The sequence below is a fragment of the Pogoniulus pusillus genome, chromosome 4, assembly GCF_015220805.1.
Source record: "Pogoniulus pusillus isolate bPogPus1 chromosome 4, bPogPus1.pri, whole genome shotgun sequence".
Taxonomy (NCBI): domain Eukaryota; kingdom Metazoa; phylum Chordata; class Aves; order Piciformes; family Lybiidae; genus Pogoniulus; species Pogoniulus pusillus.
Window position 1 is genome coordinate 45,671,570 of NC_087267.1, and position 827,147 is coordinate 46,498,716.

An 827,147-nucleotide genomic window follows, 5' to 3' on the forward strand; every position below is an offset into this window, starting at 1 on the left:
CCTTCTTTTCAGCCCCCACCATTCTGTGATTCTGTGAATTATAGAAATTCATAATGGGAAGACAATATTACCCACATGTAAGCCAACTTCTATTCTCAGTTTTATGTGCCATGGAAATATCTTTCCCATTTGAAGAGCCTCCTGAGAACATTTTGGAGTGTCTAGCCTGTGGTCTCCCTCCTAAGTGGTTCCAGTTTATGTCAACAACCTACTACTGTTTTGAGCTCACAGAATCACTTTTCTAGCCAAGCACGAGGTGTCTCTGGTACAGAAGATGGAAAAATGCTGGTGTTCAGACTTTGCAGGAGATCAGTCTATGGGAGCATTAGAGAGAATTCTAATTCTATCTGAAAAGAAAGGGGAAAAAAAGAGAAGAAAGAGTGATTTTAGTATGTGATTTAGTTGTGGCAATTAACCAGGCAGGAATTATAAAATATGGAGTTAATTTTATTTCCAGAAAGCCCCACCCACAACTTTGGGTTAAATTTGGGTTTTAATTCAGTTGGGAAAATCTTCACGAGGATGCTTATGTACAATTCATTCATTTAGGAGAATCAGAAAAAATGGGTAAGTTTAGCCACAAAATGACTTTGCCTCACTTACAAATAGGCAGCCTGGAGCCCTGGGGAAAGTCTGTGCTACTCACTGCAGTGGAGTAGAAATTTCAAGATAGTCCTGGGCTCCTTTGTGGCAGTGTTGGAACTGCTCAGCCATTGAGAGGCTTCTAGATCTTCTCAGGATGCTGGGAAAGAGGCAGTGTCTGACTTGATTCTGGTTCCTCTTGGCATGGAGGTTTGCAGAAGTGCAGGCAGGATCTCTTGCAGATGTACAGAGAGCACCATATCGGTGGCACTTCTTGCCATGTTATGAGGAACTTAAATGCCTTCTCCTGGGAAACTTGAAGTCCAAAATATCAGGTCTAAGCTGGTCTGAAGCACAAGGCAGAGCAGAACGTGACATTCAAGAGCAGTGAGGCAGAGGCAGCTCCATCAGGCAGAAGCAGCTCAACTGCTTGCAACTTAGCTCAATTTGTACTATTTGCCTGAGTGCAGAGGCTCCTTTGGCCACAGAGATTCACCAATCAAAATGGCATTTGCAAAACTGACCATATTAGGTGACCCCAGGGCTTGCTCACCCTTATTTGGACAAGTACCTAAACACCTCTGTGTACCTGTTTATCACTTTGGGACAGGACGTAATGGCCCAAGCCTTTGTTCGTCCCCCCCTCGTCCCTCCCATCCTTGCTTCGCGCAACAGCAGAAGAGTGGGGCAAGCCAGAACATCTTATAGGCCTATTAGCCTTCCAGGACAGTATGCAATACCATTCTGGATGCCAATGGCATCAGACACATCTTTCAGTTTCCCTAGCCTACGTATGAGGCAAGAATTGCCTTTACAAATCTGGAATATATGAATACGTGTTGTTTTGTCTCCCACCCTCTAGTCTCTTCACTTGTTCTGTCCAATGATGCCCCAGTCTTCTGCTGGGACTTGTTAACACTGACAACATACTAACAATAACCATGGTATTTGGGAACATTTCTCTTTTCTTTTTCTTCCTTGTAAGTCCTTCATCTGCTTAACTTAAGGAAAGACAGCCTATTTGTGCTGAAGTGCAACCAAAGCCTTCCGCTCCCCTTAGCAAGAAATGTGTCCCAAAGTGTTTACCGAATGATCACAACAGATTATTGCAACCTGTGTCAACTGACACATTTAATTTCTCCTACTCCATGCAAGCATCATGTTGGTTACATCCACAGAACTGCTCACACATCTTGAATATCTTTTCAACCAATTTTTATTTGTGTGTAAAGTGTCTATCAGCCAACATTTCAGCAGTATCTGCATTCCTTGGGGCTTAAGATATTGCTGAAGCATTGGCTGGCAGCCACTTTACTAGCAAATAAAAATTGCTTGAAAATATATCAAAGATATATAAGCCATTCTCCTGAGGTGGGTGATGTGATGTTTATGCCTGGTTTTATCGATGTTAAACTCACTTCAATGAAGGGACACTATTGTGAATTCCGCACCCTGATGACTGTATCTTTTGAAGGGAATAAATGGACTCTGCATCTATCTGTTTTGATAGGGTGTGAGCACCACAAATCTGAGCGTGTTGAGTTGTTTTCTGCACCAGCTATGCTTTTAGGGGATCAGATTTTGTTTATTTGGTTAATGACTGTCGAGGATAGGGTTGGGCCAGCCTCTTAGATGGACTTTGTGAATCATAGAATCATAGAATCAACCAGGTTGGAAGAGACCTCCAACATCATCCAGTCCAACCTAGCACCCAGCCCTAGCCAGTCAACCAGACCATGGCACCAAGTACCTCATCCAGTCTTGTCTTGAAGACCTCCAGGGATGGTGCCTCCACCACCTCCCCAGGCAGCTCATTCCAATGCCAATCACTCTCTCTGCCAACAACTTCCTCCTAACATCCAGCCTAGACCTCCCCTGGCACAACTTGAGACTCTGTCCCCTTGTTCTATTGCTGGTTGCCTGGGAGAGGAGCCCAACCCCCACCTGGCTACAATGTCCCTTCAGGTAGTTGTAGACATCAATGAGGCCACCCCTGAGTTTCCTCTTCTCTAGGCTAAACAACCCCAGCTCCCTCAGTCTCTCCTCATAGGGTTTGTGTTCCAGGCCCCTTACCAGCTTTGTTGCACTTCTGCCTTTCCAAAGTGATAACAAAGGGAATAAAGGAGAGATACTGATGAGTTGAGAAAGCAAGCCAGCATTTGTGAAAATAATATCAGTAAAATTAAATAGATGCAAGTAGATATAAATCAGTATTCAGCTCAGCTACCCTGATGTCATTGACATCACTATCACCACCAATGCTAGGGACAGAATTAGTTCTGCTCTAGCTCAAACCATGACAGTGATGTAACTCTTGTGGAAAAAAAATGGTTTGGATCATTCTGCTGTGTCTGTAAGGTTCACTCACTCTAGAAGGAGTAAGACTGAGGTACCTTAGAATTTATGCTTCCCCTATAATAGCTGGAAATGAAAGACTGTGCTGCAGGCCAGAGCTATCTGTATGTCAGAAGCTTTTCTTTGTGGATGGTCTCTTTGAAAGCTCTTTCAAGGACATTGCTAGATGACAAGGAAAGAAAAAAAAAAAAAAAAGAGTACTCAATATTAATGTTTGAAAAGGCTTCAACAAATTTGAAACCTAAAAATCATTCATTAACAATCAGCAGGCAAACTACTATCTAGTTCATAACTCTCACTAGCAAACTGTGAAGAGAAAAATCTGTTGTTCTGTGTATAGGCCCACATAATTTATGTGTTGACATAGGTAATGCACTTTCTTGAGGTGCTGGAGCGTGTCTAGAGAAGGGCAGCAAGGCTGGTGAAGGACCTGGAACACAAACCCTATGAGGAGAGGCTGAGGGAGCTGGGGTTGTTTAGCCTGGAGAAGAGGAGGCTCAGGGCAGAGCTCATTGCTGTCTACAACTACCTCAAGGGAGGCTGTAGCCAGGTGGGGTTGGGCTCTTCTGCCAGGCAACCAGCAACAGAACAAGGGGACATAATCTCAAGTTGTGCCGGGGGAATTATAGGCTGGATGTTAGGAGAAAGTTGTTGGCAGAGAGAGTGATTTGCATTGGAGTGAGCTGCCCAGGGAGGTGATGGAGTTGCAGTGCCTGGAGGTGTTGAAGCAAAGCCTGGCTGAGGCACTTAGTGCCATGGTCTAGTTGACTGGCTAGAGCTGGGTGCTAGGTTGGACTGGATGATGTTGGAGGTCTCTTCCAACCTGGTTGATTCTATGATTCTAACCCTCTGTAACTCTCCAAGAGGAGACTGGAGCCAAGTTGGGATTGTTATTTTCTTTCAAGTAGCAAGTGATAGTGCAAGAGGAAGCAGCCTCAGGTTGCACCAGGGGAGGTTTATCATAGAATCATATGTTATGTTGAACATTAGAAACAATTTCTTCCCTGAAATGGTTTTCAAGCACTGGAACACGCTGCCAAAGGAAGTAGTGGAGTCACTGTCTCTGGAGATGTGGTGTTGAGGGATGTGGTTTAGCAGTGACCTGGCTTTGCTCAGTTAACTCTTCAAAGATAGGGATGATTTACTGACATGTCCAAGGTCATTCAGTGCCAAAGCAGTGGGACATGACATTCTCTATCAGCGGATACCATAGAGTACATCTCTACTAAGGGAAAAGATAATGCAAGAGCAGAATAACAAATAAAAATGTAGCAATCAATACAAACCTATTAACAGCTTCTGATTCTGGTTTGATCTGAACCTATTTCTGACTTGTGTAAGCAGAAAATCCATCTCAAACTGGTAAACTTCAGGTATTTCATTGTGTATCTGTAAAACAAGCAATATCTTATTCAACTGAAAACATTCACTTCTTGTACTTTTCCACATACCCCTCTTCTTCCTGGCCAGATTATAAATGCTTGGTCCTTGTTTAAAAACCAAAGTTGTCCAGTCTTGTTTGTCCTTGACTGGACATTATTCCTCTGTGGTAGAAATATTTTTTTGTACCACCTACTTAATACTGAAATTATTCAGTAATAGCCAAAGTGTGGTGAAGGACACCACTGCCCGACATGCACAAACAAATAAATCCTAATGAGCCCTGGAACAGGTTACTATTACATTTCTTGACTCCAAGCTTCAAAAATGCCATGGAAACACTTGATAGGTGAGGTGACATATAAAGGCTCATTGCACATCTGCTGTGAGGTTTTATTCTGTGGAGGATCATCTTATTCAGTCATGGTCACGGTGAGCATGTTGTACTGTATGACTTTCCCTGGTTATCCCTCGATGATCATCTAATCCATAGAAATGTTCAGCATGGAAGGATTTTGATAGTACCTAGGTTCCTGCTTATCAGCAATGATCGTTATAGCAAAGTCTGCAAGCTCTCAAAATCTGGAAATGGCCCTTTACTGTTGGAGGCAGCAGTGCCTTTGGCCAGGAGATGACATTTAATTATTAAGTAATGTATAGAATCAAAGAATTCTTTAGGTTGGAAAAGACCTTCACAACTGAGTTCAACAGTTAACCCTACTCTGCCAAGTCCACCTCTAAGCCATATCCCCAAGCACCACATTTACATGTTTTTTAAATGCCTACAGTGATGATGACTCAAACACCATTCTGGGCAGCCTGTTCCAGTGTTTCTTCTCTCCTACTCCAGTCGCAGCGCATCCTCACCTGTGTCTTCTCCAGGTGCCAAAGATCCTGATGTTACATCCACAACAATGTGGAGTGCATCCACACAGAGACAGCCTGACACAGCCTGGATTCACTTGTGATGTCTAACTGATGGCACAAGGAGGTGGTCAGGTCTTCATTACATTCCTGGTGTTCCTCAGTACTAGGTCCTAGTCCTCTTAGCATCTTCCTTAGTAACCCAGATGAAGGGATGGAGTGGCCCCTGAGTGAGTTTGCTGGCATTACAAAACTGGGAGGAGTGGCTGGCACCCTGCCACACTGTGTTGCCATTCAGTGAGGCCTAGACAGGCTGGAGAGTTGTGGAAGAGGAACTTCATGAAGTTCAACAAGGCCAAATGTAGTGTCCTACAGATGAGGAGGAATAACCCCCTGCACCAGTATAGCTGAGGGATTGGCCTGCTGGAAAGCTGCTCTGTGGAGAATGATCTGGAAGTGCTGATGGACAATATGTTCAAAGTGACCCAGCAATGTGTCCTTGTGACCAAGAAGGACAATGGTGTCCTGGGGTGCAATAACAAGATTGAGGCCAGCAGGTTGAAGGAGGTGCTCCTCCCCCTCTACTCTGCCCTAGTGAGGCCACAACTGGAGTACTGTGTCCAGTTATAGCCTCTTCAATTCAAGAGAGACAGGGAACTACTGGAGAGAGTCCAGTAGAGGGATATGAAAGTGCAGAGGGGCCTGGAGTATCTCTGTGAGGAGGAAAGGCTGAGAGACTTGGGGCTGTTGACCCTAGAGAAGAGCAGCTTGAGAGGGGATCTGATCAATGCTCAGCAAGAGCTAAAGGGTGGGAGACAAGAAGACGGGACCAGGCTTTTTTCAGTGTGCCCAGTGATAGGACAAGAATCAGTGGGCACAAACTAGAACACATGAAAAGATGCCTTTCCTGTGGGGGTGCTGGAGCCCTGGAACTGTCTGCCCAGAAATTTTGTGAAGTCTTTCTCTGGAGAATTTACAAAGCTGCTTGGACATGTTCCTAGACAGCCTGCTGTGGGTGACCCTACTTTAGCAGGGGTGTTGGACTAGATGATCCCCAGATGTCCCTTTCAACCCCTACTGTGTCAAATTCTGCTTGTCCTAATGCTCTTGGCACAAATTTCAGTAGCTGTTTTAACTCAGGGCAAATTAAACTAAGCTATCAAAGTCCTCCAAATGAACTTTGCAAACATCTTTGAAGGACTGGTATATAAAGGGCGAAAAAAATATTCCTTTTCAATCCCAATTCACCTCCTGCAGAGTCTGAAGGTTCATGACTCAGCTCAGAATCAATGCTTCAATCATTGCTTCAATTTTCAGAGTCAGTGTTCTGTTCTCCTTAGTTCAAAACAAAAGTCTGGATTTTACCACATATTCAGCAGCATCTTATCAGGAACAGCTACCAGCTGACATCACATGGAGAGTCACATCTGTGTGGTTTGGTTTCCTAAGTCATCAAGATTAACAGCCTTACCAATGAATAATGATGACTAAATCTCCTATTTCAATGGAAAAAAAACCCAAACCCAAACATCAGTAATAGTCTTTATTACTCTCACTATTGGCTATTCAGAGGGATCTAGACAAGCTGGCTGCATGGATCCTGTATTTCATAGAATCATAGAATGTCAGGGGCTGGAAGGGACCTTGAAAGATCATCTGGACCTCAAAAGATCATCTGGTCACCAACCCCAAAAGTCACAAAACCAAGCTGATCACAAAACCCCAGGAATGCTCCAGGCTTGGGACAGAGTCACTAGAAACTGCCTGATGAAAAAGAAACTGGAGCTATTGTAGAGCAGCTGGCTGGAGGTGAGCCACTGTATGCCCAGGTGCCCAAGAAGGCCAACAGCAATACTGGAGCCAGCAGGACCAGGGCAGTGATTGTCCCTCTGTACCCAGCACTGGGGAGACTGCACCTCAAATACTGGGTTCAGTTTTGGGCCCATTTTCAGTCTAACCTTCTTCTCCTGTACTCACGGCTGGTGATGTAGTACCTTGAATACTGGGTTCTCTTTTGGGTCCTGCTTTCCAAGAGAGACGCTGAGGTGCTGGAGTATGCCCAGAGAAGGGCAGTGGAGCTGGCAAAGGGTCTAGAGCACAAGTCTTGTGAGGAGCAGCTGGGGGACTGGCGTTGTTTAGCCTGGAGAAGAGGAGACCCAGGGGAGATGTTTTTACTCTCTGCAATTACCTGAAAGGAGATTATAGAGAGACGCAGGTTGCCTCAGGTTCGAGAGGATTTTTAGGTTGGACATTAGGAACAATTTCTTCCCTGAAAGGGTTGTCAAGCTCTGGAACAAGCTGCCCAGGGCAGTGGTTAAATTGTCATCTCTGGAGATGTTTAAAAGACATGCAGGCGTGGTGCTGAAGGACATTGTGTAGCTGCAGACTTGTTAGTGCTGTGTTAATGTTTGGACTAGATGATCTTAAAGGTCTTTTTGAGCTTTACCTATTCTCTGATTCTACTCTGTGATTCTACTCTGCAATACACATTGGTTCCCGACTACATAATCACTCTAGAGACCCCTGTGCTTTCCAAGGAAAACAGCCTGTTTTCCACACACTGCAGCACAAACCTCAGGAAGCTGCAGCAAATCTTATTAAGCTTATGTGTGTCATGGAGTTCAGAACCCTGGAATTTACCTGTGGACCTCAACGTGTCATATATTAATGTTATGTTCTATTAATATGTGATTATTTATGTTGATATACTTTTATATGACTGATGCAGACTGATGAGTAGCAGGTGAGCTGCAGAATTTGTAGCCAGCCTGACTGTCATCTCCAAGGCCAGATTTGATTCATGGTCTCATTTCCTGGTTTTCCTCCCAGTGCTCAGAGCCCTTTCTCCCCCACCTCCTTCTCTATGGTCCATTTATTAAATGTAAAGTTAGAAAGACAATTAGAACTTAGTCAGGTCTGTAATGTCAGAATACTAAATCTTTGGAACAATAAAAGATTCTTTCCCAAACCTATCTTATCCAGGGTGTCTCTTCAGCTGAGACATTCCACCTTCTTTAGTGATTACAGTAATAGAATTGTTGCAGTTGGGAAAGACTTCTAAGTTTTTTGAGTCACAGAATCACAGAGTCTGACCATCATTGGAAGGTAGCACCTTGATCAATTTCCAGCAGTGATTGTGTGGCTGCAGCTGGAATTCCCAAGTGCTGCAATTCCAGCACAGAGACACAGCAGAAATATTTCTGTGGCATTTTGTGTGTGCTGATGTATGAAGCTGAAAAGTTCGATAGGGACAAATGTAGAGTCCTGTATCTGGGCAGGAATAACATCAGGCACCAGTGCAGACTTCTCTCACTCTCTAGAACACCACAGGGGTACTACTAAAGGGAACCTAACACCCTGATGGGGGGAAAAAATCAGTTTGTGATCTGTAGGACTGATCAGTTTGTGATCTGTAGGACTGATTATTTGTTATGGGGTAACATCTGCAGTCCAACTGGGTGTGTGGTAGAGGGAGCTGAACTCACACTTGGACAGCGCAGTTGTTAGTCTGTGGTTTGATTTTGGGCTGCAATCTGGGTTCCTGAGGGTTTTGGGCTGCAATCTGAGTCCTGAGGGTTTCTATACCTAAGTTATGTTCTCAGTATTTATAGGCTTTGGAAATATCTTTTGCAGTTGAACAACATCTGAGAACATTTGTAAGTGTGGTGTATCTTGTGCACATGGCTCTTTTCAAATGATTGCAAGGCACACACAGCAAAGCCTGCATTTTTTCTCCAAAGTGCTTCATCCAGTCAATGACAACACTCTACTACTGCTTTTAGCTCACAGAATTACTCTTCCAGCCAAGCATGAGGCGTTTCTGGTACAGAAGACAGAGGAATGCTGGCATTCAGACTTTGCAGAAGATCACGTTATGAGTCCATTAGAGAAGTCACACCGTAACTGGCTGAAGGTGTGTTTCTGTTGCACACCAGGCACATGTGCGCGGCTGGTTCACATCTCCCTCTAGGGGCCGGACCTCTGATCCTGAGCTCAAATTAACCTCCTTTTAGGCACCCAAAAGCTTAACCGCCTTTAGAAATGGCTCATCATTTACACAAACATCCAAAGCATCTGTATGGCTAAAGGAGACATCTCAGTTATGTGCCTAAAATTACGTGGTCTAACAGTCTTTCAGTACTAACATAGTCAAGTAAGTGTCTATGCTGAAGAAGTCCAGCTCAATCCCTCCTGACAGCTCTTACAGCAACACTCTCAGCCAGCCTGCATTCATGATGGCAACTATGAAGAAAAGCCTAATCACCTGGCCGTGGTTATGACAGGCTCAGGTTGCTGTTACACCAAAATTCATCTTATGGAATAGCAGAACACACCTCGTGAGCAGAGCTGTGAATAGATTGTTAGCCCAGATAGCATTGCTATGGTCCAGTAGTCCAAGCTAATTAGCATTTGTAAAGTATCATCCATAATGCAATTTAAATTTTGTGTGAAAAAGGCTTCCTAGACTCTACTCCTCCCTGTTGTGATGCTTGCACTGCCAGTGTCCCTCTGCATCCCAGTGGGTCACAGGATCTTAGAATCATACGATTGCTTTGGTTTGAAAAGAGATCTAAGCTTGTCATAGAATCATAGAATCAAGCAGGTTGGAAGAGACCTCCAAGGTAATCCAGTCCAACCTAGCACCCAGCCCTAGCCAATCAACTACACCATGGCACTAAGTGCCTCAGCCAGGCTTTTCTTGAACACCTCAGGGACAGCAACTCCACCACCTCCCTGGGCAGCCCATTCCAATGCCAATCACTCTCTCTGCCAACAACTTCCTCCTCACATCCAGCCTAGACCTCCCCTGGCACAACTTGAGTCTGTGTCCCCTTCTTCTGTTGCTGCTTGCCTGGGAGAAGAGACCAACCCCACCTGGCTACAGCTTCCCTTTGGGTAGTGACCTGATACCACCATGACCATTACATGTGCCAAATTTAAGTGCCACATCTATAAATTTTTTAGCACCCCCAGCATAAAAACTTCAGTGCCTCTCTGGGCAGCCTGATCTAATGCTTGACCATTCTGTCAGGTTAAGACATTTTTTCCAAAATCCAAACTAAGCCTCTCCTGGCACAATTTGAGATCAGTTCCTTTTGTCGTAACAGTTGTGACTTGTATGAAGAGACTAACACCCACCTCACTCCAACCTCCTTTTAGGGAGTTGTAGAGAGCAATGAGGTCTCCCATGAGCCTTCTCCAGACTAAACCCCAATTCCCTCAGCCACTCTTCATAAAACCTGCTCTTCAGAGCCCTTGTAGCCCTTCTTGGAATGTGGGCCCCAAAACTGAACCCAATATTTAAGGTGCAGCCTCCCAGTGCCAAGTACAGGGGCACAATCACTTCCCTGCTCCTGCTCACCACACCGTTCCTGATCCAGGCCAGGATGCTGTTGACGTTCTTGGCCACCTGTGAATATTGCTGATGCATCTTCATCTAGTTGTCAGCCAGCACCCCCAGCAGTCTCCTTCAGCCACAGTAAGGGAAAAGGTGAAAAGTCAGCTCCATCTGGAGGTCATCCCTGTCCGGAGTGTGATGTTCATGGTGCGGTCTCTTTCTCATTCTTGGATTCCCCAAGGGTATCTTCGTCTCTGAGCTTGCCACCACCTGCTCCCTTCACCCTGGTCCCTAGGACCAGTGGCAGAGCTGCCCAGCATCTGGTCCTCCCACACAAAGTGCAGATGTTTGCTGGACAGTGCCTGCTTAGGACACCATGTGAAGTGTACCCAGTGCTGAGCTCAGGCAGGTCAGGCATGAGGTTTTTGTCTACAGAACCCTTGTGATCACAGGAACACCTAGCTCAGGGCACAGCAAGCCCAGAAATGTCCTGAGTCCCTCTGGTGTCTGGTCAGCACAGTGCCCATTCTCTTCGGACGCTGATGGCAAAATTCACCTTTACCAGGCTGTAGTAAAAATGTGACAAGGTCACAGGATGAAAAAATAGACTGAGAAAACTCCTTGGAAGAAACAAATGTGTTTGGATGTACAGATCTGTCTTCAGACCTGGCACAGCACAGGGCAGAGCCTCCCCTTGCTTCAATTTATAAAAGCCCATGAGAAACAGAGTAGAAATTCAGTTTTGTCTGGTTTTAACATATCAAGACACTTCTGGTAACACAGAACAAAGAAGAAATCTTTTCATTTCCACTTTGTGGGTTTTTTTTTCCCCAAAACTTGTCTCTTTCATGTGCAGAAAGGTCTAACGGACATAGAAAGTTATTTACTTAGTAGAGGTTTACAACCAAGTGTCCTGGATGCCAGAAAGAGATCCCTAAATTCAGGTGATCATCCAAGACAGGGGATTGGCTGTCAGAGGTGGTCTTCTGTGCTGGACTTTGTTGCAGTTGCCTCCATAAATACAGGAACGGTAGGGACTGCAGCACATAGCTGGGCTCCAGCTGCTTCGGCACAAAAGCAAAAGGATTTAGTATTTAACATCAATGTCAGCAGAAATGTTTCATGACCTTCAACAGGCCTCTGCCCCCTGTGGAGTTATTCATCAGAAAACTTGGCTGGGCTGTAGCATCATCTTGGACACATTCAAGTGCCTCCTGCAGAGAGCATCAAGGACTCAGGGACTTAGCATTGATAGTCTCTCTGGCCTCGCTCCACTGGTGCCTGAGTCACAAGGGCTGGGAGCTGCATTTTCAGAAGCAGGGTTTTGATCATTATCTATCTTTTTTGCTCTGTCTGAGAACAGAGAGATTTGAAGTAATGTCAGTTAATATTCACTTCTTCAACTGCATCATTAGAAACTTCCCTCCCTTCCATCAACTTCCCTCCTTCCTTCCATCAACTTCCCTCCTTCCTTCCATTATTTTTTTGGTTTGGAGCTGAAACATTACAATTGCTTTTTTGGAAAACTATTAGCTGATATTTCTGTTTATTTCTTGTACTTTCTCAGGATCTAGGAAGACCAATCATGATCTGCACAATGGTCACAGTGGACAAGTGGGAAACACTTTGATTGTGATAAGCTTCACAGAAACATGCAGGAGTCTAGACTTGGAGGAATAGGTGGTCTGTGGAGACTTGGAAACTGCTTCTTTTGACAGCTATAAGGCTACAAGCCAAGTGACATGTAATTGTTTTTGTTTAGCTGAGGAGCTCAGTCATGGCCTCAGACACAAGTGAGGAAGAGGAGAGAGGAAAAATTAGAATAGAATCAAAACAGACACTTTCTTCTTTACTGCACCTTCTATTAAATCATAGGATCTTGGAATGGTTTGGGGTGGGAGGGATCTTAATGTGATGAGATCTTAGAAAAGAGCAGGATCCATGAAGACCTTATAGTGGTCATCCAGTATCTGAAGGGCACCTACAAGAATGGGATGGAGGGCTCTATTTAGAAGGGCTTGTAGGGATAGGATGAAGGACAGTGGTGTTAGACTATAACAGGGTAGATTTAGATGAGACATTAGGAAGAAGCTCTTTACTAGGAGAATAGTGAGACACTGGAATGGGTTGTTCAAAGAAGTTGTGGGTGCCTCCTCCCTGAGAGTGCTCAAAGTTAGGCTGGATGAAGCTTTGAGTAGCTGGTCCAGGGTAAAGTGTCCCTGCCCACGGCAGGGGTGCTGGAACTAGATGATCTCTAAGGTCCCTTCCAACTCAAGTCATTCTATGATTGTATCATCATCTATTTCCAACCTCCTGCTACAGCGAGACACCTTCCCATAGACAAGGTCACTCAAAGCCCCATCCAACCTAGCCTTGAACACTTCCAGGGAGGGGGTATCCACAAACTCTTTAGTCAACCTGTTCCCAGTTCCTCACCATCCTTGTAGTGAAGCATTTCTTCCTAATACCCATTACCAAATGCACTTTCAGTATGAAACGGTTCTTCCTCATCCTGTCACCAGACTCCCTGATGAAGAGCCTCTCCAGCTTTCCTGTAGGCTCCCTTTAAGCCCCAGAAGGCTGCTATTCCTGGAAAGACCTATCAAAATCATAGTTCTTTAATTGAAATTTGCCTGTATTACTTTTATCTCATTCTAATAGCGTTAAACAAGACATAGTGGGTGGGAATCAATGAGGGGAAGTCTTCTATTTGCCATCCAGGGTGTTCCATTTGCACTGTTTGCTTTTCCAGCAGTAAATTTTCAGAGAGGCTATCAGCCAAGTTACTAAAGTGCCATAATAATTAAACAGTTCAGGAGAAGAGCAGCTAATTTAAGGAGGTGAATTTACCTCTGAATAGAGCATGAGTGACACCAGTAATAGCATTCTGCCCCCAAAATGTAGAAGTATTCTAGAGGTAGATGCAGTGCAGATAAGAGCCCAGGAAATTATTCTATGGTTCAAATAAAGCTTGACAGTGAGTCAGAGAGTTCAGTGTTTCTTGTCCTGACAAAAAGATGACTGATGAGTTATTTGATGATAGTGCTTAAGCATTTTCACAAAGAGAAAATATTGGCCTTTTTCAATCTAAGAAGGTTGGACTCTATGATCTTAAAGGTCTTTTCCAACCAAAACAATTCTATGACTATGATAAAAAGGTGTCACAGAGGATGGATGTTAAAAGAAGAGAAATTCAATTTGCAAAACAAATCAGCCAGGAATTGGGACAAACCCAAAGGAACAGGTAAATTCTTTGTCTCCTGCTAGGTTCCAGTGTAGGGTCTCCTTTAGGCAGGCAGAAGTTGTTGGTAAGTGAATGAAACGTGATGGCAGAAGGTCAAAGTAGATTCCTTAACTCCTATAGGTGACAAAGATGGGAGGGAGTGTTGATCAGCTGTAGGCAAGGAGGGCTCTGCTGAGAGATCTGGATGGGATGGATCAATGGGCTGAGGGCCACCTGTATGGCATTCCACAAGGCCAAGGGCCAGGTCCTGCGCAACTGTTAACAAAACCTCAGTGCAGTGCTGCAGACTTGGGGAAGTGTGGCTGGAAAGCTGCTTAGCAGAGACAGATCTGAGAGTAATGGGCAACAGCTGACTGACTATGAGCTAACAGTGTTCCTAGGTGGCTAAGAAGGCCAGCAGCATCCTGGCCTGGATAAGGAATAGTTCAGCCAGCAGGACCAGGGCAGTGATCTTGCCCCCTGTACTCAGCACAAATGAGGCTAAACCTTGAGTACTGTATTCAGTTTTTGGCCCCTCACTCCAAGAAGACACTGAGGTGCTAGAGCATGCCCAGTGCTGAGCAATGAAGCTGGTGAAAGGTCTGGAGAAGAAGTCTTATGAAAAGCAGCTGAGTGAACTGGGGTTGTTCACTCTGAAGAAGAGGAGACTGAGGGGAGACCTCATCACTCTCTACAACTACCTGAAAGGAGGCTGGAGTGAGGTGGGGGTCAGCCTCTTCTCCAAGCTAATGAAGTGATAGGGCAAGAGGAAATAGACATAAGTTGCACCAAGGGAAATTTAGATTGGATTTTAGGGAAACAAAATTTCTTCATCCAAAGGGCCACCACTATAACAGGCTGCCCAGGAAGGTGATGGAGTCACCATCACTGGAGGTGTTTAAAAGACCTTTGGTTGAGGGGTAACACTTGTGTACAGGAATAATGTTGTTGGACTCAATGATCTTAAGCTCTCTTCCAAGCAGACAATTCTATGATTCTGTGTTAAAAAAAAAATGTAGGTTCCTAGAACTTCATAATTGTCAGCTAATCTGCATGTCATGGCTACATGAAAGATCAATACAAGGAATAGGCTCTTGTACTGCTTTGAAAAGTCAGATATCTACTCCAGTGTGCTTGGAGACTTGCTGGGGAAACAAGAGGGTGTAATTAGAGGAGTTGTACTATCCTCAGAGCCAGGCTGTGCTGAAACTGTGATTTCTAGAAATGCAAGCTGGCTGAGCCACACATGCCTCAAAGCAACCTGTCACACCAATTCCTGTCAAGTGTTATTCCTTCCACTGGAGGTCAGAGCATTCAGCCTGAGCGGCTGCCACTATCCCTGATCCACTGCTGAGTTTGACTGAAGCCAACAGAGAGGGAGCCATGGTCACACACTGGCTCTTCCATCATGATCTTAAAGGAGGAAAAGAGCATTAAAAAAGATTATGGCCCAGTCTTGAAAGGAATTACTTGCATTTGCTGGTTATGCCATGTCCTACATCAACAGATCTAGTCACATGCTCAGAGTAAAGTATGTCACAGAATCACTGTGGTTGGAAAAGACTTTTAAGATCATTGAGTCCAACCATTTTCTAACTCTACCAGGACCACTATTACCCTATATCATAGAATCATAGAATCAACCAGGTTGGAAGAGACCTCCAAGATCATCCAGTCCAACCTAGCACCCAGCCCTAACCAATCAACTAGACCATAGCACTAAGTGCCTCATCCAGTCTTTTCTTGAAGACCCCCAGGGACGGTGCCTCCACTCATATCCTTGAGTATCATATCTCAACCACTCTTAAATACATCCACGGATGGAGGCAACCACTTCCCTGAGCAGCCTGTTCCAGTTTTTGATAACCCTTTATGCACAGAAGATGTAACTTGATGCTGGTGTAACTTGATACCGTTTCCTCTTGTCCTATCAGTTTTAACTTGTGAATAGGGACCGACACCCACCTCTCTACAGCCTTTTGTCAGGGAGTGGTAAGGAGCCAGAAGGTCTTCCATCAGCCTCCTTTTCTCCAGACTAAACAACCCCAGGTTCTCAGCCACTCCTTATAAGACCTTTCACTAGATTTGTTGCCCCTCTCGGGACCCTCTCCAGCACCTCAATGTTTCTCATATTGCAGAACCTAAAAATGTAAAGATCTTCTTAATTAGATTCTTGTTAGAATAGAATAAACCAAGTCAATATTTCTGTGCCTGAAAAGCCAGTGAATGAAAGTCATTCGCATCCTGGGCTACATCAAGAGACACAGCAGCAGCAGGTTGAAGGAGGTGATTCTTCTGCTCTGCTGTGCTCTGATGAGACCTTATCTTCAGTACTGAGCCCAGCTATGGGGTCTCCAGCATAAGAAAGACTTGAAGCTGTTGGAGTGAGTCCAAAGGAGACCATGATGATCAGAGAGATGGACTTCCTCTGCTGTGAGGATAGAATGAGAGAGTTGATGTTGTTCAGGCTGGAGAAGAGAAGGCTCCAGGGAGACATTCTTATGGCCTTTCAGTACTTAAAGAGGACCTACAGGAAAAATGAGGATGGTCTCTTTGTCATTGAGCATAGTGATGAGAGGTAACAGTTTGAAACTGAAAGAGGGTACATTTAGAACAAATATTAGGAAGAATTCTTCACTGTGAGGGTGGTGAGACACTGGAACAGGTTGACCAGAGAAGTTGTGGATGCCCACTCCCTGGAAGTGTTCAAAGCCAGGTTGGATGGTGTTAGTGAGGGTTACTGCACAGACTCCACACAATTCGGTGTGAGTCCACCATAGACCTTTATTGTTTGTTCTGACTCCATTTATATAATCTAGAGCACAGACCACACACCTACACATTAGCATCATCCAGGCAAGTACAACCCAATCTTTTACATACATCATGCTTTGTTTTTCTCATTAACCAGGTGTCCCACTATCTTTCCTCCCCCTTGGCAGGCGTCCTGAAGCTGTGGGAATCAAGGTCAAATGCTCACAGATTGCCCATTATTATTCCCTCTCACATTACAATCCCACAGGATGGTGCTTTGAGCAACCTGATCTAGTAGAAGATGTCCCTACCTATGGCAAGGGCATTGGGACAGGCTGATCTTTAGCATCCTTTCCAACCCAAACCATTTTATGATTCCGTAGCAGCTGTTGTGGCCATGTACTGGGGAAGGCTTCATGATATGGGCAGTGAAGCTGGTGAAGGGTCTTGAGAATAAGTCTAATGAGGAGGGACTGAGTGAGATGATGTAGTTTAGTCTGAAGAACAGAAAACTGAGGGGAGACCTCCTTGCTCTCTAGAGCTCCCTGAAATAAGGTTGTAGAGAAATGGATGTTAGTCTATTCTCACAAGTCACAGCTGACAGAACAAGAGGAAATGGCATCAAGTTACACCAAGGGAGTTGGTTGGGTTGGGCTGGAACAGGCACTCAGGGAATCACAGGATCATAGGATATTAGGGGTTGGAAGGGACCCAAGGAGATCATCAAGTCCAATAGTTCAGTTGTCATCCCTGGGTATATTTAAAAGTCATGTAGATACAGTGCTCAAGGATGTGGTGTAGTAGTGTCCCTGGTTACATTACATAATAGCTGAACTTAATAATCTTAAAGGTCTTTTCCAACCATAGTGATTCTGTGATACTATGTTCCTACAGATATTTGATCCCCCTTGGGGAATGCTTTTATTTCTGGTGTACCATGCATCCTTCTGGTCTCAAGTTGATGGGGTGAGGTCTCCAGCTTCTCCTGAGAGTCATTCTGTTAAACTTGTTTTCCTTCCTGGAAGACAGTATGCAGTCATCTGCTTGCATGTGCAGTAGAGACTGTAGTAGAGTTGTTTAGTATTTGCCAGAATGGACAAGAATGGTTGAGTCCTTTGTGAAACAGCAGATTGATTAATTATACATGACCCAAGCAGATTATTTACTCAGTGAGAGACTAACACAGGCTCTTTTGTCTTGTTTTGAGCCTTGCTTGCTAATCTGTTTGATTTGGCAGTTTGTAAATAACTGGTTAATAAAATCTGGGAATATTAAACCTGAGTGGTGAGTAAAGGGCAGCCAATGCTCACATAAAAGGGCAGTGCAAGAGTAAGGTTTGGATCTTTCTTTTTTTGTTGTTGTTGTTTAATCAATTGAAATGAGGAATAGGCAACAAAGCAGGGAGAGAGAAACAAAGATACCACCAAAGTGTGGGGTGTGTTTTGAAAAAGCTTTCATTTACCTGGAGAAATACATCCATAACATCTACTTAGCTTACAATTCCTTTTGTTCATTGTGTGCAAAGACATTTGAAAAGTAAATCTCTGTTATCTCTATCTTACAGACAGGAAAACTGAGGCCCAGAGCAGGAGGGTGCCTTGCTCAGGATTGCACAACGTGCTCATGGCAGAGCTGGGGCACTCAGCGTCTACACTGTTAGGAGATGCACTCTGTGGAGCATCACAGAGTCATAGACCTTTAAGATCACCAAGTCCAGCCATTATCTAACTCTGCTAGTCTGGTGCTAAACCACATCCCTCAGCACCACTTCTCTGCATCATTTAAACACTTCTGAGAATGGGGATTCAACTACACCCTTGCAGAGCCTGTTTCAGTGTTGAGAAGCTTTTCAGTGAAGAAGTTTCTACTGATATACAACCGAAACCTCCTTTGGTGCAAAATGAGGCCATTTCCTCTTCTTCTATCTTGTTGCTAGGGAGAAGAGACCAGCCCCCATCAGGCTCCAATCTCCTTCCAGGTAACTGTAGAAAGCACCTTTAAATAGTCCAATGCACACCTTCATCCTGTCCTGACTCCATGCTTTTGTTTCAGGTTCCGTTGTGTGCTCCACTAGGTTTCCTACCCTAAAGAAGACCACAACTAGAGGCCCATAACAGAGTTTACTTGCCTTACAGTGAAGACATGGCAAGGGCTTACATCTCCTGGCTCTTAAGCCTGTGTTCCACAGTTAGAACATTGCCTTTTGTCGTGGTTTTGCTGGGACAGAATCCTAGGCCAGCCATCAGCTGCAGGCCATTAGCAGTTTTAGGGCAGGCAGAACAGCTGATTTGAGTTGGCTTACAGGTGTTTCCCAGATCATGAGCATCACACTAAGTATATGAAAGGAAGTTTGTGAGGAGGAGAGGAGTCTTTTGCTTGGGCTCTGGTGGACTGCTTTATCATTTAGTGTGACTGCCATTCATATACTGGGTGAAGTATAACTTGGTATTGTCAGTGGTTTCATTAAATCTGTTTGTATTTTACCCCATGAATCTTCTTTCCTGATCCCTCTTACCTGCTGTGGAGGGGCCACTGGGCTACAAACTAACTGCTGTTGTTTAGCCCTGCATACTAGCTAATCTTAGACATCCTCTTTCCACTCTAAGTGGAGATCATAGAATCATAGAATGTCAGAGGCTGGAAGGGACCTTGAAAGATCATCTGGTCCAGCCCCCTACCAGAGCAGGATCACCTAGAGCAGATCACACTGGAATGCATCCAGACAGTTCTTGAGTATCTCCAGAGAGGGAGAATCTACAACCTCCCTGGGCAGCCTGTTCCAGTGCTCTGTCACCCTCACAGGGAAAAAAAACTCTCCCTCAGGGTCACATGGAACCTCTTATGCCTCAGCTTCCACCCATTGCCCTTTGTTCTGTCACTGGGCATCACCAAGAAGAGGCTGGCTCCAGCCTCCTGGCACTCATCCCTTACATATTTATAAACATGAATCAGGTCACTTCTTAGTCCTCTCCTCTCCAAGCTAACAAGCCCCAGCTCCCTCAGGCTCTCCTCATAAGGAAGATGTTCAACTTCCTCAATCATTTTTTGTGGCTCTGGGGTTGAAATGAAGCAGCACAGCCTGTGGTGGTTCCTCTGTCCATTCACTTCTTTTCTAGCAAAAACAAGTGCAAAGTTTTTGTTCAACATAGTTGCATAAAAGAAGAATGTTATGTAGTTGAGCTCTCAGAAGTTCAGAGGTGTTGGCAAGCCCACAGATCATTTGCTGTGCATATGCATGATGGTAGAATGTTAATTACATGGTCCTGTAGAGTTGTGTTCTGCAGGACACCTACTTTCTGTACAGGGGATAATGGTGTTCAGTTAATGAGCAGCTATGTGATGGCTTGTTTTCACATTGTGGGGCCTTGTGTGGCCCCATGCTTTATGTTCTCTGCACTATTCAAGCCCAGCTCTCAAGGCAGTGATTAATGCTCTCAAGGACTTCTCCATGGCAACAATCAATCTGGCATTCCTTAATTTTCAAGTGCTTTACTTTGTGACATTAACAGTGCTTTCTGTTAAAAAAAGAATGTCTCTTGTGTCCTACAATTTAATGCAAGGGTTTAGTTATGTCTGGAAATGTTACATTTATGTATCTCCTTTGATTCGGTGAGGCTGCACCTTGAACAATGTGTTCGGTTTTGGGCCCCTGACTCCAAGAAGAACATTGAGATGCTGGAGCATGTCCAGAGAAGGGCAACAAAGCTGGTGGAGGGTCTGAAGAACAGGTGCTGTGGAGAGCAGTTGAGGAAACGGCAGTTGTTTAGTCTGGAGAAGAGAAGGCTGAGAGGAGACCTCACTGTTCTCTATAACTAGATGAAAGAAGGTTGTAGTGAGATGGGAGTGGGTCTCTTCTCTCTGGTATCAAGTGAGGGAAAGAGAGGAAATGGCCTCAAGTTGCACTAGGAGAGGTTTAGGTTGAACATTAGGAAAAGTTTCTTTCCTGGAAGAGTGGTCAGGCATTGGAATGGATTGCTCAGGGAGGTGGTGGAGTAGCTGTCCTTAGAGGTGTTCAAAACACATGTAGATGTGGTACTGAGGTGCATGGTTTAGTGGCCATGGTGGTGTTGTATCAACAGCTGGCCTCAATGATCCTAGTGATCTTTTTCCAACCAAAACAATGCCATGAATCTATGATTTCAAAGCTTCTTGCTCTAGTAGTAGCATGATGCTTCTCACTCAATGTGCCTGTCATGATTTGGAATGTTTTTATCCTATATTTACCTTTAGGTTTAGTAAATAAATGAGTATACATTAAAGAGATGCAGTAGCTAACAAGAGTATTGGCTGCTTCTTCTGCAGTGTCAAAGAGACACCAGGAGGTCCATACAGAAGCGAATGGGAACAGTAAGCAGCAATTTTCTTTCCAACCATGAAGTCTGTGCCCAGCAGTGTGCCCTCAGCAAGAGTCCTGGAGATATTCCACAGCCAACCAGTATGTAAATTTGGTTCCTGTTTTCACTGCTTTGAGGTAACCATCAACAGATGGTGTTTTGAAACACTCATAATTTTGTCTAATAGAGTTATTGTTGCCAACTGTCCTCCAAGTAGTGATTAAATATATTATTATTGTTATTACTAATAAATAATACCTAATACTGATACAAACACTCCAAACCCTGTGGTCCTTAGTCCTAGGCAACTCCCACACCCTTCAATACTTTGTACTCGTATCTTTGGATGACAGTGTGTTTTACTGCACTGATCCAAGTCCTCCTTTCTGATCTGCATTACCAATCCCTATTTGTTTTTTATACACATCCTACTGGCATACTCCAGATGAGCTCTCACCAGTGGGAATTCCATATGGCCATTGGAAACAGAACTTGCTCCTGCAGGACTCGGCCATAGAAACTTTAATCAAAACTTCCATTTAATACCCAGGGCAGCCAAAATCCCTGGCTGCCTTCATGCACTCATATCCAGATGGTCCCTTCAAATTCCAAAGATTCCAAGTGCTCATTGGAAAGTAAAAGAGAAATCCTAGTGTTTATGACTATTGAGATGAACTTCTGGACATGGTTGGACAGCATGGCAACGATTTCTACCTGAGACAATGTGCAAAGTATAGATCAAATCACTCACAACAACAGAAGTTCTTTATACCATTGACTGTTTGGAAACAGTACAGAGTACACTAGGAAAGCAGCAGAAGGTGGGAGAGAATCCAACTTAAGGCAGATACCCAAAAAAGGAAGAAGGATAACCCTGGAAGTCACTATTCCATAAAAGCAATGCTTGCAGTTGGTGAAATTATGGGGAAGGATACTGCAAGAAATAACTGGGAGGAGTGGCTGTCGTGTCATCAGGCTGTGCTGCCATTCAGAGAGAGCTGGATGGGCTGGGAAATTGGGCAGAGGGGAACCTCATGAAGTTCAACAAAGGCAAATGTAGGGTCCAGCACCTGGGGAGGGATAACCCCCTGCACCAGTACAGGTAAGGGCTTGGAAAGCACCTCTGCAGAGAAGGACTTGGGAGTGCTGGTGGAGAACAAGTTGCCCTCATGTCCAGGTTGGCCAATGGTCTCCTGAGCTGCACTAAGAAGAGTGTGGCCAGGAGGTGGGGAGAGGTTCTCCTCTCCCCCTACTCTGACCTAGAGAGACTTCATCTGAAGTTTTTTGTCCAGTTCTGGGCTTTCCAGTTCAAAAGGGGCAAGGAACTGCTGGAGAGAGTCCAGTGGAGACTACAAAGATGCTGAGGAGACTGGAGCATCTCTCTTATGGGGAGAGACTGAGAGATGTGGGGCTATTTGGCTTGGAGAAGAGCAGCCTGATAAATACTGGTAAGCAGTGATAATGTCCTCTAAAGAGTGGGAGGAAGAGAATAGAGTCAGATTCTTCTCAGTGGTGCCTCATGACAGAACAAGGAGTATTGAGTAAAAACTGGAACACAGCAGTTTCCACGTAAAGGCAAAACTCCTTTGCTTTGAGAGTGCTGGAGCACTGGACCAGGTTGTCCAGAGAGGTTGTGGAGTCCCCTTCTCAGGTGACTTTCAAGACCTGCCTGCACATGTTACTGTGCAAGCTGATCTAAGTGACCATGGAGAGAATAAGGGAACAGATAAATCAAGTGGAGACACATGAGACCAGATTGAGAGGTGCAATACAAGTGTACAATGAAGCAAATCCAATTTCAAGACTAAGTTTTACAGTATTCCAAGTGGAGAGATTGAGTTAAAGAAAGGTGCAAACAAACCACAAGTCTGTGAAGTTCATCACAGGTTGTGAAGCTCCACACAAGCCACAAGTTCCTCTCTCAATGAAAGCAGTGTAATTTTAACTCTGTCATAGGATTACAGAATGGCTTGAGTGGGAAGGCACCTTTAAAGACCACAGAATCATAGAATCATAGAATCAACCAGGTTGGAAGAGACCCCCAAGATCATCCAATCCAACCTAGCACCCAGCCCTATCCAATCAACCAGACCATGGCACTAAGTGCCTCATCCAGGCTTTTCTTCAACACCTCCAGGGACGGCGACTCCACCACCTCCCTGGGCAGCCCATTCCAATGCCAATCACTCTCTCTGCCAACAACTTCCTCCTAAGGGATCATCTAGTTCCAAGCCCCATTCCATGGGCAGGGACACCCTACACTGGACCAGGTTGTTCCAGGTTGGCCTTGAGCATATGTCTCATTTTTAGACAACTGCTGTAGTCCTTGCTATTAAATTCCTGGAGCACTTGTAGTGACCAGGTGGGATGTGCTGCCATTTCCTTTAGTGGTGCTTCTACTTCTATTCAGGCTTTGATCACATAGACCTTTTCCACTGGCAGTTTTGCCAGAGAAAGGATTGATGATTGAAAAACTTGGCCCAAAACTTCAGAGCTGAAGTGGCAGTAAACATTAGTCACTGTAGCAAACTAATTTGTTTTCCATATGGCATTTTCAATGGAGTGTGGAAGATGCACAACTGAAATAATAATTACAAATGAGGAATACTTTAAAAAAAAAAGAAGTGTTTTTCTCCCCATGCATCACTTAAAAGGATTTCTAATTAAGTCAGCACTTGATTATAATGGAAATGACATTGGCAGCCAAATTATAGTTTGTTGGGTTTTTGTTCCCAGGGAAAGATTGTTCCCAAGGGCAGTAAAATTCCTTCATCTATTCAGCCTGGGGTGCTACTGAGCTGGAAGAGGGGTGAAAGTGGTGTTTCATTCCCTTTGGAAAGTCAGGCACAGATCATTTTCTTACTGACATTGGTTACCTGTAGTAGAAAACTTTGCTCAGCAAGTTAAGGGACTGATAGAATCATAGAATGAGTCAGGGTTGGAAGGGACCACAAGGAGCAGCCAGTTCCAAACACCATGCCATGCCCAGGGACAACCTACCCTAGAGCAGGCTGCACACAGCCTCATCCAGCCTGGCCTTAAACACCTCCAGCCATGGGGCCTCAACCACCTCCCTGGGCAATCCATTCCAGCCTCTCACCACTCTCCTGCTCAACAACTTCCTCCTCACCTCCAGGCTGAATCTCCCCACCTCCAGCTTCGCTCCATTCTCCCCACTCCTGGCACGCCCTGATAGCCTAAAAAGTCCTTCCTCAGCTTTTTTGAAGCCCCCTTCAGATTCTGGAAGGCCACAAGAAGGTTTCACCTTAACAGCTCCAACTCTTTCAGTCTGTCCTCATAGGAGAGGTGCTCCAGCCCTCTGAGCATCCTTGTGGCCCTTCTCTGGACACACTCCAGCATCTCCACATACCTCCTGTAATAGGGGCTCTAGAACTGGACGCAGTACTCCAGGTGAGGTCTCACCAGAGTGGAGAAGAGGGAGAGAATCCCCTCCCTGGCCCTGCTGGCCACACTTCTCCTGATGCAGCCCAGGCTCTGCTTGGCTTTCTGGGCTGCAAGTGCACACTGCTGAAACCTGTTGAGCTTCTCATCCACCAGCATCCATAAGTGCCTCTCCTCAGGGCTGCTCTCCAGCCACTCACTGCCCAGCCTGGATTTGTGCTTGGATTGCCTCGACCCAGCTGCAGGACCTTGCATTTGGTCTTGTTGAACCTCCTGAGCTTGGCTTGTGCCCACCTCTCCAGCCCGTCCAGGTCCCATGCTATTACTGATTAAGTCAAGTCAAAAGACAGATGCTTTAATGTACCCTTGATTCTGTACCTGGCTAAACTCAAAGCCAATTTTGACCTGGAAATTGTGCTCCAAAGCAGAATGCAAGAAAATAGCTTTGTGAGAACTCATCTCTGAGAAAACAAAACCCAAGAATATCTTTTTCTCCTTCCAAGCTATTGTTAGGGGAAGAAACATATGGTTTGGGTTCAACTAGTTGATCTTTAAAGGTCCTTTCCAACTCACAACATTCTCTTATGCTTTAAATATAAAAAAAAAAGCACTAATTTCTCAGTCCAGTTAATATTTGGACCATCTAATATTAAAAAATCCTAATTAAGCTTTTTTAACTCTTATCTACAATCCAATTTTTATATTAAAAAACCCCAGACTTCCTAGACTCTGCCCCTTGTCTCTGGTGTGGTGCTTATGCTGTCAGTGTCTCTGCATCCCAAGGGTTGACAGGTTTAGTCTCCTCCAGCCACAACCAGGGAGAAGGTTACAAGTTACCATCACCCAGAGATCTTCCCTGGCAGAATAGGGATACCCATGATGAGTTTTCTTCCTCCTCAATCTTTGGACCTCTTGGAGGTATTTTTATCCCCCTTCGCCTCACTGTCTGCTCAGCAGCCCCAGTAGCAGAGCTGCCCAGCACCAAACCCTGGCATGGAGTGCTGGTGTTTGCTGGGTAGTGACTTACTGAGGCACAATGTGAAATGCCTCCAGTGGTGAGCTTAGGCAGGCCAGCTATAAAGCCATATGAGATAACAGGGACACCCAGCTCAGGGCATGGTGCTCACAGAATTGTAGAATCATAGAATGTCGGGGGCTGGAAGGGACATCCGAAGATCATCTGGTCCAGCCCTCCTGCCAGAGCAGGATCACCTACAGCAGATCACACTGGTACACATCCAGATGTTTCTTGAATATGTCCACAGAGGGAGACTCCACAACCTCCCTGGGCAGCCTGTTCCAGTGCTCTGTCACCCTCACAGGGAAAAAATTCTTCCTCAGGGTCACATGGAATCTCCTATGCCTCAACTTCCACCCAGTACCCCTTGTCCTGTCACTGGGCATCACTGAAAATAGGCTGGGTCCAACCTTCTGCCACTCACCCCTTACATATATATAAACATGGGTGAGGGCATTCCTTAGTCTCCTCCTCTCCAAGCTAACAAGCCCCAGCTCCCTCAGGCTCTCCTCATAAGGAAGATGTTCAACTTCCTTAATCACTTTTGTGGCTCTGTGCTGGACTCTCTCAAGCAGCTCCCTGTCCTTCTTGAGCTGGGGGGCCCATACCTGGACACACTACTCTAGATGAGGCCTCACCAGGGCAGAATAGAGGGGCAAGAGAACCTCCCTCGACCTACTAACCACAGCCCTTCTAATACACCCCAGAACGGCATTGGCCTTTCTTGCCACAAAAGCACACTGCTGGCTCATGGCCATCCTGCCATCCACTAGGACCCCCAAGTCCCTTTCCCCTTCTCTGCTCTCCAGCAATCTCCAACCTATACTGATCCATGAGATTGTTCTTTCCCAGGTGTATGACTCTACTCTTGCCCCTCTTGACCTTCATTCAATTTCTCCCTGCCCAACTCTCAGCCTAAGTCTCTCTGAATAGCAGCACAACTCTGTGGTGTGGCAGCCACTCCACCCAGCTTGGTGTCCTCAGCAAACTTGCTGACAGTGCACTCCCTGCCCTCATCCAGGTCATTCATGAATACACTGGATAATACTGGTCCCAGTACTGACCCCTGAGGAGCTCCACTAGTTACAGGCCTCCAGGTAGACTCTGTCCCATTGACCACAACTCTCTGACTTCTTTCCTTTAACCAGTTCCCAATCCACCTCTCTTCTCCATCACCCAGACCACACTTCCTCTGTTTAGCTATGAGGATGCTGTGGGAGATAGTGCCAAATGCTTTATTCTGAGATATCCAAGATCTTGCATGCTGGGTGAGCACAAAGCCCATGGCCTTCCATTAGCATTGATCAAAATCATACATAGCAGGTTACAATTTCAGGTCAGGATCTGGAGCAGTGAGAAGTTTGGGTCTGGAGAGGAAGTTTTAACAGGACAAAATGTAAAATCTGAGGAAGATCTAAGATGTGGCTGAAGTCCCAGTTGACTTCTCAGTCCAATCTTGTCAGGGTTTTTTTGTGCAGAGAGTTATGCAGAGATTTTCTCTATGTAAGTGGGGAGAAATATAAGACAAGCTTCTTCAGACACACATATATACCATGGTATTTGACAACTTGTACTCAAACATTCAATTCTATCTCCCAAAGCAGTCTGAGGACCATCCTCCTTCCTGATTTTCACCACCAGTGTATCCCAGGGACCTTGCAGAAATGCTGCATCCACAAAGAACCAACCTTGTAGAAAGATTTAGCTTCCCTGACTGTGTTTTGGTTGGCAGGACAAATGCTGATTGTGCTTTTCTTTCTTCCACGCATTTTGGATTGTGTCTATTCAGATCTTCATGCAAATGTGGATTGCAGTTCTTATCTTTTAATGGTTGTCTTGCATATGCATAGAGAAGCCAGGGCAGAGCCCTGCTCTGAATGCAGAACATCCTGATGGTAGCAGAATGTGGCTGAATTAATTAAATGACCCTTACTGAAAGACAGTTAGGACCTGAAGCACCAGCTCCTGGGAAGGAAATGTCCACTTCCATTACGTTTGCCATCCAGGGATGTCAAATTACTTTAAGGGCAAGATTTTCCAAGAAAGCCTGCAGAGAAGAGAATTCTTCTTTCCCTCACTCAAGTCCTTTTGAGAAGTTCTCAAATCAAAAATAGGCCACAGGCCACATTTACTACAATTGAATATGAAGGAATGTTTTCTTGTTGCATATGTGTCCACTCAGTAGGAGGTATCACTGGAGGAGGGGGTCAAAGCTCTCCAAGATTTCCTGATTTTGTGTATATATTTGATCCTCTGCCTGGGTAGGATCAATTCACAGTACCTGTAGGCATTGATTAACATGCAGAGACCCAAGAAGGACACCAAGGAGGTATGATACTGCCTCACCCTTGAAATGCTCTTTCACTCTGTTGCAGCTGAATATAAAGGGCTACTTGGAGGTGCTGGTTTAGGATATGAACAGACACATCAGACCCAGACCCATAGCTGATCTCCCACAAGTTCAGCTCTGAAGCAGTGATTCACATGTGAATTGCTGAGAGCCACCAAGTCTGTTACTTAGGTCTCAGAGCAAGGGCTAGTCCATAGCTTTTCATGATGATCTGTTCTTAGGATGCAGGTGAAAATAGCCTTTAGTCACAGCTGGTTTGCTAAAGAGCACCACAAAGTAGTTGCTTTTGATGATTCACATAATAGGTCTAATCTGATTTCAAAGGTTTAGGTATTCCTAGAATCACAGAATGTTTGGGATTGCAAGGAACCACTGAGGATCATCTAATGCCACTCCCCTGCTAAAGCAGGGTCACCCAAAACAACTCACACAGGATCACATCCAGGTGGGTTTTGAATTACTCCAGAGAAGACTCAACTTCTCTGGGCAGCCTGTCCCAGTGCTCCACCGCCTTCAAAGTGAAGGTTCTCATGTTTAAATGGAATTTCCTGTGTTCAAGGATGAGACAATTAGCTCACATCAGAATACACAGAGCAGAAAAATCCTTGCCCTCAGGACCTCAGCAATAAAAAAGCATAATAACATTAATTCACATGTCACAATCCTCAAAACACACAAAAAAACCTCCCATCAGATTTAAATATGCCATGAGGGGATTCATTTCTATCACTGTTCAGTTTTGGGCTTCTCATTCCAAAGAAGACATTGAGGAGCTGGAGAGTGTGCAAAGAAGGGCAACAAAGCTGGTGAAAGGTCTAAAGCACAGGTCTTGTGAGGAGTAGCTGAGGGAGCTGGAGTTGTAAAGTCTGGGGAAGGGAGTCTGAGAGGGGACCCTCTGACTCTCTACAGCTACCTGAAAGGAAGTTGGAGTTTTTTTTTCTCCTTACACAGTAGGATGAGATAAGTGTTGTCAAGTTGTGCCTGGAAGGTTTAGGTTGGACATTAGGAACAATTTATTTACTGAAAGAGTTGTCAAGTCCTAGAAAGGCTGCCAAGGTCAGTGGTGGAGTCCCTGTCCCAGGACTTGTTCAAAAAACATGTAGCCATGGCACTTCTGGATGTGGCTTAGCAGTGAGCATGCAGTGCTGTAATAAAATTGGGCTTGATGACTTTAGATATCTCTTCCAACCCAAATAATTCTATGATTCTATGACTCTGCAGTTGAAGTCCTTAAGGAACTTTGTCAATCCTGTTAAAACTCTCTACATCCTGGAATGTTAATTAATTGAAATAATCCAGACAGCATTAGGGAAGTAGAGAGGTCATGGCATTTGAAGTGGTTCCTCTCAGCTGCTAAAGACTCTGCCAAAACTCTGCTTTGGGCTTGAAATTCTTCTCAATGTTTGAAGACTGGACTTAGTGCCATGGTCTAGTTGATTGGACAGGGCTGGGTGCTAGGTTGGACTGGATGAGCTTGGAGATCTCTTCCAACCTGCTATGATTCTATGGTTCTATAAGACAACTTCAAATGAGGAGCAATGTGCTGGAGTTGGAGAAAGATGCCATCACATGATTTTGAGGTGCACCTGGAAGGACCCACCAATGAAACATTTGTCACATTCAAGCCAACCAAGCAACTCTTTAACTGTTTGCCTCAACAGCTCTCAATAACAATGAAGCATGTGAAGGGAAAGAGTTTCCATCACATAAGGAACTGCAGGGAGGGGGTGGATTTGAGCTGGAGATTATTTGAGCTGGAATCCAGCCAGGTCACTAGGGTTAGCCTCCTTGCTGTCACAAAATGCTGTGGGATCTTTAATGGACGTAAGCGTTGAGGAGCTTGTCTTTCACATCTCATCTGATGGCAGGAGAGCAGGGAATTAGTTTACTCCCTTGAACACTGGGCTGCTGCACCACAAGTGTCACAAAAGATATTTCTGCACAGGCAGATGTCTGCTGCCAGTGGGAAGCTGAGAAATGCCAGTTTTAATTAAAAGCTTTATTTTCAAATACAATCCAGAGATTATAAGCACTAAGAAGGACTTCTCCACTGGGAGGCTTCAATGTGCGGCCCTGAGCAAAACACCAGTAATTGAAAGACAAGGTCTAATTCCCCTTCTCCCAGCTGGGTCTAACCACGAGGCAGGGACATCAATCCAGCCCTTGAAGGAGGGCTGGCAGCATCTCAGATTTGTCATTGCCTGTGTTGTCAGAGGGAAGGAAGCCAAAGCAAGGTTTTTAGATCTTCCTATCCCTTTTCTCTGAAGTTTGCTTATGAAGCAAAGGTAAAAGAGAGGTGCAAAGCTGTTAGAGGAGAAGGCTGGTAGGTACCTTTCTGACACATCTCGGTTGCCTGCTCAGACTTCCACTATAAAATTGCATTTTCACATCATTTGGGTGCTATCTCAAGTGCTTGCACCAACTTTGAAGTACTCCAGGATGGTTGTGGGTAACAAGAAGGCTTCTCTGGATCCAGATTGCTATGGCAGCCTCACCCATTTTCTACCTCAGGTGAGGGCATAGCTGGAAAAGGGATAACACCAGAGATGAGTGTTCTATGCTGGCTTAGATGGGTAGTCTCCAGGGCTTTTATTGGCCACTTCTAAAGAATCCACTGCTTTTAAACCAAAAAATCAGCTCATATCAAGAGCTCCATCCCTTCTACAAGTCAGCCCTCTGTCTTGAGAGACTTTTTGTGGTGCCTGCACATCAGCTTCTCCTTTCTTGATGGATCAAAATCGTAAAATAATAGAATTATTTTGGTTGGAAAAGACCTTTAAGGTCATTGAGTACAACCACTCTCTAATTCTACCAAGTGTGGTGCTAAACCATGTCCATCAGTGCCACATCTCTGCGTCTTTTAAACACCTTCAAGGATAGGGATTCAGCCACTTCCCTGGGGAGCCTGTTCCAGTGTTTGAGAACCCTTTCAGTGAAGAATTCTCTTCTAATATCTAATTTAAACCTCCCTTGGTGCAGCTTGAGGCCATTTCCTCTTGTCCTATCACTTGTTACTAGGGAAGAGACTGGCACCCACTTTACTCAACCTCCTTTCATTTATGCTCACAGTTAATGAAAGGAAGAATAACGACAATACAGTCAATTACTTCTGTTTCAGACATAATGTCATTCCTACTGTCACTTATGATGGCAGAATCATAGAATGGGTTGGTTTGGAAGGAACTTTTAAAGCCCATCTAGCCCAACCCACCTGCAGTCAGCAGGGACATCTTCAACTAGATCAGGTTGTTCACAGTCCAGTCCAACCTGACCTGGAGTGTTTCTGGGGATGGGGCTTCTACTACCTCTCTGGGCAACCTAGGCCAATGTTTCACCATCCTCACAGGGTATAAATATCCTCCTCATAACCTCGTGTCCAGGTCAGGTTTACCAGCAACAACTAAGTTTTCTTTGCAGTTTAATATCATCTCAGGCAACACCTGCTCAGACATCAATACATTTTGATTACCACTATCTGACTCCCCATTTTCATGCCTCGAGTCAGAGCAAAGTGATGCTCACATTTGGTGTGTCCACCAAGTAAATGTGGAGCTTTTCCTGTTCTTTTGACTACAACCATTGTGTCTTAGACAATCCTGCAGTCTTGTAGTTCCCTGTCTCTCTTGAACTGGAGAGCTCAGAACTGGACACAATACTGCAGATGTGATCTCAGTGGGGCAGTGTAGAGGGAGAGGAGATGATCTATGATGATGATGACTTAGAGCCATAGTCTAGATGACTGGATAGAGCTGGGTGCTAGGTTGGACTAGATGGTCTTGGAGGTCTCTTCCAACCTGGTTGATTCTATGGTTCTATGTGCTGGGGGAGGTCTAGGCTGGATGTTAGGAGGAAGTTCTTCACAGAGAGAGTGATTTTCCATTGGAATGGACTGCCCAGGGAAGTGGTGGAGTCGCCATCCCTGGAGGTGGTCAAGCAAAGCCTGGATGAGGCACTTAGTGCCATGGTCCAGTTGATTGGACAGGGCTGGGCGCTAAGTTGGAGTGGATGAGCTTGGAGGTCTCTTCCAACCTGGTTGATTCTATGATTCCATGTTCTTTTAAGATGCTTTATTTTGGCCAAAACAGCAGGGACATCAGGAGTTAAAAGCAGGAACTGCAGGACTTTTGTCAGACTTCGGGATCCTTAGATGAGGCTGTAAGAGGGTTGAATACCAACGGATTTCTGGGTATACACCTCCCCAGGTTGTGCTGCAGCCCAAAGGATGCATAGAATCCTTTTCCCTAAGACCTCTTTCATAATCTGTAATGATGTGAATTTGGGAAAAACTAAATCTGGGCAGATCTGCAGGACTTACCCCAATCTATCAACATGTAATCTACTTTTTTCCCTGTTGTCTCCTCCTTGCCTCTCTGAAGCCCCTCTGCTGTTGCACTCCATCCGGTTGTGTACATACATTTAAATGTAATAAGATAGATTACAAGAATTGATTTTCCCCAGGGTCAGGTCGATAAGACTGTTGTAAGCAGAGACTACACAATGGTTCTGAGAGAGAGCTGGCTGGAGGAGATTAATTAATGATATGCAATATAAAAACATCCAAACAACCCCAGCTCTTCTCAGCTCACCTGAGCTATTAGCCGAATCTCTGGTGGCATCGAACAGCTCACTTCCAACTCAACAATACACAAATTTCTCTTGCAGTAGTCACAGCAGTGCCAGAGCTTTTGAAGATCCAAAGGTTGCTTTGCCCTTACTCTTTCAAGGAGAAATCACAGTGTGAAGTAAATAAACTTTTGAACAGCACAGCACTGACCTACCTAATCTTTATTGCAATCTAACAGGGAAAATAAAGAACCTGCTGTAAATTCTTGCCCCCTTTTTATTTCCTAGACATATTCAGCTTTTGGAAACAACAGGGGAAAAAAGTACTACAGAAAATTTAAAATGCTGCTTTCTGAAAGTAGTGGGGAAATAGACTGGATCGTCTGTATGGACTAATATGTTTTTATTGAGGTGGTCTGATGGTTAAAAGTGGGTTAGGAGATGTTGAGTCCTGTGGTCCCTTCCTAGCAATAGGAGACAGAGGATTACAGCTGGAGTCTGTAGGAGGGAGAAGAGAAAGGTGGGGCACAGGTTGGATATTAGGAAGCAATTCTTTATTGAAAGAGTGGTCACAGGCTCTCAGGATGTCAGGGGTTGGAAGGGACTTAAAGAGATCATCAAGTCCAAACCCCCTGCCAGAGCAGGACAATACAATCTAGCTCAGGTGACAGAGGAAGGCATCCAGACTGGCCTTGAAAGTCTCCAGAGAAGGAGACTCCACAGCCTCTCTGAGGAGCCTGTTCAGTGCTCTGGGACCCTTATCATAAAGAAGTTCCCCCTTGTGTTAACGTGGAACCTCCTGTGCTGCAGCTTACACCCATTGTTCCTTGTCCTGTCCCAGGGAGCAGTGAGCAGAGTCTGTCCCCTCCCCTTCCTGACCCCCCAGCCCTCAGAAATGTATAAGCATTTATTAAATCCCCTCTCAGTCTTCTCCTCTCCAAACTAAAAAGCCCCAGGTCCTTCAGCCTCTCCTCATCAGGAAGAGTCCCCTAATCATCCTTGCAGCCCTCTGCTGGACCCTTTCCAGTAGATCCCTGCCCCTCTTCAACTGGGGAGCCCAGAAACTGAACACAGTATTCAAGATGAGGTCTGACCTGACAGAGTATAGGGGGAGGAGAACCTCCCTCGATCTGCTGGATACACTCTTCTCAATACAGCACTCCAATGCTCTAATCATGGAATTTCACACTGGCTGTGATTCCAGAAGCTCATTCACCAAACAGTAAGATTTTCCTACCATGTTTCTTGACCTTTTCATTACCATTATTTATGGGGCAGTAATGTGCAGCATCTTTTAACCTCCAAAATGAGCCCTGTTGGGTTGATGGTTGGTATTTTCAGGGAACTTTTCTTCTGCTTCGAGTTTATTAGCACTGAATGTAACACTGTCAACATCTGACATTTGCAGACTGTGCTCAAGCTCTTGGAATCCCAGAACATTTTGCAAATGAATGAGCCAGATGCTCAGCTGTTGGAAGTTTTCATACCTTTACTAATATCATCAGAGACATCCTAATTTGCACCATGTGGCAAAATATCTTTCAGTACAAAAAAAATCATCCATAGGAAACAAACTTTTGGACACTTAGCTGTGATTTTGCACAGTCTCCAGGAGAGCTGGAGATGCCCAGACTGTAGAATCATAGATATCAGTCAGGGTTGGAAGGGGCCACAAGGATCATCAAGTCCCAAACTCCCTGCCTCAGCAGGGACACCCTACCCTAGATGAGGCTGGCCAGAACTTGCTTGTTTCTTCCAATATTGGCATTTTGCCTAATGAATCTATCACTGTTCCTTCTCCCTTGACCTCCTTAGACAGTCACAGCAGCTCAACACACCTTAGATGTATCTCTGAAACTTGTCTGTGGAAGGTTTATGCTCTAAGAATGGAAGATGCTATGGGATCAAAGTGATGTCCATGCTTGGTTACTGGTTCAAACCAAGAAATAAATCATAGAATCAACCAGGTTGGAAGAGACCTCCAAGATCAGCCAGTCCAACCTATCCCCCAGCCCTATCCAGTCAACTACACCATGGCACCGAGTGCCTCATCCAGTCTCCTTTCAACACCCCCAGGGACTGTGACTCCACCACCTCCCTGGGCCATTCCAATGCTCATTCTAATGCCAATCACTCTCTCTGTGAAGAACTTCCTCCTAACATCCAACCTATATTTCCCCTGGCACAACTTGAGACTGTGTCCCCTTGTTCTTTTGCTGAGTGCCTGGCAGAAGAGCCCAACCTCACCTGGCTACAGCCTCCCTTCAGGGACTTGTAGATGGCAATGAGGTCAGCCCTGAGCCTCCTCTTCTGCAGGCTGCACACCCCCAGCTCCCTCAGCCTCTCCTCACAGGGCTGTGCTCTAGGCCCCTCACCAGCTTTGGTGCCCTTCTCTGGACACCTTCCAGCACCTCAACATCTCTCTTGAATTGAGGAGCCCAGAACTGGACACAGCACTCAAGCCGTGGCCTGACCAGTTCTGAGTACAGGGCAGAAGAATCTCCATTGTCCTACTGGCCACACTCTTCCTGATGCAGGCCAGGATGCCTTTGGCTCTCCTACCCACCTGGGCACACTGCTGGCTCATGTTCAGCTCCTCTCTACCAGTACCCCCAGGTCCCTTTCTTCCTGGTTGCTCTCAGCCACTCTGTCCCCAGTCTGTAGTGCTGCTTGGGATTGCTGTAGCCAAAGTGTAGAACCCTGCACTTGGCCTTGTTCAGTCTCATCCCATTGGCCTCTGCCCACCCATCCAGCCTGGCCAGATCCCTCTGCAGGGCTCTCCTACCCTCCAGCAGCTCCACAGCTGCTCCTAGCTTGGTGTCATCTGCAAACTTACTGATGCTGGACTCAACCCCCTGGTCCAGATCATCAGTAAAGATATTGAACAGGACTGGGCCCAGCTCTAAGCAGAACTATTCTCACATTCTGGGACTTGTTGGATATGAAGCTGAAGTGTAGCCTGCTGTCCTGAGATCATGAGGAGGCTCTTAGGTGACCTTCTTGTGGCCTTCCAGTATCTAAAGGGGGCCTACAAAAAAGCTGAGGAAGGACTTTTTAGGCTATCAGGGCGTGCCAGGAGTGGGGGGAATGGAGCGAAGCTGGAGGGGGGGAAATTCAGATTGGAGGTGAGGAGGAAATTGTTGAGCATGAGAGTGGTGAGAGGCCGGAATGGGTTGCCCAGGGAGGTGGTTGAGGCCCCATGGCTGGAGGTATCACAGTATCACAGTATCACAGTATCATCAGGGTTGGAAGAGACCTCACAGATCATCAAGTCCAACCCTGACTTGTTTAAGGCCAGGCTGGATGAGGCTGTGGCCAGGCTGATCTAGGGTAGGGTGTTTGGAACTGGCTGCTCCTTGTGGTCCCTTCCTACCCTGACTGATTCTATGATTCTATGTAATTCATAAAACATCTGAATCTTGTTTCCAACCCTATACAATACAGTTTCAGAGAGGGGTTAAGCAGTCAGGTCATCTTCACCTTTGGAAAGATTGTTGGCTTCTCTGGGGTGGGGTCTGCCATTACATTTATTGCCTGGGGAAAGCAACACCCCCTCCATATCTAGGAAAAAATACAGGAGAAGGACTTCTGAGGTCCCTACTGTCCATCTGCTTCATGAATCCTGTCTGTGGTAGGGCTCCCACTTCCAAATTCTTCATTTCCACTCTTTCTTCTAGACAAAAGTTAAGCCACCTGTAAACTGTGATCAGGTCACCATCTTGTGACACTTCATTATACACTGAAGTGCTTAACTTTGCACACAGACACATCTCCATTTGGACTGACCATGCTTACAGTGTGTGTGCCTTCTTTGTGATGTTGTCCTGGCTTGAGCTAGAGCAGAACTGACTCTGGTCAGTGATTTCCCCCCTCAATTCAGGCTCCTCTCCTGAACTGCACTTGCAGTTCAGGGCAGGTTTGCACAGGCAGTGGCTGCTTCTAGCAGTGACAGTGCTGATGTGGAGAGTCACTGCCAAGGGCTGGGCTGCAGAAAGGCTCTTGCTTAGACTTGCTTCTGTACAGACCAAGGGCACTGCTACATCTTGTGTCCCAAGTTAGCGTACAGTAATTAGGAGATGGCATCTGTGGGAAGGAGTGGATAAGACAGGAGACCCTAAACTGATCAGTGAGGGATTCCATACCATGGATGTCATCTTCAGGATCAAGATGAGGGATCATCAGTGTCAAGCCTCTGCTTCAATGCTTGGTGTCCAAGGAGGACTCTGCTCTGCCTTCAATCCCAATCTACATGTTCCTGAATGCAGCTCCTGAATTTGATTCCCATCTGTCACCAAGTACACTCTGGGACTTCCCCAGTGCTTGCCCCAGCATCAGCAATGATGGTGATGTTGTTGTCATCAAGGTTTGGGTTTGATATTGGTTTGCATCTATTTGTATCTATTTAATTTACTGTTCTTATTTTCACTGAAGCTGGTTTAGTTTCTCTCCCAACCCAACAGTCTCACAGTATCACAGTATCACCAAGGTTGGAAGAGACCTCACAGATCATCAAGTCCAACCCTTTACCACAGAGCTCAAGGCCAGACCATGGCACCAAGTGCCACGTCCAATCCTGCCTTGAACAGCTCCAGGGACGGCGACTCCACCACCTCCCCGGGCAGCCCATTCCAGTGTCCAGTGACTCTCTCAGTGAAGAACTTTCTCCTCACCTCCAGCCTAAATCTCCCCTGGCGCAGCCTGAGGCTGTGTCCTCTTGTTCTGGTGCTGGCCACTTGAGAGAAGAGGGCAACCTCCTCCTGGCCACAACCACCCCTCAGGTAGTTGTAGACAGCAATAAGGTCTCCCCTGAGCCTCCTCTTCTCCAGGCTAACCAATCCCAGCTCCCTCAGCCTCTCCTCGTAGGGCTGTGCTCAAGGCCTCTCCCCAGCCTCGTCGCCCTTCTCTGGACACGCTCAAGCATCTCAATGTCCCTCCTAAACTGGGGGGCCCAGAACTGAACACAGTACTCAAAGTGTGGTCTAAGCAGTGCAGAGTACAGGGGCAGAATGACCTCCCTGCTCCTGCTGACCACACCATTCCTGATGCAAGTCTTTGGTTTCAAAAACCTTGGTAGGTTAATATTAAAGCTGACAAACAGTTGGAATAATGAAGTCCTCCTGCGAATCTGGACCAATTCTTTTTTTTGTCTGAGTCACTAAACATGCTTTGTAAAAGAGGTGTTAGAGTATACAGCTGTACAGCCTTGTTCACCTAAGGCAAAAACATGAAGCAAAATTTCTCTTCTTTTTTTCCAAAATCCTGTATCAGTTACAACAACATATGACAGTGGCTTGGCTAATCCAGTCAACTCATGGTGAAGTATCACAGTCTCTCTCCCTCATTCCCTTTCTGTCCCCTTTGGAAAGGCTGAGGAATTCATAGAGAGCCTCTATCACTCATTTAGTGGCCAGCCTAGGCCTAACCCTTGACACAAGCTATCTTCATCTCTCCACATTCAACCAGACAACCTCATTTTATCTAATTCATTATACCACTCTTATTCTGGGGATCTTAACTGCTTGGCTGCTACTGAGAGTTAAAGCTATGCCCATGTATGGTGCACCTGCTGTTTTGCTGATTGTCTCAAGCATGTCCATGCAGAGTACACCTGCTGTGCTGGCCTAATGACAACAGGATTCCACTGACACTTCTGATCCACTCCAGCTGTTCTTGGCATGCCTCCAAGAACATGACAACTCTGATGGGTAGATGTGTTAGAAAAGTTGGACCACAAGAAGGGCAGAGACACAGAGTAAAATGATTGTAAGGCAGATTGTCCGGGTTGCATCGTTCTTACTGAAATCACTCACTTGTGGAAGAAGCAGATACAGTTCTGGGAACAACATGGCCCAGGTAGAATTAAGTATGAAACACCTCCTACACTCTGAGATAACTGACTGGATCTGGCTTGAGTGCATGTAGGAGCTGCTGCTGCTTTCTGCCAGAAGACACTGGAAATGATTATTATTTGTCACTCTCCTCATCATAAACCAAGTTGCTGAGCTTGAAGAGAAATCTACCTTGCCCAAAATAGATGCACTGGGGACACTTACAGTGAAATCAGACATCTATTATAGCTCTTTTTTTGGCTGAGAATATCAGGCAGAAACAGAAAATTAAGTGCATCATAACCTACTCTTTATCCTTGGACCTCCCCAGAAGTTATGAAGCACTTCAGCGTGTCTAGAAGGTCTGGGCGATATGGGCCATGTGGATCATGATGCTTATGAGTGATTAGTCACTCAGCATAGGTTGAGTATCTCAATATACTTTGTTCCAGGATTAGCATCAGTGCTGCAATAGCAGATTTTAGGGATTGATGAAGGGAAGATAGAGGGTGGCATATTGATTTAGGAAAGGTGGAAAGGTAATTTAGCTGTCAGGACAAATAAGGGAGGGGTGGATTTTTTTTTGCAGCATAAAGTAGAATAGGGGAGAAAAAGGTAGTCAAACATGATCTTCAGTTTAATCAGCCAGAACCAAAGAAGAAGAATGGTGTGTTGGTTAACAGAGGCAATAAAACAAGTTTAGAGGAAAGTGAGTCCTCTGGGAAGCCTGGTCTGGATTCTACACTTCTGAAGTGCCCTAGGGGAAATTTAGATAAAGTTGTAAACAACTGCAAAGGAATGAAAGGTGAGAGTGGATGATGGAATAAACATGGCCCTGACTATGAAATGAGGTCTAACAAGTCTTATGAGGAGCAGCTGAGGGAACTGGGATTGTTTAATCTGGAGAAGAGAAGGCTGAGGGGAGACCTCACTGCTCTCTAAAAGTCCCAGGAAGGAGGTTGGAGTGAAGTGGAAATTGATCTCTACTCCCTAATATCAGGTGGTAGGACAAGAGGAGATGGCCTGAAATAGTGCCAGGGGATGTTTAGATTGTATAGTATGGAGAATTTCCTTCCTGACATGTGTTCAGGCATTGGAACAGGCTACCCAGGAAGGTGGTGGAGTCACTGTCCCTGGAGGTGTTCAGGAAATGTGGACATGGCACTTTGGGGCACGGTTTAATGGCCATGGTGGTAGTCTCAAGTTGTGCCAGGGTAGGTATAGGCTGGATATTAGGAAGAAGTTCTTCACAGAGAGAGTGATTTCCCATTGGAATGGGCTGCCCAGGGAGGTGGTGGAGTCACTGCCCCTAGAGGTGTTCAAGAAAAGCCTGGATGAGGCATTCAGTGCCATGGTCTGGTTGATTGGTTAGGGCTGGGTGCTAGGTTGGACTGGATGATCTTGGAGGTCTCTTCCAACCTGGTTGATTCTATGATTCTATGATGATTCTATGGTTGGAGTCAATGAACTTGGAGCTATGATCTTTTCCAACCAAAACAATTCCATGGGTCTGTGAAGTCTGCCAAGTAAGCAACCTCATCTGTGGTCCCCAGATGAAATAATAAGCAAACTGAGACCTCAGACAGATGGTAGAAGATGTAAGTCAGAAGAGAGAACAATCGGTTGCTGTAGAGGACAGTTTCAAACCTGCCTTAGATAAAAAACCTCAAGTTGATGAGCAAAAAAACCCTGGAGCAGGATTCCAAAACATAGGAAAAAGTGGGAGGAAGAAAGGAATATCTGTGAGGAGAGAAATACTCATAAAGCACACAAAGAGATGGCATTCACACCAAGTCATAGAAATCAAGAGAGAACAAGAACTGAAAGGAGGATGAAAATGAAGCAAAGTTTTGGTCACTCAGGTAGGAATCATCCAAAGTGGTTTCCATAGAGACAGAGAATACTGAGTAAGTGGGGATGCAAAAAAAGTGAATGCAGGAGAGGCACATAGATAAAAGGATGTGGAGAGAGAAGGGAAATGTAGGTAAATCTAGGAGAGTGGGTTTTGTGGTGGCAAGAGTGATTTGGAAATGGAATTGAGGTAGCCAAGGGAGAAGGAAATGTTTATGGAGCAAACTAGAGAGATCCATGGAAATTGAAGTTAATTTTAAGATTTGAAAATGAGGTTGCTTCAAAAAGAGCAGATCCCATTTGCACACACTCTGTTTGGAAAATTAGGAGAAGCCACATTGACACACAGGTGAGATTTCAGACCAAAGTGATCTCAGCTTTATTCACACCCATGCTCCCTTCTGCACTTAGCTGATCATGGCAATGCCATCTTACTGGCAGCTATGGGTCTTTCTGAGTCACTCCAGACTTAGACCAGAGCTCAGACTTCATTCAGAGAGCCCAAATTATCATGCAGTGTGCCCCGACAGAAGAAATTATCTGTCCTCTTCTAAGTACATCCAAAAGGTGGTGGTGTGATTGCCAGGGCAAAGCAACATCACCAGGGCCTTTAGAAACCAGGTATGGATTTAATGTGCAGTGGAGGGCAGAGCTAACTGAGGGCTTCTTGGCCAGCAGTCATAGAATCACAGACTAGTCTGGTTTGGGAGGGACCTTAAAGATCACTAGTTCTAACCCCCCTGCAATGGGCAGGGACACTACCTACTAGACTTGCTCAGGACCCCTCCCAACCTGGCTTTGAATACTTCCAGGATCGAAGCCTCCAATTCTCTGGGCGTCCTGCACCGGTGCCTCTCCACCCTCATGGGGATGAATTTCTTCCTAATGTCTAATCTCAATCAAGCTTTTTCCGCTTTGAAGTCATCATCCCTTGTCCTGTTTCTACATGAATGATCAAGGTGCTTTGGTCAAGGTGCTTTGGTCAAGGTGCTTTCCAGAGACTGGGAGAGCCCAGCTGAGTGACTGTCAGCTCTTTTCCCTAGCAACTCACAGGAACAGATGGCCCAAGATGTAAGCCCAGACCACACAACTGCTCCACATGGACAATGGCAAGGTCTCTTCCCTCCCCAGACAGGATTTTCCTTAACAGACCAGCTAATATGAACAATAGTAATTTCACCTTGTCCCTTCCACTATCACACTAGTAGTAGCTTGCAGATAGAGAAATGCTACTTGATGGCTTTCAGGTGGAGCAGTCTGGGCTGGGAAATAGCCAGGATGGAGATGCAAAAGGAAGAGCCTGACACCCAGAAATCCAGTTATACAGTCCATGATTAAAACCCAAGTGCCAGCAATCAGCAGCAGGAACATGCAGCATAGCCAGGCAGCGAAGCTGCTAAAGGGTCCAGAGAACAAATCTTGTGAGGAGTAGCTGAGAGAACTAGAGTTGTTCATCCTGGAGAAAAGGAAACTGAGGGGAGACCTCCTCGCTCACTACAAATCCATGAAGGTTGAGCAAGGTGGGGCAAGGTGAGAGTTGGTCTCTTCTCCATACTAAGAAGTGATAGGACAAGAGGAAATGATCTCAAGTTGCACCAGGGAGGTTTAGATTGGGTATAAGAAGAAAATTATTTACTGAAAGGGTTCTCAAACTCTGCTCCCCAGGGAGGTGGCTGAATCCCCATCCTGGAGGTGTTTAAAAGCCATTGGGATGTTGTGCTGAGGGACATGGTTTAGCACCAGACTTGGTAGCATTAGAGAACAGTTGGACTCAATGACCTTAAAGGTCTTTTCCAATCGAAATGATTCTGTGATTCGACAAGCAAAGCAAAGTGCTAAATTGCTCTGATTTAGCTGAAATCACAAGTATATCTGACTAAAAAATACATGATTATAACTGCTCCTCTGTGTGTCTTTCCATGCTCACCGGCAAAAAGTATGGCAGATCATAAACCACAGCAACATCCCCCAAGCCCAGAGAGTTTAATGAAGAATTAAGGAGATTGGAAGTGCGTAGCTGAAATAATAGGGAGGAAATTGAATTATTCCACCCATATTAAATGCAGATATTCTTGAGCATATCTGCCAAAATGACTTTGCTAACCCAGGGTGTGAAATACAGTCTGTTTTCACATGGGTGCATTAAACAATGACGCCAGCTACAGTACAACAGCTTTGAGGAGAATGGGAAGGCATTGGGATGAAAAAGAGCTCCCGGCGTATGCTTCCATCAGCTCCAAATTGTCTCGCAGCTGTTTCGAGCTCCATTAGATGAAAGACTGGGTAATTTATAGAAGTCATTTTTAACAAGTTGATTGTTGGTATATATCTGCTGGATTGATTGGCTGGGGAGGCAGATCTTAATTTTTGTAATAGTAATAACATCCTTTGCAGATTACTGCTCAATTCAGCCCTGATGCTAACGGTGCTAGCCAGCGACTACCCGATTATATTATGCTATTATTTCTTAATTACCAGCCTAATTGCAGAGAAGAGAAGAGCCCAGGATGTGTGAGATCAACTGGGCTGGACAAGAAATCACAGAAGCTAGAGGTCTGCCTCTTTCTCCTTTGATATGCTGACAGCTGTGGCTGAGATCAGGGGGATTTAAAGACTCGAGCTTGTGCTCTGTTTTCTTTTTTTCAAGTTTGCTAATCCTGTGTAGGCTATAAAGATAATTCCCTCTGAAGTCAATGGGAGGTTGGTTCCAGGTGGGAATGGCTTTGGTAATGCATCTGGGTTTGCCTTTAAATGATCACAGAACTGCAGAACTGGTAGAGATTGGAAGGGACCTCTGGAGATCATTCAGTCCAATCCCCCTGCTGAAGTAGAGTCACCCACAGCAGGTTGCACAGGATGGCAATATCCAAATCAGTTTAGAATCTCTCCGGAGATCCACAACCTTCCTGGGCAACCTTAGAGGAAAAAAGGTCTTCCTTGTGTTGAGATCATAGAATCAGCCAAGTTTGAAAAGACCTCCAAGCTCATCCAGTCCAACCTAGCACCCAGCCCTGTCCAATCAACCAGACCATGGCACTAAGTGCCTCATCCAGGCTTTTCTTGAACATCTCCAGAGATGGTGACTCCACCACCTCCCTGGGCAGCCCATTCCAATGCCAATCACTCTCTCTGTGAAGAATACTGTGTTCAGCTTTGGACTCCCCCATTGAAGAGGGACAGAAATCTGCTGGAGACAGTCCAGTGGAGGGCTAAGGGAGTGATTAGGGGACTGGAGGTCATGGCTTATGAGGAGAGGCTGAGGGATCTGGGGCTTTTTACTCTGGAAAAGAGAAGACTTAGAGGGGATTTGAAAAGTGTTTATAAATATCTGAGTGCTGGTCAGGAGCAGGGGAACAGGCTCTGCTCACTTGCTTCCTGTGATAGGACAAGGAGCAATGGGTGTAAGTTGCAGCACAGGAGGTTCTGCCTCAACACAAGGGGAAACTTCCTTATTGTAAGGGTCCCAGAGCACTGGAACAGGCTGCCCAGGAAGGTTGTGGAGTCTCCTTCTCTGGAGACTTTCAAGGCCTGTCTGGGTGTGTTCCTCTGTGCTCTGTGTTAGATAGTATTGTCCTGCTCTGGGAGAGGGGTTGGACTTGATGATCTCCTTGGGTCCCTTCCAACCCCTAACATCCTGTGAACTTCCTCCTAACATCCAGCCTAGACCTCCTATGCCACAACTTGAGACTGTGTCCCCTTGTTCTCTTGCTGCTTGCCTGGCAGAAGAGACCAACCCCCACCTGCTACAGCCTCTCTTCAGGTAGTTGTACACAGCAGTGTGATCACCCCTGAGCCTCCTTATCTCCAGGAGATGGAACCTCCTGAGTTCTACTTTGTGTCCATTGCCCTATGTCCCATCATTGGACACCATGGAAAAGAGTCTGGTCGCATCCTCTTGCCCCTCACCCTTTACCTCTTGCTGAGTATTGAGCTCGCCTCTCAGGCTGCTCTTCTCCATGCTTGAGAGCCCCAAGTCTCTCAGCCTCTCCTCCTAATAGAGATGCTCCAGGCTCCTCATCATCTTTGTAATCTCCATAAGATCTTCAGACTAAGAAATCTTTGCAAAAATACTTCTTTACCTCACATTTTAATTTGTTGACTCTCAGTTTTATTCCCCTGATCTCATGTATTGGGACACAACTGTAAGTCTCTTTCTGCTCTCCATGGGCTTTTTGGTTTCCTGCATATTCCTGTCATCATTAAAGACATTTTAAGTCTGAGGTAAAGTCATCTGCATTTTCAGTCTCTTAAGAGGACACGTCACTCAGTAGAACAAATGAAAAGCTCAAGGCTTCACCAAATACCAAGCTAAATTCCTGTGGTTCTTGTTCTTCAAACTCCAGTCCTTTGTAGCTGAAATTGTTCCCACAGGTGCTAGTTTCAAAAGCCAAATCTCAAGGACTGTATTCATAGAATTGTTTTGGTTGGAAAAGACCTCTAAGATGATCAAATCCAACTTTCAACCTACCACCACCTTGGCCATTGAACCATGTCCTGAAGTGCCATGTCCATAGATTTCTTGAACACCTCCAGGGATGGTGACTACCACTTCCCTGGGCAGCCTCTTCCGATGCCTGACCACTCTTTCAGCCAATAAGATTTTCCTGATCTCAAACATAAACCTTCCCTGGTACATTTTCAGACAATTTCCTTTTGTTCTGTCACCTGACACCAGGGAGTAGAGGCTGAACCCCACCTCTCTCCAACCTCCTGTCAGGGAATTGTAGAGAGCAATGCCATCTGCCCTCAGCCTCCTCCTCTCCAGACTAAGCAACCACTCAAGTGTCACCAGGGGATGTTTAGGTTGGACATGAAGAAAATGTTCTTCCCTGAAAGAGTTGTCAAGCCCTTTCAGGGGAGAAAGGCAGGAAGAGGCTGCCCAGAGCAGGGCAGTGTCCTCTTACTCAGGACTTAAAAGCCGTGTGGATGTGGTGCTGAGGGGCATGGTTTAGTCGTGACCTGGCAGTGCTGGGTTAATGGTTGGACTTAATGATCTTAAAGGTTTCTTCCAAGCAAAATGATTCTATGATTGTATGAAAACAGAGCTTACTCATTCTCCTCTTGCTCCAAGGAGTGAGTTAATAATAGCTGTATGGCACTTAAGAATACTAGTCATATTACTAGCCCTTTACACAGTATGAGTCGTTTACCTTTGCTGCTCTTTCTGGAGAAGCTTTATCTGTCCCTTTTCGTGTCACACCCAAGTTTCTCCCACTCAGACAGCTGGTGACACCATTCATTTGTGTCATACACTCTGCATTCTCTTTCATCTTTTCCTCAAGGGGTGACCGTTATGTGTTGGGAAGGAGATTTTATAGAGGTTATAGATTGTCTGGGAATACTTGGGAGCAGGAACAGAGGCTTAGGCTGGGGTTTTTATAAGCATGTATTCTGTATGCATTAAAAAGAATCATGTCCACCTTACTTAAATGCCACCAAGCCCAGCAGGCTTACAGTGACATCAATGGCTTCAATGCATTCATGGGCAAGCTCTCCTGGAGTCTATCGGCGCAGATCAAAACAGCTTCCATTCATCTGGTAATCCATGGCTTGTAAGTGATACTGAAATCCAATTTATTAAAAACACATTTGTTTTTCAAGCACACCACCTTCCTGATTAATTTCCAGCACTGTGGGTTATTTAATGCTGTAGGTTTCATTGTCATCTTTGATTTTCCACCCAGCGCTTGATTGATGGAAGCTATTGTGAGGCTGTTCTTGGAGCGCATTGTTCTTGTCAAATAACAATGTGCATCTCATTGATGAAAAGTCAGTGTGCCTTTTATAGATGGCAAAATCATCATGCAAGCTTTGGGACCATGTGCTGAGCATATGCACAAATGACTGGAGGAGTGGGAAATGATGCCAGGAAAGTTTCATATCGTGGAGGAGTCACCATGCCAGTTGAACAGCTACGTTCAGCTGGTGGAACATACCCCAGCAAGTCATGGCTCAGATGGTGATCACTGTTAGATGCTCTTTTTAGGTTCATGCTACTGTTAAACATTACAAAATCAAGTGTCTCGTAGCCAGAGTGCAAATCAATTTGAAATTAAATTAGTCTCTTGTTTGGAGGGCACTTGGGATTTGTTTGGGCTTTGGCAGCTGCCCCCAGCAATAGCTTTGGAAATCGCAGGTGGGAGAGGGGAAAAGAAGAATCTGCCTGGTCTTCTGGGGTGTTGTGAGGGGAGGCTGAGATCTGGGGCTGTTTAGCCTGAAGAAGAGCAGTCTGAGAGGGGATCTTCTCAATGCTAATCAATACCTAAAGGGCAGGTATCAAGATGATGGGGCCAGGTTCATTTCAGTACCCAGCAACACAAACTGAAGTCCAGGAAGTTTCATCTCAACATGAGACCACTTTATTTGCTTTGAGAGTCATAGAATCATAGAATCAATGAGGTTGGAAGCGACCTCCAAGATCATCCACTCCAACCTAACACCCAGCCCTAGAACATGGAATTAAGTGCCCCATCCAGGCTTTTCTTGAACACCTCCAGGGATGGTGACACGTCCAGGTGCTCCACCACCTCCCTGGGCAGCCCATTCCAATGCCAATCACTCTCTCTGCCAACAACTTCCTCCTAACATCCAGCCTAGACCTCCCCTGGCACAACCTGAGACTGTGTCCCCTTGTTCTATTGCTGATTGCCTGGGAGAAGAGACCACCCCTCACCTGGCTACAATCTCCCTTCAGGTGGTTGTAGAGAGCAATGAGGTCACCCCTGAGCCTCCTCTTCTCCAGGCTAAACAACCCCAGCTCCCTCAGCCTCTCCTCATAGGGTTTGTGTCCCAGGCCTTTCACCAGCTTTGTTGCCCTTCTCTGGATACCTTCCAGCACCTCAACATCTCTCTGGAATTGAGGGGCCCAGAACTGGGCACAGTACTCAAGGTGTGGCCTGACCAGTGTTGAAGGTGTAGAGCTCTAGAGGAGCTGCCCAGAGGGGTTGTGGAATCACCTTCTCTGGACAGATTCCAACCTACTTGTACATTGAGATCCTGAGCAGTCTACGGTGGATGACTCTGCATCCTGATTTAGCTGGAGCAGAATTCCAGGCCAGCCATGCTAATGGGCCATTAGCAGTTTCAGATCTGCTGGGACAGCTGACTGAAGTTGGCCCACAGGTGTATCCCAGACCACGAGCATCACACTCAGTATAAAAGAGGAAGTTTGCTGTGAAAAAGGAAGCTTGTTATAAGAATATCCTGGTTGGCTCCTTCTCACCCTGCTCTTTGTCTCCTCTTGAGAACTGCTTTCCTGAATCTCATGGCTGCTGAAACTTTGCTGGGCTGGGTATAACTTTTTCAATCAATCATAGAATCAACCAGGTTGGAAGAGACCTCCAACCTCACCCAGTCCAACCTAGCACCCAGCCCTATCCAGTCAACTAGACCATGGCACTAAGTGCCCCATCCAATCTTTATATATTGAAAACTCCATAATTCCATGGTCACTGTACCCCAGACAGCCTCTGGCCACCACATCTCCCACCAGCCCCTCTCTATTCATGAACAGCAGGTCAAGCAGGGCTGCACCCCTGCTAGGCTCATGTAACAGATGAGATAAGATGTTGTCCTCCATACAGTGTAGGAACCTTCTAGACTGCCTCTTCTCTGCAGTATTAAAGTCCTAGCAGATGTCTGGCAGGTTAAAGTTGCCCACAAGAACATATATACTTTGTGTTGATACTTGATATTTATTTGGCTCTTTCATTAAATCTATTTTCAGCTTTTTCCTGATTCCCCTTCTCTGCTGGGGAGGGGTGATTGTGTGTCAGAGCAACTGCTACAGCTTAGCCACAGATACAGGACAAATGGAGACATCCTACATTAGGAGGGGAGTTGGACTAGATGATCCTCAGAGTTCCCCTCTAATGTCCACCATTCTGTGTTCATCTATAAGATTGCACCTCATCCAAAACATCATCATGTACCTTTTGGAGAGACAAACTCCCCTCTATGTGCTTTCTCCTCTGATCTGAGGTGTTTCAAGTGAAGGGAGTGCAAATTGCAGCTTACAGGAGCGATGAGACCTTCGAGAGTGAAAACCAAAGCTGACAGTGTCTCTGTGCTCTGTCAGCGTAACCTCGCAGCCACATGGGCTGTGACACTGATTTAACTCATCAGGCTGCAGATATAGAGGTCAGACAAGTTAGAAGTTGAGCTATAGTCAGAGGAGCTACAGACCCCACCTGGACTACTGTGTCCAGTTCTAGTGCCCCCATCACAAGAAGGAGGTGGAATTATTGAAATGGGTCCAGAAGAGGCTGTGAGGATGATCAGAGGGTTGAAGCAACTCCCATATGGGGGCAGGCTGTGAGAGTTAGGGCTGTTCAGCCTGGAGAAGAAAAGGCTTCAGAGAGAAAACTATCTGGAGGGAGGCTGTAGCCAGGTGGGGATTGGGCTCTTCTCCCAGGCAACCACAAGGGGACACAGTCTCAAATTGTGCTCGGGGAGGTCTAGGCTGATGTTAGGAGGAAGTTGTTGGCAGAGAGAGTGATTGGCATTGGAATGGGCTGCCCAGGGAGGTGGTGGAGTCGCCGTCTCTGGAGGTGTTGAAGACAAGCCTGGATGAGGCACTTAGTGCCATGGTGTAGTTGGTTGGATAGGGCTGGGTGCTAGGTTGGAGTGGATGATCTTGGAGGTCTCTTCCAACCTGGTTGATTCTATGATTCTTAGAGCAGCCTTCCAGCACCTGAAGGGGCTCACAAGAAAGCTATGGAGGGAATTTATACAAGGGCATGTAGTGATAGGAGAAGGGGCAATGAACTGAAGCTGGAAGAGGGAAGATTTAGACTGGAGCTTAGGAAGAAATTCTTTGCAGTGAAGGTGGTGAGACACTGAAACAGGCTGCCCAGGGAGATTGTGGATGCTCCCTCCCTGGAGGTGTTCAAGGATGAGTCCTTGAGCAACCTGATCTACTAGAAGGTGTCTCTGACCTTGGCAAGGGGGTTAGAAATAGATGATATTGAAGGTCTTTTCAACCCAAACCATTCTATCATCTTTAGGGTCATTTCTAAGTCAAACCATGCTATGATTTTATGACAGCATGATCTTCCATCTAAATGCTCACTCTTCTGCCACAGAATGATCACTTCATAGGGAGTTCTTAGAGTTAGGTTTAGTTTCCATGAGTTGGTCTGTCTTTGCTTGCCTTTTGGAAGTTTCTATGTTCTGATCACCATGATGAAAGTTTCTGGGCTGACCAAGCTGTCCAGAGAAAGGACAATCTGTTACTTCCACTGCTGTCAGCAAGGGGTTGCATGTGTTTTTGGAGCTGACAATCAGTGTTCTCTTCCCTGCTCTTTGGGTATGTGAGGGATTTACTGCATCCATTTGTCAAACATGGGTTTGTTAGGAGGATGTCTAAGCTGGAAAAAGAAAAATGGCTGAAACAACTTTCCCATGGAAGAAAATGGCTTTGCTCTCATCACTTGCCACTCAGCATCCTTGACTTGGTGCACAGCTCCTGTGTGCAGATCCTTACTTTTCTCCCTCTCTGCTCTCCTCTCCTAAGACCTCGTGTTAAGTTCTGCATCCTATTCTGGTGCCTCCAGCATAAGAGGGACATTGAACTGTTAGAACAGGTCTATAGGAGGTCACAAAAATGATTAGAGGGGTTCTCTCCTAGAAGGGGACTCCCCTAGGATGATTGGAGGGTCATTTTCTCTCCTAGGAGAACAGCATGAGAGAGTTCAGCCTGGAGAAGAGAAGGCTCCAGGGAGACTTTAGAGCAGCCTTCCGGTACCTGAAGGGGGCTACAGGAAAGCCAGGGAGGGACTTTTTACAAGGGATTGCAGTGATAAAATGAGGGGGAATGGATTGAAGCTGGAAAAGGGTAAATTTAGACTGGAGATACGGAAAAAATTCTTTCCAGTGAGGGTGAGACACTGGAACAGGTTGTCCCAGAGGCTGTGGATGTTCCCCTCCCCAAGGTGTTCAAGGCCAGGCTGGATGAAGCCTTGAGCAGCTAGGTGTAGTGAAAGGTGTCCCTGTCCATGGCAGGGGGGGGGGGGGGGTTGGAACTAGATCATCTTCAAGGTCCTCCCCAACCCAAACCATTCCATGATTCTGGATCATCCATTTCTCCAAAGCTGCTTTAAGCTTTGACATGAAGTTGTATAAATCTCCTCAAGTCTGTGATTTTCCTGGTGCTGGTGGAGGAAGAACAGTAATTACCTGAAATTGTCTCTGCTCCACTGAGGCACACTATTTGCCTACAGCACAGCTGAGTTTCCACTATGAAAGTGATTCCAGCAGGCTTCTTCCTTTCCTCTTTACCCACACTCCTTAAAAAAATCCCCCTCATACCCCTCAGTGTAACCCCCCCAAACTTTTAGGTTAATCAAGATATAAATTGCACTCCTGGGAGAGGAGAATTTGTGTGTCTCCAAAAAAATCCACCCCTTGCTACCATGGCTTCAACAGGCATGCAGTGAATGTGGGCCCAGCAGATTGTCTTCTTTTAAACCAGGACACAGCAATGCATCAAACATGCAAATGTGGTCTGGTGCTGCAACTCCCCCCAAGGATATTATCCCAAGGGAGCCAAGCAGCTGCCTGACAGAGCCTTTGATAGCTTCAGCACAGAGAATCTATTATTCATACACACACTGAACCAAAGATTAATTGAGCTTCAGAGCTCTGCAATAGTATTCCAGTACCATCCTAAACAAGAGAGGAATTACCAGCTGCAGTCATAGGGTGTGATTGGGGTTAGGTTTGGAGATAAGCAAAGTGTGAAGCCTACAAGGTGTCACTTCCTACTGGATGACCACCTTTCTGAGAAGCTGTTTGTAGCATAGAATCCTTTTGGTTGGAAAAGACCTTTAAGGTCATCAAGTCTAATCATTCTCTAATTGCAGCTAGTCTAGTGCTACACCTTGTCCCTCTCTTTGAAATGCCTCCAGAGATGTGGATTCAGCCATGTCCCTAGGGAGCCTGTTCCAGTGTCTGAGAACCCTTTCCATGCAGAATTTTCTTCTCATAGCATCACTCATTGCTGTGGACATGCTGACTCTGCTTCCTTCCTTAACCCTCCAATGGAGTGAGATGGAGAATGGCCTCTCCTTACAGTTGTAGAACCACAAAATCCTTTTGTCTGTGAGAGATGCCTAAGATCATTAAGTGCAATCATTACTCCAGCACTGCTGAGTCACCACTTGTGCCCAGTACAGGATGATAATTGCTGCCTTGGTCCTGATGGCCACACTATTGCTCATCTGAGACAGGATACCAATGGTCTTCTTGGACACCTGCACACACACTGCCTCATCTCTGGTCAACTGTTGACCAGCACCTCCAGGTTCATTTCTGCCTGGCAGTTCCCAGTGGCTCTGCCACACACTTGGTGTGTTCATGGCGATGCAGGTCCTGACACTTTCCCTTTTTGAAGATCATTTCACTGACCTCAGATCACTGATCCAACCTGTTCAGATCTCTCTGTAGACCCTCCTGACCCTCCACCAAATCAACACTCCCATCCAATTTGGTGTCATCTGAAAACTTCCTAAAAAAACTACTGTTTGGGGTCCTCTAGCCTTGAATTCTTCCTAGACAGTACAGGTGAGGCTGGCAGCTTTCTGTAAAAGCTTTTTTGACTTTCCAGTGCATCCCTTTTAATTCATCAATAAAAAACCTATTTATTTGATCATCTGAATTTCCCTGGAATCCTGATTTCCCCAGAGCATCTTGCTGAGAGTGCAAAACTAAAGGAAAGGCAAGGTGGGGAAATAAGAAAAAGCAAGGAGAAGGATCTAGTTCTCTTTAATGAGTTCATTTTCAGGGGTTCAACTCACAGATTTGCTATTAATGTTAAATTAGCTGGGTAAATTAGCTAATTATCTAAAATGTGTACACTACTCTCCATGTGGGACAACTGGCAAAGAAGGGCTACTCATCTGAACTGGTAAAGAAAGTAGTTTTTAGACCAAACAGATTAGAAATAGTGAAAACATGCAAGTCATTTGGAGGGTGGTCTCTGTCCAGTATCCTGATGGATGAACAGGAGCAAGCAGTGTGCCCAGGTGGCCAAGAGAGCCAATGGCATCCTGGGCTGGATCAGGAGCAGTGTGGCCAGTAGGATGAGGGAGGTTATTCTGCCCCTGTACTTAGCACTGCTCAGGCCACACCTTGAGTGCTGTGTCCAGTTCTGGGCTCCTCAATTCAAGAGAGATGTTGAGGTGCTGGAAGGTGTCCAGAGAAGGGCGAGGAAGCTGGTGAGGGGCCTGGAGCACAGCCCAGTGAGGAGAGGCTGAGGGAGCTGGGGGTGTGCAGCCTGCAGCAGAGGAGGCTCAGGGCAGAGCTCATTGCCATCTACAAGTCCCTGAAGGGAGGCTGTAGCCAAGTGGGGTTGGTCTCTTCTGCCATGCAACCATCAACAGAAGAAGAGGACACAGTCTCAAGTTGTGGCAGGGCAGGTCTAGGCTGGATGTGAGGAGGAAGTTGTTGTCAGAGAGAGTGATTGGCATTGGAATGGGCTGCCCAGGGAGGTGGTGGAGTCGACATCCCTGGAGATGTTGAAGCAAAGCCTGGCTGAGGCACTTAGTGCCATGGTCTGGTTGACTGGCTAGGGCTGGGTGCTGGGTTGGAGTGGATGATCTTGGAGGTCTCTTCCAACCTGGTTGGTTCTATGATTCTGTAAACCTCCCCTGGGGCAGCTTGAGGCCATTTCCTCTTGTCCTGTCACTTGTTACCTGGGAGAAGAGACTGACTCCCACCTCACTACAACCTCTTTTCAGGGAATTGTAGAGAGCAAGTTGATGTAATTCTTGGAGTTAACGGGCTGGTGAGAATGACACTGTATCCCTCTGTGTCTTTTGCATTCAGGCATGATACAGAACTTTCTTTGCATGACATTTGTTGACATTTCAGCATAAATTTACACTTTTCCAAGCCTGCAAAAGCCAGGAAATCTCATTACAAACCGATACTGATACACCGTCGTGCCACCTTGCTCAAGGATGCAAATTCACTTTCCCCTTCTTGCTGTACCCTGTTGAGCAAACATATGTCATGGCCTTTGAAGATGAAACTGGCAGGTGTCTAATTGACTTGAATAAATTTCCAGCATATACCAGAATGAGTCAATAGAAGGTCTTGGAATCTCCCCACAAATTCTAATCAACGCTAATGAGATGAACAAGTGAATGCAGAAATTAGTTATGTGATGCAGAAAACACTGGGAAGCTCTGTGTCTAGAACTACAGATCATTAATTCAAATACAGTTTTCTCTTCTTGGAGCTCCAGAGAGCTTTACTGACTGTGTGGCAGGGAAGGGATTGAAGCAGAACCATTTCTGCAGTAGTCCAGGTGGACCTCATTCCAGCAAAGAGCACTGAACATTTCTCACTCAAGGGAACAGTGCTAGTTAGGAACAAGGTAGTGGGGATAGATCTGTCTTGAAATGGAGTTCCATCAATTATCTGAAAGGTGGGTGTCAAAAAGAAGGTGCCAGTCCCTTTTCAGTGATGCCCTGTGCTAGCAGATGGGGCATTGGATACAAAGTAGAACACAGGAAGTTCCACCACAACAAGAGGTAAAGTTTATTTCCTGTAAGGGTGATGGAGCTCTGGAACAGGCTGCCCAGGGGGGTGGTAGATTCTCCTCCTCTGGGTGTGTTCCTGTGTGACCTGTTCAGGTGACTCTGCTTTGGCTGAAAGGTTGGACTTGATCCTCAGAGGTCCCTCCTAAACCCTACCATTCATTGATCTGAGCCAGAAAGCCCATAAATCCTGCAGGAGAGAAGTCCTTTGCTAATAATGAGCTGTTTGCACTTGAAGGAGAGCCAAAACCAACCATTACCAGCCATCTGGACAAAGAGATTGAGTGCACTCTCAGTAAGTTTGCAGATGACATTGTGTTGGGAGGGAATGTTGGTTTGCTTGAGGATAGGGACTCTCTACAGAGGGATGTGGCCAGGCTACACTGATGGTCTGAGGTCAGCGGGATAAGCTTCAACAGCAAGTACCAGGGCCTGCACTTGGGTCACAGTAACCCCATGAATGATCCAGGCTTGGGGAAGAGTGTTTGGAAAGAGGAATCCATCCTAAGGAGCTGAGAGAGCTGGCAGATGGGCATGCCAAGCCACTCTCCATCATTTATCAACAGTCCTGGCTCACTGGAGAGGTCGCCAGAGACTGGAAGGTGCAAATGTGATGCCCATCCACAGCCCTGAGAGGAGAGGCTGAGGGAGCTGAGAGTTGTTTAGCCTGGAGAACAGGAGGCTCAGGGTGACCTCATTACTGTCTACAACTACCTGAAGGGAGGCTGTAGCCAGGTGCAGTTGGGCTCTTCTACCAGGCACCCAGCAACAGAAGAAGGGGACACAGTCTCAAATTGTGGCAAGGGAGGTCTAGGCTGGATGTTAGGAGGAAGTTGTTGTCAGAGAGAGTGATTGGCATTGGAATGGGCTGCTCAGGGAGGTGGTGGAGTCACCATCCCTGGAGGTGTTGAAGCCACACCTGGCTGAGGCACTTAGTGCCATGGTCTGGTTGATTGGCCAGGGCTGGGTGCTAGGTTGGAGAGGATGATCTTGGAGGTCTCTTCCAACCTGGGTGATTTTATGATTCTGTGATTCTATGATAAAGCTGCCCTGTGCAAAAGGACTTGGGGGCATTGGTTGACAGCTGGCTGAAGTTGAGCCAGCATTTGCTCAGTTGTCCATGAAGGCAAATAGTATCCTGGCCTGGATCAGGAATAGTGTGGTCAGCAGTAGTAGAGAAGTGGTTGTTCCCCTGTTAGGAGCACTGGTGAGGCCATATCTTGGCTTAGTCAAAGACTTGTTAGAGTAGGATTAATAGTTGGGCTTGCTGGTTTTGAAGGTCTTTTCCAATCCAAATGATTCTGAGATGAAATGTCCTTTGAGCTTGCTGGGAAAGTTTGCATCCACTTTTGAGCACAACACCTATGAGCTGCCACGTGCATTGGACACAGCTTTGGGAAGTTAAACTCTTCACACATTCCAAAGCAGGAAATAAAATTGGGTGACTTAGAGAAATCTGCTGGGCTTGAAGAGGGAGCTGGGAGAAGGCACAGCACACCAGGGTGTGTGTTTTCTGTGTCCTGCATTACTGCTGCATTAGATGTGTCAATCCAGCACTGTAATTCCCGATGCAGAGACACAACGCATTCAGACTTAGCAAAGCCCATTCCATTTACAAAGGCTCAGGAGAGATGTCCCAGCAAGACAGTGATGTAATAACTACAAGAAAATGTATTTTCACCAAGATAGGCCCTTAGCTACCCTGGATGCACCAGGGGATCTCTCTGCAGAAAGCCTCAGTTATTACTTTCTTAAAATCCTTATTACATTTCCAGCTCTATAAAACCAGGGTAATTACTGCCTGCAATTACCTCTTGGCGCCAGCTAAATTAATGTCCTTTACACCCATGGCTTTTTTGAACTGTTGGAGAGAAAAGATGATCTGGGTCAACTCTAGAAATGGCCTTTTCAGTGTCTTGTTAGCTGAAAAGTAGGGACTTGTCTTTGTGGGGAAGGGTCAGCATCTGATTGCTCCGAGAAGGTGTAATGGGTAGATTGGCAGGGACCTGACTTTTGATGTCAGGGTCCAAAATGTAGCCACACACAGTGGATCTGCCAGATGAAGTGGTTGGTGCTTTCTCTCTTTCCTGTGCTCTAAACCCCTGGGATCTAGGCTAGAGAGATGGCACTAAGTGGGAGGATCAATGGTTGTCTACACAGGCTTTAATAATTAAAGTTATTGAGCCATTATGTCTTGGATCAACAAACAGGGCTAACAGGTCAGTCTCCCTGGCCTTGCAGATTGATTCTTCTTCTACAGACAATATTAGGGTCAGAGGGCTTGACTGACCTGCTCTCCCAGGTCTTGGTATAAACAACCACTGACTGTGACCATCTGGCCATGACTTGGTTCAGACCATTCATTATTCTCAGCAGGAAAGCAGTTTTCTTCTCTAGCAGAAGGGAGTGGTGTGTCAGAGCTGAGCTATCATCTCCAAGTAGCAGGACCCTGAGCTATGGAATAGGACAGCATATAGGTTTTGCGTCTGGTAGAGTTGTCCAATACCTCAAGATCTGATACCTCGTTCTACTCTTGAATTCTGTCTTCTGGCCCAAGTAACTTTGGTTCTTCTGTGCTGTGAATAGCTGGGGAAATCACAGGATCACAGGATTGCAGGATATTAGGGGTTGGATGGGACCCAAGCAGGTCATCAAGTCCAACCCCCCTGCCAGAGCAGGACCACACAATCTAGCACAGATCACAGAAGAACACATCCAGACAGGCCTGGAAAGTCTCCACAGTGTTCACTGCTCACCTTAAGAGCAAGGACATCAATGTAGATTCCACAACTTGACATTTCATCCTTCACTGAGATCTATTTTATTATCCTTCTTAATTATGTTACATAAATCTCTACTCTACCAAGATGAAATTGTGGCCCCTGCCCTGATGAGTTTATAATTTAAATAGATGAGAAACATGAGTTTGAGAACAAAAAGAATTTAACACAGAAATCAGCACAGCACAATGATTTGTAGATTTAAGTTGTGTTAGGATGATTGTAAGGCTACCTATCTGCTGTCTACAACTACCTGAAGGGAGGCTGTAGCCAGGTGGGGTTGGTCTCTTCTGCCAGGCAAGCAGCAACAGAACAAGGGGACACAGTCTCAAGCTGTGCCAGGGAAGGTCTAGGCTGGATGTGAGGAGGAAGTTGCTGGCAGAGTGATTGGCATTGGAATGGGCTGCCCAGGGAGGTGGTGGAGTCACTGTCCCTGGAGGTGTTGAAGCAAAGCCTGGCTGAGGCACTTAGTGCCATGGTCTGGTTGATTGGACGGGGCTGGATGATAGGTTGGATTGGATGATGTTGGAGGCCTCTTCCAGCTTGGTTGATTCTGTGATTCTATCAAAGGTATTTAGTGGAGAGGATTTGTGAAATGCAGTGATGAACAGAGGACATGCTGGAAAAGGCAGGATATGGACTGTGAGGTAGTAGTGAAGAGGTAATACAAGACAGCAAAAGAAGCAGCTGAATGGTCAGCAACACTTAATAGGCATCTTCTGCACTTGTTGTGACAGGTATCTATTGGTTTCTGGCAGGTACCTATTAGTTGTGGTGACCTAATTTCTCACCAGATCCCTGGAGCTGGGTACCTTTGAAATGTTTTCCTTCTGCAAACCCACAAAGATCCTAGGGAAAATGATGCTGCTTTGTAAGGCTTGCCTTTCCTGATGGGAGGTTGCTAAACTAACACCAGTCACACCAAGGTCTTCTTTAAAGTAGAGATGAGACATTTTTAATGACTTTTATTGCCTCACATTTCATTTTTCAGATGTACAGGCAATTGCACCTCACTTTCTTGCTGAGCATTTCAAATTACCTCACCAGATTTTAAACAGGAGGTGCAAAATCTCTGCTGCATCGTTTGGAAATTGCATGGAATTATTTTGCTTGGATTTAAAGATCGTTGAGTCCAACTGTTAAACTGGCACTACCAAGTCCACCATTAAACTATGTCCCCCAGTGCCACATCTACAGGGCTTTTCAGTATGGGGGCTCCACAACTGCTGTGGGGAGCCTGTTCTAGGTTTTGACGGCTCTCTTGAGGAAGAAATTGTTCTCCATGCCCAACCTAGACCTCCTCCCCTACTGCAACTAGAGGCTGTTTCCTCTTGTCCTGTTGCTTGTTCCTTGAGAGAAGAGACTGATTTCCATCTGGCTCCAATCTCCTTTCAGGGATCTGTAGAGGGTGAGAAGATCTCCTCTCAGTCTCCTTTGCTCCTAAGCTATCCCAGTTCCTTCAACTGCTCTTCACAAGGCTTATTCATCAGACCATTTACCAACTCAGTTCTCCTTCTCTGAACCCACTCCAGCACCTCAATGTCCTGCTTGGAGTAAGGGGCCCAAAATTGAACCCAGTATTCAAGGTGCAGCCTCACTAGTGCTGAGTTCAGGGTTAAAATTCATTTTGTAGTCCTGCTGGCCATACAATTGCTGAGCCAGGCCACAGTGCTGTTGGCCTTCTTGGCCACCTGGGCACACAGTGGCTCATCTTCAGCCAGCTGTCAACCAACAGCCCCAGGTCTTTTTCTGTCAGGTGGCCTTCCAGGCACTCTGGCCAAAGCCTGGCATGTTGCACAGGGTTCTTCTGTCCCAAGTGACCCTTGATTGTTGAACTTCAGCCCATTGATGCAGCCTGTCCAGATTTCTCTGCATCATAGTGAACTGGAAATTAATAATCCATTATTAATATTAATGTCAATATGAATTTTAATATGAATATTTTAAAATGGGAAAATTCCCTGAGATTCTTTGGATTTTTGGTTGACAGGAAGTAGTTGCACAGAATTATCACAGAATCAGTCAGGGTTGGAAGGGAGCACAAGGAGCAGCCAGTTCCAACCCCCCTGCCATGCCCAGGGACACCCTACCCTAGAGCAGCCTGCACACAGCCTCAGCCAGCCTGGCCTCAAACACCTCCAGCCATGGGGCCTCAACCACCTCCCTGGGCAACCCATTCCAGCCTCTCACCATTCTCATGCTCAGCAACTTCCTCCTCACCTCCAGCCTGCAGCTTTGCTCCATTCCCCTCATCCTGTCACTCCCTGATAGCTAAAAAAGTCCCTCCCCAGCTCTTTTGTAGGCCCCCTTCAGATCCTGGAAGGCCACAAGAAGGTCACCTGGGAGCCTCCTCTTCTCCAGCCTTCACAGCCCCAACTCTTTCAGTCTGTGCTCACAGCAGAGCTGCTGCAGCCTCTGAGCATCCTCCTGGCCCTGCTCTGGACACGCTTCAGCATCTCCACATCCCTCTTGTCATAGGGACTTGTCTTGGTTCTAATTTAAATTCCCAGGGACTCAAAGATAGTTGATAGAACCAATAACAATTTCTAGAATGCCCTTTGCTCTTCCCCCTTCTTTTCCAAAAGAAAAAATAATTAGATGGAGACAGAGGAAAGGCGAAGCAGACCCAAATAAATCACCTCACTGTGATTTGGAAGTTAAGAGAAGAAAATAAAAGTTTAACAATGAATACAAGGTATATGAGGTAGGGAAGTTACAAAGGTATAAGGAAGGAAAAACAAGATACAAAATGTGTAAATACAACCAGATTTTGATGGTAATGGCTTTGTCTGCCATCACCTCCCTTTACCTGCTGGCCACACTTCTCCTGATGCAGTCCAGGCTCTGCTTGGCTTTCTGGGCTGCAAGTGCACACTGCTGGCTCATGTTGAGCTCCTCATCCACCAGCACCCCCAAGTACAGTTAAATTAAACAATTTAAACAACCAGAACTTGAAGAACAGTCACACAAAACCAGGGAAAATTCTAACTATGCTTATAGAGTCTTGGGATTAACTCCAGCATATGTACTCACGACACTTTTTGATCCCTGAGCAAGTCTTCTGTACCAAAGATGCTCTCAAACTCACAGTAATGATCCCAAGGTAAAATACAATATATTCAAGGCTGAGGGAAGAAGAGATGCTGCTGCTAAGCTACTAGGGCAAGCTGCATACACATGGCCACCTTGATTCCCAGTGGATGAGCCACAAATGAGGAAAGGCAGGAAGGCTCCATGCAGAAAGGCAGAAAAGGTGAAGTTTCTAAATCAACCTCCTTTAAATCCTTTGTTATGAAAATCAAACTGGCCAAGAGGCAGTAGCACATTGCTCTGGCCAATGAATTCAAAGCTTTGTGCCTTGTTTAACCATGCAGGCACATTGAGGGGCAGCACAAGACACCTGACATGTGGTGCTAAGACCCTAGTCCTTAAGGCTTTGCTCATTTGACTCAACTTCCCGGACTTGCAGCAGGAGGAGGAGAGCAAGGGCTGAACCAGCCTAGCAGGATTTATGCCCTAGCAGGACACACAGATCCCTCAGTGTCACAACAGTGTCTCTAGGAGCTTTTTGGCTGCAGTGACAGGTGTAAGTTCCTGCAATGTCATAGTGCCATAAATCATAGGATGTTAGGGATTGGAAGGGACCCAAAGAGATCATCCAGTCCAACCCCCCTGCCAGAGCAGGACAATCCTATCTAACACAGAGCACAGAGCAACACATCCAGACAGGCCTTGAAAGACTCCAGAGAAAGAGACTCCACAGCCTCTCTGGGAAGCCTATTCCAGTGCTCTGTCACCCTTACAGTCAAGAAGTTCCCATCAAGATTTGTCTCCAAGAGACCCATCTTGTGTTTCAAAGGCTGCCTGGACCCCACTTCATAAGGTTATTACGATGAACTGGCTGTACCCCACTGACATCTCTTTTGACTGCAAGGCGATTGATTAAATGGTACAAAAATGTGGTCCTGGGCACCTTCCATCCTAATGTGTCTGTCTCAAACCCTGCACTAGCAGTGGTGGAGCTGTGGGGTTCATCTGCAAGTGTCTGTCTTGCTGATTTTGTCCTTCTTGCTGACAATAACAGAAAAAATTAAAGCCATCAATCTTCAGCTTTCTTCAGTGCCCACATAACGCTGCGGTACAATAAAGTTGATTTAAGTCTGTTCCTGTGGATTTGGTTCTTCAGTTGGTTCTTTATCACAGTGCCTGCAGCTCTCTGAATATCCTCGCTCTCTGATTCCCCACAAACACTTCAAGACATCAAATGTTTGGGAGTTTCCATCATTTGCAATCTGCCAGATTGGTTACTGTCAGTTTCCAGTCTGAACTTTGAGGCTACTTGATGGCTCTGTCCAGAGATTTTAGATCTGTCTATCCTGAGAGTCAGGCCAGTGACCACTTCTTCAGGGCTTATCTTGCTTTTCCACCTGGAGTAATTCTGAGGTGGTGAGTGGTAATGTTTCTGGGAGAGGGTGAAGTCCATCTTTGTCCATCATGTAAGCTGTGGTGCTGAGTTTAGGCACATCACACAGTTTTAGACCAGGGCATGGGGAGGGATTGCAAGAGCAGTCAGATGGTGACATCAAAGCAGTTGTCTGGAACAAGAAATACTCAAACTCATAGCAACAACACCTGGCAGATACAACACTGTTAGTGCTGTGCAGTTTGGAAGCATGCTGCTGCTCTCCTACACTGGAGAAATCCCAGACATATCCAGATGTGATCCTGGGCAAACTGTGTGACCCTGCTTTAGCAGAGGTGGTGAACTAGATGATCTTCAGAGGTCCTTCCTATCCCCACCATGCTGGAAGTCTTTGGTTCTGTGACTTTTGTTCAATTCTTCTTCAGGCAGATTGGTAAAGTCTGATAAAGCCTCATAACAAATGATCTTGGAGGTCCCTTCCAGCCTGGTTGATTGTATGATTCTTTTGCAAGAAGTGGGGGCCTAGGACCCGATTCTTTGACCGTGGACCCATTTCAGCATAGTGCAACTGGTGTCAGGAGTGCCAGGCTCTGTAAGGAGAGGTAATATATGTTATTGAACTGACTGCTATATGCCAATTGAGTTATACTGGCTTTATCCAAGTAAAATTTCTCCTACAATCCTAGATGGAAACTGTGGCCTTCACTCTGTTCCCACTTACACTGATGCAAGTTAAAGGCAATCTCATTATAAGGAGTATAAATGTGTTAGAGATGAGGCAATTACACCTGTGAGATATTGGTGCAAGCTGAACCCTTTTCTCTGACATTTCTCCTAATGTTTGAAATAAAATAATAAAGTCAAATATGGTATTTTTGAAATGTTAAACCTGTGGCTGAGAGACCCATGTGTACAGCAGCACCGAGCTCTGCTACATCTGTTAGGTTTAGGAATGCACAGGTAAAGTTCAGAAGATAAATGTTCTGGAAGAGTTAAGGATGTTGTCTGTCTGGATTAGCCTGTCACTAGTGGTGTTCCCCAAGGATCAGTGCTGGGCACAGTCCTGTTCAACATCTGTATTGGTGAGCTGGACGAGGGGATTGAGTCCAGCATCAGTAAGTTTGCAGGTGACACCAAGCTAGGAGCAGACATGGAGCTGTTGGAAGGTAGGAGAGCCCTGCAGAGGGATCTGGCCAGGCTGGATGGGTGGGCAGAGGCCAATGGGATGAGATTTAACAAGGCCAAGTGCAGGGTTCTGCACTTTGGTCACAACAACCCCAAGCAGCGCTACAGGCTGGGGACACAGTGGCTGGAGAGCAGCCAGGAAGAAAGGGACCTGGGAGTACTGGTAGAGAGTAGCTGAACATGAGCCAGCAGTGTGCGCAGGTGGGCAGCAGAGCCAATGGCATCCTGGGCTGGCTCAGGAGCAGTGTGGCCAGGAGGACAAGGGAGGTTCTTCTGCCCCTGTACTCATCACTGGTCAGGCCACACCTTGAGTGCTGTGTCCAGTTTTGTGCCCCTCAGTTCAACTGAGATGTTGAGGTATTAGAATGTGTCCAGAGAAGGGTGATGAAGCTGGTGAGGGGCCTGGAACACAAACCCTGTGAGGAGAGGCTGAGGGAGCTGGGGGTGTGCAGCCTGCAGAAGACGGGGGGGACATCTCATTGCTGTCTACAACTACCTGAAGGGAGGCTGTAGCCGGGTGGGGTTGGTGTCTTCTGCCAGACGACCAACAACAGAACAAGGGGACACAGTCTCAAGTTGTGCCAGGGGAGGTCTAGGCTGGATGTTAGGAGGAAGTTGTTGGCAGAGAGAGTGATTGGCATTGGAATGGGCTGCCCAGGGAGGTGGTGGAGTCACTGTCCCTGGAGGTGTTGAAGCAAAGCCTGGATAAGGCACTTAGTGCCATGGTCTATTTGCTTGGCCAGGGCTGGGTGCTAGGTTGGCCTGGATGATCTTAGAGGTCTCTTCCAACCTGCTTGATTCTATGATTCTATGCCTTCTCTAAGGCCTTTGACACACTCCCCCCCACCCTGCCCCCAGCATCCTTCTCTCTAAATTAGATTGATATGGATTTGATGCATGGGCTGTTCAGTGGGTAACAAATTGTTTGGATTGGTCACATCTAGAGGGTAGTGGTCAACAGTTCAATGCTCAGATGGACAAGACTGACAAGTGGCATCCCTCAGAGGTCCATAATGGGATTAATGCTGTTCAATATCTATCATCCTGGACTTAGTGGGATCAAGTACATCCTCAGCAAGTTTGCAGATGACACCAAGCTGAGTGTTGTGGCTGACACAGCTGAAGTATGGGATGCCATCCAGAGGGACCTAGACAAGTTTGAGAACTGGCTCTGTGTGAACCTCATGAGGCTCAGTAAAATCAAGTGCATGATCCTGCTGCTGGGATGGAGCAATCCTCAGTATCAACACCTATGGAGGATGAAGGAATGGAGAGCAGCATTGCAGAGAAGGACTTAGGGGTTCTGGTGGCTGAAAAGCTGGGCATGAACTGGTAATGTGCACTCACAGCCCAGAGTTGACCTCTTCTGGGCTGATTCCCAACAGTGTGGGCAGTCTGCTGTGCTCTGCACTGCTGCATCCAGCTCTGCACTCCTCAGCACAGCACAGACATGGACCTTTTGGAGCAGATCCAAAGGAGGCCATGATCAGAGGGCTCGAAGCCCTCTGCTGTGAGGACAGGCTGAGAGAATTGGGGTTGTTCAGCCCAGAACAGTAAATGCTGTTCTCAGTGTGAAAATGAAAAGTAAACTTCTGTCCCCTGATTTTTCAGTTCTTCATTTTTCAGGGTGAGATCCTCTCTTCCTAGCTGTGTCTAGACAAAATGCTGTTCTTAGTGTGAAAATGAAAAGTAAATTTCTGTCCCTTGATTTCCATTTCATCATTTTTAGGGTGAGATCCTTTCTTCCTAGCTGTGTCTGGAGAAAATGCTGTTCTTAGTGTGAAAATGAAAAGTAAACTTCTGTCCCCTGATTTTTCAGTTCATCATTTTTCAGGGTGAGATCCTCTCTTCCTAGCTGTGTCTAGACAAAATGCTGTACTTAGTGTGAAAATGAAAAGTAAATTTCTGTCCCCTGATTTTTCAGTTCATCATTTTTCAGGGTGAGATCCTTTCTTCCTAGCTGTGTCTGGAGAAAATGCTGTTCTTAGTGTGAAAATGAAAAGTAAATTTCTGTCCCCTGATTTTTCAGTTCATGATTTTTCAGGGTGAGATCCTCTCTTCCTAGCTGCGTCTAGACAAAATGCTGTTCTTGTAGCCCTTCATCCTCATTGTATCATATATTATTAATTAAGAAAGACCTCATTGTTCATGTGCTGCATCAGCCTGCACTACACTGAGGGTTTTTTTGTCTTTCATTTAAGAAAATACAAAGAAAATACAAATTCACACTTACAGCTTTGCCTGGATTGGAAGTGAAAGGAAATGGCTTATAAATGAAACAAGGCAGTGGTTTAGCAATTAGAGCTCAGGCTTGAAAGTCAGCAAGGTTACAGTTCTGGGGGTGATTTGCTGTGGTTTGTCCTGATGAAGTTCCCCCTAAACGAGGTGATTATTGTAGCTGTCAGGAATGAAAAGGTAGGACACATTGATTTCATCCCCGCTGCAATCTTCAGGATGCGCCGGTACACAGCAGTCGATATGAATTGCCAATTAACAAAAACACCCTATTGGCAAGCTGGCAGTTGGAGGAAAAAACCTCCCTCCAGCCAGTCCATAGAACTCCTGCCATTAAAATCACCGTCCTCCAGCAAAGGCATTAGCAAACCTGCCCAAAAAACCAAACAAAGATGTGCTTTTTTGGCGTAGCTGAATGGCAAATCGTAGAGCTTGAGAGCCTGTCTGCTCTGCTGCTATACAGGAAAACACTCTGAGTGCACACCCTGTCAAAATCACTTTACTGGGGAGTAATTATTCTGTTCTGTATAATATATTGGTTATTGAGGGTTAAATTATCTTTTATTTCAGAATTAAAGTGCCTGTGCTCTTACTCTGCTAATGATAATAGATACAGCCATTGATTATAACCGATTCTCCCACCAAGCTACTGCAGAAACCTTCCCCTTATAAATAAGCCCTAGGACTACCAGGCTTCAATTATCTTATATTTCATACACAGTTCATGTAAATGGATACTTACCTACAGTTTCCAGCAATTTCCATGCAATTAAATTCACTAAGGTGCAGCTTTAGGCTGAAGAAGCCACCCCAGAGTTGCATCTCTGACATGATGGAGCGAAGCTAGTTTAGAAAACACCCTGCAGCTATTAGATACTTGCACTTGCTGTGGAATTGCTACCTCTGCAATAACAAACCTGGGTCCTGCGTGGTGCTTTTAATGCAAGCACTCTAAGGGCTTGACTGGAGAGGTTTTGTTATCCCTCAGCTGCAAATGAGGAAAGCAAGGCAGCTGTTGTGAAGTGATTTGTTTGACTTCGCCTAGGAAGCTGGTGGAAAAGAACCTTTTGTTTCCTAACCCCAAACAGGGTGTCGTGAACCATTTCTAAAGAAAACAATCCTGTGGCAAGAGAGGGAGTGCACTGATAGTGAAAAACAGACTATGGCAAAGTAGGTTGGCCTTCAGTAAGCGTTTGTTGTCAGACATCTGCCACTTCCCAGGCAGTAAGTGAAGTAACTGTGATTTGTCATCTCCAGCTGCGCAAAAACACAATTCAAATGCAAAAGGCTGGAGAAGAGAAGGCTCAATGCAGACCTTCTTGGGGCCTTTTGGTATTTAAACAAGGCATGTAAGAGATGAGCTCAGACTTTCCAGCAGAGTCTTGCAACAGGACAAGAGATGATGGTTTGAAACTCAAAGAGGGGTAAAACAGTAGTAAAACACTATCCCGGGGTTGCCCACAGAGATGCTAAGTTCCCCGTCCCTGAAGATGTTATAGGTGAGCTTGTTTTGGGCTCTGAGCAACCTGATCTCCTTCCAGGAGTCCTTGCTCTCTGCAGAGAGGATGGACCTTTAGAAGTCTCTTCCAATCCAACTCATCTCAGCCTATGATTCTGTGAAAATACCAGTGAGTAAATTGTGGAAAGAGTTTGCAGGTAAAACTGTTCCATTAAAGTGTGAGAGTAGTCCCCTGGTGCCACACAAGTTATATGGGAAGAGGAGTTCTTGAAGTGGGTGCCCTTCCCACCCAAACCTATGGGCTGCCCAGGGAGGTGGTGGAGTCACCGTCCCTGGGGGTGTTGAAGCCAAGCCTGGCTGAGGCACTTAGTGCCATGGTCTGGTTGATTGGATAGGGCTGGGTGCTAGGTTGGGCTGGATGAGCTTGGAGCTCTCCTCTGGCATGCTTGATTCTATGACCTGTAGGTGAAGCCCAAATCCTTTCCCACCCAAACCATTCTGCTTTTCTCTGACTTCTGCACACAGCACCCTTTCCAGCTCTGTGCTGTCTGGTCTGTAATTTCTCTAGGTCAGCTGCAAGCAGCTGTCGAAGGAGGGAGCGTGTTTCTGCCGGCGGCTCTCGGGCAGCTGCAAGCAGCTGTCGAAGGAGGGAGCGTGTTTCTGCCGGCGGCTCTCGGCAGCTCCGAGCCGCCTGCATTAGAACTACCGCTCCCAGACCGCGCCGCGGCGCCGCCACGGGCAGCACGGCGTCCAGCCGCAGCGCCCCGCCCCCTCCCCGCTATTGGCTCACAGACCCTCACCGCCCCGCCCTCTCTCTTCTGATTGGCTGCGGCGCGCCGGCTGCGGGGGGTGCAAGATGGCGGCGGGCGAGGCTGCGGGTCGCTATCGGAGCACCATGGGCAGGAGCAAGGACCCCTCGGGGCTGCTCATCTCTGTGATCAGGTAGGGGCGGCGCGGCCCTGCCCCGCTCCGCAGCCTCCCGGCCCCGCTCCGCAGCCTCCCGGCCCCGCTCCGCAGCCTCCCGGCCCCGCTCCGCAGCCTCCCGGCCCCGCTCCGCAGCCTCCCGGCCCCGCTCCGCAGCCTCCCGGCCTGCGCGCAGGGCCTCTCCTGGGCGCTGCCTGCACAGCTGGGCTTTGCAGGGACGTTTCCGGACCGGGCCTCCAGAGGTTCGGGTTCTGCCGGGACCCTGGCGGGGAGGCTCAGGTGCTGGAGCAGGTCTTCTCAGGGCTGTGCTACCCTCCTCAGGCCCTGTCTGTTTCACTCGCTTTTGTTCCACTTAGAGCGCTTTAGCCCAGGATCACAGGGCTGAGGCCGTCACTGAGCACTCAGTGCCGTGTGAGGAGGGTCGAGAACCATCTCTCTCCTGCTGCAGAGTCCGTAGCTGATCCCCAGCCAGCGAAGCAGCGCAGGGTAGAAGGCTGGTGAGAAAGCTGTAGGACTGGGACATCCCCTGTGCAGGTTCCAACCTGTCTGAGAATGTGGTAGAAGGAAAAGGGCAGCTTCTCAGCTTCCTGTGTGGGATGGAAAGCAAGCAGTGGGGTCCAGTCGTGCTTAGACGATTGATTTTGGTCAGCCCTTGTTCCCAAACTGCTCATCTGCTCGAGGGTGATTCTTGGATATGCTTGGAGACAAGCAAGGGCAGCCTCAACTCCCTTCACTGGTTTCCCTCTGTGCTGCTTTCTGGTGCTTTTAAGTTACTTTTATGCTGCTTATAACCAGGTGATTTTCCACACTGAAGCTTTTAAGTGTTGGCTTTATGCACATCCGCTAAAGGGAGTGGGGGCAGCAAGCAGACAGAGCAGTGTAATATTGTGAGCTGTAATGAACTTTCAGACTCTTCTTTCAGCTGAATTCTGTGCCAGAAATTAGTCATTCTGTGACTCTGGCAAGGTTACTCTAACAATAGTTCTGTATCTAAGGCGAGTTGGGGTTTTTAAGATCCATGTTGTGAGTTTAAGATCCTCTGTGAAGGATAATGTTGAGGCCAAAGTTCTCTTCTGCTTCATAACTCTGCAAACTCATCTTTTAGATCTTGGCAAAACTTGAGCTAGGTGGTGGTTGTGAAAAGAGAGCTGCTTCACAGAACTGCTCAGCCTTTGCTAGGTCCTGGCTGCCTTCTTGGAGTTAGGTGGTAATAAGTAATAAAGAATCACAGTGAACAATGAATGAGAGGTGATGCTTACTGCAGACTCTGGGGCCTCATTTTTCCAGTTCAAGTCTGTGGGGTTCATTAGTTGTATAAGGAAAAGTGTTTTAAACACAGGCTCTCATCAGACCCCACCTGGAGTACTGTGTGCAGTTCTGGAGCCCCCAACACAAGAAGGACATGGAGTGGGAGTGAGTCTAGAGGAGGGCAGCAGAGGTGATCAGAGGGCTGGAGCAGCTCTGCTATGAGGACAGGCTACTAGAGTTGGGGCTCTGCAGCCTGGAGAAGAGAAGGCTTGGAGGAGACCTTTACAGTGTCTGAAGGGGACTTACAGGAAGGCTGGGGAAGGACTATTGACAAGGTCTTGTAATGACAGGACAAGGGAGAATGGGTTTAAACTGGCAGAGGGGAGATGCAAAGTAGATGTCAGGAAAGGGTTCTTTGCAGTGAGGGTGGCGAGACACTGGCACAGGTTGCCCAGGGAGGTTGTGGCTACTCCCTCCCTGGAGGTGTTCAAGGCCAGGTTGAATGAGGCCTTGAGCAACCTGTTCTGGTGGGAGGTGTCCCTGCCTACGACAGGGGTTTGGAACTGGATGAGCTTTAAGGTCCCGTCCAACCTAAACCACTCTATGATTTTAGGTTGGAGTTGCATGTATATATGTATGGAGATGGGGAAAGGCAGACACTGGTATGACCTCATGTAAATGTGATGTGATAGTGGTCTAATTAAGTAGCCTTTTGTTCTGTGTATATCAAATGTTGAAAAGGTGAGAGGATGGGAAGCGAGTCCCCAAGTACATGACTATTAAAATGGGTGACTTTCATGCCAGCTTCTTTTCCAGGCTCATGGGTGCAATTGTTGATGAGTTCACATAGACTGTTTGAAAAATGAAGAAATGACTCTCTATGGAAACCTAAAAGAAATGCAAACTTCTCACCTGGATGTTGAGGTTTTTCCTAGGCACTTCTGTTTGGGATAAGGCTCAATAGTGTGAATTCACAGTGTGTTGTGTTAAGTGTTTCTTTATCAACCTCAGATTTGAGTAAGTTTGAGAGGCAAACATGGCAACTTGTAGTCAGAGAAACTAAATTTAGCAATTAGTAGAGAATGGAAAAATAAGTACTATAAGGGCATCTATTCCTGCAACATTTCCTTGTTGTCATGTGGTTTCTTTTGTTTTTCTGTGTTTTGTGTTTCTTGTAGTTTCCAAGAGGTATTTTAAGGCTCTCCTTTTGGGTCTCTCTTTGAGTAAGTCTGGAATTTGGCCACAACAACCCCAAGCAGCACTACAGACTGGGGACAGAGTGGCTGGAGAGCAGCCAGGAAGAAAGGCACCTGGGGCTACTGGTAGATAGTAGTTGAAGATGACCCAGCAGTGTGCCCAGGTGGCCAAGAGAGCCAATGGCATCCTGGCCTGGCTCAGGAGCAGTGTGGCCAGTAGGACAAGGGAGGTTATTCTGCCCCTGTACTCAGCAGTGGTCAGACCACAACTTGAGTACTGTGTCCAGTTCTGGGCTCCTCCATTGCAGAGAGATGTTGAGGTGCTGGAAGGTGTTCAGGGAAGGGCAAGGAAGCTGGTGGAGGCCTGGAGCAGAGCCCTGTGAGGAGAGGCTGAGGGAGCTGGGGGTGTGCAGCCTGCTGAAGAGGAGGCTCAGGGCTGACCTCATTGCTGTCTACAACTCCCTGCGGGGAGGCTGTAGCCAGATGGGGTTGGGCTCTTCTGCCAGGCAAGCAGCAACAGAACAAGGGGACACAGTCTGGAGTTGTGGCAGGGTAGGTCTAGGCTGGATGTCAGGAGGAAGTTGTTGTCAGAGAGAGTGGTTGGCATTGGAATGGGCTGCCCAGGGAGGTGGTGGAGTCTCTGTGGCTGGAGGTGTTGAAGCCAAGCCTGGCTGGGGCACTTAGTGCCATGGTCTAGATGACTGGCCAGGGCTGGGTGCTAGGTTGGACTGGCTGAGCTTGGAGATCTCTTCCAACCTAGTTGACTCTATGATTCTGTGTTTTAGCTCCTTGTGTGCTCAGAAATTACCCTTGCAAACAGCTGAAGAGCTGGGTGGGTTAAATGTATCTTCCTGGCAATTTTACCCAGCTTCAGAAAAAAAAAGTCTTGAAATGTTAACAGTGAGCTCTTAGTTTGAAATGTAGCTAAGTTTTCTTTCCTTGATAGTTTTATTTCCAAAACATTTATGTGTGGAGTCTTTTAGCAATCCTTGTGGTTTTGCACTCACATTTCCCTGGTTATTTATTTCTCTCTTGTTACTGCATGAAAGGCTCATAAAAGGAAATGGAGTATGAAAAGTAGCAAAACTTTGGCTGTGTTCTTCTGCTGTAAACAAAACCAACGGAGCTTCCTCAAGTGTTGTGGTGTTGTACTTGGTTCTGTCTTTCAAACAGAAACCTTGTTTAGGCCTGCAAAGTCTGTTTGCTGTGATTGTCTATGAAATGCTTTGAAATCTGAGAGACCTTTTGTAAATACAAATTGTTTTCTTAATGGAAGGATAGTTTCTGTTATTTACTCAAGCTCAATAGTTTGCTTTTGCAAGACACCTAATTAATTTACTTTTTGTCAGTGTTAGACTTGAAGTTTTCTGGGCAGTGTGCCTTGGTGGCCAGGAAGGCCATCTGCATCCTGGTGTGGATCAGAGAGGCTGGCCAGCAGGTCTAGGACAGGGATCCTCCCTCTGTAGTCAGCTCTGGTGAGGTCACACCTCAAATGCTGTGTTCAGTTTTGGGCCCTCTACTCCAAGAAGAACACTGAGGTGCTGGAATGTGTCCAGAGAATGGCAGCAAAGCTGCTGAGGCATCTAGAACACAAGTCTTGTGATGAGCAGCCAAGGAAATGGATTGTTCAGCCTGGAAAAAAGGAGGCTGTGGGGATACCTCTCTCTACAGCTGCTTGAAAGGTGGTTGTAATGGGATGGGTCAGTTCCTCCTCCTTTGAAGGAAGAGTGATAGGACATGAGTGGGCTCTGGTCTAAAATCAGGATGCTGCTGCATCAGGAAGTTAAGTATATGCCTGTCATTGTATCAGTGTAGGTTTCTATCACTGCTCATTGTGATCTTGGTATAGCTTGGAAATTTTGAGTCATCCTTAGTCTTCAGCAGCTCTGAATGCAGAAGACTGAGAGGTAGGAAGACCTAGCAGGAAACACCATTCTGCTCCTGGTCTCTTTTCTCTTGCTGAAGTGTCACTTTTTCCTGTTGTGCTGGAGAACACATTTGTTCTTTGGGAGTTGCTTCCTGTAGGAGAGTTCCTGTACTGATGGAATCGACCTTGCTTTGCTGATTGTTTCTGAGAACAGATAATGAAGGCAGCCCCAAGTATGGACTGATTTGGAAGATGTTGTTTCCTAGGTGGGAAATTATGTGCTGCTCAGTAGAGCACTAAACTGAAGATAAAATGCTGATGTTTGAGCTGACCCAGGATCTGTTGGGTGATGATAACCTTGCTAAGTTTTTGTGGCCCGAAGAGGTGAGTTCTGGCTGCCAACACATGGGGTGCTGATGTCTGTAAGATTGTGGATTCTGGATGTGATTATTTGAGTGTTACCCACCCCCCCAGACTTTGAAAATCACCCAGACTAGACTCAGCTGGCTCTGGAAATTGAATGAAGCTTGTATTTACAGCTAGCACAAAATACAAGCAGATATTTACAGTATATACAGTTATAGACAGAAATAGACAAGGTAAATGGTAATACAGAAACACAACAGCCCTCCCAGAAACCTGAGTCCCCAGGAGGGGCTCCCAACTGCCCTTCCACCTTCCCCCTACCCCTCTCTACATTACCTCAGTCCCAAGGAAGAATGGAGGTTTGGCCAGGGGGTTAGGAAGCAAAGTGGATTAGTGAGAGAAACAGAGGTTGAGATCAGAGAGAGAGATGCAGCTCGGAGCTCCCCAGCCGGAGGAGTGCCTTACCTATGTTTGGATTCTTCTTGCATCTCTCAGCAAGCCTCTGAGTGAAGTAGACATAACCTTTATTTTCCTTTCACAGCCTGTAATCTAGTTCTCATCAAAACATTCTAGCTAGCTTCAAACTAGCACACTGGAATAGGATATTGGATGTCAGAACTCCACAGCTTCTGTTCCATGCTTCTGCTGGGCAGTTGAAAGCTCAGGACTTGCACTCACACTTCAGCACATGCATGCTTTCAAAGTGTCTTGAATCATTCATGTTGGAGAGGGAACCTGCAGGTTTTTTAAGAGGTACTTTGTAAGGACAAAATATTGCCAGTGAAGACCAAGAGCTTTTGTTACAGAAGTCCAGTGCTGGTTACATGAGCTTTGGCAGTTCTTTTTGAAAGAATCAGAGTGGTTTGGGTTGGAAGGGATCTTAAAAGTCATTCAGTTGAACCTCCCTGACATGGGCAGGGATGCCCTCTACTAGAATAGGTGCTCGAAGCCTCATCTAACCTGCTTTGAACACTAGCACAACTTGTACAGCCTGTTCTGGTGCCTCACGTGGTGAAGCATGTCTTTCTGATGTCTAATCTAAATCAGGCTTCTTCCAGCTTGAAGCCTCCACCTCTCATCCTGTCACTCCAGCTAAAAAGTCCCTCTCCAGCTTTCCTGTAGGTCCCCTTCAAAATATTGGCAGGGAAGTGCAGAGAATGGAGAAAATTTTGCTCATCTGTTGGAGGACAAGTTGGGTGTGATGGTTTGTGTGTTCCCTGCCCCACCACACTTTAGAAATCGCCCAGACTAGACTCAGCCTACTCTGGAAATATGAATGAAGCTTGTATTTACAGCTGGCACAATATACAAGCAGATATTTATGGTGTATACAGTTATAGACAGAAATAGACAAGGGAAAAGGTAATAGAGAAACACAACAGCCCTTCCAGAAACCTGAGTCCCCAGGAGGGGCTCTCAACCTCCCTTTAACCTTCCCCCTACCCCTCTCAACCTTACCCCAGACCAAGGGAGAATGAGGTTCAGCCAGGGGAGTTAGGAAGCCAAGTGGATTAGAGAAGAAATGGAGGCTGAGGTTAGAAGATGCAGCTCATCCAGCAGCCCAAGTGAGAGACTCCCTTATCTATGTTGTACTTCTACTCTTATACATCTCAGCAAGCCTATGAGTGAAGCAGACATCACCACTGTTTTCCTTTCACAGCCTGTAATCTGGTTCTTCTCACCAAAACATTCTACTTAGCTTCCAACTAGCACATTGGGGGCGTATTTTTTTTGGTGTCCTTCAGAGGACAGACACATGTATGTATATTGATTTTTCTTAACCTTTTGTTTTGTTGGGAGCTGGCTGAAGCAGCTTTTGTGCTCTGGAACAAGCAGCCTGGCATTTAGCAAATATCTTTTTATTGTTGTTGTTGTTATACTTTTTATTTAAGCAATGGTGTCAGATTTTTAATTGGTGAATGTGTCTGCCTTTTATTTAGTGTGAGGTGTTTTGCTTTCCAATTAAAGGTTGCTGTTTTTCTTAAAACTGGCCTTTAATAGCTGCTTTAATTGGGAGAAAACAAACTTCAGCAGTGACTCTGGAAGACCTCCTTGAAATCTGTGCAGAGCTTTCCCACAGGCAGGCTCATACGACAGATGTCAAGGAGAAGAAGAGAGGCAAGATGTAGTACACTTCTTACTTTCATCTCTGCAGAACCTGAAATTACAGGCATTAAAAAAACCCCTCTTGACCATATATTATTTTTTTTCATAGGTGAAATTCTTTTTAATGCCTTTTTTTTTTGGGGGGGGGGGAGGGCATTATTTTCATTACATTTGCAGTGAACTTTGTTAAATGGATTCTTACTAATGACCTGGCATTTGCTCTTCTCTTTCTGTCTGAAGCAATAGAACTGAAATTCTAGTTTGTGATGTGGAGTGAGAAAGACAGATGTATTGCTGTTGGCCTCGTTATTACACGTGGGAAATAGCTGCTACAAGGGATAAAGCAGAGTTATTCTGATCTGTGTGTACTGTAATGGTCTCTTCAAAACTGTTTTTATGGCTTAGTGGTGTTTTGCAACGTTATAAAGGTAGTTGTTCTTCTATAAGCAGCTCAGCAATTCATTGGGAATGAATTATACATGGCAGAGTGTGGTTTTAAAAGATAAAGTCTCCTGAAATGATTTTAGAATCATAGAATGGTTTGGATTGGATGGGACCTTAAAGATCATTTAGTTCCAATGCTTGCTGTGGGCAGGGACAGTTCCTGCTAGACCAGGTTGCTCAAAGCACCCATACAGCCTGGACTTCAACACTTGCAGGGAGAGGGCATTCACTACTGCTCTGGGCCTCAGTGCCTCCACCTTCACAGTAAATAACTTGTTCCTCATAGAATCAACTAGGTGGGAAGAGACCTCCAATTTCATCCAGTCCAACCTTAGCACCCAGCCCTAGCCAAGCAACTAGATCATGGCGCCAAGTGCCTCAGCCAGGCTTTTCTTGAACACCTCCAGGGACAGTGACTCCACCACCTCCCTGGGCAGCCCATTCCAATGCCAATCACTCTCTCTGCCAACAACTTCCTCCTAACATCCAACCTATATTTCCCCTGGCACAACTTGAGACTGTGTCCCCTTGTTCTGTTGCTGCTTGCCTGGCAGAAGAGCCCAACCCCACCTGGCTACAGCCTCCCTTCAGGGAGTTGTAGACAGCAATGAGGTCTGCCCTGAGCCTCCTCTGCTGCAGGCTGCACCCCCCCAGCTCCCTCAGCCTCTCCTCACAGGGCTGTGCTCCAGGCCCCTCACCAGATTCATTGCCCTTCTCTGAACACCTTCCAGCACCTCAACATCTCTCTTGAATTGAGGAGCCCAGAACTGGACACAGCACTCAAGGTGTGGCCTGAGCAGTGCTGAGTACAGGGGCAGAATAGGTTCCCTTATCCTACTGGCCACACTGCTCCTGATCCAGGCCAGGATCTGATTAAAGGTTGATTAACTGTTGGTTAATTTAAACAAAGAAAGAATTTCCTGAGGATAGTCATTTAGGTGGCTGTAGGCTGCTCAACATCTTTACTGTTGCCATCGTACTGAACTGTGAGTTCTCAGCAATAAAAGATCATTAACTTCTGTTGAATTGCCCTAACCAACTGTGTAAGGGATGTGAAGGATTAATGAAATGTAAGGAGAGGAAGAAGATGTTTTGTAAGGCTCTGTTTGCTTTGTATGTTTAACAGCATTCTGAACAGACTGGGTTCTGCATTTTCTTACAGTCAAGGAGAGAGTTATTTCTTTGTTTGTACAGTGGAGATGTGCTCCTCTGGAGGCTGAGTCCTCTCCTTGGTGAGTGTATTCTCCTTGGTGAGGATGGAATTTGCTGGACTAATGATTTATTTATTTATTTTTAGAGGAAAGAGCCTTTAAAATTTAATAGTTTAGAATGATTCCTCTCTTTCCTGTGTCTATTGATTTGTCTGCTGCAATGTTGGAGCACCTTCTTTGTAGCACCTCGTCTCTATGAAGGGAGTGTTTGTCTCTTGAATGTTCTAATTTCCAGTGGCAGTGGCCAATGGGCTTAGATGTAACAAGGCCAAGTGCAGGGTTCTACACTTAGGCCAAAACCGCCCGAAGTAGCACTACAGGCTGGGGACAGAGTGACTGAGAGCAGCCAGGCAGAGAGGGATCTGGGGGTGCTGGGAGAGAGGAGTTGAAGACACTGAAGGCAACAGTGCCCAGGTGGGCAGCAGAGCCAATGGCATCCTGGGCTGGCTCAGGAGCAGTGTGGCCAGTAGGATAAGGGAAGCTATTCTGCCCCTGTACTCAGCACTGCTCAGGCCACACCTTGAGTGCTGTGTCCAGTTCTCGGCTCCTCCATTCAAGAGAGATGTTGAGGTGCTGGAAGGTGTTTGGAGAAGGGCAAGGAAGCTGGGCCTGGAGCTCAGCCCTGTGAGGAGAGGCTGAGGGAGCTGGGGGTGTGCAGCCTGCAGCAGAGGAGGCTCAGGGCAGACCTCATTGCTGTCTACAACTACTTGAAGGGAGGCTGTAGCCAGGTGGGGTTGTGCTCTTCTGTCAGACAAGCAGCAACAGAACAAGGAGACACAGTCTGGAGTTGTGGCAGGGCAGGTCTAGGCTGGATATTGTTAGGAAGTTGTTGTCAGAGAGAGTGATTGGCATTGGAATGGGCTGCCCAGGGAGGTGGTGGCGTCTCTGTGCCTGGAGGTGTTGAAGCCAAGCCTGGCTGGGGCACTTAGTGCCATGGTCTGGTTGACTGGCTAGGGCTGGGTGCTAGGTTGGACTGGATGAGCTTGGAGGTCTCTTCCATCCTGCTTGATTGTATCATTCCCCAGATTCAAAATTTCATATGAGCCATCAACTAACCTATGAAAGCAATGAGAAAGCATTCAACATGCTGCTCCCCAGTTAGGTTTTTAAATACCTGCTGGCTCATGTGTATTTCTTTTTCCTCCTGGCCTTGTTTCCTACAGAAGCATCTTTTTACAATGGTTTCAGTGAGACTCCACAGAGGTTTCAAAATGTGTATTATCACTTTAGATACTTTGAGGTTAAACAGTGCTGGAAGCTGTAGATCACCCCATTTGGGACTTGTCTTGAAGACATCACTTTTCAATTATAAAAGTCAAATAAGTCCTTTCAGTTTTATGAACCTCTGGAACTGTGAAGAGCAGTGTAGGCATTTTCCTCAAGTGCAGTCATTCTTGTCCCAGGGGCCTCCACAAAAGCATCTCCTTGTGCTCTGCTGAAATGTAGCTGCTTGTAAGGTCTCACAGGATGGGATGGCAAGTCAGAAGGATCAATATTTGCTGAACTGCTCTAGACAGGCTTTTTTTTCCTGTACAGGATTTTTTAACACACATACAAAGAAAGATTAGGGTAAGAAACAAAGATACAAACCCCAAACATGCACAGATGAACAAACACACTGAAAAACCAAACAAATAAACAAAACCCCATACCCAACCACACACAAAAGACGAAGAAACTCCCCACAAAACCCAACAAACCAATCAGCCAACCAAAAAACCCCACCAAATCTGGTCCTTTCTGAAAACCAGGCTTGCATTGGTTGCATTTCCTTCTCTCTGTATTTCATTCTGTTTAACTCAGAGGCTTCTAGAAAAGTAAGGTCCCTCCAGGAAACATATTCAAAAAGGCTGTTTGGTCTTGGGTATTGCTTCACTTTCCCAGGATGAAGCCCAGTCCTTGAAATGGTCAGGATCAACTTATTGTGTAAGGTTCTCTTTCTCTGGACACCTTTTAGGGAAGGTAGCAATATGCTCTTCTGGCCATAGCCTGATGTATGTACTTGGAGTATTGTGTCCAATTCTTGGCTCCTAAGGTCCATAAAGACAGGAAATAGCTGGAGGGAGCCAAGCTGGTCAGGCCACATCTTGAGTACTGTGTCCAGTTCTGGGCCCCTCAATTCAAGAGACATGTTGAGGTGCTAGAAGGTGTCCAGAGAAGGGCAACAAAGCTGGTGAAGGGCCTGGAACACAAACCCTATGAGGAGAGGCTGAGGGAGCTGGGGGTGTGCAGCCTGCCGCAGAGGAGGCTCAGGGCAGACCTCATTGCTACCTACAACTACCTGAAGGGAGGCTGTAGCCAGGTGGGGTTGGTCTCTTCTGCCAGGCAACCAGCAACAGAAGAAGGGGACACAGTCTGAAGATGTGGCAGGGGAGGTCTAGGCTGGATGTTAGGAGGAAGTTGTTGTCAGAGACAGTGATTGGCACTGGAATGGGCTGCCCAGGGAGGTGGTGGAGTCTCTGTGCCTGGAGGTGTTCAGGAAAAGACTAGATGAGGCACTCAGTGCCATGGTCTAGATGACTGTCTAGGGCTGGGTGCTAGGTTGGCCTGGATGATCTTGGAGGTCTCTTCCAACCTGCTTGATTCTATGATGAAACAGAGAGCCACAAGGACAACCTAGGGACTCAAGCATTTCAAGTAGCAGCAGAGAGACCTGGGGTTCTTTAGCCTGGAAAAGAGAGGACTCAGTGCTCTTCTCAGTGCATATAAATATCTGGAGCCACATGCACTTGGCAGTTGTCAACAGTGGTGTGTCCCAGGGATTATTGCTGGGCCCAGTCCTGTTTAATATCTTCATGGATGATCTGGATGAGGGGGTTGAGTCCACCATCAGTAAGTTTGCAGATGACAGCTAGCTGGGAGCATGTGTTGATCTGTTCTGAGGGCAGGAGAGCTCTGCAGAGGGAGCTGGCCAGGCTGCATCACAGCCTGGGCACAGTCCAACACCATGAGTTTTAACAAGTCCAAGTGCTGGGTCTGCACTTTGGCCACAACAGTCCCATGCAGCGCTACAGGCTGGAGACAGAGAGGGACCTGGCTGACAGCTGACTGAACATGAGCCTGCAGTGTGCCTACAGGGCCCAGAAGGCCAATGGCATCCTGGCCTGCATCAGGAGCAGTGTGGTCAGTAGGACAAGGGAGGTTCTTCTGACCCTGTGCTCAGCACTGCTCAGGCCACACCTTGAGTGCTGTGTCCAGTTCTGGGCCCCTCGATTCAAGAGAGATGTTGCAGTACTGGAAGGTGTCCACAGGAGGGCGACAAAGCTGTGAGGGGCCTGGAGCAGAGCCCTGTGAGGAGAGGCTGAGGGAGCTGGGGGGGTGCAGCCTGCAGCAGAGGAGGCTCAGGGCAGAGCCTGAAGCGAGGCTGTAGCCAGGTGGGGTTGGTCTCTTTTTCCAGGCACCCAGTGGCAGAACAAGGGGACACAATCTCTTCTGGTCAGAGATAGGACAAGAGGCAACAGGGAGAAAATAGAGCACAGGAGGTTTTACTTGAACTTAAGGAAAAACTTGCTTTACTTGGAGTGTTAATGGAGCACTGGAGCAGGATGCCCAGAGATGTTGTGGAATCTCCTACTCTGGAGAATCTCCATCTGCCGTGGGTGACCCTGCTTTAGCAGGTGGAGGTTGGACTAGATAATTTCCAGAGGTCCCTTCCAACTGCCCCCAAGCTGGGATTCTGTGAAAAGATAGCAACAATTAAATACATTTTATCCTACGGTGTTTATTCTTGCAGAGCATCTTCAGTTTATCTGTGAAGTCAACAGTTGATCCTCCTAACAACTGTCATTTCAAAGTCATGGCTGCATCTGCTGTGATAACTTAGAACTTCATGATGTCTGAGTAACTGCTTGGTTATGGCTGCTTCTGTTGGACAGCTGGGATGTGGACAGCTGCTCTCTCTCATCTTGGTTATTTTGTTCTCTTTGCATCCAGACCTCTTATCCTTTATTCACCTGTTACTGTTTCTCATCTGTTAGATTTCCTCCCACAAGGAGCCCCTGCTGTTGGTCTGAGTGGTGTCTCTTGATGGGGTAGCTCTATGGTTGCCCTTTATATGTTTGTGCACTACGTCTAGTAACGATAACAAGGATTTAAACCACAGTAAGAAAGTAAACACTGTAGTGGGGGCATGACCATGGTCATCACCAAGAGATGCCTTATGAAAAGTAACAGGATTCTAATAGGTTTCTTTTTCCTCTGCTTTGTTTCTTTCCTTTTTAATGCTGAAGTCTCCTTGGCACATTGCAGAGGTTTCCTGCAGGGAGGAGATAGGTCTTTCTAGACATCCACAGTGCTCTGCTTAAATGATTATTTGTTGCTTCTAGCAACTGCTTTCTTCATTTAACTCCACAAATCCTTTGCTGGACAAAAAATTGTCTGTGTTTGCTAAGGCCCTGCTTTGATTTTATTTTCCCTGTGCTTTGCAGAAGCTTGTTTTATTCTGCTTTGTGTTTGGTGGAGTGAAATGGAAACTAAATAAACAAGCTAACTCCTTTTCTTCAATCTTTCCACCCTGAAGGGGAGTTTTAGTGCTGCATTATTTATCTTACTGCCTCAAGTGAAACAAGTATGTATATGATAAGGTTGTAAAAACATATTCAGGAGTGCTTTTATAGTACTGATATGTTGGACCTCCAGTTCTCACAGACACAGAGATGGCAATGAGTTGGAAGAGACCATCAAAGGTCATCTTGTCCAACCAACACTACAGTGAATGGGAAGACCTCCAACTAGGTCAGGCTGCCTGGGGCCACATCAGGTTTGATCTTGAACATATCCAGGGGTGGGTCCTCAAACACAATCTTGAGCAACCTATTCTAGCATTTCACCACTCTCATTGTGAAGAACTGCTTCCTAATGTCCAACCTAAGTCTACCCTGATCCAGTTTCAAACCACTGTCCCTTGGTCTATCACTATCAAACTAGCACACACCACAAGTCCTTCTAAGCAGTCCCTCCCCAGCCTTCCTGTTGGTTCCTTTCAGATCCTGAAATGACACTATACCATCTCTTCTCCAGGCTGATCACCTTGTCTTAGAATCATAGAATCAACCAGCTTGGAAGAGACCTCCAAGATCATCCAGCCCAACCTAGCACCCAGCCCTGGCCATCCAACCAGACCATGGCACTAAGTGCCTCAGACAGGCTTGTCTTGAACACCTCCAGGGAAGGCAACTCCCTGGACAGCCCATTCCAGTGCCAATCACTCTCTCTGCCAACAACTTCCTCTTAACATCCAGCCTAGACCTCCCCTGGCACAGCTTGGGACTGTGTCCCCTTCTTCTGTCGCTGCTTGCCTGGCAGAAGAGCCCAACCCCACCTGGCTGCAGCCTCCCTGCAGGTTTTTGTAGACAGCAATGTGATGCAGAAAATGGCAGACAGGTGGCAGGGAGTTTGCTGTGGATTTCTGCTCAACTTGGAGCTTTGTTTGATCCCCCCCCAGTGATTCAGCACTGGGTTCAATTGCGCTCCACTAAAATGTTGATTTTCCTGATCTGATGAGAAACATTTAAATTTGATCTGCTTACCTTTTTTTTGGTTTTGTTGGTGTTTCCTACTGTCTTTAATTAGTGTTTTCATTTGAATAAGTGGTGCTGAGTGATGGCAGATGAATTGCAAGCTCAAAGAAACCTGATCTAGAAGTAAATGAAGATTCTTCCTGGACTTCCAGGCTGCACCTGTGCATCGTGTAATACTCTGCTTTCAACCATGAATATTTGCCTGTGTCTGGTATTGTGGGCTGGAGACAGAGGAGCTCTACAGGGATATGGAATCACTGAGCAGTAGGAATTGGAAGGGACCTCTGGGGATCTTTAGTCCAAGCCCCCTGATGAAGCGTGCTCACCCACAGCAGGATGTCCCAGGACTGTGTCCAGCTGGACTTGGCAACTGTTTAGAGGAGACTCCACAACCTCTTTGGGCAGCCTGCTTCAGGATTCCGACACCCTCACAGGAAAGAGGTGTTTATTTATGTTTAGGTGAAACCTTCTGCCTGCCAGTTTGTGCACACTGCCCCTTGTTCTGTTGCTGGGCACCTCTGGAAAGAGTCTGTCCCCATCCTCTTGACAGTCCTGGGCTCCTCAATTCGAGAGAGATGTTGAAGTACTGGAATGTGTCCAGAGAAGGGCAATGAAGCTGGTGAGGGGCCTGAAGCACAGCCCTGTGAGGAGAGGCTGAGGGAGCTGGGGGTGTGCAGCCCACAGAAGTGGAGGCTCAGAGCTGACCTCATTGCTGTCTACAACTACTTGAAGGGAGGTTATGGCCAGGTGGGGTTGGGCTCTGCTGCCAGGCAAGCAGCAACAAAAGAAGGGGACAGAGTCTCAGGTTGTGCCAGGGGAAGTCCAGGCTGGTTGTTAGGAGGAAGTTGTTGGCAGAGAGAGTGATTTGCATTGGAATGGGCTGCCCAGGGAGGTGGTGGAGTCACCATCCCTGGAGGTGTGGAAGCAAAGCCTGGCTGAGGCACTTAGTGCCATGGTCTGGTTGATTGGCTAGGGCTCGGTGCTAGGTTGGCCTGGATGATCTTGGAGGTCTCTTTCAACCTGGTTGCTTCTATGATCTAGGACAATTGACCTTTCAGTATTAATCAGCATTGAGAAGATGCCCACCAAGGTGGAACAGCAGTGGTCAAAAGCAGCAGGGTCTTGCATGCTCCTCTCCTGTCAGAGCTTTCTAATGTGCTGCAGGCAGTGATTGATGATTAATTTTCTAAGCCCATGTTTGCATTTTCTATCCAGTATCTCTTCTTTCAATTCTGTTTAATAAAAAACTCTACAGAAGCACAATGCCCCCATACTGTTACTGCAGTGTTCTCCCTGTGAAACCAAACCTCCAGTCAAGAAATGGATAATTAAGACTCCATTTACTATCTGTAGCATAGCAGTAATCATACTTAACAGGGCTGGCCTGAAGGTAGGTAAAACAGGCAGGCAGCTATCTACCCAGCCTAGCTGGAGGCATCAGAAAAAAAGCACGTTTGTTGCAATGAAACATTTATTGTTCATTAAAGTTAACAGTTTTCTTTTAAAATTGACACTTAATCTGATTTTCTTGGCATTTTATTGGGCAGGTAGGATGATAACAGGGAGCTGACTGAAGAAATTGCTGATCTTCCCCGGGAAACCAGACTGAAGCCCTTGATGAGATAAAGTGTGTGGGCAAATATGAGACTTCTCCATGTAAACAGAAATGTTTGGAGTCTCAAATCTAATTCCTGCTGGAACTGTAATTTTGTGATTGGTGCCAGTAAATGGGTAGCTTTTAAAGGTTGTTGCTAACTACTTTTTGCCACAAGAGGGAAAATGAATGAAGAGTTTGGTAGAAGAAACACTCTAATAAAGGCAAAGCAGTGACAAAGTACGGCTGGATGAAGCATGAGTGATGTGGATCACACTGTGAATTGAGATTCAGAAGACTCTGCTTGTATAGTGCAAGGGCATTAAACATGTTTGTAGAACAAACCAGGTTTGAACTCTGCATGTTTGGAGCTGAAATTCGTGTATTTCTTTCTGACTTTTTTTCTGTTACTGTCCCTTGTGGAAGGAAGGAGGGGAAAACAGAGTTGCTTTTCTGGTGCTTCAGACAGAGTTACACTGGTAGGACAGGATGTGGTGTAACAATCTCCACTGTCGAGCAGCCTGTTGCTGGCTTTGCAGGAGCTTTTCCCAACAGTGAGCATTAAACAGTGTGGCCAGGAAGTCAAGAGTGTGGCCAGTAGGATGAGGGAGGTTCTTCTGCCCCTGTACTCACCACTGCTCAGGCCACACCTTGAGTGCTGTGTCCAGTTCTGGGCCCCTCAATTCAAGAGAGATGTTGAGGTGCTGAAAGGTGTCCTCAGGAGGGCAACAAGGCTGGGGAGGGGCCTGGAGCACAGCCCTGTGAAGAGAGGCTGAGGGAGCTGGGGGTGTGCAGCCTGGAGAAGAGGAGGCTCAGGGCAGAGCTCATTGCTGTCTACAACTACCTGAAGGGAGGTTTTAGCCATGTGGGGTTGGTCTCTTCTGCCAGGCAAGCAGCAACAGAACAAGGGGACACAGTCTGAAGTTGTGGCAGGGGAGGTCTAGGCTGGATGTTAGGAGGAAGTTGTTGGCAGAGAGAGTGATTGGCATTGGAATGGGCTGCCCAGGGAGGTGGTGGAGTCTCTGTGCCTGGAAGTGTTGAAGCAAAGCCTGGCTGGGGCACTTAGTGCCATGGTCTGGTTGATTGGACAGGGCTGGGTGCTAGGTTGGACTGGATGAGCCTGGAGGTCTCTTCCAACCTGCTTGTTTCTATGATTCAAGGGAGGTTCTCTTCCCCCCTCTGCCTTAGTGAGGACACATCTGGAGTATTATGTCTAGTTTGGGGCTCCCCAGTTGAAAAGAGACAGGGAACTGCAGGAGAGAGTCGGCAGAGGCTACAAAGATGCTGAGGGGATTGAAGCTGAGAGACTTGGTGCTGCTTAGCCTGGAGAAGAGCGGCCTAAGAGAGGATCCTCTCTATGCTGGTCAATATCTGAAAGCTTGTTGTCAAGAGAATGGAGCTATATTCTTTTCAGTAGTGCCCACTGACAGGGCAAGGGACAGTGGCCACAAACCAAAACAGAGGAAGTTCCACCTAAATATAAGGAGAACCTTAACTTGCTGTGTAGGTGGTGGAGCCCTCTAGAAGGTGGCCCAGAGAGGTTGCAGAGTCTCCTTCTCTGGAGAGATTCCAAACTCACATGGACGTTGTGGCCCTGAACAACCTCCTCTGGGTGACTCTGCTTTAGCAGAGGGGTTAGACTGAATGATCTCCAGATGTCCCTTGTAATCCCCACCATGCTGGGATTGTGGTAATGTCACAGGAGGTCCCAGGGTAAGAAGAACATTTCTTTGTATCTGCCCTTGTGGCTGGTCTCAGTTTGCTCTGAGGTGGTTGATAGAGGGACTGAGTGAAGAACCTGTTGTGCATTTCATTGACGTCACAGCTGACTTTGGAGTGGTTTATTGGAGCATTTAAGCTGTGCCCATTTGTGGGAGCATGAGTGTTACACAGAATAAAGATTAATCAGTCTGCTCTGTGCTTTCTGTGGTGCTGGGAGCCATGATATTAAATCTCCTTCTGGGGCTGGAGTGTGTTTGAAGCTCAAAAATAGCACACTAGGAGGGGAAGTGAATTGCTTCTTAGTTTTGCAGCTGGACATCTCTCTGGAGCACTTCTCTACTCTTGTAGTTATCTCTTGTGCTGCATGATATGTGGTACAGTGCTGCTTTTGAATAGCTTAGTAAACATTGTGTCCTTTTGCTTCGTGGCAGTGAAGGAAATATATTAGCTGATGAAGAAATTATGGCTTGTTTTCCATCCTTTCACATCTACCTGGGTTTTCTTCTGTTGTTTCAATGCTGGAGTGTTTGTGTTTTTATACTTGCTGCTCAGATGAATGCATCACACCGTAGGAGTAAATGTACAGAGATGATGAGATGGTGTAGTAATTCTGCAGTTCAGGCACCTGCATGTCTTGGCTAGGTCTATGAAAAACATTAGTTTGGCAAAACACAAGAAGTAGCCAAGGTTACATCCATAGTGTGAGAGGAACTTGTTATATAGTGTGTGGGGAGTCTGCTGGTCTTAGTTTTTCCTAACGATGGATTAAATGATCCTTAGAGACAGTTTCTTCTATCTCAGCCTAATGTGTTGCATTTTCATGGTCATTAAGCTTGGAAAAGACCTCCAAGATCAAGACTAACCTTTAACCCAGCACTGCCAGGTCACCTCTAGACCATGTCCCCTGGCACAACCCTGCCTACATGGCTTTTAAAGACCCTCCAGGGATGGGCACTCCACCACTGCCCCAGGCAGCCTGTACCAGGGTTTTACAACTCTTCTAGAGAGCAAATTATTCCTTGTGTCCAGCCTAAACATTCCCTGGTGTGACTTGAGGGTGTTTTCTCTCATCCCGTCATTTAGTACCTGAGAGAAGAAACTGCCCCCCCACCTGTCTCCAGCCTTCTTTTGGGTACCTGTAGAGAGCAAGAAGGTCTCCCCTCAACCTGTTCTCCAAGCTAAGCATTCTTAGTTCCCTCAGCTTCTCCTCACAAGACCTGTTCTCCAAACCCTTCACCAGCTTTGTTACCCTTCTCTGGGCAGGCTCCAGCACCTCGATGTCCTTGGAGTGGAGGCCCCAAAACTGCAGCCAGTGTCTGTGGTGTGGCATCACCAGTGCCAGAGTACAGGAGGACAATCTCTGCCTAGTCCTGCTGGCCGCAGCATCGCTCATCCAAGGCAGGATGCTGTTGGCCCTCTCGGCCATGTGGGTTACATGCTGGCTTGTCTTCAGGTGCTGTGTGCATGTCTCAGAGCTTCTTTGTGTTTTACTGAGAGGAGCTTTTCATTTTGCTGCTCAGAGGAAAATGGTGAGACTGAGGCCTGGGAGGAAAGGCAAGTTTTGATTACTTGACTGAGTTTTCCAGCTGCTTCTAAATCCAGTGTTGGGCATTTATAGGTGTGCATCCATAAGTCAGGAATCTTTTCTCCCAGTGTTTTGATTTGCTCTGGGTTTTTTGATGGCTGCAGTCTGAACTGGATATGGTATAGTGGTTGCCCTTGTAGAGTTAGGTGTTTGGACTTGATCATCTTGAAGGCCTTTTCCAACCGTTGTGGTTCTGTGATTATGGCTGCTTTAAAGCAACAGGTGAGAGTAGGTTCAAACATGGTTTTGGTCCTAGTTGGGTCAGTGTAGCCAGGTGGGGTTGGTCCTTCTGCCAGGCAACCAGCAATAGAACAAGGGGACACAGTCTCAAGTTGTGCTAGGGGAGGTCTAGGCTGGATATTAGGAAGAAGTTGTTGGCAGGGAGAGTGATTGGCATTGGAATGGGCTGCCCAGGGAGGTGGTGGAGTCACTGTGGCTGGAGGTGTTGAATCCAAGCTTGGATGAGACACTTAGTGCCATGGTCTAGATGCCTGGAAAGGGCTGGGTGCTAGGTTGGACTGGGTGATCTTGGAGGTCTCTTCCAACCTGGTTGATTCTGTGAGTCTATGATTTTATGATATGTACTCAAAATGAAAAAGCAAAGATAAAATTTCCCATATTTTAGTTTGTTTCTTATGTTTTAGACACACTTTGGAAGAGACCTGAGCTGTTCCTTTAGTGTGTGCTTTTGAAGCTGTGAAGTTTGTTCATCTTTCTAGAAAGCTCGAGCCTCTTGCAACAGTGGTAGAGAACAGTTGCATTTCATCAGTGTGAGTACATTTCTTCTGTATTTACCTTTGGAAACCACATATTCCTGTCTTCATGAGCTGTGTATCAAGGGGTTTCAGGTGTCCTGTGGAATGACAGTGCTTCATGACTGCTGTAGAAGTCCTTGTGCTAGTTACTTGAGCTGGATACTAGAAAGTGGAGATGAAAAGTGCTGTGATCTGCAGATCAAATGGATAGTCCCAGTGGACTATTTTTATTGAACTGATTATGCTGTGAATTCAGTGACCTCAGGGGAAGGTTTGTTTTTGTGGTGTGGTTTTTTTTTTCTGATGCATTGGGTTGGGTTGTGTTTGTGTGTGAAATGTGCTGTTGTCTTGGTATGAGCCAGAACAGAACTAACTCTGGTCAGTGATTGGACTTCTCAGCTCAGGCTCTCCTCAGGAGCTGCACTTGCTGAAGCTCAGGGCAGGTTTGCACAGACAGTGGCTGCTTCTGGCAGTGACAGTGCTGATGGTGCAGCTGCCAAGGGCTGGGCTGCAGAAAGGCTCTTGCTTAGACTTGCTACTGTGCACACCAAGGGCACTGCTACATCTTGTGTCCCATGTTGGCATGTGTAAAGTCAGAGATGGCACCTGCAGGGAGGAGTGGATAGGACAGGTGACCCTAAGCTGACCAGCAGGTGATCCCATCACATGATGCCACCTTCAGTCAAAAGCTGAGAGATCACCAGGGTCAAGCCTCTTCTGCAGTGGCTGCTCTTTGAGGAGGACTCTGTCCATTCTCCCTCTGATCTTGATACACGAGTTTCTTAATGCAGTTCTGAAGTCCAAATGCTGAATCTGGTTCCTGTCTACTGCTGTGTCCATTCTGGGACTTCCCCAGTCCCTGCCCCCAGCATCAGTAGTGATGTCATTGCCATCCGGAGGCTGGGTTCAATATTGGTTTGTATCTGTTTGTACCTAAGTGCCTCAGCCAGGTTTTGCTTGAATGCCTCCAGGGACGGTGACTCCACCACCTCCCTGGGCAGCCCATTCCAATGTCAATCACTCTCTCTTGCTCCTAACTTCCTCCTAACATCCAGCCTAGACCTCCCCTGCCACAACTTCAGACTGTGTCCCCTTGTTCTGTTGCTGCTTGCTTGGCAGAAGAGATCAACCCCACCTGGCTGCAACCTCCCTTCAAGTAGTTGTAGACAGCAATGAGCTCTGCCCTGAGCCTCCTCTTCTGCAGGCTGCACACCCCCAGCTCCCTCAGCCTCTCCTCACAGGGCTGTGCTCCAGGCCCCTCACCAGCTACCTTGCCCTTCTCTGGACACCTTCCAGCACCTCAACACCTCTCTTGAATTGAGGAGCCCAGAACTGGACACAGCACTCAAGGTATTACTCCCTTTCTGTTCTCTTTGGGAAGACACAGGGGGTCCTAGAGAGCCCCTGTTTAGGGGCCAGCCCAGCTCCTAGACACAGAGCTGTGCACCCCACAATAAAATGATTTAAGGGTTGTGTCTAATCATCTTCTGCTTCATCCTATCTTCCACATGTGGCAGTGACTCCAGTGAATGAAGTGCTTTGCATTTGTGTAATGTGTATTTTTAACTATGTAAAATCACAAGTCAATGAGATTTGACTCAATGAATTAGTTTTACTGTAGCATAAAAATGTCTCTTAACATCCACTCGGAATTATTCTAATCCTATTGAGCTCTTGCTAATGAGACAGACAGATGCAGCCATCCAGCTGCCAAGCACAAATGACAGGTGTCTTACAGGGGAGGTAGATTCTCATTTAGAGAAATAAAGGTGAAGAAAAAAACAAACCCAAACCTGCTGAGGGAACCTACCTGAGATCCCCACTGAGTTCATAACCCGCATGTGGTTGGTATCTGAATTGACATTCCTTCTATGCGTCCTTTGTTTTGAATGCTTTTGGTGGAGCCCTCAAAGCTAATGTATATTTATCACTCTTTTATAATCCTCTCCTGTTTTGTAATTCCCCCTTCAAAGTTCTTCAGCAAAGTTCCCTTCCCAAACAGTTTTGATCCTTTCTAGTTGGCAAACAGCGTGTTGACTTTGCTCCTTCCTCGCCACACATTTTAATAGCGCTGAACCGAGCAAAGATGCCCTTGGCTTACTTTTCTGCAGCGTTAGCAGGAACATGTCTAATCTCAGGAATATTAAGTATTCCTTGCTTAGCTGAGTTTTGGTGCAGAGTGAGAAAGGACTCCTGCATCAAGGGGCTTAGGTAGGAAATTCAGTTGTTCAAGGTAATGTGTCAGATTCCGAGTGGCATCACTCCTTTTTGCAGTTCCAGATGCTGTTAGACTTCAAACGTTGCTGTTTTGAAGTAAGAAAATGGATGGTAATGAAGTAGTGGATTATAGAGAAGGTGGTGAGTTAGGGTTGGTTTAAGCTGGTGAGGACTTATCTGGACTAATGGGGACAGGAGAACATGAGGACAAGGGTCTTAGTGGTGGTCATAAGCAGTTGTATATATTCGTCTTGCATTCTCGGTGACATCGCACAATTGCTTCTGACATTTTGGCTTGGAACAATTTGTATCTTGCTGATTGCATCTGGTAAAGATTTGCTTTTGTCTGGCTGCTCTTTGGTTCTTTAGTGCCAGAAGATTGTGTTGCCCAGGGGTCAGGACTGGGTCCAATCTTATTCAACATCTTCATCATTACCTGGGTGAAGGGAGAGAGTGGCACCTCAGTGAGTCTGATGATGCCAAACTGGGAGGAGTGGCTGCCATCCCATCAGGCTGTGCTGGGATTCAGTGAAACTTGGACAGCCTGGAGAGTTGGACAGAGGGAAACATGGTCAGGTTCAACAAGGGCAGGTCCTGCAGCTGGAGAGGCATGATCCCCTGCACCAGTACAGGTAAGGGGGTTGACCTGCTGGAAAACAGCTCTGTGGAGGACTCAAGAGTGCTAGTGTCAGCAGCTTCGCCATGACCCAGCAATGTGTCCTCAAGGCAAAGAAGGCCCATGGTCTCCTGGGGTGTATGAAGAAGAGTGTGGCCAGCAGGCTGGGGGAGGTTGTCCTCCCCCTCTACCCTAGTGAGACGACATCCAGAGTGTTGTGTCTACTTCTGGGTTCCCCATTATCAGGGAGATGGGGAACTTCTGCACAGAGCCCGGCAAAGGACAAGGGGCAATGGACACAAATTGGAACTCAGGAGGTTGCATCTGAACTTAAGCAAATTATTTCCTGTGAGGGTGCTGGAGCAGGCTGCCCAAAGAGGTTGTAGAGTCTCCTTCTCTGAAGAGATTCCAAACTTACCTGGCCATTGTGGTCCTGGGCAACCTGCTCTGGGTGACCCTGCTTTAGCAGGGAGATTGGACCAGATGATCTACTTAGGCCCCTTACCATACTGAGATTTGGTGTGGTGATTGTGGGTTGAGAGCCCATCCCTGGAGGTGTTGAAGCAAAGCCTGGCTGAGGCACTTAGTGCCGTGGTCTGGTTGACTGGCCAGGGCTGGCTGCTAGGTTGGACTGGATGATGTTGGAGGTCTCTTCCAACCTGGTTGATTCTATGATTTTATGGGGTCTTGGGAGCCGAGACTGTTTAAGAAGGGGTGTGGTGCTCAGCCAGGTGGGCTGCTTTCTGTTTAAGAAGGGGTGTGGTGCTCAGCCAGGTGGGCTGCTTTCTGTTTAAGAAGGTGTATGGTGCTCAGCCAGGTGGGCTGCTTTTTCCCCTCCACCGAAGCATCTTGATTCTGCTGAAGGTGGCAGCAAATGTCTATTATACCGAAGCAAAGAGCCAAGTCACAACCAAAATTGATGCTTCTAGTTAGACGTGGTCTTTATTTCAGTAGGAATAAGTCTGTGGTATCTCTCAGAGACTTCTGATTTGCAGCTCCTCTAGTTGTGTCCTGCTTTTGACGTGGTTGTGACCTCTCTCTCAGGCTTCATAAACATCTCTGTTTTCCCTGTGCAAATGTCAAGTGTTTTTAGCAATAAGTATTTTTCCCACAAGAGAGCAAGTTTAAACTGAATTGCAAGGGCAAAAACAACCAGGCAGTACAATTTCTATGTGCTTAAAAACTACAGCTGGGTCTCAAAGTTACCAGGAAGCCTAAGCTGGGCAGGAAGTTTCTGAAGCATTGGAAGTGTGTGATCTTCTCTGACGTTCATGATGCAGCCTTGGGGAAGGGACCTTGGAGCTGTCGTAGCAAACTGCTGCCATTGCAGATGGATTCAAGTGAGCGCTTCAACAGCTTTGGCAAACTGAAGAGTTCTGAAACTGAGTTTTGCTTAATTAGAACTAAACTTTTCTAGTATGTGACACAGGCTGGTTTGGTTCTACTTCTACCTTGTCTGCAGCAATCCATGCTTCTCCTGCAATCTATAATGCAGGTTGGGGAAAATCAATGTTTTCTTCAACTACTGAGACAAGCAATACCATTCAGCTTCAAACTCAAAGGTGTCAATTCCTAAGGACACACCTTTGTGGCTGGTATAACTGTGCTGAAGTGCATTACTCTAGCAAAAACAATGTTTGTTACAAAGCAAGCAGGTTCTTCTTTGAGAGCTCTTAACAGGGGAATATTTACTGCCAAATGTGTTTCTGTAGATGCTTTCTACTCGTCTACTACTGCAGCATGAGCCCATACTTCACTGTATCAAGTGTTGTGTGCTCAGTCAGGTTTGGAAAGGACCACAAGGATTAGCCAGTTCCAACCCCTCTGCCATGGGCAGGGACACCCTACCCTAGATCAGGCTGGCCACAGCCTCAGCCAGCCTGGCTTTAAACCCCTCCAGCCATGAGGCCTCAACTGCCCATTTCAGGCTCTAAACACTTTCATGCTGAACAACTTTTTTCTCATGTCCACTCTGAATCTCCCCACCTCCAGCTTTGCTCCATCCCCCCTAGTCCTGTCACTCTCTGATAGCCTAAATAGTCCCTCCCCAGCTTTTTTGTAGGCCCCCTTCAGATCCTGGCAGGCCACAAGAAGGTGACCTGGAAGCCTTCTCTTCTCCAGACCAAACAGCCCCATCTCCTTCAGTCTGTGCTCACAGCAGAGCTGCTGCAGCCCTCTGAGCATCCTCGTGGCCCTGCTCTGGACATGCTCCAGCATCTCCACATCTCTCTTGTCATAGAGGCTGCAGTACTGGATGTAATACTGTTGTGCTCACTGGATGCTTACCTTGGTGTGCTAGTGCAGCTTCATACATAGTCTGAAGTGTTGTACAGAGTCACAAAATGGTGTGGGCTGGAAGCAACCTCTGAAGACAGCTAGTTCAATCCCTCTGCTAAAGCAGGGTCATCCAGAGTTGGTTGCTCAGGATTGTGTCCAGACAAGTTTGTACTTTCTCTGGAGGAGGAGGCTTCACAACCTCTCAGTGCAGCCTGCTTCAGGGCTCCAACATCCTCACAGTAGATTTTTTTTCCCCTCATGTTCAGATGAAAGCTCCTATGATCCAGTTAGTATCCTCTGCCACTTATCCTGCCACTGGGCACCACTGAGAAGTGCTCAGCCTCGTTCTTGTGACCTCCACCCTTGCTAGATTTATATGTATTGAGAAGATTCCCTCAGGCTGCCCTTCTCCAGGTTAAACAGCCCCAGGTCTCTCAGCTTTCCCTTGTGAGAGAGATGCTTCACTGCTCACTGTCTTCGCAGCACTCTATTGGACTCTGCTCAGCGGTTCCCTGTCTCTTGAACTGGAAAGCCCAGAAGTGGACCCAGTACTACATATGTGGTGGTCTTCTTAGGGCAGAGTAGAGTGGGGAAAGAACCTCCCTCAACCTGCTGGCCATTCTCTTGTTAATGCAGCCTCCTGGCTTTCTTGGCCATGAGGGCACTCTTCTGGCTCATGGTTGACTTGCTGTCCACCAGCACTCCACAGAGCTGGTGGACAGCTGAGGTCAATCCCTCACCTGTACTGGGGCAGGGTGAGACGCTACAGCTCCCTTAGCAACTTGAGGTTCCCCTCTACCCAACTCTGCAGCTTGTCCAGGAGTCACCAGATGGCAGCATGGCCTGGTGGTGTGTTAGCCATTCCCCCTCAGTTTGGTACCATCAGCAAACTCACTGAGATTCCACTCTGCCCCTTCAGTGAGGTCACTGATGAAGATGAACAAGACTTTATCTCACGTCTGCCATCAGCATTGAATTTCAGCAGTACTTCCATGGAGTCACAGCTCATTTGTGGAACCAGTGCTGTGTGTTCCCTGGGTGAGAAAGAGAAACTGGGCCACGGGGACACACATCTGCCTGCTCACCCTGTTTCACTGAAGTGCTGTTAGGTACATGACGAGTCTGTAGTTGCTACAAGCTGTGTGTAGATCACGCTCTAGTGCCAAAATGCAGACTGTAATGTGGGGATGCTGCAAGCATGATGTCACAGGTCTGTGGTAAAGGCTATAACCCTGATATCTTAATTTCAGGCTTATTTTCTCACCACTGAACTTCAGCTTGTCCTTTCCAAGTCTTCTTTTCATGATAATTAAGCACGTTGCATAGAGTGCAGATTAAGAACTGGCTGTCCAGAGGGGCTGTGGAGTCTTTACTGGAGACATTCAGAACCTGCCTGGACAGGTACCTGTGTGACCTACTGTGGCATGGGGATTGGACTAGATGGTCTTTTGAGGTCTCTTCCAACCTCTAGCATTCTGTGATTTCATTGAAAGCATGATTTAACACAGCTAAGAAGGTCTGGAAGTAGAATATGAATGTAAAAACTTGAGCAAGCATTCCTGTTTGAGCAGCTGCCATGAAGCATGCACCTTGAAATGCTACAGATTGTGTATTGGAGGAAGCTGCACTGTCAGTGCAGTGAGGAGTGGGGTCCTCATCTTGGCAAGATGCACCTCATGCTCTGTAAAATGTGCAGCTCTTGGTATTTGGGACTGGCGACAAGGGTATGAGGTGCCCATGCAAGAGTGATTTGCCCAGGGAGGTGGTGGAGTCACTGTCCCTGGAGGTGTTCAAGGAAAGACTGGATGAGGCACTTAGTGCCATGGTCTAGTTGATTGGATAGGGCTGGGTGCTAGGTTGGACTGGATGAGCTTGGAGGTCTCTTCCAGCCTGGTTGATTCTATGATGTGTATGATAAGGATCTCTTCTCTGCATTTCCATGTGTTAGCTGTTGCCCTTTTGTCACTGCCATCTGAAAGCAAACAGGAGTGTTAAAACTGCATCAGTTGTGTAGTTTGACTTATTTGGGGATTTTGCAGGATGCATTTTGACTAATTCTGCAGTCCTCCTTGGTAGCTGAGTGGGACAAGTGTGCATGTGCTCCTGTCCTCCTCTCATATTCCATATGGCAGTACAGATTTGCTTGCTCACTTGAGTTTTCTTAGCTGCTCTTTCTAGGATCATGATCCCTTGTCAAATGGCTTTTCTGTTGTTGTGTTTAAAGATGGAGTCCTTGAGTAGGTGGTGCAGCCTGTTTCTCTTTGAAAGGAAGAAAGAGTGGTGAACTGGAAATTGTGGGCATGTCTGTTGGCTTTAAGAGCAAGGGAACATTGCTTGGAAGTTATGGACATGTCTTTGTCAGCTTTGAGAGGCAAGGAGCATTTCTTGTTTCAGCTAAGTTCTTTCTTTGTAGTATTTCAATAAGAGCTTTTTGCTCCTGCTACTGTCCTAATGGTATTGAAGCACTTGGAAGAGTCTATCAAATAGTGTAACTGCTTAGCCTGGAGAAGAGGTGGCTCAGGGGAGAGAATCTCTCTCTCCACACCTGCCTGAAAGGAGGCTGGAGTGAGGTAGTAGTCAGTTTGTTCTCCCAAACAGGAAGTCACAGGATGGGGAAATGGCCTCAAGTTTAACCAAGGGAGGTTTAAGTTGAATATTAAGAACAATTTCTGCCCCAAAAGTGCTGGCAAGCTCTGGAACAGGCTGTCTGGAGCAATGGTAAAGTCACCATTCCTGAAAATGTTTGAAATACATGTAGCTGTGGTGCTGAGGGACATGGTTTAGTGATGGACTTGCAGTGTTAGGTTAATGGTTGGACTCAGTGGTCTTGAAGGTCTTTTCCAGTGATTATGTGATTCAGTGATTGTATAGGATCACAGGATGTTAGGGCTTGGAAGGGACCCAAAGACATCATCAAGTCCAACCCCCCTGCCAGAGCAGGACGATACTGTCTAACACAGATCACAGAGGAACACATCCAGACAGGCCTGGAAAGGCTCCACAGAAGGAGACTCCACAACCTTCCTGGGCAGCCTGTGCCAGTGCTCTATGACCCTTATAGGAAAGAAGTTCCCCCTTGTGTTGAGGCAGAACCTCTTTTGCTGCAACTTACACCCATTGCTCCTTGTCCTATCCCAGGCAGCAGTGAGCAGAGCCTGTCCCCCCCTCCTGGCAGCCTTCAGATACTTGTAAACATTGATCAAATCCTCTCTAAGTCTTCTCTTTTCCAGACTAAGCAGCCCCAGGTCCCTCAGCCTCTGCTCATAAGCCATGCTCTCCTGCCCCTAATCGTCCTCGTAGCTCTCTGCTGGATCCTCTCCAGCAGATCCCTGTCCCTCTTAAACTGGGGAGCCCAAAACTGAACACAGTATTCAAGGTGAGGTCTTTAGTTCTGGAGACAAATATTTGGAGGATGGTTAAAGTACTGGAACATCTGTCTTGTGAAGGAAGGCTGAAAGACCTGGGGCTGTTTACTCTGGAAGAGACAACCCAGAGATAATCTTACCAGTATTTATGAGTATCTGAACGCTGGGTGTCAGGATGACAATGATGGTCTCTTTTCAGCTGTGCCCAGTGACAGGACAAGGAACACTGGGTACAAGCTGGAATGTAGGAGGTTTGACCTCAGCATGCTTAGTGACTCCTTTACAGTAAGGGTGACAGAGCACTGAAACAGGCTTTTTAGAGAGGCTGTGTGGTCTCCTCCTTGGGAGGCTTTTGAAACCTGCTTGAACATGAACCTGTGTGACCTGCCCTAGGTGATCTGCTTTGGCAGGGTGGTCAGACTTGACAATCACTGGAGGTTCCTTTCAACCCCTACCAGTTTATGAGTCTATGACACCAGGAAGCTTCTCTCTTCTGAGCCAGTTTCATTACATTTCAACAGCTTTGTTGTAGTCTCAAACATAGATTTTAAGAGCCCCCCAATCTAAAAACCTTGCCAGATGGTGTTACTCAGAAGTTACAATAAGTTGGGGTGTGGTGGAAGTAAGAGCCTGTGACTCTATTTTCTGTGGTGCCATACATTTGAGATCTAATGGACTTGTGGAAGGCATAGATAAGCTTTTGATGGATTTCTCTACATGCTTGTAACATCCCTAGTGTACTTTCAATAGGTAAGTAGTAGTAAGTGTAACTCTTCTAACAAATATATGCACTGCTCCGAGTCCAAAGCAGAATTCCTTCTTTATGGTTTCCTCTAAGTAGTAAATCAAGATATATTTTATATGTTACACCATATCCATATGAATGACTCTCTGGGAATGTGATAACTAACAGATAACTTTCCCTGTCCATAAATCCAGTAAAAAGGCTCTGAAGCATCTGAAAATTGGGGTAGTAATAAACCACAGAATTTATGGTTTTATTTTCTTCAAGTACATTGTTCTCCACTGAACATCAGAGAAACTTAGAATCGTAGAATCAGTCAGGGTTGGAAGGGACCACAGGGATCACCTAGTTCCAACCTGCCTGCCATGCCCAGGGACACCCTACCCTAGAACAGCCTGGCCAGAGTCTCAGCCAGCCTGGCCTGAAACCCCTCCAACCATGGGGCCTCAACCACCTTCCTGAGCAACTCATTCCAGCTTCTTCACAGAGACAGTGATTTGCCATTGGAATGGGCTGCCCAGGGAGGTGGTGGAGTCACCGTGCCTGGGGGTGTTCAAGAAAAGCCTGGCTGAGGCACTTAGCGCCATGGTCTGGTTGATTGGCCAGGGCTGGGTGCTAGGTTGGACTGGCTGAGCTTGGAGGTCTCTTCCAACCTGGTTAATTCTATGATTCTATGACATGTTGCCCAGGGAGGTCATGGGTGCCTGGAGATGTTCAAGGCCGGGTGGGATGAGGCCTTGAGCAATCTGGCCTAGTGGAAGGTGTCCCTGCTTGTGGCAGGGGGCTTGGAGCTAGGTGCCCTTTAAGGTCCCTCCCACCTCAAACCGTTGTATCCTCTCTGAATTTCAGAAGAATGATGTTATTAATCTTTTCATCCTTAGAACCTTATCTACCAGTGATGATGTGGAAGATCGAGAGACCGAGAAGGGACGCCTGGAGGAGGCTTATGAGAAGTGTGACCGGGACTTGGACGAGCTGATCGTGCAGCACTACACCGAGCTCACCACGGCCATCCGCACCTACCAGAGCATCACCGAGCGCATCACCAACTCGCGCAACAAGATCAAACAGGTCAGCCCCCGGCCTCGCCTCGCCTCCTGCTCGCACCCGCTCCATCTGGGCTGCCCGGGGAGGTGGGGGAGTCGCTGTCCAGAAAAAGCCTGGATGAGGCACTTAGTGCTGTGGTCTGGTTGGTTGGGCAGGGCTGGGTCACAGGTTGGGCTTGGGTCGGTACAATCTCAGGCACAGATCCAGGCTGGGTGGCGAATGGCTGAGAGCAGCCCTGAGGAAAAGGACCTGGGGGTCTGGGTAGATGGAAAGCTCAATGTGAGCCGACAGCGTGAGTGCAGCCCAGACACAACCCTGTGCTGGGTGCAGCAAGAGAAGTGTGGGCACAAGGCAAGGGAGGGGATTCTGCCCCTTGGCTCTGCTCTCCTCACACCCCATCTGGAGTACTGTGTACAGTTCTGGAGCCTCCAACACCAGAGCGACATGGAACTGCTGGAGCCAGTCCATTGGAGGGCCATGAAGATGCTCAGAGGGCTGCAGCAGCTCTGCTGTGAGGACAGGCTACAAGAGTTTGGGCTCTGAAGTCTGGAGAAGAGAAGGCTTTGAGGAGACCTTAGAGTGGCCTTTCAGTATCTGAAGGGGGCCTACAGGAGTGCTAGGGAGGGACTACTGACAAGGTCTTGTAATGACAGGACAAGGGGGAATGGATTTAAACTCACAGAGGGGAGATTGAAACTGGATGTTAGGAGGAAGTTCTTTCCAGTGAGGGTGGTGAGACACTGGCACAGGTTGCCCAGGGAGGCTGTGGCTGCTCCCTCCCTGAAGGTGTTGAAAGGCAGGTTGGATGAGGCCTTGAGCAACCTGCTCTAGGTTGAGGTGTCCCTGCCTATGGCAGGGGGTTAGAGCTGGATGATCCTTGAGGTCCCTTCCAACCTAGACCATTCTGTGATCATGGAGGTCTCTTCCAGCCTGGTTGGTTCTATGAGAGCCTGTGCTCTGGATACTGATCTGTGGAACTCCTAGAGCCATGGAATTGTTTTGGTTAAAAAACCCTGTAAGATCAAGGCTAACCATTCTCTAACTGTGCCAAGTCTGGTGCTAAGCTATGTCCCTCAGCACCAGATCTCTGGTTTTGAAACACTTTTGAAGATGGGGCTTCAACCTTCTCCCTGCAGAGCCTGTTCCAGTGTTAAGGAACTATTTCTGTGAAGAAGTTTCTGCTGATGTCTAACTTAAACCTGCTATGGTGCCACTTGAGGCTACTTCTTCTCATCCTATTGCTTGTTACAGATGAGAAGTGATGAAGCTGCACCTGGCTCCAGCCTCCTTTCAGGTAGTTGTAGAGAGGGACAAGGTCTCCCCTCAGCCTCCTTCTCTTCAGGCTGAACAGTCCCAGTCCCCTCAATTGCTCTTCTCAAAACTTGTTCTCCAGACCCCTCCTTCACCAGCTGCTTTGCCCTTTATCTGGACTGGCTGTAACTTCTGGAACACAAACCCTATGAGGAGAGGCTGAGGGAGCTGGGGGTGTTTAGCCTGGAGAAGAGGAGGCTCGGGGGTGACCTCATTTCTGTCTACAACCACCTGAAGGGAGGCTGTAGCCAGGTGGGGTTGAGCTCTGCTGCCAGGCAAGCAGCAACAGAACAAGGGGACACAGTCTCAAGTTGTGCCAGGGCAGGTCTAGGCTGGATGTTAGGAGGAAGTTGCTGTCAGAGAGAGTGATTGGCATTGGAATGGGCTGCCCAGGGAGGTGGTGGAGGCACTGTCCCTGGAGGTGTTCAGGAAAAGCCTGAATGAGACACTTAGTGCCATGGTCTGGGTGATTATATAGGGCTGGGTGCTAGGTTGGCCTGGATGATCTTGGAGGTCTTTTCCAACCTGGTTGATTCTATGATTCTCAATGTCTTTCTTGTAGCAAGAGCCCCAGAAGTGAGGCCACACCTTAAGTATTGGGTTCAACCATGCCCAGTACTGAGGGACAAGCATTTCCTTGGTCCTGCTGGTTGTGGTGGTGCTGATACAGGCCAGGGTGCTTCTGGCCTTCTTGGCATTGGGACACATTTGCTACCTTCAGTTGCTGTTGGCCAACACCCTATGTTCCTAGTGTCCAACCTAAACCTATTCTGATGCAACTTGAGGCTTTTTGCTTTTGCCCTATCGCTTGTTACTGGGGAGAAAAGACCCACCCCTACCTTGCTACAACCCCTTTTTCAGGTAGCTGTACAGAGCAAGAGGGTCTTCCAGAGCCTTCTCTTCTCCAGACACCAATGGGAAACAACCCCAGTTCCCTCAGCCACTTGTAATTCTTTCCTGTGCTCTGTCTTTATTTCTACTGTCTTAAAACCAGACTTGGCTGAGTTAGATAATGATTGGAGTAGATGATCTTAAAGGTCTTTTTCAAGCAAAACAATTATGTGATTCTATTTTGGCAGTGCAATGATCTAAACTCCCACTTAAGCCTTTTATTTCTCTCTTCTTTTTTCCAACTACTTCTCCTCAGCTGAACTAAAAAACTAATTGGCCAAATGCTATTACCCATCAGCTCTGAACTGGGCTGGATTTTTCCTGTTGCTGTGTGTCATTACTAGGAGCAGACCATCTTGTCCTAAGAATGGTCTCAGGCCGTGTCTAGCTGGCAACATGTTTTCCACAGGAGCTCTGTTGGAGAACAGAAGTAATTAAAAAGCAAACCAAGAGGTGGATGTGAAAACACAGAGCTTCACAGTGCCCCTCTGTTCATGTATTGTCTGGGCACGTTGCTATCAGGTTTTTGAAGTCTCAGGGCTGCTAAACTAACACCTTTTCATCTAATCTGTTAATGTTTTGATATGTTGGCCTGCAACCACTTCCTGAATAGTCTTGGGTGAATCATCAGCTTGCTTTTCACTCAGAGAACACAAAATTTGGTGCTATTTCCAAACTCGTTTGTGATGTGTGAATGTGCATGAACTCTGTGCCCCCGTAGCATTCTGTATTTGGAGTGCTCACACTTGAGGAGTGTGTCAGTAAATAACTCTGACACTCTTTGTTGTGGACTTGTTCCATCTGCTCTCTCTTCCTCTAGCAATAGATCAGTTCATTGCTCTCCTGTCCTATCTTTCATTTCTGGTGTAGTTTACTCTACCTAAACTTTACAAGCTAAGGACCACGTTTTTTTCCTCCCCCTTTTTTTCTTTTTCCTGGCTCTGTGGAGATCTCATCTCAAACCCTTTCACAGTGGTGCTTTAGGAGCAGAAGGCTTTTACCCTTCTAGAGCTGTGTACTGACCCTGCTGGCTTTTAAAATTCATTTAGCATTTTCAGAGAAAATGAGACCATTCTGATGCTTTCCAAGGGTAAGAGTTCATGCTAGGATTTATGTACAAAGCTCAGCACTTTGAAAGCAGAGATCAATTGCACTAAATTTGAAGTAAACTGTAGCCAGTGGCTGATTCTCACACAATGCACTGAGATTTGCAGAGGTCAAACCAAACATAAAGGGATAAGACCTTTTGGGCCCACGTAGAAGAATGACTGTAAGGGTGAAAGACCTTTTGATATTTAAGTTTTCTTATTAGTTTTGGTCAATATGTATTGAAGCAGCTTTGACCTAATCTCATGGGAGGCCCCAGATCTGGTTTGTCATCAATCTGAATTACACCTACTGACTTGCTTTTGATGTTCTCCTCTTGTAGAAGGTGGATGAAGGTGCAGGAGTTGACTTGCATTAGGAATGGTGGAAGTGATAGCCCAGATCCCTCAATGTATCTGCCTTTGGTACTCAGTTCTTGTAAGAATTCCTGATGGGAAAGGCTTGGTTTTTGAATGTAGTTTCAGAAGTGTTACCACTGTAACACTGAATTAAGAAGTAGAAACAATTGGGTCTACCAAAGGGAGATTCCTTGTTAAATACTTGCTGTTCACTCCTTCCCCTGCTCCCAGATGTAGACGTAGTTGATCTTCTTTCTTGCAAGGACAGGACTAGGAATGTCTTGTGAGATTCTTTATGGCCCCATGATCGTTTTGCTGACCTAATTTGGCTCTCTGTACCAGCAGGCTACTGATGATGATGTGCTGGGTCAGTGAAAAGTTTTCAATTGAGGTGTTGCACAGGGATTAAGTCTGAAATGAAGTCTGCATACAGTTTAGTTTGCCTCTGCTTTTCCAGCAAGTTAGGACTTTTCCTGGATCAGCTTTTCTCTTGGCTGTGTTACTCATTTCAGAAGGACATTTCAGAGTGCAGTACTCTGTACTCAGTACTGTACTGAAATCTTTGTCTCCTCTGGCTCTGGCTGGAGGCTGTTTCCTGTTACCTTGGTCTGTGTTTTGGTCCACCTGTGTTTTGCATGTGTCTCTTGAAACTGGCTTTAGGTGAGCATGGTAGGAGAATGTGCAAATGAAGTGGGATTTCTGGAGTGCTTTGAAGGCTCATTATTTAAAAGTAAATTGAAATGCCTACTTTTGAGAGTCTCTTTTCATGTGTAATTCAGTGAGAGTTCAGCCTGAGAAAAGGTTGAACCCAAAGTATCCATAACTTAGCACAAAAACAAGAGTGGTGTGAAAGCAATGTGTGAAGCTGTGCTGCTAATCGCTTCTGCATTTTAATAGGTATTATTGATTTGCATGAGGAAAGGGAGGTTACACTGACCTGTGCTAAGTGTACTGGGGGAACCTGAAAGCAGCCAGCACAGGCTCTGTGTTTGAGCAGAAAGAATCGGGGAGTGGTGGGGGTTGGTAGAAACCTCTGGGTAGCATCTAGTCCAGTCTCCCCTGCTAAAGCAGCATCAGCCACAGCAATTTGCACAGCATTGTGTCCAGGTAGATTTGGGTAGAATCATAGAATCAGCCAGGTTGAAAGAGACCTCCAAGCTCAGCCAGTCCAAGCTAGCACCCAGCCCTAAACAATCAATCAGACCATGGCACTAAGTGCCTCATCCAGGCTTTGCTTCAACACCTCCAGGGACGGTGCCTCCACCACCTCCCTGGGCAGCCCATTTCAATGTCAATCACTCTCTCTGTGAAGAACTTCCTCCTAACATCCAGCACCTAATCCAATCTCCCCTGCTAAGGAGGATCAGTCAGAGCAAGTTGCACAGTGTCATGTCCAGGTGGATTTGGGTAGTATTTAGTCCAGTTGCCCCTGTTAAGCAGGCTCAGCCAGAGCAAGTTGCACAGCATTGTGCCCAGGTGGATTTGGGTAGTCTGTCTCCCCTGTTAAGGAGGATCAGCCAGAGCAAGTTGCACAGCATCATGTCCAGGTGGATTTGGGTAGCATCTAGTCCAATCTCCCCTGTTAAGGTGGATCAGCCAGAGCAAGTTGCACAGCATCATATCCAGGTGGATTTGGGTAGCGTCTAGTCCAGTCTCCCCTGTTAAGGAGGATCAGCCAGAGCAAGTTGCACAGCATTGTGTCCAGGTGGATTTGGGCAGCATCTAGTCCAATCTCCCCTGTTAAGGTGGATCAGCCAGAGCAAGTTGCACAGCATTGTGTCCAGGTGGATTTGGGTAGCATCTAGTCCAATCTCCCCTGTTAAGGTGGATCAGCCAGAGCAAGTTGCACAGCATCATGTCCAGGTGGATTTGGGTAGCATCTAGTCCAATCTCCCCTGTTAAGGTGGATCAGCCAGAGCAAGTTGCACAGCATTGTGTCCAGGTGGATTTGGGCAGCATCTAGTCCAATCTCCCCTGTTACGGAGGATCAGCCAGAGCAAGTTGCACAGTGTCGTGTCCAGGTGGATTTGGAATTTCTCCAGAGGAGAACTTCTCTGGGCAGCCTGTTCAGTACTCCAGCACCCTCCCAGGAAATAACTTTCTTCTCACATTCAGGTGGAACCTCTTGTGCTTTTATTTCTGCCTGTCACCCCTTGTCCTGTCAAGGCACCACTGAAAAGAGTCTGGCCCTAAGAACAACAAAGATCTGTAGAGGCCTTTGCACTTTCAGAGGATGGCAGAGAATCATAGTATCAACCAAGATGGAAGACACCTCCAAGCTCATCCAGTCCAACCCAGCCCTATCCAACCAACTAGACCATGGCACTAAGTGCCTCATTCAGGCTTTTCTTGAGCACCTCCAGGGATGGTGATTCCATTACCTCCTTGGGCAGCCCATTCCAATGACATGAGAGACATACAATCATAAAATGGTTTGATTGGAAAGGACCTTAAAAGTTGTTTAGTCAAACACCCTTGCAGTGAGCAGGGATGTCTTCACCTAGAGCAGGTTGCTCAAAGCCCCAAACAACCTGCCTTGGAATGGTTCCAGGGATGGAGCATATACCACCTCTTTGGACAAACCTTAAAACAAACTGAATGGCAAACACCAAGAAGTTTATCTGTGATGTAATGGCCTTGGTAAATAGTGGAAATGCTCAGCTGAACTGTATCTTAACTATTTATTCTGATGAAACTCTCTCTTAACAAAGAAAATAGCTATTACTTGAAGCATTAGGAAAATGCACTTAAGTAGTTGTGTTTCAAGACACAAATGCCAAACTTGAAGAAAGGAGGAGATGTGCCAAAAGATGTAATGGGCAGATGGAAAATGTTTACAGTGGAAAAATTACTAGTGGCTTATTTGCTTTCACTGAAAATTGGATTCTTGCTGTATGCCAAAATGCTGACTTGATTTTTTTTTTTTGTTTGATAATGTGCAAATAAGTTTTTGGTCATGGTTGATGGGATCCTGATGGGTTCAGTCTATGATACTGCAGTTAAATTTTCAATAGTGGGTCAAAACTTGTACTAAAGAAACCCATTTTAGCTGTGAAAACAGTTCTGGTTTGTAAGTATTGTGTGTTTCCTTTCAGACAGAGGAATAAACAGATGAAGTTGGAAGGGACCTTAAAGATCATCTGGTTGCAGGTTCCCTGCCATTAGCAGGGACACCCCAAGCTGGACCAGGTTGCTCAAAGCCTCATCTAGCTTGGTCTTAAACATCTCTGAGGATGAGGTCATTTTTTCCCTCTACTCAACAATGGTCAGGCCACACCTGGAGTACTGTGTCCAGTTCTGGCCTCCTCAATTCAAGAGTGATGTTAAGATACAGGAACATGTCCAAAGAAGGGCAGCAAGGCTGGGGAGGGGCCTGGAGCACAGCCTTGTGAGGAAAGGCTGAGGGAGCTGGAGGTGTGCAGCCTGCAGCAGAGGAGGCTCAGGGCTGACCTCATTGCTCTCTACAACTGCTGGAAGGGAGGCTGTAGCCAGGTGGGGTTGGTCTCTTCTGCCAGGCAAGCAGCAGCAGAAGAAGGCGACACAGTCTCAAGTTGTGGCAGGGGAGGTCTGGGCTGGATGTTAGGAGGAAGTTGTTGTCAGAGAGAGTGATTGGCATTGGAATGGGCTGCCCAGGGAGGTGGTGGAGTCACTGTCCCTGGACTTGTTGAGGCAAAGCCTGACTGAGGCACTTAGTGCCATGGTCTGGTTGCTTGGCCAGGGCTGGGTGCTAGATTGAACTGGCTGAGCTTGGAGGTCTCTTGCAGCCTGCTTGATTCTGTGATTGTATGAACTTCCTTGGGCAACCTGTTCCAATGTCTCACCACCCTCATAGTGAAGAACTTCTTCCTAATGTCCAATCTAAATCTATTTTTGGGAACACAGACTTGGTTACAGTCTTGTGATCATTTCAGAGTTCCTAATAAAGGGAATGTGGGAAAGAGCTGATTGGTGCTAGAGGAGCCAGTTTCAGGGACAGATGCATTGATCTTTTGACATGTTACTTGTAGGTGAAAGAGAATCTGTTGTCGTGCAAGATGCTGCTGCACTGCAAGCGGGATGAGCTGCGCAAGCTGTGGATTGAAGGCATTGAGCACAAGCATGTGCTGAACTTGCTGGATGAGATAGAGAACATCAAGCAAGTGCCTCAGAAGCTGGAGCAGTGCATGGCCAGCAAGCACTACCTCAATGCGACAGACATGCTGGTAAGATGTGCTGCTTTGTGCTGGGACAGTTTCCACCTGGAACGCGTTGGTCACCTCTCTGATAAGCTACAGGCAGACATCAGATCTCTCTTCTGTTACTGGCTTTTTTCTCCTGTTCAGCATTGTCTTCTGTTAGGTGTTCTCCTGTAGTGAGATTTCCATTTGGGTTTGCTCTGAACATTCCTGGCATGAATCTTAGAATCAGCCAGGTTGGAAGAGACCTCCAAGATCATCCAGTCCAACCTATCCCCCAGCCCTGTGCTATAGTAGGGTGATCTTCTCCCATCCTGCTGAGTTAGTCTTTCAGGACTGTCTTTACTGTTTGTGTCCTCATCCTGATGATGACTGTAACCATCTGCTTCTTTACCCATATGATTTCCTTCTCTTTTTTTGTCATCTGGTGCTTTAATTTCCCAGACACCTGCTTGCATCATCTCCTTTCTGTCAATCAGTTATTTCAAACCTTTTTGTTATGGAAGACACCATCCTGTTTGTCTCCTCTCTCATCTCCCAGAATGCACTCACGACTTTGGTCAAAACTCAGAGAGGAAATTGTTTTTCATACTTTAGGTGTTTTTATGTCTCATTGTCTTCCTCTAGGTCTTTCAGTGGGACACCAGAGTGGTGAGAGCCTGAAATGGGTTGTCTAGGGAAGCAGTTGAGACCCTGTCCCTGGAGATGTTTAAGGCCAGGCTGGAAGAGGCTGTGGCCAGGCTGACCTAGGGTAGGGTGTCCCTACCCATGGCAGGGGGGTTGGAACTAGATGATCCTTGTGGTCCCTTCCAACCCTGACTGGTTCTATGACTCTATATCCTTTCTACTTAGTTTCAGCTCGTTTTTCATCTCTCTTTCTCCATCTGTTCAAGTGTGTTTCCTCTTTAGTTCCATCTCTTTTAGAAGTGTACCTTTCAATTCCGTTCTGGTGCTGAAGGTAAGTTTCTCAGGCCTCTCTAATGGTCTTATTTCTCTTGTTTCTAAGCTTGAAAAGCACACCTCCTCACTGGCTCCACTCCTCTCTTTCTTGGAATGATCTTCTACCAGTAATTAAAATCTCCACAAGGGAAGTGATCCTTCCCCTCTATTCTGTCTGGACATGTGGAGTGCTGAGCCCAGTTCTGGGCTCTCCAGTACAAGAGGCAGTTACTTAGTGGATTGAATCCAGCAAAGGATCAGAAATAAGCTTAAAGAACAGAGCTATCTGATGGGAAGAGAGAGAGCTGTGACTGCATGGCTTGGAGAAGAGAAACTGCAGGGAGAGCTTGTTCATGGCTATGAATATTTGATGTGAGGGTGCAACAGATTTTTTTTTGCAGTTGTGACCAGTGTCAGGAAAAAAAGGCAATGGGCACAGACTGGAATGTTGGGAATGTAAGGAAACACTTCACTGTAAGGATGGTGGAACAATGGACCAGGTTGCCTAGAGAGATTGTGGAGTTTCCAGCTGTGGAAAATTTTCAAACCCAGACAGAATGGGATTGGCAGGTGGCTCCAGATGACCACAGTTGACTCGAGGGCTGCATCAGATGTTCTATAGTGGTCGTTTTCAGCCTTATGAGGGATGTGATTCAAAGGGAAAGGCTTTTTCCCATGCTTGGGGCAGAATAGCTGGGAATCTGCCTGGTGGAGAAAGACCTTGGAGTGTTGGTTGACAACTAGGTGGCTAAGGAGGCCTACAGCATTCTGACTTGGGTCAGCAGTAGCCTGGCCAGCAGGGCTAGAGAAGGGACTGTCCTCTTGTACTGTGTGCTGGTGAGGCTGCACCTGGAATGCTGAGTGCAGTTTTGGGCCTCTCATGGCAAGAACATCATTGAGGTGCTGGAGTGTGTCCAGCAAAGGGCAATGAAGCTGTTGAAGGGTCTGTAGCACAAGTCTTGTAAGGAGCAGCTGAGGGACCTGGGGTTGAGTTGGAGAAAAGGAGGATGAATGGAGATCACATTGCTCTCTACAACTTGAGAGAAGGTTGGAGTGAGGGTGGGGGTTGGTCTCTTCTTCCAAGTAGTAAATGATAAGATGAGAGAAAACAAATTCAAGTTGTGATAAGGAAGGTTTAAGCTGGACATTAGGAAGACTTTTTTCCCTTGAAAGAATTGTCAAGCCCTGGAACAGGCTGCTCGGGCAAGTGGTTTGTTCACCATCTCTGAAGGGATTGAAAAGCTGTGTAGATGTGGTGCTGAGGGACATGGTTTAGTGGTGACTTTTTGGTGCTGGGGTTTTTTGGTATTTCAAAGAATCATAGAATCAAGCAGGTTGGAAGAGACCTCCAAGATCATCCAGTCCAACCTAGCACCCAGCCCTAGCCAGTCAACCAGACCATGGCACTAAGTGCCTCATCCAGGCTTTGCTCCAACACCTCCAAGGACAGTGACTCCACCTCCCTGGGCAGCCCATTCCAATGTCAATCACTCTCTCTGCCAACAACTTCCTCCTAACATCCAGCCTAGACCTCCCCCAGCACAACTTGAGACTGTGTCCCCTTGTTCTGTTGCTGGTTGCCTGGCAGAAGAGCCCAACCCCACCTGGCTACAGCCTCCTTTCAGGTAGTTGTACCCAACAATGAGGTCACCCCTGAGCCTCCTCTTCTCCAGGCTAAACAACCATGCTGGCTTCTATTCTTTGGCTTTTTCTTTCTCTCTCACACTTGAGTATCTTTTTTTCTGAGAAATCAAATGATAATAGTATAAAAAAGAGCTGTTAAGGGTGGGGTTTTTTTATATCAAGGAATGCAGAGAAACCTCAAGTGAAAATTGAACCCAGTATTTCAGCCCTTCATTGACACTTGCAGTTCTCATTTGAAGACAAGTCTACCTGTAATAAAGAAATAAAAACCTGCCTGCTTTTTCATAGAGAAAAATCGCTGCAGGCTCTTTGGCTTTTGCCATCTTCTGTTATCACTGCCACTGGAAGGCTCTGATGTGGAAATCACTCACTGGCTGCGGGATAATTTCTTTCTCCTTTTATAGGTTATGAATATTATGTAAAATAATCACTAAGTGCTCGGGATCCAGAGTCTATAGATCTCTCTCTGTCCTTTTCTTTCATTCCTCAAGGTAAACAGCTGCTCGTGGCTTACAAAAAGGCCAAAATGATCTGACAAGGAGCTCGCATCCCTCAGATTGAAACTGGAGCACTGATTAATATTGTTGCCTGGAGCCTTGTGATAGGTACAGTCGAAATTAGCCCTTCGCAGTCGTCACGTTAGGTTGATGCAAGCACTCTAATGGCATCATTTCTGGTTGCTGCATCACACTCCTGCAGCCTGCTCTTTGTATTCTGCTCACATTAATTGAAGTAATTTTGCCACTGAAGCGTGTTTCAAACCTCTGCATTTAAATTGAAATTTTAATTCCCTTATTGTTTGGAAAAGACAGCGGAAGATGGCTTGTTACAGGTTTCATTATCACTCAAAACTCTCCAGCTGCTGGTTCTAATGTGCAATGACTGAGTAATGCTGGGAAGAATTGTTAATAAAAGAATGGCAGCTTCTCCCTGTAGTACCAATACAATGCAGAGGTAGTTTGTGACAGCTTACATTTGTAAGAAGGAACAAATTTGAAGTGGCAGGTGTTTTTGTTTCTGGGTTTGCATCTGTCTGGAGGAGCACAAATGAGCGCCAAATGCCCTGTATGCATAGAATCATAGGGTCAGCTAGGTTGGAAGAGACCTCCAAGATCATCCAGTCCAATCTAGCACCCAACCCTGTCCAGTCAACTAGACCATGGCACTAAGTGTCTCACCAGGCTTTGCTTGAACAAGTCCAAGGACGGCGACTCCATCACCTCCCTGGGCAGCCCATTCCAATGCCAATCACTCTCTCTGCCAACAACTTCCTCCTAACATCCAGCCTAGACCTGCCCTGGCACAACTTGAGACTGTGTCCCCTTGTTCTGCTGCTGCTTGCATGGCAGAAGAGACCAACCCCACCTGGCTGCAGCCTCCCTTCAGGGAGTTGTGGACAACAATGAGCTCTGCCCTGAGCCTCCTCTTCTGCAGGCTGCACACCCCCAGCTCCCTCAGCATCTCTTCACAGGACTGTGCTCCAGGCATCTCATCAGCTTCGTTGCCCTTCTCTGGACACCTTCCAGTGTCATATTTGGTGTTCATATTTATGTTGATATTTGTGTTCATATTTGGTGTTGCTCCAGCATCCTGATAATACCCACTCTGGGGAGCAGAGCTCATAGGATTGGGTTTGTTGTTTACTGAATTCCAGCATGGCAGCCATCAGGAGGGGACCTCTGGAGATGATCTGGTCAAACATCCCTGATAATGCAGCATCACTCAGGTTGTCCAGAACCACAGTGTCTAGGCAGGTTTAAAATTTCTCCAGAGGAGACTCCACAAGCTCTCTGAGCAGCCTGCTCCAGTGCTCTGGCACCCTCACAGGAAAGAAGTTTCTCCTTATATTCAAAGGGAATGTAATTCTGCTCAGTAACTGCCCCTTAATACAGGTTATGTTAGAAGAACCTAGTTCCAACCTGCTTGCAACTGTTAAACTTTGGAGAAACGAGGAGGGTCTGCAACATAGAATCACAGAATCAACCAGGTTGGAAGAGACCTCCAAGATCATCCAGTCCAACCTAGCACCCAGCCCTAGCCAGTCAACTAGACCAGATACAGAACAGATAGAACCTGTGTTTGAGATTGGATTTCTGTATATGCTTTTTAAAGAATGAGTTAATTTCTCTATGAAGAATCTTTTTTTTTCCCCACACACTTCTTTGGTAAAAGTAATGTTCACTTTTATAGAATCATAGACTTGTCAGGGTTGGAAGGGATCTCAAGGATCAGGTTGCTCAGAGCCACATCCAGCCTGGCCTTAAAGGTCTCCAGGGATGGGCTTCCTCCACCTCCCTGGGCAATGTGTTCCAGTGTCTCATAACCCTCATGGCAAAGAACTTCTTCCTAATATCCAACCTGAATCTATACACTGCTGGTTTGCTCCATTCCCTGCAGTCCTATCACTGCCTGACATCCTCAAAAGTCCCTCACCAGCCTTCCTCTAGGGCCCCATATGTGGCATTTCAGTGCTTGTGCACCTAAAACAAAGGGGCTGAGGGAAGACTTTTCAGTCTCTGCAACCACCTACTAAGAGGTTGCACCAGAGTGGGTGCTGGTTTCTTCCCAATTAACAATTGACTGAAAAGGAGCAAATGGCCTCAAGTTGTGCCAGGGCAGGTTTAGGTTGACTATTAGAAAAGATTTCTGCAAGAGGTATGTCATAGAATCAACCAGATTGGAAGAGACCTCGAAGATCATCCAGTCCAACCTGTCCCCCAGCCCTATCCAGTCAACTAGACCATGGCACCAAGTGCCTCATCCAGTCTTCTCTTGAGGGGTTGCCCAGGGGATTAAAAAAACATATAGATGTGATGCTGAGGGATATGGCTTAGTGGTGGACTTGGTAATGCTGGGTTGATGGTTGGACTGGATGTCTTCAAGGTATTTCCCAATCTGAATGATGCTAAGATCAGGTGCTCAGAAGAAAACTCTGATGTAGAAGGAGATTCTTAAGTAAAGGCAATGGGAGGTCTCCAAAAGGAAGAGCAGCAGAGCAGGTAACAGTCAGGTTGGAGCTCAGGGTACACTTTGCATTTGGCCTGGCAGTGTGAACTTGGTGGATGGAAGGCAGGAATCAAAATCCCTCTAAAACTGATACTCACAGATGGCATCAGGTTGGAAGTAACTGTCAAAGCTCAACTTGTGTAGCTTGCCTTACATGTGTTACACAACAATATCACCAAGCCAGAACCTGAAGCAGAGGGGACACAGCAGGGTGGACAGCAGTGAGCAAGGAAAGAATATTTCTTGCTTGGAGGAAGCAGTTCCATGTGTGGTTTCCACCAGCTTTGGGCTAGTTATTGAGGGTCAGTACACTCTGCCTAGCAGTGCCTTAATTAACAGTGTAGAGGTCTGTGGTGTTGATCTGATTGTTCTGCCTCTGCTGTTGACCCAGGAGTTACCCATGGGGAGAAATTAGTCTTTCCCATTTGTTTAAATAATCTAGGAGATGAAATGCTACAAACAGCTGAAGGAGGAAATGTTGTTGAATCAAGTGATTAAAAGTCATATCATAATATGGTGAAATGAAAATTGCTTAGGCTCCTTTCTTTGTGTTTCCAGGTTTTTATCTATCTAACTTTGCAGTCCCAGTGAACTAATCCCACTTTGTCCAAGTTTATGGAGTTCTTAAGAACATCTTATGGTCTAGTTGATTGTTTAGGGCTGGACTGGATGATCTTGGAGGTCTCTTCCAACCTGGTTGATTCTATGATCTTTGAATTCCAGTAGCCCATGAAACTCTGTTTAACCCCAACAACTCAGCCCCACAGAGCCACTCAATCCCTCTCTCTTAATGAGGTAGAGGAGTGGCAGTGTAAATATGAGAACTCACGCGTTGCAGTGAATAAAATCACATAAGCAACCAAGTTGGAAGAGACCTCCAAGATCATTCAGTCCAAACTATCCATCCAGACCAACCAAGATCATCCAGTCCAGCCCTGTCCAGTCAACTAAACCATGGCACTAAAGCTGGTGAGGGGCCTGGAACACAGCCGTATGAGGAGAGGCTGAGGGAGCTGGGGGTGTGCAGCCTGCAGCAGAGGAGGCTCAGGGCAGAGCTCATTGCTGTCTGCAACTCCCTGAAGGGAGGCTGTAGCCAGGTGGGGTTGGTTTCTTCTCCAGGCAACCACCAGCAGAAGAAGGGGACACAGTCTGGAGTTGTGTTGGGGGAGGCCTAGGCTGGATGTTAGGAGGAAGTTGTTGTCAGAGAGAGTGATTGGCATTGGAATGGGCTGCCCAGGAAGGTGGTGGAGTCTCTGTCCCTGGAGGTGTTCAGGAAAAGCCTGGCTGAGGCACTTAGTGCCATGATCTGGTTGACTGGCTAGGGCTGGCTGCTAGGTTGGACTGGATGAGCTTGGAGGTCTCTTCTAACCTGCTTGACTCTATGATTCTAACACAGTCCAAACCAGTAGAACTTACTCTGCCCTTGATGTCTTCTTGGAGGAGTAGAGAACTCATCTTCTGGTGTGGGAATGAAATTACAGAAATACATCCATAGGTCAGGAGTGGGAATAAATTCTGCTTCCAGTGGAATTTTCTTTTTTTTAGGAGTGCAGCAAGAGGGAAGAATGGAGAGGAGGAATTATGGACCCCTCTGAAAAGTCTTAAGCTAGGAACTCCTGTGTATGTGTTTTAGTCATGGGCACATTACTCTATTTTAACCTACATGTCCTTGTTCTAATAAATACCAAGTTAATTCTCAAGATATCAGTCAGGAAATACTCCTGCTTTTCTTTCTTCTTAAATACTTAGGACTTCAGTTTCCTTATGTCATGGAAAGAATAATGTCTCCTGCTCTGCTTTCTAAGAGAATGCTTTGCTTTGCTCAGAGCTGACCACTTCCTTATAGCAAATTTTTTCTTCCAGCCAGTTCTCTCAATTTCTACAGTAGAAACTCTAAATGCTGATCTAGTTAATGAACTGTTCTTGGTGTGGCATCCATCTGCACAGGAGAGGAGACTGGCTTACACGTAAATTAGGTCATTTTCAATCGTGCTGATGCAGCATGGTTACAGCATAATGAATTTCCCACCAGCATCCTTACGATGCATTTAATGTGCTTTTGCTCAGGTCTGTGGACTGTAAGTTTCATGGGGAGTGGCTGAGGGAATGAGTGTTGTTTAGCCTGGGAAAAGAGAGGCTGAAGGTGCTGGAGAAACGCTCCTTTGGGCTGCACCCAAAGAGTGGCTGTCAGTGGGTCCATGTCCAAGTGGAGGCCAGTGACAAGTGTAGTCCCTCAGGGATCAGTCCTGGGACCAGTCTTGTTCAGCATCTTTGTGGGTGCCATGGACAGAGGCACTGAGTGCAGCCTCAGCAAGTTTGCTTATGACACCAAGCTGTGTGGTGCAGCTGACAGGCTGGAGGGCAGGGATGCCCTCCAGTGGGACCTGGACAAGCTGCAGAGGTGGGCACAAGACAACCTCAGGGGGTTCAACAAGACCGAGGGCAGGGTCCTGCAACTGGGTCGGTGCAATCCTGAGTACAAATCCAGGCTGGGCAGTGAGTGGCTGAAGAGCAGCCCTGAGGAGAGAGACTTGGAGATGCTGCTGGATGAGAAGCTCAGCAGGAGCCAGCAGTGTGCACTTGCAGAGAGCCAGCCAGAGCCTGGGCTGCAGCAGGAGAAGTGTGGCCAACAGAGCAAGGCAGGTGATTCTCTCCCTCTATTCCACTCTGGTGAGACCCCATCTGGAGTACTGCATCCAGTTCTGGAGTCCCCATTACAAGAGGGATGTGGAGATGCTGGAATGTGTCCAGAGAAGGGCCACTGGGTTGATCAGAGAGCAGTCTGTCCTGCTATGAGGACAGACTGAAAGTGTTGGGGCTCTTGAGTCTGCAGAAGAGGAGGCTCCCAGGGGACCTTCTTGTGGCCCTCCAGGATCTGCAGGGGGCCTGCAAAAACGCTGGGAAAGGAATTTTTAGGCAATCAGAGAGTGCCAGGACTGGGGGGAATGGAGTGAAGCTGGAGGTGGGGAGTTTGAGAGTGGTTGTGAGGAGGAAGTTGTTCAGCATGAGAGTGGTGAGAGCCTGGAACGGGATGCCCAAGGAGGTGGTTGAGGCCCCATGGCTGGAGTTGTTTCAGGCCAGGCTGGCTGAGGCTCTGGCCAGGCTGATCTTGGGTAGGGTGTCCCTGGGCATGGCAGTAGGGTTGGAACTGGATGATCCTTGTGGTCCCTTCCAACCCTGACTGTTTCTATGATTCTGTATACACTTGTGCATATTTGACCTCTTCTTGCTCCTTCCATAGTGAACATGTCTTAGTGTTTAACAGTGTCCCTTGCCTTTCTGAGCACTTCATGTTAATTCTCCAGAGAGGCATTTGGAGTGATTGATGTCTTCCTAGAAAACACTGGATGTTTGTAGCCCTGGTATGGCTTAGACTTTTAATTTTTGTTAGTTGAAAGTAGTTGCTACCTGTGTCTTTTGTGGCCAGCAGGACAAGGGAGGTTATTCTGCCCCTGTGCTCAGCACTGCTCAGGTCACACCTGGAGTGCTGTGTCCAGTTCTGGGCTCCTCCATTGCAGAGAGATGTTGAGGTGCTGAAAGGTGTCCACAGAAGGGCAAGGAAGCTGATGAGGGGCCTGGAGCACAGCCCTGTGAGGAGAGGCTAAGGGAGCTGGGGGTGTGCAGCCTGCAGAAGAGGAGGCTCAGGGCAGAGCTCATTGCTGCCTGCAGCTGCCTGCAGGGAGGCTGTAGCCAGGTGGGGTTGGGCTCTGCTGCCATGCAAGCAGCAAAAGAAGAAGGGGACACAGTCTGGAGTTGTGCCAGGGGAGGTCTAGGCTGGATGTTAGGAGGAAGTTGTTGGGAGAGAGAGTGATTGGCATTGGAATGGGCTGCCCAGGGAGGTGGTGGAGTCTCTGTGGCTGGAGGTGTTGAAGCCAAGCCTGGCTGAGGCACTTAGTGCCATGGTCTGGTTGATTGTGATAGGTTGGACTGGATGATCTTGGACAGTTCTTCCACAGAATCAACGAGTTCATAGATTAAACCAGGTTGGAAGAGACCTCCAAGCTCATCCAGTCCAAACTATCACCCAGCCTTGTCCAATCAACTAGACCATGGCACTAAGTGCCTTCCAACCTGTTGGATTCTGTGATGAAGAGCAGGCTTCACAGAACTGGGTAATCCCAGGATAGGTGGAGTCAGAAAGGAGCTCTGGAGACCATCTAGTCCAAACTCCTGCTAAAGTAGGTTCACTTACAACAGATTGCCCAGAATCACTGTGTACAGATGGGTTTGGAATCTCTCCAGAGGAGATTGCACAACCTCTCTGGACAGCCTGCTCCGGGGCTCTGTCACCCTCACAGGCTCACAGGATGTTAGGGGTTGGAAGGGACCCAAGGAGATTGAGTCCAACCCTCCTGCCAGAGCAGGGCCACACAATGTAGCACAGATCACAGAGGAACACATCCAGACAGGCCTTGAAAGGCTCCAGAGAAGAAGACTCCACAACCTCTCTGGGGAGCCTGTGCCAGTGCTCTGGGACCCTTACGGTAAAGAAGTTCCCCCTTGTGTTGAGGCAGAACCTCCTGTGCTGCAACTTACACCCATTGCTGCTTGTCCTATCCCAGGGGGTAGTGAGCAGAGCCTGTCCCCCCAGCTCCTGCCTGCCCTCAGATACTTAGAGACATTTATTAAATCCCCTCTAAATCTTCTCTTGTCCAGACTAAAAAACCCCAGGTCCCTCAGCCTCTCCTCATCAGGCAGTGCCCTCCTGTCTCCTAATCATCCCTGTAGCCCTCCACTGGACCCTCTCATGTCCTCTCTGCTGGGCCCTCACAGGAAGGTTTTTCCTCATGCTAAGGTGGAATCTCCTGGATTCCAGTTTGTGTATGTGTCCCCTTGTCCTCTCACTGGTCATCACTGCAAAGAGTCTGGCCCCATGGCCCTGTTGTCTTTTCACTTGTCCTTTAACTCTTGCTGAGCTCAGAGAAATTCCCCCCTCAGTCTGCTCTTGTCCAGGCTAAACATCTCCAGGTCTCCCATCCTCCCTGGGAGACTTTTTACTTTGTAAGCAGTCTGGAATAATGAAATCAGAATTGCAGCGTAGTTCTGGGGATGCCTTTTATTTACTGCCTGCCTTTCAAGTGGAACAATGAAAATCAATAAAAACAGCCTTTCATTTAGTTTCTGCCTTTGTTATTACAGAGCTGGGATTCAGGTGCTGCTGAGGAACAGTTTTATATCGTGGAATTAATGGCATAAGTGAAAACAAGAGACTTTGTGTTGCTTTGGGATTCTGCAGGAATGCTTTTATTACAGAATTTAAATGTTGGCCTTCCTTGAAAGTTTCTTTCTTCCAAATTACAGCAGTAGTAATATTTTCCCAGTACTTTTTTTTTTTGCCTTGGAGTCTCTCCCCAGCCCACATTGTGTCTTGTCATCGTTGACCTTATTGATTAAGAAGCAGCTTTTTAGAAGAGGAAATTGAGAAGCTGACATCTCCAGGGTTGTATCTCATTTCAGAGTACCCACTGAGGTGTGGAAGTGTTTATGCTTAAAGGAACTGGCTTGTATTAGGTTTTCATGATTGGCAAGCCTCCTGATGTCTGTTAGCTGTGTGGTTGAGGTGTGGGAGAGGAGGGAAGCAGCCTTGTTTGTGTTAAGTTGATGGATGTATAGAATGCATTCCAGTGATTTACACATCAGCATGGCAATCATGAGCTTTCTTCTGTCTTTCTTTTCCATTTTAAATACTCAACCTTTGCTCAGATGTTAGCATTTTCTAGTGTTAGTTGTCTGCCTTCAAGGAGCCTAGTAAAGCTTAAATTATTTTTCATTGGTACCTAGTGACAGGACAAGGAGCAGCTGGCACAAACTGGAACCCAGAAGGTTCCATTTAAACAAAAAGGGAAACTTTCTTGTGAGGGTGACAGAGCTGCCCAGAGAGGCTGTGGAGTCTCCTGCTCTGGAAAGATTCCAAGCCTGCATGTGATGCTGTGCAACCTGCTCTGGGTGAGACTACTTTAGGGGATTGAAGTGGATGATTTCCAAAGACCCCTTCCAATCCCTACCATGCTAAGCTTCTATGATAAATCATAGTAGAGTACCTTTAAGTTCCTTATGAGAAGCACCAGTGCCACATATCGTTAGTACATGAGAATCATAGAATCAACCAGGATGGAAGAGACCTCCAAGCTTAGCCAGTCCAACCTAGCACCCAGCCCTAAACAATCAACCAGACCATGGCACTAAGTGCCCCAGCCTGGCTTTGCTTCAACACCTCCAGGGACAGCAACTCCACCACCTCCCTGGGCAGCCCATTCCAATGCCAATCACTCTGCCAACAACTTCCTCCTAACATTCAGCCTAGACCTCCCCTGCCACAACTCCAGACTGTGTTCCCATCTTCTGTTGGTGGTTGCCTGGAGAAGAAACCAACCCCACCTGGCTACAACATCCCTTTAGGCAGTTGTAGACAGCAATGAGCTCTGCCCTGAGCCTCCTCTTCTGCAGGCTGCACCCCCCCAGCTCCCTCAGCCTCTCCTCACAGGGCTGTGTTCCAGGCCCCTCACCAGCTTCATTGCCCTTCTCTGGACACCTTCCAGCACCTCAACATCTCTCTGCAATGGAGGAGCCCAGAACTGGACACAGCACTCAAGGTGTGTTCTGAGCAGTGCTGAGTACAGGGGCAGAATAACCTCCCTTGTCCTACTGGCCACACTGCTCCTGAGCCAGCCCAGGATGCCATTGGCTCTGCTGCCCACCTGGGCACACTGCTGGCTCATATTCAGCTACTATATACCAGTACTCCCAGGTCCCTTTCTGCCTGGCTGCTCTCAGCACTCTGTCCCCAGCCTGTAGTGCTGCTTGGGGTTGTTGTGGCCAAAGTGTAGAACCCTGCACTCAGCCTTGTTAAATCTCATCCCATCCATTATTTACCGCTTTTCTGCATCTTTATTTTCTTTTTTCTCCTCTAAATTTTATTTAATCTTAAAGGTCTTTTCCAACCTTAATGATGCTGTGGTTCTGTTTGCAGAGTTTTAATCTGTTTTTGAATAAACTTACTAGACTGGGTTTAAAAACATGACTAGGTGAAGCATTTCTTTCCCTTTGAAACATCTTCCATTTTTCCTCTCACTGCACTTATCAATAACTTTATCTCCTCCTTTTTATCCTGTAATTTCTATTATCTGAGGCAGTCTGGTGCATTAAAATGTTAGTGCCTGTTACTGCTTCATTTGCATTGACACATGCTTGACCCCAGCCCCTCCGCTCTTAGTTAATGCACCAACAAGCATTGATATCTCTCTGGGGTATTATCCCAGGGCTGTTAGCTCTACTAATAACAACCATTCATTAAGCTGATGAAAGTTTATTAAATAAGAAAACATGCTGTAATGAAGGTGGAGTAGAGGTGTCAGGCATCTTTTGATGGTGCAAATGAGCCACAGCTACGCAAGAAGATGCTGTCCCTAACGACAAGGAGAGGGAGCTGTAATGTTCTCATCTGTGCTGGTGGGAATGGGCATTTCTGTACACAGAACAGAATCCTTCCTGCTTGTGCTGTAGATGCAGTGGTGAGATGTTCTTTAAGGCAGTTAATTGCTCCTGTCGTTTAAGGGTGCATCTTTTCTTGGCAGTGCTCTTTCAGCACCTGTAAGTTTGGTGTCTTAGTCTCTCTTTGTGTTCTTTTTTAGGTCATTGCCAAGAGTTAGGCCTGGGCTGGCCACTAAAGGAGTGACTGAGGCTATGAACTCTTCTTGTTTTCCAAAGGGGGAGAGAAAGGGAAATTACAGAATGAGACTAATGGGTTGGGAAGGAAACAAATTCTTGAATGAAAATAATCAAATAAATTATAAAATGAAATAGATACAAACCTGTATCAATCCCAACCTCTGATGGCAGTGATCACAGAATTGTGGAATTCCAGGTTGGAAGCAACTCCCAGGGGCCATCTGGCCCAACTTTTCTAGGTGATAGTGTAATCTAAACGAGATAGCCCAGCACCCTGTGAAACTGATCCTTAAAACTGACCAGTGCAGGGGAGTCCATTACTAATCTAAACAAGATAGCCCAGCACCCTGTGAAACTGATCCTTAAAACTGACCAGTGCAGGGGAGTCCACTGCTAATCTAAATGAGATAGCCCAGCACCCTGTGAAACTGATCCTTAAAACTGACCAGTGCAGGGGAGTCCACTGCTAATCTAAACAAGATAGCCCAGCACCCTGTGAAACTGATCCTTAAAACTGACCAGTGCAGGGGAGTCCATTACTAATCTAAACAAGATAGCCCAGCACCCTGTGAAACTGATCCTTAAAACTAACCAATGCAGGGGAGTCCACTACTAATCTAAACAAGATAGCCCAGCACCCTGTGAAACTGATCCTTAAAACTAACCAATGCAGGGGAGTCCACTACTAATCTAAACGAGATAGCCCAGCACCCTGTGAAACTGATCCTCAAGGCTGACCAATGCAGGGGAGTCCACTGCTAATCTAAACGAGATAGCCCAGCACCCTGTGAAACTGATCCTTAAGGCTGACCAATGCAGGGGAGTCCACTACTAATCTAAACAAGATAGCCCAGCACCCTGTGAAACTGATCCTTAAGGCTGTGAAACTGATCCTTAACTACTTCCCTTGGAAAGTTATTGCAATGTCTAACTGTTCTCATGGTGAAAAATTTTCTTCTGGAATCTCCCCAGGAGTGAATTGTACCCATCACCCTTTGTCTCTTCCAGGTGACTCTGTGTAAAAAGGGAGTCTCCATCTTCCCAGTAGCCACTCTTTGTGTACTGGTAGATGGTAATAAGATTGCTCCTAAGCTGCCTTCTCTCAAAGTCGGACAAATGCAGTTCTTTCAGCCTTTCTTCACATGGCAGGTCTTCCAGTCCTTGGATAAGTCTGTCACTGCTGATGCTGGTGCTGGAGGAGTCCCAGACTGGACTTAGCATCAAATGAGAACTAGATGTAGGATCTGTGTTTGGGACCGAAGACAGAACAAAGCTCGCTGCATACAGCAGCCATTGTAGGAGAGGCTTAACTCCCTTGGCTTTATTCTGTATCCATGGAATGGGATGTCCTGATGTTCAGCTTGGAGTCACCTGTCCTGTCCACTTCTCCCCCTCTCTTATTTACTGCACCCTTGCGTGGGGCACAAGATATAGCAGTGCCCTTGGTCTGTACAGGAGCAAGCCTAAGCAAGAGCCTTTCTGCAGCCCAGCCCTTGGCAGCGACTCTCCCACTCACCACTGTCACTGCTAGAAGCAGCCACTGTGTGCAGACCTGACCTGATCTTCAGCAAGAGTAGCTCTGGAGAAGAGCCCAAGCTGAGAAGGCAGATCACTGACCAGAGTTAGTTCTGCTCTAGCTCAAACCAGGACACTCATGAACCTAGAGGTATTACCCACCTTCAGGCTACTATTTTGTTTGTTATGTATCCCTTTGCTAATTATTATGGCTAAGGTATATTATGGACTGTGTTCTGCTGGACTTGATCATTTTTCATGCTGTCTGCAACTAACTGAAGGGAGGTTGTAGCCAGATACAGGTTGGTCTCTTCTCCCATATAACCAGCAATAGAACAAGGGGACACAGTCTCAAGTTGTGCCAGAGGACATCTAGGCTAGATGTTAGGAGGAAGTTGTTGTCAGAGAGAGTGATTGGCATTGGAATGGGCTGCCCAGGGAGGTGGTGGAGTCACCATCCCTGGCAGTGTTCATGCAAAGCCTGGATGAGGCACTTAGTGTCATGATCTGGTTGACTGGATAGAGCTGGGTCATAGGTTGGACTGGCTGATCTTGGAGGTCTCTTCCAACCTGATTGATTCTCTGATTTTAATCACTTGATCTTTGAAGGCAGGAAACTTTTTTTTCTTGTAATCACTGTGGGTTTTTTTTTCCCCATGCATTCTTTTTCTGCACAAGGCTGTGTGTTGTGCAGATATAATTCTGTCCATAGTGAAATACTGGAGCAAACACCAAGAGAGAATGTTGAAGATGGATTGGGTTATAAGATGGCATAAAATAATAGAGATAAATCTCAGTCTGTTTTTAAAGGCAGTGAATGGTGGGTGAGGAGATAAAATAAATTTAGTTTTTAGTAAAGCATTTGAATCATTCAGGGTGAATTTAACACAGTTGTTTTCTACTGAAGTAAACTGATTTATGGCTGGTGAAGTTGGTATAGTGCTACCAAGTAACTTTCCATAGAAGAAACGTGGCCATGTAGAGCTATGAACAGCTCATAAATGAAGATGCATGGATGGAGCCTGTTTGAGGAGGCAGTGATTGGCTTACACAGTTTAATATTATAAATTTAGGAGTTCTGTAGTAGAAAGAAGTTAATAAATAGGTGAGGAGCTAGATGTGAGGAATAAAAGGTTCTTTTAACAGAGGTATGGCACTCAAAATAGGAAATAATTGAAATGTCTTCTTGAAGATAGCAAAAGGATTGATTTGGGAAACTAGGTTTTCTTGAGAAGGAAATCCTCTTTGGGTTCTTGTTTGTTTATTATTATTATTTCAGTTCAGTAGGACCTCATCATGAGCGATAGAGCAGTGGAATAGGCTGCCCAGGAAAGCTGACAGGTCTCCTTCTTTGGACACTTTCTGTGCTGGTTTGAAGCTAGCTAGAATGTTTTGGTGAGGAGAACTAGATTACAGGCTATGAAAGGAAAAGAAGGCTGATGTCTACTTCACTCATAGGCTTGCTGAGATGTCTACTTCCCTCGTAGGCTGGCTGCAACACAAGGCCAAATACGGTGTCTGTGATAGACCGAGAGGCACCAAGGCTTTTGTCTGCTTTCCGTGCTGTGATGGTTTGGGTGTTCCCCACTCCCCACACCCCACTTTGGAAATCATCCAGACTGGACTCAGCCAGCTCTGGAAATTGAATGAAGCTTATTATTTACAGCTTAGCAGAATACACAAGCAGATAGTTATAGTATATATAGCCATAGACAGAAACAGACAAGGTAAAAGGTAATACAGAGACACAGCAGCCCTCACAGAAACCTGAGTCCCCAGGAGGGGCTCCCAACTGCCCCTTCACCTTCTCCCACCCCCTCTCAACCTTACCCCAGTCCCAAGGAAGAATGGAGGTTTGGCCAGGAGGTTAGGAAGCAAAGTGGCTTAATCAGAGAGACAGCAGAGAGGCTAGAGAGAGAAAAACAATGCAGCTCCTAGCTCCCCAGCAGAAGTGAGTTATCTATGTTTGGATTCTTGTTCTTGTATCTCTCAGCAAGCCTTTGAGTGAAGCAGACATCATTCTGTTTTCCTTTTCACAGCCTGTAACCTACTTCTTCTCACCAAAACATCCTAGCTAGCTTCAAACTAGCAGATGTGCTTCTTCCATGCAGGAAGGAGGAGGCAGGGAGGCAAGGTGGGTATTCAGGCAGGTGTTTAGGGCATGTGGTGGATATGTATTCAGGGTATAATTTGGACCTTCCACCACCGTGTCAAAGTCCAGGTGAGCAGCTAAATAATCTTTTCTCTTGGTGATTTTTATCCACCATGTTCCTTGAGCACTGCTTTTGGTTTCAGCACTTCATTACTAGAAAGACATGGATGAATTGCGATGAGTGCAGGAAGAAGGAGGATGATTGATGTGTGACAGGATTAAAGCAAATTCCAAAGAACTAAATTTATGTGTCTGGAGTAAAGGACAGCAAGTGAGGAACATAATCTAATAAATATGCTACAGTTTGTAGAGGAAAAGAGTAATGTTTGGTCACTGCCATTTAAAACCTAAGGAGATTAAAAGATGTTTCACTTTGGAGTGAATATGGTGTTCCCCAGGGGTCAGTGTTGGGCCCAGTCCTGTTCAATGTCTTTGTTGATGATCTGGACGAGGGAATTGAGTCCTGCATCAGTAAGTTTGCAGGTGACACCAAGCTAGGAGCAGCTGTGGAGCTGTTGGAGGGTAGGAGAGCCCTGCAGAGGGTCCTGGACAGGCTGCATGGGTGGGCAGAGGCCAAGGGGATGAGATTGAACAAGGCCAAGTGCAGGGTTCTGCACTTTGGCCACAACAACTCCAAGCAGCACTACAGGCTGGGGACAGAGTGGCTGAGAGCAGCCAGGCAGAGAGGGAGCTGGGGGTGCTGGTGGATAGTAGGCTGAAAATGAGGCAGCAGTGTGCTCAGGTGGCCAAGAGAGCCAATGACATCCTGGGCTGGCTCAGGAGCAGTGTGGCCAGTAGGACAAGGGAGATTATTCTTCCCCTGTACTCAGCACTGCTCAGAACACACCTTGAGTGCTGTGTTCAGTTCTGGGCTCCTCCATTGCAGAGAGATGTTGAGGTGCTGGAAGGTGTCCAGAGAAGGGCAGCAAGGCTGGGGAGGGGCCTGGAGCAGAGCCCTGTGAGGAGAGGCTGAGGGAGCTGGGGGTGTGCAGCCTGCAGAAGAGGAGGCACAGAGCAGAGCTCATTGCTATCTACAACTCCCTGAAGGGAGGCTGTGTTCAGGTGGGGTTGGGCTCTGCTGCCAGGCAAGCAGCAACAGAAGAAGGGGACACAGTCTCAAGCTGTGCCAGGGGAGGTCTAGGCTGGGTGTTAGGAGGAAGTTGCTGGCAGAGAGAGTGATTGGCGTTGGAATGGGCTGCCCAGGGAGGTGGTGGAGTCGTTGTCCCTGGAGGTGTTCAGAAAAAGCCTGGCTGAGGCACTTAGTGCCATGGTCTAGATGAGTGGCCAGGGCTGGGTGCTAGGTTGGACTGGCTGAGCTTGGAGGTCTCATCCAACCTGGTTGATTCTATGATTCTAAGTCTGTAACGTGTTTGCTTTGAGTGTTTTCAGAAAGCAGAAGCAGTAGTTTTGTCAGCAAGAGATATAAAATTAACTTTAGTAAAATCTAATTAAAGCAGCACTGTAGTGGTAGCAGCTTCTGTCACTGGCCTCCTCCATACTTGGATTTAATAACAGCAGATTTCTTTGCAGGAAAGAAAAAAGAAAGGTGAGACTAGATGAGATGTGGTCTCAGGAGTGCTGAGTGCTGGAGGATGATCCCTGCTCTCACTCTGCTGGCCAAATAAGATGTGGTCTCAGCACTACTGAGTACAGGAGGACAATTCCTGCCCTAGTTCTGCTGGCCACATTATTTCTATTCATCATTTGTTGTTCAGTTTATGGTGTGGAGGGCTTTGAACAGAAACCATCACCAGGAAGCTTTCTGCCTTTTTGCCTGGTGCAAAGTACCAGCAGCTGTGGTTTGAGTACCTTCCCATTTCTTCAGCAAACCTTTCAGCTTAGTCTCTCCTTTTACACAAGTCAGGTGCAAATTGAATTCAGGAACTGCTTGTTTAGGTCTGACTACACACACTGCAGCCACTTCTTTGAGTCATTTTCCTTTCTTGTACCTTTTGAAAGCAAGTTTCTTGTAAAAGCAGTGGATCAATTCTCCTCCTTTTAAATGTCAGCATTGTCTTTATTCATCTAGCAAGGCAGCTGAAACCTTCTAGGCTGCTGCTATTTGTTTGTTCTTTATTCAGAAGGTTCAGCTGTTTCCCTTTTGTTTGTGTATGATTTGACTTCTTTTTTTCCCCCTTCAAATTTGTGACCTACCATATTGTTTTCTTTTAACCTTTCTCAGTTGTTTGTTCATGTTTTCATATCTGCTGTCTGAACTCAGAATAGGCTGCTATCCCAGCCACAAAGCATTTAGGTTTCTGGTTTCAACAACTATTATTCTTTGGGTTTGCCCTGGAAAAAAAAAAGCACCTAGTTGAGGGCTTTCATTTTATCTCTGCTCATAGACTTCCACAAGTGTAGAGGTCTAGGATTAAAACCATAATTCCACATATAGTTTTTTCCCTTCCCACTCTTACTTTACAATGCTTGTTGGGGAACTAAAAGACTATTGAAAAACCTTTTAAGGCACTGTGTGCATTTAACTGCAAGCAGGCTGGAAAAGCTTGGACAAAGCCAGGAAACAAAGAAGAGTTTTTAACAAGTGTCTCACTAATGCTTAGGTTCTAGTTGTAAAATGCTGAATTAAAACCTTCCAAATTGGGTGCTTTGATAGGCAAATGTTTAGCTACATTTTCTCTTTAAGGCAATTAAGCCCTGCTATAAACTGCCTCTGCCCTTTAAACAAGCTGCATAATGGCTCTGGTGCCACAGTTGTTTTGTGTAAACTTGCAGTTTTTAGCTCACATGAAGCAGAATTTGCTTTTCAGGCTTATTTAGTTGGTCCTTACCAACCTGAAGGGTCACTACTTATTACTGTAGGGTAAGTACAATAATGAGATACAGATAAGTAGATTTTAACAGCAGAAATAACTATGAGATTTAGTCACATTCTGTGGAAATCCAGGCCAACATTTTAACTGTTTCACTAAATACATTTATTTTGTGTTTAGGTCTGGCTTTCAGTGGGAGAGACAAACTTCTAAGTGGTGATGGGGATTACCTGCTGTAGTGGTTTGGGTGTTCCCTGCTCCCCCACACTTTGGAAATCACCCAGACTAGACTCAGCAGCTCTGGGAACTGAATGAAGTTTATATTTACAGCTAGCACAATATACAAGCAGATATTTACAGTCTATATACAGTTATAGACAGAAATAGACAAGGGAAAAGGTAATACAGAAACATAACAGCCCTCCCAGAAACCTGAGTCCCCAGGAGGGGCTCCCAACTGCCCTTCCACCTTCTCTGACCCCTCAACCTTACCCCAGATGTTGCCTTGTGCCTCAAGGAAGAATGAAGGGTCAGCCATGGGGTTAGGAAGCAGGTGGATTAATGAGAGAGACAGAGGGTGAGGTTAGAGAGAAATGCAGCTCAAAGCCCAGGCAGTGCCCAAAGTGCTGAATGCCTTATCTATGTTTATACTCTTGTTCTTACATATCTCAGCAAGCCTATGAGTGAAGTAAGCATCACCATTGTTTCTCTTTCACAGGCTGTGATCTAGCTCTTCTTACCAAAACATTCTAGCTAGCTGCAAACTAGCACACCTGCTGTTTCTTTTGGTACTGCTCATGGTAAATCTGCTCTTTAAGGAGGAACAGAATCATAGAGTCAGTCAGGACTGGAAGGGACCAATTTCTTTCAGGAAAGACATTTTTCCTCGTGTTCAACCTAAACCTTCCATGGCACAATTTTAGACCATACCAGACAGGCCATCAAAAAAACACCAAAGCCCAAATAACCCCTCCTGAAAAGCCCCACCTAAAAAATCCTCCCAGCTTTCTGCAGAGGAGGAAAGTTCAGTGGATAACAGTGTGAAATGCTGGGGGGGGGGGGAGTGAGGTAGGGGATGTTAAGTGCAATAAATGAGTGTTCCATTTTTTTCTCCAAAGATATTTGACAGCTCTCTGTTGCTCATGATTTAATTTAGGGAAGAACTAACTCTTTAGGAACTGGGAGCAAATGATGCATGTGGAAAGCTTTAGTTTTTCATTGCTTGTTTCTTTTAGTTAATGCTTTTCCTGGATGCCTTAGAACCTTTTTAATGTCATTTTCCTGCTTGCTTTTCAGTTCTTCCCCTAGTTGCGTTTTCGTCTCTCAGCTTCTCGGTTTGACAAATGTTGTTCCTGATCTTGTTCTTGCTTTGGTGAAATTGCTGACAGCTCTCAGGGCAGTGATGAATGTCTGCAAATCATCTGAAGTGACTGGGAGGGGTTCGAGTGCCTTTGGAACTGGGAAATGTGGGGTACATCTCTACCTGCCAAGGGAGAAGATAAAAATTAACACTTAATGCTTCTGCCAAGGGTTTCTAAACGCTCTGCATGCCTGCTGAGCCCTCTCTATTTGCATGCACTTTGGCATACCAGCTTTTGGAGGGGTCTGCTTCACCTGTGTTGTAGTTTTATGATGTTATGGCCAAACACCTTGTAATGTGCCCTGCATGAGCTAGCCATGTGCCACTGTAACCAAGAAGGCCAGTGGTCTCCTTGGGTGCATTAAGAGTGCAACCAAGAGCTTGAGGGAGGTTCTTCTGCCCATCTACTCTGACCTAGCGAGGACACATTTGGGCTAATCTGTCTGCTGCTGGGCTACTCAGTTCAAGAGAAACAGAGGACTCCTGGAAGGAGTCCAGCAGAAGCTCCAAAGTTCCTTAGAGGCCTGGGGCATCTCTGTGAGGAGGAAAGGCTGAGAGCCCTGGGTCTGTTGAGCCTGCGGAAGAGCAGCCTGAGAAGGGATCTTCTGAACGCTAAGCTAAAGGATAGGGAACAAGAGGATGGTGACAGACTCTTTTCAGTGGTGCCCAGTCACAGGACAAAGGGGCAATGAGTATGAACTGGAACACAGGAAGTTACACCTAGTTGTAAGCAAAACTTTTCCTCCAGTAAGGGTGCTGGAGCAAGCTCCCTAGAGAGGTTGTGAAGTCTCTTTCTTTGGTGAGATTCCAAACCCACCTGCATATGGTCCTGGGCAACCTGCTGTGTGTGATCCTGCTTTAGCAGGGAAACTCCATTACATGATCTCCAGAGGTCCCTTCCATCCCACTTTATGGTGAGGTTCTGTGACTTCTGTAGCTGTCCACAATAAATGCTGGGAAGAAAAAGGATGGATCAGGTGATAGCAACCCCATGAGAGGTGTTGAATTTACAGCATTGGTGAGCTTAGGAGCCTGTTGAGTCCTCTGTGATTAATACTGTGACAGAAAACCTTTCTTAGGACTGAGCTGTGATCTGAAGACTGGGAGCAAGTGCACACTCATCATCCATGCAGAGATGAGAATTTCATAGAGATTTCTGGGCAACATTTTTCAGGAGGAAGGAAACAAATTTGGCTTCCTCTTAGAGACTGCTCTTAATATAAAAAGCTTGACTGCCCTAAAGCTGCTGCAGGGTCACTCTTGACTTAGAAGCAAGCAAACCTTCCTATGAGGACAGACTGAAAAAGTTGGAGGTGTTCAGTCTAGAGAAGAGGAGGCTCCCAGGTGACCTTCTTGTGGCCTTCCAGTATCTGAAAGCTGGGGAAGAACTTTTCAGGATATCAGGGAGTGACAGGACTGGGGGGAATGGAGTGAAGCTGGAGATGGGTAGGTTCAGGCTGGGCATGAGGAGGAAGTTGTTGAGCATGAGAGTGGTGACAGCCTGAAATGGGTTGCCCATTTCAAGTAAAGCCTGGCTGAGGCACTTAGTGCCATGGTCTGGTTGACTGGATAGGGCTGGGTGCTAGGTTGGACTGGCTGAGGTTGGAGGTCTCTTCCAACCTGCTTCATTCTATGATTCCATGACGTAGCTGAACAAGCTTAGGAGGCCTCTAGCCTACAGAGTGATGTCATGACATCACTTTAGGCAACAAAGCTTAAGCCATTTCCTCCCCATTTACAGAACTGGGAATAATGTTTTGTTGATTCTGTTATGAGAAGAACAAAGACAATCAGACATCATTGTTGGTGTCTTTTCCTATCACTTCTCTACTTGATAATCCTCTTATTTTGTGATAAACTCTGCTTTGGTTCTTATTGAATGAGCTGTGTTTTAACAAGCTTATTTTATGCATAGGCTCAAAATATTGGAAGACTGCTCATTAAATTGGAGTTGTTCAGATTTTGGACCCTTTTTATCTATAGAATATTCTTTTAGGAATAGAAATAAATGCTGCTTGAATATTTCCTGCTTTAAAAACCTGGATACATGGGATACTCATGGTGTTTCCAGAATTCCAGCATGGTGGAGGTGGGAGAGGAACTTTGGAGACCATTTAGTCCAACCTCCCTTGCTAAATTAAGGTCACCCAGAGCAGGTTGCCAAGGAGTATAATGTTCAGGTCAGTTAGGAATATCTCTGAAGGAAGAGTCTACACAACCTTTCTGGACAGCCTAGTCCAGTGGTCCAGCTCTTTCCTGAGAGATGAATGAATTGACCAGTAGAAGTTGTCAGGGTTCTGCACTTCGGCCACGACAACCCCAAGCAGTGCTACAGGCTGGGGACTGAGTGGCTGGAAAGCAGCCAGGAGGAAAGAGACCTGGGGGTACTGATAGATAGTAAGCTGAAGATGAGGCAGCAGTGGCCCAGGTGGCCAAGAGAGCCAATGGCATCCTGGCCTGCATCAGGAACAATGTGGCCAGCAGGACAAGGGAGGTTATTCTGCCCCTGTACTCAGCAGTGGTCAGGCCACCCCTTGAGTGCTGTGTCCAGTTCTGGGCTCCTCCATTGCAGAGAGATGTTGAGGTGCTGGAAGGTGTCCAGAGAAGGGCAACAAAACTGGTGAGGGGCCTGGAACACAAAGCCTATGAGGAGAGGCTGAGGGAGATGGGGATGTGCAGCCTGGAGAAGAGGAGGCTCAGGGGTGACCTCCTTGCTGTCTACAACTACCTGAAGGGACATTGTAGCCAGGTGAGGGTTGGTCTCTCCTCCCAGACAACCAGCAATAGAACAAGGGGACACAGTCTGAAGTTGTGTTAGGGGAGGTCTAGGCTGGATGTTAGGATGAAGTTGTTCTCAGAGAGAGTGATTGGCATTGGAATGGGCTGCCCAGGGAGGTGGTGGAGTCACCATCCTTGGAGGTCTTCAAGAGAAGACTGGCTGAGGCACTTAGTGCTGTGGTCTAGTAGACTGGCTAGGGCTGGGTGCTAGGTTGGACTGGATGATCTTGGAGGTGTCTTCCAACCGCGTTGATTCTATGATTCTACGTGCTCTCTTTTCAGGTGTCAGCAGTGGACTCCTTGGAGGGTCCCCTTCTTCAGGTGGAGGGACTGAGTGATCTGCGCCTGGAGCTGCACAGTAAGAAGATGAACATGCACCTGGTGCTGATAGATGAGCTGCACCGGCACCTTTACATCAAGTCAACAAACAGAGTGGGACAGCGCAACAAGGAGAAAGGGAGAATGAGGTGGGTTTGCTGCAATACTGAGGGTAGCAGCTCTGGAAGAGCAGAGCACAACATTCTCCCTTTTGACTTGCTTTTCACTTGCATTCTCTTGCTTGTGAGTTACACTTCAGCCTTTCATTTTTGGGAAGCAAATTTCTTGTGCTTCTGGCCGTGGGAAGCAAAATCCTACTGAAGGTGTTGATGCATCATAGAATCAGTCAGGGTTGGAAGGGAGCACAAGGAGCAGCCAGCTCAAATCCCCCTGCCATGGGTAGGGACACTCTGTCCTAGATCAGGCTGCACACAGCCTCAGCCAGCCTGGCCTCAAACACCTCCAGCCATGGGGCCTCAACCACCTCCCTGGGCAACCCATTCCAGCCTCTCACCACTCTCCTGCTCAACAACTTCCTCCTCACCTCCACTCTCACTCTCCCCACCTCCACCTTTGCTCCATTCCTCCCAGTCCTGGCACTCCCTGACAGCCTCAAAAGTCCCTCCCCAGATTTTTTGTGGCCCCCTTCAGATCCTGGAAGGCCGCAAGAAGGTCACCTGGGAGCCTCCACTTCTGCAGCCTGCACAGCCCCAACTCTTTCAGTCTGTGCTCACAGCAGAGCTGCTGCAGCCCTCTGAGCATCCTCCTGGCCCTGCTCTGGACATGCTCCAGCATCTCCACATCCTTCTTTTAATGGGGGCTCCAGAACTGGATGCAATCCTCCAGGTGGGGTCTCAGCAGAATAGAGGGGGAGAATCATCTCCCATGCCCTGCTGGCCACACTTCTGCTGCTGCAGCCCAGGCTCTGCTTGGCTTTCTGGGCTACAAGTGCACACTGCTGGCTCCTGTTGAGCTTCGCACCCAGCAGCACCCCCAAGTCCCTTTCCTCAGGGCTGCTCTTCAGCCACTCACTGCCCAGCCTGGAGTTGTGCTTGGCATTGCCTCGACCCCGCTGCAGGACCTTGCACTTGCTCTTGTTGAATCTCCTGAGGTTGGCTTGTGCCCACCTCTGCAGCCCATTGGGGTCCCTCTGGCTGTCATCCCTGCCCTCCAGCCTGTCTGCTGCACCACACAGCTTGGTGTTGTCATCAAACTTGCTTGGAGCCTGTGAACAGACTGTTCTTGGTCTTTCACTATTGCTTAGTGATTCTGTTGGGTTTTTGCTGCTTCCCACAGAATTCTGATGAGGTCAGTTCCTTTTAGCATTCTTTTCCTTCTCTGCATATACCTTTCCTACAAATGTCAGGATCATGAGGCTCAGGTCAGGCAAAAAGAAGAACACAGGAAGAATTGCTCATTTTTTTCTTGTGAGTATGCAAGATTTAAAAGGCTTCCAGCTAACCCAAAGGTTACTAGCCAGAGGCTGCAATGTTGAAGTGCCTGAGCAGTGTCTTGGCTGTATTCTGTTTCGAAGGTATTTGAAGTACTCAAAACTTCTTACTTTGTGCCTCTGATCAGGGGAAATTCAGCTGCAGTAGAGGTGCCTAATTTTATGAATTCTAAAATTTGAGGGCAGCTCTGTTGACTTACTGAGAAGGAAGGGAAAAAGATAGTGGCTAGAAAAGACAGAGACAGTATTGGAAGATAACTTGAGTAGGAGAGCTAATAAATGGGTGGGGGGGAAAAGGGGGCTGTGATAAAGATGCAGAGAAAAGATAAACTGGCATTTTATTATGAGACAAATAAAAACTGTTTACCAGAAGTAAGAGGAGAGATAGTAAGTTGCATTAAATGAATTCATGAAATAGAGTTGATTGGAATTTAAAGTCCTAGGAAGGAGGGTTGCTAGCAAGCCCTCAGTCCATTCCTTACTCCTTAATAAGAAGCAGACTCAAAGCTTTGGGGTACCCAAACTCTGCAGGAGCTCACTAACTCCTCTTATGTGTGGCTGCTACAGGCTCCCTTTGTATTCTTGATTTCTGTCTTGTTCCATAGTCCCTGTTCAGCACTATTGGCATGTGATGATGTGACTTGGGGGACAAACTCAAATGCAGGACATGAGCCAGCAACGGGCACTTGCAGCCCAGAAAGCAAATTGCATCCTGGGCTGCACCAAAAGAATCTTGGCCAGCAGATGGATAGAGGTGATTCTGCCACTCTGCTCTGGTGAGACCTCACCTGGAGTACTGTGTCCAGCTCTGGGACACCCAATACCAGGGAGACAGGGACCTGCTGGAAGGGGTACAGAGGAGGGCCACAAAGGTGATCAGAGGGCTGGAGCACAGGGACAGGCTGAAAGAATTGGGACTGTTCAGCCTAGATAAGAGAAGACTCAAGTGAGACCTTACAGTGACATTTTGTGATGGTTTGGGTATTGCCTGCTCCCCTGCTGTTAGGAAGTCATCCAGCCTAGACTCAGCCCAACTGGAAATTAAGGCATGAAGCTCTATTTACAGCTGAGCACAACATACAGGCAGATGCACACAAATATGTACAAAAATATGCAAGTTAAAAAGTAATGCAGAAACACAACAGCCCTCCCAGAAACCAGAGTCCCCAGGAGGGGCTCCCAACCACTCTTCCACCTCCTTTCCACCCCTCTACCTTATGCCAGATTTTGCCTTACATTCAAGGTGAGTTTGGAAGATTGGCCAGGGGTAAAATTAGCCAGGAACCCTGCCCACAACTATATACAAATTAGTTAAATTTGGGTTCTAATTTGGTTGGGCAAATCTTCCCAAGGATGCTTAGGGACAATTTGTTCATTTAGGAGAATCAGAAAATTGGCAGTGTTTAGCCACAAAATGGCTTTGCCTCACTTACAAACAGGTAGTCTGGAGCCCTAGGGAAAGGCTCTGCTACTCACTGCAGTGGAGTAGGAATTTCAAGATAGTCCCGGGCTCCTTTGTGGCAGTGTTGGAACTTCTACATCTCCCCAGGGTGCTGGGAAAGAGGCAGAGGATCTCTGACCTGATCCTGATTCCTCTTGGCATAGAGGTTTGCAGAGGTGCAGGCAGCATCTCTTGCAGATTTGCAGAGAGCACCCTGTCAGTGGCACTTCTTTTGCCACATCATGAAGCACTTAATGCCTTCTCCTGGGCAACTTGAGGCACTTAAGTTCCCAGGCAGTTCAAGCACAAAACATCAGGGCTAAGCTGGTCTGAAGCATGAGGTAGAGCAGAACACATTGTCCAAAAGCAGTGAGGCACAGGCATCCAGGCAGAAGCAGTTCAACTGCTTGCAACTTTTAGCTCCATTTATATTATTTGCCCAAGTGCAGAGGCTCCTTTGGCCACAGAGACTCACCAGTCAGAGTGGCATTTGCAAACTGACCATAAGAGGTGACCCCAGTGCTTGCTCACCCTTATTTGGGCAAGGCACCAACAAGTACCTAAACACCTGTGGGTAGCTGTTTAGCACTTTGGGAGAGGACATAATAGCCCAAGCCTTTGTTTTCCTCCTGCCCTTGCTTCCCTCATCAGTAGAAGAGTGGGGCAAGCCAGGTCTTCTGTTAGCCTTACAGGACACCAACTTGTATTTGTCCTTGGGTTTATGCTTCAAGTTTCGAAAACCTCTTGTAACAAAACTGTTTTGTACATCTGTCTTGGACCTAAGAATATAAGAAATAAATGGATTGTTGTGAATGCTGAGTGTAAATTACAAACTGACTTCATTCTTTCCCCTCACACAGTTCACTTGTGAAGGATGCCTCTCCTGTACCTCTTATGGATGTTACTAACTTGTCCACACCTCGGAAGTTCCTTGAGACTTCTCAGTTCAGTACTCCTGGAAGCTCCAGCAGTGAGTATTTGAGTCACATGCATTCCTCATGGAATTTGTTTGTACATCTTCTTCAGCTTTTGCAGGAATAGCAGGGGGTGTATCATCTCCTCTTCAGAGATGGCTGCTGCTGGGAGGTCTTGAAACCAAGACTGGAAGTGATTTGTACGATGCCATGCAATGAATCATGTGTCCAAAGGCAGAACTTGGCCATATATGAAGGTTTTTTTTGGCAAATGATTTCTCCTCTCTCCTTCCTCTTTTTCTATGGGGAGAAAAACTTAGTTTTCTCTGCCTGTTTGGATCTTGATCATGTTTTTGATGTCTTGGGTAGCTGTAGTCAGTTGAGTTTGCATGGAGGTCTCCACTATGTTGTTTAGTGTAGGCAGACAAGTATGTGTAGATGTTGCAGAAGGGTTTTTTGTTGTGCTGGAACCAAAAGATGACAGATTTTTATGGTGAGAATTCTGTGACTTGGACTGAAGGTCTAAGGACAGGAGTATCCTGATGGTGGTCTTTGTATACTTCTCACTACAACAAAGACTGCTTAAAAGATGCTGTTCCGTAGGTGTGGGAGGCTTTGAGAGTGCTGCACAGATGGGGAGTTAATCCTTGTATTGTTTCAGTAGATTAATAAGTGGAATTGTCCTTGTTTAACAAAGGAATAAAATGAATAATGCACAAGTGACCTACATGGAGGACAGGGAGGTGATTTGAGACAGCCAGCCTGGCTTGATCAAGGACAAGTTCTGCCTGACCAGCTTCCTGGCCTTCCAATATCTTAAGGGGGCCTACAAAAAGGCTGGGGAGGGACCTTCTAGGCTATCAGGGAGTGCCAGGACTAGGGGGAATGGAGCAAAGCTGGAGATGGGTAGGTTGAGGCTGGAGGTGAGGAGGAAGTTGTTGAGCAGGAGAGTGGTGAGAGGCTGGAATGGGTTGCCCAGGGAGGTGGTTGAGGCTCCATCCCTGGAGGTGTTCAAGGCCAGGCTGGCTGAGGCTGTGTGCAGCCTGCTCTAGGGTAGGGTGTCCCTGTCCATGGCAGGGAGTTTCGACCTAGATGATCCTCATGGTCTTTTCCAACCCTGCCTGATTCTATGATTCTGTAGCAAAGTGAATACATCAGTGGGCAAGGGAATCACAGAATATATCTGATTGGAAGAGGCCTCGAAGATTATCAGTCCAACTTTCGACCAAGTGCTGATAAGTCAACACTAATCCATGTCCCTAACCACCAGGTGACAGTTATGGATCTTGTCCACCTGGACTTCTCTAAGGCCTTTGACATGGTCTCCTGCACCATCCTTCTCACTAAATAGGAGAGAGGGATTTGATGGGTGGATAACAAATTGGTTGGGTAGTGGTGTCCAGAGGTTGATGTTCAACCCCTTGATTTCTAGATGGAGATGGGTGACAGTTGGTGTCCCCAGGGGTCACTGTGTCCAGCTGATTCTTAAAAGTCTTGAAAATGTTGGAGACTCCACTGCTTTCCTGAGGAGATTATTCCAATGGCTGATTGTTCTTGTGAGCAGTTTTTTCTCTTGTCTGCATTTGAGTTCTCTCCAGGAGTAACTTGAACTCATCACCTCTTGCCTCTTCCATAGGTCTCCTTGGAAAAAAGTTAGCTCAGCTCCAGAAACTCAGTGTAGGTCTGTTGAGAACCTGTCTTAAATCTGTCTTTTCTACAGATTCATTTTCACTCTCCATGCCCAAGGCAGCAGAAAATCTTCTCCCTGGCTCTTTGTTCTGCTCTGTATCATTCAGCAGAGTGCTTGGACAAGTGTTCCTCAGACTGGGAAAGGTGCAGATTAGAACATAAAACATTTGATCAGCCCAAAGCGTGCATATGGTTTTGCTTCAAGTGCACAATGTACCTAGCTGTATTTTACCCACCTGGTTTTGTTTATAAGTGGCCTTTTCCAGGACTGCAGAGCTACCAGAGACTCTAAAACTTATGTGTGTGCATCACAAAAGCTGTTTCTGCCTTTAGTCATTTAAGTTCTTCAGCTTCTCATTGATGAACAAGTGGCTGTGCATATTAATGCCTGTCATTATAAACCACTGACTCATTCCATCCATCTCAGCGGAGATGCCAACATTGGAAGTCCTTTCTGCTTTCACTTCCCAAAGGAGATGTTACCTTGTCCTGTAGAATCTTTATAAGGAAATTAAAGCTGTTCCTGCTCCACATAAAATAAACAAAACCTTTGCTAACGTTCACCTGAGGATTGGAGATGCAGAGATTCACCACTAACATTTCCCCTTCATGCCAGTTCAGAGAAACAAATTAACTTGTAAATCATATTTCTCTGCTTGAACCTTCTGTACTCTGAAGAGTGTTTATGAAGGTTTCTGCATTGCCAGGCTCTTCCTGGAACTATAAAATGTGCTCGCCCAGTAGATGACAAACCCAAGAGTGCACTTCCCTGAAACATTCCCGACAATGCTGTGTAGAAATCTGACAGAGATGAGCTGAGGTGGTGACAATTGGTGGTGTTGTTGATAGCATCTGTGAATTTTATGCTGAACAGAGCATACACTTCTCAGCTCCAAGAGAAATATGTACCTCCTAGATCCGAGCAGGGTGGTGGCTTCTCAGGTCAACTCCAGTTTCTGCTCCTGGCTTTATTTCCCCCCCCCCCCCCCAACAATACAAGAGAAGGGGAAACAAAGCTGGTGAGAGGCCTGGAGCACAAACCCTATGAGGAGAGGCTGAGGGAGCTGGGGATGTGCAGTCTGGAGAAGAGGAGGCTCAGGGCAGAGCTCATTGCTGTCTACAACTACCTGATGGGAGGCTGTATCTGGATGGGGTTGGGCTCTTCTCCCAGGCAAGCAGCAACAGAACAAGGGGACACAGTCTGGAGTTGTGGCAGGGGAGGTCTAGGCTGGATGTCAGGAGGAAGTTGTTGGCAGAGAGAGTGATTGGCATTGGAATGGGCTGCCCAGGGAGGTGGTGGAGTCGCTGTGGCTAGAGGTGTTGAAGCAAAGCCTGGCTGAGGCTCTTAGTGCCATAGTTTAGTTGATTGTTTAGGGCTGGGTGCTAGGTTGGTCTGGATGATCCTGGAGATCTCTTCCAATCTGGTTGGTTCTATGATTCTGTGATTCCAAGTACTTGTGTGTAGGTGAAAACATTTTGAGAACGTCGAGCTTGGCTCTGCAAAATACCTGCAAGAACCAGAACTTGAGGATTTATGTTTTGAAGTGGTTCTTAAAAATGCCCTTGTGACATGATTTTTGTCACAGAATCAAAGAGTGACAGGGATTGAAAGCAACTTTTGGAGGTCATCAAGTCCACCCCCTCTACTAAAGCAGGGACAGCCTCAGCAGTTGCCCAGGATTACAATGGCCAGGTGAGTTTGAAAGGTCTTCAGAGAGGGAGGCTCCACAACTGTTCTGAGGCTCTGGCACCCTCACAGGAAAGAGCTGCTTTCTCAAGTTGAAGTGAAACTCCTTGTGTTGCAGTTTGTGCCCATTGTCCCTTGTCCTGTCACTGGGCACCATTCAGGAGAGTCTAGCCCCATCTTTCCCCCCCCTTGCCCTTTAGTTATTGCTGAGCATTGAGATTATTCCTTGTCTGCTCTCCTCCAGGCGAAGCAGCCCCAGGTCTGAGCCTTCCATTGTGAGAGAGATGATCCAGTCCCTTCACCATCTTTGTAGCTGTGGTGGTTTGGGTGTTACCCACCCTGCCACACTTTGGAAATCACCCAGACTAGACTCAGCCAGCTCTGGGAATTGAATGAAGCTTATATTTACAGCTAGCACAACACACAAGCAGAGATTTACAGTCTATATACAGCTATAGACAGAAATAGACAAGAGAAAAGGTAATCCAGAAACACAACAGCCCTCCCAGAAACCTGAGTCCCCAGGAAGGGCTCCCAACTGCCCTTCCACCTTCTCCCACCCCTCTCAACCTTACCCCAGACATTGCCTTGTGCCCCAAGGAAGGATGGAGGCTTGACCAGGGGGGTTAGGAAGCAGGTGGATTAATGAGAGAGACAGAGGGTGAGGTTAGAGAGAAATGCAGCTCAAAGCCCAGGCAGTGCCCAAAGTGCTGAATGCCTTATCCATGTTTATACTCTTGTTTTTATATATCTCAGCAAGCCTATGAGTGAAGTAAACATCACTGTTGTTACCCTTTCACAGGCTGTGATCTCGCTCTTCTTACCAAAATATTCTAGCTAGCTTCAGACTAGCACAGTAGCCTCCACTGGACTCCCTTCAGTAGAAATTCTCTCTTAAACTGGGCCCAGAACTGGACTCCAGCCTTGACTTCACTAGGGCAGAGTAGAGGGGAAGAAGAAACACCCTCCATCTGCTGGCCATGCTCTTCTTAAGGCATCACAGACCCTTGGCCTTCTTGGCCATGAGCACACATTGCTGGCTCGTGCTGTAATTTTTGTCCACTACATCTGCCAGTTACTTCTCCACAGAGCTGCTTTCCAGCAGGTACTCACCTGTACTGGTACAGGGAGTTACTATTCCCCAGGTGCAGGACTCTGCACTTGGCCTTGTTGAACTTGTGATGTTCCTCTGTGCCCAAGTCCTCTGCCTGCCCAGGTCTCACGGAATGGCAGCACAGCCTGGTGGGGTGTCAGCCACTCCTCCCAGGTTTGTTCCATTAGCAACTTGCCAGAGGTGCTTTCACTTCCACAGAACAAACATGCTGAGCTAATACAGAACAGATTATTTTTGTCCTACTCACCTCACCTGAGGATCTGACACCAGAGGGATGATTTTTTTCCTCTAGCATTTATACTGAAATATAAATGATCTCCTGACTGAAGCAGAGTTTTCCTGGCTTTGCATTTGCACAAATCCAACTGAAGACTTTATCAGAAGCTGGTGAGAATCCAGCAACGAGCCTGATTCTCTCACTGTCATTGAAGTGCTGCACAAAAAGCAGAACTTGTTATTAGAGTACATTTTTATGCCTGGAAAGAAGAATTCTGCTCTTGCAGCTTAAGAATTGTGTTTGCAGCTCCAGAACAAAGTAACTTTTTTGTATGTCTGTTTTTGCAGGACCATGATTTCTGTCACTATTCCTCACTAATACTTGGTGCTCTGATTTGATGCTAAACCTTTATGTGTGTGTTTGGGGAAGGAAAGGGAAAATAGACTCTGGGCTTCCCTGAAGGCTATGCTGGATGAGGCTTTAGAATCACAGGAGCAGGTTGGAAGAGACCTCCAAGATAATCCAGTCCACACTGCTTTGAGCAGTGTGGTCTAGTGGGAGGTTTCCCTGCTCATGGTGGGGAATTTGAACTAGATGATCTTTAAGGTCCCTTCCAACCCAAACCACTCTAGGATTCTGTGTTTTTCTGTGGGTCTCAGATCTGATTCTCTCTCTTTTTCTGCATGGTTTCAGTGAAAGGCAGCAGAGTACCATGGACTCTTTGGAGACTTGTTTCTCCTGCTTGTGTGTGTTAATATCGAATCATAGAATCAACCAGATTGGAAGAGATCTCCAGGATCATCCAGTCCAACCTAGCACCCAGCCCTAAACAATCAACTAAACTATGGCACTAAGTGCCTCATCCAGGCACAGAGACTCCACCTCCAGCCACAGAGACTCCACCACCTCCCTGGGCAGCCCATTCTAGTGTCAATCACTCTCTCTGCCAACAACTTCCTCCTAACATCCAGCCTACACCTCCTCTGGCACAACTTGAGACTGTGTCCCCTTGTTCTGTTGCTGCTTGCCTGGCAGAAGAGACCAACCCCACCTGGCTACAGCCTGCCTTGAGGTAGTTGTAGACAGCAATGAGGTCACCCCTGAGCCTCCTCTTCTCCAGGCTAAACAGTGCCTTTGGGTCTTCTCAGGGTGAAATGTTGTTGCAGTGGATTTGAAAGAGTGCCCATGACAACTGCAAATGCCTCTATTTTCAAAAGACTGATGTCAAATTAAAATGCCTCTGTTTTCTAAAGACTGACTTCCTTAAAACTCTAGATGGAACTGTCTGAACACTTTTAGAGACAGTTTGCCTTAAGGCTTTGAGGTTATTGATCTCTCAGACCCATTTTCTTCTGGCCTGGGTGGTGACACAGAGCAAAATCATGACTAAAATCTTTGAAAGACCCATTTTTAAATTAACTATCCATTTGTTGCTTACTCTCAGGGGTCAGAACAAGGATTCAGCACTAGGAATTAGCAAGTGATGTTTCTTCAAATCTTAAATTATGGCTTTGGGGCACTATGCATGTGCATCCTTTCCTCTGGAAGGATTGAAGGCAGAAAGGGTATGTTCAGAAAGGACATAAATCACAGGGAATAGTACATTAAATTTTATTAGTTGCCCTTAAAAGCACAAAGCTAATGAAATCTTCTGTAATGAGTAGCAGCAAAATTTGACCATTCCTGGGAATGAAAAACAAGACCCAAGAGTCTTTTCTTGAGCAGCTTTGCTTAAACGAGTTCTCAGCCTTGGCTTTTGTGGGCATCAGAGCAGAGCTGTTACAAATGCCTCTTGCAACAGGTTTCTTTCTTACTAAAGAGCAGAAGTGTACAAATGAGAGTGCCATGGATTGGAGCAGATCATCTTAGAGTCATAGAGTCAACCAGGTTGGAAGAGACTTCAAAGATGATCCAGGCCAACCTAGCACCCAGCCCTATCCAGTCAACCAGACCATGTCACTAAGTGCCTCATCCAGGCTTGGCTTCAACACCTCCAGGGATGGACACTCCACCACCTCCCTGGGCAGCCCATTCCAATGCCTGGAGGCAACAACTCCTCCTAACATCCAGACTAGACCTCCTCTGGCACAACTTGAGACTGTATCCCCTTGTTCTGTTGCTGCCTGTCTGGCTGAAGAGACCAACCCTACCTGGCTGCAACTGCCCTTCAGGTAGTTGTAGACAGCAATGAGGTCTGCCCTGAGCCTCCTCTGCTGCAGGCTGCACACCCCCAGCTCCCTCAGCCTCTCCTCACAGGGCTGTGCTCCAGGCCCCTCCCCAGCTTTGTTGCCCTTCTCTGGACATATTCCAGTATCTCAACATCTCTCTTGAATTGAGGAGCCCAGAACTGGACACAACACTCAAGGTGTGGCCTGACCAGGGCAGAATAACCTCTCTTGTCTTACTGGCCACACTGCTCCTGATGCAGGCCAGGATGCCATTGGCTCTCTTGGCCACCTGGGCACTGCTGCCTCATGTTCAGCTACTATGTACCAGTACCCCCAGGTTCCTTTCTGCCTGGCTGCTCTCAGCCACTCTGTCCCCAGCCTGGGGGTTGTTGTGGCCAAAGTTCAGAACCCTGCACTTGGCCTTGTTCAGTCTCATCCCACTGGCCTCTGCCCACCCATCCAGCCTGGCAAGTTCCCCCTGCAGGGCTCTCCTTCCTTCCAACAGCTCCACACCTGCTCCTAGCTTGGTGTCATCTGCAAACTGACTGATGCTGGTGGAAAAAATTTACTTCTTGGTATTGCTGAAGAAATTATGGAGTTCATTAGCATTTTCTACCTGTCTTATTTTAATATAGTGAAGCTGCTTTTAATTAAAATAGGATTCCTCTTTTTTTCTCTCCTTTTTTGTGATAAATCACAAAGGCAAAGAGGTTAATCTAATCAACTCTGCATACCAGACCCACAATTTAGAATCATTTGTAACAGTAATAGTTGCAAGCATCCATAGGATAATTTGGTTTTTCATGGCTTCTTCAGAAAGCAAATGCTTGTGGTGTGACTGATGAGCTCAACCCTTTAAAGGGACACCTATCAGGTAGAAGCAGTTGAGTGGTACAATCCAGGACTGTGTGTGACCATCTTGATACAAATGAATAGCAAAGTCATTGGTATTGCTGGGTTAAGAGTAACTGCAGATGGCTTCAATGCTGAGAGCTGATATGGTAGGGACTTTATCCTTCCTCCCTTGAGCACTACCTGCAGAATAGCAGGTGGGATCACAGTTTGAAAGGTGAATGCTTTTACAAGTCCCTGTCTGCTTTGATGTCTTTTTCCACAAGGTAGAAGACAGGAGGGGCTGATTCCTGGGCCATTTGTGGTCAAACAACCCCTTGATGACATTAAATGGCAGAAGAGATTGTTTGAAGTGGGGAAGACATAGGAAAAGAAGAACATCATCAGATGCCCAGGGTTGGAGTCTTGTCAGATCTTAGACATAAATGGGCCCCCAAAGCTACCCAGGATACCTGTTTAATAGGCAGAATGTGTAAGAAACATGGTCCCTACTGTTCTATCAAAAGACCACATCTAAGAAAGCTTCCATACCGGTGTGTTGCAACTAGATATTGAACCATTCACTCTGCTGTTGTTTGTAAGAGATGTAAATCGATGTCCTGATGATTTGAGGGGGTTCCAAATTGGTTTGCTCTTTTGAAAATGGAAGAGTGTTCATCTTCGTGTTCCTGGCAGAGTTCTCAGCAAGATTGCTGCCTTTAGTTGCCTTAAATGCTGTCCTCGCATTTGGATACAGCAGCATTTCCTCCCACTTGGGTTTTCATTGTCTGGTATTAAGCATAATTTACAGCCTGCTTACAAAGGGGCTGCAGCCTAATGACAGGGACCTCTCCTCTAAAAGGTCACTTAGGCAGCAAAAAATCTTTGCATTCAACCCAGAGGAACAAGATATTTGGAGGGGGGGGGGCGGTTTAAAACCAGTAAGTTAAAACCTTTTCTTGCTGTGGCATTTCCAGTGCTGTCTTTTCCACAGCCCCTGTTGCAGAGAGCTGGTGTTCTGTGGTTGTGCCTGGCATGCTGATGGGCTCAGAGGATAACAAGTAGCATTAACAAAGGAGGGAGGAGGTTTGTATGGTACACGGAGTGCTCTGCAGCCTCCTGGGTTGAAAGGTGTGTGAGGGATGAGAATAGCTGTTAACTTCTAAGTGGTGTTATTGCCTGTATGTGTTTGGAGCAGCTCTTGTACTAGTCCTGGTTGTGGTTTTTTTGGGGGGGGTTATTTTATTTGATGTAGTTCCAGATGTTTCTAAGTGTGTCCTGGTTTGAGCCAGAGCAGGACTAACTCAGCTCAGTGATTTGACTTCTCAGCTCAGGCTCTTCTCAGCAGCTGCACTTGCTGAAGTTCAGGGCGTGTTTGCACACAGTGGCTGCTTCTAGCAGTGACAGTGCTGATGGGAGAGTCACTGCCAAGGGCTGGGCTGCAGAAAGGCTCTTGCGTCAACTTGGCTCCTGTGCTTACCAACGATACTGCTACATTTGGTCTCCCATGTTGGGGTGCAGTAAGTCAGAGGTAGCACTGTTGGGTGGACAGACACCTCCTGAGTGGACAGGACAGATGACCCTAACCTGATCAAGAAGGTATTCCATCCCATGGATGTCATCTACAGGGTAGAGCTGAGGGATCATCAGGGTCAGGCCTCTTCTGCAGTAGCCACTGTCCAAGTATGACTCTATTCTGCCTTTGACCTCTATCCCTGTATTCCTGTATTTAGCCACTGAATCTGGTTCCCATCTGCTGCTGAGTAGAGTCTGGGACTTCCTAGTACTTGTGCCTGCCCTCAGTGGTGATGGTGTCATCACCACCATCAGGGCTTGGGTTTGCTGTTGGTTTGCATCTGTTTGTTTCTATTAAATTTATTATTGTTATTTTCACTAAAGCTGATTTAGTTCTTCTCCCAACCCACCAGTCTCTCACACTTACTCCCTTTCTTTTCCCCCTGGGAAGGCAGAGGGGCTCCTAGAGAGCCTCTGTCACTTGCACAGTGGCCAGTCTAGCCCTAACCCTTGGCAAAGTGGAATTATCGAATGAGTCAGGATTGGAAAGCACCAAAAGGATCATCTATTTCCAACTCCCCTGCCATGGACAGGGACACTCTACCCTAGATCAGGCTGGCCACAGCCTCATCCAGCCTGGCCAAGGTGTTTGGTTAAGTTAACCTCACAACTTGTCCAAATGTCATGTTTAAGCAGACTTTAATTGGGAAAAATAAGTATGAGAGGTAGGGGGAAAAAATGATATTGGTTACCTAAAACCTGATGTCATTTCCATGATGATGTGTGGTGACCATGGTCCCTGGTCACCAGTAACCAGGCAACGTTGCTGCTGCTGTAGGCAGGTTGAAATGCAAGAGTGTGTGTGGGTTTGGTTGGAGGTAGAGGTGCTGAGTCTGGGATTACACTGAGGGTAAGGAACAGTCTCTGCTGTGGAGGTTGGTGTAAGCTGAGATGGAAACGAGCGGTACCTGTTTATCGTGATGCTGGTGACAAAGTGGCACCATATGGGTTCCTCAGGATACTGTTTTCCTGATCTTGTGCTAAGTTAGTGGTGCTGATGCTCTTCTGTTCAGAGTGTCAGAGCTTTAGACAGCTACAGGGCTGCCTGCTAGTTGTGACATGCCATTTGTCATTTCTGCCATGTCATTTAAATCCTTCTGCTGGATCTTTTGACATGTATTTCAGGTTCTTGGCTAAGTTTTGATTTCAGAGAAAAATCTGTTCAGAAGTTGAAAGCACAGGAGTCATCTGTCATCCAACAGCCCTTATCAGAGTTCAGAACCAGTAAGATGAAGCAGATTCCTATGCCAGGCTATGGTATGGTGGATGGCACAGGTTCAGCTGTATCCGTTGGAGCCGTGTGTCCCTGTGCTGCTGCTCCGGCTGTTTCAAAGCCCTGTGACTGTAGTTCTTCCAAGCTGTTTTAGTTGAGTTGGCCTTAAAGACACACATATTTCCCATAAGTGTTTGAATCTATTTATTAAATGTTTCACCCAGTCTTGAGCAGAGACATGCTTTTGTTGTTGCTGGCTGTTATCTGCAAATTAAGAAGTGTTGCTTAATGAACATACTGAAATCCAGCATCCTACCTCTCGCTTTTCCTTTCCCTGTCGCTTAGCAACCAACTTGCTCCCTGTGCAATCCATTACTATCCACAATAAATCTCTAATTCTTCTCACTTTTCCTTTCTGGAAGCCTTGCTAGAAGATTTGAGTAACTTCATCAACCCCTTGACAGACATAATAAAGCAGAAAAGGATAACATCAAACAATATTCACTTTGACAGCATAAACTTTGCTGAATTCATCACAAGTCTGTTAAAGTTGAGACTCTTTGTAATAAAAATGGCTCTCTTGTAAAGAAGAAAGCAGGGAAAAACCTCTGGGTTAGAAATTTAGGGTTTTAAACTCCCTGAAACACAGTCAAGGGAGTTAGAGTGATATAATACTGTTGTGAGCGAAGACAGACTGGGACTGTGTCCAGTTCTGGGGCCCTCGATTCAAGAGATTAGAGATGTTGAGGTGCTGGAAGGTGTCCGGAGAAGGGCAGCAAGGCTGGTGAGGGGCCTGGAGCACAGCCCTGTGAGGAGAGGCTGAAGGAGGTGGGGGTGTGCAGCCTGCAGAAGAGGAGGCTCAGGGGTGACCTCCTTGCTGTCTACAACTACCTGAAGGGAGGCTGTGTCCAGGTGGGGTTGGTCTCTTCTGCCAGGCAAGCAGCAACAGAGCAAGGGGACACAGTCTCCAGTTGTGGCAGGGCAGGTCGAGGCTGGATGTTAGGAGGAAGTTGTGGGCAGAAGAGAGTGATTGGCATTGGAATGGGCTGCCCAGGGAGGTGGTGGAGTCACTGTGGCTGGAGGTGTTTAAGCAAAGCCTGGCTGAGGCACTTAGTGCCATGGTCTGGTTGATTGGACAGGTCTGGGTGCTAGGTTGGACTGAATGATCTTGCAGGTCTCCTCCATCCTGGTTGATTCTATGATTCTGTGAAATGCCTCCTCATTTATAATTCTTGATAGTACCTTATATGATCTATTGAGGGATCTGGCCAGGCTGCATCAACAAGTATAGGCCAGTGGGATGAGATTCAACAAGGTCAAGTGCCAGGTCCCACACTCAGGTCACAGCATCACCACAAATGATCTAGGCTTGGGGCAGAGTGACTGGAAAGCTGCACAGTAGAGAAAGACCTGGGGATGTTGGTTGACAGACAGCATTAAATGAGCCAGCATGTGCCCTAGTGGCCAAGAAGGCCACCAGCATCCTGGCTGAGGTCAGCAATAGTGTTGCCAGCAGGACCAGGGCACTACACCTTCAATCCTGGGTTAGTTTTGTCTCCCTTGCTCTAAAAAGGACTTTGAGGTGCTGGAGTGTGTCCAGAGAATGACAATGAAGATGATGAAGGGTCTAGAGAGTGAATCTTGTGAGGAGCAGCTGAGGCAAATGAGGCTGTTTAACTGGAGAAGCAGAGGCTGAAGGGAGACCACCCTGCTTGCTACAGCTCCCTGAAAGGAGGTTACAGCCAGAATCTTCTGGGTGTTCCTCTTTTCCTTGTTTGTTCTTTGGTTGCTCGTTTCCATCTTTCTGCTTTAGTTGCTCAAAGTGGTGACAGTTCCATGAAGACAGAAGTTTAGGCTTTTTCTACATGGTACTAAGGGTTGGGTTTAGTAATTTTAATCTTGAATTCTGCTTTTTACAATCTCTTGCAGTGCGAGAAACAAGCCTGCTGGAAATGAAGGAAGATACAGAGCTGGATCCAGAGGAGAACAGCAATGTCTTCATGGGCATACTCATCAAAGGGCTGGCCAAGCTGAAAAAGATCCCTGAGACTGTAAAAGCCATCCAGGATCGCCTGGAACAGGAGCTCAAGCAGATTGTTAAGAGGTCCACAACCCAGGTGGCAGACAATGGGTACCAGAGAGGAGAGAATCTTTCCCAGGAAAATCAACCTAGGTAAGGATATTTCAACTGCCAAATCTCAATTGCTGCATAAAGAAGTCTGGAAAAGGATGTTGTTGATGAGAATTGTAGAGTAGTTTGGGCTAGGAGGGATCTTAAAAACCATCTAGATCAAATCCCCACCTGCCATGTGCAGAGATATCCTCCACTAGACCAGGCTGCTCAAGGCCTCATCCAACCTAGCCTTGAACACCTCTAGGGAGGGAGCATCCACAGCCTCCCTGGGCAATCTATGCCAGTGTTTTACCACCCTCACTGTAAAGAATTTCTTTATAATCTCCAGTCTAAATCTCCCCTCTTCCAGCTTCAGTCCTTTCCCTCTTGTCCTTTCACTACAAGCCCTTTAAAAGGTCCTCCCCAGCTTTCTTGTAGTCCACTTCAGGTACTGGAAGATCACTATACAGTCTCCTCAGAGCTTTCTCTTCTCCAGCCTGAACAACCCCAGTTGTTGCAGCTTATCCCCAGAGGGGAAATGTTCCACTCCAGTGATCATCTTTGTGGTCTGCTGGACCCATCCCTGCAGTTCCATGTCCTTCTTGTGCTGAGGACAGCAGAACTGGAGGCAATGCTCCAGCTGGCATCTCAGAAGAGCAGAGTACAGGGGGAGAGCCACCTCACTTTGTCCTGCTGGTCACTTGACCAGCACTTGGCAGTGCTGAATGTGTTAGTTGCAATTTGAAGGCACAACAATGGTTCTGCATTAGCAGAGGTCTTAAGTGCTGAAATAGTCAGAAAGACTTTGTCTTGGGGCAAGGCCAATGTGCCCTGAGCACCCAAAAGCCTTGGGAATATCAGAGGTGAACCTGGTGCTTGGGGGACAGAGTTTAGTGTTGACTGTTCAGTACTGGATCCAAGGTTGGACTGGATGATCTCCAAGACCTGTTCCAGGGGGATGTGTTCTGTGATTCTGTGTTGGGAAAGGGAAGGCTTTATTGCTCTTCAATCAAAGATGTGGGAAAAGGAGATGGCTCCTTCTGTGCTTTGTGCTAGAAGAGGGTCTTTTGGTTAAACAGACGTTTAAAATGCAGATGGGAAGGTGGAGAGACCCTAGAACCAGCATTATTGAACTGGGAGGAGGTGCATTATGTTAACTACTTGTTTTTTCTCTTTTCTTTTCACTTCCCCTTTCTTTTTGAGCAGCTTTACAACAGATTGAATTGTAATGCTGTCTCAGATGGCTGCTGTGTGTGCTGTAAAGAGCACTTGGTGCCAAAACGACTACTTTCTTCTCCTGTTGCACTGATTCATGGCTTTACTCTGCTCCTGATGCCAAAGGAATTTTTAAGTTCCTACTTAATATGACTTGAAAGGGGAAAATTCCAGTTCAGTTATTGATTTCAAGTGTAGCAGAGTCCAATTAAGCTGCTGCAGGTGCAGAGATTTGAAATCCTGTATGGAACTAATTATGTCAGTAAATAAATGGCCAAGTTTCTAATTGGTTTGCAGCCCCATTTGTGTTGATAACACAGAACTGAGTTTCTGCTGTTCTTCAACAGAACATTGGAAGATGAATCTCCAGAAGTCCAATTTTTGTGGTTTCCAAAGCTCACTTTTGGGACCAGTCTTATTTAATATCTTTATCAGTGGTCTGCACAAGGAGATTGAGTGCACCCTTCTCAGTAAATCTGCAGATGACACTAAATTGAGTGGGAATGTTTACCTGTTAAGGGTAGGAAGGCTCTACAGAGGGACCTGGTAAGGCTGGATCAATGGGCTGGGGTCAGTGGAATGAGATTTAACAAGGCCAAGTGCTGTGCATATGCATACTTGTTCTGTAAACCAGTCTTGAGAGATGGTGTGACTACCTGGCTGTTCACTGAAGTGAGGAAGTTGGAGCAGATCATATCTTAAAATCATAGAACCATTAGGATTGCAAGAAAGACCTCCAAAGTTTAGTCCAACTATTCATAGAATCATAGAATCAAGCAGGTTGGAAGAGACCTCCAAGCTCATCCAGTCCAACCTAGCACCCAGCCCTGCCCAACCAACCAGACCATGGCACTAAGTTTCTAATCCAGTCTTTTCTTGAACACCTCCAGGGATGGTGACTCCACCACCTCCCTGGGCAGCTCATTCCAATGCCAATCACTCTCTCTGTGAAGAACTCCCTCAGCCTGTACTTCCCCCGGCACAACTCCAGACTGTCTCCCCTTGTTCTGTTGCTGCTTGCCTGGGAGAAAAGATTGACTCCACCTGGCTACAGCCTCCCTTCAGGTAGTTGTAGACAGCAATGAGGTCAGCCCTGAGCCTTCTCTTCTCCAGTGTAAATAACCCCAGCTCCCTCAGCCTCTCCTCACAGGGCTGTGCTCCAGGCCCCTCAACAGCTTCCTTGCCCTTCTGGACACCTTCCAGCACCTCAACATCTCTCTTGAATTGAGGGCCCAGAACTGGACACAGCACTCAAGGTGTGGCCTGGCCAGTGCTGAGTACAAGGGCAGAATAACCTCCCTTCTCCTACTAGCCACACTGTTCCTGATGCAGGCCAGGATGCCATTGGCTCTGCTGCCCACCTGAGCACACTGCTGCCTCATCTTCAGCTACTATCTACCAGCACCCCCAGGTCCCTTTCTGCCTGGCTGCTCTCCAGCCACTCTGTCCCCAGTTTCAAGAAAACTCTTTTAAGACTTCACATTTGAGTATAATGCAGCACCCAAAACTGCCTGACTACTCATAAGACTGTCAGCAACAAAGCTTGTGTCACCTCAGGACTGAGTTCAGCTTACAACTAGTCACTCTTGGGTACATCTTAGTCTCTGTCTCTGAGCTCAATGCCTGGAGTCAGCTACTGTGCCTTAAAGTTCTCTCTTCTGGCAAATAATATGTCTCTTCTTGAGTCTAACCTAGCTGCTGCTGAAGTGAGGTTTAAGAGAACTTGCTTTTCAGGTCTAGGAAGGTTCTCTAGAGGTTTTAGATACCCATGTTTGAAGCAGATTTGTGGAAAAGAACTTCAACCTAAGAATTGTTACTGTCCTAACCTTGACTACAGGCACATCACAGTATGCCTGTTGCCTTTAGGAGAGGTTCAGGCCACATGTTAGGAATGTAAGAGCAATGAAACATTGACATTTTCAGCCCAGGGCATTGGTGGAGTCATTTGTCTGTAGAGGTGTTTAAGCAGTGTTTGGACCTGGCACTCAGGAATATGCTTTAGCATTGACCCTTCAGTGCTGGGCCTAAGGCTGGACTAGATGATCTTTGAGGTCACTTCCAAGTGGATGCTTTCTGTGGTTCGTGTTTAGAAATGTGATCCTAGGCAGCCTGATCTGAGTAACCCTGCTTTAGCAGCAGGGGGGGATTGAAAGAGATGATCGCCTAGAGGTCGCTGCCAACCCGCTGTGGAGGACAAAGCATCCTAGAGGAGATTGTGTTGTGTTAGCTTGGGGTACTGCTCCTTGTGAATCTCTTCTGAATTATGCAAGGCTGACTTTATAGTGGCATTAATCTGGACATGTGCCTACTTAAGAGCCATATGTATGGGACAAAATTTTGTTAGGGATGCATTGAAGCTCTGATCCAGGAGGAGATGTTGTATTGACAATTTATCTGCTAAATCCTATTGATTGGATTCAATGCACATTTCCTTACATGTTCATGATACACTTCTGGCTTTTTACCTCATCTTGAGGCTTTAAAATAAACACAGACATTATTATATCCATACTAACACCGAGCAGGCAAAGAACATTACTGCTGCTGAAATGCATGAGTTGGCATTAGTGACCTCATTCAGGTGTCAGCAGTCACTCCACATCGCTTCATTCTCCATTATTGCCAGGACAATTGGAGATGCTTCCAGGTGCCTGTTGCTGTGTCTCAACAGATTTCCCTTATTTCTTGGGGAAGAGGTTAGAAGATCTCTTTGACAAATTGCCTGAGCCAGTCTCCTGTCATTCTCACTGTGTGTTCTCCTTTGAACATTCAGTGCTGCAGCCTCATTTGCATAAAATCTAGGCCATATTGTTTTATGCTGCTCTGTCTTGTTGGCTGACTGACACAGACTCAGTTCATGGCTCTTTTGGGTCCCCTTGTTTCAAAAATGACCTGACAGATTCAGGTTTGTAGAGGGAAGAAGGCTAAGATGAAAAGTGCTGGCTAATTTGAGAACAGGGAGAATCATAGAATCAGCCAGGCTGGAAGAGACCTCCAAGATCATCCAGGCCAACCTAGCACCCAGCCCTAGCCAATCAACCACACCATGGCACTAAGTGCCTCAGCCAGGCTTGGCTTCAACACCTCTAGACACAGTGACCACCACCTCCCTGGACAGCCCATTCCAATGTCAATCACTCTCTCTGCCAACAACTTCCTCCTGACATCCAGCCTAGACCTCCCCTGGCACAAGAATCATAGAATTGTTTTGGTTGGAAGAGACCTCCAAGATTGAGTTCAACCTAATGGCACTTTGGTCCATTAAACCATGTCCCAAAGTGCAATGCCCATATACATCTTGAGCATCTCCAGAGATGGTGACTTCACCACCTCCTTGGGCAGCCTGTTCCAATGTCTGACCACTCTTTCCAAAAAGAAATCTTTCCTAATATGGAATCCAAACCTCCCCTGGCACAATTTCAGGCCATTTCTTCTCCCTCATATAAAGTGACAGGATGAGAAGAGACCAATCCCCACTTCACTACAATCTCCTTTTATGTGGTTGTGGAAACTTACTATGTGTCAGGAATGTTTATCTGCTTGAGAGAGGCTCTACAAAGGGATTGCCTAGGGCATGCCATACAAGAAGGCATCCAGGCAGAGTTTGAAAGTCTCCAGAGAAGGAGATTCCACAACCTTTCTGGGCAGTCTGCTCTAGGGTTCTGTCACCTTTCTAGTGAAGTTTCTCACATTGTGGTGGAACTTCTGTGTTCCTTTTTGTGTCTGTTGCTCCTTGTCCTATCACAGGACACCACTGAAAAGAGACTGCTCCCTTCTTCTTGGCCCCTCAATTCCAGAGAGATATTGAGGTATTGGAACATGTCCAGAGAAGGATGATGAAGATGGTGAGGAGCCTGGTGAACTGCCTTATGAGGAGAGGCTGAGGGAGCTGGGGGTGTGCAGCCTGCAGCAGAGGAGGCTCAGGGCAGAGCTCATTGCTGCCTGCAGCTGCCTGCAGGGAGGCTGTAGCCAGGTGGGGTTGGGCTCTGCTGCCAGGCAACCAGCAACAGAACAAGGGGACACAGTCTGGAGTTGTGCTAGGGGAGGTCTAGGCTGGATGTTAGGAGGAAGTTGTTGGCAGAGAGAGTGATTGGCATTGGAATGGGCTGCCCAGGGAGGTGGTGGAGTCTCTGTGGCTGGAGGTGTTGAAGCCAAGCCTGGCTGAGGCACTTAGTGCCATGGTCTGGTTGATTGCCCAGGGCTGGGTGCTAGGTTGGACTGGATGAGTTTGGAGGTCTCTTCCAACCTGCTTGATTCTATGATTCTATATATGATGCTGTGAGGCAGCCCTGGGGCCGGCAGGGCAGCAGGGCAAGCCCCGGTGTGGGCACTCGCTGCTGGGTGGTTGCTGGGTCGTTGGCTGCGTTCAGGCCCGAGCAGGCAGGGTCGGGCCGCCGGTGGCGGGCAGGGTCGGGCCGCCGGTCGCAGGCAGGGTCGGGCAGTCGCAGGCAGGGTCGGGCTGCCGGTGGCGGGCAGGGTCGGGCCGCCGGTGGCCGGCAGGGTCGGGCTGCCGGTCGCGGGCAGGTCCCTGCTTCGGCGCGATGCAAAGCGGTGGCACAGAGGCGGGAAGGCAAACGGGTAGCGAGCAAACCACATCAGCAGCAGCAGCATCAGCCAAGCCGTTTGCAGGGGTTTGAGCCTTTCAGCCAGCGCCTCTGACCAACAGCAACAGGTAAAACCAGCCCTGGAACCAGTCCTGCTGCTCCGACAGAGGCCGATGCACAGGCCTGGGATCGCGGCCTGTGTTTGTCACAAACCAAAGCCAGCTGCCAGACAAGGCCACACGTGGGGTCCGTGAGGGGCTGAGAGGCACCAGAGCTCTTGTCTGCTTTCCCGTCTCTCCCAGCCGGGAAGAAGAAGCAGGAAGGGGGGGCAAGGTGGGTATTTGGGCAGCTGGAATCATAGAATGGTCATAAAATGGTCTGGGTTGGAAGTGATCCCTAAAGGTCATCTAGTCCAAGCCCCTCTGCAGTCAGCAGGGACATCCTCTTCTGTCAGGCTGGCCAGAGCCCTGACAAGCCTCACCTCGAATATCTCCAGGGGTGAGCCTTCACCCACCTCCCTGCTCAGCCCGTCCCAGTGTTTGCAGCAGAGGATGTTTCTAGCAGTAGAGGCATAACGACCTCTAAACCATCCCTATTGTGTTCTAGGCATGATTTGGACCTTCCACCACAGCCTCAATGCGGCTTAGGGTTCTTTTTTGACCAGACCATTAGCACTTTGATTGGAGATAACAGGGGGTGTGAAATGCCTATTGCATTTCTTCCTCTTCTGCCCATTCTCGCACCTCCTCTGCGGGAGAAGTGTGTGCCATTAGCGCTGCCCATGGCATCAGGAGGAGGTAAGGAATAGCTCTCCTAAGGCACTTCACCTGCTTGCTTTCTGGCACTGAGTTGCTGTAAGCAAGCTAGGGCCTGCTCTTACTCCTGTGAAGATGTATCACTGCCCTGCAGAAGCTTTAAGCAGCCAGATGTCATAAATAAAAGGCATAAACTCAACGTTCCTGCAAAGTCAGGCTTTTAATAGAGATACAGGAATCAAGCAGTGCACAGGCCTGGGTGTGCAGGGAGGCTCTGCTCTGCCCTAACGCACAGCCTTGGCTTTGAATCTTCTCAGTTTATATCCTGTTCTATTACATACTCATTACTAATTCCAAGGAAAGGTTGGATTTTCCTTGCCACTTCCAAGAATGGGAGGTGTTCAAAGAATGGGAGGTATCTCTTTTCCACATGGCCCCTCTGGTGGTCTTCAGTAACGAAGTAAGGGGTCTTCCTCAAGCGACCAGGGTTCTGCACTTTGGCCACAACAACCCCAAGCAAAGGAAAGTGCTTCTTGGCCCGTGCCCTAAATTTTGATGGAACCATTGTCCTGTTTGGAGTCTCCTGTGTCTTCTGGTCTTATTTTCCTAGTTTGAATTAACTCATCTACTGCCAGTTCCAGCTTGTCACTAGCTCATTGTCTTTGGCTTGAGCCTCAACTCATCCCATTTTAAATGGTGTTTTCTGGCTGTGTTGAGTAATCATACAATCATTCAACACTTGGGGTTGGAAGGGATTTTTAAAGGTCATATTGTCCAAATCCCCTGAATGTAGCTGCTCACCTGCAGTTCTTCAAACTGTGGGTCTATTTACTTCTCAATTCAGGACTTCCTATTAAAGCCATTGAGTGGCACCAACATGGTGTAGGATGAATCATTGAATGGTTTAGGTTGGAAGTGACATACAAAAATCATCCAGTTCTAACCCCCTGCCATAGGCAGGGACACCTCCCACTAGAACAGGTTGCTCAAGGCCTCATCCAACTTAGCCTTGAATGCCTTCAGGGAGGGAACATCCACAACCTCCCCAGGCAACCTGTGCCAGTGTCTCACCACCCTCACTGGAAAGAACTTCTTCATAGAATCATAGAAGCAGTCAGGGTTGGAAGAGACCACAAGGATCATCTAGTTCCAATCCCCCTGCCATGGGCAGGGACACCCTACCCTAGAGCAGGCTGCACACAGCCTCAGCCAGCCTGGCCTCAAACACCTCCAGCCATGGGGCCTCAACCACCTCCCTGGGCAACCCATTCCAGCCTCTCACCACTCTCATGCTCAACAGCTTCCTCCTCACCTTCACTCTCACTCTCCCCACCTCCACCTTTGCTCCATTCCCCCCAGTCCTGGCACTCCCTGACAGCTTCAGAAGTCCCTCCCCAGCTTTTTTGTAGGCCCCCTTCAGATCCTGGAAGGCCACAAGAAGGTCACCTGGGAGCCTCCTCTGCTCCAGCCTGCACAGCCTCAACTCTTTCAGTCTGTGCTCACAGCAGAGCTGCTGCAGCCAGTGTAGGGGCTGACTTAGATGGCTTATAAAATTGTAGAGTTGTTTCAGTTGAAAAAGACCTTTAAGATCATCAAGTTCAATTGTTCTCTAATTCTACCAAGTCTGGTGCTAAATCATGTCCCTCAGCACCACATCTCTGCATCTCACAAATGCCTTCAGGGTTGGGGACTCAACCATCTCCTTGGGGAGCCTGTTCCAACATTTGTGCAATTCCTCCAGGGAGAGCAGCTTCTTTTTGGACTGTTTGTAGCAAATTTCACTTCAGTCTAGACAGGTTGTCCTTGGTGTATTCCTTCAGCTTAACTGCTTGGAGGAGTCAGAGTGCTCTTGTTAATACTTCACAGTATCACAGTATTATTAGAATTGGAAGAGACCTCACAGATCATCAAGTCCAACCCTTTACCAGTACCTAAAGGACAAGTGTCAGGAAAATGGAGTTGTTGTCTTCTCAGTGGTGCCCAGTGACAGCACAAGGAGCAATGGACTCAAACTGGGATGCAGGAGATTCCACCTGAACATAAAGAAAAAATTCTCCACTTGGAAGGTTGCAGAGCTGTGGAACAGATTGCCCAGAGAGGTTAGGTAGTCTCCTCTGGAGGCATTAAAAACCCACATGGGCTTATTCCTGTGTGATTTACTCTGGGTGACCCTGCCATAGTGGAGTGCTTGGACTGGATAATCTTCAGAGATCCCATCCAACTCCTGCCATCCTGTGACTCTGTGAAGATCCTTTTTCACAGTATCTCTGCTCTGTCTCTTTAAATGCATTTGAACTGAATACCAAAGGTGTCTCTGATCTGTCAGAGCCAGTTTGAGATAAATTGCAATGAGCACCATGCTCTGCAAGCCCCATTCTGCTGTAATAGGAGCCAGTGATTGATATGTTTTTAATTCTTGTGTTGAGGTTTTGATTGCTGCCTCATTTTCTGAGTTGCATTTCCATGCTTTTTCTTTTCATAAAAATGAATTCAGTGAGGGAAATTCAGCTGTGTGCTTCATTCAGTACCTGGGAAATGCCAGACCTGTCAGCCTGACCTCAGTGCCAGGCAAAGGCATGGAACAGATCATCTTGAGTGCCATCACAAAACACCTACAGGGTGGCCAAGGGATCAGGCCCGGCCAGCATGGGTTGAGGAAGGACAGGTCCTGCCTGACCAACCTGATCTTCTTTTGTGATCAGGTTCCCTGCCTGGTGAGTGGGGCAGGCTGTGGATGGAGTCTACCTGGACTGCAGCAAGCTTTTGACACTGTCTGCCACAACAAGCTCCTGGCACAGCTGGCAGCTCCTGGCTTGGACAGATTCACTCTGTGCTGGAGGGCTGGGCCCAGAGAGTGGTGGTGAATGGTGCCACATGCAGTTGGCAGCTGGCACTAGTGGTGTTCCCTAAGGATCAGTACAGGGCCCAGTCCTGTTCAATATCTTTATTGATGATCTGAAGTGGGGGGTTGAGTCCAGCATCAGTAAGTTTGCAGATGATACCAAGCTAGGAGCAGCTGTGGATCTGTTGGAGGGTAGGAGAGCCCTGCAGAGTTTGTTCTTCAGAGATGTCTCAGTGGGGAGATGATGGACATAGTCTGCCATGATCCAAGAGAGCTCTCTCTTACCATCATTATTTATAGGGCCCAAGATAATTGACTTTTGAGTATTTGCCCAGCTTGGGCCACATCTAATGTTCAGACATTCTGGCTCTGATGTGCTGCAGTGATTGTATGCCTGTGGTGTCTTCTGGAAACTGAGTGGATGTCATCTTGATGGTTCACAGGTTACTGCTGGAACTCCTGGAGCTTCTCTTTGACAAGTTCAACGCCGTGGCTGCTGCGCACGCTGTTGTGCTTGGACACCTCCAGCAAACAGTGGCCTCTCCTTGCAGCCAGTATGATGGTGATATCAAGCTCTATGACATGGTTGACGTGTGGGTGAAGATCCAAGATGTCCTGCAGGTAAGAATCCTTCAGATGGGCACATCATCAGCTTGAACATGTTTTCATAACCATACCTATTGCACTCAGGAGACAGCTGTGCTGGAATCTGGCTTGATTTGGGAAGTGGTCACAATTCTAACAGATGTTAAACTCCACAGAGCTTCAATGTCAGCAACAAAAATGTTTTTTTGGATTAATCTGTACTGTGTATGGAAAGGTTGATTCCTTCTGCCTACCAAGTGATTCATCAGAAGCTTTCAAACAGTGGCATTTCTGTTCAGTGTTACCATGTCATGCCTGTCTCAAGAAGTGCCACAGCTCTCATCACTTGTCTTTTCCTGTCATTAAGGCTTGGTTACAGTCAGCTCAGACACTTGCTGCCAGCATATTTCCAGGGAACTGTTATTTGATTTTTATTCTTAACTGGGGAGTATTAAAGCTGCACTTAGCTTAGGCTTTATTCTAGTACCCAGCCTATCACCTTGCTATCTGAGAGTCTCACAAGTAGCAGAGCAATCTCCTATCACATATCTTTTTCCTCATTCTTGCTGTGCACTTTGCACATGCTCACTAAGATTTTTTTTTGTATCTATCTTTGTGGGTGGCATGGACAGAGGCACTGAGTGCACCCTCAGCAAGTTTGCAGACCACACCAGGCTGTGTGGTGCAGCAGACAGGCTGCAGGGCAGGGATGCCATCCAGAGGGACCTGGACAAGCTGCAGAGGTGGGCACAAGCCAACCTCCGGAGGTTCAACAAGACCAAGTGAAAGGTCCTGCAGCTGGGTCGAGGCAATATCAAGCACAAATCCAGGCTGGGCAGTGAGTGGCTGAAGAGCAGCCCTGAGGAGAGGCACTTGGGGGTGCTGCTGGATGAGAAGCTCAACAGGAGCCAGCAGTGTGCACTTGCAGCCCAGAAAGCCAAGCAGAGCCTGGGCTGCAGCAGCAGAAGTGTGGCCAGCAGTGCCAGGGAGGTGATTCCCCTCCTCTATTCTGCTCTGCTGAGACCCCAGCTGGAGTCCTGCATCCAGCTCTGGAGCCCCTGGGCCAAGAGGGCTGTGGAGATGCTGGAGAGTGTCCAGAGCAGGGCCAGGAGGATGCTCAGAGGCTGCAGCAGCTCTGCTGTGAGCACAGCCTGAAAGAGTTGGGGCTGTGCAGGCTGCAGCAGAGGAGGCTCCCAGGCGACCTTCTTGTGGATGTCCAGGATCTGCAGGGGGCCTCCAAAAAAGCTGTGGAGGGACTTTTGAGGTTGCCAGGGAGTGCCAGGACTGGGGGGAATGGAGCAAAGCTGGAAATGGGTAGGTTCAGAGTGGAGGTGAGGAGGAAGTTGTTGAGCAGGAGAGTGGTGAGAGGCTGGAATGGGTTGCCCAGGGAGGTGGTTGAAGCCCCATGGCTGGAGGTGTTTGAGGCCAGGCTGGCTGAGGCTGTGTGCAGCCTGCTCTAGGGTAGGGTGTCCCTGCCCATGGCAGGGAGGTTGGAAGTAGATAGTCTTTGTGCTCCCTTCCAACCATGCTGGGTTCTATGCTTCTGTTTATCATGGAATTGCCTTTATAGTACACAGATGTAGACTTCAGCCAATACTTGATTAAGCAGGTTAAAGAAGTGAGCCTGTCTTTATTTACATGAGGTGGCAGGATTTATGGTGGTCATTCTACCTCTGACCTGTTCATGAAAAAGGCTCTCTGCCTTCTCTTAACAGTTTTTCACTGTAGAACACAGGTTTACTTAGCTGTTGGTCTGAAGTCTTTGAGAGACAGCAGATGCACACGGTTACTTTGCTTACACAAATGCAGCTGTCTCTCTGCATGGTGTGACTTGAGATGCTGCTTGGGCATGGTAAATGTAAGGCACAGAGTTTTGATCTCCTCCATTGTCTCCTTACCCATGTATTTGTCTTTCTGGAAAAGTTAGTGTTTTTGTTAAAAGGTCTTGGTCAGTTTTCCTCACAATGTGAATTTTCACCTCCCTTCGGTATGGTTCTTGCAGAAGTTTGATTTGGAAAGTCATGGAGCTGAAGCTGTCTGACCATCACCTCCTTACATGAGGAGCAGCCTTGGCATGGTGTACCCCCAACCACTTTAGTGTCATCATGAGCTCTAAGAAAGTTTTAAGAGCTTTGAGTTCTGCAACTTCTGCTCCAGGAGGACAAAGCCTTGAGAGTGAGGTTCCTCCAGGATCTGAATGCCAGTGAAACAGAGTAACAAGGCTGGTAATTCCTCCTTATCAGAGGGTTTGTGAAGGGTTCCCTATGGGTGGAAGTGAGTTGTACTGGCTATTCCAGAACAACAGTGATGGTGAAACTTGTGTGAAGAATCAGAGTTGGAAGAGACCTTTAAAGGTCATCTAGTCCAACCCCTTTGCACTCAGCAGGGACTTACTCAACCAGAGCAGACTGCTCAGAGCCTCACACAACCCAGCCTCTAATGTTACCAGGAATGGAGCATCTACCACCTCTCTAGGCCAGTGTTTCACCACTCTCAGTATAAAACACAGAATCATAGAATCAACCAGGTTGGAAGAGAACTCCAAGCTCATCCAGTCCAACCTAGCACCCAGCCCTAGCCAGTCAACTAGACCATGGCACCGAGTGCCTCATCCAGTCTTTGATTTTACTCTTCCATTTTCATTTTACTCTTCCATTTACTCTTAAGTCCATCTCCATTAGTTTCAAACCATCAGCCCTTGTCCTGTCTCCATCTTATAAGCCTCCTTTAAGTGGTGCAGAGCTCATGGAGGTGTGCATACAGAAAGAGGGAAGGTTGTTTTGTGTCAGAGAACAACGTTTGCCCAAGCCTCTCTGGAATGTGTTCCAAGAAAAAGACAACAACCCACTTGTAGGAGTTTCTTTGCTGTTGGCCTGACAGCACAGGTGTCAGGGGGAGTCACAAAAGCTTCCAAAAGAGCTTTTACAATGCATAAAAGCAGCACTTTGAGATCCATAATCTCTTGCTGGTTTAGAGTAAGCGACGAGCGTTGACTGACGTAGGAAGAAGATGATCTTCCGTTTCTTTGTTCAAAATCTTGTGGGCTTTCTGTGCATCAGTTTCATTGGAGTGGATTAAATTTTAGCCTTTCTTTTTTTCACCTCTTTGGTGTGAGAAAAGCTTTCATCCCAGATTAAATTATTTCTGTCTTATTTTATTTTTCTGAGTAAGGATAATTTCCGGAGAGGAGATCTTTCATTTGTGACAGCAGGAGCAGAAAACTCAGTTTTAGAAGTATTCATTGAAATGTTCCTGCTGCTGGGGGAGGATGAAAACGTGGAGGAGCTGGGTTCATGGTAGGGTGCATGAAGGAAACGATGCAATGCCTTCAGATCACGATGAATGAAGTTTATTCATCGCACTGGAACGACATTGCATGGCTCTGCAGTTCACGTGGACAAGCTTTTCACATGTACATTGTGCAGCTCTGCATGTGAAATACATTACAGCAAGATTATCTCTTTATACTCCTGTACAAAAGTAACAATGTGTGCTTGTGGTGGGCTGGAAATTGTCCCTTGTGGGAAATGGGAGTTGTTTTCAGCAGCTTGTTTTTGTAGTCTTGGAGTCTTGAATGCTCTCTGCTAACTGCACCACAGGCTGTGGTGTGGGTTTAGATGGAGAGGGGACTGTCTTGACCAGTGTTTAGATACTGAGCATGCACATGAGATACTTTTGACCTCTGAGATTGGAAGAATAATATGGAAGAGGAAGACAGATCAACCATTTAGAGTTGAGCACCAGAGTGCTAGAAAACAAACAAGCAAATCAACAAAATGAATTTGTCAAAATGTTCAAGCAGCCTTGTTTAGGAAAACACAGTTTGAAACTATTTACTTGTACTGGGGCCAGCTTGGCCTCTGGTTGCCTTACCAACAGCAGAGATCTGCAAGTTGTTTAAATTTTCACTTGGCATTTTGTGCATGGAGCTAATTTAGCTCTTCAGTGTAGGAGTGGGTGAAATATCCTCCTGAACAGCATAATTAGTGTAGGACCAAGTAGTTGGCTGGAGAGACCTGTGAGCTGTGTTGCAGCAGCAATTAGGAACATACTGACACGAGAGTGGTGAGAGCCTGGAATGGGTTGCCCAAGGAGGTGGTTGAGGCCTTGTCCCTGGAGGCCAGGCTGGATGGGGCTCTGGCCAGGCTGCTCTAGGGTAGGGTGTCCCTGGCCGTGGCAGGGAGGTTGGAACTAGATGATCCTTGTGGTCCCTTCCAACCCTGACTGATTCTGTGATTCTGTGAAGTTGCTTCAGGACAATGCAGTAAAGGAATTCTGAGGTTTTGGGTTACAAATCAGTGTATGTGCTGTGGTGTTCCTTCTCAGTGTGAAAGGCACATGCTAGGGAAGAGGGCAAAAGATTTCAGGCTCAGCATAGCCTTTGTGTTGAGCTTTTCAGTCTAGGCCAAATCTCCTTAGCCCAGATAAGGGCTTTTTGTGCCATGTATTCACAGAGGGAAAGGATTTGGAAGTGGCACTGGGAGGTCATCTAAGTCCAATCCTCCTGCTAAAGCAGAGTCTCGCAGAGCAGTTGCCCAGGATTGTGATGCCCAGGTGGATTTGGAATCTGTCCAGGGAAGGAGGCTCCGCAGCCTCTGTGGGCAGCTGGCTCCAGGGCTCCAGTACCCTCATGGCAGAGAAGGTTTTCCTCCTGTTCAGAGGGAACCTCCTGTGTTTCAGATTGTGTGTGTTCCCCCTTGTCCTATCACTGGGCACCACTGAAAAGAGTCTGGCCCCGTCCTCTTGCCCTGCACCCTTTAGCTCTTGCTGAGCACTGAGAATCTCCCCTCTGCCTACACCTCTGCAGGCTAAACATCCTCGAGTCTGACAGCCTTTCCTCCTCACAGAGATGCTCCAGTCCCCTCAGAATCTTTGTGGCCTTCTTTGGACTCTTTCCAGGAGTTCCCTGTCTCTTGACACGAGAGCTCTGTCCTGTTGTATTAGTATTTGGGACTGACAGCTGGCAGACATGCTGTAGCAGTCACTCATGGTTGCTGTGATGGTTCTTCCTTGCTGTTATCTACAGCACAGAACCTTTAACAGTTTATTTACCTTTTTGGTACCATGATGACAAGAGGCATCTCTTCCTGCTAATACCAAGGATCATTCAGCTTCTTCAGAGATGTCATCTTCCTAGTGACAAGATGATCATCCTGCCAGCTTATTTTGTCTCAGAAGTACTGAAAACGTTTCCACGTGAGCTCAGTACCCTGTTACCAGCTTTGCCTGGTGCTATTTGCCTCCAGGGGAGAGATCTCCTTTTCTAGCACTGATATTTATAGTTGATATATCTCAGGGTTTAGTTGAGTGGTCCATATCTACTTTCTTGCTTTTACATAAGAGAGGGAGAAATCACATCTCTACTCTGAGACATGCATCATGTCTTTAGCAAGTTGTCTGGTGGTCTGTCTACCGAGAAGACACTGACAAGTACTACTTTCCTTTTTTGAGATCTTCTGTATAGTGCCTGGGTGTTTTCTACAAATGGTGGGATTTAGCAGCCTAAACATTGCTGGAACATCCTAAGTAAACTGGAACAAGAGAAAATGAAGCCTCCTATGTGCCTTGTCTGGAGAAGAGGAGGCTGAAGGGAGACTGCGTTGCTCTCTACAGCTCCCTGAAAGGAGGTTGGGGTGAGGTGAGGATTGGTCACTTCTCCCAGAGACAGAGCAGGAGGAATAGTCTGAAATGAGGGTGCTTGAGTAAATTTGCAGGTGACAACAAATGGGAGCAGAGTGTTCATCTGCTTGAGAGTAGGCAGGCTCTGCAAAGGGTCTTGGATGAGGTCAATACTGTGGGCTTCAGCAGGGCCAAGAGCCTGGTTCTGTACCTGGCTAACACCAACCCCATCCAACTCTAAAGGGAGGAGAAGCTGGAAAGTTGCCCTGCAAAAAAAGGACCTGGGGACACTGGTTGACCACTACCTGAACATGAGCCAGCAGCATACTCAGGTGGTGGTTAAGATGACTACCAGCATCCTGCTTTGGATCAGGAATAGCATGGTCAGCAGGAGTAGAGACGCCACAACCTCTCTGGGGAGCCTGTTCCAGTGCTCTCTGACCCTTTCATCTTGGATGAGAGTTGTTGGAGGTAACATGCCCAAAACACTGGTTTCAATGTCAGAGCAATAGGTGCAATTGCTGTTGTGCCAGGGAAGTTCACCAGGTTACTTCAAACCTCAAGTACTGTTATTTTTCAGATTCTCTTTACAAAAATGTAGCAGTTTCCTGATGGTCTTTAGAATAATGTCCTTGGCAATCTTTCTGCTGCTTTTAAAATGGTCTTAAGTGCCTAGAACTGATGCTGTTGGACTCCTGTCTGCTTTGTCTCATTATTGCCCATCTCACATTTAGCTTAGAGGATGATGGTCGTGGAAATGATTTGTCTGCAGCTGTCAAACTGCAGCACCCAACACTGATTAGTCTTGGGTGCATGAAGGAAGGAGATAGATCCTTCATCTCTCCAGTATCTGGCATCCTGTGATCTGGATACCTAACATGGGGATTTAGATAATTTTGAGTAGGTCAGTTTTTGCCCTGCTTTCTTATTTGAAGTGAAATCAGATCATACATGAAGCAATGAAGGAGGATGTGGATGTGCTGGAGTGTGTCCAGAGAAGGGCCATGAGGATGATCAGAGGCTGAAGCAGCTCTGCTCTGAGAACAGACTGAAGGAGTTGGGCCTGTTCAGTCTGGAGAGGGGAGGCTCCCAGGTGACCTTCTTGTGGCCTTCCAGCATCTGAAGGGGGCCTACAAAAAAGCTGGGGAGGGATTTTAGAGGCTGTCAGGGAGTGCCAGGCCTGGGGGCAATGGAGCAAAGCTGCAGGTGGGGAGAGTGAGGCTGGAGGTGAGGAGGAAGTTGTTGAGCAGGAGAGTGGTGAGAGGCTGGCATGGGTTGCCCAGGGAGGTGGTTGAGGCCCCATGGCTGGAGGTGTTTGAGGCCAGGCTGGCTGAGGCTGTGTGCAGCCTGCTCTAGGGTAGGGTGTCCCTGGGCATGGCAGGGGGCTTGGAACTGGCTGCTCCTTGTGGTCCCTTCCAACCTTAACTGATACTATGATCCAGCACAGTGTTATGTGACTTTTTCTGCAGATATGGACTAATAAGAGCATAGGAATTCCAGTGTAAGTTGGCAGTTCAGGTAGAGCTGTCATCTTTCTGAACCTAGGATTATTATGCAGGAAGGTGTTCCTTTCAGTTTTGGCCTTCCCAAGAAGGTCTGTCAAGCTCCACCTCCTCTCTCTGTTAAAATGCTGTAGAGATTTGCTCCAGCTTAGTAGTAAATCAAGTCCCCAGCCTTGGTTTTGAAATGAAGTTATTTGGTACTACCAAGGGCTAGGAGTGAGCCAGCCACTAGATGAGTGATAGAACTTCTCTGTGAAGCCCTCTGCATTCCCAAAGGGAAGAGAAAGGGAGTAGAGGTGAGAGACTGATGGGTTGGGGAAGGAACTAAACCAGCTTCAGTGAAAATAACAATAAAATGAAATAGATACAAGCCAGACCAAACCCAACCCCTGATGGTGATGGTGTCACCATCACTACGGATGCTGGGGGAAGGCACAGGGGAAGTCCCAGATGGGCCACAGCAGCCCATGAAAACTGGGACTCAGAATCTGGATTTCCATAACTGGCTTCCAGAACACATTAACTGGGATCAAAGGCAACAACAGAGTCCTCCTTGAACACTTGCTATTGCTGAAGAGGCTTCACCCTGGTGATTCCTCAGCTTTATACCAATTATGATGTACATGGGATGGAATCCCTTGTTGGGCACTTTAGGGTCACCCATCCTGTCTGCTCCTCCCCATAGGTGCCATCACTAACTTACTGCATCCCAGCATGAGGCACAGGATGTAGCAGTGCCCTTGGTGTGCACAGGAGCATGTCTAAGCAAGAGCCTTGGCAGTGACTCTCCCCATCAGCAGTGTCACTGCTAGAAGCAATCACTGTCTGTGCAAACCTGTCCTGAGGAGAGCCTGAACCGAGAAGTGAAATTGCTGCCCAGAGTTAGTTCTGCCCTAGCTCAAACCAGGACAGATACTTTCCTTAAGCTCTTGAGAAAGTGCACTTGGAACTGAGGATGTTTGAAATCCCCTTGCCAAAGGTGAAAAAGTGTGTCATCAAGTGCAAGGAGTTGTCATGACGTCAAGATGTCCTGTGCAGCTAGAAGGGCAAAGAGAGAGCTGGCAGGGCCACAGTGTCCTTTAAAAATCAAAGACTATGAGGTAGAAGTGCACAAAATCGATCTGTTCTCTCTTTAACTGGATGGTTCTGGCTGAAGTGACGTGTTTCAAACTAACTGAATTGCTTTGGTAACAGGGACCTGGAAGAGTTCCAGAGCTGAGCTGGCCAGGAACATGAATCATTGTTTTTTTTCTCAGGAGTGGTGCTTGTGAAGTGAGCTGTGCTGCATTAGTGTGGTGACACAGCAGAAGTTTGTGAGCACACTACTGCCTTAACAGCTTTTCAGAGTCATTTTTATCTGGGAGCTGTGGATCCAGTGCATTTCATAAACACTGACTGATGTTTCCTCTAAAGTTCAAGGAGATAAAGCTTTGCATGAAAATGAATTGTCTGAACAATAGACACTTTCTTGCGAGGTTTATTGCAGAAGAGGTCGCCAAGCTCACGGGTGGAGAGATTTTAAGAGAGATTAGATCATTTAATGAAATGTTTGCAGGTCCATGAGGAAGGGGAAAAAACTCATCATGCTCTTCTATCCACGCTGTAGAATGTCAGCCTGCTTTGGATTGGAAGAGTTCACAATTCTCTCTTAATACTTTAGCAGTTACGAAGTTCCAGTTTCAAGGAGTTTGTGGAGTTTATGGCTAAGCATTTAAGTAGCTATAACTACAGTGTCTGAAGGGGACCTATGGGAAGGCTGGGGAAGGACTGTGTAGAAGGGCTGTAGGATGAGGGGCAGTGGTTTGAAATGGGAGCAGGGGAGATGGAGGATGAATGGTAGAAGGAAGTGCAATGAAAGCGACAAAATATTGGAATGGGTTGCTGAGGGATATGGTTGAGGCCACATCCATGGAGATACTCAAGATCATAGAATCAGCCAGGTTGGAAGAGACCTCCAAGCTCATCCAGCCCAACCTAGCACCCAGCCCTGTGCAGTCAACCAGACCATGGCACTAAGTGCCTCAGCCAGGCTTGTCTTGAACACCTCCAGAGACGGTGACTCCACCACCTCCCTGGGCAGCCCATTCCAATGCCAGTCACCCTCTCAGACTTGATGTGGGCCTGAGCAGCCTGATCTAGTTGGTATCCCTGCTCATTATAGGGGGTTTGGACAAGACCACCTTTGAAGGTCCATTCCAACCTGGTCCAATCTGTGAATCTGTAGCAGATACTAACTGTCTTCTGATGGAAGAAGGTGGTGCACAAATTCATGTAAAGAGCCTTACAAGGAACTTATCTAGAGAAAGAGACTTCACAAACTCTCTGGGCAGCCTGGTCCAGTGTTCTGGCACCCTCAAAGTCAATATTTTTTTTCCTAATGTTTAGGTAGAGGGTTTCAGTCTGTGTCTGTTACCATCTGTGCTTTTGCTGGGCACCACTGAGAAGAGTCTGATTCCATCTTCTTGATACCTGCTCCTGAGATATTGACCACCATTAATAAGGTCCACTTTCAGTCTTCTCCAGGCTAAAAAAGCCATAGGTTTCTCAGCCTTTTCTTGCTTTGTAGTCTCCTTTTGGACTCTTTCCAGTAGTTCCCTGTCTCTCTTGAATTAGGGAGCCCAGAACTGGACCCAGTACTCCAGATGTGGCCTCACTAGGGCTGCATAGAGGGGAAGGATAATGAACTTCGCTTGACCTGCTGACTACAGTCTTCTTGGCCTTCTTGGAAGCCTTTGTTTCACAAGCTGAAAGTTTGCTGAGAAAGCTTTAGAAGCAGGTGAAGTAGCTGTCACACCTGAAGCAGAGTCTGGGTTTCAAATTGCCATCAAGAATGTGGATGTACTAAAGAAGGACAGCAAAATGTCCAGCTTGTGAACTGCTTGTTAGCCTTCATCTCTTTGGAGCTGTTTTTAATGGGATTGAAGAATCACAAAATCAAAGAATTGTTGCAGTTGGGAAAAGACCTCTAAGGTCAAAGAAAGACTGCCATGTGGCAGTCAAACCATATCCCAAAGTGCCACACACACATATTTCTTGAATGCCTTCAGGGATGGTGACACCACCACCTCCCTGGACAGCCTGTTCCAATGCCTGACCACTCTTTACACAAAGAGTAGCCTGCCTAATAGCCAACCTAAACCTTCTCTGGCACAATTTCAGGCCATTTCTTTTTGTGGTATCACCTGGTACTAGGGAGAGAGGACCAGCCTCCAGCTCACTCCAACCTCTCTTCAGAGAGCTGTACAGAGCAGTGAGATCCACACTTAGCCTTCTTTTCTCCAAACTAAACAATCCAAATTTGCTCAGCTGCTCCTCACAAGATGTATTCTATAAACCCTTCACCAGCTTTGGATGATGTAGAAGAAATGAAAACTTGCCTGTGGGCCTGTGCAGCATCTTTCATTGGAACCATTTCCCTAGCTGCTGGGATGTTTTTATTAGGTCTGGTTTGCTGGGTGTTTAGTTGGGGTTTTTTGGGTTCCTATCAGCGTCCATTGCACTTTATTTCTGCTGTCAGGTAGAATTAGGAGACACTACAAGTAGTTCATCAGCATTTGTAGGCATGTTTGATAGGCCTATAAAACTATACAACCATTTCTTTTTGTACTAACACCTGGTACTAGGGAGAGAGGACCAACCTCCAGCTCACTCCAACCTCTCTTCAGAGAGCTGTACAGAGCAGTGAGATCCACACTTAGCCTTCTTTGCTCCAAACTAAACAATCCAAATTTGCTCAGCTGCTCCTCACAAGATGTATTCTGTAAACCCTTCACCAGCTTTGGATGATGTAGAAGAAATGAAAACTTGCCTGTGGGCCTGTGCAGCATCTTTCATTGAAACCATTTCCCTAGCTGCTGGGATGTTTTTATTGGGTCTGGTTTGCTGGGTGTTTAGTTGGGGTTTTTTGGGTTCCTACCAGCGTCCATTGCACTTAATTTCTGCTGTCAGGTAGAATTAGGAGACACTACAAGTAGTTCATCAATATTTGTAGGCATGTTTGATAGGACCATAAAACCACGTCTCTGTTGATGTGCTGAGCTTATTCACACTCAGTCCCCATGTGACCAGCTTTAAAGGCAGCGAGTTGTACTCTTAGTAGCATCATAAAACCCCAGCGAGCGGGAAAAGGCCAAGCGCTCATCATGTCCTCGCTGCAAGACATCTCATCTGACAGCAGTGCAGGAGGGATTCATGCAGGCAAATTCCTGCTAATGTTCCAGAGGAGCTGATAGCCCAGGGAAACGTTTGGAAACTCTTTAGCTTAAAAGCCTTTTGCCTTCAGTGCTGTGTGCTTGTTGTGTTTACTGTGTTGTGACATCTACAGGGCTCGAATGGAAAGGCTTTTATTTCCAGCTCCTTGTGTTTCGTTTCTGATGTTAAATCTCAGCTTTGGGTTTGGGGGGGGTTGGTTTATTCCCAGTAATTATTTCTGAGAAAGCTGAGGGGGGAATCTTCTCAGTGCTTATCAACTTAAAGGGAGGGTGTCAGGAGGATGAGGCCAGCCTTTTTTTTTCGGTGGTGTCTGGTGACAGGACAAGAGGTAATAGGCACAAACTTGAACATAGAATCATAGAATCAAGCAGTTTGGAAGAGACCTCCAAGATCATCCAGGCCAACCTAGCACCCAGCCCTATCCAGTCATCTAGACCATGGCACTAAATGCCTCATCCAGTCTTTTCTTGAACACCTCCAGGGACAGTGACTCCACCACCTCCTTGGGCAGCCCAGTGTAAACATGAGAGGGAACTTCTTTCCTTTGTGAGTGGTAGAGTGCTGAAAGAGGCTGCCCAAAGAGGCGGTGGAGTTTTCATCTCTGGAGTTATTCATAGAATCATAGAGTCAACCAGGTAGGAAGAGACCTCCAAGATCATCCAGTCCATCCTATCCCCCAGCCCTATCCTATGCAGCTTGCTCTAGGTGAACCTGCCCTGGCAGGTGGATCAGCCTAGATGATCTTCAGAAGTCCCTTTCAGCCCCTACCGTTCTGTCACATAGGGAACACTGGAAATGCTCTAACAAAATTCCTTTCTAAAATCTCTTTGCATTATCTCATTGTCATTTGGGTTTTGCTAATGAACAGGTGTTTGCAGGTGAGCCCCTAGCCATGAACTCTGGAGGCTGAGGCCACGGGCTCAGCCTTCACACACAGGATATTAGGGTTTGGAAGGGACCCAAGGAGATCATCGAGTCCAAGACCCCTGCCAGAGCAGGACCACACAATCTAGCACAGGTCACAGAGGGGCGCATCAGACAGAAGCTGTCAAAGCTGTCTGCTATGTTCAGAAGGCACTGCAAGGAGGTTCATTTCTTCTTTTCTTTCTCTTTTCTTCTGCAATCCATGCTGCTTCTTCTCCATTCACACCCATGCATCCCTGTACCCTTCTCTCCCCATATTTCTTCCTCCTTTCTCTTTCTTCATCAACACCACACTTTCAGAAGAGCAAGGTGCAGCATTTCTGCAGGTACATATGTGAGCACCTAGTGCTGCAGAGTGGACAGCAGCAGCTCCTCGTCACTTGTTAAAGCAAAAACAAGTCTGTGCACATACTGAAGGGGAAACTGTTGCTGCTGCAGCTCTGGACATGTAGGCACCACGTTGAGATGTGTTGTGTAGCACTAGTAGTATACATAAAACATTTTAGGAACATCTACTTCACAGCATGCTTCTCATCATCAAAGTGACTTAGTCATCTGATCTCACCAGGATGAAGGCATTCTGTATTTTGCACATGAGGGAGTTGATGTTTGAGTGAGTGAAACAAATGGGAAAGTTTGGAAGCATTCCTATTACTTCTAAGTGTGCCTGAATTGGTACTATAGCAGGAGGGATGAGGGACTATGTTGTGTGAGGCTGTTGCTGGTTTTAGTAAGAGGTTCTAAGATTTAATTCTATTAAAACTTGACACTGTGGATGCTCTGCCCCCCTGAGAATCAGGACATGAATATGCAGCCCAAAAGTGTAGGTGACTGTTGTGCTGATGATCTGTGGTGTTTTGTTTTGTACATTTTATGGCTGTGCTGCCTTTTGAAGTGGGTTTGTTCAGGAAGTCTGCAAATAGCTGTCAGTCCTTATTAATGACATTGGATTTACATGTGCAGAAGTGTTTCAGTGGATGATGCAAACTGTGGTTGTAGGTAATCACAGAATCCCAGCATGGTGGGCATTGGAGGGCCCCTCTGGAGATCATCCAGCTCAGCCTCCCTGCTAAAGCAGGGTCACTCAGAGGTGGTTGCACAGGGTGATGGTGTCCAGGTGAGTTTGAAATCTCTCTGGAGAAGGTGTGGTGGTAGGCTTGATGGGTCAAACATGGGCTCATCCATGCCCAGACATGTTCCCCTGCCCCCCTACTTCTGTGCTGGGGAGAGGCAACCGTGGGAAGGGCAAAAGCCCTGGCTTCACCTAATATGGTGAGGCCTGGCCAAGTGCCATTCTGATTGGCTAATCTATGTCCAATCCCCCCTAGTCATGGGCTGGATATTGATAAAAGGGATAAACAGGAAGCACAGGGTACTGCTGCTGCCTCATTTTGCATCCTGAATTTGCCTGGAGAGCTTAGCAGGAACAGGCTCCAAATGCCTGCATGTGATCAGCCTGCATGGCTCCCAGCATGACATTGTGCTGAGACTGCACAGGGCAAGACATCCTGCCTGCACCTGAAACTCTTCCTGCTAAGACTACAAGTCCTGGAGATACACAGATCATCCAGAGGAGCCAGGAGGCAAGGTCAGAGATTGTCTGCCTCCTTTCCTCAGAAGCCTGGGAAGAACCAAGTTTCAGCAGCCAACAAGACACAGTTCCATGCACTTTGGGTACTGTCTGAGTCATAATTTTGTGAGTGAATACTTAAACTTCCCCTCAATTTATAATATTTCTGTTTGCCACTGTAAGAAATAAGTGCTCAGGTTTTGCCTGCTCCCTGCATGCATCAATTTCCAACCTATGCATTTTTTGAACCTGTGAATAAGTTTCTGGTGAGTTTTAATGTTAATAAACATTTGTCATTGCGATTAACAATCATCACCTGGATAGCAAAATTAATACAGGTTACTAATTTTGCATAATCCCTCACAGAAGGAGACTCCACAACCTTTCTGGGAAGCCTTCTTCAGTACCCTCAGAAGAAAGAATGCTCATGCTTAGGTGGAACTTGTTGTGTTCCAGTTTGTGCACCTTGCACCTTCGCCTCTCATTGGGCAGCACTCAAAAGAGTCTAATCCCATTCCCTTCCCCCCTTACCCTTGAGATGTTGATAAGCACTGGTGAAATCCTCTCTGAGTCACAACATCTGTAAGATTTCTTCTCAGTTTGCCCCTCTCCAGGCTAAACAGGCCCAGGTCTGTCAGCTTTTCCTCCTCATAGAGATGCTCCAGGCCTCTTAGCATCTTTGTTGCCTCCACTGGACTCTCTCCAGTAGTTGTTTGTCTCTCTTGAACCGAGTAGCCTAGAACTGAACACAGTACTGCAGATGGAGCCTCACTAGGGCAGAATACAGGGGGAAAAGAGTCCTCAACCTACTGTCTGCACTCATCTTTATGTATCCCAGGAGACCATTGTCTGTCTTGGCCATGTGAGTATATTGGCTTCTGGTGAGCTTCTTGTCTACCAGGGCTTCAGAGTCCTTCTGCACAAAGGTTCTTTTCAGCAGCTTATTTGTAGCTTTTCCCTTCTTTCCTTAATTTGTGTTCTTCTTGTCTTGAAGTGCCAAACTTCAAAGGCATGGCACATCTCATGCTTGTTTCATATCTAGATTTGTTCTGCTGTGATCATCCACCTGAGCTTCCAGGCTTGGCAAGAGTTCAATTCTGTGTTGCAAAATCAATTTGCCATATTTATGATTGATCAGTCAATGATCAAAGTTGACAAGACTTGAACATTAAAGCTTCTTGTTTCATGCCACAAATAGCAGCAATGTTTGCCATCCATAAGGCTGCTGGTGGACTGTAGACAAGCCCTTTTTTATCCCCTCTCTTGCTCCCCTGGTCTTTGGATACAACAAAGCTGGTGAGGGGCCTGGAACACAAACCCTATGAGGAGAGGCTGAGGGAGCTGAGGGTATGTGCAGCCTGGAGAAGAAGAGGCTCAAGGGTGACCTCCTTGCTGTCTACAACTACCTGAAGGGAGGCTGTAGCCAGGTGGGGTTGCTCTCTTCTGCCAGGCAAGCAGAAACAGAAGAAGGGGACACAGTCTCAAGTTGTGCCAGGGGAGGTCTAGGCTGGATGTTAGGAGGAAGTTGTTGGCAGAGAGAGTGATTGGCATTGGAATGGGCTGCCCAGGGAGGTGGTGGAGTCTCTGTCTCTGGAGGTGTTGAAGCCAAGCCTGGCTGAGGCACTTAGTGCCATGGTCTGGTTGATTGGCCAGGGCTGGGTGCTGGGTTGGACTGGCTGATGTTGGAGGTCTCTTCCAACCTGCTTGATTCTGACTTGTCATCAGCCCTATGTATAGCTTTAGATGTCTCAGCGCTGAAGAGCCATTTAAGATCTCCATCTATCCAAATTCAGAATATCTGTGCAAAAGTAATAGCAGAATTTATCCTAGAATCAAGATATTAATTGTTGCTGGAAAAGACAGTAACTGTGTCCATGCTGGGAACCATGGAAACCCATTTTCACCTGAGAAAAGGGGGAGATGTGGGAATTAATTAATTAAATGTGGCCTGTATGCAGTCATTCTACTTTTAGAATGTAATTAAATACCTTGGAAAGCTCTTTGGGGTCCTCATTTACTAGGAAAGTCCTAAGAAACGTGTGATTGTTGGTGTACTCTGGGTGAAGCTGTGAGCTGGAAACTGATTAAAATAAGAATAAAACACATTGCACAGTTAATACATTCTTTCCAGTAATAAAAGCTGGACTCCCTCTGCTTTACATTTGCTTAGGAAAAAAAAATCAAAACCAAACACAAAACCTCCCCACATAACCAAAGTCACATCAAAGAGCAGCAGTAGGAAAAGAGAAATACACATGTGCAGGGCCCAGTCCTGTTCAATATCTTTATTGATGAACTGGACGAGGGCATTGAGTCCAGCATCAGTAAGTTTGCAGATGACACCAAGCTAGGAGCAGGTGTGGATCTGTTGGAAGGTAGGAGAGCCCTGCAGAGGGTCCTGGACAGGCTGGATGGGTGGGCAGAGGCCAATGGGATGAGATTTAACAAGGCCAAGTGCAGGGTTCTGCACTTTGGCCACAACAACCCCAAGCAGCACTACAGGCTGGGGACTGAGTGGCTGGAAAGCAGCCAGGAGGAAAGGGACCTGGGGGTACTGATAGATAGTAAGCTGAAGATGAGCCAGCAGTGTGCCCAGGTGGCCAAGAGAGCCAATGGCATCCTGGCCTGCATCAGGAGCAGTGTGGCCAGCAGGACAAGGGAGATTATTCTGCCCCTGTACTCAGCACTGCTCAGGCCACAGCTTGAGTGCTGTGTCCAGTTCTGGGCTCCTCAATTCAAGAGAGATGTTGAGGTGCTGGAACATGTCCAGAGAAGGGCAATGAAGCTGGTGAGGGGCCTGGAGCAGAGCCCTGTGAGGAGAGGCTGAGGGAGCTGGGGGTGTGCAGCCTGGAGAAGAGGAGGCTCAGGGCAGAGCTCATTGCTGTCTACAACTCCCTGAAGGGAGGCTGTAGCCAGGTGGGGGTTGGGCTCTTCTCCCAGGCAACCAGCAATAGAAGAAGGGGACACAGTCTCAAGTTGTGCTGGGGAAAGTATAGGCTGGATGTCAGGAGGAAGTTGTTGTCAGAGAGAGTGATTGGCATTGGAATGGGCTGCCCAGGGAGGTGGTGGAGTCACCATCCCTGGAGGTGTTGAAGCAAAGCCTGGATGAGGCACTTAGTGCCATGGTCTGGTTGACTGGACAGGGCTGGGTGCTAGGTTGGACTGGCTGAGCTTGGAGGGCTCTTCCAACCTGGTTGATTCTGATTCTATGTGCTTAGCATAGGTGCTCTGCTTTTGAATGACATGGTTGTGCTGCTTTTATCTGTTGGGGTGTTGCCTTTTATTTGAAGCATTACAATGTGATGTAATGTCACTGATCACTTGTTAGCTTGGGTTTTGTGGGTGAAGTGATGTTTCCCAAAAACCTTGCTGGTGGTACCTGTTATTCCCAGAGTAGCAGTGGCTAAAGGGCTACAGAAGTGTCTCAAACTCTGTGCTCAACTCAGGCAGGGCTTGTTTTTCTGTATTGCTTATTGAGCCACCTGATGATTTTTTTTTGTGATGGATGAGGTTTTCCAAACAAGCCAAAAGCATTTAGGATCCAACTCCCTTAGCAATCCAGTGGGAATCAGGCAACTAATTACTTTAGATTCTCCTGAAAATCCCAGATCTAATTTTGCATTATAATAACATGATTTTAGAGGGGGGCAAACCTCCAAGAAAAATAACACTTTGTGTAACTCTTTTATGTCTCTTAATAGACAGGGGAGCTGATGGCTGAGCCTCTTGTGTTGAACCTCTTTTGGAAGAGGCTTGGAACAGGAGGCCATATGGAGGGGGGGAGGACAAGTGGCTGGTTCTGTCTTTTTTGAGGGCTGACCTACGGCCTTGTGCAATACCCAAGATAAAAGCATGACCAGGACTCTTGTCTGCCACTTGGTAGATTCATTGCAGTTGCAGAAAGGTTAATCATGTCATTAATTTTCTTTCCTAGGTTTTAAACAGTTGGAAGTTGCTGCATATGACAATGAGAGCAATCTAAATCAGTTACACCTCTCAGCCTAGATAAATCACGAGTGGTCCCTTAAGCATAATATTGAAAACCTTTCTCTTTGTACTCACAAAGGACAAAGAAATAAACCAGTGGATTCAGACATGATTAGCTAGGGCACAATAGAAGGATGATCTCACTTTATTGCAATGATTTGGTGCTCTCTTCCCCTGCTGTTTAATCAGCATGTCACATGCCTAGTGCCCTGTTAAAAACCCCTGCATTTCCTGGCCAGGTTACCTGCCAAAGTGATGAACAATGCTGCCTTTCAAGTGTTCTTTCACTCTAACCTCTCTTGATACTTTGCCTTAATTCATGGTGGTGTCTTCTCTTTAGAGCCCATCTTGGTCCTAATGTGGAAAAATTAAGGTATTACCAAAGGTCTTTGGATGTGGTGACTGGTGGAGAGTGTGCTGAAAACTTCCCAATCTCTTGGTAGAAATGATGCTAACATCTCCTTTTAGTATGACTTTCAGAGCCTTGTATTGGATTAGAGATGAAGTTAGTGATGCCCTTCAGTTTAAGCATAGTGTCAGACATGAAGATCAGCTATTCCAATTCCTGCAGTGGAAGGCAACATCTGTGTTTGTATTGATATGTTCTTCCAACCCAAACTGGTCTGTGATTCTTAAAATTGTCTGGCTTGTAGCTCATAGAGGCTGAAAAGCTGCCCAGTGCAAAAGGACCTGGGATTATTGGTTGACACTACCCTAAATATGAGCCAGCAGTGTGCTTACATGTCCAGAAGGCCACCACGATCCTGGCTTGGGTCAGCAACAGTGTTGGTCAGCAGGAGTAGAACAGGAATTCTCTCCCTGTGCTGGGCACTGATCATAGAATCATGGAATCAACCAGATTGGAAGAGACCTCCAAGCTCAGCGAGTCCAACCTAGCACCCAGCCCTGGCCAATCAACCAGACCATGGCACTAAGTGCCTCAGCCAGGCTTGGCTGCAACACCTCCAGGGACAGTGACTCCACCACCTCCTTGGGCAGCCCATTCCAATGCCAATCACTCTCTCTGACAACAACTTCCTCCTAACATCCAGCCTAGATTTGCCCTGCCACAGCTTGAGACTGTGTCCCCTTCTTCTGTTGCTGCTTGCCTGGCAGAAGAGACCAAACCCCACCTGGCTACAGCCTCCCTTCAGCTAGTTGTAGACAGCAATGAGCTCTGCCCTGAGCCTTCTCTCCTCCAGGCTGCACCCCCCCAGCTCCCTCAGCCTCTCCTCACAGAGCTGTACTCCAGGCCTCTCCCCAGCTTCATTGCCCTTCTCTGGACACCTTCCAGCACCTCAACATCTCTCTTGAATCAAGGACCCTAGATCTGGACACAGCACTCAAGGTATGGCCTGACCAGTGCTGAGTACAGGGGAAGAAGAACCTCCCTTGTCCTGATGGCCACACTGCTCCTGAGCCAGCCCAGGATGCCATTTGCTCTCCTGGCCACCTGGGCACTGCTGGCTCATGTTCAGCTATTATGTACCAGTACCCCCAGGGCTCCTTCTGCCTGGCTGCTTTCAGCCACTCTGTCCCCAGCCTGTAGTGCTGCTTGGGGTTGTTGTGGCCCAAGTGCAGAACCCTGCACTTGGCCTTGTTCAGTCTCGTCCCACTGGCCTCTGCTCACCCATCCAGCCTGGCAAGGTCCTTCTGCAGGGCTCTCCTACCCTCCAACAGATGAACACCTGCTCCTAGCTTGGTGTCATCTGCAAACTTACTGATGCTGGACCCAAACCACCAGTGCAGTTCATCATTAAAGATATTGAACAGGTCTGGGCCCAGCACTGATCCCTGGGGGACACTGCTAGTGACTGGTGCTGGTGGTTGGACTTGGTGATCTTTTCCAACTGAAATAATTCCATGATTTTATGATATGTGAAAATTTATATGGCAACTTAGGAATTAGTTCTTTCCTTAATGACAAATTGTGTGATTACATTCTCTGAGGCTGCAGTTTGTATAAAGCAGGTTAGAATTTGGTGTTTGTATTCCCAAATTCCACTTTCCCCTCTTAGCAACCATTCTTTCGTCAGAATGTTCCTTGTATTAATGTTCTTTGGGGGCTGAGTTTGAGAAATATACTGTTATTTGTGTTTTCTATCTCCAGTTGTGCCTACATTCTCTTTTATTTCTTAGGTGCTGCATTTTCTGAGAACTAGAGAGATGTTAATCTCAACTTTAAGACTGAGCAGGCATAAGTCCATTCTGTAGTCAAACACCAGTAGGAGCAAAATGATTTCCTCCTCCTTACAGTCCACCTAAACATTTATTGACATTCCTTGCAAAGTCATTTGAACCAAAATCTAAACATCAAATAACCCAAGTGAAGATGAGAATGAGATTATGGGACTTATCTCCAAGGTCACAGAAGTCTGTTCTGCCCTTTGAGTAGTTCTTATGCTAATGTCGAGTGGATCGTTCATTGTGCTGTAAGTGGTTTCTTCTCCCAGGTAGTAAGTGATAGGACCAAAGGAAATGGATCCTGAGTTGCACCAAGGGATGTTTAGGTTGGACACGAGGAACAACTTTTTCCCTGCAAGCGTTGTGAAGCTGTGGAACAGGCAGTGGTGGAGTCCCTATCCTTGGATGTATTTGCAATCTGTGTAGATGTGGTGGTGAGGGACATGGTTTAGTGGTGACCTGGCAGTGCTGGGTTAACAGCTGGATTTGGTGATCATAAAAGTCTCTTCCAGCCTAAACAATTCTATGATTGTGGGGTGCTACAGATTCCCACCAGTTCAGCCTCTTGTGGTAGCAAGAAGTTTTCTGTTAGTGTTGTTTTAAGGCCAAGGGTTCAAGCTGAAGGTTTTGTTAAACATTCTCTTCTGTGGCATTTAGTCTTGCTGTGGGCAATGCAATTAGCAATTCCCTTAAAGATCAACTGAAAGGCTCATGTAGTAAGTGATGGTACAGAAACAGTCTCCTCCACATGGCCTGTGTAAGATTGTGTGATCTGTTATAGAATCAGGCTATGAGAGCTGGGGATGCTCATCCTGGAGAAGAGAAGGCTCCAGTGAGACCTTATAGCGGCCTTCCAGTACCTACAAGAAAGCTGGAGATAGACCTTTTGCAAAGACTCTAGAGATAGAGTGAGAGGAAATTTATTGAAGCTGGAAGAGAGGAGATTTAGACTGGAGATTAGGAAGAAATTCTTTACAGTGAGGGTAGTGAGACACTGGAACAGGCAGCCCAGTGAGCTTGTGGATGTTCCCTCCCTGGAGGTCATATCATAATCATAGAATCAACCAGGCTGGAAGAGCCAAGCTCATCCAGTCCAACCTAGCACCCAGCCCCAGCCAGTCAACCAGACCATGCCACTAAATGCCTCATCCAGTCTTTTCTTGAACATCTCCAGTGACAGTGACCCCAAAATCAAACAACCCCCCCCAAAAAAAGCCCTACCGTAAACCCACAAAAAAAGAAAACCACCAGTAGTTTTAAGAGTAAAGATCCATGAAATGGATTCTATGACACAAGTTACCTTGCAGGACAGACATTCCAGAGCTAGCTTGAGGTGGGCAGTTTTGGGTAGTTGTCTCCTTACTCAGTGTAGCCCTGGACTACAACTACCTGAAGGAAGATTGTAACCAGGTGGGGTTGGTCTCTTCTGCCAGGCAAGCAGCAACAGAACAAGGGTACACAGACTCAAGCTGTGGCAGAGGAGGTCTAGGCTGGATGTTAGGAGGAAGTTGTTTACAGAGAGAGTGATTGGCATTGGAATGGGCTGCCCAGGGAGGTGGTGGAGTCGCTGTGCCTGGAGGTGTTGAAGCCAAGCCTGGCTGAGGCACTTAGTGCCATGGTCTGGTTGCTTGGCCAGGGCTGGGTGCTAGGTTGGACTGGGTGATCCTGGAGGTCTCATCCAGCCTGGTTGATTCTGTGATCCTATGATTCTATATCAATACTTAAATAACTCCTGTGTCTGCAATCTCATTTGCTGCACAGGCATAATTAAGAGCTTGGAGTAGGCTACTAAAGCTGTGTACAGCCTTGTGCCTGTTTAACAAGGGAAGAACAAGGGAGTGGGTGGTATTTAAGTGGGTTCTTTTTGTGCTTTTACTCTCAGATGAACCTCTCCAGAGCTCAGAAGTTCAGTCAGGTATATATGGTAGTGGCTGCAATTCCTCCAGCTCAATGCAGAGCTAATTTAGTAGCAGTATGGTCATAATCCAAATTCTGTGATGCCCTCTCTGGTGGAATGGGAATAGAGAAGCAAAGTTTTGTGGAAAAAAGAAAAGATGTAAAAATTTAGCTACCTCATAGACAAAAGACCTTTTTGAAGAGCTCCTCTACTTCTCAGCTCTCCAATTCCTCTCTGTGTTGAACAGGGTTCTTTTCACACCTCCAGCTTCCCTGTCACTGTATGTCCAAGCATTCCACCTGCCGAAAATGCCTTTATCTTTTTACTGTAACTAAGATACTGGGAAGGTGAAACTTGAAGATGTGGAGAGAGTTTAAAATACCTTTATGAGAACCTGAATCTTTTTGTGCTCATGTCATCATCTGCTTGGAAAGGCTCTACACTGTATTAAAGGAACTGCAGCAAGCTAGTGAAAATGCTCATGTTGTACTGACAATGCTTGCAGAGGTTGTTGCTCCTTTGGAGCTTCAGAATGCCAGATTCATTGGGTTTTGGGGTGCTCTGTCTGTGTGCTTTTAGGGAAGAAATAAAAAGCACCAAATTGCAAACTGGAGAAGAGTAGATTTAGATTGGATGTTAGGAACAAGTTCTTTCCCATGAGGGTAGTGTGACAGTGGAACAGGTTGCCCAGGGAGTAGCTGAGGTTGCATCCCTGGAGATATTCGAGGGGAGGCTAAACAGGGCTCTAGCAACCTGAGCTGGTTGAGGATGCTTTTGCTTACTGCAGAGGAGATTGGACTAGATGACCTTTGGAGATCTCATCCAACCCAGACTATTCTATCATTCTATGTCTAGTGCATCCAAGGAAAAGATTGATTGTTCTGGGGCAAGTGGCAACTTTCTTAGATGCGCTTGGCTCTAATTCAGTTCATAGTTGTCCTTTTCTGCCTTACTGCAGAGTCTCATGGTTGTGTTAAAATAATAGTCCCAGCACCTCAGTAAGATCCTGATGATGTTGGCATTTATGCACCTGCTTAATTTGGTTTTGCAAGTAAGGCCAGCACGGCTGCCTGGGAGACTTCACTTAAATTATCTGCTGGCTTAGCAGAATGAAGCTGATTTGGTACTTAATGAATCTGAAATGATTTTCACGAAGTATTTGCTGAACCTCAGCTTCTTTTTGCAATCTTGAAAGTGGCTCATTAATTGATGGGAGACTGACCATCCCATTGGACAAAAGAAGCTGGGTCCAAATTACAGTTTCTTCTGAACAGAGCTGACTTTCTCATTTTGATCATCAGTAGAGCGGCCCCAGGTTAGTTACATTTGTTTTTAAGGAGCCTTTTGGTTTAAGAATACATGTATATAGAATGCATATATATAGCATGGAATGGAAGAGAATCATAGAATCAAGCAAGTTGGAAGAGGCCTCCAAAATTATCCAGTCCAACCTAGCACCCAGCCTTGGCCAAGCAACCAGACCATGGCACTAAGTGCCTCATCCAGTCTTATTTTGAACACCTCCAGGGACAGCAACTCCACCACCTCCCTGGGCAGCCCATTCCAATGCCATTCACTCTCTCTGCCAACAACTTCCTCCTGACATCCAGCCTAGACCTCCCCTGGCACAACTTGAGACTGTGTCCCCTTCTTCTGTTGCTGCTTGCCTGGCAGAAGAGACCAACCCCCACTTCACTATATATATAAAAATGGACTTTTTAGCCTATCATGGAGTGACAGGACTGGGGGGAATGGAGCAATGGTGGAGGTGGGCAGATTCAAAGTGGAGGTGAGGAGGAAGTTGTTGAGAAGGAGAGTGGTGAGAGGCTGGAATGGGTTCCCAGGGAGGTGGTTGAAGCCCCATGGCTGGAGGCGTTTCAGGCCAGGCTGGCTGAGGCTGTGTGCAGCCTGATCTAGGGTAGGGTGTCCCTGCCCATGGCAGGGGGGTTAGAATTGGATGATCCTTGTGCTCCCTTCCAACCCTGACTGATTCTGCGATTCTATATATTTATATTTTTTTCATATATAGGGATTTTTTCCTCACTTGCTTCATTCTATCTCTGGGAAACCTGGTCTAATTGAGGAAGTCCCTGCTGACTGCAGGGGGGTTGGACTAGATGACCTTTGGAGGTCCCTTCCAGCCCAGCTTATTTTGTGATTCTATGATTATTTAGACAGAGCATTTGTCTTCTTTTGAGGATTTGTTCCTGTAATACCTGTTCAGATCTTTATCCTTCTGTGGTGTGGTTGATGAAACCAGTTGCTCTGTTATTCTTGAGTGTCTGATGGGTGCAGAAGGTATTCAGTAGCTTGCTGCTTTTTTAGCTAAACTGTTTTCTTCATTCCTCAAAATCTTCCCCGAATTTACTGGTTTGGTCCTTCTTTCTGTGTTGTTTCCTGGAACACTTAGCATTGATTTTCCATGTTGGGAATGATTTCCTCTTCTGAGCACAGTTTTGTAGAGTTGAATGTAATTTGGTCAGAGAAGGTTTTGTGCTTCGTAAAATCTAGAGAGTTATTCAAAATCATAGAAACATAGAATCAACCAGGTTGGAAGAGACCTCCAACATCAGCCAGTCCAACCTAGCACCCAGCCCTCTCCAGTCAACTAGACCATGGCACTAAGTGCCTCAGCCAGGCTTGGCTTCAACACCTCCAGGGACAGTGACTCCACCACCTCCCTGGGCAGCCCATTCCAATGCCAATCACTCTCTCTCCCAAAAACTTCCTCCTAACATCCAACCTAGACCTGCCCTGGCACAACTTGAGACTGTGTCCCCTTGTTCTGTTGCTGCTTGCCTGGCAGCAGAGCCCAACCCCACCTGGCTACAGCCTCCCCTCAGGTAGTTGCAGACAGCAATGAGCTCTGCCCTGAGCCTCCTCTTCTTCAGGCTGCACACCCCCAGCTCCCTCAGCCTCTCCTCACAGGGCTCTGCTCCAGGCCCCTCATTAGCTTTGTCACCCTTCTCTGGACACCTTCCAGCACCTCAACATCTCTCTTGAATTGAGGGGCCCAGAACTGGACACAGCACTCAAGCTGTGGTCTGAGCAGTGCTGAGTACAGGGGCAGAATAACCTTCCTTGTCCTACTGGCCACACTACTCCTGATGCAGGCCAGGATGCCATTGGCTCTCTTGGCCACCTGGGCACACTGCTGCCTCATCTTCAGTCTACTATCTACCAGTACCCCCAGGTCCCTTTCTTCCTGGCTGCTCTTTTCTGTAACCCAGTTTGAAGATGCTTAATGTTCTTCTTTGTTGAGTTGTCAATTTATTATGGTCACTTTGTGCACTCCTTTCTTTTCAGCGCATCATGAAAAGCTGATGTGCTTTTTGTTTAGAAAATAGATTATGAGTGAAATGCAATATTCCATTTTAGGGTTGCTCTGGATGCCATTTGTTGAAAGCAGAACTGCAAAACAATCTGTTTGGTTATTGTCTGATTACTAAAAAGCTTTTTTAGGGGAAGTACTTGAAAGGGGAAAGGAGCATTTTAAGGTGGAGGAAGATTTATTTGCACATACTGACCCACAGGTTCGGAGTTGCAGAGAAGTGGTTAATCCACATGCCATAATCTATCAGATTTTGAATGTCTTCTTGTTAAACATTTTGTTCCTAGGGTAGAACTAATAGTTAAGGAATTATCTGTTCCTATCCAGTGTTTAGGCTGATGGAGCAGCAGCTGGGGACAGGCTGCAAGGACGCTGCTGGATTTTTACTTGCCTGAGATTTGCATGTGTGGGGATATCAGTGTTGTCAGTGAGGTCTTGATCTACAATGTGCTGAGTGCTTTGGCCCTAATCCAGAAAAGCAATTAGATGTGTGGTGTGATTGGGACCCTTCACATGTTTTAAGTGTGTGTGTGTGTGTGCTTAAGTGCTTTGCTGGCTCATGGCCAGGCTGCCCAGCACCTTGCAGGATGAAGACACTTTTTGTCATCAGCTAAGGTAGAACCTGTTTCAGAAGGTAATTGAAACTGATTTCCATATCTTTACTGGGAGGTAGCCCAGCCTGAATCTCCAAGGTTCAGAGTAGCTCGAGGGAGTTTTGTGTGTTTATTGAATCTCTCTGTCACTTCTGGACGATGAGGATAATGAATAAAGTTGTCATTTATATTCTGCTATTTGTCAGCTTGCAAATGGGGTGATCTGTGGGTAACAGTTCATTATCTGTTTAACAAAATCTGTCATGTTGGGGATTAAAAATGTCATTCCTCCAAAAGTGAAGGGGTTGGGTGTACTAATAGAGCCAGGCACCTGTGTCAGTGCTATATTGTTCCCATATGTGAATGGATAACAACATTTTCTCCCATGCCTTAGGCTCTCCCCGTATTAGTATGCAGCGAAAATGGGGAATTGATTTCTAAGACATGGGGCATCTAATTGCTCCAACAATTTGAGCATTTGATGTTCATGCATTATCCTCATCAAGAGCTAGGCTGTCTGCACAGACACACTGAGGAAGCTCCCAGGAAATTGAATTCCCATCCTGCTGAGAGATGCCAAGGAACCGCAGCCCTGCCTGAAACCTGTCTAGGCAAGAGAAGGAAAAGGCAGAGAAGCATCCAAGTTTACTTACAGCAAATGCTCAAATTGAAGAATATAATGAAAAAAAGTAAGCAAGTTTGGGCTTTTTGTGCTTTGTTATGTGGGTTTGGGTTCATTTATTTTTTTATCTCCCCTTCAAAACAGCCTGAGCCTCCAAACTAGTATAGAAGCATAAAATCATAGAATCAACCAGGTTGGAAGAGACCTCCAAGATCATCCAGGCCAACCTAGCACCCAGCCCTATCCAATCAGCTAGACCATGGCACTACGTGCCTCAGCCAGGCTTTTCTTTTCTACCCACCTCCCTGGGCAGCCCATTCCAATGCCAATCACTCTCTCTGTAAACAACTTCCTCCTAACATCCAGCCAGAACCTCCCCCAGCACAACTTGAGACTGTGTCCCCTTGTTCTGTTGCTGCTTGCCTGGCAGAAGAGCCCAACCCCACCTGGCTACAGCCTCCCCTCAGGTAGTTGTAGACAGCAGTGAGCTCACCCCTGAGCCTCCTCTTCTCCAGGCTAAACAGCCCCAGCTCCCTCAGCCTCTCTTCATAAGCAGGCTCTCTTCTTCTGAAGAGCCTCAGTAGGCTCTTCCTTTGAAGGTGAGATTTTTTTTTGAGCCCAAAAGTTTTTTCAGCTGCTGTGACGTTCATGCTTAAGGTCCTTCACAAGTACTCAGCTCATAAAGCTGACTTGGAGCATGATTTTGAGTTGAGATAATTTGATTGAAATGGAACATTTTGCAGAAAACTTGCTACAGAATAAGAGTATCAATTAAAGAAGGCATGAGACATCCTCATACTAAAAATCTAAGACAAGACTACTGAGTGACACAGCAAATTAAGGGCACAGAGTGAAGGGTGGGTTTGCCTCTTTTTTGTTATATAGAGAGCAAGTGCTTTTTGCTTTGTTGTTTTTCTTAAAGAGGTAAAAATAATGAATGATCATAGAATCAGCCAGGTTGGAAGAGACCTCCAAGCTCAGCCAGTCCAACCTAGCACCCAGCCCTGTCCAGTCAACCAGACCATGGCACTAAGTGCCTCAGACAGGCTTTGCTTAAACACCTCCAGGGATGGTGATTCCACCACCTCCCTGGGCAGCCCATTCCAATGCCAATCACTCTCTCTGACAACAACTTCCTCCTAATATCCAGTGTAAACCTCCCCTGGAACAGCTTGAGACTGTGTCCCCTTCTTCCATTGCTGCTTGCCTGGCAGAAGATACTAACCTCACCTGGCTACAGCCTCCATTCAGGTAGTTGTAGACAGCAGTGAGACAGTAATGAGCCCTTTCAGCAAGCACAACATAAAAATGTGGTCTTAAAGATAGTAGGGCAGTGGCAGAGAAACCTGAATTTACCATTTTCTGTCTTTGCAAATGAAAATGCCTGAAATACATCGTGGCTCGTCAGTCAGAGGTGGATGAATGGGAGATTCTGCAGATGCATCTAGCTGTCATGATAATTCAGAAGGGGCTATTTTCTTCTCCATATGAAAATTGGGCGGTGATAGATGTCAAATATTTGCCTTTGGTGGTAGAGTAAATATTTGCTATCTAACTGTCTCCATCAGCGAACAAATCGCTTGCAAACAACAACATACTGCAAGGAGGAGGCTGCCTGAAATTACATGAAAATTAAAGATGGAGCAAAGGGATGAAAAAATAGATACCAACCAAAACTAAAAAGCTAGTGAAATAAAAATCAGGAGGTTGGATTCCCTTGCGATGGAGAAAAGCACATGACAGAGTGTGTTATGCAAAGGTGGGGAAATGACAAATGTCAGTGGAAATCTGCAAAGCTGTTTGCAGACTCTGCCTGGAAAACAGACTTTTTGTAGGAGGTGGAGGAACATGCCTTTATTTAAAGAGGGTGTTTTTTTTTTTTTTTGTCTAGGGAGATAAAAATTCAGAGTAGAGAGGATCACATACAGGGACAAAAATACTGTGCTGTAAAAACTGGAGGATGTTAGAAGCTTTGGTTAGTTTAGGAGTGGAAATGGGGAGTAGTTTTAGTTAAAAAAACAGACTGGTGTTTGTTAACAAGAATGTGATGGCTGCCATGCACCATTCCTGGTGTTTAAGCTTGTTAGTGGAAGAGTCAGAACCTGCTGGTAGAGACCTTACCTTTGCCTACACCATTCCTGGTGTTTAAGCTTGTTAGTGGAAGTGTCAGAACCTGCTGGTAGAGACCTTACCTTTGCCTACACCATTCCTGCTGTTTAAGCTCGGTAAGTGGTAGAGTCAGAACCTGCTGGTAGAGACCTTACCTTTGCCTACACCATTCCTGGTGTTTAAGCTTGATTAGTGGAAGTGTCAGAACCTGCTGGTAGAGACCTTACCTTTGCCTACACCATTCCTGGTGTTTAAGCTCGGTAAGTGGAAGTGTCAGAACCTGCTGGTAGAGACCTTACCTTTGCCTACACCATTGCTGGTGTTTAAGCTCAGTAAGTGGAGGAGTCAGAACGTGCTGGTAGAGACCCTACCTTTGCCTACACCATTGCTGGTGTTTAAGCTCAGTAAGTGGAGGAGTCAGAACCTGCTGGTAGAGACCTTACCTTTGCCTACACCATTGCTGGTGTTTAAGCTTGGTTAGTGGAGGAGTCAGAACCTGCTGGTAGAGACCTTACCTTTGCCTACACCATTGCTGGTGTTTAAGCTTGGTTAGTGGAGGAGTCAGAACCTGCTGGTAGAGACCTTACCTTTGCCTACACCATTGCTGGTGTTTAAGCTCAGTAAGTGGAGGAGTCAGAACGTGCTGGTAGAGACCCTACCTTTGCCTACACCATTGCTGGTGTTTAAGCTCAGTAAGTGGAGGAGTCAGAACCTGCTGGTAGAGACCTTACCTTTGCCTACACCATTGCTGGTGTTTAAGCTTGGTTAGTGGAGGAGTCAGAACCTGCTGGTAGAGACCTTACCTTTGCCTACACCATTCCTGGTGTTTAAGCTCAGTAAGTGGAGGAGTCAGAACGTGCTGGTAGAGACCCTACCTTTGCCTACACCATTGCTGGTGTTTAAGCTCAGTAAGTGGAGGAGTCAGAACCTGCTGGTAGAGACCTTACCTTTGCCTACACCATTGCTGGTGTTTAAGCTTGGTTAGTGGAGGAGTCAGAACCTGCTGGTGGAGACCTTATCCTTGCCTGGTGCTTACAGAATTTGGAAACCCACCTGGATGCTTTCATGTGACCTGCCCTAGGTGACACTGCTGTAGCAGGGAAGTTGGACTGTGAATCTCTGGAGATCCCTTCCATCTAGTTAATTTGACAGGGTTGGATGATAGGTTAGGCTGGATGATCCTGGAGACCTCTTCCAACCTATCTGATTCTATTCTATTCTGTGCTGTTCTATCTCCTAACATTATGTTTTGTCAGAAGATTTGTTTTTTAGGCAGGCAGACAGAAGTAGGAAGTCATTGAGATGCCATGAAATAGGAGCAGTGTACAGGGTTAACCATCCAGGGGGAGTGACATAGAACCTGACCCTAGGTGGTCTTGACCCCCTCCCCAGGGGTGGGTTTGAACACCACCAGGTGATTCATGGTTAGCCCATTCCCCCTTCCTGTCTAAAGGTCTATAAAAGCAGGGGGGGGGTCTTCCTGTTCTCTGTGCTCCCTGCTTACCAGCATCACCATCCTCTTCCTCTTTGTTGTACCACATGGCCATCACCCACGAGGCAGACAAAGCCATTACCATCAAAATCTGGTTGTAGTTACACATTTTGTATTTGTTTTCCCTTCCCTATACCTTTGTAACTTCCCTACCTCAGATAGCTTTTGAATTTATTGTTAAACTTTTCTTTTCAACTTCCAAATCGAGTGAGATTTATTTATTTGGGAGTGCTTACCTTCCTCTCTCTCTCCATCTAATTTTCTTTCTTTTGGAAAGAAGGGGGGAAGAGGGAAAGGCACTCTATAAATTGTTAATTGGTTCTATCATAGAATCATAGAATCAACCAGGTTGGAAGAGACCTCCAAGCTCATCCAGTCCAACCTATCCCCCAGCCCCACCCAGTCAACTAGACCATGGCACTAAGTGCCTCATCCAGGCTTTGCTTGAACCTCTGGGAATTGAAATTAGAACCAAGACAAGCAGCCTCTCCTTAAAGCCTCCAGCTGAGGACTGGACCACTTATTTGTTTAAAAGAGAAATGTATAATTTGTAAGAGTTCACTCAGTGCTTTCTCAAGGGACAAAGACCTTTCCAACAAGCCCATGTAGCCAGTGGTGGAAATGCAGGTTTTTCTGTTGTGTTGGTTGTTCTTTAGTTGATTGATTAACTGACCAGGAGACCACGAAGTAACAATCAGTGAAAAATTATCATAATGGAAATAAAGATTTGGGGGTTGGACTAGATGACCTTTAAAGGTCCCTTCCAACCCAAACCATGCTGTGATGCTGTTTTTCTGGTGACCCCTGTGGTGTTTATCAGACTTATTAGTGGCCTTCAAAACGCTCTGTGAAAGGAGGCACCGAATTTGGACACTTGCCACAAGCTCTTTTGAGTTCTTTGGGATAAAGAGGGACTGATGAATCTGTTAGATATTTAAATAACTTAGCAAGTGTGTTGTGAGGGGGGAAATAAAACTCTTTGAGCTGCCTTGATTCTAAATTAGCCAAGGGAGCTTAGTGGCTGTTTATTCTTCATCTGCAAACTGTGGTCTGCCCTAGGAAGATGCCAGGGTGGGTAAGGGATGGATATCAAATTAAACCTGATCTTGCCTTTATGGAAACATTTGCTGCAGACCTCAACTGCAGTTGTCTGCCCTGAGTTGTCTGTACTCATCCTGGAGGATATTACAGGATAAGAAGGGATTAGGTGGTGTCATGGATGATCATAGTGTGCTTCCAAACTGCCATCTGAAGATGGGTAGGAAAAGTTGGACTTCCTTCCCTTAGAGAATAAATAAAGAGAACATGATCAACCAGACCATGGCACTAAGTGCCTCAGCCAGGCTTGGCTTCAACACCTCCAGCCACAGAGACTCCACCACCTCCCTGGGCAGCCCATTCCAATGCCAATCACTCTCTCTGACAACAACTTCCTCCTAACATCCAGCGTAGACCTCCCCTGGCACAGCTTGAGGCTGTGTCCCCTTCTTCTGTTGCTGCTTGCCTGGCAGCAGAGCCCAACCCCGACCTGGCTACAACCTCCCTTCAGGTAGCTGCAGACAGCAATGAGGTCAGCCCTGAGCCTCCTCTTCTCCAGGCTAAACAGCCCCATGTCTCTCAGCCAACACCTTTAACACCACTTGATAGTCCCTAACTGAGTAAAGACAGGTTGATGTGTGAGGAGAGTATTCTCCTATTCTCTTCTGCAATTTCCCTTCAGGAAGGTCAATGCTGTAAGCTGTGCCTATCCAGAAACAATGAAGACAAAGTCTGAACTGCAGGAAACACACTGAGAATCGGGGCAGCAGTTTAGCTGTGTTGTCATTTTTAGCCTGATTGTCTCTGTGACAGCTTCACTGGGTTTTGTTCTCCAAAACCTTGACAATTCAGGTTTGACTGGCAGATTAAAAGGTAGCTTTGGGCATTTCTCCAGGTTGGTGTAGATGTGTGACCTGCTTAGTGCTGTTTGGGAGTGAAAGACTGGAGGATAATAAACATATAGAAACCTACAGAGTGATACTGTAGGTGACCTCGCTGTGGGAGATGCTTCAGCCAGAGCTTCTGTTTTGAGATATACATCAGATGAATCAACTGTGAGAGCCAATGCCACAGCAAAGCAGGCTTCTCATGTGCCATCTGCAGCTGAAAAAGAGATGAATTGTTGTATTGTCAGAGAGGTGGAAGAATTGGCTGTGCTGGTAGCAAGGCGCAATGTGAGGAGCCTCATACACATCCCAGGTGAAACGTGTAGCAATTATGGGTTAACTTTTTTCTCTGCAATTCAGTAGACTCAATGGGGATTATGTTTTACATGGAGGTGTGCAGTGCTTCCAAAATTCACTGATGTATTCCTTCCCTATGTGCATGTAGTTCTTCTTCCATTTGCCCTTTTTGTTATGCACTGACTACAGGCTCACCAGAATTGTTCTCTTTGATATCTTTCGTCAATGATCTGGGCAAGTGGATTTGGGGGGTTTTGCAGACAGCACTGAGCTGGGTTGATCTGCTTGAAGGTTGGGAGCCTCTGCAAGGGAATCTGGACAGGCTGGGCTGCTGGGCTGAGGCAAATGAGATGAGGTTCAACAAGGCCAAGACTTTTGTCACAACAGTGCCAAGAATGCTTCGAGCCTGGGGCAGAGGGGCTGGAAACTGCCTGGCAGAAAAGGAAGTGGGGGTGTTGGTTGAGAGCAGCTAGAGATGAGCCAGCATGTGCCCAGGTGGCAAAGAAAACTAACAGCATGCTGGCTTGTGTCATCAATAGCATGGCCAGCAGGAGCAGGGCAGGGATTCTCCCTCTGTACTTGTGCTGGTGAGACCTTGCCTAGAATACTGGGTTCAGCTGCAGGTCTTTATCACCTAAAAAAGACATTGAAGTTCTGGAGTATGTCCAGAGAAGGGCAACAAACCTGGAGGAGGGTCTGGAGCACAAGTTTTGTGAGGAGCAGCTGAGGGACCTAGAATCATAGAATCAGTCAGGGTTGGAAGGGACCACAAGGATATCTAGTTCCAACCCCTTTGCCATGGGCAGGGACACCCTACCCTAGATCAGCCTGGCCACAGTCCCATCCAGCCTGGTCTTAAGCACTTCTGGGGATGGGGCCTCAACCAGGTCCCTGAGCAACCCATTCCAGGCTCTCACCACTCTCATGTTCAACAACTTCCTCCTCACCTCCACTCTGACTCTCCCCACCTCCAGCTTTGCTCCATTCCCCCTAGTCCTGGCAGTCCCTGATATCCTGAAACGTCATTCCCTTGCTGCTCCCTAATAACCACAGCATAAGCACTGCCTTCATCCAAGGCAAACAACATCTTTCAAAAAGACATCAGGCCACAAAAAGCAAAATCCAGACAGAGTCTTTAAAAAAAATCAGGCAGGGAAGCAGAGGGAGATGGTAGGGATTTCTTCAGTAGTTGTTTTAACTCTGACTTATGAAAAAAAAAGAAAGGTAAACCCCAATAAAGTAAGTAATATATAAAATGAGAGGAAGAAGCATGTTGCTATATGTCAAGAGTAAGCTGTCAACTGATTTAATATCCTCCTGAGAGCCCATGGCAGGGCTTGGGGAGGGGTAGACTACAGTGGGTGTTGTGTATTTCTGCAGTAGTAAGTATATAGTAAGTCTATTAGTGTTTTATGTGTGTTTTCTCATAACTGACTTTGGGAACTGTTTATCTACAGATAAAACTCTAATGAGATGGGGTAAACAGCAGGCTGGAGAGAGAGAAGTTATGCAGGATTTGCTATTATGGGATTTATCAAATGGCTCTTCTGAGTGCTCTTGTTTGGGGCTTGGTGTTCTTTGATATTTTTGTTAATGTCTTGGATGATACAGCAGAGAATCATACAAAATGCAAATGCTCTTCTGGAAGGTGTGGTAGGAAGTGTGTTGGAGAACATGATTAGGAATTGGAAGATCTTAATGAACTAAATATAGAAGGAGAGAGATGCATTTGGCTCTTTATGCATGTGAAGAGTTGACTACATCTCATCTGTGGCCAAGTTGGTCTCATCATCTTTGTCATTTGTGGTGTGGGATTACAAATGGGATGTGAATCAAAATGTCACCAGAATAAAGTCCACTGTTGCCCTGCTGAGTATCAGAGGTGCATGACCTCACTACAAGCAAAGGCATTTGAGTTGTTGGAGCATATCCAGAGGAGGGAAACAAAGCTGGTGAAGGATAGGGCAGGGTGCTAGGTTGGACTGGATGATCTTGGAGGTCTCTTCCAACCTGGTTGATTCTATGATTCTATGATTCTATGAAGTCTTGTAAGGAGTGACTGAGGGAACTGGGGTTGTCTAGTCTGGAGAAGGTTGATGGAGGGTGATGAATTCATTGCTCTCAACAGCTACCTGAAAGGAGATTGGAGTGAGGTGGAGGTTTGTCTCTTCTCCCTAGTATCAGGTGATAGAATGAGAGGAAATGGCCTCAAATTGTGCCAGGGAGGTTTAGATGGGGATATTAGGAAAATATTCCTCACTGCAAGAGTGAGGCATTGGAACAGGCTGCCCAGGGAGCTAGTAGAGTCACCATCCCTGGAGATGATCAAGAAGTGTGTGGACATGGTACTTAAGGACATGGTTTAATGATCATGGTGGCTGTAGGTTGATGGTTGGACTCAATCTTAGAGGTTTTTTCCAACTGGAATGATTTTATGATTCTCTGACCTGTAGGATGCCACAGAATAATCCTGTTCTAGTCACCACTGAAAAAAATTCAAGTGTGGTCCTGTGTCCTCTCGGACTGCGGTCTCAAGGAATAAACCGAAGAATAGGAAGGCAATTCAAAGGAGAACAACCAGCATGATCTGAGACTTAGAAAAAAAAATGACATGAGCTGAAAAGGAACAATCCATTTACTTCAAGATGAAAAGACTAAGGAGTGGAGGGAGGCCTTTGCTTTCAAATCCTCCAGGAGAGTTGAAAAGAGGGGTGGAATCACGTGTTCTCCGGGATATGATCGCGTAGGAAGTGCTGAGCTTAAAGGCTGGCAAGGGAGACTTGAACACTTCTTGTTTCTCTGTCTAACCTAATGGCCAGTGTGTGTAAGCAGGGAATGATTGAGGGATGTGATACTGATGTTGTGTAGCATCCTTAAAAACTTCCAACCATCTGTCAGGCCCGACAAGATAACTGGTTCTTTGGGGCGTGGGGATGAAGTAGGGGATCTCTGGAGGTCTCTTCCAATTTTCTGTGATTCCAGGAAAATCACTGGGATTATAGTCCTGCCATGCACGATGATGGATGAAATGCTGGAGAGGCATGGGTTATCAAAGCTTTGAAACTTGGCCTCTTTGATTTAGTTGTAAATACTGCTTTGCAAGTTAAGATTTCCATCAAGAAGACTTAGCAATTAAACGTGGAATTAACGCAAGGGGGAGGGTCTGTGTTGCATTTAACTTCACACATTCTGATTTAAGTGCCAGAATTAAAATCAGCAACTCCCTGTGTGGTCCCCTTATTTGTAACAATTTGAGTGACATTAAAACTGGATTAGTAATGAGCTTGTGGTTGAAGGACCAGTATTAAAATCAAGGGAATCTGAAGGCTGGGGGGGGAATGGTTTCCTTGCAGAACCTTGGTTGGCAGGGTTGAATGGTGTATGTGTTTGTACGGATGTGCACATGTTTTCTTCCTCTTAAAAGCTTTCTCCTCATTTCAGACCTGTACCAGAATCTCACTGCCTTGATGTATAAATTATTTACACTTGGGCTGTGATGCATTTAAACTTTTTGAAAATCAAGGTATATATTAGTGTTCCATTTATGACTGATAGGATCGGGGGAAAAGCAGCAGACTAATGGGAGGGAATGAGGAAGCACTTGGGAGCTGCTGGCTCGTGCTTGACAGTGATTTGTGTGTCTGTAGGTTTTAAAGTGCAGTGTGTTTAAAATGTGCCTGTTGCCTTTTCTTTGTTTGGCTGAAGCTTACTATCACCTACACCATCTTACCTCAGGATGGATTTCATTTGGGGAGGGATGCAGAGATACAGGCTGGGGTCAGAGTGGCTGGAGAGCAGCCAGACAGAGAGGGATCTGGGGGTGCTGATTGATACCTGCCTGAACATGAGCCAGCAGTGTGCCCAGGTGGCCAAGAGAGCCAGTGGCATCCTGGCCTGCATCAGGAATGGTGTGGCCAGCAGGAGCAGGGAGGTCATTCTGCCCCTGTACTCTGCACTAGTTAGACCACACCTTGAGTACTGTGTTCAGTTCCGGGCCCCCCAGTTTAGGAGGGACATTGAGATGCTTGAGCATGTCCAGAGAAGGGCAACGAGGCTGGGGAGAGGCTTTGAGCACAGCCCTACGAGGAGAGGCTGAGGGAGATGGGATTGGTTAGCCTGGAGAAGAGGAGGCTCAGGGGAGACCTTATTGCTGTTTACAACTACCTGAGGGGTGGTTGTGGCCAGGAGGAGGTTGCTCTCTTCTCTCAGGTGGCCAGCACCAGAACAAGAGGACACAGCCTCAGGCTGTGCCAGGGGAGATTTAGGCTGGAGGTGAGGAGAAAGTTCTTCACTGAGAGAGTCATTGGACACTGGAATGGGCTGCCCGGGGAGGTGGTGGAGTCGCCGTCCCTGGAGCTGTTCAAGGCAGGACTGGACGTGGCACTTGGTGCCATGGTCTGGCCTTGAGCTCTGTGGTAAAGGGTTGGACTTGATGATCTATGAGGTCTCTTCCAACCTTGGTGATACTGTGATACTGTGACATCTGTAATCCTGGATAATTTTGCCCATGTTACAGATGCATCTGTCCTCATTGCCACTTTTATTTGCATGTCAGTAACATTTAGAGACTCCAGCAAAGATCAGACTCTTCATATACTTCATACTGAAGACATATTCAGCCAGAATTCTCTGTTAAATGTTACTTGAGACAAAGAATGTGACTTGAAGTGCACAAATAATAAAATTGTTTCAGTTAGAGAAGACCTTTAAGAGCATCAAGTCCAAACATTATCTAACTTTACCAAGTCTGGTGCTAAACCACATCCCTCAGCACCACATCTCTGCATCTTTGAAACTCCTCTATGGAGGGAGATTCAACCTGGGAAGCCAGTTCTACTGTCTGAGAACACTTTCAGTGAAGCAATTTCCTCTAATGTCCAACCTAAGCCTTTGCTGATGCAACTTGAAGCTGCAGACTGGTACCTAAACTGAAAACAGAATCATAGAATCAACCAGGTTGGAAGAGACCTCCAAGATCATCCAGTCCAACCTATCACCCATCCCTGTCCAATCAACTAGACCATGGCACTAAGTGCCTCATCCAATTTTGAACACCTGTACTCTGAGTCTCTTAGAATCCTGGTCCAGTAGCTTTGTTCCATCCTGTGTGGTTTCTCCTAAGTTGCAAATGCAAGTGACAGATCCCCATGCCACATTATTAGGTGTTGAAGCAAAGCCTGGATGAGGCACTTAGTGCCATGGTCTAGTTGACTGGATAGGGATGGATGATAGGTTGGACTGGATGATTTTGGATGTCTCTTCTACCCTGGTTGATTCTATAATTCCATGATCCATCTAAGCAACCTAACTTTCCCATCACCCTCCTCTCTTTTTTATCAGCTTCTGGACTGGATTTTGAAGTATTTTAATAGCCTTATATATGTGGGGAAATGCTCTTCACTAGAAGCTGTGCATGCTGGAAGGGGGATGGAGAACTCTTTAAGTAGCCATTTCTTTTCTCCTCCATTGGAGATAGGTTGGTGTCACACACCAGTAATGCTCATTGCTGCCAACATTATTAGGTAGCAGAAGACAGTAAATTTACAGACTCCCTTGTGAGTCGTGAATACCTTAAAAAACCCTCACACATAATTATCTGAAATGAAGACAAATGAAGGCAGGTTTTGTCTATTTGTGCCTTCTTTTTGGCTGGAAATGGGCCAGTACTTTATTGTTTTGAAGTTGTATGTGTATATGTTAAACGTCCCATGGCTGGGCACAGACTTATATATGATGGCATTACTGAGTCAGGTTTGCATGTCCAGCTGCAGTTGTGTGCTGTCATGGATGGACTTTGCAGATTACAGCAGAAATGGCTTTAAAATGAATGCCCAGAAGCTTGACATGCTGAGTAGTCCCTTCATCATCTGACTTCAGTCTGACAAGTCCTCTGAGGTATTTTTGTTGTGGTACAGGGGGTGCAGAAAGGTTGTTTTAATTATTACAGCAGCGTGAAGTGTGCCTATGCAGCATTCTGAGTAAATAAATACGCTTCTAATCACTGAAATTTAGGAACAGGGGAGGGAATGGTGTGGTGGGGAGTTTGGATGAATCTCAGAGAGAATCTGCCGTGGCAGCAGCAGCTTTTCTTCTGAGCAAGCCAGCACTTAAATGGTAGCAGGGTTGGCAGAGCGCTGGGATTTCTGTTGCAGCCATCTGCTTTCTCCTGGCTCCACCCAGTGGCATTGCCCTGCCAGGTTCACACTCAGTCCAAGGATTTCTGCTGGGCTTTTCTGTCAGTGCAGGATTTAGTGGTGGTTTTTCTAAGGGTGAAGGTGTTACACAAATGCACTTGGCCTTTTTGCTCCTCTCCTGGACAGTGTCACCGTTGTTTGGACTCTTCTGTTCCAGCCCCTCTCTTTGCTGTTTAAACCCACGCACCAATTAAATGGCTATTTGGAGAGACTGCAGCTAGAGCTGGGACCTGAATTAAAACCTCCAGCCCTCTGGATTGCATTGCTTGCTCACCTGCTGTATTGCACTGCTTTTCATTCAGTTTTAAAAACAAACAAACCAATTTGGCTAGGGCTGGGCGCTAGGTTGGACTGGATGAGCTTGGAGGGCCCTTCCAACCTGGTTGATTCTGTGAAATCCCCACCTCTGTTGGGCAGTGTGACCAAAGACTGTTATCATTAAAGCCTGACTGTATGATAATAGCCTCAGTGGAAAGGACCAGGCTCTACTGGAGAAAACATGGATAAATTCCCCTACAGCATCTCAAGGAGTGAAAGGGGACTTGTTGCTGGAAGGTAGTGAAAGGCTGGATGAAGATGTTATGGTGCTGCTCAGGAGAGGCTCCTGTCTGAGCAGCTTTCTCTCTATGTTGTTTGCTTTAGATACTATAAAAAATACAAAGTGGATTTTTCTTCCCCCCTCCCCCCCCCTTCTTCTCAAGCTCTTAGCTTTAAAAATGTTGCTGTTGCATTTACACTTCCCTTTTGGCAATCTAAAGAAATGTTTTTACTGAAGGAAACAGGGACATGCATGATTGGTTTGGATATTGGAAGCCACACAGTGATTCCAGAAGCACTTAGGCTTTTTTGAGTAAACAAAAGCAATGGTTGCAGGTCTTGCTGGAGAGATTTTTATCTACAGTGATTTGAACACTTGCCAGATCGAATGCATTTCTACAGGGTGCAGAGGCTTCTCAGTGCTGAGAAGCACTTTGGAAATTAAACTGGGCTTCATTACTCCCCACCTGGAGGCTCAGGTGGGATGGCAGGCGAGTTGTTCTGATGTGTAGCTGTCAGGAGCATCCTTGTCAGAGTTGATCCACAGTCTGCTGGAAAAAAGCAGACCTCAGCCAGAGTTGATCTTTGTGTGCTCCCAGCCCCAGTGCCAGGTTCCAGCAAGGATCTTTGATGCTTTGTGTGGTGACATTTGCTGATCTGAGGTAAGCAGATTAACTGGGTTCTGAGGAAGACTGTAGTGGCATGCTGGCCATCACATGCACTGGTTTGAAGTTTGATGCTTGGTTAAATGCAGCTTTTCTTGAGCCAAGACCCTTTCAGACTGGCTTTACAGATTCAGTGGTTGCATCAGGTTGGAATGAGCCCTCAAAGGTCATCTTGTTCAACCCCTCTACAGCGAGCAGGTACACATCCAACTAGATCAGGCTGCCTAAGGCCACATCAAGTCTGAAGGAAGGGTCTGTCTTTTCCTTCTCTCCTCCAAGTTACATTCTGGTAATCAGTGCTCTTTTTTAGCTGCCATTAATATAGGAAGAGTGACAATATTTACCTGGGCATTGAAAGCCTCTTGCTTCTCTCTGCCTGTTCCTTATCCTTCTTTAGGAATTAATTTCATTGTTCCTACCATATCCCTTTAAAGCATGGAGTAAGAAATGTCTTGAAGGTCACATTCCTCCTTGAAACTAATGACGGTGTTTTTCCTAATCCCATTATGAGGTCCCTGGTATCATTAGATGCAAGCATTACTGTTTAGCTTCACTTGATAAGCTGATGAAAGGGGGAGGAAAAAGGCTCCCTGATGCAGAAAGGCATTTGAGTATCTACTGTAATGGAACATGTTCAGAAATGTTCTAATCTGCTTAATGTTGGCATTTTGGTGGCCTGGTGCTGTACCTTTTGTAGAGCAGCATCAAAGGCAGAAGGAATCCTAATCCTGACAGGTTCTTTGGAGGGCTGGGAGGACTCACACACAGGAGCTGTAAGCAATTTGTAATTGATATGAGTTTTGTTGGGTTTTGGTGCTGGTGAATTTTTTATAGTTGGTTAGGTTGTTTGGTTTTTTTTCTTCTCCTAAGCCTGGAAGTGGGAATCTTGTCTATGCTGTGAGCTCCCCCCTCTGGCATCAGGATATCTGTAATGATGTTGAGGATCCTGAAGCATTACAGGGATAGGTACTTCTGGAATAAAATTGAGACACTTTTTGGCTAGTGTTAATATTAAACCTCCAAAATCAGACTGCTGACAGCACTGCACTGCTACTTACCTCCATCCACATGAAAGCAGGAGGAATGTTATCCCACAGTTATTGTGAGTTTGACAAAGAGGTTCTCTAGTTCTGCTGTCATTTCAATGCCATTTCAGTGGCCTTAAAAGCTGGGCTTGAAAGGGTGGCTGCTGGGTTGATGTCAAAGGATCAGTGCTGGGCCCAGGCCTGTTCAACATCTTTATTGATAATCTGGACGAGGGGATTGAGTCCAGCATCAGTAAGGTTGCAGATGACACCAAGCTAGGAGCAGGTGTCAATCTTATGGAGAGTAGGAGAGCCCTGCAGACAGACCTTGCCAGGCTGGATGGGTGGGCAGAGGTCAGTGAGATGAGACTGAACAAGGCCAAGTGCAAAGTTCTACACTTTGGCCACAACAAGCACAAGCAGCACTGCAGGCTGGGGCCAGAGTGGCTGAGAGCAGCCAGGCAGAGAGGGAGCTGTGGGTGCTGGGAGAGAGGAGCTGAAGCTGAGGCAGCAGTGCCCAGGTGGGCAGCAGAGCCAATGCCATCCTGGGCTGTGGATCAGGAGCAGTGTGGGCAGCAGGACAAGGGAGGTTCTTCTCCGGTATTCAGCACTGCTCAGGCCACACCTTGAGTGCTGTGTCCAGTTCTGGGCTCCTCAATTCAAGAGAGATGTTGAGGTGCTGGAAGGTGTCCAGAGAAGGGCAAGGAAGCTGGTGAGGGGCCTGGAACACAGCCCTGTGAGGAGAGGCTGAGGGAGCTGGGGGTGTGCAGCCTGCAGCAGAGGAGGCTCAGGGGGGACCTCATTGCTGTCTACAACTACCTGCAGGGAGGCTGTAGCCAGGTGGGGTTGGGCTCTGCTGCCAGGCAAGCAGCAACAGAAGAAGGGGACACAGTCTGAAGTTGTGCTGAGGAAGGTCTAGGCTGGATGTTAGGAGGAAGTTGTTGGCAGAGAGAGTGATTGACATTGGAATGGGCTGCCCAGGGAGGTGGTGGAGTCACCGTCTCTGGAGGTGTTCAAGACAAGCCTGGCTGAGGCACTTAGTGCCATGGTCTGGTTGACTGGCTAGGGCTGGGTGCTAGGTTGGACTGGATGATCTTGGAGATCTACTCCAACCTGGTTGATTCTGTGATTCTATGACAGGGGAATGCACTCTGTTATCAATGTCTTGTAGTCACTAGGCCTGTTCCTACAGAATCCTACATCTCTTGCCCTGGTATGTAGCTGCTCTTTTGTATAAGCCCTTCACACAGCTAATTTTATGAGCCATTTCTCTCTGGTGGGAGCTTTGCCTCTGGCAGCAGTAGAAGATCCAAATGTGGTTGGTTCTTCAATGATTTGGTCAGTTGGAAGATGCCAACGTGTTTAAAGAGGGAAATGTGAGTTGGTTTGGGTTTTTTTAATTGTATTTTTTTTTTCAATCTGGTGCTTGTTAAACAGGGCTGTTTGGTGCCATCTTCAAATTAACTCCAGAACATGAGATCTGGAAGTCTTCAAGTTCACAGGCTCACAGGATATTAGAGGTTGGAAGGGACCCAAGGAGATCATCAAGTCCAACTCCCTTGCCAGAGCAGGACCACACAATCTAACACAGATCACAGAGCAACACATCCAGACAGGCCTTGAAAGGCTCCAGAGAAGGAGGCTCCACAACCTCTTTGGGGAGACTGTGCCAGTGCTCTGGGCCCATTAATTCTGACAAAAGCTAGAGCTTACATGTGTTTGTACAAAATGTGGGGTCCTTTAAATTGGACACCACAGCCATTGCTGAGAGATCTGTTTAAAACCCTTTCATGTAGAATGAACAAATCTGGGTTTCACTGTAGCAGACTTCCTTTTCATCATCCCCTTTTACTCCTTCACACATCTGCCACTAGTTGGTGAATCATTCTGTGGAGAACATCTATTACAGCAGCGTTTTAGGAAGAGGTGGGAAGAAGTTTTATTTCTCATCCTCCTTTTTTTTGCAAGTCACCCTGATGAAGTTTTAAACTTACCTGAAAGAAGATGAAGCAAGCAGTGGCTGTAGAGTTCTGTTACCCACTTAAAATTTCATTGTTTCCTGCACCATTTCTTTCTCACTGTTTGATATTGCACAGAGGCAGAGTCTGCCTCTGCAGCTTCCACTACTGAATTTCTTTCATGCTCTGCATTACAATAGTCACCTCCACTATAAACACTCTTTCCTGCTTGATTTTTGCCTCCCATGCAGCGCTGCTGCAGTGAGCTGGTGGTTGCTATAGCTGCTACAAAGCTTAATGGGAAAATATGCTCTCCTAGGATCAGCTCTAGTTTGTCATTAAAAAAAACCAGTTCAGGCTTAAAATCCAGTTATAAATATTAATCCTAAGAAAAAAGATGCAAGTTTTGTATCTGGTTATACAGACACTCAGGCACTTGCAAGGTTTTCTTTTTTAATTAACATCATGACAATCTATGAAGATGTGTGCTAATTAATCAAATTGTCATCTATGTGGAACCAGAGTAGTGTGGGTTGAAAAGGACCTATAAAGGTCACCTAGTCTAACCCCCAAAATAGATGGGGCATCTGTATGACTCAAAGGTGTCTGCTTCTGAAATCCCTTATTCACTCTCCAAGGAATGGTGTGGTCAGCAGGAGCAGGGAGGTCATTCTGCCCCTGTACTCTGCACTGGTCAGACCACACCTCGAGTACTGCGTTCAGTTCTGGGCCCCCCAGTTTAGGAGGGACATTGAGATGCTTGAGCATGTCCAGAGAAGGGCGACGAGGCTGGGGAGAGGCCTTGAGCACAGCCCTATGAGGAGAGGCTGAGGGAGCTGGGATTGGTTAGCCTGGAGAAGAGGAGGCTCAGGGGTGACCTTATTGCTGTCTACAACTACCTGAGGGGAGGTTGTGGCCAGGAGGAGGTTGCTCTCTTCTCTCAGGTGGCCAGCACCAGAACAAGAGGACACAGCCTCAGGCTGCACCAGGGGAAATTTAGGCTGGAGGTGAGGAGAAAGTTCTTCCCTGAGAGAGTCATTGGACACTGGAATGGGCTGCCCGGGGAGGTGGTGGAGTCGTCGTCCCTGGGGCAGTTCAAGGCAAGATTGGATGTGGCACTTGGTGCCATGGTCTGGCCTTGGGCACTGTGGTAAAGGGTTGGACTTGATGATCTGTGAGGTCTCTTCCAACCTCGGTGATACTGTGATACTGTGATAATGCTGGGTGCAGTTGCTGCTGACTGAGATTAGGATCCCACAGAGGTTGTGGAGTCTCCTTCTATGGAGAATTTCAAGGCCTGTCTGGATGTGTTCCTCTGTGCTCTGTGTTAGATAGTAATGTCCTGCTCTGGCAGCGGAGTTGGACTTGATGATCTCCTTGGGTCTCTTCCAACTCCTAACATCCTGTGTGATACTGTGATGAAGCCCCATGGCTGGAGGTGTTTGAGGCCAGGCTGGCTGAGGCTGTGGGCAGCCTGATCTAGGGTAGGGTGTCCCTGCCCATGGCAGAGGGGTTGGAACTGGCTGATCCTTGTGGCCCCTTCCAACCCTTACTGATTCTATGATTCTATGATACAGACATACTATGCACACCATTTTGAAACTCAGTCAGTGTCACTGGCTTAGAGAAATTTCCTTAAATTATTTTTGGGGTTTTTTTTGTTATAAATGATTTGGGTTTTTTCCCTATTATTTGCTTTTACATACATGTTGGATTTTTTTAAATGAAAACCCATGAAAATTGACTGGCTATGAAAAATATTCTAGACAAACATGTGAGTCTTTCATCTTTGGGCAACAAATGAAAGCCAGATGAAAGAGACTGGCACATTCTTGACACCACCCTTCAGACAGTTATAAACATTTATAAGGTCCCCCCTCAGCCTTCCCTTCTCCAGACTAAACAGCCCCAGGTCTCTCAGCCTTTTGTTGTCAAACTGATGTTCCAATCCCTTCACCATTCTGGTAGCCTCTGATGGATGCTCTTGGGTATATCCTTGTCCCTCTTCAACTGGATACAATCCTCCAGAGAGAAGAAGGGGAAGAGAACCTCCCTTGGTCTGCTGGCTGCACCCTTCTTCCTGCACCCTGGAATACCATTTGTCTTCTTGGCCACAGGCATACAGTGATGTCCTATGGAGATCTTGTCCAGCAGGACTCCAAGGTCCTTCTCCATGGAGCTGCTTTCCAGCAGGTCAACCCCTAACCTTTACTGGTACAGGTGGAGGACTCTACACTCAGTTTTGCTGAACCTCATGAGGTTTCATTATTTCATAGAATCATAGAATCAACCAGGTTGGAAGAGACCTCCAAGATCATCCAGTCCAACCTGTCCCCCAGCCCTATCCAGTCAACTAGACCATGGCACTAAGTGCCTCATCCAGTCTTTTCTTGAACACCTCCAGAAAAGACTGGATGAGGCACTTAGTGCCATGGTTATTTGTTGCAATTGAGTCTGTGGGTTATGAATGTGCAGGTTTGATCAGTTGCTAGCAGCAGCACAAGGGAGAGAGCAGAGGGTGTAACGTGCTACATCCATGTGGATAACCTGGATTGCCCAGGGTTCAGGTTCAGAAGCTGATGGCAGCAGCACACCTGGGTGCTCTCAGTAGCATTTGGCAGTCAGCAACAGGCTGCTCACAGAGCCATACTAAATTTACTCTGGATGAAGAAGCAAGTTTTTATTGTTTTGACTGGTGATAATTGATGGGCTCTACCCTCCAGGGAAATAAATCTCTGCAAGTCAGATTTATGAGGACCCTTATGTTTATTTGGCAGCATGACACATGTTACAGGGATAAACTGAGCTAGCAGGAGAGGAGCTGACATGTTGAATAATGTCCTATCCTATTTCTCAACTGGACTCCTGCAGTTTTAGAGCCATAAAACTTTCCTTCTTGTTGTTTGGGACAAGTAGATCAGAGAACTTGAATTTATTGGGGAGCTGAGGAGCAGGAGATGTACAGGTGGTGCCTCAGGAAGGAATCCCAAGGCATTTTTGTTCTTCTGTGCTGCAGGGATGTGGCACGTTTTTTTTTGTCGAGTGCCTGATTAAGTTTGACATTTGAAAATAGAACTTCATGCAGAAATAAGTACTGTACTTCTGAGTATTTAATTAAGATGTTCAGTTCCTGTCAAGGCTGGTAGCTTCTCTTTCCTGTTAAGGGCAAATACATCTTCAACTGCTGAAATTTCAGAAACCTGTACTTAACCTTTAATCGTCATTCCATTTACATAGAAATCTGATTAACAACTTTTAAAGTTCAGGAGCTGCAAGTAAATGCAATTAAAGCCCTTTTGGAGTCTGTTATTGAGAGCTGGCATTTAATGAAGACTGAGGGCACACTACTGTTACCATCTACACTAGAGCAGGATGTCTTAAGCAATTAGTTGAAGGCATGAAATACATGGAGTGCGCTGTATAATCCATGAGTTAACACGGTTGGTATTTAAACAGCATGCTGCTTTTGCCTCCCTTTGCTGCTGCTGCTGGATTGTATGTGCCACTTTGAGTAGCAGAAGCTCAGATCAGCTGGGTTAAGTGTAGCACTGCTTCTCCTATGCATTACCCAGAGGATGCTCTGAAAGGTGGTGTGATGGTTTGGGTGTTCCCTGCCCCCCCACACTTTAGAAATACCCAGACTAGACTCAGCCGGCTCTGGGAATATAAATGAAGCTTATATTTACAGCTGGCACAATATACAAGCAGATATTTACAGTGTATACAGTTATAGACAGAAATAGACAAGGTAAAAGGTAATACAGAAACACAACTCCTCTCCCAGAAACCTGAGTCCCCAGGAGGGGCTCTCAACCACCCCTGCACTTTCCCCTGCCCCTCTCAATCTTACCCCAGTCCTAATGAAGAACAGAGGTTCAGCCAAGAGGTTAAGAAGCAAAGGTGAGTGGAAGGTGTGTTAGAGAGATGTTGCTCAGTCAGCAGCCCAAGGCAGAGCGAGACAAAATGGCCAGAGTGTTATCTAATGTTTTCATTTCTCTTTTTAGCAAGACTCTGAGGGGAGTAGACATCAGCATTGTTTTCCTTTCACAGCCTATGATCTAGTTCTTCTCACCAAAACATTCTAGCTAGCTTCAAACTAGCACAGGTGGGCAGGTAAGTAAGCGCTAAATGTGAGCAAACATACCTTCTTTCTGTATCATTTCAACATGCTTAGCCGTGCTTGTGCTGGAAGCAAGTTTCTGACTGTATCCTCCCCATCTCCAAAACGTGCAGAAGCAGTGGAGCTTAGCTACATGGTAATTGCAGAGCAGAAACCTGCACTCAATTACCTGTTCGACTCTTACCCTCCTCCTTGACCTTTTTATGTGCTACACGCACAAAAGCGAGTCCGCTCAAACTGAACGAGTGGTTGGAGAGGCTTCCTTTTGTGCCATTGTGAAGCAGGTGGCAATTAGGCCTTCCTGATGAAGTTTGTTGCTTTTTGGTCTGCTTCAGAATGTCGTTGGCTAACTCTCCATCCTCGGGATCATGCTGGATCAGATGGATGGTATGACTCGGCATCAGTCATCTGAGAAGGGCCACGTGCCAAAGTCACACGTCTGTGTGTGTTTGTGTGTGGCATAAATACATGTACAACCAGGGAAGGGGTTGGGTTCCTCAGTGAGCAAGAGCATCTGCAGCTAGGTCATAGAATCATAGAATCAACCAGGTTGGAAGAGACCTCCAACATCATCCAGTCCAACCTAGCACCCAGCCCTAGCCAGTCAACTAGACCATGGCACTAAGTGCCCCATCCAGTCTTTTCTTGAACACCTCCAGGGATGGCAACTCCACCACCTCCCTGGGCAGCCCATTCCAATGGCAATTCACTCTCTCTGTGAAGAACTTCCTCCTAACATCCAGCCTATACTTCCCCTGGCACAGCTTGAGACTGTGTCCCCTTGTTCCATTGCTGGTTGTCTGGAAGAAGAGACCAAACCCCACCTGGCTACAACCTCCCTTCAGGTAGTTGTAGACAGCAATGAGCTCTGCCCTGAGCCTCCTCTTCTGCAGGCTGCACACCTCCAGCTCCCTCAGCCTCTCCTCACAGGGCTGTGCTCCAGGCCCCTCACCAGCTTCCTTGCCCTTCTCTGGACACCTTCCAGCACCTCAACATCTCTCTGCAATTAAGGGGCCCAGAACTGGACACAGCACTCAAGGTGTGGTCTAAGCAGTGCTGAGTACAGGGGAAGCAGAACCTCCCTCAAGCTTGACTTGGAATATTTCCAGGGATTGGGGCATCTACTACTTCACTGGATAAGCTGGGCCAATGTTTCACATTATGTTTAGTTTCTTCTTTCTCTTTAGTGTAGATCTCCTCTCTTCTAGGTGAAAACCATCACCCCTTGTCCTGTCACAACAGGCCCTGCTAAAAAGTCTGTCCCAAGCATTCTTCTCATGCTCTTTAAATACTGAAAGGCTGCAATAATGTCTCTCTGGAACCTTCTCTTATCTAGGCTCAACAACCCCAACTCTCTCAGCCTCACAGCAGAGGGCTTCCAGGCCTGCCATCATTGCTGTGGTGTCCTCTGGCCCTGCTCTGACAGGTCCATGTCTGTCCTGTTCTGAGGATTCCAGAGCTGTCTCCAGCACTGCAGGTGGGGTCTCAGCAGAGCACAGCATAGGGGCAGAATCCTCTCCCTGCTCTTGCTGCCCATGCTGCTGGGTATCAGCCCAGGACACATCTTGACTCGGGGCTGTGCGTGCACAGTGCCAGTTCATGTTCAGCTTTTCACCCACTGCAATCCCCAAGTCCTTCTCCATAGGTTTTCTCTCCATACATTCATCCACCAGCCTGTATTGGTAAATGGGATTGCCCTGACCCAGCTGCAGGACCTTGCACTTGGCCTTGATGAACCTCTTGAGGTTCTGATGGACCCACTGTTCAAGCTTCTCCAGCTCCCTCTGCATAACACATGTTTTTATACCTGTTTTTCTCTAGTCACCAAAGCAACCACTACAACTTACTGCCCAGAATCCAGTTGGGTTTACTTGTCAGAAACTGCAAAAGGATTTATTTGTTTTCCCCAAGCTTTGAGCAATATTCACAGAATCACAGAATCAACCAGGCTGGAAGAGACCTCCAAGATCATCCAGGCCAACCTAGCACCCAGCCTTAGCCAGTCAACTAAGTGCCTCATCCAGTCTTTTCTTGAACACCTCCAGGGACAGTGCCTCCACCACCTCCCTGGGCAGCCCATTCCAATGCCAATCACTCTCTCTGCCAACAACTTCCTCCTAACATCCAGCCTATACTTTCCCCAGCACAGCTTGAGACTGTGTCCCCTTGTTCTATCGCTGGTTGACTTGGCAGAAGAGACCAACCCCACCTGGCTACAGTCTCCCTTCAGGTAGTTGTAGACAGCAATGAGGTCACCCCTGAGCCTTCTCTTCTCCAGGCTGCACACCCCCAGCTCCCTCAGCCTCTCCTCATAGGGTTTGTGCTCCAGGCCCCTCACCAGCTTTGTTGCCCTGCTCTGGACACCTTCCAGCACCTCAACATCTCTCTTGAATTGAGGAGCCCAGAACTGGACACAGCACTCAAGCTGTGGCCTGACCAGTGCTGAGTACAGGGGCAGAATAACCTCCCTTGTCCTCCTGGCCACACTGCTCCTGAGCCAGCCCAGGATGCCATTGGCTCTCTTGGCCACCTGGGCACACTGCTGGCTCATCTTCAGCCTCCTATCTATCAGTACCCCCAGGTCCCTTTCCTCCTGGATGCTTTCCAGCCACTCTGTCCCCAACCTGTAGCAATGCTTGGGGTTGTTGTGGCCAAAGTGCAGAACCCTGCACTTGGCCTTGTTCTATCTCATCCCATTGGCCTCTGCCCACCCATCCAGCCTGTCCAGGACCCTCTGCAGGGCTCTTCTACCTTTCAACAGATCCACACCTGCTCCTAGCTTGGTGTTATCTGCACACTTACTGATGCAGGACTCAATCCCCTCGTCCAGATCATCAATAAAGATATTTGCCCCAAAGCTTTATGAATGTGTAAGTCTTACCAATTCCAGTCATTGTGGTGCAGAATAAATTGCTGCTTTCCTATGGAAACATGCCTCTAAACCGGGATTTATATGGAGAAAACGAATCATTTCTTCTGGCTCCCTATTGCACCTACCTTCAGTTTGGATTTTGGGGTTTTTTTTGCTGTTGTTTTGTTTTGGTGTTAAGGGACAGATGCCAAAAGGAGAAAGCAGCCTTGTTACTTAGATCATTTCTGCTAACATAATCTGTATCTGCAGAGCAGCCGAGGTGCCTGGAGAAAAATAAACGCTGTCTGTTTGTTTTATGACCCAGTTATTCAAGTTGACTATTGGTAGCTTAAATAAATTTGTCACGAGTATTTGTTCCTCTTTCACTGAAAATAAACAAACAAACCAGCAGGACTACAGGGAAAGGCAGAGGGGAAAAACCACAACAGCCCAGCCCCCGTTCTTTGTGGGGGCCATGGAAAACACCTTAAAAACACCACTGAATTATCACAGTATCACAGTATCACAGTATTATCAGGGTTGAAAGAGACCTCACAGATCATCAAGTCCAACCCTTTACCACAGAGCTCAAGGCCAGACCATGGCACCAAGTGCCACGTCCAGTCCTGCCTTGAACAGCTCCAGGGACGGCGACTCCACCACCTCCCCGGGCAGCCCATTCCAGTGTCCAATGACTCTCTCAGTGAAGAACTTTCTCCTCACCTCCAGCCTAAATCTCCCCTGGCGCAGCTTGAGGCTGTGTCCTCTTGTTCTGGTGCTGGCCACCTGAGAGAAGAGAGCAACCTCCTCCTGGCCACAACCACGCCTCAGGTAGTTGTAGACAGCAATAAGGTCTCCCCTGAGCCTCCTCTTCTCCAGGCTAACCAATCCCAGCTCCCTCAGCCTCTCCTCGTAGGGCTTGTGCTCTTCCTCATCTGCCTTTGTATCAGCCTACTTTACCAGGTTGTGGCTGGTAAAGTGTGGCCGTTTGAGGCTAGGGTGGCTTTAAGAACACCGCAGAGTTGCAGACCTCCCGAAGCTACAAAGGTCCGGGACGGGTCCTGGAAAGTGTCATCTTCGTGGGCTTTTTTTCCCCCATAAATCCTGCGTTTCTAGAAATCAGCAGGGCTGGGCTGATGGAAAGCTGCACCTGAGGCGGCTGCGTGCGCTGGGCTGATGGAAAGCTGCACCTGAGGCGGCTGCGTGCGCTGGGCTGATGGAAAGCTGCACCTGAGGCGGCTGCGTGCGCTGGGCTGATGGAAAGCTGCACCTGAGGCGGCTGCGTGCGCGCAGCGCGGACCGCAGGCGTGCGCCGGGGTGCAGCAGGCAGGTGCTGGGCTGCAGCAGGCAGGTGCTGGGCTGCAGCGTGGGCGGCAGGGCAGGGCAGGGCAGGGCAGGGCAGGGCAGGGGGAAAAGGGGAGGGACTCTCGCCCTTTGCTCTGGTTTCGCCGGACCCCACCTGCGGTCCCGTGCGCAGTTCTGCAGCCCCCGGCGCAAGCAGGACGCGGAACTGTTTGAGCTGCCCCCAGGAGGGCCACAAAAGTGCTCATAGGGCTGCAGCAGCTCTGCTCTGAGGACAGGCTACAAGAGCTGAGGCTCTGCAGCCTGGAGAAGGCTTCGAGAAGTCCGTCGAGTGGCCCTACAGTATCTGAAGGGGGCCTGCAGGAAGGCTGAGGAGGGACTGTTGACAAGGTCTTGTAATGGCAGGACGAGAGGTAACGGGTTTAAACTGGCAGAGGGGAGATTCGGGTTGGACTTGATGATCTGTGAGGTCTCTTCCAACCCTGATGATACTGTGGTACTGTGAAAGGGTTCTTTGCAGTGAGGGTGGTGAGACACTGGCACAGGTTGCCCAGGGAGGTGGTGGCTGCTCCCTGCCCGGAGGTGTTTAAGGCCAGGTTGGATGAGGCTTTGAGCGACCTGTTGCAGTGCAGATGGTTGGACCTGGATGATCCTTGAGGTCCCTTCCAACCTAAACCGTTCTGCGATTCTTGCGTTGTTGCCTTTCTTTCTCCTGCCGGGCAGGCTGGGCAGGCTCGCACCTGCCTGCCGGGGGCGTAGGGCCTGGCTGGCCTTGGCGGTGCTGCCCGCTGGGCCCGGGGCGGCTGAGCTGAATTTTGTGCTGCGTCACAAGCGGAGCGGTGCGGAAGGTAGGGAGCGCGGAGCGGGGAGCATCGGTTTGCTACGCAGGCATGTTGGTGTGAAGCTTTGGCTTAACGAGCTGCTTTGTTAAGCCCACACAATGGATTGCTTTGTATCTTCTATGCTTTGCTATGCATTGCACTACTCCGCGGCGGCTGCGTGGTGTATGAATTGCCTCTCCCTTTAAACTTTCCGGTTCTCCAATCCTCTGTGTGAGTGATTTGCCTCTTTCGGAAGCGCTAAAAGAGCAGCCTGTCCCGCTTAAAAGCATGACATAAAGCTACTGAAAGTGGAAAGCAGTTGCAAAGTCCCCCTTACACACACACCCACCTGCGGAAGGCAGCCCTCTCCAGGCAGCACTTGCCTGCTCGCATCGTGCAGAAGCCGCTGGAGTCCCTCAGCAGCTTTTCCTTTCAGCTGTTTATTTGCTGAGCCACAAGTGTAACTCAAGGTGAAAGTCCTAATACTGACATGGCACAGAGGAGTGGGGAAGAGTTACTAACGGTAAGAGACCTTTTGCCTTGTGCACTGGTCAGGGTAAGATGCAATGTCTCGGGGTCTGAGTGGCTGCAAAATTCAGTGGGTGCAAACCCTGTCCTGTACGAGTCATGGAATGACAAAGACTTGGGTGGGAAGGGACCTTTGAATCTCCCCTAGTCCAACTTCCCTGCAGTCAGTGCATCTAGATCAGATTGCTCGGTTGCCTTAAACAGCCTGACCTGGAATGGTTCCAGACATAGGGCGTGTATCATCCCTTGGGGTAGCCTGGGCCATTGCAAAAAATGTCCTTTATTTCTAGTCTAAACTCCCTCTTTTAGTGCAGAACCACCACGGTTTGTTCTGTCACCGCAGGCTCTGCTAAAATCCCTGCCCCCAGCTTTCTGATTGGCCTCTTTAAGTACTGAAAGGCCACCCGAAGGTTTTCCTGGAGCCTTTTCTCCAGGCTGAAGAAGCCCAGCTCTTTTATCCTGGCCTCACAACAGAGCTTTCCAACCCTCTGATTCTTTTTGTGGCTTCCTTTGGCCAGTAGGTCCATGTCTGTCCTGTGCATTGGACTCTGGCGCTGGCTCCATTGCTGCAGGTGGGGTCTCAGCAGAGCAGAGGGGCAGCATCCAATCCCTGGCACTTGAGGCAAGCCTGGGGTTTAACTTCAGATCTGTCTAGTCCCGCAGTGATATATCACTGTTGCTGATGCATCAGAGGGGCAATTAGCAGAAAATGCCAATATTTAAATCCTTGGGCCAGGCATTTGTTACTGAGCTGAAGTCCCTTCCTTGACAGATTTTTAAGCTGTTGTGGCAGCTTGTGTGAGGAGTGGGAAGATGAAATGAGCGCTGGCAAGTACTGGGTCATTCAGGGAACCTACAGCCTGGTGTTGACAGCTGCGACAGCGTGTAACAGCTTCCCCTTTTGCTGTGTCATATCTGTGAAACCCATTATATTTGTATATGTGTCTCAGGTGACTTCAGCTCAGACACGCACTAAACAGTCAGATGAGTGGGTGCTGAGGTTCTAAAGTCCATGCAGGTGTTATCAAAAGCTTGTGAAACGAGAAAGTTCTGGTCTTAAGCTCCCAGAATCAATCTAAGCAGGTGTTTGATTCATCTGTGATTAAATCAGCTTTTACCGAGTTGTGTTTTCGGAGTGATTCTGAAGTTTGTTCCCCCCCACTTCCTACCGGGACTTGGATGCACGTTCACAGGTCCACAGTAATTTAGTCTTGATAATGGCTGTGCAATGATAGTGTTACCGAAAGAGTTCTGGGGTTAGCTTTTACTTCTTCCTCACAAATGAAACCCAAAAGGAATTCTTGCTTCTTCTACATAAGTGAGTTTGGACAATGCCTGAGAGAATTCATTCTGGAAGGGGTTTTATTACTATGTTTCAGTTAAATTAATTTCATGGGCAACAGGAGGATTAGATAAAGCAGGCTATGGAGCCTCAAACATTATTCATGGCACCTACAAAGTGCTTTCGTTCTTTCAGACTTACTTTGTTGCTTTGTCTTTTGTTATGTTTGCTAGGTGTGTACCCAGCCCCTGTTCTGAAAGGGGTACAGCTCACACAGTGCTCTGGCTTTAAAAATTCCTTTAACTCTTACCTCTTTTTACGTGTTAATGATCTGTGAGGTCTCTTCTAACCCTGATGATACTGTGATACTGTGATAATTACTGCACCATTTTAATTATTGAGACTTTTGTTACAGCAAATTAGTGGATGATCAGCTGTACACCACTGTCTCCCATGGAGTGCCACTGCTTTTCCTGCCTTAGTCTGGTACTTTGCCAGTAGTTACCTCCTGCTTCCAGAGCTTCTGTCAGGATGCCTCTTTTCCTGTGCTTAGAAAGAAATAAGGGCAAGTCACAGTAGTGCATCCTGCTTCGTCTCACACCTGTATTTTCCCTTTGGAAATGGCCAGAAACTCTGCCAGGGCAGGTTTAGGTTGGGTGTTAGGAAAACTGGCAAGAGTGGTCAGCCACTGGAACAGGCTGCCCAGGGAGGCTGTAGAGTCACTACCTCTGGAGGTGTTTGAGAAACGTGGACATGGTGCTTCAGGACATGGTTTAATGGCCATGGTGGTCTTAGATTGATGGATGGACTTGATCTTGGAGGGCTTTTCCAACTGATTGGCCTTTGCTTTTATTCCCTCTGAGATCATCTCTTGCTAGATGTTGTTGTCTTTAAGGAATATTGTGCCTTCCTCAACATGTACCATGGTTTGAAGTCTCCAGGCATGTCCTTGCATCCCCACTGAACCAGAAGGTGTAAGGTCATTTGACTCTGCTCTTACAGTTTTAACTAATTTCTTCATTGAAATCCCATTGGGAAATCTCCCCTCTGCCTAGTAATCTCAGTTTCTGATGGCTCCTGCTAGGTCTAACTGAAATGTAACTCCAAAGCCTTCTCAGAGGCTGGTGTAACTCCACAATGTCTCAGTACATCAAAAACGCCAATGTTTCTGCAGATGCCTGGCGTGTCAGAGCAATCGGCTGAAAAATGACATCTCAGATCTATTGGAGGGTAGGAGAGCCCTGCAGAGGGGCCTTGCCAGGCTGGATGTGTGGGCAGAGGCCAGTGGGATGAGATTTAACAAGGCTAAGTGCAGGGTTCTACACTTGGGCCCCAGCCTGTAGTGCTGCTTGGACTTGTTTGGGCCAGAGTGTCTGGAGAGCAGCCAGGCAGAAAGGGACCTGGGGGTACTGGTACATAGCAGCTGAAGATATGCCAGCAGTGTGCCCAGGTGGGCAAGAGAGCCAGTGGCATCCTGGCCTGTTATCAGGAACAGTGTGGGCAGCAGGACAAGGGAGGTTATTCTTCCCCTTTTCTCAGCACTGCTCAGGCCACACCTTGAGTGCTGTGTCGAGTTCTGGGCTCCTCAATTGAAGGGAGATGTTGAGGTGCTGGAAGGTGTCCGTGGTCTAGTCGATTGGATAAGGTTGGGTGATAGGTTGAACTGGATGATCTGGGGAGGTCTCTTCCAACCTGATTGCTTTCATGATTCTATGATCACCAAGTTCAACCATCAACCTACAGCACCATGCCCCAGTGTGCCATGTTAACATGTTTTTCAGACACCTCCAGGTGTGATGGCTCTACCACATCCTGTCCTTGGGCAGCCTGATAGAATTCCTGGTAACCCCTTCTGTGGAGAAATTTTCCCTAATATCCAACCTGAACCTCACCAGGTGCAGTTTGAGGCCATTTCCTCTTGTCCTATCTCTAGTTACTTGGGATAAGAGATCAAAACTTGTCATTCTTCTACTTCCTTTCAGGGAGTTGTGGAGACCAGCAAGGTCTCCTCTCACTCTCCTCTTCCCCAGACTATTCCAGCCCCATTTGCTCAGCTGCTTCTCACAAGACCTATTCTCTAGACCCTTCACCAGCTTTGTTTCTTTTCTCTGAACACACTCCAGCACCTGAATGTCCTTCTTGAACTGAGGACACCAAAACTGAATCCAGTATTCAAGGCGTGGCCTCACCAAAGCTGAGTGCAGAGGCAGATCAATTCTCTGTTCCTGCTGGTCACTCTATTGCTGATCCAAGCCAGGATGCTATTGGCATGAGAACATACTGAAGACATTTTCTTATGTTGAGATGCTTATTTCTGGAGCTGTCCTGGCTCTTAGAGTGTCCTCTAATTAAATCAACATAGCCTTTGTTTGCAGTTTCATACCCAATGGCTGCCAAAAACAGGCTGGAGTGAGAAGTTCCCTGTAGCACAAACCAGGTCACCAAATAAATTTTACCACTAGATGTTTTTATTCTCTCTTTCACCTCAAAATAGTAGCTAAAGGTGCTGTGTAGCAATGGTACATTGAACATTGATGGTTCATTCATGCAAGAGCCTGAGTATGGTGTGACAGCTTTATTAAGCTCCCCAGATTTTGAGGAGCTGCTGTGGTCTTCTCTCCTGACCTCTGTGTAAAGCAAGCCTTGGTACTTTGTGCAATTAATTCCTGTTTGGAAGAGGGTCCATGCTTTAAGGAAGCATCCACTCTTAACTGTGGCTTAAAAAATAAATCAGTGGTAGGCAATGTTGTGCATAACATTTGATCTAAGTGGTTAATTATGCTCTGGAAATGCATGGCTGAGCATTTGTCAAAGCCTGTCCAGCTTCAACTCTCCAGCCTCTGGATTTCTTTAGAAAAATCATTAGTGAAGGTTTCCTTCCTCAGCTCTCTGCCCTCCGTGTTGCATGCTGCTGCTGATCCAGTAACCTCTTAGCCTTCTCTTCACTAAGCTAACAAGGCTGAGCTCATGGCTCTTGGTATTTTGCTGTAAGCTGTGCCTTCCTTGCAGCCCTTTACTAGTTCCCAGGCTGCTTTGGTGGACCCTTTTACCCTCTTTTTCCCTGCTCTCCCTTTGTTTATGAGTCCCAGGGATTCATTTGACAATCAAGATGTGAGACCAATGTGGAGTGATGCTGTAAACTTCTAATTCTGACAAAGCTCTCTGCTTTATAGAACCATTTTCAATTAGCTAATTAATACCCATTGTCACAGTGGGGCCTTCTCTGCTCTTGATTTTCTCCAGTATTCCCAACCTTCCTTGTTACAGCTTCACACAATAATCCTGTAGATCATGAGATTATTATTGTTTTTTTCTCTAGATGAAACAGAGGCTCTGGAGAGACCTTATAGTGGCCTTCCACTATCTGAAAGGGCCTACGAGGAAGCTGGGGAGGGACTTTTTGCAAGTGCTTGTAGTGACAAGATGAGGGATGGTGGATTGAAGCTGGAGCAGAGAAGATTTAGACTGGAGATTTGGAATAGGCTCTTTACAGTGAGGTTGGTGAGACACTGGAACAGGTTGCCCAGGGAGGCTGTGAATGTTCCCTCCCTGGAGATGTTCAAGGCCAGGTTGGATGGGGCCTTGAGCAGCCTGTTCTAGTGGCAGGTGTCCCCACTTATGGCAAGGGGCATTGCAACTAGGTGATCTTCAAGGTCCCTTCCAACCCAAATCATTACATGTTTCTGTGATGTAGGGACTTGATCTCTGCTGACATTTAAAGTCCTGCACTAGATTGAATTTTACATGAGTAATAATAATTAAAAAGAAATAGGTAGTGTTATGTTAATTCGAGTTTCATTTATTGTTTCCCCCCTAGACCTTATAATTTACAAATCTGCTGCTATAGTGATAGTTTCATAGGACTTTGAAATGAGAGAAGTTCTGGTCTATAGGAGCAAGGAGGGTGGGAGAGCCCTGCAGAGGGACATGGACAGGCTGAGTGGGCAGAGGTCAGTGGGATGAGATTTAACAGGGCTAAGTGCAGGGTTCTACACTTTGGCCACAACAACCCCAAGCAGCACTACAGGCTGGGGACAGAGTGGCTGAGAGCAGCAAGGCAGAGAGGGAGCTGGGGGTACTGGTAGAGAGTAGCTGAGGCAGCAGTGCCCAGGTGGGCAGCAGAGCCAATGGCATCCTGGGCTGGCTGAGGAGCAGTGTGGGCAGCAGGACAAGGGAGATTCTTCTGCCCCTGTGCTCAGCACTGCTCAGGCCACACCTTGAGTGCTGTGTCCAGTTCTGGGCTCCTCAATTCGAGAGAGATGTTGAGGTGCTGGAAGGTGTCCAGAGAAGGGCAGCAAGGCTGGGGAGGGGCCTGGAGCACAGCCCTGTGAGGAGAGGCTGAGGGAGCTGGGGGTGTGCACCCTGGAGGAGAGGAGGCTCAGGGCAGAGCTCATTGCTGTCTACAGCTGCCTGAAGGAGGCTGTAACCAGGTGGGGTTGGTCTCTTCTGCCAGGTAACCAGCAAGAGAACAAGGGGACAGAGTGTCAGGTTGTGCTAGGGGAGGTCTAGGCTGGATGTTAGGAGGAAGTCCTTCACAGAGAGAGTGATTGGCATTGGAATGGGCTGCCCAGGGAGGTGCTGGAGTTGCTGTCCCTGGAGGTGTTCAAGAAACACTGGCTGAGGCACTTAGTGCCATGGGCTGGTTGACTGGCTAGGGCTGGGTGCTAGATTGGACTGGATGAGCTTGGAGCTCTCTTCCAATCTGATTGGTTCTATGATTCAGTCCAGAAAGGGGCTGCTGCACCCCTTCTTCATTATCTGATGAAACTTCTTGTAAATACTACTGTTCTATAAATGAAGATAGACCAGTCTTAGATTGGAAATAAAAAGATATACATCCATCATTCTGGAATAGGTGTGTATTTACCTTGGATGAGAGCAACCAAAAAGGAAAAGAGAAATTAAGATTTTCTTAATTATTTTTTTTTACAGCTTGCAAACCCCATTATTGGTGGTTTCTAGTTGTGTGTTAGGATCTTGTCATGTGTCTGCCTGGTTTTCTTCTAATAATTGTATTGAGTTCTAGTGTTTTGGTTTTGTCAGGTCCTTGGTAGAAATAACTTGCTCTCTCTCTTGATTTGAAGCTCATGTTGTTGTCAGTGCAAGAATACAGGCTAGCTGAGAGGTGTGTTGTGTGAATCCATGTTACTGGACATCAGTTCTGTCACTCTCCCTCAATTGTTTTTAAACAGAGTCTTTTATCATCTCTGCTGTGATTTTTTTTTCCCCCAGATCAGTGTGGGATGGAGAGCCAGTAATTACTTGGTCATCCTGTTTAACCTTTCCAAAGTCATGGTGTGTGTGGTGTTAGTTCTCATTTGATTTTCTGGACTTTTCCATATATACAGAAGTGTAAGGAACATCAGTGATAGAGTTTGAAACCATCACAATCGAAGTGTTCACACTGCAGCCTCCAGCTTAATTCAGTGTGAGGATAGGAGATACCTTTTCATAGCTTTTAACTGATGGGATAGAGCTTATGGAGAGCTCAGACCTATCTAAACTATCACAAGAGGGTCAAAAAATGAATCCAGCTGTTGCCCTGTGGCCAGGCATACTTGTAGTGCATGTACTTTGTTCATAGGCCAGTGGTGAGCATGATAAGACATCGCAACTTACACAGCAGCCCATGAGGCAGGGCCAAGGAATAAAACTGTCTGTCTGGAGAGTGGCAGCAGGTGCAGGCAGGAGACACAGGAGCAAATTTGTTCTTGCCCTGTTGCAGTTCAGAAGGATAGTGTGGTGCAAGCTGTTACCAGATCAGCATGATTGGCACACTGCACATACCAATGTGACCTTTTGCCTTTGAAGAATTTAATTAAGCCTCCAAATCCATAAATATTGCTTTTTTAATAAAGCATTTAATATTAATTTCCATCTCCAATGAGCAGCTGGAGGAGTCCTTTGTTCTCTTGCTTTGTATATGGCTTCATTTGTTTGACACTGATGTAAATACATGACATGGATAGCAGGATTCAACTGTGAAGCAGAAAGTCAAAGTCCTTGTTCTAGATGAATGGGATGTTGCAAACTTTCCAGTCACTCATAAATCTTGCTGTATGCCCAAGTGATTAATGTCTAACAAGGGTTTTGATTGATGGCATAGCAAGTACTAATCAGGTGTTATGGGACCAAATCCTGAAATCCCTTACTTGGTTGGTTCTGTTAGCTTACACAGGCAGGAAAATGTCTGTGTTTCTTTTTCTTTTCAGTGGATTTTAGCATTCTAGCTTGCTCTGGCTTTTAATAGCTTCTAACTCTGAAATATGATGCTTATTAAAATACTAGGACTGTGAGAGCAGAACAACTGCAGAACTTGGACTGTCTTGATGCAGGGAATAAATTGATGCTACTGACATTGGGTGAAGGCCACACATTGCACAGTGTGATGAGAAAGAAAATTTTGAGGCTGTTTATTAAGGTGCTGTAGAATCACAGCATGGTTTTGGCTGCAAAAGACCTCTAAGATCATTGAATCCAATTGACAATCCAAGACCACCATGCCCCAAAGTGCCATGTTTACACATTTTTTTATGAACACCTCCAAGGATGGTGACTCCGCCACCAACCTGGGCAGCCCGAAAGTAGCATGCAAGGTCTTTTGACTGGGCCACATTAGTGATACTGCTTCAGAATTGTAAGGGTCTTAATCTTTGGGCTGCAGTTATAAGCCAAATGTACCTGTGGGTTGCAGATCTCTCTTGTCTTTACTTCTCTCCCTCTTGGCTGTGTATTGTAGCTGCTCAGCCATGCTTACACTTAATTACTTGGTTCTGAAGTATTTGTCTAACTGTTGAATACAAGGCACTGGAGCAGAAAGAGCTTTGATCTGTCTAGTGCCATTTCTGTTATGCTTGAATTTCATAACTTAAAGATGAACTAGGAGAACAGTTATCAAAACAAGCTCTTTTTGCTGCTTTTACAGCTTTTGACTTTCTCAGAGCCTTGCATCTGACCATCCTGCCCTGCCCATCTAGTAGTAGCATAAAGCAACAATTTTATCTTCTTTGCCCTAATGTGCAGTGCTTTCAGATATGTTCTGACTATCTTACTGCAAACTTACTTTCTATGACTAGTGAGTCCAGTCTGGGCTACCTTGTTCAGGAGACACAGAGAGCTAAATATGCATTAAAAAGAGCATGGCCAGCAGGTCAAGGGATGTTCGGCTCCCCCTCTGTTCTGCCCTAGTGAGGCCACATCTGGAGTCTGAGCCCAGTTTTGGGCTGCCCAGTTCAAGAGAGATGGGGAACTACTGGAGAGAGTCTAGTAGAGGCTACAAAGATGCTGAGAGACCTGGAGCACCTCTGTGAGGAGGAAAGGCTGAGAGACCTGAGGCTGTTGAGCCTGGTGAAGAGCAACCTGAGAGAAGATCTTCTGAATGCTCAGCAAGAGCTAAAAGGTGGTGGTCAAGAGGATAGGGCCCAGCTCTTTCCAGTAGTGCCCAGTGCCAGGACAAGGGACAGTGGGCACACACTGGTATACAGGAAGTTCCAACTCAGCATGAAGAAAAATCTCTTCTGTGTGAGAGTCACAGAGCCCTGAAGCAAGGTGCTCAGAGAGGTTGTGGAGTCTTCTTCTCTGGAGACTTTCAAAACCCACCTGATGGGATCTTGTGCAGTGTGCTTTAGCAGGGGGGCTGATGATTCCCAGATGTGGTGGAGTTGCCATCCCTGGAGGTGTTGAAGCAAAGCCTGGATGAGGCACTTAGTGCCATGGTCTGGTTGACTGGATAGGGCTGGGTGCTAGGTTGGGCTGGATGAGCTCGGAGGTCTCTTCCAACCTGGTTGATTCTATTATCTAGTTGACTGGATAGGGCTGGGTGCTAGGTTGGACTGGATGATCTTGAAGGTCTCTTCCAACCTGGTTGATTCTATGTTCCTCCCATCCCTTGCCATGCTGGGAATCTGTGATTTTTTCCATTTAAACTTTTACCCAACAGAGACAATTTATTTTATTCCTTGCTCAAGCCTCCCTTAGCTTGTTGTGATCTTGGATCCAAGTCCTTGTGTCATGTGCTTTACATTTCATAGTCCTGGATATAAGGTGACACTGGAGTCATGGAATCCATTATAAATAAGTTTCACCCATAATATGAGAACAAACTGGGAAACATTTTACTGATGAAGGCTGAGGTTTAATTACATTCTGGTGGTGATTTTAGGGTGGTTAATTCAAGAGGAGAAGATGAAATGCAAATACAGGAGTAGAAATGGATTTGGTGAATTAGTCTTAAAAATTAGCACAGTGATTATTTCACTCAACAATAACCATGTGTTTTAAAAGCTTCTGCTCAGGTAGTGTTTTAATTGAGATGTTTCAGGAGCTGAAGTTTCTTTTGTGTTTGTAGTATTATTATTTTTTTCCCAAGGTATCCTGAATTATTTCTAATCAGGGGCATGATACCATTTGCCTGGCTATTTATTCCTGTGTAATTTGTTTAAACTTAGCACAGCACTGATGTGTTCCTTTCATTACAGACGACTCTCTTTGATGGGCTTTGACTAGGTAATTATTCAAACAGAACACATTACTAATAGCATCCAAGTAGGTAGATTTTTCTGAAAGTAAAAAGAGACTCTCTGAATGCACTGACAAAAGTTAATTTTTAAGAGCTTGCTTTCCATCTGCAGACCTAAGGAAATTAAAAGTGAATTGACTTGGAATCTGCTTCTGCACCACTGAATTGTTTAATTAGCATCAAATATCAGGCCACCGCTCAGGGCTGCAAGGGTTTCACCAAGGGGACTCTCGTCAAGCAAAGGGACCCCCCAACCCCTTACTGAGTTTATTGGGCTGGAGGAAAATCAACCCTAAACTACACTGGCAGAACTAATGGCTGTGGGAATTCATATTTTCAATGGTGAAAGGAGCTTATTTGGTTTGAGAGCTATTAAAGGGCAATTTTTGCAGCATTCCCAAGTTTTTTTGTGGCAGCAGACGTGACCTGCAGCACATGTACCCCAATGCACACCAGTGGCTTAGATATCCACATATTATACAAACACACAGGTCCTACGTTAGAATTCTCTCTTGTTTTGGACTGCTCACTCCAAGAAGCATATTGAGGTACTGGAGCATGACCAAAGAAGGACAGTGTAGCTGGTGAAGGGTCTAGAGAACAGATCTTGGGAGGAGTAACAGAGGGAACTGGGCTTGATAGGCCTGGAGGAAAAGGAGGCTGAAGGGGGAGACCTTTTCACTGTACAACTGTGCTGGTTTGAGGCTAATTGGAATGTTACTGAGAGAAATTCAGTCCCTGGCAGTGAAAGAAAAAACCCACTGTACTCTATATCACCTATTCTTCTGCTGAGAAATGCAGCTAGTCAAAATATAAATAAGATGCTTCTCAGTTAGCTCTCACTTCTGACTGTTTCTTCTTTTGGTCTGGTCTGTGTGACCAATCCAACCTAACCCCTTTTCCCTTTAACCTCCTTGTCTTTTTGGCCTCTCACCTCAGATGCACAGATTTATCATGTGAGATATACATGGGATGATCTGACTATTTCTGAAGGGAGAGAAAGAGGGATGGGGAAGGAGGTTTGAGTCGGGAGCCCTCCTGGGGACTGATTTCTGGGAGCAGTATTGTGTTTCTGTATTACTTTTAACTTGTATATTACAACTGCATAGATTTATGTATATATGTGCTTGTGAATTGTGCTGAGCTGTAAATACAGCTTCACTCCTTAACTTCCATCTGGCTGAGTCGAGTCTGGGTGATTTTTTTCCTGAGTGTCGGGGGGCAAGGTAACACCCAAACCATTCCAAAAACTCTCTGACAGGAGGTTGGAGCGAGGTGGGAGTCAGGTGAAAGAACAGTTTGTGCCAGGGGGGATTTACATTGGACATTATGGAAAAAATTCTTGTTGAGAGAGTAGTCAAGCATTTTAACAGGCTGTCCAGGGAAGTGGTGGAGGCACCATCTCTGGAGGTGTTCAAGAAACATATGGACATGGCACTGTGGAACGCGGTTTGATGACTATAGTGGTGTTGGGTTGATGGCTGGACTCTGAGATCTTTCCCAGCTGAAACAGTTCTATGATTTTATGATTCTTACAAGCTACCTTTTATACTACTTGGTACTAAAGAAGTTTATAACCAACCAGAAACTGTGATTTCTAAGTCCCTAGGATCCCATTTTTGAACATAAAGGCAGGTTTTCTGTCAATCAGAATGTTGGGACATCTTGCTCTCTGTTCTAGTCCTAAATAATTCCTAAAACCCCTATGTTTTCAGGTTACATTGTAATATTTTAATGCTGTTGTATTTCACATACTGAGTTCTTGTTCCTTCCCTTGGCAGATGCTGCTGACAGAGTACTTGGACATGAAGAACACCCGTACAGCCTCAGAGCCCTCCACCCAGCTTAGCTATGCCAGCTCAGGCAGAGAATTTGCAGCCTTCTTTGCAAAGAAGAAACCACAAAGACCTAAAAACCCTTTGTTCAAGTAAGTACTGGGACAATGGTAAAGCTATACCTGAGCTGGTTTTGGTCCCCCAGGTACTGCACACCACTGGCTGCTAATCATAGTTTCGTTGTGTGAGAGGAAGGCAGAGTTTGAGGTTCAGGTTTAACAGCCAAAGCTGAAGCCTCAGTGGGATCTGTTATGAATTCATTGCTGGGTTTCAGTGTAGCTCTTCTCCAGGGCTCATCTAGGGACTGGGATCCCATTGTAGAAGCTACTGCAAAGCATGCAGTGATCCATTACGCTCCTCTTTGTCCCTGGTAAATTCAGGACCCGTTAAAGAGAGAGATAACAAGGACTGGACAAAGAGAATTAAGATAACTGTATAATTACTAGATAGACTAAGCAGTTAATCCTATCACTAACTCCTTTAATTCAGAGTGGAAAGAATTAAGTGGTTGGGAGGAGAGCATAACAGAGAGGATGAGAGACTTGGTGGCCAAGGGAAGGATTTGAAGGAAAAATTCCATGTGCAAGAATAAGAATTGAGTAGCTGTTTGTGAGAAGCACATCTTCATGTTGCTACACCAGTGTGCACTTGCAGCCCAGACAGACAGCTGTGTCCTGGACTGTATCAAGAGAAGTGTGGCCAGCAGGGCAAGGAAGGGGGTTCTGCCCCTCGGCTCTTGTCTGGACCCCCCAGATGATCTTAGGTATCTTGTTCCTACACCTAGATCATAGAATCACCTCAAATCATAAAATGGTTTGGATTGGAAAGGATCTCCAAAGTCATGTAGTCCAACCCCCTCTGCAGTAAGCAGGAGCATCCTCAAGTAGATCAGGTCAGCCTTGTTGAGCCTCACCTGAGTATCTCCAGGAATGGGGCCTCAACTGTCTCCCTGGGCAGCCTGTTCCAATGTTCTACCACTCTCATGGTAAAGAACCTGTTCTAAATTAGGGATGGCTGTGCTCAGTTTTCACCTCTTCTGCTGACTCCATGTGCTGGTCCTTCTCTTGAGCCTCTTGAGGATTTTGGGGAATACCACTATGTGCTGTTTTGGCAACAGGCACTCCAAGCTGGAAGATCACAACTCTCTTGGTTCTGCCAATGTAACTTCTTGTGTGGACTCTTCCTTAACTCAGTACTGCCAAAATAATGTTTTAAATGATACTTTTAGAATAATATTGTTTAAAACTGGTGAAGGAGTGAGCAAGTTTCACAGTAGGTTTGAGGGAACAGCAGAGTGAAGCTTGAGTACCAGAGCTGGAGGTGTTAGCTCAGCTGCAGCAGGAGCAGTGTATCTGATGGGTTCTCAGCACCCCTTTGGACTCTGAGCTGCTGCAGGTCTTGGGCTGTCCTTCACTATCTGTCTGACCAGTTCTTGGCCTTGTGAGGCTTTACTCTCTGGAGTCAGGAGAGCCCAATGTTAAAATCATCTAGTGGAGTATTTGCTGGAGGGGAAGCTGTTGAAAGTGGGTTGGTGTTTTCACTGCTTATTTGCTGGAGATGAGGATCTGAGAAGTCTGGGTGGTATTTTCTAGTAAAGAACCCCTAAATTGTAGCTGGAGGAAGATCATTATGTAGTGGAGAAATAATGCAGGAACTTCAGGAATGAGAAAGGCTGAGAGTAGTCAGCTGTTTTGGGCAAGTATGAGGGGAGTTTTGTGTTCTTCATTTTCTTCACTGATTGTGAGTTGGGATTTTTTCAGTTAAAGCTCATTTATTGATTATTCTGATCTCCTTGTGCTTTGCCTTGTGGACATGTGTTTCTGGGGGGGCTCTGTCTCATAGTTCCAGAGGCCTCCATTGGGATTCCAGGTCTTCTGCACTGCCTTCTCTCTCTCTCACATAATGAACTGTCTACATAATCTTCTGTTACTAGAAGATTAAGAGTTGCCTGTACAATTTATTCCCCTCCCCCCAGCCTCTTTTTTAACATTCCCATGGCTGTTTGTTTGGAGAATTACACTCTTTGAACTTACTTTGACTTGCTCAGGTAGATTGGAGCAAAATAGGGCTGCTCAGATTTTCATGTTGAATTTCTTCTTGGACCTACTTGGACCACGGAAGTTGGAGGAATAAGGAGGGTGTGTTTCACCTGCAGCAGTTTCAGGCTCTATATTAGTTTGTCAGCAGCCAGTGAGGGTGGGTATAATTCTTTAAAGGGAAGGTGTGTAACCTCATAGGAGCAGGATGTCTCTCACCTCTCATGGTCTTGTCACCAAGTCACTGCTGGCACTGCAGTGACAGCAGCATTTATTGGCTTCTCTTATTTGGTTATCTGTTTTCTGTCAGCTGTCACTGTATCTATGGAAATCTCTGTTGAAATGGAATTTCTCAGTCCACTGAGGGATGTACATGTTTGATGGAGTGTTATTCTTGTCTCCTCTCCCATCTTCAGTGTTTTCTGTGCCAGGCTGCAAGGCTCTTTTTTCTTTTTTTTTTTCTTTTTTTTTTTCCTTTCCATTTTCTCTGTCCAAATCAGAGGAGCTTTCCATTTGTCATCAGACTATCTGCATTTAATCCCTCACTTGAGAAGTCTCTTAGGGCTGGGTTCCACTTGTGTTTTACTCATAAATAGATGAAATGTTTTTGCCATGTCCTTTGATAGCTTCCTCTAAGCCAATTTTATCAAGATTAAGTAGAACCATAGAATCATAGAAGAGTTTGGGTTGGAAGGTTTAAAAGTCATCTAGTCCAAAACCCCTGAACTGAGCAGGGATATCTTTAACTGAATCAGGTTGCTCTGGGCTCCATCAGGTTTGATCCTGAATGTCTCCAGGGATGGGTTGGCTGTAATTATGTGAAATTTTATGCATGTTAAAAATATTTTGAAAGTATCAGGGTGGGGAAAGGAGTTACAAGAGTAAAGGACTTGAATGTAACTAGGATTGTAGGAGAAGAGCAGATCAGGGAGGCAGGCAGAGAGGGCAAATAGGAGAAGAGAATGGGATGCCTGTGAGAGAGAAGTGAGTGTGGTGAGATCCTGCAGCAAAAGCCAGGGCAGAGCTCAGAGGACAATCTGAGTCACTGTCTGAAGGAGGAGACTGAGGTTTGTTGTTGCAGTTTGCCTTGACCTGAAGGTTCTGTTTTTGATGTGTGGAGAAGACCTCTGGGTCATGGTAATAATCTTCCACTTAATATCTCAGTAAGGGCAAAAGAGAGCAGCTCATAAATACGGAGCCAAGAATTTACTGTTAGTTTAATTAAAGTCTGGAAGTGTTTGTTTTATTGGGATGGGCTGTTACTAGCTCAGCTGCAATAATGCTGCTAGCATTCACAGTCCAAATTAGGTCAGAAGAGCCTCGTTAATATTAATAACCTTTACACTTGCAGAAGAAAGCTTGCAGATGCTTGTCCTTTTTTTCTGGAGAGATGCTCATTTTTCCAGTGTCCCTCTGGGCAGATTGAGGCTTCCTTAGCAGAAGGATTGGGGAAGGGTTGAGGGCTGGCCAGGCTGGATGGGACTTGGAGCAACCTGGTCTAGTGGAAGACTGTCTCTGCCCATGAGAGGGGGTGGAGTTGGAACTAGGTGGTCTTTAAGGTCCTTTTCCACCCAGACCATTCTGTGATTAATGCTTTGAGGTCTTCACCTTGAGGAGTTTGGTGTTCATGAAAGATATCTTCCCTGTAAGTCTTGTCTGCTTCAGCTATTTGAAGGTGCTATTTCCCCACTGCCTGCTCCCTTTTCCCTGATCCCCAGCACCCAACCTGGGCACACAGAGAGTGTTTGCTAGATTTGACATGGCAGCCCTTAGCCATGTGGGATGTCCCCAGAACTGAGCTCAGGCAGGTCATTGTCAGTGGGACACTGGTGATCACAGGGATGTCCAGCTTAGGGCATGGCAAACTTAGAGATGTCCTGAGACCTAACTGTGTCAGGTCAGTGCCCAGTCTGTGGCCTTCTACAATCAATGGCAAAAGTCACATTTATAAGCCTACAGTAGTTAGAAAAATATTTGTCTCCACCTCTGAGGTTAGTCCTCATGGAGTGTTGGAGCCATATGATCAATACTTAATGATATATTGCTCCCTAATTTCCCAGAGAATGTTAGCTTTTAAATGTTTATGTATGTTCCATTTAGCAATTCAGATGGAGTTTGCTTTCAGCTTCAATGTGGATTTTTACCAGTCTCTGGGACCATTCTTACTTAAATGCCTGGGTACTCCCAGCTGATAGAGCAGGGAAACATCTCAGTGCTTTGCAGACAGGTCTGTCTCGCAGGTGGCTGCTGGGGGAGCTGTGCTGATCAGAGGTGGCAGAAGGTGCTGCATCAGTGGTGGAGCTTTATAGGAAAAACGTGCTTTTGTCTGCCTTCATCTTGCTCTGACATGCAGGGAAATGTATTTTGCTCAGAGCTGGCTGGTGCTTAGGAGAAGGATGTTTCTGTGGCTGACTGACTGGGTTTATGTCTTTGTTTTTAATTGCAGGTTTGAGTCCTCCTCCCACGCTATTAGCATGAGTGCCTATTTACGTGAGCAGAGAAGGGAGCTGTACAGCAGAAGTGGAGAACTTCAAGGTGGGTTAATAGATAATGTGCTAGTTTGGGTAATTCTCTTTTGCAGGAGCTTAAATGTCCTGTCCATGTCTCATCAGGGTATTAATATCTCTCTACTTTGCACACAGCCTGTCTAAATAGCTCCAATTTTTAAACCCTCTTTATTTATACTTACTGCATTGTGGAACAGCAGGATTTGTCTTTATTCCCTCTGCCTTGGGAGCTAGAGCTCAAGGTTTTAGAAGGTTCTTATAAAACAATGGATAAAATGCAGGCAATCTCACCATAAGCACTACTTCTGGATACCTGGAGCTCATATCTGCTTCCTTGTATACAGTTCATTTCCTTGTGACATATGCTGAATCTGATGCATCCCCTGGATTGCTTCGGGAGCCAAGCTTACTTGGCTCATGTTTGAAGTAACAACTTTCTGTTGTGGAGACTCAGTTAACCAATTCTTTGGTTTTTGTACAACACTTGACTTGCAGAGTGTTTGAAAATGGTTAATCTGAAGAGCTGGACTGTTGCTGCTTTGTATTGCATGTGGCAAGTGCTCTATAGATGGAGAAGTTCTCTTCTCCTGACTGCAGCCTCATTTCATGTGTTTCTCCCGAATTGTCTAATTCACAAAAGGGTTTTTGGAGAGCAGAATCAAGGGAAGATCTTAAAACTATCATGATAATACATAGCAGGTCCATATATATGGGATAGGGACGTTCTTGTTTCTTACTGGGGTAATCATAGCAAGAAAATCTATACTCTTCAAATAGTCCAGTGATGGAGAGTGGTAAATTTCTCCTGGAAGCCTTACCTATGGTAATTTGCAGTTAGCTTTTCATTGAGGATGGTTTGTGATTTACAAGAGATTTTTGTGTGACTTTGTGTTCCTTTCCTCCTTCTGTGATCTAGTTGCCCTCAGAGACAAGTTAAATCCACAAGAGTGTAGAAAGAAACCTTGAGAAACAGTGTTCTTGTAGACAGGTTGGTCCACCAAGTGACTCTACAAAGATGATCTTTCTTGATCATTAAGGACTGACGATTATGGATTAATGACAATTGATGATAAAGGATGTAGCAGTTCACTCCATGGTGAATATTCATAGAACAGCATCATAGAATCATTAAGGTTAGAAAAGACCTCTAAGAACATCAAGTCAGCACCACCATGCCTACTAAAGCATGTCCCAAAGGGACGTGTTTACTGACCAGTTACTTCTGGGTGGACTGTGAAAAAACAATCTGGAGTAAAGATGTACTGAAGTTGACAGTCACTCACATTATGATCTTACAGTGTACAGGAGGAAAATAAAGTGGAGATAGCTGTCTTTTAAATGATGGCATCACCACTTGTGCACACTTGGAAGGTGTTTAGCTTGCATCTTCAGACTGCCACCTTCAAAATATCTCACAGGCTCTTGTGGCCAAGATCAATTGAAAGAAGTTACCTAGTTCAGTGGGGCATTAGAAAGTGTCAGCTGTTCTATTGCACCATCATTTTCTTAAACCAGCAGGCAGTAGGTTTGAAGTATTTCCCCTTCTCCATGGCTCTGTGTTATGAGCTGCGTTGGACAAACTTAAGTTCAAAGCAAAAAATTCTGAAGCTGTGGAGAGTGCTAGGTTGGGAGCAGCAATGAGGCCATGAGCGAGCCCACTGCGTGGTTGAGCTTGCTGATCTCAAAGATCCTTTCCATCCTAAGGTTCTTTGTTATGAGGGTAGTGAGACAGGTTGCCCAAAGAAGTTGGGTATGCCTTATTCCTGGAAGTATTTAAGACCAGGCTGGATGAGCCTTTGAGCAAGCTGGTGTAGTGGGAGGTGTCTCAAATCAGTGAACTTTTATGTCCCTTTAATGTCCTTCAAGACATTCTATGATTCTAGACAATTCTCTGAAGATTCACCTCAAAAACTTCCAGTTCTCTTTGGGATGAATCCTGTTGCCTTCAGTTGTTGCCAGTTGTGTCCACACCCTGACCTGTCCAGTTGTCCATGTTGCTTAAAAGAAATCAGTAGAGAACCAGACACTGGAGCAGATTGCCCAGGGAGGTCACATATGCCCCCTCCATGGAGATGTTCAAAGCTGAGTTGGATGAGGCCTTGAGCAACCTGGTGTAGTGGAAGGTGTCCCTGCCCGTGGCAAGGGGTATGGAACTAGATGATCAAGATGCCTTCCTACCTGAACCATGCTATGCATCTATGAGCAGTAGACTTACTGTGCATCTGTGCCCTCTTCCAGGGGATTGGGTGGCTGAGATCTGGATAGTTCTGTGATTTCTGGTGCTGTTAGGCTGAACTTTAGGCTCCTTTCTTGCATTCATAAAATGATTACAGCCAGATTTTGTGAGAGAGCAGCTCCTTATTGACAAAAAGGACAACTCTTGAGGCAACAGTTGTTGTGAAATAGAGATTGTGAGCATTTTCAGGAGACGAGGGTGTGAAAGAGAGTGATGCAGACTCCCATCTGCTGGGGTTGGGAAGAACAAAGTCTGAGAGCTGACAAAGAAGCAAAGGACAAAATATAGGAACTAATGTGGATGGGGACAAGATTGCATTGCCCTTTCCAGATGAATTGGAAGAGTTTGAGCATGATGCAATAGGTAACAAAAAAGTCAATGTAGGGTGTCAATGGGGACAATAGATGAGATGACTTTGCTGAGGAGTCTTTGCAGTTTAACCATCAAGAAAAGTTTCTCTTTGAACTTTATGTTAAAAATGTACCATCCTCTTTGCCTATTATAAGCTGCTGCTCTTTTTTAGGTGGCTCATTAATCTTTCTGAATCCCAGACCACAGCAAGATCTGCATTTTGATTTTTTAACCTCTTTAAAGAGAAATACAATTTAATTGTTCACTCAGGTTACTGGAAGGCAGGCATGTGACACTCTCTTCTGTGAATGCCACATGGTTTCTCTTCCTTGACAGCCTTATCCACAGGGATGATGTTTCAGTGGCAGCAGGAGGAGGGTGGCTTGTTAGGAAATCTTCTTCCTGAAAAGATCTTCAAAGAAACATATGCATTAAGAAAAAAAAAAGGTACTAGTGAAAGTTTGGTTCATGCTAACTTTTTGAAATAAGAATTTAATTTAAGTAGCCTTAAAGTGTGTGAAGATCAGAGTGATGCTTTGTCATTAACCTCTTTCATTTGGGCTGAAATAGTGCAGTGTGTAAGGTGCACATTATCCCTCAGTGGGAGAAAGGGACCTGCTGGAAGCGATTTAGAGATGAATTTCTGGTGTCTGGTTCTACTCAACTCAGAGGAGGAAGACTTAGGCTGTAGATGTTTCCCTTAAGATGGACACACACAAGTCATTTGACAGTTGTCATGGAAAAGAAAGGAAGGGGGGGACCCCAAATTATGCAACTCCTCTTAGAGTGACAAAGATGTGCTTCCTCAGGTTCTTGTCAGAGATGTGGTTTCCTCTGTACAGAACAAGTAATGACCCTCATTAAGCTTTTAATTTCTTGTTCCCCAAGAGCCCATCTTGGCCATGTGCTGGCTGGTGAATTTCCATTTTCCTTATGTGATCCCTCCTGCCATTTGTCAAATAAGATGTATTTTTATACACTGCCTTACAAGATGTGGATGTGTTCCAAAAACAAGTAAGTTTATTCCACGAGCAGCTCCAGAGGAGGTAACAAAAAAGATCAGAGGGCTGGAAGCTCTCTGCTGTGAGACCAGGCTGAGAAAGCTGACGTGGTTCAGTGTGCAGAAGAGAAGGCTCCAGGAAGACCTCCTTGTGATCTTGCAGTACTTAAAGGGTCCTGTAAGAAAGCTCAGGACAGACTTTTTAGCAGGACCTATTGTGACAGGACGTAGGATGATGGTTTGAAGCTCAGTGATTTGGACTAGAGAGAAGGAAGAAATTTTTCTACACTGAGGGTGGTGAAATATTGACCCAGGTTGCTCAAGTAGCTGAATGTATGGGAAGATGACCCACTATAAATGAAAATTTACATGAGACCTATTGGTCAAGTTGCCACTCTAGGCATGCACATATTTCTAGGCATTAAGACAATGGAGAAGGTGGTCCTTATGACAACCATAGCAAAACCTGCAAGACTCCAGGCCACATCTACTTACAGAAGAGCCCCCTGAACTGTGAAGGTAGAAGCTCCATCCCTGGAACCATTTCAGGTCAGGCTGTTTGGTGCTCTGAGTAACCTGCTGTAATTGCACATGTGCATGCTGACTGCAGAGGGGTTGGATTAGATGACCTTGAAGGGTCCCTTCCAACACAAACCATTCTCTGATTCTTACTCATGGTCAGCTTTGTGTACATGGGATCTTCAAGGCCACAAGATATCTGTGCAGGCTCTATGCCCTGTGCAGCTCACTGTTAGCTGATCATTTCTATCACAGTATTGCTTTGTCAGAGGTTCTGTGGGTTTAGGCTCCTTCTAGATTCTTTGTGTATTGTTTCAGAGTTCTGTGGCCAGAGGGAATTCAGGCAGCTGTATCTTGTGCTCATGGTAACTGTGGCCTTAGTTTAGTTTATCAGTAGGGATGAGAGAAGACAGTTTTATACGCTGTGAAAATCTGAAGAGCCTCGAGGGTGCTGATCAGGATGGAAAACAGCATCCAGCTTCTTGGATATCTACACGCATGCAGCCCCTTGTAGTTCATCTGAAGGTCAGCTTTGCTGGTGGTGTGCATCTGGGCCCTTTTTAAGCATGCCATGTGAAGTGCTTCCCAGCAGCTGTTGTTCCTGTGGATGTTAATGGGCTCCGCATCTGCTCGGCACCTCTTAAAATTGGGGCTCATTATTGCTTTCTTTCACCCTGGAAGCTCAGCACACTTCAGCGTTAATGAAACTTCCTCTGTCTGTGCAAAGTAGGATTCTGGCTGGGCAAGCTCTGGTATGCCATTCACCACACTCCGGGGCCCTCAACACGTGAAGGGCATGGACCTGGCAGAGCAAGGCCAGAGGAGGGCCACAAAAAGTCATCAGAAAGCTGGAACACCTCTTCTACAAAGAGAGGCTGAGAGTTGTGTTGTTCAGCCTGGAGAAGGCTCTGGGAGGCCTTGTGGCCTTGCAATGCCTAGAGGGTTCCTACAGAAAAACTGGGGAGAGACTGTTTCTAAAGGCCTGTGGGACTAAGGCAAGGGACCAGTGGCTGTGAACTAAAGTAGACTTAGATTGAACACTAGGAAATTCTTCGCTGTGAGGGTGGTAGGATACTGGAACAGGTTGTCCAGAGAGGTGGTGAAGGCCTCACCTCTGCGACATCCAGGGTTAGGTTTGATGGCGTTCTGACCAGCCTGATCTAGTCATCATGACAACCTGATCTAGTCATCATCTACACCAGTTCTGGGCCCCTCAATTCAAGAAAGGTGTTGAGGTGCTGGAACATGTCCAGAGAAGGGCAACAAAGCTGGTGAGGGGCCTGGAGCACAAATCCTATGAGGAGAGGCTGAGGGAGCTGGGCCTGTTTAGCCTGGAGAAGAGGAGGCTCAGGGGTGATCTTATTACTGTCTACAACTACCTGAAGGGGCATTGTAGCCAGGTGGGGGGTGGCCTCTTCTCCCAGGCAACCACCAATAGAACAAGGGGACACAGTCTCCAGTTGTGCCAGGGTAGGTATAGGCTGGATGTTAGGAAGAAGTTCTTCACAGAGAGAGTGATTGGCATTGGAATGGGCTGCCCAGGGAGGTGGTGGAGGCACCGTCCCTGGGGGTCTTCAAGCAAAGCCTGGATGAGGCACTCAGTGCCATGGTCTAGTTGACTGGATAGGGCAGGGTGATAGGTTGGAGTGGATGATCTTGGAGGTCTCTTCCAACCTGGTTGATTCTATGATTCTATGATCTTCATGTCACTGCTGACTGCAAAGGATTGGACTAGAAGACCTCTAGAGGTCCTTCCTGACCAAGTACATTTTATGGTTCTGTCCCAGAAAGGATAGAAGGAGTCACCATGACTGGAGGTGTTAAAAAATCATGTAAGCAGTTTGGGACATGGTTTGATGGCCATGGTGGTGTTAAGTTGGTGGCTGAATAATCTCAAAGGTCTTTTCCAACCAGAATGATTCTCTGATACATGATGTATAAGATTTTTTGCCAGCTACCATGTGCATCATTGTCTTTCTTAGCTAAATTAGTCTCTTAGTATTGGCCATGTTTTCGTGTCCTGGTTGTCATGAGAAGTTTGGACCTTGTCTGAGAGGCTCAGGTGTCAATGGTTTCTAGAATTAAATGATTTCTGCAAGTTTAAAAGGTTACTCCTGACCTCACTGAGTCTGCAGGAGGGCTACAAATCTACAGTTGTGTCATAGGATGAATTGGGTTTGACAGACCATTTAGAGATCATCTAGTTCAACCCTCCTGCAGTCACCAGGGACATCTTCAATTCAGAGACCCAAACAACCTGACCTGGCACATTTGCAGGAGTGGGAATGTCTGCCACCAACCTAGGCAATCCATGTCTCTAGTCTAAATCTTGTTCAGTTTCAAACCATCACCCCTCATTCTGTAACAACAGGCTCTGAGAAAAATCTGCCCTCATCTTTACTGTATGTCCTCTTCAAGTTCTGAAAGGCCACCAAAAGGTCTTGTTAGGGTCTTCTCTTCTTCAGGCTGAACAACCCCAACTTTCTTGTCCAGCTCTGACAAGGGATGGCAAATTCATCTATGGGGCAGTTCAAGGTAAGGTTGGACGTCCTGGGGCTGTTCAAGGCAAGGTTGGACGTGGCACTTGGTGCCATGGTCTAGCCTTGAGCTCTGTGGTAAAGGGTTGGACTTGATGATCTGTGAGGTCTCTTCCAACCTTGATGATACTGTGATACTGTGAAACAGAGCTCCCTTGCAATGACACCAGAGATACTGCAATATTTTATTCAGCCTAATTTCTTTTAAGCTGAACCTCCAAGGATTTTTTTTTTAACTTCTTGGTCAGGTGATAAATAGGAAGATCCAGATTTAAGATGGGAAGGTGGAAGGTGGAAGGGTTACTCACCACTAACCTATTCATCTGTTCTTGATCCAAGCCTGAAAATTCCTCACCATAAGGTTTAAGTAATTAAGGAACTCAGAGAGAAACTCCTCTAATTAAGCATTTCATGCCAAGAAATAGCAGCAGAGGCAAATGGTATCCGCTATGACAAGGGCACAATGTAAGGCCAAGTCCAGGGAAAATGCAGTGATTTGTAGGTGCCTTGTTCCATTTGGATTCACCAAAGTGCTGCTGGAGGGAGCTGGCCGTGTTCACCGGTGACAGAAACGAATCTTGACGGTTTGGGTAATGAAAATTCGGTTCAACACCTTTCAGAGATGTGTATGATAATGCCTTGTCAGTCAGAGGCAGCGAGCAGGGGGAGAAGCAATGTAATTCGTGTCTGGTTAAAGGAGACCTTGTGACAAGTGGACAGGCCTGCTTAAAAATACCCCTTTAGAGCAGGGTGGGGAATAACCAGCCGAAGAACGAGCGAGTTGGTTACGCCAAGGAGGGGGAAAGGCTTTGATGTTCTCAGTCTCCTGTCACGCAGCCGCTTTGGTCTCCCCGTGATGCGCAGGATCACAGTTTGCCTTGAGCTCGGGGAGGTGTTTTGGGGGTGGGGAATGGCTTTTTTGTGGCTTGCCAGTGTTAATGCAATCATCTAGTTCAGACCTTGTAAGCCCACTTATTATTTCCTCTGCGTGTGTTTCCTCTGCTTTAGCGGATTAGCTGCACTGTCTCTTCAAAGGCTATCCAATCAAGAAGGGGTTATTAAAACCGGGGTGCTTTATGACTGAGAATTAATTAGAGCAGCATTTTCATGCAAAACATCCAATTTTTTGATTAGCAATGGAGCAGGGCCGCAATTAACACTCTGGGAAGCTTAAATTTCCAGCATTTCGATTCTCAGGAAATGAGATTATCAAACTGGGGTCAGGCACTTGACAGCAAAAGGGGATAGGGGGATTATGTGTAAGAAAATAATTTGTTTCTTGATTTTGTCCTCTGAGATTGTTATTAAAGCTATGACAAATTCAGAGGGAGGCAAAAAGAGGAGGGAGTTACCTAAAAATGGCAGTGGGTTACCCCTTTGCTTTGTCACTGCCCTCCTTGCTCTGCAAAAAGCTTTTCCCCGTCCAGAGACCACTCCTTGTGTTTCATTTACAGCAACAGGTGTCATTGTGTGATCTGCCTTTGCTGATTGATGTCTTTGGAGAATCCTACAGTGTGTTTAATTTAAACATTCCAAATATGCCAGTCTAGAAGGAGGAGGCAATGCAGTCACTCCAAGAAGGATGTTGAGGTGTTGGAGTATGTTGTAAGAAGAGCAGTGAAGCTGGTGGAGGCTCCAGAGCACAAGTCTTGTGAAGAGCAGCTGAAGGAACTGGGTTTGTTTAGCCTGAGTCGTGGAATGGATTGGGTTGGAAGGAACCTTAAAGATCATCCAGTTCTAACCCCTCTCCCATGAACAGGATTGCCTTCCACTAGACCAGGTTGCTCAAGGCCCTGTCCAACCTGGTGTTGAAGGTTTCAGGAAGGAGGCATTCACAACCTCCCTGGGCAACCTGTTTCAGTGTCTCACCCCTGTCATAGTAAGGAATGTCTTCCTAATATCCAGTCTAAATCTGCCCTCAAGTTTCTTTTCAGTCTATTCCCTCTCACCCTGTCAGTATGAACCCTTGTTAAAAGTGCCTCCTTAGCTTTCTTGTAGAGCCCCTCCAGGTACTGGAAGGGCACTGAAGAAAAGGGGAAAAGACCTCCCTCTACAGCTCCATGAAAGGAGATGGGGGCTAGGTGAGGGTCAGTCTCTTCTACCAAGTAACAAGCAAGGGGGTGAGAGGAAATGGTCTCAAGTTTTGACAGGGACATTTAGGCTGGACAGTAGAAAAGATTTCTGCCAAAGGTCTTCAATGCCTGGAACAGGCTGCCCAGAAGTGATGCCCATCTCTTGGAGGGATTGAAAAAGATGTGGTGCTAAAGGAGGTGATTTATTGGTGTCTTTGTGGTGTTAGATTAGCAGACAGGCTTGATGATCTTAAAGGTCTCTTCCAACCAAAAGTCTTCCATTTCTGTGATTGTAGCAGGTGTATCACATTCTCTCAGCTCCTTTAAATGAGTATGTGACTCATGTGTTTTGAACAGTGATTGTGAACTGTGGCTGGTATCTGAGAATGTGCACTGCTGCTTCAAAAGGGCGGACCTTTGCTGGTCATCAGGGTTTGTGACAGAGCAGCAGAACATCTTCTGTCAGTTCTAGAGAACGCTGAAGGGTTTAGGGGAATTATATCTCCTACTTAAGTCTTCTCATTTCTTGGGGAGGTATAAGGTGTTGACAGTCAGACTTGGGCTGTGAAATCTCTTCTTTGGCATGTGTTGAGGACTTTGAGCAAGCTACGTCACTACAAGTCAGATTTGATAGCCAGTTGATACTTGCTGACTACTGCACGTTCAGAGAGTGCCAGTCAGCAACTCCAGAAGAGAGCAGGAAACCAGCCGTCATCCATCTGCTTTTGAAAATGACCACACAGTTATTTTTAAACCTTATTTTTCAGCAAAAATGCTCATGAAAGCAAATATTGCAAAGTTAACTGTTGCTAGCAGCCACCTTAGCTACAGCCTGGCAGTGCCTCCAGCTATTTTCAACCACAGGTGATTAAGGAAGCTTCAGTTTGTCTTCACAGGCCGGACCTTGTGCAAACCTGGCAGTGCACCTCACTTGTGCTTTGCTCCCTGATGTGGTCTTGTCTATGCACTGTAACCTTCAAACATGATAAACTTTGATACCTGGTTTTGGGTCTCTCTTCAGGACTTCTAAACAAGCCCTCAGTCTTTACATCAAGTTCTTTTTCCTTTAGTCTTTGGCCCCATAAAGTATTCTCCACACTTCAGAGCACAAGGACTCTATAATCTTTTCTGAGACTCTTTGTATCACAGTTCCTTACTTGGAAAACAGAAGTGGGTTTTCAAGGTGTACAGTTGCAGTTCCTTCTCAGCTTTGAGTTTTGGATTATTAAAGAATTTGAGGGCTTCATGGCAGATGCATAAAGATGTTGTGGAATTTTCTTGTGCTGTGCAGATGAAATTGGAACAAGTAGAAAACATTTCTGCCTGTGAACTATGTTATCCTGGCTTGCATGAGTGTTTGGGTTTTATTTTTCAGGACTAAGCTTTTGGGGCTGCTGAGCTATCTCTGCTTGATTCAGTCAGATGTTCAAGCTGTGATAGCCATAACAATTAGTTTGTGCTTTCATATATTTAATTTGTGTTTGGGGGTAAGTTGGCCTAATTTAATATGAAGTGCCTCATCCAGGCTTTGCTTGAACACCTCCAGGGATGGCGACTCCACCACCTCCCTGGGCAGCCCCTTCTAATGCCAGTCACTCTCATGTATGGGTAGTGGTACACAGAACATCTCCAGGGGGCACTCAGAAGCATCTCTCTGCAGCTTGGAGGACACGCTTTTTCATGCAGCCAAGAGATTTCCACCACAATGAGAAAAGAGGGAGAGGGAATGCAGTGGGAATGCCACTTGGAGGCATTGGTCAGGAGGCTGTGGTCTAGCCTTGAGCTCTGTGGTAAAGGGTTGGACTTGATGATCTGTGAGGTCTCTTCCAACCTTGGTGATGCTGTGATACTGTGATCTGAACTGAGAGAAAAGCAAAATCATCCCTCTGTAACGTGACTTGTCTGAATTGGAGAGTTTCTTCCCACCTTTTTATCTCTGCTGTCATCCAGCATGCAGCTTTCTGGGCTAGTCTTCACCAGGCAGCAGACCATGCTGTGTCAGTGCCTAAGTTGTGTCCCAGGCTGGAACAGATAAATCACACTTTGCTTTTCTGAAGGACAGTGGAAACATTTCATCAGTACAGCCAGCAGTAAAATGACTGTGATTCAGTTGAGCAGGTACTCTTCTTAGTGTGATCTAAAATAACATGCTCTGCCTTCCTCTCCCTACAAGAGCTTCACACTCTCCTGGAATTTCTGCTGTTGTGTAAAATTCAGTAGTAAACCAGTTATTTAAAACCCTTCTGTCTTGCTGTTTAGGATCAGAATTCTCTCAGTTTGAGATGAGCAGGTCTGGTTTCTGACAGTCTGCTCTGCTTTGAGGACTATCCGTTGCTGCGCTGGTGGACGTGGGCTGCAGCAGCCTGGAAGAATGAACAAGGTTGCTAAGTGAATGGCAGTGATGGTGTGTTCTAAAATTGTAACCACCTGAAGCCAAAAGCCTGTTTTTGACATCTTAGGGCACTATTTACTGCAGAGCCATTTGCTTGACTTGTTACGAAGAATAATTTTAGGTTGCTCTGCTGTTGGATTTTTTCATCCCAGAACATCTCAGTGCACCTTTCATAAAATCAGAGAATGTGCTGGGTTGAAAGGGACCTTCTAAAGGCCATCTAATCCAACCCCTGCTGTTGTAAGCAGGGACTTGGAACAGGTGTTTAAGGCCAGACCAGATGAGGCTGTGGCCATCCTGATCAAGGGTAGGGTGTCCCTGCCCATGGCAGGGGTGTTGGAACTAGGTGATCCTTGTGGTCCCTTCCAACCCTGCCTGATTCTGCGATTCTATGACCTCCCAACTAGATCAGGTTGCTCAGTGTCCCATCGAGCCTGACCTTGAATGGCTTCATGAGTGGGGCCACCTCCTTGGACAACCTGTTCCAGTGTTCTACCACTCTCATAGTAAAGACCTTTGTTTACCCAAGTTTAGACTTATCCCTTTAGATTCTGTTGTTATTAATGCTAACAGTTTACAGCCATTTGAACTGGGATTTGGTGATTGCTGAATAACGAACACCACCATGAAGTTCAGATGTGAAATGAAGAATAAAAGTATCCAGTGGGAATGTGGATTAACTAAATACACTGAACTGGCTCAGAATTTGACTTGGTGAAGGTGAGCAAGTTAATCCTCTTCTTCTGAGACCTTTAGGATGCATACATTTAGAAAGATGTATACAAAGACTATATATATCCTTTCTAGAAGGATTGCTCTACTTTGAAATTACTCTAATAGCCCTGAATATCTTTTAAATCTGGTGTAGAGTCCTAACATGCTTCTAAATGCTGAATTTTTTAATGTTGAAATCTTGCTGTCATTTGGATTTTTCAACAAGTTCTTATTTCCTTTTGTCCTGAGGTTTGTCCAGATCCAATTTTTATTGTGGGTCAAATTCCCATTTCTTTGTCTGTAATGTCTTTGTTTTCACCAACTTAATTAGCAAGACCATAAATATGTTGCTGAAACATGGCTTTTATTTCTGCTCTTTGATAGAGTAGCTAATCCTAATTAAAAAACAAACCTCAAACAGAATTGTCTGTGGAGACTGAGCTGCCTTCTTGCATCTTCTGCAAATTTTATACCCTTCAAGCTGAGACACCTCCAGAAAACAGTTAGATATCACAGGGGATGGCAAATTACAGCACATACCTTAAGGGTGAATGTGAAAGCAGTAGCTGTTGCTCATGCCCTGTTTTGTACCTGTTCAGTGGGTAAAGAAATGTTTAATCTCTGGCCCTGTCATTCTAATGCCTCTAATCTTTATTTGAAGTCCCATAAACGTGAATCCTTTGTTTTTCAAGTTGCATACAAAATGCACCAGGGACAGCTGTATTAGCATTTGGGTTTTCCCTTTGGCTATGATGGATGGATGGATGTATGCAGGTTTTTCTACTGAAGAGGTTTTTTTTGTCTTGGTAACATTGAAATGAAACTTTGTGGTGACAGAAGAGTAGGCAGCTTTAGAGAGCCCTACTTTCAAGTAGGGTTAAAGCCATTTAGGTGAGCATCAATTAACATTTCTCTTGTCTTGTAAAGGTCACCCTTTTAACTGAGATTTGCCAGGTTGAGTCCAAAGCCTGGGTTGGAGGAGTCCTCCCTTGACAAAGACACAAATTGGCAGCATAATCTCATCAGAGGCTGGGGTTCTGTAGTAATAAATCATTCAATTCCTAGCTAACAAAACTGCCACGGAGCATAAAACACGCCAGATGCTTGAAAGACTTCGGTGGCTTAGAGTTTGAATAACAGTTGGAAGATCTGTGACTATCTTGAGGTTTTTTCCTAATAAGGAAGAACTGTTGGGAAGAAAGTAATTCTTACCTAATTAGAGGATTAAATTCTTACACATTTGCTTTTATGTTAACTGCTGTTTGTTTTGTCCATTGCACAAACTGAAGCTGTGGTGTCGCTGCGCTGTCTATCTGCAATGCTTCAGAAATTACTGCCTTAAAAAATGGGACCAACTTCTGTCCATCCATTACACTCTGCCCTTTCTATAGAGATAAATGTGTGTGGAGAAGGTGAGTCCCTGCTGTAGAATAAAGATGTGCCTTTAATCAATGAAGTGATGTGATTTAGAGCTGGGAAGATACAAAGGCTAACGGTGTCTGAAGGACTCTCTGGGCTAAGTGCATAAATTGCTGTTGAAGTTTTGTCTTAATATATCATGCATGGTATTAGAATATTTTATTATCAGAAGGCAGAAACATGGATGCTTTTCAGGTGAGGAGAACACCATAGAAGATTTTTCCATTCAGTAATAATATGATTAAATGAACAGGAGACTGGGGAGAGCCCAAAAGAGGCTGCAGGGCCTGAAGCATCTCCGTGAGGATGAAAAGCTGAGAGCCCTGGGGCTGTTGAGTGTGGGGAAGAGCAGCCTGAGAGGGGATCTCATCAATGCTCAGCAAGAGCTAAAAAGCAGGGAGCAAGAAGATAGGCCAGACTCTTGTCAGTGATACCCAGTGACAAGATAAGGCCCAACAGGCAACCAGAACCTGGGAAGTTCCATCTGAATATAAGGAAAATTTTCTTTGAGGGATTCCCAGAGAGGTTCTGGAGTCTCCTTCTCTGGGTGGAGTCTCCTTTCTCATCTCAATGAGATCCTGGAGAAAACCTGTTCTAGATAACCCTGCTTTAACAGGGAGGCTGGACTAGAGGATGCCTAGAGGTCCTTTCAAGCTCCCCCTGTGCTGAGATTCTGTGATAGGGAAGAGTGCTTTTATGAAGGCTGGAGATGGAGGAGGGAATGCCCTAAGAAACAGCAGAGCTTTGGAGCCTCCTGTCAATAGGCTTTAAAATTTCTGATTTCCTGGCTTTTGTGGTTGTTTTTGGAGCATGTGGCTGCCTGTATTACAGTGGATGGTCTGGGATAGCAGATTGGCTGCTGCTTGCACATGTTAGTGCAGAGACCTGGCACCTTTAACTTGCTTAGAAGTGTCTCTGTTCTGCTGTTGATTGACTTAAGATCTGACCTCCTGTACCCTCCCCATTTCACCTCTTGTTTGTTCTTTTTCTTTTTGTAGCAGCTCACCAGATCAAGTATCTGTCACCTCTAAGGACCAGACAAGTGCACCAAAAGCTAATGAACCTCACTGCATTTGAATCAGAGTAGAAAAATTATCCTTTCTGTCTTGCCTTTTGTGCCCATGTTCTTTCAGGGGAATAGAAAATAGAGGTGGTGGAATGTCTGGAGGATGGGAGAGGATCATCATTGCTACAGTTCCATTAGTAGGCCTATCAGATGGAGTAGTTGTACAAGGACATGTTGTGTGTGTTGACTGTGTCTTCAGTAGCTTATTTTGGTGACTGGTCCAGCTGAACTGACCTGAAAGGTCTGCACTGGGTTGTGTTAATGGGAAAATCATCCATCAAATGGATAACCTAGTACTCAGAAAACTGCACTCAAGTATCTCTGTCTGGATTATGTTGTGATGTGTACAGGCTCCATGGGGTGACTTCTGTGGTGAGCTGTGCTGGTTTTCCTTGGGACACATGCTGGGTGAAGCTGTTTTCTTAGGCAGAGCTGATGGCTGGAGCGTGGAGTCCCAGGTCTCAAAGGTTATTTTTGAACCATATAAACCTCCTAATAGCTTTGCCTGCCCTTTGGCTGGGGTTGCAGATCCCTGAGTGATCTGAGTTAGCAAGCTGCTTCTGTAGGGATGTGAGTTAGTTGAAGCAGGAGGAAAAGTGCTTTGGAAGTATTCAAAAGCTATTCTTTCCAAGTTGTGGCACCAAAATAGGCTTTTAGGCAAAGTGGGAGATGTTTCTTCATGACAGTTTCCAGGAGTGTTTTGAGGAATGTTAAGACTTCTTAGGAATCTCCAGGACTGCTGTCTTGACCTAGCTTTTCTTCTGTGGATGCTTTTTCTCTCCAATTCCTGCTCAGTCTCCTCCTAAAAGTGAACCCCCTTTTTGCTTATGACAGCTGATCACTTTACATTAGCAGTGAGTCAACAATTTCAGCAAATGCCTGATGCTGTCACAGAATTCTTGGGTTTTGCTTTTCCAGTGGCAATCGAGATTGGATTCATTGATTAATAGATTCACAGAATGGGTTGGGGTTGAAAGAGACCTTAAAAAACATCTACTTGCAGCCCCTGTGCCATGGGCAGAGACATCTTCAGTTAGACCAGATTGTTCCAAGGCCTTATCCTGATCTAGGATAGGGTGTCCCTGCCCACGACAGGGGGGTTGGAACTAGATGATCCTTGTGGTCCCTTCCTACCCTGACTGATTCTCTGATTATCCAACCTGTCCTTGAACATGTCCAGGGAAGGGGCACCCACAACCTCCCTGGGCAACCTGTTCAATGTCTCACCACCCTTACTGTTAAGAATTCTTTCCTAATATCCAGTCTAAATCTCTTCCTCAAGCTTAATTGCCTTAGTTCTAAGGCCTATTTTGGGAAAGGAGCCTATGCATAAGGCTTTCTTCCTAAGAGCACTGGAGCATATTTCCAGAGAGACAGTAGAAGCTCCATCCCAAGAAGCATTACAGCTCAGGTTGTCTGGGGCTTTGAGCAACCTGCTCTAGTTGAAAATGCCCATGCTGACTGCAGGGGGTTTGGCCTAGATCTTTAAAGATCTCTTCCAACCTAAACCATTCTGTCCTTCCATGAATAATTAATCATTGGATCATAGACTGAACAGAGACTGCTCTCTCTTCACAGTTCCTAATAAACCACCTTTGTATCTGATCTCATGAGGGAAGGAGAACAGGGATGGTAACCCAAGTCTGCTGTCAAAGAAGTGTTTGCATTTCCTCGTGTAGAATCACAGAATCAGTCATGCACGTGCACACTGAGGTCTAAACTGAAACTCATTCTCTGTATGTAGTTCTCCCAAATTTCCAGGCTTCCATTGCCAGTCTTTGGCACCATTCAGTCACCACAAAGATGGAGAAGTTGTTAAAACCAGTGTTTTTAATGTGTTTTCTCCACGATAAAACGTTTGCAGCTGCTTGAAGGAGGTCGTTCCAAGTCTGGGGGAAGGCAGCCTGGTTCTTTTTTTCCCTCTGAATATTTGGCACAGCAAATACTCACTGAAGATCTCATTAGTGTTTTCATAGTTCATTGTAATTGCTTAATAGTATAATAGCAAAGACTTGATACTCAGTAACTGGCTTCTTTTACATAATATCAGAACTATTCTAAGTGACTGGGGGCTTAGAGTGCATCTGTGCTCCACTTTGGGAATTTTAATTGCACTGATCATGTGGTCGTGTTTGACTTAATTGTCTTCAGTAGTCACTGGATGAGATCCCTTGCATAAGCACTGCATTCACTGTACCTCAATGGCATCTCGAGATGTGTGAACAAATGGCACTTTCTTTGTCTGCTTAATGAATATCTAAGTGATTTCAAACGGCCTCTTCCCTCCACTCGATGTATTTCTTTCCTAAAGGGAGCTGTGTTGATACTGTGTGGGAAAGCTGTAATTCCACTAATAATTGGTTTATAGCACACTCGTTGCTTTTCCCTTAGCAAGGTAAGGTGCCAATTTGGCATGACCCCAGGTTAAGAGAGGAAGAAGCACATGTCCAGTGTGTGGCTCTACAATAGCATAATGCTTGGGGTGAGTTGCCAGCCGTGGGAAATTAGTGGGTTTCATGCCTGCCTTTCTAGCTACAGTGGAAATGGGAGGATTTAGCTGTAATTGGCTAAAAGTTCTTTGCACTGTAAGCAGGCAAAATCTAAACTATTTAAGAATTCAGGAGCCAGGTAGTCGTAGAAAGCAGTGAAGTCTCCTCTCAACCTCCTCTTCTTCAGACTAAACAACCCCAGTTCCCTCAGCTGCTCCTCACAAGGCCCTTTGCCAGCGTTGCTGTCCTTCTCTGGACATGCACCTCAATGTCCTTCTTGGGGTGAGGGGCCCAAAACTGAACCCTGGATTTGGTTCACCAATGCCCTGTTACTGCTGGCCACTGTGTTGCTGATCCAGGTCTGGATGCTTTTGGTCTTCTTCTTGACATGAGCACATGCTGGCTCATCTGCAGATGGCTGTCAAGCAGCCCCCAGGTGGTTTTCCTCTGGGAGGTTTCTCAGCACTCAGCCCCAAGCATGGAGCATTCCTGGGATTTTGTGACCCAAGTGCAGGGCCTGGCACCTGGCCTTGTTGAATCTTATCTCATTGACTTCAGTCCATTGATCCAATCTGTCCAGATTCCTCTGCAGAGCCTCCCCACATTGTTGCAAATCTACACTTTCATCCTAATTGGTGTCATCTGCAAGCTTACTGAGGAGGTCTCAATCCCCTCATCTAGATTATTGCTCAAGATACTGAAGAGAACTGGTCACAGTAGTGAGTCTTGGGGAACACCAGGTGTAACTGGCCACCAGCTGCATTTAATTCCATTGCCCAGCACTCTTTGGACCTGACCATCCAGGCATATTTGTGATCCAGTGCAGTACATAACAGCTACATGGTTTGTGGTGCAAATACCCAAGGAGGGAGTTAACTGCATTTTAAAGGTAATTGCTGCTATGTAAAAAGCAGTCACACCTCTCTACATGCAGAAAGTGTCCCTTTCTTTGTGTGCAGTGTTTTAGCTCCAGAGAACCAGGCAGGTTTCATCTGAGTGAAATCAACAGTGACTTAGATTCTTCCCCTCTCTAACTTAAGTCTACCAGTGCATATTTCTTGCAACCTACCCCTCAGAAGCTGGATAGCAATGGATTTCTTGAAGCATTTTGCTCTCTAATTAGTTCCCTGGAAGAGAAGCACTTAGGACTGCATTAGTGGTAATAGCTGGTACATATGTATGTAAAGAGGAGAGGATGTAGCAGGAGATGTGTTTCTGTGTAAGCACCTGCTGGTAATACACATCCTGTTATCCCTCGTAGATGAGTTTGGTGCTATGCTGGGTACTTTGTTTATCTGGGGGAGGTGGAATAAAGCCCTCAACAAAACAAAAGAGGTCTCCTAACTTTGTCAGCTTACTTGATAAGTGCAGAAAGTCAAATGTTTACTTAGAGGTGTGATAAGAAGGTGTGCTGTGTCTCAACTCCCAGTTGCATTAGTCTTCCAAACACAGATCTCAGGCAATAGGTTTTAGTTTCAGTAGAACAGTTTGGTGTTATTACATGAACCAGATCAGACTGAGCACTTATCTCAGCTGTTATGTTTGTAATTATATGGTGCCTTACTACCAGGATATTCTCTTAGAGCCTGTTTAGTATATAGAATCATGTATTGCAGATAAAAACCAGGAGTGGATTTTTACTGAAATGACTTACAGTTGTTACCTTTTTGTTGTTTAGGGGACTCATTTAATTTGTAGAAGTGCATATAATTGCTCTAGGGCTTATCTTGGTTTGTGCTGGAGTTTAAATGCTCTGTGTATTTTCTTATTAATAATCATCATTTACTTGATCCTTTTTCAGAGCCAGCGTTTTTTTATCCCAATACAATGATTGGGTTCCTGCATTCATGTGTCTGAACCATTCAGCTTTGTGTTTGCACTGACATGTGGAGCTTGGGGCAGGGGTAAGCCTGAGATAGTGGGTGTAAATGGTGCTGTGCCATCCGTGCACCTGAGTTTGATTCGGTATCCTGCAGGCAAGAACCGTTTGTGTAGCTGAAGGCTTTAAGACCACTTTTGTAACTAGAAGATCCAATTTAGGAATTGAAAAAAAAAGAAATCTCCCACTGTAGCTTGGCCTTTACTTCTGTGTGACAAAAGGCACAGGTGCTACAAGTGTAAAGAGGAAAAAATGGAGAATAATGTTATTTTCTCCTGTTGAGTGGAGAGAAAGATCTGAAATACAGAGATACATCTGCCTGAGGCAGGTTAAAAATACAGCATCTCTTGTCTGGGAGCTAGAAGGGCAGATGCCTTATTCCCAGTCAAAAGATACAACAAAAGGTAGGTGGAGGATTGCCATGTCTCTGATTTGTGTCCTCTGCTGCTGCTTTTACTCTGAGAACCTGGTGTTATGTTGTTAAATTATTGTGAGCTGCCTGACCATCTAAGATGCGCTGCAGAGTAGTAAATGTCTGCTAGCATCTGGAGTTGTGCCATAGCTGCTGACCAGCTGTGAGTTTAATGTTTTCTGTGCTGTCCTGGATAGAGTCTGGTCAGTAGGTGCAACAGCACTTTCAAGTGAAGCATTTTGTGACACAAAGATGCAATCCTGCTTGGTCTGCTCCAGGAGACTGAAGCAGTTAAGGAGTGTGGTCATTATGGCCTTCAGCATTCCACCCAAGGTCCTCTTTCCTACACCTCTTCTTTTACTTTGTCTCAGCATTTATAAGCTCGCTCTGCAAGGGAAGAGATAAAGCAGTAAACCTTTCCACACTGCTAAGCACAGCATCCTCTTGGAGAAATTGGCTGCTTGTGGCTTTGATGGGTGTAAGGTTAGCTGGCTAAAAAACTGACTGATCAACCCCAAGAGTGGTGGAGGCTGGAGTTAATGCCACTTGTTGACTGATCACTAGTGGTGGTCCCCAGGACTCAGTACTGGGCTCTGTTCTCTATATCTTTAGCAGTGTTCTGGACAAGGGGATTGAGGAACCCTCAGTAGGTTGGCAGAGGACACCAACTTGGATTGAGGGCATTGGTCTGTTTGAATACAGGTAGGCTTTACAGAAGCATCTGGACAGGTTGGATTGAGAGGCTGAGGCCAGTAGGATAAAGTTCAACAAGGCCAAGTGCTGGGTCCTGTGCTAGGGTCCCAGCAGCAAAATGAATGCTCCAGGCTTTGGGAAGTGTGTTTGGAAACTGCCTCCTGGAAAAAGACCTGGAGTTGCTGGTAAACAGCCAGTTGCAAATAAGTCACTGTGTGCCCAGTTGGCCAAGAAAGCCACCAGCATCCAATCTTGAAAGGGCAATAATGTAGTCACTAGGACTAGGGTAGGGATTGTCACCATGTACTGGTCACTGGTGAAGCTGAACCTCAAAAATGTTCTTCCCTGAGAAGAGTGTTGAGGCCTGGAACAGTCAGGTCAGAGTGATGGTGGAGTAACCATCCCTGCAAGGATTGAAAAGCCACAGGCTCACAGGATGTTAGGGGTTGGAAGGGACCCGAGGAGATCATCCAGTCCAGCCCCCCTGCAACAGCAGGACCACACAATGTAGCACAGATCACAGAGGAGCACATCCAGACAGGCCTTGGAAGGCTCCAGGGAAGGAGACTCCACAACCTCTCTGGGCAGCCTGTTCCAGTGCTCTGGGAACCTTCCAGTCAAGAAGTTCCCCCTTGTGTTGAGGTGGAACCTCCTGTGCTGCAGCTTACACCCATTGCTGCTTGTCCTGTCCCAGGGAGTAGTGAGCAGAGCCTGTCCCCCTGCTCCTGACCCCCAGCCCTCAGATGTTTAGAAGCATTGGTCAAATCCTCTCTCAGTCTTCTCTTCTCCAGACTAAACAGCCCCAGGTCCCTCAGCCTCTCCTCATCAGGCAGTGCCCTCCTGTCCCCTCATCATCCTCGTAGCTCTCCGCTTGGACCCTCTCCAGCAGATCCCTGTTCCTCTGCAACTGGGGAGCCCAAAACTGAAGGCAGTATTCGAGATGAGGTCTCACCAGGGCAGATTAAAGGGAAGGAGACCCTCCCTTGATCTGCTGGACACACTCTTCCTAATACACCCCAAGATTCCATAGGCCTTTTTGACCGCAAATGCACATTGTGTCATGGTTATCTTATTATCCACCAGGACCCCCAGGTCCCTCTCCACAGGGCTGCTCTCCAGCAGATCACCTCCCAACCTCTGAGTTTATTATTCCTCCCTAGGTAGATGTTGTGCTGAGGGATATGCTTTAGTGGTTGGACTCAATCTTAAAGGTCTGCTCCAACAAAAACAGTTCCATGGTTAACCAGTTGTCTGTTGAGTTTACAACCATAGTTTCCTTACCCACAGTACTGAAAATGCTGCTTTTTTTTCTGGTTTGGGTTTTTTTTTTTCCATCCCTTTTTCCCTGATGGGTTGTTGCAGCTTCTGAATTAGTCTAAACCAAGCATAAACCATGTCTTACGCACCGACAAGAGCCATTAAAACTAAGTAACGCTGTACAATTGAATTAAATGTGGGGAAGGAAGATTGAAACCTTTTTTCTCTCCATTTTAATAGGGAGTTGATGCAAATGGCAGTGGATAAGCAAATTATAATGTATTTTGATGAAGAAGTGGCAAGTTGGAGTGATAAGTTGGATTGTCTAGATAGGAAGTTAATGATGCAGTTACGAAGCAGAGCGAGGGGATGGATGTGGTGGATGTAATACCAGGGAAATTAAGCAGGTTAATTCCAGGCCTTGATGCAAGACTCCATTACTCTGTGCTCTGAGTGCAGGTTATTACAGTTATCTAATGTGTTTAACTCACTTAATGCTTTCTGATCATGCTTATGCTGAAAATGAAAGGATGGAAGTGGTTTAACTTTGCTTTTTCCCCACTTCTTACAAACATGGTTTTTTTTTGTACTTGGAAAATAGGCCTTTATGGTGAACTCCAGTTGTTGGTGTTCCCATTGAGAGCATCATGGGGATTTCATCTGAAACTTTTACCTAGACAAAGTTCCAGTATGGTCTTGCTCATTGTAATGGTTCCTAAGCCTTTGTTTCAGTTGTTCATTTTTCTATCTAGCAGTAGTTTGAAAGAACACATATGAGAAGGGCTTGGGGATGTAGATGGATGAAAAGCTGGACATCTCCTGGTGATGTGCACTTCCAGGCCAGATCCAGCAGTGTCCTGGGCTGATCCTCAGCTGTGTAGGCAGCAGATGAAGGGAGGGGATTCTGCCCCTCTGTTTCGTTCTGCTGAGACCTCACCTGAAGTGCTGGCTTCAGCTCTGGTGTGTGCAACACAGGACCTGGTGGAGCAGAATGAGGAGAGGCCACAACAAAAATGATCCAAGGACTGTGAGGCCTGGCTGAGACAACTGGAGTTGTTCAGCCTGAAGAAAAGAAGGTTGCAGAGAGTACCTTCAGTACTTGAATGGGCTGAGAAGAAAGCTGGGGACAGACTTTCTACCAAGGTGTGTTGTGACAGGAGAAAAGGTGACAGTTTGAAAGTACAAGAGGGACATTAAGACTAGAGAGAAGGAAGAATTTTTTTTTAGGATGAGGGTGATGAAATACAGTGCCAGGTTGCCCAGGGAGGTGGTCAATGCCCCCATCCCTGGAAGTGTTCAAGGTGAAGTTGTTTGGGGCTCTGAGCAGCCTGCTGTGGTTGAAGATGTCCCTACTGACTGCAGGAGGTTTGAACTAGGGTGATCTTTAAAGGCCCCCTCCAACCTTGAACAGAGAGAATGATTTCTCATTGGAATGGGCTGCCCAGGGAGGTGGTGGAGTCACTGTCCCTGGAGGTGTTGAAGCAAAGCCTGGATGAGGCACTTAGTGCCATGGTCTAGCTGATTGGATAGGGCTGGGTGCTAGGTTGGACTGGCTGAGCTTGGAGGTCTCTTCCAACCTGTTTGATTCTATGACTCTGTGATTCTAATGGGCATAATATAAAGTTAGCTGAGAGACTTCTGGTTTGCTTGTAGGTTTTGGCCCTCCCTGCACACTCTCCTTAGTGATCAAGATCCTGCTGATTAAGATCCAGTGTTCTGCATCCTGCGGTGTGACTGTGATGAAGAGAGAGTGATGCTGTGTTAATCCTGCTTGAACCTTCAATTAGTTGCTGACAGAGTTTATTCAGCTGCAGGCTCTGCTATTCATACTGGAGCTATGCTGTGATTGTATAGGATGGTTTGTAACTTGGTACAAGCAGAACACTTCTAATATTTATCAACCTAGTGACGTTGAGCAACAAGCAGGAGCAATCCTGTAACCAAAGTCCATTGCTTTCTGATCATGTTGTTGCTGCACAGCACTGTGACTTCTGCAGAGTTGCCCACTTAAAATGGGTTGAGAGCTAATATAGACTTAGGTTGGTGTTCAGCAGGAATAAATAGTCTCATTTTCTCTTAGCTGAACTGGTTCAGCAGAGCTAAGTGACAGAACCAGTGATGGTATGTCCATGTTTGTAGACATCTTCAGTAAAAATCAGAGTTTGTTTGATGGACTGAGGTCAGTTGTATGAGGTTGTATGAGTCAAGTGCCAGTTGCTGCACTTGGGTCACAGCAGTCTTATAAATGATCCAGGCTTTAGGCAAAGTGGCTGTGAAGTTGCCTAATGGAAAAGGGCCTGGGAGTGTTGGTTGACAGTCAGCTGAGTATGAGGCAGCTGTGGCCAAGAAGTCCACCAGAATCTTGGCTTGAATCAGAAAATGGTGTGGATAGCAGTAGGAGGGAAATGGGTTTGGCACTGGCAAGGCTACACCTCCAACCTTAGGTTCAATTGTGGCCCACTCACTTCAGCACCTCAATGTCCATCTTGAACCATGTCCAAAGAAGGACAGTGAAGCTGGTGAAAGGTTTGGAGAACAAGTCTTTTGAAGAGTGGCTGAGGAAATTGGGGTAGTTTTAGCCTGGAGAAAAGGAGGTTCTCTATAATGAGGTTAGAGTGAGGTGAGGGTTGGTCTCCTCTCTAGTATCAGGTGACAAGACAAGAGGAAATGACCTTGGGGTGACTTAGGTTGGATATTGGGAACCACTCTTGGCTGAAAGAGTTGGTCAGACATTGGAACAGACTACCCAGGGAGCTGGTGGAGCCACCATCCCTGGAGATGTTCAGGAAATGTTTGAACATGGCACTTTTGGACATGGTTAAATGGTCCTGGTGGTCTTAGGTGGACAGCTGGACTCAGAAGTCTTTTTTCAACCAAAACATTCCTATGATTTTATAAAAGTAGAGGACCATTAAAGCTTTGCCAGATCTTGCCTGAGTGCTTCTCAGCCTGGGACTTGATTATTGATCATGTCATGTGAATTTCAAGTACCACCAATCATATGACAGGGATAAATGGTGTGCCAGAGACCAGTTAGTGCTTCTGGAGATCAGGGCGTTCCTGTGCTTTCAAAGACACCTTTATTATTTCTTAATATATCTTAAATAGCCTTTATGTTAACCTGCTTTTAAGCTCCTTGTTATTTGCAAATGACTGCACTGGAGTCTGGTTTCCTTTGTTTCCTTGTGTGTTTCATTGGGAAGATGCATTTGTGAATGTCCTGAAGGGCATCATCTCAGTGCTCATCAATCATCATCTCAGCTAATCGTCAGTGAAACAAGTAGCACTCACAGATGCTGTTTGTAGTTTCTTCCTTCTCTGAATATTGATGCAGGCATTTTATTTGTTACTGCTGCTCCTTCTACTATGGAGTGCCTCTTGGTGTGAACAAAAACCAGGGTGTTAGATCAGTTGGTTTTAGGCCACTGGCTGAAGAAGACTGGTTCAAGAGTGATCAATACAACTTCTAAGGAGACTCAAGGGCCACAGGTGGACAAGACTGAAGTGAACTTGGATTCTTTGTACACTCAGATTGTAGTGTGAGCAAATAAAAGATAACTAGCACTGAACACAGGCAGAAAACATGAATTCTAGACATTTTCCTTTAATGCAAGTCAAATAAGCAGATGGGAACAAACTGTTGTAACACAATTAGGGTGTCACACAGCCTAGACCTTTTTTAATGACTGCCTGCAATGACATTCCTCTGAAAAGAGTCTAAATACCTATTTTAATAACCAGGCAAGCTGCTGGGTGTCAAGGATTAAAAATAGCAAATGGTGATATTTTTTTAACCAGTTGTGGAGAGGTATTCTCTTGTTCTGATGTTGAGTGAGAAATTGTCTTGTGGACAAAGACAATTGACTGGAGTATGGGTTGTGGGTTTGGGGGTAAGAGATGATAGAATGGTTTGGGTTGGAAGGGAGCTGCAAAGGTCATCTAGTCTCCAGTGAGCAGGAACATCCTTCACTAGATCAGGTTTCTCAGAGCCTTGAGCTTGATCTTGAATCTCTCCAGGGACAAGGCTTCAACTGCCTCCTTGGGTAACCTGTTCCAGTGTTCCACCACCCTCACAGTGAAGAACTTGTTCTTAACATCCAGTCTAAATCTGCTTTTCTCTAATTTCAAGCAATTGCCATAGGACTTTGCAAACAGTCCCTTTCCAGCCTTTTTAAAGCCTCCTTCAGGTGCTGGAAAGCCTCTGGTAAATCTCCCTAGAGTCTTCTCCAGACTGAACAAACCCAGCTCCCTTAGGCTGTCCTCGTGAGAGAGCTCCTTCAGCCCCATGATCATTTTTGTGGCTCTCCTTTGAACCTGCTGCATCAGGACCATGTCTTTCCTGTGTTGAGGGCTCCAGAGTTGGTTCTGGCCCCTCTGATGTTGTATTTAGTCCCTTGTGATTTCACTTCACCTTATTTCAGCCAGAAGCAGGCTGGAGCCATGTGCTCCCATTACCGCCGTTTGGCCTCGGTTAGCTCCTTGGCTGGGTGGCTTTTACTGCTGCTGTATTTAGGAGAGCAGCCAGCAAAGTTGGTCTCTTGAGGCTGATCAACAGAACAGATGGATGGACACAGGAGAAATGTAAAGCAATGCAACAGCATATTGAGAGCAAAGGAAAATGTCTTCAGAGAAAGACATTCTTTACAGTGAGTGTGATGAGACATGGGAACAGGTTGCTCAGGGAAGTTATGGATACCCATTCCAGATTGGATGAGGCCTTGAGCAACCTGGTCTAGTGGGAGGTGTCTCTGCCCATGACAGGGAAATTGGAACTAGATGATGTTCAAGGTTCCTTCCAACCCAAACCATTCTATAACTCTGTGACCATTAGGCATTAGGACAAATTGCAGCTTCCCTTTAATAATTAACCTGGCACAAAGATATTTTCTTTCACTTCTTTTCTCCCCCTCTTTAATTTTTATCAGTGAGTCCCAGGTTGAGAACTTCATTCTAAGGCATTAAAAAATCAACATGTGGAGAAAGCTAAGGAGTCCTGAATATTTGGGTGGGTACTTCTTGTCCCTTGAAAAAGGGGGAATTGACTTCCAAAGTCACTTAAATGACTGTTTAAAACACGTCAGTCTTTCCTCAAAGTATCAACAGTAGTGACAGCACACAAGGAAATGGCCTTATGTTGTACCAAGGGAGGGGTAGGTTAGATGTGATGAACAGTTTCTTTCCCAAAAAAGATTGTCAAGCCCTGAAACAGGCTGCCCAGGGCAGTGGTGGAGTCCCAGCCCCTGGAAGGATTAAAAAGCCATGTGAATGTGATGCTGAAGGACGTTGTTTAATGGTGACCTGGCAGTGTTGGGTTAACAGTTGGGCTTGATGGTCTTAAAGGTCTCTACTGACCAAAACAATTCTATGCTTTTAAATGTCCCAAACACCTCTCAGATGGTAACATTTGTGTTCATGTTAGGCTGAGCTTTCAGTTGCTGTAGAAATGAGGGGAAAACAGCTTGCTTCTGCTTGTGGTGTCTGGTCTTTTAAAAAACACATAGGTATGGTCTCCAAATTCCCTTGAATTGAGGAATAGGATTCTGTTTCTTGGTTCCAGTTACAAGCCCCCCACCTATAGTGATGGGGCCAGCTCTGGAGTCCTTAGCATGGGGGAGGCATGAACCTGTTGGCCTCTTATAGACCTGCTCCACAACCATGATGGGAGGGCTGGAAGCCCTCTGCTGTGAGGGCAGGATGAGAGAGTTTGGGTCGATCAGCCTGGAGAAGAGAGGGCTCCAGGGAGATCTTCTTAAATCTACTTAAAGGGGCTGGTAAGAAAGGTGGGGACAGACTTTGTCAGGGCCTATTGTGACAGAACAAGGGGTGATAACCTTAGACACAGGCAGAGCTGGATTTCTTCCAACAAGGTGGTTTGGAACTAAAGAGATGGTTAAGGTTTATTCAGAAGTGTATGCGAAAATAGCTACTGACACCAAGCACAGCCACAGGGCCAAGGTGCTTCAGCTACCAGGGAAGCCTTTGACTAAAATGATTTCGCTCGTGTTGCACTCTGAGCACAACTGTCAAGCACACCTTAACTGAAGCCTTTAAAAGTAGCCTCATCCATGTAGATGGCAGGGAGGAAGCAGCATGTGTTTTCACTGTACTGTTTTCTGCTTCCAGTAGATAGCTCAAAGCCGACACTTTGATTCACTGGCTGACCGTGATCTTCTCTCCACACCTCAAATCACCAGCTGTTTGGGCTTTGTGTGCTTTCTAACAGAACTTTCCTGTGAGATGATTGGTGCTGTGCTGTTGCAGAGGACCCCTTTGCTTTTGGAGCTCAGCTGCTGCTGGTAGGTTAATGTTTTCACAGTTCAAATCGGCTGTGGAAAATTATTCCCTGGTGAGACCAAGGTACCTCGGTGTTTTCAGCCCTGCTTGGAAATTTCAGAGTATTGGAGAGAGGAAAAAAAGGTACAAATCTGTTCTTGGACAGGGCTAGCAAATGTTCCTGGATTCTGAGAAGCAATTGCTGCATGTATTTGCTTGGACCTTTTCTATTTGATGCCTACATCTGACATTCTGGTCACTTATGGATGCATTTGTTTTGTCTGGCTTTCTAAGAAGACAGCCATCTGGTACTGTCAGTGTTATTGGATTGCCCTTCCAAAAAGAAAAGGAGACTTTGCTTTTCATCTTCCATTTGGAATAGCTCATTAATTGAAATATATTGAGGAACAGAATACACTGGATGGTGTGCTCCCTATAGTTGAGATCATAGAATCAACCAGGTTGGAAGAGACCTGCAAGCTCATCCAGTCCAACCTATCCCCCAGCCCTATCCAGTCAACCAGACCATGGCACTAAGTGCCTCACTCAGTCTTTTTTTGCAGAGCAGAAGTGAAGGAGAGAAGTTCAAACCTCACTTGTCAGCAAGGTAGGATTACAAAGTCCTGTCAAACACATAAATAATGCTGGGGAGAAAGGGAAGGAAGGAGAGGTAAAGCATTTTTCCAACTTCACTTACAGTCATCTGTGCTGTAGCTTGCACGGTGCATCATTTCTAACTGAAGGGCAAAACCCCCTCAGACCTCTTCATCTTGTGTTTCTCAGGCTTTCTGATGGGTCATCTTACTCAGCTGATTGCCTTGACAGCTTCGCACCCAGCTGATAAATGAGGGCTGCATTGTTTTTATTATGCTCCAATATGTTGTCTACTGTGCAGTTAATGCTTAGTGGCAGGAGAAATTCTGGCTGTATTTAATGCAGGGAATCATTAAAGTATCCAAGAGGCCTCAGAAGCAGATGTGAGGTATCTGGTTTTCTCTGCTTGTTAACTTATATACAAAAAGATAAAAATGACTCTTTTTGCTTCAGAAATTGTCGAGGTTAAAGCTGTGTATTCACCCTGACAGCTGGCAGAGAGGCTCTGCAAGTCATTAATGAAATTGTGAGCCAGGCTCTTTCAGCATCTCTCATCTTATTCCCTCAGGGTCGCTTGCAGGAGAGTTAAGCAGGAAAGTTGGTTCATCTTGTCCTCATCTGGGAAAAGGACACTCCTTCAGACAGGAGATGTTTTGTACTTCTCTCCCAGCATTTAGATGAGCAGCAGGCACGTTTTTGTGGCAACCCTTGTATCTGTTTCTCTGCTGGCTGTGTTCTCACCCCCTTAGGAGGTGTCTTGTTCTGGTAATGCAAGTGTTCAGCCCACTGCAGATAAACTAGACTGTCTCATAGTCATCTTTACTTTTGCTCTTAATACTCAATTATCTGTTCTATGACTTTGGATAGATAATAGTTTTCTGCATCACAAAGATCTGCAAAGCCAAGGTGGCATCATCTCTGCTTTGCAGATGGACAAAAAAGGCTGAGCACAGTCCACTGGACCATTCCAGCAGTGCCAGTATCCATTGAATTAAGGCACTTGGAGTCATCAAGTTCTGATAGTGCACATCTTAGTACAGAGCCGTTTTGACTGTTTCCACAGTAGCCTCTGGAAGTTCTCAGCTCCAGGCTCATCTCCCATATTGCCAGTCAGTTGGCAGTGGGGTTTCTAAATCACTGTGCTTGTTACTGCAGCAGTTTTCAAACCAGGGAGATTTTGCAGCTCTAGAAAAGAACTCTGTACCTGTCATTTTAACTTCCAGTTCTCCGTTACCTCTTAGTCCTCTTTACTAGGTCAAGTCTTGTTTCATCCACCTTTGAGTATTTTCCTTTGGGATCCTCTTGCTAAACTCTCCAAAGTGTTGATGTGGGTTGCAGAGTGTAACTGCTTTATAGATGCTGTGCTTCCAGTGATGTCTTTCTCCACCTACGCTGCTGTTTTAAGTACCTGCTTCCATTCTTTTCTTCCTTCTATTGCTGTGACAAGTACAAAGATGTTACTTTGTTCTACTTCAGGTCCTTTCTCAAAAAAGGACACAGGGAGTCTTATATCAGAGTCAGTGGTGTTAAGACACATTGTTCAAACTTGCTAGAAGATGTTAAGACCATTTTTGGGGGCTGGAAGCCCTCTGCTGCGAGGACAGGCTGCTAGAGTTTGAGTTGTTCATCCTGGAGAAGAGAAGGCTCTGGAGAAGGTTTCCTGTGGTGGCATTTCAGTATTTTAAGGGGTCCTTGTAAGAAAGATAAGGTCAGACTTTTTAGGAGGATCTGCTGTGAAGGAACAAGAGGTGGTGGCTTTAAACTCACAGGGGGAGATTTAGACTAGATAGAAGGAAGACATGTTTTATGTTGAGGGCTGCCCGATCCCTGGAGCCTTTCCAGGTCAGGCTGAGCAGAGCTCTGGGCAGAGCTCTCGTTGAAGATAACCCTGCTGACTGCAGGAGGGTTGGATTAGATGACCTTCCAAGGGTCCCTTCCAACTCAAAACAGACTATGATCAGAAGTATGCACTCTTACAGCAGTTAATACAGAAGAGACCTTGTTTGCCTCGAACTAACACAGGAGGTGTTTAAAAGATGCAGAGATGAGGTGCCAGGGGATGTAGTTCAGCACCCAACTGGAGGAGAATGATGTTGGACTCATTTATCTTAAAGGTCTTTTCTCACCAAAAGGATTCCCTGAATGGCTCCATGCAGTTGTGGAAAAACAAATCAGGTGGAATTCCTTGTTGCTATCAGTCTTGAGTGCCATATAGAGTTTAGGTTTCTAGTTTGAATATATATATGAGTGTCCTTATACAGAAAATGAACTGGTTCATTTGGGAAGCAATATTCAGGAGAAAGAAGGGCTGCTCCATGGACTTGTTTTATATGTGCCTGGGCTGTGTGTTTGCATCCTCTGTGTTGTGTACTTCCATGTACTGACACTGTGAGTACACTGGGACTGCTGAGGAAGATCTCAAATTCAGTGAGCACAAGTCTCATTATTTTGTTCACTAGAGGCAGTAATTGGCTTGTTCAGAAGTAATGAGATAATTCAGATGTAAATTCAATTTTGAGAGGGGAGTTTTAATAATGGATAATCTAGGAAATTATATCATGAAGTGAAAGAATGTTTTGTTTATAAAAGGAAGAAGTAATGTAACTACAGAAGGTTAGGGCCATTTCAACTAATAGCTGGTAACAGAGTCTGGGAGGTTGCTTTTGACTGCTAGAATAGTGCTGTATTTTCTGAGAGGTTAGGATTGGGCTTTTAAGAGAACTTATCCTGTGACTCTGGAGCTGCAGTCATCACAGAACTCCACCATGGACAGTGTTGGAGTTTGTTGAGGTAAACTTTAGGATGAAAGAATCATAAATTGGTTTGGGTTGGAAGGGACCTTTAAAGATGTCCCTTCTCAGTGCAGCCACACTGCATGGAGCACGGACATAGAATCATAGAAGCAACCAGGTTGGAAGAGACCTCCAAGCTCATCCAGTCCACCCTAGCACCCAGCCCCGTCCAGTCAACCAGACCATGGCACTAAGTGCCTTATCCAGGCTTTGCTCCAACACTTCCAGGGACGGTAACTCCACCGCCTCCCTGGGCAGCCCATTCCAATGCCAATCACTCTCTCTGCCAACAACTTCCTCCTAACATCCAGCCTATACATCTTCAACTCTAGAGCAGGTTACAAGACAACCTGACCTTAGATGTTTCCAGGGATAGGGCATCCACTATCTCTGCAGGCAATCTGGGCAACCGTCTCATCTCCCTTGGTATATAACATTTCTTCTTTCTCTCTAGTCTAAACCCCTTGTCTTTTAGTTTAAAACCATCACCCCTTGTCCTGTCACATCAGACCCTGATAAAAACAAGTCTCCATCTTTCTTGTAGGGCTCTTCAAGAACTAAAAGGCCACAAGAAGAGCTTCCCAGTGAGAACATGAGTACATGAGTGGCCATATTAAATTTAAACCTTATGGAAATATTGGAGTAATCAGAATCCAGGCCAGAGCAGTTAAATTTATTAAATATTTTAATGACAAATATATTACATTATTATGTAAGTAATAGCTAATGAACATAGTAATATTTTTAGTAGTTTTCCTTACATTTTTCTTCAGCATGCCTGTGTACATCCTTCAACTCACCATCCTTGGTGAAGCAGTATTTGCTTCCCATTAGAAGCAGAATTTGTTGTTAGAAATCTGGTTTTGAAGGGCTGAGGTTGATTTTATTGAACTTCTTTTTTTGTTTGTTTCTGATTGTCAAGTGGAAGGCTCTGTTCTTTTCCAGATTTAGTGCTGACATCCTTTTGGAGCTTCTGATAAACCTGCATGCCTTAGGTACTTTCAAGCTTGGGTTGCTGAAATGAATGATTGGTGCCGTGTCAAGCAGCAAAGCTGGTGAAGGGCTGGAGAACAGGTCTTATGAGGAGCCACTGAGTGAACTGGGTATGGTGGTTTGGGTGTTCTCCACCCCCCACACTTTGGAAATCACCCAGACTAGACTCAACTGGCTCTGGAAATATGATTGAAGCTTATATTTACAGCTGGCACAATATACAAGCAGGTATTTAAAATATATACAGTTACAGACAGAAATATACAAGGTAAAAATGTAATACAGCAACACAACAGCCCTTCCAGAAACCTGAGTCCTAGAGGAGGGGCTCCCAACCACCCCTACACCTTCCCCTTACCCCTCTCAACCTTACCCCAGTCCCAAGGAAGAATGGAGATTTGGCCAGGGGGCTAGGAAGCAAAGTGGGTTAGAAAAGAAATGGAGGCTGAGGTTAGATATGCAGCTCAGCCAGCAGCCCAAGTGAGAGACTCCCTTATCTGTGTTGTGCTTTTATTCTTATACATCACAGCAAGCCTATGAGCTAAGTAGACATGGCCATTGTTTTTCCTTCCACAGCCTGTAATCTAGTGCTTTTCACCAGCTTGTTTCAAACTAGCACACTGGGCTTGTTCAGTCTGGAGAGGAGGAAGCTGAGGGAAGAAGACCTTGTTGCTCTCTGCAGCTCCCTTAAAAGAGACTGTAGTTGTTTGGAGTGTTGATCTCCTCTCCCTAGTATCAGATGATAGAATGAGAGGAAATGTCCTGGAATTGTGCTGGGGTGGTTTAGATTGGCTATAGGGAAAAATTTCTTTCTTGGAAGAGTGAACATGCATTGAGACAGGCTGCCCAGGAGGTGGTGGAGTCACTGCCTTGAAAGTATTCAAGAAACACATGGATGTGGCACTTTGAGATGTGCTTTAATGGCAGTAATGTTTTTAGGCTTGTGGTTGGAGTCGATAATCTTAGAGGTCCTTTCCACCTGGAACGATTCTATGATTCTGTGTTTCTAGGGGCTATAAATGAGGCAGATGCCTACTTTTCTCTGTCAACTTTCTAACCCACATTCTTCTGTTGTGTTATGTGAGAGACCTTAGCACTGGTCAGGCCACACCTTGAGTACTGTGTCCAGTTCTGGGCTCCTCAATTCAAGAGAGATGTTGAGGTGCTGGAAGGTGTTGTGAGAAGGGCAACAAGGCTGGTGAAGGGCCTAGAACACAAACCCCATGAGGAGAGGCTGAGGGAGCTGGGGGTGTGCAGCCTGCAGAAGAGAAGGCTCAGGGCAGACCTCATTGCTGTCTACAACTACCTGAAGGGCAGTTGCAGCCAGGTGGGGTTGGGCTCTTCTCCCGGACAACCAGCAATAGAACAAGGGGACACAGTCTCAAGTTGCACCAGGGGCGGTCTGGGCTGGATGTTAGGAGGAAGTTCCTGCCAGAGAGAGTGATTGGCATTGGAATGGGCTGCCCAGGGAGGTGGTGGAGTCACCGTACCTGGGGGTGTTCAATAAAAGCCTGGCTGGGGCACTTAGTGCCATGGTCTGGTTGATTGGTTAGGGCTGGGTGCTAGGTTGGAGAGGATGATCTTGGAGGTCTCTTCCAACCTGCTTGATTCTATGACTGAAGGCAATATGCCACTTAATGAATGTGTTCCATACCAGCTAGGTGGCTTGTTTGCTCTTGTGGGACATCAGACAGCAGAATGGGAAGACAGCAGAGGAAAAAGCAGTGTCAGAGATTGGACCAAGACAGGGCAGGTTTCCCTATGCTTTTGGAAAGCAGATTTAAAGAGAGAACGTTTGGAATAGTTAATTTTTTTTATAGGAGCCAATAGGACACATCAGAAATAAGTGAATTGAGCAGTAGGAGGAAGGTCTGACATGGTGATCACAGATCACATTGGTCTGGAGGGGTCATCTTGTCCAACTCCCCTGCAGCAAGCAGGCACACCTCCTGCTACATCTTCCTGAACACCCTGGATTTAGCCGAAGAACACCCTTTGCTGTCTTTCTTTAGCAGCCCTCTTCTGCTTTGCCCCCACATTGTCCTTTACCTCACCCTCTTCTCTTGTTTTTGGCTTTGGAAGTATCTGAGCTGTGAGCTTTATGTCAAGCCCTTTTGGTTTGTCCTGTGCTGAAGAGCTGGAGCTAATTTTAATCAAGCTCCAATTGTCATTCCGGTTCATCAATGTCACATTAGCATCATTCCTGTTCATCAATGTCACATTAACAGTAAATCCAAACTCCCTGATTATTAAAGTGGATGGAAATCGCTGCTCTGTGTGTGGCCAAATAGCTTCTCATCAAGGGTTTTTTTTTGATGGGGCCTGATAGTTTAATGCAGACCTTAATCAAGGGCTCAGAACTGTTTTCTCTGCGAGTTTTTCTCCTCGTGCTAGTGAATTGCATTAACACATGCCTGTGGTCCTTAGATGAGCACACCTGGTACCAGGGCTGGAGCAGAAACCTGACTTTGGGTGGAAGAATTGCTCCTATTAACGATTCAGACCCTCAATAGTAATGAGACAAGTGTTTAAGAATTGCTATTTAAGATTGGAGAGGTGGGAAATCGTTAAAGAGGGAGGAAGAATGAACTGCCTTCAGTGCGGAGAGCCATGTGTCTGAGCACTGCCTGTTTTATCCCTAGGATAAATCTTCCCTGCATCATTAACCTGGGTTTTACTTGATTATTGCCTTTTCTTTCTTCCCTTTTCCCTGTGCCTCCTACTTGCACTTCCACTTCGCTCACTTCTCCTGTGTCTGGTACTTGTTTTGAGTCAGATTGGTTTGTGTTAGAAGGGATCCTTAAAGGTCATCTGGTCCAAACCCTGCAGTAACCAAGGATATCTTCAACTAGATAAGGTTACTCAGAGCCCCAAACAACCTAGAATCATAGAATCAGTCAAGGTTGGAAGGGACCACAAGGATCATCTAGTTCCAACCCCCTGCCATGCCCAGGGACAACTTACCCTAGATCAGGCTGGTCAGAGCCTCATCCAGCCTGGCCTCAAACACCTCCAGCCATGGGGCCTCAACCACCTCCCTGGGCAACCCATTCCAGCCTCTCACCACTCTCATGCTCAATAACTTCCTCCTTCTGTCTACTCTGACTCTCCCCACCTCCAGCTTTGCTCCATTCCCCCAGTCCTGTCACTCCCTGATATCCTGAAAAGTCCTTCCCCAGACTTTTTATAGGCCCCTTCAGATACTGGAAGGCCACAGTAAGGTCACCTGGGAGCCTCCTCTTCTCCACACCTGACAGTGAATGCTTCCAGGGATGGGTCTTGACCACCTCTGTGGACAAGCTGAGTCAGTGTTTGCCTCACCACCCTCAGTGTAAAGAAATTATTCTGTCTAGACTGAATCTCCTTTGAGTTTCAGACCATCACCTCTTGTTCTGTCACAGCAGGCCCTGCTAAAATGTCTGACCTCAGCTTTCTTCTTGGCCCTTTCAAGTCACGAAAGGCCACCAGAAGGTCTCTTTGGAGCCTTGTTTTCTGCAGGCTGAGCAACCCCAACTCCCTCAACCTGCCCTCACAGCATTGTTGTGGCTCCTCTGGACCCAGTCCAACAGGTCAATGTCTCTCCTGTGCTGAGGACTCCAGAGCTGACCCCAGCACTGCAGTGAGGTCTCAGCAGATTCCACTCTCTTCCTTTGCTGCCCATGCTTCTGGGTATCAGCCCAGGACAAGATTGATTCTGGGCTGTGAGTGCTGTCTGGCTTATGGCAAATTTTACATCCATGAAGGAATGTTTTGACAGGAGCAATGATGGGATGTGATTTGGTAAGGACAAGTGATGCTCAGGTGAGGGCAGAACTGCTTGGGAGGATGCTGGGTGTGGACCTGCACACTGATGCTTCCAGCCACGCATGGAGTTGCAGAAACACTGCCTGTGCCTTCCATTACTGTGAGAAGTTGTGGGGCTCTCTGCATGTGTCTGCATCCTTGCCTATGATAGACAGTGAATGTCCTTGGACAGAATAGTATATGGAATAAAAACCTGCTTTGTCTTCTGCAAGCCTAAGTGGCAGCTGTTGTCATGAAATCTTGCATCTGATATTGTAAGGTCTTAGGACATCATAGAATGTCAGGGGCTGGAAGGGACCTGGAAAGATCATCTGCTCCAGCCCCTCTGCTAAAGCAGGATCACCTAGAGCAGATCACAGCAGAATGCATCCAGGTGGTTCTTGAGTATCTCCAGAGAGGGAGACTCCACAACCTCCCTGGGCAGCCTGCTCCAGTGCTCTGTCACACTCACAGTGAAAAAAGGTCATCCTCAGGTTCACATGGAATCTCCTATGCCTCAGCTTCCACCCACTGCCCCTGGGCATCACTGAGAAGAGGCTGGCTCCATTCCCCTGGTACTCACCCCTTACATATTTATAAACACCAATGAGGTCTCAAGTTGTGAACTCAACATTGGTGGCCTCAAGTTGTGCCAAGGGAGGTTTAGGTTAGGTGTGAGGAACAGTTCTAGATTGTCAAGCCCTGGAACAGGCTATCCAGGGAAGTGTTGTGTCATAATTCCTGAAGAGTTTTAAAAGATATGGAAGTGTGGTGCTGAGGGACATGGTTTAGCAGTGGACTTTACAGTGCTGGGTGTATTAGGAAGACTGCCCAGCATATCAAGAGAGGTTCTTCTTCCCCTCTATGTCCTGGTGAGAAGTCATCTTGAATATTGCCCTCGGTTTTGGGCTCCCCAGTTTAAGAGAGACAGGGATATGCCAGAGAGGGTCCAGTGGAGGGCTATGAGGATGATGAGGGGCCTGGAGCACTGTCTGGTGAGGAGAGGCTGAGGGTCCTGGGGCTGCTTAGTCTGGAGAAGAGAAGCCTGAGAGGAGATTTTATACATGTTTATAAACACTTGAGGGCTGGTCAGGAGGAGTGGGGCAGGCTCTGTTCATTGCTCCCTGTGATAGGAGAAGGATCAGTGGGTGTAAGCTGCAGCACAGGAGGTTCCAGCTCAACACAAGGGGGAACTTACTTACTTTAAGGGTCCCAGAGCACTGGCACAGGCTGCCCAGAGAGGTTGTGGAGTCTCCTTCTCTGGAGCCTTCCAAGGCCTGTCTGGATGTGTTTCTCTGTGATCTGTGCTAGATTGTGTGGTCCTGTTGTGGCAGGGGGGTTGGACTCAATGATTTTTCTGGAGCCCATTCTGACCCCTAACATCCTGTGATCCTGTGAACTTGATGGTCTTAAAGCTTTCTTCCAACCTACTTGATTGTGTGTTTCTGTGGCTGCTGATACTCACCAGACCATTCAGTGCTCTGTTCAGTTCACAGGAGACATTCCCCTACCTGTGGGTCCATCATGTACCCTTAAAGAATAATTTGCTTTTCTCCAACTGGCACAGAAGGTTCCAGTGCAGTACAAGGAACATTTTGGTCATTTAGTAGTAGTTAGGAAAAATTGCAAGCCAGCCATCAGTGGTGCCCAGTAGCATAACAAGAGTCACAAATGGCAAAATGACTCTAGCCAGGCATCACATTAGTGTTTATGAAACTCCAAAGTATCTCTGCAATGAGGAAAGTATATTTCTGGTGTATTCTGTGTAAAGATAGATTTGTGTGTCTGTGTTTACGACTCAGGGATGGAATAACCATCAGCAAAGGGGTGGGTAATGTTTTTAGTGGGCTAAAACCTGGGCTGTTTCCAGCTGAAGTGAGTAGAGCAATGCTTTGCTGAACTACAAAGGCAAAATTTCCCCCATTCCTCAGCTTCTGCATGCAGCACTTTCTCAAGACTCCTTTGCCCAACTTTTAGTCTTATAATTGAGTCAGTACTGCCACAGATTTCTCTGGCATTAGACTTAATTAATGGCAGAGCACACAAACCTTGTTGAAGTGAAGAAGAAAAGCCTGTCGTGCAGTATTTATCAGTGGCAGATGTGCTTCGTTGAGGAGAGTTACAGTTAACCTTTAACCAGTCATGGTGGCAGCTAAAAGGTGCTTCCACCCTCTTTAGCTGTCATCAGATCTGCTTAAAGGTTAACATCTTGCTTCTGGCACCAGGGTCCTGCCAGAGCACTGTTGTCTTTCCAAGGAGTCTACCTGATCTGTGCTCTCATTTTCTAGCTATACCCTCAAAGGATAATGTGGAAATAGCAGAATAAGAAAATGCAGGTTCCACCTTAGCACAAATGACAAAATACAAGAGCTCACTTGTTGGGAACAATTCATTCCTATGTGCAGTCTTCATTAGTGACTCCTGGATTTAATTGGAGTCCTTGAATCAGAAAGGCTTGGTGGCTTCTTTGCCCTGCTGTCTTGCTGCCAGTGCTGACATAGTCTCTTGTCAAACCCTTCTTTTGGGATAAGCTCAGTCCTTAGTTTCCTCCTGTGCTTTTCTCTCTCTTGTTTTTTGGTCTGTAGAATATATCCAAAATCATCTTCAAATAGTGGATGGGGATGGGATTTGTCAGCTCTTAGCATCTCATGACTCTAAATTCTTCCATCTGAGGAAGCAGATGGACTGAAGCTCTGACTTAGCAGCATTGGGACCTGGAAGAAAATAAGAGAAGAGATGATGGAGGGAGACTGTTTGAAAACTTGTGGAGCTTAACATAGAGATGGATTATAAAGCATAGAAGGCTGGCAGAGCTCTCTCTATCCTCTGAATTCTCTGGTAGGATGGAAAGCCTTTGGTCTCAACATGTCCAGTCAAAGTGGAGCTCAGAAGCTACTTACAAACCCAAATCGACTTTGTAATTCAGGAGTCTCTTCCAAATGGCCACAGCAGCATCTGTGGGTGACAACTTCCTTCTGGAGCTCAGCATATGAAGGCAGGTTATAGCTACAGAGTTCATGTCATGTTTGGCTCTAAAATCAGCTTAGGTTTGGGTTTATCAGCTGCTGACCAGCACTCTTAAGACTATAGTGGAGTTTGGAGTGCATAAAAATGAGTGTAACAGAGCATGGAGTGATCACCTACAGACATCTGTGTATAGTCTTGTATTTTCTCAGCATGTATTTTATATGTATTATGTTGTGAGGATTTCCTCCTAAAGGGAAATTGTTCTTTGTGGATAAATAATGTCTTGGTACTTATTTGTCTGAGCCTTAATTCAACCCAGAACCTGTAAGTAAGTTTTCTGGCTTCTGAGCTGTAAAGATTTGCCATCCTGAGATGCTTACTTTGTAATACCAATCAGCCAACAAAGCTATTGTTACCTTTTCTTTGTGGTAGTTGCCAGTGGTGGGGAAAGAATAGCAGGTTTTAGGACATGTTTTTTTATCAATGAATTGTTGCTGAGATTTTCCTAGTGCCACCACACAGGGGAAATGAAAAGCAATGAGACAATTTACAAACAAGAGTAATTTCAGCTGTTCATAGACAATTACAGCTCTGCTCCCCGAGGAGACCATGGGAGGAACATTTTTAACAACAGCTGTATTTTTATAAACACTTTTGGTTGGTGAACTGAAGTTGTGTTTATTACCAGAAAATCCCAAGGCTTTTTGCAAACAATACAATCTCCTTAACACAGGCATGGTTTAGTTATGTATATTCATCCTTCTGCTTGGGCTCTGTTGTTCTCATCTCTTAAACTCATTTAGGTTCTGTGTTCTCATATATTCTGCTAACTGTACTTGGTTGTTTTTCTCTAGACCACCACCAGCTTTGTAAGTTAACAAAACTGAAAATTAACAAAACATTTTTCCCTTCTTGTATAAGGGTTTCTGAGGTATTACAGGCATAGTCCACATTAGGCAGTGCAAGCCTTGTATAAAGTGACTTAATGTTTAGGTCAACCTCACAGAATAACAGAAGGAGCAGAGAGGATTCATTTGTGTGCAGTACCCAAGGGTATATGCTATAACCTGGCTCTTCTAGCTGTCTTGGATATAGAATCATAGAATGGCTTAGGTTGGAAGGGACCTTAAGCATCATCCAGTTCCAACCCTCTGCCATAGGCAGGGACACCTCAACCTAGAGCAGGTTGCTCAAGGCCTCATCCAACCTGGTCTTCACCTCCAGGCAGGGAGCAGCCACAGCCTCCCTGGGCAACCTGTGCCAGTGTCTCACCACCCTCACTGTAAAGAACTTCTTCTTAACATCTAGTTTAAGTCTCCCCTCTGCCACTTTAAACCCATTCCCCCTTGTCCTGTCATTACAAGACCTTGTCAATAGTCCTTCCCTAGCCCTCCTGTAGCTCCCTTCAGATACTGGAAGGCCACTCTAAGGTCTCCTCAAAGCCTTCTCTTCTCCAGGCTGCAGAGGCCCAGCTCTTGTAGCCTGTCCTCATAGCAAAGCTGCTGCAGCCCTCTGAGCATCTTCATGGCTGTCCTCTGGACTGACTCCAACAGTTCCATGTCCTTCTTGTGTTGGGGTCTCCAGAGCTGCACACAGTACTCCAGGTGTTATGTCCTGCTCCACATGGTCCAAGTATCTTGTCTGCAATTCATGGTGGATCATGTGGAACCCAGAGCATCTCTGCATGAGTTCAACTGCTTCTGTACTTTGACAGCTACAAAATCCTTCGTTTTAGGGTTGATTAGTGGGTGATTATAGACAGTTCTTGCTTGCTTTCTCTGTCTTTTTGTTAGTTGGGTTATTTTTTTGGTAAAGATTCCTGCCATCTGCTGTCTGCCCTTGAAAGTTTTTACCTGGACAGTGGGTGAGGATTGAACTTAAGGGAGGCTGTTTTCTCTCTTAGTTCCACTTAGCACCATTTCCCTCTCTTCGTCCTCTGTTTTACTATTCATTTAGGGGCTGAGTTTCCCAGACAAGAATTAACCTGTCCCACAGGTGAGCAGCAGAGGAAGGAGATAGAGGATAGTCTAATGCCACCAAGTGCAGCCTCCAGTGCTGGAGGAAGATTCCTGCATATATCTGTTTTGAGAGGCAGTGACTGGATGTGAAGGGAGGAACTCCCCTGGCTTAGCACACCGTTTCTGAAATGCCCTTTGAAACCTTTCCCAGAGGATTGTGATCTACTTCTGGCATTGCTGCCCTGAAAGAGTGAAAAGATACTGCCCACCAGTAGTCTAGAAGCAGATTTGTGTTACTACTAAAAGCAGCCATGTAGGAAAAGTCAGCAGCTGTCATATGCTTCTCTTCCTCATTTATTTTCTCTTGCCCCAGGTATGGGGGCAATAAAGCTGATGAAGAGTCTAGAGCCCAGGTCTTGTGAGGAGCACCTGAAGGGAATGGGGTTGTTCAGCCTGGAGTAAAGGAGGCTTAAGGGGGAAACCTTGCTCTCTAAAACTTCCTGAAAGGAGGTTGGAACCCAATTGGGGTTGGTCTCATCTCCCAAGCAGCAAGTGATAGGACAAGAGGAAAAAGGCCTCAGGATGCACCAGGGAAGGTTTAGGATGGATGTGAGGAACAGTTTCTTTCCTGAAAGAGTTTTCAAGCCCTGGAAGAAGCTGCCCAGGGTAGTGGCAGAGTCCCTGTCCAGCAGGAGTTTAAAAGCTGTGTGTAGATGTGGTACTTGGTAGTGCTGCTTGAAGGTATCTTCCAACCAAAACCACTCACTGATTGTGTGGCACTTGAGACAAGGGGAGCACAAACGCTTGTCTAGTCAGGTATGGAAACAGGACCATACCAGCTACTCAGTTCATTTCAGACCAGTGGCAGTTCCTTAAATCTTGGGTGACCTGAAAAACCAATGTCTCTTTGCTTTCTCCCCAGCCTCTGCAAGCCTTTCAATACATGGATTTGTTGCAGCCCGTTTCTGATGCAGTGACCTGCCTTAGCCATTCCTGCCAAACGCTCGTTACCCCTTTGTGTGAGAACCATGTCCCTCAAGCCTGTGATTCCAGCATCTTGATTTCTGAGTCTCTGTGCCTTTCTTCTCTCTTCCTTTTGCCATTAACAGGAATTTCTGAATACATCTCCCTGCAACAAATTAAACGAGGTTACAGCTCGGTGTCCCATCTGCACAAGAGCTTCAGCTCTGCTTTTGTGTCTTGAATCTTTGAACTTTGGCTTTGTCCTTTTGGTTGTTGTTCTCTGAATGCTGTGGCATGAGGACGAAATTAAAAAGCACTTTAGCTGTTGCTGAATTGTAGGTGATGTTGAACCCTATTCTTGAAATGGAAATTAAAGCCCTGCCTTTTTTACATTCCTTTTCTTAAGCAACAGGATATTGATCCTCTGGGTTGAAGTCTTTAAAAACTCTTTGTTATCTCCCCAGTTTATTTTTCTGGAGGAGCATGTTTCAGTTATCTTTGCATTTCACACTATGAAAGAACATGGAGATCAGATTGAGGTTATTAGGGGGATAAATCTTGTGCTTCATTCTATGCTTTCTTACACTGCCTTGTACCAGTGATAAAAGCAAAGGGATCTGAAACCCAGCTTTGTCTGGAAGTTTTTTTAGCTGTGAGAAAGATTCCTGTTAAATGCATGTTTGAGATGAAAGTGAGATGCATGAAAACCATTGATGTGTTAAGCCCAAGCAAGCAAGTTGAGTTCCTATTTTGAGTTTCAATGTCTTGTATTACAGCCAGGCACAAATCTTTGTGCAGGATCTTTGTATAAGCTCTGTGCCAACTCTTCCACATAGTCATGTTCTTCTGTTAGCTGCCAGGCAAGAATTTGACTCATTTTGTGGGTTGTGGTGACTTTATAGTGTCTGTTCACAGCAGCAAGCCCCAGGTTTGGGAGCTGGGGTTTGTGTAGAATTGTTGCAGGGGAACCGTTTAAGTGCTTTCCACTAACAACACACTAAAATCCTGCACAATTTGGCTCTGTCACTCTATGCCCATCTCCAGAGCTTTCCTGAAAGAGGAAAAAATTGGCTCCTCTACACTTGCTGTCTCCTACAGTATTTTCAATGCCTTCTGTAGCATGGGATTCAAATTGAAATACTGGAGGTGGGTCAGAGAAGGAAGCAATGCAGTGTCCCTCAGTTGTTCTGCAATCTTATCCGAGTATTCTGTCACATGCTGACACAGTGCCAAAGCATATGGATGGCCATATGGTGACTAGTTCTGGTTTTCTACCACCTGTAGTCAAGTTGATTTTCAGTCACTGAATTTGCTCAAGAGCTGAAGCAGAAATAGTGCAGCAGCGAAATAAGATTGTGATGGTAAAGACTGAAGTTTTATGTGACTTACTGTTGTTACAGTAATTACTGGAAGAAGAAGGGAAAAAAACAAACAAATGGGTTTAGTGATCATGTCAGTAAATCCAGGAACAAGTGTTTCCAACACCTCATTAGTGGGGGTGAGGTGGGCTCCATACGTTTCCTTGTCTCCAAAAAGATAAAGTGATTTTGAGTTCGGTTCAGCTTCTGTGAGGAGATGGAATGAAAACAGGTTGGATGTCTTTTAAACCACTCTGCATTACTACTTTTAATGGGTTTAAGTGGCTGATGAGTGATGACTAAGGTTTGCTGTTTGGAATGATGAAAAAGCAAGGGAATTGCATCCTGTGAGTGATTTCCTGTAAGGCTGTTCTGCTTCAGGAGAGTTTCAATAAAATGTAATAGATTCATAGAATTGTAGAATCAAGCAGGTTGGAAGAGACCTCTGAGATCATTCAGTCCAACCTAGCACCCAGCCCTATTCAGTCAACCAGACCATGGCACTAAGTGCCTCATCCAGGCTTTCGTGAACACTCCAGGGACTCCACCACCCCCCTGGGCAGCCCATTCCAATGCCAATCACTCTCTCTGACAACAACTTCCTCCTAACATCCAGCCTAGACCTCCCCTGCCACAGCTTGAGACTGTGTCCCCTTCTTCTGTTGCTGGTTGCCTGACAGAAGAGACCAACCCCACCTGGCTACAATGTCCTTTCAGGTAGTTGTAGACAGCAATGAGCTCTGCCCTGAGCCTCCTCTGCTGCAGGCTGCACACCCCCAGCTCCCTCAGCCTCTCCTCACAGGGCTCTGCTCCAGGCCCCTCACCAGCTTCAGTGCCCTTCTCTGGACACCTTCCAGCACCTCAACATCTCTCTTGAACTGAGTGGCCCAGAACTGGAGACAGTCCTCAAGGTGTGGCCTGACCAATGTTGAGTGCAGGGGAAAAATAACCTCCCTCATCCTACTGGCCACACTGTTCCTGATACAGGCCAGGATTAAATCATCCAGTCCAACCCCACTGCTAAAACAGAGTCATCCAGAGCAGGTTGTGTTGAATCACAGGGCAGGTTTGCAATCTCTCCAGAAAAGACTCCACAACCTCTTTGAGCAGCCTGCTCCAGGGCTCCAGCACCCTCATAGGAAAGACTTTTTTCCTTGTATTCACATGGAGCCTTCTGGGTTCCAGTTCATGGCCATTACTTCTTGTCTTATCACTGTGCACCATTGAACAGAGTCTGTACCCATCCTCTTGCACTTCTCATATTGCTAAGCATTGAGAAGATGCTCATGCAGAAGCTGGACTCCTGCAGTAAAGGTCAAAAGCAGCAGGGATTTGACACTCTTCTCCTTGTCAGAGTTGTTGACATGTTGCAGGCACTTAGCATTTTATTTCACATCTTTACTCAGTGGAGGATATTTATTTTATGAGTCAGCTTAAATGCAGACGCTGTGAGAAGCTGCATTTTTGTGCAACAAAGTATAAAGTGGAGCTAATCATGTTCTGTCAATAGCTGTCATAGGTGAGTATGATTGAGATCTATTTGTATTGTCTCTAACTGAGATGAGTAGCACCAAACCTCAGCATTTCTGAATCTTGGAATGCTTCTGTTGGACGGGACTGTTAACAGTCCCTTGGGATTCAAGTTCTTGCCTGGCAGAAGAGACCAACCCCACCTGGCTATAGCCTCCCTTCAGGTAGCTGCAGACAGCAATGAGCTCTGCCCTGAGCCTCCTCTTCTGCAGGCTGCACACCCCCAGCTCCCTCAGCCTCTCCTCACAGGGCTGTGCTCCAGGCCCCTCACCAGCTTTGTTGCCCTTCTCTGGACACCTTCCAGCACCTCAACATCTCTCTTGAATTGAGGAGCCCAGAACTGGACAGTGTTCAAAGTGTGTCCTGGCCAGTGTTGAGTACGAGGGAAAAATACCCTCCCTTGTCGTGCTGGCCACACTGCTCCTGAGCCAGGCCTGGATTCCATTGGTTCTCCTGGCCACCTGGGTACACTGCTGGCTCATGTTCAACCTACTCTCTTCCAGTACCCTCAGCTCTCTTTCTGCATGGCTGCTTCCAAACCTGTTTTGTTTCTTGTCCAAATGGGCTTTTTTTGTGGAACTAAGTTTAGAGTTGAGATGGACAGGTTACCTTGAGCTGAGCAAGAGTCCACCCAAGACCTTATCCTTAGACCCAAAGGAAGCTTGATCTGAAACAAATAGAGGCCAGATTCTGCCAAGAGGATGTTATTTACTAACACTAGCAGTTTAGGTTCTCTGTGCTGCTGCTGCAGCACTGGTATGAGATGTGGAGCAGTGGAACATGATTCCTGCCACAGCAGGTTCACCTAGAGCAGATCGAACAGGATCATGTCCATGCAGGCAGGATGGTGTTCAGGCTCCAAGTGATGAAGATAGCCCAAGGAGTTGAACTCAATAAGTGATGACTTTGCTATGGCTGTGTAGTTATTTTGTGAGGCCTTTCTCCCCAAGCAACTGCATGTAGAAAGGAAAAATTCAAACTTCATTATTTAAAAGCCTCAGCTTTCCTCTTCCAGCTAGAAGTTTCAGCTACAGACCAAAGATGCTGTGTTTTCAGCTCATCAGAGCATTCTTTGCAACCAAACATCCTCAAGGGATCGAGGGTCTGTATTTAATTTTGTCTGCTGGAAAAGGGAAATCCTGTCCTGCTTTGAGCTAGAGTAGAATTAATTCTGGTCACTGATTTGACTTCTCAGATCAAGCTCTTCTCAGGAACTGCACTCACTGAAGTTCAGAGCATGTTGGCATAGGCAGTGGCTGTTTCTACCAGTGACAGCACTGATGGGGAGACTCACTGCCAAGGGCTGGGCTGCAGAAAGACTCTTCCTTAGACTTGCTCCCATGTTGGGGGGCAATAAGTAAGAGATAGAACCTGTGGAGAGGGACAGACAGGACAGGTGACCTTTAACTGAGCAACAAGAGATCCCATCCCATGGGGATCATCTTCAGGATAAAACTGAGCAATCGCCACAGTTAAGCCTTTTCTTCCATGGTTAGTTTCCAAGGATGACTCTGTCCCTTCAGCCTTTGATCCCAACGCTTGTGTTCCTGAATCTGGTTCCCATCTGCTGGTGTGTCTGGGATTTCCCCAGCGCCTGTCCACAGCATCAGTGGCAGTGGTGGTGTCCTTGTCATCAAGGGTTGGGTTTGAGATTAGGCTGTAGCTGTTTCATTTATTATTTCTTTCACTAAAGCTGGTTTAGTTTCTTTCCCAATCCATCAGTCTCTCTCCACTGTTCCCTTTCTATCCCCTTTATGAAGCCTGAAGGGTTCAGAGAGCCTCTAGCACTCAACTAGTGGCCAGCCCAGCCCTAACCCTTGATGCTTACAAGCCCATGTAACACCAGCAGTGAGTGTCCACTGCAGCCCTCTCCCAACCCTCCCTGCTTGCAGAAATCAGCACAGGTGTTTCTGCACAGCAGTTCCTCATCAGCTGTAAACAGAAAGGGGGCAGATGAACTAAAGACCTTCACACAGAGACAATGTGGAGGTGGGAGAGCTCCTAGGAGGACTCAGGTCTTGCTTGAATCGTGTGAAACAAGTCCCCATTACTCACAGTTACGCAGCCAGCAAGACACAAATTCTAGTTGAAAGCCTCTCACCAGAGCTAATTAACCTCAGCAACACACGGAGCCAATTAACACAACTTTTGTCTTGGCCATCTTTAACTCCATGTTAAGCTCTGCTCAAAGCAAGAAAATAATCTTACAACTGTCTGCCACATACTTCACTGCCGCACATTTTGGGGTACTGCAGTGGTGCTGGAATGGCCCAGGGAGGCATGAAACAGAAGCACTGCTCTCAAAGAACTGTTTTGGTTCCAAAAGACCTTTTAGATCATCAAATCAAACCATTAACCCAGCACTTGCAGGTCACCACTAAACCATAGTGGCACCACATCTACGTGGCTTTTAAATGTCTCCAGGGATGGAGACTCCACCACTTCTGTGAACAGCCTGCTGCAGGATGCCCCTGTGCACACAGCAGTGTGCTGGGCAGCCTTGGCAACTTCTGGGATGATCAGGTGAAGTCTCTTGAAATCAAAACAAGTGATTGTCAAGAAGCAAGAGTTAGATTTTATGTGATCTGCAAGCTCCCTTTCAGTGGTGACAGTGATGTCATTACCATCAGGGGTTTGGTTTGGTACTGGTTTGTATCTATTTTGTTTTGTTGTTGTTTTTTTTCACTAAAGTTGGTCTGGTTCCTTTCCCAACACATCGATCTTACTCCTTTTCTCTTCTCTTTGTGAAGTTAGAGGGGTTAGAATCATAGAATCAGGCAAGGATGGAAGGGACCACATGGATCATCTAGTTCTACCCCCCTGTTGTGGGCAGGGATACCCTACCCTAGATCAGCCTGGCCTCAAACACCTCCAGCAATGGGGCCTCAACCACCTCCCTGGGCAACCTGTTCCAGCCTCTCACCACTCTCTTGCTCAACAACTTCCTCCTCACCTCCAGTCTGAATCTCCCACCTCCAGCTTTGCTCCATTCCTCCTACTTCTGTCACTCCCTGAGAACCTCAAAAGTCCCTCCCCAGCTTTTTTGTAGGCCCCTTCAGATCCTGGGAGGCCACAAGAAGGTCACCTGGGAGCCTCCTCTGCTCCAGCCTGCACAGCCCCAACTCTTTCAGTCTGTGCTCACAGCAGAGCTGCTGCAGCCTCTGAGCATCCTCCTGGCCCTGCTCTGGACATGTTCCAGCATCTCCACATCCCTCTTGTAATAGGGGCTCCAGAGCTGGATGCAGACTAAAGAGATTGTCTGTCACTCCTTTAGTGGCTGGCCCAGCCCTTAATCTAGTCAATCCCATGAAATTCCCTTTTTTCTGTTTCTCTTTCCAACCAGTGTAGGAAATATATAAATGTTTAATGTCCACCTCCCCCAGCAGTTTGTACAGAGGATGAATTTTGATGTACCAGTCTAACTGTCACATAGCAAGACCTGAAACTCCACTGCAGAAAAGAAGCAAATTGTTAACTTTCTCCTGAAGAATTTACTGCATGTTTTACCTGCTCATGCTGTGAACAAGCCCTCTGTGTCTGAGGCAGGTGTTGGTGATTCTGTAACTGCTCTGTGTATGTGTGTGTGTGCAGCAGCCCCTAGTTAAGTCATTACACACAGTCTGTTACCTGCACTCCTGAGCTCGCCACCAGATAGCTTTGTCCTTAATGGATTGTTGCAGCTTTAATGAAATCCAGTCTCCCTGAATCACTGCACTTGCTTTCTCTGGGAAGGCTCTTTACAGGAACCTGACAGATCACCTCTCTGGTGCTTCCAGACGTCCTGGCTCTCTAATTCTTCTCTGTAACGAGTTTTGTGCTGCATGATAAAATATTCATGTTAAAATAGGTTCTAAACTAATTATCTGCAGCCGGCAGTTGCCGATGCAGTCATTTGCTGTTAGCTTGGCTCAAGTTTAATGGCTTGTATTTCAGTACAAATAGTCCCTCCTGGCTGTTTCCTGTCACTGATTCTTACTCTAAATGCAATTTCCATACGTGTCTGGAGCTAATTCTTCTGACATCCAAAGGAGCTTTCCCCCTGCACCCCAATTCTACAGAAGAAGATGTGTTATGTATTATGCAGTTCCTGCAACTCCATTTTCTTTAGAAGCAAGAGTCTAGCAGGTCTTTTCTCTGCACATGGTGTGGGTTTACTTGGAGCTTTCTTCTTTCCATGTTCATTTTTAGCTACAATTAAAAAGTACTCTAATAATTAAAAAAACAAAAGTTCCACACCAAATGCCCATTTGGTTTGGGTTTTGAAACTCACAGGGTGGGGAAAGGTAAAGAAAATAGTGCTGCAGTGGGGGAAGCCTGGTTGGAACAGGATAAGAGCTGTGAGAGGTTTAAACTAAAGGGAGATTTAGACTCAAGACAAAGAAGTGATTTACACTGAGGGTGGTGAGTCTCAAATTGCACAGAGAGGTGGTAGATGCTCCATCCCTGGAAGCATTCCAGGTCAGGTTGTTTGAGGCTCTGACCACCCTGCTGCAGTGGAAGATGCCCCTGCTAAGTGCAGGGGGATTGGAGTAAATTACCTCTAATTGTGGGCACAAGCAAACCTCATGAGGTTCAACAAAACTGAGTACAAGGTCCTGCAGCTGGGTCAAGGCAATGCCAAGCACAAATCCAGGCTGGGCAATGAGTGGCTGGAGAGCAGCCCTGGGGAGAGGGACTTGGGGGTGCTGCTGGAGGAGAAGCTCAGCAGGAGCCAGCAGTGTGCACTTGCAGCCCAGAAAGCCAAGCAGAGCCTGGGCTGCAGCAGCAGCAGTGTGGCCAGCAGGGCCAGGGAGGGGATTCTGCCCCTCTGCTGTGCTCTGCTGAGACCCCAGCTGGAGTCCTGCATCCAGCTCTGGAGCCCCTGGGACAAGAGGGCTGTGGAGATGCTGTAGTGTGTCCAGAGCAGGGCCAGGAGGATGCTCAGAGGCTGCAGCAGCTCTGCTGTGAGCACAGCCTGAAAGAGTTGGGGCTGTGCAGGCTGCAGCAGAGGAGGCTCCCAGGTGACCTTCTTGTGGCCTTCCAGGATCTAAAGGGGAATACAAAAGAGCTGGGGAGGGACTTTGAGGCTGTCAGGAAGTGTCAGGACTGGGGGGAATGGAGCAAAGCTGGAGGTGGGGAGATTCAGAGTGGAGGTGAGGAGGAAGTTGTTGAGCAGGAGAGTGCTGAGAGGCTGGAATGGGTTGCCCAGGGAGGTGGTTGAGGCCCCATGGCTGGAGGTGTTTGAGGCCAGGCTGGCTGAGGCTGTGTGCAGCCTGCTCTAGGGTAGGTTGTCCCTGGGCATGGCAGGGGAGTTGGAAGTGGCTGCTCCTTGTGTTCCCTTCCAACCCTGACTGATTCTATAATTCTAAGTATCCCATTAAAAATCCATAATTGGAAAATACTAAGTTGATTTCAAGCTTAAAAATGCCCTTAAAAAGAACTACACTGGATGGAAGCTGAATAAAATGGCCCTGGCTTTCAAAAAGACTAATAGCTTAGATTTTTCACTCCTTTTTATTTTAATCCCTTCTCTCAGTGACAAGACTGTATTAAAAATATTGACAGATTTGAATCTCTTAATATTGCCATATGTCCCTATATTGTAAAGATGCATGCATGTAGTGGTGACTAATGGTATGTCTGTATGCCTAATTGTTGATGGGATCAAGGCCTGTGAGTACCAACATGGAAATCATTCAGCAATCCTTTTTTTTTTTCCCTTTGTAAAACCTTCATATTTATAGCAAGCAATTTCAACAGCTTGTAGGAAAAAGAAAATCTGCTCTAGTCTCTATTAATTTTTTCCCACATTAGTCCTAATGGGGCACTTGTAATCTGACACGGGTAAGGAATTAGTTTAGACAGTTAATGTAGTGTGGATTTGCAAGTGTGTGTTACAGAAATGCAGTCAGGCTCTTGCTGCAGGTGTCTGAAACTGTTGGATATGTCAGAACTATCTGAGGGAACTGAGACTGTTTAGTGTGGAGGAGAGGAGGCTGAGGGAGATCTCATTGCTCTCTATAACTCCTTGAAAGGAGGCTGGAGTGAGGTGGGAGTTGGTCTCTTCTCCATGGTACCAGGTGATAGAATGAGAGGAAGTTTGACAAAGCTGGTGAGGGGCCTGGAACACAAACCCTATGAGGAGAGGCTGAGGGAGCTGGGGGTGTGCAGCCTGCACAAGAGGAGGCTCAGGGCAGAGCTCATTGCTGTCTACAACTACCTGAAGGGAGGCTGTAGCCAGGTGGGGGTTGGTCTCTTCTGCCAGGCAAGCAGCAACAGAACAAGGGGACACAGTCTCAAGCTGTGCTGGGGAAAGTATAGGCTGGATGTTAGGAGGAAGTTGTTGGCAGAGAGAGTGATTGGCATTGGAATGGGCTGCCCAGGGAGGTGGTGGAGTTGCTGTCCTTGGAGGTGTTCGAGCAGAAACTGGATGAGACAACGCCATGCTGTAGTTGACTGGACAGGGCTGGGTCATAGGCTGGATGATCTTGGATGTCTCTTCCAACTTAGTTGATTCTATGATTGTCCCTTTGTATTGAGTGCTCCTCAGGCCATACCTTAAATCCTAACTGCAGTTTTGTTCTACTCTTGCCAAGAAGGACACTGAGAGGCTGAGGCATGTCCAGAAGAGGCAAGAAATCTGTTGTAGGGTCTAGAGCAGTGACTGAGGAACAGTTCTTTTTACCAGAACATTGCAGCTTGCTTCAAACTAGCACATACTCTGAGATATTTTTAATGGATTTTTATCATTTCATGAGCCTTAGTCGTCAATAGAGACATCAGCCAACAAAAATCTCACTCTCCTGATGGGACAAGAGTTAAGGTCTGTTAAAGTTTTATGGGTGACTTTATGGGTCTAATATGCTTCTGAAATCACTAAGTATTTGGGAGAACCTACATAAAAACTAATCTCTTGGTTTGTTTATGTGTTCCTCGTGTTGTGCAGTGGTGCTTTGGTGCCTACAGTTAGTGGTGCTGTGAAGAAGAGGAGAGAAAATACTCTTATCTCTGTGTTTAAAAGCTGTGAAAGCTTAATGAAGTTTTACATGGTGTAAATTTGAGCATGAGGAGATTTTTGCTGCTCTCAATCTGTTTCATATGGATGCTGAGTTTTGCACATCTTCAATATTTATGAAATTAAGGAAGAGTTTATGGGAAACTGCTCTCCCAGACTGCAGTGCTTGTCTGATTTCATAGATTCACGGAATGATAGAACAGCTTAGATTGGAAGCCACCTCAGAGATCATCTACTCCAACCTCCCAGCCATGGGCAGGGATGCCTCTCAACTAGACTTGGTTGCCCAAGGCGTCATCCAAGCTGACCTCATACATCTGGGAGGGGGAGTATGCACAACCAGTCTGGACAACCTATTCCAGAGCCTCACCCTCATACCGAAGAACTTGTTCCTAAAATCCAATCTAAACCTACTCTCCATCAGTTTAAAGTCATTCCCCCTTGTCCTGTCACTGGAAACCTTTACAAAAAGTCCCTCTCCAGCCTTCCTGTAGGATCCTTTCAAGTATGGAAGGTTTGGGTTAGAAGGGAACTTGAAGTTTATCAAGTTCCAACCCCCCCACCATGGGCAGGGACACTAGACCAGATTGCTCAAGGCCTCATCCAGCTTGGCCTTGAATATTTCCAGGGGAGGGAGCACCTACAACCTCCCTGGGCAACCTGTTGCAGTGTCTTTCCACCCTCACTGTAAAGAATTTCTTCCTAATATCCAGTCTAAATCTCTCTTTCTCAGCCTTCATTCCCCCTTGCCCTGTCGCCACAAGCCTTCCTAAAAAGTCTCTTCCCAACTTTCTTGTAGGCTCCTTTCAGTTTCTGGAAAGCCTCTCTAAGGTCTCCCTGGAGCCTTCTCTTTTCCAGGCTGAACAGCCCCAGCTCTCTCAGCCTGTCCATGTAGGGGAGGTACTTCAACACTCTGATCATCTTCATGGTCTGCTCTGCATCCGTTCCAACATGTCATTGTCCTCCTTGTGCTGGGGGCTCCAGAGCTGGATGCAGTATTTCAGGTGGAGTCTCACTAGAGCAGAGCAGGAGAATCAAGTCCCTGTTTCCTTGGCTCTGTTTTCCAAATAACCCCTGTCAGTGCACAGTGTGAATATCCAGGGGAAGCAGTAAGTGGTGTGACTTGAATTTCTCATGGAAGGAACCAGAGGAATGCTCCTTTACAGGGGGATTTGAGGGAATACAAGTTCATTCCTTCCTTGTTTTGTGTTCTGGAATGCTTGCTTCATAAATACATCACCTTTCTGTGTGCTCTTTCTGAAATGCTCATCCCTCCTCAGCATGCTGCTGAAGTGATGATTTTCTGCTGGAAGAAAGATAACTGAGAGAAGGTGGAAACTGGTATCTTGATTGTGGCTGTGCCCTCAGGTGTTTGATCACCAGTACATCAGTGATAATTCTTCAATATCCTCTTGATTTGGGGATAAATAACCCTGTCTTTTTGAAAGGGAGGGGAATGAATGTTATCTTACCAAGAGATGAATGTGTATTTAAAATTCAGTTGATAGCAGCTGTATTATGGTTTTAGCTTGATTTTTCTAGGAAATGAGTCCTATCATAAAGGAAATGAGTCCTTTATGATTGTTCTGTCTGTCTCTCCTCACTAACATGATTGATATTGGAGGTGCAAAGATATGCAGAGTTCCCAGAGGGGGAATAAAAAGTGTGTATTAAAATTAAACAGAGGAGAAAAATAGCAAAGCAAATTCAGGTAAAGCATGACCACTCTGGTTAGCAGAAGCCACTGGGCAGGATTGAGATACAGCTTCAAGCTGTCCATGGTGACTGCTGTGCAAGTGTTGTAGGTAATTTATGGAGATTTATGGATATTAGAGTGTGGGAAGCAGAAGGGACAAAGCAAACATATCTGCCTCTGAGTGTTGGTCTTAAATAGTTCTTGGAACTGGAAGTTCAAGTAGAGTGCAGTTACTACAAGATACCTTTAAAATAGGCTTTGAGCTTGATTTTTCATCTATTCAGCATCCTCCATTGTCCTCAAAGAGAACAGAAGTGTTCAGCGTGCCTGAAGACAGTGGAACTTTGGTTTTGTTTTCACGTCACAGTGGAGGTGACACATCTTTCTCCCACCCCAGATCTGATTTCTTCTAAGCCTGTATATCACATAAAATGTAACTCTTGCTTCTTGACAATCAGTTGTCTTGATTTCAAGAGACTTCACCTGATCATCCCAGAAGTTGCTAAGGCTGCACAGCACACTGCTGTGTGAACAGGGGCATCCTGCAACAGGCTTGTCCAGAGGAATGGTGGAGTCTCCATCCCTGGAGACATCCCTGCAAAGGGGCCTTACCAGATTGGATGAGTGGGCAGAGGCCAATGGGATGAGATTTAACAAGGCCAAGTGCAGGGTTCTGCATTTTGGTCACAACAACCCCAAGCAGCACTACAGGCTGGGGCCAGAGTGGCTGAGAGCAGCCAGGCAGAGAGGTCCCTGGGGGTGCTGGCAGAGAGGAGCTGAAGCTGAGGCAGCAGTGCCCAGGTGGGCAGCAGAGCCAATGGCATCCTGGGCTGGCTCAGGAGCAGTGTGGGCAGCAGGACAAGGGAGGTTGTCCAGAGAAGGGCAAGGAAGCTCTTGAGGGGCCTGGAGCACAGCCCTGTGAGGAGCAGCTGAGGGAGCTGGGGGTGTGCAGCCTGCAGCAGAGGAGGCTCAGGGCAGAGCTCACTGCTGTCTAAAATTACCTGAAGGGAGGTTGTAGACAGATAGGGTTGTGCCAGGAACCCAGCAACAAGATAAGGGGACATAGTCTGAAGTTGTGACAGAGGAGGTCTAGGCTGGATGTTAGGAGGAAGTTGTTGGCAGAGAGAATGATTGGCATTGGAATGGGCTGCCCAGGGAGGTGGTGGAGGCACCGTCCCTGGAGGTGTTGAAGCAAAGCCTGGCTGAGGCACTTAGTGCCATGGTCTAGTTGATTGGACAGGACTGGGTGCTAGGTTGGACTGGAGCTTGGAGGTCCCTTCCAACCTGCTTGATTCTATGAAAAGCCACATAGATGTGGTGCTGAGGACTGTGGTTTAGTGGTGACCTGCAAGTGCTGGGTTAACAGTTTGATTTGATGATCTAAAAGGTCTTTTGGAACCAAAACAGTTCTTTGAGAGCAGTGCTTCTGCTTCATGCCTCCCTGGGCCATTCCAGCACCACTGCAGTACCCCAAAATGCGCAGCAGAGAAGTATGTGGCAGACAGTTGTAAGATGATTTTCTTGCTTTGAGCAGAGCTTAACATAGAGTTAAAGATGGTCAAGACAAAAGTTGTGTTAATTGGCTCCGTGTGTTGCTGAGGTTAATTAGCTCTGGTGAGAGGCTTTCAACTAGAATTTGTGTCTTGCTGGCTGCGTAACTGTGAGTAATGGGGACTTGTTTCACACGGTTCAAGCAGGACCTGAGTCCTCCTAGGAGCTCTCCCACCTCCACGTTGTCTCTGTGAAGGTCTTTAGCTCATCTGCCCCCTTTCTGTTTACAGCTGATGAGGAACTGCTGTGCAGAAACACCTGTGCTGATTTCTGCAAGGAGGGAGGGTTGGGAGAGGGCTGCAGTGGACACTCAGTGCTGATGTTACATGGGCTTGTAAGCATCAAGGGTTAGGGCTGGGCTGGCCACTAGTTGAGTGCTAGAGGCTCTCTGTGAGCCCTTCAGGCTTCATAAAAGGGGATAGAAAGGGAACAGCGGAGAGAGACTGATGGATTGGGAAAGAAACTAAACCAGCTTTAGTCAAAGTAATAATAAATGAAACAGCTACAGCCTAATCTCAAACCCAACCCTTGATGACAAGGACACCACCACTGCCACTGATGCTGTGGACAGGCACTGGGGAAATCCCAGACACACCAGCAGATGGGAACCAGGTTCAGGAACACAAGTGTTGGGATCAAAGGCTGAAGGGACAGAGTCATCCTTGGAAACTAGCCATGGAAGAAGAAGCTTTACCCTGGTGATCCCTCAGGTTCATTCTGAAAATAACATCCATGGGATGGAATGTTTTGTTGGTCAGTTTAGGGTCACCTGTTCTGTCTGCTCCTCTCCATAGGCACCATTTACAGCAGTCCAGAATGGGATACAAGAAGTAGCAGTGCTCTTAGTGTGCACAGGAGCAAGTCTCAGCAAGAACCAGTGACTCTTCTTATCAGCAGTGGCACTGCTAGAAGCAGTCACTCTTTGTGCAAACCTGTCCTTAGCTTCAGCAAGTACAGCTCCTGAGAAGAGCCTGAGCTGGGAAGCTAAATCACTGACCAGTTAGTTCTGCACTTTAAAACAGGACAGTAAGAGCAGAAAATGCTTTACAGAAATGCTTTACATAAAATATCAGGCAAGCAAAAGCTGCAGCAAGGAGAATATTCTGAGTTTTAGGGAGCATCAGCTTTGGCTTGACACCACTCATTAGACAATGTGATTTAAAGCAAGTTGAATGAAGACTCCTTTGGTATTTAAGTCCTAGTGTTGTCTGCTGGAGTACACATGGGGTTGGCAGTTGCTGACCTTTTGCGTTTGCCTTGTCTGGCTGTCCTCTGAGAGAAACCACTCAAGTACTTTGAGCTGTAATTTCCTTATCTGTGGAAGAGAAATGGTGAAGCTAATGACTTCTAAGACCTCACTGATTATGAAAACTGATTAGTTAATACTCAGGAATCATAGAAAATGTTCCGTAGTGTAATAGTTATTAATAACAGCAGCTTCTTACTTGGTCAGAAACATTGGTGTTGCTTGTGGTGTTTGTGTGAACGAGACTGAAGAGGTAGTGAAATGATGAAAGCAAATTTTGGCATTAAACTGAGTTAATCATGGTCAGGTCAGTTCAAGGAGGTGAAAAACTGCTTAAGGCACTCATGAGGACAAGGACTTTGGGGGTACCCATTGATGAAAAACTCAAGCTGCGGATGTGCGCTAGCAGCCCAAGAGACAGCTGTGTCCTGGGTTGTATCAAAAGAAGTGTGACCAGAAGGGTAAGGGAGGTGATTGTCCCTCTCTGCTCTGCCCCCATGAGACCCCATCTAGAACAAAGCATCCAGCTCTGACAACCCCAACACAGGAAGGATATCAGCCACTGAAACAGGTCCAGAGGAAGAAGATTAGAGGGCTGGAAGATGAAGATGGTCAGAGATCTGGAGCACTTCCCCTGCAGGGACAGACTGAGACAGCTGGGAATGTTCAGCCTGGAGAAGACAAGGCTCCAGGGAGATCTCATAGCCACCTTCCAGTACCTGAAGGGGGCCAATGAGGAAGCTGGGAAAGGACTTCCTTTAAGGATAGCATGTGATAGGATGAGGCAGATGGGATTGAGTTTAAGAGGGGCAAATTTAGGCCAGATACTTGGAAGAAAATTCTTGCAGTGAGGGTGATGAGACACTGAAACAGGTTGCCCAGGGAGATTGTGGATGCCCCCTCCCTGGAGATGTTCAAGGCCGGGTTGGATGAGGTCTTGAGCAACCTGGTCTAATGGAAGATGTCCCTGCCCTTGGCAGGGAGGTTTGCAACTAGATGGTCTTTAAGCTCCCTTCCAACCCAAATGATTCTGTGATTCTGTGAAATCCTGGCAAAGAATAGTTGTATTTTTACCAAGTAGTTCAGATAGTGCAGGTTATGCTACATCTCCATTCTCATTCTGATCCAGTTGCTTAAGGACTTAGGAAGAAAAGAAAAGCTTATTGTGCCATTATTAATTGTTACAGCTCTTAATATGAGGGTTTAATTCCTTGACTCATCCCTCTTTTTTTCTCTTTCTGTTTTTGCTTGCTGGCCTCCTGTGGCCCAGCCATTTAAATACTGCCCTAATTAAATGTAATAATAGAAAGGATAATTAGTGAGGTGTGTTGTTCTGCTGGGAGAGAGAGGATGGCTGAGACCAATGTGAACAAAGAAAGAAATGATTTCTGGAGTCACAGCTGAACATCTCAAAGTTCTGACCTGAGGAGTGGAAGAGGAGTCACAGAGTCACTGGCAGCAAAGGGTTAAACATGAAGTTTCAGCTCTTTTTTTTTTGTTCAGGGAATGTTTTTTCTGGCATATGTTAGAGTCAAAGGAGCGCTAAACTTTGAGAGCTCTACAGGAAAGTAAGCTTTGTGTAGCAAGTCCCAAGAGTTTGTAAGAAAGTGGATCAATTGAGTAGATTGTGAATGAGTATTCTCCTGGGAACATCTGGAAACTGTTGAGTTTAATTGGCCTACAGCTGGCCCTGATTGTAGCCTGGGGGGGGGGGGGATCCTTTTTCTTTTACTTAGGATCTAATTTCCTTTTCCCTATGGTTTCCTAGTGTCATTTGTTCTTTTTTCCTCCTTTTTTTTCTTCTTCATTTTTTTTATTTCCATGTTAAAAAGTAAATAACACATCCACATCCCCCTTCCAAGAGCCCTAAAGTGAAGTGGGCTTATCTGGTGGAGCATCCTTTTATACAGGCACCTCTTACTGCCTGAGCATCAATGGGTTCCAGCTGCTGGTGGGGTTGGAGACTGGGTGTGAAAGGTGTTTGAGAACTGGGTTCATGGGATTGGTTCAATTTACATTGTCGTTTTTGTCCCAAACTTTAGATTCTCTCTGCTCTTTTCTGGGAGGAGGAGTTCACAGGCTGTGTTGGATGGTTTATACAATGGAACTCTATTATAAAAAGGAAAGGAAAGGAAAGGAAAGGAAAGGAAAGGAAAGGAAAGGAAAGGAAAGGAAAGGAAAGGAAAGGAAAGGAAAGGAAAGGAAAGGAAAGGAAAGGAAAGGAAAGGAAAGGAAAGGAAAGGAAAGGAAAGGAAAGGAAAGGAAAGGAAAGGAAAGGAAAGGAAAGGAAAGGAAAGGAAAGGAAAGGAAAGGAAAGGAAAGGAAAGGAAAGGAAAGGAAAGGAAAGGAAAGGAAAGGAAAGGAAAGGAAAGGAAAGGAAAGGAAAGGAAAGGAAAGGAAAGGAAAGGAAAGGAAAGGAAGGGAAAGGGGAAGAGAAAGGAAGGGAAAGGGGAAGAGAAAGGAAGGGAAAGGGGAAGAGAAAGGAAGGGAAAGGGGAAGAGAAAGGAAGGGAAAGGGGAAGAGAAAGGAAGGGAAAGGGGAAGAGAAAGGAAGGGAAAGGGGAAGGAGAAAGGAAGTGAAAGAAAAAGGAATGGGAAAGGAAAGGGAAAAGCAAGGAAAAGATAAAGGGAAGGGAAAGAAGAAAGGAAGGGAAAGAGAAAGGAAAGGGGAAAGGGAAAAGGGAAGGGAAGGAGAAAGGAAAGGAAAAAGGGAAGGGAAGGGAAAGAGAAATGAAAAGGAATCATAGAATCAACCAGGTTGGAAGAGACCTCCGAGCAGCCTCTTCCAGTGTTCCATCTCCCTCATAGTAAAGAACCTCTTCCCAACATCTAATTTAAATCTGTTCTTCTCTAGTTTGAAGCCATTACCTCTGTCCCCACAGGCCTTTGTAAAGAGTCTCTTTCCATCTTTTATGCAGGCCCCCATCAGGTACTGGAAGGCTTCTATGGTATCTCCATGGAGCCTCCTCTTCTCCAGGCTGAACACCCCCATCTCCGTCAGCCTGTCTTTGTAGCAGTGGTGCTGCAATACCTGATCATTTTTTTGTGGCCCTCCTGGACCTCTGTGCTGGTTTGAGGCTAACTGGAATATTGTAATGAGAAAAAAATAGATGATAGGCTGTGAAAAGGAAACAGTGGTGACATCTACTTCACTCATAGGCTTGCTGAGATGTATAAAAGCAAGGACACAAACACAGATAACACAGTTCTGTCTGTTGGAGTTCAATGTCTGTGTTTTCTCCATGAGCTTCTGCTGTTATTCTTGGGTCTGTGTAACCCAACTAATCCTTCTGCTTCTAACCCCCCTTGCCAATCCTCACAACTCACTTTGCATGTAAGGCAGACTCTGGGATAAGGTAGAGGGATGGAAAGAAGGTGGAAGTGTAGTCAGGAGCCCCTCTTGGAGACTCTGATTTCTGGGAGGGCTGTTGTGTTTCTGTGTTACTTTTAACTTGTATATTTCTGTCTATAGCTGTAGGTATTTGTAATATAGTGTAAATGTCTGCTTGTATTTGGGGCTAAGTATGAATGTAAAGCTTCATTCCTTCACTTCCAGCTGGGCTGAGTCTAGTCTGGGTGATTTCATTGCTGTGTAGGGAGTCAGGTAACTCCCAAACCATCACAACCTGTCCAGTACTCCGGGTGAGGCCTTACTAGAGCAGAATACAGTGGCAGAATCACCTCGCTGGATCTGTTGGCCATGCATAGAATCAACCAGGTTGGAAGACATCTCCAAGATCATCCAGTCCAGCCTAGCACCCAGCCCTATCCAGTCAACTAGACCATGGCACAGAGTGCCTCATCCAGTTTGGTGTAGCCCAAGATGTGATTTCCTTCTAGGCTGCAAGCTCACACTGTCTGCTCCTGTCCAGCTTCTCATCCATCAGCATCCCTGAATCCTTTTCCACAGTGCTGCTTTGTATCACCTCATCCCTCAGTCTGTATTGATAGCCAGGATTGTTCCAGCCCAATTGCAGAACCCTGCACTTGCTCTTCTTGAACCTCATGAAGTTCACCTGGGCCCTCCTCTCCAGTTTGTTCACGTCCCTATGGATGACATTCTGTCCCTCTGATGTATCGTATCAACAACACCACTTAGCTTGGTGTCATCTGCAGTCTTGCTCATGGTGTGCTCAATCCAATGGTCTACATTATTGGTAAAAATATTAAACAGCACAGGTCCCACTACAGACCCCCACTTGTCATAGAATCATGGAATCAGCCAGGTTGGAAGAGACCTCCAAGCTCATCCAGTCCAACCTAGCACCCAGCCCTGGCCAATCAACCAGACCGTGGCACTAAATGCCTCATCCAGGCTCATCTTGAACACCTCCAGGGGCAACCCATTCCAATGCCAGTCACTCTTCCTCCTAACTTCCTCCTAACATCCAGCCTAGACCTCCCTCTGGCACAACCTGAGACTCTGTCCCCTTGTTCTCTTGCTTGCCTGGGAGAAGAGCCCAACCCCACCTGGCTACAGCCTCCCTTCAGGCAGTTGTAGACAGCAATGAGTTCAGCCCTGAGCCTTCTCTTCTCCAGGCTGCACACCCCCAGCTCCCTATCTGGACTTCATGCAATCCATCCTGAATTTTCAAGACTTGAATTAGAAAATTTAGCAAGGTGCACCTAGAATTAGAAGAAGTAATACTTTTAGAGAGGGTGGGTGGAGAGAAAAGTCTGGGGGGAAAAAAATCTGTGCAGGAAGCAAGCCAAATATCTACTTGCATTTAATATTAAAAACCCTTAATACCATTTGATGGAACATCTGGCAAAATGTGTGGCTTTGTTGTGCCAAAGTATTTACTGCTACAAAATGAAAACAGGGCTTGGAATAGAATTGCATGAGAGAGGAGAATATATTGCTTTAGAAAATACTGTTAACTGGCTTCTCTCCTAGAGATTGATATTCCCAGTTAGGATTACAGGGTTTGGAAGGCTGCCTGCATCACAGAATCCAGCTCCTGCACATTTCTTAGGCAGCAAAATCTTTTCCTTTCTGCTCATAAACTTGTCCAGCTCAGTGGCTGGAATGTTTGACCTCCCCTGTTCAATTGGAAGGGTAATGTGGCTCCTGGCTGCTCCCCGTGGGGAGAAGCTGGTTTCTAATTTCCAACTGTAACTTGTTAATGATTGGTTTTACCACCAGCTTGTTCTTCTGCCAGGAAGGATTAAGCTGTTTGTGGGAGGGATGAAGAACAGCTGGTGCTTTTTCTTTGCAGCCGGCGGGTGATGATACAAGCTGGAGTAGATAAACCTAAATGGAGGGGAAGTTGGCGTAGCTTCAGTGGAGGAAGAGGCTTGAAGGCGTCGGATTAAGTGTATCCAGTGTGCTGCAAGGCTGCTGGTTTAAGTGGTAGATGTGCACTGAGGTGGGACAGAAGTGACCCCTCTAGCAGCTTTGTCACTGTGGTCGCTAGTTCCTGTGATCTCTTCAATTCCCTCGTACAATGGAGGGTCAGGCTTAATTTTGGGGTATTTGAGTTAGTCTCAGCTGTCCTTGGTAGGAAGGGGTCTGGGTTATGTCTATGGAAGAAGCCTGAATGGCTTGAAATTGCCTTGAAATGTCTCCATTTCTTTACAGATCTTTGGGTTTGTATAATTAAACTGCTTTTTATTAGGTTCTTCTTGTTGGGGTGGTTGCTATTGTTGTTGGGGTGATTGTTGGGGCTGTTGTTAATGTGTTTGCTTTCTCTGACCAGTTAGATGAAAATAAAAGTCATTAGAAAAAAGAAAAAAAGGGAGGGGAAATGAAAGAAATTGAGATTTGGTTCATGTTTGTCCTCTCTATGAGCCATGAATTTCTTTAAAGGACAAAATGAAACTAAGGAAAAGTCAGTATTAAGTGGCTGTTGCCATTGAGTGCATCATCAGTAAGTTTGCAGATGATACCAAGCTGGGAGGAGGTATGGAGCTGTTGGAGGGTAGGAGAGCCCTGCAGAGGAACCTGGTCAGGCTGGATGGGTGGGCAGAGGCCAATGGGAGGAGATTTAACAAGGCTAAATGTGGAGTTCTACACTTTGGCCACAACAACCCCAAACAGTGCTACAGGCTGGGGCCAGAGTGACTGTGAGCATCCAGGAAGAAAGGGACCTGGGGTAAGTGGTAGATAGGAGCTGCTGATGAGGTAGCAGTGCCCAGGTGGCCAGAAGAACCAATGGCATCCAGGCCTGGCTCACGAACTGGACAAGGGAGGTTCTTCTGCCCCCCTAATCAGCACTGCTCAGGCCACACCTTGAGTGCTGTGTCCAGTTCTGGGCTCCTCCATTCCAGAGAGATGTTGCAGTACTGGAAGGTGTCCACAGGAGGGCGACAAAGCTGTGAGGGGCCTGGAGCAGAGCCCTGTGAGGAGAGGCTAAGGGCGCTGGAGGTGTGCAGCCTGCAGCAGAGGCTAATCCCCTCTCAGGCTGCTCTTCTCCAGGTTAAACAGCCCCAGGTCTCCCAGCCTTTTCTCCTCACATTGGTGCTTCAGTCTCCTGATACATGTGTGCAGATGTTTTCTGAGCACCACCTAGAACATTCCCAGCATCAGGAGGAGATGAAGAGTTTTGGGAAAGAAGGTAAAATGTCATCAAGAATGACATTTATATTAAGCCATCATAAAAGTGATTTAGCTTAACATTATTGAAAGAAGGTGGTGGAACAGATGCCAGAGGGGGAAAAAAAAGCCACCTCAAAAATGTACTTAAAGGAGGCAGAAGAACATTTAGACTAGGAAGGGGACACCAGAAAAGGTGATGAGATGTGGCAGGTTTCTGACATCTGGCTCAACTACAAAAAGACCACGTAAAGAAGTGTGAAATGTGTGATGGGAGTTGAGCCAGCCCACAAGAAATAGAAACCAAGTGAAGACTTCTGTAATAATTAGAGGTTTTGTGTTTGGGTTGGAAATGTTGGCAAAGAAAAAAGGATACTTTTTGAATGGTCAAAGACTGTGAGAAAGAAAAGAGATTGAAATGAAATCAAAGCACCAAGGAATTGTTTAAAGTGATTTATTTATGCTTGTGTCTAATCTTGCTGTATTTAAACTGCTTTTAAAATCCTGTGTTTCTTTAGCTGCACAGTGTAGGAGGGGGGGAGCAGATCCATGTTAGGTGGCTGGAGGTGTGAAGGACTCCTGTTGAGTGCTCCTCAGCAGTGAGCCTTATTACCTGTGTGCTGTGGCCAAACAGCCCACACACTAGTGAAAATACTGCTTTTTAAAGATGTGAGGAAGCTTCCTTAAATAAGCACAAATGATTGGAATTCATTAAAACCTCAAGGTTGTGGATAAATATTTATGAGGAGGAATAGTGCTAGTGAGGGAGCAAAGCCATTGCTGAAGGCTTCATGTCAGTCAAAACACCCAGGTTTGCCGGAGATGATTTAACTTCACGAAGAGGTGGATCATTCAGGATGGATCTTAGGTTTGAAGCAAGTGATGGCAGGAGAAGAGCATCAAGTTTTGGTAGAGGGCTTGGGTTTTTTTTGGGGATTACTCCTGGTTTAAGACTAAGTGAATTCACTTCTGTGAAAATGTGCAAGGGTGACTGAGGCCATTTGAGCTGGATTTCTAGTTCAGACATCATTCGGAACAGAGAGAAGTGGAAGCTCTGAGCAGAAAGGTGAACATTGTAGGGGTGTGCCATATAATGGCAGCAGTGGATAAGTTAATGTAATTTCATTGGAGCATCTGGAAGTGCAGCTTGTACCTTCCCCTTGCTGCTTCTACTGCGCCTGCTGCTCTCTTCCCCCACTACTGGTTTGGCTGCTGCTGCCTTTGCTGCTTTGCGACTGCTTGACCCTTTCCCCATCTTCCTGAAGGTACTTGTAGATAGTAGCTGAACGTGAGCCAGCAGTGTGCCCAGGTGGCCAGCAGAGCCAATGGCATCCCGGCCTGGGTCAGGAACAGTGTGGCCAGTAGAACAAGGGAGGTTACTCAGCACTGGTCAGGCCACACCTTGAGTCCTGTGTCCAGTTCTGGGCTCCTCAATTCAAGAGGTTGAGGATTCATAATTTTGGAAGAGAGATGAGCTTGTGGTGGTAAGCGAAAGGCTGCAAGTTTGTCTGATGGGGAGAGGCAATTGTGCAGCCAGGGAAGATTGTGAGACTTTATTTTTCCTTTAAAAAAGAGGCAGAATGTGCTCGGATAGTTGTTAGCTGTCTTGTTTCTGCTCTGTCAAGGGCAGCAGCACCAGTGTGTTGTGAAAGAGCAGCTAAACAAATGCTGGGTACTGGCAGGGTTGGGAAATGCTGCAAATCACAGCTCTTAACTCAAAGGAGGAGACCGATTTCTTGATGAGCTGGCTTTTGTCCTAAACTTTCCTCTGTTCCAGTTGAATAAAGGGATGATCCTCGCAGTCCTAACGACCACAGCTTTCTGGGACTGTAAAATTACCAGATCTCATTAATGCTGGGCTCTATCATTCATCAAAGCACTTCTTATGCCTCATGCTGGCTCCTTTTCTCTGCCCCTCTTAATCTTTCGCTCATTATAACGATGTGTCTGCCCTTTGGACCTATCTGCTTCCAAGGAGTTGACACCTGCAGAGACATTATTTGGTGAAGACTTGTTAACTCTTTCATAGTTGAAATGCTGAGCCTCTGGAAGGAGAGACACAGTCTGGTGGAAGCTGCTTTGCAGAATGAGCACGGCTGTAAATAATCGGGTAACAAAGAGCCGGGCAGATGATTGCACACCAAGGAGAGGAAATTATTTGTGTACCTGTGCAGTGCTTTCTTCTCATCAACTATTAGTCTCCTTGTCAACAGGTCTGTGCAGATGCAGTTAATGGCTTTTCTGTTGCAAAGATTTCCTGTTGCTTTGGAGACTTTCTCCTAATGGGTTTTTCACATGTGCCTTGTGTACCTGGGTAACTCCAGAAGAAAGGTTTCAAAATAAACCCAAATGCCATGAAATTAGGTCTCGCTGGGGACAAATACCTTTGACACACGCATGGAAACTACTTCTCCAGATGATACTAATGGTTCTCTTTCACCTTTTATCCCAAGAGCTAAAGCACTCTGCAAACAGTCACATTACAGCAGTGCTGCACTGCTTAGGTGTTTTAGCCAAATAAGAGCTGTTTATAAAGGAATTTTCTAAAGAGCTTTCAGAAATACCTGTCACTGTTTCAGCATCTTTATTCCAGGACCAAAGCTCTTATCTCTCTCAGTAGGGGATGCCAATTTACTGATGTGCATTTCAGTTCAAATCCAAGTTCCATAAGGCAGATTAGTGGTGAGAAAATGCAAGAGAGAAAAAAAAAACCCACAAGAATTTGAAAGTTGTTTTAAAGTCGATCCTGTAATAAATGAGCCAATTTAGAAGATGTATAAGGTGCCACAAAAATAAAACCATTGGAAGTTGCTGGATCTGTGTGGTTTTGAGACCTCTACCTATCATGCTAAGCAGTTGAGGGTTGCTGTGTCCATCCTTTCTACCCTGGATCCATCTGTTCTCGCCTTAAATTACATTTCCTTTGTAAACTCCTGGGAGATCACACGTGGGTTTTGGCATGACGAGCACACTAATGTTCTGATCAACATCTAGGCTCCTAGATATTGATACTGCTTGTTAATGACTTAATTAAAAAGCAATATTTCTCCTGTAGTGTTTGCCAAGCTCCTGACAATACTTTGATGGCTGATATTTATAGCTGAGGTATCGTAACTTTGTCAAAGAGTGTTAGCAGGGAGAGATGTAGAAGAGTTTGTGCAGGAATGAGGTTGACTAGAGACTATTGAACAGAGGAGACTTTCTAGTATTTCCATTAATCATCTCTAAATACCAGACAACAGGATTGGAGAGACTACTTGAGTTATGCAGCACTCCTCCAGTCTCTGCAGTCAATGAACCACGCACACAAATAGGGAAACACATTTATCAAGACTTGTTTTTCTTTTGTCCTCCTCTCCAGGATCAGTCCAGACCTTCACTGATTTGACATTTATGGATGTTACTTTGATATCCCATCTGCATTTTGTTATGGTGAAATTACATTTCATGTTCTAATGCTGTTTCTAAATAATTTCTTCTCTTCCCTTGTGTTTACTTCTTTGGTCTTTTTATTTCATTAGGCAGGCTGTTGGTTTTTTTTTTTTCATGTAAGATGCACTGATCTTTCATCCTAGCATCTGAACAGCCATTCTGTCTCTATCCTGCTTTCTGCTTGTTTTGAATTGATATTCCACATTATGTCACACCAGTTCCTTAACTATTCTCTTACCTCCTGACCTTACTGGACATGGTGTGCCTGCTGTATCTTGGCTCATGGTTGCTTTTATGGCTGCATCCTCTGGGTGACCTTGAGGCTCTCTGTGCCTCACAGATGTGCTTGGATTTGTCTGCTAAAATGTCAAGCCATGCAGTCTCTTGGCTGGACTTAATGATCTTAGAGGTCCCTTTTCAACCTTAATGCTTCCATAATTCTCTACCTCATGGTAAAAGTTGTTGGTACCAGCATGTATTAAAACCTGCATGATCAAATGACATTCCATTCCTCCAGTGCTCAAGGTGGAGAGTGTCTGATTCTCCTGTGTGTCTGCAGTAACTTCTATTTGTGGTTTCATAAACATTTGTTTTTCTGCACATTAACTTCTGTGCCGTTCATAGAATCATAGAGTCAACCAGGTTGGAAGAGACCTCCAAGCTCCAAGTGTTCCTATGTGATCTGCTTTAGCAGGGGAGTTGGACTTGATCTTCAGAGGACCCTTCCAACCCTTCCCATTTTGTGATTCTGTGGTGGTGTGTGCTTGGTGCCTAGCGTTAAAAGAGTTTATTGCCTGGTCCAACAACCTTGCCAGCTCAGTGATTGGAAAGAGTTTGATATCCTTCATGTCCTACTTAGGTTGTTTAGGGTGGAATAATCTCCACCCCGCGCATATTCAGTGTGTTCTTTCCTAGTGTTCCTACATTGTATGTGGCAACTGCTGGGCAGAAACCCAGTGCCAATTTCAGGGACTTTGAGCCAGCTAAAGCAGTTGGTCTGCAGTCCCCTTCCAGATTTTAAGGCTTTACTTTCCTAATTCTTTGTCTACAATGTGCTGATATGGCTGGTCAGCACAGAGATGCTGCTTCATCAGCTGCCTGCAGTCAAAATAGCTAAAAGATGGTGATGGCCACATTAGCCATGATATCCCCAGCATCTTGGGTACCTAATGGACCTCTTGTCCTTGTGTTCTTAGGAGTGTGCTCAGCCTTTCTCTCCTAGTTGTTTAGATAGGAGGCATCTTGCTCTATACAGGGTCAACATTCAAGTTAGATCAGGTTGCTCAGAATTTGTCCAGCTGAGTTTTTAACATCTTCAAGAATGAAGGTTCCAGTGCTTTTTTTGCTTTGATTCCCCACCCTGGAATCTCAAAGATTACTCCCCAAATATTCCACTAGAATTTCCTTTACTACAACTTGTAATTTTGCCTCCTATCCTTAAATTTGAGAAGGGACATGTATAAGGAGAGGACAGATTGGAAGTTCTCTTCTTCCAAGCTGTTTTATGTAACCTGTAGGAGGAAGAGTGGAATGTTTCTGGAAATCCACGATAAGTCATTCAATAAAATCTAGGAGTGGATTCAGGCAGTCACTGGGGTAAAGCTTTTCTGGGTGGGTAGAACATGTCCAGAGAAGGATGATGAAGCTGGTGAGAGGCCCCTCCCCAGCTTTATTGCCCTTCTCTAGACATGTTCCAGCACCTCAACATCTCTCTTGAATTGAGGAGCCCAGAACTGGGCACAGCACTCAAGGTGTGGCCTGAGCAGTGCTGAATACAGGGGCAGAAGAACCTCCCTTGTCCTGCTGCCCACACTGCTCCTGAGCCAGGCCAGGATGCCGTTGATCCCTAAGCACATCTGCATGGCTTTTAAATATTTACAGGGATGAAAACTCCACTACTGCCCAGGGCAGTCTTTTCTAGGCTTGACAAGCCTTTCTGTGAAGAAATTCCTCCTAATGTCCAAGCCAGACCTCCCCCAGTTGCAGAGACACCAGCATGTATAGAAGCATGGTGCGCAAGCTGAGGAGCACCAGGGCACTGCCACCAGATTTTTTGGATGCTGGTTGCCTCCCAGCTTCTGCTCACCTTCTCAGGTGGAGTGCTCCTGTTTCCCATAAGGACGATCTGCTTCCCTAGTGCTCAACTTGATTCCTCTTGGCAGCCAAACTGGATGTGGTTGACAGATAAAGTCTGAGCAGGGCTTCAGTAATTGCTCGTTCTGTTCGGTGACTGTGTCAGTGACAGATGGTCACACTGAATGTTTCAAGTGTTCAGGACCCCTGCATGATCTCTATGCTTATGAACAACAAACTGCCAACATTTCTGGTGTCTATTAGCAGGAGAATTTGAAACATTTCCTTACATTACTATTTTTTCCCCCAATGTCTTCAACACGTTTGGTTGGATTTGTACATTCCTCAAACAGTCTCTTTTTTTTATTCATTATTTTTTTTAACTTCTTATTAAAGAAAGCCTCAAGATGTTGGTACAGACTGGCATAAGCAAGTGCCAACTGCTACTGCAGACTTGTTAACAAATTTACTTTTAGTCTGAGAATGGCACATATGGCCCAGAGCGGAAATATTAGGGTCTGTAGTCTTTGTGAGGGCTGGCAGATATTGTCTTTGAAGAAGTAGTGTTTGGGTCAGTCATAAATCTCCTTTTTGTTTTTATTGCCAGAAGGACTACTCTTTTTTTTTTTTTCTTTCCCCAAAGTGATGGTCTTCAATCATTGAACAGTCCTGTGACAGCTCTGGAGTTGTAAAAGAAAGAGGAGTGATGGGCAAGCAGGCAGTTTATTTATGGGATCCCTTTATTGTGGTTTAGCAGCTGCAAACAAGGTAAGGCAGCTTGTGTGACCCATCTGAATTTCATGGACTGCAGACTGCCTGCAAACCTTGGGCTAGGATGGGTTGGTTGACTTGCAGGGTGTGAATTCAGTATTTTTTTCTACTTGGTCAGCTTTTACAAGACTTGTAAAAGCAACTTGTAAGGAAGACATAGAATCATAGAACGATAGAACTGTTCAGTTTGGGAGAGACCTCTGAGATCATCAAGTCCAGCTGCTTGCCCAGAGCTCACAATCCCACCAAAGCCACTAGCACTAAACCATGTCCTTGTGCACCACATCCACATGTCTTTTGAATACCTCCACCACCACCTTGGGCAGCCTGTTCTGGTGCCTGACATTGGAATACTTAGAATCATAGAATCAGTCAGGGTTGGAAGGGAGCACAAGGAGCAGCCAGTGCCAACCCCCCTGCCATGCCCAGGGACACCCTACCCTAGAGCAGGCTGCACACAGCCTCAGCCAGCCTGGCCTCAAACACCTCCAGCCATGGGGCCTCAACCACCTCCCTGGGCAACCCATTCCAGCCTCTCACCACTCTCCTGCTCAACAACTTCCTCCTTACTTCCACTCTGAACCTCCCCACGTCCAGCTCTGCTCCATTTCCCCAGTCCTGTCACTCCCTGAGCCTGAAAGTCCCTCCTCAGCTTTTTTTGGAGGCCCCCTTCAGATGCTGGAAGGCCACAAGAAGGTCACCTGGGAGCCTCCTCTTCTCCACACTGCACAGCCCCAACTCTTTCAGTCTGTGCTCACAGCAGAGCTGCTGCAGCCTCTGAGCATCCTCCTGGCCCTGCTCTGGACACTCTCCAGCATCTCCACATCCTTTTTGTAATGGGGGCTCCAGAACGGGATGCAGTACTCCAGCTGGGGTCTTGTTCACTTCCTTCTGATTCTTTTGTACTTTAAAGCATTTGACAGAGTTGTCTTTTCTGGGCAGCTTTTTGATCTCTGACACATTTAAACCAGAATTGCCTTTTTTTTTATTTTGCCAGTCCTTCATCCCAGTCTAGCTCTGATGAGATAAATAATGTGGTCCTGTGACAATTTCTATCCATGTACAATTGGGTTCTTGTATCATTCCTGTGTGTCCTGTACTTTTTGTTTGTGAAAAGCTTCTGACAGTCCTACAAAACACATCCTGGCTTTGGTGTAGCATAGAATCCTACAATGGTTTTTATTGGAAGGGACATTTCCAGGTCATCTAATCTACCCCTCTGCTGTTAATACAAGTGGCTTCCACTAGATCAGGTTGCTCAGAACCCTATCCAACCAGACCTGGAATGTCTTCAGGCTTGAGGCATCTACTGCCTCTCTGGAAAACCTGGGACAGTGTTTCACCATCCTCAGCATAAAAATGATGTTCCTTGGATCTGTTTGGAATCTGCTGCACAGGTTAAGGGTTGACCTGCTGGGAAGCAGCTCCCTGGAGAAGAACCTTGGTATCCTGCTGGACACTGAGTTCTTCATGGGGCAGCAATGTGCCCCTGTGGCTAAGGCGGCCAGCGTATCCTGGGGTGCATTACAGAGTGTGGACAGCAGGTGGAGTAAGGTTTCTTCCACCTCTGCCCTGCTGAGACCACATCTGGAGTACTTTATCCAGTTCTGGACTCCCCAGTTCAAGAGGGACAGGGATATACTAGAGAGTGTCCAGGGGAGACAACAAGGATGATAAAGGGACTGGATCGTGTGTCTGATGAGGAAAGGCTGAGAGATCTGGGGCTGTTTAGTCTGCAGAAGAAAAGACAGAGAGAAGATCTTGTCAATATTTACAAATACCTGAAGAGTGGATGTCAATAAGAAGGGGCCAGGCTCTTCTCAGTCTTGTCCTGTGTCAGGATAATGAGCAGTGGATACCAGCTGCAAGACAGAGAATTCCACCACAACATGATGAAAGATTTCTTACCTGTAAGGGTGCTGGAGCCCTGGAGGTTGTGGAGTCTCCTTCTCTGGAGACTTACAATCCCCATCTGGATGTGTTCCTATGTGACCTACCCCAGGTGACCCTACTTTGGCAGGGAGGTTGTTCTTGATCACCAGAGGTTAGGTCCAGACATTATCATTCTGTGATTCTACGAAGTGTCATCCAGCAAGCATGGCCCAGGATCACAGAGTCACAGAAGCACAGAATTAACCAGGTTGGAAAAGACCTCTAGGTTCATCGTTTCCAACCTGTCACCTAACCCTTCTAATTAACTTACCCATGGCACTAAGTGCCTCATCCAGCCTCCTTTTAAACACCTCCAGGGATGGTGATTCCACCACCTCCCCAGGCAGCCCATTCCAATGTCATTGTCTCTTTCCATGAAGAATTTCTTCCTAATGCCCAGCCTAAACTTGCCCTGGCACAGCTTGAGACTGTGTCCTCTCATTCTGTTGCTGGGTGCCTGGGAGAAGAGCCCAATCCCACCTGGCTACAACCTCCCTTCAGGATGGACAAATCTTTCTGCTGCTATCTCAGATCTTCCTCTTGCTCTGCCAAGCATTGCAGTGAGGGTTGAAGGTTACTTCAGTGGGTTTCTCCCATCAGATCAGAGTTGTGTATTCAGATGGTGTAGGTGGCAAGCAGCTTCAGCTGAGTTTCTTGTCATGAGCCATCCTGATAGATGCCTGGGTAATTGTCCTATCTGCATATGCAAAAAGGAGGAGGAAATGATTACATCCCTGGCCTTATTTAAAAGGGTTGAAGGTTGTTCTGAAGATCTAGAGGGAGGAGATTGACGCAGCCAGGATACATTTAAATGAGTAAATTAATCAACACCTTATTACAGTTACGTGGTGTGCTGGATTTAATTAGGGCAAAAAAGGAGCTGATGTGTATATATATATATAAGTATGTATTTTGAGGAATGATTTCATATGGCTGGACTCTGACTGCCTGAGGTACATGAGGGAAACAGGCCAGAGGATGGACAAATTTGTCACTGTCTGCACCATCTGGCAGTGGGAGATGCAGGTGGACTTAAAGCTCAAGGTGGCTGAAACCAAAACACCTCGGCAGGACTTGGCTGCTTTTTGTCTGTGTGTGTGTTTGGGGATTTTGCTTTCTGAAAAGACTTGTGGCTCCATTTCTTTGCTTTCCACCTAATGTCATCGATGAATTCTCAGTGCTGCTGCTCCTCATCTTTGGTGTGGAATTTTCGGTCCTGCTGTTTGTCTTCTTCATTTAGTGGGACACTATTGGAATAGGTAGAAGCAATCTTCAGTGCTTCTCTCAGCTGCTTTTTGATTTTTTCTTTGGAACTGTGTTTTGGAAGTCAAGGACTTAGATTTCCAAGTGGCTCCTGAACGACTGCCTCCGTCCAGAACTGGATACTATAATCAGCAACAGTTCCATCACTGAAGGAAGCCTTTCTGATGCCAGCCTGGAATTCAAGACACTGAAGTATGTCCCCAGCTGGGAGGTGGAGAATCATTTTGTGTTTTCCTGGTGCTTTACAGCTTTTATTGATCAGAACAGTTCAAAGTATGGTAGGAAGTGAAGTGTGCTGTTGAGACACTCCTCAGTAGACCGCCACATTGACATGGCACATCCACGCAGAGGCAACTTCACCAACCTCATGGGTGTCTGTGGAGAGCAGTGTGGACTGCAGATGACCATCCTGCTTCTTTCCTACAGCTCCAGCTTGCTCAGTGCCTTTATTGGCATTTCTATACCCAGCTGACTGCAGCAGTACAGATGTTGTGACCCACTCCTTTGCTAAAAGGCTAAGTAACTCAGAAGACTATTTTCATTGTGTCCTCCAAGACTCCTATATGTGCTGGGATTCTCACAGGTAGTACTTACCTTCAGGGAGAGAAACAAGTGATGTATTAAAAACACTCCTTTTGAGCAAACCCTGTGCACATGGTGAAGCTGATGCTTGTTTGATACATGCCAGAAAGGATCTGTTATCCTGGTACCAATCAGGAAAGCCAAACCAGACATGATGAAGTTCACCAGGAAACATCTGAGAGTGCCAGCTTCAGCAACGATCACAGATGTTGGCAAGACAACCTTGATACACTGCAGCTGTTGGCCTCTTTCCATGGTATCTGTGTTAAGCATCTTTGTATTGGAGGAGACTTGAAAGCTCTCTGAATGCTGCTGGGAAACCCTCTGTGCTTCAAGTGCTTGTGATGCTCTTTTCTCCCCCAGCATAACTGCTCCAGGTGATTTGATGTGCTGGTTTGGATAGTTGGGGGATTGATGGCTCTGCAATGAAAGGCTGCTTCAGCATGCTGCTCTTCATTTGCTGAGATAACTGGAGAGAATGGTGAGGTTTTCCCTCTCTTGAAACAGAACATATGAGGTCAAGGAAAAGGAAAGAACATATCTATCTGGTTTAGCTAGTAGGACATCAATGTTGTTGAAGACTGCCAAGCTCAAGCTGTGTGAGGAATGTCCAGTAACACCAGGCTAAAGTTGAAAGAAGTGTAGCAGCCACCATGGCAGTCACATCTCAGTGGCTAAGTGGATTCACATGGAAAATATTTCAGCAAGGTCACACTCAGGTGAGCTGAGGGCAATGTTAAGGCTTTTAAACACTTGCTTGTCTCTACATTCATCTTGGAGCTATCTGCTGGGATGGAGTAGGTGCTCCTTTCACAGCAGTGTTGTGTTGTACTGCAGGATTTACTGCAGGAGGCCTTGAGCAGCTTGGTCTAGTGGATGGTGTTCATGACCATGGCAGGGGGGGTTAGATCTAGGTGATCTCTAAGGTCCTTTCCAACTCAAAGCATTCTGTAATGCATTTATTGCTACCAGACTTATTTGATTTAAAAATCAAAAGTACATTTCAACTTTTGTTTCTTTTTTTTTTCCTGCAGTGGTAATGTAATTGTGAGAATGGTTTTCTTTTGCCAGCTGCTGCCCACTCCTGTCTGAGGTGCCAAATTGTCTTTCCTTTGCCTCTGTCATTTGGAGTCCCCAATTCTATGTGAGATCATGTTATGTAGAATTAGTGGAAGTTGTGTCCAAGTTTATTCTCACATGATGTTAGTATTTAATTGGCAGTCTCTTAGCAGATGTCCTTCACTGGCCTCAGGACTCTGCTTTTTCATTGTATTAGTTTTAGGAACTGTTTTAATAACTCTCATTCCTTAGAGTGGTGGCCACTGTGGTGGAGATGATGAAATAACCTACAGAAGTTGGATGACCTTAGGAACCAGAGTAAAAGAAAGGGGCTGAAATTTAGTAGTACTAAAATACAGGGCCATGTACCTAGGGACTGATAACAGAAATTTCAGCTTCAAACTAGGAGCTAATCAGTTGAAAATGATGGAGGATAAGAGGTGGTACTGCTTGATCACAGAAAGCCTGTGAGCTACTTGGAAAAGTGATGCTGCTTGGAAAAAGGCAAATGTGACCCAAGCAAGGGTATTTTAAGCAGAGACTGGGAAGTATTAATGTCAGTGTGCAACTCTCTGATTAGGAGTCATCTGAAACATTGGAACTGATTTCTGGCTGCATATACTGGGGGGTGGGAAAAGGACTGTTTCATGGTAGACCCCTTTCAAGGGTGACTTCATTGCTGTCTACAACTAGCTGAATGGAGGCTGTAGACAGGTGGAGATTGGTCTCTTCTGCCAGATCAACCAGCAAGAGAACAAAGGGACACAGTCTCAAGTTGTGTCAGGGGAGGTCTAGGCTGGATGTTAGGAGGAAGTTGTTGTCAGAGAGAGTGATTGGCATTGGAATGGGCTGCCCAGGGAGGTGGTGGAGTTGCTGTCCCTGGAGGTGTTGAAGCAAAGCCTGGCTGGGGCACTTAGTGCCATGGTCTGGTTGATTGTTTAGGGCTGGGTGCTAGGTTGGACTGGATGATCTTGGAGGTCTCTTCCAACCTGCTTGATTCTATTCTGGAGTAAACTAGTTTGAAAGGTTGTTTACAAAATGCCCCTTGAATGGATGTTTAAAAGCTCTTGGCTGAAAAATGGTGTGGCCACAGATAGGAACGAAGTGGACAAAAAAAACTAACCTGAAAATTAGGGAAAGGTTTGAAACAGGTAGAGAAGTGAGGTCTGAGCAGTGAAGGCAAGGGCATTAAAGTGGTTGAGCTTGAGATGGGTGTGGAGGAGGGACATCGAAATGCTTGAGCGTGTCCAGAGAAGGGCGACGAGGCTGGGGAGAGGCCTTGAGCACAGCCCTACGAGGAGAGGCTGAGGGAGCTGGGATTGGTTAGCCTGGAGAAGAGGAGGCTCAGGGGTGACCTTATTGCTGTCTACAACTACCTGAGGGGAGGTTGTGGCCAGGAGGAGGTTGCTCTCTTCTCTCAGGTGGCCAGCACCAGAACAAGAGGACACAGCCTCAGGCTGCACCAGGGGAGATTTAGGCTGGAGGTGAGGAGAAAGTTCTTCCCTGAGAGAGTCATTGGGCACTGGAATGGGCTGCCCGGGGAGGTGGTGGAGTCGCCGTCCCTGGGGCTGTTCAAGGCAGGATTGGACGTGGCACTTGGTGCCATGGTCTGGCCTTGAGCTCTGTGGTAAAGGGTTGGACTTGATGATCTATGAGGTCTCTTCCAATCCTAATAATACTGTGATAACTGAGCTGAAGTGTGAGTTTAATGACCCTGGGAACCTCTTCCAGGTTTTTGTCCTCATTTGACATGGCTTTTAATTGAGTTTAACATTTGAGGTTGTTTGTATTTAAAGTTGTGGCAAGGGAGGTCTAGGCTGGATGTTAGGAGGAAGTTGTTGTCAGAGAGAGTGATTGGCATTGGAATGGGCTGCCCAGGGAGGTGGTGGAGTCGCTGTGGCTGGAGGTGTTGAAGCCAAGCCTGGCTGAGGCACTTAGTGCCATGGTCTTGTTGATTTGGCTAGGGCTGGGTGCTAGGTTGGACTGGCTGAGCTTGGAGGTCACTTCTAACCGGGTTGATTCTATGATTCTAAATGGGGAGATTTGAAAGCAATTCCAGGGAAGGCTTGCTCCAGTGATCCAGAGTTTCCCATTGTTGGAGAGAGCTGCAAATAAAAGAAGTGTTATATTTATTGTAGAAAACAACTGCTCTTGTCTCTCCTCAAAAGCAATCCATTTTGATTGTTGCTGGGGCATTCCCGAGTCTGAGGGATGATGAAATGTTTAATAACCTTGTGCTTGCCTGCGTTCTCCTGGGCTTGTGGCAAATATCAGGTGTTTGTGCTTCTGTTGAGATGGGCTTGGAAACAGAGGATGTATCTGTGCTAGTCTGAAGCTAGTTAGAATGTTTTGGTGAGAAGTAGATTACAGGCTGTGAAAGGGAAACAGTGGTGATGTCTGCTTCACTCATAGGCTTGCTGAGAGGTATAAGAGCAAGAATCCAACGCAGATAAGGGAGTGAGGAGTTGCTCTCTGTTGGGGCTGTGAGCTGCATTTCTGTCTGACCTCACCTACTGTCTCTCTGCTTACTCTGCCTGCTTCCTACCCACCCCTGGCCAACCCTCCATTCTTCTTGGGGCACAAGGCAACGTCTGGGGTAAGGTGGGAGAAGGTGGAAGGGCAGTTGGGAGCCCCTCCTGGGGACTCAGGTTTCTGAGAGGGCTGTTGTGTTTCTGGATTACCTTTTCCCATGTGCATTTCTGTATATATACTATAAATACCTGGTTGTATATTGAGCTAGCTGTAAATACAAGCTTCATTCAGTTTCCAGAGCTGGCTGAGTCTAGTCTGGCTGGTTCCTAAAGTGTGTGTGGGGAGGCAGATGACACCCAAACCACCACAGTATCCTACCAAAACAACCTCCTATTAAAATCCTCCCAAACTACCAAAGGGAAGAGAGGTAGATGACTTGGAGATTATCTGTAATGACTCACCCTGAAATTGTGTTCAAGAGCTTTAGTTAGTCTGGAACAGGGTTAAAAAAAGAATAGAAAAGCCAAAAGAACCAGAATTACATAAATAATGAAAGAGCTAAAAATGCCTTGGTTTTGTAATGTAGATGAAGGCAAGATGTCATGGCAGGAACACATTTGCATGTTAGAATTATTTAATTACCCTGTCTTGTCCTCTAAAGAAACAAAAGGATTATGAATATTCATGGTGTCAATTAAAATATTAATGGCAGACTGAGACTTTGGTATTTCAGGTCTCCAAACACCCATAAACTGGTTTATTTAAAGGCAGTGAAGAGTGGAGGTCAAAAAGGAATTGCCTTTTTTGTTTCTGGGTTGCAGAGAGGCTGGTGGTCTCCTTGAAGACAGAAGGGCATTATTTGCTCCTCATCTGTTTGGTGATAGGTTTTGAAAGGATGCCTCTTGCGTGCCCCTGCGTCTGGCTGTAGCTGTTTGCTGCTCCAGCAGCATCCCCTCACCTTCATGAGGTTCTGGGGAGATTGATTCACCTTTAAATGCAGGCCTGAATCCTCTGTAAGTCGCATTGTAGTGCTCCCCAAGCACTAATGCATGATGGTGGATGAGGGTCCAGAGGCGATTTCGTAGCATGGAATGAGCCAGGTTGGAAGAGAGCTCCAAGCTCAGCCAGTCCAACCTAGCACCCAGCCCTGGCCAGTCAACCAGATCATGGCACTAAGTGCCTCAGCCAGGCTTGGCTTCAACACCTCCAGCCACAGACACTCCACCACCTCCCTGGGCAGCCCATTCCAATGCCAATCACTCTCACTCCTAACTTCCTCCTCACATCCAGCCTAGATCTCCCCTGGCACAGCTTGAGACTGTGTCCTCTTGTTCTGTTGCTGCTTGCCTGGCAGCAGAGCCCAACCCCACCTGGCTACAGCCTCCCTGCAGGCAGTTGTAGACAGCAATGAGGTCAGCCCTGAGCCTCCTCTTCTGCAGGCTGCACACCCCCAGCTCCCTCAGCCTCTCCTCACAGGGCTCTGCTCCAGGCCCCTCCCCAGCTTTGTTGCCCTTCTCTGGACACCTTCCAGCACCTCAACATCTCTCTTGAATTGAGGAGCCCAGAGGTGGACACAGTAGTCAAGGGGTGGCCTGAGCAGTGCTGAGCACAGGGGCAGAAGAACCTCCCTTGTCCTACTGCCCACACTGCTCCTGAGCCAGCCCAGGATGCCACTGGCTCTGCTGCCCACCTTGGCACACTGCTGCCTCATGTTCAGCCACTGACTATAACCATCGACTTAACACCACCATGGCCATTAAAATACGTTCCAGAGTGCCATATTCCAAACCCCCTGAACATTGTGATCCTGGACAGGCTGTTATGGGTGACCCTGCTTTAGCAGGAGGGTTGGATTAGATCTCCAGAGGTCCCTTCTAGCTGCCACCATGCTGGAATTCTGTGATCTTTAATGGCTTTTCCAACCAGAATGATTCTGTGATTCTAACACAACTACTGCTAAGTACCTGCAAATACACACATGTTAAAGAAATCCTCCTTAGCAGAACAGCCTCCCAGGAAATCATTCATAGATGTATTTGCAATAGATAATCCCCACTTAGAGGTGCCTTCCAACCCCCACCAATCTGTCATTCTGTGAGGAGATGGAAACCATGAACATGCCATATCCCCACCTCAATATAGCAGCTGCAAATCAGTGTCCAGTAGCCTGAGGTGTGAACAAACATGAAATTTTAGGCTTTATTTAAAAAAAAACCCTCAAACTAATCAAAGTATGAGCTGCCTAAGGCCAAGGCCATGAAAATGGTTCTAAAAGGTTACACCAGAAAGGCTTTTGGAGGATTCAGGGGAATCAGCAAACTGCTGAGAATCATAGAATCAACCAGGTTGGAAGAGACCTCCAAGCTCATCCAGTCCAACCTAGCACCCAGCCCTGTCCAATCAACCAGACCATGGCACTAAGTGCCTCATCCAGGCTTTGCTTGAAGATCTCCAGGGATGGTGATCTTCAACACCTCCCTGGGCAGCCCATTCCAATGCCAATCACTCTCTCTGTGCCAACAACTTCCTCCTGACATCCAGCCTAGACCTCCCCTGGCACAACTTGAGACTGTGTCCCCTTGTTCTGTTGCTGGTTGCCTGGGAGAAGAGCCCAACCCCACCTGGCTACAGTGTCCAGGTAGTTGTAGACAGCAATGAGGTCACCCCTGAGCCTCCTCTTCTCAGGGAGATTTTGAAGAGTGCTTTAAAAAAAAACAGAAGAAAGGTGCCCTAAGTGGTAAACACCAAGGAGAACATTGAGATGAGAACATGAGGAGGACGTTCTTGAGCATGAGAGTGGTGAGAGGCTGGAGTGGGTTGCCCAGGGAGGTGGTTGAGGTCCCCATGCTTGGAGGTGTTTAAGGCCAGGCTGGATGAAGCTGTGGCCAGGCTGCTCTAGGGTAGGGTGTCCCTGCCTCTGTTAGGGGGGTTGGAACTAGGTGATCCTTGTGGTCCCTTCCAACCCTGACTGATTCTGTGCTTCTATGTTCTGTGTTATTTACACATTGAGCAATTTTTCAGGTTTCAGTGGTTGAGATGGTGACTTTTTTTTGCTTGCAAAGAGTTAAATGCAGCTCTTGACAGCTGGGGCACAAATGCTGCAGAGATGTTCTTGCATTTGTTTTGAACTTAAAAAAAACCCAACAGTCTGATTAGTTGGAGCAGGTTTTCCCTGGGGGATGACTATAGAGTGTAATTTCAGTACAAAATACAGAGCTTGGAGATGAACTGGAGCTGGATTTTTTTTTTTTATTATTATTATTTCCCCCCCACCCCCTACCCTAAGGGATTTGACATTTCTATTTCTTGACATTTCTCTTATTGTTAGACTTACTTCTTTGTGCTGCTTTCCCCCAGCCCCCCCATCCTCCCCCGGTGAAACTGTCTCCTTGAAGCATGGAGTATCTTTTCATGTAGGTAAAACTGGTGATAGTTTGAATTAGTTCAACAAGCAGATGGTTGGAAAAAGCAGCTGTGCTGTGGTGTGTGTGTAGCACTATTGCCAAGGAAAGGATGAAGCAATAGTCCCTTGAACATGGCTACATTTAAAACTGTCATTAGGAAAGGATGTTCGGTGGTAAAAAGACCTAACAATAGCAACGGGTTACTCAGAGCTCTGGCTTCAGGTATGTTAAGTACGTCAAAAAGTAGCACCTGAGACAGTTTTGTTCCTGCAGCCCATTATTTTAAGAATAATGGATGTTTGTACAAAGTTTTTTTCTGGTTTCAGCTGCTGCTTTTCCTGCAGCCTTTGAGTTAAGTGGTAGCATAGCAAGGCAGCTCATCTAATGCGTTGGAAGGCTTTGTCATCGATTCGCAGGGGAATGGAGCAGGTATTTTTCCCTCTTTGTCCTGATGATCCCATGAAAGGCATGTCACATTGCCTTCTGGTAATGGGTGCAGTCTTCTGCCAGACTTTACACTGGTACAGCAGTTCATAGCCTTCTGACAGCACAGCAGAGGCACTTTGAGATGTTAGGGAGTCCTGTCCTCTACCACCAAAGTCTCCACTGTAATCACAGCTCCACACCGTAATCACAGCTCCCCAAGCAAAGCTGGAGCTTTAATTAGTCATTGCATGGCTTGTTTACAGAGGAAAGCTTTACTGCAATGGTAGAGAGCTATTTTGGAACTGTAGAACAGTGTGGATCAGAAGGGATGCTTAAAGGTCATCTGCTCCAACCCTCTTGCAGTCACAGGGACATAGGATCATAGAATGAGCCAGGTTGGAAGCAACTCTCAAGCTCAGCCAGTCCAACCTAGCACCCAGCCTTGGCCAATCAAACAGACCATGGCACCAAGTGCCTCATCCAGGCTTTGCTTCAACACCTCCAGGGACAGCAACCTCGCCATCTCCCTGGGCAGCCCATTCCAATGCCAATCACTCTCTCTGACAACAACTTCCTAACAACATCCAGCCTAGACCTCCCCTGGCGCAACTTGAGATTGTGTCTCTTTGTTCTGTTGCTGCTTGCCTGGGAGAAGGTACTGACCCCCACCTGGCAACATCTTCAACTAGATCAGGTTGCTCACAACCCCAAACAACCTGACCTGGAACGGTTTCAGGGATGTGCCATGTACTACATCTCTGGGCTGCCTGGTCCAGTATCTCTCCATGTCTTCCTTCTCTCTAGTCTAAATCACCTTCTTTTCCTGTAAAACCATTGCTCCTTGTCCCATCACAACAGACCCTGTTAAAAAGACTGTCCCCATCTTTCTTAGAAGCCCTTTTCAGGAGCCACAGTTTTACGTCAGCCAAAGCTTCTCATCTGAGATCTGTTGTTTTCCAGCTTCTTTTTGATTCTTTCTAGGATTTCTTCTGCTGAAGTATGGTGGCAGAAGTCCTTGAGAACTGCAGGAGGTGTCAGCCTTACAAAACCCCCTCCTGATAGAGATTCCTCCTGAAAGTGCACACAACATTTTGCTGATACTGTTATTACTTTAATTTATATCTGCTGAGGAGACCCTCTTCTGGCCTTCCTGTACTTTAAGAGGTCTATAAAGAGGCCTTTGTAGCAGAGTTTGTTGTGGCAGGATCCAGAGGGAATGTCTTTAAAAGAGGAGGGATCTAAGGAAGGAAGATTTTGGTGTGAGAGTGGTGAGACACTGGCCCAGGCTGCCCAGAGTGGTGGTACATTGCCCCATCCCTGGAAGCATTCCAGGCTAGGCTATTTGGGGCTCTTGTTACCCTGCTGACTGTGGGGGGCTGGACTAGATGACCTTTGAAGATCCTTTCCAACCCAAAGCACATTATGATGCAGTGATTCTGATTTGATGAGATGAAGCATGGTCATCTTGGTTGCCAAGCATACGCTGACTGGGCTCCTTCTTTGGCTGGGGCCAAGGTTGGATCCTGCCCGTGGTTCAGCAGAAGCTGCTCATGTCTTTCTTGATGCCCCACAACAGAGCACCTTGCCCTAGAAATAGAACAGAGATCTCAAAATTGGATGGGAGGTGGGAGGCCTTCTAGGTCTGCAGCTTCCTCTGTGGTATAGGACCCCTTGTAATCCTGAATGTCACTCTGAAGGACACAGCCCTTCCCTGTGTTGGTCTGGCTGCTTCCCTCAGCTGTAAGTGGCCCTTGGAAGGGAAATTGGAGGGAGGAAGTACTCTCCCAATTCTGCCTCCATCAAATACAGCAGCTTCTGAGTTTTGCTTGATGAACAGTAGTTTTCAGAGTAAGTTTTGTGGCTGTTTGAAGCTGAAAGGTTAGGACCGCAGCAGAGGGGGACCTCTGAACTCAGCACTGCTTTCAGATGCAGAATGACTTACATCTAGTTTTAGAAAGGGGTAGATTTGCAGACTGCAGTTATAGGTGATACAACACAGCTTGGAGATAAATTGTCCAGACTTCTCAGTGTTACTGCAGGAAGCTTCTATGCTTAGACAATGTACTGCAAGGCTTAAGAATCACTTTGGTTTCTTCCTGTTCTTCTGGCCAAGTTTAAGTCTTACTTTTACCATTTCTAGGTGCTCTGTCCTAGTGTGTGAACTATTTGAGGCTAGAGAAAAGAGCAGGTACTTCTGTTAATTGTGAAATTAAAATGCAGATGATTCCAAAGTGTAGGTAAGACTCTACCCAAGCTGCTGGGTCAGCAGAAACCACAAACCATTTTATTTTCCTGGTGAAGCTGAAAGGACTTTCGAGTGAGGAGGGGGTGGATCTCCCTAGTATCAGTGATAGAAATTGTGTCAGGGGAGATTAAGGCTGGATATTAGGGAAAATTAGAATCATAGAATCAGTCAGGGTTGGAAGGGACCACAAGGATCATCTAGTTTCAACTCTCCTGCCATGGCCATGAACAACCTACCCTAGATTAGGCTGGCCACAGCCTCATCCAGCCTGGCCTAAAACACCTCCAGCCATGGGGCCTCAACGACCTCCCTGGGCAACCCATTCCAGCCTCTCACCACTCTCCTGCTCAACAGCTTCCTCCTCATGTCCAGTCTGAACCTACCCACCTCCAGCTTTGCTCCATATTTTGTTCCATAAATTGCTTTCCTGAAAGAGTGGTCAGGCATTGGAACAGGCTGCCCAGGGAGGTGGTGGAGTCACTATCCCTGGAGGTGTTCAAGAAATGTGTGGACATGACACATGCTTCAATGGTGCTGTTGATTGTTGGACTTGATTATCTTAGAGGTCTTTTCCAAGCAAAACCAATTCTGTGATTCAGATCTTGGCTTCTGACTCTGACTGTTTAATGCCTTTAACTGAATCATAGAATCAGTCAGGTTGGAAGAGACCTCCAGGATCATCCAGTCCAACCTAGCACCCAGCCCTAGCCAGTAAACCAGACCATGGCACTAAGTGCCCCAGCCAGGCTTTGCTTCAACACCTCCAGCCACAGAGACTCCACCACCTCCCTGGGCAGCCCATTCCAATGCCAATCACTCACTCTGAAAACAACTTCCTCCTAACATCCAGCCTAGACCTCCCCTGGCACAACTTGAGACTGTGTCCCCTTGTTCTGTTGCTGCTTGCCTGGCAAGCAACTACCCTTCAGGTAGTTGTAGACAGCAATGAGCTCTGCCCTGAGCCTCCTCTTCTGCAGGCTGCACACCCCCAGCTCCCTCAGCCTCTCCTCACAGGGTTTGTGTTCCAGGCCCCTCCCCAGCCTTGCTGCCCTTCTCTGAACACTTTCCAGTACCTCAACCTCTCTCTTGAATTGAGGAGCCCAGAAGTGGACACAGTAGTGAACGTGTGGCCTGAGCAGTGCTGAGTACAGGGGCTGAAGAACCTCCCTCGTTCAAATTAAGATAGTTGTTACTATGCAAATGTTGGGGTTTTTTTCCCAATGTTTTGAGCTTTTCTTCACACCTCCACAGCAATAACAGCAAATCAAAAGACAAATGACTTGGAGAACTCCTCTCTTAAGAAATTTCTGTACAGCAGAGCTCTTTGTCATTGTTTAGGAGAAACCCTGAGTTTCCTGTCTCATGGAAATGAACAGAAACACCTCTGGGCAGGATTGGTCCTTCTCCTTTCAGGAGTCTGTTATATTAAATACAACATGCTTCTGACATTTTGCCTCCTATGAAATTGTGTTTTATTGAAGTCACCAGGTTATTCTTGTGGTAGCAGTGGCTTTGATTAAGCACCGTGTGAGGGTCATATCCTGGAATAACAGCGTTTCTAAATTCCTGGCTGCATTTGAAAGAGCTGTGATTAAAGTTCTGGCTGTTTTCCTACAATTGCTAATATCTAGAGAGGGTTGAGTTTCCCTCCTTGCTGTTGCTGCTCGAGTTGCCTTACAGCCCCGCGCGATTCCCTGCCAATATCGCTTGCATTCTCCAGGGAGAAGTAGTTTTCCATTAAAATGCAAGAAGTAAAAGCTGTAGCAAAATTAACAAGAGGCTCTAGAATTTCCAGTGTGGCTTAATAGCCACGGTGTCACTTGTTTTGTAAAGTCTCAATTCGACTTTGATTGAATTTCAGGCAAAACAAAGCAAGGAGGATAAGGAGGTGGGGGGAAACCCATCTAAAAGAGATTATGGATGAACAGGTTGAAAAATGCTGCCTGACAGGTCATGCTCTGAGCAATCTGATCATTTCTGCCAGCTCAGGGAGTTGTTTTGTTCATTTTGTGCACTGGCATGGACAATCCATAGCGGTTCCCTGGGGGAAAATGCATGTTATTAGTAGGGATCATTCTGCATATTGCTGGAAAATGAATTAATTCACACTGGTGTATGCACAGATGAGGAGTAAGGACATCCTTTTGTTGTTAGACTTGGATTAGAGGCATCACAGTGTTGAATAACCAAGGAGGATTTCTTTTGCCTTATTTCACGTGCCAGATTGGTAGCATTTTTAAGACTTGTCAAAAGCTTGGCAAATTTATCTTCATTAGAACTGATGCCTTCATTAATACGTGGAAATTAAGTCTGTGGCAGCTTTCTTGGACAGCACAATGGTTGCCTGAGTCCCAGCTGTGTATACCTTCTGAATCCTCTGTTTTCTGCCTGTGTGTTCATTTTACATGAAGTGTTTCACAGAATCACAGAACTTTAAAGGTTGGAAGGGACCTCCAGAGATCGTTGAGTCCAGCGTCCCTGCCAAGGCAGGATCCTCTAGGGTAGTTGGCACAGGAATGCTTCCAGGTGGGTTTTGAAAGTCTCCACAGGAGGAGACTTCACAACCTCTCTGATCAGCCTGTTTAGTGCTCTGTCTCCCTCACTGTAAAGAAGTTTCTCCTCGTGCTGAGATGCAACCTTCTCTGTTCCAGCTTATAGCCATTGCACCTTGTCTTACTGCTGCTGACCACCAAAAAGGGATTGTCTGTGCAGTGCTTCCAGAAGCCCATAGAACATTTTCCACCATTTATTTCATTACTTATCATACCAGGCACATAACAGCAGCTATAGCAAATCTACCTCATCTCAGAAGTGAATTGCAGCCTTGTCCAATGTCATGCCACAAGGTCATGGCCTCAACAAATATATCTTCTTGTAACTATCAATTACACAGAATTGCAGCATGGTGAGGATTGGAAAGGACCTCTGGGGATAGTCTAGTCCACCTGCCTTGCTAAAGCAAGGTCACCCACAGCAGGTTACCCAGGATCAAATGTCAGACAGGTTTGGAATCTCATCAGTGAAGGAGGCTCCACACCTCTCTGGGCAACCTGGTTCAATGTTCCAAAACCCTCAAAGTAAAGAAGTTTTTTCCTCATGTTCAGATGCAGCTTCAGTGTTTCAGTTTGTACTTGTTACTTTTTGTCCCTGTCTCTGGGCACCACTAAAAAGAATCTGGCAGCACCCTTTTGACCCTGCCCTTTAGCTATTGATCAGCATTGGGAAGATCCCCTCTCAGTCTTCTCCATTCTAAACAGTTCCAGGTCTCTCAGCCTTTCCTCCTCACAGAGATGCTCCAGTTCCCTCAGCATCTTTATAGCCTCTGCTGGACTCTCTCCAGTAGTTCCTTCTCCCTCTTGAACTGGAGAGCCCACAACTGGACCCAATACTACAGATATGACCTCAGTAGGGCAGAGTAGAAACGGAGAAGAACTTGGCTTGACCTGCTGGCCACACTCTTTCTTCTTCATGTACCCCAGGAGACCCTTGGTCTTCTTGTTGATAAGGACATGTTATTGGCTCATGGTGAACCTATTGTCCACTAGCACCCTCAGGTGCTTCTCCACAAAGCTGCTTTCCAGCTGGTCAATCCATGATCTGTAGTATCACAGTATTGTTAGGATTGGAAGAGACCTCACAGATCATCAAGTCCAACCCTTTACCACAGAGCTCAAGGCTAGACCATGGCACCAAGTGCCACGTCCAATCCTGCCTTGAACAGCTCCAGGGACGGCGACTCCACCACCTCCCCGGGCAGCCCATTCCAGTAGTGATGCAGGGGTTTATCCCTCCCCAGGTGCAGAACACTACAGTTTCCCTTGTTGAACTTCATGAGGTTCCTCTCCACCCAACTCTCCAGCCTGTCCAGGTCTCACTGAGTGGCAGCACAGCCTGATGGGGTATTAGCAACTCCTCCCAGTTTGGTATCATCAGCAAACTGGCTGAGGCTCCACTCTGTCCCTTCATCCAGGTCATTGATAAAGGTGTTGAACAAGACAGGATCCAACACTGACCCTAGAGAACCCTAATTCCTGTGTCTAAAGTGGCAGTGAACTTAACTGAAAAGGAAGATGAAAAGTGGGAAGTTTAGAGTTAAACAGTTTATAAGAATATAAACCAATAAATGACTCTCAGGTAATACCTTTGTCTTATTTCAGTTGCTTCCTCTGTTTGCTCACTGGTTGTGTTGTTTTGGTTTGCCTTTTTTTTTCCCTGCTGACATAGAAATTGAATAGAAAACATGTCAGGAATATGAAAAATTCAAGTAGGATCCATTTGCCACTACAGGAGATAAGATAAAGGAAGAAAGCTTTGGGAAGAAAGGAGCTGAGAAGGGAAGGCAGCGTGTGAGTAATCACAGTTCATTAGCTCTAGCATGTTTTTTGGCTTCGGGAGAAGGATTTATGCTGCAGCCATGCTTTGGTAGAGCTTACATCTGTACATGGTAGCTTTAGGGAAAGCAACAAAATAGTAAATATGCAAGCTGACAAATACATTAATCAAAGTGCCTGCTGCTGTGTTGTGTGGCCTGGAAGGAAGAAGAGGGGGGTGGGGGAAGAAGAGAGAAAAGGATGCATTTTAAACAAATCCTGTAGCTGAAAGGAGACTTTACATATGTGGCTGACACGCTGATCAAATGATAAAGTAGAGTCAAATTGAACCTCAACCTTTTTGTGCAGGCTGTGAAAGTGAAAGCACACTGCAGTTTTTCAAGGCAGATGGAGTGTGAGCAACTAATAAATCAGGTTTTGAAACATTAAAGAGCAACTTATTTAAATGCATATGGTGTTGGATCTCAGACAAGACAGTATAGGAGAGCGTAAAAGGATTGGGCATGGGAACATCAGCAGAACAATATGTCTGTGCACCAGTGATGTGACTGCATCCAAATCAGCTTCTTGGACTGAAGTCCTGCTAGGAGCAAATGAAGGGTAGTGGCAGTTGGTCAAAACTGAGCAGGAGAAGCTGTTCCAGGCAGAAATTTGGGGCAGTGAATGGAAGGGGTGGTGCAGTCAGTTTGGTCTTTGGAGCTGTTATTTGGTGTTGAATGAAAAGCTGAAGCCTAAGCATGGATTGCAGTGCAATGGGTAAAGCCTTTGATCTTCTCTAACTGCAGCATTTCTCACAATAGCTCTAGCAGGGGAGGGTTGGAGTCACTGTTTCAATTCCCCTTTTGGGAAACTGAAACACAGAAAGCTGATCAAGGTCCTAGAGGCCATATTAAACCCATGACTTGAATCTAGATCTGCAGTTGTGTGCTGGTAAAAGCTTATATGAAGTGTGGGTTTTGTGATCTGTATCAGCTGCCTCTTGGCTTCTGGGATGACTTTTAAGGCTTCGATAGCAGCATCTGTTCTCATGGCTAGGAACTCTGTACCTGGACAGAGTAAAATGCTGTGCTGCTGTCATCATGGTAGGTAGGTCTTGTGCTTGTGCTCCCTTTGAGTAGAGAGGCAGTTTGGGCTGGTATTGCCTCTCCTGCCTTTGGAAATTTCTGTTTCCTGCAGTTTGGTTTGAAGCTGAGTGTGTGCTCCACAGACTTCCAACATAGGCTATGGTTTTCTTCCTTCTCAGTTTTTCAGTCACAGAATCATTCAGTGGTTTGGATCAGAAGAGACCCTCAAACGTCATCTAGTCCAGCATCCTTTCAGTGAGCAGGGACATCTTCAGCTAGATGACATTGCTCAGAGCCCCAGACAACCCGAGCTGGGATGTTTGTAGGGATGGAGCATCTACTACCTCCACCCCATGCTGCTGGTGATCAACTGAGGACATGATTTGCTGCTGGGCTGTGAGGATGCATTGATAACTCATGTCCAGCTTTTCCTCCACCAGCACCCCCAAGTCCTTCTCTACAAGGCTGCTTCATTATCCCTTCATCCCCCAGCTTGGATTGATACCAGGGAATGCCCTGACTCAGGTGGAGGACCTTGCACTTCACTTTGCTGTGCCTCACGAGGTTCAGCCTGAACACTGTCATGTGCAACCTGCTCTAGGTGAACCTGCTCTGACAGGAGGGTTGGACTTGGTCATCTCCAGCATTCCCTTCCACCCCCTTTCCTTCTGTGATTCTTTGATGTTGTGAGGAGTTCACTTTTTGAGCTTCTGCAGGTTTATACCAAGAAGGGATTTATGATGTTCCAGACATCAGATCTGACTTCAGTTTACCTCAGTTGGGATTTTTGGGTCATTTTGGTGACTGACACAGTCCCAACCCCGCAGCAGACAGGATTTGTCCATAGTTTGGAAGCTGTGGGCTCCTATGTCCTGAAACAGCAGCTCCATGAGGCAAACTAAGAACTGGTGAGGAGCCTTGCCTGACATTCTGCAGACTGGTGTTTTTTCTGCTGAAAGCTTGTTGGACTGGAAAGCTGCTCAGCAGTGGGTTAGGGAGCATCACCCCAAATGCTGCTTCTGGGAGAAGTGCTGAGAGTTTTTTACTTAAGGAAATATTACAGAAATGAAATGTGATGGACTTTATAACCTCAAAGGTCAGCTCCTTGGCTTTCTTTTCCCACACTTCACATCTTTTTTGTCTTCGTTTTAATTTCCTCCTCACCTCTCTGGCAGGGAAGAAAAGCACATCCAGACTAACTCAACAGATTGAAGGATATAGTCCAGGTGGATTTAGGGTGACCTGCACTTGGCTATGACAGTGTTGTTATTTCCCCTGCAGAGATCAGGCTGGACAGCTGGGAACAGTCTCCTGCCCCTGGGGACAGTTAATCATCGCAGAGCTCCTTCCTCCTGCTGCAGATCCCTTGCCCCAAGGACTGACAGCCAGTATTTTACAAGTAGTTAGCCACCTAATTCCTATTGATTTGGGGTCTGTTGTAGTGTCAGTGTCACCATCTCTCTCTTCTCTGTTGATTGGGTAGAAGGTGGGGTGTCTGTGTGTTTCTGCCCATCAATGCCTGACTCCTAATGGTCTGATTCTGATCTATACATTCACAGTTGCCATGATTTGAAAAAAAAAAAAACAGTGTGTGATTAAGAGAAGCAAACAAGAAATGCAATCCTTCCTCTGCCAGAAAGCTGTGCTAAATTGCTTCTTCCCTCAAGCAAGGAAGTAATCAAGTATTGGCTGGAACTGATTCTTGTCTGTCTTGATAACCTGTGTATTGGGTTTGCTTGGCACTGGTGGAGGCTGAGCATGGTTACTCAGAGCAGGTTGCCTGAGTCTCTCTGGAGAAGGACACTCAACAGCCTTGCTTGGCAGCCTGCTCCAGGTCTCCAGTACCTTCACAGGAAAGATGTTTCTCGTGTTCAGATGGAACCTTCTGGGTTGCAGTTTGTGCCCATTGCCTTTTGTTCTGTCCCTTGGCACCACCGAAAAGAGTCTGGCCCCATCCTCTTGACCCTTGCCTTTATCTTGTGCTGAGCGTTGAGCAGATCCCCTCTCAGGCTGCTCTTCTCCAGGCTAAAGAGCCTCAGGTCCCTCAGCTTTTCTTTGTAAGAGATGCTCCAGGCCCTTCAGCATCTTCATACTCCATTGGACTCTGTCTAGTAGTTCCTTGTCTCTCTTAAACTGGCAAGCCCAGAACTGAACCCCATACTCCAAATATGGCCTCACTAGGGCAGAGTAGATGACTCTTTCTTGACCTGCTGGTCACACTCCTCTTAATTCACCTTTGTGGGCATAAGAGCACCCTGCTGACTCCATTTTCTGTTGAAACCAAAGAACTATTTCCTGGATGTTTTCAAAAGGGGTTTACCTATTAGCCAAATTATGTCTGATTCTTTCTTTTTAATTCTCTGATAGGATTTGAGGTGTATCTGGGCTGAGGATGAAATGCATTAAGACAGATATAGCTCCCAGACAATTAGGTAATGGTTTGTGATGCTCTGAAGTGCCAGTGTAAGAAATCTCACCCTGTAAAAGTACTTTTCTTAGTGACAAAGCTGTTAAAAAAAAAAGAAATCACTTTATTACTTTGATATTAAAAGGCACAAAGAGCCTCTTACAAGATGCTGAGCTACCTCTTTTCTTATGTCTTCACATCCTTGAAGGAACAGATCAAAAGAGGGAGGTAGTGTGAGATTCCTCTTCAAACATGAAGTTGAAGAGTAAAAATTGTCATACAGATCTTGGATCTTGATGGAGAAAATTGCTTCAATTAAAACCCTACCAAGCAACAAAAACTAAACAAACCCCCCAAAATCTGGGAAAGTGAAATACAAATGGTTGCTACCTCTGCATTTTTTTTTGGTGAGCTGGTTTGTGTTGCTTTGTTTTGTTTGTTCTGCTTTAATTTACTGGTAGAGAAGTTGCCTTGATGAGTGAGGAAAACAAAAGATCAGTCCCAGTGTCATTTTATTTATTACAAAGTAGGATCATATTTCTTCTGTAGCCATGGCAAGCCCTGGCCATAGGAGGTCATCAGAATTGCACTAATACAGGGCCTGTGAGGAGAGGCTGAGGGAGCTGGGAGTGTGCAGCCTGCAGAAGAGGAGGCTCAGGGCAGAGCTCATTGCTGTCTACCTGCAGGGAGGCTGTAGCCAGATGGGGTTGGTCTCTTCTCCCAGGCAAGCAGCAACACAACAAGTGGACACAGTCCCAAGCTGTGCCAGGGGAGGTCTAGGCTGGATGTTGTTAGGAAGTTGCTGGCAGAGAGAGTGATTGGCACTAGAATGGGCTGCCCAGGGAGGTAGTGGAGTCTCTGTGGCTGGAGGTGTTGAAGTAAAGCCTGGATGAGGCACTTAGTGTCATGGTGTAGTTGATTGGCCAGGTTGGACTGGATGATCTTGGAGGTCTTTTCCAACCTGGTTGATTCTCTGATTCTAGTTGCAAGATTATGGATCAGGAAAATTGTTGCAGTGTGTTCCAGGGTTTTCTTTTCAAATGATGAATCATGATACCTATGACCATGTTTTTTCTAACTTAAGGTTTGCCTGTAGTGCTGTTCCAGTACTCAAAATAGTTGCAGGGATAGTGAGAAGAAGTTTAATTCATTTGCAAACCACCCTGAGATGCACTCTGAAGAATGCTAATTCTTACCATTTCTCTCATCTGCTTTGGTGTGTTTTCCATACAGAGTAAATTATCAAAGTCCAGGTATACCTCAAGTTGTAGTGGGCAGCTTGGACTTGAGTCACTTCCCTGCTTTTTTCTGAGGAGATCCTTTCCAGTACAGGAAATCTGCCAGCTGATGACAGTTTGGATGAGTGTACCCTTTCCTGGTTAAAAAGCTGTTGGAATGGCCAAGGCCAGAGAGTTATGATGAATGGACTTAAATCTACTTGGTAACCAGTCACTGTTGGTGTTCCTAGGGCTCAGGCTTGGTGTCTGTTCTCTTTACAGTCTTTATAAATGATCTGCATGAGGGAATCAAGGGCACCCTCAATCAGTTTGCAGACAACAGCAAGGTGGAAAGGACTGGTGAACTGCTCGACAGTAGGGAGGTTCTAAAAAGGGACCTAGAAGAGCTTGGTGCGTGGACTGAGGCCAGTAGAATGAGATTCAGCAGGGCCAAGTGCCCTGCACTGGGGTCACAACAACACTATGAATGCTCCAGGCTTGGGGTAGACTGGTGGAAAGGCTACTTGGTAGAAAAGGGCTTGTAAGTGCTGGCCCACAGCTGGCTGAACATGAGCCAGCATATGCCTAGGTGGCCAATAAGGCCACTGGCATCCTGACCTGGATAAGCGATAGTATGTGTGCGAGGAGCAGGGAGATGATTGTCCTCCTGGGCTCATCACTGGTGAGGCTACTCCTTCAATCCTTGGTTTAGTTTTGGGCCCCTCATTCCAGGAAGGACATAGATGGGCTGGAGTGTGTCCAGAGAAGGGCAACGAAGCTGGTGAAGGGTCTAGAGCACAAGTCTTGTGAGGAGCAGCTGAGGAACCTGGGGTTGTTCAGCCTGGAGAAAAGGAGGCTCAGGAGACTTCCTTGCTCTCTACAGCTCCCTGAAAGGAGGTTGAGTGAGGTGGGGCTTGGTGTCTTTACCCAAGGACCAAGTCATAACACAAGAGGAAAAGGCCTTGAATTGCACCTGGACAAGTTTAGGTTGAACATGAGGACAAACTTCTTCCCAAAAAGTATTGCCAAAGCCTGGAATAGGCTGCCCAGGGCAATGGTAGAGCCACTGGAGAGATTTAAAAGCCATGTAAATGTGGTGCTGAGGTGTTCAAAAAAAGCCTGGATGAGGCACTTAGTGAGTCTAGCTGATTGGCCAGGGCTGGGTGCTAGGTTGGACTGGATGAGCTTGGTGGTTTCTTCCAACCTGGTTGATTCTGTGGTATGCTTTAGTGGTGATGTGAAGTGCTGGGTTAATGGCTGGGCATGAGGATGCTGAAAGTCTCTTCCAAGCAAAAGGATTCATTGGTCCCATTTTGCTGTCATCGTTCTGAGCCCTGTGGATAAGAGGACATTAGCAGTAAGCCTGAGCTATCCATGCTGAATACTGGGACTGTAAAAATACCAGGCAGGATGGCACACTTGAAGCACTCTTGATGTTTGTGCAGACTTTGAATGTATGCAGAGATTCCAGCTCTCTTGGCAGTCTGATGCTTTGTCATATTGAAACATGACATTTTCAGCTCCCTTTCAGGAACATTCAGCTGTGTTACTAATGGACCCATCTCCAACTCCCACTTGCAGTGGTATTCAGGTGGGCACACTTCATTGCCAGCACAGCATGAGGATATCATTAACTCTATGACAAATTTCCCTTCACCTCAAAGGTTTGGGGGGTTTTGTCTCATAATTTATTACTAGACAGATTAAATCAGCAAGCTGGTGTTCTTAAGAAGGAGCTGCTGCAACAGTAGTACTGTGACAGCTGTGAGAGTTTGGGTTTTTTGTCCTGCTGGTAAGTTTTTGGCTTGTTCAGAGGGATCCACACGGGCTGGATCAATGGGTCAAGGCCAGTGGGATGAGATTGAACAAGGCTTAGTTCTGGGTCCTGCACTTGAGTCACAACAACATCATGTGTGCTCCAGGCTTGGGGCAGAGTGGCAGGAAACTTCCCAGTGGAAAAGGATCTGGAACTGGTGGTCAGCATCATCTGAAAACTGCCAAGTGTGTGCTCAGGTGGCCAAGAAGGCCACAAGCATCTTGCCTTGCACCAGCAATAATGTGGCCATCAGGAGGAGAAAAGTGACTGCATCAAGAATGGTGTGGGAGGTCATTCTACCCCTGTACTCTGCACTGGTTAGACCACACCTTGAGTGCTGTGTTCAGTTCTGGGCCCCCCAGTTTAGGAGGGACATTGAGATGCTTGAGCATGTCCAGAGAAGGGCGACGAGGCTGGGGAGAGGCCTTGAGCACAGCCCTACGAGGAGAGGCTGAGGGAGCTGGGATTGGTTAGCCTGGAGAAGAGGAGGCTCAGGGGAGACCTTATTGCTGTCTACAACTACCTGAGGGGTGGTTGTGGCCAGGGGGAGGTTGCTCTCTTCTCTCAGGTGGCCAGCACCAGAACAAGAGGACACAGCCTCAAGCTATGCCAGGGGAGATTTAGGCTGGAGGTGAGGAGAAAGTTCTTCCCTGAGAGAGTCATTGGACACTGGAATGGGCTGCCTGGGGAGGTGGTGGAGTCGCCGTCCCTGGAGCTGTTCAAGGCAGGACTGGACGTGGCACTTGGTGCCATGGTCTGGCCTTGAGCTCTCTGGTAAAGGGTTGGACTTGATGATCTGTGAGGTCTCTTCCAACCTTGGTGATACTGTGATACTGTGACTGTCCCTCAGTACTCAGCAGTGGTGAAGCTAAAGCCCAAATATTGATTTTAGTTGTGGGCTTCTCTTCGAAAACGACATTGAGATGCTGCAGCATGTCCAGAGAAGGGCAATGAAGCTCTTGAAGCATCTGGAGCATAGATCTTGTGAGCAGCAGCTGAGAGACCTGGCAATGGTCAGTCTGGAGAAAGGATTGTTCCTCTCCAGGTGCAGGACTCTATGCTTCTCCTTGTTTAACTTCATGAGGTTCTCTTTCACCCAGCTCTGCAGGTTGAGTTCAGAGTCCTTCAAGGTACGATGGAAGTGTTGAGAGAGGTACAACTAAGAGGTGCAGTAGAGACTGGCTTGTTGCTGTGTACAAGGTGACCTCATTGCTATCTACAGCTCCCTGAAGGGAGGCTGTAGCCAGGTGGGGTTGGGCTCTGCTGCCAGGCAAGCAGCAACAGAACAAGGGGACACAGTCTCAAGCTGTGCCAGGGCAGGTCTAGGCTGGATGTTAGGAGGAAGTTGTTGTCAGAGAGAGTGATTGGCATTGGAATGGGCTGCCCAGGGAGGTGGTGGAGTTGCTGTGCCTGGAGGTGCTGAAGCCAAGCCTGGCTGAGGCACTTAGTGCCATGGTCTGGTTGCCTGAATAGGGCTGTGTGCTAGGTTGACCTGGATGATTTTGGATGTCTCTTCCACCCTGGTTGCGTCTATGATTCTGTGGCATCATCAGGAATAAGATTTACACCTCTGTGTCTTTTGCAAGGTGAAATATTTAAATAGAAATGCAATTGCCTCTCCTCCTTGCTCACACCTGCCTGCAGAGCTTTCATTGTTATTATCTGAAAGCTAAGAGCAGAGAAGATCTTATTTTACCCGAGTCCTCAGGTTCTCCTCTGCTCAAATCTCACGTAGTATGGCCAGGCAGATAAGACAGATTGCTTCATTCCTTGCTGTGGAGTTCATCCCAGTCAATAATATTGATTAGTGCAGGGTGACTTGATGTAACAAGAATAACACCCTTTTCTTAACTCGAGCCTGGGTTTCCTAGTTCATGCCTCAGTAAAGTCCATGCTTGGATGAGTTCTTCAATAAGTCAGTTAAGACACAGAGCCTACTGGAAATTGCAGAGCCTGCAATTAATAGAGGAAATGAATAATTTTCTTTTCCTCTTTTTTTTTTCCCCCACAACTAAACTGTCACATTATATGTGCTAACTTCTCAAAATGCTCCTCCTAACCTTTTTTCTCAGAGCCACCTGGTTCCAGTTGCTGGCAGTAACATTTTATAAGCCATGTCCTCAGCTGTTGCTTTGCACTTCCTACCTCCTTACTACAGTGTTGGATTTATCAAGAAGCTTCATGTCCATTTGGGGCCAGAGCCAGCCTGTGGAAATACTGTAACTGCAGATATCAGGAGGATGAATACATAGATTTCACACTCCTTCTGGGGCACAGTGGCTGGAAACAGCCTGGCAGAGAAGGGCTTGGGAGTACAGGTTGACAGTCAGGTGAAGGTAAGTTAGCTGTGTGCTGGGGTGGCCGAGAAGGCCACAGACATCTTGGCTTGGATCAGCAATAGTGTGGCCAGCAGGAGTAGGGAAGTCATTGTCTTGCTCGACTCAGCACAGTGAGGCCAGACTTCGGTTACTGGGTTCAGTTTGGGGCCCTTCATTCCAGGAAGGACATTGAGGTGCTGGATCATGTCCAGAGAAGGGCAGTGAAGCTGGTGAAGGATCTGGAGAACCAGTCTTGTGAGGAACAGCTGAGAGGTGTTCAAGAAAAGCCTGGCTGAGGCACTTAGTGCCATGGTCTGGTTGGTTGGCCAGGGCTGGGTGCTAGGTTGGACTGGCTGAGCTTGGAGGTCTCTTCCAACCTGCTTGATTCTATGACCTAGAGTTCTTTAGCCTGGAGTAAAGGAGACTGGAGGGGGAAACCTTCTTGCTCTCTACAACTCCCTGAAAAGAGGTTGGAGACAGGTGGGGATCAATCTCTTCTCCCTAGTAACTAGTGATAGGACAAGGTGAAATGGTCTCAGGGTCTGCCAGGGGAGGCTTAGGTGGAACAATATAAAAGAATTCTCCCCTGCAAGAGTGCTCAGACATTGGAACAGACTGTGCAGGGAGATGGTGGAACCACTGTCCCTGGAGGCATTAAGGGAACTCGTACTCATGGCATTTAAGGACATGGTTTAATGGCCATGTTGGTGTAGAGTTGATGTTTGGACTCAGTGACCTTAAAGGTGTTTTCTTACTGAAACAATTCTGTGATTCTCTGAATTTAATGTTGTCCCTTTTGCTACATTTCATGTTGTCCTTTTTACCACAGCACCCAAATAGCATCTTGGAATCCATATCAGTGGTGTGAATTGCTGTCTACAGCTCCCTGAAGGGAGGCTGGAGACAGGTGGGGTTGGGCTCTTCTGCCAGGCAACCAGCAACAGAACAAGGGGACACAGTCTTAAGTTGTGTCAGGGAAGGTCTAGGCTGGATGTTAGGAGGAAGTTGTTGTCAGAGAGAGTGATTGGCATTGGAATGGGCTGCCCAGGGAGGTGGTGGAGTCGCTGTGACTGGAGGTGTTGAAGCAAAGCCTGGATGGAGCACTTAGTGCCATGGTCTGGTTGACTGGCTAGAGCTTGCTGATAGGTTGGACTGGATGCTCTTGGAGATTTCTTCCAACCTGGTTGATTCTATGATTCAAGATGACTTTTGAAGGTCTTCTCCAGCTCAAACTATTCTTTGTTAGAAGCTTCACTTTGAAATGATGAGAGTCACTTACTCATCAGTGCTGTACCTCCTCTTACATTCCCCAGTTTGGAGACATTCTTTTCTTTTGTTTAGAGGCAGACAGAAGTCAGGGTCAAAGAATTCAATAATCTTCAGTGGGTGTTTTGATTTCAAGGACTTTGTCATTTTCCAGCCTATAAAGCTATCATGATAATGTGATTGGGTTCTGCATTTATTATTGTTCAATCACTAAGAAGAGTTCACATGGAGAATGAAAAGGACTTGGTAATATTTGGGATATACAGACTCCTAAGTTGCAGGGGGGGCTTGCTTGGTTTATTTGAGGGGGTTTTGTTGGGAAGTTTGTTTTTGTTTGGTTGGTTTGGGTTTTTTTTGTGGGGTGTGTGTTTATTTGAGGTTCTTGGCCAAAAAAGACTTGATATGGTTACCTGTGGGATGATACCAGTAAGGTGATGGTCTGTGCTTTGTGGCAAGGAAGCACGGCCAAAATACAAGGATGATGTGCTAAAATTCCTGCTCATTTCACAGAATCATCATGGTTGGAAAAGATCTTTAAGACCATGAAGTCCAACCATCATCTAACTTTATCAGGAGTCATAAAATCATAGAATCAGCCAGGTTGGGAGAGACCTCCAAGATCATCCTGTCCCACCTACACCCAGCCCTAGACCATGGAACCAAGTGCCCCATCAAGTCTCCCCTTGAACACCTCTAGGGACAGCTTCTCCACCACCTCCCTGGGCAGCTCATTCCAATGCCAGTCACTCTCTCTGAGAAGATCTTGACTGCTACTCCACCATATCCTTGAAGAACATATCTGGATGGCTTTTAAATACATCTTTAGATGATGACACAGCCATTTCCCTGAGCAGCCTGTGGGGCATCTGACCTGTTCTCCCTAAAGATGTTTTCTTTAGTGCCATGGTCTGGTTGACTGGCTAGGGCTGGGTGCTAGGTTGGACTGGATGATCTTGGAGGTCTCTTCCAACCTGGTTGATTCTATGATTCTATGAGTATAATGTTAGTACCTCCAGTCCATCAGACTTCAGTTGACTGATAAATCCATGTAACATGTCTGGGAAGTTGGGTCCTGTGCCACAGGAGACCTACATTTGCCTGTCTTTCTGCAGTACCATCACTAAGAAAAGAGGATCCCAAAGTAACATATAAATTCCATTGGTGCTGTTCCTGCTGCATCAGGAGTACTTTCTCTGAGCAGAAAATGGATAGCAGGAGTGTTATCTTCACATTAATTACTGATCTTTCACCAGGACTGAAGCATTTACAGGCAGACCTAAATGTTTAATTATCACCTGCTATCTAAAACTCAGGAGTTGCTCAGATCTGTTAGACAACGTGTTTCATGTTGTTTTCCCAGGAGGACCAGATGATAACTTAATTGAAGGTGGTGGGTCCAAATTTGTCTGCAAACCAGGAGCCAGAAACATTACCATCATCTTTCATCCTCTCCTCAGGTAAGTAACACTTCCTACATATTTCCATAGGTGCAGTTAATTGGAACAAGTAGAATTATGGGCACATTCTGTCTCTTATGGTCACGTTGTCACTTCTGAGAGAGCCTCCTCCAGCAGTGGCTTGCTGTAAGGCTATGCACATCAACTAGTGTTAAAAGTAATGAGTAGCTGCCAATGTGTAACTAGCATACCAAGTGGACTGTGTGCATCTCATGGAACAATACCATTTGTTACTGACCCAAGCTGGGAGAAGTGTAGTTGCAGCCTGTCACGAATTGTTTGCCATTGTCTGTCCACACTGCTTATTAAAAAGTCAGGAGGATGTTTTATGAGCTGCAAGGTAGGTTCATTCTTTGATAAAACCCATCTGGCCTGTGAGCCACAAATGAAATACCTGATCTGAAGTGCCTTCACAACCTGTCAAGGGCTGCAAGAACTCTAAAACTGAGCAAGTCTATAATAAGCCTCATCTCACCGAATCACTCACCTCTGATAGTTTAATTTTGTTCTTTTTACTTTGCAATCTAAGAGTTCATCTTCTTAGTTTCACTGGAATTAAAGAATATGATGTTTTTCTCGGTTCATGTCAATCTTCCATCTCTGAGTTTTTCTGGCAGGGTTTTCCTTTATCATCAGACATTTCTTTTCTTTAGTGTGAGCACCTTTTTAAATCATATTTCCCTCCTTGCTGTCTGTGGATTACTCACTATCCTGAGTCACTTAGGAAGCAGGGGACGTTTCTCAAACCAAGCAATAATAAAAAGGTAATAAAAAATAATTGCAATCCTATCCCCAGAGGGAAGAATATCCTGATTGATGTCTTGGTAGATGAAGACTGTGGTCATTTGTGAGTTCTCGGGACTTAAAAATGAGGAAAGAAAGTATATAAATTCCTCCAAACTTAGATTCCTGATGTCATTGAATCATAGAATTGTTTTGGTTGGAAAAGACCTCAAAGGCCATCGAATCCAACCATCAACCTAACACCACCGTGGCTGTTAAACCATGTCCCAGAGTGCCACATCCACTGGTTTCTTGGACATCTCCAGGGATGATGACTCCACCACTTCCCTGGGCAGCCTGATCCAATGCCTGACCACTCTCTCAGTACAGAATTTTTTCCTAATATCCAACCTAAACCTCCCCTGGCACAGTTTCAGGCCGTTTTCTCCTGTCCTATCACCTGATGGTAAGGAGAAGAGACAACCCCCAGCTCACTGCAAGGTCGAGAGACCAGATACTGGAATAACTTTGACAACAGCACCTGTTCTGTGGATATGCTAAAATTTGTGATGGTGTTGAAGTTCTGCCCTTGAAAAGTGGGCTGCTACATGGTTCACTCTTCATTTATTGCTAGATGCCCCCAATGAAATGGGTAATTTCAGAAACATAATTCATTTCAACCTTTTAAATGGAAGTGCTCAAAAGTTGGTACAACAGAATGTATAGTTTTCAGCCATTTTACTGTGAGGAAAAATGGACAATAGTTGAGATGCAACTTGGTGTAGTGGAGGTTGTCTCTGCTCATGACCAAGGTGCTGGAAGTAGATGATCTTAAAACCTCTTTTATGTTTCTTTGCAATATGTTAGTCAAGATAGGACCAGTGAAACTGACTTTAGTCACTTAATCATTAATGACTTTATAGGCTTCTTTCAAGCATAGAGAAGGGGGCTTGAGATGCTCTTATTTTTATTGATGAGATACTTCACATTTACAAACTGTTGAATATCCTTCTTTCTTTTTGTTTGCCTTCCTGCCTTTTTCATGTTGAGTGAAACATGAGTGCTCTGCTTTAAATAGCACTTCTCACAGACACTTTCATTAACAGCTTGCAAGATAGGCAGGAGAAATAATTTACCTCATAAAAAATTATTGTGTCAAGATGAAGGTATCTGCGTACAATATATTTTTCATGCCAACCATCTGCAACTTCTTAGCATGAAGAGAAGGAAAATCATCTCTGACTCAGCTTACTCTTTTCCCATTGCAGAATGGGGTGAGTTTGAGTGTTGGTCAAGACTGTCGAAGTCTCTAAAATGTGATTTTACCTACTTTAGTGATTGTCAGGGTAAATGCATGAGTCTAGAGCACAGGTCTTGAGAAGAGCAGCTGAGGGAACTGGGGTTGTTCAGCCTGGAGAAAAAGAGGATGAGGGGAGACATTCTTGCTCTGTACAACTGCCTGAAAGAAGGATTTGGTCTCTTCTTGCAAAGAACAAGCAGTAGGACAAGACAAAATCATAGACTTAGTCATAGTCATAGAATCAACCAGGTTGGAAGAGACCTCCAAGATCATCCAGTCCAACCTATCACCCAGCCCTATCCAGTCAACTACATCATGGCACTAAGTGCCTCATTCAGGCTTTTCTTGAACACCTCCAGGGACAGTGCCTCCACCACCTCCCTGGGCAGCCCATTCCAATGCCAATCACTCTCTCTGCCAGCAACTTCCTCCTAACATCCAGCCTATACCTCCTCCAGCACAACTTGAGACTGTGTCCCCTTGTTCTATTGGTGGTTGCCTGGGAGAAGAGGCCACCCCCCACCTGGCTACAGTCTCCCTTCAGGTAGTTGTAGACAGCAATGAGGTCACCCCTGAGCCTCCTCTTCTCCAGGCTAACCAACCCCAGCTCCCTCAGCCTCTCTTCATAGGGTTTGTGCTCCAGGCCCCTCAGCAGCTTTGTTGCCTTTCTCTGGACACAAATAGCCTCAGGTTGCACCAGGGGTAATTTAGGTTGTGTATTAGAAGAAAATGCTTCACTGAAAGGGTTTTCAAACCCTGGTATAGGCTGCCCAGGCAGGAGTTTAAAAGATTCAGAGATGTGGTGCTGAGGGACATGGTTTAGAACCCAACTTTGTGAAGTTAAGGGAATGATTGGACACAACTGTATTAACGATCTCTTCCAACCAAAATGTTTCTGTGATTCTTTGAGTCCTTGCTGCCTTAGGTTTTACTGATGATCCTGGAAATAGGCATGTGCATGAGGCATGGGATGCAGGGTCTGGGCTGACCACAGGACTGCATTTCTTTTCAAAGAATCCCCACATGCTTTGGGTTGGAAGGGACTTTTAACAGTCACCTAGTCCAACTCCACTGCAGTAAGCAGGAGCACCAGTTGGATCACGCTGCTCAGAGCCCCAAACAGCCTCATCTGCAGTGCGTCCAGGGATGGAACATCTACCACCTCTCTGGCTAGCCTGAGCCAGTGTTTCACCACTCTCAGGGCACAATGTTTTCTCCTTAGATCTAGTCTGAATCTCCCTCTTTTAGCTTAAAACTGTTACCCTTTGCCCAGCCCTCTTGCTGGTGATAATTTTATTCAGGGGGTTCTATTCCTGATGGGAGCTGATAGCAATGAGCTATCCTGCTAGCAAGACAGCTTTCCCATTGACTCTAGTTAAAGTGTGCTCTATGATGCTGGCTGTGAAATGATGAAACTTAGGGGTTTAAAAAATATTGATGTCTTCTGTGATTTCCAGCACATCACCTCATGTATGTGTGTTCCTGGTTGGTTAGGTCTTTGCTGCTCTTTTCTGGACCTTACTGTATTGTCAAGGTCTCAAGGAAGTAATTGCTGCTGAGGTGTGATGCTCTCTGCTGTTCTGTTTTCCATCTGTACTGAGGTTCTTCATGGCCTGCCTCAAGAATCTGTCATTGCTGTAGCTTGTACAGGTTTAAAATGAATCTGGTTTGAATTCCAAATGGTCAATATTTTATTTAGAAGGATGGAGTTTTCTTCTTAGGTTCATCAAGTTCACAGGACTATGTTGACAGATGTTTTAGCGCTGTGTAAGAGGGAAGAATTGGTATGTGGATGATCTGACTTAGGGCAACAGGCCAACAGTTGCCAAGTTACCAGAGATAAAACCTGGGAAGAACAGGGTCTGCAGCCTCTCAAGTGGTAAAACTCAGGAAAACAGAGCCTGCAAGTACCATCACTGTAATCAGAATGTGGGGTTGACTGAACAGTATGTGGAGGCAGCAATGACCCTGAAAGGCTCTGCAGAGGACAACCAGCTGCAGAGGGAGCTGAAGATGATGAAGTCTCCCCTCGCTAGGGGGTCGCATGAGCACCGAAGCCAACAGTGCACATGGGCAGTAGGGAAAGTCGTTAAGGAGCAAATTGTGAAATAAGGGAGGAGCTTGGTTCAGCTGCTGGGACATAGTGGCCACACATCACAGAGCTTGAACACAGCTAAACCGAGAGCATAGGTGGCTGAGCTGTGAGCAGCTCCGGGCTCACCGGCATAACAGGTGCTGCTCCGCACCGCCTGCCTTTCAAGATGCCAGCTGACCAGCTCTGCCATCTGTGCATCTCAGGAGCTCTGCTGGCCAGTAGGACAGGGTGAGTATAGCTCAGTAAAGCTGCTTGGCATTGTTTGTCATATCTTAGTCAGCATTGTAGTTTCTCCCATATACCCTTTCCTCTGTGACTGTAGCAGACTGTGGTTTCCAGTAAACCTTTCTCGTTATGGTTTTAGTGTTTAAGCTGTAATGAAGTATTGTAGCTGTACCCAGAGGGGGGTACCCATGTCTGAGTTTGTTCCTTGGACCCCAGAGAACTCACTGGAGCAGTAGGCTTGCTGATTTTACTAGGAAGCTGAGGCCTTTCTAAAAGTATTAAGCAAACTGCATCACTGGGAAGCTAGATGCTGGCAGGATGATTTAAACTCTGAGCATTGCATTAAGTGGTGGCTTTAAACTGTAATTCAGCACAGTAGGGTTAGGTGGAGAGTTGGAACCAGACCATCCATATTCATCACTGTGAATTTCTCTTTTTTTGGTACCACTGATATGAGAAGTGTCATTGTCTATCCCATCAGAGGATCACACAGTCACAGTGTGAAGTTTATTGGTTATAATAGCCTTTTCAAAAGCAGTTTTTTGTTTACAAGCTGAGGCTGAGCTTGGCTGCAGATCCTTCTGAAGAACACAGAGCCAGCAGCTTTCAGGAGGCTGTAAATTAACCCCATGTCTCCACTAACAGAATCATAGAATTACAGAATGGTAGCGGTTGGAAGGGACCTTTAAAGATCATTGAGTCAAACCCCCCTGCCAGAGCAAGATCACCTAAAACAGATCACACAGAAACACATCCTGGCAGGCCTTGAAAGTCTTCAGAGAGAGAGATTCCACCACCTCTCCACCCATTGCCTCTGAGTCGAGGCAATCTCAAGCACAAATCCAGGCTGGGCAATGCCAGGCTGGAAGCAGCCCTGAGGAGAGGCACTTGGGGGGGCTGGTGGAGGAGAGGCTCAGCAGGAGCCAGCAGTGTGCACTTGCAGCCCAGAAAGCCAAGCAGAGCCTGGGCTGCAGCAGCAGAAGTGTGGCCAGCAGGGCCAGGGAGGGGATTCTCCCCCTCTGCTTTGCTCTGCTGAGACCCCAGCTGGAGTCCTGCATCCAGCTCTGGAGCCCCTGGCACAAGAGGGCTGTGGAGATGCTGGAGAGTGTCCAGAGCAGGGCCAGGAGGATGCTGAGAGGCTGCAGCAGCTCTGCTGTGAGCACAGCCTGAAAGAGTTGGGGCTGTGCAGGCTGCAGCAGAGGAGGCTCCCAGGTGACCTTGTGGCCTGCCAGGATCTGAAGGGGGCTCCAAAAAAGCTGGGGAGGGACTTTTGAGGCTGTGAGGGAGTGTCAGGAGTGGGGGGAATGGAGCAAAGCTGGAGGTGGGGAGAGTGAGGCTGGAGGTGAGGAGGAAGTTGTTGAGCAGGAGAGTGGTGAGAGGCTGGAATGGGTTGCCCAGGGAGGTGGTTGAGGCCCCATGGCTGGAGGTGTTTGAGGCCAGGCTGGCTGAGGCTGTGTGCAGCCTGCTCTAGGGTAGGGTGTCCCTGGGCATGGCAGGGGGGTTGGAACTGGCTGCTCCTTGTGGTTCCTTCCAACCCTGACTGATTCCATGATTCTCTGGGCAGCCTGTTCTGGTGTTCTGCCACCCTCAATGTCAAGAAGTTCCTTCTCTTGTTTGGATGGAACTCCCTATGTTCAGGTTTGCCCAGATCACCTTTTGTCCCATCTCACTGAGGGCCACTGAGAAGAGCCTTGTCCCATCCTCCTGACACCTACACCTTATATGTTTGTAAGCAAATGAAGGGTTGTTTAGAGGAACTCTGAATTTACACTATGGAGAGTGTGTTAGCAAATAGACACAAGTGGTTTTCCACATCTTCCTTCCCTCTAGTTCATTCAGAGCAACCAGCCAGAGTTGGGAAGCCAGTTGTTGTGTCATCTGGGATGTGGGTCCCTAATTTCCACTCAGACAACCGAGATGCACCAAACCCCAGATTAATTACCAGGGCTTAATGACACAACCATACGTGGAATAAATGAATAGTGAGGTTTTTGGGAGACAAGTGAGTGCTCTAATGGAGATGATTCCTGGGAGTAGATTTGACTAACTACATATGAAAACTAATTGCAGTTAGAAATGGAAGAGGGACACCCATCTGATTTTCCTTAACTACATAGTGCGGGAGGTGCTGAAAGTATAAAAAGTACCAAAAGAGCCCAGTTGCTTTCTTCAGCCTTACTGCTAACCACCAGCAGCTGCTTGGGTTGTGAAAGCTTTAGAATCATAGAATCAACCAGGTTGGAAGAGATCTCCAAGCTCATCCAGTCCAACCTGTCCCCCAGCCCTATCCAGTCAAAGCAGTAATCCTTTTACAACAGGCTCATTGTTTTTTTAAAGGGAAGTTCATTTTTATAATTGCTTTTTTTTAACCCCACCCCCCACTACAGAATGGAATTGTGAGGGGGAAGGATGAAGCACCTTCCAGCTCATGCAGGCTCTAAAATGCCTTTATTAGTACCTCTGCTGCTAATTTCTCTGCTTCCCTCTTTTTGCTGGTGTTTATTTGTACCTGTGTGCTAGTTTGAAGCAAGCTGGAATGTTTTGGTAAAAGAACTAGATAACAGGCAGTGAAATGAAAAACAATTGTGTCTACTTCTCTCACAGTCACGCTGAGAACTCTGGGAAAAAGAAGAAAACATTCTCCATTTTGTCTCTCACTCTTGCTTTTGCCTTGGACCTGGTCACATCTCATTAACCCTGCTCCTACTAACCTTGCTCCCTAACCTCTTGGCTGCACCTCTTTTCTTCCTGAGAACTGGGGTAAGGTTGAGAGGGCCGGGGGAGGTGTTGGGGTGGTTTGAGAGCCCCTCCTGGGGACTCAGGTTTCTGGGAGGGGAGTTGTGCTTTTGTATTGTTTATCCTTTGTATATAACTGTATATAATTGTATATAACTGTATATATTGTAAATAGCTGCTTGTAAATTCTGCTAGCTGTAAATAAATTGCTTCATCTATATTCCCAGAGGCCGTCTGAGTTAGCTGGGGCAAATACAAAGTGTGGGAGGGGCGGGGTAACCCCCAAACCATCACATTTTTCATTGGCTTTCCCAACGTGGGGCTAGAGATTTTGGAGTGATTGGAAAATTAGCTCTGGGAATTAAGATGAAGCTAATCAAGCAGCTATTGTATTTGGTTGGTGCATTGCTCTGGTCTGGTTTTGTTTACTTGGCATTTAATTGGATAAAAGCTCAAATTGTTGCTTATTTTATTGATCTGGCTTATAATAAGGCTAAAGCTAAGGTTTCAGATATGTTCTGGAGCTGGGGTGATTTTATTCTTGGTTATGCTGGTTTTAATATCTCTGAGAATATTACCAAGGATATTACAGGAGCTCTGGTCAATAATGTGACAATCAATGGAAATTCTGCTTTAAATATGGCTCTAATGAGAGTTATTCAGCCTAAGACAGGAATCCCAACTGTTTGCATAGGCACATGCTCGTGTAAAACTGTTTTTCTTCTCACAGTTTTTAATATTTGCCTCATGATTTTGATATTCATATTAATTTTGGCATTATTGGTGAAAAATTCAAAACCAGCTTCTGTAAGAGCTAGGAAAAATTCTGTGTCTCAGAAGCAGTCTCTTTCACAGCAAAACAAGGGAACACAGTTATCAGCTTCCCCCTTGCCAGCCTCTGCCCCTCCTTCTCCAAGTGCTGGGAACACGGCCAATGTTCCCGCCACTAACGTAAACAATGAAAACAAAAACAAAAACGGGCAGAATTCGGTAGGAGCCTCAGGAGGACAGGCAGGTACCCAAAATCAGAATGTTCCTAGCAACAATCAAAACACGTCAGGGTTGGCAGGCATCCCAGGAGGACAGGCAAATAATCCCACTAATGCTAATACTACTACTAGTGCTGGTAACGCTAGCCCAGTCAGTCCAAATCCTAATAACACCAGCTCAGCCAATTCAAACCCCAAGCCAGCAGACCAGAACCAAAATCCTCCTGTTAAAAGCAAGGCAGATTTGAACTCACAAGCTCCAGGTCAGACCCCTAAGGATACAAATGCTCCAAGTCAGACCTCCAATAATTCAAATGCTCCAAGTCAGACTCCTAAAGATTCAAATCCTCCAGCAGACACATCCAAGTCTGTTGCTGCTCAGGCCCTTCTGGCACCTGCTAAGGCAAAAGCTAAGACAAAGAGTGGTTCGCAGGAGGATGTAAGAGAGGGGACCTCTGGTGATCAGCAAGAAGAGGAGGATGAGACAGTTAGTCTGCGAGACCTTGTAGATGTGCTGAGACAACAATACTCAAGTGACAGGAGCACTGGGAGGTTAGCTGCCAGGAGAGAGGATGGTTCCCATGAGTTTAGGAATGCTATGAGGAAGATTGTGTTAGGCCAGGCACCACCAGAACAACAGGAAGAAGAGGAGGAAGATGACATCCAAGGCTCCAAGGATCCACTCAGAGAGGTCAGGGAAGTTAGGAAGGAATACACAAGGGAATCAGGTGAGCCAATCTTAAGCTGGCTAGTGAGATGCCGTGGCATTGGTGCTAATGCTCTGCAGGTAGGAGACAAGTCTGCCAAGCAGCTGGGACCACTCACTAAGGAGAGTGGAGTGGACAAACACCTAGCAAGTCCTCTTGGTAGGGTTAGCTTGTGGACACGCCTTCTTTTGGCTGTGGCTATGAGATATCCTTCCCGAGATGATTTGCCATGGGCAGCCAAGAAGTGGAACACCGTTGAGCAGGGAATTAAGCTTCTGAAGGAGTTTGCTGTGAAGGAAGTGCTTTATGGAGATCATGGTACTCATGAGCCTGACGATATTCCTTTGGGAACAGGTCTCATGAAGAAGCTGATTAAGCTTGCTCCTTCATCCTATGCTAACATCTTGGCCAGTAAGTTCCTAGCAAGGAGTGATAATGGAAGATCCTTCACTGTTGGTGAATTCACTGACCAGCTCAGGCAGATTGAGGACAGCTTGTCACATTCTGGTATAATCTGTGCCATAAAGACTATGACTACAGAGCTTAAAGATGGTATAAGAGATGGCATCAAGGAGAGCATGAAAGAACTGAAGGAGGACCTTACAACCTCAATTTCCAATCTGGTAAAGGATACCATTCCTGCATCATCTGAATGGGTGCATGTTTCTGCAGTCAGGAACAGACGCCCACCTCCTGCAAGGCAATTCCAGCCCAGGAGGAGACAAATTCCACCTAGACAGCAGCAATCACGTGCGTCACTGTGGATACTTCTGCGTGACAAATATGGTGAGAACATGAACAAATGGGATGGTAAACCTACTTCAGCTCTTTCAAAGAGAGTCAGGGATCTGCAGAGTGGCAGAAACAGAGGCAGTAATGCCCGAAAGGTAGCTGTCACTTCTTCAGCTCCCGAGAGCAACTGCAATTGTTCCAACAGTTGCAATTCCTCTCACAACAACACCAATTACTGTGTACACCCCACATGCCATGTTCAGCATTAGGGGTGCCCTGCCTCCAGCCAGGAGGAGGAAAGGGATAGTGGAGAAAACCGAATCTATTGGAATGTATTCATTAGGTGGCCTGGCAGTTCAAGAGTTCGGAAATACAGGGCTTTGGTTGACACAGGAGCTCAGTGTACTTTATTGCCATCTAATTGCAAAGGGACAGAGACCATATCTATTTTTGGAATCACAGGTGGATCTCAAGAGTTAACTAAGGTACAGGCTGAGATCAGTTTAACTGGTAAAGAGTGGAAGACACATACTATTGTAACTGGTCCTGATGCGCCTTGCATTCTGGGAATTGACTTTTTGAGACAAGGTTGTTTCAAAGATCCTAAGGGTCACAAATGGGCTTTTGGAATAGCATCTGTAGAGATTGAGGATGATAAATTGAAATTGTCTGTTAGACCTGAACTTTCTGATGAATCTGCAGTTGTGGGACATCATGACATAGAGGACCTGGAAGTGCCAATTGCAACTCAAACTGTTCATCATAGGCAGTACAGAACTAACCGTGACTCTTTGTTGCCCATTCATCAGCTGATTCGTCAATTGGAGAGTCAGGCTGTCATTGAGAAAGCTCATTCACCTTTCAACAGTCCCATCTGGCCTGTGCGCAAACCTACGGGCGACTGGAGACTGACAGTTGACTTTCGTGCCCTCAACGAGGTGACGCCACCCATGAGTGCAGCTGTGCCAGACATGCTGGAGCTCCAGTACGAGCTGGAATCGAAGGAGGCTAAATGGTATGCAACCATAGACATTGCTAATGCTTTCTTCTCTATTCCCATAGCAAAGGAGTGCAGGCCTCAGTTTGCATTCACCTGGAGAGGAATCCAGTACCAGTTCAACCGTTTGCCTCAGGGGTGGAAACACAGCTCAACCATCTGTCACTCAGTCATCCACAATGCACTGGAGAAAGGTAAAGCTCCAGAGCACATCCAGTACATCGACGACATCATTGTGTGGGGCCAAACTGCTGAGGAAGTCTTCGAGAAAGGTAACAAAATCATTGACATTCTGTTGCAAGCAGGTTTTGCCATTAAGAGAGACAAGGTCAAAGGACCTGCCAAAGAAATTCAGTTTCTGGGAGTGCGGTGGCAGGATGGTCGCCGTTACATTCCTCAGGATGTGATCAACAAAGTCTCTACCATGGCAGTTCCCACCAGTAAGAAGGACACACTTTCTTTTCTTGGTGTGGTGGGATTTTGGAGACTACACATTCCTGGTTTCAGTCAGATTGTCAAACCTCTGCATGATGTGACTCGTAAGAGAAACAATTTCGAGTGGGGACCTGAACAACAAGCAGCCTTTGATCAGATCAAACGAGAAGTAGTCCATGCAGTGGGCTTGGGACCTGTGAGATCTGGTCCAGACATTAAAAACATTCTGTACACGGCTGCCAGTGACAATGGTCCAACTTGGAGTCTCTGGCAGAGAGCTCCAAATGAGACACGTGGTCGTCCTCTTGGTTTCTGGGGACGTTGTTACAGAGGTTCAGAGACAAATTACACTGCAACTGAGAAAGAGATTCTAGCAGCCTATGAGGGAGTGAAAGCAGCTTCTGAAGTGATTGGAACTGAGTCACAATTGCTTTTAGCTCCTAGACTGCCAGTTCTTAACTGGATGTTCAAAGGCAAAGGTTCATCACCTCATCATGCCACAGATGCAACCTGGTCTAAATGGATGGCTTTGATAACCCAACGAGCACGAATGGGTAATCTTGATCGACCTGGTCTGGTGGAGGTGATCACCAACTGGCCGGAAGGCACAGACTGTTCCAAACCTCCAGAGGAGAAAATAACTCGTGCTGAGGAAGCTCCTCCCTATGGTGATCTCTCTGATCAGGAAAAGAACTATGCTTTGTTCACAGACGGTTCCTGTCGTCTTGTTGGGAACAAGCGAAGATGGAAGTCAGCGGTTTGGAGTCCAACCAGGAGAGTTACCGAAACAAAAGATGGCGAAGGAGAATCCAGTCAGTTCGCTGAGGTAAAAGCTGTTCAACTTGCTCTTGATGTGGCTGAACGTGAGAATTGGCCTATCCTTTACCTCTACACCGACTCGTGGATGGTAGCCAATGCTCTATGGGGTTGGCTGAAGGACTGGAAGAAGAATGGTTGGCAGAGGAAAGGAAAGCCTATTTGGTGTGCTGATCTATGGCAGGACATTGATGCACGGCTGGAGAAAACTCCAGTGAAGGTGCGGCACGTAGACGCACACATGCCTAAGAGCAGAGCAACTGAGGAACATCAACACAACCAGAAGGCAGACCAAGCTGCTAAGATTGCTCAAGTTGATACCAACTCTGAACTTGACATTGACCTTGATTGGAAACACCGAGGTGAGCTGTTCTTAGCTCGGTGGGCCCATGACTCATCTGGACATCAAGGCAGAGATGGAACATACCGATGGGCTCGCGATAGGTCAATTGACTTGTCCATGGACGCTATCACCCAAGTCATCTATGACTGTGACATTTGTGCTACTATTAAGCAGGCTAAGCGAATCAAGCCCTTATGGTATGGTGAGAGATGGTCAAAGTACAAGTATGGTGAAGCCTGGCAGATTGACTACATCACTTTACCTCGATCTCGTTCTGGTAAGCAGTATGTGCTAACGATGGTAGAAGCCAGCACTGGATGGTTGGAAACCTATCCAGTTCCACATGCAACTGCACGTAACACCATTGTTGGTTTGGAGAGACAGATCTTGTGGAGACATGGAACTCCAGAGAGAATTGAGTCAGACAATGGTACTCATTTCAAGAACAATCTAGTGAAAAACTGGGCCAAAGAGCATGGTATTGAATGGATCTATCATATACCCTACTATGCACCAGCTTCAGGGAAGATTGAACGCTACAATGGTTTGCTGAAAACCACCCTCAAAGCCATGGGGGGTGGAACTCTGAGAAACTGGGACAAACATTTAGCAGAAGCTACCTGGTTGGTAAATAGTAGAGGTTCAGTAAACAGAGCAGGACCTGCACAATCAGATTTGGTCCAAACAGTAGACGGTGATAAAGTTCCTGTTGTACATGAGAAGAATCTGTTAGGGAAAACTGTTTGGGTATTTTCTCCTTCGGGTGAAGGGAAACCTGTCCGAGGGGTGGTTTCTGCTGAAGGTCCTGGTCATACATACTGGGTAATGCAGGAGAATGGTGAAATCCAGTGTATTCCACAGAGAAATCTAACCTTAGCTGAGAGAGTTTAAATTCAAGCTGTTAGGAGTTTTCTGTTCTATGTAACATCGGCGCCCAACACTGAGAGAATCTACGATAGAATCTACAGTACGTGAGCACGAACCCAACATCACCTGGGAGTCCCTGTTCTGAGCTTTTGAATCACCTACATCTGATTGAAGTGTGAACTGAACTTGTATATATTATTTTAGTGTAAATATTGGTTTAGATTAGATTGGATAATTCTCAGCGATACTCTGAGCGAAGTAGACAAGGGGTGGATTGTGCTAGTTTGAAGCAAGCTGGAATGTTTTGGTAAAAGAACTAGATAACAGGCAGTGAAATGAAAAACAATTGTGTCTACTTCTCTCACAGTCACGCTGAGAACTCTGGGAAAAAGAAGAAAACATTCTCCATTTTGTCTCTCACTCTTGCTTTTGCCTTGGACCTGGTCACATCTCATTAACCCTGCTCCTACTAACCTTGCTCCCTAACCTCTTGGCTGCACCTCTTTTCTTCCTGAGAACTGGGGTAAGGTTGAGAGGGCCGGGGGAGGTGTTGGGGTGGTTTGAGAGCCCCTCCTGGGGACTCAGGTTTCTGGGAGGGGAGTTGTGCTTTTGTATTGTTTATCCTTTGTATATAACTGTATATAATTGTATATAACTGTATATATTGTAAATAGCTGCTTGTAAATTCTGCTAGCTGTAAATAAATTGCTTCATCTATATTCCCAGAGGCCGTCTGAGTTAGCTGGGGCAAATACAAAGTGTGGGAGGGGCGGGGTAACCCCCAAACCATCACAACCTGTTTTGAAAGTGCAATCTGAGATATGACACCGGAGAACAACAAAGAGTTTCATCTGTTGTGGGATGGGAAAGTGGAGGAAGTTTGCTTTCTTTTTCATAGAATCATAGAATCAAGCAGGTTGGAAGAGACCTCCAACATCATCCAGTCCAACTTAGCACCCAGCCCTGGCCCAGCAACCAGACCATGGCACTAAGTGCCTCAGCCAGGCTTGGCTTCAACACCTCCAGGGACAGTGACTCCACCACCTCCCTGGGCAGCCCATTCCAATGCCAATCACTCTCTCTGACAACAACTTCCTCCTAACATCCAGCCTAGACCTCCCCTGCCACAACTTGAGACTGTGTCCCCTTGCCTTGTTGCTGCTTGCCTGGGAGAAGAGCCCAACCCCACCTGGCTACAGCCTCCCTTCAGGTAGTTGTAGACAGCAATGAGCTCTGCCCTGAGCCTCCTCTGCTGCAGGCTGCACACCCCCAGCTCCCTCAGCCTCTCCTCATAGGGTTTGTGCTCCAGGCCTATCTCCAGCTTTGTTGCCCTTCTCTGGACACCTTCCAGCACCTCAACATCTCTCTTGAATTGAGGATCCCAGAACTGGACACAGCACTCAAGCTGTGGCCTGAGCAGTGCTGAGTACAGGGGCAGAATAACCTCCCTTGTCCTACTGGCCACACTCTTCGTGATGCAGGCCAGGATGCCATTGGCTCTGTTGGCCACCTGGGCACACTGCTGGCTCATCTTCAGCTACTATCTATCAGTACCCCCAGGTCCCTTTCCTCCTGGCTGCTCTCCAGCCACTCTGTCCCCAACCTGTAGTGCTGCTTGGGGTTGTTGTGGCCAAAGTGCAGAACCCTGCACTTGGCCTTGTTCAATCTCATCCCATTGGCCTCTGCCCACCCATCCAGCCTGTGCAGGTCCCTTTGCAGGGCTCTCCTACCTTCCAACAGTTCAACACCTGCTCCTAGCTTGGTGTCATCTGCAAACTTAACTGATGCTGGACTCAACCCCCTCATCCAGATCATCAGTAAAGATATTGAACAGGTCTGGGCCCAGCACTGATCCTTGGGGCACACCAGTAGTGACAGCTGCCAACTGAATGTGGCACCATTCACCACCACTCTCTGAGCTCTGCCATCCAGCCACTTCTTGATCCAGCACAGAGTGAATCTGTCCAAACCATGAGCTGCCAGCTTGACTAGGAGCTTCATGTGGCAGGCAGTGTCAAAGGCTTTGCTGCAGTCCAAGTAGACTACATCCACAGCCTGCCCCTCATTCACCAGGCAGGGAACCTGATCATAGAAGGAGATCAGGTTGGTGAGACAGGACCTGCCCTTCCTAAACCCATGCTGTCTGGGCCTGATCCTTTGGCCATCCTGTAGGTGCTTTGTGATGGCACCCAAGATGACCTGTTCCATCACCTTGCCTGGCACTGAGGTCAGGCTGACAGCTCTTGTAGTTTTCTGGCTCCTCCTTACGACCCTTCTTGTGGATGGGTATCACCTTGGCCAGCTTTGGTGTTACTGGTCTGTGGACTGACATCTCCTGTTGGAAGAAGGGACTGTGGGACCATCACTGGAGCCCTTAGCCTGTGGAACACTGAGCAGCCGGAGTGCTGTCTGTTGTAACATTTGTTTGCTGGGGATTTTTTTATGTAGGGCTTTTTTTTTGTTACTGTTTATTTGTTTCAGCTGGCGTTTGAAAGGCACTTGGCTCTTCAGGGTAATAATCATTTTACATATGCTTTATAGAGTATGTTTATTACCAGACAATTGAAGAACAGATGTCTGCAGTCTTGAGGCTGAAGGGGGAGGGATAGGAGAGACTGGAGATGGAGAGGATGATGGTGGTTGGAGCCGTGAAAGCACTGCTGACGCTAACTCGCTTGAATATGGTTTGGATATTGGGTATTAAGGCTGTGAGGGTATCCATTTATTGACCTCAGTCACACTTCATTCAGATCAAGCAGCAATTAAAAGGCTTGTAGGATGGAAGAGGAAGCAAAGTGTTCATTGATTTGTAAGAAGCAGTCGGTGTCCTTTTGAAGAAGTGGACTAGAGGGGCTGGATTGATTTGCAACCTTTTACCTGTTTTGGGGCATCTCCCCCTTTGCCTGGAAGGAAGAACTGCACCATATTAATGATGTTCTGGTCACTGCCTTGGATATCAAAGTCTAGGGAGTATGCAACTGAAAAATGAAGCATTAATTTGTTAAGAGTATGTGATGGTTTGGGTGTTCCCTGCCCCCCTCCTTTGGAAATCACCCACACTGTACCCAGCCAGCTCTGGAAATTGAATGAAGCTTGTATTTACAGCTTAGCACAATAGACAAGCAGATATTTACAGTATATACAGTTGCAGACAGAAATAGACAAGGTAAAAGGCTGGAGGTGAGGAGAAAGTTCTTCACTGAGAGAGTCATTGGACACTGGAATGGGCTGCCTGGGGAGGTGGTGGAGTCGCCGTCCCTGGGGCTGTTCAAGGCAGGACTGGATGTGGCACTTGGTGCCATGGTCTGGCCTTGAGCTCTGTGGTAAAGGGTTGGACTTGATGATCTGTGAGGTCTGTTCCAACCCTGATGATACTGTGATACTGTGATACAACTCCCCTCCCAAAAACCTGAGTCCCCAGGAGGGGCTCCCAACTGCCCCATCACCCTCCCCCTACCCCTCTCAACCTTACCCCAGTCCCAAGGAAGAATGGAGGTTCGGCCAGGGGGTTAGGAAGCAAAGTGGATTAGGAAAGAAAAAGGGAGGATGAGGTTAGAAAGATGCAGCTCTGAGCTCCCCAGCAGCAGAAGTGCCACTCCCTTATCTGTGTTTGGATTTTTGTTTTTATACATCTCAGCAAGCCTATGAGTGAAGTAGACATCAGCCTTGTTTTCCTTTCACAGCCTGTAATCCAGTTCTTCTCACCAAAACATTCTAGCTAGGCTCAAACTAGCACAGAGTACCTCCCAACAAAGGGAACAAGTCGAGGCAGAGTTACTGATTTGACTTTGCTGATGGTTTTTGGGGATGCAAAGACAAAAGCTTAACACTCTGGCATGGGCATGGCCCAAGGCACTGCAAAACTTGCTTCTTTGTATTGATAGCTAATCTAATTGATACCTGATAAGAACAGGTAATACTCTGACATTTTGATTGGACAGTGAAATGATTATGTTCATTTATCCTGGTCTCCATCATTGAAAGCAGTAACTTTTTACTTGAGAGCATGTTTGGAAGTTCCTGTTTGTCTCAGTAAATGCTAATAAAAGAGTGATTGCTCATTTAATACCTAAATAATGCTTTAGGGAGTAATCAAGGAGGAGAGTCATTTACTTTTGCTGCCTGTTGCTATCAGCACGTTCCTCACTGAATGGTGGCAATCAGCTCTGAATTGCTGAAGGTCAAATTCCAGGCTCCACTGGTAGACCCTGGGAGAAGGTGCACTAGATACAGGGTGCATAGACACAGGTCCATATGTATTAGAAGTGTAGTTTCAGATTTCCATGCTTTGGGAAGAATCCTATCAGGCTTGTGTTCACTTCAGCATAGGTCAGGATAAAAGGTACTGTGTGTGGAATTTAAATAGTCTGTTTATTTTGATGGTGTTGGGAAGAGATGGCAACGTTGTCATCAGTCTCTATGGGACATCTACAGCCTTTTGTCTTTCTGAGCATCAGCTCTTGTTAAAGCTTAGCAGTGTTCCAAAGCACAGCCCTCTGAGTGATCCAGAACTCTGTATTTAACTATTCCCAGCGTCTGAGTCACTGGTACCCACTTTTATTAGTACGTTTGTAAAGCTCTGGTAACAAACAACTAATTTGAGCTTAAGATATGCTGCAATATCTTCTAGTAGTCTATATCATGGTAAGCCTGATAGGCCCAAAATAGGCTTATCCATGTCCTGGCTTACCCAGGCATGTTTTTCTGCTCTCTCTCCTTCCGTTTTGGGGAGAAGCAAGCACGGTAAAGAAGACAAAGGAACCTGCAGCTTCTGAGTCTAAGGACTCTGCCCTGCCCAGACCTGTTTTACATCCTGTGCTAAACAAGGTGCACACACTTAGCTTGTGCCTGCCTTGTGCAAGGCCCATGCTTTTCCCAAATTTGGGTAAAGCAAGCCTGTGGCTTCACAGAGTCCAAGGGGATGGGGTTCAATAGCTCCAAGTGCCGGGTGCTGCACTTTGGCCACAACAACCCCATGCAGAGATACAGGCTGGAGTGGGAGTGGCTGGAGAGCAGCCAGACAGAGAGGGATCTGGGGGGTGCTGATTGATACCCACCTGAACATGAGCCAGCAGTGTGCCCAGGTGGCCAAGAGAGCCAGTGGCATCCTGGCCTGCATCAGGAATGGTGTGGCCAGCAGGAGCAGGGAGGTCATTCTGCCCCTGTACTCTGCACTGGTTAGACCACACCTTGAGTACTGTGTTCAGTTCTGGGCCCCCCAGTTTAGAAGGGACCTTGAGATGCTTCTGATGATACTGTGATACTTAATATGGTCAAGCTTGGCTAACTGCCGTTGTGATTGGCTGCTCTGTGTCCAAAGGCCCATTAGGCTCAGGCCACACTGATAAATACTCAGGTAAGGGCACTGTGCTCTGCCAGGGCTACCATGCTCTGCCATTCTATTCATGCCCGCTGCTGCTGCTCATTGCATCCTGCCTGCCCCCTCTGCAAGACTTCTGCTGAATTGGGAATCAAGAGGAACCAGGTCAAAGACTATGTGATAGGCTCCCAGCTTCCTGCAGAAAGAGCCTGGGAAACTCCGACAGCAACCCCTCCACATGCTTTGGGTACTGGCTGGTAGTATTTTGTCAGTAAGTGCTTAACACTGGTCAGGCCACACCTTCAGTACAGTGTCCAGTTCTGGGCTCTTCAAGAGAGATGTTGAGGTACTGGAACGTGTCCAGAGGAGGGTGACAAAGCTGGTGAGGGGCTTGGAGCACAGCCCTGTGAGGAGAGGCTGAGGGAGCTGGGGGTGTGCAGCCTGCAGAAGAGGAGGCTCAGGGCAGAGCTCATTGCTGTCTACAACTACCTGAAGGGAGGCTGTAGCCAGGTGGGGAGTTTTAGAGAGCAATAAGGTTTCCCCTGAGACTCCTTTTCTCCAGGCTGCACACCCCCAGTTCCCTCAGCCAGTCATCACAAGACTTATTCCCCACTCCTGCTCCTTGTTACGGTACCAGTAGGCACTGCAGTGCTTCGTGTTCTCATCTTTATTTTGGAGCTGTTAATCCCCATCCTTGAGTGTGACAGATGCTTGATGGAACTTTTCACACACTTGCTGTTTACTTCAATTGACCTGAATCAAAATCTTAAGGGAGCAATTTGACACCCACCTACTGCCTTCTTTTTTCCCCTCCCCTTGCTTTAATGAGTATTTAGAAGACATTTAGTTGACGAGTCCCTTGCTATTGACATTTAGTACTTTATATCTGTCAACAGTAGAGAATGAATCTTTCTTGCAGGGTGAATCCAGGCTCTTTTTCTCTTTGACAAGCTCTCATAAAGTCAGCAGTGCTGAATGATAAAGATGTGTTTCTTGTTGTGACACTGCTGAAGAAAAGGTTTAATTCTCACTCAATTCTGACCAAAACTGGGCACACACACAGTAAAAAGATGAAGAACAGCTTCATATTTTGTAGGGTTTTTTTATTAGTAGTAGTAGTATTTTTTTATCTTTACTTCCCCCAAAATGCTTTATGAGGAGTGACAGCCTTACTGTGTGTGTGTCTGATGAAAGATGACAGTTCATAAATACCTTAAGGTAAGGCTGTTCATTTTTGATGATAGAAAATAAAGCAGTCCTTGCCCCCCCTCCTCTCCCCCAAATACCTCCCACACAAACAAAAAACATGCCAAAAAAAACCCACCCCACCTCTTAATATGTGATGCACTGATTCTTGTATTGGCTGTCAGAGAATGTGCTTGAGCAGATCAGTCAAGCTGCAAGTTTTCAAACATGCTTCATCCATACGGAAAATCAGCAACCTGTCAGAAACTTCACATATCTCCAGCTCCTCCCTGCCCTCAGATGAAATGCAACCTGAAGGAAAAGGGAAATGTTGACATTTGGGAGAACTTAGGCCAAATAGCTGAAAACTGTGTTAATTCCATGATGATGAATTCCTTCTAACCCATATTGTGTTCAGCAAGACAACAAAGTAGTTTTAGCTCATTTCTTAATGAAATGTGCCCAGAGAGCCAATGGCATCCTGGCCTGGCTCAGGAGCAGTGTGGGCAGCAGGACAAGGGAGGTTATTCTGCCCCTGTACTCAGCACTGGTCAGGCCACACCTTGAGTGCTGTGTCCAGTTCTGGGCTCCTCAATGCAAGAGAGATGTTGAGGTGCTGGAAGGTGTCCAGAGAAGGGCAAGGAAGCTGGGGAGGGTCCTGGAGCACAGCCCTGTGAGGAGAGGTTGAGGGAGCTGGGGGTGTGCAGCCTGCAGCAGAGGAGGCTCAGGGCAGAGCTCATTGCTGTCTGCAGCTGCCTGCAGGGAGGCTGTAGCCAGGTGGGGTTGGGCTCTTCTCCCAGGCAAGCAGCAACAGAACAAGGGGACACAGTGTGAAGTTGTGGCAGGGGAGGTCTAGGCTGGATGTTAGGAGGAAGCTGTTGTCAGAGAGAGTGATTGGCATTGGAATGGGCTGCCCAGGGAGGTGGTGGAGTCGCTGTCCCTGGAGGTGTTGAAGCCAAGCCTGGCTGAGGCACTTAGTGCCATGGTCTGGTTGACTGGCTAGGGCTGGGTTCTAGGTTGGACTGGCTGAGCTTGCAGGTCTCTTCCAACCTGGTTTATTGTGTGATTCTGTGATACTGGGGGTGCTAAATGATGTGATAATGCCTCTGAATAGAAAAGCACTTCCCTTTATTTAGGTTTATCTTGGCTGCCCCAGCTAATTTATTGTAGGATGAAAAAACTGAAGAGAAGGCAGGATACCAGCAGTGCTGTGTATGATCACAGAGTCACAGAATGGTTTGGGTTGGAAGGGACCCTGAAGATCATCTAGTTCTGTTCCACCCCCCACTGCTATAGGCAGCAACATCATATGCTAGAGCAGGTTGCTCAAAGCCCCCTCCAACCCAGCCTTGAAAGTAATGATGGTCAGGTTCTGGCTGAAGCTCCTAGTGGCTTCAGTAATTTCTTTGATGGCTCTTCAGGAAGCTCATAACCTCTGCAGTAACTGTAAGAGTCTGTTATCGGAGTCAGAAAAGAATGAAACATGTTTATACTCCAAAAGGTCAAATTACCTTGCTAAATAAGTGTAAGTCCCTCTAAAGTTGTCTGTTTCCTTGCTTCTGGGATACCCAGGTTGATAGTTAGTCCTGTCCAGGTTAGCTTGTTCAGTGGATGTGAGGTGTAGTTGTTCTGCATACAGAGAAAGCCTGGTGACCTTCTAGACATGACTCTAAATGCAACAAGAAGGGAGAAGCAGAGGAAGAGCTCTCAGGAGAAAGTCATCATTGCACTGCTTTTGGAGGAGGGTGAGTGATAGTCACAGAGAGCCCCAGAGTGTGGTGGATGGTCACAGCATAGAATCATAGAATTGTTTCACCTGGAAAAGACCTCTAAGATCATCAAGTCCAGCTGTCAACCTAACATCACCATAGCTATTAAACCATGTCCCAAAGTGCCATGTCCACAGGGTTCTTGAGCGCTTCCAGGGATGGTGACTCCACCACCTCCCTGGGCAGCCTGTGCCAGTGTCTGACCACTCACTCAGGAAGTAATTTTTTCCTGATCTCCAACCAAACCCTCCTCGACACAAACTGAGATCTTTTTCCCCTTGTTCTATCACATCATACCAGGGAGAAGAGACCACAAAATCAGCACTGCTACATGCAAAAGGAAAAGTCAAATGCTCTGAAGTTTCATAATGCTACAGAGAGGATAGAAAACCATCCTCTTGGGCTACATCTTTACAACAAGTGGAGACAAATCTCCTCTCTAGAATCAGTCTTCATTTTATTTTCCAGGGCAGTTCAGCTTATCACTTCAATGCATTCCTTATTCTGGAAGGCATTCCTCTTGATACCCACCACATAATTGATTTTAATGCAAATCAGGCTGGCAATTCACTTTGAAAACCAGCCTCATCCTATGCCACATGGAACTCGTTAATAGGGACTGAAAGCAAATTGTTGTTAAAGAAGTAATGAAAGTTAATTAATTACAAGGAACCTCTGGGTTGCTACTTGCTCTCTTTTATTAACATTGGTATTTCATAGGATTACAGCATGGTGGGAGTTGGAAGAGACCTCTAGGGAGCATCTAGTCCACCCACCCTGCTAAATCAGGGTCACCCAGGGCAGATTGTCCAGGATCACAATGTCCAGGTGGGTTTGGAATCTCTCTAGAGAAGGAGACTCCACAACCTCTCTGGGCAGCCTGTTCCAGGGCTCTACCCTCACAGGAAAGAGGTTTTTTCCTTATGTTCAGATGGAACCTCTTGGATTCCAGTTTGTGTCACAGAAGTCTTTTCCAGGTGAAAGACTTTTGATTCAGTCATAGATGCAACCAGGTTGGAAGAGACCTCCAAGCTCATCCAGTCCAACCTAGCACCCAGCCCTATTCAGTCAACCGGACCATGGCACTAAGTGCCTCAGCCAGGCTTGGCTTCAACACCTCCAGGGACAGTGACTCCACCACCTCCCTGGGCAGCCTGTTCCAATGCCAATCACTCTCTCTGCCAACAACTTCCTCCTAACTCCAGCCTAGACCTCCCCCAGCATAACTTGAGACTGTGTCCCCTTGTTCTGTTGCTGCTTGCCTGGCAGCAGAGCCCAACCCCACCTGGCTACAACCTCCCTTCAGGTAGCTGTAGACAGCAATGAGCTCTGCCCTGAGCCTCCTCTTATCTAGGCTGAATAATCCCAGCTCCCTCAGCCCTGATGGGAAGAGATCTGCCTTGTGCATCCTTCAGGAACCTACTAAAGAAAGATTGGCACTTACTACATATTAAAAAAAGAAAAAAAAACCTCAAAACCCAACCAAAGCACAAACAGAAGTTGTAAAAGACAGAGAATTATTGTTGTAGGAAGCAGAGTGGCTGCTTATTATCAGGCTTCCATACACCCAGGTCAATAGGTAGTGTTTCTCTCTGGTTAGTTTGATGAAAGCCAGTAATGGGTTTAATTGCTGGTTGTCATTTGCAAGGTGGTATCTGCAGGCTTCCAGCTATTGTTGTGATGTGTTGTAATTAGCTACCATCAAGTGGCTTACAATGGTGGAAATTTGGTCTTTGAAGTAATGTAGCTAAGTCGAGTTGAAGGCAATGGCTATTGAGAGGACAATATCATTTAAAAATGTCAATCAAGTCAATTGGGTAGTGGAAGATGATTTTTTTCCCCATAATTTCTTCTTGTAGCCTTAAATCTTTCCAAAGCTTTGGCAAGATAATCAAGATACCTAGAGGGGCAGTAAATGAAAGCTGTCTCAGAGTTCCCTGCGTACATACCCAGCTTGAAAAGCATTGCCCAGAGAGGTGGTAGATGCTTCATCCCTAGAAACATTCCAGGTCAGTTTAGACTGAGCAACCTCTTCTAGCTAAATATGTCCCTGCTCTGTACAGGGATGTTAGACTAGAAGAGCTTTAGTGGTACCTTCTAACCCAAAGCATGGCGTATTTTGATAGGTTGAAGCATGATCATTATGATTTCCAAGTGCACACTTTGTAGGCTTCTTCTCTGGCTGGGGCCAAGCTTGGGTGCTGCCCAAAATTTTCTTAATCATAGAATCAACCAGGTTGGAAGAGACCTCCAAGCTCATCCAGGCCAACCTAGCACCCAGCCCAGTCAACCAAACCATGCCACTAAGTGCCTCATCCAGGCTTTTCTTGAACACCTCCAGGGACGGTGCCTCCACCACCTCCCTGGGCAGCCCATTCCAATGCCAATCACTCTCTCTAGGAAGAGCTTCCTCCTGGCATCCATATTGGTCAGGCATTGGAATAGGTTACCCAAGTGGAGTTTCTATCCCTGTAGGTGTTAAAGAAATGTGTGGACATGGCACTTTGGGATGTGGTTTAATGGCCATGGTGGTGTCAGGTCAGTGGTTGAATTCCATGACCTTGGAGGGTCTTTTCCAACCAAAACAATTCTAGGATTCTGTGATCTTTGTCAAGGCTCCACAACACAGCACCTTGTCCTAGAAATACAACAGAGCTCTCAAAATACAGTGGGAGCTGGGAAAGCTTTTAGATCCAGAGCTCTTCCTGTGTTGTGGCACTCTTTGTGTTCCAAAGAACACAGCCCTCAGTGAGCTTGAAAGGTCCCTTCCTGCTCAAACCATTCTGTGAGGAGAGGCTGAGGGAGCTGGGAGTTGTTTAGCCTGCAGAAGAGGAGGCTCAGGGCAGAGCTCATTGCTGCCTACAACTACTGAAGGGAGGCTGTAGCCAGGTGGGGTTGGGCTCTGCTGCCAGGCAAGCAGCAACAGAAGAAGGGGACACAGTCTCAAGTTGTGCCAGGGGAGGTCTAGGCTGGATGTTAGGAGGAAGTTGTTGTCAGAGAGAGTGATTGGCATTGGAATGGGCTGCCCAGGGAGGTGGTGGAGTTGCCGTCCCTGGAGGTGTTGAAGCAAAGCCTGGCTGAGGCACTTAGTGCCGTTGACTAGATTAGGGCTGGGTGCTAGGTTGGACTGGCTGAGCTTGGAGGTCTCTTCCAACCTGCTTGATTCTATGATTCTATGAATCTATAATTATCTTGCATAAAGCACTCTCCATAAATTCTCTTTGTGTTCAAACCCAAAGGAGTTACTCTGCATTTTGGCTTTGCTCTAGTAGTGTTGCCCCTAGTTGTGCCTGAGAAATGCTGGTGCTAAGTGGTGGATGGGGCAAAGATTTTTAAGCAGGCAGAGGTTTGAATTTGCATTGACCTCCTCTATGTGTGCAAATGAATCAACAGATGCAAATGAAGCAGGGGAAAATGAACCACCAGATTTGTATGCTCAGTTACTTCAGTTGTGTGCCTAGTCTGGCACAAAAAAAATAGAGGAAGGAGACTAAAAATCTGAAGCCTAATGAGTGGAAGTGTGACTGCTAATGACCTTTACCTACTGTTATCATTTTGATGTAGAACAACTAAATTCCTGAAGATGTTTAATCAGCAAAGTTGAATTTTGATGAAATCACTTGGCACAGTCCCATTACTGTGGCTGAAATTAGTTGTGATTCATAGCAAGATTCTTGATTCCTAATGATTAACACCAGTGATCTGCCTCCTTTTCACAACCTTCACAAAGCCTGATGGAAGATAGGAGCACCATGTGCTCACAGCCCAGACCCACACGTGTGCCAGGCTGATCCCCAGCAGCACGGGCAGCAGGGAGAGGGTGGGAATTCTGCCCCTCTGCACTGCTCTGCTGAGACCCCACCAGACTGAGGCCAATTCTGGAGTCTTCAGTTCAGGGCAGACATGGACCTGCTAATAGCAGGGCCAGAGGAGGCCACAACAGTGATGGGAGGGCAGGCTGAGATCATTGTGGTTTCTGAGCCTGAAGAAGAGAAGGCTCCAGGGAGCCCTTCTGGTGGCCTTTCAGCACTTAAAGGAGTCTCTGAGAAAGATGAAGGCAATCTTTTTAGCAGGGCCTGTTGTGACAGCAGAAGAGGTGATGGCTTAAAGTAATAGAGGGGACAGTGAGGCTTGATAGAGGGAAGAACTTTTGTACACTGAGAATGGTATAACACCAGCACAGGTGTCCCAGAGAAGTGGTAGATGCTTCATTCCTGGAACCATTCCAGCTCAGCCTTTTTGGGGCTCAGAGCAGCTTGATGTAGTTGCAGACATCCCTGCCAACTGCAGGGAGTTGGACTAGATCATCTTAGAATTTTTCCCAACCCAAATCATCCTATAATTCTGTGATAAGCATCCTTCACTAATAACTGTAACTCTTAGGAGGAAATTCTTCACAGAGAGAGTGATTTCCCATTGGAATGGGCTGCCCAGGGAGGTGGTGGAGTTGCCATCCCTGGAGGTGTTCAAGAAGAGACTGGATGAGGCACTTTGTGCCATGATCTCATTGACTGGATAGGGCTGGGTGCTAGGTTGGACTGGATGCTCTTGGAGGTCTCTTCCAACCTGGTTGATTCTATGATTGTATGATTCCACCCATTCAGACAGGAAATTTCATAGAAACACAGAATCAGTCAGGGTTGGAAGGGACCACAAGGATCATCTAGCTCCAACCCCTGCCATGCTCAGGGACACCCTACCCTAAATCAGCCTGGCCAGATCCTCATCCAGCCTGATGTAGTTTGAGTAAGAAAGCAAGAGATGAAAGGTGAACTAAAACATCAGATATATATTTTATATTTTTAAGCCTAGATGAATAGATGTAAATTGCTTTGGGGTTTTTTTTTGTGTGTGTGTTTTTATTTAGTTGGTTTTCTTTGGCCATTTTTTTCTGCAGAAGCACATACACATGCCTGGGTCTTGGGGTGGGACTCACTGCAATCTCTCAGTTCACAGCCCAGGATTTCCCCTAGGCCCTGACATTCATTGATTGATTGTTCATACATATCTTGCCAATAAAGAAAGAGTAAAAGACCCTCAGCAAGTTTGCAGGTGAGACCAAGCTGTGTTGCACAGTGAGTTTGCTAGAGGGCAGGGATGCCATCCAGAGGGACCTGGACAGGCTGGAAAGGTGGACCCAGGCCAACCTCATGGTATTCAACAAGGCCAAGGGTAAGGTCTTGCACCTGGGTCAGCACAATTCCAAGCACAAATAAAGGCTGGGTGGGGAGTGAGTGAGAGCAGCCCTGAGGAAAAGGCCCTGGGGGTCTGGGCTGATGCAAAGCTCCACAGGAGCCTGCAGTGTGAGTGCAGCCCAGACACAAGCCTGTGCTGGGTGCAGCAAGAGCAGTGTGGGCACAGGGCAAGGGAGGGGATTCTGCCCCTTGGCTCTGCTCTCCTCACACCCCACCTGCAGTCCTGGGGGCAGTTCTGGAGCCCCCAGCACAAGAAGGACATGGAAGTGTTGGAGTCAGTCCAGAGGAGGGCACCAAGATGCTGAGAGGGCTGCAGCAGCTCTGCTCTGAGGACAGGCTACAAGAGCTGGGGCTCTGCAGCCTGGAGAAGAGAAGGATTGGAGGAGACCTTAGAGTGGCCTTCCAGTATCTGAAGTGGGCTACAGGAGGGCTGGGGAGTGACTGTTGACAAGATCTTGTAGTGACAGGATGAGGAGGAATGGGTTTAAAGTGGCAGAGAGGAGATTGAAACTGGATGTTAGGAAAAGGTTCTTTGCAGTGAGGGTGGTGAGACACTGGCACAGGTTGAGGGTGGTGAGACACTGGCACAGGTTTCCCAGGGAGGTTGTGGAGCACAGAATCACCCAATGTGATCAAAGATCACATTGGGTGATTCTGTGCTCCACAACCTCCCTGCAGGTGTTGAAGGCCAGGTTGGATGAGGTCTTGAGCAACCTGTTCTACTGGGAGGTGTCCCTGCCCATGACAGGGAGTTGGACCTGGCTGAGCTTTGAGGTCCCTTCCAACCTAAACCTTCTCTGATGATCTTAGAATAGTGACATTTTCCTTCTTTAAAAAGGGAGCTGGGCTTAAAAGCTTTCTTTCTTCTTTTTTCAAACAGCTGAAGCTCAGGTAGGTGTTGTCAGAGACAAGTCTTGTGTCCAGGTTGTCTACTGAATTCTAAGGACAATTTAAAACATGTTTTCATCCTCTGGTACAAGATCAGATTGGGATAACTGGCAGTGGAGTTTTACAGAGCTTAATAGACATAAACCTCTCTCTGGATGGAGTTAGCATCAGGCATGAAGAACCCACGGGGAGAAGATGATGTCACTGCTGCTAACAGGCATTTGCTAAGCCTTGCCTCTGGTTGGTGGCAAATCCCAGCAGCTCAACACAGGAAAAAAAGTCCAATTGTCAAAAGTCATTAGTGGTTGTCACTTCAGAGGCCTTCACACTGGAGTTCCCCTTTGGAATTGCAGTGGATTTTGCTTTGTTTTGTTCTTCTTTTTCAGCTAAGTAGGACAAGCAGATGTGGTGTGAAACTGCTGCCATTTAACCCATTCATAGCTCTCTCACAGTGGCTCTAAGTGCTGAATTTAGACGTTTAAAGCTGAGTTCTCTGCTCCTTATTTTGGCTTAGTTTTGATACCAGATTCTAAGATAGGGAGTGATGCTGCTACCCAAGGGTGCTGAAACTCTACTTCATAGGAAAGGCTTTTTATAGACTGGTTTTTGTGTTGCAGATAGCCACATAGAAATAGAAAGGTTTCTGATTACTTTATATGCTCTGAATTCCCACATTTTCAAGGATATATTGGTAGTGTTTTGGTGTCCTAATTAAATTCCTTATAATGTTTAGCAATTTCAGTGCTTTTGCCAGCTTTTGATGCCTTCTACTGTGCTGATCTTTGCTGTTTGTGACATTTAAAGCATATGGTTGAGTTCTTCCATCTCCTGTGTCTCATCATTTCATTGCTCTTTTTTGGAACTTGATGCATAACTATTGGAAAATAATTGCAGTGTAAGAAATGTAGAGATGTTGAAATACTGGAAGGTGTCCAGAGAAGGGCAGCAAGGCTGGGGAGGGGCCTGGAGCACAGCCCTGTGAGGAGAGGCTGAGGGAGCTGGGGGGGTGCAGCCTGGAGAAGAGGAGGCTCAGGGCAGAGCTCATTGCTGTCTACAGCTGCCTGCAGGGAGGCTGTAGCCAGGTGGGGTTGGGCTCTGCTGCCAGGCAAGCAGCAACAGAACAAGGGGACACAGTCTCAAGCTGTGCCAGAGGAGGTCTAGGCTGGATGTTGTTAGGAAGTTGTTGTCAGAGAGAGTGATTGGCATTGGAATGGGCTGCCCAGGGAGGTGGTGGAGTCTCCATCCCTGGAGGTGTTGAAGCCAATCCTGGCTGGGGCACTTAGTGCCATGGTCTGGTTGATTGTTTAGGGCTGGGTGCTAGGTTGGACTGGCTGAGCTTGGAGGTCTCTTCCAACCTGCTTGATTCTATGATTTTTTGAAAGCTGCAGAACCAGGCAGTATCTCTTGAAGAAAAAGAACCACAGTGCAGCTGCAGGTGGTCTGAGAACAAGCAACCAGCTGGTTTTGTGAGTAGCAAAGTGATTGAGGGCATGAAAGTAAGAAACCTTTCCTTGCAGCATTTGATTTGATATTTGTGTTTGTGGTATCCCCCTTTAGAAACAAAACATATTGAGGAGGGGTGAAAAGGAAACAAGAACACCGAAGTTGCCTTAAACTTGACCTAGAGGTGCTTTTTACATCAAATCTTTTGACACTTCTGATATCCATGGCATTAAAAAGTTGGAGGAAAAAAAATCCCACCTTGTAGGACAAGCCACCTCAGAAAGAGTAGTGCCACAGACCATTAATGTTCATCATTCCAAAGCTTAATGTGGCTTTTTCCCTTGTTCAGCTCCATCCAGATTTATTTAGGAGGTGCATGGAGGTGGCCAAGGGGTATAGCAAGAAGTGAAGTTTCAAGCTCAAGGGTTGTCATCTGGAAAGCACTGTTGGCCCAGGAGGCACTTGGACTGAACTGTTGGCAAGGGGTGCATGACTTCAGTGTCACTTTGGTTTTAGGAGAGAATGTTGGCTTATGGAGCTAGATGAAGCTTGCATGCTTCAAGGGAACCTTCTGGGGTGGGTCTTAGAGTTGGCTCATGCTGGAGTGCACCCAGCACGCACAGGGACAGATATGTTGAGATGTGTCCTCAGGCTCTTGCATTATCCTGGTTTCCCTGTGGTGCCAGCAGAGATGGTCAGCATTCTTCAGCTGGAAAATCACTGCCTTTCACAATTCATTGTACTTCAACTTCCATTCTTAGACTTCTTTCCATTTCTTTAACTCTTTCCTGGGTAATAAATACAGGCCAGCAAGGTGAGCCCTCTTTTCACGTGTTACTGTCTCTTTGTTGTGTTATTTGCAGCTGAGGGGACTCAGGTTGTTAAACCTGGAGAAGGAGAGGCTGAGTAGAGACCTACTCTCTACAACAACCTGCAAGAAGGCTGTAGCAAGGTGAGGATTGTTCTCTCCTCCTGGGTAACAAACAGCTGGATTGGAGGAAAGAGCCTAAAGTTGCATCAGGAGAAGGTTAGATCAGACATTAGGAAGAATTCTTTCATTGAGAGTGTGATTAAGCATCAGAACAGGCTGCTCAGAGAGGTGATGGAGTCCTCGTCCCTGGAGGTTGTTTAAAAGCCATATGCTTTAAAGAAGAAGGCAAGACAGTCTCAAGTTGTGGCAGGGGAGGTCTAGGCTGGATGTTAGAAGGAAGTTGTTGGCAGAGAGAGTGATTGGCATTGGAATGGGCTGCCCAGGGAGGTGGTGGAGTCTCTGTGGCTGGAGGTGTTGCAGCCAAGCCTGGCTGGGACACTTAGTGCCATGGTCTGGTTGATTGGATAGGGTTGGGTGCTAGGTTGGCCTGGATGATCTTGGAGGTGTCTTACAACCTGCTTGATTCTGTGTTTCTGTGGTCTTGGAGGTCTTCTCCAACCTTAATGGTCCTATGATTGTATGATTTTTACAGAAGAACTTATTTCTCAGTTGCACTAAGGACACTCTTCACTAATGAAGTACTGATACAGCCTGCTCAAATTTTATGCAGCCTTGAGCAGGATGAATTGAAAAGACACAATCACAGGATTCTAGGTGATGTTGTGCTTTGTTACTGTGAGAGCCAAACTTTCCTGCACTCCTCAAACAAGTTCTTTTGACTGCATCATCATCAGTCACTGAGGAACATGTGAGGTGTAGTTAAAAGATGGAGATGGTTTCAATGATAGCATCACTCCAGAGATGCAGAGCACCGAGATTCTCCTCTGTTCAGTTGCTGATGCAGAACTGCAGCAGAAAACCAGCCACAATGACCACAAAGTATTAGCTCTGAAGGTGTGAATGATGTCCTGGAGCAGGTCTGCAGTTAGGTTTGCCCATTTGCACAACTGCATGGGAGGAGCAGACATGAGGGTTGGTTCTCTTCCCTCTATTCAGTTTGGGATGTTAACAGTTTTCTTAATGTTACAGGTTGAAAGCTAAGACACATCTTAAATTCCTGACTTATTTGTGGCCTGTCAGACCTGACTGCCAATGCTTTGTGAGTTTTGTGTCCCTATCCCCATGGATTTTGCCAGTTCATTCCATGGCATGTCAGCAGGAAAAATACCTCATGGGCATGTGTTGGTTCTTAAGAGGATGGACAAACCATCAGCTCAGCCTGTGGACAAGGGCAGTTTTGTGTACATCACCAGTAAACAAGCCTTGATCACCCAAAGGAACCACAGATCTATTACTTTGCAGCACTGCTTTCAGTGAGAGGGCTTTGTAACCAACTTCTTCTTCAAGATGCTATTTCACCCCGTTCCTTCTCCTCCTGTCTTGTAGAGGGCACTCCAGAATGTGAAGTGACCCACAAGTAGTTAAGAGCCCACATCTGATGAGCCTTAACAAGGGCTTATCAGGCCACTTACTGGCCAGACACATCCCCATCTCATACCCAAGGCCAAAGCTCAAGGAATAATGAAATCTTCACATTTTCTTTAGGTTATTTATAACTACAGGGAGAAATTTGCCCTTGCTTTGCCTGTCAAACAGGTGGGAATACCTATTCCCACAGTTAAATTCCATCCATGCAAAATACAGCATGAAAATCCTTCTTCACCCTTTGAACTGCATATAAAAGAGAGAGCAGGATCCAGCTCTCTGCTTCCTGAAATAAATGTTAGGGAGGACATGACCTAATTATTTCCCTTCCTTATTCCCATCTCCATGAAGCCTTTCAGCTTTGTGGGTGTTTTTCTCAAACCACTGATTTTTTGCCATTGATCACAGAGCTTCCATCATTTGAGTATTCACCAAAGAGGGCAGCGAGGTGTGGATGTGTGTGATAATTCTGTGATGACATGCAAATAATGTCTACTAGGTAAAGAAGCCAAAATTCTAACCTTCATAAACATTAATGAGTTTCCTTAAAGTCAGGAGCTAGCTGAAGATGCACCTAGGTGGCCAAGAAGGCCAACAGCATCCTGGCTTGGATGAGTAATGGTGTGACCAACAGAATCAGGGAAAGGGATCACCTTCTCTGGACACGTTCCAGCACCTCAACATCTCTCTTGAACTGAGGGGCTTGCTGAGCAGACTCTGTCTGTCTGTGCCCTCATCAATGGCATTGATGAAGATGTTGAACAGGACTGGCCCCAGCACTGATCCCTGGGCGACACCACTAGTCACAGCTCTCCAGCTGGACCTGGCACCATTGATCACCACCCTCTGAACTCTATCTTTCAACCAGTTTCTAACACACCTCACTGTCTGCTTTCCATCCCTTACTTCCTCAGCTTGCTCACTAAAATGTCATGGGAGATGGTGTCAAAGGCCTTGCTAAGGTCAAGGTAGGCTACCTCCACTGCTTTCCCTGACTCTACCCATTCAGTTATGCCATCATAAAAGGCCTTGAGTTGTGCCAGGGGAGGTTTAGGTTGGACATGAGGAAGAATTTGTTCGCTGAAAGGGTGTCAAATCCTGGAACAAGCTGCCCAGAAAGGTGGTGGAATCCCTCCCTTGTAGGGATTTGGAAAGCTGTGTAGATGTGGTCCAGAGGGTCATGGTTTAGTGGTGGTATTGACAGTGCTGGGTTAATGGGTAACTCAATGTTCTTAGAGGTCTCTTCCAAGCTAAATGATTCTAAGTCCTGAATGAAGCATAAGTGGATTTATACCACTTACCACAGTCTTCTTAATCCTGTTTTTCAGTCTGTCTCTTCCTTGATTGCCTCAACACCAAGCTGACAATTGCAGTTCAAGGGCAAAAATAAAGTATTTTGATGAGCAAGTTTGCAAAGGGCTGGACACTATAAACTGAAATGTTAACTGGATGCCAATGAGCTTTGAAAATGGGAAGGGATTTCGAGAAGTCTTGAAATGTAATTGGAATGGGCTGCCCAGGGAGGTGGTGGAGTCACCAACCCTGGAGGTGTTCAAGCAAAGCCTGGCTGAGGCACTTAGTGCCATGGTCTGGTTGACTGGGTAGGGCTGGGTGCTAGGTTGGACTGGCTGAGCTTGGAGGTCTCTTCCAACCTGGTTGATTGTATGATTCTAAGTGGTAGATGGCCTATCTCTGGAGAAATTCAAGGTCAGGTTGGAAGGGGCTCTGGGCAACCTCATGTCCGTGGTTGGACTAGATGACCCCAAAATGACCTCTCCAACCTGTAAGGGTTAACCCTCTTGGGGGAGAGGTCTTGACCCTGACCTCATGTGTAGTGTTTAGCCCACTCCCACTTCCTCTCCAGCCCCCTATAAAAGCAGAGGGACTGTCTGTTTCGCTCTCTCTTGCCCTACCTCCCTGCCTGCCAGCACCACCCTCCTGTTCCTGCTGCTCTTTGTTTTACCATGTGGCCATCAGTCCACGAGGTGGACAAACCCATTGCCATCAATCTGGTTGTATATATAGATTTTATACCTTGATTTCTCTTCCCTGTCCTTCTTTGTAACTCCCCTACCTCAAATACCTTTTATTCACTGTTAAGGTTTTCTCTATGAGTTTCCAATTTGAAGTGAGACTATTTATTTGGATGGGTTTTACCTTTTCCTCCCTACATCTAATTCCTTTTCTTTGAAAAAAGAGGGGAGGAGAAGAAAAGGCATCCTCTGAACTGGTTCTATTAACTATATTTGAGTCTCTGGGAGATTTAATCTGCAACTGAGACACAACCCAATACATTCTATGATTTATCTTCTTGTATCTTCATATGTTCCTTCCAATCACAACTTCATGTTGATTGTATATTATGTGGCAGTGTTCTTGGGCTAAGAAATGCTGTTTAGCAACTCCTTGAAGACTCAGTGCAGTAGACAGCATGAAAGAGAAGGAGCATTTGTCATTAATTTTACTGCTACTTAGAATTTTCAATACTCCTGAAAAGAGAAGGGTTTATTTTTTCATTTAATTGTGGCATAGGCTGGTGTTGGGTGTCTGGTTGTGATGAAACCTAAAGGCTTCTTTCAGGACTGCATTGAAGACACTTTAGATTCAGCATTAGAAGTTGCTGGCAGAGAGAGTGATTGGCATTGGAATGGGCTGCCCAGGAGGTGGTGGAGTTGCTGCGGATGGAGGTGTTGAAGCAAAGCCTGGCTGGGGCACTTAGTGCCATGGTCTGGTTGATTGGCCAGGACTGGGTGCTAGGTTGGACTGGCTGAGCTTGGAGGTCTCCAACCTGCTTGATTCTGTGATTTTCCCATGAGGCATTTAAGTATTTTGAAATGTGTGTGTCTCTGGAGGAGAGAGGACAGAAGCACATAGAGGGGACAGAAAGCTGAAAATCATCATTAAGCTTTTAATCTCTGCCTGAAAGGAGGTTTAGCCATGACAGGGTTGGTCTCATCTCCCTAATACCAAGTGATAGGATGAGAGGAAATGGCCTCAAATTGCACCAGTGGAGATGTAGATTGGATATTAGAAGAAATGTTGTGACTGAAAGCATACTCAAACACTTGAACAGGCTTCCCAGATAGATGGTTGAATCCTCATAGAATCAACCTGGTTGAAAGAGACCTCAAGCTCATCCAGTCCAACCTAGCACTCTGCACACTTAAGAGTTGCAGAATTGTAAAACCATTTTGGTTGGAAAAGACTTCTAAGATCATCGAGTCCAGCCTTCTACCAAACACCTCCATGGCCATCAAGCCATATCTCAAAGTGCCATGTCTACAGTTTTTACCACCTCCAGTGATGGTGACTCTACCATTTGGCAGCCTGCTCCAAATACCTGACCATTCTTTCACAAAAGGAGTTTTTCCTTATGTCCAATCTAAACCTTCCCTGGTACAACTTGAGGCCATTTCCTTTCATTCTGTCACTTGATACTAGGGAGAATAGACCAAGATGCACTTCACTGCAATCTCCTTTCAGGTAGTTGTAGAGAATCATAGAATTAACCACGTTGGAAGAGATCTCCAGGCTCATCCAGTCCAACCTAGCACACAGCCCTGTCCAGTCAATCAGATCATGGCACTAAGTGCCTCATCCAGGCTTTGCTTGGACACCTCCATGGACAGTGACTCCACCACCTCCCTGGGCATCCCATTCCAATGGCAAATCACTCTCTCATCCCTGGTGGTGTTTTAAAGTCACAGAGATGTGGTGCTGAGGGCCATTAGAGTAAGATAAATCATAGAATCAACCAGGCTGGAAGAGGCCTCCAAGATATCTAGTCCTTGAAGACCTCTTCCATCCAAGATGATTCTGTGGTATCAAGGCAGACAAACTGACAGTGCTCATGCTGAGTTCACAGCAATCCCACAGACTTTGCTAGTCAAAGGATTAAAGTATCTAAAGCACTATGTGACTCTATTTACTTACATCACTGGCATCACTTACTATAATTATTTTCATTATCTTCATGCTTAAATATATGTGTTAATGCTTATGCTTAAATTATGTCTTAAGTTATGGTTTACCATGAGAGTGGATAGCTTTTATTTCTCTGGGCTGCATTTCAGAAGTAATTAAAGCAAGGCTGTTTCTGGGAAGAGGGGGCTGTCAAACCCTGTGGAACTGAGACACCAGTGGCTCATGTTCATCTAAGTCTGGATGAGTTTCATCCTCGTATAACTGCCTCCTCTTTGTCTTGAGTCCTCCACTGGAAAGCTTCTAAGGTATGATTGGAGGGACAAATGTTATTCAATAGCTCCAAGTGCAGGGTGCTGCACTTTGGCCACAACAACCCCATGCAGAGATACAGGCTGCGGTCAGAGTGGGTGAGAGCAGCCAGACAGAGAGGGATCTGGGGGTGCTGATTGATACCCGCCTGAACATGAGCCAGCAGTGTGCCCAGGTGGCCAAGAGAGCCAGTGGCATCCTGGCCTGCATCAGGAATGGTGTGGCCAGCAGGAGCAGGGAGGTCATTCTGCCCCTGTACTCTGCACTGCTTAGACCACACCTTGAGTGCTGCGTTCAGTTCTGGGCCCCCCAGTTTAGGAGGGACATTGAGATGCTTGAGCGTGTCCAGAGAAGGGCGACGAGGCTGGGGAGAGGCCTTGAGCACAGCCCTACGAGGAGAGGCTGAGGGAGCTGGGATTGGTTAGCCTGGAGAAGAGGAGGCTCAGGGGAGACCTTATTGCTGTCTACAGCTACCTGAGGGGAGGTTGTGGCCAGGAGGAGGTTGCTCTCTTCTCTCAGGTGGCCAGCACCAGAACAAGAGGACACAGCCTCAGGCTATGCCAGGGGAGATTTAGGCTGGAGGTGAGGAGAAAGTTCTTCACTGAGAGAGTCATTGGACACTGGAATGGGCTGCCCGGGGAGGTGGTGGAGTCGCCGTCCCTGGGGCTGTTCAAGGCAGGATTGGACGTGGCACTTGGTGCCATGGTCTGGCCTTGAGCTCTGTGGTAAAGGGTTGGACTTGATGATCTGTGAGGTCTCTTCCAACCCTGGTGATACTGTGATACTGTGGCTTTAGGTTTGAGGTGAAGTTGTGCATAGCTATTGAAGGCTGGTAGGACATTTGCTTTGAAAAGATTAAGTTAATGTCAAAATCAACTAAAACTGCAGTTTCTCCCCCTCCCCTGCTGTATTTGGAGGGTCTCAAGCCTTTGAGGTGTCAGTGAGATCTGCTCTTGTACAATCTCTGATGCTCATGTTTACCCAAGTGGCCAGCCTCCATTGACAGTACATGTCATCTTCGCTCCGCGGTGATCGCCGAGTGATCAGCACAAATAACTCCCTCCTTGAAGACAAACCAAGGCCATTGAAGGGTGAACACCACCATCACAACCTTTCAACTTGTGATATGAGCATGTGGAGAAACCCCTGCTGCTTGTCCTTTCTTTTATAGCTGATCTTCAAAGAGCGAGGCAGTCTGATCCTTGCCTTCAAACACACTTCAATAAGAAATTCTTTCCATCTTTGCCTTCCCTGCCATTGTGCATCACACTTAAACCACTGAAAATCCACAGCATTGTTGGCAATTGCTTATTTCTCTTCTTTAAGAGGTTTCTTTTTTTGACCAGCATCACCATCGTGGTTGTACTGAGGATTCATTTCTCTCCATTTGCTGTTGCTTTTCTGCATCACAGTGATCAGAGGGAAAGGGAAGGGGAACCCAACCTTACTTCAGTAAAAAAGCCTGACTTCTAGGACACTTGCACTTCCTCCCCTCATTAATGTCAGTGCTGTCCCACGCTGACCTGATGCTGATAGGGATTTTGTTCCCCCCCTGACATGGTACAGAAAATACTCATTTGACCTTTTAAAACATTATTAACATTTATAAATTCTATTTTACTGTGCCATGATTCTCCCTTGAGAGAATACCCTGAGAGCTGGACAAGAGCAATGCTTCTACAGTGGCATTGCTTCACTCACTTGGGTAACAATGTGCAGGGCAGGTTTAGACTACATCTGAGGAAGCTATTTTTTACTCTCAGGGGGGTGAAACACTGACCCAGGTTGTTCAGACATGTGGTAGATGCCTCATGCCTAGAATCATTGCAGGACAGGTTGTTGTGGGCTCTGAGCAGCCTGATCTAGTTGAAGATGTCCCTGTTCACTGCTGGAATGTTGGACTGCCTGAACTGTAACTGTCCCTTCCAACCCAAGCCATTCTCTGGTAGACCTTCTGTAGACTGTGGTTGATTTTTGGTGTATTTAGGAAGAAGAAGACATTTTCTTGATCATTTCAATCATTAGGTTTTCCTGGTGTGGTCAACTTCTAATAGAGGTACCTGGCCCAGATTACTATGATCCTGCCCATCTGCAGGCAGGACAAGGAGAAGCCTGGCTGCAGTTTGACTCTAAGCTGAAGTCCTCTTCCCCAAGAAAAATACAGTGTAAGAACCCTTTCTGCTCAGATTTTGTTCATTAGTAGCAAGCTCTAAATTTCACTTTGTGCCTTCTCTTCTGATTTGACTTAGGAGGCAGAATGAACTCTGAAGGTAGGATGTGGTTATCTGTAAATACAGCACATGAATATCTACAGCTACCTGAAAGGAGAGTGGAGTGAGGTGGGGGTGGGGGTCTTCTCCCTAGTAACAAGTGACTGCATGAGAAGACATTGCACCAGGTTGATTTATACTGGACATGAGGACAAGTTTCTTCACAAAAAGGCCCTGAAACAGACTGCTTGATGAGAACTGCAGAAGTGGGTGATGCAGGGTCACCCATGAGACTTCACAGGACAGTAGGAAAATGGAGCAGGAGTGGAACTGTTGGAGGGTAGAAGAGCCCTGCAGAGGGACCTGGCCAGGCTGCATGGGTGGGCAGAGGCCAAGGGGATGATAGAATCGTAGAACCAAGCAGGCTGGAAGAGACCTCCAAGTTCATCCAGCCCAACCTTCCACCCAGCCCTGGCCAATCAACCAGACCATGGCACTAAGTGCCTCATCCAGGCTGGGGATGTAAATGGCTCCAGGGGAGGTTTATGTTGGACATGAGGAACAACTTCTTACTCAGAAAGGTTGTCAACAGGCTGGCCAGGGCAGTGGTGGATCCCACATGCCTGGAGTGATTTAAAAGCCTTGTAGTTGTGATGCTAAGGGACATGGTTTAGCGGTGACCTGGCAGTGTTGCATTAACAGTTGGACTTGATGGTCTTAAAAGTCTCTTCCAACCTAATTCTATCATTCTGTGACTATTGCATAACGACTAAAAAACATTTTGAGCTGGAAATGGTTGTATCACTGCCTGCTCTTCCCCATGCTTGTATTTCCTCCCAGCAGGTAGCATTTTCTGAGCCCATCTCTCAAGCAGCCAAGCAATTGTTGCTTAATATGCACGCTCTAATAATGACTGAAATGAATTTCTTGGAAATGACACCAAAATAATGAATATAACCCTCTTGGGCTGCATGTGATAGAAGTGCTGTGAGGAAGCAGAGAAATTAAAGTGTCACTGTCCTCCACACATGTGAAATGTCATCAGCAGTTCACTGCTTTATTATGGCCAGATTAAAATGGATGTTTCGCACATCTTCATCGAGTGCCTGTTTAAAAGCATGTCCTTGATTGAAGAAATGGTTCCAGTGTGTGAGTGCAACCCCTTTGGATGAATAAATTTAGCACTTTAATGCTATTTATTTACTTCACACTGTAAAATGTAATAAGATAAATAATGGGTCCCACAGGGGCGTGGGGTAAGTTGGTGATCAACATCTCAGCAGGCAGATGAACACAGCTCGAGTAAAGGAATAATGATCAAAATTCACAGTGCTCCCTGGGATGCCATTTATATACCTGAGTCTAATAAAGAAGGAATTACAATGCCTAACTACCTGCTTAGCACTGGGATCAGAACCTAATGAGTCCAGCAGTGAGGAAAGTACAACCATAGGAGCTCAGGATATAGCATCACATTGGAGGTGTGGAGGGGGAGAGCTGCAAGAGACCTGATGCCCCACCAGTGTGGCATTTGCTGGCTGTAGGGATAGCTGTGCTTTCTTCTTGGCTGGATGACAAGAAACAGTCCAGGACATGCTTTGTGCTCTGTGTCTTAAGTGTTCTGTTAAAACTTATTTTGGCTTTTGAATTTTAAACCTCTCAAAATAGCTTTGGATTTTCTATCCAAATGTAGTACAGGAGTGCATAGTGTCTAGCTCTGGTGTCTTCAGCACAGAAGAGAAGTGGAGCTGTTGGAGGCCACTCAAATCATCCAAGGGTTGGAACCCTTCTCCTATAAGGGCAGGCTGAGAGAGTTGGTGTTGTTCAGCATGGAGAAGAAAAGGCTCCAGGGAGACCTTCTTGTGACATTTCAGTGCTGAGACAGGAAAAATGGGGGAAGACTTTTTAGTAGGGCCATTGCAACAGGAGAAGAGGTTTGGATTTGAAATAAGGATTTTTTCTTTTACACTGAAGGTGGTGAAACACTGACAGGGTTGCCCAGAGATGGAATAGATGCTTTATCCCTGGAAACTATCCAGATCAGGTTATGTGGGTCTCTGAGCAACTTGATGCAGTTGCAGACATCTCTGGACTGCAGGAGATGGAGTAGGTGACCTTTAAAGATCCCTTCCAACCCAAAGCACTCTGTGATGCTATGACTGGTGGTACTATGAAGATGTTGAGGGGCCTGGAGCAGAGCCCTGTGAGGAGAGGCTGAGGGAGCTGGGGGTGTGCAGCCTGCAGCAGAGGAGGCTTAGGGCAGAGCTCATTGCTGCCTGCAGCTGCCTGAAGGGAGGCTGTAGCCAGGTGGGGTTGGGCTCTGCTGCCAGGCACCCAGCAATAGAACAAGGGGACACAGTCTCAAGCTGTGCCAGGACAGGTCTAGGCTGGATGTTGTTAGGAAGTTGTTGTCAGAGAGAGTGATTGGCATTGGAATGGGCTGCCCAGGGAGGTGGTGGAGTCTCTGTGCCTGGAGGTGTTGAAGCCAAGCCTGGCTGAGGCACTTAGTGCCATGGGCTGGTTGCTTGGCCAGGGCTGGGTGCTAGGTTGGACTGGCTGAGCTTGGAGCTCTCTTCCAACCTGCTTGATTCTAAGATTCTATGCCTATGCAGTTCTGAATGTACATGGTTGTTGCAGAGCTGGTCAATCTTTAAAGGACAAAATTACACAGGACTGCAGAGTGTTTTGTAGTCTATTTAATTTTATTTCATTTTTAAGTTAATTGCATTTCCAAGAAACTTGCTTGAGTCTATCCCTGTGATTACCCAAGTCTGAAACACAGCTGGAATTTTAGAGGGGAGACAAAAGATGGCTTAGTTAGAAAGTCTGGTCCTTGTGGAAGTTGGACAGGTGGATGATGGTGTAGCTGGAGTGACCAAGAGTGGCACAGCTGAGCAGGTGCCACTGCAGCACCATCTCTTCTGTTTCTGTGCTTGGTTGTTGAGAGCAGACTTCTACTCAGCAGGAAACATTTGAGAACTGCACACTTCCTTTAGGTTGTCTGCCCAGGAACTCTTAAGAAGCACCTTTAGAAGGCTGCAGGTCTTTTGGAATACCACAATTCAGATGCTGTTGGTGTAGTCTAGACAGTCATGCTTTGGGCATAAAAGCTGTAACAAGCTGTAACAAGCTGTCTGGAGACTCTTCTTATTTCTTCATCAAGCATTTGGAAAGTACAAAGAGGAATAGCAGAGTGAAATGGTAATGGAGTGATTTGTACTTGAGTTTTTATGTGCTTTTAGTGCTGTCAATAATTCAGCACATCCCATGTCTTAAAATGTCTTTGCTTTGTAACTGTGGGTCTTGCAAATTAACTCCTTTTGGAGTTTGCTGCTTTCTGTCCCCTCCAGGAGCAAACAGATTTGTCCCAGGTTGTTCCTGCTTCAGTAACTTTTGTCTCTCCCCTTTTTTCTCAGCTGCACCTTTCTTTCAACCTAGTTCAAGTCAGTGGGTATATCTTGGGCTGGAACTCAGGAGAAAATAGAGCTTGACTTTGTCTTTCAGTGAGTTTGACTCTTTGAGGTTAAGAGGTCATGGTAAAGACTCCAAATGTCCTCCCAGTGTCAGCAGTGAATTTGATAAGATGCTAAAACATTCTGCCCAGTGGCTGAGCCACCATGGAGTGCCCTAGGAGGATCCACTAGCATCAGATCTTGTCATGTCATGGAAGACATATGTCAGGAGACATAGCAGAGAATGAGAAGTAGGGCAAAGTGAGGCGAGCCTGCTGCATCCAGGTCTGGGTTCCTCAGTTCAAGAAGGACAAGGAATTACTGGAGAGATGTCAGTAATTCCATTAAGAACCACTAAGATGACAAGGGGAGAGGAACATCTGCCTTGCTGGGAGAGGCTGGGGTAGCTTGGGCTGTTAGACCTGGGGAGGAGCAGATTGAGACAGGAATCTCATTAGTGCTTGTAAGTACTGGAAAGGCAAGGAGCATCAGGAGGATGGATTCAGACTCTGCTCACTGGTGTCCACTGACAGAACGAGGGCCAGTGGACACAAACTGGAGCACAGGAGGTTCCACATGAACATAAGGAAGAAAATCTTGGCCTGGAGGGTGGCAGAGCACTGGATCAGGCGGCCCAGAGGGATTATAGAGTGTTCTCTGGAGATACTCAAACACTTCTTAGACATGGTTCAAGTGTGATTTACTGTAGATCGTAGAATCATGGAATCAGCCAGGTTGGAAGAGACCTCCAAGCTCAGCCAGTCCAACCTAGCACCCAGCCCTGGCCAGTCAACCAGACCATGGCACTAAGTGCCTCAGCCAGGCTTGGCTTCAACACCTCCAGCCACAGCAACTCCACCACCTCCCTGGGCAGCCCATTCCAATGGCAATCACTCTCTCTGACAACAACTTCCTAACAACATCCAGCCTAGACCTGCCCTGCCACAACTTGAGACTGTGTCCCCTTCTTCTGTTGCTGCTTGCCTGGCAGCAGAGCCCAACCCCACCTGGCTACAGCCTCCCTGCAGGCAGCTGCAGGCAGCAATGAGCTCTGCCCTGAGCCTCCTCTTCTGCAGGCTGCACCCCCCCAGCTCCCTCAGCCTCTCCTCACAGGGCTCTGCTCCAGGCCCCTCACCAGATTCCTTGCCCTTCTCTGGACACCTTCCAGCACCTCAACATCTCTCTGCAATGGAGGAGCCCAGAACTGGACACAACACTCAAGGGGTGGCCTGAGCAGTGCTGAGCACAGGGACAGAAGAACCTCCCTTGTCCTGCTGCCCACACTGCTCCTGAGCCAGCCCAGGATGCCATTGGCTCTGCTGCCCACCTGGGCACTGCTGCCTCACGTTCTATTATCTACAGTCTAGGGTACACAGTCTCAAGCTGTGCCAGGGGAGGTCTAGGCTGGATGTTAGGAGGAAGTTGTTGTCAGAGAGAGTGATTGGCATTGGAATGGGCTGCCCAGGGAGGTGGTGGAGTTGCTGTCCCTGGAGGTGTTGAAGCAAAGCCTGGATGAGGCACTTAGTGCCATGGTCTGGTTGATTGGCCAGGGCTGGGTGCTAGGTTGGACTGGCTGAGCTTGGAGGTCTCTTCCAACCTGGTTGATTCTATGATCCTTTTGTAGCAAGAGGCTTGGGCTGGATGATCTTCAGACATCCCTTTCAACCTCTCTAATTCTGTGAGCCTGCAAAGTTCCAGTTTGTAATGTTTCTGCTTTCAGGTGCACACATTTGTGCTCAGCAAACTGTCAGCTTTTCCTGCAAGAAATGAGTTCTTCTAATGAAAACAAAAACATGTAGTAGAAAAACTAATTCCAGATGAAAATGTGAAAGATGATTTGTGACCACCCTTAACCTAGCTGGGTGACTCCAGATGCACACACACAGAGCAGCTGTGCTGAAGGAGGAGGGGGCTGAGCTTGACTCAACCTTCTTCCAACTGGGCCCACACATTAAAAACAACTACAATTTGCATATCATTCAGACGAGTGGAATTCCCAGTTGGAGGGGAAGATGTGTGTCTTCTGTTCAGTTTCTTTTTCATTCTGCTTAAATAAATCCTCTCCTGTGTGGGAGAATAAAGCTTTCCTCTATGCTTTGGTATGCAGGAGCTCTGCTACAGAAGCTATTCGTGCAGCACGTGAAAGGAGTCTTGCAGCAATAGCCTCAGATGGTTATTTTTAGGAGAGGGAGGATGCCACCAGCAAACCCACTAGAGAGAACTCTTCTGCCACTGTATACACATCTCCAAATAAAAGAAACCAGTTGCTGCCTGTTGAAAAGAGAAATTGGAAGCTGCACATAAGCTGACTGCAGTCACACAGATGCTTTTGCTATGGTTCTCACCTTCCTGGGCATTTTTTTCCCCTCTTTTTCTCTGCATAAAAGCTCCACTATTTGGAGAGGAGAAGGGGAGAAGAGAAAAGCAACTGCTAGACTGACTGAATTAGTTCAGGGATGTTGCAGGCTTCCCTAATGATACATTAATGGATGCTACATGTTATGGGAGGTACAGAAGTGAGTAAAATGTAATTGCTTCTTGCATGCAAGGCTGATTTCTCTTTATCTGCATCTATCTTCTTCTCATTTATGGAGTCATAGAATCATAGAATCAAACAGGTTGGAAGAGACCTCCAAGCTCAGCCAATCCAACCTAGCACCCAGCCCTCTCCAGTCAACCAGACCATGGCACTAAGTGCCTCATCCAGGCTTTGCTTCAACACCTCCAGGCACGGTGACCCCATCACCTCCCTACTCTCTACCAGGACCCCAATCCTCACAGCCTGTCTCCACAAGGGAGCAGCTCCATCCCTCCTGTCATCTTTGTGATCTCTTCTGGGGCTTCTCTAATAGTTCAGTCATTCCAGAGCTGATGCTTTCTTGAGCAGCATTGTTTATAACATGCTGTGGGACCTATGAGTGCTTTTCAGTTTGAATTCCACCTCTGAGTTCCTGCTTGCACCTTCTCCTTGTGATGATTGATGTTAACTAAATAAGCTGCCACCTATAGAAAAATTGTTGTATGCTATTGATTTTAGATAACTCTATTTTCTGACAGATTTCACTTGCTTGGAGAAATTGTAATTTCAGAACTCGTTTTGTTTGACCTGCTTTAAAACTGTTCCCAACCTGTGGGTGCTAAGGGAGCCAAATCAAATCCCTCAATACTTATGGATATGTATGAGAGTAGCTATGTGATGGTTTGGGTGTTACCTCTCCCCCCACACTTTGGCAATCACCCAGACTAGACTCAGCTGGCTCTGGAAATTGAATGAAGCTTACTATCAGCTAGATAGGAAGTTGTCCAATCAGCTACACCATGGCACTAAGTGCCTCAGCCAGGCTTTGCTTCAACACCTCCAGGGATGGTGACTCCACCACCTCCCTGGGCAGCCCATTCCAATGCCAATCACTCTCTCTGCCAACAACTTCCTCCTAACATCCAGCCTAGACCTCCTCTAACACAACTTGAGGCTGTGTCTCCTTCTTCTGTTGCTGCTTGCCTGGCAGCAGAGCCCAACCCCACCTGGCTACAGCCTCCCTTCAGGCAGCTGCAGGCAGCAATGAGCTCTGCCCTGAGCCTCCTCTGCTGCAGGCTGCACACCCCCAGCTCCCTCAGCCTCTCCTCACAGGGCTCTGCTCCAGGCCCCTCCTCAGCTTCATTGCCCTTCTCTGGACACCTTCCAGTATCTCAACACCTTTCTTGAATGCAACACTTCAGGCTGAAGAGAAGCCAGCAGTGAGGCCATGAAGGTCGACAAGATGGTGGCTTGGATCAACAAGAGTGGCTAGCAGGGCTAGGGCAGGGGTTGTCTCTCTGTGCTCAGCGCTGCTGAGGCCACATCTCCTATACTGGGTTCAGTTTTGGGATCCTCACTCCAAGAGTGGAGTGTGTCCAGAGAAGAGCAGTGAACTTGGTGAATAGTCTGGAGTTCAAAGGTTGTGAAGAGAGGCTGAGGGAGCTGGGGTTGTTTAGTCTGGAGAAAAGGAGATTGAGAGGAGACCTTTGCCCTGAAAGGAGGTTGTACTGTAGTGGGGGTCAGTCTCTTCTCTCAAGGAACAAGCAATGGGACAAGAGGAAATGGTCTCAGGTTGCCCCAGGGGAGATTTAGATTGGACATGAGGAACAGTTTATTCTCTGAGATGGTTGTGAAGGCCTGGAAGAGACTGCCTAGGAAAGTGAGAGAATCCCTGTCCCTGGAGGGATTTAAAAGCCCAGCAGATGTGATGCTGAGGGATGTGACACCATTTAGCAATGACCTGGCAGTGTTGGGTTGAAGTTTGAGCTTGATGATCTTAAAGGTCTTTACCAACTAAAGAAATTTCTCTGATTCTAACTGCAGGTGTGTAGCCTCTGCATGGAAGAAATTACCATTTCAGGCCCAGTAAGAACATAACTCTGGATTGGTTTTTGTTCAGTGTTGATTTTAGTAGCAGTTTTGGCTCTTTAGCCTATAAACCCAAGGTTTTCCATCTATGCATTTCCATCCCTAGATTGGAGCACTAAGTGTTACACCACAAGTACAAGCCAAAACATCTTTGGTGGCACTGCCCACGTGATGCTAAAGATCCCTTAACACTGGTAATTAACCCAGGGCCATTTCTTCCTAATTTAAACTGAGTTTTGATGTCCAGAGTTGCCTCTGGCTACTGTTGGAATGAATTATGATTTCAATATTGCCTCCTATTTACTAACTCACAGCAGAAGGAACTTGGAGTCAGATCCTCATTTAGTTAAAATAAATGTACTTCCATGGTATTAAACAAATTTAAACCAGAGGACTGTTTGGCCTGGGGGAGTAGAAGAGGCTGCATGTTGGAGATTCTCAGTTGCATTATAATGAGGAAGAAAAGTGTCATTTGCATGAGCTCAAGAGAAGTGCTTTATACCAGGCTGGCTTTGTAGCTCATTCCTCCTTCTCCTAACACATAACATCAAAATGCCATCAAATTGGAGGCTTACAGGAGGAGAAATGATTGATACAACTTCCAAATCACATTCCTTCATTTTCAGTGAGTAGAATCATAGAATCAACCAAGTTGGAAGAGACCTCCAGGATCATCCAGTTCAACCTAGCACCCAGCCCTGACCTTGAGGTCCCTTCCAACCCAACCTATTCTAGGATTCTGTGATCTCTTTCCTGTTCATTCCCAGTACCTGCCTGGAGCTCCACATGGTCTGGAAGTTGCCTATTTCACAGACCTTCTCCCAGTTAAATCCAGGCTGGTCCTGGCTTCCAAGACTTGAGGAGAACCTTTGGAGCCTATCAGTGGCTGCTAACTGGCAGCTGAACAGAGTGGGATGATCAGGGTGAAATGATGCCTCCTGAGCAGCTGCTACAGAAGGGATTTTTCACCTGAAGGTTGTGAATCTCTCTCAGCTTCCTTCAGTGATCCCTCTTGGCTCAGAGCCTGGTTGGGGGGACCTGGTTGAGGTAGATAGAGCTTATCCTTCAGGTACTTGTTTGGGTCTTGTGACAAAAACAACTCAGTGAAGAAAAATAGATCAAGAGATGTGCTCAGAGTCAAAACGTTTCGGTCTCCTGGCTCATTTTCTGTGCAGCATGACCCTCTTGAATGTTACCTAATCTTTCCCAATTGTAAAGCCATTCTGTCTCTGCTCCTTTCCCTTGTGGATCTCCTCTCTCTGAGCTCCCCTTTCTTTCTTTGTGAGCTTTGCCACCTCCTCCTCCTCCAGCTGCCTCATTTGGGCTGACACCTTTTGTTAGTGTTATCAGACAGATCAGAAGAGTAAGATTCCTGGAGGAGCTGGTGCAAATTCTTCTGGGTCAACAGGTTTGTTCTTGATGATCATGCTCTTTGGTTACTCAGTGAGGTTGATCAATACCGACTTGATGGCTTAGCCCAAGATTGAGTTAGTGCAGGTTTGACCATTTGAGTCCTGGTTTTGAAGGCAGTGGAGATTTGGAAGAAAGGGGAGAGAGGAACTGATGGCTGTGTTGTTTGACTTTACTTGGGTTCATTTTTTCCCCCTTTTCTTCCCCTAATTTTGATTCTGTTGGGTTTTTAATAATTGCTCATTCTGGGCAAAATAGGATGAGTAAATCTTTAATCAAGGTAAATGTTTGCTATGTTTGCTATTTTGGCAGAGGAGCTCTGTCAGCACTGGCTTGACTTGTGGTTCTTTCTAACCCTTTCAAATAACACCAACCTGATCCCCTGTCTCACCAACCTGATCTCCTTTTATGATCAGGTTCCCTGCCTGGTGAGTGTGGGGCAGGCTGTGGATGGAGTCTACCTGGACTGCAGCAAGCTTTTGACACTGCCTGCCACAACAAGCTCCTGGCACAGCTGGCAGCTCCTGGCTTGGACAGATTCACTCTGAAATGGGTCAAGAACTGGCTGGATGGCCGATCCCAGAGAGTGGTGGTGAATGGTGCCACCTCCAGTTGGCAGCTGGCACTAGTGGTGTGCCCCAGGGATCAGTGCTGGGCACAGTCCTGTTCAGTATCTTCATTGGTGATGTGGACGAGGGGGTTGAGTCCAGCATCAGTAAGTTTGCAGATGACACTAAGCTAGGAGCAGGTGTGCATCTGTTGGAAGGTAGGAGAGCCCTGCAGAGGGACCTGGCCAGGCTGCATGGGTGGGCAGAGACCAAGGGGATGAGATTTAACAAGGCCAAGGGCAGGGTTCTGCACTTCAGCCACAACAACCCCAAGCAGTGCTACAGGCTGGGGCCAGAGTGGCTGAGAGCAGCCAGGAGGAAAGGGACCTGAGGGTACTAGTGGATACTAGCTGAACATGAGCCAGCAGTGTGCCCAGGTGGGCAAGGGAGCCAATGACATCTTGGCCTGGTTGAGGAGCAGTGTGAACAGCAGGACAAAGGAGGTTATTCTTGCCCTGTACTCAACACTGGTCAGGCCACACCTTGAGTGCTGTGTCCAGTTCTGGGCTCCTCAATTCAAGAGAGATGTTGAGGTGCTGGAAGGTGTCCAGAGAAGGGCAGCAAGGCTGGGGAGGGGCCTGGAGCACAGCCCTGTGAGGAGAGGCTGAGGGAGCTGGGGGTGTGCAGCCTGCAGAAGAGGAGGCTCAGGGCAGAGCTCATTGCTGTCTGCAGCTCCCTGAAGGGAGGCTGTAGCCAGGTGGGGTTGGGCTCTGCTGCCAGGCAAGCAGCAACAGAAGAAGGGGACACAGTCTCAAGTTTTGCTGGGGGAGGTCTAGGCTGGATGTTGTTAGGAAGTTGTTGTCAGAGAGAGTGATTGGCATTGGAATGGGCTGCCCAGGGAGGTGGTGGAGTCTCTGTGCCTGGAGGTGTTGAAGCAAAGCCTGGATGAGGCACTTAGTGCCATGGTCTGGTTGACTGGCCAGGGCTGGGTGCTAGGTTGGACTGGCTGAGCTTGGAAATCTCTTCCCACCTGCTTGATTCTATGATTCTAACACTGGTTAGTCCCTCCCAGATGCATCCTTATGGCTGGGAGATGCCACTGGGTTGTTTCCACCATGTGATTTTGTCCACTCACTGCATCTTCCACTTTTGCAGTCTCCAGTGGTTCTCTGTCTGTCTTGACTGCAGATGTTGGAATGAGCATCCCTTAACATTATGCTGAGGGCCAATTTTGCTTAATTTAATTGTTTTTGAGAGCTGAGGTTGCTCACCTGGAGGAGAGAAGGCTTCAAGGAGACATTCTTGCAGCCTGTCTCTACTTAAAGGAAAGATGGGGAGCTGCTCTTCATCAGGGAATGTAGCAGGAGGGATAATGGTTTCTAATGAAAAGAGGGTAGATTGAGAGTAGGTATAGGAATAAATTCTTTGCTGTAAGGATGGTGAGACATTGAAACAGGTTGTCTAAAGAAGCTGTGGATTCCTCCTTCTTGGAGGTGTTCAAGGCCATGTTAGATGTGACTTGTGGAAGATGTCCCTGTACATGGCAATGGGGTTGGAACTGGATGATCTTTAAGGTCCCTTTCAGCCCAAACCATTCTATGATGCATTTCCATACTGCTCCCTAGCATCGAGTAGCAGGACGAGAGGAAATGGCCTCAAATTGTGCCAGGGGAGGTTTAGGTTGGATATTAGGAAAAAAATATTTCCTGCCAGAGTGCTCAGGGATTGGAACAGGCTGCTCAGGGGGGTGGTGGAGTCACCCTCCCTGAAGGTGTTCAGGAAAGGTGTGGACATGGCACTTCAGGTTATAGTTATTGGCCATGGTGGTCTCAGGCTCTTGGTTGGACTCTAGCTGAAAAAACTCTGTGGCTCTAGGAGTGGAACTTTTGGATCTAAGTTGAAACCAGCTCTGCTCTTCACCTGTAGTGGAATAAACATCACAAAATGTGCATGCCCAATGTTTCAGTGCAAAACAAAGACATGACAGCTGTGGGTATCTCTGTTTGTAGGCATCTCTATTTGTGTCATTACCCAAACCTGCCTCTCAGCAACAGCGAAGAATCAGACCCCATTTATTTTGTCATTTCATTTTGTGCAGCTTAAAGACATGAGGTTCTTGCAAAATATCATCTAGTTTGCCCTATTAGCAAATGATTGTGGATGGTGTGAGCTTGGTAAAACTATTCAGACTCTATTCATGGCTTGGAATTCAATCTGTGAATCAACCCATATAATGCCATAGCAGCGTCTTCAGGCAACTCCGTTATTCAATCACAGCCCTCAACAAAGTAGCCTTGCATTAGATCTGTGCCATAGTTAACCTCCACAAGAGGCTTTGCAGAGAAACCAGGCTGTGTTTATCTGTCTGCCTCATTCATTCCATGTTTTATTGCTGGTGGGCTTAATAACATCTTGGAAACTTCAGAAGGAGCCCTATGGATTTTGAAAAGGGAAGGAAGAAAGGGTGGGCAACAGCAAAACAATCTCCCTGTGTGTTTTGCTTGGATTCCCAGTGGGTTAGTGGTAGTAGTTTGCATTAACAATGACAGCACAGAGATGATTGCTCTTCCCCAGAGACTGGCAGGGATGGAAATGCTGCTCCATTATGTTGCTCATTATTATTCTCTGTGCTGAGCGGCACAGTGGCTGGGGAGCCAAAGGGCAGAGTTGAGCAGTGTTTGTGAGCTAATCAAGTTGTCCAGAGCTGGAGATGGGATTGTTAAAATGAAAGCTTTGTTCTGAGGTGTCTGAAAGTATGTTTGTATTTGGTGCTAAGCTGAAAATGTGTCTTGGCTGCGTTGGCTTTACTCAGTTTGGTGGAAAAGTGTTTACTTTCTTTCTTCTCATAGCTCTATTGCAATATTACCAACTCTAATTGCATCTTGTGGACGTTTTCCTCCTCCAGACATTCAGGTATCTGGGTGTTTTCTCCTCTGTCTGTAAACTGAAGTGGTGAAGAAAGGACCAGCTTGAGGATGGGCTTCTTTAGCAACACCCATAATTGTAGTGGATCTGCTGAAGCAAGTCCAGAGGAGAGCCACCAAGGTGATCAGATGCACCTCTCCTACAAGGACAGGCTGAGAGAGTTGGGACTGTTCAACCTGCAAAAGAGAAGGTTCCAGGGAGACCTTATGGCTGCATTGCAGTATCTGAAGGGGACCTGCAGGGAGGCTAAGAAGGGACTATTTACTATTTAAAAGGGTATATAGTGATAGGATGAGAGGCAATAGGCAATGATTTTACACAGTGGAGCAGGGTAGAATTACATTCAAGATCAGGAGCAGTTCTTTACAGTGATGGTAGTGAAATACTGGAACAGGATACCCAGAGAAATGGTTGAGAACCCATCTCTGCAGATATTCAAGATCAGATTTGATGGGTCCCTAAGCAGCCTGATCTAGTTGGAGATGTCCCTGCTCTCTGCAGGGGGATTGATCAAGGCAACTTTTGAGAGTCCCTTCCAACCAGGTACATTCTGTGATTTTGTAATAGACTCATAGAATACCAGGTTGGAAGGAACCTCAGGGAATGTAGAATCAAAGAATCATTCTGTTGGAAGACCTCTAAGATCATCAAGTCCAACTATCAATCATCTTCACCAACCTGGCTTTTTTCTTAAGCAAACCACCTCTAAGTATACTTCCTTAATACTTCTGTTTATGGCCAGCAGGACAAGGGAGGTTCTTCTGCCCCTGTACTCAACACTGGTCAGGCCACACCTTGAGTGCTGTGTCCAGTTCTGGGCTCCTCAATTCAAGAGAGATGTTGAGGTGCTGGAAGGTGTTTGGAGCAGGGCATCAAGGCTGGGGAGGGGCCTGGAGCAGAGCCCTGTGAGGAGAGGCTGAGGGAGCTGGGGGTGTGCAGCCTGCAGCAGAGGAGGCTCAGGGCAGAGCTCATTGCTGCCTGCAGCTACCTGATGGGAGGCTGTAGCCAGGTGGGGTTGGGCTCTGCTGCAAGGCAAGCAGCAACAGAATGAGGGACACAGTCTGAAGTTGTGGCAGGGGAGGTCTAGGCTGGATGTTAGGAAGAAGTTCTGCACAGAGAGAGTGATTGGCATTGGAATGGGCTGCCCAGGGAGGTGGTGGAGTCACTGTCCCTGGAGGTGTTTAAAAGGAGACTGGCTGGGGCACTTGGTGCCATGGTTTAGTTGATTAGAAGGTGTTAGGTTCTAGGTTGGACTGGATGGTCTTGAAGGTCTTTTCCAACCTGGTTAATTCTGTGATTCTATCCAATGCTTTTCCAAAACCATTCCTAAAAGAATGTTCTGCACATGCAAGAATTTGAAAGTGGAATCACAGAATCCAGCATGGCCAGGGGGGACATGGTGTTAGAAGTGACCTCTCTGGATCATCTATTCCAACCCACCTGCTAAAGCAAGGTTGCCCAGGATCACAATGTCCAGGCAGCTTTGGGATCTCTCAGTTTGGAGCATCCACAACCTCTCTGGGCAGCCTGCTCCAGGGCTCCAAAACCCTTATAAGAAAGAAATAGTTCTTTTTGTTTCAGGGGAACCTCCTGGGTTCCAGTCTGTGTCTGTTACCTGTCGCTAAGCACTGACAAGAGTCTGGCCTCATCTTCTTGCCCCACCATGCTTTACCTTTATCTGAGCATTGAGAAGATCCTCTTTTAGGCTGCTCTTCTCTAGGTTTAATAGCCTCAAATCTTTAGCCTTTTCTTCTCTCAGAGTTCCCTCAGCATCTTCACTGTCTCTCCTGTACTCTCTCCAGTAGCTGCCTGGCTTTCTTTGACTGAGGAGCCCAAGACTGGACCCATTTCTCCAGATATGGCTTCACTAGGGTAGACTAAACAGGGAAGAGAGCCTCTCTCAACCTGCTGGCCACACTCTTTTGAGTGCACCCAAGGAGACCATTGGCCTTCTTACCTACAGGGGCACCTGGCTACCTTGTGGCAGCACTCCCAGGGCTTTCTCTGTGGACCTGCTTTCAAGCAGGTCAACCCCTCACATGGACCAGTGCAGGAGCTCTTTCCTCCCCAGCTGCAGGACCACACACTTACCCTTGTTGAATTTCATGACATTCTCCTCCACCCAACTCTCCTGTAAAATGTATCCCCAGATTATATTAGACAGAGGTTAGCAGGAACACTCTCTAGTTTGTTTTCTCTTCTAGGATATACTTGAAGGGAATTATTACCCTATTAAATCTTTTAACTCTTCAGGTTTATTCGTTGCTTGCTGCAGGGAACAGAATATATTGTTGCCATTAAAATCTTCCTCTTGGTGTTTCTAATGTACTCTATGCCAAGCTGCATCACCAAGGAATAAGCACTTTTGATCTAAGTCTTATCCGTGGCACAGTTTACATGGCAAAAAGTCTGTTGTGGTGTTAAACACTCTCATCTTAAGTCATGTCCTGGGATGATTCAGGCTTCTTTGTGTGAATTACTGCATCAGGGGCACTTTTAAAACCTCTACTAGGTTAAGCTGGTGTCTAAAATAAAAAAAAGAGACTTGTTTTGAGGTCCCTATAATATGGTTGTACTGGTTCCCTTGGCTTGAGCACCTCTGCAGTTGAGATATGATTTGCTCCGTGGTGGATGTTTAGTTGGGAAGGCACTGCAAGGTTTTGCATCTCTCAAATTGATGCTTTTTGATGAGAGGTTCACTTAGATTTGCTACCTGCCAAAATGTGACTTCCCTACCTAGACTCATAAATTTGTAGATTGATAGAAAAGGTTGAGTTGAAAGGGACATTAAAGATCATCTATTTCCAGCCCCCTTGGTTTTGGCAGGGACACCATCTGCTAGACTGGGTTGCTCCAGGCCTTGTCCATCCTGGCCTTGGACACCTCCAAGTTCACAGAATCACAGAATCAACCAGGCTGGAAGAGACCTCCAAGCTCAGCCAGTCTAACCTAGCACCCAGACCTGGCCAATCAACCAGACCATGGCACTAAGTGCCCCAGCCAGGCTTGGCTTCAACACCTCCAGGGACGGTGCCTCCACCACCTCCCTGGGCAGCCCATTCCAATGCCAATCACTCTCTCTGCCAACAACTTCCTCCTAACATCCAGCCTAGACCTCCCCTGGCACAACTTGAGACTGTGTCCCCTTGTTCTATTGCTGGTTACCTGGGAGAAGAGGCCACCCCCACCTGGCTACAATGTCCCTTCAGGTAGTTGTAGACAGTAATAAGATCACCCCTGAGCCTCCTCTTCTGCAGGCTGCACACCCCCAGCTCCCTCAGCCTCTCCTCACAGGGCTCTGCTCCAGGCCCCTCCCCAGCCTTGCTGCCCTTCTCTGGACACCTTCCAGCACCTCAACATCTCTCTTGAATTGAGGAGCCCAGAACTGGACACAGCACTCAAGGTGTGGCCTGACCAGTGTTGAGTACAGGGCAAGAATAACCTCCCTTGTCCTGCTGCCCACACTGCTCCTGAGCCAGCCTAGGATGCCATTGGCTCTCTTGGCTGCCTGGGCACACTGCTGGCTCGTCTTCAGCTCCTCTCTACCAGCACCCCCAGGGCCCTTTCTCCCTGGCTGCTCTCAGCTACTCTGTCCCCAGCCTGTAGTGCTGCTTGGGGCTGTTGTGGCCAAAGTGCAGAACCCTGCACTTGGCCTTGTTCAGTCTCATCCCACTGGCCTCTGCCCACCCATCCAGCCTGGCCAAGTCCCTCTGCAGGGCTCTCCTGCCTTTCAACATCTCCACATTTGCTCCTGGCTTGGTGTCATCTGCAGACTTACCAGTGCTGGACTCAGTCCCCTCATTCAGATCATCAATAAGATGAGAGTAGAGAAATTTAAGGTTCCTTAAATCTTGTGTAAAACCAGAAAGGGGTGAGAGTAGCAGCTGCCTCTGGTTGTTGGTAATAGCAGGAGGACCCTGCTCACCCCTTTTCGAGCTGTGCCAAGAGTAATTACTGTGCTAAGTTCCTTCTGTTTGTTCATTCTCACTGTAAATTAAGAAGTAAAGATTTGCAACTGGTCTAACATGTAACTGGATGAGGTTTGCAAATAGAGATGTGTCTTCAAAGAGTCGTTTAGAGCAATTATTTTAGAGTAGTTCTTTGCTGATAGAGACAAAATAGCCAATTAAAAACCAGGGGAAAAGAGAAAAATAAGATCAGAGCAGCAGTTATTTTCCCAATGTACTCCAGTTTATGGCTTTTTAGCCTGGAATCACAGAAATTCCTCCTTTATTACAGTGTTTTTTTCTACATTAGCAGGGATTTCAAATTGCTGTACCCCTTGCTCTGCTCCTTGGAAACCTTGCAGCTGGGGAGATGAGATTGGTCTATATTTAGATGGATTCTTCTGGCTGCAATGGGCTGACTTGAGATCTTTAATATATGTATTTTTGTTTCTAGAGAGGCAGCCCTTTGCCTTTTTAAGGAGACTTTGTTTCCTCAGGGCAGATGTGGAGTGGCACAGCCGCTGCATGCAAAAGGCAGCTGCAGTGGGATGTATGCATCCTTCTGCCATCCTTGCTGGGGTCTTGCTACAGGCAGATTGGATTAGAAGAGATTTAAGACCTTAGAAGTAGTAAGATCAAGGTGATGTGGTTTACCAGAAAGAGATCATAGAATGGTTTGGCTTGGATGGGACCTTAGTTGTGGCAGAGGAGGTCTAGGCTGGATGTTAGGAGGAAGTTGTTGGCAGAGAGAGTGATTGGCATTGGAATGGGCTGCCCAGGGAGGTGGTGGAGTCACCATCCCTGGAGGTGTTGAAGCCAAGCCTGGCTGAGGCACTTAGTGCCATGGTCTAGTTGATTGGACAGGGCTGAGTGCTAGGTTGGACTGGCTGAGCTTGGAGATCTCTTTCAACCTGCTTGATTCTATCATTCTAGGATTCTAGGATCTGCAAGCTTAATGAGGGTGCACTCAAATTCCTTGTCCAGATCTGTCTAGATTTGGCTCTGGCCAGCCTGCTCTAGGGTAGGGTGTCCCTGCCCATGGCAGGGGGTTGGAACTAGATGATCCTTGTGGTCCCTTCCAACCCTGACTGATTCTGTGATTCTATGATTGTGTGATCTAATTCAAACCCCCAGTACCATGGGCAAGAACACCCTCCACTAGACCGGGTTGCTTAAGGCCCTGTCCAGCCTGGCTTTAAACACCAACATGGAGGGAGCATCCATGACTTCCCTGGGCATCCTGTTCCGGTGTCTCATCAGCCTCACTGTAAGGAATTTCTGCCTGATATCCAGTCTGTGTCTGCCTTTCTCAAGCTTTAATCCATTCCACCTCATCCTATCACTACAAACCCTTGCAAAATGTCCCTCCCCAGCTTTCTTGTGGGCTCCCTTTGGGTACTGGAAGGCTGCTTTAAGGTTGCCCTGGAGCCTTTTCTTCTCCAGGCTGAACAGCCCCAACTCTCACAGCCTGTCTGCATAGAAGAGGTGCTTCAGCCTTGTCGTTATCTTTCCAGCCTCCTTTGGATCTGCTCCAAGAGTTTGATGTCCTTATTGTGTTGTGGTCCCCAGAGCTGCATGTGTTACTCCAGGTAGAGTCTCATGAGAGCAGACTAGCAGGGGAGAATCACCTCACTCAGCCTGCTGCCCAGATAATAAATCTCAGTGAATCTTTGGCAGGAGACAGTAACAATTTATTTTCATGTCAACTAAGTGAGATAGAAATACAAATTTGGATTTAGTTGCTTCCCTTATAAGGGAGGTTGTCCACTCACCTTTAATTCATTTAGGGTAGCTCTCTAAAGGTCAATGCCTTTCAGGCTACAAAAAGAAACCTCTGATGCTCTAGGGCTAAGAAGTCATCACTCATTGAGGTCTGCACAAAAGCACAGCATAATACTCAGCTTCCAGAGTTCCCTGAACAAATGATTTGAACATAGGGTGTGGTGACTCCTTGCCCTCCAAAGGAGACAGCAAATCCTATCAGCAGTCATGAGTTCCTGTAGTTTTCTGTGAGAGGCTTCTGGCTTGCTTTTTTTTGTGGGTTTTGGGGTTTTTTTGTAGTCCCTCCATGGTGAAAAGCCATTGTTCTGGCTTAGCCATGCCACCTTTTGGTCTCAGCAGGCTTAAATTTCCTTGTTTAACCTTCATGCCCTTTTCTAGCTGCAGTGGTTTTGAAGCTCAAGTGCCTTTAAGATGACCACAGAGGCAAACTCCTCCAAGACACAGAGTCCCAAGGTGACAGACAGGGTCCTAGAATATAGTAATCTGTTATTCTAGTCTGATTTCCAGTATCACACTATTTAAAGCAGTGCCTCTTCCCTTCTCCTTTTGTTATCTCATGGTTTGTGTGGGGAGGTTGGCTTCTAGCTGGCAGAGAATTTTGTGATGTGTTGCTAGGTCTGCTGAGGGGTGGAGAATTCTGCAAAGTTTAGTTCTGGTAGGCTCAGCCTAGTTTGTGACTGGGTTCATTCTAGCTGAATGCCTTCTATAGATATGTACTTGTTAAACAGAATCTCCCTTTAAACTTCCAATCAGTGTGCAGCATTTACTCCTAAAAGGAGTAAATATCTTTTCTCTCCTCTGGTCTTGAGTGGCTCATGGCTCTAAGCCAGGACCCTAGCCCATCCTTATTCCTCTTCACACCAGCTCTGCATTAATTTCCCTCTGATGGTTTGGGAGTTACCTGCCTCCCCTACTCTTCTGAAATCACCCAGACTAGACTGAGCTGAGCTGGAAGTTAAGGAATGAAGCTTTATATTTATAGCTTAGCACAATACACAAGCAGGTATTGACAATATCTACAGCTATAGACAGCAATATACAAGTTAAAGGTAATATAGAAACACAACAGCCCTCCCAGAAAATCAGAGTCCCCAGGAGAGGCTCCCAACCACCCTTCCACCTCCTTTCCACTCCTCTGCCTTATCCCACAGTTTGTCTTAGGTGCAAGGTGAGTTTGAAGGATCAGCCAGGGGGCTTAGAAGCAGGATTAGTTACACAGAGGCAGCCCAGGATGAATCACAAACTCAGAGAGACAGAGACACACACACTTTGTCTTATCTAAGTTTGTGTCCTTGTTTTTCTACATCTCAGCAAGCCTATAAGTGAAGTAGCCATCACCATTGTTTCCTTTTCACAGCCTAGCATATATTTTTTCTCATTAAGGTGTTCCAGTTAGCCTCAAACCAGCACACCCTCCTAAACATTTATGCAATCATGGAATGCTTTGGGTTGGAAGGGACCTTGGATCATTTTTTGTGGTCTCCTTTGGATCTTTTTCAACAAGTCCATTCATGTCTCTTCTGTACTTGGGACTCCAGAGCTGGCCCCAGCACTGCAGGTGGGGTCTCAGCAGAGTAGAGGAGAGAAGCAGAATCCCCTCCCACCACCTGCTGCCCATGCTGCTGTGGATCAGCCCAGGACAGGTTGGCTTTGGGTTGCTAGTGCACAATGCCAACTCATGTCCAGCTTTTCATTCACCAGCACCCCTAAGTCCTTATCCACAGGGCTGCTCTCCAGCCCTTCATCCCCTGGCCTGGATTGATACCAAGGATTGCCTCAACCTAGGTGCTCATGAAGTTCTCATGATCCCACTTCCCAAACTTGTGGAAAAGCCAAATCTTACCCAGAATTTCAGATGTCAGGTCACATTCCTGTGGCTGAGCAGAGTTACTTGGCAGCTGCTGATGCACCCAAGCTTCACATGAGTGCCGTTGTGTCGTTTTTTACTGTACAGAAGCAAGCCTGAATTGAAAGGCACGTTGTGTTACAGGATGTTAGTGGCAACTTTCAAAGCTGTCAGCAGCTGGGGAGTCATCAGTGTAACCACATGACACCAGGCAAGCAGCTGAGGAAAAAGGATTAGCGAGGCTGCTGCTGAAACAATGGGAGATACCATGTACAGCAACGTAGCTATGGAGCAAGAGCCATCAGAAATGAACTGTGTTATTTCTCACTCACTTCTTCTGTCGGTGATTGAGGCAGTTCAGAGCACAACCAGGAAAATAATAGGTTGCTTTCACAATGGTAGAAGGTTTAACAAATGCTCAGTCATTCATCCAGCATCGTTGCTGTGGTTGGGAGGAGCTGTGGTGTGTACTGTTAATGCTTTGGTTCTTAGCATCGCTAGAGATTCACATTCAGTCTCCCTGCTGTGGAGGACTGAACAGTGCAATCTGCTACCTGTAGAGCTGTAGAGAGAGAGCTGGCTCAGGGTGAGGCTGAATGCAGAGGCTGTGTGGAAGACATTACACAGAATCATAGAATTGTTTTGGTTGCAAAGGGTCTCTAAGGTTGAGTACAGCCATTGACTTAACACCACCATGGCTGTTAAACCATGTCTCACCTCCAGGGACAGTGACTCCACCACCTCCCAGGCAGCCTGTTCCAATGCTTGACTGCTCTTGCAGGAAAGAAAGTGGGTTTTGATATCCAGCCTAAACCTCCCCTCACACAATTTCAGGCTGTTTCATGTCATTCTATCACTTGATAGTAGGGAGAAGAGACCAACCCTCACCTCACTACAACCTACTTTCAGGTAGCTGTAGAGAACAATGAGGTTTCCCTGCAGCCTTCTCTTCTCCAGGCTAAACAACCCCATTTCCCTCAGACATTCCTTGTAAGACCTGTTCTCTAGATCCTATGCTAGCTTAGTTGCCCTTCCTTGGACAAGCTCCAGCAACTCAATGTCCTTTTTGATCTGAAGGAAACCAAACTGAACCCAATATGTGCAGTGTGACCTCACCAGTGCTGATTACAAGAGCACACACAAATTCCAGAGTGGTAGAGTAGGGCTTGGAGGAAGGGACTTCTGGATATCCTCTAGTCCAACCCCTCCTGCTAATGCACCTTAATTAGATTGCACAGGAACAAATCCAAGGAGGTCTCTTGGCAGCCTGTTGCAGTGCTGCAACACCCTCAAAGAAGTTTCTCTTTTGTTCAAGTGAAGCCTCCTGTGTTCTAGTTTGTACTCATTGTAGCTGGAAAAGCCTCCCATCTGCCCTGACCTACCCTGACCCAGCACTTAAAATTGCTGCCACCAAAATCAGCCAAAACCACACTGAAAGGCCGACAGAGGTGATCATCTAACACTGGTCATGTAACAGACCCCAGTAGCTGCCTGTACCACTAGTGCCAGCTGCCAGCTGGATGTGGCACTATCCACCACCAGTCTCTGTCCCCAGCCCTCCAGCCAGTTCTTGACCCATATCAGAGTGAATCTGTCCAAGCCAGGAGCTGCCAGCTGTGCCAGGAGCTTGTTGTGGCAGGCAGTGTCAAAGGCTTTGCTGCAGTCCAGGTAGACTCCATCCACAGCCTGCCCCACACTCACCAGGCAGGGAACCTGATCATAAAAGGAGATCAGGTTGAGGCAGGACCTGCCCTTCCTCACCCCATGCTGGCTGAGCCTGACCCTTGGCCATGCTGTAGGTGCTCTGTGATGGAAGCAGTGTGGCCCATTAGGAGCAGTAAATATTGCAGCCTGTGCAGTGCTCTCCAGGCTTTGTTTCTGGGTAGAAATTTTGTCAATTAATTGAAAAAGAAAACAACAGCAGGTTTTGTTTTTGGTTGTCTGGAAATAAGAGCATCACATCCCTCTTAGAACAGAATTTTCTTCTGCCTTGATCATTGCAGACCCCTGAGAGGAATGCACCAAACTGAAACATTTTCTCTTTATTTTAGATGGTTTTTTTTTTTTCCTCATTCATTTTGTATTCCTGTGGCTCACTGTGTACAAATCAATGTAATAGCTCTTTGGTTCTGCTGTAGAAGTTGTAGCTTTGAATGGAGGCATTAAGTTATCTCCAAGAAGCTGTTTTGGTCTTGGTAATTTGGAGGCTTGTTGCTAATATTTAGCAGGTGCAATTTGGACTTTAACACTTTGTGCTTAGCTGCTTTCTCCTTTCACTGGTCTTGCTTAGCATCTCTCCCTATGTGTTTGAGCACCTCCATAATGTGGTGTTGAGGCTCTCTCATCTGAGTAGCCTCTGAGTGTTTGCCCCAAGCTGGATGAGGCCAACAGAGAGTTTTTTTGTGGTTTTCTCTTCCCAGGAGTCATTTTGTCAGAAGGTTTGTACTCCCTTGTGCAGAAAGATGTTGGGGGTTTCTTCTCTTTCTTTGCCCTGTGGCTCTTGAGAACAGCCTCAGCAATGACGTCCAGAACTCTGCACCCAAAGTCCACATTGCATTCAAGTTCAGCAGTTGTGCTGGCAGGAGGACCTCTAGCTAATGGATCTTGAGCTAATGGATTTTTGTTTACTCTAGGGTTATGTTCATTAATTCACAGAATCATAGAATGGTAGCACTTGGGAAAGTCCACTGGAGATCATAGAATCATAGAATCAAGCAGGTTGGAAGAGAGCTCCAAGATCAGCTAATCCAACCTAGCACCCAGCCCTATCCAGTCAACCAGACCATGCCACTAAGTGCCTCAGCCAGGCTTTGCCTCAGCACCTCCAGGGACAGCAGCTCCACCACCTCCCTGGGCAGCCCATTTCAATGCCAATCACTCTCTCTGACAACAACTTCCTCCTAACATCCAGCCTAGACCTACCCTGGCACAGCTTCAGACTGTGTCCTCTTCTTCTGTTGCTGCTTGCCTGGCAGATGTGCCCTGCCCCACCTGGCTACAGCCTCCCTGCAGGCAGCTGCAGACAGCAATGAGCTCTGCCCTGAGCCTCCTCTGCTGCAGGCTGCACACCCCCAGCTCCCTCAGCCTCTTCTCACAGGGCTGTGCTCCAGGCCTCTCACCAGCTTTGTCTCTAGATCCTCTAGTCCAACCCTCCCACTAGAGCAGGTTCAACTACAGCAGGTTATACAGGACAACATCCAGGATAGTTTTGAAGGACTCCAGAGATGGAGACTCTGCCACCTCTCTAGAGAGCCTCTTTCAGTGCTCTACCACCTTCAACAGAAAGAGGTTCCTCCTCATGTTTGGGTGGAGCTTCCTATGTTCAAGTTTGTGCCTGATACCTCTTGCCCTGACACTGGGCACCACTGCAAAAAAATACTTGTTCCATCCTCCTGACACTCTTTAAAGTACTGATAAGGACTGATAAGATCCCTACTCAGTCTTCTCTAGACTAAAAAGCCCCAAGTTCCTCAGCCTTTTTCTGGAACAGTGATGTTCCACTCCCCTCTTTGTCTTTGTAGCCCTTTGGTGTACCCTCTCAAACAGGTTCTTACCCTTCTTGAACTGGGGAGTTCACAACTGGATGCAGTACTCTCCAGTTTAGGAGGGACATTGAGATGCTTGAGTGTGTCCAGAGAAGGGCAACGAGGCTGGGGAGAGGCCTTGAGCACAGCCCTACGAGGAGAGGCTGAGGGAGCTGGGATTGGTTAGCCTGGAGAAGAGGAGGCTCAGGGGAGACCTTATTGCTGTCTACAACTACCTGAGGGGAGGTTGTGGCCAGGAGGAGGTTGCTCTCTTCTCTCAGGTGGCCAGCACCAGAACAAGAGGACACAGCCTCAGGCTGCACCAGGGGAGATTTAGGCTGGAGGTGAGGAGAAAGTTCTTCCCTGAGAGAGTCATTGGACACTGGAATGGGCTGCCCGGGGAGGTGGTGGAGTCGCCGTCCCTGGAGCTGTTCAAGGCAGGGTTGGACGTGGCACTTGGTGCCATGGTCTGGCCTTGAGCTCTGTGGTAAAGGGTTGGATTTGATGATCTCTGAGGTCTCTTCCAACCCTGATGATACTGTGATACTCTAGATGAGTCCTCATCAAGGGCAGAATAAAGTGAGGAGGAGAACTTCCCTCGACCTGCCAGCCACATTCTTCTTGGTGCACCCCAGGATGCCAGTGGCTTTCTTGGCCTCCTGCTCATTGCCTGCAAGTAATGCAGCACATCAGAGCTGCCTGGATGTGAAGGCAGTAGCTCGAGTTTGAGGAAGATTGATGGGTGTGAGCAGGCCATCTTTAGGTCTTAGTGGAATAATCCTCAGTCATCAGTGGCAGGGCCCAAGTTAGCAAACTGAGCCAAGGTTGCTCCTGAAGCAGAGGCAGAGTAGTTGCATGGAAAGGTGTGCCAGAAAGCTGTCTTCTGAGCAGCAGCAACAAGAAGTGTGCTAAGCTTTTGTTTCCTATCCCATCAACACAGTGCAGTAGAATCATCTCATCATCTCAAGGAGCAGATGATGGACTTGCCTCTGATACATTACCTGTGGGTCACTTGCCTGATTTGTGAGGAGTCCATCCATTGCCTTCTTGCTGTGGAAGCCTCACAGACCATGGGCATTCAATTCCCAAGCAGTTTCCATTGGCATTTCTTTAATAAACTCTCACAATTTATAGACCTGTGTTTTACATCATCTCCTTGTGCCCCCAGAGTCTGTCCTAGCTGGCAATGAAGAGCTTGAGATATTGAGTTGTTACTCTTCTTGATTACATCAATACAATCCATTTGTCTTCTTAAGTGAGTAGCTCCATTTGGCATGTGGAGCAATCCCAGATTCCACATTCTGGGGTGGAAAACAATATCCAAGACAATGATTAATTATCTGAAAGTCAGAGCTGACCAGGCAGGAGCTCAAACCAGCTGTGCTTGCCCACAGCCATGTCTGTCCCATATTGCTAACGCAGCACAGCGCAGTCAACCCAGCAGCCTCAGCCACGGAGTTTCCAGGTGATGGTCTGTAATTATTAGGTGATGATTTCTCCTCACACTTATAAACATTTTGGCTTTTCTTAGATGACAGAACTTAGTCTTTACAAGAAGAAAACCACAACCCAGGAAAACCCATGTGTTAGTTTGAGGCTGATTGGAATATTTTAGTGAGAAAAATCATAGAATCATAGAGTCAGCCAGGTTGGAAGAGACCTCCAAGCTCAGCCAGTCCAACCTAGCACCCAGCCCTGGCCAATCAACCAGACCATGGCACTAAGTGCCTCATCCAGGCTTTGCTTGAAGACCTTCAGGGACGGTGCCTCCACCACCTCCTTGGGAAATGAGATTATAGGCTCTGAAAAGGAGACTGTGGTGATGGCTACTTCACAGTGGTGATGTCTGCTTCACTCATAGGCTTGCTGAGATGGATAAAAACAAAGACACAAACATAGATAAGGTAGTATGAGACAGTGTGAGAGTTTCTGTCTATCAGAATCAGTGTCTGTGCTTTTTTTCCTGGGCTTTGACTGTGTAACCCAACTAATTCTGCTTCTGGGCCTCCCCCACCAATCCTCCACACTCACCTTGAACATAAGGCAAACTCTGGGATAAGATGTGGTTTGTTCATAGAATCAGCCAGGTTGGAAGAGACCTCCAAGCTCATCCAGTCCAACCTAGCACCCAGCCCTGTCCAGTCAGGTTAACATGTGGACTTCAGAATCTTTAAGGTACCTTGCAAGCCAAAGGATTCTGTACCTAGGATTTTTGAGTATCATCTGATTATGAAGAAATAGCCAGGTGAGGGTTGGTCTCTTCTGCCAGGCAACCAGCACCAGAACAAAGGGACACAGCCTCAAGTTGTGCCAGGGCAGGTCTAAGCTGGATGTTAGGAGGAAGTTGTTGTCAGAGAGAGTGATTGGCATTGGAATGGGCTGCCCAGGGAGGTGGTGGAGTCTCTGTGCCTGGAGGTGTTGAAGCAAAGCCTGGCTGAGGCACTTAGTGCCATGGTCTGGTTGACTGGACAGGTCTGGGTGCTAGGTTGGACTGGATGAGCTTGGAGGTCTCTTCCAACCTGCTTGATTCTGTGATTCTGTATTGCACTCACAGTTTTACATCCTTCTAAGCTGCAGGCCACAAGAAGTGCAGAGCAGCTCTTCCAGCTTGCTTTGTTGAGTGACTCCCTCAGCTGCTCAAGAACATCTCTCTGGTGCTTCTTCCAATGCTTTCTGCAGGCTTTGTCTTGCAAAGTGGCTCTAATTGAAGAGGATACAGAGTACAAGCAATGTGTGAAACATGTTCTGTCCAAAACAGGGCTAATGGTGTAGCCCTTGGACGGGGTGTGGGCAGGTTGTACACAGCCTGACTGTAGTTCTGTGTCCTGATGAAAAGAGACACTCTCCCTTAGAATCATAGAATCAGTCAGGGTTGGAAGGGAGCACAAGGAGCAGCCAGTGCCAACCCCCCTGCCATGCCCAGGGACACCCTACCCTAGAGCAGGCTGCACACAGCCTCAGCCAGCCTGGCCTCAAACATCTCCAGCCATGGGGCCTCAACCACCTCCCTGGGCAACCCATTCCAGCCTCTCACCACTCTCCTGCTCAACAACTTCCTCCTCATGACCACTCTGCACCTACCCATCTCCAGCTTTGTTCCATTCCACCTAGTCCTGTCACTCCCTTGTAGCCTAAAATAGCCCTGGCCAATCAACCAGACCATGGCACTAAGTGCCCCAGCCAGGCTTGGCTTCAACACCTCCAGGCACAGCCACTCCACCACCTCTTTGGGCAGCCCATTCCAATGCCAATCACTCTCTCTGACAACAACTTCCTCCTAACATCCAGCCTAGACCTGCCCTGGCACAGCTTGAGACTGTGTCCCCTTGTTCTCTTGCTGGTTGCCTGGCAGCAGAGCCCAACCCCACCTGGCTCCAGCCTCCCTTCAGGGAGCTGCAGACAGCAATGAGCTCTGCCCTGAGCCTCCTCTGCTGCAGGCTGCACACCCCCAGCTCCCTCAGCCTCTCCTCACAGGGCTGTGCTCCAGGCCCCTCCCCAGCTTCCTTGCTCTTCTCTGGACACCTTCCAGCACCTCAACATCTCTCTTGAACTGAGGAGCCCAGAACTGGACACAGTACATTATCATCTGCTGCAGCACCTTGCCATTTGCTTTTTCCCTCAGCTGGTGAGAGCTTGCTGTAACCCAGCTTTACAACATGACCAAGGCCAGGTATTTTATTTTCACCTGCTGTGATTCTCAAATTACACCTTAAAGGGCTACTTGTCAGGGATGCTGGTTCCAAATTTCATCTACTTGCATAATAACAGTGTTTTGCTATTAGCTTTCTTCCTGATCATGGAAAGCTCTTAGGCTCCCTCAGGAGAGGAATGAGAATAGTATGAAAATCCAACCTCTCCTAAGATCCCTATCACTGCCAGTTCCTCCTCCAGGTCAGTGTTAGGGGCTTTTTTGAAATCAGTATGTCCCAGAGCTTCACTCTCTTATCTGTGTTTTGGGAGTCCTCAACAGCTATTGCTAAATAATTCAAGAAAGCCTCCAACTTCTAACCTCAAGCAAAGGGAAAAGTCTTATCCTGGTTGCACATTCTGTCTCCATGCAATTCAATAGAAACACTTCCCTTCATTAACTCAAGTTTCCTCTCTTCTCTTGAATTTTCCTTTCAAGCTATTGTTCTTATCTAATTAATCCTCAGTAGTAGGAGAGTTCTCAGTTCCTCCTGTGAGAATGAAGTGTTCCTGCTTCTGCATGGACCAGATTCCATGCAACCCTATCTCGTGAGCAAGCCTTCCCTGAGCTGTTTTTCCTTGTATTCAGATGGATCCTACTGAGTTCTTTTTTGTGCTTCCCTTATGCTATCACTGGGCACCACTGAAAGAGTCTGGCCCCATCCTCTTGCCCCCCACCCTGTAGATCACAGAATCACAGAATTAACAGGTTGGAAAACACCTTGGAGACCATCTAGTCCAACCTGTCACCTGACATCTTCTAATTAACTAAACTGTGGCACTAGGTGCCTCATCCAGTCTCCTTTTAAACACCTTCAGGGATGGTGACTCCACCACCTCCCTAGGCAGCCCATTCCAATGCCAATCACTCTTTCTGTGAAGTACTTCCTCCTAACCTCCAGCCTAAGCCTGCCCTGGTGCAGCTTGAGACTTGTTCTGTCACTGGTTGCATGGCAGTCACTTGAGACTTGTTCTGTCACTGGGAGATATGCATTGAGAAGATCCCCTCTCAGTCTGCTCTTCTTCAGGCTAAACAACCCCAGGCCTCTGAGGAGGGATGCTCCAGTCCCCTCAGCATCTTTGCAGCTTCTCCTGGACTTTGGTTTTTCCCTGTCTCTCTTGAGCAGAATTGAACCTGTCACTCCAGATGTGGCCTCCCTAGGGCAGAGTAGAGTGGGGGGAAAAACTCTGCTTAATGCACCCCATCACTTAGAGCTGCCTGAAGCAGCAGGCTTCTGCTTCCTGTAGAAGTGCTGCTTGATCTGTTGTGTGCCTGCATGGTGTTACATGGTGGGGCTCTTGATTGCATCACAACAGCAACAAGCAACATTTTGACTGTTCCCTGTGATTATTTGACATGAACCAGCAGTGACATTTGAAAAGAGAATCATAGAATCATAGAATCAACCAGGTTGGAAGAGACCTCCGAGATCATCCAGTCCAACCTAGCACCCAGCCCTATCCAGTCAACTAGACCATGGCACTAAGTGCCTCATCCAGTCTTTTCTTGAAGACCCCCAAGGATGGTGCCTCCACCACCTCCCTGGGCAGCCCATTCCAATGGGAAATCACTCTCTCTGTGAAGAACTTCTTCCTAATATCCAGCCTAGACCTCCCCTGGCACAACTTGAGACTGTGTCCCCTTGTTCTATTGCTGGTTGCCTGGTAGAAGAGGCCACCCCCCACCTGGCTACAATGCCCCTTCAGGTAGTTGTAGAAGAGGAAGAGGCAAAAGACCTCGAAAACTTCCTTTCACTTTGGAATGTCTCTTTCAGTGCTCTACAAAGTAATCTCCAAAATCCCTTTTGGATTATAGTTGCTTCAGAGCAGTCATATTTCGGGCTGCCATTGTTTTGCTGTGCCTTTGGAACTGCTGATTCACAGAGCAATAAACCCCCAGGACTTTGATTTTAATCTCTGAAAACAAAGTAGCCTATGAGGAATGGATTTCACCTTGCCACGACGAGCTCTTTGCAGGCATGTGCCGCTTTCCCAGAGACATTTAGAGTCAAACAGCATCCATGGAGACAGTTCATCTTTCTTTCCATTGAAGCTGCAGTGCTGAAAATCCATTGTAAATCAATAACAATAATAAAGAAGTTAGTCCTTTTTGCTTTACTCAGAGATTTTACATCAGGTCACATTTTCAGAGCTGCATTAGCATAGCCTCCAGAGTTACCTACTTACCGCACAGTCACCGTTGTATTTAGGCAGTTTAACCTGGGGAAGGTGGCACAGCAACAGCTCCTGATTTCAGTGTTTTGTTCTGATGGGGGAAACAAGAGCATCCAGAGTTGAGGAAAGCACATTCAGTTATCCAGCCAGTGCTGTATTGCTGCTTGTGGCAGAGGAGACTCAGGGGTGACCTCAGTGCTGTCTACAGCTCCCTGAAGGGAGGTCATAGCCAGGTGGGGTTGGTCTCTTCTGCCAGGCAAGCAGCAACAGAACGAGGGGACACAGCCTCAAGTTGTGCTGGGAGAGGTTTAGGATGGATGTTAGGAGGAAGTTGTTGTCAGAGAGAGTGATTGGCATTGGAATGGGCTGCCCAGGGAGGTGGTGGAGTCTCTGTCCCTGGAGATCATAGAATCAGCCAGGCTGGAAGAGACCTCCAGGCTCATCCAGTCCAGCCAAGCACCCAGCCCTATCCAGTCAGCTTGACCATGGCACTAAGTGCCTCATCCAGTGTTCTCTTGAACATCTCCAGGGACTGTGACTCCACCACCTCCCTGGGCAGCCCATTCCAATGCCAATCACTCTCTCTGGGAAGAACTTTCTCCTAACATCCTTAGTGCCATGGTCTAGGTGATTGGCTAGGGCTGGGTGCTAGGTTGGATTGGATGAGCTTGGAGGTCTCTTCCAACCTGCTTGATTCTATGATTGTATGAATAGTCCTTCAACTTCAATCTGGAACCCAGCAGTGCCTGGACAGATTCAAAGAGGTCATAATGTAACTAACTAGGGCAGTTATCCTATGAGGGCAGGCTGAGAATGTTGGGATTGCTCGGCATGGAGAAGAAAAGGCACCAGGGAAACCTTCTGTGGCCTTTCAGTATTCAAAGAGGTCTGTAGGGAAGATGGGGGCAGAGATTTTAGTAGGGCCTGTTATGATAGAACAAGGGATGATGGCTTTAAACTTAAAGAGAGGAGATTTAGACTAGCTAGAAGGAAGAAATTTTTTATAAGGATGCTGAGACTCTGTCTCAGGTTGCTCAGAGAGCTGGTAGATGCCTGATCCCTGGATGTATTCCAAGACAGGTTGTCTGGGGCTGTGAGCACCCTGGTGTAGTTGAAGACATCCTTGCTAACTACAGTGATGTTGGACTAAATGACTTTAATGGTCCCTTACAACTCAAACCATACTATGATTCTGTGAGCAAGGGACTGCAAGAAAGTTTATTACTCCCATTTTATGGATGAGGAATGAAGACTTGAAAAGATCAAGGGGCTGATCACAAGGAGTTCTGCACTCCTGGCCTTCACCTGGTGAATAACTTGATCACTCTAGTGAATAACTTGATCACTCTTTAATTGCAGGAGTATCTCTGGTGCTTTAGGGTTGGAAACAGGAGCTGAACCAAAATTTCCCAGCTCCCTGTCTGTGCTTTAGGACCAGTCCCATCCACCAACTCAGGAACTCCTTTTTTTCCCTGTGTACTCTTCCACATTGTGCAGCTTTGGTAACATGCTGGGAGGCAGAAATCAAATAGATTTTGCAGGAAACAAGAAGGATGCTGGTTTCCAAAGGGAGAGAGGAGGATTATTATGGCTGTATTGAGGTGGTTGTTATGTGTTCTTACTGCTACTCTGTCTTTTAAGAAGGGTTTCCAATTTGGCTTTTGTTGGTAATAAAGCAGGAGCTGTAAGCAGAGGTGATAGCTGCTGGATGGTTTAGCACATCTGGGGATTCTGGAGTCAAAAGAGACAGGCAGAAATCTATGACCTTACAAAATGTTCCTGTCTTTTTCTTTGGAGATCAATGTAGGCTTTCTCAGCACATGACAATACAAAATGGTGCATAATATCACTGCTCAATTGTCACAAACTCTTGCATTGTAAAGCCAGGACAGCTTTGTTTAAATGATGGCTTTGCCACAGAGGCTGTCTCATTGATTGGGTTAGGTTGGAGTGTCATAGCAAGAGAAATGACTTTGTGTCAGCCTGAATTACAGGTTTACATTCATTATTTAAGCATTGCTCTTTACCTCTCCCTCTGTCAATCATCATCTCCTTGCAGATTGCTCTACTTTTAATATTTCTCACAGTCAAAGACATTTATGTCTCCAGCAGCTGCTTTAAACCAGGGGTTATTTTAGCCATGATGTTGATAGCAGTTAGTAATTAAGATGTTTCTTGAGTGGATGTGCTGCCATTCCCACCTCTATGCACATGAGAGTACCTGGAATGCTGTGCCCAGCTCTAGTCTCCCCAGCACAGGAGAGACCTCTTGGAGTAGATCCAAAGGGGGCCACAACAGTGATAGAAATATGAAAGTATAGAATCAACCAGGTTGGAAGAGAGCTCCAAGCTCAGCCAGTCCAACCTAGCACCCAGCCCTGGCCAATCAACCAGACCATGGCACTAAGTGCCCCAGCCAGGCTTTGCTTGAAGACCTCCAGGGACAGCAACTCCACCACCTCCCTGGGCAGCCCATTCCAATGCCAATCACTCTCTCTGACAACAACTTCCTCCTAACATCCACCCTACACCTCCCCTGGCACAGCTTCAGACTGTGTGCCCTTGATGCAAGGACTGGAAGTGCTCTGATGTGAGGGCAGGCTGAGAGAGTTTCTTCTATAGCCAAGCTATAGAAGAAAGGGCTCCAGGGAGACCTTCTGTTAACCTTCTAGGATTTAAAATGTTTTAGGTAGTGCCTGTTATTTCTGGGTAAGATCATCTCCAAGAGATATTTGCAGCTGTCTTAGACAAGTTGGCAGTTCTAATGAAAAAGGAAATTTTATTTTCTTGAAGTTTTCAATAGATAGGTAAGTTTGGGTGTTTCTGAAGTGGTGTTTTGTAGCCAGGTGGGGTTGGGCTCTTCTGCCAGGCAAGCAGCACCAGAAGAAGGGGACACAGTCTCAAGTTGTGCCAGGGCAGGTCTAGGCTGGATGTTAGGAGGAAGTTGTTGGCAGAGAGAGTGATTGGCACTGGAATGGGCTGCCCAGGGAGGTGGTGGAGTCTCTGTGGCTGGAGGTGGTCAAGAAAAGCCTGGCTGGGGCACTTAGTGCCATGGTCTGGTTGATTGGCCAGGGCTGGGTGCTAGGTTGGCCTGGCTAATCTTGGAAGTCTCTTCCAACCTGCTTGATTCCATGATTCATGCAGTCAGTTTACTGTCCCAAACCTTCTCTGTATATGTTCTCTGTGAAGATTTGCTCACAAGTCTAAAGTCTCAAGCAACAGTGCACAAACACAGAGTGTGTCCCCATCCTGTCATTAATGGATCATGGTAAATGCTTTCTGTAAATCATCATGAAGCACAGGTGAAAGACACTGTCTTGTTGTGCAGGGAACAAATAGGTTGACTTAAGATGACAGCAAAATTCAGGCTGGAAGACACCTATCAGATCTCTAGTCCATATTTCTACTTGATGTGGAGTCAGCACTGAGGTCAGACCAGGTTGATCAGGACTTTGTCCAGCCTTGTCTTGAAATAGGAGGTGGTGGAGTTGCTGTGGCTGGAGGTGTTGAAGCCAAGCCTGGATGAGGCACTTAGTGCCATGGTCTGGTTGATTGGCCAGGGCTGGGTGCTAGGTTGGCCTGGCTGAGCTTGGAGGTCTCTTCCAACCTGCTTGATTCTATGGTTCTGTGATTCAGTTGTGTTTTCTCAGCAAGCATAAATTGCAGTCTTCTACAGTGGACTGAGTAGCAACTGTGGCACTTCATTTTACAGCCTATTTGCAGAGGGTGAAATTGTTGGTACTGAGCATTGGGTGAGTGCTGGGGGGGGGGGGGGTGTGCTGGTTCTCAGGCAAAAGGTCTTAAATTGCTTGTCCACTTTCCCTGTCCAGTTTCACCTAAATGAAAAAAGAGAGAGAAAATACTTGGGTTTAATTTCATTTTATTTGGACTTTATAAGCAGAAAGAGCAAGTCAGTGTTTTTTCTTGAAAGAGAGGGGGGGAAAAGCTTTGTGGAGGAATCCTTTTCATCTTAAAAGTGTGTTTTATTGTGAAGCTCTATTGCTTAGGACTCTTATTTAATGAGAAGTTTTAAGTGCTGACAGCCTATCCCGTGCCTTGCCATTCCATTGCATCCTTTTAATGTCTCTTAATAATCCTAGAGAGCCTCTTGCACCTTTTAATTACCTGTCCTGGCATTATTCATCTATCTCACTAAACCTGCTGATTCCTCCCTGTGGAAAAAAAAACACTTGGGAATAAAGCATTAAAAACATCTTCACATGGTATTACTCCTCTCTGGAGATGCTGAAGACCTGCCTGGATGTGTTCCAGTGTGATCTGGTCTAGGTGACCCTGCTCTGGCAGGATGATCCCTTCCAGCCCCTAACATTCTGTGATTCTGTGTGGTTTGTTTATCTGTAGCTCATTTTTGTTCATCTGGAGGAGTGGAATAGTTTCTCTGAGCTACTGTGGCTCTGCCTACCCAGACCACATTACCATCCCTGATGACTGAAAGTGGGGAAAGAAACAGCTAATTTAGTCCATAACACAAACCACTGTTTTCTTACACAGCTCTGTAGGAGAGGTTGGTAGCACATGGGAATTTGATGTTACCACTTCTGCTTTGAATTAGACTGTTAAGTATTGTGTTAAATGGTAATTAGAAATGAGGATCTTTGCATTGTTAATAGGTACTCAGAGTTTTGGGCAATGCATTGTTGTGGTGGGAATGTAAAGCAGACTTACAATGGTTAGATTCATTGTCCATTCCTGGCCTGATGGAACATCCTGCAGCTGGGCTTAGCAACTCAACAATGATTGCATAAATGACTGGAAAGATGGAAAAGGTCTGGGGCCCTCAACACAAGCAGTATGTGGACATGATGGATAGGGTCCAGAGGGGCACAAAAGCAGTCAGAGGGCTAGAGCACATCTACAAAAGACAGGTTGTTCAGCCTGGAGAAGATAAGGCTCTGAGAAGACTTTAAAGTGGCCTTTCAGTAACTGAAGTGGGCTACAGGAAAGCTGGGTAGAGACTTTTTACAAGTAATGTGGCCTCCACCACCTTCAGCACTGTTCCAGTGTTCTGCCATCCTCATAGAATCATGGAATCAGCCAGGTGGGAAGAGACCTCCAAGCTCAGCCAGTCCAACCTAGCACCCAGCTCTATCCAGTCAACCAGACCATGGCACTAAGTGACCCATCCAGGCTTTGCACCTCCAGGGATGGCAACTCCACCACCTCCCTGGGCAGCCCATTCCAATGCCAATCACTCTCTCTGACAACAACTTCCTCCTAACATCCAGCCTAGACCTCCCCTGCCACAACTTGAGACTGTGTCCCCTTCTTCTGGTGCTGCTTGCCTGGCAGCAGAGCCCAACCCCACCTGGCTACAGCCTCCCATCAGGTAGCTGTAGACAGCAATGAGCTCTGCCCTGAGCCTCCTCTTCTGCAGGCTGCACACCCCCAGCTCCCTGAGCCTCCCCTCATAGGATATTCATTCATGAAACATATTACTCATTCACTAAAGATATTCATTCACCAAGCATGGCCTGAAGAGGCAGGAAGCAGAGATTGAAATGTGCTGCCATCTGATCTTGGAGAATTGCCAAAGTTAACAACATTCAAAACCTAAAAATGAGAAAGGGCTGTTTTGCAAACCCCATAATGGATATTCTGTCAGAGCTCACATGTTATTCCAGTTCTCTGGAGTCAATACATAGATTTTTATCCAAAGCATTTACCAGGCACTGCTTACTCTCTCCCTTCAGCTGATGGAAGATGAAGATACGAGGAGGGAGGGGGAAGAAGGACCATATTTTTATTTACTCACTTCTCTGTGATACCAGAACTGTTTCCATCAGCAGCTCAGACTGTCCTTAAAACCACATCCCAGCTCTCCATCCATCCTCACAGGTCACTCACAGCTTTCCAAAGAGATTGAACCAACATTTGTCTTCTGTGCTCATCATTATGTAGGTGTGAGGAGGCAATCTTATACACTGACTCCTCCAGTAGGCAGGCACCTTTCAGATGAAGTCTTTGGATGGACTTGGCTGGCCTTTCTGCCTATGTGTGCAGTCAGTAGGCTCCATGTGTGCAGTCTCTAGGCTCCATGTGTGCAATCTCTAGGCTCCATGCACAGTTCTGGCTCTATCCAAAGGAGCAGGTATCTCAAGTTCATTTGCTCTTGGAGGTCTCTTCTGACCTGGTTGATTCTATGATTCTATGGAGTGTAGGAGTTGGAAGGATGATACTCAGAGTCAGTGAAGGGTGTTTTTTTATCTCTGACCATGCCTCAGAAATAATTAGCAGAATGTGAGCAGGAACAGCTTCCTCAAAGCACAATGGGAAGTCCCACCACACTGGGAAATGAGTGACTTGAAGTCGTTCTTGACTGGTAGTAACCTTAATTATTTCTCATGTATTTAACGTCACTGAGATAATTCCTTGACCCCAAAGACTGATGCAGGTCTGTGTAGAACCTGGATCATAGAATCATAGAATCAACCAGGTTGGAAGAGACCTCCAAGCTCATCCAGTCCAACCTAGCACCCAGCCCTAGACAGTCAACCAGACCATGGCACTAAGTGCCTCATCCAGACTTTGCTTCAACACCTCCAGGCACAGAGACTCCACCACCTCCCTGGGCAGCCCATTCCAATGCCAATCACTCTCTCTGACAACAACTTTCTCCTAACATCCAGCCTAGACCTCCCCTGGCACAACTTCAGGCTGTGTCCCCTTCTTCTGTTGCTGAGTGCCTGGCAGCAGAGCCCAACCCCACCTGGCTACAGCCTCCCTGCAGGCAGCTGCAGACAGCAGTGAGCTCTGCCCTGAGCCTCCTCTTCTGCAGGCTGCACCCCCCCAGCTCCCTCAGCCTCTCCTCACAGGGCTCTGCTCCAGGCCCCTCCCCAGCCTTGCTGCCCTTCTCTGGACACCTTCTAGCACCTCAACATCTCTCTGCAATGGAGGAGCCCAGAACTGGACGCAGCACTCAAGCTGTGGCCTGAGCAGTGCTGAGCACAGGGGCTGAAGAACCTCCCTTGTCCTACTGCCCACACTGCTCCTGAGCCAGCCCAGGATGCCATTGGCTCTGCTGCCCACCTGGGCAGTGCTGCCCCAGCTTCAGCTCCTCTCTACCAGCACCCCTAGGTCCCTTTCTGCCTGGCTGCTCTCTAGCCACTCTGTCCGCAGCCTCATCCAGTCCAACCACCTTCCTAAAGCAGGGTTACACACAGTAGACTGCACAGGAGTGCATCCAGGTAGGTTTTGAATGTCTCCAAAGAAGGAGATTCCACAGCCTTTCTTTCAGGGAGGTGGTGGAGTCACCATCCCTGGAGGTGTTCAGGCAAAGCCTGGCTGAGGCACTTAGTGCCATGGTCTGATTGACTGGACAGGGCTGGGTGCTAGGTTGGACTGGATGATCTTGAAGGTTTCTTCCAACCTGGTTGATTCTGTGATTGTATGATATAAAAACATCTTTTCTTTGAGCTGCTGTGAAGAATACATTTGAATAATGTGAAATCAGAGAGCCACATCCTTGAGAACCTAAAGTAACTGTGGTGGTGATCTGAGTTTGAGAGATAACATTAGTTTTAAACATTAAAAAATCAGATATGATTTATTTCCTCAAAAAAAAAAAATCATTCCTGGGATGGAATTGTGCTGAAGAGAGCAGCAGCTGCTAACTCAGAGGTTCTTTTCCACTACTTATGCTTATCATATCTGAGAGAAGAAAACCCAAGAAATCAATTCCTGCAATGCCTTGCTACGTCAAAACAGTGCTTATCACTGTGAGCCTAATGGAAGTTGCCTTGTCTGTTTGAAAGCACAGGAATCTCAGGGGTCAGGATATCATTTCTTTCTTCTGTTAGGCTTGCTGATGCTGCTGTGGAATAAAGAGGGGCTTTTTTTTTTCCCCCCCACTGAATGAGGGTGACAAAAGCTTGCTCACTGGATTTTTGCACTGGAGAGGCAGTTTGGAAATTTTACTTGGTGGGAAGGACAGAACTCAACTGGATGGTCATTCAGCTGCTTTTCACAGGGTCAAGCATGGTAGTGACCTCTGAAGATCATTGAGTCCAATCTCCCTGCCACAGCAGGATCACCTAAAAGCAGGAGGACATCCAGGCAGGCCTTGAAAGTCTCCAAGAGAGTGACTCCACCTCCTCTCTGTGCAGGCTGATCCAGTGCTGTGTCACTCTCAGAGTTACATCTCATGTTTAGATGGACCTTCCTCTGTTCAAAGTGATGTCCAGTTCCAGTGCTGTGTCACTCTCAGAGTTAGATCTCGTGTGTAGATGGACCTTCCTCTGTTCAAAGTGATGTCCAGTTCCAGTGCTCTGCCACTCTCAGATCTCATGTTTAGATGGACCTTCCTCTGTTCAAATTGATGTCCAGTTCCAGTGCTCTGCCACTCTCAGATCTCATGTTTAGATGGACCTTCCTCTGTTCAAATTGATGTCCAGTTCCAGTGCTCTGCCACTCTCAGATCTCATGTTTAGATGGACCTTCCTGTGTTTGAATTGATGTCCAGTTCCAGTGCTGTGTCACTCTCAGAGTTAGATCTCATGTTTAGATGGACCTTCCTCTGTTCAAATTGATGTCCAGTTCCAGTGCTCTGCCACTCTCAGATCTCATGTTTAGATGGACATTCCTGTGTTCAAATTGATGTCCAGTTCCAGTGCTGTGTCACTCTCAGAGTTAGATCTCATGTTTAGATGGACATTCCTGTGTTCAAACTGATGTCCAGTTCCAGTGCTCTGCCACTCTCAGATCTCTTGTTTAGATGGACATTCTTGTGTTCAAATTGATGTCCAGTTCCAGTGCTCTGCCACTCTCAGAGTTAGATCTCATGTTTAGATGGACATTCCTGTGTTCAAATTGATGTCCAGTTCCAGTGCTCTGCCACTCCCAGAGTTAGATCTCATGTTTAGATGGACCTTCCTTTGTTCAAATTGATGTCCATCATCTTTTGCCCTATCACTGAGGACCACTGAGAGGAATCTGGCTCTATCTTCCTAACACCCACCCCTTAGATATTTGTAAGCATTAATAAGATCCCTCACCAGCCTCCTCTTCTCCAACCTAAACAATTTTAGCTCTCTTGTGTTGCTTTGTGTGGTTGAAGTTAAGCTGAGCAGATGAGAGAACTAGGTATCACAGTATCACATCCAAGAGGAGGAAAAAAACAGTGAAACAAGCCCAAAACCCAGAAAAAAATCATTTGGCTACAACATATTTTGCATGGGTCTGGGTTAACAGGGGAGTAGTGCCAAGAAGGCCAGCAAAGAAATTAAGCAGAACAATGAACAGTAACAAGGTAGACAGCATGTGATGTATTGCCCAGAGAGGCTGAGCTTGGAGCAGTGCTTTTGCCAGGAAGCTGGTTGGGCCTTCTCTTTGTGCTTTAAGCTGGTTGAGTGGCTTCATGGACTGTGCTTATTGAATGCCTTTATGGACTGTGCTCGTTGACTGCCGTTGTGGACTGTGCTCAGCAAGACGTTGTGAGGACTATGATCTTTCAAGACAAACTTGCTTAGAATGGTAGGGGTTGGAAGGGACCTCTTGTAGCCATCAAGTCCAGCACCCCTGCCATAGCTGGGTTTGAAAGTGTGTGCTAGTTTGAGCCTAGCTGGGTTATTTTGGTGAGGAGAATTAGGTGATAGGCTGTGAAAAGGAAACAGTGGGGATGTCTGCTGCACTCATAGGCTAGTTGAGATGTATCAGAGCAAGAACACAAGCACAGATAAGAGAGTCTCTCTGTGGGCTTTTTGGGCTGCATGCACTTCTCTCCCTAACTTGCTGCCTGACTAACCCTTCTGCTTCCTAACCCCCTTGGCTGACCCCTCCAAACTCACCTTGAACATAAGGCAAAGTCTGGGGTAAGGTAGAGGGGTGGGGAGAAGGTGGAAGGGTGGTTGGGAGCCCTTCTGGGGGCTCAGGTTTCTGGGAGGGCTGCTGTGTTTCTCTATTACTTTTTAACTTGCATATTGCTGTCTATAGCTGTATATGTTGTAAATGTCTGCTTGGATATTGTGCTAAGCTGTAAATGTAAAGCTTCATTCAATCTGCAAGAGTGGCTGAGCCTAGCCTGGGTGATTTTCTTAAGGTGGGTAACACCCAAACCATCACATCCTTATTTGAGAGATGATCAGTCCCACCATCTGAAGATGATTGAAGCTGGTAGGTCATCCAAACATGGGCTTTGGGTCAAGTCCTGGCAACATGGGATAAAATACAAACCCACTGATAACTCAGGAAACAAACCACTCACTTGCTCTTATAGAATCATAGAATCAGGCAGGTTGGAAGAGACCTCCAGGCTCAGCCAGTCCAACCTAGCACCCAGCCCTGGCCAATCAACCAGACCATGGCACTAAGTGCCTCAGCCAGGTTTGGCTTCAACACCTCCAGCCACAGAGACTCCACCACCTCCCTGGGCAGCCCATTCCAATGCCAATCACACTTTCTGTGAAGAACTGCCTCCTAACATCCAGCCTAGACTTCCCTCATCACAACTTGAGACTGTGTCCCCTTGTTCTATTGCTGATTGCCTGGCAGCAGAGCCCAACCCCACCTGGCTACAGCCTCCCATCAGGTAGTTGTAGACAGCAATGAGCTCAGCCCTGAGCCTCCTCTTCTGCAGGCTACACACCCCCAGCTCCCTCAGCCTCTCCTCATAGGGTTTGTGTTCCAGGCCCCTCCCCAGCTTCCTTGCCCTTCTCTGGTCACCTTCCAGCACCTCAACATCTCTCTTGAATTGAGGAGCCTAGAATTGGACACAGCACTCAAGGGGTGGCCTGAGCAGTGCTGAGCACAGGGGCAGAATAACTTCCCTTGTCCTGCTGCCCACACTGCTCCTGAGCCAGCCCAGGATGCCATTGGCTCTCCTGGCCACCTGGGCACTGCTGCCTCATCTTCAGCTACTATCTCCCAGCACCCCCAGGGCCCTTTCCTCCTGGCTGCTCTCAGCCACTCTGTCCCCAGCCTGTAGTGCTGCTTGGCGTTGTTGTGGCCAAAGTGCAGAACCCTGCCCTTGGCCTTGTTAAATCTCATCCCATTGGCCTCTGCCCACCCATGCAGCCTGGCCAGGTCCCTCTGCAGGGCTCTCTTGGCAAGGACATTGCTCCCAAGCACCAGGAGCAGGTCTGCAGAAGCCATAAGTGTGAGTGCTTTCTTCCAGGCTGTATTTGTCCTTCTAATGCCAAGTGTTCAGCAGGATATTGGGTCACCTCACTGGGTTTGGTTTTGTTTTCAGTGGCTGCTGTTTTTAGCACAGCAGCTCCAGACTCTGCCAGTTCTGCCAGTGGTTGTGCATTCACGGGAGGCAATCAATAAGAATTAAACAGGAGTCATGGTAATTAGGCTAAAGCTGCTGCTTGTAAGTTTGCAGTAATTGCTGTAGCTTCCTCCTTTCCTAACAGCTCAAGAAAATGGTGTCTGATTGAAGGAGGGGCTCTTGCTTGACTGAGGACATGTCAAAATTCAACAAAGCCAAGTGGGAAGTCAAATTAGTGCTTTTTTGTTTCAGCACGTGAAGGAGGCTTCCCAGGGAGACACAGAAAGAATAGGCTTGATTTTTTGAGGGTGCCTGCCAGCAGCTGTGCCATTCTCTCTTACCTGTTTGTCCTCATTTTCATGCCCTGTCACATTAGCTCTCTTGGCAGTAACCCAGGGGCTTCCATTTCTCCAGAGAGCTCTGGGGACATGTACCAGCTGGAGGAAGACAAAACAAGTTTTGAGGAATGTGTTGCTTCTCCTTAGCTTTGTCACAGCCATCTATTTCTGAGGCCACTCATCACAGAATCACAGAATCAGCCAGGTTGGAAGAGACCTCCAAGCTCAGCCAGCCCAACCTAGCACCCAGCCCTGGCCAGTCAACCAGACCATGGCACTAAGTGCCTCAGCCAGGCTTTTCTTGAACACTTACTTCCTAGAGTCTTGTTCTGAGGTCCAGAATGAAGGGGGAGTTTATGGTATGTCCACAGCAGGGTTTTTGGTGATAGCACTGATGTTTGGGCTGTGGGTGACAGGAACTGTGCTTCATAACTGTGTAATTGACTGTGTCTCCATTAAATGTGCCACAGCATCTTCACAGGCTCACAGGCTCACAGGATATTAGGGGTTGGAAGGGACTCAAGGAGATCTTTGAGTCCAACCCCCCCTGCCACAGCAGGACCACACAATCTATCACAGATCACAGAGGAACACATCCAGACAGGCCTTGAAAGTCTCCAGGGAAGGAGACTTTCTTAATAACTCCTTTTGCTCAAACAGGCTTGAATCAATCACAGTGGTCAAGTTACACCAGGAGAGATATCAGTTAGCTAGAAGAAGAAATTTCTTCACTGAAGGGTTACTCAAACAATGGAACAGGCTGTCCAGGGAGGTGCTTGAATCCCTATCCCTGAAGGTGTTTCAAAGACAGACCTGTGATGCTGAGGAAGATGGTTTTGCACCATTCTTGGCTGAGTTAGGTAAAGGATGGAATCAATGGTCTCGAAAGTCTTTGCCAAACAAAATGGTTCTATGAGTGTATTTATGAGGTCTCCCCAGAGCCTTCTCTTCTCCAGGCTGAGCAACCCAGCTCTCACAGCCTGGCCTCACAGCAGAGGGGTTCTGGTCCTCTCATCATTGCTGTGGCCTCTTCTGGACCAAATCCAGCAGGTCCATGTCTTTCCTGCACTGAGGACCTCAGAGCTGGAGCAAGCACTGCAGATGAGTCTCACCAGAGCAGAGCAATAGTGGTACTTCAGGGGAAGTCTAGGCTGGATGTTAGGAGGAAGCTCTTCACAGAGAGAGTGATTGGCATTGGAATGGGCTGCCCAGGGAGGTGGTGGAGTCTCCATCCCTGGAGGTGTTGAAGCCAAGCCTGGCTGAGGCACTTAGTGCCATGGTCTGGTTGATTGGCTAAGGCTGGGTGCTAGGTTGGGCTGGATGATCTTGGAGGTCTCTTCCAACCTGCTTGATTCTGTGATTCTACTTCCCTGGTGAGATGGTTAAGACTTTCTACCTTAACCACACACCTCTAGTCACATGGAGGAAGAAATAAATGTGTCATTATTCTTTGCTGTCTTTGGTACTACATAAATCCACTTCTTACTTTAGCTTTCCAAAAAGACACAGTCTCATGGCCATGAATCTCATTTTCCAAACAAGCTTTACTGGAAGAGGAACCTTGTGCTGGAAAGTTGCAGAATGATACCCAAGCTAATTCAAAAGGGACTCAAAACCCTTTTCATCCTTTCTGTCCATCATTTCAAAGCCATGGAAATGAAGCCTGTCTCTTCTCTGTATTATTCCTGCATCTAGAGGGGCTGAAATGGGTCCTACACAATTCTGCTTTGGCCCTGAGCAGCACATTCTTATCTACCAGAGACCTTACCAGAGCCATTAAAAAAGGGAGAAAGGAGAAAGAGTGCTGAATTTATTCTTTTTAATAGCTGAATCTGTCATGCTTTCTTTTACCCTTGTTTCCAGAAGTAGTGGGATTTGTGTGGGAAGTGTTGGGATTCATTTGAAAGTGTTAGTGAGGAGTGCTGGTAGACACAGCTGTAAAAGCACCAGGACCTGCAGAAGCCCCCAAGGAGCTGTCAGAGCCTGCTTGTCTGTGGAAAAAAATGGAAGATTCCTTTCTTTGTTTTTCCCTTTCCCAAATGTCCAGAAGCTTTTTATCATTTCTCAAGACTCAAGGCAGCTTTTTTAAAGCTCCTTCTTCCATGTCCTGGGGATCTGTTCTTGCTGTGCTGCAGTATGGTAGTGACCCAAGCAGTGTGGCCAGCAGGTCGAGGGAGGTGATTCTCCCCCTCTACTCTGCTCTGGTGAGACTCCAGCTGGAGTACTGCATCCAGTTCTGGAGCCACTGTGACAAGAGGGATGTGGAGATGCTGGAGGAGGTTGTGGCCAGGTGGGAGTTGGGCTCTTCTGCCAGGCAAGCAGCAATAGAACAAGGGGACACAGTTTCAAGTTGTGCTGGGGGAGGTCTAGGCTGGATGTTAGGAGGAAGTTGTTGTCAGAGAGAGTGATTGGCATTGGAATGGGCTGCCCAGGGAGGTGGTGGAGGCACTGTCCCTGGAGGTGTTGAAGCAAAGCCTGGCTGAGGCACTTAGTACCATGGTCTAGTTGACTGGCTAGGGCTGGGTGCTAGGTTAGCCTGGATGATCTTGGAGGTCTCTTCCAACCTGTTGGTTCTATGATTCTAACTTTGAATTGCACCATCGTGCAGCTCACACACAGCAGAGGCTTTACCTGGAATGTGTTTACTGGCAGTGAACTTCTCCCCTCTGCACATAGACTTGGTCACATTTACCTAGGGAGATGCAGCTTTTCTCCATGGAGCTGGAGGAGGTCCCTAGCATCAGCATCTCGAGGCCCAGAGAGCACTGTGATTAAATGCCAGCCCAGTTCTTTGTATTATATGTGCTCTGGGAAATGCTGTGCAGCATTTTATAGATTGCTTTCCTGCTGAAGCTTCTGGAAATGCTTTAGAATTAAATGTCCAAAACCAGTTGACATCTGGAAATTTAGAGCTGTGTAGGCTAGAAAGGAATTCCTTACAGTTGGTGTCTTGGTACAATCACAGAATGCTTATGCTTGGAAGGGGTCTTTAAAGATCATAGAATCAACCAGGTTGGAAGAGACCTCCAAGCTCAGCCAGTCCAACCTAGCACCCAGCCCTGGCCAATCAACCAGCCCATGGCACTAAGTGCCTCATCCAGGCTTGGCTTCAACACCTCCAGGCACAGAGACTCCACCACCTCCCTGGGCAGCCCATTCCAATGCCAATCACTCTCTCTGACAACAACTTCCTCCTAACATCCAGCCTAGACCTCCCCCAGCAAAACTTGAGACTGTGTCCCCTTGTTCTGTTGCTGGTTGCTTGACAGAAAAGACCAACCCCACCTGGCTACAGCCTCCCTTCAGGGAGCTGCAGACAGCAATGAGCTCTGCCCTGAGCCTCCTCTGCTGCAGGCTGCACACCCCCAGCTCCCTCAGCCTCTCCTCACAGGGCTGTTTGTGCTGAACCTGCTACTTCTGTGCAGCAAGGATTTATTCCTGTTCATTTGTTTGTGTTTTTCCACGCACACAAACATCATCTTGCAGCTCTGCCATGAGATTTTAGTTTTCTCCTCCCACCAACTGTTTGGCAGACTTTGCTTCATCTGAAAATCAGGCAGTCTTGGAATAATTTAGGTTGGAAAAAACCTTGAAGAGCATTGAGTCCAACCACCATGAAAGCATCAAAACCTTTTGAAGGCCAGTTTGCTTTCCATCTCACAAAGAAACCCCTTCAGTTGCTCACATGAAGGAGTTTCTCTCCAGCTCAACCAAGTGGCATGCATTGGCATTTCTGTGGTGGTTGTTTGTGATGTCTTTGCTGTTCCTGATGCCTGCATGTTATAATTAAATCATTTTGGATTGGAGTTACAGAGTGAAGCAGCTGCAGTGAATTACAGTTGAAAACATATGCTGGAAACATGCAGCTCCAATTAGCCAAGTATCTGGGATGCAATGAGGGTGAAAGACCCAAGGAAATGAGTCCTCAAATAGGCTGCAGCTTTTCTGCCTCTGATCTCCTGCCTGGATGCCATTTGCCATCCTCATTAGTTGCACAGTGAGGGAAGCATCCTGATTCTTTGTGTTATACTTTACAAAGCAGACCACAGAATCATAGAATCAGCCAGGTTGGAAGAGACCTCCAAGCTCATCCAGTCCAACCTAGCACCCAGCTCTGGCCAATCAACCAGACCATGGCACTAAGTGCCTCAGCCAGGCTTTACCTGAACACCTCCAGGGACAGTGCCTCCACCACCTCCCTGGGCAGCCCATTCCAATGCCAATCACTCTCTCTGGCAAGGACTTCATAGAATCAGCAGGTTGGAAGAGACCTCCAAGATCATCCAGTCCCACCTAGCACCCAGCCCTATCCAATCAACCAGACCATGGCACTAAGTACCTCATGCAGTCTTGAACACCTCCAGGGATGACTCATAGAATACCAGTTTGGAAAGGACTTTAAGGATCATCTGGTCCAACTTCTCTTGGCAGAAGTCTAACCCTGTCCATCAAAGTGCCCAGTGTCATGGACTCCACCATTTCCCTGACCCCTCACTCGAAGCCATGATCAGCACATTGAGGAGGGAGGAGGTGCTGGTGATGGCTTCTTCCTTTCAGCATGCCTTTTATTTCTTAGGAAGACACTCAGCTTGGAAGCATATCTTCTGAAGAGATGTCTGTGTTTCAGGGCTCTGAGTTGAAAGTAGGTCACCCAGAGCCCTCAGGACGGATTGCTGCTTTCTAGAAAGGACATGAAAAGAAGCTGCCTTCTGGCACTGTGTAATCAGAGAGTCACAAAATTGATTTTGTTGGAAAAGATCTTCAAGATCCTTGAGTCTAACCACCATGGCCATTTAAGCATGTCCCAAAGTGGCATGGCTGCGTGTTTTTTGAGCACCTTCAGGGATGGTGACTCCACCACCTCCCTGGGCAGCCTCTTCCTATGCCTGACTTCTTTTTCAGTAAAAAACATTTGTTCTAATAGCCAACTTAAACCTGCCCTGGTGCAACTTGAGGGTGCTTCTTCTTGTCTTACCGCTAGCTACCTGGGAGAATCAGAGAATCAGCCAGGTTGGAAGAGGCCTCCAGGCTCAGCCAGTCCAACCTAGCACCCAGCTCTGTCCAGTCAGCCACACCATGGCACTGAGTGCCCCATTCAGGCTTTGCTTCAACATCTCCAGGGATAGCAACTCCACCACCTCCCTGGGCAGCCCATTCCAATGCCAATCACTCTCTCTGACAACAACTTCCTCCTAACTCCAGCCTAGACCTCCCCTGGCACAGCTTGAGACTGTGTCCCCTGCTTCTGATGCTGCTTGCCTGGCAGAAGAGCCCAACCCCACCTGGCTACAGCCTCCCTCCAGAAGAGTCTGACCCCCACCTCACTACCACCTCCTGTCAGGTAGTTCGAGAGTCTGAGAAGCCTTTTTTTCTCTAAACAACCCTGCTTCCTTCAGCCTCTCCTCCTAAGACCTGCTCTCCAGTTCAGCCTCTCCTCCTAAGACCTGCTCTCCAGTTCAGCCTCTCCTCCTAAGACCTGCTCTCCAGTTTAGCCTCTCCTCCTAAGTCCTTCTCTCCAGTTCAGCCTCTCCTCCTAAGTCCTGCTCTCCAGTTCAGCCTCTCCTCCTAAGTCCTGCTCTCCAGACCCTTGCCAACTTTGCTGCCCTGTGGGCTGCCCAGGAAGGTGGTGGAGTCACTGTCCCTGGAGGTGTTCAAGAAAAGCCTGGCTGAGGCACTTAGTGCCATGGTCTAGTTGACTGGCTAGGGCTGGGTGCTAGGTTGGACTGGCTGAGCTTGGAGTTGGAGGTCTCTTCCAACCTGCTTGATTCCATGATTCTGTGATTCTACACCAGCTGTAGGTGAATTTCCTCTCCTCACATCCATTGCATCACTTTATCCAGACAGAAAGCCATTTAGGCCCCACTCCCCATTCATCTGTTGGCTTACAACAAGTAAAACAAAAAGATCAATGCTTTCCCAAGAACCTTTTTGTGCATTTCCTTGGACATACCTGTGTTAAATTGCCTGACTGCAGTTGTGAGCAAGAGGATCAGCAAGCGTTAACGTGCTGCTTCGGCATGGCTGAGATTGGTCTTTCTCCCAATTTACTGTGCTGCCCAGGGAAGGTGCTGGATCCTGGCTGCAGAATTAGATTGTTTCTGAGAACAGATTTGATTCTGCTGTAGGTTATTGAACGTAATAACATTTTATTGCTCTGCTTAGGCAGCTCAAAAATTCTTGCTGTGGCTTTGGAGGAAGGAAAAGTGAGGAGAAAATGGTGTTACAGAAGATGTGGCTGTGGGCTTGAGAGGTGGAAACCACAGAGGAGGAAATGTGGGGTGTGTTAGACAAGGTGACACCAAGCTGTTGGGGTGGTACAGCTGTGATAAAAGGCAGATCATAAGATCATAGAATCAGCTATGTTGGAGGAGACCTCCAAGCTCAGCCAGTCCAACCTAGCACCCAGCCCTGGCCAAGCAACCAGACCATGGCCTCAACCAGGCTTGACTTCAACACCTCCAGCCACAGAGACTCCACCACCTCCCTGGGCAGCCCATTCCAATGCCAATCACTCTCTCTGACAACAACTTCCTTCTAACATCCAGCCTAGACCTGCCCTGCCACAGCTTGAGACTGTGTCCCCTTCTTCTGTTGCTGCTTGCCTGGCAGCAGAGCCCAACCCCACCTGGCTACAGCCTCCCTGCAGGCAGCTGCAGAGAGCAATGAGCTCTGCCCTGAGCCTCCTCTGCTGCAGGCTGCACACCCTCAGCTCCCTCAGCCTCTCCTCGTAGGGTTTGTGTTCCAGATGTGATCTAGGAAACATTTTCATTGGGAAGTTCATAGAAACATAGAATGGTTTGGGTTGGAAGGGACCTAAAAGGTCATGTAGTTCCACCCCCACTCTGCCATGCACAGGGACGCCTTCCACTAGATGAGGTTGCTGAAGACCTAGCAGGGGGTGTCCATGCCCAAATTGATGAGGTATTACTGAGAAGTGCTGAGTCTCTTGCACTGGACACACTTGAAATTTTCCTGGAAGGGTACAGCAAGGGGCTATGAAGATGAGGAGGAGGCTGGAACATCTAGAACAACTAGAACCTACAACATTTATAAGTTGGACTGGATGGTCTTGGAGATCTCTTCCAACCTGGTTGATTCTGTGGTCTCTCCTAAGAAAGGCTGAGGGACCTGGTGCTTTTTAGCCTGGAGAAGTCTGAGGGGGAACTTCTCAGTGCTTATAAATACTTAGAGTGTGGGTATCAGGGGCCTGGAGCCAGTCTCTTTTCTGTGGGGGACAGTCACAGGATAGAGAGTAATGTGCAGAAACTTGGACATGGAAAGTTCCATCCAAACATGAGGAGGAAGCTCTTTATGTTGAGGGCATTAGAGAACTGAAACAGGCTGCCCAGAGAGGTGGTGGAGTCTCCATCTCTGCAGACATTCACAACCCACCTCGTGCAACCTGCTCAAGGTGAACTTCCTCTGGCAGGGGGGCAGTTGGGCTAGAAGATCTCCTGTGGTCTCTTCCAACCCCTATCATTCTATGATGCTGTGAGAGGTTGTGATGAACTGTTATCAGTAAAGGTGGAAGGAGAAGCTGTTAGTAGGAGCAGGAGCCTCTTCTGCTGTCAATCAACACTCTCAAGTCCTTTTCAGCTGGGCAGTTTGCAGCCCTTCTACCCCAAGCCTGGAGTGTTCATGGGGTTACTGTGACACACATGCAGGACCCAGCACTTGACCTTGTTAAGCTATTAGATATCTCTGAGCAAGTGTTGTTAGGTGCAATGCTCTGAAGTTGTATTTGCCATTTAGGCTTTACAGCCTAGGATTGAGGTGGGGGAAAGAAAGCATCTTCCAGAGGTCATATTCCCTTCTGATTGGATGGAGGATGGACCTTGATGTAATGTTAATGCTAAATACACCACTTGGGCTCTATAATACTATACCTGAAAGAAAGATACAGGAGCTTTGTTTTATATTCTGTTTCTGCTGCTGGTTTAATTTAATTGGAGAAGATCCCTGATAAGACAACATTGATTAAATAGCTTCACTTGGATTTATGTTGGGAAGCTCTTTCAGCTTTTGAAGGGATCTTCATTCCTTGCACAAATCAGACCTTTCTTGTTTCTTTTTGTATCTCAGTTCTTTACTGGGTTTGTTTGTGAGGCTTCTGTTTTCTTCCCCCAGACCAAATTTCTCTTAAGCATCCCTGAAACTCCCTGTCACAGCTCCCCTTTTTATTTTCTTTTGGAATATCCATCACAGTAGAATGCTGAGATTGTTCTGCAGTGAAACTGCCTGAGGACAGTAGCTTAGAGATGTGTTAGGATGTGTCTGTGCTCAGTGACTGGGTCTAGCTGTAAAGAGTGTGGCATGGAAAGGATGGGCTTACTATGTGGTGGAACTTTGGAGATATAGATTGCTTCTTTTTTCTTTGCTTGTGTCTAGCTCTGGAGACCTCCAAGCAGGAGAGACATGGACCTGTTAGGAGTGGGGCCAGAGGAGCCCACAATAGTGATCTGAAGGCTGAAAGCCCTCTGCTGTTAGGAGAGGCTAAGAGAGTTGGGGTTGTTCAGCCTGGAGAAGAGACCATAGAGACCTTCTTGTTTAGCCTGCAGCAGAGGAGGCTCAGGGGTGACCTCATTGCTGTCTGCAACTACCTGAAGGGACATTGTAGCCAGGTGGGGGTTGGCCTCTTCTCCCAGGCAAGCAGCAATAGAACAAGGGGACACAGTCTCAAGCTGTGCCAGGGAGGTCTAGGCTGGATGTTAGGAGAAGTTGTTGTCAGAGAGAGTGATTGGCATTGGAAAGGGCTGCCCAGGGAGGTGGTGGAGTCTCTGTGGCTGGAGGTGTTGAATCAAAGCCTGTCAGAGGCACTTAGTGCCATGGTCTGGTTGACTGGCCAGGGCTGGGTGCTAGGTTGGACTGGATGATCTTGGAGGTCTCTTCCAACCTGATTGATTCTATGACTCTAAAGGGATTGAGACAGAAGCTGGAGACAGACATTTTAGCAGGGCCTGTTGTGGCAGGAAAAGGGGTGATGGTTTTAAACTACAGCTAGTAATGCCCCACAGTAGCTGATCCTATGAATTCAGACCTGAGTTTGCCTCTCAGGAGTATTTCTGGATTCAAACACTCTAGGACCATATTCTTCAGGACCAGTAGGTCTTTCCTGGTGATAAAGTGTGTTATCACCCTGCCTCATTGGGATTCTATACACATAACATAGAGCACAGAATGAGGGGACACAGCCTCAAGCTGTGCCAGGGGAGGTCTAGGCTGGATGTTAGGAGGAAGTTGTTGGCAGAGAGAGTGATTGGCATTGGAATGGCTGCCCAGGGAGGTGGTGGAGTCTCTGTGGCTGGAGGTGTTGAAGCCAAGCCTGGCTGAGGCACTTAGTGCCATGGTCTGGTTGATTGGCCAGGGCTGGGTGCTAGGTTGGACTGGATGAGCTTAGAGGTCTCTTCCAACCTGCTTAATTCTATGGCTCTATGATTCACAGCTAAACCAGCAGTTTCCAGAGTCTTTGGCTTTCAGGTAAGTGTGTCTGTCTCTTGCTTCAGTTCTCTGGTGTGCTGTTACTCAGCATGCTCATAGCCATCTACAGTAGCCCTTAATGTCAGCAGCTTTTTACATTTCATTACATTGCCTACAGATCCTCTGATGCTTTTAATCAGGAAAGTAGATGCTGACATGATGCACATGGCAATCACAACATGAAAAACCAGTTAAAAAGGCAGTAGCAGCAGCTTTCAGACTACAGATGTCAATATCTTTGACAAGCAGCTACTTGCATGGTGACACATGGTAATAGAAAACATCCCATCGTGGAAGAACACCACAAGCACCTTGAGAACAGCTCAGTGCCCATGATTCCAAATTACCCTCTGAGTTTGTAGGCTCCTTCTTCAATGAATTTGATGTCAATAGGAAGCCTGATCTTTCAGGTCATCATCAGGAAAGGGACCAAAACTAAAACAGCAAAGAGAAAAGCACCACTGAATCAGTGCACTTCAAAGCCTGCAGGCACTGTGGTAACACAAACAATAAATTAAGAAATAATCAAGTGCAGAATTGCAGTGCTCAGCTTTAGGCTGGGACTGGGGTTGGTAAGCAGAGAGTTTAACATGAAGAAAAACTCCCTTGGGGCTTCAACCTTCAGTGGCTGTGGAGTGTCAGGAAAGAAATCAGCATTTGTTGTTGTTGTTGTTGTTTACCTCAGAAATTTAGGAAGAGATAGAGAATGAACAAAAGATGCTCTAAGGAGCCCTTCTGGAAGAAGTCCAAGCATTGCAAAGTTAGGCAGATGAATTGATTTAATTAGGCTGCATAATAACACTGCTGCTGCAGCTTCTGAAACAGGCTCATAAAAGATATTAACTGATGCAGGATGGGTATTGCATATTTGTCTCCAAGATGCCCATGACTCATCTCTGCTTCTGAGGTCATAAAGAGCTCTGCAGAACATACAGTTCCCTCCTGTTCTTCATCCCCTCCATTTTCTGGGTTTGCTGATTAAAAATGTCTGGACTGTGGCTGGAAATACTTCATAGAATCATAGAATCAGTCAGGGTTGGAAGGGACCACAAAGATCATCTAGTTCCAACCCCCCTATCATGGGCAGGGACAGCCTACCCTAGATCAGGCTGGCCAGAGCTCCATCATCCATCAGTGGGAATAGAGGCAGAAATCCTCATCTTGGTGATCATAGAATCAGACAATGCTTTGGGTTGCAAGAGACCTTTCAAGGTCATCCAGTCCACCCTCCCTGCAGTGAGCAGGGACATTCTCTATTAGGTCTAATGGCTTGGGGCCCTGTCCAGCCTGACCTGGAATGTTTCCACCTCCTTACGCAACCTGGGTCAGGGTTTCACCACCCTCAGCATAAAAAATTTCTTCCTTGGATCTAGTCCAAGTCTCACCTTTTTGATTTTAAAACCTTCATCTCCAGGATATTGCCTTTAGGAATTCTTTAGGACATAAACCCTGTAGATCCACACAGTTAAAAATTGAGGACAAATGATGTGGAGAAAATGGATTTTTACTACCCAAAGAGTTTTTCTTCTCTGTTGAGAAGCTGTGCCTGTGTTGGCAGCCAAGATGACCATCCAAATGTTAGTGAATGTTTGGAGTTGTGGGCATCTTCTTTCATAGAATCATAAAATCAAGCAGGCTGGAAGAGACCTCCAAGCTCATCCAGACCAGCCTAGCACCCAGCCCTGTCCACTCAACCAGACCATGGCACTAAGTGTCTCATCCAGGCTTTGCTTCAACACCTCCAGGGACGGTGACTCAACCACTGAAGCAGATTGCCCAGAGAGGTTGTGGAGTCTCCATCCTTGAAGATATCCAAAACCCAACTGAATGTGGTCTGGGGGCAGCCTGCTTTGGCTGCCTTTGTATGGGAGGGATTTAACTGCACAATCATCCAACCTCAACTCTTCTCTAGTTCTGTGTCTTGATATCACTTTTCCATTTTCCAGGCTCTCAGAACAAGATAAGATGACAAGTTTGGCTTTTGTGTTTTATTAATGTAGATGAACAGGACTAACTCTTTGCTATCCTGAAAGCCAGCAGTTAGAAGTCTTTCCTGGGCCCATCACTGCAAGAAGGACATTGATGTTCTGGAGCATGTCCAGAGAAGGGCAACAAAGCTGATCAAAGGTCTGGAGAAGGGTCTTGTGAGGAGCCTCTGAGGGAACTGAGGCTGTTTAGCCTGGAGAAGAGGAGGCTCAAGGGAGGCCTTCTTGGTCTCTACAGCTCCCTGTGAAAGGAGGTCAGAGCCACATGGGAGTTTGGTTTCTTCTCCCACTTAGCAAGTGATAGGATAAGAGCAAATATCCTCTAGTTGCTGCAGGGGAGGTTTAGATTGGATATTATGAACAATTTATTTTGCAGAAGAGCTGCCAAGCCCTGGAAGAAGCTGTCCAGGGCAGTGGTGGTGTCCCCATCCCTAGAGGGATTTCAAAGCCATGTAAATGTATCAGACTTGATGAGCTTAAAGGTCTCCTCAAACCAGAAGAGTTCTATGATTCTCTCAGGTCTTAGAAAGCAGGATGATGATGGAGCACTGCAGATGTTGCAGTCCTTTCTGGCATGCTTTGGCACTGGGAGGCTTCTGTGCATTTGGTGGGGCTGAGCAGAGCCTGCTTTTGCTGCTCTTGTGTCCCCAGTTGCTGCAGGGAAGGTTTAGGTTGGGTATTAAGAACAATGCCTTCTGCAGAAGAGCTGTGCCAAACCCTGGAGGAGCTGCCCAAGGCAGTGGTGGTGTCCCCATCCCTAGAGGGATTCTAAAGCCATGTAGATGTGGCTTTGAGGGACATGATTCAGTGTGCTGAGTTATCAAGTGGACTTGATGAGCTTAAAGGTCTCTTCAAAGCAGAACAATTCCATGACAGTCCCAGGTCTTAAAAAGCAGGACGATGATGGAGCACTGCAGATGTTGCAATCCTTTCTGGCATGCTTTGGCACTGGGAGGCTTCTGTGCATTTGGTAGGGCTGAGCAGAGCCTACATTTGCTGCTCTTGTGTCCCCAGTTGCTGCAGGGAAGGTTTAGGTTGGGTATTAAGTTGTGCCAGGGTAGGTATAGGCTGGATGTTAGGAAGAAGTTCTTCACAGAGAGAGTGATTTCCCATTGGAATGGGCTGCCTGGGGAGGTGGTGGAGGCACTGTCCCTGGAGGTGTTCAAGAAAAGCCTGGATGAGGCACTTAGTGCCATGGTCTGGTTGATTGGCCAGGGCTGGGTGCTAGGTTGGGCTGGCTGAGCTTGGAGTTCTCTTCCAACCTGGTTGATTCTATGATTCTATGCCTTCTGCAGAAGAGCTGTGCCAAACCCTGGAGGAGCTGCCCAAGGCAGTGGTGGTGTCCCCATACCTGAAGGGATTTCAGAGCCATGTAGATGTGGCTTTGAGGGACATGATTCAGTGTGCTGAGTTATCAAGTGGACTTGATGAGCTTAAAGGTCTCTTCAAACCAGAACAATTCCATGACACTTCCATGTCTTAAAAAGCAGGACGGTGATGGAGCACTGCAGATGTTGCAATCCTTTCTGGCATGCTTTGGCACTGGGAGGCTTCTGTGCATTTGGTGGGGCTGAGCAGAGCCTACATTTGCTGCTCTTGTGTCCCCAGCCATTCAAAATGGCATTGTAATCACCACGTAGAAACTTTGAAGTAGCAAAGACTACGCTGGCAAGACACAGCACAATCACTTGGTTATGCATCTCGTTAAGTTGGCGCATTTGTTTAATTAAACCCCTTGCTAATTAGAGCTGTATGTACTCGGGTTAATTATTATTTGCTTAACACAATCAACAGCCTAATTCTTTTCAGGAAAGCCTCACACTTTCTAGTTAAATTAAATTACTGATTTTGTGTGTGCTCTCTGCAAGAGCAGTTGCTCCCTTTTCGTCAAGCGAAAGGTTGCATTCTTTAACGTGAATGAAATTCAATTTAGGCTGAGGGAAACTTACCCTAATTTATTGCATTTTTAATAGGTGATTAAGCAAAGAAAAGGAAAAAAAAAAAAGCAACACCAAGCAGGTTTGATTTGTACTTCAGCAGAAAGATGTACATTTGTTTTTTTCTTCTCTCACTGGAGTGCAAAATTGTATGGGTCTGGTATTTATCACCCACCAAGACCTTTCTCCACCTGACAAAAGAAGAAGTACATTTGTCTTCTTGGTCGTGAGGCTTGGGGGGGGGGAACTGCTTTCTCCTGCTAGCAAAATGTAAGCCAGTGGAGTTTCTGACCTTTTACCAAGCCCTTAATTACCGTTTTAAGTGTAAATGTGTCATACAGCCAGGGTCCTATTTGGTTTTGGTAGCTCTGTGCTCATCAGAGCTCATTTCATAGATGCCTGGGATCATTAAGATTGGAAAAGACCTCTAAGATCATCAAGGTCTAGTTGACTGGCTAGGGCTGGGTGCTAGGTTGGACTGGCTGATCTCGGAGGTCTCTTCCAACCTGGTTGATTCTATGGTTCTATGAAAGGCCAGGTGCCAACCCAACACTGCCATGCCCAATCAGCCATGTCCCCAGATGCCACCCCTACGTGGTTTTTTGAACATCTACAGGGTTGGTGACTCCACCAGCTCCTTGGCCAGCCTGTTCCAATACCTGACCACTGCTTCTGTACATGAATTGTGCCTAAAATGTAATTTAATCCCCCCTCAGCACAGACTGAGGACAGAGATACACTGGGGAGTGCCCAATGAAGGCTGCAAGGATGACAAAGGGACTGAAACATTTGTCTGATGAGGAGAGGCTGAGAGACCTGGGGCTGGTTAGTGTGGAGAAGAGAAGGCTGAGAGGGGATCTTATTAATAGTTATAAATACCTGAAGGGTGGTGTCAAGAAGAAGGTTCCACAGCTTGAGTGCTGTGTCCAGTTCTGGGCTCCTCAGTTCAAGAGAGATGTTGAGGTGCTGGAAGGTGGCCAGAGAAGGACAACAAAGCTGGTGAGGGGCTTGGAGCACAGCCCTGTGAGGAGAGGCTGAGGGAGCTGGGGGTGTGCAGCCTGCAGCAGAGGAGGCTCAGGGCAGAGCTCATTGCTGTCTACAACTACCTGCAGGGAGGCTGTAGCCAGGTGGGGTTGGGCTCTGCTGCCAGGCAAGCAGCACCAACAGTCTCAAGTTGTGCCAGGGGAGGTCTAGGCTGGATGTTGTTAGGAAGTTGTTGTCAGAGAGAGTGATTGGCATTGGAATGGGCGGCCCAGGGAGGTGGTGGAGTTGCTGTGGCTGGAGGTGTTGAAGAAAAGTACTGCTTGGGGTTGTTGTGGCCAAAGTGCAGAACCCTGCCCTTGGCCTTGTTCAGTCTCATCCCATTGGCCTCTACCCACCCATCCAGCCTGTGATTTCCTCTCATCCTATCCTAATTACCTGGGAGAAGAGAGTTTGGGAGAGCTTTTGATCTGTGAATTTCTATTTGGTCCCTCAACTGGAAAGGAAAGGACTGACATGATTCTGTACCATAGAATATCTTTAAACATGTTGAATAAGGGAGCTAATAACCAAGTGTCTCATGGTTTCTGTTGGTAGATGGTACCCAACATGAGCAGAGTTTGTGTACCTACAAACACCCACACCCATATGTGTCGTCTGTAGCTGGCAGATTTACTGCTCTGTCTTTACAGCACTGACTTGTGTAGGTTGTTTCTCATTTGAGCAGTGAGCTGCTGATCAATACTGCAAGATGTGTTCAGTGTTGGGGGAGCACTCAACCATAGGATATTTAATATCTCTAAGTTGAGAACCTCAGGAAAGCATCAAAAAAAAAGAAACAACTCAAGAGACTAATGCAGTAGGAGCAGATGGAAGAAATAATTCTTCTGTAGCAAAATATAAACACAGCCAGGATTAGGCAGCAAGATAGAGAGGATTTGCTCTCATCCCAGGAAGGGGCAGGAATGTTCCTTTGTGTCTTGCAAGGCAGAATGTACCCTTGAATGAGAACTTTTATCAGTGTAGGAGCAGACTATTAATGAGCGTGATGAGCCTACAGGGATCTTCTATGGCAGTGAAATGAACCTGGGCAGGTAATACAAACACTCCTGAGGGCTTCCCAAAGGTTACACATTGATTATGGCTGTTTGGGAGGATGACTGAGGGACTTCCCTTGTGAAGACTCTGCTGGGGCTGTTTCATGGAATCACAGAATCATAGAATTGACCACGCTGGAAGAGACTTCCAATCTCAGCCAGTCCAACCTAGCACCCAGCCCTGGCCAGTCAACCAGACCATGGCACTAAGTGCCTCATCCAGGCTTGGCTTCAACACCTCCAGGGACAACAACACCACCTCCCTGGGTAGCCCATTCCAATGCCAATCACTCTCTCTGACAACAACTTCCTCCTAACATCCAGCCTAGACCTGCCCTGCCACAACTTGAGACTGTGTCCCCTTCTTCTGTTGCTGCTTGCCTGGCAGCAGAGCCCAACCCCACCTGGCTACAGCCTCCCTTCAGGCAGCTGCAGACAGCAAACAGCTCTGTTTGAGGCCAGGCTGGCTGAGGCTGTGTGCAGCCTGCTCTAGGGTAGGGTGTCCCTGCCCATGGCCAGGGGGGTTGGGACTCGATGATCCTTGTGCTCCCTTCCAACCCTGAGTGATTCTATGATCTCTGGAGATTCCTTCCAACCCCTAACATTCTGCTGTTCTGTAATGCACCTTCACTATTCACCAACTCATTTTTATCTATGCTACCAATCCAACAGAGAGAGGCTTTTTCACAGGGTGAGTGCAGGACTTGGCTCAAGCTTCTGTCCATCCACTTGTGGCATTTTAGATCTCTCATTTGAATGCTGACTTGTGCCTGGGATACCTTGGGAATAGGTAAAACCAACCAGGAAGAAGTGCAGAGTGTTTCCCTGCTGTGTGCTTAAATGGCTTGCTGAACAATGATACCTTTTATTTTTTTCCCCCCAAAAAAAACTTCTTAAAGTGCATCTTTTCTGTTAATAATCACCTTGTTAATCTCCTGGGAAAGAAGCATTTTAAAGACATGAGTGATGTACTTCCCCATGCTGAACGAAGAGCAGAAAGTCCACTGTTAGACATCATAAAATGAAAACTCACAGGGGAAAAAAATAAAGGGGAAACTGAGAAATCACAGGAGAAAAATAGCAAAGGGGAAGAATCAATAGCAACATTAATGAGAACTGCTGGAAATGCTTCTTAATGGCTCTGGGCATGGCTGTTCTGGGAGTCCTTTCTCATCATAAAGCAGCAGCATTGCCTTGGCACACGTGGAGCGGCTCAGGGATGGGAACCCAGTTCCCCAGCATTGACTTGAGTAGAGGATTCTGCTTTACAGCAGGGAGTTTGGGCTGTTTAACCTGGAGAGAGCAGGCTGAGAGGGGATCTACTCAATGCTGATTGAATAATGAAGTGCAGCAGTACAGGTTGGGAGGTGATGTGCTGGAGAGCAGCCCCAAGGAGAGGGACCTGGGGGTGCTGGGGGAGAACATCCATGGCACAGCATTGTGCCCTGGGGGGCAAGAAGGCCAATGGGGTCCTGGGGTGCATTAAACAGAGAGTGTCCAGCAGATCAAGGGAGGTTCTCCTGCCCCTCTGCTCTGCCCTGCTGAGACCTCATCTGGAATACTGTGTTCAGTTTTGGGCTCACCAGTTGCAGAGGGACAGAGATCCGCTGGAGAGGGTCCAGCAGAGGGCTGTGAGGATGATGAGGGGACTGGAGGGCACTGCCTGATGAGGAGAGGCTGAGGGACCTGGGGCTGTTTAGTCTGGAGAAGAGAAGACTGAGAGGGATTTGATCAATGTTTATCAGTATCTGGGGGCTGGGGGTCAGGAGGGGGGGACAGGCTCTGCTCACTGCTCCCTGGGACAGGACAAGGAGCAGTGGGTGTAAGCTGCAGCACAGGAGGTTCCAGCTCAACACAAGAGGGAACTTTACTGTAAGGGTCCCAGAGCACTGGCACAGGCTGCCCAGAGAGGTTGTGGAGTCTCCTTCTGTGGAGCCTTTCAAGGCCTGTCTGGATGTGCTCCTCTGTGCTAGATATGTGTGGTCCTGCTGTGGCAGGGGGGTTGGACTGGATGATCTCCTTGAGTCCTTTCCAACTGCAAACATCCTGTGAGCCTGTGATAAGCAAGGGTGGGGGAGTCAAGAGGAGGGGTCAGACTCTCTTCAGTGATGCCAGGTGAGTGGACATTGCAAAGTAGACACAATCTGGAACCCAGGAGGTTCCATCTGAACATGAAGAAAAACATTCCAGGCTAGAGCCCTGGAGCAGGTTGCCCAGAGAAGTTGTAGAATCTCTTTATCTGGAGACCAGATTCCAAACTCACCTTTCTATTCTGATCCTGGGCAACCTGCTGTGGGTGACCCTGCTGTAGCAGGGTGGTTGGACAAGGCAACCATCACAGAATCATAGAAAGGTTTGGATTAGAAGGCAGCTTAAAGATCTAGTTCTACCCCCTCCACCATGAGCAGGGACACCTTCCACTAGACCAGGTTACTTCAGAGTTTGTCCAACCTGGTCTTGAATGCCTCCAAGGAGGGGATATCCACAACCTCCCTGGGCAACCTGTTCCAGTGCCTCACCACCCACATTGTAAAGACTTTATTCAGGTGTTGAAGCAAAGCCTGGATGAGGCACTCAGTGCCATGGTCTGGTTGATTGGATAGAGCTGGGTGCTAGGTTGGACTGGATGAGCTTGGAGGTCTCTTCCAACCTGGTTGATTCTGTGAATATCCAGTCTAAATCTACCCCCCTCCAGCTTAAAACCATTCCCTCCTGTCTAATCACAAATCCTTGTAGAAGAAAACAAAACTCTAATTATTCCCAGTAACAGCAGCCCAAAGGCTTGGAAATTACCTTCTCTGTGAGAGCAGTTCAGTTTTGGAATGGGATGCTCCAAACCCCATAATCCATAAATATTTCTCAGTTGAGTCTTTTTTCCTCTTTCCCAGAAGTGGAAATGGACCAATGAGAAGAATCTCATTAGAGGACATTATGATAATGCAACAAAAAGTGTGCAGAAAATAGCTCCTGGTATTAAAGTCTTATTGTCATCATCTAAAGGGTCTCTGTGATCACTGCCTCACATAACTAGATTGTCTTTGACTCTGTTTAAGTGGCTATAAAACACATTACCTGTGACAAAATTGGATAACCAACCCAGCAAAGTAGGTATTTTATCTTTGTGCCTTTCCCTTAAGGAAAAACAGAGCTTTAGCCTCATGGAAATACACAGGCTCCATCCCAGTGTGCTGTCTTTGCAGAAGGGTTCAATATTTTCCCCAATCCATGGGATGATGTAGTGTGGCTCAGTGTTTCAGAAACGACATGGAAATCAGACAGAGCCTCCAGTCAGAAAGCAAGATCAGATCTATGAAGAGCAGCAACTCAGGGGATATCACAGAGCCCCTTCATTATTGAAGCATGAGGTTCCCTGGCTCCACATCTCTGTTTGGTGTTTGTAAATATAGTACCTTGCTATAGTTAAAGCTCGAGCTAAGAAGCAGATAGAGTGCCCCAAGGGCTGCCAATGAAGAGCTTCATTTCTGAGATCCACTCTACCTGCAATCTTTCAAGTTTAGATCTTGCTGCAAACTGGTTTATCTTGCATCTGGGCTTGCAAAGAGCCTTGTGAACTCCCTGCTCTCAAGGCAAAATTGAGAGTACCCTGTGGAGAGCATGAGGATGCTGTTGGGTGAAAAGCTGGGCAGGAGTTGGCACTGTGCACTCACAGCCCAGACACCCTGTCTGGGCTGATTCATGGCAGTGTGGGCAGCAGGGAGAGGGAGGAGGTTCTGTCCCTCTGCTGTGCTCTGCTGAGACCCCACCTGCAGTGCTGGGATCAGCTCTGGAGTCCTCAGCACAGAAAAGACATGGACCTGTAGGAGCAGGGCCAGAGGAGGTGACAAAAAAGAATCGGAGATTTGCAGCCCCTCTGCTGGAGGCCAGGCTGAGAGAGCTGGGGTTGTTCAGCCTGCAGAAAAGAAGGCTCAAGGAAGACCTTCTGGTGGCCTTTCAATACTTAAATGGGACCTCTAAGAAATATGAGGACAGAGGTTTTAGCAGGGTGGGGGTTTTGTGACAGGACAAAAGGTGATGGTTTTAAACTCAAAGAGAGAGATTTAGACTGAAGAGAAGGAAGAAACCTTTTACAGGGTGTGGTGAGACACTGACCCAGGTTGCTCAGAGAGGTGGTAGATGGCTCATCTGTGGAAGCAGTCCAGGTCAGGTTTTTTGGGGCTCTGAGCAACCTAGTTGCAGAATTCCATGGTGACTGGAGGGGTTTGGACTAGATGAGAGAAACTTGAAGTCCTTTCTAACCCAAACCATCCTTTGATTCTGTGATTCTGTGCCACCAGACTTTTCCATCCAACCCCTCCACTCTTTTTTTTCCCATGCACATAAGGCATGAAGAAACAGAGATGGATTAATTTGTGCTTGTTCTAATTAGTAATAAATAAACAAATAGGGAACCAGCTCTGGCTCTGCTGTGTGCTACAGAAAAAGTTGCACAAGCAATTGTTGTGGTTGTTCAGATGTAATTGTTTCATTAGTCATCTAACAGGTCTGCAGACAGCTTCCACTTCCACGTCCTCTTCATGTTCTAATCCTTCTCTACAGCAAGGGGGAAGAAAAGAAACTGTTTTAATCCATCATTTCTTCCAAATACCAAGTGCCAAAGAGGAAGGAGGGGTTTAGGAATGGGAGGAGGTAAGAAGTGTTTAATAAGACAACAAAATTCATTCACCAGGCTTGTTTCAAGGGGGGGTTTAATATTCCAGAGCTAAATTAGGCAGCGGAGCCAGCACAAGCCCCAGGCTTTGACATGTGTTTTATAATGACAGTTAATTAGATGCTGTCTGCAGCAATCATAGGCTGTCACTCCTAATGCATGTCTAGTAACGTGAAGGACAGAAGAGCTCCCTCCCCCCTCCTTGCCCTAATTGAAATGGGTTGCCAGAATTACCTCTGAATACATCAGGACATGGTTTGACAGTTAATGTGGCCTTTCCCCTCATCCCATGGAGCAGGACCATAGCTACTTCCACGGGCTGCATGTTTTGTGTGTGTGTGCATACTGCAGCAAAGTGAGAGGGAAGAGTTTCCTGGCAGCACAGGGGAATATTCCTGGCAGTATCTCCTAACTTCTTCCTTCTCTAGCCTTTCCAAAGATTACTTTCCAAAGATTACTTCCTTCTCTAGCCTTTCCAAAGATTACTTGTCAGGAAGTCCAGTAGGGCTGCAAAAATGGTGAGGAGAGTAGAACATCTCTAGGAAGAAAGGCTGTGGAACTTGGGGCTTTTTAGCCTAGAGGAGAGAAGACTGAGTGGAATCTTCTCAATGCTTATCAGTACTTAAAGGGTGGGTGTCAGGAGGATGGGACCAGTCCTCTTTCAGTGGTGCCCAGTGACAGGACAAGAGGTAGCAGGCACTAACTTTATCAGTACTTAAAGGGTGGATGTCAGGAGGATGGGACCAGTCCTCTTTCAATGGTGCCCAGTGACAGGACAAGAGGTAGCAGGCACTAACTTTATCAGTACTTAAAGGGTGGGTGTCAGGAGGATGGGACCAGTCCTCTTTCAATGGTGCCCAGTGACAGGACAAGAGGTAGCAGGCACTAACTTTATCAGTACTTAAAGGGTGGATGTCAGGAGGATGGGACCTGTCCTCTTTCAATGGTGCCCAGTGACAGGACAAGAGGTAGCAGGCACTAACTTTATCAGTACTTAAAGGGTGGGTGTCAGGAGGATGGGACCAGTCCTCTTTCAATGGTGCCCAGTGACAGGACAAGAGGTAGCAGGCACAAACTTTATCAGTACTTAAAGGGTGGGTGTCAGGAGGATGGGACCTGTCCTCTTTCAGTGGTGCCCAGTGACAGGACAAGAGGTAGCAGGCACTAACTTTATCAGTACTTAAAGGGTGGGTGTCAGGAGGATGGGACCAGTCCTCTTTCAGTGGTGCCCAGTGACAGGACAAGAGGTAGCAGGCACAAACTTTATCAGTACTTAAAGGGTGGGTGTCAGGAGGATGGGACCTGTCCTCTTTCAGTGGTGCCCAGTGACAGGACAAGAGGTAGCAGGCACTAACTTTATCAGTACTTAAAGAGTGGGTGTCAGGAGGATGGGACCTGTCCTCTTTCAATGGTGCCCAGTGACAGGACAAGAGGTAGCAGGCACTAACTTTATCAGTACTTAAAGGGTGGGTGTCAGGAGGATGGGACCAGTCCTCTTTCAGTGGTGCCCAGTGATAGGACAAGAGGTAGCAGGCACTAACTTTATCAGTACTTAAAGGGTGGGTGTCAGGAGGATGGGACCTGTCCTCTTTCAGTGGTGCCCAGTGATAGGACAAGAGGTAGCAGGCACTAACTTTATCAGTACTTAAAGGGTGGGTGTCAGGAGGATGGGACCTGTCCTCTTTCAGTGGTGCCCAGTGACAGGACAAGAGGTAGCAGGCACTAACTTTATCAGTACTTAAAGGGTGGGTGTCAGGAGGATGGGACCTGTCCTCTTTCAGTGGTGCCCAGTGACAGGACAAGAGGTAGCAGGCACAAACTTGAACGTAAGAAGTTCCACCTAAAGATGAGGAGAGCCTTCTTTACTTTGAGAATGGTAGAGCACTGGAATTCTGTGATTGTGAGTTCTGTAGCTGGGACTGTGAGGTGCCGAATTGAAATATCTCTGTTAGAGATTTCAGGGCTCAGGGCAGGATAATTCACTGGACTGTATTTCTGACTCCCTGGAAAACCACAGCTGTTGGCAGGTGTCATGGTACTCATGAGGATTTGAGTGTTTAGCTTCAAAGGACAAGAGGAATCATAGAATTAACCAGGTTGGAAGAGACCTCTAAGCTCATCCAGCCCAACCTAGCACCCAGCCCTGGCCAATCACCCAGACCATGGCACTAAGTGCCTCAGCCAGGCTTGGCTTCAACACCTCCAGCCACAGCAACTCCACCACCTCCCTGGGCAGCCCATTCCAATGCCAATCATTCTCTCTGCCAACAACTTCCTCCTAACATCCAGCCTGGACCTCCCCTGCCACAACTTGAGGCTGTGTCCCCTTGTTCTGTTGCTGCTTGCCTGGCAGCAGAGCCCAACCCCACCTGGCTACAGCCTCCCTGCAGGTAGCTGCAGGCAGCAATGAGCTCTGCCCTGAGCCTCCTCTTCTGCAGGCTGCACACTCCCAGCTCCCTCAGCCTCTCCTCGTAGGGTTTGTGTTCCAGGCATCTCACCAGTGGCCTTAAGTTACACCAAGGGAGGTTTAGGTTGGCCATTAGAAGAAACTTCTTCACTGAAAGTGAAGAGGAAGGGAAGTGGCCTTGAGTTACACCAAGGGAGGTTTAGGTTGGCCATTAGAAGAAACTTCTTCACTGAAAGAGTTCTCAAACCCTATAACACACTGCCCAGGGAGGTGGTTGAAGCCCCATCCCTGGAGGTGTTTGAGAGATGCAAGGATGTGGTGCTGAGGGACATGATTTAGCACCATCCTTGCCAGAGTTAGATAAGGGCTGGGTTCAATCATCTTAAAGTTTTTTTCCCACCAAAGTAGTTCTCTAACTCTGTGGCTCTGTGAAAGCAGTGATGTCAACAAAGCTTCTGCCTTTTTGCATCATCAGGAAAGAAACAAGCCCAGGGCTGTAATTGCTTTATCTAATCCCTTATTAGCCTGTAATAAGCTTCCTCTCATGTCAGACTTTTTTTCCCCCTTTCTTTAATTCCATTTAAATAAAATGCTAACAACATCTTGCTTCTAATTTATCCCCATCCTGCCTGCTTCAGAGACTTATAAGTAGATTGTTATGGCATTAATTATGATTTCATGGTCAGGCCCTGTTCCTCAATAGGACTGATAGAGTTTTGCCCCCTCTGTGTCTTCAAACAAGGAATCTACAAACAGCCTTGTGGTGTCTCCCACTGCTTTAGAAGCTTTGCTATAATGGAGGGAGGATAAAGCAATCAAACAAATCCTATTTACGCCTCCCTGAGAGTATAATTCATGCATCACTGAGCACTGGCAATGGAAAATTACCTTTGGAGTTCAGATTTCCATCCCAAACTTGCATTATCATTTTGGGTTTTGTAGGCTATGAGCTTCTGCTCTTTCAAGACAGCAAAAGCTGTTGAGAGGCCTGGAACATGAACCCCATGAGGAGAGGCTGAGGGAGCTGGGGGGGTGCAGCCTGCAGCAGAGGAGGCTCAGGGCAGAGCTCATTGCTGTCTACAACTACCTGCAGGGAGGCTGTAGCCAGGTTGGGTTGGGCTCTGCTGCCAGGCAAGCAGCAACAGAAGAAGGGGACACAGCCTGAAGCTGTGGCAGGGGAGGTCTAGGCTGGATGTTAGGAGGAAGTTGTTGTCAGAGAGAGTGATTGGCATTGGAATGGGCTGCCCAGGGAGGTGGTGGAGTGTCTGTGCCTGGAGGTGTTGAAGCCAAGCCTGGCTGAGGCACTTAGTGCCATGGTCTGGTTGATTGGCCAGGGCTGGCTGAGCTTGGAGGTCTCTTCCAACCTGCTTGATTGTGTAATTCTAAATTTATATCCATTTGCCTCTTTTTGGTTTGATTTTGTTTTATTTTTTTTCCTTTTTACAAGCCAAAAGCTCACAGAGAAAATGTTCATCATCCCTGTCTGTAAAGTGGTGTTTCTCAAATAGTTCCCTCAGTGCTGCTGACTTTCACATGGTGAGTCTGGTTTCTCTGTAGCTCAGACACACAATTCTACATCTGTAGGTTTCTCCTTAAATCTAAATACCAAAACCAGCAGTGGAAATTGATTTTCTGGGGACTGTTCAACATCCTCTCATCCTCCTGTGCTCTTTCACTGGCTTTCACTTGGAGCTGTTTTTAGTGTATGAAAAAGGGTGAAATAATGTAAGAAATGGTATATTCCACACACCACCCCCCCGGCCTCAAGAGCTGGTATGAAAAAGCAAGCTCTTGGGTGCTTATCAAAGGTTGCCTGTTGTCTGGCCTTGAGTGAAGGTATAGAGTCATGGAATCAAGCAGGTTGGAACAGACCTCCAGGCTCAGCCAGTCCAACCTAGCACCCAGCCCTGGCCAATCACCCAGACCATGGCACTAAGTGCCCCAGCCAGGCTTGGCTTCAACACCTCCAGCCGCAGCAACTCCACCACCTCCCTGGGCAGCCCATTCCAATGCCAATCACTCTCTCTGCCAACAACTTCCTCCTACCATCCAGCCTAGACCTGCCCTGGCACAGCTTGAGACTGTGTCCCCTTCTTCTGTTGCTGCTTGCCTGTCAGAAGAGCCCAACCCCACCTGGCTACAGCCTCCCTGTAGGTAGTTGTAGAGAGCAGTGAGCTCTGCCCTGAGCCTCCTCTGCTGCAGGCTGCACCCCCCCAGCTCCCTCAGCCTCTCCTCACAGGGCTCTGCTCCAGGCCCTCACCAGCTTCGTGCCCTTCTCTGAACGCATTCCAGCACCTCAGCATCTCTCTGCAATGGAGGAGCCCAGAACTGGACACAGCACTCCAGGGGTGGCCTGAGCAGTGCTGAGCACAGGGGCACAAGAACCTCCCTTGTCCTGCTGCCCACACTGCTCCTGAGCCAGCCCAGGATGCCATTGGCTCTGCTGCCCACTTGGGCACACTGCTGGCTCATGTTCAGCTCCTCTCTCCCATCACCCCCAGGTCCCTTTTTGGCCTAGCTGCTCTCAGCCACTCTGTCCCCAGCCTGTAGTGCTGCTTGGGGTTGTTGTGGCCAAAGTGCAGAACATTTTGGACAGAAGGTAGCTACTACCCACATTTCACAGTAAGAATCATAGGGTTTGAGCTGGGGGCACCACTTCTGCCTGGCCACTGAGTGGCTTTGACTCCAGTCACCACCGCTCTTGGAGCTCAGCCATCATGCCCCCTTAATATCTCTGTTAGTTTAGTACCCACTGTGCTAGAGGACTGTATTTTGTGCTGACTCCTGGATGGAGGCTTCCAATGATTAATGAGTTGTTTCTTATTCCCATTCATATTGTTATACTGTGCTGCTGGAGAGAAATCCAGGGATACCTCAGATGATGCATCTATTGGGAAAGGCAAAGGAACTAATATATATATATATATCTTCAATGAGCTTTTTCTTCCTCCTTTCTTCTTTATTGTTTCTCCACAGTGCCCAGCAAGTTGACAGTATGTTTTAATTCTGTCATTTCTCCTTTTTCATTTCATTTTTGTCTTGTTTCTTTCCACTTTTGCCTCTATTTAATACTTTCAGTGAAAACTGCAGCTCTCCTGAGTCATGCACTCATAATCCTACTTCTGCTTGGCACTGATGCGACCCCACTTCAAATACTGGGCTCAGCTTTGAACCCCTCACCCCAAGAAAGACATTATGGTGCTGGAGCATGTCCAGAGAAGAATATATTCACTGGTGAAGGGTATTGAACATAGATCTCGTGAGGAATGTCTGGGCTTTAGTCTTTAAAAGAGAGGTGACCTCATTGCACTCTGCAACCACTTCAGAGGAGGTTGGGGCGAGGTGAGGTCAGTCTCTTCTCACATGCCACACTTGACAGGACAAGAAGAAATGGGCTCAAGTGTTGCCAAGGGAGCTTCAAGATGGTTATTAGGGAAGATTCCTTCACTGGAAGGGTTATCAAGCATTGGAATAGACTGCCTAGGGAGGTGGTAGATTCACCATCCCCAGAGGCATTTAAAAGACATGTGGATGTGATGCTGAGGGATGTGGTTTAGTGGTAGTAAGCTCAGCAGTAGTGGTGGGATCCTGAGCTCTAGGTGAACCACTGGACTCCATGATCTCAGAGGTCTCTTTCAACCCCAACACTTCTGTATTCTGTGATTTTAAAAGATAAGCTGATCTGTGGTTACATAAGTAGAGTTGATATCAAATGATATGGGATTGCCATCTCCAAATATATATATATATATGTGTGTGTGTGTGTATAAGTGAATGCATAGAATTGGTAACATCTTGCCTTGGTTTAACATTTCACACAGGCCTGTGTCTTCTGTGGCAGGTGTACTTCTGCATGGCATTGCTGCCTGTGCAGGTATCATCATGTGTATGTATAAAGGGGGAGGAACTGAGAAGAAGATCATCTGAAGCTGTTATTTCATCAGGGTCTGAATGCCAGTATTAAAGGGGAAAAAGTGAGCTATTGGATTCCTCTTCCCTGTCTCCCTTGTCCCCTTCTTGGCATTTCTCTCTGAGCACTAAGTTTGTGAGTCTCATCTGAAGAGCTGACAGCATAGGCTGGCTACAATAAAGCTTTCAGCCTTCTTCTTTAAGTCTGTAGTTAAACAACATCATGGAGCCTTCAGTGCATCAGCTGTAAAAGTCAGGAGGCTGAAACATCCCATTAAAGGGAGGAAAGTGTTTCTGAGTGTTAAAGAAGGTTAAGTGTGGAATGGCTCCAGGAAAGATGTTTTAAAGCTGGTTCTGAATCTCTCCATGGAAAGAGAATCCACAGCCTCTCTGGGAAACCTGTTCCAGTGCTCCACCACCCTCACAGCAGAGCTTTTTCACTATGTTTAGGTGGAACCTTATGAGTTTCAATTTGTGCCCATTGCCTCTTGTCCTCTTGCTGAGCACCACTTGAAAGAGTCTGCTCCCATTTTATTGCTGCTCCACCCTTTAGCTCTTGCTGAGCATCGAGAAGATCTCCTCTCAGGCTGCTCTTCCCCAGGCTCAACAGCCCCAGGTCTTCAGCCTGTCCTCCTCAGAGAGATGCTTCAGTCCTCTCAGTATCTTTGTAGCCTCCACTGGGCTATCTCCAGTAGTTCCACACCTGTTACAGAGGGGAAATTAATTGGTGCAAGATGATAGTGTATGGAAATATATAATGTATTAATTCTAATATTCTGAACTCTCACCACCCCCATCCACTGGGTTGTAATATTAATATTTGTTCATTGACATAATTATGGAAGACATTCTAGGGACAGCACCAAACAGAACTATTATTATCTAGCAAACATTCAGACAATAAACAGAGAGGGAGAATCCCCATGGTCATTATGCTGCCTAGGGGTCAATATGCTGCTTGCCCACTAAATGGGCTCAAGCTCTTTCTGCTCTATGGCAGCAGGCAGTAGAGAATTACAGAGAGGCATTTAAGCACTTACTCATTATTATTACCCTCATGGGGGCTAGCCACAATCCAGACAGTGCCCAAATGCTCTCAGGGGACTCTGTCTTGTTGGACATTGAGGCTTGAATCTTCCCAGCTTCTGGGGAAAGGACGCAGACAATCTCTGCCCTTGTCTCCTGGCTTCCTCTGGATGATCTGTGTGTATGTCCAGGCATTCTAGGCAGGACCCTCAGGAGCAGAGGCAGATGTGGTGCAGTCTCAGCACCATGTCACACTGACCACACAGGCTGATCGTGTGCAGGCATCCAGGGTCTGCTCCTGGTAACTGCAGCAGTGGAGTCCAGCAGGCAAGCAATAAGGCAGTGTGCAGTAGCAGCAGGGCTGGGCACAGCAGAGAGAGCAGGCACAGAGCAGGGAAGCAGAAGCAGGTTGTTCCCCTGCATATCTCCTTTTTTCCATGTGGGCTGAGATTAATTGCCCTTTGGACACAACCTCATTGCTGTCTGCAACTACCTGAAGGGAGACTGTGGCCAGATGAGGGTTGGGCTCTTCCCCTAGACAACCAGCAATAGAACAAGGACACAGTCTCAAGTTGTGCCAGGGGAGGTCTGGGCTGGATGTTAGGAGGAAGTTGTTGTCAGAGAGAGTGATTGGCATTGGAATGGGCTGCCCAGGGAGGTGGTGGAGTCTCTGTGGCTGGAGGTGTTGAAGCCAAGCCTGGCTGAGGCACTTAGTGCCATGGTCTGGTTGACTGCCTAGGGCTGGGTGCTAGGTTGTCCAGTTCTGGGCCCCTCAGTTCAAGAAGGATGTTGAGGTGCTGGAACATGTCCAGAGAAGGGCAACAAAGCTGGTGAGGGGCCTGGAGCACAAATCCTATGAGGAGAGGCTGAGGGAGCTGGGGGTGTGCAGCCTGGAGAAGAGGAGGCTCAGGGGTGAGCTTATTACTGTCTACAACTACCTGAAGGGGAATTGTAGCCAGGTGGGGGGTGGCCTCTTCTCCCAGGCAACCAGCAATAGAACAAGGGGACACAGTCTCAAGTTGTGCCAGGGTAGGTATAGGCTGGGTATTAGGAAGAAGTTCTTCACAGAGAGAGTGATTGGCATTGGAATGGGCTGCCCAGGGAGGTGGTGGAGGCACCGTCCCTGGGGGTCTTCAAGAAAAGCCTGGATGAGGCACTCAGTGCCATGGTCTAGTTGATTGGATAGGGCTGGGTGCTAGGTTGGACTGGATGATCTTGGAGGTCTCTTCCAGCCTGGTTGATTCTATGATTCTATGATAAGGTTGGGGTGGATAACCTTGGAGGTCTCTTCCAATCTGATTGATTGTATGATTCTATGATCTGAAATCCCTTTTCCCACTGAGACCCCTCTATGAATCTGTAAGTTTTTTTGAACAGGATGACTTGAATTAATACTGGGAGAAGACCAGTTCCTATTGCTGTAAGAAACACCCTCATAGCCCAGGAAACATGTGAGGTTTACCATCCCACAAGCTGTTACTGCAACTGGACTAATAAGAACTCTTGACTGTATTTTAATTGACATTTAAGAGTTAATCAGGCCAATAGCTTCCCTGCTCTGTGCATGTGGTGCATCCCTTTTGCAAATGATAGGATTCTGAGTGTAACACCACAGCTCATCACAGTGCACTTCCTGGCTGGGAAGATGAGATTCCAGCAAGCTGCCATCCCATTTCAACTGGAGAGGTGCTGGCTGGCAGAGCAGGGTGGGATCACCGTGGATGAAAGCCTGTTAAATCAGCCCATCTGTTACATATCTTTAATTAGTGTAATTCCCATGCACTCATTAATGGGAGTTTCCCCATCCTTGTGGTGATTTTGTGCATGTTGCAGAGGAGAGTTCCCCTTTCAGCATGTAGTGTCTCAGAAGATCTCATAGATGCAGGCATGCAGAGGGGTTTGGGTTGGAAGGTACTCTAAAGATCATCTATTTCCAACCCTCCTTCCATGGCCAGAGACACATCCTACTAGATCAGGTTGCTCAAAGCTTTGTCCAGCCTTGTCTTCAACACTTCCAGGGATGAGGCATCAACAACTTCTCTGGGCAACTTGTTCCAGTGCTTCAACACCCTCTCTTTGAAGAACTTCTTCCTTTCATCTTATCTGAATCACCTCTCTTTCAGTCTGAAACCCTTACTCTTCATCCTGTCACTACACTTCTTGATAGTGTCTCTCCCCCTGTAAGTACTGAATGGCTGTGATGATGTCTCCTTGGAGCCTTCTCTTCTCCAGGCCAAACAGCCCAACCTGTATAAGTAAAGCAGCCTAAGAACATTTCCCTGGAGCAGAGTCACACTGTGCAGTGTGAATGCTTCAAGCTCCTGTGTATGCAATGTGCTTTGAGTGGGGCTGGACCCAGCTGAGGTGTCTCCTGTCTTGAACCAGCCATCAGGAGTGAAGGCATCTGCTGTTTCCTTTGGTTCTGTTCTAGTGCCCACAGAAGATGGAGAATCCCTTTGTGAGCAATTCCCCTTCTTGTTCCTTGAGACCTGTGTGTTGCTTTCATCTCCTTGAGCATGGATGGTGTAGGAACAGTGATGGTTCTTCAGGTTCTCTCTGGCAGTGTGCACTGTGTCAGTATGTAGTGCTGACAGGTGTAATTCAAACCAAACCAGGTAAACACCCTCAGTAACTGCAGGGGCTTTAGGATAACACAGGTAGGGGTTGGCAGAGACACCTGAATTACTCCTTGGGCAGGAGCACTGAACAGAAGCAGTGCTGCTTGTAAGAATGTCATTGTTCTGAAAGCTTCTGCCCTGCATTACTCTGCTCTTGTCAGACCCCACCTGGAGTCCTGTGTGCAGTTCTGGAGCCCCCAACACAAGGACATGGAACTGTTGGAGCCAGTCCAGAGGAGGGCCACAAAGATGCTCAGAGGGCTGCAGCAGCTCTGCTGTCAGGAGAAGCTACAAGAGCTGGGGCTGTGCAGCCTGGAGAAAAGAAGGCTTCAAGGAGTCCTTAGAGTGGCCTTCCAGTGTCTGAAGGGGACCTGCAGGAAGGCTGAGCAGGGACTATTGACAAGGTCTTGCAATGACAGGGCAAGGGGGAATGGGTTTAAACTGGCAGAGGGGAGATTCAGAATGTGTCCTCTCGCTCTCCAGCAGCGGTCCTGTGACCTGATGTGGCTGTGACCAAGAGTCACAGTGTGTCATAGGCTGTTCTTCCACCCCCATCTTACACAACTCTGTGTTTGCAGAAGGAGATGCTGCTCCTCATGTACTCTGTGTCATCTGTGCAGAGTAATTATGGGGTAACAAAGCTGCCACATATGAACAGAAAGCTACGTGCCCCAGGGTCACAGAATGGTTTTCCCAGTGGCAGTGCAGCCCCTCTGTGTTTGTGCTGTGTTTTACAGCAGCTTCCCTCACTTCATTAGGCTAATGAATCACGTGTGGCTTGTGAGGATCACTCTGTGGACAGAAACCGACTGTCTGGGCAGAAGACATCATCTCTCAGTAATTCCTGGTCTCTGTTTTCAAGATCAGGAGTTGGGGAAAAAAAAGAAACCAAACCTCATACACAAATGGAGCTGCAGAGTTAAATTAGTTTAGTTAGGAAGAGTAAATTAGTTTAGTTAGGAAGAGTAAATTAGTTAGAAAGAGTAAATTAGTTTAGTTAGGAAGAGTAAATTAGTTAAGTTAAGAAGAGTAAATTAGTTAGAAAGAGTAAATTAGTTTAGTTAGGAAGAGTAAATTAGTTTAGTTAGGAAAAGTAAGTTAGTTAAGTTAGGATATCATAGAGTGGTTTTGGTTTGAACTTTAGGATCATCCAGTCCAAGCATTAACCAACCACTGCCAGGTCACCACATCTACATGGCTTTGAAATCCCTGTGGGGATGAAGACTCCACCATTTCTTTGGGCAGTTTCTTCTGGGGCTTGACAAAACCCTTTTGGAGGAGAGACTGTTCCTAATGTCCATCCTGTACCCCGGTGCAAGTTGAGGCCATTTTCTCTTGTTCTGTCATCAAATCATGGGATCATCTGGGTTGGAAGGCTCCTCCAGTGGTTATCTAGTCCAACCCCCTCTCTAGTAAGCAGAGGCATTCTCTTCTCTGGGAGAAGAGACCAAGCCTCACCTTTCTTCAGTGTCTTTTCAGGGAGTTGTAGAGAGCATTGAGGTATCCAGACAAAGCCTGGATGAGGCAGTGAGTGCCATGGTCTAGTTGATTGGATTGGGCTGGGTGCTAGGTTGGACTGGTTGAGCTTGGAGGTCTCTTTCAACTAGCTTGATTCTATGATTCTGTGATTGGACAGGGCTGGGTGCTAGGTTGGACTGGTTGAGTTTGGAGGTCTCTTCCAACCTGCTTGATTCTATGGTTCTGTGATTGGACAGTGCTGGGTGCTAGGTTGGACTGGTTGAGTTTGGAGGTCTCTTCCAACCTGCTTGATTCTATGATTGGACAGGGCTGGGTGCTAGGTTGGACTGGTTGAGTTTGGAGGGCTCTTCCAACCTGTTTGATTCTATGATTCTATGATTGGACAGGGCTGGGTGCTGGGTTGGACTGGTTGAGTTTGGAGGTCTCTTCCAACCTGGTTGATTCTGTGATTCTCCAAGGTCTCTCCTCAGCCTCCTTTTCCTCAGACTTAACAACCCCAATTCCCTCAGCCACTCCTCACAAGACCTGTGCTCTAGACCTCATCATCCCCAAATGCCATCAAGCCCAAATACTCCAGATCAATCTCTGAAGTTACAATCTTTTGGGTTTGGTTTTTTATTTGTCCTGTTGTGGGTTTTTTGGTGTGACTCTTGATTTCATTGATTGGCCATGCCCCTTTCTGCTCACCAGAGACCCATCACTCAATTGGACACTAATGAAGGATCATACCATCTGTCTTCTTGTTTAATGGTGTGTTAGCACATAGAAAACAGGAGGTAATTGGACTGACAGACACAGAGCCACTGACTGGGTGTTTTGCCCTGTGTTTGGGAAGAGCAGAGGAGCAGAGAGGTGCAGCAAGGCTGATCTGATGGTGTCTGTTGTAAGCCACTGCAATCTGCCACACGAAATTCACAGGCTGTGCAACCTCTGGCTGCTTGGAGTTGTTCCTCACTGCCATCAGCTCCAAACCCATCCTTGCATTGCTGTTACAAATCATCACAGTGCAATCTCATGGAAAGCAGTTTGCATAAAGATGGTGCCCATTTATAAAGCTGTCAGCAGAGCTACTCTATTAATGGAGCCATTTTGAAGATTTATAGTCAGCATATGTTCAGTTTTACAGGGGCCAGATTGAGAGCTGTGAGGTTTGAGCATGAGGAACGTGCCACCAGCTCAGATTTCAAAGGAATGGGAATAAGAAGTTAATTTTTGCAGAGCTGTTGTGCTCAATAGAGAAGATGGAGTTGGGGTGAGAGGCTGTCATTACATTTCTCTGGTGGGTTATAACATGAATGGACTCTGGAGTTAAAGAAAATGGGACTGCATCATATGAAAAGCTAAAGTCAGTCAGCTTCATATTTCAGATCACTTTGTGTAAGAGGGTGATAGTAGCTATAGTCCTAGAGGAGGCTCCCTGAGCCTCCTTCAGGCTGCACACCCCCAGCTCCCTCAGCCTCTCCTCACAGGGCTGTGCTCCAGGCCCCTCCCCAGCTTCCTTGCCCTTCTCTGGACACCTTCCAGCACCTCAACATCTCTCTTGAATTGAGGGCCCCAGAACTGGACACAGAACTCAAGGTGTGGCCTGACCAGCATTGAGTACAGGGGCAGAATCATAGAATCAACCAGGTTGGAAGAGACCTTCAAGCTCATCCAGTCCAATCTAGCACCCAGAATGACCTCCCTGGTCCTGCTGGCCACACTATTCCCAATCCAGGCCAGGATGCCATTGGTCTTCTTGGCTACCTGGCACACTGCTAGCTCGTGTTCAGTCAGCTGTCAACCAGCACCCCCAGCTCCCTCTCTGCCTGGCTGCTCTGCAGCCATGCTGTCCCCAGCCTGTAGTGCTGCTTGGGGCTGTTGTGGCCAAAGTGTAGAGCACTGTGCATGGTGCAGCACTGTCCCAGGTTGCTCTGAGAGGTGGTATATTCCCCACCCCTTCCAGCACTCCAGGTCACATTGTTTGGGGCTCTGAGCCACCTGATCTTGATTTCTCTGCTGGCTGCAGGGGCATTGGGCTAGATGACCATTAAAGGTCCCTTAGAACCCAAACCATTCTGATTCTGCTATACCCAAGCAGCCCCAAAAAGTCTCTCCATGAATTAGGAAGAGACAAAAGCATTTGACCAGAGGTTTCCTGCTTCCAGGTGCTTATTGTAAAGAACCCAAACCTACTCAGAAGGATGAAAAGGAGGTTCCCAGCATGTAGGGAATAAAGGCACTTCATGTTTGTTCTGAAAATGAACTCAGAGGCCTCGTAGCATAGTTAAGAGTCTGTAGGGGGTGAGGAGAATGAAAGTGGAAGTCAGCTCTCAAAAGCACCTGGGTAGCTGGGGCTGGTCCGAGGCTGCGCTGCACACTGGTGTGCATAGCTACACACGGGCAGGCTCACACAGCTCCCCCAAACACACCCCCATGGAGGGCAGCCAGCACAGCCTGCTGCTTACCTCTCACATCTGAAGAGGTTTCTGTCTCAGTGCTGTGGGATGAATACCTAACTGCTCACAAATCTGCTCTGGAGGGTCTGTAGGAGCTGAACAAAGCAGTAGCTTTTCAGGTTTGATGTAAAAGACCTCTGTGAAGATGTGGAGCAAACTGAGCTCTGTCGTAGGGGGATGAGAGGTCAGTCCAGGGGATGGCTTTTGCAAGCAGTCACAGATAGGAGGCTCCTTTAACATCTCTTGCTGTGCTATATGTACTGAAGCCACCATTCTCCACTCAGGCAGAAAGTATGCATTTAGGACCCAGCAGGGCAAAGTAGGAGAGGAGAACCTCCCTCAACCTGCTGGTCCCCTCTTTTTATGCACCCCAGGAAATCATTGGCCTTTTTGGCCAGTAGGATGCATTGCTGGCTCATGGTCAGCTTGTCCACCAGAACTCCCAGTTCCAGAGATCATCTCTCCATACCTCAAGTTGTGCTGGGGGAGGTAGAGCCTGGATGTTAGGAGAAAGTTCTTCATAGAGTGATTTGCCATTGGAATGGGCTGCCCAGGGAGGTGGTGGAGTCACCATCCCTGGAGGTGTTCAGGAGGAGACTGGATGAGGCACTTAGTGCCATGGTCTGGTTGATTGGACAGGGCTGAGTACTAGATAGGACTGGATGATCCTGGAGGTCTCTTCCAACCTGGTTGATGCTGTGATTCTATATAGAGATACCCCCTTGGCCTAAAGTGACCTGTTTGCATCATGTGCAACATACTGCCTGGTGCTCAAGGGCAGAGAGGGCAATCCTAACATCTCCACCAGTGACTGCTACTGCAGCTCCAGCTGCTGTGACTTTCCCTGTAGCTCTCATGATTGGTATTTTGGGGGCACCTTCATTAACAGAACGAGCTGATGTGATTCACGCTTGAGTTACTTCTTCCTTTCCCTGCCTTCAGAGAGAAGCAGCTGTACTGCATCTGCTCACAGAAGGAGCTGTTCCTGGGCCTTCCAGACGTGTCAGTGTTACATGCAGATTTATGGTGCTGGTAATTGCTCTGTTTCATCTTCAGAAAGGGAAATAACATCTTTGCAAAACTCTGTCTAGAGAGGGAAGAGGCATAAAGGCAGATTTTTGCTGCTGTAAATTCACGGGCCACTGGGTTGGGGTTTAACTCTGCAGACAAATGCCTTCAGAAATCACAGTATCACAGTATCACAGTATCATCAGGGTTGGAAGAGACCTCATAGATCATCAAGTCCAACCCTTTACCACAGAGCTCAAGGCCAGACCATGGCACCAAGTGCCACATCCAGTCCTGCCTTGAACAGCTCCAGGGACGGCAACTCCACCACCTCCCCGGGCAGCCCATTCCAGTGTCCAATGACTCTCTCAGTGAAGAACTTTCTCCTCACCTCCAGCCTAAATCTCCCCTGGTGCAGCCTGAGGCTGTGTCCTCTCGTTCTGGTGCTGGCCACCTGAGAGAAGAGAGCAACCTCCTCCTGGCCACAACCTCCCCTCAGGTAGTTGTAGACAGCAATAAGGTCTCCCCTGAGCCTCCTCTTCTCCAGGCTAACCAATCCCAGCTCCCTCAGCCTCTCCTCGTAGGGCTGTGCTCAAGGCCTCTCCCCAGCCTCGTCGCCCTTCTCTGGACACGCTCAAGCATCTCAATGTCCCTCCTAAACTGGGGGGCCCAGAACTGAACACAGGACTCAAGGTGTGGTCTAACCAGTGCAGAGTACAGGGGCAGAATGACCTCCCTGCTCCTGCTGGCCACACCATTCCTGATGCAGGCCAGGATGCCACTGGCTCTCTTGGCCACCTGGGCACACTGCTGGCTCATGTTCAGGTGGGTATCAGTCAGCATCCCCAGATCCCTCTCTGTGTGGCTGCTCTCAGCCACTCCAACCCCAGCCTGTATCTCTGCATGGGGTTGCTGTGGCCAAAGTGCAGCACCCTGCACTTGGAGCTATTGAACCCCATCCCATTGGCCTCTGCCCATCTGTGCAGGTGGTCAAGGTCCCGCTGCAGAGCCCTTCTGCCCTCCAACTCAGTCACATCTGCCCCCAGCTTGGTGTCATCTGCAATGTGTAACTAAGCTCAAAACCTGGACTTCAAATGTGCCCAGTTTGTGTCTCTTCACATAGGCCACTTGCAGTGGTCAGTGCTCTGTGTTTTGCCTTGGTCATTGAATCATAGAATGGTTTGTCTAGGAAGGGACCTTTAAAGGTCATCAAGTTCAACCACCCCACACTCAGCAGGGAAATCTTCAACTTGAGCAGGTTGCTCCAAGCCCCAAACAACCTGACCTGGAATGGCCCTGCTAAAATGTCTGTCCTCAGCTTCCTTATCAGCCCTTTTAAGTCCTGAAAGGCCACAAGAAGGTCTCCTTGGAGCCTTCTCTTCTTCAGGCTGAACAACCCTAACTCTCTCAATCTGGCCTCACAGCAGAGGGCTTCCAACCCTCCCATCATTGCTGTAGCCTCCTCTGGCCCTATTCCACCAGGTCTCTGTCTCTCCTGTGCTGAGAACTCCAGTGTGGGACCCAGCACTGCAGGTGGTGATTCATAACCTTCATTTCACAGTACCATCTCCAAGTTGTCTTCCTTTTTAAGTTCAGTTTCTCTGAGAAGGGTGCAAAACTCCAGGCTACTCCTCATTCAGACTTAGCCGTGGAGAAATCACACCTGACTGTTAGCTGAGGTTTGGCAGCAGATGGAAATGCAGCTGATTCCTAAAGCTTGCTCATGCCTTGTCCAGAGGTGAAAGGATAGGGACTTCAAGGTGTGAGCATCAGTCCAACCACCACAGTAGAAACCTTAGATGTGCAGAGCTGCAGCAGCTCTGCTGTGAGCACAGACTGAAAGAGTTGGGGCTGTGCAGGCTGCAGCAAAGGAGGCTCCCAGGTGACCTTCTTGTGACCTTCCAGGATCTGAAGGGGGCTACAAAAAAGCTGGGGAGGGACTTTTGAGGCTGTGAGGGAGTGCCAGGACTGGGAGGAATGGAGCAAAGCTGGAGGTGGGGAGAGTGAGGCTGGAGGTGAGGAGGAAGTTGTTGGTGATGAGAGTGGTGAGAGGCTGGAATGGGTTGCCCAGGGAGGTGGTTGAGGCCCCATGGCTGGAGGTGTTTAAGGCCAGGCTGGCTGAGGCTGTGAGCAGCCTGCTCTAGGGTAGGGTGTCCCTGGGCATGGCAGGGGGGTTGGCACTGGCTGCTCCTTGTGCTCCCTTCCAACCCTGACTGATTCTGTGATTCTAATACTACCCAAGGAGCTATAGCAAGTAGTCAAAAGGCTTTTTTTTGATGGGCACTGGCTCGAAGCCACCATCAAACTCAGCTAGGAGTTGCAAACACCAGTGTGATTGGTATTGCCACTTACTAACATGAAGCTGGAAACTTAATGTTTCAGTGGAAAATGCCCCAAATTTGTCATTTTTCTGATAAAAGTAGTAGCTCTCCATAGTTCTTACCTCCCTGGATGTTTTCTGGGCTATGTAGTATTTCCAAATAGCAGAAAATTAATGCTTTTTGTCTGATATTTGCTGAGGTTTGGTCTGGTTTTGTGAAGATTTTCAATGCACTTTGTGTAACTCCAGTAAGTGTCCCACAGCTGTTTGCACTATTTTAGGGTAAATAGTAATTTATTTGCATTTTGGGTCAACTAGAGAAGAGCTAAAACCTTTATTTCTGCTCTTGTGCCCTGCATGCAGCTCCAGAGGATAAGAGATACTGGGTGCAAACTACAACACAGGCAATTTCACTTCAACTGAAGGAGAAACTGCTTTGCAGTGAGGGTGGTAGAGCCCTGGATCAGGGTGCACAGAGAGTCTGGGGAGTCTCCTTGCTTGGAGATTCCAAACCCAGCTGGATACTATAATACAGGGAAACCTGCTGTGGTTAACCCTGCTTTAGCAGGTGGGGTTGGACTTGATGACCAGGTCTAGGCTGGATGTTAGGAGGAAGTTGTTGTCAGAGAGAGTGATTGGCATTGGAATGGGCTGCCCAGGGAGGTGGTGGAGTTGCTGTGGCTGGAGGTGTTGAAGCCAAGCCTGATTGAGGCACTTAGTGCCATGGTCTGATTGCTAGGTTGGACTGGATGCTCTTGGAGGTCTCTTCCAACCTGGTTGATTCTGTGATTCTAAGACTGGATAGGGCTGGGTGCTAGGTTGGACTGGATGAGCTTAGAGGTCTCTTCCAACCTGCTTGATTCTATGATTCTATGAACATCATCTTTGGATGTCTCTTCTGTTGCCCCTGTCCCATAACACTCACTGTTCATGTGGAAGGCTTACTTCATAGGTAGTGAAGAATGTGGGATCTTCCAGGTGTCTGTCTGGTTTGAATGTGTCTTCAAACCTTCAAGAACCTGTAGTTTTAGATATTTTATCTCTAATTCCCTTAAGACTCAACATCCAGTTCATTATTCATCTGTAACCAGTATCCAGTTCAAAGCATCTCTGATGTTTCCTTGCTTTGTGTAAACACAACAAAAGATTCATTCCAGGGACTTGGATTTTTTATGGCTGAGAGAGGGGAAAAGGATGATTTAGAATCATAGAGAAATGCAAGGACCTGGACTGCAAATCTGAGATGAAATGTCTGCAGAAATTTCCTTAGTAGGATTGTAGAGAATATTTTATTTCTTTTAATTTCTTCTCCTGTCATTCATTTGTTTGAGGAGGGAATTTCAGGTAATATCATCAACGTTAAGAAAAGGAGTAGTTGATGTGATGCATTTTCAGCAGCACCTCTTCAGTGTCTCTTAATGATATTTTAGAAGGCATCTGACAACAACAGGGTAAAAGAAAGCCTTGGGAAGGTGAGAATCATAGCTCATAGAATCAACCAACCAGGTTGGAAGAGACCTCCAAGCACATCCAGACCAACCTAGCACCCAGCCCTGTCCAATCAACCAGACCATGGCACTAAGTGCCTCAGCCAGTCTTTGCTAGAACACCTCCAGGGACAGTGACTCAAACACCTCCCTGGGCAGCCCATTCCAATGCCAATCACTCTCTCTGACAACAACTTCCTCCTAACATCCAGCCCAGACCTCCCCTGACACAACTTGAGACTGTGTCCCCTTCTTCTGTTGCTGGTTGCCTGGGAGCAGAGCCCAACCCCACCTGGCTACAGCCTCCCTGCAGGCAGCTGCAGGCAGCAATGAGCTCTGCCCTGAGCCTCCTCTGCTGCAGGCTGCACCCCCCCAGCTCCCTCAGCCTCTCCTCACAGGGCTCTGCTCCAGGCCCCTCACAGCTTTGTCGCCCTCCTGTGGACACCTTCCAGTACTGCAACATCTCTCTGCAATGGAGGAGCCCAGAACTGGACACAGCACTCAAGGGGTGGCCTGAGCAGTGCTGAGCACAGAGCTTGCTTGGTCAATGAGACCAACCTCTAAATGAATCCATGGAGCCTCTTTAGGTTTTTACTACACACATTCAGCGTAGGTGAAACAGTTTTCATTAAGCTGTGAGTGAGAATGAATTAAATTGTCTGAGATTATTTGCCTTCCTTTTTCTTCCCCCCCCCCCCTTTTTTTTTAATATATATATATATATTTAAATCCAAATGACTGTCATTTGCCAGAAGATATTTCATTTTGCTGAAAGTACTTTTCTGTCTATGGGGGATGCTTAATTGCAGCTGCAAATCAACTCAGATGCTGTCATAGGAGGATGAAACGCGTCAAAAGTCGTGCCTGGGTTCAAAACTGCAGGTTCTGACTTCAGGGTGTGATGCAGATTTGTCACTGTTTTTCTTTCCCTTTCATTGTTCATTTCAACTGCTTCATGCTGGCCACACCTCTCATCAGTGTCCTTCAGAGCAGTGACATCCTTGTGAACTCTTGTAGGGTTTCAGACAATTCCCAGTGTCCATTAGCCAAGATTTGATACAATCACAGAACCAAGCAGGTTGGAAGAAAATTCCAAGCTCAGCCAGTCCAATTTATCACTCAGCCCTGTCCAGTCAACTAGACCATGGCACTAAGTGCCTCAGCCAGGCTTTGCTTCAACACCTCCAGCCACACAGACTCCACCACCTCCCTGGGCAGCCCATTCCAATGCCAATCACTCTCTCTGACAACAACTTCCTCCTAACATCCAGCCTAGACCTCCCCTGGCACAACTTGAGACTGTCCCCTTGTTCTGGTGGTGGCTGCCTGGCAGCAGAGCCCAACCCCACCTGGCTACAGTCTCCCTGCAGGTAGCTAACTGGATAGCTGAAGGTGGGACTGGGAATGTGTGTGACTGTCTCTGCCAAGCAGAAAATAGGGAATATCTGTGAGGTCTTTAATGCCTCCCAGTACTTCCAGTTTCCAGAACTTCAGTTTCAGCTTCCTGTCCTTTTGGCTGGTCTTTCATTACCAACTGTGCCTAGCTAGCCTCATGTATTTTCTTTTAGAGGAACTTGTCTGAAATACTTGTTCTTGGTGAGAAGAAGAGGAAGAAACACATCATACATGTTGGCAAATTCTGGTGACCTTTTCTTTGGCTGGGAATTTGCATCTTCACTTTTCTCAGTAAGAACAGCTGCTGTGTAAAGGCTGTGCCTTTTGCCATTCTGCTGAAAATACACCCACATTTGGCTTAGTTATGCACCTTTGAAGAAGTGCAGTGCTCATACCTGCCTAAAAGGCTTCATAGAATCAAGGAGGTTGGAAGAGACCTCCAAGCTCATCCAGTCCAGCCTAGCACCCAGCCTTAGCTAGTCAACCAGACCATGGCACTAAGTGCCTCAGTCAGGCTCCTCTTGAACACCTCCAGGGACAGTGACTCCACCACCTCCCTGGGCAGCCCATTCCAATGCCAATCACTCTCTCTGCTAACAACTTCCTCCTCACATCCAGTCTAGACTCCCCCATCACAACTTGAGACTGTGTCCCCTTGTTCTATTGCTGGTTGCCTAGGAGAAGAGGCCACCCCCACCTGGCTACAGCCTCCCTTCAGGTGGTTGTAGACAGCATGTTCCTAGCAGCTGAAGTTCCTGATGGGTGCAATTCATAGATTCAGAGATTGCATTGGGTTGGAAGGGACCCTCCAAGGTCATCTTGTCCAGTGCTGCTCTAGTCAGCAGGGACACTTCCAATTAGATCAGGCTCCTTGGGGCCACATCAAGTATGATCTTGTATGTCTCCAGGGATGGGACCTTAACCACATCCCTTGTGGCATCCATGGGCAATCTGTTCCAGTATTTCACCTTCTTACTGTGAAGAACTTCTTCCTGTAAAGGGTTAACCCTCTGGGAGAATGGGCTTGACCCTGACCCCAGATGGTCCTGACCACTCTCTGGGGATGGGTCTGAACACTAGCAGGTGTGGTGGTTTGCCCACTCCCACTGCCTGTCTAAAGTCCCTATGAAAGCAGAAGAACTTCCAGCCTCTCTCTCTCCCCCTGCCTCCCTGCTTGCCACCATCACCATCCTGTTTCCTGGTACTCTTGGTTTTACCACATGGCCATAACCCACGAGGTGGACAAAACCATTGCCATCAAACCTGCTTGTATTTATGTGTCTTGCATCTTGTTTTCCCTTCCCTATACCTTTGGAACTTCCCTACCTCCTATACCTTTTATTTAATGTTAATTTTTTTTCTCCTTTTAACTTCCAAATAGCAGTGAGATGATTTATTTGGGTGTACTTTACCTTTCCTCTCTCTGTATCTAACTCCTTTTCTTTGGGAAAGAAGGAGGAAAAGGGAAAGACATCCTATAAATTGTTGTTGGTTCTATTAACTATATTTGAGTCTCTGGGAAATTTAAACTAGAACCAAGACACTTCCTAATCACAGAATTAACCAGGTTGGAAAAGACATAGTGCCATGGTCTAGTTGACTGGATAGGGCTGGGGGGTAGGTTGGACTGGATGATCTTGGAGGTCTCTTCCAACCTGGTTGTTGTCAGAGAGAGTGATTGGCATTGGAATGGGCTGCCCAGGGAGGTGGTGGAGTCACCATCCCTGGAGGTGTTGAAGCCAAGCCTGGCTGGAGCACTTAGTGCCATGGTCTGGTTGATTGGATAGGGCTGGGTGCTAGGTTGGACTGACTGAGCTTGGAGCTCTCTTCCAGCCTGGTTGATTCTATGAGTCTGTGAAGATTGGAGATGTACAGATCTCAGATGTTCTACTTGCAGAGCAGATGTGGGACTCCTGCTGGCTGTTGAAAATGCTGATGATGTTATGGAATCATGAAGGTGCAAAAGACCTCTAAGATCATCAAGTCCCAAGTATTATTTTTGACCTATAGCAGACCATAGCACACTGGATCCTAGTTGTCCTTCTGTTAGACTCTGCTAGGTGGTAATGTACCACTGGAATAGTAAACTGATGAACTCTCAGGGCTGTTCCCCACCTGTACAACACGCTCTGACACCCATACTGTTTCTTCCTTTACCTTTTCTCTACTCCCATTTCCTTTGGTAGAGATCTTTTGATTAAATCAAGTCTTCAGAAATTACCTCTTTTTCATTACCATTATCATTTCATCAAGCTATCCTTGAACATTCAAACTAAAGGTCTCTCATCCATATCCTCCAATTCTCCATGCTGTGCACAGTTCCAGCCTTAATAACTTTTCCCCTATATCAAGTTCAAATCTGCTTTCCTAAGCTCTTAACCATTTGTTCTTTATCACAAGTGTTGCTGAGCACTCATAAAATCCCATCTCAAGGAGACTGCAGCCTTCTCCTAATCTCTGATTACTTTATGGTTCATATCAAGTAAAACAGGGATGTATTTTGGATTCCTACCAGCATTAAATGAACCACTGTTGTCTTGTCTGTACTGTGAAAGTGAAGCCAGTTTGAATGTGCCAACCAGCAGGACCTACTTCTCTAATCAAGGTAAAGATTTGCTGGAGATTAAGGTCTGGGTCTTTAGGAGAGATGTGGAATGGTGATTAATGCCAGGTACTGGAAACAAAAATTCTTGATTATGCCTTGTGCTAGCACTGACCTTTCCTACAGCCTCACACAAGCAATTTAGTCTCTGCTTTAGGAAGCACTTAGAAACACCATCAAGCTTCTGCAGGATAAGGAGTTGCTGCAGGTCAGCACATCTGAGCTCTAATAGTTTGCTGCTAGCTCGTACGTGGTCACTCTCCCTCTGAAAGTTTTCTTCCATCTCTGTTATTTTAGGCATTTTTAAGCATGTGCTGGGTTTTAGAAGTCTTTAAAGGTTGTTCCTTTCACTTCACTAAAAGCTGTTTGCTTCAGACTCAGGCTGCTCTGCCTCTCCTTTGCCATCTGAAAGAGCTGTAGTGGTAGATGCATTAACAAAAGTGGGGGAGAGGATCTCCTCTCCCTCTGCCCTAGTGAGTTAACATCTGGACTAGTGGCTACAGTTCTTGGTTCTGCAGTTCCAGAGAGGTGGGGAACTACTAGAGTGAGTCCAACTAAGGGCTAGAAAGATGCTGAGGGACCTGAAGGCTCTCTTTCTGTGAGACAGAAAGGCTGAGAGCCCTGGGGCTGTTGAGCCTGAAGAAGAGCAGCCTGAAAGGGGATCTGATCAGAGTTGTCAACAGCTGAAGAGTGGGAAGCAAAGGGATGGGGACAGCCTTGTTTCAGTGGTGCCCTGTGAGAGGAGAAGGGGCAACAGGCACACAATGGAACACAGAAGTTCTACTTAAACATAAGTGAGAGTCCTGAGCCCTGGAGCTGGCTGCCCAGAGAGGTTGTGGAGTCTCACTGTCTGCAGAGACTCCTGACTTGTTCAAACACTCTGACTCTGGGCAACCTACTCTGGGTGACCCTGCTTTAGCAGCAGGGTTGGTGATACAGTTGGGGCAATTAATGAGGCAGGAATTATGAAATGTGTAGTTCATTTTTATTTCCAGACTGCCCCAGCCACAGCTCTATACAAATTAGTTACATTTGGGTCCTAATTCAGTCAGGAAAAATCTTCACAAAGATGCTTATGGACAATTCATTCATTTAGGAGAATCAGGAGAGTTGGAAAGGTTTAGCCACAAAATGGTTTTGCCTCACTTATGAATAGGTAGCCTGGGAAAGTCTGTGCTACTCACTGTGGTGGAGTAGGCATTTCAAGACAGTCCCTGGCCCCTTTGTGGCAGTGTTGGAACTGCTCTGCCATTGAGAGGCTTCTAGATCTTCCCAGGATGCTGGAAGAGAGGCAAATGATCTCTGACCTGATCCTGGTTCCTCTTGGCACAGAGGTTTGCAGGGGTGCAGGCAGCATCTCTTGCAGATGTGCAGGGAGCACCATATTGGTGGCACTTCTTGCCACGTCGTGAGGCACTTAGAGTCACAGAATCAACCAGGTTGGAAGACACCTCCAAGCTCATCCACTCCAACCTAGCACCCAGCCCTGTCCAGTCAGCCAGACCATGGCACTGAGTGCCTCATCCAGGCTTTTGTTGAACACCTCCAGCCACAGCAACTCCACCACCTCCCTGGGCAGCCCATTCCAATGCCAATCACTCTCTCTGGCAAGAACTTCCTCTTAGCATCCAGCCTAGACCTCCCCTGGCACAACTTGAGACTTAAATGCCTTCTCCTGGGAAACTTGAGACACTTAAGTTTCCAGGTAGTTTAAGCCCAAAGCATCAGGGCTAAGCTGGTCTGAAGCACGAGGCAGAGTAGAACACATTGTCCAGGAGCAGTGAGGCACAGGCAGCTCTGTGAGGCAGAGGCACCCAGGCAGAAGCAGTTCAACTGCCTGCAACTTTTAGCTCCATTTATATTATTTGCCCAAGTGCAGAGGCTCCTTTGGCCACAGAGATTCACCAATCAGAATCATAGAATCATAGAATCAGAATCATAGAATCAACCAGAATGGCATTTGCAAACTGACCACATGAAGTGCCCCCAGTGCTTGCTCACCCTTATTTGGGCAAGACACCAACAAGTACCTAAACACCTGTGGGTAGCTGTTTAGCACTTTGGGAGGGGACATAATGGCCCAAGCCTCTGTTTTCCTCCTGTCCTTGCTTCCCTCATCAGTAGAAGAGTGGGGCAAGCCAGGACATCCAGTAGGCCTATTAGCCTTGCAGGACAGTTGGACTGGATGACCTCTGGAGGTCCCTTCCAATCTGTGATCCATTCTGTGATTCTGTGTCTGGCTGCCTGGTGAGGATATTGTAAGCATGAATCCTCTTTGTCTTTTTTTTGGTGAGTTCTGTGCATCAAAAGTCCTGTGCAAATAAGCTTGCAAAGGAAGAGTGGCAAATTTATTGGCAGACATGAAAAGATATGGTAAATTAGTTTAATGTGGAGCCATCAACCTTGACAGCCTTCCCTTAAGGACATAAGCTGTTGTCACTCGGAGCTGGTGACATTAGGTCTGTTATTTCAGAGATAAGCTCAGTGGTGGTCTCTCTGCTCTCTTCCCAGATGACTCCACTCTTTCCCTGTTTGATAAAGCAGATTTCACATTATCAGTCTGTGAAAGCTGGGGAATAAAAGTGCAGCATCTCACTTTGGAGAGGCTATCTTCAAACTGAACTGTGAATGGCTCCCTGCACGGAAGCAGTAGCTGCATCAGCCCAAATGTGTCACTCTAGGCTGATGGAGTCAACACCACAGGGGCTTTAAGGAGCAAGTTGTTCAGAGCTGAAAGAAATCATGCAACTGAAATTGGCAGGAGCTCCTCAGTCAGTCCTCTGAAGGGAGGTTGCTTTCTCTGGAATGTTGAATATGGAGGTAAAAAGTGATGGATGATGAAGCAGCCCTTGCTGTAGTGTTTGGGGCAATGGTTAGTTGTAAGGCATCTTTTAAAATGCTTACTGTGCTGGAAGGGGCAGAGAGGTACCTTGCTAAAAGAAGTATTCCCTGGTGAAGAGGTGGATTTCAGAGTGCTGGGGGTATTGCTACACAGACCAGGAGATCTAAGGTCAAACATTTGCTTCTGCTGCTGTTTAAAACAAAGATAAAACATAGAATGGTTAGGCTTGAAAGACACATTTGAGATCACTGAGTGAAAGCCTTACCCCAGCACTGCCAGGTCATCACTAAACCATGCTCCTCAGCACTGAATCTGCATGGCTTTGAAACCCCTTCAGTGATGAGGACTCCACTCTTTCCCTGGGCAGCTTCTTCTAGGGCTGATGACCTGGTTTAGGGAAAAAAATGCTCCTCATGTCCAACCTAAACCTCCTCTGGTGTAACCTGAGGCTGTTTCCTCTTGTCCCATCACTTGGTACTTGGGAGGAGAGACCAGCCCCCATCTAGCTCCAACCTCACAGGCTCACAGGATGTTAGGGGTTGGAAGAGACCCAAGGAGATTGTTGAGTCCAACCCCCCTGCCAGAGCAGGACCACACAATCTAGCACAGATCACACAGGAACACAGCCAGACAGGCCTTGAAAGGCTCCACAGAAGGAGACTCCACAGTCTCTGGGCAGCCTGTGCCAGTGCTCTGGGACCTTTCCAGTCAAGAAGTTCTCCCTTGTGTTGAGCTGGAACCTCCTGTGCTGCAGCTTACACCCATTGCTGCTTGTCCTGTCCCAGGGAGCAGTGAGCAGAGCCTGTCCCCCCCTCCTGACCCTCAGCCCTCAGATGTTTAGAAGCATTGATCAAATCCCCTCTCAGTCTTCTGCTTTCCAGACTAAACAGCCCCAGGTCCCTCAGCCTCTCCTCATCAGGCAGTGCCCTCCTGTCCCCTCATCATCCTCACAGCCCTCTGCTGGACCCTCTCCAGCAGATCCCTGTCCCTCTGCAACTGGGGAGCCCAAAACTGAAGGCAGTATTCAAGATGAGGTCTCAGCAGGGCAGAGCAGAGGGGCAGGAGAACCTCCCTTGATCTGCTGGACACACTCTGCTTAATGCACCCCAGGACCCCATTGGCCTTCTTGGCCCCCAGGGCACATTGCTGTGCCATGGATGTTCTCCCCCAGCACCCCCAGGTCCCTCTCCTTGGGGCTGCTCTCCAGCAGTCACCTCCCAGCCTGTGCTGCTGCAGTTTGTTATTCCTCCCCAGGTGCAGGACTCTGCACATGTCCTTGTTGAACCTCATTTGGTTCCTCTGTGCCCAGCTCTCCAAGTCTGTCCAGGTCTCTCTGGATGGCAGCACAGCCTGCAGCTGTCTCAGCCAAGCTTCCTAGTTTGGTGTAAACCTCCTTCCAGTTAGTTCTAGTGAGCCAGTCTCATAGCATCATAGAATCAAACAGGTTGGAAGAGACCTCCAAGCTCATCCAGTCCAACCTAACACCCAGCCCTGGCCAATCAACCAGAGCCCAATTCCTAATAGTTTTGATAGATACCATTTTAAAAGGACATCTGAGTTCATTGCCTCAGATGTAACTTAATGCACAAACATAGGCTGGGTGAGAAGTGGCTTGAAAGCAGTCTTGAGGAGAAAGAGTTGGAGTGTCAGTTGGTAAAATTCAACATGAGCCAGCAATTGTTGGCAGCCCAGATGGCAGTGTCTTGGGCTGCATCAGAGGAACTGTGACCAGCAGGCCTAGGGAGGTGATTCTGCCCCTTTGCTCTTCTCTTGTGACACTCCACCTGCAGCACTGCATCCAGTTCTGGTGCCTCCAGCACAAGAAGGATGTGGAACTGTTCAAGGGGGCCCAGAAGAGGCCACAAAGATGTTCAGAGGGCTGGTGCACCTCCCTGATAGGGGTAGGATGGGAGAGTTGGGGCTTTCAGCCTGCAGAAGAGCAGGCTCTGAGGAGACCTTAGAAGAGCCTTCTATTACCTGAAGGGGGCTACAAGAAAGCTGGGCAGGGACAATTTACAAGGCCTGTAGTGACAGGACAAGGGAGAATGGATTGAAGCCAGAAGAGGAGAGAGACTGGAGATTAGGAAGAAATTGTTTCCAGTGAGGGTGGTGAGACACTGGAACAGATTGCCCAGGGAGGTTGTGGTTTCTGCCTCCCTAGGGGTATTCAAGGCCAGCTTGGGCAGGACCTTGGGCAACTTGGTCTAATGGGAGATGTCCCTGGCCACGGCAGGGGGATTGAAACTAGATGATCCTTAAAGCCCCTTCCAACCCAAAGCACTCTGTGGTTCTGTGATGCTATGAAATGCCAGCATGATTTCTAGAAGAAACTCCCCTGTGTTAAACAGATGGCATCAGTGCACTCAAGATGTGTTGCAGGAGGGGATGGCAACTATTTTGTGTTAAATTATTCCTGAAATCATCCTGCTGTTCTGCAGGAATGGGATCCTAGGATGCAACAGTAACAGGATAACACAGCCATAGGGAATGCAGGGTGCTACCAGCGTTATGCAGTGTGTTTTGCAGTGGTATCTGCAGACCTTGAGCTGCAAGATGTTGCTGTTCAGATGTTGAGGTGCTGGAAGGTGTCCAGAGAAGGGCAACAAGGCTGGAACACAAACCCTATGAGGAGAGGCTGAGGGAGCTGGGGGTGTGCAGCCTGCAGAAGAGGAGGCTCAGGGCAGACCTCATTGCTCTCTACAACTGCCTGAAGGGTACCTTATAGACGTTCTCAAGTCTTTGTGCTTCATCTTGGCACAGTTTATAGTCATCCCCTCATGGCTGGTGCTTGTTTCTAAGATGAAGGAATGACAAAGGCAGCCCTGACACATTTAGAGTAACTCCATGGTTTATCTACATTGAAGCCTTCCCTTTCTGTTTTCCAGGTTTATCCAGGAGGTAGAGCATGCAATGGAGCTTGGCCCAACCAAGCAGTGTCCTCTCCGTGAGTTCCTCACCATGTACATCAAGAACATCTTCCTCAATCAGGTCCTGGCTGAGATCAACAAAGAGATTGAAGGTGTCACAAAGGCATCTGATCCCCTGAAAATACTGGCTAATGCAGATACCATGAAGATCCTGGGTGTGCAGCGACCCCTTCTGCAGGTAGGACCTGACTCAACACACACACATGGACACACACACACCCACACCCCTTACTGTCCATGTCTAGCTGTGACCTGATTTTATGTCCAGTGAGGAAAGATACAAGCCTGCTTGAATGAGTCCAGAGGAGGGCCAAGAAGATGATCAGGGTGTGCTTCTGCTTTGAGGAAAGTTGGAGTTGTTCAGCCTGCTGAAGAGAATCATAGAATCAGGCAGGTTGGAAGAGACTTCCAAGCTCAGCCAGTCCAACCTAGCACCCAGCCCTAGCCAGTCAACCAGACCATGGCACTAAGTGCTCCAGACAGGCTTTGCTTAAGCACCTCCAGGGACAGAGACTCCACCACCTCCCTGGGCAGCCCATTCCAATGCCAATCACTCTCTCTGCCAACAACTTCCTCCTAACATCCAGCCTAGACCTCCCTTGGCACAACTTGAGACTGTGTCCTTGTGGTGGTTTGGGTGTTCCCCACCCCCCCACACTTTGGAAATCACCCAGACTAGACTCAGCCAGCTCTGGGAATTGAATGAAGCTTGTATTTACAGCTAGCACAACACACAAGCAGAGATTTACAGTCTATATACAGCTATAGACAGCAATAGACAAGGGAAAAGGTAATCCAGAAACACAGCAGCCCTCCCAGAAACCTGAGTCCCCAGGAGGGGCTCTCAACCACCCCTGCACCTTCCCCCTGCCCCTCTCAACCTTAGCCCAGATGTTGCCTTGTGCCCCAAGGAAGAATGAAGGGTCAGCCAGGGGGGGTAGGAAGGAGGTGAATTAATCAGAGAGACAGAGGATGAGGTTAGAGAGAAATGCAGCCCAGAGCTCAGGCTGTGCTCGAACTGCCTTATCTATGTTTTTGCTCTTGTTCTTACACATCTCAGCAAGCCTGTGAGTGAAGTAGACATCACCATTGTTTCTCTTTCACAGCCTGTGATCTAATCCTTCTCACCAAAACATTTTGGCTAGGTTCAAACTAGCACAGTCCCCTTGTTCTGTTGCTGCTTGCCTGGCAGAAGAGACCAACCCCACCTGGCTACAGCCTCCCTGCAGGCAGCTGCAGGCAGCAATGAGCTCTGCCCTGAGCCTCCTCTTCTGCAGGCTGCACCCCCCCAGCTCCCTCAGCCTCTCCTCACAGGGCTCTGCTCCAGGACCCTTGCCAGCTTTGTTGCTCTTCTCTGGACATGTTCCAACATCTCAACATCTCTCTTGAATTGAGGAGCCCAGAACTGGACACAGCACTCAAGCTGTGTCCTGAGCAGTGCTGAGCACAGGGGCAGAAGAACCTCCCTTGTCCTGCTGCCCACACTGCTCCTGAGCCAGCCCAGGATGCCATTGGCTCTGCTGCCCACCTGGGCACACTGGAGACCTTCTTGTGGGTTTTCAAGTGGCCAACTTCAAGTAATCCTACAGGAAAGATGGGGAGAGACTTTTTATGAGAGCATATAGGATGAGGGGTGATGGCTTCAAACTGAAAGAGGGCTGATTTAGCATAGATATTAGAAAGAAACTCTTTACTGTGACAGTGATGAGACAGTGGAACAGGTTTTCCAGAGAAGCAGTGAGTCTTCCATCCCAGGAAGTGTCAGGCTGGTCAGGACTTTGAGCAACCTGATCTAATGGGAGTTGTCCCTGCCCATGGCAGGGGGTTTGGAACTAGATAATCGTTAATGTCCCTTCCAACCCAGACCATTGTGTAATTCTGCAGTGCTATGTCCTGCCAGGTATCAGTGTTGACTCTGTGACTGCACTCTATTCAAGTGTCACTGCTGGTATAGTCTTTTCTGATCCATGTATGCAGGTATGGAGGTGGACATGGGCTGCTACGCTTCACTTGTGCAGGAGGATATGTCCCTTTTGTTATGTGTGTCAAGCTGATGACATCTTTGCATCTTGCCTGGCACCTTGTAGCCATCACAACAAACCACTGCCATAAGGAAATGTGTTACCATGATGAAAAACAACTTTCCTGTGAAGGTGCAGAGCCTTGAAGCAGGCTGCCCAGAGAGGTTGTGGAGTCTCCTTCTCTGGAAAGCTTCCAAACTGCCTGTCCCTTTGTCATCCTGGGCAACCCACTCTGGGTGACCTTGCATTAGCAAGGGGGTTGGACTGGATGATCTCCAGAGGTTCCTTCCAACCAGCACCATGCTGCTGGGATTCTGCAATTCATATCCCACCCCCTCAGAAGTTGATTTTGAAGGTTTTCACTGTGTGGCTCCCTTAGAAGCTCTGGGGACATTTGCAAATCACAGAACCATGAGTATGGACTAAATGCACCTGCTGAGCTGCCAGGAGGAGCAGAGATGAGGTCTGCAGCCTCTCGAGCTCAGCGTGTTTGTGACTGATGTGATGCTGCTGCAGCGAGGCAGCTGGATTGCTTCCTCAGCCAGATAAGAGAGATTGGAGAGATTGGACTTTGAAGTCAGAGGGGTTATAGGAGAAGTCTCTTTTGAGATGCTCTGTTTGGAGCTCTGGTGTGAAGTAGTGATAAATAGCTGCCTGAGTAACAGGACAGACCAAAACGTCTGTGTTTTATTTGCTGTGTGAGACTAAAAGGAGTGAACTCAGTGTCAGCTCTGATTCTTGCTCTGATTTGGGTCAAACCCTAATATTCCTTTTAAATTAGGATTTAAAGAGACCTTAAAAAGGGACAACTTGCTGCAGCCTCTCAGGACTTAAAGGGGTCCTGGAAGAAAGCTGGGGACAGAATTTTATCAGGGGCTGTTGTGACAGAACAAGCAGTGATGATTTTAAACTAAAAGAGGAAGATTAAGACTAGATAGAAAGAGTACTGTGTCCAGTTCTGGGGCAGTGGGATGAGACTGAACAAGGCCAAGTGCAGGGTTCTACACTTTGGCTACAGTAACCCCAAGCAGCACTGCAGGCTGGGGGCAGAGTGGCTGAGAGCAGCCAGGCAGAGAGGGCCCTGGGGGTGCTGGCAGAGAGTATCAGAAGCTGAGACAGCAGTGCCCAGGTGGGCAGCAGAGCCAATGGCATCCTGGGCTGGCTCAGGAGCAGTGTGGGCAGCAGGACAAGGGAGGTTGTTGTGCCCCTGTGCTCAGCACTGCTCAGGCCACCCCTGGAGTGCTGTGTCCAGTTCTGGGCTCCTGAATTCAAGAGAGATGTTGAGGTGCTGAAAGGAGTCCAGAGAAGGGCAAGGAAGCTGGGGAGGGTCCTGGAGCAGAGCCCTGTAAGGAGAGGCTGAGGGAGCTGGGGGTGTGCAGCCTGCAGCAGAGGAGGCTCAGGGCAGAGCTCATTGCTGTCTACAACTGCCTGCAGGGAGGCTGTAGCCAGGTGGGGTTGGGCTCTTCTGCCAGGCAAGCAGCAACAGAACAAGGGGACACAGTGTGAAGTTGTGGCAGGGGAGGTCTAGGCTGGCTGTGAGGAGGAAGTTGTCCCCAGAGAGAATGATTCTGTGAATTTCTTTTTACACTGAAGGTGTTGAAACACTGCCCCAGGTTGCCCAGTGCCCAATTCCTGCGAGCATTCTAAGTCAGGATGTCTGAGGCCCTTAAGCAACCTACTCTAGTTGCAGATGTCTGTGTTGACTGCAGGAGGGCTGGACTAGATGACCTTCAAAAATCCCTTTCAATCCAAACTCATTTTGTGATGCTATGAAATTATTCCCTCTTTTCTGTCAAATTGTCTCTTAAGGGGTGAATAATAGCTGAAAGTTCTTAGGAGGTGGCACACATCTCACAAGGTTCATCTGGCTGCATTCTTGGTTTCTAACTGTCAACTGTGTGCATGCTAATGCTATATGGAATCATAGAATCATTTAATAACCAGGTTGGAAGAGACCTCTAAGCTCATCCAGTCCAACCTAGCACCCAGCCCTGGCCAACCAACCAGACCATGGCACTAAGTGCCTCAGCCAGGCTTGGCTTCAACACCTCCAGGCAGACAGACTCCACCACCTCCCTGGGCAGCCCACTCCAATGCCAATCACTCTCTGCCAACTTCTTACTAACATCCAGCCTAGACCTATATTAATGATTATTATCACTGTGATAGTTGGGGGGATTGCTGGTAGTGTTGCAGACCAGTGACCGCGGTCTCCATAGGAACAAGAGTCTCTCCTCACCACAACCCTTGGCAGTAGCTGTAAACATCAACTCATAGAATCAAGCAGGTTGGAAGAGACCTCTAAGCTCATCCAGTCCAATCTAGCACCCAGCCCTGCCCAATCAACCAGACCATGGCACTAAGTGCCTCATCCAGGCTTGGCTTCAACACCTCCAGCCACAGAGACTCCACCACCTCCCTGGGCAGCCCATTCCAATGCCAATCACTCTCTCTGACAACAACTTCCTCCTGACATCCAGCCTAGACCTGCCCTGGCACAGCTTGAGTCTGTATCCCCTTGTTCTGTTGCTGGTTACCTCTTGTCGAAGGAGACACTGAAAACATGCCCTGAACTTCAGCAAGTGTAGTCCCTGAGAGGAGCCTGAGCTGCCAAGTCAAATCAGAGGCCAGCTTGAGCTCTCTCTCACAATCTCCTTTCCCTTTACTTTGTTTCCTGCGACATGAAATTAAACTGAGCGGAAACCTGAACTCAGCCTGTGTAAGCATCTGACCTTATCACGAGCTGAAGATACTTCATGGTGATATTAACACAGAAGCTTTGGAGCAGGACCACAGAGGCTGTTCATCTTACAAATTTATTTCAGCTCCTTAATGTGCTGCTGTGTTTTGGTAGGTCTTGGCTTCATTTGTAAGCACGAAAATGTGCTCCGTGATAGGAATAGATTTCCTTAAAGTTCATCTGCAGCTGAAGAGGCAGAAGGGCTTGGAATTTTCTCCTCCAGTTCCTGTAATTTGTTTCTCATGATGGATGGAAATAATTTGAAACTGTTATTATACTTGGTCAGAATGGATGTGGTCAGAAGGTCTGCTTGTTCCCGGCATTATAGAATGGTGATGTTGTGAAAGAGAAGAAAAATGGTGGCTGCTTAGAGCCAAGTCATCCAAATAGCTCACTGAAATAATGGTATTGATTTTACATGAAAAGAATGGGGTGGGGGGGGAAAGGAAGGATTTAAAAAAGGGCTACAGAATCAGAGAATTATAGAATCAGCCAGGTTGGAACAGACCTCCAAAATCATCCAGTCCAACCTAGCACCCAGCCCTGGCCAGTCAACCAGACCATGGCACTAAGTGCCTCAGCCAGGCTTTGCTTGAGTACCTCCACCACCTCCCTGGGCAGCCCATTCCAATGCCAATCACTCTCTCTGACAACAACTTCCTCCTAACACCCAACTTAGACCTCCCCTGCCACAGCTTGAGGCTGTGTCCCCTCATTCTGTCACTGGTTGCCTGGCAGCAGAGCCCAACCCCACCTGGCTACAGCCTCCCTTCAGGTGCTTGTAGAGAGCAATGAGCTCTGCCCTGAGCCTCCTCTGCTGCAGGCTGCACACCCCCAGCTCCCTCAGCCTCTCCTCATAAGGTTTGTGTTCCAGGCCCCTCCCCAGCCTTGCTGCCCTTCTCTGGACACCTTCAAGCATCTCAACATCTCTCTTGAATTGAGGAGCCCAGAACTGGACACAGCACTGAAGCTGTGGCCTGAGCAGTGCTGAGCACAGGGGCACAAGAACCTCCTTTGTCCTGCTGGCCACACTGCTCCTGAGCCGGCCCAGGATGCTGTCCTGCCCACCTGGGCACTGCTGCCTCATCGAATGAACCAGGTTGGAAGAGACCTCCCAAGATCATCCAGTGCAACTTATCATCCAGCTCTATTCAGTCAACCAGACCATGGCACTAAGTGCCTCATCCATTCTTTTCTTGAACACCTCCAGGGCTGGTGACTCCACCACCTCCCTACTGTCTACCAGTACCCCCAGCTCCCTCTCTGCCTGGCTGCTCTCAGCCACTCTGTCCTCAGCCTGTAGCACTACTTGGGGTTGTTGTGGCCATAGTGTACAACCCTGCACTTGGCCTTGCTAAGTCTCATCCCATTGGCTGGGAAGAGGTATTTGATGTTTCTGAACTGACAATGCAGGAGCCTCACAACGTTGCCCTCATCACCTCCTGGTGCACGACCCAAATCCGGTGCCTAGCATGAAGGAGCCTTGCACCTCTCTCCCAGTGCTGTGTTAGTTTTTCCTCTCTCAAGTCACTTGTGGAGCAGTTTGTGGTCCAAGCATCCCACTCCTTTCTATCCTGAAGATCTCTCTGAAGCTTTCCCGGCAGGAGCCAGGGTGGTGATTGGAACAGGGCTGGGGAGTTTATCAGCTCCCGCTGCACAGGCTGATAATAGCTGCTTTTTGATAGCTATCAGCACATGTTTGAACTGAATTAGCTTACAGATAAGAGCTTTCCTCTCATCCTGTGCCATCATGTCCTCACAGATGAATCATCCATTTCTGTCAAGATGAAGCTTTAAAAAACAGCCCTGAGTTCTTGGGTACCTTTGGTATATATTGCATTGAACTTGGAAGATGGTCTTGTTTTCTCTCCTTACATGTAAAGTACAGAGGATCCCTATCATAGAATCATAGAATCAAGCAGGTTGGAACAGACCTCCAAGCTCAGCCAGTCCAACCTAGCACCCAGCCCTGGCCAAGCACCCAGACCATGGCACTAAGTGCCTCATCCAGGCTTGGCTTCAACACCTCCAGCCACAGCAACTCCACCACCTCCCTGGGCAGCCCATTCCAATGCCAATCACTCTCTCTGACAACAACTTCCTCCTAACATCCAGCCTAGACCTCCCCTGGCACAGCTTGAGGCTGTGTCCCCTTCTTCTCTTGCTGCTTGCCTGGCAGCAGAGCCCAACCCCCACCTTTTAAGAGTGACTGAATAACCATGAAAGTAATTTGTTTCAAAATTATTCTGCATTAAACTTGAGGCTGTAATTGCTTAAATCAATACCAAATTAGGCTACAAGCTGCTTGACAGCTTCTTAGAGCCTGTTCCCGTACGGTTCGTGTCAAGGTGATAAATCTTTCCAGCTAAGTGGTCACTACTCATAAAATCACAGAATTGTTTTGGTTGGAAGAGTCTTTTAAGATGAACAAGTCCAAACATTAACATAGTGCTGTAAAGTCCACCACTACACTGTGCCCCTCAGTACCACATCTGGGATTCTTACACTGATCTTCAGAGTATGCTGCCCTGCCTCCATCCAACCACAAGGTTCATCTTCCTGCAATTTCAGTTGCAGCAGAGTGCAATTTTTCCTTTGAAACATTGGAGCAAGGGTTGTGACTTACCATACTGTGTAGATCATAGAATCAACCAGGTCACTAGAGACCTCCAAGCTCATCCAGTCCAACCTAGCACCCAGCCCTGGCCAGTCAACCAGACCATGGCACTAAGTGCCTCAGGAAGAATGGTCACAGTGAGTGTTGTTGGCTGCTGGAGAGCAGCCAAACAGAAAGGGATCTGGGGGTGCTGATTGATACCTGCCTGAGCATGAGCCAGCAGTGTGCCCAGGTGGCCAAGAGAGCCAGTGGCATCCTGGCCTGCATCAGGAATGGTGTGGTCAGCAGGAGCAGGGAGGTCATTCTGCCCCTGTACTCTGCACTGGTTAGACCACACCTTGAGTCCTGTGTTCAGTTCCAGGCCCCCCAATTTAGGAGGGACATTGAGATGCTTGAGCGTGTCCAGAGAAGGGCAACGAGGCTGGGGAGAGGCCTTGAGCACAGCCCCACGAGGAGAGGCTGAGGGAGCTGGGATTGGTTAGCCTGGAGAAGAGGAGGCTCAGGGGTGACCTTATTGCTGTCTACAGCTACCTGAGGGGTGGTTGTGGCCAGGAGGAGGTTGCTCTCTTCTCTCAGGTGGCCAGCACCAGAACAAGAGGACACAGCCTCAGGCTGTGCCAGGGGAGATTTAGACTGGAGGTGAGGAGAAAGTTCTTCACTGAGAGAGTCATTGGACACTGGAATGGGCTGCCCGGGGAGGTGGTGGAGGCACCGTCCCTTGAGGTCTTCCAGAAAAGCCTGGCTGAGGCACGTAGTGCCATGGTCTGGTTGACTGGATAGGGCTGGGTGCTAGGTTGGACTGGATGAGCTTGGAGGTCTCTTCCAACCTGGTTGATTCTATGATCTCTTCCCTCTGCACAGCCAAAATGTCAAGAGGTGTCAAGATCAAGCAATTGAGTCCATGGTGGAATTTTGTAGCTGAATCTTCTTCAGTTGGAATGGAGACAAAATTCTCTCTCTTTGGGAGTCTGAATCTCCCTATCCCTCTCAGTATTTCTTAGATAAAATTTGTCTCTGAGGGGGAACATTGACTGCAGTTTACTGCCTTTTGTGGAAGCTTTTACAAGGCTCCCATGTAATTCATCTGTGGATGTGTAACTTCTCCAGTGAGGCTGGTCGTGGAACTGAGAGTTATGTAAAAGCAGTTGCTAGCTTTAGGCAAACCATTACAGCACTGCTTCAGTTTCTGTTTAAATTCAGGTTTTAATGTCCATGGTCAGGAAAACCTAGGTAGGGAATGGCTTTGAGTGGCATATGGACATGTTGAAGGGCTGTGCCTCACAGGCAAAAGTATTTTCTTCCTCTCTGGATCTGGAAAGCCATCCCATGATCTGGCTGATTTAGTGTGAAGGAGGCAGTCCTGTTTGAGGTCTCTGTAGCTTATTAATCCCTGCAGTCACTGTGTATCTAGAATCATAGACTCAGTCAGGGCTGGAAGGGACCACAAGGATCATCCAATTCCAACCCCCCTGGCAAGGGCAGGGACACCCTACCCTAGAGCAGCCTGGCCACAGCCTCATCCAGGGACACCCTACCCTAGATCAGCCTAGCCACAGCCTCATCCAGCCTAGCCTTAAATGCCTCCAGCCATGGGGCCTCAACCACCTCCCTGGGCAACCCATTCCAGCCTCTCACCACTCTCCTGCTCAACAGCTTCCTCCTCACCTCCACTATCACTCTCCCCACCTCCACCTTTGCTCCGTTCCCCCCAGTCCTGGCACTCCCTCACAGCCTCAAAAGTCCCTCCCCAGCTTTTTGGAGCCCCCTTCAGATCCTGGAAGGCCACAAGAAGGTGACCTTGGAGTCTCCTCTTCTGCAGACTGGACAGCCCCAACTCTTTCAGTCTGTCCTCGTAGGAGAGGTGCTCCAGCCAGTGTAGGGGTTGGCTTAGATGGCTTATAAAATTGTAGGGGAACTGGATTCATGAACTCAGTTCTGGAACAGGATCCAGGAATGCACAGATTGACATCAAAGGCAGAATGGCCATGACTTGACCCTGGTGGTCTCTCAGCTTTATCCTGAAGATGATATCCATGGCATGGAGTCCTTGTTGGTCAGTTTAGCATCACTTCTCCTGAGGTCTGCCCCTCTCCGTAGGTGCCATCTCTGACTTACTGCACCCCAGTGTGGGACACAAGAAGTAGCAGTGCCCTTGGTGTGCACAGGAGCAAGTCTAAGCAAGAGCCTTTCTGCAGCCCAGGCCTTGGCAGTGACTCTCCACATCAGCACTGTCACTGCTAGAAGCAATCACTGTGCAGACCTGCCCTGAACTTCAGCAAGTGCAGTCCTGAGAAGAGCCTGAGCTGAGAAGTCCAATCACTGACCAAAGTTAGTTCTGCTCTAGCTCAAACCAGGACACTCTTCTTCGTGTAGTGCCAAATCCATGTTAATGTTCCTTGTCTCTCATGACCTAAGACTCAGTCACAGCTAGAAATCAGTCACAGAAAAAGGCAAACATCCCAAGCCTTGACTGAAATCAGTGTGAGTGGGTGCAGAATGTGTTTGGTCATGATCCTGCATGAGACCACCAGGTTGTTTTGTTCACCTCAACAAGTCTCTATTGCAAGACATCAGATTTTGACCCACACCAACACAGACTGGATTTGAACTTCATAAATGAATGGCAGTTGTTAATAACAGGTCTGAAGAACTGTCCTTGAGTATTTACATACTCAGTATCATAGTATTGTAACTACATTAGTCAGGAGGGATCTCTGGATTGAATTATCCCAGTGTTACTGAAATATACCTCCCCCAGGGTCAGTCTAGTCAAGATGGTCTTGACAGTACTAGATGTGAAGCTGTGTGTGGAGGGTTTGTATCAGTGAATCTAATCAAAAGATGTTATGGCCAAAACAGGTGGGTTAATAAAAAGAGATGATCCAATCTTGTACCTCTTAGCAATTACATTGTGCTTTTGGTTAGTAAATACTTCCCCCCTCCCCAAGAATGTAATTTATTGCATCAAATTTGCTGTTCAAAGTCTGCCCTTCTAACATGGCTTTGTAGTTCATCAGGCAGCATCATGGCTAGGGGCCAAGAATAGAATCATAGCATCAACCAGGTTAGAAGAGACCTCCAAGATCATCCAGTCCAGCCTATCCCCCAGCCCTAGCCAGTCAACCAGACCATGGTACTTCAGGGTGACTTCATGTCATTAGCTTTGCTTGCTCAGGGTTGTGGCTGCTGGGTTATTTTGGAAGCTGACCTCCATCAGGAGGGCTCCATTTCCAACCTTAAGCTCTGGGTTTCAGCACAAGCAATGATCATTGCTCTGAAGGTCCTTGGCAACCAGCAGCTTCAGGTTGTAGAAAGAGAGCTGCCTGAGCTGATGGTGCTGGGAAAGCTGTTTGGAATGGGGTCAGAGCTTGTGCTGTCAGGGTGGGCTGGGGGGCTGCGGACTGGCTGCTGTCTCTTTCCATCTCTCTGCAGCAGAGTTTTTTGGTGGACAAGCCAGAGAGATGTAATGGTTTCTGACACATCTGCTGACAAGGACTGAGCTGCATTAGCACCCTGTCAATGCCATCTTCTAAGAGCTGCCTTTTTTGAGACCTGTTTGACATTGCTGGCTACCAAAGGCATCCTCAGAGTTTGGCCTTTGTGGGAAGAGCAGCAGGAGGGTGAGGGGGAGAGACAGAGCTGCATGGCCATCAGGAACCTGTGGGGATCAGCTGCTCTAAGGGAGCAGAAGAGCCCTGAAGTCACCCTGAGAGCTGGAATGGATGTGAGGAGAAGTTGACTTCCTCTCTGTGAATTTTCTGTCTCCATGTTTTTTCTGGTCATTAGTCTGGTAAGTGGAAAAAAAAGAGACAGGCTGCAGGTCTCTCACACTGGAGGTGGCCTGACAAGACAAAGAGGAGAATGAGAAATAGCTCTCACTGTCTTCTGTCTCGTCTTCTAGCAGGACTGTCAGGCTGTGTTTGTGTCAATGCAGTTGTCTGTACAGGTCCTGCCTTAGTCCTGTCTCCACTCATGCACTGTCTGGTGAGCCAGTAGGACTGCAGGACTTCATCCCTTTTGGTTTGCTCCTGAGTTAAGACAGGGCTTTTAGAGTGATGGGTGGCATTAAACATTGATTCTGTTTCAGCCTTTCCCACTCCTTTGGATAGGATAGTTCAGGGCCCCTCAATCCAAGAGAGATGTTGAGGTGCTGGAAGGGGTCCAGAGCAGGGCATCAAGGCTGGGGAGGGGCCTGGAGCAGAGCCCTGTGAGGAGAGGCTGAGGGAGCTGGGGGTGTGCAGCCTGCAGCAGAGGAGGCTCAGGGCAGAGCTCATTGCTGCCTGCAGCTGCCTGCAGGGAGGCTGTAGCCAGGTGGGGTTGGGCTCTGCTGCCAGGCAAGCAGCAACAGAAGAAGGGGACACAGTCTCAAGTTGTGGCAGGGCAGGTGTAGTCTGGATGTTAGGAGGAAGTTGTTGTCAGAGAGAGTGATTGGCATTGGAATGGGCTGCCCAGGGAGGTGCTGGAGTCTCTGTGGCTGGAGGTGTTGAAGCCAAGCCTGGCTGAGGCACTTAGTGCCATGGTCTGGTTGCTTGGCCAGGGCTGGGTGCTAGGTTGGGCTGGCTGAGCTTGGAGCTCTCTTCCAACCTGCTTGATTCTATGATTCTATTTTAAAATCCTGCTATCAAGGTGCATGTGGCAATTTCTGGCTTACCCAGAAGTCAGCAGGAGTGTGCAGTGTTGGCCATAGGGAAGTGAGGGAGATCATAGAATCATAGACGCACCAGAGTGCTGCTGGGATTGCCTCCAGGATGCTCAGCACATCAGCTCTTGATGACATGAGTGAGATGAGGAGCAGAGGAGCAGCTGTATCTTGCAGGATTAACCCTTTAAAGAAGCTTTGCTGTGATGTTAAGAGGAAGTTGTTGGCAGAGAGAGTGATTGGCATTGGAATGGGCTGCCCAGGGAGGTGCTGGAGTCGCTGGGGCTGAAGGTGTTGAAGCACAGCCTGGCTGAGGCACTTAGTGCCATGGTCTGGTTGAGTGAACAGGACTGGGTGCTAGGTTGGGCTGGCTGAGCTTGGAGGTCTCTCCCAACCTGCCTGATTCTCTGATTCTAAGGCACTGCAGTGTTCAGGCTCTCCCTGGACTTTTTCTCAGTGGCAGTTTGAGTAATCACTGGGCCAGCAAAACCACTAACACTTTTCTTGTAGCTTATTTTATTTTTATTCTTTCCTCCTTGCAGTTGTTTATTTTCAGAAGTTGGGAATAAACCACATGGCTCAGCCCCAGGCTTGGTCACAGGCCTTGATTGATTATTTTAATTACCAAAACAGCCCAGACAGGCTCCTTCAGCAGTAACATTGCGCTCATAAATCCTTATTTTGCTTCACATGGCTGAGCCCACATGGCTGGTGTCAGAAACAGCCCTTCTTATCTTTGTGTCCAGAGGAGAAGCTATTTAGCTTGGCCACCCTCCTGTTTGTTTAAAGCTTAAGCTGCACATTTCTCATTTGCAACCTCATTGAGCACGGAGCATCCATGGCAGGGGAGCATGGTGCTGGGATGCTGAAGCAGAACTGGCCTTTATCCAAGGGTGCTTCTGAAAAGTTAAGTGTGAAGTCTCAGCACCCACAGCAGTGAGCACCAGAGATTGCCCAGGGAGTTGGTAGATGTCCTGTCTGTGAAACATTCCAGGTCAGGTTGTTCTGGGGAGGTTCTTCTGCCCCTGTGCTCAGCACTGCTCAGGCCACACCTTGAGTGCTGTGTCCAGTTCTGGGCTCCTCAATTCAAAAGAGATGTTGAGGTGCTGGAAGGTGTCCATAGAAGGGCAGCAAGGCTGGGGAGGGGCCTGGAGCACAGATCCTATGAGGAGAGGCTGAGGGAGCTGGGGGTGTGCAGCCTGCAGCAGAGGAGGCTCAGGGCAGAGCTCATTGCTGCCTGCAGCTACCTGCAGGGAGGCTGTAGCCAGGTGGGGTTGGGCTCTGCTGCCAGGCAACCAGTGACAGAATGAGGGGACACAGTCTCAAGTTGTGCCAGGGGAGGTCTAGGCTGGATGTTAGGAGGAAGTTGTTGTCAGAGAGAGTGATTGGCATTGGAATGGGCTGCCCAGGGAGGTGGTGGAGTCTCTGTGGCTGGAGGTGTTGAAGCCAAGCCTGGCTGAGGCACTTAGTGCCATGGTCTGGGTGAGCTGAGGCACTTAGTGCCATGGTCTGGGTGATTGGCCAGGGCTGGGTGCTAGGTTGGACTGGATGAGCTTGGAGGTCTCTCCCAACCTGCTTGATTCTGTGATCTAGTTGAAGGTATTGAAGGATTCTTGGTTGGGCTTTTTTTGGCTGTCTCTGCACCTCTTAGCTGAAGGTTCTGTCTCTCTGTCACAAGAGTGCATTCCCTCCCCCCCTTTCCCTCTGCTTCATTTCCCTCATGAATCTCAAATTTGATTTGAAACACAACCTCCTGGACATTATTGATGGCTTTAAGAGAAGAAACTTGGTGTACTCTTGCCAAGCTCACTGAGGCTTACATTCCCTTTTCTTCCCTCTCACATTTGAAGCCAGCAGCCCTTCCCTTTAAGAAGCAGAACTATAATTTCCAGTGTCTGAAATGTTTTCCTAATCAGAAGAGCTGCATGAGGAGAGCCATCACATTTTAAATAATTGATGGCTACTTTATTAAGTTGTCAGCACTAATTCATCCTCCTTTTGAAGCACTTGGATGTTCAAAGCAGTAATCCTTTTACAACAGGCTCATTGTTTTTTTAAAGGGAAGTTCATTTTTATAATTGCTTTTTTTTTTCCCCCACCCCCCACTACAGGATGGAATTGTGAGGGGGAAGGATGAAGCACCTTCCAGCTCATGCAGGCTCTAAAATGCCTTTATTAGTACCTCTGCTGCTAATTTCTCTGCTTCCCTCTTTTTGCTGGTGTTTATTTGTACCTGGTTTGAAAGTGCAATCTGAGATACGACTCCGGAGAGCAAGAGAGAGTTTCATCTGTTGTGGGATGGGAAAGCGGAGGAAGTTTGCTTTCTTTTTCATAGAATCATAGAATCAATCAGGTTGGAAGAGACCTCCAAGATCATCCAGTCCAACCTAGCACCCAGCCCTGGCCAAGCAACCAGACCATGGCACTAAGTGCCTCAGCCAGGCTTGGCTTCAACACCTCCAGGGATGGTGACTCCACCACCTCCCTGGGCAGCCCATTCCAATGCCAATCACTCTCTCTGACAACAACTTCCTAACAACATCCAGCCTGGACCTCCCCCAGCAAAACTTGAGACTGTGTCCCCTTGTTCTCTTGCTGGTTGCCTGGCAGAAGAGCCCAACCCCACCTGGCTACAGCCTCCCTGCAGGCAGCTGCAGGCAGCAATGAGCTCTGCCCTGAGCCTCCTCTTCTGCAGGCTGCACACCCCCAGCTCCCTCAGCCTCTCCTCACAGGGCTGTGCTCCAAGCCCCTCACCAGCTTTGCTGCCCTTCTCTGCACACCTTCCAGCACCTCAACATCTCTCTTGAATTGAGTGGCCCAGAACTGGACACAGCACTCAAGGTGTGTCCTGAGCAGTGCTGAGCACAGGGGCACAAGAACCTCCCTTGTCCTGCTGCCCACACTGCTCCTGAGCCAGCCCAGGATGCCATTGGCTCTGCTGCCCACCTGGGCACACTCCTGGCTCATCTTCAGCTCCTCTCTCCCAGCACCCCCAGCTCCCTCTCTGCCTGGCTGCTCTCAGCCACTGTCTCAGCCTGTAGCACTGCTTGGCTTTTCATCAGTTGCTTCCCATCCTTGTCAAGCAGCATTCAGTAGGAGGGTGGCAGTGAGGTAGTGATCATTTGGAAGGAAGGGACTTCTAAGAATAGGACATCAAAAAATTACAGAATCACAGCCTGATGTAATTTGGAAGGGATCTCTGGAGATCATCTAGCCTGGCATCCCTGCTAAAGCAGGATCACCCACAGCAGGTTGCCCAGGACCTCCATGTCCAGGTGGGTTTTTAATTTCTCCAGAGAAGGAGACTCCACAACCACTCTGAGCAGCCTGCTCCAGGCCTCCAGCACCCTTCAGGGAGTAGATATTCCTTGTATTTAGGTGAAGCTTCCTGGATATCAGTTTGTGCCTGTGGCCCCTTGTCCTGTTTCTGGCCACCATTGAAAAGTGTCTGGCCCCATCCTCTTGGTCCTCATCCTTTAGGTATTGATCAGCAATTCAGAAGATTCCCCTCTTAGTCTGCTTTTCTCCAGGCTCAACAGCTCCAGAGCTCTCAGCCTTTCCTCCTCAGAGAGATGCTCCACACCCCTCAGCATCTTTGCCACCTCCACTGGACTCTCTCCATTAGTTCCCTGTCTCTCTGGATCTGGGGAGCCAAATGAACACTTCCCAAACCACTTGGGCAGTGCAGAAAGGGAGAAGAACCTCCCTCAACATCTGGCCACACTCTTCTTGAGGCACTGACTATGTAAAACTGTTTGGTGGTACCAGGTTCTGCAGCTCCATTTCTGGTTATTCTGGATCTGGTCCAGAACTCACTGGGGAAATCAAACTGCTGTGGTGGGCTCTGTAATCAAAATATTCAGGGACTTTGTGTCTCTGAAAAGTAGACTGCTACAGGGAGTGAAAATAGGGTAAAGTGATACAACTCTTCAGGCATCCCTGCCCTGGGCTGTGTTCTGTTTTAATTAATTAGATGCTGATTATAGCTGCTGGAGAAGGTAAAAATGAGAGAGAACTGGAAAGCATTGACTTTGTGAAGATGGTATCCTAGATTCCCATCTTGGCTGACCTTGAAGTCCATGGAGTTTTACTGCATTTCTCCCAATAAGAGTGAGATGAGATCTCTGCCATTAGCTTCAGATAATCATAGAACCATAGAATCAACCAGGTTGGAGGAGACCTCCAAGATCATCCAGTTCAACCTAGCACCCAGCCCTATCCAGTCCACCAGACCATGGCACCAGGGGCCTCATCCAGCAGCCACCCATTTTAAGTATTAAAGGACAAGAAAAAGTTTGGGTCATTCAGCTGCATCCCACTCCTGTTTGTGTGAATAGCATCAGCCTCTTGAGTGGCACAAAATCAGAAGTAAAACAAGCTGTGAATGAAGGGAACCAAAGATTCAAGCCTCCAAGGAAGTTCTTCACAGAGAGAGTGATTGGCATTGGAATGGGCTGCCCAGGGAGGTGGTGGAGTCTGTGTGCCTGGAGGTGTTGAAGCCAAGCCTGGATGAGGCACTTAGTGCCATGGTCTGGTTGATTGTCCAGGGCTGGGTGCTAGGTTGGGCTGGATGATGTTGGAGGTCTCTTCCAACCTGCTTGATTCTGTGATTCTACAAGGAGTTAGAGCTTTCCTCCAGCTGCTCGTGCAGTCACTCATCTGAAAATGAAACTGTATGTGATTTGGGTCTCAAGTCTGGATGATCTTGGTGGTCTCTTCCAACCTGGTTGATTCTATGATCTGATGACACTTTCTAGCCCTTCCTCTGAAGCATCTTCAAATAACTACTGGCAGAGACAAGGAACAGGACTTAGAGCAGTCACCACACCAGAAAAGAGAGGAGATGCTAAGATTAAACAGCTGATTCTCTGAGGAGGAAGAACCTGCTGCTAGATCAGGGTGGAATATCCCTGACAAATGGACTCAGGCATGCAAGATCTACCCACTGTTGAGTGCAAGCTCACAAATAGCTGGAGGGTGTCAGGGCTTACTTGGTCTTTTAGGTTCTTCAGAGTAATTTGGCAGCAGTTGCCTGTTTTGTCAAGCCCCCCAGACCAGTGTTTAATTGAAATGAATTGCCTGTGTGTCCATAAATGGGTAGTGAAGTGTCTGTGTCGTGGCTGAGCATCACTTAATTACGCTTGGCGTTGCGGCTCACAGCTGGGCTGAGGAGCAGCCAGGAAAGCTGCTTCCCATCAAGGCAAGTTTCAAGTGAAGGGGAACAAGTCCTCCTGCTAGGTTTTTTTATTCACATTCATGATTAACCAGAGCTTTGACGTTGGAGGTGCAAGTTGGTATGTGTTTGATCATCATGTGCCCTATGAGGAGAGGCTGAGGGAGCTGGGGGTGTGCAGCCTGCAGCAGAGGAGGCTCAGGGCAGAGCTCATTGCTGTCTGCAGCTGCCTGCAGGGAGGCTGTAGCCAGGTGGGGTTGGGCTCTGCTGCCAGGCAAGCAGCAACAGAAGAAGGGGACACAGTTTCAAGCTGTGTCAGGGGAGGTCTGGGCTGGATGTTGTTAGGAAGTTATTGTCAGAGAGAGTGATTGGCATTGGAATGGGCTGCCCAGGGAGGTGGTGGAGTGGCTGTGGCTGGAGGTGTTGAAGCAAAGCCTGGCTGAGGCACTTAGAATCATAGAATCAGCCAGGTTGGAAGAGACCTCCAAGATCACCCAGTCTTGAGAACCAAATTGCATACAATTTCATTTTCAGATGACTGACTGCACAAACAGCTGGAGGAAAGCTCTAATTCCTCATAGAATCATAGAATCAACCAGGTTGGAAGAGACCTCCAAGATCATCCAGGCCAACCTAGCACCCAACCTTGTCCAATCGATTAGACCATGGCACTAAGTGCCTCATCCAGTCCTCTCTTGAACACCTCCAGCCACAGAGACTCCATCACCTCCCTGGGCAGCCCATTCCAATGCCAATCACTCTCTCTGCCAACAACTTCCTCCTAACATCCAGCCTAGACCTCCCCTGGCACACCTTGAGACTTAGTGCCATGATGTAGTTGATTGGCTAGGACTGGGTGCCAGGTTGGACTGGGTGAGCTTTGAGGTCTCTTCCAGCCTTGTTGCTTGTATGATTCTCTGAAGGCAGTGAGTTATGCACGCTGGAGGAAGGAGGAGAATTGTGTGCTGATGGTATTGGCCAGCTGTCATTGGAGTAGACATGAGAGTTTGAACCTCCTTGAGATCTTCTCCACATATAATCAACCAGGTTGGAAGAGACCTCCGAGATCATCCAGTCCAACCTCTCCCCCAGCCCTAGCCAGTCAGCTAGACCATGGCACTGAGTGCCTCATGCAGGCTTTTGGTTTGAGCCCCCCCTCCCCTCTGTGCAATGTGCCTTTCCTCTGGGTGTTTCCCCTGGACTCCTCTATTTGGTGTTTTTGTGTGTACAGCAGCTTAGCTTCTTTTAAAGCTGCTTTCCACCCCGTGTCTGTGTTTAGGTAATGAGAGAGGTTGTTTTCCCTCTGATGAGGAAAATGATTTGAAATGGTTTTCCTCTAATAGGTTAGCAAGTGTTGAGATTGATGTAATGAAATAATGGCAGGGGAGCATCTCCCCTTGAGTTTGCTGTGCTGCTGAAAAACATGCTTCTTGACAGCCTTCAGCTTTTACTTCCAGGCTTATTCTCTTGGTCTTTCACTTAAGAACAGCTTCTAAAAGGTGTCTTCAGGTAGCTATTCCTGTAGTCCAGTTGATCTCCTCTAGTCAGTACCATCCACACCGACCTCAGGTGTAGGTAGCACATGTGTAGATGACTGATCACTTCTGCAGCAGATGGCAAATGCTCATTACCTTTTGGCTTCTCTAACCCCCCCAGGGGCTGGTTGTAATTTGTAGCCATGACATAAGTTAAGCTTATTTGTAGAGGAAGATTTTTGCCATGAGTGGGTCATTAGTTGCTATTTTTAGTATTAGTTTACTGCCTTTGTGAATGGCCTGGATGAGATGATCAAGGACACCCTTGACCAGTTTGCAGATGACACCCATGAGGGCAGGAGTGTTGATCTGCTCTACAGAAGGTTCTGGGCAGGCTGAGTCAATGGGCTGAGGTGAACTGAATGAGGGTCAGTGGGGCCAAGTCAGGCCACCAGGTCCTGTACTTGGATTGCAACAACTCTAGGCTTGGGAAGGAGTGGATGGAAAGCTGCCCAGTGGAAAAGGACACAGAGATGTTGGTTGACAACCAGGGGAGGGAGGATAAGCCAGCATTGTGCTTAGGTGGCCAAGAAGGCCACCAGCATCCTGTCTTAGATCAGTAATAGTGTGGGCAGCAGGACTGGGACAGGACTTGTCCCACTGTACTCAGCATTGATGAGGCCACACCTCAAGTCCTGGGTTCAGTTTAGAGCCTCTCACTCTCCTCAAGAAGAACATGAAGTTGCTGGAGCATGTCCAAGAGGGACTATGAAATTGCTGAAGGATCAGGAGCACACATCTTAGCTGAGGGATCTGAGCTTGTTTAGCCTGGAGAAAAGGAGGCTGAGGGAAGACCTTCTCACTCTCTACAACTCCCTGGAAGGAGGTTGGAGCACAGTGCTGGTCAGTCTCTTCTCCCAAGCAGCAAACGGTAGCACAAGAGCAAACAGCCTCAAATTGCACCTCAAGGAAAGGTTTAGTTGGACATGAGAAAAAATTTCTTCCCTGGCAAGGTTGCCAAGGCCTGTCCCAGGCTGCCCAAGCCTCAAAGTGGGGTTTGACAGGGCTGTGGGCAGCCTGATCTGGTAGAGAATGGCTCTGCTTGCTGCAGAGGGGGATAACTTTTGGAGGTCACTTCCAACTCAGACCATTTTAGGATTCTATAAGGCAGTGGTAGAGTCATTCCCCTTGGGAGGATTTAAAGGCCATGTAGATGTGCTGCTGAGGGCCATGGTTCATGGTTGGATGTGGCAGTGCTGGGTTAGCAGTTGGACTTGATAATCTGAAAGTCTTTTCCAACCTGGGTGATTCTGTGATTCTGTGTCAGACAACAAGGAGAGCTCAGCTGCTTGCTGGACCCATGTCCTTGCAGTAATTAAGCATCAAGAGAATTTATTACAGGTGTTAGTTCATAGAATCACAGAATCAACCAGGTTGGAAGAGACCTCCAAGCTCAGCCAGTCCAACCTAGCACCCAGCCCTGGCCAATCAACCAGACCATGGCACTAAGTGCCTCACCCAGGCTTGGCTTCAACACCTCCAGGGACGACGACTCCACCACCTCCCTGGGCAGCCCATTCCAATGCCAATCACTCTCTCTGACAACAACTTCCTCCTAACATCCAGCCTAGACCTCCCCTGGCACCACTTGAGACTGTGTCCCCTTCTTCTGTTGCTGCTTGCCTGGCAGCAGAGACCAACCCCACCTGGCTACAGCCTCCCTGCAGGCAGCTGCAGACAGCAATGAGCTCTGCCCTGAGCCTCCTCTGCTGCAGGCTGCACACCCCCAACTCCCTCAGCCTCTCCTCACAGGGCTCTGCTCCAGGCCCCTCCCCAGCCTTGCTGCCCTTCTCCAAACACCTTCCAGCACCTCAACATCTCTCTTGAATTGGGGAGCCCAGAACCGGACACAGCACTCCAGGTGTGGCCTGAGCAGTGCTGAGTACAGGGGAAGATTAACCTCCCTTGTCCTGCTGCCCACACTGCTCCTGAGCCAGCCCAGGATGCCATTGGCTCTGCTGCCCACCTGGGCACTGCTGCCTCAGCTTCATGCCTGTAAACTGTTTTTTTCCATGCAATTGCCTAGTAAAGCAGGAGCAGTCCTTTTCAAGCACTTCTATCACAGCAGACTCAGCAGCAAAGCCACAATTTCAGCTGTTTTTCCCTTTCTGATCTGTTTTTCCTTCAATCAGATAACAGCCCCTGTCTGCTCTCTCTTGGCTTTCCTGTTGCTTTACAATCCCATGAAACTTCCAGCATCCTTCCTGGTTTGAGGGTTGGGTTTTTTTGTTGTTTTTTTTATATCAAGCTCTTAGGAAAGGCAAATGAAAATAGCAGGAGCAGAGAGAACATGAATCCTTTCATTGCTTTTGGAGTCAATTTTAGGGAGCTGCTGCAAGAACAAAATGCAGAAGCTTTTAAAAACATTTCTGTTTCCAGCTTAGAGAGGGAGAATGCTCAAACCTTGTCAGGTAGATCTCCTTGGTGCAGCAAATTATGGGATGGGGGGTGGGAATGTTTAGGTAAGGGCACTGGAAACTGGTAAGTAAAAGTGTGCTTTCTGCTGCCCCTTTTGAGGACTTTCTGTGTACTTCACTGTAACTGGATTAGCACCATTTTTCTTGGCTGACTGTTATAAATTGGCTCTGGGTGAGATAGGCAGGGTCACAACACAGGGTGAAACCCTCACTTGCTTTAGTCAGAGTTTACTCTGCACTCTCTCACTCAATTTTCCTTAGTTGAAGAGGTCTGCAAGGCAGACATCAGGATTTGTCCTGTTGCCAGCACTGATCAGCAGCATTTGTCCATTCCCCAGCATTTGTCAGCAGTTTTGTGTATCAGAATCATTAAAACCAGAAAAGACCTCTATGATCATCAAGTCCAACCATCCCAACCATCAACCCAACACCACCATGGCCATTAGACTGTGTTCCAGAGTCCTATGTTCACACATTTCTAGAACACCTCCAGCACCTCTCTGGGCAGCCTGTTCCAATGCCTTGGCGACTCCAGCACCTCTCTGGGCAGCCTGTTCCAATGCCTTGGTGACTCCAGCACCTCTCTGGGCAGCCTGTTACAATGCTTTGGCGACTCCAGCACCTCTCTGGGCAGCCTGTTCCAGTGCCTTGGTGACTCCAGCACCTCTCTGGGCAGCCTGTTCCAATGCCTTGGTGACTCCAGCACCTCTCTGGGCAGCCTGTTCCAATGCCTTGGCGACTCCAGCACCTCTCTGGGCAGCCTGTTCCAATGCCTTGGTGACTCCAGCACCTCTCTGGGCAGCCTGTTCCAATGCCTTGGCGACTCCAGCACCTCTCTGGGCAGCCTGTTCCAATGCCTTGGTGACTCCAGCACCTCTCTGGGCAGCCTGTTCCAATGCCTTGGTGACTCCAGCACCTCTCTGGGCAGCCTGTTACAATGCTTTGGCGACTCCAGCACCTCTCTGGGCAGCCTGTTCCAGTGCCTTGGTGACTCCAGCACCTCTCTGGGCAGCCTGTTCCAATGCCTTGGCGACTCCAGCACCTCTCTGGGCAGCCTGTTCCAATGCCTTGGCGACTCCAGCACCTCTCTGGGCAGCCTGTTCCAATGCCTTGGTGACTCCAGCACCTCTCTGGGCAGCCTGTTCCAATGCCTTGGTGACTCCAGCACCTCTCTGGGCAGCCTGTTCCAATGCCTGACCACTCTTTCAGGAAAGAAATTGTTCTTAATATCCAACCTAAACCTCCCCTGGTGCAATTTGAGGCCATTTCCTCTTGTGCTATCACTTGGTACTTTGGAGGACAGACTGACCCCCACCTAGCTGCAACCTCCTGCCAGTTAGTTGTAGTGAGCCACTCTCCTTTATTCCAGGCTAAACAATACCAGTTCCTCAGCAGCTTCTCACAAGACCTCTTCTCCAGACTCTCCATCAGCTTCATTACTCTTCTCTGGACGTGTTAAATTAGGGAATAAGAAGAGATATGTGACTCATTGGTGGCCACAGGGCTATACAGTCCTGGAATAGAGAGGGCAGGATTAAAGGTTGTGTTTTCACATTGTGGGACAGAGGAGCCATAGAATCAGAGAATCAGCCAGATTGAAAGAGATCTCCAAGCTCATCCAGTCCAACCTGGCACCCAGACCTGTCCAATCATAGAATCAATCAAGTTGGAAGAGACCTCCAAGCTCAGCCAGCCCAACCTAGCACACAGCCCTGGTCAGTCAACCAGACCATGGCACTAAGTGCCCCAGCCAGGCTTGGCTGCAACACCTCCAGGGACAGTGACTCCACCACCTCCCTGGGCAGCCCATTCCAATGCCAATCACTCTCTCTGCCAACAACTTCCTCCTAACATCCAGCCTAGACCTCCCCTAGCACAGCTTCAGACTGTGTCCCCTTGTTCCCCTTGGGAGACCAACCCCACCTGGCTACAGCCTCCCTTCAGGCAGCAATGAGCTCTGCCCTGAGCCTCCTCTGCTGCAGGCTGCACACCCCCAGCTCCCTCAGCCTCTCCTCACAGGGCTGTGCTCCAGGCCTATCTCCAGCTTTGTTGCCCTTCTCTGGACACCTTCCAGCACCTCAACATCTCTCTTGGATTGAGGAGCCCAGAACTGGACACAGCACTCCAGGGGTGGCCTGAGCAGTGCTGAGCACAGGGGCACAAGAACCTCCCTTGTCCTGCTGCCCACACTGCTCCTGAGCCAGCCCAGGATGCCATTGGCTCTCTTGTCTACCTGGGCACACTGCTGCCTCAGCTTCAGCTACTCTCTACCAGTACCCCCAGGGCCCTCTCTGCCTGGCTGCTCTCAGCCACTCTGGCCCCAGCCTGTGGTGCTGCTTGGGGTTGTTGTAACCAAAGTGCAGACCTTGCTTTGCACTTGGCCTTGTTCAGTCCCATCCCCTTGGCCTCTGCCCACCCATCCAGCCTGGCCAGGTCACTCTGCAGGGCTCTCCTATCCTCCAGCAGCCGCACACCTGCTCCTAGCTTGGTGTCATCTGCAAACTCACTGATGCTGGACTCAATCCCCTCGTCCAGATCGTCAGTAAAGATATTGAACAGGACTGAGCCCAGCACTGGTCCTTGGGGATCAGAATGGCCAGCAAGAAGTGCTTTTGGAGCCTATTCTAAAGTGTAAATAGTAAAACAGACTGTGGTCAACCTTCCCTCCTCCTTAGGCTTCATCATCATCTCTGATAGCCCAGCTCATTCTCTAAATGCTGTATGCAGCATCCTTTCCAAATCACATTAAGTCTGACAGCTCTGCATTGCCTTGATAGATGTGTAAGTGGTCAGCCTGGTGTGAAGGCCACCAAGACTCGTGCCTGCCTCCTATCTCCCATCAGCCCATCTCATCACAGGCTCCCATGGAAATGAATTCTAGGCTCCCATTACAGGACAGATGAAAACTGTTTACTTGTTTCAGTTCTGAATTGGCAGTAATTAATTTAGAGAGCAGCGAGGTGTGAAAATAGTTCTGCTATCTTCAGCCTAGGCAGAATCACTGTTCTGAGAGACCTCTTGGGACATGAAGTTTTAACTCTGGCATCTGATGCACAGCATCATACAGTCTGCCTTCCAAGCAGCCAGGCTGCCCTTCCACAGAACTCCTGTTAAAGAGGAGGTGTAGCATCATAAAATAGAATCATAGAATCAAGCAGGTTGGAAGAGGCCTCCAAGCTCAGCCAGTCCAACCTAGCACCCAGCCCTGGCCAAGCAACCAGACCATGGCACTAAGTGCCTCAGCCAGGCTTGGCTTCAACACCTCCACAGCAACTCCACCACCTCCCTGGGCAGCCCATTCCAATGCCAGTCACTCTCTCTGCCAACAACTTCCTCCTAACATCCAGCTTAGACCTCCCCTGGCACAGCTTGAGGCTTTGTCCCCTTGTTCTGTTGCTGCTTGCCTGGCAGCAGAGCCCAACCCCACCAGGCTACAGCCTCCCTGCAGGGAGCTGCAGACAGCAATGAGGTCAGCCCTGAGCCTCCTCTGCTGCAGGCTGCACACCCCCAGCTCCCTCAGCCTCTCCTCACAGGGCTCTGCTCCAGGCCCCTCACCAGCTTCCTTGCCCTTCTCTGGACACCTTCCAGCACCTCAACATCTCTCTTGAATTGAGGGGCCCAGAACTGGACACAGCACTCAAGGTGTGGCCTGAGCAGTGTTCAGTACAGGGGCAGAATAACCTCCCTTGTCCTACTGGCCACACTGTTCCTGATGCAGGCCAGGATGCCATTGGCTCTCTTGGCCACCTGGGCACACTGCTGGCTCTTGTTCAGCTACTATCTATCAGTACCCCCAGGTCCCTTTCCTCCTGGCTGCTCTCAGCCACTCAGTCCCCAGCCGGTAGTGCTGCTTGGGGTTGCTGTGGCCAAAGTGCAGAACCCTGCCCTTGGCCTTGTTAAATCTCATCCCATTGGCCTCTGCCCACCCATCCAGCCTGGCCAGGTCCCTCTGCAGGGCTCTGCTACCTTCCAACAGCTCCACAGCTGCTCCTAGCTTGGTGTCATCTGCACACTTACTGATGCTGGACTCAATCCCCTGGTCCAGATCATCAATAAAGATACTGAACTTCCTGGAACTGAACGAACTCTTCTGCCATGAAACGCAACAACACAGTGAGATCAGAAACAGCTTTCTCCTCCTCTCCCTCTGCATTCAGAGCTCCAGTGCCAGGGGCAGGAGGGTGGCAGGAGCGATCTGGAGTGCCACCTGGCTTCCTGCGAGCGCCGCGGTGTCGTCGCGCTGCTGTGGCGCCTCTGAGCCAGAGAGCTCTCCCGCCTCTGACAGCATCCCAGAGACAAATTATCTCCATTCAGAGTTAAATTCTGCTTCCCAGCAGGGCTCCTCTGTGACCCTGCTGGGTTTGGAAATGCTGCTGTTTGGTTAATAGATGAATGTTTTGTGGATGACTGTATCTGCGCTCTGCTGGTGCCAAGTTTGGCTTCCTCTGCTCCCTTTCGCCTTCTCACTTGCAGCCAACGCTGCGAGACCTAAATGGGTTTATTCACAGGACAATAACTTGCCTGTCATTAGCATGGGGAAGATAATGTACAAGCAAGTGATAAAACAAAATGCTCATTCTCTGCCATCCATAGCTGCCTGGGAGGGCTCTTAAAGATGTTCTGTAGGGAGCCATCTGCTCGGAAGGGGAGATGGCACTGTCAGGAAATGATGCACAAGTTAGAGATGGGAAGGGAAGATCTATAGTCTCATCCAGACCATTTGCTGAGTGAGACTGCTCATTGCTGCTCTGGCTAGGAGTTGAACAGTGGCAACTGTGTCAGGAGCAGTGTGGCCAGTAGGACGAGGGAGATTATTCTGCTCCTGTGCTCAGCACTGCTCAGGCCACCCCTGGAGTGCTGTGTCCAGTTCTGGGCTCCTCAATTCAAAAGAGATGCTGAGGTGCTGGAAGGTGTCCAGAGAAGGGCAAGGAAGCTGGTGAGAGGCCTGGAGCAGAGCTCTGTGAGGAGAGGCTGAGGGAGCTGGGGGTGTGCAGCCTGCAGCAGAGGAGGCTCAGGGCAGAGCTCATTGCTGTCTGCAACTACCTGAAGGGAGGCTGTAGCCAGGTGGGGTTGGGCTCTGCTGCCAGGCAAGCAGCAAGAGAAGGGGACACAGTCTCAAGCTGTGCCAGGGCAGGTCTAGGCTGGATGTGAGGAGGAAGTTGTTGTCAGAGAGAGTGATTGGCATTGGAATGGGCTGCCCAGGGAGGTGGTGGAGTCTCTGTGCCTGGAGGTGTTGAAGCCAAGCCTGGCTGAGGCACTTAGTGCCATGGTCTGGTTGATTGGGCAGGGCTGGGTGCTAGGTTGGACTGGCTGAGCCTGGAGCTCTCTTCCAACCTGCTTGATTCTCTGATTCTAACTCCGCCGTAAGAGGACATCTCCCGTAACAAGCTGACCCAGTGGTTCTCTGCTTCCCAGTTTGATGGTTTGGGGTTTTTTTCCCCTCATGGAATGTGATTTTAAGGGGAATAAGATTCTTTTCCACATTGTCAGTTTGCTGTATTTTGGAAGTTTTTTGCATTGCCTTTCCCTGTTACTCTGAGCTGGTAAGGTCTCACCTGAAGTTCTGTGTCCAGTTTTGGGCACCCCAGCTCACTGTGCACCCAGCTTAGGAAGGACAAAGTAGTACTGGAGAGAGTTCATCATAGAGTCACTAAGATGATTCTCCCCTCTACTCCACTCTGCTGAGACCCCACCTGGTGTGGACCCCACCTGCATCCAGCTGTGGAGCCCCTATTGCAAGAGGGCTGTGGAGATGCTGGAGAGTGTCCAGAGCAGGGCCAGGAGGATGCTCAGAGGCTGCAGCAGCTCTGCTGTGAGCACAGACTGAAAGAGTTGGGGCTGTGCAGGCTGCAGCAGAGGAGGCTCCCAGGTGACCTTCTTGTGGCCTTCCAGGATCTGAAGGAGGCTCCAAAACAGCTGGGGAGGGACTTTTGAGGCTGTGAGGGAGTGTCAGGAGTGGGGGGAATGGAGCAAAGCTGGAGGTGGGGAGAGTGAGGCTGGAGGTGAGGAGGAAGTTGTTGAGCAGGAGAGTGGTGAGAGGCTGGAATGGGTTGCCCAGGGAGGTGGTTGAGGCCCCATGGCTGGAGGTGTTTGAGGCCAGGCTGGCTGAGGCTGTGTGCAGCCTGCTCTAGGGTAGGGTGTCCCTGGGCATGGCAGAGGGGTTTGTAACTAGATGATCCTTGTGGTCCCTTCCAACCCTGACTGATTGTATGATTCTATGATGAGGAGACTGCAGCATCTCCCATAGGAGGAAAGGCTGAGAGAGTTAGGACTGTTTAGCCTGGAGAAGAGGAGGCTGAGGAGGAGATCTTATTGATGCCTACAGATATCTAAGGGGGGGGGTGCCAGGAAGATGAGACCAGACTCTTCTCAGTAGTGCCTGTGGGCATAAACTGAATGGAGGAAGTTCTATCTGAAAATGAGAAGGAACTTCTTTACTTTGAGGATAAAGAGAACTGGAGCAGGCTGGGCAGAGAGGTGGTGGATTCTCCATCTCTGGAGACACTCTAGGTCCACCTGGATGTGTTCCAATGTGATCTGCTTTAGATGATCATGCTCTGGCAGGGCAGTTGGACTTAATGATCTTCAGAGGTCCCTTCCAAGCCCTACCATTCTGTGATTGTGTGATTCCTTGCTGTGATGGAATTCCTCAGTTAGGAGCAGATGGTTGTAAATTGCTGAGTAGTTCATTTAGTTCTTTTCAGCTCCTTGCAGGGAGCTCAGAAGAGCAGAAATATTCATCACATAGCGTGGGCAGCTGCGAAGTGCAACAGAATATGTTGGGTTTGGTTTGGGTTTGGGGATTAATATGCACATCTTTGAGCAGTGATAAAACACCATAGCAACACAGCTGGGATCTTGAGAACCTGGATATTGTGGTTGTGAAAGGGGAGGAGAAGATGGTTGGATGAGGTAAGGGTCATCCTGACGTGTAGTTGAGGGTTTATCTATAGGAGAGTTCCTCACACATGACATTTGGTTTTGCAGTGCCAGGCAAACAACGCTGCTGGCTCCTAACACAAACATTTATCACAGAGCTTGGCCCTCATCCAAGCCTTGTTTTGTGCTGAGAGATATTAGATGGACCTCTGTGAGAGGTTTTCTTTCCCCAGCTCTCCCTATGAGTAGTAGCCTGGCGGTAACTGAACTCATCTAATTTGCTCCACCTTCTGTGCGTCTGAATCAAGTCTGCTGCCATCTACTCTTCCATCCATCTGACCTTATCCTGGGCTGCAGCATGGGCAGCAACTCAAGGGAGGTGATTCTGCCCCTTTACTCCGCTCTGCTGAGACCCCCACCTCCACTGCTGGAGCCAGCTCTGGAGTCCTCAGCACAGCAGAAACGTGGATCTGTTGGACCAGGGCTAGAGGGGGCCACAACAGGAATGCAAGGACTGGAAGCCCTCAGCTGTGAGTCCACATGGAGAGAGTTGGGGTTGTTCAACCTGAAGAAGAGAAGGCTCCAGGGAGACCTTCTGGTGGCCTTTCAGGACTTAAAGGGGCTGATAAGAAAGCTGGTGACAGACTTTATATCAGGGTCTGTTGCAGCAGTTCAAGAGGTGATAGTTTGAAACAAAGAGGGAGATTCAGACTAGATGAAAGGAAGAAGTTTTCTACACTGAGAGTGCTAAACCACAGTCCCAAGTTGCCTAGAGAGGTGCTGGAAGTGCCATCCTTGAAAACATTCAAGGTCAGGTTGGACATGGCTTTCAGCAACCTGCCCTAGTTGAAGACTCCTCTGCTCCCTCTAGGAAGGTTGAGCTAGCTGAGCTTTGAGCTCCCCTTCCAGACCAAACATGCTATGATTCTGTGGCTGTAGAATGGTTTGGGTTGGAAAGGACCTTTAAAGGTCATCTCGTTCCACCACTGCTTCCCACAAAGTGTGGTACCTGTACACAGCTTTCTCAGTTTCCATCCTCAGACACAGGCTCACAGGATGTTAAGGGCTGCAAGGGACCCAAGGAGGTCATCCAGTCCAACCCCCTGCCACAGCAGGACAATCCTATCTTACACAGAGCATAGAGGAACACAGCCAGACAGGCCTGGAAAGGCTCCACAGAAGGAGACTCCACAACCTCTCTGGGCAGCCTGTGCCAGTGCTCTGGGACCCTTCCAGTCAAGAAGTTCCCCCTTGTGTTGAGCTGGAACCTCCTGTGCTGCAGCTTACACCCATTGCTCCTTGTCCTATCCCAGGCAGCAGTGAGCAGAGTCTGTTCCCCCACTCCTGACCCCCAGCCCTCAGATATTGATAAACATTGATCAAATCCCCTCTCAGTCTTCTCCAGACTAAACAGCCCCAGGTCCCTCAGCCTCTCCTCATCAGGCAGTGCCCTCCAGTCCCCTCATCATCCTCGTAGCCCTCTGCTGGACCCTCTCCAGCAGATCCCTGTCCCTTTTCAACTGGGGAGCCCAAAACTGAACACAGTATTCAAGGTGAGGTCTCAGCAGGGCAGAGTAGAGGGGCAGGAGAACCTGCTTAATACACCCCATTGGCCTTCTTGGCCACAAGGGCACATTGCTGTGCCATGGGTAACTTGTTACCCACCAGCACCCCCAGGTCCCTCTCCTTGGGGCTGCTCTCCAGCAGTCACCTCCCAGCCTGTACTGCTGCAGTTTATTATTCCTTCCCAGGTGCAGGACTCTGCACTTGTCCTTGCTGAACTTCATCTGCTTCTTCTGTGCCCAACTCTCAGTCTGTCCATGTCTCCTGGATGGCAGCACAGCCTGCAGCTGAATCAGCCAAGCCTCCTAGTTTGGTGCCATCAGCAAACTTGCTGAGCAGACACTCTGTGCCCTCATCACTGTCACTGATGAAGATGTTGAACAGGGCTGGCCCCAGCACTGATCCCTGGGGGACACCACTGGTCACAGCTCACTGGTCCCCATGGCTCACACTTGGATACCTCTTGCCTCAGACACGGTGCCATCGTGCAGCCTGTTGTCAGATGGGTCTGAGTCAAGGAGAAATGAGTAGCTCTGTTCACACAGCAGCAGAACTGTGGCCTCTCTGTGTTTCAGTTTTGCAGCCAGCCCACGAGCCTCATTGCAGTTGTTGCTGCTCCTGACAAGACTCCAAGGCTGTTGCTGTCTGTTCTGCTGTCTGCTGTGCAGAGGAGTTTGCCAGAGCTGAGTCCCCTGGGCTGTAGGTGGTCACTCAGTTGCGATGAGTGCAGCGTTAATGCAAGCTGTCGGAGACTCTGAGTGAGTCGCTCACCACCTCCATGCCTGAGGAATTCCAAACTCATCCTCTGGGGACATGCAGGGGCAGAACTGGGATCTCTTTAGTCTTTGATGTGGAGAACACAAGGCTGAATTCATTGAATAAATCAGAAGCGATACCATCATGTCCCGCACCTGAGCTTCCTCTCTGCTTTTTGAGCAGAGGGCTTAACACTGCAGCTTCCCTCTTAGGCTGGCATTGCACTTCTGTGCTGCCTGAGGACATCTTGAGATGCCCTTAAACTGGTCAACTCAAACCCTGCCCATGCCACAGGAGAAAAGTCTGGTGTATGGTAAGTTATTCATGGGGCAGCAATGTGCCCTGGTGGCCAAAACTGCCAATAGTATCCTTGGGTGCATTCAGAAGTGTGGCCAGCAGATTGAGGGAGGTTTTGCTTTCACTATACTCAGCCCTAGTTGGAACACAACTGGAATGTTGTGTACAGTTCTGGGCTCCCTAGTTCAAGAGGGCCAGGGAGCTACTGGAGAAAGTTCAACAGAGGGCCATGAGGATGATTAAGAGATTGGAGCATCAGCAACAGTGTGGCCAAGGACAAGGGAGGTTCTTCTGCCCCTGTGCTCAGCACTGCTCAGGCCACTCTACATTAAAACACCAGCAGTTGCTGTGAAACCAAATTGTCATCCTCTGGCCATCTTTGGCCTCTCATGTGCTTTGGGGTGTGAATTCCCCTTGTAATTATTTTTTCCCCATGTTTAAAATGAGCATCAACCTTAGCCCTGCAGAGTCTAATAGCTCTGACTTAAGGGCAGCTCTCTAGGAGCTAGTGGCTGTTGATGTGGCCCATCAATCACAGCTGTCATTATGCATGGGGCTACATCAGGTGTGGTAGTGAGTTCTCAACAAAACCAGTGTAGGAATGCTTTCAGCAGAAACACAGCTGCTGAGCTGCAGAAATCTATCTCAAGGTACTTGCTGGAAGGTGACCTTCAGAAGCATTTTGGAATAGATAAGATTTCTTGTCTTTTAATTCTGACATTTAGAAGAGAGGAATCTACAGCTGAAGATGAGCCAGCAGTGTGCCCAGGTGGCCAAGAGAGCCAATGGCATCCTGGCCTGCATCAGGAACAGTGTGGGCAGTAGGACAAAGGAGGTTATTCTGCCCCTGTACTCAACACTGCTCAGGCCACACACTGAGTGCTGTGTCCAGTTCTGGGCTCCTCAATTCAAGAGAGATGTTGAGGTGCTGGAAGGTGTCCAGAGAAGGGCAGCAAGGCTGGAGATAGGCCTGGAGCACAGCCCTGTGAGGAGAGGCTGAGGGAGCTGGGGGTGTGCAGCCTGCAGAAGGGGAGGCTCAGGGCAGAGCTCATTGCTGTCTGCAGCTCCCTGCAGGGAGGCTGTAGCCAGGTGGGGTTGGGCTCTGCTGCCAGGCAAGCAGCAACAGAACAAGGAGACTCAGTCTCAAGTTGTGCCAGGGCAGGTCTAGGCTGGATGTGAGGAGGAAGTTGTTGGCAGAGTGATTGGCATTGGAATGGGCTGCCCAGGGAGGTGGTGGAGTTGCTGTGGCTGGAGGTGTTGAAGCCAAGTCTGGCTGAGGCACTTAGTGCCATGGTCTAGTTGACTGGATAGGGCTGGGTGCTAGGCTGGACTGGATGATCTTGGAGGTCTCTTCCAACCTCATTGATTCTATGATTCTCTGATTTGTGGTCCAGGAGCATCTCTTCTCCACACAGAGCACGTATGTGCCCTCTCTGTAGCAAGACATTTTTAATAGGTGAGTGTGCTGTAAATGCTGAAGCTCCAAGGCTGACAAAACCAAACCTTGGAGCACATATCCATACAAATAATACACAGAGCTCTTATTTTCCAAGCTGCTCTGGCCAAATGAAAACATTTATTACAGAAACAAGGTTCCCTCTGCTTCCAAAATTGATGTCCTGCTTCTGTGCATCATTAATTTCTCAGCCCACATTCAATTGGTATCCTGTTGCAGCTGCTAATGATGTTCTAGAGCAGGTATTACAGAGGAGAAAGAAACCTGTCACTCAGTGCATGAGGAGTAAATCATCACCTTGCCACGAGTTTGCCTGTAATTGGGTGAAACCCTAAGAAGAGCCACTCCTGGGAACGCTGGGGTGGAGGGTGGGGGAGAGGGAGCCTGAGTGAAAGTGTCAGGGATGAGCTTTTCAGCTCCTGGAGCTTGAAATAAAACCTGGATATTATCCCTTTTCATTGCAGCCTTGCACAAATGCATATTGATGAATAAAGGAAGAGCCTGGCCTGTGCCTGGCACTTGTGAGTGATAAACAGTTCTGCAGCAGTAAAGAGGGTATATTAAAGGGGAAGAGCTAATGACTTTCCTTGTGTATGTAACACATTAAACCCAGCGTGAAGCTACAGCTATTTTATCACCCTGCTAATGTCCCTGACAACATTCACTTGGTGGGAGTGAATGAATGGAAATCCATTTAGAGGAGTAAATTAAAATACCTTAAAAAATGCCTTTAATAATAGCTGCAGAACTCAGCAGGATCAGAGAAGTGAGAGATACAAAAGACCTATTAAGTTCTCCAGTCCATCTCCCTGCCAAGGCAGTGATATTCCTTCTTGTGCAGTTGCCACTAGATCATTCTCTGGAGATTTAAATGTCTTGAGTGCCACTGCCTCTGAGAGGGGAGGAATCTGAAGCCTGGAAGATTGGACTGTCACAAACTTCCCTTTGATGGTTGGACTCTTAAGGGTCTTTTCCAAACAAAACAGGTCTGTGTTCCTGTGTGGCTTGAGATGTGGGCTCAGGAGAATCTCAGGAGGTTCAGTGAGGCACAGTGCAAGGTGTGGTGGTTTGGGTGTTACCCACCCCCTCTCCTCCTTTAGAAATCACCCAGACTAGACTCAGCCAGCTCTAGAAATTGGATGAAGCTTATATTTACAGCTCAGCACAATGCACAAGCAGATCCCAGAATCAGCCTGGTTGGAAGAGACCTCCAAACTCAGCCAGTCCAACCTAGCACCCAGCCCTGGCCATTCAACCAGACCATGGCACTAAGTGCCTCAGCCAGGCTTGGCTTCAACACCTCCAGGCACAGCCACTCCACCACCTCCCTGGGCAGCCCATTCCAATGCCAATCACTCTCTCTGCCAACAACTTCCTCCTAACATCCAGCCTAGGCCTCCCCTGGCACAGCTTGAGACTGTCCCCCCTTGTTCTGTTGCTGCTTGCCTGGCAGCAGAGCCCAACCCCACCTGGCTACAGCCTCCCTGCAGGGAGTTGTAGACAGCAGTAAGGTCTGCCCTGAGCTCTCCAGGCTGCACACCCCCAGCTCCCTCATCCTCTCCTCATAGGATCTGTGTTCCAGGCCTCTCAGAGTTGGGAGCAAAGCTTTGGAGAAGCAAAGTTGTAGCAGGCTGTAATAGAAGCATAGTAAGAGGCAGGATTCTGCAGAACTGATAGTGCAGTAATGAATTTAGCTGGCAAAAACCCCCAGCCCTGCTGTCTGAGGAAAGCAGGCTATCAGATTGGGAGCCTGTACAAAAGGCTTTTGCATTTAAACATGGATTTGAATCGATACATGCTAAAAAACTCCAGCCCTGGGATGTGGCACAGAGGAAGAGTGATTGAAAAGCTCCCTTATCACTGCGTGGGAAATAAGCACTAATCAGTAAAGCAGAGAATTTAGACTCAGAGCTTTCCTCTCTCAGCTTAACAAAAAAGAGGAGTTTGTTGCTTTGGAGTTGGCTTTTTCCTGCTCTTTTAGTAAGGGGAACCACAGCATTGATACACTGAAATAGGGGTGTGGGTTGGTTCCTCATGGCAACAGTGGAGCTGGGGTAGCATCCACCTCTCCTGCTCAGCCTGTGTCCACTCCCCCAGCCTTGCAGCTGGGTTGGTTTTTACACATGGAATTACAGAATCATTAAGGTTGGACAACCAGCAATAGAACAAGGGGGCACAGTCTCAAGTAGTGCCAGGGGAGGTCTAGGCTGGATGTTAGGAGGAAGTTGTTGGCAGAGAGAGTGATTGGCATTGGAATGGGCTGCCCAGGGAGGTGGTGGAGTCACCGTCCCTGGAGGTGTTGAAGCAAAGCCTGGATGAGGCACTTAGTGCCATGGTCTATATGGCTGGATAGGGCTGGGTGCTAGGTTGGACTGGCTGAGCTTGGAGGAAGCATTTCTTTCCTGAAAGAGAGGTCAGGTGCTGGAACAGGCTGCCCAGGGAGGTGCTGGACTCACCAGCCCTGGAGGTTTCAAGAAACATGTGGATATGGCACTTCATAGAATCACAGAATCAACCAGGTTGGAAGAGAGCTCCAAGCTCAGCCAGTCCAACCTAGCACCCAGCCCTGGCCAATCAACCAGACCATGGCACTAAGTGCCTCATCCACTCTTCGCTTCAACACCTCCAGCCACAGCAACTCCACCACCTCCCTGGGCAGCCCATTCCAATGCCAATCACTCTCTCTGACAACAACTTCCTCCTAACATCCAGCCTAGACCTCCCCTGGCACAACTTGAGGCTGTGTCCCCTTGTTCTGTTGCTGCTTGCCTGGCAGCAGAGCCCAACCCCACCTGGCTACAGCCTCCCTTCAGGGAGTTGTAGACAGCAATGAGGTCACCCTGAGCCTCCTCTTCTGCAGGCTGCACACCCCCAGCTCCCTCAGCCTCTCCTCATAGAGTCTGTGGTTCTCTGGGCACGTTCAGGCCATGGTTTAATGCCCATGGTGGTATTGAACCAACAGTTGGACTCCGTAATCTTAGAGGTGTTTTCCAATTGGTGGTCCCAGGCAAGCAGCAACAGAAGAAGGGGACAGAGTGTCAAGTTGTGGCAGGGCAGGTCTAGGCTGGATGTTAGGAGGAAGTTCTTGGCAGAGAGAGTGATTGGCATTGGAATGGGCTGCCCAGGGAGGTGGTGGAGTCTCTGTCACTGGAGGTGTTGAAGCAGAGCCTGGCTGAGGCACTTAGTGCCATGGTCTGGTTGATTGTTTAGGGCTGGGTGCTAGCTTGGGCTGGCTGAGCTTGGAGCTCTCTTCCAACGTGTTTGGTTCTATGATTGAAAAGAATCTGTAGTTGTATGATATTTCTTAGCTCAGAGGAGCCTGCCCAGGTATTTAAGCAGCTCAAGTGGCAAAGCAGTGGGAAGGGAAGCTGGGAGATGACTGCAGAGCTCCATTTTCTTCAGCTGCCAAGTGACAAACCGTTATTAATTGACAGCAGAATAACCAAATTGCAACTGGCAGCCTAATGCCGCAGAGCACCGCGGGTCAGAGCACCTGGGGAGCTGAGATGGCAGGGAGGGGAATGGGGTGAAGAGAGAGAGGGGGCAGGATGGGCTGCCTCTGCTAGAGATGATTGCCTTGGGTGTGATTTTGGCAAAGCTCCCACAGCCACTGGAACTCTCTTTGTCTCTCTAAATGTCCTGATAAAATTAATCCTCTTATTAATGAATTGTAGAACTGAAGTGCATAAAACATCTGCTCCAGTTTCACCTGGGAAAGAGAGCTGAGATGAGCCAGCCTCCTCTCTTGGCTGTCTCAAGACCCTCCCTTGATGGGCATCCCCACCACATTCCTGGAAGGGTTGTTCCAGGCAGTGATTGTTCTCTCAGTTCAGCCAGCAGCCTGAGGGAGGGGATTCTGCCCCTCTGCTCCTCTCTGCTGAGACCCCACCTGCAGTGCTGGGGACGGCTCTGGAGTCCTCAACACAAAAGAGGCATGGATCTGTTGGAGCAGGGCTGGAGGAGGCCACAGGAATGAGGGTAGGATGGATGTCCTCTGCTGTGAAGCCAGGCTGAGAGAGCTGGGGTTGTTCAGCCTGGGGAACAGAAGGCTCCTGAGAGACCTTATTGCAGCCTTTCAGGACCTGAAGGGGCCAATCAGAGAGGTGGGCACAGACTTTTGATCTGACAGACAAGGGGTGATGGCTTGCAACTATTAGAGAGAGATTTAGACTAGATCTAAGGAAGATTTTTTTACTCTGAGGGTGATTAGACAATGTCAGTGAAGAAGTTTGGCTGTGAGAAATGCAGATGCAATGGGTCTGTGTTGGGTGCTGTTTCCTTGGGATCTTGGTTAAAGAGATGGAGTTGGCTGGTGTGTGGCTTTCCCTAGCCACACACCTTAGGACAGGGATGGCAGCAGGAGCTCTGAACCAAATAACCTCTCCAGCACCCTAAATTGTGACTTTGAGATGCTCGAGGCCAGTAGCGAGATGCCAGGAGATCACCACATGCTTTGCTGGCACTCAGACTGATCCAGAGCTGGCTGAGTACCAGCAGCTTTGTTACATCAATCCCAACCTGCCCAGAAACCTGCACAAGCTCCTCCCTGCAGCTCCTTGCAGAGCGGTGAATCAACCTAACACCCACTGGTACTGCAAGAAAGCAACAGCAGCCTTGCAAGCAGGAAAAGAGCCACCCCACAGCCTCCCAGACTCAACCACCCAGCTTCCAAGTGTGGCCCCCAGCTCTGCAGCCCACCTCCAGGGGAGGAAGCAGAGGAATTCACGGGGAACCTTGTCACCACAGTGGGTGATGACACCTGAGACAGGTGAGGCTGCAACCGGTGGAACAGATCTGTATGGATGCTGCGTTCCTGCTGGGGCAGGTGAAGGCTCCCTCCCCTGACACGATGATCTATAGATACTGGAGCTCTTGCCTGAAGAGTGGTGGCCCAACGTGGGTCACTGGAGCCCTCTGCTGAACAGACCTTCGCAGTGCTGGGAAAGGAGGATTGATGATGCTTTGGAAAGGCAGGTGCCAGGAAACATCTTCAGGGGAGGGCAGCTGAGAAACTGTGGTTAAAAGAAGCGCAACAAGAAACTGCTTCATGTCAGTGTGAGATGTGACCACCAGTGTCACCTGGAAAAGATCCCAAACCCAAAGCTGTGGGGGCAGCACTGAGCATGAAGAGGTTTGAAAGCAGTTCTTTTGTCCTGTCCTGCCTCTGATTCCAGCTGTGCTCCAAGTAGTGCTTTTGAAATGGTGAGGTGTCAGCTGAACCCTGGCTGCAGAATCAGGTGAGGCTTCCCTTTAGGTTTTATTCCTTTTAAGACAGCCACGTCCTGCACTCATCTGGTGCCTTCCTCTGCCAAGGCATCTTGAAGAGATCTTTAAGTGATGAGCAGTAATACATTAAGCATTGACAACCTTCCCAGTGCCAAGGTCTCTTCCACCATCTGCTGTGTGTTCCAGAGCCCTTCCCATAGTGAAGCCATCCCTGCACAGATACCTTCCCAGCTTTGCCTTCTTGCCCAAAAAACATGAATCAAAGTGATCAGGTGTTGGGAGCAGCTGCAATTTCAGCAGGGTCATAGAATCACAGAATCAGGCAGGTTGGAAGAGACCTCCAAGCTCAGCCAGTCCAACCTAGCACCCAGCCCTAGCCAATCAACCAGACCATGGCACTAAGTGCCTCAGCCAGGCTTGGCTTCAACACCTCCAGCCACAGCAACTCCACCACCTCCCTGGGCAGCCCATTCCAATGGCAAAGAAAATGTTTAAGATGGAGAATGTTCCTCTAAGTGCCTCTCACCAAGAAGTTAGAGAAAACAACAGGACAGGTTGGAAACCTGAAGGTTTGTGTAGGCTTGACCTGTTGTTTTGAACTCCTGTGTGCCAGGGAATCGCTGGGGACTCAGCTTTATTGTACTGAAACGGCTTTGCATAGAGGCATAGAATCAGGCAGGGTTGGAAGGGACCACAAGGACCATCCAGTTCCAACCCCCTCTGCCACCCTACCCTAGAGCAGGCTGCACACAGCCTCAGCCAGCCTGGCCTCAAACACCTCCAGCCATGGGGCCTCAACCACCTCCCTGGGCAACCCATTCCAGCCTCTCACCACTCTCCTGCTCAACAACTTCCTCCTCACCTCCACTCTGAATCTCCCCACCTCCAGCTTTGCTTCATTCCCCCCAGGCCTGCCACTCCCTCACAGCCTCAAAAGTCCCTCCCCAGATTTTTTGGAGGTCCCCTTCAGATCCTGGAAGGTCACCTGGGAGCCTCCTCTGCTGCAGCCTGCACAGCCCCAACTCTTTCAGTCTGTGCTCACAGCAGAGCTGCTGCAGCCTCTGAGCATCCTCCTGGCCCTGCTCTGGACACTCTCCAGCATCTCCACAGCCCTCTTGTCATAAGGGCTCCAGAGCTGAATAGAGTACTCCAGGTGGGGTCTCAGCAGAGCACAGTAGAGGATGAGGCCCCTTTAAAAGGGACTCTTGAGAACATTCCTTGAGCCACATTGTTGTGCATTGAGTGCCCTCCTGCTGTAGAGGAATTCAGGCATTTCAAAAGCTTGGGTAAGGTTGCATGAGACCCAAAGGTATTACTGAAATCATACCTCTGGGACTGCTTCTTTATTGTGCCTCTGGATGGCTTGAAGTGTAAAATGTACCTGTCCTGGAGCTGCTTTATGGTACCTGAATCACAGTGGGTTTGGGAGGGACCTCGGGAGATCATCTAGTTCTGTTGCCCTGGTGAAGCAGAGTCACCCACAGCAGGTTGCCCAGGATCATGTCCAAGAGGATTTTCAGTCTCTCCAGAGATTGCTCACAGCAAAGCAGTTTCTCCTCATGTTCAGAGGGAACTTTCTGGGTTTGAGTTTATGCCCATTTCCCCTTGTCCTCTCACTAGGTGCCATGGAAAGGAGCCTGGCCTCAGCCTCTTGCCACCCACACCCTCCAACTACTGATGAGCACTGAGAAGATCCCCTCTCAGTCTATTTTTCTCAGGCTAAACTGCCCCAGGTCTCCAGCATTTCCTCCTCACAGAGGTGCTCCATGGCCCTCAGCATCTTCATAACCTCCACTGGATTCTCTCCAGTAGCTCCTTGTGTCTCTTGAAGTGGTGAGCCCAAAGCTAGACCCAGTTTTCTAGATGTGGCCTCGCTATGGCAGAGTGGAGAGGAGAAGAACCTCCCTCAGTCTGTTCATCACACTTTTCTTAATGCCTTCTAGGACACCATTGGCCTCCTTGGGCACAAGGGCACATTGCTGGCTCCTGGTGAACTTGTTGCCCACCAGGACTCCCAAGTCCTTCTCTACAGGGCTGCTTTACATCAGGTCAGCCCATACTGGTGCAGGGGGTTATTCCTCCCAGGTGCAGGACCCAACACTTTCCTTTGTTGAACATCATGAGGTTCTACTGCACCCAGCTCTCCAGCCTGTTAGGGTCCCCCTGAATGGCTGAGTAGCCTTCTAGTGTGTCAGCCCCTCCTCTCAATTATGTACCATCAAGTAGAACTGCTGAGGATCCAGTCTGTCCCTTCATCCAGGTCATTGGTGAAGGTGAAGGTCAGGCCACACCTTGAGTGTTGTGTCCAGTTGTGTCTGGGCTCCTCCCTTGCAGAGAGATGCTGAGATGCTGGAAGGTGTCCAGAGAAGGGCAACAAAGCTGGAGATAGGCCTGGAGCACAGCCCTGTGAGGAGAGGCTGAGGGAGCTGGGGGTGTGCAGCCTGCAGCAGAGGAGGCTCAGGGCAGAGCTCATTGCTGCCTGCAGCTGCCTGCAGGGAGGCTGTAGCCAGGTGGGGTTGGGCTCTGCTGCCAGGCATCCAGCACCAGAACAAGAGGACACAGCCTCAAGTTGTGGCAGGGGAGGTCTAGGCTGGATGTTAGGAGGAAGTTGTTGTCAGAGAGAGTGATTGGCATTGGAATGGGCTGCCCAGGGAGGTGGTGGAGTCTCTGTGCCTGGAGGTGTTGCAGCCAAGCCTGGCTGAGGCATTTAGCGCCATGGGCTGGTTGATTGTTTAGGGCTGGGTTCTAGGTTGGCCTGGCTGAGCTTGGAGGTCTCTTTGCATGTGTTTGATTCTGTGATTGTATGATTCTATGATGGACCCAGCACTGACCTGGGTGAGGGATGAGAAGCTCCAGCACAAGTGAGGATGAAGCCTGGATGAAGCAGTAATGACAAATGGACTGCGGAACACCCTGGAGAGCAACCCCACAGCGTTACTAGCGAGCGGCGCTGCTCTGCTTTACCCTCTTGTCTCAGCAGCACCTAATGGGCAGGAGGCTGTGAGAAGAAATTCCTCCTTCTTGTTAGTAGCCTTAGGACACTTCTCAAGCCTTCACACCCCACGTGCTGTGGGAGGAACGAGTCCTACCCTCGGCGCGGCACTAGGCTTCTGCCCTACGTGGTGTTTTCAGGTGCCAGGCAAGGAACACTGTTCTGGGATGAGTTTCCTTGTTAGTGTGGGTTTTCTTAAAAGCTTTCCTTGAAGTGCCTGGCCATGAAATTAGCCTTTGATCACATCCATTTGCCGTTAATGAATCCAGATGGGTTAGAGACAACTGGATTGTAGCTCTCTGATACTACGTGCGCTGCCTTCCATTCTCCAGCGCGCAGTTGCAGAAGGTCCTGTGCTGGCCCAGCTAATGAATCCAGCTGTGTGAGCAGAGAGGTTTTGAGATACTGGAAACGTGTCCAGGGAAGGGAGACAAAGCTGGTGAAGGGCCTGGAACACAGACCTGTGAGGAGAGGCTGAGGGAGCAGGGGCTGTGCAGCCTGCAGAAGAGGAGGCTCAGGGCAGAGCTCATTGCTGTCTGCAGCTGCCTGATGGGAGGATGTAGCCAGGTGGGGTCAGTCTCTTCTTCTAGGTAACCATCAACAGAACAAGAGGACACAATTCCAAGTTGTGCCAGGGAAGATACAGGCTGGATATTAGGAGGAAGTTCTTCACAGAGAGAGTGATTGGCATTGGAATGGGCTGCCCAGGGAGGTGGTGGAGGCACCGTCCCTGGGGGTCTTCAGGAAAAGCCTGGCTGAGGCACTTAGTGCCATGGTCTGGTTGTTTGGATAAGGCTGGTGCTAGGTTGGACTGGATGATCTTGGAGGTCTCTTCCAAACTGCTTGATTCTGTGATTCTGTGACCTCCTGCATCCTGGTACATGGTGTGCCCAGAGAGCCATGCAGATGTGTCAGGATTGCTTTGGGAAAGGTTAAAACGTTACAGAGAAATAGCCATTAGGTATCTGGCGCTGTCTTCTTTCATATGCTAATCTCCTTTTTGCCAGCCTCTTGTTTTGTTTTAACTCCTCTGAGTAGCTTTGTATTTCCTTCAAATCAAAAGATCTGCTTCCAAAACCAAGACGTTGGCAGGAGCTTAGCTGTGATGTTGTTGTAGAGAGAACAGAAGTGGGAGAAACTACACAGAAAGCAACAAAACCATCTCTTAATGTAACAATCTTCTCATTTTTAAGTTGCTGTTCTTTACTCAAATATTGAGTTAGATGAGGAAAGAGAAATGAGGTGGGTCAGTCATGTTCTGGTTGGAAAAGACCTCTAAGATCACAGAGTCCAACTTTCATCACCATCATGGTGTTGAGGAGAGGCTGAGGGAGCTGGGGGTGTGCAGCCTGCAGCAGAGGAGGCTCAGGGCAGAGCTCATTGCTGCCAGCAGCTGCCTGCAGGGAGGCTGTAGCCAGGTGGGGTTGGGCTCTGCTGCCAGGCAAGCAGCAACAGAAGAAGGGGACACAGTCTCAAGCTGTGGCAGGGGAGGTCTAGGCTGGATGTGAGGAGGAAGTTGTTGGCAGAGAGAGTGATTGGCATTGGAATGGGCTGCCCAGGGAGGTGGTGGAGTCTCTGTGGCTGGAGGTGTGGAAGCAAAGCCTGGCTGAGGCACTTAGTGCCATGGTCTGGTTGATTGGCCAGGGCTGGGTGCTAGTTTGGACTGGCTGAGCTTGGAGGTCTCTTCCAGCCTGCTTGGTTCTATGATTCTATAATTCTGTGTCTCTGCTGGCTGTAGATAAGATGACCTTGAAGGGTCCCTTCCAAAGCACTCCATGATTCCATGATTCTGTGGTTCAGTGACTTACTCCAGTGTATATGGTCTTGATTCTGCTCTCAGGGGAGGGCTACCAGAGCAATTTCCCATCTTAAAAGGTTTTGAGCTGACTCTTTAAATGTTTTTCCTCTGGCGGGGCTCTGCCTGCCTCACCAAGCAGGGACTGCAAAGAACTTGGGCGACATTTCAATCCTGCAGCTAATGAGCTGTGCTCACACCTCACAGCCCATCGCTGCAAAAACAGCAGCCCTGGCTGCTGCAGCTTCCCCAAGCAGTTGTCTGCTTCATTTCCCTGCAGTGACTCCAGGTTGCAAGTCCCTTAGGGTTGGTTGTTCTCCTCTGTGCTCATCAAGCCCAGGATGGGATCGAATACTTAGGAAAACACTTGTGACAACAGCAGAAGCAGCAGCAAGAGCATCTGAGAGGCAGCTACACCAGACTACAGATTTGTTTGGACAAAATAATCCCAAATTGTTGCTAATTGCAATATGAATGGCTAATTCCTCTGTTTGGCTTAAGAGCAAGCTTAATGAGCTACAAGAGCAACCAAAGAGAAGGTTGCTTTTCCTCAAAGCACATTTGCGAGCCAAGGACATATGAGAAACAGCCCAGGTGGTGACTAAGCCTTCACTGAAGCCTCCACATGCTAAGGAGTCATCTGTGAGCTGAATGAGGAGGAGATTTACAGATGCCTTGTTACCAAACCAGGGACAAATAGTGAATCAATTCCTGTCACTCAGGATTGCTCTGGAGGAGCAGGATTTTGGAGCAGGGTGATGGTGCTGCGCTTTAATCTGGAAATCAGACAGGCTGAGGGGCAGGGATGGCAGCCAGAGGGACCTGGACAGGCTGCAGGGATGGGCACAAGCCAAGCTCAGGAGGTTCAACAAGACCAAGGGCAAGGTCCTGCAGCTGGGTCGGGGCAATGCCAAGCACCAATCCAGGCTGGGCAGTGAGTGGCTGGAGAGCAGCCCTGAGGAGAGAGACCTGGGGATGCTGGTGGAGGAGAAGCTCATCAGGAGCCAGCAGTGTGCACTTGCAGCCCAGAAAGCCAAGCAGAGCCTGGGCTGCAGCAGCAGAAGTGTGGCCAGCAGGGCCAGGGAGGTGATTGTGCCCCTCTGCTGTGCTCTGCTGAGACCCCAGCTGGAGTCCTGCCTCCAGCTCTGGAGCCCCTGGGACAAGAGGGCTGTGGAGATGCTGGAGATGCTTTCTGCCTGGCTGCTCTCAGCCACTCTGTCCCCTGCCTCTCACATATTTTATTCTTTTTCACCATTTATCTGCTTTATGTCACCCAGTGGCTTGGGTTGCTCCAGCATCTGGTCAGTGTTAAGGGTCATCAGCTGTGCAGGTGTGACACAAGTTAGCAGAACATGAGAAGGTTCCAACCAAGGTCTGCACTGACCTGCTACTCATGCTTGTGGTTTGTTCTTTCTTTTCCAGAGTGCAGTAATCGTGGAGAAGACTGTTCAAGACCTGATGAACCTGATGCATGACTTGAGTGCTTATTCAGATCAGTTCCTCAACATGGTGTGTGTGAAACTCCAGGAGTACAAGGACACCTGCACCCTGGCCTACAGGTAAAGGCAGGCTTGGAAACTGATGTATGCTGGAGATACTGCTCCTGGGCTTTTGCTCTTCTGTCATGAGTAGGCAGGAGTTACGTCCAGAAATCATCTTGGTTGCAATGGTCAAGGATGTTTCTTTCTACATGGCAGAAAAACCTGAAACAATGATCATTGGCATAGGCAATGTCTTGGTTTCTTAGTGACTTTATCCACATCACTGCAGCAGTACAGGCTGGGAGGTGATCTGCTGGGGAGCAGCCCTGTGGAGAGGGACCTGGGGGTGCTGGTGGATAACATCATAGAATCATAGAATCAACCAGGTTGAAAGAGAGCTCCAAGCTCATCCAGCCCAGCCTAGCACCCAGCCCTATCCAATCAACCAGACCATGGCACTAAGTGCCTCAGCCAGGCTTGGCTTCAACACCTCCAGCCACAGCAACTCCACCACCTCCCTGGGCAGCCCATTCCAATGCCAATCACTCTCTCTGACAACAACTTCCTCCTAACATCCACCCCAGACCTACTCTGGCACAACTTGAGACTGTGTTCCCTTGTTCTGTTACTGCTTGCCTGGCAGCAGAGCCCAACCCCACCTGGCTACAGTCTCCCTGCAGGTAGTTGTAGACATCAGTGAGGTCCCCCCTGAGCCTCCTCTGCTGCAGGCTGCACACCCCCAGCTCCCTCAGCCTCTCCTCACAGGGCTGTGCTCCAGGCCCCTCACCAGCTTTGTTGCCCTCCTCTGGACACCTTCCAGCACCTCAACATCTCTCTTGAATTGAGGAGCCCAGAACTGGACACAGCACTCAAGGTGTGGCCTGACCAGTGCTGAGTACAGGGGCAGAAGAACCTCCCTTGTCCTACTGGCCACACCCTTTAGTGACCAATTGAGGCTGGCCATGGCAGGGGAAGCTGCAGAAGCCCCTTGTGTTTTCTGACCAAGAGCACTAAGAAATTCTTTCCTGTTGCCTGATTTCATTCAGGAGAAGCTTTGTCTGACGAGCGGCTGCGTGTGGGCTCATCATCATCATCATTATTAATTATAGCACCAACAATGATAGGAGCCAGCACATATGTGGCTAAACTTGGTGTGAGCCCTCATGCAAATTGGTAGCTGTTTGTGTGCCGTTGGCCAAAATGTTTTACATGAAGCTTGACTGACTCAAGCCAGACAATGGATGTGATTTCTTTGGCTTGAACTTAAAGGTCCTTCCTTCCTTCCTTTGCTGATACCATTCCTGGGTTTGGCACCTGCTGAGGGGTAATTAGGACAGCCCTAATTTGGCACTATCCTGATTACAGCAGGAGGAAAAAACAGGAAACGTTTGAGTTGTGCTGCTGGCAAAGGACTGAAATAGAAATCTCTGTAGAGATGATGCTCCCCTGCTCTGCTGCCACGAGCGGTTGCATCCGTGGGGACGTTATGCCCTCTGCAGGGATCTCACATCCATACAGGCATGCCCCTTGGACCAGGTTTATCCCTGGGGCCTTGAGATGGATAAATCCTCATGTTGATAAGGTTAGTGGAGGAAGGATCATCTCCAGCTGCTTAAAATCAAACTAAACTCCTTGGAGCCATGCAGGAGTATGATCAGGCAAAGCTGTCGGAGCAAGGCAGTGTCTGTGCTTGAGATGCCAAGAGAGGGACAATTTGGGAAGCCAGAGGGATGGCTTAGGCAGGATTTGCACATGGCATTTGTTCCTTCCCCATGTGCATTTGTTTGTTGAAGGGGAATATGAGGAAGTGTGGATGAAATGTGTTCGGATGCAGGCTTGTCACAGCAAGGCTTTTTTATTCGGAGTCCTTTGCAGCACGGAGAGCTGTGTCAGGACATCAGGGCTAAGGAAGGCACAGTGAGATTTGTCATGCTTTTCCTCTACTGCACTCTAGTGAGACCCCAGCTGGAGTCCTGCAGCCAGCTCTGGAGCCCCTGGGACAAGAGAGCTGTGGAGATGCTGGAGAGTGTCCAGAGCAGGGCCAGGAGGATGCTCAGAGGCTGCAGCAGCTCTGCTCTGAGCACAGACTGAAAGAGTTGGGGCTGTGCAGGATGCAGCAGAGGAGGCTCCCAGGGGACCTTCTTGTGGCCTTCCAGCATCTGAAGGGGACCTCCAGAAAAGCTGGGGAGGGACTTTTGAGGCTGTGGGGGGAATGGAGCAAAGGTGGAGGTGGGGAGGTTCAGAGTGGAGGTGAGGAGGAAGTTGCTGAGCAGGAGAGTGGTGAGAGGCTGGAATGGGTTGCCCAGGGAGGTGGTTGAGACCCCATGGCTGGAGGTGTTTGAGGCCAGGCTGGCTGAGGCTGTGTGCAGCCTGCTCTAGGGTAGGGTGTCCCTGGGCATGGCAGGGGGGTTGGAAGTGGCTGCTCCTTGTGCTCCCTTCCAACCCTGCCTGATTCTATGATTCCATGATTCTATGTTTGAGTTCCATTTGGCTCTGATTCTCTTGTGAATGCAAACAAACAAAACCCCAGAAAACAAACTACTGAGGCTGGAGATGAAGGAATTGGAGAGTTTTGCAAGTAGAATCATAGAGTCATGGAATTGTGTCAGTTGGAAAAGACCTCTAAGGTCATTAAGTCCAACTGTTGACCCAGCACCACAGTGGCCACTCAACCATGTCCCAAAGTGCCACGTGGTCAAGGTCCAGATAACAGAGATTAGGAATATCTCTGTCCAGAAGAGCAAGATCTGTTCTTACACATTTCCCTGTTGTGAAATTAAGGTGCAAGTGGGACCAGAGAGCACCACAAAACTACTCATTAAAGGATAAAGTTGAACAAAACAGAGGGAGAGAGAGGGAACAAAGGAGAAAAAGAGAAGAAGCAGGGAAGGAAAAGAGCAGGGATTGTATTACCATCAGTTGCAGATGGGAGGGAGAGAGAGAGATGTGTGCATGGCCCAGGGATGATCTTCTGTGGAGTTCATCAGGGGCTCTTCTGGTGGAGGTGCAGCTCTGGTGGTGCTCTGGTCCAAGTGTACAGCTGGAGGGCCACACTTTGGCAGGCATTGCTCATGGCTTTTTATGCAGTTTTGTAGATGGGGGTCCAGGTGCAGCTCCCCAGGAAATCTTCATGTTTATTCATGTAGACTGGATACGAAGTTACCCATGGCACAGCAGTGTGCCCTTGTGGCCAAGAACACCAATGGCATCCTGGGGTGTATTAGCAGAGTGTGTCCAGCAGATCAAGGGAGGGTCTCCTTCCCCCCTACTCTGCCCTGCTGAGACCTCGTCTTGAATACTGTGTTCAGTTTTGGGCTCCCCGGTTGAAGAGGGACAGGGATCTGCTGGAGAGGGTCCATGAGGGGACAGAGGATGATGAGGGGACTGGAGGGCACTGCCTGATGAGGAGAGGCTGAGGGACCTGGGGCTGTTTAGTCTGGAGAGAAGACTGAGAGGGGATTTAATCAATGCTTACAAATATCTGAAGGCTGCCAGGAGTGGGGGACAGGCTCTGCTCACTGCTGCCTGGGATAGGACAAGGAGCAATGGGTGTAAGTTGCAGCACAGGAGGTTCCAGCTCAACACAAGGGGGAACTTCTTGATTGGAAGGGTCCCAGAGCACTGGCACAGGCTGCCCAGAGAGGTTGTGGAGTGTCCTTCTCTGGAGCCTTTCAGGGCCTGTCTGGCTGTGTTCCTCTGTGCTCTGTGTTAGATAGGATTGTCCTGCTCTGGCAGAAGGGTTGGACTCAATCTCCTCGGGTCCCTTCCAACCCCTAACATCCTGTGAGCCTGTGGTTCCTGCATTTGCTGTGGTCCTGCAGCAGCACTGGGGAGAGCCTCCACCACTCCCTGCCCTGTACCTGGCCATACCCCAAATACACATAAGCCTTTTCTCTTTGGGGTAGCTGACATGAGGTGTACACATCCCGGGCTTTCAAGCCAGACTGAGGTCCAGGGATTCCCACAAAGGCACTGTGTGTTGGTTTACATCCCTGAGCTTTTGGCTAGGCATCTCCTCTGAGCCCAGGAGGCTAACCAAAGCAGTCTTCATCTTTGTTGATGAACAAGGGAGAGACCATATCTGCTTGTTGATTAGGGAGAGAAGATGGCAATCTTTATCTGTGTTGATGAACAAGGGAGAGAGGATCTAGACTCTCACACATGTCTATGTGGTTTTTAACACCTCTAGAGATGGTGATTCCACCACCTCCTGGGTCAGCTGTGGATTTCCTCGTTTGAATTGATGCCAAATTTGGGGAAGCCTAATTAATGTGATGTAGGTGAGATGTCTTCTGCAAATTACATAGTTGTAAGAATCATAGAATCATTTGGACTGGAAAAGGCCTTTAAGATCATCAAGACCTGCTGCTAATCCAGCACTGCCAGATCTCCTCTAAACCATACCTCTCATTGCCACAGCTTTTCCAAGACACACTGCTAATCTAGCACTGCCAGATCACCTCTGAACCATACCCCTCAGTGCTCCTCAATGCAAGAGAGATGTTGAGGTGCTGGAAGGTGTCCAGAGAAGGGCAAGGAAGGTGGTGAGGGGCCTGGAGCAGAGCCCTGTGAGGAGAGGCTGAGGGAGCTGGGGGTGTGCAGCCTGCAGCAGAGGAGGCTCAGGGCAGAGCTCATTGCTGTCTACAGCTGCCTGCAGGGAGGCTGTAGCCAGGTGGGGTTGGGCTCTGCTGCCAGGCAACCAGCAACAGAAGAAGGGGACACAGTCTCAAGTTATGCCAGGAGAGGTCTAGGCTGGATGTGAGGAGGAAGTTGTTGTCAGAGAGAGTGATTGGCATTGGAATGGGCTGCCCAGGGAGGTGGTGGAGTTGCTGTGCCTGGAGGTGTTGAAGCCAAGCCTGGCTGAGGCACTTAGTGCCATGGTCTGGTTGATTGGCCAGGACTGGGTGATAGATTGGACTGGATGATCTTGGAGGTCTCTTCCAACCTTGTTGATTCTATGCTTCTGTGACATTGAGGTGCTAGAGAGGGTCCAAAGAAGGGCAATGAAGCTGGTGAAGGGTCTAGAGAGTCTTGTGAGGAGCAGCTGAAGGAAGTGGGGTGATTAATCTGGAGGAGTCTGAAGGGACACCTTGCTCTCTACAGCTATCCAAAAGGAGCTGGTCTCTTGTCTCAAGTAACAAGCAACAGGACAGGAAGAAATGTCCTCAGGTTAGATATTAACAGCAATTTCTTACCCAAAAGGGTTGTCAAGGCCTGGAACAGGCTGCCCAGGGAAGTGGTGGAGGCACAATCTCCTAAGGGATTTAAGAGCTGTGTAGATGTGATGCTGAGGGACATGGTTTAGTGGTGACCTGGAAGTGTTGGGTTGATTGTTGGACTCAATGGTCTTAAAGGTTTCTTCCAAACTAAACATTTCTGTGATTCTCTGATTCAATTCTGTGCATAACTATTCACATCTTTATGTTCACATTGATGTTGTGCACTCTTACTGTGTTGTCCAGCTTCAAGCTCTATCCTATCTGTCCACCTCTTTCTTTTCAGGCTTCATCTTTCCTCCCTTGAACATTTTCTTGTGCATTTTGGCAGCATATCTGAAGAGCCAGGGTGAGACATCAGTCACCCAAACGACTCTCTTTAGTCTATAAAAGAGATGGACATCTCCAAAGAGTGATTCACCCTAATTAAAATGTCTCTCCAGAGCCATGTTAACCTCTCCAGAGGTGCCCAGGTATTTCCATCAGCTTTTAAAGGCAGTTTATGGTGACCAACCTCCTGGCTGAGGTTTTTAAGGTGAAGCTCTAAAATGATGTGCAATAAGACAGGGCTTAAATATCTCCAAATGTTCCTGCTTTCCAGTCAGGCAAGATCAAACTAAGCCCTTTTTTGTTAGTAAGTAACTGAGGAGCACATCACAGGCTTACAGGATATTAGGGGTTGGAAGGGACCCCAGGAGATCATCCAGTCCAACCCCCTGCCAGAGCAGGACCACACAATCTTAGAATCACAGAATCAAGCAGGTTGGAAGAGACCTCCAGGCTCATCCAGTCCAACCTAGCACCCAGCCCTGGCCAATCAACCAGACCATGGCACTAAGTGCCTCATCCAGGCTTGGCTTCAACACCTCCAGCCACAGAGACTCCACCACCTCCCTGGGCAGCCCATTCCAATGCCAATCACTCTCTGCCAACAACTTCCTAACAACATCCAGCCTAGACCTGCCCTGACACAACTTAAGCACAGATCACAGAGGAACACATCCAGGCAGGCCTTGAAAGTCTCCAGAAAAGGAGACACCAGAAGCTCTCTGGGGAGCCTGTTCCCCTTCCAGTCAAGAAGTTCCCCCTTGTGCTGAGCTGGAACCTCCTGTGCTGCAGCTTACACCCATTGCTCCTTGTCCTATCCCAGGCAGCAGAGAGCAGAGCCTGTCCCCACCCTCCTGACCCCCAGCCCTCAGATGTATAGAAACATTTGTTACATCCCCTCTAAGTCTTCTCTTCTGCAGACTAAACAGCCCCAGATCCCTCAGCCTCTTATCAGGCAGTGCTCTCCTGTCCCCTCATCATCCTTGTAGCCCTCCACTGGGCCCTCCCCAGCAGATCCCTGTCCCTCTGCAACTGGGGAGCCCAAAACTGAACACAGTATTCAAGATGAGGTCTCAGCAGGGCAGAGTAGAGGGGATTCATTCATCCAGGATGCCTGTGGGATTTCCCAAGTCCCTAGGAAATGCTCTTGCCTTTCATTTTGCCTGCTCTAGGGTAGGGCATCCCTGCCCATGGCAAGGGGGTTGGAACTAGCTGATCCTTGTGGTCCCTTCCAACCCTGACTGATCCTGTGCTTCTATGATTCATGTCTACTGCACCTTACTAGCATCTTTCCCTTCTTGCATTAATGGTTTGGAGTTTAAGTTGTCTTCTTGGCTCTTTTGGGCTAAGGATCTGTCTCCCTCAGTTACCTGGAACATGCTGGGCATAGTTTGAAACTCTGCAGCAGCACAAGCAGAGCTCACCATAGAAATATCACCTTGGCCTGGGAAGAGGAGTAAAATAATTTCCAATTATATTTGGCACAAGACAAGAGACCCCAATTAGCCCCTGTGGCCACCAGATGTTTTCCTCAATGAAATGCCATGCCCCCCCAAGCTGTGCCCAAGGATGTTCCCCATCACTGCTCCCAGCAGCAGTGCAAATCTGGGACCGTTACAACCAGCAGATGTTTTCTGGCTAGAACCCATTGAACTGTGAACCCTCCTCACTCCTCTGCCATCACCTCTTCCAGTGCTCCACCTCTTCTCTACCTGCTCCCAGGAGCTGGGTACAAACAGATGGCATTTTCCTAGGCCCATTGAGCTGTGAATTAATGAGTTGATCATGGTACTGGTGGTAGCAAGTCACCCTGTTACAGCAGGAGGAATAATGACATAGCAGTCTGGGAGAAGGAAGGGCACTTGAAAAGCAGCAGTTTGAGGCTGTAGCCAGGTGGGGTTGGGCTCTTCTGCCAGGTAAGCAACAACAGAACAAGGGGACACAGTCTCAAGTTGTGGCAGGGGAGGTCTAGGCTGGATGTGAGGAGGAAGCTGTTGTCAGAGAGAGTGATTGGCATTGGAATGGGCTGCCCAGGGAGGAGGTGGAGTTGCTGTGGCTGGAGGTGTTGAAGCCAAGCCTGGCTGGGGCACTTAGTGCCATGGTCTGGTTGATTGGCCAGGGCTGGGTGCTAGGTTGGGCTGGCTGAGCTTGGAGGTCTCTTCCAGCCTGGCTGATTCTATGATTCTTGAACACCTCCAGGAATGGTGACTCCACCACCTATAAAGCTTCATCCCTTAACTTCCACCCGTCTGAGTCTAGTCTGGGTGATTTCATAAGTGTGGGTTGACAGGCAACTATCTCCCAAACCATCACAATTGCCTTTACCAAGAGAGAGAACACCACCTCTGAGATCCTTGCTGTCTGCTGAGCCACCCAAGAATGGAAGAGGAGTTTCCTCTCTAGTCCCAGCGTGCCCACGAAGCATCAAGCATCGATGAGGACTGCGCTGAGAGTCAGTCATGAGCAATTCCAACACAAAAAAAGTGGGCAGCTAATGGACTTCTCCAAATACAGCATCCTGTTTATCTGCTGCAGTTGCCAGTGAGGATTGCAGATGAGTCACCCTGCCAAAAATACTAACCAGGGAACATCTTCGTTGGAATCGTATTTGATTCGGTTTCGCAGGGACAGAGGATTTAGATGAAATCTTTATTATTGGATGTTTGGGTTAAATGGAGTGAAGCTCCATTGCTTCAGACCAGGTCCCCAAGCTGAGCCAGCTGATGTGCAGTGAGCTGGTGGCTTCCACCCAGGTCTTCCTGGGCAGGTTTCCACGTTGCAGTCACAACACAATCGGCAGTGGCTGGCGAGCTCACTTGGAATTGCAGAGAACAAATGAGCCATGGAGAAAGTACCTTCTCTTTCTTCTAGTGCAGGATGACCTCCTCCTCTGGTATGCCAGTCCAGTGATTTCAAGTCCTCAACACTGGTCAGGCCAGTGGCATCCTGGGCTGTCAGGAGCAGTGTGGGCAGCAGGACAAGGGAGGTTATTCTCCCTCTGTGCTCAGCACTGCTCAGGCCACACCCGGAGTGCTGTGTCCAGTTCTGGGCTCCTGAATTCAAGAGAGATGTTGAGGTGCTGGAAGGTGGCCAGAGAAGGGCATCAAGGCTAGGGAGGGGCCTGGAGCAGAGCCCTGTGAGGAGAGGCTGAGGGAGCTGGGGGTGTGCAGCCTGCAGCAGAGGATGCTCAGGGCAGAGCTCATTGCTGTCTGCAGCTGCCTGCAGGGAGGCTGTAGCCAGGTGGGGTTGGGCTCTGCTGCCAGGCACCCAGCAATAGAACAAGGGGACAGAGTCTGGAGTTGTGGCAGGGGAGGTCTAGGCTGGATGTGAGGAGGAAGTTGTTGCAGAGAGAGTGATTGGCACTGGAATGGGCTGCCCAGGGAGGTGGTGGAGTCTCTGTGGCTGGAGGTGTTGAAGCCAAGCCTGGCTGAGGCACTCAGTGCCGTGATCTGGTTGAGTGGCCAGGGCTGGGTGCTAGGTTGGGCTGGCTGAGCTTGGAAGTCTCTTCCAACCTGCTTGATTCTATGATTCTATGATCTTAAATGTCTTTTCCAACCTCCAGTTTTATGATTCTTTGACTCCATGGCCAGGGCTGGGTGCTAGGCTGGACTGGATGATCTTCAAGGTGTCTTCCAACCTGGTTGGTTCTATGATTCTATGATTGATGGTTGTGTGACTCTCTGGCTCTGTGGCTTCATGTCTCTCATGCTGTGGTTGTTGCTGGTTTCCCTGCAGGAGCATCGTGCAGTCAGATGAGAAGCTGGTGATCAGCGCATCCTGGGCTAAAGATGATGACATTAGCAGGCTCCTGAAATCTCTGCCCAACTGGAGCAGCATGGCTCAACCCAAGCAACTGAGACCCAAGAGAGAGGAAGAGGAAGACTTCATAAGGTAAAATGTTTTATGCAGTTACAGAAGGATGTCAAAGAGAGCAGCAACAATGGCAAAAACCTGCTGGAAATAAATTAGTGATGGTCTCTGTGTAGCTGTTGTGCCTCCAGGTGTGAAGGGATTTGATCTTTCTTTGAGTGGAGTAATTAAATGGAATCACAGAACCCTTTTGATTGGAAAAGGACTTTAAGATCAAAGAATAATAAAATCATAGAATCAGTCAGGATTGGAAGGGACCACAAGGAGCATCTGGGTCCAACCCCCCTGCCACGCTCAGGGACACCTTACCCTAGAGCAGGCTGCCCACAGCCTCAGCCAGCCTAGCCTCAAACACCTCCAGCCATGGGGCCTCAAACACCTCCCTGGGCAACCCATTCCAGCCTCTCACCACTCTCATGCTGAAGAATTTCTTCCTCATGTCCAGTCTGAACCCTTCCGCCTCCAACTTTGCTCCATTCTCCCCAGTCCTGTCAGTCCCAAAGAGCCTAAAAAATCCCTCCCCAGCTTCAGATCCTGGCAGGCCACAAGAAGGTCACCTGGGAGCCTCCTCTGCTGCAGCCTGTACAGCCCCAACTCTTTCAGTCTGTGCTCACATCAGACCTGCTGCAGCCTCTGAGCATCCTCCTGGCCCTGCTCTGGACACTCTCCAGCATCTCCACAGCCCTCTTGTCCCAGGGGCTCCAGAGCTGGATGCAGTACTCCAGCTGGGGTCTCAGCAGAGCACAACAGAAGGGGAGAATCCCCTCCCTGTCCCTGCTGGCCAGAGACCATGGCACTAAGTGCCCCAGCCAGGCTTTGCTTCAACACCTCCAGGGATGGTGACTCCACCACCTCCCTGGGCAGCCCATTCCAATGCCAATCTCTCTCTCTGCCAACAACTTCCTCCTAACACCCAGCCTAGACCTGCCCTGGCACAACTTGAGGCTGTGTCCCCTTGTTCTGTTTCTGTTTGCCTGGGAGCAGAGCCCAAGCCCACCTGGCTACAGCCTCCCTTCAGGGAGTTGTAGACAGCAATGAGCTCTGCCCTGAGCCTCCTCTTCTGCAGGCTGCACACCCCCAGCTCCCTCAGCCTCTCCTCACAGGGCTCTGCTCCAGACCCTTCTCCAGCTTCATCACCCTTCTCTGGACACCTTCCAGCACCTCAACATCTCTCTTGAATTGAGGAGCCCAGAACTGGACACAATAAGCCTACATATATAAGGAGAGTCAAACAAAACGTACCAATACCTTCAGAGGAGCTTGTTTCAGAGGCAGCTTTCTGTGTCCAAGTGAGTTTGGTTCTACCTTTTCAGGCAAGTGAAATTCTGCAGATAGGCAGATGGCCTTTCCATACACACTGGAGATGGCTTAGTCTCTGAATCATTGGCTCACTGTGAAGAAGCAGGTCCTCTTTGTCATTCCATCAAGTCAAAAAGCTTGTCTGCACATTCCCATCACTATTCATCACTTCCTTGATTGGCATTTGGCTGTAAAACTGTAAGAGTGAGTGAAGCTGTTGAAAATTACAAGTCTAATTTGCCCAGATTGTCATTTCCCTTCTTCTCTGAATGTAAGCACAATGACATGAAGATGATGCAGTCTAGAGAGGGAACAAGGAAGGCTCTGAAGCATGTCTAGTCACAGAAATGTTTGCTCATCATGCAGTAAGGATAAAGAGCTTTGCTGATTTCCCTTCCATGATGCTGGAAGAGTTGAGGGGGCAGAGAGAGCCCTTGAGGCCTTAGTGTAGTTCATAAGGTTTTGGAGATTCATCCCTTCAGCCCCAGTCTTCATCTTTGCCTTCATCCTTTGTTTCTAGGCACAAGAAGGTGCCGGGGGTGTCCCTCCAGGTCATATTGGGCTGCTGAGTTGTCATTGTGGGACATCAGAGCAATGATGGATGCTGCTGGCTGAGGGCAACCTATAGTGCAAACTCAAAGCCAGGCTAAATCTGATGTCCAAGTGCAGCAAGGCTGGTGAAAGGCCTGGAACATAAACCCTATGAGGAGAGGCTGAGGGAGCTGGGGGTGTGCAGCCTGCAGCAGAGGAGGCTCAGGGCAGAGCTCATTGCTGCCTGCAGCTGCCTGCAGGGAGGCTGTAGCCAGGTGGGGTTGGGCTCTGCTGCCAGGCAAGCAGCAACAGAACAAGGGGACACAGTCTCAAGTTGTGCCAGGAGAAGCCTAGGCTGGATGTTAGGAGGAAGTTGTTGTCAGAGAGTGATTGGCATTGGAATGGGCTGCCCAGGGAGGTGGTGGAGTCACCAACCCTGGAGGTGTTGAAGCCAAGCCTGGCTGAGGCACTTAGTGCCATGGTCTGGTTGACTGGGTAGGGCTGGGTGCTAGGTTGGGCTGGCTGAGTTCTTTATGGACACAAAACAGGTCTGACAACAACGCTTGAAATGCTTGAGAGCATCCCTTTGTGAAAACTGGTGAATTAAATACAACATAGAATCAGAATCACAGAATGGGTTGGGTTGGAAGGGACCTTAAAGGTCATCTGGTTCCAACACCCCCACACACATACCATGGGCAGAGACATCTTGCACTAGATCAGGTTGCATGGCCTTGAACACCTCCAGAGAGGGGAAATCCACAACCTCCCTGGGCAACCCATTCCAATGTCTCACCACCATACTAAAGAATTTCTTAGAATGATAGAATCAGCCAGCTTGGAAGAGAGCTCCAAGCTCATCCAGTCCGACCTAGCACCCAGCCCTGTCCAGTCAACCAGACCATGGCACTAAGTGCCTCAGCCAGGCTTTGCTTCAACACCTCCAGGCACAGTGACTCCACCACCTCCAATGCCCACTCCTATTCCAATCACTCTCTCTGCCAACAACTTCCTCCTAACATCCAGCCTAGACCTCCCCTGGCACAACTTGAGGCTGTGTCCCCTTGTTCTGTTGCTGCTTGCCTGGCAGCAGAGCCCAACCCCACCTGGCTACAGCTACCCTACAGATAGTTGTAGACAGTGATGAGCTCTGCCATGAGCCTCCTCTTCTCCAGGCTGCACTAATCTCCTATCCAAACCTTGCTAGATCTTCCTAATCTCCATTCTAAATCTGCCCTCTCTCAGCTTCAATCCATTCCCTCTCATCCTTTCACAACAACCTCTTGTAAAAAGTCCCTCCCCAGCTTTTATGTAGGCTGCTTCTTGTGCTGGAAGGCTGCTCAAAGGCCTCCCTAGACCCTCTTAAGTTTACCTGCCCTGTGGCAGGGAGAGATGTGAGCACAGAATTTTCTTTCCCTCTCCCTCCCCAACATTCCTTTAACTCATTTGTTTAATGAAAGAGAAGAGGCCAAAGATGATGCCTGTGCAGAACCAAGCCATCATGCCTCTCTGTGTTGACAGTGACTGATCTTGTTGTCCTGCCCTCACCACTGCCTCTTCTGCGAGTCGATGTCAGAAGGCAGGGTGAGACACTAGCAGAATCTTTCCATTAATATTCTGGAGTGGTTGGCCAGACAAAGGGCCCCTGATTGAGCATATTATAGCAGCTCAGAAGTTGGCAATGGGGAGAAAGGGAAGGAAAAAGTCATGCCTCTGTTGGTGTAATTAGTTTGTAAAGCTCTGGAGGCGATTTGGCAGCAGGGCGAGTGTGAAACACGCTGCCCTTAGCGCTTGATAAAGGTCAGCCTCCAGTTCATTACCCAGCCTGATAGGGTGGTGATAAAACCCAGAGATGTTTCATTTCCAGGTTTGCCTTTGAAGAGGAAAAGCAATGTAAAAAGAGAGCTTCAGATCTGGTCACACTCAATTTAGAGCAGAGTTTCTTCCACCTTCGGCACAGCTCTGCGGGATAAGGCGCGGCGAGGGGCAAGGAAATGCTGCACACTTGGGGCAGGGTGGCTGGAAAGTTGCCCAGCAGGACCTGGGGGTGTCACAGTGCTGAAAGGCCTTGGTGTCCTGGTGGACAGCAAGTTCTGCATGGGCCAGCAGTGTGCCCTTATGGCCAAGAGAGCCAATGCCATCCTGGAGTGCATCAGGAAAAGTGTGGCCAGCAGGGCTAGGGAGGTTCTTCTCCTCCTCTACTCTGCCCTGGTGAGACCATACCTGGATTATGGTGTCCAGTTTTGAGCCCCTCAGTTCAAGAGAGACAGAGACCTGCTGGAAAGTGTCCAGCAGAGAGCCACTGAAATGGGCTGCCCAGGGAGGTGGTAGAGGCACCGTCCCTGGAGGTGTTGAAGCAAAGCCTGGCTGAGGCACTTAGTGCCATGGTCTGGTTGATTGGCCAGGGCTGGGTGCTAGGTTGGACTGGATGATCTTGGAGCTCTCTTCCAACCTGCTTGATTCTATGATTCTATGACTGGGGGACTTGAGTGTCTCCCCTATGAAGAGAGACTGAGAGGCCTAGGGCTGTGTAGTCTGGAGAAGAGAAGTCTGAGAGGAGATCTGATCACTGTGTTCAACTATCTGAGGGGTGGGTGTCAAGTGGAGGGGGCCAAGCTCTTTTTGCTGGTCAGCAGCCATAAGAGAAGAAGCAGTGGCTACAGACTGGAGAAGAGGAGACTCTGGGTGACTTCACTGCTGTCTACAACTACATGAAGGGAGGCTGTAGCCAGGTGGGGTTGGGCTCTTCTGCTAGACAGAAGAAGGGGACACAGTCTCAAGCTGTGGCAGGGCAGGTCTAGGCTGGATGTTAGAAGGAAGTTGTTGTCAGAGAGAGTGATTGGCACTGGAATGGGCTGCCCAGGGAGGTGGTGGAGTCTCTGTGGCTGGAGGTGTTGAAGCCAAGCCTGGCTGAGGCCATGGTCTGGTTGATTGGCCAGGGCTGGGTGCTAGGTTGGACTGGCTGAGCTTGGAGCTCTCTTCCCACCTGGGTGATTCTATGATTCTATGACATTGTGATCCTGGGCAAGCTGCTGACAAGATAATCTCCATAGGTCCCTCCAACCCCCATTGTTCTGGGCTTCTGTGATAGAGAGGGAAGAAAGGTGAAGATTTAGCTTCCCCATGAAGATTTAATACCAGCTCCTGCCTTAACAAGATTGTGTATCTCTAAATCACATCACTGGAGCTACACAATACTTTCTCCAAGGCACTGCTTTGTCTGCTGTGATGAATTGTATCCTGCACCCTTCCTGAGTTCAGAATACCCAAATGTATTCAAGGGAGGAGATGGCATGAGATGTCAGACCTTCAAGTTGTCAGTGATGTCCACTTTTTGACAGCTTTGTGACCTCTCAGCAGCCATTTGGACCTGGTCCCCAAGCAGAGATACACAAATTGTTGTAGAGGGTTTCCAAATCCCAATGAGCCTCAAATCCAGGCCACTTTTTTAGGGTGGCATAAATCTGCAGTCCTTTAAAGCCAAATCCCGTAAGTCCAGGGGGTGAATTTCTATCCTCTAAGGCTCCTTAGCAGCAGCTTTTCATCAGGACCACAGTGCTGTTAGGTAGTTGCAAGATGTGTTCTGTAAAATACCTTAAGGTGCTGAATCTTTGAAGCAAGTGAGGCAGCATCTTTTGCAGGGTGATGGTTTTAATGTTCTTGTGCCAGCAAATCATAGAAGCATAGAATCAACCATGTTGGAAGAGTCCTCCAAGCTCAGCCAGTCCAACCTAGCACCCAGCTCTGTCCAGTCAACCAGACCATGGCACTAAGTGCCCCAGCCAGGCTTTGCTTCAACACCTCCACCACCTCCCTGGGCAGCCCATTCCAATGCCAATCACTCTCTCTGACAACAACTTCCTAACAACATCCAGCCTAGACCTCCCCTGCCACAACTTGAGACTGTGTCCCCTTGTTCTGCTGCTGCTTGCCTGCAGAAGAGCCCAACCCCACCTGGCTACAGCCTCCCTGCAGGCAGCTGTAGACAGCAGTGAGGTCAGCCCTAAGCCTCCTCTTCTCCAGGCTAAATAATTTTTGAGGGCTCCCTATTGCAGGAAAGGTCCATGCAGGTTCTGGGGTTTGGTGCTTGGAAGATTTCTTTATGCCTGTTGAACAAATTCTGGTGCCAGATGAAGCAACAAATCACCTCTTGGCTGTTTCTTCCTAAAGAAGAGCAGAGAGGGAATTTCATTGAATTAGTTAAAGGGAAATCTATCTGCCTGGGTACTTAAAATCATAGAATCAGTCAGGGTTGGAAGGGAGCACAAGGAGCAGCCAGTTCCAACCCCACTGCCATGCCCAGGGACACCCTACCCTAGAGCAGGCTGCACACAGCCTCAGCCAGCCTGGCCTCAAACACCTCCAGCCATGGGGCCTCAACCACCTCCCTGGGCAACCCATTCCAGCCTCTCACCACTCTCCTGCTCAACAACTTCCTCCTCACCTCCACTCTCACTCTCCCCACCTCCAGCTTTGCTCCATTCCCCCCACTCCTGGCACTACCTAACAGCCTCAAAAGTCCCTCCCCAGATTTTTTGTAGCCCCCTTCAGATGCTGGAAGGCCACAAGAAGGTCACCTGGGAGCCCCCTCTGCTGCAGCCTGCACACTCCAACTCTTTTAGTCTGTGCTCACAGCAGAGCTGCTGCAGCCTCTGAGCATCCTCCTGGCCCTGCTCTGGACACTCTGCAGCATCTCCACAGCCCTCTTGTCCCAGGGGCTCCAGAGCTGGATGCAGGACTCCAGCTGGGGTCTCAGCAGAGCAAAGCAGAGGGGGAGAATCCCCTCCCTGGCCCTGCTGGCCACACTGCTGCTGCTGCAGCCCAGGCTCTGCTTGGCTCTCTGGGCTGCAAGTGCACACTGCTGGCTCAAACTACATGCAGTTTTGAAGCTTCCTTTCTAGTCTGACTCTCTGCCTCAAATGCAGGAGCAGCAAAGATACACGTTACAGAAACGTTTGTGTGACATGAGTACCTGGAATTTCTGCTGATCCAAAAGTCCTGGTGGATAGCAAGGTCAGCAAGAGCCAGCAGTGTGCCCTTGTGGCCAAGAAGACCCCAGGTGTCCTGGGAGGCATTAAGAAGAATGTGGCCAGCAGGTCAAATGAGGTTTTACTCTCCTCTACACTGCTCTGGTGAGACCACAGTTGGAGTCCTGGCTCTAGTTTTGGGTTCCCCAGTTGAAGAGGCAGGGAACTGATAGAGAAAGTCCAGCAAAGTCTCTAAAGATGCTGAGGGACTTGGAACATCTCTGTGAGGAGGAAAGGCTGAGACTCCTGGAGCTGTTGAGCTTGGGGAGGGAGCAGCCTGAGAGGGGATTTACTCAGTGCTTAGCAAGAGCTAAAGGTTGAGGGGCAAGAGGATGTTGCCAGACCCTTTTCAGTGGTGCCCAGTGGCAGGACAGGAGGCAACAGGCACAGAGTGAATCACAGGAGGTTGCATGTAGGTAGAAGGAAAATCTCTTTTGCTGTTAGGGTGCAGGAGCCCTGAAGCAGGCTGCACAGGGAGGCTGTGAAATCTCAGCTGGAGAGATTCCAAACCCACCTGGACATTGTCATCCTGGAAACCTGCTGTGGTGACCCTGGATGAGGCACTTAGTGCCATGGTCTAGTTGATTGGATAGGAATGGGGGCTAGGTTGGACTGGATGATCTTGGAGGTCTCTTCCAACGTGGTTGATTCTATGATTCTATGACCCTGCTTCTGCAGGGAGGTTGGGCTGGATGAACTCAGGAGTTTCCATCTGAACATGAAGAGAAACTGCTTTGAGGGTGCCAAAGCCTTGGAACAGGCTGCACTAAGGTTGTGGAGTCTCTTGCTATGGACACTTTAAACAGCAGTCTGGACACATTCCCGTGTGGCCTGCCCTAGGAGATCCTGCTTTGGTAGGGGCACTGCACTCAGTGATCTCCAGAGGTCCCTTCCTGCTCCTGCCATTCTGTGCTGCTTCTCTGAAGCAGCTGATGCTCAGCAGAAAGCACCTACAGTCAAGAGGGGGTAAGAAGAGGTGGGAGGTCCTCACTGGGTCAGTGTGTTCCAAGAGGGGTTCTTAAGGGTCTTGATTGATGTCCTCCTGTCCTACTCCATCTCTGTGTACCCTTCCAGGGAGTTATTTCCTTGGTGTTATTTGCTGAAGGTATAATTGACACTAGTTTCTTGGCAGAGGAAAGAGAGAGGAGCAGTAAATGAACATGAAGCTGCTGCCAAGGGTACCTCAGAGACCTCCTTCCTTGTTCTACAGTATTGATGTGGACACTTGGCTGCTTTTCAGCTCTGCTCTGGTGTGGTCAGAGTGTCTTAAACATAACACAGGTCATTTTGATTTATCCCACTGGCTGTTCTTTGTCCTTTCTTACCTCCCTTGCATAAGAGTTTCTGTCCTCTCATATTTGCATATCCTGAAATATGGATGAGGGGAAGCCTGGTATATTGTCAGCAGTCCCTCTGGTTCCAGGCAGTTTAGCTCAATAGGTTGTTGAATTTCATTAAAAACATCACCTGTGCTCTTGGTTGCTGGAGGAGAGGAGGGGGAAGGTGCTCTGCCTGCTAAAAACTGCTTTGGAGAACCAGCACCTCTCCCTGTGGCTGATAGAAGCATGCCAAAGGTACAGTATCCATGAAAAGAGGATGGAGCTAAAGCTGATGCATTGCTGGTCACTCTACAAAGTGGAAGAGGAAAGGGGAGGGGAGAGGAGAGAGGAGAGAAAGAGGAGAGGAGAGGAGAGGAGAGGAGAGGAGAGGAGAGGAGAGGAGAGGAGAGGAGAGGAGAGGAGAGGAGAGGAGAGGAGAGGAGAGGAGAGGAGAGGAGAGGAGAGGAGAAAGGAGAGGAGAAAGGAGAGGAGAGGAGAGGAGAAAGGAGAGGAGAGGAGAAAGGAGAGGAGAGGAGAAAGGAGAGGAGAGGAGAAAGGAGAGGAGAGGAGAAAGGAGAGGAGAGGAGAAAGGAGAGGAGAGGAGAAAGGAGAGGAGAGGAGAAAGGAGAGGAGAGGAGAAAGGAGAGGAGAGGAGAAAGGAGAGGAGAGGAGAAAGGAGAGGAGAGGAGAAAGGAGAGGAGAGGAGAAAGGAGAGGAGAGGAGAAAGGAGAGGAGAGGAGAAAGGAGAGGAGAGGAGAAAGGAGAGGAGAGGAGAAAGGAGAGGAGAGGAGAAAGGAGAGGAGAGGAGAAAGGAGAGGAGAGGAAGAAGAGGGGAATGGAGAGAAATAGATGATTTAAGAAAGAGAAACAAAAGGAGGTAGTTAATCTGAGAATTCAGCCACCACAGCCAATCTGCTCTCACAAAGGCAGGTTTCCAGAATGAGATCTACTGCAGTATGTGCAGCAATATGCCCTTATGGCCAAGAGGGTCGATGGCATCCCAGGGTGTGTTAAGAACAGTGTGTCCAGCAGGTCTAGGGAGGTTCTTCTTCCCCTCTGTTCTGCCCTGGTGAGACCAAACTTGGAATACTGTGTCCAGTTTGGGGCTCCTCAGTTCAAGAGAGACAGAAATTGCTGGACAGGGTCCATCAGAGAGCTACAAAGATGATTAAGGGACTGGAGCATCTCTCAAGTTGTGCCAGGGGAGGTCTAGGCTGGATGTTAGGAGGAAGCTGTTGGCAGAGAGAGTGATTGGCATTGGAATGGGCTGCCCAGGGAGGTGGTGGAGTTGCTGTGGCTGGAGGTGTTGAAGCAAAGCCTGAATGAGGCACTTAGTGCCATGGTCTGGTTGACTGGATAGGGCTGGGTGCTAGGTTGGACTGGCTGAGCTTGGAGGTCTCTTCCAATCTGCTTGATTCTATGATTCTGGGAGCTGCAAAGGCTCTCAGCATTTAAAGGTAAAGAAGCTGTGGGGTGAAAGTGACCTGCATGATGAGCTGCACCTTGTCTAAGGCAGAGTATGGTGACATAAGGACTCTTCCCAAGCCTGATAGTGTCCTGCCAACCTTCTGTCTACAGTACAGCAGGGTTGGCTCTGGGAAAGCTGCTTGCCTTGGCAGCCACTTGAGACAGGGCTCTGGGCAAGCTGATCTAGTTGTGGGTGCCCCAACTGCTTGCTGTGGAGGGGATTGGACTAGATGACCTTTGGAGGTCCCTTCCAAGCCAAACCACTCTGTGATTACCTGGAGAGCACCAGGTGCTTATGAAGTTTCTGCCATCTCTAAAACGCATCATCTCTGGCTGGAGATTGCTGTCTTTGGGTCTCTGAGTCTTTCTGTCTTTGGGTCTCTGAGTCTTTCTGTCTTTGGGTCTCTGAGTCTTTCTGTCTTTGGGTCTCTGAGTCTTTCTGTCTTTGGGTCTCTGAGTCTTTCTCTCTTTGGGTCTCTGAGTCTTTCTCTCTTTGGGTCTCTGAGTCTTTCTCTCTTTGGGTCTCTGAATCTTTCTCTCTTTGGGTCTCTGAGTCTTTCTCTCTTTGGGTCTCTAAGTCTTTCTCTCTTTGGGTCTCTGAGTCTTTCTGTCTTTGGGTCTCTGAGTCTTTCTCTCTTTGGGTCTCTGAGTCTTTCTCTCTTTGGGTCTCTGAGTCTTTCTCTCTTTGGGTCTCTGGGTCTCTGAGTCTTTCTCTCTTTGGGTCTCTGAGTCTTTCTCTCTTTGGGTCTCTGAATCTTTCTCTCTTTGGGTCTCTGAGTCTTTCTCTCTTTGGGTCTCTAAGTCTTTCTGTCTTTGGGTCTCTGAGTCTTTCTCTCTTTGGGTCTCTGAGTCTTTCTCTCTTTGGGTCTCTGAGTCTTTCTGTCTTTGGGTCTCTGGGTCTCTGAGTCTTTCTCTCTTTGGGTCTCTGAGTCTTTCTCTCTTTGGGTCTTTGGGTCTCTGAGTCTTTCTGTCTTTGGGTCTCTGAGTCTTTGGGTCTTTCTGTCTTTGGGTCTCTGGGTCTCTGAGTCTTTCTGTCTTTGGATCTTTGAGTCTTTCTCTCTTTGGGTCTCTGGGTCTTTGGGTCTTTCTGTCTTTGGGTCTCTGGATCTCTGAGTCTTTCTGTCTTTGGGTCTCTGGGTCTCTGAGTCTTTCTGTCTTTGGATCTTTGAGTCTTTCTCTCTTTGGGTCTCTGGGTCTTTGGGTCTTTCTGTCTTTGGGTCTCTGGATCTCTGAGTCTTTCTGTCTTTGGGTCTCTGGATCTCTGAGTCTTTCTGTCTTTGGGTCTCTGGGTCTCTGAGTCTTTCTGTCTTTGGGTCTCTAGGTCTTTTTCTCTTTGGGTCTCTGAGTTTTTCTGTCTGTGAGTCTTTTGCTGTTCTCAGAAGCTTTGGTTAAGTCTAAAGCAGTCTTTGTAGGATGGCATTTGACTTTTCAAAAGTGTCTTAATTGAAACCAGTGAAGCATCAAAACCTCATAAATTAAATGCAGATCTCTTTGTGTGTGCTGGGCTCTGTCTTAGATACACACAGATGTCACAGATACTGGCTGGGAAACCATGTGAGAGCTTCTGAAGATGGTGTTTTAATGCAGGTATTCAAGAGAGCAGAGTTAAGGTTGAGTATTCAGATGGTTTGGGGTTTCATAGCCTTCTCTTTAAGCATTTAGCCTTGCAAATGGAATAGAGGCAAAGAAAGGCAGCAAGTGAATAATCTCTCCTGCAACCTTCCAGAACACTGATGCAGATTTGCATGAGGAAGATGTTTCCTAACAGCAGGTTTATATGGAAGCTACAGGAACCCACCAGGGCTCTTTAAAGTTATCTTTAAAAAGTTATTTTATATGTAATTTCTTTTATATATTTATATATATATATAGTGCAATGCCAAGCACCAATCCAGACTGGGCAGGGAGTGGCTAGAGAGCAGCCCTGAGAATAATACAATCATAGAATCAATCAGGTTGGAAGAGAGCTCCAGGCTCAGCCAGTCCAACCTAGCACCCAGCCCTGGCCAAGCACCCAGCCCATGGCACTAAGTGCCCCATCTAGGCTTGGCTTCAACACCTCCAGCCACAGCAACTCCACCACCTCCCTGGGCAGCCCATTCCAGTGCCAATCACTCTCTCTGACAACAACTTCCTCCTAACATCCAGCCTAGACCTCCCCTGCCACAACTCCAGACTGTGTCCCCTTGTTCTGGTGCTGCTTGTCTGGCAGCAGAGCCCAACCCCACCTGGCTACAGCCTCCCTGCAGGCAGCTGCAGGCAGCAATGAGCTCTGCCCTGAGCCTCCTCTGCTGCAGGCTGCACACCCCCAGCTCCCTCAGCCTCTCCTCACAGGGCTCTGCTCCAGGCCCCTCCCCAGCCTTGCTGCCCTTCTCTGGGCACCTTCCAGCACCTCAGCATCTCTCTTGAATGGAGGGGCCTGGAGCACATCTCTCTTTTTCCTCTTTTTCTTTTTTATTTTTTATTTCTTTTTCCTTCTTTCTTTCTCCTTTTTTATTTTTTCTTCTTCCTTTATTTTTTCCTTTTTCCTTTTTCCTTTTTTTCTTTCTTCCCATTTTCTTTTATTCTTCTTTTTTTCTTCCTTTTTTTCTTTTACCTCTTTTTCTTTTTTGTTCTTTCTTTTTTTCTTCTTTTTCCTCTTTTTTTTTCTATTTTTCCTTTTTGTTTTTTCTTTTCTTTTTTCTTTTTTAAATTTTTTCTTTTCCCTTTTTTCTTTCTCTCTGTTTTTCTTTTCTCCTTTTCCTTATTTTCTCTTTTCCCTTTTTTTTCTTCTTTTTGTTTTTCTTTTTCTCCTTTTTTATTCTTTTTTCCTTCTTTTTTTTCCTTCCCTTTCTTCTTTTTCCTTTTTTATTTATTTTTTTCCTTTTTCTTTTTTTTCTTTTTTCCTTTCTCCTTTTTCCTTTTTTCTTTTTTTTGTTTTCTAATTTCTGTTTCCTTCTTACTGTTTTTTTTTCTTTCTTTCTTTTTTTCCTCCTTGCCCTTTCTTTTTTTTTCTCTCAAGTGACAGTGATTTCCCACATGTCTAGGGACAGTCTGGCAATAAAACTGCTTAGATAAGATGTAAAGATGCTGCTGCTGGGATTATTTTGCTGCAGCTCGTTGCAGCTATTATGCTCAGCAGCATGATTCCTCATTGTAACTTCATAAAAGAGCTAATGACAGGAAGGGGAGGTTTGAAAAGTTAAATGAAAGTGGAATGCAAATTCCTGACAGAAAGAGCAGCTAATGATGGGAAGAGTGTACTGAGGACCATGGTAGATGTGCTGTCACTGAGAGTCTCACAAGGAAATGCACTTGGTTGCAGCCAGGAGCTCTTGTAATTTGATGAGGGAACCATGCCCCGATTCTCTCCATCCTCCTAGTATGCAGAAAGTCAGAGAATCACAGAATGGTGAGGGTTGGAAAGGACCTCCAGAGATCATGGAGTCCAACCCAATGCCAAAGAAGGATCACCTAGGGCAGGTCACATAGGAATCATAGAATCAACCAGATTGGAAGAGACCACCAAGATCATCCAGTCCAACCTAGCACCCAGCCCTAGACAGTCAACCAGACCATGGCACTAAGTGCCTCAGCCAGACTTGGCTTCAACACCTCCAGGGACGGCGACTCCAGCACCTCCCTGGGCAGCCCATTCCAATGCCAATCACTCTCTCTGACAACAACTTCCTCCTAACATCCAGCCTAGACCTCTCCTGCCACAGCTTAGACTGTGTCCCCTTGTTCTGTTGCTGCTTGCCTGGCAGCAGAGCCCAACCCCACCTGGCTGCAGCCTCCCTTCAGGTAGTTGTAGACAGCAATGAGCTCTGCCCTGAGCCTCCTCTGCTGCAGGCTGCACACCCCCAGCTCCCTCAGCCTCTCCTCACAGGGCTCTGCTCCAGGCCCCTCACCAAAATGGCAGTCTGAGGTTGTGCCAGGGGAGGTCTAGACTAGCTGTTAGGAGGAAGTTAGAGAGAGTGATTGGCATTGGAATGGGCTGCCCAGGGAGGTGATGGACTTGTCATCCCTGGAGGTGTTGAAGCCAAGCCTGGCTGAGGCACTTAGTGCTATGGTCTGGTTGCTTGGCCAGGGCTGGGTGCTAGGTTGGACTGGCTGAGCTTGGAGGTCTCTTCCAACCTGGTTGATTCTGTGATTCCATGAATGTCAATCAGGGATGGGAAAAGCTGATTTTCATGGAAAGATTCATAGCACTACATATGTTATTTATAGGTGTCCCAGGGAGACATGGGAAGCTCCTTCATGTCTCATCAAGGTGCTGGGCTAGGTGGGGTGGAGAGGTGTGGGAGTCGATTGGGATGAAGTTTGGATCCATGAGAAATGAGGTGAAATTCAGAGGTTGTAAATGGAGACAGAAGCACAGAAGAATCCTTCCTGAGATAGAGGTGTCCTGATCAGCACGAAAAGCACTGCACTGAGACTCCAGAACCTCCTCCTCTTGTGACCCCATGCTGGAACAGTTCTACCCTGGCTGGTTTGACTTTCTCTGTGCTGGACTTGGTGTCTCCTCTTCATTGCCCTGTTCTGTCTTTCTGAGGATGGCTTTGGTTTGCCTTTCAGGGCTGCTTTTGGCAAAGAGTCAGAAGTTCTCATTGGCAACCTGGGAGATAAACTCATCCCTCAGCAGGAGATCCTGCGAGACGTCAGCGACCTGAAGGCCTTGGCCAACATGCACGAGAGCCTGGAGTGGTTAGCAGGTCGCACCAAGGCAGCCTTCTCCAGCCTTTCAGCCACCCAAAGTAAGTAGCTCTCATAGGAGAATCCATCTTGGAAGTGGCAACCAGCACGTGGACTGGGGCAGGAGTGGGCATCTTTTGTTCCCAGCATAGCTGTGGACTGTAGCAGGAGTGGGCATCTTTTGTTCCCAGCATAGCTGTGGACTGTAGCAGGAGTGGGCATCTTTTGTTCCCAGCATAACTGTGGACTGTAGCAGGAGTGGGCATCCTTTGTTCCCAGCATAGCTGTGGACTGTAGCAGGAGTGGGCATCTGTTGTTCCCAGCATAGCTGTGGACTGGGGCAGGAGTGGGCATCTTTTGTTCCCAGCATAGCTGTGGACTGTAGCAGAAGTGGGCATCTTTTGTTCCCAGCATAGCTGTGGACTGGGGCAGGAGTGGGCATCTTTTGTTCCCAGCATAGCTGTGGACTGGGGCAGGAGTGGGCATCTTTTGTTCCCAGCATAGCTGTGGACTGGGGCAGGAGTGGGCATCTTTTGTTCCCAGCATAGCTGCGGACTGTAGCAGGAGTGGGCATCTTTTGTTCCCAGCATAGCTGTGGACTGTAGCAGAAGTGGGCATCTTTTGTTCCCAGCATAGCTGTGGACTGGGGCAGGAGTGGGCATCTTTTGTTCCCAGCATAGCTGTGGACTGTAGCAGAAGTGGGCATCTTTTGTTCCCAGCATAGCTGTGGACTGTAGCAGGAGTGGGCATCTTTTGTTCCCAGCATAGCTGTGGGCTGTAGCAGGAGTGGGCATCTTTTGTTCCCAGCATAGCTGTGGGCTGTAGCAGGAGTGGGCATCTTTTGTTCCCAGCATAGCTGTGGGCTGTAGCAGGAGTGGGCATCTTTTGTTCCCAGCATAGCTGTGGGCTGTAGCAGGAGTGGGCATCTTTTGTTCCCAGCATAGCTGTGGGCTGTAGCAGGAGTGGGCATCTTTTGTTCCCAGCATAGCTGTGGGCTGTAGCAGGAGTGGGCATCTTTTGTTCCCAGCATAGCTGTGGACTGGGGCAGGAGTGGGCATCTTTTGTTCCCAGCATAGCTGCGGACTGTAGCAGGAGTGGGCATCTTTTGTTCCCAGCATAGCTGTGGGCTGTAGCAGGAGTGGGCATCTTTTGTTCCCAGCATAACTGTGGACTGTAGCAGGAGTGGGCATCTTTTGTTCCCAGCATTAACTGTGGACTGTAGCAGGAGTGGGCATCTTTTATTGCCAGCATAGCTGTGGACTGTAGCAGGAGTGGGCATCTTTTGTTCCCAGCATAGCTGTGGACTGTAGCAGGAGTGGGCATCTTTTGTTCCCAGCATAACTGTGGGCTGTAGCAGGAGTGGGCATCTTTTGTTCCCAGCATAGCTGTGGGCTGTAGCAGGAGTGGGCATCTTTTGTTCATAATTTCAAAGTGTGCTGATGTCAGAGGGAAGCAGAAAGTGAGGCATCTTCATCTCTTTCTTCCTGCTGAATGCTGTGGTGTGACATTTGCTCAGGCTGTGGTGGGCACCATGTGAGACCTCCAGCAGCATCACCTCTAGCATAAGTCTTTCAGTGCTTAGAACTCTTCCTCTGTCCCTGCTAATGACACAGCAGAGGAGCAGCTCTGGGTGCCAGGGCAGGTTTGGTTTCCTTCAAAGCATGGCTGAATATGTAAATCTCTGTGTGGGTTATAAATCCAGTGAAGAAATTGAACAGCTTCTACTGAGGAGTGTCCTAACCTGTGTGTCACTGGGACACTGATGCTCAGCCTGCAAAGGCAGGAGCAGCCCTTGCTGAGCAGAGGTGCCAGGAGGGCAGAGACAGCAGGCCCTGGAGATACCACATCTGCTCCTGGCTGTCAAGGGTTGCCCAGACTACATCTGTGAGATCATTTCACTTCTCAGTGCTTCCCCCAGGGAGCAGTGACTTTTTTTCTCTTCAGTCTGGGAAGTGTTAGAGACATGACCAGTGTTGCTTCTCATCTCATCACTGTCATTGACATTGTCTGCAAGGGGGTTACGTTCAGCAGAGAGTTGTGGCTGTGTCCCAGAAGTAGAGCTCAGCATAAACATCCCTCAGCTCTGCTGATACCCACTGGTGCCTTTCTGCTGTTGTTAACTCACCTACAACTCAGCTGATACTAGGGCCAGGGCTTTGAGTCTCACCTGCCAGCCAAAACATCCCTCATAGCTGTCCTCTGTCACAAGCAGACCCTGCTGAGCTGGCCATGCATTTGTTAGAGCACTTCATGTTGTCCTCAATCCCTATAGTGAAACCTGCTCTAGGTGACCCTGTCCTGGCAGGGAATTTGGGTTAGATGATCTCCAGAGTTGACTCCCAAACCACTGTGTTTCTGTGTTTTACAACAGGGGTTATATTAAGTGCATCTCTCTCAGGTGATGAGGTGCAGAGAAGCACAGCATGAAAAAATCCACACAGCTTATAGAGTCATAGAATTAAGCAGGTTGGAAGAGATCTCCAATCTCAGCCAGTCCAACCTAGCACCCAGTCCTGTCCAGTCGACCAGACCATGGCACTAAGTGACCCAGCCAGGCTTTGCTTGAGCACCACCAGGGACATCAACTCCACCACCCTCCTAGGCAGCCCATTCCAATGCCAGTCACTCTCTCTGACAACAACTTCCTCCTAACATCCAGCCTAGACCTGCCCTGCCACAGCTTGAGACTGTGTCCCCTTGTTCTGTTGCTGCTTGCCTGGCAGCAGAGCCCAACCCCACCTGGCTACAGCCTCCCTGCAGAGAGTTGTAGACAGCAGTGAACCTCCTCTTCTGCAGCTTGCACAGCCCCAACTCTTTCAGTCTGTGCTCACAGCAGAGCTGCTGCAGCCTCTCAGCATTCTCCTGCCCCTGCTCTCGACACTCTCCAGCATCTCCACAGCCCTCTTGTCCCAGGGGCTCCAGAACTGGATGCAGGACTCCAGCTGGGGTCTCAGCAGAGCACAGCAGAGGGGCAGAATCCCCTCCCTGTCCCTGCTGGCCACACTGCTGCTGCTGCAGCCCAGGCTCTGCTTGGCTTTCTGGGCTGCAAGTGCACACTGCTGGCTCCTGCTGAGCTTCTCCTCCAGCAGCACCCCTAAGTCCCTCTCCTCAGGGCTGCTCTCCAGCCACTCCCTGCCCAGCCTGGATTGGTGCTTGGCATTGCCCTGACCCAGCTGCAGGACCTTGCCCTTGGTCTTCTTGAGCCTCCTGAGCTTGGCTTGTGCCCACCTCTGCAGCCTGCCCAGGTCCCAGGTCTTCTCAAACTGAATCATCTCTAAGATTCTGTGACTTTATTGACAGAACTTTAGTTACTGGGAGAGTCCTTGGTGCTGAGGAGTTGTGCTCTGCCAGTTAAGGCTGTTAAGAGTGAAAACATCATTTCTAATTTCAGTTGTAGCTGAGACTCAGGTTTGTTAATCAATCAATGCTTCCCAAGCCCAGCAAGGGCAGGAGCCTGACTTTGGTGCTGCGGCGAGGCCGTTACAAGCAGCAGTGAATAAACACAAAGTGTAATGTTTCACTTGGCAGCCTCCTCCTGACAATAAAAATTCATCTTCCTCTGTAATAACTTTATACCAATGCACTGGGATGTCTGTACACAAATGCCAGCAGTAGCTGAGACAAGAGGAAGAAGGAGCAGCGTTAGGAAATGATAGAGGCTGTTGACCTTGTGGTTATAAATGAGAAGTTGGTGGAGCAGATCTCATAAATGGAACATGACTACAGCTGACTGCAGGGTATGTATTGGAGGGGGGGAATGATGCCTTGGGGCAGAGGTGGTGATAGAAGTGAGATGTGTTTGTAAATCTAGCAAGCTGCAGTGATAGAGAGAGTGCAATTCTTTGGGGGAAGAACAAACAGTAGAGGTAAAATGAGATGAGTTGTCTCCTTGGGCACTTAGTGCCATGGTCTGGTTGATTGGACAGGGCTGGGTGATGGGTTGGATTGGATGAGCTTGGAGGTCTCTTCCAAGCTGGTTGATTCTATGATTCTCTGATCCCACCTGGAGAGGTGAAGGGCAGTGTGAAAGACTTGCCATATGAGGAAAGGCTGAGAGAGATGGGTTTGTTCAGTCTTGAGAAGGGAAGGATTAGGGGAGACCATGTTGCCACCTACCAGTGCACAAAAGCTAGCTACCAGAAGAATCAAGACTCCCTTGCTACAAGGAGCCACATGGGAAAGACAAGGGGTGATGGGAACAAGATATTCCTAGGGAAGTTCCCCTTAGACTCCAGAAGATGTTCCCCCATGAGAACAGACATTGGAATCATCTCCCAGTGGATCCTCCTGCCCTGGGCAGTTTGAAGACTCAGCATGAGAGTCTCCAAACAAGGAGCCACATGGAAAAGACAAGGGGTGATGGGAACAAGATACTCCTGAGGAAGCTCCCATTGGACTCCAGAAGAAAATGATCCCCCATGAGAACAGACAGACATTGGAATAGTTTCCTAGTGGATTCCCCTGCCCTGGACAGTTTGAAGACTCAGCATGAGAGTCTCCAAACAAGGAGCCACATGGAAAAGACAAGGGGTGATGGGAACAAGATACTCCTGAGGAAGCTCCCATTGGACTCCAGAAGAAAATGTTCCCCCATGAGAACAGACATTGGAATCATCTCCCAGTGGATTCCCCTGCCCTGGACAGTTTGAAGACTCAGCATGAGAGGTTGCTGGGCCAGCTCATTTAAACTGTGCTGTCACCTAGAAGAGTTGGACCAGATGGTCTTTGGGGTGCCTTCCAACCTTGCATTCTGTGATTCTGTGAAGTGTACTCAGACTGGGCTGGGAGGAGGACAAATTCCAACTACTGCTTGTTTCAAACATTCACAGAAGGTTAATGCTCCACTGTCAAACAGGTTACTTTGTTCTTTCTGTTGTTGTTTGGTCACCCTGATTTCTCCTGTCAAAAGGATGGTGAACTGTCTTCATCACTTGAAAGCTGTTGTAGCGTGGTATGGGATGAGACTGAACAAGGCCAAGGGCAGGGTTCTGCACTTTGGCCACAACAACCCCAAGCAGCACTACAGGCTGGGGCCAGAGTGGCTGAGAGCAGCCAGGCAGAGAGGGCCCTGGGGGTGCTGGCAGAGAGGAGCTGAAGCTGAGGCAGCAGTGCCCAGGTGGGCAGCAGAGCCAATGGCATCCTGGGCTGGCTCAGGAGCAGTGTGGGCAGCAGGACAAGGGAGGTTCTTGTGCCCCTGTGCTCAGCACTGCTCAGGCCACCCCTGGAGTGCTGTGTCCAGTTCTGGGCTCCTCCATTGCAGAGAGATGTTGAGGTGCTGGAAGGTGTTTGGAGCAGGGCAGCAAGGCTGGGGAGGGGCCTGGAGCAGAGCCCTGTGAGGAGAGGCTGAGGGAGCTGGGGGGGTGCAGCCTGCAGCAGAGGAGGCTCAGGGCAGAGCTCATTGCTGCCTGCAGCTGCCTGCAGGGAGGCTGTAGCCAGGTGGGGTTGGGCTCTGCTGCCAGACAACCAGCAACAGAAGAAGGGGACACAGCCTGAAGCTGTGCCAGGGGAGGTCTAGGCTGGATGTTAGGAGGAAGTTGTTGTCAGAGAGAGTGATTGGCATTGGAATGGGCTGCCCAGGGAGGTGGTGGAGTCTCTGTGCCTGGAGGTGTTGCAGGCAAGCCTGGCTGAGGCACTTAGTGCCATGGTCTGGTTGACTGGATAGAGCTGGGTGCTAGGTTGGACTGGCTGAGCTTGGAGGTCTCTTCCAACCTGTTTGACTCTATGATTCCATGAAGGTTGCCTCTTGGTGTCTGTTACTGGGCTGTCAGAATGCCCCTTCCTAGAGATAAGAATTCAATAACCTTTACCCGTGGATGTGCCACAATTGTCACTGCTTTAAAACCAGGCTGCTAATGGAGGGATTTATCATGCTGGGCAGTCTCTGCATCCTTCATTATTTAGTGTTTGCTAAGCTGATGGCTCTTCCAGAGCCCTTCCCTTATCTGCACTCCTTCAGAATTGGATGCTTTTTTTATTTTCCAAGCCAGTCAGATATGACAAAGTCATTTTCTTCCACTCTTGTCTTTTGAGGGAATACAAACTTCTTTTTGAACAATGCTCATTTAAGGATTAAAGTTGCTGGAAGGAGCTGAATTCACTGAGGAAGGCAAGGAAATTCTAAATAGGTTCTGTATGAAAACAAGCAGAGTTCTTCTCTTCTTCCTCACCTGCCTTTCTGCCTTGTCATATGCAGATACATATAACATAGGCTGATCCTTTTCTCGTGCTTGAGCTTCAGCCTTCTGAGACCCTCTGAATATCATAGAATCAACCAGGTTGGAAGAGACCTCCAAGCTCAGCCAGTCCAACCTAGCACCCAGTCCTGACCAATCAACCAGACCATGGCACTAAGTGCCTCAGCCAGGCTTTGCTTGAACACTTCCAGGCACAGCGACTCCACCACCTCCCTGGGCAGCCCATTCCAATGCCAATCACTCTCTCTGTGATATCTCTCTGTGATATTTCACAAAGAAGGAATTGTTATGCACGATGAAGGAGCTGGGACAACCTTTACCTAGAGCCATAGGCTCATAGAATCAACTGGATTGGAAGAGACCACCAAGGTCATCCAGTCCAACCAAGTGTGGGGTCATAAACTTTGGCCACAACAACCCCAAGCAGCACTACAGGCTGGGGCCAGAGTGGCTGAGAGCAGCCAGGCAGAGAGGGCCCTGGGGGTGCTGGCAGAGAGGAGCTGAAGCTGAGGCAGCAGTGCCCAGGTGGGCAGCAGAGCCAATGGCATCCTGGGCTGGCTCAGGAGCAGTGTGGGCAGCAGGACAAGGGAGGTTCTTGTGCCCCTGTGCTCAGCACTGCTCAGGCCACCCCTGGAGTGCTGTGTCCAGTTCTGGGCTGCTCCATTGCAGAGATGTTGCAGTACTGGAAGGTGTCCACAGGAGGGCAGCAAGGCTGGGGAGGGGCCTGGAGCAGAGCCCTGTGAGGAGAGGCTGAGGGAGCTGGGGGGGTGCAGCCTGCAGCAGAGGAGGCTCAGGGCAGAGCTCATTGCTGCCTGCAGCTGCCTGCAGGGAGGCTGTAGCCAGGTGGGGTTGGGCTCTGCTGCCAGGCAAGCAGCAACAGAAGAAGGGGACACAGCCTCAAGCTGTGGCAGGGCAGGTCTAGGCTGGATGTTGTTAGGAAGTTGCTGTCAGAGAGAGTGATTGGCATTGGAATGGGCTGCCCAGGGAGGTGGTGGAGTTGTTGTCCCTGGAGGTGTTGCAGCCAAGCCTGGCTGGGGCACTTAGTGCCATGGTCTGGTTGGTTGGCCAGGGCTGGGTGCTAGGTTGGGCTGGCTGAGCTTGGAGCTCTCTTCCAACCTGCTTGATCCTGTGTTCTCTGATTCTGTGATGGACCCAGCACTACACTGGATGAGGGATCTGAAGCTTCAGCACAAGTGAGGATGAAGCCTAGATGAAGGAATTAGGATAATGATTGACCAGGGCTAGGTGCTAGGTTGGACTGGACGAGCCTAGACCTCCCCTGCACAGCTTGAGGCTGTGTCCCTTTGTTCTGTTGTTGGTTGCCTGAGGGAAGAGACCAACATGTTTCAGACAGTTGCATTCTGTATGTAGGTAGGAAGATGAAAGCTTCACCATTAGCTTCCAGGCTTGCAGCTACCCTTTTAAATTCAGCCTGCTGTTGGCATCCTGTGACTTCAGATCATGGTAGTCAGCAGGCAATGACAGACTTGAACACTGGGTTTGAAATGGCTTTCTCACAGAGCTCACATTGAAAGGAGTCATCTTGCAGTTGTAGATGACTTGCTGGAGGTTAGGTGTTTGCTTGTGCATCCTGTGTCTGTGTATGGTTAGAGATCAGTAGATGCATTTGCATCTACCAAAGGGTTTGCTCAGTCTATGATGTCCAGGGGAGATTTAGGTTGGATAGGAGGAAAAAATTGTTTCCTGCAAGAGCAGTCAGGCATTGGAGCAGGCTGCCCAGGGAGGTGCTGGAGTCACCCTCCCTGGAGGTGTTCAAGAAACCCATGGACATGGCACTTTAGGAGCTGGTTTAATGGCCCTGGTGGTGTTGGGTTGATGGTTTTCTTCCTGGCTTTAGAGGTCTCTTCCAACTGAAACAATGCTGTGATTCTAAGCTGCTTCTCCACTAGCTGCTCATGGCATTGCAGCTCATGTCTGTGGGGTGACAGAGCTGGGTCTCTGCTCTGTCCAGCTGCATTAGGCACAGAGCTAATCAGTGTGTGTTTGGTGGAGGCAGCTGCATGCAGGATTAATGAGCTGCATGGAAGCACCACGCTCCCTATCCCAAGGGGGGGTTGCACATACCTTTGGGAGAACACAGCTTTCCAGCTCTCCCTCCTCATTTCACACAAGCTATATTCATGGGGGGGTGGGGTGGGGCTGAAGAGACCCACTTCCAAGCAAGACACTGCCTGTTCCCCTCAGCCATGACCTTCCTGCCCCCACCTCTGCCACCATCCCCACTATGACAGCCATAAGCAGGGGGTTTAAGTGATGTCAATATGTCAAAAGTGATGCAGATGTCAATATGAAGACTGGGAGATAAATCCCTCTTGTTCTGCTAAATAAGTCCATTTCCATTGGCTTCTTACCTGGTGGTTTGGTTTGTTCAGTCATCCCAGCAATGGAAATGGTACTTTGCACCACATGGAAAGCTAACATAGAGTTTGTTACTGTCAGAGGCTTTATCCAGGATGCAGCAGTTCTCTTGTGGGCTCATAATGCCCATGGCCACACTGCACAGTAGTCCTCTGGTTTCCAAACTGGAGGCTTCAATCTCATCTGGGGTGGTGAACCAGCTGAATTCAGCTACAGAAATACTGAGGAATCACAATGGAGATGTTGAGGTGCTGGAAGGTGTCCAGAGAAGGGCAACAAGGCTGGGGAGGGGCCTGGAGCAGAGCCCTGTGAGGAGAGGCTGAGGGAGCTGGGGGTGTGCAGCCTGCAGCAGAGGAGACTCAGGGCAGAGCTCATTGCTGTCTGCAGCTGCCTGCAGGGAGGCTGCAGCCAGGTGGGGTTGGGCTCTGCTGCCAGGCAAGCAGCAGCAGAAGAAGGGGACACAGCCTCAAGTTGTGGCAGGGGAGGTCTAGGCTGGATGTTAGGAGGAAGTTGTTGTCAGAGAGAGTGATTGGCATTGGAATGGGCTGCCCAGGGAGGTGGTGGAGTTGCTGTGGCTGGAGGTGTTGAAGCCAAGCCTGGCTGAGGCACTTAGTGCCATGGTCTGGGTGCTTGGGCAGGGCTATTTTAGGCTATGAGGGAGTGGCAGGAGTGGGGGGAATGGAGCAAAACTGGAGGTGGGGAGAGTGAGGCTGGAGGTGAGGAGGAAGTTGTTGAGCAGGAGAGTGGTGAGAGGCTGGAATGGGTTGCCCAGGGAGGTGGTTGAGGCCCCATGGCTGGAGATGTTTGAGGCCAGGCTGGCTGAGGCTGTGTGCAGCCTGCTCTAGGGTAGGGTGTCCCTGGGCATGGCAGGGGGTTGGAACTGGCTGCTCCTTGTGCTCCCTTCCAACCCTGCCTGATTCTATGATTCTGGGATTCTCTGAAGACATCTTCCCCACTTCTCCTGCAGCTGAGCAGCACCTCACCCTCCAGGCTTGGCAGCAGTTCAGGTGAGCTACAACTGCATTGAAAAGCAAGGAGGGAGCCAAAAAAAAGGGGGTTGTGCTACTGCTTTTACCAGGTAGTGCAGCTGTCTATCACTGCTGCTTCTTACTAATGGTGATACTGAGCATTTCCAGCACATCTGCCAGCCACAGGCCTCAGACTGCTTTGAAAAGGTTAGTGAAGGCCATTACAGGATCAAGACTATCTTGGACCCCTTTGCAGCCAGAGGGTCAACCTCCCCTTCTGCCTGGGCTCTCTGCATGCCTCCTTGTACTGAAACAGGCTTTGATGGAGAACAGAAAGCATCCCCCCACACTGGAGAGAGCGATGCCTTTTAACACTGATGCTGCATCCCCTCTAAACCACTCTGCCAGAGCAGAGGAGGTGTAATTTGCAGTCACTTGAAGACCCTTTCTGCTGATGGAGTGGTGGAATGGGGGTCTGGGCACAACTGAAAACCAGACCCTGTGTGGTGGGGAGATTGATGCCTTTCATTGTGCAGTCAGGTGGGCGAACTCAGATGGGTCTTTGTGTTTAACCCTCCTGTTTGTAATGAACTGAAATCAGCTCTCAGATGGGATGAGAATCCTCTAAAGTTGGCTCTTCCTTTCTTTTTTTTTGCTGCCACTGAACATGTAACACAGCTCCCTGCATTGGTTGCTCATGGGGAGCTGGTTTATCTTCCCTTTAGAGAACTATTAATAGAGAACCTTAGTTAACAGCCAGAGTGAAGATGATCAACACATGCCTGACCTCATGCAGAAAAAGGATGTGCTGTATGTTCTGGTTTTAGTGTTGCAAGTTCATTTCAGTCAAAGCCAGACAAAGCTGCAGATTTGTAACCAATTGTCTCAGTTCTAATTTAAATTCCCAGGTTCTTCTGCCCCTGTACTCAGCACTGCTCAGGCCACACCTTGAGTGCTGTGTCCAGTTCTGGGCTCCTCAATTCCAGAGAGATGCTGAGGTGCTGGAAGGTGCCCAGAGAAGGGCATCAAGACTGGTGAGGGGCCTGGAGCAGAGCCCTGTGAGGAGAGGCTGAGGGAGCTGGGGGTGTGCAGCCTGCAGCAGAGGAGGCTCAGGGCAGAGCTCATTGCTGCCTGCAGCTGCCTGCAGGGAGGCTGTAGCCAGGTGGGGTTGGGCTCTGCTGCCTGGCAAGCAGCAACAGAAGAAGGGGACACAGTCTCAAGTTGTGGCAGGGGAGGTCTAGGCTGGATGTTGTTAGGAAGTTGTTGTCAGAGAGAGTGATTGGCATTGGAATGGGCTGCCCAGGGAGTTGTGCCAGGGGAGATTTTGTTGGATATTAGGAAAGCTTTCTTCTGTGAAAGAGTGGTCAGGCATTGGAACAGGTTGTCTGGGGAGGTGATAGAGTCACCATCCCTGGAGGTGTTCAGAAAACACATGGACATGCGCTCTGGGACATGGTTTGATGGCCATGGGATCTTAGGTTGATGGTTGGGCTCCATGATCTCAGAGATCTTCTCCAACCAAAATTATTCAGTGCTTCTGTAAGAGATTCTTTTGGTTTGATGGTTAAAAAATCACAGAATCAAGCAGGTTGGAAGAGACCTCCAAGCTCAGCCAGCCCAACCTAGCACCCAGCCCTGGCCAGTCAACCAGACCATGGCACTAAGTGCCTCAGCCAGTCTCTTCTTGAACACCTCCAGGCATGGCAACTCCACCACCTCCCTGGGCAGCCCATTCCAATGGGAAATCTCTCTGTGAAGAAGTTCCTCCTAACAGCGTCATAGCTGGACCAGGAGTCTGCACTGCTGAATCTCAGGGAATGAAGCCACACAGTTGGCAGCTAACTGGAAGTTGTTGTTCTCTTGTCAAAGTCACCTCCTTGTGCCTTTTTCCCTTTGAACTCTTCTGCAGTGAAGCTGTTGTTACGGATTAGTGGTCAGCCCTTTCCCCAGCCTGGATGCTTTCCATCAAATATTTAAGGCTTAGAAAATGAGATGCTGTTTTTCTGACCTGGCTGCTCAGCATTTCTGGTTTTATTCCACACACCACCCTCAGGCAGTCCCAGCACTGCTCTGATGCCCTGGGGTCAGCACTTAGCTTTACTCTCCTGATTACACTAATCATTCTCCTTCCATCTTTGCTCTCCTCCCACCCACCAGCCTTAAACGCAGGGGATTGTCATGTAAATAAGTGACCTAATTAGCAGTGCTTTCAAAACAAGTTGCAGTGAGGATCCCTCCTGAGTGATACCAGCAAATCAAGGCTTTAATGGAAGGGACTCCAAACAGCCTGCTGTCCACTGGCTTGGTCAAATCCATTAGGGTCTGTTTATCTCCTCTGAAGAAAATGGCTCGTTGATGTCAGGGATTAATAGCACTGAGTCCAGCTGCTTCTCCTTGGTTTGTTGCAGACAAATGGTGGTGTTGGAATTATAGAATCCTAGAATGAAGCAGGTTGGAAGAGAGCTCCAAGCTCAGCCAGGCCAACCTAGCACCCAGTCCTAACCAGTCAACCAGACCATGGCACTAAGTGCCCCAGCCAGGCTTGGATTCAACACCTCCAGCCACAGTAACTCCACCACCTCCCTGGGCAGCCCATTCCAATGCCAATCACTCTCTCTGACAACAACTTCCTCCTAACATCCAGCCTAGACCTCCCCTGGCACAGCTTCAGACTGTGTCCCCTTCTTCTGTTGCTGCTTGCCTGGCAGCAGAGCCCAACCCCACCTGGCTACAGCCTCCCTGCAGGCAGCTGCAGACAGCAATGAGCTCTGCCCTGAGCCTCCTCTGCTGCAGGCTGCACCCCCCCAGCTCCCTCAGCCTCTCCTCACAGGGCTCTGCTCCAGGCCCCTCACCAGTCTTGCTGCCCTTCTCTGGACACCTTCCAGCACCTCAACATCTCTCTGCAATTCAGGAGCCCAGAACTGGACACAGCACTGCAGGGGTGGCCTGAGCAGTGCTGAGCACAGGGGCACAAGAACCTCCCTTGTCCTGCTGCCCACACTGCTCCTCAGCCAGCCCAGGATGCCATTGGCTCTGCTGCCCACCTGGGCACTGCTGCCTCAGCTTCAGCTCCTCTCTGCCAGCACCCCCAGGGCCCTCTCTGTCTGGCTGCTCTCAGCCACTCTGTCCCCAGCCTGTAGTGCTGCTTGGGGTTGTTGTGACCCAAGTGCAGAACCCTGCCCTTGGCCTTGTTCAGTCTCATCCCATTGGCCTCTGCCTACCTATCCAGCCTGGCCAGGTCCCTCTGCAGGGCTCTCCTACCTTCCAGCAGCTCCACACCTGCTCCTGCACATTCTGTGATTCTGTGCTCCACAACCTCCCTGGAGGTGTTCAAGGCCAGGTTGGATGAGGCCCTGAGCAACACCCTGAGGTGTTTTGGTGGGAGGTGTCCCTGCCTATGGCGGGGGGTTGGAACTGGCTGGTCTTTGTGGTCCCTTCCAACCTAAACCATTCTGTGATTCTATGCTAACCTCATCTAGCTGGTGAAGTCTCTGCTCACTGCTGGGAGCTGGACTAGAGGACCTTTAAAGGTCCATTCCAACCCAAACCACCTTCTGCTTCTATGATTCCACAATGGAACTAGACACCTCCTGCCACACATTTTGCCCTAGGCTGCTGTATCAGGCACACCATTCTTTCCCTTCCTGATAATCCCTTTCCCAGGGCTGCATATTTGCAGCAAATAATGGGAAGCCAAAGCACTTTCAGAGGAGTTAGTGGCTTTTGGGCAGGGCCAGCTTCCCTGTGCAATTTATGCCTGCCAGCAGAGGCAGAGGAGGAGCTCCACAGGCAGCTCTAACGAGACCATTCATTAAGGAGCGAGGCTACACACGCCATAAAGAAACATTAATTCACCAAATGAAAAACTAATAGAGTGTTTAGCCTGCTCTTTATCACCACTGACAGCCTCTGCTCTCCTCATCATCAGTGTTTGCTGAGCTGATGGGGGCTGCAGCCCAGGCTGCTTATCAGCGCTCATGGCCAGTGAGGGTGCGATGCTTCCCTCTGCTGCTCTGCCCTGGCCCCTCTCCTGCACTTGGCTTTGCACATGGAGTGAAGGGCAGAGAGGCCTGGAAGGGAGAGAGAGTGATTGGCCTTGGAATGGGCTGTGCAGGGAGGTGGTGGAGTCACCATCCCTGGAGGTGTTCAAGAAAAGTTCAGTCCTGGGGCCAGGCTTGTTCAACATCTCTGTGGGTGCCATGGACAGAGGCACTGAGTGCAGCCTCAGCAGGTTTGCTGCCCACACTGAGCTGTGTGCTGCAGCAGCCAGGCTGGAGGGCAGGGATCCAGCCAGAGGGACCTGCACAGGCTGCAGACCTGGGCACAAGCCAACCTCAGGAGGTTCAACAAGACCAAAGGCAAGGTCCTGCAGCTGGGTCGAGGCAATGCCAAGCACCAATCCAGGCTGGGCAGGGAGTGGCTGGAGAGCAGCCCTGAGCAGAGAGACTTAGGGGTGCTGTTGGAGGAGAAGCTCAGCAGGAGCCAGCAGTGTGCACTTGCAGCCCAGAAAGCCAAGCAGAGCCTGGGCTGCAGCAGCAGCAGTGTGGCCAGCAGGGCCAGGGAGGGGATTCTGCCCCTCTGCTGTGCTCTGCTGAGACCCCAGCTGGAGTCCTGCATCCAGCTCTGGAGCCCCTGGGACAAGAGGGCTGTGGAGATGCTGGAGAGTGTCCAGAGCAGGGCCAGGAGGATGCTGAGAGGCTGCAGCAGCTCTGCTGTGAGCACAGCCTGAAAGAGTTGGGGCTGTGCAGGCTGCAGCAGAGGAGGCTCCCAGGTGACCTTCTTGTGGCCTTCCAGCATCTGAAGGGGGCTCCAAAAAAGCTGGGGAGGGACTTTTGAGGCTGTGAGGGAGTGGCAGGAGTGGGGGGAATGGAGCAAAGCTGGAGGTGGGGAGAGTGAGGCTGGAGGTGAGGAGGAAGTTGCTGAGCAGGAGAGTGGTGAGAGGCTGGAATGGGTTGCCCAGGGAGGTGGTTGAGGCCCCATGGCTGGAGGTGTTTGAGGCCAGGCTGGCTGAGGCTGTGTGCAGCCTGCTCTAGGGTAGGCAGGAGGGTTGGAACTGCCTGCTCCTTGTGGTGTCTTCCAAGCCTGACTGATTCTGTGATGCGGTGATTCTGAAAGCCTGGATGAGGCACTTAGTGCCATGGTCTGGTTGATTGGCTAGGGCTGGGTGCTAGGGTGGACTGGATGAGCTTGAATCTCTCTTCCAACTTGGCTGATTCTGTGTTACCTTCCTTCTTCTCCTTGTTAGAACCTCATGGAGTTTGCAAGGGAGAATCTCTTCCTTAAGCATCACAGAGTCACAGGTTGGTTTGGAAGCCAGTTTAAAGGTCACCTAGTCCAATCCTCCTGCAGTGAGCAGGGAGATCTTCAGCTGGGTCAGGTTTGCTCAGTGCTCCAGACTTTGTAATCTGGAATGGTTCCAGAGGTGAGGCATCTCTGGGCAACCTGTGCCAGATTTGCACCACCCTTAGCATAAAAAAGGTCTTCCTTCTCTGTAGTCTACATCTTCACTGTCTTTGTTTAACCCCAGCCCTTGTCACATTAGCCCCTGTGGCCACCTTTCTTAGAGGCCCCCTTTTAAGTATTGGAGGGACACAATAAGGTCTTCTGGGAGCCTTCTTTTCTCAAGGCTGAACAACCCCAACCCTCTCAGCCTGTCCTCACAGTAGAGGTGTTCCAGGTCATTTTTGTGACCTCCTCTGGCCCTGGTCCACCAGACTCATGTTCTCCTTGTGCTGTGGACTCTCTGTCTTCCCATACAGTCCTGGCTGCCTCTGCTAGAGAACAAGATTCAGTTGCTATGAGTGAGAAACTCAACCTGAGCTTGCTTTGTCTTTACTTCTGCTTGCTGTTTGAGTGCAGGCACAACTTGGTCCTCTTGACACCAGTGAGTGGCTTTGGCATTGATCCCAGTAAAAGGTGAGCTGGAGCAGTGCTGAACATTTAGATAATTCCACCTTCCCTTCCCTTGTTTGCAAGGTCATGACCTCTGCAGTGAGTCCTCTCTTGGTGTTTGTTTTGCATTGCCAAGGATCTCTGCTGTCTCCCCTGTGGCTCCATCGATCCGTGTGGTCAGCTCTGGGCTCAGCCCACATGTGCATGGTAAATGTTCTCCACATCTCAGAGCTTTGCAGGGGTCAGGGTCAAGGAGGAGGGCTGGGGCCACTGCCCAGGGGATTCAGAGCTTGACTTACATAGGAGCTGATTGTCATCACCTCTGCTCATCATCAGTTCCTGTGTTTGCCTGTGGAGACAAGTGGCTGGAAAAACAGGCATCTGTAGAGGCAGGCTCCTCTTGGAGCCAAGAGTTCATCTCAGCCATCATTGGGGATGTGAAGGTCAGGCCACTGATGTGGAGAGCCACTGTCCCTGCCAGCTGCATGGCTTAAACCTTGGCCTTTGGAGCCTGTGTGAAAAAGACACCCAAGCTCCAAGTGTTAGATGCCAAGTAACAGAACAAGGGTGTTCAGGAGTGTTTGAGGGTGGTCTTTAGGTGCTCAAGCAAAGCCTGGCTGAGGCACTTAGTGCCATGGTCTAGTTGACTCGATAGGGATGGGTGCTAGGTTGGGCTGGATGAGCTTGGAGATCTCTTCCAACCTGGTTGATTGTATGAGTCTATGACACAGTCTCAAGCTGTGCCAGGGGAGGTCTAGGCTGGATGTTAGGAGGAAGTTGTTGTCAGAGAGAGTGATTGGCATTGGAATGGGCTGCCCAGGGAGGTGGTGGAGTCACTGTCCCTGGAGGTGTTGAAGCAAAGCCTGGCTGGGGCACTTAGTGCCATGGTCTGGTTGATTGGCTAGGGCTGGGTGCTAGGTTGGGCTGGCTGAGCTTGGAGGTCTCTTCCAATCTGCTTGATTCTATGATGCTATGAAAAGCCCTGCAGGTGTGGTGCTGAGGGACATGGTTTAGTGGTGAGCTTGGCAGTGCTGTGTTTGTGGTAGGAGTTGGTGACTTGAAAGGCCTGTTGCAACCAAAGCAGTTCTGCTGTTCCATGCTAAGGTCCAATGGAGCAAGGTATTAGTCCCTGCTTACCCAACCATGGGATATTCTGGTGACCAAAAGGGATCATGTTTGGGTTATGCAGGAGGAGAAGGGGAAGAAATGGGTGGCTGCTGATCAGCTGGTTTGCTCTTCCAGCATTTCAGTTGGGATCCTTTCCTCTGCAGGCAGAGAGCTGTGATGGGTTGAGTGGCCAGGCCATACAGTGTCAGCCTCTGCACACAGAGCTCCAAAGCCAGCTTGAAATTCCATTACTTTTTTATTGACAGCCCCTTAAGAATTCAGCCTCTGATTAATTTTGCTGCTACAGCTCCTTCTGTGGGTTTGTGTTGCCAAGGATGATGGAGTGAAACTGTCTTGAGTGAGACTTAAAGAAGCAGGATTTCCTTGTTGGCTGTAAAATGGCCCTTTCTGGGTGTCTGAAGAAGGAGAGAGGAAAATTGATGGGCTCTAAAAGCTTTCCTTTGGTCCTGAAAAACAAAAGTATACTTTGGGTGTCCTCATCATGCATAGGAGAAATTGATAGCCAGCACCAGAGCCTGCTTCCCACCATGGAGGCTCTGAGCACCTCGAAAGGCTTTAAATAAGGAGCAGATTGTCCCCAGCTCCCTCCTCCTCTCATCCACACTTGACAAATATAATTACAGCTTCACTTAAATTGCAGTAAATGAATTCTGGAGAGCAGAAAAAATTATGCCTGTGTTTCTGCACTGAAGAAATTAGCTGACTTTCATGTTTTGGATGATGGCTCCATCCATCTCCACTGCTGCAGAGAGCTGGCACCATTGAACCTGAGGCTGCAGCCCCAGCAGTGCTGAAAACAGATGATTCATACAGTGAGTCCATCTCCAGGACTGAAGCTGGCAGAACCGTCTCAAAATGTAGGATTGGTGACTGGAAATTGAAGGGTTTTTCTCCCCTGATAAAGGTGAGGTGTTCTGCTTTCCTGCTGTGGCCAAATAAAGCACCCAGAAACATCATTCTGGGCTCCCAAGTTGAGAGAGACAAGAAACTACTGGAGAGAGCCCAGCAGAGGCTACAGAGATGCTGAGGGGGCAGGGATCTGTCCATGAAGAGAAAAGGCTGAGAGCTCTGGGGCTGTTGAGCCTGGAGAAGAGCAGCCTGAAAAGAGGAGATCTCCTCAATGCTCAGCAAGAGCTGAAGGGTAGGGGCCAAGTGATTTGGGCCAGGCCTTTTGCAGTGGTGTCCACCGAGAGGACAGAGCTCACTGGATACAGAGTGGGACACAGAGGTTCCACCTACACATGCAGAATAACTTCTCTGCTCTGAGGGCTGTGGAGCTCTGGAGCAGGCTGTCCAGAGAGGTTGTGGATCCTTCTTCCCTGGAGATACTCAAAACCCACCTGGACATAGAATCAGAGAACCAACCAAGCTGGAAGAGAGCTCCAAGCTCAGCCAGCCCAACCTGGTCTGCCAAGCAACCAGACCATGGCACTAAGTGCCTCAGCCAGTCTTGGCTTCAACACCTCCAGCCACACAGACTCCACCACCTCCCTGGGCAGCCCATTCCAATGCCAATCACTCTCTCTGACCACAACTTCCTCCTAACATCCAGCCTAGACCTCCCCTCCCACAGCTTCAGGCTGTGTCCCCTTCTTCTGTTGCTGCTTGCCTGGCAGCAGAGCCCAACCCCACCTGGCTACAGCCTCCCTGCAGGCAGCTGCAGGCAGCAATGAGCTCTGCCCTGAGCCTCCTCTGCTGCAGGCTGCACATCCCCAGCTCCCTCAGCCTCTCCTCACAGGGCTCTGCTCCAGGCCTCTCACCAGCTTCCTTGCCCTTCTCTGGACACCTTCCAGCACCTCAACATCTCTCTGCAATGGAGGAGCCCAGAACTGGGCACAGCACTCCAGGGGTGGCCTGAGCAGTGCTGAGCACAGGGGCACAAGAACCTCCCTTGTCCTGCTGCCCACACTGCTCCTGAGCCAGCCCAGGATGCCATTGGCTCTGCTACCCACCTGGGCACTGCTGCCTCAGCTTCAGCTGCTCTCTACCAGCACCCCCAGGGCCCTCTCTGCCTGCCTGCTCTCAGCCACTCTGGCCCCAGCCTGTAGTGCTGCTTGGGGTTGTTGTGGCCCAAGTGCAGAACCCTGCCCTTGGCCCTGTTCAATCTCATCCCATTGGCATGGTCCCATGCAAACTGTTCTGGGTGACTCTGCTTTAGCAGGGAGGTTGGACTGGATGATCTCCAGAGGTCCGTTCCAGCCTCCACCATCCTGGGGTTCTCTGCTGCTGAGTCAAAATTCCTGACACCCTCCAGGGAAAAAAAAAATATCACTTGAAGGTCTCCTAGCTGAAAGGTGGGTGGCAGCTGGACAGACAGCCCTGCCAAATGGCTGGCTGAGAGTCAACTCTTAACATCATTATCTGGACACTGGAGGCTGTGTAGATAAAGGCATCACCTCCTTGCTGATAGTTCCATTTTCTTTGTGAGAGAGACTTTGAGACGCAGAGAGAGACTTGAAGAAGTGTCAGGATGTGCTAGGGAGGAGAGATCTTGTTCTTCCCATTCATCCTGGGTGGATTAGCACTCTTATTTCCCTCCTTATTTCTCATTCACACTCCAGGCCAGTTAATTCTTTGCAGTGCTAATTCCCAAGCTGCCAATTTCTCTACTGTGTTCCGTGGGTTAAAAAGGACTTCCTAACCCTTGCTGTGATTGCAGGAGTTGCTGAAGGAGCCAACTTGCAGGAGCCAGGTGTTCCATGGCTCCATCCATGAGTTTTCTGTTCATTCACAGCACAATTAGGGACTTAGTTGTGTGTAATCTTTGCCTGTTGCTTTGTCTTGCTCCTCTAATTGCTCAGTTCTGCCTTGTATGTGTACCTCTGTTTGAATTTGTTGTGCACTAAATAGATGGAGGCTTTTTTATCTGCTCATTTGGTTGTTTCCTTCTTCTTTTCAGACTAGATCTGAAGGTGTTTTGGATTCTAGGGAGCAAATCCAAAGCTCTGCAGAGGTTCCACTTTCAGAGCAGGTCTTTGGTTGTACAAACAGCAGCAAGTGACATTTATTTAATCAATTTGCTTACTTTGCTCCATCAGAAGGAAAGTTTATTGTCAACAGTTCCTTGGTGATGTACAAATCCTTTCTGTGCAGAGCTGTGCTGGTGTCTGGCTCAGTGTTTGCTGTGCACTGAACGTTCATGCAACAAAAAGAGAGGAGGAGATGCTTCTTAAAGCCAGCAGGTAGCTTATCTCCAGAATTCAGGTTGATCACTGGGCAAGAATGAGCTGAAAATGTGAAGCAACCATGAGGAAATGCAGATATGGCAGGGGGGGAAAAAAGGGCATTCCCAGTGGAGATGGGAGGGCTCCAATCCTGGTGTAGCATCTAGTTCAAATCTCTGCTCTGCTTGCCTGTGTCCAAGACAAATGAATTGAGAGCAGGAGTGCTGAGAGAGCTGCTTCTGTGAAAGCCTGGAACAGGCTGCCCAGGGCAGTGGTGGAGTGCCCATGCCTGGAGGTACTGAAACCACCTGGAGATGTGCTGGTGGGGAGCCTGGTTTAGTGGTGGGCTGGTGGAAGGTAGGAGAGCCCTGCAGAGGGACCTGGCCAGGCTGGATGGGTGGGCAGAGGCCAATGGGATGAGACTGAACAAGGCCAAGGGCAGGGTTCTGCACTTGGGCCACAACAACCCCAAGCAGCACTACAGGCTGGGGCCAGAGTGGCTGAGAGCAGGCAGGCAGAGAGGGCCCTGGGGGTGCTGGCAGAGAGGAGCTGAAGCTGAGGCAGCAGTGCCCAGGTGGGCAGCAGAGCCAATGGCATCCTGGGCTGGCTCAGGAGCAGTGTGGGCAGCAGGACAAGGGAGGTTCTTGTGCCCCTGTGCTCAGCACTGCTCAGGCCACCCCTGGAGTGCTGTGTCCAGTTCTGGGCTCCTCAGTTCAAGAGAGATGTTGAGGTGCTGGAAGGTGTCCACAAGGATTGTCTAGTCCCAGCCCTCCTGCCATGCCCAGGGACACCCTACCCTAGAGCAGGCTGCACACAGCCTCAGCCAGCCTGGCCCCAAACACCTCCAGCCATGGGGCCTCAACCACATCCCTGGGCAACCCATTCCAGCCTCTCACCACTCTCATCACTAACAACTTCCTCCTCACCTCCACTCTCACTCTCCCCACCTCCAGCTTTGCTCCATTTCCCCCACTCCTGGCACTACCTAATTATCACAGCCACCAAACAGGACCCCAACTGCAAGTCAGACACAGCTGAGAGCCATGAACTGATTCTGGTTCTGACTTATGGCAACAGAATGTGATCAATTCAAATAACTAGAGCCACCCTTACACACGAGAGTTACGTCTCCAGGGTTTATCTATCCCATAAATATTAAATCTAATAATCCTGTGTGCAGGATTAAATCTAATCATAGAACTTCATAGAATCAAGCAGGTTGGAAGAGAGCTCCAAGCTCAGCCAGTCCAACCTAGCACCCAGCCCTAGCCAGTCAACCAGACTATGGCACTAAATGCCTCAGCCAGGCTTGGCTTCAACACCTCCAGCCACAGCAACTCCACCTCCTCCCTGGGCAGCCCATTCCAATGCCAATCACTCTCCCTGCCAACAACTTCCTCCTAACATCCAGCCTAGACCTCCCCTAGCACAACTTCACACTCTGTCCCCTTCTTCTGTTGCTGGGTGCCTGGCAGCAGAGCCCAACCCCACGTGGCTACAGCCTCCCTGCAGGCAGCTGCAGGCAGCAATGAGCTCTGCCCTGAGCCCCCTCTGCTGCAGGCTGCACCCCCCAGCTCCTTCAGCCTCTCCTCACAGGGTTTATGTTCCAGGCCACATGTTTAGAAAAGGAGCAGACAAGATGCTGCAGTGGCTAAACTGAGTGCTGTTGATGAAGCATGTCACAAATTTATGCTGTCTTCTCTCCTAGCTGTGTCTCCTGGCCAGGAGAGCCATGCCAGCATGGAGCACCTTCCTGCCTCTGACCAGATCCTGCAAACCCTGAGTGAGCTGGCCAGGTCTTTTCAGGAGATGGCTGACCGCTGCCTGCTGGTTCTGCACCTGGAAGTCAGGTAAAAGCCCTCAATTTAGGCAGTTTGGGTGAGCTCAGGTGGCTGGAGATTAAGACCTTCTCCAGTCCCCTTGTTAATCTCTTCACTGATCAACCTGGGGGAGTTCAGCTTGGAGAAGAGAAACCTGAGAGGAGATCTTCTCAGTGCTCATCAATAGCTAAAGGACAGCAGTCAAAAGGATGGGGCCAGACTCCTTTCTCTGGTGCTTATAGAATCATAGAACCAAGCAGGTTGGAAGAGGCCTCCAAGCTCATCCAGTCCAGCCTGGCACCCAGCCCTGTCCAGTCAACCAGACCATGGCACTAAGTGCCTCAGCCAGGCTTGGCTTCAACACTGCTGCCCGGGGAGGTGGTGGAGTCGCCGTCCCTGGAGCTGTTCAAGGCAGGACTGGACGTGGCACTTGGTGCTATGGTCTGGCCTTGAGCTCTGTGGTAAAGGGTTGGACTTGGTCTATGAGGTCTCTTCCAACCTTGATGATACTGTGATACCTCCAGGGGCAGCAACTCCACCACCTCCCTGGGCAGCTCATTCCAATGCCAATCACTCTCTCTGCCAACAATTTCCTCCTGGCATCTAGCCTAGACCTCCCTTGGCACAACTTGAGACTCTGTCCCAGTGACAGCACAAGGGGCAGCAGGCACAAACTGGAATCCAGGAGGTTTCAGATGAAGATGAGGTAAAACTTCTTTGCTGTGAGGGTGCTGGATCCCTGGAACAAGCTGCCCAGAAAGTTTCTGAGGCTCCTTCTCCGGGATTCCAAATGTGCCTGGACATTGTGATGCTGAGCAACCTGCTGCAGGTGACTGTTTTAGGAGAGGGGGTGGACAAGATGATCTCAAGAGGTTCCTCTCCTAAACAAAACATTCTGTGCTTGTAGTATCTGAGACTGTAAGGATTAGTCCAGAAATCCAGAAATCAGTCCAGCCCCTGGGACAAGAGGGCTGTGGAGATGCTGCAGAGTGTCCAGAGCAGGGCCAGGAGGATGCTCAGAGGCTGCAGCAGCTCTGCTGTGAGCACAGCCTGAAAGAGTTGGGGCTGTGCAGACTGCAGCAGAGGAGGCTCCCAGGTGACCTTCTTGTGGCCTTCCAGCATCTGAAGGAGGCTAAAAAAAAGCTGGGGAGGGACTTTTGAGGCTGTGAGGGAGTGGCAGGAGTGGGGGGAATGGAGCAAAGCTGGAGGTGGGGAGAGTGAGGCTGGAGGTGAGGAGGAAGTTGTTGAGCAGGAGAGTGGTGAGAGGCTGGAATGGGTTGCCCAGGGAGGTGGTTGAGGCCCCATGGCTGGAGGTGTTTGAGGCCAGGCTGGCTGAGGCTGTGTGCAGCCTGCTCTAGGGTAGGGTGTCCCTGGGCATGGCAGGGGGGTTGGAACTGGCTGCTCCTTGTGGTCCCTTCCCACCCTGACTGATTCTGTGATTCTGTGCAATGGCAGAGCCCATCCCCAGAAATGGCCAAATCAGGAACAGAAGCAGGATGCTGAGAGTAGAACTTGCTGGGAGGTCTGTGCCTCATATGTCAGAAACTAGGGGGAAATGCAGCTTTTTGGGGGGGGGCTGCCTTTGTGCCTGAAGAATTGCATGATGATATTTTAATCATCTAACAGGTGTCTGTGCTTTTATTAGCCCCAGCCCTTTGGATTGCAAACAGGAGGGTTTCTTAGCTACTGTTTCAAGTGGGAACAGCAGCAGGGGAAGCCAAGCTGGATTCTTTCTTCCTTTTTTCTTTAGGGGTGGATAATTTTAGGACTCACATGCAAAAATCAAAGGCAGCAAATCCCTTTATTCATGCTGCCAGCTGTCCACTCTGGGATTGGGAAGCTGTTCTTTGTCCCCTATGCATTGTGTCAACCAGGTGTGTTTTCATTGCTTCCCTTTTTCTCTGAAGCATCAAACTGAAGCCAGTGTCAGAGACTTGATGGATCATCAGTTTGTTCTCCTGGGACAGATCCTGAGCCATATTGTGTCCTTGTGTACACAGGCAGAGCTCTGGTGAAGTCAGTATGTAGCTTTAACAAAAACCCACCACACATTAGTTATTGTCAGCAGTCCTTCAACCTGCCATCCATCATCTCCTGGCCACTTGACTGCAAGCATCACAGGTGAGCTGAGGTTTGAAGGGTTTGAGGACAGGATTTCACAGAGAGAGTGATTGGCATTGGAATGGGCTGCCCAGGGAGGTGGTGGAGTCACCATCCCTGGAGGTGTTCAAGAGGGGACTGGATGAGGCACTTAGTGCCATGGTCTGGGTGACTGGATAGGGCTGGGTGCTAGGTTGGACTAGATGATCTTGGAGGTCTCTTCCAACCTGCTTGATTCTATGATTGTAAGTTGTGTTAGGGGAGGTCTAGGCTGGATGTTAGGAGGAAGTTGTTGGCAGAGAGAGTGATTGGCATTGGAATGGGCTGCCCAGGGAGGTGGTGGAGTCACTGTCTCTGGAGGTGTTCAAGAGGGGACTGGATGAGGCACTTAGTGCCATGGTCTGGTTGACTGGCCAGGGCTGGGTGCTAGGTTGGACTGGCTGAGCTTGGAGGTCTCTTCCAACCTGCTTGATTCTATGATTGTTAAGACATGGAAACGGAGAAGCTGGAAAGCTGCAATGTAATGTGAGTTGATAACCTGGACCCATGCTATGGCCACCAGCCTGATCTCAGTCCTCTGTGGCCTTCCATCAGTCTCAGGTGAAGCAGAAATGAGGGCAGACATAAATCCAGGACAAAATGTTGCCCTGATTTTAGAAGGAACAATTGGATACCTCCTCTGGTGCCAACCCCACCTGGCTACAATGTCCTTTCAGGTAGTTGTAGACAGTAATAAGATCACCTCTGAGCCTCCTCTGCTACAGGCTGCACACCCCCAGCTCCCTCAGCCTCTCCTCACAGGGCTCTGCTCCAGGCCCCTCACAGCTTTGTCGCCCTCCTGTGGACACCTTCCAGTACTGCAACATCTCTGCAATGGAGGAGCCCAGAACTGGACACAGCACTCCAGGGGTGGCCTGAGCAGTGCTGAGCACAGGGGCACAAGAACCTCCCTTGTCCTGCTGCCCACACTGCTCCTGAGCCAGCCCAGGATGCCATTGGCTCTGCTGCCCACCTGGGCACTGCTGCCTCAGCTTCAGCTCTTCTCTTCCAGCACCCCCAGGGCCCTCTCTGCCTGGCTGCTCTCAGCCACTCTGGCCCCAGCCTGTAGCTGAAGAACCCAGGTGACCTCCTGTTCCTTTGAGCGCTGTTTGATGTAGCTCAAGGCTCACAGAAGCAGAAGGTGCTTTGCTGTGGACTATGCTGGACATAGCCCTTTCCTCTATAGCTTTGAGAGAAATTACTGCCTTACAGTTGCTGCAGAACTCCTAATAAGTGATCTGAATGCACAGAATTTCTCCTTCAGCAGAGACCAACGTTATGATGCTTAGCAAGGCCAGCTGCTGGCTTCTGTTCTTGGGTCACATCTCCATGCAATGCTACAGGGTGGGGAGAAAAGTGACTGGAAAGCTGCCTGGCAGAAAAGGACCTGGGTATGTAGGTTTTTCAGCCAGCTGAAGATGGGCCAGTGTGTGCCCAGGTGGCCAAGAAGGACACCAGCATCCTAGTTTGGGTCAGACCTAATGTGGGCAGCAGGACTAGGGCAGGGAGCATCCCCCTGTACTCAACACTGATAAGGCCACCTCTCATCATTCAGTTTTGGGCCTCTCACAACAAGAGGGACATTGAAGTGCTGGAGCAGGTCCAGAAAAGTGCCATGAAGCTGGCAAGAGGTCAAGAGTAGAAGAAATGAAGGGGGCCTATGAGAACACAGGGGAGGGCTGGTAGTGATAGGATGGAGGAGAATGGATTGAAGCTGGAAGGTTTAGGCTGGACATTAGGACATCTCCCTGCAGATGTTCCAGACTGTGTTGGGTGAGGCTGTGAGCAGTCTGGTCTAGTAGAAGGTGTCCCTGCCCATGGCAGGGGAGGTCAGAACTAGATGATCTTTAAGGTCCTTTCCAAGCCTAACCATTCTATGATAACTACCTCTGTCTTCAGGTAGTTGTTGGTTTTAACTTGCTTGAGCATTGGAAGGAGAACAAGAAGGTAACAGTGCAAACCCACTGATACTCTCAGGGTGGGGTTGTTCAATGTGGTCTTTCTCTCTTCTGTCTCACAGAGTTCATTGCTTCCACTACCTGATCCCTCTGGCTAAGCAGGGCAACTATGCCATCGTGGCCAACGTGGAGAGCATGGACTATGACCCCCTGGTGGTAAGGCTCAACAAGGACATCAGTGCCATTGAGGAAGCCATGAGTGCCAGCCTGCAGCAGCACAAGTTCCAGTACATCTTTGAAGGTCAGAAATGCACCCTAAGAGTTTGCTCCTTACAAAGTGCTTTCTGGTTCTCGTGGCAAAGCTCAGCAGCAGTGCTGCTGGGGTAAGGCAGACTGTGCTGCTGTTCCCTCCTGGAGCAGCCTGGTGAGGGAGAGCCACTGGGAAAGATTAGGGCTGGGCCAGGCACTAGGCAGGTGACAGAGGCTCTCATAGAGCCATAGAATCAAAGAATCAACCAGGTTGGAAGAGAGCTTCAAGTTCATCCAGTCCAACCTAGCACCCAGCCCTGGCCAAATCGCCCCGACCATGGCACTAAGTGCCCCAGCCAGGCTTTGCTTCAACACCTCCAGGCACAGCCACTCCACCACCTCCCTGGGCAGCCCATTCCAATGCCAATCACTCTCTCTGACAACAACTTCCTCCTCACATCCAGCCTAGACCTCCCCTGGCACAGCTTGAGACTGTGTCCTCTTCTTCTGTTGCTGCTTGCCTGGCAGCAGAGCCCAACCCCACCTGGCTACAGCCTCCCTGCAGGCAGCTGCAGGCAGCAATGAGCTCTGCCCTGAGCCTCCTCTGCTGCAGGCTGCACACCCCCAGCTCCCTCAGCCTCTCCTCACAGGGCTCTGCTCCAGGCCCCTCACCAGCTTCCTTGCCCTTCTCTGGACACCTTCCAGCACCTCAACATCTCTCTGCAATGGAGGAGCCCAGAACTGGACACAGCACTGCAGGAGTGGCCTGAGCAGTGCTGAGCCCAGGGGCAGAAGAACCTCCCTTGTCCTGCTGCCCACACTGCTCCTGAGCCAGGATGTGTTCGTTCTGCCTGCTTGCCTTTTGCATGTATGCCTCTGTTAATAGAATCTCCGTTTAAACTTCCAATCAATTTGCAGTATCTTCATTATTGCTCTCTAAAAGGATTCAGAGTCACTTCTGTCCTCCAGTCCTGGGCAGTTTGTGGTCTCAAACTGGGATAAGGAGCAGTAGTAGTCTGACAGAAAGAAGGACTGAAAGGGACGTTGTGCAAAGGCTGATTGTACATCTGGAAGTGCCATGGAAACATCAGTGGGTGTGATAATGCTTTGATATGATGTGGCTATGATAATGACAATGCCACTTGGAGTTTTCAGACTCTTTGGGGCAGGGTTGGTTTTCTACTAAAGAAGGAAACCATGAAGAACCTCCTAAAACGCAGAGGGGATTTGCTGAGGGCTGTTTCCAGGTACAGCTCAGTGTATCCTCCTGCTCCTGTACCACCTAGCAGCACTCAGTCAGTCATGCACTTCATGATCAACTGTTGTCACTGAACACCCTCCTGCTGTAATGTCATTGTTGGGTTCCCTCTCATCCTTGCAGGTCTGGGCCACCTCATATCCTGCATCCTTATCAACGGTGCCCACTACTTCAAGCGCATCAGTGAGTCTGGCATCAAGAAGATGTGCAGGAACATCTTCATCCTGCAGCAAAACCTGACCAACATCACCATGTCACGTGAGGCTGACCTGGACTTTGCAAGGTAAGCCAAGAGCATCACATTGCCTTTGGTCTTCTTTTCGTGTCCACCTCTGCAGTGGTGGCTCTGTCTGAAAGCTTCACCCCTGCTGCGTGCAACTGGATGGAGATGAATCATAGAGTCATAGAATCAGTCAGGGTTGGAAGGGAGCACAAGGATCATCCATTTCCAAGCCCCTTGCCATGCCCAGAGACACCATACCCTAGAGCAGGCTGCACACAGCCTCAGCCAGCCTGGCCTCAAACACCTCCAGCCATGGAGCCTCAACCACCTCCCTGGGCAACCCATTCCAGCCTCTCACCACTCTCCTGCTCAACAACTTCCTCCTCACCTCCACTCTCACTCTCCCCACCTCCAGCTTTGCTCCATTCCCCTCAGTCCTGACACTCCCTGACAGCCTCAAAAGACCCTCCACAGCTTTTTGTAGGCCTCCTTGCCAGGCAAGCAGCAACAGAAGAAGGGGACACAGTCTCAAGTTGTGCTGGGGGAGGTCTGGGCTGGATGTTAGGAGGAAGTTGTTGGCAGAGAGAGTGATTGGCATTGGAATGGGCTGCCCAGGGAGGTGGAGGAGTTGCTGTGGCTGGAGGTGTTGAAGCCAAGCCTGGATGGGGCACTTAGTGCCATGGTCTGGTTGACTGGCCAGGGCTGGGTGCTACGTTGGACTGGCTGAGCTTGGAGGTCTCTTCCAACCTGCTTGATTCTCTCATTCTATGATCATGTGTGGCAGCAGCTGGTTCAACAGGCAGCTGAGTCCAAGAAATAACCAAAGGAAGAGTCTGGAACTTGTATATTAAGGCATGTAGGTGAAGTGACAGAGTTTTGCCTGGCAGATGTGCCCCTCCACAACCATCAGAAACAGTTTTTGTCATCCTTTGGCCATTGGTCTTGGAGACTGAATTAGGAGAGGAACATGACTCCCTCAGATGAAGGAGAGTAGATATGACTGAGTGCCTCATTTACTTGGGCTCTCATTTGGGGAATGATCTCATTATTGAATTAGCTTCTTCATAATAACATTGACATGGGGAAGTTATGAATGCTGAGGCCTGGAGGAGGGGGAGAGAGAAAGATCCATTACAAACTCTCTAAGGAGAAGAGTTCTCAAATTCAATCTTTCCCTTTTTAAATGATTTTTTTCCCCTCCTCATCTGCTGAAATGCTAAATAAATTAGCTCAGGGGTTTTTTTTGGCAGGCAGAAAGAGCTTGAGGATGTGCTGACAGCAGCTGGCACCCAAATAATGAAATGCTGACCAGGCACTAGTGGAAGCTGGCACAGCAGGCTTGGCTGGTTTCTGGAGAGGTCCTTGCAGGAAGGGATGAGTAGCTGTGGAGCTCTGACTCACAGTGCTGCACGGTGTGAAGTGGAGCCTGAAGGGGAAGGTGAAGAGATAACATAGAATCATAGAATCAGCCAGGTTAGAAGAGAGCTCCAAGCTCAGCCAGCCCAGCCTAGCACCCAGCCCTGGCCAATCAACCAGACCATGGCACTAAGTGTCTCATCCAGGCTTTGCTTCAACACCTCCACCACCTCCCTGGGCAGCCCATTCCAATGCCAATCACTCTCTATGACAACAACTTCCTAACAACATCCAGCCTAGACCTCCCCTGGCACAGCTTCAGACTGTGTCCCCTTGTTCTGTTGCTGCTTGCCTGGCAGCAGAGCCCAACCCCACCTGGCTACAGCCTCCCTGTTCAGCCACCTCCCTGGGCAACCCATTCCAGCCTCTCACCACTCTCATGCTGAAGAACTTCCTCCTAGTTTGGTTTGGAAGGGACCTCAAAGCTCATCCAGTTCCAACCCTCTGCCATAGGCAGGGACACCTCCTGCTAGAACAGGTTGCTCAAGGCCTCAGCCAACCTGGACTTGAACACCTCCAGGGAGGTTGTGGAGCACAGAATCACCCAATGTGATCTTTGATCACATTGGGTGATTCTGTGCTCCACAACCTCCCTGGGCAACCTGTGCCAGTGTCTCACCACCCTTAACCTGTGCCAGTGTCTCACCACCCTCACTGCAAACAACCCTTTCCTAACATCCAGTTTCAATCTCCCCTCTGCCACTTTAAACCCATTCCTCCTCCTCCTGTCATTACCAGACCTTGTCACTAGTCCCTCCCCAGCCTGCCTGTAGCCCCCTTCAGATACTGGAAGGCCACTTTAAAGTCTCCTTGAAGCCTTCTCTTCTGCAGGCTGCACAGCCCCAGCTCTTGTAGCCTGTCCTCAGAGCAGAGCTGCTGCAGCCCTCTCAGCATCTTGGTGCCCTCCTCTGGACTGGCTCCAACACTTCCATGTCCTGCTTGTGCTGGGGGCTCCAGAACTGCCCCCAGGACTGCAGGTGGGGTGTGAGGAGAGCAGAGCCAAGGGGCAGAATCCCCTCCTTTGCCCTGTGCCCACACTGCTCTTGGCTGCAGCCCAGCACACCATGGCAGGGAGAAAATTCATTTGCCATCAGTTTTAGTTGGAGATTCTCAGTTCCAGGCAGAGTTGAGTCAGGAAGCTGTCAGCAGAGCTGGAGCAGATTGCCATTGAACAAAACAAACTGCAAACTCTAGCAGGGACCTTCCCCATCAACAAACCCGAGGTAAAATTGCCTGGTTCTGAGTGCTGAGGTGTCACCAGAGGATTTGTGGCCTTTGCTAAGTGTGCTGCAGATATTAATAGTTTGGGTTTTTTTTCCCCCTCCTATGCATGTTCAGTATCTAGGCCAGCAGAGATGCAGGCAGTCGTTAGGGCATCATCCACTGCTATGTTAAAGAGCAATCAGGATTTCCTTCCCACATGGAACACTTCAGCAGATGCTGCAGAGTCTGGGAGTGACCATCAGTTCCAAATACCTCCCAATTTTGCAGTGTTCAGACCTGGAATTAGATTTGTGGCATTAGAGGGTGTCAAGGATTAGGGCTGGAGAAGCCATCAGAGGCTTTAGAAGAACTCCTCTGCCTTCCCAAAGGGAAGAGAAAGGGGGTAAGGGAGAGAGACTGATGGGTTGGGAAAGGCACTGCACCAGCCTTAGTGAACACAGTGACAGTAAAATGAATGTGGAGCAAAGGTGGAGGTGGGGAGAGTGAGGCTGGAGGTGAGGAGGAAGTTGTTGAGCAGGAGAGTGGTGAGAGGCTGGAATAGGTTGCCCAGGGAGGTGGTTGAGGCCCCATGGCTGGAGGTGTTTGAGGCCAGGCTGGCTGAGGCTGTGTGCAGCCTGCTCTAGGGTAGGGTGTCCCTGGGCATGGCAGGGGGGTTGGAACTGGCTGCTCCTTGTGCTCCCTTCCAACCCTGCCTGGTTCTGTGATTCTAACAGTCATAGAACCGTTTGATTGGAAGAGATCTCTAATGCCATCCAGTCCAACCATTAACCCAGCACTGCCAGGTCATCACTAAACCACAGAATCATAGAATCAACCAGGTTGGAAGAGACCTCCAAGCTCATCCAGCCCAACCTGGCACCCAGCCCTATCCAGTCAACCAGAGCATGGCACTAAGTGCCTCATTCAGGCTTTGCTTCTACACTTCCAGGCACAGTGACTCCACCACCCCCCTGGGCAGCCCATTCCAGTGCCAATCACTCTGTCTGACAACAACTTCCTCCTGACATCCAGCCACCTCCATGGCTTTTAAATCTCTCCAGGAATTGGGATTCCACTGCTGCCTTGGGCAGCCTGTTCTGGGGCTTGGCAACCCCTTGGGGGAAGAAACTGTTCCTCATGTCCAGCTTAAAGCTCCCTTGGTGCAAGCAGAGGCTGTTACCTCTTTTCCTATGCCTTGTTCCTTATAGGCAGTGACAAGATCTGCCTTCAAACTCTTTTTCTCCAGGCTAAACAATCCCATTTATTGCAGTTGCTCCTCACAAGATTTGTGTTCTAGGCCCTTTAAACAGCTTTGTTGGTCATAGAATGGTTAGAAGGGACCTCATAGCTCATCCAATTCCAACCCCCTGCCCTAGGCAGGGGCACCTCCCACTAGAACAGGTTGCTCAAGGACTCATCCAACCTGGACTTGAACACCTCTGGGGAGGTTGTAGAGCCCATTGCTGTCTGCAGCTGCCTGCAGGGAGGCTGTAGCCAGGTGGGGTTGGGCTCTGCTGCCAGGCAAGCAGCACCAGAACAAGGGGACAGAGTCTCAAGCTGTGGCAGGGCAGGTCTAGGCTGGGTGTTAGGAGGGAGTTGTTGTCAGAGAGAGTGATTGGCATTGGAATGGGCTGCCCAGGGAGGTGGTGAAGTCACTGTCTCTGGAGGTGTTGAAGCCAAGCCTGGCTGGGGCACTCAGTGCCATGGTCTGGGTGATTGGCCAGGGCTGGGTGCTAGGTTGGGCTGGCTGAGCTTGGAGCTCTCTTCCAACCTGCTTGATTCTATGATTCTGTGATCTCTGCTTTAGCATCCCCTGCACACTCTGGTTTTCCTTGTAAGCTTGACTGAAATCACAGCAGCAGAGTGCATGTAGACAGCCTCCAGGTTTAGGACTACCTCAGTCTGTGACTAGAGGCAGAGATGCCCTTGTGCTACATTTCCCAGTGCAATCAGGAGTCACCATCCCTGGAGGTGTTGAAGCCAAGCCTGGCTGAGGCACTTAGTGCCATGGTCTGATTGACTGGACAGGGCTGGGTGCTAGGTTGGACTGGCTGAGCTTGGAGGTCTCTCCCAACCTGCTTGATTCTGTGCTTGCTTTCAGCACAAACACCCATGGATGTGGCAGGTTCTCTGATTCTTCCATGGGGTGAATCAGAAAATAGCAGCAGGACCAATCTGTGAACTGCAGCAGCAGGATTTCAGAAGGTGCTTTAGTTCTGCACGGGATGCACAGCATCCAGAGCTCCTCTCCTCCTATGACTGGCATGCAGAGGATTTTTTGTTGCTGTTACAAAGGAGTAGGAGAGATTTGTTCCTCTTCCTAACGCACAAGGATGTCCCAGGCAGGAGGAATAAGCAGTAACTTGCTGCCATCTACTGGGTGCTGCAGAGGGAAGGAGAAGCCAGTGAGCATTAGAGATCCCTTCAGCATCCCAGGGCTTGGAAAGAACTAAACAGTGTCAGATATCAATTCTCCTTCTGATTTAAGTCTTGGTACATGAAGATGTGCCAGCAGTGTGCCCAGGTGGCCAAGAAGGACAACAGCCTCCTGGCCTGTATCAGCAACAGTGTGACCAGCAGGACCAGGGACGTGATTGTCTGTCCTCAGCACTGGGGAGGCCACGCCTTGAGTACTGGGATCAGTTTTGAGGCCCTCACTCCAAAAAGGACATTGAGGTGATGGAGCATGTCCAGAGAAGGGCAACAAAGCTGATGAAGGGTCTAGAGAACAGCTGGGGCATCTGGGGTTGTTCAGCCTGGAGAATAAGGAGGCTGAGGGAAGACCTGGCTCTCTACAGCTCCCCTAAAGGGGGCTGGAGCCAGCTGGGAGTCATTCTCTTCTCCCTGGTAAGAAATGATAGAACAAGAGAAAACAGCTTCAAGTTGCACCAGGGGACTTCTTCACTCAAAGGCTTCTCAAATGCTGGAACAGGTTCCCCAGGGAGGTGCTTGAATCCTCATCCCTGCAGGTGTTTAAAAGCCACAGAAATGTGGTGCTGAGGGACGTGGTTGAGCATCAGTCTTGGTAGAGTTAGTGGCTGGACTCAGTCAGCTTAAGGGTCTTTTCCAGCCAAAACAGTGCCATAATTCCCTAAATAGAGAGTCACCAGGATGTGTTTGCTGCCTGAATGCCCAGGTTGCCTGAGGATGTAGCTGGTTGAGAGAAGACTCAACTGAGAGCCATTCCTGATGGGTGACTTGTGTGTGCTGAACCTCAGATCTAATGGATTCTGATCTGCATCCCCTTTATTCAGCAGCAGGCTGCTGTTCTGCTCTCAGGTGCCTTTGCAGTGGTCCTGCTTGCCATTGGAATGGGCTGCCCAGAGAGGTCTAGGCTGGATGTTAGGAGGAAGTTGTTGGCAGAGAGAGTGATTGGCATTGGAATGGGCTGCCCAGGGAGGTGGTGGAGTCTCTGTCCCTGGAGGTGTTGAAGAGAAGCCTGGCTGAGGCAGTGCCATGGTCTGGTTGACTGGCCAGGGCTGGGTGCTAGGTTGGACTGGATGAGCTTGGAGGTCTCTTTTAACCTGGTTGATTCTATGGTCTGGTTGGCTGCATAATGCTGAGCGCTAGGTTGGACTGGCTGAGCTTGGAGGTCTCTTCCAACCTGCCTGATTCTATGATTCTGAGATTCTCTGCTCACTTGTGGTTCAGAACCAGGTGGGAAAGGTGTCTGAGATGTTCTCCCTTGGAGATGCTCTCAAGCCAGAAGAGAATCTGGGGTGATTAAGATCATTCAGCTGGAGTAAACCCCCCCCTTAGTTGAGTATACAACATGGATATCAGAAATTCTGAGTGGTCAGGCCAGGGCTGGGTGCTAGGTTGGGCTGGCTGAGCTTGGAGGTCTCTTCCAACCTGCCTGATTCTATGATTCTGTGATGCTGGGAAGACCCTACCCTGTCGAGGAGGCAGAAGCAGAAGAAGGCTGCAGAAGAGGAGCTGCTCTTTGCTGTCAGTGTGGGCAAAGGCTTGTTCCATCCATCAGGATGCTGGAGCCGTGGTGGGTGTCTGTGGAGCATGCCCTCATTCCCCTTCTGCTGCTTTTAATTAACAAAGCTGCTTTAGTTTTCAATTAAGGACTTGGTTATGACAAAATCTGTGTTTTCTTTTCCTTTCTTTCCTCTCTTGTTTTCTCCCCCCTGTAGTTTCCACTGAGCTTTGATCTCAGTGCAGGTTTAATTAGCTGTAATTAGTGGTTTCACTGCATTAACCAAAAAATCCCAACCACAGAGGATTAAAACCCACCCCTCAGCTTGATGCCCACCCCCTCCTCTTCCTCCTTCTTGCTTCCCCCATGTGCTTTGGGGGGATCAGATGTTGTCCCCATACAGTCCTTCCCCAGAAGGGTACTGCTGGGTGGATGCTTCATGCATCCCAAACAGATTCCCTGTTATGGACTCATTAAATCCAGGCTGGAACAAATCACCCATCCGTGGAGTTTAATTTCCAGTCAAATCTGCAGCTGCCAGGAGGTTTAGTAGGACACCAGTTTATGCCTTCACAGCATCTCCTAGAGTGCTTCTTGGCTGCTCTTGCCATACACTGTGTTTGCAACAAGGTGTCTGCTCGAGGCTTCCCAACCTTTCAGCTTCTGCATGCAGTCAGAGAAGCAACCCAGTTGGAAGAGACCTCCAAGGTCATCCAGTCCAACCTAGCACCCAGCCCTAGCCAGTCAACTAGACCATGGCACTGAGTCCAACCTCTCCAACCTATCCATCCAATCCAACCTATCCATCCAATCCAACCTATCCAACCTATCCATCCAATCCAACTTATCCAACCAAGATGAATACAGATCTCATATTTAACCCCAAAAGGCCCCTACATCATCAGCTGTGCCACCATGCTGGTGTCCTCCATGCTCACTCATGCAAATTCATCAAGGAAAGGAAGGAACTCTTGCAGTTAGTGCCCAGTATCAGCTTGACACAACCTCAGCTTAGGAATAAAGTGAGAATCACAGAATCATAGAATCAACCAGGCTGGAAGACACCTCCAAGCTCATCCAGTCCAGCCCTATCCATCCAGTGCAACCTATCCAACCAAGCTCATCCAGTCCAGCCCTATCCAAGCACCCAGACCATGGCACTAGGTGCCCCACCCAGGCTTTGCTTCAGCACCTCCAGGGACAGAGACTCCACCACCTCCCTGGCAGCCCATTCCAATGCCAATCACTCTCTCTGACAACAACTTCCTCCTAACATCCAGCCTAGACCTGCCCTGGCACAACTTCAGACTGTGTCCCCTTCTTCTGCTGCTGCTTGCCTGGCAGCAGAGCCCAACCCCACCTGGCTACAGCCTCCCTGCAGGCAGCTGCAGGCAGCAATGAGCTCTGCCCTGAGCCTCCTCTGCTGCAGGCTGCACCCCCCCAGCTCCCTCAGCCTCTCCTCACAGGGCTCTGCTCCAGGCCCCTCCCCAGCCTTGCTGCCCTTCTCCAAACACCTTCCAGCACCTCAACATCTCTCTTGAATTGAGGAGCCCAGAAGTGGACACAGCACTCAGGGTGTGCCCTGACCAGTGCTGTCCCCATCTCCCTGAACCTCTCCTTTTCTTGAACACCTCCACAGACAGCAGCTCCATTCACCCCTGCTGTCCAAACACTGTGATGTGTGGGACTCACACAGCATCCTCTTCATCAGTATTGCTTCATACAGCAAAGGGGTAGGGATAGGTTGGACTGGAGGATGTTGGAGGTCTCTTCCAACCTGGTTGATTCTATGATTCTAGGAAGCCCCTTAAAATACCAGTTGGTGCTGGTCCTGCCCAGCCTTTGCACTGTTGACTCAAGGCTTTTATTTGGATCAGCCTTTTCAGCTTTTCCCTCAGACACTTTTAATCTTCTCAGAGTAACCTTTAGAGATACAGAGGGGGTTTTAGTGGCCTCTGTAATGATTTCCCTTTTGCCTGCATGTGGATGTCTGAGTTGTTCTGAGTAAAGAGATTAATTCAATTTTCCTAACCTGGAAATGGACTGAAAACCCAAGAAGCTTCATTGACTTCCCCCACCCCAACCCCCTGCTTGGTTCCTGGGTGTATTAGTGAAGCAATCAATGGAGGTGAACTTCTCAGCCAGCACAAACTGGTGTCCACATTTCCTGGGGCCACAAGCTGCAGAAGATGTGAACAAGCAGCATTTTAAGAAGCATTTTTTTTTGGCTGCTGGACTCAGCCAGAGCAGATTTCCTCCTCTGCTTTTGACCACATCAGGATATATTGTCCTGGAAATGAATTTACTAACAGCTTCCTTCTTCATCCCTGAGGTGACAGCCTCCTGCTGCCCGTTCTTGAGACTAATAAGTTTTGAACATTGGTGAGGAGAGAGAAAGCAAAAGAACCAAAGCAATTACTTTGTGTTCCCAAGCTCCTTATTTGTGCAGGTGCCTCTGTGTTTATCTCTCTCTGTCATGCTGCATTGCTAATGGTAATTAAAGGGAAGGGATTTTTGCTTCTAGAATTGTTGCCTTTAGTGACTTTGGCCTCTGAGATGATCCTTAGCCACTGACCAGTAACTTGTGGAACTCTGATGGAAGTTTAGGAGATTCTGGCTAGAGAGGGATTGTTTTCTTTATCTGCACTGAGGAGAGGCTGAGGGAGCTGGGGGTGTGCAGCCTGCAGAAGAGGAGGCTCAGGGCAGAGCTCATTGCTGTCTGCAGCTGCCTGAAGGGAGGCTGTAGCCAGGTGGGGTTGGGCTCTGCTGCCAGGCAAGCAGCAACAGAACAAGGGGACACAGTCTCCAGTTATGCCAGGGCAGATATAGGCGGGATGTGAGGAGGAAGTTGTTGGCAGAGAGAGTGATTGGCATTGGAATGGGCTGCCCAGGGAGGTGGTGGAGTCACCGTCCCTGGAGGTATCCCAGTATCATCAGGGTTGGAAGAGACCTCACAGATCATCAAGTCCAACCCTTTACCACAGAGCTCAAGGCCAGACCATGGCACCAAGTGCCACGTCCAGTCCTGCCTTGAACAGCCCCAGGGACGGCGACTCCACCACCTCCCCGGGCAGCCCATTCCAGTGTCCAATGACTCTCTCAGGGAAGAACTTTCTCCTCACCTCCAGCCTAAACCTCCCCTGGCACAGCCTGAGGCTGTGTCCTCTTGTTCTGGTGCTGGCCACCTGAGAGAAGAGAGCAACCTCCTCCTGGCCACAACCACCCCTCAGGTAGTTGTAGACAGCAATAAGGTCTCCCCTGAGCCTCCTCTTCTCCAGGCTAACCAATCCCAGCTCCCTCAGCCTCTCCTCGTAGGGCTGTGCTCAAGGCCTCTCCCCAGCCTCGTCGCCCTTCTCTGGACACTCTCAAGCATTTCGATGTCCCTTCTAAACTCAGGGGCCCAGGTGTTGAAGCCAAGCCTGGATAAGGCACTTAGTGCCATGGTCTGGTTGATTGGCCAGGGCTGGGTGCTAGGTTGGACTGGATGAGCTTGGAGGTCTCTTGATTCTGTGATTCTATGATCTAGGTCTGTGGCATGCAGGAGTGGGTGCCTGGAGGGAACTGAGGAGTGCTTCCGTAAATGCTTACAAATACTTAAAGGATAGGTGTCAGGAGGATGGGACCAGTCTGTTTTCAGTGGCAGAGGACAAGGGGTAGCAGGCATAAACCTGAGAATAAGAAGTTCCATCTAAGCATGAGGAGGAGCTTTTAATTATGACAATGGAGCACTGGAACAGGCTGCCCAGAGAGATGATGGTGTCTCCTTTCAAAACCTGCCTCATCATGTACATGGAATCACAGAATCAACCATGTTGGAAGAGACCTCCAGGCTCAGCCAGTCCAACCTAGCACCCAGCCCTGGCCAAGCAACCAGACCATGGCACTAAGTGCCCCAGCCAGGCTTGGCTTCAACACCTCCAGCCACAGTGACTCCACCACCTCCCTGGGCAGCCCATTCCAATGCCAATCACTCTCTCTGACAACAACTTCCTCCTCACATCCAGCCTAGACCTGCCCTGGCACAGCTTGAGACTGTGTCCCCTTGTTCTGTTGCTGCTTGCCTGGCAGCAGAGCCCAACCCCACCTGGCTACAGCCTCCCTGCAGGCAGCTGCAGGCAGCAATGAGCTCTGCCCTGAGCCTCCTCTGCTGCAGGCTGCACCCCCCCAGCTCCCTCAGCCTCTCCTCACAGGGCTCTGCTCCAGGCCCCTCCCCAGCCTTGCTGCCCTTCTCTCAACACCTTCCAGCACCTCAACATCTCTCTGCAATGGAGGAGCCCAGAACTGGAGACAGTTCCTGTGTGACCTTCTGCAGGTGAACCTGCCCTGGCAGAAGAGTTGGAGATCTCCAGAGGTCCTTTCCAACCCTACCAGACTGCCATACTGTGATACTGTGATTTCTTGGCAGGCCAGGTTTTGAAAGCACATCCTGTGGCTATAAGTCTTGGTACTCACTGTCATCTTGGTGGTGGTTGTGTCACATCACAGAGCACTCAGCAACATTTGCTTTACTTGGATGTGTTGTCTGGGTGGTCACAGCAAAACTGTGGAGCAAAGCCAAGCTGTGCTTAATCAGCAGTGGTGTGGATTGTGCTCACCACCTGCTCATGGCTCCCTGGTTAACAAGTGAAGGTCAAGTGCTGAGTCCTGAACTTGGGTCACAACAGTGCTGTGCCATGCTTCTGCCTGGCTGGAAAGCTGACAGATGGAAAAGGGCCTGGGGAAGTTGGGCAGCAGCCAGTTGAAAGAATGAGCCAGCATATGCTCAGGTGTGCAATTGCCTGGCCAGCAGGACCAGGGCAGGGCTTGTTTCCCTGTACTGGGCACTGGTGAGGTTGTACCTCAAATCCTGGGTTCAGTTTGGAGCCACTCACTCCAAGAAGGACATTGAGATGCTGGAATGGGTCCAAAGGCTGATGGAAGAGTCTGGAGAATAGCTCTTGTGAGGGAACTATGGTTGTTCAGCCTGGAGAAAAGGAAGCTGACAGAACACCTTCTGGCTTTCTACAACTCCCCAGAAGGAGGATGAGCCAGGTGGAGGTTGTTCTCTTCTCCCTAGTATCAAGTGGCAGAACAGGGGTAAGCAGCCTGAAGTTGCACTCATGGGAGGAAGATCACAGTGTGACAGAATGGTAGGGGATAAAGAGGACCTCTGGGAATCATCTAGTCCAGCCCTTCTGCTAAAACTCTGTGTGAGTTTGGAATCTCTCCAGAGAAGGAGACTCCCCAGCCTCTCTGGGCAGCCTGCTTCAGGGCTCCATCACACCCCAGATGCCTAAGTTTCTCCTAGGTGGAACTTCTTGCATTCCAGTTTGTGCCCCCTGGCCATAATGTGGCCAAGGTGGCCATTTAAAGACTGGCTAATGTGTCAGCCTCTTGAGGATGTAACAAAAACCCCACCAGTCATGTCTTCTAGTTCTTAAAGGGTCAAATAACATCATGGAGTTAGTTCTGCTGTGTGTCTGTGTCGTCTGGCATTGCACTGTCTTGGTCGATGCTGTTCAAACAAGGTCAGAATTTAGCCCTAGCCTCATGATGAAGCCTGAACAAACATCCAGAGTCATCCCACAGGAGCAGATACCCTTGTGGCTGCATGGGATTGTAAACTCCACATCTCAGCTCTCACATAACCACCTTGGAGCTGCTATTTGATCAAGAAATTGCTTTCTGTTCCCACGCTTAAAGGTGAGAGGAATTTGTGTGCTAAAGGTGTGGTAGCCTGCTGGGAGCTTGTGCTTAAATGCACAGCAAGCAGAGCTGTTAGAGGAAGGAGAGTTTGTAAGAAGAAAAGTTGGCAGGACACAAGGAAAATGCAAAGAAAGGGGAATAGAATGGAACAGAGTAGAATAGAGTAGAGTAGAGTAGAGTAGAGTGAAGTAGAATAGAATAGAATAGAATAGAATAGAATAGAATAGAATAGAATAGAATAGAATAGAATAGAATAGAATAGAATAGAATAGAACAGAACAGAATCAAGCAAATTGGAAGAGAGCTCCAAGCTCATCCAGTCCACCCTAGCACCCAGCCCTGGCCAGTCAGCCAGACCATGGCACTAAGTGCCTCATCCAGTCACTACCACTGTATGAAGAACAACCATCCCAGAGGCACAGAATCACTGAATCACAGAGGTGTAGCTCTGGAGATGACCTAATCCAGTCTCTCTATGTCAAGATCACCCAGAACAGCTTGCCCAGAATCACAAGGGCCAGGCAGGTTTTGATAGTCTTCAGAGAAAGACTCCACAACCTCTCTGGGCAGACTGGTCCAGTGCTCCAGCACCTTCCTATGGAAAGAGGTTTTCTTCATGTTCATAGAATCATAGGATCAGACAGGTTGGAAGAGAGCTCCAAGCTCAGCCAGTCCAACCTAGCACCCAGCCCTGGCCAGTCACCCAGCCCATGGCACTAAGTGCCTCATCCAGGCTTGGCTTCAACACCTCCAGCCACAGCAACTCCACCACCTCCCTGGGCAGCCCATTCCAATGCCAATCACTCTCTCTGCCAACAACTTCCAGGTTGTGTGATTCTGGAGCCTAAGCCCATTTTGTTGCTGACTGTCAGGATCTGTGCATTTCCATGCTGTGAGAGAAGGAAGAATTAAAATCCCAGAGAGCACCAAACAGTTAGCAGACAGCCAAGAACTGCAATCATACACTGGGTTGTGGTGGGATAGGTTGGACTGGATGATCTTGGAGGTCTCTTCCAAACTGGTTGATTCTGTGATTCTAACACAACCTGGAACAGGAAGACACTGAATCTTATTTAAAGGAAGCTATTTTGCACAGTGCTTCTACTTTGCTGTGTCCAGTTCTGGGCTCCTCCATTGCAGAGAGATGTTGAGGTGCTGGAAGGTGTTGAGAGAAGGGCAGCAAGGCTGGGGAGGGGCCTGGAGCAGAGCCCTGTGAGGAGAGGCTGAGGGAGCTGGGGGGGTGCAGCCTGCAGCAGAGGAGGCTCAGGGCAGAGCTCATTGCTGCCTGCAGCTGCCTGCAGGGAGGCTGTAGCCAGGTGGGGTTGGGCTCTGCTGCCAGGCAAGCAGCAACATAACAAGGGGACACAGTCTCAAGCTGTGGCAGGGCAGGTCTAGGCTGGATGTAGGGTAGGGTATCCCTGCCCATAGCAGGGGGTTTGGAACTAGATGATCCTTGTGGTCCCATCCAACTCTGACTGATTCTGTGGCTCTCTACCATTGCCCTTCTTGATTCTATGATTTAATCCAACATGCAAATTGAATTCAATTTATTCATATATATTTATATCAATCACATTTATCTGCTCAAACCATTACATTTACTCTTCAGTATGTACTTTCCAGCTCACTTGGTTTAGAATTTCTCTGCTCTTTATCTGTATAAATTTAATTAGCCTTGATACCATCAGTATATTATAGAACTAATTAAAGATGGAGATAAGTGCTGAGGGTGCTTGTTTAAATAGCCTATGAAGTTCCAATTGGAGAGTGAGAGAATTGCCATCTTTTATTGTATCAGCCAGGATGGAGCTACAAGGAGTTGTCTCAGGCATTGTTTTTGGGGAATCATTTGATGGAGTTTAATGGGTTTATCCTTCCTTTGACAAGCCATGTAATTAGCCTCTATCACTGACAAGTGCCAGGGTGGCTGCAGCTGTTCAGGGAGTGGTTCTCCAGTGCTGGGTGCATGTCTTCTCCTCCTTGATGCACGGAGGTCCCCAGCACATGTTGGCAGCAGGGGAACCTTGGCCAAGTCATGAGTGACAAAACCAAGAGAGGAAGGGAAGAGGAATCGTAGAATCACAGGGTGGTGGAGTCATAGAGTCATAGAATCATAATGTCATGGAATCATAGAGTCATGGAGTCATAGAATCATGGAGTCATGGAATCATAATGTCATGGACTCATAGAGTCATGGAGTCATAGAATCATGGAGTCATAGAATCATAATGTCATGGAGTCATAGAGTCATGGAATCATAGAATCATGGAGTCATGGAATCATAATGTCATGGAATCATAGAGTCATGGAGTCATAGAATCATGGAGTCATAGAATCATAATGTCATGGACTCATAGAGTCATGGAATCATAGAATCATGGAGTCATGGAATCATAATGTCATGGAATCATAGAGTCATGGAGTCATAGAATCATGGAGTCATGGAATCATAATGTCATGGAGTCATAGAGTCATGGAGTCATAGAATCATGGAATCGTGGAATCATAATGTCATGGAATCATAGAGTCATGGAGTCATAGAATCATGGAGTCATGGAATCATAATGTCATGGACTCATAGAGTCATGGAGTCATAGAATCATAATGTCATGGACTCATAGAGTCATGGAGTCATAGAATCATGGAGTCATGGAATCATAGAGTCATGGAGTCATAGAATTATGGAGTCATGGAATCATAATGTCATGGAATCATAATGTCATGGACTCATAGAGTCATGGAGTCATAGAATCATGGAGTCATGGAATCATAGAGTCATGGAGTCATAGAATCATGGAGTCATGGAATCATAATGTCATGGACTCATAGAGTCATGGAGTCATAGATTCATGGAGTCATGGAATCATAATGTCATGGAGTCATGGAGTCATAGAATCATGGAGTCATGGAATCATAATGTCATGGACTCATAGAGTCATGGAGTCATAGAATCATAATGTCATGGAATCATAGAATCATGGAGTCATAGAATCATAATGTCATGGAATCATAGAGTCATGGAGTCATAGAATCATGGAGTCATGGAATCATAAGGTCATGGATTCATAGAGTTATGGAGTCATAGAATCATGGAGTCATGGAATCATAATGTCATGGACTCATAGAGTCATGGAGTCATAGAATCATGGAGTCATTGAATCATAATGTCATGGAATCATAGAGTCATGGAGTCATAGAATCATGGAGTCATGGAATCATAATGTCATGGACTCATAGAGTCATGGAGTCATAGAATCATGGAGTCATGGAATCATAAGGTCATGGATTCATAGAGTCATGGAGTCATAGATTCATGGAGTCATGGAATCATAATGTCATGGAGTCATGGAGTCATAGAATCATGGAGTCATGGAATCATAATGTCATGGACTCATAGAGTCATGGAGTCATGGAATCATAGAGTCATAGCAATAGAATCATGGAGTCATGGAGTTATGGAGTCATAGCAATAGAATCATGGAATCATAGAGTTATAGAGTCATGGAGTCATAGAGTCATAGCAGTAGAATCATAGAGTCATAGTAATAGAATTATGGAGTCTTGGAGTCATAGCAGCCTTGCTGCCCTTCTCTGGACACCTTCCAGCACCTCAACATCTCTCTTGAATTGAGGTCTGTTCTGCCAGGCAAGCAGCACCAGAAGAAGGGGACACAGTCTCAAGTTGTGCTGGGGGAGGTCTGGGCTGGGTGTTAGGAGGAAGTTGTTGTCAGAGAGAGTGATTGGCATTGGAATGGGCTGCCCAGGGAGGTGGTGGAGTTGCTGTCCCTGGAGGTGTTCAGGCAAAGCCTGGCTGGGGCACTTAGTGCCATGGACTGGGTGACTGGCCAGGGCTGGGTGCTAGGTTGGGCTGGCTGAGCTTGGAGGTCTCTTCCAGCCTGGTTGTTTCTACGAAAGAGATGTGGATGGAGTTGATGGTTCCAGGACCCTGGAGCCAGAGCAGGAGAGATGAGCTGGAGCAGGCAGGGTTCTGTAGACTCAAACCACCAAGCACACCAGGAAAAGCTCACAAACCAGCAACTGCTGTGTTCCTACAGCTCAGGAAAGCTGCAGTGATGTCTGCACACACGAGTCAGTGAGCAGCATTTTAAGGTAAGAGTCTGCAGATACAGAAGCTGTTTCTCCTGCCATCCTGGGAGCTTATGATAGCAAAGAGGAATCCAGTGATGTGATGGATGGTATCTGCTACATCAGACAGCCACTCTCTAAGCACTTCTCATATTAAACTGCATCCTTTGTGCAGTTCCAGTCCTAAAACATGCCAGAGGACACCATTCCACAAGGGAATTTCTGGCCTGATCATCACTTCTTGAAATTACTGAAGTGATAGGATGAGGAATAACAGTTTTAAAGGGAACAGCTGATTTAGGCTGGAAGCAATTCTTCCCTGTGAAGGTGGTGAAGCACTGGAACTAGCTGCCCAGAGAAGGTGTGGATGCCCCACAACTGTTCAAAGTCCAACTGAGCTTGGAGGTCTCTTCCAACCTGCTTGATTCCATGATTCTGTGGTCCAAATTCATTCCTGTGTCTGTCTGCATTTCTACAGAGTGGGCCCCCAGCTATATATTGAAGGGATAATTAAAGTAAGCTCCTTTGTTCTTGAAGCATCACTCTGCTCATCCAAAGGTCCTTCTCTTAAGAAGAGATCAAGCCATTCTTGGGGAAGTCAGACTTTGATTGTGAATTCACCTGGCCACCTCCTGAAAAACTTCAGTGTGTGTGTGTGTGTGTGCAGGCCTTGGGTTAGAGGTGAACATTAGCATTTAAATGGAGAAAGGTATTAGTAGCCCTCAGAGGAGCTTGTCTCAGCCTGATTGCCTTGCCACAGATTAGATTTCCTAAAGGAGGAAGCCTCTTGGGGTTTTTTGCTTCTCTTTCTCCAAGAACAGAATTCAAGAGACCCAGGGAGGTGGAGTCACCGTCCCTGGAGGTGTTGAAGCCAAGCCTGGATGAGGCACTTAGTGCCATGGTCTGGGTGATTGGCCAGGGCTGGGTGCTAGGTTGGACTGGATGAGCTTGGAGGTCTCTTCCAACCTGGTTGATTCTGTGATTCTATGATCTTTGTATGGGTGTATCTATACATATATATGTGTATGTTGAATGGTTCCCAATGGGTGGACAGATCTGATGGGCTTTGCTTGCTAACAGGCAAACAGGCTGCCATGTAGCATCATAGTTGAATGGACAAGGCTGGGTGCTAGGTTGGACTGGATGAGCTTGGAGGTCTCTTCCAGCCTGCTTGATTCTATGATTCTATGATCTCCAAGCTTGTGCAGTCCAACCTAGCACCCAGGGGTGACCTCATTGCTGTCTACAACGACCTGAGGGGTGGTTGTGGCCAGGAGGAGGTTGCTCTCTTCTCTCAGGTGGCCAGCACCAGAACAAGAGGACACAGCCTCAGGCTGTGCCAGAGGAAATTTAGGCTGGAGGTGAGGAGAAAGTTCTTCACTGAGAGAGTCATTGGACACTGGAATGGGCTGCCCGGGGAGGTGGTGGAGTCGCCGTCCCTGGAGCCTTTCAAGGCAAGGTTGGACGTGGCACTTGGTGCCATGGTCTGGCCTTGAGCTCTGTGGTAAAGGGTTGGACTTGATGATCTCTGAGGTCTCTTCCAACCTTGGTGATACTGGGATACTGTGATACTTAGCCAGTCAACCAGACCATGGCACAAAGTGCCCCAGCCAGGCTTTGCTTCAACACCTCCAGGCACAGAGACTCCACCACCTCCCTGGGCAGCCCATTCCAATACCAATCACTCTCTCTGCCAACAACTTCCTCCTGACATAGAATCCAACCTTGGTGATACTGTGTGATACTATGACATTGAATTGCTGGAATGAGTCTAGAGGAAGCCACAAGGTCAATCAGAAGGCTGCAGCACCTCCTCTGTTGGGACATGCTGTGGGAGTTAAGGCTCAGCTTGGAGAAGAGAAGGTTCTAGGGAGATCTTATAGTGGCTTTACAGTACCTGAAAGGAGCCTACAGGAAAGCTGGGGAGGGACTTTTTTTACAAGGCCTTGTCGAGGAAGTGGATTGAAGCTGGAAGAGGGGAAATTTAGACTGGATATTAGGAAGCAATTCTTTCCAGCAAGGCTGGTGAGGTACTGGAGCAGGTTGTCAGGGAGGTCCTGGATGCCCCCAGGTTGGGTGAAGCCTTGAGCAATCTGATCTAGTGGAAGGTATCTCTGCCCATGGCAGGCATGTTGGAAGTAGATGCTCTTCAAGCTCCCTTTCAACCCAAACCTGTGATCTGTGTAGATAAATCATCTTAGGCAAGCTCAGATGGGAACCAGTTGAAGGCTTGGGAAGCTGAATGAGCTCTTTGGTCAGGTTTGATAATCCACTTTTATTATTTATTAACCAATTTGTCAGCTGATAGAACTGGCTTGTGATTAATATTCATTCTTCTCCCAGGTTTTAAATCTCAGCTTTAAGAAAACAAAGCCACTCAACAGACATCTCCCTCACCCATCAGCCATTTATTTCCTCCCCTCTCCCCCCCCCCCATCCCTTACTAACTCTCTTTCCTCAACCTCTTCTTGATAATCAGAAGAGCATTTATAATGGCAGGGACAAATACACTTCTGAAAGGAAAATGAAGAGCCTGAATAAAAGAATCACAGAACAAGAGGCTCTTCCCCCCCTTCCCCCCTACCTCCACTCTTCCATATTTCATTATTTGATAGCATCAGAAGATGAGTCCATCAGAGCTGCTTGGGCAAAGGCAAACAGGAGTGTGTCTGATCAATATTTATTAATACTTTCAAAGACAAGGGAAGGCAAAGTTGAGCAGACTTGGTAAATGGCAGGGAATAATTACTCATGCAAATAGGGTTTGGCCGAAGGCGACGCCACACCAAGGCAGCAGCTTTTTAATTGCACCCCATTGCAGATGCAGACCTTTCCCTCACTCCTAACTGTCTCATTTGCTCCCTTCTTCATTTGGTTGGAAGGTTTTAATTAAAAAATAATCTGATTCCCCACCCCCCAAAAGAGCCACAGAAGAATCCTGTGTTTGTTACGTGCTGGATCCTTCAGGTAGCTAAGAGTTGGGAGAGGCGGCAAAGGAAAGCAGCTCTAAGGGTGTGCAGAGGGACCTGGCCAGGCTGGATGGGTGGGCAGAGGCCAAGGGGATGAGATTGACAAGGCCAAGGGCAGGGTTCTGCACTTTGGCCACAACAACCCCAAGCAGCACTACAGGCTGGGGACTGAGTGGCTGAGAGCAGCCAGGCAGAGAGGGCCCTGGGGGTGCTGGCAGAGAGGAGCTGAAGCTGAGGCAGCAGTGCTCAGGTGGGCAGCAGAGCCAATGGCATCCTGGGCTGGCTGAGGAGCAGTGTGGGCAGCAGGACAAGGGAGGTTCTTGTGCCCCTGTGCTCAGCACTGCTCAGGCCACCCCTGGAGTGCTGTGTCCAGTTCTGGGCTCCTCCATTGCAGAGAGATTTTGAGGTGCTGGAAGGTGTTTGGAGAAGGGCAGCAAGGCTGGGGAGGGGCCTGGAGCAGAGCCCTGTGAGGAGAGGCTGAGGGAGCTGGGGGTGGCCAGCCTGGCTCAGGGCAGAGCTCATTGCTGCCTGCAGCTGCCTGCAGGGAGGCTGTAGCCAGGTGGGGTTGGGCTCTTCTGACAGGCAAGCAGCAAGAGAAGAAGGGGACACAGCCTCAAGTTGTGCTGGGAGAAGTCTAGGCTGGATGTTAGGAGGAAGTTGTTGTCAGAGAGAGTGATTAGCATTGGAATGGGCTGCCCAGGAAGGTGGTGGAGTTGCTGTGGCTGGAGGTGTTGAAGCCAAGCCTGGATGAGGCACTTAGTGCCATGGTCTGGATGATTGGCCAGGGCTGGGTGCTAGGTTGGACTGGCTGAGCTTGGAGGTGTCTTCCAACCTGGATGATTCTGTGATGTCCAGAAGTGCCTTCCAACCCCCACCACATTGGAATTCTGTGATTCTTTTGCCCACACAACCCAAACCCTGATGGTCCTTGTTATCTGAATCAGTGATTTTGGAGTCCTTTTCCTCTAGTCACAAGCCTTTCCTCCCACTCAATCACAGCTGGCCCCTGGCAGCAGTGTGTTGGCACAAACTTTCAACCACAGGAGCCAGTTCTCAGGTGACAGCAGCAAGTGAAGTCTTGAAGGAGATGGAGGAGGTAAAAATGCAAAGCTTTCAAGGCCAGGAGCCTGGCCACGCTGGGAGGTGAGACTTGAGGCAGTCCAGAGGTGTAGTTTTGCTGGAGCTGCTTCCAGTTACGGCTGCAGTGATTTGCAGTCTGGTGGCATGCTGGATGCTCTCTGCAAAGGCACAGCTAAGGCAGACCTGAGAGCTGCAAAGCAAAGAAGAAGACAGATTTAATATGCAGCCTCAGTGTGTTTGCCCTGATCGCTGCTTTAATGCATTTGGAGATGAGAGGAGGGGAGGGAGGTGATCACTCTTCCTGCAGCCCCTGCTCTTAGGCCTTAAATAATGTATTCCACCAAGGCCTGAGGATTAGACTTCAGCCTGCCCTCATCCTCCTGCAAAAGTGTGGAGGAGTCGTGCAGAGACCTCCTTTTCAGCTACTCCAGCCCATTTCCCATCCAAACCCTCTACCAACAACTACCTGAAGGGAGGCTGTAGCCAGGTGGGGTTGAGCTCTGCTGCCAGGCAAGCAGCAACAGAAGAAGGGGACACAGTCTCAAGCTGTGCCAGGGCAGGTCTAGGCTGGATGTTAGAGGAGGAAGGCCTTCCCAGAGGGAGTGATTGGCACCTCCAGCCATGGGGCCTCAACCACCTCCCTGGGCAACCCATTCCAGCCTCTCACCACTCTCCTGCTCAACAACTTCCTCCTCACCTCCACTCTTAATCTCCCCACCTCCAGCTTTGCTCCATTCCCCTCAGTCCTGGCACTCCCTGACAGCCTCAGAAGTCCCTCCCCAGCTTTTTTGTAGCCCCCTTCAGATGCTGGAAGGCCACAAGAAGGTCAGCTCGGAGCCTTCTCTTCTGCAGCCTGCACAGCCCCAACTCTTTCAGTGTGTCCTCATAGCACCTGAGTGGTCACCTGGCAGTGCTGGGTTAGTGGCTGGACATCTTGATGATCTTAAAGTGATGGAAGCTTGCTCCAAGAGGGATGACTCCAGTTACTGATTCCAGCCTTGGTTCTCCTGCTCTCATCAGTTGCCACATTAGTGGGGAGAGAGCCACCCAGGGTTTGTGTTGTGGCCTCAGGGCTCACAGGCTGCCTGTTATTCCCTCTTGCATGGCATTCCCACAGGTGCTGGAAGCAGCTTATGGCTCCCAAGGGTGCAGCTGCCTGCTTGCAGCAGTAGAGCAGCCCAGGGGCACCAGGCTCACCCAAGCTTGCCCCTTCCTGCCCTGTCTGCCTGGGCAGCTGTTTGCCTGGCAGCAAAGCTCCTGGTGAGGCATCCAGACTGGAGTAATTCTGGCCAGCCTTTGGCAGTGACTTCTTTGCCTATGGGTGCCATGCTGGGCACTTGTGTTTTCAGCCAGCAGTGCCCAGGTAGCAAAGAAATGGAATGGCATCCTGGCTCGTGTTAGAAATGCTGTGCCCAGCAGGGATAGAATCAGAGAATCATAGAATGGTCTAGGCTGGAAGGGACCTCAAGGATCATCCAGCTCTAACCCCCTGCCACAGGCACGGACACCTCCCCCTAGAGCAGGTTGCTCAAAGCCTCATCCAACCTGGCCTTAAACACCTCCAGGGAGGAAGCAGCCACAGCCTCCCTGGGCAACCTGTGCCAGTGTCTCACCACCCTTACTGTGAAGAACTTCCTCCTAACATCCAGTCTAAATCTCCTCTCTGCCAGTTTAAACCCATTCCCCCTTGTCCTGTCATTACAGGACCTTGTCAATAGTCCCTCCCCAGCCCTCCTGTAGGTCCCCTTCAGATACTGGAAGGCCACTGTAAGGTCTCCTTGAATCCTTCTCTTCTCCAGACTGAAAAGCCCCAACTCTTGTAGCCTGTCCTCATAGCAGAGCTGCTCCAGCCCTCTGAGCATCTTCGTGGCCCTCCTCTGGTCTCACTCCACTTGGACTCAGCTTCGGTGGGGCCACACCTCGAGTGTAGTGTTCAGTCATGGGCACCTCAATGCAAGAGTGATGTGGAGGTGCTGGAGGCAGTGCAGAGGAGGATAAGGAAACTGTGAAGGGCCTGGAAAAGAAATCTTATGGAGAGCAACTGAGGGAAGTGGGGGTGGTTAGTTTGAAGAGGCTGAGGGGAGACCTCATCACTGTCTACAGCTACCTCAAAGGAGGTTGTAGAGGGGCTGCTGCTGGTCTCTTCTCACAGGGAAATAGTGATAGAACAAGAGGCAAGGGCCTCAAGCTGCCACTGGGTAGGTTTAGACTGGACATTAGAAAACAGCAAGAGTGGTGCAGTCATTGGAATGAGATGGGCAGGGAGGTCACCAACCCTGGATGTATTTAGAAGTTGTTTGGATGTGGTGCTTGAGGATATAGAGTCATAGAGTCATAGAATCAAGCAGGTTTGAAGAGACCTCTAAGCTCACCCAGCCCAACCTAGCACCCAGCCCTATCCAGTCAACCAGACCATGGCACTAAGTGCCTCAGCCAGGCTTGGCTTCAACACCTCCAGCCACAGAGACTCCACCACCTCCCTGGGCAGCTCATTCCAATGCCAATCACTCTCTCTGATAACATCCAGCCTAGACCTCCCCTAGCACAACTTCACACTCTGTCCCCTTCTTCTGTTGCTGCTTGCCTGGCAGAAGAGAGCAACCTCATCTGGCTACAGCCTCCCTGCAGGGAGTTGTAGACAGCAATGAGCTCTGCCCTGAGCCTCCTCTTCTGCAGGCTGCACACCCCCAGCTCCCTCAGCCTCTCCTCACAAGGCTGTGCTCCAGGCCCCTCACCAGCCTTGCTGCCTTTGTCTGGACACCTTCCAGCACCTCAACATCTCTCTTGAATTGAGGAGCCCAGAACTGGTTGAGGGTGAACCCTTGAGGATATGGTTGCCTGAGGATGTGGTTGAAGGGTAGGGGTAAGTGTTGGACTTGCTGGTCCTGAGCATCAATTCCAACCAGAATGTTTCTGTGATTCTGTGATTTCTGTCTTTTTCCCAAGCACAACAGTTCTGTTGTGCAGAAATAAAGGTGTGGAGCACCAGGTAGCATCACCACTCACCAAAGTGTGTTTCTTCTGTTTGCTTGCTTTTCAGGCAGTACTATGAGATGCTCTACAACACAGCAGATGAGCTGTTAAACCTCGTGGTGGATCAAGGGGTGAAGTACACGGAGCTGGAATACATCTATGCTCTGAACTTACTTCACCGGAGCCAGACGGGTGTGGGAGACCAAACCACCCAGAACATGAGGCTGCAGAGACTGAAGGAGATCATTTGTGAGCAAGCTGCTATCAAACAAGCCACCAAGGACAAGAAAATCACCACTGTGTAATCTCCCTGCCTTGCTCAGACTGAGTGAGCAGCAGGGGCTGGCAGGCTGCAGGTGCAAGCCTCTGCTATAATCAAAGGCAAAAGCATGTTAGCTTCTGGGTGGCATTGTACTAGTGAGGAGGGAAATGCCATCCAAAATTGGGGTCTGGGTGGCATTGTACTAGTGAGAAGGGAAATGCCATCCAGAACTGGGGTCTGGGGTTGTTTGGGAGGGGGGAGGGTTGATGTGTAATCACATAGCGCATCTTAACCTGGTGTCCCGAGAGTGGTCACACCAGGAACAGGCATCCCAGTGGAGATTTGGGTGGGGTATTTGGCTTTGCTCTGTGGATGCTGCTTTGACTCAAGATGGCAAGCAAGGTCCTGTATCTGGTGGGGTGGGTATAGGGGGTTTAGGTTATATAAACATTGGGTTTAGGTCAGAGTCTTCAGACCATGCTGAACAGTCAAGCCTGTTGGTCACGTAGGGTTTTGATGGTGTCGAAGCTGTTCCAACAGCATTGGAGCCTGTTTCAGTTCTACCAGTGCTGTTCTCCACAACAGTTGTAGATGCACTGAGTTTTCTGCTGTTCCCACTGCAAAGATGAGGCTGCTTATCCCTTCAGGTAACAATAAGTCAGTTCTAACGGTGGGGAGGTGCCACAGGACCATCTGTTTCCACTTCATACCCTAGAGCCACGCGACGTCAGTTTCCAGAGCACATTACAGCCCTGGATGATGGTGGATGTAGGAGGAAATTGCCAATATCAGGTAATAGCAAAGCTTAATCCTCTTTTTCTGAATATACCTTGAGTCTCCCTAGCTCTAAAGATATTTTGATGTGCTGGAAGGACACACAGGCTCATACAGCTCAGCATAAGCAATGACCAAAGGCAGGAGAAGGGCAGATCATAGCTCTGGAGTCTGAGGCCTGCTTAAGTCACCCTTTCTGCCCTATCTTGACCATGTAAAATCACCAGGTAAAAGGTTCCTTATTCACTGAGGCTGAGGAATTTGCACCATTGCTCCAAACCAAGAGTACACTGCACTTGTATTTGTCATAGGGTCAAGCCAGCTGGGTTTCATGTGCTGAGGCAACTTCTCTCTGAGCTGTGTAACTGCTTGTGTCAGCCCTGAACCTGCCAAATTAAAGGATGCTTGAAGACTCTCCTCAAGGCCTCTGATGCTTTGTCTGTTTTAAAAGAATGTTGTGGTGGTGTTGAAAAGATTCCTTTCTAGATCTAGATTCATCTAGACCTAGGTTCATGTGATGTCCTCCAAGGTTAGGTGTGTGTGGAAATGGTCTTCTGAATCACTCAGTGTAACCCCCAGCTACTACAGGCCAAGTGGACAAGAAGCTTCTCAACATTCATCCCTGGAGGTGCTCAAGAAAAGCCTGGAGGAGGCATTTAGTGCCATGGTCTGGTTGACTGGCTAGGGCTGGGTGCTAGGTTGGACTGGATGATGTTGGAGGTCTCTTCCTACCTGGCTGATTCTATGATTCTATCCATGTCAGAAGCAGAGGTGTTAAGAATGTAGATGTTAAGAGCCTCTGCTGAAGGGTCTGGAGAAAAAGTGTTAGTGAGGAGAGGCTCAGGGAAGTGGGGTTGTTTTGTCTGGATAAGAGGCTGAAAGGAGGTTGGAATGAGGTGAGGGTCAGTCTCTTCTCCCTGGTACCAAGTAATAGGATGAGAAACTGTGCCAGGAGAAGTTTAGCTTGCATGTTAGGAAAACTTTGCTTAGTGCAAGAGTGGTCAAGCATTGGAACAGGCTGCCCAGGGAGGTGGTGGAGTCACCATCCCTGGAGGTGCTTGAAAAAATGTGTTGACAGGGCACTTAAGGACATGGTTTGATGGCCATGGTGCTGTTAAGTTGACAGGTTGCCAATGGGGTGAGATTTAACAAGGCCAAGTGCAGAGTTCTATACTTGGACCACAACAACCCCAAGCACTGCTACAGGCTGGGAACAGAGTGGCTGAGAGCAGCCAGGAAGAAAGGGAGCTGGGGGTGCTGGGAGAGAGGAGCTGAAGCTGAGGCAGCAGTGCCCAGGTGGGCAGCAGAGCCAGTGGCATCCTGGGCTGGCTCAGGAGCAGTGTGGCCAGCAGGACAAGGGAGGTTCTTCTGCCCCAGTGCTCAGCACTGCTCAGGCCACCCCTGGAGTGCTGTGTCCAGTTCTGGGCTCCTGAATTCAAGAGAGAAGCTGAGGTGCTGGAAGGTGTCAAGAGAAGGGCAAGGAAGCTGGGAAGGGGCCTGGAGCACAGCCCTGAGAGGAGATGCTGAGGGAGCTGGGGGTGTGCAGCCTGCAGCAGAGGAGGCTCAGGGCAGAGCTCATTGCTGTCTGCAGCTGCCTGAAGGGAGGCTGTAGCCAGGTGGGGTTGGGCTCTGCTGCCAGGCAAGCAGCAACAGAAGGGGACACAGTCTGAAGCTGTGGCAGGGGAGGTCTAGGCTGGATGTTAGGAGGAAGTTGTTGTCAGAGAGAGTGATTGGCATTGGAATGGGCTGCCCAGGGAGGTGGTGGAGTTGCTGTGGCTGGAGGTGTTAAAGCAAAGCCTGGCTGAGGCACTTAGTGCCATGGTCTGATTGACTGGCTAGTTTGGACTGGATGCTCTTGGTTGGATAGGTTGAACTGGATGGATAGTTTGGATAAGTTGGACTGGATGAGCTTGGAGGTCTCTTCCAGCCTGGTTGATTCTATGATTCTGTGATTCTCACTTTATTCCTAAGCTGAGGTTGTGTCAAGCTGATACTGGGCACTAACTGCAAGAGTTCCTTCCTTTCCTTGATGAATTTGCATGAGTGAGCATGGAGGACACCAGCATGGTGGCACAGCTGATGATGTGGGGGCCCTTCTGGGGTAACATATGAGATCTGCATTCACCTGCTGAAACACGTAGTGCTGCAGTGTAGATATGGGAAAGCAGACACTTCCATATTCAGAACGGGCTGCCCAGGGAGGTGGTGGAGTTGCCATCCCTGGAAGTGTTCAAGCAAAGCCTGGATGAGGCACTTAGTGCCATGGTCTGGCTGACTGGCAAGGCTGGGTGCTAGGTTGGACTGGATGAGCTTGGAGGTCTCTTCCAACCTGGTTGATTCTGTGATTAACAAAGCCTTAGTCAAGACTTTTTTCCCAGAAAGGCAGCTCAGGAATGCACTGCATTGTCTTAGAATCCTGGAATGGTTTTGGCTGGAAAAGACTTTTGAGAGCATCCATTCCAGCACTGACACAGAAGTGCCAAATCCACCACTAAAACATGTCCCTCAGCACCACAATCCTTGCCAGGGGTGTTTCAGAAGTAGAACACAAGATTATTGACTGGAACAGTGGAAGTCTGCAGAGGGCAGTGCCTCTAGTTCTGGGGGTGTGTGTGCCTGTGTTAATCCCCCACTCTCCTTGCTGCTAAATAACCAGCACAGTGCAGTTAGGCTTTGCTAGACCACCTCACAGTAACACTCCCTGCTCCATATGTGTTTCCAGATAGCACTAATGCTCCAGAAGCAGCCCACTTGCTGCAAAGCACCTGGGCTATCTGAGCAGTGAGGGGGCTATGTTGGCATTAAGCCCACCTAGAAAAAGAGAGTCCTCTTGCAAAGGGTCTGCCTTCTGTGTTGCTGTTTGTGGCAAATCCTCTCTCACTAATAGAGGATGGAGTGGGTGGGGGAAGAGAGCTTTTGGGTACATTTTGGGTTTCTTAAGCTGTTAGTGTGGGTAGAGCCAAGCTGGTGAGGTTTGATAGTAAATAACTATTCAGACAACAGGTGGCTTATCCACTCACCATGTCCACAGAAACACACAGCACCATCTGTGAGAAAGGAGGCCATGAAGATGATCAGAGCTGAAGCACCTCGCTGAGAGAGCTGGGGTTGTTCAACCTGGAGAAGAGAAGGCTCTGGAAACACTCACCTGCAGCTTTCCAGCACTTGAAGGGGGCCTGTAGGAAAGCCAGGGAGGGAATGGGTTTAAACTGGCAGAGAGGAGATTCAAACTAGATGTTAGGGAAGGGTTCTTTGCAGTGAGGGTGGTGAGACACTGGCACAGGTTGCCCAGGGAGGTTGTGGAGCACAGAATCACCCAATGTGATCTGTGATCACATTGGGTGATTCTGTGCTCCACAACCTCCCTGGAGGTATTGAAGACCAGGCTGGATGAGTCCTTGAGCAACCTGTTCTAGTGGGAGGTGTCCCTGCCCATGGAACTGGCTGATCCTTGAGGTCCCTTCCAACCTAAACCATTCTATGATTCTATGATCTTTCTTTTAGCCCCATTTAGTCATGAAAGGCTTCATGAAGGTCTCCCCTAGAGCTGAACAACCTCATCTCTCTCAGCCTTTCCTCACAGTAGAGGGGTTCCAGCACCTTTGAAGTCCTGCCATGACCCTGCAGAACACAATGGTTTATGGACAAGGCCCAGAGATTTTGTTTGGTGAAGAAACAAGAAATGCTGTCACCTCTGCCAGCACATAAGAGAATAATTGCTCTGTGGATGTGACCCTTTGGTGCTCAAAGAGACAAGGAAATACTTTGGCAGACCTCAAACCAAAATACTTTGATGAGAGCTGTAAAAGTTCATGAAGGATTCACAGTTTCCTCTTTACAACCTTTAGTGGGTTTTGATTAGCACACCTTTGAAACTGGCACCAGACACAACACTGTGGCTCTTCCCATAGTTGTGTGTCCTGTTGGGAAGCAGCTCTGTGGAGCAGGACCTGGCAATCCTGGTGGACAAGAAGTCCACTCTAAGTCAGCAGTGTGCCCTTGTGGCCAAGAAGGCAATTGGTCTCCAAGGGTGCATGAAGAAGAGTGTGGCCAGCAAATCGAGGGAGGTTCTCCTCTCATCTCTACTCTGCCCTAGTGGGGTCACATCTGGAGTCTTGTGTCCAGTTCTGGGGTCCCCAGTTCACGAGAGACAGAGAACTGCTGGAGAGAGTCCAGTGGAGGCTACAAAGATGCTGAGGGGCATCTCTGTGGAGAGGAAAGGCTGTGAACCCTGGGGCTGTTGAGCCTGGGTCTTCTCAGTGCTGATCATTATCTAAAGGGTGAGGATGGATGGGTCGGTGGGTGGATGGATAGATAGGAAGACAGAGTAGAGAGAGAGAGACCCTCAGGGGCTACCACTGGGTCTCCCCAACCCCATCATCTTCCATCTATGTGATGAGCATGATGATTGAGAGGCAGCTGGAAGGGCTGGCTGAGGAGCTGTTCCAAGGAGACTCTCTTTCTGCCTTTTTATTGGCAGTGTTTGTGTTTTATTAGCATGAATCACAATTGCAAATGTCTTTCTGGATGTGGTAGATGGCAGTAAAGGGGAGGGCACTCAGACAGAGGGCTGGGAGGGCTGCCAAGAGGAAATGAGCATTGCAGCAGTGTTGATTCTATTGCTTTTAGACAAGCAAGGAGCTTTTTTGGTGGGGGGAAAGAGTTGTTTTACTGAGCTGAGACATGGAGAAGTCACACAAATGTCCACTCGTGCCCTGATCCTTAGCCCTGGGCATTAATTCCCACAGTGGGATGTGACATACAAGCCTCATCCATCACTGCAGGCCTTGGCCACAAAGCTGACTGTGCTCTTAATTTGAGGAATTGATTCCCCAGGGTTTCATCCTACTGCACCTTAAATACCCACATCAGGTGTGTCACAGCAGCATCCTGAGCCTCAGGCTAGGCTGGATGTCTGCCACCACGCATGGGCATAGCAGGGGATGTGCTGCCCTGAAGAGTTTGTGCTCCAAACAGGCACCACAGATGATAAACTCAAAGGGTAGCTGAGGTGCAGGGGAGGCAAATGTTGCTCTCCAGGCCATGCTCTCTGCAGTACTAGTCATAGAATCATAATCATGGAATTATAGAGTCAACCAGGTTGGAAGAGACCTCCAAGCTCATCCAGCCCAACCTAGCACCCAGCCCTGGCCAATCAACCAGACCATGGCACTAAGTGCCTCATCCAGGCTTGGTTCAACACCTCCAGGGACAGCAACTCCAGCACCTCCCTGGGCAGCCCATTCCAATGCCAATCACTCTCTCTGACAACAACTTCCTCCTAACATCCAGCCTAGACTTCTCCCAGCACAACTTGAGACTGTGTCCCCTTGAGGGAGCAGGGGCTGGGGTTGTTTAACCTGGAGAAGAGGAGGTCTCTTCTCCAGAGATGTGGTGGAGTCCAGGGAGGTGGTGGAGTCACCTCTGTGCCTGGAGGTGTTCAAGCACAGCCTGGATGAGGCACTTAGCGCCATGGTCTGGTTGATTGGCCAGGGCTGGGTGCTAGGTTGGCCTGGCTGAGCTTGGAGCTCTCTTCCAACCTGTTTGATTCTATGATTCTGTGATTGAGGGACTGGAACATCTGTCTTAGAAGGAAAGGCTGGGAGATTTGGGACTCTCCAGTCTGGGAAAGAGACAACTGAAAGGGGATCTTATCTATACATATCTGAAAGGTAGGTGTCAAGAAGAAGAGGACAGTCTCTTTTCAGTGGTGTCCTGTGATAGGGCAAAAGGTAGTGGCTACAAACTGGAACACTGGAAGTGGTGAGACACTGGCACAGGTTGCCTAGGGAGGCTGTGGCTGCTCCCTGCCTGGAGGTGTTGAAGTCCAGGTTGGATGAGGCCTGTAGGGACCTAGTAGAAGGTGTCCCTGCCTATGACAGGGGCTGGTACTGGATAGCTTTGAGGTCCCTTCCAAACTATACCATTCTGTGATTCTATCTACATCATCCTCTACTCTTCATCTCCATATAGCAGCTACCAAGCTCTTGGGCATGGTCTGAGTCACACAGCCCCTTATTGATGCTCTCCTGTGCTTGGGCTGTTGTGCAGACACGGCAGGCTCTGGCTGTCCTGAACTGATCACTTCTCACAGATTGAAGAGCAGCATCAGGCTCCTGAGAGGACCAGGCTGTGGGGAAATTTCTGACACCACCTTGCTAGCACTGAATTTTCCTTTCTTTGAGACCTTGAGTGATCTGTTCCAGTGAGAGGTGTCCCTGCCTATGGCAGGCATTGGAACTGGATGGTGTGACCAGCAGGAGTCAGCACTCGTGAGACCACACCTCGAGTACTGTGTCCTGTTTTGGTCACCAAAGTATAAGAGGGACACTGAGGTGCTGGAGTAGGTGCAGAGAAGGGTGATGAGGCTGGGGAGAGGTCTGGCAAGCATGACCTATGAGAGCGGCTGAGGGAGCTGGGGGTGTTTAGTCTGGAGAGAGAAGCGGAGAGAGGAGAGAAGAGGCTGAGAGGGGACCTTATTGCCCTCTACAACTACCTAAAAGGAGGTTGTAGTGAGGCTGGAGCTGGTCTCTTCTCCCCAGTTACTAATGATAGGACAAGAGGAAATGGCCTCAAGTTGCATCAAGGGAGGTTCAGATTGGATGTTGGAAGTTCTTTCATGAGTGGGTGGTGAGGCACTGGAACAGGCTGCCCAGGGAGGTGGTGGAGTCACCATCCCTGGAGGTGTTTAAAAGGAGAGTGGATGTGGAGCTTGAGGCCATGGTCTAGTGATGAAGGCTGCTGGGCTGAAGGTTGGACTGGCTGATCCTGGTGCTCCTTTCCAACCATAGCGATTCACAGTGCTTAGATGTTGTGCTAAGGGATTTGGTTTGGTTAGGGACTTGTCAGTGTGAAACCAATGCTTGGACTGGATGAGCTTGAAGGGCTTTTCCAATCTGAGAAATTGTGATTCTGTGGATAAGATTCAAGGTCCCTTCCAACCTAAACCATTCTATGATTCCAAGTTCCACCTTGCATAAGGAAAAACTAATTTGAGGGTGCTGGAGCCCTGCATAAGGCTGCCCAGAGAGGTTGTGGCATCTCCTCTGGAAGCTTTCAAGCCCTATCTGGATGTGTTCCTGTGTGACTTGCCTTTGGTAATCCTACTTTGGCAGGGAATTGGACTCAGTGATCTCTGGAGGTCCCTTCTAACCCCTACCATTCTATGATTCTGTAATTCCTAGGCAAAGCCATCTTGTCAATCCACAGCTGGAGCTGCCTTCACCCTGCAGGTGAGGGTTTAGCTCTTTGCCTCGAATGAGAAGCGTGCTCAGCAATGAGGCATTTCATTTCCCATTGCTTCCTTTGCTGATTGGATCTAACAAGAGAGGCAGGATTTAAAATAAAGAAAGAAAGAAAGAACCACGAGGTAGCTGCAGCCAGCATCTCATCATTAAATTTGCTTTTGGGTGACCTGTGTGCAATTCATCAGGAGGCATTTACTGGGCAGTTCATCGCATCGGTGTTCATTATTTACTCGGTTAGGCTTAGGCACAGTGGCAATCAGCGGAGAAAATTGGACTGTTAGGGCCATGGGCTTGGGCCTTTGTCATTGCCTTGCTGCTGAGCTGCAGCATGAAATGCATTTGGCACGGACAAATCACTCCCTCTGCTGCTGCAGCTCAGCGTTGTGGCTCTGGTGTGTGGACAGGTGGAGGCAGGTCTGGGGAGAAGAGAGAAGAGAGGAGAGGGAGAGGGAGAGGGAGAGGGAGAGGGAGAGGGAGAGGGAGAGGGAGAGGGAGAGGGAGAGGGAGAGGGAGAGGGAGAGGGAGAGGGAGAGGGAGAGGGAGAGGGAGACTTTCAAGCTCATCCAGTCCAACCTAGCACCCAGCCTTGGCCAGTCAACCAGCCCATGGCACTAAGTGCCTCATCCAGGCTTGGTTGCAACACCTCCAGGCACGGCGACTCCACCACTTCCCTGGGCAGCCCATTCCAATGCCCATCACTGGAACGTTGGAAGGGACCTCTGGAGATCAAGTCCAGCCCCTCCACCAAAGCAGGATCACCTATGGCAGGCGATCTGCATTTGGTTAAGCATGGTTTGAGCAGCACCAAGCAGCCTGGTCCTCCCTACATCCAGATGGGTCCTTTTGTTGCTTTCTTGGTGAATCACCAAGAGCATTTGTGTGGGGCTTCTGCAAGTGGAAAGAGCTCTCAGAGTGCTGGGCCTGCCCATAAATCTGCTTTGCATGTGGCAGGGAGCTGATTGTTTTTATAATGGAACAGTAAATCAGTGTACTTAAGGGCAGCATTTGTCAGTATCACTTCTGAGTCTGAAATGCTCCCTCTGACAGTACTGGGAAGGTTCTGTCAGGTGGGAAGGTTTTACTACCATATCCTGGGCTGCATCAAAAGAAGTGTGACTGGCAGGATGAGGGAAGTGGTTCCTTTCTTCTGCTTGGACTTTTGTGTCCAGCTCCACTGTCCTCAGATAGGGAAGACACTGGACTGCTGGAGCTGGTCCAGAGGAGGCCATGAAGATATCAGAGGGCTGGAACACTGTGGAGACAGGCTGAGGGAGTTGGGGTTGTTCAGCCTGGAGAAGAAAAGGCTCCAGGGAAACCTTCTGGTGACCTTGCACTACCTGAAGGGAGACTACAGGAAAGCTGGGGAGTGTGTCCAGAGCAGGGCCAGGAGGATGCTCAGAGGCTGCAGCAGCTCTGCTGTGAGCACAGACTGAAACAGGTGAAGCTATTCAGTCTGGAGAAGAAGAGGCTCCAAGGTGACCTTCTTGTGGCCTTCCAGGATTTGAAGTGGCCTACAAAAAAGCTGGAGAGGGACTTCTAAGCTGCAGGGAGTGACAGAACTGGGGGGAATGGAGCAAGGCTGGAGGTGGGGAGAGTGAGAGTGGAGGTGAGGAGGAAGTTGTTGAGCAGGAGAGTGGTGAGAGGCTGGAATGGGTTGCCCAGGGAGGTGGTTGAGGCCCCATGGCTGGAGGTGTTTGAGGCCAGGCTGGCTGAGGCTGTGTGCAGCCTGCTCTAGGGTAGGGTGTCCCTGGGCATGGCAGGGGGGTTGGAACTGGCTGCTCCTTGTGCTCCCTTCCAACCCTGCCTGATTCTATGATTCTATGACCTACTCCATCTCCTTCTTTAAGCGTTCAGCTTGGGAAGCTGAATGCAGTGAGGGCTCTTCTAGGCATATTTTGGTGACTGAGTCTGCCACAAAGCACCTTACCAGAACTGAAACATGTTCTGGAAATGCTGGAGCTTGAAAATAATGCTCTTCAGAGTTTGAAACTACAACATGACCAGAAGGTCAACGAGCTAGAAAAGACTCAGCATGCAGTTCTAGAAGTGTTTCTTCTGTAGCTACTACAACAACTGGCAGAAGCAATCTGCTTATTCTGTGATCACAGACCTGGCTAACAGAGTCCCTGCACTTTGAATCAATCCCTTCCTAGTCTGATGCCTCCACTGGGTCAGGCTAGTTGTGATGTGAGTTGTCTTTTCTCTTACTTTCCTGGCTACCAGACAACAATTCTCCTTCCCTGATGGAACAGCAGCCTAGAAGATAATCTCTCTCGTTGGTACAACCACAAATCCCCCTTCTTACACGAGGATCAGGAACCTATTAGCTGAGACTGGGAATATCTGAGCCCATGGCCCCAGCTGCTGCTTATTAATAACTGAGAAGAGAAGCTCAGGTTATTTAGGGGAATTCTGAAAGTCCCTCATTTGCATGATGAGTTCTTTTCCAGCTGATCACAGGAAGGAAGAGGACACTCTTTGAGCAGCTCCTGCATTTTAAAGGATCCCTTAAATGTGAGTATATTACCCCAAAAGCTCTGGGCAATGAGCACACAATGCCATCCTCCCTGCTCCCTTCAGTGGAGCAAGAGAGGCTGCATTATCAAATGCAGAGAGGATGGATGGGAGAACACCAGGATACTCATGGGCACATATCCATGGGTTATTCCTGCCTTGTGGAGGACAGGGAGCTGGGGAAGGTTGAGTAACAGTGGTCTAGGTACAGAGATGACATTGGACTGGAGGGGACAGCCTACAGATGGCTGGTCAGATACAGAACTGGGGCTCCAGAACTGCACACAGTACTCCATGCAGATCATTACTGCCAACCCCAACCCCCCTTCAAAGGCTCTGGTACAAAGCCAAAGCCCACAGCTTTGTTCAGCATCCCTCAGAGCTGAGCCTTCTCCATGCATCCATAGGGTCACTGAATGGCTTCTCCAGCATTCTCCCACACATTACTCCAGGAGTGCCCAGAGGAGCACAGAACACTGAAGCAACCTAGAGAGGTATTTTGGGAGTGGGAACACCAAGCTCTGCCAGGAAACAGGACCTGCTGAGCACCAGGAAGAGGATGAATGGCAGCTGCTGGAGACACAGAGGGGTGAAGACAAGGCAGAGGGAAGTGCACAAATAGTTGACAAGGCATAAAAACATCTCCTGGAGGAAGACAGACAAACAGCTGTTGGCTCTTTGGGATGACCTAAAGAGCTGGCAGGTGCTGGAGTGGGTCCAGAGAGGAGAGCAATGAAGATGGTGAAGGGTTTGGAGAACAGGGATGCTGAGGAGCAGCTGGGGTTGTTTAAACTGGAGAAAAGAAGGCTGAGGCGAGACCTTCTCACTCTTTACAACTACTTAAAAGGAGTTTGGATCCAGGTCAGTCTGAGAGCCAAGGGGTTTGTCTCTTCTACCTAGTGACAGGTAGTAGGGTGAGGAGAAATGGCTTCAAGTTGCCCCAGGGGAGGTTTAGGTTGGACATTAAAAGAAACTTCTCACCTGAAAGGGTTCTCCAACACTGGAACAGGTTCCTGAGGGAGGTGGTTGATGCCCCATCCCTGGAGGTGTTTAAAAGATGCAGAGCTGTGGTGCTGAAGGACACAGTTTAACACCAGACTTGGGTAGTGTTTGGAGTCGATGATCTTAAAGGTCTTCTCCAATAAAAATGGTTCTGATTCTGTGACTGTGCTTAAATTTCAGAGTCTTCATTTGCACTTTGTGGTACCTGCAAGGAAAAAACTCTGTTTTACTCCATCCTGCTAGGAAAGGAGAACATGTCCTGAGTAATCCCATGTCTAGAAGTGCTGTGCTGATCCTGTGCCGTGGCACTAGGAGTGGGGAGGGTCTGGGGTGACATTTCCCACCAAGCCAAGTATTCTCTGTGTCCACCAAAATCACCATTACCACCTAGGCAGTTTGTCCTCCCCTCCCCACCCCAATCTGCTGCTTCTTTTAATGCCCCAGTCAGGAGCAATCTGTCTCCAGCCCCAAATGCATAAAGCCAATTTCACTCCAGCTTCCTTCCCCCTGTGGAGAGAGGTCTTAAAGGAGCCATTTCATCTCGGAGTACATGAGCAGGCAGCCAGGCCTTGCACTGTCAAGCCAAACAGATGGGGTGGGAGGGGAGAGAGGGAAGGAGGACAAGTGTGTTCCTGAGGTTTTTAATAATCCTTTCTCCTGCCTGAATCATCACAAATCCCAGTGGAGGGGCAGGCATTTTCCAGATGGTAGGAAATAAACTGAGGGATACTTCCACGCTGAGAACTCATTAGCCCTGCTGGCTCTGCTCCAGGCTTGATGGCAGTCCATGTAAGCTGTCTTTGGACTTGCCCTTTTTCCATCATCTGCTCCCTTGACATTTCCAGCCACACCTTACACCAGCAGGCTGCCCAGCTCTCCATTAATTTGATTATGTGTGGCCTTTGCCTTTGGACAGCTTGAAGCTCAGGCAAGTATCTTCCTATAAACCCACTGCATGCTAAGCTGAGCATCTCAGCTGCCTTCACACCACCCATCTGCTCACCACTCATTTGATGCTAACCTGCCTGTGTGGAGTACAAGGAAGACTGAGGTATGTGGCTGACTTCCAGGTTGCAAGGCAGAGCACTGGGCACATAGAAAAAGGGCAAAAAAAGAAGGGTAAGTATGTACCTGCATGGCAAAGGATTAAGCTCAGTGTCTTGGTTGAACCTAGAGCAGAACAACTGCAGGGTTCTGCACTTTGGCCACAACAACCCCAAGCAGCACTACAGGCTAGGGACAGAGTAGCTGAGAGTAGCCAGGCAGAGAGGGCCCTGGGGGTGCTGGCAGAGAGGAGCTGAAGCTGAGGCAGCAGTGCCCAGGTGGGCAGCAGAGCCAGTGGCATCCTGGGCTGGCTCAGGAGCAGTGTGGGCAGCAGGGCAAGGGAGGTTCTTGTGCCCCTGTGCTCAGCACTGCTCAGGCCACACCTTGAGTGCTGTGTCCAGTTCTGGGCTCCTCCATTGCAGAGAGATGTTGAGGTGCTGGAAGGTGTTCAGAAAAGGGCAAGGAAGCTGGTGAGGGGCCTGGAGCAGAGCCCTGTGAGGAGAGGCTGAGGGAGCTGGGGGTGTGCAGCCTGCAGCAGAGGAGGCTCAGGGCAGAGCTCATTGCTGTGTGCAGCTGCCTGCAGGGAGGCTGTAGCCAGGTGGGGTTGGGCTCTGCTGCCAGGCAAGCAGCAGCAGAAGGGGACAGAGTCTGAAGCTGTGCCAGGGCAGGTCTAGGCTGGATGTTAGGGGGAAGTTGTTGTCAGAGAGAGTGATTGGCATTGGAATGGGCTGCCCAGGGAGGTGGTGGAGTGGCTGTGCCTGGAGGTGTTGAAGCCAAGCCTGGCTGGGGCACTTAGTGCCATGGTCTGGTTGCTTGGCCAGGGCTGGGTGCTAGGTTGGACTGGATGAGCTTGGAGCTCTCTTCCAACCAGCATGATTCTATTCCATTCTAAACCATATTCACAGCTAGGCTCCCTCGGACCCTTTCAGCTTGGCCAGCATTTCCTGAGCCTGCCAGCCCTTGTCTTTGCTGCCCACCCCTGGACACAGTTCTGCATGTGCACCACCGGGGGAAGAGCCTTCTCAGAGCCAGCTCTGTGCCCAGGGGGCTGTGGGAGGAGACAGGAGGTGCTTAGTGGAAAAGGTTTTAACATTTAATGGGCAGAGAGATAATGAAGGAAGGTAATTTGGGGGAGAACTTTGCTGCAGTTATCATAATGTTTCCCTGAAGCACAAAGATAAAAGTCAGTGGGTAATGTCCATAAGGAGGCAATTATGTGATGTTGAAACCCAGAATTCCCAGACTCTCAAAGCTCACTTGGCTGCCATGACCCATGCTAGAGACAATAACCAACACTGTTCTTGTATCAGTATAACCCAAACAAATCACAGAATCTTGGAATGGGCTGGAAGAGACCTCCAGAGCTCATCTAGTCTGGCCCCCCTGCAGTCAGCAGGAGACTTTCAAGGCCTGTCTGGATGTGTTCCTCTGCTCTGTGTTAGATAGTAGTGTCCTGCTCCAGCAGGTGTGGCCTGAGCAGTGCTGAGCACAGGGGCACAAGAACCTCCCTTGTCCTGCTGCCCACACTGCTCCTGAGCCAGCCCAGGATGCCATTGGCTCTGCTGCCCACCTGGGCACTGCTGCCTCAGCTTCAGCTCCTCTCTGCCAGCACCCCCAGGGCCCTCTCTGCCTGGCTGCTCTCAGCCACTCTGGCCCCAGCCTGTAGTGCTGCTTGGGGTTGTTGTGGCCAAAGTGCAGAACCCTGCACCTGGCCTTGTTCAGTCTCATCCCATTGGCTTCTGCCCACCCATCCAGCCCGGCCAGGTCCCTCTGCAGAGCTCTCCTGCCCTCCAACAGCTCCACAGCTGCTCCTAATTTGGTGTAATCTGCAAACTTACTGCGGCCACACCTGCTCCTAATTTGGTGTCACCTGCAAACTTGCTGCTGCTGGACTCACCCCCCTCATCCAGATCATCAGTAACGACGCTGACCAGGACTGTGCCCAGCACTGATCCTTGGGGCACACCACTGCTGCCAGCTGCCAGCTGCATGTGGCACCATTCAGCACCCTTCCCCTGCAGCTGCCTGCTCTCCAGCCTCAACACCACCAGCTCCCTCAGCCTTTCCCCACAGCAGAGCCGCTCTAACCCCTGGTGTTTCCCTTGGCCCTGCTGTGCACCCACTGCGTTCGGCCCGCGTCCCTTCTCCAATGGCGGACGGAGCGCTGCAGGTGAGGCCTTACCACAGCACAGTGTGCGAGTCCCCTCTCTGGCTGTGCTGGCCGCACCTCCCTCGCTGCAGCCCTGCGATACCGTTCGGCTCTCCTCTCTCCTCCTCACGCCGTCCCGCACCGTCAGGCGATGGCCTGGCAGGGGGAGGCCTCCCCGCGCCCGCCGCCCCTCGGGCGCACCGCACCGCACCGCACCGCACGGCGCCTGCCACCCGCCGGCTCCCGGCCTGCACCGCGGCACGGGCGGGGCGGCACGGGGCGGGGCGGCACTAATCCCCGCCCCTCAGGAGGCGGGGCGGCAGGGGACGGGGCGGCAGCAATCCCCGCCCCTAAGGAGGCGGGGCGGCAGGGGGCGGGGCGGCAGCAATCCCCGCCCCTCAGCGGGAGGTGCGGCAGGAGGCGGGGCGGCAGCAATCCCTGCCCCTAAGGAGGCGGGGCGTCGGGGAGCGGGGCGGCAGCAATCCCTGCCCGGCAGGGGGCGGGGCGGCAGCAATCCCCGCCCCGCAGGGGGCGTGTCGCGTCCCTCGTCTCCACGGCAACGGCGACGCCGCAGACCGGCAGCGGCTGGCCCCGCGGCGTGAGGCGCCTGCCCTGCCGCTGCCTTCCCCTTCCAGCTCATGGCGGGGGCTGATCAACAAGCGCCAACGCACGGCCCCGGAGAGCTGCTGCTCCCTTCTCAAGGCCTTCCGCAACACCTCTCGGAGGGAGTTCCCGAGGAGCTGCCCCAGGATGAGCCCAGCCTGCAGCAGCCGCAGCTCACTCTGCCTTACCACGGGGACGAGGAGGATGAGGATGAGGACGAAGAGGTCTCAGACCGCATAGAGGTTCAGCTCAGTGCCCCCCAGCTGTTTGGGGAAGGGTGTGTTTGTGAGGGAAGCTGAGAGTGGTGGTGGGGGAAAAGGAGCAGCCGAAGTAGAAAGGCTGTTGGGGGTCAGATTCCCCTCGCCCCTTGTTTCTGCCTGACTTTAGAGTCCTTTTTACCCCTGAGGTGTTCGGGGTGGTTCTGAATTGCCTTTCTCTTTTTTTTACTGTATAAAGATTGCCCTGGTGAGGCCTCATCTACAGTACTGTGTCCAGTTCTGGGGTCCCCACAGCTCAAGAAACTGAGAGAGAGTCCTGGGCAGAGCCACCAAAGTGATTAAGCAAATTGAACATCTTCCCTATGAGGAGAGCCTGAGGGAGCTGAGACTTGTTAGCCTGGAGAGGAGGAGACTCAGAGGTGACCTCAGTCATGTTTATCAATCTGTAAGGCATGACTGCCAGGAGGCTGGAGCCAGGCTCTGCTCGATGATGCCCAGTGCCAGGACAAGGGGCACTGGGTGGAAGCTGAGCCATAGGAGGTTCCCTGTGAACCTCAGGAAGATTTTATTCCCTGTGAGGGTGACACAGCACTGGAGCAGGCTGCCCAGGGAGGTTGTGGAGTCTCCCTGTGTGGAGATATTCAAGAACCACCTGGGTGTGTTCAGTGTGATCTGCTGTAGGTGAGCCTGCTCTGGCAGTGGGGCTGGAGCACAGCCCTGTGAGGAGAGGCTGAGGGAGCTGGGGGTGTGCAGCCTGCAGCAGAGGAGGCTCAGGGCAGAGTTCATTGCTGTCTGCAGCTCCCTGAAGGGAGGCTGTAGCCAGGTGGGGTTGGGCTCTGCTGCCAGGTAACCAGCAACAGAAGAAGGGGACAGAGTCTCAAGCTGTGCCAGGGGAGGTCTAGGCTGGATGTTAGGAGGAAGTTGTTGTCAGAGAGAGTGATTGGCATTGGAATGGGCTGCCCAGGGAGGTGGTGGAGTCTCTGTCCCAGGAAGTGTTGAAGCAAAGCCTGGATGAGGCACTTAGTGCTATACTCCAGTTGATTGGATAAGGTTGAGTAATAGGTTGGACTGGATGGTCTTGGAGGCCTCTTCCAGCCTGGTTGATTCTATGCTTCTATGATCTTTTGAGGTCCCTTCCAGCCCCTGACATTCTATGAGTCTGTGAGTGAGGATAAGCTGTTGTGTGAATGGCTAAAGTCACCCCACTACCAGTTGATATGCCCAGCCCTGAGATTCAAGAAGCCCCTGGACACACTTTTCTCTCCCTACTCTTTTGGGCTCAAAAGTGTCCACTGCCATAGCACTATCACTTCATATTCCTACCTAGCAGAAATCACAGCATCATAAAAACAGAATCAGAGAATCATAGAATCAACTAGGAAACTTGAGTGGCAGAAGAAGTTCTTGTTTGCTTTCTGAAGAGCTGTTTGCTTCAGGCAGAGACCTGCTGCTCTTGTAGTCTTTCTCCTTTGTGGCACTTTTGCCTTAAGAAGCAAGATTAAACACCCTAATTCTGCTGGTGAACCTGATCTTAATTTACTTTAAGCACACCCACTGTTAAAGGTGCTTGGGTACACATGTAAGGTATTAACCTCTAGAGGAACACAAAGAAACCTCCACTTGGCATCATGGAGAGATGAAGAAGTGACCTCTCACACAGTCTGTGCGTGGCAGAGGGAATAAATAACCCCAGTGTGTGTAGAGGAGAAAGGGTAATGGGAAAGCAGCTTGGAACACTAAGCTTCCTTGAATGAAGATGGTTCATAGAATCATGAACCAACCAGGTTGGAAGAGACCTCCAAGCTCATCCAGTCCAACCTAGCACCCAGCCCTGGCCAAGCAACCATATCATGGCACTAAGTGCCCCAGCCAGGCTTGGCTTCAACACCTCCAGCCACAGCAACTCCACCACCTCCCTGGGCAGCCCATTCCAATGCCAATCACTCTCTCTGACAACAACTTCCTCCTAACATCCAGCCTAGACCTCCCCTGGCACAGCTTGAGATGGTCTCTTCCAACCAGCTTGATTCTATGACCCAAATTGCTGGGTCATGCTGAACTTGTACACCAGCACTCCCAGGTCCTTCTCTGCAAAGCTGCTTTGCAGCAGGTCAACCCCTCACCTGTACTGGACTCTTACTTGTGGACCTTCAGGAGGTTCTGTCTACCCAACTCTCCAGCCTGTCCAGGTCTCACTACCTGGCAGCACAGCCTGACAGGGTGTCAGGCACTACTTCCTATTCATAGAACCAAGCAGGTTGGAAGAGACCTCCAAGCTCAGCCAGTCCAACCTAGCACCCAGCCCTGGCCAAGCAACCAGACCATGGCACTAAGTGCCTCAGCCATGCTTGGCTTCAATACCTCCAGGGACAACGACTCCACCACCTCCCTGGGCAGCCCATTCCAATGCCAATCACTCTCTCAAAACATGCCTGTCCTCTGCATTGCTTTAACACATAGGTGCTATAATTGAGGTGATTACCATCTGAAACATTATTTATCTTGGTGCCCAGATTAACCATTGTTGTGTGACTTGTGCAGGCTTGCAGGAATTTCACAAACCATTGGCTTATTTTCTCATTAAAGCTATGCAGTGCTTCATTAGTGCCATCTGTCAAGTGCCTTCTTTGGCAAAGCCTGCTCTCTGAAGGGCAGCACTGGCTGCTCATGCTGAACCAATTTAAAGGGCCTCCAATAATGTGCATTTTGGGGTGCAGCACTGGGGTTATGGCAGTGATGCTTTGCTGAGATGTTAATATCCATAACCAGTGTGAGCTTTGTGTCTCTGGAAAGCGAGTCCTGTTTACAGCTGCTTTTTTAAACCTGAAAGGAAACAAACCCAACCAAAAAAAAGCCCTGTTGGATCTTTTAAAAAACAGCCCTGTTGGATCTTTTAAAACATACAGAGCTGTTTCATGATGTGTTTCTGTTTATCTGTTTAGAGGGCAGCATTAATCATTTTTCCTAATCGAATCATAGAATCAGGCAGGTTGGAAGAGAGCTCCAAGCTCATCCAGTCCAACCTAGCACCCAGCCCTGGCCAATCAACCAGACCATGGCACTAAGTGCCTCATCCAGGCTTGGCTTCAACACCTCCAGGCACAGCAACTCCACCACCTCCCTGGGCAGCCCATTTTAATGCCAATCACTCTCTCTGACAACAACTCCCTCCTAACATCCAGCCTAGACCTCCCCTGGCACAACTTGAGGCTGTGTCCCCTTGTTCTGTTGCTGCTTGCCTGGCAGCAGAGCCCAACCCCACCTGGCTACAGCCTCCCTGCAGGTAGAAGCAGACAGCAATGAGGTCAGCCCTGAGCATCCTCTGCTGCAGGCTGCACCCCCCCCAGCTCCCTCAGCCTCTCCTCACAGGGCTCTGCTCCAGGCCCCTCCCCAGCCTTGCTGCCCTGCTCCAAACACCTTCCAGCACCTCAACATCTCTCTGCAATGGAGGAGCCCAGAACTGGACACAGCACTCCAGGGGTGGCCTGAGCAGTGCTGAGCACAGGGGCACAAGAACCTCCCTTGTCCTGCTGCCCACACTGCTCCTAAGCAACAAGGCAGAATGCCATTGGCTATCTTGGCCACCTGGGCACTGCTGCCTCAGCTTCAGCTCCTCTCTGCCAGCACCCCCAGGGCCCTCTCTGCCTGCCTGCTCTCAGCCACTCTGTCCTCAGCCTTCAGTGCTGCTTGGGGTTGTTGTGGCCAGAGTGCAGAACCCTGCCCTTGGCCTTGTTCAGTCTCATCCCATTGGCCTCTGCCCACCCATCCAGCCTGTCCAGGTCCCACTGCAGGGCTCTTCCATCCAACATCTCCACACCTGCTCCTAGCCTGGTGTCATTTGCACACTTACTGATGTGTGTGGCCCTGGCAGGCTGACAGAGCACCAAGTTTGATTGAGGACTTTCATTACACTGATCGCATCCCAAGCAGCACTTAGATTCTACCTGGTGTGGAATTTTGCTTCATAAATCTCCCCTTAATCCATTCCTCTCCTTCTTCCCTCCCACTTTCCCTTGTTTTATAGGATCACTTTGATGGAGTGTTGAAGGAAGACATGGTGGCTGAGGGACTCCACGAGCTGGGGCGCTCAGCCCCTGGTATTGAATACGTTTATCTTCATCTGTCACTTGCAGTAAGTATAAGCCAAGAACATGGTTGTAAAGTGGTTCTCTGCTCAGAAAGTTCCCTCTTTTGAGCAGCAAATTGTTGATCTAATCAAAGAAAAATCAACTCACCATGCAGATTTTTGCCTCTGCCTGTCAGTGCCACTTCATGTATGTGAGGCTCTTGATGAGCCCCAGCATGGCTCCTGCTGACAACTGCCATATCCAAGTTGGCTCTTTCCCTAAGCAGCAACAACAGTAAGACATTTTCTTTACCTACTCTTTCAGTGTGAAAATGTCTCTTTCTGCTTCACTCAGCTGAAGGAAGAAGAGAGAGAGCAAGATGCTAAACACCTTCAAATGCTGCTTTGTCCCTTCAGACAGTTAAAATGATTGTGTCTTCTTTTAAAGGTTACTTGCTGCCTCTCCCTTCTCTGGGCAGCCTTGTTTTCCTGGCATTTCCCCTAGCTGCAGTCACCTCTCCTGGGTGTGTTTTTTAGTCTTCTTTTTGACATTTTCTCCCTTTGTGGCTGCTCTGCAGGTCTAACAGCAGTTTCTGTACATGTCATCCTCTTCTGACACATCCAGCTGGAAGGACTTGGGGTAGCATAGAATCAGGGTTGGAAGGCACCACAAGGAGCAGCCAGTTCCAATCCCTCTGCCATGCCCAGGGACATCCTACCCTAGAGCAGGCTGCACACAGCCTCAGCCAGCCTGGCCTCAAACACCTCCAGCCATGGGGCCTCAACCACCTCCCTGGGCAACCCATTCCAGCCTCTCACCACTCTCCTGCTGAAGAACTCCCTCCTCAAATCCAGTCTGAATCTCCCCACCTCCAGTCTTGCTCCATTCCCCCCACTCCTGCCACTCCCTCACAGCCTCAAAAGTCCCTCCCCAGCTTTTTTGGAGGTCCACTTCAGATGCTGGAAGGCCACAAGAAGGTCACCTGGGAGCCTCCTCTGCTGCAGCCTGCACAGCCCCAACTCTTTCAGTCTGTGCTCACAGCAGAGCTGCTGCAGCCTCTGAGCATCCTCCTGGCCCTGCTCTGGACACACTCCAGCATCTCCACATCCTTCTTGTCCCAGGGGCACCTCTTCAATGTCTCCTGTTTATCTCTTGGAAGAGAGGGTGAGCTTCTACAGCTGATTATTAAAGCCTCTTTGCTTTGTTTTCCCAGGGTCGTGAGTTAAGTGACATTAACATCCTCTCCAAATACATTCACCTACAGAAGCTGGAAATTCCATCTAATAAAATTAATGGTATGTAGTAAATTCTTGGGTGGTGAAATCATCTAAGATGAGAAATGCACTACCCCGTGGAGCTTTAGCACCACAAAGCCTGCTCTGTGTTTGACTGCTGTCCCTGCTCCAGCTCTACAAAATGAGCTGATGGCTCAGTCTTCTCCAGGATGATGTATGGCCCATTCAGGCAGCATGTATTTAGCAGTGGGAACATGGAGATTATTGTCCAGTTTATTATCCAGAGATAAAATGCAAGCAAGCATGTCAGCACAAGGCTAAGGTTGAGGTTTTCCATCTGCACGTGTTACACTCTTTAAAGTTATGCCTGGTACTGATTCTCAGCCTTGGCTTTCCTTTGGCAAAGGCTTCCAGGGGGTGACAAAATGTGATAAAGTGTGTCCTGGCTTTAGAAAAATGGAGATTGGGGTAAACTCTTGGCCATCAGGTCGAAGAAGGTGATTCTGCTTCTCTTCTTATCTCTGCTGAGATCCTACCTGCAGTGCCATGGCCAGCTCTGGAGTCTTCAGCACAGGAGAAACTTGGATCTGTTGGAGCAAGGCCAGAGGGGCCCACATAATATATCAGAGTCCTGAAAGCCCTTTTGCTGTGAGGCAAGGTTGAGAGAGTTGGGGCTGTTCAGCCTGGAGAAGAGAAGGCTGCAGAGTGACCTTGTCATGGCCTTCTAGGATTTAAGGGGGGCAAGCAGAAAGCTAGGGACAGCCTTTAGCAGGACAAGGGGTTATGATTTTAAACTAAAAGAGCAGATTCAGGCTAGATAGAAGGAATAATTATTTTTTACAGTGTGGGTGGTAAAACACTGTCCCAGGTTCCCCAGAGAGGTGGTAGATGGCTCCTCTATGCAACCATTCCAGCTCAGGTTGTTTGAGGCTCTGAGGACCCTGCTCTAGTTGCAGATGTTCCTGTTGGCTGCTGGCTGTTTGGACTGGATGACCTTGAAATGTCTCTTTCACAGAATCATATAGAATCATAGAATCAACCAGGTTGGAAGAGACCTCCAAGATCATCCAGTCCAACCTATACCCCAGCCCCAGCCAGTCAACCAGACCATGGCACCAAGTGCCTCATCCAGGCTTTGCTTGAACACCTCCAGGGACAGTGCCTCCACCACCTCCCTGGGCAGCCCATTCCAATGGGAAATCACTCTCTCTGTGAAGAACTTCCTCCTGACATCCAGCCTATACTTCCCCTGGCACAACTTGAGACTGTGTCCCCTTCCCTCCCTCCCTCCTACTCCTCAAATTGAGAGAGTGATTGGCATTGGAATGGGCTGCCCAGGGAGGTGGTGGAGTCACCATCTCTGGAGGTGTTGAAGCCAAGCCTGGCTGAGGCACTTAGTTCCATGGTCTGGTTGATAGGCCAGGGCTGGGTGCTAGGTTGGACTGGGTGAGCTTGGAGGTCTCTTCCAACCTGGTTGATCCTATGATTCTAGTTGTGTTTTAAGTTCCCATCCAAAGGAACAAGCTGTGGTGAGCAACCTGATGCATTATTTCTTTCAAGTTCCCTTCACTTGAGATGCTGAATTCCAGCACCAGCAGTGCTTTGTGAGACACTTCTCTGCTCATTTTCACTAACACTTTGTCTGTGAAGGGTAGAGCTGAACAGAGCAGGGTCTTTTCCATAGCAACTAGCCACACAGTCTGAAGTAGTAGCCAAAACTACATTTCTTTGTTAATTAGTAGCTCAAGGCAGGTGATCTCCCTTTCAATCTAGATGACAAATCAGTTGACATAGCAGACATACAAGTTAGGGCTTCATTATTTCTTCTTTGTGATTTAGGAATCATTTTCTTTTTCTAGTAGAATCATGGAATGGTTTAGGTTGGAAGGGACCTCAAAGCTTATCCAGTTCCAACCCCATGCCATAGGCAGGGACACCTCCTGCTAGAACAGGTTGCTCAAGGCCTCAGCCAACCTGGACTTGAACACCTCCCTGGGAAACCTGTGCCAGTGTCTCAGCACCCTCAACCTGTGCCAGTGTCTCACCACCCTCAACCTGTGCCAGTGTCTCACCACCCTCACTGCAAAGAACCCTTTCCTAACATACAGTTTCAATCTCCTCTCTGCCACTTTAAACCCATTCCTCCTCCTCCTCCTCCTGTCATTACAAGACTTTGTCAATAGTCCCTCCCCAGCCTTCCTATAGACTCCATTCAGACACTGGAAGGCCACTCTAAGGTCTCCTCCAAGCCTTCTCTTCTCCAGGCTGCACAGCCCCAGCTCTTGTAGCCTGTCCTCAGAGCAGAGCTGCTGCAGCCCTCTGAGCATCTTGGTGGCCTCCTCTGGACTGACTCAAACAGTTCCATGTCCTTCTTGTGTTGGGGGCTCCAGAACTGCACACAGGGCTCCAGGTGGGGTCTGAGGAGAGCAGAGTAAAGAGCAGAATCATAGAATCATAGCATCAAGCAGGTTGGAAGAGACCTCCAAGCTCATCCAGTCCAACCTATTCCCCAGCTCTAGCCAGCCAACTAGACCATGGCACCAAGTGCCCCATCCAGTCTTCTCTTTAATATCTCTTAATTCCTGCATTTCAAACATCACTTTCTGAATGAGTAGCTCCAAACTTTTTCTTCATTGCTCTTGGACTTAATGATCACATTTTGCCATGATGCTCTTTGCACTCCCCTCTTCATTCACACAGGATCTGCTGTCTCCTTTTGTTATCAGATCTTTCTTGTGTCAGTCACATGCCTTACTTACTGGAACTGAATGCTTCCAACAATGAACTGACTACCTATTTCAGTTTTCAGCCACCTAAAAGCCTCAAGGTAAGCTGCAAAGTGAGATGCACTTTGTAGGTTTTAATCCAAAATGGTTTTTCTCAATCTAATTTAGATGTGCAAAAATGGTTTGTTAGTTTGGGTCTTTTTAGGCCTTCTTTATCCTTTCTTGCTTTGTGTGACATTTAATCTGCAGCCAGCCAGAGGGACCTGGGCAGGCTGCAGAGGTGGGCACAAGCCAACCTCAGGAGGTTCAACAAGACCAAGGGCAAGGTCCTGCAGCTGGGTGAAGGCAATGCCAAGCACAAATGCAGGCTGGGCAGTGCCAGGCTGGAGAGAAGCTCTGAGGAGAAGGACTTGGGGGTGCTGCTGGAGGAGAAGATCAGCAGGAGCCAGCAGTGTGCACTTGCAGCCCAGAAAGCCAAGCAGAGCCTGGGCTGCAGCAGCAGCAGTGTGGCCAGCAGGGCCAGGGAGGGGAATCTGCCCCTCTGCTCTGCTCTGCTGAGACCCCAGCTGGAGTCCTGCATCCAGCTCTGGAGCCCCTGGGACAAGAGGGCTGTGGAGATGCTGGAGAGTTTCCAGAGCAGGGCCAGGAGGATGCTGAGAGGCTGCAGCAGCTCTGCTGTGAGCACAGCCTGAAAGAGTTGGGGCTGTGCAGGCTGCAGCAGAGGAGGCTCCCAGGTGACCTTCTTGTGGCCTTCCAGCATCTGAAGGGGGCTAAAAAAAAGCTGGGGGAGGACTTTTGAGGCTGTGAGGGAGTGGCAGGAGTGGGGGGAATGGAGCAAAGCTGGGGATGGGGAGAGTGAGAGTGGAGGTGAGGAGGAAGTTGCTGAGCAGGAGAGTGGTGAGAGGCTGGCAGGGGTTGCCCAGGGAGGTGGTTGAGGCCCCATGGCTGGAGGTGTTTGAGGCCAGGCTGGCTGAGGCTGTGTGCAGCCTGCTCTAGGGTAGGGTGTCCCTGGGCATGGCAGGGGGGTTGGGACTAGGTTATTCTTGTGTGCCCTTCCAATCCTGACTGATTCTATGATTCTAACCCATGCTAAAAGTGCAGCTCTCTGTTAGCCTTCCCTTTCCTACAGCCTACTTTGAGTTATAAGAAGCAGGAGGTTGTTTGGAAATCCAACCTTTATGTGCTTGTAGAAAACCTGGCTGAGAGAGCTGGAATTGTTCAGCCTGGAGAAAAGACAGCTCCAGGGATCCCTTACTGCAGCCTTTTGGTACTCCAAAGGGCCAATAGGAAGCCTAGAGACAGACTATTTCAATAGGGTCTATTGTGGCAGGGCAAGGGATGACAGTTTTAAACTAGAAGAGATTTAGACTGGAGAGAAGGAAGAGATTCTGTTTGAGCTGAGGATGGTACAACACTGACATAGGTTGCCCAGAGAGGTGGACAGATGCTCCATCCATGAAACCATTCCAGGTCAGATCATTGGGCACTCTGAGCAAACTGCTTCCTGCAGGAAGGGTTGGACTAGATAACCTCTAAAGGTCCTTCCAGCCCAACCCATTCTATGATTCCATGACTAATTTCTCTGTTTTCACAATTGTTTTGTTGGATCTGCTTGCATCCAGAGTGTTAATGACAGTGTCCTTAGCAGAAAGAATGATGTGGGGAGTTCCCAAAAGGTCCATTCTCTGAGGCATAAAAAGGAGCCTTTCTCTTCACCTCCCACTATTTATGAGTTTATTTCTTCCACACCTTTTAATGTAGCAGCTTTTTAGTTTCACAATTCTAAGTGGCAAAGAAATAGAACTTAACTCTCTGCCCTCTTTTCCCTTCAGGAAGTGGATTTTTCCTGCAATCAAATACCTAAAATGCAAGATTTGTCAGCATATCAGTCACTTACTAAACTCTTGCTGGATTGTATCCTTTGAGGACACTGGATGGGAGAGGAGGTTCTTGTTTGCTTTCTGAAGAGCTGTTTGCTTCAGGCAGAGACCTGCTGCTCTTGTAGTCTTTCTCCTTCGTGGCACTTTTGCCTTAAGAAGCAAGATTAAACACCCTAATTCTGCTGGTGAACCTGATCTTAATTTACTTTAAGCACACCCACTGTTAAAGGTGCTTGGGTACACATGTAAGGTATTAACCTCTAGAGGAACACAAAGAAACCTCCACTTGGCATCCTGGAGAGCTGAACAAGTGACCTGTCCCACAGTCTGTGCGTGGCAGAGGGAATAAATAACCCCAGTGTGTGTAGAGGAGAAAGGTTAATGGGAAAGCAGCTTGGAACACTAAGCTTCCTTAAATGAAAAAGGTGCATAGAATCATGAACCAAGCAGGCTGGAAGAGAGCTCCAAGCTCATCCAGTCCAACCTAGCACCCAGCCCTGGCCAGTCACCCATATCATGGCACTAAGTGCCCCAGCCAGGCTTCGCTTGAACAAGGACAGCAACTCCACCACCTCCCTGGGCAGCCCATTCCAATGCCAATCACTCTCTCTGCCAACAACTTCCTCCTAACATCCAGATTAGACCTCCCCTGCCACAGCTTGAGACTGTGTCCCCTTGTTCTGTTGCTGGTTGTCTGAGAGAAGAGCCCAACCCCACCTGGCTACAGCCTCCTTTCAGGGAGTTGTAGACAGCAATGAGCTCTGCCCTGAGCCTCCTCTGCTGCAGGCTGCACCCCCCCAGCTCCCTCAGCCTCTCCTCACAGGGCTCTGCTCCAGGACCCTCCCCAGCCTTGCTGCCCTTCTCCAAACACCTTCCAGCACCTCAACGTCTCTCTTTAACTAAGGAGCCCAGAACTGGACACAGCTCTCAAGGTGTGGCCTGAGCATAGGGGCACAAGAACCTCCCTTGTCCTGCTGCCCACACTGCTCCTGAGCCAGCCCAGGATGCCATTGGCTCTGCTGCCCACCTGGCCACTGCTGCCTCAGCTTCAGCTCCTCTCTACCAGCACCCCCAGGTCCCTTTCTTCCTGGCTGCTCTCAAAGTTGTCCAGGATTGTGTCCAGGTGGGTTTGGAATCTCTCCAGAGGAGACTCCACGACCTGCTGTAGGGCTCTGACAGCCTTACAAGAAAGACAGCCTTATGTTTAGGTGGAACCTGCTGTGTTCCAGTTTGTGTCTATTGCCCCTTGTGTTGTCACTGGGCACCACTGAAAAGTATCTGGCCCCATCATCCTGACACCTGCCCTTTAGATATTGATGGGCATTTACAGAATCACAGAATCAACCAGGTTGGAAGAGACCTCCAAGATCATCCAGTCCCATCCTATCCAATCAACCAGACCATGGCACTAAGTGCCTCAGCCAGGCTTTTTTCAAACACCTCCAGGGATGGTAACTCCACCACCTCCCTGGGCACCTGATTTAGTTGGGCAATTAATGAGGCAAGAGTTCCAGCACCACTTCCCCTTTTCCACCACACCTGCCCCTTCCCCACCCTACATCTAATTTTCCCCTTTTTACCCCAAACTCAGAGCACCTGGCTTCTGTTGGAGTCTCCTCCCACCCCAGGTGTGAGCACTTTGTCCTCCCTGCCCACTCCCCTTTATAATCCCCCTCAGGAGAGGCAGCAGCCTTCAGCTTGCCCAACTGGGCAGAGGATCCTCCTCCCATCATGACTGGTGAGTGCCCATGGTGCACACTGGGTGAGTGGTGGAGGTGATCTAAAGGCCGGGGGGCCTGGTGGCCCCCCGGTTCAGTAGGCTAGAGACTCAATGATTGCTCTAACATCATCCCCGGGTGCTGGCTGGGTCTCCTTACTCTCCTATGTTTAGCTGCTGCTTTCTGCTCACTTATGATGAGTTGAAGTGGTTGGCTGAACTGGAAGCCCAGGTTGGATGAGGCTTTGAGTGACCTGTTCTAGTGGGAGATGCCCCTGCCTATAGCATGGGGTTGGAACTGGCTGAGCTTTGAGGTCCCCTCCAAACTGAACCATTCTATGTCCCAGCCTTTATTTATAAATATTAATGAGGTCACTCCTTAGTCTCCTGTTCTGTATCACAGTATCACCAAGGTTGGAAGAGACCTCACAGATCATCAAGTCCAACCCTTTACCACAGTGCCCAAGGCATCTCTGTATAAATAGATCCCAATGCTCTTTTAAAGACATTAGGGCCAAAATATGGAGGGAGGGGTTACAATTTGAAAAAACAATATTTTCAGCCACATTTCTACTATAAATTATGCTCAGGACAGGTTTAAGCAGGCACTGTTGCCATGATTGTCCCCTTCTTAATAGAAATGTATGATAAAATGTGCTCCAGTAGAAATAAATCAAACAGAATGGTTGGTGCTCTTCTCTCATTTCAAGTGATATCCTAAGACTTTTCTGTGTTTCTCTTAAACCCAGGGACAACAGTGCCCTGCATCCCCTTGAGCAGAATGCACACACTGAGAAACAGTGAGGGCAGAGCAGCAAAACAAAGAGGAGTACACAGAACAGGAGCACAAATCCTATGAGGAGAGGCTGAGGGAGCTGGGGTTGTTTAGCCTGGAGAAGAGGAGGCTCAGGGGTGATCTTATTGCTGTCTACAACTACCTGAAGGGGCATTGTAGCCAGGTGGGGGTGGCCTCTTCTCCCAGGTAACCAGCAATAGAACAAGGGGACACAGTCTCAAGTTGTGCCAGGGTAGGTATAGGCTGGATATTAGGAAGAAGTTCTTCACAGAGAGAGTGATTTCCCATTGGAATGGGCTGCCCAGGGAGGTGGTGGAGGCACTGTCCCTGGAGGTGTTGAAGCCAAGCCTGGCTGAGGCACTTAGTGCCATGGTCTGGTTGCTTGGCCAGGGCTGGGTGCTAGGTTGGGCTGGATGAGCTTGGAGGTCTCTTCCAACCTGGTTGATTCTATGGTTCTATTGAATGTTGCTGAAGTTAACAGGATTTCTAGGAAAAGGGATTAGGTTTTATGGAAAATGTACAGCATGTGAAAAGAGAGCAGCAGTGTATATTGCCTCTTTCTGGTTTTTTTTTTCTCTACTAAAATGTTATAAGCAGTAGAAGAAGTTACAAAAAGACTGACCAATGGATTGTACCTTAGAAACTCTTGCAGCACACCCCTCTTAAACTGCTTCTTGTTAAAAGCTGAGCTTAAGTTACAAGCTGGGGTCAGAGTGGCTGAGAGCAGCCAGACAGAGAGGGATCTGGGGGTGCTGATTGATACCCGCCTGAGCATGAGCCAGCAGTGTGCCCAGGTGGCCAAGAGAGCCAGTGGCATCCTGGCCTGCATCAGGAATGGTGTGGCCAGCAGGAGCAGGGAGGTCATTCTGCCCCTGTACTCTGCACTGGTTAGACCACACCTTGAGTCCTGTGTTCAGTTCTGGGCCCCCCAGTTTAGGAGGGACATTGAGATGCTTGAGCATGTCCAGAGAAGGGCGATGAGGCTGGGGAGAGGCCTTGAGCACAGCCCTACGAGGAGAGGCTGAGGGAGCTGGGATTGGTTAGCCTGGAGAAGAGGAGGCTCAGGGGAGACCTTATTGCTGTCTACAGCTACCTGAGGGGTGGTTGTGGCCAGGAGGAGGTTGCTCTCTTCTCTCAGGTGGCCAGCACCAGAACGAGAGGACACAGCCTCAGGCTGTGCCAGGGGAAATTTAGGCTGGAGGTGAGGAGAAAGTTCTTCCCTGAGAGAGTCATTGGACACTGGAATGGGCTGCCCGGGGAGGTGGTGGAGTCGCCGTCCCTGGAGCTGTTCAAGGCAGGATTGGACGTGGCACTTGGTGCCATGGTCTGGCCTTGAGCTCTGACCCCAGCCTATATCTCTGCATGGGGTTGTTGTAGCCAAAGTGCAGCACCCTGCACTTGGAGCTATTGAACCCCATCCCCTTGGACTCTGCCCATCTGTCCAGGTGGTCAAGGTCCCGCTGCAGAGCCCTTCTGCCTTCCAACTCAGTCACATCTGCCCCCAGCTTGGTGTCATCTGCAAACTTGCTGATTTAGAAGAACCCCTCTTGGTCTGCTCCTCTGCAGGCTTCACAACCATAGGCTTCTCAGCCTTTCCTCCTCACAGAGGTGCTCCAGGCCCCCTCAGCATCTTTGTACCTTCTGTTCCTAACTGAGTTTTCAAGGAGGAAACTGCCCAGTCCAGAAGAGGAGGCCATCTGGCCAATAACACCTCACAAATCATGATAGTGAGACATTAATAGACTGAAGCTCATTGTGTTTTTAGTGCTGAGAAATTAACTGCCTCATATTGATGTTTAATGGCTTAACCAATATTGTTTTCCTTGCCAAAAGCTTTCCTCCTCAGCTGAAGGAGAAGCAGCCCCATTTTATAGGCAATCAATAGCTGCCAAACATCAGTGCCTGTGGATGGGTTTGGTTTCTCTTCTGAAATGACACAGGCAGCCTAGTGCAAGGTCCTACAGGAAGATAAATCTGCTAGTTCATTTCTCTTCTTCCTCTAGCTAGTGCCTGCTAGTTTATTTCTCTTCCTCTTCTTCCTCTAGCTAGTGCCTGCTAGTTTATTCCTCTTCTTCCTCTAGCTAGTGCCTGCTAGTTTATTCCTCTTCTTCCTCTAGCTGGTGCCTGCTAGTTTATTCCTCTTCTTCCTCTAGCTAGTGCCTGCTAGTTTATTCCTCTTCTTCTTTGGCTAGTGCCTGCTAGTTTATTTCTCTTCCTCTTCTACCTCTAGCTAGTGCCTGCTAGTTTATTTCTCTTCCTCTCCTTCCTCTAGCTAGTGCCTGCTAGTTTATTTCTCTTCCTCTTCCTCTTCTTTGGCTAGTGTCTGCTAGTTTATTTCTCTTCCTCTCCTTCCTGTAGCTAGTGCCTGCTAGTTTATTTCTCTTCCTCTTCTTTGGCTAGAGCCTGCTAGTTCATTTCTCTTCCTCTTCTTCCTCTAGCTAGTGCCTGCTACTTTATTCCTCTTCCTCTTCTTTGGTTAGGGTCTGCTAGTTCATTTCTGTTCCTCTTCTTTCTGTGGCTAGTGCCTGCTAGTTCATTTCTCTTCCTCTTCTTCCTCTGTCTAGAGCCTACTAGCTTATTTCTCTTCCTCTAGCTAATGCCCGCTTGTTTCTTTCTCTTCCTCTTCTTCCTCACAAAAGCTTGTGTCAGGCAAAGAAGCAAACAGCAAGCTCCAGAAGAGAGGTGAGTGTGGGCAGTTAGGTTTTAAGCCCCCTAAGCATGAAGCATTTGATCCTAGCTTCTCAATACCATAAAATAAGCTCTAGTGGCTGATGGAGCTGCTAATTATTGCCAAGGTTTAGAGTTGTGTTTTCCCTTACATGCCAAAACCTCTGTATAGTTAACAACATAGAGGAGATAAGAGGACTGGAGAAGTGTCACAGCCTGACTCATCTCAGTTTGTCACACAACAGACTGGTTGCAATCAGTGGACTTGAGCACTTACCCATCAGAATACTCAATCTGGTAAGGAAGATGTGTTGTTCTCCTGACTTCTATCAATGTGTCAATGTCATAAACACTGTGAAGGTAAGTACATAACTGGTCAGAGATATTGGTAATACTGGATATGTTTTAGACATCTAGGATCATAGAATGACAGAGGTTAGAAGGGAGCTCAGGAAGTATCCTGCTCAAAGCAGAGTCAACTTCAGTGGAATCATAGAATCAACCAGGTTGGAAGAGACCTCCAAGCTCATCCAGCCCAACCTAGCACCCAGCCCTGGCCAAGCAACCAGACCATGGCACTGAGTGCCTCAGCCAGGCTTTGCTTCAACACCTCCAGGGATGGTGACTCCACCACCTCCCTGGGCACCCCATTCCAATGCCAATCACTCTCTCTGCCAACAACTTCCTCCTAACATCCAGCCTAGACCTGCCCAGTCACAACTTGAGACTGTGTCCCCTTCTTCTGTTGCTGCTTGCCTGGCAGCAGAGCTCAACCCCACCTGGCTACAACCTCCCTACAGGTAGTTGTAGACAGCAATGAGGTAGCCCTGAGCCTCCTCCAGGAATAACTAGCTCCAAAGCAGACCTCAGTCTTTCAGTGCCTAGAGGGGGCATTTATCTCAGTGGTCCTCACTTCCATGCTTGTAGCTTGTTCTTAATAATACTAACCATTGCTTCTAAATCACACTCAGGAGGAGGAGCCATCAACAGAGAGACTGCACAACCACAGAAGCAAAACTGGTAATGGAGTTTAGTTGCTCTGAAATACAACAGGCTGCTTCTTCATAGGTTTTACTTTGTAATCATAATTTCATTTCTCCAATGAGGTTTTAAAAGGGAAATACCAAACCCCTGGACTTAGAAATATGCTACATTAGTTTTTAAGCACCTACATAAATATTTCAGGTCAGGTAAAGGAATCTCTTCTCAAGACTGGAAATGTTCTTTTTCAATCCTTTTGGAATGTGAATGATTTTTCCTCTGTTCTGTGGCAGTTGATATTAAAACAACCCTTCAGGTCTTGACTCATTGGCCCTTGTGTTTATTACTGCTCCAATATTCAGGGCAGGTATTCACATAATGGCCAATAGGATGCTATGAATAACAGAGTCAGGGTTGGAAGGGACCGCAAGGGTCATCTAGTCCCAACCTCCAACTCTTTGAATAACAGAGTCAGGGTTGGAAGGGACCACAAGGGTCATCTAGTTCCAACCTCCAACTCTTTGACTAACAGAGTCAGGGTTGGAAGGGACCACAAGGGTCATCTAGTTCCAACCTCCAACTCTTTGAGTAATAGAGTCAGGGTTGGAAGGGACCACAAGGGTCATCTAGTCCCAACCTCCAACTCTTTGACTAACAGAGTCAGGGTTGGAAGGGACTACAAGGATCATCTAGTCCCAACCTCCAACTCTTTGACTAACAGAGTCAGGGTTGGAAGGGACCTCAAGGGTCATCTAGTTCCAACCTCCAACTCTTTGACTAACAGAGTCAGGGTTGGAAGGGACCTCAAGGGTCATCTAGTTCCAACCTCCAACTCTTTGAGTAATAGAGTCAGGGTTGGAAGGGACCACAAAGATCACCTAGTTCCAACTTCCCCCTTTAAACAGCATTCAGTGATGTGTATTTAGTGTATTTCAGATCTATAATGCAGTCAGTAGCTTTCAGTTATGCCTTTGGTAACAGTAAAAGTGAATTTGGCCTCAGTTTTAGTGGAGGCCAATAGACTGTAGCCAGGTGGGGTTGGTCTCTTCTCCTAGGCAAGCAGCAACAGAAGAAGGGGACACAGTCTCAAGCTGTGTCAGGGGAGGTCTAGGCTGGATGTTAGGAGGAAGTTGTTGGCAGAGAGAGTTGTTGGCACTGGAATGGGCTACCCAGGGAGGTGGTGGAGTCACTGTCCCTGGAGGTGTTCAAGAAAAGACTGAATGAGGCACTTAGGTCTGGTTGATTTGCCAGGGCTGGGTGCTATGTTGGACTGGATGAGCTTGGAGATCTCTTCCAAGCTGCTTGATTCTATGATCCTTCAAGGAGACCTCCAGCAAGTCATTCAACCACTGTGTGTGCTGATTTCCTCTGCTGTTAAAAGGCCCAAGAACAATTCCTTTAGCAATGGTTATCTGCTCTGTGAGATGTTGTGGAGGTTGTGTTAACAGCTAAGCCTTATTAATCTGAACGTGCTCTTCACTTTTTGGTTCTTAGATGCTGAAATGATTATTTATCCAACTGTTTGTCTCTCTTAATTAGCAGAGCAGATAGCCATGTGGAAATGATGTAAATAGACAGATACCAGCATGGCTTTTTCCTTTACTAACGAGAAGAAAATGCAGTTCTTCAACAGGACCACTCATCCCTTCTCTTCCCATTGATTCAGCTTTGCCTTTCCATTTTCCCTTGGGCTTTTCAGGTTGAAAGAGTTGTAAGGTCTGATGTTGGCCAGAAAGGCTTCAAAAACAGTAAATACTGCCTAGCTAGAACCCCCCACACCACCTTCCCCCCCAAAAAAAAGCCTTTATTCTGCTTATGCTTGCAAGAAAAAAATAATAGTGCAGCTCTAATGACCTGGACTCTGAGGAATTTTGTGCTTTGCCAAAAGAGATCTCTGCAGAAATCCCTTTTGTTCACAGAATTTTCTGTGCCCCTTTTGCACAGCCTTTTGCTGCTGGGGCTGAGCTGTACCTGATTAAACAGAGGTCTAACAAAGGAGAGGAAGGCAGGAAGGAGAGGAAGGAGCCTCTGTGCTATTAATAACCTAATTAAACATTTAAAAGTCAGGGAAAAATGTCAAGGACAGGCAACTGGATTAACATTAGAGTCAGCTGGCTTATTTATTTCAATAGTTCCTAAATACTTATTAATAGAATATGAGGCTTCTGAGCTTTCAGCACAAGGTGATGCTGCTGGAAAAATAGAACTTGCAAGGTTATACAACAGGAATCACGTTGAGAGGCCATCTGGGTACCTATGTGTCCTGCAAGGCTAATAGACCTGTTAGATGTCCTGGCTTGCCCCACCCTGCTGCTGAGCCTGCAGTGGGAGAGCAGCACAGACACAACCCTGTGCTGGGCTGCAGCAAGAGCACTGTGGGCACAGGGCAAGGGAGGGGATTCTGCCCCTTGGCTCTGCTATCCTCACACCCCACCTGCAGTCCTGAGGGCAGTTCTGGAGCCCCCAGCACAAGCAGGACATGGAAGTGTTGGAGCCAGTACAGAGGAGGGCACAAAGATGCTGAGAGGGCTGCAGCAACTCTGCTATGAGCACAGGCTACAAGACCTGGGGCTGTGCAGCCTGGAGAAGGCTTGGAGGAGACCTTGGAGTGGCCTTGCAGTATCTGAAGGGGGCTACAGGCAGGCTGGGGAGGGACTATTGACAAGGTCTGGTAATGGCAGGACAAGGGGAAATGGGTTTAAAGTGGCAGAGGGGAGACTGAAACTGGATGTTAGGGAAGGGTTCTTTGCAGTGAGGGTGGTGAGACACTGGCACAGGTTGAGGGTGGTGAGACACTGGCACAGGTTGAGGGTGGTGAGACACTGGCACAGGTTTCCGAGGGAGGTTGTGGAGCACAGAATCACCCAATGTGATCAAAGATCACATTGGGTGATTCTGTGCTCCACAACCTCCCTGGAGGTGTTCAAGTCCAGGTTGATGAGGCCTTGAGTGACCTATTCTAGCAGGAGATGTCCCTGCCTATATCAGGGGGTTGGAACTGGATGAGCTTTGAGGTCCCTTCCAACCTAAACCATTCTGTGATTCTATGATTTCATTTTTTCCTTAGAACTCAAACCAGATTGAGGCAATAACTGGGTTGGGCAGCTTGAAAACCCTACAGAAGTTGGACCTATCCAGGAATAAGATAACAAGCCTACATGGCTTGGAGGAACATGATCTACTGGAGGTGATCAACCTGGAGGACAACCAGGTAGGGAACTTAATGCTCATCTCATTCTTCTTTTTTTCAAAGAACATATGATGATTTTTGGTCTTTCTAAAACTTAGTCCACTTGAAGCTTAATCAAGGAAACTTAAAATGCTACAGGAAATGAATGGGTCCAATCTTGCTGCAGTGGCCTGTATGAAGAGAGAGAGTGGACACTCAGCAGGTTGGCTGATGATGCTGTCTACAACTACCTGCAGGGAGGCTGTAGCCAGGTGGGGTTGGGCTCTGCTGCCAGGCAGCCAGCAACAGAAGAAGGGGACACAGCCTCAAGCTGTGCCAGGGGAGGTCTAGGCTGGATGTTAGGAGGAAGTTGTTGTCAGAGAGAGTGATTGGCATTGGAATGGGCTGCCCAGGGAGGTGGTGGAGGCCCTGTCCCTGGAGGTGTTGAAGCCAAGCCAGGCTGAGGCACTTAGTGCCATGGTCTGGTTGACTGGCTAGGGCTGGGTGCTAGGTTGGGCTGGATGAGCTTGCAGGTCTCTTCCAGCCTGCTTGATTCTGTGGTTCTATGAATGGGAAGTAGTGTCTGACACCCTGTCAGGCTGTGCTGCCAGGTAGTGAGACCTGGAGAGTTGGGTAGACAGGAACCTCTTGAAGTTCCACAAGTTAGTCCTGCACCTGGTGAAGAAACCCTCCTGCACCAGTACAGGTGAGGGGTTGACCTGCTGCAAAGCAGCTTTGCGGAGAAGGACCTGGGAGTGCTGGTGTACAAGTTCAGCATGACCCAGCAATTTGGGTCATAGAATCAACCAGGTTGGAAGAGACTTCCAAGCTCAGCCAGTCCAACCTAGCACCCAGACCTGGCCAACCAACCAGACCATGGCACTAAGTGCCTCAGCCAGGCTTTGCTTCAACACCTCCAGGGTCAGTGACTCCACCTCCCTGGGCAGCCCATTCCAATGCCAATCACTCTCTCTGCCAACAACTTCCTCCTAACATCCAGCCTAGACCTCCCCTGCCACAACTTGAGACTCTGTCCCCTTGTTCTGTGGCACTATGAATTCCTTTCCTCACCCTTCCAGTTGACATTTAAAGGTACATCAACTGCACAAGACAGGAAGGTAACTATCAGTATGGTTGCTATTAGCATTAATAACACCAATTCCATTGCCTCATCAAGTTTCCACTCTTCTTTATGGCAGGCAAAAGCTATTAATTTTACCTCATCAAACTGTGCCTCTTTTAATGATGTTATTGAAACTGTTTAATGAGTCACCATTCCCCCCCCCCCCCAACATTTCCTCTTGGAGAATAATTTGAAGTGATTTTCCATTTATTAACACAGAAAGATTTGAGTGACATCAGCTCACAGTGATCTTAAAAGCTTGATTTCTTCCAAACTGGGCACCACAGATTTCTCTTCCAGCCACTTTTCTATCTCTGGTCACTGATTTTCAAATGTTAATGGTTGGCATTCTATGATTTATTTAGGAAGCTTACCCAAATGACATTTAACTGGGTCAAAACTGTTCTGAAGTAGCCTTTTTGTCCCAAAATGAATATTGGGTAGGCTGTGGTTGAAGTTTATGTTCTAAGACAATTTGATATATGCTGAGTCAGGGATAGAATCTGGAGTCTCCTAGTTTTAGTCTTTCAGCAGTGGAGGAGAACCAGATATCCTCATGTCAAGGGTTAGGGCTGGGCTGGCTGCTAGAGGAGTGACAGACCCTCTAGGAACCCCTCTGCCTTCCCAAAAGGGAATAAGGCTGAGAGGCTGATGGGCTGGGAAAGAAACAAAACAAGCTGTAGTGAAAATAATAAGAGTAAATTTAAGTAGATACAAATAGGTACAAAGCCCAAAATGGAATCCAACCCCTGATGGCAATAACATCATCCTTGCTATCAGTGCTGGGGGCAGGCACTAATGACACTAAGCTGTGTGGCACATTCAACTTCCTAGAGGGCAGGGATGCCATCCAGAGGGACCTGGACAGGGTGGAGAGGTGAGCCCAGGCCAACATGTTGAAATTCAGCAAAGCCAAGTGAAAGATCCTGCACCTGGGTAGGTGCAATCCCAAGCACAGCTCCAGGCTAGGTTGTGAATGGCTGAGAGCAGCCCTCAGGAAAAGGCCCTGGGGGTCTGGGCTAATAAAAAGCTCCACAGGAGCCTGCAGTGTGAGTGCAGCCCAGACACAGCCCGGTGCTGGGTGCAGCAAGAGCAGTGTGGGCACAGGGCAAGGGAGGGGATTCTGCCCCTTGGCTCTGCACTCCTCACACCCCACCTGCAGTCCTGGGGGCAGTTCTGGAGCCCCCAACACAAGCAGGACATGGAAGTGTTGGAGCCAGTCCAGAGGAGGCCACCAAGATGCTGAGAGGGCTGCAGCAGCTCTGCTCTGAGCACAGGCTGAGAGAGTTGGGGCTGTGCAGCCTGGAGAAGAGAAGGTTTGGAGAAGACCTTGGAGTGGCCTTCCATTATCTGAAGGGGGCTACAGGCAGGCTGGGGAGGGACTAGTGACAAGGTCTGGTAATGACAGAGTGAAGAGGAATGGGTTTAAAGTGGCAGAGGGGAGATTGAAACTGGATGTTAGGAAAGGGTTCTTTGCAGTGAGGGTGGTGAGACACTGGCACAGGTTTCCCAGGGAGGTGGTGGAGCACAGAAACACCCAATGTGATCTTTGATTTTTTTTTTGCTAGTCAACTCAAGCACAAATATCACTGCAGAACTGCCTCACTTAGGCTCCTCAGTCACATAAAAGCTAGGTGTGTTAGGGCTTGACATTGGAAAGAACTGGTCAAATGCAGGTGGCTTCAAATTGCTGTCTGTGTCAGACTTATTCTCCAGCTAGCATCCAAGTGGTCTGCTTTTTGTGCCTAGAAGAGCCTTACTGAATGCAGTTAGCATGCACAACCATGCTGTGAGCATAAGGATTGTATGGGCTTTATGTCCAGATTTCAGGAGCAGGCATTAAAACACTTTCCCCACCCAGTTAGAATGGATTCTGTTCCTCCTGATGGATGCTCTGTTTCTGTCACTAATTAGGTTGCTGAGCTGCATGAACTTGAATGCATTGAAGAGCTGCCTCTGCTCAGAGTTTTAAATCTTCTGAGAAATCCTCTGCAGGTAATTAAAAAACCCCAAAGAGGAAGGAATAGAAAAAAATTGAGAACCTAGAACGGCTGTTGTAGATGACATCAGAATCTATTTAGCCCAAATTTCCACCTCTGAGGGTGGCCAGGTCATTTCAGAGGATGAGAAATAATGAGTGAGAGATTCCCTGGTGTGGTTACCCAATTTTGGCTTGGAACTTTCTCTGTACCTAACATGTATATAGAATCATAGAATAAACCAGGTTGGAAGAGATTTCCAATGTCTTCATTGATGATCTGGATGAAGGGATTGAGTCCAGCATTGGTAAGTTTGCAATGACAGCAAGCTAGGAGCAGCTGTGGAGCTGTTGGAGGGCAGGAGAGCCCTGCAGAGGGACCTGGCCAAGCTGGATGGGTCAGCAGAGGCCAATGGGATGAGACTGAACAAGGCCAAGTGCAGGGTTCTGCACTTTGGCCACAACAACCCCAAGCAGCACTACAGGCTGGGGCCAGAGTGGCTGAGAGCAGCCAGGCAGAGAGGGGCCTGGGGGTGCTGGCAGAGAGGAGCTGAAGCTGAGGCAGCAGTGCCCAGGTGGGCAGCAGAGCCAATGGCATCCTGGGCTGGCTCAGGAGCAGTGTGGGCAGCAGGACAAGGGAGGTTCTTGTGCCCCTGTGCTCAGCACTGCTCAGGCCACCCCTGCAGTGCTGTGTCCAGTTCTGGGCTCCTCCATTGCAGAGAGATGTTGAGGTGCTGGAAGGTGTTTGGAGAAGGGCAGCAAGGCTGGGGAGGGGCCTGGAGCACAGCCCTGTGAGGAGAGGCTGAGGGAGCTGGGGGTGTGCAGCCTGCAGCAGAGGAGGCTCAGGGCAGAGCTCATTGCTGTCTGCAGCTGCCTGCAGGGAGGCTGTAGCCAGGTGGGGTTGGGCTCTGGTGCCAGGCAAGCAGCAACAGAACAAGGGGACACAGTCTCAAGCTGTGCCAGCCCAACCTAGCACCCAGCCCTGGCCAATCAACCAGACCATGGCACTAAGTGCCCCAGCCAGGATTTGCTTCAACACCTCCAGCCACAGCAACTCCACCTCCCTGGGCAGCCCATTCCAATGCCAATCACTCTCTCTGCCAACAACTTCTCCTAACATCCAGCCTAGACCTCCCCAGGATCCAAGATGGTGTTGTCCTGACTCTTGTGATACCTACATTGTGTGTGAATTTTACTGTGATTGCCAATGTCAGGAAGAAGATAAATGCTCAGGGTTTAACTTTGTCTACCTTTAACTGCCAGTTTTGTATTTAGCTTTTGTTCTGACAATGATCTGTGGTGGCAGACAATGAAATTAGCATGAGTAAAAATACCTGCTGTGGCCTGCCCCTGGTCCTCTGTACTCTGAAAGCCCTTTTCTGTTTAGATGTCCTTCCCCTAAGCAAAGACTGATCATATTCCTTTCAATTGCTGGTTTAATAACTTGTACATGCAATAATCATCTTAAGACAGCTGTCTGAATTTCAGTGCCTTTAACAGGACCTTACTGCTTTTAGAAGTAGGAAGCTTGATGAACTTGTCAGTAGCAGCTTTTCCATTTGACTTTTAATTACTCCTTTTTATTGTTTCAGACTTAGAAGCCTGGATGGTGAGGGGTTTATAATCAAAATTCACTTTTAAGGTTCCTGTAGGGCTGCTAAAGTCAAAAGTGTTACAGAGAATCCCAGAATAGTGCAGTTTGGAAACAGATCTCTGGAGATCACAGAATCAGTCAGGGTTGGAAGGGACCACAAGGAGCAGCCAGTTCCAAGCCCCCTGCCATGCCCAGGGACACCCTACCCTAGAGCAGGCTGCACACAGCCTCAGCCAGCCTGGCCTCAAACACCTCCAGCCATGGGGCCTCAACCACCTCCCTGGGCAACCCATTCCAGCTTCTCACCACTCTCCTGCTCAACTTCCTCCTCACCTCCACTCTCACTCTCCCCACCTCCAGCTTTGCTCCATCCCCCCCACTCCTGCCACTCCCTCACAGCCTCCAAATTCCCTCCCCAGATTTTTTGTAGCCCCCTTCAGATGCTGGAAGGCCACAAGAAGGTCACCTGGGAGCCTCCTCTGCTGCAGCCTGCACAGCCCCAACTCTTTCAGGCTGTGCTCACAGCAGAGCTGCTGCAGCCTCTGAGCATCCTCCTGGCCCTGCTCTGGACACTCTCCAGCATCTCCACAGCCCTCTTGTCCCAGGGGCTCCAGAGCTGGATGCAGGACTCCAGCTGGGGTCTCAGCAGAGCAGAGGGGGAGATCATCCAGTGCAAACACCCTGATAAAGCAGGGTCACCAAAGCAGGTTCCCCTGGATCACAATGTTCTGGAGGGTTTGAAATCTTTTCCACCTGGCTACATCCTCCCTTCAGGTAGTTGTAGACAGCAGAGATCACCCCTGAGCCTCCTCTGAACAACTCCAGCAGTTGTAGACTTCTAAGCAACCCTTAGCTTTAGCTGCAGAAGCTACACTTGCATTGGAGAGTCTCTTTGTGCAGTGTATTGACATCCTTCAGGGTAAAAAGCTTTTTATGTTGCAGTGTATTAAGGCAAATTGAATTTCAACTGACTGAAATGAAACATTAGCTTGATGAAGTCAAGTACTTTCTGTCAAAGTGGAAACTTTGTCCTTCAGGAGCAAGCAGATTATTGGCTCTTGGCGATTTTCACCTTGCTCCGACTCACAGAGCTGGATGGCAGGAAGATTTCAGTGGAGGAAAAGGTATGTAAACATCAGAGCATCATAGAATCAACCAGGTGGAAAGAGAACTCCAAGCTCAGCCAGGCCAACCTAGCACCCAGCCCTGGCCAATCAACCAGACCATGGCACTAAGTGCCTCAGCCAGGCTTTGCTTCAGCACCTCCAGGGATGGCGACTTCACCTCCCTGGGCAGCCCATTCCAATGCCAATCACTCTCTCTGACAACAACTTTCTCCTAACATCCAGCCTAGACCTCCCCTGCCACAACTTGAGGCTGTGCCCCTTCTTCTGTTGCTGCTTGCCTGGGAGAAGAGCCCAACCCCACCTGGCTACAGCCTCCCTTCAGGTAGTTGTAGACAACAGCAATGAGGTCAGCTCTGAGCCTCCTCTTCTCCAGTCTAAACAACCCCAAATCAAATCCTGTTGTCCTGTTGCCTCTTTCTTGGAAGAAGAGCTCCAGCTGTCTCCAACCACCATTCAGAGAACTGCTGAGAGCCAGAAGGTCTCCCCTCAGCCTCCTTTTCTCCAGGCTGAACACTCCCAGTTCCCTAAGTTGCTCTTCATAAGACCTGTTCTGCACATCATATCATTCTGGACTTCTTTCTGAGTAAAGCATATAAACTCCTGTGCATGCAGATAGAGCTTTGTAGTCATGTGAGTGTGACAAATCTCTCATGCTCCAGCTTCCAAGGCAGGCTACAAGTCAGAGAATTGTGCTTCTAAGTCCAGAGAGTTCCTGGAGCAGCTGTGGTATGTGAAAATGCAAAGCTTACCTAAAAGCTTTGTTCAGGGAAGAAATGCATTTAACAGCCCTTGGTACTCAGCAGGTGAATCTAAGCAGGCAACTGCAGCCATGAAATAGTCAAGAGATAACAACTGTGCTGCTTCTGAAATGCCATTGTTGGGTGTTTGTGGTGCCACAAAGTGAACTTGGAAATTGAGTTACACTCTTACTTGTTTCCTGTTCTACTCCACACAGCTTTCCCTGTTCAGTTTTCTTCCCCACAAAAACCTGCTCAGACTGCTGGCTGCAACTATCTGTTGCAACAGAAACTTCCCCTCTTGTGCTGCTGTTACTCTAATTTGGCTGCTGCATGTAGTGTTTCAGTGTCCAAGCCATGCTACATCTGTTAGGATTAAAACAACTGCCAATTTGGGTCACTAAGTTTGCAGATGATAGCAAGCTAGGAGCAGGTGTGGAGCTGGTGGAGGGTAGCAGAGCCCTGGCCAGGCTGGATGGGTGAGCAGAGGCCAGTAGGATGAGACTGAACAAGACCAAGTGCAGGGTTCTACACTTTGGCCACAACAACCCCAAGCAGCACTACAGGTTGGGGCCAGAGTGGCTGAGAGCAGCCAGGCAGAGAGGGCCCTGGGGGTGCTGGCAGAGAGGAGCTGAAGCTGAGGCAACAGTGCCCAGGTGGGCAGCAGAGCCAATGGCATCCTGGGCTGGCTCAGGAGCAGTGTGGCCCTGTGAGGAGAGGCTGAGGGAGCTGGGGGTGTGCAGCCTGCAGCAGAGGCGGCTCAGGGCAGAGCTCATTGCAGTCTACAACTCCCTGAAGGGAGGCTGTAGCCAGGTGGGGTTGGGCTCTTCTGACAGCCAAGCAGCAGCAGAACAAGGGGACAGAGTCTCAAGTTGTGCCAGGGCAGGTCTAGGCTGGGTGTTAGGAGGAAGTTGTTGGCAGAGAGAGTGATTGGCATTGGAATGGGCTGCCCAGGGAGGTGGTGGAGTCCCCATCCCTGGAGGTGTTGAAGCCAAGCCTGGATGAGACACTTAGTGCCATGCTCTGGTTGACTGGCCAGGGCTGGGTGCTAGGTTGGCCTGGGTAAGCTTGAAGGTCTCTTCCAACCTGGTTAATCTAGTCCTACCAACCTGCAGTGAGCAGGGACATCATGAAGTGAGGTCTCTTCTCTCACTCATCCCAAAGTAATGTGGATGCTGGATCTCAAGTACTGAAGGTTTTGCTTTAAAGATCCCCTGATCTTGTAACGAGAGGACGTTGGGTAATAGGTTTGAAGTGGCAGAGGGGAGATTGAAACTGGATGTAACTGGATGTTAGGAAAGGGTTCTCTGCAGTGAGGGTGGTGAGACACTGGCACAGGTTTCCCAGGGAGGTTGTGGAGCACAGAATCACCCAATGTGATCAAAGATCACATTGGGTGATTCTGTGCTCCACAACCTCCCTAGAGGTGTTCAAGTTCAGGTTGGATGAGGCTTTGAGCAACCTGTTGTAGTGGGAGGTGTCCCTGCCTATGGCAGAGGGTTGGAACTGGCTGAGCTTTGAGGTCCCTTCCAACCTAAACCACTCTCTGATTTTTGCACTGTGCTCTTTGCTAATGCAGCAGGGCTGCTTGCAGCAGTGTTTTGCAGCAATGTTGGCTAGTTGATGTTTGATGGTGTGTGTGCAATAACTCAGCAGCAGTTCTTAACCTCTTTCTGAGTGGGCAGCATTAATAACACCAATAAATTGGCATCTCATTAGTGGTCAGTACTCTCAATAGACCTTTCAAGAGAATGGAAGGAGGGAATCCTTGGAGCTTTGAGTGCATCTCCTCCCAGGAAAGACAGAAATGTCTTGTCAGGAGGAAATTGCACTTTGCTGACTTTGTTAGTGCCCATTCTGTTCTGATGAATAAATGAATGGGTTCAGTCCCTAAGGGTTGCTGTTTGGCATCTTCCACCAGCACTGAGAGGATGCAAATTAATGGATAATTAAAACCTAAGCAGAATTACTTTGCATCTCATGTGGCATCCTGGGGGTTTTTTTTATCCAGTAAAAAGCTGGCTGGATCAAAGCTGGTGAGCTGTGTCTGGCTACCTTCCACCCATCCACCCAATTGTGCTTAAACCTGCAAAGATTTGGCTAGCACAGTGCTCACAGAGCAGCCAAACACAAAGACTGAGCCTCCTAACTATGAAGCCAGCTTGATTCACAGCATATTGCAGCTGGAAACAATTACATCACTCCTCTGGTTTCTTTAAACCCTAAACTGTGGGGAAAACAGGTTGCTGCTGTGAATAAATATGATCCTCCTCCCGAAGTTGTGGCTGCCAGAGATCATATGACTCAAGTGATGTACAGCATGCTACAGCCCCAGAGAATCTTGGACAGGTAAGTTCTGCCTCCACTTCTTATGTCCTCCTGAGGGTGGCACTCAAGGAAAGCAGAATCTGCTGTCATATTATCAAGGGACATTTTCCTGCCTCTCTCCTACCTTTAGGTTGATCTAGCCAAGAGGAGAAGTCTTCTAATGCTCTTGTTGGCAGGCTGGGAATTAGACAACTCTTATTTGGTTGAAATTGATTATGAAATGAAGTTAGTCTCTCACCTCAAAAGCCTGAGACAGATTGTTCACAGCTCCATCTCTTCTAAACAATCTGCTGCAGCAGATGGCCACGTGCACTGCAAAGGGAAGATGCAACATTTCTATCAATACTCAAAGGCAATTTAGACATCTCCAGAGGCAGCAGAGCTGCACAGCACATCTTCTTCCTATTCTGCTTACTCCTCTTCATACTCTTGGTACCCCACTGTGAACCAAATGATTGTGTTTTGTGGCTCTGGGGCACATTTTACATTCTTTAGGTGAAATTCTCAAGTTACTGCTTAGGAAAGGTCCAGCTTTGGGAAGGAGGTGATGCTGTGAGTGGGGGTGCTGGTGGAGGAGAAGCACAACAGGAGCCAGCAGTGTGCACTTGCAGCCCAGAAAGCCAAGCAGAGCCTGGGCTGCAGCAGCAGCAGTGTGGCCAGCAGGGCCAGGGAGGGGATTCTCCCCCTCTGTTCTGCTCTGCTGAGACCCCAGCTGGAGTCCTGCATCCAGCTCTGGAGCCCCTGGGACAAGAGGGATGTGGAGATGCTGGAGAGTGTCCAGAGCAGGGCCAGGAGGATGCTCAGAGGCTGCAGCAGCTCTGCTGTGAGCACAGACTGAAAGAGTTGGGGCTGTGCAGGCTGCAGCAGAGGAGGCTCCCTGGTGACCTTCTTGTGGCCTGCCAGGACCTGAAGGGGGCTCCAAAAAAGCTGGGGAGGGACTTTTTAGTTTCTTTGGGAGTGGAAGGCCTGGGGGAATGGAGCAAAGCTGGAGGTGGGGAGAGTGAGAGTGGAAGTGAGGAGGAAGTTGTTGAGCAGGAGAGTGGTGAGAGGCTGGAATGGGTTGCCCAGGGAGGTGGTTGAGGCCCCATGGCTGCAGGTGTTTGAGGCCAGGCTGGCTGAGGCTGTGTGCAGCTGCTGCTGGAACTAGATAATCCTTGTGGTCCTTTCCAACCCTGACTGATTCTATGATTCTAACTCTGCCAAGCCTGGTTCTAAACCATGTCCCTCAGCACCACAATGCAACTTGAACTGCATTGGTAGAGGGGGTTGGACCAGATGAGCTCCAGTAGTCCTTCCAATCACAGTCTATGAGGTTGCTTAGTCAAGACATGCTCCTCAGACCCCTCCCCCCCTTCATTATCCTTCTCTGTACTCAAAGTTAGTTGCTTGTAAGAGAAGAGGGAGAAGAAATAGACTATTTGCAGATGTTTGTGTTCATGGCTTTTAAATCCCATTTAACTGCAAGCTAAACACACACAGGTCTGTTCACCTGAGTATTGCACTTGAAACTTTGGATTCAGTTAAAGCCATTTTGTAGTTAAAAATAAGTGGGCTTCAAATCATTTCAGCTCTTCCTGACAGCATCCAAGCTGAGGCTTAATCCTCAGCTCTAGCTGAGAGTTCTTAAAGCAGAGTCATAGCTGCATTCCATTTTTAGCTGTCTAAATAAACTGCTGGCCACTCAGAAGTGCAGAAATGCTTTTCATTCCACTGTTTACAGCTGGAAGTGGAAATCTGAGCTGGATCCATCTGCTCAGTGTGGAGGAAATGGAAGGCTTTGTGTTTTTGCAGCACTTATGGTTATTTTATTTGGTGCTGTGTTCAGTGGGGTTTGAGGATCTTAAGTGGGTTTCATTGAATTCAACTGAATTCTCCTTTACAAATTGCCACCTTCAGCTGGCAAGGCCAGAGAAGGCAGCAGGGTTACATGCAGGAGTGCAGGAGGGTTTGCAGGATTGAGTCCTCATCTTATTATCCCTCTCATTAAAATACTGCCATCTCTGCAACAGGCTGGGAGAACTCTTCAGCAAACCCCAGCAACGCTGTGGCTGCAGAGGGACGTTTAGAAAAGGCTTCAAATCAGGAAAGATTATCATAGACATCCCATAATTTCTTTTGCAAAGGAGACCCAGGGGTCTTCAATGCAGTGCTTTGTGCTATTTTTATGTTTAGAGCAAGCCAATCTGAGCACAGGCAGCTCCTGGTGTTTTGTCTCTGCTGTGAGCAGTGGGAATCAGGATTGGAAGGGACCACAAGGATCATCTAGTCCCAGCCCTCCTGCCATGGACAGGGACACCCTACCCAAGAGCAGGCTGCACACAGCCTCAGCCAGCCTGGCCTCAAACACCTCCAGCCATGGGGCCTCAACCACCTCCCTGGGCAACCCATTCCAGCCTCTCACCACTCTCCTGCTCAACAACTTCCTCCTCACCTCCACTCTCACTCTCCCCACCTCCAGCTTTGCTCCATTCCCCCCACTCCTGCCACTCCCTCACAGCCTCCAAAGTCCCTCCCCAGCTTTTTTGTAGCCCCCTTCAGATCCTGGAAGGCCACAAGAAGGTCACCTGGGAGCCTCCTCTGCTGCAGCCTGCACAGCCCCAACTCTTTCAGGCTGTGCTCACAGCAGAGCTGCTGCAGCCTCTCAGCATCCTCCTGACCCAGCATCTCCACAGCCCTCTTGTCCCAGGGGCTCCAGAGCTGGATGCAGGACTCCAGCTGGGGTCTCAGCAGAGCAGAGGGGCAGAATCCCCTCCCTGGCCCTGCTGGCCACACTGCTGCTGCTGCAGCCCAGGCTCTGCTTGGCTTTCTGGGCTGCAAGTGCACACTGCTGGCTACTGCTGAGCTTCTCCTCCAGCAGCACCCCCAAGTGCCTCTCCTCAGGGCTGCTCTCCAGCCACTCACTGCCCTGCCTGCATTTGTCTTTGGCATTGCCTCGACCCAGCTGCAGGACCTTGCCCTTGGTCTTGTTGCACCTCCTGAGCTTGACTTGTGCCCACCTCTGCAGCCTGCCCAGGTCCCTTTGGCTGGATCCCTGCCCTGCAGCCTTGCTGCTGCACCACACAGCTTGGTGTGGGCAGCAAACCTGCTGAGGCTGCACTCAGTGCCTGTGTCCAGTTGGGATGAGCTGAAACAACAACAAAGTTTCTGCAGAAGCTCTGAAGAAAGTTGTTGAAGAGTTTGCTTGTAGGGGGCTCTAATGGCTCTTTGTTTTCCTTTCTCACAGCACTTTGCCTAGTCTTGATGCTGCCTACCCCATGCTGGTATTAGTTGGCCCTTTAGCCTGTGGTAAGAGAGAGCTCACTCATAAGATCTGCAGGCAGTTCAACAACTTCTTCAGATATGGGTAAGTTTACTCCCTAACTTGAGAAGAACACTGAGTGATCAGGGCTGGAATTGCCACTGGATGAGGTTTAACTTCCTAAAAGTTAAAACTTCTTGAAAGTTAAGCTTCTTAAAAGTTAAACCAATAAATGTTCATTGAATCACAGAATCAGTCAGGGTTGGACTGCACAGGTTGCCAGGATCAAAGATCACATTGGGTGATTCTGTGCTCCACCACCTCCCTGGAGGTGGTCAAGGCCAGGTTGGCAGAGGGAAGATTGAAACTGGGTGTTAGGAAAGGGTTCTTTGCAGTGAGGGTGGGGAGACACTGGCACAGGTTGAGGGTGGTGAGACACTGGCATAGGTTGCTCAGGGATCTTTGATCACATTGGGTGATTCTGTGCTCCACCACCTCCCTGGAGGTGTTCAAGTCCAGGTTGGATGAGGCTTTGAGCAACCTGTTCTAGTGGGAGATGCCTCTGCCTATGGCAGTGGGTTGGAACTGCTTTATGTTTGAGCTCCCTTCCAACCTAAACCATTCTATGATTCTCTGCTCAGATTGCAGCCACTTGCAGGATGAAATCATTAAGCTGGCAACTTTGGAGAGGACATTTTAAGCAAGCATTTGTGACTGAAAAGATGCCTTTTTGCCTTTCCTGGAAGCAGCTAGTCTGTTTTAAAAGGCTGAGTTGAAAATGGCAAGGCAATTGAATTTTCCCAAGCACTCTGTGTTTAAGAGCATTGTTTTTATGCTGTGCATTTTACCTCCTAAAAGTTTGATGCACAAGAGAGTCAACAAAACCCACCCAAACCAGGCAGTGGAGAAGTGGGAAGAGGCAGAATCTTAACAGAGCAGAAAATTGCTAACCATAAAGCAAAGTTGTGTTTTAATTATTCAGTGGAGATTTAAGCACTTTTATGGCTTACACTGTTAAAATTTCATACATTCCACTCATTAAAAATGTATTTCATGCCAGCTACCCTGGCAGTTTGAATGTAAACATGGCCCTGCAATTAAAAAAAGGTGGGAATGTTTCAACCAAAATAAAGTGTGATTGGACCCTGGAACCATCTGCTGAGTGCTCAGCACTGACCTTTAAAGCTGGATGCAGCCAGAGTACCTTAAAGCAAATGAAGTGATTTCTTTTCACAGGGCATGTGTAATTGCTGTGGCTTGCTGATAGAATAAAGGAGCAGCTTCTAATACCAGCACAGATGTGCAGCAGGCTAAACTTCTTAGAATCACAGAATCAACCATAGTGGAAGAGACCTCCAAGTTGCCATCCCTGGAGGTGTTGAAGCAAAGCCTGGGTGAGGTACTTAGTGCCATGGTCTGGGTGACTGGACAGGGCTGGGTGCTAGGTTGGGCTGGAAGAGCTTGGAGGTCTCTTCCAACCTGCTTGATTCTATGAGCACAGAATTCCAGCATGGTGGGGGTTGGAAGGCACTTCTGGAGATCATAGAATGATAGAATCAATCAGGTTGGAAGAGAGCTCCAAGCTCAGCCAGCCCAACCTAGCACCCAGCCCTGGCCAAGCACCCAGACCATGGCACTAAGTGCCTCAGCCAGGCTTGGCTTCAACACCTCCAGCCACAGTGACTCCACCACCTCCCTGGGCAGCCCATTCCAATGCCAATCACTCTCTCTGACAACAACTTCCTCCTAACATCCAGCCTAGACCTGCCCTGGCACAGCTTGAGACTGTGTCCCCTTCTTCTGTTGCTGGTTACCTGGCAGAAGAGCCCAACCCCACCTGGCTACAGCCTCCCTGCAGGGAGTTGTAGACAGCAGTGAGGTCAGCCCTGAGCCTCCTCTGCTGCAGGCTGCACACCCCCAGCTCCCTCAGCCTCTCCTCACAGGGCTCTGCTCCAGGCCCCTCACCAGCTTCCTTGCCCTTCTCTGGACACCTTCCAGCATCATGTCTCTGCAATTCAGGAGCCCAGAACTGGACACAGCACTCCAGGGGTGGCCTGAGCAGTGCTGAGCACAGGGGCACAAGAACCTCCCTTGTCCTGCTGCCCACACTGCTCCTGAGCCAGCCCAGGATGCCATTGGCTCTGCTGCCCACCTGGGCACTGCTGCCTCAGCTTCAGCTCCTCTCTCCCAGCACCCCCATCTCTCTCTCTGTCTGGCTGCTCTCAGCCACTCTGTCCCCAGCCTGTAGTGCTGCTTGGGGTTGGGGTTATTGTGGCCAAATGGTTTATAACTCAGCCACCATGAGTAAATGAACAGGAGTGGCCTGGTAGGTGACATCCTAATAGGTGGAATATTTTTTAGCCATATTTTCCAGGACAATGCAGCAGGAGGCAAAGAGTTAAAGTGTTTTCTGTGTGAATCAGTGGCAAAGCTCCACTTTTCTTCCTGCTCTCCTACCATGTACAAATTCTAAGCAAAGCAGAACCAAGCAGCAAACTCTAATCTCCTAAGACAGACCACGAGCTGCTACATCATTCAGCCCATATTTGCTCCATGCCTTGCTTCAGTTGGGGTTTGGGGTTTCATTTTAATGTCTCAGCATGGTAGCAATGTCACTTATCTGAGGTTTATCCTATTCTCCTTCTGTGGTGGCAGGCAATTACTTTTCCCTGCCTTGTATCCCACTTATCTCCTTAGTTTCAGGATTGTTTCTGCCCTTATTATTAGAGGCCTATTTAATGATTGGTCCTTATAGCTGTTTCTTAACCTCACATTTCAGCCTAACTCCTTTCCCATACTTAGGATTCTACTTTCTATCATTCAGAAGTTGACATAAGTGGGGAAGAAATAAAAGGTTTCATCATTTCTCTATTACAGGGAGCTGTGACAGCTTCAGTTCAGGCTGGGGCTGGTGGAGTAAGGTGGCTTGGGGTGAGAATTTCTAGCCCAAAAGTGATGTTGCATTGAAACTCTCTTTTCTAGTTCTGGGTTAATCTTTCAAACATGCAGCTCTGATTTGCACCTCATCATAGTTCTCATCTTTCTTTTCTTCTTATAAATAAAATGCTTTGTAGTATTCTCCCTTTGCCCCCTGCCTCCCCCCTCCCCTATTCCATAGCTGCTGCTGTGATTGAAACCAGGTTATTTCTTTATTGTACCATATATCTTCCAGTCCTTGCCACACTACCAGGGCAGCTTACTTTGGTGAAGAAAACAGACTTGATTACTACTTCATTTCCCAAGAAGCCTTTGACCAAATGGTGAACACGGTAAGTACCTGAGTAGCATCCCAGCAGAGCTATTTCCTGCACCCAAAGTGATCTCAGCTTTTCATTCCAGCTCTGATTGGTTTTCTCTAAGTATATATGTAAAGTTTTTTATCTCTCTGGGCATGTTCAGTCAGCCACAGTGAAAAGATGGAGCTCTAAGAGGGTAGACTTAGATTGGATATTAGAAGGAACTTCTTTACAGTGAGGGTGGTGAGACACTGGATTAAGTTGCCCAGGGAGGGTGTGGATGCTCCCTCCTTGAAGGTGTTCAAGGCCAGGTTGGCCAGAGCCTTGAGCAGCCTGATCTAGTGGGAGGTGTCCGTGCCAATGCCATGGGAGTTGAAACTAAATGATCTTTAAGGTCCCTTCCAACCCAGACCCCAGATGATCTTTAAGGTCCCTTCCAACCCAGACCCCAGATGATCTTTAAGGTCCCTTCCAACCCAAGTCCTGGAATATCTTCAAGGTCCTTTCCAACCCAAACCCTAGATGATCTTCAAGGTCCTTTCCAACCCAAACACAAGATGGTCTTTAAGGTCCTTCCAGCCCAGAGCTGAGATGATCTTTAAGGTCCTTCGAACCCAAACCTGGGATGACCTTTAAGGTCCCTTCCAACCCAGACCCCAGATGATCTTTAAGGTCCTTTCCAACCCAAACCTGAGATGATCTTTAAGGTCCCTTCCACCCCAAGCCCTGGAATATCTTTAAGGTCCTTTCCAATCCAAACCTCAGCCAGCCTGACCTTAAACACCTCCAGCCATGGGGCCTCAACCACCTCCCTGGGCAACCCATTCCAGCCTCTCACCACTCTCATGCTCAACAACTTTCTCCTCACATCCAGGCTGAACCTACCCATCTCCAGCTTCACTCCATTCCCCTAGTCTTGAACAACCCCAACTCTCTCAGCCTGTCCTCACAGGGGGGAAGTTCTCCAGCCACCTGATCACCACACACAAGTAGCTAGTATCAAAGTAAGGAAAACTCTTGGGAAAATGCTGTCTTTTTTCTCTTTTTCTTCTCTCAAACTCTTCCAACAGCCTTGCAGGAAAAGTAGACTTTGAAGGTCTACCAAATTCACCCTGAAGGCATCATGTTTCCCTCTGCAGGCAGCTACTTTTTGCTGTTACCTTTTGCTGCCTGCAATCAAGATTGGACGTGGCACTTGGTGCCTTGGTCTAGCCTTGAGCTCTGTGGTAAAGGGTTGGACTCGATGATCTATGAGGTCTCTTCCAACCTTGATGATTGATACTGTGATCAAATTTTGGCTGGAAAGCCACAACAGAGCTTGTTATTTGAGCAGATAGAAATGGAGCAGCCAGCACAGTCATAAGCAAAGGATCCTTAAGGATAACTCAGCAATCAAGCAGTTTAATTGCAGATAACATAATCTGCTAGATGTAAGACTGGGAACCAACATTTTAGTTGTCAGGTTTTGATTCTGAAATCCCTTGGCCAATTCAACATTCTCCTTGCAGGTTTGTTTTTGTCCTCTCTTCTCCTTGGCATCTTCTTTTGGGTAGGGCAGGGCCATATGTTTTGATGCAATGGCAAAGGAAGGCTGCCCCTTGCTTTAGATCTTGCTTTGTTTACAGTGGGAATGAATAAGCAATGCAAGCTGGAACCTGTCAGCAGCTTGTTTTGAAGACACTGGTGGTTTATAATCCATGAGTAATGTAGGAGCTGCTACCCTGCAGGACTTGGCTATGTGCTCCTCGCTGCAGACTTTGTGCTCCCATTGATGTCTTAGGCAGGGAGAGACTTTGAAGGGAGAGAAAGGAAGGAAGTCCACAGTGATTATGCTCCTTTATGAAAGTTCTTTCCCTTAAGGTATTTCCTTTGTCATTATTCTTGCTGGTTTGAATTTCAGGGGAAGTTTATAGCAACCTATAAATACAGTGGCTACTGCTATGGACTGGGAAGAGAGACTGTTGAATCAGTTGCCAGAGAAGGCCTTGCAACCTGTGTTCATTTGGAAGCAGAGGTGAGGATCACTTATTGCCCAGCCATTGTGGAATGAGTCATTCCAAAGCCAGTGCAATGCTACAGGCTTGGAGAAGGGATTGTTGAGATACTGGAAGGTGTCCAGAGAAGGGCAAGAAAGCTGGGGGGGGGGGGCTGGAGCACAGTCCTGTGAGGAGAGACTGAGGGAGCCTGCTGAAGAGGAGGCTCAGGGCTGACCTCATTGCTGTCTACAACTGATCTTCGATCACATTGGGTGATTCTGTGCTCCACAGCCTCCCTGGGCAACCTGTGCCAGTGTCTCACCACCCTCACTGCAAAGAACCCTTTCCTAACATCCAGTTTCAATCTCCTCTCTGCCACTTTAAACCCATTCCTCCTCCTCCTCCTATCATTACAAGACCTTGTCAATAGTCCCTCCCCAGCCTGCCTGGAGCCCACTTCAGATACTGGAAGGCCACTCCAAGGTCTCCTCCAAGCCTTCTCTTCTCCAGGCTGCACAGCCCCAGCTCTTGTAGCCTGTCCTCAGAGTAGAGCTGCTGCAGCCCTCTCAGCATCTTGGTGGCCTCCTCTGGACTGGCTCCAACACTTCCATGTCCTGCTTGTGCTGGAGGCTCCAGAACTGCCCCCAGGACTGCAGGTGGGGTGTGAGGAGAGCAGAGCCAAGGGGCGGAATCTCCTCCCTTGCCCTGTGCCCACACTGCTCTTGCTGCACCCAGCACAGGGTTGTGTCTGGGCTGCACTCACACTGCAGGCTGCTGTGGAGCTTTGCATCAGCCTAGACCCCCAGGGCCTTTTCCTCAGGGCTGCTCTCAGCCATTCCCCACCCAGCCTGGAGCTGTGCTTAAGAATGTGGAAGGAAATGTAGCCTGCCTTTAGTTTTCATCACCTCAACCCCCAGCCAGCAAATCTTGATCTAAGATAATGAGAAGTCCATAACTAGAAAAATCAGCCGAAAAGTTACTCTTTTGGGAGTCCAACAGATAGGTTTTGACACTTTGTGGGTGACCTCCTTTCCTAACACAGCATGACTTCTGAGCTTCTGCCATCTGTGCTTGTGCACCTGACAAACCACAGAGAGGGGAGAGTAATCTCTCAAAGAGATTGCATCTTTGAATACTCCTGCCCAAAATATTGCCTCAGGCCTTTGGGTATGCTCCATTGCTTTAGCATCAAGGAGAAACAGGGCATTCTGGTGGGGGGTGATCAGTAAGGATGCAGCATCAGAAAAGGACCTTGGGGTGTTGGTAGACATTTGGCTGAAAAGGAGCTGGTAATGTGCCCCCCTGGCCAAGAAGGCCAGCAGCATCCTGGGCTGTATCAGCAATAGTGTGGAAGGGAAGTTATTGGGATTATAGAATGGTTTGATCACATTGGGTGATTCTGTGCTCCACATCCTCCCTGGAGGTGTTCAAGTCCAAGTTGGATGAGGCCTTGAGCAACCTGTTCTAGTGGGAGGTGTCCCTGCCTATGGCAGGGCATTGGACCTCGATGATCTTTGTGGTCCCTTCCAACCTAAACCATTCTATGCTTTTCTATTACCAAAACTACTCTCCTGGCCAAACAACCAAGAAACTCCTTTGACACAGAAGTTTCAAGATCACAGAGTAATTATGCACAGCCTTGTATCACTGTGGACTCTGCTAGCAGATGAGAAACAATAATGGTGAGTTATGCAGCTGAACAGAAGTTACTGAAGTCCATTAGCTTCTGTGAGGCTCATAACAAAAAGTGATTTAGCACTGTTAACAGTAATGTTAATTACAGTCTGTGAGGTGAGCCTCACAATTTAGAGCTGCTCATTCCCTTTAATCTGGAGGAGATCTTGTACTGATAAAGGAGACTGACACACATTGGAAAAGTTAAATCTTGCTGAGTCGACACTTCCTAGAAGTGAAGCTGCTGTGACTCTGAAGCACAGATGTGTGCTGGAGCAAGCACTTTTAAAGTGTTCTTACTTTGCTTCTGTAGCCATCAGTATCTGCAGAGCAATTAAAGGAGCTGCATAATCCATCCAGGGGTGTAGTGGCAAACTGGCTCATGTCTCCAGTCACCAGTGGTGTTCCCCAAGGATCAGTGCTGGGCACAATCCTGGTCAACATCTTTACTGATAAACTGGACCAGGGGATTGAGTCCAGCAGTAGTAAGTTTGCAGATGACACCAAGCTAGGAGCAGGTGTGGAGCTATTGCAGGGTAGCAGAGCCCCGCAGAGGTACCTGGCCAGGCTGGATGGGTGGGCAGAGGCCAAGGGGATGAGACTGAACAAGTGCAGGGTTCTGCAATTTGGCCACAACAACCCCAAGCAGCACTACAGGCTGGGGACAGAGTGGCTGAGAGCAGCCAGGCAGAAAGGGCCCTGGGGGTGCTGGCAGAGAGGAGCTGAAGCTGAGGCAGCAGTGCCCAGGTGGGCAGCAGAGCCAATGGCATCCTGGGCTGGCTGAGGAGCAGTGTGGGCAGCAGGACAAGGGAGGTTCTTGTGCCCCTGTGCTCAGCACTGCTCAGGCCACACCTGCTGGAGCAGGACACTAGGTGATGGTTTTGAACTAAAACCTTGAGTACTGTGTGCAGTTCTGGGCTCCTTAATTCAAGAGAGATGTTGAGGTGCTGGAAGGTGTCCAGAGAAGGGCAGCAAGGCTGGGGAGGGGCCTGGAGCACAGCCCTGTGAGGAGAGGCTGAGGGAGCTGGGGGGACAAAGCTTTCCAATGCTGCTTTCATAGTCACTTGGGATGAAGTTATCCTAAACTCAGCTACAACTTCAGCAACAAAATGTTGTGGTTCTCTGCTTAACTGTACAGGGGGCAAGGAGCTTGAAAAATACCTACTTCAAACCCAGATACATCCTGCTAGTACCAATGAACAAGGAGAAATATGAGGGGCATCTGAGGAGGAAAGGATTATTCAGCAGGCCAGAGATTGAAGAGGCAGTCTCCAGAGTGGACATGTACATCAAAATGAGTCAGGAGATCCCAGGATTCTTTGATGCAGTGGTCAACACAGGTTAGTTAATCTCTTTTATACCATCAATCTAATGTCACACCCAATAGATGGACTGGAAGTGTTATATAGAGCCACTGGCAAATACTGTGTGCAGTTCTGGAGCTCCTCAACACAAGAAGGACACGGAACTGATGGAGCCAGTCCAGAGGAGGCCACCAAGATGATCAGAGGGGTGGAGCACTTGCTTTATGGGGACAAGCTGTGAGAGTTGGGGCTGTACAGCCTAGAGAAGAGAAGGCTCCAGGGAGACCACATAGTGGCCTAGCCATACCTGAAGGGGGCCTACAAGAAAGCTGGGGAGGAAGTATTTGCAGCAGTTTGTAGTGATAGGATCAGGGGAAAGGGATTGAAGGTGGAAGAGGGGAGATTTAGACTGGAGATTAGGAGGAGTGAGGATGGTGAGACACTGGAACAGGGTGCCCAGGGAGGTTGTGGATGCCCTGTCCCTGGAGGATTTGAAGCCCAGACTGGCTGAGGCATTGAGCAACCTATTCTAGTGGGAGGTGTCCCTGGTCATGGCAGGGAGGTTAACACAAGATGATTGGTCTTTAAGGTCTATTCCAACCCATCCTGTGATTCTCTCCACCATGAAACACATCATTCCTTTCTGCAGATGACATGGAGGAGGCATTCACAGAGCTGAGCTTCCTCATAAAGGCATTCCTGGGCTTGGAGCCACCTGCAGATTCTGACAGCACTCAGGAGTTGCACATCAGAGCAAGAGCAGGTATTGTGTTTGGGCTGGCTTTGAACTCTTTGAATGATGCAACCTGTAAGACCACATGGTTCTGAAACCTCTTCTCTATTATGACTCTCTTGGTCTGATTCCTCCCTGAGATCCCTGAGGCAATAGCATGAAGAATGTGTGGTGTCCAAGAAAAGCCTGGATGAGGCACTTAGTGCCATGATCTGGTTGACTGGTCAGGGCTGGGTGCTAGGTTGGACTGGCTGAGCTTGGTGGTCTCTTACAACATGCTTGATTCTATGCTTGACTCTTCTGAGGATGCTTTTGGTCAGAGGTTCTCCCATTCATTCAGATACATGACCACGGCTGAGAGCTTTGTGCCTATCAAGCTGTTGAGCAACAAAACAACTAAGTGGCATGGAGAATAACAGAATCACAGGAGCACCTTGAGTGCTGTGTCCAGTTCTGGGCTCCTCAACTCAAGAGAAAATGTTGAGATACTGGAAGGTGCCCAGAGAAGGATGACAAAGCTGGTGAGGGGCCTGGAGGAACACAAACCCTATGAGGAGAGGCTGAGGGAGCTGGGGGTGTGCAGCCTGCAGAAGAGGAGGCTCAGGGCAGAGCTCATTGCTGCCTGCAACTCCCTGAAGGGAGGCTGTAGCCAGGTGGGGTTGGTCTCTTCTGACAGGCACCCAGCAACAGAAGAAGGGGACACAGGCTCAAGCTGTGCCAGGGGAGGTCTAGGCTGGATGTTAGGAGGAAGTTGTTGTCAGAGAGAGTGATTGGCATTGGAATGGGCTGCCCATGGAGGTGGTGGAGTTGCTGTCCCTGGAGGTGTTGAAGCAAAGCCTGGCTGGGGCAAGTAGTGACATGGTCTGGGTGATTGGCCAGGGCTGGGTGCTAGGTTGGACTGGCTGAGCTTGGAGGTCTCTTCCAACCTGCTTGATTCTATGATCTCTAAAATATAGGAGAAAAAGAAACAAGAAAGAGCCATTCCAGCAGCAAGATGTTGCACAAAAATTGGACTAACAAGAAGCTCACTTAGGTGAACTTTTTTCCTCAAACTCCAAGAGTCTCCATAGTTTATGGCTGTCTTGGTTACATGCATTACAGCAGGAGCATTAATCCATTGCCTAAGTAACACAGAGCCAATATTCATGACCTTCTGTGTGGCTCAGAAGGCTGCAAATTAAGGTAGCTGAAAGGGAGGGTGAAAAAGTCTGAAAATGTTAATGAAAGCTACTGTAAAATTCCTCAGTTCATCATTTTAAGGAGTTTTGTATCCTGAAAGAATGAATAAATACTGATTTCCCAGGGGACAAGAGAAAAGCTTCTACATATGTTGTGGCATCTCAGTACTACAGCAGTGAGGACCTTTCTGAAGCCAAGCCTGGATGAGGCACTTAGTGCCATGGTCTGGTTGACTGGACAGGGCTGGGTGCTAGGTTGGACTAGGTGAACTTGAAGGTCTCTTCCAACCTGCTTGATTCTATGCATCTTCTTTGATCTTAACCTGTGGAGATGCTGGAGAGTGTCCAGAGCAGGGCCAGGAGGATGCTCAGAGGTTGCAGCAGCTCTGCTGTGAGCACAGACTGAAAGAGTTGGGGCTGTGCAGGCTGCAGCAGAGGAGGCTCCCAGGTGACCTTCTTGTGGCCTTCCAGGATCTGAAGGGGGCTACAAAACAGCTGGGGAGGGACTTTGGAGGCTGTGAGGGAGTGGAGCAAAGGTGGAGGTGGGGAGAGTGAGAGTGGAGGTGAGGAGGAAGTTGTTGAGCAGGAGAGTGGTGAGAGGCTGGAATGGGTTGCCCAGGGAGGTGGTTGAGGCCTCATGGCTGGAGGTGTTTGAGGCCAGGCTGGCTGAGGCTGTCTGCAGCCTGCTCTAGGGTAGGGTGTCCCTGGGCATGGCAGGAGGGCTGGAACTGGCTGCTCCTTGTGCTCCCTTCCAACCCTGACTGATTCTATGATCCATGGAGACATTCAGGATCAGACTTCATGGTGCTCTGAGTAACCTGATCATTGCCATCCCTGGAGCTGTTCAAGGCAGGATTGGATGTGGCACTTGGTGCCATGGTCTAGCCTTGAGCTCTGTGGCAAAGGGTTGGACTTGATGATCTGTGGGGTCTCTTCCACCCTTGGTGATACTGTGATGTTCCAAGATGTCCCTGCTTAGCACAAGGGGGTTGGACTAAACAAGCCTTAATGCACTCAATGATTCCTCATAGGACTGATTTTGCAGAGCCTTCACCAAGAGTGAAAATCAAGAAAGGAGGAAGAGAAGCTGTGTAGATGTGCTGTGGTGGAGATGGTTTAGTGGTGACCTGGCAGTATTGGGTCAGCAGTTGGACTCAATGATCTTAAAGGTCTCTTCCAACCAAAACAGATTCTGTGATTCTGTATTTCTTGAGCTGAGCAAAATGCCACAAGCTCACAGACTGAGATAAGGATTGCAAGATGAAAGAAGGTATAAACTTAGATATCTGAAGTTCCTTTAAAGGGCTTTGTACTCCTCAGCAGCTCTGAGCTCTCTCAGCAAGTGACTTGTCACCACTTACAGAAACTTCATTAACAGTGCTGGCTTTGGGTAATTCTGCTCTCCATAAAGCAACTTTGGAATTTACTCTGCCCCATTAAATTCATTTAGAGCTTCATTTATGGCTGTTTAAATAAATGTAACTATCCCATTTCTGGAGATCATCTCTTCTTATGGAGTGTGGGGAATAATATAGTGCCAAAAACTTGCCCCAGGGTTGTCTTTAATGTGGACAGGTTTAGTAGGCTGGTAGCAGGGGGAAGATTGGTTGGGTGAAATTATGATAGGTTCTTAATTCTCCTTTCTGTCTTTTTTTTTCCCATGAGCTGCTGTGCTTTTATTTTTTCTTTTCTTGCTCGTGTATAGAGTGAAAATTCCAGGAGGAAAGAGATAAGTTTTATCAGAACTTCTTTACAGAGAGAAGATAATGCACTGCAGAGCTGATAGCCCTTTGTTCTTGCATTAGCAGCTGTCAGCCACAGAGCTTGGGGCTTACAGATATTAATTGTATGGAATCATGGAATCAGCCAGGCTGGAAGAGACCTCCAAGCTCAGCCAGGCCAACCTAGCACCCAGCCCTGGCCAATCAACCGGACCATGGAACTAAGTGCCTCATCCAGGCTTGGCTTCAACACCTCCAGGGACAGCAACTCCACCACCTCCCTCATTACAAGACCTTGTCAGTAGTCCCTCCCCAGCCTGCCTGTAGGTTTCCTTCAGATAGTAGGCGGCCACTCCAAGGTCTCCTCCAAGCCTTCTCTTCTCCAGGCTGCACAGCCCCAACTCTCTCATCCTGTCCTCAGAGCAGAGCTGCTGCAGCCCTCTCAGCATCTTGGTGGCCTCCTCTGGACTGGCTCCAAGATTTCCATGTCCTGCTTGTGCTGGGGGCTCCAGAACTACACACAGGACTGCAGGTGGGGTCTGAGGAGAGCAGAGCCAAGGGGCACAATCCCCTCCCTGTGCCCACACTGCTCTTGCTGCAGCCAGCACAGGGTTGTGTCTGGGCTGCACTCACACTGCAGGCTCCTGTGGAGCTCTGCATCAGCCCAGACCCCCAGGGCCTGTTCCTGAGGGCTGCTCTCAGCCATTCCCCACCCAGCCTGGAGCTGTGCTTGGGATTGCTCTGACCCAGGTGCAGCACCTTAACACTTGACCTTGTTGAATGCCATGAGGTTGGCCTGGGCAAAGCTCTGCAGCCTGTCCAGGTCCCTCCACATGGATCCCTGCCCTCTAGCAAGTCACCTGTGCCACGCTGCTTGGTGCCACCTGCACACTTGCTGAGGGTGCACTGATTCCTCTGTCGATATCACTGCCTAAGAGATGTTCAATAGCACTGGTGCCAGCACTGACCCCTGAGGGGTACTTGAAAGTAACTGGAAGGTTTAAAAGCAGGTTGATAACTCTAGTTCATGTCCCTTATAACTTCTACACCTATCTTCTGAACATCCAGCACTATCCCAAAATCCAGCTCATGGGTTGCACATTACTTGTTCCTTTCTGCTTGCTGTAGGCCAAGTATTGCTCAAAATATTTTTGGTTAAGGAGTTCCTTTTCCTCACTAGGTTCAGGAATAAGGTTCTTACAAGAGCAAAGATTGTCACCTGCTGGAGCAACTACTGGAACCACTGAGCCTTCACCTGCTAATGAGTTCTTGGAGTCTTCTGCCAAAATCTATCCAGGAGACACCTTTGACAAACTTGCTGAACAGCTAAGCTCTGTGGTAAGGGGCTTTTACTCTAACCTCAGACTAAAAAGAGAAGTGGCATGAAAAATACAGGACTTTGCTTTCTCCAGAGAATACTGACTCCTGTCCTCTGGCCATCTTTCATTGCAACAACATTTACCAGTTCCCCAGAGTTAAAAGGGGTGAGAATGAGGGAGGTAAACTCAGGCTATTGTTCCTGCTCACTTTTACATCAGGAAAAATCATAGAATCAAGCAGGTTGGAAGAGACCTCCAAACTCAGGCAGGCCAACCTAGCACCCAGCCCTGGCCAGTCAACCTGACCATGGCACTAAGTGCCTCAGCCAGGCTTGGATTCAACACCTCCAGCCACAGAGACTCCACCACCTCCCTGGGCAGCCCATTCCAATGCCAATCACTCTCTCTGACAACAACTTCCTAACAACATCCAGCCTAGACCTCCCCTGGCACAGCTTGAGGCTGTGTCCCCTTCTTCTGGTGCTGCTTATCTGGCAGCAGAGCCCAACCCCACCTGGCTACAGCCTCCCTGCAGGCAGCTGCAGACAGCAATGAGCTCTGCCCTGAGCCTCCTCTGCTGCAGGCTGCACCCCCCAGCTCCCTCAGCCTCTCCTCACAGGGCTCTGCTCCAGGACCCTCACCAGCCTTGCTGCCCTGCTCCAAACACCTTCCAGCACCTCAGCATCTCTCTGCAATGGAGGAGCCCAGAATTGGACATAGCACTCCAGGAGTGGCCTGAGCAGTGCTGAGCACAGGGGCACAAGAACCTCCCTTGTCCTGCTGCCCACACTGCTCCTGAGCCAGCCCAGGATGCCATTGGCTCTGCTGCCCACCTGGGCACTGCTGCCTCAGCTTCAGCTCCTCTCTGCCAGCACCCCCAGGGCCCTTTCTGCCTGGCTGCTCTCAGCCACTCTGGCCCCAGCCTGTAGTGCTGCTTGGGGTTGTTGTGGCCCAAGTGCAGAACCTGCCCTTGGCCTTGTTCAGTTTCATCCCCTTGGCCTCTGCCCCCCTATGCAGCCTGGCCAGGTCCCTCTGCAGGACTCTCCTACCCTGCACTAGCTCCACAGCTGCTCCTAGCTTGGTGTCATCTGCAAACTTACTGCTGCTGGACTCAATCCCCTGGTCCAGATCATCAATAAAGATGTTGAACAGGACTAGGCCCAGCAGTAGATGTATCTGTAAATTATCTGATTTCATAGACTCCTCAAATCAAGTTAACTCTGCACTGCCAAAGCCACCACTAAACCAGGCCCCTCAGCACCACATCTACACAGCTTTTTAATCACTTTAGGGATGAGGACTCCCCCACTTTCCTGGGCAGCCTATTCCAAGGCTTGACAGTTCTTTAAGTGAAGAAATTGTTCCTAATGTCCCTCTTGGCCCAACTTGAGGCTTGTTACCTGGGAGAGACCAACCCCCACCTCACTCCAACCTTCTTTCTGGGGGCTGTAGAGAGTGAGAAGGTCTCCCCTCATTCTTTAGTTTTACAGGCTGAAAAACCTCAGTTGACTTGTCTAGACCCTTCACCAGCTTTGTTGCCCTCCTCAGCCCCTCAATGTCCTTCTTGGAGTGAGGGGCCCAAAACTGAACTCAGTATTCAAAGTGCAGCCTCACCCAGTGCTGAGTACAGGGGTACAATCCCTGCCTTAGACCCACTGGCTCCTACACTATGTCTGATCCAAGTCAGGATGCTGGTGGCCTTTTTGGCCACATGGGCACATGCTGGCTCACCTTCAGCCTGCTGTTGATCAACAGCCCCAGGATGTAGAAGCACAGAATCAACCAGGTTGGAAGAGACCTCCAAGCTCATGCTAGCACCCAACCCTATCCAATCAGCTAGACCATGGCACTGTCCTTTCCTGCCAGGCAGTTTCTAGCTGCACACAATTTCATCCCCTTGTGTCCTGGTGTGAGAGAGATGAGGAGCATCTCTCAGTGGTAAAACAAGATGTGAAACTAGCCTATTTGACAGAAATGGTTAAGATGCAGTTAGTAGGACACTGAAGATTACTTACAACACCATACTGTGGCAGAGGGAAAACTCTTTCAGCCTCTCAGAGTGTATTCCACTGCTAACTGCCAAGGATCACATTGAAGCACATTTTTCACCTGCTTTTACTTTTCCAATCAACAGATTCAACAATGGGCTTGAATTCCCAATAACCTTTTGCAACTTCAGCTTCCTCTCTCTTTCTTTTTTTCCTCTTCTCCTTAATAGTCCTTTCCCTAGAGGCATCCATTCTCCTTGCAGGCAGTGGGGGAGTTGGGGCTATGAAGCAGATGTTGTATGAAAAGAGCATTAGCACAATGACAGGAGAAGAAGAAAAATGAATGCTCTACACTTTGTTCCATTCCAGGGTTATGATGTCATTATGATGAATGATGGCTTGGCAGGCATGACTTGCTGTACAATTTTGCCACTCTCTCTGTATTTATAACTCCTTCTGATGTTTCGAATTAGTGCTCTAAATGGAGCAAAGTGACAGACACCCTCCCCTGCCTCCATTTCCCAGGCTTTAAAAAGGTCTCTCTGAGGGGTGGAGAGAAGTTATGATGAAAAAATGGCTAAACAAAACGACAGAATCAGTCAGGGTTGGAAGGGAGCACAAGGAACAGCCAGTTCCAAGCCCCCTGCCATGCCCAGGGACACCCTACCCTAGAGCAGGCTGCACACAGCCTCAGCCAGCCTGGCCTCAAACACCTCCAGCCATGGGGCCTCAACCACCTCCCTGGGCAACCCATTCCAGCCTCTCACCACTCTCCTGCTCAACAACTTCCTCCTCACCTCCACTCTCACTCTCCCCACCTCCAGCTTTGCTCCATTCCCCCCACTCCTGCCACTCCCTCACAGCCTCAAAAGTCCCTCCCCAGATTTTCTGTAGCCCCCTTCAGATCCTGGCAGGCCACAAGAAGGTCACCTGGGAGCCTCCTCTGCTGCAACCTGCACAGCCCCAACTCTTTCAGTCTGTGCTCACAGCAGAGCTGCTGCAGCCTCTCAGCATCCTCCTGGCCCTGCTCTGGACACACTCCAGCATCTTCACATCCCTTTTGTCCCAGGGGATACAGAGCCGGATGCAGGACTCCAGCTGGGGTCTCAGCAGAGTGGAGTAGAGGGGGAGAATCACCTCCCTTGACCTGCTGGCCACACTCCTTGCTAGGGAAATAGGGAACCTCCCATCTTTCAGTTGCCTGAAATGAAACAAATCTCTCCTAAAGCCATGCCAAGTGATAGAATCATAGAATCAACCAACCAGGTTGGAAGAGACCTCCAAGATCATCCAGTCCAACCTACCACCCAGCCCTATCCAATCAACCAGACCATGGCACTAAGTGCCTCAGCCAGGCTTTTCTTAAAGACCCCCAGGGATGGTGCCTCCACCACCTCCCTGGGCAGCCCATTCCAATGGGAAATCACTCTCTCTGTGAAGAACTTCTTCCTAATATCCAGCCTAGACCTACCCTGGCACAACTTGAGACTGTGTCCCCTTGTTCTATTGCTGGTTGCCTGGGAGAAGAGGCCACCCCCCACCTGGCTACAATGCCCCTTCAGGTAGTGTCACAAGTATAGTTTGTTTTCATGTTCCTTTCATCCAAAGGATTACTGGACGTGAGAGAGAAACCAGAATATGTCTCACCTTGCTGGCACTCTGCTATTGCTCCTACTCCACCTATTGCTTTTTCTCACTCTTCATTTACTTTTCTTTTTATTTCAGTTGTATTTTGAGAGTTTGCATTTTGTCAAGTCAGAGAGAAGTGGCTTATGATGAAGGAGGCTATCATTTACCATGGGTCTAACTTAGTGGCCTTAAGGCTCTCTACCTTATTAGTCTCCTTGTTCAGAGCTCTTAATGCCTCTTTGTCATTTACTGCACACAGTTGCCAATAGATTTTTCTTTCCAATGTATTTTTGTTTCAATATGGTTTTGTTTCCAATACATTTTTTGTTTCCAATATATTTTTATATGGTTTTGTTTCCATTATGATTTTGTTTCTAATATGGTTTTGGTTCCAATATATTTTTATATGGTTTTTGTTTCCAACATACTTTTGTTTCCAATATATTTTAATATGGTTTTGTTTCAATATGATTTTGTTTCTAATATGGTTTTGGTTCCAATATATTCTAATATGGTTTTGTTTCCATTATGATTTTGTTTCTAATATGGTTTTGGTTCCAATATATTCTAATATGGTTTTGTTTCCATTATGATTTTGTTTCTAATATGGTTTTGGTTCCAATATATTCTAATATGGTTTTGTTTCCATTATGATTTTGTTTCTAATATGGTTTTGGTTCCAATATATTCTAATATGGTTTTGTTTCCATTATGATTTTGTTTCTAATATGGTTTTGGTTCCAATATATTTTTATATGTTTTTTGTTTCCAACATGCTTTTGTTTCCAATATATTTTTATATGGTTTGGTTTCCAATGTGGTTTTGTTTCTAATATGGTTTTGGTTCCATTATGATTTTGTTTCTAATATGGTTTTGGTTCCAATATATTTTAATAGGGTTTTGTTTCCATTATGATTTTGTTTCTAATATGGTTTTGGTTCCAATATATTCTAATATGGTTTTGTTTCCATTATGATTTTGTTTCTAATATGGTTTTGGTTCCAATATATTCTAATATGGTTTTGTTTCCATTATGATTTTGTTTCTAATATGGTTTTGGTTCCAATATATTCTAATATGGTTTTGTTTCAATATGATTTTGTTTCTAATATGGTTTTGGTTCCAGTATATTTTTATATGGTTTGGTTTCCAATGTGGTTTTGCTTCCAATATATTTTTATGTGGTTTTGTTTCAATATGATTTTGTTTCCAATATATTTTTTTTGTTCCGATATGTTTTTATATTTTTTTTCTTTCCAATATGATTTTGTTTCCAATATGATTGTCTGGATGGGACACTTAGTGCCATGGTCTGGTTGATTGGCCAGGGCTGGGTGCTAGGTTGGACTGGCTAAGCTTGGAGCTCTCTTCCAACCTGCTTGATTCTATGAATTTGTTTCCAATACATTTTTTTTTTTTGTTTCAATATATTTTTACATGATTTTTGTCTCTAATATGCTTTTGCTTCCAATATATTTCTATATATTTTTTGTTTCCTAAGTGTTTATGTTTCCACTACATTTTTATATGTCTGTTTCCAATATAGTTTTGTTTCCAACATATTTTTATAAGTCTTTTTGTTTCCAATATTGTTTTATTTCCAATATGATTTTATTCCCAATATATTTTTTTGTTCCAATATATTTTAATATGTTTTTTTGTTTCAATATGGTTTTGTTTCCAATACATTTTTAAATGGTTATTGTTTCAATATGGTTTTGTTTCCATTATGGTTTTGTTTCCAATATATTTCTATATGTTTTTTGTTTCAATATGGTTTTGTTTCCAATATATTTTTATATGTTTTTTGTTTCAACATGGTTTTGTTTATAATATGGTTTTGTCTCAAATATATTTTTATATGGTTATTGTTTCAATATGGTTTTCTTTCCAATACATTTTTATATGGTTATTGTTTCAACATGGTTTTGTTTATAATATGGTTTTATTTCCAATATATTTTTATATGGTTTTGGTTCCAATATGGTTTTGGTTCCAATATATTTTTATATGTTTTTTGTTTCAATATGGTTTTATTGCTAATATGATTTTATTCCCAATTTTTTTTTTGTTCCAATATTTTTTTATATGGTTTTGTTTCCAATATGGTTTTGTTTCCAATATATTTTTTATATGGTTATTGTTCCAATATGGTTTTGTTTCCAATATGGTTTTGTTTCCAATACATTTTTATATGGTTATTGTTTCAATATGGTTTTGTTTCCAATATGGTTTTGGTTCCAATATATTTTTATATGGTTTTGTTTCCAATATGGTTTTGGTTCCAATATATTTTTTATATGGTTATTGTTTCAATATGGTTTTGTTTCCAATATGGTTTTGTTTCCAATACATTTTTACATGGTTATTGTTTCAATATGGTTTTGGTTCCAATATGGTTTTGGTTCCAATATATTTTTATATGGTTTTGGTTCCAATATGGTTTTCGTTCCAATATATTTTTATATGGTTTTGGTTCCAATATATTTTTATATGGTTTTGTTCCCAATATGGTTTTGGTTCCAATATATTTTTATATGGTTTTGGTTCCAATATGGTTTTGGTTCCAATATATTTTTATATGGTTTTGGTTCCAATATGGTTTTCGTTCCAATATATTTTTATATGGTTTTGGTTCCAATATGGTTTTGTTTCCAATATATTTTTATATGGTTTTGGTTCCAATATATTTTTATATGGTTTTGTTCCCAATATGGTTTTGGTTCCAATATATTTTTATATGGTTTTGGTTCCAATATGGTTTTCGTTCCAATATATTTTTATATGGTTTTGGTTCCAATATGGTTTTCGTTCCAATATATTTTTATATGGTTTTGGTTCCAATATGGTTTTGTTTCCAATATATTTTTATATGGTTTTGGTTCCAATATATTTTTATATGGGTTTGTTTCCAATATGGTTTTGGTTCCAATATATTTTTATATGGGTTTGTTTCCAATATGGTTTTGGTTCCAACATATTTTTATATGGTTATTGTTTCAGTATGGTTTTGTTTATAATATGGTTTTGTCTCCAATATATTTTTATATGGTTTTGTTTCCAATATATTTTTATATGGTTATTGTTTCAATATGGTTATTGTTTCTATATTTTTGTTTCCAATATATTTTTATATGGTTTTGTTTCCAATATATTTTTATATGTTTTTTGTTTCAATACGGTTTCATTTCTAATACGATTTTATTCCCAATATATTTTTTTTGTTCCAATATTTTTATATGGTTTTGTTTCCAATATGGTTTTGTTTCAAATATATTTTTATATGTTTATTGTTTCAATATGGTTTTTGTTTCCAATATGATTTTGGTTCCAATATATTTTTATATGGTTATTGTTTCAATATGGTTTTTGTTTCCAATATGGTTTTGGTTCCAATATATTTTTATATGTTTTTTGTTTCAATATGGTTTTTGTTTCCAATATGGTTTTGGTTCCAATATATTTTTATATGTTTTTTGTTTCAATATGGTTTTTGTTTCCAATATGGTTTTGGTTCCAATATATTTTTATATGGTTATTGTTTCAATACGGTTTTTGTTTCTATATGGTTATTGTTTCAATATGGTTTTGTTTCCAATATGGTTTTGTTTCCAATACATTTTTATATAGTATTGTTTCAATATGGTTTTGTTTCCAATAGAATTTTATATGGTTTTTGTTTCAATATGGTTTTGTTTCCAATATATTTTTATATGGTTTTTGTTTCAATATGGTTTTGTTTCTAATATATTCTTTTGGTTCTAATATATTTTTATATGTTTGTGTTTCCAAAATATTTTTTTATGTTCCAATATATTTTTATATGATTTTTATTTCCAACATGGATTTGTTTCAAATATATTTTTAAATGTTTTTGGGTTCCAATATGATTTTGTTTCCAATATATTTTTTTGGTTCCAATATGATTTTGTTTCCAATATTTTTTTTTGATCCAATATGATTTTGTTTCCAATATATTTTTTTTGTTCCAATATATTTTTTTGTTGTTCCAATATATTTTTATATGGTTTTTGTTTCCAGGATGTTTTTCTTTCAAATTTATTTTTATATGAGTTTAGTTGCCAATATGGTTTTGTTTCCACTATATTTTTTTTTGGCTCCATCACATTTTTATATGGTTTTTGTTTCCAATATATATTTTTTCATTCCAACCTATTTTTCTTTTAAATGTGGTTTTTTTGTTTCCCAATATGTTTTTGTTTCAGATACATAATTTTGTTTCCAATATGGTTTTTGTTTCCAATATGGTTTTTGTTTCCAATATGGTTTTTGTTTCCAATATGGTTTTTGTTTCCAATATGGTTTTGGTTTCCAATATGGTTTTGGTTTCCAATATATTTTTGTTTCCAATATATTTTTGTTTCCAATATACTTTTGTTTCACATGCACAGTTTTGTCTCCAACATGGTTTATGTCCAATCTATTTTTGTTTCCAATATGGGTATTATTTCAAATATGGGTTTTGATTCTAATATGTTTTTGTTTCATATATCTATTTGTGTTTCAAATATGTATTTTTGTTTCAAATATGTGGGTTTGTTTCAAATATGTGGGTTTGTTTCAAATATGTGGGTTTGCTTTCACTATATTTTTTGTTTCCATATGTTTTTGTTTCAGATGTATTTTGTTTCTGCAGCCTGCAGAAGAGGAAGCTCAGGGCAGAGCTCATAGCTGTCTACAACTCCCTGAAGGGAGGCTGTAGCCAGGTGGGGTTGGGCTCTTCTGCCAGGCAAGCAGCAACAGAACAAGGGGACACAGTCTCAAGTGCCATGGGCTAATTGACTGGATAGGGCAGGGGGATAGGTTGGACTGGATGATCTTTGAGGTCTCTTCCAACCTGGCTGATTCTATGATTCTAAGTTGTGCCAGGGGAGGTCTAGGCTAGATGTTAGGAGGAAGTTGTTGGCAGAGAGAGTGATTGGCATTGGAATGGGCTGCCCAGGGAGTCATCGTCCCTGGAGGTGTTGAAGCCAAGCCTGGCTGGGGCACTTAGTGCCATGGTCTGGTTGACTGGCCAGGGCTGGGAGCTAGGTTGGACTGGCTGAGCTTGGAGCTCTCTTCCAACCTGGTTGCTTTTCTGATTCTCTGTTTCCCTCTGGCTTGGCTTCAACACCTCCAGCCACAGTGACTCCACCACCTCCCTGGGCAGCCCATTCCAATGCCAATCACTCTCTCTGACAACAACTTCCTCCTAACATCCAGCCTAGACCTCCTCTGGCACAACTTGAGACTGTGATCTCTGGAGGTCCTTTCCAACTTCTAAAGCTCTGTGATTCTGGTGATTCAGCACCTTGTTAGTGATGCTACAGCTCTGCTATTCCCCCAGAACATTTAAACACATGAACTGTAGGTTGTTAGCCAAAGAGAGGAACATCACAGCCAATGAAGTTGCCATATATCCTTTGCAATAGCTGTGTAAAGCTGTCATGTTTCTTTGTCAGGAAGAAGCTTCCTTCCGAAGGCGCCGTGCGGCTCTGCGTCAGGCTCTGGCAGGGAAGGCACCCACTGTGTACCTCCAGCTCTTCCAAAGGTAATGGAGAATGATTTCAGCCAAATCATAGAATCAGAGAGTGCCTTGGATTGGAAGAGACCTTAAAGATCAGCTAGTTCCAACCCCTCTGCCATGGGCAGGGACACCTCCCACTAGAGCAGATTGCTCAAGGCCTCGTCCAGCCTGGCCCTGAACACTTCCAGGGATGGGACATGCAAAATTTCTCTGGGCAACCTCACTAGAAAGAGTTTCATCCTAATATCATAGAATCAACCACGTTGGAAGAGACCTTCAAGTTCACCTTGTACAACCTAGCACCCAGCCCTGTCCAATCAACCAGACCATGGCACTAAGTGCCTCATCCAGGCTTTGCTTCAACACCTACTGGGACAGAGACTCCATCACCTCCCTGGGCAACCTGTGCCAGTGTCTCACCACCCTCACTGCAAAGAACCCTTCCCTAACATCCAGTTTCAATCTCCCCTTTGCCAACCTGGCCTCAAATACCTCCAGGGAGAGGAGTTTCCAAATCTTGAATTCCTCTAAAGACTTTGTAAGTAGCTGCTTCATTCATTTGGAACTATGTTGAAAGGAGAAGCAAAAGTGGAGATCAGTGTTTACTTTTGGTGGATGTGTTTGGCTTTGGTTTAGTATTGCAGCATGAACTGTCCATCAGAGTCTGTTGTAGTTTGCTTATTCAACAATGCTCCTTCCTTGGAAGCTGAGTTGGGAGCTAAGTATCAGACAGTTTTGGCAGAGCTGTCAGGCAGGTGAGAGAAAATCCTGTCACCTGCAATCAGCATTTGCAATTACCAAGCCTGAAGGGTATAGATGAGCTCTGCAGAAGGGGAGACAAGAGAAGACAAAACCCCCACTCCATAGGAGAGGTTAAGTCAAGAGGTGCCACGAATATGGTATCAAAGAATTGAGATTCCAAGAGAGAATCTGAGGCCTGGAAGGTAATAATTAGGTGGTGGAGAAGTTGGTATGTCATGGAATCACAGGATGGGGTGTTGGAAAGGACCTCTGGGGGTCATCCAGTCCAAAGCCTTGCTAAAGCAAGGGTCACCTACAGCAAGTGGCTCTGGACTGTGTCCAAATGTGGTTATAAACATCTCTAGAGGAATAGAATCATAGAATGGTTTAGGTTGGAAGGGATCTCAAAGCTCATCCAGTTCCAACCCCCTGACATAGGCAGAGACACCTCCCACCAGAATAGGTTGCTCAGGCCTCATCCAACCTGGCCTTGAACACCTCCAGGGAGGTTGTGGAGCACAGAATCACTCAAGATCACATTGGGTGATTCTGTGCTCCACAACCTCCCTGGGCAACCTGTGCCAGTGTCTCACCACCCTCGCTGCAAAGAACCCTTCCTTAACATCCAGTTTGAATCTCCCCTCTGCCAGTTCAAACCCATTCCTCCTCATCCTGTCATTACCAGACCTTGTCAATAGTCTCTCCCCAGCCTGCCTGTAGCCCCCTTCAGATACTGGAAGGCCACTCCAAGGTCTCCTCCAAGCCTTCTCTTCTCCAGGCTGCAAAGCCCCAGCGCTTGTAGCCTGTCCTCAGAGCAGTGCTGCTGCAGCCCTCTCCCCAGCCTTCCTGTAGCCCCTCTTCAGATACTGGAAGGCCACTATAAAGCCACTATGATAAGACTCCACAACTTCTCTGGGCAGCCCCTTCCAGGGCTCTGGCACCCTCACAGGAGAAAGTTTTTTGTTATTCAGATGGAACCTCTTGGGTTCCAGTTTATGCCCCTTGTTTCTTCTCCTCTGTAGTAGTTTGAGGGATCCTAGATCCACCTTAAACAAAACCATAGGAACAAAGGCCTGTCCCAGGGGGATGGATCTGCTCATCCTGTGTCCAGTTCTGGGCTCCTCAATTCAAGAGAGATGTTGAAGTGCTGGAAGGTGTGCAGAGAAAGGCAGCAAAGCTGGGGAGGGGCCTGGAGCACAGCCCTGTGAGGAGAGGCTGAGGGAGCTGGGGGGGTGCAGCCTGCAGCAGAGGAGGCTCAGGGCAGAGCTCATTGCTGCCTGCAACTGCCTGCAGGGAGGCTGTAGCCAGGTGGGGTTGGGCTCTGCTGCCAGGCAAGCAGCAGCAGAACAAGGGGACACAGTCTCAAGCTGTGCTAGGGGAGGTCTAGGCTGGATGTTAGGAGGAAGTTGTTGTCAGAGAGAGTGATTGGCATTGGAATGGGCTGCCCAGGGAGGTGGTGGAGTCTCTGTCCTTGTTCAATCAAAGTCTGGATGAGGAATTTGGTGCCATGGTCTGGTTGATTGGCCAGGGCTGGCTGCTAGGTTGGACTGGATGAGCTTGGAGGTCTCTACCAACCTGGTTGCTTCTCTGATTCTGTGTTTCCCTCTGAATCTTACTTCTATGCAATCTATGAAACCAATGCCAAGCAATCACACATGCAAAAGAGCTCCTGAGGTGATTGATGTTTTGAGTGTCTTGTGTGTCTGTAAATATTACAGGGTTTGATTTTACAGCTTAAGCTCACCCTTAGACAATTTTAATCCAAACTGAAAAATACTGCTCCATTTTCCTGAGTAAGTAGCAGAACATGTTAAAGGAGGTGTCACACAAGAATCCAACCTCTTTGATTTACTGCAGCCCTGCAGGGTTATCTACATACATTTAGATTCTTAAATCCCAATTACTGCAAACCTGGCCTCTTTGGAGGGCTTTTTTTTTTGGCCTGGGGCTATGTGCAGGTGAAATTAAAGTCATTTTGATGTCTCATTGCCTGCTCTAACATCAGGGCAACGTTCTGTGGTTTGCTTTGAGTAATTTGTCTAGTTGTCTGGGTGTTTGAGGCTAATAAAGAAGGGGTTGGGGTAAAGAGTGATTGAGATGTGGCCTTTAGCTCATGATTAACTTCTTGATTTTTGCCTAAATGTTGCCAAAGGAACCTGGAGTAAGCAAGAGAGAAGAGTTTACAGAATCATAGAATCACTCAGGGTAGGAAGGGACCACAAGGAGAAGCCAGTTCCAAACCCCCTGCCATGCCCAGGGACACCCTACCCTAGAGCAGGCTGCACACAGCCTCAGCCAGCCTGGCCTCAAACACCTCCAGCCATGGGGCCTCAACCCCCTCCCTGGGCAACCCATTCCAGCCTCTCACCACTCTCCTGCTCAACAATTTCCTCCCCATTTCCATTCTGAATCTCCCCACCTCCAGCTTTGCTCCATTCCCCGTACTGCCACTCCCTGACAGCCTCAAAAGTCCTGCCCAGGGAGAGGCTGCACAGGGAGGTGGTGGAGTCACCATTCCTGGAGGTGCTCAAGAAACCTGTGTACCATGAAAGCCTGGATCAGGCACTTAGTGCCATGGTCTGGTTGATTGGCCCGGGCTGGGTGCTAGGTTGGATTGGATGATCTTGGAGGTCTCTTCCAACCTGGTTGATTCTGTGATTCTATGGATATGGCACTTTTGGGACCCAGTTTCATGGCTGTGGTGGTTTTAGGTTGATGGTTGGACTTGATGATCTGAAAGGTCTTTTTCAACCAAAGCAATTTGATGACTCTGTGGCTTTGTGATTTGCTGCATGTGCCTTTTCCCTTGCTACTTTAAAGCATGAGTCCTTTGCCTTAGCTCCAGGGAATCTGGTCTTGCTACTGGACAGCTTCTAACCTCACCTGGTGCTTCTGCTGCTGAACGTCTGACAGTTGGAACTCCTATCCCCCATGGTCACCTTGCTGAAGAAGCCAAAGCTGAGCAGCAGGATGCCAGAGGAGCTGGAAGTGGAGCGGATCGACAGAAAGGTTTGAACCATGTTCCAAGGTAGCAGTTTTGCTCAGGGTGGGTGTCCTTCTGTAATGGTAGTCCCTGTACTGGGGGTGACAGGACAGCTTCTGCTGTGAGCCCAGCTGGAGTCCTGCAGCCAGCTCTGGAGCCCCTGGGACAAGAGGGCTGTGGAGATGCTGGAGAGTGTCCAGAGCAGGGCCAGGAGGATGCTCAGAGGCTGCAGCAGCTCTGCTGTGAGCACAGCCTGAAAGAGTTGGGGCTGTGCAGGCTGGAGCAGAGGTGACCTTCTTGTTGCCTTCCAGCATCTGAAGGGGGCTACAAAAAAGCTGGGGAGGGACTTTTGAGGCTGTCAGGGAGTGGCAGGACTGGGGGGAATGGAGCAAAGCTGGAGGTGGGTAGGTTCAGGCTGGAGGTGAGGAGGAAGTTGTTGAGCATGAGAGTGGTGAGAGGCTGGAATGGGTTGCCCAGGGAGGTGGTTGAGGCCCCATGGCTGGAGGTGTTTGAGGCCAGGCTGGCTGAGGCTGTGTGCAGCCTGCTCTAGGGTAGGGTGTCCCTGGGCATGGCAGAGGTTTGGCTGCTCCTTGTGCTCCCTTCCAACCCCATCTGATGCTATGATTTGCTGAGTCTGCCTGTAGAGGCAGGGCAATCTCTAGAGTACCTGAAGATGTTACTCTCCCCCTACCTCCCACAGCCCTGAGTTTCAGCTGGAGATGTGCTTTGGAATACCTTTGACTTTCCTTTGTAATGCTTCTTCACTGACTTACAATTCCTGCAGAGACTGACCTCACAAGTGACACCCTCCAGAGACAACCCAGCAAGTCCAAGGCTGCTCCTCCTCATCTGCCTCAGCTCATCAGCTGGCCAGGCTCTCACTCCAGACCCGTCCTACCTCCCATCCCACCTGGCCGAAAGAAGACCAACCCTTGATGCCCACTACCAGCCCAGACTTTGCCATGGCTACACTAAACATTTCCCACAGGAAGGCTGATTGCTGAGCTCTTTCTCTTTCCACAAAGCAAAGCCTGTCAAATACCATCTCTCTAAATCCATCTCTGATTAACTCTCTCCCCTCCAACAAAATGTTATTTATTCATAACTATATTAAAAACTCATTTCTGTATTTCCCACACCTAGAAAATTATTTCCCCAGGCTCTCCTAGCTGGGGAATGGTGCAGACTTTTTCCTGCCAGCCACAAGACCATATCTTCCTCTTCATTTCTCTCCTTCCTCTTCTTTTTTTTTTTAGCTGAGAGATTTTAATTGAGGTGTGGAAGCAGCAAGGCCTCTGCTAATATTGCAGGGCAGGTTAATGATTATGAGGAGGGGCATTGTGAAATGTTCAGAGTGAGGTTAGGAGTGAAAACTAATTCCAGTATGGCTTTTTGAAGGGATGAAGCTGAATTCTTTGATTTAGAAGTGTATTTAAACAACCTAGGAAGGAGTCATCAGGAAGCATTAGTGAGGAGTAGCTGCAGCTCTTCAGTGGTTTGTAAAGATTTGTTTTTCCTCTATCTGGAGCAAAGCTCTGGCAAGTAAATAAAACTCTTGAGTTAATGTTTGTCCTGATGAACTTTCATTCCTCTCCACTTACAAAACAGGTAGTGAGGCCTCTTTGCTTGAAGCAGCTTCCCTGAGGAGGGATGTTTGGTATTCATATTCCAGCATGAGTCCTCAGAGGTCTTGGAATGCACAGAAGACATGGCCACAGTGTGGAGGCAAGTCCAGGGAAGAATCATAGAATCAAGCAGGTTGGAAGAGAGCTCCAAGCTCATCCAGACCAACCTAGCACTCACATCCATTTCTAAAGCCACCTTGCTGAAGCACCATGTCAGAGGATCATAGAGGCTCATAGGATCATAGGGGTTGGAAGGGACCTGAAGAGATCATCCAGTCCAACCCCCATGCCAGAGCAGGACAATCCTATCTAGCACAGATCACAGAGGAACACATCCAGACAGGCCTTGAAAGGCACCAGGGAAGGAGACTCCACAACCTCTCTGGGCAGTCTGTGCCAGTGCTCTGGGACCCTTACAGGAAAGAAGTTCCCTCTTGTCCCAGCAGCTTCTGGCTTCCCCACTACCTCTGCCTGCTCTCTCAGGACCTTGTCTAATTGAATACACTCTGCAAGGTGCTGCTAATTTGGCAGCTGTCAACATGAATTATGCTTTATGTTAGCAGTACCATGGTGGGGCTGGAGGGAGTCACCCCTTGGTGTGATTACACCACCCACTCATGTTTCTGCTCACATCCTTGACTCAAGGGAGACCCAGCAAATGGTTTGAATAGGACCCATCAGGTCTTTCCACAGTCTCACCCCACACTTCTACAGTGTAGCTTCAATGACTCCAGTCCTGAAACCTGCATTGAGTCTCCAACACAAGAAGGACATGGAACTGTTGCAGCCAGTCCAGCACAAGAAGGACACGGAATCGTTGGAGCCAGTGCAGAGGAGGCCACCAAGATGCTCAGAGGGCTGCAGCAGCTCTGCTACGAGGACAGGCTACAAGAGTTGGGGCTGTGCAGCCTGGAGAAGAGAAGGCTTTGAGAAGACCTCAGAGTGGCCTTCCAGTATCTGAAGGGGACCTACAGGAAGGCTGGAGAGGGACTACTGACAAGGTCTTGTAATGACAGGACAAGGGGGAATGGGTTTAAAGTGGCAGAGGGGAGACTGAAACTGGATGTTAGGAAAGGGTTGTTTGCAGTGAGGGTGGTGAGACACTGGCACAGGTTGAGAGTGGTGAGACACTGGCATAGGTTGCCCAGGGAAGTGTTCAAGGCCAGGTTGGGTGAGGTCTTGAGTGACCTGTTCCAGTGGGAGGTGTCCCTGCCTATGGCAGGGAGTTGGAAGTGGATGATCTTTGAGGTCCTTTCCAACCTAAACCATTCTCTGGTTCTATCCATTTAGCAGATGTTCCACCACCAGCTGCCTTTGGAGCCACCTTACCTCCTCCCCACAGCCTGCAGGGTTGGCATTGAAGCTCCTTGGTGCAGCCTCAGCCCTGCAGCCCTGGCTCAAGCTCTGCAGACCCTGTGTAAGTTGTGCACTAAATCTCCCTCTTTAGACATATCCTTTTGGTAACCCTCACAAAGTATTTCAAGCTTCTGAGATATTTCCTTCTGCCTCCTGTAAGGTGGAGGGAGAGGAAATCCTTGTAGCTGAGGCTGAATTTCACTTTCCTGCAGTGGGGGGGGGGAGGAGGAGGAGGCAGCTCCTACATTTTTATCATTCATACAAGCTTTTCCCTGCTTGTACCTCAGAGCAAGTAGAATCACATAGGTGTAAATCAACATCAATCACAGAGACATGAAAAGCTTCACAGGGAAAAAAAATCTCCCATGCTGAGGGTCCTACTAGGGCAAAGATCCTCTCTGGAGACCCACAGCTCCATTTCTCAGTGCTATCATAGAATCAAGCAGGTTGGAAGAGACCTCCAAGCTCAGCCAGTCCAACCTTGCACCCAGCCCTGTCCAATCAACTAGACCATGGCACTAAGTGCCTCAGCCAGGCTTTGCTTCAACACCTCCAGGCACAGCAACTCCTGACTGGTAACAACACAGAGGTTGCCAGATGTCAGCTTCTGTCCAGAGAGAAGATGGAGTTGGCATCATAAATCTGCCAGCAGAAGGATGGTTTCTCATACTGGAGACTCTAGGAATCAAAAGGAGTCAAGAGGGATGACCCTTGCACTAACCCTGTGCTTTGGGGCTCTCATTAGTCAGAGAATCAGAGAATGGTTTAGGTTGGAGGGACCTCAAAGCTCATCCAGTTCTAACCCCCTTGTGCCATAGGCAGGGACACCTCCCACTAGAACAGGCTGCTCAAGGCCTCATCCAACCTGGCCCTCAACACCTCCAGGGAGGTGGTGGAGCACAGAAGCATCCAATGTGACTGAGGAGCCTAAGTGAGGCAGTTCTGCAGTGATATTTGTGCTTGAGTTGACTAGCAAAAAAAAAATCAAAGATCACATTGGGTGATTCTGTGCTCCACCACCTCCCTGGGCAACCTGTGCCAGTGTCTCACCACCCTCACTGCAAAGAACTTCTTCCTAAATTCCAGTTTCAATCTCCCCTCTGCCAACTTGGCCTTGAACACCTCCAGGGAGGTTTGTGGAGCACAGAATCACCCAATGTGATCAAAGATCATCCAGTTCCAATCCAGGGACACCCTACTCTAGATCAGGCTGGCCACAGCCTCATCCAGCCTGGCCTTAAACACCTCCAGCCATGGGGCCTCAACCACCTCCCTGGGCAACCCATTCCAGCCTCTCACCACTCTCATGCTGAAGACATCCCCAACTAGATCAGCCTGCTCAGACATCCATCCAACTTGACCTGTAATATCTCCAGGGATGGGACCTCCACCACCATCCTTGGGCAACCTGTTCCAATGTTCCACCCATCTTCTTCTTCCTAATGTCCAAAGCGAAACAGGACCACAGTGCTCCTGCTTTGGGCTGGCAAGGGGTAAATCAGCTGTCCCCTTGCCCTCTGCTGAGGTCTTTTGGTCAATGCAAGGTTGGTGGATGATCTTGAAGATCTCTTCCAACCTGTTTGATTCCTTGATTCTATGATCTTTCAGCTGCCTGAGGGAGACAGGGTGTGTGAAGCCTGAAAGCTGCTGAGTCTAAGCCTATGGAAGTGGGAAAACCTTCAATAATAGAGAAAAATGCCCTCAAACTTTGGAGAACAGAGAGGGAAGGCACCAGGAGTGACCTGTGAGTCTGCAGGCAAATTAAAAACTGGTTCTGTATCCTCTGAGCTCTTCCCCTCCCCAATTCTCCTCTCCAATAAATCTCACCTCTTGGGCTCCAGCCGCTGATTGATGGCTGCTCTAATGAAAGAGGTTGAGCAGACACAAACTGCCTGGCTCCAAGTGATTTACAGAGACATCTCCATCCCTCTCCTTTGATTTAGTGGCAGGAGTGAGTTTTTTTACAACTTGGAAGTGACAAGGATTTTGTGGTGGTTCCCAAAGGAGCTGAAAGGCTTTCCCCTCTCACTTGAATAGCAAAACTCCTCCTTGTCTCTCTCCGAGCCACCGTGGTTGAGCCCAGCAAAGTCTGGAAGTGTTACCAAGCATCAGCCCAGATTTAATGGAAGGTGAAAGATTTTGGACAGAAATCTCTGAGGTGATGAAAGCAGAGCCCAAGCAACAAGGCTTTATTAACCCAACACCTGCCAGGGTCTGGGAGAAGAAGATTCTGTTCAATTAGAAACACAGAGACTGAGGAACTGCTGCAGGATTGACCATTCATGCCCTGAGATAGGGAAGGACATGGAACTGATGGAGCACATCCAGAGGAGGGCCACAAAACTGGTCAGAGGGCTGGAGCACCTCTGCTACAAAGACAGGCTGAGGGAGCTGGGGGTGTTCAGCCTGGAGAAGAGTAGGTTCTGGGGTAGGGACACCTAGCAATGACCTTCCAGTACCTGAAGGGGACCTACAAGGATGGAGAGAGACTGTTTGCAGAGGCCTGTGGGGAGAGGACAAGGGGCAACGGCTTCACTCTAGAGAAGGGCACATTTAGGTTAGATGTTAGGAACAAGTTCCTTACCATAAGGGTGGTGGAGCACTGGAACAGGTTGCCCAGAGAGGTGGCTGAGGCCCTGTCCATGGAGATATTTAAGGTGAGGCTCGACAGGGCTCTGGACAACCTGATCTAGTTGAGAATGTCCCTGCTGACTGCAGAAGGAGACGGATCGGATGAGCTTTGGAGGTCACTTCCAATCCAAACCATTCTATGACAGGCAGGATTTTAATGTCACTCACTGGTTTTGCAGTCATGGAGATGTCACCAGGGATTGGAAAGACCACACTAACCATTTCTGGGTATAGAATCATAGAATCAAGCAGGTTGGAAGAGACCTCCAAGCTCAGCCAGTCCAACCTAGCACCCAGCCCTGGCCAATCAACCAGACCATGGCACTAAGTGCCTCAGCCAGGCTTTGCTTCAACACCTCCAGCCAGAGCGACTCCACCACCTCCCTGGGCAGCCCATTCCAATGCCAATCACTCTCTCTGACAACAACTTCCTCTAACATCCAGCCTAGACCTCCCCTGGCACAGCTTGAGACTGTGTCCCCTTGTTCTGTTGCTGCCTGCTTGGGAGAAGAGCCCAACCCCACCTGGCTACAGCCTCCCTTCAGGGAGTTGCAGACAGCAATGAGCTCTGCCCTGAGCCCCCTGAACTCCAAGCCCATCTCTGAAACCTGAGTGGAGACCAAGTATAGCACATGGTCAAAACAATCCCAAACACCCCTAAACTCACCAGCACAGAGGAGCTAGAGCCAACATGCAACTGCCCTGATACAAGGAGTGACCTGGCCAGAGGTCAGTGTACAGAACCTCACACTCAGTTAGTGCTGTGCTAAACCCTCAGCCCAGGCTGCAGCCATCACCACCGTGGCCACCCAAGAGCAGTAACTGTAGCTCCTACTGCTCCACCATGGACACAGCTTCTGCCTTCACTTTGGTGTTGTACCAGCATGGCTTACCTTTGAGGAACCCCAACAGATGATCTTGGAGGTCTCCTCCAGCCTGGATGATTCTATGACTCTAATGATCATTGATGGTTTTCATCTGCCTTCCCCTACCTCCACATCATCTCGGCTGAAGCTCCCTGTAAAGAGGGTTGGAGATCAGGATGAGGGATGAAGGCTTTGTTCCTCTGACCTGTGCCCAGTGCTGCTGGCAGTGTCCTCACCTACAAACCCTTGGAAACATCCTGCGTCTGGCACTCAAAAGACACTCATAGAATGGTTTGGGCTGGAATGGATCCTCAAAGGTCATCTTGTCCAACTTCCCTGCAGTGAGGTCTTCGACTAGATCAGGTTGCTCAGGCCCTCATCAATTTTGACCCTGAATGTCAGAGATGTTTTTCAGGCTCAGGAAAAAAAATCAAAATGAGAAGGGAAAAATAACTCTTTCAGCACCTCAGAAAGGAGCCAGCTGCAGGGACTGCCAGCATCATGTTGGCTCTGGTTGGGATGGAGTCAACTCTTCCCTTAGCTGGTGTCCATTCAGTGCTGGGATCTGGATTTGTCCTAAACCAGTGCTGACATCACACTGGTGCTTCAGTGACTCAAGGCTTTCCCTTTTCTCCTCCCCTGCTCCTCACCATAGATTAGTGTATGGGAAAGCTGGGAAGATACACAGCCAGGACAACCAACATGGATAGAAAGCAGCCATGGAAATGGGAGGCAGGAGGTTTTGGGAAGGTGGCTACTACTCAGGGACCAGCTGGGCACAGTGGGTGGTTGCCTTTGCATTGCTTGGGTTTCACTTCCCCCTCCTCTTTCCTTTCCTGTGTTAAATCTTCATCTGTCCTCACACATTTCCTTGGGTTTGCTCTTCCTGTTCTGCCCAGCCAAGTCCCACAGTGTAAAGTTTCAGTGTTGGATGGGTTCTGAACAGAGCCTGGAAGGCACTGGGACATTGGGTAGAGGAATAATGGAGTCTAGTCCTTACTTGGCCAAGCTTGATGAGAATCAGGTTGACATAGCTGGATGCTCCAATTATCACAGCTGAGGGGGACAGCATCAGCATGACAAAACCAAGACAAGGCTGTGTGCCAACCTCTGCTCTTGCTCAACACCAAGCTGCTCCTGGATGAGCTGTGGCACCTTGCTGAGAGACACATCCCTGTCCCAGAGGAGGGGTGAGACTAAGGGACATCAGTCCTGTGCCAGGTGGGTGCTGCTAGGATGCACAGAAATGCCATGAGTGAGGCTGATGCCCAACAGAGGGGAGGGGAGTGGAGATGAGGGGGAGGAGGAGAGGAAGGGAGGAGAAGGGGTAGGGAGAAAGAGGGGTAGCGAAGAGGAGGGGAAGGGAGAAAGAGGGGTAAAGAGGAGGATGGGAAGTAGGGAGGAAGAGGAGGGGAGGGAGGAGGAGGGAAAGAGAGTAAAGAAATTACAGAGAGAAGAAAAAAAAAGAGAGGAAAGGAGAGGAGGAAATGGAGGAGAATGAGAAAGAAGGTGAAGGTGGAGAAGGACGAGAGGAAAGTTGAGGTGAAGTGGCCAGCTTGTGTTTCTTGGCATGATGTGAACCCTGAGGTTGGGCTGGCTCTGGGGTAACCCTGGCCACACTGGGGGCTAAGCAAAGCTCGTTGCAGCTGACTGTTGGCAATGAAGCCCTCTGAACATGCTTGTGATGAGGGGAAAAAGGAAGCAACTGGAAAGTGACCTGCACTGAGGACCTCATCAAAGCAGGAGGAACCCATGATACCCTCCAGCTGCTGAAGTATCAGGGCAACATCTGAGGACTCAATGAAGCCTCAACAGCACTTCACCATCTCCTGGCAAAGGCTGCAGAAGTGACACAATGGCACTTTCTGTCCCCTTAGCACCACCTCCTTTTGGCTTTCTCAGGCTACTAGTGATGGGGTCTCAGTGGCCTGAGGATCAGCCCCCTGAGCCAGTGGAGGAACTACTGGGCAGACTGGAAGGTTCTAGCTAGAGATGTATCCAGCATAGGTGGTAAGATAGGGCAACAAAGACTGGGGTTAACAGCCAGGCCCGGCTTTTCCAGTGTAACTCACAACCTGCTGCACCCTGGGGCTTCACTACAGCCACCTCAACATGAAAGGATGGCACCAAACAGGCTCAAGGTGCAGCTCACCAAGGCAGGAGGAGTGGACAAGAGCAGCACAGGGAGGCTGGGGTTCTAGCAGAGAATGGGTTCAGCTTCTACATCCTACATTCATTAAAGGAACAACAAATGACCATCAGGGGGGGAAAGCTGGAAGCAAAAGGAACCGAGTAAAAAAATGCAACCATGGCAGAAACAACTGCCTTGTCTCCATGATCCATGTCAGAGAGGTTCCCAGTGGGGCTCCACATTCCCAGGAGCTTGGCACAGCCAACACCTCCTCCCCACGATACAAAAACGACCCCCTCGGGGGATTCCCTGCTGCTCTGCTCTACAAAAGAAAGTCCCCGCAGACAGTCCACAGATCTTATTCCTCCTTTGGCCTCTTCCTCCAGCGCGCCAGGAAGGGCCCCAGGCTGTTCCACACCTCGGTGTACATCAGAGTCCCCACGAAGACAAAGGAGGTGCCCAGCCAGTGCCAGGCCGTGAAGGGGTTGTGGAAGTAGAGGATGGAGAAGATGAGGCTGACGAACTTGCGCAGCGTCACCACCAGCGTGACGGTCAGGGAGGTGCACTCCGTGGTGAGGATGAAGACGCCTCGGATGCAGACGTATCTGGGGGGGTGAGGTAAGGGGAGCTCAGGGCTGCAGAGGGAGGGCACTTGGGAATGCAAAGGACTGGGAAGTGAATAGCTCCAGCTTATTTTAGGCTCTCGGGGAGTGGCTGGGGGAGAACAGAGGAAAGCTGGAGGTGGGGAGAGTGAGAGTGGAGGTGAGGAGGAAGTTGTTGAGCAGGAGAGTGGTAAGAGGCTGGAATGGGTTGCCCAGGGAGGTGGTTGAGGCCCCATGGCTGGAGGTGTTTGAGGCCAGGCTGGCTGAGGCTGTGGGCAGCCTGCTCTAGGGTAGGTGTGGCAGTTTGAGCTGATCCTCTAGCCATTTACGTGACTATTCCTGGAATGTTCATCTCTCTCCTATGTCTGAGCTAGAGGATCAGCTCAAACGGCCACAGTAGGGTGTCCCTGGGCATGGCAGGGGGGTTAGAACTAGATGCTCCTTGTGGTCCCTTCCAACCCTGACTGATTCTATGATCACAGAATCATAGAGCTGCTTTGGTTGGAAACATTGAGTCTGACCAGCAACCTAAGCCATTAAACCATGTCCTCAAGTGCCATGGCCCACACATTTCTTGAACACCTCCAGGGATCACAGAATCAGTCAGGGTTGGAAGGGACCACAAAGATTATCTAGTTCAACCCCCCCTGCCATGCCCAATGACACCCTACCCTTGAGCCCACAGCCTCAGCCAGCCTGGCCTTAAACACCTCCAGCCATGGGGCCTCAACCACCTCCCTGGGCAACCCATGCCAGCCTCTCACCACTCTCATAATGAAGAACTTCCTCCCCATTTCCATTCTGAATCTCCCCACCTCCAGCTTTGCTCCATTCCCCCCACTCCTGCCACTCCCTCACAGCCTCAAAAGTCCCTCCCAGCTGTTTTGTAGCCTCCTTCAGATCCTGGAAGGCCACAAGAAGGTCACCTGGGAGCCTCCTCTGCTGCAGCCTGCACAGCCCCAACTCTTTCAGTCTGTGCTCACAGCAGAGCTGCTGCAGCCTCTCAGCATCCTCCTGGCCCTGCTCTGGACACTCTCCAGCATCTCCACAGCCCTCTTGTCCCAGGGGCTCCAGAGCTGGATGCAGGACTCCAGCTGGGGTCTCAGCAGAGCGCAGTAGAGGGGGAAAATCACCTCCCTCAACTCCTCCCACACTTCTCCTGATGCAGCCTACCACCTACCTGGGCAGCCTGTTCCAATACCTGAATATGCACTGCAAAGGACTGGGCAATGGATAGGTCTGGTTTGGTTACAGAGGAGATAAAATTCCCTTCTCCTCACATTGTGTTTTCTGCAGCCATGAAGAGCTTCACTGCAAACCCCATGGACAGCCCACACCTCTCAGATTCCACCCAAACATGCTCTGGGACAGCTAAGCCATCTCACCAGAGCAGTTGAGGTGGCAAAAGCTTCATGGTGGCATTTATAGTCCCTGCCTTGGAGCCAAGGGAAATCAAAACCAGATCCAAAATCACGCGATCATTAAGGTTGGAGAAGACCTCTAAGATCATCAAGTCCAACCACAATCCCAATGTCATCATGCCCATTAAAACAGGTCCCAGGGTGCCATGCCTACATGCTATTTTAACACCTTCAGGGATAGGGAGTCCACCACTGTCCTGGGCAGCCTGGACCTTTTCTGGGGAAGTCACTGTTCCTCATGTCCAACTTAAACCTCCCCTGGCACAACTTGAGGGTATTTCCTCTTGTCCCATCATTTGTTTCTTGGGAGAAGACACCAACCCCCACTTGGCTCCAACCTCCTTTTAGGGAGTTGTGGAAAGCAATGACAGCTTTCCAGATACTCTTCCACAGGGCTGAAGCACGTATGGGGCTATTGTGATCCAAGCACTGGAGCCAGCACTTGGCCATGTTGAACCTCATGGCATTGGTCTTGGCTTATCAATCCAGCCTGGCCGGGTTCTTCTGAAGAGCACTGAATGCAGGGAAGGCTCCAAGGACATGAAACTCCCACTCCATTCCTCCTCTCCCATCCTGCTCCCATCTCCAAGTTTTGTCTCAAGCTACAAGCTTTGAAAGGATACTGAGTGATGACGTTCATGAGGAGGTAGAACCACATGATTGGCATGGTCAGGCCAATCACTGGGACCTGGAACGGCTCTGCAGGGGGAAAAAAGACAGAGCAAGGTCACGTTCCTAATGCTTAAAAAGATGGAAGGAGAAGTGGCCCTTTCCTGCCTTGGATAGGCCACTGCCCTGGGCAGCCACTTCCAGAGCTTAACAAAACCTTAAGAGGACAAATTTTTTCCTCATGTCCAACCTAAACCTACCCTGGCACAACTTGAGGCCATTTCTTCTTGTCCTATTGCTTGTTCCTTGGTAGAACCACTCTCACCTGGCTCCAACCTCCTTTCAGCCTCCTTTGCTCCAGGCTAAACAAGCCCAGTTCCCTCAACTGCTCCTCACAAGACCCAAATACCCTTCACCAGCTTTGTTGGCCATCTCTGGACATGCTCCAGCCCCTCAATGTCCTTCTTGGAGTGAGTGGCCTAAAGCTGAACATCCAGGATGCAAGGTGTAGCCTCACCAGTGCCCAGTTCAAGGGAACAATCCCTAGTCACACTATTGCTGATCCAGAGAAGGATACTGGTGGCCTTCTTGGCCACCTGGGCACATGCTGGCTCTTCTTCAGCTGGCTGTCAACCAACACCCCCAGGTCTTTCTCTGATGAGCAGTTCCCAGCCCCTAGCCAGGAACATTCATGGGTTGTTGCAACCCAAGTGCAGGACTTAGTAGTTGGCCTTGTTGAGTCTCATCCCACTGGCCTTGGCCCATCAAACCAGCCTGCCCTGGCCTCCTGACCCTCCAGCAGATCAACAGTCCTGCCACCTGCAAACTGACTCAGAGGGTGCCCTAAGTCTCCTCCTCCATGTCAGCAACACAGGCATTACAGAGAACAAGGAAGCCTTCCCAGTGAAGCTCCCTGCACTCTCACCAGATTTAGGATTCAGGAACTTGCTGGCACTCCAAAGCCTGCTGCATTGTCTGCTGATCTGCATTCAAGGTGTCTGGAGGAGCTACCTGGCTGTGCCCAGCAGGAATATGTGTGTGTGCCAGGGAGAAACTTGGGCTTTAATCACAGTGATCCAATGAGTAACTTGTACCTGGCTGTGCCCAGCAGGAGTGTGTGTGTGTGACAGGGAGAAACTTGGGCTCTAATCACAGTGATCCAATGAGTAACTTGTACCTGGCTGTGCCCAGCAGGAGTGTGTGTGTGTGACAGGGAGAAACTTGGGCTTTAATCACAGTGATCCAATGAGTAACTTGTACCTGGCTGTGCCCAGCAGGAGTGTGTGTGTGTGACAAGGAGAAACTTGGGCTTTAATCACAGTGATCCAATGAGTAACTTGTACCTGGCTGTGCCCAGCAGGAGTGTGTGTGTGTGACAGGGAGAAACTTGGGCTTTAATCACAGTGATCCAATGAGTAACTTGTACCTGGCTGTGCCCAGCAGGAATATGTGTGTGTGACAGGGAGAAACTTGGGCTCTAATCAGAGTGATCCAATGAGTAACTTGTACCTGGCTGTGCCCAGCAGGAGTATGTGTGTGTGACAGGGAGAAACTTGGGCTTTAATCACAGTGATCCAATGAGTAACTCACAGCTTAGCTGCCATGGCACTAGCTGAACAGTCAGCTGCCCACAGCCAGGACCTCACAGTCACCAACCACTACTTGTCCAAGCATGTTGGCATCTGGCCCAGAACAGGGAAAAGGTTTGACTATGTCCTCCAGACAGCACAGGGGTTTGGTTCTTTTGTCTTTGTAACAGACCTGAAAATTCAAAGGGCTTGAATATCCCCAAGATGAGAGTCTGACAGGCACCAGCCTGAAAGCTTCCTACAGCATTCCCCAGAGGATAGAAAGGCAGGAGAGCAAGGATCCATCTGTGCAACACTCACCAGACTGGCTGAAGAGAACTGCATGGTGGTAGATGTTTGGGGCAAGGAGAAGAAAGCCAGGGAGTGGTAACGCGTGCTGGAGAGAAAAGCAGAGAGGTGAGATGGTAACTGTGTGAGCACACCAGTCCTGTTCAACATCCTTACTGCTGAGCTGGGCAGGGGATTGAGTCCAGCAGCAGTAAGTTTGCAGATGACAGCAAGCTAGGAGCAGCTGTGGAGCTGCTGGAGGGTAGGAGAGCCCTGCAGAGGGACTTGCACAGGCTGCATGGGTGGGCAGAGGCCAAGGGGATGAAATTGAACAAGGCCAAGTGCAGGGTTCTGCACTTTGGCCACAGCAACCCCAAGCAGTGCTACAGGCTGGGGACAGAGTGGCTGAGAGCAGCCAGGCAGAAAGGGACCTGGGGGTGCTGGCAGAGAGGAGCTGAAGCTGAGGCAGCAGTGTCCAGGTGGGTAGCAGAGCCAATGGCATCCTGGGCTGGCTCAGGAGCAGTGTGGGCAGCAGGACAAGGGAGGTTCTTGTGCCCCTGTGCTCAGCACTGCTCAGGCCACCCCTGGAGTGCTGTGTCCAGTTCTGGGCTATTCAGTTCAAAGGAGATGTTGAGGTGCTGGAAGGTGTCCAGAGAAGGGCAAGGAAGCTGGTGAGGGGCCTGGAGCACAGCCCTGTGTGGAGAGGCTGAGGGAGCTGGGGGTGTGCAGCCTGCAGAAGAGGAGGCTCAGGGGTTGATCTCATTGCTACCTACAGCCTTCCTTCCCCTCATGGGAAACCAGCCTGACACATCTGGGTGAGGACAAACCCTTCCCTGCTCCAGCCTTGCTGACTGTGGATCTTTGGATGTGTACTGAGTGGGAGCAGAAGGCACTCTCTCAGAAGTTCTGTCTGCCCAGCAGAAAAGACATGGTGGCTTACATTGTAAAAAAGGGCCTCTTTGGAGTGCTTCCCAAACTGCTTGTAGAGTGTCTCCTGGAAAATCCCCATCCTGGCAGACATGAGGAGGGCAAAGGTGAGCGCAGCAATACCTGGAAGAGAAGCACAGCCTTGAAATGCTGCTCTAACATGGCAGAGCTCAAGTCGACCATCCTGAAGACTCCCAGAATTTGGTTTTCAGTGAAAGAGGCCATAAGGCCCAGACTTGGTAAGAGAACTAGAGTCACAGAATCAGTCAGGGTTGGAAGGGACCACAAGGATCATCAACTTCCAACCCCCCTGCCATGGGCAGGGACACCCTACTCTAGAGTAGGCTGCACACAGCCTCAGCCAGCCTGGCCTTAAACACCTCCAGGGATGGGGCTTCAGCCACCTCCCTGGGCAACCCATTCCAGCCTCTCACCATTCTCATGCTGAAGAACTTCTTGATAATGGTCTTGTGGCTACAGAGAGCTTCTTACAAAGGCTGAGATGCCAAGAGGCATGTCTTTAACAGATGTCCTTCTCAGAAGCAGAAGCCTCCTGGCATTCCAGCAAGCAGAGTTGGTAGGCTACCAGGGATAGAGTCATTTACCACTGTCAAGAATGCATCAATCCCAGGTGCCCCTATAAGCCACCAACAGACCTAGTTTGGAGTATAAATACATTTTTTAAGCACTACTCCACAGAAACACTGTGCTCAGTGAAGACTTGCACCAGCTGCAGCTGCCCTCCCTGCCTGCAGCACATCTCACAGCATCATCTACATCAAGCAGAGCTGCTTTTGGCAAGAGAAATCAAGATGATATCTGCAAACATGCTTGAGCAGTCTCTAAGCCACCAAGCCACTGCCCTGCAGAAACTTCTCAGGTGCCATATGTAACTTGTTGGCCAAATGAGGAGTATCTCCTTGAACAAAGCTGCTCCTGAGTGCTACAAACACCAGGTCTTTGCTAATCAGCATCCACTAGATGCTCAGCACAACTGCACCTCAGCACGAGGACTCCCACCACAATCTGCTTTGCACAACCCACATAGCCAAGGACATCAGAGTTGAGTCTTGCCAATATCTCAGCAAGGCTGCCTGGAGCTGTGGCACTTACCTAGCAGCCACCACAAGAAAACCTGCAGGCCATCCTCTTCATTTAAACCAGAGTCAGATGCCTGGTGGAGGGAAACACAGGACAGTCACCACAAGCCACCGCGTCCCTGCTGCTCATTTGGACTTGCCTCTGCTGCACTCTTGGTTTGTGTAGTGTGCTCCAAGGCAGCCCATAAAGCAAAGACCTCCCAAGGCATTACACAGAATCAGAGAATCACCCAGGTTGGAAGAGACCTCCAAGCTCAGCCAGGCCAACCTAGCACCCAGCCCTGCCCAATCAACCAGACCATGGCACTAAGTGCCTCAGAGAGGCTCTGCTTCAACACCTCCAGCTACAGCAACTCCACCATCTCCCTGGGCAGCCCATTCCAATGCCAATCACTCTCTCTGACAACAACTTCCTCCTAACATCCAGCCCAGACCTCCCCTGGCACAGCTTGAGACTGTGTCCCCTTGTTCGGTTGCTGCTTGCCTGGCAGCAGAGCCCAACCCCACCTGGCTACAGCCTCCCTGCAGGGAGTTGTAGACAGCAATGAGCTCTGCCCTGAGCCTCCTCTTCTGCAGGCTGCACCCCCCCAGCTCCCTCAGTCTCTCCTTACAGGGCTCTGCTCCAGGCCTCTCACCACCTTCCTTGCCCTTCTCTGAACACCTTCCAGCACCTCAACATCTCTCTTGAACTGAGGAGCCCAGAACTGGACACAGCACTCCAGGGGTGGCCTGAGCAGTGCTGAGCACAGGGGCACAAGAACCTCCCTTGTCCTGCTGCCCACACTGCTCCTCAGCCAGCCCAGGATGCCATTGGCTCTGCTGCCCACCTGGCCACTGCTGCTTCATCTTCAGCTCCTCTCTATCAGTACCTCCAGGTCCCTCTCTGCCTGGCTGCTCTCAGCCACTCTGTCCCCAGCCTGTAGTGCTGCTTGGGGTTGTTGTGGCCAGAGTGCAGAACCCTGCCCTTAGCCTTGTTCAGTCTCATCCCACTGGCCCATGCCCACCCACCCAGCCTGGCCAGGTCCCTCTGCAGGGTTGGTCTCTTCTCTCTAACATCAGTTGATAGAACAAGAGGAAATGGCCTGAAATTGTGCCAGGGGAGGTTCAGGTTGGCTATTAGGAAAAAGTTCTTCTCTGAAAGAGTGGCCAGGCACTGGAACAGGCTGCCCAGGGAGGTGCTGGAGTCAACATCCTTGGAGGCTTTCAAGAAGTGTGTGGGCATGGCACTTTGGGACATGGTTTAACAGCCATGGTGGTGTCAGGTTGACATTGGACTCAACAGTCTCAGAGGTATTTTCCAAACTAAGCAATTCTGTGATTCTATGAAAGACAGCCCACAAGCAGGGTCCCCTCTCTCCATCTCAGAGGGCAGTGTGCAGGAAAGAAAAGGATTCTGGTCAAGTCCCAGTGAGGTTCTAAAGCCAGATCTCTGGCTTGTGGTCAGGACACTGAGGAAAACAGGCCTGTAGGTGCTGTAGCTGAGGATAAAACTTGGCTTAACTCTCACTGTGCTTTGGGACAAGTGAGGTTACTCTACTTTGCCACACCAAAACATTCAGGCCTGCTGAGAGCTGACCTGGGTGAATCCAGAGCAAGGCTGCACAGCACAGATCCTCCTCACACACTCTGAGAGTATAAAACAGAGGACTTGGAGGTTTGACAGCCTTGTTTCACTTCCAGTCGCTCAGAGCTGAATTAAGTGCCACCAATTTTCACTTCACCACCACTTTACACCACTTTTCTATCTTTGGTTGACAAGATCAGGCTGTGGGTGCTGACCCAGGAAAAGCCCAAAGTGATGTTACTGGTGAATTTTCTGCTCTCTCTCCTGCTTTTCAATCCCACAAACTTTATTTCAAGGGTCACAGGAAGTCACACTGGATGACAAGAGGTCTGGAGAAATCTAACCTCTTCTGGGAGGGGAAAAAAAAGGGGATTTAATATGGCTGAGTTTTGTCTAAGATTTACTTGCAACACATCACAGTAAGGGCAAGAGAAAACAGCTTCTACCTGTTAACTCTGTAGCAACAAAACCAACCTGAAGAGGTTCAAATGCATCTGAAATTCAGCTGATCCACACCTATGTGTTTGCATCCCTTCCCTTCAAACCACAGGAGAAAAGGAGACCTGGAGCAAGAGCTTTCAAGGAGGAGATCTAGAGCCGGCAGACTTCTGGTCTGGCCATCAATAGTCAGACAAAATGAATTACTGATGAAGGTGCTGACAGCAGCTCCACTTGTCAATAGGGTTCAGAGCTATGACCTCAGGCCCTTTCCAATCCTTACCACTTGTTTTGCAGACATGAAAGTGCAGGTAAAGATCCCCAAGGACACCAGGGCTATGGACGTGTATTTATAGATGCTGTATCTGCACGGGGGAGAAGAGAGATGTCAGTGCCCCAGCCCAGCCTCATCAACTGCTTCCTTACACTGCACTGTTCTCCATTACAACCAGTCTGAACTTGTGGTAATGGGCATGTGCTGGATGTTGCTGGAAGAAGGCCAACTCCATGCCAACTGCAACAGCAGATAAAAGAAGCATTCTGACCAAGATCTCCCTGCCCACAGCAAAGGAACCCACTCAGATCAAACCCACTGTGGATCCCTGCACAGAGATCATAGAATCAGTCAAGGAAGGGACCACAAGGATCAGACAGTTTCAACCCCCCTGCCATGCCGAGGGACACCCTACCCTAGAGCAGGCTGCACACAGTCTCAGCCAGCCTGGCCTCAAACACCTCCAGCAATGGGGCCTCAACTGCCTCCCTGGGCAACCCATTCCAGGCTCTTGCCACTCTCGTGCTCAACAACTTCCTCCTCCAACCCAGCCAGACCCAGTACAAGCACCACGGGGAGTGGTACAGCCTCAGGCAAGGGGAGAGAAAAGAACTAACAAGAAGGCTGCAGCTGTGTATAAAAGCTCTCTTTGGTCCATGCTTTCATCAGTGAAGGAGTGAGGGTTGGTGGAGATGCAGGAGAGGGAATGATTCCAGCCTCCAGACCAGGCACACCTCTGTTCCCCACCACAGCAATAAACCACGAATATTTAACAGGAAAGGGGAGGGCAGTAAACACTAGTGTATAGGGTTAACACTCCAGGGGGAGTCACCCTGAACCTGACCCTAGGGGTCTTGGCCCCTCCCCAGGGGTGGGCCACACTCCAGGTGATGGTTAGCCCACTCCCCCCACTTCCTGTCCTATAAAAGAGAGGAGCTTGCTGCTCTCTTTCTCTCCCTCTCGACAGCACACACTGCATCCCAGCACACCACGTGGCAGCCACGAGGCAGATCCATACCACCGCATCACTCAGGTTGTATTTATCCCTTTTTGGTACTTTGCTGTTTTCCCTTCCCTATCCTTTGTAAACTTCCCTACCTCCAGTACCTTTCTAAGTTATTGTTAAACTTTTCCTTTTAACTTCCAAATCGAGTGAGATTGATCTATTTGCGTGTGCTTACCTCTCTCTCTCCCTATATCTAATCCCTATCTTTGGGAAAGGAGGGGGAAGAGGGGAGGGCACTCTATAAATTGTTATTGGGTCTATCAAATTTATTAGAGTCTCTGGGAACTTGCATTAGAACCCAAGACAACTAGTCAGGATGAAGTCAGTAACAAAGCATTCTCTGATGGTCTAAGAGGCTTGTGATTTACCTTTTCTTCAAAATTATGATTCCTAGAGCCATGCTTGCAATGAGAGAGCCCTGGGAGAGAGGAAGAGAAAAGCAGAACAGGTGAGCATGACAAAATTCCCTCGACTGGGAGACCCACCCCAGAGGAACACCACAAATTCAATACACCTGACACCAAAACACAATCAAGGAGGCTGATGAGGTGGGGAGAGTCTCACTTCAGCTGAGAGGAGGAGAGAAGCTGAGCTGGGTGGCTTGGGAACAAGGATGCTGGAGCAAACAGGCTACTAGGATCTTCTGGCCAGTAGGCATTCTGCTGTTCTGGCTCGCTCAAGGCACTCAGTGTGTGCTAGAGGCCAGAATGTGGCCAAGTTGCTGTGGTTTTAATGTGGAACAGGAGTGTGGCTCTGCTGATTGGATGCAGGGCTGCAATTTAAGACCCATCCCTCGCAGTTAATGCAGGACAGGGCTCCTAGACTGCTGTCTGCTTTGCTTCTTTTCAACCTCTCTTGACTTCAGGTATCTCAACCCCATGAGATATTATGGGAGAACAGCCCCCACCCTGCAGATTTACTTATTCCCAACAGCTGGGGATAGACTTCCTTTGAGTTTAACAGATGTTTTGGCCTGACACTCATCTACATTTAAGTGATGATGAATTTTCATAGCATTTTTCAAAGCTATGTAGTAATAGTGCAGGTGGAACTAGGCCACATCTGTGTTCTCTGACCTGCTCTCTTGGCACACCAAGACATCTATAGGAGGATGTAAACCACTTGGTGTATCTATGAAGGAAATGCAGGTCCCTTTGACCAGTCCTTCAGCCTTCCCAGGGCTGACAGAGAGATTTTGGGCTTGGTTTTGTCATTGTTTCTTTCCCATCACCTCTGGAAATATGAAGCCTGTTTGAGCCTCAGTTTCCTTGTTGAAATTTAAGGATCAACACTGGGAGAGTGAGAAATGAAGGTGAGCCTTCAGAGTGAAGTTTCTCTTCTCACAAAGTAGCTAGAATTCAGTACATGCACAGCGTTTTGGTGGCCTGAGGGAAAGAGAGGGAAGCAGAACAGATGCACCAGGGATCACTGTCCCCTTTGCTGCAGAGGGTGGGAAGAGATGTGGCAGAAGGAGGTAAAGGATGGTAGTACTCACCGATCTGAAGATCATGTGCAGCGGCATGGCGATGTTCAAGTTCAGGGCATAGTTATTCACCACGCTGACGGTGAAGAACATTGCCACCATGATGAAATAGTACCTGAAACACAGACAGAAGCTCTCAGCTGAGAGCTGTGCATCCACCTCCCCAGGATGCTGAGGTACACCTTGGGAAGATTAAATGGCACAAGGAAAGGTCTGGAGCTGAGCAGCAGGCCACCTAGCTCTTGGCTCTGTGACAAGGACTAAGGAGGTCACACTGGGTTAGATGTATCAGGGAAGTCCTTCACCAGGAAGCAGGCTGACCTGCACTGGCTCAGCTTCTCTTTACCCTAGAAGTAAAGGACAATGGAGGATGACCAAACTGGGCTATTTTAGCCTGGACTTCCTCCAGACCCTTCCTTCATAAGGACAGTGGTGTGAGACAAGGCTTGGTTTGAGATTCCATTTCCAACAGCAGGTTTTGCTACCCTGAGTGGAAGGAGAAACCCTTGAAATCTAGGCTGAGCACCTCCATGGCTCTACATCTACACTAAAAAGCTTCCACAAAATGAAGTTCCACACTACCAGAGTCATGAATGACACTGAACTTGCCCTCAGCTTTCCACAATGAGGATCTCTGTGCCTGTTTTGCCACAGGGTAGGCAGTCTGCTAAGGAAGCCCTCCAAACCTCCACACTTCAGACACTAAAGTGGGGCTCTCACTGAATCATAGAATCAAGCAGGTTGGAAGAGATCTCCAAGATCATCCAGTCCATCCTAGCACCCAACCCTATCCAGTCATCTAGACCGTGGCACTAGATGCCTCATCCAGGCTTTTCTTGAACACCTCTCCTCCCCTCCACTGCCAGGGAAGGACAGTAGAGAATCACAGCATGGCAGACACTAGAAGTGACCTTCAGAGACCACTGAGTCCAACCCATCTGCCAAAGCAGGGTCCCCTAGGGCAGGACACACAGGAAGGCATTCAGACAGGTGTTGAAAGTCTCCAGAGAAGGAGATTCCACCACCTCTCTGGGCAGCCTGCTCTGATGCTCCAGCATCCATACTGCAAAGATGTTCCTCCTGCCAAGGTGAAACTTCCTTGTGTTCCACTTTGTATTCATTGCCCCATGTCCTGCCACAGAACACCACTGAAAAGAACCTGGCCCCTTCTTCTTGGCACTCACCCTTCAGATGTGTATAAACATCAATAAGATCCTCTCTCAAGTCTTCTCCAGGCTAAAAAGACTCAAGTCCCTCAGCCTTTCTTCAGAGAGATATTCCAATTCCCTCCTCATCTTTGTAGCCCTTTGCTGTACCCTCTCAATCAGTTCCCTGTCCTTCTTGAACTGGGGAGTCCAGAACTGGACATGATACTCCAGATATGGTCTCACCAGGGCAGAATGGAGAAGGAAGAGAACCTTCCTTGACCTGCTGGACACACTCTTCTTCATGCACCAGGAGACTATTGGCATTCTTGGCTGCAACACCACACTGCTGTCCCACAGAAAATTTCTTGTCCATCAGGACTCCCAGGTCCTTCTCCATGGAGTTGCTTTCCATCAGGTGAACTCCTATAATCAGTGCTGCTGCATGGTGGTGCCATGGCATTTAGTGCCATGGTCCAGTTGACTGGATAGGGCTGGGTGCTAGGTTGGACTGGATGATCTTGGAGGTCTCTTCCAACCTGCTTGATTCTGTGATTCTATGATTAAGGATTCTTGATTAAGAAGGAGTTTGTCTTTCATCAGGCCTGACAGGTTCTCAATGAAGCCTCATAAACACTGCAGGATGGATGGGATTTGGAGAGGGTAAACAGAGTAACCACTTTATTAACCATGTCCTTGAGATACCAGATAGCCAGGCAGTCTGTGCCCAACAAAAGCCTTCAGCTTCACTGTACCTTAATGGTATGGCTGGCTTCTTCCTCCCAAAGTTGACTTCAAAGATAAAGCCTTCCACCGCAATGAAGAGGAACTGGGAGAATGTCACTATGTTCCCACAGCCTGGAAACTGCCTGCAAGCATGGAGAAGACAGACAAGCATAAGAGCAATGCCTTGGAGAGCAAACACTGCTTTGGCTTCCAATACAAAGAGGCTACCAGCTCATAAACCCACCTGTAGGTTAGACATAAAGAGAAGTTCTTTACACTGAGAGTGGTGAAACACCCTAACAGGTTACAAAGGGATGTGGTTGAGGGCCCATCCCTGGAGGCATTCAAGATCAGACTTTTTGTGGCCCTGGGCAGCCTCATTTAGTTAGAAGTGTCCCTGTTGACTGCAAGGGAGTTGGAGAAAATGACCTTGGAGGGTCACTTCCAACCTGATACAATCTGTGAGTGAGCATCAACTTGAAACCTGTTTTGCTTTATCTGTCCAGGCTCTGATGCTGATTTTGTTCTGCACAAGCCTGCAGTTATTTGTCCATCTGGCCAGTAGGATGAGGGAGGTTATTCTTCCCCTGTACTCAGCACTGCCCAGACCACACCTTGAGTGCTCTGTCCAGTTCTGGGCCCCTCAATTGCAGAGAGATGTTGAGGTGCTGGAAGGTGTCCAGAAAATGGCAAGGAAGCTGGTGAGGGGCCTAGAGCACAGCCCTGTAAGGAGAGGCTGAGGGAGCTGGGGGTGTGCAGCCTGCAGAAGGGGAGGCTCAGGGCAGAGCTCATTGCTGCCTACAACTCCCTGAAGAGAGGCTGTAGCCAGGTGGGGTTGGGCTCTGCTGCCAGGCAAGCAGCAACAGAAGAAGGGGAGACAGTCTCAAGTTGGGCTGGTGGAAGTATAGGCTGGATGTTAGGAGGAAGTTGTTGGTAGAGAGAGTGATTGGCATTGGAATGGGCTGCCCAGGGAGGTGGTGGAGTCTCTGTGGCTGGAGGTGTTCAAGCAAAGCCTGGATGAGGCACTTAGTGCCATGGTCTGGTTGATTGGATAGGGCTGGGTGCTAGGTTGGACTGGATGACCTTGGAGGTCTCTTTCAGGCTGGGTAATTCTATGATACCATGATCCAGGGCACCTCTCAGCTGGTGTTCTGCAGAACTGTGTCTCTCTGCTTGTGATGGCACATGGTGTGAGCAGGCTGCAGGCTTCTGCAGCAGGGTTGGGAGCAGGACTCAGCAGCCTGCAGCTTATCCATTAAGTCCTTGGCTTTGGTTTCTGTCTTGCACCAGAGAAAGGGGAAGTGCTTGATCAAATTCCTCTGTCTTCTACTGTAGATTAGAGTGAGCTTTCTGATTACCTGACATGTCATACTCTCCTGTGAGCCTGCAGCTGGCTGTGAGCCTCCTAGGAAATCCTATCCTGCTTCTTGTAGGCTTCTGAGGAAGGAGCCAGGGGTCTCTGCTAGGAATGGGTGAGCAGTGTGTATGGAGTGTTTGCTTCATATCAGGCTGTTAGTGACTGTTTCAGCACATGGTTACACATGGTTGCCACCACACACTGTCTGGAAAGGTCACCTTCTCCCTTCAGTGCTGAGTAGCCACTAATCTGAGCTCCTACCTCTATCCACTTGCCAGTTTTCAGAGCTTATTTGTATGTGAGACTTCAACCCCTGCTGTCCAATGAGGTTGAGAGCTGGAGCTGGGGTTGTTTAGCCTGGAGAAGGAGGCACAGGGGAGACCTTATTGCTCTCTACAATGGTTGTAGCCAGGTGGGGTTGGTCTTTGCGCCCAGGCAAACAGTGACAGAACAAGAGGACACAGCCTCAAGCTGCACCAGGGCAGGTTTAGGCTGGATGTTAGGAAGAAGTTCTTGCCAGAAAGAGTGATTGGCATTGGAATGGGCTGCCCTGGGAGCTGGTGGAGTCCCCATCCCTGGAGGTGTTTAAAAGGAGGCTGGATGAGGCACTTAGTGCTATGGGTTAGATAATTAGAAGGTGTTAGGAGATGGGTTGGACTCAATGATCTTAAAGGTCTTTTCCAACCTGATTAATTCTGTGATTCTGTGACTGTAAAGCTTGCCACAGAATCAAAGAATTGTTTAGGCTGGACAAGACCTTTAAGATTATCCAGCCCAACTGTTAACCCAGCACTGTGTGGCCACCATTGAAACACTGTCCCTCAGCACCACATCTCCACAGCTTTTAATGCCCTCCAAGGATGGAGACTCCACCACTGCCCTGGGCAGCCTGGCCCAGGCCTTGAGAACCCTTTCAGGGAAGAAACTGGTCCTCATGTTCAACCTAAACTTACCCTGATACATCTTGAGCCCATTTTCTCTTGTACCTATCACTTCTTCCTTGGGAGAAGAGACCAATCCTTACCCTCCTTTCAGGGAGCTGTAGAGAGCCAGGAGGTCTCCCCTCAATCTCCTCTCAATCTCCTTTTCTCCAGACTCAGCTGCTCCCCACAAGACTTGTGCTCTAGACCCTTCACCAGCTTTGTTGCCCTTCTCTGGACCTGCTTCAGCACTTTGATGTTCTTCTTTTAGTGAGGGGCCCAAAGCTGAACCTCAAGGTGAGGCCTCCCCAGTGCTGAGCACAGGGGGACAATAACTTGTACATGACATAGAGCAACACAAAGCAAGTGTAAAGCTGCGATAAACCATGGCTGTTTCCATGCACTAGACTTTGTCCCCTTCCAGTTCACAGCTCCTTGCATTCAGCAACTTGCTGGAGGCATGACCCCACATTATCAGTGAAGTGCTGACACAGGGTTGTGTTAACTGGCAATAAAAAGACAGGCAAACAAGAAAAAGCCAGGATGTATCTGTTCATATCTTTTGACTCACAATCCTACACACTGATAGGCATAAAAGAAGTGACAAGAAGCTTGGATATATCAACCAAAGATCTTTAGCTGTAGCCAACTGATAGAAAGTCCTCTAGAAGCTATGTAGAAATGTCAGGATGCAATTGACATCCAGAACTATCTGGGCTGTTAGTGTTTAGCAGCCCTGGCAGATGATGGGATGGAACACCCAGAGTGGGGCTGCCAGTAACCTTAGCAGAGCACAGCACAGCTCAATTTCTGCACGTCAGTCTGGGATATGTTGATGCAGAGCATTCATTCAAAGTTCAGCACAACCAAATCAGCTCTCCAAGGAAGATCTCTGGCCATCACTGCACAAGATTTTACATTTCATAGAGAATTACTTCAATAACTCCATGCAGAACAACCTCCCCTGCTACTTTGCACCATACAGGGAAGAAACTCCCATCAATATTTACCATAAAAATACAGAATCAAGCAGGTTGGAAGAGACCTCCAAGCTCAGCCAGACCAACCTAGCACTCAGCCCTGCCCAATCAACCAGACCATGGCACTAAGTGCCTCAGCCAGGCTTGGCTTCAACACCTCCAGCTACAGAGACTCCACCACCTCCCTGGGCAGCCCATTCCAATGCCAATCACTCTCTCTGACAACATCTTCATAGATGATCTGGATGAGGGCATCGAGTCAGTCATCAGCAAGTTTGCAGATGACACAAAGCTGGGGGCAGATGTGACTGAGTTGGAAGGCAGAAGGGCTCTGCAGCGGGACTTTGACCACCTGGACAGATGGGCAGAGTCCAATGGGATGGGGTTCAATAGCTCCAAGTGCAGGGTGCTGCACTTTGGCCACAGCAACCCCATGCAGAGATACAGGCTGGGGTCGGAGTGGCTGAGAGCAGCCAGACAGAGAGGGATCTGGGGGTGCTGATTGATACCCACCTGAACATGAGCCAGCAGTGTGCCCAGGTGGCCAAGAGAGCCAGTGGCATCCTGACCTGCATCAGCAATGGTGTGGCCAGCAGGAGCAGGGAGGTCATTCTGCCCCTGTACTCTGCACTGGTTAGACCACACCTCGAGTACTGCGTTCAGTTCTGGGCCCCCCAGTTTAGGAAGGACATTGAGATGCTTGAGTGTGTCCAGAGAAGGGCAACGAGGCTGGGGAGAGGCCTTGAGCACAGCCCTACGAGGAGAGGCTGAGGGAGCTGGGATTGGTTAGCCTGGAGAAGAGGAGGCTCAGGGGAGACCTTATTGCTGTCTACAACTACCTGAGGGGTGGTTGTGGCCAGGAGGAGGTTGCTCTCTTCTCTCAGGTGGCCAGCACCAGAACAAGAGGACACAGCCTCAGGCTGTGCCAGGGGAAATTTAGGCTTGAGGTGAGGAGAAAGTTCTTCACTGAGAGAGTCATTGGACACTGGAATGGGCTGCCCGGGGAGGTGGTGGAGTCGCCGTCCCTGGGGCTGTTCAAGGCAAGGTTGGATGTGGCACTTGGTGCCATGGTCTGGCCTTGAGCTCTGTGGTAAAGGGTTGGACTTGATCTGTGAGGCCTCTTCCAACCTTGGTGATACTGTGATACTGTGAACTTCCTCCTAACATCCAGCCTAGACCTGCCCTGGCACAGCTTGAGACTCTGTCCCCTTGTTCTGTTGCTGCTTGCCTGGCAGCAGAGCCCAACCCCACCTGGCTACAGCCTCCCTGCAGGGAGTTGTAGACAGCAATGAGGTCTACCCTGAGCCTCCTCTTCTGCAGGCTGCACACCCCCAGCTCCCTCAGCCTCTCCTCACAGGGCTGTGCTCCAGGCCCCTCACCAGCCTTGATGCCCTTCTCTGGACACCTTCCAGCACCTCAACATCTCTCTTGAATTGAGGAGCCCAGAACCGCACACAGTACTCAAGGTTTTCAAAACCATCACCTCTTGTCCTGTCACAACAGACCCTGGTAAGAAGTCTGTCCTCAGCTTTCTTCTCAACCCCTTTAAGACCTGAGAGACCACCAGAAAATCTCCCTGAAGCCTTCTCTTCTCCAGGCTGAAAAGCCCAGCTCTCTCAGCCTGGCTTCACAGCAGAGGGCTTCCAGACCTCCCATCCTTGTTGAGGTCTCTTCTGTCCCCACTCTTCTCTCCTGTGTTGACCACTCAAGAGCTGGACCCACCAGAGAGGAGCAGATCTTGGGCTTTCTGACCAGGCCTGTGCATACATCACACACAGATCTTTGGCATCACAGCTCCAAGACAGACCTCTCCAGTTCAACTAGGAAATTACAACAGCAGAATGGATCCAGTTGCTCCCAGCAAGGGAAATGGGATGAACTGGCTGGAGTTTCTTGCCCTTACCTGGCCTTTTTCAGACAAGGGATTGTTTAACTTGCTCTTGAAAACCTCCACCAAGTTGTTTCTCTGCCCTCTCTCTTACAAACCCTTCTCATTACAATGACAAGGATAGAAACTGGGGGGGTTTGGGTACTGCTTTACATCCCTTGCATAGCAAACCCCTTTAACTCTTGTTCTGCCTCCAGAATCCAGCAGAAAAAAATTACCTCCTCTTCTCTGCATCCATTCTCCACACATTTAAAGCCTTTCTTCCATCCCCAGGCATCTCCAGACTAAACAATTTTCATTCCTTTACTGTTTCCCCATAAATCCTGAGGAAATTTCTTGCAATCACCTCTGTTACTCCTCACCAGAACGTCAGGTCTGGCCACTGCCTTTTCCTGTGATCCTGTTCCAGGACTTTGATTTGTTATGGGAAGATTTATCTTCAGGAGGGAAATTTTTCTCCAGCCAACACCAAGACCCATAGAAATAACCAGTATTAACTCCAGTTTAAGGGCCAAAGGTAAACAGGGCAAGTGAGGGGCAAAGAAACCAACCTGTTAGGAACAGGGGAACTGCTAAAGTGGATGACAGAAAAGCTGGTGTGTGAAAAGCAGCTGCTTTTCTTAGATATCTGTACTGGCCTGCTAAGATTTGCTGCTCAAAAGTCTCTCCTAGGGTTTAAGCACCTCATGCTGCACTTCATCAGGGCCAAATGATTCAATTTGGTCTTTAAGGACTACCTGAAGGACACATAAGCCAGTGTGTGTTGCAAGGCTCTTTGCAGACAAATGCAAGATCAAAAGCTTTCTTCACTCAAAGGCCATTGCTCTTCCCTCACTGATGTTGCAGTACAAGCCAGGCAGGAAAGGCAGAGGTTAGAGCAATCCTCAAGAGGAAAAAGAACTTGCCACACAAGGTCTCTTCTTCCAGGAACTGCTTCTTGATTTATCCAGTGATTGCTCAGTGATTGTACAGCCCTATCTTATAATACCTGTGTCCTGGCTTCCACTGAAGCAAATAACCCAGCTGCTGCCTTACACAGAATCAGTCAGGGTTGGAAGGGACCACAAGGATCATCTAGTTCCAACCCCCCTGCCATCGGCAGGGGCACTATACCCTGGATCAGCTCTCTCTTGCACTCCTTTTTTCACTTATCAATCTAGGATGATGAGTAGGGAGGAAGTACAGGCAAGTTTTAATGGCTAGTTCCAAAAACCTAGGCATGACTGGAGTGAACACAGTGCTGAATGGTCAGGAGACACAGCTCCACAGTGAGTTACTATGATTGCAAACAGAGAACCAATTCATACAATCATAGAATGATTTAGGTTGGAAGAGACCTCAAGGCTCATCCAGTTCCAACCCCCTGCCATTGGCAGGGACACCTCCCACTTGAAGAGGTTGCTCAAGGCTTCATGCAACCTGGCCTTCAACACCCACAAGGAGGGAGCAGCCACAGCTTCTCTGGGCAACCTGTGCCAGTGTCTCACCATCCCCACTGCAAAGAAGCCTTTCCTAACATCTAGTTTCCATCTCCCCTCTGCCACCTTAAACCCATTACCCCTTGTGCTGTCACTACAAGACCTTGTCAATAGTCCCTCTCCAGCCTTCCTGTAGGTCCCCTCCAGATACTGGAAGGCCACTCTAAGGTCTCCTCCAAGCCTTCTCTTCTCCAGGCTGCACAGCCCCAACTCTTATAGCCTATCTTCAGAGCAGAGCTGCTGCAGCCCTCTGAGCATCTTCGCGGCCCTCCTCTGCACTGGCTCCAACAGTTCCATGTCCTGCTTGTGCTGGGGGCTCCAGAACTGCCCCCAGGACTGCAGGTGGGGTGTGAGGAGAGCAGAGCCAAGGGGCAGAATCCCCTCCCTTGCCCTGTGCCCACACTGCTCTTGCTGCACCCTGTACAGGGTTGTGTCTGGGCTGCATTCACACTGCAGGCTCCTGTTGAGCTTTTCATCACCCCACACCCCCAGGGCCTGTTCCTGAAGGCTGCTCTCAGCCATTCCCCACCCAGCCTGGAGCTGTGCTTGGGATTGCACCAACGCAGGTGCAGCACCTTACACTTGGCCTTGTTGAATGCCATGAGGCTGGCCTGGGCACAGCTCTGCAGCCTGTCCAGGTCCCTCTGGATGGAATCCTGCCCTCTAGCAAGTCATCTGTGCCACACAGCTTGGTGTCCTCTGCAAACTTGCTGAGTGTGCACTCAATTCCTCTGTCCGTGTCACTGCCTAAGAGATGTTCAACAGCACTGGTGCCAGCACTGACCCCTGAGGGACACCACTTGGCACTGGTCTGCAGTTCAATCATTACTTTTCTTTTTTCCAGCCAGGTCTAGCACTTTTGCCTTCACAGCCTGCTGACAAGCCCTGACAGCAACTCCAACAGACCATCCCCTTTCCCAAGCCATGCCAGCTTCCCTCCATCAGGGTGAGCAAAGTAATGCAGAGCTAGGACAGACTCAAAGCCATCAGCCCCTCTCCCTCTGCAACCTGCCAATTCACCTTTGCACTCCTTGCCCTCATCTGCTGAAGATCACATTTCCAGGTGGACAACGTTCCCTTGGCCCTGCCTGCTGTCCCCAGGGATCCTGAGCCAGGTCCTGCACATCCTCTTCTCGGGATTTCAGCTGTTACTTGTATGAGGAGCTGGGTTCAGTGAGGATGGGTGCTAGGGGATGCTTAGGGCCAGACTGATCACAGTATCATAGTATCATCAGGGCTGGAAGAGACCTCAAGTCCAACCCTTTACCACAGAGCTCAAGGCCAGACCATGGCACCAAGTGCCACGTCCAACCTTGCCTTGAACAGCTCCAGGGACGGCGACTCCACCACCTCCCCGGGCAGCCCATTCCAGTGTCCAATGACTCTCTCAGTGAAGAACTTTCTCCTCACCTCCAGCCTAAATCTCCCCTGGCACAGCCTGAGGCTGTGTCCTCTTGTTCTGGTGCTGGCCACCTGAGAGAAGAGAGCAACCTCCTCCTGGCCACAACCACCCCTCAGGTAGTTGTAGACAGCAATAAGGTCCCCCCTGAGCCTCCTCTTCTCCAGGCTAACCAATCCCAGCTCCCTCAGCCTCTCCTCGTAGGGCTGTGCTCAAGGCCTCTCCCCAGCCTCGTTGCCCTTCTCTGGACACGCTCAAGCATCTCAATGTCCCTCCTAAACTGGGGGGCCCAGAACTGAACACAGGACTCAAGGTGTGGTCTAACCAGTGCAGAGTACAGGGGCAGAAAGACCTCCCTGCTCCTGCTGACCACACCATTCCTGATGCAGGCCAGGATGCCACTGGCTCTCTTGGCCACCTGGGCACACTGCTGGCTCATGTTCAGGTGGGTATCAATCAGCACCCCCAGATCCCTCTCTGTCTGGCTGCTCTCAGCCACTCCGACCCCAGCCTGAATGATGCAGTGGTCTGGGAAATCCCTGCTGCTGGGGGAGGATAATGCAGCAGCCCCTGACAGGACCAGATTGGGCCCAAGCCAAGGGGGCTACCCCCAAAACCCCCTCACGACCTATCCGACGGTAACAGAAGGAGGCCAGGACCCAGCAATTCACCTCCAGCCTCCTCTCAGGACCCCTGACGAGGAGCCGCTGGGCCTAGGGCTGCTCCCCAAGCTGTGGGGGCGCTCGGCCACCCGCCAGGGCCGCAGATCCCCTCAAGACCAGCTTCAGATCAGATGCCAGACTCAGCAGCTTCAGATCGGATGCCTCTCAGCAGCGCCAGTACCCCCCAAATCCTCTCACTACCGCCTCAAATCCTCTCACCCTCGCCAGTCTCCTAGCGGTCCCCAGGACACCGCTGCAGGCTCCTCTCCTCACAAGTCCCGAAGCCGGTGGAGGGACACCGAGCGGCCTCTAGCCTCGGGCATCCTCACCCGATCCCCACTCTCGTTTGCATCCCCAACCCCTGCCTGTACCCCTCCTTCAGCCCCCAGCCTCTCCCCGGCCCCGCACCTGACCAGCAGCTCCAGGAACACCACGTTGCTGCAGCAGCCGCTGAACACCAGCCCCACCGCCACGGCCGGGTGCATGGTGCGGTCCCGAGCAGCGAGGCAGCGTCCCGGCCCGCCACCACATCCCGCTGCCGGGCCGCAACCCCTGCTCTCGGCCCCACCACCCCCGCTTCCTCCCGAGCGCCGGTAGTTCGCTCCCCGCCGCCTCCCGTTCACCGGCACCGCCGCAGCCCTGCCCGAGAGACTACAGCTCCCGGCGTGCCCCGGGGCGCCCTCCCGCGCCGCCGTCACCAGCGGCTGCTCCGCAGGGCAGGACGGGAGTTGTGGTTCTGCTGGCAGCAGGGCGGCGGTGGCGGCGTGGTGGGGCTGGCGTGGAGCGGCGTTCGGGCGGGGTGCGGGAGCGCGGGGAGACAGAGACCCACAGGATCAGTCAGGGTAGGAAGGGAGCACAAGGAACAGCCACTTCCAACCCCCTGCCATGCCCAGGGACACCCTACCCTAGAGCAGGCTGCACACAGCCTCAGCCAGCCTGGCCTCAAACACCTCCAGCCATGGGGCCTCAACCACCTCCCTGGGCAACCCATTCCAGCCTCTCACCACTCTCCTGCTCAACAACTTCCTCCTCACCTCCAGCCTCACTCTCCCCACCTCCAGCTCTGCTCCATCCCCCCCAGTCCTGTCACTCCCTCACAGCCTCAAAAGTCCCTCCCCAGCTGTTTTGGAGCCCCCTTCAGATCCTGGCAGGCCACAAGAAGGTCACCTGGGAGCCTCCTCTGCTGCAGCCTGCACAGCCCCAACTCCTTCAGGCTGTGCTCACAGCAGAGCTGCTGCAGCCTCTCAGCATCCTCCTGGCCCTGCTCTGGAAACTCTCCAGCATCTCCACAGCCCTCTTGTCCCAGGGGCTCCAGAGCTGGATGCAGGACTCCAGCTGGGGTCTCAGCAGAGCACAGCAGAGGGGCAGAATCCCCTCCCTGGCCCTGCTGGCCACACTGCTGCTGCTGCAGCCCAGGCTCTGCTTGGCTTTCTGGGCTGCAAGTGCACACTGCTGAAATGCTGTTTCCCTGCTGAAAAAACAGACACAAAATGGACAGGAAGGGGCTTAGATACTGCAATCATCATGGAATCTCATTCCATAAAGCCCAAGGTAGTTTTTTTCTCCCCCTGCTGTATTTAAAGCTACCACAGGATATCTGTTTTTATCCCATGTGGTTTTGTACCGTAGGAAAAATCACTGCCAACATTCTAAACACACATCAGATGGTTCTTTGCACTAAGTCAGACTGATGAGGAATGCTGAATGTGGAATCATAGAATCATAGTATCAACCAGGCTGGAAGAGAGCTCCAAGCTCAACCAGTCCAACCTAGCACCCAGCCCTGTCCAATCAACCAGACCATGGCACTAAGTGCCTCATCCAGGCTTTAAGTCCTTTCCAACCCAACCCATTGTATGATTCTATGTTTCTGTGATTCTGTGATTCATAGAATCATAGAATCAACCAGGTTGGAAGGGACTTCCAAGCTCATCCAGTCCAACCTAGTATCCAGCCCTATCCAGTCAACCAGACCATGGCACCAAGTGCCTCAGCCAGGCTTTTCTGGAAGACCTCCAGCCACAGTGCCTCCACCACCTCCCTGGGCAGCCCATTCCAATGCCAATCACTCTCTCTGACAACAACTTCCTCCTAACATCCAGCCTAGACCTCCCCTGCCACAGCTTGAGACTGTGTCCCCTTGTTCTGGTGCTGCTTGCCTGGCAGCAGAGCCCAACCCCACCTGGCTACAGCCTCCCTGCAGGTAGTTTTGCTGAGCTGTTGCTCTCTATTTGCCAGAAGTTCACCGTTCCCTCTTTCCACAAAGCATTTCAGTGTTTTCTGACCTCACTCAAGACAGAAACACTTCAACCACCTTCCTTGGCCTTACCATCAAGTCCCTTTGAAATGGTTTATATATTATTAAAAGCCACCATGGCTCATTAGCAATGAACAAAGATGATTGCTCAGGCTTGCTGGCACTTTGTAACGTCTCCAGGGCTTCCTGCTTCTCCATCCTCAGCTGCTGCACAAGTCAAAATGATCAATGCTTTCTGTTCCCTTCACTAATAAGCTTTTGCTTCCTTGGGTGCTCACTTTTTCTCCTTTCATTCACTTCTTTTGTGCTTCAAAGGAGGTGTGTGGGGGGGGGGGGAGGGTGGGAAAGGTGAGATTGTTTCCCTGCCACTGTAAACGTGCTGCACCTCAATTCCTAAATGCATTAAGGCACAGAACAAATTGCTTCTTTTAAACTGCTCCAGCGTAACAGTAAACCCAAAATGTCAGCTCATAAAGCAGTTTGAGCTGTTCATTGTAGCCTGACACCTCAGGGAGGGTGTTCTGTCTGGGCTGGTGAGTACTTAACATCCTTTCTGATGGTGCAACCAGGAGGTAGGTTCTGGGATGAATGTCTGCCTGAGGATAGTTCTCAGTCTGTTGAATTCATGGTCTAGCTCTTAAGGGATGAAGGCTGAAGGTCACTGCAAAAAAAATTCTAGATCACCACGAGGTGATCTTCATTGCCCTTCCCTGGACACATTCCAGTATGTCAACATCTCTCTGGAACTGAGGAACCCAGAACTGGACACCAGTGTGGACTCACCAGTGTTGAGTATGTTATTCTCCCCCTGTACTCAACACTGCTCAGGCCACACCTTGAGTGCTGTGTCCAGTTCTGGGCTCCTGAATTGCAGAGAGATGTTGAGGTGCTGGAAGGTGTTTGGAGAAGGGCAGCAAAGCTGGGGAGGGGCCTGGAGCAGAGCCCTGTGAGGAGAGGCTGAGGGAGCTGGGGGGGTGCAGCCTGCAGCAGAGGAGGCTCAGGGCTGACCTCATTGCTGTCTGCTTCTACCTGCAGGGAGGCTGTGGCCAGGTGGGGCTGGGCTCTGCTGCCAGGCAAGCAGCAACAGAACAAGGGGACACAGTCTCAAGCTGTGCCAGGGCAGGTCTGGGCTGGATGTTGTTAGGAAGTTGTTGTCAGAGAGAGTGATTGGCATTGGAATGGGCTGCCCAGGGAGGTGGTGGAGTCTCTGTGCCTGGAGGTGTTGAATAAAAACTGGATGAGGCACTTGGTGCCATGGTCTAGGTAACTGGCCAGGGCTGGGTGCTAGGCTGGACTGGATGATGTTGGAGGTCTCTTCCAACCTGGTTGATTCTATGATTCCACTTACCCACACAGCCAGGCTGCCTGGTGTACTGTGAACAGGCAGCAAAGCTCTTGGGTCCACGGTCTTGCAGTCTGAGGACACAGACATGATGAGGTTTGTAGGTTGAAATAATACCACTGAACAATTAAATACCCATTCAGCTACAGGACAAAAGCTTTTTCTTTACTGCCCAGGGCTTATCTGGTTGGTTTGGGTTTGTTTCTTTTCCAACAGCAATAAAAGATATTACTTCTCCCTACAAACATCATCTTGCTTCTGCCAGTGTGATTTTGACTTTCTTTAGAGATGGCTGAAATAAAACAGAACATGTTTTCACATGGTGGAAACACTGAGGAGTCTGTTTCTGCCCAAAGAGCAGGCCTGGGGAGGTGGGATGAGGGGGTGGTGTCTTCCCTAGTACACATCTGTAACACTTCAAGGGTTGAATAAGCCCTGGCAGCATTGTGAGGTGTTGCTTTCTGAAATGCAGTCCAAAGCAAAGCTGTGGGCTCTTGGTGTGCTGGCTGAAGGGGTTTGTGCTGGCTTGCTGAATCTATCAGAGACTTACTGAATACAAGGAGACCTTAGGGTGGCCTTCTAGTGCTTAGGCTGCAGCAAAGAGTTGAGGCTGTTCAGTCTGGAGAAGAGGAGGCTGCAAGGGCCAGGGAGGTGATTCCCTCTACTCTGCTCTGCTGAGACCCCAGCTGGAGTCCTGCATCCAGCTCTGGAGCCCCTGGGACAAGAGGGCTGTGGAGATGCTGGAGAGTGTCCAGAGCAGGGCCAGGAGGATGCTGAGAGGCTGCAGCAGCTCTGCTGTGAGCACAGACTGAAAGAGTTGGGGCTTCAGCCTACCACAACACCTGGAAAGGCTTTCTTGTTCTTCTGCTTTTCTTCTGAGCGTGTTCTAATACTTGGGAAACAAATCAATCAGTTGAATCTTTCCTGCTTCCATAATCAATGTGTGACTCATGCCAGGAAAATGGTTGGTGTTACACGAGAGCTAATCATAGAATCAAGCAGGTTGGAAGAGACCTCCAAGCTCAGCCAGTCCAACCTAGCACCCAGCCCTGGCCAATCAACCAGACCATGGCACCAAGTGCCTCATCCAGTAAGTGCTTCAACACCTCCAGGGACAGCAATTCCAGCATCTAACATCCAGCCTAGACCTCCCCTGCCACAGCTTCAGACTGTGTCCCCTTGTTCTGTTGCTGCTTGCCTGGCAGCAGAGCCCAACCCCACCTGGCTACAGCCTCCCTTCAGGGAGCTGCAGACAGCAATGAGCTCTGCCCTGAGCCTCCTCTGCTGCAGGCTGCACACCCCCAGCTCCCTCAGCCTCTCCTCATAGAGCTGTGCTCCAGGCCCCTCACCAGCCTTGTTACCCTTCTCTGGACACCTTCCAGCACCTCAACATCTCTCTGCAATGGAGGAGCCCAGAACTGGACACAGCATTTCACTAGTGTATTACAGGAAAGCTCCTGTGACATAGAGGAGATGCAAGAAGCTGCTCTGCTGAGGATCTGGCCTCCTTTCTCCTCCTTTTCCCTTTTTCAACTACCACCCCCAACCTTTGTTCCCTTTTCTTTTTCTCTGCCAAGTTTTATTTGGGTGATTTCCAGAGCAGAACTCCTTGATCAAGCAGCACTGGTGCTGGAGCTGCCTCTGTGTGTTGCTACTTGTCAAAAAATGGGGAAGGCTAAAGACTCCAGGCATGTTTTGGGGGTAGAAGGGAGAAAAAAATGGAAATAGCTTCATATTTTTTGTATAGTCCTCTCCCCCTTGCTCCTCCTCATGCCTTAAGATCATTAAACTTGATGTCTCTTCAAATGAGCTGGAAGAACTTCAACCTGAAGCCCTTTTTTTCCTCTTGAGAGTCTCTCCCACATTGGTTATGTCTCTCCATGCTCTAGGCAAGTGAACAGGACTCTCCAGAGGTGATTGATGCCTTCTGATAGAAACATTCTTTCAGTTCAAATAACTTAAACACACAGAGAAAGAAAGGGGGAAGGGAGATTGATTATTTTATTTAACTGCTTTTACTCTTGCCCAAGAAATGAACCAGAGTTATCTGCATCACCACCTGGGCATGTTTTGCTCTCCTTTAGAGCCTAACATTTAACTGGCTTCCCTCCATACACTCAATCCTGATCCACCTTGCCCCTGGAAAGCAGCACTCCACAGAGCTCAGGTTGTCCTGCTCACTAAGCCATGCTCACCACTCCCTTAGAATCACAGAATCAGCCAGGTTGGAAGAGACCTCCAAGCTCAGCCAGTCCAACCTAGCACCCAGCCCCAGACAATCAACTAGACCATGGCACTAAGTGCCCCAGCCAGGCTTTAAGTCGTTTCCAACCCAACCCATTGTATGATTCTATGTTTCTGTGATTCTGTGATTCAATAATTCTATGATTATGATATTTCCAGGACATTCATCATGGGAGGTACCCTCAACAAGGATGGTCATCCATACCCGGAATCATAGAGTCACAGAAGCACAGAATTAACCAGGCTGGAAAAGATCTCTAGGATCATCAAGTCAAACTTATCACCTAACCCTTCTTATTAACTAACCCACGGCACTAAGAGCCTCATCCAGGCTTGGCTTCAACACCTCTAGCCACAGCAACTCCACCACCTCCCTGGGCAGCCCATTCCAATGCCAATCACTCTCTCTGACAACAACTTCCTCCTAACATCCACAACCTCCCCAGCCACAACTTGAGACTGTCTCCTTGTTCTGTTGCTGCTTGCCTGGGGTTGCCTTCTTGCAAATCTTTTATCATTTCCTATAATTTAGACTGGATTTGGCCCCTCATGCCCTGAGATCCTGATGCACTCCTTCGCTCTACCCTCAGGGTATCAGAGCCTCATTAGCATTAAACATCTTAGCTGCACATCCACCCCAAGCAGAGCCTGTTCTTTTGCAAGCCTGTGGTGACAAAGAAATCAAAGGGGAATACACCTTCGGGTGATAAAGACTTTTTCAAGCTGCAGCACCAGCACAGTCTACCCTCCCAGACCTTCTTTTGGTCAGCACTGGGGTTTTCGAATAGAATAGACTAGAACCAAGCAGGTTGGAAGAGAGCTCCAAGCTCAGCCAGCCCAACCTAGCACCCAGCCCTGCCCAATCAACCAGACCATGGCACTAAGTGCCTCAGCCAGTGTGTGGTGAATTTTGCACCTAGTGACCTCACCAAGGCAGAGTAGAGGCAGAGGAGAATTCCCTTGATCTGCTGGACACACTCTTCTTAATGCACTCCAGGATTTTCCATGCCTGGGTCTTGGGTTAGCTTGCGTGGGTGGGGGTAATAAAAAAAGGGGCCACAGGGAGAGTCTTGACAGAGCTGGCCTCCTAAAAGCAGTCAATCTTCATTAAACAAGCCCAGCATCTGGGAGATGAGCTAGGAAAGGAGCTGTCTCTGGGTAGCACCACATTTAACCCTTCAGCTGGCAGAGCAGCAGCTCAGAGATGATAGAATCGACCAGGTTGGAAGAGACCCCCAAGCTCAGCCAGTCCAAGCTAGCACCCAGCCCTGGCCAGTCAACCAGACCATGGCACTAAGTGCCTCAGCCAGGCTTGGCTTCAACACCTCCAGGCACAGAGACTCCACCACCTCCCTGGGCAGCCCATTCCAATGCCAGGCACTCTCTCTGCCAACAACTTCCTCCTAACACAGCCTCCCTTCAGGCAGCTGCAGGCAGCAATGAGCTCTGCCCTGAGCCTCCTCTGCTGCAGGCTGCACACCCCCAGCTCCCTCAGCCTCTCCTCACAGGGCTCTGCTCCAGGCCCCTCCCCAGCCTTGCTACCCTGCTCCAAACACCTTCCAGCACCTCAACATCTCTCTGCAATGGAGGAGCCCAGAACTGGACACAGCACTCCAGGGGTGGCCTGAGCAGTGCTGAGCACAGGGGCACAAGAACCTCCCTTGTCCTGCTGCCCACACTTGCTCCTGAGCCAGCCCAGGATGCCATTGGCTCTGCTGCCCACCTGGGCACTGCTGCCTCAGCTTCAGCTCCTCTCTGCCAGCACCCCCAGGGCCTTCTCTGCCTGGCTGCTCTCAGCCACTCTGTCCCCAGCCTGCAGTGCTGCTTGGGGTTGTTGTGGCCAAAGTGCAGAACCCTGTAGGAAGCAAATACTTGTCTGGATGCCTGGACCAGATACTGCAGCTCCTGTGGCTTCCTTCACTCTTTGCTCACAACATCTGCTGTCTTTGCATAAATATTTCACTGGCACCAGCTGCAGCTCTCTGGCAGAATGAGAGTCAGCAGGGTTGGCTCTCAGCTATCTTAGGTTTTCCCAGAGTCTGCAGGATTTTCAGTGTGTCCTCCAGAGAGAGGCTGGAGTTCTCATCTTCCCTTCCCAAGCTCTGGGCTTCCAAGAAAGAAGCAGCCTGAAATGCATGGAGAAGTGCATGGGCTGCTGAATTTCAGATGCTCCCTTTGGCCTTTTGTCTCTTATGGACAAGGTAAGTGGAAATGGAAGAGCTTTATTGTTGTCACAGTGTGAAGTGAGGAGATGAGAGATTAGGATGCTGATTCTCAGTCAGACTAGTGGAAAAAAAAGGTACTGTTGGAGGGGTAAGTGAGGTTTGTTCTTTGTCTTGTTATTGTCTCTGTGCTGGACTTTTATACTGTGACCTTCTGTTGAGTTCTTAGGTTTCCGTGTCCTACTTGTAGCAAAATATATCTGGAAAAGGATGAAAAAGAGGCAAATTTTGTGAAGTCCTCTAAAATATTCGTTGAGACTCTTGAATTGAAGAGGTGTGGTGGGAATGGGTGCACAGCTAGGGGTAGTATTCCTCCCTTCTCCTACATTGACCTCATTGCTGTCTACAACTACCTGCAGGGAGGCTGTAGCCAGATGGGGTTGGGCTCTGCTGCCAGGCAAGTAGCACCAGAACAAGGGGACACAGTCTCAAGCTGTGTCAGGGGAGGTCTAGGCTGGATGTTAGGAGGAAGTTGTTGTCAGGGAGAGTGATTGGCATTGGAATGGGCTGCCCAGGGAGGTGGTGGAGTCTCTGTGGCTGGAGTTGTTGAAGCAAAGCCTGGCTGGGGCATTTAGTGCCATGGTTTAGTTGCATGGGCATTTATTAGTGCCATGGGCTGGTTGATTGGGCAGGGCTGGGTGGTAGGTTGGGCTGGATGAGCTTGGAGCTCTCTTCCAACCTGGCTGATCCTATGATTCTATGATTAGATTTAATCCTGCACTCTAATATTTATGGGATAGATAAACCCTGGAGATGTAACTCTCGTGTGTAAGGGTGGCTCTAGTTATCTGAATTGATCACATTCTGTTGCCATAAGTCAGAACCAGAATCAGTTCATGGCTCTCAGCTGTGTTTGACTTGCAATTGGGATCCTGTTTGGTGGCTGTGATAATTAGGTAGTGCCAGGAGTGGGGGAAATGGAGCACAGCTGGAGGTGGGGAGAGTGAGAGTGGAGGTGAGGAGGAAGTTGTTGAGCAGGAGAGTGGTGAGAGGCTGGAATGGGTTGCCCAGGGAGGTGGTTGAGGCCCCATGGCTGGAGGTGTTTGAGGCCAGGCTGGCTGAGGCTGTGTGCAGCCTGCTCTAGGGTAGGGTGTCCCTGGGCATGGCAGGAGGGCTGGTACTAGACAATCCTTGTGGGCATGTTCCAGCACTTCAACATCTCTCTTGAATTGAGGAGCCCAGAACTGGACACAGCACTCCAGGGGTGGCCTGAGCAGTGCTGAGCACAGGGGCACAAGAACCTCCCTTGTCCTGCTGCCCACACTGCTCCTGAGCCAGCCCAGGATGCCATTGGCTCTGCTGCCCACCTGGGCACTGCTGCCTCAGCTTCAGCTCCTCTCTCCCAGCACCCCCAGGCCCCTCTCTGCCTGGCTGCTCTCAGCCACTCTGGCCCCAGCCTGTAGTGCTGCTTGGGGTTGTTGTGGCCAAAGTGTAGAACCCTGCCCTTGGCCTTGTTCAGTCTCATCCCCTTGGCTCCTGTGTGTAGGAGTGCAGTGTATCAGTGCATTTGGTGGCTGACTTGTAGCCCTCCTTGTCAAGGTAAATTTTCTGCTGCTCAATCACACTGAGTTACCCTTAGGTGCTCCCACAGGACTGTCTTGTTGCTGGTGTCGATGTGCAGGTGTGAAATCAAACTGCCAGGCTGGGTGAAAGGTGAGGATTTGCTCCTTCTGACAGACATCACAGGTGAATACAGCTGTGACAGGAATCTGCTGTGCTCTGGGGCTCTGTTTTGCTCCTGCAAAAATCAGTGCTGCTGAGCAGAGCTTACCCAATCTGGTTATGTGAGCACTTGGGCATCTTCCATTAGTGACACCTAGGCAGGCTGAGCACTGAAGGTTCCTCTTTGCTCACTTAGCAGAGTATCAGAGTGATGTGAGGATCAGTATGTGAGTTTCAGAGGTGCTCTTGGGATGCAGGGCCAGGAGGATGCTCAGAGGCTGCAGCAGCTCTGCTGTGAGCACAGACTGAAAGAGTTGGGGATGTGCAGGCTGGAGCAGAGGAGGCTCCCAGGGGACCTTCTTGTGGCCTTCTAGCATCTGAAGGGGGCTACAAAAAAGCTGGGGAGGGACTTTTGAGGCTGTGAGGGAGTGGCAGGCCTGGGGGCAATGGAGCAAAGCTGGAGGTGGGGAGAGTGAGAGTGGAGGTGAGGAGGAAGTTGCTGAGCAGGAGAGTGGTGAGAGGCTGGAATGGGTTGCCCAGGGAGGTGGTTGAGGCCCCATGGCTGGAGGTGTTTGAGGCCAGGCTGGCTGAGGCTGTGTGCAGCCTGCTCTGGGCATGGCAGGGGGGTTGGGACTGGCTACTCCTTGTGGACCCTTCCAACTCTGACTGATTCTATGATTTTGTGATGCACTAAAATGCTTCTCCTCTTCTTGCCTTGTGAACTGTAGGCTCTCTCACCACAAAAACATGATGATTGTTCAGTTAGGTCTTTGCTTGCCTGAAAGGTTCTTGTACAGTCCTACTGCCCACAGTTTTCCCTCTGTGGTCCCACTTCCATTTGTTCTTCCAGAATCATGACCCCATATGGAAACTGCTGTTTTGCAGACACAGCTTTTGCACTAAAGGAGCAAGGAACATCCTGCTAAAGCCATAAAATCTGCTTTTGTTAGCTATGGCAAGAAAAAAATCCTTCACTGACTCTTTGTTAACTTCATTAACATCTGCACTGGGGTTAGCACTGAAGTTCCTAATGGTCACAGAAAGAAAGAATCCCAGCATGGTGGGGTTGGGCTCTGCTGCCAGGCAAGCAGCATCAGAGGAAGGGGGGACAGTCTGAAGTTGTGCCAGGGCAGGTCTAGGCTGGATGTGAGGAGGAAGTTGTCAGAGAGAGTGATTGGCATTGGAATGGGCTGCCCAGGGAGGTGGTGGAGTCTCTGTGGCTGGAGGTGCTGAAGCCAAGCCTGGCTGGGGCACTTAGTGCCATGGGCTGGTTGACTGTTTAGGGCTGGGTCCTAGGTTGGGCTGGATGAGCTTGGAGGTCTCTTCCAGCCTGGTTGACTCTATGATTTATGGTATTTCATAACCCCTTAGCAGCTCCCAGAGCCATGCCATGGTTTCTTTAGTAGCCTAAGTCTAAGCAGAAAGCTTACAAGAAGAATGAGGATGATGAGGGGTCTGGAGGGCACTGCTTGATGAGGAGAGGCTGAGGGACCTGGGGCTGTTTAGTCTGGAGAAGAGAAGACTGAGAGGGGATTTAATCAATGTTTATCAGTATCTGAGGGCTGGGGGTCAGGAGGGGGGGTCAGGCTCTGCTCACTGCTCCCTGGGACAGGACAAGGAGCAATGGGTGTAAGCTGCAGCACAGGAGGTTCCAGCTCAACACAAGGGGGAACTTCTTGACTGGAAGGGTCCCAGAGCACTGGCACAGGCTGCCCAGAGAGGTTGTGGAGTCTCCTTCTCTGGAGCCTTTCCAGGCCTGTCTGGATGTGTTCCTGTGTGATCTGTGCTAGATTGTGTGGTCCTGCTCTGGCAGGGAGTTGGACTGGATGATCTCCTTGGGTCCCTTCCAACCTCTAACATCCTGTGAGCCTGTGAACATGGCACAGGCTGTGTTTAGGTCCCTGCCTGCTGAAAGCATCTCCACTCCCCTGTGACCTGGCAGAGGCTGCAAGTGGTTGATTTGGTTCATTTGCTCCAAACAATGGCCGGAGAAGATGTGAGAGGTTAAAATGTTCAGCCTTACATTTTTGCTGGGTTTTGTTCTGCTTCCCTTTCCTCTCTTGGATAGGATCCAGGGAGGGGCCACAAAAATGATCAGAGGGCTGCAGCACCAGTCAATCATAGAATCAGTCATAGAATCAAGCAGGTTGGAAGAGACCTCCAAGATCATCCAGTCCAACCTAGCACCCAGCCTATGAGGACAGGCTGAGAGAGGTGGGTCTGGAGAAGAGAAAGCTTTGGGGAGACCTTACAGTGGCATTCCAGTACCTGGGAGGGACCTACAGGAAATCTGGGTAGGGACTTTTTGTAGTCACCTGTGGTGACAGGACGAGGAGCAATGGTTTGAAACTGGAGCAGGAGAGATTTAGATTGGACATTAGGAAGGAGTTCTTTACTTTGAGGGTGATGAGACACTGGAACAGGTTGCCCAGAGAAGTTGTGGACACTTCATCTCTGGAAGTGTTTAAGGCCAGACTGAGTGAGGCTTTGAGCAACCTGGACTAGGGAGAGGTGTCTGTGGCAGTAGGGTTGGAACTAGATGGTCTTTAAGGGCTCTTCCAACTTGAGCTGTTCTGTCATTATGATTGGATGATTCAAGAGCCAGGCTTGGCTTCAACACCTCCAGCCACAGAGACTCCACCACCTCCCTGGGCAGCCCATTCCAATGCCAATCACTCTCTCTGACAACAACTTCCTAACAACATCCAGCCTAGACCTCCCCTGCCACAACTTGAGGCTGTGTCCCCTTCTTCTGTTGCTGCTTGCCTGGCAGCAGAGCCCAACCCCACCTGGCTACAGCCTCCCTGCAGGCAGCTGCAGGCAGCAATGAGCTCTGCCCTGAGCCTCCTCTGCTGCAGGCTGCACACCCCCAGCTCCCTCAGCCTCTCCTCACAGGGCTGTGCTCCAGGCCCCTCACCACCTTCCTTGCCCTTCTCTGGACACATTCCAGAACCTCCATCCAGTGCCTGGCTGAGGCACTTAGTGCCATGGTCTGGTTGACTGGGCAGGGCTGGGAGCTAGGTTAGACTGGCTGAGCTTGGAGGTCTCTTCCAGCCTGGTTGATTATCACAGTATCACAGTATCACCAAGGCTGGAAGAGACCTCACAGATCATCAAGTCCAAACCTTTACCACAGAGCTCAAGGCTATGAGCTGCTGAAACCTGGATGTCTGCTGGTTTCAGTCAGGATGTGCCAGGCTGTGGGTGCTGAACTGAGTATAAATTTGAGGGCAAACACAGCTCACAACCCCATCCCACAGGGGCTGGCTTCTTGGGGACTCACTTCCCAGCCCCTCTCCAGGGTATATGTGAGGGCAGGAAGATGTAGGACCCTTGAGCAACCTGTTCCAGTATGAGATGTCCCTGTCTATGGCAGGGGGTTGGAACTGGATGAGCTTTGAGATCCCTTCCAACCTAAACCATTCTGTGATTCTATGATTCTATGCATCTGTCTCCTCTCCCACCAACTCTTCTTCTAATGCAGCTTAGCAAGACCCCCAACATAACCAATGTCTTGGGTGAGAGATGCTCTTCTCTGCCCCTTGATTGAGTTTCTTATCAGCTCCCAGACATCCAAAGTGGTTCCTCAAGCCAGCAGAGATGATGAGATGATCTTTCAAAACGCTGCTCTCTGAGAAATGAAGATGACTCTGTGACAGAGCATTAGCTCAGGAGTTTAGATGTTGTAAAGGGGAAGGTGAAAGAGTGTTCAGTGGCTGCTTTCTGAAAGGGTCATTTTCATTTATTTGCTTTAAAATTACTTCATTTTGAAGCATTTTCTCAGACAAGAGAATTTGCTGCATGAGGCCTGGAGCAGAGCCCTGTGAGGAGAGGCTGAGGGAGCTGGGGGTGTGCAGCCTGCAGCAGAGGAGGCTCAGGGCAGAGCTCATTGCTGTCTGCAGCTGCCTGCAGGGAGGCTGTAGCCAGGTGGGGTTGGGCTCTGCTGCCAAGCAAGCAGCACCAGAGCAAGGGGACACAGTCTGAAGCTGTGCCAGGGCAGATCTAGGCTGGATGTTGTTAGGAAGTTGTTGTCAGAGAGAGTGATTGGCATTGGAATGGGCTGCCCAGGGAGGTGGTGGAGTCTCTGTGGCTGGAGGTGTTGAAGCCAAGCCTGGCTGAGGCACTTAGTGCCATGGTCTGGTTGATTGGCCAGGGCTGGGTGCTAGGTTGGGCTGGCTGAACTTGAAGGTCTCTTCCAACCTGCTTGATTCTCTGATAAGTGCCATGTCCACACATCTCTCAAACACCTGTGTGCAGTGCCTCCACCATCTCCCTGGGCAGCCTCTTCCAATGCCTGACCACTCTTGTAGGAAAGCATTTTTTTCCCCAAATACCCAACCTAAACCTCCCCTGGCTCAATTTCAGGCCATTTCTTCCCATTCTATCACCTGATGCTGGGGAAAAGAGACCAACCTCCACCTAACTATAACCTCTTTTCAGGTAATCATAGAATCAACCAGGTTGGAAAAGACCTCCAAGATCATCCAGTCCAACCTAGCACCCAGCCCTAACCAGTCAACTAGTCTCTTCCTTGCAGAGCTAAGGAACAGAGGCTGATTACTTCCCCACTCAGGCTGGAGATTAAGACCATTTCCCCATCTCTTGTAAAAGCTGTTTTCTCAGGCTGCTTTGCTCTATGAGGTCATTTTTGTCTGGCATGCTGAGCCAGATAGTATTACACTCCAGGAATGGATATGATTTGCAATTCAGTGCATTAGGGAGCAGGGTAATTGAGGAGCAGGGTGACCCTCTGCTTGCAATCCAGCAGCAATTTTGCCTGTCCCTCATTTGGAATAGAATAAAGTCATGTGCAGCTGTTGATTTCCAGCCATTGCCAGCTCAGGCCAAAACCTGCTCCAAATTAGCTTCATTTTGCCTCTCCTCTCCTCTCTTCTCCTCTCTTCTCCTCTCTTCTCCTCTCTTCTCCTCTCTTCTCCTCTCTTCTCCTCTCTTCTCCTCTCTTCTCCTCTCTTCTCCTCTCTTCTCCTCTCTTCTCCTCTCTTCTCCTCTCTTCTCCTCTCTTCTCCTCTCTTCTCCTCTCTTCTCCTCTCTTCTCCTCTCTTCTCCTCTCTTCTCCTCTCTTCTCCTCTCTTCTCCTCTCTTCTCCTCTCTTCTCCTCTCTTCTCCTCTCTTCTCCTCTCCTCTTTGTTAACTTCATTAACATCTGCACTGGGGTTAGCACTGAAGTTCCTAATGGTCACAGAAAGAAAGAATCCCAGCATGGTGGGGTTGGGCTCTTCTGCCAGGCAAGCAGCATCAGAGGAAGGGGGGACAGTCTGAAGTTGTGCCAGGGCAGGTCTAGGCTGGGTGTTGAATAAAAACTGGATGAGGCACTTAGTGACATGGTCTAGGTAACTGGCCAGGGCTGGGTGCTAGGTTGGACTGGATGATCTTGGAGGTCTCTTCCAACCTGGTTGATTCTGTGATTCTATGATTCTGAGACTGGGGAGGTTTAGATTGGACATTAGGAAAAAGTTTTTCATGGAGAGAGTGGTCAGGCACTGGCATGAGCTGCCCAGGGAGGTTTTTGATTCACCATCCCTGGATGTGTTTAAGGGTCGTTTGGATGGGTGCTTAGGGTGCACCTTGTAGAGCAGGGTTATAGGTTGGACTTGGTGATCCTGAAGGTCTTTTCCATCCTGGATGTTTCTGTGATTGTGTGATCTTGGAGGTCTCTTCCAGCCTGGTTGAGTCTATGGTTCTATGTAATCCTGTTGGCATTGTGTATGTGTGATTCAAAGTTTCCCTCCTCTGGTTTTCAGCAGGAGACCACAGTGTGCATCCAAAGGAAGCCAAAGATCTTTATTCCACCTCTGGAGAAATTGAGGTGCAGCAAAATGAGATGATTTGCCCAAGCTGAGACCAGTCAGGGAGGTGAAGATGGGCTCTGCTGTTCCTGTGCTTTCCCTCCATCCCTGTGCTAGGTACCAGTGAAGCAGGCACCAATCTGGCTGCAAAGCCTGTGGCTCTCATGACCCAGCAGATGAGCATAGAGTGGAGCTGGTGCTTTCTATCCTCTCCATAATGAAAGTCCACCCCACAATGAAGGTCAGTCTAACCTCTGCCCTATTTACCACAGTATCTCCTGGATTCTGTTCTTGAGCCTTTGCCTGTGGCTCTCAGAACCTGCAGGAGGTGGTGGAACAAGGTACATCTCCTTGTGATGGCACTGCAGCCTGGTCAGGCAGCTCCCCAGATCTCACATACACTTTCTTCACACTTGGTACAAGCACTCAGGTAATTTCCTAATGTATGTGGGCTCAGGAAAGCCACCACAAAGATCTATGGAGCTCTCCTATCCTCAGCATCCACATCTGCTGTGTGGCTCAGGAAAGCCACCACAGTCATCACCTGCCAAAGATCTCTGGAGCTCTCCTATCCTCAGCATCCACATCTGCTGTGTGGCTCAGGAAAGCCACCACAAAGATCTATGGAGCTCTCCTATCCTCAGCATCCACATCTGCTGTGTGGCTCAGGAAAGCCACCACAAAGATCTATGGAGCTCTCCTATCCTCAGCATCCACATCTGCTGTGTGGCTCAGGAAAGCCACCACAAACATCACCTGTCACAGAGCTATGGAGCTCTCCTATCCTCAGCATCCACATCTGCTGTGTGGCTCAGGAAAGCCACCACAGACATCATCTGCCACAGAGCTATGGAGCTCTCCTATCCTCAGCATCCACATCTGCTGTGTGGCTCAGGAAAGCCACCACAGTCATCACCTGCCAAAGATCTATGGAGCTCTCCTATCCTCAGCATCCACATCTGCTGTGTGGCTCAGGAAAGCCACCACAAAGATCTCTGGAGCTCTCCTATCATCAGCATCCACATCTGCTGTGTGGCTCAGGAAAGCCACCACAAAGATCTCTGGAGCTCTCCTATCATCAGCATCCACATCTGCTGTGTGGCTCAGGAAAGCCACCACAATCATCACCTGCCACAGATCTATGGAGCTCTCCTATCCTCAGCATCCACATCTGCTGTGTGGCTCAGGAAAGCCACCACAAAGATCTATGGAACTCTCCTATCCTCAGCATCCACATCTGCTGTGTGGCTCAGGAAAGCCACCACAGTCATCACCTGCCACAGATCTATGGAGCTCTCCTATCCTCAGCATCCACATCTGCTGTGTGGCTCAGGAAAGCCACCACAGTCATCACCTGCCAAAGATCTATGGAGCTCTCCTATCCTCAGCATCCACATCTGCTGTGTGGCTCAGGAAAGCCACCACAAAGATCTATGGAGCTCTCCTATCCTCAGCATCCACATCTGCTGTGTGGCTCAGGAAAGCCACCACAGTCATCACCTGCCACAGATCTATGGAGCTCTCCTATCCTCAGCATCCACATCTGCTCAGCCTTAGACATCTGCCTCTGTTAGTGACATTATTGCTTCTGGCAAGATCACATAATAGTTTTTCTGCTGGTTTTGCTTGAGAAGGGTTTAAATTTACTCCTAGAGTAGCTCCTCTGAGAGGCTGAGGACAAACAAGAGTAGCGAAGCAGCTGGCAGGGGGTTGGAACTGGATGATCCTTGAGGTCCCTTCCAACCTAAACCATTCTATGCAGGTGGTTCCAATTAACAACTCTCTCAGGTGCTGGTGGAGGAGGATGGGAGCTGAGCTGCAGCTGCTCTGGGTGTGGTCACTATAAAAGGGCCATTAACCCTCCTGCCAGGTTTGTGGAGGTGTTAAGCTCCTCTCTTGCAGAAGCTCTGGGTCACCTTGAGGCTTGGTGCAAGCTCATGGTGTGGAGGTGCTCTCCCAAGGCTTCATCCAGCAAGGAGCAGATGTCCTCTCTGCAAGGTCAGCTTTTCTCCATTGCTCTGTCCCTCTTTGCCTAGCTTTTGGTGGTCTTTCTTGAGAGACAAGTTGAGGGAAGTGAGCCTCTCCCCTCCACACTGCTGAGACCCCAGCTGGAGTACTGCATCCAGTTCTGGAGTCCCCACTACAAGGGGGATGTGGATGTGGCTGGAATGTGTCCAGAGAAGGGCCATGAGGATGATCAGAGGGCTGGAGCTGCTCTGCTGTGAGGAGAGATTGAGGGAGTTGGGGCTGTTTAGTCTGGAGAGAAGAAGGCTCTGAGATGAACTTATTGTAGACTTTCACTATCTGAAGGGGGCCCCCAAAAAAGCTGGGGAGGGACTTTTGAGGCTGTCAGGGAGTGATAGGACTGGGGGGAATGGAGCAGAGCTGGAGGTGGGGAGATTCAGCCTGGAGGTTAAGAAGTTCCTCCCCATGAGCGTGGTGAGAAGCTGGAATGGGTTGCTCAGAGGGGTGTTGGAATTCCCTGGAGGTGTTTAAGGCCAGGCTGGATGAGGCTCTGGCCAGCCTGATCTAGTGAGGGGTTGGAACTAGATGATCCTCATGGCCCCTTCCAATTCTGACTGATTCTAAATAAGGAAGAGGTTTATTTCTGTCCAGAAATGTCCTTCAAACTCTGACTGCAACAGTACAAAGAACCTTTAAATAACTCTTTCATCAGGCATTGGAATGATCTTCTCAGGGAAGTGCTCCAGTTGCCATGCCTGGAGCATTCCAAACATTGGAATACTGCTCCCTGTAGTGTTGGCTTGACAGTTGAACTTGATGATCTTGGAGCTCTTTTCCAGCCTTAATGCTTTTATTATTTCATTAAATGAGTGATCAAATTGATGCCCCCAACAGCTAAATCCATCTCAGGTATCATTAGGTGTTGGTCTGGTTTCACAGACTGTCAGGGGCTGGGAGGGACCTTCAGTCCAACTCCCCTGCCAGAGCACATCACACAGGAACATGGCAGGACTGGATGATCTAAGAGGTCACTTCCAACCTGGTTGATTCTATGATTCTACCATTCTATGTCCAGGCAGGTCTTGAATATCTCCAGAGAGGAGATTTCCCTTGAATCATGCTCAGCATGCAAAATTCAGGTGTTTGAGGCCAGGCTGGCTGAGGCTGTGTGCAGCCTGCTCTAGGGTAGAGTGTCCCTGGGCATGGCAGGGGGGTTGGAACTGGCTGCTCCTTGTGCTCCCTTCCAACCCTGACTGATTCTGTGATTCTAAGCCAGTGGAGATGAGCTTCAATAGCAAGCAATCAGCAGCAGAAGAAGGGGACACAGTCTCAAGCTGTGCCAGGGGAGATCTAGGCTGGATATTAGGAGGAAGTTGTTGGCAGAGAGAGTGATTGGCATTAAAATGGGCTGCCCAGGGAGATGGTGGAGTCCCCATCCCTGGAGGTGTTGAAGCCAAGCCTGGCTGAGGCACTTAGTGCCATGGGCTGGTTGGTTGGCCAGGGCTGGGTGTTAGGTTGGCCTGGATGAGCTTGGAGGTCTCTTATATCCTGGTTGATTCTGTGATTGTTTAGGGCTGGGTGCTAGGTTGGACTGGCTGAGCTTAGGGGTCCCTCCCAACCTGCTTGATTCTATGATTGGGCAGGGCTGGGTGCTAGGTTGGACTGGCTGAGCTTGAAGGTCTCTTCCAACCTGCTTGATTCTATGATTGGGCAGGGCTGGGTGCTAGGTTGGACTGGCTGAGCTTGGAGGTCTCTTCCAACCTGCTTGATTCTATGATTTGTAGCTGGTTTGCTCCTCGTTTGCATCTCTGGCATGGCCCCAAGTGTCCTTATGCTGGAGAACTATTTCTACTGAATTCAGCAGACAGAAGATCGAGTAGACCTCCTTTCTGGAGGACTGTGCAGCTGTATGGAGATGTTAGGGTGCTTTAGGAAGCTGGGGTAAGCCAGCTGGAGAAGAGGAGGGGGAAAGTAAGGAAATGAAGATGTGAAGGACCTTCATGCCAGGAGGAGGAAGCGGTGGATAAACAGGTATGAAGGGAAGCGATCTGCAAAGGATGGTGGCAGAATGGGAAAGCTCAGCAAGGGAAAGGACTGGGAGCCTAATTTTGGACTAGGGGAAAACATTCTCCAGTAATTCTGGGGCTGAATTTATCAAATGAGGACATTTATCTTGGAGTGGGAGTGATAACAACCATCCTGGGAGCCATAAATCCTCGAAGCACTGAGTGGGACCTTAGCATCTTCAGTCACAGTATCATCATCATCAGGGTTGGAAGAGACCTCACAGATCATCAAGTCCAACCCTTTACCACTGAGCTCAAGGCTAGCCTCGAGGTATCACATCCAGGCTCTCAAGCCCACCAAGGCACAAGGACATGAGAAACAAGGGCTGACTTTTCAAGGCAGAGGTGGTCTGGGATCAGAAAACACTGCTTTTATCTGATGAATGATGTGCTAGTGCCAAGATGCTGTGCTAACTATTAAGCCTGAAGCCTAGCAAATGGAAAGCCTTTCCTTTCCAGGAGGGCTGGCACTCGGGCAAGTGAGGATTGCACATGAATGATCCTCTTTGTTTGCCTTCCTTTGCTCTCCCTTGATTGCTTTAAAATATTGCTGATTGCTTGAGTAGCTGAAAAGCCTCTCTTGGAAACCTCCCAAATATGCTTCAGGTGAGGTTGTTTTAATGACTTGCATTTGGCCTGGGTTTGGTATTTTTACACACCTCCCCTTTTAAAGGTGGTTTTGTTTGTTCTCTGACCATTAAAGAACCAGTTGTGGGGTTCTTAGGCTCATGGTCGTTGGCAGCAAGCAACAGAACAAGGGGACACAGTCTCAAGTTGTGCCAGGGCAGGTCTAGGCTGGATGTTAGGAAGTTCTTGACAGAGAGAGTGTTCCTGAGCCAGCCCAGGATGCCATTGGCTCTGCTGCCCACCTGGGCACTGCTGCCTCAGCTTCAGCTCCTCTCTGCCAGCACCCCCAGGGCCCTCTCTGCCTGGCTGCTCTCAGCCACTCTGGCCCCAGCCTGTAGTGCTGCCTGGAGTTGTTGTGGCCGAAGTGCAGAACCCTGCCCTTGGCCTTGTTCAATCTCATCCCCTTGGCCTCTGCCCACCCATCCAGCCTGTCCAGGTCCCTCTGCAGGGCTCTCCTACCTTCCAACAGCTCCACAGCTGCTCCTAGCTTGCTGTCATCTGCAAACTTACTGCTGCTGGACTCAATTCCTTGGTCCAGATCTTCAAAAGAGGCATTGACCAGGACTGTGCCCAGCACTGATCTCTGGGGCACACCACTGGTGACAGCTGCCAACTAGATGTGGCACCAATCACCACCAGTATCTGGGCCCAGCCCTCCAGCCAGTTCTTGACCCAGCACAGAGTGAATCTGCCCAAGCCAGCAGCTGCCAGCTGTGCCAGGAGCTTGTTGTGGCAGGCAGTGTCAAAGGCTTTGCTGCAGCCCAGGTAGACTCCATCCACAGCCTGCCCCACGCTCACCAGGCAGGGAACCTGATGATAAAAGGAGATCAGGTTGGTCAGGCAGGACCTGCCCTTCCTCAACCCATGCTGGCTGGGCTAGCATCCAATACAATGTGTGGGCATGGCACTTTGGGACATGGGTTTGCAGGCATTGTGGTGTTGGGTTGACAGCTGCACTTGAAGTCTCTTCCAACCTCTTTGATTCTGACTTGGTGCCTGTAATGGAGAGGTAATCAATTGCTGTGAGATGGCTCATTTCCAAAATCAGTGTTGTTTGTAATGCTGACATTCAGAGCTCTTGCCAGCCCCAACCACTAAGTCTAATAATAATAATGATGGGTTCTTTGTATGGTCATGGAAACATTACAGATGATCATAGAATCCCTTCCAGGATCTGCAGGGAGCCTACAAAAAAAGCTGGGGAGGGACTTTTGAGGTGCTCAGGGAGTGCTAGGACTGAGGGGAATGGAGCAAAGCTGGAGATGGGGAGTAAGTGAGAGTGGAGGTAAGGAGGAAGTTGTTGAGCATGAGAGTGGTGAGTGGCTGGAATGGGTTGCCCAGGGAGGTGGTTGAGGCTCCATGGCTGGAGGTGTTTAAGGCCAGGCTGGATGAAGCTGTGTGCAGCCTGCTCTAGGGTAGGGTGTCCCTGGGCATGGCAGGGGGGTTGGCACTGGCTGCTCCTTGTGGTATCTTCCCACCCTGACTGCTATGATTAAAATCAAGCAGGTTAGAAGAGCTCTCCAAGCTCATCCAATCCAACCTAGCACCCAGCCCTGTCCAGTCTCCAGGCTGCAGAGCCCCAACTCTCATAGCCTGTCCTCATGGCTGAAGGCAATGGTGAATTACAAGAGACTGTAAGTACTTACTCACTAAATATTATCTCCCTACTCACAGGGTTAGCTACAGCTTCAGTCAGTACCCAAATGCTGTCAGGGAATTCTGTTACTGCCTTGCTGGCCACTGAGGCTTCTGATTCTTCCTGGGCTTCTGGGGAAAGGAGGCAGACAATCACTCATGTGGTCCTCTGGATGATCTGTGTATCTCCAGGACTTCCCACCTTGGCAGGAGGCTTTCAGGTGCAGGCAGGATGTCTTGCAATGTGCAGTCTTAGCATGATGTCATGCAGGCTGATCACATGGAGGCATTTGGAGTCTGTTCCTGATAAGCTCGAGGCAGTGGAGTTTCCAGGCAAACAATAAGGCAGTATCTTGCCTTACTTGTATTTCTCTGCCAGAAACAGAGAGCAATAGCAGCAGGCAACATCAAGCATGGATACAACAGCAGAGCACATTGTTTACCTGTGTCTTTCCTTTTATCAATGTGCCCAAGACTAATGGGCCTTTGGACACAGAATAGCCAAGCTTGACCATATTAGGTGAAGCCACAGGCTTGCTTTACCCAAACTTGGGAAAAGCATGGGCCTTGCACAAGGCAGGCACAGCTAAGTGTGTGCACCTTGTTTAGCACAGGATGTAAACAGGTCTGGGCAGGCCACAGTCCTTAGACTCAGTGGATCCAGGTTCTTTATCCTCTTTCCCACAGTTGCTTCTCCCCAAAACAGAAGGAAGGAGAGCTGAAAAACATGCCTGGGCAAGCCAGGACATGGATAAACCTATATCAGGCTATCAGGCTTACCATGAGAGTGCCCTGCCATGCCTTTGGATACCCTGCTCCAGCTGGCAATGCATTTGGGCTGGCTGGCACAAGGATTGCTTGATTGCCCCACTCTGGGATTGTGAATAGATTTAATTGCTAGAGAGAGATGAAGCTGCAATTAAGTCTATTCAGCCTGATAATGAGGCATTCAGGGATTTAAGAGTTTTGTAGGGTTCAATTAGATTTAGTTTTTCAAGCCTGAACCTTCTGGATTGCTCCTTTTGAAGTCAGCAGTCCACAGGCAAAGCTCTGCTTACAACCCAGGAGCAGTCCCAGAGAGAGCTTTGGGAGATGTTTTCAGGCAGGTATGGCCTGAGCTGGGTGGGGAAGTTGTGAGTGTGGATGGAGATGAAGCAGTTAATTCCTGGGATGCTTGGCTGGAGTGAGGAAATGTCAGCCTAACTGTTTTCCCTTAGGGGCTCAAGCTGGTGGGGAGGGATGGGGAGAGTTGCCCTGCACCTATCCTTTTAAACCTGGATTTAAAGATCTGGAAGCAGGAGCCCTTTGATAATTGGAGTGTCTTTTAGCAGCTGTTTGAGACTGGTCTTATTGATTCATGGGGCTGTGAAGATTCCATAGGCAGTAATAAAATGTGGAGCCCTGAGGACACTTTTGTACCTTCTGTTCACCCCCCACATCCCCTTTGGCTTAACATGCACCACCAGGATCAGGGTGGGGCTGGAAGTCATAGAATCAGCCAGGGTTGGAAGGGAGCACAAGGAGCAGCCAGTTCCAACCCCCCTGCCATGCCCAGGGACACCCTACCCTAGAGCAGGCTGCACACAGCCTCAGCCAGCCTGGCCTCAAACACCTCCAGCCATGGGGCCTCAACCACCTCCCTGGGCAACCCATTCCAGCCTCTCACCACTCTCCTGCTCAACAACTTCCTCCTCACCTCCAGCCTCACTCTCCCCACCTCCACCTTTGCTCCATTCCCCCCACTCCTGCCACTCCCTGACAGCCTCAAAAGTCCCTCCCCAGCTTTTTTGGAGCCCCCTTCAGATCCTGGCAGGCCACAAGAAGGTCCCCTGGGAGCCTCCTCTGCTGCAGCTTGCACAGCCCCAACTCTTTTAGTCTGTGCTCACAGCAGAGCTGCTGCAGCCTCTGAGCATCCTCCTGGCCCTGCTCTGGACACTCTCCAGCATCTCCACAGCCCTCTTGTCCCAGGGGCTCCAGAGCTGGATGCAGGACTCCAGCTGGGGTCTCACCAGAGCAGAGTAGAGGGAGAGAATCGCCTCCCTCCACCTGCTGGCCACAGGTCATTTACACTTTCAAGCCAGTGTGTTCCTCTTCACCTCGGTGGCTCTTGTCTTTCCCTCCTCCCTTGTGTCTTTGACCTTTTTGGTTAGTAGTTTATGGCCTGACCAGAGGATCCCTTGCTGTGGGCACAGCTAGGACCTGCTGCAGTGAGATCTGCTCTTCATCAGCTATGGAGTTACAGGATCACAAAATGGTTTGGGTTGAGAGGGACCTTTAAAGGTCATCTAGTCCCAGCCCCTTGCAGTGAGCAGGGGCATCCCCAGCTAGAGAAGGCTGTTCAGAGCCCCAGCAACATCACCTGGAATGTTTCCAGGCATAGGGCTTCCACCATCTCTGGGCAACCCAGGGCAGTGTCTCACCACCCTCAAAGCAAAATAAAAGCAGGGCTGTCGTGGGGTACAGCTTCTCTGGCTTTGCTTGGAGCAGGGGCTGGTTGAAACTGAGAGGTCCTTGTGCTCCCATGAGAGTGAGAGGTCAGATATGCTCCTCGATGGAGCTGATTCCCCTCCTGGTATCTGCTGACCTCCTATGGGATCTATCCCCTTCCCAGCCCTGCCAAATCAGTCTGCCCATCTGCCTCAGAGCTTTGTGCTCACCCCACCATCTCCATGCCAAGAAGGTGAGTATGTCCTTTTAGGGCTCATCCCAAGAAGTGGACCCCAAAGACAGCTGCATTGCCTCCACTGCCCCATGCCTCCACTTCTTTCTGCCTCTTGCTATCGATGCCAGTGTCCTCCATCCGAGACCCTGCCTTAGAAAGCTCTCTGCTGATGTGACATGAGACAGATGTCTTGACTCCTGCTCCCTCCTACCCTTCCAGCAGCAATGTTAGATACACAGTATGTGGCCATAACTAAGTTTTGCCCCCCATTTCTGGTGTCACCCACCTTCTCCAGGTGTTGAAAGCCAGCCTGGACTCTTTAGCCTCCTAGAAACAGGGACCTTTTTCTCTTCCTCCCAGTTCTTTCCTCAAGCCAGCCTCTTTCTTCCTTTACAAACATTCCAGTTATTGTTATTATGTGCCTACAAGGTAAAAAGGGGAGTTATTTTCCCCTCCCATCCTTTTCTCCCCCCCTTCTTCACTCCCACATTCCTTTCAAAAGCATGTGGGGTGGCATCTCCTCTCCCAGTCACACTCCACCACCTCAGCCCCAGCTGCTGGCCTGTGCAGAAGGAGTTGGGAGCGAGCTGGAGGTGGGGGATGCCTGGAGCAGCTCCTCCTCCTGCTTCCTAACTTCTTCCAAGCCTGCAAGGAGTTTTGCTGCAGCCCAGCTGACACAACCACTGCCTCCTGGGGCTGCTCAAGCCTCTGGCCCATGGGGAGAAGCCAACGCGCAGCAGCTCTGCCCAGGTGAGCAGCACTGTCCGCCTGTCCCTGGCTGTCTGTCCAAGCATCAGGTTTCCTATGCTCTGCTGTGGGTTGGTTTTGTCTGCTCTCCCCATTCTTGGGTTGCAGTTGAATGGAGTGAGAGGGGGCTGAGGGTGATGAGGAGGATGAGGAGGCAGCAGCTTCTACCTGAGCCATAAATTGCATCCAACTTCCCTGTGCGTGGCACAAGTGAACCCCTGGCTGCTGTCTGAGAGGTGCTGGAGGTGTCCCTAAGCCTGCCTGAAAGCTGAATTTTTGGGTGTTTTTGCCCTTCCTGTGATGGGAGGTGGCTCAGGGACCCCAGCTGGTCTCAGATGTGGGATCTGCAGAAGTGTTATCAGGGGCAGCACATGAGGGAGTGTTTTTGGGGGGGGGGGGGGGTGTGTTTGGAGGCTTTCTGGATGGAAATTAGTTTCTTTTCACTCAGCATTGCAGTGAGCAGAATCTGGCCCCACAAAACTTCCCACCAGTGGATTAAGGAGCCAGAGTTGCCTTCTAATATTGTTCAGTTGGATTGTGTGAGTTGGTGTTTAAGGCCAGGCTGGATGAGGCTGTGGGCAGGAGGTGAGGAGGAAGTTGTTGAGCAGGAGAGTGGTGAGAGGCTGGCATGGGTTGCCCAGGGAGGTGGTTGAGGCCCCATGGCTGGAGGTGTTTGAGGCCAGGCTGGCTGAGGCTGTGTGCAGCCAGCTCTAGGGTAGGGTGTCCCTGGGCATGGCAGGGGGTTGGCACTGGCTGCTCCTTGTGCTCCCTTCCAGCCCTGACTGATTCTAGGATCAGTTGACCAATTCCCACATCCCCCTCTGTAGATGAATCACAGAATCAGTCAGGGTTGGAAGGGACCACAAGGATCATCCAGTCCCAACCCCCCTGCCATGCCCAGGGACACCCTACCCTAGAGCAGGCTGCACACAGCCTCAGCCAGCCTGGCCTCAAACACCTCCAGCCATGGGGCCTCAACCACCTCCCTGGGCAACCCATTCCAGCCTCTCACCACTCTCCTGCTCAACAACTTCCTCCTCACCTCCAGCCTCACTCTCCCCACCTCCACCTTTGCTCCATTCCCCCCACTCCTGCCACTCCCTGACAGCCTCAAAAGTCCCTCCCCAGCTTTTTTGGAGCCCCCTTCAGATCCTGGCAGGCCACAAGAAGGTCACCTGGGAGCCTCCTCTGCTGCAGCCTGCACAGCCCCAACTCTTTCAGTCTGTGCTCACAGCAGAGCTGCTGCAGCCTCTCAGCATCCTCCTGGCCCTGCTCTGGACACTCTCCAGCATCTCCACAGCCCTCTTGTCCCAGGGGCTCCAGAGCTGGATGCAGGACTCCAGCTGGGGTCTCAGCAGAGCACAGCAGAGGGGGAGAAGATGCTGAAATGTTGTCTTGCCAGGAACAGTGGTGATTAACAATTTTGTTTGGCTGCTCTTCATCACAGCCCTCAAATAATGTCACTTTCTGCTTGCAACCCAGAATTACAGGGAAGCTCTTTTCTTCTGGGGAGAAAAGAAAATCAGCCACCAGGCAGATGATTCATGAGGTGTCTGAACAGGCTTTGTGGTGCTGAGAAAGAGTTTGCTTTGTAGGATGGAGTCTGCAGAAGCTTCTCTGTGCATGGTGCTCTTTCATGTGTCAATTGGAGCAGAAAGGGGGTGGGTGATGAGGTTCTGGGGGGGCTCCAATGCTTCTGCAGTGGAATCTCTTCTGCAGGCACATCCAGCACCACAGGCTAGGTGGTGCATGAGCAGATGTACTGAGGCCAAGAGGTGCCAGAGGTGGTTTGAAGGGGTGACATGTGAATGTAGGGACAGAGAGGCACAGGTTGGAAGGGACCCTCAAAGGCCATCTTGTCCAAACAGTGCTCCTGCCAGGGGAGCCTCTGCTCTGCCAGGGGAGCCTCTCCTCTGCAGTAACATCCAGTGCTCCAGGCCAGGTGGTGCATGAGCAGATGTAGTGGGGCCAAGAGGTGCTGGAGATGGTTTGAAGGGGTGACATGTGAATATAGGGACAGAGAAGCACAGGTTGGATGGCTCAAAGGCCATCTTGTCCAACCCCTCTGCAGGGAGAAAGGACATCTCCAGATAGATCAGGTTGCTTAGGGCCCTATCAAGTTTGACCTTGTGGTCCTTGTTCCAGCAAGAGGGAAAGAAATCAGCTGGAATGAGCTGGCATCAGCCCAGAGGCAACAGGCATCTCTTTGGAGAATGTATCCTGCCACAAAACCAAGAGGCTCCCAGGGAGTATGGGACCTCAGGTTGAGATCTTTGTTTTCCTTGTCCCAGCTCCCAGTTCCCCTCCCTCCAGTCAAGCTAAGGAGCATTTGGCAGTGTGAATAACCTCCTGGAAAAGATCCAGCCCAAGTCTGAGCAACCAGAGAAATGCAGACCTGGCTCCCAGCCAAGCAGTCAATGCCTTGATCAATGGACATCCTCACCCTTCCCCCCTCCACCTCCCCACACACAGACACACCTCTCACCTGTCCATCTGCTTGCCTGCAACATCCACCTGGAACTGCTGCTTGGAGCCCACTGGTGCATGATCCCCTGGGGCACAACTTTCACCTTCTCTGGGAGATGATAGATGGTGATGGCAGGCTCAGTGTTGGGGCTTGTTCTCCTTGAGGTGACTCTTAGTGCTGTGAGTGAGGGGCTCCTGGTGATGGCAGGCTCAGTGTTGGGGCTTGTTCTCCTTGAGGTGTCTCAGTGCTGTGAGTGAGGGACTCCTGGTGCTTGCCAGGCTCAGTGTTGGGGCTTGTTCTCCTTGAGGTGACTCTCAGTGCTGTGAGTGAGGGGCTCCTGGTGCTTGCCAGGCTCAGTGTTGGGGCTTGTTCTCCTTGAGGTGTCTCAGTGCTGTGAGTGAGGGGCTCCTGGTGCTTGCCAGGCTCAGTGTTGGGGCTTGTTCTCCTTGAGGTGTCTCAGTGCTGTGAGTGAGGGGCTCCTGGTGCTTGCCAGGCTCAGTGTTGGGGCTTGCTCTCCTTGAGGTGTCTCAGTGATGTGAGTGAGGGGCTCCTGGTGCTTGCCAGGCTCAGTGTTGGGGCTTGTTCTCCTTGAGGTGTCTCAGTACTGTGAGTGAGGGGCTCCTGGTGCTTGCCAGGCTCAGTGTTGGGGCTTGCTCTCCTTGAGGTGTCTCAGTGCTGTGAGTGAGGGGCTCCTGGTGCTTGCCAGGCTCAGTGTTGGGGCTTGCTCTCCTTGAGGTGTCTCAGTGCTGTGAGTGAGGGGCTCCTGGTGCTTGCCAGGCTCAGTGTTGGGGCTTGTTCTCCTTGAGGTGACTCTCAGTGCTGTGAGTGAGGGGCTCCTGGTGCTTGCCAGGCTCAGTGTTGGGGCTTGCTCTCCTTGAGGTGTCTCAGTGCTGTGAGAGAGGGGCTCCTGGTGCTTGCCAGGCTCAGTGTTGGGGCTTGCTCTCCTTGAGGTGTCTCAGTGCTGTGAGAGAGGGGCTCCTGGTGCTTACCTTCTTACCATGCTCTCAGAGATCATGTTTGAAAGCAACCAAATCACCTATCTCTCCACCACATCTGTAGCAACAACAGCTCTGGGGTCTAAACCTGAAGTTGGTGAGACTGGGAGGTCAGCAGATCTTGTGGGTCACTGCCTTTGAACAAACCAAGCACGTTCAGCTGGGTGCTGAAGCAGAAAATAAGCTTCCTCCAGCTCCTCCTTCATCTTCTTCTATTGAGCCGCCTTGGCAGATTTACTCTCCTTCTGTCCCCATCACCCCTGTTAAACATCACTACATGGTGCAACCTCTTCAAATCAGCAAATCAATGGAATTTATTAGAAAAGGTTTAAAAAAAAAAAAAAATCCCAGCAAACCTTTTTCTCAAAGCTCTTTGCTCCAAAGGAAAGAGGGGAACCACCTACCTGTCCTGCAAGGAGCAGCAGGCTCTGCTGGCTGCTGCTGCTGCTGTTTAAACAGGTTCCATGCTGCAGCTTGTGAGTGAAAATGTTCCTGAGAGCAGATTTCATAGGGTCAAACAGGTTGGAAGAGACCTTCAAGCTCGGCCAGTCCAACCTAGCAGCCAGCCCTGGCCAATCATAGCATCAACCAGGTTGGAAGAGACCTCCAAGCTCAGCCAGTCCAACCTAGCACCCAGCCCTAAACAACCAACCAGACCATGGCACTAAGTGCCTCAAACAGGCTTTGCTTCAACACCTCCAGCCACAGAGACTCCACCACCTCCCTGGGCAGCTCATTCCAATGCCAATCACTCTCTCTGACAACAACTTCCTCCTAACATCCAGCCTAGACCTCTCCTGGCACAACTTGAGACTGTGTCCCCTTGTTCTGTTGCTGGTTGTCTGGCAGCAGAGCCCAACCCCACCTGGCTACAACCTCCCTGCAGGCAGCTGCAGGCAGCAATGAGCTCTGCCCTGAGCCTCCTCTGCTGCAGGCTGCACACCCCCAGCTTAGTGCCATGCTCTGGTTGTTTGGCCAGGGCTGGGTGCTGGGTTGGACTGGATGAGCTTGGAGGTCTCTTCCAACCTGTTTCATTCTATGATTCTCTTGCCACTGATAAGGAGATAAGAACACCATACTCAGAGGTCATGCCTTAAAAAGCCTCTTTTCTCCTGCAGAGGAATGACTCTCCAGGCTGAGTGCTGATTACTGGAACCAAGAAGAGGCTTCTAAACAAGGAAAAGGAAGATGCTGTATGCTCAGATCCTTGCCCTGGCAGTAGCTGTGGTGCAGTACAGAGCTGTGGCCATTCATGAAGGTATGTGAGAAGAGAGCTACTGTGAATGCAGCAGCTGGGGGGTGATGCTGAGGCACATTAAGGAGAAAAAAAGACCTTTTCCAAGCAGTAATTACTGCTAACATCATGGATGCAAATGCAGATGCTGACCTGGTAGACCTGCAGTACTGAGTCGTTGTAGGTTGGGATCACCTCGATAAGAGAACCTCTCTGCTGGCCCCAGGTGGCTCACAGAACCTCTCTGCTGGCCCCAGGAGGATCAGCTAGGACCTGACTTTCTACACAAGGGTTTATGGGGGAATAGGGGCTCTGCCTCTAATGCTGTTCCATCTCAGCTGCTGCAGAGGAAGATGGGGAGAAAACTTAGCCTGGAGAAGGGGAGGCTCAGGAGTGATCTCATTGCTGTCTACAACTACCTGCAGGGAGGCTGTAGCCAGGTGGGGTTGGGCTCTGCTGCCAGGCAAGCAGCAATAGAACAAGGGGACACAGTTTCAATCTGGTCTGGGGGAGGTCTAGGCTGGATGTTAGGAGGAAGTTGTTGCCAGAGAGAGTGATTGGCATCCTTTCTTCAGGGAGTTGTAGACAGCAATGAGCTCTGCCCTGAGCCTCCTCTGCTGCAGGCTGCACCCCCCCAGCTCCCTCAGCCTCTCCTCACAGGGCTCTGCTCCAGGCCCCTCCCCAGCCTTGCTGCCCTTCTCTCAACACCTTCCAGCACCTCAACATCTCTCTGCAATGGAGGAGCCCAGAACTGGACACAGCACTGCAGGGGTGGCCTGAGCAGTGCTGAGCACAGGGGCACAAGAACCTCCCTTGTCCTGCTGCCCACACTGCTCCTGAGCCAGCCCAGGATGCCATTGGCTCTGCTGCCCACCTGGGCACTGCTGCCTCAGCTTCAGCTACTATGTGCCAGTACCCCCAGGGCCCTCTCTGCCTGGCTGCTCTCAGCCACTCTGGCCCCAGCCTGCAGTGCTGCTTGGGGTTGTTGTGGCCAAAGTGCAGAACCCTGCACTTGGCCTTGTTCAGTCTCATCCCCTTGGCCTCTGCCCACCCATCCAGCCTGTCCAGGTGCCTCTGCAGGGCTCTGCTACCCTCCAACAGCTCCACACTGCTCCTAGCTTGCTGTCATGCCCACAGATGTTTTTTTACCATCTCCTGGCATGGTGACTCCACCACATCCCCTGGCAGCCTGGCCCAGTGCTTGACCACTCTTTCAGTAACAGGAGTTTCTCCTAATGTCCAACCCTAACATCCAAGCTGGCACAAGGGCTGACCTCCTTCCTGGCTTCCTACTGTGGGCAAACCCACAAAGAGCCTTTGGGAGAAGGGGCCAGAACCAAAAGCAAACCCACAAAGAGCCTTTGGGGAGAAGGGGCCAGAATCAAAAGCAAACCCACAAAGAGCCTTTGGGGAGAAGGGGCCAGAACCAAAAGCAAACCCACAAAGAGCCTTTGGGGAGAAGGGGCCAGAACCAAAAGGCAAGAGACAACCCAACAGAAGAGTCTGATAGAGTTCCAACGTGATGCATGACCTCTCTCTACAATCAGTGTCCTGCAGGAGGTGGAGGCTCTTTGTGAGCATCCTGCAGAGCTAATGCAGAGCTCTTAGCACTGCCATGGGGCTTGGTATGAGCCAATGGATCCTCTGTCTTCAAAGTGTTGTGCAGCACCAAGGCCCCAGACTGTGAAGGTGTAAATTCACTTGGGCTAAATCCCCTGAATCCAACAAGGAGTTAATGGAAGCTATAGCATCAGCTACAAAATTAACCTGATTAAGTTCCTGTCTGTCAATTAAGCCAATAAACTTGATTCTAATGCTGCTTAACTCCAAGCTGGGACCAGTGCAATAAATCAGCATTTGCAGATGTCTGTGGCAAAGCTGTGATTGATGCAATGTGCTGATTTTGGAGGTGCATGGAAAATTTCCAATCAAATCATATTCCCCCTGTGATTAATAGAGCTGTCTGGGGTGGTATTTCCTTGAGGAGGTACCAAGCCAAAGATCTTTAACATCACATCCTTCAGATGACAGCTTCAGGTGCCTGATCCAAGCAGAAAATGCTCTTGGCTGTCACTGCTGAGTGCAGCCCCTCAGGAAAGGTGCTGAGCTTCTGACACAGCATAGAATCAGCCAGGTTGGAAGAGACCTCCAAGCTCATTCAGTCCAACCTAGCACCCAGCCCTGGCCAATCATAGAATCAGCCAGGTTAGAAGAGGCCTCCAGGCTCATTCACTCCAACCTAGCACCCAGCCCTGGCCAATCAACCAGACCATGGCACTAAGTGCCTCATCCAGGCTTGGCTGCAACACCTCCAGGCACAGCAACTCCACCACCTCCCTGGGCAGCCCATTCCAATGCCAATCACTCTCTCTGCCAACAACTTCCTTCTACTGTTTGACATTTTGTGGACAAGGAGGCACCATCCTGCCCTTAATAATTCCTTGGAGCTCTTGGCCCTTGTGTTCCTTCATATTGAGCTCAACATGAGACAGCAATGGTGTCTTGCAGCCCAGAAGAGAAGGCTCAGGGGTGATCACATTGCTGTCTACAACTACCTGAAGGGAGGCTGTAGCCAGGTGGGGTTGGGCTCTGCTGCCAGGCAAGCAGCAACAGAAGAAGGGGACACAGTCCCAAGTTATGCCAGGGCAGGTCTAGGGTGGATGTTGTTAGGAAGTTGTTGTCAGAGAGAGTGATTGGCATTGGAATGGGCTGCCCAGGGAGGTGGTGGAGTGGCTGTGGCTGGAGGTGTTGAAGCCAAGCCTGGCTGAGGCACTTAGTGCCATGGTCTGGTTGACTGGCCAGCGCTGGGTGCTAGGTTGGGCTGGATGAGCCTGGAGGTCTCTTCCAACCTGGTTGATTCTATGAAGTCCCTATCCCTGGAGGGATGAGGGACATGTAGGTGTGGTGCTAAGTGGAATGGTGCAGTGGCAGCCTGGCAGTGTTTGTCAGGACTTGATGGCTTTTAAGGTCTCTATCCATCAATATGACTTTATGATTCTAAATGCTGTACCTCCCTTACAGAGCCTTCATTAATTCCAGCATCCCAAAAAGTCATCACATTTCTCTCCATGAAATGGTTTGGGTTTGTTTTTTTTCCTCATTGGATGCCTAAAGAAAATGAAATCAAGTTGAGACTGAACACTGTGGAAATGACTCTTGATGTTCATTAACCAAATGTCCTTCTACACCTGTCCCTTCCCTGCCAGCTGTCATCAGACCATTCTGGCTGGTGCAGGAAAAGTACTCCAAGATGTTCATTCTTTGCAGAAGATATTTTTCATGCTCAGGGCTGCTGGCAACAGGAGGGAAGTGTTGTAGAGCTGAATGCGAGGAGCATCTCCAAGCTCTCTCCATGCAAAAGTGGAAGCCTTGGTTGGTTTGAGGCTGACAAAGCATGGGTGGCCAAGCTGCCACATGGATGTCTCATGTTGCTTCTGGAGACCCTGCTGCAAGAAGCTGAGGATGGTTGGTGAGATGACCTCTCCAGGGAGGTCGTGGATGTCCTCTCCCTGGAGGTGTTCAAGGTCAGACAAGAGGAAAGTGTTGCAGAGCTGAATGTGTGGAGCATCCCAAGAGTGGCTGAGAGCAGCCAGGAAGAAAGGGACCTGGTTGTACTGGTGGATAGTAGGCTGAAGCTGAGGCAGCAGTGTGCCCAGGTGGGCAGCAGAGCCAATGGCATCCGGGGCTGGCTCAGGAGCAGTGTGGGCAGCAGGACAAGGGAGGTTCTTGTGCCCCTGTGCTCAGCACTGCTCAGGCCACCCCTGGAGTGCTGTGTCCAGTTCTGGGCTCCTCCATTGCAGAGATGTTGAGGTGCTGGAAGGTGTTTGGAGAAGGGCAAGGAAGGTGGTGAGGGTCCTGGAGCAGAGCCCTGTGAGGAGAGGCTGAGGGAGCTGGGGGTGTGCAGCCTGCAGCAGAGGAGGCTCAGGGCAGAGCTCATTGCTGTCTGCAGCTGCCTGCAGGGAGGCTGTAGCCAGGTGGGGTTGGGCTCTGCTGCCAGGCAAGCAGAAACAGAACAAGGGGACACAGTCTCAAGCTGTGCCAGGGCAGGTCTAGGCTGGATGTTAGGAGGAAGTTGTTGTCAGAGAGAGTGATTGGCATTGGAATGGGCTGCCCAGGGAGGTGGTGGAGTCTCTGTGGCTGGAGGTGTTGAAGCCAAGCCTGGCTGGGGCACTTAGTGCCATGGTCTGGTTGCTTGGCCAGGGCTGGGTGCTAGGTTGGCCTGGCTGAGCTTGGAGGTCACTTCCAACCTGCTTGATTCTCTGATTCTATGAAATTGCAGAGCACAAAGCAGCCAATTCCTCAGAGAAGCCCAACATCTCCCTTCTCACTGGGGCTAAGCATGAACTTCCACCCTCAGCTGCCGCACGCTGGAGCTTCACATGACTTAGAGGGGTTTATCCCCTGGCTGGCTCACTGCATGGTGTGGGGTGACACCTCTCTGCCCTTCTCTTTCAGCATGTAGGATGGCAGAGGTGGCTGATGTTTTATTCCTCGTGGGACAATCCCAGGGCTCAGGACAAGAGAGGTCTCAGCTGCTGAAGGAGTTCCTCAGCAGCGTGGTTCGTTCCTTTGAGAACGCAGCGGTGGGCGCAGGAGGCATCCGGCTGGCCCTGGCTGTCTACGAGGAGAAACCAAGGTGGGACAGTCTGTCCTCTGCCACCAGCATCCATGCTTCTGTAGCCCTGTGGCTCCAAATGGGCAACCACTTCTCCAGGATGAAATAACTTTCTCCTCTGCTGACCACCTCCATGAGCAGAGCAAGTGTGGCCAGCAGGGCCAGGGAGGGGATTCTGCCCCTCTGCTCTGCTCTGCTGAGACCCCAGCTGGAGTCCTGCATCCAGCTCTGGAGCCCCTGGGACAAGAGGGCTGTGGAGATGCTGGAGAGTGTCCAGAGCAGGGCCAGGAGGATGCTCAGAGGCTGCAGCAGCTCTGCTGTGAGCACAGACTGAAAGAGTTGGGGCTGTGCAGGCTGCAGCAGAGGAGGCTCCCAGGTGACCTTCTTGTGGCCTGCCAGGATCTGAAGGGGGCTCCAAAAAAGCTGGGGAGGGACTATTGAGGCTGTGAGAGAGTGCCAGGAGTGGGGGGAATGGAGCAAAGCTGGAGGTGGGGAGAGCGAGAGTGGAGGTGAGGAGGAAGTTGTTGAGCAGGAGAGTGGTGAGAGGCTGGAATGGGTTGCCCAGGGAGGTGTTTGAGGCCCCATGGCTGGAGGTGTTTGAGGCCAGGCTGGCTGAGGCTGTGTGCAGCCTGCTCTAGGGTAGGGTGTCCCTGGCCATGGCAGGGGGTTGGAACTGGCTGCTCCTTGTGCTCCCTTCCCACCCTGACTGATTCCATGATTCTAGGAGTTCTCCTGCCAGCAATGCCAGCAGAGTGGCCATGGGAAATTCTTTCAGAGTGGTATCCAACCAGGGCTGGCTGGTATTTAACACAGGCACAAGAAGTGCCACACCAGCCAGTTTTAGATACTGTTGTATGGTACCAAGGCACTGAGGCTCATACTCTGCACTCCCTGACCCAGGGCTCACACCATGGACTCCCTGACCAGTTAAGAGGGAGGATTTCTTACCTAAATGAAAGCCTAGTGTGCCACCAGCTGGTTCTTACTGCTACCAATGTACCTTTGTTACCCTAACAGTCTTCTCTTGCTCCTTATCCCCCTGCATCTCACTTCCAGGATGAGCATTGACCTCACAGATTATGTGACCACTGAAGAAATGTTGGTGGCAATTCAGGATCTCTCCTTCAAAGGCAGCATCTTAAAGACAGGGTCAGCCCTGGCGTTTGCAGCCCATGCCATGTCTCGTCTGGACATGCTGAGAGAGGATGCAGCAAAGGTAAGCCTGCTGCTGGACCAGAAGCTCAGCAGGAGCCAGCAGTGTGCACTTGCAGCCCAGAAAGCCAAGCAGAGCCTGGGCTGCAGCAGCAGCAGTGTGGCCAGCAGGGCCAGGGAGGGGATTCTGCCCCTCTGCTCTGCTCTGCTGAGACCCCAGCTGGAGTGCTGCATCCAGCTCTGGAGCCCCTGGGACAAGAGGGCTGTGGAGATGCTGGAGAGTGTCCAGAGCAGGGCCAGGAGGATGCTCAGAGGCTGCAGCAGCTCTGCTGTGAGCACAGCCTGAAAGAGTTGGGGCTGTTGCAGGCTGCAGCAGAGGAGGCTCCCAGGTGACCTTCTTGTGGCCTTTCAGGATCCGAAGGGGGCTCCAAAAAGGCTGGGGAGGGACTTTTGAGGCTGTGAGGGAGTGCCAGGAGTGGAGGAATGGAGCAAAGGTGGAGGTGGGGAGAGTGAGAGTGGAGGTGAGGAGGAAGTTGTTGAGCAGGAGAGTGGTGAGAGGCTGGAATGGGTTGCCCAGGGAGGTGGTTGAGGCCCCATGGCTGGAGGTGTTTGAGGCCAGGCTGGCTGAGGCTGTGTGCAGCCTGCTCTAGGGTAGGGTGTCCCTGGGCATGGCAGGGGGGTTGGGACTGGATGCTCCTTGTGCTCCCTTCCAGCCCTGACTGATTCCATGATTCTAAGCCACATTCTGTGGTGATCTCCCTGGTGCCATCCCCAGCAGGGTCAGCTCTCTGACTTCTGTACCTGAAGGCAGGAATGAGCTGTTTGGCTTTTATCTATCTGAGTCCAACCCTGCTTGATCAAGCTTCAGCTAGATCAGGTTGCTCAGAGTCCCATCCAAGCTGACCTTGAAAGTTTCCAGATGTGGGGGTCTCAACCATCTCCCTGGGCAACCTATTACAGTAGACTTAGATAATGGTTGGATTCAATGATCTTAAAGGTATTTTCCAACCCAAATGATGCTATGACTCTGTGTTCCATTCCTTCCCAGGTCATGCTCATGAAAGCTGATTTCACTGGGCTCACCCTAGAGCTGTGGGGTATGGAAGGTTTTATTTTCAAGTGCCCATCTCTTTATCACTGAGTTATAGAATCACAGGAGGCTGGAAAAGACCTCTAAGATTACCAAGGTTGGACCTTGTTGGACCTACCCAGCAGCTCCATGAGCACTAAACAATGTCCCAAAGAGCCACATCTGCTAGTTGAGTTGTTTTAATGGTCTCCAGAGTGGAGTCACCACTTCCCTGGGCATCCTGTTCCAAAGCTTGACCACTCTGTTAGTGAAGAAACAGAGAGTTGGACTTCATCCAAGGTCTGACTTGTCAGTGTGAAAATCCTACAGCTCTCCCTCCTTATGTTGTGCTCTTTCACTCTCTGCCTTTTCTACCCATTCTTGTAGGTAGTTGTTTTGATCACAGATGGGAAATCCAAGGACTCAGTTGAAGATGAAGCCCAGGTCCTGCAGGATAAGGGAGTGACAGTGTTTGCTGTAGGTATGTATGGACAACGCTAAGCTGCAAGCAGCATCTGTCCACCAAGATACCAGATACACACCAGTGTGGGCAGCAGGGCAAGGGAGGTTCTTCTGCCCCTGTGCTCAGCACTGCTCAGGCCACACCTGGAGTGCTGTGTCCAGTTCTGGGCTCCTCCATTGCAGAGAGATGTTGAGGTGCTGGAAGGTGTTTGGAGCAGGGCAGCAAGGCTGGGGAGGGGCCTGGAGCAGAGCCCAGTGAGGAGAGGCTGAGGGAGCTGGGGGTGTGCAGCCTGCAGCAGAGGAGGCTCAGGGCAGAGCTCATTGCTGTCTGCAACTCCCTGCAGGGAGGCTGTAGCCAGGTGGGGTTGGGCTCTGCTGCCAGGCAAGCAGCAACAGAAGAAGGGGACACATTCTCAAGCTGTGGCAGGGGAGGTTTAGGCTGGATGTTGTTAGGAAGTTGTTGTCAGAGAGAGTGATTGGCATTGGAATGGGCTGCCCAGGGAGGTGGTGGAGTTGCTGTGCCTGGAGGTGTTGAAGCCAAGCCTGGCTGAGGCACTTAGTGCCATGGTCTGGTTGATTGGGCAGGGCTGGGTGCTAGGTTGGACTGGCTGAGCTTGGAGCTCTCTTCCATCCTGGTTGGTTCTGTGATACTATGCTGAAGGGGAAGATGCTTGGTGCATTGCTGTCCTCTCCTCTAAAAGCAGCACCCATCCCCAGGCTTAGCGAGCAGTGCAAGTCCAGAGGACTCACATCTGTGCTATTTTGTTGCTGAGGGCTGATTTATTCCATGGAAAGCTGTGAGTTTGCATCTGTCAGAACTACTTGTGAATTCAGGAGGAGTTCAGTCAATACTTCTAGAAAAGCCAAAACATTTTGATGTGACATTTTCAGAAGTGAAATGTTTCTTACTTTTGAAGGTATCCCTTAATGGGGTTCAGAGACCAATGCAGCTCCATGAAAACACATCCATCAGAACAACTCCATGAGCAGGAAGAAGTTTCAGCATCACCCTGCCCCCAAGAGCTAAACCCAGGGTTTTGTTACAAGTCAAATCCTTCCTTTTCCTAAATAAATCATGGGAGAATCATAGAATCAAGCAGGCTGGAAGAGATCTCCAAGCTCAGCCAGGCCAACCTAGCACCCAGCCCTGGCCAATCAACCAGACCATGGCACTAAGTGCCTCAGCCAGGCTTGGCTTCAACACCTCCAGCCACAGCAACTCCACCACCTCCCTGGGCAGCCCATTCCAGTGCCAATCACTCTCTCTGCCAACAACTTCTTCCTGACATCCATCCTAGACCTCCCCCAGGACAACTTGTGAAGAAGGAGTTGCAAGTGGTGCTTCATTGTAGAGGGCAACAAAGTTGATTTGGAGCAGTGTGAGGTGACAGTTAAGGAGAGTTGCTGTGTTTGGGTTTGTTTCCCTCTGCCTTTTTGCTTTAATCCAGCCACAGGGGAACTCTTCCATTTTCACACAGCCTCCCAAAGTCCTGTTGTCTGCTCATCCATCAGAAGGGCAGAAATATCTCTGTATCCAAAAGGAAGGATGCAGCCAACTCCTGCCTTGCTCCTTTTTGCTCTCCACCCAAGAGCTTTGTCCCTCTTGTTCCATTAGCAACTGAATCCTTTGGGTCAATCCCTGGCATACATTTGGAGAGCCTTGACCTTATTTCCTTAGTGGCATTATCTGCTTTACCACATCCAGCTTGGGCCTCCATTTCTTGCTTCATCCTTCAATCTGAGCAGCATGACTCAAGGCACACTATAAGAGCAGAGCAACCCTGAGGAGAGGGACTTGGGGGTGCTGCTGGAGGAGAAGCTCAGCAGGAGCCAGCAGTGTGCACTTGCAGCCCAGAAAGCCAAGCAGAGCCTGGGCTGCAGCAGCAGCAGTGTGGCCAGCAGGGCCAGGGAGGGGATTCTGCCTCCTCTGCTGTACTCTGCTGAGACCCCAGCTGGAGTCCTGCATCCAGCTCTGGAGCCCCTGGGACAAGAGGGCTGTGGAGATGCTGGAGAGTGTCCAGAGCAGGGCCAGGAGGATGCTGAGAGGCTGCAGCAGCTCTGCTGTGAGCACAGCCTGAAAGAGTTGGGGCTGTGCAGGCTGCAGCAGAGGAGGCTCCCAGGTGACCTTCTTGTGGCCTGCCAGGATCTGAAGGGGGCTCCAAAAAAGCTGGGGAGGGACTTTTGAGGCTGTCAGGGAGTGCCAGTCCTGGGGGGAATGGAGCAAAGCTGGAGGTACATTGCTTCCACTTGCTCTTAACAACCCTTTCCAATGCTCATCCTGCCCCACAAGGTGATGTTTGATGTCTTCCCTTCCCTTTCTTTTCTTCTTCTAGGAGTTAAGGATGCTGACAAGAATGAACTGAACAAAATAGCTTCAGAGCCCACTGCAGAGCATCTGCTTTACGTCGATGATTTCCACCTGCTCCACAAGGTAGCCTCCAAGCTCTCTCGAAGGCTCTGCTTCTCTGCCTCCGAGCCGCCACGGCCCAGCAAGCAGACTCTGCAAGGTGCATCTTGGCTCTCCTTTCAGAATCACAGAGTCAGTCAGGTGGTAGTAGCCTCAGCCCTGGAAACCATTCCTGGTCAGGTTGTTCGTGCCTCTGAGCAACCTGCTCTAATTGCAGATCATAAAATCAAGCAGGTTGGAAGAGAGCTCCAAGCTCATCCAGTCCAACCTAGCACCCAGCCCTGGACAACCAACCAGACCATGGCACTAAGTGCCTCAGCCAGGCTTGGCTTCAACACCTTGTTCCTGCTGACTGCAGAGCAGTTGGAATAGATGACCCTGAAAAGTCCCTTTACAACCCAAACCATTCTGCCATTCTAGTCTCTGGTGGCAGCAAGGAGAAGGATCTGGAGAGGGAAGGAGAAGAGGAGGCTCAGGGCAGAGCTCATTGCTGTCTACAACTCCCTGCAGGGAGGCTGTAGCCAGGTGGGGTTTGGCTCTTCTGCAGGCAAGCAGCAACAGAACAAGGGGACAGAGTCTGAAGTTGTGCTAGGGGAGGTCTAGGCTGGATGTTAGGGGGAAGTTGTTGGCAGAGAGTGATTGGCATTGGAATGGGCTGCCCAGGGTGGTGGTGGAGTTGCTGTCCCTGGAGGTGTTGAAGCAAAGCCTGGCTGGGGCACTTAGTGCCATGGTCTGGTTGATTGGCCAGGTCTGGGTACTAGGTTGGACTGGCTGATCATAGAATGAACCAGGTTGGAAGAGACCTCCAAGATCATCCAGTCCAAGCTAGCACCCAGCCTTAGTCAATCTTGGAGGTCTCTTCCATCCTGGTTGATTCAATGGTTCTATGACCTGTGGATTAAGCAGATGCTTGCAGGGGAACTGTAGCCAGAACCAGTTTTGTTTTCCCTTCTCCTGCTGCCAAGCAGTCTGTCAAAAGAAAACTTGCTTGTGTGGCTCTGTCCTGGAAACAGCTCCCAGGATCTCCTGCTCTTTCTGTCTGAGTGAACAGCCTCTGTCCCCAGACTTTCCCTGCACTGGTTAAGTTCACTCCATCAACGAGGAGAAGCCTGCCTGTGTCTAGCACTGCTGCTGCCACAGTCCAAACCAAAGACCTTTCCTTTCTCTTTCTGCAGCTGAGAAGATCATCAGGCCCTGGGATTTGTATGTCAGTGAGCAAAGCCACAGCTCACTGAGAGTCACCTGGATGCCAGCCTCAGGGAGGGTGACAGGCTACCATGTCCACCTCCATCCTTTGCTGCCTTCAGGGCTGCCAGCTTCAGAGGACCAGCGGCAGGTAGAGTTCCATCCTCATTTTGCAGAGCAACAGTTTCAGATCCTGGCTTAGCAGTTAGTCCTCTGCTGAGGCTGCTGATGGCACAGCCTGGTTGAGGAGGCTTTGTTGTGGCCTTTCAGTGCTTCAAGGGGATGATCAGAAAGGTGGAGGCAGACCTTTTGTCAAGGCCTCTTGAGACAGGAGAAGAGCCAAGGGGTTTAAACTAAAAGAGGGAGATTCAAACTAGATAGAAGGAAGATTTCCTTGCCACTGGGGATGGAACCTTGCTCTAGGTTGCTCAGGCAGGTGGTAAATGCTCCATCCCTGGAACCATTCCAAGTAAAGTTGGTTGGGGGTTCTGAGAAACCTGCTCTAGTTGAAGATGTACCTACTGATTGCAGGGACTTTGGGCTAGATGACCTTTAAAAGTCCCTTCCAACACAAACCCTTCCATGATTCTATGGCTAGGACCATGTGCCTCAACCATCCCACTTAGCCCAGTGCACACAGGCTCACAGGGTGTTAGGGGTTGGAAGGGACCCAAGAAGGTCATCCAGTCCAACTACCCTGCCAGTGCAGGACCACACAATCTAGCTCAGGTCACAGAGGAACACATCCAGACAGGCCTTGAAAGGCTCCACAGAAGGAGACTCCACAACCTCTCTGGGCAGCCTGTGCCAGTGCTCTGGGACCCTTCCAGTCAAGAAGTTCCTCCTTGTGTTGAGCTGGAACCTCCTGTGCTGCAGCTTACACCCATTGCTGCTTGTCCTATCCCAGGGAGCAGTGAGCAGAGCCTGTCCCCCCCTCCTGGCAGCCCTCAGATATTGATAAACATTGATCAAATCCCCTCTCAGTCTTCTCTTCTCCAGACTAAACAGCCCCAAGGCCCTCAGCCTCTCCTCATCAGGCAGTGCCCTCCTGTCCCCTCATCATCCTCACAGCCCTCTGCTGGACTCTCTCCAGCAGATCCCTGTCCCTCTGCAACTGGGGAGCCCAAAACTGAAGGCAGTATTCAAGATGAGGTCTCAGCAGGGCAGAGCAGAGGGGCAGGAGAACCTCCCTTGATCTGCTGGACACACTCTGCTTAATGCACCCCAGGACCCCATTGGCCTTCTTGGCCCCCAGGGCACATTGCTGTGCCATGGATGTTCACCCCCAGGTCCCTTTCCTTGGGGCTGCTCTCCAGCAGTCACCTCCCAGCCTGTACTGCTGCATTGGCATAAAGTGCTGAAACTAGAAGGTCCTGTAGATAGGCCACCAGATGTGCTGACTGCTCATGCTGATTTGGGCACTGCTGTTGTGCTGAGATGGAGCTTCTGGGAGTGGTGGCAGGCAGGGAAAGGATGTGGCACCAAACTCCCCTGGGCTGGATGAGGACAGATCAATGAGGAGCACTCTCTCTTTACCTCCATGACACCACCCCTCAAACAAGCCCATCCAGCTTTCCCTGCAAAATCCTCTCTTCCTCTTGCTGCCAAGATTGTTCAGCTTGGGAAGCCCCCTGGGAGTTCTGGCACTGCATTTGTCACATCCCTTGTGGATCCTGCCATATGCACCACGACTTGCTTGGGTTCCACCTGATCCCTGCACAGGCTTTGAGAGCAAGATTGAAGCATAGGAATTGGGTGCCTGAAAGCTTTGATTTCTAGTACTAGAACAAAGCTATGAAATCATCAATTATTAAGGCTGAGATTATTAATTGCATTAATTATTAAGCTTGTGTTTAAGAAGAATGATCGTTCCTGGCTGCTTCAGAATCTCATAAGAGGGTAGTGACAGCACAGAAGTTGTCTGCTCCTCTCTTGTCCTCAGGTTACTTGGAAATCTCCACTGCTGGGCTTGAAAGAAGCTTTCTCTGTCAAAGATGGTTGCTTGCCCTTCATCATCCTAGAATCAGTCAGGGATGGAAGGGAGCACAAGGAGCAGCCAGTCCCAACCCCCCTGCCATGCCCAGGGACACCCTACCCTAGAGCAGGCTGCACACAGCCTTAGCCAGCCTGGCCTCAAACACCTCCAGCCATGGGGCCTCAACCACCTCCCTGAGCAACCTATTCCAGCCTCTCACCACTCTCCTGCTCAGGAGCTTCCTCCTCACATCCACTCTCACTCTCACCACCTCCAGCTTTGTTCCATTCCCTCCAGTCCTGGCACTCCCTGACAGTTTCAAAAGTCCCTCCCCAGGGGAGGGACCAGAGCAGGACCAGGAGGATGCTCAGAGGCTGCAGCAGCTCTGCTGTGAGCACAGACTGAAAGAGTTGGGGCTGTGCAGGCTGCAGCAGAGGAGGCTCCCAGGTGACCTTCTTGTGGCCTTCCAGGATATGAAGGGGACCTCCAAAAAGCTGGGGAGGGACTTTTGAGGAACTGGCTGCTCCTTGTGGTCCCTTCCAACCCTGACTGATTCTGTGACTCTCTCCCACGCTGTGATGCTGTGAAGCATGAAGCCTTTAAGAGGCTTCTCCTCATGGAAGTCAGCTTGCATCAGATGTAGATCCTTGCACTTCTAGCCTGTTGCAAACCTGGGGGTCTTCTCCAGCCACGGAGGTGTTAACAGTGTCCTTTGTCCCACTGTGTAACAGGTGGTGGTGGATGGTAACAAAAGCACCGTGCTGGTGACTGATCTGAAACCCAACACCAAGTATGTCTTCAAAGTGAGGGCCATCTATGGAGATACCCTTGGGGAATCAGCAGCTGTCAAGGGGAAAACAAGTGAGTGTCTCATCTGCAGTAATCCCTGTGTGTTCCTTGTCTGTGTGGGCACAGGGGGGAAAAAAAACCCAAAACACTGAAACAAAACCGCAGCCAAAAACATAGAGGCAAGGGGTGAGGGATGGAGAAGGTAGGAAAGGGTAGGAGGAACCTCTGTGCAAATATCCATGGTGTGGGGTGCAGGATTCTGATTGTAATAGAATCATAGAGGCAGCCTGCAGCAGAGGAGGCTCAGGGCAGAACTCATTGCTGTCTACAACTACCTGCAGGGAGGCTGTAGCCAGGTGGGGTTGGGCTCTGCTGCCAGGCAAGCAGAACCAGAACAAGGGGACAGAGTCTCAAGCTGTGGCAGGGCAGGTCTAGGCTGGATGTTAGGAGGAAGTTGTTGTCAGAGAGAGTGATTGGCATTGGAATGGGCTGCCCAGGGAGGTGGTGGAGTTGCTGTGGCTGGAGGTGTTGCAGCCAAGCCTGGGTGAGGCACTTAGTGCCATGGGCTGGGTGCTTGGCCAGGGCTGGGTGATAGGTTGGGCTGGCTGAGCTTGGAGCTCTCTTCCAACCTGCTTGATTCTAGGATTCTAAGCTCTTTTCCAACCTAAACTACTCCATGGATTGCCACCAGCCATGCCAAACTCTTTTTCTGATGCCCAGCTGGTTGTAATGCTGAGGTTATTTGAATTAGAGGAGAAAGGTCTCTCTTGGTCAGCCCCTGGGATGCAGGACACTGAGTCAGCTGTGATGGATGGGACAGGATTTGCCCCAGAAGTATCTGCTGTGCTTCAAGGATTCTCCAGAGTATAAGGGGTGTATTAATTCTGCCTCCCTCCCTCTGTGCCATGAAGTGCCAAGTCTGCTTTGCCCAAGGGCCTTTGAAGGAGCAGGATTCCTTTCTTCCTTACCTTTCTTCACTCACCTCCTGCAATGTCTTACACTGTTTGTCTTCTTGAGGGAAGCTCTCTGACAGCATGAATAAATGAAGTGCCTCACTGAGGCTGACTCACAGGTTCTTGCCAGGAATAAGATGGGATGTCTTTATGGATGGAAACAAAGTCGTTTGATCTCTTCTTGTTATCCTCAACACAAAGCCAGGGGCAGAAGCTATAAATCAGCCTGCCATGGCTGGTTGGATCAAAAGGGGCTCCTCTTTGTAGGAGTTGCATTCATGGGTGCAAGGAACATTTGATTCATGTCTCCTTGCTCAGTCTGCATGAAACCACTGCAGAGCTCAGGAGGAACAGACTGAAAGTCTGCAGCAGCTCTGCTATGAGCACAGACTGAAAGAGTTGGGGCTGTGGAAGCTGGAGCAGAGGAGGCTCCCAGGTGGCCTTCTTGTGGCCTGCCAGGATCTGAAGTGGGCTACAAAAAAGCTGGGGAGGGACTTTTGAGGGTGTGAGGGAGTGCCAGGACTGGGGGGAGTGGAGCACAGCTGGAGATGGGTAGGTTCAGACTGGACACGAGGAGGAAGTTGTTGAGCAGGAGAGTGGTGAGAGGCTGGAATGGGTTGCCCAGGGAGGTGGTTGAGGCCCCATGGCTGGAGGTGTTTGAGGCCAGGCTGGCTGAGGCTGTGTGCAGCCTGCTCTAGGGTAGGGTGTCCCTGGGCATGGCAGGGGGGTTGGAACTGGCTGCTCCTTGTGGTCCCTTCCAACCCTGCCTGATTCTGTGATTCTGCATGCCTCGTGGGTGCATCTTTAACAGCTCCCAACACCACTCACAGAGGCAGCCCATAAGCACTTCTCCACGGGAGGGCTGTAGCCCACTTCTCAAGCAGACAAAGGTTTGGAAGAGGTGGAGGGGTGGTGGCTTTTGAAGAGACCTGGTGCTGCTCACCTTTGTGTCCTTGAAGGGGAAGTTTTTTTTCCAAGCCCCTTTGCCATAGCACTTTATTTACACCTCAATTACCACAATGTTTTTGTACCCCAAAGCACCTCTGCCTCCAGTCACTAATTTCCGTGTGATAGAAGAAGGAATTTTTAGCTTGAAGGTGGCTTGGACACCTCCACTGGGCAAGCTGGAGGGCTACAAGATCTACATCCCCAGAGGTGAGTTCAGATTTGATTGGTTTGCTGTAAAAAGAGCAATGATCCAAGGACAAGAAGGGTGCTGGTTTGTGCAAGGAGCAATGCACTGTGATGTTCCTGGTGTTAGTCTGGAAGGGAGCCAGGTTGGCCTCTTCCAGACAGCAGAGTTCCTGCAGGAGCACAGCATGCATTGGATTGGGAAGCATTTCTCATCTAGCCTAGCTCCTGGTGATATTCACTCTGAAATGGGACAAGGACTGGCTGGAGGGCTGGGGCCAGAGAGTGGTGATGAATGGTGCCACATCCAGCTGGCAGCTGGCACCAGTGGTGTGCCTCAAGGATCAGTGCTGAACCCAGTCCTGGTCAATATCTTTATTGATGATCTGGACCAGGGGATTGAGTCCAGCAGCAGTGAGTCTGCAGATGACACAAACCTAGGAGCAGTGTGGAGCTGCTGGAGGGAGGAGAGCCCTGCAGAGGGACCTGGCCAGGCTGCATGGGTGGGCAGAGGCCAATGGGATGAGACTGAACAAGGCCAAGGGCAGGGTTCTGCACTTTGGTCACAACAACCCCAAGCAGCACTACAGGATGGGGCCAGAGTGGCTGAGAGCAGCCAGGCAGAGAGGGCCCTGGGGGTGCTGGGGGAGAGGAGCTGAAGCTGAGGCAGCAGTGCCCAGGTGGGCAGCAGAGCCAATGGCATCCTGGGCTGGCTCAGGAGCAGTGTGGGCAGCAGGACAAGGGAGGTTCTTGTGCCCCTGTGCTCAGCACTGCTCAGGCCACCCCTGGAGTGCTATGTCCAGTTCTGGGCTCCTCCATTGCAGAGAGATGTTGAGGTGCTGGAAGGTGTTTGGAGCAGGGCAGCAAGGCTGGGGAGGGGCCTGGAGCAGAGCCCTGTGAGGAGAGGCTGAGGGAGCTGGGGGTGTGCAGCCTGCAGAAGAGGAGGCTCAGGGCAGAGCTCATTGCTGTCTGCAGCTGCCTGCAGGGAGGCTGTAGCCAGGTGGGGTTGGGCTCTGCTGCCAGGCAAGCAGCACCAGAAGAAGGGGACACAGCCTGAAGCTGTGCCAGGGCAGGTCTAGGCTGGATGTTAGGAGGAAGTTGTTGGCAGAGAGAGTGATTGGCATTGGAATGGGCTGCCCAGGGAGGTGGTGGAGTTGCTGTGCCTGGAGGTGTTGAAGCCAAGCCTGGCTGGGGCACTTAGTGCCATGGTCTGGTTGATTGGCCAGGGCTGAGTGCTAGGTTGGACTGGCTGAGCTTGGAGGTCTCTTGAACCTGGTTGACTCTGATTCTCTGTTGTGAAGACACCCCCACGGGATACAGACCCTGGACAATGAGAAGGCTTCACTGTGACTCTCCTTGATTTTGCAGCCAACAGACCAGGAACGACCTACGAGCAGATTCTGCCAGGTGAAGTCTCTTCCCATGTGCTGAATGACTTGCAAGAGGACAGAGAATACAGCATCAGCATCTATGCAGTGTACCCTCAGGGGCCAAGCCAGCCTGTGGCTGCTGTGGGGAGAACATGTAAGAGGTTTGACTTTTTGACTGGTCCCTTCTTGCCCTGGGTGCTCATCCACACCCTTTGGTGTTAAGCACCTCACAGCTGATGGCCACCACAGCTATATGTGCAGTGTTCAACAGCTCCTTAACTCCAACACTGCATCCTGACCTTCTCCCATGGCATGGGCATCCCCTGACCCCATTGTGCCACTTGGGAGGAAGGGTGGGAGATCTACCAGAGGCTTGCTTCCCCTCCTGATTTGTACCCACACTTCATAAAGTAGGTGAGGTTGGTGCATTAGAGGGGTTGGGACTGGAAAGCAACAGCCTCATAGAATCAGTCAGGGTTGGAAGGGAGCACAAGGAGCAGCCAGTGCCAACCCCCCTGCCATGCCCAGGGACACCCTACCCTAGAGCAGGCTGCACACAGCCTCAGCCAGCCTGGCCTTAAACACCTCCAGCCATGGGGCCTCAACCACCTCCCTGGGCAACCCATTCCAGCCTCTCACCACTCTCCTGCTCAACAACTTCCTCCTCACCTCCACTCTGACTCTCCCCTTCCTTCTCCTCCTTCCAGTGAAGCTCCTGCCTGTGAAAAGCATCCTGCTGCAGAACCAAACCACTGACACACTCCAGGCAAGGTGGAGCCCTGTCCAGGGAGCAACAGGCTACAGACTCACTTGGACATCAGCAGCTGGAGGTACATGCAGCAATGCAGGGCAGATGCATCCCTGGGCAGGGAGATGGAGAGGCAGGAGCTCTGAGGTTCCCAAGGCACCTTCTGTGTCCAGCCATGCAACAAGGAGCTGGAGGCAGCCAGGTCTTTTGGAGTCAGTGGGTGGTGGTTTCTGCTCAGGGGGATGAGTCAGGAGCTTGCAACAGAGCCGTGCCATGGATGCAGGTGGCAAACTCTGCCATGGATGAAGAAATCACAGAATCATAGAATCAGTCAGGGTTGGAAGGGATCACAACGATCAGCCAGTTCCAAACCCCCTGCCATGCCCAGGGACACCCTACCCTAGAGCAGGCTGCACACAGCCTCAGCCAGCCTGGCCTTAAACACTTTCAGGGGTGTTAAAGGGCAATACCTGCTTTGGCTTGGCATAAAGCAGCTAACAAGCATCCAGCCTTGTTAATGTGGGATTAGTGATGGATTTACTGGACCTGAGTGGGCAAGCTGATCTAGTCCAACCTAGCACCCAGCCCTGGCCAAGCACCCAGACCATGGCACCAAGTGCCTCAGCCAGGCTTGGCTTCAACACCTTCAGGCACAGCCACTCCACCACCTCCCTGGGCAGCCCATTCCAATGCCAATCACTCTCTCTGTGAAGAGCTTCCTCCTAACATCCAGCCTAGACCTGCCCTGGCACAGCTTGAGACTGTGTCCCCTTGTTCTGTTGCTGCTTGCCTGTCAGAAGAGCCCAACCCCACCTGGCTACAGCCTCCCTTCAGGCAGCTGCAGGCAGCAATGAGCTCTGCCCTGAGCCCCCTCTGCTGCAGGCTGCACACCCCCAGCTCCCTCAGCCTCGGTTTGATTTCAGCTCTCCGAGTCCGCAGACAGAAGGGATGCAGGCAGAGTGGGTGGGAGCAGGGGGCTGGGGCTCAGGCTGCTGCGGGCAGTAGATGGGGACGTGGCTCCCTCCAGTGGCCACATTGCAGATTGCAGCTTCCCCTCCAGAACGCACAGCTCTCGCCGGCACCTCTCTGCCCCTCTGAAATGGGGAGTGTGTCTCCCGCCCGCCAGGGACTGGGCTTGAACTCTTCTCCTGCCATTCCCAGAGCTTTATCTGAGCAGTTTCTACTTCGTGTCGGGGCCGCAGAAATGAAGAAAAAGTCGGAACAGTGTAGCCAGCAGTTCAAGAGAGGCTCTTGTGCCCCTGGGCTCAGCACTGCTCAGGCCACCCCTGCAGTGCTGTGTCCAGTTCTGGGCTCCTCCATTGCAGAGAGATGTTGAGGTGCTGGAAGGTGTTTGGAGCAGGGCAGCAAGGCTGGGGAGGGGCCTGGAGCAGAGCCCTGTGAGGAGAGGCTGAGGGAGCTGGGGGTGTGCAGCCTGCAGCAGAGGAGGCTCAGGGCAGAGCTCATTGCTGCCTGCAGCTGCCTGCAGGGAGGCTGTAGCCAGGTGGGGTTGGGCTCTGCTGCCAGGCAAGCAGCAACAGAAGAAGGGGGCATAGTCTCAAGTTGTGGCAGGGCAGGTCTAGGCTGGATGTTAGGAGGAAGTTGTTGTCAGAGAGAGTGATTGGCATTGGAATGGGCTGCCCAGGGAGGTGGTGGAGTTGCTGTGCCTGAAGGTGTTGCAGCCAAGCCTGGCTGGGGCACTTAGTGCCATGGTCTGGGTGCTTGGCCAGGGCTGGGTGCTAGGTTGGGTTGGCTGAGCCTGGAGGTCTCTTCCAACCTGCTTGATCCTCTGATCAGGTAGTTCTCATGTGCTGCAGGGAAGGCACGATGGCACTCCAGCACTGAGTCACCCAGGGGCGTGGACCCTCCTATCTGACTGTTCACAGACCCCTAAGTGGACATTTGATTATTGCCTTTGACCTGCAGAGCCCCGAGCTGTCTTGATCTGTTGATGGCCACTGAGGTCTACCCAAGAGGCTGTGTGTTGTTTCCATCCAGACATACATTAGGTCCTCAAGCAAGAGATGTTCTTCTTGCACTCATAGCACTACAGTCCTCAGTTTGAGGATGCTGCTGGTGCATGTTCAAGCCAGAGGGCTGAAACGTTGTTCAGTCTCTCACACTGTGTAGTTCTCAAGTGATTGCATGATTGGCCTCTGCTTTCCCAGTCAGGGACATCTAAGGAGGTTGATTCTCCTTGGCCTTGACCCAGGGGAGCTCAGATATCATTTCCCTTTGCAGAGGGAAGCATCCAGGATGTGAATCTCAGCAACACCTACAGCTACTACATGATCCAGGGGCTGCAGCCTGGCACTGAGTACACTGTCACCATCAACCCTGTCTTTGGGGATGTGGAGGGGCCAGTGGTGAGCAGGAAAGCAGCAACAGGTGAGTGGCCTACATCAGGAGTGGGAGGCAGAGCCAGGAGATATGGATGGGAATTCAAGCTGTGCTGGCACCACCGAGCTGGTGTAATTTGTGGTCCCCACCCTGCCTGTCGTCTGATGCAGAAAGCATTCTGGGTCACCACAGTTTTAGAGGGCCACTTAGAGGCTGTTGAGACTTTGATGCAATTGGTCAACTTGACTCTCTTGCAGTGGCATCAAGCACTGTCCAGATGCTGAAAGTGAGTGAGATATCCATCAACAGAGCTCTGGTTTCCTGGGACTCAGTTGCTGGGGCCACGGGCTACCGAGTGGCTTGGGGTCCTACACCAGGTAAGATCCTACCTCACCTCCCACTCCCTCTGTAGCATGAGAGAGAAGGCACTGGGAAGCTCAGGGATGCCTAGTTTAGGGCATCTCATCAAGTTGTCTGAGCAGCCTCTCCTACAACTTCAGGATGTGAACTGGAGGTCTTCAAGAAAAGACTGGATGAGGCACTCGGTGCCATGGTCTGGTTGACTGGGCAGGGCTGGGTGCTAGGTTGGGCTGGATGAGCTTGGAGCTCTCTTCCAACCTGGTTGATTCCATGAACCAAAGATGATTCCTGGAATTGCCCCATAGTGCTATCAGGCAGAGTTTCTGCAGCACCTATGTTCAGCCTGACCTAAGCCAAAGGCAGAGAGCAAGAGTCCTACACCACCTTAACTGGTCCTCAGGGAAGAAGGGGTGCTGGTCATCTAGCACAGGGATGTTGCTGCCCCTTCAGATCACAGAATTCCAGCAGAATGAGAGCTGGAAAACACCCCTGGAGGTCATCTAGCCCAAACATCCTGTTAAAGAAGGTTCACCCAGAGCAGGTTGCAGAGGATAGAATGGTTTAGGTTGGAAGGGACCTCAAAGATCATTCAGTTCCAACTCCCCACCGTAGGCAGGGACACCTCCCACTAGAACAGGTCACTCAAGGCCTCATCCAACCTGGTCTTCAACAGCTCCAGGGAGGGAGCAGCCACAACCTCCCTGGGAAACCTGTGCCAGTGTCTCACCACCCTCACTGCAAAGAACTTCTTCCTAATAACGAGATTAAATCTCCCCTCTGCCAGTTCAAACCCATTCCTCCTCCTCCTGTCATTACAAGAGCTTGTCAACAGTCCCTTCCCAGCCTTCCTGGAGGACCCCTTCAGATACTGGAAGGCCGCTCCAAGGTCTCCTCAAAGCCTTCTCTTCTCCAGGCTGCAGAGCCCCAACTCTCTCAGCCTGTCCTCATAGATTGCAATGTCCATGTGAGTTTGGAATCCCTTGAGAGAAGGAGACTCCACAACCTCTCTGGGCAGCCTTCTCCAGGGCTCCAGCATTCTTACAGGAAGGAATTCTCTCCTCAGGTTCAGACAGAACCCCCTGGGTTCTGGTTTGTGCCCATTGCCTCTTGTCCTGTTTCTGGGAACCACTGAAAAGAGTCTGGCCCCATTCTTTTCATATCCACCCTTTGATCAGCATTGAGAATCCTAGAATGGTAGGTGTTGGAATTGACCTCTGGAGATCATGAAAGCCAAGCCCAGAAGATCCCTGAATCATAGAGTCAGTCAGGGTTGGAAGGGACCACAAGGAGCAGCCACTTCCAACCCCCCTGCCATGCCCAGGGATACCCTATCCTAGAGCAGGCTGCACACAGCCTCAGCCAGCCTGGCCTTAAGCAGCTCCAGGGGTGTTTAAGGGCAGTACCTCCTTTGGCTTGGCATAAAGCAGCTAACAAGTATCCAGCCTTGTTAACATGGGATTAGTGATGGACACCTTACCCTAGAGCAGGCTGCCCACAGCCTCATCCAGTCTGGCCTTAAGCAGCTCCAGTGGTGTTTAAGGGCAATGCCTGCTTTGGCTTGGCATAAAGCAGCTAACAAGCATCCAGCCTTGTTAACACAGGATTAGTGATGGACATCCCACCCTAGAGCATCCTGGCCTTAAGCACCTCCAGGAACAGGGCCTCAACCACCTCCCTGGGCAACCCATTCCTGGCTCTCACCACTCTCATGCTGAAGAACTTTCTTCTCAAATGAAGGTCCCTAACTGAGACACTGCTGTGGGCCCTGGGTGTGAGAGCTGGATTGGTTCCTTCAGTTCCTCTCAGCTGGTTTGGCTCCTCCAGTCAAACTCCCAAATCAACAGCCCCAGGAGAACTCTCTCCTGCCCCAGCACACACCTGGGTGTCCTATAGCAAAGGCTGGGCTGGAGATGGAGTGCCAAGGAGAGCACAGTGTCTTCGCATGCAGCAGAGCTTCTCCCTGACCTCTTCTATCCTCCTCCTCCTCTGCTTTGCTTTCTCTCTTCCAAAGAGTTCCTCGGCAGGGACCGTCCTCGGCAGGTGGCCCTCAACAAGTCAGCCACAGCCTACCAGCTGCGCAGCCTGGCCCCCGACACCGACTATGTGATTTCCCTCTCCGTGCTCTTCGGCTGGGCGCAGGGACCGGGGGTCACCGCCTCGGCCCGGACGCGTGAGTGGGGCGGCAGGGGCAGGGGCGCGGGGGTGGCAGGGGAGCTGGGGCGGCAGGGCGCTCTGGGGGCAGGGGGCGCTGGGGCGGGAGGGGCGCTCCGGGGGCAGGGCTCTCGGCTGGGGCGGCAGGGGCGCTCCGGGGGCAGGGCGCTCGGCTGGGGGGGCAGGGCGCTCCGGGGGCAGGGCGCTCGGCTGGGGCGGCAGGGGCGCCTCGGGGGCAGGGCGCTCGGCTGGGGCGGCAGGGGCGCCTCGGGGGCAGGGCGCTCGGCTGGGGCGGCAGGGCGCTCCGGGGGCAGGGCGCTCGGCTGGGGGGGCAGGGCGCTCCGGGGGCAGGGCGCTCGGCTGGGGGGGCAGGGCGCTCCGGGGGCAGGGCGCTCGGCTGGGGCGGCAGGGCGCTCCGGGGGCAGGGCGCTCGGCTGGGGGGGGCAGGGCGCTCCGGGGGCAGGGCGCTCGGCTGGGGGGGGCAGGGCGCTCCGGGGGCAGGGCGCTCGGCTGGGGCGGCAGGGGCGCCTCGGGGGCAGGGCGCTCGGCTGGGGGGGGCAGGGCGCTCGGCTGGGGGGGCAGGGGGCGCTGGGGCGGCAGGGCGCTCCGGGGGCAGGTGGCGCTGGGGCGGCAGGGCGCTCCGGGGGCAGGGGGCGCTGGGGCGGTAGGGGCGCTCCGGGGGCAGGTGGCGCTGGGGCGGCAGGGGCGCTCCGGGGGCAGGTGGCGCTGGGGCGGCAGGGCGCTCCGGGGGCAGGGGGGCGCTGGGGCGGCAGGGCGCTCCGGGGGCAGGGGCGCTGGGGCGGGAGGGCGCTCCGGGGGCAGGGGGCGCTGGGGCGGGAGGGGCCCTCCGGGGGCAGGTGGCGCTGGGGCGGCAGGGCGCTCTGGGGGCAGGGGCGCTGGGGCGGCAGGGCTCTCGGCTGGGGCGGCAGGGGCGCTCCGGGGGCAGGGCTCTCGGCTGGGGCGGCAGGGGCGCTCCGGGGGCAGGGCTCCGGGGACAGGGCGCTGGGGGGGCAGGGGCGCTCCGGGGACGGGGCGCTCCGGCACGGCTGTGCTGGTTGGAAGCAGGGTAGAATGTTCTGGTGAGAAGAACCAGATCACAGGCTGTGAAAGGAAAGCAGTGGCGATGTCTACTGCCCTCAGAGGCTTGCTGAAGGAGAAGGGAAAACACTAGATAACGCTCAGGCCATTTTTGTCTCGCTCTGCCTTGGGCTGCTGGCTGAGCTGCATCTCCCTAACCTCACCTGCCACTCACCTTTGCTTCCTAACCTCTTGGCTGAACCTCTGTTCTTCCTTGGGACTGGGGTAAGGTGCAGGGGTGGTTGGGAGCCCCTCCTGGGGACTCAGGTTTCTGGGAGTCGCCTGCAGCAGAGGAGGCTCAGGGCAGAGCTCATTGCTGCCTGCAGCTGCCTGCAGGGAGGCTGTAGCCAGGTGGGGTTGGGCTCTGCTGCCAGGCAAGCAGCAACAGAAGAAGGGGACACAGTCTGAAGCTGTGGCAGGGCAGGTCTAGGCTGGATGTTAGGAGGAAGTTGTTGTCAGAGAGAGTGATTGGCATTGGAATGGGCTGCCCAGGGAGGTGGTGGAGTCTCTGTGGCTGGAGGTGTTGAAGCCAAGCCTGGCTGGGGCACTTGGTGCCATGGTCTGGTTGATTGTTTAGGGCTGGGTGCTAGGTTGGACTGGCTGAGCTTGGAGCTCTCTTCCAGCCTGGCTGATTCTGTGATTCAGAGGCAGGATCCTCACTTTTGGTCCGGACCTTAAGCAGCGTAAGCTGGCATCTCTGGGTGAGGATAATGAGGCAACTGAGGAACAGAGATGCCAGTTCTAAGCCTTTTACATTATGTTTGCCTCATTATACGGACCAAAAGGAGCCCCGTGGGGTGGTAGTCTAATGCTGTCATCTTCTTCTTGCAGTTCCCCTTGGCTACGTCCCCAATTTCAAGGTGGTGTCCTTCACCAGCACAAGCTTGTCTCTGACATGGAGTCCCATGGCAGCTGCCACCAGATTCAAAGTCACCTGGAGCCCAGTGAGAGCAGGCAAAGGTGAGTGGAGAAGGGGTGCACAGGCTCGTTTCTGGCATGGACCTGTCTCTCTGTCTGGGGCTATGGGAGGCACTTTTCCATAGTCTTTATCTACTAACAAGAATCACAGAATCCACCAGGTTGGAAAAGACCTCTGAGCTCAGCCAGTCCAACCTAACACCCAGCTCTATCCAATCACAGGATCAACCAGGTTGGAAGAGACCTCTGAGCTCATCCAGCCCAACCTAGCACCCAACCCTAGCCAGTCAACCACACCATGGCACTAAGTGCCCCATCCAGGCTTGGCTGCAACACCTCCAGCCACAGCAACTCCACCACCTCCCTGGGCAGCCCATTCCAATGCCAATCACTCTCTCTGACAACAACTTCCTCCTAACATCCAGACTAGACCTGCCCTGGCACAGCTTCAGGCTGTGTCCCCTTCTTCTGTTGCTGCTTGCCTGGCAGCAGAGCCCAACCCCACCTGGCTACAGCCTCCCTTCTACCTTCTCTCCATCCCTCTGCCTTATCCCAGACTTTGCCTTGCTTTAGGGGTGAGTTTGGAGACTCAGCCAGAGGAGGTTAGGAAGCAGAAGGTTTAGTTACACAGACAGCAGGTTAGAGAGAAGGGAGGCAGCCAAATCCAGAGAGCAACTCTGTTATCTATGTTTCTCTTCTTGTTCTTATCCATCTCAGCAAGCCTATGAGTGCAGTAGCCATCAGCATTGTTTCCTTTTCACAGCCTGTAACCCAATTCCTCTCACTAAAATATCCCAGCTGGGCTCCAACTAGCACAAGGCAGTGGCATCATTGTTCTGGCCAATGAATTCAAAGCTTCATGCCTTATTTAGACCACACAGGCACGTTGAGTGGGCAGCACAAGACACCAGACATGTGGTGTGAAGCCCCTAGCCCTCAAGGCTTTGCTGGGGCCAAGCAGTTATTGTTTGCTCATCTACTCAGCTTCCTGGACCTGCAACAGGAGGAGGAGAGTGAGGGTTAAATAGGCCTGGCAGGAGTTATGCTCTACCAGGGCACTTAGTTTGCACCCTCAGTGGCTCCTTCTCTTCCACCCTGGTTGATTCTATGGTTCTCTCCTTGCATGCAAACAGTAGCACAGTGAGGAATGACTGCTTCCTTCAAAGAAGAGGCCACCAGCTTCACTGGTGACCTCTAGGCTGTGGTGACCTTGACCTGGGTCCCTGGTAGGTAGCAGACCTCCCTTTGGAGTGGGTCAGGTCTGCATTTTGGGCCTTCTGCATATTTGGCCTTCTGAAGGGAGGCTGTAGCCAGGTGGGGTTGGGCTCTGCTGCTAGGCAAGCAGCAACAGAACAAGGGGACACAGTCTCAAGCTGTGCCAGGGCAGGTCTAGGCTGGATGTTAGGAGGAAGTTGTTGTCAGAGAGAGTGACTGGCATTGGAATGGGCTGCCCAGGGAGGTGGTGGAGTCTCTGTGGCTGGAGGTGTTGAAGCCAAGCCTGGCTGAGGCACTTAGTGCCATGGTCTGGTTGATTGGGCAGGGCTGGGTGCTAGGTTGGGCTGGGTGAGCTTGGAGGTCTCATTCCAACCTGTTTGATTCTATGATTCTTGCTATTCTTGTTCTTCTCACTTACTCCCTGGGATAGGACAAGGAGCAGTGGGTGTAAGCTGCAGCACAGGAGGTTCCAGCTCAGCACAAGGGGGAACTTCTTGACTGGAAGGGTCCCAGAGCACTGGCACAGGCTGCCCAGAGAGGTTGTGTTGGGGTCTCCTTCTCTGGAGCCTTTCAAGGCCTGTCTGGATGTGTTCCTCTGTGCTCTGTATTAGATAGGATTGTCCTGCTGTGGCAAGGGAGTTGGACTGGATGATCTCCTGGGGTCCCTTCCAACCCCTAACATCCTGTGAGCCTATGGTGACCTCCAAGCTCTGAAGTATCCCTTTTGTTTTCACAGGCAAGCAGCTTGCCAAGACTCAGTACCTGGGCAGCAGAGTGTTGGCTTACCAGATCGAGCCCTTGCTGCCCAACACCCTGTACCAAGTCAGCATTCAGGCTGTCTTCAGCAAGACCGAGGGGCCCGAGGTGACTCTGACTCACCACACAGGTATGTCCTGGTGGAACAAGCCCCTCCTTGTGCTGGGATGCAGAGGCTGGATTCATGGTTCTGGGCATTGCACACTGGTGGTGGAGTGATATTAGCAATGCTTGTAGCTGGTAGTAGTAATCCATGCCCCTTCCTGTGGGGAGCAGCAGCTGAGTTCCTGTGACAGGTTAAGCAGGCTTGGCACAGATGGGCAACCCCGGACACATGAACACTCTCCTCAGGCTTGTTTATCCACAGCCATCTAACCTGGGGGTAAAAGCTGGATGTAAGTCAGCAACACAGAGTCACAATGAGGTCTGCTCTGAGCCTCCTCTGCTGCAGGCTGCACACAGGGCTCTGCTCCAGGCCCCTCCCCAGCCTTGCTGCCCTTCTCTGGGCACCTTCCAGCACCTCAACATCTCTCTGCAATGGAGGAGCCCAGAACTAGACACAGCACTCCAGGGGTGGCCTGAGCAGTGCTGAGCACAGGGGCACAAGAACCTCCCTTGTCCTGCTGCCCACACTGCTCCTGAGCCAGCCCAGGATGCCATTGGCTCTGCTGCCCACCTGGGCACTGCTGCCTCAGCTTCAGCTCCTCTCCCCCAGCACCCCCAGGGCCCTCTCTGCCTGGCTGCTCTCAGCCACTCTGGCCCCAGACTGCAGTGCTGCTTGGGGTTGTTGTGGCCAAAGTGCAGAACCTGCCCTTGGCCTTGTTCAGTCTCATCCCCTTGGCCTCTGCCCACCCATGCAGCCTGGCCAGGTCCCTCTGCGAGGTGAGATGTGAGTGAGATCCCTCACTTCACTACATGGTGCTCCTCTCCCTGGATTGATTAGGCAATGCAGCCTGGCATCCCAAACACCTGACCTCTAATGTTTCCAGGTGGGACATCTGCCAGCTCCATGGGCAATCCAGGCTCATTTCTCACCACCTTCACTGTCCTGCTATTGCTGCTGATTTCTTGGCTTTCCTGATCTTCTGCTGCTTCTACCTGCTAATGCTGCTGATTTCGTGGCTTCCCTACTCTTCTGCTGCCTTGCTAGACAGTGGCATCATGACTAACAGAGGCTTAAACCCCACCTCTGCTGTTTGCCTCTGGCAGCAGGACCTCACAGAGAGTTACCAGCAACTCCAGTGACTTCTGCAGAACTGGGCATGATGAGATCCCCATCCATATCTCCTAGCAGTGTGCAAACCACTCTTCTTCCACCAGCCACCACCACAGCACTACCACCAAGCCCAGAGACCTCACTATTGACCACTGCAGCATCTACGTTGCCATCGACAACCCTTCCTGGGCCAAGTGAGTGTATGTCCATGTGTGATGTGATGACAATGTCACAGTAGGTCAAAACCACTTCTCTGGCCTCAGGAGCCACAGTTAGTGCCTGTTGACTAAGCAGTGAAAAAGGACAATATCTCTCAGCACTGCCCTGTAAGGCAAAGGTGCTGCCTGCTCACTCCTCGACCCTTGGCATCACAAGAGGTCTTGGGTTGGTTTTGCTGCTCTGAACAGGAAGAAACTTACTTCTGCTTTAGGGCCTCCAGGTTATGGAGCTCCTCTTTTCTCTCTGCAGTCTGTGGCAAGCTCAAAGCAGATGTTGGCTTCCTGGTGGATGAGTCCTCAAGTATTGGCCAGAGCAATTTCAACAAAGTGAAGGATTTCCTCTTCTGGGTTGTTTCCTACTTTCCAAAGATTGGGCCTGAAGGGACACAGGCAAGATGCTGTTCTTCTGTTTCCTGAAGCTGGTTTCCTTCCAAGTCTTCACCTGGTGCTCATCCTTGTGAGCACTCTGATTGCTCACATGTTATGGGTCAGAAAGGCTTAGTGCTCTGCCCAAAGATGTGTAGTGCACAGGGATGTGAGGGTTTGCACTCACAGAATTAACCAGGTTGGGAAAGACCTCTGGGGTCATCCAGTCCAACCTACACCTCACCCTTCTACTTCATACAATAGAATCATAGAATCAGTCAGGGTTGGAAGGGAGCACAAGGAGCAGCCAGTTCCAACCCCCCTGCCATGCCCAGGGACACCCTACCCTAGAGCAGGCTGCACACAGCCTCAGCCAGCCTGGCCTCAAACACCTCCAGCCATGGGGCCTCAACCACCTCCCTGGGCAACCCATTCCAGCCTCTCACCACTCTCCTGCTCAACAACTTCCTCCTCACCTCCACTCTGAACTCTCTCCACCTCCAGCTTTGCTCCATTCCCCCCAAGTCCTGGCACTCCCTCACAGCCTAAAAAGTCCCTCCCCAGCTTTTTTGGAGGCTCCCTTCAGATACTGGAAGGCCACAAGAACTTTCTCCTCATGTCTAATCTGATAAACTAATCAACCAGACCATGGCACTAAGTGCCTCATCCAGGCTTGGCTGCAAAACCTCCAGGCACAGCAACTCCACCACCTCCCTGGGCAGCCCATTCCAATGCCAATCACTCTCTCTGACAACAATTTCCTCCTAACATCCAGCCTAGACCTGCCCTGGCCAGCTTGAGGCTGCATCCCCTTCTTCTGTTGCTGCTTGCCTGGCAGCAGAGCCCAACCCCACCTGGCTACAGCCTCCCTTCAGGGTGTTCTAGACAGCAATGAGCTCTGCCCTGAGCCTCCTCTGCTGCAGGCTGCACCCCCCCAGCTCCCTCAGCCTCTCCTCACAGGGCTTGTATTAAAGGTCTGTGCCAAGCAAACCACTTCTGTCAGTCTGTGACCCAGTCTGCAAGAAGCACAACCTCTTCCTACTCCTCTTGCACCACAACCAGCTGCATTATCTCACTGAAGTCAGCTTACTGAGTGATGGCCAATTTGCTGTGTGTCCTCCACCTTTGTCACAAGCCCCTTTCCTTTGGCAGGTTGCTGTTGCTCAGTACAGTGAGGATCCCAGGGCAGCTTTCTACTTCAACCAGTACCGTGACCGCAGCAGTGCCCTGAGAGCCATCAAGGGGCTGAGCTACGCTGGAGGCAACACGAAAACAGGTGAGCTGCACACACAGAGTGACCTCTTGAGTGCTTTGAACCCCTGTACTGGCACAGCTAGAGAGTCTGAGAGTGTTTCCTGGTGGAAGGGACCTTTCAAGGTCATCTAGTCCAAACTTGCTGCAGTCAGCAGGGATATCATAGAATCAAGCAGGCTGGAAGAGAGCTCCAAGCTCATCCAGCCCAACCTAGCACCCAGCCCTGGCCAATCAACCAGACCATGGCACTGAGTGCCTCAGCCAGGCTTGGCTTCAACACCTCCAACCACAGAGACTCCACCACCTCCCTGGGCAGCCCATTCCAATGCCAATCACTCTCTCTGCCAACAGCTTCCTCCTAACATCCAGCCCAGACCTCCCCTGGCACAGCTTCAGGCTGTGTCCCCTTCTTCCTTTGCTGCTTGCCTGGCAGCAGAGCCCAACCCCACCTGGCTACAGCCTCCCTGCAGGCAGCTGCAGACAGCAATGAGCTCTGCCCTGAGCCTCCTCTGCTGCAGGCTGCACCCCCCCAGCTCCCTCAGCCTCTCCTCACAGGGCTCTGCTCCAGGCCCCTCCCCAGCCTTGCTGCCCTTCTCTGGACACCTTCCAGTATCTTTAACTAGATTGGGTATGTCAGAGACCCAAACAGCCTGACCTGGAATAGCTCCAGAGATCTACCACCTTTCTGGGCAACCTGGGGCAGGATCTCACCATCCTCAGCCTCAAATATTTCTTCCTTCTATCAGTCTATTTTTTTTCCTTTCAACCCACCCACCCCTTGTCCTGTCACAATAGGCCTTGCTATAAGATCTGTCTCTTCTTTTCTTCTTGCCCCCTGTAAGAACTGAAAGGCCACAGGAAGGTCTCCCCAGAGCCTTGTTGTCTTCAGACTGAACAGCTCCAACTCTCTCAGCTTTTCAGTCTTTATGGTCCAAAGCTCTTCTAAATCTGAGAGCAGAGGATTGAATTTAGCTTTGTTCTCAAGGATTCTCTTTCCAGCTTGCCCCAGTGGCTGTTGTCCATGCTCTAGTTCTCACTGTTGGGTTGCTTGTCATTATTTCAGAGAAGCATAGAATCAGTCAGGGTTGGAAGGGAGCACAAGGAGCAGCCAGTTCCAACCCCCTGCCATGCCCAGGGACACCCTACCCTAGAGCAGGCTGCACACAGCCTCAGCCAGCCTGGCCTCAAACACCTCCAGCCATGGGGCCTCAACCACCTCCCTGGGCAACCCATTCCAGCCTCTCACCACTCTCCTGCTCAACAACTTCCTCCTCACCTCCACTCTCACTCTCCCCACCTCCACCTTTGCTCCATTCCCCACACTCCTGCCACTCCCTCACAGCCTCAAAAGTCCCTCCCCAGCTTTTCTGGAGGCCCCTTCAGATGCTGGAAGGCCACAAGAAGGTCACCTGGGAGCCTCCTCTGCTCCAGCCTGCCCAGCCCCAACTCTTTCAGGCTGTGCTCACAGCAGAGCTGCTGCAGCCTCTGAGCATCCTCCTGGCCCTGCTCTGGACACTCTCCAGCATCTCCACAGCCCTCTTGTCCCAGGGGCTCCAGAGCTGGCTGCAGGACTCCAGCTGGGGTCTCAGCAGAGCAGAGCAGAGGGGCAGAATCCCCTCCCTGGCCCTGCTGGACACACTGCTGCTGCTGCAGCCCAGGCTCTGCTTGGCTTTCTGGGCTGCAAGTGCACACTGCTGGCTGTGCCTCTCCTCAGGGCTGCTCTCCAGCCTGGCACTGCCCAGCCTGGATTTGTGTTGGCATTGCCTCGACCCAGCTGCAGGACCTTGCCCTTGGTCTTGTTGCACCTCCTGAGCTTGCCTTGTGCCCAGCTCTGCAGCCTGCCCTGGTGCCTCTGGCTGGATCCCTGCCCTGCAGCCTGTCAGCTGCAGCACACAGCTTGGTGTGGGCAGCAACCTTGCTGAGGCTGCACTCAGTGCCTGTGTCCCTGGCACCCACAAAAACATTGCTGTTGTATTTTACGACTTGGTGGGCACTTGAGGGACATTTTTACACCTGGCTTGGGGACAAAGCCCATAACCATTAGGTGAGGACAGTTGATGCTGAAGCATCCTTATTGCCCACTGTATGCACATTTTCAGCAGCAAATTACAGCAGCTCACTGCCAATGTTGCCCTAACAACAAAACAATGTCTCCTCTTCAGGTTTCATGGTGTGTCACCACAGGATGTCCCTTTCCCACCTCACCTCCACTGCACAAAAGCTCCTCCTCAGCTTAACCTCTCAAAAATGAACCCACTTTTTGTCTCCTGTAGTTAAAAAGTTTAGAGGCAGAGAGCACTTTGCACTTGCTCCTTCCCAGCAGGGCAGGAATCCCTGCTTGCCTGAAGGTGCATGAGCAGGAGTTTTGCATTCAAGAAGTCCAAGTAGTTAGTTTCAACTTCAACACTTTTCAATGGCCTTATCAGTGTCTTCTCAGCAGTCAACATAGAATGGTCTAGGTTGGAAGGGACCTCAAAGCTCAACCAGTTCAACCCCCTGAGCCCAGAGAGTGGTGCTGAATGGTGCCACATCCAGTTGGCAGCTGGCACCAGTGGTGTGCCCCAGGGATCAGTGCTGGGCAAAGTCCTGGTCATCATCTTTAGTGATGATCTGGAGCAGGGGATTGAGTCCAGCAGCAGTAACTTTGCAGGTGACACCAAGCTAGGAGCAGCTGTGGAGCTGTTGGAGAGCCCTGGAGAGGGACCTGGCCAGGCTGGATGGGTGGGCAGAGGCCAATGGGATGAGACTGAACAAGGCCAAGTGCAGGGTTCTGAACTTTGGCCACAACAACCCCAAGCAGCACTACAGGCTGGGGCCAGAGTGGCTGAGAGCAGCCAGGCAGAGAGGGCCCTGGGAGTACTGATAGAGAGTAGGCTGAAGCTGAGGCAGCAGTGCCCAGGTGGGCAGCAGAGCCAATGACATCCTGGGCTGGCTCAGGAGCAGTGTGGGCAGCAGGACAAGGGAGGTTCTTGTGCCCCTGTGCTCAGCACTGCTCAGGCCACCCCTGGAGTGCTGTGTCCAGTTCTGGGCTCCTCCATTGTAGAGAGATGTTGAGGTGCTGGAAGGTGCCCAGAGAAGGGCAAGGAAGCTGGGGAGGGGCCTGGAGCAGAGCCCTGTGAGGAGAGGCTGAGGGAGCTGGGGGTCAACCAGACCATGGCACTAAGTGCCTCAGCCAGGCTTTGCTTCAGCATCTCCAGGGATGGCAACTGCACCACCCCCTGGGCAGCCCATTCCAATGCCAATCACTCTCTCTGCCAACAACTTCCTTCTGTCATCTGGGCAGACTTACACCATGTTTCTTCATGTTTGCTCAGGTCATGGCATAACCTACATGCTGCAGGAGTTATTCCAGTCCTCCAGAGGGATGAGACCAGATTTCCCTCACCTGCTGGTGCTTCTGACCGACAGGCAGCCCCAGGATGCTGTGTTGCCACCAGCCAGAGCAGCCTATGCTTTAGGTGAGAGTTGCCCTGTTGTGGTTTCCAGAGGCCTTGGTGTCCTCTGTGAAGATCCAGAGGATTGAGAGTGATCCATGATGTGATGTCTGCCCTTTGTGACCTCCTTCACTCCTGTATCCTTCCTTCTTTCTGCCCCTAGCTTGAGTGTCTTGGCTTTTTATCACTCATGCACTCTGCTTCAGGTGAGCTCTCAAGCAGCTCCTGGTCCCAGCAGACGAGCAGGCAGATTGTGTTGGGGGAGGGGGAAGGGTTGGAGCTTCTGATTTCAAGCATCTTTGCTCCTGTTGAGTGAGTGATGTGTTCCAGGGATCCGTGTCATTGTCGTGGGTGTCTCAGGAGCTGACCCTGCTGAACTCAACAGCATCTTGCTGCAGCAGAGCCTCCAGAATGCTTTCTACGTCAGCACATTCGATGACTTCCCTCAGATCCTCCAGGAGCTGATTGAAGCTATTTGCTCTGACCTTCAGCCTTCAGACAGACAGATGCCAGCTAAGGGGGTGAGCTCCTTCACACACCTTGGAATGCAAGCCAGCCTGCTTGGCATGGGTCCTGCACAGAGCTACTCCTTTGCCTTGAGCTCAGTCAGAACATCTTTGGAATCATGGAATGGTTTAGGTTGGAAGGGACCTCGAAGCTCAGCCAGTTCCAACCCCTGCCATAGGCAGGGACACCTCCCACTAGAACAGGTTGCTCAAAGCCTCATCCAACCTGGACTTGAACACCTTCAGGGAGGTTGTGGAGCACAGAATCACCCAATGTGATCTTTGATCACATTGGGTGATTCTGTGCTCCACAACCTCCCTGGGAAACCTGTGCCAGTGTCTCACCACCCTCAACCTGTGCCAGTGTCTCCCCACCCTCAGCCTGTGCCAGTCTCTCATCACCCTCACTGCAAAGAGCTCTTTCCTAAAACCCAGTTTGAATCTCTCCTCTGCCAGTTCAAACCCATTCCTCCTCCTCGTGTCATTACAAGACCTTGTCACTAGTCCCTCCCCAGCCTGCCTGGAGCCCCCTTCAGATACTGCAAGGCCACTCTAAGGTCTCCTCAAAGCCTTCTCCAGGCTGCACAGCCCCAGCTCTTGTAGCCTGTCCTCAGAGCAGAGCTGCTGCAGCCCTCTCAGCATCTTGGTGGCCTCCTCTGGACTGGCTCCAACAGTTCCATGTCCTTCTTGTGCTGGGGGCTCCAGAACTGCCCCCAGGACTGCAGGTGGGGTGTGAGGAGAGCAGAGCCAAGGGGCAGAATCCCCTCCCTTGCCCTGCTGCCCACGCTGCTCTTGCTGCAGCCCAGCACAGGTTCTCTTCCAACCTGGTTGATTCTATGCAGAGGTCTCCTGGATGGCCAACTTTGGTTCTCCCTTCTGTTGCATAAGCCAAGGAGTGTGCATCTCTGTGTTTCAGGGTTGCTCTGGTTTGGGCTTCTTTCCCATCCTTTGGTGGATAGTAATTTCCTGATGCATTTGTTCTATTTCCCTTTTCCTTTCAAGACCTTCATGGGCTCAACACTTCACAAGGGCTATGACCCACAGAGCTTCCCTACAAAGGGAGAGAAAGGAGAGCAGGTGAGTCCATCAGATGAACCATCCACTGGGTTAATCAATATGCAACTAAATGATTAGTACCAAGGAAGGCATTGAGGGAAGAAGACTTTCAGATCTTTCTGGGTTGGAGCTTTGGTTTATCCTGCTCTATGCTGGCTTGGAAAACAGGCAGGAGGAAACAGGAGTGTGCTGGGGATTCTCTCAAGCAGGACAGAAAGGGAGTGTTACATGGAGCATTATTGGTGGGCCATGGCCAGGGAGATGCTGTCTACAACTAGCTGAAGGGAGGCTGTAGCCAGGTGGGGTTGGGCTCTGCTGCCAGGCAAGCAGCAACAGAACAAGGGGACACAGTCTGAAGCTGTGGCAGGGGAGGTCTAGGCTGGATGTTAGGAGGAAGTTGTTGTCAGAGAGAGTGATTGCATTGGAATGGGCTGCCCAGGGAGGTGGTGGAGCTGCTGTGGCTGGAGGTGTTGAAGCCAAGCCTGGCTGAGGCACTTAGTGCCATGGTATGGTTGATTGGCTAGGGCTGGGTGCAGGGTTGGACTGGATGAGCTTGGAGGTCTCTTCCCTCCTGGTTGATTCTATGAGGTTCAACAAGGCCAAGTGCTGAGTCCTGCACTTGGGTCACAACAACCCCAGGAACATTCCAGGCTTAGGGAAGAGTGGTTGGAAACTGCCCAGCAGAAAAGCAGCTGAGGATGCTGTTTGACAGGCAGCTGAAGATGATCCAGTGTGTGCCCAGGTGCCCAGGAGGCCACCAACATCTTGTCTTGGATCAGCAAGTGTGTTGTCAGCAGGACCAAGGAGATTATCCTGAAGTACTTAGAATTACAGAATCAGGCAGGGTTGGAAGGGAGCACAAGGAGCAGCCAGTGCCAACCCCCCTGCCATGCCCAGGGACACCCTACCCTAGAGCAGGCTGCACACAGCCTCAGCCAGCCTGGCCTCAAACACCTCCAGCCATGGAGCCTCAACCACCTCCCTGGGCAACCCATTCCAGCCTCTCACCACTCTCCTGCTCAACAACTTCCTCCTCACCTCCAGCCTCACTCTCCCCACCTCCAGCTTTGCTCCATTCCCCCCAGTCCTGACACTCCCTCACAGCCTCAAAAGTCCCTCCCCAGCTTTTTTGTAGCCCCCTTCAGATGCTGCAAGGCCACAAGAAGGTCACCTGGGAGCCTCCTCTGCTGCAGCCTGCACAGCCCCAACTCTTTCAGTCTGTGCTCACAGCAGAGCTGCTGCAGCCTCTGAGCATCCTCCTGGCCCTGCTCTGGACACTCTTCAGCATCTCCACAGCCCTCTTGTCCCAGGGGCTCCAGAGCTGGATGCAGGACTCCAGCTGGGGTCTCAGCAGAGCAGAGGGGCAGAATCCCCTCCCTGGCCCTGCTGGCCACACTGCTGCTGCTGCAGCCCAGGCTCTGCTTGGCTTTCTGGGCTGCAAGTGCACACTGCTGGCTCCTGCTCAGCTTCTCCTCCAGCAGCACCCCCAAGTGCCTCTCCTCAGGGCTGCTCTCCAGCCTGGCACTGCCCAGCCTGGATTTGTGCTTGGCATTGCCTTGACCCAGCTCCTGGACCTTGCCCTTGGCCTTGTTGCACCTCCTGAGCTTGGCCTGTGCCCACCTCTGCAGCCTGCCCAGGTGCCTCTGGCTGGATCCCTGCCCTGCAGCCTGTCAGCTGCAGCACACAGCTTGGTGTGGGCAGCAAACCTGCTGAGCCTGCACTCAGTGCCTCTGTCCATGGCACCTACAAGGTAGTGGTGATTCCACAACGATGGCCTAGAGGGTGGTTTGCTGTTCAATGCTGCAGGACTGAGGTGACTTTTTCTACCAATTCCAGGGCTACCCAGGACCAGCTGGGCCAAAAGGAGACAGAGTGAGTCTGATTCCTGCCTTTCACTGGGGAAAAGCTGCTGTGTTGCCCTGATCTCTAATGTCTGAGCCCTTGCACAGTGACCTTTGGTAGACCTCTGAGCTGTCTGTGACTCTCCTTATGCTGCTGGTCTTGAACTTGGGAGTCACCATCCCTGGAGGTGTTGCAGCCAAGCCTGGCTGGGGCACTTAGTGCCATGGGCTGGTTGATTGGCCAGGGCTGGGTGTTAGGTTGGCCTGGCTGAGCTTGGAGCTCTCTTCCAACCTGCTTGATTCTCTGACTCTATGACCTGTCCTTCAGCTTTGCTAGGAGGGATCTGGTGTCTTTGTGAAGTGCTCCATCCCTTGGCACACTTTGGTTCTTGCCTGAGGGAGGTAGCACTTAGTTGGGGCACTCTTCCTTTCTGAGTTTCCACTATGAACAAAGCCTCCTAGCATGCATTTAGGAGATGAATTTAATGCTGCTGGCAGAGGCAGATCCCAGGAGCAGTTATCTTGTCCCCAACCCCACTTCCACCCCCAATGCACATTCCTTTCCCATTCTTGCATCCGTCTGAGCTATCTGTATGGGTACAGATCAGGGAATGTGCTCTGCTGCAAGCCAGCCTACTCTTATTATCCCATGAATTAATACTCTCCCATGCCAAACTCACACTGTGGCCATGAGGTTTCTTGTACCTCTGCAGAGAGTTGCTGCAAGCAGATGGTTTGGGTTGGCAGTGCACAAAGGAGCTGGTTGGTTTTAAAGCTGGCCATGAAATTGGCCCTAAGGCATGAAAGTTGGTCATGAAACTGGCCCAGGGCATGAAAGTTGGTCATGAAATTGGCCCTAAGGCATGAAAGTTGGTCATGAAACTGCCCCCTGGCATGAAAGTTGGTCATGAAACTGCCCCCTGGCATGAAAGTTGGTCATGAAATTGGCTCTAAGGCATGAAACTCAGTCTGCCCCTGGACCTCCCAACACAGCTGAGTGAGTGTCCTCCTCTCTCTGTGTGCAGGGTGAACCAGGCTATGTCCTGGGAGGAGTGGAAGTGATTCCTGGCCAAACTGGTCAGCCTGGCACCCCTGTGAGTAACATACCCCAGCTGATATCCTGACTTCTCTAGGGCTGGCAGAGAAGCAAAGGGAGCTGGGAGAGAGCCCACATCTCTCTGTCCTGGTTTGTGTTGGTTCAGGGGCAGAAAGGGCAGCCAGGAGAACCTGGAGTAGGAGGACCACCAGGTTTACCAGGGCCACAGGGACCACCAGGAACCTCCATCAAGGTGAGCATGATTATTTGAAGCATGGTTCTGTGATGCTATACCACAGAGAGAGAGGACCTGGCACAGTCCATGGTCCTTGGGCACTCTGATCACTCAAGGGCCCTGGGAATGCAGATTGCTTCTCTTCATCATGGGATTCTGTGTGGCCAGGTGGGCAGGGGAGGTTCTTCTGGCCCTGTGCTCAGCACTGCTCAGGCCACCCCTGGAGTGCTGTGTCCAGTTCTGGGCCCCTCCGTTGCAGAGAGATGCTGAGGTGCTGGAAGGTGTCCAGAGCAGGGCAGCAAGGCTGGGGAGGGGCCTGGAGCAGAGCCCTGTGAGGAGAGGCTGAGGGAGCTGGGGGTGTGCAGCCTGCAGCAGAGGAGGCTCAGGGCAGAGCTCATTGCTGCCTGCAGCTGCCTGCAGGGAGGCTGTAGCCAGGTGGGGTTGGGCTCTGCTGCCAGGCAAGCAGCAACAGAAGAAGGGGACACAGCCTCAAGCTGTGCCAGGGGAGGTCTAGGCTGGCTGTTAGGAGGAAGTTGTTGGCAGAGAGAGTGATTGGCATTGGAATGGGCTGCCCAGGGAGGTGGTGGAGTTGCTGTGGCTGGAGGTATTGCAGCCAAGCCTGGCTGAGGCACTTAGTGCCATGGTCTGGGTGCTTGGGCAGGGCTGGGTGCTAGGTTGGGCTGGCTGAGCTTGGAGGCCTCTTCCAACCTGCTTGGCACTCTGATTCTATGGAGATCCATGAAGGGCTGCCTTGCCATGCATTCAGGCTCTCCTTTGCTCCACACAGGGCCCTCATGGAAGGAATGGCCTCAAGGGTCTCCTCCAACCTGGTTGATTCTATGATGCTGCCATCAAGACATAAAAAAAGGCCCTCTCTAAGCTGATCCCATCCTCAGGGCTTTGCAGTTCAACACAGTGGGAACTGATGATGGGGTTTGAAAAAGCCATGATGAGCTCTCTTTGACATGAGACCAGGTTCAGTGCCCACTGAGGCTTTTCCTGCTCCAGATCCCTAGGAAGGTTGCTTGGCAGCTGGGCTGAAATTCACAGGATTGCTTTGTTGTACACATATAAACCTGCACTGAGGAGTGTCAGCCAAATGTCTCTTGGCACTGGGAATGGGTCAAAAAGGCTCAGCAGACATCAAGTTCCCTGCTTTTACCCTGTCAGTGGAGGCTGACAGCAGATACTGCAGGTTGAGGTGTCTGGAGCATGCAAGACATAAGACACCTCTGTAAAATCTCTGTCTTCACTTGTGGGTGGCAGTTTTGGTCTCTGGGCTTGTCAGGATGCAGGGACTAATTGCTGGGACTAAGTCTAGGGAGAAGTCCCTCTCTGAGTTGCCATTCCATGCTAATTGTTCTTGTTCTTTTCTGTTTCAGGGTGAGCCAGGGGATTCAGGCATCAGGGTAAGCACTCCAGTTTGGGTTTCACTCTGCATGGATGAGAAGAGTTTCCTTCATTACTCCTAAACTGCCCCAAAGGCTCTGGTTTCCAACCTGTCTGATGACCACCAAGAGGAGAGGCTGAGGGAGTTGGGGGTGTGCAGCCTGCAGCAGAGGAGGCTCAGGGCAGAGCTCATTGCTGTCTGCAGCTGCCTGCAGGGAGGCTGTAGCCAGGTGGGGTTGGGCTCTGCTGCCAGGCAAGCAGCACCAGAAGAAGGGGACAGAGGCTGAAGCTGTGTCAGGGGAGGTCTAGGCTGGCTGTTAGGAGGAAGCTGTTGGCAGAGAGAGTGATTGGCATTGGAATGGGATGCCCAGGGAGGTGGTGGAGTTGCTGTGCCTGGAGGTATTGCAGCCAAGCCTGGCTGGGGCACTTAGTGCCATGGTCTGGTTGACTGGATAGGGCTGTGTGCTAGGTTGGACTGGCTGAGCTTGGAGGTCTCTTTCAACCTGCTTGACACTCTGATTCTATGAAGATCCATAAAGGGCTGCCATGCCATGCATTCAGGCTCTCTTTTGCTCCACACAGGGACCTCGTGGGAGGAATGGCCTCAAGGGTGACAAAGGAGGGATGGGAGAGCAGGTGAGTGGGTCATCAATGGCCATCTGCTGAGCAACAGATGTTGGCCATGAAAGGAAGGGGCCATTGGCCTCTGGATGCCCTCTGCCACATGGGCTGGGTGCAGAAGGACAATGTCCTACTGCCAGTTCTGATCAGCTACCACTCTGAGATGACTCAGCCTGCTGATGATGCCAGGCCCATCCATTTTTGCTCACTTCATCCTGTCCCTAAGGAATTGCCAGCAGTGAAATGTTAGCAACCCTGCAAGGATCCTGGATAGGAGTCACTGCTGTTGCCAGAAGCAAGGATGTGGCCTTGCTCATGGCATGAAGCAAAGCTGTGAGAAGTACATCGTGGTGCTCACAGGATGTTAGGGGTTGGAAGGGACCCAAGGAGGTCATCCAGTCCAACCCCCCTGCCACAGCAGGACCACACAATCCAGCACAGATCACAGAGGAACACATCCAGACAGGCCAGGAAAGGTTCCAGAGAAGGAGACTCCACAACCTCTCTGGGCAGCCTGTGCCAGTGCTCTGGGACCCTTCCAGTCAAGAAGTTCCCTCTTGTGTTGAGCTGGAACCTCCTGTGCTGCAGCTTACACCCATTGCTGCTTGTCCTGTCCCAGGCAGCAGTGAGCAGAGCCTGTCCCCACCTCCTGACCCCCATCCCTCAGATACTGATAAACATTGATTAAATCCCCTCTCAGTTTTCTCCTCTCCAGACTAAGCAGCCCCAGGGCCCTCAGCCTCTCCTGCAATGACAGTGATGATCAGTGGACTGAAGAACCTCTGCTACGAGGACAGACTGGGGGAGTTTGAGTTGTTCAGCCTGGAGAAAAGAAGGCTCCAGAGAGACCTTCCTGTCTAGGAAGAGGGCCTACAAAACAGAGAGGGAGGGACTCTTGATTAGAGGGTGTAGTGATAGAATCAATCAGGGCTGGAAGGGACCACAAGGATCAGCCAGTTCCAACCCCCTTGCCATGGGCAGGGACATCTTACTCTAGAGCAGGACAGAGCTCCAATGGTTTCACACTGACAGAGGGGAGATTTAGCTGAGCTAATAGGAAGAAACACTTCACTGTGAGGCTGGTGAGACACTCAAACAGGTTGTCCAGAGAAGCTGTGCATGCCCCATCCCTGAAAGTATTTAAGATCAGGTTGGATGGAGTGTCCCTGCTCATGGCAGTGGAGATGTGGAACTAGATGATCTTAAAGGTCTCTTCCTATCTAAGCCACTCTATGAGAAAGGAGGTTTGGAGGTACATAAACATCCCCACAGGTCCTCATTGCAAAGGTGTGTTCAGGTGGACACATCCAGGAGCACATTTCCCTGCTTGTGTTTCCACAGACTCAAACCCAAACTTTTTCTGTAGGGTGATTGGTAAGAAACTGTTTAGAAGATAAAGGATTTGATGATGTCTCTTCCTTTGCAGGGGAAACCTGGCTTGCCAGGCCCAGCAGGGCTAGATGGTATTCCTGGAGTGCCTGGAGCAAGAGGAGAAAAGGTCATTGCATGGATAAAATGCTTTCTGAGTCCATCAGCCTAAGGAGAACATGGGAATAGCTGAGGCAAAGCAAAAGCAGGGTAGAGACTGCAAGTGGAGTGATGCAGACATTGAGATAGAATCAAGCAGGTGGGAAGAGACCTCCAAGCTCATTCAGTCCAACCTAGCACCCAGCCCTGCCCAATCATAATCACAGAATCAAGCAGGTTGGAAGAGACCTCCAAGCTCAGCCAGCCCAACCTAGCACCCAGCCCTGCCCAATCAACCAGACCATGGCACTAAGTGCCTCAGCCAGGCTTGGCTTCAACACCTCCAGCCACAAAGACTCCACCACCTCCCTGGGCAGCCCATTCCAATGCCAATCACTCTCTCTGACAACAACTTCCTCCTAACATCCAGCCTAGACCTCTCCTGCCACAGCTTGAGACTGTGTCCCCTTGTTCTGTTGCTGCTTGCCTGGCAGCAGAGCCCAACCTCACCTGGCTACCCTGGAGATGTTGAAGCAAAGCCTGGCTGAGGCACTTAGTGCCATGGTCTGGTTGCTTGGCCAGGGCTGGGTGCTAGGTTGGGCTGGCTGAGCTTGGAGGTCTCTTCCAACCTGCTTGATTCCATGGTTCTATGTTGTAGCTCATCCAAAGAAAGGCAATGAGGGTGGTGAAAGGTCTAGAGAGCAAGTTGTCCCAGAGACTTGAGAGATGAGAGAACATCACCCTGGCCAACTGTTTTCCCCAGGCTATAAGCATTAAGAGACAATGCAGGCTCCACAGAGCAGCTGAAAGATACCCCCAGCATTGCTTCTGCACTCTCTTTGTAGGGAGAAACCACTACTGTGGAGTGGGAGTCATCTAAGAGCATGTCAAGACCTTGTGCTTCCTAATCTATGCCAGAAGCTGGCCTAAATCAGGACATTTGCTTTGTGGATGTCTGATGCACTGTGGCATGAAGAAGGGCAACAGAGGTGGTGAAGAGTCTAGAGCACAAGTTCTGTGAGGAGCAGCTGAGGGAAGTGGGTTTGCTTGGCCTGGAGATAAGGAAGCTGAGAGGAGACCTTTTTGCTCCCTACAGCTCCCTGAGAGGAGGTTAGAGCAAGGTGGGGGTTCATCAGTTCTCTGCACTTGGTCTCTTGGTGGATGGAAGTCAAATGCCCCAGAGACAGGCATGAGGGGTTCCATCTCTCCCCCAGGAGCTGTCATAGCTGTCTGGCAGGGGTGTCTGATAGTCAGTGAACAACTAGGCTGGAGACCATCCTCTGGGTGGGAGCTTCTCACTACAGCAGCAACCCAAACTCCTGAATCTCTCCTTTCAGAGCTCCTCACTACAGCAGCAACCCAAACTCCTGAATCTCTCCTTTCAGAGCTCCTCACTACAGCAGCAACCCAAACTCCTGAATCTCTCCTTTCAGAGCTCCTCACTACAGCAGCAGCCCAAACTCCTGAATCTCTCCTTTCAGTCCCATGGAAATTACCTTCTGTTGTCTTACAGGGACTCCCAGGACCTCCAGGGCAGAAGGGAGACCAAGTAAGTCACACAGCATGAGAAGACGTTTCACTTACTCACATGAAGATGTCCTGACTGTGCCCAGCTCACTCCATCTGTGGAGCTCTTGCAAGCACAGCTGAGTGGTGCTTATGAGAGGCTTAAGGAGAGACAAATCCAGCAGGGATGCACTTGAGCTTCACCTTCCCACGCACAGCTCCAGGCTGGGAGGGAATGGCTGAGAGCAGCCCTCAGGAACAGGCTCTGGGGGTCTGGGGATGATGAAAAGCTCCACAGGAGCCTGCAGTGTGAGTGCAGCCCAGACACAACCCTGTGCTGGGTGCAGCAAGAGCAGTGTGGGCACAGGGCAAGGGAGGGGATTCTGCCCCTTGGCTCTGCTCTCCTCAGACTCCACCTGCAGTCCTGGGGGCAGTTCTGGAGCCCCCAGCACAAGAGGGACATGGAAGTGTTGGAGCCAGTCCAGAGGAGGCCACCAAGATGCTGAGAGGGCTGCAGCAGCTCTGCTCTGAGCACAGGCTGAGAGAGCTGGGGCTGTGCAGCCTGGAGAAGAGAAGGCTTGGAGGAGACCTTGGAGTGGCCTTGCAGTGTCTGAAGGGGGCTACAGGAAGGCTGGGGAGGGACTATTGACAAGGTCTTGTAATGACAGGAGGAGTAGGAATGGGTTTAAAGTGGCAGAGGGGAGATTGAAACTGGATGTTAGGGAAGAGTTCTTTGCAGTGAGTGTGGTGAGACACTGGCACAGGTTGAGGGTGGTGAGACACTGGCACAGGTTTCCCAGGGAGGTTGTGGAGGACAGAATCACCCAATGTGATCTTTGATCACATTGGGTGATTCTGTCCTCCACAACCTCCCTGGAGGTGTTCAAGTCCAGGTTGGATGAGGCCTTGAGCAACCTGTTCTAGTGGGAGGTGTCCCTGCCTATGGCAGGGGGTTGGAATTTGGATGATCCTTGAGGTCCCTTCCAACCTAAACCATTCTGTGATCCACCACAAGCTGAGCATCTCCTCTCTGTTTTGCTGTTGGTCTGAGATGAGTTTTGTGTTGTTTTGAGGAGCAGGTGAGGGAGAGCAGCAATCAGAAGACATTCATGGTCCCAGATTGTTCATTTCATGCCTTTCTACCTTGCAGGGCAAGCCAGGATTTCCAGGTGCTCCAGCTGTGGGGGTAACTATGAGTAGATTGCATCTCTTCTTGAGCTGTAGTCATGCAGCATTCCCACCAGCAGTGCCAGCAGGCCAGAGACCAAGAGAGATGTGCTCCACTGTCTCACCAGCCTGATCTCCTTTTATGATCAGGTTCCCTGCCTGGTGAACGTGGGGCAGGCTGTGGAAGGAGTCTGCCTGGACTGCAGCAAAGCCTTTGGTGCCATCTGCCACAACAAGCTCCTGGCACAGCTGGCAGCTCCTGGCTTGGACAGATTGACTCTGTGCTGGGTCAAGAACTGGCTGGAGGGCTGGGCCCAGAGAGTGGTGTGAATGGTGCCACATCCAGTTGGCAGCTGGCACTGGTGGTGTGCCCCAGGGATCAGTGCTGAGCACAGTCCTGTTCAACACTGCTCAGCACTGCTCAGGCCACCCCTGGAGTGCTGTGTCCAGTTCTGGGCCCCTCCATTGCAGAGAGATGTTGAGGTGCTGGAAGGTGTTTGGAGCAGGGCAGCAAGGCTGGGGAGGGGCCTGGAGCAGAGCCCTGTGAGGAGAGGCTGAGGGAGCTGGGGGGGTGCAGCCTGCAGCAGAGGAGGCTCAGGGCAGAGCTCATTGCTGCCTGCAGCTGCCTGCAGGGAGGCTGTAGCCAGGTGGGGTTGGGCTCTGCTGCCAGGAAACATTTCTGTGATTCTTTTTGTCCTCAGGTTTTGGGACCTCCAGGAGAGAAAGGTCTTAGGGTAAGTCCACTAATGAGCACCAGTTCAAACTGAAGGGAGGCTTCAGTGATGTTCAAGTGATGTTCAAGTCCAGGTTGGATGAGGCTTTGAGCAACCTGTTCTAGTGAGAGGTGTCCTTGCCTATGGCAGAGGGCTGGAACTGGCTGAGCTTTGAGCTCCCAACCTAAACCATTCTATGATTCAGAGAGCATTAAAAATGCAGGAAGCAGCTTTAGAAAGCCACCTGAGCAGGGCTTGGATTCCTGCATTGTAATTACTGACTCTGGGAATGTCCTTTATCCACAGGGAGATACTGGGCCAACTGGTGCCCTGGGACCACGAGGAGACAAAGGAATGCAAGGGGACAAAGGAGAGAAGGTAATGAACTTGCTGTTCCTGGCATGTCCTGCATGGGCTGAAGGGTTTATTCTGTTTGTGCCCACAAAGGAAGCTCTGAGGCAGGTGGAATTCTTTCCCAACTCATGCTGGGGAGGACCACTCAGGTGCTGCAGGCATGCTCTTGCAACCTGCTGGGTGCTGTGGTTCCATGATCCAGTGCTGCCACTCAGACAGGCCTCGTGGTTGCCTTTGCAGGGAAGCCCAGGGTTTGGAATTCCTGGCCAGCCTGGGCTGAAAGGAGATCCTGGAGACAGGGTGAGTGGGGCTGGGCGATGGGGAGACCTCTTTGCTGTCTGCAGCTACCTGCAGGGAGGCTGTAGCCAGGTGGGGTTGGGCTCTGCTGCCAGGCAAGCAGCAACAGAACAAGGGGACAGAGCCTCAAGCTGTGCCAGGGCAGGTCTAGGCTGGATGTTAGGAGGAAGTTGTTGTCAGAGAGAGTGATTGGCATTGGAATGGGCTGCCCAGGGAGGTGGTGGAGTCTCTGTGGCTGGAGGTGTTGAAGCCAAGCCTGGCTGGGGCACTTATTGCCATGGGCTGGTTGCTTGGCCAGGGCTGGGTGCTAGGTTGGGCTGGGTGAGCTTGGAGCTCTCTTCCAACCTGCTTGATTCTATGAATAGTAATGAATTGTTTCCATGTGCGTAACCATCTCTATTTCCACAGGGAAACGTAGGTTTGTCTGGAAAACCAGGTCTGAAGGTGAGTCCCTGGAGGGATTGCAACAGGTGAAGCATTGTCTCATGACTGGAGAGGGTCCAGCAGAGGGCTATGAGGATGATGAGGGGACTGGAGGGCACTGCCTGATGAGGAGAGGCTGAGGGCCCTGGGGCTGTTTAGTCTGGAGAAGACTCAGAGGAGATTTAATCAATGTTTATCAATATCTGAGGGCTGGGGGTCAGGAGGGGGGGACAGGCTCTGCTCACTGCTGCCTGGGACAGGACAAGGAGCAATGGGTGTAAGCTGCAGCACAGGAGGTTCCAGCTCAACACAAGGGGGAACTTCTTGACTGTAAGGGTCCCAGAGCACTGGCACAGGCTGCCCAGGGAGGTTGTGGAGTCTCCTCTGGAGCCTTCCCAGGCCTGTCTGGATGTGTTCCTCTGTGATCTGTGCTAGATTGTGTGGTCCTGCTCTGGCAGGGGGCTTGGACTGGATGATCTCCTTGGGTCCCTTCCAACCCCTAACATCCTGTGAGCACCATGGTGTACTTTTCACAGCTTTGCTTCATGCCACGAGCAAAGCCACATCCTTGCTTCTGGCAACAGCAGTGACTCCTATCCAGGATCCTTGCAGGGTTGCTAACATTTCCCTGCTGGCAATTCCTTGGGGACCCCACCTGGCTACAGCCTCCCTGCAGGCAGCTGCAGGCAGCAATGAGCTCTGCCCTGAGCCTCCTCTGCTGCAGGCTGCACCCCCCCAGCTCCCTCAGCCTCTCCTCACAGGGCTGTGCTCCAGGCCCCTCACAGCTTTGTCGCCCTCCTGTGGACACCTTCCAGTACTGCAACATCTCTCTGCAATGGAGGAGCCCAGAACTGGACACAGCACTGCAGGGGTGGCCTGAGCAGTGCTGAGCACAGGGGCACAAGAACCTCCCTTGTCCTGCTGCCCACACTGCTCCTGAGCCAGCCCAGGATGCCATTGGCTCTGCTGCCCACCTGGGCACTGCTGCCTCAGCTGCAGCTCCTCTCTGCCAGCACCCCCAGGGCCCTCTCTGCCTGCCTGCTCTCAGCCACTCTGGCCCCAGCCTGTAGTGCTGCTTGGGGTTGTTGTGGCCAAAGTGTAGAACCCTGCCCTTGTCCTTGTTCAGTCTCATCCCAATGGCCTCTGCCCAGCTCCCTCTGCAGGGCTCTCCTGCCCTCCAAAGCTCCACACTGCTCCTATGGAATGCAGAAGAGGAAGGTAACAACTGTCTTGTTTTCTTCAGGGAGACAGAGGTCTGAAGGGAGAGAAGGGTGAGCCAGGACCACCTGGGGAACCAGGCAAGACTGGACTAAGAGGTAAAGATGTAAGTAGAAGCCAACAGTCCAAGCCTTGCTGAACCCCTTGAGATGCCACTTTGTACAGAGCAAACAACCCCAGGCTCTGGCCTCACGATAGCAAGTAGGAACATCTGGAGTACTGCATCCCAGTCTGGGCTTCCCATTTCAAGAGAGCCAGGGAATTACTGGAGGAAGCCCAGCAGGGAGCCTACCAAGACAGTTAAAGCACAGGAGCATCTCTGACAAGGAAAGAATGAGAGACCTGAGGCTGTTAACCTGGAGAAGAGGGAGGCTTTTCAATGCTGATCAATAGCTGAAGGGTGAAGGTCAGGTGGAAGAGGCCAGGCTGTTTTCAGTGGTGCCCCTGGCAGAACAAGGGGCAGTGAGCACAAACTGAACACCAGAGGTTCCACCTCAACCTAAGGAAAAACTTCTTTCCTGTGAGGTTGCTGGAGCCCTGGAGCAGGCTGCCCAGAGAGGTTGTGGAGTCTCCTCTGAAGACTCAGAGTCTGCCTGGACAGGATCCTGGGCAGTCTGCTCTGGATGACCCTGATTAAACAGTAGATGTGGTGCTGAGGGACCTGGTTAAGTGATGGACTAAAGAGTGCAGAGAAGGGTGATGAGGCTGGGGAGAGGTCTGGCAAACATGACCTATGAGGAGAGGCTGAGGGAGCTGGGGGTGTTTGGTCTGGAGAAGGGGAAGCTGAGAGGGGACCTTATTGCCCTCCATAACTACCTAAAAGGAGGTTGTAGTGAGGCTGGAGCTGGTCTCTTCTCCCCAGCTACTAATGCTAGGACAAGAGGAAATGGCCTCAAGTTGTGTCAGGGGAGGTTCAGGTTGGATGCTGGGAGGAAGTTCCTTCCTGAGTGGGTGCTCAGGCACTGGAACAGGCTGCCCAGGGAAGTGGTGGAGTCTCTGTGGCTGGAGGTGTTGAAGCCAAGCCTGGCTGAGGCACTTAGTGCCATGGTCTGGTTGATTGGCCAGGGCTGGGTGCTAGGTTGGACTGGCTGAGCTTGGAGCTCTCTTCCAACCTGCTTGATTCTATGAACTGCTCTGAATCAGATGAGACCATGAAGAGTCCTTTTCATCTTGCCTTGAGCTTTTCTTTCTCTTATTCATCTTCCAAGATAAAGGTTGAAAAGGCAAAAGCAGAACAGATCCCAACTGCCCTTTTTATTTCTTTTTAGAGAGTGCTCTCCACACACTGCTGTGGGTTCAGAAAACAGATTGCCCCAAGCAACAGTGAGGGTTGGTGGAACCAGCTTCATTTTCACCCTAGATATGATCACTCTACTGCCACCTTACTGCTTCTGCCCAATTGACTTCATGAATGGGACTGTTCTAAACCACCACCCCTGGTTAGAACACATCTCAGGTGATCATATGATGGCCTCCATCCTGGTTGTCCAAGCTTTTTGCAGTGCCCAAGAGGAGATTTGACCTGCTTTAGGAACTTAGAGGTCTCTTCCAACCTGGTTCATTACATGATTCACTGCAGTGGGAGGTGGACTTGGTTCTCTTCCTTTAAACTGCTTCTTCAAGGTGTAAATCAGTCTCATTGGTGGAGGTTGATGGATCTTGGCAGTGAGTAAGTTGAGCTTAATGGTTTTAAAGGTCTCTCCCAAACAAAACAACTTTAGGGCCAGCCTGATGGAAGTAAGCTTTTGAAAGCTGCTACTCTTCTCATTTAGGGGGAAGATGGAGTCCCTGGAGCACCAGGGGAGAGAGGAATCAGGGTAAGGATGCTTATTGTCATTTTCTGCTTGGGGGAGTGGTGGGACATCAAGAAATGCTGCTCTGCTGCTGCCCAGGGACCCTTGGGATGTGCAAAAGGAGAGGACTTCCTTCTCCATCCCAACAAGATAGAATTTACCATTGGAATGGGCTGCCCAGGGAGGTGGTGGAGTCTCTGTGGCTGGAGGTGTTGAAGCCAAGCCTGGCTGGGGCACTTAGTGCCATGGGCTGGGTGATTTTCCAGGGCTGGGTGCTAGGTTGGACTGGCTGAGCTTGGAGCTCTCTTCCAGCCTGGTTGGTTCTATGATCCATGTGTAAATCTTTCTTTCCTGGCTGAAAAATCCCAGTAGAAGGCAGCAATGTTTGGCTTTGTTCAGTTCAGGGTTTTTTGAGCTGCTGGGTGTGCTCTGTTTGTGATTGCTTCTCCAAATCCTTTCTTGCAGGGTCCCCCTGGGCTCCCAGGCCGGCCTGGAGAGCAAGGGATAAAAGGCGATACAGGACAACCAGGAAAGGATGTAAGGCAATCCCTCAAGGAGCTGAGAGAGGGAAGACTTGGGGTAGTGCTGGGTGTCACTGAAAGGAGTCTGACCCCATCCCCCTGCCCCACACCCTCATCTCCTCTCAGGCTGCTCCTCTCCATGCTCAACAGCCCCAGGGCTCTCAGCCTTTCCTCCTCACGGAGATGCTCCAAGCCCCTCAGCACCCTTGGAGCTTCTGCTGGGCTCTCTCCAGTAGTTCTTTGTTCTTCTTGAACTGAGGAGGGCAGAACTGGCCACAACACTCAAGTCTAAGTAGATGGGGAAGAGAGCCTCCCTTCACCTGCTGGCCACACTCTTCTTTATGTCCCCCAGGACACCAATGGCCTTCTTGGCCATGGGGGCACATTGCTGTCTCCTGGTGAACTTGTTACTGAGCAACACTCCAAATTCCTCCTCTGCAGAGCTGCTTTTAAGCAGGTCAGCCCCCAGGGGCAGGGGGTTACCTCTTCCCAAGTGCAGGAACCTAAACTTGCCCTTATTGAACCTCATGTCCAGCTCTCCAGCTCATCCAAATGTTGTTAGTATGGGACCAGCATGGGGTAGTGCACAAGAATGCCACAAGGTGTGACAAAGTCATCACCTGCAATGGGAATTTGGGAGGCAACACAAAACTAACTCCTTCCATCACTGGAGGTGTTGAAGCAAAGCCTGGCTGAGGCACTTAGTGCCATGGTCTGGGTGATTGGACAGGGCTGGGTGCTAGGTTGGACTGGATGAGCTTGGAGGTCTCTTCCAACCTGTCTGATTCTATGACTCTAAATAAAATAGACTAAACCCACTGCAAACCTCAAATGGAACCCAGCCCCTGATGGCAGTCACCTCACCAGCACCACTGCTGCTGGGGGCAGGTACTGGGGAGATTCCAGAGTGGTCTCAGCAGCAAATGGGAACTGGATTCAGGAGCCTTGACTTCTGGAACTGGATTGAGGAATGTAAAGATTGGGATTGAAGGCAGAAGGGACAGAGTCATCCTTGGGTACCAGCCAGAAGAAGCCCAGGTGGCCAAGAGAGCCAATGGCAGCCTGGGCTGGCTCAGGAGCAGTGTGGGCAGCAGGACAAGGGAGGTTCTTGTGCCCCTGTGCTCAGCACTGCTCAGGCCACTCCTGGAGTGCTGTGTCCAGTTCTGGGCTCCTCCATTGCAGAGAGATGTTGAGGTGCTGGAAGGTGCCCAGAGAAGGGCAGCAAGGCTGGGGAGGGGCCTGGAGCAGAGGCCTGTGAGGAGAGGCTGAGGGAGCTGGGGGTGTACAGCCTGCAGCAGAGGAGGCTCAGGGCAGAGCTCATTGCTGCCTGCAGCTGCCTGCAGGGAGGCTGTAGCCAGGTGGGGTTGGGCTCTGCTGCCAGGCAAACAGCAGCAGAAGAAGAGGACAGAGTCTGAAGCTGTGGCAGGGCAGGTCTAGGCTGGATGTCAGGAGGAAGTTGTTGTCAGAGAGAGTGATTGGCATTGGAATGGGCTGCCCAGGGAGGTGGTGATGTGTCCATAGCTGGAAGTGTTTAAAAAGAGTCTGGATGTGGCCCTTGGTGCCAGGATTTAACTGATTAGAAGGTGTTGGGTGAGAGGTTGGACTTGATGATCTCAAAGGTCTTTCCCAGCTTCATTCATTCATTCTGTGATTACAGGGAGATCGTGGGATGGATGGCATGAAAGGTGAAAGAGGTCCTCCAGGCCCAAAGGTATGTTCTGGATGCAGGGAGGCATCTTTGTGATGATGCCATTGTGTTGTGCTGGCCAGAGGAGAAGAGTGTCCATCTCACATCAGTTGTGGCTCCCTAAAAGCTTGGGCTCATAAACTTGTGGTGATAATGATGCTGTTAGTCCTCCAACTTGATTCAAACATTCAGGTAGGAAGATGTTGTTCAAATTAAGCAAGTTCAGAGATGTTTCACTCATTTCCTCCTCCCTTCAAGTTGAAGAGCACATCAGCAGGAGGTTGAAAGAGAAATGGCTTCTGATAGCATCCCACATCTAGAGATCTTCAGAGGTAGGACCCACTTGTTCACTTCATGGGCAGGGAAATGCTGCAGAAAGCAACATAGAATCATAGAATTAAATATGTTAGAAGAGACCTTCAAGCTCAGCCAGCCCAACCTAGCACCCAGCCCTGGGCAATCAACCAGACCATGGCACTAAGTGCCTCAGCCAGGCTTGGCTGCAACACCTCCCTGGGCAGCCCATTCCAATGCCAATCACTCTCTCTGACAACAACTTCCTCCTAGCATCCAGCCTAGACCTCCCCTGCCACAGCTTCAGACTGTGTCCTCTTTTTCTGTTGCTGCTTGCCTGGCAGCAGAGCCCAACCCCACCTGGCTACAGCCTCCCTGCAGGGAACTGCTGCCTCAGCTTCAGCTCCTCTCTGCCAGCACCCCCAGGGCCCTCTCTGCCTGGCTGCTCTCAGCCACTCTGTCCCCAGCCTGTAGTGCTGCTTGGGGTTGTTGTGGCCAAAGTGCAGAACCCTGCCCTTGGCCTTGTTCAGTCTCATCCCATTGGCCTCTGCCCACCCATGCAGCCTGGCCAGGTCCCTCTGCAGGGCTCTGCTACCCCCAACAGCTCCACACTGCTCCCAGCTTGCTGTCATCTGCAAACTTACTGTTGCTGGACTCAATCCCCTGGTCCAGATCATCACTAAAGACATTGGACAGGACCGGTCCCAGCTCTGATCCCTGGGGGTACAGATGCATCTCCAGACTGGCATGGGATCCAGGTCTTTGCAAAGGCAAGGGCATACCCAAGTGACATGCATGAGATGTGCCCTAGACACAACCAGTTCAGCTGGTGCACACCACACTGCACCCTCTTCATCCCAGCACAGCTTGGCACAGAGCTGCAGCCACATCAGGGCCTCTCTGGTGCCCTTCATTCCACCGGAATCTGTCAGCCCAACAACCAGATTTCAGTGAAATGAAGCCCCCCAGGGAGGCAGGTCAGCCCCCACCTCAGGAGGTGTTCCTCACACCAGAGCTGAGCCTCTCAAGTCACTGCAGCTCATCTGTAGTTTCATCTGTGGCCCTGGGCCAGGTTCACTCACCAGGAAAGAGTCCCCATGCAAGGCCAAGAGAGATCACACAAACATAGGATTGTTTGGTTGGAAAAGACCTTTGAGATCACTGAAGTGTGGTCAGCAGATAGAGGTGGTTCTGCCACTGCACTGTGCTCTGGTGAGATCAGACAATCAAGCAGGTTGGAAGAGACCTCCAAGCTCAGCCAGTCCAACCTAGCACCCAGCTCTGGCCAATCACCCAGCCCATGGCACTAAGTGCCCCAGCCAGGCTTGGCTTCAACACCTCCAGCCACATCCACTCCACCACCTCCCTGGGCAGCCCATTCCAATGCCAATCACTCTCTCTGACAACAACTTCCTCCTAACATCCAGCCTAGACCTCCCCTGCCACAGCTTGAGGCTGTGTCCCCTTCTTCTGTTGCTGCTTGCCTGGCAGCAGAGCCCAACCCCACCTGGCTACAGCCTCCCTTCAGGCAGCTGCAGGCAGCAATGAGCTCTGCCCTGAGCCTCCTCTGCTGCAGGCTGCACCCCCCCAGCTCCCTCAGCCTCTCCTCACAGGGCTCTGCTCCAGGCCCCTCACAGCTTTGTCGCCCTCCTGTGGACACCTTCAGTACTGCAACATCTCTGCAATGGAGGAGCCCAGAACTGGGCACAGCACTCCCGGGGTGGCCTGAGCAGTGCTGAGCACAGGGGCACAAGAACCTCCCTTGTCCTGCTGCCCACACTGCTCCTGAGCCAGCCCAGGATGCCATTGGCTCTGCTGCCCACCTGGGCACTGCTGCCTCAGCTTCAGCTCCTCTCTGCCAGCACCCCCAGGGCCCTCTCTGCCTGGCTGCTCTCAGCCACCCTGGCCCCAGCCTGTAGTGCTGCTTGGGGTTGTTGTGGCCAAAGTGCAGAACCCTGCCCTTGGCCTTGTTCTTTGCCATTCATTCTCAGCTGGACTATTGTGTCCAGCTCTGGTGTCCCTTTACAAGGACATTGAGCTGCTGGAGTGGCCACGAGGGTTGTCAGAGGGCTGGAGCACTTCTGCTGTGGGGACAGGCTGAGGGAGTTGAGGTGGATCAGCCTGGAGCACAGAAGGCTCTGTAGAGACCTTAAACCAACATTTCACTGTTTGAAGGGGCCCTAGAGCAAAGCTGGGGTGGGACTGTTCAGAAGGGCTTTTGGTGGTAGATGAGGGTCCAGAAGTTCTCCCCTCAGCCTCCTTTTATCCAGGCTCAACAACCTCACTTCCCTCAGCTGTTGCTCACCAGACCTGTTCTCCAGCCCCCTCACCAGCTTTGTTGCCCTTCTCTGGCCATAATTCAGCACTCTCAGTGTCTTTTTGGACTGAGGGTTTCAAAACTGAGTCAATAAATGCATTGGATTGGAAGGGACCTCCAAAGGTTATCCAGTCCAACCCTCAACTAGAACAGGTTGCCCAGAGCTCTGTCAAGCCTCACTGAATATCTCTAGGGCTGGGGCCTCAACCACCTCCCTGGGCAACCTGTTCCAGTGCTCCACCACCCTCATGGTAAAGAACTTGTTCCTAACATCCAGTCTAAATCTGCTCTTCTCTAGGGTGAAGCCATTGCCCCTTGTCCTCTGCAAGCAGCCTCTCTGCATCCTTCATGTAAGCCCCCTTCAGGCACTGGAAGGCTGCTATGAGGTCTCCCCAGAGCCTCCTCTTCTCCAGGCTGAACACCCCCAGCTCCCTCAGCCTGGCTTTGTAGCAGAGGTGCTCCAACCCTCTGATCATTTTCATGGCCCTCCTCTTGGACCTGCTCCATCAGGTCTATGTCCTTCCTATACTGAGGGCTCCAGCCCTGGGGGCAGTACTGCAGGTGAGGTCTCACCAGAGCAAAGTGGCAGAATCACCTCCTTGGCTCTCTTTTGGTGCAGCCCAGGATGTGATTTGCCTTCTGGGCTCCTAGCACATTCTATCTGCTCATGTCCAGCAGTCAAGGTGTGACCTCACCAGTGCTGAGTACAAGGGGACAATCTCTGTCCTGCTCCTGCTGGCCACACTATTACTGATCCAAGGAGGATGCTCTTGGCCTTCCTGGCCACCTCTGCACTGGTTGCCATTGGAATGGGCTGCCCAGGGAGGTGGTGGAGTCATCATCCCTGGAGGTGTTGAAGCAGAGCCTGGCTGAGGCACTTAGTGCCATGGTCTGGTTGACTGGCCAGGGCTGGGTGCTAGGTTGGACTGGCTGAGCTTGGAGGTCTCTTCCAACCTGCTTGATGGTATGATTCTATGGTTCATCTGTTGACCAACACTCCCAGGTCCTCATCTACTGAGCAGTTTCCACCCACTCTTCTGTGAGCCTGGAGCATTGCAGTGGAGGAGTGAAGGAACCCATTGAGCAGGGTGGGATTCAAACCCCCTCTCTGAGCTGGTGGGGATTTATCTGGGGCTCAAAGCTTGTGCAGATAGAAGATTAGAGACCTGATTGACAACTCTCACCTCTCCTCAGAGCTCCTCTAGTTGCTCATCAAGAACAATGGCTTAATTAATGAGATGTTCTTGTCCATTTGAAGGGAGAACCTGGTCCACCAGGCAAAGGAGTGGAAATGAAGGTAAGTGAAATAAACATTATGGTATATATTCATGTTGGAAACACCTCCTTCTCTGTCTGCTGTTGGGATGGCAGAGGGTGCCCTGTGTGTCCTCAGGCTTAGCCATCAGCCACCTGCAGGACCAGCTTTCTGGGCTGGAGGAAAGAGGAGAAGTTCTGACCCATCTCTTCTCTTGCAGGACCTGGAGAGGCTTTTTGAAGCAAATGGTATCAAGGTAGGTAATGCTTTGGCTTTTCTTCTGAGAAGGTGGTTATATATTTAGATGCTTCTGGGAGAGCTTTTCTGCTGCCAGGATGTGGTGTGGATGGTGGCTTTGATGCCCATCTGACATTGATGCTGAATCACTCAGCAGTTAAGGTTGGGAGGGACCTTAAAGATCATAGAATCAACTAGGGTGGAAGAGACCACCAAGCTCAGCCAGTCCAACCTAGCACCCAGCCCTGGCCAATCAACCAGAGCTTGGTGCTGCCACCTGGTTTGACTTCAGAGAGAGTGATTGGCATTGGAATGGGCTGCCCAGGGAGGTGGTGGAGTCACCATCCCTGGAGGTGCTCCAGGAAAGCCTGGATGAGGCACTTAGTCCCATGGTCTAGTTGATTGGACAAGGATCTGTGACAGGTTGGACTGTCTGAGCTTGGAGGTCTCTTCCAACCTGATTGGTTCTATGATTCTGTTCTACTTCAACACTGGGTCTGGAGAAAACATCTAACCACAGAAGACTTTGGGAAGGACTTTAAAGATCATAGAATCATTTGACTTGTACTTCAGGACTGGGTCTGGAGAAAACATGTAACCACAGAACAGTTAAGGTTGGGAGGGACCTTAAAGATCATAGGATCAACTAGGGCGGAAGAGAGCTCCAAGCTCAGCCAGGCCAACCTAGCACCCAGCCCTGGCCAATCAACCAGACCATGGCACTGAGTGCCTCAGCCAAGTTTTGCTTCAACACCTCCAGCCACAGCAACTCCATCACTTACTGCCATAGTCTGGGTGATTGGCCAGGGCTGGGAGCTAGGTTGGGCTGGATGAGCTTGGAGGTCCCTTCCAAGCTGGTTGATTCTATGATTCTACTGCCTCCTTAATGATCTCCACTGATTGCAGCTGGCACTGCTGAAGGACCTCTGCAATGCACTCCAGGATGGGCTGGATGGGCTGATGGATCAGCTTGGTGGCTCCAGGACTAGCATGATCTCCAAAGCAAAGCAAGAAGCTCAGCATGCCACTGAGCACAGTGTGAGTGCACACTGTACAGCCCCAACTCTTTCAGGCTGTGCTCACAGCAGAGCTGCTGCAGCCTCTGAGCATCCTCCTGGCCCTGCTCGGGACACTCTCCAGCATCTCCACAGCCCTCTTGTCCCAGGGGCTCCAGAGCTGGATGCAGGACTCCAGCTGGGGTCTCAGCAGAGCAGAGCAGAGGGGCAGAATCCCCTCCCTGGCCCTGCTGGCCACACTGCTGCTGCTGCAGCCCAGGCTCTGCTTGGCTTTCTGGGCTGCAAGTGCACACTGCTGGCTCCTGCTGAGCTTCTCCTCCAGCAGCACCCCCAAGTGCCTCTCCTCAGGGCTGCTCTCCAGCCTGGCACTGCCCAGCCTGGATTTGTGCTTGGCATTGCCTCGGCCCAGATGCTGGTCTTGTTGAGCACTTGGTCTTGTCGAACCTCCTGAGCTTGGCTTGTGCCCACCTCTGCAGCCTGTGAAATAGGGAAGCAGTCAACTATTGTTGACAGTGGTACATGGAAGTCACCCTCTAAAGCCATCAGCCTCCTTGTGCCCTTTGAGGGGTGGGGGGTTCTTAGAGTGGGGGGTGTATAAGGTTGAAAGCTCAAGAAGCAGTCTTGGAGGTGGCTTCAAAAGCAAGAGGGATCCCAGGGTGGCAGGTCTAGTTTGGAAGGAGAGCTTGAGGGTGGGCAGCAGGGAATTGCTGACAACTGACTCCATCCTGATCCAGAAACAGCAGCAAGTGGGACAGAGCATGCTGGAGGGATGGGACACTGGGCAGAGGGAATCCACCTGGGGATCCTGAGGGTAACAAGTTAACCACAGCACAGCAATGTGCCCTGGGGGCCAGGAAGGCCAATGGGGTCCTGGGGTCCATTAAGCTGAGTGTGTCCAGCAGATCAAGGGAGGTTCTCCTGCCCCTCTGCTCTGCCCTGCTGAGACCTCATCTTGAATACTGTGTTCAGTTTTGGGCTCCCCAGTTGCAGAGGGACAGGGATCTGCTGGAGAGGGTCCAGCAGAGGGCTATGAGGATGATGAGGGGACTGGAGGGCATTGCCTGATGAGGAGAGGCTGAGGGACCTGGGGCTGTTTAGTCTGGAGAAGACTGAGAGGGGATTTGATCAATGTTTATCAGTATCTGAGGGCTGGGGGTCAGGAGGGGGGGGACAGGCTCTGCTCACTGCTGCCTGGGACAGGACAAGCAGCAATGGGTGTAAGCTGCAGCACAGGAGGTTGCAGCTCAACACAAGGGGAACTTCTTGACTGGAAGGGTCCCAGAGCACTGGCACAGGCTGGCCAGAGACTGTGGAGTCTCCTTCTCTGGAGCCTTTCCAGGCCTGTCTGGATGTGTTCCTCTGTGATCTGTGCTGGATTGTGTGGTCCTGCTCTGGCAGGGGGGTTGGACTGGATGATGTCCTTGGGTCCCTTCCAACCCCTGACATGCTGTGAGCCTGTGTGTGTGATCAGAATCTCGGGAGCATCAGGTTTGTGATCTCCAGCCTAATCCACTGTGGTTGCTGCTGCAGGACTCCCTGGTGTCTGTCACCACTCACGATGGCCTGGCCAGCACTCGGGTGGCAGAAGCAGCACAGAGCCTGGAGCTGGAGGCTCAGTTTCGAGTGACAGTGCCTGGAGAACTCCTCAAGGTGAAAATGAAGAGCAGAGCAGATGAAGTGGAGTTATGCAGATCTGTCCGTCTGAGTACAGGCTACCTGGAAGCTTCCAGACCACACTCCAGTGGTGCCTCCTGCTGATACTCATCCTCTCTCCCTTTCCACCTAGCCACAACTGGAATGAGACTGAACAAGGCCAAGGGCAGGGTTCTGCACTTTGGCCACAGCAACCCCAAGCAGCACTGCAGGCTGGGGCCAGAGTGGCTGAGAGCAGGCAGGCAGAGAGGGCCCTGGGGGTGCTGGCAGAGAGGAGCTGAAGCTGAGCCAGCAGTGCCTGGAACTGGACACAGCACTGCAGGGGTGGCCTGAGCAGTGCTGAGCACAGGGGCACAAGAACCTCCCTTGTCCTGCTGCCCACACTGCTCCTGAGCCAGCCCAGGATGCCATTGGCTCTGCTGCCCACCTGGGCACTGCTGCCTCAGCTTCAGCTCCTCTCTGCCAGCACCTCCAGCTCCCTCTCTGCCTGGCTGCTCTCAGCCACTCTGTCCCCAGCCTGCAGTGCTGCTTGGGGTTGTTGTGGCCAGAGTGCAGAACCTGCCCTTGGCCTTGTTCAGTCTCATCCCCTTGGCCTCTGCCCACCCATGCTGCCTGGCCAGGTCCCTCTGCAGGGCTCTCCTACCCTCCAACAGCTCCACACTGCTCCTAGCTTGGTGTCATCTGCAAACTTACTGCTGCTGGACTCAATCCCCTGGTCCAGATCATCAATAAAGATATTGACCAGGCCTGTGCCCAGCACTGATCCCTGAGGCACACCACTGGTGCCAGCTGCCAGCTGCATGTGTCACCATTCACCACCACTCTCTGGTCCCAGCCCTGCAGCCAGTTCCTGACCCAGAAATGCTGGTGTGGACACAGATGTGTATTGTAGATGATGCCTTGACTCAGAAAACAGCAGTAACTTTTTTTGGTCTTCACAGGGTTCACCTTCTGGTGGCTCTGGACCTGAGCCCCAGACCCCAGGACACCCTCCTGAGCCTGTGGAGGAATCACCTGAGGAAAGAAAGGAGGAGAGAGACTCCTGGAGGCCAAACACTTCTCTCAGCAGTGTATGTCGATGCCTGTTCAGGGACTTCAGGTGACTTCTTTTGTGCTGGTGTAGCAGATGCAAAGGAGTCAAACTTCTGAGAGCCTGTTGGGACAAATCCTTGCAGTTCCATAGTTTTCCCAAAGTGAAAAGCAAAGCTGGAGAAAGGTTAAGGATGCTTGAGTAGCTGACAGCCCATCAGGCTGTGCTGCCATCCAGTTGAGACCTGGACAGGCTGGGGAGCTGGGTGAGGAGGGACCCCAGGAGGTTCACCAGGACAAGTGCAGGGTCCAGCACCTGAGGAGCAGTAACTCCCTGCAGCACTACACATAAGGGATTGAGCTGCTGGAAGGCAGCTCCACAGAGAAGGACCTGGAAGTGCTGGTGGACAAGTTCAGCACAAGGCAAGAGACCTTGGAGTTCATGGCTAGGCTGGATGCTAGGAGGAAGTTCCTGGCAGAGAGAGTGATTGGCATTGGAATGGGCTGCCCAGGGAGGTGGTGGAGTCTCTGTGGCTGGAGGTGTTGCAGCCAAGCCTGGCTGGGGCACTTAGTGCCATGGGCTGGTTGCTTGGGCAGGGCTGGGTGCTAGGCTGGACTGGCAGAGCTTGGAGCCCTCTTCCAACCTGGTTGATTCTATGACATGATTCTGTGGTTCTAAGGCAGCAATGTGTCCTCATGGTCAAGAAGACCTCAGGTCTCTTGGGGTGCATGGAGAAGAGCATGGCCAGCAGGTTGAGAGAGGTTCTCCTCCCCCTTGACTCTGCCCTACTGAGGCCACATCTGGAGTAGTGTGCCCAGTCCTGGACTCCCCAGAGCTTGTGGAGTCTTCTTCTATGGAGAGATTCCAAACCCACCTGGACATGATCTGCTCTGGGTCACCCTGATTGGCAGTGGGGCTGGGCTAGAATATAGAATCATGAAGTGGTTTGGGTTGGAAGGGACCTCAAGGATCAGCCAGTTCCAACCCCCTGCCATAGGCAAGGACACCTCCCACCAGAACAGGTCACTCAAGGCCTCATCCAGCCTGGCCTGGAGCACCTCCAGGGAGGGAGAGCACTCCAGCTTCCATCATTGCATGGTTCTGAGACTCTCTGATCTCTGCATGACTCAGTGTCAGAGCTTGAGAAAGGGTTTTGTTTTCCATCTTCTGCTCTGCTGTCACTTGCCCACCATTCTTTGCAGGCCTTGTCTGTGCTCCCAACACACCCAGAAGATGATCTGCAAGGAAACCAGTCCATGGAGCTCCTCGAGTCCTTGGAGGAGACAGTGGAAGGGCAGCCACAGCAGGACACTGTTCAGGTATGTCTTAGCCAGCAGTCCTGGGCAGTAGGTGAGTGTGGAGGTAAGTGATAGACTGGAATGCACATCTCTCATCCAGGGCTCTAAGGCCTGGGGCAGCTGCCCTCAGATCCTCAGAGGACATCACTCTTCAGATCATAGGATTGTAGAATCAAGCAGGTTGGAAGAGAGCTCCAAGCTCAGCCAGTCCAACCTAGCACCCAGCCCTGGCCAATCAACCAGACCATGGCACTAAGTGCCTCAGCCAGGCTTGGCTTCAACACCTCCAAGCAGAGCAACTCCACCTCCCTGGGCAGCCCATTCCAATGCCAATCACTCTCTCTGCCAACAACTTCCTCCTAACATCCAGCCTAGACCTGCCCTGGCACAGCTTCAGACTCTGTCCCCTTCTTCTGCTGCTGCTTGCCTGGCAGCAGAGCCCAACCCCACCTGGCTACAGCCTCCCTGCAGGGAGCTGCAGGCAGCAATGAGCTCTGCCCTGGGCCTTATGATAAGGGCAGTGAGACACTGTCCCAGGTTGCCCAGGGAGCTGGCAGATGCCCCATGACTGGAAACATTCACTTGACAGGTCTCTGAGCCACCTTCTCTAGTTGGAAGTTGTCTCTGCTGACTGAAGAGGGTTGGATTCAATCACCTTTGAAGATCCTTTCCAAGAAGCCATTCTGTGACTCGATGAAGTTTTTTAGGGGACTTCAAACTACCTCTCCCAGCAAGATGGGTTCTGCACCCCAGGGGTGTTTTCATTAGATGCATTTGGTGTAAAATCTTCTGAATCATAGAATTGTTTCAGCTGGAGGGAGCTGGGGGGGTGCAGCCTGCAGCAGAGGAGGCTCAGGGCAGAGCTCATTGCTGCCTGCAGCTGCCTGCAGGGAGGCTGTAGCCAGGTGGGGTTGTGCTCTGCTGCCAGGCAGCCAGGGACAGAAGAAGGGGACAGAGTCTGAAGCTGTGGCAGGGCAGGTCTAGGCTGGATGTCAGGAGGAAGTTGTTGGCAGAGAGAGTGATTGGCATTGGAATGGGCTGCCCAGGGAGGTGGTGGAGTGGCTGTGCCTGGAGGTGTTGCAGCCAAGCCTGGCTGGGGCACTTAGTGCCATGGTCTGGGTGATTGGCCAGGGCTGGCTGCTAGGTTGGGCTGGCTGAGCTTGGAGCTCTCTTCCAATCTGGTTGGTTCTATGATTCAGGGAGTTGTAGAAAGCAATGAGGTCTCCCCTCAGGAAGAGAGAAAAGTGTGGCCCACGGGTAGGGAAACAGGAGCAGCCTCCTCCTCTCTGCAGCTCCTGAATCTCCTCCTCCCTGGTGCTCCCACAGCCAAGGTGAACTCAGCAGAGGGTGCTGGGAAGGGAGTGAAATGGAGCCAGTTGTTCTCCCATCAGCAGCAGCTGTAATCACACAATTTACCTGTTAAAAGGTTCACGAGACCCTAGAGAGGAGCAGCCTCTAATGGCCCAAGAGCTTCATCTCAGAGGAGCAATTTCTGTCTGACAGGAGTTAATGGGGGAAGCAAATCAACTGATGGAGATACAGGATGAGCCCAGGCACACCTGCTGGTGTGAGCAGCAGTGGCTGAGTTACTCCTTCCATGGATGAGCCATTTCTTTCATGTTATGGCACCAAACCAGCCAACTCCTGCCTCCTCCAGCTCCCAGCCAACTCCTGCCTCCTCCAGCTCCCAGCCAACTCCTGCCTCCTCCAGCTCCCAGCTCCCCCCTGTAGTTATGCTTATTCGTTGTGCTCAGCACTGCTCAGGCCACCCCTGGAGTGCTGTGTCCAGTTCTGGGCCCCTCCATTGCAGAGAGATGTTGAGGTGCTGGAAGGTGTTTGGAGCAGGGCAGCAAGGCTGGGGAGGGGCCTGGAGCAGAGCCCTGTGAGGAGAGGCTGAGGGAGCTGGGGGGGTGCAGCCTGCAGCAGAGGAGGCTCAGGGCAGAGCTCATTGCTGCCTGCAGCTGCCTGCAGGGAGGCTGTAGCCAGGTGGGGTTGGGCTCTGCTGCCAGGCAAGCAGCAGCAGAAGAAGGGGACACAGTCTCAAGCTGTGCCAGGGGAGGTCTAGGCTGGATGTTGGGAGGAAGTTGTTGGCAGAGAGAGTGATTGGCATTGGAATGGGCTGCCCAGGGAGGTGGTGGAGTCTCTGTGGCTGGAGGTGTTGAAGCCAAGCCTGGCTGGGGCACTTAGTGCCATGGTCTGGTTGCTTGGGCAGGGCTGGGTGCTAGGTTGGCCTGGCTGAGCTTGGAGCTCTCTTCCAACCTGCTTGGTTCTATGGGTCTGTGATTCTGTGATTCCACTCTGCCCTAGTGAGGCCACAGCTGGAGTACTGAGCCCAGTACTGGGCTCCACAGTTCCAGAGAGACAGGGAGCTGCAGGAGACAGCCCAGCAGAGCCTGCAGAGATGCTGAGGTCCCTGGAGCATCTCTGTGAGGAGGAAAGGCTGAGAGCCCCAGGACACTTGAGCTTGGAGAAGAGCAGGCTGAGAAGGCATCTTCTCAATGCTCAGCAATACCTCAAAGGCAGGGGGTCAAGAGGATGAGGCCAGACTCTTCAGTGGTGCCCAGAGAGTGGACAAGGGACACAAACTGGAACCCAGCAGGTTCCAGCTGAACCTGAGGGTAAATATCCTCCCTGTGAGGATAGCTGATCCCTGGAGGAGGCTGCCCAGAGAGAGGTTGTGGAGTCTCCTTCTCTGGAGAGACTCCAAACCCACCTGGACATTGTGATCCTGGGCAACCTGTTGAGAGTGACCTCTCTTTGGCAGGAGTGTTGGACAAGGTTGAACCCCAGAGGTCCCTTCCAACCTCCACTGTGCTGCTATCTTCTGAGTTGTCTGTTTCATTCTTCCCTATACCAATTTCTTTTCCTGCAGGAATCTATCTCTCATTTTTCTTCCTCCCCTTTTTCATTTCCTGCCCTAATCTGATCTATTCTTCTTCTCCCTCCTCTCTTTGCCTTTCATTTTCATGCTGCTAGCTGCCATCAGTAAATAATTCCTTCAGAAAGCAGCAGCAGCTTCTCAACTTTCCTTTCAGGTGCCTGATTGCTGGCACCTTTGAGCAGGAAACTGCCAAAATTGCAGAGGAATTGCAGGCTGAAGGAGAGTTATTAGCCCCCTGCAATTTCCCCCCACCCCAGTAAATAGCAGCTGTAGGAGGTCTGATGCCAGTGGGTCACCTGCAACACCTGATGGAGGTCTTGGCAACCCAGGAGCTTTGCTGCGTGCTGACGCCAGCCACGAACTGCACAAGGGCTTGGGCTAAAGAGCTGCAGCACTCTGGAGCCTCTCAGCAGGCAGATGAGCTGCTGACTGACTCAGTGCAGGCTGGGCAGGGATGTCCACCTGCTCTCATCTGATCCTGCCACCCCAGCCACTGTTCAGTATCTTTATGGGTGAGCTGGTCCAGGGGACTGAGTCCAGCAGCAGTAAGTTTGCAGATGACAGCAAGCTAGGAGCAGCTGTGGAGCTGTTGGAGGGCAGGAGAGCCCTGCAGAGGGACCTGGCCAGGCTGGATGGGTGGGCAGAGGCCAAGGGGATGAGACTGAACAAGGCCAAGGGCAGGGTTCTGCACTTTGGCCACAACAACCCCAAGCAGCACTACAGGCTGGGGCCAGGCTGAGGCAGCAGTGCCCAGGTGGGCAGCAGAGCCAATGGCATCCTGGGCTGGCTCAGGAGCAGTGTGGGCAGCAGGACAAGGGAGGTTCTTGTGCCCCTGTGCTCAGCACTGCTCAGGCCACCCCTGCAGTGCTGTGTCCAGTTCTGGGCTCTTCCATTGCAGAGAGATGCTGAGGTGCTGGAAGGTGTTTGGAGCAGGGCAGCAAGGCTGGGGAGGGGCCTGGAGCAGAGCCTTGTGAGGAGAGGCTGAGGGAGCTGGGGGGGTGCAGCCTGCAGCAGAGGAGGCTCAGGGCAGAGCTCATTGCTGTCATAGAATCAAGCAGGTTGGAAGAGATCTCCAGGCTCAGCCAGCCCAACCTAGCACCCAGCCCTGCCCAACCAGCCAGCCCATGGCACCAAGTGCCCCAGCCAGGCTTGCCTGCAACACCTCCAGGGACAGCCACTCCACCACCTCCCTGGGCAGCCCATTCCAATGCCAATCACTCTCTCTGCCAACAACTTCCTCCTAACATCCAGCCTAGACCTCCCCTGGCACAGTTTGAGACTCTGTCCCCTTGTTCTGTTGCTGCTTGCCTGGCAGCAGAGCCCAACCCCACCTGGCTACAGCCTCCCTGCAGGCAGCTGCAGGCAGCAATGAGCTCTGCCCTGAGCCTCCTCTGCTGCAGGCTGCACACCCCCAGCTCCCTCAGCCTCTCCTCACAGGGCTCTGCTCCAGGCCCCTCCCCAGCCTTGCTGCCCTGCTCCAAACACCTTCCAGCACCTCAACATCTCTCTGCAATGGAGGGGCCCAGAACTGGACACAGCACTCCAGGGGTGGCCTGAGCAGTGCTGGGCAGAGGAACCTCCCTTCTCCTGCTGGCTACACAGGATGTCCCAGGCCCCTCAGTGTCTTTCTAGCCTCAGTAATTATGGACTGTACACATTGCTGTCATCACATAGATTATGTTTGGTGATCATTGGGATGCTGCCTTCTCTCTGCAGGAAAACCTGAATTCAGATGATGGCTCTGCACTCCCAATGCATGTTAGAGCAAGGAGATCATCTGAGCATGAGAAACACATGGTAAAGACCTCTTTTCATGGCAGCAGCTTCAGCCTTGCCTGTGTGCAAGAGCAGAGCCATTGGTGTGATCCAAGAGAAAATGCTGACCCTTCCTTGTTGGTTCTATCACAGGTTTATCTCCCTGGTGCCCTAGGAGCAAGGAAATCCCTGTCTGGATCCACAGTGAGTGAAGAAGCCCTACAAAGCTGCCTTCAAACACACAGAAGGGAATTAGAGAACCACTGTGGTTGGAAGAGTAGTTTAATATTATCAAGTCCTTCCTAGATTGCTGTGTGCAGTTCTGGTGGGAACCAGCTTCACTGCCCTGCTCTGGGCACCTTCCAGTACTGCAACATCTCTCTGCAATGGAGGAGCCCAGAGCTGGACACAGCACTCCAGGGGTGGCCTGAGCAGTGCTGAGCACAGGGGCACAAGAACCTCCCTTGTCCTGCTGCCCACACTGCTCCTCAGCCAGCCCAGGATGCCATTGGCTCTGCTGCCCACCTGGGCACTGCTGCCTCAGCTTCAGCTCCTCTCTCCCAGCATCTCCAGGGCCCTCTCTGCCTGGCTGCTCTCAGCCACTCTGGCCCCAGCCTGTAGTGCTGCTTGGGGTTGTTGTGGCCAAAGTGCAGAACCCTGCCCTTGGCCTTGTTCAGTCTCATCCCCTTGGCCTCTGCCCACCCATCCAGCCTGTCCAGGTCCCTCTGCAGGGCTCTGCTACCCTCCAACAGCTCCACAGCTGCTCCTAGCTTGGTGTCATCTGCAAACTTACTGCTGCTGGACTCAATCCCCTGGTCCAGATCATCAGTAAAGACATTGACCAGGACTGTGCCCAGCACTGATCCCTGGGGCACAGCACTGGTGCCAGCTGCCAGCTGGATGTGGCACCATTCACCACCACTCTCTGGTCCCAGCCCTCCAGCCAGTTCCTGACCCATATCAGAGTGAATCTGTCCAAGCCATGAGCTTGGAGTCATTCAATGCTCACCTGAATGGCATTCTGTGCAACCTGCTGTGGGTGATCCTGCTCTGGTGGGGGGGACTGGACTAGGTGATGTCCAGAGAGCTCTTCCAATCCCTCTCATTCTGTGTTTATTCTTTCCTAGGGAGGAATGGGAGCTCCAGGAATTCGTGGAGACAAAGGAGAAAAGGTATCAAGAGAGTTCTTCTGCCCTGAGACTCAGAGACCAGGAGAAGTTTCTCTGTGCTAAGAGGGTTTGGAAAGTGAGAGGCTGATGGAGAGGACATTCATGGTCTGTGGGAGACTCCACTGCACAGAGGCTGGCTTAGATGATCTTTAAGGTCCTTTCCAACCTGAAATGTTCTATTCTAGGCACTTCTATGCCTATCCCAGCTCATAACAAGGGGGTTGGAACTAGATGATCTTTAAGGTCCTTTCCAACCTAAAATGTTCTATTCTAGACACTTCTATGCCTATCCCAGCTCATAACAAGGGGGATGGATCTAGGTGATCTTTAAGGGTCCCTTCCAACCTGAAATGTTCTATTCTAGGCACTTCTATGCCTATCCCTGCTCACAACAAGGGGGTTGGAACTAGGTGATCTTTAAGGTCTCTTCCAACTCAAGCCATTCTGTGGTACTGATTTGTAGCTACCAAATGGTAGATCTGGGGTGCTGGGACCCAAGCATTCAGAAGAAAGAAGACTCCAATGCTCAGGGGCTGGCTTAAATGATTTTTCAAGGTCCCTTCCAACCTAAAATGTTCTATTCTAGACACTTCTATGCCTATCCCTGGAAGTGCTTAAGATCAGGCTGGATGAAGACTTGAGCAAACTGATCTCCTGGCAGATGTCCCTGCTCATAACAGGGGGGTTGGAACTAGATGATCTTTAAGGCCTCTTCCAACTCAAGCCATTGTGTGGTTCTGATTTATGGCTACCAAATGGGAGATCTTCTGATGAGACACAGCCTCAGCCAGCCTGGCCTTAAACACCTCCAGCCATGGGGCCTCAACCACCTCCCTGGGCAGCCCATTCCAGCCTCTCACCACTCTCCTGCTCAACAACTTCCTCCTCACCTCCAGCCTCACTCTCCCCACCTCCACCTTTGCTCCATTCCCCTCAGTCCCACCCAAGCATTCAGAAGAAAGGCAGACAAAGGTTGTTGAAAGACAGAGCCCAGTGTGAAGGGATGCTTGGCATGGGCTGGAGCACCCTGGGGACACAAGAAGGCATGAGAAGAGAGGCAGATGGAGGAGGTGGCTGAAAGATGGATGGTTTTTGTCTTGCAGGGCCAGCCTGGGGAGATAGGAGAACCTGGAGAGAAGGTGAGCTGTGGAGGCAGGAGCAGCAGCTGGAGCAGGACAGTGATACCATCTGCATGGCCCAAGCCCAGCACTGGAGGTTGCCACAGGGAAGTCAAAATCTGCTGGGTCAACCCAGTACTCCACCTCCTTCCTGGGAGCAGTGTGGCTCTGTGCTAGGACATTTGGCTCTTCCCTGGTCATGCAGCCACTGGCCACCTCCTCTGGGGAAAAGAGGTGGAGGTCAGAGGGGCCAATTGCTCCATGCTGCCAAAGGCAACCTCTGCTCTTGCTCAGGGTTACCCTGAGGTGGTACTTGAGAGGACCTCCTGGTAACTCTCTCTTTATTCCATAGGGCACCAAAGGGGACAGAGGTGGAAAGGGTCAAAAGGTAAAGCAAAACCTCAACCAGAAGTGGCTCTTCTTACACCATGAGAGCTTTGCCACCTCTTCTCCCTCCTCTTTTTGCCCACCTAACCTCACTAACTCAGGAGCAGGTCTCCAGGTAACCTTTTGAGATGTGGGCTCAGTGTGGTCAGTCACTTGCTGGGGGACCCAGAGTGTCTCTGTTGACCAGGGAGGAGCTCCAGATGTCTCACACATGGGCAGGACACCCACCTTGTATATGAGTAATGCCAGAAGAGGAGAGTCTCACCCACAGCCTGCTGATAGCATCCCCAGTAATGCTCCTGCAACCCAGCAGCTTCTCTTATAACCCTATTTACGTGGTCCCAGCACCTTTGTCCCTCTGGGTCAGACCAGAGCTCACATCTTCTAGAGGGGATGTGATAGTCAGAGAGGACCTTCAAGGTAGGATCAGCTCTGAGACACTTCAGTTACATGTCCAGGGAGCAGCAGGAAGCAAGATCTCATTTTGGTGGGCTCCACAGTGGGAGGAAGGAATGCTCCTTCTCAGCACCTTCTCTTTACAGGGAGAACCAGGAATTGGGTTAAGAGGTCCTGTGGGTCAAGCTGGATCACCTGGACTTAAAGTAAGTCCTTCTTCTCTTCTACAGAGGATTTCACTTGGGGTTGGGGCAGATCTTCCTCTCTGCAGTCCATCTTTGGGCAGATCTTCCTCTCTGCAGTCCATCTTTGGGCAGATCTTCCTCTCTGTAGTCCATCATTGGGCAGATCTTTCTCTCTGTAGTCCATCTTTGGGCAGATCTTCCTTTCTGCAGTCCATCTTTGGGCAGATCTTTCTCTCTGTAGTCCATCTTTGGGCAGATCTTCCTTTCTGCAGTCCATCTTTAGGCAGATCTTTCTCTCTGTTGTCCATCTTTGGGCAGATCTTCCTTTCTGCAGTCCATCTTTGGGCAGATCTTTCTCTCTGTTGTCCATCTTTGGGCAGATCTTCCTTTCTGCAGTCCATTCTTGAGATACTGCAGATCTGCAGGGTTTGAACTCACAAGAGAGCTCTGAAGGTCTACAGGTTAGGGCTCTTTACTGAACAAGCCATGGTTCAGCCCTTTCCTCAGCTGTAGGACCTCTCTTACTGGCTAGGACTGAAGGTGTTCCTAGTTCTATATGCAGGGCTGTGGAGATGCTGGAGAATGTCCAGAGCAGGGCCAGGAGGATGCTCAGAGGCTGCAGCAGCTCTGCTGTGAGCACAGACTGAAAGAGTTGGGGCTGTGCAGGCTGCAGCAGAGGAGGCTCCCAGGTGACCTTCTTGTGTCCTTCCAGGATCTGAAGGGGGCTACAAAAAAGCTGGGGAGGGACTTCTGAGGCTGTCAGGGAGTGGCAGGAGTGGGGGGAATGGAGCAAAGCTGGAGGTGGGGAGAGTGAGAGTGGAGGTGAGGAGGAAGTTGTTGAGCAGGAGAGTGGTGAGAGGCTGGAATGGGTTGCCCAGGGAGGTGGTTGAGGCCCCATGGCTGGAGGTGTTTGAGGCCAGGCTGGCTGAGGCTGTGTGCAGCCTGCTCTAGGGTAGGGTGTCCCTGGGCATGGCAGGGGGGTTGGAACTGGCTGCTCCTTGTGCTCCCTTCCAACCCTGACTGATTCAGTGACTCTGTGAAGCTCAAGGTTGCACCTCAGGCTGCCTCCAGGGCCTGGGGGTGGGGGCAGTTAAGCCCCCTTAAGATCCAAATTCTTTGTGATTCACTCAACAGGGTGAGCCAGGGGCCCCAGGACCTCCAGGAGCTGAGGGCATCCAAGGCATTCATGGCAGTGCTGGCACCCCTGGGTCACAGGGGGACAGAGGACCTCCAGGTGTGCCTGGGGTGCCAGGACAGAAGGTAGGTGTGTGCAGTGAGGGGACAGGCTATGTTGTGTTCCCCTTCTCCAGCTGAGAGCCATGGCCTTAGGGAGACTGCCTGCCTGCTGTTCTCTGTGGGGTAAGCCTCCACCTATGCAGGTCTCCAGGAGGTGTCAGGTTTGGGGGTCACTGGCCCCTGAGAGCAGAGGGAGCAGTGGGTCTCACTGTAGGGAGCTGGAGGTTTAGCTGAGCAGGTGAAGGTGGAAGGCAGCAGTGTGCCTGAAGTCAGGGTCTGGGTGAAGCTGAAGTGCTCTCTCCTCAGCAAGCAGTGCACAGGAGGAGACTCTTCCTCCTGCTTCCTACCAGTGCAGGGAACCCCTGGGGGCACCAGCTCCTGCTGTGCCAGGGTGGGAGAAAGCCTTCTCATCAGGATGTACTCCTCTTTAAAAGGTTTCTTTTCTTCCAGGGGGAGCGTGGCAAGAGAGGTAGGAATGGATTTGCTGGGCCCAGGGGACCATCAGGAGCCCCAGGAAAAGAGGTGACCTTTGCACATTGTCCCTGTCTCTTCTGGGGGAGAGGTTAAGGCCTTGGTGCCTGAGCTGGATGTGCTTTCAGCCTACTGCAGACCTGGGACAGGAGAGCTCTGGGGACTTGCAGTGTGCACTTGCAGCCCAGAGAGCCAAGCAGAGCCTGGGCTGCAGCAGCAGCAGTGTGGCCAGCAGGGCCAGGGAGGGGATTCTGCCCCTCTGCTCTGCTCTGCTGAGACCCCAGCTGGAGTCCTGCATCCAGCTCTGGAGCCCCTGGGACAAGAGGGCTGTGGAGATGCTGGAGAGTGTCCAGAGCAGGGCCAGGAGGATGCTCAGAGGCTGCAGCAGCTCTGCTGTGAGCACAGCCTGAAGGAGTTGGGGCTGTGCAGGCTGCAGCAGAGGAGGCTCCCAGGTGACCTTCTTGTGGCCTTCCAGGATCTGAAGGGGGCTCCAGAAAAGCTGGGGAGGGACTTCTGAGGCTGTCAGGGAGTGGCAGGAGTGGGGGGAATGGAGCAAAGCTGGAGGTGGGGAGAGTGAGGCTGGAGGTGAGGAGGAAGTTGTTGAGCAGGAGAGTGGTGAGAGGCTGGAATGGGTTGCCCAGGGAGGTGGTTGAGGCCCCATGGCTGGAGGTGTTTGAGGCCAGGCTGGCTGAGGCTGTGTGCAGCCTGCTCTAGGGTAGGGTGTCCCTGGGCATGGCAGGGGGCTTGGAACTGGCTGCTCCTTGTGGTTCCTTCCAACTCTGACTGATTCTGTGATTCTATGACTTGCAAGGCAAAGTATTCCCCTCTGTCTTGTTTTCCTTGTCCTGCAGGGGCTTCCTGGGACACCTGGACCCAAAGGCAACAAGGTCAGTGCTGAGATGTTGAGGTGGCAATGGGACAGTCCACTGCTCTCTCATGTCTCCTTATCCCTGACCCCATCCAGCCACTTCATCCTTTCACCCTTCTGCCCTCTTTCCCCATGGCTGCTGGAGCAGCCTTCAGAAAGCAGAGCAGCAGCCACTAGAAGTGACTCTGCTGACTCTTTCTGTGGCTGCTCCATCATGGCCAAACCAATCAGCAGTCAGCTGGTGCAGTGTCCTTGCTTCAAACAAGACTTCTGGGGTTCTGTGTTCTGCAGGGAGAAATTGGTGTTGGAACAGCTGGCCCAAGAGGTCCTCATGGACTGCCTGGTCCTCGGGTAGGTTCCTCCAGGGATCACAGAAACCCAGCTTGGTGGGGGTTGGAAGGGACCCCTGGAGATCATCTAGCTGGACCCCTTGCCAAAGCTGGGTCACTCACAGCAGGTGGCCCAGGATTCATCTAATCATAGAATGGTTTGGGTTGGAAGGGACCTTTAAAGGTCATTTAGTTCCAACCCCCCTGGCACAGCTGGCAGTTCGTGGCTTGGACAGATGCACTCTGACATGGGTCAGGAACTGGCTGGAGGGCTGGGCCCAGAGAGAGGTGGTGAATGGTGCCACATCCAGCTGGCAGCTGGCACTAGTGGTGTTCCCCAAGGATCAGTGCTGGGCCCAGTCCTGTTCAACATCTTTGTTGATGATCTGGACCAGGGGATTGAGTCCAGCAGCAGTAAGTTTGCAGATGACAGCAAGCTGGGAGCAGTGTGGAGCTGTTGGAGGGAAGCAGAGCCCTGCAGAGGGACCTGGCCAGGCTGGATGGGTGGGCAGAGGCCACTGGGATGAGACTGAACAAGGCCAAGGGCAGGTTCTGCACTTTGGCCACAACAACCCCAAGCAGCACTACAGGCTGGGGCCAGAGTGGCTGAGAGCAGCCAGGCAGAGAGGGCCCTGGGGGTGCTGGCAGAGAGGAGCTGAAGCTGAGGCAGCAGTGCCCAGGTGGGCAGCAGAGCCAATGGCATCCTGGGCTGGCTCAGGAGCAGTGTGGGCAGCAGGACAAGGGAGGTTCTTGTGCCCCTGTGCTCAGCACTGCTCAGGCCACCCCTGGAGTGCTGTGTCCAGTTCTGGGCTCCTCCATTGCAGAGAGATGTTGAGGTGCTGGAAGGTGTCCAAAGAAGGGCAACAAAGCTGTGAGGGGCCTGGAGCAGAGCCCTGTGAGGAGAGGCTGAGGGAGCTGGGGGGGTGCAGCCTGCAGCAGAGGAGGCTCAGGGCAGAGCTCATTGCTGCCTGCAGCTGCCTGCAGGGAGGCTGTAGCCAGGTGGGGTTGGGCTCTGCTGCCAGGCAAGCAGCAGCAGCAGAAGGGGACAGAGCCTGAAGCTGTGCCAGGGCAGGTCTAGGCTGGATGTTGTTAGGAAGTTGTTGTCAGAGAGAGTGATTGGCATTGGAATGGGCTGCCCAGGGAGGTGGTGGAGTTGCTGTGCCTGGAGGTGTTGAAGCAAAGCCTGGCTGGGGCACTTAGTGCCATGGTCTGGTTGATTGTTTAGGGCTGGGTGCTAGGTTGGACTGGCTGAGCTTGGAGGCCTCTGCCATCTTTCTTGATTCTATGGTTCCTGTCTTCCTGGCAGAGACAAACCAGCTCCCACTCTCCTTGGAGCTGCAAGGTTCACTTTTCCTCCTGCTGCTTGAGAAATTTTTGGTTTCCTTCTGGCAGAGACTTCAGGGGGACCCTCTTGAGTCATAATCAGAGGCCATGTTTCAATTTGCTGCTTTTGTGGCTGTTCCAGGAATAAACAGGTTTTATGCCACAATCCATTTAGACCAAGTCCCCAGCTGGCAGCAGAACTGTTCAGTGAAGCCCTTGAGACAAAGCACTTAATGAGAGTGTCAACAGCTGTGAAAGGTCCAGGGCAAACCTTGCTCAGGCTTCATTATCTGAGGGAAATGATGGAATAATCTTCCTGCTCTTCTGACTCCAGCATCAATCTGAAGTGAATCACAGAAGTTCAGGTGACACTGGTTTTATATTGGAGAGCTAAACTTGGCCTCACAGGATGGTGTCTAGACATCTTAAAGGCACATAAATGTTGTAGGATCTACCTAGGGAGGTCATAGAATCATAGACTGGGTTTGAGGTTGGAAGGGAAATTGTTGGCAGAGAGAGTGGTTGGCATTGGAATGGGCTGCCCAGGGAGGTGGTGGAGTTGCTGTGGCTGGAGGTGTTGAAGCCAAGCCTGGATGAGGCACTTAGTGCCATGGTCTGGGTGCTTGGCCAGGGCTGGGTGCAGGGTTGGACTGGATGAGCTTGGAGCTCTCTTCCAACCTGCTTGATTCTATGATTCTGTAATCTTCCACCAGATCAGGCTGTTCAAGGCCTGATCCAACCTAGCCTTGAACCCCTTCAGGGAGGTTATAAAAGGATTTCAGAGACCCACCAAGACTGCTAGCAAGGTTTGTAGATAGCCAACAGTGCACTTCAAGGGAAGTTTAGAAGATCATAGAATCATAGAGTCAAGCAGGTTGGAAGAGACCTCCAAGCTCAGCCAGTCCAACCTAGCACCCAGCCCTGGCCAGTCAACCAGCCCATGGCACTAAGTGCCCCAGCCAGGCTTGGCTTCAACACCTCCAGCCACAGCAACTCCACCACCTCCCTGGGCAGCCCATTCCAATGCCAATCACTCTCTCTGACAACAACTTCCTCCTAACATCCAGCCTAGACCTGTCCTGGCACAGCCTGAGACTGTGTCCCCTTCTTCTGTTGCTGGTTGCCTGGCAGCAGAGCCCAACCCCACCTGGCTACAGCCTCCCTGCAGGCAGCATTTCTCTTTGCTGATGGACACTGCTACCCTTCTCTACCCTGACAGGGTGATGAGGGCATCGAGGGACTCCGGGGCCCTGCTGGCATGGTGGTGAGTATCAAACTAGCAGGGAGGGCTGCTTTATGGCATGGGCAACAGTGGACCAAGGGCTGACAAAATCCCCATGAGCAGTGAGCAAAAGGAGGGGAGTTGATGCTTTCAGTTGATGCTTTTCACTGCTTCCAAGTCCCTCTCTGCCTGGCTGCTCTCAGCCACTCTGTCCCCAGCCTGTAGCACTGCTTGGGGTTGTGGTGGCCAAAGTGCAGAACTCTGCAGTTCTGGGTCCAGTCCTGTTCAATATCTTTGTTGATGATCTGGACCAGGGGATTGAGTCCAGAAGCAGTAATTTTGCAGATGACACCAAGCTAGGAGCAGTGTGGAGCTGTGGGAGGGTAGCAGAGCCCTGCAGAGGGATCTGGCCAGGCTGGATGGGTGGGCAGAGTCCAAGGGGATGAGACTGAACAAGGCCCAAGGCAGGGTTCTGCACTTTGGCCTCAACAACCCCAAGCAGCACTACAGGCTGGGGCCAGAGTGGCTGAGAGCAGGCAGGCAGAAAGAGACCTGAGTGTGCTGGTAGAGAGGAGCTGAAGATGAGCCAGCAGTGTGCCCATGTGGCCAAGAGAGCCAGTGGCATCCTGTCCATGTCTCCTCTGACAAACTGCCAGTCCTGTAGGTGGAAGGTGCCCACCACACACCCATGGGAGGTCACCATCCCCACTTGTGCAACCAGGTTACAACAGAGGTGACCTGCACCAGAGCCTGTCAGCTGCCCAGGTGTGGCTCCTACTGTAGCTCTGACCCCAAGGCCATGCTGGGGGACATCTGGGCACCCCCATTATCAACACCCAGCAGAAGCCCTCTGTGAGCCCATCCTTGGAGGTGACTCTGCTCTTTGCTAACTCCTTCTCCCTGCTTGTGTTTATCCTCACATCCTCTTTTATCTTCCTGCAGGGTCCAAAAGGCTTCCCAGGTGTGAAAGGAGAAAGAGTAAGCAGCAGTAACCATATCTACAGAGTGCCTTGGAGGGAGTCAGCATGGTGGGGAGGCTTTCTTTGCAGCAGCCCACTCTGCTGATGCCTCTCTTAAAGCAGTGGGGGAAATCCCAGCAGCATCTGGGATGGATCAGAAGGGGGACATCAGTGAGAGTGTGGGAGTTTGGAGTGGCCTTAGCCACCCTCTGCAGTACCTAAGCTGAGATCTTTATGTGTGCCAAGACTCTCTGGAAGGAAACTCTGGGAGTTTGGGTAGAAAGAGTCCCCTGCCATACTCTGGCTGACCCCTAACTGTGCAGGGTGAGAGGCAGAGGGAGCAGAGCTCTGCCACAACCCATTGGCAGCACAGTGAGTCCCCTGCCATGCTCTGGCTGATCCCTGACTGTGCAGGGTGAGAGGCAGAGGGAGCAGAGCTCTGCCACAACCCATTGGCAGCACAGTGAGTCCCCTGCCATGATCTCTGACTGTGCAGGGTGAGAGGCAGAGAGAGCAGAGCTCTGCCACAACCCATTGGCACCACAGTGAGTCCCCTGCCATGATCTCTGACTGTGCAGGGTGAGAGGCAGAGGGAGCAGAGCTCTGCCACAACCCATTGGCAGCACAGTGAGTCCCCTGCCATGATCTCTGACTGTGCAGGGTGAGAGGCAGAGAGAGCAGAGCTCTGCCACAACCCATTGGCACCACAGTGAGTCCCCTGCCATGATCTCTGACTGTGCAGGGTGAGAGGCAGAGGGAGCAGAGCTCTGCCACAACCCATTGGCAGCACAGTGAGTCCCCTGCCATGATCTCTGACTGTGCAGGGTGAGAGGCAGAGAGAGCAGAGCTCTGCCACAACCCATTGGCACCACAGTGAGTCCCCTGCCATGATCTCTGACTGTGCAGGGTGAGAGGCAGAGAGAGCAGAGCTCTGCCACAACCCATTGGCAGCACAGTGAGGGTCCAGCAGGCAATGCAAACCCTTCCACTTGCACTGGCAGCCAGAAGTGCCCTTGGTGTCCTCCTGCTACAAACCCTTTTGCAGCCCTTGGGAAGTGTAGCACTGAGAACTGCATCCCATGTCCAAATGGGACACAGAGAGAGAGAGAGACCTGCCCACAGCCCTGCCACCCTGTGATGGTTTGGGGGTTACCCCGCCCCCCCACACTTTTGAATTTGCCCCAGCTAACTCAGACGGCCTCTGGGAATATAGATGAAGCAATTTATTTACAGCTAGCAGAATTTACAAGCAGCTATTTACAATATATACAGTTATATACAATTATATACAGAAATATACAATGGATAAACAATACAAAAAGCACAACTCCCCTCCCAGAAACCTGAGTCCCCAGGAGGGGCTCTCAAACCACCCCAACACCTCCCCCCGGCCCTCTCAACCTTACCCCAGTTCTCAGGAAGAATAGAGGTGCAGCCAAGAGGTTAGGGAGCAAGGTTAGTAGGAGCAGGGTTAATGAGATGTGACCAGGTCTAAGGCAAAAGCAAGAGTGAGAAACAAAATGGAGAAAAAGTCTTTCTTCTTCCCAAAGTTCTCAGCGTGACTGTGAGAGAAGTAGACACAATTGTTTTTCATTTCACTGCCCGTTATCTAGTTCTGTTACCAAAACATTCTAGCTTGCTTCAAACTAGCACACACCCAGAAGGTCCAGTGCAGTTTCTCCTGCTCCTTCCAGCCTCCCCCTTTTGCTGTCACCAAACCACTCCTGAGCACTGGAGCAGTTAAAAACCATGGAATCATTTAGATTGGAAGAGACCTTTCAGATCATCAGGTCCAAATCTTCATCCAGCACTGCCAAATCCACCACTAAACCATGTCCCTCAGCACAGCACCTATGTGGCTACCTAATCCCTGCAGGAGTGGGGACTCCACCACTGCCCTGGGCAGCCTCTTCCAGTGCTTCCCTCCTATGGAAAGCGTTTTTCCTGATGTCCAACCTAGTCCTGGCACAACTTGAGGCATTTCCTCTCATCCTCTCACAACTTGGGGCTTGGAGATGTTGAAGCCAAGCCTGGCTGAGGCACTTAGTGCCATGGTCTGGTTGATTGGCCAGGGCTGGGTGCTAGGTTGGACTGGCTGAGCTTGGAGCTCTCTTCCAACCTGCTTGATTCTATGAGTGGGGAACTTGAGCAGCTCCCCTATGGAGAGAGGCTGAGAAACCTTTGGGCTGTTTAGTCTGGAGAAGAGAAGGCTGAGAGGAGATCTGAGAGGTGGTGGAGTTGCCATCCCTGGAGGTGTTGAAGCCAAGCCTGGCTGAGGCACTTAGTGCCATGGTCTGGTTGATTGGCCAGGGCTGGGTGCAAGGTTGGACTGGCTGAGCCTGGAGGTCAAAGATCACATTGGGTGATTCTGTGCTCCACAACCTCCCTGGGCAACCTTAGCCAGTGTCTCCCCACCCTCAACCTGTGCCAGTGTCTCCCCACCCTCAACCTGTGCCAGTGTCTCCCCACCCTCAACCTATGCCAGTGTCTCCCCACCCTGACTGTAAAGAACTTCTTCCTAGCACCCAGTTTAAGTCTCTCCTCTGCCAGCAGAGCAGGCAAGCTCAGCAAAGCATGCCAGCTTTGAGGTCCAAATTCAGGAGACCCTCTCTTCCATGGGATGCCATCCCACCCTAGAGGCAGTGTAAGCACATCCCTGCAGCATGGAGCTGATACATCCCAGTGGGAGGTTGAAATCCAGCAGTAGATCCACACCACTGTTGTTCTGAGCACGGAGACAGGCAAACCACTTCAGTCCTCTGGGTCTTGAGGCTTTATTAGCACAATAAATTCTCATTGCACACAGCCTCTTGTGGGAAGCTAATCCTGTTGTAGAGTGCCCAGAGGAATTGACTTCCAGCTGTGATAGATGTTAGTGGCTTGGAGCTGTTAGTAGTGAAGTTCAGTGTTGACAAGACAAGGAAGTGTGAGTTAAAGGGGATCACTCACTGTGGGTTTTCTTTCTTTCTTGTGTTCAGGGTGATCGAGGACTTCTGGGACCCAAGGGAGAAAGAGTAAGACATTCCAGATTATGCTAGAGGGCAAAGATGCCATCCAGAGGGACCTGAACAGGCTGCAGAGGTGTGCTCAGGCCAACCTCATGGCATTCAACAAGGTCAAGTGTTAAGGTGCTGCACCTGGGTCAGAGCAATCCCAAGCACAAATAAAGGCTGGGTGGAGAGTGGCTGAGAGCAGCCCCCAGGAAAAGGCCCTGGGGGTCTGGGCTGATGCAAAGCTCCACAGGAGCCTGCGGTGTGAGTGCAGCCCAGACACAACCCTGTGCTGGGTGCAGCAAGAGCAGTGTGGGCACAGGGCAAGGGAGGGGATTCTGCCCCTTGGCTCTGCTCTCCTCACACCCCACCTGCAGTCCTGGGGGCAGTTCTGGAGCCCCCAGCACAAGCAGGACATGGAAGTGTTGGAGCCAGTGCAGAGGAGGCCACCAAGATGCTGAGAGGGCTGCAGCAGCTCTGCTCTGAGCACAGGCTGAGAGAGTTGGGGCTGTGCAGCCTGGAGAAGAGAAGGCTTTGAGGAGACCTTGGAGTGGCCTTGCAGTGTCTGAAGGGGGCTACAGGCAGGCTGGGGAGGGACTACTGACAAGGTCTGGTAGTGACAGGAGGAGGAGGAATGGGTTTAAAGTGGCAGAGGGGAGATTGAAACTGGATGCTAGGGAAGGGTTCTTTGTAGTGAGGGTGGTGAGAGACTGGCACAGGTTTCCCAGGGAGGTTGTGGAGCACAGAATCACCCAATGTGATCTTTGGTCACCCCAACAAGGTGCCATCCTCCTGGCCCTGCTCTGGACACTGTCCAGCATCTCCACAGCCCTCTTGTCCCAGGGGCTCCAGAGCTGGATGCAGGACTCCAGCTGGGGTCTCAGCAGAGCAGAGCAGAGGGGCAGAATCCCCTCCCTGGCCCTGCTGGCCACTTATATTCCAAACCCACCTGGACATTGAGATCCTGGGCAAGCCACTCTGAGTGCCCCTGCCTTAGAGGTGAGCCAGATGATCTCCAGCAGTCCCTGCCAGCCCCCAGCCTTCTGGACACAGGGCTCCAGGCAGACCTTGCACGATCACTGTGACAAGATCCCACACGACATCAGCAGAGGAAAACCACTTTTGCCACCTCATTACTGGGGCACCAAAAATGCCTCCTGTGAATTAAGAGAGGAAGAAAATTCCCCTCCCCCACCTGGTTTCTTGGTCTAATCAGCTCACCTAAAGAAGACCCCAATCTTTTAAACCAGCCTGAAGGAGCTGATAGCAGATAATGTGAAAATAACTCCCTGAGCTCTTCTGGGGCAGGCAGAGAAACTGCTGAACTTCTGCCCAGTGTTTTGTTAACTTCCCTTCCTGCCTGAAAGGCAAGGAAATTAGTTGGAGGAGAAACCCACCTGCTGATGCTACCTTTGAGTCATCCAGTACTAAATGATTAAAGCCCATTTGGCTCCCAGGAAGCTGCTTTCAAAGGAGATTGGCTCCAGAGGCAAATCAATTCTTAATCTGCTTGGTGAAGAGTGTGTGTCCCCCCCCCAAAAAAAAATCACTTGCTAAGCTGAAGGAATGTGTGATGTGTTTTCCAAGGAATGCCTTAATAAAACATTAGGTGGAATGTGAGATAAAATAGAGGAGAGGAGGTGGAGGGGGAAGGATAATTGGCTTGGGTTTGTTCCACATGGTTGCAGCTTAACTTGCTTTCTGATTCTCCCTTGATCCATCACAGAATCAGGCAGGGTTGGAAGGGACCCCAAGGATCCACCAACTTACTGATGCTGGACTCGAGCCTCTGCTCAGGTTATCAATATAGATATTGAAAAGATATTGATGTCATAGAACCAGGCAGGGTTGGAAGGGAGCACAAGGAGCAGCCAGTTCCAACCCCCCTGCCATGCCCAGGGACACCCTACCCTAGAGCAGGCTGCACACAGCCTCAGCCAGCCTGGCCTCAAACATCTCCCTGGGCAACCCATTCCAGCCTCTCACCACTCTCCTGCTCAACAACTTCCTCCTCACCTCCACTCTCACTCTCCCCACCTCCACCTTTGCTCCATTCCCCCCACTCCTGCCACTCCCTGATAGCCTCAAAAGTCCCTCCCCAGTTTTTTTGTAGCCTCCTTCAGATCCTGGCAGGCCACAAGAAGGTCACCTGGGAGCCTCCTCTGCTGCAGCCTGCACAGCCCCAACTCTTTCAGTCTGTGCTCACAGCAGAGCTGCTGCAGCCTCTCAGCATCCTCCTGGCCCTGCTCTGGACACTCTCCAGCATCTCCACAGCCCTCTTGTCCCAGGGGCTCCAGAGCTGGATGCAGGACTCCAGCTGGGGTCTCAGCAGAGCAGAGCAGAGGGGCAGAATCCCCTCCCTGGCCCTGCTGGCCACACTGCTGCTGCTGCAGCCCAGGCTCTGCTTGGCTTTCTGGGCTGCAAGTGCACACTGCTGGCTGCTGCTGAGCTTCTCCTCCAATCAGTCCCAAGGACTGTGCCGTGTGTTGGATGGAGCTGCAGGTTCTTTATTCTCCCTTTTGTTTCCCAAAACTGATTGAAACCCATCTTGTTAGAGGCAAAATTACATCGTGGCAGGGGTGTGAAGGGGTTTCTAGGGATTATCTAGCCCAAACCCCTCTGCTAAAGCACAGTAGCTTGCCCAGGATTGCAGCTTGAGGCAGAGAAGGAGATTCCACAACCTCTCTGGGCAGCCTGCTCCAGGTCTCTAAAGTCAAGAAACCTTTCCTCATGTTCAGGTGGAACCTCCTGGGATCCACTTTGTGTTTGTTGCCTCTTGTCCCATAGTTGTGCACCACTGAAAAGACTCTGGCTCCATCTTCTTACTCCCCACCCTTCAGCTCTTGCTGAGCACTGAGCAGATCCCCTCTCAGGCTGCTCTTCTCTAGGCTCAGCAGCCCCAGGGCTCTCAGCCTTTCCTTCTTGCAGAGATGCTTAGATTCAGAGCTTCAGTCATATGCATAGAGTCACAGACTGGCTTGGAAAGGACCTTAAAGCTCCTCCAGTTCTAATCCCCTGCCATGAGCAGGAGCACCTCCCACTGGCCCACATTGCTCAAGGCTTCATCCAACTTGGCCTTGAACACCTGCAGGGAGGGGGCATCCACAACCTCCCTGGGGAACCTGTTCCAGTGTCTCCATCCTCACTCCAAAGAATTTCATCCTCATCTCCAGCCTCAGTCTCCCCTCTTCCAGCTCAAAGCCATTGCTCCTTGTCCTGTCACCCTCAGCCCTTATCACAAATCCCTCCCCAGCAATCCTGTAGCCCCCCTCAGGTACTGGAAGGCAGCTTCAAAGCCTCCCTGGAGCATTCTCTTCCCCATGGGAAGGAGTTACAACCCTCCTACTAGACCAGGTTGCCCAAACCATCACCTGACCTGGCTTGTTGTGCATGATCATCATCCAGCTTTGAGTTAAAGATAACTGCCCTCAACAATTCATGTGGTGCCATGGAGCATAGCTGTCTTTGCCAGCATGTGGGTCACAGTTTGGGAAGTGCCTCCCTTCTCTGCAGCTGTGTGAACAAACCATCTCACCCCCCACAGCCAGTGTGGTGCCACCCAGTGCCACCCATCAGTTCCTGCCTCACTAGATGTCTACATCTCTTTGTGTCTCCTTTCTCTAGGGCGAGCCAATGACTGGTTTTGGACCCCAGGGTTATAAAGGCAGTAAAGGAGATCCTGTAAGTTTGGCTCTCACTCATTTTAAAGGTGTTCTCTTCCCCATAGTAAAGTGTCATAGAATCAACCAGGTTGGAAGAGACCTCCAAGCTCAACCAGTCCAACCTAGCACCCAGCCCTGGCCAATCATAATCATAGAATCCAGCAGGTTGGAAGAGACCTCCAAGCTCAACCAGTTCAACCTAGCACCCAGCCCTATCCAATCAACCAGACCATGGCACTAAAGTAGATGCTGTAAGTTTGACTCTCACTGACTTTTAGGGTGTCCTCTTCCCCACACTAAAGGAGACCCTGTAAGCTGGACTCTCACTCACTTTTAAGGTGCCCTCTTGCCCACTGTTCCCCACAGTAAAGTATCATAGAATCCAGCAGGCTGGAAGAGAGCTCCAAGCTCAGCCAGTCCAACCTAGCACCCAGCCCTGGCCAATCAACCAGACCATGGCACTAAAGTAGATGCTGTAAGTTTGACTCTGACTTTTAAGGTGTCCTCTTTCCTACAATAAAGTAGCTCCTGGAAGTCTGACTCTGTGCTCTCTTCCCCACTGCTCTCCATGGTAAAGGAGCTCCTGTCAGTTTAACTGCCACTGAATGTTAAGGTATCCTCTTGCCCACTGTTGGTGGCACCACCGCTGAGCACAGCTTGCAATAAGCACAGTCTCAAGTTGTGCCAACAGTCTTAAGCTGTGCCAGGGTAGGTATAGGCTGGATATTAGGAAGAAGTTCTTCCCAGAGAGAGTGATTGGCATTGGAATGGGCTGCCCAGGGAGGTGGTGGAGGCACTGTCCCTGGGGGTCTTCAAGCAAAGCCTGGCTGAGGCACTTAGTGCCATGGTCTGGTTGATTGTCCAGGGCTGGGTGCTAGGTTGGACTGGCTGAGCTTGGAGGTCTCTTCCAACCTGGTTGATTCTATGGTTCTATGAGAACCAGACTTTGCTCTGGAGCCAGTGTCTGAGAGCTGGGTCCTTCCAGGAGAGAGGCACAATCCACTCATTCCTTGTCTTACCTTTCAGGGTGAACAGGGCCTGCCAGGTTTTGATGGAGACAAAGGTGAGAAGGGAGAGGATGGACCTGTAGGAGAAAAGGTATGAACTTCTTGATGCCACTGAGAAAGAGCTAAAGTTCATTGATAGAGGTCTCAACCTCTTTTTCATACTGTGTACCTCCTTCCCATGTGCCTGCTGGAGAACAGGGTGCAAGGACACACCTGCCCAGCCCTTACCACAGAGAGGGAGAGGAGGAGGATGCTGGGCTGGGGCTTGGGAAGAAGATATGTGCCTAGCTTATGGGGAATGGAGTTAAAGGCAGTTGGTGGCCAGCCAGGAGTGGGCTTGGAGTCACTTCTCTTTAGTATCTCCCTAAATGGTGTGGATGAGGGAATCAAGATTAAGGTAGGTGGAAGCATTGACCTTCTGGAAGCTCTACAGAGGGATCTTGCCAAGCTGGATCAGTGGGTAGAGGCTGATAGGATGAGGCTAAACAAGGCCAACTCTGCTTTGTCCTGCACAATAATCCCATGAACGTTCCAGGCTTGGGGAAATGTGATCAGAAACTGCCTTGAGGAGAAGGACTTTGGGGTGTTGGCTGAAGAGCAAGCAGCATGTGGCCAAGAAGGCCACTGGCATAGAATCAGTCAGGGATGGAAGGGACCACAAGGATCAGCCAGTTCCAGCCCCCTGCCAAGGGCAGGGACACTCTACCCTAGAGCAGGTGCCCACAGCCTCAGCCAGCCTGGCCTTCTGCAGGCTGCACACCCCCAGCTCCCTCAGCCTCTCCTCACAGGGCTCTGCTCCAGGCCCCTCCCCAGCCTTGCTGCCCTGCTCTGGACACCTTGCTGTAGAAATAGTACTTTTTATCATCCTCTCTGTCATCTCCATGGGTTCTGCTACTGGGAGAAACAGTAGGTACTCAAAATATGTTTAACAAGGATCTTTCTATTATAGGGAGCCAAAGGTGAAAGTGGTTCCAAGGGAGGGATGGGGCTCTTTGGAACAAGAGGACCTGTGGGACAGAAGGTGAGTAGAGTGACCACTGATGCTAATGAATCCTCTGCAGGAACTGATGTGTGATGTCTCATCAGAGTTTTCTCACACAACATAGTCTTGAATTCCCTTCCAAGTGTAAGGTGCTGCACCTGGGTTGGCACAAGCCAAGCGCAGCTCCAGGCTGGGTGGGAATGGCTAAGAGCAGCCCCCAGGAAAAGGCCCTGGGGGCCTGGGGTGATGCAAAGCTCAACAGGAGCCTGCAGTGTGAGTGCAGCCCAGACACAACCCTGTGCTGGGTGCAGCAAGAGCAGTGTGGGCACAGGGCAAGGGAGGGGATTCTGCCCCTTGGCTCTGCTCTCCTCACACCCCACCTGCAGTCCTGGGGGCAGTTCTGGAGCCCCCAGCACAAGCAGGACATGGAAGTGTTGGAGCCAGTCCAGAGGAGGGCACAAAGATGCTCAGAGGGCTGCAGCAGCTCTGCTCTGAGGACAGGCTGAGAGAGTTGGGGCTGTGCAGCCTGGAGAAGAGAAGGCTTGGAGGAGACCTTAGAGTGGCCTTGCAGTATCTGAAGGGGGCTACAGGCAGGCTGGGGAGGGACTAGTGACAAGGTCTTGTAGTGACAGGAGGAGGAGGAATGGGTTTAAAGTGGCAGAGGGGAGATTGAAACTGGATGCTAGGGAAGGGTTCTTTGCAGTGAGGGTGCTGAGACACTGGCACAGGTTGAGGGTGGTGAGACACTGGCACAGGTTTCCCAGGGAGGTTGTGGAGCACAGAATCACCCAATGTGATCAAAGATCACATTGGGTGATTCTGTGCTCCACAACCTCCCTGAAGATGCTCAAGTCCAGGTTGGATGAGGCCTTGAGCTACCTGTTCTAGTGGGAGATGTCCCTGCCTATTGGCTGAGGGTTGGGATTGGCTGAGTTTTGAGGTCCCTTCCAACCTCAACCATTCCATGATTCCCTCACTGAAGCTGCAGGCTGAAGTATGCTAGGGCTAGCAGAGAGCAGAAGCAGCTGCACTTTCCCCAGGAGAGCTTTGAAGGTACTCTCATTTTGTGAAGCAGTGGAAGAGCTCTGGCACCTTTCCTGGGCTAAAATAGTCCCTAACGACTCAGTTTAAGGGCAGAAGTCTGCTGTGAGGTGTGAACTGCTCTCTAAGATCCACTCACACTCAGTGCAGATGTAGGGCTCCATTCAGTTGCTCCCTTGAGGTGTTTGAGGTGTCCTATTCCACACTCCATTTGCTTCTACAGCTGTCCAAAACTCCTCTCATCTCCTCTTCCTCATCTGTAGGTGTCTCCTGCAGCCATGCAGCTCTTCACTGTGGTAACTGCCAGGGAGGTGGTGGAGTCACCATCCCTGGAGGTGTTAAAGACAAGCCTGGCTGGGGCACTTAGTGCCATGGTCTGGTTGATTGGGCAGGGCTGGGTGCTAGGTTGGACTGGCTGAGCTTGGAGCTCTCTTCCAACCTGCTTGACTCTATGATTCTATGAACTCCTCTCTGCTTTCCTTGCAGGGGGACCCAGGAGAACCAGGCTGGCCAGGCTCTGCTGTGAGTTGGAGTATGTTACTCTGCCTTTCAAAGCATTACTATCAGCCCTGCCCCAGGGATCACTGCTGGGCCCAGTCCTCTCTAATATCTTCATTGCTGATCTGGATGAGGGGATAGAGTCCAGCAGCAGTAAGTCTGCAGATGACACCAAGCTGGGAGCAGGTATGGATCTGTGAGAGGGTAGGAGAGCCCTGCAGAGGGACCTGGGCAGACTGGAGACAGGGGAACAGCCCAGCACCATGAGTTTGAACAAGGCCAAGGGCAGGGTTCTGCACTTTGGCCACAACAACCCCAAGCAGCACTGCAGGCTGGGGCCAGAGTAGCTGAGAGCAGCCAGACAGAGAGGGCCCTGGGGGTGCTGGCAGAGAGGAGCTGAAGCTGAGGCAGCAGTGCCCAGGTGGGCAGCAGAGCCAATGGCATCCTGGGCTGGCTCAGGAGCAGTGTGGGCAGCAGGACAAGGGAGGTTCTTGTGCCCCTGTGCTCAGCACTGCTCAGGCCACCCCTGCAGTGCTGTGTCCAGCTCTGGGCTCCTCCATTGCAGAGAGCTGCTGAGGTGCTGGAAGGTGTTTGGAGCAGGGCATCAAGGCTGGGGAGGGGCCTGGAGCAGAGCCCTGTGAGGAGAGGCTGAGGGAGCTGGGGGTGTGCAGCCTGCAGCAGAGGAGGCTCAGGGCAGAGCTCATTGCTGCCTGCAGCTGCCTGCAGGGAGGCTGTAGCCAGATGGGGTTGGGCTCTGCTGCCAGGCAAGCAGCAGCAGAAGAAGGGGCCTCCAAGATTGTCCAACATGGAAATAATCCCCTTTGAGTTATTTTGCTCTGGGAAAAGAAGGAATGAGAAGGGAGGGAACACCAAAAGGTACTGGGGCTTTTTTTTTCTCAGTTCATGGTACTGTGAACATGGAAATCTGAACCTTAATTGTTTTATAGTCACATGTAACATTGATTTCTGTGTTCTTCAACCTATTCCCCACTTACACTTCTGTGTGTGTAAGTGGAGGACTCTCAGCAACGCTTTGGTGCTGTGGAGGCTGCACAACCCTTTCAGAGCTGCCCACTGGTTCGTGCTCGTGGCTTGGTAGATAATTACAAGCCCATTATCCAGACTGCTGATTGCTGACTGAGAAGGTGATCCTCATGCAATTAATTATTGCAACCTCTGCCTGGCTGTAAATCAACCTCCTGAGTGCTTGGTCAACGTGCTGTAAGACTTCATCACCTGGGAGTCATAGAATCAGTCCAGGTTGGAAGGGACCACAAGCATCATCTAGCCTGGAGGCTCAGGGCAGAGCTCATTGCTGTCTACAACAACCTGCAGGGAGGCTGTAGCCAGGTGGGGTTGGGCTCTGCTGCCAGGCAAGCAGCAACAGAACAAGGGGACACAGTCTGAAGCTGTGCCAGGGGAGGTCTAGGCTGGATGTTAGGAGGAAGTTGTTGTCAGAGAGAGTGATTGGCACTGGAATGGGCTGCCCAGGGAGGTGGTGGAGTGGCTGTGGCTGGAGGTGTTGCAGCCAAGCCTGGCTGGGGCACTTAGTGCCTTGGTCAGGTTGACTGGCCAGGGCTGGGTGCTAGGTTGGACTGGCTGAGCTTGGAGCTCTCTTCCAACCTGCTTGATTCTATGATTCTAGTTCCAACCCTCCTGCCCTGCCCAGGGACACCCTACCCTAGAGCAGGCTGCACACAGCCTCAGCCAGCCTGGCCTCAAACACCTCCAGCCATGGGGCCTCAACCACCTCCCTGGGCAACCCATTCCAGCCTCTCACCACTCTCATGCTCAACAACTTCCTCCTCACCTCCACCCTGGAGATATTCAAGGCCAGCTTGGATGAAGCCTTGAGCGACCTGTTCTAATGGAAGGTGTCCCTGCCTATGGCAGGGGCTTGGGACTGGCTGACCCTTGAGGTCCCTTCCAACCTAAACCATTCTCAGATTCCATGACTTGATGCTCTCAAAGACCTTTCTTAACCTAAATGAATCTATGAGTCCATGTTGCTGCTGAGTGCAAATGAAGCACTGTGGCCTCCACCATCCTGACCAGCCATGTCATGGTTGAGTCATGTCCTATTTTTTCACTAGCACCCACAAGCATCAGCAACTAAGCCAATTAGCCCCCAGAAATTGGTATCTTGTCACCCAATCTTTGAGGAGAGCTAAGTCATCTTTCTTTTGGACATCCATCAGGGTTCTGCTGGTTCGAGTTAATGTTATCTGAGCTGTGCTTGGAGCTAGAGTGAGATAACAGAACTTGATTTGGGTCCATTCATTGGATTTCTAATATTGCAAAAGTCAGCTGAGAGCTGGGACCTCGTTGGGAGGGCTGTGATGTACCACAGCCTGGGTGAAATTGGTCTGACCTCAGGTTAGATGTTTGCCATGTTCCCTGTCACATCAGAGCAAGCCGTGCTCAGGCTTGGTTTATTGGCAGCTGTAGGGTACCGGTAGATCACCATTCACATCATCTCTTTCAGCCATAAGAGGATGCAACATCCTGATGTGCCTTTTCTTCACACACCCAGACCTTGCTTTATCTCCTAAATGCTTCACAGATACTTTGGTACTCTGTAGAAGTAGAATTGGTTGTCTCATGTATCATCCCTGAGCCTTCTTGAGGACAGACGCTGCTTGGTTGAGTCTACCTGTACCACATCTGTCCCATGCAGACTCCCAAATGTAACCTTCTCATTCCCCTGCTCCATTCTACCTGTACCAAATCTGTCCCATGCAGACTCCCAAAGGTAACCTTCTCATTCCCCTGCTCCATTCTACCTGTACCCAATCTGTCCCATGCAGACTCCCAAAGGTAACCTTCTCATTCCCCTGCTCCATTCTACCTGTACCCAATCTGTGCTATGCAGACTCCCAAAGGTAACCTTCTCATTCCCCTGCTCCATTTTACCTGTACCCAATCTGTGCTATGCAGACTCCCAAAGGTAACCTTCTCATTCCCCTGCTCCATTCTACCTGTACCCAATCTGTGCTATGCAGACTCCCAAATGTAACCTTCTCATTCCCCTGCTCCATTCTACCTGTACCCAATCTGTGCTATGCAGACTCCCAAAGGTAACCTTCTCATTCCCCTGCTCCATTCTACCTGTACCCAATCTGTCCCATGCAGACTCCCAAAGGTAACCTTCTCATTCCCCTGCTCCATTCTACCTGTACCCAATCTGTCCCATGCAGACTCCCAAAGGTAACCTTCTCATTCCCCTGCTCCAGTCTACCTGTACCCAATCTGTGCTATGCAGACTCCTAAAGGTAACCTTCTCATTCCCCTGCTCCATTCTATCTGTGCTATGTGAGAGGCTGGAATGGGTTGCCCAGGGAGGTGGTTGAGGCCCCATGGCTGGAGGTGTTTGAGGCCAGGCTGGCTGAGGCTGTGTGCAGCCTGCTCTAGGGTAGGGTGTCCCTGGGCATGGCAGGGGGTTGGAACTGGCTGCTCCTTGTGCTCCCTTCCAACCCTGACTGATTCTATGATTCTTTTCTTGGTTGTACATCCTTCATCTGCCAGAGGCAGTGATGGAGCAGAGCAACCAGCATGAGAATGAGGGGAATGAAGGCAGAAACCCAGGATTTTTAGTGCACACTGATCACTGAGAGTGTGGGTGAAGAATCAGGTCCTCAGAGTAGGTATGAGGATGGTTATAGGCAGGAGTTTGGCTTTACCATAGATAAAAAACCTGTATGAGGTCTTGATATAGAGGAGCTGTGGGTAGACAACCCTAAAGAGCTATCAGTGAGCCCTGCCTCCCTCCATTGGCTGCATGGGGACTTAGGTGAACCCATAAGTATCACACTTCTCCTGCCTGCTGAGGTGTGAGCCCAAGGAGAGGGAGGATGGGGTCTGGATTCTGCTCAGAGCTTGACAAGCCACTCAAAGTAGAAGTAGTCACCTCCTAAGAAGTTCTTGCCCTGAGAGGGTGTCTTGATGTGTCCTGAGCACTTCTGATGAGTCAAAGGGAAGTTAGTCAGCCAGATCTTGTGGCAGTGGGTGGAAATATCTGCTTAGGGTAGCTTGGGGTCTTAGCAGTAAGGTATCAGGCTGACCCATCTCTGAGACTGAGTGCCCATCATGACTGAGAGAACCAGGGGCAGCTCTTAACACCTAGAAAGGATTTTTGGGGAAGGATGTTCAGGACTGCAGGAAATAATTCTGGCCAGGACAGTCTAGGCAAAAGGCACAGCAGGGAAGGAGTAGAAACAAAGAAGAAACTCTGAGGTTGAGACTTCCAGCTGCTTCAGATGCATCATCCCATGAAATATTGAAGGCTGAGGCTCAGCAGGTGGGAAACCTTTTAGCAGCCTACACCATGGTTTGGAAATGCATTAGCGTGGGGTCCAGAGAACAAGTCTTGTGAGGAGCAGCTGAGGAACTGGGGCTGTTGAGCCTGGAGAAAAGAAGGCTCAGGGGAGACCTTTTTGCTTTCTAAAGCTACCTGAGAAGGAGATGGGAGTGAGGTGGGAGTTGGTCTCTTCCCTCTCGTAACAGGCAACAGGACAAGTGGAAACATCTTCAAGCTGTAGCAGGGAAAGTTTGACTTGAACAGTTATCATAGACACAACCAGGCTGGAAGAGAGCTCCAGGCTCATCCAGTCCAACCTAGCACCCAGCCCAGGCCAATCAACCAGACCATGGCACTAAGTGCCTCATCCAGGCTTGGCTGCAACACCTCCAGCCACAGAGACTCCACCACCTCCCTGGGCAGCCCATTCCAATGCCAATCACTCTCTCTGCCAACAACTTCCTAACAACATCCAGCCTAGACCTGCCCTGCCACAGCTTGAGGCTGTGTCTCCTTGTTCTGTTGCTGCTTGCCTGGCAGCAGAGCCCAACCCCACCTGGCTACAGCCTCCCTGCAGGCAGCTGCAGGCAGCAATGAGCTCTGCCCTGAGCCTCCTCTGCTGCAGGCTGCACCCCCCCAGCTCCCTCAGCCTCTCCTCACAGGGCTCTGCTCCAGGCCCCTCCCCAGCTTTGCTACCTTTCCCTGGACCCCTTCCAGCACCTCAACATCTCTCTGCAATGGAGGAGCCCAGAACTGGACACAGTTCCAATCATTCCATGCTTCTGTGATCTTCAGGCTGTAGCAAGGCAAGTTTAAGTTGAGCAGTAGAATCATGCCATCATCTTCAGGCTGTAGCAAGGCAAGTTTAGGTTGAACAGTAGAATCATGCCATCATCTTCAGGCTGTAGCAAGGCAAGTTTAGGTTGAACAGTAGAATCATGCCATCATCTTCAGGCTGTAGCAAGGCAAGTTTAGGTTGAACAGTAGAATCATGCCATCATCTTCAGGCTGTAGCAAGGCAAGTTTAGGTTGAACAGTAGAATCATGCCATCATCTTCAGGCTGTAGCAAGGCAAGTTTAGGTTGAACAGTAGAATCATGCCATCATCTTCAGGCTGTAGCAAGGCAAGTTTAGGTTGAACAGTAGAATCATGCCATCATCATCAGGCTGTAGCAAGGCAAGTTTAGGTTGAACAGTAGAATCACTCCATCATCTTCAGGCTGTAGCAAGGCAAGTTTAGGTTGAACAGTAGGATCATGCCATGATCTTCAGGCTGTAGCAAGGCAAGTTTAGCTTGAACAGTAGAATCATGCCATGATCTTCAGGCTGTAGCAAGGCAAGTTTAGGTTGAACAGTAGAATCACTCCATCATCTTCAGGCTGTAGCAAGGCAAGTTTAGGTTGAACAGTAGGATCATGCCATCATCTTCAGGCTGTAGCAAGGCAAGTTTAGGTTGAACAGTAGGGAAATCATCTTCCATAATAAGGGTTGTCAAGCCCTGGAACAAGCTGCCCAGGGCTGAGATTTAACAGCCCTATAGAGGTGGTTTAATAGTGACTTGTCAATGCTGGCTTAATGGTTGGTCTTGGTGATCTTAAAGGTCTCTTCCAGCCTAAATGATGATGTGATTCTGTGATGCAAACAGATTGGTCCTCTCAGGGCAGGCCCTTGGGCCAAAGCCTCTCCTGATGGGTTTCTTACTTCCCCAGGGTGACCCAGCTAATCTTCCAGCTCATTCATCTGAGTGGAAATGATGAGGCTGGAGACAAGGCAGGCTCCTCCCTGGCTCCAGCCCAAATCTCCACAGGAATTTGTGTCTGGGAGCAGAGATCCTTGGCTCCTCAAAGACGTCTTTGCGTCACTCAGGACTTATGACTAAGCCTTGGCACTGCAGAGCCTTCGTGGTACCTGCTGTCTGTGCAGCTAAATGAAGCCTGTTCCAGCCACACTTTAATAACAGAACCAAAGGGCAAGAGCCATTTCCAGTACTGCACCAGTAATTACCTTTAAGCTTCCATTTCACTACCTTTTATTGCCCAGCCTTTGTTTGCCTGGCAGAGCACACAAGGTAGCTCTGGGGGAGCACATTTCCATTCAGCTGCTCTCCCTCACCTTCTGCTCAAAGGTGTTCCTCACCCTCTCTTTGTTGTGCTGAGGGTGGTTTTGTTAGTGAGGCTGTAGTCAGGTGGGGTTGGGCTCTGCTGCCAGGCAAGCAGCAGCAGAACAAGGGGACACAGCCTCAAGCTGTGCCAGGGGAGGTCTAGGCTGGATGTTAGGAGGAAGTTGTTGGCAGAGAGAGTGATTGGCATTGGAATGGGCTGCCCAGGGAGGTGGTGAAGAAGAGGAGGCTCAGGGCTGACCTCATTGCTGTCTGCAGCTGCCTGCAGGGAGGCTGTAGCCAGGTGGGGTTGGGCTCTGCTGCCAGGCAAGCAGCAACAGAACAAGGGGACACAGTCTCAAGTTGTGGCAGCAGAGGTCTAGGCTGGATGTTAGGAGGAAGTTGTTGTCAGAGAGAGTGATTGGCATTGGAATGGGCTGCCCAGGGAGGTGGTGGAGTGGCTGTGCCTGGAGGTGTTGAAGCCAAGCCTGGCTGAGGCACTTAGTGCCATGGTCTGGTTGATTGGCCAGGGCTGGGTGCTAGGTTGGGCTGGCTGAGCTTGGAGCTCTCTTCCAATCTGCTTGATTCTATGACCTTGAAAGTTCCCTTCCAATCCAAACTGTTCTGTGATTCTAGGACCTGGAGGTCTCTAACCAGCATCATGTTCCCTCAGGATCAGGCAGTGCTCAGGAATAAGCTTTTTTATCCCAACCCCTTCAACACAGGTCTGTAAATCCCTGCCTGGGTGGGTCTGTACCTGGTTCCAAGCCATCTCAACACAACTGTGCACTTGGCTCCTGGCCTTCTGAGGTTTAACCACCACCCCAAGAGGTTTATTGCTCCCCAAGGAGGCAATCTGCCCTAGCAAACAGCAAACTGCAGTGAGTGTGGAGTTTTATGGTCCATTTACCCCCTGGGATGGAGCTTTCTATTGCTTGTGTCACCAGTTGCTAGTGAATAAAGAGCTCTTGTCAGATGTTTGTGCCTGTGGCACAGGCAGTGCTGGAGGAATGTGAACTTCACGTGGTGCAGACATGACCTGCAGAGCTGTATAGCAGCACTTGGTTGGCTCTCAAAGACTCTTCTTACTCTGAGATGTAAACCATGCTGAGGGAAGAGTTTGAAGCAGCAGTATGTTCCCCTGAGGAGGAGCTGATTTTTATCTCTAGGGTGCTAGCTTGTCACCATGACAAACAAATCTCTGCTCTTGTGACACCTCCAACCTGCAGTACTGTGTCCAGCTCTGGAGCCCCCAGCTTGAGAATCAGAGAATCAAGCAGGTTGGAAGAGAGCTCCAAGCTCAGCCAGTCCAACCTAGCACCCAGCCCTGGCCAATCAACCAGACCATGGCACTAAGTGCCTCAGCCAGGCTTGGCTTCAACACCTCCAGCCACAGAGACTCCACCACAGCCACTCCCTGGGCAGCCCATTCCAATGCCAATCACTCTCTCTGACAACAACTTCCTCCTAACATCCAGCCTAGACCTCCCCTGGCACAGCTCCAGACTGTGTCCCCTTCTTCTGTTGCTGCTTGCCTGGCAGCAGAGCCCAACCCCACCTGGCTACAGCCTCCCTGCAGGCAGCTGCAGGCAGCAATGAGCTCTGCCCTGAGCCTCCTCTGCTGCAGGCTGCACCCCCCCAGCTCCCTCAGCCTCTCCTCACAGGGCTCTGCTCCAGGCCCCTCCCCAGCCTTGTTGCCCTGCTCCAAACACCTTCCAGCACCTCAACATCTCTCTGCAATGGAGGAGCCCAGAACTGGACACAGCACTCCAGGGGTGGCCTGAGCAGTGCTGAGCACAGGGGCACAAGAACCTCCCTTGTCCTGCTGCCCACACTGCTCCTGAGCCAGCCCAGGATGCCATTGGCTCTGCTGCCCACCTGGGCACTGCTGCCTCAGCTTCAGCTCCTCTCTGCCAGCACCCCCAGGGCCCTCTCTGCCTGGCTGCTCTAAAAGCCATGTGGATGTGCTGCTGAGGGTCACTGTGTGCTGGTGACCTGGCAGTGCTGGGTTAACAGTTGGACTTGATGATCTTATAGATCCCTTCCAACCCAAAAGATTCTATGATCCTGCTCTTGTTCACCTCCCAGTGCTGCTTTCCAGCACTTTGCCTGGGTCTGAAGCTGCAGACCTACTGCTCAGGGGTTCACACATCTCTTAGGTCACTCAGTGTGGTGCTGCTTAAAAATGCTTTTGCTCCTACTTTCAGCCACATCCATCACCACCTACAGTGCCTTGGCCCAAGACAAAGGTGTCACATGGCTCTTTTTTTCTGGGTGCTACATCCCAGCCTCAGGACTTGATGGTACTCCTGGGACAGCTTCTAACTGTTTCCATCCTGCTGTCTCTCCTCAGCCTTCTTGCCTCTGAGACCTGACAAAGTCATTAATTTTTTCTCCTCTTTCTGGCAGGGTGCAGCAGGTCTCAATGGGAGAGATGGAAGCAAGGGAGCCAAAGGTGACAGAGGTCTTCAAGGACAGAAGGGGAAGCAGGTGAGCAGCAGGAAAGGATGAGGCTCATTTGGGAGGTAGGAACTCAGTGCCATTCTTCCCCTCAAATTCATTTCTCCTCTGACACCTACTTGCCTCATTACTGGGGTCAGGTTCTTGCTCAGGGTGAGTCTTTCCAAAAGAGAACTGAAAACCTCCTAAGAAGCCTCAGGTGGACATTCTGGCTTCATAGTTAGAAGGAAGCAATCTCTGGATGACAGCAGAGAATCTGTCCAGTTCTCTAGCTGTGGAGTCGCTGTCACTGGAGGTGTTCAAGACAAGCCTGGATGGGGCACTTAGTGCCATGGTCTAGTTGGCTGGATAGGGCTGGGTGCTAGGCTGAGAGCAGCCAAGCAGAGAGGGCCCTGGGGGTGCTGGGAGAGAGGAGCTGAAGCTGAGGCAGCAGTGCCCAGATGGGCAGCAGAGCCAATGGCATCCTGGGCTGGCTCAGGAGCAGTGTGGGCAGCAGGACAAGGGAGGTTCTTGTGCCCCTGTGCTCAGCACTGCTCAGGCCACCCCTGCAGTGCTGTGTCCAGTTCTGGGCTCCCCAGTTCAAGAGAGATGTTGAGGTGCTGGAAGGTGTTTGGAGCAGGGCAGCAAGGCTGGGGAGGGGCCTGGAGCAGAGCCTTGTGAGGAGAGGCTGAGGGAGCTGGGGGGGTGCAGCCTGCAGCAGAGGAGGCTCAGGGCAGAGCTCATTGCTGCCTGCAGCTGCCTGCAGGGAGGCTGTAGCCAGCTGGGGTTGGGCTCTGCTGCCAGGCAAGCAGCAAGAGAAGAAGGGGATAGAGTCTGAAGCTGTGGCAGGGCAGGTCTAGGCTGGATGTTAGGGGGGAGTTGTTGTCAGAGAGAGTGATTGGCATTGGAATGGGCTGCCCAGGGAGGTGGTGGAGTTGTCATCTCTGGGAGAGTTGAAGCCAAGCCTGGCTGGGGCACTTAGTGCCATGGTCTGGTTGACTGGCTAGGGCTGGGTGCTAGGTTGGACTGGCTGAGCTTGGAGCTCTCTTCCAACCTGCTTGATTCTGCATTTCTTCACCTGATTGCCTTTTTTTCTTTCATAGGGAGGAAAAGGTGACCCTGGGACCAGTGGTGATACTGGGCAGAAAGGAGCAAAGGTAAGGGATGGGAGAGATGCCTTCTCCATCACTGCAGACACTCAAAAGCTGTCTGAACACTGCCATGGTCGACTGCCTTTAGATGGTCCTGCTTGTGCAGTGGACTTGGGCAAGATGTCATAGAATCACAGAATCAAGCAGGTTGGAAGAGAGCTCCAAGCTCAGCCAGCCCAACCTAGCACCCAGCCCTGGCCAATCACCCAGACCATGGCACTAAGTGCCCCAGCCAGGCTTGGCTTCAACACTCCCAGAGATGACAACTCCACCACCTCCCTGGGCAGCCCATTCCAATGCCAATCACTCTCTCAGCCAACAACTTCCTCCTAACATCCAGCCTAGACCTCTCCTGGCACAGCTTCAGGCTCTGTCCCCTTGACCTCCAGAATACCTCTCCAAGCTCAACTACTCCATGATTCCTGAAGTAGAAATACAGAGCTGTGCAATGGATTGGGTTGGAAGGGACTTTGCAAGGTCATGTAGTACAAGCTGGATGTCATCAGGGATATTCACAGCTAGGGCAGATTGCTCAGAGCCCCAGGAAGCCTGGCCTTGAATGTTTCCAGGGATGGGACAGCTGCCACCTCTCTGGGCAACCTGCAGCAGGGCCTCACCACCCTCAGCATAAGAAATGTCTTCCTTCCTCCCACTCTCAATCTTCCTCTCTTAGTTCAAAGCTATCACCACTTCCACGTCACAACAGGTCCTGATAGAAGGTCTGTCCCCAGCATCTCCCTGAAGCACTGAGAGGCCACCAAAAGGTCTCCCTGAAGCCTTCTCTAGGCTGGACAACCCAAACTCTCTCTGTCTGGCCTCACAGCGGAGGGCTTCCAGCCCTGCCAGCATTGCTGTGACCTTCTCTGACCCCACTCCAACAGCTCCCAGGCTCTCCTGTGCTGAGGACTCCAGAGCTGGCCCCAGCACTGCAGGGGGGGTCTCAGCAGAGCACAGCAGAGGGGCAGAACCCCCTCTCTCCACCTGCTGCCCATGCTGGTGGGGATCAGCCCAGGACAGAGTTGGCTCTGGGCTGTGAGTGCTTGGTGCCAGCTCGTGTCCAGCTTTTCACTCACCAGCAGCCCCAAGTCCTTGTTCAGAGAGCTGCTCTGCAGCCCCCAAGCCTTTCATGGCAGCACAAGCTGAGAAGAAAGTTCAGGCTCCATGAAGCCAATCAGGGAGGACAGCACAACCAAGGGGAAAACTTTGCAGGGCTACTTTGGAGTCAACCCTGCAGACATGCAGGGTCCCTTTCTCCTGCCCTTTCCTTGATTTAACATCATCTCTCATCTGCCTCATCCTCAGGGCTTCCGAGGGCTTCCAGGGCTCGTTGGCACATCTGGAGCCAAAGGGAGCAAGGTGAGCTGGGACCAGTTTTCCATCCTACTGTCTGCCCCATTTCCAGCACTGCTTCCCTGTCACCCCTGGGTATCATCAGCAATGCAGAAGTCAGGCTCAGTCTGGCAGGAGAGCTTCCCATTTCCAGCACTGCTTCCCTCTCACCCCTGGGCAGCATCAGCAGTGCAGAAGTCAGCCTCACTCTGGCAGGAGAGCTTCCCATTTCCAGCACTGCTTCCCTCTCACCCCTGGGTATCATCAGCAATGCAGAAGTCAGGCTCAGTCTGGCAGGAGAACTTCCCATTTCCAGCACTGCTTCCCTCTCACCCCTGGGCAGCTTCAGCAGTGCAGAATTCAGCCTCACTCTAGCAGTAGAGCTTCCCATTTCCAGCACTGCTTCCCTCTCACCCCTGGGCAGCAGCAGCAGTGCAGAATTCAGCCTCCCTCTGGCAGGAGATGTCACTCTTGGCAGTGTGGGGTACAGGCTGCAGCAGAGGGTGGCATGGCCAAACAGAGTGGTAGCCATGGACAAGATGCCTTAGGTTGAAGACTAGGGAAAAAAATGTCACCCAGAATGCTGTGAAGCCCTGGAACAGGCTGTCCAGGGCAGTGGTGGAGTCATCACCTAATGATTTGGTTTGGAAAGGACCTGCAGAAGTCAACTAACCCAATCCCCACACAGTGAGCAGGGACATCCTCCACTAGATCAGGTTGATCAGATCCCTGGAGGGATGTCCAAGCCAGGTGGATGTGGTGCTGAGAGCCATGGCAGTGCTGAGTTAACAGTTGGGACTCATAGAATCAAGCAGGTTGGAAGAGAGCTCCAGGCTCAGCCAGCCCAACCTAGCACCCAGCCCTGGCCAATCAACCAGACCATGGCACTAAGTGCCCCAGCCAGGCTTGGCTTCAACACCTCCAGCCACAGAGACTCCACCACCTCCCTGGGCAGCCCATTCCAGTGTCCAATGACTCTCTCAGTGAAGTCATATTGATGGATAGAGATCTTAAAGGTCATCAAGTCCTGCCAAGCACTGCCAGGCTGCCCCTGCACCATATCACTCGGCACCAAACCTACATGTCCCTTAAATCCCTCCAGGGATAGGGACTTCATAGAACCAACCAGGTTGGAAGAGAGCTCCAAGCTCAGCCAGCCCAACCTAGCACCCAGCCCTGGCCAATCAACCAGACCATGGCACTCAGTGCCTCAGCCAGGCTTGGCTTCAACACCTCCAGGGATGGCAACTCCACCACCTCCCTGGGCAGCCCATTCCAATGCCAATCACTCTCTCTGCCAACAACTTCCTCCTAACATCCAGCCTAGCCATGAACTCCAAGGTCTCTTTCAAGCAAACCAATTCTGACATTCTAACTTTCAGACAATCTGGGGTGAAGGAAAAAAACCTCCAACCAGACCCAGCCCAAATCCCTTCCTGGGCTGTGTCTTAGCAACTGTCTGGACTCATTTCAACAGCTCCTGCTGGGCACATGGCTGACACTGTCAGCACCATTAGACCTTGCTCTGTACACAGAGATAATGCCTCTTAATGGTGCTTTTATGAAGGCTTTCAAGAAGCTTGATAAGAAGTAAAGGAGCTGTTGATAGCTGAACCAGTGGGAGGGGTGGTTATTATTATTGTTATTAATATTGTCCTCTGGGTAAATGAAGCACTGCTCAGTCCATTTGCTTTCATGTAGGTGGGCTTTGTACTTGGAAACTCTAACACTTATGCTGGTCTGAAGTTAAGGCTTTGCATCTGCTTGGACTTTCTGTTACCAGGAGAGTCATTCTGTTGCCCACTCGAGCAGCACTTACTTCTTAGAGTCATAGAATCAACCAGGTTGGAAGAGACCTCCAAGCTCCTCCAGTCCAACCTAGCACCCAGCCCTGGCCAATCACCCAGACCATGGCACTAAGTGCCTCAGCCAGGCTTGGCTGCAACACCTCCAGGGATGGCAACTCCACCACCTCCCTGGGCAGCCCATTCCAATGCCAATCACTCTCTCTGAGAGGAACTCCCTCCTAACATCCAGCTTAGACCTCTCCTGGCACAACTTGTAGTTTTGGACCCAATGTTTCATAGAATCAGGAAGGTTGGAAGAGAGCTCCAAGCTCAGCCAGTCCAACCTAGCACCCAGCCCTGCCCAATCAACCAGACCATGGCACTAAGTGCCCCAGCCAGGCTTGGCTTCAACACCTCCAGGCACAGAGACTCCACCACCTCCCTGGGCAGCCCATTCCAATGCCAATCACTCTCTCTGCCAACAACTTCCTCCTAACATCCAGCCCAGGCCTCCCCTGGCACTTGTCCTTTTGGACCCAATCTTTTAGGGGTGGTTTATGCTTTCAGCCCATCCACTGTCTGTTTTTGTCCACAGGGAGAAACTGGCAGTCCTGGACAACCAGGGATCCCAGGATCAGATGGACCAGAGGGACCGAAGGTGAGGAACTGAATTACACAATCACAGGATTGTTTTAGTTGGAAAACATCATCAAGTTCAACCATCAACCATGTCCATTAAACCATGTCCTGATGTGCCATGTGCACACTTTCCTTGAACAGTTTCAGGGATGGTGACTCCACCACCTGCCTGGGCAGCCTGTTCAATACCTGACCACTTTCACTGAAGAAACTTTTCCTAATATCCAACCTAAACCTCTCCTGGCAAGATTTGAGGCCATTTCCTTTCATCTGTCATCTGATCATAAGTAACTTTGCAGATGACACCAAGCTAGGAGCAGCTGTGGAGCTGTTGGAGGGTAGCAGAGCCCTGCAGAGGGACCTGGCCAGGCTGCATGGGTGGGCAGAGGCCAAGGGGATGAGACTGAACAAGGCCAAGGGCAGGGTTCTGCACTTTGGCCACAACAACCCCAAGCAGCACTACAGGCTGGGGCCAGAGTGGCTGAGAGCAGGCAGGCAGAGAGGGCCCTGGGGGTGCTGGGAGAGAGGAGCTGAAGCTGAGGCAGCAGTGCCCAGGTGGGCAGCAGAGCCAATGGCATCCTGGGCTGGCTGAGGAGCAGTGTGGGCAGCAGGACAAGGGAGGTTCTTGTGCCCCTGTGCTCAGCACTGCTCAGGCCACCCCTGGAGTGCTGTGTCCAGTTCTGGGCTCCTCCATTGCAGAGAGATGTTGAGGTGCTGGAAGGTGTTTGGAGCAGGGCAGCAAGGCTGGGGAGGGGCCTGGAGCAGAGCCCTGTGAGGAGAGGCTGAGGGAGCTGGGGGTGTGCAGCCTGCAGCAGAGGAGGCTCAGGGCAGAGCTCATTGCTGCCTGCAGCTGCCTGCAGGGAGGCTGTAGCCAGGTGGGGTTGGGCTCTGCTGCCAGGCAAGCAGCAGCAGAACAAGGGGACACAGTCTCAAGCTGTGCCAGGGCAGGTCTAGGCTGGATGTTGTTAGGAAGTTGTTGTCAGAGAGAGTGATTGGCATTGGAATGGGCTGCCCAGGGAGGTGGTGGAGTCACTGTGGCTGGAGGTGTTGCAGCCAAGCCTGGCTGAGGCACTTAGTGCCATGGTCTGGTTGATTGGGCAGGGCTGGGTGCTAGGTTGGGCTGGCTGAGCTTGGAGCTCCCTTCCAACCTGCCTGACTCTGTGATTCTATGAAACATGGTGGAATCCCCATCCCTGGATATATCCAAGGCCAAACTCAATGGGCCCCTGAGCAGCCTGATGTAGTTAACCATGTCCCTGTCCCTGCTCTCTGCCGGTGGAGGCTGGGCCAGATAACCTTTGAGGCTCTCTTCCAACCCAGTGCGCTCTGAGACTGTGTGATCCTCAGTCTGTTTCAGCACAGATGTAGGTGGAGATGTTTGGGCACTGGTGTGGGGATCCCTTTGCTCGATTCAGCTGCTAAGTTCCCACTGGCTGTGATTTTTGTCTTGGCTTCTTCCAGGGCGAGCAGGGAGCCTCAGGGACCGACGGTGCCTGGGGGATGCCTGGGGAGAAAGGAGCAAAGGTTAGTACTGGTCAGGCTGCATCAAGCTGCCATTTCTGAAAGAGCAAATCCCACATCCATCAGGCTGTTAACAACATTATACATCTTCTGCATCACAGGTACCCTTTGCAGTGGGCAAATGTCAACTGGCTGCAGCACTGAGCCGGACGCTGCAGTTGGAAAGGGCAGGGGAGGGAGGTTGCCTTATGAGTTACCCTCTGCTGATGTATGAAACCCCAAGAGTGGGCTCACTTAGAGGGGGGAAAAGCCATCCAAACCCTTGACATGGGTTTAACTGTCAGAGCTGAGTTCACACCATCAAGGTAAAGGGTGCCTGGGATCATAGAATCAAGCAGGTTGGAAGAGACCTCCAAGCTCAGCCAGTCCAACCTAGCACCCAGCCCAGGCCAATCACAACCAGACCATGGCACTAAGTGCCTCAGCCAGGCTTGGCTTCAACACCTCCAGCCACAGAGACTCCACCACCTCCCTGGGCAGCCCATTCCAATGCCAATCACTCTCTCTGACAACAACTTCCTAACAACATCCAGCCTAGACCTGCCCTGGCACAGCTTGAGACTGTGTCCCCTTGTTCTGTTGCTGCTTGCCTGGCAGAAGAGGCCACACCCACCAGGCTACAACCTCCCTTCAGGTCGTTGTAGCCAGCAGTGAGGTCACCCCTGAGCCTCCTCTTCTCCAGGCTGTGGAGCAGACAAAGTGGGGTAATGCCATTATCTCCTGGGCATGTTGGACATGGGAGTGGGAAAGGTCCCCAGAGTGACCTGCTCCTGGGTTCTGCTTTCAGCTCCCTGTGATCCCCAGCTTGGGTTGCCCAGGGAGGTGTTGAAGCCAAGCCTGGCTGAGGCACTTAGTGCCATGGTCTGGTTGACTGGCCAGGGCTGGGTGCTAGGTTGGGCTGGCTGAGCTTGGAGGTCTCTTCCAACCTGGTTGATTCTATGACTCTCTGTTTCACTAAGTCTTTGAGCTGTGAATGATTGGAGGGTGGGAGATTGTTTCTGAGGAGATATCACTCCCTTTCTCTTCTGTTCTGCTCTTCACAAGCATCTGCTTTCAGCCACTGCTGAAGGCTGGCCACTGGGTTGACTCTCTGAGTCTTCCCTTCCACTGTGTTTGATGGGAGACTTTTGTGTTCACAGCTTGAGGAGAAAGCTCTGTGGTGCAGATGAGTAAAAAAGGTATAGGCTACCTCTTGGTGACCTCCTTTCTTCTCCTCAGAAGTTGCTTCCAGGGTTAGAGACTAAAGAACTAATGGACATTAAAAATTATTGGGCATCATACCAGAGAGGAGTTGTGCAGAGGACACAGTACTGCCTTGTGACAAGGACAAGTGGAGAACAAAGACATCCTCCTGATGTTCTGTTAGTAGCAGGGGAGCAGACAAAGTGGGGTGCAAATGGCCTCCCCTTGCTGTCAGTGCCATGAAAGTGTCTGGCTAATGTTTGACTGCCTCAAACTGTGCAGGCTTGACCTGTTCTCTTGGTGATTCCCAGGGGGCCAAGGGAGTTCCTGGCTTGGGAGGCTTCAAAGGACAAATGGGGTGGCCTGGGAAGACTGGAGCTGCTGGACCAGATGGACCTCCAGGGCCACAAGGTGAACCAGGGCCACAGGTGAGCAGCAAGAGGTCTGTAGCATGCCCTGGACCCTGGTGAGATTGGCATTTTACATCCTCATGTGATACAGCACCCTGGATGTGTGCCACGTGTCTGGGTGACAGACAGAGTCCTGCAGCTGGGAAGAGGCTGCTCAGCAAGTTGCTGATGACCCCACACTGGGAGGCTTGGCTGATCCAGCTGCAGGCTGTGCTGCTATCCAGGAGACCTGGGCAGGCAGAGCTGGGCACAGAGGAACCAAATGAGGTTCAGCAAGGACAAGTGCAGAGTCCTGCACCTGGGGAGCAACAATAAACTGCAGTACAGGCTGGGAGGTGACTGCTGGAGAGCAGCCTGGAGGACCAACCAGAGCCTGGGCTGCAGCAGGAGAAGTGTGGCCAGGGAGGTGATTCTCCCCCTCTGCTGTGCTCTGCTGAGACCCCAGCTGGAGTCCTGCATCCAGCTCTGGAGCCCCTGGGACAAGAGAGCTGTGGAGATGCTGGAGAGTGTCCAGAGCAGGGCCAGGAGGATGCTGAGAGGCTGCAGCAGCTCTGCTGTGAGCACAGACTGAAAGAGTTGGGGCTGTGCAGGCTGCAGCAGAGGAGGCTCCCAGGTGACCTTCTTGTGGCCTTCCAGGATCTGAAGGGGGCTACAAAAAAGCTGGGGAGGGACTTTTGAGGCTGTGAGGGAGTGGCAGGAGTGGGGGGAATGGAGCAAAGGTGGAGGTGGGGAGAGTGAGGCTGGAGGTGAGGAGGAAGTTGTTGAGCAGGAGAGTGGTGAGAGGCTGGAATGGGTTGCCCAGGGAGGTGGTTGAGGCCCCATGGCTGGAGGTGTTTGAGGCCAGGCTGGCTGAGGCTGTGTGCAGCCTGCTCTAGGGTAGGGTGTCCCTGGGCATGGCAGGGGGGTTGGCACTGGCTGCTCCTTGTGCTCCCTTCCAGCCCTGCCTGGTTCTCTGGTTCTACACTCTGAAGTCAGCAGTGCCAATAGGGTGCACACCTCCCCCCTCCCCTTGGTGCTCACCGTCTGCAGGAGCAAGGTGCCAAGGTGTCAGCAAGAGCCGGTGGCTTTCAGCTCCCGTTCGTGGGCCACCCTTAATCAGTGTTTTTGCGTGCAGGACATGCTGGGCACCTTTTGAAATGTAACAAAAGGAGTCGGAAATGAGAGCTGCTAATAGTGCTGCTGAGGAGGAACATGCTGCCCCCGGGCTCTGTGCCAATGAAGAGTGTCTCCCTGCTGCCAGCACGCAGGGTGCAAGGGATGATGCTGAAGATGAATGCTAATCGCCTGCCCTCAGGCAGCATCCTTTAAAGGAGGAAGGACTTCTGGAGGCAGAGAGGGCTGGAAATGAAAATGCTTTTCTCAGTTGCTGTTGGTGGGATTGGTGGAGTCACCATCCCTGGAGGTGTTGAAGCCAAGCCTGGCTGAGGCATTTAGTGCCATGGTCTGGTTGACTGGATAGGGCTGGGTGCTAGGTTGGGCTGGCTGAGCTTGGAGCTCTCTTCCAACCTGGTTCATTCTATGATCATGACATAGAGGATCTGAAATTGCCAGTTGGCTGGGCATCAGGCTGGGGCAGCTGAATGAGCTGGGGAGAGCTGAGAACAGAAGGGAAGCTGCAGCTGGGGAGCTACCTGGCTGGGGCAGAATCACAGGATCACAAAGCAGTCTGGGCTCAAAGGCACCTTTTGGGGTCATCTGGTCCAACCCCACTGCAGTCAGTAGAGACACTTACAAGTAGAGCAGGTTGCTCAGTGCCCTCAGACAGCCTGACCTCAAATGTTTCCAGCCATGGGTCAGCTACCACTTCTCTGAGTGACCTGAGACTGGGTCTTGCCAGCCCCCAGTGTAAAAGTTTCTTGCTTCTCTCTAGTCTAAATTTCCCTCTTTTCACTTCAAACCATCAACCTTTGGCCTGCCACAGCAGCCTGATAAAAGTTCTGTCCCCAGCTTTCTAACTTGCCCCTTTCAGTTCTGAATGGCCACCAAAAGGGCTCTTTGGAGCCTTTTCCTCTCCAGGCTGAACAAGCCCAACTCTCTCAGCCTGGCCTCACAGCAGAGGGCTTCCAGCCCTGCCAGCATTGCTGTGCCCTCCTCTGGACTGGCTCCAACAGTTCCATGTGCTGGGGGCTCCAGAACTGCCCCCAGGACTGCAGGTGGGGTGTGAGGAGAGCAGAGCCAAGGGGCAGATTCCCCTCCCTTGCCCTGTGCCCACACTGCTCTTGCTGCACCCAGCACAGGGTTGTGTCTGGGCTGCACTCACACTGCAGGCTCCTGTGGAGCTCTGCATCAGCCCAGACCCCCAGGGCCTGTTCCTGAGGGCTGCTCTCAGCCATTCCCCACCCAGCCTGGAGCTGTGCTTGGGATTGCATCGAACCAGGTGCAGCACCTTACACTTGGCCTTGTTGAATGCCATGAGGTTGGCCTGGGCACAGCTCTGCAGCCTGTCCAGGTCCCTCTGGATGGCATCTTTGCCCTCTAGCAAGTCAACTGTGCTATACAGCTTGGTGCTGGCATTGGAATGGGCTGCCCAGGGAGGTGGTGGAGTTGCTGTGGCTGGAGGTGTTGAAGCCAAGCCTGGCTGAGGCACTTAGTGCCATGGTCTGGGTGATTGACCAGGGCTGGGTGCTAGGTTGGGCTGGCTGAGCTTGGAGGTCTCTTCCAACCTGCTTGATTCTATGGTTCTTCAGCAGGGAAATCTCAGCCAGTGATGTGGGGTATCTCTGGGAGGGTACCTGGGCACTCCAGCTGAGCTCTCCTCTTCCTCTCTAGGGTCCACGAGGCAAAAGAGGGAGAGCTCAGATCTGTCTCAGAGGTCCCCCGGGTATGGATGGGCAAAAAGGAGAACTGGTGAGTATGGAGATGTGCCAGTGAGGTTCCTCAGCAGCCTGCTGCAGTGCAGAGCTCTGCTCTGGCTGTTTTAGGATGCCTTTCTCCAAAGTTTGCCACAACAAAAGCACAAAGAACATTTGACTCCCCAGCCCCCAGGGACTGGACACAGGCAATGCTGCCCTCCTTTCTTCTTCAAACTATGTCCAGCAAGGACAACTTTGAGTTGTCTTTGTGAGTCCTGGGAGCTGCCAGTTGGTTTCTGTAAAGCTTCTGGAGGACAACATCCCACTTTGGGGCAGCACATCCTCAACTCTGCCTGCCATGGCAGACCAAGAGTAAATAGGTAGTAAATCTCAAGCTTCCAACCTGCAACCTGTGTTCTTCAGTCATCCTCTACATGCTGCAGGCCTTGCCAAGGTTGGCACCTTGGCTTTTTGCACCATGAGCTGGCAGCTCCTGGCTTGGGCAGATTCACTCTGACATGGGTCAAGAACTGGCTGGAGGGCTGGGCCCAGAGAGAGGTGGTGAAAGGTGCCACATCCAGCTGGCAGCTGGCACTGGTGGTGTGCCCCAGGGATCAGTGCTGGGCTCAGTCCTGCTCAATATCTTTACTGATGATCTGGACCAGGGGATTGAGTCCAGCATCAGTAACTTTGCAGATGACAGCAAGCTAGGAGCAGCTGTGGGTCTGTTTAGAAGAGCCCTGCAGAGGAACCTGGCCAGGCTGGATGGGTGGGCAGATGCCAATGGGATGAGATTGAACAAGGCCAAGGGCAGGGTTCTGCACTTTGGCCACAACAACCCCAAGCAGCACTGCAGGCTGGGGCTAGAGTGGCTGAGAGCAGCCAGGCAGAGAGGGCCCTGGGGGTGCTGGCAGAGAGCAGCTGAAGCTGAGGCAGCAGTGCCCAGGTGGGCAGCAGAGCCAGTGGCATCCTGGGCTGGCTGAGGAGCAGTGTGGGCAGCAGGACAAGGGAGGTTCTTGTGCCCCTGTGCTCAGCACTGCTCAGGCCACCCCTGGAGTGCTGTGTCCAGTTCTGGGCTCCTCCATTGCAGAGAGCTGTTGAGGTGCTGGAAGGTGTTTGGAGCAGGGCAGCAAGGCTGGGGAGGGGCCTGGAGCAGAGCCCTGTGAGGAGAGGCTGAGGGAGCTGGGGGGGGTGCAGCCTGCAGCAGAGGAGGCTCAGGGCAGAGCTCATTGCTGCCTGCAGGGAGGCTGTAGCCAGGTGGGGTTGGGCTCTGCTGCCAGGCAAGCAGCAACAGAAGAAGGGGACACAGTCTCAAGCTGTGGCAGGGGAGGTTTAGGCTGGATGTTAGGAGGAAGTTGTTGTCAGAGAGAGTGATTGGCATTGGAATGGGCTGCCCAGGGAGGTGGTGGAGTGGCTGTGCCTGGAGGTGTTGAAGCCAAGCCTGGCTGAGGCACTTAGTGCCATGGTCTGGTTGGTTGGCCAGGGCTGGGTGCTAGGTTGGACTGGCTGAGCTTGGAGCTCTCTTCCAGCCTGGGTGATTCTATGATCTCACAGAATGGGGAGGTTTGGAAGGGACCTCTGAAGACCATCTAGCACAACCCCCTGCTAAAGCAGGGGCACCCACAGCAGTGTCCAGGTGGAATGTCTCCAGAGCAGGAGAGTCCACAACCTTTCCAGGCAGCCTGCTCCAGGGCTCCATCTCTCTCACAGCAAAGTTCTTCCTCCTGTTCAGGTGGAACCTCCTAGGTCCCGTTTTGTGCCCACTGTCCCCTGTCCTGTCACTGGGCACCACTGGCAAGAGTCTGGCTCCATCCTCTTGCCTCTCACCCTTCAGATATTGATCAGCCTTGAGAGGATCTCAGGCTGCTCTTCTCCAGGCTCAAAAGCCCCAAGTCTGTCAGCCTTACCTCCTCACAGAGATGCTCCAGGCCCCTTAGCATCTCTGTAGCCCTTCAGTGGACACTCTCCAGCAGCTCCCAGGCTCTCCTGAACTGATGAACCCAAAACTGGACCAAATTCTGGAGCTGTGACCTTGGAAGGTAGGGAAGGGAGAGCCTCTCCTGACCCTGCTGCCCACACTCTTCTTCATGCACCCCAGGAAACTCTTTCCTTCTTGGTCACAAAAGCCAACAGACACTTTTATTCTTGCTTCCCTGCACATGGGTGAGTTTGTTCAGGTCTGCTCCATGAGCTGCTCACAGATACCCCTAAAACCTGCAGGAAAACACATCAGCCTTTTCTCCATCTCCCTCCTTTGCATCTCCTTTCCTCTCTCAGATGCACTTACATTTATTTTTTGAAGCATTTAATGGTCAATCCACTGAGCTTTTGTAATGACTTAAGTGTTTTTAACAGGGTGAAAATGGTCCAGCTGGCCAGAAAGGAGAAAAAGGAGATCCTGGTCTTTCTGTGAGTACTTCAGTGCAAGATCACATCCTATTACCCAGGCCTGAATAGAGAAAATAGGACAAACTGCCCCTAAGAGGCATAGGGGAGGAGGGAAGTGCTGAGAAACAGATTCATTCAGAGAGGGTTTGGGAAATGAGTGCCTTGGCTATTACCTAGAGACATCAGACCTGCCCAGCCTGGTGGGGTGGGAGCAGTGCTGGGCTCTACTGCATCAGCCGGAGCCCAAGGCACGTTTCTCCTTCTCTCATCCTCCCCACGATGCTTCAGACTGGGATGGGATCAGTGCCACTGCTCCAGGGTTGATCAAACACAACAAAGAGTAGGAGACAGAAATCATAGAATCAAGCAGGTTGGAAGAGAGCTCCAAGCTCAGCCAGCCCAACCTAGCACCCAGCCCTGGCCAATCACCCAGACCATGGCACTAAGTGCCTCAGCCAGGCATTGCTTCAACACCTCCAGGGATGGAGAGGAGATCTCATCTATGTGCACCACTATCTGAGAGGTGGGTGTGAAGTAGCTGGGGCCAATCTCTTTGCTGTTCAGCAGCAACAAGACAAGGAGCAACAGCTACAAACTGAAACACAGAAGGTTTCAGCTCAACATGAGCAGAAACTTCATTCCAGTGTAGGTGACAGAGCCCTAGAGCAGGCTGCCCAGAGAGGTTGTGGAGTCTTCTCCTCTGGAGACTTCCAAAACCTGCCTGGATGCGTTTCTGTGCCAACGACCCTAGGGGGATCCTGCTTTGACAGAGAATCTGGACTGGATGATCTCAGGAGGTCCTTTCCAACCTCTATAGCTCTGTGATTTCCTCTTGCCCTAGCAATAGCTACTTAAGAATCATAGAATCAAGCAGGTTGGAAGAGAGCTCCAAGCTCAGCCAGTCCAACCTAGCACCCAGCCCTGGCCAATCAACCAGCCCATGGTGCTAAGTGCCTCATCCAGGCTTGGCTTCAACACCTCCAGGGACGGTGCCTCCACCACCTCCCTGGGCAGGTGCCAACCACCCCCCAGTCTCACCACAACCATACCCAAGCTGAGATGGTCTCAGCAGGGCTGGGATGGGGCAGAGAGTGGAGCCAGAGGATGCTGGGCTAGAAAACCATCACTAACCTCTGCTTTCCCCGCGCCGGCACAGGAGGAAGAGGTGAAGGAGGTGGTCAGGAGTGAAATGAGAGGCAGCTGTGGTAAGTCAGCCAGCTCACTGTGCTTGGGGGCACCTCTCTGACACCTGCCAGCAGCTAAATTGGAGCGATTTGAGGCCCAGCACACGCTGGCTTGGCAGAGCAAATATCACCCCATTAGCGGCAAGTGGAGCGGCGTCACCTCACCGTGCTCACAGCCGAGCACAGGCTCTGGGCCACCAGGTCCCTGCTGTAGTCCTGACCTCCTGCTCAAGCTCTTAATTTCTTCCCTTTCAACCCTTTCTCTTCCCAATTCTTTCCTCAGGGGGTTGGTCAGCAAAGCTTTCCTGCCCTGGTCGTCTCCATTTGCCTGGTGATTGGTGGCAGGGGGAACGTTTGGGGCTGCACTTTGTTTCATGACAACCTTCTAATTCCTCTTACACTTTGTGATGCTTCTTAGAACCATGGAATGGTTTAGGTTGGAAGGGAAATTTAGGCTGGAGGTGAGGAGAAAGTTCTTCACTGAGAGAGTCATTGGACACTGGAATGGGCTGCCCGGGGAGGTGGTGGAGTCGCTGTCCCTGGGGCTGTTCAAGGCAGGACTGGACGTGGCACTTGGTGCCATGGTCTGGCCTTGAGCTCTGTGGTAAAGGGTTGGACTTGATGATCTGTGAGGTATCTTCCAACCATGGTGATACTGGGATACTGTGTGATCATCTAGTTCCAACCCCCTGCCATAGGCAGGGATGCCTACTTAACACCAAGACCTCTCCTCTTCAGCAGTGAATATCACAGAATCAACCAGGTTGGAAGAGACCTCCAAGCTCAGCCAGCCCAACCTAGCACCCAGCCCTGGCCAATCAACCAGACCATGGCACTAAGTGCCTCAGCCAGGCTTGGCTTCAACACCTCCAGGGATGGTGACTCCACCACCTCCCTGGGCAGCCCATTCCAGTGGCAAATCAATATCTGCCAACCTGCACCAGCACAGTAACAAACCCCACCACGTTTGGGGATGTTTTTACCTCAGAATCCCAGTATCACGAAGGTGCTAGGTTTTGAGGTCTTCCTTTCCATGCCCAGCTACCTAATGGTGGCAGAAAGCTCTCATATTCCTGTTCCACACCCTAGGGTCTGCCTATGGCTAAGGAGGGTTGGGGCTCACCACCACTTGCCAAGATGCTTCAGTTGGCAGATATTTACTGCAGGGGATGTCTGCCTGAAATTGCTTGGCTGGGGAGAGTTGAGCTGGTGAAGTGTTCACTTCCTTTTAACAGTCATAGAATCACAGAATCAAGCAGGTTGGAAGAGACCTCCAAGCTCAGCCAGCCCAACCTAGCACCCAGCCCTGTGCAGTCAACCAGACCATGGCACTCAGTGCCCCAGCCAGGCTTGGCTGCAACACCTCCAGCCACAGCCACTCCACCACCTCCCTGGGCAGCCCATTCCAATGCCAATCACTCTCTCTGACAACAACTTCCTCCTAACATCCAGCCCAGACCTCCCCTGACACAGCTTCAGACTGTGTCCCCTTCTTCTGCTGCTGCCTGCCTGGCAGCAGAGCCCAACCCCACCTGGTTACAGCCTCCCTTCAAGGAGCTGCAGGCAGCAATGAGCTCTGCCCTGAGCCTCCTCTGCTGCAGGCTGCACACCCCCAGCTCCCTCAGCCTCTCCTCATAGGTTTGTATTTCCAGGCCTCTCACCAGCTTCCTCACCCTTCTGTGGCCTTTTCTCCTTGCCCTAAACCAGCCTGAAACTTCAACCAGCAGCATGTGGCTTGCCTCTCACCCCACATTGTGCAGAAGCAGTCACTGTGTTGAGCTCCAGCCTCTTGTGGATGCCTGTTGGCTTTCAAACTCTGCCACCAGATTTCATCCTGACTGAACCAGCTCTTAACACCCACAGGTCTGGAGGCAGCAGAAATCAACAGGCAGCTGCAAGGGTATTTTCAACCTGGAGAACACACCAGAAGGGGTGGTGAAAGCCAGGAAGAAATGCTCCACAATGCTCACAGCATGGCCACGTTGATGACTTCGGTGAAGCCCCTCATGGAGCCACCTCCACCTATTGCAGGTGAGTGCAGCTGTGGGGCTGCAGGCTTCCCACCTCTCCAGCCATGGCAGGCAGCATCTTCTGGAGCACTTCATGGACCCAGTGCTAGACCTTCTTCCCTGGGACTGGGAAGAAATAAGGCAGTGGTTGGATTTCCAGTGAGGGCTCCCATGCTGAATACAGTCTGGAGCAGAGGAGGCTCCCAGGTGACCTTCTTGTGGCCTTCCAGCATCTGAAGGGGGCTCCAAAAAAGCTGGGGAGGGACTTTTGAGGCTGTGAGGGAGTGGCAGGAGTGGGGGGAATGGAGCAAAGCTGGAGGTGGGGAGAGTGAGAGTGGAGGTGAGGAGGAAGTTGTTGAGCAGGAGTGGTGAGAGGCTGGAATGGGTTGCCCAGGGAGGTGGTTGAAGCCCCATGGCTGGAGGTGTTTGAGGCCAGGCTGGCTGAGGCTGTGTGCAGCCTGCTCTAGGGTAGGGTGTCCCTGGGCATGGCAGGGGGTTGGCACTGGCTGCTCCTTGTGCTCCCTTCCAACCCTGCCTGATTCTGTTTCCTGTGCTGAAAAAGGCTCAGAGATGGGGTGAGATGATGCTCCTGGAAGGGGTGGTGGGTGAGGAAAAGCATTAGGGGTGATCACCCCACCTTCCAAAGGAAGGCATTTTGAAAGGCTGGAAGCAGGGAGGTATTTTCAGGCTGTTTTTTTGCCATCTCTCTGCACCATGTCCTTTGCAACTGCTGGTAGAGCTGTCAGAAATGACATCTCTGAGACCAAACACTGGAGTTATCTCAGGCTATTTCTGCCCAGGGTCTCATGAACCCCTTAATGGGCAAAACTGCTAATTACAGCTAATAGGAAAACAGCCTGCTCTGTTTCTGTCCCTTTGTGTGGTCCAAGTGAGAGGAGAAGAGCCAAGCTCCTGCCCTGAAGACATGCAGGACAAACCTTCCTGTACATGAGCACCATCCACCACATCTGCCTCCACATCAGGCAGCTGAACAGGGCAAGAACATGATCCAAGCCTGGCCACACTTCAAGGTGTTACCAGTAGGATCTTGAGCAGCTGCAGGCAGCTGAGGTGCAACCATCATTGTGGGGCATGAAGGCTGCTCAGCTTTGGAGGTGAACTATGTCCTGGTACCTGCCCATGGGAAGTTCCATGGGAACCACTCCATCAACTGTGTTCTTCACAGAGACAGTGATTGGCATTGGAATGGGCTGCCCAGGGAGGTGGTGGAGTCCACATCCCTGGAGGTGTTCAAGAAAAGCCTGGCTGAGGCACTCAGTGCCATGGTCTGGTTGACTGGATAGGGCTGGGTGCTAGGTTGGACTGGCTGAGCTTGGGGGTCTCTTCCAACCTGGTTGATTCTATTCTATTCTGTGCCTACAGACTGGATCATGAACCTCCCTGATCCAGTCCATAGGCACAGTTGATGGAGTGGTTCCCTAGGAGGCTTCAGGACCACTTTTGGATACACTGAGACACAATGTCCTGGGGGAGAAGTCTAGGAGATGACCCCAATGGATGCAGGGAAAGCCATTAGTATGTGACAAAGAAGGATCATCTTTCCAGGAGCTGCATTCCAGATCACCTACCCTTTCCTCTGGCCACCTTTCCAGGAGCTGCATTCCAGATCACCTACCCTTTCCTCTGGCCACCTTTCCAGGAGCTCCAATTCAGATCACCTACCCTTTCCTCTGGCCACCTTTCCAGGAGCTGCATTCCAGATCACCTACCCTTTCCTCTGGCCATCTTTCCAGGAGCTCCAATTCAGATCACCTACCCTTTCCTCTGGCCACCTTTCCAGGAGCTCCAATTCAGATCACCTACCCTTTCCTCTGGCCACCTTTCCAGGAGCTGCATTCCAGATCACCTACCCTTTCCTCTGGCCATCTTTCCAGGAGCTCCAATTCAGATCACCTACCCTTTCCTCTGGCCACCTTTCCAGGAGCTGCATTCCAGATCACCTACCCTTTCCTCTGGCCATCTTTCCAGGAGCTCCAATTCAGATCACCTACCCTTTCCTCTGGCCACCTTTCCAGGAGCTCCAATTCAGATCACCTACCCTTTCCTCTGGCCATCTTTCCAGGAGCTGCATTCCAGATCACCTACCCTTTCCTCTGGCCATCTTTCCAGGAGCTCCAATTCAGATCACCTACCCTTTCCTCTGGCCATATTTCCAGGAGCTGCATTCCAGATCACCTACCCTTTCCTCTGGCCATATTTCCAGGAGCTGCATTCCAGATCACCTACCCTTTCCTCTGGCCATATTTCCAGGAGCTGCATTCCAGATCACCTACCCTTTGTTCTGACCATCAAAATGATGGGATGCTTGGCCTGGCTTTGTGCAGACCTGATGAGCAATACGGTCCCCTTGGCACAGAAGATCTAACAGTTGGATATACTGTGGGGACAGGAGAAGAAGGATAATGACTCATGGGTGGCATTTCCAAGCCTGTGGGCTTGCTTGTCTGCTGATAGAGGCAGAAAGCAGCCTTTGGTATGACCACCATGAGGGGTTTCTGGGTAGCTCTGCCCTAAATTTCAGCAGCAACCTTGAAATAACCTTCACCTAGTAAGGAGCAGTGAACTGCCCTCCTCCAGGTCTATCACATCTTCCAATCCATGCCACAGACACTCATGGATCTTCTGACCTCACCAGGATTTGGCTTTGAACTTTAACATCATAGATTCAGGCAGGGTTGGAAGGGAGCACAAGGAGCAGCCAGTGCCAACCCCCCTGCCATGCCCAGGGACACCCTACCCTAGAGCAGGCTGCACACAGCCTCAGCCAGCCTGGCCTCAAACACCTCCAGCCATGGGGCCTCAACCACCTCCCTGGGCAACCCCTGCCAGCCTCTCACCACTCTCCTGCTCAGCAACTTCCTCCTCACCTCCACTCTCACTCTCCCCACCTCCAGCTTTGCTCCATTCCCCCCACTCCTGCCACTCCCTCACACCCTCAAAAGTCCTCCCCCAGCTTTTTTTTAGCCCCCTTCAGATGCTGGAAGGCCACAAGAAGGTCACCTGGGAGCCTCCTCTGCTGCTGCCTGCACAGCCCCAACTCTTTCAGTCTGTCCTCATAGCAGAGCTGCTTTCATATACAGGGGAGTGAAGACATGATGCAGAAGGGGTGAGGAGCAGTGCAACACTGGATTATGGTCTTGCTGGAGGAGAGGCTTCTGCACTTGGTGCTCCATGGCCAAATACATCACAAGATCATAGAATTGTTTAGGTTGGAAGGGACCTAAAAGCTCAGCCAGTTCCAACCCCCTGCCATAGGCAGGGACACCTCCCACTAGAACAGGTTGCTAAAGGCTTCATCCAACCTGTCTTCAACACCTTCCTGGGCAGCTTGTGCCAGTGTCTCACCACCCTCACTGCAAAAAAACCTTTCCTAACATCCAGTTTAATCTCCCCTCTGCCACTTCAAACCCATTTCTCCTTCTCCTGTCATTACCAGACTTTGTCAATAGTCCCTCCCCAGCCTGCCTGTAGCCCTCTTCAGATACTGGAAGGCCACTCCAAGGTCTCCTCCAAGCCTTCTTTTCTCCAGGCTGCAGAGCTCCAGCTCTTGCAGCCTGTCCTCAGAGCAGAGCTGCTGCAGCCCTCTCAGCATGTTGGTGGCCTCCTCTGGGCTGGCTCAAATAGTTCCATGTCCTTCCTGTATTGGGGCCTCCAGAACTGCACCCAGGACTGCAGGTGAGGTCTGACTGGATGAGGCACTTAGTGCCATGGTGTAGTTGATTGGCCAGAGCTGGGTGCTAGGTTGCACTGGAGGAGCTTGGAGATCTCTTCCAATCTGGATGATTCTGTGATTCTATGATGAGAGCAGAGCCAAGGGACAGAATCCCCTTCCTTGCCCTGCTGGCCACACTGCTCTTGCTGCAGCCCAGGACACCATGGCTGTCATAGAACCAAGCAGGTTGGAAGTGACCTCCAAGCTCAGCCAGTCCAACCTAGCGGGCAGCAGCAGCCATCAGCCGCTGGGCTAAGCGCAGGCGCGGATTGATGCTCCTCGTGGTAACAGGACTCTGCCGTGGCAGGGTTCTTGCTGCCAGGTTACCATCACTCCTGGCTCTTCAGAGAGCTGCACAATGTCTTCCCCCCTACACACCCCCCCTGACATTTATCTCCTGCAAACAACCAGGGAGGCTTCCATCCGCGCTGCCTCTCGCCCAGCCTCTCTGTCTGAGTCGTTTAACACCATTAGGGCTTTTATTGCCGCTGGCTTCTCCCTCCCCTCGCCGGTTGCTCTGTGACATTTATGAAGAGGACTTGTTGGCTGGTGGAGAGCCCTGTAAGGCTCCAGAGGGCTGTGTTTAAATGGTGGCTGATTTGTTTGCATGCCCTCTTGCCATGTGGTTTCCATTTGCTTCCCCCAGCAGCTCCCCGGGCGCAGCCGAGGATGGGTCTGCCTCAGCACAGGAGGCAAGAAGCCTACAGTCAATTACCAGGTGAAAAGATCTGAATGAAGTGACATTTGCAGAAGTCACTTTCCCAGCTGGGGAAGTGCTTTTCTTGGGCGTTGGGATCAAGAGGATGTGGTGCTGAAAGGGTTACATGTGACAGCAACTGTTTGATGGAGGTCAAACCTCCATCTCTAGGGGAACCTGTCTTGGCAGGGGGGCAGGGGTTGGCCACAACGACCAGGGGTGGTTTAGTCTGGAAAAGAGGAGGTTGAGAAAAGATCTAATTAATATTTGTAAATATCTGAGAGGGGAGTCTCATGAAGAAGGGGGCAGGATCTTTTCAGTGGTGTCCTCTGACAGGACAAGGGGCAACAGGCACAAACTGGAGCACAGAACTTCCACCTCGACGTGAGGAAGAACGTGTTGGCTACAGCAACCCCAAGCAGTGCTACAGGCTGGGGCCAGAGTGGCTGAGAGCAGCCAGGCAGAGAGGGCCCTGGGGGTGCTGGGAGAGAGGAGCTGAAGCTGAGGCAGCAGTGCCCAGGTGGGCAGCAGAGCCAATGGCATCCTGGGCTGGCTCAGGAGCAGTGTGGGCAGCAGGACAAGGGAGGTTCTTGTGCCCCTGTGCTCAGCACTGCTCAGGCCACCCCTGCAGTGCTGTGTCCAGTCCTGGGCTCCTCCATTGCAGAGAGATGTTGAGGTGCTGGAAGGTGTTTGGAGCAGGGCAGCAAGGCTGGGGAGGGTCCTGGAGCAGAGCCCTGTGAGGAGAGGCTGAGGGAGCTGGGGGGGTGCAGCCTGCAGCAGAGGAGGCTCAGGGCAGAGCTCATTGCTGCCTGCAGCTGCCTGCAGGGAGGCTGTAGCCAGGTGGGGTTGGGCTCTGCTGCCAGTCCAACCTAGCACCCAGCCCTGGCCAATCAACCAGACCATGGCACTCAGTGCCCCAGCCAGGCTTGGCTTCAACACCTCCAGCCACAGCAACTCCACCACCTCCCTGGGCAGCCCATTCTAATGCAAATCACTCTCTGTGCCAACAGCTTCCTCCTAACATCCAGCCTAGACCTGCCCTGGCACAGCTTGAGACTGTGTCCCCTTCTTCTGTTGCTGCTTGCCTGGCAGCAGAGCCCAACCCCACCTGGCTACAGCCTCCCTGCAGATAGTGATGCAGTAGAAGTCCCTGGACTAGCCCCACACACCTGCCCGTGAGAAGGAACTGGGGTGCTGGAGTGAGCCATTTGCCACCTGAGCCCAATACTCAACCTGTGCTTTTCCCCACAGGTCCCTGCCTGCAGCCCATGGATGAGGGCTCCTGCCACCACTACACCCTGCTCTGGTACTATCATCCAAAGGCCAACACCTGCAGACCCTTCATCTTTGGGGGGTGCCAAGGGAACAGCAACCGCTTCAAAACCAAGTGGAAGTGTGAGCAGAGGTGCAAGCCCTCAGCAGGTAAAGCAGCCCCTGGGCCCTCCAGCTCTCCTCTTCCACTAGCCAAGGGTGAGGGCAAAGCAGGGAAACCCATCCAGGATCTGTCATAGAATCAGTCAGGGTTGGAAGGGATCACAAAGATCAGCCAGTTCCAACCCCCCTGCCATGCCCAGGGACACCCTACCCTAGAGCAGGCTGCACACAGCCTCAGCCAGCCTGGCCTTAAACACCTCCAGCCATGGGGCCTCAACCACCTCCCTGGGCAACCCATTCCAGCCTCACCACTCTCCTGCTCAACAACTTCCTCCTCACCTCCACTCTCACACTCCCCACCTCCAGCTTTGCTCCATTCCCCCCAGGTCTGGCACTCCCTCACAGCCTCAAAAGTCCCTCCCCAGCTTTTTTGTAGCCCCCTTCAGATCCTGGCAGGCCACAAGAAGGTCACCTGGGAGCCTCCTCTGCTCCAGCCTGCACAGCCCCAACTCTTTCAGTCTGTGCTCATAGCAGAGCTGCTGCAGCCTCTCAGCATCCTCCTGGCCCTGCTCTGGACACTCTCCAGCATCTCCACAGCCCTCTTGTCCCAGGGGCTCCAGAGCTGGATGCAGGACTCCAGCTGGGGAGTACCAGTAACTCAACGTCTCTCTTGAATTGAGGGGCCCAGAACTGGACACATCTTCCCAAACAACACTTTCCTCTAGGGTGGCAGCATTAAGAGGGAGTGTAGCCTTCACAAAATCCTGCAGATAACCTCCAGCCTTGTGTTTGTACTCCCTTTGTGGAGAGAAGCCACCACTGGGGAGTAGGAGTCATCCAAAACCATGTCAAGGCCATATGCTTCCTAAACAGAGCCTGGAGCTGACCAAGAGCAGGACCTTTGCTGTATGGATGCCTTATGTAGTGTGACACAAGGACTGTGAAACTGGTGAAGGGTCTGGAACAAAAGTCCTGTGAGGAGCACTTGAGGGAGCTGGAGTTGTTTGGTCTGAAGGAAAAGAGCATCAGGAAAGACCTGGATCTCTACAACTCCCTGACAGGAGGTTGGAGCTAGGTGGAAGTTGGAGTTAGGTGGAAGTTGTTGTCTTCTCCCATAGGGCAAGCAACAGAGCAAGAGGAAATGGCCTCAAGTTGTGCCAGAGAAGGTTTAGGTTGGCCATGAGGAGCAATTTCTTCCCCAAAAGTCGTGTCAAGGCCAGGAACAGGCTACCCAGGCAAGCAGTGGAGTACCCAGCCCTGGAGGGCTGTCAAAGCCTTGTAGATGTGGTACTGAGGGACATGGTTTAGTGGTGCCTGGGCAGTGCTGGGTTCATGCTTACACTCCATGATCTTAAAGGTCCTCTCTCCAACCTTTATGGCTCTGTCACCTGGCATGGACAATCCTAAGGTATCAAAGGACCTCTTGAGCCACTGTGAGCGTGGCAGGTTCAAGAAGCAGCCCAAGCTGCACCCAACCTCCAACATTCCCTTTGTTTTCTCTTTCCTTGCTCTGAAAACCAGTCAGAAGAAGATGATCCACTGGAACTTCACTGGCTCAGAAAGGACACAGAGAAGCAAGAAGTGCCTTCAGGACACTTCAGAGGCTGGGCAGACAAGATAAACCTTTTAATGTGAAGAGAGGTGAAAGGCAAATCAAGACAAGGCATTGGAAAACTGATTATGAGCTGGAAATGAAGTGGGATGAGGAAGGGGAAGCCTCTGATTGCTCAGGGAAGTGGAGGTGTCCAGAGGCTTGTGACTGTACCACTTGACCCCTAGGACTGGTGTGCAGAAGCAGGTGACACATCCCCCTGACTTATGGCTGTACAATAAAGGTCTGCTCATGTTGCCATGTAGAATCTGGCTCCTCATTCACCTGACAGCTGAAGCCCTCAGGAAAAGATGGGAGTTTCTCTCTGCCTCCTGTCAGAGCAGGTGGGCAGGTTGAGCCTCATCCCATGGCCTTTCATCTTGATGGACCCCATGGCCTTTGACAAGTCCACCTTCCCCTTCGCCTGACCACTGCCTGGGCTGGAGAGGAGAAGCCAGCCCAAACTTTAGCACAGGTGCAAAAGCAACCTTCTTCTCCCTGCCAAATGACACCTCCAGCTCTTCAGGGTGTTTGCAGCTGGTGGAAACCTAAACAGGTGGGAGGCTAAGCCTCTGGGTTGGACCCTGCTGAGAATGGCTCATTCAATAGTAGCTCATAGACTCATAGAATCAGGCAGGTTGGAAGAGAGCTCCAAGCTCAGCCAGTCCAACCTAACACCCAGCCCTGGCCAATCAACTAGACCATTGCACTATGTGCCCCAGCCAGGCTTGGCTTCAACACCTCCAGCCACAGCAACTCCACCACCTCCCTGGGCAGCCAGGGAGCCAGCCCAGGATGCCATTGGCTCTGCTGCCCACCTGGGCACACTGCTGCCTTCAGTGTCTTCAGCTCCTCTCTGCCAGCACCCCCAGGGCCCTCTCTGCCTGGCTGCTCTCAGCCACTCTGTCCCCAGCCTGTAGCACTGCTTGAGGTCCTTCAAACACCAGTCACAGGCAAGTGTGCCAGCCCCTGGGAAGGGTCAAAGCAGCTCTGGAGTCATTGCTGGCCGTGCTACTGGCTTGGTAAAGCTCTCCACAACACTTTGGTGCTGGCATTTTGGGCTCCAAATCCTTGGCCCAAGGAGCCCTGATGTGCCCTGGCAACGTGAGCACTCATGGGTGCAAATCATTATAGGCTGGATGTGAGAAGGAAGTTGTTGTCAGAGAGAGTGATTGGCATTCGAATGGGCTGCCCAGGGAGGCGCTGTCCCTGGAGGTGTTGAAGCCAAGCCTGGCTGGGGCACTTAGTGCCATGGTCTGGTTGATTGGCCAGGGCTGGGTGCTAGGTTGGACTGGCTGAGCTTGGAGGTCTCTTCAAATCTGCTTGATTCTGTGATTGGTTAGAGCTGGGTGTTAGGTTGGACTGGAGGAGCTTGGAGGTCTCTTTCAGCCTGGTTGATTCCATGATTCTTAGAGGTCTTTTCCAACCAACCCAACTCTATATAAGTGGCTTAATTCAGAGCTCCAAAGCTGCCAGAAGACTTGAGACACGAAAAGCAATCCCTGGGGGCAAATCCATCAGCTCAAGCTGCTCACTCCCTTGCCAGGTGTACTAAATGCAGCTCAAATTTTCCATCAGTGCTCAGGGAGCTCAGGCATAATGGGAAACAGATAACTTGATTGTTAATTCCCTTTTTTTTTTTCCCCCTCCTTGTTTTGTTTTTAATACATCTAACCTTAAATGTTTACTATTGATTTGCCATCTGAAGCACTTTGGCAGGGCCAAAACATTACCGGAATGGCTCCTCGGTGTTTCCTTGGAAATGTCATGTCCTGCTAATTGAGTTTCTTGAAATGATTCCTTTGGAAGGGAGGGGGGGAGAGAGTTCTAGGGCTGGAGGATTGGCTGGCCAGCAGGCTGCTTTCCAGGCACAGAGAGAAGCCAGAAGATTCCTGAACATGCATTAGAGGAAGGTCTTAGAAAGCAAAGAACGTTGGGGAAGGGGACGGGAGGAGGAGAGGAGAGGAGAGGAGAGGAGAGGAGAGGAGAGGAGAGGAGAGGAGAGGAGAGGAGAGGAGAGGAGAGGAGAGGAGAGGAGAGGAGAGGAGAGGAGAGGAGAGGAGAGGAGAGGAGAGGGGAGGGGAGGAGAGGGGAGGGGAGGAGAGGAGAGGGGAGGAGAGGGGAGGGGAGGGGAGGGGAGGGGAGGGGAGGGGAGGGGAGGGGAGGGGAGGGGAGGGGAGGGGAGGGGAGGGGAGGGGAGGGGAGGGGAGGGGAGGGGAGGGGAGGGGAGGGGAGGGGAGGGGAGGGGAGGGGAGGGGAGGGGAAGGCGGCAGGGCAAGGGTAGTAGAATAGAATAGAATCAAATAGAATAGGAGTAGAATCAAAGATCACATTGGGTGATTCTGTGCTCCACAACCTCCCTGGAGGTGTTCAAGGCCAGGTTGGATGAGGCCTTGAGCAACCTGTTCTGGTGGGAGGTGTCCCTGCTTATGGCAGGTGGTTGGAACTGGATGATCCTTGAGGTCCCTTCCAACCTAAACCATTCCATGATTCTATGACTGTGTGCAACCAAGCCCAGAGCTGTGAAAAGGTGAGGGTTTAATGCACATTACAGCAGCTCTACAAAATCCTGGTGGTTTGCAATTGGAGGGTGACTATGAGGCACTTAGTGCCATGGTCTGGTTGATTGGCCAGGGATGGGTGCTAGGTTGGGCTGGCTGAGCTTGGAGCTCTCTTCCAACCTGCTTGATTCTATGATTCTACTATCTCTCAGCCTTGCCTCACAGCAGAGGGCTTCCAGCCCTGCCAGCACTGCTGTGGCCTCCTCTGCCCCCACTCCAACAGGTCCATGCCTGGCCTGTGCTGAATATACAATCACCAGTAGCTTGGGGACACTCAGCTCCAGGTTTCTTGTGCATCCACCCAGGCATGTCTTGCGAGGAGGTGCAGAGAGCAGAACCTCACCTCGCTGCAGCCTCGGGCAGTTCCTTAGCAACCCTGACAAAGGAAAATGGCCCAGGAGAGATGAAGAGGTTGGGCTGCCATAATTTAGTAATTTGATAATGATACAGTCCCTGAAACGGGCACTGGAGCTGAGAGCTGCCCAGCCCTGCAGCACCGCCCAGCCTCTGCTGCCTGCGGCCGGCAGGTGGGAGCCAGCAGTGTGTGCAGGGCTCTTGGCAAGGCAGCTGCCAGGAGCCTCTCTCTCTTCTCTCCTGATGGACTGAAAAGCAACAAAGAAGTTCATGGCAAGGCAGCTGCCACAAGCCTCTCTCTCTTCTCTCCTGATGGACTGAAAAGCAACAAAGAAGTTCATGGCAAGGCAGCTGCCACAAGCCTCACTCTCTTCTCTCCTGATGGACTGAAAAGCAACAAAGAAGTTCACGACCATGGCAGCAGCCTCAGTGGTGCTCAGCTAGGGTCATTACTTAATAGAGCACAGCTGGAGGTGGGTAGGTTCAGGCTGCAGGTGAGGAGGAAGTTGTTGAGCAGGAGAGTGGTGAGAGGCTGGAATGGGTTGCCCAGGGAGGTGGTTGAGGCTCCATGGCTGGAGGTGTTTGAGGCCAGGCTGGCTGAGGCTGTGTGCAGCCTGCTCTAGGGTAGGGTGTCCCTGGGCATGGGGGCGGATTGGAACTGGCTGATCCATGGTCCAGTTGATTGGTCTAGTGCCATGGTCTGGTTGATTGGCCAGGGCTGGGTGCTAGGTTGGGCTGGATGAGCTTGGAGCTCTCTTCCAACCTGCTTGACTCTATGATTGGCCAGGGCTAGTTGAAAGGTTGGGCTGGATGAGCTTAGAGCTCTCTTCCAACCTGCTTGATTCTATGATCCTTGTGGTCCCTTCCAACTCTGACTGATTCTGTGATTCTACAGCACAGAGACAGCAACTAAACCACTGCAGCCAGTATCTGGGGAAGACAATTTGGAAGATTTAAACCTTTCTTTCTTTCTACTTCTCCATTACTTCTTTACTTTCTCACCTTTGGAGGGAAAACATCAAGAGCCAAGTTTTCTTCCAGGCCTGCAGGCTGTCAGTGCTGAAGCTGCTCGTCAGGCTTGGCCCAAGGGACTCTTGGAGAAGCACATGCAGCAATCTGCAAATTAGCCCCAGCAAATGTTATCCCAAAGAGGCTTTCTGATCTTGCATTTGCATGGAGAGCTCCAAGAAAAACTTCTTAATTGCCAGAAACTTGAAAGGCTGAAGGTGGAGTGGGCTCCTTACAGGCAGCCAAGAGCTTCTCCTACAGCCAGCCTTGTCAGTCCCCTGTGGTCCAGCTGCAGCAGGAGACCTGGGGCACAAGAAGGTGAAAAAGAGGGCAAGAAAGGCAAAAGAATAATTCAATCCTTGCAAAGCTGACAAATCACCCAGCCCATGGCACTAAGTGCCCCATCTAGGCTTGGCTTCAGCACCACCAGGCACAGTGACTTCACCACCTCCCTGATTCTGCACCCCAAGGGTGTTTTCATCATAGAATCAGGCAGGTTGGAAGAGAGCTCCAAGCTCAGCCAGTCCAACCTAGCACCCAGCCCTGGCCAGTCACCCAGACCATGGCACTAAGTGCCTCAGCCAGGCTTGGCTTCAACACCTCCAGCCACAGCAACTCCACCACCTCCCTGGGCAGCCCATTCCAATGCCAATCACTCTCTCTGACAACAACTTCCTCCTAACATCCAGCCTAGACCTGCCCTGGCACAACTTGAGACTCTGTCCCCTTCTTCTGTTGCTGCTGTTTGCCTGGCAGCAGAGCCCAACCCCACCTGGCTACAGCCTCCCTGCAGGCAGCTGCAGGCAGCAATGAGCTCTGCCCTGAGCCTCCTCTGCTGCAGGCTGCACCCCCCCAGCTCCCTCAGCCTCTCCTCACAGGGCTCTGCTCCAGGCCCCTCACAGCTTTGTCGCCCTCCTGTGGACACCTTCCAGAACTGCAACATCTCTGCAATGGAGGAGCCCAGAACTGGACACAGCACTCCAGGGGTGGCCTGAGCAGTGCTGAGCACAGGGGCACAAGAACCTCCCTTGTCCTGCTGCCCACACTGCTCCTGAGCCAGCCCAGGATGCCATTGGCTCTGCTGCCCACCTGGGCACTGCTGCCTCAGCTGCAGCTCCTCTCTCCCAGCACCCCCAGGGCCCTTTCTTCCTGGCTGCTCTCAGCCACTCTGAGTTGAAGCTACCCAGAAACATCCCTCTAGGGCTCTGCAGTGCATCCATGTCCAACTCTACACAATTATGACGCTGGAAGCACTGAAGAGGTCCTCAAATTACATTCTCTTTGCCTTCCCAAGCCAAGCAAAACTTCTGTGCAGGTATCTGGGGCTCTCAAGGTTTCTGCTATGATATGCCCACAAGTCACTGTGTCTTATTTCCCCCAGTAGCAGAATGGTTGTAGTGATGAAACTTTAATAAGCTCCTTTTCAGCTGCCCACAGTTTGGCTTTAAAGGATGATTCACAAAAGGAAATTGAGCTGGGTGGGAGCAGGAGAGGAAGGAAGGTGTCCTGCTGCTGGAGAGACAGAGATGTGTGGGGATGCAGGAGTTTGGTCACTGCTGCAGAACCTTTGAAGAGCAGAGGTCCCTTCCAGACCTCTCCAGAGGTTCCTTCATTGAGTGCAATCTCAGCAGGTTTGCTGCCCACACCAAGCTGTGTGGTGCAGCAGCCAGGCTGGAGGGCAGGGATCCAGCCAGAGGGACCTGCACAGGCTGCAGAGGTGGGCACAGGCCAACCTCAGGAGGTTCAACAAGACCAAGTGCAAGGTCCTGGCAGCTGGGTTGAGGCAATGCCAAGCACCAGTCCAGGCTGGGCAGTGCCAGGCTGGAGAGGAGCCCTGAGGAGAGACACTTGGGGGTGCTGCTGGAGGAGAAGCTCAGCAGGAGCCAGCAGTGTGCACTTCCAGCCCAGAAAGCCAAGCAGAGCCTGGGCTGCAGCAGCAGCAGTGTGGCCAGCAGGGCCAGGGAGGGGATTCTGCCCCTCTGCTGTGCTCTGCTGAGACCCCAGCTGGAGTCCTGCATCCAGCTCTGGAGCCCCTGGGACAAGAGGGCTGTGGAGATGCTGGAGAGTGTCCAGAGCAGGGCCAGGAGGATGCTCAGAGGCTGCAGCAGCTCTGCTGTGAGCACAGACTGAAAGAGTTGGGGCTGTGCAGGCTGCAGCAGAGGAGGCTCCCAGGTGACTTTCTTGTGGCCTGCCAGGATCTGAAGGGGGCTCCAAAAAACGCTGGGGAGGGACTTTTGAGGCTGTGAGGGAGTGGCAGAAGTGGGGGGAATGGAGCAAAGGTGGAGGTGGGGAGAGTGAGAGTGGAGGTGAGGAGGAAGTTCCTGAGCAGGAGAGTGGTGAGAGGCTGGAATGGGTTGCCCAGGGAGGGGGTTGAGGCCCCATGGCTGGAGGTGTTTGAGGCCAGGCTGGCTGAGGCTGTGTGCAGCCTGCTCTAGGGTAGGGTGTCCCTGGGCATGGCAGGGGGGTTGGCACTGGCTGCTCCTTGTGCACCCTTCCCACCCTGACTGAATCTGTGATTCTATTCTATGACAGAGTCACAGCATGGGTTGGTTTGGAAGGGACTTTTCAAGGTCCTCCATTCCAACCTCCCCACAGCCAGCAGGGACAGCTGCAACTACAGCAGGTTGCTCAGAGCCCCAGAGCACCTGTCTGGAAATGATGCCAGGGATGAGGCATCTGCCACCTCTGTGGGCAACCTGGGACAGGGTCTCACCACCCCCAGGCTAAAGCTTCTCTTCCTTTTCTCTAATCTAATCCTCCCCCTTTCAGTTTAAAGCACATCACTCCTCATCCTGCCACAACAGGCCCTCCTAAAAGGTCTGTCCCCAGCTTTCTTATCAGCTCCTTGAAGCACTGAAAGGCCACCAGAAGGTCTCCCTGAAGCCAGGCTGAACAACCCCAACTCTCTCAGCAGAGGGCTTCCAGCCCTGCCAGCACTGCTGTGGCCTCCTCTGGCCCCACTCCAACAGGTCCATGTCTGTGCTGTGCTGAGGACTCCAGAGCTGGCCCCAGCACTGCAGGTGGGGTCTCAGCAGAGCACAGCAGAGGGGCAGAATCCCCTCCCTGCTGGCAACTTGAGTCCTCTCTGCCACCACCCAGCTGCCAGGGGTTCCCCAGGCTGTTCATAGAGTACCTAGCACCTGGGTACCTGGAGGAGTAGGGAGCGGAAGAGCATCAGGGTACTGCTGTGAAGTAGGATGCTGGCATCGGAGACAACTCCACTTTTGGGTGACTTTCACCAGGCTCCTGCCTTCAGGCTCTCTCTTTGGGTTATTATTCCCCTCCTCCTGGGGTGGAGGTGGTGTAAAAACCTCTGCATTTCAAAGATCTTTGCACCCAGCAGCTGGCTACCTGGAGGAGTAGGGAGGGGAAGCACATCAGGGTGATGCTATGAAGTAGGATGCTGGCATCAGGGACAACTCCACTTTGGGGTGACTTTCACCAGCCTCTTGCCTTCAGGCTCTCCCTGGGGTTTTTTTTCCCCTCCTCCTGGGATGGTAGTGGTGTAAAATACTTTGCAAGTCAAAGGTCTTTGCACCCAGTACCTGGCTGCCCGGAGGGGAAGCACATCAGGGTGGTGCTATGAAGTAGGATGCTGGCATCAGGGACAACTCCACTTTGGGGTGACTTTCACCAGGCTCCTGCCTTCAGGCTCTCCCTGGGTTTCTTTTTCCCCTCCTCCTGGGATGGTAGTGGTGTAAAATACTTTGCAAGTCAAAGGTCTTTGCACCCAGTACCTGGCTGCCCGGAGGGGAAGCACATCAGGGTGGTGCTATGAAGTAGGATGCTGGCATCAGGGACAGCTCCACTTTGGGGTGACTTTCACCAGGCTCTTGCCTTCAGGCTCCCTCTTTGGGTTCTTTTTTCCCTTCCCTCCCCCTCCTCCTCCTCCTCCTTTTGGTTTTGGATTGTTTGCTTGGTTTTGTGGTTTGGTTAGGTTTTTTCCCCCCTCCTTCTGAACGGGAGGGGGGAGAGAGGCAGCACAACCCCCGTGACGTCCCCAGCTCCTTCTGATTTCATTCTAATGAAATCATGCCCCAAAACGAAGGCTCCACGTCTGGAGTTACGACTTAGCCCTCGTGATCTCTCGTTTGTATAGATAGAAAGGGAGGAGGGGGGGAGAGGAGGGGGGGAGGAAGCGTTTCCATAGCGAGATCAACACCGGGGGGGGGGGGGGGGGAAGAATAGGGGAGAAAAAAAAAAAAAACATCCCAAAGCTCTCACCAGCCTCTGGAATAACAATAAAAGAAAAGCCAGGGTGCAGAAGTTCAGGAGAACCTGCCTGATGCTTCTCTCCTTGGCGTGAGAGCGCAGCCAGCCCTTCCCATCCCGACCGCCGAGGACAGGTGAGTGAGTGCCTGCCTTTGATTTCCCCCACGCAGCATCCAGCTCCTTCTGCAGGAACTTCCAAGGGCTCAGTGGGAGAGAGCAGATTGCACCGGCAAGGGGGAAGGAGAAAAGCCTGATAAATAAGGCAGCATTCAAGGAGGATATAAAATAGACTAAGAAATACCTCTCCAAGGCAAGCAGCATCCAGCTCCCTCCTGAGCAGGGATTTCTCCAAGCAGCATCCAGATGCTTTTGCAGGAACTTTCAAGGGGTCAGTGGGAGAGAGCAGATTCTACCTGGAAGGGGGAAGGGAAAAAAAAGCCTGATAAATAAGGCAGGATTCAGGAAGGATATAAAATAGACTAAAAAATGCCTCTCCGATGCTCCCTCTGGAGCAAGGGTTTCTCCAAGCAGCATCCAGCTCCCTCCTGAGCAGGGATTTCTCCAAGCAGCATCCAGCTCCCTCCTGAGCAGGGATTTCTCCAAGCAGCATCCAGCTCCCTCCTGAGCAGGGGATTTCTCCAAGCAGCATCCAGCTCCTTCTGCAGGAACTTTGAAGGGTTCAGTAGGAGAGAGCAGATTCCTTCTGCAAGGGGGGAGGAAAAAAGCCTGATAAGTCAGGCAGGATTCAGGGAGGATATAAAACAGACTAAGAAATGCCTCTCCAACCCTCCCTCTGGAGCAAGGGTTTCTCCAAGCAGCATCCAACTGCTTCTGTAGGAACTTTGAAGGGTTCAGTAGGAGAGAGCAGATTTCTCCTGCAAGGGGTAGCAAAAATAAGCCTAATAAATCAGGCAGTATTCAGGGAGGGTATAAAATAGACTAAGAAATGCCTCTCCAACCCTCCCTCCTGAGCAGGGATTTCTCCAAGCAGCATCCAGATGCTTCTGCAGGAACTTTTAATGCTTCAGTGGGAGAGAGCAGATTCCCCCTGCAAGGGGGAAGGGGAAAACAAAGCCTGATAAATCAGGCAGGATTCAGGGAGGATGTAAAACAGACTAAGAAATGCCTCTCCAACCCTCCCTCCGGAGTAAGGGTTTCCCCAAGCAGCATCCAGCTCCCTCCAAGCAGCATCCAGCTCCTTCTGCAGGAACTTTTAAAGCTTCAGTGGGAGAGAGCAGATTCCACCTGCAAGGGGTAACAAAAATAAGCCTGATAAATAAGGCAGGATTCAGGAAGGATGTAAAACAGACTAAGAAATGCACCTCTAATCCTCCCTCCTGAGCAGGGAGTTCTCCAAGCAGCATCCAGCTACTTCTGCAGGAACTTTCAAGGGTTCCATGGGAGAGAGCAGATTCCACCTGCAAGGGGGAAGGAAAAAAGCCTGATAAATAAGGCAGGATTCAAGGAGGATCTAAAATAGACTAAAGGATTCAGGGAGGATATAAAATAGACTAAGAAATGCCTCTCCAACCCAAGCAGCATCCAGCTACTTCTGCAGGAACTTTGAAGGGTTCAGTAGGAGAGAGCAGATTCCACCTGCAAGGGGGAAGGAAAAAAGCCTGATAAATAAGGCAGGATTCAAGGAGGATCTAAAATAGACTAAAGGATTCAGGGAGGATATAAAACAGACTAAGAAATGCCTCTCCAACCCTCCCTCTAGAGCAAGGGTTTCTCCAAGCAGCATCCAGCTCCCTCCTGAGCAGGGGATTTCTCCAAGCAGCATCCAACTGCTTCTGTAGGAACTTTGAAGGGTTCAGTGGGAGAGAGCAGATTCCCCCTGCAAGGGAGAAGGGAAAAACAAAGCCTGATAAATAAGGTAGGATTCAGAGAGGATGTAAAACAGACTAAGAAATGCCTCTCCAGTCCTCCCTCCGGAGTAAGGGTTTCCCCATGCAGCATCCAGCTCCCTCCTGAGCAGGGGATTTATCCAAGCAGCATCCAGCTCCTTCTGTAGGAACTTTTAAAGCTTCAGTAGGAGAGAG

The 827,147-nt window shown here is 49.2% G+C and overlaps 5 protein-coding genes and 2 long non-coding RNA genes across 15 annotated transcripts in view; 5 read left to right on the forward strand and 2 right to left on the reverse strand.

The window, feature by feature from the left end:
• Positions 1-66,312: 66,312 nt before the first annotated feature.
• Positions 66,313-566,970, forward strand: EXOC4 (exocyst complex component 4). Of its 7 annotated transcripts, XM_064142739.1 has the most exons (18): positions 66,313-66,407; positions 96,104-96,293; positions 103,924-104,118; positions 128,207-128,391; positions 131,994-132,103; positions 144,471-144,714; positions 154,454-154,631; positions 218,442-218,587; positions 222,978-223,066; positions 320,745-320,841; positions 448,213-448,432; positions 491,783-491,919; positions 501,120-501,275; positions 515,455-515,633; positions 537,005-537,146; positions 541,276-541,454; positions 542,784-542,943; positions 566,288-566,970. In XM_064142739.1, the coding sequence occupies exons 1-18, from the start codon at positions 66,322-66,324 to the stop codon at positions 566,523-566,525; spliced, it is 2,931 nt and encodes a 976-aa protein (XP_063998809.1). In that variant the 5' UTR covers positions 66,313-66,321; the 3' UTR covers positions 566,526-566,970. The 7 variants fall into 7 exon arrangements, with proteins under 7 accessions (XP_063998809.1, XP_063998810.1, XP_063998813.1 ...); XM_064142740.1 differs by lacking the exons at positions 448,213-448,432; positions 491,783-491,919; positions 501,120-501,275; ... (3 more) ...; positions 542,784-542,943; positions 566,288-566,970 and adding an exon at positions 401,142-401,368; XM_064142743.1 differs by lacking the exons at positions 448,213-448,432; positions 491,783-491,919; positions 501,120-501,275; ... (3 more) ...; positions 542,784-542,943; positions 566,288-566,970 and adding an exon at positions 359,246-359,416.
• On the reverse strand, positions 561,863-581,456 carry LOC135174975 (uncharacterized). 3 transcript variants are annotated; one of them, XR_010302170.1, is made up of 6 exons: positions 581,246-581,456; positions 577,999-578,224; positions 570,277-570,432; positions 566,977-567,695; positions 566,254-566,453; positions 561,863-563,437 (listed from the first exon to the last, which is right to left on the reverse strand). It is a non-coding gene; the product is annotated as an uncharacterized LOC135174975 (long non-coding RNA). The 3 variants fall into 3 exon arrangements; XR_010302171.1 differs by lacking the exon at positions 566,977-567,695; XR_010302172.1 differs by lacking the exons at positions 566,254-566,453; positions 566,977-567,695.
• Positions 581,457-581,752: 296 nt separating this feature from the next.
• LRGUK (leucine rich repeats and guanylate kinase domain containing) lies at positions 581,753-640,970 on the forward strand. Its single transcript, XM_064142748.1, has 19 exons — positions 581,753-582,057; positions 586,058-586,165; positions 587,314-587,395; positions 590,062-590,162; positions 591,894-591,975; positions 597,294-597,418; positions 601,170-601,313; positions 604,309-604,389; positions 607,004-607,090; positions 610,073-610,179; positions 613,382-613,501; positions 616,569-616,665; positions 618,533-618,646; positions 621,421-621,622; positions 622,236-622,349; positions 626,399-626,556; positions 635,618-635,706; positions 639,263-639,432; positions 640,191-640,970. Exons 1-19 carry the CDS (start codon positions 581,851-581,853, stop codon positions 640,340-640,342), a joined length of 2,340 nt encoding a protein of 779 aa, XP_063998818.1. The 5' UTR covers positions 581,753-581,850; the 3' UTR covers positions 640,343-640,970.
• A 5,910-nt stretch (positions 640,971-646,880) lies between these two features.
• Positions 646,881-670,417, reverse strand: SLC35B4 (solute carrier family 35 member B4). Its single transcript, XM_064142747.1, has 10 exons — positions 670,259-670,417; positions 661,196-661,309; positions 659,308-659,410; positions 658,181-658,230; positions 656,816-656,897; positions 654,544-654,604; positions 653,444-653,553; positions 652,537-652,612; positions 650,662-650,737; positions 646,881-648,620 (listed from the first exon to the last, which is right to left on the reverse strand). The coding sequence occupies exons 1-10, from the start codon at positions 670,333-670,335 to the stop codon at positions 648,374-648,376; spliced, it is 996 nt and encodes a 331-aa protein (XP_063998817.1). The 5' UTR covers positions 670,336-670,417; the 3' UTR covers positions 646,881-648,373.
• On the forward strand, positions 657,744-661,571 carry LOC135174978 (uncharacterized). Its single transcript, XR_010302173.1, has 3 exons — positions 657,744-657,839; positions 658,207-658,260; positions 661,229-661,571. It is a non-coding gene; the product is annotated as an uncharacterized LOC135174978 (long non-coding RNA).
• Positions 670,418-677,768: 7,351 nt separating the features above from the next.
• Positions 677,769-817,229, forward strand: LOC135174979 (collagen alpha-1(VII) chain-like). The gene is made up of 73 exons (XM_064142749.1): positions 677,769-677,894; positions 699,667-699,806; positions 704,238-704,418; positions 705,454-705,613; positions 707,006-707,099; positions 709,414-709,587; positions 710,663-710,823; positions 713,379-713,508; positions 715,428-715,544; positions 716,889-717,044; positions 717,598-717,720; positions 719,877-720,023; positions 720,233-720,352; positions 722,347-722,505; positions 724,395-724,523; positions 726,433-726,582; positions 727,662-727,862; positions 728,137-728,276; positions 729,405-729,528; positions 732,821-732,964; positions 733,271-733,461; positions 734,449-734,523; positions 736,339-736,374; positions 737,369-737,437; positions 737,546-737,632; positions 738,997-739,023; positions 739,586-739,639; positions 741,051-741,122; positions 742,605-742,640; positions 744,466-744,498; positions 744,784-744,855; positions 745,072-745,131; positions 745,537-745,572; positions 746,795-746,875; positions 748,542-748,586; positions 749,028-749,099; positions 750,741-750,794; positions 754,640-754,678; positions 754,857-754,892; positions 755,780-755,911; positions 757,420-757,539; positions 758,484-758,612; positions 759,775-759,891; positions 764,468-764,548; positions 764,660-764,710; positions 765,634-765,678; positions 766,779-766,814; positions 767,146-767,181; positions 767,723-767,782; positions 768,896-769,021; positions 769,448-769,519; positions 770,320-770,355; positions 770,628-770,687; positions 773,208-773,252; positions 774,153-774,188; positions 777,148-777,183; positions 780,784-780,840; positions 781,848-781,919; positions 782,778-782,849; positions 784,338-784,373; positions 793,154-793,234; positions 794,287-794,340; positions 795,637-795,690; positions 798,046-798,108; positions 799,551-799,613; positions 801,104-801,220; positions 803,972-804,049; positions 806,350-806,403; positions 807,539-807,587; positions 809,430-809,597; positions 813,955-814,026; positions 815,257-815,427; positions 816,901-817,229. The coding sequence occupies exons 2-73, from the start codon at positions 699,737-699,739 to the stop codon at positions 816,912-816,914; spliced, it is 6,348 nt and encodes a 2,115-aa protein (XP_063998819.1). The 5' UTR covers positions 677,769-677,894; positions 699,667-699,736; the 3' UTR covers positions 816,915-817,229.
• A 7,909-nt stretch (positions 817,230-825,138) lies between these two features.
• The window catches only part of UCN3 (urocortin 3), a 9,921-nt gene continuing 7,912 nt past the window's right edge, over positions 825,139-827,147 (forward strand). The window contains exon 1 of the mRNA XM_064142926.1: positions 825,139-825,239. The gene's annotated coding sequence lies outside the window, so the exon portion shown is untranslated. The remainder of the gene's footprint in view (positions 825,240-827,147) is intronic.

Bases quoted from the DNA above. Each gene is read 5' to 3' on its own strand.
- EXOC4 (XM_064142739.1), top strand. From the start codon at position 66,322: ATGGCGGCGGGCGAGGCTGCGGGTCGCTATCGGAGCACCATGGGCAGG. The intron at 132,104-144,470 runs GTGAGTATTTGA...AATCTCTTGCAG, and splicing joins TACTCCTGGAAGCTCCAGCA to TGCGAGAAACAAGCCTGCTG. The intron at 223,067-320,744 runs GTGGGTTAATAG...TTGTTTTCCCAG, and splicing joins CAGAAGTGGAGAACTTCAAG to GAGGACCAGATGATAACTTA.
- LRGUK (XM_064142748.1), top strand. From the start codon at position 581,851: ATGGCGGGGGCTGATCAACAAGCGCCAACGCACGGCCCCGGAGAGCTG. The intron at 587,396-590,061 runs GTATGTAGTAAA...TTTTGTTATCAG, and splicing joins TCCATCTAATAAAATTAATG to ATCTTTCTTGTGTCAGTCAC. The intron at 635,707-639,262 runs GTAATGGAGAAT...CCTTTGCCTTAG, and splicing joins TACCTCCAGCTCTTCCAAAG to CTCCAGGGAATCTGGTCTTG.
- SLC35B4 (XM_064142747.1), bottom strand. From the start codon at position 670,335: ATGCACCCGGCCGTGGCGGTGGGGCTGGTGTTCAGCGGCTGCTGCAGC. The intron at 661,310-670,258 runs GTGCGGGGCCGG...CCATGCTTGCAG, and splicing joins TTCCTGGAGCTGCTGGTCAG to GCAGTTTCCAGGCTGTGGGA. The intron at 656,898-658,180 runs GTAAATCACAAG...TCCCCCGTGCAG, and splicing joins ATCATAATTTTGAAGAAAAG to ATACAGCATCTATAAATACA.
- LOC135174979 (XM_064142749.1), top strand. From the start codon at position 699,737: ATGCTGTATGCTCAGATCCTTGCCCTGGCAGTAGCTGTGGTGCAGTAC. The intron at 807,588-809,429 runs GTAAGTCAGCCA...TAACACCCACAG, and splicing joins TGAAATGAGAGGCAGCTGTG to GTCTGGAGGCAGCAGAAATC. The intron at 814,027-815,256 runs GTGAAAAGATCT...TTTTCCCCACAG, and splicing joins AGCCTACAGTCAATTACCAG to GTCCCTGCCTGCAGCCCATG.